The sequence below is a fragment of the Acomys russatus genome, chromosome 6 (genome assembly GCF_903995435.1).
Source record: "Acomys russatus chromosome 6, mAcoRus1.1, whole genome shotgun sequence".
Lineage (NCBI taxonomy): Eukaryota > Metazoa > Chordata > Mammalia > Rodentia > Muridae > Acomys > Acomys russatus.
Genome location: NC_067142.1, coordinates 56,490,052 through 57,643,484, shown reverse-complemented (window position 1 = coordinate 57,643,484; position 1,153,433 = coordinate 56,490,052). Strand labels below are relative to the sequence as shown.

The following is a 1,153,433-nucleotide window of genomic DNA, read 5'->3' as shown; positions in this document are numbered from 1 at the left end:
AGGTGTGTGCCACCATGCCCACCAGACTTTAGCCTGGTTCTTTTCCACAGTCTGGCCTTTTCCTGGACTGGGGCTCCCACATCGCTTCCTTTCCTCCTTTCCCACTGTACTTTTCACTTGCCCTTGAAAAAATGGTCTTAAATTTCCTCCTGGGACTCCTTTGTTGCATAGCTATAAGTCAAGGTCAAACTCACTTATGCACAAGGGCCAAACAACAGTGAGGTCTTCCAACTTTATTCACATACTAAATACATGGGAACATTCTTTGCTTTTACAAGGAAATATACTATACTAGGTTTTTGCCTTGAATAAAATAGCCTTCGTCTTTCATGTTCACAATACAAAAAACAGAGAGAAGAAACAATAATAAGGAAAAGCCAAGCCTGAAAACAAAGTTACACCTACTTTGTAGCCACTGTTTCCAAATATGCTGTTGCTAGATCTTCAGACTTCCCAGAAGACAGAAATTCAAAGTGTTTTGTGAGATACACTTTTGTGAAAAGTGTTAATATCAACTGGGTGCTGATGTCGCATGCTTTTAATCTTTGTTCTCGGGAGGCAGAGGCAAGTGGATCTCTCTGAATTGAAGGCCAGCCTGGTCTACAGTATGTCCCAGGACAGACAGTCAGATATATACAAAGAAGAGTTGGGGGATGGAAGGTCTGGGAGGGAGCAGCAGCCCCACAGGGAGACCATCAAAGCCTGCAGATCTGGCACAGGGGCCCCTGAACAAACTGATGCACCAACCAAGGACAATGCATGCAGAGAACCAAGGCCCCTGTGCAGATGTAATCGAGGGACAGCCAGTTCTCCATGTGTGGTGGTGGCGGGGGGGGGGGGGGGGGGGGGGGGGGGGGGGGGACTGCTGAACCCGCCCACGAATTGTTCACTGCCCTTTGGCAAGATGGCCTAGTGGGCACACAGAGGAAAGAGATGCAGGCTATCCTAATGAAACCTAATAGGTTGTTGCCAGACAGTTGAGGTAGGAGGGCCGGGCCCCCATCAGAGGTCTAGGGGAGGGGAATAGGCAGAAGAGGGGGTGAGGGTGGGAATGGGAAGATAAGAGAGAGAGGATAACAATAAAAAAGAAAACAAACAAACAAACAAACAAAAATGTTAATCTCTACCTTAAGAAACTTTCAATTTTCGCCAAGGCTAAAGCGCTTTGTATAATCATCATTGGCATGCTACTTCCGGCATTGTAAACTAGAATAGGTGCTTCTCTTACTGTGCTTACTCAATTTACACTGGTAGCTATGTAATTATGCTTTTGATGGAGATTAGTTACTTGTTTTTTTGCACCAGTTCTCTGTGTTGCGGTGAATCTGATTTTTAACCCATCTTAGCAACACATTGCTCATCGCGCCCTAAGGTCATGCGACTTTGTGTCCCTACTATGAAAGTAAATAAGTAAAATTAAGATACGCGCTTTCAAAACAGAAGGGTGGAGTCAAGCTAGAGATTAAATTATCTTTAAGATGTTTGCCAGTAATCTCAGTGTGGGTACAGCAAAGCCAGTATGATCAGACACAGACACAAAGGCAGGGCTCATCAGTATGATGAAAATACAGGTTGCAGTGGGCCCCTACACCCAGTACTGCCAATGTTCCTTTAAATCTGTTGAGTCTGTTCCAGAGGATCCCTCACACTGAATCCCAGCCAATCTCAACTTCCCTGTCACTATCCTAATTGTATGAACTTCACCTTTCCTGTAAGAGCTGGGACTATATCTCCCATCAGGCCTGGCACAGTGTCTAGCTAGCAATAAGGAAAGTAAGAGTTATTGCATGAATCATATCTAAGTAATAGCTACCATTTCCAGAGCATTTGCCTTGCGCTGAGTACTTTACCTATTATATACTATCCTGCAGGCTTTCCCACACTGGACCACACCATCTGAAGCCGACCTTACCTTTGTTTCTCCAACTAGGACTTAGGGCTTTCTAAAATACTCTTCCCCACCCGGCCCTAGTGCTGGTGAGTGGACCTAGGGCCTCCCCTCTCACATTCTAGGCAAGCATTCTGCTATAGAGCTGTTTCCCCATTCCCTTCTTCCTCCTCCTCCTCCTCCTCCTCCTCCTCCTCCTTTTTAAATTTTGAGACAGACTCTAAGTTTCCCAGGTGGCCTTGAACTTCCTCTGTAGCTTGGAATTTAGGATCCTCCTTCCCTCCCCCCCGCCCGCCACACCCCTCCTGCCACCCCCCACCAGTAGCTGGGGTTTGAGGCTTGTGATCAAATTCTGGTTTTTTGTGCAGACCGCCTGCTGTCGGTCTCTTAGAAGAGCAGGCACCCTCTCTGCTTTGTGCTTGGGAAACAGGAAGTAAGGGGATCAAAACCTCCCACTTCCCCAGGTGGAAGTGGACTAGCACACTTTTCGCTCCCCGGAAGCATGTTGTGAAACTTGTATTTAAACTTATTTAACGTGTTGGGTATTTTATAGTTCATGTGGAACTCCAAGAATGGGGAGGCAAAATAAAAGTAAATAAATAAAATAAATAAATAAAGGTCGTTTCCATTGCCCTCTTACTGACGTTGGTACAGGATTTTTGCTGCAATAAGAAAGCCACTTCCTCTGACTTCACCCTCACACGCATCTGGTTCTTGCCACATCCTGAGAAACCCCTGAAGACTTAGGTTGTCTGAGTAGTCAGCCACCTACTAGCTGCTCAAGGTAAAAGAGGGGTGTGTCTGGAAGTCTGACTGGGGTGGGAGTGCGGGAGGGTCTGCGCTGACCCCTACTTCGCCAAGAGCATCTTTGCAGAGCCGCCAGACACTACAAGCCCCCTCAGTTCTCTGCCTTTTGCTCCCTTCCCACTGCACGTGGCCTCCTTTAGCTCCAGAACCTCACTCGCTCAACTTGATCCACGTGAAGGATCGCAGGCGCCAGACTCGCGATCGCCCCGCCCCCGGGCCCGCCCATTCGGCCAGCACTGATCTAGGCTTCTCCTCCACCGCCCGCCAGCTGCTCGCTGCTGCGGCTGCGCCTCCTCCTTCTCTGTGTCGCCGCCGCCGCCATGCCCGGAGGACTGCTTCTCGGGGACGAAGCCCCCAACTTTGAGGCCAATACCACCATCGGCCGCATCCGCTTCCACGATTTCCTGGGAAACTCGTAAGTGGCTATCGCGTCGCCCTGCCAGGTGGCGGGTCCCCAGAGCTGCCCTTCTCCGCTTCTGTTTTCCGCGCTGCGCTTGGCCGCGCCGCGTCACTGGCTTACCCCTCACCGGTTCCCGCACGTGCTAGCCGCTGGGGTCCCGCCGAGCATCACCGAGCGTTGCTGGGCTCCTGCTACTTCTGGCCAGCCCTGCGTGGACCACCAGATCCTTCCCCGACTCCCCCGTGACGGGGCTGGCTTAGGAGAGGAGGTCCTTATCGAGGACGGTTTGTAGTCCATTTAACCTGGCTTTGTAATCAATGCTTACTTTCTATTGCGGTCGGACGGAAAACCCGGGGGAGGTGGAGCAGGGGCGTTCCGTGTTCTTGTTGGGGGTCACTTCCCACGAAGCTTGCCCAGGGTCGCACTACCCGCCGTCCCGCCGCTCTAGGATTTGCACCCTGCAGAAAGTGGGCGCCTAAGGCCAAAGTTAAGAGTACACAGCCACAAATTAGGGGATGGCTCGGCGTTATCTGATGTCCTGCTAAACTTCGGAGAGTGGTATTGGCGTACTTCCGAATTTCTTTAAAACTACGGTGTGCCAAGTAAGTAACCAGAGGAGTTTTCGTCCAGAACCTCCTTCGGCGGTCAAGATAAGATTTTGCGTAACAGATTTGGGAGGACCCAAGAACACTTTGTGTAGGTGTGATTCTCATTCCAGAAAAAGCAACACTTTGAGGGAGGGGCTGTTCAGCTCCTGCGACCATTTTACCACTGTAGGCCATTCCAAGGCAAGGACACGTGTACCTCCCACTTTGAGACTCTTTTGTTTCCCAGTGGTCCCCTCCCCCTCCCCTTGCATCCAGCGCCTGGCCTTGCTGCTTGATAGCAATGGTGGTGGTGGCCATAACAGCTAGGAGTACACTGGTACACAGATGTTGCCTTAGTTTTACAGCTCTGGCATGCACAAATTGTAAGATGCCTAATTTCAGTCAGCGTTTTGCGTACATGTCAGGTTACACTATGGTTTTGGAGTTTCAGTGCCCCTGCTGCTCTACAGACAAACTCCCGAGTTTTTGGCCTTTCTAGTGTGTGGGAAGACAGAACAGTTTGTGAAACTAATCCATAATCAGTCAGCCGAGGAAGCGTTAGAATCCATCGGGTGAGGAGACTTACCTGGCACCCGTTTTCTACCTACCGACTAAGGGAAAGCAGCTTTCAAAAGAGAACGGTAGCTGAGCGTGGTGGCGCACGCCTTTAATCCCAGCCCTCGGGAGGCAGAGGCAGGCGGATCGCTGTGAGTTCGAGGCCAGCCTGGTCTACAAAGTTAGTCCAGGATAGCCAAGGCGAGGAAGAGGAAGAGGAAGAATGGTAGACTAGAAAAAGTAGCAGACCTTGCAGGACAAAAGTCTATGGAGATAAGAATGACTGCCAGTCTCACACATATTTATCCAAGACTGCCCAAGATTTACACAGGCTTCCTTCCGGTTCCTTCTACATCTCACACCCCGAGGAAGTGTGAGATCTTGCTGGAACTCTTGGTCTGTATGGATTGGAGATCAATAAGACTCTAAAGCACGCTTACTGCTGAGCTAACTGCAGGGGGGCGTGGCTGTCTTTGTGATTGCTTGTTGACCTAGATCTGATTAAAAGTGTTGTTTCCCCTCATGCATCCAAGCACCTGTCATTCCAGCCACTCAGGCGACAGGTGGGAAGATCCTAAGTTCAAGGCCAACCTCGGTAACTTAGTGAGGCTCTCTCTCCAGATGAAGCATCACCTTAAGAAGATGAGGCAAATTTATAAGGGAGCGTAACAGTGTGCTTAGCCCCGGAGAGGCATGACACTCCTGCCATAAGGAAGAAAGATGTTTCTACCCAGTGTGTCACTATAGTACATGGAAATTGCCTACTTTTTCCAAACTCCATTCTGTGGATGATCACAAGTCAAACTGCCAATTACGGACTCAAATATCTTTTGCAGGAGGGGGAAAAAACTGCTATTTAAGATTACTCTACCCCTGACAGAAACAACTAAAGGTTTTGGGTGCTGTGTGGGCTTGCTCAGCTTTGTCTGGTCTCTGGATATGGAAGAGCATCTTTAGAGTGTATCCCAGTATTCCTCACTAGTCAAAACACCCACACAGAGGTTTTCTGGTAGACACAGAAAACACTCTCTTAGGAGGATGTAACCTTTCGACCTTTGAAAATGAGGAAGGAAGTGGCATGGTGGGATTGAATGTCTACAAAGGGTGGAGAAGGCATTCTTGGACTACCCTGAGATGCCCTGGAGTGTGTGGAGTGGCAGGAAACCAGCTCCCCAGCATGACTCAGCAAAACACATTTGCCTCACAAAAAGGAAAAAGTCCTAATCCATCATTCCTGTAGCAATACATAAAGTAATACCCTGTTCCATTATTTTCCCTGCAACTTCCAGAGCCTTTCTCTTGAGTCTCATCTGACCCCCCCCCCCCCATTGGTCCTTTTCCATAGGCTCTGAGGCCTAAATGTCACAGCTAGATTAAATTCTTCCTGCCCCATATTAAAAACTAAAGCACCACATCTCTCCACAATCTTCCAAGTACTGCCTGGTAGTTCTTTCTTACCACGGGGCTTTACTTAACACCCTTTTAAAAGAAGGCCTTGCCTTGCCCCAGGAGTTGAGTGCAGGTCTAGGTGGAAGGCAGTAGCTTTGTACACTCTGTTCCTCGTGCTCGGGAAAATTTGCCAAACCCTCGGTGTCTAGGCCAGGTTGAGTAATCTTCTAGTTTGGGACCTTGCCCCTGGATGGCTCGAGCAGTGGGAGTGTACAGCCCTGAGCGCTGAGTTTTCCTTTGGGCTTGAAAGAACCGCTTCTGTTGCCAAGGAGAAGGAAACAGTAACTCCCAAGTTTCTTGGAACTCACCTTGAGTTAGCCTCAAAGTCTGAACAACTTTAACCTTAGGCATCAGTTTGATTGTAATCTTTTACCTAAGGACTGTAGATGTGGAAGTCTACAGTGCTTTGTCTAAAGTAAGAAAAGAAACTGCAACTATTAAAATGGTATTTTGTCACGGGTGCAAATATGGGTGCCTTGCTTAACAGGTTAGATCAGTCAAGTGGCTTTATGAAGGATTTTATATCCATCTGCTTCCAGGAAGCCAAGTGCCAACCCACATTTTTACCTACAAATTGAGGCTAGAGAGCCCTGTCTGTTCTGGGTTACATAATCTGTTTATTATTGCAGTCAGGCATCTGAATTTGGGGCATAGTAGGCACTGAATATCAAGGTCTGTGCTAGAAAACAAACAAGGGCCTAAGGAATAAATATTTCAGTGGGGTGCTTGACTTGAATAGCACAAATTTTATTGACTGGAAAGGAGTTAACGGTATGGCCAGGTGTGGTGGCTTTCTTGAGGTCAAGGCTAACCTGATCTGCAGACTAAAAAAAAGAAAAAAAGAAAAAAAGGTGGTCTCCTAAAACAAGTTCCTTTGAACCATTTATCCTGGATTTTATATTTCATATATAAAGTTTTATATATTGATAGGTATTTGAGCTGTCGACTTGGGCTTCTCTGGAGGCAAGGTTGGAACTCAGGAGTTTTCATTATATGCAGATGTCTTAAGAGAGAGAGAGAAACCCTGTTTTAAATGCAGATATTGCTGTGTTTTCCCTCTGCATGTGATGATGACTGTCCATTCAGTTGTGACCTTCTTCTTCATTCCAGATGGGGCATCCTGTTTTCCCACCCACGGGACTTTACCCCAGTGTGCACCACAGAGCTTGGCAGAGCTGCAAAGCTGGCGCCAGAGTTTGCCAAGATGAATGTTAAAATGATTGCTCTTTCCATAGACAGTGTTGAGGACCATCTTGCCTGGAGCAAGGTATAGTTTTATGATGTAAGGGTGTGTGTGTGTGTGTGTGTGTGTGTGGTATATATATTCCTCCTTTCCTGTTGCCTCCCATACATTCCTTATATATAGCTTTAATATCTTCCAAGAGGCAATGTCCTTTTTTTTTTTTTTGCAATGTCCTTTTTTTAAATGTGCTAGTGAGCTGATTGGTAGCCCCGGCTCCCTCCACAACTTTGAACAGAGCCAGGCAAGACTAAGGGGGCCTTAATCCATACCCAGTCTCTGGGGAGAAGCCGCCGAAGATTGAACTGTGCATCAGTAGCTGATGATTTAGCCAACTGTGCCTATGTAATGAAGTTTCCATAAGAATCCTAAAAAGTAGAGTTCCGTGACCCTCTGGATTGCTAAACTGAGTGTGCTTTCCTAGAGTGTGATGTACCCGGGGCATGGAAGCTCCACCCTGGTTTGTGCCTCTGCTCCTCTGTGTCCTTTGTAAACGCATTTCCCTAAATTCTGTAAGATCCCAAGTTAACCAGTCCCAAAGAGAGGAGTTTATGAGTCCCAAATTTTAGCCAGCTCAGAGCTTGCGATTGGTATCAAAAGTGGGGTAGTCTTGTTGGTCTGAGTCTCGTGAAGAATCTAATGCTATTTCAGCAGGTAGAAAATGTTCAAATTGAGTTGAAGATCCGGTGGTGACAGACACTGTAGAACTAATTGGTTGTACACTTCCTGATGACCAACGATGTCACGGAAGTCTTTATGTTCCTTGGTCTCAGGACCATCGGTTGGCATGCGCTTTGATTCTGAAGTTAGAGCATAGTTTCGTAGAGAATAGCTTGGTTTCTGAGGTAAAAGTGTGCGTTACACCTCAGATTCAGAGGTCACTAATAAAAGTCAGACTTCAACTTTGTGGTGACTCTGTGTTATTATAACCAATGATAGATTCTCAGTCACCATCGTCCCTGGCTTACTGGTAGCACTCCACCCAGCTGAGCTCTCCGAACCCTACCTCTGTTTTCCTGTCAATCAGGATGCTGCCCCCACCTGTCCATGCTTAGAACTGTTCCTCATTGTCTTCCTGTTCCTAGTCTGCGCTGTGGTTGATGGGAGCTTATTTCATAGACCACTCCTCTTCTTCTGTCAGTACTTTCTCCCTTGGTGTGTTCTCCCACTCACCATGATAAACTAAAGATAGCGTCCATGAGCTGCTTCTCAGAATTCCATCTCAGTCAGGACTTTGTGGCCTCCAGGTCAGTAAAACATGGCCGCCTTGGCATCAACCTTGGGCTACCCAGACATGTTGAGTCTAATGTGTCTAAAACTGGACACCATCATTTATTCCAAGATTTTATTCATCTCAGCTAGTAGCAGCTCCATTTTTTTGGAGTTGCTAAGTTGAGACTGCAGAGCCATTCAATTCCTTGTGTTTTCACAACCCCTGTCTGGCTTAGCCACACAACACTCCTTAGGCACTCTGTGTTAAATACATCCGTCTGCCTTGCTTGTGCTGCTCTGGTGCTTTACCTCAAATGGCACCTATTAAAACCCTGCTTTTTGTCTTTCTCTAAAATTATAACACATGATCATATGTCATATCTCCTTGTGAGCCCTTGTCCCTGTCTAAATCTCTGCATATTGCTTATCTAGTCACTATATGTTCTACATGGAGTTTAGGGCCCAGCAGGAGTAAACATGCAGTTCATTGCTACAAAAATACTCAGTATAGGTAGCAGTCAGTATTTCTTGAATGAATGGATTGAAATTATCTGCTTTGGGCAAAAATACTTACAGGTATTTGGACAGGATGATTTTAAGCAACTTTGCTACCACATACCATGTGATACCTATCATTTGTGTATATGTACAGAGCACTGACAGTCACATGAGACTGAAGAAAAGGTGGCATTTTGATGTGTGAGCTAGCCTGCATCCCCTGCCCATTTCACACCAATTAATCCTAAATGTCTAGGAGCAAAAGGGCAATGGGTAGGAGAATCAGGAGGGTTGTCCTCTTCCCTAGGGAGCATCCTTTTTCATTCTGCATACCTTGGCAGTGAATGGTAACCGGCATTTCCACAGCTTTCTCACAGGCAGTTTCTCATTCGGTTCTGGCAAAGCCCTTTACGGTACGCCATTTTTGTAAATGAGTATTGGAGTGACTTGCTCAAGCTCACCCAGTTGAAAAGGACATCAGTGTCATCTGAACCTCAATGTTCTCTCTGTGCCAGGTGGTGAAGAGTGAGATTGTCCTCACTTAGGATAAAACTAAAGACAAAATAATGTGGTTCTTTGGTATCTGAGTGTAATATACTGTCATCTAAGCAAGGGACAAGGTTAAGAATTAATGTATATCAATATTAAACATATCCGTATGCGGTAATGTCTATCAATATCAAACTGTAAGTTACAGATTGCTAAAGGAAGAGTTTGGAGCTCAGCATTATATAACACCTTGAAAGTATAAGATATGCCCGGGAAGCTTCCAAAATTGTGTTTGTCTGGAATAAAAAATAAATCCAAGTCTCCAAAAGCAGCACAGGCTTTGGCATATAACTGATTACATAGGAAAGCTCCAGGTGGCCTGGCAGGAAACTATATTGGTTCTTACTTAGCTGGTAACTAAATAATAGCCAGTAACCAATAACAAGGGCAACTTCAGGTAATGCAATTAACGAATGCGATCAAATCAGTTGCTATCCATTTCAGAGTTTGTCACTTTTATCTCCTTTCATTTCTAAAGAAATGCAAAACAATTTCAACCCTGTTTCCACGCTGAGCTAGACACAAGTAATAAACATACCTTTTTCTACTTCTAAGTCCACATTCCTCTCACTTCCTAAAACCCCCTACTTAGCTTCCTCACTTCCCTTCAGTAGATTATGCATGGACTTGCCTACAAGGCTCTAATATTACTCTCCTCCCAAGAATGCCTTGCTCTTCCTAGAATACCTGTCTTTCAGAGCCCTGGTAGACGGTATACCCCTTCCTTGAGGCCTTCCCCCCCCCCTCAGTCCTATGAGTTTAAAGAGAGGTCCGTGTGGCCATGTATACCGTGCCCTGCTAATAGTCCTTTGAGTGAAGACTTGGGATGAGAAGTGTCTGTCTGTGCATCCTATTGAAATTCCTTAGAGAATATTATTATAATGACCGTTCCTCAGTGTGCGAAGTGATGCTTTTCTTAGCTAATGAAGTGCAGAGCCCCGTGTGAAGGTTTAAGATTCCCTTTCCCGTCTCCCCTGTTTCAGGACATCAATGCTTACAATGGTGATGAGCCCACGGAGAAGTTACCATTCCCCATCATCGACGACAAGGACAGGGACCTCGCTATCCTCTTGGGCATGTTGGATCCAGCGGAGAAGGATGAGAAGGGCATGCCTGTGACAGCCCGTGTGGTGAGTCCTGGTAACCCCATGTGAAGCTTGAGCCAAGGCAGGGAAGTTGAGGAGGAGGAGGAGGAGGAGGAGGAATAGGTGCATTTGTGAAGCAGCTGTGTACCCGTGAGGTGTCCTTTATTATATGCTGGTGCAGAGTGGCTGAAATATCCAACTAAAACTTCTGTTTAATTCGTAGCTGTTGAATGTCTACACATTAATAAGGTACATCTAGAGTTAAAAACCTTATCTGTTTATCTCCTGCCAGCCATCTTTAAAGCAGTCCTGGCAGGACAATCCAGAACGGTCTTGTTCCGTCATTTGCTCAACAGGGAGCAAGCCTGATCTCCCCTACCATGCAGCTGTTTGAAGCCCATTATCAGCTCACATTAGTAATCAATCCATTCTCAATAACCTTCCAGGTTACTTAGTACATCTCATCTACCTGAGGCTCGACCCTGAAAGGCTGCATTACAGCTTTTTTCTTTCTGCAACAGCAAACTTTGACGCATGCGTAGAAAAGAGAGTGGCCTGTGTCCCGGACAGAGAGCCATGTCTATCTACTCTTCCACTTCCTTTGTTCTGTTTCTATTTATGTCTTTTACATCTTTGAACACTTAATGACTGCAGAGTTTTGCTGGGGGAGACAGGGCTTTGAATCAGGCTTTAAAATAACGAACCCCAAAGAATTAAAATTTCTCCAGGAATCCCATGCTGGAAGGGAAAGGCTAAGGCAGCCACACCAAAATAGGAACTTTCTTCCTCAAAGGAAGACATCTCCCATGGTTCTGACAGCTAAGGAAATGGGCACGTGGGTGGTTCTGTCTTCTGTTCCATCTCTTCTATAACCCTGTTACATTGGAGCCAGGTAGCTTAGCACATGAGAGTGCTTGCTGCCAGACCTGAGGATCTGACTGGATTCCCGGAACCCATGGGGTGCAGCAGAGAACCAGTGCCTGTAAGCCCCACACCCTCACACACAAAAAAATAAGATTTTTTTTTTTTTTTTTTTTTTTTTTTTTTTTACTTATAGAATGTTAGTTCAGTGGTTCTCAACCTGTGGGTCGAGAGCCCTTCGGGATCAAACAACCAACCCTTTCACAGGGGCTACACATCGTATCCTGCATATCAATATTTACATTATGATTCATAGCAAAATTAGTTAAATAGTAACAACAAAATAATTTTATGGTTGGGAGGTCACCACAACATAAGGAAGTGTATTAAAGGGTCACAGCATTAGGAAGGTTGTGAACCACTGTGGTAGTGGAAGAGTAGACAGACAGAAGGAGTCTTTTTCCCTCCCTGGTTTGGCTACCATGTAATGAAGTCCATTTTCCTCTGCTAGTTCTGTTTTCTCACTCTTGAATTAGGGAGAAGTGAGGCAGCGAGCTCATGGTCGTGAGAGTCCGGTAAGGACTTTACTGCAGTGTGTACTGAATAATGCCCGTGTGTCTCTGTGCTTTGTAGGTGTTCATTTTTGGCCCTGACAAGAAACTGAAGCTGCAAATCCTCTACCCAGCCACCACAGGCAGGAACTTCGATGAGATTCTCAGAGTGGTTAAGTCTCTCCAGCTGACAGCGACAAAGCGGGTTGCCACCCCAGTTGACTGGAAGGTAAAGCTGCTCAAAAGCCAGGTGCCCAGATTGCCCGAAAGGTCCGAAAGACAGTCTGTCATGGCCACCTGCGGGATCAGGGTTTCCCGGGTCTGTTTCTATTGTCGTGGTATTGTGTGCCAGGAGGATTTGTTTAAGAGACTGCTCACATTGTATGTACAAAACACAAACACTATGGTTCTTGCTAACCCTTATGTAATTCTAACCCGTCAGTCACAATGATCCTTTTTTTTGTCTATAAATTGAAGATCCCTAATCCAAAAATCCCAGATCCACAATGCTCCAAAACCCAAGACTTGAAAACATGATTTGTTTCGCATTTCAATTTTTGGAGGTTAGGGATGGATGTTCAACTGAGATATTCACATATTCAAAAAATGCCCATATAGGAAACACTTCCTTCCTCAACAGGTACAATTTTTTAAAAAATCATGTCATCTAACCATTAAGCAAAAAAAAAAATGAGCAAAACCTCATTGGAGTGGGACACAATGGAACCCGTTGTGAGCCTTGCACTCCAGACGCAGAAGCGAAAGGATCACAAGTTCAGGCTCAGCCTAGGCTTCGTTGTAGCAAGGTCCTGTCTCAAAAGTCAGGATGAAGAGAAGCGTAATTAGCTGCTTCACCTCTGTCAAGGTGGCTATGTAAGTGTTGGTGTACCGATGTTATAGCATCCCCCCCCCCAAGCTCCAATCTTATAGAGTCTTTGAAACTTGCTCAGAAGTGTGTGTGTGTGTGAGAGAGAGAGAGAGAGACTGAGACTCATGGTCTCATGTAGCCCAGGCTGGCCTCAAAACTAACTCACCAAGTTGCCAAGAATGACCTTGCATTTCTGATCATCTTGCATCTACCTCAAGTGCTAGGCTCTCAATCCTGTCACCACACCCAGTTTGGTGTGGCCATGGGAACCAAACCCAGGGCATCATGCATGCCAGGCAAGCACTCTACCATCTAAATGAATCCCCGTCCTCCACCCCTTTTCAAGTAGGAACTCAGGGTTTATCATAGGCTGGCCCTGGACCCTTAATCTCCTGCCTCGGGCTTTGATGCACCGAGAGTTCAGACATGCACCACCACACCCAAATTGTTCATAAACGTTTAATGCCCAGAAAAGATCTCTGAATAAACAGGGCAAGAGAATACTCCAAGAGTATGTTAGTGTTGCCTCATGGTAAGTTCCTCAAAGAGGAAAGGGAAAAAAACACTTGTTTTCACTGCCACTTTCATTCACCAGGTAGTTAATTCTTGAAGACCTTTTACTGTTACCATAAGATTGAATTGCACCCTTTTTAATGTCTCCCGACAGGATGGTGACAGCGTGATGGTCCTTCCCACCATCCCTGAAGAAGAAGCCAAACAACTTTTCCCTAAAGGTGTCTTCACCAAAGAGCTCCCATCTGGCAAAAAGTACCTCCGTTACACTCCCCAGCCTTAAGTCTTTGTGGGGGCTGGGGCTGCAGCTGCTCGCCCAGAGGCGGTGGACCCAAGGGTGCCAGCTGATAGCCATGTGTCCTTGCAGCAGTTCGGCAGAAACATCCTAGCGTGATCACACCTGAAGTCCTTAGGTCACTATAGTACTGGCTCATTAAACGGAAATGGCACCAAAACTTTCTCGGGGTTCTTTACTGTGTGCCTTCACCAGCATTCTACCCCTCCGTCCACCTCCAAGCCCCCTGCCTGGCTTCCTTGGAAACACGGTCTGCATATAAGACTCAGATCTTGGCAGGTCTTTGCAGAGTGTGTGATCCACAAGGTAGTGGGGGGTGGGGGGCTGGGGCGGGGTGGAGGAAGCTCCCCTCTGCTCCATGCTAGAATGAGAATCATGCTAGAATGAGATTCACTTTCCTAACCAGATCTTGGGGAGCCCTAAAATGGGGAAAGAGGGCTTCTGACTCTGTACTTTTAGTAAATAAAGTGGGAAGAGTTCCTAGAAGAGGCCTTTTTTTTTTTTTCCCCTCCAAAGAAAGAGGTGTACCCAAGAGTGTGATCAAGACAGTGTACCTCCTGGCATTTCCGTGTCTGCCCACTGATGAAGTGTGCATGTGAGGACAGGCAGAGACAGACGTTAAACCACTTAAACTGTCCTGGTAGTGGGTTGCCATTTTCAGAATCAGGGTTCAGCAAATAAAATCCTTCATTAAAACTGGATCAGAAAACTGTGTTTTCACGTCTTGAAGTACTAGCTTAGACTCGTACCCTAAAGGAACAGAGGCACACTTTTTTCTTGCTGGGATTCATGGGTTTTTTTCTCGAACAACGGATATATCAAATTGCACGCAAACAGAGCCACCGAAGGGCGGGATCCCCACAAGTATGCCGGCCCCCTTTGTTGGTTCCTGTTTTCCTGGCCTTGTGGGTAAGTATGCAGATCACAGCCTTCTAACTCAGTGGATCACAGCCCCTTTGGGGATCGAACAACCCTTTCACAGGGGTCACCTAAGATCACTGAAAAACATATGTATTTACAATTCATAACCAGCAAAATTACAGTTTTGAAGCAGCAACAAAAATAATCTTAGGGTGGGGATGGGGTCACCACAACATGAGGAACTGTAGTAAAGGGTTGCAGCATTAGGAAGGTCAAGAGCACTGCCCTAATGGTTAGACTGTCTAACTTAATGTCTTAGTGAGGCTTAAAAAAAAAATAAGAGTTTCGAGATGGTGGTTTATTTTATTTTTTTACTTTGACTGCATGGCTTCTCCAGCTTGTATACATCGCTGCTGAGTCAGGGTAGAGGGGCGTTCAGGGACCCGAGTTATAACCGAGATCCTACAGACTGGGCAGCTTGAGCAGTGGGTGTTTATGTCTCGGTGTCAAGCTGGTCTTAGGATCAAGGCAGTGATGGGTCCTGGGTCATCTCCCTACCAGTTAGGAACTTCCCTGCTCACTCTCTACCCTTAAACATTTGCTTATTTTGGCCCTCACTTTCCATGGGAAGTCTGGCTTCCAATTCCAGTTGAGGGGTTTTGTTCTTGTTGGTTTGTTTGCGTCCTTGTTTGTTTGTGGTACTGTCTTTGCTTTGTAGCCCAGACTGGACCCTAAATCTCTTCATGCTGCCACAGCTTCTCAGGTGCTGGGATTGTCAAGAGGGCACCACCAGGGCCCTGTGGTGTCGACTTTCACGACAAAGCTCAAAGTCAAAATAGCTGCTGTTAATTACGCAAACTTGATTCCTGTGTTTGTTAACCAATGGAATGTTTACCATTGAATTAGCAAATCCAAAGCCAGAGTCATCGTTTCCTCCCTTATCCCCATAAACTTGTTCCTCCTTATTCACACTCCTAAATCTTGGTATTTCAACTATTCTACCCACATTAATGATGTCGGTATAAGAAGAATGCTTGTGAGGTTGTGATTTTTGCAATGGTATATTTACATATTTCCTACGTAGTTTTGGTTGTAGTTTGACCAGTTGGGGTGGAGTTTTCCTTCCAAAACTTCTGTAAAGCCGGATTTGTGGCTAGGTACTGTTTGAATTTGTTTTTGTCATGAAATAACTTGTCTTCTCCGTCAATGGTTATTGATAATTTTGCTGGATATAGTAGTCTTGCCTGGTATCTGTGTTCTCTTAGGGTTTGCAGCACCTCTGTCCAGGCCCTTCTGGCTTTCATGGTCTCTGCTGAGAAGTCAGGAGTAATTCTGATAGGTTTGCCTTCGTATGTTACTCGGCCTTTTTCTCTTGCCGCTTTCAATATTTTTTCCTTGTTCTGTGTTGTTATTATTATGTGGCGGGAAGATTTTCTTTTCAGGTCTATTCTATTTAGTGTTCTGTAGTGAGATCTGACTCTCACACGAACTCTGGTGCCCCTTTTCTGACCATGTCCCCTGGTGGCACTCAGAGGAAGAATAGCTAGCTACCAAGAAGAGACTTGATATTCTGAGAGCATATATAGGGGGAGGAGGTCTCCCTCAGTCACAGACATAGGGGAGGGGAGAAGGGGAGAAATGGGAGGGAGGGAAGAATGGGAGGAAACAGGGGAAGGGCTAACAATCAGATGTAATATGAATAAATTAATTAAAAAATAAGAATGCTTTAAAAAAAAACAAAAATATAAATATAAAAACTTGAATTCTATTACTTTTCCCTGAATAGTTTTGAGATTGAGAGTTAATGCAAGTGTCCTTTAACTAAATACAAAATGCTCAATAATGGAGGGACATATCCAGGACAGGAGTGAGCCTGAACATGTTTTAAAATGCATCGTTGGGTAGGGAGGGTAAATCTTGGCCTGAGTTTTTTTTTTTTTTAGAATGAATGTCATTATCCGTGTAAAGATTTGTTTCTTGAAACTGGGTTATGGCTGTAAGAAACAAGGTATTTTGATTTTGTTTGTTTTGAAACAGGAACCCCCTATGTAGACCGGGCTGGCCTCAAACTCTCAGGTACAACTGCTGGGATTAAAGGTGTACACCACCACCCCAGCCCAGCAACAAGGGATTAAGGATGCAGTTTGTAAGACTCTTGCAGAATTGACTGCTTTAGTTAGAGCAGGTGGCCTTTAAGATCATCAAAGCTGGTTTCATCTCATCCTAAAGAAGCCAGTGAAGGGAGAGGGGGCAATGACTAAAGGACAGGTCGGGCTGTCAGTCCTACGTGCAGCACCCTGGTGTGGTCTCCCTCATTCTTCCTACTAGTTTAAAGTCATGCTAGCTGAGAAAATAGAGTTCTAGTTCTAGGTTGAGGGCTTGCTAACTGTTTTTTAAAAAAAAAAAAGTCATTACCTAGGACCTGGGGAGATACTTAGCTGGGGAAGTGGTTGCCATGCAGTACCCAGTACCTACATAGAAAACCAGGTATGGTGAGGCATGCCTGAATCCCAGCGCTGTGGAGGCAGAGACCGGTGTGTCTCTTGGGCGCCTTTGTCCAACCAACCTAAGCTAATCTGCAAGCCCAGGTCCCAGTGAGAGATCCATTTTGAAAATAAGGCTCCTGAAGAACACCTAAGGTTGACCTCTCCCTCCACATAGCACACACACACATTAAAGGTCATTACCACCCTCGTGTGACTGATTGGTTCAGAAACCAGTGTGTGATTACTTCTTGCCTGGGAGACACAAATATAAGAGTCCTCGGATTTCTAGAGTTTATTTTTGTTGATGGTTTCTTGGTTGTTTTGTTTTGTTTGAGACAGTGTGGTATAGGCAAGGCTGGCCTTGAACTTTTGATCTTTCTCCCTTTGCTTCCCAAGTGCTAGGATTCTAGGTGTAAGGCACCATGCCATGCTTCTAAAATAATTCTTTAACTAAAGGGTAACTAGGAGGGTTTGGGGAGTTTGGTGGAAGGGTTTTTTTGGGGGGGTAGGGGGCTGTCCTACTGGATGTGTTTTGTTTTGTTTTTTTTTTTAAGTGAAACCACAGAATAAGGCTGAACACGTGAGTAAAAGAGTAGAGAAAGAACAGCTAGTCTTCGATCATTTCTACCCTTGGAAAACTGTCCTGCTTTGGGGCTGTTTTTGTAACCACCCGAAATACAAGGCACTCCATATACATAGAGTGAAGTGCCATCTTCTCCACCTCCTAAGCAAGACCGTACAGCTTATTCCTTTTCTAGTGCATCTACATGACTTACACTTGACTGCAAGGTTAAATATGCATGAAATACACTGAACAGTGCGTGAAAAATGAGGAGCCCGGAGACTGAGACCAGTCGAGCCATGTAGAATCCACGAGCTGGTGACAGGCAGAGCAATACTGTTGGCTGTTGCTCATCAACGTCTGTTCTTCTCTCGGGCCCTGATGAGCATCCTGACTGCTCAGAATAGCAAGGGGAGGGTGCCAGCTCATCTCAGGGTGACCAGAGAAACGTGTGGCCACGCAACAGTTCAGGACTAGGATGAGGTCCCTTCTTAACTGAAAAAGGGTAAAACTCCCTGACCAAAAGTAACAAGAGGAGGGCTTACTTCATTTATGGTTCTTGGGTGACTTATGGCAAAGGTTGAGTCCACAATCAAGAACAAAAAGAGTAAACGCACCTTTGCTTAATTGATGCTTATACTTTTTTTACTCTTTAACAGTTTAAGGCCCAGCCCATGAGATGGTGCCACCTCAACAGGCTGGGTCTTCCTATATCAATTCACAGTCGAGACAATCCCCACCACCACCAAGCCCCCAGGCCCACTTGATCTAGGTCATTCCTCAACTGAGTAGTTCTCTGTTGTGACAAACTGACAGTTAAAACTAAGCGGCCCTCCACCAAGAATGGAAGCTCTTCCCACCACACCTGGAAAGCAAATGGGCTGCCCAGTGACACAGGTGTTTCACCGATAGGAGAGGACAAGGAGTGAGTGGGACACTAGAAGGAATGTGGCCCATGACGTCCTCAAGTGGCAGCACCAGATGTGTCACGTCAGAAAAACAACCTCTGTGGTCAGGTTTCTGTAGTGTGTGGCCACACCTGGTATTTCCTGACACAGTGAAGGCTACTCAGGACTTGCCCTGAGAAGTTTTGAAAGCTCGACTATTTTCTCCACTCCTTTTTTCTCTTTTTCTTTTTCTTCTTCTTCTTCTTCCTCCTCCTCTTCTCCTTTTTCTATTCTTAGTTTTATCATAGCTTTCCTAAAACTATGATATATTCTCAGTCAGGTTGAAATGAAAAGGAATAATGGATCCTAAAAAGTTATTCATTAGCCATAACATTCAACTTTATTTAAACTTCATTTAAAAAATGAAATGGAAAGTTATATCAAACAGGAGTACATAATGTAAGAATGTTGAGTTCTCCTGAACTTTGCTTTCAGTAACCAAGACTGTGGAACATTTCCCCACTTTTCAGCCATTCCAAATCAGAGAGGGAAGATACGGAATGTCAGAGGGGTAGTAATTATGCAATTCCACAAGTAAGCATGTGCAAGTATTGTGATTTAGACTGCCACATTAATTGCATACCTCATTTGCCAACTTACTCTGTTACGGCGTGCGCTCAGCTAGGAGAAGATCCCATCACTAAGTTTTAAAGAAGTTTAAATTATCCTGAAGTATTTTGAGTATAGCGCAACTACTAAAAATTTGAAGTGTTTGTGGCAATCCATTAATTGCTTATAAAATAAATGCATCAGTGAACAATTTGAGTTATTTACATCAGGGTGTCAGCTCCTCCTTTTCCTGACTTCACACATCATAGCTGTCTCATTAATTTGTCTTCCTAAAGAGATGTCCACCTTCAAGCTGCAAAAGAAAGTCAAAAGTATTAAACTATGAACGCTTCAAAGAAGGGGGGGGGGACTTCTTACCAATTAAATGGAATCAAAAATTACTGGAAGGTTTTTGTTGTCTGGAACATTTTCTCTTAAAAGAACTTACATACTAAAGGCTCTGAGTTATAATGCGATTAGCATGTGTATTTCTAATTTTTTACTTATTCATTTTTATTTTATGTGCCTGAGTGTTTTGCCTGCATGCATATATGTGCACCATGTGTGTGCCTATTGCTTGTAGAACTTGGATCCCCTGGGCTGGAGTTACAGATGGCTGTGAGCCATGTGGGTACTGAGAACCAAATTTGGGTCCTCTGCGAGAACAGCAAGTGCTCTTAACCACTGACCATCTCTCCAGCCTCATGTGTATACTGTAAAGAGAAACTGCATTGCTGCGTGGTGGTGGTGCACACTAATCCCAGCACTTGGGAAGCAGAGGCAAGTGGATCTCTATATATTCAAGGCCAGCCTGGACTACAGAGTGAGTTTCAGGAACGCCAAGGCTCCACAGAGAAACCCTGTCTCAGAGACAGACAGAGAGAGACTGCATTAATTTAACTAGCCATTGATACTACATTAATTCAACTGGTACAACTGCCATTTCTTCTGGCAAGTGCACTAGGTACCACCTTGGTCATAAATGTAAGTGGCAAGACTAAATTTTCTCTTAAAAAAGCATTAGCATTGACATTTTGAGAATTGAATCAGCGTGTGTGTGTGTGTGTGTGTGTGTGTTGCTTTTGCTTAGAGGACAGTCTTATTTAGGGTGACTTGGCATCTAGCCTTTAGAAATCAAACTGAGGGAGACTACTGAAGGCCCTTGAGGCCTGTTCTGAGCACCCAGCACTCCTAAACCCAATCACCCCGTCAGACCTGTCTGCCCCTGCACTCCACCCAGAGGTTGGCTTTGTCCCCAAAGAGCGATGAAGGGACTGAACAGAGAGCCTATGATCCTGGGAGTCGCAGAGAGTTCCACCACCTGGGCTCTACTCTAACAAGCCCATTGCCTTCACAGATCTAGGCATGGCTTCGAGCACTGCTCAGACTTCCCCACATCAGTTCTGGCAGCCAAAGAGATCAAAAGAAAGGAAAGCAGAACTCTACATGGTTTTAAGAAACATGTTTTGAATTTTCTGGGTTTGTTTGTTTGTTTGTTGTTATTGTTTTAGGTCTGTGAACCACAGCAGTGATCTGCACTGCAAGGCAGCCCCACAAGTGTTATAATGGCATGTATGTCTTGGTGGCAGTTAACGGCTGTCTAATTGGATTTAAGGCCCACTCGACAGGAGGGAAACCGTGCCTGGTGGCGTAAACCTGGTCAGCTTCATGTGGCTAGTGAGGTCAGAGAGCTCAGGGGAGGGTCTAGTACTGCCAGTTCCCCAAGCCAGGAGCACGCCTAATGCATTCTAAATACCTGTCCCCATACTTCTTTAGCAGCAGACAGAAAGCCACAGCTGACTGTGGGGTACCCCCGCCCCGGTGCACATACCTACAGTACAATCCTTAGACCTAAGGCTCAGGAAACATCCCAGGACACCGTGAACAAAAATTGGTATAACCAGAAGAACAGCAAGTGTGCTGCAAGATTGTGTCCTGGGCCCATGAGATCTCAGCAATATGGCTGTCTAAGTAAGACCTGAACAGTGACACCGATTGACATGCCAGTGTGATGGGAGAAATCACCCCTAGATGTGATTTAGGCAGTTACAAACTGCTGAGTCAGGGAGGATTAATCTTCCCAAGAGGTGACAACCCTAAATGGATATCTAATCCCAAGTGGTCAGCACGCCCCCCAATATATATATATATCAACACTAAGTGGACTCAGCAACAGAACTTGCATTTATATATTTATTCATACACACACACACACACACACACACACACACACACACACACACACACACACACAAATGTAGGAACAATAATAAAAAATAAGAAGCCATGAATTTTAAAAGGAGAGGGAACATGAGAGGGGTTAGAGAGAGAAGAGGGAGGAAGAAAAGATGTAATGATATTTTAATCAAATAAAATAATAGTTTTTAAAGTTTCTGGCTTTATCATTAAAAAATCCAAATAAACTTTCCATCCTACTCATAACATTTAATATTAACCTATTAGTTCAAACTAACAGTCAATTTGGTTGATCCCTTAGGAAGACAGAATCAGTCTGTGGCTTCCCAGCCCCCAGCTTAGCCAGCTGGGCTGTAGGGCCTCCCAAGCAGTGCACTCCAAAAAGGAGAAGCACCGACGCTTAGACCACCAATGCTTAAATCTGCGCTTGATAGATGCCCACCCTCTCCTCACAGATCCTTACTTTCTGAAGTAAATATCAAGAACAGAGAATGAGCGGAGGAAACCTGGGTGTGCCCATTACACATCTCTGTGTTTGTGCGTGCACATGTGTACACAGGTAAATTCCACCACGCTTGTGGCTGGACAGGAGCAGAAGACGATGTCCTCAGATCTATCCTCTATCATGGCTCCACTTTTTTTGAAGCAAGGTCTTCTAGTGAGCCTGAAACAGTGTTTAGACCTGCAGGCCATGAGGCCCAAGAGCCACCTATCCTCCCCATGCACAAGCCACAGCAGTGTGCTGCCACCACGCCTGGCTCTTCCGTGAAGACTGGGAATCTAAACCTAGGTCCCCCAGCTTGCACAGGAAGCACACTAGCCACTGAGCTGTTTCCACAGCCCTCGAAGTTACACATTTCAAAACAATGTTCCCTAATTTTAGTTTTTAAGTAATACAGATTGGCCTTTTCTCAATTACTCCAACGTGGTGTCTCTTCTCGCCAGCTGCAGTTTCTCCTTGATCTTTATTTACATGTTTATTTAGAGACAGGGTCTCGGACGCTTCGGGTGCCCTCAAACTTGCAAGGTAGCTAAGAATGACCTTAATTTCCAGGTCCTCCAGCCTCTGCCTCCCCAGTGCAGGTTACAGGTGTGTGCCACCATGCCTGACTTGTGCAATTTCTTGTTAGCTATGTAGATTAATATTCACAATAAGGAAAAGCTATTCCAAGTGCCCAGTTTATTACCTCATCTTTCCTCTTCCAGTTATAGTCTCTCTTGGTCGTTCGAAGACCAGTGCTGACTGAGGTGAACAGAAAAAGAAGAAAAAAAAAATTAGGATTATTTGAGTAAGGGCAGCAGGAGGTTTTGAGTCTCAGCCTTTTCTCTCCAGGTACGTCTTCTTTCTCTTTCTCTTTCCCTCCTCTTTTCCACACAGACTCTTTACTTTCTGCCCTCGGAGCTGCGTAATAAGATCCTAAAGGTCTAATATACAGGTTGGCAAGCAGGTCCCACAAGCAAAGCAAGCTGAATGGATGGCCTGCGGAGGAGGGCACCCGCTCCCGCTACACAAGTGGGTCAATGTCTCACGGATTGTCGCCACATATGGGAATAGGGGTCACATACTACTGGCAGACCTTCTCACTTTTTTTTTTCATGAAAACTCAAAGTCTGCATTCATAAACATGTAATTTCTATGTTTTTCCCTGGCAGCTTATTGAATTTTGTTTTCTCAAAGCAAAATATGTGTCAAGGTCGAAATTCAAGGAAGTGGATCTAGTCCTAGTCTTACCATCTGTGTGTTTTGTCTCAAGCCCACCAGAGAACACTAGTGGATCGGCTGCCCTTTGTCTAGTATCTCGTCAGGAGGCCTGATGAAGGAGAGGTCCCCTCTCAAATTAGCAGCTCATTCAGAACTGCATGGCCTCACACGCCGTAACACGCAGAGTGACAGCTCAAGCTGGCTCTGTATTCATTCAAGCTGGGACAGGCCGGGGGGTGGGGGGCACTGGCATTGAGTCCAGCAGGGCACAGACAACAAGCACAGAATGAAGTCCTTGGCTGTATTTTCTCCAGAACAAAGCCTTCCTACCCATTCTCCTCTGTATAACCAGTGCTCAGCAGCCGGACTGAGAACTGCATCTACTGACTGTAATTACTTAGTGACCTTCAAAGACTTAACTGGAGCAAGCCAGGTAGGTCAGGTTTCATTTTCCCTTCAGTTGCTGGGAACAGACCAGTTCCCTACCCCTGCCTGACCCTGCTGTGGCCATCTCTCCTCTTCCCATTTCAACAACGCCCCCACAGCACTTTGTCAGTCCGCCCTACCAGGGCTTGTCTGCTGTCAAGAGTGTGGATCGAGAAGGGAAAGAGAAGAGGCAAGAGCCTCTGACAGGACCTCCCCAAAGCAAAGCGTCAGCCAGTGTAGGCTCCGGAGTGGGGACCACCTCCGACCAGCTTCCAGGATTAGAAGAGTTTGCATCTGTTTGAATGCTTGGCAGTAGTTTTCTCGCCACTGAAAGGCCATCATCCCTTACCCATGGCATGCGAGTTCGCATCACTTTTGACAGGCTCAGACGATGGGATGATGAGAAACTTGCTTACATCTGAAATTCCCTGGATCTAAAGACAAAAGAAATGAAACTTCGTCAAAAGGGCAGACATCGCTCCCTAAGTGCTTGTTTCCCAGCCTTCTTTGGAAAGACTGAAAGAAACAAGCTAAAACTTTGCACTAGGTCCCCAACCTAAGCCGTGTGTGTATGTGTGTGTGTGCGTGTATGTGTGTGTGTCTGTCTGTCTGTCTGCTTGTGTCCTGAGACAGGAAGGGCGGGCTCATTATGTAGCCCAGGCTGGCCTCCATCTTGCTAACATCTCTCCCTGCCAAACTGCCAGAACTCTGGCACTCACCATGCAAAACCCAGTCAAGCCCTATCTTTTTACTTGGAAATTTCCCTTCATGTTCTTTCAAAGACATGTTAGGCCAGAACATTGTCTTTTGCATGTTTATGGAAGCCAGAGCAAAAACTTCTACTCCTTACTTATAACTGGACTAGAACACCCCATTTGGAAAGAAGAGAACTAGTCAGCAAGCCATGGATGGCTTTCACACCTACAGTGAAGGTCAACAGTTCAAGACCAGCCTTCCCACTGGCCTCTCAGAATGCAAGGAGCAGAAGAACAGTGGCAGTCCTCATCACACTGACCTAGCACCATGGCTGCTGCCAGCACTCCCAGAACAGTTAAGCAGCTGGCTTGGTTCCTCCATCCAGACGGCACCAACTGCTCAGCTGTTGAATCCCGACTCCAAACCTTACTCTCCTAGTGGCTAGCTATTTAACATGCATAACTAACTGTTGTCTTCTGAGTTTTAAAGCCACTTACTTGCGGCTGCTGAGGGAGCACCGTGCAAAGCAAAGGGCTCTTTAGGTGTGATACTCCTTACCTGCTCACAGGACTTAGGAATGATAGCGGGCGCAACATGTGGTTCTTCCGTCTTGCTATTAATTACATTGCCGTACACAAGAATAATGAGTTTCATGGTCACATGATTAAGGGCCATTTCGTTATAACTTGACAGAGTCTCCACATATGCGTAATTGAACATCACGCACTTCTGGAACTTTAAGTCCTACAAAGAAATCACATTTTCCCCCCTGTAAATCAAACAAATGGATACATGACATCAAGAAGGAGACAGATGTGTGGTGCCCTGAGTTCCTTGATGATGTCAGAACACTAGGCTCGACGGAACTTACTTAAGAGTTTAGCCTTGCTTCTGCAAACGACCCTGAGTGCGGTTGCCCTGCCTGATGAGTGGGTCATCAGCTTCACCGTGCCGTCTGCTATGTGCTATTGGGTTTCTAGGCTTAAGACTCATGGATTCACCTAGCAGTGAGCAAATGTCCCACGTGACAACTGTATAAGCAGCAGCAACAAAAATCCAAAACCAGAGCAGGCAAGGCACTTCATCCAGGCCGTACATGAAGGCTCTGAATCACAGACTTGGGAACCTGAGCAGAAGCCGTTGCAGGTGGAATTGCATTCCCTCCCCTAAAGGTCTTACTTGAAGTCCTAACCTTCAGCATCTCAGATTATGACTTCACTTGGAAGTAGGGCTACGCGGATGCAGCTGGCGATGAGGCTATCTAAGAGCGGGAGAAGTCTGTAGACAAGCAGGGAGGGTGCTATGTGAAGATAAAAGCACCCAGGTGCAACCTAAGGAGGGAAGCCTGGACCAGTTGTTCCCTGCCGGCAGGAGCCAGCCTCAGCGTTAGGTAGCCCTTGGTTGTTAGTCACTGGCTGGTAAGTCAAGTGGTTATTTTCTGGGGATATCAGCATAGCCGGGGCACCAAAAACCTAAGAAAACTAGCAAACATTTTACCTAAGATTTTGCAACAAGGGGCAAAAACTAGAAGTGTGTTGTTTGGGTGTGAAAATGCATGTATATTTTGACATAGAGGAAAACTGAAGACAGTATTATCTAATGCATGTCTGGGGCATTGCAAGCTATTTGCTCACACTGTGAACCCCAAGCCTGTGTCATTTACTGGAGGAATAAAACTGTTTCTAGTTGTGGTGTGGCTCAGCTTTAGCACACACCTTTAATCCAAAAGCTTTCTGTTTAAATATTGTAAATAGGATTAAATAAAGTCAACCATACATCAAGAGACAAAGCAAGCAGCCAGTTGACAGGGAGTGAATATTAGGGGAAAAAAAAACATAGAGAGAGGGGAAGTCAGGAGGATGGATAGAGTGACTCACAGGAAGTAGAAGGGAGGGACATTCAATTTGACAGTTTTCTGAGAGAAAAGAGCATTCTCCCTTTCTTTTTGGGATGTTTGGCTGAGAAGGAAGGGTTTTTTTTGTGTGTTTTGTTTTGTTTTTCTCTGCCTTTCTGAGATAGCAGGCTTTCACCCCGGCATCTGGCTCCCAAGTCTTCATTGGTAAAATCAAACTATTGGGATTTTTTTAAAAAAACAACAACACTGGGGTTCTAAAAATTCTTAACCGATTAGCTTTCATAGAACTAGCAGAAGTAAATAGTTTCTGAAATCTTCTTGCAATTGCTCTGTATTTTTGTTACTGTTGTTGGTCACGCTAGTGGTGTTTTCAAACAAATCCTAGCTTTCCTCTCATTTCAGTTTTTCACACCAAAAATATTTTTGTTTGTTTTATTTTTGGTTTTGTTTTAAGAAAGAGTCTCAGTCTGTAATTGAGGTTGACCAGTTGCTCTTGATCCCCTTGCCTCTACTTCCCTGCCCTCAGGTGAAAATGAGGGTTTTTAAGAATCACTTACGTAACCATGATGCCATTAAACACCCAGTAATAAATAATTATGAACTCCTTAGTATCATCTAACAAACAGCCAGTCCACATTCAAATTTCTCAAGTTGTATAAAATATGATTTAAGACGCAAACTACTAAATTTGTTTTTGTTTTGTTTTGTTGTTTTCCTGTATTTACATTCTTTAACCTGGAACAGTCTCTCCTCTTCTTCTTAAAGTGACTGGATTATTGGAAGGGCGGGGGTGGGGAAATTGAATGAGTTTGTTGCTAGGCAGCGTAAATTAGATTCTGAACCTCTCTGGTAAGGTAGTGGGGTTCTAATAGATATTCCCTGAGGGGTAGGACTGGGGAAGTCAGGGTTAGTGTTGTCAACTTGAAAGCATCTAGGATGACCTGGGAGGTGGCCCTCTGGGCATGCCTGTGCTGGCTTATCTTGACTGTGTTAATTAATGTAATCTTCGCTGTGGGCAGGGATCCTGAATGGCGCTGAGCAGAGAAGGGAAGCTGAGCACTGATATGCAGCCGCTCTCCTCTGCTTCCTGACTGCGGATGTGATGTGACCAGCTGCCTCAAGTTCCTGCTGCCTCTACCTCTCCGCCTTGATGGACTTGACTCTGAACTGTGAGCTAAAATGGATCCTTAGGTCGCTTCTGTCAAAGTACTTCATTACAGCTACAGCAAAATTAAGTGAGCCGTGGGTACACAGTATTGTCCTTAACACTTTATATTTGAACGTTCTCGTTTACATCGGCAATCATGAAGGACAGTAGCCCTGTTGTTGAGGAAGTCAAACACGCTGGGCTTAACTTTCCACGCTGGAGGTTCTGGACTAGCAATGCTCTTGCTCCTTAAGGTGACGCAATATAAAAGGCAACGAATTTTAGCCTCCTTTCTCCTCCACCAAAACGACCCTAAAAGTTATTACTGTTGGGTTGTAAATGAAACATGACTGGCTTGAAGGAAATAGTCATTTTAACCCAAGGTTTATAGGTGTCACCTCCTCGGCGTCTGACCCACAGAAGGGGTGGGAATAAGTCTTAAGTAATGTACAAATACAAGACTGGTCCAGGGACAGGTTTGAACCACTACTCCTTCAAGGAAAAGTCTATAAATAGGACTTAGTCATATCAACAAAGTTGTGAGAAAACCAGAAGCTGTATGTTCAGGGCTGTTCATTCACTTCTAATTAATTTTATGCTTGGCTTTTGCAGGATTTTCCTATTTAATATTCTCTAATTCTATTTTTTTAAAGGGATCTTTCAGGCAGCCTGAAAAAGCTAACTCTGACAAGAAGGTTAATGGCCCACAGGGATTTTAGATGAGACAGTAGTTAAAACTCATTTCAAAGAATCAGACACCACCTTTCTTTCTATCTTTTTCTGAAAAATACAGGATATACTTAATTTAAAAATTGGTACCTGCAAATTCATTTACATTCACTTCATATAACTTACCTCACCAGCAATACTTGATTCAAAATACTGATTCGCAATACCAAGAGCAAGCTTGAGCCATATTTTATATTCCAGAGATGGCCAGAAGACATCAAAACCTTCATACAAATCCTCCAAGGAGATGAAGAAGGCCTGAAATAACAGTGTGCCAATCACAGACAGATAAATTATAATCTCACAAACAGACACACACACGTATGCACACACACACACACACACACACACACACACGTACGCACACCTACACATAATTTTAAAAATTTTAAGTCTTTAAAAACACATGTAGCCAGGATATCCACCACTCAACAGTCATGTTGACATTCTGGATCACAAGCCCAAGACTCAGGATCTGAGCTCCCACGGTAGTTAACCCACAGTGCTCCATGATTCAGGATCTGAGCTCCCATGGTAGTTAACCCACAGTGCTCCACACTCACAGTTGCCCCGTCCCAGAGGCAAACTGCTTGTACTCTTGTCACAATTCAAGCTCAGGGACTTGTCATGGAGTCCATCAGACCTGTGACTAACTACATGCCTTCTTCTCCCATTCTCCTGAAACAACATGGGATCCTTTGACGAAGCCCCGCCCCTTTCTCTGCTCCACAAGGCCCCTAAGATTGAACTCTGCTGTGTTTCCTTCTATCGGCCTCAGAGACTGAGAACATTCATAGTGGGGACTTTGGCTCCTCTTTATTGGCATTGTTCACACAAAATAGGGTTTCAGGTCACTTATTTGTTGAACAAATAACTTATTACTTGGCAAGTGAAAAGCAAAAGAAAGGGAGCTTTAACACAAGAGCATCCTTTCAGAATGGTGACAGTTTACACAGCATAGCACTGAAAACAGCTTTCTAATCTTCATAACATCAAAAGACAGACGTTCTCTCAGACTTGAGGAGGTTAAATAACTCATCCACAGGCAGGATGCAGCAGGGCTCAGGAGAGCCTCAGATGAAGAGATTAAAGCTCTCCTGTCTAGGCCATTCTGTACTGCTGGCCTCAGATGATCAAATAAAATCTAAGAACCCAAACTGGAGAAAGACACCTGCATTCTTTATTAAAGATTAACAAACAACCCAGAGAACTAGTTCATACCTGCAAAGTAGTTTCACAGACGGCAGTATATTCAATTTCACGTTTAAGCAAACAGCTTAGCTCACCAAGGACGTCCCCGCTGGTACAGTACTCTGTGTACATAGTCTTGAACTGTCTGTCGGTCCTGCGGGTCGACTCTATCCCAAAGGTGGGAGACGAGCTATGCAACTGTGGGGGAGAAATGTAGGTGCAAGAAAAATACTATATAAAATGATCTTTAGGACACATATAAGAAACAAAAATAAATTCCATGTTTAGATGTGAACATTGCTCCAAAGAGATCTCATTAGAAATAGACCAAAAATCTGACTCCAGGCATCAGAAGGACACTGGTGAGTTACACTGCAATTGGGGGTTAGGAATTGGGATCTCCATGCTGAGGGTGAGGATGCGTCACTCACAGGGATGCTGGTATCAGAAGAAAGACTCACTTTCCAGGAGAAAAACTACCACCGTGTGCAAACTTCATGATTTTTCTTTAAGGCTTTTTTTTTTTTTCATTTTTATACAAAATACCTAGACAGATTGGGAATTTTTCTTTCCCCAGTTATGAACAAATCTGTAAATAAATTAACTTCACCATATGCTGGTTTTTTTTTCACAGGCAGTAAGAGACACCAGCACTGTGAAAGGAGAGAGAGAGAGAGAGAGAGAGAGAGAGAGAGAGAGAGAGAGATGGTGGCACACACTTTTAATCCCAGCACTCTGGGAGGCAGAGGCAGGTGGATCTCTAGGTTTGAGGCCAGCCTGATCTACAGAGCAATTTCCAGGACAGCCAAGGCTACACAGAGAAACCCTGTCTTGAAAAACAAAACAAAACAAACAAACAAATTTCTCAGGACAGATAGCCACAGGTGAAACTCTGGGAGTACCATATCCAAAAGACTCGAGACTGTCCCTTCTTGGCCCCTACTTTTGTTGCCAAGGGCCAGAACCTCCACTCACAGAAAGCCTGACCCTAGGTTGAAATGACATAGACTCTCATAACATAGAATCGCCTGAGGTGGGTCTCAGTGGAGGAATTACCTAAATCAGGCTCGTCTGTGGACATGTCTATGAGAAATTGTCTTGGCCATTTATTGGCCAAGCCACAGTGAGTAGCACTATTCCCTAGGCCAAACCTGAATTACACAAGAGTGAAAATAGCTGGACATGAGCAAGGAATGATGTGTTTGTTTATTCTTTGCTTCAGAGGCCCCGTGGGTGACATTCTCAGCAGGAAGTTCTCCTAGAGAAATCCTAATTCCTAGGACACCTCTTTTTACAGTACTAAATGTGTATATATTTAACCTATTATGTACAGTGTGCCCTCTCTTCTTATCCTTCCACTGGAAAATAAGTTCCAAATGAGCCAAGGTTGTTTTGTTTTGTTTTGTTTTTCAGTTTTGTCAATCCTGTACCTAGAATGACCCAGTGCTTGGTCATGACAGTAACAAAGTAAGTCTCTGTCTAGAACAAGATACCTGATATTATATTGCCTTCATATTATCTTCATCACCGTAGGTTATTTTCTCCATGGTAACAGTCACTTTAAAATGTTAGTCAAATATATTATTTTCCCTAGGATAAAGATTTGTCCCATAAGAGCATCAGGTGGGAACTAGGAATTGATCAGGGTACAGGCCATGCTGACCACTGTGGTCAGCTACAAAGCACCAGTATGAAGAGACAGAGGATTCTTGCCCCCATCCCACTATAGAACTCATACTTCCTTCTCACTCCTCTCTCTCCCCCTCCCTCCATCCTTTCTCCTTCCCCCCTTTTCTCCTCCACCCCCCCCCCGCCACTCCCACCCTCTCTCCCCTCAAAGGCCTCACATTGATCAACTGTAAAGTTCTAGTTTGATCTTCATCCAACTCGGCCTCTGTGAGGCTCTGAGCTGCGGCCAAGCACTTAAGCCTGAACTCTCACTTAGATAGTGAGTCCCAGCACTTCCTGCTTGAACATCCTCAAAGCACTAACTCCTCCACTCAGCTGTGAAGAGTAAGTAGCAGCTCCGGAGCACTCTGTGATACGGGAAGCGCACTAGAGTATTAAGTGCGAACGCTGTCTCGGCCGTCATCTGTAACTCTCCACAGAAACGCTTCCGTGTGGGAGAGACACATGATTCCAAACTTCTCAGCTCAGGAACTGACCCCTACGTTACAACGATATATGCAAAATGCATTTAAATTTTTTAAAAAATGAGTGGTTCTTACACTTGCCATTCCCGAAATGATTAAGAAGATTCCTTGCGGCATTTCTCCTTCTCTACAAATGATGTCCCCGTAGTCAAAATAGGTGAGTCTGGTTCTTTCCTGGATGACGAAAAGAAAATAGGGGGAGAAAGTTCAATCCTAAAATTTCATAGACCACTTGTCTAAACAGAAATAAGATTTTAAAATTAAAAATACTTTTTCAAGTTGCATAAAAATGGGAAACATGGCTCTGGAGAGATGACTCAGTGGTTAAGAGCACTGTCTGCTCTTCCCAAGGATCCAGGGTCAATTCCCAGCACCCACATGGCATCTCATCCCCATCTGTAACTCCAGTTCTAAGGGATCTGACACCTTCACAATAATGAACATAAAATAAAAGTAAATAAATTATTAAAAATGAAAAACATATTCTTGGATTGTTAGTTATTGTACATAGACATTATCACATCAAGTTTAAGAAATAAAAATACAAGCAAACAAGCAAAGACCTTGTAACCAGTACTTGCACAATAAATAATGCTAACACCTTGTAAATATTTGGGGAATGACTGAGCAAATTAACAAATAAAAAAAAAGTGTTTTAGCCCTCCCTGGGGCTTAGGCTCTAAATGCCACACAAGGAAATCAACTTCTTGACTACAGAAGAACTTTTAGTTAGGTGGGCGAAGGTATTGTCAATAAAGTGTGTGCAAAGTGTATGTGTGTGAAGTCAGAAGACAATCTTAGGTGTCCACTCTTGCACTCTACCTTGTTTGAGACAGTCTCTTGACACACTGTGTATACTAGGCTCTCCGGAATTTTCCTGTGACCACCTTCCATCTCACTATAACAGACACTGAGATTACAGAGGAGTGCTACCATGTCCAGCTTTACATGCGTTCTAGGGACTCAAACTTAGGTCCACATGCTTGCTGTGGAAAACACTTTACTATCTCCCCAGGCTAATACACTCAGTTTCATAATAATATCAACAGACATAAAGTAGAATGTTCTATACATTTTTATGGAGGAACAGGCCTACAAAGGCAAAATCGTTGGGGTCCCACAAAAGTCATAGCATAACCCCAATGGAGACAAAGCCAGAGCCAGGTCTTGAAAGAAGCTTACAGGTAGAATAAGTGGGCCACCAAAGGCTTTTTGGTGTTTTTGGTTTTTTACTCACTTTACATCCTGATCATAGCCTCTTCCTTACTCTTCTCCTGATCCTACCCTCCTTTCCTCTTCCCCCTAACCCCCCTCCCCTACTCCTCAGAAAATGGAAGTCCCACACAAGAGGTTTTTAATAGGAAAATTATGGTGGCAGTTTGAGAAATATATGCAATAAGCAGGTTTCCAAATCACCCGTAGTGGGCACCTCGGAGCATAGGGGTTGAGATGCAAGAAAGCCACTCTCACCTCTCACTTTGTTTACATGCTTCTGAATTGTGTGCTGGCCCATAAGCACTGGCAATTCTGCAGTTAAAAAATTCAAATGCAGGCCAGGTGTGACAGCGCATGCCTTTAATCTCAGCACTTGGGAGGCAGAGGCAGGCGGATCGCTGGGAGTTCGAGGCCAGCCTGGTCTACAAAGTGAGTCCAGGACAGCCAAGACTAACACAGAGAGACCCTGTCTCAGGAAAAAAATTCAAATGCCTACCTAAGGTTAATTACTTGCCTTATGTGTTATTTCAGCCTTGATTTTCAGCCTTGATTTCCTACCATCATCTTTGCCCTTATCTTTGTGTGTGTGTGTGTGTGTGTGTGTGTGTGTGTGTGTGTGTGTGTGTGTGTGCCAATGTGCACATGCCACAGTACATGTGTGGAGGACAGCAGAGGACAATCTCAGGTGTTGGTCCTCACCATCTACTTTCTTTGAGGCAAGATCCTGCCAACAAGGGTTCCCTCTTCCTAGCCATACTTGGCCAAGGCTGGACATCTGCTATGAGCTACACCAACCAGACCTGCCAAGAATCTAAACTGAGGCATAGAACCTAGGGTTTGAGGACCTAAGCACTAGAAAGAAACATCCACAAACTCCTGATAAGACCTTCCCCCCACCCCCCACCCCTCGCCAGCTTAAGGTTGGCTAATGTTATAGACTGAATGCCCGTGTCTCTCTAGATTTCATATGTTGGAATCCCAACTCCTAACGTGAGGGATTAGGAGGTAGAGCCCTTGGGGGGTGATTGGGTCTGAAGGGTGAGGCCCTCAGCGTTAGGATTAGTGCCCTGATGAAAGAAGCACTGTCAGGAGCATTTGCTCCTCCTGACTGGTGAAGACAGTCATTTAGGAGCCAGATATAGTCCCTCTCCAGACATCACATGTGACCGTGCCCTGATTTTGAATTTCCCAGCTGATTGCCCAGCTTCCAGAACTGTGAGGGATAAGTCTCTGTTGGTTGAAAGCCACCTGGTCTGCGGTGCTTTGCTACAGCAAATCAAGCTAAGAGAGCCAAGCAGCTCTTCGCTTGTGAAAGCAACCACAATTCTTCAGAACATTTTCTCCTTGCTTCAGTTAGCGTTCTGATGGCTTTAAGTGGGGGGAGAAAAAGAGAAGGAAAAGGAAGAAAGGAAGGGAGAAAGGAAGGAAGGAAGAAAGGAAGGGAGGGAGGAAGGAAGGAAGGGAGGAAGGGAGGGAGGAAGGAAGGAAGAAAGGAAGGGAGGGAGGAAGGAAGGGAGGGAGGAAGGAAAGAGTAAAGGCTTAATTTAACTAATTTTACGTTTTCAATATGCTTTTCTTTAGTAGTTGCACAGTACAGGGGGAAATGTTAACATCAAGCCTGAGCCAGAACAAAAGACATTATTACCTTGAAGAACTCAATGAGAACATCTTTATTTTCCATCCAAACGATGTTGGGAAGGTATTTGTCAGGAGTGGGAGGTGGGATAGCCATTGGAAAGCTATTCAAGGCTTTTATTTTTGTAAGAAGTACCTAAAAATAAACACGCAAGTTTTTGGTGATTGTTTCTGCGACAAAGGAAAAAAAAAAAAAAAAAAAAAAAGACATGAAGGCCAAACTAGGGAAATCTAAACAAGGTGGGAATGGCGCCATTACCTTGTTCATCTCAATGCCCTCGTGCTTGTCAATGATGCCTCTTGACCAAAGGAAGGTGAGGTTTTTGAGGGCTTTGGCAATCACGTTGCGGATTGCCTGTTTTGTCTTCAGGGCAATGACGACATCACGACCCTCATGCTCAATGAGCCCTGAGAAAAATTGAACTCGATAAGCAACCTATGCAATCACCACAGTAAGAACTGGGATTGCATTAGTATCTGCAGAATAGCTGCTGGCTCTAGCTTTGTGCAGAACTTGAGAGGCTGGCAGGATGAATCTGCGTCCCCATTATACAGATGAGAAATTCAAAGACTAGCTCCTGCCACAGCTACCCCTCTCTGACTTATTCCCATGGCATCTCCTACGCATCTCTTCACCGAAGCTCACTTCACTAGGGTACTGTTTTGATGTCTCAGCCTTGTCCTCCATATATCTTTTGTTGCTTGGATGACCAAAAGACTTTCATTCGAAAGAGCATCTGGACTCACGTGGGTGGGTCTTGTGAGATCAAGGATCCCTTTTAATAAACACAGGGAGTCAGGAACTAGACTGACATTGTCATCTTTACATTGAGCACAATGTCTTCTATGTGCATGGAAGGTACTTACACATTTTTTTTTCCACTAAAATGAGCTGATCAGTGAGATAAAGGGTAGCTGCCGTCTAGAGCATAGGATTTAGTACCAGATCTACCAGAGTTAGAGACCTGACTGCCACTTCTTAGTCACGTGACCTCAGGCAAGCTAAACCACACTAAGCATCAGTTCCAAAAGCGGATAGACCATAAGACCATAAAAAATAGTATAAGCCATAGAAGTAGTAATTATAAGGATTAAATGGGGTGATGTATGTAAATTGTCTTATAGCTCCTCACTGAAACCCTCCTTCTCTAATCACGGACGGTGGCCGTACGGAAACAGACACTCCATTTTTCTGGACCAAACTGAGAAAACTTCATAATGTTCCATATCACCTAAAACCGCAGCACCACGGTACACAGTTCCAAGGGCCCTGCACTTTAAGGGCACAGAAATAAAAACCTCCTGCTAAGTAGACGGCAGCCATGGGTTTGGGGGTTCCTGAAACAGCAGCACAACTATTTTGGTTTATCCTACCCAAGCACAATCAGCCGCTAGACTGTGTTCTTTCCATTGTGATCTAGAAGGCACGGTCATCTCAAAATCCATATGACATCTTACAGTGTGGCTATGAGCGCAAAACGGCCTTTACTTCTTGTCTACTGACTTCCGTTTATTCAGGCTCTACCTTAGGCCAGAGCTGTGCCCCGGTGCTCAGTGCCCAGTAAAATTTGCTCATATGAGGAAAGCAAACCCAAGACGTTCAGCACAAAGTCCTTGAGCTCCTATTGTCTCCTTCAACTAAAGCAACCTGAGTGTAGACACTCAATCAAAAGCGACATTTCTTTTTTATTATTATTATTATTCAATTTATTCAGATTACAACTCAATTGTTATCCCATCACTTGTATCCTCCCATTCCTCCCTCCCTCCCGCTTTCACCCTATTCCCCTCCCTTAGGTCTAAGACCAAGGGGACCTCCTCCACCCACCTCCCCTTGGTGGGGAGGCCTGATGGCACTCAAAGAAAGAATGAGCAGGCTACCAAAATGAGACTTAATAGCAAAAGTAACATTTCTTGCAGTCCTACATTCTGACACAGTCTTACCAAAAAGGGCGTGGAGACAGGGTAGGGTGGAATGCTTAAGAAACAGTTGACCTACTTTCTGAAGTCAGCTGGATAAAACAAAGCAGAACAGCCTTTTGTCAAAGGTAACAGCTTTCATGTGCCCTTTCCTAAAAACCCTTAAGGACTCTGACCTTGGCACCTTAACACAATCCCCTGCTTCCAGCCTGACCTTACCACCTTAACACACACCCCTGCTTCCAGCCTCCCCTATACTGCCACAGCAGCTGACAGGATCCCCCCACTATCTACAGTGATATCCTTTGGCATGCTCAGACATTCCACCAGAACGCACTCTACCCAATACTACTTTTCCATCTTTGGACCTTACAGGAGGTCAGTAAATCCTGGCTAGATAGATGAATGAATGAGAAAACGAAGCAGAAGACTTCACACCCTGCCGTGCCCTGCTTGCAGTCATGCCTGAAAGAACAGAGCTCTCCCACGAGTTCCTGTATTTATCTGCTCCAAGAGGAGTGAGGAACTTGTGGTAAGAATTCTTCATCCCCAGAGCAACAGAGCCCAGAGGCACAGCTGTCAGAAGAAGGCTTCCCTCAGGGAGATGGGTCCTGCAGCTCAGTGCAACCTTCCCACTTACAAAAGAACATATGCTCACTGCAGGGAGTTGGAAAACTTAAATAACAGAGTATATACACACATATAAAGGAGAAAATACCTATCTGTGGTTGGGTTCTACAGATACTTCTGTGGATATTTGGGACTTTTTTCTTCCCTCTATCGTGCACTGAATTGTGTGCCGTCAGTGTCACATGCCGAAGCTAGAGGCCATCAGTCACCATATTTAGAGAAATGGCCTTTACAGAGGTGATGAGGCTGACATGATGTCATAAGGGCGGAGCCCCAACCTTGTAAGGATAGACCATCACTGAAGAACTTGGCACCAGAGTCCCTCTATGTGTGTGGGAAAGGTCAAATGAGGGCACAGTAATAAGGTAGCCACGTTGGCCCTCCAAGAAGCCAGTTTTCACCAGAAACCAACCTTGATAGTACTCATCTGGGATTTTAGTCTTCAGAACCATAAGAAAGAAAATCTATAGGGTACATGGGGGAGAAGAAGAAGAAGAAGAAGAAGAAGAAGAAGAAGAAGAAGAAGAAGAAGAAGAAGAAGAAGAAGAAGAAGAAGAAGAAGAAGAAGAAGAAGAAGAAGACAGAAACCAAGTCCCCCAAACCACTCACCTAGTTCTTTAATCGCCTCGCGTCTGTTTTTTTCTAAAATGTCATATAACTTCTGTAAGAAATTAAGACATGGTTCTTGTTATACAAAGTACAACCCTGGCTTCATCATCTGGTTAAAAGTTAATAAACCATCACAAAGAAATTCTCAGTTTGATTTGGGGGAGTGTTTGTCTTCTAGGGAATCCAACTGCATTCCCCAGGCTGGGACGCGAGCTGCAGAGAATATTGCACAGCATAAGTACAGCGCTTCGCTGTAACGACTGTTAGTTAGAAAGGAAGAAAGGAAGGAAGAAAGAAAGAGAGAAGGGAAGGAGGGAGGGAGGGAGAGAAAGGAAAGGAAAGGAGGAAGGAAAAGAACTCTTCAGTCAACTTAGAGATGTGCCAAGGGAACAGCTATTCTATTCTGCCAAGAGCACAAAAACAAGTGGAAGGAAGCAAACACCCCCTGTAAGTGAGTTCCTGCTCCCCAAAGGCCACTCCTTAAATAAATAGTTGAAGAAGAAACTCCACGCTGAGGCGAATGTTGAATGATTGTTCTTTCAATGACACCACAGATAATGTGGGATGCTCACACTCTGACTTCGAGTCTTTCTGAGCATACTCTTAGCCATGCCAACAACTGAGGCAGCAATAAATATTTCCCTGGGTTGTCACTTACAGGCACCTGCAATGTACTGAGACACTGCATGCCAGGGACTACTCATAGGAACCAACTGGTCTCTTGTCTGAGGCTTAAGCAGAACAAATTTTTTTTTCTGTTTGTTCAGGCTTTTAAAATTACACATGATAGGCCCCTTGCTTTGAATACGCAAATGGGGTATATATTTTTTATGAAACAGTTAAATATTAATAATAGTTATCAGACTTCTTTTAGTAACACTATACTCTTGTCCAGCCCTTCTTGCATTGTGCTAAGCTCCCTTCTTGCAGAAATGGATTTATATTCACACTGAGGCCTCTGGGCAAAAATAACATCCCCCACCCACCTCATCCCCCACTACCAGGCAGACAATGTCTGTGACTTCTCTGCAGATAAACTGCCAGGGCCAGCTTTCAGAAACGCAAGTCACTTCCAAAGAAGCATCCATCTACTACACACCTCAAGAAACCATCTGCATCCTTACTGAATCTCTCTGTTTCTTAATCTTCAGTTTCTTTAATATGTAGGGGTGTTTTGTCTGAATGTATGTCTGCACTATATGCATGCTTGGTACCTGTGGGGCTAGATGAGGGCACCGAATCCCCTGGGACTGGAGTGAGAGATGGCTGTGAGCCACTATGTGGGTGCTGAGAATTGAACCAGATCCCCTGAAAAAGTACCCAGTGTCTTAACCACTGGCTCATCGCTCAAGCCCCCTGGAGTCCTCCACTTAAAGTGCTAGTAAAGGTTTGTTTTATACCTGCTATCAAGGCAGCTCCCTCTGTCTTCTCCTAACTGTCTCTGAACATTCCTAACTCCCTCTCCAGCTCCTGTTTGTCTTTTCTCATCTTCCTTCTTCTAAAGTCTTTTCTCGAATAAACTTCTCTGTGTTCTCTGCTGTTTGTTTGTTGTTTGGGAGGCTGTGGCAAGGGAGGGACAGGGTCTTGTTGTGTAGCCTTGGCTGGATTGGAGCTCACTGTGTAGTCCAGCATGACTTAAATCAGTCTTCCCACTTTAACCTCCCATCTGCTGAAACTGCAGGCATGAAGCACCGCACCGGCTTCTCTGTACCCTTTCTAAAGCGCAGCAACCTAGCTTTTTAGTGGCTCTTTTAATTTCACTCTCCATTTTTGATAATAAATCTACAGGATAAAATTCTGTTGCATATTAATATTGATCCTATAAAGAAGGTAAGTAACTTCATAATCTCTCTTCTGCTGCAGGCCTGAGGCCACTATCAGTCACTGCTCAGGATGTGCACTGCAAGAAGGAGCTGTGACCACCAGCCCTCTAGCTACATACACAATTCATCGAAATTGCTGTACTAGGGATTTCGTGCCTAGGATTTCAACTCATCGTTGTGTTTAAAACCAGAAGTTTTATTTGAGCTGGGAAACTGACTCACAACTATCGTTTCCTTGAAGCATTGGGGCAAAGAAAAAAAAAGAATGGAAGATAAGAAACAAATGCAACATATACGAAATGGGACTTCAAGAACAAAATAATGCAGGAAAACAGGGAAATGTTTAAAATAAGAGGCTGTTTCTTTCTTTTTTTTTTTTAAGGAACTATTGTTTGGAAAAAGAAGATATATTAGTTTTTGAAGATGGGAACACGACTGTCAAAATTTTAAAGTAATGGCTTAATAGGTCCTCAAGAGAGCAAAAGGAACACAGCGGAGGGCTGGAGAGTGCAAGAGAGGGCTGGACTAGAAACCTGGAAAATCACACCAGGGAGTGCTCATGGCAAAAGGGGGGGGGGTGGCTGAAAGTTGTGAGAAAACTGAAACAGGAATTATGCCCGGAGATCATCCATCTATCTGTGACTGAATGATTATGGTGAGCAGGAGAGGGCTACCTGAGGCTAGGCTCCCGGGAGCCGTCTCAGACAGCACCTGAAGAGCAAGCTGAGTCACATCCTGGACTCGTCAGCTCTTCCTGGACCAGGGGCTTGTCTTTGACCCATTCAACTTTCATACCTATCTCATCACCAGCTGTGACTCCACAGCCATGAACTTCACCACGAGGCTTCCCACAAGTGCCCAGTTCAAATTGCGCTTTCTTCAACATTTTCAATTCTCTTTCTGGTGTTTTTTGTTTGTTGTGTCTTGTCTTGTTTTGTTTGAGATAAGGTCTCACATAGCACATCCAATTGCACCCCACACACACATACACACAACCATGCACCCACATATGAGAGCACACAGGCATGTACATGCACACACACACACACACTCACACACACACACACACACACACACACACAAATTAAAAGTTTAGTGTTCTCTGAAGCACCTTGTATAACAAATATTTGAACCCGTTTGACTACTGAAATCTGCCCACTGGTCAAATACACAACAAGCTGATCTTACAAGATATGAATAGTCCTAAGGAAGGTCATTCCCACCTGCACCACCACCTTCAAACAATGGCCACTGCCTGTTTCTTACCCGGTAGATTGATTCACGACCAGAGATTTGCCTGACCAAAAGTTTGGCATCTTCCTGACTTTTGACATAGCCTTTTGTAATACTGTACATCAAGCTGAGGCTCTTTTTGATCTGTACATCTGCCATATTTATTAGTATTGGTATTATAATCTGGAATAACAGGGTGTAGAAATCATCACACGTTTAATTAAGTCTAATTTTTTAGGGCACCTAACTTTATGTAGAAGTCACATCTATCTCATAAGGCTATGACAAAAGCTTAACTGATATATAAAGTGTTTTTCCCAGTTCCTGGCAAAGAGTAAATGCTCAATTAAAAAACCCAAATATATAATAATACAGATTTCTTAAATATACATTAAGATTTTGTTCAGTCAGTACTAGATAGAAGGGCTAAGTGGTTGAGAATTGGTGGGCACGGTCTCAAGATTTGTGTTGTTTAACAATCTCCTCTAAATTGAAATGTTCTATTCTGCAGGAAGACTCCTTAAGACTAAGTAAATAAACCACTCACAAGTATCAGAAAGTCCCTGAAACTTACAAGGGTCACAGGCTTCTTACAAAAATTATGTAATGGGAAGGACTGCTAGGGAAAAGAAGCTTACCTGTCAACTCTGAGCCACCTATATCTCTGTAAGTAACCCCAATAAATGCATGGGTTTGCCAAGATGGACTGGAAATCACTATTTTGGCCTGTCATTGAATACCCATTTGAGATGTACAGACAGTTTTTTCACATCTCTTCCCAAAAGTTGCACAACAATTTGTCTTACACAAAAGTACATCTTTTAAAAATTATTCCTTCTTTAAAACTTTTCATAGAGTACTGCTTCAAAAATAATTATCTTGCACCATGCATGGTGGCACATTTGGGAGGCAGAGGCAGTGGAATCTCCAGGTTCAAGGCCAGCCTGGCTTACATTAGCCAGGGCTACACAGAGAAATACTGCTTAGGGAAAAAAAATATCTTGCATTTATATGTAAAAGACATCAGCATGAAACCTGATTGTCTAAAGAAAGTTCTGCCATACTAAATCTTAGCCTCACTACTCAACTTGATTTCCAGTAGTCTGTACTATGCGGTTATACCTTACATGAACTCTTAGCCTGTATCTCAACTCATAAGGCAAATAGCGCAGAACCAAAATTATTCCTTTAAGTGGATTTTACATATACAGCTCTGCATAGCAGCTCTTATGAACACTAAATTTGTATCACTGATATATAGAAGGAAAATAACAATTAGGCAGACAAAGGAGGACAAAAAGAACGGGGTTTAACTCCAAGGCTCTGCTCTTATCTGGGGCCATTGGAAAAGCCTCTGTGAAGACAAGTTGTAAGCAATGACAAAAAGAAGGTAAGAGAGGAAGCCAGGCAGGTGTCTATTTGAAAAACATTCTGGAAAAGACAACTCCTTCTCTCATTTTATTCAAAAACAGCAAGACGTACTAAATCCCTTAGCAAACCGTGCCTTACCTTGAAAATAGGAAGAAACCTAATTATTCTTAAATATCCTAATATCACTGTAAACTGGATGAGAATCAAGCTGTCTGGTCTCAGTTTGACGAAGTATATGCACAATATATCAACAATTCCGATAACTATGATGAAAAAGTCCAAAGTATTCCAATTCTGAAGGAAGTATTTCCTTTTTAAAATTAATATCTGTTTCAAAAATGCAAATAGAATCGAATGTTACTGCATTACAACTATACATTGACATAGAGGAGAGGGAAATATTTAAAATTGTGTGTCAACTAGAAATGAGTTGTATCCTAATTTTTTTTTTAATCTTATGTGTTTGTGTATGTTCACCCTAGTGTACGATTATGTACGCCATGTGTGTGCAGGTGACCACGGAGTCCAGGAAGAGAGCCCCAGACGCTCCGGATCTGGAGTTACAGTTATGGGGGATTGTAAGCTCCTCAGTGTGGATGCTGGGGACTGAATCCAGACCCTCGGCAAGAGCAGCGCCTGCTCCTAACCATTGAGCCATTTCTCCAGCTCCATGAGTTAGTTGCGTTATAAAAGCTGAATTTTAAGCTATGTGCCTGGAATTGCCCTAAATTATTGATCTTCCACATCAAAATGTTTAATATGATGCAAAAATGTAAAAGCAATAAACAGGTTTGTGTAACACTGTTAAGAACGAAACTATTGCCACTGAGCCTGACATGGGGCTCTCAAGCCAGTTCATTTGTTTATTCATTTTCTGCACTGTTTAAAGGAGAGTTTTAAAGGAAGCATCTATGTCTAATATTTTCAGTTTTCTTTCACCTAATCCATGGGAGTCCCTCTCTGCTCTTATGTGACTTAGGCAATTTCTAAGGCTGAAATTAAGGCTGTTAATGTCTCAGGATCCCATCAGCTGTAATAGCAAACAGCTTCTGGTTTCAAGCTATTTCAATAATAAGGCAACAAAAGTGGATCAAAATATCTGAATTATTCTTTTTATACAACATATTTCTATTTTCCACAGTACCTTCAGTGCTGATTCTAATGTATATAAAATGATAAAATAGTAGTTTATGGATATCAATGCCGGTACGTTCAACTCTCTTGCAATTGGCCACAAATGTATTATCATAGGGAAAATATACATTACTGTTACAACATGCGATGCATATTCAAATTCTTCTGAAATTATAATGCGATAGACAAAAATCAGAAATTTATTATTCCTGAAAAAATAAAAACAAATAAAATATCAGATCATTTAAAGTATAACCAGTAAACAGGGAAGTCCAACATCTGTGTACACAAATCAAACCAGAAATTATATGAAATAGAACAAGCATACATCAGGGCACTGTGGCACACATTTTTAGTCCTAGCATTTGGGAGGCAGAGGCAGGAGGATCATTGAGTTAGAGGCCACCTGGTCTATACAGTGAGTTCTGGGACAGCCAGGGCTACAAAGAGAAACTCTGTCTCAAAAAACCAAAATAATAATAATAATAATAATAATAATAATAATTATTATTATTATTATTATTATTATTAATGTGTACTTTATATATATTATAATAGAAGAAGTTAAAAGGATGATTCTGTTAATGTATATAATAAATCAAAAGTAAGAAATATAGCCAGACTTCGACTACATTGTGGGTTCTTTTTCCTTCCACCCTTCTCCACCCCTTTTCTACCCTTTCAATCATCTAACACTAGATAGAAGAGGAAAACAGGATAGAGGGAAAGGGGACAATGTTATCATTAGACTACTTTCTGCACTGATTAGGAGCATTAAGTTCCTTGGTGCAAGTTTGATCTTTGCTGTCCAGATATCTAATTTCTTGTTGTTCTTTCTTCTTTGAACATGACTACTTAACAAACAGCAACCAACAACAACCAGCCAACAACCCAACAACAACAACAATCCTGCCACCACCAACAACCCTTATACCCTCTGAAGCTCATATGCTCACAGAAACTATCTGCAGCTGGCAAAATCACGCCCCTACTAGAACACAAGACAAATCATAGCCAGATGCTGAGGACGATCTAAAACAGCCGCATATCCCACACCTGGGATTAAAACGAAACCATATTCTTATAATATTTCTGTGGGTTTTTTTTTTTTTTAAGAAACTAAAATTCTCACTACAAAGAAACAATGAACTTGGAGGAAAATGTGTTATTCATCAGTTTTTTGGTTTTGTTTTGTTTTTCAAGACAGGGTTTCTCTGTGTAGCCTTGGCTGTCCTGGACTCACTTTGTAGACCAGGATGGCCTTGAACTCACAGCGATCCACCTTCCTCTACCTCCCAAGTGCTAGGATTAAAGGCATGTGCCACCACGCCCGGCTTGATTTGTTTTTTTTGTTTGTTTGTTTTTTGGGTGGGTTTTTTTTTTTTTTTTTGGTAAAAATTTTTTAATAAGAAAAATATTTAATAATTACCATATTCACTTCTTAAAACTTTCTAGTCCATTGAAAGTAGAACTGAACAAAAGAGGCTCCCTGGTATGATAGCATTAATTGACTGGATTAAGAAACACCATGGAGCAGGCGGTGGTGGCTCACGCCTGTAATCCTAGCACTTGGGGGCCAGAGGCAGGCTGATCGCTGTGAGTTCGAGGCCCAGCTTGGTTTACAGAGTAATTCCAGGACAACCAAGGTTATACAGAGAAACCCTGTCTCTAAAAACAAACAAACAACAACAAAAGAAACACCTTGTATGTGGGATTTCCTCCTTAAGTTGTTTGCCCGGGTGGCTCCCAGAGACTTCCGAAACAGTCCAGGCTGTCACCATTGCTCTTGCTTACACACTAGAACTAGATATTCTAACATCCTTATTGCCAAAGACAGCACATGCTCTGCACACAGGACCCATGGGAATGAAGCAGAGCCTGAGCTGGAAGCTTCCTCCCTGCTGGAAGGTGCTGTCTATGCAGACTATCAATGGGGAAGTCATCAGCAGTCTCACTCAGCCGTAGACCTTGAGTATTGCAATGCTGAACTGCCTGGCAAGACGTGCCCACTGGTTCAGTATTGGCGTGAGTGTTCTGAGAGAACGGACCACGTCTTGATTAGATTCAAGGCACACTCCCCTGGAAAGCATATATGTGGCTAGGGAGCCCACAGTCCTTACGGTGGACCTGCAGCTGATGATGTTTTGTCAAGTGGACATGCAGTTAAACTGCCTTCCAAATCCGTATGTGCATACCCACAGACCAGCACAGCTCTCAGCCTCCATCAGAGGAACTTCTTCTTCCAGTGAGCCACAGTCAAAGCAGGGGCTCATAACTGGCCAACCCTGGTGAGAAGAAGGCACTGCTGAGTGGTTGGCCTCAAATAGGCCGTTTACGTCACCATCTCTGAGGCCCAGGGAACATCTTAGAAGAGGGGTGCAAGGATTGTGAGAACCAAAGGATGAAGACGAATGTGGTGGGGAGACATCTTCAGGGTAAGATGTGGCCGTTGCAGTCATAAACACGCAACAGCTGTGACTGCAGGGTGGCAGGAGAGAGAGAGGGGAGGGAGAGAGAGGGAGAGAGAGGGGGGGAGAGAGAGAGAGGGAGAGAGAGAGAGGGAGAGAGAGGGAGAGAGAGAGAGGGAGAGAGAGAGAGGGAAGAGAGAAAATAGAGAGAGAGAGAGAGAGAGAGAGAGAGAGAGAGAGAGAGAGAGAGAGAGAGAATATATGACAGACAGCCAAACATCTCTCACATCTTCCTGGCCTACCCAGATATGAACAAGAAGCCTTGCTCTCCCAGTGCCGTCCCTCCTTTGCCATCATGCCCTATGCCTCGTCAAATTGGGAGCCAAAATTATTCTTCCTTGTGTTGTTTCATGTCCAGCACCCCATCACAACAATGAGTAAAGAGACAAATGCTCCTGAACATATTATCTCAGATGCTAGAGGTCTAGTTTATTATATTTATGCTTGTGTTAACTTTTTATGTTTATTATCTCTAAACCTATTCGATGGAAAAAAAGCAAAAACCATTTCTAGTATGTTCTTATTTTGACATCCTCTGTTGGGGGAAAAAAAGTTGTTTTCCTGTTCTAAAAATTATATAAGTTCACAGTCTGTATAGCAAAGTGAAAATTCTACCCAAGCTAAGCAAAATGTGTAATTTATAATATTTCAGGAAATCAGTGATAGGCATTCTTAAGGTAGCGTTGCTGTTTTCTTAATTTTCAATATCAATGTAACTACTGTCCTAGTGCCACAAACAGAGCTTCACTGAGCTATATTTAGCCTATCATAGATATGGCTCACCCTCGCTCAGTCCTCTACCCAGATGAAGTCTGCAAGCAACATGGTATATAAGCTAGCCCTAAAATGCCATCATTTAAAATACAAGTGTCAATGAAGTTGCTGAGACAGAAGAGGCAGACACAGCCCTCACTTAACCTGTTCACATCTGCCACAAAATTAGTTTGCATGGGGGTGGGGGTGGCACTGCTTTCCTCTAAAATGCTGAAGTGATGATATTGAGTATGCAGCTTTCAAAGGTTCATAATACTTACCCAGGCACATTAAAAAGTACCCTCTCTTTGTGATATTCCAAGTAAGTTAACATGTTTTTAAACTTTATAAGCCAGCTTCTAGCTCTCACATAGGTTGAAACATCAGAAATACTCATGAATCTAAGAAAAACACACATACATGTTATTAAGAATAGTGTCTCAGTTGGGACAATAAAAAGGGGGAAGACATACTGAATATCAACTTACTGTGGGCTTACTGAATGTGCTTACTTGCTCAGCCGCCCTTAGGTCCCGTGCCTATTCACATGTCCACCACGGCCATGTTTCAGGAACATTTTCAGCCTGGGACTCCTGTGCCCCTGTTCCCAGATCTGTCCCTGACCTGAGACGGAGCCTAATCAAACCTTCTCTAGACCAGCCCTCTTTAGAGTTCTGGAATTAAGCTTCTTTTTGTTTCACGTTACCCAACCCTAAGGGCAAGCAAATGCCCCAACTTTCCCAAATGCACTACTCAGGCCAATGGTAAGTCTCCCACAGAGATTGCCAGACTGCTGAAGTAGTAATGACAGCCTGGCTGGTATTTCTACTGCCATCTCAGATCGCATAACTCACTGATGCTTGGCAGGACGGTGAACAGATACTGATACGTCTCTAGGGCACTGAGGTTTTCCCACCAGACGGCCTTGCCGCTAGCAATACCATCTCTTAGGCCAACTATTCCCAAGCTCACGCCATCCCCAGAGAGCAATAAGAAGATTTGGGCTGCTGTACCTTTTCCAACAACTTAGTGAATATGATATAAAAGTAAAACAATTACAAGAGCAATTAAAGCAATATGGGTTCTCGCCCATGAATTCCCTTGTCTCTTATCTAAGCCTGAATCAAAGTTATGAAACGGATGAGAGAATCAGGCAGGGTGGAGAGAGGCATTCGAACAAGACAGACAGGAGTAGGGATGCAGACGGTGGTGAGTGTTTGCCTAGCATGCCCAAGGCCCTGGGTTCAAGGCCCAGCATAAAAAAAAAGAAAAAGGAGGGAGAGAGGAAGAAAAGGAGAGAGGGCAGGAGAGAAGGTGGGGGGATGAGGAGAAGGAAAGGGGCAGGAAGGAGAAGAAGAAAAACATTATTGACTAGATGAATGAGTGGACAGGTAAACAGGTGGACAAACAGCTGGAGCAGACAGCTGGAACGGTAGATTGGTTAATCCAGACATTTAGTTCTCAGTGTGCTCATGGCCACATATTCATTTCTTTCAGAAAATATCAATTAAAGAAGCGTCTCACTTACTTTCCAGGTATGGGGCAGTAGCTTTTGGTTGCACCAATTAATATTCGAGCTGCCTCTACTCCAAGGATTCCATCGTTACATTGCTTTTCAAAGCTACTCTGAAACATTTTTTTATATTTCAGTATTTTATACTTATAAATATTTACATTAAAATAAAAATTATGAAAAATCAAAACACAAATGGGATGGCTGGGAACTGTGACTCACACCTGTAATCCCAGCACTTGAGAGGCAGGAGGATTGTCCTGCATTCCAGACCTGCCTGGGCTACAGTGAAATCCTGCCTTAAAATAAAAAACAAAGCATACATTGACTTACCCCTCTTTATAAATTTTTATTTAGCTATTTTTACATTTGTTTATTTGTGTGTGTGTGTGTGTGTGTGTGTGTATGTGTGTGTTAGCACAAGGAGGTCAGAGGACAGTTGGTGGGAAAGAGTTCTCTCCTTCCACTAAGTGGGTCCAGGGGCTAGAACTAGGTCTTCAGGTGAGGTGGCAAGCACCTTCACTCACTGAGCAGCTAGCTTCTTGATCACACTATAATTACTAGCCCCAGCAGTCGGCCATGGGTGCACCACGGCTTCTATCAACCTCTTTCACTGCTAGAAGTTAATTAAGCAGGTGGGGAATTGTGTTAAGAAGAACTTGGTGTATTAAATTTCCAGAAAGCAGTTTTCAGCTGAGTGTAGTGACACATACCTGTAATCCCAGCACCTGCATGACTGGAATGGGATAGTCATGAATTCAAGATGAGCTTGGAATACCTAGTGAGACCTTGTGTGTGTGTGTGTGTGTGTGTGTGTGTGTGTGTGTGTGTGTGTGTGTGTGTGTGTACACACACACATACACGTGGGGGTGGGAGGGTTGGGGGTGTATGTATGTATTAACCTTTCAGCCATCTAAAGGAGCCTACAAAGTGACAGTTAAAATTTACTACTGTTAGAAACAAAATGTTTGTGACTTGAATTCAAGGCCGAAGGAAGGAAAGTTTGGTTTTGCTTAAGTTTCAATAACTCAGGCTACAGAGATGGCTTGGTCAGGAAACCTTTACCATGCTAACATGGGGGCTTGAGTTTGGAGCCCCAGCACCCAAGTCCGACATTAGGCTCAGCTCCAGCCTGTACTCCAGTGATGAGGAGACGCTGGCTACCCTGGCCACATCAGTGAATTCCATATTCAGGATGAAACACTGTCTCCAAAAATAAGGTGGAAAGCAACTGAGAAAGACACCCATTATTAACTTCCGGCCTTCATACATGTATACAGAGAGAGAGAGAGAGAGAGAGAGAGAGAGAGAGAGAGAGAGACCAAATAAGTAAATACATACATTTCCATAACTCAAACACTAATTTTGACAGTCAGTATACTATAAGGAGACAAAAAGGTTTACTAGTCACCACAAAACTGTAAGGATTTAAAGGCATGTCAGAGAAAAAACAATTAAGGTTGTTTGAATTGATACCCACCATTTGTATAATAGCTACATGCAATCTGGCCTCTTCTATTAGAACTTCATCTGTTGGGGACTCCTCTTTTGGACCATGGGGACTATGGGAAACCTGAACAGTGTGAGTCTGTTTTAAAATCTGAAGAGACAAAAAAAAAGTTAAAAATTAGTAAAGCTGGTTAAGACAGGACAAACAAGGTACTAGCAAAGGTTTCAGTAGCTCCTGTGCAATTGCCGAAGTGGTGAGCTATGTAAGACTGGAGTAAGCCAGCCTATCCTCTAAACCCAACTATGCTCCTCCACTCTGCACATCAGCCTGTTTTTTCTGCTCTTTATCATATGCAGGGAGAGCTCTCTCAGGATCTCAGCCTGTCGTAAGTATCTTGGCAATGGTCATGACTTGGAAGTCATCTTATCAAATACCCATTCTCCTTGTATCTGATAGAAAGGCCAGTCACCACTCACTGTGAGTTCAAGGCCAGCCTAGTCTACAAAGTGAGTCCAGTATAGACAAGGCTACACAGAGAAACCCTGTCTTGAGAAACTGAGAGAGAGAGAGACAGAGACAGACAGACAGAGACAGAAAGAAAGAAAGAAAGAAAGAAAGAAAGATAGATAGATGGCCAGTCATGAAGACTTTCTTTTTAGGGACAGAATTAAAGTTGCTTCACCAGCTAATAAATATTTTCCCTCTATTTTCCAGCATCTAGTTAGTAGAATCAGGCTTGGATGCCTGTGCATGTACACATGTGTGTGTGTGTGTGTGTGTGTGTGTGTGTGTGTGTGTGTGCGTGTGCACATGTGAGTGGAAGCCAGAGGCTAAGCTCAGATATTGTTCCTCAGAATAGCCATTGCCTTTTTTTAATTTTTAGTTTATGTTTAACTTTTCAAAGGGATTTTTATTAATTAAATTTGCTCCCTGACAATTGTAGATACTCAACCTTTGAGACAGAGTTTATCGATGGAAGTAAGAGCTCACGGATGAGGATGGCATGGCCGTCCTGTGAACTCCAGGGCCCTCAGCACTGGTATCACAAGCATGCATCCCTCACCAGGCTTCCCTATGTACGTTCTGGGAATCTAACTCAGGTCCTGAGGCTTGTGTCACAAGTACTCTACCCACTGAGCTCTCCCCAGGCCCAGATTCCTGTTTTTAATATTCGAGAAAGACAGGAAGACCCAGAGAGGAAAAGGAAGGTTGCCGCTGTGCATGTCAACTCACAGGATTGTATTCAATCTTCGCTTTTTCTTCTACTACCTTCCAGTTAACGTTTGTCAAAATTTTTTCTGTCTTTAATAAAGTTATTGTATTCATTATAATCTGTTGTATGTGCTGAATGGCATTTTGGACAGCCATTTGTCTTGGGAGGGAGAGAGCACACAAACCTGTGATTAAAAAAAAAAAAGGAAGGCCTTAGGAGAGTACCCACGCAAGCTTGCATGCCCTCCTTTGACCACTACTACCAATGATCTTGCTTTGGACTTTTTACCTAGAATGTTTATTTGTATTTTTAATTGTTCTTATGCATTCTATTATAAATCACTTCCAATTCCTCTTAGATGTTATTGAATATTCCCCATTTGTGATTTTATTATATCTATGTATATTTTTGTCTTCAAATTCAAATTCCTTTTGGATATAGGCAGCTACAGAAGGACCTGGGAAGTGTCTCCCAGCATCCATTCTCTCCTTCATCCTTTTGCCAAGAGAATCCTTGACTTTTGAGTAAAACCATAGGTGACCAGACAAAAACAAAAATGTCCAGATTCTGTCACTTGTGTGTCTCGTGTAATTAAGCTCTAGCCAATGGAATGTGCAGGAAAATGGCGGTTTTGTCCTTAAAGAAAAGCTGCTTATCCTCCAGCCCCCATGCCCCAACTCCTCTTTGCTAGCAGGTTAGACTGTAGACACAGCAGTTCATCTCATGTTAGCTACACTGGAGGGATGTGCCATTCCTACCCTGCAAGCACAAAGGCAACCTGGGTCTCTGGACAACCTGGCACAGCAGAGTCATCCTCCTACTCTAGACATTTGGTAGAAGGGAAAAGACCTGGCTTTTTTTTTTTTTTTTTTTTTTTTTTAAGACTCTATTCACTTAGTTTCTATTAAATTTATATAAACCAATATTGCAATCAATGAATTGTCTACATACACTCCATTAACGACATAACTCATTTCTAAGGCAATTCCTAAGGTCCATAACAAATGTCTACACAACCCTCTGTTAATACTCTCATTGTATTTTCTCTCCAGTAACCCTCTCAATAATACATATACTTTACCTAATGTCTTGGCTGACCGAAGCATCATATGTGAATTTATTCCTGTTGTCAGTAATGACAGTACTTGTATATAGAATATAAACTAAAAACAAAACATATAGATGTTTAGAGCAAAAATATTAAATACTATTACCAGGGGTGAACAATGTTCATTTAACTGCCTGCAGAATTCTAACTCAATCTATATTTCTAACTTCTGTCTCTAATAAGTTAAAGCAAAGGGATTGTTTGTGGACACTGTTTGGTCATAGTACACTGGGGCAGTAATTAACTTTCAATTTGAATGAGGAAAAAGAAAAAAAAAAAAGACTAACCATGTGTATTCTAGGATAACGACCCTGAGAGATCTTTCCAGAGCTGCCTCATTTAGCAGCAGACATGTAAAGTCAGCAAGGCTGGCCTCAAACTCACAGGATCTGCTTGCCTCTGACTCCCAAGTGCTGGGACCAAAGGCGTGCACCACCATGCCCGGTTTCAGTCAAACATTTTTAAATGAGTCTGAAGACTAAATAAAAGATATCCTTAATACATCCATTTATAGCCTCTTTCTTCCCTTGGCATACATACCTAGCATCTCAAGTTTTGTTCTAGCACCTACATGGGGTTGAATGTTCTAGATGGGGGTATTTTCTTCTCACATTTTCTAGTAGCTGTTGAAAGCATGGCCATTTGTGTGCTCGGTTGGGTGTCAGCTGTTTTATGAAGTGCCATCTCCAATCCTCAATTAGAATCTAATGTTCAGTGAGCTGAGGACTCACCCACTTGTGAACAGTGGAGTCTGGCTTGGAAACCAAGTCTACAAATAACCATACTAAAATCATTATGTAAACATTGGCCCCTTGTCACTGTCCACATAAACTTTTTTCTGACAGCGTCTTTTTCTAATGAAAAGAATGCATTCAAAAAAGAAAATCTAATTCAAAGATGGTTAACTTTAAGATTAGCTATAGTATGCTACAAAATAAGTAATAATGAATAAATAAAAATAACCATAACACATGATTATTTTTCCTACCATATGTGGTGCCTCTAGTTTATATTCAGAAAAATTATAAATGTCTGGAGCCAAGAGTAAGTTAAAAACGCCTCTAATTCCGGACCATGTAATAACAACGCCCCATCGCCAGTCATATTCGTAGCTTGAGTGCATCAAAATAGGGCTCACTAAGATCACAGTAAGCAACCTGTGGGCAGGAAGACAGCATGAGTAAATAAAACAGGCACCATACACGGATGTTACTCACAGCTAAAATCATGTACTCAGTGCTGAGCTTTCATCCAAAAGTTTCCATGACTGAGAAAACAGCGTAGGTCACCACTAAATCCCTGGAGCCAATCTGAACTGTGTGTGTAAATACTGGGAGAATGTCCACACAAGTACAAGGCTTTGCTGTTCACACGATGGTGTGTAATTTGCAGATAGGTAATAAGTTCCTATACGGACAGGCCTCCAAAATATGTTGACAGACTTATCAATGCAGTGATGAGGCATCAAGTGACTGAGAATTGGAAATGGAAGAAGTACTGATTGGCCCCCCCAAAAAACAAAATTATTACAATAATATATAATATGATATACGATTATACACACACACACACACACACACACACACACACACACACACACACATATAATAAACTTAACCAAACAAAAAGTTTCTTCAGTTCCTACAAGAATCACATACTAGGTCTAAGATGATGATTCAGTGGTAAACATACTTGCCGAATAAATATGGAGACTGGAGTTTAGTTTCCCAGAAACCAAGTAGATTCCCGGGGGGTTGTGGCTGACCATCTGTAATTCCAGCCTCAGGAAGCAGAGACAGGAAATTCCCAGGGTCAGCCGTGGGAAAGGCTGTATCAGTGAGCTCTGGCCTTCACTGAGAGACTACCTCAGAGAATGAGGTGGAAGAGCAGTTAAAAATGACTCTCAAAATCAACTTCAGCCTCCTCCAACACACATACACACACACACACACACACACACACACACACACACACACACACATACACACACATACACACACACATACACACACATACACACACACACATACACACACATACACACACACATACACACACACATACACACACATACACACACACATACACACACACATACACACACACATACACACACACACACACACACACACACACACACACACCGGAAGAAAAGAATCCTAAGCTTACTTCAATGTGTTTCTGCTTATTTTAAGGTCACTTTTCAATAGGATCTTGTGACAAAATTCAGAATTTAATTTATTTTTCATTATTTTATTATGTGTATGGATGTTTTTCCTTCATGTATGTCTATGTATCACATGCATTCTTAGTGACCTCAGAGGCCAGAAGGAAGCATTAGACCCCCTGAAATTGGAGTTACAGTCTGTTATGAGTTGCCTTATAGGTGCTGGGAAATAAATCCAAGTCCCCTGGAAGAGCAGCCAGTGCTCTTCACCTCCAGGGCATCTCTCCAGCCTCTCAGAACACCAACAGAATATGTATATTGTGTTTCAGATGATTTGGGACATGATTGTATATAACATAAAGGTTATAGAAATAAAATTTTATTTTTGAGCTTCTTAGTAATAACTAAGTCAATATAGACACATAGGGGAAAAAATAGTTTCATATCGTACATGTCTGTGTCCAAGTCAGAAACTGGCCTGTGTGCCCAGTGGCTAGTGTAGAGCATTGAAAGTAGTCCCAAAGTCTCAAAGATAACAAGGATGGGAATACGTTTTGAGCCCAGAAATAAACTGTCACCTACAAATTAAGCTAGGAAGCAAAGAGTAATGTGCAGACAGAAGACAGTGAGACGGCTACGGACTTAACAGCCACGGATACACAGTGAGCGTGCAGTGGATGCTGTGCAAACCGGACAGTGTGTGGGAGTGGCATGTTAGATTACAGTGCGAAGGATACCTGAGCTGTATGACATGTCTGTGAAGTCCAAAGGCATCTTATAAAACAAGGTCCCTTGGCCACCGCCCTGCATAGAAATCGCACTGTCATGAATCCTCGTAGGAGACATGCTGTGAAGGAGCAAACAAAGGCCTTCAAGTGGGGCTGCTCACAAAGTCAGACGTTAATGCCAGCTCTGGCCTTACAAGTTGGGTGACTGACGCTGGGCAGTCTCTTGAGCTCCCTGCAAACTTTCTCTGTAAACTGATGCAATAACATCCCTCAGTGGTTTAGTCCACATGGCAGCTGCTGAGCAAATGGATTTACCACAGGCACTGGCTACTATGTGTGGTGAGAAAGTCAGCAAGAACACTGAACTCCATTTGTCTTGCCCCGTGACGCTCTAACTTTAGTCAGGAGTCAGAAGGGCCTGACAACTTGTAGAATCATTTCCTGGATCGCATCAGTAGAATCAGTCAAGACAGGCCCATGACTTTGCATTTCTGTCATACTCGGGGGTGATGAGAGTCTTTCACAAGAGAAACCTGAAAAGCACTCGGCCCAGGGCTGCATAGCATGCCATTGCCCTGGTTCCTGACTCCGCAGAACTTCCTCGTCCCTACAATCTATTGCTTCCAACTCTAACTCTAGGCACACCCTAAGCTCGGGAGGGGGGGCGGGGGGAGGGGGAGATGGGCTGGAGAGATGACAAAGATTGGCCAAGTGCTTGCTGCATAGGAGTGAGGGCTGGGGTTCAAGCGTCAACACCCCAACATAAAAGGCAGGACCAGTGGCTTGTGCCAGTGACTCCAGTGTCAGGGAAGCAGAGACAGGCAGATCCTTGGGGCCTGCTGGTATGTCACCCTACTGAATCAGAGAGCTCCCAGTTCGGGTAGAGGCCAGGAGATGGGTCAGCAGACGGAAACTGAGATCCATCCTCAGGGCCTACATGGTGGAAGGAGGGAATCAACTCCTGCAATTTGCCCTCTGACGTTAAAATATGTGGATGCATGTGCGTATGCAAATACATACATACATACATGCGTAATTTTTAAAAAGTTTTTAAATAAGGTAGAAAAAGATGTAGAAGAAGACATCCCACATCAGCCTCGGGCCTCCACATCCTTGAACATGCACACACACACCACACACATACATACATACATACACACACATACCACACACACATACTCACAAGCACACACATACCATACACACATATACGCACACATACACATGTACACACACACCACACACACACATACACACCACACACACACTCATAAACACACACACACCATACACACACACTTATGCACACATACACACACACCACATACACACAGCCCTAAATACATGTATGCACATATATACAAAAAATAACATAAGCCCAGCAAAAGAAACTAATCATTACCTTACAAAATTCACTGTTACAAATAAGGTAACAGTGAAAACTAGTGAGTGAAATCTGAAATACTTGATTTCTCCACAGCCAATAACAATGCCAAAGAACGCATATATTAAATGTTCATACACAGATGAACACATTATTAAGAACCTAGGAGGGATGAAAAGGAAATGACATTTTAATCAATGCACTTTTTAAGTAGATTCTTCTTCACACGGAAGCACCTACATTGTGCCTATCGCTGTCATCTTGGTGGAAGCTGTGGCCTCCATCACGGTTACAGTCAGCATGAGACTACATTTTGTCAGTCTAAGACACTCAGGTCGTTATCCTCATCACACCAAAACTCACGGGGTGCCCCTCCCAGCACAACGACAACAGCAAAGCAGAGAAACGGAGCCCTCCCCAAGCTGGTGATACACCAGTTTCTCTGGGATTAGCCAGCAGTTTCTCTAGTACTGGAGCTGCCACTTCGAAGTCCAGAGCAACGGTGGTTGCAGAGGCACCTGGGTACCTTCAGGTGACACCCAAGGCCTCTTCACCACGCTTCTTGCCGAGACATGCTCCTCCCCTTACTTTGGAACGTCTCTCTTTGTCTGCTTTCCAACCTGCTGAGTCCCTAACAAGTCTTCGAAACCAGTTCTTTTCCTGTGTTTTCCAACTGACGCACTCTGGTGGGACGTGACCTCTTCTGAGTCCCTGCAGTGCTGCCTGTCTGCACCACCACGGTGGTTAAGTACGGGAGAGCAACAGACCCCTGTTAGGTTGCCTATGGAAAACCTCCTATGCTCTCTCTGCATGCGGGCTTGCGTGAGTCAAGGCCAGACCTGACGTCACAGGCAGATCACAAGCCCCACCCCCTCTTGATTCCCTCTCGGGGGACGATCCCTTTTGCCTGAAGAAGCTATTCTGCCAGGGAAAAAGCACTGGGAAGCCTGGTTTTAGCTGCAGATTAAGCTTGTTATCTGATCTAATGAGCACGAGGTGTGACTCTCCAAGTGATTTCCAGCTTCTAATTCAAGCCGCTCAGGGCTCCTTTGGAGAAAGGTAGGAACCGAGGGCCTAAAATCCCAGTGCTTAAATCTCAGCTGTACTAGGGTGACCGATGAGTTGGATGCTTTTTAAAATATCTCCACAGGGTCTGACAGTTCCTTTGCAAATAGCAGGACCCAAAAGAAACATAAGCTTAGAGTACTTCTAGTTAGTTTGAATGCCATTTAACTACGGCATGTTTTTGTTGTTGCGTGAGGGGGGAGGGGATGGGGGTAGGGGGGAGCTGTTTTGGTTTTTGAGCTGTCTTACTCCTATTGCCTCTGTCTTAAAATTCAACATCCAGGAAAATATTAGTGGCTTAAGTGAAAGAATAGACAACTGGGTGACTAGGATGTGAAATTACAATACTGCTAAGTGACAGTATGCCCAATCTCAAGAGCACATCCAAGTTCAGTTGCTGCCCTGAAGATAAGCCTCAGGAGCCAGTTAGACCCGAGCTTCATTCACAAACACATCAAAGTAGCAAAAGTTATAGGTGCCAATTTTGTTTCATTTTGCCAAACCAAAATAAACAAAGGAGCATCCTCTATTGTGGCTATTTATTATTTTTATAGGATAATTTAAATACTAAAGAATATAGTAAAGACAGTATTTCAAAACAACTTTAACATTGATTGAACAAATTTTCATGGGAAACTGCTTTCATTTGATATGAGAATTTCTTTGGTAGATTGTAACTTGGTGTCTGGATTCTGAACAATTCTGTGATTTTGCGTGGTTTCTCAGGGAAGGCCTCAATCCATTTGTCTGAGAAGGCACTGATGCCCACACCCCCACCCCAACGCCATCCCTGTCACATTTTTTTAACACCAGGTGGAAAGGGTAGGTAAAAGTCTTGCTCGTGATGCATCTCTCTTGCTCTGACCTCCTCCCTTCATGCAATAGGATGATGTCACCCAAGTGTGATATGAAGGAAAAACACCCACAATGCAAAGCGCTGTGGTCTCAGAACCACTGATCCTTTGCTCAGAATGACGATATCAATAATGCTGATCATTGTTGGCACATTGAAACTTTAAAGATGGAAATATGTATATAAATGGAACCGTCTTAGCCTCCTTGAAGACAGGATGGCCTAACCACTGGAATTCTATAAAATCTATACTGAACACACAACAGAAAACTCACTTAGTAATGATGAACTCCATCCTCGGCTTAAAGCTTAAAGAATCTAAATTCAGGCCTACCGTGACCAAAGCAACAATGCCGGACATTCCAAAATATTCCACTGGGGAGAGAAAAAAGTGAATTAAAATTGATTGCGAAGAAACCTGCACACTGGTGTGCTCTGAGTAAAGAACCTGTAGGAAAGTTGAAAGGAGCATTTCTTATTTAGAAAGTTGCTTCAAGGGATTAGCCTAACACTAGATCGGGAATAGCAATGCTGCTTCTGCAATGGGCAACATAATAAAGAGCCACGGGGGACCTGTCATGGAACTCTCCTTGCCTAGTATTCTGTAAGAAACCAGAGATAGAATGCAAACAAACAGCTGGCCAATAAAGCTTCATATAATCTTCATCTCCATAGGATGTTTTTCTTTTATTCTGCTCTTTTCATGAAGCTGTTTTTAGCTAAGAGCATATTTGACCCAGTTTGCCAACCTTACATCATCACTGAGGCTAGGGCTAGTGGGAAAAGAAATTACATAATCTCTGCTCAGCACCTCAGGGACATTGTGTTGGGTGAGCCTGGAGTTGTTGACCAAACTCACTGCTTCTTGGAGCTTTTGCCCTCACCTCACTATAGGGGCAAGTCACTGGGCTCTAAACGCTGAAACACAGTCTAGGAAGAGTGTTTGAACACCGTAAACACTAAAGGTGCTGGGCTGCAGAGTCTCCAAAGAGCCCTGGGGTAACCGGAGGTAGAAAAGAAGAGAAAGGCCATCCATGGCTGAGCGGTTAACAGCACTGACTGCTCTTCCAGAGGACCCAGGTTCAATTCCTAACACCTACATGGCAGTTCACAACTGTCTGTAACTTCAAGATCTGACACCTTCACACACACGCACACGCGGAGGAAAAACACAAATGCACATAAAAATAAAAAATAAAATAAATTTAATAAAAGAAAAGACCATCCAAAGGAAAGTGGAAGAACTTTGAAACGGGGCGGAGCAAGGTGCTTTTGGAATGTGACTTTTCTTTTTTTCTGTTAGTGTCTCTGCACCTCCAAAACAAGTGTGAAATAGTAGCACCCCACATACGTATTAGATGAACTATTACTTGGCATATTTGCATAGCAACCGATGATCACTGTTGTGACTGTGGTGTTGACTTTAATCCACTGGCTTTACTGCTAGACAAATCTTGTTAATACTCAGGAAAGAAGATTTCACAGTTCTTTTCATTTATTTATTCACGTAACTTCACTTTTGATTTTTTTTTTTAATCTACTTACCTAACTTTAAAAAAGAAAGAAAGAAATCAAGTTGAGTAAAGCTAATAGTTCTGCAAATGTGACAATAGGGGAACCGTCAAATTCTTATTTCCAGTTTTTTATAATGAGTACATGCTAGTTCTTATTTTTCTTTCTTTCTTTCTTTCTTTCTTTCTTTTTTTTTTTTTTTTTTTTGTTGTTGTTTTTGTTTTTGTTTTTTTCGAGACAGGGTTTCTTTGTGTAGCCTTGCCTGTCCTGGACTCACTCTGTAGACCAGGCTGGCCTCAAACTCACATTGATCCACCTCCCTCTGCCTCCTGAGTGCTGGGAATTAAAGGTGTGCGCCACTCTGCCCGGCATTTCTTGATTTTTTTTATGCTGGATTTTAAACACATTTTTTGTCAGATGTTTGTGTTTCAATGACTCGAGCTGAACAGACCAAACATTTTGGTTACATAGCTAAATGAAAATAAGGAACTTGCACTATAAATTATGTGACAACTCCATCTCAACTTGAAAACGTATGTGTCAGGGCTGGGAAATGTGAAAATGTGGCTAAAATCCTGGCCTTGCCGCTCTGCCCTCAGCTTTCGTTCATTTAATCTGTTAAAGCATTGGCCGGAAACGCCTGCATTTCTAGAAGAGGAAGGGAGCCAGCATTTATGCACCACCCTGTCTGGAACTCAGTGGGGAGCTGACAGAGGCTTAAGAACATCTCTGGGGCAGGGGAGAAAGCCTTGATTTGCGTGGTATAAAGACACCCCACCCCCACGAACAACTGCCACTCAAAAGGAGGTGGGAGCCGATGTGCATACTGAGCTCTTGCTAGCCCCGAGGCTACCTCCAGCTCCCAAGCATAGTAATTCCCAGCACACACTTCATTAATCTCTGCAGTGCCCGATACAGGTGAGGTATTTTTAGACGGTTTGCATAGATGAAGAGACAAGCTTAGAGAGGCTAAGTACTAGCCAACGTCTCTGACTGATGGAGTGTATGTGGAGTCGGCCTGCTCAAAAACACTTTTGAGAAGGGATATTGGTTCATTCAATCATCATATGTTAAATTACTGTCAGGCATTTGGCAAACTCAAAGCTTGGCTGAGAAGAGGCAAAACAGATCAAGCAAAGAGCTGACTATGCGCCCCACTCATGCTCAAGAGGCTCACAGCCTGGTAGGGAGGCAGAAATGCTGAGTGGCACACGCCCACACGCCTTTAATCCCAGCACTCGGGAGGCAGAGGCAGGTGGATCGCTGTGAGTTTGAGGCCAGCCTGGTCTACAAAGGGAGTTCAGGACAATCAAGCCAAGGATACATAAGGAAACCCTATCTCAAAAAAACAAAAAAACAAAAAAACAAAAAAAAAAAAAAAGAAAAGAAAAGAAAAGAAGGCACTCACTCACACAACTTTCACAGAGGAGAAGAGAAACAAAGCTTAAGGAACCGAACCTTCTGTGAAAGTGTTCTCTAGTTTGACTGGCTCAGGGCAGTGAGCAACCACTAGGTGGCAACATATCGAGAAGGAAAACTGCCTTTCCTTATTTAACTGAGTGGTATGAAGAAGCACCCCTGATTCTCTCCTTTCCCACCTTCTAGAGTTAAGAGAAGATGGCTATTTCGGCATCCTTCTCTGCTTTCCAAGGGAAAGACCTCGGGAACTTCTCTGACAACTTTCTGTTCAGACTGGTGAGCTGTTCAACAGTCCTAACAGAAACAACTCCATATTGATTCCACTTCTAGGACCCCGGCCAGCGACTTACCTGTAGGGTCACAGACCAGAGCGAGCGGCAAAGGGGTAAGCGAATAACCAGAGGTAGGAGTGCAAAGAGGAAAGAACATGGAGGCCGGGAGAGATGACAGAAAGGCGATGTGACAAAACACGAAGGGGGCGCCACAAAGAGGAGGAAGTCGTGAAGACGAGTCTGGAGCAGGGAGCATGGCAAAACCAAGATTCATAGGCTCTCCAGTAGTACAGTAGTTTTGCATTTGTTTGCCTTACCAAGGTAGAAAGTCATGTACACCAGTGAAAAACAGAGAACAACGTTAGTCAGTGTGTTGCTAAAAAGGTCGGTCAGTATGATCTGAATGACTCTCGTACACCAATATCCGCATACTGTGCTTCCAAAAATATCAAAGGTGAGTCCGATGATTACATGCAACTCTAAAAAAGAAAAGAGAGAACGTGAGAGAGAGAAACTTGAGCTAAACACTCACCTGGATTTTGTTGTCATCATCGTCGTCGTCGTTGTTGTTGTTTGGCTTTTCAGTGTGGTTTGCTCTCGAGGTTTGTAAGAAGCCTGTTCTTCAGCAGGCAGAGTGCCCAGAGAAAGTCTGAAAAACAGGCTCTCTAGGAGTGTCCTCCCGCTTCAGCGCCCCCTCCCCCGATGTAAACAAACTCCCACCCACACTCCTCTGAACAATCCCAGGGAACTCCTTGGGTCACACACACAAAAGACATTAAACACGTGTAGCTAGTGGAAGAGAGGATTCATGAGAGTGGGGAAAGATACAAGAGAGAATTAACAGGGGTAAATACAGTTGGAACACATTATGTAGACATATGAAAATATAATGAAACTCATTAGATAATTAATATGTGCTAATAAATCCTTTTTTTTTTTTTTTTAATTATCGACCCAAATTTCTGTAGCTCCTTAACTGAGAAGCACTGCAGGATGCCTTCTCCTCCACCAACGTTGCTTTCTGATTTCAGACCTCCCCAGCCTCTTCTTGCACTCTCACAAGTATATACCAGGAGGTCCCTTTCCCCCTTCACGCTACGATCCGACTTTCCCCCTTTTTTCTCCAAATACCACTAAAAGCATCTAGAAACCTGCCAAGAGAACACATTCCACACCCCAGTGATCATTAGCCACACAGATCTGGCTACTGTCATTCATAGGCCTGTTTTTACCAACACTGCATTAACAGTCTGCTTTCACCCTCAAATCTAGGACCAAGTCAATTCTTTTTTTTATTATTATTAATTCATTCATATTACATCTCAATTGTTATCCTCCCATTCCTCCCTCCCTCCTGCTTTCACCCTAGTCCCCTCCCCTATGACTGTGACCTCCTCCCCCTGTATATGATCCTAGGGTATCAAGTCTCTTCTTGGTAGCCTGCTATCCTTCCTCTGGGTGCCACTGAGCCTCTCCGTCAAGGGGACGTGGTCAAATATGGAGCACCAGAGTTCATGTGAAAGTCAGTCCCCACTCTCCACTCAACTGTGAAGAATATTCTGTCCATTGGCTAGATCTGGGTAGAGGTTTGATGCTTACAGCAGGTATTGTCCTTGGTTGATGCCATAGTTTGAGCAGAACCCCTGGGCCCAGATCCACCCATCATAGTGTTCTTCTTGTAGGTTTCTAGGACCCTCTGGATCCCTCTATTTCCCCATTCTCCCATACTTCTCTCACCTAGAGTCCCAATAGGATGTCCTCACCTCTATCCCACTTTCCTGGTAAGTGAAGACTTTCACGGAACATGCCTCTTGGACTAGTGTCCAGTTATAAGTGAGTATATACCATTTGAGTCTTTCTGCTTCTGGGTGAACTCACTCATTATGATCATTTCTAGTTCAATCCATTTGTCCACAAATTTCGGGAATTCCTTGTTTTTAATAGCTGAGTAGTATTCCATAGTGTAAATGTACCACAGTTTCTTTATCCACTCTTCTACTGAGGGACACTTAGGCTGTTTCCATGATCTGGCTATTGTGAATAAGGCTGCTATGAATATGGTTGAGCATATGTCCCTGTTGTGTGCTGGAGCATCTTCTGGGGGACCAAGTCAATTCTTAACATCCAATGACTTTAAAACAGAGTGATCCCAGCTCAAGGGATAAGGTGAGCCAGATGATGCAATTGTGTATGTGTGCATGCTGCTGAGGGAGAGGAAATGGGTTCTTTTAATTATTATTCTAATTATTTCTTTTATGTTTTGAGATTATAGAATTACATCATTTCCTCCTTCCTTTTTTCTCTGTCCAGCCCTCCCATATAACCCTGCTTGCATATTACTGATCAATAAAACTCATACTTTGGTTATTTTTTAATAACTAGGATTTTTTTTTAAGATTGATTGATTATGTAGACAGTGCTCTGCCTGCATGGACGGACACCTGCAAGCCAGAAGAGGGCATCATATCACATTACAGATAGTTGGGAGCCACCATACGGTTGCTGAGAATTAAACTCAGAACCACTGGAAGAGCAGTTAGTGCTCTTACTCTGAGCCATCTCTCTAGCCCCGCACTTTGTATTTTAGTGATTAATAAAATGCAAAGATGGTAGCTATTTTCTCGTTGCCTAACTTGTCATTTTAGTTGGTCCAAGAACAATGTACAGAGAAAGATGCAAAAGTAAATACATCTTCACTTCAGTAAGAATAATTCTAGGAAATACACAGACAGAACACAGCGATCTTACCCCTGAACATGGACACGTTAGTTGTGTGGCCCCGAAAAATTCCAAAGAAAATGCACGTGAAACTACAAATGATCAGTGACTCCCCTCTGATGATATCAGTGTACATCTTAGAAATGCCTAGGAAAGGAAACAGGGAACATAGTTTAACGCAGTGAGTAGAAACGATGATCTTAAATAGAAAACAGAGAGGAAATAGAACATGACAGAAAAACAAAAACAAAAACAAGACCATGGCTCACCATGGCAGGGAAGTCAAGACATGAGAAATTTAGAACGTCTAGTCATATTTCACACATTATCAAGACAGACAGGAAGCAGTTCATTCGTACTTACTTGTCCTCAGTTCCCTCTCTATGCTCACACAGTCCAAGACCTTCTGCCTAGGGAGTGGTGCCGCCCATAGTGAGCTGGGTTTTGCTACGTCGATTAACTCATAATCAAGATGATCCGCAAACACACACGTGCCCACAAGCCAACTTTATATAGTCTCTCATTGAGACCTAGAGTTGTGACAAGTTGGCAATTAAAGCCAACCTTTGGATGCCCACTGCCTCAAATATCTCTTCCTTTCCTTTTACTTTATGTTTACATATGCACGTGTCTGGTCGCCTGTCATTAACTATCTTCCTCAATCACTCTCTGCCTCATATATTGAGGCAAGGTCTCTCACAGACCCCAGAGCTCTCTGTTTCACTTAGTCTGGCTTGTCAGCTTGTTCCAGAGTCTTCGTCTCTGCCTTTCCCCACACTAGGATTACAGGTAAACCACCATGTCTACCTGGCTTGGAAGTGGGTGTTAAGAGGATCATAACTACTGTCCTCATGCGCATGTGGCAAATGCTTTATCTACCGAGCCGTCGACACACCCTGCCGCAAACGTTTTTTAAGCTTCTGGATGAGACAAATCTTAAGACCCACATTCAGCTTGAATAAATATCAGAGTCCAGAAGAAGAGCTCATTTTAAAAAAGTGCAAAATAGCCAGACATTGTGTCTCATGCCCTTGATCCCAGGAATGGGGAAGCAGAGGCAGGAGGATTTCTGTGAGTTTGAGGCCAGCCTGGTCTAGTGAGTTCCAGGACAGTCAGGACTGCATAAAGAAATGAGAGAGGGGGGGGGATATAACCCAGTAATTATATGTACATGGGTGTTTGTACAGCAGCAATCCAGTGTTTGTCAGCTAATGAGTGTCTATATGCAGGAGGACACTATCCCTCCACAAAAGGAATTAAATGCTGGTCCAAACACAGGACAGTGAACCTTGAGGACCTTATAAATGAAAGATGCCAGGCACAAAAGCCATGCACACTAGCCTGTTATATCTGTGATCTCGCTCTCCGTCACTTCAGTCCTCTGAGGCCAACTGAGGTCTCAAAGTAGAAAATGAAAGCTTGCAGAAGTTTTCATATAATTTAAATAACTAATCACAACATATTTTGTTATAATTTCCTTGTTTGTCTTTAGAGATTATCTTCTTTTGTTTTGGGTTTTGTTGCTCTTGTTTTCAGTTTGGGTTTTGTTTTGGTTTTTTTGTTTTTTGAGACAGCCACTTCTCTGTCTGTAGCCCTGACTGTGAATGTTCTGTCCTGGAACTAGCTCTGTAAACCAGGCTGGCCTCAAACTCACAGAGATCCATCCACCTGCCTCTGCCTCCCAAGTCCTGGGATTAAAGTTGTACACCACCACTGCCCGTGTTGTCTTCTTCATGAGGCTAATTTATAAATTAAGTCTTGTCATACATGTGGATATATAAGACAAAACAGTCTATCTAGGACGGCATATTATTTGTAGTTTCAGACAAACGCCAAGTGTCTTTGAACCAACCACGAATAAAGAAGGCCTGCAACATTGTACGGTTTGACCTATGTGATGTCCAGAGCAGACAAACCCACAGACACCCAAAATGCGTCAGTGGCTACCAGGGCCTGTGGTAGATCAAATTCCACAACTGAACTTCCATCTGATATAATTTTCTTTCTGCCTAAAGACTTCTTTGAACATTTTATATGGTACAAGTCAGCAAGTGACAAATCCAGTCAGCCTCTGAATACTTGAGGACACCTCAGTCTCATCTTTACCTCAAGATACTCTCACTGAGTAAAGAAGTCCGTGGTTTGGTTGGTTGGTTTTCCTTCTAATGCTCTAAGAAATGTTGTTGCACTCCTTTTGAGCTGCATCTGTTTTATGCCTCTAAATCATTATTATAACATTCTGTAGTAAATATCTGATACAGGTCTTTTGCTCATATAGTATAGTTTTGTGTTTTTATGATATTTCTGTCTGAGTGAATGTACATGCCCCAAATCTATGTGTGTTTCTGGTATTTTTTTCCTTTGGCTCTTTTTTTTTTTTTGGTCTTGGTTTTTTTTTTTTTTTTTTTTCCTGGAAGGCAGGGGGTGGTATTTTGTTTTCCTATTTGTTTTCTGTTGAGAGAAAAAGAAAGGATGTGGATTTGAGTAGGCAGGAAGGTAGAGAGAATCTGACCTGGGAGGAGTTGGGTAGGAGAAACTGGGAACAGAATATCAGAATATAATGTATGCAAAGAAATCTGTTTTCAGTTGAAGAAGAGAAAGAAAGAAAGTCAGAGAGAGAGAGAGAGACACTTGGGAGGCAGAGGCAGGCAGATCTCTGACTTCAAGGCCAGCCTGGTCTACAGAGTGAGTTCCAGGACAGCCAGAGCTACACAGAGAAATCCTTCCAAACCAAGAAAAGGAAAAGAAAGGAGGGAAGGAAAGAAAATTTCAATTTAGCTTCATGAAGATTTTTAGGACAAGAACGTAATAAAATAGCCCATAACCCAGTTAAATTACTTGGAAACTTCTTAAACTTTTTTTTTTTTAAAGAGTCTCACTATAGCACCCTGGCTGGTCAGTAACTTGCTATGTAAACACACTAGCCTTGAGCTCAGAGAGATCCATCTGCCTTCTGCCTCTTGAGTGCTGGAATTAAAAGTGTGCATCACCACACCCAGTTTCTTTAAACCTTTTGTGTCCTGCTTCAAGCTTCATTGTGTCTTACCAGGACAGCCTTTGGCCTAAGGATGAGTCTAAAATGCAGCAAGTGGCGGAAGCCGTGGGTGAGTAAAGTCCTAAGTGAATGTGTGTTGCTGACATGGGCTCAGCCATGTCAAGGACATTGGCGAAGCATATCCATACATACAGCCCAGGCCCAAGAGAAATGGCAAAGCTGTCCGCGGGAGTCAGAGTGTGAGTGCTTGTGAATGAGTGATCAGTTTGTGCAAGACCAGCAACTGCAACCTCCTCTTCCTCCTCCCAGACTGCTCCCCTACAGAGGCCACACCAAAACTAGCTAACCCCTCCCACCGCGCTGTGCCTAATAACACACTGAGGTTCCAGTTGTAGGAGTTAGAAAACTCCCACCTAATCCTAGTTTACATGTGTGTGTGTGTGTGTGTGTGAACATGCATCTGTCTGTCTGTCTGACTGTCTGACTGAACTGTCTGTCCGACTGTCCTTCCTTCACTCCCTAGCGCCCTAGTCAGGGTTTCAGGACCTGACTGCTCGGGCCACAGCACTGCAGACTACAGAGATGAAAATATTCTGAGCGTTCAGTCCGACATTCCATGAACTATGAGGGATGTTTTCCCGCAAAGAATGTAAGGAATCTGAAGGAAATTGGTTCGTCTACTCTTTATTTTCTTTCTCCAGCCTTGGCCACTCCACGAGTCATGCACCAATGAGTTCCTATCCAAAACCAGACCTCCACCCTGCCTCCTTCAAGCAGCTTTTATCTTGTCAGCAACTTTTCTGTGATGTCTAGCCTTCAGACTCCCAACCCTGGAGCTATACAAGCCTAGGGAAACCACCAGCCTCCACCGTGCGTTTTCTCTCTCCAAGGACCGAAACTCTCTCTAGATGGCAAACTACAGCAAGAGCTGGTAAAGATCTTTGTCTGTCTCGGTGTCTCTTGTTGCCCTCATCTTTCCTTGCTCTTGTCTCCCTCTCTTCCTCCCTCTCCCCACCCCTTTAGATCCGCTAGCCTACGTCTGATGTCTGATATTAGCTAACTCTCTTTTTCATACATTCTGTCCTTTGCCCAGTTCCTGTTACTCTACCTACACAGTAGTATACGATAGAGGAGTTTTGGTGAGTTTGTGGTATGGTCTAGCAGCCCTTGGCTTTCACTTAGAAGCATGAACCCAAAACACAGCCTAATGCAAATACAAATTAACAGACAGAAGACATCATAATCCTGTCTTTTAAAAGCAACTGTTAGGCCACACTCAGGAGGCAAAAGCAGGCAGATCTGTGAGTTCAAGGCCAGCCTGGTCTACATAGTAAGCTTCAGGTAAGTCAAAGGGAAACCCTGTCTCAAAAATAAAATAAAAGCAACTGTTTAATATAAGTCATTGGATAAAAATTCAAACTGATCACATTAAGTGACATCATAACCACCACCACCATCATCATCAACATCTTTAAGAAAATTGGACCTGGTTAATCTTCTTTTTTACCTTGGGGTCTTGAAGCAATAATAATTAAAAATATAGAGTTAACATACTATCATCATTATTGTTATTCCTAAGGTAGTGTATTTATAGTTTTTGTTTTAAAGGACTCAGTTTTCCAGTTTTCAATCTGGAGGTGAAGTTTTGGAATGCCCCCAAGTGACCTCTGAGTGATAGGGTTAAGTACCAGATTTCTCAGACTTTGGCTCTCCTCGCAGAAATAAGGCCCTAAGTCCTACTCCGCTGGCTGAATAAACCACGCAGGAAAAACACAACCGAAGGAAATACCGTCTCCCCGTGCCGGCAGAGTGAGAAAAGGGAAGCTGACGTACCGATGGTTTTCAGCGCGTTGACGGAGTGAAGAGGATCTATTATGCACAGGATGATGCTGAAGAGCAGGCAGCACTGCAGATCCCACGAATCTTCTTGGAACTTCAGAACCACGTACGCAATTGTCACAAACGCTGTGCCAAAACTGATCACTCCTGTTAGCAAGACCTATGAACCAATTCACCGCACAGCATTACGTCACCGAAAAATAACAGGCCTGCATTTACTCATGTTCAAGAACTGAATCCTGGGTTACAGGGTTTTTTTTTTTTCCACTTTATTATTTTTAATAATGTAACATTTTTACTTATTCTTGGAGAATTTCATGCATGCACATAGTGTATTTTGATCATATTCACCATTTTATTCTTTTTAACTTTGCTTTTTTTTTTTTTTTTTTTCCTCTTATGGGCATGGGTGTCCTACCCATATGTATAACTGTAGCGTGTGTACTACCTGCATACCTGGTCCCCATGTCCCCGTGGAGGCCAGAAATGGGCATCAGATCCCCTGGAACTGGATTACACATGATTGTGAGCTGCCGCGTAAGTGCTGGGAACCAAGGCCAGGTCCTCTACAAGAGTAGCCAATGTCTTAAGTGGTGAGCCATGTCTCCGGCCATTGCTTTATTATTTTTAACTGGACAGCATTTTGGGGATAGAGAGTACCCAAAGGACTCTAAATCAACAGACCACAGGTTCCTTGCAGGGCTCTGCTTACTGTAACAGTACTCACACCCAACAGGCAGAACCTGGTAAACTCAAGGTCAACACAGTGAGTTCCAGGCCAGCCAAGGCTACATGAGTTAAAATAAAATAAAATAAAATAGATCAGGTAAAAAGGGGAAGCAATTACACCCTGCACATCCAAAATACCATTACATTGCTACAATTAATTTTAATATTAGATGTTAGAAAGAGCAGAGTTAAACCAAAATGGGAGAGATGATGTCTGAAGACACAAATAAAACAGTGCAACAAGTGTAATTAAGGAAAAAGGAGAACAGATAAATACAGCAATCCCAGCAAAAGAAAGAAGACACAGTCGAAATGAAATTGGATCAGGACCAGAACCCAGATCCAAATATTTACTGACCCTCTTGTGACCTCTGCTTCAGTTTGTTCATGAGCAAAACTGAGAGGCTGTTTACTGGGATCCTAAATGTGGAAGGCCTTCAGCAAACACTGATCCCATCCCCCACCCCGCCCCGCCCTGCAACTCTTTTAAATTAGTGGGTCTACAGAACAAAGATGGTTAGCTGTTGTAAAACGTTTTTTTACCTGCCATAACACGTTCTTGACTATATAAAAGTCTACATCCAAAGCAGCCACGAATACAATTATAGGTAAAAAATAACAATAAAGTGAAAAACTTGGTGTTTTTAGAAGAGGGTAGACAATTTGGTGCACCTAAAGTAACAAAAGCAAGGTAAAGCAGTCTGTTACTGTGGTGCTTTAGCGCTGCACCCCGCCCCGCCCCGCCCCGCCCCGCCCTGCCCCGTCCCCCGGAAAAAGTTCGTGTTAGTGGGCTTGGTTCCAGCAGGTGGCATTATTGAGAGGCACTTGGATCATAAGGATATGGGTGCTGTACGGAAGGTCACTGAAGTAGCATTCTAGGGCGTATCTTGTCCTAACCCCTTCCTTTCTAGCTCATTCAGTCATGGGGCCAGCAGACCTTCTCTACCCAGTCCCCCTCTGCCATGATGATGATGATGCTCCATCTCCGCTCCTACCACAGCCATGGAGACAACAACCAAGGACTGGAAAGTGTGAGACCGTGAGCCAAATATAGCTTTCCTCCTTTTGATTATGTGTAAATGTTTTGGCTGCATTTGTGTGTGTGTGTGTGTGTGTGTGTGTGTGTGTGTGTGTGTGTGTGTGTGTGCGCGCGCGCGCGCGCGCACCATGTGCCTTCAGTACCCAAAGAGGCCAGAGTAAGGTGTCAGATCCCCTAGAACTGGAGTTAACAAAGTGTTGTGAGGTACCATGTGGCTGCTGAGAACCAAACCCAGATCCTCAGAAAAGTAGCAAGTGCTCTTAACCTCTGAGACATCCCTCCAGCCCCTTCTTTTCCACTCTCTCCTCCTTTTAAACTGATCTTTTTTCATATGTTTTACATGGACATTGCTTAGAACCTGTAATTGGTACTTTCAGAAATGTTAGCCCTTACATTGGGGTCACCTGAGATAACACTATCCGATCCACAGACAAGTATTTTATGAGGCTATCAGATACTTATTTTAATATATTTGTTATATATTATTGCACATATATTTAGAAAAAAAGCATATTTAGTCAGAGCAAAATAGTAAAATCTACATAAGGCATGGATGGTGAAAGGTGTACATAGAGTAATAGAAAACACAGCACTAGTTGAAGTGCTGTACTATTCTCTCCTGAAGGTTTATTCTAGACCACTCCAACTTAACAACTCCATTACCCAACTTCTCTGCACCACATTTCCTCATCTGTAACATGGTTAGAGAGCAATGCTGTCACTGCACTCCTGAAAGAACGATTAATGAGTCGGTAAATTCTTAAGTACAAAGCACTTAAAAACTGGGTGGCACAGCCGGGAGTGGTGAAAGGGTGGTATAAGATGAGTGTGGCGCACCTAGTAGACATTAAAATAATGTTAGCTAGCGGGAGTGGTGGGGTCTGGGGAGACAGACAGGAGTTTACAGCCCTAGATAAATATGCTATAGGTATTATTTTCCATTTTAAAAAATGAAACATTGAATGGAGACAAACTGTTAATGCCTATTGTATTGCTGTTAAGGCCAGGCATTAATAAGTTTTAAAAAATGAAATTTCTTGTGGCTATGTTGTATATGTTGTATGTTTCATATTTAATCTAGGAAAATGTGCAATGATGCTTTATCATGAAAATAACTGCTACAGGGGTTGGAAAGATGGCAAGTTAAGAGCACTTGCTACTCTTACTGAAGATCAATCAAGACATTGACATTTGTTATATTTTAAAATAGCCTTAGTTAACCAGGGGCAGGGCAGACATTAATCCTCTAAACTACTTCCCATAGTGGAGCAGGATGGGATCCCTGCCCCAATCCCATGCCATCTGCTTCTAATAATTTCTATGAAGCTACCTCCCATTCATAATCCCAAATACTTGCTAATGTTCGTCATCTGGACCAACGCCTCCATCCACACCGGCCATGTGCTTCTCTTCCGTAACCCATGGCGGCCTTCCCCTTTCTCCTCTCTCTCCTCAAGTCTCTCTCCTTCCTCGTGGCAGTTTTTTTCTTCTTCCTCTTCCCAGAATTCCTCTCTCTCCCCTAAGCCAGGGAACCTTACCCACACCTCTATTTGCTTTGCCCTGCCCAGGTGGGATGGCTTTTCATTAATTAAAAGGTGGGTCACAGAGACAGCAAGCAGTAATTAGCATCAAAATAAATCAGACCATCCCCCAACATCTTTCTTTGCAAAAATGATCAGTGTTATGTGAAATTATTTGAATACCTATTCACATGTTTGTTTGTTTGTTTGTTCGTTTTAATCCCATGGGGTTGAAGATATGCATAATTGATACAGGGCTTCTGTCTGACATGCATGTGGCTCTGAGTTTAATCCCCAGGACCACAGAAGAAAAACAACTTGCACATTAGGAATGGTCCTTGTTTGAAGTGTTTGACCTTCAATTTACTCTCTGACTTATTATGTATACAGTACCTCAACAAAATGGTAAGCCAGTCGCCCTGTCACAAATCCTGACAGAGAGAGAATCATCAAGACATAGACCTCAGAATTCTTTAAAACCATCCTTGAAAACCCTAAAAAATAGAAACATAATTTTTAGTTTCAAAATAGTAATTACTCTATTCAATCAATATATGTTATATGCCTGTGTCAAGCTGTACTGTAACCCATAACATGTGGACATGTGTATATATTACATGTCAATACAAATAAACCTTATTGAAAGAGATAGGTGATTATATTTTCAAAATAATGTAATATTCAGCATAGTTATTTAATTTCCAACTTCTTCTGAGTCATAGGATGTGTGGAAGTTAATAATTATTACAAATTCTATTTAGATTTGGGATTTTGTGCATGCGTGTGTGCATGCGTGTGTGCGTGTGCACATGTGTGTGCGTGCGCATGAGCATGCCTGCGTGCGTGCGTGCGTGCGTGTGTGTGTGTGTAGAGATTCAAGCACTCTACACACTTGTGGACTTGGTTCTCTCCCTTCACCTCCGGTGGGTTCTGGGGATTGAACTCAGGTGGACAGGGTTGTGTGGCAAGTGCTTTCACCTCCTGGAACCATCTCACAAGTGCAGTCTGTGAAATATAAGATACACACAACCAAACACCCCGCACACAAGAATACGGGAACCATGGAGGCTTCACCAGCTCACACTTGATCACTGGGAGCACGTTAGGACCATTCTTTAGGCATCTTACCAATATGGTAAAAATTAAGGAAAAGGCCAAGTTTAATATCCATACCATTAATCTTTTGTTAGTAACTATTTTGTGCTAAAATTACATATACTCCTGAAAGACAGAAATGCTTGAAACTGACTGTACTGATCATCAGGTAGTCTCCTCTACAGGACAAGTCACAAAAAGCACTTGTCACTGTCTGGCTGCCTTTAAGCCTGTTCCATCCAAGACTATTCATTTCTCTCCCCCAAGAGACGCAAGATGGAGAGAATAGAAACCTGTGCATTTGTGCATACAGCAAGACTCACTGACAGCCTAGATTCTGTACTTCCTGCCTCCCCACCCGAGGTTGAACCAAATCAGTAAATAATTGTTGAACATTTCTTATGCTTAAGTCCAGGTAATGAGATGGTTTCCCCACCATTTATGCAATGCCCTTTGCTGCTGGCTACTCATCTTTACATCCTCAGGATGTATCTAGAGTTCCCAAAGCTCATGGTCAGCAAAGTCATTAGGGAATGTACTAAAATCCTCCAGATGAAGATATTCTTTACACACATTTGTTTCATTATTCAGTTCCTTGCTAGTCTTCCTGACTCCAGAAATTTCCTAAGTAAATTTCAGAGACCTAGAAACTCTCATCACAGGAGTTAGCTGTAGAATAAAGCACCTGTGTTATTGACTGCCTTACTTTATCTCCATGAATGCCATTCACTGTGCCTGCTGAATTCTTCATGTTTAGGAGGCGTTTTTTACAAAGCCCTCTGTCATTTTCTTCTCGGCAGGTGAAGTGAGTAGAGTAAAGAAAAAAAATCCCATGATAGGGGAATAGAGGGATGGCTCGGTGGTTAAGAACACTTGCTAGAGAAATTTGAGTTTATGAAAGAATGTTTGGAGACTACAGAATCTGTTACTGTTCTCTTTGCCCTTAGTCCTCAAGATGCTTTCTGGCCATGACAAAATGTCAAACACTTTTTAAAAATAATAATAATAACCTGGGTTCTTGGTCAAACTTTCAAGACTCCTAATAAAGCCCCATGGTGTATTTTTAAGTTTCAAAGGATCTTTAAAATAATCTCTATACTTCCATTCCTAATGTGAAGTTCTTAGCTTCCTGTAGTGGGACCAGGGTCTATAAAATGCCTCTTACTATTTTCACTTAATAATTTATTTCACTATGCTTATTTTACTTTACTTCTTTATTAATAATTTGATATTTTTGCACTACTGGAGACTGAGCCTGAAGCCTCACCCACGTTAGGCAAGTGTTTTGTGGCGTGCTGTATCACCAGCCCTTCATTCACTTTGTTACTGCCCCCTATTACTTTTCACATTTCAGTGAATCTCATTGAAGATTGTTTTAAAGTGTCTAGTAAGTCTAAAGCTGAAGGAGACTCATAATTTTTAAAAAGTTAAATCATGGGCTGGAGAGATGGCTCAGAGGCTAAGACCACTGTCTGCTCTTCCGGAGGGCTCACAATCCCAAGCATGCACACGAAGTCCATAAGTGTCCCTAACTCCAGTTTCAGACCGCTTATGGCCTCTGCCAGCACTGCACTCATGTGTTGCACAAAAATTCATGCAGACAAAACACACAAAACAAAGTACTTGAAATGTTTTTTTTTTAAAATAAGTTATTTGGCCCCCAAAATAGCTTGTTTTCCCTCATCTTCTCATGCTGGCAGATGACCGGCATTATGCTGACACAAAAGCTCAAAGGAAGAAACAATGCTGGAAAGCCAGTGAGCTCTACTGCCAGGTGAACAAAGAAATTTAGAATTAAAATCTCCAAAATGATCTGGAGTGATCACCAATGGCTAGATGTAACCATCATGCATTTCACGCTTGTATTAATTATGCCGCACTGTCTCCTGAAAATGCCGTGATTGTTGTGATTCAAATAAAAGAAAAGGCATTTAAAAAGAATAAGAAAGGCACTTGCTGACCTTCCGGAGGACCCAGCACTAGCATTCACGGCTGCTCACAAGCGGCTGTAACTACACACTGCTAGGGCCTCTAATGCCCTCTTCTGGCCTCTGCATGTACATGGTCCACAGACATGTATGCAGGCAAAAACATTCCTACACATATAAAAAAGTGAAATCTTTTTTCAAAGCCACAATAAACAAAATTCATTTGTAAATTGTGAACTGTTTGTCTGTGCTCTTTGTCTGGTTGACAAGCTGTGTCCCCTCATCTCAGAGATTTGACTTAAGGTAGGTCTGGTCACAGTAGGCAGTCTCAGGGTCTCCCTCCTCCTCCCCCTTACTAGAGAATCCTGACAGTATCTCTCTGTCTACACTTAGCTCCTTGCCTCAAAATTATTTGTTTGCCTACCTCACACGAGACGGCTCCATGACGGCAGACAGTTTCACTCTCCTTAATGCACCTACCGCCCTACCAGGCTCAGCCAGCATTACTGAATGAAGGGCTATACACAAGCGCCCCTTAGAAACTGAGTGAAGCTGTACCGATTGATGGCCTTCATTCACAGCTTGAGGGTCCACTGGCTACTCTGGATGTAGCTGCGATCTCATCCTACAATGAGAAAAGGTTCTAAGGATGGAGGAAGGGGCTCACAGAGCTACTTACCTCCCAAAACGACGGTGGCACTGATAAGAACCGTGAAATGCTTCTGGACCACAAAGTAATCAGCTGGCCTCCCACAGAGTAAGTCAGGCATGTTGCCTTTTTTTGTTGCCCAGAAAGAAAAACTGTTGTTTGACATTGCTTTTCCAGGACTAACTCGCACTACGGTGACTATCCTGTTGTGATATGGGGGAAGAAAAAAAAAAAAAAAAAGCATGAGACTGGCTGGGATCCGGTTCCTCCATCCTCCACCTATCTAAAGTGGGTACCACACTCAGATTCGAGCGCATCACTGTGTCCTTCATGCCCCCAGCAATATTGACAGGGAACTAACAGTCGGGCTGGTGTTTTGTCCTCGAGGTGCTGCCTACACAAGGATCCTGACTGTAGTGCTGTTGTGGCGATCTGAGCATGCGCTTGCTTGGAGCAGTGAGTCGTTCAAAGGCTGAGACTGAGTTTCTGACTTCCAATAAGGCAGTAAAACACAGTCTACCGCACAACACAGGTAAGCTAAACACCTGCCATAGTGAAATCTTTAAAAGGAAAGAAGCAAAGACAAACACCATGCTCCTCATTTCCCATGAGTACAAATCACTCTGGAATTCTACCTTATTTCTCCAACTCCAAATTGTATTTGTTTTCCTCTCTCAGCAAAAAAAAAAAAAAAAAACAAGGTGAGTTGCATCATAACAGTTAAGGTTGGAGTGAGGACAGGAGTAAACAATGTTCTAAAAAGAAGCCTGAAAAGACTGAGGCTTGATTGTGTTGACGCCTCTGATTAAATCAGGAAAAAGGAACTCTTTCCTCTGGGCCATGAAGCCGGGCAACAGGCACGTGGCTTGTCATATCAACACCAGGCTGGAGGCGCCCACTGAGTCGGTGCCCTGTGTAAGACATAGCCCTGCATGTATGGGATGGTCCCGAGAAGGACTTGTGTTGTTTTGCTTTTCCTTACAGTTAGCCTTAACCTAAGACCTCCTGAAGGTTCTGAAGTAGCCCGGGGAACATACTTTATCTTTTGGCCACTGTTTTGTACGTGTTCGCTACCAGTCACAAAGATTCTAATACAGAGAATAGTATACATTACATCTTCAAGTTACTCCCCATCCCTCAAGCAGCCCTTCCCCAAGCCCTCCTCCCCCCGCCTCGAGCCCCCATGTAATTGACCTTAAAACCAAGTTCTTCACCAGAAGTGTGTGTGTTTTTCCAAGCCTAAACTGGCTCAGAGTTGAAATCAAAACGCAGCCTTTCAAAAACCCGCAAGAACAGGAGGCTCAGTCGCGCTGTCTGCCAGGGTCAGCGCCACCAACTGATACCAAAGCAAATGCTATTTCCATACTGACTTCCTATTGGCTTCTTGCCAACCTGCTTTTGTTCTGATTGGCTGCACTCATTATTCCTACCTCCAATCCAAAAAGAGTTATTGAGTTGCAGCGAAGCGTGCATTTCTTAAAGGCCCCACTGTTGTCTGCACCTACAAACTGTTTAACTGATTTCCTTTGCCTGATGTAACACACGAAAGAGTCAGACGTGGTGTTTTTAAAACATACGTGATGTTTTTCTTATGCCAGTTCTATCCAGTTCAGCCCTAACTCCCTTCAACGCTGTACTGCCTTCTCTCTGACTCATTTTCTTTAAATTAACTTCTAGTTGGCTTATAAAACAATGGGCTTCACTATATCATATATATATATATATATATATATATATATATATATATATATTATACTTTGCTCACATCTGTGCCTCCTACATCCCTCTGCCCTTCTGCTTTCACGTCATATCTATCTTTCCACCCATTACCCTTTTGGTCCCTTTAGACTTCTTTCCTGGTTCCTGATCCGTTCTTAGTCACCACTTTCCCTTTTTTCTTCTTCCCTTTCAATATTTAAGGTTCCCATTTTCCTCCACTCAACTCATCATTGTATTTTAGCTATTTGCTTGAAGGTACAATGCCACCCACTCTCCTCAGGACATACTCACCAACAAACTCTTTATGTCTAGAGTGTTGTTTGGGGGTGGGGGTGGGGTCCAATCTAATTACTGGAAACAAATACAATTAACTATTTCTTCAATAACCGCTAGCCATCAATCTGAAGTTTACTGCCATGAAGAGGTGTGTGTGTGTGTGTGTGTGTGTGTGTGTGTGTGTGTGTGTGTTGGGGTGGGGGGGGGCGGTTGGAGCGGGTTCTATTCTTCCGATGCCTTACTAACCGAGGTTGTTGCATATGATCTTCCATGGAGCGACAAGGAGAACATCACAAGCTGGAAGCTGATGGAATCTATCATCTTTTGTTTCACGTGTTGAAGAAACTTCGAAGAAAGTCTCAATTCCTAGAGACTGAATCTTAGCCAACAGCTCTATCAATGCCCCTGAATTATAGTACATCCACATGTCACCTAAAATAAGGCTCTGTAACTTTATAGAGATAGGTGTGCAGTTCTTTTTAAACCACAGGACCAAACTTGCTAGAGAACTTTCACTCTGCCACCTTCATTTGCCTCACTGGATGCCGAGCTCACTATGCCTTCCCTCATTTGCACTTTCACTTTAGAGGGCTGGTAGTCACCTTCACTCCTCAATTTGCCCCGCCTCCAATCATTCAAACAATGCCTTCCCCTGCTGTGTTTAGCTCCTGTCCCACTGCTGTCCCCTCGAGCTCTCTTGGTTCCACCAAACCCTATGAGTACCACTCTTGTAGTTCTAAGTTTCAAGATTCAGGCTCTCCAAGCCCACATACCTCAGGAAACCTGGATAGAATTTATGTTCAGCTCTGGCTTAAATGGGGTGCTGAGAGCCAGAGACAGCACCTAACTAAGCTGCAGGGGTGACCAAGCTCTTTATCACAACCTGTCCTGTAGAGATATTTTGTAAAGGCCATAATAAACTGCCATTTTGCCATTTTGAGCAAAGCCAGCAGAAAGAGATTCTGATAGTGGAGAGGTGAGTGTGCCACTGCTGAGAAAGAGACGTGTGAAACTTCTGTCTCCATCAGGACATAGCCTTGATGGCCATCTTAGAACATCCAGAAAATATCTTCCCGGCCACGTGAAGACAGCTCTAATATCTGAGAATTTCAAGGTGCCATTGTCGGTGTTTCTGATTTCTTAACAGTTGCCCCTGTAGTTCTGTCCTGGGTCTTATCTTTTCCTGGATGTCATTTCTTGGATTAAGAACTAGAAAGGCAAAATGAAGAGGCACTTCAATTTGTTTGTTTGTTTGTTTGTTTTGTGGCTGGAGAGACAGCCATGGGTGATGGGACCCAAACTCTTATGTTTATGGTTGTGAGCCTAGCCTTTAGTGGCTGAGCCTTCTCTCCAGCCCACACTTTGATTTCTAACCCAGTAGCTACTGGCACATTCATACTTCTTTTCAGTTTTCCTTGAAAGCTGGTGTTTTCCTTTCTGCAGCTAGGTTCCTTTCTTCCTCTCACACTTTGGAAAAGGCTAGGTGGCCCTGGGGCAAAGTTGGGACACAGTCACTGAATCATTGGGTTTATTACTTAAATAACATCATGGAAATCCTCCGGTGACCTCACGATGAGAGCCTTTTTCTCTAGCTTGCAGGGACATTTTCCTCTTCCATCTATACCCCACTAGTAACCTCTTAGAGGATCTGAAGGCTTCTGCTGGGACTGTACTTGAGGCCTGGACACTGTCACTCATGTTCCCCACTAGATCTTTGCAGCTTCAACCCCCGTCTCCATCCAGTTTCAGAACCAAAGCCACATACTCTGGGCTCTGTTGTGTCACTTCGCATTTCTGAGTTCCAACAGGCATATGTTATATTTTGGCAGTGTAACCAATAAATACAAAACTCTGTAGCTGAAAACAAAAACATTTATTTATCTCAGAAGTCCATGATTCTGGTAGGACTTGATACAGTTTGCCTCTGCTCCATACAGTATCAAACAATGCCTTGATTGGAGAATCCGTTTCCAAGATGACTCACTCACAGTCTGGGCAGGCTGGCAGCACTGGCTAGATGGACAGAATGCAGTCAGAGCTGCAGGCTCAGGCCACAGTTCCTTCCCTTGTCTGTCCACCCACAGACTGGCTTCTAGAGCAGTATCTTAAGAGACTGAGGCAGAAGCCACATCACTTCTCATAACCCAGCCTTGAAAATGACACAGAATAACTTTCAGCTACTGTCATGGGCTCCCTGGGTTCAAGAGAGATCAGAGACTCGTATTTCCACGTTAGAAATGAAAGGGTCACACAGTAAGAGGAGTGTGTGACATGGGCGATTAGGCCAGCCTAGACAATAGAATCTACCACACATTAGAGTAGATCTACTGCACTAGAGTAACTGTCAGCCTTTCACAATGTGGGGTTTGATGTTGAAAATAAATGTCAGTCTTCCTACATTGTTCTAGAGCAGTAATTGTCAAAAGTTAGACACTAGGTCAGTTCTGGTGAGAAAAGTGTGTCTAACATAAAGTTATATAGTGAAGCTTAATGTATTCCATTCACACTGTCGTCATAGAGTCCCTTGTTTTTTTGGTGTTACATGATAGTAAGAGCAGGCAGCAGTTGTTACTTTAATAATGTTACATTGATAGAATACCTTTATATTTTTACATATTTTATGACCAGTGAAATACAAAAATCTAAAAAACTACCACCTAGAACTGATCATAACATAAACCAGCCTTTGACTACCTTTCAAATTCTGTGGCAGCATTCCTGAATTGTTAGCATGTGTTTTTAAAAGGTAATGATTTATGCACGTTCAGAAAACAGCATGCAGATGATACAATGGCATCAAACTCAGAGCATAAGGGCATCGAAATCTCCTATTAATCTATAAGTTAGTATGACAGGTAATAATTGATATCAACTCTCGCAAAACAGAAGTTAGAGATATGCAGATATAAATAAGTACTCAGATCCCTCATCAAAGGAATCTCTGAAATAAAATGCAAGAATCTCTTGGAAATCACTAAGATCACGACAGTCAAGAGGAAAGTTTAAGGAACACAAAGTTGCAAGAGGAGAGACATAGAGCCACATGTCTGCTATGCGTATGGCTTGTCTGTTGGAGGAGTAGACATTGCAACGGTGCATTGACATGAGCAAGGTTGGTGTCATTTCTGTAACAGTAATCAATCTCTATAAATGAATGAAGAGGTACTGAGTTCTATGAGTACTAGGCAGTGCTAGGTACTGGGAGTAAGGTAGTACTAAGTGAATCAATTCAGCTTTCATTTACTGACTTACTATTTTACACGCTCTTTAGGTATGTGAAAGAGAAAAGAAAAGGTCTTTCTTTCATAAACATCATTATTCACTCACATGGAGAGACGAGTGTGTAAGTAATTACGCAGAACAGGGAATGAGGCTTCTGGCACTATTAATGCCACGAAGAAGGAAGGGTTAAATCTTTGTAATATTGGGGACGGGGATAGTCACGGGGCGAAGAAGAACAATTGTCCCAACAAGAATAAGAACTGAATTCTGAGAGGCTCTGACAAGGGGCAAGAAGAAGAGAAGCTAGTGGGGAGTTAGAAAAGTTGATTGTAAGAAAGTTGAGGCGTTGGTATAAAGGTGCCAACGCAAGGAATTGTACAAATACCGTGTTAGCAAGTGTATCAAAGACTATAAAATGTCTGAGGACAAAGATTGCGAGACTAAAGAGGGAGAGAGAAGTTATTCTAGTAGACTGTTAAAAATGCTTCTGTCTTACCTAGAAATAGAGGTGAGTTTTCGGACTTCCTTCTCACTTACCAGGAGCACAGACCTGGAAAACGCTGTTGGATTCATGATCAAGGCTCAGAAATTGTGGCTTAGAATAAAAATAACAACAACAAAAAATGGCGCCTGGCCTCTTCCTAACGATCTCAGAGCTGATGTGCATCGAGGATCTTGAAATATACTGTATTAAAAGGGCCAAACCTATCTCCTTCTACCACTAAATACAAAGAGTGTCGAGGACATGGCCTAGCATTAGTTTTTCTGCTGAAGGAGGGCCAAATGGGAATTGCTCATATAGTGAGTAGATCTCAAAGTCAAAAAACTTGGAGAAACATTTAAAACAAGATTACAGTGACCAAGAGAACATCCCCTAACAAGTATTACTGAATGGCTCTCTTGTTTTCTTTCTTCTCTAATGTGAAAATAGTCTGCATAGCCAGACAAAGAGGAGGAAGTGATAAAAATGACGAATGAATATTCTCTCTCCTTTTAGAAATATTTTATTTTCTATAAAAACTTTTCCAGAAAGTCACAAAGTAATAGGAAGTTCAGGGTCCTGCTTAACTTGACTAGAAAAAAAAAAGACTTTCTGAAGACCCTTTTGGTAACCATGACCTTTAAAACGCAGGCAATATAAAAGAGAACGGTAGGAGATGGCACGGTGCCAGTTACAGCATCTGTATTACCAAACCCCCTGGAGAGGGGAAACTAGACAGCTCTGTGTTTATTACAGACGTTAAAGTAACTGGTCTTTTCTCTGGGACTATGTCCCACCTTCCAGGTGAATTTTAATTCAGACATAAAAAGTAACCGCTAAAACCAGAGGACCCTGTCCCAACAATTCTTAGTATTTGCTTCTTGAAAGAGAGGGAACAAATGCTTTTCTTTTAGAACTGGACTAACGCATCTTTTAAAAATGGAATTCCCTAGCCAAGTGGAAATTTCTTTCCTTGGATACACAGTGTGGGTTTTAAAGCCTCCCTCAGCTCTTCTAAAGGAACATGGGGTGTGCTTGGAGGACGCAGGAGGAGCTGTGCTTGGAGGAGCAGGGGGCCAGCCCCGATCCAGGTGTGAGCTTTCTGAATAGCCTAACACAAAGCTAGGGTGACTCGATTTGTACTCAAACATTTCTGCAAAATCTTGGGTCTGTTTCTTGAGTTTGGCAGGAACGGGCTTGTCGTATTTAACACTGGAACATAAAGAGCCTTCTACACCATGTGGCATCTGTAGAAGGTCCAGCCTTGTCTTCTCTGCTGACCACAGCTTAGACTACGGATCTGGCGCTTTTCACTTGACCTGAAAGAAGCAGATTTTAAAATGACATTTAATTAGCTTGAGATGTGAAATACAATGAAACCAACTTTTCAAACAACGGGCATATAACATCAGAACAGCCTAACCTGAGTCAGCTGTTAATTAAACCCTGGGTATGTCAGTGTCCCAATAGTCTCTGCTTTTCCTGTAGTGTGTGTAAGCTACAGGGACACACTTTCCACACACTTGCTATTCCTAGTGCTTGTTGCACCACTGCCTGGAAGAACTCTGATTAAGATGCTAAAACCTCAGAGCATTTGCTCAACTATGTTCATAGCAGCTTTATTCATAATAGCCAGAATCTGGAAACAACCTAGATGTCCCTCAACCAAAGAACGGATAAAGAGACTGTGGTACATTTACACAATGAAATACTGCTCAGTTATTAAAAAACAAGGAAATCATGAAATTTGCTGGCAAATGGATGGAACTAGAAAACATCATCCTGAGTGAGGTAATCCAGACCCAGAAAGACACACAGGGCATATACTCACTTATAAGCGGATATTAATCATATAACACAGGCTACCATACTACAATCCACAGAGCTAAAGAAGCTAAGTAACAGGAGGAGACAAGCAAGGGGATAACAATTGAGATGTAATCTGAATAAATTAATTTTTTAAAAAAGAACCTAAATAACAAGGAGGACCCGAGGGAGGATGCTTAACTCTCATTCAGAAGGGCAAAGAGAACAGACACTGGAAGCTGTCGAAGAGAGGGAGCAGGACAGGAGCCTACCATAGAGGACCTCTGAAGGACTCCACACAGCAGGCGATCCAAGCAGATGCTGAGACTCACAGCCCAACTTTGGGCAGAGTGCAGGAAATCTTATAGAAGAGTTGTGGGATAGAAGGACCCGGAAGGGACAGGAACTCCACAAGGAGACCAACAGAGTCAACAAATCTGGGCCTAAGGGGGGTCTGCAGAGACTGATGCATCAATCAAAGACCATGCATGGAGGGGACCTAGATGCCCTGCTCAGATGTAGTTGATAGGCATTTCAGTCTCCTTGTGGGTCCCATAATACGGGGAGTCGGAGCTGCCTCTGGCACGGACTCTGTTGCCCACTTGTTGATCACGTCCCCCTGGCGGGCAGCCTTGCCAGAGCACAGAAGGAGAGGATGCAGGTGGTCCTGATGAGGCTTGAAAGGCTGGGGTGAGACGGCAGAGGAGAAAGGCTCTCTCTTTCTGAGGACTAGGGGCGGGAGGCTAGAGAGAAGAGGAAGGGGGGATGGCACCAGGAGGAGATGAGGAAAGGGGCTACAATTGGGATGTAAAGTAAATAAATTTAAGAAAATTAAAATATTTTTTAAAAGATGCTGAACCTCTCTGATCTTCATTTCTTTGTGGTAAGGTGAAGGATCATTTCAGAGGTTCCATCAAGACCCAGCAGAGCTCTAGAGGGGCAGGTGTGTAAAAGACCTGAGGAGAGAGACAATTCCTCTGTAGAGGTGAGGAGGAGGGAGAGGGCTGTTGGGTCAGCTCAGTGATAGTGATGGAACGGGTGGAAAACGGCTGCCTAACCAGTGGCTGAAGTCTTAATTATCTCCCTGCTGGAGTGCAGGGCTTGACTTGCATTAGTTTCCTCTCCCTGCAACCCATTTCATGAAGAAAGCCAGCTTATTCTCCCATGCTTAGGCCCTTTTCTCTCCTGCCTGAAAGGTTTGTTTCTTTGTGTGTTTGAAACACAGTCTTGCTATGCAACTAAGGCACGGTCCTCCTGCCCCAGCCTTCCAAGTTCTGGAATTACAGCTACACCACACCAAACCTCTTGTGTGTTGGGGGGTCGGGGTGTATGGGAATGCAACACCAAACAGCTTGGGGGGATTATAGGTACACAACAGCAAACTCCTCATGTGTCGGGGGGTGGGATTATAGGTACACACAGCAAATTCCTTGTGCGTGTGGGGGGGGGTGCGGTATAGGAACACAACACCAAACACTTTGTATTGGGGGATTATAGGTACATAACACCAAACACCTTGTGTGTGTGGCAGGGGCGGGGGTGGTGGAGGTATAGGTACACACCTTGGAGGGACAACGTGTACAGTGCACCTGTGTGGGTGTGCATGTGGGTCACACACCTTTAGAAGTTAGAGGACAACTCAAGCGTCCTACCTCAGGACATGGCCGTATTGTTTTTTGATTCTGTCTCTCGCTGATTTAGCGAAGCCAGCCAGTGAGCCCAGGAGCTGCCTATCTCCACCTCCCAGCACCCAAACTACAAGCAGATGGCTTCGTGCGCAGCTATTTCAGGGGCTCCGAGAGATCTGTCTCAGTCAGGCCCTCGTGTTTTTGAGACAAGAGTTTTACTGACTGAGCTCTCTCCATACCTAAAAGCTCTGCAATGACAACCCACTGCCCCTAAAACAAAGCTTAAAGCTGTCAGATTATTTTTCAGTAATTTTAATAAAATGATCACAAGCTAATTTTGTGGCCTTGTTTTCTACCCTGCTGTCACACAACAACTACAATTAGCAAAGCAGGAACTTCACTTCCTTATTCCCTGCTCTGAACCTTTCATAGGTAGCCTGTGCGTTCACCCTAAAACTGTCAAACTACCCTGGCTCCAATTCTGCCTGCTTCGCAGCTCTCTCTCTCTCTCTCTCTCTCTCTCTCTCTCTCTCTCTCTCTCTCTCTCTCTCTCTCTCTCTCTCTCTCTCTGTTCCTTTGAGCCTCTTTGAACTTAGTTTACCTTTCCCGGGTATCCATGCTTTACTCACAACCTATATAAGGATCTGCCTAAGGTGCAGCACTCTAGCGACTGTCTCCCCTCAAGGTACCTAGGCAGGTGCCACTCATCTGCTCATAGACACTGCTTACATCAAAGCAAGGGCTAGTCTCTCATCCCACCTATACTAGCCAATTGTCTTGGCATCTTAAAACCCACAATCCCTCTTGACAAACAGAAAAGGGTTAAGTAATAGATACCAGACACACACAAAAAAGTGAAGTTGAGCTCTATCCCATACCATATACAAGGGGGGAAAAAAAAAGACAACTCTGAGCAAAAACATAGGTTACATCTTTGGAACCTTGGGTTAGGCAATGGTATCTTAGCTAGACAGTGACAGCTAACTGAAGATAGTAGCCAAGAAAATGAAGACAAACTCATGCAATCAGGCAGTGCCATGTCGTTTTTATCTCTCAGTAGTCAAAAGAGGAGTGGAGAGCTGTCTGCAAAATCATGGGCTCTGTTTCCTCACAGCACCACGCATTATTCTGAGTGGACAGGGCATTGTCTGTTGTGGGCTATGGCAAAGCTGTTTATTAACTGAGCGGTAACACAAACAAGCACCACCCTCACTCCTGTGGTGGGGGACGGGGTGAGGGCTAGAGATTACAATTATAATGCCACTCTTATTTCTAGCAGCAATTTGGACGTGCTTCCCTGAGAAGCCAATTTCTTCCTTCTTTCACAGGATGGGAATAGTCCCAGCTAGAGCCCTTTGCTTACTCAGAAAATCATCCTAGCAGATGAGGGGCAGTTAGCCAACTTGCCCCTTTTTCTTGGTTACTCTGATTATCCCAGCTCTTCTTTCGTACCCATCCTTCCTTCAGCTCTCAGGGAGCAGAGAAATGAAGTGTCAGCAGTGGATCACCTCAAATTCATGATCCTCCTGCCTCAGCCTTCCCAGTGCTGAGATTGCAGGCATTTGTCACCATGTCGAGCTTGGAGTCATATTTCTGATAATAGATTTGTATCCAGAATATATATTAAAAAAAGCTTTTATAATGAGATACCTAAAAGACACATCAAATTTAAAATAATTGAAATGAGTAGCTATCCGGAGTACTTACACAGATAACCAGTAAACACATGAAATAATGCTTACAATTATTAGTGACCAGGGCAATTCAGATCAGAGAATGGTGTCACTTCACATCTACTAAGTGTGTTGAAGATATTTTAAAGACAATAATAAACATTAACAAAGAGAATTCGGAAACTTCATATGTCATTGATGAGAATGGAAAATAGCTTAGCAGTTCCCCAGAAGACTAAACATAGAGTTCCCTATGACCCAGCAATTCTACACTTGCTTATATCCCAAAGAAAAAGGAAAGAGTGTGGCAATCTACAACAGCTCTTATCAGAACTGTGTATACTGGCCAAAGAGTGAAAACGAAAATGTTCTCTGGTCGACGAATGGACTAAATGTGTGTCCTTACAATGGAATGTTATTCACCCATATTAAGTGGCAATACATGTACAGAATAAAAGAACGAGATGAGCATTATGCCAAGGACAGCAGCCAATGTGTAATTCTGTATACACATGTGTGATTCTATTCAGGAAGAGTTCAGAGCAGTCGGATCTAAGCTGGGCAAGATGTCACGCCTTTGTAATCCCAGCATTTGACAGACTGAGGCGGGAGAGTCACAGCAAGTTTGAGGTCAGCCTGGTCTACATCACAAGCTCCAGTGCATGCAGGACTGCATAGCAAGACCCTGACTCAAACAAACAAACCCATAAAGATAGAAGGTAAAGTAATGACTGCCAGGACTTGGGAGAGAAGAGAACAGAAAATGCCTGTTAGTAGGTGTAGGGTTTCTTTATGAGGTAGATAAATGGCCTAAAATTTAAAATGGTGATAATTATACAGTTTTTTGAATATACTGAAAAAGCACTGATTGGAGCGTTTAAGGGCGAATTTCATGAAAACTGTATGACAGTAGGCTGCAATTTAAAAAATAGTAGGTATACCTGCTGTCTTAGGGTTTTATTGCTGTGAAGAGACACTATGACCAAGGCAACTCTTACAAAAGAAAACATTTAATTGGGGCTGTGTAGTTTCAGAGGTTTAGTCCATTATCATCATGGCAAGGAGCATGGCAGCGTGCAGGCAGACATGATACTGGAGGAGCCAAGATCCAAAGCCTCCAGGAGGCTCTCATTCCACTGTAAGTGGAGTTTAAGCATAGGAAACCTCAAAGCCTGCTCCCACAGTGCCGCACCTCCTCCAACAAGGCCACACCTCCTCCAACAAGTCCACACCCCCTAATAGTGTCACTCCCTATGGGCCAAGCATTCAAACCCAGGAATCTATGGGGGCCAAACCTACTCAGACCACCACACCTGCCAATGATATTCTGATGTGTACACTTCTTCTGGTCTCAGGATATTATTTCCACGGTAGTTTCCCCCAACGAAAAACAGAATTATAATACTGAAAATCTTTTACACACTCTGCCGCCCTGTCTCCCAGAAGACCATCCTTTCCTGCATGAGAGTCTCTGGTCAAAATCAATGGCATAAGCAGGGCAAGGTGATACCTGTAATCCAAGTACCCCGTGGGCATAGGCAACTGGACCCACGTAGCAAGACACTATTTCAAAAAAAACTCAAAGACAGGCAAAGGGAGGTCATGCATCAGCTAAGAGAACTGCATGTATGTGCACCCTCATAACATGCCTGGTGCCCTTAGAGGTCAGAGCCCTCAGAACTGGAGTTACAAATGACTGTGAGCCACCATGTATGCGCTGTGAGCAGAACCCAGGAAAAACACTCATAAAATAAAATAATCTTTAAAAAAAGACGTAATCATATAAAATCAACAATTGATAAGTGTAATATCAAGATTAGACTCTGGTATATCTTATGAAAAGAATTCAGGTATTATGAGTTGAATGAAGATAGTTAAAAGCATAGTGCATCAGAAAAGCAACACTGAGTTGAATTATTGTACTTTCTGACATTCAAGCCCAAAACTCACGCGGTGTAGACAGTTTTGTGAGGATGGGGGCCATAATGTCTTCCAGTTGTTGTTTCTGCTCAAACAGCTGACTGATGGAAGCTTCTGGATGAGTTTCCAACCACTCGTTTTTCATGCGGCATGCATTGATGATGGTGTTCTGGGAACAGAAGTTGTGAGTTTACTTCCACTTATTATTTATTGAGAAAGAAGACCGTAGCATCTCTAGGATCAACAAGAAAGCTTAGTGGCTAAATGTGCTTTCACCAAACAAGAGTGTGATACCGGAACTCATATGGTAGAAGGAGAAATTCACCCAAGCTGTCCTCTGACTTTAGCATATGGGAATGCCAGGGCATTCACACACACACACACACACACACACACACACACACACACACACACACACACTAAATGTAACATTGTTTTTACAAACTGGAATGTCTCTAAGGCTACAGTATCTGAGAGAACCTCATCTACCACAGTAACTCTTAGGTATGGTTAGCTGTTGAGTATTTGAAGCCGGGCTTAGTGTGACTGAAGAACTAAAATTTAAATTATACTTAAATGTTAATTTTTGATAACTATCTCTGAAGCAGCATATGGCTTCTGGCTACTGAACCATTAAACAATAGTAGAATGAGAGGTCATGAAACTCACCATTGGGAGCTGAGAAGCCTTAAACCAGCCTGTCCTTTCTCCTTGATTCTCTTGTGTTTTTTGTTTTGTTTTGTTTTTAATTGAGCCCCCTAGATGAGAGAAGTGCTTGCAAACATTGAAAAAGAGTAGGGCTGGAGATATGGCTCAGCAGTTAAAAACACAGTTCTTTTTTTTTTTTTAATAATTTATTTTTATTTTATGTGCACTGGCATTTTGCCTGCATGTATGTGTGAGAGTGTCTGCTCTCGGAGTTACAGACAGTTGTGAGCTGTTTGTGGGTGCTGCGAATTGAACCTGGGTCCTCTGGAAGAGCAGTCAGTGCTCTTGGCCACTGAGCCATCTCTCTAGCCCACACTTGCTGTTCTTGCAGAAAACCTGAGTTCAGTTCTTAGTCCTCACATGGCAGCTCACAACCACCTGTGACTTAGTCCCAGGATATCCTGTGCCCTCCTTCTGGTCTCTTCAGGTACTGCACACACATGGTGCATGTACATACATGCTGACAAACATTCATGCACATTAAAAAAAAAAAAACACAAATAGAGCTTTGGAAAAATGGTGGATGGTATTAGCTACAGGTGGCTCAGTAAAAATGATATTTACTTCCTCTCAGTGGTATGCTAGAGGAGGAAGTTAAAAAAAGAAAGAAAGAAAGAAATCCCCACCTGACCACACACCCGCAACACATTCCTGATATCTGCCTCAAGACAGCTCTCACATGTGCCCTATACCTACAGACAGAATGTGTCAGCCAAAAAAATTTTAAGTGGGAAAGAAAAACATGTGTATTGCACTAAGGTTTATAATAATACAAATTAACATTCTCGTGGTGTGTATTTTCCAGAGTGCTGAATAAAAAGCCATAGATATGGAAGTGTGTAAAAGACAGATTCCAGGAAGAGACCCAGAGTGAGGAAAGCAAGTTAATAATAATATAACCTGTTTAGAAGGAGCTTAGTTTTATAGAAAAAAAGGTCTCCCTTTCAAACCTCTTTTATCTTCATTTACATAAGTAAGAGGAAAAATATGATAAAATCACAAAATTGTTATCAGAATTCCAGGGTAATAAGACTAGAAATGAAAAGGGCATTAAATTCATTCTAGGTATTTTTATTTTTTTCTAAGTAATGGTGTGTGCATATCACATTTTTATTGTAATTTAAAGGCTTCTCTAGTAACGGTTTGACAACACACTGTTTCTTCATGGTGACTGTGAATTATAGATCCAACAGCCCTAGTATGTGCTCTAATCTAATGGGTTCTGGATTTTTTTTTTCTCACAGGAAAATTTTAAAGTCGTTTATGAAGATACAAGTGCAGTGTGCACTTTAGAGAGATTGCTGGTGCCCGTTAAGGAGCAGCTAACTAACTGTATTTCATCAAATACTATCAGAACAAATACTCAGATCCTACAGAGCAGCACAGAGAGCAACTTAAAGCCAACACACATTTCTAATACCTGGAGCATATTTAGTTTATAGCTCAGGGTTGTGTTCTGTAGCCCTGGATGGTCTGGTTCTCAGAATGTAGCCAGACTTGCCTAGTGCTGGAACACAGGCATATGCCACTAGGCCCAATTTAAATGTATATCCAAATCAATATATTTTTTACTTTTTTCTCATTATGAGAGATTTGATACATGTAATATATACATAGGCATATATACTAAAGTATTGTGTATGCTTATGCAGTATACACATACGCATACATATGAAAATGTGGTGTGTATCTTTTAAGGGTTTAAAGCAAAATATTGGCGTGAATATCAGAGAGGCGCAGTACTGCAAAGGAAAAATAGAAAGCCGTTGAGTGGAGAGTGGGATATGACTTTCTCACGTACTCTGGTGCCTCACATTTGACCATGTCGCCTGGAGGGAGAGACCTGGTGGCACTCAGAAGAAGGACAGCAGGTTACCAAGAAGAGACTTGATACCCTATGAGCATATACAAGGGGAGGTAATCCCCCTCAGGAACAGTCATAGGGGAGGGGAATAAGGGGAAAATGGGAGGGAGGGAAGAATGGGAGGATACAAGGGATGGGATAACCACTGAGATGTAACAAGAATAAATTAATAAAAAAAAAAAAATAAGTAGGGAAAAAAGAAAAAAGAAAAATAGAAAGCCAACAGCTCCCGATCCCGCCTCTCCTCTCAGAGCCGGCCCCAGGCACAGACGCACAGCCTCGCTTCTCCCTCTGTTAAAGCAGGCATCTGAGCCAGTCGTAGTGGCACACGCCTTTAATCCTAGCACTCGGGAGGCAGAGGCAAGAGGATCAATGTGAGTTTGAGGCCAGCCTGGTCTGCAAAGAGAAGTCTAGGACAGCCAGGGCTACACGAGAAACCATGTCTCAAAAACAAAAATCAAAACAGGCATCTGACAATAAACCTTGAGAGCATTAGCTTTATCAAAACCTTCACAAGCTTCGGTGGGTTTGTCTGTTTTTCCAAATTTCACTCAAAACATTTCTAACATTCATCTACATGGTCAGGTGTGATATTCTGTACATCAACATCATTTTCTTCGTATTGCTTCATCTCTTATCAGAAGCTTACTAAAGAAAGAAGAGGAGAGGAGGGGAGGGGAGGGGAGGGGAGAAGTAAAGAGAACTGGCTACTTCTAGAATGTCAGGGCAGGCAGTGATTACCACCCAGTACCTTGTCTTCCTTGAGGAGTTTCCCTGGGCCCTTTTCTGGGTCAGTAATAACGAGAGAGGACTTTATAATTAGTTTTTTCAGAAGCAGCCTTGCATCTGAAAGAACAGGACAGAAAAACACGAAATAAGACAAAAAAGGAAGAGCAAGCCATCCTGTTTGTGGAGCCCAACACATAGCCCGAACCCAACGAAGTTTGCACAGCAGGTGCACTGTCGCTGTCCTTGAGGAATTCAGGAAAGTGGCCCTCAGCACACTCCTAGATTTGTCATAGGGTTTTTAAAGAACCAATGAAATATAAAACATGACACTGGATCCCAAATCAACCATATCTGTGAAAAGGTTCACTCTGGAGAAAAAAGCAACAACAGAAACATATTTCTGGTAGGCAAATTGTCACTTGCTTTTCTTTTCTTGAGCTTACATAAACACACACACACATACACACACACACACACACACACACACACACACACACACACACAGATCTGCTTAAAAGTATACTTTGCTGAAAGAAATAACTGAAATAAATGAAAGGGCTTACTAGAAGGGTTTACCATATTCTTACACAGAATAACTGAATGCTGGAAACTGTAGATTCATCCCAAATTACATTTGACGTATGTAGTTTCCCTCAATTTGTCCCTTTCCTTTCACATTTCACTATGGACAGCAAGAAAAGCCCAGCTACACCTCCAACATTTTGCATGGAAATCTCTTCATCTAAACACCCAAGTTCTCTGAGTTTGCTTTGCACATGATGGTGAGGGCCCAAAACTGTCAGTCTTTCTGCTACCTCACAGCAAGGTGTCATGACCTTTGGGACTTTGTTTTGTTTCTTTCTTTCTTTTTTTTTTTTTTAGTTTTGTTTTGTTTTTCAAGACAGGATCTCTCTGTGTAGCCTTGGCTGTCCTGGACTTTGTAGACCAGGCTGGCCTTGAACTCACAGCAATCTGCCTGCCTCTGCCTCCCGTGTGCTGGGATTAAAGGCGTGCGCCACCACACCCGGCCTTGTTTTGTTTTTCATGGAGTTTTATTATTATGACTGCATACCTATTGCTAACCACTTCTTGACATAATATTAACAAATTGTTCATTTTCAAGAAATCTAGGGCTGGACACAATGGTGCATGTCTGCAATCCCAGCAGTCGGAGAGGCAGATGCAAACTGATCTCTGTGAGACCAGCCTGGTCTACAGAGTGATTCCTGGACAGCCAAGGCCACACAGAGAAACCCTGTCTCAAAAAAAGAAAAAGAAAAAGAAACCTAGGCTGATTAGCTGGATATGCTTTGTCATCCCAGTACATTTTTTTAGCTGATTAGCTGGGCACACCTTGTCATCCCAGTACATTTTTTTTTTTTTAAGTGATGTCACTGAGCTTAGCCCTGAGTCACTATGACTGACGATGTAACAATGGTCATCACTGTGTATTTGGCTGGGTGTGATGGGCTGACTAGCAGGATTATCTAAAAGGCCTTGACGGGAGCACCACATTACCTAGTGCTTGGGGCATTTTCTGCTCTGTCTGACCAATTTTTTTTTTTAAGCTCAAGAATTTCTTCTCAGTTAAGACAAAGAGATGCGTAACCAAAGACTATCTGTGCTTTCTCCTCTGCTGCTCTGCTGCTTCTTCAGGGAGAGCTTCTGCATTTGTGACGGGACAACCTGGACAAAGGTTGGATGGGAGATCTTCCCAGAGGAAGTATACTACCTGAAACTTAAGGCCCCCTCCTCCCAGTGTCTCCCTTACCCTCTGGATGGACTCTGCTGCAACTTTGCTAACATGGACCTATTCCAGAGTTCCTTATACATGACCTATGTCTTAACACAAGCTCTCTTCTTCATCCTGTTTGTGTTGTCTGTGCATTACCTATGGATGAAATGGATAAAACACAAAAAAAAGGTGAATGTGTGATGCAAATAGCAGGAGTTATAGAATCTCAAAGAGTGTATGGCACAAGGTTACCCGGTTCTCTGAAGTTATCCATCTCTGACACGTTCCCTGCTCCCCACTCACCCGCCATATCTAGCAGCGTCGTGTCATGCACACAGTTAAGAGTTCTGCAGTTGTGTGTTTAATCGGTAGGTCCTTAAAGTCATCTCGTCCAAACCCTACCTCAAGTTACAAAACACACCAAAACATTAAGATGTGGTGGGTGGTATTATGGGAGGTAAGTTTACCTGTCTGTCTTAAGTAAGTCATGTGCTCTTTCTCGCCCTCCTCATACAATGATCTGAAACGAGGGGGTCTCTTGGAGACCCTAGGCTGGCTGTGACCTGCCTTGTTAGAACTTAGTGGGAAACAGCACTTCATTCCTAATTTTGCCAATAGATGGCGCTATAGTTTGAGACACTTGAGAGCTCTTCTAAACACAAGAGCACACACACACACCCCAACCTTCAGAGTGACCTAGATATACTGTGTTAAGTTCATGAGTGCAGAATTCCTGTTATGGTCCGAAGGTACATTTTTCTCTGGTTCTCTCTGACTTCTGGCATTCTCAGACTTTGTGGCTTCTATGATGCCTGAGGGACCAGGGGATGACACAGATGTGCAACTTATGTCTAGACACTCCACAGTCATTTTAGTCTCTGCGCTTTGACCAGTTGTAAGTTTCTGCATGAACCATCACCTAATGCACAAAGAAATTTCTCTGCTGGAGTCAAAGAGTTGCACTGATCTAAGTGTATACAGATATAAATTTAGAGGGTGGTTCGATATTATGCCCATTCAGCAAAATAATATTAGTAGGCTAACCAATGGGACATGTGAGTTCCCCAACCATGGGTCCTTGCTCTGTGGTACCAGGCATGCATTTCCTCTTGTGGGGCAGGCCTTAAATCCAATCAGAAAGCATGTTATTCGTGCCACTATTGCACCCATGGGCACTTTTTGCCAGGCTAGTCATTACTGCAGTTCACAGGGTTCACAGCTGGCAGGGGGCGGGGGAGAGGGGGAATGCGGGGGGGGGGGGGCAGAGCAGCATGTCTCACACTTTCTAATACTGTGAGAGCTAGCCAGTTGTCAGGGAGGAAGCCATCTGGTCAATACTGACTCAATTTCTCCATGTTCTGAAGGAAAACATTGCACTTGCATCTGAATTTCTTTTGGCAAATGCTCTGGCATTAGACAACACCAGCCTCTGTCTGCCGGCAGCAGCAGTGATCAGCCTTGTCCTGTACTGCACACTAAAGAAGAGCATCTCCTCTGCACTCAGGCCTTCTATAGTAACTGTCCCTTTTGCATAAATGTGTGATGCATACGTCTTAGTGGTGTTTAAGTCTGCTTGTCCAGAATATATGTTTAATTTGAAGTAAGACCAGTGTCATTTGCTTTGCTCTTTCAGCTGAGACAGCAAGCCACTTTGAAGAGCCACAGCAATGGCCTAGGGAGCCCAGCCATCTACGACATTGAACAAGTTCTCTGCAGACTGCTGGCCACGACATCCATGATGACCAAGTTCCTGAAGCAGGTGTCCCAACATTCTTCCTTTAAGAAAGTTAAGCAACAGCGTCAATTAAAGAGGAAGAAGAGAAAAGGAGAAAAGGAGTCAAAGGATCCTAATGCTAAGCACACTTAAGTGTAGCTCAGGCAAACGTGGACGAGAACAAAAGGAACCTATTGGGAGGACCATCTAAGCATGAAAAGGTTTCTTTGAGGGCTGGTATATATATTTTCTCCCCTTTTTTGCCACAATCTTTACTGAGAAAGTCTGAGTTTCCATTCAACTGAGGAAGAATCCACACTTACTAATGTGGCTCCCAGAATAAAATGAAAACACCTCTACCTGGCACTTAAGGGTATAATCTGGTGGTAATTATAGCAGCAGGGTTTTTTTCCCCCAGCCTGACCACGTGACAGGTAGTTGCTACGCGCTTTGCACCATATCATTTCGTTTCCATGAGTCTCAAGAGGAAGGCGCTATTTTTGGCCCCTCTTTTCAGAAAAGGAAACTCGGGTTCAAAAAATTGAGTGCTCGGCTCAAGCTTATATAGTATTCAAACCCAAGTATCCTCCAGGGACCCTGGGCATACGCCTTCCACCTCTACTATACATTACCTATGGAAGCTATGACAGAGGCTTCAGCAAGAAAATTTTGTCACTGTCCCCTGACAAGTCACTTTCATTCCCAGGTCTAGTGTTTTGCTTCTGCTCTTTGCTACTGTGCATTCAAATCCTGTTCATTCTGCAGGCCCAGCTGAAAGCCCAGCAAGCCGGCGTCCTGTCCTCTCACTAGTCCAGAGGATGGACTGCCTTGGCCACCAACTATTACCGTTAACCTTTCTTTTAATACATCTTTCTGATACTGTTATATACTTGCTGAATGATTTCTACATGATTGTTTCTCCTAAAAAAAAAAGAAAGAAAGAAAGAAAGAAAGAAAGAAAGAAAAAGAAACCCAGAAGGCGGAAACAAGCAGCTGTGCCTACAATAATACCAGCATACTTAGTGGTAGGCAGTCCATAAAAGATCCCTAAGCACATGAACGCACACAGCCATGCAAAATTGGTTTGAAGTGTATGCTCGCACACAGCAAGTTACAGTTTCATCTTCCTAAAGTCTCTTCAAGCTGTAGTTTACAGATCTGGGGAATAAGAGCAAAATAGTAACAAAATTCAAGGTAGCACACAGGTTGGTTTTTTTTTTTTTTTTACTCTATTGAAATCAAATATGCATAAAAATGTGAAAATTTTTAAGTGTACATCTCAATGAAATTTCAGAAATAAAATACCCCTGTGGCCAGCAGTCAAACTGACCAAAAAATGGCAGGTCTCAGAAGTCCTCCTGTGCTACAGGGTAAGCCAACACCATAGGTTAACTTTTCCTAGGAACATATTTTTAGTTTTCAACAACAAATTTTCTACCTGGGGTGTCAAATATATTACTGAAATATGCTAATATTTAAACATTCAAAGAATGGTGTATTTTGCCTGTTTTTTTTTTTTTTCCAGAAAACAACCTTGAGCACATATTGTATGTATAGCCCCATGGGAATTTGTTGCTTAAATTGTTAGAAGTTGGCAAGCCAACAAGACATACACACACACACACACGCACACACACACACACACACACACACACACACACACACATACACAGTTACAATTAAGAGCAACGCTTTATGGTCAATAGCAAAATAAAAAGAAAAGAAAAAAATAAAGGCAATCTTTATATACTAGTAACAATAGAAAATACAGCATCTGGCTGGAAGCTGGAAATGTCAATCATCTCACTCCATGGCCTCAATCATCTTAAGAACACATGTGCACCTTACCTGCCCAGTCCAGAAAATGAACACACTCAGTCTGAGAATAGCGAGCAGCAACATCTCGCGCTTTCTCTCCCAGGAAGTTCAAAGCCTGTATATCAACATCCAGTTCCACCAGGGCCCGCAAAGTCTCCAGACGGCCCCAGGCTGCAGCACAGTGTAAGAGTGTGTACCCTGACAAACAGAGGAGGGATGGGCAGGTCAAACGGGCGTAGGATGGCTCGCCAGGAATTTTTAACTTTACGATAGTAGAAAAGGCATATGCGTTCCATGGAGACCACACTTGAAACTTTAATATTCAGTCTTTCCCAAGGCCAGTAATATGTGTTCCAATATGCTGTCATGATTCTGGAGAGCAACAGTGAGCAGCGGTGGCTCCTGGGCAGCCATGTACTCGCAGGGAGAAATAGCTGCCAGGCTTGTTCTTTGGTGTACAGTATTGCTAAATGGCGACGAGCAGGCTAGCTATATCAAATGCATGTTTATGCTTACAGTACTTTATAATGGCTCCATTGGGTCATTACTTCATCGTAAGTCAAAGTATATAACATCTTTATGTTATTCCAGACTAGTTTATGTGGCAGATCATAAACATAATCAAATACTGAGTGACTAGGTGCTAGGAGCCAGGCACTAAGTGTTCTACATAGTAAACTCATTCAATTTTATAAACCCTATAGCATCAGAATTATTATAATCCTCATCTTACAGACAAGGAAACTAAATTCAGAGATAAGAAACTTGGCTCAAGAATCACAGCAAATAAATGACGGAAGCAAGAAACCTGCACGGGAAGCCTGACCCCTGAGCGCCTCTCCCACATCTGCTAAGAAAGATGGCAACCTCTAGCAGCTGTCCACTTCCGAACAAGCAGCCTGTGCTTTTAAGGAACTTTTGTCAAACTCTAATTACCTTCCCTTTACTGAAACTAATCTTTTGCATTAAAGCTGGAAATATAACTTCACAAATTAGAAAGTTGTTTCTTACCATCTGCACATGGTGGGAAGGATGGCATTGTCACAGCCCTGTGGCACCGTGGCATTAGTCCACTGTCCATTCGTGAGCCAGCCTCCTGACCTAAACACATCTCACAAGCACTCACTTCCCAACCCTCCTGCCCTGGCGTTCATTTCTAACACACGGGTTTTGTAGGGGACATACTCAGACCACAGACTACAAAGTGAGTCAAATATCCAAATGCCACTCTATTATTCCTTCCTTCAGTCTAAAGGTGGAAATCTTCCATCAGCTGAATGGTCCACTATCTTTAGACAAGACACTGAAAATATGACAAAAAAAAAAAAAAAAAAAAGTCCACATGAGACACGGTCTGGATCCCTGTATTGCTTTTCTCAAAGCTGAAGTGATAATTCAAGGTGTCGTTTACTCATTAAATTCACTTGACACAAAAAGTAGGGGCGAAGGGCTTGTATATTTTAATATAGCCAATTTAAGATAAAACTTTTAAACAAGCTTTTACCAAGAAAGTTTCAACATATTTTTAATCCTTTTCTGGAAAAAGCCCATTTTGTAAAAAAAACAAACAACAATCAAACAAAAAAAGGTCTCTTACCTCCATACATGCATCATAGTACACACACACGCACACACGCACACACGGCATGCACACATGCACGGCATGCACAAAGCGGGGGGGGGGGGGGAAGGGGGAAGGGCAGGTGATCCCAGCACTTGGGAGGCAGAGGCAGGTGAATTGAGTTTGAGGCCAGCCTGGTCTACATCACGGCCAAAGCTACAGAGAAACTCTGTCTCAACAACACAGAGAGGGAGGGGGCGGTTAAGATTTTTTTACATGTACAATGTAAACTTTACCTGTCAATTTTTTTAAGATTCCAGAATACATTCAGATAAGAATGAGATCTTTTACCCGCTGTGTGCTGTACAAGCTTTTAATTCCTGCACTTGGAAGTGAGAGGCATATGGATCTCTGTGAGTCTGGGGCCAGCCCTGTCTACATGGTAAGTTCCAGGCCAGGACTACATAGACCTTGTCTCAAAATTTAAAAAAAAAAAAAAAGTGAAACTAGAATGGTGACTTCCTGAGCCTCTCCTCTTACTTTGGCGAGGAGCTGTAGACACAGAAAGGAGCAAGGAGCATATAGAAGGGAGGTTGGAAAGCCTACAAGAAGAAAGAGCCTATACTAGAAGTGGGAAGAAATTTGGAAGATTCTAAGAGTTTAAAAAAAAACTGTGGAAGATTCCTGAAAAATAGGGTAACTTAAGAGGTAGTGTCCTAGTTTTCTTTATATAGCAAGTTGCTGAGGAAAGGTTTCGTTTTTTGCTTCCAGCTTACATTCTACCATGCAGGAAGCCAAACAGGAACTCAAGCAGAACAGGAACCTAGAGGCAGGAACTAAAGCTGAGACCATAGCGCAGCGACTGACTCTCAACATGTCTAATGCTACGACCCTCATAATCGTAATTTTTATTGTCGTGAATTGTAATGTAAATGTCTGTGTTTTCCAAGGTCATAGGCAACACTTGTGAAAGGGTCATTCAACCCCCTTAAAGGGCTCACAACCTGCAGGCTGAGAACCACTGCCATAGAGGAATGTTACTGGCTTGTTCTCCAAGCCTTGCTTTTTTATACAACCCAGGACCACTGCCCAAGTATGGCAACACTTACAATGGGCTGGGCCCTCCCACACAAATAATCAAGAAGAAATGCCTTAGAGACCAATCTGATGGATGAACTTTCTCAGCTGAGATTCGCTCTTCCCAAACAACCCTAGTTGGTGTCACGTTCACAAAAAAATTAACCAGCATAGGAGTTCACAGTAAGCCAAAATTAGGTGAAAAGGAAAAACCATTTTTTCCTCTGTGCAAGCTTTGCTCAGTGTACTTCATAAGGACAATGAACTCAAACCTCATCCTGGTCCTCTGACGTAGTACTGGGCACTGGTACTGCTCTCAGCTATATAAAAGAAAACCGAAACACAAAAGGCCGCTGTTAATTATTGAGTGAATAAGTTCAACTCTACGGACCAAAATAATGGAAGGCAAAAACAGAGAGAGAGAAGCAGTTACCACAACTTAAAAAAAAAAAAACTAACATGGAAAAGAAAACTGCAGCAGCAAATGAGACGGTTCATTGGCTAAGGGCTAGTACTGCTAGCTGGTTTTGTAACACAGAAACATTGTAAGAACATGTTTTTATTTTAATCCCAGGTATGGGAATATGGAGCTGCTTCTCAGCAGTTAATTACAATTTGCCTCGTGCTCTAGCAGAGGCGTGGTTTTGCCAGCTGCAGATAGTTTCTGCGATTGTGTGACATTTGCAATTCTGGGAAATTTTTAGAGGGTGTATAAATTCTGGAGCCCTGACAGGTGGGTGGCTGCTGGTCGTTCATGGGGCTTGGTTAAGGTCTGTTAGTAGTCATGCTCAAAGAAGAAAGAAAATGGATTCAAGGATCTCTATCTCTCTCCCCTCTATCCTTCTCCTAGCTAGTGATAGGGGGTAAAGCTGAAGTGATGAAGGATGGGAAAAGAAGAACCCAGAACCCACAACGTATCAAAGACAAGCTCACACTTTAGTTTTCAATACCCAGGTCAGGAAGCTCATAATTGCTGTGACTCTAGCCCCAAGGAGCTCTAAAACCCTCTTCTGGGATCCACAGACAACTGCATTCCTGTGCACATACCCACACACACACAGAGAGACACAGACACATGCATAGATACACACACACACACAGAGACATACACACACTGAAAAATAAGAGCAAACCTTTTTAGGAAGAGAAACCATAAAACTTAGCAATCGGATAGGCCGCCTTAGTTAGGCTTGCTGTTGCTATGATGAGACACCATGACCAAAGCAACTTGGAGAGAAAAGGGTTTGTTTGGCCTGTGTTTCCATATCATTGTTCATCATCAGAGGAAGTCAGGACTGGAACTCAAACAGGGAAAGAACCTGGAGGCAGGAGCTGATGCAGAGGTCATGGAGAACTTGACCATGGATGGCTTGCTCAGACTGCTCTCTCACAGAACCCAGGACCACCAGCCCAGGGATAGCACCATGCACAATGGTATGGGCTCTCCTTCATTAATCACTAATTAAGAAAATGTTCTACTGGCTGCAAATTTCAAGTGGTGGCACACTCCTTTAATCCCAGCACTCAAGAGGCAGAGGCAGGCAGATCACTGTGAGTTCAAGGCCAGCCTGGTCTGCAAAGTAAGTCCAGGACAGCCAAAGGGTACACAGAGAAATTCTGTCTCAAACAACAACAACAACAAAATCAAGTTGTGCTCTAACATGTTTGTGGAACTGACATTCTCCCACCTTACAGAGTTTGACTCACACCTTGAACAGACCCTGATAAAATGTTCTGCCAAATGATTTTAAAACATTCAGTCAAGTTCCCACATAACCAAAATTCCTCTGGAACTCCCCAACCCTTGAAAATTCCTAGTCTTGCAGGGTTTTGGGTTTTTTGTTTGTTGTTGTTGTTGCTGTTGCTGTTGACTATATAAGCCCTACTTCCTCCTATGTTCAATGCTATTTTTGTTTTTGTTTTGCTTTAAGAAGTGACTGTCAGATCTTCAGGGCTCTGTGAATGATTGACATCATATTGGCAGTTAGAAATTAGCCATTCTAGGCCACATGTCACAGTAATTAGCTTTTCTCTCCAGATAGATTTAGCAGCATGCTGCTGGACATAGGAGTAAACTATAAGAAACAAAATTGTTACCACTCATGACCACATAGATTTAAATGCAAAAAAATTTCTGTTAGCACTAATTATTTCCCAAAATATCAATGTAAGATCAACATTTTAAATCAATAGCTTTCTATAAACCATTAACAGCCATAATATATATATAATTTATAAAATATATACATAAATTTTATAAAATATATAAAAAATCTGTAACGAGCATAAAGAAATAATAATTGAAAAAATAAGTATATTTTACACAACTTAAATAATGCACACATATGTCAAACCATCACACCATTACATTAATATGTATAATTTTACATTTTATGTAAGTCAAAAATAATTTTATTTTTTAAAGATTTATTTTATGTGTGTGAGTGTTTTGCCTGCATGTATGTCTGTTACCTCATGTGTTCCTCATACTTGCAGAGGTCAGAGCAAGGTATAAGGAGTTATGGATGCTTGTGAGCTGCCATATGGGTGCTGAGAACTGCCCAGATCCTCTGAAAAAACAATAAGTACCTTTCCCACCAAGCCACTTCTCCAGCCCCTCAAAAGTAAATTTTAAAAACTTTAAAGTCTTCTAGGATACTAACTAAATTAATGAATTAGTTAAAAGGAAAATGATATCTCTCTGGGCTTAGTGGGTGTGTCTCCGCAGCAAAGGATTTCTTTTTTCTTTTCTTTCATTTTTTGTTTTGGTTTTTTGTTTGTTTGATTGGTTTTTGTTTTTTGAAATTAGGTTTCTGTGTAGCCTTGCTTGTCCTGGAACCCACTCTGTACACATCAGAGATGTGCCTGCCTTCTGCTTCCCGAATGCTGGGATTAAAGGCATGCACCACCACTGTCATCTGGAAAGTATGTTTCTTAACCTGTGTGAGGCCTTATGCTTACAGGAAAAAATGGACACCTTTATCATATTTAATATCAGCTTCTTAAACATGTGTGTGTAGAGAGAGAGAATCATGTAATTTAATACTTCTATATTTGTATAATAAATGACTTGCATTTACTTTTTATATATTTTATAATTGACTGTTAATGGTCTATAGAAAGCTATTGATTTAAAATGTTTATCTAATATTGATAATTTGGGAAATAATTAGTACTAACAGCAATTTTTTTTTTGCATTTAAATCTATGTGGTCATATGTCCCCTGGAGGGGGAGACCTGGTGGCACTCAGAGGAAGGACAGCAGGTTACCGAGAAGAGACTTGATACCCTATGAGCATATACAGGGGGAGGTAATCCCCCTCAGGAACAGTCATAGGGGAGGGGAATAAGGGGAAAAGGGGAGGGAGGGAAGAATGGGAGGACACAGGGATGGGATAACCATTGAGATGTAACAAGAATAAATTAATAATAAAAAAAAATTTTTAAATCTATGTGGTTATAAGCGGTAACAGTTTTGTTTCTTATAGTTTACTCCTATGCAGCTCTGGGGCTCAGAGTCAGGGCTTTCTGCAAGTTGAAGGTGACTCTACCAATGACCCTACATCCCAAGGATGCTTGCTTAATCTTTTAGTGTAGGGAATCACACTAAGCTTTTCTAACGTTATAACCAACCTCTCGTTCGTGGCATAGACACAGCTGACTGATAAGTTTTGGCTTAATGAAAATGAATTTAACTGTTCATTTTCATTTAAAAGTTAAAGTTTTCTGAAAGAGTTATGTAAAGTATAAAGCACACACACCAAAGCTATCCAATCTTAAGACAACGAGGAGCATCTTTAGGGGGGTCACAAGTCATGCTGGTAAAAGATGAAATACCTCGGGCAGTTTTTTCATTCAGATTCACCCCATACTTTGCCAAGGCTCTAATTACGTCACTTTTGCCAGCCATGCAAGCTGCGTACAACAGGTTTCTCCCAAGAATGTCTTCTTCCAAAAGCAGCTGCATAGCATGCTCATGGTGAGGGTGCTCAGGGTCCTCGAAAATCTTCTGCAGACCTTCTACGTCCCCCGTGAGAGCCGGATGCAGGAGGGGGTTCTCTGCGCCTGGCTCATCTGTTTCTTGGGATTCTTCATATTCTTGTTGTGAGGAAAATGAGAACTTTTCATAACCCTCTGATTCTGGTGTTTCTTCCGGCTCCATTAACTTCAAAAATACCTAGCACCAATGAAAAAAGAAGGGGGGATGGAAGCATTTCCAACATGTCAGTATTTACTTATTTGTTTATTGATTGAGACCGGGCCTCACTATGTAGCTCTGGCTGGTTTGATCTTGCTATGTGAGCCAGCTGATTGACCTCATCAAGATGAGCCTCCTTCTGCCTCTTAGCTCACTGAGATCCACCTACCTCTGCTTCCCCAGTGATGCGATTAAAGGCAGCATGCGTCGCCACACAAGGCTACTTATTTATCTTCTGTCATCCCACTGGCAATATTAATGCAATAAAAACGTGTACTTGAAAGTAATTATAGTTATAAAATAAGCTACTTTAGCCAGTCAATCAATAAAATCTACAACAAGTAAACACATGGCCTCAGTATATAACAAAATACTAAATACATAATATAAATGCTATATTTAATAGAAACAGATGAGAGATCAAAGTGAACTAGATTCATTAGGAAAGAATCAAATGAGAATTGTTAAAGAAATTTATCTGCCTAAATGTGATTCTCATTGAGGGCAATTAGGAAATATAGTTAGATCATTGGAGCTAAATTATGAAGACTAAAAATTAGGCACTAGCTTTTAAACAGAATCCACTCAAACAGAATTTATTCACTTATTATTATTTATTGAAAGCTTGTTAATATGTTACTTAAATGCTTATATAAATTTAAGAAAGAAATTTTTGTTTTTGTTTTGAGATTGAAATTGAGTCTTGCTAGACAGCCCTGGCTGGCCTGAAACTTGCAGTGTAGACCAGGCTGGCCTTGACTTTGCAGTGATCCTCCTGCCTCCATATCTCCAGTGCTGGGATTACAGGTATGAGCTTGTATACCCAGCTTAAAACTTACAAGTTTATCTTCTGCCCTCAACAATGCACTACATAGGAGAAAATCTGAGGTAAACAAAAATATATGTAACAAAAGTGACATGTGGTAAATACCATAACATACAAACTTCTGTGGAACTCTAGAAAGGACAAAACTAATTATAGTCAATTGAGGAAATCTTATCACTCTGATGGAATGCACATCAAATTGGGAATGACTCAGGGAAGGGCACCATGGCTCCTCCCTCCCCCATAATCATCAAATGTTATGATGTCACTATGTTCTCACAACAGCAAAAATCCTTAAGGGGAACACTGTGCCCAGGAACAGGAGAGATGACTAAGCAGTTAGGAGTGCTTACTGCTATTGCAGACACCCCAGGTTTGGTTTCCCAGCACCCACGTGGCAGTTCACAACCACCTATAACTCCAGTTCCAGGAAATTCAAAATATTCTTCTGGCTGCCTTGGGCATGCACCTGGTATATATAAACTTATGCAGGTTCACATAAACACATATAAATAAAAATAACTATTTGTAAGTAAAAATTACAGATAGCAGATGAATGAAATAAATTATAGAGCTATACCACATGACCTGGTACTTCCACTATGGCTCACAGTACCCTACCTTCCATGCCATTGTGAATTCCATCACCTTCAGCATGGGCTCTATATAGTGGCGTGCTTCTAATTAAGAGACACGGTAATGAGAGCCATATGCTAATGGTACGATGCTTCTATAATGGGACCTTAGTAGGCTGTGTCCTATATTTCTGTTCTGTGGAAAAAGACACTTTTCAAGAAACTGAAGGCAAATTCAGATGACAGCTGTCAAGAAGCGAAGCCCTCAGGCCAGCAGCCTATGAGGAGTTTTTGTTTTGTTAGTTTTGGTTTCAGTTGTTGTTCTTTTTGTGGGGTGGGGAGTGGTGGTGCTGGTGGTGGTGGTGGTGGTGGTGGTGGTGGTGGTGGTGGTGGTATCAAGACAGAGTTTCTCTATGTAGCTCTGGTTGTCCTGGACTCCCTTTGGAGGCCAGGCTGACATTGAACTCACAGAGATCTGACTGCCTCTGCCTCTGCCTCTGCCTCCTGAGTGCTGGGGTTAAAGGCGTGAGCCGCCACCACCTGGCAGTCAAAGTGATTTTTAAAAAATGCAAGTGATGTAATTACACTCAGCGGTGGTCTAAATCAGAATGTCTCCCGTAGGCTCCTATCTTTGAACACTCAATGGTACTGTTTGGGAAGGATGCCCTTACGGGAGCTCTGAGATGTCAAAAACCCATGACATTCCCAACTAGCTCTCTGTGTTTCATGCTTTTTTCTCAAAGTGTGAGATCCCAGCTACTGCTCCAGGGTCACGCCTACCTGCCTGCTGTAATGCACCCTGCCATGGTAGCCCTGGGCCCTGACCCTCTGAAACTGTAAGGCCCAGATAAGTTCTCTATTCTATTAGTTGCCTTGGTCATGGTGACTTATCATAGTGATAGAAAAGTAACTAAGAGACACACGTCTTAAGACAGGAGAGAGCAGGCATGGTGGATCACACTGTAATCCCTGGCTTGAGGGGTGGGCATGAGGACTGCAAAATCAAGGCTAATCTGGGTTATACAGCAAGACTCTACTTTGCAAATAAAATATTTGCAAATGGATAAAGACCTACAGGCCATAGCTTTCCTATCCTATTCTTGCCCACATGCATAATAGTATGAAACACAAGTTTTATAGACTGTACAGGCATAGATAGGGGAGAGAAGAGCAGATCTATGAAGGCAGAATGCCACTGATTTAATCCTCTGTTATTATGTCTCAAAAAAAGAAAAGAAGGAAAAAGAGGAAGGGGAGGAAGAAGAAGAGAAGATGAGGGGAGGAGGACGAGGAGGAAAGAAAGAGGGAGGAAGAAGAGGAAGGGAGGATGGGGAAGTGAAAGGAAAGAGGGCAAAACCAGACTGATCACAAGGCTTGGGATGTTTACCAAAAAGCACTGGGCAGTAAGGAATGGGCAAGACTATGTCACTGAGGAGAAGAAGAACACAAGTAAAAGTACCAGAGCAAAGGCCACAAAGCAGTTTTAGAAACAAACAAATTGTCCAGCTTAGTGAAACTCCATTAAAAATTAACGTGCAGTGTACACATAAAGAGATGTCTAAACTTGATTCCGCAGGCAGCTGGCAGGGGACTGCTGAAAGAACTAGGTGATTTCAAATATATTGGATTCAACAAGCCTAGGTACGCATTCCACACACGAGAGAGGAGAGGAGAGGAGAGGAGAGAGGAATGGCCACTTACACCAGTACAGCGGCGGTGAGAGTTCAAACTAATGGGAGCAAGGGCTGTAATTATTAACTATGTAAGCCGGTGCCTACTGGGTGTCTTCCAGTACAAGGTTCCCTCCAATCGTGGTGCTTATGCATATGGGCAAGAGACAAAGAAAACAGAGGAGGCCATTTTAGACTGTGATGAGGTAATAAACATGATGAAGAATTAGGAAGCAACAGGGAAGGAAAGAGAAGGGGGAAAACTAGGAGAGATAAGGAGACGATACTGAGATAGGACTGCAGAGGATAAGAGAAATGAAGGCCTTGGGAAAGGCACAGTTTTAGGCTTACGGGGCCTATTGTTTGTGTAGCACATGATTACTCCCTTTGTAGCAGGGGAGCAATCGCAGGCGTCACACAAATAAATGGGTTTGACTGTGGCTAAAATATCTGCAAAATGGATAGCTGGATATCAGACCATAGCTTTCCAATCCTATTATTAAAGGACACAAATTTTTTTAATGTTTTCTATACCCACATATGTAATAATATGAAACATAAGCTTTGTAGACTGTACAGACATAGAAAAGGGAGAGCAGCCAGGGCCTATGAAGGCAGAATGTCCCTGATTTAATCCTACTTATTTAGTAGAATTTTATGAAAGGAGGATATAACCTGGTCTGACTTACTAAATGGTTGTGAGAGGTCTAGAAACTTCCCGACTACACAAAGGGAGCATTTTAAAAGCTGCAAAGTAAAGTACCAAAAATAGAAAATTACACAGGTCTGGTTGCCAACCCACAGTTTAATCAGTGTCGGCAGAGATGAAGCATGAAGGGGCTATAGGCTAAGCTTATTCTGGCTGTAAAGAGGATGGGCAGCAACAGCAAACTGGAAGTAGAAGGTCCCAGAAGGGCTTTCCTGGAGGGTGATACTTCAGTAGCAGGATGGAAGGAGGCTTAATGATGATGAGATCCGAATCCTATAAAACAAAGAGCTAAGAGGAAGACGAAGCTTCCCAGAGCTGTAGTGGAGTCGACCCCAAAGGCTCTTTTAGCTAACTGGATTCTTAATAATAATAATAATAATAATAATAATAATAATAATAATAATAATAATAATAATAACAACAACAACAACAACAACAACAACAACAACAACAACAACTTAAGGATTTTTAAGTCCCAGCTCACAAAGGGGTTGGATCCTCACCCCGCAAAGTCAGCACTAAGCACCCAGGATTCAATGAAGAAAGAAGGCCTGGGGACCCACACTCGGAGTGCCAGCGTTGCAGTGCTAACCAGGTCAGAAGGAAAGAGCACAGTGGTTCCCCGAGGGGCTTCAGAAGTCTCCCTTCCGCCGGAATCGCTCGGGGACCTTCTGCATTGCCCTTTTGCTGCTGCGGGATGCTCAAAGCCGGGGCGAGATGAACAAAGCCCACGGGACACACAGAGGCTGGGGATACCTTGGATGACGCTTACTCCGGCAGCCCTTGCCCCTGCTGCCCGTAGGGATAATGCGGGTCTATCCTGGCCCCATCGCTCCCGATCGCCCACCCAGGACCTCAGCTCCTGGACTCCTACTCACCTCTCCTAGGGCCCGGGCTTCCGCGGTTACCATGGTGATGGCGCACTTCGCGCAGCCGCGTCTCACCCAGCGCCTAGGTTCTGGCTGGGCGGGAAGGTCAGGGATGCTAAGGCACAGCTCGCTAAAGGGGAGAAGTATGCAGGAAATCTGTGTTCCAACGGTGTTGTGAAGGTGTTTTATTTGTAAAACTTTCTGTAGTAGGTCTGTATTTAATTGTTTGAAAACTATAATGAAAAATGAAGTGTGCATGTTCATTGATGGTCTGTTTGGTCTCCTCTTTTTGTCTTTAAATGGATTTTTCCCTCAAAATATGATGGACTCTATTTTTAAGAATGCAACTAAACGCCTTGTTTATTTTCCTACTTATTTGGGGAAATTATATAGTTAAATTCGAGTCAATTAGACTGATCCTGACAACTCACAAATGCTAACTAGGTAGAAATAGAAGGAACTTGCAAGTTTATATGTGTTAGATTCTCTTTTAATTCAGAAAATTTAAATCCCAAACATCTGTATGAGTGGGGAAGACCAGGAGGAAACTGGAAAGAAGCCAACAGAAAAGTGCCACCTTCCTTGTTAAGCAGTACACCTGTGCATGTGGTTTGGCTGAGAGAAAAGTCAGGAAGTTTTTGTTCTGAAGTCATGTAAAGTGAAACGTCATTTGTTTCTTCAATGGAATCGTTAAAGAGGAGGCAATATTCCAGAAGGGCTCAGCATTTGCGCTGAAGATTAAAACCTGTTTAAAAATCAGTGTTTGAAGGCTGGAGAAACAGCTCAGTGGCTAAGAGCTCATAGTTTGCAGTTCGATTCCAGCGCCCGCATCACTCAGCTTACATCTGTCTCAGACTCCAGGCTCAGGGAGCTGACATGCCGCTGACATCCTTCGACAAATATACATATACACATGCAGGCACACAAACAAAAATTAATAAATAATAAAGATTTTAAACTAAGTGAACAAAAGGCATAATGTCCAGTGAATTTAATCACATCTTTAAAAATAAAAATAAATGTTTTCAAGGTGTAGTAGCACAGAACTTTAATCCCAGCACTCCGGAAACAGAGGCTGACACATATCTTTGTGAGTTTGAGGCCAGGTAGGGCTATATAGTGATACCCTGTCTCAAAAACAAACAAACAATATAAAAATAAAAGGGAATGCATAACTTAAGGCCGAAGCAAAAGATCAACCATTATCAAGCTGAAGTTTGAAGAAGAGGAAGAAATCTTAACTTTGTGTGTGTGTTGTTTCTTAAGACAGGGTCTCTCTGTGTAGCCTTGGCTGTACAGGAACTCATTCTGTAGACCAGGCTGGCCCTGAACTCACAGAGATCCACCTGCCTCTGCCTCTCAAGTGCTTAGATTAAATGCGTGTACCACCGACATCTAGTTTGTTTGTTTAGGTTTGGTTTTTCAAGACAGAGTTTCTCTGTGTAGCCTTGGCTATCCAGGAACTCACTCTGTAGACCAGTCTGGCCTCAAACTCACAGAGTTCTATCTGCTTCTGCCTCCCTGAGTGCTGAGATTACAGGCATGTGCCACCTGGCCCTGCTTGAAATCTTAATTTTTAAATGTTAAGATTTTTTTATTCAACAAAGTTGTGTGGTTAGAATTTTAGAATTTGCCAGTAGAGACAGTGACACAAGCCATGCTAGATGCTCTATGAGCTACAGACTTACTCCTGCAATCACCGGGTGTTACAATAAAATGTATCTGTTCTGCCTAGGAAGCCAATAACTGACACAAAGAGACTGAAAGGTAGTTCAAAGCTGCAAGCATTAAACCCGGCAGAACTAAGATAAACTACTCTAATCCCCATAACCTACATATATCCCAAGCACTGGTGATAGACAGGTTGACTCCTGGCAACACCCAGCCTACCTCAAAGAAGGTAATGAGCACAGAGGAACCTCCTTATGGAGATGGTTTCAGGTGTGGCAAATTAGCCACTGGGCAAACATGTCCTTGTTTTCTGCCATAGACAGAATTCTATCTGAAATGGGAAAGCTTGGATGCAGGCAGAGTTGACGCCCAAACCCTGCCAAGACAGAGTATGCAAGTCTTCAATAGACCCTGCTTCACAAATATGTCTTCCAAATATATTGGGCCAGAAGGCTGATGATGATGCTCCAACCTGTTAAAAGAGTTTAGAGTGACAGTTCAGGCAACAAAGTGTCCCTGCCATTTTTTTTTTTTTCCATTTTGGAAGCTGTTAACCTGCACTTCCTGTTTACTCAGGTAATTAATTTTATTCCTTCTCAAGTCTCTGATGGGGTTGAAGACAGCAAAACATTATGAGTACGGCATGAATATAACGATTGTTTTGTGGTTCTTGTGTGTGTACATTGTATATTGGTGTAATAATATAAATGTATAGGTAAAAGTTTTTTTTTAATTAGACTAAAAAGGGGAATTGTGGAGGAATGTCGAGTGGATATAACAACTTTTTTTTCCCTTTTTTTATTAATTTATTCTTGTTACATCTCAATGTTTATCCCATACCTTGTATCCTCCCATTCTTCCCTCCCCCCACCCCATTTTCCCATTATTCCCCTCCCTATGACTGTTCCTGAGGGGGATTACCTCCCCCTGTATATGCTCATAGGGTATCAAGTCTCTTCTTGGCAACCTGCTGTCCTTCCTCTGAGTGCCACCAGGTCTCCCCCTCCAGGGAACATGGCCAAATGTGAGGCACCAGAGTACGTGAGAAAGTCATATCCCACTCTCCACTCAACTGTGGAGAATGTTCTGACCATTGGCTAGATCTGGGTAGGGGCTTAAAGTTTATCGCCTGTATTGTCCTCGGCTGGTGCCTTAGTTTGAGCGGGACCCCTGGGCCCAAATCTGCCTATCATAATGTTCTACTTGTAGGTTTCTAGGACCCTCTGGATCCTTCTACTTTGCTATTCTCCCATGCTTCTCTCATTTAGAGTCCCAATAGGATGTCCTCCCCTCTGTCCCAGTTTCCTGGTAAGTGAAGGCTTTCGTGGGACATGCCCCTTGGGCTAGTATGCAGATATAAGTGAGTATATACCATTTTATTCTTTTTGCTTCTGGGTTAACTCACTCATTATAATCATTTCTAGCTCAATCCATTTATCCACAAATTTCGGGAATTCCAACAACTTTCAATAAAGCACTCAAGCCAATCAGCTGGGCAAAAGGACAGGAAGTGGAAGGTGGGACTTCCTAGAGAAGGGGAGGAGCCAGCAGTTGACAGAGTTGATGGTTGAGAGTTGAATAGGAGTTGGAGGAGAGAAGAGGCCAGAGAACAACTGGATTGACACATACTTGGGATATATGAAGGTTATGAGGATTACAGTAGTTTATTTTAGTTCTGCCTATTTTGCTTGCAGCTTTAAATTACCTTTCAGTCTCTTTGTGTCAGGTACTGGCTTCCTAGGCCGAACAGACACATTGTATTGTAACAACCATGAAACAGAGTTGCTCTACTGAAGCCCATTTCTTACAGGAGTTGGTGGTGAGAACCCAGATGTGCTTTAGGTATTAACACATCATTTTAACATGTTCTTCTTTCATTGTAGTCTTTTTAAAAGGAAGGTCTGTTTTTAATATCTGGATAGAAGATGACATAATACATAATTGTATGCAATTTTATTTTAAATTAATTTTTAGAGGCCACAAAGAATTTGCAAATGTAAATATTTCTTAAAAGCTTTAAGTGGAATTAAGTAAGTCAGAGTTTTTCCACTGTTGCTGTTTGCTTCGTTTTAGGCTTTTTGTTTTTGTTTTTTTAACACATTTATTTGGGGGAAGCTCCTGCCACAGCATGTCAAGGTCACAGAACAGCTTGCTGAACAGGTTCTCTCCTCCAACCATTCTGGTGCCAAGGGTCAAACTCAGATCATCAGACTCTGCAGCAAGTACCTTTTTACCTGCTGAGTCACCTTGCCAGTTCCAGTTTTGGTTTTCCAAAATAGGCTCTTGCTATGTAGCCCAAACTGTGCCTAGAACTCATTATGAAAACTAGGCTGGCATCAAAGGGGCAGTAATCTTGCTTTGATCTCCTAAGGTTGTATATGCACAGTTGGCTCTAAATAGGGGTGGGCTTTTGGGGTTCTTTTTTGTTTTTAAACTGTGTATTTGTGTCTCTGGGTAGGGGTATGTGAGTGTGAGTGCAGATGCCATCGGAAGGGAGAAGAGGGTGTTGTATCCCCTGGAGTTGGAGTTACTGGCAGTTGTGGCACCCAGACATAGGTGCTGAAGGCACAACTCAGTCCTTCCGCAAGAGCAATATATACTGAGCAATCTCTCCAGCCTCAACTTCTCAAAGGTTGTTTTTGGTGCTCCAAGTGCTAGTACTATGTAGGAGACCAGAAACTAAATAGACTTGAGACACATAAAGCAACCGACTCCTGTTCTCTGGTTGAGCTCATGTCAGTAGCAACTGTGAGGCATGTTTAGGCAGGTAGGGTTAGAAATGGATTGTGAAGGAGATCTGTGCCTCAAGTATGACCCAGGTACAGCAGACTCACTCCCATTGTTACAGCCAGCATGGAGTGCTACCCCCAAAGCCCAAATGTTAGAGACTTGGTTCGAAGCTTTATAAGTGACTGATTATTGGGGTTCTGACCCTCAATAGACTCATAATCCGATGGCATTAGTGGAGGTGTTGGAAAATAGGAAGTGGAGCATAAATGAAGGAAGCAGGTCTCTTGTGTCAGGGGCACTCTGGGAGGGTTTATGTTGTTTGTGGCCCCTTCCTCTTTATCTCTCTGCTTCTTGACGGCCCTTAGATGCATAACCTTCCCCACCACACTGCTATGATAACCTTCCATGCTCGGGGCCAGATAAATAGAACAAGACAGACATAGAAACCTTCAGAAACAGGAGCCAAAACCATCTTTCCCTCTTAAGTTGCTCTTCTCAGGTATTTTATCACAGTGATGGAAAGCCTGAACAAGACATTCACAGTTTCCTCCATCCTCCAGCCACCTTCTCCCAAGCTTGACATTGAAAAGAGCCACTAACTCTGAAGGGGCCAAATACACATGTACAGAAGACATCTCAGCAAGAAGCTGAGGCTACAAATGGTGGAGGCTCAGCTTAAGGCACTCAAGGCCTGCAGAGCAGACAACGTAAGTGCCATCCACAACTTCAGGCACCATATCAGCTCCAAAAGTATGGTGGGAGACAGTTTTCTAGCTGACTGGGATGGAGTTTTTTTCACCCTAAGGAAGATGTCCCCAGGATATCAATTAACTTGTTGTAGAAAAGCTTATATTTCTATAGTTTACAATCTAGGAGTCATGTCTTTGCAGTGTTGGCTCCTGATGAAATAGTTCAAGAACTAGTTCTACTCTCAAAAGATATAATGTGCTAGTTAACAAAAGAGGTCTATAATATGTTACCCATTAGACCATGGCAAAATTTTCACAGAAATCTTCTTATCACTGGTTGTGTGTGTGTGTGTGTGTGTGTGTGTGTGTGTGTGTGTGTGTGTGTGTTATGCATGCATTCATCCATGTTCAAGTGAAGACCAGAGCTCAGTGTGAGATGTCTTCCTCCATTACACTCCTCCCCCAACCCCTCTTTAAGCTCCAGGATACTTTTATTAGACTTTAAGAGAAAAACAGCAGCAGAGATGGAGAGGTGGCTCAGAGGTTAAGACCACTGTCTGTTCTTCCAAGGGCCCTGCGTACAATTCCTAGAAACCACATGGTGGCTCACAACCATCTGTAATGAGATCTGGTGCCCTCTTCTGGTGGGCAGGCAAACATGTAGGCAAAATACTGTATACATAATAAATAAGTCTGGGGGAGAGGGGGGGAGGGAGGGAGAGAGAGAAGGGGGGTACAGGAAAGTTTCTGGGAAGAGAGAGATGAAGAGAAGGAAGATACTTTTTTGAATTATGGTTCAGGAAAACCAATAAATTCAAGGATACATTGATGGCTCAGGAGTTAAAAGCTCTGACTTCAGAAAACCCAGGTGCAATTCCCAAAGCCCACATGGCAGCTCACAACATCTCTAACTCCAGTTCCAGGTGATCTGACACCCTCTTTTGGCCTCACAGCCACTGCCCACATGGAATATAAACATACTTGCAAGCAAAACACTTATACACATAAAATAATATTTAAATTTTAGAAAAACTCAAAAGCTGGAAAATTCAGCAATGGAAGTTAGCAAACCACTTGGCAAACTAGTGCACAGTGGTAGTCAGGGAGCTTCAGAGAAAAAGTGTGAGGACCCAGAAGGGTAAGAAAAGCATGCTTAGAATTTAAAAAAAAAGAGAGAGAGAGAGAGATAGAAGGAAAATAAAAAATCGTGCTTTTGGAGTTAGAACTCAGTAAGGCAAGCAGCTTACCAGTACTTGATGACAAAAGCTCTCTAAGTGGTTGCCATAGCTTTGTTTATTTCTTTTGAGACAGTGTCTCTCACTGAACCTAGAGATCGCTGGTTGGATAGCAAGCCTCCAGAACTTTCCTCTCTCTGTTTCTCAGTGCTGAGACTATGTAAGTAAAGGGATCTGAAAACAGATCCTTAGAATTGCACAAGCCCTTTCCCCAATGGGCTCTCTCCCTAGCTCTCACCACTGGCATTTCAAATACTGAAAGAGGCCTTGGGTTATATGGTACCTCAACAAAGCCCAAATCTGGGGGAAAAAATTAAGCCTTTAAATCATCTACTATATGAGTAGATGCAGCTTCCTAGATGAAAAAACACACCAGGTATTGTGAAAGGTATGAAATTTGTCCTGTCCTATAAAAGGGATATCTCAACATGCTCCAGACAGCCAGGACCTAAAATTATATATATGTAAGGAGGGCCTCTGAATACCCACAGGTTTAACCTACCCTTTGAAGCATCCTTCTTATTAATACACCAATATATTTTCCTCATCTTGCTTTTGGGTCCTAATCAGTGCTATGTCAATGACAGAATGGATCGATGTGATACTTTATGGAATTTCTAGCTGGTTCAGATCTATTCAAATTATGTTGTGTTCGGAGTTGTAAGACTGTAAAAGTTTGTGCTTGTCCTTTCCAAATGAGTGTGAACTGGTCTGATCTTTCTCTGATGAAGAAATAGCTCTCCAATAATGCCTGCATGCCATGTCCCTGAGTCTGTGCTAATATCCCATAACAAAATATCACATTGCCATAAGAGCCACAGTGCTTACTGCATGCGTGAGTTTGCACAGTACATAGACCTCTTCTGGGATCCATTTGCCCACTGTCAGGTCTGGATAGTAAACCCAGCAGGTGGGATGAAACTACAGGACCCATGCCTCCATTGGTCTTTAAGTGACACAAATTTCTATCATTACTCCCTCTCCTCATAATCAATATTGCTTTTGTTTTACTCCTGTTCTATGGGATGGAGTTCCACCTGTACTTCCCAGCTATGCTGTCCAAGGAACCAATGTGAGGACCTTGCCAAATGCTGAGTATGTCTATCGCAAGGCTACAGTCAGGGATGGGGGAAGATGGCTACTAGAAAATATCATGTATGTAGCGGCTCCTCTGCAGACCAGACCTTGGGCAACATTCCATTTATTGACCCCTTCCTTGTCCCATACAGAAAATGATCCACAATAAATAAATAAAATCCTGAGTTGTCAATAAGTGAGTTTGCTAAGTATGTGGCAAGCCAAAGTAAAAGAACTAACAGCAAGCAGCAGATGAAAGGGCTAGCAGGGTTGGCTTCATCTAAGGGCTCTGAGGGAATGATCTATCCCAGGTGCTTAGATGGCCATCATCTTCCTGGGTCTGCATAGCATCTCTAGTCTATGTCTTTGTTCAGATCTCCTCTGTTAGTGAGGACACAAGTCTAACAGCAATGCAAATGTGCCATCAGGATTGCTTCTGTAAGCATGAGAAGATGATGATTCATGCTATAGGGGTAGAGGTGCCAGGATTGCTATAGAAGTGGAAGAAGGCATTTAGAAGCTCAAAGAATTAAGTATGCTAGGGCTAGTGTCCCATGCAAGCAGAAAACTAACTAGACCACCACATTCAGCAGGGTGGTCCATTTACCAAAATAGCAAGGTCATACTGAAAAGCAGTACCAGAATTGCTGATAAGCTCAGTGGTGTCTTTTCTTAATCCATCAGCTTGATACTTGGAGATGCTGTTGCGGGGCTGAGTTTATTAATTATAATGGAGATGATTAGGTCATGGTATCATACTCCTGAAGGGGATTTTTGAGTCTCCTGCCTGCCCAGACTTTCTGGCTCCCACAATGATAGGGTCCCTTAACCCAGGCTCCAAAATGAGGTTAGTCAAGCATGAAGGTGCTTGGCTTTCACAATGCACATGAAGAACATTAACAAATCTTTGTCTTTTCTTAGTTTATAGTGTAACTCCCCAACATATAGAATTCCCACAGTTGCCTGGCATGGTGGCACACGCCTTTAATCCCAGCACTCAGGAGGCAGAGACTGGTGCATCGATGTGAGTTTGAGGCCAACCTGGTCTACAAAATGAGTTTAGGACAGCCAAGGCAACACAGAGAGACCCTGTCTCAAAAAAACAAAACAAAACAAAACAAAACAAAAAAATAAACCAGCAGGCTGCAAACTTATCTGCTATGTTTGCTATTGCTAAGAGTCCTACAGTTAATACTCCTGTGCCTAACCTTTTATTCTCAATGTTCTTCTCATATTTACCTTTCTTTTCTTCCTGCAACTAATTTCTTGGGGTAAAATAATTATGAGGTCAAAAGGAAATGCAAATATAATTTTGGAGAAGTTGCCAAATCTCCCTCCACAAAAATTTTGCCACTTTTGCAAGCACTCACACACTCACTCAGTTATGTCGGCAAAGCAAGTTGCCCAGATCCAGGCACTTGCCTATTTGATAGGTATTACGCAGATCTCTCTGAGTTGACGGCCATCCTGGTCTACAGAGAGAGTTCCACAGAGAAACTGTGTCTCCAAAAACAAAACAAAACAAAACAAAAAGAGAATTAAAATCATAATTCATATTTTGCAAGAATCTAAGGGTCACTCTGAAGATGCCTTTAGACAATTCACACAAAAGAAACCTTATTGACAGGTGAACATATAAAATACCATCTCAGTGGATTAAAGAAATGCACATCTAAGCCATTTTATATCCATCACATTGGCAAAAAAATAATAATAATAATGTTGAAAGTACCAATAATATAGATCAACAAGAATCCTGGAAGCTTTGTGGAGGGAAACACAACACAATTATAGCCAGACTCTGGAACCATTATAGATAGCGTCGAATCCTGGCTTTAACCCTTACATGCTATGCATCCCAAAAAGGCGCTCTGCAGGTGCTCTTGCCCTTTTGTAAGTTATAAAATGCTTTGGTACCATCTGCAAAAGTACCATCTGAGATATAATGCTTTGATACCACCATTTGGAATGATGGTAATAAATCCTTCTTCAATAGGAGAGATACTGTAACTGATAACCTAATACAAAATGTTATATATTATATATTTTATAATAAAGTAAATATCCATAGATTGTCACTAGTAAATATATTATTTATTATATGTTACATATACACATGCAGGAAAAAACTGGCCAAAAGTTTCATATAACTAGTTATTATATAACTAGAATTGGAAACAGGACCCAAAAGCCAATCATTTTCTACTGCAAGTTTATAAATACGAGCTATATTTCCTATCACAAACAACTGCACAGAATCTGTAGATGTCAAGTAAAGATCACTTAAAGCAATTTTCGTTAATATAGCCTAGTATAGTCTTCAAAAAATCAGCAACAGCCTTTTACTAATATACTTTTTTTTTTTTTTTTCTTTTCGAGACAGGGTTTGTCTCTGTAGCCTTGGCTGTTCGGGACTCACTTTGTAGACCAGGCTGGCCTCGAACTCACAGCGATCCGCCTGCCCCTGGCTCCCGAGTGCTGGGATTAAAGGCGTGCGCCACCACACCGGATCAAAATTTTAACCCTCACCTCGTACATATTTCATCTGGTTGCCTTCTAAATATATTGTAAGATCTTTACAATCTTACAGCCGTACCGGAACCACTTGCCCGAGCATGTGTACTTCCGTGGGAAGGATTTAGGTATAGGACCATTTCCTGCTTCTGGATAGGGGCGGGTGCTGAGAAAGGAAATAGCTCCGAGAACCGCATCCCGCTTGCGCTAGCGGCAGCAGAGGTGGAGGCAGAGAGGGCGGAGAAGGCAGAGAAGGGTGCCTCAGAGGAAAAAGTGTCAGAGCCAGTAAGTCAGAGCCTTAGAACAGGGGATGGAGAGCGGAGCCCTAGGTCTCGCTTTGCAGATCTGTGATCTCAACTTGCCGAACTGCCCAGTGGGGTCAGGACAGTGCTTTGTAGGTCGCCTGTCAGTCAGCGCCTAAAAGGGACTGTTGGGGCTCCTTGGTCGGGCCTTGCGGGGCGCCAGACTGCGCTCTTGCCCGCTGAGGTGTCTTAAAGCCAGGGAAGACTGTGCTTTCTGGGGCCGCTAGGGCTCTGCGTCCTGGACAGCTTCACTCGGAATTCTGAGGGAGTGAGCACTGTGCCTCCCATTTTACCTTTGGAAGCCAGCACGATCCTGGTGATGAGCAGACAGTATTTCGGGGGCTCAGGCGAGGGCTTGGGAGAGTGTTTATCTAGAATTATACTTTCCTTGCCATTGTTCAAGCTGCCCGGGCTGGTCTGAAGTGGAGTTTTTTTTAAAGGCAAATAAATGCCTCGGCCTGCTCCCTGTCACTTCAGAACTAGTTAACAACTGTTAAAACAACATATCTCCAACTAGTACTGTTGTGGGCATCAACTGATTGCTCTGCAAATATACTTGATGGCGGAAGTTAAAAAAAAAAAAAAAAAAAAAAAAAAAAAACTCCCAAGTGCATTTTGAACAGAGCCAAGACGGATCAGCGATCATAACTACTTTCACACTTTCCCTCACCTTCACATATAATCAATCACCTTAGCATACTTAGTTAATGATAGTCATTTTAAAGGCATTACGTTCTTCTGTGGTTGTGCATGTGCACAAAAAAATATAATGTGGTGTAAGATTCTTGATTACAGACGAAGTGAATGAAATTATTATAAAAGTTGCTGGAGAAGTCAGAAACAGTTTTTAGTAAGATACTATTTTTCTCTTGTTTAAGGTACGGCTTTAGAATACGGTGAAGGATACTTTTCATGGTGCATGGAAGGAAAGCCAATGCGCAGGTAAGCCTTTTAAGAATAAAAAAAAATTGATTTCAGTGATTGAAACAGTGTCTACCAACAGTGCATCGTTTAAAATTATTCTATTCACAGACCTTACTAAATCCTGCTTGGAATTAATCATTCTTATTTCAAGTAAATCAAAACTAGTAATGTCAGAAATTAGCAACTACTTTTGGTTGGTTGGTTTGGCTTTGGGGGATTTTGTTTGTTTTATTTTGTTTGTTTGTTGGCTTGTTTTTTAAAACAAGAACTTATTATGTAGTCCTGGCTGTCCTCGAATGTGTTATGTAAACAAAGCTAGCCTGGGTCTCACAGAGATCCACCTGCCTGTCTCCCAAGTGCTAGGATTAAAGGTGTATGTCGCCATACTCCACAGCTTTTTAATGGAATGTAGGAGTTAGATTACTAAAGATGAGCTTTTTAAGGGAATGTAGGAGTTAGATTTCTAAAAACAGTTTGGGTTTTGTGTTTCTATTTAAGTCTGTCTTTTGCAAAGTAATTTTTGTTACATATAATCATTAAGTGCACTATGGTGCTTTGTGTGCTTGTTATAAATTTAATTCCCTGTATGCTATAGAGGATTCTGTTGCCAAATAAAAGTACTATTTGTAAGACACTGTGCTGCATCCTTAGTTACAGATAGGTTATTTTGCTGATGTTCAAAAATACTTTATGTTTATTAAATAGCTGCACTACAGGGAAGATTAAGGACTAAAATAGATGTAGAAAAATAGACGTGTGAGGAAATTGTGCAGTAACTGGCTCTCTTGCTTCTAGAATTTACTAATGCCTTAATCTGTTCTAACAAATTATACTAGAATCTTTATTGAAACGAGCCAATTCTATTTATTCATTGTTTAAACTCATATTATGGTTATCAAACTATTTTGTCGTATGTTACTTGACATCAAAGATAGGCAGCACAGTGATCCTTTAAGAAAAGAGACATCCATCATAAGAGCAGGGCTTACAACTAGGAGAAGGGCTGGATATGGCCATACAAACTGCAAATCCCAGCACCTTACAGGCAGAGACAGCAAGATCAAGTTCAAGTAGAAGGAGGGAGCGTATTGTTTTGACTGGCTTTGAGCTGGTCCACGTTCTCTTGTCCTGTTCTCTTTGCTGGTGCATCTGCCCATGATATAGAACTAGTAACTGTTCACAAATGCTTTAAGACATCCAAATGGAAAGACATCATAAAAGTGACACATTTTGTTATCTTACTTATATCTTACTCTATAGTAAGAAGAATATTAGATGGGCTGGAGAGATGGCTCAGTGGTTAAGAGCACTGGCTGCACTTCCAGAGGTCCTGAGTTCAATTCCCAGCAACCACATGGTGGCTCACAACCATCTGTAATGGGATTTGGTGTCCTGGAGTGGAGGTATACATGCAGACAGAGCAGGTGGATCTCTGTGAATTCAAGGCCAGCCTAATGTACAAAGCAAGTCCAGGACAGCCAAGGCTCCACAGAGAAACAACAGCAAAACAAACAACCAACCAAATATCCTCCAAATTTTTATATAGTATAGTTTGAACATATTCTTTGCCCTCCCCCAACCCCTTTTAGGTCCTCCCCACTCAGATTCTACTTCCTCCAACTTCATGTTTTCTCTCTCTCTTACACACACAGAGAGAGAGAGAGAGAGAGAGAGAGAGAGAGACAGAGAGAGAGAGAGAGAGAGAACATGGAGTACATTTTGTATTCACCAACCATTCCTGAGCATAGTGCCTACCCTGGAATATGGCTGAAATACTTAGTGAACTGATTTTTCCTCTCTCAGCACCTATCTTTTGCAAATAGCTTCTTGGTTGGGGTTGAGACTTTGTACTCAACTCCTCTTCTCAACGCTGGGATTTTATAAAGAAAAGTCAGATTATGGCAGTGTTTTTAGATTATTAGTGCTTTCTATATAAAGTGCTCACTTAATCACCCAATCTGAGGAGCTTGTTTCCTTGCTTTATTTTTATTACATAATGTCGATTTTTTTAAAAATGATGTTGATAATTCTAATGCCGTCAGTTGTTGTATTATAGTTCTTTATTTTTATCACTTGGCCAGAGGCCAGCCCACCCTCTGTTCATTGGTCCTACTTTCACTTAGTGCTGCCTACATTAAGTTATGGTCACATTTCCTGATTCTTTCCTTCTGCTAAAACTCAGAAAGTAGACTTTGTAAGGCAATGCTGGGCCTATCCTCAACTGCTGCTAACAAACTGAATGAAAGTAACTCTTTATTGTGATTATCTAGATGCATGCTCATTCTCCCTCACAGACTGTAAGTTTACCCATAATACCTAATACACAGCACCATAACAGCCATAGCACCTAATGGTTACTGAATCACTGTCGGAATGAGCAGCCCCTCCAGGCTTTTCCTCTGGGTGGGGGGCAGGCTCTATGAACAAGAAAAGATTGAAAGTTGCCATTAAAGGTATTCTTCTGTATTTTTTTAAAGATTTGATTGTTTATTCTTTTTTGAAATGACATTATTATTTTTTTAATGTGCATTAGTGTATTGTCTGCATGTGTGTCTGTGTGAAGGTGTTTGATGTGGTAGAACAGGAGTTACAGACAGTTGTGAGCTGCCATGTAGGTGCTGGGAGCTTAAACCAGGTTCTCCAGAGGAGCAGCCAGTGCCCTTAGCAGCTGAGCCATCTCTGCAGCCCCCTTAACATTGTTTTTTAATTGTATGTATTTATGTAGTATGGTGTTATAATTTAATACATATATATAATGTGTAATAATCAAGTCAAAGTAATTAGTGTACTCATCTCCTAATATAAGTTTTTTTCACCCATTATGGAAAACACTATGAAAATTCCTAAAAGCAAAACAAAACAAAAACTATCACTTGGTTAGCTATCCTATTACTGCATATATATCCAAAGAAAATGACATCACTGTATCAGAGAGATTCCATGTTTATACAGCACACAGACTTCATATATAATCACCTGAAGTGTCCATTGAATAGAGAAAGTAGAATAATACACACACACACACACACACACACACACACACTCACACTCACAGTATTTAGCCATTAAAAAAGAAATACTATCATTTGCAACAATCTAGATAGAAGAATGTTATCATTATGTTAAATGAAACAAGTCAGATATAAAAAGACAAAGCTGCATATTCTCATATATAGAAACTAAAAGAAATTGATTTCAAATAAGTAGAAAATGGGATACTAACTAGGAAAAAACAAGAGGATGGGAGATATAAAGAGGCTGAATGATAGATTCTCAAATTCAGTTAGGTAGGAAAAATAAGTGCTAATGTTTTACAGCACAATAGGTTAACTAAAGTTTATAACAATTTATCCTATAGTTTATAAAACCAGAAAAGGGAATTCAAAAGCTTCGAGCACAAAGAAATTATAAATATAAATATGTAAGGTATTATAATGGAATTAACTGTTAATTTATTAGCAAAAGGTGTATTTACGTATATATGACATTACACTTAAAAGACACAGTAGCATATTCAAAGTTAGCATAGTGATGTTTGCCTATAATCTTAGCTTGTGAGAAGTGGAGACAGAAGGATCAGAAATTCAAGATCATCCTAAGCCTCATAAAAAGTTCGGAGCCAGCATAGGCTATGAAAGATCTTGTCCCAAAACAACAACAAACCTGTGAAAAGTAAGTCTCCCACGTCCCACTGCTCTTCTCCAAAGGTGTAAATAGTTTCTTTGCATTATTTGTAAGGCCATGCAAGTCATGTACAAGTATATACAGAGCGTCTGTCTTCTCATATATGTATGCATGTTAGGGCCAAGACACTGGCTCAGTTGCTACTCTTGCCTATCATGTTTGAAGCCCTGTTTAATCCCACACACTGAATAAATTAGGTTTTGTAGCACAGGATCGTAAAGTGACTCAACTGCACAGCAAAATTGAAGCCAGCCTGGGTGTACGAGATACTGCTTCAAAACAACAGCAAATCCCTGAGCTTCCTCCCCTTTAGCTGTAGAAGGGCAAACAAACAAAAATTGTGGAAATCAGGACTGTAATCATGAAATAATTTGGCCTTTATCATTTTATCCCTTTAGGAGCCAATGTATAGCTCAGACTGTAGCAGGTTGCTGTCCAGCACAGCTAGAGCTGAAGTCGGATTCTGAATAATTCTGAAAGGAAGAATTTAGTAAAAAAGAAGAAAGTCAGCATATCATGCACAGTCGTCTGTGTCTTAACCACTTTACAAATAACTGTGAGCCAGCACGATGACACACTTCCTGAAATCCCTACCGTCAAGAGTGGAGGCCAGAATGTTACAGGATTGAGGCTAACCTAGGCTATACAGAAAGAACATGTTTCTATTTTTTTAAGTGACCATAAACACCCTGCCTCTAGTTCTGGCATTCATATATTCCATACTTAAATTCTATAGTGTACATCCATGTAGGGTTTTTTGTTTTTTTTTTTTGTTTTTTTTTTTTTTGCTCAAATGTGTAAGCATAATATGTGCTTCTTCCACTTTACATGGGTTCCTAGGATCAGACTCAAATTTTTGGACTTACATAGCAGGAGCTTTTATCCATTGAGCCATCTAGCTGCCCCAAGACCTCTAAAGGAAGGCATGAGGGACAGGCAAGATGGGTAGAGGTGCTTAGTGTGTCAAGTCTCACTGCCTGAGCTAGTCCTCAGAACCTACATAAAAAGCTATGTGCTGTGTCATGCATCTGATTCCAGCATTCCTCCTGGGAACTGGGAGATGGACAGGGGAATCCTCTGATAGCTCACAGAAACAAGGGGTCCTTCCTCGAGGTGGAAGGCGAGAACCCACTCCCTAAAGTTACCCTCTGACCTTTACACATGCACTATAGCACCACACAAACAGACATGCATGGATGCACGCACACATGCACCTACACAGACAGAAGTAAATGGTTTGTTTTTTTTCCTCTGTGTAGCTTGGCTGTCCTGGACTAGCTTTGTATACCAGACTGGCCTTGAACTCACAGAGATCCACCCACCTCTGCCTCCCCGAGTGCTGGGATTTACAGGCTTGCACCACCATGACCGGCTCACAAGTAAATTTTTTAAAATTGAAAGAGAGTGTTAGAACCGGAGCTGTAGCTCAGCTCAGTGGTCCAGCACTTGTCTTCCATGTGTGAGGCCCTTGGCTCAATCCCAGCATTGCCAAGGGGTAGGGGAGCAAAAGGTGGCGATGGGGTGAGCAGAGTAATTAAAGACACTATAATGAAGGAGAGGTGCAGAAGGAAAGGCTGGGGAGGGAGACAAGAAGACGTAGGTGTGCGTTATATGCACGATATGTATATCTCAATTTTGAGTATGTTGTATACAAAGGAAGAAGAGCAGACAAAAATTGTGGAAATCAAAAGTGTAACCATGAAGTAGCTTGGCCTTATCATTTTATTACTTTAGGAGCCAGCACTAGCATATAGATCAGATTTGTTTGTGCTGATTTTTAGGCACACAGTAGGTAGGCAGGAAAACAGAGAAAATAATAGTCAAGAAATGAACATGAAAGAGTTTTGGTAGTTTAACTAAAACATTACCTGGGGTAGATCTATATTGAGGAAAATCTAACAGTTCCAGAGATTTCGGCTTAGAACATTGAGTGCTGCCCCATGAGATAAAGTACGTGGAAAAATGAGTGGGTTTCATAAGCCTCCAGCAGGTACCATATGTTTTAAGAGTTTTGTTGTCTACAAAGGGGCCAAGTACAGATAGAGGGCTTATAATGGAGAGGAAAGAGATCTATGCTGGAATGTAATAAATCATGAGTCAACCAATATGGAGAAGGTACTTCAAGCTATGGGAATCAATGAGAGAATAAAAAGGAAAACTACCAAGGACAGAAGCCTAGGGTACCATGGGGATTTAAGTGGGTCTCAAAAGGAAGACAAGCCAACATTCTAAAACAGAAAAGGGCTTTTGCTGCAACTTCCTGTTTAGTCTAGCTAGTCTGAAACGCATGCTTAAAAATAGCAGATAGGGCTTCTTGAGTCGACTGTTCCCCAGTGTGGCATGCATGTACTGCACTCTGTCTTAATAGTCACAAACACCTCTTCTTCCCTTTCTGGGACACAGGAAAATGGAATAATGTGCTTCATTTTTTTAGTCTTAATTTCATTTGGAGATTGCTCTGTTGCCCAGCTTTCTGCTAATGAAGTGTTAGGACACATTGCTGAGAGTACTCTAGAGGTGCTTTCTACTTCCTGACTTACAAGGAAGGCAGTTTGCTTGCATGGCTACTCACCACTTTCTTTCTTCCTTCCGCCTTGATCACTGGGGTAGAACTTACACTTTTACCCAGTAAGCTGTGATGAGATGTCTTGAAGTTAAAACATTCACAACCTATTTCTAATTTTAAAAACTGGCAGGGGCTGGAGAGAAGGCTCAGCAGTTACAAGCACATGCTGCTCTTGGAGAGGACCCAAGCTTGGTTCCCAGCCCCCATACCAGGCAGCTCACAACCACCTATAGCGCCAGCTCCAGGGGAATCTAATGCTGTGGCCTCTGCAGGCACCTGTAAATACACCCACACATACACAAGTACACATAAATAAACACAATAAAAACAAATGTTTTTAAAATAGGCAGTCAGGACTTTTGGTCAGGAATTAGATATGAAATCTAGTATTTAGTGGGTGTCCTTCTGGTATGCAGAGCCAGTGCTCTGAGGTATTATTTATGCTCTGAGAACTTGTTTGTGCAAATCTCCATTCAAATGTGTTTTCAATTGTACTTATAACTGTAAATGGGAGTCAGCCCAAACAAATCTTAAAGTATAGGCTCTTAATTTTCCAATAAAAAAAGTGTTGGAGATTGAACCCAGGGCCTTACATTGCTAAGCAAACGTATAAAAGGAGGGGCATACAGGTCTGAGGAAACATTCCACTCCACAGATCTTTGATAATAAATGCTTTAGAGTGAAAGGGTGTTGTTTTCTAAATTGTTTATTCTAATTGTTTAAAAAACTAGTCATTTGCAGGGTGTGATTCTTTAATCGAGACTGCTCCTAGTATAGTAGTGGGTCTTAGGAACATTTGATTCTAGAATAATCCAGGAATTTGTATTCTCAGATCCATAGTAGCGAGTACTGTCAAATAAAACCAGCCGCAGAGAATCCATGCCACAATGTTCATGGTCTAGAATGGCGTCTAACTGACAGTGTTGTAGTCACTGCCTCATCATTCTACACAGGAAACAGTTCCCGCCCTTATCTCTTCCTCCCATGGTCTGTTACCGTTCCCCCGCCCACAAGGGATCTGCAAATTAATCTCCACGGGAAGTTCTTCCTTTTGCCTAAGACCCATTTCTTCTGTATTTTAGTTCTATACCTTATTACTCTGCAGGGCACCTTAACTCTCAGATCTTCAGAGCATTTATTCCACTAGGCAAAGAAACCACAGGCATAAATGAACAAGGTATAAACATGATTTATTTCCAGGTCTCTTATCATTTCTCATCTCTGGTACTTAAGAAAACAAAATAAACAGTTTTCTTCCGTAAAACTCTTTGGAGAAGATGAGAATAGGAAAGAGGATTAGATTATTTTTGTTTGTTTTTTTGTTGTTGTTGTTTTGTTTTTCAAGACAGGGTTTCTCTGTGTAGCTGAGACCAGCCTGGCCTCGAACTCAAAGTGATCCGCTTGCCTCTGCCTCCCTGAGTGCTGGGATTACAGGTGTGCTCTACCGCAACCAGCGAGATTAGATTCTTAAACCCATTTACAAAGAAAGATAAGTATCAGAAACATTTAACTATGTAGAACTAAGTACAGTTTCTAGACCTAAACACTTCTAGCGTTCATTACAGCTTTCTGGAATATTTAAAGCAGTATCCCAGCCTGCCAGTGACTCCCGTTCTTATGCGTGTAATTCTAGAAGCACAGCATAATACAGTCTTGTGGCAACACATTTGCTTTTTCTCCTAAGAATAATAGACAGGCATATGGAACAGATTTCCAAAATTATTCTATTTTAAATACTTGGTCCAGTTGTCCAAGACAGCTTGTGATTAAAAACAAAACAAAACAAAACAAAAAAAACCCTCTGCATTTGAAACCAGAGGACCTAATTCAGGCAAGTTTCAACATTGGCAGTCTTTATTAAGTAAGTAGTTATCCCCGCGTACACATGATGGACGTAGAGATGAAACATGTACTGGCTACTTTTATGTCAGTTTGATACAAGCTAGAGAGAAGGGAGCCTCAAGTGAGGAAATACCTCATAAGATCAGGTTGCAGTCAAGCCTGTAGAGCATTTTCTTAACTACTGATTGATGGGGGAGAGCCCAATCCATTGAGGATGAGGCCAGCCCTTGGCTGGTGGTCCTGGGTTCTATAAGAAAGCAACTTAAGCAAGCCAGGGGAGCAAGCCAGTAAACAGCACCCCCTCCATGGTCCCTGCATCAGCTCCTGCCCCCAGGTACCTGCCCTGTTTGAGTTCCTGTCCTGGCTTCCTTCAATGATGGGCTACAATGCAGAAGTGTAAGCCTAATAAACCCTTTTCTCTTCAAGTCACTTTGGTCGTGGTGTTTCATTGCTTCAACATAAACCCTTACCAAGGTAATACAGGTTAGGTAATTTTCCTTGCTAGTAAGCGAGGAGCCTAGGTTTGACCAGAGTTTGCCTAGCTACAAACCTGGCATTCTTGAATGAAAACTAGGCAAGAACTTTTAGAGGACATGCTTTATTTTGGCAAGAAAAGTTAATTCATTAATAGCTTCCTAATGGACTCTGGATCTGAGTGTTGGAGAAGAGCAGCATGCAGAAGAGAACAGAACCTTTTGTTCTCAAAGAGCTTTCATTTTAATTGCAGGAGAGAGTTAATATATTATGAACCTTGCAGAAACCTTAAGCAAGGTGAATGATTCTGAGTACTAGAAATATGAATTATTTTATAAGATGGTCTGATAAGTTGACGATCTAGTAACTGTATGAAAGAAATGAGTGTGAGCTCTACATATTTTCCCAGGAAGAACTTTTAGGAAGAAAGAGTAAAAGTCTAAAGCAAAAGAAGACTTAGAAGTCTGTGCCTGGAGAACAGGGAGCAAGGGGATATTACAAGATGGATTCAGAAGATTAGCAGGGAGAAGTTCCAGTGAGCTTGCTTAGCTGAACTTTGTTTCCCTCTATGAAGATTTTACAAAGAATTTTGAGCGCAGGACTGGCTCTGAAGATGTGATTTGCTTTCCTGAAGCAACTCTTTGATTGTCGTTTAGTGAAGGCAGTATAAATTGGCAAGAGGAGAACTGTCATTCATAAGGTTGTTGTAGTAGTCTAGGTAAGAAAAGGATGGGGATAGCCACAATTCACATGACTAGAAAGATGTGGGGAAACAGCTGGATCCTATTTGAAGGTGCCGCAGCAGGATTTGCTGATGGTTGGGCCTGAGGGTGTGCTGGGAGGGGACTCCAGGAGTTTGGGATTGAGCAGCTGGAAGAATGAAAATGTTCTCTGTTGATATGGGGACGTTTATGGGAGAGGACATTGGTTTTGGTGGTAGTGGGACACTAACATGGATCCAATTCAGTATTACCAGCCGGAAAATAGGAGTTCTTTAGCCCTTTGTGTGTAGGTGATGGGAACTACTAAAATAAATACATATTTTTTAAGCTTTCTTGAATGTTTATGTGGGTAGTATCAGTTCTTAAATTGTCCAGCACAAACAACGTTACTTACCAGATATTGGAAATTATGAAGTTTGTACTCTAGAATATTGAATTACCTGTGGTCTGAGGCCAACCAAAAATCTAAGATTGAGATGAAAATTTACATACATAATTTTGAGAAATAAGTTGGTATTGGAGAAAGAACCATGTCCTGTGTTTTCAACACTATGCCTTTGTATTGTACGTGCAGTTTCTTCTTCCTAGAGTGTCCTTTCCTTCCACGAGACGCTGCGACTTTAGTTATAGTAGCACTGTAGCTCTATGAGAAGCAAACTGATAGGGATACTGTGTTTTGTTTTGTTTTGTTTTGTTTTGTTTTCAGACAAGGCAGTAGACTATCTCAGTATGGTCACAGATATTTGATGTCTGAAAGATACTTAAATGGGGATGACCCAATAATAAGAATGGTTGAGTTACCTATCCACACTTTTAGAAATTAGGTGTGTGTGTGTGTGTGTGTGTGTGTGTGTGTGTGTGTGTGTGTATACATGAATGGGGTATCCTCAGAGGTCAAGAGTATCCATCACTTGGAGCTGGAGTTACTAGCAGTTGTAAGCTGCTTGGTGGGGGTTCTGGGAACCTTACTCAGGTCCTCTGCTCTTAACTGCTGAGCCATCACTTTGCTCCACATTCCCTTTTAAAGTAGCACAGTACCTTTAAAATACTAAAGAACCGCTTAGTGCATATAGTGGCAGAAAAGAAGTGTGGTGAGATCTAATCCACTTAAACTCTGGGAAAGCCAGATGTGGTGTTCCTATTATACAGCAAAACAAATCCTTGGAGTAATTAAATAGTTTATATCTCTCACATCCAAACCTCTCTGGATGATGTAAAACAAATACTTCAATATTTTGCCTTTGCAAACTCTGCTTTTAAGCTTTATTGATATATAATATACACGCATTACACATATTTAATGTATACACTTTTATGAGTTTGGACACTTGAACACACCTATTATATTAGTTGCTTTCCTTGTTGGTATGACAAAGCAATCTAAGGGAGTTTATTTGGCTCATCTTTGAGGGTACAGTTAATCGTCATGGAAAGAAGATTGAGAAAGCTTGTCACACTGCATTCAGTCAGCAACAGAGCGAAGATGCTGGTGCTCAGCTTGCTTTCTTCCTTTAATTCAGTCCAGGACCCCAGCTCATGGCCTGGCATTGCCCACGCTTGAGGGGATCTGCTCACCTTAGTTAATCTAGATATCCCTCATAGATGGGCCTGAAGGCTTGTCTCCTAGGAGAGTTGAGATTTTAGCCATTACATCTGTGTTACTATCACCACAGCATTATATATGTCCATCACCTCCAAAAGTTACTTTGTGTATAACTTGTGGTAGAGCATTTGTCTTATCCCCAGTGCTCCTCCAAAATAAATAATAATAATTTATTAAGCAAAAATGCTTTTGTATGGCCCACATTTTATCAGGGTTTATTCCTTCCTTCCCTTCTTCCTTTATTAGTTTGGGGTTTGTTTTTGTTTGTTTGTTTGTTTGTTTGCTTGGTTTGGGTTGTTTGTTTTTGAAATAAGGTCTGTTGCACCACTGAGTTGGCCTCAAACTAACCATTTGCTCCCTCAGCTCTCTGAGTGCTAGGATCACAGCACGGACCCACCAAGCCCAACTTGTTGCCCTCTTTCTGCTTACTCCTGCACTTCCACTCTAAATAATTAAGTGTTCCACTTGCTTCTTGATACACCCGTGAACTCGCCTCAGTCCAGAGCTAAGAGCTTTGTGTATTATATACAGTTGGTAGACACAGGTTCTCTTTCTCTGTGGATTCACAATATAATGATTATGAAATCCAATTTTTTTATTATAATTATTTGCCAGTTATTTAAACTACTGTTTACCTGCCAGGCTTATACAACTCCATTTTTAGGTCATAAGATATAAATTGTGAGCTGGGCACGGTGGTGCATGCCTATAATCCCAGCACTCAAGGAGGCAGAAGCAGGCGGATCTCTGTGAGTTCAAGGCCAGCCTGGTCTACAAAGACAGCCAAGGCTGTCTCGGGGGATGGGGGATATATATACATACATACATACATATATATATACATACATACATACATACATATATATACATACATATATAAAAATTATTTCTCATATATTAACTGAAATAACTTTTTTAAAGATAACAAAACCTTAACTATATTTTAGACACTAAGGTAATATTGAAATGTCAGGGCTGGCAAGATGGCTTAGCAGGTACACACTTGACACTCAAGCCTAATGACCTAAGTTTATTCCCCACGTGGAAGGAGAGAACCACCCTCAGAAACTTATCCCCTGATCTCCAAGCACAGATGTTCTGTGTGCACAGAAACACTAATAATAAAAAATAAAAAATTAATCTTCTTACACCATTCACTTGCTTTTAACTGGAAAAGCAGAGTTTAAATTCAGTGTTGTTGATGCTAAATTGAAATTCATTCTGTAGGCCTCTTTCTCCAAGTTACTGACTTCATGATGACCGAATCAAAGCAATCTGTATTTAGTGCAGTTTCCAGGGCTTTCAAAGAGTTAGAGTGGTATAGAAATCTGTATAACAATATGTAATATATATAATAATATAATAAAACCTTTATTTTTAATTGCAAAATAATCCTATAAACTCTTCCCTTCCTGTGGCACTCACAGGGATTGGCTCCAGGGGAAACTGGTTTATCCAGAAGCAGAAGGAAAATTGTTAAGAAAGTATCAGGGTTTTCATTCTTTGAAAGTCACCAAAGTCACCTGATAATCAAAGTGACTTCTTTGTCTGTAGAAGAAAGATATTATTCTAGATGAGCCTATAATATGTTCTATTTCATATGTTGAAATATTTGAACCACTCAACTTGGCTATGGCATTCTGGGTGGGTTTTTGTTGTTTTTGTTTTTTTTCAGATCTTAAAGAAAAGTAATTTTTAAAGCCTCTAGAGCTTGTCTGTTCTTTAAAGATTTGTTTTTATCTGTATGGGGATTTTGCTTGTATATACACTGTGTGTGCGGTGTCCTCAGAGGCAGAAGAACATGTTAGATGCCCTGGAAGGAGTTGCAGCTTGGACCACACATACTTAATATACAGGAAATACCCAGCTTACAGGCTTCAACAGTGGTTATTTATATACAAACACGTCCCCAACCTCCAGCTGTCACCCCTCCCTGACATATTTACTTCAAAACCAAAACCAGTAGCAACAAGCTTTAGAATAACATTTTAAAAGAGGTCTCCTTTCCCCTCCCTTGTACCCACATTCTTGACTAAATAGAATGTATATAAATATTTTCTTGTCTGTTGTTTTATTCTTTTTTAGCTGCTTGTGAGGCACTGTGCATTTTACAACTAAGTCTAAGCCTATATATAGCACTCTTGTTACAGAAAAATCTAGCCCTCCAAACAGCTGATGTAGAAGTAAACTTTCAGAAGACTATATATAAAGCACAGAATGTCTGTGGACTTACAGCTTTTCTAGAATCATAGTAAAGCCTGGCTGATTCAAACTGATCTGACACACATGGTGCTTTTAAATAAGGCTTGTTATATATGCAATACTTGAGCCCAAAGTAATCTAACGTTGGTCTAGAAGCTTCTAAGAGTGGGTCAGTTCTTAGCACCTGCATTGAGTAGATCACAACCACCTACAACTCTACTTCCAGGGGATCTGATGCTCTGTTCTAGATTTCATGAGTACCCACACATCCATGTGTATACACATATGCATACATTCAGGCACACACATATACACATAAAATAAGTACTTTAAAAAAAATAGTCCTTTTTTTTTTCAGGGATGTTGGTATTTTTTAAAAATATTTTTATTTAATTTTAATTTATGTACCTTGGTGTGAGGGTGTCGGATCTTGGAGTTACAGACAGTTCTGAGCTGCCATGTGGGTGCTGGGAATTGAACCCGGGTCCTTTCGAAGAGCAGGCAGTGCTCTTAACCACCAAGCATCTCTTCAGCCCCGATGTTGGTATTTTTTTGAGACAAGATTTTATGTGCCCAGGCTGACTCACACTCTATGACCTTGAACTTCTGATCTTCTGGCCTCCGTGTTCCTTGTGAAAGGATTGAGCCTGCTTATGAGGCCTAGCTTTTTACATAATTTGATTGGGGGTGGGGAAGTGCTGGGGAATTGAACCCAGAACTTTGCACACCCTAGGCAAATTTTCAGTTTGCATTCTTAGTTTTTGGCTAAAGAATTCTCATATAAAGATAAATAATTTCCAGCCCAGAGTCGCAGAATTTCTTAATTAATATTTTTTTTTTTAGAAACATTTTTTAATTCCAGCGCTTGGGAGGCAGAGGCAGGGGAATTTCTGAGTTGGAAGCCAGTCTGGTCTACAGAGTGAGTTCTAGAGCAGTCAGGGCTATACAGAGAAGCCCTGTCTCAAAAAAGCAAAAAACAAAACAAAACACCAAAAACATTTTTTCATACAGTAGGATATTATACTCAGATTGCAGAATCCTCTGAGTTATGTTTGGCTCTCAGCAGTTACCCAGCATCAGGACCGCATGTTATTCTTTCTATACCCTGTGCTTCCGGTTTTTGTGATGTTGGGTGTGTATGTGGGCGGGTATGTGCTGATTATTTTAAAGTTCTTTACAACCATTATAATTGACTGTATGTTTGGAGCACATACTTTATTAGATTAAACAAGACTGTCTTTGAGACAAGAGTTGCTATGTAGCCAAGACTATCTTTGATCCACTTAACTTAGTCTCTTAAGTGCTAGGATTAGGGCATTCCTCGACATGCCTGAACGATAAGACGTCTTAAAATGAATTACATGTCATTTGTAGTAATAACTCATCCCCTGATAGTAAGACTCAAAGACACTGAGTATTAAATGTAAGTTTAATTTTGGAGGTTGGTGGCTATCTTCTTTTCTTCCTGTCTGTTCATGTACCATGTACTCTGTGCTACAGACTCTGTGCTGAACTATAACTGCAAATATATATATATATATTTTTTTAATAACTGCAAATATTAAAGTAGCAACCAAGTGGAAAGGAGAACAGATACCAGCTACTTTAGGAAAGTAACAGATACCAACATTCGAATCAAACCAAGCTTAAGAATTAAAATTTGGAGCCCAGCATGGTGGCACATGCCGTTAATCCTAGCACTTGTGAGGAAAAGGAGGCAGATCTCTGAGTTCAAGCACAGCCTAATTTACAAAGTGAATTCCAGGACAGCCAGGGCTACGCAGACACCTGTCTCAAAAAAAAAAAAAAAAAAAAAAAAAACTTAACCGTCCAGATTTATAGCATCATTCCTCCGCTTAGGACCAAAGAAGAAACTTCCAATAATTCAACAAAGGAACAAGTGTTCTCAGCTAACATACTGGTTGGGCCCCAAAATTTAGCCCTTGAGATGATGTTGAGTTGATTTGTTTTGTTTTGTTGTTTTTTTGAGATAGGGTTTCTCAGTGTATCCTTGGCTATCTTGGAACTCACTCTATAGACCAGGCTGATCTCAAACTCAGAGACCCACCTGTCTCTGCCTCCCGAGTGCTGGAACTAAAGGTATGTGCCACCACCTCCTGGCTGGTGTTGAGTTTTTCATTGCCAATGGTCCTTGGATTGTTTCCCCATATGGACGTCTATCGTTCACTACCACTTTTGCTGTAAAAATAGATCTAAACTTTCTTCAAACAGAACATGATATTGGGAAATAAGCTCTGACATTTTAAAGTCATGGGTTTATATGAGAGAGAACTTTCAATGAGAGTGCCCCCATGGAAGAAATTGTGTCCTGATGCCACAAGAGGTAAGAGGGTAGATGAACTCAAAGTCAAGGAGGACTCAGCTTACAGATGGGCTGGCTAGGCACAACTCAAAACTGAGGCAGCATCTCGTCGGCATAAGGTCTTCCTCTAACCTGGACATGGAGCCAGAATTTCTAGTTTTCATCCCCATAAGTCAAAGCACCTCCCAGCACCTCCTAGATGATACGTCTCTTACCTCTATGAACACTTTAGACCAAGAAGAGAAGCGATAATATTTCTATCTCTCTCCATCCCCTCATTGCTGTAGGTGTACCAGCATTCGACCAGGAGAGACTGGAATGGATGTAACAAGCCGCTGCACCCTTGGAGACCCCAACAAACTGCCAGAAGGGGTTCCCCAACCTGCTCGCATGCCCTATATCTCAGACAAGCACCCTCGGCAAACCTTGGAAGTGATCAACCTTCTGAGAAAGCACCGGGAGCTATGTGATGTGGTGCTAGTTGTGGGTGCTAAGAAGATCTATGCCCACCGAGTCATTCTGTCGGCCTGCAGCCCCTACTTCCGAGCAATGTTTACAGGAGAGCTGGCCGAAAGCCGGCAGACAGAAGTGGTGATCCGAGACATAGATGAGAGGGCTATGGAGTTACTGATAGACTTCGCATATACCTCCCAGATAACTGTGGAAGAGGGCAATGTTCAGACCCTCTTGCCTGCTGCTTGCCTCCTCCAGCTGGCAGAAATACAGGAAGCCTGCTGTGAATTCTTAAAGAGACAATTAGACCCTTCTAACTGCCTGGGCATCCGGGCTTTTGCTGACACGCATTCTTGCCGCGAGTTGCTGAGGATTGCAGACAAGTTCACTCAACATAACTTTCAGGAGGTGAGTTGTGGGGTAGGGAGATAGCTCACTGGGTAAAGTGCTTGTTGTGCAGGCACAGGGACCTGAGTTCAGCTCCTGACTACCAATATAGGAACCTGACACGTCAGTGGGCATGTGTAACCCCAGCAAACACAGAAGGATCCTGCGGCTTGCTGACTAGTTCCAGGTTTAATGAAAAACCCTATTTATCTTAAAAAAAAAAAAAAAAAAAGGTAAAGAATGATAGAAGAAACCCACATTGACCTTTGACCTCTACGCAAACATGCATGTAGAAAGTATACCACATACATGTGAATCCACACACATACACAAGTTGTACTAAGAGGTTTAAATGTATTTCTAACCTTTTGTTAAAAGAGCAATAGGGGTCCAGTGAGTTCCATTGGTAACCCTGATCTGCTCCAGAAACTGGTAGAAGAAGAGAAGGCAGCCCTCTGGTCTCCACACTCATGCCATAGGAAGCGCACACACACACACGATGATGATGATGATGATATAAAAATAGGTGACATTTAATTTAATGGAGTCTTAAATTTTATGGGTTTATGTTCTAAATAACACCTGCCTTATATTCTGGGTCTAGCTCATAATATCAAATAAATAGGTTGCTATAAATTCCAAGCCTGTTAGTGACTTTTAAAGGCCAATTCTATATCTACAAGCAAGTTGTTTCTCCCCAATCATCTTCATGAAGGGCTCATAAGTAAGCTAAGCGTAGCTTATTTCAGCATGAGAGGACCTGTGCATCATAGATGTGATTTCCTACAGCATTTACCTCCTGATTAGTTCTATTATTCAACAGGATAAGTTATATACCAGACTACTTGGTAAATTAATTGTAAAAAAAACAAGTTTAGATGGTACCAAAAGAATTTTCATTAAACTCACTATTTTTCACTTACTCAATACACATGAGATGATAACGTGAAACATCCCTTTATGATCTTGAAACAAAGAAGTGTTCCTAAGTTACTAATCTAGAAAGGCTAAAAGTTAACATCTATCAATTTTATATAGAATTTTTCTGTAATATTAAGACAAAAGCCAAATACAGAGTGAGGGAAATACTTGCAATTTGTATCCCTATCAAAAGGCTAATGTACTTAATGCATGAAGAGCAGCAGTAGTGCACACCGGTGAGTAGCAGGGAAGTAGGCAGGACACAGAGAGAAATTCAAATTGCCCTTGAATGTCTGAAAGTCGGCTTGTTTGTTTGAGATCACTGAAAGACAACTACAGCAAAGTACTGTTTTCTCCAGCTTTGTCTTTTGAGCCAGTGTCCTGCATTTTAGCCCAGGCTGGCCTTGAGCAGCATCAGCCTCTTAGATGCTAGGATTATAGACACGTGCACCATCTGGTCAAAGTACCATCTTTCAGGTTCATATGTCTTTAAATGTTATCATATACCCTCTTGGTGAAGCTATGGAGACATAGGTGCATTGGCACAACCCTTTTGAAAGGAAATTTAGCAGTATCTATCAGAATTGCTTTTTTTTTTTTTTTTTTTACTTCTGGCCTTGAACTCACAGAGATCCGCCCAAGTGCTGGGATTAAAGGGGTGCACTACCACCTGGCTTCAAAATTACTCTTTACAAGTTTTCAACTTAATAGAAAAAAGATTCCCTTATGCAACTTTACCATTTTCAAGCTAGATACAAATTTCATTTTAACAATTTAAAAAGTAGCAGTGCACCAGGCGTGGTGGCACACGCCTTTAATCCCAGCACTCGGGAGGCAGAGGCAGGTGGATCGATGTGAGTTCAAGGCCAGCCTGGTCTACAAAGCAAGTCCAGGATAGTCAAGGCTACACAGAGAAATCCTGTCTCAAAAAACCAAAAATAAATAAATAAATAAATAAAAATTTTAAAAAGTAGCAGTGGAAAAACTTGAACAGTAGATAGAATATTTCAAATCTTAAGGATAGAATCACATTTTAGCCTGTCTGCACCCCAGGAACTTAGAAAGCTCTCAGTAGTGTAGAATAATTGATAATAAAATACTCATGTTTTTGTTGTTGTTGTTTTTGTTTTTGTTTTTCAAGACAGGATCTCTCTGTATATCCTTAGCTGTTCTGGACTTACTTTGTACACTAGGCTGGCCTCGAACTCACAGAGATCCACTTGCCTCTGCCTCCCTGAGTGCTGGGATTACAGGTGTGCACCACCGCCATTTGGCCATGTACATTCGTATTAACCATGCAGATTAATAAGGGGTCTTTCCTACCCTGATTTTTTTCCACCATTTAATTTTGCTTGTTTTCTTCATTACCACCATTCTAACTACAGCAAAAGAGACTCTCCGTGTGGACTTTGTGATGGTTTGTAACTCTGGGGGTAGAACCTAGGGCCTGGTACATGCTAAGCAAGACCTTTACCACTGGCCTACATTCCCCAGCCTGCTAACATTTGGCTTTTTACCCATATATTAGGGGGAAAAAAGTTATCTTCTGATGAAATTTTAAAAGAATGTTAAAGTAGGGCAGTGGTGGCAAATCTTTGTGAGTTCTAGGCTAGCCTGGTCTGTAGAGCAAGTTCCAGGACAGCCAGAACTGTTACAGAGAGAAACTTATCTCAAAAACAAACAAATAAATAAATAAACAAGTGAATAAATATTAAACTTTTCTCCTTTTTTACACATTTTTTATTGAAAAATAAAATAATTCATATTACATCTCATTTGCTATCCCATCCCATGCCTCCTCCCATTCCTCCCTCCCTCCCGCTTTCACCCCATTCCCCTTCCCTATGACTGTGACTGAGGGGGACCTCCTCCCCCTGCATATGATGCTAGGGTATCAAGTCTCTTCTTGGTAGTCTGCTATCCTTCCTCCGAGTGCCATCAGGCCTCCCCATCCAGGGGACATAGTACGCCTTTCTTAAAGATGCACAATACCAAACTTAAACTTAGATGAAGAAACTAGGAAACAGACCATCGAACACAACCACAACTGAGGTTCTGTAGGCCATCAAGGCCACAACTCCTATTAGAACTAGGCCCAAATGCTGCTTCTGGTCGTTGTAGAACCCACAGCACCGAAACTGCAGTTGCCAAGTAAAGTATGTTTTATAGTGCTCCCAGTTACATTCCACAGCGCATTATTTGTCCTGTAGTAGGTCCTGGTTTAGGGAGATCACCCCACTAAATCTGGCAACCGAGACACAGAAAGTGAAATGTTCATTACTAGTTATCTGGCTAGTTAGTTACTTGGCTGAAGTGTGAAAGTTTACTATTGACTATACTGGACCATAAAATGTCAGATTATTTAAATCTTGGTGCTACAAGAAGGTAATAAATAACTGTAGCCACTAACTACTTAATTTTGTGGTTTGTATTTTCTCTAATGTTTTTGAATAAAACATTCTTAATCAAATATTTAAAATATCATTAAGCCCTATCATATCCTGCTAAATATTCTCATTTTTTGATGAACAAGAAAACAGTCCTATCCCAAAAGCAATGCATTATGCTCATTAAAGGCAACACCACTGAGTCTGAACTTTTAACATATTCTGTAAGAGCTATCCGACATCACATGCAATGTAATAGAAAGCACCATTAGGATAGCAATAGAGCTTACCTTCCTTGTGTTCCACCCTGCCCGTACGTACATTGTGATAAATAGACTTACGAGGTCTTACATTTCATGGCTGGCCTGTACAAGGTAATATCCTAATAGCCATGTCATCTCCATTCTGACAAGTCTCCAGATTTGGGTAAAAGTAAGCATGGTGTGTTTGTAATTTCTCACTAGAATATTATCATAGTGATTTGGCCCTCAGACGTTCCCATTGGTTGAATTCTCCCTTCATTTTATTCATGCTTGCAGAATTGATGTCTCTTCGTTCTTTCTGGAAGCTGAACTTAACAGCTAGCCTTCCTCTGGAAGCTTTTCCTGGTGCTTTAGATGTCTTGTCATTCTGAAGTTTTAATTTAATATTGTAATTCAGCTTATTTTGACTATAATTTTGTTAATTCTTAAAGGGGAAAACTCATTTAAGCTAAATAACAATTAGCTTTGGTAGCTTTTTGTGTTTTTTCTATTCTCCTTGGTTCTCTTTTTGAAACTATTCTTTTCCTCCTTGTTTTAAATACCAACTCCATTATGGAATGTAATTTTGCCCTGTGACTGAAAAACAAACAAACAAACATACATATATATAGAGACAAAAAATGTGCTTATAGGTTTTTCTCCTTTTTCTTACCTAACCCTGAGCAGGTAATGGAGAGTGAAGAATTCATGTTACTTCCAGCTAACCAACTCATTGATATAATATCTAGTGATGAGCTCAATGTGCGGAGTGAAGAGCAAGTGTTCACTGCCGTGATGGCCTGGGTCAAATACAGTATTCAGGAAAGACGCCCTCAGCTACCCCAGGTGAGAGTCGGAACACTTCTCCAGGAAATCGCTTTATACTGTGAGAAAAAGTATGTGCTTGTCGTACAGAAACCAAACAGCTGTTACTTTCCTTATAAGCCTTTAGAGACACAAGCTGCTTATTGCTGTGAACTTATTGCTCCTTTGCCTCCTGTCTGTTTTGGGCTCATTCTATGTTTCTGTTACGCGATTCAGAAATTATAGAAAATAACAAAAGAAAGCAAGACTGCATCTGCTTCCATAGCTTGGAAGTCCTCCCACACTCAAAGAATAAGTGCATGGATTAGGGCTGAGTAGTCACTGGGTAGAGTCATTCTTGTAACTATAAAACAGTCTCCTCCTTATCCAGAGGAGATGTATTCCAAGATATTTAACAGGTACCTAAAACCTTCACATCCCATATATAGTGTGTGTGTGTGTGTGTGTGTGTGTGTGTGTGTGTGTGTGTGTGTGTATTCTGTGATAAAGTTTTATTTACAAACTAGGTACAGTAAAGATTAACAGTAACTCAGAGATCTGCCTGCCTCTGTTTCCTTAGTGCTGGGATTAAAGAAGTGCACCACCACTGCCTTGTAAAAAGTATAGTTTTTAGATTATTTTTATTGTTTTCTATGTATTTTGCCTGTGTGTGTGTATATATATTATGTGTGTGCCTGGTCCCACAAAGGTCAGAACAGGGCTTTGGATTCCCTGGGATTGGAGTTACAGACAGTTGTGAGCTGTCATATGGATGCTGAGAGTTATGACCAGGTAGGTCCTCTGCAAGACCAACAACGTCTTTTAACCCCTGAGCCATCTCTCCAGCCCCAGAAACAGTGTTCTTTAGTAATCTAACGGGATATAATGGCTGATGAACTTGGCTCTAGCAATAGAGAGGTTCATAACATTGTTGAAAGTGAAAAGTGGTGTTTTAAAGTGATACTAGCATGCTTTTAATTTTGTAACTAGTCTGCTTTACTGAATTGATGGTTAGAATAAATTTTAGATTTACTCTTTATGCCTTCCACCCTTCTTCACTTGTTATGTCCAGTTTGAACACTTGGCTGCACACTTGGTAAGCACAAGTCACCACTCTCCTAACCAGCTGCAGTGGCGCGCATGCCTTAGCTGTGCTTCTTATCTCGTAGGTGCTGCAGCATGTTCGCCTGCCTCTGCTTAGTCCCAAGTTCCTGGTGGGCACCGTAGGCTCTGACCCTCTCATTAAAAGTGATGAAGAATGCAGGTATGAGTGGTGAGAAAAATAAACAATTAAGCATTTCTGATTTTGTTCCGGTCCTTACTGGTATTGCTTCTAAAATTTCTTATGCCAAAATCAGGGCAGTATTTAAGAAGTGTTTCTTCTGGACTAGGATCAAGAGGAGAAAGAAGAGAGGGCTCAATTTCCAGGATTGTGTTCCATTAGGAGTTTTTGCTGTTTCGGTTTGTAATGTGTGGTATTTATTGGAGTAGCAGTAGCAATAAAGAAGTAGATTTCTAAGTTTGACTTTGAAGAGTCAATTCTCTACTATTGCTTTTCCTTGAGATAAGTTAAACAGTGCGGTGAGTCTGTCCACGAGTACTTTCTCATGATCACATCACGTCTCACTGAGGAGTGGCACAGCCTTACTTTGAAGATTATAGACAGAGTTAAAGTCCTGCTCCTCCCATGGTAGCTTTGAAAGATCACCCATAGAGCTAAATGATGTCTTTTCCAAATAGTATTAAGAAAGAAGACCTCACTGATTTACTAAGCTGCTCTTTAACATATATGTATGCTTTATTTAATAAATTGATCCCTCAGCTTGGTAGATTTTTAATATTTTTATTTTCAAATCTGAAGCATTTTGGCATTTTAATGACCCGCCCCTCCAAGTAGTATATTCCAAATACACTGTAAGTAAACTATATGAGTAAAAGACCTAGCCAGTACTCAGAACTATTCAAATCACACTGTCGTTTCTGCCTCCTCTGAGCAATAAAGAAATTTGTAATTATCCCAGATTCTAGTACATAGGTAGGCCATAGAAATCCATTGCATTTTCTTCTGTGATCTCAAGCTTGCTGTTAATTGCAAATGTAACATTTGAGGTTAGATATTTGTCTTTTAAATTTGAAAAGGTGCATGTTTGGGGTGCTGGTGTTAATTGCTCAGTGGGTAAAGCAGCTTGCCATCATGCCTAGCAACTTGTGTTCAATCCACATGGTAGAAGAAGAGAACTGAATTCTGCACATGCATGCTGTGACACTCACATCCCATATACATAAGAAAAATGTTTTTAAAAATTGCAACTTTTAAATTTATAATAAATAAATCACTAGCAGTCAGCTTCCTAAATATTGCAGTTTGGAATATGGAAATAATAAGGGCTGCCCCTCCTCTTATTAAGCACAAACCAGATTATATTGATTCTGATATGAGAAGTAAAGTACTTATGAAGTTACTTTGTTACCCCACCCTCAGTACTGGGCAAAGGACATACTTTGTGCTACAGTTCCTTCATCTGTAGATGGAGATAAAATCAGTGCCTACTCCTCAGGGCTGTTAGTTACATGAGTGCATATACTGAGAGCTTAAAACAGAAGCTAGAAGGTGGCCATATTGTTGCTGTTAATTTGTGTTGGGTGTTAAGTGTTATCTGTGCTGTGTGTTAGTTTGGCGTTGTTGTTGTTGTTGTTGTTTTTGTTGTTGTTGTTGTTGTTTAGACAGGGTTTTCCTGTGTAGCCTTGGCTGTCCTGGATTCACTTTGTAGACCAGGCTGGCCTCGAATTCACAGAGATCTGCCTGCCTCTGCCTCCTAAGTACTGGGATTACAGGCATGCACCACCCTGCTGCTCGGCTTGACTTTTGTTTTTTAATTTTTGTTTTGTTTTCTATTCATTTGTTAGTAGGATAAATAAATTAAGAGGAGAAAAATATCTTTTTGGGTTATGCCTAGCACTGATCATGTGTGAATAAATTACTCAGTGTAATATACATAGTGAGAAATTAAAACACAGAGTAGTTGAGGGCACATTTGGAGTTGATTGTAACAGAGTAATAGAATTTACATTAATCACTGAATCACCTAAAAGATGCACATATAGAAATCTGTACTATGCACAGTCTCTAGGCTGTTCTCCTAAAGGAACATTGGGAAATATTTGCTCCTGTCAGTGGACTAACCATTCTTTGATACTAGGTAGTACCTTAGTATTAGTGGCCTAAAGTATTATTTGGCCCAGCTTTATTACTGTGCGTAAATTAGCAGAGAGCTACTGTCCTTGCCCATGTGGTCCTTTCCCACTGTCTTGTAGAACCTAATAAAACTCATTAGAAAACAGACTATGAAAGCTGGCAATTGAGTTAGATTTGGGGATAGGGAAAGAAGTCTGTCTGCTCTAAGACTGTTGAGCTTTAAAAGGTTACAATTTTCATTCAGGTATGAAGTTATGGTAGAAATACCAATCAGCTCAGAATTCATAGTGTGACTTGCATCGTGGCTTTCATGTTTGTGTCATTTTTTGTATTGACTGGGATTAAAGATTTGATTTGAATTGTGCTTGTTTCCTTTTACCAACATTTATTTTCTTACCGCATATAGGGACTTAACTTTTAATGTTATTTAGCCATTTGGAATAACTGCAGAATTTCCTTTCTACAGAGACTTGGTAGATGAGGCTAAAAACTACCTCCTATTGCCTCAAGAACGACCACTAATGCAGGGACCAAGGACAAGACCCCGGAAACCTATTCGATGTGGAGAAGTGCTCTTTGCAGGTTTCAACCTTTTTATTTGTTTTATTTAGGTCTTTTGGTTTGTTCCTTTGTTTGTTTGTTTGTTCGTTCGTTTGTTTGTTTGTTTGTTTTTGAGATAAAAATCTCACTGTATAGCCCAAGTTGTCCTGGAACTTTCTATGTAGTGTACATTGGCTTCAAGTTTACAATCTTTCCACTTCAGCCTCTGAGAGCTAGCATTGTAGGTATGAAATACCACATGCCCAGTACAGGCTTGACCTTTATTTAATGTACTGTGATTATTCCAAATACCTTCTTATGTTTGAGTAATCACTTGATAGTTGTGATACCTACTATTATAAGAGTCACATAGTGGGTCAACAATGTTATTCTTCAAATGAGGACGCTTAAAACCCATCTAAAAATATCATACAATGTGTGTTTGTTACATGCATTAATCTCTATACCAAAGTGCAGGTCACTTCATAATTACATGGAGTTGCCAAAAACATTCTCTTACATTAAAGACACTTCCTGGCTTTTTTTGAAATTGATTGAGCTCAAGACAACCTGATGTATCACTTTGCTGTTATGTTTGCTCTTAAGTGTTTGAAGCCTTCACCTTTGAGGGCACTGCAGTTGTGCCCATGTACACCAGTCACTTTACATGCTACTGTAATAAAATATCTGACCAGAGGAAATTTAGAGGAAGAAAGTCTGACTTTGGCTTACAATCTAAGAGTATGTCCATTGTGTTGGGGAAGGCATGATGGCAAGAGTGGCCCTCAGCTGTGGCAGCACTGGCTCTCCAATCAGGAGGTAGAGTAGATATTGACACTTAACTCACTTTGTCCACTCTTTTATTTTTATTCAACTCCAGACCCTAATCCATGGAGTGATACCACCTCCTTAGCTGGTGGTACCCCACTCTGTAGCTGAACTCTCTGGGCACACCCTCATAGAGATATGTCTTCTAGGTGATTCTAAGCATTGGCATCCTTAATCTGAAAATCTGAAGTCAGCAGTGTTCAAAATCATGTCAGTTCTCCAAAAGTTTTGCAATTTAGAACATTTCAAATTTCAGATATTCAGATTAAGGATGTTTATTCCTACTGATATATTCATTTCTTGATTTTACTGTTCTTTTTCGTTAGGTGTAATGATGCCTGCAAAGTTTGTTTAGCCTTCTTTATCATAACACATTTTGGGCAAATCTGGCTGACATAATTATAAAGTAAATATCACATATATACAAAGATGTATGAACCCTTTTCTGAATATTTTTCTTTAGGTACAGAAATTGTTACTTAACAGAAATTAAGAGTTTCAGCTGGGCATGGTGGCCCATGCTTTTAACCCAGCACTCGGGAGGCAGAGGCAGGTGGATCGCTGTGAGTTTGAGGCCAGCCTGGTCTACAAAGCAAGTCCAGGACAGCCAAGGCTACACAGAGAAACCCTGTCTCGAAAAAACAAAAAACAACAAAAAAAAATTTTTTAAGAGCTTCCAGGTTTGGTATTTCATTTTAATAAGTAAAATTTGGTCCCCCATAGCAAATGGCTTATTAGAAATCTGTCTTTTCATCATTCTGTAGGCTGAAGTCCAAAATCAAGGTGCCAGCAGAGTCGGCTGCTGCTGAGCCTCCTCTCATCCTTACGCAGAATGCCTTTCTCTGTCCTCTGCCTCACATGGCCTTTTCTCTGTGTGCAGAGATGGAACGAGAGAACTCTCTGGTGTTTTCCTCTCCTAAGAGCAGACTCACTGGTTCTACTGTAATGGTCCAGCTTCATGACTTCATTTAGTTTTAATTACCTCCTTAAAGGCAGTCTCTAGACAGTCACTTTGGCTTCCATATATGACCCACTGTTAAGGCTCTAACATCCAATTGTGTCTGTCACCAGGTGTTGCTGTAGAAATCGTAGTGCACACAAAGTCGCCATGAGGCTCTGGAACTAACAAAGCATGTCTCAGGTTTCTCTAGGTCAGCAGGCAAGACTTATATTTTATTCCTGAAGGAATTTTTTCCTTTTGATGTTGAGGAGTACCATTTATGAGGTAGCACTTATTTAATGTGAAACCATACAGTCCAATATAAAGCTGGTTTTAATGGCTCTCCACTATACAGTTGTGCCAGAGATTTAATGATTGGGCCATTTGATTGATCTCAAAGGCCATGAACCCTCACATTTCCAGCCTAGGGCCATTTTAGAATTTAAGATGTTTTCTCTGATACTATACATACCCGTTTACAGAGCCCACATTAAGAAAATTACTGTACACAGACTTGCTGTAGTTTAGTACCAAGTGACTCTTCTGATTTAAGTGAAACAATAACTTGAAATAAAGAAAGTGAATGTTTAGGTCTGTCTAGAAGGTGGCTAATAGTGTTCTACTTTTAATGTGGTTAAAGAATCATTTAACACCTAATAGTTCCAAATTGTTCTGAGCTTAAAATAACCTTGTACTTTTTTAAGCTTCAGAATCACTCTTGTTTTTACGTTGAAATGGGGATGGTTTGAAAGAAAAACAAATTTAGCAGTAGAAAAGGATAATGAATCTTCACTTGCCAGTTAATCTAAATCTTACTCACTGTTAGTCTCCCCAGGCTGCCATAACAGATTACTGTAGACTAGATATTTCAGACAAAAGAAATGCATTTTCTCACACTGGAATCCAACATCAAGATAACAGCCCTAGTGATGGTTGGTGACTTTTGGTGGCTGTAACTTGTCCTTGACCTGTTTCTTCATGCACTTGGTTAGTCAGAGCACTGGGTCACAGTGAGGTTAGGAATCTATCTAGGACAGGTATTCTCTTAATCATTTCTGTTGCTTCCTAGTTGGTGGTTGGTGTAGTGGAGATGCCATTTCCAGTGTTGAACGGTATGATCCACAGACCAATGAGTGGCGAATGGTAGCTTCAATGAGTAAAAGGCGATGTGGAGTTGGAGTCAGTGTTTCTTGACGACCTGTTGTATGCAGTAGGCGGCCATGATGGGTCCTCATATCTCAATAGTGTTGAAAGGTAAGGTTAATGTGAAGAAAATCCCTATTGTCCCTATGATTGTGTTTGAGGTATTAATTAAGACACAGATGTGGCAGGCTGGAGAGAAGGCGCAGAGGGCAATCCCCAGCGTCGCTTATTTCTGTTTTCATATGCTTTGATTGTTAATCAGCCTATGTTTGAGGAGAACAGCCCTTAAATAGAAATATATGCTGTGTGTGCTAAATATCATAAGCACAGCCAAGCTCTACCATGTAATACAAACTTGCAATGTGTTCTTTGCAGATATGACCCCAAAACAAACCAATGGAGCAGCGATGTGGCCCCTACAAGTACTTGCAGGACAAGCGTTGGTGTGGCAGTCCTTGGAGGGTTTCTCTATGCTGTGGGTGGACAGGACGGTGTCTCTTGCCTCAATATTGTTGAGAGGTGATTTCTTTTCTGTTTTCTTTCTTTCTTTCTTTCTTTCTTTCTTTCTTTCTTTCTTTCTTTCTTTCTTTCTTTCTCCAAGACAGGGTTTCTCTGTATATATCTGGATGCCCTGGAACTTATTATGTAGACTGGGCTAGCTTTGAACTCAGAGATCCACCTGCCTCTACCTCCCAAGTGCTGAGATTAAAGGCATGTACCACTACCACCCAGCTAAGGTGATTTTTTTTTTAACCTAAGTAATTTTCTATTTTTTTAAATGGACATACAGAGTTCTTTTTGCATTTTTATGTAACCCTAAATGGCCTAGGTCTTATTGTGAGAGAGAGGAGGAGGTCAGAGGATGACTTTGTGGAATTGGTTCTTTCCTTCTACCATTTTATGCCCCTCATCCATCTATCCTATCCTACAAATATATGTAGATATATATGTGGTAAACATGATGTGTTTAAATATTTAAACCATGTAGAATGGCTAAGTCAAACTAATTAACTGATATATTTATTACCTTACATACTTGATGGGTTTGGATGAAAACAGTTAAAAATCTACACCTAACAGTTTTCACATGTATGACACAGTACCTATTCACCATTTGGACTTTAGATTTTTTTAAACATTCTTTGGCCAGCATCTCTCTGATTCTGCCAACCACTCACCCAGCCCACTGAGAGTGAAATCCATTCTACTCTTTGTTTCTATAAAATTAGACTGATTTTAGATTTCATTTTCAAGATCATCTGGTACACGGTATTTTCTTCATGTGTCCCCCACGACCATCTTATTGTCACAAATGACAACATTTCTGGCTTTTTAAGATGCTGAGTAGTTTTTTTGTTTTATTTTATTTTGGTTTGGTTTGGGTTTTTTGTTTTTTGTTTGTTTGTTTGTGTGTGTGTGTGTGTACACATGTGCTTTTTTTTTTTTTTTTTTTTTTTTTTTTTTTTTGGTTTTTCAAGACAGGGTTTCTCTATGTAGCCTTGGCCATCCTGGACTCGCTTTGTAGACCAGGCTGGCCTTGAACTCACAGCGATCCGCCTGCCTCTGCCTCCCGAGTACTGGGATTAAAGGCGTGCGCCACCACGCCCGGCTCACATGTGCTTTTTTTTAAGCTGTGGCAAATCTGTGTTCATTGTATCTCTTGTGATTTCAGACCTCTGGAAACTACTTGGGCTAATGGGAATCTGTCTCCCTCCCTGCAGGTATGACCCAAAGGAGAACAAGTGGACTCGGGTGGCCTCTATGAGCACTAGAAGACTAGGAGTTGCTGTGTCTGTGTTGGGAGGGTTCTTATATGCTGTAGGTGGCTCTGATGGAACATCCCCACTCAATACAGGTTAGTCTGTAAGGCAGTCTGAGTCTCAAAAGTAGCACCTTTTCCTGGAGAGAATCCTTCTATACTAAGTATAAAAAGCCCAGGTTATTCTGTAATTTTCAATATAACATCTTTATAAATTCTCAGAGAATTTCGTGCAATATATATTTTATTATTGTTTACCCTCCTACTCCTCCCAGATCCACCCCCACCTCCCCATCTGCTCCCAACTTCATTTGTCCTTTTTTTTTTTTTTTTTTTTTTTTTTTTTTGGTGGGGGAGGGTCAAGATACAGTTTCACTGTATAGCCTTGGCTGTCCTCCTGAAATGGCTTTGTAGACCAGGCTGGCCTCAAACTCACAGAGATCTGCCTGCCTCTGCTTCTCAAGTGCTGGGATTAAAGACATATACCAGCCTCTTTTTCTTTTTTTTAATAACCCACCGAGTCTAATTTGTGCTGCTCATATACTCATGAATGTATTCTATATTTTTTAAGAAAATGTTTTATTTTTCTCTCTAGGAAAATACAACTTATAACTTCTAATATGTTCTCCAAAGTTTTTTTTCTCTACATACTTATAAGCTGCTAGAAACTTATAGTGAATTAAGAAAAATATGTCTGGGGCTGCAGAGATTGTTTAGCAGTTAAGAGCACTTATTCTAGCTGGGCATGGCAGTGCACGCCTTTAATCCCAGATCTAGGGAGACAGAGGCAAGCAGATCTCTGTGAGTTCAAGGCCAGCCTGGTCTACAAAGAGAGACCAGGACAGCCAGGGCTACACAGAGAAACCCTGTCTTGAAAAAAAAAGGCAATTATTCTTGCAGAGCACACACCTGGCTTCTGTTCCCAGCATCCACATGGTAGATCACAACCCTCTGTAGCTCCAGTTTCAGACCTATTGAGGACCCAGGCATGCATATGGTCCATATACATACATGAAGGCAAAACACTAAGACATACAGTAAATAAAGATGTGGGCCATAATTTTTTTTAATCTGTTTTCTAAATAGAATGATTTTCCTTTCTCCCATAATCACCACCTCCCCTTAATAAAAAAGAATTTATTTAATATAAGAATAAATAAAGCCTTCGAACCACAAGTTTCTTTGCCTTTTGTAGCTAGACCAGTGGTTTACAACCTTCCTAATGCTGTGACCCTTTAATACAGTTCCTCCTGTTGTGTTGACCTCGCAACCATAACATTATTTTGTTGCTACTTCTTAACTTTAAATTTGCTACTGTAATGAATCATAATGTAAACATCTGATATGTAACTGCAAAGGGGTTGTGACTCACAGCATGAGAATTGCTGCTCTAGACATAACAGGTATTTTCATGTAAGGATATTGTCAGTGGCACCTATGAAATTCATGGTCATGTACCTTCAGTGGCTCAAAAGACACTAGGCAAACTAGGCATAGGAGAGCCTGCCTACAGTCCAGCACTTGGAAGACAGGAACAGGAGGATCATGAGTTTGAGGTTGGGCTACATAGTGAGTTCTAGGCCAGTACCCCAGTACCACAAAGCAAAACCCCATGTAAAATAGCAAACCATGAACAAATAAGTAATTAAATAAACAATATGAAGATTATAAGAGTACATATGCTGTCTAATTATAACAATAAATTTTTACTACTAAACTTTTATGAATCATAATCTAGTTCCATCCCATTGGAAGATAAAGAGAGTGCATATAATTAGTTACATAGCCAAAACTAGAACTTACCACATGCCCTTTCCTCAGAAGATGACTGCAAGAAACTGGTTCCTGATCAGATTATTTACTGAAAATAAATGTCATCGCAATTTTAGTGGCTATGAAGAAGACTCAGGTAAGTGGTTACTTACTGGTCTTTCTTTTCACTGCAGTGGAGCGCTACAATCCTCAGGAAAACAGATGGCACACCATAGCCCCTATGGGCACCCGAAGGAAACACCTAGGTTGTGCAGTGTACCAGGACATGATCTATGCTGTGGGAGGGAGAGACGATACTACAGAGCTTAGCAGTGCTGAAAGATACAACCCCAGAACTAACCAGTGGTCTCCCGTGGTGGCCATGACATCCCGCAGGAGTGGAGTAAGTGCCAGCTACTGAGAGCTCTGAGCTTTGGAAACAAGCACTGAGAGGGGGCTGTGCAGAGGAATTCTCTGAACTATAAGCTATACTAGGGCCCTGAGGAGGTGACATGCTGATGTCCACGTGCTTTATTTTCCATTTCAATTGTCTCAACTGTCAAGATGCTTTGCAGCAAAACAGGAAAAAAGAAAAAAGGAAAAAAAAAAACCCAAAACAAAAAAGCTTGTGTTGCTTTTAACTCGAGTAGCTATATATTTTCTCTGCATTCGTATAGTTAATTGTGTGGCTTATTATTGTTATTTGTCTTCTACAAGCTACTTCTCTGGAAGGTGTCTTCCCTATATCAGCTATTCCCCTATGTAACGACTGTAGATTAGCACTAACTATTCTTACCTGATATTTCTAGCTATTTTTTCCAAGTAGACTTTGCATACTAATACGAATATTTAGGCAAAGCATATGTGGCTTTCTACAAGTCCTCCAAAGCTGCTTTGGGTCTGCCCCATTTATAACCTAGACCAGATCTGGTTGACCTGTTGTCTCATTCTCAGCCATGAATGAATGACTTGCCACTAAGATATGTCCAAGATGGAATATAAAATTCACCCTTCTGGGAGTGTTTGTCTCAGTGAACTCATTACCACTGATCATGGCAGAAGTCCATCAATATAGGACACATGTTCAACAGGAAAGAGAAGCAAACAGCACAGAAAGGCTCCAGAATCTGAGGGAGGAGCAAGTTCTGATTTACATAGTCAAGGGGTCTCACCGAGGGAAGCATCCCATATCCGTGGCTATTTATTACTGGAAGCTAACAGACTTTCAGTTACATTCCTATTATTCTCACTGTTTCATCCTGATCGTGTTTTCACTCATTTAGAAGGCAGAAATGTCTATGTGATTGTCCTCCTGCAGCTCAGTCTGGTGGAGGAAACTGAACCGTTTACAGAAATGCAGAAGGATGTGCTGTGGTACGGAGGACAGGGAAGGATGCACTGAGTTCACATGAGCCAGGAAACCCTGCATACTAGTTCAGAGACTAATGGCTGACCCAGTGTTACCGGAACATAGAGTACAGCCAGAGTGGGAAATGGAGCTGAGACCCAACATCCTGGCCTATAACAGATTCCTGAAAGACCTGAGTAGCATTACAGACCTTAAACCTACCTTAGGCAGGACAGAGTGACATGTTTATGTTTATATTTTCAATATTTCAGTAGCAATTTAGAAAGTGGATTAGAGTAAACAAACCAGAAGTGAGAGCAGTTTGGAGGTTCTTGTTCTTACCTAGTGAGTGCTTTTCTAAATTTTACAAACACATGGTCTGACTCTTGTGTGCATTTATTAATAAAATACATAATTTAATGCTTCCTATAATTTCATATATAACTGCTACTTTTTCTCCCTGAATTCATGTAAACTAGAATATGAATTCATAAGAGATTTGAGTGGATGTCTAGAGACAGTCTAAAATTTCCCAGTGGTTGTCTCAGTTCTGCAGCAGCCACTGCTTTGCTCTTCCAGGTTGGCCTGGCAGTGGTCAATGGACAGCTCATGGCAGTAGGAGGTTTTGATGGGACAACATACTTGAAGACCATTGAAGTTTTTGATCCAGATGCCAATACGTGGAGGTAACCTCTAGACTGTTGCAAGTCTTTTCATTACTCACTTGAAACCATGAGATTGAGAAAGATCATGCCCACCAAAACTGGGATGGCCAGTGCCCAAAAGTCCTCGTGTGATTTCCTGAAGTGTGCTAAGGTTACCCAGGTATGACGAAACATTTGACTTGTTTCTTCGAAAGAGTATGATAGAAAATTCCAAAATTCTTCTAATAGCCATCTCATGTTATATAAGTAGAGGTAAGAAAAACAATGAAGAATATCCTTTCTATTCCGATCACACCCTGCTGGGGAAACTAAAGTACCAAGAAAATAAAAGCTGTGCATAAATAAGCTAGTGACATTAGACTCAGGGCCTGCCCATTCAGTTCTCAGTCTCTCCATATAGGCTCTTGGTTTTGTTTGCTTGCTTTTGTTTTGTTTTGTTTGAGAAGTCTTGTTTCTAGGGAGTAAAAGTGTAGTCACTTTCAAAACAAAACAATATTTTAAAACCTATTTAATGGTTCCCATCATTTCATATATAACTAGCTTTTAAAAGTGTATTGATATAGATTCTTCTGTTTTGAAATCCAGCCAATTTTAATGTGTACTTTTAGATAGGAAGCCACATCCTATTTTTGAGAGGTTAACTATGTTAAACTGTATTTTATAAATTTAATTTTATGTAGCTTTTAAATCTTCATGGCCAGGGTTGGGCACAGTGGTAGAGTACATTCCTAGCTGGATGAGAGCGGGGCTTAACCTCTAGCACTTTCTCTATCCCAAAATCCAGGGTGTCAGATGCTAGGCAAGCACACCCTCCAATTCCTCTTAGAGACTGAAGTTACTTTCTTGGGATTCTGTGTGTGGCTGAGTAGTCACAGTACTAAGGTCAGAATAATAACAACATAGTGAGTTTTTGCTCCAACATTATATTTTTCATGACCGTATTTATCAGATTTACTGAGTGTTCTGGTCCTGGAGGAAACAAAACTGAAGAAGACAAATTCCTTGCAGTCCCGGTGTTAGCATTGTAATGTCGTACTAGGTGGAAGTGCTGCGTGATTAGCAAGCGGGGGAGCTGCGAGACGACTGTAGCAAGCAGGGAAGCCTGGCTGTAAAGGGTGGCTAGAGAAGCCTCCCTGCAATGGTAAAGGACAGAGAGGAAAGAGCAGGTTTGCACAAAGAAATGGCTCCCACTTGTGGGATGTTTTCTTCCTTATATACTTTTCTCTTTTTTTGGTAGGAATTCAGAGTAAGCATAATTTAAGAAATAGCTATATCTTTTCCTGTCTCATATACTTTATTTATGGACTTTTATCAGTGGCCATCACTAAAGTTAGTAATGTGTGATGAATAATATTCATGAAAGTATTAAAAATAATCTAGATTATATGATGTAATCTCCTCTTCTTCTTTCTTCTTCTTCTTCTTCTTCTTCTCCTTCTTCTTCTCCTCCTCCTCCTTCTTCTTGACACTGGGTCTCTCTATAGTCCTGGCTGTCCTAGAACTCACTATGTAGACCAGACTGGCCTCGAGCTCAGAAATCCACCTGCCTCTGCCTCCTGAGTGCTGGGATTAAAGGTGTGTATTATTATGCCTGGCCCAAACTTTTTTATTTTATTTTTGTTTGAGGCTTTTTGAAGCAGGGTCTCATTATGCCCAAGCTGATGTGGAATTCACTCTGCAGCCCAACTGCCCTTGAGCTCACAGCATTCCTTCTGCCCCAGCCTCCTGACTGCTGGGATTACAGGCATGGGTTACCACCGTGCTTAGTTGTTTTGCTTTTTAAGAAAGTATCTCTCTACAGCCCAGGTAGGCCTAGACCTTTGTAGGCCAAGGCTAGCCTTAAGCAGGGAGATTCCTCCTCCTCACCCTGTCATGTTCACCCTTCTGTGTTCAATGGTTATAGATATGTATTACCATGCCAGGTGCCTATCCCAAACCAATTTTATCTCATTGCTGAATGAGGAGCTAGTACTTTTCCATGGAGTCTTTAACTTTGAAGATGATCTTGTTCACATTATCACTCACTAACTGCTGATGTGATGCTGTATAGACAAAGGAATAAAAATGAGTAGCTGATGGGCTGGGAAGAAAGAGCAGTTGATAAAGTGCTTGCTTATACAAGCATGAAGACTTGAAAAGCCAAACGTGGTGGTGTGCATCTGCAATAGCAAAGCTGGGGAGACAGACACTGCAGGTCCCTGGGCTCCCAGCCAAGCCTACTTGATGAGTTCCAGGCTACTGAGAGACCCTGTCCCAAAACTCAAATGATGGGTTGTAAATATAACTTTCATTCTTCTGATGCAATTATCTTCTTGGAGGCTTACTGTCTCCATCTGCTAACCTAGGCCTCCCTGGAAGCTTCTAGCTTCCATACAATCTTATCTAGGCCTAGAATGTTTTCAGCCTCTGAGACTTACTGCTCAATAAACTCACCCTTTCTTTTTCTTACTGAACTCTGGCTGGCTGGTTCAACTCAGCTGTTCTGGCTCAAACTCCTCTCCAAGCTGACTGATTCAAACTGGTGTTTCTCAGCTTCTGACTGAATTGCTGTGCTTGGCCTCAAACTAACTCTTGCAATCTGTTCTAAACTTCTGGTGCCTTCTCATTCTCTGGCTCGTTCTGTCTTTACCTAGGTCTAGCTTGTTCTCTCTTCAACCTGTCTCTGTAAAACTCTCCTGGTAAAACTGCCTCCTCCTTTCTCTCTCTGAGCTGCTTTCTCAAAGCTTTTCTCTTCCTCTCTGTTCTTGTGAGAGTTGGGCCTATCCTATTCTGTCATATCTTTTTCTGATTTGTCACTTTGTCTGCCTTCTCAATTAGATATCACTTTCAAACATGGGTGTTTCTTTCTACTAACTAACTTTACCTTCATTGTTTGAGATTAAAGGTGTGTACTAAGGGTGTGTCTGCATTCCAGCCAGATCACACAGACCTAGAAGGTCTTTGGAGTGATAGGAGCATCCATGTTGCTAGATTAAAATTCCTCTGAAAAATGACATCTAAGGTGACCTCTTGTCTCCAGACATAGGTGCACCTACACACAGATACCCAAGAAGAAAGGAAAAGAGGGAAGGAGGGAGAGGAGGGGAGGGGATAAAAGGGGAGGGAGAAATTGAGCAGTTTAGCTTGGTGCTTATACCTATAATCCCTTTGGAAGCTGAAGGAAGAGGATTGCCATGGGTTTGAAGCAACCACTGCTGGAGTGAGAATAGCTCAAAAATAAAATAAAATAAAATAAAAATAATTGAGGCAGGTACAATGGTACATACCTGTAATACCAGCACTTCCACAGCTATAGGCCTAGGAAGATCATAGCAAGAGAAATAAAACAAACAATTGAGAAAGTTTTAGGCAAAGAGAAAATACAATTTGGAAAGTAAATAGCTAGACATAAAATTAGACACTAAAATGAGAAACATATGTTTTGTGTGTCAGAAGCCAGTCTAGGTGCAAAGGTCTAGTGCAAAAAGGTAGGCAGCTGCCTCACTCACCTGAGAGCTTTGCAGTACAGTCTGAATTCCTCTTGCTACTGGTCTGTGTTCAACTTGCTTCTGACTTTGGAAGAGTTACACAAAGCTGAAAGTGCTGTGACTGTTGTTTTTGCCAGGTAGAAAAATTTTTGTTTTTATCTTTGCAGGTTATATGGAGGGATGAATTACCGTCGGCTAGGAGGTGGTGTAGGAGTTATTAAAATGACACATTGTGAATCCCATATATGGTGAACACGAAAGCGTACACTCCTACATATTTGGAAGAGCCTTGACTTTGAAACTTTGTACAGCTCAAGAAAACGTTAGAACAAATTTTATTATTTGCCGGTGCCTCAACATTCAGAAATATCAGTCTAACGACGAGCCTCACCTGCAAGATGCCACCTTTGCACAAAACCTTTCTGCTCTGTACACAGGAGTATTTATTTTTGGCTTTAATTTATCAGGGAGTTTTGATGGGGATTTCTGTTTTGTTGGCTTGGGTCCTTTGGTTTTCTTGTTTTTTAATTTTTTTTTTTTTTTTCTTACTTATTCTTCCTACCATGAAAAAAAAAATGGAGAGAAAAAAAAAAAAAAGGCAAAAATTCCAAACTGATCCAGGTGCAGTGGCGCACTCCTCTAATCCCAGCACTCAGAGAGGCAGAAGCAGGCAGAGCTGTGAGTTCCAGGCCAGCCTGGTCTACAAAGCGAGTCCAGGACAGCCAGAGCTACACAGAGAAACTTTGCTGCAAAATCTTCTTTGCTTTTTTAGGTTTTGGTTTGATTTTGAAAATATTGATAAGGGCAGAAGGGCTATTTATAACCTGGGTGTTATTCCTATTAGATACTGTCCATCTACAAAGATTGCCAGTGATATAGAGACACAAAGCCTATTCACTAGTTATCACTCTTGCACTATCAGGACACTGCAGAACATAAAGGGGCTGGAGATGGTGCAGTAAGAGTGTGTGCTATTTCTGCATAGGACCCAAACTGAGCTCCCAGCACCCACATCTGGCAGCTCATAACTGTGTATAACTCCAGCTAGGGCAGTGGCTCTCAACTTCCCTAATGCTGCAACCTTTTAATACAGTTCCTCATGCTGTGATGATCCCCAGCCATAAAGTTATTTTCATTACTACTTCACAACTATAATTTTGCTACTGTTATACAGTAGTATAATAATGCTACTGTTATTAATTGTAATGTAAACATCTAATATTCGGGGTATCTGATATGTGACCCCTGTGAAAGGGCAAAAGGGGTTGCAACTCACAGGTTGAGAACCAGTGAACTGTCTTATCCAAGGCTGTTTTTTGGCCTCTGCAGATACCTATACTCCTGTGCATTCATATACATACAAACACACATATACCCCACAAATACAAGTAATTAAAAATAAATTTTCTTTTAAATGTAAAAGGAAAGCAAAACAAGAAAACATTTCACCAAATCGGATAAATCAGAAGGAATATTAAATTTATAGAAGCAGGACTTGGATGCTAGTTTTCATTCACCAGTGAACGTTTACGTCTATCTAACAACTTGCTTTCTATTCCATTCTGCCCCCACTGCTTTCTCCCCTGTAATATTTTCATAGAGTTTCTGCCACATCTTCTCCCTAGGCCTCTGCTCAGTGCCTCTTATTAAAACAGTGTGAGTCCCATTCATTGTTGTCTGGAGAATACAGTAAAACCAAATGCCCACAGATGTCTCCACCTGCAGCTTTCTCTCTGGATCTCCTCATTGCCACATGGAGAAGCGGCCTCTCTCAGCTGTGAGCTGCAGTAACACCTCCAAAGGAATGATCTCAGCTCTTCTTAGTGGTGCCTGGGAAGGAGTGAGCAGGCCTGGGGTCGCTATGCTGATTCTTTGTCACTGTCTTTCACCCCGTAAGGCAACTGTAACTATGTTTCCTATGTTGCCCTTTCTGATTAAAGGTTAAAATTTTTAAGGAAATAAATGAAAATTTTAGTGCCTAAGGTTCTCCCCCCATTATAGTCATAGACTGATTTTTTTTTCTTTCAATATATGTTGCAGAAAAACCTTTGAATGAGACTTTAGCCACAACCAAAAGGAATAACCTTTACCTTCTCCTTCTTCCCTACAACAAAATGTTTGGCAATTTTTGTGTTTACATTTAAACATCATTTGCACCTTTTTCAAGGAAAAAAATAAGTATTTGGTAAACAATTGTTTACATGTATCATTTATGCTTTTTTCTAGCATGTATAACTTTTTAAAATAAAGGTAGTATTTACCATAAAGATGTTTTTATGTTGTTTGTGTGTGTATGTGTTGGAATGGAGCATGCCACGGCACCATAGGACAACCTGCAGGCGTCGTCCTCCTTCCATCATGTGGATTCCAGGAATCACCTGCTGAGCACTCTCCAGTCCTAATCACTGCTGTTTAGTACTTCTAACTTCAGTGTTTATTTGGATTGTTTTTGGTTTTGTATCTTACATCACTTGTATATAAAGTTACAAGTACTTTGTCCTGACAGTGATACAATTAAGACTTCTATGTATCTTACATTACCCAATCTATAAACATATTTTCTGGTGTGTACCAGTCATCTAGCCCAAACCTATTTAATATACTCACCAGTCTAACTCTTTTTCTTTGTTGGGCCTTTTTGTGGTTTGGGTATCAGGGTAACTAACTGTGATCTTGTAAAATGAATTGGGCAATGTTCCTTATTTGTTTTGTGAACAATTTGAGGAATATTGGCACTAACTCTTCTTTGGAAGTCTAAAATTCTGTGCTGAAACCATCTGGCCATGGGCATTTTTTGGTTGGGAGACCTTTAGTGACTGCTTCTATTTCATTATTATAGGTCTGTTAAGTTGTTTATCCGATCATGTGAGATATATATATAATCATCTACTTCTTTTAGATTTTACAGTTTGGTGGAAGAGAGATTTTTTAAAGTTTGTCCTTATAACTCTGGATTTCCTCAGTGTTATGTCCCGCTTTTCTTTCTTTCTTTCTTTGTGTGTGTGTGTGTGGTTTTTTGAGACAGGGTTTCTCTGTGTTAATAGCCCTGGCTTTCCTGGAACTCTTTGTAGACCAGGTTGGCCTCAAATTCACAGAGATCTGTCTGCCTCTGCCTCCCGAGTGCTGGGATTAAAGGTGTGCACCACCACACCCTGCTTCATTCTTTATATTGTTGTTTTTTTTTTTTTCCCAGTCCTGAGGCTGATTATTTCTTGCTGTCTACTCCTTTTGGGTATAATATCTTATTGTTCCAGAGCTTTCAATTGTGTTGTTAAATTACTAGTATAAGATCTATTTTTCTTTTAACGTCTGCACTTTAGTACTATGAACTTGCCTGTTAGACCCACCTTCATTGCCTTCACTTAGAACCAAGTTTGAGTATGTTGTGTATTCATTACCTGTAACTCCCAATGGCCACACCTATCAGCATCCCAGAAGATTTTCCTACCAGGCAACACATAGCCACACTCCCCAAGAACCAGAGATGGCAACAGAAATAAGAAGCAAAACATTCACCCAACAAAGACAAGACCAGATACCAACATCATGAAATATAATCTTACCAAACCCAGATGCCTACACGCCATCATAAAACATAATCAGTAATATGCAGGACAGTAGGTCTCCATTAGAACCCAGCAACCCTACCACAGTAGGCCCTGAGAATTGCTACATACCTGCAGCACAAGACAAAAAGACCTTAAAATAGCCTTTATGAATATGATAGAGGTCCTTTAAAAGGAAATGAGTAAATCCCTTAAAGAAATCTATGAAAACAGAAATAGTGGAAGGAAATAAATAATGTATTTCAAGACCTGAAAGTGGAAATAGAATTTAAAAACAAACAAAAAACAAGCTAAGGGAAATCTGGAAGTGAAAACTCAAGGACCTCGGCTGGGCATGGTGGTGCATACCAGTAATCCCAGCACTCAGGAGGCAAGGCAAGCAGATCTCTCTGAGTTCGAGGCCAGCCTAGACTAGAAAGAGTTCCAGAACAGCAAGGGCTATTACACAGAGAAACTCTGTCTCAAAGAAAAAAAAAAAATTGTGGACCTCGAACAGAAACCTCAGAGGCAAGTCTCACCAACAGAATAAATAACCTAAATCAGCAGCACCAGATTTTAGATAAGTTTATTTGACTAACTTGGATAGTTTTATATTAACAGCATTATACATGACACGACTACAGTGATATGATGGGCACACAAGCACACGGATGCGGCTCACCCACTACCACTGCTGTGATGTGGATCCACCTGGACAACTCCAGAGGCGCCATGAGAAAACAAGTGCAGTGTCTCTTCCCCTGTCCCACTTGGTATAGCAATTCAGCAGGTAATCGGAAGGGTTTATAATGCATCATTCATAGTCCATACAGGAATTCACTCAATTTGAAAAATTGCCAGTTCTGTCATATATGCCAGCACACCGGTAAGGTATTTATGACACAGAATCTGTAAAAGAAAAAAAAGATTATAGGTTTAAAATTAAGGCAGTAAGTATTATGATGATGACAGCATTTTGATATTTGTGGGTTTTGTCGTGGTTTTTGTTGATTTTACTTAATTTATTTTTAATTATGTAGTTGTGTGTATAAGTATATGCACATGAAGGCAAATGCCCAAAGAAGCCAGAGGCATCTGATCTCTTGAAGACAGAGTTACAAGAAGTTGTGAACTGCCTGATGTGGGTGCTGGGAATCTAGTTCAGATTCCCTGCAAGAACAATATAGTCTTCAAACAGCTGAGCCTGCTTTTAAAAGGCCAGAAGAGGGTGTTAGATCCTCTGGAAGTGAGGTTACAGGCACTTGTGACCTGCCCAATATGGGTACTAGGAACTAGACTCTCAAATAAGTGCTCTTAGTCACTAAGCCATCTCTCTGGTCCTTGTTTTAGTTTTTTGAGACAGGGTCTCAACTAGCACATGGTGGCTTTGAACTCCGTATGTTGCCAAGGACTACTGATTCTCCTGCCTCTACCTCCCAGGTGCTAGTATTATAAGCATGTTCCTTTTATTTTCAGTGCTTAGCTCTTCTCATGAAAATTATGTTCCAGCCAATTATTTCATTTTAACGTCCAGTTTGAAAATGTGAGTTATACAGCACTCACGGTACCTAAGATATCAAAGTCCAAACATTGTCTCCTTTTCTTTTTATTAAAAAGTATTTATTTTGTGTCTTTATGTATGTACATGCCACAGCACATGTAGAGAAAGAAGTCAAAGGAAAACTTTCAGGAGCCAGTTTTCTCCTTCCACCATGTGGGACCCAGGGATCAAATTCAGGTCATCCTGCTTGGCAGCAAGGACTCTTGCCCACTGAGCCAGCACCAGCTCCTTACATCCTTTCTTCCTAAGCTGCCCTGAATGTGTCACTTAAATTTATTCTGGCCTTGATTTCCTTGCTTTAAAATAAACATGGAGTAAAAATAGTGTTGTTCTAAAAATCAGAATTAATATCTACTAGGCACAAAAAGCAAATATAGAATACTTTCATTTGTGAAAGCTAAAAACCATTGATCTCGGTGAGTAATGGTGCATACCTATAATCTCACTACTTGGGAGGGGAAGCAGGAGGATTGGGAATTCAACATCACCATCAGCTACATAATGAGTTCAAGGCTAGCCTGAGCTACATGAGACCCTTCCTCAAAACAAAACAAATCTCACAGAAGAAAAGAGTGGTCACAGACAGCTAAGGAGAGATAGAAAGGGGTTACATAATGGATAACAAAATACAACCAGATAGGAGAAATTAGTTCTGTTTTTATAGCACAGTTGGGATTACAATTTATTATCTATTTCAAAGTAACTAGAGGATCTGAAGATTCCAATACAAAGAAAAGATAGATTAGTTACTGTAATCCAGCCCTTCCTGAGCCATAGTATGCCCTAAGTATGCATAAATAGAACAGAAAGAGTGTAGCTCAGTGGCCAAGTGTTTGCCTATGTGTACAAGGCATTATGTTGAATTCCCACCACACTTAAGAAAAGGACAAATACACAGAAAAATTTTAAAGTAGGAAAAAAAAGTAGAATTAAATCCTTAATTTTTAAGAGGTTTTGTGTTTTTGTGTTTTGTTTTGGTTTGGTTTTTTAAGAGCTGAGGACTGAGCCCATGGCCTTTTGAGCACTCTACCACTGAGCTAAATCCCCAACCCCAATTTTAAGAGTCTTAACAAAGGCAAAATAATAAGAAACATTTACTGAATTATATAGGGATGCATACTTAAGTTTTTTTTATTTTTTTGTTCTTTGGTTTTTTGTTTTGTTTTGTTTTTTGTTTATTTGTGTGTTTTGTTTTGTTGAGACAGGGTTTCTTTGTGTAGCCTTGGCTGTCCTGGATTCACTTTGTATACCAGGCTGGCCTCGAATTCACAGAGGCCTGCCTCTGCCTCCCCGAGTGTTAAATATATCTTAAAGGGACTAGACAGATTGCTTAGTGGGTAAGAGCACTGACTCCTCCTTCAGAGGACCCAGGTTCAATTCTCAGCACCCACATGACAGCTCACAACCAAACCCCAGTGTCAGTACATCTAAAGGTTCCCTCTTCTGGCTTCCAGGAGCTCCAGGTGCAGCACACACATACATACAGAGAAAACACCCATATACATAATAAAAATTTAAAAACAAATGTCTTAGAAGCCAAATATTTGCTTCTTTATAGAACATAACCATGTCTTCCTTCCTAATGGCAATCAATAGAAAAGCCTAGAAGGCAAAGATGACATCTTATTCTGTCACTGGCTATAATTTTATCCCACACATAAAAATGCTATTATTTTAATAACTATCTCAAAATGTGGCAATTTTGAAGTTTTCAGTTGCTGGAGTGTAGTTCATATTACTCAGCTCTACAGAGCACAGTGCCCTTCCACTCTAAGACTGTCTCTAGGTGGTCAGACATTAGTGGGTCATTTATTATTTACTTACTTATTTTTACTTTTTCAAAACAGGGTTTCTCTGTGTAGCCTTGACTGTCCTGGTCTCGCTTTGTAGTCCAGACTGCCCTAGAACTCACAGCGATCCACCTGCCTCTGCCTCCCCCGAGTGCTAACATTAAAGGCGTGTGTCACCATGCCCAACTGGGTCACTTATAAAGCATACACTAAGTCACTGTTGTCTTGAACTACTGTACATTCAACTATGTTTCTCCATGTAAAAATATAGTCACCTCACATTTGGGAAACATGACCAAAAAATTAGTTAGATGTGTTCAAACTAACCTTTATTTTCCCATCAGTATGTGCTGAAGCTACAGATGTTGAGACACGAACCAGTCTTGTGGCTGATAAGTGAATTTTGAAATGCCTATGGAAATGTGAATAAAGGCAGTCCATAAATAAGTCAACTTCATCCTGGGTAACCTCCCCAGGTGTTTTGTGGACACTGTCCCATAAAGCTTTTGCGTCCTCTGGGTGTATTGCATAAGAAATATCCAGGCTTTGAGGGCTGCAGGGCACAGACCAAAAAAACTCAGTAGTAGCCGTGTAACAGTCCATTTTGCATGCAGTCCACATAGCAGCCATCCAGGAAAGGTTAAATGCACTGATTGCTAATGGGCTGAAGCAACAGTCAAAGGTTTTCTGAAACCAGCTTCCGACTAAGGATGTATTGGACTCTGCTCCGTTCACAAGGAATAAGGGTAGACAGGTGAAGTCTTCTGAGACAGTCTCCAGGAGACTCTCTCCAAATACACAGCAGAACCAACCAGTCCACAACACTTTGCCTTCTCTGTGTTCACGAGATGACTGAGATTTTGAGAGAATCTACAAGGGAAACCAAAACAAGTTCATTAAGTTCAAAAGACCATTTACTCCTAAATTTCATCTTCCCAAAATTAATGAGTATATTAAAAGGTCAAGTATGGTTGGCACATGCTCATAATCCCAGGCTGAATCCAGAAGACACCTTTGGCTACATAGCAAGTTTGAGGCTAATGTGGTCTATGAGGTACTGCCTCAATGAGTGAATGAGTGAATGTGCAATAATGGCGTAACTGCTGTAGGAGTAACCAATAACTTTCTTACTATATTTGAGGCCTGCTGCACAGGAAGGAATTCATGTCTGTAACTATAAACCTAGGCTCTAGTGGGCAAAGTACTGCCATCTTATTGCTAAGTGGGCATAATGTCCCTTTCAAATTGCCTTCTTAAAATACTATGTTGTGTTCATTGATGAATACTGCTGTCAGCTTTGGTCAGAGAAGTTTCTTTTTGCTGTGGTCCACAGTTACTACAGGAGCCGAGAGGTAAGTAGTAGTTAAATAGATCCATATTCCTCCCTCCAGTGCTTAGGGAATAGCATGCATGGAATAGGAGACAGGAAGAGGTGGAAGTGCTATGGGATGCTCTCCTCTTCCATATGTTACACATAGTTCCCACCCACTGCATCTCCCTCTTCATTATGGGCATGTAAGACAAATAAAATCTAATCTCTCTTTTATGTAGGAAAAGCCCTTCAGATCCTTGCTGATCCATAACACATACACTGTCAAGTTCAACATCTCCAGTGTCTTCAAGTCATTTCTCCTAGGACATACACTCACAGTTTCTCTTCTCTGAACTTCTCATGCATGGAGCCATCCAAAAATGAACATATTTAGTTCAGAAAAGTTTAATGACAAGGGCCTAAGAGTCTAACTCAGTGGCAAAGTACATAGTATATACAAGGCTCTAGGTTAGAAAAAAGTCTGGTTAGATCATCCTTGACATAGAGTGTACTATTAATATAATCTCAGATTACAGACCACTGATTTTTAGTTGATAGCTTTGTATTAAAAAATCCCCAGGGCTGAGCCGGGCACGGTGGCACACGCCTTTAATCTCAGCACTCAGGAGGCAGAGGCAGGCAGATTGCTGTGAGTTCAAGGACAGCCTGGTCTACAAAGCAAGTCCAGGACAGCCAAGGCTACACAGAGAAACCCTAACTCAAAAAAAAAAAAAAAAAAAAAAATCCCCAGGGCTGAAGAGATGGCTCGGCAGTGAAGAGCACTTGGTGCTCTTGCAGAGGACTTGGGTTCAACTCCTAGCCCCCATATGATGGTTGACAACCATCTATAATTCCAGTTCCAGGTGATTGGATGCCCTCTTCTGACCTCCAAGGGCACTAAGCACACAAGTGGTGAGACATACAAACAGGCAAGACACATAAAATAAAATGAATAAATCTAATTAAAAAGAATCTAAAAGGCCCAATACATTCATCTTTGATATTATACGTAAAATGAAAATCTCCTCTCAATCTAAATTAAGGCAGTAAACCTAAACCCTAAAATTTAAGGGCCTTTCAATTTGTCCCATTGGACTAATCTGTTCAAGATGGCTTAAATTTTTAATTATATTCTCATGACTAACCCCTCAAATTTCCCATTGTGAATTAAATATCAAACACAGCCTCAAAACACTCACAATAGTTTTTGTTGTTAAAGTACTGACCAAGGCAACATTTAAATCATTGCCCCATAATATTTCTTAATAAAGGATCATTTAACAGTTTCTTTTATCCCATCTCCTTATTTAAGATATGATGAGGGATTCAAACATCTCTAAGACCAAATATACTCTATGTATCACATTGTTGTGACCTACAAGTCCTGTAAGGTTATCAAGAAATAAAATTTTGAAACCCATTGCTTTCTAAAGTGGCTGCTGAAAGTTTATGTTCCCACCAGAAGAGATTTAAAAAAAAAAAAAAATTGCATTCCTGGGAGTAACATGGCATTACGTACCACATGGAATGATATAATCAACAGATTTTACTATTGTTCTCCTTCTAGGAACTAAAACCTTAAAAACTCCACTGAATTATCATGTTAGTTTTTAGTCACCTTAACACAGCCACAGTCATCTGGGAAGAGGGAACATCAACTGAAGACTTCCCACACCACCTGGCCTCGCACTTTCCTGATTACTGATTGATGTGGGCAGTGCCACCCTGTGCAGGTAGCGAGGACTGTGTAAGAAGGCAAACTGAGCAAGCCACAGGGAGGATGCCGATGTTCCCTCTTGTCTCTGTTGAGCACCGCCTGGGGTTCCTTCAAGGACTGTGACATGGAGATGTAAGCCAATTTATAAACTTTCTTCCCCAAGTTGCTTTTGGTCAGTGTTTTATCACAATAAAAAATAAACTGTAACATGTAGCTGTACCTACAAAAATGTAGAATTCCTAATTGTGATTATTATCCACAATACTAATTAGCCAAAATGCCAGAATGCAGAGTGTGGACAGTAAGATCCCTATTTTAAGACTGTAACTGATTTAGATAAACAAATCCATGTATGTCAAAAATGTTAAATTTCAGTTAAAAATATTATTGTGTGTATCTGAGTACACGGTTGGGGGGCATGTGTGCCAGAGTGGAGTGTGAGGACCAAAACCACCTTTATGGAATAGTTTCTTTCCTTCCATCTTTGACTCCAGGTATCAAATTCAAACCACCAAGGCTTGACCTACTGAGCCATCCTGCTAGCACAAGTTTCTTAAACTTCCTTTATACTTCTGTGTGTTTTCTAATATTTCTAATATTACATCCACAAAAAAAATTCCCTACACATGTAGGAAACAAAATTTAAGTTGACGATGTCTAATTATTATAATATAAAATAAGAGCCAGGCATTCATGGCGCATACTTTTTAATCCCAGCACTTGGGAGGCAGAGGCAGTCGGAGCTCTGTGAGTTCGAGGCCAGCCTGGTCTACAGAGTAAGGTCCAGGGCAGCCAGGGCTACACACAGAGAACCCTGTCTTGACAAAAACCAATTAAATAAGTAAATAGGTAAGTAATTAAGTAATAAAATAAGATTTTTTAAAAAACAACAAACTTTGGGCCAGCAAGATGTGCCTAACCACAGGAGTTTGAGCCCCAGGATCCTACATTACAGAGAACCAATTCCAGTAGGCTCTCCAAGTGCACTGTGGCACACAACCACACATACACACTCACACACATATAATTAAATAAATAAATATATAAATGTAGTAAAAATGTTTTTAAATGAAAAACAAACAAACAAAAAACAAAAACAAAAAAACAAGCAGTAAGAAATACTGTAGTCTCCATAGCACACCAAGCACGCAGAGCTTCCCCGCACGAAGCACATGCCGCGCCCTCACTCTGTACCTGGACAAGCAAGGCGTCGGCGTCTCTTTGTGTTCCTTTCACTCCAAGCAGAGTGGAGAAACTCACTTTGATGTTGAAGTCTTCCCCCACTTCCACAGCAAGTCCTTTTTGTTTTTCAGCAGCAATAAATGCACTCAAAAGTCTAGAATATTCTCTAAGATTAGCATAGGAGAATTTGTACAGGGGAGTTAGACTATATACCGTCCACTGTTTGTGCAGGAGAAATGCAACTTTCTGAGGATCGACATCTTCCTAAAACAAAAAAATTAAGACACAGGTTTAAAAAAGCAAAAACATGGGTAGGAATTTAATTATAGCAGCTGAGCACAGCAGCACACGCCTGTAATTCCAGCACTCAGGTAGGCAGTGGCAGGCAGATTGCTGTGAGTTTGAGGCCAGTCTGGTCTACAAGGCGCGTCCAGGACAACCAAGGCTACACAGAGAAACCCTGTCTCAAAAAAAATAATAATAAATTTTTTTTAATTTAAAAAGGAATTTAATCATGGCAATTTATACATTCACCATAAATCTACTACTTGGTACATAATCTTGGGTTCCAAAGATTAATCTCAAATGGAGTTTGCAAGACTTTACAGGTCATTAAATGGTCCTCTGCCTTTGCCCTCCCTCCTGAGTGGAAGCTCTTCCTCTGAATGCTCACACAAGACAGCTCCCAATTGTATTCAATTCTGTCATCAGTTCTTATCTCAGAGGCCACTCTGAAGTAAATGTATCACTCCAAGTCTGTCACTGTCTCCTTCATGGCACTTACTTTGATCTGAATATATATGTATTCTTTGTCTTGTCTTCCGTTCCAATCAGAGGATAAGGTTACTGAGGACAGGGTTTTGTCTATTTCATTTCCTCTAGCTGCTGGATCATAACAATGGCATTTCACAGGATTTTAATAAACAGTTCATAGATGAATATTTATGTTCTATTTTATATATCTTGAAAACAGTGGTGCTGTCATTTAATGGCAGGGGGCTTAGTAAATGTGCACAGCCCTGGGCTTGCACTACACACACAAAAGTATTTCTGAAGGATCTAGTTTGATTAGCCTTAAGTAATTTAAAAAATTATTTGACAGTAAGTCCACTTTATGCAACACAGCCTAATTTAGTATAATAAATAAAAGGATACTTAGAAATATGTTTGTCTGTGCTCTAGTAGAGTCACAAGTGCCATCAAAAACAACAACAACAACAACACAAACCCACTTTGGTAGAAACATAAGCCAGTGCACACTACAAAGGCAGTGTGGAACTTCTTGAGCTAGGCCACTCTTAGGCATATATCCACAGGAGTAATGTCCTATAAAGATGCATGCTCAATTCATGTGCATATTAAATAAAGAAAATGTGTTAAACTGAGCATGTCTTTAATCCCAGCACTGGAGACAGAGGCTGGCAGATCTCTGTGAGTTTGAGGCTGGCCTGGTGTACAAAGTTCCAGGCCAGCAAAGGCTACACAGAGAAACCCTGTCTCAAGAAAGAGCGAGAGCGAGAGCAAGACAAAGACAGAGACAGAGAGAATATGGTAGACATATATTTTGGGAAGTTTTTAAATTGTTAAAAAAAAAAAAAAAAGAAACCATGACATTTGCAAGAAAATGGATAGAATTAGAAATTGTAAAGTAAGCCAGACATAGAAAGACAAGTTCCTCATGTTTTTCTCTAACAGTCAGAATTTATGGCTCTGTGTGTGTGTGTGTGTGTGTGTGTGTGTGTGGTCATGGAAGCAGAAGAGAGACCACGGAGGAAAGGAGGGCGCACAGGGTAAGGTAAGAAGATGAAACAGAAAGGAGAACTCTATGGAAGGAAGAGTAGGATCAGGTTGAGGAAGAAGGGAAAGAATACAACATATATATGAGCATGCCACAGGGAAACCAGTCATTCTGTATGCTCATTTAAAACAATTAATTTAAAAAACAAATGTGAGCTAGGCATGGTAGTATATGATTGTAGCCCCAGCTTGTCTGAGGCAGGCAGAGAGACCACCCACAAGTTCAAGACCAAACTGGCCCAGTACACACTAAGTTAACAGGCTTGTATAGCAATATTCTGTCTCAAAGAAACAAAACAAAACAAAAAACAAACAAAAAAGCAAACAAACAAGAAAAAAAAAAACCTTATTTGTATTGGCTCAATAACAGTATTAAAATTACTTAAATGAGGGGTTAAAGAGATGGCTCAGAGGTTAAGAGCACTGGCTGCTCTTCTGAAGGTCCTGAGTTCAATTCCCAGCAACCATATGGTGGCTCATAACCATCTATAATGAGATCTGGTGCCCTCTTCTGGCCTTTAGGCATACAAACAGGCAGAACACTGTACAAATAATAAATAAATACTTTTTAAATATTTTATTAATTTACTCATATACATCTCAATTGTTAGCCCATCCCTTGTATCCTCCCATTCCTCCCTCCCTTCTGCTTTCCCCCTACTCCCCTCCCCTATGTCTGTTTTTTGTTTTTTTTTATTAAAAAATTAATTAATTAAATGAACTGTTCCTCATTTATTAATTAGCTGAGGGTTAGGAAGAGTATAAAAATAGTGATAGTCTAAAAGTTCCCCGCTTCCTCCTGAGGAACTTACCTTCTGGCATGGTCTCATAGCTGTGTGTCTGTGTGTGTGTGTGATTTGAGAGAACAGTGTTTGTCATAGCTACAGCATTCATTGAAACAGCTACATACTTTTTCTTTTTGTTTGTTTTTGTTTTTCTGTTATTTTGTTTTATTTTGTTTTTCTGAGACAGGGTTTCTCTGTGTAGATTTGGCTGTCCTGGACTCACTCTTGTAGACCAGGCTGGCCTTGAACTCACAGCAATTCACCTGCCTCTGCCTCCGGAGTGCTGGGATTAAAGGCATACAACCACCACGCCCAGCCATACATTTTCTTATTAAATATACAGGAAAATTATAAAAATAAAAAGCACTAAACTAGACATTTCTATCTTTATATAAAATATCTCGGAGGGGTTGGAGAAATGATAGAGGAGCTGGTTTTGGTTCCCAGCACCCGCATGATGGTTCACTATCATGTCACTCCAAGTCTAGAGACTCCAGTGTCCTCTTCTGACCACCTCAGGCACACACGTGGTACATATACATACAAGCAGGCAAAACACTTGGAGGTCATGTAGGTGCACACACGTAATTTCAGCTCTCAGTAGAAAGAATGAATAAATAAATAAAGTCGCTCAGTCTGGGAAAGTAGCTCAGGGCTAGGTCTAAGCTTAACTTATGCAAGGCCCTACACTAAAAACCCAGCAGCTTCCAGGCTAGGAACTATTATTTTCAGTACTGGCACTAGCAAGTCTTCAAAAACCATCATAAGAAGCAAACTTATCTCCCATCCCAAAAGGCAGCAGACACACACCACAGACAAGAGGAGAAGGCTACCCTGAAGGAAACCAAAGAACACAACAGAACCTATGCAATCTGATAGACAAGAATATACATTCCAGTTATTGAGAAACATCATACAAATATGAAAATGAGGAATATTCCAGTCAATCAGAGAAAAGTATGAGTCTATATCCTTCGAAAACGCCAATGTCGCCAGGGGTGGTGGTGCACACCTCTAATGCCGGCACTTGGGAGGCAGAGGCAGGCAGATCTCTGTGAGTTCAAAGCCAGCCTGATCTACAAGTGAGTCTAGGACAGCCAAGGCTACACAGAGAAACCCTGTCTTGAACCACCACCACCCCCAAAAAGTAAAATGAAAAAAAGAAAATGCCAATGTCATAAAAGAAAAACATTGAGGAATTACTTACATAGCTGTTCCCCATTTATCTACTAGCTGACAGGTTAAGATACTAAAGGTATTATAGTTATGTAAGTTGGTTTTTTTGGTTTGGTCTTTGGGTGTTTTGTTTTGGTTTTTGGTTTTCCAAGACAGGGTTTCTCTTGTAGTGCTGGCTGTCCTGGACTCGTTCGTGTAGGTCACGCTGGCCTCCGACTCACAGAGATCCATCTGCCTCTGCCTCCCTGAGTGCTGGGATTACAGGCGTCCGCTACTGCGCCCAGCTAGTTGATGTATTCTAGTTCATATATTTTCTATGACTATCTCAAGGGGACACAAATCATACCTGCAACTGTGAACACTGGGGAATTTTCCTTTGAGATGGACTTGGAAAGTATGAACTCTGCCTCCTGACGAATTCCAGTCGTTTCTGCAGAGGGGTGGCACCTACAGCGTAATCTTTAAGATTTGTGGTCCTTCGTCTAGAAGTCGATCCTCGTAAGTCATAGGGATCCATGGTCTGCATTAAAAAAAAAAAAAAAGTAACTTGAACTCTAATCACTCAAAAGTTGATTCATGCACATTGCTCTACAGATACTTCTTACCCTTTCCACTCCACCACACCTTTCTACACACCCTTTTGTTTCCCGTCTTAGCCAATGTTCTGTTGCTGTGAAGAGAAATACCAAAGCAAGCCAAATAATGTTATATCTATGCTGCAAAGGAGAGTTGTAAGACCACCATGAAGGATGGGCAGGCATAACAGGGCCTTCACGATGACCCTGAAGAGCAGTCTCTAATCTGGCTTACCAGTTTTAAAACGTTAGGGAAGGCATGAGGCAATTTTATAGGAGCACATGGAAAGACAACATTTATGACACCTGGCATGGTGGGTGGATGGCTCTCTTCCAGGATCTCTGGAGGAAAGGCAGCCATATCACAGTTTGTCGCCCTTTCCTGAAGGAGGCTGCATAGCTACAGCAACAGAATGACCTTCTCCTAACTGGCCCTGGATCACCAGCCAATAAGAAAACCATGCTCCCAGACTAGAGCACTGCACACCCCTGCTGGCTGTGCACTTAACACTCCTGGTTGCCAGAAAGATGTGTGATTTCTAGCCAGAAAACTGGAGAGCATCTTTACAGACACAGCCCCACACCACCAACACCCTCCACCCAAAACTTGCCCTGAGGAGGAAACGCCTCAACTGCGGCCTTCCAACCCCGTCTGTGCAAGGGATTTCCTTGCCTACCAAGCCTCCTTCAGCCAGACAAGGAACAAAACTGAGCTGAATGTGTATAAAGCAAAGAGAATGCAACTTTAATGGATATGTTGATGGACAGTAAGCCTTCAACAAATATTCTCCTTTTGTTTGGAGGTGTTTTGTTCAGAGACAGTCTCACTGTGTCTACCCCAGGTTGGCCTCGAACTCAGCAACTTTCTTGCTTCAGTCTCCCTAGTGCAGGCACACATCTGGTACTACTGTTTTGTTCACTCCTCAAATGACCCCATTATGTAAACTATGTTGCCGGATGACTTCCCAAGACTCACCCTCTCAGCAGCTTTCTGGTACCCACAGAACTACATCTTTTGCCAAATCCTTTTGTACTCAGTTCATAACACATAACGCAATTGTTTCTCTAGTAGTTAGTCCAAGAAGAAAGGGCCTCTGAGTTAATCACTGCAAGATTGCCAAAAAAGTCAATCCGCTGCCCCATACCAACGCTCACCTGAACGTTAACTTCAGCTGTTGGGAACAAGCAAAAAAATTTACTGTCGCTGTAACCTGCTTAACCTGCTTAAACTATAGCCCCTCCACTGAGACCTACTTTAGTTCCTAGCATACCTGCTGCTCCTCTGTTTACACATGCTGTCACCTTTAGCAAATCAGAAGGCATTTTGCCTCCAAATCTCCATTTTGATCATAAGATTATGGATTTAAAAAAATAAATAAACAAAAAAGCTTTTTAAAATATTTAAATTTATAAGGCTATAGGACATTTTAAAGTTTATACATATTTTATTATAATGTCTTTATTAATATATGATCTTGATGAATAGGTGAATTTAAAAAAACTAAAAAATTAGGGCCACAGCTAAGCACCAGAAACTAAAGAATTCTTATGCAGTAAGACAATGAGCTTGGACAGCCTGACAAAGAACTTGAAACACTTTTTCAACCTGTAGGTCACAACCCTTTGGGGATCGAAGGAACTTTTTACAGGGGTAGTGTAGGAGTGCCTGCAAAGTAGATGTTTATTTTATGACTGATGTCACACACACACATACACACACACACAAACCATATTAAAGGGTTACAGCATTAAAAAAAATGGGAATCACTGGCTTAAAAATATGTCTCCCCCTACATAAAGTCTATTCAGGCTAACAGAGGCAAATTTAAAGATATATGTTTAACCTCACTGTTTTTACTAGTATTATTAATATATAGCTATTTTTAATAAACTGAGCCATACAAAGAACTGTTATGTTCTATAATAGTATACCATATAAGGATCAAGAAAGTTCCCAACCTGTAAATTTAAAAGTCTTATTTTGATACTTTAGTTCACAATTGTAATTTTATTATAAACTGTTCAAGATTTTTAAAAATGTACAAATTAATAACCAGTCACCTTACATATGATTGACTTCTTTAAGATTTCGGAAATATATTTGCAGAGGGAACAGGACAAGATGCATAGTCAAAACTGGTCCCCGTGGCAACCCCTCTCATCACCATTCTGATTGGGTCCTTAGTCCTATTCCTCCCAGTTATGCTTTATGCCCCCAGCATGATAAATTTCATTTCACTTTTTTTTCCAAGACCGCAATAATGCTATCAAATTTATGGTCCTGAGGGCACAATAGACAGAAGGCATAACATCAAAGATTTGATTAAGGTACAAAGACAAGGGGAGAATGTTGGGAACAAGCAAAAGAAACTTATTCTAGGTACTACCATTTGGTTTTCAGACTCCATTTAATCTTAGGGAAAAAACGGAGTTCAAGGCCCTAGGCCCTAAGGCAGCTGAGGATGTATAACTGAACAGCTCTGCTGTAAGGAGACAGTTGTCAAGAGTCCAGACATCTCAGGGGCAGCTTGTAAGGAGAATGTTTGTCAGAGTCCAGCCATCTCAGGGAAAACTTGTAAGAAAACAGTTATCTGAGTCCACACATCCCAAAGACAACTTCTCCATCTTACTGGCTGGGTCAAAGTAAGTTGACGTTGCCAGGCTCAGGAACCCACTCCTAGCCTGATTGATGGGAAGTCCCTTGATCAACCCCATATGTCAAAATATGATTGGACAATGCTACAGCCCAACCCGCTCCCCCTCGCTTTATGGTTTCATGCTTTAAATATGCTGAACAACGTCCCTTCAGGGTCCCAGTTCAGTTCCAGGGTCTGTTCTGGAGCCCTGATCGATCAGTAAAGAAGCGAGGAGCAGTTTGATTACAATACATTTTTGTCATCTGCATTGACCTGGTGTTTACGTCATGCTAGATTTAAGTGTACCCCACAACACAGTATGTACCCATCTAAATACACAAAAGCATTCCAAAGACAACAGCCACACAACAGAGCTCAACGCAGTACGTGGCCAGTACATGACCCTAACAAACCCTCTTACCAAATATATGTCGTAATGACGCTGTCGCCCATTCCGGATTCAGGAATCATTCTTCAAGTCTGGCTCCAAGACTACGACGAGGCAAAGGGTTTTTTAGAAGGGGGAGGGAGGAAGGGAGGGAGGGAGAAGGGGAGAGGGGGAGAGAGGGAGAGAGAGAGAGAGAGAGAGAGAGAGAGAGAGAGAGAGAGAGAGAGAGAGAGAGAGAGAGAGAGAGAGAGAAATCGGCCAAATTGATTGCTAAGAGAGAAGTGAAGTTCAGAAGAGACGTCAGGGGCCCAGCGAGAGAACCTAGGCTCCCTCAGATAGAGGCAACGCCTGAAACTGCAGCTTGGGAGAAACAGTTCCGCTTCCCTAGCGGCACGGCTCTGCGACCTTTCACTCCACAGAAGCTGGCGTCTGCCCACGGAAGACAAGGCGTCCCCAAAGCCCCTTCTCCGGCGCTCTCCTGTGATCAAAGGTAAACCTGAAACCTCCGTTCGGGAACGCGCAACTTCATAGACACTACGCCTTCCACAGTTTAAAATCATTTCCCGACGTGCCCTGCGGCTGCGGAAAGCCTCTCCTGTGGCCCGCCGAATTCACGGAAATTAGCAACTGAAGCCGCCATTTTAACTGAGGGCAAGGCTTCGTGACTAATCATTAGCCTCAAGTTTCCAGTTGCGCCGTGTTGCTCTTCCGTTTTACAACCGGCCCGAAGCTTTCTCGACTATTTCCGCCCACAATAAGCATGGCGGAGGTCGACCTAGCGCTGATTGGCCGAATACCTTACGTAATCTTTGGCGCTCGCAGGGCGTCAGAGAAACTGGCTTCTGAACGTGATTTGTGTCTGGATTCGAACCTAGAAGCAACTTCGATTTGCTCGCCTTCGCCTTTCAGAAAAATTCAAGCTGGGCCGACAGGTTTGGGAGATTTGAATCGCGAGGCTGTACATCCATATGACTCTGTGTATGGCCTAGTCACCTTCGAGAAAACGTGGCTGGTCTTTCCGCTGGGGTCGCGTTCGCGCAGCTGTTTAGGTTCTTTGGTGTCTTCGGGCCGCAGTCTTGTTTAATTCAAGTTGGAACTGATGCACTGAAGGAAGCAAAAGTTTTGCCCTACCCACTCACCCAAGGGCCCTAGAGACCCCGCAGATTAATTTACGTTGTAGATACTTGGATGCTCTGCGGAGGAGGGTCTGGATGCATTTGAGTGGGAACTAGAATTTAAAAGGTTCCCTGGAATTCCGGAAACGGAGTTTTGAGCAGCACCACACCCGCAGCGTGGGATCCGTGATTGTCTCTCGCGATCCTGGGACTTAAACATGTATCTTGGTTCTTGGTTAAATCGTCTGTGCAGGGGTTTATCCAGACCCATCGGAAAGACCACCCAGCCAATCTGGGGTTCTTTCTCCAGAAGTCTCACGTCGAGTTCACAAAGAATTCCAGGTGAAAGCAGCGGCGAGCTTCTTCCTGCTTTTGACAGCGTGTTTCCCCAATCTTCACTGCATTTTAATAGATCATTCGTTTTCTCTATTTATTTACTTGTTTATTTAATGTGCATTGGTGTTTTGCCAGCACACATGTTTGTGTGAGAGTGTCAGATCTCGTGGAACTGGAGTTAACAGTTCTGAGCTGTCATGCGGTGCTGAGAATTGAACCTGGGTCTAGCTGCCAGTGTTCTTTAACCCCTGAACCCATCTCTTCAGCGTCCATTCATTTTCTTGATAACTTATAATCAAGTTTTTTCCCCTTAATTATAAAAACAAAGATAGATAGCACAGTCTGTGTTTAGTTGGTACTATTAATAGAAAAACTAAAAGAAAGATCTTTTTCACGCTTATTTTTTATTGATGTACATATGATTATTATAAACTAGATTTGTACTAAAGCTAAATAGTAACGGCACTATCAAACAGGTAATTCCAAGATCATATTTCACTTAGCAAAGAAAAATGTATTCTGGGTCCGTGCAAGTGCTACATCTTGTAAAAGTTTAGGTTTCTAAACAGAATGCATAGTTTTACTTTGGGGCAGTTATTTCCTCGGGCTTTGCCACTTGCAGGTAAACACAATAAGGAAATTGTATGATGTAGGCCAGCAAGATGGTTCGGTGGGTTCGGGCACTTGCTGCCAAGCCTGAGGACCAGAGTTCATTCCCAAGACCCACATTGTACATGGAAGAAGAGAACAGAATCCAACAAGTTATCCTCTGACCTCCACAGATACACCATGGCACATGGCTCCTCACATGTGTGGGTATACACAGACACAAATGTAATTTAAAGTTTTTGTTAACTTCACCCTTTGACCTGGAACAGCTAATATACCATGAATGGAGAATATTTTTAAACAGGCTACAAATATTCTTACTGCTATATTTTAAATTGTTTTTCTTTTCTGTTTGTTTTGTTTTTTTGGTGTGTGTGTGTGTGTGTGTGTTTTAAAGAATTCAGTAGCTTCGTTGCTCGAACCAACACCTGCGGAGAATTGCGTTCTTCCCACTTGGGCCAGGAGGTCACCCTGTGTGGATGGATCCAGTACCGAAGGTAAACTGAAGCAAATGGAGATTGTTTTCCCAAACAATTCCAACCTTTACTAATTGTATCCAGTCAGAGAATCGCATTTTGCCACTTCTGTAGTTTCTCAGAATCCACTGCGTGTTTTGCTTTGGAAAATTCTGATAGTGTCACTCTCAGTACCAATGTCATCTGTTAAAGGGTGCAGTGATGAACCCTGGTCCACCAGAAGACTGAAATAATCTTGAGCTAGCTTTTAGTCAGTAGGCGCTGGGAATAGAGCAGACGCTGGGAGCCAGTGTGGAGCAGCAGTAGCACGGGAGAAAGGAAAAGCTCCTTAGGTTTGAAACCCATATTTTGTTGTCTATCTCTTACGTTCCAAAGCACATTAGAGCATTAACTCATATGAAAGAAGTCCAAAATGTAGGTAGATATTTGTCAGATAAAAGAAGTTACCTTAGCTCTTGGAGGGTTCAGCATGCTTCACTACAGACATTCATTAACTGTGCTGGCAAGACCTGCTTGATTATACCAGTGTCAACACTATGCCGAGTGACAGTGTAGACTCTTACAGTTTTGCCATAGTAACATTTTTTTTTTCTAAGACAGGCTTTCTCTGTGTAGCCTTGGCTCTTGTGGATTTGCTTTGTAGCCCAGGCTGGCCTTGAACTCACAGAGATCCTCCTGCCTCTGCCTCCCAGAGTGCTGAGATTACAGGCAAGTGCTATGCTCTGGCTGCCATAGTAACTTTTTTTTTTCTTTTTGGAGACAGGGTCTCTCTGTGTAGCCTTGGCTGTCCTGGATTCACTTTGTAGAGCAGGCTGGCCTTGAACTCACAGCCATCTGCCAGCCTCTACCTCCCTAGTGCTGGGATTAAAGGCATGCTCCACCATGCCTGGCTCATAGTAACATTCTTTTTTTTTTTTTTTAAGATTTATTTCTTTTTATTATTATGTATACAGTGCTCCGTCTGCATGTACATCAGGCCAGATCATATTATAGATGGTTGTGAGCCACCATGTGGTTGCTGGGACTTGAACTCAGGACCTCTAGAAGAGCAGCCAGTGTGCTTAACCTCTGAGCCATCTCTCCAGCCCCCATAGTAACATTCTTAAAGCAATTTTTTTTAAACTGTAGTCATTCCCTTGATGTCTGCAATATCACCCTTGCAGAGTCACATATACGTGGACAAAGGAATACCTCTGTGCTTTCCAAAAGACCTAGAGAACATACATTGGCTGTCTCTTCTCTCTTCCCTCATTTTTACTGTATGTGTAAGGGTATCTTGCCTGTATGTATGTCTGGGCATGTGCACGCCTGGTGCCCATGGACACCAGAAAAGGGGTCTCGATCCAGAAGCTAGGGTTACAGACAGTTGTGAGCTGCTGTCCCGATGCTGAGAATCTAACCTAGGTCACTCTTAACCTCTGAGCCACCTCACCAGCTCCTGTTTTCTCTTTCTCAATACACCGCTTGAAATAAAGAAGAAAAATGTATATTATCTCTTTCAACCTATGGAGAAAAAAATAGGCAATCAAATGTTTCTAATTCTCTAAAATATTATCTTTGGATTTTACTATGTAAAAGAAAAGTTTACAAAGTTAATAAAATTTCCTTGTGAGGACTTACGACAATAGAAAAGGCTTTATTTTCTTAAATAATAAAAACTTGCTGTTAGAATCTATTCCGTTTTCGTGATTACAGACATTTAGAAAAGGATAGGTAAATAAGAATAAAATAAGTGCTTGCTCCCATTCAGCCCAATACAGTGTTTGGCTCTTTTTATGATAAGCTGGTTAATGTAACTCACTGGCTTGGGCTGAAAGCTAGCAACAGAAATTCCCTGTGCTTTAGACACTTCCTCCACAGGTCTCCACGAGTTCCTGAACAGCAGTGTGAGCTCTGGAATGGGGTTTGGTGTTCTTGAAGCTTTCACATCTTAATCAAGCACCTCTCACTAAAGGAGGCACCGTAAATGCTGTCTTCCCCTTTGCTATCCCAGGCCACCAACAGTCTTTTGGTTTTGTTGTTGTTTTGTTTTGAGACAAAGTCCTACAGTATAGCTGGCTGGCCGGGAACTCACTATGTAGACCAGGCTGGTCTGGACCCCCACAGAAGTTCACCTGCCTCTGCCTCCTGAGTGCTGGGATTAAAGCCATGTGCCTCTATCTCTGGTTATCAGCAATTTAACTGTTAGTTATTGTATAGAATTAAAACGATACTCTCAAGTTGACCGAAACTGTTGTGCCCAGATTCCTTCTTGGAACATTAGCTCCCTCAGAGAAAAGACTCCATAGCCGACTGCTATCAAGAATAGTGACCCCAATGCAGTGTACCTGCTGTTCTTTGCAGCAAAAGTCAAATCAGGCAGCCCTAACTGTCATAATTTGTATAATATTGCATGCACACAGGGTATAGTTAAAGCTGATTCCAGATCATGTATTATAAGCAAAATCCCGAGATTTATTTGAGTTTAGCACATTGAGTCCCTGTAAGATGTTGGACCAAAGTAAGAAGAAAGACATCAGAAAGAAATAAAACACTTCTGCAGAACCCATCAATCCCCATGACTGTTTCATAGCCTTAGACGACAAAATCCATAGTCCCTGTGTCCTTATATGGGAGTCTGTTCTCAGGGTAGCGGATGATCAAGCATGTTTTCAGGGGCTGAAGAGATGGCGCGGGAGTTAAGGACGAATACTGCTCTTGCAGAGGACACAGTACCCACATTAGGCTGACGGCTGCCTGAAACGCCAGCTCTGGGGAGATCTCATGCCGCTGGCCTTCCAGAAAGCCTGCACTCACATGCACATATCCACACACAGACACATAATTGAGATTAGAATGAATCTTTAAAAATCAATAGTTTTCACGCTTTTCTTTGTCATGATTTTATCTTCTGGTTTAATAGAAACCATCGCTGCTTTCTCAACCCACCATGGTGGCAAAAGAGCCTGGTGCCAGGTCTGAGAGTCTCCTTGAAGAATTTTTCAACAAACAAGTGATTGCATGCATGCCTGACACTTCAAAACAGATGCTTGCAGCAGCCACATTCGAAAACTTTAAATCTAGCTAGGAATGGTGGTGCACGCCTTTAATCCCAACACTGGAGTGGCTGAGGCAAACAGATCTCTGTGAGTGAGGCCTGGATTCCAGGCCAGCTACAGCTACATAGTGAGACCTTGTCTCAAAAAAAAAAAAAAAAAAAAAAAAAAAGATTTAAATCTACTTTGTCATTAGTAAACAACATATAGCAAATTAGTAGCTATATGAATAATTAAAAGAAATTCAAGTTGAAAAAAAAACAGTTTGGCTAGGTATGGGATTGTGTACCCGTAATCTCAGCTACATAAGAAACTGAACAATGGGCTAGAGAGAGGGCTCAGCGAGTAAGAGCACTGGCTGCTCTTCCAGAGGTCCTGAGTTCAATTCCCAGCAACCACATGGTGGCTCATAACCATTTATAGTGAGATCTGGTGCCCTCTTCTGGTGTGCAGGCATATATAAAAGCAGAACATATATATATATGTAATAAATCTTTTTTTAAAAAACAAAACAAAACAAAAACAAAGATGAACAAGAAGATATCAAGTTCATGGACAACCTGAGCAACAAAGCCAGATTGTCTCAAGCGGGGAGGGAGCATAAAATAATTGCATGAATATAGCTTATGGAAATAATCATAAAAATGGGAAAATTCAGTGGATTATGTTTTTATTACAGGTTTTGTCTTTAAATTTTTAGCTGAGAGACTTTATCATAAAATATTCTTCCTTTTTCCATTATCCAGGCAAAACACCTTCTTAGTCCTAAGAGATTGCCACGGTCTTGTTCAAATTATCATTCCCCAGGATGAGGTAATACAAGGTTTCCTACCGTTATCTAAAAGCTTCTGTGATAAGATGTAGTCTAAGCTAAGTAGTTTGATCAATGTGTTCGAAGTTTTAATTTCAGGAGTTAATTGTTAATAAAAACTGAAAACTATTATATACAACATTAAGACATGATAAGCTGAGGAACTAGAGAGGTGGTTCATCTGCTAAAAGTGCTTGCTGCTCTTGTTAAGGACCAAGGTTGAAGTCCCAGCCCTCACATGGCAGGTCAGAGCCATCTGTAACTCTAGTTCCAGCGAATCTAGTGTTCTCACAGCTCCCAGGGGTGCCAGTCATGGATGTGTTGCACCCACATACATGCAGGCAAACAGCTAATACCATAGACACAGGGCTAATTTCTCTAATATGTCAAAAACAAAACTACGCAAAAAAGAGGTGGGGGCCAGAAAGTATAAAGGTGCCTGCCACCAAGCCTAACAACCTGAGTTCAAATCCCATATGGTAGAAGAAAACCAACTCCCACAAGTTGGTTTCTGGTACATGGGTTCCATGGTACACTAATGTGAGTGTCTGTGTGCATACACACACCCAAAGTAAATGTAACAAATAAATTAGCTAGCCAAAAAAAAAAAAAAAAATCAATAAGGGAACCAGAATGTGAAGATGAGATTTATAGAAAAAAAAAAAAAAAAAACATAGCCTAAAAATAATTTTCAAAGAAAATATAAGGCAGACATGAAAGCATGCACCTCCAATCTCCTCAGTGCGAAACAAATGCAAGAATATCAGGAATTCAGGGCCAGCCTGGGCTACATTAGAGCCTATCTAAAGTACATAGAGAGATCTGTATGCACATAGGTACACATGTACACATGAAAGTATGCCAAAGGTATAGATGTGATTAGGGCTGTGGAGGTGGCCCAGTGGGTAAAGGTTCTTGCCACCAAGATGACAGCCTGACATTGATCCCTTGGACCCCTGTGGTAGAAGGACAGAGTCAACTCCCACAAGCTGCCTTTTGACCTCCACGTACAGGCTATAGCATACACATGGATATGCATGCACGCACGCGCGCGCACACACACACACACACACACACACACACACACACACACACACCAAATAAAGCCAGCCTGACAACTTAGAATCTGTCTCAAAATAAAAGGTAGCTGGCAAGCTGGGCATAGTGGTGCATGCCTTTAATCCCAGCATTTAGACTAAATCAGGTGGATCTGAGTTCAAGGCCAGACTGACTGGTCTCCCTAGTGAGCTCCAGGGACAGCCAGAGCTACATAGTGAAACCCTGTCTCAAAATAAATAAATAGTTATGAAGGTAGGTAGGGAGATGGATAAGAAATAACAGGTGGGCATGGTAGTGCATACCTACAATCCCGGTATTTGGGAAGCTGAGTCAGGAAGGCTGAGAGTTCAAGGCCAGTGTGGACTGTATAGACTGTATAGTGAGACCCTGTCAATAGAAAGGAGGGAGGGGAGATTCTTGATGGGCTTACTCATGGTCTTACACGGAGCCAGAGGCGCAATGGGATTTACCAAATCTTATAATAACATCGAGACAGCTCCAATAGTACAGCAAGTAAGCTTTGAATATTGTTTTTCTAAACTACAGACTTACTGAAGATTTCTGTACATTTATCCTTGGAACTGCCCTCACCTCCCTTTATTTTTCAGTCTGCTGCATCTGTAAGGAAGATTTTATGTGAAGCCCCTGTGGAATCTGTGGTGAAAGTATCTGGGACAGTGATCTCCCGACCTCCAGGACAAGAGAACCCAGTTAGTCTAGGAAATGGAAAGGCTGGCTTTGTGCATCTCGGTATCTGCATACATTAACAACATAGATTGATTCCCTTGTGGACACTTAGCATTAAAGCTCCTCGTCTACAAATGAACACACAGATGCCAACACACCCGTCTAAGTGTGCACAAAAAGACATCTGTTGACCTTGATGATGACATAATATTTGCTGACATGTGCTGCAGATATAATATGTAAAAAAATGCTTATTATTTATAATCTACACTGTAGCTTGACCCATTTTACATATGCATACAAATGCATGTGCAATAAACAAATTGCATGTGTCCTAAAAAAATTACTTTCTAAATAAGTTTTTTTTGTTTTTTTTTTTTTGTTGTTGTTGTTGTTTTTTTAAAGAAAATGCCAACAGGTGAGATTGAAATCAAAGTTAAAACAGCTGAGCTCCTGAATGCCTGCAAGAAGCTTCCCTTTGAAATGAAAGACTTTGTGAAGGTGAGGGCATCTCATTAATAAAATCCAGTAGCTAGAAAGCAATCTGAAAGTATCAGAATTTTTAAAAAGAAAGTTTACCTTATATAAAATGAGTATTTTTAGCCAGGCATTGTAGCACACGCCTTTAATACCAGCACTCAGGAGGCAGAAGCAGGCAGATCACTGTGAATTCGAGGCCAGCCTGGTCTACAAAAGGAGTCCAAGACAGCCAAGGTTACACAGAGAGACCCTGTCTCGAAAAACAAAAACAAAAATAAAATGAGTATTTTATTATCAGTTATTCTACACTACTGAGAGTTTACTATGTTCTTGGGGTGCAGACAGGCTGAAATGTGATGGCGCACGCCTGTAATCCCAGCACTTGGGAGGCAGAGGCAGATGGATTGCTGAGTGTTCGAAGCCAGCCTGGTCTACAAAGCAAGTCCAGGACAGCCAAGGCTACACAGAGAAACCCTGTCTCGAAAAACCAAAAAAAAAAAAAAAAAAAAAGACTTTAAGTATTCTATTGTTCAAGTTTTTCCACTGCTACTGTTTAAAGTATTGAAAGGGGGCTGGAGAGATAACTCAGAGGTTCTTCCAAAGGTCCTGAGTTCAATTCCCAGCAACCACATGGTGGCTCACAGCCATCTATAATGAGATCTGGTGCCCTCTTCTAGTGTGCAGGTGTACATGTAAGCAGAACACTGTATAGATAATAAATACATCCTTAAGAAAAAGAAAATGTTGAAATTTGTATCTAATTTGAAAATGACAAAGTTGCATAGGGGAATCTTTTTTTTTCTATTAAGTTGAAAACTTGTAACAGTAATAAAATGTGTGCTTAGAGCAATTCCTAAGTCACCAACCATACAATACAGATTTAGAATGATGTTTGCCCAAAGTCATAGAGGAAGCCAGCACTGATTAAGTATACCACATTTAAAAATAAATAAAAGAAAAAATGTATGTCCAGATAATTTTTAATTTTGTCACAGTTATATGCTTGTATATACCTAATTTTGTTTGTTTGTTTTGTTTTGTCTTTTCAAGATAGAGTATCATTGTGTAGCTCTCTCTGTCCTAGAATTCACTCCATTTATTTATACAGTATTCTGCCTGCATGTACACCTGCAGCCAGAAGAGGGCACCAGATCTCATTATGGATGGCTGTGAGCCACCACCTGGTTTCTGAGAATTGAACTCAGGACCTTTGGAAGAACAACCAGTGCTCGTAACCTATGAGCCATCTCTCCAACCCTAGAATTCACTCTGTAGACCAGGCTGGCCTCGAATTCACAGAGATCTGCCTGCCTCTGCCTCCCGAGTGCTGGGATTAAAAGCGTGTTCCACTATGCCCAGCGTATATACCTAATTTTTAACCCAATCTATGAACATGTTTGTGTGTGTGTGTGTGTGTGTGTGTGTGTGTGTGTGTGTGTGTGTGTGTGTGTGTGTATATAGGTATGCATGTGGGAGCTAGAGGAAAGCCTTGAGTGTGATTCCTCAGGCACTGTCCACCTCCTGTTGGAGACAAGGCCTCTCACTGTCCTCAGTCTGACCGAGTAGAACAGGCTAGGTGGCCAGCAAGCCCCAGGGATCTACCTAACTTCACCTACCTGGTTCTAAAACCACAGCTGTGCATTACCCCTGCCCCCAGCTTTTTGCCTGGGTCCAGAACATTGACCTCAGGTGCTCGTGCTCACAGGACAAACACTTTACCAACTATGATGGTTGGTTTGAAGTCAACCTGGCACAACCTAGAATCACATGGGAGAGGGTCTCTGTGAGGGGCTGTCTGGATTAGGTTGGGCTGTGAGCATGCTTTCAGGGAATTTTTTATGGGGGGGATCGGTGTTTGGTTTTGGTTTTTCCGGACAGGGTCTCTCTATGTAACCTTGGTTGTCCTGGAACTTCCTCTGTTGACCAGACTGGCCTCACAGAGACCCGCCTACCCCTGCCTTCCAAGAGCTAGGATTAAAGGTGTGCACCACCACCACCCAGTGAGGGGAGTTTTCTTAATTGAATTAGTTGATGAGGGAAAAGGAGCCATGACTGTAGGTGGCAGCATTTTCTGGCCTGGGCCCTGGACTGAATGAAGGGGTAAGCTAAGCACTGGTATTAATTCCTTGCACTCTGCTCTTGTCTGTGGGTGTGATGTGACCAGCTGCTTTAAGTTCCCACTGCCTTGGCTTTCCTGCAGTGGTGGCCTGTAACCTACAATAGGGAGCCAAATTAACCCTTTCTCCCTTAAGTTGCTTTTTTCATGGTATTTTATTATAGCAACAGAAAGTGGAATGAAACACCAACTGAGTGATTCCCCAGCCCTATTAAGAGATTTTTACTTATATCATCACTAAGTCTTTATTTATTTATTTTTTGGTTTTTCGAGACAGGGTTTCTCTGTGAAACCTTGGCTGTCCTGGACTTGCTTTGTAGACCAGGCTGGCCTCGAACTCACATCAATCCGCCTTCCTCTGCCTCCCAAGTTCATTGATTGAAAAAAAAAAAAAGATTGCAAAGTTGATCTTACTATGGAAAAGAAAATTAATTTCCTTAGGTAAACATTCAGAAAAAGAAGTTATAGGCATTTGTTACTATTTCTATTTCTGGTATAAAATAATTGAGCTACCCACATTAAAGGGCCTTTTTCCTTAAGTTCTCAGAACAAAGATGAACACAAAGATTTACAGCTTTGAAAATAAACAACACTGAGCTGGAGAGATGGCTCAATGGCTAAGAATCTGCCCTGCTCTTACGAAGGACCTGAGTTTGGTTCCCAGCAATTACCTGTAACTCCAGTTCCCAGGATGCCTCTTGCTCCAAGGGTGCTTAGAGTCACTCTCTCTCTCTCTCTCTCTCTCTCTCTCTCTCTCTCTCTCTTTCTCTCTCTCTCTCTCTCACTCTCACTCACTCTCACACACACACCCCTACACATACCCCATTAATAGATAAACGTAAGTTTAAAAAATTAAAGATAACTACCTTTTTAATGTTCAAAACTATTTAAGCATAAAAATCTTTATTTGTGTAGAAAACAGAGGCACTTCGTTTGCAGTATCGGTATTTAGATCTGCGAAGCTTCCAAATGCAATACAACCTGCGGCTGAGGTCGAAGATGGTCATGAAAATGCGGGAGTATCTCTGTAACCTGCATGGTAAGGAAGCCTGAGTATCCATTCTGTTTTATTGTATACTCTCGTCATCGTTGGGTCACGTGTTCCCAAAACCTGTAATCAATCAGTGTATAGACTGGTCTCCCCCTCCCCCCACCCCTGCCTCCAACAGTTTAAGTTTTCCTACTTCCTTTTTGTTTGATAAGGTCTCACTATTGCAGTCCAGGGTATAGAACCTTGCTCTGTAGCCCAGGCTAGACTAATCTTGAAACAGTCTTCCCGCCTCAGCCTCTTAGCTACTAGAATTCAAAGCATACACAACTAAACCCAGCTTGTATTTATCCATCTATCTACCTATCTATATATCTGTCTGTCTGTCTGTCTATCTACCTATCTATATATCTGTCTGTCTGTCTGTCTACCTATCTATCTATTTACTTGTCTATCTATCTGTCTATTTGAGATTAGTTCAGGCTGACCTTGAACTCACAAGCGCCTCAGCGTCTTGAATTCTGGGGTTACAAGCATAGACCACAATGCCCAGCCAGTTTTGCATAGCTCTTTGTCACTTTGGCACGCCATTTGTTGGGAGGTCTGAAGTCTCCCCTGAGTAAACTAGAGCACTCCTTGGAACTTGTTCTTATTTCATCATTGCTGTACTGGCAGAACACTCTGATCACCGGAGCATTTCGGTAGATATAAATTCATCAGGTGTTTGGGATAATTTCCTGTCACAAACATCAGCCTTATGAGTAGAATTACATTTTATAAAAGGCTTAGCTTTCTTGGATTTCTAGAAACCAAGGTGAGCATGTCTTACTTCAGACGGCTTCCTAATTGAAGGGAGCCTCTGATGTGTCCTTCACTATTGGCATTATACTTGCCACATCCCTATGTACTAACTGATTTTTCTGTTTCTAGGGTTTGTGGATATAGAAACCCCAACATTGTTTAAGAGGACCCCAGGGGTATGTACACTACTTACCATCTTACTACCGATGCCCTCCTCGATACAAGTGATGGCTTTGCTTTTATAGTCACTTGGCCCCTTTAATTTTCTCATATTACTGCCTCAGTGTCTTCAGATTAACTAGGTTATTTTAAGAACTGAGAAAATTTTGTGAGTCGGCATTTTGAATCAGAACACTCTTATTCTGCATGAGTTTTCTTTCCCATGAGTTTTATAGAAACAAATCATTAATGAATGTATGATTAAGTTTTGTTCATTAAAAACTGTGTGAACCCCAGGTGCAGTGGTGCATGCCTGTAATCCCAGCACTCGGGCAGGCTGATCTCTTTGAGTTCAAAGCCAGCCTCATCTACAAATCGAGTCCAAGACAACCAAGCCTACATAGAGAAACTCTGTCTCCAAAAACAAAAACAAAAAAACTGTGAACTAGACTAGAAAGTTAAAAGCACATAGTAAAACTTCATCTCCAGGGGATCAGACACCTTTTTCTGGCCTATGAACACTACCATGTACACATACCCACATACAGACAGATACATATACACTTAATTAAAATAAAATCTTGGAAGCCACGGGGTAGTGGAACATGCCCTTAATCCCAGCACTTAGGAGGCAGAGGCAGGCGTATCTCTGTGAGTTCAATGCCAGCCTGGCCTACAAAGGGAATCCAGGACAGCCAAGGCTACACAAAGAAACCCTGTCTCGAAAAACCAAATAAAATAAAATCTTGGGCCGGGCGTGGTGGTGCACACCTTTAATCCCAGCACTCGGGAGGCAGAGGCAGGCGGATCGCTGTGAGTTCAAGGCCAGGCTGGTCTACAAAGTGAGTCCAGGATGGCCCAGGCTACACAGAGAAACCCTGTCTCGAAAAAAAAAAAAAAAAAAAAATCTTGAACTGGAGAGATGACAAGCCACTAATCTCAGCACTCAGAAGGCAGATCTCTGTGAGTTCAAGGCCAGCCTTGTCTACAAACCATGTCCTGGACAGCCAAGGCTACACAAAGAAAACGTGTCTCAAAAAAGAAAATTACTGTAGCTGTGCATGGCACATCTCTTAATTACAGTACTCAAGAGACGGGCAGGTGGATCTTTGTGATTTCCAGTCCATTCAGAGCTACATAAATAAATACATTTTATTGTATGTGAGTTGTTTTAGGGACTACAAGATGGACAAGAAGGCTGAGTGTGGTGGCACAGGCCTTTAATCCCAGCACTCAGGAGGCAGAAGCCGGTGGATCACTGTGAGTTTGAGGCCAGCCTGGTCTACAGAGTGAGTCCAGGACAGCCAAGGCTACACAGAGAAACCCTGTGTCAAAACACCAACAAAAGAAACAGATGCACAAGAACTGTGTGCCTGTCAGTGGGAACGTGGCTCTTTAATTTCGAGTGCTTAAGCAGGAAGTTGCACTATCACAACTTGAGTTTGTTTTGTTGTTGTTAATTTTGTTTCAAGATTTTTGTTTTGTTTTATTGAGACAGGGCCTTGCTATATGGGTCAAGTGCCCTTGAACTTACTGTTCCTCTATCTTAGCCTCCTGAGGGCTGCTGGATTTGCAGGCATTTGCCATACCTGGCTTACATGTTTTTGTTTGTTTATTTTTCAATACTATCTCTCTTCTCTCCTTCTGCCACCCCTCTCTCTCTCTCTCTCTCTTTAAAAGGGTGCCAAAGAATTTTTAGTACCATCCAGGGAGCCTGGAAAGTTTTATTCTCTCCCTCAAAGCCCTCAGCAATTTAAGCAGCTTCTGATGGTCGGTGGTTTAGACAGGTAACCAGCTTTTTTTGGTTTTGGGGATTGCTATTATTCCTCCAAAAAGGGAGGAAGAAAGAACAGGGAGAGGGAAGGGACAAAACTTGTCTGATCTGGCACTGGTGACGTGGCTCAGTGGGTAAATGCTCTTGCCACACAAGGCTAAAGACGTGAGTTCAATCCCCGGAGCCAACATACAGGTAGAAAGTAAGAACTAGCTTCACAAAGCTGCCCTCTGACTTCCACTTGTGCCCTCATACCTGCACACCCCACCTCTCACTCAATAATAGTTAAAAAAAAAAAAAAAAATTAAAGTTGACTCATATGTAGAGGTTAAGTTTTTATGTGAGTTTTGAGATTGCTGCCCCCATATAATAAAATAAAGCTTCTGAGGCTGGGATACAGCCTTATGGTAGAGTACTTACTTCCCTAGTATGCATGAGGGCCTAACTTTGAGCCTTGCACCACAAATAAAATGAAAAACTAAATTTTCTCACATTAATCTGTTTCATAGCCTGTACTGCCAAAACTCTGTGGGAAATTATTTGGGCTATTCAAAGTCAAAGTTAACTCTAGTTTTCAATTATAGGTATTTTCAGGTTGCCCGTTGTTATCGAGATGAAGGTTCAAGACCAGACAGACAGCCCGAGTTTACTCAGGTACTAAGCTACGTTTACTTGGCTCTTACAAATTCATGTTTGCTATAACCTAGGATTCCTCAATAATAGAGCAGTCATTTTATGAGTGTTTAAAAATTAACAAAAGATACTGGGTCTCCTTGTTTCATTTTCATATACATGTCATTTTTGTTGAATGTCCACTCTCATTCCCCTGTCTCCTCACTGGTCTGCTTCTTCCCACTACCTTCCTGCTTTTATATCACAAGTGTCCTACCTTGCTTTTTTTTTTTTTTTTTAAAATTAGAAGGTTGTTTTCCAAGACAGGGTTTCTCTGTGTAGCCTTGGCTGTCCTAGACTCACTTTGTAAACCAGGCTGGCCTGAACTCACAGCAATCCACCTGCCTCTGCCTCCTAAGGGCTGGGATTAAAGGTGTGTGCCACCACATCCGGCCCTACCTTGTTTTTAATTCCTTTTCCTTAAGATCTCTTCTTTTCCCCTCTTGTATTTCCTTTTAAAGCTCCATGCCCTATACGTGCACATATATATGCTATTATAAAATTAAAATCTAGAATCTACCATATGAGAGAAGCATGGGGTAGTTGTCTCTGCATCTGGGATACTTCACTGAACGTAATTTCCAATTTCATTTTTTACAAATGTCATGATTTTATTTCTCTTTATGGCTCAATAAAATTTCCTTGTGTATATATAACACATTTTATTTATCCAGTCATCAAATAATTATATCTAAGCTTGTTTCCATCCCTTAACTATTGTGAATGGTACAGCAATAAATACAGATATACAAGTATCTCTCTGTTAAGACTTAGAGCTTTTGAGTATTTCCCAGGGGTGGGAAAATCAGATCATATAGTAGCTATTTTCAGTTTTTTGAGAAACCTCCATACTGATTTCTATAGTGTCACCACCAGTGTGTGCTCTCACCGGCAGTGAATAAGGGTTCCTTGTTCCCCCAAACCTCTACACAGCATTTATTGTCATTTGTATTTTTTTCCATATAGTTTTTAAAAGATTTTTTTCTTCTCTGCAGAGGTGTGCAGTTGAGACAAGGCCTAAGTCTCTCTGTGTAGCCTTGGCCAGCCTTGAACTCCCTAAATAGACCAGGCTGACTTCACACTCATAGAGATCTGCCTGCCTCTGTCATTAAAGAGTGTCCCACCATGCGAGTAAGATTTTATTGTGCGTGTATGAATATTTTGCCTGCACATGCATTCCTGATACTCATGAAGTCCCTAGAACTGGAGTTACAGGTGGCCATCTGCCATGTGTGTATTGGAAACTGAACTTAGGTCCTCTGCAAGAGCAGAAAGTATTCTTGACCTTGGGCCATCTCTCCACTCCCATCCTATGTTTACTTGACATTCTGCCTAGGGAAAGATGGAACTCAAAATAGTTTTAATCTATTCCATTGTCCTTCTTCTAAGGAGTGTGGTCATCGACTAAGGTGTGCCAAACATTCCCAGTGTTTTAGCATTTATGACATGATAAAGTTCTTAAAACAAATCTTATCCATCAAAAAGCAGTACTCCGGTGACCAGTGAGGTGGCTCAGCAGATAAAGGCACTTGCTGCACAAGCCTAAGCCTGAGTGTTCTGAACCCATAAAATGTGAAGGCAAGAACTGACTACTGGGTTGTCTTTTGACCTCCATATGTGTGTTGTGACACACTTGTGCCCACATCTGCATTATACACACAGGAATAGAATAACAAATAAAAAACAGAGTTAAAGCTAGCCGTGGTGGTGCATGTCTTTAAATCCAGCAGAGGCGGAGGCAGGCAGATATCTGAGTTTGAGGCCAGCCTGATCTATAAAAGCAAGTTTCAGTATAGCCAGGACTACACAGAGAAACTTTGTCTCAAAACAACAACAATAATAACAAATAAAGTTAAAAGAAGAATCAGTACTCCAAAACCAGGACGGAGTTGGGGCTGGAGAGATGCTCAGCAGTTAAGAGCACTGGTTGCTCTTTAAGAGAGCCTGAGTTCCATTCCCAGCACCCACATGGCAGCTCACAACCATCTGTAACTTCAGTTCCAGGGCATCACATGCCCTCTTCTGGCCTTCACGAAAACCAAGTATGCATGCGTACATACAGGTAGGACACTCATAGATATAAAATGGTTTTTTTTTTTAAGGATAATACTAACTTTGAAAGAAAATAATCCTATATTGTTAAAGTAACTTTTATTTGCCTGATTTGTCTTCCAGGCTTACTGCTTCCTGCTAACCTAGGCCTAGTCCTGGAAGCTTCTAGCCCTCGTACAAGCTAACCTAGGCCTAGTCCTGAAAGCTTCTAGCTCTCGTATAATCTAACCTAGGCCTAGAATGTTTTCAGCCTCTGAGACTTACTGCTGAATAATTTCACCCTTTCTAGCTCTTTCTGAACTCTGCCTGGCTGGTTCAACTCAGCTGTTCTGGCTCAAACGCATCTCCAAGCTGACTGATTCTATCTGATTTCTCTCTTGGCCTCTGACTGAATTGCTGTGTTTGGCATCACACTGACTTTGGCAATATGTTCTAATCTTCTGGCTCCTTCTGTCTTCACCTGTGTCTAATTTGTTCTTTCTTCAACCTGTCTCTGTAAAATTCTCCAAGTAAAACTGCCTCTCTCTCTCTCTCTCTCTCTCTCTCTCTCTCTCTCTCTCTCTCTCTCTCTCTCTCTCTCTCCCCCCCTCCCCCCTGGGCCCCCAGCTGTCTCTTGCTAACCTGCACTGAACTCACTAATGAACTCCAGCCTGGATGCCGCCTCCGACCAACTAACTTTACCTTCATTGTTTGGGATTAAAAGTGTGCACTAAAAGCATGTCTGTATTCTAACCAGAGTACCCATGTTGCTGGATTAAAATCACTCTACACTATGTATTTATCTAATCTACAGATTTATCAAAACTCTTTTTTTTTTTTTAGTTTTTCGAGACAGGGTTTCTCTGTGTAGCCTTGACTGTCCTGGACTCACTTTGTAGACCAGGCTGGCCTCGAACTCACAGTGATCCGCCTGCCTCTGCCTCCTGAGTGCTGGGATTAAAGGCGTGCGCCACCACACCCGGCTCAAAACTCTTATTTGGCTTTGTTAAGATAGCATTAATCAGTGTGATTAAATACCAAAGTCACAAGTTTGCAGTCATAACAACCAGGATCAGATGTAGCCTAACTACTTAGTGATTGCACTTTGCAAGCAACTCACTTCTCTGAGCCTTCAGCCGTGAGATAGTTGTGAAGTAAACAAGACCATGTATGTTAGGCAATAGCAGTCGTTGACATAAGAATGATGTATAATAAAATTTGTACCTTAGTATATGGGACCTCATGAGGCTGAGAAGCTTCTGTAAGGCAGGAGACACTGTCAGCAGAACAAAGCGACAGCCTACAGACTGAGAAAAGATCTTCACCAACCCTACATCTGACAAAGGTCTAATATCCAAAATATATAAAGAGCTCAAGAAATTAAACACCACCAAACCAAACAACCCAATTGAGAAATGGGGCTCAGAACTAAACAGAGAATTCTCAACAGAGGAATATCGAATGGCTGATAAACACTTAAAGAAATGTGTCCTTAGTCATCAGGAAAATGCAAATCAAAATTTATACCTTTAGGCATATATTATTTCTGGGCAGAGTTCTTCATATTGTGACTCTTTGTGTTGTTTCCATGTTGCTTTGCTTTCAGATTGACATAGAGATGTCTTTTGTAGACCAGACAGGCATCCAGCATTTAATTGAGGGTTTGCTGCAGTATTCCTGGCCTGATGATAAAGATCCTCTGGTGATTCCTTTTCCTTCCATGACTTTTGCTGAGGCACTGGCCACCTACGGCACTGATAAGCCAGATACTCGCTTTGGGATGAAGGTATTTTCTTCATGTTTCCAGGACTGTCCCCAAGTAGTTCAGCCATCTTTTCAAGCATTGTAAGGAAATTTACAAGTGTTATGTACTGTTGGTTAATATTTTTAATGTTCTTTTACCTTGTTATCTCTGTTGTTAAATAATAATAGTAGACTCTTAGCATTGTACTACGTTTTCATTCAAGTTCCATTTCCAAAACCAAGCTCTGTGTGTGTGTGTGTGTGTGTGTGTGTGTGTGTGTGTGAAGCTTGCTGTGTAGCTGAAGCCACTAGCTTCAAACTTGAGATCCTTATGCCTAAGCCTACAGGTAATGGGGTGACAACGGTGTCTCATCATATTCAGTAAGAGCAAGATTAAAGAGGCACGAGGTGGTGATAGTGCGCACCTTTAGTCCCAGCATTCAGGAGGCAGAGGCAGGTGGATCTCTGGGTTCGAGGCCAGTCTGGTCTACAGATTGAGTTCCCGAAAAGCCAAGACTACATAGATAAAACCCTGTCTCAGAGGGGTGGGGGGAGGGGACAAAAAGCAAAAGCCTGGCATGGTGGTGCATGCCTTTAATCCCAGCACTCGGGAGGGAGGCAGAGGCTGGTGGATCTCTGTGAATTCCAGGCCAGCCTGGTCTACAAAGTGAGTCCGGGATAGCCAAGGCTACACAGAGAAACCCTGTATCAAAAAACCAAAAAAAGAAAAAACAAATTAAAAAAAAAAAGTAAGATTAAGACACTTACTTGTTCATGTCAAGCCTGACAACCTCAACGTGCTCGCCAGAGCCCAAGGGTGAAGAGCACTGGCTTCTGAAAGCTGCCCTCTGACCACGCATGTGCAAGATTTTCACTATAAAGTTTTACTACAGTACTTACCAGTTACTGATTTTTTTTTTTTTTTTTTTTATGGACATGAATAGTTATTTGAAAGAAAAAAGTAAAACAAGTTTTTCTATGTCAATATGGCTCTCAGAAGGGAAATGAATGAGTTACTACTTTCCCTTGGTCTATAAAGAGCTTAAATACATGAACACATTCCAATTACCAGTAAGAACAAGAATGGAATTTTTTTTTTTTCAGTTTTTCTTTTTTTTTTTTTTTTTTTGGTTTTTCAAGACAGGGTCTCTCTTGTGTAGCCTTGGCTGTCCTGGACCTGCTTTGGAGACCAGGCTGGCCTCGAACTCACAGCGATCCACCTGCCTCTGCCTCCCGAGTGCTGGGATTATAGGCATGAGCCACCACGCCCAGCTTTTTTTTTCAGTTTTTCAAGACAGGGTTTCTCTATGTTATCTTGGCGGTCCTGGACTCGCTTTGTAGATCAGGCTGGGCTCAAATTCACAGTGATCCTTCTGCCTCTGCCTCCCGAGTGCTGGGATTAAAGGCATGCGCCACCATGCCAGCAATACTTTTTTTGTTGTTGTTTTGGTTTTGTTTGCCTTTTGCTTTTTGTTTTTATAAGACAGGATTTCTCTGTGTAGCCCTGGCTGTCCTGGACCTCACTCTGTAGATCCGCCTGTCCCTGCCTCCCGTGCACCACCACCATTACCATCCCCATACATACGTTCTTATATACCAGCCGTCCCTTGTTCATCTGTAATACAGAATGCTAGTTGAGACTGCCTAGAGTCAATCCTGACTCTACCACAGCAGTCTCTTGGGCAAATGCTACCCTGCAGTAACCCTCTATAGAATACATTCTTTAAATGCTAAGTTGCTAAAATGTAGTTCTTTTTTCCTTTTATAGCAAATATCTCAAGATGCCTTTGTCTCTGCCTCCCAGAGCTGAGGTTACAACATGGATGCTGAGAATTTGAACTCAGGTTGTCATGTTTGCCTAGCAACCACTTTTACCCACCTCTCCAGCTCTAGTTGTTTCTTTAAAATCCTGTTTCTGGGCTGGCACCATGACTGAGGAGATACAAGATTATTTCTGGCAAACCTGATGGCCTGACTTTGCTCCCAAGATTCCACATGGCAGAATGAGAGAACTAACTCCCTTGTGTTGTCCTCTGGCCTTCATACCACACAGCCTCCCCCACCCCCACCCACACACACTTTACCCTGAGTTCAATACACACACACACACACACACACCATCAGCATGCATCTCTCCCACAGTAATAAATACATAAAATTAGAAAATATCTTACCTGTCAAATAGAGAAATGACTCCATGGTTAAATATTTGCCACTCAAGTGTAATGACCTGAGCTCAGATCCCCAGAACCCATGTAAGTGCTGGGTAGTCCTGGGACCTCCCTGTAATTCCTGCCATAAGGCTAGCAAGGCTAGAAAGATTAGCTATATCAGGAGCTTTGGGTTTGATTGAGAGACCCTGTCTCAATAGATACAGTGGAAGAGCAATGGAGGACGAGTCCTGACCTCATTCCCCAGCATATGTGCATTATGTGCATGTATACCCATACATGTGCCCACATATATGCAACAATGCAACCGTATACACACATACCACATACACATAAAAATATAAAGAAGTAGGAGGCTGGAGAGATGGCTCAGTGGTTAAGAGCACTGTCTGCTCTTCCAGAGGTCCTGAGTTCAATTCCCAGCAACCACATGGTGGCTCATAACCATCTATAATGTGATCTGGTGCCCTCTTCTGGAATGCAGGTGTACAAGCAGGTAGAAGACCATAAATAATAAATCTTTTAAAAAAAGAAAAGAAAGAAAGAAACCAAATCTTATTTATACGATGTTTTAAGGTGAAATTAACCTTGTGCTTAGTTATTCCTTTTTGTTACCCATTTTATAGATTGTGGATATCAGTGATGTGTTTAGAAACACAGAAATTAGATTTCTTCAGGATGCACTGGCCAAGCCCCAAGGAACTATCAAAGCCATACGTGTTCCTGAAGGAGCAGTAAGTGAAGTACAATTTTATGTTTTCTCTAGAATGTATATTTTAGAATAAAATGTGTTTAATACTGGCACATGAACACTTGATCAAGAATAATATAACAAGGTTATGCACACCTTTCATCCCAGTATTTGGGAGGAAGAGGCAGGTGAAACTATGTGAGTTAGAAGCCAGCTTTGTTTACATGGTGAGTTCTAGGCCAGCCAGAGTTACATAGTGAGACCCTATCTCAAAAAAGAAAAAAAATGGAGCCTGGAGAAATGGCTCAGAGGTTAAGAGCACTGGTTGCTCTTCCAAAGGTCCTGAGTTCAATTCCAGGTAACCACATGATGGTTCATAACCATATATAATGAGATCTGGTGCCCTCTTCTAGTGTGCAGGCATTACATGAAGGTAGAACACTGTATATGTAATAAATCAAATAAAATCTTTTTAAAAACGAACAAAAAATGTTTTTTGTAGAAGGTCTAAGCAGAGTCTTATTTGCCTGTTTATAAAGCTGATGCCATAATGATAACTTTACTTTGATTTCCTTTCACCAGAAGTACTTAAGAAAGGAAGACGTTGACTTCATTAGAAAGTTTGCAGCTCACCATTTCAGTCAGGTAAGGAGCAGTGTTTTGTGGGAGTCTGTATTCCACTAGCAATGGCGGGGACTTGAGTTTTGGGTTGGTTCTGGTTTTGGTGGTTTCTTTTAGATTTAAAAATAAATCTAATGTTATGTGTGTTATGTGTGTGAGAGTTTTCCTTTTTGTTCTTGTTATTTTCATTTTTTAAGGCAGGTCTCATGTAGCCAAGGCTTCCTTGAACTCTTGACCATCAAGCCTTCACCTTGAGCACTGGAGTTATAGGTGTGCACCATAACAGCCAGCTCTCAGATTCCTTTTAAAACGGACTACTTCCCTCACAGCTCAAGCTCAAAGAGGGATAAAGATGTTTCATTAAGAAAGAAACACAAGGGTAGGATGCTCAGGCAGGTAGGTCACAAGTTCAAGGCATAGATAAGATACCTAGTGAGTCAAGGCCACCAGGATAACAAAGTGAGACCTTGTCCCAGAACTTGACCTGTAGATCTAGCTGGCCCCGAACTCAGAGGTCTGCCTATATTTGCCTCTGAGTGCTGATATTAAAGGCGTGTGTCCCCACTGCCAGGCTGTCTCAACCTTTTAAAGAGAGAGAGCCTGAGACTGACTGGTGTTGATGCTCAAGGGGGAGTGCTTGCTTAGCAGGTTCAAGGCCCTAGGCTCAGGCATCAGCACAAAAGAGGGGAGAGGGGAGAGCTAACCAAAGTGGGTCAAAGCAAAAGCAAATTTTTAGAAAATAAAAGACTATGAAACATTACTCATCGTTAAATTAGAGAACCATCCTTTCTGGTTTTTCTCTATAGAAATATTCTTTTAGACTGGGCATAGTGGCACACATCAGTACCCAGTATTCAGGAAGCTAAAGCACAGCCGCTGTGAGTTCCAGACCAGCCTGGACTAGGTAGCAAGACCCTTTTGCAAACCAAGAAAAGCCAAATGTGGTAGCACCTGTTGATAATCCTGGCACTTGGGAGGCCAAGGCAGTCTCTGTTTGATGGGAGTATTTATTATTATTATTAGTAGTAGTGTGTGTGTGTGTGTGTGTGTGTGCATGGTGGGGGAGGGGGATACATGCAGAGGTTACACATCTTTACCACAGAGATCGCACTGGCCCCCTTTTAGTCATTCTTACTCCATTCACTTTCGATCACTGCCAAAAGGAAAAAATAAAGTCACAGAAGCTTCTAGAGCCTCCCTTAAATTGGCAGGTGCTCTACCACTAAGATCAATTATATCCTCTGCCATCCTTTTTCTTTTTTTTTTTTTTTTTTTAGACAGGGTCTTACTAAGTTGCCTCTCTGCTAGTCTTGAACTGACAGTGTAGCTCAGGCAGGTCTTGGAAAAGTACAAACCTCCTGTTACAGTCTCTTAGGTAGCAGGGCTTATAGGCCTGCACCTCAAGACTAACTTTTAAAATTTGTATTTGGGGTTGGAGAGATGGCTCAGCAGTTACGAGCACTGACTGCTCCTGCAGAGGTCCTGAGTTCAGTTCCTAGCAACCACATGGGTTCACACCATGTATACTGTGATCTGATGCCCTCTTCTGGCCTGCGGGTGTACATACAGATGGAGCATTCAAATACATTAAATAAATAAATAAATCTTTTTGAAAATTGTATTTCGTTTCATGGTGAAGAAGAGTATCACTGAACTAGCTAGTTTTCTGTCAGCTTGACACACGCTATTATCAGAGAGGAAGGAGCCTCAGTTGAAGAAATGCCTCCAGCTGTGAGGCATTTTCTCAATTAGTGATCAATTGGCAGAGGGCCCAGCCCATTGTGGTGGTGCCATCCCTGAGCTGGTAGGCCTATGTTCTACAAGAAAGGCTGAGCAAGTCAGAACCTCCATGGCCTCTGCATTAGGTCCTGCCTCCAGGTCCTGCCCTGTTTGAGTTCCAGTCTTGACTTCCATCAATGATGAACTGTGATATGGAAATATAAGCCAAAAAAAAAAAAAAAAAAAAAAAACCCTTTCATCCCCAACTTGCAATAGAAACCCTAAGAAAATCATATGAGTTGTCTTCCACTTGGAACAAGTAATCCTTGTACTGTGAAAAAAAAAAATCATCTCACTTTTGAAAAAAAACATCAATGAGCCTTTTTCTGTATCAAGGAAGTCCTGCCTGTATTCCTGAATGCCAAGAGGAACTGGAGCTCACCATGTGCTAAATTCATAATGGAGGAAGAAAGATTGGAATTAGCCAGACTGATGGAGATACAAGAAGAAGACATGGTGCTACTGACTGCTGGCGAACATGAGAAAGCAGTAAGTAACATTTTTTCTCTGGACATGGTATGTGCTACAGGCTGCCTCTTCCCCTGTGTATTTCCATATGTAAAATGGACTGTTAGTTCATAATGCAGGGCTGCTCACTAAGTTGTCATGCACATGTCTTTCAGTGCTTTACAACTGTATAAAGACTAGAGTTTGACAAGAAAGACTAAGCAGGCTACCAAGATGAGACTTGATAGCCTATGACCATATAGTTGGGGAGGAGGTCCCCCTCAGTCTTAGACCTAGGGGAGAGGAATAGGGTGAAAGTGGGAGGGAGGGAAGGAGGGAAGAACAGGAGGATACAAGTGATGGGATAACAATTGAGTTGTAATCTGAATAAATTCATTAAATAAAAAAAGAAAGTTTTCATTAGCCTAAATATATAAAGTTAAAAAAAAAAAAAAAAAAAGCTAGAGTTTGAGACCAGCCTCCACTACATACTGAGAGCCTGTCTCAGTAAGGCAAAACCAAGCTAACCAAAACTGGAGTCTTGGGGCAGTGAGGTGACTCAGTGGCAACTAAAGCACTTGCTGCCAAATCTAATGGCCTGAGTCAATCCCCAGGAACCCACATTTCATAAGGTGTCTTCTCTGTCTCTTTGTCTCCATCTCTCTGCCTGACTGTCCCATTCTCCTCACACACACAAAATGAAAGTTTTAAAACTGGAGTCTTTTCATTAGTTCTTAACCTTATTGGGATTATACACATCAGATCTGCCTCTTACTAAGAAATCAATGAAAAAAAAATTTGAAGGTTTGCAGAAGAAAGATAATTTGGTAATTACAAGCTCTTGTACACAATGCATTCCTAAAACTGTAGAGGGATAGTTCAGACCACTGGAGGAGGGCTGCCCAGCTGACACTCTCAACTGGTATAGTCACCACAGGACTTTTCAGTTACACGCAGTAAATAGAGCCATGATCTAACAAAATCACTTTTTGTCAGGGAATAGACAGGAAAGTGGATGCAGTTTGAAAGGTCCTTGTAAAATATACAAAACATTGTAAGTGAAACATGAACACTAAAACTTATAGAACTGGGCATGCCAACTCACACCTGTAACCCCAGCATTGAGGAGGCCTTGACAGAAGGAAAGGCCATGTAAGCCACAAAGCTGAGACCATGTCTCTCTCAGGAGAGAGCCAGGGAAAGGAAGGAAAATGGGTGGAGGAGGGAGAAAGAAAACTAAGGTGTAGAGGTTCAGTTCCCTTATAGTGGCACAGCTAGTAAGTAGAGAAATAAGACCTGAACCATTAACTACTTCCTAAACTCCCAGTGTGTGTGTGTGTAAGAGAAAGAAGGGTGCGGTATGTGTGTGTGTGGAGGTGGGGGGTGTGTGGGTGTGGGTGTAAGTGCCTGTGTGAAGGCCAGAGGTTGAGTTAGATTCTGAGGCTATGTTTCTAGTGAACCTGGAGTTGTGATTAGCTAGACTAGCTGTTAAGCATTCCAGAGCCCATGTGTCTCTGCCCTGCAGCTGCTGCTGTCACAGATGCATCTGCCTTTTACATGGGTGCTGGGAATCCATGCCAGGTACTCATGTTTTCAAGACAGGTGTTTTACTTCCTAGCCCTCACCTCAGAATTTAGTCTTAAGTCAGTGTCTAATTCTTGCCACCTCTAATAATAGCTGACATTTTCTGACTATTAAGTGCATGCCAGACATTTATCAAATCCTTATCAAAGTCCATCAGGAACTAACTGGCACCCCCATGTCAATAAATAATGAGCCAGGTGGTGGTGGTGCACGCCTTTAATCCCAACACTCCAGAGGCAAAAGCAGGTAGATTTCTGTGAGTTCAGCAACAGCCTAGTCTGCAGAGCAAGTTCCAGGACAGCCAAAGCTACACAGAGAAACCCTGTCTCAGAAAAAATAATTAAATAATTACTTAAGTGTTGGGGTAGGTAACTTATCACCGTTTACTTAATGATGAGATATAGAGAAATTTGTCAGTAGGCTCAGAGCTCAGTCTGTGGGGCTCTGGTGCCTGTGTTCCTGGTCACCATAGTATGGGATGTTCATACAGGCCACTTAGGCTGATGGTCCTGTGTGGTTATCCATCAGGCAATCAGATCATTGTCATATGTTTGTCTCCTGAGAAAGTGTCTCATCTACTAATTGGCTAGTCTTTTAACAGAGACTGGCCTTCAGAATTTAGGTTGTGTTATCTGTTGCCCACTCTGACAAGAAGCTAACTTAATGCTTGTGTCTTTTGTTTGCAGTGCTCTCTGTTGGGAAAGTTACGACTCGAGTGTGCAGACCTTTTGGAAATGAGAGGAGTGATGCTCCGTGACCCAGCGTTGTTCTCTTTCCTCTGGGTAGTAGACTTCCCACTCTTCCTTACCAAGGAAGAGTGTCCCACAGAGCTGGAGTCAGCCCACCACCCATTCACTGCTCCTCATTCCAGTGACATTGACCTCCTCTGTACTGAGCCTGAAAAGGTACTGATCTGTTCTTCCAAATAAAAAGGAAATCTCTAAATAGATACAAAGAACTTCCAGATTTGCTTAGGAGAAGCAAAGGGAAAACTGAGCCTGTTAATGAATCGTGTTTAAGTACAGGGCTTTGGTCCTGTAGGACTGAAAGCCAGGAATTTTCTCTAAAAGTTCTGTGCTCTTGTAGGTTCGTGGCCAGCATTATGACTTGGTTTTAAATGGCAGCGAGATAGGTGGTGGTTCCATCCGAATTCACAATGCACAGCTACAGAGGTACATCCTGGCAACATTGCTAAAGGTAACCAATGCCTTCTGAACTTTCCTTCCTTAACCACATGTCTGTTTTATGAGACATTTGTTTTAAATTGAGAGTTTACTAGGTGCAAAATGCCAGCTTTTCTCCATGTTAATGTAGGACTGGGAAGAGCAAATGATAGTAACAGTTCCTCATTAATGCTTACTGTGTGCCAGGGGCTGCCTGCTACACAGCTAAATGTGGTACTTCATGCATAGAACTCCAACAGCTAGGAGGATGAGATATAAGGATTGCCCTCAGGTCTGGACCATCCTGAGCTATATAGCAAGACCCTGACTAACATACGCACATGCGTGCACACGCGCGCGTGCGCACACACACACACACACACACACACACACTTGCACTGCTGTATTATGTAACATTCCCAGTAATTCCTATGAGTAAATACCCTCATTATTCTCATTTTAAAGGTGAGAAACTGAGGGAGATACTTGCACAAGTCATGAAACGCAGAGCCAGGGCAGGCATGGTGGCACAGTCTGAGATCTCCACTTTCAGTAGTTTGAACTAGAGTTGCTGATTTGCTCAAGCTTGCACTACCAAAGTCCTGTTTCCTGTAGAGCAAGAGCTGAAGGGTGGCTCTTAGGTAGCCCTCTGTGTGTTTGGTTTCTGTGTTACAGCTTTATAGCTCAGGCTAGGCTGGCACTCATCATCCTGCCTTCTCCAGAGTGCTGGCATATTGTCTATTGAACTTCAACCCTCTTAATTTAAAAAAATAAAAGTAAGAGTCTCCCAGCACTCGGGAGGCAGAGGCAGGTGGATGAATGTAAGTTCAAGGCCAGCCTAGTCTACAAAGTGAGTTTAGGACACCCAAGGCTACACAGAGAAACCCTATCTCCAAAAACCAAACCAAATCAATCTCCCCATGCATTATCACGAGTTAGGTCATTTCTTAAACTGAACTTCATTCTCCTTAGTACTTACTGTTACACTGTGACAGAAGACAGAAGTATATACTTAAATAAAATGTGTTTTGCATTTCAGGAAGATGTGAAATTGCTTTCCCATCTGCTCCAGGCTTTAGACTATGGGGCACCCCCTCATGGAGGAATTGCCTTAGGTAAACAATTTTTTTGTGCACTAAATTCCATTCCATGTCGCTGTGTCTCAGATTCAGACTCTCAGTTTAGGGGAAGGGATTGGGTGTCCAAGAGTTCCTGTGACTCTCTTCTTATTTCAGTAATTCAGGAGACATTAGATTGAACCCAGAGCCTTGTGTATCTAAGAACACATTCCATTATTTTACTGCCAGATGTGGGCACCCGCGCGCGTGCACGCGCACACACACACACACATGCAGAAGTTAGGAGGCAGAGGTAGGCAGACTTCTGTGAATTCAAGGCCAGCCTGGTCAACATAGCAAACTCCAGGTCAGCCAAGATGACAGTGAGAGCCCCACCATACACACCCTTAAAAATTAAAAAAAAAAACAAAAAATTACCTATTGCTCTTGTAGAGAGCCTGATTGTTGTTATTTAAATTGGAGAAAAAGAAAAGTTAGGGCTTAAAGTTATGGCTCAGCAGTTAAGACTATTGGCTACTCTTCCGCCAGACCCGGGTTCAATTCCCAGCACCCACATGGGAGTTCATAACTGTCTGTATTCAAGCTCCAGGGTATCTGACACCCTCACACAGATATACACACACAGCCAAAAGTCAATATTACAAATAAATTAAACAGGCAGCCGCAGTGGTGCACACTTACAATCCCAGCACTGGGATCTGTGAATTTGAGGTTAGCCTGGTCTACAAAGCAAGTCCAGGACAGCCACAGCTACACAGAGAAACCATATCTTGAAAAAAAGCCACAAAACAAAGGAAGAAATAAAGAGGAAAAAAAGAGATCTCTACAGTGTACAATAGTGTACAAGCAAAAGATGAGTAAGATAAAGAATGCCCAGAGCAAGCACTGAGACAAAAGTCTACACAATTAGGATTGGGTTCCTTTTGTCTCAGCTGTCACTGCTGGGTATGGTGCCTAGCATTAAGTGTGGTTAATATACCCAGTGAGACTCAATTGGAGAAAACTAATTTTCCTTTGCAAACAAGTGTCAGTTGCAGTTCTTAGCTGGGGTGAAAGCTTATGTCCATTGGGCTCCCCATCTGACTGGAATCTGCAGACCCCATGCATGCTGCCACAGTCATTTCTAATGTGCATCAGATATGACCTAAATTTTAATTCCAATACCCACCTCAGGCAGCTCACAATTACTTGTAATTCCAGTGCCAGGGGGGCAAGATCTGACACCTCTGCCTTCTGTGGTGCGTGCACTCATGTGCATAGACACACACAATAAAAATAAGAAAAAAAATTCTCTACAGGCCTGATAATGCAGCCCAGCGGTAGAGCATTTGTCTGGATTGCATAAAACTAGGGCAAAAAAAAAAAAAGTTCTCTATATCTTTTAAAGACCAAGGCCAGTAGTAGTGGTGCATATCTTTAATCCCAGCCCTCAGAAGGCAGAAGCAAGCCAATCTCCCCTAGTTCCAGGCAGCCAGAGCTACAAAGTGAAACTCTTGACTCAAAAAAAAGGCTCAACAGTAGTGGCACACACCTTTGCCGCTAGCACTTGAGATGCAAAGGGAGGTGAGATCAAGGCCAGCCTGGTCTACTGAGTGACGTCCAGGACAGCTAGGACTACAGAGAGAAATCCTGTCTTGAAACAACCCCTCCCCCCAACTCCCTCCCCCAAAAAGAGACAATAGGAAAAACATCATTTTCAGAGCTAAGTTGCTACACATTTCTCACTGTTAACTTTGTGTTTTACATCACAGGACTAGACAGACTGGTGTGTCTTATCACAGGAGCACCTAGCATCAGAGATGTCATAGCCTTCCCCAAATCCCACCGCGGCTATGACCTCATGAGCAGTGCCCCGGATTCTGTGCTTCCTGAGGACCTGAAGCCTTACCACATCCAGGTCTCATGGCCAGCAGACTCAGAAGAGGAGGAGAAAGCATCAGCTACACCTTCCAAACACTTGAGCTCTTAAGTTTTGTCTTCTTTGCTTGACAAACCTAAAATAGGATCCAGACCTGCCACAGACTTTAGAATCCAGTCTCTGTGGAAACCTTCATCTTTGAGTAAGAGACAAGCTTCACAATGGTAATTTGGTAACATGTAACATTAGGACTCTGGAAGTTTTTTAATCGGAGAATTGTAAAACAAAACAGAAAACCTCTTTATTAGAGTATTTCATCTTCTTGCTTTCCAAGCAACCAAATTGAGCTTTGTGGTGACCTTTTAGCTATCAACAGAATATACTAAGTAGCATAGTAGAATTTAAAAAAAAAAAATCACAAGTCGCAAATCAGGAGGTAACATTTGTAGAAGAATGAGTAGAAATGATCTGAAATACTGTAAAGCAGAGCTGGAAATGCAGCTGGCTTAGACACTGTTCTGTTCCTGTGAGGAGCCACCACAACCAAAGAGACTCTTATAAAAGAAAGCATTTAGCTGGGCATGGTGGCACAGGTCTGCAATCCCTGCAATCCCAGTACTCAGGGAAGCAGAGGCAGGTGGATTGAGACCAGCCTGGTCTACAAAGCAAGTCTAAGACGATCAAGGCTACACAGAGAAACCCTGTCTCCAAAAAAAAAAAAAGCATTTAATTGGGGCTGGCTTACAGTTTGAGTTTAGTCCATTACCAGCATAACAGCAAGCACACAAGCACACAGACATGATTGGGAAGTAGCTCAGAGCTCTACATCATTTTTTTTGTTCTTGCTTTTTTTAAGACAGGGTTTCTCCATGTAGCCCTGGGTGTCCTGGAACTCATTCTGCAGACCAGACTGGCCTCAAAACTTAGATCCACCTGCTTCTGCCTCCTGAGTGCTGAGACTAAAGGCATGTGCCACCAACCTGGCATGAGCTTTTGAAACCGTAAAGCCCTACTCCTAGTGGCACACTCTTCCATCTCCTAATCTGTTCCTTTCAAAGACTATCACTCCCTGGTAATTAAATATCTGAGTTTATGGGGCCATTCTCATTCAAACCAGCACAGCACCTCAGTGGTGGAACATCTGTATAGAATGTACACAACTCTGGAGTTAAGTCATCAGCATCATACCCATGTACATAAAAATCAAAAGGCTTGCTTGGGCAGTGCTCAGGATGTTGAGATGGATTAAGAGAGGCAAATGAGTGCCTACGTGGCAGCTAATCTCTTATTTCTTTTGGTCCCTATTAAAAAAAAAAAAAAATAGGCTAAGGCTGGGTGTGGTGGTGCACGCCTTTAATCCCAGCACTCTGGAGGGAGAGGCAGGTGAATCACTGAGTTCGAGGCCAGCCTAGTCTACAAAAGGAGTCCAGAGAAACCCTGTCTCAATCCCCCCGCCCCCAAAATGGGCTAGACAGGCAGTGGAAGTACAACTCCTTTAATCCCAGCCCTTGTAGGCAGAAGTAGGTGGATCTGAGTTCAAAGCTAGCCTGGTACAGAGTGTCTGGACAGCCAGGGCTCCACAATAAAGCCATGTCTTAAACCAAAGTGGTAATAACAGGCTCAAACAATATTGGGATGCAATACTTTCCTATGGGAAAGGTCAGATCTTGTATTCTAGAAAAAATTAAGGAGCTACAGAAGTCTTTTAAAAATATGAAAAAAAGCAAAACATTCCCAGCTGGACCTGGTACACATACCATATACGCCTTTAATCCCAGAGACAGAGTAAAGAGAACATATGGAGTCCCAGGCCAGCCAAGGCAACACAAGAAAACCATTCCCAAAAATGACCACAGGCAGGATGGCTCACTGGGTAAGGTACCTGGAGTCTACAAGTTAAAGAACAGATTCCTATTAGTTGTCCTCTGGCCTTTATTTTACACATGTATGTAACACAAGTGGAGAATCTAAAAATAAGGGCTGGGTAAGATAGTAAATCAGTAAGGGGAGTACAAGCATGAGGAACACAGTTCAGATTCCCATGACCCAAGTGTGGTGGGGCATATGGATAATCATAGCAGTGATTACACATGGGATATACACATAAACCCTAGCTGGGCACCTTTAATCCCTGCATTCAGGAAGCAGGAGCAGAGGATAGCTGACCAGCTAGCCTGGTCTTACAAAGTCTAGGACAGCTAGGGATACAGAGAAGCCCTGTCTTGGAAAAAAAAAAAAAAAAAAACTGAAGTATACTACAGTTTCAATTCTATTACCACAAACAGTAAAATGGCCACCTGTAGGCATTCCATGGTAACCAATAGGTCATTCAGATTAGGGAAATAGGATTGCAGATCTTGAACTCTCCCTCCATTCCTCCAAATCCAGTCTCATGCCTGGCTGGCTCTGTAGGTGACCACCTACTGTAGCCTCCTACCCTCCCCCAGCCATCACCAGTGATCACAGATCTTCCCTAAGCTTCCCTTTCCCCAATTCATTGCCTTGTCCCAACTTAAGAACCCATAGGCAGAGCAGGTGAGCAAAATACTGCCTTCCCTTAAGTCTACACCCCCAGCTGAGGCATAACACCTATAACTCCTCACTCTGCCCTACCAGGGAGCCAGGCAAATCCTGGTTTAGCACCCAGCTGCCTCAAAGGCTGCCCCATAAGGCCATTCAATACCTAGAAATCAGGATCCTTGACTAATGAGGCCAGTATGGTCCAAGACATGACTATATGCCCTCTCTTAAATTCCAGTTAAAGTAGCGTGGTTCACACCTCCCTTTGGGGCCACAACCAGGCAGTATCTATGATAGCTTTGGTTTCTCACGTAGCCCAGTCTGTACTCTAGCCTCCACCTCTGGGATGCTGTTTAACGGTGGCAGGGGCTGAACTCCACAGGGTACATTGATCTGCAATGAGCTACTTAAGACACAACTCTTACAGTTAGCCAGGCACATAACCACTTGTGTGCAAGTGCTTGGGAGCTAGGTGTGATGGTATATACCTAATAATCCAAGCATTTTAGCTGGGTGATCTATTTAGGTAGCCTCTGCTACAGTGAGGCGATCTCAGAAAAAGAGTTCTAGGAATGATGTTCAAGTACTGTCCAGATGACACGCCCAGGAATTTGAGCTTTGCAAAGGATATCATATGGGAAATAAAGCCCAAGCTGGTCAAGCACCACCCTGCCTCTAGCTTTTCTCCCTCTGCAGAATCGCTAAGCACCAGTACTATACCAGACTAAGTGTAATAACCTCAGACAATGCTGTAATGTCTATTTTCTAGTGAGGGCTGTCTTCAAACTTAGTTATTAAAGACAGCGCTGTCACTTCAAGCGCTACTTTTCTCTAAAGCCAAAATGCTTATCATTCATGAAACTTAAGATGCAGATTCTAGTGCTGCCAGAGGCCCTGAAAGCACCAAATATCTCAGCACTTTGGTTGATGCTGGGCTACACAGGAGGCTCAAAGACCTAGCTGGGAGTAGGCCTTCACCTACTTGGAATTTCCCAACCATTCCTCCCTAGTAGGCTGCTATACCCCCACCTCAGCCCCACTAACTGTTGCTTTAAGAGGGCCACAGATGGCAGTCATTCAGGCTTAAAACTTTTGGTGCCACCTTCCAAGACTGAAAAGTATCAATTCAACATGGCCCATAGTTCTGGCTTTGGCTTCTATGGTTCTACTTCTGGCTAGCTGTTGCGAAATGTTAATGTCAAGCAAAAAACACAATTTGAGCTTCAAAGTTTGCTCAAAGGCCAAGACTACACTAACACCCATCCAGTCACTTGCCAACTAATACATTTCTACTGGGCAGTCTTTCTCTGAATACCCCACAATAATCTCAGGACTTGATCCTCTGCATTGGAACAAAATGCACACTTCTCCAGATGCCATTTAATTCATTATTTTAATGGAAAAAAATCTCGTAACAGCAATACAGGGCGATGTATGATCCATGAGCCTCCAGCCAGCCACCTGCAAAAGAGGTGCCTGCTGTTAGCAACATTACACAATCTTAATTTAAATGTAACTTTAAAAGCACAGAATATCAGATCTTTTATTGTCATCAAATAATCAGTGAGAGAGTTCAAGATGGGCTGAGATCATCACATATTCTGTAATAGGTTCATGTATAGTCATTTTCAACTCTTACCTCTGAAACAGAACAGTACATTCCATGTCCACTTCTGCCACAGGAGCCCTAACCCAAAAAAAGAAAACTTACTAAACTGGCTTGAACAATTGAAGGTTTCATGTTACTAGAGTAACCTCAGAAATAAAATGGAACGGTTTTAAAGGTGATATCATTTTTTAATCATTTGGCAGAATCATCACATCACTGGTTACAAGCCATATTATCATCTGTAGAAAAACAAGCTGACTTACCTTGAAGTTCAGAATGAAGGATCTGTATGAAGATAAAAGAAAACTTATTAGCCCAGAGATTGTCTATCCCAATTCATTACACTTTGCACTATTGCTTGGGTCTCCATGGGCTCTCAATTCTCGACTAGAGGCCTGAGACTATATGCTTACAGCCACTACAATATAAACTGTCCACGTGGGTCATGTCACTGGCAGCTTTGGCCTCGTAAGTCACCAGTACCCACCCTTCCATCTTATACTTAGTAGTGCAAAAACGGTTGTGGTGACCCATTACAGCCAGATACATCAGATAGGAGCGAAAGACTTGTTCATCACAGGTCAAGTCTGCTGAACTATGTTATCATCACTGCATCGGCTTTTGTTTGGGGACTATTCAAAGAACATTCACATGGACATCAGCAAAAACTTACCTCCGTTGAAAGCTTGCGAAGTGCTTTTAATCATGGGGCCCACATAAACCTAAAGAATAAAAAAGTTAAGAGCCATTTAGAAATAGGCATTTATAAAGTAGATTTATACAAGTACCTAACTACTGTTTCAGATTAAGAAAGAATCTTCAGTCTTATTCAGAGAGATTCCCATCTGTGTTAACTTTATAGGTCATCACTAACAGTACTTTATAAGTATAACTTTACAAAAATTCTTACTTACCTTCATTTAAGAGATCAACTTGGGAGGCTATCTTGATCGACATGAGTCCACATGACCGCCAAGGCTACAGAAACCTTGTCTCAAAAGAAAAAAATAAGCATTAACTTGGACCTGAAAAAAACTCATGACACCATTTAGTTGATAGTAGCATGTGCATATTCAAAACTTAAATGCTATGCAGTCAATACTGCAAATAGCACCCATTAACACAATAGTCCTCAAGAACCCAATTCAGAATCAAGATGCCAGCAGTCCAGTAACTGGCTTTTTACATAAGCCATCTAAATAAAAACATGCAACCAGCAGCTAGACATATCTCCTAATATGCTAAGCATCAAATACTAGTTTGCCTGGCCCAGGGTTCTTCAGTCTTAATTTGTCCACAAGTTATTTTCAGCTCAGACATTTAAACATCATTACAAAAACCCTGATTAGAGCACATCCAAGAAAACATAATCTAACATCCATGAAGACTCAAGCCACTTATATTGGCCTACAGTCAGTGTTTTCCAGGACTTACTTTGCAAGTTGTTGAGACAATTCAAACTCCATCTATTAAAAGAAATTGAGAAATTTAGTGCAGTCAAAAGACTTACTTTAAACCCTCCAAAAAGCTAACAGAGCCCAATTATCAGATAGAGCTAATTAAGATCTTCATGTTAGTCAGCATGTGCTTGTCATCATGTAGGCTGTGTTCACAGCCATGGCTGCAACACTCAATGCATGGCAGCACAACGTACAACCATGCCAAACCAGTAATCTCCCCTTCCTTTGACAATTTTACTCACCATTTTCTCTTCTGGTTTCCCAATCTAGCACCTACAATTTCAAACAGGCTAGTTAAAAACTCGGCCAGGGTTGTCACAGTAATTAGCCGAAAACTTACAAAGTCTGCATGCAACCACCACTTTAAAGGACCACCCTTTTACACGGCTGACTCAGCACGTGAGATTGGAGACCCAATCAGAATCCAGCTAATCTCCCTATCAATACTTCCCACATATGCAAAGAATTTCAGACCACCCACCCGCTCAGCTCTCCACGAAACTGTTCCACTTCGGGTACTGGCTGCTAGAACCTCTCCCAGGTGCTGCTCCCTGGTCAATGTCTTTCCCTCTGGCTGACCAATCGGGCATTACTTTCAATGGACCTGCATGCATACTTTCCTTACATTGCACACTCATGGTCACTCCCTTTTCTTCATAGATCCTGGAATAAAAACAGCTTTGTGTAAGTTTTGCTTAAGCTGTTAAGTGTACCCAAGTCACTTTCTCATGTGCCTCAGTTTACAATTATGGTGGTTTAAGGCTATCGTCATCCCCACTGTCAAGAGTAGCAAATAAAAATGTCATCATTGTCACAATCTTCTCGAAACCTATCTCTTCTCAGAGACCACTTTAGAACTTACCTCAAGTTTTCATCCGTTTTTGCGACAGAACTAGAAATAAAAAGAAGGGTGAGCAGTGAGACCACTTCTTTCCAGAGTTTTCCTTTTCGCATACTCAAGGTAATGCCTCAGAACAGTGTTTTTTCAGAAATCCCTTCTGTCCACTACTCTCATACCATCATAGGCTTTACATCTTACAGTATTTCTTTCTAGGATACCCTTCTGACTTACCTGGTTGTGAGATGTCACGAAAAGCCCCATCACGGAGATCCACGGCACCATTCCTAAGAGATATTTGCTATTTTAAGTTTTATTTCCACAAATAACTTTCACTGTGGCTCTATGGAACGCACATACTCCAGGCCTTCCCCGTAGAAGCATCTGTAGGCTGTTATTAACTACAGAAAGGCCTACGTTAAGGCCTTTGTCAGCCAGCGCCTTCAACCTCATGGTGAGCTCGAGACTGCAGGCCTGTGCTTTCCAGCTTAGCCGTACGACGCAGAAATCGTGAGCACTAATCACAAAAGGCCTCCCGGGATGACTCGGCATGCTCCGCCATCAGAGATGTTGGTATTCATCAACAAGCTCAGCTGTCCCTACCAACATAGCCTTCATCATAGCGACAACACGCATGCCGGGCGCTCTATGTAGGGTTTCCAGTAAAAGCTTCAATACCATTTTAAGCAACGCAAGCACACAAGGTCAATTTCCCATATCTGCACTTTGAGCCTTACTGTAGTAAGCCCACCATTAATCCCAAAATTCGGCAAGTCTAAGAGTAACTTGAACTTCAAAAATCCGAGCACCCAAAGCCTGAAACGATAATCAACAAACGACCATAAATACCTGCTCGCACTTGCCTCACAGCTCCGAAAGACCGATATGGCGGCGGAGTGCAGTATATAAGGCCTCCGTGACGTCATTACGCACCGTCGTCCTCCTTAAGCCACCGTGCCTCCCCTTAAGCCCCGCCTCGTCGCCCCCACCACCTTCAGGCTCAAGCCACGCCTCCTTCCCGCCCTCAAGCTCTCCGGCTGGCCACGCCTTACAACGCCTGGGGGGCGGAGTCGCCGCGGTCACGTCAAGTCCGGCCTCTGCCTCCCTAAGGAGTGAAGGCTGAGGGGAGGGGGCTCCGCAAGGAAAGCGCTGGGGGAGGGGCGGTGTGAGAGTGACTGATTTCCTTCCGGCACGTCGCCCGCTCCGGAGAAGGGGGGCGGGGGGTTTCACTTCCGGGACGGTGTTCCGGCCCATTCCGGCCCATTTCCACCCCCGGAGGTAGGTGCTGCTCCTTGCCTGGGCTCGGGCCCCGTACCCCCGCCCCAGTAGCCTATACCGGACGCTCCTCGGCCGCGTCTCCGCTGCAGCTAGCCCCTGGGGTGTTCAGCCGCGCGGCCCCACCTCCCCTCCCAGCTCTGGGCGACCTTCCACCCCTTTGGCTCGCGGCTGCGGAGCTTGTGGGCCCGCCCCCTCGCGAGCCCCTCCCTCAGGACCCCGCGGCGGGGACACACCCAGACACACCCCCACCGCGGCCGCCCCTGCCGCCTGGTACCGGGTCCCGGGGCGCCGCCCCCTTCCCCCTCCAGCGCCGCAACAGTGCGCCTGCTCCTACTTGGCTCTGCATTCTGCACCTCACTTTTCCCGGGCTCTGTGTCACCTTCCAGTTTGATGTGGTCCCCTTTTCCCATGCTCCCTGACAGTCACGGAAGCTGCCCCAGTACCTGACTGGCCAACCCCAAGCGTTCCCGATTCTCCCTTTTTACAGCTCTCGCCCCTCCAGTGCCGACGCTAGAGAAAGACTTAACTTCAGGGGCTTCCTCACTGGGGAATTGCTGGAAAGAGCAAACAAAAAGGCGCTGGTGTAGGCTCCAAAATATACATCTGAATTCGTGATGGCATCGACAGAGGCTCTTAAAGGATTAAAAGTTTCAAAACAAACAATAACGCTTTGGAAAAAGGTCAGAGTGGTTAAAGTTGCTTCTTGAAAGCAGTGTTTGCACTTCTCTGTTTATAAGTGTGTTGTAAATGCGAGGTGATATAAGGTGATGATGTGAGCTTGTCAGGACAACTTCCTGGTGTGCTGGGCAGTGTTTTAAATTTAGAGGTAAATTGAATGTGCGGTGCAACAAACTTTCCTAATCAAAGTAGCATCACCACTTTCGAATTCCAAAGTTCGAGTTTGTTGGGTAGAGAAAGATTTGCTTAGTTTTTGCTAACTCTGGAAACTAAGCTCCACGTTCTCTGCATGTTAATTGCATGCTGGCAGGGCTGTGGACTTTTTCTTAACCTACAGTTCATCCACCTCAGAGTTCCATATTCAAAAAGTTGGAGCTCCAACTGGTAAGCTTAAAAACACTGGATTAGTCTAGCATGGTGATCGCACACCTCTATCACCGGCATTCATTAATCTCAGCAGAGGCAGTCACATCTCTGTGAGTTAGAGACTAGCTGGTCTTCTTAGTAAGTTCCGGGAATACCCAAGGCTACATAGACCCTGTCTAAAACAATCAAACAAATGCTGGGTGTGGTGGCTTAATTCTAGGACTCCCGGGAGACAGTGCTGGGAGGCAGAGGCAGGTAGATCTCTGAGTTCAAGGTCTACAGAGCAAGTTACAGGACAGCCAGGGCTACACAGAGAAATGCTGTCTCAGGGGGAAAAAGTCACTTTCTAGTCATAAACAGCCTGAGCCAAATGTAAATTATAACCAACCTGTATATATCACATTTATTCTAAAATTTATTTCCTCCTCCAGAAAAAGATCGTGGATTTTTATATTCAATCTGAAAATACCTTGCATTTGATGCCCTTTTTTGATGAGCTCTTATCTTTATATTATATAGCTTATAATAAAGTATGACCTTAGCTTTAATTATTAGCAGTCTACCAGTCACCTTTTTTTGTGTTAATTGCATTTTACAGTGAAATCTAAAATACATTGTGCCAGGCTTGGCTGCTCTCACTATTCCTAGTTCTCAGGAGGTAGGATCAAAAAGATTGCCACAGATTGAGGCCAGACTTAGAATAAGTCCTTGTCACTAGCAAAACACCTGCTGGCAATCCTATTTCTATATCCAACATCCAAACATAAGGAAGGTATCTCTTTGTACATGGAGAATTCTGCCCCCCACCCCCCGAATCAGGATCTTACTTACATATCCCAAAGTTATGATTCTCAGTGTCCCAGGTGCTAAAATTACATATGTGTCCCTGGCACTCCTAGGTAGAAGACTTAAGATTTGCAGGGATGGAAGGAGTAAAAGTGGCACTAAGGATATGGTTTGCTCTTTCAGCAGGGTTGAATGTCTGCCTGTGCTTTCAGGCATGACCATGGAGAAAAGTGGGAACATACAGTTGGAGATCCCTGACTTCAGCAACTCGGTTCTGAGCCATCTCAACCAACTCCGCATGCAAGGCCGACTCTGTGATATTGTGGTCAATGTGCAAGGACAAGCTTTTCGGGCTCACAAAGTAGTGCTGGCTGCCAGTTCCCCTTATTTCCGGGATCACATGTCCTTGAATGAAATGAGTACTGTGTCCATCTCTGTCATCAAGAACCCTACTGTTTTTGAACAGCTCCTTTCTTTCTGTTACACAGGGCGGATATGCCTGCAGCTAGCAGATATCATCAGCTACCTAACAGCCGCTAGTTTTCTGCAGATGCAGCATATTATAGACAAATGCACACAGATCCTAGAGGGCATTCACTTCAAAATCAACGTGGCTGAGGTCGAAGCAGAATTAAGTCAAACAAGGACAAAGCAGCAAGAGAGACCTCCAGAGTCTCACAGGGTCACACCAAGCCTAAGCCGCTCACTTAGTCCACGGCATAACGCCACAAAGGGAAACTGGAGAGGACAGGTCAGTGCCGTGCTGGATATCAGAGAGCTCAGTCCACCCGAGGAGTCCACTAGTCCTCAGATAATTGAACAGAGCTCTGATGTAGAGGGCCGCGAGCCCATTCTTCGGATCAACAGAGCAGGACAGTGGTACGTGGAAACCGGAATAGCAGACCAAGGGGCCCGGAGTGGGGATGAAGTTAGGGTTCTTGGAGCAGTGCACATCAAAACTGAAAATCTGGAGGAGTGGCTCGGGCCAGAGAACCAGCCTTCTGGAGAAGATGGGAGCAGTGCAGAGGAAGTCACAGCCATGGTGATTGACACCACTGGCCATGGTTCTATAGGACAGGAAAGTTACACCTTAGGGTCTTCAGGAGCCAAGGTAGCTCGGCCAACCAGCAGTGACGTTGACAGGTAAGTTTTGTTTCCCCACTTAAAGCTACTGTGCAGACATCACTAAATGAGCTCTCTGTGTTACAGGGAGCATCTTTCTTACTTGACGTTCTTGTTCAGCTTACTTTGGGAGATTGCAAGTATGCCAGGAGACTTGCGTTATTTTCAAAGCAGGAGGCTCCTGGTTCTGAAGTACTCACAATGTCCTGAGAGCTATGTAAAACCAGCCACCTCCGTGAGTCAGAATAGCATCAGGGAGCTGATTGTCAGGAGTCTGGTAACATTGCCCGGTCTCACCATAGCGTCACACAGGTAGATAACCTTGCGGAGTTTTACTTTCCTTAGAGCACTGTGTACTTCTCTTTGCCCTTACCCACCAAATTAGAGAAAGTCCAGTGCCATAAGTAGATGTTCTTTTTCAATTAGAGTAAACCTCAGTACAGTAATTCTAGAGAAAAGCTTAAGTGTCACCTAGTGATGTTTCCTGTGAAGCTGTTGCTACCCCTGGCCTGAGAGTAGCCTCACCAGTGCTGCCATGGCCTTTGGCCTTCGGCCTTCACTGTTCTTTCCCTAAAACACTGAATATGTTCGAACATTTCATTTTGATGAAAGTAGCAATGGCTTTCACCTAGCCAATCGAAAGCAAACTCCTACCAGTTTAGATTGGTAATGTGTTCTTTTTTTATGTTCATTTATTTATTGAAATAAGGTTTCTGTATCCCAGGCTGTTCTAGAACTCAGGGCAGTCCCCCTGCCTCAGCCTCTTGAGTGCTGGAATTGCTGGCACAAGCCACCATATTTGTATTTTTGTTGTTGTTGTTGTTGTTGTTGCTTTTTGGGCTATTTTCCCCACATACAGGGTTTCTTTATGAGTCCTTGGCTATCCTGGAACTAGCTCTGTAGGCCAGGCTAGCCTTGAACTCAACTCACAGAAATCCACCTGACTGCCTCCTAAGTGCTGGAATTAAAGAAGTATGCCACCACTGCCCCCTCATGTTTGGGTTTTTTGTTGATTTTGTTTTTGCTTTTTTTGTTTTTTGTCTTTTTGAGATAGAGTTTCTCTATGTAGCCTTGGCTGTCCTGGACTTTCTTTAGAGACCACACTGGCCACTAGCTTTGAACTCACACAGCTCCACCTGCCTCTGCCTCCCTGGGGGCTGGGATTAAAGGCGTGTGCCACCCCACCCAGCTAGACTTTTTGGTTTTGGTTAGGTTTTTTTGTTTTGCTTTTTTGAGACAGGGTCTCACTCCATAATTCCAGATGACCTGTAGCTTACTCAAACCCAAGCATTCTTCCTGCCTGAGGCTACCAAGCACTAGTGTTTTTCTTTTTCCTGCTTAAAATAGTTTGAAATGGGTAAAGGCACTTAGAGCCAAGCCTGACCATCTGAGTTCAGCCCCTGGTATGCACATGGTAGAAGGAAAGAATGGACTCTCATAAATTACCATTTGACCTCGCACACATGCCTCTCGCAAGTAAATAAACAGTGAGATTGATCTTGGGAGTAAATTTCTTTAGTTTATAGCTGATAATGTAGACATTTAGGATTTTTAGCTACTTAGGTGGTCGTAATTTAGCATTTCCCATTATGTGACCTTAGTAGTCTAAATATTCTACAGTACAGAATATAGTCATCCCCTGTATTGGTAACTGTTATCCTCTTGCATTAGAACTCTATCAGAAGCAAAAAAAAAAAAAAAAAAGCTTTAATCTATATGAACTATGAATAGATTACCATAAGAGAAGGAACAACCAAAACACCAACCGTCACATAAAAGAACTGAAATTACCAGACATCATGGAGTATACTTGGAACTGTAGCACTTGGGAGACTGAACCTGAGGATTACTGTGAGCCGAGGGACAGCCTGGAAGCCCAGCCAGGCCACCCAAGGCTTCCTAGGAAGACTGGAGCTCATAAAAGCAAAACTACAAACTGGGTTTCATTACATTTTTACCATCTTTTCAGCAGTTAGTAGAGTAGAAAGCTTCAACTTCTCATATGGTATACCTGCTTTGAAAATATTTTTGTTTGATTTAGTTCCATTCCTCAGCTATAATATAGAGTAGAAACAACATTTAAGTTCCTTGACACTATTTGTCTATTGGTCCCTTTATGCTCCTTTTCCAACAGATTTAGTCCCTCCGGCAGTGTTGTTTCCATGACAGAAAGACACAGAGCCAGAAGTGAGTCTCCTGGGAGAATGGATGAGCCTAAGCAACTTAGCTCCCAGGTATGTAGTTTTGATCTTAGGGTTTCTGTGTTGGTGGAAGAACTTGTCACTGAGTAAATGAATGATAAAAAAAAAAAAAAAAGGGTATAGGAGAAACAACAGTGGCCCTATTAAATACTGGATTTGATATATATTAAATTTTCCTTAATCTTACTTGTGAGCATGCTAGAATTAGAATTTGAGATGTAGAAAGACAAAAAACAGTGTGAGGGTGGAACAGTGGCTCAGCAGTTAAGCACACGTACTGCTCTTACTGAAAACCTGGGGTGATTCCCAGTGCACAACCATCTGTAACTCCAGCTCCAGGGGATCAAGAACCCTCTTCTGACCTCTGCAGACACCAGGCATACACATGTCCCACATATACACATGTAGACAAAGCACTCCTACACATTAAAATAAGTCTTTTTCTTCTTCCTCCTCCTCCTCATTCTCTTCTTTTTTTAATGTAGAACTTTTTCCTGATTATAGAGATATACCTGTAACCTGAGAATAAAGTTAACTATTGAAGATTATACCTTTACGTCATTTAGAACCTAGATTACAAATATTTTGATTTGGGGTAGGTAGGGAATATAATATATGTATGTAGTTGTTAGTTTATATAGTATTTATTTAGATACATAAAGCAAATTTCTTATTATTCTGTGTATTTTGTGTGTGTGTGAATGTATCTTTTTCTTTATTTGCTTCCTAAAACATAATACATCATACTACAGAGTCGCGAAGGCTAGATGTGGTGGTGTACGTCTGTAATCCCAGCACTTGGAAAACAGAGGCAGGGTGGCTGCTGATGTAAGGCCAGCCTGGCCTACTTTATTAATTCCAGGCCAGGCAGCCTGCAGAGTGAAGCTCCATCTTTAAAAACAAAAACTCCCGAGAATGATGTCTTCTGTATATTTCCCAGCTCTCTTTAGCTAGGATAAGTGGTTGGTTGACATTTTTGTTTGTCTTTTACAAATCCTAATCATTGAGGATTGATTTTCAAAGCTGGAAATCACATAGAACACAATAAATTAGACACTTTAGCCCTAGTAGTGCACGCCTTTAATCCCAGCACTTGGGAGACAGAGGCAGGCAAGTCTCTGTGAAATCAAGGCTGGCTGGGTCTACATGGCAAGTTCCAGGACAGCCAGAGCTGCACACAGAGAAACCCTGTCTCAAAAAACAAAAACAAAACAAAAAAAGGATTGTATAGCTTGACAGGCATAGTAAAACAGGACTTTAATGCCAACATTGGGGAACAGAGGCGGGTGGATGAATCTTTGTCATTTCAAAGCCAACCTGGTCTACATAGCAAATTCCAAGCTAGTCAGTTGAGGCTACATGGTAAGACCCTGTCTTAAACAACACAACAAAATTGAATAGCTAATTTTTAAAACCTCTATTATAATTTCTTGTTGTCTAAACCACTGAACATTTATTGTGTATGTTGGTATACTAATAGCAGTAAGGTATTATTTCAAACTTAACTTTTTTAGTTTCTGGCTTTTGTTGTTGTTTTGAGGCACGGTCTCTGTAGCCCAGGCTGACCTCCAATGTGATCCTTCTGACTTTGCTCCCCTAGGGCTGGAATTACAGATATGTGTCAATACATCCTCCTATTTTTGTCTGTTTGTTTGTTTGTTTGTTTTGACTGAGTGGTAGAGAAAATGTTAAAAAGAGAGAGAGAGAAGGTAATTAGAATGCTGCTTCTCCCCATCTCTCAAATGTGGTATAACAGCACACAAAGTTAACTAGGTAAGCAAATAGGCACAGTGATTAGGGCAGATCTTAACAGCCTTTTGGCTAATCACAGTAACACGCAGAAGGAGTGTAAGTGCTTCCTAGACTCACTGGGCATTCACTAGATTAGTGTCCACATAGTGTAAGCACAGTTCAACAGATTCCTGTATTTGTGTGGAGGATGGTGTACAAGTATATATGGCAGCTAAAGCAAACTCATGCTGGCCAGTGGTGGCGCACGACATTAATCCCAGCACTTGGGAGCCAGAGGGAGGTAGGTCTCCGAGTTTGAGGCCAGCCTGGTCTACAGAGTGAGTTCCAGGACAGCCAGCACTACAAAGAGACACCCTGTCTTGGAAAACCAAAAAAAGAAGTAAGCCTTAGCTATTGTACCTTTTACCTTATTTTTCTTGAGAAAAGGTCTCAAACTGGCCTCAGATTTAAAGACTCAGTTAGGCAGGTTAGCCGGGGAAACTTTTTGTCTCTGCCTTCCCAGACGCAGCTTTTTTTTTTTTTTTACAGGGGCTCTGGGGATTGAACGAAGTCCTAATGTGTGCATGGCATGGCAAGCATTTTACTGACTGAGCTGTCTTCCCAGCTGTGGATTTTTTTTCCTAACTAAGATTTTAAATGCAGTTTGCATCTTCCTTCCCTTTTCTTCCTCTTCCTTGAAGAAAAAAAAAAGATTTATTTTTAGTTACCTGTGTGTCTATGCATAGCGCTGTACACATGTACAAGTGCCCTTAAAGTCTAGAAGAGGGCCTTGGCACCTGCAGTGGCTTGAATGAGAATGGCCCCCATAGGCTCATAGATTTGAGTCCTTGGTCCCCAGTTGTGGAAAGCTTAGGAGGTGTGGCTTTGTTGGAGGAAGTGTATTGCTGAGGGTGGGGTTTGAGGTTTCAAAAGCCAACACCAGGCCACCTGGCTCTCTGCTTCCTGCCTGGGACTCCGATCAGATGTGACCCCTCAGCTGCTGCTACAGCATCGTGCCTGCCTGCCTGCTGCCATGCTCTGCACCATGACGAACCTGGACTAGCCCTCTGAAATTGTAAGCAAGCCCCCCATTCACTACTTTATTGTATACACTGTCTTGGTCCTAGTGTTTTGTCACAGCAGTGGTAACCCTAAGACAGCCCCAGGGCTTCCAGGAGGTTGTGGGTACTGGGAACAGAACTCAGGTCTTATAGAAGAACGACAAATGCTCTTAACTGCTGAGCTAGCTCCATCCTCCCTTATTTTGAGATAGGAAAGTATGTTACCCAGGCTAAAATCTGAGCTAAAGATCTGCCTTCCTTAGTTTCCCAAGTAACTGGGGTTACTGTTATGCACCACTCTACCAGGATTTAAATGTTTTTGTTTTTTCCTTTAGCTTCCCAAATGCTGGAATTGCAAGAGTACAACACCATGCCTGGCCTAGATGTAGCTTTTAATTGTAATTAGGATAGAGATCATACTGGAAATATAGAAGGGGCTTTATATGGCTAAAGCAAAAGATAAAAGCCCATAAAGAAATAGAATATAATAACACTATCTAAGGCTGGTGAGGTGGCTCACCAGGCAAAGGCAACTACTGCCAAGCCTGACAACTTGGGACCATATTGAAAGGACAGAACTGTTTCCTGTAAATTGTCCTCGGATCTTCATACATACCACACACATACTCACTCTCCCTCTCTCTCAGTGTGTGTGTGTGTGTGTGTGTGTGTGTGTGTGTGTGTGTGTGTGTGTGTGTACACATATGTACGTACAAGTGCCCAAGAAATCCACCTGATGTAGGTGTTGAGAACTGAACTTAGGTCCCCTGGAAGAACAAATGCTGTTAAACACGAAGCCATCTTTCCAGCCCTAATAAATGTAATACTAAAACAAACAAACTAACAACAACCAAAAAAAAAACTTTAAAAGTACTATCTAGAAATGATATGAAGGATAAAGTATGTCTACATACTTTAACGTGTAAGAAATTTTATTTTGAGGGGCTGGAGAGATGGCTCAGAGGTTAAGAGCACTGGCTGCTCTTCCAAAGGTCCTGAGTGCAATTCCCAGCAACACATGGTGGCTCACAACCATCTATAATGAGATCTGGTGCCCTCTTCTAGTGTGCAGTTGTACATGTGGACACAACACTATATACATAATAAATAAATTTTTTTAAAAAAGAAAGAAATTTTATTTTGGTAAGCCCATTTACCAGTCATTTTCCTGTGCCATAGAAGACCAAAGTAAGGCAGAAATTTACATATTTTGTTGCTATTATTTGCTTTTGTGCATGTGTGTGGATGTGTACATGCGCATGCCACAGCATGTGACTATCAGAGAACAACTTGCAGGAATTGGTTCTCCCATCATGTGGATCACTAGAGTCAGCTTCAGTTGTCAGACTTGGAGACAGGCACCATTGCCTGCTGAGATACCTCTCTAGCCAACTTATAGTAATCTGAGCAAAAAAAGAGAAAAAGAAAGCTGATAAATTGAAAATACTGGAACTGTACATCAGTGGTAGAGCATCTGCCTTGACGACATGAAACCTAGGCTCAGTGCCCAGCACTTCAAAAAAGAATGAATGAGGCCCTGGATTTGATCTACAACCCATAAAAAGCCAAAAAAAAAAAAGGTAGGACCAGCAAGACGGGTCAGCAGGTGAAAGCACTTGATGGCAAGAAAGATGAGCTGCATCCTGAGGACCATCCCAGGACCACATGGTGGAAGAGGAGAACAGCCTCCCGCAGGTTGTCTTTTGATTTATATGCACGTAGTTCATCCACAGACATACAAATAAATAGATGTAATAAAAGAATTTCAACTTGATAGACTAGACTTTCTGTCTGTAAAGAGTAAATCTGGAACAAAGTGCCAAAGTTACTTCTTAAAATCATTTTCTTCTACCACTGGAAAGTTAGGAATACTGGGCTAATTTTCCGTGTAAGTTGCAGTTTTTCCAGCTCAGCTGTCCCACTGTTGACTGTCTCATCTGCAGACTTCTCAGTGCATGCTATCACCCTGTCAGACTCTTCCCTTTTTGAGTCTGAGAGTCCTCATTCTTTTGAGTCCTTTTAAAGCCCCACACCCAAGTTCTCCCTGCCCTGATTAGTCCAGTGTTCTCTGATATTTTATTTTTTCTTAAACCACTATTACAGCACTTTACACACTGTGCACCACTTTTCCTCTTCTTTGGGGATGGGGTGGGGATGGAAGGCAAACGCTCTATACTGAAGAAAATCCCCAGCCTCTTAACTTTTCCTGATTCTCTACTGATTCGTATAAATTATTCCTTTCTGTTTATTTGATTTTTTTTTTTTTTTGGTTCTTATTTTTTGTTTTGTTTTGTTAATGTATATTGGTGTTTTGCCTGCATATGTATCTGTATGAGGGTGTTGGATCCCCTGGAACGGGAGTTACAGACAGTTATGAGCTGCCATGTGGGTGCTGGGAATTGAACCCGGGGCCTCTGAAAGAGTAGTCAGTGCTCTTATATCCCCTGAGCCATCTCTCCAGCCCTGATTTTGTGGTTTTTATTAAATTGAAGTCTTGAGAGCAGATATATATATGACATCGTGTTTGTCAGTTTTACTTCTAAGAATAGTAATGGCTAATTTTTTCATTTGCAAATATCACAAATTATGAAAGTTTTATCTTCTGAATAGGTTTTTTGGTTGCTTGTAAAATTTCTAGTTGCTTGTGAAAGCTAAAATTACCAGTTTTGAAGATCTTTAAAATAACATTAGTGGTTTTTTATTTCTTTTCAGTTCTTTATCTGGTAGCAATTAAAGATTGAAGTGATGGGAAACTTCAAAGTCCACATCAAGTCCCTGGGATACTTGTTTTAGAAAGTAGAAATTTTCAGTGTCATGGTTTATTCCTGTAATCCTAGCATTGGAAAAACTGAGTCAGGAGGATCACTTCAGGCTTGAAGCCAGCCTGAGGTATATAAAAGTTCTAGGTCAGCCTAGGCTATAGAGTAATACCATGTATCAAACTGACAAAAAGTAAAAGAAATCATTCATTTATATGAATTTTTGGGTAATGTTTCAGTTTGGTTTTGATTTTGATTTTTCAAGGTAGCCCTAGTTGTAATTATTTTCTAAATGATTTTGTTTTAAAAATTGACTTTAATGACCTTAAAAGTCAACAAGCCAAAAAAAAAAAAAAAAGAAAGAAAAGAAAAGAAAGAAAGAAACAAAATGTATAATTTCTGAATAGTGATATTTATCAAAGAATTTTGAGCTAAAAATGTTAATCACCCAAAAACACATTTCAATATTTATTTTTATTGTTTCATTTTACTATTATTTATTTATTTAGATAGAGTCTGACTATATAGTCCTGGAGGCCTCAAACTTACTGTATAGACCACGTTCGTCTGGAACTCCAAAGCTCCACCAGCCTCTGCCTCTCAAGTTTTGAGATTAAAAACGTGCACCACCACACCCAGCTTTATTATTTTTCAAATTCTGCATATGTTTCTATGTGGGAGTATGTAAGCATATGTGCAGATGCCTGTAGAAGCCAAGGGTGGGTGGGGCAGAACAACTAGACGTGAGTGCTAGGAACCAAACTCTGATCTTCTGCGAGAGCTATGCGCACACTCTTAACAACTGAGCCATTTTCCAGATCCCAGTCCCAAACTTTGTAAGTCAGTTTTTTAAAGGAATATATTCTTTTTTCTTTTCTTTCTTTTTTTTTTTTTTTTTTTTTTTTTTTTTTTTCTTTTCTTGGTTTTTCAAGACAGGTTTTCTCTGTGTAGCTTGCCTGTACTGGATCACTTTTATAGACAGGTTGGACTCAAACTCACAGAGATCTACATGCCTCTGCCACCCAAGTGCTGGGATTAATGGTGCACACCACCACACCCAGCTAAGGAAAAAATATATATATATTATATATATATATATATATATATATATATATATATATATATATATATATATATATATATATTTAAGATTTATTTATTATTTATACAGCATTCTACCTGTATGTGTGCCTACCCACCAGAAGAGGGCACCAGATCTCATTATAGATGGTTATGAGCCACCATGTGGTTGCTGGGAATTGAACTCAGGACCTTTGAAAGAACAGCCAGTGCTCTTAACCTCTGAGCCATCTCTCCAGCCCAAAGTATATATTCTTATCCTTCCCGTTGTCAGATGAGAAAACCCCACATATTCAGCCAATTTACTCCAAAGTCACTTCAAGGTTTTTTGTTTTTTTTTTTTTTTTTTAGTTTTTAGGGGCTGGAGAGATAACTCAGTGATTAAGTACACTGGCTGCTCTTCCAAAGGACCTAGGTTCAATGGTGCTCACAACTGTTTGTAACTCCACTTCTAGGAGACTTGGCACCCACTTGTGATCTCCAAGAGCACCAGGCATACATGATACATAAACATACATGCAGGCAAAACACCCATAACACATAAAATAGTAAAAATGTAAAGAAAAATTTTTTTCAGTTTTTGGAATGATAATGGTGTGCTGGTACATTACATTATTACCTATACATTACATTATATATTTTATAAAGCTAGCTACTGCTGGTTAACATGGTAATAATAATGTCATAAATGAAATTTTATTATATTTGCCTTTATATATTCCATATTTTCATATGTAGTAGACAAAATCCACATTTGAATTTCTGTTTTAATTGGTTAAAAGTAATGGCATTTAAATGGTTCCTCAGTTGCATTAGGCATATGACAAATGCTAATAGCCATGTAGTTATCACACTGAGTAGTTCAAATTACAGAGCGTTTGTACCACAGAAAGTTGTACATACTCTGTAGCCAATTCTCTAGACCACAGCTGTAAGCATAGAATCAAGGGTAGTATTGTGGGCTCATTGTCTCCTATTATGTAAAATAGCACTAAAGCAGAGCGTTTTGGGTTGGCTTTTGGTTTTGTTTTTTTGAGGCATGCCTCATGTAGTCCAGACTAGTCTTCAACTCCCTATATAGCTAAAGGTAATCTTGAATCCCTAATCCTGTTGTTTCTACCTCCCAAGTGTAGCAGAGGCTTAATAAATATCCAGATCACCAGCCAGAACTTTGCATTGCACTTCTTATATCAATGGAATAATACTCTCAGGGTTCCTTTTTCATTATTGTGTTAATATCTTTACCTTTTGGTGTAGTATTAAGGCTCCCTCTGGGCTCTCCATTATAAGTAAGTGTATATGGGTGGGACCCTGTGTTCTGTTCCTTACACCACACAGGTACAGAAGAGCGTGCATCTTAGTAGCAGGCACAAGTCGATTGGGTTGCTTTTAATGTCTGTGTTTAGCATTATGTGCTATTCACTTATTTTTCTTCTGGCGCAGGTAGAAGAGTCAGCAATGATGGGAGTAAGCGGCTATGTGGAGTATCTCCGAGAACAGGAAGTATCTGAACGGTGGTTCCGATATAATCCCCGTCTCACCTGCATCTACTGTGCCAAATCTTTCAACCAAAAGGGAAGTCTGGACCGCCACATGCGCCTGCATATGGGAATCACACCTTTTGTCTGCCGCATGTGTGGAAAAAAGTATACCCGGAAAGATCAGCTGGAGTATCATATCCGCAAGCACACAGGCAACAAGCCTTTTCACTGTCATGTTTGTGGCAAAAGTTTCCCCTTCCAGGCCATCTTGAATCAGCACTTTCGAAAAAACCACCCTGGCTGTATACCTCTGGAAGGGCCTCACAGCATTTCTCCTGAGACAACTGTCACATCTCGGCAAGCTGAAGAAGGCTCACCTTCTCACGAAGAAACAGTTGCTCCTGGGGAATCTGCCCAGGGCTCAGTGTCTACTACTGGGCCAGACTGAAACACTGAGGGGGAGGGGTCAGACCCTCTTCCCCTTTGGGCCGTATCCAGCCCCTATCAGGACCATGGGCTGGTATTCAGATTCACAGAATGCCACATCACTCGCCTAGAAGATGTTCCCATGGTGTTGCCAAATTAGAAGACCAACATGCAGAAAGCACTAAAGGCTCTTCTCTCTCCACCTCACACTTTGGAAAATAATCAAGCAAATCAGCTTCTAATTCAGGGATCAACAGCCTTGGTTTGTTAACTTTATAAGAAAAAAAAAGTTTTTAACAAAACTGATAAATGAATGGTCATTTATCTACCAGTCATGATTGAACACTGTACTTAGGTCCATATCATCTTGATGGGTTAAAACCCAGATCTAAAAAAACAAAGAGCAACAGGAGCTTTGGCCAGCTGACGCAGCCTATCAGAAGAGGGAAAGATAGTCACCATGGTGAGAAAGGGGAGTCTTTCCTTCCTCTTCCCTGCCAGAGCATGCATCTCCGTATTTAAGAAAAGAGAATGCTGGTGGTTCTTACTAGTCTAAATGGTTAGCTTGCCCTTGCCCTGGGGAGACATTGACTTTGCCTGGTGGTTTCATGTGGTCAGCTACCGTGGAGCAGTATTCTAGCAGGCACTTTAGGCACAGAGAAGGAAAACGAACAGCCAAGCATTACAGTGGGCACATCTACCTGTGGGAGCCTGAGAGAGGAGCAGGGAAGGAAGTGCTTTTATGCTTTACAAATACTGCACAGCACAGAACTGAAGTACAACTTCCTGTTCGGTGTTTGTAAACCATTGCACTTGCATAAATCCTTGGGTATTACAAAAATGTTTCTAGCTGTATGGGTTAACCTGTTAGGCTGGCTACCAAAAGCTGATCCTCTTCAGCTCTTGTTTCATATAACAGCAATATTGTACATCAGAAGTGTCACTTTCCAGTGAAATGAGCCTGGATTGTATTTTTAAATCCACAGGTCTCCACATTTGATAACTTTTATATGAAGTTTTTAAAGTTTTTTTCCTGCAATATTACAGTTGAAGAGAGATTCAACACTATTGTTCTTATTGCAACCACAGTTTTATTTCCTTCTGCGTGTTTTATACTTTATATTTTCAGTCCAGTGAAGAGGAACGTCACTTAAATCTGTGTCTTAGGTCTATATATAATTCATAAACCAATTAGCAAATTGCTGGTGACTCCAAGAGCTTTGGTTTTTTTGTTTTTTAAATAATACACTACAGGGCACTTCACTTACAAGAAAATATCATGCACAATCATGTTGCAATAAATGATCAAGGGATCAATTCTTATCAGGTATGGTTACATCATTATTCCTAAGATTTTTAAAACTTCAAGGGACTTTTTAGTGATCTTGAGTTTTTCTGAGATTCTTAAATCCAGCTCTGAAAGAATTTACCAAACACATAGAGCTTTATATGTCTTGTCTTGCATGCAGAGGGCAAAGGAATGTTAAAAGTTATTCAGGCAAGCTGATGCCTGCAGTCTACAGTGCAAACAGAAGGACGTCTCTAACTTGAGTGATGTTAAGAGCATATTTAAATGTGTAATCGTTTTGGTACAGGGATATTGTGATTCTCAGAGCTTTGGGAGGATGGGCTGGTCCTACCTGCACTTGTGAGCCATTTAGGAGAATGTGGAGTTTGTGCGCTCCTTTCTTGTGAGCACTTTGTGGTGTGTGGAAAGGTGCAGAAGACATTGTTGATAAGAAACTGGAATGCAGAGGATGGCTTTAAGCAACCTGAGGCTTGGGTATACAGTATCACCAGAGAAAGGTTTTCTCTTCTGAACAAGTATAGAAATTCATCTTTTAAAGGAGTATTGTGGTGTTCCAGTTGAAGAGCCCACCTTTAAAAGCAGCACTGGAGAGCAGTGTCTCTGATAATCGTAGACGGACTTCTTGCTATCAGTGGGCAACAGCGTGATAGAGTGAAAACTGTCTCCCAGAGCAATGGGAGGTCAACCTTAGGGGTGACCATGCTCTGTGGCATAAAACCGTAGAGTTGAAGTTCTAGGGAAGCTTTATCTTGTCTTCGAGGCTTTCAGTGAACAGATCTTGTCATTACTGATCAGGCAGGTTGCTGGGAGGTCAGAAGATGCTGCTTTAGAGGGATTTTTTTAAGCCAACCAAAAATATTTTATGTCTACCCTACTTTTGAAAAGTTAAGTTATATGCTGAGAAGTTGTTTTTCACATTGTTAGCTTTTTAGGTTATATGAGAAAATAGAGCTTTTAACTATTACCAAATTATAAAGGTAACGTGCAGTAATTTCTATAAAAAGAACCTTTTTAGCACTTATCAGCACTCCATCCAGGTCAGCCACAAACAGCTTGAATGGGGTAGAGACTGTTGAATGCATGTTTGGTGGGTTCCCTCCCACCGTTTTCACTCATTTTTACTAGGTTTTTACTGTACTGATACTGTGAATAGAGTGCTTCCGGTCCTGGGACCACATCAGCACAATCTTCTTTGCTGGTTCTCTCCCCTAATTATCCTAGCCAGAGCCATGAAATTCATGAGACTTCCACCCAGGCTACTTTTGAAACAAATTAAAGTTTGCAAAAAATAATCTTCCTTTTTAGTTAGAAGTGAAACTATTCTGAATACCCAGGATTCTCACCCAGATTCACTGTGACCTTGCCTACTTCTTTGCTAGCGCCCTGTAGGATCATGGGTTAGTGCTGTCCTACCCGCATGAATGAGCACCGCTGTGTACCAGGAGCATTAAATGGGCTTCTGCTAATGCTGACCCTTCCTACCAAATCTTAACCTGCACACGCCACCTTGTGAAGGGAACTGTATTAGCGGTGAGAGCTACGTCATCAGTGTGTGACTCGATGACATGAAGCTGCCTTATCAGGACTAGTACTGTTGGGTGGCACTTAACAGCCAAGGAGGATTCTCAGCAAAAGCAGAGAGTTGGCCACATGTGTATCTGTTTTCACTCTAAATAGACTTTCTATTCTCTCCGAATTCTAATACTGGTATAAACACTGTCATTCACGTGGCAGTATCACTGTATTTATGCAGAAAGGCTCTTCCTAATGAATTCTTCTCTTTTTACTCAACCATAATTACCTCTAAACTGAGTTGAATTTTATTTTATGTAAATTCCAAGCAACTCCATAGTTTGAGGGGTGTTTTATTTTGCTTTTGGATATTTGAGACAGGGCCATCCTATGTAGCCCCTTGGTGTCCTGGTCCTCACTCTAGAGCCGCCTGAGCACTGAGGTTCCAGGCACGCACCTCCACCCCCCTGGCCCCCACTCCATCTCACTGTACTAGAGAACTAAGTCTGTTCTTAGTTGTCTTGTATTTTTGTGCTTTTTAAATTTTTTTTCCTGTTTCCAGTTCCCTTGCCACCAGTGAAACAGTTTTCCAAAGATGGTATGAAGTAGGCATAGACTGTCCCTGCCTCATCGCAGTGGAAATCCAGCTTTGGTTGGAGTTGCCTGGTGGAAGAGTGATGTTTGGAACCTCATTTTAATAGTTGAGTAGTCTGTGACCAAGAGGCAGCTTTTCACAGTCCTCCTAAGTCAGATTAGGGGTGTGTGTGTGTGGTGTGTGTCTGTGTCTGTGTGTGTCTGTGTTTTAACCTGTGTAAATTACTTTTTGTTTAACCAGAAGGTCTAGTTTTAAAGAAACAGAAGCAGTGGAAAATGAAAAGACTTTTTAATTGTAGTAGAAAAGTACTTAATCAGAAAAGTTGAAACCCTGGAAGATACGTAAGCAGGAATAACTTATTTTCCCTTCCAAATATGCCCTTTTTCTTACTTACTGGGTATATTACTTATTCAAGGAATATTGACTGAGGCATTATTGAGCAGTCTGTGGAAGTGGAGCTTTTTACATAGACCATGCTGGGAAAGAATTTAAAATACTAAAACATTTTCATAGCTGAGAGTTAGGAAAGGAACAGCAGTGATTGCCAGGTAAACCACAGAGTTCTGAGTGTAGCCCCCAGCAGAGCTTGAGTTAGACCAGGGTTCGGCAAACCATAGCCCTTAAGGTAAATATAAAGGCCACCTGATTCTAAGAAGAGCACATCCTCACACCTGTGTGCTTGGTTAAAGCTAAGTACACGGCCACAAAGCCTAAAAGTACTCAGTGTCTAGACACTGCCAGAGAAGTTTGCCGCCTTCTGTCTAACTTTCAAAAGCTAACTACAAATTACTCCTCTCACATTTCACCTTAGGCATAGTTTCACAGAGGCTTTGACCTCAGTCATATCTGCGCCTGGTACTTGAGAGTGTGTCATCCTTTCCTGGATCTCATATGTCCCCTGGCCTTTTCTTTCGCTTGAATCCCATTCCAAAGGGCACTTAGAATGGATCATAAGCCAAACAGAAACAGGGTTATGATTTCTCCTTGTCTGAAAGTTATAAATAGATTAAGTTTAGAATAGTTGTTTATAACAGGATATTTCTTATTTTAAAATTTTTCCACATGGGCTGGAGAGATGACTCAGAAGTTAAGAACATTGACTGCTCTTCCAAAGGTCCTGAGTTCAATTCCCAGCAACCACATGGTGGTTCACAACCATCTATAATGTGATCTGACACCCTCTTCTGACCTGCAGGTGCACATGCAGGCAGAGCACTGTATACATAATAAATAAATAAATAAATCTTTTTTTTAAAATTCCAAATATAACAATATAGGGCTAAATGGGTACCCTGTTCAAAAGTTCATGTTATGAATAAGTTTTGTCATCTCTGATCTTGCTTCAACTGATTTGCATAATAATGGCATAAGTGAACTTAACCTAGACTTAAAGAGCAGTTTCTGTTGTGGATAGCTCTTGCCTGCGGTGCCAGCACTTGGGAGGGAAGGTGAAGGTGAGGACCGGGAGTCCAGAGCTACCCTTGGCTATATAGAGTTTGAGGGTAGCCGGGGTGCGTAAGACTCTGTCTCAGCAAAACAAACGGTGTTTTGATTCTTGTGTACTTTTTTTCTAGATTAGACACCTGTACTTTTCCCTTCATTCTAATCTTCTTAAGTAAATCCATTCTGTCCATGTGTGGACTAATAAAAAGTTCAGTCTTTCTGTTTTTTTCTTCTGGATGTTTTAAAACATAATGAACATCAGAATTTAAATTTCTTCTTAGGCTCATTCTTGCACATCTGCTAATATCTAACTTCTTAAAACACTTGGACCATTTCGTATTTCCTTTGTGCACATTCATTCTCATTGTTACATAAGATGTGGGACATGTACAGTTTTAACTGTGTTCACAAATGCTTGCTTGCAAGAGGAGACTATTTCTCCACGTTTGGAAATAATACAAGGGCTTCAGAGTTTTATCTGGGCCAAGTTTTCTAGGCTGTGCTGATGCAGTACAGTGAGTGTGATTTGTTGTTATACGTTCTATCATCGGAGATAAAAGGGGAAGAATCATTAGTCTCCACACAGGACATGTCTTTTTGGCTCTTTTAGTTTAGTTAAGTGTAGTGTAGGTTTTGTTTCATTTTGTGACAGGATCTTACTATATAGCTCTGGCTGGCCTGGAACTCACAGAGATGTCTGCCTCTGCCTCCCAAGTGCTAGGGCTAAAGGCATGTGTCACCATGGCTGGTTACCTCTTTGTTCTTTTTGTTTTGTTTTCTTTTGTTTTTTGAGACAGGGTTTCTCTGTGTAGCCTTGGCTGTCCTGGACTCCCTTTGTAGACTAGGCTGGCCTTGAACTCACAGCGATCCACCTGCCTTTTGAGTGCTGGGATTAAAGGCGTGCGCCACTACTCCAGGCTCACCTCTTTGTTCTTAAAGTTGCCTCCCAATAAGCTTTACTGTGTTTTATGTGAGGTAGCCTCTGAGGACTAGACAATCCTCATTTTAAGTTTCAGACTATTCATCTAGGTTAAGTCTGCCTTGTCTCAGAGCACATGAACCTTCGTAATAATGGGTTTCTGATTGATCTGGGACATGTTATTTGGGAAAGAACTTGGCTGCAGACAACTGAGACATCCAGTTACGCTAGAAGCTGTCATTTAAACAGGAATCAATTGAAAGCATTGAAGTTTGACAACCATTACAACTAATTCTTAGCTCTTGTTGGTTTGTATGGTTGGTTGGTTTTGGCTTTTCAAAACAGGCTTTCTCTATATAGCTCTTGCTGTCCTGGACTCACTTTGTAGACCAGGCTGGCCTCAAACTCACAGAATTCGCCTGCCTCTGCCTCTCAAGTGCTGGAATTAAAGGCATGTACTGCCATGCCCGACAATTCTCAGTATTTTTGCTTCTTTGCTTTCTAATGCTTTTCCTGGTCTTTAGACCAAGATTTGTTCTGTTTTGTTTCATTTTGTTTTTTTCTTTTCTTTTTTTTTTTTCCTTCTTTTCGTTTTGTTTTTTCAAGATGGGGTTTCTCTGTGTAGCCTCGGCTATCCTGGACTCACTTTGTAGAACTTACAGCGATCCGCCTGCCTCTGCCTCCTGAGTGCTAGGATTAAAGGCATGCACCATGACACCCAGCATTAGACCAAGATTTTTAAGTGGTACTTTTCCCCAGGCTGGTGTTTTTACTTAGATAGTAATAGGCTTTCTTCCTCAGGACCAGCTACAGTTAAAACAGTATGAGTGCGTGTTAGAACACTTGAGCTTGTTACATTGCAAAGAAAGTAATTATTGCTATGGCCTTAGAGATGTCTGTACAAATCATCCACATCTGCTGTGGTGGAAGGCCATCTTTTCTCAAGTGACACAGACACAGCAATGCTGAAAAGACAAATATTATCTGAAATTACATTATCTTTACAGGGAGTAAAGAAATGATTTTTATAAATAATTTTCTAATCTTCCTTCCCGTTGTATAGCAAAAACGCTTAACTTTCTGACATGGTTAAAAGAACCCCAGTAGCTCAACTAGTAAAAGCTTTAAACAGCAAAGCTAACTTTTTTTAAAAACGCAGAGCCTGTTGAATGTTACTTCCTGCATTTACTGACCATTAGCATAACTTCATGGTGGGTGGGAATGGGGATGCTTTTCTAATGCTTGTTGTTTTGTGTCTACTGAGTAGGTCCTGTCCTGTGGAGGAGTCTCAAGTGCACCAGCCAGTTAAGGTAGTCTTACACTGAGCATCCCATGTGACCAACACCATAATTTAATACCCTGGATCTTAGGATGTGAATTATTCCATAATGCCAGAAGTTAAAGTATCTCATGGAAACATATGCAATTACTTGTCTTCACTGGTAGGTAATACGTAGGAGACTATGTTCCATTAAATAAATGTTAAATACTTTTTGGTACCAGATAATATGCTTGGAATTTGTAAACAAAACTAGCGTTAGTTGTGGCTCCCTATTCCTTTAGGGGTTTTGGTTGCTTGGTTGATTTGGGTTTTGTTTTTGAGACCAGGTCTCTCTAGGTAGCCCTGGCTGTCCTAGAACTCACTACATATACCAGGCTGGCCTTGAACTCACAGAGATCTGCCTGCCTTTGCCTCCTCAGTGTTGGAGTTAAAAGCATGCTCCATCATGCCCAGCATGCTTCCCATTCTTGAGAGACCCAAATCTACTTGTTGGGAATCTGAGACATGATTTTTTAGAAAGCTTGCACTTTTTCCTATAGAGAGGGAGGTTCTAAAAGTCTTAGCTGTACTATGTGCGCTACTAGCATAATTGAAGTTATGTCAAAATATCCTGAGATAATAACAATAATACTAAAAACAGTCAACTTTTTTGAATGTTTATGTTCAAGACACAGTTTTATTAATTTATCTGATCCTCATGTCAGTCTGTTGTGATTATTACCGTCATTTTAGCGAGAATGACACACTTTGTCTCTACATGGGCAGTTTAACACCTGATACTCTGAATAGCCTCTAGGGCCTTTAATAAGTATAATTATGGCACATTTTATAGATGAAAAAACTGATGAGCCTAAGGGTACCTAATTTGAAGAGCTGGTGTTTACCCATCCAGCTACAAAATCCAGACTACCTCCACCATAGCACATTTACGTCCCATACAGTACCTAGTATTGTTCCTACTTTTAGTGAACATGTAATCACAAACAGGGGCTGGAGAGATGGCTCAATGGACGAGTACTAGCTGTTCCTGAGGACCTGGGTTTGGTTCCTAGACCTCACATGACAGCTCACGACTGCTATTCCAGTCCCAGGGGACACAAAGCCCTCTTCTGGTCTCTTCAGGTACCAGGCATGCACATTGTGCAAAGACATTTCATGCGAGCAAAATACCCATAGGCATATAAATAAGAAAAATGTTGTATAGCCCAAGAGTACGTAATCAGCAAATTTCTTCAAAGGATGGTGCAGTTGGTCTCTGCTGATTTGAGTATTATTCAGAATTGCCCACTTGGTAGGTCTAATTGTGGGTAAGTTGACTGAGTTACTATTTAAAAATGAAAATGTTTTCTGGTTTCTTGTTGCTGTCTAACAAACTACTCTAAAGTTTTAACTCCAAAGTAGCTTAGCAACCACTTTATAAGTCTTTGTAAAAAGCTAGATGTTAAGGAAGAGGCAGGTGGTTGAAGTGGTCTGGAAGGTCCAAGATTCTGTCATGCATACCTGAGAAGCTGGGCTTAGCCTTCTCACTGAGTTCCAGGGACTCTCCGTGGTAGGTGGACTTCTTTTTTGGAGTGGGAAGCAGTGAGACAGGGCTTCTCTGTGTAGCCCTTGCTATCCTGGAGTTCGCTCTGTAGACCAGGCTGACCTCCAATTCAGAGATCACCTGCCTGCCTCCCAAGTTCTGGGATCAAAAGCATGTGCTGCCACCACCCAGCAAGTACTTGGGTTTTTTTGTTGTTGTTGTTGTTGTTTTTTGTTTTTTTGGTGGCTGGAGAGACAGCCATGGGTGCTGGGAACCGGTAGTTGGACTTCTTAATATGGCAGTTCAGGCTGGACAAAAGATGCCAGTTGTTTTAGAGTCCAGGCCCACAGTCATCATAGAGTCACTGCCATATTTTAGTCGGTGGTGAGCCCAGATCTTAAGCAAGAGGAAATATCCCAATACTTTATGAAAGACATGCAGATTTGAAACCATGTTTAATTGTTTACAGGTAGCATAAGGTTTCTAATTTTTTTTCTAAACCTTTTGTGGTCAGTTGCTAGTGTTATTGAAGCCGTTTATTATATCTGCGGTGGGACAGTAAAAGATCTGAGAAGAAGAATGAGACAAGTACTTGTCCCTCACTTCTTGGTTGACACCTTCTCTTGAGTTGCACGTCACTCCTCTCCCCTCCACTGTGTGCCAGGTTTTGCCTTTTTGCTTTGGTTGCTGTGAAGGCACAACAGCTGTATGTGCTGAGCCAGAAATACTCCCTAGGAAGTTAAAAACTTACTGTTGTTTTGAGATTTTGATTTATTGAAGACAGCTATATTTTAAGTTTATAAATAGGTGAGAAATTCCTGTGCTTCGGAAATACATGGCTACTAAATCATTTTTAGGAGTTTCTATTGTGTGGCTTGATATCCGTTGTTGAGACAATAAGGGTTCTTGTATTGAGGTCTCACAGGTTTCAGGCAAATGCTCCAGCCACTGAACTACATCGCCAGCTCAAGATGGCAAGTGTCGCCTGCTTGTCCTATCCCATCTCTGTCTCTACCACTTCTCCTCATACAGTTTTGTGTTTAAATATGAATTGGCTGACCCCATTCTTACTGCTGTTCTTACAGGAGAATCAGATGCCCAGTTTTGTGTATTAGTCCCCTGTTTAGCAGTTGTTAGCAGCCTCTCTTATTCAAAGTCACAGATCATTGACGTTTTCTTAAGGCTGGAGTAGTCAGATTTATAATGCTTTATTTAAGTTCTCCTGACTTAAAATGATTAGACTGGAAAACTTATACTAGTCCTGCACTGAGAAGAAGACGGCAGAGAATAAATTATACTCAAATTATCCCAAATCAGTAATTTCTGAGGGAAGAAAAGGTTTATGGTACCATGTGAGTAGATTCCCAGAGAACTAGCTGTAAAGGCTTCTGGCTCATCACTCCCAGTTCTCATAGGACAGTGACCTCTGCTGCCACGTGAGGCCTAGGGAAATAGAGGGCCACTAGGAGCCAAACGCTTACTTTAGGACTCTACAAAAATGCTAGGAAATGGGGGAGGTAGGGCAGGGGACGGGACAATAGTGTACTTAGATATCCAAAGATAGCGTGGAGGTTAATTAGGTTTTATCATGAAGATTAGGGGGAACTTAATTTAAAACTTTTTTAAAAACGCTCATTTCCACCCTGATATAATCACTTATCTCTGCCTTTCTTGACAGAGAACTTTGAAATTGCAGTCCCAGGAAATGGCATTTTACCGTGATAGCCTATGTCATGACTGCATGTGTATTCTGCTCATTGAAAACTTCTCTGGAATCTCTGTGGTCTCAAGTTCGGAATCACTGTACGGTTCCATAGAAGAGAGAACAAGATGAAAAAGGGGGGAATCCTACAGATTGACAATCTTTGCTTTGCTTTCAGCATCACCAGTGTAAACTGCTTCAGCCAGTCACGACAACCCAAGTGAGTAGTCGCCACCTGAGGGTTAGAGTTCTGCCTGTAGTCTTATCCGGAAGCAGGTGCTGACAACCTTGGAGAGTTTTCTGTTTTCTATAAGTCATAGAAACCCAACCGCAGTGGTTAAGAACCACTCAAACCTAGAGATGCTATGCAGGGAACAGAGCTTAAATGTGTTTCCTCTAGAAGCCGTGTCACTAAAGAGGTCACTAAAAGTATGCCGAAAGTCCACCTCTGAAATGCTATCAGATGGCAGACATACTTAGAATTTATAGAGAGTTTCCAGTATTTTTACAGAAGTAACTAAATCTGGTAATGAGTTTTGTTGTTGTTTTTTAATGAGCCTGTTTTCTTTTTGGAAAAATGGCTCAATAAAAATATCACTAAAGAATTCAATTGTATATGCATGTGCATTAAACACAGAATGGTATACTCAAGATAGTTCATGCAAATAACTCTTATGGGAAGGTTAGCTATTTTCTTAATGCCTTTTTCATAAATGTATGTTTATAAATATATTTACTCACCATGATCTTGGTAGCATAGAAGCATTCTGTTAGCTGTGTTGTACTAAAAATTAAATTCTTGGCACAGTAGGCTATGAGAGCTTTCGGTAACTTTGTATTTGGGCTGAAAAATATCCTTTCTTGTACTTTGTATTTATAAAGACATTATAATACATCTAACAGTTAGTGTATCTGGTTTGGTTTGGTTTAGTTTTTAAGAGCCAGCAGATGTAGGTATTAAAGTGAAATATATGCTTAGAGCCCCAGCAAAAGAAAAAGAAACTATGCTTCTAGATACTGAGGAGGGCTAGGAATCAATATGCAGGGTATAGCCTGAAAGTAGCTGTTGGGATAGACATACTGTTGCTGTGAGTTGCAATATTGCTGTGAGTTGCTGGGTGTCTGTGTGTGTAAGGAAAATGTATTTAATGAAGGCAGATAAGTCAGTGTAGAGTATTCTACCTCCCACTGAATACCGAGCATATTCAAGAGTTCCCTGTAGCCCTTGCGCAGGAGCCTGAGTCCTTGCCACTCCGCCCCTGTTCTTTCCTGTATACGTTTCAGCTCCTCTACCTCTAAGCATTTGGCTGAGGAAATAGGGTGTAGCTTTCTATAGCAAACAGAGGAAAGCTAGACTCAAAATAAAGAGCCATTATTAATGCTTGACTAATGCAGATGTTATTGTCTGGTTCTTGTTGTCCAAGTCATGCACCTGTCTGCTGGGAGTGTCTAGTGGAGGTAGAACCTTCGCTCTGTGTGCCCGTGCACATGCGCAGAGTTTCACTGTGTTGCCCAGGCTGGCCTCCAACTTTTCCATCCTCCATACTCACCTTCGTTTTTGCAGTTTGTTTGTGATGTTCTCAAGGCATAACCCCAGGCTTTGCTTTTTAGGTCAGGCTGGCCTTGAACTCTGACTGTTCTGCCTTGGTCTCTTGGTTGCTGGCACTAGCAGTATGTGCCACCACACCTACTTTTTGTGTTTGTTCTTAAAGATGGCCCTGCTTCCTCTGAATGATGTGAAACATCACTATTCTTCCATTGCCATTTGCAGTTCATTTTATAGGGACTGGAATATTAACCACATTTTCCTGATAATGAGCTTGCTACCAATATCTTATGGTATACATGACAAGAATTACTCCAAAGAGAGATGTGTTTTTTTTTAATGCCAAATTACTGTCATAATAATCAAGACTTGAATTTTGTACATGGCAGAAAAGTTCATTTCAACAGTAAAATGCCACCTAGTCAGAACTGATGTCGGCTTACCTCCCTTCTGAGCATCTTACAGCTGAGGAGCAGCTGTTGGCTCTAATGGCTGTCCTGGAATTTTCCCCACCTGTTCATTTTATTTTGCTCTGCCCAGTTATAATGTCTAAAAACAGCGATTCTCTGGTTAGGAATGAAGTTAGAGAATTATCCATTTTTCTCTGGGTACTGTTTTCTCTTCTTGTGACCTCAAGTAGGGCAGGTAGGGAATACAGGCAGTGTGAAATTCCCAATAGGGAGAGAAGCATCCCACAGAAGTGACTGTGAACAGTTTGTGAATAAATACAGTATACATCCTCCAGGGAGAAAACTGGGTAAACACATGAGTCTATTTACCACAAATGCTTTACTGCTAAACCATAGAGTAGATCTCAGTATATGAGCCAGGCTGGTGTTCCAGACTCGGGGATTAAGTTGTGCTTAGGAGACTTTCTCCCTCTGGCTTATTGTTACACAAAGTCTTGTCCTTGTACACAGAACCTACCCCTGATGTCTTGCTATAAATTATACTTTAAAACACATACGTAATTAAGTCATAATAATACTTTATTGTCAGTGTTGTTGCCTATTTGGTCAAATTAATTTATTTGGAGTAAAAAAAGAAAAAGAAAAAGATTAAGAAGTGCCCAGGTAATTTTCTTGAGTTACATTGTTCGTGAATGTAGAAGGAAACATTCTTACCCTCTCCTCTGGCTTGGATGAGCTTTGGACGTTGTATTGTCTGGCATTCACCTTTGACTTGTCTGCTGTGCCGCCTGGGCTTTAGAAAGGTCCCTAGGAGTGTGCTGGGAGTGCAGCATGTGGCTTGGGTATATATACATAACTCCCTGGGTGCAGTGCCTGAGCAACAACAGGAACCTGCCGCACGATTCTGATGTACAGCCAAAGCGGGAAATCACTTTGTGGGTTGTCATTGGTGATCTTGGGCAGGGTAACGTCAAACTAACATTAGCTCATTCTGTGACCCTACTCACCAAGTGAAATGAAGGTGTTTGGGTTTTGTTTGTTTGTGGTTGGGGTGGAGGTGGGTTGTGGTTGTTGTGTGGGTTTTGTTTGTGGTGGGGGTGGAGGTGGGCTGTTGTTGTGTGGGTTTTGTTTTGTAAGAGAAAAAACTTTTTGGAGTGGAAGGACTCCAGGAGAGAAATGCCTGAAGCTTGGTTTGTTTTTTGTTTGTTTGTTTTTCTTTCTCTTTTTTGGTTTTTCAAGACAGGGTTTCTCTGTGTAGCCTCAGCTGTCCTGGACTCCCTTTGTAGACCAGGCTGGCCTTGAACTCACAGAGATCCACCTGCCTCAGCCTCCCAAGTGCTGGGGCTAAAGGCCTGGGTGTTCTTGGCACAGGTACCTTTACTGCTATCCCAGGCGTGGCTCTTGGTTTAGCCGTGGGCCAGAGCTTAGGCTCCTCTGTTGCCTCTCAGAGTAGGTCTGGAGGAAAATGTCGCAGCCCAGTATCCTGTGTGCCATACAAAAGTGCATATGTGAATGAAAGCAGTGTCAAGGTCTGTTTTCCAGACTCCTCTGCATATGTGATGTGAGTGACGACTGCTCAGTTCTGCAAGCTAAAATAGAGCAGCATTTCATTGTCCTGAGAAAACACAAAACTGTGAAGCTGTGCCCAGGCCGTCTGCAGGGCTGCTTTTCTCTGTAAAACAAACAGGCAGTGTTGTTGCTTAATGGAGAAAAGAATAGTCTTGCCGTGGGTGATCATGGCTTCTGATTGTTGTCTCTTAGCCTGGTAGGATTTCTTTGTCAAGCAACTCTTACTTTTCCTTAGTTGTTTCTTTCTGAATAAAATGAGCCAGCTGAGGCTTAAATATTCCTGACTAGTATGTGAAAGGAGTCATCTTAACGTCTTTGTTTTAAGATGTTCCAGTAATTCCTAAATGAGACCTAGCAGCTTCCATTCTTACCCCGAGTCAAGTCAATGAAAACCACCTTTCAAAGGAGCTAAAGAAGTGCACCTTCAAGGGCAAGCTCAGTGCCAGACTCTGATTATCCTGCACACATAGAAAATTCTGTTCTTCCATTGCCTATAAATGACTGACCATTTGGCCTTTAGAACTAGGCGGTGTGATTAGGAAGAAAAGGCAGGTTCATGGAGGAGTCATTAGAGGACTAGTTAGCATCAGGGTATGAACACTTGTTCCAAGCCTTAGGGCCTTGGTATTGGGAGAACTGCCTCCCTGGCCTTAGGAGATGCGTTGAAGACTTCCTGGTCATGACTAGGATGGGAAAACAGTCCCTTAGGGTTTTCACACTGGAGAACATGGTGGAGTGCTGTGAAACTTGTTGAAGTTTATGCAAATAACACCACACTGGACTTTAAGATTTTGAAGGGACAAAAGAGGAAGCTGGGGAAGTGATAGTAAAAGGTAAATGTGTCTGCCTTTAATATTTTGAGCAAATATTGGTAAAAGCAGTTTCTACCACAACTGTAAAGTCCAATCATCTGCCCTAATGTGTGTCTTGCTCATTCATTCATTGGCTCATCCCACTCCATTACCCTGCCCCCCCAACTTTCTTTCTTTCTTTTTTTCTTTGTTCTTCTTTTAGTACTGGGTGTTGAGTGCAAGAATCTGGAACATGCTAGGCAAGCACTCTGCCACTGCACTATCGTTCCAGATCTAAATCTTTTCAGAAATAGCTAAGCAAATGCTGGTCTGACCACACTGTGAGCCCTTTGCTCTGTCTCCTGGCACTCAAAGTTGTTTTGTGTTGTAGTAGATTTATTACTCAGGACCCAGTGGCTTCCTTTTACTTTAAAACATCTTAATAACAGCACTCTGGGCCGGTGGTGGTGACATATCCAAGACAGCCAGGGCTGTTACACAGAGAAACCCTGTCTCAACCCCCTCCCTCACCCCCCCCCCAAAAAAGAAAAGCACTCAACCTAGGGTTGTGAGCCTACCTAAGTGAGGGAAAGCACATTGGCAGAGCACTAAGGTTTTCTGGCTCCTGTCATTAGGATGGGCCACTCAGGCACTGCCTCTGAGAGGCAAAGGGACGGCTGAGGGCGAAAGAAGAACAGCAATGCAGCAGAGGTTTGATTTCCTTCAGATGGGCCTACTCTGAAGGAACTATATCCAACTCTTCCCTATGGTGCTTACTTAATGGGTGACAGCTGTCTCCCAGCTACCTGTCCCTGGCACTGTGCCTTCCCACTGGTCACTGTGAAAAGTAGATCACACTGGACTCAGAGGCCAGAATCTAAGACAAGATCCTTCTTCTTATCTTGAGCCCATTACTTCCTTACACAGCTTAAAATGTAGCATTAGCTTCTCTTTGAGAACTTAGGAGGTTTTCTTCCCAGGAAACCATAAAACATTTACAAAGAAACAAAGTTAGATTTGGCTTGTAGCTGTCACATTAAGGAATCACCGAAAGATTTCAATTCAGTTGCTACAGAGTGATAGCGAGAATCAGACTGCAGCCTCTTCCTCTTCCTGAAGCTGACACTGTAGCGTTTGTAGGCAGCACTTAGTTTCCACAACTCATTCATCACAAGGACTTCATATTGAAACAGACAATCACTTTCTATAACATTGGCCCTGGATGGGAGCAGGACAGAGTATTTTTAACCACCAGTCTGTCTTCTCCGTATGAAGAGAGTCTAACATTTGAGATTTGTGTCTTTCATCTGTAGCAATTACTCTGTGAATAGTAAAGATGCCTCAGAAAAGTACACCAGGTAGCCCTGAGAACGTGGGGCTGGCTGTGTGCGTCTTTCCTCCTCAGACTTTGGTTTTTTGTTGTGACCTTAACTATAAATACCTATACATAGGAGTAGGTTTCCTCTCCAGCCTCCCGTAGCCATTGCTTACGTGTAAATCCTCCCTTCCCCTTGACTGAAAACAAAAACAAAGTATGCACTTTAATCCCTAAGGAGTGTGGCTGTTCCTAGCCCTGAAGCCAGACCACTCAGGAGGAGAGTTGAAAAGGGAAAACTCTTGCCAGACCCTGTAAGATTTAACCAAATTTCTTTACCCCTAATTCCTAGTGCTGGGGATTGAGCTGAGGGCCTTACATATGCTAGGCAACTGCTGCCCCAGTAACTAATATCTTAATGTGAACACAAAATGCCATCTATTTTTAAGCTCCCTCAAGCATTCCCTTCCAAAGGGAAAAGAACCACTAAACAAGAGTTCAAAATACAATACTTATGCTGGTTTTGGATTTTTTTCCCCTAAGGGAAATTTTATTTTTATTAATTTTTTGCTACCAAATTATTTTTTAATCTTGTTTTTATTTTTTATTTTTAAATTAAAAATCAAGTGAAAACACAATGACATTAAAATGTTTTCCAGAATTATGTCACATCTAAGTGCTGGGTTCTTTTCCCCTAATGTGACAGTACCTGACTCTCCTCCTGTAGATTCTGTTCTTCCCCTGGTGACAAGGGGTAGCATGTCTCCTAGAGCCCATGGAGCCCTGTCGTGTTGGGGAGGGGGGAGGGGATTGAAAGAAGAGTTAAATGTGGGTTTATATAAACATATTTACAGCAGTGAGCAGAAGCTTTCTCACTGAACAGCTTTAAGAACAATGTGAATGAAACCTTAGCAACCTGGTTAGTAATCTGAAAAGTCTATTAATGTATACTTGAAATTGTTTGTATAAAAGTGCATTTCCTCTTTATTTTGACACTGTGTATAAGAACATTATGCATGTGAGTGGTTTGAGAAATAAAAAGTTTAATACTCATATTTGAATCTCTCTTTTTTATATAGAGATTTGTTTATACTCTTGGAATTTTGTGGTATGGTAGGGAATACTGAGAGTTTAAGGTCCTTCTCCCCTTTCCAGACTCCTGCCATCCTCCAAGATGAAACAGTAATATTTTTACCTATATATTTTTATGGTTTTCTTTTCTACTTTTGAGGGGGAGGGAAGACATATTGAAACAGGATCTCTCATTATGCAGCCCAGCCGCAACTCCTTAACTCTCACTTCTCCAGCATCTGAAACCTTGTATGTGCTACCGTGGCTGGCCTCCTCCCCTGTATGTGCTACCGTGGCTGGCCTCTTCCCCTGTATGTGCTACTGTGGCTGGCCTCTTCCCTATATGTGCTACCATGGCTGGCCTCTTCTCTCGTATGTGCTACCGTGGCTGGCCTCTTCCCTATATGTGCTACCGTGGCTGGCCTCTTCCCTATATGTGCTACCGTGGCTGGCCTCTTCCCTATATGTGCTACCCTGGCTGGCCTCTTCTCTTGTATGTGCTACCGTGGCTGACCTCTTCCCTTGTATGTGCTACCGTGGCTGGCCTCTTCTCTTGTATGTGCTACCGTGGCTGGCCTCTTCCCTATATGTGCTACCGTGGCTGGCCTCTTCTCTTGTATGTGCTACCGTGGCTGGCCTCTTCTCTTGTATGTGCTACCATGGCTGGCCTCCTCCCTATATGTGCTACCATGGCTGGCCTTCTCCCCTGTATGTGCTACCGTGGCTGGCTTCTTCCCTATATGTGCTACCGTGGCTGGCCTCTTCCCCTGTATGTGCTACCATGGCTGGCCTCTTCCCTATATGTGCTACCGTGGCTGGCCTCTTCCCCTGTATGTGCTACCATGGCTGGCCTCTCCCCCTGTATGTGCTACCGTGGCTGGCCTCTCCCCCTGTATGTGCTACCGTGGCTGGCCTCTTCCCCTGTATGTGCCACCGTGGCTGGCCTCTTCTCTTGTATGTGCTACCGTGGCTGGCCTCTTCTCTTGTATGTGCTACCGTGGCTGGCCTCTTCCCTATATGTGCTACCGTGGCTGGCCTCCTCCCCTGTATGTGCTACCGTGGCTGGCCTCCTCCCCTGTATGTGCTACCGTGGCTGGCCTCTTCCCCTGTATGTGCTACCGTGGCTGGCCTCCTCCCCTGTATGTGCTACCGTGGCTGGCCTCTTCTCTTGTATGTGCTACCGTGGCTGGCCTCTTCCTTTGTATGTGCTACCGTGGCTGGCCTCTTCTCTTGTATGTGCCACCGTGGCTGGCCTCTTCTCTTGTATGTGCTACCGTGGCTGGCCTCTTCCCCTGTATGTGCTACCGTGGCTGGCCTCTTCTCTTGTATGTGCTACCGTGGCTGGCCTCTTCCCCTGTATGTGCTACCGTGGCTGGCCTCTTCTCCTGTATGTGCTACCGTGGCTGGCCTCTTCCCCTGTATTTACCGAGATCGGTTACTGGGTAGTGAAGACCTGAAAATGTCACTTTACCAAATGCCCCCATTTCAAATGGAAACGTCCATTCCTGTCAGGTGGCAGTCGTATTTATTTTTATTTCTGTTCACAAACACCAAAATAGGAAAAGGTGCAAAGATTAAGAATATTTTAGTTCACACAAGGATTAGCCACTCTCCCCATGAATATGATAGTGTTCAGCGCAACTTCCCTTATAAAAACCAGGAAGGGCCTGTTGGCCTTGAAGGTCACCCTGTTGGGGTTCAGTGAACGGCCAGCAATCATGACAGAGGTACTCGCTGCTGCTTCACTGCCTTCCTCATTTACCTGCAGGCCACAGAAGAAACAGCCATTAGCTGTGGTCCATCAGAGGCCCAGAAGCCACACACAGACCCAGCTCCTCATCCCGCTGTTTTCCAGTAGCTAACACACTTGGACACAAATGGTTCCCTCCAGAGACCTGCTCATTCTCACATCCAGTGAATGTAATATAGGGGCTCATCCAAATCCTTACAAGAGTTCCACAAGTGTGACCCCTGAACTAGAACTCACGTTCTGCCAGCATGGTTGGACACTATCACAGAGCATTGTTTTGGTTTTTTTTTTTTTGTTTTTTTAAAGATGTATTTATTATTATGTATACAATGGTCTATCTGCATGTACACCTGCAGGCCAGAAGAGAGCATCAGGTCATATTATAGATGGTTGTGAGCCACCATGTGGTTGCTGGGAATTGAACTCTGGACCTCTGGAAGAACAGTCACTGCTCTTACCTCTGAGCCATCTCTCCAGGCCCCAGAGCATTGTTTTTGAATCAATTGCTAAGAGAAATTCAGACTCTGAGATTAGAGATCTGTAATTGAAATAGATTCATTCTTGAAGCACAAAGAAATCCCAACTATCACTACCCCAAACAGCCACTGAGAACCTGTGACTTATGAAAAGTCAGTCCTCTGGTTGAGTGAGGTGTTTCTCGGAGTAATGACCTGGGGAAACGGAGGGATGCCTTCAGAGACCGTCTGGCCATTGGTGACAGGACTGTATTACTGACATCTCTGGGATACGCTGTGCATTTCAGCAGCCAAGGCTAGTCTGTCATTTAAGTTCCTCCATGTCATTCACCTATTCCTGGTTCCTTTTCCCCGCCCCCGCCCCCATGTAGTCTCTCTATGTACCCCTTGCTGGCCTTTTGCTTTTTATATAGACCAGGCTGGCCGGGAACTTGTGGCAATCCTGCCTTTGCCTCCTGTCCCTGACTACTGACAAAGTACTTGTAATCTCTGTACTTTGAGGGCTGGTTAATGTTTTTAATTTTTTTTTTCCCTTTCCTTTGGTGTCTCACATCTATTCCATGCTCATTCTAGGACTAAATGCCAGGTGGTGTGCAGGTGAGAGCCAGTGGGTGCCAACCTCCTGTCCCTTCATCCTGCTTTCCTAGAATTAGCTCTCTGGTACCACACTCTGGACACTGCAGCCTTCCTTTGTAAACGCTAGTTTTGTCAACATTGTCTAACATTGGCCCATCTCCTCCTACCCTGTCTTAACTTCCCTGAGCAACAGTCTATGCCCACTGGGCTTCAAACCCAATTGTATGTAAAGAAATCTCCTGAGACTCTGTAGAAAGAAACAGATTCTCAGGCTCCAGGGGTAAAGCTCACCACCCAGAGATCACACTTCAGAACGTTTACAAGCTGTCATGAATTCCTCTACCACACTGATCTACGCTCACCTCAGCTGGGGGGAGTCAGGCTAAGCAATACTCCACTAATGTCCTCACTGGGACTTGTCAGTCCCATAGTGTGTAGTTAATCTCTCAAGATCATCATGTGCTGACCTAACTGCGTTTTCCTGACATGCCCCCTTTTCTTATGCCCAGTTGCTCTTTGCCCACTTAGGCCCATGCCTCTGCCCCACTCTGTCCAGATTAATTTTCAGCCTTACTCCATGCTTTCTATATTCCTGAAATTTCTCAGAACTCCCTCCCAGTGGCCTTTGCTGGCTCCTCTTCCTTGGGCTACCCTCTAAATATGCCTCTAGCAGGAGGGAAGGTCAGACAGCTGGCACTTGAGGGTTTCCTTGAAGTGCCGTACTGAGGCAGACCCTGTGGGGAAGGAGAGCACCAGCTTCTCCATGTTCACATACATGATTAAAGGAACCCTGCAGACATGCATGTGCACATATATGATTAAAGGAACCCTGCAGACATGCCTCACCCACCATCCTGTCCCGCTGTGCACACCGTAAGGGTGGCAGCAGGACATCAACACGGATCAAGAAAAGACAATGGCTGGAGGGAGGTGGACTCACCTCAAGAAATGCTTTGTGGAATGCGTCTGAGACGTAGAGGTCATCCCTGCCTTCCGAAACAATCCCTGGAAGTAAGAACAGGGAAGGGGACACTGTGACTAGAGAAACAGAGTGCTGAACATCCCCTGAGAGTAACCCCACCTCTTCAACAGTTACCTCTTAAAAACAGTGAGGCCTGGGTCTTGTGAATTTATTCTCATGTCACTTTTTTGGGGAAGGTGGAAAGATGGGACCCTGTTCTTGTTTTGTTTTGTTTTGAGACTAGGTCTCTCTGTGTAGCCTTGGCTGTCCTGCCCTCGCTTTGTAGACCAGGCTGGCCTTGAACTCACAGCAATCCGACTGCCTCTGCCTCCTGAGTGGGACCCTGTTCTTAAAGAAACACTTCACTAGGTCTAGTAAAAATATGTCTTTGAAGTCTTGTAAGAGGTTTGGCTTTCAAAGCTAAAGATAGCCCAATAAAGATAAATCACTTGCCTGATTTACGTCTATTTTAGACAGAAACTCTTTATGTGGCCTGGGCTAGCCTTCACCTGTCACCCTGCTTCAACCCTGAGTGCTGAGACCCCAGTTGTGTGCCACCACATGCAGCTCTAGGCATGCAGGCCAACGAGATTGCTCATCAGGTAAGAGCTCGCCACCGACCCTGACCACCTAAATTTAATCCCTGGGATCTACATGCCTTTGAACGCCCCAAAAGTTGTCCCTTGACTTATACACAGACATACACACACACACAGAGAGAGAGAGAGAGAGAGAGAGAGAGAGAGAGAGAGAGAGAGAGAGAGACCATACATAACAGCACATAAATAAGGGAATGAATATGTAAAAGATATTACCAGGTATGGTGGTGCACACCTATAATCCCAGCACTTGGAGTAGAGACAGCACGATCCAAGCCACTCTTAGCTATACAGTGGGTTCCTGGCTAACCTTAGCTCCATAAGACCCTGTCTCAACCAAAAAAGGAAAATGGAGGGGCATTTTAAGGTTTGTTTTGAAATTTTATTATTTATTTTGGTCTTCGGGGGTAGGGTTTTTCTGTATAGCCCTGACTGTCTTGGAACTCCTCTGTAGACCAGGCTGACCTCAAACTCATAGAGATCCACCTGCCTCTCCTGAGTGCTGGGATTAAAGGTATGTGCTGCCACCATCACCACCACCTGGCTAAGGTTCATTTTTTTTTTTTTTTTTTAAGATTTGGTTTATTTAATTATTATACAGTATTCAGCCTGCATGTGAGCTAGCAGGCCAGAAGAGGACACTAGGTCTCATTATAGATGGTTATGAGCCACCATGTTGGGAATTGAACTGAGGACCTTTGGGAAAACAGCCAGTGCTCTTAACCTCTGAGCCATCTCTCCTGCCCTCATTTTTTAATTTTAATTTCTATCACATTTCATTTTTATGGTATTCAAAATTTATTTAAGTCTCCTCTCTCTCTCTCTCTCTCTCTCTCTCTCTCTCTCTCTCTCTCTCTCTCTCTCTCTCTCTCTCTCCCTCCCTCCCTCTCTCTCTCTCTGTGTGTGTGTGTGTGTGTGTGTACACATAAGTATCAACACCTACAGAGTCAGATCCCCTGGAGCTGGAGTAACAGGAAGTTGTGAACTGTCTACACTGGATGCTAGAAACTGATCCTGGGTCTTCTGCAATAATAATAACTGCTAAGCCATCTCTCTAGCCCCTACTTTATTTACTTTTGGGAAAAAGGCTTGTTACATAGCCCAGGAAGACCTGGAACACTTTCATCTTCTGCCTCACCTCTGTCCCAGCATGCCTTGTTTTAATATCTGTCTCCTCAATTCCAATGCTTTTTCAATTTCGTCCCCACCTGGCTTCATCTTCTCTATTAAATACAGACTCGTGGGGTGACCGTACTGACTGGACTCCTAAAAACCAGAACAAACACCCCCTTTCACAGGGGGCCTAGGAGGGGCAAGGGACCGCCACAGCTTAGCCCAGAACCAGGATCCGAATCCAGGTGTCCTGACTCGGCACTCTTTTTTTGTGCTTTCCTCAGTTCTCCCACTTTGGGTCAAACCCCCTTGGAGTAGAGGAGGCGGTTCTCTCCCATACCCACCTGGGAGTCGGGACTTCTCCGGACTGAACAGATCAACAAGGCCCATGTCTTGCAGCCGCTCCTTCAGGCTGAAGCTATCCTCCAGGCGGAAGCGAGGCATGTGAACGACCAGCATCGTCTCCGACAGCGCGTCGAGCCACTCCTGCAGCAGCTCTGGGGTGAGTTCCTGCTCCACCTTCGCCAGGTTCTTCTCAGGCTTGGGCAGGACGAGTACCATGGTGATGTCATCGCCCTTGAAGGGCAGCTCCAGCACCTGGGTGCCTTCTGCCACGCGCCGGAATTTGAATTTGCCTTCCTGGTACATCATAGACACTGGGCATGACTGCCCATCGGTCTTGTAGAACTTTTCCTCTCTTGTGTTCTCAGGGCTGAACTTTAACTTCCACAGGCCCTGAAAGATGTTAGGTGGGAGAATCGTAAAGCAAGAAGAAAGTTATCCTAGCAGAGTGTTTACTGATATGGGACACAATCCTATTATCTGTTGCATCAACATATAAATAGTTACTAGAAAAAAAACTAAATATGTTAAAAGGCTAATTTCTGTGTGATCCATTCTGTTGTTTTTCTTTTTCAGATTTCCAGAAATATTACCTTTTTTTTTTTTTTTTTTTACGTTTGAGAGGAGGGGTGTGCCACTGAGTGTGTGGCTGTCAAAGGACACTTTACCAACAAGAAGAAACCTGTTCTTTCTTCCCACCATGTCAGTTCCCATAATGCAACTCCGGTTACCAGGTATGGTGACAAGCACCTTCACCAGCTGAGCCGTCTTGCCATCCTGGTACTGTTTTGTTTTTTTTAATCAGGAATATGTAAAGCCAAGAATAAGCTACAGTTTTGTTTTTTTTTTTCAAGTTCCTTCTGTCTGTGTGGTCTGCTGTCTGCCAGCGTCTTTCCAAGAGCCAGCCTCAAAGACTCTGTGGCCTGGCTCTCATGAGTCACAGGCCAGACTCAGACAGCAAGTCCTGCCAGGCAGAGAACCCTCCTGGCCAGCTGCCTGCACCACTCCTCATCATCTTCTCACTCTGTGCTCTTAGGTTAAGTCCTTCAGTGCTTCTGAGAATGGTTTCTCACCCGAAACTTAAGCACGGCAAAGAGCCAGGGACTTTAGAACGTTAACAGTGTGCTCTAAAGATGTACAAACACCTACTCTGCCCCTTTGGGAATCCTATAAAGTAGGTGGGTCCTCTTTACCATAGATGCTGGAATCAAGCCATAGGAAAGTCCCCAGTGACTCAGAGGAACTCATAGGCTTAGAGATGCCAGCACTTGGGAGGAGGCCGGGACAGGTGGCTCTCTGTGAGCTCAGTTCACAGACTGAACTCACATACTGGGGACATTACTAAAGCCTCTGGGCCTCTGGGCTCTTAGGAAAGTTATATGGTTGCCTAGGCCCTGCACGGACCAGTTCAGGAGGGATCTGACTACACGTGCCTCTTAGATTAACAGTGAGAGGACGTCCCTGGGGTTTCCGCAGGACCAGTGGGAGTACCTTGAAATAGATGGTGTTAACCAGCACCAGGGCAGTGAGATCATCGATGGCTCCTCGGGGTACGACGTCTTTGATGCGGCCTTCGGTCTTGTTAGCTACCCAGTTGTTGATAGTCACTCTGGATGGCTCTGGATTTTCCTATGGAAAACAGGAAATAAGCCTACTCACCTGTTCCTCTCAGTCAGCTTTGAATCTCAATTTCCCCATGCAGGATCTACCTTGCTCAGAATCTCTCTGCTCTCTACCAGTGTTTGACTAAGAAGCCATCATCTGAATCCACACTGAGGAAACCTCACTCATCTTAGACACTGTCACTGACTTTTTTTTAAAAACATAGTTAATCTTTTGCAATGCCTGAGATCACACTCAGAGCCCAGCCCATTAATAAATGTTATAAGGAGAGAGAAAAAAAGAGGAGACAAAGGACCGGGAACGATGGAAGGAGAATGCAGTCTGGAAGGCTCTGATTCTCGGAAACCTAAACTCACAGAAGCTTAATTTCCAAACACAGTCTATGGGAGGGAATGAGTGATGGCAGCTTAAGAGGATGGGAGGAGCGAGTGCCCTGTAGTCAAAGCCCAAGCCAACCTCTGTCTCTGTGTCTTTCTCCCTCCCTCCCTCCTTTCTGCCTGCCTATTGACCAGGTGCAGGCCCTCGGCCCCATGCCTGCCTGCTGCCTATTGACCAGGTGTAGGCCCTCAGCCCCACGCCTGCCTATTGGTCAGGTGTAGGCCCTCAGCCCCACGCCTGCCTATTGGTCAGGTGTAGGCCCTCAGCCCCACGCCTGCCTATTGACCAGGTGTAGGCCCTCAGCCCCACGCCTGCCTATTGGTCAGGTGTAGGCCCTCAGCCCCACGCCTGCCTATTGACCAGGTGTAGGCCCTCAGCCCCACGCCTGCCTATTGGTCAGGTGTAGGCCCTCAGCCCCACGCCTGCCTATTGGTCAGGTGTAGGCCCTCAGCCCCACGCCTGCCTGCTGCCATGCTTCCAGGCATCATGGAAACAGACTAACCCTCCGAAACCGTAAGCAAGCCCCAATCAAATGCTTTCTTTTACAAGAGTTGTCTCGGTCATGGTGTCTCTTCACCATTATAGACATCAGAAATCAAGGTTTGTTCTGTTGTTGTGCTTTGGCTGTCGTCCCTCCCCAGAACGCTCAGTAGGCTTGTGCGCTTCGCGAGTCTCCAGGGGAGCATGGAACACACATCATGCCGCGGCTTCACTTGACCGCAAGACATTTAAACTTGGTAGACGAAATGGAAAGGTCATTCCTTATACTGCTTCTACAGAGCAGCCCCTAGAACCGAAGGCTTGAGCACTGCTGCTCTCCGAGGCCCTAAGGAAGGGTCTGTGTTCCCCGGGCGCTGATATGCCCTTAGCCTCCACCAGCCGTGGGCAACCAAAGCCCTGTTGGTTTGGATCCTGTCCCTCTCCTTTCTCCATTTGAGTGGAGAAGACCCTGACGTCTGCAACTCACCTTGAAGTCCAGGGGCTGGAGCTTGGCTCCATAGACAACCTCACTGATGTCCTGATAAGTCTGGTTGAAGGTGAGGGATTTGTCTCCAAAGAGCCGGTTGGCTGATACCAAGTGGGAAGACTTGTTGGCTTTTCGGTAGAGTCGGCAGTTCAGCTTGGCAAAAAAGAAGTGGATCTGGTCCGATGTTTTCTCGGAGATGGTATCAAATTTAAAAACCTATAGATGACAAAAGAAAGCAGTGGTGGGTGTGCCTGGGCAGTCCGGTTACCATGGGTACGAGGTCCAATGCTAGACCAAAGCCAACTTAGCTGCTAGTTCCCTCCAGCAGTGCCTGGTACAGCATAAACACTCAGCTCGTGTTTTTGAAATGAACATGCAAGAAAAAGAAGAAGGGACAGGCAGCATAAGGAGAAAAGACCAGGAGGCAGGCACGCCACCTGCTCTTTTAGGGACTGTAGACCAGTGCAGGGCACTTTCTGACTGATGGGAGAAGTCGTCTTGGTGGCTCTGGACACCAAGCTAGTGTATGTCACTGTAACAAGTGTTTTCACAGCATCTTTTTTGGTCAGCACTTCTTGAGGGCTCTGGGATACTGCTTGTAGAAGGACCGAGAAAGGAAAAGAGTGTGTCAGCAAGGAACCCAGAACCAGAGTCTCAGGGTGAAAAAGGACTTAAAAGTTACCCACGGCAGCCAGGGCTGCAGAAGCCGTCACAGACCCAACCACCCACCTTCGAAATCACCAGCACAAAATGCTGTGTCTGCTGCCCTCATCTTTCTATGATCTGTCCTCGGGTGGGAAAAGACATTTTGGGTTTTATTTATTCTTTAAGTGTTCTCGATTTTGTTGTGATATGCACTCTGTGCTTGTGTATGTGCCGTGTGCACATGGGTATGTACACACACGCATGTAGAAGTCAGAGGACAACCTTAAGTGTTACTCAGGAACCATATACCTTCTTCCCTTCCTTATTTTAAAACTTATTTATTTGGGGGATGGCGAATGTATGCCTCGTGTATGTGGGTGCCTAAAGTGACCAAAGAAGGCATCGCATCTTATGTAGCTAGAGATACAGGAGGTTATGGGCCGCTGTGTGGGTGCTAGAAACGTAACTTAAGCCCTGTGGAAGAGAGGCACGCGCATTTAACCTCTGAGCCGCCTCCCCAGATCCACCTTTCCCCCTCCGTGAGACAGGGTCTCTCCATGGAGGAGCGGCCTGATTACAGGGATCTGCCGGTCTACCTCCCTGGTGGAATTGACTGATAGGGGATCCGCCGTCTACCTCCCCAGTGCTTCAATTAACAAGCATGCACACTGTGCCCAGCTTTCTGTACAGGGGTCCCAGAGTTCAAACTTGGGACTCATGTATGTGAGGCACAGAACTTTATTAACTGAGACCCTCTCCCTGACGCCATGTTGGGATTAGCAGCGCTGTTCTATCTTTAATGGGCTTTTCTTTCCGGCTTTATTTTGCTTGTTTGGTTGTTTGGTTTTTCGAGACAGGGCCTCTCTGTATTAACCTTAGCTGTCCTATACTATGTAGACCAGGCTAGCCTTGAACTCACAGCAATCTGCCTGCTTCTGCCTCCCAAGTGCTGGGATTAAAGCCATGCGCCACATCGCCCGGCCCAGCTTTATTTTGCACTGACAAAAATTCAACTATGAGCCTGGCACATTCCCAGTCAGGTGCTCTACCCCTGAGCCCAGGTCTCCCTCCAGCTCTTGTTTCTTTTGATAAGAAGGGTCATAGTTAAGCTCACATTTGGGAATGAAGACGGAGTATAAGGAATTGCTTGAGACTGATGCCAGTGACCATGCATGCCCCAGGAGGCAGCATTTGTGGCAGGAGTTACTAATATGCTGCGAGCTGTCATTCACAAGAGCATAAGGAACACACAATAGGGCAAGGACGGTTTCTTGTACACTGTGCTTGGGACAGCAGGAGGTGAGTACAGAGCCTCTCAGCCTTCTGTGGGGTAGTGGCGTAGATAGCCTCAGGCCTGAGTCTGGACACAGGAGTGAAGTGCAGTGGAAACTGGCTGTTTGAGTAAAGGAAACCCTTCCTAACTTGCAGACTTCCATGTCTCGGGTTTCCAGGACACCACATGGCGTGCTGGAGGATCTTCTGACTCCCTGTCATTTATCTTTGTCTCCAGAGCGAGGTCCAACCTTAAGGATGCCAGCTGGACGCTCAAGCCAAGGGCGGAGTAGGGATCTAGTGTTTGCATGGGTGCCTTACCGAGATCCCAGAGACCACTTCATTTATGGCATTTCTTGTTATCTTGGCCCAGCTTCATGTCCCCTCTCCCTTGCCCTCCCAAAAGGGGTGGGGAAATCGTCAATCTGAAATTATCAGTGCCGTCCAAAGCTTCTCAGCTTCATAGGATCCAGGTCTGTAGAATCTACCCCAAGAGCCAACCTGCTTGAGCTCACCAAATGGCAAATTGTCTTTCCCTACGGGGGGCGGAAGTGCTAGCACAGGGCCCAGCAGAGAGGTAGTTCTAGATATGCAATACATATAAATGATCAAATGAATGGGTAGACAAATAACTGGACATAGCAGTGCACACCTCTAATCCCAGCACTGGGGAAGTAGAGGCAGGAGGGCCACAAGTTCAAAGACAACATGAGTGAGACACTGTGATACATTATCTCAGGAATGAGAGAAAGACAGACAGACAGACAGACAGACAGAGACAGAGAGAAGAGAATATGACTAAAAAGAGAAGTCACGACACCCTCTCCTACTTACAGATAGTATAGATACAGCCTGGCAAGATGAGTCAGCAGGTAAAAGCATTGGTTTATCAAGCTTGACAGCCTACATTTGATCTTTGGAGCCCACAAAAAGCCACATGCAGTGGCTTGCATCTGTAATTCCAATACTCCTATGGCACTATGGGAAGTAGAGGCAGGAAAATGACCTGGAAGGTTGCAGGGCAGCTAGCCTGGCCTATGCAGTGTGGCAGAAATGAAAGACCCTCCCTCAACAAGGTAGGAGAGAGCTGACTCCTGAAAGTTGTCCTCTGACCTCCACACACATGCCATAGCACATGTGTGCTCCCCCTCAAATAATAAGTAAAATAGTTCTTGAATGGGAGAGAATAAGAAACATTTATAGAGCCGGGCGTGGTGCCACACACCTTTAATCCCAGCACTCAGGAGGCAGAGGCAGGCGGATCGCTGTGAGTTCGAGGCCAGTCTGGTCTACAAAGAAGTCCAAGACAGCCAGGCCTATACAGAGAGACCCTGTCTCGGAAAACAAACAAACAAAAAAAGAAACATTTATAAAGAACATATTCAGGTAATAACTCCTTGCTTAGTTAAAAAATAATTAGCAAAAAAATTTTTAAATATAAATAAATAATTAGCCAGCCAGGAGTGGTGGCACACACCTTTAACCCCAGCACTCAGGAGGCAGAGGCAGGCGGATTGCTATGAGTTCGAGGCCAGCCTGGTCTACAAAGAAGTCCAGGACAGCCAGGGCTACACAGAGAAACCCTGTCTTGGAAAACCAAAAAGAAATAATAACAATATAATCATCATCATCATCATCCTGGTAGCTAATACTTATAATTCTTCTATTCATGAGGCTGAGGCCAGATGATTGTCATAAGTTCAAGGCCAGCCAGAGCTACATGTAGTCATCCTGGGCTAACATAGTAAAAACCTGTCTCAAAAATCAGGGTTATTTAAAAAAAAAAGAAAGAAAGAAAGAAAAAGAAAGAGCAAGCAAGCCTGGGGTGTTGAAGAGAGAGCTCAGCAGTTAAGAGCTGATTTTCCATAGGACCCAGGTTCAATTCCCAGCACCCACATGGCAGCTCACAGCTGTCTGTAAATCCAGGTCCAGGGGATCCAATAGATACACATGCAGGCAAAACGCCAGTGCACATAAAAAATAAAAATTTTTAAAGAAGAAGAACCTTCACACATAAAGTAGTGATTTAAAGAGAATCATAGCCCACAGTGAGTCCCCTACACACCCTGATGTGTGGTTTAATCATGAAGTCCAAGAGATGCTCCCCAGCAAGGGAAGAGGAAGAAAGCTTTACACTGTACCTCCATCAACTGCTTGAGCGTGTCATTACAGGCACCCAGCTTAGCCATCGCAAAAGCCGTGGAGATGCTCAAGGGTGACAGGAAAATGTTGTCGTTGTCATTCTTGGAGTCTGCCAGGTGCTGATAGAAAGTAGTGGCAAACTGAGAATTGGCCTTGGACAGTTCCCAGACCCGGCGGTTGGTGGCCTCTGGGACCTTCTGCTCTGCGACATCCTCCTCAGTGGCCTTCTTCACTGGGGAGCGGTAAATACACATGGGGTTCACAGGGATGTCCCGGGGCTTCGCTACGCAGATGTCCTCCACAGGGTTTCCATGACAGATCACACATCCCCAGGCACCAATGAGTAGCAGAGAGAGGAGACACGCCTTCCTACGAGGGGACAGAACTGTGACTCTCCATCCTCACTGGCCACCACAGTCTTATTCCTGGGAAGCATAGGATCCTGGCCTTGGCATTGAGCTAAGCATGCATGCCCACCCTAAGACCCGTCCTGGGCTCTCCTTTCCTGGACAGTTATATACTAGAGATGTGGGGGGGTGGCGTGTCTGTGTATGCATATGTGTGTGTGTGTGTGTGTGTGTGTGTGTGTGTGTGTGTGTGTGTGTGTGTGTGTGTGTCTCCATGCTAGAATAAGGAAGAATGCAATGTTTCCTTTAATGAATGGACCATTCACACATGCCCAGCGGAGAGTCAGAGAGTAAAGGCAGCCACCCAGGTCTTAAAGGGCAGGAAGGATTTGGCGAAGAGAAGAGGCTTAAGACAGGCTGAGTGCTGCAAGGGAGCAGCTGAGTGCTGAAAGTTCCAGATCGGTAGCTCCAGCCTGAACTCAGACCTCCAGACTCACTATTGGCCGAGCAGTTCCATCAGGAAGGCCTGCTACTTCCATAGTGAGATGTGACCTGCTGAGCTGGTATTCTCCCCCACATATCTGTTCTTCTGTCCTTCAGCCCAGTGGATGTGACACCAGCCCAGAAACCTAGAAGTCACCTGGATTCCTCCCTCTTCCTTCCTCGTTCAGTCTGACCCCAGATTCAGTTAATGCCACCTCTATACCTTCCGACCTTTCCTGTCCCTGCCTTAGTTCTGCCCTCATTATTTCCTGCCCCCTGAATTGCTTTAATAGCCTCTAACAGGGGTCACTAAAAGGAAAGATTATCTCTCTTTGAGGGGGTTAGGCATCTAGATAGGCTCTCAGTAGCCCAGGCTACTCATTGTGTAGCTGAGTATGACCTTGAACTTCTGATTTTCCTTCCTCCAGATCCCAAATGCTGGGATTGTATGCAAGCAATACCATGTCTAGCTTAATAGCTCTTTCTTTAAAAAAAAAAAAAAAATAGTAGCCAGATGTGGCATACACTCTTAATCTCAACATTTGGGAGGCTGAGGCAGAAGAACCATGACTATAAGGGCAGCCTGGGTTACATAATACCTCAAGAAAAAAAAAAAATGAAGCAGTGAGATTGCCAAGAGAATTTGGGCACTCCAAGTAATGACCAACTCTGGTTGCCCTGGGGTCCCTCCCTGAGCTAGAGAAGGAGCCCGTATCTGGGCACTGGGTCTTTCCAGTCCCCTTCTGAAAGAAAGAGTCATGCTTGGAGTGCAGAAAAGGCTTGCTGAGGTAATCTGCTGAGGGAGAAGGGCTGACTGGAGGCTGCGGGCAGGTAAAGGTATGTGGGGGAGAGGTCGGGTCCTGTGCTCTGAAACCAGTTCTACAGGTTGACAAGTGGAGGTCTGAGGGGAATGGAGGAAGATAGGGTGACAAGGGGAGACAGGTGAGGGAAGAGAGAGAGAACCATCTTCGTTATCTCGTGTTTGCCATTTTGTTCTTCAGGGCATTTGGAAAGGTGAGTGACAAGTGGATGGGACCCTGAGCCCTGCTGTGTGTAACCAGGAACCCCATAGTGGTCAGGGTACCTCCTCACCGCCAGCTTCCTCAACAACCTCCATCAAGAAAAGTGTGGGCAGCCGGGTGTGGTGGCGCACGCCTTTAATCCCAGCACTTGGGAGGCAGAGGCAGGTGAGTCTGAGGCCAGCCTGGTCTACAAAGTGAGTCCAGGACACTACACAGAGCAACCCTGTCTCGAAAAACAAAACAAAAAAGAAAGAAAGAAAGAAAGAAAAAGGTGTAGCTTTCCGTAGGGAGCCGCTCTGTGAAAGGGGAGCAGGGCTTTGGAACTTAGATCTGAGGTCACAGAGGGAGAGGAGCAGAAAGCAAGCTAGGAGGCTGCCTTAAAGTTCCCTCTGCTTGGGCTGGGGAGATGGCTCACAGGTTAAGCGTACTGGCTGTTCTTCCAAAGGTCCCGAGTTCAGTTCCCAGCAACCACATGGTGGCTCACTTAAAGTGCCCTCCGCTTGCTCATGTCTTCACAAGGAGGTCCCTCTTGCTTCTGGAGCTAGAACCTAAAGTGTGGTTTAGGTGAAATGACATCTTCCCAAAAGGTCTTTGACTACCTACCAGGGAGAAGGCCTGGTCCTCTCAAGTGTCAGAGGTCATCCTTGTGAGCCCTCCAGAGGTCAAAAAACCCAGCAGGAGGCCGCAGAGGGAAAGCCCACCGCTTACCTCTTTCTGGCAGCCACACTTCCTGTCCCAGCAGAATACATGGCTGATGCACTTCTGCAGAGAAGGCCCCGCGGAGATGGTGCTGTCTGAAAAGTGGTTCTTTCCTCTAAATCTGAGGGAGGTCCAGAGGCCAGGCGGGCGCGGGGAGGGAGCTGCTCAGAAGAGGAGGAGGGCTGAGGTCAAAGGCTGATGACCAGTTCCCAGGGTTAAGCAAAGTATAGAACTCAGTGTTGTTTAATTAGTAGAAAAGCTAAAGTTCAGTCCGGCCCAGGGAAAGTGCGCACTTCCCCCGCCACCCCCCCCCCCACCTCTTCTTGCACACAGCCCTTCATTCTCCTATCATGGAAAATTCAAACCTGACTCAGGAGAGCTCTCTAAGAAAAAGAAAATCTGATAGCTGTAGTTAGGAGACAGCAGGAGTGGAGGGCTGTAATTGGGAACAGCTGCTTTTATGGCTCCCGCCTCCCGTTGGCTGGCCCCACAGTAGTTGTTATGTAGCTAAAGTTGACCTTCAACTCCTGATCTCCTGTCTCTACCTTCCAAATTCTGGCATTACAGGTGTGAGCTTCCACACTTTTTTCTCTACCGTGAGCAAGAAAAGCAACTACTGAAAGTGAAAGCTTTTTTTTCTTTTTTCTTTGTTATTTTGATTTTTTGAGACAGCGTCTCCCTGGCTGTCCTGGGCTCGATTTGTAGACCAGGCATGGCACACGTCTTTAACCCCAGCACTCAGGAGGCAGAGGCAGGTGGATCACTGTGAGTTCGAGGCCAGCCTGGTCTACAAAGGAAGGCCAGGATAGTCAAGGCTAACACAGAGAAACCCTGTCTCAACCCCCCCCCCCAAAAGCATGTGCCACTATGCCCCAGCTTCTTTCTCGTTCTCTCTCTTCTTTTTTGAGTATCACAAACATTTATTTAGAAAAAGTTTCATATGAAAATACATATGGCCCAATGCTCCACCACAGTCAAGCCCTGTGGGGAGGGATGTGGGCTCCTCTGCTGAGCAGCCATTGTGTACTCTTTCCAAGGCTCTAACATGATCGTGCTGTTTCCTCCTATGACCACCATTCCAGAGTTACTCTGTTGCCCACCAGTTGCCTTCTCCACACACCAGTCACGAGATTCATTTCTTTCTTTCTTTCATTTTTTTTTTCCCCTTCAAGACAGGGTTTCTCTGTGTAGCTTTGGCTATGCTGGAGTCACTTGTAGACCAGGCTGGCCTCGAACTCACAGGGGTCCATCTGCCTCTGCCTCCCAAGTGCCAGGAATAAAGGTGTAAACCACTACACCCAGCTGCTCAACATCACTTCTTATCCATACATTTCTTCAGGTTGGGAGGATGGACCTTGCCCATGGTGACTCCTCAGCAACTCGGCAGGACTAGAAATATTTCCCTGTTTTTTGTTTTTGTTTGTTTTGTTTTGTTTGAGACAGGATTTCTCTGTGAATCCCTAGCTGTCCTGGACTCACTCTGTAGACCAGGCTGGCCTCAAACTCAGAGATCCGCCTACTTTTGCCTTCTGCATGCTGGGATTAAAGACCTGTGCCACTGTTTCCTAGCTCGAAATATTTTTTATTTTTTAGATTTATTTATTTATTATTTATACAGTGTTCTGCCTGCATGTGAGCCAGTAGGCCAGACGAGGGCACCAGATCTCATTATGGATGGTTGTGATCTACCATCTGGTTGCTGGGAATTGAACTCAGGACCTCTGGAGCCATTGAGCCATCTCTCCAGCCCATCAAAATATTTCTTTTTTTTTTTTTTTTTTTTTTTTTTTTTTTTGGTTTTTTCGAGGCAGGGTTTCTCTGTGTAGCCTTGGCCATCCTGGACTCACTTTGTAGACCAGGCTGGCCTCGAACTCACAGTGATCCGCCTGCCTCTGCCTCCCGAGTGCTGGGATTAAAGGCGTGCGCCACCACGCCCGGCTTCAAAATATTTCTTAAAGAGCAAACAAGCCAAGTTATGTTTGTGTGTATACTAATATTTTTAGTAGTTTAAGGGGGAGATTAAGTAAATTCAAACAAATGGACATAAAGGGCCATTTATTTCTGTTTTCCTCTTCTAAATGGCCAAGACTTGCAACACCAGGATTTCTGTAACTGTGTTCAATATTCTACATGACTAGAGGAGTTTGGAAGAAGAGGAATTGTAAGGAATAATTCACTCTCTGGACAGAAACTCGTCAGGACTGAAGCCCTGTCAGAGTTCTTGCCTGACTGAGCAAGATACTTCAAGGACAGATGCCAGAGTTTGTTACTCAAAGGTTCACCATCACCCTTGAGTAAAGATAGCTGAGATCATGAAAGACGACTAAAAGTAGCTTGTTTAGCCAGTAGAGGGGTATGTGTGTGCTTGCAGGCATGCACTAGGAATCAGGTGAGGCTCTCCTCAGGGTCAGGGAGCAGTCATGTACAAAGCCAACATACACATACACAATATGGCTATAGAGCCAGCAAGATGGATCCGAGGGTAAAGGCGCCTGCTGCCAGCTTAATGGCCTGAGTTTGGTCCTTAGACTCACATAGTGGAAGAAGAGAACTAACTCCTATAAATGTCCTGGGACCTCCATATGCATTGTGCCATGCTGGTGAGAACACACACACACACCAAGCAAGCAAGCAAACATTTACAAATGTTTGTCATTAGTGTGTATAGGATACATGTGTGTGATTACAGGTACACATGTACAATAGCATGTGTGGAAGTCAGAGGACAACTTTGTGGAATTGAGTCTCTCTACCTTTATGTGGTCACTGGGGATTAAATTCAGGTCAACAGGCTTTATCCACTGACCTGGCTTCCTAACCTTCCAGCTCTTTTCTTTTTTCTTTTCTTTTTTTTTTTTTTAAATTTTCTTTCTTTCTTTCGTTTTTTTGTTTGTTTGTTTGTTTTGTTTTGTTTTTTTGGTTTTTCAAGACAGGGTTTCTCTGTGTAGCCTTGGCTGTCCTGGACTCCCTTTGTAGACCAAGCTGGCCTCGAACTCACAGTGATCCGCCTGCCTCTGCCTCCCAAGTGCTGGGATTAAAGGCGTGCGCCATCATGCCCAGTTTAAGCAACTTTTAACAGTACTTTTGCAGCCCTATATCTCCTCTGTTATTTCTGTCAGCCTAAAACACACATTCTCTCTTCTCTCTTTGTCTCTGTCTGCCTCTGTCTCTCTCTCTGTCTCTCTCTGTCTGTGTCTCTCTCTGTCTCTGTCTCTCACTCTCACACACACACACACACACACACACACACACAGAGAGAGAGAGAGAGAGAGAGAGAGAGAGAGAGAGAAGAGGTAGTGTACACCTATAACATGAACACTCAGGAAATTGAGGCAGGATTTGAGAGTTGAGAGGCTCACTGAGGAGACCACAGTGAGTTTTTGGTCACTCTGTCTTCAAAAGAGACAGGAAAAAGAGTTTAGAGTAGTCAGGCTATTCAGAGTAGCAACACGCTGTTGCTAAAGCCATGAGGGACCAGGCCCTTTCATCTATTGCTGTGGGAAACAAATGGCTGGAACTCCATGATAGGACTTTTGCTCTTTGAGCTGCCATTCCTTGCCCGGACTCCAACCTGATATGCTTGCATAGGCATGGGCTCAGTCACCAGTACCAGCGGTGAGGACGGGGGACGTGTCTCTAGAGCTTCCAAGTGGGAAGGGTGTTAGAGTGCTGTGCCTTAGTAACATAAGGATAATGGGGGAGGAAGGGCTAAAAGAGTGTCAGACCCAACCACATTTAAACACAAACCTGCCCCGCCTTTTTTCTGAGACAGCGTCTGCTCTATTTCAGGTTGGCCTCAATGCACAACCAAGGCTCTTGCAGTGCTGATCCTCCTGCCTCTGCTACACCCAGTTTAGACAGTGCTGAGGATCTATGCCAGGCCTGCCTGCTGCCAGGGAAGCACTCTACCAACTGGGTTTTCTTTTCTTTTCTTCCTTCCTTCCTTTATTCTTTTTTTTTCCTCCCCAGACATGGTTTCTCTGTGTAGCCCTGGCTGTCTTGGAATTCACTTTGTAGACCAGGCTGGGCTCCAATTCAGAGATCTGCCTGCCCTTGCCTCCCAACAGCTGGGATTAAAGGTGGGCACCACTACTGTGTAGGTTCTATTTTTGTTGATGTTTGCCTTAGTTAGGCTTCTATTGCTGTGATAAAAAAAAAAAAAAAAAAAAAAAAAAAAACGCAACTTGAGGAGGAAAGGCTTTATTTCCCCTCACACATCCCAATCACAGCCCCCATCCAGGGAGAGAACTCAAAGTAGGAACCCAGAGGCGGAAACTGAAGCAGAAGCCATGGGCGGGTGCTGCTTACTGGCTTGCTCAACCTGCCACCTTATAGCACCCAGGACCACCAGCCAAGGGGTGACCACTGCCCACAGTGAGCTGGGCCCTCTCTCACATCAGTCATCAGTCAAGCAAATGTGCCAGAGGCTTGCCCACAGGACAATCTAGTAGGGGCATCATCTGAATTTTGTGTAGCTTGTGTCAGGTTGACATAAAGCTGGCCTGCATAATGTTCATTTGTTTTCAAGACAGAATCTTCTATGTGGTTCAGTCCAGGCCGGACTTTATGATGCACCTGTCATGCTGGGATGGCACGTATATACCATCATACCTGGCTTAGTTTCTAACTTTTTTGTTGTTGTTGTTCTTTGAGACAGGGTTTCTCTGTGTAGCCTCACTGTCCTGGACTCACCTTGTAGACCAGGCTGGCCTCAAACACAGAAAGATCCGCCTGCCTCTGCCTCCTGAGTGCTGGGATTAAAGGTGTGTGCCACCACTGCCCAGCTCTAACTTTTAACCTGTCAGTGTCACTTATGCAAAAAGGTCTTGACTTAATGAACAACAAGGGTCTCAGTGCTGTGTCACACAGGAGCTTGGAGGGAGGGTCCTGGTGCAGGGTGAAGGTGGCAGTACCGAGAGGAGGGGCTGACTGATCCCCGAGCTGGTGGGAAGGAAGAGTGGAGGAAGCCCACTTCCAGGTATGCTGGCTCAGGAGAGGCGTTTAGGGGCCTGTCCGGCAGAATAATTTCTATTAGCCAATAATGTTCTGTTGTCTGTAATTTAACCAGTATCTTGCTGTTAGCTATTGGATTGTATAAAATTCCAAACATTCAAGGGTGATAGGTGCCCAAAATACTATGTACCAGAATCTATGCTGGCTGCTTTCCAGATATTGCCTCATCTGCACAGGATATGACTGTGCCCCACTCACAGATGGGAAAAAACAACAACAACAAACCAGCTGCTGTCTACTTGGTTTGAGTGCTTGCCCCATCACAAAGTTATGGGAGAAAAGGGTCAAGCCCCTCCCTAGATGCCTGTTTCACAGGTCTTCTGTGTGTTATTAAAGAATTGTTCACATTGTCCCTGGCTGGTGTCCACTTGGTTTTCTTACCTCCCTTCCTGCTTTTTTTTTTTTTTTTTTTTTTTGAGACAGGGTTTCTCTGTGTCCTGGACTCACTTTGTAGACAAGGCTGGCCTTGGACTCACAGAGATCCGCCTGCCTCTGCTTCTCGAGTGAGTGCTGGGACTAAAGGTGTGTGCCACCACCCGCCTCCAAATCTCTTTTGGTTCATCTTAGATTGACTCAAGAAAAGGGAAAAAAAAGACTACCAGGCAAACTAATTTGTGGCTGTATCCCTTTCTCATACTCCATGAAGTATTTTAATAATTATATAAAATATAAAAAAGGATTCTAAATTTTTTTTTGGAAACTAGTCCTATCTGGAACTGGAGGCAAACTTTTTGTAAGGTGCTCTGTTAAGAGTTGATTCCCGTGCACTGTAGAGTGTGTGTGTGTGTGTGTGTGTGTGTGTGTGTGTGTGTGTGTGTGTGTGTGTGTGTGAGAGAGAGAGAGAGAGAGAGAGAGAGAGAGAGAGAGAGAGAGAGAGAGAGAGAGAAAATGCAGCTGTGTATGGTCAGAGAACAATTTGTAGAGAGTTGACTCTCCCCTTCACTTTTCTGTCTTTGCCGTGCTGCTTGCTCCATGCTAGCTGGCCCTTGAACTTCTGGCCAATTCTGTCTCTGCTTCCCATCTCACTATTGGAGTACTGGCATTTCAGCTGTGTGACACTGCAGTTGGCTTTTTATGAGGTTCCAGGAATGGAATTCAGGTTGCCAGGTGTGTGTGGCAAGAACTGTTAGCTACTTACTGGCTTCCAAAATCCCTTGTATCAGGTAAAGATTTGGGGGAAGATTCTCTACTTCTGTGTGGTACCATGTCCCTCCACTCTGAGTGGAGACAGGATTGGAAAGCATGCATTGCTCTAAGAGAGGTTTCCTGTTTACTTGCCTTCTCAGTTTTGTGACTTTCTTCACCAGCCTCCTGTCTGAGTAGTAACTCCAGTGAACAGGTAATTTATCTGGCCTTTGCCTGTTGCCTCATATCATGGGGCTGTGGTGTTGTCATCTTTGGATCCCACAGTAAGACCTTGGCAAGGAGCAAACAGGCGCTTGGATCATCCTGTGATTACTGAGTAACTCCCTTCCATAGAGCTTTGGCAAAACACACAGCACAAAAGCAAGGGCACATCTAGCTCCTCCAGATTGTCAAAAAAAAAAAAAAAAAAAAAAAATCTTAGGGTGACAATAGCATCTAAGGGTGATCAAGTGGATGGGATGAGGCTTATCAAAAGCAAAGTATACATCTTCACATTGGCTGCTTTCCACACGGTCTTACTGGAATTTGCCCCAATCCTCCGAACAGTTAGAAAGTTCAATTTGGGTTTCAGGGAAACCAACCACAAGTGCAAATATTTATCGAGCACCTTCATTGCACACAGTTGGCCTGAATGAGCTAGGACTCCATAAACATTTATGTTTAAAGAACTGCATAGATATTTTTGCTGAACCAGCAGGTGATACTTCCTTAACGAAGAGATTTACCAAGACTTTCTTAGACATTATCTCTTCTCCTCCTCCTCCTCTTTCTTATTGTTTGTTTTTTGTTTTTTGAGACAGGGTTTCTCTGTGTGTAGCCCTGGATATCCTGGACTTGCTTGGTAGGCAGTGCCTGCCTCTGCCTCCAAGTGCTAGGATTAAAGGCGTGCACCACCATGCCCAGCCTGCATTACCACTTCTTTAGAAGAAAAATACCATCCCCTGGCAATGGGCAAAGACACGCCATGTTGGTATTCTTCTATCACTCAGGGGCAGAGCAGATGGCAGTCCTTTGTTTATCCTAGCTTGATGCTTGGCTTGGTAGCCAAAACTGTCTCAAGCCTAGGGCACATAAACAAACAAAACAAAACAAAACAAAACAAAAAAACCAAAAAAATCTACCACCACCACCACCAAACCCAGAGCACCAAGCAAGGTTGGAAGGTTGCACAAGACAGAGTTGCATGATGTCAAAGCTCACTCACTGCATGTCATTAGTTTAGTCAGAAGTTGCAGGTGGTAAGAGGAAAAGCTGAACACAGAACAGAAGAGAACCTCCCCTCCAGAGAAATAGGGATGATTTAGTCCAGCCTGAAAGCAGCAGGAAGAAACATGGTTAAAGCAGGGGCAAAAATGTGTGCTGTGCTGACTTCAGCCCATCCTAGGAGTACTGCCTCTTAGGCACATCTTCCAAACCTTGCTCCTGCAAAACCTCACAACTTCATTTGAGGGACAAGGAGGACATGAGGGTATGGGAACGAATGAAGTATGGCAACTATCAGAACTCAGTGAAAGATCTGAGGCACAGGGCTAGAGCAATGACTCAGCAGTTAAGTTCACGACACTTCCAGAGGATCCAGGTTCAATTCCCAGCACCTACATGACTGCTCACAATCTCTAACTCCACTTCCAAAAGACTTGATGCCCTCTTCTGGCTTCAGCAGGCACTGCATGCATGTGGTTCAGACACATGTATTACAAAACAGCAATGGGCTGGAAAGGTGGCTCAGAGGTTAAGAGCACCCCGGCTATTCTTCAAAAGGTCCTGAATTCAATTCCCAGCAACCACATGGTGGCTCGAAACCATCTATAATAATATAATCTCTTAAAAAAAAAAAAAAACAGTAACAAGAAAAAACTCAGATTAAAAAAACAAAAACAAGCCGGGCGTGGTGGCGCCCTTTAATCCCAGCTCTCGGGAGACAGAGGCAGGCGGATCGCTGTGAGTTCAAGGCCAGCCTGGTCTACAAAGCAAGTCCAGGACAGCCAAGATAGCACGGAAAAGCCCTGTCTTGAAAAACAAAAACAACAAAACAAAAACAAAACCAAAACAATAGAGGCACTCTAACTGTGGGGAAGCAGACAAGTCACGCCTGAGTCCTGGTACATCATCCTAACTATCCAGGGAAAGGCTTATATGCATGTCAGAGCATGTGACGAAAGAAAGAGGTTCAAGGGGGCACATTCAGGTTCCTAAGTGGACGTGGGAGGTTAGGTTTTCTCTCCAACTATGTTCAAGGGCTTTGATGCCACAAGAAGGATGCCCAAACAGATCTGCTGCACGGCCAAGGGAACTAAGGAACACTGACACCTGTCCTCAGGTTACCGCAGTCTCTCAGCCCCTCTGCTACCTCATCCCTCCATGTTGGTTAACTTCTTTTAAATTGATTGCAATGAGAACTCTCACTCTAAACATTCTTCACACAAACCAAGATCCAGCTTGACATCTGTAGTGGTATTTAATTGTCAAATTTTTATTATTTATTATTTGTTTTGTTTTTCGAGACAGGGTTTCTCTGTGTAGCCTTAGCTGTCCTGGACTCAATACTTTTAATCTAGCCTCTTCAAATTCTGCTCAGCTCTGGGCTGAAGAGATGGCTCAGCAGCTAGTTCCACTTTCCTTGCAGGGAATACAGGTTTGGATTCCAGTGCCCACATGGTGGGTTGTGACCATCCATAACTCCAGTCCCAGGAGAGTCAGCATTGACTTCTATAGGCATCAGGTATGCACATACACATACAATAATTAAAAAAAAAAAAAAAAGACTCCAAACAAGCAAACAAAAAACCCCCTAAACTCCTGAAAGCCTCACTGAGTCTCGCTACTGTGTGCACCCACTTGTGCTCCACTGGGCCCCTGGCTCTTGGGTTCACCCCCTTCTTCCCATGTAAACCCAGCTAAGAATCACCCCAGTGATTTTCCCCTTAATGTCTTCAGGTGATAATCTTCTGGCTATGTCTTACAGCTCACCATTTCACTAAAGTTTAAGTCTCTGATAGAAATCGGATCTATGGTGAGTCTTACGCAAGTGTGCTTGTTGGCCACACAGAACACTGGCATCATTTGATTGTGTTCCTCCATGCCCCACCCCAGACCAGCTGAAACAGACTGCACTTTACCAGGGGTCCCACTGAACACCAGGCACATGAGAGGCATGGCTAATTTGTTCAAGAATTATGAATAAAGAGGCACAAATCTAGATTCTTATTTCCCTGCATAGTACTCTCTGCTTACATTTTCTTTCTCGAGACAGCGTTTCTTGTGTAGCCTTGGCTGCCCTGGAACTCACTCTGTAGTCCAGGCTGGCCTCAAACTAAGAGACCCACCTGCCTCTGGCTTTGCTGGGATTAAAGGTATGCTTATATTTTCTTTACTTTCAGAACAAACTCACTTTATTTTTAGTTTTGAGACAGGTCTCATGTAGCTCAGGGTTTTGAATTTGCCTGGTCTTGAACTTGATCTACCCTGAAATCCACACTCTGGCATGGTCTGCAGCCCTTGTAATCTGACTCTCCTCTCCAGACATCCTCTTACAGTAGTTGTAATAACTGTCCCCATCTCAACTCAGCCTCTTCCCTCAGAATTCACATATCTTCTCTTACTAGGAATCTTAGTCTCTTAACTTCCCACTTCCCCTGTCCATACTTGAACACGTCCCATGTCTTACCTTGGGCTGTTTCCTCAGGCAATCTTCACCAGCCAAGCAGAATGTATGTAGGTATGTATGCATATATGTTTTGTTTTTCTTTTGGGATGGTGTTAGTGATCAAACCTTGGGTCTTGTACAATGAAGTTAAATCTTTAGTCTCACAGCTTCTCATTCTGAAGATAATTATAATTTTTTAAAAAGATGTCTTTATTTATTATGTATATAGTATTCTGTCTGCAGGCCAAAAGGGGGCACCAGATCTCATTATAGATGGTTGTGAGCCACTATGTGGTTGCTGGGAATTGAGCTCAGGACCTTTGGAAGAGCAGTGTTCTTAACCTGAGCCATCTCCCCAGCCCCTAGTTACAATTCTGTAGTAACTCTGTTTACTGTTGTCATTATCTTACTGAGTCAAAGGCTCTCTATACATAGAGCTACAGCCCTGATTGGTCTTGAGGCTCACCTGCCCCTGCCTCCTAACTGCTGCGAATAAAGGTGTGTGCCACCATACCCAGCAAGATTAAGCTATTCAAAATCCCTGCACCAAGTTCCATAATTACAGCCTCCCCCTCTCTTCTCCCTCCTCCCTCCCTCTCTTGGTGGGATTTTCAAGACAGGGTTTCTCTGTGTAATAGTTCTGGCTGAATGTCCTGGAACTCTTTGTAGACCAGGCTAGCCACGAACTCACAGCGATCCACCTGCCTCGGCCTCCCCAGTGTGTGTGCCTTCCATTCTCTTAAGCATGTGGAATAATTTAGTACTTGATAAATTCACTCTAGCCTTGCCTGGAATTATGTAATATAAGTTGGCTCTGGGGTGCTTGGTTTATGGGTATGTGTGGCCATCTCCAGCCTGACTACTTTTGTGGGAGTGAAACACGGTCTGTGTAGCCTTGGCTGCCCTGAAACTTGCTATGTAGAGCAGGCTGGATTTTGAGCTCACATAAGTCCATTTGCCTCTGCCTCCAAGTACTAGGATTAAAAGTGTGTGACATCATGCCTAGTCTATTTCTTAAATGTTAGATGATCAAAGCAATAAAGAGGGTAGTAGGCATTTTAAAATACCCATACAGGTTGGAAAGTATGATTTAACTACTTGCTCACTGGGATAAGACATTTATGTACACATAACAAATTCAAGTTAGTCCACGTAAGTTTCAGCTTACCAGGTCAGTTAGTTCCTTCCTGCTTGTATTATAAGCAGGGCAGGCCTAGTTGAAGTGGCAGACAGATGTGGTTTTAAAAAAGAGATTTTGGGATTTCCTCTCTAGATTTCATCATTTTTTCAAGGGTGGCTACAGCACTTATACCTCACACTTTCTGATCTCCCTTTATTATGGCTCCTTCTGTTGAGGTCGGTGGTCTGTATATTTAATAAGTGTTGACAGGTGTTATCACCCTCTGCTGGTGCTGCCTAATTTTCATTGGAAAGTATTTTAAAGTAAATTCCAACCAAGACTAATTACAGATATACATGAATACAAATGAATTCATGAAACCATGAATATACATTTAAAAAAAATCCTTGAAGAAACATTGTCATATGTAATTGTGTTGTTATTGTCAGCCAAACATCTCCTCAGCCTCACATCTAACATGTAATCAAACATTCCTAACTGTATGTCACTGTCATAACCTGTTATGTTTCATTTAATGCCCTGACATGTAGATGTGTTTGCATGTACATGTGTGTACCTGAGAACAGAAAGCAGTGTTGGCTCCCTGGAACAAGAGCTATAGGTAGTTCAAGGTGTCTGATGTGGGTGCTAGGAACTAAACTCCAGTCCTCTTGAAAAGCAGCTGGGACTTTCAACTTCTCAGCCATCTCCCCCAGCCAGTCACCTCCCTTCATGTCACTAAACTGTTAACTAATGCATAAGAAGCAATATGAACTTACTTTCAATAGTTTGGACTGACTCAGAGTCAGTTGGTAAATAAGCAGACAAGTATTTTGTCTGAGGAAGGAGGACCATTTTGCTTGGTCAGAAAAAATGTTCTTGGCTTGATGAAAAGTCATAAAATCAAGCTGTGTCTGGTCACTGAATAGGCCCAGCAGTCTCAGAACCAGCCCTCTCCCTGACCTGCAGCATACTCAAGTTAGAGAAAATGGATGACTTCCTGTGTGCTTAGTTGCACAAATTAGCTTCTTAAAGTTTTTATCAACAACCCCAAGACGATGAGATGGTAGACTCATTTACGAGAAAAAGAGTACACATTGTTCCTCCTCGTTAATTTATCATTTAATATAAATGCTGACAGAAAGCAGATAAAGACCTTGTAGACACTTTCATATATTTACAATCCAAAAGGTGAATCACCTCCTTCTATTTGTTAAAATGAATCCTTTTATCTGCAACTCACAAGGGCCTTAAATCCTAATTAGGAGCAACAAGAGGCTGAGTCAGTTTCCAAGGTAATCAAGGAAATAGCATTTTAACAAAATGTGGCATCTTTAATATAAACAACATGCACACAAATAATACAAAATTGAGAGAAGGCCTTAATCTTCTCAAGAATGCGCAACAAGTGAAACATGTACTCATTCAGATCGAGAGCTCTGTAGCCCTAAACACATCCCTATTTTTTTCCACCTAATTTGTTTTGAAGACTGTTTAAAAAGTGGAAATATTAAACAGATTAAACAAGGGAATTAACATTCAAGCAATATTCTTTTTTTTCTTCTACAAAAAGAACTTTCAGAAGATAATGCCTCCAAATAAAATCTCACCTTTGGAAATCTCACTATGGAATTAGTCACAGGCTGGTGAACTCCAACCCACTATCTGTTCTCAATTGGAAACATTTGGAAAATGTAAAATTTCACAAAATTCACTAATTTAAAAGTCAGCTGTTACTTTAGGCTCAATAAAAAAAATCTGTGCAGGTGGGTAGAGAAACGCGCGCACGCACGCGCACACACACACACCACCCTCTCCTCCAAAAAGGGAGCTGAGCTGAGGCTATGGAAAAAAAAAAATCCAGGAATGTAGGAAAACCGTTTAAAATAGTATTTTTTGTAGCACTGATTCTGAGAAGGGAATTCACACTATTCAAAACTGCAATTTCATAAAGCCATCTCTATTCTGACTCAAATCTCATGGGCTCCTTCATTGGCTTAGATTACACTTGTTAAGTATACCTCTGCAGGGCACAATCACATACAATCAATACGATTGGTAATTACACAAGCTCTATCCCAAGCAAGTATGAATCAATGTTAAAGTTATTTTTTAAAAACAAAACCAAAAAACTAAGTAAAATCCACCCAAAAAGGTGATAATGACTGCAGAATGTCTCAGGAGACTAGTATGAGCCAAGAGACCAAGTGATCATAGTCAGGGAAGGGTGGCAGGGGGGTAAAGGGGGAAAAGACCACACACAAAGAGGAACCTCACAACTGGAAAATGTTTAGGTGGATGAAAGGGTTGTTCATAACCTTGGTTCACTTTCTGCATTACTCCTGGAAAGTCACAGATTCATTACAAAGATAGGACCAGTGAATGGTATGTGTGTGTGTTTCCTTTCAAGTTCTTTCAAATCCAGAAAGTGGGAAGACAAAAGGATGAAAGAGAGGATAAGTGAAAAGTTAGGTAAAACAAAACATATTGGGGTGGGGGAATCTCCTAGGACTTAACTAAACTGGGAATGTGGAGTTGAAAAGCAAAAGTTTTTAAAGGCCTGTAAATAGAGATATAAAATGTTACGGGGTGGTTAGGATATTACTGTGAAATGCCAGCCAGCCAACCAACAGAAGCAGGCTATACCAATAAGTTATAAAAATAACAATTTTTAAAAGGAGACCAAAACCAAACAAAGCAAACAGACCATTATCCACCCAGTATTTGTTTGCATTGTTTCTTGACCTTTTAAGCACTCACTGGAGCTGGGGCCACCTGAAAGTTTCCAGTTATAAGATGACTCTGAGTGTACAACCTAACATGGGAGCCAAAGACTTGTGAGCTCTGTCTACTTAGCATTAAAAGACAAAACACACAGAACCAAACGAGTCTTCAATTAAAAAAAAAAAAGTCCTTTTATCTAATATATAACATACATCAGGGTAACAAACTCCACAGGATTTCGTTTTTCTAAATACACATTTTTCTGACACAGTACTGTCTTAAGGTTTAAATTTTCCACCTTGGGTTACAATGCCTTAGTTTCTTGTAAAATGAAGGTTAAATTCTGAGAAATTCAGTGTTTGTCTGAAATCCAGAGGCTCTAAGAACAATTCCAGTGCTAAGGGAAGTCCCCTTGATCACAGTGGGATTCCAAGGGCTCTTTACCCACATTATTCAGTGTAGCATTGAAAAACCTACCTACTGAGAACACTTATTAGAATGTGTCACTTACTCCTGGGGTGGCGGTTTCCTATTCTTTATTAGTGAAACTAGTATTTCTAATCAATTAGAATCTGTTACTTATGAAAACACCATTAGCAATTACAGAAATAGAATCTTAAAATTTCAAATTTTGACAGAACAAAACAGAACCAGCTCTTCTTGAAGTGACTCAGAAAAGCTGACTGAGAACATTAAAAAAAACAAAAAAACAACTGTTAACACAATTTACCAAAACCTCCCAGGAAGTCATTTCAGCAGGAAATTTTAAAAAGCTGAGCTGAAAAAAATAAATATAAAAGCCATAGATGTCCAAGGTAGACACGGATGTGCTTCTGCAAAACAAGCATGCAGGTAAAGTATCTGACAGTAGTAGACTGCTTGTTGTGTTCAGCTCTACGGTGGAGAGTAAACAGTCTCAGTGAAATTGAATTCTGTTTTCAGGAGATGAGATCCCTTTGCAACACTACAAGCATGTATAAAAAATTACAATCTTAACACACTCGAACCTTTCAGAGGGGCAAGAGTGTAATAGTGTAATACTGCAGTTAATTTGCAAGGTCATTAATTCCTCCTGAAAATTAATTAGGCCATATCTTTTAATAAATTATGGATAGTTTTTACACAAAGATTTTACATATTGAACTCTTGATTTTTTAAAAGCCCAAATGGAGAACATGGTGAAATTTCATTCTATCACTATTTGTACATATAAATAATAGCACATGAATCCCATTTAGTGAAAACAAGCTGTCCCTGAACATAAGCTAAGCAGGTACTAACTACTGTTAGTTATTTCTCACAAGCCTTGAGGCTCAGGTGGAATCCCCAGCCCCATGACTTTACCATAGTGAAAGTACATTGTCCTGTAGGCACAAGTGAGAGTACAGAGACACAGAAGATACTATTACATCAACACAACTCCCAACTGAAGAGTGAATTGCTGAAACAAATATTGTCAAGGATGATACTTACTGGTTAGGAAAAACTGATAAATTTCCGTTACTTTTAACATTTTATAAGGCCAGCTAACCTTAACAGTTAACTTTAGACATCTACAGAGTACAGTCAACTTACAAATACTACCAGGTTTCATAATCAAATTGGCTATTTCCCCTAAAACCAAAACAGAGTAAAGCACAAGTCTTTGGCGCTCCTTAAAGAAATAGCAGGTTATCATTCCTTACCAGACCTTTGCTTGCCTGCCAGTAGGGCAAATACCACATCTGTGCATCACTGAGTAATAACGCCATTAGAAAAGGCAACTTCACAGAAGTCATTGGCTAAGCAAATTCATTTGAATGCTCTGTTTAGAGGCAGCAAACTGTCACTGTTACAGATTGGGTAAGTCAAGGGGAAACTGCAAAATGGCAAGGGGTAAGGAAGGAAAGAAAAAGGACAATTATGGGAAACTTAGGAACTAAATTTCAAGCTCCCATACTAAATGAAGCTCACGGGAGTCTGATGGGACTGTGTATCCAAGTAGCAAGTGAGAACTGTATCAATCTTCTCTCTTTAGGCAAAATAATAAATACATGGGAGAAAAAAAAAAAAAAAAAAAAAAAAGAGGGAAGGAAGATGAGAGAAGGGAATGGCCCACATTAATGCCGTACCAAACAAGTTCTTATACATTCTGAGTAGTTCAATATTTATAATTATTAATAATAGTGTCTCGTCATTTGAACATTACTACTAGAAACCTATGCTACAAGTTCTGTTTAATTAGAAAAGTGGTAAGGAATGGCTCTTTGGTCACATCAGACTCGAAGTTATCTGGGAGAGGGTAGCTATTAGATTTATTTTGTGACTATGAAATAGTTCTGAGTTCTTTCATCATTTCCAGAGGCTCACTGAAAACAGAATGAGCCAAAGTGCTTTTATATTCACTACAGTAGCATACTGGCTTTGTTTCTTAACAAGTGTGAACAGAATGCTCCTTAGCCCTTCCAGAATTGTCTGTGTTCGTCTGAGATGATCCTCAGTCTTGAATACAGTAAAAAGCAAACAGTCATCTTCAGAAGAAAACACTGAAGTGAAAAACATCCACAGTGCTGAGGATGCTGAGTGTGGCAGCGTATGCCTGAAATTCCAGCGCTCAGGAGGCTGAAGCATACGGATCATAAGGTCAGAACCAGTTTGGGCTCCGTGGTTAAGACTCTCTCTTCAAGGGGCGTAGTGGTGGCGGCAGTGGTGCAAAACCTCTACTTCCAATTTGATGGGCTTCTTTTTTAATGTCTCTAAAGACACATAAAAATCAATGCTTTTCAGATTTTGACAAAAACAGCAGCTAGAGTCACGAAATTACGCCTCCATTCATTGTTGCCTCATAACACAGCTTGTTATAGGAAGGAAAAAAAATTAACCCTCAAAGTTGTGGGGAGTTTTATTGAATCCCTAAACCTGCCAGTGGGCAAAAACAAACAAATAACACCCGCCCCAACACACACAAAACACACCTAAGAAACGATAAGGGAAAATGACTAAATAGCAAATAGCAAAATTGTAGGCACATCATCTTCCACTTTCTACCCAACCCAGATTGACTATAGAGACTGGGGCTTGGGGAACTCATGCTACCATTTAAGAGACTAACTTTCTCCCTAAATAAAAATACATCTAAAAGGATACTAGTGCACTGCAGCAGAGTGTGCCTTTTGGGTATTTCACACACACACCACAATGGAAATTTACTTTTATTCTGAAGTCCAACAAAACTAATATGCAGAATTCTTTTCTCCTAGTCATTCCAGTTTCCAAAATAAACCATCTGCTTCTAAGACTCAGGAATTATCTGACATGTCCAAAGGAGATAAGATCTGACCAAATCTGTCTACTGAAGGCAAGAGGCCAATAATGTGGCATTTTATAGATGTACAGAAAAATAAAAAGCCTGTCAGACATAACATTTCTTTCCTTCTCTCAATAAATAATGAGTAAAGTATAAATGTAAAAGACATTTTATCTTTAAAAAAAAAAAAAGGCCAAAAAAAAAAAAAAAAAAAAAAAAAAAGCAAATGTACAAATATTTAAAATTAAAAGGAAAATGTATGCATCAACTGAGAAATGCCTCACCGTCATTTGGTGCCTCTACCTCCCAATCAGTCATTTTATTGCAACAGCTGCGCTCATGCGAAGAAATCTTTAAAACATACCCAATATATATACAGATATAACCATGTATATATGTATATATATAATATATATATAAATTTTCATTTAAATAAAAAAGAAAGCTCGAATCCCAAGCCAATATGTGTATATCAAATCCTTGACCAGCCAGGTCTGTAGGGCATAATCAAATTCAATGTGAAATAGTATATAAACACGGTGCCTTGACTGGGCAAATTAAATAATCGCTACTCAAATGAGTGTTCTGTTTGGATTTCCTACTGGTAGGCAATGGCAGGACTATTGTTCCCTTCCCACCCCCACCCACTTGTTTCAACTAACAGTATGAAATGGACACAGAGCTTAGACTGAGGTGGCTCTGACCTCAGCAGGAGTTAACGAATATAAGAAATAAGAAAAATACAAACTTTTGCTTTTACCCAACCAAAGCAATGCAGTAACTTATTACATAACCAGTGCTTTCTTATTTAGTAGTATTACCTAGAAAGGGAAACTGGCGTCAGGCAGTTAGAGGGATGGAGTGATTCTATGAAATAGCCCACTAAACTCATTTTACAGGGTCTGAGTAAAGCAAGCATACAGTGGTGGTATTAGAATATGTGCAGCAGAACTAAATAAAAATCCTGCCTTACTCTTCAACGTTTCATAAACGTTTTTATAAATGTTTTTAATGTCAGAAAGCCAAGTCTAAGAAAACTCACTTCAAGTTATTTATAGCTATGCTAGTAATTCTGCAAAGCAACAAGTAGTCAATGCAGAAACTATCCTGAAGACTCAGGCAGTTTCTATCTGCCAAATCTCTCTTATGCTTTTGAAAGGAAAATAAAAATTCAGTTGAAATAATGTGGCCCTGTTTACTGAAGTTCATAGCAAGTGCTAAGTTTTTATTTAAACATTTTATTTTCTGTATGTGTTTTTCCTGTGTGTATGCACATGCTCACATGTGTGCCTGGTGTCCACAAGGGTCAGAAGAGGATATCAGATCATTTGGGAGTGGAGTTACCAGTGCCTGTGACCCTTCTTGTGGGGTCCCATGGGACGGCAGCCAGTGCTCTTTTGCTAAGCCACCCCTCCAAGTTTTAGAACATGGCTCATTGTCCTGATTTTTCCATTCTAGAGTTTCAAGAGAAGTTTAATTTGTTAGCACAGCTCCAATTTTCCAACATGAGCTCAATACAGGAGAACAGGAATTATCTATTTTCACTATTAAGTTGAAATTTTTTTTTTTTTAAATTCTGGTTTTTTCCTGCCTCAACATCTTGAGTTCCTGGGATTACAGAAATGAGACATTATGTCCAGTTTAGAGTTCATGCTTAAAGTAATCTTCATTTAAATCTAATTAAACACTAAACACTAAGTAGGCTTTCAGATTTTATGGAGAGAATGCAAGGAATCCTTCACATGGAAATGTGTAGCTCAAACACATCTCAAACACAAAACTTGTAGACATCTCTAAAAGTTGAAACTAAAACCCTACCCTACTCAAGTATGTTTTACTATTGTAAGAAAAAAGTATCTACCCACGAAGCCAGTGATCCAGAGACAGGGTGGGTGTGGGCAGGGTTAAATACTAGATCTAATAAAATCAGTTCGCTGCACAGTTTCTAATAACCCAATCTATTACCACAGAATTCTTGAAAATGGTGCTTTTTGTCTATTTTAGTTTTCAGTTGTGAGAGTTGGAAAGGACTGGGAGAAAGGAATTATACACTGGGTATGTAATAATACCAAAATACAAGGAAAACCTACTTCATTAAGATCATACAATTAATCAAACAGAGTGTATATATAATATCTTCTTTTTTTTTAAAGCCCTGGATCCAAGGCGTCCAAAGTTATTAAAATAAAGTTCATTCACAGAACAAAAACAAATTTAATCTGAATTGCTTGCAGATACTGCTAATTTTCTTTTTCTTTAAATTAAAAAATGCATTAATGTGAACTATGTGCAGGTTTGTTTAGTAGTGGTATTTGTGCACATTGCCTCCGCTGCTTTTCCTGAATTTCACTGACCGCTCAGAGAAAAAGTTTGGAAGTTATCCGCACTTCTGTCCCTACGCCCCACGAACTGATTAAGAGCAGAAGGTTGAAGCAGGCGCCCATATTCTAGGGAGCAGAACTGGAGGTAACTCCTGATCTCTGGGAATCACTGCTGTCTCCTCCTCCCTCAGGGTCTTCTGACAGGTTGATAGAGCTGGTCTTGTTTGATAGGAGGCTGAGATTCTCTTGTGTCAAAGCTGATCCATTTGGTACATCACTGTTAATTACATGAAAAACAGTTGGGAATTTTAAAAGGAGAAAAGCAATTACCCTGAATAAAATCCAATCCACAGGACATATCATTTAGGACTGTAGAAAATGTAAACCAGGAGTGGTGGTACATGTCTTCAGTCCAAACAGGAGCACAGACAGGTTCATCTCTATCAACTTCAGGCTAGTTTGGGCCCAGGCCAACTAAGGCTACATACACAATGAGGTTCTACCTCAAGCAACCGAAACAAAAGACAACTATATAAATAGCTTCCAAATTTTGATGGTAACTCCTCATCCACATTGTAGCATATGGATGATAAACTGAAACTGACAAGCTTTTTGTTCTATATGTGCAGGTTTTGTCAGAACACAAGCTGAGGACTGAGTTAAGAGTTACGGCAAACAGGCATGGTAATGCCCAGCACTTGGGAGGCAGGGGTAGGTAATGAAGCCCCCACCCCACAGCCCCCAACATTCCGTACCTTACAATATTTGCTGCCTGGAATTTAAGAAAACGTGCTAACCTCCAATTCACCAAACTTACTTGTATGGGAATTTATTTTGAACCCAGGCCAGCATATAGATTTAAAATAGCCAAAAGCCAGGAAGATAGCAACAGGACAATTAGAAATTCTTTTTGTTTATTTTGATTTGTTGTTGTTGTTGAGACAGGGTCTTTCTAGGTAGCCCTGGCTATCCTGGAACTCACAATGTAGACCAGGCTGGCCTCAAACTCACATAGTGAGTGCTAGGATTAAAGGCATGTACCACCATGTCCAGCTACATTATAGATTCTTGTTATAGGTAGTGAGGAGGTCAACATAGGACTGTGCATTCAAATGCCTAGAAGATGTCAAAGAAAATAAATAAGGATACATATGTGAATCAACTATCATAAATGGGAGAGATCAAATAAAACTGTGGTTGGGGATGCCCTGGAAGATGGTCTACTCCTACCCTGTCTCAAAAGACCAACAAAAATCCCAGTCTAACGCCACAACACTAAGCTTGGCTAAATGCTAAATCCATTAAAAAGACAGACAGGCAGCCTATCAATGATGGGAGGTGGAAATACAGATGTTTTAAAAAGTTCATATCTGAGCTGGGTGTGGTGGCGCATGCCTTTAATCCCAGCACTCGGGAGGCTGTGAGTTAGAGGCCAGCCTGGTCTACAAAGCGAGTCCAGGACAGCCAAGGCTACACAGAGAGACCCTGTCTTGAAAAACCAAAAAACCAAAACTATAAAAACAAACAACAAAAAAACCAAGTTCAGATCTAGCCATGCGTGGTGGTGCACTCCTTTAATCCCAGCACTTGGGAGGCAGAAGCAGGCAGATCTCTGTGAGTTCAAGGCCACCCTTATCTATAAATTGAGTCCAGAAAAGCCAGGGCTCTGTTACATAGAGAAACCCTGTCTTGGAAAACAAAACAAACAAACAAAAAGTTCATATCACCCATGGAGTATGTGTTGTAATAAGAACTAAAATGGGGGAGGAGGAGACGAGGAGACCCTGGAATACAGCTTAGGGGTAAAACACATGCTCAGTACTTGTCTGAGCTTAGTACCCAGCATGAAAACAATAGAACACGATGGGGGATGGGCAGGCTTGTAATCATTTATTAAATTTTGTTTTTTACAGTGAGCACTTATTCTGTTTTATATAAGCATAAGGCTACATTTAAAGCAAGGAAAAGGAAACGTAACCGGGAATATATTTGTTAGGAATTAATTGGACCCTGGTTAAGTGCTAACGTGTGTGTGTGTGTGTGTGTGTGTGTGTGTGTGCGCGCGCGCGCGCGCGCGCATATATAGGTTTTGATATAGCATCACTTTGTAGGCCAGACTGGACTCAAATTCATATCTTCTTACCTCATCCTCTCCAGTGCCCATAGCTATATCCCACTCCAACTCCTGAGGTAAATTTTATAACTGCAAGATTTAGTAAAAACATATTATTTTCCCTGCTGAGCAGTGGTGGTGAATACCTTGAGTTCAAGGCCAGCCTGGCCTATAGAGCAAGTTCCAGAACAACAGCCAGAGCTACACAGAGAAACCATGTCTCAAAATATCAGTGTATATATTCATATTCTTTTCTCTTTGTAGAAAAAAATTATTTTCTTTAAATCAAAACATATTCATAAAATTAATTTGGGTACGGTCAGATACTATAATTATTTCTCTTTCTCATGTGGTTATTAGGACTATAAAACTGTCCCATTCCTTACCTGAATGTCAATGTAAGGTCTTCGGCTGGGACCTTGTTTTGTGGCTCTGGCTGTCCATTCTCTGCTTGCTTACTTGTACCCAGTTTGCTTTTCATGTCCATAGAACACTGGTTCTCCTTTAAATAAAGAGGAAATAAAGTCCGTAATCTGTGGTGTGACAGGCTAGACCAAATCCAGACAACAAAAACTAATGATTAATAATAATAATAATAATCCCTAGTTCGTTAAGAATTAACAACAGGCCAGGCATGGTGGCACACACCTTTAATCCCAGCAACTGGGAGGCAGAGGCAGGCGGATCTCTGTGTCAAGGCCAGCTTGGTCTACAAAGCAAGTCCAGGATAGCCAAGGCTACACAGAGAAACCCTGTCTCGAAAATACCATAAAAAAAAAAAAAAAAAAAAAAAAAAAAAAAATTAACAACAGGAACTGGAGCAATGGCTCTGAGGTTAAAAGCACTGCTGGTTAAAAGCATTGCTGCTCTTCCAAAGGTCCTGCGTTCAATTCCTAGCAACTACATGGTGGTTCATAACCATCTACAATGAGATCTGGTGCCTCTTTCAGCCTGCAAGCAGACAAGCAGGCAGAACACTGCATAAATAAATAAATAAATAAATAAATAAATAAATAAATAAATAAATAAGAATTGTGAACAACAACAGAAAATACCTAAAACAGGCAGATGACAGAGTACAGACAAACGCAGTACATGCTACCTTCTCACTACCTTTGAAAAATGCCTCAAGCAGGCATGAAAACATAGCACAGAAAACAGTGTACAGACTATACCTCTTTTATAAAAACTAGAAAACTATAAAAACTAGAATTTTATTGTGTAAATATATCTTAATATTACAAAGTCCAAAAGATTAAACATCCCACCTGCCTCCCTAATGAGTATGTTAAACAGGAACTTTAAAATTTCCAATTAATTGCCTTGTTTTTCCCCAAAGTCTATGGCAAAGGACAAACAAACAATAACTAAGAACAGTACAACCAGGTGACAATTCATCTTTACAAGAATTACCTTCAATATCAGTCACTCTTCAAGGTATCTGGAATGAACTCCAAATGATTCTAGAGCCACACAGAGGTCATTTCACCTCCCCTCCCCTTCCTCACCATCAACACTTACCATACTCAATTCCCGGGTTCTCTTCCCGATTTCCCTTTCCACCTGATGCAGTTCCAAGCTTAGCTGCTCACTTGACATCATTCCAGGCCATTTTGGAGGCAGTGGAGGGGGCTGTGGCTGGCCTGCCAGGGTGTTCACCTCCCTCTGTAACACTAGCCGGTTACTAACAGCCTAGTGCACAAAGCCAAGCACATACACAACTCATCACACCTCATGCCACACAGTGAACACTTTATTCCAAGTATTTTACCACTAAACTAGCCACAAGTTTGCAAAAAAAAAAAAAAAAAAAAAAAAAATCTATAAACATTCTCTTTTTTAGTAGCACCTGAATTTAAAAAAATTTTTGTTTGTTTTTTCAAGACAGGGTTTCTCTGTGTAGCCTTGGCTGTCCTAGACTCACTTTGTAGACCAGGCTGGCCTCGAACTCACAGCAATCCGCCTGCCTCTGTCTCCCAAGTGCTGGGATTAAAGGTGTGCATCGCCACGCCTGGCTTCGGAATAAAAATATTTTTATTTTTAAAAAATGTATTTTAAAGAATGTGTGTCAGTATGTGCATGTAAGTGTAGATGCCTAAGGATGCCAGAAGAGGGTGCTAGACCCCCAGGAGCAGAAATTACAGGCAGTTGTGAAACAGGAGCCAAACTTCTAACACAAAAAAAAATTTTCATATTTCAAAAAGAAACCAATTATAAATGTGTATCTTTCTTTCTTATTGTTATTTTCCCTGATGTGATTCTAAATATTCAATTTTCCTTTTCTATTAGTCAAGAACTAAATCTAGTTCTGAGTTCTCTGAAGAATAGCTATCTATACTAGCACTTAAGCAAAGTCTTTAAAATTCTGTGTTTACTGTAACCCAACATTTACTATTTAAGGAGGCTGTAGAGGTGGTTTGGTGGTTAAGATCACATACGGCTTTTATTGAGGACTAGGTTCTGTTTGCAGCACCCATGTCAGGAGGTCTGTCTGCAATTACCTGTAACTCCAGCTCCAGGCAGATCCAGTCATCCTCCAGCACCTGTATTCCCATGCACACACCACCCCACCAAATACACATAATGAAAAAAATTAAATGCAATTTTAAATCATTGGGAACCCTTCAAAACTGGAGCACAAAATAGCTGTCATGCTGAACACCTGTAATCTCAGTGTAAGTACTAAGGGTGGCCAACACAGGAGGACCATGAGTTTGGGGCTAAGGTCAGCTACACAGTGATAAGCCATATCAGAACTCCTAACACAAAAAGACAGTATCCTTAGGTCTGTACCTCTAGTCCACGTAACTGGGTCTGCTGGTTGATCTGATGGTTCAGTTGCTGCAATTCTAGCCGTAGCTGTTCTCTTTCAGCAGACAGAAGGGGTTTTCCATGACTGGCCACTTCTGCCATGGACAATTTCTCTCTTTGGTAACAGAGAAAGAAATCATGAGGCAAACTTTATGTAAAGATTTATTTTGCGAAGTCACTACTAACTAAAATGCTGAATGCTTTCACATATTTATAACAAGTAAAAGGAATGACTTGTACCTCTCAATGAAGTGTCCCTGAGGAGGTATGTTTGAATGAGGTGAGTATGGAGAATCTCCCCAGCCACCATGAGCTCCATACGGACTATAATCTGCAAGGGAACAGTTTATTGTAGCAACATGTAATTCACAAGTTTGATTCATCTAAGGCACTATAATCGAAAAAGCAAAGCACACTGGTTATGTACCTCTCTGTCTAGAAAGTCATCTGTCAAAATGACCATAAATGTTACTTCCCCACTGAACCTTCAGTTTTTATAGTTTCTTCTCAGTGTGTGCACACTGAGTGAATGTAGAGGTGAGGACTGATGTCAGGTTATCTTCCAAAAGCACCAGGATTATAGACACACGTCTGATTTTTATGTGGGTATTGGGGACCCTAATTCAGATTTTCTTTATCCAATCAGCCGTCTCCTCAGTCATTTAAAGACAAAAGCCATGGGATTTCCTCCCCTTCTTTTGAGACAGTCCAGAAAAGCCTCAAAATCACTATGCACCCAAGACTGAGCTCGAATACTCTGACCCCTTATCCCCACCTCCCCAGTGCTAGGACTACTGGCTTGTGCCCTAACACCTGGCTTATGTGGTTCTGTGTACTGAAGCTTGGGTTTCAATGTCTATTGGGTACACTCTTCCAAAGAGCTCCTCGCCCAGCCCCCAGAAAAATCTTTTGTTTTGTTTTGCTTTTTATTTTTCCATACAAGGTTTCTCTGTGTAGTCTTGGCTGCTTTGGACTCAATTTGCAGACCAGGATGGCCTAAAACTCACAGAGATCCACCTGCCTCTGCCTCTCTGCTCTCAGAGAATCTTAATATATAAACCCTTAATTTTAAGTTTATAACCCTTAAAATTCCCTACGGTGTAATTGCTTTTGTTTTTTTGCTTGTTTGTTTTCGAGACAGCGTTTCTCTGTATGACAGCCCTGCCTGTCCTGGAACTCGCTTTGTAGACCAGGATGGCCTCCAACTCACAGAGATCCACCTGCCTCTGCTTCTTGAGTGCCAGAATTAAGGTGTGTGTCACCACACTCAGCTTTGTAATTGTTATCTTAAAGAGAATGTTTAAAAATCATTGCATTTAAGATTTTTAAAAAAGATTTATTTATTATTACATATGTAGTGCTCTGCCTGCCTGTATACCAGTAGTCCAGAAGAGGGCATCAGATCATACTACAGATGGCTGTGAGCCACCATGTGGTTGCTGGGAGTTGAACTCAGGACCTCTGGAAGAGCAGTCAGTACTCTTAACCTTTGAGTCATCTCTCCAGCCCTGCATCTAAGATTATTTTTATTAAGAATTGATTTATTCAGATTACAACTCAATTGTTATTCCATCACTTGTATCCTCCTGTTCCTCCCTCTCTCTTGCTTTCACCCTGTTCCCCTCCCCTAGGTCTATGACTGAGGGGGACCTCCTCCCCCACTATATGGTCATAGGCTATCAAGTCTCATCTTCGCAGCCTGCTTATTCTTTCTTTGAGTGCACTAGGCCTCCCCACCAAGGGGAGGTGGTCAAATATGGAGCACCAGAGTTCATGTCACATTTAAGATTCTTAAAAGGACTGACATAATTAAACTGAGAGTCATGACTACTACTCTGGGATTCTTACCTGAAATGCTAATAGATTTTGGGGGTGCTCCCTGAGGTGCCATAGCCTGCATTGGGCCAGCACCCTGATACAGTGTTTTGGATGTTCGAGAGATGGCACCAAACCGAGATACTGTTGGTCGGTCTCCAAATGGGATGAGGTCATCATCACTAGTTTCCACTGCTCTTCTCTGAAGATCCAATCGCTGGTCTCTCATTCCTTTACTTTCTACATTCTGATAAAAAGCAAAAATGAGATGATAGCTAGCATAATTTTCACTAGCTCTGCAGAGACGTCAATAAGAGTATGTTGTTCTTATTAATAAGAATAAGTCTTTAGTTGTCATTGCTTTTAGATAACAGGTAAGAAATATATGACCAACTTTAAGTACAGATAGAAGATGATAGATCCATCTATTTCTAAATAATATGTATGAATGTTAACTTGTTAGGCAAACACTTTACCACTGAGCTATATGCCGAGCCCACATATCAGTGCTTGAAAGGCACTAAGTTAAGACGTCTTTCATGTACTTGACACTAGGAAGTTACCAATTTTTAAAAAAGATTTTATTTATTTATTGTATATGAGTGTTTTATTTGCATGTACATCTGCATACCACAAGTGGACACCAGATCTCATTGTAGATGGTTGTGAGCCACCATATGGTTGCTGGAAATTGAACTCAGGACCTCTAGCAGAACAGACAGTGCTCTTAACCGCTGAGCCATCTCTCCAGCGCCCAGAGGTTAGCAATTTTGTTACTGTTTACTGATTTAAGAAGTTCATTTTACTTTGCTAATGTTACTTCAGTGTGATAACCCTTTAGGAAGCACTCTACACTACATTACTATTCCATTTCACGTCATTCCAGGGAAAGACTTCCTGTGGTGTAGAAGCATACACTTTGTTCATCACTGCACACAGAAAGTTTTGTTTCTATTTAATTTCACCTTTTTTTGTTTGCTTCATGTATTAGTTTTTCGAGACAGGGCTTCTCTTTGTAGATCAGGCTGGCCTCACAGAGATCCACCTGCCTCTGCCACCCAGAGTGCTGGGATTACAGCTCTCTAGTTTCACCTTATTTGATGCTGGGGACTGAGCCCAGGACTTCACTGTGTCACACTTCCAATCCCTTTGCAGTTTATTTTATATTTATTTTTTTTTTTTCTCTCTCTCTGGCCTGTCATCTCCTTGAGATGGTATTATCTTAAACCACCTAGGTAAACATTATCTATGAAAACCTACACAAATCAGTAAGGAACCTTTTTGGAATCAACAGGGAAAATGATGTCAAGTGAAAGCTTTTGTGCCTTTTTTATTTTTATTTTTTTATTTTTTATTTTTTTGAGACAGGGTCTCAATGTTACCTTGGGTAGATTAGAACTCACTATGAAGACCAAGTTGGCCTTGAACTCAGAGATCCACCATCTCTGCCTCCCCAGTGCTGAGATTAAAGATGTACACCACATCTAGATTTGAACTATTAAAACCAGCAGCTTTTAGTAACAGCTGGCTCTGACGTTGTTGCCTTTCTGCTTCATTCTCTTAAGTGTTTGGAATTCTAGGCATGCATTATCTGGCCAGGAATTCATGTGTATGCACAAGGAGACTCTAGAAAGTATCCATTAACATTATACACGAGGAGCTTAAGAGGCAGCTCAGTGGTTAAGAGCACTGCTCTTGCAAAGGACTCATGTTTGAACCCCAGCACCCACATGGTAGCTGACAACCACCCCTAACTCTAGTTCCAGGGTATGTAATGTCCTCTGATGTCTGAGGACACCAGGCACACATGTGACACACTGACATGCATGTGAGTTAAACACTTATACACATAATATAAGTAAAAACAAACTTTAAAAAAAGAAGTTAAAAATTATACTAATAGTAAAGCATCAGGCAACATAGATCTGTAAGTGTAGCTACTAGCAAGACTAAGTCAAGAGTACCACCAGCCTGATTAACCTGTGCTACAGAGGGATTTCAAATCAGCCAAAAACTCAAGTGAGGTGCTGTCTCAAAAGGAAAAAGCAGTATCCGAGCACAGTGGCCCGAGCTCATGGTCCGAGCTACTCCATGGAGACAAGAGGGACAGTTCATGCACAGTCATCCTGAACAATACAAGAAAACCCAGTGGTTTTTCCTTTTTTGTGGTTGTATAAAACAAAAACAAAAAACATTGTACAGTGTATGTGTATATCCAAATAAGCATTAAACTCAGGGTAGAGGTTACTTTCTGATAGAGACGAGGTGAAGGAGAAAAATGAGACTGGGGGGTGGTTAACTACTTTTGTAAAGTTTTATTTCTACCAAATGGGAAGCAACTAATATGTAAAATACTGATACATAAATACTTAGAAACATCAAACTTTGGCTTAATAGCTACACAGTTATTATAGTCTCATTTTAAAAAAGCTCACTAAAATTTTTTGGATTTTTTTTTTTTAAACCAAATAAATTAACCAAGTTAGTTGTTTAAAGTTCAGACTTGTGGGCTGGAGAGATGGCTCAGAGGTTAAGAGCACTAACTGCTCTTCCAAAGGTCCTGAGTTCAATTCCCGCAACCACATGGTGGCAGCTCACAACCATCTATAATGAGGTCTCTTCTGACCCACAGGTGTATGTGCACGCAGAACATTGTATACATAATAAATAAATCTTTAAAACAAAAGAAAAATAAAGTTCAGGCTTGTAAGAAGAGTTTTAATTTATTTTATAAAGAAATACATAATCTTTTAAAAATTGTTATTTTGGTTTTTTGGTGCAGGCTCTCTCTATATAGTCCTAGCTGGCCTGGAGCTCACAGAGATCCACCTGCCTCTGGCTCCCAGGTACTGGGATTAAAGTCTCACAGTACCACCATTGGGCAAATTATCTTAATTATGTGTCTTTGTACATCTGTGTGGGTATGTGCACTGAGTGCAGGTGCCCAGGAAAGATAGAGGAGGGCACTGGATCATCTGGAGCCAGAGTTGCAGGTGTTATGAACTACCCAACATGGGAGCTAGGCACAAAGCTCAAGTCCTCTACAACAGCAATATGCTCTCTCTTTTTTGTAAGATTTATTTATTATTATGAATACAGTGCTCTGCCTGCATGCACACTGGCAGGCCAGAAGAGGGCATCAGATCACATTATAGATGGTTGTGAGCCACCATGTGGTTGCTGGGAATTGAACTCAGGGCCTCTGGAAGAGCAGGCACTTCACCACTGAGCCATCTCTCCAGCCCTGCAATATGCTCTCTTAACCACTAAGCTATCTCTCCAGCCCTGAAATGTAGGATCTTGATTAAATACTTAAAAGTTATTTAACTTGGGTTCTGAACAATTGTTGGGAAACTGCTACCTGAAATGATATACAATATACTCTTCTTTGTCAAAATAATAAAATACTTTATACTTAAATGAAACAAAAGCAAAGCTCAAATAGTTGTCTCTAAAATTGAAGATGAGAATTTCTGTATCTAGATTTATATTAATTATGGCTTAGCCATTACACATACCATCATTTCCACACTCCCTGCTGCCACAACATCTTTGGGTTTTGCATCTTTGGTTCCAATGTAGGAGCCGATGGTATCACATGACCAAGGAGAATATTGGCTATAATCATTTGCTTTGTATTTTCCAGCTACCTTCAGTTCTTCATCCAAAAACTATAGGAGGGGCAGGGGAGATAGAAAATAGAAAATGGGTCTATGAGTTAACAAAACAGAAAAAGCAGGGAACTTTTTTTTTTTTTTTTTCTGAGACAGGATTTCTCTGTGTAGCCCTGGCTGTCCTGGAACTCACTCTGTAGACCAGGCTGGCTTCAAACTCACAGAGATCCACCTGTCTTTGCCTCCCAAGTGCTGGGATTAAAGGCATGCACCACTACCATCTAGCTAGGAAATTTAGAACATCAAATTAAAGCAATATAGTAGTAGTTATTTGATTATTACGTGTCAGAATAGATTTTTATAGACTGAAAGATGTGAAGATTATTTTAGCCTTCATATTTTTACTGGCAGCTAAAATATAAAGGAAGTAGTAGTTCAACAGCCTTCAGCAAGTCAAGCTAGGATCTTAGGAGGCTTGTTCACCATTTCTTCCACCATCTTAGATGAAGTCAACATTTAAGTAAATGTGGACCATACCATACATTTGCTAGATCCCTCCAATGTGACCCCTCAGATAAAGGAGAACATTCTTAGCAAGTCAGATGCTCTGGGAGGTGGTGGAGGAGATGCAACAACACATTGTGGATGCTTCTTCAACGGCAGAGTTTCTTGTCTTGAATACATTCTGTTCCCCAAGTTGATTCAATTAAGTAAAAAAGTAAGATGTCTCTTTTTATCTTCTTGACTAAAATTCATTGTTATCCAGTAACAATATCCATTCTAAGGCCAATATATTTTTTGTTAAATTTCAACATTTACACTTTTATAATGCTTAACATTTTAAAAGTCCTTTCTCATGTAGAATAGCTAACTTTAAAAACATGTTACCACCCCAAAAGTAAGCTCTTTCCACTTGCATGTTATATATCATGCAGCTATTTAAAAAAGTAAGCTTACATCAATATAAACATCCAGGTTAAGCTAAAAGAAAAGAAAAACCCCTACAAACAAACAACATGTGTTCATACACATAAAAAAGTTGAACTATATAACAAAACTGTCAGTGTGTCAGTGATTGTAGGAAATGGGAGTTTGAAGGAAGTATTCTTTCTTTGTTGTTGTTGTTGTTGGAAGTATTTTATCTCATGCATTCCTGTAATATGAGCATAGGATGCCAACATATAGACTGCTGATAACTAGAATGTTAGCTTAGATACACAACCGGCAGGTATGGTGGTACACACCGTTAATCCCATTACTCTGAGAGATAGAGGTACTATGCATTTTTACTTATATTACCTTCACACATTAAACAAGCTACTACTTATTGTATACAACCTTTATTGTATGTTTGAAATGGGGGTCTTGCTATATGTAGCTCAAGGTGTCCTTGAACTCATGGTGATCCTCCTACAAATACTTCCGGAATGGGGAGATTACAGGCTCACACCACCATACCCAGCTTTCTCTTTCCAGCTTACATTGTTTATTATGCATAGTTTGTCAGTTGGCAATGTTGCTTAGATTCATAATTCTATATATAAAAATGTAAAACTTTTTTGGGGGGCTTTTTAAGACAGGGTTTCTCTGTGTAGCCCTGGCTGTCCTGGAATTCACTCTGTAGACCAGGCTAACCTTGACTTCACAGAAACCTGCCTGCCTCTGCCTCTGCCTCCCAAGTGCTGGAAGTACAGGTGTATACCACCTCATGCAGCTGTAAAACATATTCTTAACACATATTATTTGACTTGGGGAAAAAAAAACCCTATACCCCATTTAGATTCATTATGTATAACAAACAATAAAGTATGAGACAAGGTTTCATGAATCCCAGGCTAACCTCTAACTTGTTATGTAGCCAACGATGACCCAGAACTTTTGATCCTCCTGCCTTGTTGCCCAATCTACAAGGTGTTATGGATTAAACCTAGAAATCTGTGCATGCTAGGCAAATACTCTACCAGCTGAGCTACATTTTCAGCTCAAGTTCACTAGTTAAAAGACAAATAAAACTGGTAAATTTCTAGCAAAACTAACCAGTGAAAAATATTAGTATCAAAAATGTAAAAACAAGGAAAACACATTCATGATAGCTATAAGCAATATGTTGCTGGGCTTACTAACTCACACCTGTAATCTCAGCACTTGGGAGGCTGAGGCAGGAGATCCTGAATTTGAGGCCAGCTTGAGTGAACCCTGGCTACAGTGTGAGATTCTGTTAAAAAAACAAAACAAAACAAAAAACAAAAACCTAAGCTATAAGTACTATTTTATAGAAACATAAATATAATGCTCAAAATTATGGCTGGTACATAAACCAACAATGACCCTTGAGTTTTACTTTCTATCCATATTTGCACATCTTTTCTATTTTTTTTTTTTAACTACACAGACTTTTACTTGCTGTTTTTCTGGTTGAGATGGAGGTTTCTCTATGTAGCCCTTCTTGTTCTGAAACTTACTCTGTAGACCACGCTGACCTCTGTCTCCCCAGTGCTAAGATTACAGGTTCAAGGCCAGCCTGATCTACAGAGAAAGTTCCAGGATGGCCAGGGATACACAGAGAAACTCTGACTAAAGCAAAACCAAAACAAACAGAAAAAGTAGAAAAACAGGTGTTGTACACAGAAAGACGATCAAGGTATGAAATCTCAATACTTGGGAAGCTACAGCAGGACTGCCATGTCTTTTGAGTTCAGCCTATACTGGCCTAACTCAAAAAAAAAAAAAAAAAAAAAAAGCCCCATCTCCAAAACTAAGCCAGTCAGCAAGCAAACAAGGAAAAACTTGGTAAAATTTAACTTTAATACATTTTATTTAGGGGCTGGAGAGATGGCTCAGTAGTTGAGAGCACTGACTGTTCTTCTAGATGACCTGGGTTCAATCCCCAGCACCCACATGGCAGCTCACAACTGTAACTCCAAGATCTGACACCCTCACACAGACAAACATACAGACAAAACACCAATGCACATAAAATAAATTATTAAAAAATTAATTTCATTTAATATATTATAACCAAGTTATTAAAAACATCAACAAAGGCAAGGTTTGGTATCCCATATTGTTAATCTAAGCACTCAGGAGACAAAGGCAGGTGGATTTCTGTAAGTTCTAGGCCAATCTGGGCTATGTAAATGAGTTTCAGGCCAGCCTGAGGCTCTATGCCGAGTCCCTATCTTAAAAAGCAAATCAAAGCAAAAATTTTAATATAAGATTTCAGTTTTTGGTACTGAATCCTTAGATTCAGTGTATATTTTATGTTTACAGCACATCACATCTGAATTTGAACTAGCCACATTTAATGTACTCAACAACTCCCTGTGGCTAGTCGCTACCATATTGACCAGCATGGATCCATGTAGAGTCAATGAATCCTAATAAAACCGAGGCAGATATTTTTATGAAAATTAACATACTGATTCTTTTGTGAGTTTCTGTTGCGTTTTGCTTTAAAAGTACTGGGAACTGAATCCCAGGCCTCACACATGCTGGCCAAGTGACATCAGTATTGAACTAAACTCCCAGCTCCCAACATAACTATTTACTTTTGAATTCAATACTGAAATCCTACACCAGTGAGTCAAGACGTGGGTGAAACCATATCAGTAGAATGAGAGGTCATCTATATGGCTCAAGGGACACATGTGTTGTATAAATCTGACGACCTAAGTTTGGATCCTTGGAACCAAAGAAGAAAGAACAACAAGCTGTCTTCTCATCTCCCACATGGACCTCCCCCAACACACACAAAATGACTAAATTATTAAAGGAAGTTCTGGTGTAAAGACAGAAACAGATCAATCAAACAAAAGAGTAAAGAATCATAGTTGGTTATCTATCAGTTTTTCTTTTTTCTTTCTTTCTGTTTTTTAATCTATCAGTTTTTTAAGACCCAGTCTTCATCTAGTGGAGGCTGGCCTCCACCATATAATCCTTCTGCTTCAGTGTCCTACTGTGCTGGAATTACAGGTCATCATATCCACTCTAATTAACTAATTATGACAAAACTGACTGTAGGAACACTGAAAAAAGGATGATCAAATCAGTATATGGTATAATGCTAATGAGCTATCCCTAGAGGAAAAATGGACCCTGATTCTAATAGTTCACATAATTCAATTCTAAATGGGTTACGGATCTAAATGTATAACAATGAATCTGAAAGAAAACCAGAAAATAGCCTCAGAATTTTAAAACTTGATGAACATCATAATTTGACACTTCATTTTCAAAACAGGGTTTCTCTGTGTGGCCCTAGCTGTCCTGGAACTCGCTCTGAAGATCAGGCTGGCCTCAAACTCAGGAGACCCATCTGCCTCTGCCTCCTAGGATTAAAGGCATATACCACCACCACCTGGCTCTCATAACTTCTTTTTTTTTTTTTTCTCATAATTTCTTAAACAGGCTACAAAAAACTATAATGGTAAAACTAATAATCAGGATTAAAAATGTCATGCTTACTTCCTCTTGATGGAATGCAGGAGGCAATGTTGGTGAAGGTGCAAAAGGAGGTGGAGAGATAACCTTTCTTTCTTCTAGCTGGGCCATTATTTCCTTCCGTCTGCGATGTAGCTCATCCAGACTCGGGTGGGGTTGGGGAGGAGGAAGCCGACTATAAGGAGGCTCCTGGAAGTTGAAAGGTTATTAAAAATTGGCAAAGAGTTCCAGAACATAACAATTAAATATATATATTTAATTCAGAATACATACCCATTTTAAAAATATAGAAATATCAACAATAGAGAGAATAAAGAAACAAGAAAGCCAACCCAAACTCTCTCAAGATCTTCCAAACTTCCTAGCTGATATAGGCTTTAGTACACAAACTAAGAATGTTCAGATTTGGTTTTTTTTTTCTTTTTTTAAAAATAGTAACTTCAAATTTTAGGACCATGAAGATGGCTCAACAGGTATAAGCACTGACTTGGACTACAAGCCTAATACCCAAAGCCAATTTCAGGAAACCACAGGGCACACATGTAATCCCAGGATGCTTATGGAAATATGGGAGGAAAAGACAGAAGAATCAGCTGCAAGTTTGCAGACAAGCTAACCTGGAGTATGCTGAGCAGCAACTAAGAACCCCCCACCCCCACCCCCACGCCCACCCCCACGCCAAGGTGGAAAGTAAGAGCTTACTCTCAAGAGTTATTCTCTGACCCAAGTATGTTGTGGTACACATGCACCTGTTCTCTCTCTCACCAACTATATACACACATACAAAAAATAAGTTTTTAAAAATTACTTAAGGTACTGGAGAGATGGACCAACAGTTGAGGGCACTGACTGCTCTTCCAGAGGAACCGGGTTCAAATCCCAGCACCCATATGACAGCTCACAACTGTCGGTAACTCCAAGATCTGACACTTTTACACAGACATGCATGCAGTCAAAACACCAATGTACATAAAATGAAAATAAAATTATTAAAAATTTGTTTAAGAAAAAAGATGTTTTCATATAAAAAAGTAAAAAGGTTATTATCATAGCAAAATAAGAATCTTCATAAATATAAATTAACTCTATGTAATAAGAAAAAATATAGCATACCCTGGGATATGAAGGTCTGATCTGAGCTGGATGAGGAGCCATTGGATAGTAACCCTCTACCTGTTGGTATCGTTCTCTGGACTCGGGTACATATGATGGCACTGCTGCAGATGGAATCTCAATGGGTATAGGGCTTTCCCGGAAAATCTCCTCTCTTGTATAAGATTGAGCAGGGTACACACGGCGGCCATCATAGTGAGGTGGGTACATAGGTGGGTACTGTTGTGGCTGTGTGCCATACTGAGAGTTTATGACACGATCTTGGAGGTAGGGTGGATAATGATCCAAGTATGGAGGACCAGGTTCAGGAGCAGATGGTGGAGGTCGGACAAAGCGGGACACACATGGTGGTGGAGTATAGTACATACCTGTACAATACAAAAGAGTAACCCAAAACAATGATGAGTACATCTGTTTTTCTATATAAGTTTTTGTTTTCCTTTGAAAACACTGAAACATAGCTAGGAATTGGTGGCTCTTGCCTTTAATCCCAGCACTCAGGAGGCAGAGACAGGCGGATATCTGAGTTTAAGGCCAGCCTGGTCTACAGAGCTAGTTCCAAAAGAGCCAGGCCAAACAAAGAAACCCTGTCTTGAAAAACCTAAAACCAAACCAAACCAAAACATTAAAGCATTTAAGTATTAATAATCTATTTTTTGTTTTGTTTTTCGAGGTCCTGGACTCGCTTTGTAAGCCAAGCTGTCCTCAAACTTAAAAGAAATCCACCTTGTCTCTGCCTCTGCCTCCTCAGGTACTGGGATTAATGGTGTGCACCAACACATCTGGCTCCTAATTTCCTGATAAACTTTTGCACTACTTGTGTGAAACGTTATGTCAGCGAGCAGATACTATCCTTAGTGCCTGGAGCACAGGCTAGCAGTACAGTGTTTGCCCGGAATTGGAAAGGCCCTGAAATTCAATCCCAGGGAAACTACCTCTTCTTCCAAATAAATGATTATTGAAAATAAATGGAAAAGATCAATGTACATATAGAGTAAAATAGTCAATTGACCCTTCCTTCTGGCTTGTTCTAATGTAATACACAGCATCCTGGAAGTTCAGGTGCTACTTAGTTTTTCCTCTGTAAATTTTCATATCTAAGACTGCATACATACTGGACAAATACTCTATTACTGGACTAGATTTTTAGCCCCCTTTTAAATAGTTCATTTTGAGACAGGGTCTTCTGAAGACTATCCTTGAACTCACTTGGTAGCCCAGGCATGCCTAGAACTTGAGATCTTCCTGCCTCAGGCTCCTCAGTAGCTCGAATTATAGGGCTGCTCTACCAGGCCCTGCTATTATAGTTTCAACTTTGTAACTATTATGTGCTAGAAAATGTGATATACCAAAGGTCTACTTTTCATAGCAATTATGATAGCATGCACAAGACCTGCACAAGCTTAGAAAAAAATTCCCAGCATAGAGTGGGGAAAGGGACATGCAATCTTACCACTAGCTGAGGAACTATTAGCATGTGATAACTGCTGGGAGAGGGAAGATCAGCCTTCTTTACTGAAGTGACCCCCTAGTAGGCTCAACAACCAGAGCAGGTCCCACTCCCAAAATAAGCTCGGCAATATAAACTGTACTTGAAAGGAAAAGAAATTACAACAACAACAACAAAGAGTCAACCTCTGCCAGGCATGGTGGTGGCGCACGCCTTTACTCCCAGCACTTGGGAGGCAGCGGCAGGTGTATCGCTGTGAGTTCGAGGCCAGCCTGGTCTACAAAACGAGTAGACAGCCAGGGCTACACAGAAACACCCTGTCTTGGGGGGGGGGGGGGAGTCAACCTCAAAATACACAGTACAAAGGCACAAAGGGGATGGAGGGTGGTAAAGGGAGGAACTGATAGAAATGGGTTCAACTACATTGCATGGAACACTGAATAATTAAAAACAAAAACAAAAACAAACCCAGGTATGGTGGTGCATGCCTGTAATCCCAGCCCTCAGGGATACAGAGGCAAGCAGAACTCTGTGAGTTCAAGGCCAGCCTGGTCTACACAGAAAAATCCTGTCTCAAACCCCTTCCTCCCAAAAGCCCATTTTGCTGTATACATCTAGTGGCTTCTCTGACTTTAAAGTTCTTGAGACAATAACTATGACAGTAGATGTTCCTGGAACCACCAGTTAAAAGTTTTCTCAGGCTGGAGTGGTTAAGAGCACTGGTTGTTCATCCAAAGGTCCCAAGTTCAATGCCCAGCAACCACATGGTGGCTCACAACTATCTGTAATAAGATCTGGCCTGCTGGCATACATGCAGGCAGGATATTGTATAAGTAATAAATAAATAAATCTTAAAAAAAGAAAGTTTTCTCTGCTTTCTACACCTAGCCATGCAGGGCTTTTCTAGGATTCATTTTCTAAAGACCTAGTTTAAGCCTACTTCTCTAGTACTTCTAAAAAATATGGAAGGAAACCATTCTTCCATCAAACTATTTTATGCTTAATATAGGTACAAAAATTTTCTTCTGCTTTCGGCAATTGAACCCTTCCTGATAGAATATAAAGCCTGAACAAAAAGTGATATTTTTGGGGAAATGAAAATCACGTCAGATTCTTTTATAACCTGTATCAGTCACGTTATATCAATCAAAATCTATTCTTACGCTGAGTGCCTGCAATTCAAGCATTCAGAAGGGGAAGGCCGAAGGATCATTTTGATTCAAGGCCAGTCTGGGCTACAGTGAGTTCAAGGCAAGCCTAGTATACATACTGCAAGCAACTCTGTCTCAGAAAACCAACTAACCAACCAATAAGTAAGCAATAACAAAACAATAAAGATTAACTACTTTTAAGCCAGGTGTGGTGGCACACGCCTTTAATCTCAGCACTTGGGAGGCAGAGGCAGGTGGGTCACTGTGAGTTCGAGGCTAGCCTAGACTACAAAGTGAGTCCAGGACAGCCAGGGATACACAGAGAAACCCTGTCTTGAAGAAAGAAAAAAAAAAACAAAAACTACTCTTGAATGTAGAGATGACATATATAACTTAAAGGTAAAAGCCTAAAAGAAAAGGAGGAAATAAAAGATACTTTAATCTATTACCACTAAAAACAAACAAACAAACAAACAAACAAACAAAAAATAGCCTCTGTCTCCGAGATCCAACACTTTAGCTTGAAATATCAGCATTCCCTTTCATCTTCTGTTTTGTTGAGAGAGACGGAGGGAAGGAGCGAGGGAGGCTATTATTCACTTTTGTTTTGTTTCTTGAGACAGGGTTTCTCTGTGTAGCCTTGGCTATCCTGGACTCCCTTTGTAGACCAGGCTGGCCTTGAACTCACAGAGAGCCACCTGCCTCTGCCTCCCCAAGTGCTGGGATTAAAGGCGTGCCCCATCATGCCTTCCAACTATTCTTTACTATTAAGCTAACTCTATACCACAGAACCTCTAGAACAGTGTTTCTCAACCTTCCTAATGCTGCGACCCTTTAGTACAGGTTCTTCAAGTTGTGGTGACCCCAACCATAAATTATTTTTGTTGCTATTTCATAACTGTAACTTTGCTAATGTTATGAATTGTAATATAGACATTTTTGGACACAGGTGTGCCAAAGGGCTCACAACCCACAGGTTCAGAACCACACTGCTCTAAAGATGTGTATATAGACATATTACAAAGCAAATGTTAAAAATTGAAAGGAAGGAAATCATACTGTGAATTTAGTTAGCATCCACTACATATTTTTTCATTCTTGGTCAGCTTTTCTCAGTATACTTGCTCAGTAAGTGAATCTCTTCTATAAAATTTATAAATTTTATTCTTTTTACCCATATGATAAAGTTGAGTAACTTAAATATATGAATATATTTATTATCCAACTTCATTAAGCAGGCAAACAAGTTTAGTTGATCATAAAAATCTCCGTTTTCCAATTATTAAAAGATACACTTTTGCCAGGTGTGGTGGCCCACACCTTTAATCCCTGGCAGAGGCAGAGAGGCAGAGGCAGGTGGATTGCTATGAATTTGAAGCCAGCCTGGTCTACAAAGCAAGTCTAGGACAGCAAAGGCTAAACAGAGAAACCCCTGTCTCGAACCAAAAAAAAAAAAAAAAAAAAAAAGACATACTTCTGCTAGGAAGTGGTGGTGCAAGCCTTTAATCCCAGCACTTCAGAGGCAGAGGCAGGCGATTTCTGTTAGTTCAAAGCCAGCCTGATCTACTGAGTGCGCTCCAGAACAGCCAAGGTTACACAGAGAAACCAAACAAACAAACACCAACAAACAAACAAAACTCCTACCCGCCCTTTTTCCTAAGTTAGGAGTGTGAGTGACATACATAGAGATCATTACCCTGCTGATAAGGTGCTGGCTCAAATGCTGGAGCAGCTCCTCGAGGATCTTGATAATAAACATCTGCTTGTTGTGCTGGATATAATGGAGAACCTCGAGGTACCATCTGAATTTGTTTGGTGACAGGCATAGGAGGCAGATCTGTTGGTCCCCTTGGAGGTACAGGATGTGGATTCACAGGTAAGGCAGAAATACTCTTAGGGGCAGATTCCAGCCTAAGGGAAAAAATTATACAAGACAACTTTAAAGTCTCTAAAATATACTTTCAATGTACATTAAATGTTACACATAAAAAGACTGCCAGTACTTGGAAAACTGATATACTCAAATGTTAATCAATTCCACAAAGTTAAAAAAATTAATCTCCCTTAAAAAAATCATTACTGCAGGAAAAATAAGTAAAAGGCAACAAAACAAAAGCAAAAGTTTATTTTCTAGGCCAGGATGTAGCTCAATTGGTGGGTTTAATCCCTAGCACAACATAGCTCTGCATGGTGCTGCAGGCTTGCAATCCCAGCACCTGGAAGGTAAGAGGCTCAGATGTTCAAGGTTATCTCTGGCTCCTAAGTGAGTTAAAGGACAGATTTTGACTCAAAACAGAAGAACAGCAAAACCCAGTAACCATTGTGGTTAAAGCCAAACACTTCTTTTCCCTGTACTCTGTTCACAAGGGAGAAGCTCGGGTACGTACAGGTCAGGAGGGGACCCAGGAGCACTGCTGCTCAGGTGCTCTAGCTTTCCTGCTTTCAGACTAGAATCAAAGTTGGGGTCTGTCCCACGTGGAATCAGCTGTGCCACTGTGCTCCCCGCCGATACAATTCCATTTGGTAGTGCAGGAGGTTTCCTGCTGGACAAATCCACTGCACTTTCATCGGGAAGTATAGGTGCCGAAGGCAGGCCCACCTCATTAAGTTGACCCAAAGAGGCACTCAGGGGTCTTCTGGGAACCAGACGTTTGTTCATTTTACGAAATCTATATGAAAAGCATATGTTTCAACTAAAAATACATTATGCAATTCAGAATCAGTTAAAATTGTTAAAGAGTACTAGAATTTTGTGTGTGAATGACTCATTTTGACATCTAGTTAATGATAAAATATAGCTTCCCATTTATAGGAACAATGTAATAAAAACTAAAAGCAACTTTTAAGAAATGTACCATCGGGCTGGAGAGATGGCTCAGAGGTTAAGATCACTGCCTGCTCTTCCAAAGGTCCTGAGTTCAATTCCCAGCAACTACATGGTGGCTCATAACCATCTATAATGTGATCTGGTGCCCTCTTCTGGTGTGCATGTGTATGTGCAGGCAAAACACTGTACACTTAATAAATAAATCTTTAAAAAAAAAAAGTACCATCCATAAAAAATTCCTATGTACTCCAGAGAATTTAGTGACTTTTTTTTTTTTTTTAATGTGCATTGGTGACAGAGTGTCAGATCCCTTGGAACTGGAGTTACAGACAGTTGTAAACTGCCATGTGGGTGCTGGGAATTGAACCAGGTCGTTTGGAAGAAGAGACAGTGTTCTTAACCACTGAACCACCTCTCTAGCCCTATTTTTATATTTCTTAGAGCCAACAAATTATTCCAAAGTCTGTGTTCTATGGTTTTTATACTTACTTTTCCAGTTCTTCCTGTGAGTGTGCAAACGTACAGCTGGCCCCACGAGGGCATCCTCCCCTCTGCTTCATATCTCGACACATGTATGTTTTGTATTTGCTATGCTGTGGAGGCTAAGACCAAAATCAAAACATCAGATATAAAACAAAGCACATAACAAGTATAAATTTTATGTTTTCAGTTTAGGATTCTGATTGCACAGAATTTAAGCTAATTTCCATATTTATTTAACCTACCCAGAGCAAAATGCTATATTTATTATTATTCATCATTATTTTTAGTGTGTGTGGTATGTGTGAAGTGTGTGCATGGCACAGCAATGTGCAGTTCAGAGGACAGTTCCGTGGAGCTGGTTCTTTCCGTATACTTTTATCTGAGTTCCAGGTATGGAACATCAGTTGCCTAGCTTGCATAAAAGTTTTTGCCTGCTGAGGGATCTTCCTAGGTCAAAATTAAAATTTAAAAGTAGTTCTAATAGGGGCTCAGGGTTAAGAGCACTGCCTACTCTTCCAGAGGACCTGGGTTCAATTTCCAGTGCCCATATGGCAGCTCACTACCATCTAGAACTCCAGTTCCAGGGAATTAGACCCCCTCTTCTGGCTTTCATGGGTACCCAGCATGTACATGGGCACACTGGACAAAAGATAAAGTGCAGCTCCTAAAACAACACAACCCAAGGGCCACAGCTCTCAGACCACATCAGAGAAGTTTCTCAGTGCAGTGAATGAGGCTAACACCGAAACTCACAACTGGTCACAGTGCAGAGAACAGGTGACTGGAGTACTCAGTTACAGATAGGAATCTATATGTCACACACATGCATGCACATGTGTAGCCATACACACACCTTCACCAAGGCTTAGAGACCATCATGGATGTGAGGCCTGGCAAAAAGACTATAAAAGCCAGAGGTCAGGGAGGACCAGAGCAAAACAGTGTCTTCAAGATATGACAAGACAAATGCACTCAAAATTCTCAGCAGGAGAGGGATCGCCTGCATAAGAGGAGTCAGTGAACATGCTACCATGGAGTGGAAAGAGGCTCGTGAGCTCTCACCCCTAAATAAAGAGCTCTGAATAAACAGCTGACAGCTTGTGAAGGAGGAAGACTTGTGGTATGCTGACTGTGTTCCAGTAGCTGGCCCCACACTCAGAAGTACACAGATAGTACAAACTGCAGGTGATGGGTTATTAAATTTAAATTTAAAAAACGCAAGACATTAAATCGGAGGTAGAGGTGAGTCTGGGAGGAGCTGGGCAATGAACATGATCAAAATTAATTGTATAAATTTTTCCAAGGGAAAAAAAATTAAGTTCTCATTTTTTTTTCTAGCATTCAGGTATTTTCAAAGATATGTGGCACCAAAAAATAATAATGAGCTAGAGATGCTTTCGTGGTAAGGAGCACTTATTATTATTGCAGAGGACTGGGGTTCATCTTAGTTCCCTACACCCAAATGATGACTTACAGCCATTTGTAACTTGAGTTCAAGGGGATCCAATGCTCTTTACTGACTTCTGAGGGTACCAGGTCTGCACATGGTACTTATATACATATACACAGAGAAAACGCACACACAGACACAAATAAATAAATAAATAAATAAATAAATAAATAAATCCAACTATCCTTCTCAATAAAGTTCAAGGTTCTCTTTTATTCTTTTATAGAGTTTAAGAATTTAAATGTATGTACCAGACATGGTGGTACATACCAGTAGTCCCAGCATTTAGGGGTAGAGGCAGGAAGATCAAGGGGTTCAAAATCTTTCTCAACCATACAGTGACCTCATGGCTAGGGTAGTGATGGATCAGCCTGACTCCATCTTAATGTCAAAAGCCATCTTATTACAAGGCCAAAATAAGTTCATTCCTGCTTTCTGTAAAACTTGGGTTTGAGCATGGTCTGACACATTTGACAGGCGGGTTGGGTACCCTGCTCTCCATGAGACGTTCTGCAAAGTTCCTACATAATCAAAAATCCTTAAAAACTCCCTAGCATTGTAGTTTTGGGGCTAATATAAACCCCAAGTAATAGAATTGCCTGTGTTTGATGCTATTTTCTGAAACCTCACTTTTAGGGACATAGCCGTCTGACAGAAAATAAAGCTTGCAAAATTTGACCAAAGAATTTGGGTAACAGTCTTTATGTTCATTCAGTGGGGCTAACAGTGAGTTATGTTAAGACCCTGTCTCACAAAAAGAATAAAACCCAAAAGACTTGCAAAATGTATGCTCTTCTAATATTTGGTTAGTCTTCATATAACATGTAACTATCTCCTAACAAAACCCACAAAATTTGGGTCAGCAAGACAGTTCAGTAGTTGATGCTGCCAAGCCTCCAGAACCTACAAGGCTGCCAGTCCTTTTACCTCTACATTTGTGCCCACACATATACACAAATCAGTGTAAAAAGGTATTTTTTTAAAAATCCTTTTTTAAAAAAATCCTTAAAATATTAACAAAGAAAAACGATCTGCAAATATTTGTGAAAAGTACTAGTGATACAGTGTTGGTACCAAAAAGTGACATTATCAAACTAAAACCTAATAGAAAGTGAAGAGAGTAATCATTTTAATGGAACAAGCTTTACCACAGAATCTACTTTTATCCGTCAAATGTTGCTATATCTAATGTGAAATGACCCCAGCACCATCAATAAGAATTATTGTCGATGGGTGTGGTGGCTCAGGCCTTTAATCCCAGCACTTGGGAGGCAAAGGCAGGAGGATATCTCTGTGAGTTCCAGGCCAACCTGGTCTACAAATAGAGTTCCAGGACAGCCAGGACTATTACACAGAGAAACATTGTCTTAAGAACCAAAAAAGAGTTACTGTTAGATAAAATTACTAAAGCAAAACTAACTGCTAACCATGCTTACAGTTTCTATAGTTAAAGAGTCTTTCTTTGTGTTCCATTTTCTCCCAAGACAAGGTCTCTGCATAGCCTTGGTTAGTCTGGACTCTCTTTGTAGACCAAGCTGGCCTCGAACTCACCGAGGTCCCCCTAGTTCTGCCTCCTGTGTGCTGGTATTATAGAGTTGTGCCACCATGCCCAGCTAGAGTCTTTTTTTTTTTTTTTTTTTTTTTGATTAAACAGTTTTTATTTTTTACATATACATTTATATTATTATACATATATACAGTAAACTACCTATAGCAAGAAAAATCATGACACAATGAGGAATTATATAAATGTTATATTGTTAGTGTTTTGACTATTTGTATTTGACAGCCTTGAAGAAAATATCTTTCCTATCTTGGTGTACAGTCTTTTTTTAAACAATTAAAAAATTATATGAAGCTGGGCACAGTGGTGCACACCTGTAATCCTAGTACTAAGGGAGGAAGAGGAAGGTGGATCTCTGAGTTAAGACCAGTCTGGTCTACAAAGCAAGTCTAGGACGGCCAAGGCTATACAGAGAAACTCTGTCTCGAAAACAAACCCCCCCCAAAAAAAACCAAAACCGTGAATGGGTGTTTTGCTTGCATGTATCTTTATGTGCACCAGTGCATGCCTGGTACCCACAGGGGCCAAACAGGGCATCTGATCCCCTTGGACCTAGAGTTACAGGAGGTTGTGAATCATTATATGGGTGCTGGGACTTGAACTCAGTTCTCTGGAAAAGCACCTAGTTCTCTTAACCACTGAGCCTCTCTCTAGCCCCTATAGTCAGGTCCTTAAGATATTTATATCATTATGTTTTGCTTTGTATGTGTATCTACAGTGAGCAGTGTCTAGGTATACCCAGAGAGGCTTGTCTGAAGATTTCAAACAGCAACCCCTTACCTGCTGTTGATCTGTTCCTTTTTTGCTATGGTTCTGGATATAATCAACCAGCCCATGTACTACTGTACGTACAGCAACCAGGCCATTTTCTAGCTGTTCCCATGTTGGAGGAGGAGCATCTATAAAATCAAAGATTAGACAAAGCCTATAATCTTATGCAATGTTTTATCCAATATTAAACTAGTGTAATCAAATTAATCATTTTGCAGCCTTCAGACACTTACTGTCTGTGATGGTTAGTGGTACCAACTTAAAAGGACCTAGAATTGTTGGTTGTGGTGGAACACGCTGGTAGGATTTGCTGAAGGAGGTGGAGGCAGGAGGATCACAAGTTTAAGGCCAGCTTGGGCTACATATTTTAGGGGTTGGAGATTTAGCTCAATGGTAGAGCATGTGACTAGCAAGTGCAAGGCCCTGGTTCAGTCTTCAACTCTGAAAAACACATAAACCAAAGGACCTAGAACCCCCTGAGAGACGGATCTCTGGATATGCCTGTGGCACATTATCTTGATTATGCTAATTTATATGGAAAGACCCATCTTAACTGTGGCATTCATCCCTCCGTTTCCTGATTGTGGATGTGATCTGTGAGCTATTTCAAGCTCCCTTTGCCTTGACTTTGCTACCATAATAGACTGTGCCTTGAACTGTGAGCTAAAATAATCCTTTCTCTCTTAAACTGCCTCCACATACACACACGCATAACATACCAACATATAACATATACTAACGAACATACAAAATGAAGTGAGAAGGCATTTTCTTTCTTTCTTTTTAAAGATTTATTTATTTATTATGTATACAGTGTACATCTGCACACTAGAGAGCACCACATCTCATTCTAGATGGTTGTGAGCCACCATGTGGGTGCTGAGAATTGAACTCAGGCCCTCTGAAAGATCAGACAGTGCTCTTAACCTCTGAGCCATCTCTCCAGCCCTAAGAAGACATTTTCATAGGTGAATCCCATATAAGACTACTGCTGATGGCACTTGAACTGGGTTTTAAAACACAAGTGGCATTTCAACTCTGAGAGAGAGATTCAGAATTGAAAATAAAGGAAAACCCAAGAGTCACACAAAAAGATCACTTTTGGACCACCAGCTCTATCTGAGATTTTATTATTCTAGTTGCTAGAGAAGTAATAATAATAAAAAACAAATCCCCCCACTACACTCAAAGTGAAGATCTAGACAGTATGACAAATGATAGAACTGTAAGAGTGCTTAGATAATGATGAACTCAAAAAAATGGAGCAAAGAAAAGTAGAGCAAATATTTATTAACTTTAGACAGAGATCTCCTTGAAGCAAGAATGAGGGATACAGCCAGGTGGTGGTGGTGCACACCTTTAATCCCAGCACTTGGGAGGCAGAGGCAAGTGGATCTTTGTGAGTTTGAGGTCAGCTGAGCTAGTGAACTTTTTGGGCTTCTTCATCTGAGACATGAGCTGAGTAGGAAGGTCAGCTGGGTGTTTTCTCTGCCTTTCTGAGCTAGTGGGTTTTCACCACAGCATCTGGTTTCTGAGTCTTCATTAGTAAAATTGAACATTTAGGATTTTAATTTTTAAAACAACAGGATAAAATACTACATGCTGTGGCAGAATTATGATGGAGAACTGTTTTTTAGTGAGCTAAGCAGTATAATATAAAGTATTAAATTAATTTTAGTTGAAGTGTGTAGTCATAATGTTATTGTGTACTCCTTGTCTGACCTCAGTGGGAGAGGATGTGCCTAGTTCTACAGCTATTTAATGTGCTAAGTCGGTACCCATGGGGGACCTCCCCATTCTCTGAGGAGAGGGGAGAATTGTGTGGGTGGGTGTAGAATATGCAAGGGGGGGCGGGGACTGGGAGAAGAGGAGGTGAGCTGCAATCAGAATGTAAAGTGAATAAGTTAAAAAAAAAAAAAGACTCGAATTCTGATTTCCGTGCCCCTGTATCTGGTTGTGACCCTTGTTCTGAGAATCTCCTGTTCGAATGTTGTGTAAACATTGTTCCCCAACTGTTCCCTGATAACAGCAGTAAAGAGGCGTGGCAGCAGAGCAGAGGAGAGAATAGGACGCCAGATAGGGAGGAGAGAGAGGAAGTGGAAATTCAGCCACAAGCAGAGGCTTAGCAGACACCACGAGAGAGCAGCTGGAGCAAAGAAAGCCATAAAAAGCAAGTATTTCAGGGATTTCAGCTTGGTGGAAGCCAGACTGGCTTAGAGGGTTTAAAATAAAGTAATATTGCTCAGTTATTATGCCATAAAGCTTTTTAAATAAATATAATAGTCCAATCTCAATTATCTGGGAGCTAACTGGGATAAGAGAGAAACTGCACCACATTTTTATAACAACTGCTAACAAAGGTGAACTAATGGGGAGGATATTATCTGGGGCAAAACCTAAAATATTGCTGAAAACACCTGGGAAAGCTACTTTAGGAAACTTTAGAGGGATGTAATAAGAGATAACTGAAGAATCACCAAGCAGCTGTGAGGCACACATAGATAGTCCACTAACTACCGTTGGTTTTACCTGGACTAGGGTCAATATTTGCTAGTAGCTCCAAATGGGGTCTTAGTCGGTTCAAGTTTGCTGGGTCTCCAGTCCGCTGAAGAGCAATTGTTAGCTCCTGAACACTCTGTGCAAAAGAGGCAGGGGTCTGCAACTTAAAAGAAAAAGGTAAACATTAATTTCCCCAAAGACTAGATAAGCCTTTCATTGTTTTCATTGTTGAGCTTGTTTTTCCCCCCAGACAGGGTTTCTCTGTGTAGCCTTGGCTGTCCTGGACTCACTTTGTAGACCAGGCTGGCCTAGATCTGCCTGTCTCTGTCTGGGCATGCACCACTGCACCTGGCTCAGGTAACTCTTATAAAACACAGTTCATTTTTGCAGTTTATTAAATTGATTTTGTATCTATCCACCTAACCTATGCTTTGGCCACACTAAATTAACTGTTACCCAAGCAAGAAGCTTCTCTCTACCCACAGCTTGTTACATTGTGTATAATACTATGTTCCTCTGCTATCACACACTTCAAATGTAAGCCTTTCTCCGTATACCAGCTTATTAGGAGAGCTCTTAGGTAGTCCTTCCTGAATACCTGAATTTTGGAAGTATACTCTAGAGATGCCAGACAACAGTATGAATAACCCTAGAGAATACAGTCACACAGAACGAGATCAAGTTCTTAAGACCAAATGTCGTGGCACTAAATATATATGTAAACTGTATAAACTGACTTTCATATATTAAATAGTCTATATAAGGGGCTGGAGAGATGGCTCAGAGGTTAATAGCACTGGCTGTTCTTCCAGAGGTCCTGAGTTCAATTCCCAGCAACCACATGGTGGCTCACAACCATCTATAATGAGATCTAGTGCCTCCTTTTGGCGTGCAGGTGTACATGCAGGTAGAATACTGTATAAATAAATAATAAATAAATAAATCTAAAGAAAATAGTCTAAATAATATCCTTTTACAATCTGATTGTAGGACACAGAGAGATCGAACTGATGTCGAATCTTCCTTGCTCTTGGCTAGCTTTCATTGTGGTGCTATACAGCTCTATGCAGGCTGCTGGGGGAGACAAGTCAATAACAGTCTCACCCAGCAGTTGACCCTGCGTGCTAACCTGCCCAGGCAAGAGGGCCCATCAACGCAATGTGGCAGCCAGCCTTGCCGACTGAACAACTACTGGGTTCTTAGACTTCCTTCACAGCCAGCCATTGTTGAGTTAGCTGGACTTTAGCCTGTAAGTCATTCTAATGAATCCCCTTTCTATATATAGAGGCGCATTCTATTCTGTTACCCTAGAGAACCCTGACTAATACAAAGGTATTCAAGGAAGAGTTACAAACAGTTACAGACCAAGGAGAAAACAAAATAAAACTCATTTCTCAATCAATCTATAGTTATCCAAGAAGTGTCATATTTAGAGACAAAGAAAGACTAGTGTGTAATAGATTTAATGATTAAAAATATATTCTAAAGTTACCATATCAAAGTTCAAATGACCTTTATCGTTTATAATTACAGTGGTTTAAATAGAAAGTGGCCCCCACTCATTAGGGAGTGGTGCTACTTGACAGGGGTTGGGAGATTGGTCTTGTTGGAGGAAGTGTGTCACTTGGGGTGGGCTTTGGAGTTTCAGAAACCCAAACCAGATCCAATGGCTCTCTCTCTTCCTGCTGTCTGAGATCCAGATGTAGAATTCAAAGCTATCATGTCTGCCTACATGCCATGTCACTATGCCATAAAGGTAATGGACTAAGCCTCTCAACTATAAGCAAGTGCCAATTAAATGCTTTCCAGTAAAATGTTGCCCTTGTCATGCTGTCTCTTCACAACAATAGAATACTAAGACAATAACCTAAGTGATTTGCAAAGGGTACAAAATTCTCTGATTCTGTATAGAAGGAATAATATAAGCTGCTCAAAGGAATTGAATTAAGATCATCCAGGTACACAGCATTAGTAAATGTTAAATATTTTCAAAATACTCAAGAGTTGGCAGTCATTTCTGAAATTATAACTATTTAAGGAAATAGCAAAAGCTATTTACTAATATTATTTAGCATACTACAACATAATATTATAGTGTTTTAAGACTTTCTATACCACATTCATATATTTTAGGTTGATATGTATCAATGGTTATATATACTATTACTTCAGTTTCAAGAAAAATCTGTTTCTATATTAGATATAAATCATAGAGGTAGACCTAACAGTCACATCCTCTGTAATGATCTTTACATCAAAACAGCCATCCAGGCAGTAGTGAAGCACGCCTCTAATTCCAGTACTTGGGAGAAGAGGGAGGTAGATCTCTGTGAGTTCAAGGCCATCACGGACTACAGGGTGGAACAGCCAGGAAAACCCTGTCTCAAAAATAGTATAATAAACCAAACCAAAAACCCGATAGTCAATAAAATAAAAACAGGGCCACTGAAAATTTCAAATTCACTATGGGAGGTAATAACTTTAGTATATGTAAAATTATTCTGAGTGGGAATCAAAAAGCCTCAAGGTATACATCTGATAGATCATTCATTAAACGGCCATTATATAAGATTAAAAGGCATTTGGAAACAGGGCTTAGGGATTTGAAAGATGGCTCAGTGGTTAAAAGTACTGGCTGCTCTACCAGATATGATTTGATTCTGAGCATCCACGTGGTAGTTCATAACTATCTGTATGTAACTCCAGTTCCAGGAAATTCAAAGCCCTCTTCTGGCTTCCTCAAGCAATAGATAAAGAGAGACAATGATAAGGAACATGGGGGAGCACTGCTTGGAGCACTATAACACTAACAAAATGTATACAGAGGCAAACTGTCATTCTGATAAGACTAGCTATGACACAATACCTCACCATGCTGAATCTCACCTACAGAAGACAAAAACTATATCAATATTCATTTGTTAAATAACTACAAAATAATAAATTATCAAGACTCCAAAATTATTGATGAAGTAAGGGGCAATAAAGACCCTACCTTGTCAATAATGGACTGCATATGAGATTTGTGAGACTGGTCTCCATAAAGCAAAGAGGACCACTGGTCTGGTGCAATCCGTAAGCCTGCTTCCATAGCAATCTGTACTATCTGGGAGTCGTGTTCTCGCCGCAGAGCTTCGTAAGTCCTAAACTCTTCTTTCAGTTGCATCAAGGAAGAATCTTCATCACGTTTAGTGACCTAAAAAGGCACATAAGCTTCATATGTTATAAAAACACATATAGACCAAAAAAAAAAAAAAAAGTAACTTAAAAAAATACAATTTATTTTGTGTATCTTGGTTTAATGGGCACCATATGCGGCAAGCATACACAGAGAACTCCTCCCAGGAATCAATCCTCTTCTTTGTCCCAAGACCACCACTGAGTCATCTCACCAGCCCAACAAAAAAGTTCAAAATAATAATTTTCTTTTAGCAGCAATAGCAAGATAGAATACACATCCTGCCTGAAAAACATCTCCCATTATAGATGTCAGAAATCTTAGATTTTTTTGTTTTGTTTTCGTTTTTGTTTGTTTGGTTTTTTTTGAGACAGGGTTTCTCTGTGTAGCCTTGGCTGTCCTGCACTGCTTTGTAGACCAGTATGGCCTCAAACTCACAATAATCCACCTGCCTCTGTCTCCCCAGTGCTGGGATTAAAGGCATGCAGCACCACACCTGGCTCAGATTTTCTAAAAAACCAGAGTTCTCATTTATATAGCTCTGGCTGGCCTGGTGCTCTTGGGGCTATAAGGTAGTAGGCTGACTATGTAGCACTTCTGTAAGGACTTTGCTTCAATTCCTGCCTGAAATTCTTTCAGTGATAGACTGTGGTATGAAGTGTGTGCAAAATAAACCTCCTCTCCAAGTTGCTTTTGGTCATGACATTTCATCACAGCAATAGAAGCTCTAAGTAGAAATCCAAACTTAGTGGGAAATAACAGGTGATTAATCTCTTCATATAAATTTAAGGGCTGAGACTGTATTTCAACGACAGAGTACTTGTCTAACATGTAAGGCTTTGGGTTCAATCCTAATCAGTACAGACAAACCAAACCCAATAATACAACAGGATTTACTAAAATAATAAACTATCTGCATTCCTTAAAAAAGAAAAATCCTGGTACTTTTTTAAAAGTACAGGCAATTTTTATTAAAGTTCAAGTTTAATGCTAAGTTTGGAGAAAGAACAGTATTTCGAGCTGGAGTTTAGGTTCATACCTTGAAGCAGGAGGCCCTGTAGAGAAGCTGAACAACATGTCCGATGCTGGTTTTCGATGCTTGAGGAAACCGTGGCTCCAGTCTTTGCACCACAAAAAGAACTAACACTTTCCGTGACAACGCAGAACCATCTTCCAAAGCCAGTAAGACAAGCTTTAGAGCTTCCTCCTGCATTGCTAGGAAAAACAGTAGAATCAAATGTATTGTGAGCAAAGATGACATAAGTCAACTATCTGAAGAGCAACATAGTACCATGCCATCAACAAGCAACACAAGGAGTCAGGCAGTGGGTGTACATATTTAATCCAACACTCTGAACTGGAGGCCAGCCTTGTCTAAAGAGTGAGTGCCAGAACATCAGGACTACACAGCAAGACCTTGTAACAAAAGAAACAAACCAAGCCAGGTGGTAGTGGCACAAGCCTTTAATCCCAGCACTTGGGAGGCAGAGGCAGGTGGATCTCTGTGAGTTCGAGGCCAGCCTGGTCTACAGAACAAGTTCCAGGACAGCCAAGGCTACACAGAGAAACTCTGACAGGAAAAACCAAAAAACAAACAAACAAACAAAAACCACCACCACCAAAACAACTCAAACCAACAACCAAACCCAAAGAACTCAATGTATTTATAACTACATTTTAAGCCACTTTTGTGGGCAATTCTATCTTATTATATTAAGTAGATAAGTGATTTAGCATAGAGAAAAGCATTCAATGAACAGTAATAAATTAAGCTTCTGTTATTAAGATAAAAATCTGTGAATTCTCTGAAAAAGTAACATCAAGCAAGAACTGTAAAACTGAACAGTACTCAAAACAGAATATAACAAAAGATAAGGGCCTATACTTTGCTTAAGGGTTTTTACTCTTATACTTTTACAATACCTAGTAAGGGGGAGTGGCAAGCCAACAGCAACAAACAAACTTTAATTACATACCTGGTCCAAGGAACTGGCAACCCCGAGCTCTGACTGCTGCCCAGAGATTAGAGGAGAGTTGCTGAGGATTCTGGTGCTGGAGAATGAGCTCTGTAACTGTGCGTTCACCTAAAGATCGAGCAGCCCTCATAGCACGGATCCTGCCTTCTTCTTCCACTAGTTGGCAGTGGACCAGAGTCACAAGCTTCCTCTGCATTGGACGACTCAAAACACTCTGAGTAGTGCTATTCAGACCCACTCCTGTAGAGAAGAACAAAGAAGCTATTTCCAGGTTTACAGTGCGACTTTATAATCTAGGAGTACTTCCTCTGTAATGGCTGAGTTGTGTGTCAGTTCTCCGTCCTATTAATGTATTTAAAGTAAACAATAAAGCAACCATTTGGTGGTGCACATGCCTTTCATCCCAGAACTTGGTAGGCAGAAGCAGGCACATCTCTGAGTTTGAGGCCAGTGTGTTCTACAGACTGAGTTCTAGGACAGCCAGCACAACACAGAGAATCCTGTCTTGAAATAGCAAAACAAGAAAACAAATAAAACTATACAAGACTAACATGTAAAAAGTAAAATAAATATATGTATGTATGTAATTACGACATTCAAAATATTATTACTCATTTTAATCATAGAAGAAAAGCTGACAAAAAACATTAGCAATTAATTCAAGACCCAAATACTGATGTCCTAACAGTTCTGACATGTTATTTCATAGTGGGTAATCTTTCTGAATAGTTAAACAGCAAGTAGGCCCTTTCTGGAAGGTAATGACAACTTCCATTTTCCTTCTTTTTTCTTTTTTTGGTTTTTCGAGACAGGGTTTCTCCATGTTATTGTGGCCACCCTGGACTCACTTTGTAGACCTGACTGGCCTCAAACTTACAGCGATCCGCCTGCCTCTGCCTTCCAAGTGCTGGGATTAAAGGTGTGCACCACCATACCTGGCTCTTTTCTTTTTAAAAACACCGTTTGTTTGTTTGTTTGTTTTAATTACTTATTTTTATTTTATGTACCCTGATGCTTTGCCTACATGTGTGAAGGTGTCAGAACTTCTGGTGCTGTAATTACAGACAGTTGTGAGTTGCCATGTGAGTTCTGGGAATTAAACCCAGGTCTTCTGGAAGAGCAGCCAGTACTCTTAACCACTGAGCCACCTCTCCAGCCCAAGTTCTATTTTCTTACCACATTTTCTACAAATACAATCTAAAACTAGACAAAGATTCAGAGTTATCAAATAAGAGCTGGGGAGTAGCTGCTAAAATACATAACATTGGGGCTTAATCCTCAGCACCCCATAAACTAGTAATCTCAGGAGTTTGAAAGGTATAGACAGGAGGATTAGAAAATTCAAAGCTATCCTTGACCATAAAGCAACTTTGAAGCCAACTTAGGCTTTAAACCCTATCTCCACCGAGGAGTAAAAAAACAAAAAACAAAGCTGTCAAAAGATGAAAGCCTAGCCAGGTGGTGGTGGCTCATGCCTTTAATCCCAGCACCTGGGAGGCAGAGGCAGGTGGATCTCTGTGAGTTCAAGGCCAGCCTAGTCAACAGAGTGAGTCCAGGACAGCCAAGGCTACACAGAGAAACTCTGACTTTAAAAAAAAAAAAAAAAAAAAAAAAAAAAGATGAAAGCCCTTCTAAATCACTATTGTATGCATAGCCATTTCTATAGTCATTCATATTTCTAAAATATAAACTCTGGATTTAGTACTACTTTATTTGATATGTTTATAATATTATTTAGCATGAAGGAGCTTGATTTATGATGAAAATAAATTTTATTAGCATTCACAAGGGCTGGCAGTATAGATAGCACAGTGGTAGAATGCTTGCCTAGGAAAGCCTGGAAAAGGAGGAGAAGAGGGAGTAAGAAAAGGGAGGATGGAGAGAAAGAAAAAGTTTTCATTTATAGCACACAATCTTTATGGTAATAGAAGTATCCATAACAGATATTTGGCCAGGTGTAGTGGGGGACACCGTTAGTCCCAGCCAGCCCATGAGAAACAGAGACAGGTAGATATATGTGAATGTGGCCAGCCTGGTCTACATAGAGAATTCCAGGCCAATCAGGGCTACATAGTAAAACTCTGTCTCAAAAAGCAAACAAACAGGAGCTGGAGAGATGGCTCAGAGGTTAAGAGTACTGACTGTTCTTCCAAAGGTCCTGAAATTCAATTCCCAGCAACCACATGATGGCTCATAACCATCTATAATGCGATCTGGTACCTTCTTGGGGATTTGCTGGCTCACATGCAGGCAGAATATTGTATCAATCAATCAATAATCTTTTAAAAAAGCAAACAAGCAAACAATTGTTTGTTTCACACGGGTTTTTCTTTTTTTTTTTCTTTTTTTTTTTTTTTTGTTTTTCGAGACAGGGTTTCTCTGTGTAGCCTTGGCCATCATGGACTTGCTTTGTAGACCAGGCTGTCCTCGAACTCACAGCGATCCGCCTGCCTCTGCCTCCCGAGTGCTGGGATTAAAGGCGTGCGCCACCACGACCGGCTTCTTTTTTGGTTTTTCAAGACAGAGTTTCTCTGTGTAGCCTTGGCTGTGCTGGACTCGCTTTGTAGACCAGGCTGGCCTTGAACTCACAGTGATCCACCTGCCTCTGCCTCCCAAGTCCTAGAACTAAAGCCGTGTACCACCATGCCCAGCTTCATAAGGATTTTATAATTACATTTACCTCTAGCACTGCTGAGTGGCTTCAGGTACAATGCTAATTCTTCTACACATTTCTTGGCTTCCTCATAATGCTTTGTATCTTCAACCCCACTACACAAAGTAATGGGCTGTTGCTCAGGGATCTGGAGACCAAAAAAGAAAGTTATGAATGTTTCATTTATTTATTAAATATTTTATTCAGTACAATAGTCCTGGTTCTCACAACATTAAAACTACCAAATTAGCTAATTATTTCAATTTTTTTCTGGCATATACACATCCATTATTATTTTCATAACAGCCTTATTAAAAGAGAATTCAGCAGGGCGTGGTGGTGCACACCTCTAATCCCTGCACTCAGGGAGGCAGAGGCAGGCGGATCTCTGTAAATTTGAGGCCAGCTGAGGCCACACAAATAAGCCTTGTCTCAAAAAACCAGAGAGAGAGAGAGACAGAGAGAGAGAATTCAAATGCTATATACTGGACTGCATACACAATTCAATGATCTAGTATTAGTAAATAATTTACTATTAGCAAATTTCCAATTGAATAACTATAACAATCCAACTGAAATTTTTTCTCACCCCCAAAAGAAACTTCTTACCCTTTTTTGACCTGAGACAGTCTCAAATGCACAGCCCTGACTGACCTAGAATTTGCTGTGAGGACCATGTTGGCTGGCTGCTTTTGAAGTACTGGGATTAAAGATGTGTACTACCATATATAGCAACACCGTGTTTTCAAGGGTCAACCAGGTTGTGGTATCTATCACTTTTCTTTCTTTCTTTTTTTGGGGAGGAGAGGGGAGCAAAATGTACAGAGAGCAGAGGAAAACCTCAGTGGTTATTTCTCATATACCTAGAGACAGGCTTTCTCACTGGCTTAAAACTAACCAAGTAGACTAGGCTAGGTTGCCAATAAATTCCAGGGATCCCCAGTCTTGACATTAAAGGTGTGCCATTATCCATACATCCTTTTTGTAATATTTATTTACTTAATGTGCATTGTTGTTCTATCTGCATATATGTCTGTGTACTACATGCATATAGATGGTTGTGAGCTGCCATGTGGGTGCTGAGAATCAAACCTGGGTCCCCCAGAAGATCAGTAAGTGCTTTTATCCACTGGGTCATCTCTCTAGCCTCCACACCCATTTCTGTCTTCATTCTGGGAATTAAATTCAAGATTCCATGCTTTACCAACTATTTCCTCAGTCCTCAATACTTTATTTCTATTTCTTGCTTGTTATTATTTCATTATTTGAATAAATCTCGTTGTACATATGTGCACTCCAACAGATAATCTGCATACATACCATTTAATATACTTACCACATTCTTATCTGCCCACTTTTTGGTTTTGAGGTAGGGTCTAAACAACCCAAGCTGGTCTTGAAAGCACAAGGATCCTCAAGCCTCAGCCTCTCAAGTGCTTGGTGGACTATAGAAGTGTACCACCATGCCTTGCTTTAATTTTCTTATGGAACCATGGCACTGGGTAGAAAGTAGTGCCACACTGTAGATTTTTTTCAAAATTAAATATTTGAGTATTGAGTATAAATGTTTATGAAGTATGATGTGGCTCCCTGATGATATAATATTATAGTTTGCAATAATTAAATCAGACTAATCAAGAAATTTATCATTTCACATAGTTTGTGATAAAAAATATTTTAAATCTCTTTCAGTAAGTGTGGTGGTGCATAGCTTTAATCCCGAGAGGCAGGCAGACTGAGTTCAAGGCCAGCCCAGTCTATACAGCTAGTTCCAGAGCAACAAGGCTACATGGATCCTGCTTCAAAAGACAAAAAATTTTTTAAATTTAAAAAAAAAGAAAGAAAAAAAACCCAAACAATTGTTCAGCAATTTAAAAATATACATTAATTAGATGCTAATCTATGGTTTGTAACCAGTGACAAATCACTGAAGCATACCCCTTCCTGTCTGAAACTGTCTCTTTCCCTCAACACCTCCTTTCCCCCATTTGCTCCCACCTACCACCTCACTGTGGTTTATATTTAATTTCCCCGAGGACTCGGGTTTTCTCTTAATATTTTTTATCTGCCTACTATAGTTATGCCTACTTCTTTTTGGAGAAATGTTTAGTTGGAGCACATACTTTTGTTTGTTTGTTTTTTTTAAGATTTTCAAGAGGCCCATGTGATGGCTCATTTTGTTTGTTTTGTTATTTATTTATTTTTTATGTGTGTTTTTTCTGGAGACGGTATCTTGGACTTGGTACCATACATTTTTGTGGATCTTTGCCTCAACTAGCATGATACACATGACTGCTAGTGTCAGCTGTCTGGTCTTTTTTTTTGGGGGGGGGGGGTGAGACAAGGTTTCTCTGTGTAGCCTTGGCTGTCCTGGACTCACTTTGTAGACCAGGCTGGCCTAGAATTCACAGTGATTTGCCTGCCTCTGCCTCCCAGTGCTGGGATTAAAGGCGAGCGCGCATCTGTGATGGTTCATTTTTAAAGATACTTACTCCCAATCCCAAGCCTGGTAACACAAATTTGGTCACTGAGACCCACATGGTAAAAGGAAAGAACAGACTCACACTGAATTGTCCTTTGGCCTCTAAGTAACTGCCATGGCAGGCACATGCCCCCATGTGCTTACAAATAAACCAATGTCATTTTAAAAATTAGAGTGCAAGCAACACTCTGTGGTAGATAACAACTATTTGAAACAATCTGAGCTTGCTCTAGCAAGTGTTCTAGCCTATTCCCGCATTTAAGATATGCTATCATATAAGCTCAAACAATTTTCTTTTTTGTTTGTTTCTTTGAGACAGGATTTCTGTGTAGCCCTGGATATCCTGGAATTTGCTCTGTAGACCAGGCCGGCCTTGATCTCATATAGTCCTAGGACTAAAGGCGTGTGCCACCATGCCTGGCTGGCTTAAACAATGTTTAGGAAAAAAGAATTGCAGTTGTTATGGAGTTGTGGCAACAGTTAGAGGTGTATGAATTAGAAACAAAATTTTAGGCTAGTCATGAATGGAATAAGAGAAGATGGTCATGTTTCCTGGACGCTATGCTTCTACCCTCTGTGGCAAAGGTTTCCTGCACCCACTCTGGGCTTTTCTGTGTTTGATCAGAGGACAAGTCCAGTCAAGGTGAGGTGCTACACATTAGTCACATCTACCTCTCACTAAACTATAATCTTAAAGAACCAAAGGCTCAGCATTTTAACATTATGTCACATAAAATATTTTGAATATTTTCTAGTGCTTAAACAGTTCCCTATTAGACTTGTTATTATCTAGTCCAGAGCATTTACCTTGTTAATAGCAATTTTTCAAGTATCTTGTGCATTTACCATTATTTAATTTGCTATTTCCAAAACCCCATCTTGTGAGAGACTGACTGCTAAAGAGTAAAAATATAACAGCTGGCCGGGTGTGGTGGCGCATGCCTTTAATCCCAGCGCTCGGAAGGCAGAGGCAGGCGGATCGCTGTGAGTTCAAGGCCAGCCTGGTCTACAAAGCGAGTCTAGGGCAGCCAAGGATACACAGAGAAAGAAACCCTGTCTCAAAAAGCAAAACAACAACAAAATTTAATGGGTAGGGACATTTTTGTGCCACTGAGGGAGCTTGAATAACAAAGAAACAGAACACCCAACTAGGGGCAGTGGAGGAATATATACTTCAATCTGTAACAGAAAATACAGTATTTTCTAGGGAAAACCTGTGTTTTCAGGGCCAAGTGTATTATTAAAATATAAAGGTAAACTCAAGATTTAGTAGTCTGAGTTACAACATTTATACCTGGAAAGACTTCTCAGGTAAAGACTGACACCTACAGAATGTTCTCTCACTCAACTACAGTGCCCCGGGAGGATGTTCTAATGAAAACAGGTATCGGTATAAACTTATTTAAGTTATTTTGGTATGAAAGATTCAGATTCTAAAGTTCAGTGGCGTTTGTGGAAAGGATGTCATTCTGTCTATGGTTTCTTGCTAACTGCCTTCTTGAGGTGATATGAGTTCCCCTTGACTCTTCCCATTTCCTGTATTTAATATGCATAGTTGCATATCCTTGAATATCTAATCATGTGTATGTTGATTTACAGAAATTACTGGTATACTAGACTTTGTCACTAGATTTTTTAGGTCTGTTTTGTTTTGTTTTTGAGACAGTGTCTCAAAAATAAAAAAACAGAGTCTCTGGATGTCCTTGAACTCACTATGTATATCATGCTGGCCTCAATCTTGCAGAGATAGCCTGGCTCTGCCTCCCAATTTTCTTTGGCTCTCAAAATTTATCTGAGGGCTGGGATGTGGCTTAGCAGAGTGTTGCCTTCACATGCACAAAGTCCTGAATGTGATCCTTAGCACCACATAAACCAGGTATGGTGCCACATGCCTGTAATCAGGAGGTAAAGGCAAGAGGATCAGGAGTTCAAGGCCATATTCAGTTATACAATGATTTTGAGACCAGTTTAGGATACATAAATTCCTGTTTTAAGAAAATAAAATATTAGTTTTGGTTTTTACTCTATATTTGTGGGGATTTAGGAAATTTTTATAAATGTTCAGTATTTCTGTGGTATAGACTATACAGTGAATCAGTTCCGATGTTTAGGCTATTTTTAATTTGTTGCTTTTCTAGACTGTAGTGACATTCCTCTGCAGGCCTCCCTTGTATGCATGTGTTAAAACCATCTGTTTTGATATCTGTTAGTGTGCTGATAGAGTTACAGGGTTGTATGCATTTTCCTTTTTTTTTTTTTAAAGTTTTTTGAGACAGGATTTCTTTGTGTAGACTTGGCTGTTCTAGACTTGCCTTGTAAACCAAGCTGGCCTCAAACTCACAGAGATCCACCTGCCTTTGCCTCCTGAGTACTGGGATTAAAGGTGTGAACCATCATGCCAGGTACATTTTATTTTCTAAAGCCTACCAGTTTGCACTCTCACTAGCACATGCAAAAACCCTGCATTTCCACATCTATGACCACTACTAGTCAGATACTGGTTTGTGTCAAGCAGAGGAGCTAAAAATAACTATAAAACAAAACAAAAAACCCTATTACCTAAACCTGCATGTTTCTGATTACCAGTAAGATTAAATATCTTTTTCCTGGTTAAAAAACAAAACAAATCAGGAGGCTGAGACAGGAGGATCGCTGTGAGTTCGAGGTCAGCCTGGTCTACAAAGGGAGTCCAGGACAGCCAAGGCTACACAGAGAAAACCTGTCTCAAAAAAACAAAACAAACAAACAAACAAAAACAAAAACAAAGAGCTGGAGAGATGACTCAGTGGCTAAGAGTGTCGCCTACTCTTCCAAAGGTCCTGAGTTAATTCCCAGCAGCCACATGGTAGTGCACAACCATTTGTCATGGGATCTGATGCCTTCTTCTGGCCTGCAGGTGTACATGCAGGCAAAACACTGTATACATAATAATAAATAAATCTTTAAAAACAACTTTATAGAAGCATTTTAAGTTTACAGAAAAATAGCACAGACAGTTCAGAGAATGCTTATCACTTCATTCTCATTATAGCATTCTGTTGGTAGGATACATTCACTGTTGGTAGGATACATTCACTGGCATTAATGTGCCAGTGTTAATACACTATCATTATAGCTAAAAATCCCGATTTTACTCAGAATGCCTTACTTTTGACTCATAGCCTTCCTGTGTTTCAGAATCTCATCCTGAATACCTAATATATTACTTTGTAAAATTCTAGAAGTTGTGACACTTTCCCAGTACTTCCCGGGTTTTGTAATTTTCAATTTTATGGAGTACTGGTGATGAGTGTTGTATACTGATTTTTGACAGGATGTTGTTTTTCTCCTAAGGAGACTGGACTTAAGATATTTTTGACATTAAGTCTACAGGAGAAAATGTCTTTTTCATCACAGCATCACAGCCAAAAACCCACTATCAATATGATTTATTTCTGTTCATAGTATTCTGGTTCATCTGGCTGACACAGCATTTGCTGGATTTCTCCAACATAAATATTTGTATTTGATTTATGTTATTTGTCAAAACCACTCTTTAATCATAGCAATGAACATATGTGTTACTTAAATGAACAAGAGACAAAGTCAGAGATTATATATATTTTCAGAACTGTGATAAAGTTCAAAGATGTAATCTGAGAAGAGCCATTAAGATGGCTCAAAGGCCAAAAGTGCTTTTCACCAACCAAGTCTGAAAACCTGAGTTCAACTTCCAGAACCCACATGGTGGAAAGAGAAAGTCAATTCTTTGCTTCTGTCTTCCATGTGCCCCCAACAATAAATAAGTAATAAATACAAATAATATTTGCTAAAAGGTGCATAAAAAGAAAATGGACTTTTTAAAAAATGCAAGAATCCTTCACCACAACAGCAGTCAATTGAAAATCTTATTTGGGGTAATTTTACATTTACAGGTATAAGAGTTATTGTGGTTTTATCAAAATGGTGGTTACATGGGCAATCCATTTCCAATAAATGTATTTAATAATAGCTTAAAGGGTTAGGGAGATGGCCCAGCAGTTAAGAGCACTAAAGATTCAAATTCAATTCCCAGTACCCACATTAGGTGGCTCACAACCCCCTGTAACTCCAACTTCAGGGAATTTAATACCCTCTTCTGGCTTTCAAGGGTCCCTGGACACATAGGGCATGCCACTAGATAAAATACCATGCCCCCTGCTTTGAGACAAGGTCTCACTATTGTAACCCTGCTGGCCTGGAACTCAAGAGATTCGCCTGCCTGTCTCCTCAGTGTTGTGAATAAAGGCATACACCACAACATCCAGTGAAAATAAACTTTTTAAAAGCCAAGAAGGGACAAATCAATGTTATGACTGCCCTTAGATAAAGTGCACTTTGCCTTTCTTTCTATATATGCTGTGAAAATTGAGTCAACCCAAGGAGAGAACTAGGTTCAGAGTCTGGTAGAAACACCAGGGCTCTGGGTCAATGACTTTAAATTTCCTAAATGAAATAAAAATCCACAGGCCCAAAAATAGAATTATGAACACTTAAGCCCATCTCTTTGCTTGAATACTTGCACAGAATACTCCAGGCTTGTTTTGAGTATTTGCTGTCCTACCCTAGGACTAACATTCCTCCAAAGAGTTCTGGTTCCTTTCATTGGAGAATTGTATTAGAAACCAATACCTAAGCTGGGCATGGTGGTATAGACCTCTGATTCCAGCACTTGGAAGGCAGAGGCAGGTGGATCTCTGTGAGTTCAAGAACAACCTGGTCTACAAATTTAGTTTAGGACAGCCAGGACTGTTATACAGAGAAACCCTGTCCTGAAAAACCTAAAAGAAAAAGAAACCAATATCTAAACAGGAGGCAGGTGCAGTGCTATTGGGACTGTGGTGTCCTTAAGATTATCCTGGCCAATGGGGCAGGAAATATGCAAGAATAATCTAAGTATATACATATTTATAAATATTTCTGTATGTAACCACCTACATTAAAATAAGCATGCCCACATCAATATATATAACTAAAAATAGTCAATTAAAGACAACAGCCAGGGTTAAGTTACTATCCTACCTGAGCACCCACTAGCTGCAGTAATGCTGAGTTCACAGGAAGGAGCTCAATGTCCGTATTGATAGTGGTCTGGTCAAATGGGCAAGCCTTACGGTGGAGTTTATTCAGGCACATTTTGCAGACAGTATGGCCACATCCCAAACTGATGGGTTTTCGAATTGTTTCGTCGAAAGTCTGAGTGCAAATTGGGCAGGAAAGGAAATCCGTCCATTGTGGAGCTTGTACAGGCATTGCTTCTGGAGTTACAATTCACTAACACGCACGCACACACACAAATCTAAAGCAAAGATTCCACTGGAATCAAAATCTTAGAAAAAAGTTTATCTTTTTTTTTTTTAATATCTTCTGTAGATACAGTCAGCACATAGTGTGAAATATAACCTGGAAAACAGAGAAAGGAAAACAATTAGAATGATCTGGGTTGGTTTTATTCCCCCCCCAATTTAAGCTGTTGAAAAGAAACAAGTCCAAGCTTTCGCTCCAACCCTCCACATTACTTTAATATCACAACAATCTACCTTTTTACATTATAAAGTCAAAGCTATGGTAAAACAACCAGTCCCAGCAAGGATGAATTAGCTTACACAAAGGTTTGAGGGCTGTAGGAGGTTAGAATTAGGACCTCATTGTCTTTTTCCTTTTTTTTTTTTGAGACAGGGTTTCTCTGTATAGCCTTGGCTGTCCTAGACTTGGTCTGTAGACCAGGCTGGCCTTGAACTCACAGCGATCCACCTGCCTCTGCTTCCCAAGTGCTGGGATTAAAGGCATGTGCCACCCCCACCCTCGACAGACCTCATTCTCTTAAATACACACATGCACAGTCACAGCCCCCCTCCTTTTTTTTTTTCCTCTCTCTTTCTTTCTTTCTTTCTTTTTTTTTTTTTGCAAGTCTCTATGTTCCAGGTTGGACTGGAACATGCTATATAGATAAGAATGGTTTCAAACTCAAGAGATCTGCCTGTCTCTGTCTCCTGAATGCTCAGACTAACTGTCCTGGACCTTGCATTCCCTTTTAAGGAAGCTAATAATAATATTTCATTTCTTTTTTTCCTTCCTCCCCCAAACCCCTTCTATTTTCTTCCTCTCTTTTTTGTTGTTAAACAGACAGAAAGAGAGAGAGAACACACGCAATTAACAAAGAGAGTCTGGCTAGAGTCCCAAACTCTTATTCTCTTATCTCTATCATCATGGACACATGGAGGATTACAGAGAAAGGAAGCTCTACCTGCAGCGTCATTCAAAAGCTACAGATGAAATTGGAGATACATCACCCCCAGCCTGCATTCTCTCATAGCTATAAACCTCACAACCACTCTGTGTTAACAAATCTAACTATCAGGCCTAAGCTCTAATCTAAAGAGAAGAAACAAATATTCACTCTCTTCTCTCTCTGTCTCTCTGTCTGTCTGTCTCCCCCCCCCCCTCTCTCTAAGATTTCTTTATTTACTATGTATATAATGTTCTGCCTGCAAGTATGCCTACACACCAGAAGAGGGCACCAGGATCTCATTATAGATGGTTGTGAGCCACCATGTGGTTACTAGAAACTGAACTCAGGACCTCTGGAAGACCAGCCAGTGCTCTCAACCTCTGAGCCATCTCTTCAGTCCCCAAAATCTTAATCCTTATCCTTCACCATGGTAGTTTAGGCTGGTCTTGAAGTAACAATTCTGACATCATCTCAACCAATTTTTTTGAGTATGGTACTGGGGATAGAACCTAGGCTATGTGTATACTAGGCAAGTATGCCACCAATGTGTTATACTGCCATCCCTCAACACTCTTAATTTTTTCCCAAGTAACATTAGAGTTAAAATGTTTCAAAAATGTTTACAGTAAAATGATCTCCCTCTTACTCATCTGTCCAATTCTCATTATCACTCTGAATCATAAATTAACAAATTACTTCCCATTGTTTCTTTATGCATATAAATATACAATATATTCATTGGAGAGAAATTATTTTACATGTAGTTATTTACAATTCTTCTGCTCATAACTAAATCAGTTCTTTTCTCAGGAAGTATAGCTAGAGAGAATAAATGTCTATCAGTTCAACCCTAAATAAGACATTTGTATCAACTCCTCCAGGCTTATAGGAGATGCAGAAGATATGGGAAGAACCTAAGTGCCAGAGGTTAGAAAGGAGTGCTCTGAAATGCTGCCTTCTGGACATAGCATGGACACTATACCCATGAACTCACAGCAGCTGTGGTTACCTGTACAAGACCTGCAGGAGAGCAAACAAGTTAACGACATACCATGGATAGGAGAGGGGCTCAGAAGCCTCCATCGCTATTGCCAAGTGCGACTAATGGCTGCAAAAGGAGGGGAAGTTATTTTTCTTTAGGAGCATGGCCATTGTTAGGTTGTCCATGCGCCTGTGGAAGGTTCCATACTCATGTGCATGCAGGAAAACACTAATTGGAGTTGGGTTATTTTTATAGAAAGAAAACAGGACATAAAGATTAAAGGGAGGCGGGGCTGGAGAGATGGCTCAGAGGTTAAGAGCGCTGCCTGCTCTTCCAAAGGTCCTGAGTTCAATTCCCAGCTAACAACATGGTGGCTCACAATCATTCATAATGAGATCTGGTGCCCTTTTCTGGCCTGCAGGCAGAATACTGTATTTTTTTTTTTAATTTTTTTTAATTTAAAAATAGAGTATAAGCTGGGTGTGGTGGCACACACCTTTCAGCCCAGCACTCGGGAGGCTGAGGCAGGTGGATCTCTGTGAGTTCGAGACCAGCCTGGTCTAAAAGGCAAGCCCAAGACAGCTAAGGCTACACAGAGAAACCCTGTCTCAAAAAACCAAAACAAACAAATGAATGAACAAAAAACTCGCAAAAATCTAAATAAATACAAAAAAAAAAAGGTAAAACCAAAATATAGTAGACGGCCAGGCAGTGGTGGTGCTCGCCTTTAATCCAAGCACTTGGGAGGCAGAGGCAGGCGGATCGCTGTGAGTTAAGAGGCCAGCCTGGTCTACAAAAGCAAGTCCAGGACAGTCAAGGCTACACAGAGAAACCTTGTCTCGAAAAAACAAAAAACAAAATATAGTAGACAACAAGAAAGGTTAAAAGATGACACAATGGTTCAGTAAGTATAGTCACTTGCTGCCAAAATTTGAGAACCTAAGTTCAATCCCTGGAACCCAAATATGGAAGATTTCTACAAGTTGTACCACACACTCTACATGTTTAAAAAAAAAAAAAAATAGAGCCGCAGACACTGCTGAGGGTGAGGACATCTGCTGTTCTCCCAGAAGATCTAACACACACGGTTCACAACAGGCTTTAATTCTCTTGTTTGTTTTCAAAACAGGGTTTCTCTGTGTAGCCTTGACTATCCTGGACTTGCAGTGTAGACCAGACTGGCCTCAAACTCACATCAATCTGCTTGCCTGCCTGCCTTTGCCTCCCAAGTGCTGGGATTAAAGGCGTGTGCCACCACTGCCTGGCCAGGCTGTAATTCCTGATCCAGGGAATCCAACATCCTCTTCTGGTCCCCATTAGCACCAGGCATGCACAGTGCACAATCATAAATGAAGACAAAACACGTATGTACATACAAATATATTTTTCAATTTAAAAAGAGAGTAGTCACACAAAGAATTAACAAAGATCAAATAAAACAAGACCTTCTAATTCAGGGTATTTGCTCACTTGGTGAGGAATGGAGGGATTTCATGCATCAACAACCAACTGATTTTTGACAAAGGTACTAAAAAATATAATTGGAGAAAGAAGGAGTCTTTTCAATAAATGGTGCTGAGAAAATTGGACATCCACATGAAGAATGAAAATAGGTCTCTCTTTCTCACCAGATACAAGAAGCAAATAAAAATAAATTATGAACTTATGTAAGATCTGACCCTGCCTGAAGAAAGCAGAGGGAAAACGTGTCAGGATGCTGGAACGGGCTGCTTTGTTGTTGTTCCTGTTGTTTAAGGACACGCTAAAAAGTTCAGGAAACAAAAACAAAAAATAGAAATTATATTACACCAATTAAAAAGCATTGAGGGTGTGGCTAGAGAGATGGCTCAGTATTAAGCGCACTTGCTGTTCCTCCAAAGGACCTAAATTTGATTCTCAGTACTCAAGTAGGGTAGGTCACAACATCAACCTGTAATTCCAGTTTCAGGGACCTGACACCCTCTTCTCGCCTCTTTGGGCAGCTCCACACAAATGTGCTATACACATCCACACACATGAATAAAGTGGAGACAGAGACTAAATGGTGCTTGCTGGTCACTAGCCTAGCTCCAGGCTCAACAAAAGATCCTACCTCAAAGGAATAAGGCAGCAAGTGATAGAGCAGGAGGGCTACCTTAAGTCCTCCTGTGCCCTGAAAGCTCAAATGCACGAGTACCTGCACTCATAAACCATAGTCACTCATATTCTCTCCTTAATTAAAAATTTTAAAACCCTAAGAGTCAGTCTTGGATATTCTATTACAAGAACTATAAACTATAAAGCACAGATTTTTTTTCTTTTCTTTTTTCTTGAGACTCAAAGTTTGAGTTAATTGTGGAAACTGAATGCTCCAAAAATTTCTACTTCTTCCAACCTCATTTTTTTCAAATATCCAAACTTATCAAATACAGTTGTTTACATCATGGTACACACACACACACGCCCCACAGGATATATGGTTTAAATAATGTAATAAACAATCTTCTACTTTGGCTAAAAATAAACACATACAATAAAATTATTAAAACACCAACATCCTGATTCTTGGACAAAGGGATGACTCATCTCCCAGATGGCATGAGATTTCATTATGTTACTCAGAATAGACTCTAACTTGGAATCCTTGTTTACTATATTGGAACCACTGCTGACCTATATTGCATATGCTACCTGTGTTATAATCAGCCTCCTTGGTTGTCAGATCCCTGATTAAAAGAAAGATCAAGGGGCTGGAGAAGTAGCTCAGGGGTTAAGAGCACTGACTGCTCTTCCAGAGGTCCTGAGTTCAGTTCCTAGCAACCACATGGTGGCTCACAACCATCTATAATGAGATCAGGTGTCCTCTTCTGGCATGCAGGCAGAACACTGTATATGCAATAAATAAATCTTTAAAAAAAGAATCAAACTTAAAATTCATCAAATACCTGTTCTAAACTAGTTCTTCTTCTCCTGTGGCATCATTATAGCTGCTACTTATAGATGATAAACACCGGATGTTGGGCAGAGGCTGACTATGTAGCCCTTGCTTGCCTGGAACTCACTACGTACCCATTTGTGTTGAGTAAAATCAGTGAGGCAAAGGAGTATCAGGACAAATTCCTAAGTTAATTTGTGTCACTTTACAGATGGAAGTTAATAGTGGTTGGTTAACATTAGGAAATTTTTGTAAGTGATAAGAAACCTAAAACCAGATAATTGTGACAGCTCTATAAATTAAAATCTATGAATTCTACACTTCAGTGAACTTTATTTTCTGTAAATTTTACATCAATAAACCTGCTAAGAATAATTAAAGGTCTGACGTCCCCTGGATGGGGAGACCTGGTGGCACTCAGAGGAAGGATAGCAGGCTACCAAGAAGAGACTTGATACCCTATGAGCATATAAAAGGGGAGGAAGTCCCCCTCAGTCACAGTCATAGGGGAAGGGAGTAAGGGGAAAATGGGAGGGAGGGAGGAATGGGAGAATACAAGGGAGGGGATAACCATTGAGATGTAATAAGAATAATTAATAAAAAAAAAAAAGAATCATTAAAGGTCTGTCTTGTTATAGTTTTGTTTCTCAAAAGTTTATTTTTAATTTTAAAATGTCCATTGGTCAGACTCTTCTATGAACACAGCAACAGCCCTCCTGTATACATAAATTATACTGCTGTTAAATGCTAAGTATATCACAACCATATTACCATCATTATAGGTTCATATGTCCCTGATTCAGAGAAAAAGAGAAACTAAAATTCATAATTACCTGTTTATGAGAGTTCTCTTCTCCTGACATAAATACACCTGTTTACAGATGATACACAGTTGGTGGGCAGCATTTTCAACCCATGACTAAGTGTTGAGCTGGATTAAAATGCAGGTTTTAGTTTAGGTTAGGTTTAGGCTACCCCACATGATGACTTTTTAAATCATTATTCTTGACCTTAATCTAATTTGTCACTTATCTGAAACAGTTCTATAGCAACCAGGATGAAGGGACCACATCAGAGAAGAGAAAATTTGTAACTATCCTGAAAACTGAAACTAAGTAAGCAATAACACAAGGAAAAACAGAAGTTTAATATTTCATTTAAGTGTCGTTAATTCCCAAAGGAGCATTAGTAACTTACAGAGGAAACTATAGTCTAAGATTTAAAGAGTGTTAGTAATGACACTTGAGGAAAGGCACAATTTTGATTGTAAAATTATTTCTTCATAAAATATATGAATTACCAGGTGTGGTGGTACATGCCTGGTCTACAAAGTGAGTCCACGACAGCCAAGGCTACACAGAAAAGCCTTGTCTGGAAAAACAAAAAGTATGTGGATTGAGCTGGGCAGAGTGGCACAGGCCTTTAATCGCAGCACTCGTGAAGCAGGGGCAGGTGGAGCTCAAGGCCAGCCTGTCTACAAAGCCAGTACAGGACAGCCAGAGCTACAAGAGAAACCCTGTCTCGAAAAACAAACAAACAAATATATGGATTAAGTTCTAACCTTACAGCACAGAACACACTAGCTATAATTCCGTATGCTAATATTTCTATAAATGTGCAACTACCTGAGACATAAATGAAGAGAAAAGCTATTAAGTTGCGAGGTAAAAAGCCTGGAAACGGGAACTTGGTTATTAGCCGCCTTAGGAGGAAAAGCTAAAGGGGCTGATTCAAGTGGGTTTTTGTTTCTGAAACAGGGTTTCTATATGTGCCTTGGCAACCCTGAACTCCCTAAGTCAGTGGTTCTCAACCTGTGGTTTATGACTCTTTTGGGAGTCAAACAACCTTTTCACAGGAGTCACATATCAGATATCCTGCATATCAGATATTTACATTACAAATCCTAACAGTAGCAAAATTACAGTTATGAACTAGTAACAAAAACAATTTTATGGTTGGGGTTACACCACAGCATTAGGAAGGTTGAGAAAACTGCCCAAAGTAAACTGGCCTTGGAACTCACAGAGATCTGCCTGCCTCTGCCTCCAGCTGGCTAAGTGGCTTAATTTTCCTGTGTCCAGAGGCAAAGAATCATTTTTAGGTCCAACATAGTACCAAAACTTAGGAAGAAAAGCAGTGATAAGGGATAAAAACCTGAGGAAGGTGTCTGACATGAAAATGAAGTACAGTACCCAAGAAAAGTGTCCAACTGCATGAAGCCTCTAACTTTATGTTCCTCTAAAGTCAAGTCATAATACATCATGTAAAATGTGCCACACTGAAAAAATGTAACAGCAATTACTATAGAAGGGGTGGAATGAAACAACCAGACTCAAAAGCATCATCTTAAAAGAACTTTAATTTAGCAGTAAGGAAAATGTATAGATTATATCAAAACTGCAAAGTTATTTTATTTTTTAAACTTTTTATGTTAATACTTTACTAAATATTTTCTATACTTTAAGTCAGGCACATGAAAACACTGTTCACTACATTTAATGGTAAGCCAGTGAGAAATAGTTATTAAAATGAGTAATATTTTAAAACATTCACTATGCATTTTATTCATTTTTTTACTGCTTTTAAATAAAACAAATTCCTAAAACTGGCTTTCTTTGTGAAAGCTGTTGTCATCTTTTTAATTTTCTTTTTAAAGATTTATTTATTTATTTATTACATAACATATACAATGTTATGCCTGTATGTATGCCTGCACACCAGAACTCATTATAGATGGCTATGAGCCAACATGTGGGTGCTGGGAATTGAACTCAGGACCTCTGGAAGAGCAGCCGGTGCTCTTAACCTCTGAGCCATCTCTCCAGCCCCAAAGATTTTATTTTTTTATTTTTTTATGCAGTATTGTGCCTGCATGTGTGACTGCATGCCAGAAGGAGGGACTAGATCTCATAATAGATGGTTATGAGTCGCCATGTGGTTTCTGGGAATTGAACGCAGGACTTTTGGAAGAATAGCCAGTGCTCTTAACCTCTGAGCTATCTTTCCAACCCTCATCTTTTTAATTTTCAAAATGATTTATTTATTATGTTTCTGTGTGTCTGTGGGGATATGTGCATGTGAGTTGCAAATGCTCATAAATACTAGGATGCAGGAACGGCCAGTTGCTGTGAACTGCCAGACACCAGTGCTGGAAACTGAACTTGAGTCCTCTGCAAAGCAACATAAACTATTTATTTATTTTTGGCTTTTCAAGACAAGATTTCTCTGTGTAGCTTTGGCTATCCTGGAACTAACTTTGTAGACCAGGCTGGCCTCTTTTGCCTCCATGCCTGGCTAATTAGCTTTTAATAGCTAATCAATCTCTTCAGCACCTTGTTACTTTTTAATTATGCAGTTTTTCTAGTCATAAAATTCCAAATAAAAGATTCATGAACAAAGCTTGAAAATTTTAACAGATTATTAGCAGTTCAAGCCATCTTTTAAATAAAGCCCTTCTCTGCAAAATATGTCTTGTTTTTCTTAGGCAAGTCTCATTATGTAGCCCAGGCTAGCATCAAGTTCATACTCCTCTTTCTTTAGCTTCTGAAGACTTAGAAATATGCCGTCATGTCTTATGTTTGTTTTTAAGAGTCCTCCAGTACCAAAGATTATGTTTACTTACAATGGCAAATAATAACTTTGAAAGTAGGGACAATTGTTTACAATGAAAAGATATAATTACAGCCTATTCATTTTTCAGATTGATGAACATCAGCTTTTAATTTTGTATTATTTCTTAAATTTGTCCCTCTTTACTAGTTCTTGTCTCAACAGTATGCATAAATGACTGCTTAGAGCGGGGGTAATGCCTCCAACCTTTGTCCTTGGACACGGGCCTTTCATCCCTGCATTGGGGACACAGAGGCAGGCACTGGCTGTGACTTCCAGACCAGCCAGCACTGCATAGTGAACCTCTGTCTCAGTCAACAGTACCTTCCTTCAGTCTTTGCCAATCTTCTAGGCTCTGCCATTTGCCTTCTCACTGTTCATAGTCAAAATATCATTTCACCTCCTTTAACCACTAATTGTAACAACTCTTGAACACACAAAGGACTTTTTCATAAAATCCAATGATTATTACCCTTCAATTGTTTTAACTTATTCTATACTCCTAGAAATGCTGCCCACTTCTGGATCTAATTCAAAATCCTGTTCAAGAAGTTACTAAACACTAAGCCACTCCTTGCTTGACTCTGTTAAGTGTTTCTTCTCTTTCCTACATTGGATTGATGGTTGGCTCCTCAGAATGCTTTCTATTCTCTTTTCTAAGTTTTCCACAGTGACTTAGTCTATACGCTTTCTACTACCAACTAGGTACTGCTAACTTTGAAAACAGCATCTTAAGTGCAGTTATCTTTTTCAAATGTCAGAACTTACATACACACACACACACACACACACGAAGATTCACCAAGACTTTGACCCTTCCTATATATAAAACCATTTCATCTCCAATTAATCTACTGCTTTTTAAAAAAATATTTATTATTGTGTATACAATGTTCCTGCCTGCATGTACACCCACAGGCCAGAAGAGGGCATCAGATCACCTTACAGATGGTTGTGAACCACCATGTGGTTGCTGGGAATTGAACTCAGTACCTTTGGAAGAGCAGGTTGTGCTCTTAACCACTGAGCCATCTCTCCAGCCCCCCTACTGCTTTTTTTGTTTTTTGTTTTTCAAGACAGCTTCTCTGTGAGGTCTTGGCAGACCTAGAACTCAGACATCTGCCGACCTGTGCCTCCCAAGTGCTGGGACTACAGGCATGCACCACTACTGCTGAACTACTTTCTGCTCCTGTCAATAGCATACTGCCTGTGATAGCATGAAGAATCATCTTTGACTACTTTTCCTCATGTCCCCTGATGGGAACATTAAGGGAAACCACCGTCTCTTGCCCGCTTCCTAGTACTGGATATTGATTGAACGCAGAGCCTTGCATATACCTGGCAAGTGCTTTCCACTGAGCTGCTGGAAAACCATTCTATTTTTGAAATAATGCTCAGTTAATGGTAGGCCACCATCCTTGACCTCATGAAACAATTCAATTATACAAGGAGGGCAAGTGGGAAGGGAAAGCCCAAACCTATACTCCTTAATACTTGGGAGGCTGAGTCAAAAAGACTACTGTAAATGTAAGGCTAGGCTGGGCTACATAATAAACTCCAGGCCGGTCTGGGTTTACACATGACACCTTGTTTCAGGAACAAGCAAAATAAAAAATGAGAAGTTGAAAAACGTTTAGAAGGCTGGAGAAATGGGTCGGTGGTTTAGGGCACTGTCTGCTTTTCCAGAGGACCTGAGTTCAATTCCCAGCAACCACATGGTGGCTCACAACCACCTATAATGAGATCTGATGCCCTCTTTTGGTATGCAGATATACATGCAGATAGAACACTCACATACATAAAAATAAATAAATAAATAAAATATTTTTAAAAAGAAAGAAAAACTTTTAGAGAAACATTAACCAAGAAAATTGAGAGGGTATACAAATTAGTAGAATCACAAATGGAACAGAAAACACTATTACTAATGTTACAGAAACAGAGCAGGAAAGAAACATGCAATCTGAAGACCTCTAGCAACTGGAGATTGAATTAGCACTCAAAAGACTCCCCAGGTGGATGTGGGAAGAACCACTTGAGACAGAAAGATTACCATATAAATTCAGGTACAGGCTGGACTACATACACATATGAGCTCCAGGCTAGCCCCAGGAAGAATCATACACAAACAAAACAAAACAACCCCCTATAAATATATACTAGTAAAACCTCAGGAACAGATGAAATCACTGACAAATTTAATCAAAATTTAGAGCATTAATTCACAAATTAAAAAAAAACATTGGCCTTGCAAGGTGGTGCATGCCTGTAATCCCAGCACTCGATGAGGCAGAGGCAGGCAGATCTCTGTGAGTTTGAGGCCAGCAAGTCCAGGACAGCCAAGGCTACACAGAGAAACCCTGCCTCAAAAACCAAAAGAAAAACAAACAAACAAACAAAAAAACAAAGAAGGCCCACTATCCAGCTCATTCTCCAGGCCAGTATTATCCAGCTAAAAAACGAACCACAGAGATTACAAGGAAAAACAATCAAAGACTATATATATCAGTATCTTTTTTGAATATGGACATATTAAGTTTAAAAAAACAGGATCAAGAAAAATATATTTTAAAATATATACTATACCCAAGTTGGATTTATCTTGTAATGCAAAGTTTGTTAAATAAACAAAAAGCACAACTATATCACACTATACCAACAGAATCACCAAGCAAAAAAATCCACAATAATTTCAATTAAAAACAGAATATATATTTGACAAAATTCAATGATCTCTTACAATAAAAATGACAAAGAATTTATCAAAAGAAGAGAATTTTCTCAATGTTTATTTTATTTTTTTAAATCCATTCAACACCATACTCAACAGGAAAGATTAAAGAATCCCCTTTAGGCTGGAGAGATGGCTCAGAGGTTAAGAGAACTGACTGCTCTTCCAGAAGTTTAATTCCCAGCAACTACATAGTGGCTCACAACCATCTATAATGAGATCTGGTGGCCTCTTCTGGCATGCAGACACAACACTGCAAACATAATCAATCAATCTTTAAAAAAAAAAAAAAAAAAAAAAAAAAAAAAAAAAAAAGAATTCCCTTTAAGATTAGTAAACAGCCAGGCCTGGTAGCACATGCCTTTAATCCCAGCACTTGGGAGACAGAGGCAGGCGGACCACTATTGTGTTCATGGCCTGGTCTACAGAGTGAGTCTAGGATAGCCAGGGTGACACAGAGAAACCTTGTCTCAAAAAACAAAAACAAAAACAAAACAAACAAACAAACAAAAAGAAACCAAGCCAGGCATGCTGGTGCATTCCTGTAATCCTAGCACTCTGAGAGGCAGATAGCTGTGAGTTCAAGGCCAGCCAAGGCTACACAGAGAACCTTCCCTCAAAACAACCAAAACAAAAAAAAAATTAGGAACCAGGGGCTGGAGAGACGGCTCAATGGTTAAGAGCATTGGCCGCTCTTCCAAAGGACCTGGGTTCAACATGACTCATAGTCATCTGTAACTAATGCCTGCCTCTGTCTCCCAAGTGCTGGGATTAAAGGCAAGTACATAGTATACAGTCATACAGGTAGGAAATAAGGTAGGAAGATTAGGGCTGGGTGTGGCAGCGTATGCCTTTAATCCCACCACTCCGGAGGCACAGGCAGGAGGATCTCTGTGAGTTTGAGGCCAGCCTGGTCTACAAAAGCTAAGGCTGCAGAGAAAAATCTGTCTCAAAAAAAATAAGAACAAACAAACAAAAAGGATTAGGAACCAGGTAAGGATGCCTTCCTTCACCACTGCTATCCAATGTACTTTTAAAACTTAAGAGCTATAAGAAGTAGTAAAAGGCAGCCATAAGGAAACAAAGAACTAAAGCTCTCTCCTCACAGATGTCATTATCTCCTTGAAAAAGAACTAATTGACCAAGTAAGGAATACAGATCAATACTCAAAAACAATTTATTTCTATACAATGAATGATCTGAAAAGAAAATGTCCAAAATCAAGCTGGGAGGTGGTGGTGCATACCTAGGAAACAGAGGCAGGTGGATCTCTAAATGTGAGGCCGGCATGGTCTACAGAACAAGTTCTAGGTCAGCCATAACTACACAGAAAAACCCTGTCTCAAAAAAAAAAAAAAAAGACGTGGTGGTGGTGGTACACACCTTTAATCCCAGTACTGGGGAGGCAGAGACAGGTCTACAGACAGGTCTGCAGAGTGAGTTCCAGGACAACCAGCGCTGTTACACAGAGAAACTCTGCCTCAAAAAAAAACAAAAAACAAAAAAGGAAAACGTCCAAATTCATTTTGGGCTGGGTGTGGTAGTCCACACCTTTAATCTCAGCACTGGGGAAGCAGACACAGGAGGATCTCCGAGTAGGAAGCAAGCCTGAATAATTTCCCATTTCCTGCTTTTGGAATGTCAAGAAGCAAAACTCTTGAATAACAAAACAACACCTCAATACCCTAGAGACTGTGAGTACAGCTTAATAGTAGACCACTTATATACATGATATCCTAGGTTCAATTCTCCAACATCCTCTGAAATAGAAGAAAATAAGTATCCTTACTTCAATCCCTCCTAACTGCTACTCCACCCAACTCAAGCCATCACACTACACAAGCTGCAGCATCCAACACCCTGTTTTACACACACGCACACACACACACACACACACACACACACACACACACACACAATCACCACTACTAAAACTTAAGTTTCATAAATACCAAGGCTCTTCAACAGGCATAGGCAAGTGCTTATAATGTAGAAGCAGAAAGATCTGGAGATCAAAATAATCTTTAGTTCTATTCTGAGTTCAAAGCCAGCCTGAGCTACAAGAGACCCTGACTCAAAACAGTAACAAAAGATAGATGAGTACTTAATCTGGTAAAGAGTAACTCTAGGCTGGGTGATGGTGGCACATGCCTTTAATTCTAGCAATTGGGATGCAGAGGAGGGAGGATCTTTTGAGTTCCTGAGGCTAGGCTGGCCTACAGAGCAAGTTCTAGGACGCCAGGGCTACACAGAGAAACCCTGTCTTGAAAAAGACCAAAAAGAAAAAAGAAAAAGAAAAAGAAAGAAGGAATGTATTTTACATGCACTATCTAATTTAATCTTCATAATTACCCTAAAGCATTATTACATTAATTTTACAGATAAGGAAACTGAAGCAAAGGTATATGTTGTAGCATTTTTCTTTTCTTTTGTTTTTGGCTTTTGGTTTTTCAAGACAGGGTTTCTCTGTGTTATCTTGGCTGTCATGAACTTGCTTGGTAGAGGAGGCTGGCCTCAAACTCACAGAGATCTGCCTGCCTTTGCCTTCCAAGTACTGGGACTAAAGGTATGTGCTACCAAGTTCTATGGCAATTAAACCCACATATTTTTACTTCTTTATTTGACTTTTTGAGACAGATCCCTTGTGCCCTGGCTGACCTTGAACTTCTGATCCTTCAGTACTGGGAAGATAGGCCATGTATTAACACATCCAGCCATTTTCTTTATTTTGAACAAACAACAACAACAATAACAAAAAGCCCTTCCTTGCTGGCTGATAACACTAGCCAGCCTATCAAGGTACACAGTCTGGTAATCATTCCTCCTCTTCTATCACTTAAAACATTTCTGTTAGGAGAAAGGAGGGGACATTATCTCTTACATCAACATCCTTTCCCATAACTACTTGACTGATGCTCTTATCCATAAAAAAACAAAGGCTTGAATATTTACTATGCCTAGTGTCCCAGGAACTGATACATCCCTGAAATTCTCTGCCCTGAATTTAGTAACCTATTAACTGATCTGTCTTCAACCTTTAAAACGATTTTTTTCAAACAATTAATATATTTTTATAATTCCAGGCACCCAAAAGCAATTAATAGTTAAGAACAAAGTTTTGTGTCATTATGATAGAGGCCAACTTGAAGAACATCTCTAGTGAGATAAGATTCAGAAACTGGTATAAGAACCCCACAGAGCTATGTGAAAACCACTCTCAAAGTGTTACAATAGTTGTCACACAGAGGAAGAAGGCTAGCATGTACCTCAAGGACAGAGGAGTGGCCTCATCAATGTCAGGAAGGCAGCTACCCCAGGCTGCACTCCCATCCTCCCTACCACACTCTTGAGCTGCCATCTGCTGGCACTACAATTCTATTCACTTCAAACCCATGAACATCACTGAAAAAGAAATCAATGCAACTTGGTTTAAATGCCAGTTTCTTCAAGAACCTGATATTCGGATACAAACCATTGAGGCTCCTCTTAAAAAGAAAATTCAACTTCCTCAGAATCAACTACTTTATGTGAGAAAGGCACTGTTACAATGGCTCAAAACCATTCTTGAGTTACGTGTGAGTCAGTCCAGCTTCTAAATAGCATATGCTGTCCTTCCCATTGTATCTCCTCTTTCAGTGTTAATCATGAACTTTGCCTCTTCATGAGGCAGAAGAAGCATGATGAGCAGCAGGACATTGAAAGCCTCAGAGAAGGTACAGTTCACAGCCACAGAATGCCTTTCACAGCTGCATGCCAAGATTTGAATTCTGGAAGCCTTTGAATGAAGGGACAAAACTCCTCATTCTGTTTGGCTGGTAATGAAGAGCTGTCATCTGAATCTTCCATCAAGGAAGGATCCTCTTTGGGAGAAAGGAACACTATGAAAAGGTTCACAGGGCCAGGTGGTGGTGCGCATGCCTTTAATCCCAGCACTCAGGAGGCAGAGGCAGGCGGATCACTGTGAGTTCGAGGCCAGCCTGGTCTACAAAGCAAGTATAGGACAGCCAAGGATACACAGAGAAATGCTGTCTCGAAAAACAAAAAAGAAAGAAGGAAAAGAAAAGGTTTAGATTGTAAATTCCCAAGGTATATAGGTTACAATGTACTAACTCTATAAGGTAAACTCTAATCATGTGACAAAACTCAGACCCAGCATCACAACCTACCAGATGACTGTAAGGGGTAGACTTGTCTAGTCAGGAATGATAAATCTGTCCAAGCCATGTGAAAAATCTGAGGGCTTTTCATGTACAGAGTCTCTATCAATGTCCTCTTCAGACATTGTGTAACTCGAAGATGCAGGCAAAACTCAGAAGGAGGATGGTGGGCGAGACAGCCCACCATGGCTCGGCTGGGGATCTGGGAACCTCTAGCCACCAAGGTTGGATTAGTTTATTTTTATCTGTATGAATGTTTTGCCTGCATGTACTTATGTGCACCATACATGTGTCTGGTACCGAAGGAGACCAAAGGAAAGTGTATGATACCCCTGAAACTAGAGTTATAGATGGTTGTGAGCCTCCATGTGGGTGCTGGAAATTGAACCCAGGTATTCTTGAAGAGAAGGCAGTTCTCTTAACTGCCAATAATGCTCTAGCCTCAACCTTGTTTTCTGAAATAGGATCTCACTCTGTGATCCAGGCTGGCCTGGCACATGCTTTGTAGATTGGAATGGTCTCAAACTTGTGGTGATCCTCCTAGCTCTGCCCAGCCTGGGCTCTATTATGAGTTCCAGAGCTAGCACAATGGCTCACTTGCCATCAAATTTGACAATCTGAGTTAAGTCCCTGAAACTCACATGAAGGAGAGAATCATCTCTCTAAGTTGTCCTATTACCACCACACATGTACCATGATACACATGCAAACATACACACCAAATGTAAAAAATATAATGGGGGAAAACAGGTGTGTGTTAGTGAGTTAGTCCTGTTGGCACACACCTGTCACCCAAGTACTAGGAAGCTGAGACAAAAGAATTATGTATTCTAGCCAGCCTGAGCTATATGGTGACAACTCATCTCAAAACAAATCAAAAAGTATTACAGAGGAACTGAGAACATTTCTTCTAAAAGCAATGAGACAGGGTTGTCCACTCTCCTTTTTCTTATTTGATACAGTGCTCCAGGTCTTAGCAGTAACAGTTAGACAAGAGAAAGATATAAAATGAGTAACAGGAAAGTCAAATGATCCCTATTTGCATATGGCATAGTTCTTTACTTAAAAGCCCCTATTGGGTTTACTAGAAAACTCTCAGACTAACAAAATCATAACAGTAAAAATACAGGAGACAAAAATCAATGTAAAAATCAAAGTAGTCTTCATTTACACCAATGGTGTACTCCTAGAGAAAGAAGTCAGAAAAAATATTTCATTTAAAATAACTCCAGGGGCTGGAGAGATGGCTCAGCAGTTAAGAGCACTGACTGCTCTTTCAGAGGTCCTGAGTTCAATTCCCAGCAACCACATGGTGGCTCACAACCATCTAGAATGCAATCTGGTGCCCTCTTCTGGCCTGCAGGGGTACAAGCAGGCAGAGCACTGTATACATAATAAATAAATCTTAAAAAACAACAACAACAAAAAAAAAAACTCCAGAAAAATTAAGTATTCAGGACTATATCTAACCAAAAATTGAAAGGCCCCCATAATAAACTTCAAGATACTGAAGGAGAAAATCACAGAAGATACCAAACAACAGAAAGACATTGCATGCTAAATTGGCAGAACTAATATTATAGAAATGGCTATACTACCAAAATTAATTTAGACTTAAGGCTTCTATCAAAATGCTTTTATAAGTTTAGCAAAAAATACAAGAAAACATATGAAACCAAAAGAGACCATAAATAACCAAAGGAACAAGAACAGTGCTAGAGGCATTACAATGTTCAGCCTGAAATTATACGACAGGACTTTAGCCATCAGGATAGCCTGGTGGGCTGGTCCGAAGGCAGTGAGTTATCACAATTGATTGTTCACAGTCAGTTACAGACTGAACTCCTGTTCTACACTTTCACCCCTTCTCAGTACTGCACTTGACTAGTCTTAAAAAAAAAAAAAAAGACAGCCTGGTGGCTGAGGCAGAGGCAGGTGGAGCTCTGTGAGTTCAAGGCCAGCCTGGTCTACAAAGTGAGTCTAGGACAGCCAGGGCTGTTACACAGAGAAACCCTGTCTCGAAAAACCTAAAAACAAACAAACAAAAACCCACATCCCACCAGGCATGGTGGCACACACCTTTAATACCAGCACTTGGGAAGAAGAGGCAGGTGAACTGCCGAGATTTCAAGGCCAGCCTAGTCTACAAAGGGAGCCCAGGACAGCCAAGGCTACACAGAGAGACCCTGTCTCAAAAAAAATCAAAAAAAAGAAGGAAAAAAGAAAAAAGAAAGAAAAACCAAAAAGAACAAAAAACAAAAGCAAAAACCTACATCCCAGTTCTCATTAACTTTAGCTCCTGGGGATCCAATGCCTTCTCCTGGACTCCATGGACATTTGCACCCATGTATTGTCCAGTCATACATGGAGATGTATGCATGTACACGCGCGTACATACACACACTTTAAAATCACTGAAAAAAGAAACAGCACTTGGATAGTTTTCACTTGAAAGTTTATGTTCTAGCTAGGCGTGGTGGTGCAGGCCTTTAATCTCTGTACTCAGAAGGTAGAGGCAGGTGGACCTCTGTGAGTTCAAGGCCAACCTGGTCTACAAAGTGAGTCCAGGACAGCCAGGACTACAAGAGAAACCCTGTCTCAGAAGAAAAAGAAAAAGAAAAAAAGAAACTAAGTTTATGTTCTAACAGCTTCTGTCTACTTATGTTAGGGATGTGGCCCAGCTGGCAGCACCCCTGCATAAAGCCTGGGACTCCATACCTAGCATAAAATGGGGTGGTGGAGCACACCTGTAATGCCAGGATTTGTGAGATGAGGACAGAAGGATCAGATGGAGATAGGCTGAGAAGCTGGCTACACAGACGATTTTGAGCCTTGACTACAGGAGACTATCTCAAACAAAGCAAAACAAAGCAAAAGAAAACCCACTACTACTCTCTGTTCTACAATATATGCCTATAATTTTTGATTCTCAACATTACAAAAATATTAAAAATTTTCCACTGTGAATGTATTATCAGATTTATATACAGCATAATACACTATTTAATGATACTCTCAAGAGACTGCAGGTCCTAACTAGGCAGGGAGCTGGTGCGCTAGAGTAACACGGGTGGCAGTTGCTGTTGAGGGGAATTCCTTTTACTGCTCTCCATGTTAAACATCTTAGCTATAGTTCTCCTACTCTCACATTTAATTTACAACTTTTATTTTGCTTTAGAACTACACAAAAAGTAGTCAAACGTCACATAATTATGAATAAAACATTTTCCAAAGAAGCTCAATTCATCCTTTGGTCTAAACTGGCCTGAAATTTGCTGTATACCCTAGACTGACCTCAAACTTGTTCTTCTGATCCAGCCTTTCAGTGCTGGGATTATAGGAATATACCACCAGGTCTGGCTCCTTTGTTCACATTTCAACATTCCCGTATGCAAAAATACTGAAAGAAGCCAGGCGCACGCCTGTAACCCCAGCACTTGGAGAGACAGAGGCAGGTTTATCTTTGTGAGTTTGAGGACAGCCTGGTCCACAAGCAAGTCCAGGACAGCCAAGGCTACACAGAAAAACACTGTCTTAAAACCAAACAAGTCTGGAAGAGGGTGCTACAGGGATAAATCAGTGCTCAAGAGCTCTGTTCATCTTCCAGATGCCCTGAGTTCAGTTCCCAGCACAAGGATCTGACACCCTCTCTTGGACTCTCGACATGCGTGCATGCATGCACGCACACACACACACACACACACACATACACATGAGAGAGAGGGAGAGAGGGAGGGAGGGAGAGAGAGAGAAAGAGACAGGGAGACAGAGATAGAAAGAGACAAGAGACAGAAAAGAAAGACAGGGAAAGGCAGACAGACTAGGGGCTTGAGGAAATGACTAAATGCCATGCAAGCATGAAAACCTTCATTCAGTTTCTCTAGAACCTGAGGGCACAGAGGTATGTGGCACATGTGCTGGTGGCACAAGATGGCAGGACTATGAAGCTTATTGGCCAGCAAGTTCAGCTAATAATAAATTAGTTTCAAGTTCACTAAGAGACCCTGTCTTAAAAATTAAAGGTGGATAGGCCTGAGAGATGATGGCTCAGGGGATAAAGACCCTTGCCACTAAGGCCCAACAATCTGAGTTCAACTCCTGAAACGACAAAGTAGAAGAGAATCAATTCCTTCAAGTTACCCTCTGACCTCCACATGCATGCAGTGGTATGTGTACACCCCCCCCCCCCAAAGGTCTAGTGATACTGGAAAGATTCTCAACACTTTCTCTGGCCTTCACCTGCACACACACACTCACACTAATAAGTATATTCATATACATAAACATATACACAAAAAATGCTAAAAGGTTAAATGGTCTGCGGGGCAGCACTACTTCAGACTGATTACTCTCATGCCTGGAAATACAAAGAACTCTTAAGAAACTGAAGTAGAATAATTTTTGTATATAAACATTTGACAAAACTATTCTTATACTCTAACCTCCAATGAGAATTCACATCCAGCCTTGACCAAGGGTTATTAAACTACATCCTAGGAAGCACAGTGATTTTGAAATCTAAGTGTTCTAGTATAGGGCAATCTGAAAGGGAAGTCTTTCTGAACCCAATACTGAAGAATACCTAACTCCTGAGCATAAATATAGTCAGAGCCAAAGCTAAACCAGGTCAGAAAACCCTGCCAAGGAACATGCTGACCCGAGACAGTCAACAAACAGGGATCACTTAACAGTTTGTTCTTCACTTTGTGGGAGACTGACCACTTTATAGATATATGAAATTAGACTAATTAGACCCCATCAAATTCCATATTAAGCCCTTAAGATCTTGAAGACACTACAGAATTCTAAATGATCCATGGCATAAGGGGGGGGGGGACCATCAATGAAGAACCTCAAGTATCAGATGACCTAGCTTTAACATCATTAAATATTATTAAATTTATTTTTAATTTTTCATGAAGTAATTAAAAAGTACAATTTAGTAATTATGTAACAAACTGCAGCAATACCAAAAACCTGTCTTCCTAAAACTAGGGATTTCGAGCTGGGGAGATGGCTCAGTGGCTATGAGCACTGGCTGTTCTTCCAGAGGTCCTGAGTTCAATTCCCAGCAACCACATGGTGGCTCACACCTGTTTGTAATGGGATCTGATGCCCTCTCTTCTGATGTGCATGCAGACAGAGCACTCATATACATAAAGCACATGAATAAATAAAAATTTTTAAAATATATGAATGTCTAGGGGTTGGAGAGATATTAAAGAACACCTGTTGCTCTTGCAGAGAACCTGAGTTTTTCATTCCCACATGGTGGCCCACAACTATCTGGAGGATCTGACGTCCTTTTCTGACTTCTGCAACAATCAGGATGATGCACATACAAACAGACATGCATACACTCACACATATAAAATAAAAACTGAAGATAAAAATATGAATGTACAGGCTGGAAAGATGGCTCAATGGTTAAGAGCACCACCTGCTTTTTCAGAGGTCCTGAGTTCAATTCCCAGCAACCACATGGTGGCTCACAACCATCTGTAATGTGATTTGATGCCCTCTTCTCCAAATAAAGCACTCATATGCAATAAATAAAATAAATTTTAAAATATGAATACATATTTTATAGTATTTGGACCCAAAAAGAAAATCAAGCATTTCTTTAATAATTCAAATTTATACTATCTTGATCATAGGAGGATTTTGGCAGTGTACAAATAACAGAAAGCTGGGGTCATAATTCACAGTGGGAAAAACAGATACCTGTCAATACAGAAGATGCTTCTAGGGTTAGTACCGACACATATGGTGGCTGCAGTCAGCTCATTTGTGTCACAAGACCTAGGTTTGAGTACCTTTTTTGTTTGTTTGATTTTGAGACAGGGTTTCTCTGTGTAGCCTTGGCTGTCCTGGACTTGCTTTATAGAACAGGTAGACCTCAAACTCACATCGATCAGCTTGCCTCTGCCTTCCTGAGTGCTGAGATTACCAGCCTGCCTCTGCCTCCTTGAGTGCTGAGATTACGAGCCTGTGCCACCACTGCCCGGCTTTGCTTGTTTCCTTGAAACAGGGCCTCCTCATTCTAGTCCAGACTCATCTGGAACTTACTCTGTGGCACAAATTAGCCTCAAACTTGCAGTGAAATTCCTGACTCCACCTTTACAGCGCTAAGAGCCACTACCCACAGCTTGGGCTTTTCTGTTAGTGATGATGACGTCGTATAGGATGAGGACAGAACCCAGGCCCTCATGAATGCTAGACACGCGTTTTACCACAGAGCCATACACTCCCTAATCTTGTAATTTTTTTAATGATATACAATATTCTTCTTTCCAATTTATCATAGGAATCAAACATATTTTAACTCTGAATATTACTAAGAAAATGCTGGTGGCACAAGCCCAGTACTCAGGGAGGCAGAGGCAGTGGGTCACTGTGAGTTCCAGGCCAGCCTGGTCTACAAAGCAAGCCCAGAACAGCTAAGTCTACACAGAGAAACTGTGTCTCGAAAAAAACCCCAATAATAATAAAATAATATAAAGCAAAGCTGTTCTTTTTTTTTTTTTTTAAAGACAAGGTCTCACCTTGTAGGCCAGAATAGTCTCAAACTTGTGGCAGTCTTCCTACATCTGAGGTTATAAGCATGAGCTACCATACTCAACTGTAAATCTAATCCATAAGCTACAGTCTCAAAGCTTTATAAATTAAACAGTTCTTTAAAAATATAAACTGAAAATATAAGGATACACTGATACTGAAGATATGAAAAATGAGGCATCAAACAGTTTTGACAAAACATAAATACAAACAATGCCCTAAAGAAACATTTTAATGTTGAATAAAAATAAGGATGCTGGCTCTGCTCACAAATGGTCAATATCTAATTTTTTAAAAAATCTACCATTTAATGATCTTAAGATTTTTGGGCGCATTCCTTTAACGCCAGCACCCAGGAAGCAGAGGCCAGCAGATATCTGTGAGTTCAAGGCCAGCCTGGACAACCAAAGCTACACAAAGAACCCCTGTCTTGGATCCTCCAAACCCCAGAAAAAAAAATTTAGTTTGTGTGTGTGTGTGTGTGTGTGTGTGTGTGTGTTGTGTATGGTGTGTGTAATAAGTGCGTGTGTATGTGTAATATGTGCATGTGTGCATAGATACATACACCCATATGCTCACTGGGAAGCGACAGGAGGTCTCTGGGTGTCCTGCTCTGTCCCTCTCTGCCTTATTCCCTTGAGACAGCTCTCTCACAAAACCTGAGGCTAGGCTGGTGACCAGCAAACGCCAGTGACCCTCCTGTCTCTTTTCTACCACAGTACTGATATTACAGATATAGACAGCCATACTCTGATTTTTACATGAGAGCTTGGGGTTTGAACTTAAGCCCTCACACCTACACAGCAAGCACTCTTGCCAACTGACCCATCTCTCCCGGGTTCCCTAGTTGAAGGTCTTTATTTTCAGAAAATTTATATCAAATGAGATTAGCAAATCCTTAATGAGACAATGAAGGTTTTTTTTGTTTGTTTGTTTGGTTTTTTTTACAACTTAAAAGTTTACAAATTCACAAATTAGTATTATGTAGTTGTTGTGATATGTTTAGGGCTACAAATGAATTTAAGTATCATTAAGTATCATTACAATACTTCATACATGATAGTCTATGTCTAATAAAATTCAGTATGAAAAGAAAATCCACCAATTTGAGTCTTCAACAACAAAAAGAAAGTGTTCTGAAATTCTCAGCCACTACCTCCCCAAAAAAGTCATATTAGCAGAAACTATGTAATATAAAAATTGTTTTTCCAAGATTAAAAAAAAAAAAAAAATCAAAGCATCCAGGACAATACTATGCTGGGCATAAAATAAGTTTACAGATAATTTATTATACTACTGTACTCCAAATCCTAAACAAGATAGCTCAATTTCCATATTTTATATAATTATTCACCATCAGTTCTTGCAGTAGTTCTTGAATCTAGTACTGCTAATTAATTTCATGTTATTAAACAATACTTGTAACAAGGACAGAGATAAATTTTAATTAGAAATTTGCCCTAGGAATTGGCAAAAGCTATCAACCAATCTTTTTTGTACAAGTTAACTTTCCTTTTAAGAATATTAACTCAGCCAGTGTTCAGGATGCTAAGACAGGAAGAATGTTAATTCCTGCCAGCCTGGGCTACAGCAAGACCCTTTCTCCAAAACAATAAAAGGAAAGGAAGAAATGCAAAGCCCCTAGATCCTGAAAGTGAACAAACAGTAAGCAGTCTTCTTGAATGCATTCAAGCTTGTAAATACAATTTTCTGTATATACAGGTAGAAATTGGAATATAATTCACCTTTTCTCCCTCCATTTGAAAATGTGGTGAATGCCTTGAAAAATTGCATTAGGAGAAAAAATTAACTTTTAAGTTTGGTTTTTGGGTTTTTTGTTTTGTTGGTTTTTTGAGACAGGCTTTCTCGTGTATCCTTCCTTGGCTGTCCTGGAACTCTCTTTGTAGGCCAGGCTAGCCTCGAAATCACAGAGATGCGCCTGCCCCTGCCTCCCTACTGCTGGGATTAGGGAGGCTGGGATTAAAGGCGTGCGCCACCACACCCGAGAAATTTTAAGAAATTACTGCAGTATAATATACTAATACAAAAGGAAGGCTGTCTCACCCTAAACCTAGCCATTTAAAACAGAACCACAGCTGTTCCTTGTTTTTGAAAATTATCAGTAAAATTATTGTTTGGTGTTGTGATTGGTTGATTTGATTTTTTGAGACTGGTTTTGTCAGCCTTGAACTCAGGATCGCTGTCTTAGTCTCCGGAGTGCTAGGATTCACAGGCACGATCACAATGCCAGGCTAGAAGTTTCTGAAATCTTAGAAAGTAGGCTTTAAATATGAAATTTCAAACAAGAAAAAAAAAGGGGGGGGGGTAAATTTTAGGGCAAATTGGCAAAAAGTAGTATTATAACATGAGACAGATGCAAGTAATCCCAAGGGGACAGATGAACCATTTCTCTCTCCTAAGGAAGGGCGTCCAGAAAATACATACTTTATGAGAAAGGTAAATGTGATTTCTTCTGTCATAAACAATTCAAAATGGCTAGTTGGAAAAGTTCTGCTCAAACCTTAACCATCTATCTCGGCGTTGCCACTAAGTGGCTTTGTTTCCAGTTTCACAGACTATTCTGGGATGTCAAGTGTTATATTATTGCTGCTTCAAAAGAGCCCCTGTTTAGGGTCACTCTCACCAGGGGTGTGAGTACAGTGTTATCTACAGAGACCTGATGTTTAGAATGATGCTCGGAAAGGTCCACCCCTTAACTACTTCATCCTTCACCAAGACATTCTGCGTTTTTGTTATTGTTGTGGCACTTAAGTCTTTTTGAAAAAGACACCTGCACATGGCTTCGCCTTGTCCAATAGGGTTTATCTCCAAGAACTCCAGGGAAACCTACACCCTAAAACCCACTTGGCCAGAGGAGGAAGGGGGCTGGGGAGGAGAGGCCACGCCTGGCAGCAAGGCAGGAGCGACGGCTGTTTACAGACGCCTTCTCCCTCCCCCCACCGCACAGACAGGGGTCCAAACAACATTTCCTGCGAGCAACTCTCCGCCTGCTCGCTGTCCTCCGAAGGACCGCGGAACCGGCGAGCCTCGGACCCCATCCCGCCTCAGCCTCCCCAGCCTTCCCCGCGTCCAAGGCGGCGTCCGCACCGCCCCTCGGCCTACCTACCCCGGCAGGCCCTCCGGGCCGCACGCGGAGGCCTGAGGCCTAAAGGACGCCGGCCACTGACAAGCCCCGAGGCCGGTCCCGAGCGCAGGGCGGGTGTGGACAGCCCCATCCTCTCCGCCGCTGCCTATTGTTCTCGGCCGCGGCCGCCCCGCTCCCCACACCGCCGCCCGCCACTTGCTCACCGCGCTGGTCCGAGCAGCAGCTCCTCTCAGCTCCGAGTCCCTGCGGCCGTCGCCACCGTCGCGGCAGCCGCCGCCGCCGCCGCTGCCACCATCGACTCTGACTCTGTCCCAGGCCGCCGGACCACGGCCGTAGCCGCCACCGCCAGCGCCGCCTCCAGCCCCCCACCTGCTGCTGCTGAGGCTGCTCCTGCAGCAGGGGCCATCTTGTTGGTCGGCCTCCCCTTCCTCCTCCGCGTCCTCCGCCGCCCGTCGCTCGTTGTCCTCGTCCCCTTCCTCTTCCTCAGACTCCGGCCCGCCCCGAGACTGGGGCGGAGATGGGGGCGAGGCTCCTCCTTATGGGGGTGGGGCCAACTGGGGCGGGGGCGTGGTTAGTGGTGTGGGCGGGGCCGGTGGAGGGCGTGGCCCGGAGGAAAGCTCTGAGTCACCGGCCCCAACGCCCATCCCGGAGCAAGCGACGCGCCCCGCCCTTGTCCCGAGCGCGGTCGCTCCTGGAGCGGAGAAACTGGTCTCACCTCCTCCGCGGCCGCCGGCCGGCCCCGGAAGGGTAGAGGCCAGGCGGTGCCTGAACGCTCGCTCCTAGCTGCCTCTGAGCTTGTCAGTTTCTCAGGTCTGGATCCTTCCTTTACTCACGCATGTTTTTTACCTACATCCCACTTCTCCACAGCCCCGACCCAAAGTGTGTGTGTGTGCCTCTGCCTCCCAAGGCCCAAAATGTCTTAAGCTGTATGAACAGTGAGGTCCTAAAAGGACAGAAAAATATTCGGAGCAAAGAACTCCTAACTTTGGGACTTATTGCAGACATTCCTGAGTCCTACTGGAATAAAGATGCTAGTTTAGTTTGGGAAAATCGACACATCTTTGACAGAATTCGGTTTAGCCAAACAACTTGCTCTGGAGAACTGAAAAAAATGGAATTCTAATACTATGCAGTATATAGTAATTTCACATTAAAACTGTCCTCAGAGCCGCGCGTAGTGGTGCACACCTCTGTAGGTCTACAAAGCAAGTCTAGGACAGCCAAGACTAACACAGAGAAACCTGTCTAGAAAAAACAAAAAACAAAAAAAGTAAACTTTCCTTAGAGCTGGGCTGGTAGCACACGCCTTTAATCCCAGCACTCAGGGAGGCAGAAACAGGCGAGTTCGATGCCAGCCTGGTCTACAAAACCAGTCCAGGACAGCCAGGGCTCTGTTACATAAAGAAACCCTGTCTTGAGAAATAAACAGACCTGTCCTCAGATCGATACCACTTAGTACTCCCCACTCTGCTTTTCCTTCCAACTTTGGCTGTGAAAGCAGAGAATTTGTAATCCTGTTTTTGTTTGTTTGTTTGTTCTTGAGAAAGGGTTTCTCTGTTAGCCTGGAACTGGTGTGGAGACCAGGCTGGCTTCGAACTCACAGAGATCCACATGCCTCTGCCCCATGCTCAGCCTATCCTTTTTTCACTGTAAACTCATGAACATCAATTAAAAAAAAAAAAAAAAACACTTAAAAAAAAAAAAAAAAAAAAAAGAACCACTTCTACCTCTCACACACTGGGTGGTTAGATGTTTTGTTTCTTGTTTTGCTTTGGTTTTGGTTTTTGGTTTTTGGCTTGGTTGGGTTTGGGTTTGTCTGAGTTTGTTTTGTTTTTGTAATAAGGCATTCTGGAACCCAGACTGGCCTAGAAGTCCTGATCCTCCACCTCCTGAAAGCTGAGATTATAGGTGTATGCCACTATCCTGGCTAGGGTTTGGGTCTTGAAACGGGGGCTTACCCTGTAGCCCAAGCTGGCCTGGAACACACAGTGTAGCCATTGGGCTGATCTGCCACCACTTGTTTTGTTTGTTTGGTTATTCCAGAAAGGGTTTCTCTGTGTAGCTCTGGCTGTCCTGGAACTGGCTCTGTAGACCAGGCTGGCCACAAACACAGAGTTCTGCTTTCCTCTGCCTCCCCTAGTGCTGGGATCAAAAGCAAGCATGCCACCACTGCCAGGCAAATCTTCCCACCCACCCCCTCTTTTTTTTTTTTTTTTTTTTTTAGGTTTTTCGAGACAGGATTTCTGTGTAACAGTCTTGGCTATCCTGGACTTACTTTTGTAGACCAGACTGGCCTCGAACTCACAGTGATCCTCCTCTCTCTGCCTCCCGAGGGCTGGGATTAAAGGCCTGTGCTACTATGCCCAGCTCATCTTCCCACCTCTCAACTGTGGGATTATAGGTGTGAGCCAACACATCCAGCTCAGGTTTTTATATTATCTCTAAAATATCACACATTTTTCGAAACCAGGAAGAGTTCTTTGTAGTTGATTTATAACTTCATGGTGCCAAGATTTTACCTTATTTTTAGATTTTTAGTCTTTTGATTGTGTTTGCTGCTTTGAAGTGAGCTAAATCTGTAATCTCTTTAAACTATTAAATACGGTAGTTCCTACTTATCTGAAATTTCTATGATTTCAGATACCTCTGGACAACTGTAAAACAAAAACATTAAGTGAAAAATTCCAGAAATAACTCATGAGGCTTCAGTGAATTTCTGTAATATGCTAGTATAATTGTTCTATCTACCATTAGTTAACTGTGCCCAGCTTAATAAACTAAGCCTAATTGTTCTTCTGTATAAGTAAACACACAGAAGGTTCTGCACTACTGTCCTTCAGTTCTGTGGTCTGCTGAACATCGGGAAATATACGCCCAGGTCAGAGCCTGGCTCTTGATGTAAGCTGGGACCTAGTTTCCAGCAGCCATAGGGTTTAGGCCACCATAGGTTAATCTAAACACTATCTCTCAGAAAGCCTCTTCCTCCTCAAACAACCAGGCCTCTATCCACCTACTAGGAAAAACAGATTCATCTATTTCTATTGCTTCTCCTCCCATCTCACTCCTAGGGAACCTTCCACAACAGAAGGTTCTAGCTGCTGTTGCTAGGCACACATGGCAACTTGTTTAGGGTAACATAGCTCAGTTCCCATTACAAACAACCCAGTGAAAGTTCCTTGAACTAGGAACAGTGATACCTCAGTTGACAGTGTTTTAAAGTTAAATTTGTTTCAGTATTTCAACTAAAAAATAAGTTAGAAACAAAAGTTCATCAAAATTCACTTTAACTACACAATTAGGCAAATGCTTGTCAAAAAAAAAAAAAAGCATATCTGAAGAAACAGTGTTTATAATAAAACTAACCTGAGTAGAGTCATTTATGTTTTGAATTCTGCAACTAGACTTGAAGTGAGGTACAGAAGATAATGTGTCCCTTGAGACCAAGTCTATATAAAAAGAGATGTGCTAATCCACCAAGGGGAAAAAGAGATAGTTTGAATTTTATTCCCAAATGTATAACCATTTGTAAATTTTAGCTAGTAAACTAATCTTTCCTTCCTTAATTTTGCTGTTTAAGTTTTAAAAACATTACTAAAGTCTTGAAATTAGTAGCCAGGTATAGTGGGGCACACCTTTAATCCCAGCACTCGGGGAGGCAGAGGCAGGTGGAACGCTATGAGTTTAAGGCCAGCCTGGTCTACAAAGCAGATCCAGAACAGCCAAAATAACACAGAGAAACCCTGTCTCAAAATAACAAAACAAAAAAGAAAGAAAGAAAGAAGTCAGTTAAGAATTAGTTAAAAATTGAGAATTGAAGCTGGGCATGGTGCTGCACACGTTTAATCCCAGCACTTGGGAGGCAGAGGCAGGCAGATCACTGAGTTCGAGGCTAACCTGGTCCACAAAGTGAGCCTAGGACAGCCAGGGCTCTATGTAATAGAGAAAACCTTTCTCAAAAAAAATTTAAAATTGAATTATATAGCCAGGCATGGTGGCGCACATCTTTAATCCCAGCACTCGGGAGGCAGAGGCAGGTGGATTGCTGTGAGTTCGAGGCCAGCCTGGTCTACAAAGTGAGTCCCGGACAGCCAAGGCTAACACAGAGAGACCCTGTCTTGAAAAATGAATTATATAATATGTTGAAGTTAATATGTGTATTTAATTTAAATGTGAAACCTTTAGACATAGTGGTGCATGCCTTTAATCCAGCACTCAGGAGGCAGAGGCAAACATATCTCTGTGAGTTAGAAGCCATCTTGGTCTACATAGTGAGCTCAGGTCAGCCAAGCCTACCTAGTGAGATTCTGATTCATAAATGAATAAATAAATAAATAAACTTATTTTGTTTTTGTTTTTCAATACAGGGTTTCTCTGGGTAGCCTTGGCTGTCCTTGACTCACTTTGTAAGGCAGGCTGGCCTCAGACTCACAGAGATCTGTCTGCTTCTGCCTCTGAGTGCTGGGATTAAAGGTGTGCGCCACTACACCTGGCAGATAGATGGGATTTTTTTGCTCAGGGACTGATGGGTTTTCATGCTTAGGGATTGATGGGGTTTTTTGTTTTGTTTTGTTTTTTGGTTTTTTGAGACAGGGTTTCTCTGTGTAGCCTTGGCTGTCCTGGACTCGCTTTGTAGACCAGGCTGGCCTCGAATTCACAGCGATCCGCCTGCCTCTGCCTCCCGAGTGCTGGGATTAAAGGCATGTGCCACCACGCCCGGCTGGGATTGGTGGGTTTTGGTGAACATTTTTTTGTTTTTTGTTTTTGTTTGGTTTTGGTTTTGGTTTTTCCCAGACAGAGTTTCTCTGTGTAGCCCTGGCTGTCCTGGACTTACTTCGTAGACCAGGCTGGTCTTGAACTCACAAAGATCCGCCTGCCTCTGCCTCCCTGAGTGCTTGGGTTGCAGGCATGCCCCACTGTGCCCAGCTAGGTTTTGGTAAACTTTTAAACTCAGAAGTGGGTTTAGACCTTTTATCCTACACAGGCAGACCTGACATTTTTTTAGCTCTTCTGCCTCAAATCCCTAAGTGCTGAGACTAAAGACCTATGCCAGTATACATGTGGTCTTAGAAGTTTGTTTGAGCCAGAGGGGAGAAAATCCCACCAATCCCTGGGCTTGGGTTGCCATCTCACCAATCTCCACCCTGGAAATCTCCACCCAGGGAAAACTCTGCCCCCACGAAACCCTATATAAAGCCTGTCACCTGCTCAGTTCCTGTGCTTCTTGCCCCAATAGAGGCGACCACCCACTTGTGTCTTTCCTAGTAAATCTCTTGTATGTGGTTTGTTGTATAGTTTAACTTTGTGACACCTTTCCCTTCAGAGCTGCAACATTTGATTGGGAGAAACCTTTCCCCTCAGGGCAGAACTGTGACACCTCCACTGGAGAGGCTATTCTCCTTAGAGCCTTAACACTTACAGCCTAGGTTACAGAGTGAGATTCTCTCAAAAGTTAATCAGGAGGCCGAGGCAGGTGGATCACTGTGAGTTCAGGGTCATCCTGGTTTATAAGGCACGTTCTACGACAGCCAGGGCTGCACAGAGAAACCCTGTCTTAAAACCAAAACAAAGCAAACTAGCTAACAAACTAACTAAATATATTATCTGTTACTAAACCAGGTATGGTGGCACATGCTTTTAATCAGAGCACTCAGAAGGCAGAAGCAGGTGGATCTTGGTGAATTGGAGGCCAAGCTTGGTCATGTAACAAGTTCTAGGCTACAGAAGTCTCAAAACTTACTTAAGACAGTGTAAATATTTTATAGTCATGTTGTGCTTTGAATTCTAAGCCATTTAGTTTTATTTACTATTTTATGTAACTTTAATGTGGAATGCCCAGAAATTTAGATTCTTCCCTCGTCTCCACTACCAATATACCACTAAACAAATCACTTTGCATAAAGCCATTGGTTCCCCCAAAGCATGCAGTAAATATTCAGTAAATCCCTCTGTCTCTGTTCTCCTCTGTAAGCTGGACATGGTGGCGCACGCCTTTAGTCCTAGCACTCGGGAGGCAGAGGCAGGTGGATCCCTGTGAGTTCAAGTGTGTCATTCTAATCATTCATTTATTGATTGAAACAACAAAAAGACATGCCAGGCATGTCTTTCAATCCCAGTACTCTTGGAAGACTGGGGTGAGGGAATTGCCCTAATTTGAGGCCAGCCTAGGCTATAGAGTAAGATCCTGTAACAAAGGGGCAAAAAGGCAAATAATGATGATAAGCCGAGTGGCACACACTTTTAATCCCAGCACTCAGAAGACAGAGGCAGGAGGATCTCTGTGAGTTCGCGGCCAGCCTGGTCTACAAGGTGAGTACAGGACAGTCAAGGCTACACAGAGAAACCCTGTCTTGAAAAATCAAAAAAACAAAAACAAACAAAAAACCCAACCACAACAGGAAAAAAAAAAAAAGAAAAAGAAAGAAAGCTTCCAGCCGTACTAAGCAGTGTGAACTTCAGCTGACCCTATGAGAGTTATCTCAGAGTGACAGTAAACAGGCTGCCTTAATGAAAGAGTCATCAGTTAAGGTCAGCATTCTAGGCACTTCCCTAAACAGTGTCAAAGAGAAAGCATTTCCACTTTTCCCCAGGCCAAATGTACTGGAATGGCCTAGCCTTATACTAGGTTGCTAAGGCAGCCTTACCAAACAGTACAGGCTCTATGGCTTGGACAATGAAAGCAGTTTTCTTACTTGTTGGAGGCTAGACTTCCACAACCAAGGTCAGCAGATTGGTGCTTCAGAAGCCACTCTCCTTGGCCTGCAGACTGCCACCTCATCATGTTCTCACACGTCTGTGGGGTCTATCTTAGTCTCTTCTTTTGGATTAGGGGCCACCCACATGACCTCACGCTCATTTTACCTTAATTACTTTTGTGTTTGTTTCTTTTGATTTTTCAACGCTGAGTTTCTCTGTGTAGCCTTGGCTGTCCTGGAACTTGCTCTGTAGACCAGGCTGGTCTTGAGCTCAGAGATGTGTTGGTCTCTACTTCCCAAGTGCTAGGATCAAAGGCATGCGCCACCCCTGCCTGGCCCAATACATTTTCAATATCTTTTGTGTGTGTGTGTGTGGTTTTTCAAGACAGGGTTTCTCTGTGTAGCCTTGGCTGTCCTGGACTCACTTTATAGACCAGGTTGACCTTGAACTCACAGCGATACACCTGCTTCTGTCTCTCAGAGTGCTAGGACCCAAAACTATTATTGAAAAAAATAGTTGTTGGCTGTATTTGGACTCCAGGCCACTGTTTGTTCATCTTCTGTGAAGAGAGATTTTATTTGCTATAGTCAGGGAAAGTTTATTTTTGTTATGTTCAATAACATTGAAAGTTTTAAATATGAACGGGCACAGTGGCACACACCTTTAATCCCAGCCCTTGGGAGGCAGAAGCAGGTGAATTTCTGTGAGTTTGAGGCCAGCCTGGTCTACAAAGGCAGTTCAGGCCAGCCAAGGCTACACAGAGAAACCCTGCCTTGAAAAACAAAAAAACAAAAAACAAAAGTCTTACACATAATGACAAATGTTGGGTGCTATATACAGCCAGTTAAGCAGACAGGGCTCTTATCTTATAAAGGAATTAATAATCTAAAACAATAATAGCATAGACACAGTATTTACCAACCTGAATAATTATCATATCAATGGATCAATGGATGATAATATAAGACTAAGGTGAACTTGAGTTCAGAAGTAAACAGATTTTTCTAATGCTCTTGGTTTACAAATACTAGGTAATAAAAAAAAGAGGCTGTGAGATCATCCAGGATTGTATGTGAAGAACAGAATAAAACCTTAGCTATAAAAAGAATTTTTTTTTTTTAAAGTGGCCTTGGAGGCATCTCAGAACAGCGTTTCCTCACTTTTTGAGGGCTGAATTTGCCTTTCTAGATCTGAATTCATTTTCTTCTCATATGCATTAGCATTAGATTTTTTCCTCTTGAATTTAGAGGCTATGCTATGGTTGGCTTTAATGACATCATTAGCTTAGCCTTTAGTCTGGAACAAAGAAATGCTTCCTTTTCTCAATAGGAGGAGCAAGATTAGAAGAAAAGTCAGTGGGTCTGTTAGTGTAGCTGCATGTACACATATGTATGGTTCTACCTGAGTTGTTTCTTCAAGGTTTTATTTTTAAGATTTATTTATTTACTATGTATACAGCGTTCTGTCTGCATGTACACTAGCATACCAGAAGAAAGCGCCAGATCTCATTGTAGATTGTTGTGAGCCATGTGGTTGCTGGGGATTGAACTCAGGACCTTTGGGAGAGCAGCCAGTGCTTTTTTTTTTTTTTTTTTTTTTTTTGGTTTTTCAAGACAAGGTTTCTCTGTGTAGTCTTGGCTGTCCTGGACTTGCTTTGTAGACCAGGCTGGCCTCGAACTCACAGCGATTCACCTTCCTCTGCCTCCTGAGTGCTGGGATTAAAGAGGTGTGCCACCACCGCATGGCTCAACAGCAGCCAGTGCTCTTAACCTCTGAGCCAGCTTTCCAGCCTCTGCCTGAGTTTTTACAAACTAGCAATTTAATGACATATTGCCTTCTGTTGTAGAAAGGAAGCAACATTTCTCTATTGGGAAGGGCAATATTCTCACATATTCTTGAAAGTTTGGAAAATGTAAACATTAGTAAGTTTGAGACTACCTAAATTCTGACCCTTTCCTCCTTGCATTGAGAGCTCTCCACGTGGGAAGTGCAAGGGGTTTTAAATGGTTTCTTCCACTACAGGGGTCAGAAAGTTCACACACACGTGCCTGGCTTTCCCTAACCCCCTACTTAACACCCAACATACCCTCAGTCAGCCAGCATGAGGGAAAGAGATCTACGATTGGTCGACTATAAATGTCCTTGCTTTAGATTTTGGATCTGTAGTGAATGACAGGAAAGTAAGTAGCATTCATCCTCTGAGCAGATTGATACCCAGAGACTAGCAGCCAGAGCTTCATAGGCCAAAGGCTGCCCTGCCTGGAGTTCTCCATGGCATCAGGGAAGCCACACCATTTCAAGGCTAACCTTGGTTCCCTCACTTCTTGACTTTAACCACCACCAGTTTCTCAATCTTGTTCCAGTAAATCCCCCTTCTGCTTAAGTTAGTCATTGGGATGGTTTAGCCTATAGAAAGAGAAAGGTAAAAATTCAAGGCACCACAGAAGTAATATATGTTTCCATTTCTTATATAGCTACCCTTGTCTCAACTTACTGGAATCGTCTATGTTTTCCTATCTGTGCTTAGTCATCAGCCTTAAAACGTAAGGCTTCATCTGACTCATTTCACTGTAACTGAGATGAAGGAATTCCAAGTTGCATGTTCCCTTCTGTAAACTTAGCTGATTGATTACCTACCTCCAAGTATAATGAGCACCTTTATCACAATTTCATTTGAATTTTTAATTCATCAGCCAAGGCTATTTAGTCTCTAATTTAAAAACCAGTATTGCAGATTTGTTCTCAAAGGGGAAAAAGCCATCTGAACCTCTCTTCACTGAAGATTATTATGAGCACAATGTGCTTTTTATTCCTTTGCCAACAAGAAATTTCTTAATCAAGCACTTCATCTGGGGCAATCAAACATTCCTCGCTGAAATTACATATGAAAAGATTCGTTTTTAAGTTTTTGCAAAAATATTTAAATTACCAAATTGAAATGTTTGTCTATAGTTTTTTTTTTTATGTGTTCAGAGATTTCTTTCTTTCTTTAAAAAAAAAAAAAAGATTTATTTTTATGCAGCATTCTCCTTGAATGTGTGCCTATAGGTCAGAAGAGGGTACCAAATCTCATTATAGATGGTTGTGAGTCACCATGTGGTTGCCGGAAATTGAACTCAGGACCTTTGGAAGTACAGCTAATGCTGTTAACCTCTGAGCCATCTCTCCAGTCCCTGTGCAGAGATTTTTAACCTTGTTCTGTAGTATCTAATCAAAGCATAGTAGTTCTCTAGTGAGAACATTTTAAAAAATCACAGAAATTGATCTTTTTTAAATTAAAAAATTTGTTATTCTTTTTTACATGTACACATATTATTACACATAAATACAATAAACTGCATACAGCAAGAAGAACCGTGAAACAATCAGGAATTATATAAATGTTACATTCATAGTTGTTTTGGCTATTTGTGTTTGGCAACCTTGAAGAAAACATCTTTCCTATCTTGAGGAGTCTACAATTCTGAATGTAAATCAATATCTATCATATCCCATCTCTGTCAACCTAAAAAAAATTTATCTAGACCTAAGAACAACTTAACCCCTAAACAACTAAGCTTAATTGTAAAACTAAACTATCTGGTCTTCAACCCCATCAGAGACTTGAGAAGCAATAAAACCCAAGTTTACTGGAAGTGCAGGTTAGCAGCTTCCAAAATGAAAAAATGACAGAGACAGTTTGCTCCCTGAACAGTCACCCAAAGCTCTGTATAACATTGGAGCATCTTCTCCAACCTTCTGGCCCAATATATATGACAGACATGTTTGTAGAGATAGGAACTACTGAGGACTTGTTTACCCTGTCTTGGTAGAGTTTGGCCATTGACTCCTGCATCCAAGCTTGCCCATTTTTGGGCAGAATTTTGTCTGTGGCCAAAATGACATTTTGCCCAGTGACTGGTTTGCCACATTTGAAGCCATCTCCATAAGGAGGTTCTTTGATGCTCATCATCTTCTTTGAGATAGGTTGTGTGTTGCCTGTCTTGTTGTCAAAGAATCTTTAAAACAATAAAAACATCTTTAAATTCCATATTCTGTAGGTCTCATCTATGTGTAGCCTCATATCTGTGCATCCCACACACTTCATACATTTATTATTTTAGAACTATATAGTGCTTGTGAGAAATTGTATGTTTTCAGAACAAAAGAGCTGGACACGGACACTGGATCAGATCTGACAGGATTCATTCAGCATGCTGGACATCCTGCATCCTTCATGTTCCAGCCCCAGGGGCTTCAGTTGCTGTTCTTCATCAGAACAGGACAGCTTCCAGATAGCTTCAAAGAAAGCTTTCAATCCCAATTGGTCCAGCATTTCAGACTGTCCCACATAGGACTTCTATTAAGTATGGAATTTCTCAACATCTAGAAACTAGACCACAAATGCTATTCCTGGCTTGTTTAATGATCTTCCCCAATTTTATTTGAGCCCCTACAAAGGTATTATTCACTCAAAATCAGCTAGAAGAAACCTTAAGAGAATGATGCCCCATTTCCCCTGAGCGGGGGGGGGGGGGGGGCAGGGTTTGGGTAGGTTTTTGGTTGCTCTCGTGGGCTGCATATGTTTATTTTCATTGGGAGTTGTTTATAAGTTATTATTGGTCTTATTCAGAGACAAAATGAGGCCAGACTTAGGGATGCCTTTCTTTTCCTTTATCTTTCTTTTGTAAGTATGGAGATAGAGGTTGAAAAGAAAGAAAGGGGAATATAGAAATAAATAGGGATGATAGGACAAAAAGTATATTGTTGAATCTACTCCTAAACTTAAGGCCTTAATTGTTGCTCACAAATAAGGTTATTTTTAATTCGTTGGTATAGAATTTTGTATATTGATGCAAAATAAGTTTAATTTTGATACATTGGTATAGAATTCAAATTTAAGACTATTCTTCACACACATTATATATATTTCTACTCTAATATGAGGTATTGTATCCATACAACTCAATTATAATACAAGGATTACTTCCAATTCTTTGAAAGTGCTATTGCAGGCTCTTTAGGATAATTTAGTAATACAAGTTAATTGTTAGTTGATTAAATCATGGTCATGTCAATTACTAGTCTATTTTTATCACAACAATCTTCATCCTAGGTTTAACAGAAATTGATTTTTGAGACATAACCTTGCTATGTAGCCCAGGCTAGTCCAAAGCTCACAATACTCCTACCTCAGATCCCAAAGTGCTGGGATTACAGGCTTATGTCATCATATGTCTTAGTTATTTTCTACATGGTGCCCTGACCAAGCACCATGACCAAGGCAACATATTAGAAGACAGCATTTAGCCGGGCAGTGGTGGTACACGCCTTTAATCCCAGCACTTGGGAGGCAGAGGCAGAAGCAGGTAGAGCTCTGTGAGTTCGAGACCAGCCTGGTCTACAAAGTGAGTCCAGGACACCCAAGGCTACACAGAGAAACTCTGTCTCGAAAACCAAACCAACCAAACAAACAAACAAGCAAACAAAAGACAGCGTTTAATTTGAGAATCACAGCTACAGAGGGTTAAAGTTTCATGACCATCATGGCAGCAGGTAGGCAGGAATGGCGCCGGGACCTTATATCTTGATCCACAAGATATTGAAAAAAAATATTTTAACGTATTTAGGTGTTTTGCCTGTATGTAAGCCCTATGTACCATGTGAGTTCCTGGTGCTCTTGGAGGCCAGAAAATGACGTGAAATTCCCTTAGATCTGGACTTACAGCTGGTTGTGAGCTTCCATATAGGGGCTGGGAATCAAACCTGGGTCCCCCCCTGAAATTACAGCGGGTGCTACTCAGGCATCCCTCCAGCCTTCATCCTACTTTCTTTCTAAAGGAAATCTTTCTCGGGGCTTGAGAGATGGCTAAGAGGTTAAGAGCACCGCCTGCTCTTCCAAAGGTCCCAAATTCAATTCCTAGCAAGTGCACGGTGGCTCACAACCACCTATAATGAGATCTGGTGCTTTCTTGTGCTGGGAAGGCATACATGTGGAAAGAATGTTGTATAAAGAATAAGTAAATCTTTATTTTAAAAAAAATCTTTCTTAAAGTCTGCTAAAGAGTGAGTCCGGGACAGAGGAATCAGTGGGTGTGTGTACCTTTCAACTCATAGCCACCACAGAGAAATACCTCTGACTCAAGAACAGCCAAATGTCCCATGTCTTATTTATCTCTGCCTGATATGGGAGCTTTGCTGTCAAGTCCTTAGCAACCGTCTGTCTGATGTTTTTTTGTATTGCTTTTTTTTTTTTTTGGTCAAGACAGGGTTTCTCTGTGTAACAGCTTTGGTTGTCCTGGACTCTCTTGGTAGACCAGGCTGGCCTTGAACTCTCAGTGATCCACCTGCCTCTGCCTCTTGAGTGCTGGGATTTAAAGGTGTGTGCCATCACTCCTGGCCATCTGTCTGATGTTTAAGCTATAGATTTGGAAGACCATTTAGTTGGCAGTTAGAACAAGGGTTGTCAGTTTGAAGAAATTGATACAGAGAGAAAAAACACAGTATCAGTAGCTGAGTATTCAAGAAAATATAGACAAATGCCTAGAGTAGACATTTATGTGTGCTGGACCCCAAAGTAACTTTTAGACCAGAACCACATTACAGGCTATTTGGTTGGCTGTATTCGGGTTTTTTGTTTGTTTGTTTGTTTATTTTACTTATTTTACGTGTAGAGGTGTTTCGTCTGCCTGTATGTCTGAGCACCGCATGAATGTCTGGTGCCAATGGAGACCAGAAGAGGACATCGGATGCCCTAGAATTGGAGTTACAGACAGTTGTGAGCTGCCTTGTGGGTGCTGGGAATGGAACCTGGATCCCCGGGAAGAGCAGCCAGTGTTCTTAACCACTGAGCTGCCTCTCCAGCTCCAGTGTTCAGGATCCTCCTGCAGGATCCAGTCATCTTGCCATTTCCTGTTTTCCTGGCTGTCTGAAACCTGTGGCTAAGACTTTTCTTTGTGAAAATTGCCATGCAGCTAAATGACTTTCACCAAGTCATTGACTAAGTGTCCAGACCAAGATTAAGGCAAGCCAGGAAGGCAGAGGCAGCAGGGCTGTGGGAAGATAAAGAAGCCCCTGCTATCCCACTTCCCTGTTCTTTTGGAATCCGCCTGGAGGCCAGAAACTGCCACATAATGACAACACTGAAATTGCCTATGGAGATATTCTCAAACCATGGCATGGAGCAATTCAATAGACTCTCAAAAGGCCAGAATCTGTGTGGCATTCCTCTCACCTCAGCTAAACTTAAACAATTTGCCTCATAAGACCTTACAGCTTCATTTATGAAAGGAAATCCTTAAAAGTGTACCAACCCCTCCACTGTTTGCATTGTAAAGCTTAATTGTAAACCTTTGCTTAATCTCTCCTTCCCTCCCCTGCCCCCTTCTTAGTTATTTATGTTTGTTTGTTTGTTTGTTTTGAGACAAGATCTCTCAATATAGCCCTGGCTGTCCTAGAACACTCTATGTAGTCCAAGCTGGCCTTAAACTCGCAGAGACCTGTCTACCCCTGGAGTGCTGAGAATCTTTTTTTTTTTTTTAATTAATTTATTCAGATTACATATCAATAGTTATCTCATCCCTTGTATCCTCCTGTTCCTCCCTCTCACTTTCCCCCTATTCCCCTCCCCTATGTCTGTTACTGAGGGGGACCTTCTCCCCCGTATATGCTCATATGGTATCAAGTCTCTTCTTGGTAGCCTGCTATTTTTCCTCTGAGTGCCACCAGGCCTCCCCATCAAAGGGATGTGGTCAAATATGGGGCACCAGAGTTTGTGTGAGAGTCATTCTCTGCTCTCCACTCAACTGGCTAGATCTGAGTAGGGGTTCGATGTTTACTGCACATGTTGTCCTTGGTTGGTGGAGTAGTTTGAGCAGAACCCCTGGACCCAGATCCACCCATCATAATGTTCTTCTTGTAGGTTTCTAGGACCCTCTGGATCCTTCTATTTCCCCATTCTCCCATACTTCTCTCACCTAGAGTCCCAATAGGATGTCTTTTCATCTATCCCAATCTCCTGTTAAGTGAGGTCTTTCATGGGACATGCCCCTTGAGCTAGTGTCCAATTATAAGTGAGTATATACCATTAGAGTCTTTCTGCTTCTGGGTTAACTCACTCATTATGATCATTTCTACTTCTAGTCATTTGTCCACAAATTTTGGGATTTCCTTGTTTTTAATAGCTGAGTAGTATTCCATAGTGTAAATGTACCACAGTTTTTTATTCATTCCTCTACTGAGGGACACTTAGGCTGTTTCCAGGTTCTGGCTATAATGAATATGGCCGCTATGCACATGGGTGAGCATATGTCCTTGTTGTGTGCGAGTGCTGGGAATCTTAAAGTGTCACCACCCTTGGCTTTTTCATTTCTTTTTTCTTTATTTTATTTTACTTTTTTGGTTTTGGTTTTTCAAGACAGGGTTTCTCTGTGTATCCTTGGCTGTCTTGGACTCACTTTATAGATCAGGCTAGCCTCAAATGCACTGCCTCTGACTCCAGAGTGTTGGAATTAAAGGTGTGTGCCACCATGCCTGTCCTCTGCATATTATTTTTTTTAAAGATGTATTCATTATGTATACAGTATGTATCAGATCACATTATAGATGGTTGTGAGCCACCATGTTGTTGCTGGGAATTGAACTCATGACCTCTGGAAGAGTAGTCAGTGCTCTTAACCGCTGAGCCATCTCTCCAGCCTGCATATCATTCTTTTTTTTTTTTTTAATGGCTCCAATATGGATCTTTAATTTTGAAGATAAAATAACCAGTAATTTGAGTGAACAATTTGACATAGCATGTATTTTTCTATGTCCCAGAATTACATGGATCTGTGCTGTAGCTAGTAATAGCAGAATTAGAAAAAAAATGGTGTATTAGTATTAAATCTAAGGATATTCTTCTGTGGTTCCCCAAAGGACAATAAGTGAGCAAATCTTGCGATTAGCATTTATGCTCTAAAATAAGGAGCTACTCATTACGAGCATATCATTCTTTAAATGACAAATTTATACCTATCTGAAGCATCTCTCTCCCCCCCCCCTTCTCTCTTTCAAGATTTATTCATTTATTATTTACACAGTATTCTCAGTATGCCACAAGAGGGCACCAGATCTCATTATAGATGGTTATGAGCCACCATGTGGTTGCTGGGAATTGAACTCAGGACCTTTGAAAGAGCAGACAGTGCTTTTAACCTCTGAGCCATCTCTCCAGCCTCGGAAGGATCTCTACTTGATTAACTTGTTAGCTTTGCTTCATTCTGACTCCTCCAGGATTTCTTTTCTTCAGGCTAGTGAAGTATCTGCTTTTACCTGAATGGAGGCCCCTATGGGGAGAACACTCCTCGGGCTACTGTGGGCAGTGCTAGACTGCATCTTCCTATTGCCCTCCACAGAATTACAGTCCGGATGTTCTGCTCCTGGTCTGTAATTCCCATGAGTATACAAGCACATACAACTATCTATGGTTTACATAGAAGGAAAATAGATGTTCAGATATACTAAGTATCGTTTTCATAATTGAGTAGTCAAGTATCTTTTTTGAAATCATGGGAAATTTACATTTCTTGACACCTTTGATGATCTGTTCTTGAACAGAGGAAAGATCAAGTTGATTTAGATATTCTATAAGTGGGCCACATGCATCTATTGATTCTACTTCAGAAACATTTATTAGGAAAATACTCTGTGGTAAGAATTTATTAAGTATTGAGGATACAGAGATGAATAAAACATCCTTGCCCACAAGAATTTTTTTTAAAGATTTTATTTATTTATTACATATAGTGTTCTGTCTGCAAGTATGCCTGCAGGCCAGGAGAGGGCATTAGATTACATTGTAGATGGTTATGAGCCATCACCCTGTGGTTGCTGGGAATTGAACTCAGGCCCTCTGGAAGAGCAGTGTTCTTAACCTCTGAGCCATCTCTCCAGCCTGCCCACAGGAATTTTTATCCCAAAGCAGGACACAATGAGAGGAAGCAAATACATTTTTGGGTATCCTAAAAATAGAGAACAGGTTGGGCATGGTGGTGCACACCTTTAATCCCAGCACTTAGGAGGCAAAGGCAAGTAGATCTCTGTGAGTTCAAGGTCATCCTGGTCTACAGAGTGAGTACCTGGATAGCCAAGGTTACAGGAGAAACCCTGTATTGAAAAACAAAAAACAAAAACAAAAACAAAGAAAGAAAGAAAAGAAAAGAAAACAGAATCATAGACAAAGCACAGATTTACACAGACTAGATGAAGGTGTGTGAACTCTGTGAGGGCAGATGGCAGGAAAGGTTATCTTGGGGAAATACTTTTTGACATAGGTTATGAATGAAATGTAGACTGTCATTGGTCACTGTTTGTGGTGCTATTTAGAAAGCTGTGGAGCCTTGAGGAGGTGGGCCTGACTGCTGGAAGTAGATCAATGGGGTCAGGCTTTTAGGATAGATCACCCTTCATTCCCACTTAGAATTTTGCTTCCTGGTTCACCCTATGTGAGCATTGCCTGAGGTCACTTTGTCATACTTTCTCTACTATGGTGGCTTGCATGAGAATGGCCTCCAATGGCTTAATATAGTTGAATGGTCGGTCCTTAGTTGATGGAACTCTTTAGGAAGGATTAAGAGGTGTGGCCTTGTTGGAGGAGTTGTGTCGTGGAAGTGGGCTTTGAGTTTCCAAAAGCCAGCCAACACTATTCCCGATTCTCTCTCTCTCTCTTTCTCTCTCTCTCTCTTCCTCTCTCCTCCCTCTCTCCTCTCCTCCTCTCGCTCTCTCCTCGCTCTCTCCTCTCCTCTCTCTCTCCTCTCTCGCCTCTCTCTCTCTCTCTCTCTCTCCTCATCTCTCCTCCTCTTCTCTCTCTCTCTGCCTCATGCTTGTGTTTCAGATAAATAGAAGATCTCAGCTTCTGCTCCAGTGCCTGGACCCTAACCATTAGCAACTACAAGCCTCGAATTAAATGCTTTCTTCAATAAATAGCCTTGGTTATGGTGTTTTGTTGCAGCAATAGAAAAGTAAATAAGACAGATGGATTGATTCCCTTTGCAATCTTCATCATGATCAACAACCCCCCCCTGCAGAAAAAAATAATACCAGAGAGATGATGATACACAACCAGGGGAGATGGTTGATGATTGTTTCTGGCAAAACTATCTGATACGTAGATAGAAGTATCTATGTAATAGTTAAAAAAAACAGAAGCATTTATCAATAGTCATACTTACTGAGATAGGACTAATTGACATGACAAATAGGAGATTTTGTTTTGTTTTGTTTTATTTTTTGAGACAGGGTTTCTCTTGTAGTCCTGGCTGTCCTAGACTCATTTTGTAGACCAGGCTGGCCTCAAACTCACAGAGATCTGCCTGCCCCTGCCTCCCAAGTGCTAGGATTAAAGGCATGCGCCACCACACCCGGCTCAAACAGGAGATTCTTAAACACGTTTCAAGGCATTTTCAAAACAAGGAAGAGGAACCAATTAACCAAGAAAACCATGGGATCTCAAATATATAAAGTATGGGTATAGTAGAGGTACTATATGGGAACTGTGTTTTAGGAATCTCAGATGGTAGAAATGTGCCAGGACGCTTTTCTAAAGTTGGTAAGTGATCAGAGAATGCAAAAAAAATAACACGGAGAATGAGTGACACATGAGAGACTAAGAAACCAATGTACGCTGGAGAACCCTTGATAACTGCTGTTTTCCAGTATGCATTTTGTTTAGTAGACAGGACTTCATTGGCCTATTTGTCTTTTCCTTTTTCCTACCCTCAAATTAGTAGATGAGCCCCTTCTTATCTTGCTATTAGTATAAACTATGGAGAGTGTATACAAATTAAAACAATGTTTCATACAAATGGTAAAGGTCTAAGGAAATGATTTGAGGTATAAAACATGTTTCAGATTTCTTTCCCTCTCTATGCTGTTATGATACTAAGACTTGGAAACTTCAGAGTTTTAATCAATGGAGTTTTGATAAGCTATTGATCTAGCCCTGCTAAAGCACTACTACCTATCGTCATAATGACGGCTCCTAGGTGTGGGTTGAGGAGAAGGTTTATTGTAGATATGAGGGAGAAAACAGCCAGAGGCATCTGGAAGGGTCCAGACTGACCATGACCATGAGAAGAGAGTGCTGGGGGAGAGCAAGAGGGGAAGAGAAGAGAGATGGGGGTGGGGGGTGGGGGGGGAACCCAGAGAGCAGGAGGTGAGAAGGACCAGTAGCTGAAATGGTGGAGGTTATATACGGATCAGAGGCTGGGGAAGGAAGCCCCGCCCAGTCGCTGGCTTGGAGAGTTTAGGATAGAGGGTGGAGTGTCACAGCCAGGACAACCTGTTAACAGATAGACACTGAGGGAGACTGGCAGCAGGAATCCTCTTCGCTATGTTAATAGGCACCGCAGCCATTTCCCCTGAGTTTGAGACCTAACAGAGTGTAATTTCAACCAACATCTGTGTTCAATGACCACTTGACAGATGGCTAGGGACAGAGAAAACCAACTTTGGGCTGTGACTACCTTTTTTCAAATCCTGTCTCCACCTGTATGGACTCGCACCAACGGCAGTCTCAGTTTTTCACTTACTCATCTACAAAACAAGGATAATTTAGCATTACCGACTGTTATGGTCGGTCTTCATTCTCAACCTTATTGGTTTTCTAGGATCACCATGGAAACAAACACATCTTTGTGTGTGTCCATCAAAGTATTTCCAGAAAGATTGAACTAAATAAGGAAGACCTGCTCGGAAGGTTGGCAGCGTTGTCCAATGGGCTGAAGTTCCAGACTGAATAAAAAGGAGAAAGAGGCCTAAACACCAGTGTACATCTATCTCTGCTTCTGGTCTGGAGAGCCACTGTGACCAGCTGAGTCATGTTCCAGCTGCGTGGCTTCCCCACTATGTCCCTTCTTAACTTCCTCTCTTGAGTTATTTATTGAATATTTTAATTAAAAAAATATTTTATTCACATTACATCCCGATTGTAATCCCATCGCTCTTATCTTCCTGTTCCCACCCTCCCTCCCTTTTCCACCAAATTCCCCTCCCCTAGACCTCTGACAGGTGAGGTCTTCCTCCCCTACCGTTTGACCACAGCCTATCAGGTCTCATTTGGATAGCCTGCATCCCCTTTCTCTGTGTTCCCACTGGGCCAACTCTGCCAAGGGGCAGTGATCAAATAGTGGGCACTTGGGGAGGAGGCAGAGGCAGGCAGATCTCTGTGAGTTCAAGGCCAGCGTGGTTTACAAAGTGAGTCCGGGACAGGCAGGGCTACACAGAGAAACCCTGTCTCGAAATAAATAAATAAATAAATAAATAAATAAATGCTGTTTTACTGTTTCTACAAGTAACATCAGTACTAATAAACCATCATGTGTCTTATGTGCCAGGAATTGTTGTAAGCGTCTTTGGTGTTGTAACACCCTAAAATGTAGGCATATTCATTACTTTTTTCCTTGCTGTGAGCAATATATATTTATATAAATGAGTTCTTCCCTGCATGTGGGTATATTATCATGTGCAAGTCTCATGCCTACAGAGGCTAGAAGACAATTTCTGACTCTCCCCAGAGCTGGAGTTACAGACAGTTGTGAGCTGCCTTATGGTAGCTGGCCTCTAGGGAACAGCCAGTGCTCGTAACTTTGTTGCCATCTCTCCATCCCTCAATAAAACTTTTACAGCAGCATTATAAATGAGGAGCATAGTTATTTTAGTTTGGTTTTCTGTTGCTGGAATAAGCAAAAGCAGGTTGGGGAGCAAAGGGTTTACTTGGCTTACACTTCTAGGTCACAGTCCATCACTGAGGGAAGTCATGCAGGAACTGAGGCAGAACCTACGGAGGGGTGCTGTTTGCTGGTTCACTCTCCACTTCACCCAGAAAGATTTTCTTTTCTTTTAAACTGTGAGTTCGAGGCCAGCCTGGTCTACAAAGCGAGTCCAGGACAGCTAGGGCTCCACACAGAAATCCTGTCTCAAAAAATAAATAAATAAATAAATAAATAAATAAATAAATAAATATAATACATATTTATAATATATATGTTTATTAATTCCTTGAGAATTTTATATATTAAAATCATATTTATCCTAATCCTTCTGATATCCACCCTACCTCCCTGCCCTAACACCAGCCTCATGTCTTATTATTATTATCATTATTATTATTATTACATAACCCATCTACTCCAATTTGTTCCATCCATATGCTTCTGGGTATTGGGCCATGTGGAGTGTGGTTGATTTACCAACAGCCACAGCCTTAAAAAAAGAAAAAACAAAAAACAAAAAACCTGACTCTCCAACCACTAGAAGCCACGAACTGTCTGTAGCTCCTTTCTTAGGGATGGGGGCTTATAAACTCCTTCCTGATCTGTGCTAGAATGCTGACTGGCTTGCTTTTGTGCAGGTCTTATACAGGCAACTGTAGCTGTGACTTCATGAGTACAGCAGACAGTATTTTGCTGAGTCCTCTCTGAACTCTGGCCTTTACAATCTTCTGGCTCTGTTCTTTGTTTGTTTTTGAGGTGGTCCCTTAGCTTTGGGGAAGGGTTGTGACACAGATGTCCCATTTGTGGCTGGGTACTCCACACTAAATTATTCTCTGCACGTTGACTTGTTGTAAGTTTCTACATTAATAACATCCGCTGTACAAAGAAACTTCGATGAGGTTTGAGGGCTGTTTTAATCCTGGCTCAGAACTGTCCACCTACTCGGTGCACAGAAATTGATGGAACTTCTGAGAGATGTGAAACTTCCCAAGTGCCTGTGGGTCTGAGCAAGAGCCACATCCAGTCCTGCCTGCAACATTTAGCTTTCTTTTATAGCTTGGGCCCATTTGCCTAGGGATGGTGCCACCCACTGTAGGCTGGGCCTTTCCACATCAAATCGTCAAAACAATCTCTGGGTATTGAAGAGTTGGCTCAGAGGTTAACCACACTGGCTATTCTTCCAGAAGACCCAGGTTTTATCATCAGCATCCACATGGCAGCCCACACCCAGTCCCAGGATAGCCAATGTCCCCGTCTGGCTTCCACAGACACCACACACTCAAATGAATTGACATAGACACAGACAAAACACTCATACATATAAAATAAAATATTTTTTTTCAAATGTTCTTTAAAACAAACAAAAGGTCAGGCCAATTTGATGAGGGCCATTCTTCAACTGAGGCTTCCTCTTCCTGAGTGACTCTAGGTTGAGTCAAGTTGACAAAACCTAGCCAGAACCATTATTATCACTAGATTACAAACAAGGAAGTTGAGGAAATAGAAAGGTTGTTACTTGCTCAGAGGTCATACATCAAAAAAGTGGTAGAACTGGTACCTGAGTTTTGGTAATGGCATTTCAGCAACTGGACTGCCGGTGCTGCTAAAGCCCAGGAGCAAAAACACCTAATGTTGCCGGATATGCAAGAAAAAGAAAAAAAAGTACACTTAATGGAGAGTTTGAAACTCAACCAATAGGTCAATTTGATTTTGTATGCTCAGAAGATGTTTAAGACTTAGAAGTGTTTGTTGATAGAGTGCATTTGACAAAGAGCCATCAGTATTCTAAATCACCCAGAGAATGCATTAGACAGGATATATTTCACTCCTTGGGAAAGTGTTCACAAAAAGCATTCTTGGATATTGATCAAGAGCTCACAGCTGGGAGTGGTGGTAGAGGTGTAGACCTTTAATCCCAGCATCCAGGGAGGCAGGGGCAGGCAGATCTCTGAGTTTGAGGCCAGCCTGGTCTACAGAGTTCCAGGACAGCCAAGGCTACACAGAGAAACCCTGTCTCAAAAAACCAAAAAAAGAAAGAAAGAAAGAAAGAAAGAAAGAAAAAGATCTCACTCGTATTATAAATAATTTTATAAACTAAAGGTTCAGAAATTTTAAAATGTAGAGCTGAGAGTGAGAGTAAGCTTTGGGCCCATCTTTATTTAAAACAGAAGTTCATGAGAGTGTCGTGAAGTATTTCTGAGGATCCAGTGACCCCTCTGTACACGTAGACACCTCTGAGGTTTGAGTCATTCTTCCTACATTCCTGTGCCTACGAATGTCCTTGCAAAGACTGTCTGATGGCCGTTACTCTAACCTTCTCACAATGTCAGAAAGAAAGCCCAGAGGCTCTTTTCTTTTAAGAATTACGTTTAGTTTGTGGGAAAACATGTTTATAGTCAAAAGAAATGGATGAAACACAAGGAAGTAACAAATCTTCAACACATGTTAACAAGTTCCATGCCTGTAATCCCAGCACTCGGGAGGCAGAAACAGGTGGATCTCTGTGAGTTCAATGCCAGCCTGGTCTACAAAGTGAGTCTAGGATAGTCAGGGCTACACAGAGAAACTCTGTCTCAAAAAAAAAAAAAAAAAAAAAAAAAAAAAAAAAAAAAAAAACCCAAAAACCAAAACAAAACACTTTAACAAGTTCAACAAAGTTGCACTCTATGTTTTACCAAAATGAGCCAGTAGGCTGAAGCTAAGCTAGTTTGATTACTGTAATCTTTTTTGCAGCTTGCTTTTTATATGACTACTATTAGCTTTTAGCTGCTGGGCACTGTATGAGTCAGTCACTGTACATACACTAACCCCTTTGAGTCCTATTTGATGTGAGGAAACAGACACAGAAGGATTGGCTACTGGCCCAATGTGGTTGTTATAGTATCTTAAATATCCACCACAAACGCCCATGCTTTGGGAGATACTAGTGGGGACCGTGTGCAAACTTGAGGGGCAAAAGGCTTTCCGGTCACCTGAAGAACGCCCTTCAATGGAACTTTTGGAGTGTAGCCCCTTTCCCTTTCTCTCCTTTTGCTTCCCGGTGTGTGATGACATGAATGTTTCTGTTTTGCTTTCTAGCTATATGCCACTGACTTACCATAGATCCACAAAACAGTAGGACCAACCAGCCTGGAACTGAAATCTCTACAAAAGCGATCCAGAATCGGTCTTTTTCTCTTCCTAAGTTGATTGTCTCAGCCGTTTGTTTTGGTGACAGAAATCTGACTAACACAGTGACTTAATAAATCACGGTGATGCATGAGTCACAGTTCGTGAAGCTGCCTGGTTCTTAAAGCCTGTGGCCTCTCTGGAGTAGCCCACGCCAGGACAGATGCTTTGACAAGCAGAACTGTGGGAAAGGTTTGCGAGCTTGCTCTCTGTTTTGGTGGAGGTGGTTGGCAAGATCACAGTTGCCTTGCTGACTGCTCCTCTGCTTTTGAGATTCATGAACTTGATTTTCTCTGGTAATCAGAGAGGATGTGTATCTTGAAGGAAATCCACTCCGACAAAATTCAAAGAGCTGTATAATCTCACAAAGACTTTTTTTTTTCCAGTCTGAAAATACTTTCTCCCTATCTGAGACTCAGTCTTCTTGCTATCAGGGAACCACAACCTGGGAGTTTGTTTATTACTTATTTATTTTGTTTTCTGAAACAGGACTTCTCTGTGTAGCCCTGGTTGTCCTGGAACTCACTCTGTAGAGCCGGCTGGCCTCTAGCTCAGAGATCTGCCTGCTTCTGCCTCCCAAGTGCTGGAATTAAAGGTGTGTGCCACCACCATTCAGCTGCCTGGGAATTTTTTTTTTTTTTTAATGAGAATGGAATTGATAAGAGAAATAGAGAATTTAGGGGCAATATTTCCCTTAGGCATCAAACATGAGAAATTAACTATTCCCTCTGTGTCAGAAAGCACAGGTAATGGTCTGTATTCTCAGGTCTAAAGTCTTTCTTCATGAGTCAGAAACCGAGGGGGACACACTAGTATTTGTCAACATTTTTGTCCAGTTTTTTAAAATAAAGGCTTTACCCACATTGATGCCACGTTAAGTCATTAAGCTATAGGACATGCTGCTGTGTATAGAGTGGCTCTCCCATGCAGGAAGTTACAGCCTCACCACAAAGACAAAACTAACAAACAGGAGAGCCTGTGGTACAAACCCTTGATGTCCAAAAGCCAACTAAGATGAACAGAAAGATTACCCAGAGCTAGACTAAACTTGGAAAGCTTAACTTGACAGGAAACCTTAGGAATGGGTTAAATTGAGACTAACGGCAGAGAAATATGGGACACCCAGAAGTTATGAAGGACACCATTCTTCCCAGGAGAACAATGGCAGTGAATAGATTCTCACTGTGGGATCTGTGGGATGGGCTTGCTAACAGCAGGCCTTCTTAAACAGGAAGGGATTTAGACATGATTAGATGGGAATGCAGGCTTAAAATCAACTCAGGTACGCAGCCACGAACTGCTACTGTAGTAATCCAGATCTGAGATGCTGAGGAACCCAACTAAGGCTGATGGGAGTGGATGGACAGAGCAAACAGATGCTTAGAAGGTCTTATTATTAGAGGCATTAGGGGCTGGAGAGATGACTCAGCAGTTGAGTGTTTTGTTTGCTGTCTTGTGGAGAACCTAAATTCAGCTTCCAGCACCCACATTGAGTGGCTCACTAGCTTCAGGGAGTCTACACTACCCTTCCTCCACACTGCACATACGCGCTTGGGTGCATGCACAAACACAAAACACATACACACTCACACACGCAAACACACATGGGGATATATATGTACATACGAAAATAGAAATTAAAAATGAATCTTAAAAAAAAAAAGGAGCTGGGCACGCCTTTAATCTCAGCACTCAGGAGGCAGAGGCAGGTGGATCGATGTGAGTTCAAGGCCAGCCTGGTCTACAAAGTGAGTCTGGGACAGCCAGGGCTACGCAGAGAAACCCTGTCTTGAAAAACAAAACAAAACAAAGCAAAATAAAAAAGATGGGTTAAAAAAATAACTGGTTTCTTTCTGAGTAGTGGTGCATACCTTTAATCTCAGGACTTGGGAGGTAGAGTCAGGCAGATCTCTGTGAGGTCAAGGTCAGCCTGGTTTACATAGTTCCATGAGAGCCAGGGCTACACAGAGAAACCCTTTCTGGAAAAACCAAACCAACTAACCAAACAACAGCAACAACAATGAAAACCAACTGGTTTCTCCACGCCGACTGACATTTATGTTTATCCAGCTTTACTTCCTCCTTTCATCCTCCTGTTTCTTTAAACCTTTTCCCCACCAACATGTAAAACCGCGAGGAATAAAGGATTCTAATAAATTAGTTCTGGACAGCTTATAAATGTTTATCTCAAATGACAAAAGTCTCAAGAGTCGGTTTTTGTTTTGTTTAAATTTTTTTTTTTCTTTTTTCTTTTTTGGAGACAAGATCTCAAGTAGCTCAAAGCTGTCTTTGAATTCTTGAAGCTGAGGAGTGTCTTGAGCTGTTGATCTTCCGGTCTGGACTCCATAAGGGCTGTGATTCCAGGTGTGTGCCCTGACTCTGGGTGAAGGCTCCTCACTATTGCTCATAAGCTGCCTTCTTTCATCGTTGCTCACCCCCTATTTTCTTTCCTTCTGTCTTTTTTCTTTTTCATATTTACTATACAAAAGCTAACGTCTATAATACCTTCTTTATCAACTATATGTTCACCTAGAAAAAAAAATCCCTCTCAAACACTGTTGCCTTCTATTTTAGACAGTAAGGAAGACAATGTAGTTGACACTGAGTGCAATCTGTTGTTCAGAAGGATTCCTCGCACTCTTTATAATGTGTCCCCATGTTGTTATTCTGTGTAGACACACTGCACTTCATCTTGTGCCTTTCATCTGAAGATCATAAAGCGTGCAGCAAACATTAATTAATTCTTACGACAACCTTCTGAACTATAATTTGTATGCATACACAGTAGATGAATCACCCAGAAGACCAGCAAAACATAGCTTTTATGGGAAGAATAGGCTTGGCACTATTTAGTGCATACGCAACCTAGTCAAATACATTAGGGCAGGAAAAGAGGCAATTTTTAAAAATTTAAAATAAAAAATGAGGAGGTGGAGAGATGGCTCAGAGGTTAAGAGCACTGTCTGCTCTTCCAGAGGTCCTGAGTTCAATTCCCAGCAACCACATGGTGGCTCACAACCATGTATAATGTGATCTGATGCTCTTTTCTGCCATGTAGGTGGACCTGTAAGCAGAGCACTGTATACATAATAATAAATAGGTACATCTTTAAAATAAAAAAGAGTCTGGGGGCTGGGTGTGGTGGTGCACGCCTTTATTCCCAGCACTCCAGAGGCAGAGGCAGGTGGATCGTTGTAAGTTTGGGGTTAGCCTGGTCTACAAGGCAAGTCCAGGACAGCCAAGGCTACACAGAGAAACTCTGTCTTGAAAAATAAACAAAAGTCTGGATGTGGTTTGTACCTAGACTTTCAGCACTCAAGACGCTGAGGTGAGAGAATTTTAAGCTCTAGGCCAGCCTGGGATATGTGGTGGGGAGTAGGAGAGAAGGAACAAAGGAAGGAAGGAAGGAAGAAAAAAAAAAAAAAGAAAGAAAATGACTGGGATTTAAGTAAGGACATATCTAAATGATGACTTCTGTAGGTTCCACAAGCAACAATAACCATCAATAAAACAAAGATGTGTTAAAGGCTGCTAATGGCTACCCCTTTAATCTTATTGTCATTCCCAAGACAAGCTCTTTAGAAACAAAGAAAGCCTTGTGTTAACTGAAGCTTTGATTTAGGACCACACAGAGAAAGTGTGCCACAGGGCTGACTCATCAACACTTGGTCCCTGCATAGATTTCCCTGGAGTGTCTCTCATTTGGGTGTACAGCAGCAGGCCAAGGCCAAATGAGCTGAAGAGAGAAAAAAATCCACATTAATGTTTTTAGGCTACTCTCTTTAATAAATAAAATAAAATAAAATAAAATAAAATAAAAACAATAATAGAAGACTGGAGAGATGCCTCGGTGCTTAAAAACATTTACCTTTCCCCCCAACAACCTGAATTCAGTTTTCAGCATCCAAGTCAGATGCCTCACAGCTGCCTGGAGCTTTAAAGACCTGATGGACATTCCACCTTCTTCAAGTGCAGACACATGTGGCACAGACAAATACATAAATAGAAAGAAATCTTAAAAACAAAATAAAATGAAACAACCAAGCCTGGTGTGCGCGTTTTTAATTCCAAAACTTAAGAGGCAGAGGGCAGATCTCTGTGAATTTGAGGCCACCCTGATCTATAGAGCAAGTTCCAGGACAACCAAAACTATATAATAGAGTGACCCGTGTCTCAAAAACAGTGACAAAAACAAGCCAAATGACCCCTCTCAAACTAATAATTTACTTTTAAAAGATATATCTGTGTGTGTCTGTGTCATGTGTCTGTGTGTGTGTGTCATGTGTGTATGTCTGTGGTGTGTGTGTGTGTGTGTGTGTGTGTGTGTGCGCGCGCGCGCGCGTGTGTGTGTGTGTGTGTGTGTGTGTGTGTGTGTGTGTGTGTGTGTGTGTGTATAGTGTATGCTCATTAGCACAGGTGCCTGAAGAGACCAGAAGACACTGTTGGATAGTCTGGAGCTGGAGTTACAGGCCTTGTGAGCCATCTGATGTGGGCTCAGGGAGCTGAACTTAGGTCTTCTGCAAGAGCAATATACACTTAACCACTCAGTTATTTTTCCAGCTCCAATACTAGAATTTATAAAGATCAATATTTACAAGAAAATAGGTTCTCCCTTCTTGACTCATTGAACAATCAAGACTAAATCAAGACAAACGCATTAGTGTGAAATGGAGTTAATATCATTTCCTCTTGGAGGGAGCTCATCTGCATTCTAGCTCTCTGATGTGGAAATGTTTACATATATTAAAATATCATCCTTTAAATCTAACAATTACCTCTGTGGCCCTTAATCAAGCCCAATGGCTTACATCTTGTAAGCAGGTTGCAGAAATTTCCAGTTCCTTTCTTTGTCGACAGCCTCACATCCTGAATGCTAGAATTATTGGCATGTATCACCATACATAGTGTCACATGGGAATCTCTCTTTTTTTTTTTAAGATTTATTTATTTGTTATGAATATAGGGTTCAGCCTGTGTGTACACCTGCAGTCCAGAAGAGGGCATCAGATCACATTACAGATGGTTGTGAACCACCATGTGGGTGCTAAGAGTTGAACTTAGGGCCTCTGGAAGAGCAGGCAGTGCTCTTAACCACTAAGCCATCTCTCCAGCCCATCACGTGGGAATCTTGAAAGCCAAAACTTAATTGAATTTATAAAACAAATATACATTTACATTCCATAGTTTGTTTTTGGCGTTTTTAAGACAGGGCTTCTCTGTGTAGCCCTGGCTGTCCTGTAACCCGCTTTGTAGACCAGGCTGGCCTTGAACTCAGAGATCTGCCTGCCTTTGCCTCCTGAGTGGTGGGATTAAAGGATTGTACCACTACTGGCCAGCTCTCCATAGTCAATTTATAAGCTGAGAAACACAAGCCCAGTGTGGTGGCAGTGGTCTACAAAGTGAGTTTAGCCTGGTCTACAAAGTGAGTCCAGGGGTCAGACAGTGGGGGAGGAGGACCCCATTGGTCAGAGGTCTAGGGGAGGGGAATAGGGCAGAAAAGGGAGGGAGGATGGGAACAGAAAGATACAAGGAAGGGGATTACAATCTAGATATAATATAAATAAATTATAATAAAATATGTATAAAAAAATAAAGCACAGTAACAATTCCATCAAAGAAAATCAGAAAAATAACTTGGTGTATAGGTTTTCAGTTGTGCCTTAAAATAAATGATTGTTTTACTTTGTGAAAAAACAAAAACAAAACAAACAAACAAACAAAAACACAGCAAATCCAAGACAGTCAAAGCTACACAGAGAAACCTTGTCAAAAAAAAAAAAAAGGAAAAAAAAAAGGATGCAGAACAAAAATTATACACTGAGGCAAAAGGTTCAAACTCACTCTAAGTAATAAGATTATTTTATTACTTGCCATTTATTAAAACAGGGGCCATGTATTTTACTAGGTTTTTACCCAACATGTTTGCCTTTAATTTAACTTTTTGTTTGTTTGTTTTTGTTTTTGTCTTTGTTCTTTTGGTTTTTTAAGACAGGGTTTCTCTATGTAGCTTTGGCTGTCCTGGACTCACTTTGTAGACCAGGCTGGCTTTGAACTCAGAGCGATCTGTCCTCTGCCTCCTGAGTGCTGGGATTAAAGGCATATGCCACCACACCTGGCTTTTATTTAACTTTTTCAACAAGCAATATTATAGGGTAAATAATAACATTCATATGTAAAAGGTGAGGACTCAGATTTGGAGAAAGTAAGTGACTTAGAGTCAAAAGCAGTAGAATTGGCAGCTAAAGTATCTAATTCCAAGTTTGTTCTTTTTTTTACAAACTGAAGATTTTTTTTTTTTTTTTTTAAAGCAGGTGGTTACTTAACACGGCTGGAGGGGGTGAGAAACTCATAAAACTTGCCATAATGTATCACTAAAGCCTCATCTCCCTCCCTCGGTGAAAATCAAAACTCCTTAGCTTAACTCGACCTGATCAATGCAGAGATCATTCATTAATAATTTAAAATGTCCATGTTTGCATAATAAAGTTCAAGTTAGCCTTGCTCCCCACTACCATGCTAAAACACAAGTTGTGTACAATAGAGCACCATTAATTAGTTCATTGTCTAAACCCCTTTGTTTATGGCGCTCCTGCATAGTGCTTTAGAACTTGAGTTTTGTTGGCTGAGTCATTCTCATCTTTCCTCAAGATTAACTGTCAAGGTTCCAGTAAGAAGGATCTTGTTTGCTGCGTTTTTCTTTTTCAGTTTAATTTTTGAGAACTTCATGTGTGAGCATGCATCCCACCATTCCTACCCCTCCTGTGTCCCCTCCCTCCCCCCAGTTCATAATCTCCCCTTTAATATTACTGTTACATGCATATGCACATAGACACACACACACATTTACTGAATCCATTTAGCTTTGTTCATACGCGCATGTGTTCAGGGCTGACTGCTTGGGACTGGACAACCTGTGTGGGAGCTCATGCCTTCAGGAGATTGGTTTTCCTTTTCTGGGCAGGCATTGTCCACCTGTAGCTCTTAATCTAGGGGTAAGACACGGTAGAATTTCCCCTGTCCACACTGACTTGTCAAGTGCTATTGTCATTATGCTAGTCTTGTTCAGGCAACCATGTTGTTGAGAGTGTCTGGTGCAGCTTTCCTGTCACATATAGAGGTCACTGTCTCACAGCAAGCATCCTGGGGTTTCTGGCTCTTACAATTTTTCTCTACCCTCTTCTCAGAGACTTGAGTATCTGGGTTGTGTTGCAGTTGTAGCTGTTGGAGTTGGATGTTGTGCTATTTATTTGTTTCTTCATTCATTGATTTTTGTCAACTTGACACAAACAAAAGTCATCTGGGAAGAGGGGCCTCGGCTGAGAAAATGCCTCTATCAGATTGGCTTATAGGCAAGTCTGTGGGAGCATCTTCTTTTCCTTCTTAATTATTTTTGTGTTTTGTGTTTTTTGTTTTTCAAGACAGGGTTTCTCTGTGTAGGCGTGGCTGTCCTGGACTTGCTTTGTAGACCAGGATGGTCTTGAACTCACAGAGATTTGCCTGCCTTTGCCTCCTGAGAGCTTGGATTAAAAGTGTTCAACGCCACCACACCCAGCCCCCCGCCCCCCATCTCTGTGTGTGTGTGTGTGTGTGTATGTGTTTTAATTGAAAAGTTAAAAATTTCTTAATTTTTCACTCCTGGTAACACTACCACAATTTACAATTACCTGATGTATTGAAAAGAAAACGCTGCAACAGGTAAGACCTCAGGAATGTCCTTCTAATTGACACTACACTGCATTAATCAATAGCTGCACTTTTAGCAAACTGTGGCTATGACAGTCCTGGACAAGGAGGGTTCCCTGGTGAAGCTGCAGTGGCTTTCCTGACTGGATCATCACTCCTTCTGTGACAGACTTTTACATTTCCTCTAATGCATGTGGCACGACTGCCTCAAAGTAACCTGCAGCTTTCCTGACAACTCCTTGCTCTCTCTCCTGCTAAGAACTGTAGCCCTTTTCTGCTGGTTTTTTGTTTTGTTTTGTTTTGTTTGTTTGTTTGTTTTTGGTGTTTTGTTTTGTTTGGTTTGGTTGTCCTGGCTTTGAACTCACAGCGATCCACCTGCCTCTGCCTCCCAAGTGCTGGGATTAAAGGTGTGCACCACCATGCCCAGCTCTTTTCTGCTGTTTTTAAAAAACCTTCTGCTACCATATCTGCCACTTCCACCACCAGATCCATAGCCAGCACCATAGGGACTGCCCGAGCTTCTTCCACCAAAGCTGCCCCCCTTCACGGGTCCATAATTTGATTGTTGTCGTTCATTATAATACCCAAAGTCATTACAGTTCCCACCACCACCATAGTTACCTCCACCAAAGTTTCCTCCTTCATTGTAACCATCATATCCTCCTCCTTCACCATATCCACCACCTTGGTTTCCATATCCTGGTCCACCACCATAGCCTCCTCTACTACTATAACCAGGACCACTGCCATAGTTGCCACAGTCACCTCCAAATCCACTATATCCACCATCACCAACCACCTCCAGAAGTACCTCTGCTGCCACCATCTCCACCACCAGAGCCTCCACTTCCACCATGACCAAAGTTACCTCCACCACCTCCAAAGTTTCCACTACGACCCATAAAGTTGCCAGATCCACCTCCACGACCTCTCTGTGATCCAGCAGACTGCATCTCTTGTTTACAAAGAGCCTTTTTCACTTCACAATTATGCCCATTAATAGTGTGGCATTTTTTAACAACAATTTTATCAACTATGTCCTGATCATCAAAAGTTACAAAAGCAAATCCTCTCTTTTTTTCCACTCTGCCTGTCTTCCATAACTTCTATGGTTTCAATCCTGCCATATTTTTCAAAGTAGTCTCTCAGGTTATCTTCTTCTGTATTTTGTCTAATACCACCAACACAATTTTTCTTCGCCATTGAATGGGCATCTGGATTTATAGAATCCTCTCTGGAAACAGCTCTCTTTGGTTCCACCACATGCCCACTAAGCTTGTGTGGCAAGGTACACACTGTGGCATCCACCTCTTCATCACAAGAAGAGTAGGTCACAAAACCAAAGCCCCTGGAACATTTTGTTTAGGGATCTCTCATTACCACACAGTCTGTAAGTGTGCCCCATTTCTCAAAATGTTCTCTTGAGCTATCATCTGTGGTTTCAGAGCTCAGACCACCAATAAAACAGCTTCCTCAGCTGTTTCCCTGCCTTTGATTCATGGCCCTCCATTTTGAGATCTGACTGGCCCCTTCCAACTGGAGTTCAATATCCTTTTTGTGTTTTCTGAAACAGAGTTTCTCTTTGTATCCTTGGCTGTCCTGGAAATCACCATGTAGCCCAGGCTAGCCTTGAGCTTAGTGATCCATCTGCCTCTGCCTCCTAAGTGCTGAGATTAAAGGTGTGTGCCTGCAGGCTGGACTTTGGGGGTATATTTTTGATTAATGATTGGTATCAATATGGGGGGGCAAGCCCACTGTGGGCAGTGACACCCCTGCAAGGCGAGGCGATCTTGGGTTATAATAAACGTGGTTGAGGAGCTGGACAGATGGTTTAGTGGTTAAGAGCAGTGGCTGTTCTTCCCGGAGGACCTGGATTCCATTCCCAGCATGTACCTCATGGCTTACAGCTATCTATGATTCCAGGTCCACGAGCTCTCCACCCTCTTTTGGCTTCTACTCGAGCACTGCACAAACATGGTCCACAGACACACATGCAGGCACAAACATGGTCCACGGACACACATGCAGGCACAAACATGGTCCACAGACACACATGCAGGCACAAACATGGTCCACGGACACACATGCAGGCACAAACATGGTCCACAGACACACATGCAGGCACAAACATGGTCCACGGACACACATGCAGGCACAAACATGGTCCACAGACACACATGCAGGCACAAACATGGTCCACGGACACACATGCAGGCAAAACACCCATACACATAAATATAAATAAATAATTTAAAAAGAATGCTTACGTATAAATAAATAAATAAATAAATAAATAAATAAAGTAGCCAATCAAGCCTTGGGGAGCAAGCCAGTACGCAGCTTTCCTCCATGGCCTGTGTTTCAGTTCCTGACTACACATTCCTGCCTTGAGAGCCTGCTCTGACTTCCTTTTGTGATGGAAGATGAAAAACCCTTTCTTTCTCAAGTTGGTCATGGTATTTATCACAGAAATAGAAAGCAAGCTAATACAGTCACTTCACAGTCACACGTGTTCTACATTTGACCAATTGTGGTTCTCTGCAATAGTCTCCACCTGTTGCAAAAGAAGTTTCTTTGATGAGGCTGAGAGAGTTGGAGGACAGCTCGGTCTACAAAGCGAGGCCAGGACAGCCAGGGCTCTGTTACACAGAGAAACTCTGTCTTTAAAAAGCTAAAAAAAACAAGGGGCTGGAGAGATGGCTCAATGGTTAAGAGCATTGCCTGTTCTTCCAGAGGTCTTGAGTTCAATTCCAAGCAACTACATGGTGGCTCACAGCCATCTACAATGTGACAATAAGTAAAATAAAAATAAATCTTTAAAAAAGAAAAAACCAAAAAAACCAAATGTATTAGTTTAGAAAAGTGGTAGTAGAGGGCTTAGGCTCTCCTCTTGGGACCTCTCTCACATTTTCCTTAATAAAGGATCCACTACCATTTTGTGTGTTTCTATCACTAAGAATTTTTTTTTGAAGTTAGAACAAATATTTTTTAATTTTAAAATTTTTCTCTTGACTTCATCTTATGTTGTTCTATTCGTCAGATCACTCTTGAGCCAATAGGCTAAACCATGCATATATGTCATAGCCCAGGTTTGTGTGAGTATACTAATGTATGAGGCTCATACAATGACATCTCCTGATGGACCACTCAGCATACAGCACATGGGTATGTGACACAATGTTGTAACTTTTAGTCAAACTTCCCATCTGGTTAGATCTATATACACATTACCTTCTACAGTGCTTCAGATTATTCTATCAATTATAGTTCTTTTTCTCTCAACTCTTTGCCTTTTGTTGTTGTTGTTCTTAGGGTATTTGTGCTGTTCTGACAAAATATCCCAGGCTGGGGAGCTTGTAAACAGTGGACATGTATTATCCCTCTTTTGGAGAATGGAAAATCTAAGATCAGGTCACTGATGCCAATCATCAGGTGAAGGCCACTCATGCTGACTGAAGGAGGGGCAAAGAGAGCTAAATTCTGTGAAGCAACTTTCTTTTTCCTGAGAGATGGAATTTTGTAGTGTGTTCCACGTTTGTTCAAACTCACCTGGTAGCTCAAGCTTGGAACTCACAGACATCCTTTGCTGGGATTAAAGGTGTGCGCCACCACGCCTGGCCAGACCTGCTTTTTCAGTGTTGCATTTGCACTGTTTGTTGCCTTTGTGAACTTTGCCTTGTTTCCATTCCTTCCTTCCTTCCTGTTTTGTTTTTTTGAGACACAGTTTCTCTGTGTAGCCTTGGCTGTCTTGGACTCATTTTGTAGACCAGGCTGACCTGGAACGCACAGAGATCTGCCTGCCTCTGCCTCCCAAGTGCTGGGCTTAATGGTGGGCCCCAGCACCGCCTGGCTTCATTCCTTTCTTGTTGGAGTACATTGTCAGAAAAATCTAGAGAAGGATAAATGTAAAACAAGTTTCCTGAGTTCTTGAACACAAGATAACATCATTTTCTTCAGGGTTGGGAGATATTCTCCCCTCAGATTTCTGAAAACATTGTAGTTTTGGTATTGGAAATATAATCCTGGTGACATTTTGTTTTATTCTTTTAAGTGTGACTCATTTCCCCCTCAATGGAAGGTTCTTGAATCTTCCCTTCTCACGTTTCTGAGTGTTTAAAATATCACAATGACAACTGAGGGTGGCAATGTGCACCTCTAATTCTAGATCTCTGAGCTCAAGAGCAGGCAGATCTCTTTGAGTTCCAGCCCAGCCTGGTCTATGTTGAGAGTTCCAGGCTAGCCAGAAAACACAGTGATACCACAAGAGTGTATGTGTAGGAAACTCAAGAGATGTCTCAACCACAACCAAGACAACCCCTGCCCAGTCACATGACTAGGGTGGGGCATAGCACTTGGAAGACAACCCCAGATACCCAGAGGCCGGGAACCACTAAGATCAACAATAAGTGCTAGAAAGAAGGAGGAGAAGGAGAAACAGAATGGTGTGTGCACAATGAAGGAAGTGGAACTGGAAACTTGAGAGTAGTTAGGAACAGCCTCACGTCAGTGGCCAGTGATGCTACCTGAGACCATGGCAAAGTCCTGGCTTCTCTGCCACCAAGGGCCATGTCTGGGTCCTGGCTCTGCAGCAGCAGGGGTCTGTTACCACCAAAGGGCTATGTACCTGGTCTGTGCTGCTGCCTGAGGGCTGTGCAGAGCTGGCTCCTCCCCTCACTGGCTGTAGCTCTAGGGAAATCTGGCACCAGGGTTGGGAGCAGGAGAACTGGCCCTGTCCCTCGCAGACTACAGCATTGGATAAGCTGGCAGGAACACTACTGGAGAGCTGGCCCTGGCAGTATGGGTGCAGGAGAGCTGGCTGGCTTGACCAGCCCACCTACCACTCAGGGCCAGACCCAGGTCTTTAAGTTGGCCCACGCCAACATCTACCCCATCTATGAACTGATGGAGCACTCGAAGGAGCTGGTCTTCCAAATCCAAAGCTGCAGGATCTCCATGAAACAGGACAACAACAGGAGGAGGAGTCCCAGAGAGGATCCAGTATTGCTAGTGTAGCAGAAGCCAGAGGCCTCGAACCAGACCAATGACTCATTGCAACGAACATTTGCAAGTAAAGACATGTAGACAAAAGGGTGTCCTGTGTGACACACTGTAACACACTATAGCTTCTATAATGAGATGTAGGGGTTTGTGTGTGTGTGTGTGTTCTATTTTTTTTTTTTCTTTTGGTGGGGAGCTTGTAACTTTTGAGGGGGAGCTTGTAAGGATAGAGGCCAGATATGAAGGGATTAGAAGATGAATGAGATGGGGATGCATGATACGAAATTCACAGAGAATAAATAAAAAATTAAACATAAATAATTAAACATTATTCTTGTTTGTTTGTTTTCAAGACAGGGTCTCTCTGTGTTAGCCTTGGCTGTCCTGGAGTCACTTTGTAGACCAGGCTGCCTCGAACTCACAGCGATCCGCCTGCCTCTGCCTCCTAAGTGCTGGGATTAAAGGTGTACGCCACCACGCCCAGCTTTTTTAAACATTATTTTAAAATGAAATGTATACTAGTTGTTAAAACGTAGATTTTTCTCACCAATAGAGCATGGTACATTAAAAAAAAGGTTTAGACCATGATAATACTTTGAATTTTAGTTTTCACTTTTCTGTTTGTTCTTCTTTTTGGTATTTTAATTTAATTCTCTGTGAATTTCACATGTTGTATTTTGATCATATTCACTACCTCTCCCAATCTTTTTGTATTAAATTGTTTGTTTGTTTGTTTTCTGGTTGAGAGAGAGAGAGAGAGAGAGAGAGAGAGAGAGAGAGAGAGAGAGAGAGAGAGCGCTCAGAGGTTAACAGTGCTGGCTGCTCTTCCAGAGGACTCTGGTTCAATTTTTATTATCCACACAGTGCCTTACAACCTTTTATAAGTCCAGTTCCCAGGGATCTGATGCCTTCTTCTGGCCTCCATGGGTTCCTGGAATGCACAGACATACAAGCAGGCAAATACTCATACAAATTTTAAAGAAATTTATGAGCTGAAATACTGGTTCTTTCTTTGTTTCTTTCTTTGTTTCTTTCTTTCTTTCTTTCTTTCTCTTAGATATCTGTGGAAAAAAAATGAGCAATTCTGAGGCAGAAATGAAAACTATATTTAGAGTGAAGAAGAACAAAGAAGTAGGAAATAATGAAGGGAGTAGGCATTACAGGGGTTTGCCTATTTTATTCCTTACTATTTTTATTTTGTAATTGTTGCTATTCTTGGTTCAGTTGGCTTTTTTTTTTTCTTTTGTTCTTAAAAAGAGTCATATGTATCCCAGGCTGGCCTGGACTCACTTTTTAGATGAGGATGACTTTGAACTCTCAGTCCTCCTATCTCTACCTCCCAAGTGCTGAGTTTACAGTGAATGTCACCATGCCTAGCTTTCAAGAACTTCTTTCCGGCACTTGAGAGGCAGAGGCAGAGGCAGGCGGATCTCTGTGAGTTCGAGGCCAGCCTGGTCTACAAATGGGAGTCTAGGGCAGCCAAGGCTACACAGAGAAACCCTGTCTTGAAGAAACAAACAAAACCAAAAACAAACAAAAAAGAACTTCTTTTTTGGGGGGGAGGTGTTTTCGAGACAGGGTTTCTCTGTGTAGCCTTGGCTGTCCAGCACTCCCTTTGTAGACCAAGCTGTCCTTAAACTCACAGTGATCTGCCCGCCTCTGCCTCCCAAGTGCTGGGATTAAAGGTATGCGCCACCATGCCTGGCTCAAAAACTTCTTAAGGTGAGCCAGGTGTAGTAGCACACATATTTAAGAAGTAGGTGGACCTCTGAGTTTGAGTCCAGCCTGGTCTACAGAGCAAGTTCCAGGACAGCCAGGGCTATACAGAGAAACCCTGTCTAGAAAAACTAAACCAAACCAACCAGCCAACCAAAAAACAAAAACAAAAACAAAAAACATTAAAAAAAAAAAAACACCCCAAAGTCAGCTGTGCTATAATGGCCTAACATAATCACTGCAACGAAATATAACGCATCCAAAGTGTTTCTGTAGGGGTGAAGAATTTGTTAGGCCATCTTAGAATTCCCCCTACTGCAGAAGGGTAGAAATATTTTAATTTTTGATCCATGTTGCAGCTCCTATTTTAATCTCTGGAAGCTTATAAAAATTTCCACTGTCCTCAGGTTTCTGAAATTTCATGACATGACTTTGTATGAGTCTATTTATATCAATTGCACTGCATACTATATGAGCCATTCCAATATGGAAATTCACACCCTTCAATTTGAAAATTTCCACTCAGTGTTTCCTCTCACTTTCTCTGTTGGTTTCTGGAACTGTAATTATTTGGTCCATTTGGATTAGTGCTCTGATTCTGGCCACCTCTTCTACATTTTTTGTGTCACTGCTTTTTGTTTTACTTGTTTGTTTGTTTCCAACACCATCTCCCATATATTGAGTTTCTTCGTTTGGGTACTCAAGATGTTAATTTACAAGACTTGATTTTCTTTCATTTTTTGGGTGGTTCAGAACAGGTTTCTCTCCTTGGCTCTCCTGGACTTGATTTATAGACCAGGCTGGACTTGAACTCAGAGATCGGCCTGCTTCTGCCTCCCTGAGTGTTGGGATTACAGGCATGCTCAACCACGGCCGGCTGATTTTCTTTTCTTTTCTTTTCTTTTCTCTTTTCTCCTTCTCCTTCTCCTTCTCCTTCTCCTTCTCCTTCTCCTTCTCCTTCTCCTTCTCCTTCTTCTTCTTCTTCTTCTTCTTCTTCTTCTTCTTCTTCTTCTTTTTGGAGACAGGGGTTTTCTGTGTAGGCCTGGCTGTCCTGGACTCATTTGTAGATCAGGCTCACAGAGAGCCACCTGCCTCTGCCTCCGGGGTTGCTGGAAATGCAGGCATGTGCCACCACATCCAGCTGACTTGATTTTCTTTTAAAAATGTATTCTGTTATTTTTGTGTACATGTGTGTATAGCACCCATGTTGATCAAATCCAGAACAGAGTTGTTGGACCTCACAGATGTTGACATGGGTGCTGGGAACTGAACTCAGGTTGTCTGGATGAGCAGTACTAACTTCTAGCTGCTGAGCTCGTAAGAGTAGATGTTCTTGGCTCAGTTGTATTTATTTACATCATGAATGTTTTATGACATGAGGTCATTTTTAGTGGATGGAATGCTTCCTCCTGTCTCTCTGAGGATGTTAATAAGGACTTCCTTATTTGTTTGTACTCTTCTTCCTCCCACATACTCTGCTTCCTCTAAATTTTGTTTTTTGAACAGGGTCTCATTCTGGGGCTGCTTTTGGTCTGGAAGACATTATGTTGGCATCGAACACGTGGATTCAGCCTCCTGACTGCTGGGAGTATAGACATGAGCTGCTATACCCAACTGAATTATTATTTTTTTAAATGTAGTTTTTTTTTTGTTTGTATGATTGTTTGTTTTTTGTAGTGCTGGGGATTGAACCCACAGCCTTGTGCATGTTAATATTCTTGTTGACTAGGGATAATATATTACAATGCTATGAATCCTATTTCAAGCAATTGCAAAGATGGAAAGGATTAGTTCTAAGCAGGTCAAAATCCAGTAGACTATTCTACGCATTGTGGCCCATGCCTTTAACACTAGCTTGGGAGACTGAGGTAGGAAGATTCTAAGTTTGAGCCCTGTCTGGACTGCATTACAAGACTCTGCTTCCACCCCCTAATAATAATAATAATAATAATAATAATAATAATAATAATAATAATAATAATAATATCAGTAGACAAAGAGAAGCCAAGAGTGCATTCTATGTACTTTACCAGGTACAGAAAGAGAAAACCAGGGCTAGAGAGAAACTGCCCCCAACAACAGTATAGACCTCAAATGTATAGATACTACATGTTTTTCCACTTCCTTTTATGAATCATTGACAGGTCATCAGTCTTTCATAATGACGGGCATTATCAATTTTAAAAATTATTATATATAGTATTATATATAATATATCTTACACATGTAAGGTGTTATATATTATGTGTAATAAATTATATTACATATAAATTTAGATACTGATAATATTCCTGGTGAAAGTTCTGAAATTCAAAAGATCTTCATGTTTACATCATTAACACTGATCAATGTTGTGTATTTCTCTCTCTCTTTTTTTTTTTTTTTTTTTGGTATTTGGTATTTGCTGGGGTTAAAGGGCATGTGCCACCACCTCCCAGCTTGTTTTCTACTTTTTATTAAAAATTATTTTATGTAATTCCAGCACTTGGGAGGCAGAGGCAGGTTGATCTCTGTGAGTTTGAAGCCAGCCTGGTCTACAAGAGTGAGTCCAAGACAGCCAGGGCTACGCAGAGAAACCCTGTCTCAAAAAAAAAAAAAAAAAAAAAAAAAAAAAAGAAAGAAAGAAAAAAAGCACATTATGTGTGATTAGAAGTGCAAGAGAAAGAGAGAGACATGCAATGGCCTAAGCATTCAAATATATTAGTCTATGGGGCCCATTTTCTTTCTTTCTTTCTTTCTTCTTTGTTTTGTTTTTCAAGACAGGGTTTCTCTGTGTAGCCTTGGCTGCCCCAGAATCACTTTGTAGACCAGGCTGGCCTCGAACTCACAGCGATCTGCCTGCCTCTGCCTCCCTGAGTGTTGGGATTACAGGTGTGCGCCACCACGCCTGGTTTATGGGGGCCACTTTCATTTCAGCCTCCACACTACATCTATGGAAGTGAAAGGACAATTTCTTCCTTCTACCATATGGGGTCCTAGGGAGAGACTGCAGGTCACCAGGCTTGGTAGCAAGTACTCTTACCTGCTGAATCATTTCACTGACCCGAGAAATCATCTTTTTAAAAAAAATTATAGTAGAGGCTGTAGAGATGGCTCAGGAGTTATGAATACTTGTTGCTCTTGCAGAGGACCTGGGTTCAGTTCCCAGTGTCCACATGGTGGATCACAGTCTCCTGTGTAACTCTAGTCCCATGGGATCTGCTGTCCTCTTCTGGCCTCTGTGAATATCAGGCATGCATATGGTACATGTACACATACATGAAGGAAAAACACTCATATGCATAAAATGAAAAATAAATAACTCAAAATAAACATGAAAAGAGATAGATATGCCAACACAAGAGGCATTTAGAACTTCAAATAGACATGGCCGGAGAATAAACTCTCCCTGACTTAGTCCAAATGTTGAAAATAGGAAACAAAAAGACAATACAAAACCTGTAAGAGAGGCAGGTATAATGGTGCACGCCTTATAATCCCAAAGCTGAGGCAAGAGGATTGCATGTGCAAGGCAAGCCTTGGTTACATAGTGAGTTCAAGGCCACCTTGCCTGGCCTCAAAAATGAATGAATGAATGAATGAATGAATGAATGAATGCTGTAAGAGAAAAATGCCAACTCACTTCCAAGGCAGGAACATCAAAATGACATCAGACTACTCACCAGCAACTCTGAAAGATACGAGAAAAAAAAAAAAATGATTTTGCAACAACTTCAAAATAAAATGCACAGAAGTAGCCAAAGGGATGAAAAGCTTTATAAAGTAAAACTTTAAAATTCCAAAAAGGAGACACCAGATGATGGAAAGACCTCCCACACTCATGGATTTGTAGAATTAATAGTTTAGAAATGCTATAGAGGGGCTGGAGAGATGGCTCAGAGGTTAAGAGCACTGACTGTTCTTCCAGAGGTCCTGAGTCCAATTCCCAGCAACCACATGGTGGGTCACAACCATCTATAATGTGATCTGATGCCGTCTTCTGGCCTGTGGGTGTATATTCAAGCAGAGCACTGTATACATAACATTAAATAAGTAAATCTTTAAAAAAAGAAAGTCTATAGATATAGCATTGGAATCTATCTACATATGCAATGCAACCACCATAAAAATATTATGTATTTTCTTTCATATGTGGAATGCTGACCTAACTGTACATAAACACATATTGAATGAAAGTAAAAAGAACTATGAACATGAAGGAAGAGGACCAACAAAAATTAGAGAGCCAGGTGCAGCACTCTGGGAGGCAGAGGCAGGCAGATCTCTGAGAGTTCGAGGCTGGCCTGGTCTACAGAGAGAAATTCTGTTCACCTCCCAACCCCCCAATCATTTAATTTAAGAAAAAGAAAGGAAGGGAGGAAGGAAGGAAGGAGGTAAAGAAGGAAGGAAGGAAGGAAGAATTAAAAGGGAAGGTATTCCTCATGTTTCATTTCTGTATAATTATTCAAGTTCTGGGATTTCAGGCCACTATGCCTGGATTTTAAGGAGTCTTTGTGGTCCCATGCTTAGCTTTTTTGAGCTTTTGAGGAGGTAGATAGAGGAGGATCAAAAGTTCAATGTCATCTTCACTATATAATGAGTTCAGCGCCAACCTGGCCTTAGACCTTTTCTCAACAACCCCTGAGCCCAAATTTTTATCACATCTCCCCCGTCTCTCCCTAGTGAAAAAAAAATTTTTTTTTGCCTCATACAATTTATATTACATTAAAAAGTAGGTTATTTTAAAATTGCTTTATTCAGGAAGATGATTTTTTTTTTGTTGCTTCCAAACAGGTTTGCATTTTAAAGAAGAGAGATATTTTTCAAGTTTCATTTCTTTTTTTAAATGATTTTATTTTTACTGTTTTTAATTATGTGTCTGTGTGTGTATGTGTGTGGAGGTATCAGATCTGCTGGAGCAGGAACTGCAGGTGACTGTGTGCTGCCAGGGTGGGTGCCAAGAACCGAACCCAGGTCCTCTGGAAGAACTGTGAGAGCTCTTAACCACTGAGCCATCTTTCCTGCCCCCAATTAGTCTATAACAAACTAATTTAAATATAAATTTACATGTATCTATGTGTGTGTGATGGCAGGTACGGGTAACAGTGTATGTATGGAGGTATGCCATGGACAATAGGCTTAGTTCCTGAAACAAAACTTAAAATCTGGAATGTGAGTTTTCATCAGGGGATGCTGGGGACCCGTAGAGCATACTAGAAGCTCTAAGGATCCAGGTGAGCTTTTATTAGGATCAAACACATGCAAAGATACTATAATCCTTAAACTGCGTTTACAAGGAATAGAAAGTTTTGCTTAATAGATCACCAAGGAGAACTAAGACAAGTATGGACAAGAAATACACAGGAACGTAAGAGACCTTTATGCCTTAAGACACTAGCACATTCCAGCCTCCTGAGCTGGAAAGCCACTGTACACACTATTTCCTTCTGTCACTGGTGTGCCAAAGGTCAAAGTACTCTCAAACACGCATGTATTTTCTTTCTCAGACAAGGGTGTTGGCAACAGAGGTCAGAGGACAACTTTCAGGAGCTGGTTCTCTCTTTTCACCATGTGGGTTCTGGGAATTGAACTTATGTCATCAGTCTTGATGACTTACCTGTTGAGCCATCTTGATAGACGCTTCACTTTATTATTTGAAAAGGGGTCCCTCATTGAACCTGAATATCGATTGTCCTGAGTGGGTGACCTGAGAGCTCCAGGGATCCGCAGAACCAGCCTGCCTTCATCTTAGGCTCAAAAGCCATCCTATAGTAAAGGCAAACCAGGCTCATTCCTGTGTATGATTAACCTCTGTTTCTCCAGATCGGGCTCTGCTCCATCTGTAACCATAACTGCAAATGGTTTTGTACTGCCTGTTCCAGGAATGGCCATTATGTCCTTGTTTCAAAATGTTGCTTACAATGTCTTGCAACCCTACCTTTGTTTCAAAAGGGTTATTCTGAATACCTTGCTATGCCTTCCTCGCTATGCCCTCCTTGTAACCACGTCCTTGTTTCAGGAGGGACTTGCTAAGTTTATACTCTGCCCCTGTAACCTTGCTTATTTTGCCTGCCAAATCCCCTATTTGGAAACCTCCTACCCCTGACCTATGAAAGCCTTGTTTTCCTCAAACCCAGTGCTGACCTTTCAAACCCTGCCACAGGGGAGGCAGCCTGTGTACACGATTTTTCAAAAAAAAAAAAAAAAAAAAAAAAAAACGTGCTTTAATTAATTTGGCCATGATGATGGGTTGGTGGTTTTCCATCTCCCATCTTTGGGGTTAAGAGATCCTCCTGTCTCTGCTGCATTCAGAGGTATGGCGGCTGTAATCTCAGCACTCAGGAAGCCAAGGCAAGGGGACTCCAAGTCTGAGAGCAGCCTTGGGTAAATAGTGACATGATTTCAAACAATAACAAATGCTTTGACAACAACAACAACAGCAAAAACAAAACCGCACTAGGAGGTGATGTCAATTGTACTCTTCAACCTCATTTCAAGTCATTCTTCTTCCCTGTGCCATGCACTGACCACTTTTCTTTCAGTGCCCCACGAATGTTAATCTTCATCTCCTAAAACACTGTGTTTCTCAGGTCAGAGGAAATGACAGCGTCTTTTTTAGACTTGACTTCCTAAACACTCTAAGAAGATTTTCTTCTGTTCTGTATTATTTTAGTCACAGGCCTTTTCTTTTATAAACTTTTCAGTGTCCACAATTGTACATAACATATGTATTTGTCCGCACCCCACCCTTATTCTGTTTCAGCTCCATGAATGAGTAGGATGATAGTGCTTTGTCTTTTCTCACTCCCCCCTCCCATACACAACATACGTATCTCTATCACCCCCCAGATGGCCTCTAGTACCTGTTCAGAATACACTTGATTTCACTAACAAAAGAGTAGTGGGATGCACAGAAATCTAAGTTCCCAGCAGTTCTGTGGTTCTGTGATTATTAAAAGGCACACTTCCTTGAGTGATGCTATTTCAATTTAAGATGATCATTTGCTGTTGTCCTTTATTTTGGTCCATATAAATAAAGCAATCATGCCCCTTTGTTTCTGGAAACATTACTCATGAAAGCAATGTGTGTGTGTTCATGTGAGTAATTAGGCTTGCAAGTGATAATGGGCGTTGTTTAAAGGAAATGAAAATAGGGGCTGGAGAGATGGCTCAGCGATTGAGAGCATTGACTGCTCTTGCAGAGAACCGGGATTCAAATCTCAGCACGCACATGGCAGCCTACAGCTATTTGTAACTCCAGTTCCAGGGCACCCAAAACCCTCACACAGACATACATTCAGCCAAAACACCAAGGTACACAAATTTAAAATAAATAAATTATCAGAAAGGGAAGAAAATAAAAATATACCAACTAGATGCACTTCCTCCCCACAAACTGCAAAATTTCTCTATGCAAACAGATGAGACTGTGTCTGGGAACACCAGATGGTTATGTGATAAAAAGGCTCTTCAGAAAATGTTCATGAAACTGACGTATATTTCTTTTTCAATGTGGAAAAGGGGGTATACAAAATACTACCAAGGGTCTGGGTGTGGTGGCTCATGTCTATAATTACAGCACCCAGGAGCCCGAGGCAAGAGGAGACCCATGAGTCTCAGGCCAGCCTGGGCTACATAAGAGTCCCAGACCAGTGTCTCCGTGGCGTTCGGCTGTTAAGCGAAAGGTTGGTGGTTCGAGCCCACCCGGGAGCCGAGTGACACAAAGATCATCTTATTCAGCTTCTCAGTAGTTCCTCTCGATTGTGAGCTTACAGCTCTTCTCACCTACTCTCCCCAAACTGACATGCTTCTGACAGAATAAGGCAAAGAGGAGTTATTTAAATTAAAAAAAAAAAAAAAAAAAAAGGAGTTCCAGACTAGTCTGGGATATGGAGTGACACCACTGTCCCCAAACAACATTAACAGCAGTGGCGGCGACAACAAATTAAGAAGGCACTAGAGAAAGTATCTTGGAGTTGGTACCATACATTTTTGTGCATCTTTGCCTCAACTAGCATGATACACAAGACTGCTAGTGTCAGCTGTCTGGTCTTTTTTGCGGGGTGGGGGTTGAGAGGGATTTCAAGACAGTGTTTCTCTGTGTAGCCTTGGCTGTCCTGGACTCACTTTGTAGATTAGGCTGGCCTTGAACTCAGAGAAATATGCCTACCTCTGCCTCCCAAGTGCTGAAATTAAAGGCATGCGCCACCAATGCCCAGCCTGCCTGGGTGGTCTTTTGCTCTCTCTAGGTAGACGCTGTGGATGGAAGAGAAGTGCCTCCAAGGTCCTACGGAGGCCCGTGAGTTGTTCAAATCTAGGTGTCGGGCTGGTAGAAACACGTTTACAGTTCCAAGCTCTGAGAACCCACAGTGGCCTATTGCTCTAGACTTTAGAAGCTAGAGACTTATAGCCCCGGATGCTCAGCTTGGAAGCTTATTGCATTGATTTTTAATCACCAATAGCTTTAGAAGTTGTCAACTTTTGTAATCCTCGGTTTCCAAAAACAGTGTACTAGCTGCAAAAAAACAGCGGCAACAGGCAGTGTTGGTGACCTGTGGCTGTGCCTTCTAATAGTACAGCTCTGCAAGGGTGTTCGCTGCTGGAGCCCTCAGCGCCATAGTTGGAACTGTTACAACTCTTGTGCCTAGGCTGCTCCAACCGCAGCCCTTCAAGTGGTCACCTTTGGAGCTCACAGTCTCTGTTGTCACTGTTAGGTGAGACTGCTAGGTCTCAAAACTGGGGATAAAGGGCTAATTGAATTGTCTATTAACATATCAGAGCTGATGCTGTCAGGTTCTCACGGCTTCCCGGGTCCCTACCAGTTACAGGGTCCTTCTGGCTGGCGTACGCTGCCCCTACCCTAAACTTCTCCTGCTCTAGGGCGAGGCTGGGCCTTTCCTCCCAGTCCCCAGCTCCCCCCTCCCACCCCCGTTTCTCTGATCCCTATATAACCCTGCCCTTTTGGTTACCGGGTCACTTTTGCTCTCTTGGCTAGTCTCTTGACCTCACCTCTTGGTCGGTGGCTCCTCTGTTGCTTTCCTTCCCCTCCCTCCTGTCTCCTCACATGGTCCAGCTCAGTGTGGCCATGTTCACTCTGGACTCTTCCATCATATCTGCCTCGGCCTCTGCCTCTGCCTCTGCCTCTGGCTATGCTCTCCCTCATAGCTACACTAAACCTTCTCCTCCACCATGCCTGGGAGCAGTTACATCCTTCTTTTAGTTCTCTTTTTCATTCAATGACCTCTCAAGCTATGCTTTCTACTTACTTTTTTAATGTGAAGATTTATTTTTTTTTTTATTCTGTTTTAAATTATGTGTTGGTATTATGCATGAGTATGTTCACATGCGTTCAGGTCCCCAGAGGCCAGCAGCATCAGATGCTATAAAGCTGGAGTTACAGATGGTCATGGTTGCAAAGTGCCTGGTGTGGGTTTAGGGGTGTGCTCTTAATTGCCGAGACGTCTCTCCAGACCCAGGCTAAGCTCTTTAATTGGGTCTGATGTTGCTATGCCAGGGGCCAGTCTAGGAGCCTGTTGTCTGGTTTGCTCACAAAGCATGCTGGCCAGCCTGCTTGGAGAGCTAGAGGGATTGTGTGGCAAGGACATCTGCCCCAGACACAGCAAAGGAAGACTGTCACCTTCCGCCACAGCATGGTGCCTGGACACTGAGCAAGCATAAGAGTCCTGCCCTTGTTCATACCAGGTACAGGCCTTTTGCTGGGCATCCAGTGAGCTCTGCCAGCTTCAGTTAGGGTGAAGATCTTCATGATGACCAGGATTACCTAGATCTCATGATAGCTTGCGATGACAAATAGTCTGGTCTAAGTAGTTTGGAACAGTTGTGGCTGGCACAATCATGGTGCCTTCTGAGGTCAGAGCTGGCCTTCAAGGCGCCTGTCCTGAAGACGTCTGTGGAGAGTTCAAAACAGCTGCTATTGGCATGATTGATCACAGTCCAGCTGGCTGCCTGGGTCACACTGCTTTCTTTGTTCGAGGGGGCCAGGGAACAAGGGGACCGGAGATGGTTCTAACAGCTATCAGTTAGGAAGCCAGATCACCCTGCTGCCTATATCTTAGCTTATCTAAAATAAAGATTAAGAGGGCTGTTTGCAATAAAGACTTATCACTAGCATTAAAAGTGCTTTGACAGTACATAACAGTGCTTCATTTCTGTCCCCATAACACCAGGAAAGGTGATGGGTCCTTTGACCTGTCTCATTAGAAGACTTCAAAGTCAACCTCTGAGCCTGGAATCAAATGACCATATGTAAGACGGCATTTTGTTCCTGGGATTTCTTTTTCTGTTCTTTCACATTTATTTAGTTAGTGTGCATGTATGTGCGTGTGCGGGCACACTCGTGTTGAGGTCATAGGACAACTTGCACAGTTAATTCATCTCTTTCTACCATGTAGGTTCTGGGGATCGAACCCAGGCTGACAGGCTAAGTGGCAAGCATCCTTGCCCTCTGAGACATCTTGCCAACCTGGGAATTTCTTTAAAAGTATGGAGGTCCACGGCTTTAGCAGTATCTTAGGGGAGCAGATGTGTTACACTATACCTGTAATCCAAGCTCTTAGGAGATAGAAGCAGGAGAATTATTAGTTCAGTGCCAGCCTTAACTAGATCATGAGTTCAAGGCCAGCCTGGTCTACAGATCGAATTCCGGGATAGCCAAGGCTACACAGAGAAACCCTGTCTTGAAAAAAACAATAAAAAAACCAAAAACCATCCCAAAGGAAACACACACACACACACACACACACACACACACACACACACACACACACACGCTAAAACCAACAACAAAAAAATAGTATTATGTGCATTTGCCACATTTTCACATTAATAAACAGGAGAGAAATTGGCATTGCTTTTTGTTTGTTTCTTTGTTTTGTTTCTTGGTTTTTCGAGACAGGGTCTCTCTGTGTAGCCTTGGCTGTCCTAGACTCACTTTGAGACCAGGCTGGCCTTGAACTCACAGCAATCCACCTGCCTCTGCCTCCCGAGTGCTGGGATTAAAGGCGTGTACTACCATGCCATTTTTTGTTGTTGTTGTTTTTGTTTTTAAGACACGGTCTCACTATATAGCTCTGGATGTCCTGGAACTCACACTCTATGTCCTGGAAGAGGATGGCCTCAAACTCAAAGAGATCCATCTGCCTCTCTGCCTCTAGAGTGCTGGATTAAAGTTGTGTGGCACCAAGCCCTGCTTGGCATTACTTTTTTAGATATAGAAAAGGAGATGAACTAATTTTCTACACCTTTCACCATTAGTAAATGGCAAAGACAAGACGGAGAGGAAAAGATTCTCTCAGACTCCCCTACCTATTTTTGGCCCCTTGCCCAGGGTCTATTCCAGTCGTCAAGCCATGACTCTTTTTAAGTGCTTGATACTATCTTGACATTTTCTTTTGATCCAAGTAGAGGTTTGCAGGTAAATAACGGAAAGCATTTCACAGGCAGTGACTTCAAACACCCACGATAACAGGGCCTCTAAGGCACTGACCGAATGGTCTTGCCCATGTTCAGCTTGCAGATTTCCTCTCTTTCATTCATGGGCCATTCTTCTAGTTTTGGAACATTCAACGCTTTTGAAAATTGTGGTTGTGCAGTTTAGGAAGATTCTCGTAACTATGTTGCCACCTGAACTGGAAATGATCTAGATCACCTAGTGCCCTCTGCTGTAGCATGCGCAGCAGAGCAAGTGACTAACTACTCCAGGATCCCATTTCCTATAAGAAACTGGTCTTTGCTCTTACATATCAGGATAGCAAAGGAGTCCAGATTTTATTGTAATTCCTCCTTACACCTGAGACTTTTATTGCTAATACTTAATTCAGGAGCCAACTGAGAGGATGTTAAAAAATATTTAATAAATTAATTTACCTGTGCTTTGGTTTATTCTAGTAGGACTCGTGTGAAATCTATTGTGGCAGTCTATGACACTTTTAATTGGCCCTTGGTGACAATCTCTTCTTTGAGATCAGTGGTCCCCAACCTTCTTAACGCTGCGACCCTTTAATACAGTTCCTCATTTTGTGGTGACCCCCAATCATAACATTATTCTTGTTGTTATTTCATAGCTGTAGTTTTGCTACTGTCACGAATTGTAATGTAAACATCTGTGTTTTTTTTTTTTTAAAGATTTACTTATTTATTATGTATACGTGCTCTGCCTGCATGTACACCTGCAGGCCAGAAGAGGAAATCAGATCACATTGTAGATGGTTGTGAGCCACCATGTGGTTGCTGGGAATTGAACTCAGGACCTCTGGAAGAGCAACAGTTGGAGCTCTTAACCGCTGAGCCATCTCTCCAGCCCATATCTGTGTTTTCTGATGGTTTTAAGCCACTTTTGTGAAACAGTCATTTGACACCCACCCCCAAAAGGGGTTCTAACCCACAGGTTGAGAACTGATGTTCCAGAACCTTTCCCCAGGATTTGGCAACACAAGCTCATTATTTCTCTCTTTTTCCTTTTTTTTGGTTTTTCCGAGACAAGGTTTCTCTGTGTAGCCTTGACTGTCCTAGACTCACTTTGTAGACCAGGCTGGCCTCGAACTCACAGCGATCCACCTGCCTCTGGCTCCCAAGTGCTGGGATTAAAGGCGTGTGCCACCACGCCCGGCTACAAGCTCATTATTTTTACTCAAACTACACTGGAAGTTAATAAGAGCTTAGGTGTTTCAGTAAGATAGGAGTTTAAATCCAGGCTCTGAACTTCAACTTACTTTTTTGTTTTTTTTTTTAAAACACAGGGTTTCTCTATGTCTGGCTGCCCTTGAACTCACAGAGAACTGATGGCCTCTGCTTCCCAACACTGGACTAAGTTATTCATTCTCGAAAAGCTTTTGTCTTGGCCAGGTGTGGTGGCGCATGCCTGTAATCCCACCACTCAGGAGGCAGAGGCAGGTGGATTGCTGTGAGTTTGAGGCCAGCCTGGTCCACAAAGCGAGTCCGGGAGAACAAAGGCTACACAGAGAAACCCTGTCTCAAAAAAACAAAACAAAACAAAACAAAAAAGCTTTTGCCTTATTAGGGTTTCTATGGCTGCAATGAACACCTTGACCAAAGCAAGTTGAGCAGGAAAAGCTTTATTTGGCTCAGGTTTCCATATCACAGTTTGTCATCAAAGGAAGTCAGGACTGGAACTCAAACAGGGCAGGAACCTGGAGGCACAAACAAATTGAACAGAGGCCATGGAGGAGTGCTGCATACTGGCCTGCTCAGCCTGTTTTCTTAATAGAACCAAGGTCCACTAGTCCAGAGGTGGCAACACTTGCATTGGGCTGGGCCTTCCCACATTAATCACTAATTAAGAAAATGCTCTACAACCAGATCTTATGAAAGCATTTTCTCAAGTGAGGATCCCTCCTCTCTGTTGACTCTAGCATATATTAAGCTGATATAAAATTAGCTAGCACAGGTTACTATTTGTAGAATGAGAAAAGAGTCCAGTGTAACGTATAGGATCACTGGGGGGATTTAAATGGCATAGCACATACTTAGGACTGATTGCTCAACTATTATTAGCTTTATTATTTTTAGTATATGTTGGCTTAGGTAGGCTCTGTCTTGAGTATTATGTTTACTTTGGAGGACCAATCTGGTTCTTGCTATGCTTGATAGAATTTGCAAATTGTACTTCTAAAATGAAAATCTGTCTCCAAAGGGCTGTGAAATGGTGCGCTCTGGGCGTGGCCCAGCCAATGTAATGATTTTCTAGCTGCTGTGGTTGCCTGCAATGGGCCTGCACAAACATGGACCCATGAGCAGTCAAGCATCAGTCAGGGACGGTTCCTCTCCCTGATAACGTACTGGCTACTGATGGACTCTGAGGGAGGGGTGATCATTGTCTACAGCTGACCAGATAAGAAACCCACCAGGCTCCAGTTGATAGTTCTAAACCATGCTCACACAGAGTTTCCTGGTTAAATTCAATTGGTCTAACACCAAAAAAGTAAGATGTGAATGTAACAAAAGGTCTTTAAGGGAGGGAAGGCTTACTTGCAGTAGGAAGGAGATGACTGTGGGGGTGTGTGTGGGGGGTTACAATAAACTAGAATGTACTTTATATATGTATGAAATTGTGTAAGAGCAAATTCAATGAAAACCATTTTTAAAAAGATTTGTGGGTGAAAAAAATCTATTTCCAAGAAAGAAATTTCTGAATTAAATCTCTACATTCTATAATTCCTTTTTATAACTCATATTCTGATAATTTTCAGCTAAAAAAATGTGCCCCAGATCACTCATCCTGTTAGACCTCTTTATACTTGTCAATCATTTGTTATTAGCTCTTCTTCCTTCCTTGTGAAGATTGTAATATAATCTTCATTTAATTAAGTATGAAGGACCTGGGACACAGAGAAGAAAAACCTCTGTAAATCATGGAACTGGAACAAGACAGGGACAAACAACTTTTCTTGTTGATTTCCCTGTACTTGTACAAAGAGGTTGCCTACATTTTAATTTAATATTACTTTAACAAAAGTTAGGTTTTAATATTACTTTAACAAAAGTTTAACAGCAAATTAGATGCTACCCACACACCCAAAAGTTTTAGACCAATTTATTTCAGTACTTATTTAATTTTACAGCGTCAGCCCACTGTACTGGTGCTTGCCTGAAATCCTAACACTTGGGAGATAGAGGCAGGAAGATCAGGAGTTCAAGGTCATCTTGGTTTATGCTGTGACCTTGAAGCCAGTGTGGACTATGTGAAACCTTATCTCAGAACACTCTCCTTCCAAAATTTAACATTAATGCTAGCATATAGTTTAAAAGGCCAAATAGTATTATAAAATTTGTTACGAAAAATGTGATCTTTAATTCCACCCCTACTTCTCTCCCTCACACTGCTTGCTCTCTATCAGGGATCGGTATTTCATGTCTCTTAATTAGGCAAAACACCTGTACGTCACCGTAATATAGGCCTATAAACACATTCATATATCTACGTATGTAGATTTGCTGTAAAGAACTAACTCATGTAACTATGGGAACAACGTCCCCCAAGCTGGAGTCCCAAGAGAGCCGGTGATATACTTTGAAGGCCTAATAGTGTCCAGTGGGGTCTGAGAGGCTGAGCACCGGCAATGCCAAGGGCAGCTTAATCTCCATACACACGTGCTGCAGCCACCCAGCCTTAACTCAACCTTTCTTCACCTTTTGTTCTCCTCGGGCCCTCAGCAGATTAGATGCTGCCCACACACCCATCGGGAGAGGCTGCGTTCTACCAACACAAGCAGTTCGTATCTCTTGCGGAGACACCATGAAAAGACACCCAGAAGTTAGGCTTAGCAGATAGCTGAGTACACCGAGGCCTAGTCAAGTTGACACGAAATTAGTGACAGAAAATTAACCACCGCAATACTTGCACTGTATTTCTGAGTAGCGTACCCATGCTGCTGTTTCCTACTATTTTGGTTTTAAACATTACCTGTTTGTTATCATTTAGCACCTCCACACCTGTAGTGCTATGTATGTTCGTGGTCTCCATCTTATGATCTAACCATGCTATTGGACAATATTTGTTTTTAGTTTTATGTGTACGGGTGTTTTGCCTGCACATCTGTCTGTGCACTATGTGCATGCATGATGTTTCTAGAGGACAAAAGAAGGTGTTGTAGTCCCTGGAACTGGACTTACACAGGTTGTGAGCTGCCATGTGGGTACTGGGAAGTGAACCTGAGCAGCCAGCGCTCTTAACCACTCACCGAGCCACGTCTCCGGCTCCTTGTTATCATTTTTATTTTCACATTACGAACTGAATGAAATGTGAAGACTTGTTTGTTTGTTTGTTTGTTTTTTCCTCATGCTAATTTTGTTTCAGTTAACAGTTTCCTACTGCCTCAGCTTAGCTGGCGCTCCCACTGTTCAGCTAATTATTCTTCAGACCCTGAGAAAGCACTGTACATATTCTTTGAGAGTGTTAAATATATCATGGATCAACTGGCTCACTTTTTCAGATTTTAAGATGTTCATCATGTACTTCTGCAATGGCTTGTTCCAGTTTGGATGCTACTACATGACAGTCATCCAGGACTTGGCTACAGCATCAGGGGGAGAAATGGCGGTGCTCTGGTGGTTTACTGAATTTGCCCGCCTCTGAGCTGGGTTCTGCTTGTCCCGTTTCCCCAGCCTCTCTGTGTTATTTTCCATTCTACGATGTAAGCTGCCTAACAGCCTCAGGAGAATGGCTCCTTTTGTCTTTGGCAAGATAAATCTGTGGAAGTGTGTGTGTGTATGTGTTATGTGTGTTTCTGTGTGTGTGGTGTGTGTATGGTATATGTGTGTATCTGTGTGGGGTGTGTGTGTGTGTGTGGTGCATTGTGTATCTGTGTATGCGTGTGTGTGTGTGTGTGTGTGTGTGTGTGTGTGTGTGTGTGTGTTTTCTTAGACTGGTCTCAAATGCATAGTGATCAGCGTATCTCTGCCTTCTGGGTGCTGAGATTTAAGGCGAGCAGCTCTAAGCCCGGCTTGTTGGGACTTTTGAGACAAAGTTTCACTCTGAAACCCAGGCTTACCTTGAACTCCCAGTTCTCACAGATGTAATCCTATCTAAATTCTGGGATTACAGATGTGTGACACCATGTCCGCCAAGATGAGGTTTTGATGACCCTGACTGTCTCATTTAGTGAAAGCCATGGCCTCTATCAGCTTTTTCTCTTTATATAGCACTGTTTCTAGATTTTGATAACAAATTCTTCCCTTTTGCTCCTTTGGGCCTTTGTTCCAGAATCCTTCCTACTCCTGATTGCTTTTGTTAAATCCTATAATCAGTATAAATCTCTCTAAATTCTAATTCTCAAAGTCTTTTCAATTATGTAGTTTGAATGTACTATTCTCTTCATTTTTTCCCTCACAATGTTGCACACCGTCTCTGCTGCTTTCTGAGGAAGAATACATAGGAAGTGGGGGTGGGGATGGGGGTGAGCTAGGGGGTAGAAAGGTGACTCTATGCTTAAGAGCACTTGTTTTTGCACAGTTGGTAAAGAATACAGAAGACTGGAGTGCTCAGGCATAAATGGAACACCTTTGCCATACCTCTCTTCCCAAGCCCCAGGGATCATCAAAAAAGAGACGGAGGAAAGATTGTAAGGGCTAGAGGTGGTGGAGGACGGCTTTGAAAGGACATGTCAGGGCCATTGCTCACAGGAACAGCTGTGACTGCATGCATATGACCACACCTGCCAAGCTTCCTGTTTGAATAGCAAGGGGCTCAGAAAATCCTCTGGTCGAGGAACGCTTGGCCATTGATGGCTGCTGTGGGTGGGTGGGTGGGATAAGCAGTTGTGCTTAGATGTGGCCCTGTTCCAGGAAATATTCCTATACCCATGCACACACTGGCAGCACTAAGTGGACTCAGTGGGTTTAAAAAAAAAAAAGAGTTTATCAAATGGGAAGAGACAATGGTGGGAGGTTTAGGAGGAGTTGGAGAGGAGTGAGTTGGGAATAGATTTGATGAAAATACATTATTGTAGTTGTTGTTAAAGACAGGGTTCTCTGTGTAGCCCTGTCTGTCCTGAAACTCACTCTGTCACTAGGCTGGTTTCCAACTCACATAGATCCCCCTGCCTCTGCCTCCCAAGTGCTGGGATTAAAGGCGTGTGCCACTACCTCCTGTTAATAAAAACACATTATTTTCAAGTATGAAATTACCAATAATTAAGAAAAGGAACTTTAGCCAGGTGCGATGGCTCACGCCTGTAACACCAGCACTCAGGGAGGCAGAGGCAAGCAATCTCTGTGAGTCTGAGGCCAGCCTGGTCTACAAAGTGGGTTTAGGACAGCTAGGGCTACACAGAGAAACCCTGCCTTGAAAAACCAAACCAAACAAACAAACAAAAAAAGGAACTTTAAATAAATAAAAATTAAATATATTTGTCTAAACATGTTTGCTTATTTATTTTAAAAAGTTGTGTATGTATGTGTGCACAAGTGTTTGAGGGCGACTTCACCTGTGTGTTACATGTGTAGAGGCCAGTCACTCTTTCCAGATCACTCTGTACCTTATTTTTTGAAATAAGGTCTCTCACTGAACCTGAAGCTTATTTTTTGGCTAGACTAGCTGAGTAGCAAGCCTCCAGGATCTGTCTGTTCCTGCCCCAATCCTTCAGCCCCGAGTTACAGACGCAGCCTCAACCTGTGTCTCCAGATTGATAACAACATGGGAGGCAGTCCAGGCTAGAGATAGTATCTCCTCATCTCTTTGTTTCTTCATTACTTTATAACTTAATTATTACTATTGGAAAGCCCAAAGACAGTCTGGTTATTAACCCTTTGCGTGTGATGTCCCCCCCGGCCCCCCCAGCCCCAGTCTAAGAACCCTTAATATCTTTTTTTCATATCAGGTCTGAAATTCGATAATGATGTGTCATTTATTGTGCTTTCTACTCAATAGATTTTATTTGGTCTGAAAATTTGTCTTTCAGCAACCAGCAACTTATTTGTGTACATTTTTCAGTTATATTCTTTGTGTATTTTTCCTCCAAATTTAAACATTGGAGTTTAATTCATCCTTGAATTTTTCCCTTCCTTCCTTCCCTTCCTTCCTTGTTTTGAGATAGTGCGTCTCTATGTAACCCTGGGTATGTATCTCTATGTAGATCAGGCTGGCCTCCAACTCAGAAAGATCCACTTGTCTCTGCCTCCCATGTGCTAGGATTAAAGTCATATACCACCACCACCTGGCTCTTTTTCCTATTTGTATTCTCTCATATTTTCGTGGTGTGTGTGTGTGTGTGTGTGTGTGTGTGTGTGTGTGTGTGAGACTTTTCTGAGGAGGTTTCCTCCACTCTGTCTTCTAACTCTTCTACTTGACTAAAATTTTCTGCTGTATTTTCCACTTTGGAAATAACTTTCTTGTTTTCCAAACGTATTGACTTTTTCCTGTAATTTTTAAGGTTTATTTTTTTAAAAGAAAGTATTTATTTTATGTGTATGGCTATTTCATCTTCATAAATGTGTCTATGCACATTTGCGCACACTGAGGCCAGAAGAGGGCATCAAATCACCAGAAACTGGAGTTACAGATGGTTGTGAGCAACCATATGTATACTGGAAATTGAACCCAGGTCTTCTGGAAGACCAGTCCCTGACCAGCTCTTAATCTCTGAGCCCCAAGGTTTATTTATTTAATTTTAATGTGTATAAAAAGTGTTTTGCCCACTCGGGAGGTAGAGGATAGCACTCGGGAGGCAGAGGCTGGCGGATCACTGTGAGTTCGAGGCCAGCCTGGTCTACACAGCAAGTCCAAGACAGCCAAGGCTACACAGAGAAACTCTGCCTCAAAAAAAAAACAAAAAACAAAAAACAAAGAAGTGTTTGCCTGCGTGTATGTATGTGTGCCATGTACATACCTGGTGCCAGTGGAGGTCTGGTCTTCTAGGACTGGAGTTACAGATGATTGTAAACCACCCTGTGGGTACTGGGATCAAATCTAGGGCCTCTGCAAAACCAGCAAGTGCTCTTAATGGCTGAGTTATCTCTCCAGCCCTTTTTTTTATTTTTCAGCATTATTTATTCAGTGCTGGTGTAGAACCCAGCACAGGGCTGTGAAATCAGGGCCAGGGCCTCAGTGCTTCACACATCCCAGGCAAATCCCTACCACGATACACTGTAACATCCTTTTAAAAGCCAGTACTGTCAAGCCAAATATGACTATGTTGGCCTAGAGTTGATGGACTCAGGTGTCCAAGGCACACAAGTCAAAAGTTCAAGGGCCTCTGCTGTGTAATGAGATTCTGCCTCCCTTCCTCTCAACCACAAACAAGCCACCAAACGAGATTTGTTATTTTACTTATCTATTCTTTTATCTCTTGTTTGATGTGAGGTTACTAAAATATACATATGGTCTAGAACTCACCATTCCCTACTTGCTCAGTTTCCTCTTTTTTTTTTTTTTTTTTGAGACAGGATCTCTCTGTGTAGCCTTGGCTGTCCTGGACTCGCAGTGTAGACCAGGCTGGCCTCAAACTCACAGAGATCTTCCCGAGTGCTGGGATTAAAGGCATGCACCACCATGCCCAGCTCATCATTTATATTTAAGTGTACATACAGCTTTATTTTTTTGGGGGGATTTAGAACACATAAACTAGCACATATGTACCCACATAACATACTCACACATACACATATATACAACAAAACAAATATGGTAGAGAGATACAAATTTACAAGGTATTTATTTATTCTGTTAATATAGTGAATTACATTGATTTTTAGATGTTAAACCAATCTTACATTTCTAGGAGAAAATTCACTTGAGCATTATCAATAGGTAATATTGTTATTATGTTCCTGAGAGACGTTAGTTCTTGGTTTTTGTTAGTGTATTATAATATTTTTTTCAGGATGTGGTATCTGAATAATGTTAATTTCAGAATATGCTTATGAGTAATTCATCCTTTTAAGTTTTGAAAGACTTTTCATAGAGTTGATATTATTTCTTTTATAAATGATATTGTTGCTGTTAATTTAAATGTTTATTATTAGCCCTATAATTATTATGGTGGTACTATCTAACCCACTATTATAACCAATAAAAATCACAGAATCCAGATAGATCTTATAACCTTGGGCTGGGCAGACAATTGCACGTACGCTATCTCATATCTCCCAGCCCCCATCCCATTCCATCTGCTTTAATCATTCCTAGCTGGGTTACGTCCCATTCATAACCCCAAATGCTAATGTTCTTCATCTGGGCCAAATCCTCCATCTATGCAGGCCATGAGCTTCTTTCTTTTCCTAACCCACGGTGGTGGCCTTTTTCCTTCTCCTCTTCCTCTGCTTTCCCTTCCCAAAATCCTCTTCCTCTCCAGCCCAGAACCTTAGCCACGCCTCCCCCATTACCCCTGCTCATCAGGTGTGTCTGCTTCGCCCCCACTCCCTGGCACAGGATTTCTCTGTGTAGCCTTGGCTGCCCTGGATCACTTTGTAGACCAGGCTGCCCTTGAACTCACAGCGATCTGCCTGCCTCTGCCTCCCGAGTGCTGGGACTAAAGGCCTGTGCCACCATACCTGGCTGGTGTGTCTGCTTTTTATTGGTCAAACAGGAAAAAGTTTTTAGGCAAGGTTACAAACATTTTGGGGTACGTGAGTGTCTGCTAGTTTGGGCAGCAACCATATTTTGGGGGCCAATAACTAGTATCAGAATACATAGCACCACACCAACCCCCAACATGGTATAATTCCCCAAAGAACTTACATGGATTATAGAGTAGTTTTATTTAAATGGAAAAACTTTTGTTTATTTGTTTGTTTTTGTTTGTATGGCTGATTTTTGTTTTGTTTGCTTTTTTTGTTTTTTGGGGGGAGGCATGATACAGGGTTTCTCTGTGTAGCCTTGGCTGTTCTGGACTTGCTTTGTGGACCAGGCTGGCCTCAAAGTCACTGAGATCTGCCTGCCTCTGCCTCCCTGCGTGCTGGGATCACAGGCGTGCACCACTGCACAGACTCTTTTATACTAATTATATTCAAGTTGTATATGTAGCTTTATTTCCTGTTTTGTTTTGTTTTCCGTTGAGTCTCTCACTGGTCTAGAACTCACCAAATAGGCGAGGCCAGGTGACAAGCCAGCCCCCTGGATCCAGCTATATTTGCTTTCTCAGCACTGGGACTCTAATGGATACAACCTTGTCTGGCTCTTGATGTGGGTTCTTGGGACCTATTCAGATCCTCATGCTAGTGCAGTGTATTTATTGGTTTGTTGTTTCAAAGTACCCGATAACAGCAATATAAGAAAAGGAGGAAGGTTTATTTTGGGCCACAGTTTGAGGGTGTAATGCAGAGTCCAGGGCAGGGGTGTCATGGCAGCAGGAGTTTGAGGTGCTGGTCTCCCATGTGTCCACAGTCAGGAAGCAGTGGGTGATACATGCCTGTGCTCAGCTCACCGTTGTTTTTATTTAGTCCTGGATCCCAGCCCATGGACTCATACTGTCCACCTTTAGGGTGAATCTTCCCATTTCATTTCATCCTTGCTAGATAGTCCCTCACAGCCATGCTCAGAGATTTGTCTTCATGGGGATTATAAAACTCTGCAAGCTAATGATCAAGATTAATTAGATTACAAGGACACTACTTTACCAACTGAACTATCTCCCCAGCTCCCATCTTTACATATTCAAAAACATTTTTACAGTACAACTTTAAACTAAAAAACTTAAAAATATTTACAACTCATACTATGCCCAGTTAATGCAAGTTTAACATGCTTACACGTGTGTATTTTCTTTAAATGATGACATAGATTGCATTCTCTACAGACATAGGCCTTTTCTAAAGCAAAATTTTGACTAGCTGCCTATTAATCTATCCCGTTGCCAGGGATCTTGTAACCGTTAATTAATTACTGCCAGAAACCTCTTGAGTTAAGACACTTGATTAACATTCCTCAGTGAAGTTTAATGTGGTAATTGGATCTTTCTTGTCTCTAATGATTAAAATGCTGCCACTTGGCTTCTTCCTCTTGGAGCCTATTATTCTGAAATCAAGGATGTCCAATTTCATGGCAAACTTTCCTACCAGACTTGCTGACTACAAAGGAAAGCTAACAGAGTTTTTCAAGATCTTTCTCCATAAACAAGGCATACTCTTAGCATTTCTTCTTATTTTTCACTTAGGAATGGCTCAATGAAGGATTCGGAATCTCTAGGCCACTAGGAGGAATATTTTGTATAGCTGAACATATCTGCTCTAGCATGGCCATTTTCTTCAGTGTATTTCATTCCTTTACCAAAGAAAATTTGACATTTCAGTTTCATTTACAGCAGGTCAAGATTGTAGCCAGGGTCACTACAAAACCAAGAATTTTATAAAAAGTTGGACTTAAAGGGTTGGGCATTGTGGCGCATGCTTCTAATCCTAGCCCTTGGGAGGCAGAGGCTGGTGGATCATTGTGAGTTCGAGGCCAGCCTAGTCTACAAAGTGAGTCCAGGATAGCCAAGGCTACACAGAGAAACCCGGTCTTGAAAAACAAACAAACAAACAAAAATTAGACTTAAATAACATTAAATCTTCACCTTTGTATCTATGAAGTTTGTCATATTCATACTCGCATGATTTTTCTCCTTGGAGTGATACCTTTAGAATATACTATCAATATGCTCTCTGCACCCGTATTTTCAGTAGAACTTGCAGTTCTCTCTCTTAGCTATTTTTCTGGTGCTGCGTTAAAACACCACGATCAAAACTAACTTATGGAAGAGTTTATTGGTTTAGTGGTCTAGAGGGATAAGAGTCTATCTGTCTTGGTGGGAAGGCACGACAGAGGCAGGAAGCTGAGATCACATCTTCAGCCAGAAATGTAAAACAGAGGAAGCCAACTGAGTGTGAGTTGAGGCTATAGACTCAATCCAGACATTCACACCACTCCAGGACAAGCATGTCACTTGCCCAAACAGTGGCACCAGCTGGACCAACGCTCAAATATCTCAGTCTATGGGGGATAATCTACTTCTCTAACATTATCTGCAAGGTTAAAGTTTTGATTGGATTCTTTAAAAATATGTTTGTTTGCTTATTTATTTATTTATTTATCTATTGTGTGTGTGCATTTAGTCCCAAGGACAGTTCTCTCCTTTTATTGGTTTTTTTCCTCTCTTTGAAACAGTGTCTTAATATGTAGCTTTGGCTGGTCAGGAGCTCGATTTATAGTCCCGGCTGACCTTGACTTCATAGAGATCTGTCTATCTTGTTTCCCCACGCTGGGGTTAAAGGCCTGTACTTCCATATTCTGCAATAGTGGTATTATTAAGGCAGGCCTTGAAGAGATAGGTATTTTGAGCATATAGATTATATTTAAACTGGGGGATTAGTAGAGAGTGAGATAAGAAAAAAGGTGTAAGAGCCAGACCCAAAATTTTGAGATCAGGTTGAGCAAGGTGATCTAGGAAGCAAGAAGAGCCAGTGAGGTCAGGAAATCATGATTACTGGCTGCAAAAGGAAAGAGAGATCACTGGACTGAGAATTAGCCATTGGCTGTGGGCACATAGAGGTTACTGGTGACCTTAATAGGTAGTTTGAGTTGAGAGATGGGATGAAACCAAGCTTAGAGTATATTTAAGAGGAAAGATGGGTAGGACTTGTAGAGAGAGAAAATATAAGCAAAAATTAAGAATGAAGAATCCTGTCAAAGAACAAGAGATAGCAGAATCTGGAGGGAGGTATTAGTGGGACAATATCTGACATTTGGGGGAACAGAAAGGAATTCCTATTCTGAGTGCTTTTCTTTTTTCTTTCTTTCTTTCTTTCTTTTTTTTTTTTTTTTTTTTTTTTTTTGAGATAGGGTTTCTCTGTGTAGCCTAGGCTGGCCTCAAACTCACAGAGATCCACCTGCCTCTGCTTCCCAAGTGCTGGGATTAAAGGCATGCGCCACCACCACCCAGCCCCCTTTCCCTTTTGACATTAATTTGTTTTATATCTTTCTTGGACAAAGAGAGGGTATGTATTATAGTTCTAAGGGGTTGTGGAAGGTTATATGCAAGTAAGTGGGCCCGCCATCAGCTACAGATAGGGTAAAAATGGAATTGAACTCCAAGCACCTTGCCAAGAGTCCCTGAGAGAGAAGCAAACAGTAACTGAAAGCATGAAGCTTGTGTGGGATGATCAGTTTAAGAAATGGACCTTTTGCAGAGGTTGTCCACTATGATGGGCCTCCAGTGGTTAGAGCTAGAGACAGCCTCAGGAATGTTACCCTGAAGATACAAACCATGAGTGTCTGTGTGATAGTTTCTCAGGGTTAAATATGAAGAGGAATTATTGAGACTGAAGGTAGTTCGGACCATCTTAAACTCCTCCTAATTTTTCTTGTGTTTATCCAACACAGCTATCACATATACAAATAGGAGATGTAGGTTTCTTTGGCTCCAGTTTTAGATCTCTGATGGCTGGCCAAGTCAGACTGCATTCAGTGTGACACACTGTGACTGTGCGTTACCATTGCAATGTCACAGTCTGAGGAATGGGAACCAACAGACTGTCTGACAATAAAACCAATGGAATCCATGGGCTACTGTAACCTTAGAAGGCGCCGTGGTCAACACTCAGCCCGCGGATGGTCACAGGACCAATTCTGTGAGGGCAAATGGAAAATGCTGTCCCTCCATCTACCAGCCATCTCCACTGAGGTTCGAAGTTCCAGTCTCCAGGTCTCCAGTCACCGATGAACTGTTACTGTCACCGTGCCTCAAAGCAGAATTTCAGGATTTGGAGGCAAAAGAGGGTCAGTGGTGTGGTTGGTAGCACCAGAAGAAGCCTGTGTTTGTTCAGCAAGCAGACCATATGGGGAGGATGCTAAACCTTCCACTTTCTCTTTTGTGGCCAGCATGCTGTTTACCCTAAAGCAGAGTGAGGGCAGGCCACCGATTTGGTTTCTCTAAATCCAACTTCATTACCTAATAATTTCGGGTAATTCCTCTGAGCGATGAACAACAAGCGGCTTGTCAACTTTTGTGCTCTGTGTTGGCATTCTCTCTCTCTCTCTCTCTCTCTCTCTCTCTCTCTCTCTCTCTCTTCTCTCGCTCCTCTCTCTCTCCTCCCCTCTCTCTCCTCTCTCTCTCTCTCTCTCTCTCTCTCTCTCCTCTTCGCTCCTCCTCTCCTCTCTCTCCTCTCCTTCCTTCTCCTCTGCTCTCTCCTCTCTCCTCTCTCTCCTCTCTCCCTCTCTCCTTTCTCCCTCTCTCTCTCACTCCCTCCCTCCCCCCTCTCCTCTCGCTCTCTCCCTCTCTCCCTCTACTCCCTCAGCCTCTCTCTCTCTCCCTCTCTCTCCCTCCCTCTCCTCTCTCTCTCCCTCCCGTCCATCTCTCTCCCGCCCTCTCTCTCTCCTCTCTCTCCTCTCTCTCCCTCTCTCTTTCCTCCTCCCTCTCCTCCTTCCCTCTCTCCTCTCCTCCCTCTCTCTCTCTCTCCCCGCTCTCTCCCTTCTCTCTCCCTCTCTCCCCTCCCTCCTCTCCCTCCCTCTCCCTCTCCCCTCTCTCTTCTCCCTCTCCTCTCTTCTCTCTCCCTCTCTCCCCCCTCTCCTTCTCGCCCTCTCTCTCCCTCTCTCTCTCCCTCTCTCTCTCGCCCGCCCTCTCTCTCGCTCCCTCTCTCTCTCTTTCCTCCTCTCTCTCCTCTCTCCCTCTCTCTCCCTCCTCTCTCTCTCCCTCTCTCGCTCCCTCTCTCTCTCCCTTTCTCTCTCCTCCCTCCCTCTCCTCTCTCTCCCTCCCTCTCTCTCTCACCTCCCTCTCTCTCTCTCCGCCTCCCTCTCTCTCTCCCCTCTCTCTCTCTCCTCCCTCTCTCTCTCTCTCCCTCCCTCTCTCTCTCTCTCCCTCTCTCTCCCTCTCCCTCTCTCTCTCTCTCCCTCTCTCTCCTCCCTTCCCGCCTCTCTCTCCCGCTCTCTCTCTCCCTCCCGCCCTCTCCTCTCTCTCTCCCTCTCTCTCCCTCCTCTCTCCTCTCTCTCTCTCTCCCTCTCTCCCCTCCCTCTCCCTCTCTCCTCTCCCTCCTCTCCCTCTCCCCTCTCTCTCCCCTCCCTCCCCCTCCCTCTCCTCTCTCCCTCTCCCCCTCCTCTCTCTCTCTCCTCCCCCTCCCTCTCTCCCTCCCTCTCTCTCTCTCCCTCCCCCCTCCCTCTCTCTCCCTCCCCCTCTCTCTCTCTCCCTCCCTCTCCCTCTCTCTCTCTCCCTCTCTCTCCCCCTCCCTCTCCCTCCCTCTCTCTCTCTCCCTCTCCCTCTCTCTCCCTCTCTCTCCCTCCCTCTCCCCCTCTCTCTCTCCCTCTCTCCCTCTCCCCTCCTCTCGCCTCCCTCCCTCTCCCTCCCCTCTCCTTCCCTTCTCCTCTCTCTCTCTCTTCCCCTCCCTCTCCCTCTCTCTCCCTCCCTCTCTCTCTCCCTCTCCCTCTCTCTCTCCCTCCCTCTCCCTCTCTCTCTCCCTCCCTCTCTCTCCCTCTCTCTCTCTCTCTCTCCCCCCCCTCCCTCTCTCTCTCTCTCCTCTTCAGTGTTTTTATGTGTCATTTGCAGCATTTGAGACAGGCTGAGTCAGAGGTGTTTGCCAAATGCCATTTACAACTAGAAATGCCTCATTGATTTTTATTGTGATTCCATCAGTTGATTCTCATTTCTTCAGCCTCTGACTCTGGGATTTCCCATGTGTAGCCTTTGGCTGGATGCTCAGTCCTTCTTCAAAGTGATAACCAAACCCCACAACTTTCCAGAAAAGGAAAAAAAAAATAGGTCCCTTACAAAGAAACAAGAATCAGGGTGGCTTTGGTCTTTACAATAGCAATTCCAGAATGCAGAAAGCTTTGGGGAAATGGCTTAAAAATTGTGAAGGAAGATTATTTCCAACTTGCATTATGTAGCCCTTATGAGACAAAGGGGGGCGGGGGTAGGAGCACATTTTCAGACAAGCAGGTTCTTAGAAAAAATTTCCTATGTATCCTTTTTGATGGTGTGATTGAAGGTCACACAGACTATCAAAATAGGAGATCGGCATCAGATAGACTGAAAGGGCTCTCTAAGGCATTTGTAGGGAGGATCCTAGGAAAACAGCTTGAGGTGCTAGGACAGAAATATTTAGAGATGAGATTCATAGAAGGCTTAATGTATCTGGTATGGAGTTTGAATGAGTTAGGAATTATAGAATTAAATGCATAGTTAGGTAGATTATCAACTATAGGGAAAACAAAATATTTTGCAGGAGATGAAAATGACCACAGTTGACATTGTCTTGTCCTGAAAACATATATGCAATGCCTCCAACAAAGGAATATGCAATAGCAATGCAAGTATGTTACTTAGAGCATAAAAGAATATATGAATGGTGCAGAGGAGAAAATAATTGCCTTTGGAGCCAGGGAAATGATGGGTAAAATGACTGAGCATTATTTTTCATTTTAATATAGTCCATAAAAGTTCCTGACAGAGAGCTAGGAGCAAGCTAGTTTACAATCACAATATTTCAGAGGCATTGTTTAAGATACTGCAATTAGATATTTATGTGGTTTTTTCCTGTACCACATTTTGTATATTGCAAAGACTTAATTGTTTTGTGGATTGAATCTTTTAAAATATGTATTGGCACACATCTTTAATCCCAGCACTTGGGAGACAGATCTCTGAGTCCAAGGCCAGCCTCCTCTCCAGAGTGAGTTCCAGAAAAGGCTACATAGAGAAACCTTTTCTCAAAAAACCAAAACCCCTTCCCAGCACCCTCCTACTCCAAAACAAAACAAAATAAAAAGCCCCCCCCAACCCAAAAACCAAACCCAAACCAAACAAAACAAGATGTCAGAAGATGTAAGGTGTTACTAGTCATCAGACCCTTGAGGTCAGGGATTATTTCAACTATATATTTATAATCACGTAACCATATAACTTTTCTTTATTGTCAATATTCTTCATTGTTACTTATGTGTCTGTGTGAGTGCATGCTGCATGTGTGTGGGTGTCCAAGGACACCAGAAGTAGGATCTCCTAAGCTAGAGTTCTAGTCACTTGTGAGCCTCTTGACTTGGGTGCTAGAAGTGAACTTAGGTCTTGAAGAGCAGCAACCCTGAGCCATCATTCCACCCCTATCACTTTTCCTTGTATTGATATCTGAGAGTCCACATGTGTAAGTCTCCAGTCGGGCCAAGGGAAGCTCTTTCCTTAGTGCCAGTTGATATATAAATAATACCGTGTGGAGTGACTATTTCACTGTATTAGTGAGGTCTGCTTCTTTTGATGCCAGAAATCTAAGCTCTGCCACAACCTCTAATCAAAAAACAAATTATACTAATTGGGCATGGTGACTGGTGTACCCTTGTAATCCCTATACTTGGGAGGCAGAAGCAGGAAGATCAAGCTAAGTTCAAGGTTGGTTTTGTCTACAAAGCAAGCTCCTGGTCATACCGGGCTACATAGTAAGCCTCTGTCTCAACAGACAAAAGTAATAAACTAACAAAGGTTAGCAGGAAACAACTGTCGATAAAGAAGGAAAAGGGAGAACATGGAAGAAACAAACTAACAAGAGGCAAAGAAAGAAACCATGCAATATGCTACAGTTTAAATGCATCACCTCCTAGATGCAGGTGATGTCCATGTGGTGTTGGGAGGTGCTGCCTGCTTTTATATAGTGATCAGGTTACACGGACTTTTCCCTCTTCGGAGGGCTTGGGTGTTCTTGGTGGAGGGAGACATTCCTTTGGCCCTCCCACCTTTCACCATGTGAAGATCTTATGTTCTTCCATCTAAGAGTCAGCATTCATATAAGAATTAGCAAAGCTGCCACTTTGCAAGCAGAGACTGGCTCCTCACCGCACAACGAACCTGCCAGCTCCTTCATTTGTGCTTTTAGCTTCAGTGAAGAAACTTTCATTGTTCATAAATTCTGTTGTCTGTGCTATATCATCATAGCAGTTCAGACAGACTAAGGTAGAAACTATTTTTTGAGAACTTCTTTTGGGCAAGGTGGCTCACACGGTTCTTCATTATTGTATTGCACACGACTCTGTGATGACCACATTACTGTATTCTTTAGTTATATTGCATCTTCTAAGAAGGGAACTGCAGAGATTGTCAAGGTCAGCCAGGGAAGCAGCTGCCACCACTTCCTCAGATTATCTGCCCCAGTCCAGACTTCTGTGACTCATGCATGCCGAAGAGGTGTGGGGAAATCAAGGCGCTCCATCCACTTAAACTAGCCAGCCATGTGGTCTGTCTGCAGCCAAAGTGTTGATGGATAAAAGGCAAAGACTGGTTGGTGTGCAAATTCAGCTTTCACTTTGTTGAGAGAGGATTAAAAAATAGAAAGGCAAACTCTATTTAGGTTTAGACAGTTAAAGTTGAGAAAGAGAATTTCTGTAAAAGAGTAGGCTTGAGATTAAAAAAAAAATTTTTTTTTTTTCTACTTTAGGAGCCCGTATTATTGAGCTGCCAAAACGAAAGCCTTCTTCTGGTGTCAGGATTCATCACAAGGCTGTGTGGCAGCCACAACTTTAAGTCTGTAAGTTCACAGCTCCAGAGTTATATTATCCACACACTAAAGTGCTAAGAGGGGGAAAAGACAAAAGGGCCTCTTCATCGCGGGCATTTCAGTTCTTTTCTAGTCCTCAGGCACTTGGTAATTTCACAGAGTAGATATGGAGTATTTGTCAAGCAGATCTCTTTCGGCACATTCTCTTCTTCACGTGTCTAACAGGGGAAAGAGGTTATTTTAAGTGGAATGACTCGCCTGCTTTCTATTTGGTTTTTGTTTGGTTGTCCCCTATACAGAATCTCATTTTCAATAACATAGCTTAAAATAAACAAACAACAAATTTCGGAAAACACCTCCAGGATTCAAAGGAACACAACAGTCACTGCAAGAAAACATTAATACTTGTCATTTAAAAATCTTTCATTGAGCCTGAAGAGATGGCTCTGTGGGAAAGAGCACTCATTGCTCTTGCAGAGGACTGGTGTTCGGTTCCCAGCGTAAACTGTGTGGCTAACGACCACTGAGACTCCAGTTTAGGAGATGACGCCCTCTTCTGGTCTCTGTGGGCACTGGCACTAATGTCAAACTCATATACAGACACACACACAAACACACACGCGCACACACACACAATTAAAATAAATCTTTAAGAAAATCTGCCATGTGAAAAATAGCTGTGAAATTAAAAGAATTTAGATGATCTTCAGAGACTTATTTTCTAGATAAAAATCAAAGGAAGCAGTCTGTATTTTTAATATTAAATGATGTAAGACAAAACCTATTTCTCATCTACTGTTTTAAATTTTAAAAATGTTTGCAGATTCATCATTGCAGATATTATCATTATTTATAACTGAGGAAATTGAGCTGCGAGACTGTCCAGTGACATGGCCAAGTCCTGACACATCCTGAAAGGAAAATACCAGAATTCTTATTTTAATGGTTCGTTTTTGTTTTTGTTTTTAATCTTTCACTCATAAACACTGTATCTTTGGTTAGTTATCAGCATTCTCAATTTGTAGTTCAACATATAAAGACAGAATTTAAAAGTCTCAATATGTTTGCATTATGCAAGAGAAATAAGAATAAAAAATATGCAAACCCTGACTTGAAGTTCTTTGCTCGCAAATCACTTAACCACATTAAATGTGAGTGAGGGCTGAGGAGTTAGTTGTTCAGAGCACACAGCCCATTACTGCTCTTATTAAGGTTTGTCCCACTTAAAAGGTTTCCATTAAAATCCATTTCTTCTTGGCAGACACCGGAGTCCTTGTATAATTATTCTTCTCCTCGAAAAATATTACAAACAGCCGCAAAAAATATTTAGGTAAATAACAGAAATGGAGCATGTTTTAAAACAATGACAAAGTCAGAAAGTCTAAAACTGTAAGGTATAAGTAAAGGGCTATTTCAATCATAGAGTTATGTAGTACATAAACCAATACACGGCCAATCATTACAGTGTTATTATAGAGCATTTTGTTAGGATCACACAGGTTTCCTGTCTCCTTTGCAGGGAAGAGCTTAGGCATTTCACGCAGATATTTGTTCTAGCCTTTTGACTCACAGAGACAAGAAATGTCCTCCTTATGTCTCTGTGTGTCTGTAGTTTTGGCTTTTTTTTTCTTCTCTTCTGTTTCTCTCTTTGTTTCCTCTCTTTCTCCTAGTGGCAGGCTGGTTGCAGGAACCTCGAGTCCCAGGTGTAGAAATGGCCTTTGCTTTCCCCAGTACATTTCCTAGTACTTGATGTTTGTGATGCCAGCTGTAGGCAGACCACTTTCTAAGACTTTCTATGTTTTAGCAAGAAATTTCTCAAGGATTATTTTCTCTTAAGAAAGAAAAGAGACCTTTCTCTCAACCTGGGAAAATCAGAATGCTTGGTCCTATTGTTCAACTTTTTTCATCAGATGAACTCTGTAGCTCTCTAGATAGTTTAATCTTACAGTTTAGCTTCAATCCTCCCCACCAGCCCTTTCATCAATCTCAATACCTAGAAAAATAAAGATGTATAACTCAATTTCTGCAACAGTCTGAATGCTTGTGCGTTTGCCCTCCCTCTATACCTCAATTTGTAAGTTAAAACTTAACAGTATGAAGATGTCAGGAGTTGGGACCATGAGAGGGATCTTTGCCCTTAAATAAGAGGCCCCAGACAGTGGCCTTGCCTTTCCTACCATGTGAGGGCAGAGTGATAAGACACCTTCTAGGAACCAGGCAACTGTCCTGTACTGGTACTTTGATCTTGAAGTGAGAGTTTTTTTTTCTAAGTCATCTAGTCTATGATATTGGTTATAACAGCTCAAATAATATTTTTCCTTCCTTCCTTCCTTCCTTCCTTCCTTCCTTTCTTCTTTCCTTCCTTTCTTCCTTCCCTTTCTCTCTTCCTTCCTTCTCCTCCAAATACTGGGATGGGAGCTGTGTGCCAACATGATCACCTTCACAATATCCTTTTTTTTTTTTCCGAGACAGGGTTTCTCTGTGTAGCCTTGGCTGTCCTGGACTCATTTTGTAGACCAGGCTAGCTTCGAACTCCCAGCGATCTGCCTGCCTCTGCCTCCCGAGTGCTGGGATTAAAGGTGTGTGCCATCACCACCCGGTTTGACAATAAATATCCTTTAATCAGCTAATGCTCTACTGAAATCGGAGGGAGATGATCTCTATTGTTCCTGCCGACAACCGTGAGTACAAGAGACACCTTATGGTTGGGAACCTGTGCCTCGCCATGGTTCTGTCAATGATCAGGACACAATTCAGCAAGCACACTTATTACAGACTGACTGTTAAGACACTGGGACATTTTGGAAGTTCTGAAAAAGCCTCGATAATGGCTGTTTTTGTTTTTGAGATCCTGAGAAATTGCTAATGGTTGGGATTGTTATTTTCTTGGTAAGGGAATAAACAAACATTACAGAATTTAAAATCATTTAAAAGTAAAGTTGTTGCATCCCATCCCCATCGGTATTCCTTTGGTTCTACCGTGATTTCTTCCCACCCTTTCCTGACCTAGGCCATCTCCAAAATCAAAATCTTCCTGACTTCTGGGATTACAGATGTGAGCCACTCTCCTTGGCTCAGTGCACCTTTGTGACACCTTTGCTTTGGTTTTCTGTACTTTGGAAAGAAAGCTTCAGTTAAGATATAGTTACATCTGTAGCTATTTAATTGATGAATGTTTGTGGTCAAACTGTATATATTATTTCAGAATTTTCTTGTTTAGCACTACTGTGAATTATTTCTTCCCAGATACACATCACTTTACATGACTGCACACTTTTATAGTGTGTATAGAAGTATCATATTGTCAGCAATAGATTTTGCTGGATATTTTAGGTTCTTTTTTTTTTTTTCTCCCCAACACAGGGTTTCTGTGGATAGCCCTGGCTGCCCTGGAACTCACTGTGTAGACCAGCCTGACCTCAAAGTCAGAGATCTGTCTTGCTCTGCCTCCTGAGCCCTGGGATTAAAGGTTTCTACCTTTGTTGCCTGCCTTGGATATTTTAGTTTTAATAGATGTCTTAGGGTTTCTAATGCTCTGACAACAAGCAAGTTGGGGAGAAAAGGGTTTATTTGGCTTACACTTCCAGATCACTGTTCATCATTGAAGGAAGTCACGACAGGAACTCAGACAGGGCAGAAACCTGGAGGCAGGCGCTGATGTAGAGGTCATAGGGGAGTGCTGCTCACTGACTTGCTTCCCTTGGCTTGCTCAGCCTGCTTGCTTTCTTCTTTTTACTGGCATTTTCCCAACATAATATTTTATTGATTCATTGAGAATTTCATATCATGCACCCCGATCTCACTTATTCCTAATCCTTCCACGTCTGCCTCTCCACCTTTGTGACCTCCCACCCTAAACAACAGCAACAACAACAAAAAAAACAAAACCAAAACCAATCAAACAAAACCAAGTCCACTTCGTGTTGTTTATGTACTCTCTGGAGCCTGTTTCTTAAATAGAACCGAGTCATTTCCCTTCTGCACCCCTACCCCCCAGAAGCTATCTGCTGTAGAGCGCTAAGTTCAGCATCCTTGTCACACTTTTTAAGAGTTCTCTTCTGATGGCTTCCTGTTTAGGCTGCTACTTTTCGGGGGGTGGGGGTGGGGAGCTAGAGGTTGTCACAGAAGCCTTCCATGTCCCTCTTTCTCAACCGTTGAGTCTGCAATCATCGACACCACTGCATTAGTAGCTTCCTTGCTCTTTACAGTCAGTAGGAGCACAGATAGGATCATGTGCTTTCACATGGTTTCTGGCAACAGCACAGATCATGAACATGGCCTCTGGCTGCAGTAGCACCATGGACCCAGACACGGCCCTTGGAGGCAGCTTGGACCACAGACATCACATGAGTCTGCTTCTCTTCTCTCTCTCTCTCTCTCTTTCTCTCTCTCCCTCCCTCCCTCCCTCCTTCCTTCTTTCTTTCTCTCCCATTTATTTATTAATTTAATCTCTTTACAGCCTGCTCCCAGCACTCCTCTCCTCCCAGTCCTGCCCTCAAGCCCCCTTGCCCTATTCCCTCCTCTCCTTTTTCTCAGAGAAGGGGAATCCCCCAATGGGTATTACCCACCTAGGCATCTCAAGTCACAGCAGGCAAGAGAGTCCTATAGAACTCTAGACCACCTGCCCAAGGATGGAACCACCTACTATGGGCTGGACACTCTCCCATCAATCAAAATTAAGAAAAATGCCTTACAGCCAGAGCTTATGAAGGCAGCTTCCTAATTGAGGTTCCCTCCTTTCAGATAACTAGTCAGCACAACAGAAAATACTGTTTTATTTGATCACTGAATACTTTTGATTATTTCTCAAGAATAAATACTAGACATGGAGTTTTTGAAACAGAAGATATGTTTTTGTTTGTTTGTTTGGTTGCATTTTTTGTTTTCTTGTTTTTTGTTTTTCAAGACAGGGTTTCTCTGTGTAGCCTTGACTGTCCTGGACTTGCTTTGTAGACCAGGCTGGCCTCGAACTCACAGCGATCTGCCTGCCTCTGCTTCCTGGGCGCTGGGATTGAAGGCTTGCGCCACCACACCCAGCTCAGAAGATATGTTTATTTTTAAGCCTTTCTGATACTTTTCCATATTGCTTTCCAACTGTTACCTATGAGACTGCATATTTTTACCCTCATCAACTCCTTGTCAATTTTTATTGACAGCCAACAAGATATTCTTTTTATTGGCTACTAATGAGGTTACACATTTTAATTTATCTTTGGCTTTTTGTTCTTCTTTTGTGAGTTTCTTGCTCCTAAAAGTGTTCATTTTTCCTCGATGTGGATGTGACATTAAACATTTGCATGCTGAAATGCAAGGAAGGAAACTCAAGTTCTGAAAACAATTATCACCTCCTGCCTCTCTCAGAATTGCCACCATTTGGTTTGCTCTTCTCATCCAGCTATTTGGATCTTTATAAATTGCTTCCTTTCTCCAGTAGCTTTCTTGGTGATAATTATTCTTTTATTCCCTTCTCAAGAAAATTTTAGATTTTTCAAAATGTAGTTTGTTTTTTTGCCAACAAAACAAAACAAAAAAAACCAAACCAAAACAAAACAAAAGAAAAATACCCCTTTACTCAGATTGGGCTATTTCTTTTAAATATGGGAGCCTGGAAATTTATACCTATATAAGAAAAAATTAAGCAACCAGTAACAAAAAACAATCTGTCTTACCAGCTTCCCCTTTAGGTTAAAGATATTAGCTTTTAAAATTATATTTCAGAATGGTTTCTATTTAAAGAACATATAACACGCTGAGTAAAGTAGTTGTGACAATGACGTTTGTCACAAAGTAGCAATTTGGAGAAGGCAGAACCAGTGTTACTGCAGCAGCCCTTACTGCCTGTTTTCTAAACACTTTGCTGGGTTTGTTTGTTTGTTTGTTTTTCTTATTAGAAAGGTCCTCCCTATGTAGTTCTGCCTGGACTGGAGTTTGCTGTGTAGACCAGACTAGGCTCAAACTTGCCCCGATTTTCCTGCTTCTGCCTCTGGAAAACTGAAGTTACAGGGGTATGTTAGCACATTTGACTGAGCTTTGCTGTTTTATTGCTGACCTTAAAGTCTGCTTTCACTGCGAAACCCATCATCACCCACTCCAACAGCCTACTCACTGAGTGCTGCTGGAGCGCGGCGATATCAGTAACACCAGAGAAAAAACTCTTAGGGGGTTTGTTGGTGCTCCTATCTCCACTTTATTTTTAGGACTGTCAAGCAATGTGGAGGACATTAGACATTCCTTTACTTCCAGTGTTTCAGTCACTCTTTCCTTGGCTGTTCCTCTCACCCAGCTATTCCCTCAGCCTCTACTGACCATATGTTCTTTCTTTCTTTCTTTTTTTTTTTTTTTTTTTTTTTTTTTTTTTTCTTTTTTTAAAGAGAGTCCCAATTTCAGGTATTCTGTCCTGTTGCCAAATTAACTGCCAGACCATATGCTTCATGTTTATTTAGGGGAAATATGTCCACTTACCTATGTTTCAGCTCCCTAAACTTGGCTTATTGAGATTTCCACTGGGCTTGCTAGACAGTTGATGACATTTTTCTTCTAAAATGCAGTTGACATGTCTTATTCCCTGGGAAGCTTTCCTTCACAGCCGTCCTCCCTTAAACGCTGCTCTTACAGATTATGATTGACTTCCTCAGTGTATTTGGGAAAATGAAAACGAAAGGGCTTGTACTGCACGTGCTCTGGGTTTATCCACTTGTGCTCTGCTGTTCAGGAAGGCGTTCTCCGCCTAGGTAGAAGACACCTTCGTGTTTCTGCCGCTAACTATTGGAGTCCGTTCGTCTCCCTTCTAGTAGTCTGTGGGTCTGAATAATCTCAACAGCATACTTCCTGTCCTCCATGGTTCAGTCTAGAACACTACAGGGAAGTTATGGGGTCCAAGGTGTCCTTTCCACTCTTAAGTTCAGAAGCATAGTTCAGAGGCTCGATGGTGTGTTTGTGTTTTCGCGCGCGCGCGCGTGTGTGTGGTGTGTGTGTGTGAACTTCAGCATTCTAAGAATCTCAGAGGCAATCAATGCATTTAGGCACAGGTGCACACATGAAACTTCTATGAACAAACATCAGTTTCCAAAGCGGTATCAACTATAAGGAAAAGAAATATTTTCTAAATTATTTTATATAACAAATCACTGGCACACAATGAAATGGAAACATTATAGTACGGGGGGCTGGAGAGATGGCTCAGTGATTAAGAGTGTTGGCTGCTGCTACTCTTCCAGAGGACCTGAATTAGATTCCTAGCACCTACCTGGCAGCAGACACACACACACACACACACACACACACACACATGCACATTCAGACATACATACACATGCAGACATACACACAGAGATACATACACACACAGACATATACACAGTTTCACACACATACACAAGACATATGCACACTCACATGCATATACACACACTCATATGCACACACACAGACAGACACACACACACACACACACACACACACGGAGGGGGGCTGGGGGGGAAGTGTAAATGGTTTTCATTGGAGCTATCTCTCCAGCCCATTAATCCTCATTCCCCCCAACAACCCTCTTCTCTTCTCTTTTCCCTCCTCCTTCTTCTACCCACCTCCACTACCCCTCTTCTCATTTCTTCACCCATACAGTCCTTGTGACTTTTTTTTTCTTTTTGGCTGAAGAAATATGGTTCAATGGGTAAAGACTTGCTATGCAAGTGTGAGTGTCTGAGTTAAAGTCTCCAGAATTCATGTCAAGTTGGACGTGGTAACTGGAGCATCCTATGACCAGATAGGAAACGAAGACAAGGGCATTAGCGGCAGCTGGGCGTGGTGGCACACGCCTTTAGTTCCAGCACTCGGGAGGCAGAGGCAGGCAAAGCTCTAAATTCAAGGCCAGCCTGGTCTACAAAGTGAGTCCAGGATAGCCTAGGCTATACAGAGAAACCCTGCCTCAAAAAAACAAAAACAAAAGTAAACCAAAAAGAACTCTTGCTGGGTGGTGGTGGTGGTGTATGCCTTTAATCCTAGCACTTGGGAGGCAGAGGCAGCCAGATTGCTGTGAGTTTGAGGCCAACCTGGTCTACAGAGTGAGTTCCAGGACAGCCAATGCTGTTACACAGAGAAACCTTGTCTTAAAAAAACCAAAACCAAGGGGCTGGAGAGATGGCTCAGTGGTTAAGAGCACTGTCTGCTCTTCCAGAGGTCCTGAGTTCAATTCCCAGTGACCACATGATGGCTCATAACCATCTAGCGTGAGATCTGGTTCCCTCTTCTGGTGTGCAAGTGTACATGCAGGCAGAGCACTGTATATGTAATAAATAAATCTTAAAAAAAAAAAAAAAAAAAAAAAAACTAAACTAAAGCCCTCCCACACCCCCCCCAAAAAAGAGCATTTGTAGAAACAGGCTTGAGACCCTGTTTCAAAAAAGATGGAAGGTGAGGACCTGAGGTTGTCTTTTCACACACACACACACACACACACACACACACACACACACACACACACAATTGCTTTACCCTGTCTGGACAAATTAAAAAAGAAAAATTTTATTTTTTTATTTTTGTGAGTATATCTGTGTGTGGGTATGTGTATATGTAAGTACAGGTGCCCACACAATGCAGGAGAAGGTTCTGGATCCTCTGGGGTTGGAGTTCCAGGTGGTTGTGAGCATCCCAGTGTGGTGGGTGAGACCCCATCCAAGTCTTCTATCAGAGAAGTGTGCTGGCCTGATTGCTGAGCCAGCTCTCTAGGCCTCACTAACATACTATCATGCCCGGGTATTATATAACACATTCTTTCTTTATTGAATTATTCCCAAAGCATACAAGACTTTCAGTGTCTGTAAGCTGGAAACAGTGCACATTGGCTACCTTAGCATGACTGATAGAGAATATGATGTTGAGCAAGATCTGGTGCTGTCAAAAGTATCCCTGTGGCCCAGAGAGATGGCTCAGCAAGTAAAGATGCTTGCAGCCAAGTCTGATGACACAAGTTTGATCCCCAAGATACACATGGTGGAAGGGGAAAACCAGCTACCAAGAGGTGTTCTCTGACCTCCATATTCATGCTGTGGTATGTGTGTATGTACACATAAAATAGATAAAATAAAAACATTACTGTTTTTAAAACATTTACCATACAGCTCACACACAGCTCACTTTTTCTCTGAAGGCTAGTTGTGGTTTAAAAGTATTATTTAAACACTTTTTAAATCTTTCCTTCACGGGAGTCTCACATGTAAGAAGCACAATTTTCTTTCTGGACTATTCTTTAATGAGTGTAGCATACCTCATTTTCATGCATTTACCCAGACTTTGGAAGACTAGCCTAAGGAAGATTGAATGTGCTCAGGACATTTTACTTAAGAACTCTTCAAAATTATTTTTCTATCCACTTCCTTACAATGCTAATTTTAGTAACTGTTCTATGCTAATTTTATTGCTGATATTACTGCTGCTCTGTTACTTCCACTGCCTCTCATCACTGCTATGAGTTTATACCCCATCTTCCCAAATGGCCATTTTTATAGTTATTTCGATTTGACTCCATGTGCTTTGTCATAACAAATCATGTACTGTACTACTAAAAACAAAAACAAATACAAATACACAAGCTGGACAGTGGTGGCACACACCTTGAATACTAGCACTTGGGAGACAGAGGCAGGTGGATCTCTGAGTTTGAGGCCAATCTGTCCTACAGAGCTAGTTCCAGGGCAGTCAGGCCTACACAGAGAAGCTTTGTCTTGAAAAACCAACAAAACAAAATAAAACAAACAAACAAAAAAACACCACCAGAAAGCCCAACCCCCCCAAATCATTTACCCACTAAAACAGTAAAAAATCAAATATATATGCATACAAATATTCATATATATATAAAACAAATATGTTGTGCATATACAATACAAATATGTAGACATCAATAGGTTTTGCATATATATTTTATTTATACCGAGTCCATTTATAGTCTATAATAATAAAGAAAAGGCCATAAATTTGAAAGCGCGTAGGGGCATGGGAGGAGTTCAGGGAAATGCTAAGGGAACAAATGATGTAAATATGGGACTCATGCATGATATTCTAAATTTTTTTTAGTTAAAATTCTTATAAGGAAAATACAATGGTATTATTATCACTATACTAAACTATGAAAGATTATCTTATTTATAAGTCATTTATTTAGGCAATGTTAAACCTGGGCCTACAATTCAGTTGTTGCTGATGTTTTGGATTCAGTATTTGCCCAGTATGCTACATATATATAAAGAATATCTATAGAAAAATATACTAATGACAAGATCTTAATAATATTCTGATTTATAAAACAAAACAAAAAATCTGGTTTGCCAGATTTATATCATCTATGCCTCACATTTTCTTTTTTGTTTTATGCCTCACATTTTCAATAAACGTGTGTGTGTGTGCGTGTGTGTGTGTGTGTGCGTGTGTGTGTGTGTGCGTGTGTGTGTGTGTTTTGAGTCAGGGTTTCTTTGTGTAGTCCTGGCTGTCTTGGAGCTCTCTTTGTAGCCTGGCCTGGAACTCAAAGATCTGCTTGCCTCTGCCTCCTGAGTGTTGACATTAAAAAGGTGTGCCACCACCACCCAGGTTCAAGTTCTATATTTTTGTTGTTGTTGCTCATTTTTTTTCCGGATATATTCTCCTTGTCTCAGTGAGGCTGCAAATGACAATTCTTCCTCTTTAGCCGGGAACATTGAAGTGTGTCTGGCTCATACTGTTCAATTCCTACGGTATCACTGCCTGCACTTTCCAGATGAGACAACAGAGTATACAAAGAGTACAGAAGCACCTCCAAGGAAAGTCACATGGGAAAAGCAAAGACTCAAGCTCTTATCACAATTTGAGTCTTTTTTTTTTTTTAAGTGTAGCTCTTCTTACAAGCCCTTTGTCATCTTCTTAATGAACTACATATCACTTTTAGCAATCCTGACATAATGAGCCCAGTTCCCACAGGAACGCTTACTGTATTAGGTCATACACCCTAGAAATAGCCACTTAGATTGCATGTCAATATTATAGCCAGAATGGACTAAACTCTCCCATTCCAGTATTTTGAAATAGATCAGAGATAATCTGAAGGCTGTACATACAACTATATGCATGTGCACAGACGTAACATAAGGACTTGGAATATTGCTCAGTGGTAGGATGCTTGCCTGCTATGCTCTGGATTTATTCCCCAGCATGGGAGATAGATAGATAGATAGATAGATAGATAGATAGATAGATAGATAGATAGACAGATAGATCTGTAATGTTTTGTCTACACTTGACTGATTGCATTTTTTCTTGTTATTGTCACCAAATCATTTTTAAACATTTTATTCTTGTCACCTACTTCACCTCTTTTGCCTTCATTGTTTTTGCTCTTGTCAAGTATTATCTTATTCTAATCCTTATATTTCAAAATTCTGCCATTTCAAATTCCAATGCCTTCTCTGTATAATGAAATTCCATTTTGTGTAACTACAGCACTCATTTGTATCAGCAAATATCCTCACACATACTTCATTATACAGCTGTTTGTGTGCAGGCCTCATCCAGCCAACTGCTCAGGAAACTCATGAAGACAAAAAGCGTAGCATACCAATTTTCGTGTCTGCCCATTGAGACAACTCATGGTATTTGTGTGAGCTGTTGTGACTGAACGGATGAGTACATGAAAGCCTTGGTCAGTCTAGTGAACAGCCTGAGGCCCTAAGAGTATGCAGATGTCAGGCAGGGTGGGGTGGCATAGGCCTTTGATCCCAGCACTCAGGAGGCAGAGGAAGATGGATCTCTGTGAGTTCAAGGCTAGCCTGGTCTACAAAGTGAGCCCAGGATAGTCAAGGCTACACAGAGAAAACAAAAAAACAAAAAACAAAAACAAAAACAAAAAAGCAGATGTCAAAAGTGGAGTCATCTGTGATATAGTTTGTTACACTGTCTTACAGTGAGATAAACAAAATTGGTGAACTAATGGTGTCTAAGAATGGAACAGAAGGGTGAGTAGAAAACTTTAAGTTAATGGACCCCAGATTCAAAGGTGAAAAATTCAGTCCACATATTCCTAAACCACATTCAGTAAGGACAGCAGCATTTACCAGAGCTCACAATTGTATTGTATAATAATAACATTGATGGCCACGAGGCCTGGGTGGGCAGAGCATTCCTGTGATCACACCTGCTCAAGGCCACAGGGCCCAGGCAGACAGACCACGCCTAAGATGACTCCTGCCTGGTGCCACATGGCACAGGTGCGGCACAGCACTCCTGAGACAACCGCAGACACCCAGAGGTCCCTGGGTACCACTAATATGAGCAAGTAAGTAGAGGAGACATGGAAGAGAAAGGAAAGCAGAAGGGTGTGTGCACAGTGAAGACATGTAGAACTAGAGACTCAAGGGTAGTGAGGAACAGCCTGACATGAGTAGCCGAGGTCCTGGCCCATGCTGCCACCAGGGTCATGTCTGGGTCTGTGGTTCTGCAGCAGTGTGTGTGTGTGTGTGTGTGTGTGTGTGTGTGTGTGTGTGTGTGTGTTGGGGGGCTACATCTGTTACCACCAAAAGCCAGGCAGACATCCCTGGTTTGGGCTGCCTCCTGGAACCATATTGATGTCTGAGGGCTATACAGAGCTGGCTCCACCCATCATGGGAATCATGGGAGTCCTGGCCTTGAAGGTCTCCCTCTAGACAACAGAGCTGTTCTGGCCCCTTGACAGCTGCAGTATTCAGGAAAGCTACCTCTGCATTCCATCCAGTAAGCTCAGTAGTGCCCTGATTAGAAGAGTCTCGAGGCCAGCCTGGTCTACAAAGCGAGTCCAGGACAGCCAAGGCTACACAGAGAAACCCTGTCTTGGGGGAAAAAAAAAGAGTCTCAGGTGAGCTAGCCCCAAGGGTTTGAGCATGAGAGAGTTGGCCTGGTCACCTGCTGTTTGGTGTTGTGGGCAAGGAACAGATGTTCTCTCCATCCCCTCGGCCACCTACGGTAGGAGAGCTGTCCCTGCCCCTCACCAGCTGCCACACTCTGGAGAGTGGGCCCTTGGGTGGAACAATAGAGCTGGTGTTTGTGAAGATGAGCCAGCCCTGAGGGCAGGAGAGCAGGAGAGCTAGCTCTGCCTATTGCTGGCTGAAGCGTTGGGGGAACTAGTCAGGGCAGTGCTGGAGAGCTGGCCCTGGTCGTGTGGGTGCAGGAGAGCTGGTTGGCTCTTCAGCTCAGCTACCACCCAGGCTCAGATCCAGGACTTTAAGTTGGCCTACACCAACGTCTACCCCATCTATGAACTGCTGGAGTACGTGAAGGGGCCAGCCTTTTAGATCCAAAGCTGCAAGATTTCCATAAAACAGAGCAACAACAGAATATCTGAGAGGAATCCCAGTGAGGATCCAGTATTGGTGGCATAACAGAAACCAGGGGCCTCGAACCAGACCAATGACTCACTGTAATGAACATTTGCAAGTAACTGTGTGTGGACAAAAGTGTCCACTGTGGGACACACTGTAATTCACTAAAGTTTGCACAATGAGATTGTTTTTGAGACAGGGTTTCTCTGTGTAGCCTGGGCTGTCCAGGATTCGCTTTGTAGACCAGGCTGGCCTCAAACTTAGAGCTTTGCCTGTCTCTGCTTCCCGGGGGCTGGGATTAAAGTCGTGTGCCACCACTGCCCAGCTGAGATATTTTGAGGGGGAGGTTGCAAGGGTGTTGGGTGGGTATGAGGAGAGGGAAAGATGAGTGGGATTAGGATGCATGATATGAAATTTACAAAGAACAAATAAAAAGCTTAAAAATAATAATATCGATGATGACCATGACAGGGATGGTGATATTGACTCTCAAACACAATGTTTAACACAAACAATATTATTTCTAATTCTGATTAAAAATTGCAGTCAAAAGCCGGGCGTGGTGGTGCATGCCTTTAATCCCAGCACTCGGGAGGCAGAGGCAGGTGGATCGCTGTGAGTTTGAGGCCAGCCTGGTCTACAAAGCAAGTCAAGGACAGCCAAGCCTAACACAAAGAGACCCTGTCTCGAAAAACAAAACAAAAAAATTGTAGTCAAGAAGATATTTAATGTATGTACTTTTTATCCTTTTATATATCTTTCTATATACACATATCATAATGATTAATCTGTAATTATTCTATATCGTAGAGTATAGCATGTAGGGGTTTTTGTTTTTCTGAGACACTAAATTGTTGCTGTTTGTTTGTTTTTGTTTTTTTGAGACAGGATCTCACTATGCACTCCTGTCAAGCCTGAACTCACTATGTACCCAGGACAGCCTTAAAATCACTGAGCTCTCACTGTCTCTGCCATCCAAGTGCTGAGTTTAAAGGTGTGTGCTACCACATCTGGATACATCTTTGTTTAAATGCATTAAACATTATATGGTTAACACAAACTGTTTCATGAAATGGTTTGTATTATGTGCAGTCAGACCCTCCACACACTTGCCCTTTTCTCTTTTGGTATTGGCCTGGCAAAATCCCCATCTGGTAACACAGTTTCCCCTCTATTCAGTGCCTAAGCAACTGGAGAGAACAAATTATCATGCTGATTGGGCTAAATTTTAAATTTTGACTTCAACAGTGAGCTGGAAACTCAGTGTCATCCAATAATGCTTTGCATGCCCTCGGGTCACTCACTTCTCCTCCCCCCACCCCCCCATCCCCCAGATAACACCGTTACCCTTCAAGCCTCTCTTTCAGTATCCTATCTTAGCTGTTGGTCTTGCTTCTTCTTTCAGTGAGAAAGAAGAGAAAAATTCCATCCTCTCACCACTTCTGCCCCACCTACTTACGTCCTCCCGGACCTTATGTTATGAAAGCTGAGCTGTTCCTGTTTTGTATGAGACGTAGACATAACTTTCTTGCTGTGCTCTGGGCCTAAATTTCTTTTTTGCTCTTAAAATCGCTCTATGTCTTTGCTTGGCCTGTTTGCTTCCCCTTTTTCTAGGGTAATTTATAGATAAATACAATAAGTATCTCTTATTTAATAAAGACTTAAACTCACAGCCACTGCTTCCTTTCTTCACACCTTTTAATAGGAAAAGTCTCGAGAATTATCTGTATTTCTCATCCCAATGCCCGCATTTCTAGTGCCATCTTCCGTCTACCCCAGAAAGGCTGTAGGATACAGCCAGCACAGCGTTAGCCTTCATCTCACTAAACCCAGGGCTGATCCCTGTCTTTATCATGATCGGCTTCACAGAGCAGCTAATGCAAACGGTGGTCTTCTTGGAACCCATTGGCTTCCAAGAAACTTCTTTTGGTTTTCCCCCTGTGTTTCTGGCCACTTGACAGTTTACTTTATTGTTGGTTCCTCCTTATGACTCTGAGAAATGTCAAAGCTTGGAGTGTCCTGACACTCAGGACTCAGTTCTCTTTTCTCTCTCCCCCAGGAGTTCTCAGCCAAATCTACAACACACACACACACACACACACACACACACACACACACACACACACACACACAGAGAAACACATTTTTGTTCTTTCTCTCTTTCTTTTATTTTTTTCCAAGACAGAGTTTTTCTCTGTAGCCTTGGCTGACCTGGACTCACTTTGTAGACCAGGCTGGCCTCAAACTCACAGAGACCCACATGCCTCTGCCTCCTAAGTGCTGGGATTACAGGCCTGCACCACCATGCTCGGCTACAGTAATTTTCTTAAGTCATGTATGTATGTATGTATGTATGTGTGCATGTATGTATATAGATGAATGTGTGGGGTTTATGCTTCTCTTTATCTTTCTTCTATCCCCTTAATCCCTCCTCTGGGGTTTGATCTGGAAGTCACTAGGTAGAATAAACCAAGTTGGTATTAGGCCTGACTTGGGGGACTGTCACAGAAGCTCAGAGTAGGGTTTAGAACCCATTGTGGGAAAGGGCAGCATTTACAAAAGATGTCTCTAGCAGATAGTCAAGGCTTGAGAAGAGGAAACCTGGCATAGCCTGTTGAGTATCCACAGAGAAAAGTTGCTGTGTAAGAGACAGAAAGCCTGGGTAGGGCCAGGCATGGTGGCAAATGCTTATAATCTCAGCATAACTTTGAGATTAGTCTGTGCTACATAGTGAGACCTTGTCACAAGACAGACAGACAGACAGACAGACAGAAAAATTAAATAGACTGAGGAGGACATTCTCACAGGAGGGACAGGCAAATGAGGTGTCAAAGGCTGAGTGGGCTGAGAAGGGTATCAGTTAGTTCAGGAGGGGAGTAGTGGTGACAATGAAAAATCCGTTCCTTAAAAGGGAGTTAATTATATGCATACTGCTATTAAAGAGGTGGGGCCATTAGATGGGAGAGAAGACAACCAGAATGGTCTTTGTGATGCCAGATTAGAAGGTATTTGTGTGACTTCATGTTTGCCCCTTATAGATATAAAAAGTGACACCAATACATTAAATATGTGTATCTTGTACAGTATCTTGATATTCCTTAGCCTTGTCCACTGAGAGGCCCCAGAACTACACCACAACATCTTAGTGACAAATGCGCCTATGACTTTTGGGCTTATCAATGTGATCCTCTATAAAAACAGACAGGGAGGGAGGGCTCTTAGAGAAACAGCTGACGCCAGTGCTGCAGTGGCAAAAGCATAAAATAAGCCTAGAATATCAAAAAGAAAATGCACCAAGAATAGGGGAATATGTTTTTGTTTTTAAAGTTAGCCTGCAGGAGTTTCCAGTGGCCAAAATCTTTGGACAATTTTGAGTGCTAAATTAAAGAACTATAGAAGTAGATCAGAACCAGGTGTGGTGCTCATGTCCATCAGGGGGCTAACCTGGGCTACATAGCGAGATCATATTAAAAACAAGAAACAACAGCAGCAGCAACAACAGCAACAGGTCGGAAGCCATTAAGTAAAATAAATCATGAGTCAATACAGATGAAAGTTAATAAAAGAATATGAGGTAAGTTCGGGTTGAAGAGTGATTATATACAGTCTCAAAGGGCCTTTACACAAAATGCTAATGACAAAGAGGGAAAAAAAACCTTCAAAATGGAGAAGCTTATAAGATATCACTTTAATCAAAGGATTCAAATAAATATCAGGAAAACTGAAACAATTTCGAAGCTGTACATCTACTACCTGCTAGGATACAGCATTAGGAGTCTGAGATCTGTATGTGTTATCTCCAACCGAAGTTCTTAATCTGAATATAATTACAGTGCAACTTGCAGAAGCACGAACTGTGAGATGTAGCTTAAAAAAAAAAAAAAAAAAAAACCTCATGAGTCTCCCAAGAGTCAAGGTAATGAAAACCTGAGACTGTAAGAAACTGTTCCTGGTGAAGAAGACTAAAGAGATGTAATGGGCGAATGTAATACACGATTCCTAACTGAATCATTTATATATAAAGGGTGCCCTGATTTCAATAAAGCCCAAGGTTGCATGGTGGTAATATATCAGTCTTTTTTTTTTTTCTGTCTAGTTTTGTTTGCTTACACTAAAACAACAACAACAACAAAAGGATATTGAAATGAAATCTCAGTATGTAGGGAGGGGGAAAATCAAGGTGTAGAAAAAAAGGTCAACAGTGTAAAACAAAAACAAAACAAAACAACAGCAACAACAACAAAAAAACGAGAGATGAGCAATGTCTAGATACAAAGTTGGAGAAATCTTTCCGGCTCCAGAGGAAGAGAGTGGTCGTCTCAGCGGGAGTCTCTCCATTCAAGGATGGAGAAAGGGTAAAGGGAGCCACCCTACTGCTCCTTTCTGATCACCCCCGGGCTCCTTCACAGAGTGCACCAGCTGAAAACACGTGTGTGTGTGTGTGTGTGTGTGTGTGTGTGTGTGTGTGTGTGTGTGTGTGTAAAAAGGAAAACGCCCTTCTTTACTGGTATAATGAATACTAGAGTGGTAGGGCATTGGCTCAATATTGTTATGTTATTATTGGGTTGACCTTGGTTATTGCTTTTTATTATTTTATTATTCAAAAATAATTAACTTGTTTGTGTGTGTATGGGTGTTTTGCTTTCATGTGTGGGTGCACTACATACATAGATAGCTAGTACTCCCCATGCCAGAGTGGATGTTATATTCCCTGAAACTGGAGTTACAAATGGTTGTGAGCAGCCATGTGGCTGCAGGAAATTGAATCCAGGTCCTCTGGAAGAGTAGCCAGTGCTCTTATCTGCTGAGCCACCTTCCCAGTACTTACTACTTTTAAATGACCAAGGGGAAATTTTTGTTTTTACAACTTTCCTGTAATCTTTGAGATTTATTTACTAGACAGGGTTTCTCTGTGTAGCTCTGGCTGTCCTGGAACACTGCAGACCATGCTGGCCTTGAGCTCAGAGATCTGCCAGTCACTGCCTCCAGAGTGTTGCAATTACAGGCTTGCTTTAAGTCACCGCTGTGTTTTACCTGGTCATTTAAACTAGCTTTGTAACTCCTGCCCTTGCTTCTGGCCTCGCTTCTGCACAGTTAATCCTCAACACTGCAGAAGCATTGGCCATTTCAAAGCCCAGAACTAATCTTCTTACTCTTCTACTCAGCATGGCCTTCCATCAAGTTAGAATACTCTGAACTCTTTTCCTGGTCTTCTGAGTCCTCTGTTACCTTGGCTTTCAATGATTTCCCCAAGCGTGCTTCCTATCACTTTCCCTTTTATCCTGGTCTCAACCATACAGAACTTCCTGCTGTTTTTCAAGAGCATCAAAAGCTGTCATCTCAGGGCATTTGGTGTTAACCAGTCCTACCTCTTTAGGATCTGCCCAGACCCTTCCCGAGAGAGGCCTTTCCTGACTACTGAGCTAAAAGACACTCCTCCCCTACCCTGTTCTATTTCTCTTCATTGCATTGACTCTTGCCAGACATTATAAGGTACGTTGTCTTGATTGCTTATTGATGGAGTTTGCCGCAAATATGTGTGGTACTTAATAAATATGTGTTCGATTCAACCACCGAGACCAAATGAAAATTAAGACAGTAGGTTTTGACCAGAAAACACTTTACCTGCTGAGTCGTCTTGCCAGACCCTCCATCTTGTATTTTGAGAAAAGGTCTCTCACTGAACCTGGAACTCACTTGTTCGGCTAGATTGACTTGTCAACAAGCCCAGGGATCTGCCTGTCTCTGTGCCTAGCATTGGGATTACAGATGTGCACCACTGTAGTAGGCTTTGCATTAGGTGCTAGGGATCTGAAGTCATGTCTGTATGGAGCAAGCTCTTTAACCTCTGAGCCATCTTCCCAGGCCCAAGGGTGTTATGTTTTATTCTGATAGGAGAGGGAGTCAGAAGGGAGGCACAGCAGGGGTTTGAGTGCATTATATACCTGCATTTCCAGTTTCTTCTCTCTGCTTAGCTACTTTTAAGGAAACCAAAGCCTTTGCAGATGAGCTAAAGTATCCAAAAGTTGAACTCAGTAGCAAGCTGCATAAAATATTCAATGGCATTATTCTACAAATTGAAGGAACTAGTCATGTCTAGAGGGACATTTCATTTTTAACAAAGTGTTTGATTTTTAAAGAGGATAGTCAAATATATACACTGAAAAAATAGATTTTATTTTTAGATGAAGAATTTAAAGTCTGTTAGAGGAAGGCTTCTTGTAGCTGTAGGAGTTTGAGGTAGAGTGGAAGAGAAGATGTAGGATGGGTTAAAGAAACAGTTGATAATGTTAGTAGAACAGAGAGGAAAATACCTAGCTTTATTTCGTACATTAGGCAATGCTGTTATCATTACAATCAATTTGCAGTCTTCTTGCTCTGAGAATAGGCTCTAACTAGAAAAAAATATATTTTTGGAAATTATGCAATTCTGGGTTAAACATGTCTCTGTAACTAAGCCTGGCTATTTGAATCTTAAAGCTCTAAGAAATACAGCAGAAGGTTCAATAGAAAATGTTGACCTAAGCGGGCTGCAGAAGGTGTGATATTCGGAGTGAAGGCCAGACCGGAAATTCAAAACAAGTTTCCTTTGGCTAGGTGGTTCTTAAAAACCACAAAGGTCAATCAGTGGAAAGACAGGTGCTCTTCCGAGTGTTGCTATGCATTCCTGTGCCCCTCTCAGGAAGATGAAGAGCAGGTGTTTGCTCTTTCAATGTAGGCCTTCTCACTTAATTCTAGACAACTATAGTTAGTTGGAAGGCTTCTCGGAAGAATTTTGAGGGCCAGAAAGTGAATGCTTACCAGCCTTCTTACTGGGGAGGATCTAACAGCCGGGCCCTTCAGTTGACCAAGACAAAGGGTGCATAATGCATTTGATGGGCCAGATATAGGCTTCATAGGAGGGAAAACCAATATGGAGATCCCTCATGCTTTTGTCTCCCAGCCCCACAGAAAACAAAACAATACGGAAAAACCAAACCAAACCAAAGCAAGCCAAACAACAACAACAACAAAACAACAACCACCTACCTGGGATGTCAATCAGGCTATAAAAAAAAAAACAAAAAAACAAAAATGACAAAGATGAAAAAGCAAGCACACAAACACCTCCTCCGGACAGAACAAAGAAGTCCCCATGATAATGGAGAAGTGGCAGCAAGAGAAATGAAAATGCATAACTCATATCACAGGATGTAAAGGAGTTGTATTTTTCAGTGAGCAAGCACTGAGAAGCCCACACAAATGCCCACAAGATGCAATGGCAACAGCTGCCAGTCCCAGAGAGCATAAAGCCATGTCATGCAGTCCACCCAATTAGGACCTATCTACTCCCTTTTCTTTTTTTCTTCTCCCTGAACTCCAATCCGGAATCCCTGACATCATCCACAATGGAAGAACTTAAGAAGGAAAGAAAGGGGAAAAGAAAGCCACCCCGATTCCTTTCTTCTAATGCAGTGGTTCTGAACCTTCCTAGTACTTCAACCCTTTAAAACAGTTCCTCACATAGTGTGGTGACCCCAAACTGTAGAATTATTTCATTGCTACTTCATGACTGTAATTTTGCTACTGTTTATGATTCATAGTGTAGCTATCTGATATCCAGGAGATCTGATGGGCAGCTCCTAGGTTGAGAATTACAGCTCTAAAGCGTCCTTTCTAAGCGTAGAGGCTAAATTGTTGTGATTTAAAGACACACGAGAAGAACCAGCCTGCCTCCATCTTAGGTTCAAAAGCCACCTTATAGTAAAGGCAAACCAGGCTCATTCCTGTGTATGATTAACCTCTGTTTCTCCAGGATTGGGCTCTGCCCCACCTGTAACCCTAACTGCAAATGGTTTTGTACTGCTTGTTCCAGGAATGGCCATTATGTCTTTGTTTCAAAACGTTTACAACCATCTTGCAACCCTACCTCTGTTTCTAAAGGGTTATTCTGAATACCTTGCTATGCCTACCTCCTTATGCCCTCCTTGTAACCACGCCCTTGTTTCAGGAGGGACTAACATGTTCTGCTCCTGTACCTCTGCTTACTTTGCCCACCAAATCTGTATTTGGACCCCCCCTACTCTGGAGCTATAAAAGCCTTGCCTTCCTCAATTCCAATGCTGACCTCTAGAACCCTGCCTTAGGGGGAGGCAGCTTGTGTACACAAATTTAAAAAAAAGTTTGCTTTAATTAATTTGGCCATGATGATGACTTGGGTCAGTGGATTTTCTCTTTTCATCCTTGGCATTAATATAAAGCCTACTTTTCGCTGCACCTGTGGTAGCGCACACATTTAATCCTAGCACACGAATCTCTGAGTTCAAGGCCAGGCTGGTCTACAGAGAGAGTAAAAAACAAACAAACAAAAAGCTCTCTACAAGTAAACAGAAAAGTCATGAGATTTGCTGTAATTTGTACCAGAAGGCAGGGAGAAGTTTTTACCCACTGAGATAATTCAAGAATAGAGTTGTGTTTTGACTGAATCCCCAGGTCACACTGGCCTAATGTAATGAACACAGAGATTTTCCGCTGGGAGGTGGAGATCTTCCGGAACCTTTAAAACATCCCAACCTCACACGTAAAAAACAAAAGCCTTACAATTCCCGTTATCAGTTCTAGTCACCAACAACTACAGTAGAATCTTGAAATAAAATGCAAAGCAGTTTTTAGGGAAGAAATAAATATTTGATCCCCAGCATTGTTAAAACAAACAAATAAACGAAACCTCTCCAAACAAAAATTAAACCTCACATTTCACATGAAAAAGTCCTAATGGGACCCTTCACAATTAATATATGCTGATAAAAAGAGGAAGATTGGGATGAGAGTTCAGTCGAATGGCACAGAAAATGCAAGCCTATGTAATAAAAAGATATCAGATCAGCCAGTTTTTAATTGGTGAATTTTATTTATTTTTATTTGAGTGTGTATGTATGTGTGTGTTCACTTTTGCATGTGTGTGTGTGCATGTGTTTGCGATCAAAGGACAACTTTGACAGTCTCTTCTTCTCTGCCTGCTCCTGGGCTTGAACCAAGGTCAGCAGGCTTGTGCAGCAAGCGCTGTCGTTACTTGATGGGCCATCTCTTTGGCTCAGTCATGGTTAATGAATTTAAAAAAATTACTAAAGTTCTTATGCAAACTTATTTTCTTAAACGTTTATTTAATATGTATATGAGCATTTGTCTATGTGGGTTTGTGTACCTTGACATGCTTGGTGCCCAAAGAAACCAGAAAAGTGCAAAGCTACTGTGAGGGTGCTGGGAACTGAACCCAGCTTCTTTAGAAAAACAGTAGGCACTCTTAACCACTTAGCCATCTTTGTAGCCCAAAATTACTTTTTTTCCCTTTTTCTTTCTATCCTTTATTTTGAGACAGCCTTGGCTGTCCTGACTTGATTTGTAGACCATGCTGGCCTCAAAGTCATAGAGATCTGCCTACCTCTATCTGCCTGGGATTACAGGCATGCACCACTGTGCCCGGCATTATTTATTTTTTAAAACAAAAACATGTATTTTTATTTTATGTATACATGAATTTGTGTGCTCTGTGTGTGTGTGTGTGTGTGTGTGTGTGTGTGTGTGTGTGCAGAAGCCTGAGGAGGTGAGAAGACAGGGTTGGATACTCTGGACTTGGAATTACAAATGAGCTACCATTGGTTGCTGGGAGCTGAATCCAAGGTCTTTGCAAGAGCAGCATAGCTCTTATTAGCTGAGCCATCCTCACTCAAAGTTCTTGTATCAGGTATACTTCCAAATAGGCTGGCTCTAAATGGAGAATTTCAATTTTAAAGGAATTGTACAAAATCTTAACTCTTAGGGTAGCTCCTGCCCTCTAGTTCGAGATGGTTGTTAGATTATAACATTGTATCTATATTTTCCAGGCAGAAGAGGGAAGAAAGGGAGAAAGAAGAGCCCAGTTCTTCCCTTTGTAGGAAAGTTGCCCCAGTTGCTCATTTTATGGCTGCAAGGGAGGCTAAAGACTATAGTTATCTTGGCTCTTTTAATCTTGAATAAATCTGGAGTTCTGTTACTTAAGCAGTAGGAAAATACGGATACGGAGGCAAGTATTTAAGAGTCACTTGAAACAAAAGACAAATGTTTAGCCACATGCAAGGAAACTCAATAACCTGCTATCTTATTTAATCTCCTCTCACCGAGCAGAGATACATCTTAGAACTTTCTAGCACAGGTTTGTGGATGTTTTTACTCATTCTACCATTCACATGATAATAACTTAGGAGTGCCTAGAAAAAAAGGACATGCTTTTTGTTTTTCCACTGAGCTTACATCTAGGGGAGAAAAGTGGTCATGAACAATATAAAATATAAAAGGGTCATAGGTGGACAAAACTGGATGTCTTAGTTCTTGTGGGAGGCAGAATAGAAATGTCAGTTATATTGGGAAAAACAGGATATGTATTCAAACTGAGAAACAAATCAGTAATAGAATTCAATTAAAATGATTAAACTAAAAAAGATATAAGGAAGAGAGAATGTGGCTCATTTGTAGAATCCTTGCCTAGTGTGCACAAAGCCTGGGTTCTATGCTGTATAAACTAGGCATAGTGATTTACATGTGGTGCTCTGAAATCTCAGTACTCAGAAGGCATAAGCAGGAGGATCAGAGTAGAGAGTTTGAGGCTAGCCTGGGGTAAGAATCTTTTTGTTGTTGTTTGTTTTTTTGAGACAGGGTTTCTCTGTGTAGCCTGGGCTGTCCTGGACTTGCATTGTAGACCAGGCTGGCCTCGAACTCACAGGTATCCATCTGCCTCTGCTTCCCAAGGGCTGTGATTTAAAGGCGTGCGCCACCACCGCCCGGCAAGAATCTTTTAAGAGGTTCTAGTAGCGGGCAAGAACCTGAACCTGTTTCTGGAGGGCCATAGTTTGTTTCCTTGTTGTGGCTTCCTCTCAGATTCCCGGAACCTCCGGGCCCAGCAGCATGACATCTGCCTTGGAGAAAGAACTACATCAACTGAACTGTTGCTGTTATTACTTCTAATGGGAGAATAACAGTGGGAACACTAAAGGTTTTTGACCAGAGCATTAGCTCGACTTTGGATGAAAGCCACGAGCTGGTGTTTAGCTCTTCACAGGGAGTAGAACAAGTGGTATTAGGGTTATACAACGTGAGAGGTGATAATGTAGCGGTCATAGGGGAAATTGACAAAGAGACAGATTCTGCCCTGGACGTCGGGAACACTGGAGCAGAAGCTCTGAGCTCTGTAGCCCACTGAAGACTCAGTGTGGAGTCAGATGTCTGGAAATTTGTACAGGAGATGCTCCTTCTAAGATGATGCTTAGATTTCTTGTATGAGCATGTAATTGTGTGATTGTGGGCTTTGACTTCATGTTGGTACACTATAAATGAAGGTTGAAATAGTTCTACATTTTTATTGGGAAACAGTGTCTAATTTAATAAATATGGTTGCCTGGTTTATTTTTCTACTAAATTATATAAAAATCTAAGGACCATTTTGAAAATGTAGAAAATACCATGACTTTTGGTAATTTAATATTTATGGGGCATTGGTTGTAAGGAGAACTTAGGCTATTATTGTAACTTATACATACAAGTAATAGTAATAAAAGAGGCATTTCTTTTTGTAGATAAAAAAGGCATTCTAAAATGCTTGTTTCTTAATTATCACAACATTTATTTACTTATTTATTGATGGGATATCAATATATAGACAGATCGTCATTTACTTTTATATTAGATATATTATCATAGGACTTAGATATAATTTCTTATAAAGTTATAATTTATTTTTAATGTATCAAAAAGTGAAAAGAGTTAAGAAATGTCTTGGAGGAGGGTCAGAGAAGAGCAGGAGGAGACAGATTTCCCTTGATGTAGAAGAGGAAAGTGGTCATTTCCCTTTTTTTTTTTTTTACTGTGAAAACATTTATAATTTTTGAAGTTACTTTTCTTCAAAACATATGTATTTAAGGAGTGTGTGTGTGTGTGTATGTGTGTGTCCAAACCCTAGAATTTAGATTAGGTCTGTTGCAAAAACTTCAAGGGATCTTGGGTTTTACTGCCAGAGCTGTGCTTGGACAAAATGATGCAGAGAAACCACCAGGGAGGTCATACCCTGCTGAAGTGGCTGACGCCACACCCACACAGACGCCGGCTACCTCTGTGATTACACTGCTTCTTCTCGCTGTAATGAAGCAGAGAGCTCCTCCTTATTCAGTGCTGGTGGGAGTGTAAAGTGATGTGGCTACTGTGGAAATCAGCATGGAGGTTTCTTAAAAAACTAAAATTAAAACTACTGTATGACCCAGCTATGTCACTCCTGGGCAGGGACCCAGGGGATTCTAAGTCATACCACAGAGATGGTGCACATCCGTATCTGTGCACGATTCACGTTAGCCAGGAACTAGAACCAACTGAGAGATCCATTGGCAGATGAATGGATAAAATGTGTTACACACACACACACACACACACACACACACACACACACACACGCTGGAATTTAATTGAATTGTAAAGAAAAATGAAATTGTGACAGTTGGAGCAAAGTATATAAAACTGGCAGTCACTATGGGAAATAATCCAGACTCCAAAAACAACTACTGCATACTTTTTTTCCATATATGAATTCTAATTTTTAATTTTTATGTGTGTGTGTGTTCTGGTATAGGTCATGGATCGAGAAAGGGGTAAGTCCTGAGATTCTGTGTATTGTTGACATGGGCATGGCTGGGTCAAGGATCCCATTGCCTTGGCCCCAGTGGAAGTGGCAAAAGCCTTCCCCAAGGGAGGCTCACTGGGGTGGCAAAGCCTTCCTTGGGTTCAAGTGCGAAGGCTGAGAGTATGTGCACAAAATGTCCACTATAGCTTTCTTGCCCCAGAGGTTTACAGCCTGGAGGCTGTTCCCACGCAGAGACTGCTCCTAATGAAATGGCTAGCCCTGCCTCCTTGTGTAGCTCATCAGTGGGGTGGGGAGGGCTGTAGCTTCTCCATCAGAGAGTCCAGACCGCCTTATCCTAGCTTTTCTGTGTCCACCATCTGTGTGTGTCTGTCCGTTCTTCATTCCCTTACAGCCCCAGTCAGCTAGGGAAGGAGACTATGAGAAGAAAGTCTTAAGGGAAAGGGAAAAAGAGTAGTAGAATTTAAGTGACAAGGAAGCAGATAAGGATCTACTGTGGTGGAGGGACCAATAGGAAGCTGGTAGGGAAAGGAGTAGTAGCGTAGGGGAGGAAGACAAACAAAGTACGTATGGCTATAAGGAAAACCCATTACTTAGTATGCAAATTAAGAAATATGTCTTCAAAGATTCCTTTTTTTTTTTTTTTTACGTAGGCACCAGCTTAACCTCTCCATGTTCAATGACTTGTGTGGGTGTTGTCTTCAGCAATGGGGCTTTGGTTGTCAGTTTGTGGAGAGCACTCCATAGCATTGACAGCAGTCTGAATGGTTTGGGAATTTTCAAGGGACCCCCCTTTGGCCGACAACTCAATTGGATGTAACCCGGTACTAGATGCTTAATTTGGTAACAAGAGATGGCTAGTTGGAACTCCATTTCCCTCATGTCTGGAGGTTTCATTAGGATCACCTTCATGTATTTTAGGAAGTTTCCACTGCACTAGGCTTACCTACAGCTCCTCACATGCTCCTCAACTCTAGCTATTTCCCCCCACATTCCCTCCCTCAACCCCGTCTCTCCTTTACTCCTACGTTCACTGGAGTGTCTTTGGTAGGAAAAGGTACTCTGCACACTACTGAAAGACATGTAAATACCAAACCAGCCCAAAAAAACCTTTGATCTATAATGCTGTCCTGACTGCAAAGTATGCTAGAGCACAAAGCTTGTGCCTGATTTGACTTAAGGCCCACTCCACAAGACAGAACCCATACCCAACACTGCTTGGGTGAGCAATAACCTGAGATTAATCGCTTAGGGACCTAGGGTAAAACCAAATAATACTGGTCTTAAAAGAAAAGAAAAGTAGGCTGGGTGGTGGTAGTGCACGCTTTTAATCCCAGCACTTGGGAGGCAGAGGCAGGAGGATCTCTGTGAATTTGAGGCCCGCCTGGTCTACAGAGAGAGTTCCAGGACACACAGAGAAATTCTGTCTTAAAAAGAAGAAGAAGAAGAAGAAGAAGAAGAAGAAGAAGAAGAAGAAGAAGAGAAAAGTAGTGATAAAATGACTCCTAATGATATTCTGCTATAGTTAGAGAGCAATGTCTTATTCAACCATCATCAGAGAAGCTTCTTCTTGCATGCAGCATATGGGAATATAGAGACCCAGAGCCAGACATTACACAGAGAAAGAGAACTTGGAACACACAGCTCTAAATTGGAAGTCTCCATCAAGTCCCTCCCCTCAGAGTTCAGAGAACCCCATGGAAGAAGAGGCAGAAAGAATGTGAGAGTCAGAGGGGATGGAGGACTCCAGAACAAGGCCCTCTGAGCCAACTGAGCAAAGCTCACATGAACTCACAGAGAATGAAGTAGCAAGCACCAGGCCTACACGGGTCCGCACCACGTCTTCTGCATACGTATTTTAGCTTTCAGTTTAGTAATTTGATGGGACTCCTGAATGTGTGAGTCTCTCATTCTTTTTTTTTTTTAAATAAATTTATTTATTTATGTATATATGAAAGCTCTATCTGCATGTACACCAGAAGAGGGTATCAGACCACATTATAGATGGTTGTGAGCCACCATGTGGGTGCTGGGAATTGAACTCAGGACCTCTGGAAGAGCAGACAGGGCTTTTTAACCCCTGAGCCATTTCTCCAGCCCCCCTCTCATTCTTGTATCTTCTCTTGGGGCTCTCTTCCAGCTGTTGGCTTGCCTTGTCTAACGTCGATGTGATGGTTTTGTTCTATCATATTATATTCATTTTGTTAAAAGGATTCCATTTTAATAGAATTTCTTTACATTGTTAAAAATTAATTTAATTCAGATAAATATTTAAACTAGGCCGACAAGAGAAGACCTTATACTTTTGCAAGAATATATAAATGCCGGATACTTTAAAAGTTGAAAAAAATATTTTGCCAGGCTTGAAGAAAAAAAAAAAAAAGGCTATTTCCACATTCTAGAGAAAAGAAAACAGAAGCAGAGCATGACAGGGAGCTGAATTTAAGCACCCATTAAAGCTTGATGGCTCACATGAGTAGGAACTAAACACATGCTGCGAGACTGAGAGCCTAGAAGGAAACACATAGCAACATCATGGATAAATCTTTAAATAACAGTATGCACAATAATTATGAGTAAAAAAACAACATAAAGAAATATGTTTTAAAGTTACATTTATGGACAATTTTCTTATTTTTGAGAGAGGGTTTCATCCCTGGCTGACTTCAAACTCTCTGTGTAGCTGAGGGTTTCAGATTTCTTACGTTATTTGATCCTCCAGACTTGAACTCCAGATGATGGGTGGGTACATAGGTGTGAAATACCAAGTTTTTGTGCTGCTGGAGATCAAACCCAGGACAGTGCACGCTGGGCAAGTGCTCTGACAACTACACTAGATCCCCAGCCCTAGAAAACATTATTACATGCCAACTGATTTATAGCAACAGCAGATCAATGGTTGCCCAAGGATGTGGGAGATGAGGCCAAGTCCTCTCTGGGATGGCAGCTATGCACATCGTCTTGATGGTGGTGAGGTTCTTAGATATGTATAAATGTCAAAAACTTGTCAAGTTTCACATTTCAAAACTGTAGAGCTAATTGTATGGCAACCACACCTTACACACCTTCTAAAAGGAAAAAAAAAAAAAAAAAAAAAAAAAAACCAGAAAAAGCAAAATCAATATCCAAGTAAACTTAACACCTCCTCCTTCCTACTTATCTTTATGTAACTGTTTTTTTTTTTTCATAAAGGAACCTGCTTATCTATACTGTAAATTGTAGGTTTTATTGATGGCAATAAAAGATCCCTTAGCTTTTAGGGCTAGACACAGAAACCTTTGTGAGTGAAATTTGTGTGTGAGATGAGGTGGGGAGACTAGCCATATTTTTGTAATTGTTCAAGGTGAGTAATGGGAACAAGAGGACTTATGCTATTTTCGCTACTTTTATATACTGAACCGTTTTTATGATACGAAAGAAGCCTGGGTACTCTCTGAGAGGTTGGTCATCACTCAGGGGCTGAGTAGACATATAGTCCTTGCACCCTCTTTTTTCCAGGGTGATTGTGTTATTCACTAAAGAGGGTCTAAGAAAAGGAGTCTGATGATGATATGAACTTCAGACATCTTTACTAGGGATCATTTTTATTTCTTACTAAGTTATACCAATAGTAAGTTAGCTCTTCGAGAGAGAGACTTTTGCACTCTGCCTGCCTCTCTCATGACCGATCCCCATAAACATATTGCTTGGTCATGTTGTGGTTGTCATTACTGATAGTGGTGGCCACTATCCTCTTCCTCATCCTCCCCTTTCTCTTTTCTTTCTTTTTTCCTTTCTTCCTTTTTTCTTTTGTTTTCTCTTCCTTTTTCTTTTTCTTTTCTTTTCTTTTTTTTTTTTTTTTTTTGAGACAAGCTCACATTGTAGCCCAAGTTGTCCTGGAACTCATTTTATATCCCAGGCTAGTCATGAACTTGTAGTCTTCCTGCCTCCGGGATTACAGGCATGAGCCACCAGGTCTGGCTGGCTGAGCCTGTTCTTATTCAGTCGCGTTTGTTTGTTTGTTTGTTTTTTGAGACAAGGTTTCTCTGTGTAATAGTCCTGGCTGTCCTGGAACTCTCTTTGTACACCAGTCTAGCCTCTGCCTCCCAAGTGCTGGAATTCAAGGCGTGAGCCACCACGCTCAGCTCTTATTCAGTCTTAAAGAATGACTTTAGTGTGTTTCTCTAGATGTCTTTGGATTTCAGCTCTAAATAAATTGGAAGGAGGAAAGTTTTTCTATCTACATTGTATCTTTTGTTATCTCTCATTTCTCCTTCAGGTATCCATGGCCATCTTTCTTTCTTTCTTTCTTTCTTTCTTTCTTTTTTTCTTTCTTCTCTTCCTCCCCCCCTCCTTTTCTTTCTTTCTTTCTTTCTTTCTTTCTTTCTTTCTTTCTTGTGATAGGGTTTCTCTGTGTAGCCCTGGCTGTCCTGGAACTCTGTAAACCATGCTGGCCTTGAACTCAGAGATTTGTCGGCCTCTGCCTTGTGCTTTGATTAAAGGCATACACCACCACAACCCAGCTCTCCAGTGTCATTTTTCTAACTTCCCCTGTGCCCGAAAGCAAACAACAAACAAACAACAAAATAAATCAACTCTGAAGTGATATAACAGGGGCACCTGGGGAGTGGCTCAGTGGGTTAGAACACCTGCTGTGCAAACATGGAAACCTAAGTTTAGATCCCCAACACTCGAGTAAAAAAAACCTAGGTGTGGCCATGCATGCCTGTAACCCCGGTACTGGTCAGAAACGGAGACAGGAAGTTTGCTGGAGCTTGCTGGCTGCCAACCTAGTCAAACACCAGAGAGCTGTAGGTTCAGTGAGAGACTGTCCCATGAGAATATGGTAGAGAGCAGTAGAAGAAGACACCCAGCATCCTTTTTTTGGCTTCTGAGTGTATACCTAAGCACACACATGCAGATACACATAGACACAGACACACACATGCACACAGACACACACACAGACACCACATACATACATACACACACACATACACACACACAGACACCATATACACACATACACACTCACTGATAAGACAAAACAAACAAACAAAAATATATCTATAAAAACTCCCCGAAACAAACAAACAAACAAAAAAACCAAACCAAACCCTCACAGGTTAAGCCGGGCGTGGTGGCGCACGCCTTTAATCCCAGCACTCGGGAGGCAGAGGCAGGCGGATTGCTGTGAGTTCGAGGCCAGCCTGGTCTACAAAGTGAGTCCAGGATGGCCAAGGCTACAAGAGAAACCCTGTCTCGAAAAAACAAAACAAACAAACAAACAAACAAACCCTCACAGGTTAAACACATCTGCTAGAGTCATGGAACACTTTTATTAGTGCAAGTGGATTAAATGGAGCACAGAACTTAAAGTTTCTTTTCTTTTTTTAAGTTCATCGATGGGTTCTTGGACATTGCACAAATAACCTAGTGTTGGAAGGGTTCCGGTGAGTGGACAAGTTCCCTTGAGGGCCTTCTAAAGTCTCATCAGATACAGTACCTATTCATTCCATTGAAAAAATATCCTTGGAAGTGTCATAGAATACACGACTCTTCCTCTCATTAAATATGCATTGAAACATTTAACCTTGACTGCAAATAATAATAATTAAAAAAGTTAAACTCATTAATTTTTTTTAAAAATAGCTAAGAAAACATGTTGACTCAGGGAAATGACTAAATGTAGAGGAAGGCCTCAGGCTTAGTTTGAGCTCTTTCGTAATGTGTCAGTTTCACCTTCGGGCCAGCTTCCTTCGTGGTAAAAGAGTGGTTTCAGTAACTAACCCTGCCCATCATAGTAGCCAGAGTAAGTAAGACCCAAACACAAGATGCTCATGCCTTCCTCAGTGGTCCACCTTGTCAGTCTGTCAGGATAGAGGATTATCTGGGAGACAAGCCTTCCTGTGCACCTGGCAAGGGTGATCTAGACTAGGTTAACCGGTGAGAAGATGGACTTTAACTGTGAAGTGGCACTTTTTTTTGGCCTGGGGTCTTGGACTTATTAAAAAGGAGAAAGTAAGCTAGACACTGGCATTCATTGTCCCTTTTATCAAATAACTTGGCTCCATTTAGAAGACACCAGAAGGCAAACTCTTTTTCATGTGTTGATTTTCTCATAGAGCCTGGCTCAGTATCTACTTCTTGTTAATTAAGTCCTAACTTTTGTTAGGTATCAAAACTTAAAGCATTCGGCCGGGCCCAGTGGCACATGCTTTTAATCCTAGCACTCTAGAGGCAGAGACAGGGGGATTTCTGTGAGTTTGAGGCCAGCCTGGTCTACAACGAGAGTTCCAAGACAGCCATGGCTATTACAACCAAGCCAAACCAACCAACCAACCAACAAAACCCTTAAAGCATTCATTTGAGTCAGTCTCAGGGTTAGGAGGATTCTCAGGGTACAGAGCTTCACAAAAATACCCGCTGGGAAGGACCCAATAGGGAGGGAAAACCCAAATTAGTTGGAAGACTCTTGCTATGACCCAGGGTCTGCAGGCATTGACATTAAGAGAAAACGAGAAAAGAAACTTAGGTTTGAAGGTCCTTTGACAAATGGTACTTTCTCAGAGCAGTCTTTGGATCTGGGTGGGCAATAATGACAGGGCAAGTGAAGAGCTGTAACAAAAGAGAATTTTCAACTCCAGAAGCGTTCTAGAGCTCAAATTGCTGGACACATTTAACTCATACAGTAACAGTTACTGAATACTTCCTGTCAGCCAGGTAGGATTCATCCTGAAAGACACAGGAATGAAAGAAGTAGGTCCTTCTGGAGTCTCTAAAATATTTCAGGTTAAGGTTACATGTTTAGGTGCCATAAACCTGAGAAAAAAGTTCTTATGAGATTCAGGGAATGTAGAGGTCATTTTTGACTGCTTGATCTAGAAAGGAAGATATTCACAGTTCAAAGATCAGTACGATGTTTGTGGCAGAAAATAGTTAATTTTAGTTCATCTGTCCTCCAAAATCTATTCTCTGAAAGGATGAAAGGTAAGACTCGGGCTGCCTTCACAGCAAGTGTTAGCGTTTTCCAACGCACTGGTCTCAGTCTGGCAGAACTAATCAAGGGGGGCGGGGCGGAGGGGGATGCTTCAAGAGCTCAGCGACACCTTCAAAGGACAAAGAGTCCAGCCTGTTGAAAAAGTTAGACCTCCGAAGTGACTTGCTGGCCTCACAGAATGGAAGTACGCAAAACAGGTTTGTAAAGAGAGAATCTCCTCAAAAGGAATCAGCACTCAGTCAGTGCCGGGATGATTGGCAGGCGCCAGCACGCCTCCAGGAGGACCTCGTGCACCTTGCTCTTTTAGCTCGCCTGGGGTCTGGTTTGTACTCAGCGCTTTCAGGGCCCGCCGGGTCAGGCGGGGCTGTGTACGCGCGTGCGCGCCGCCGCCTCCGGCAGGGAAGGCACCTCCGTCCTCGGGAGCGCGCACGCCGCGCCGAAGGGACGGGCGCGCGCGCTCCCGCCCGCCCGCCGCCTCCTCCTCCTCAGTCCGCCCCCTCCCTCGCCTCTTCCTGCCGTGCGGTCCTCTCCCCTCCCTAGCCCGCTCCCTCCGCCCCGTTCCCTCCGCCCTCCCTGGGCTTCGGCGGCGGCGGAGTGAACGGGACGGGCCCGACCGCAGAGCTCTGGGCGGCGGGTGGGACTCGGACGTCTGACAGAGTTGTTGTTCCGGCAGCGGCCGCGGAGAGCTGAGGTGAGGTGAAGGCGGCCTTCGAGGGGCCCGAGGGCGGCCTGACGCGGGGAGCCGCGGTCCGGTGTGTCTAGGGGAGGGGACCCGGCTGGTCCAAGAGAGGGTCGGGGTGCGAGGCCCGGCCCGGGACCGGGATGCTGGAGGACCAGGGCGGAAGGCATCCGGCGGGCTCGGCGCCGTCAGCCCCCTCCCGGGTTCTCCGGGTGGCTGCTCGTCGCGGCGGGGCCGCCGGGCGGGAGGCGGGGTTGGCGCCCCTCACCTGGGGCGGGGTGGTGGCTCGGGCGGCCGCCGCCTCCAACTGTGCCCTCCTGACATTGCCGCCGCCCCCGCCGCGGGCTGCCGGGATGTGGCTGCCGCGGGGTTCGCTGTCCCAGCAGCCCGGAGTCCGGGGGGCGTGAGGACAGGGTTATTTTCTTACCCACTTGAAAGCGTCTGTTGGATCCCGTGTCCTTCCCTCGCTCTTTCCCTTCCTCCGCCCGGCGCACTTTGCTCTGTTCCTGCTGGCGATGCTTGTGGTTTTACTGTCTGGGATAGGTAGTTTTTTTTTTTGGGGGTGGGGGTGGGGGCAGATCTCTACCTGCATGGAATGCCCCGCTTCAAAGTTGACCGCGTGGGCCGTGACAGATACCCATCCACACCCCCGCGCGTGTTGTGGCACCTTCGTGTCCTGATAACTGAGTCAAAGTTTCTCAGACTGGGCTAGTACTTTGCTCTGACCGCCAACGGTGCAGGGTTGGGCAGTGCGTCAGCTTGTGGAAAGGGGCCACTGGCCATTGGAGAGGTGGCCAGGAGCAAGGGGGCTGAACTGACAAAAGTTCATTTCTGATCTCAAGACAGTTTCGTTCAGGTGCTTGTGTATTCTCGTTGGAGTTCTCAGAGTTAGTTATTATCAGAAAAAGACTCAAATTTAGCCGATTTTTAGAATCGATGGTTTTATGCAAATAAAACGAACCGCTAACCTTTAATGGTAAGGGCTTGCTTTGACATGTTTAGTGCTGGTTGGAAACTGATTTCAAAGCCTGCCTTTTTTTTTTTGTCACTGGAAGGTTTATATAATTTTAATGCGTCTAAGTTTTCTTGTGTATGAGAAGAGGTAGATATTGGTGGTTACAATTCAGAGAACACAATTTCATGAAAACCTTAAGACTTTTCTTCTAGTCGTGTTTACATTTGGCATGTGCTGCACTTCTGTAGAATATCCAGTAGTTACGATCAGAAGGTGCTGACATGACGTTTGTGGTCAAACTGGAAGTGGATTTTGCTCGGGGAAAATATTAGTTTACATGCTGCTAGGAAAGGGAAATTGGCCTGCGATCCATTTTCTTAGTTGAGTGCTCTATATGAAACTGACATTGAGGTTGCAAAGAAGAAAGGCTAGATGAGTTTAATGTATACGTTATTACAAAATTGTACTTCCTGAGAAGCTGGCTAAGACTTTGAGTTAGATTGATGCCCATGTTAAATTAATTAAAGATGTATTCTAATATTACTAAATTATCTGGGGGAGAAAATAGATGTGGTTGTGCAGGGTTTAAGCATATTGTAAAGCCTAGTTCGTGCTCTGGAAAGCTGCAAGCAAGATGGTAAATTCCAGCACTATTGAGGCAAATAGTAAACATACAAACCAAGTGCGAAAGATATGGCTGTAGACCTATGATGTTTTTCTTTTTTAAATATTTGATGGAAAATTCTGTATATAATGTTTGGGCCGTTCTGAAAATTTTTGGTTGTTCATCGTCTCATGATTTATATCAGTTTTTTTTTTTTTTTGAGAGGTTATGCTGTTTTTGTTTGGATGTTTATTTTTTAAAAAGACATTTAATTTTATGTGTATGAGTGTTTTTGTCTCCATACATGCCTGTGCACCACTTTTGTGCCTGGTGCCAGAGGAGGACACAAGAGGGCATCAGATCTTCTGCAACTGGAGTTACAGACAGTTGTTAGCAGCCATGTAGGTCCTAGAATTGAAGCCAGGTCCTCTGGAGGAGCATCTTATGTTCCTAAACTGAGCTGTCTCTCCAGCTTTATTTACTTAAAAAAAAATTTTTTTTTTTGAGACTGAGTCTTACATGGTAGCTCTGACTGGTCTGAACTCACTATTTAGCCCACGCTGATCTTGTACTCATACCAGGTCCTTCCTCAGCCTACTAAGTGTTAGGATTATGGACACAAACCAAGCCCTATGTATTTATCTTTGACTGACAAAGTATTATTAAGCATGTGAAACAGTTTTCATTCTGTCAGCTCATTAGTTCTGACTTTGTGACTTGTGAAAAACATTTTTTTTTTTTTTTTTTTTTTTTTTTTTTTGCCTTACCTAAAACTTGAAATGGTTTTATTGGAGTATATTTATTTGAACTCTCAAATACTGCAGTGGAGCTGAAAGTCCTAGGCCTGGGGGAGTAGGGAAAAGAGGAAATTCTGTTGTTCCTAGTATAAATATTATTCAAGGGAGATCAACTCTTGTACTGGAGGGGTAGAGCTAGGACTCTATTTCAGCCTACCGTAGCTTTCTTTTTAAAACTTTTTAGATTAGCTTATTATTAATTTATTGTTTATGTATATGAGTGCTTTGCCTGCGCGTATTTGCACCGTGTGTGTGTGTGTGTGGGTGTGTGTGTGTGTCTGTCTGTCTGTCTGTCTGTGTACCTGATGCTCCTGGAGGTCAGAAGAGGGCATCATATCCCCTGTACTTACAGTTAAAGATGGTTCTGCAGTACGATAGCCAGAACATGGAAACAGCCTAAGTGTCCCTCAGTAGAAGAATGGACTAAGAAACTGTGGTATATTTACACTATGGAATACTACTCAGCTATTAAAAACGAGGAATTCCCGAAATTTGTGGACAAATGGATTGAACTAGAAATTATCATAATGAGTGAGTTCACCCAGAAGCAAAAAGAGACAAACGGTATATACTAACTTATATCAAAACACTAGTCCAAGGGATATGTACCATGAAAATCTTTACTTACCAAGAAAGTGGGTCAGAGGAGAGGACATACGATTGAGACTTTAGGCAAGAGTAGCATGGAAGAAAGGGGAAATAGTAGGACCCATAGGGTCCTGGAAACCTACAAGAAGAACTTTATGACAGGCAGATCTGGATCCTGGGGTCCTCCTCAAACTAAGGCACCAGCCAAGGAGAATATAGGCAGTAAGCTTCGAACCCCTACCAAGACCTAGCCGACGAACAGGATATTCTCCACCGTTGAGTGGAGAGTGAGATCTGACTCTCACATGAACTCTGGTGCCCCTTTTCTGACCATGTCCTCTGGATGGGGAGACCTGGTGGCACTCAGAGGAAAGATAGCAAGTTACCAAGAAGAGACTTGATATTCTAAGAGCATATATAGGGGGAGGAGGTCTCCTTCAGTCACAGACATAGGGGAGGGGAGAAGGAGAGAAATGGGAGGGAGGGAAGAATGGGAGGAAACAGGGGAAGGGCTAACAATCGAGATGTAATATGAATAAATTAATAAAATAAAAAAATAAATTTTAAGAGTCAAAGTTAAAAAAAAAAAAATAAAGATGGTTCTGAGTTGTCATGTGGATGCTGGGAGCAACATGTGCTCTTAACTGTTGAGCCTACTCTTCAGTCCTCAGCCCCCTTCTTTAATTGACATGGAGATGAGGTACTTAGGAGACTGAAGTCAATAGTGTAGCCTTTGGGAGTCCCAGAACAGAGCTCTCCCTACCCCCTTGTTTTACAAGTTTCAGTCAGTTTTTGCATGCTTATAGCATCTTTAAAACATTATTTTACACTGTAGTATAAAATGTATTGCCAAAAACAAAAAAGCAAAAGAGCAACAAGAAAAACATCAGACACTGAGATTAATCAGACCCAAAGTATAACTTTTTTTTTTTTAAAAGATTTGTTTATTTATTATTATGTATACAGTGCTCTGCCTGCATATACACCGGCAGAACAGAAGAGGGCATCTATCTGATCACATCATAGATGGTTGTGAGCCACCATATGGTTGCTGGGAATTGAACTCAGGACCTTTGGAAGAGCAGCTGGTGCTCTTAACCTCTGAGCCATCTCTCCAGCCCCAAAGTATAACTTTTGTCTCATATAAAAGACTAAGTCCTGGGGTTTGAGGAAGATCTGCAGCATAAGACTGAATGTAGGACTTTTTTCTTTTTTTCTTAGTCCTTTTTTAGGGGACAGGGTCTTGCTGTATAATCCATCTTGGGTTCCAGTGTGCTATGTAACCTAGTCTGGCTTTGAACTTGTGATCCTCTTTGCCTTTTTATTTATTTATTTTGGGTTTTCTGAGACAAGGTTTCTCTGTGTAGCCTTGGCTGTCCTGGACTCGCTTTGTAGACCAGGCTGGTCTTGAACTCACAGTGACCCGCCAGCTCTGCCTCCCGAGTGCTGGGATTGAAGGCATGCGCCACTACACTCGGCCCTTTTTGATTTCACCACTATGCCTGGCCAACCCAGGGATTTCTTCTTCATAGATAGTCTAATAATCATTTGCCATGACAAATGGAAACAGAAAAGACAGAGTTGAATCTGAGTAATGAAGACATACTCATTAACATTTTATTTTAAAAGATTTATTTTATGTACATTTATTTGTTCACATGTCTGTCTGTGTACCACATGTCAGCCTGGTGCCCTCAGAGTTCAGAAGAGGGTGTTGGATTTTTTGGAATCAGAGTTATGGATGGTTGTGAGGTACCACATAGGTGTTGAGAATAAATTGCTCTTAACCTCTGAGCCATCTCTGTAGCCTGATATACTCTGCTTTTGACTTGATTGCTGTCTTTTCAGAGTAAACAGTAGTTTTGACTCTATAATTAATATTTAAGTTGGGTATAAGTATGAGGACATAAGTGGATCCTAGTAAGAGTTAATGGGATTAAGCAGACTTACATCTTAACATTTGATTTTTTATATTTCACTTACTTTTCATATTGCTCTTATTCAGTCAACAAGATGTCACAATTGTTTGAATATAGTAAGTTCATGCTATGCTGACTCATTTTGGTTATCTTTTGATTTTTTTTGAAGGAAATATATAGGTTTGGGGGATTTTTTTTGTAGGAAACATGTAGGCTTATTTTAGTTGATTCAGAGTCAGATTTGAGCTAAGATTATTAGTGTGCTTGAAAATTTGAGCCTTCTTATTTTCTAAATAGTCTTAAAAATAGAAAACACACTTTTTATAAATACTCATGAAAAATCTGGCTACAGGCAGTGTTGTTGTGATAGACATAGTACAGCCAAAAATACATTTAGGAAACGTCTTTGCTCCTTATCCAGTTTAGCATGCTTATATAGAAAGTCAGAAAAGCAGTAGGTGTAGTGGCACACCTTTAATCTCAGCACTTGGGAGGCAGAGGCAGGGGGATCACTGTGAATTTGAAAGCCAGCCTGGTCTACAAAGTGAGTCCAGGACAGCCAAAGCTAACACACAGAGAGAACCTGTCTCAAAAAACAAAACAAGAAAGTCAGAAAAGCATTTCAACAAAACTTGTTTTTCTCAGAATATGAATTCTAAACAGTCGTTTGTGAATCATGTTTCACTTGTCTATTTTAAACTTAACAGGCGCTACCTGTCTTTAAGAGCAAATTAGATAAAGAAGCTAATCCTACTAGAGAACTCTTAGTAATAGAAGTTCCACTGGAAGATGCAAGCTTTGTTGAGAATTTTGGGAAAATTAGGAATGGAAAATTTGCTTTTTTTACTGCATTGTTTTTTTTTGTTTTTTTTTTTTTTTTTCTGTGTAGGTTTCTCAAGTGGTTGGGGGCATTGACACCAATACCAGAAACATGGGAGATTTTTGTTTTTTTTGGTATGATAAGACTCCTGGGTAAAGGGAACCATTCACGTTAGTAGTAGTGCTATGTTTGCGACTTGTTTCCTTCAGGTGCATGGATCTGAACAAGGCAGAGAACTTTGACCTTAGTTGATACTTTCTAAACCACATACCCGGTTTCCATAGTTTGTTTTACAGTGATGCCAATAAGTATCTGTTACTTTTTGTTTTGAAGAGAGATGTGAATTGTGTGATGAAGAAACTATAATCAAGAATAAGACTTCTTGATTTACATACATGAAGGGTACTGGAGATCATTGTGTTGAACACTTATTAAGCTTTTTTGACTATACTCCACAAGATGAAATATTGAATATCTTATTTCTGCATGTTCATGTTCATGTTCTCCCCCCCCCTCCAAAGAACAATTTGGTGAAATATTCCTTATCTTTTCAGGACTGTGTTGATTGGCATCTGACTTGGAACATAAATGCACATATCTTTTAGCTCTGTCTTCAGTGATACTGTCATGGTGTTGCTTGACTGGTCATAGAGGGCTTTATTTTATTTTATTTTATTTTTTGGTTTTTTGAGACAGGATTTCTCTGTGTAGCCTTGGCTGTCCTGGACTTGCTTTGGAGACCAGGCTGGCCTCGAACTCACAGCAATCCACCTGCTTCTGCCTCCTGAGTGCTGGGATTAAAGGCGAGCGCCACTACGCCCAGGCTCCATAGAGGGATTATTTAAGCCAGGGACAACCAACAAATGGCATAATTTGGGCTCCCTGCTACAGCTAATTGTTAAATGCAAAGCACATTACTGGCTGTAAACACTTCAAAATGTGAAAAGATGCTGGGATTCAACTTTCCAATTAATTTAACACGAGTAAAGATTACCAGCCTCATTTAAAACAAGCAACACCCCCATGAACATCCAAAACACAGGAACCAACAGACAGACAGAGATACATAGTTTTGTAACCTGTAGGTGAGTATGCAAAAATCTGAAGTCTAAGGTCATATGGCTAGTTAGTTATTGGCAGACTCAGGGTTCTGTATTGGATCTTAGTATTTCTTCATCTCCCTCAGAGACAAAGCCCCAAATTATCTCAAATTCCCTTTGAGATGAACTTGAACTCCCAGTCCTCTTACTTTGACTTCTCAAGTGCTAAGATTACAGACATGCACCACCACCCTGCCTGGCCAGCCAGTGTGCTTCTGTCTTTTCCTAACACAAGCCATTCATTTAATGCAGTTCCAGTGGTCTGTTAGGCAGTTTGAATAGAGATGAATAAGGCTTGGTCCTTGACCTTGAAGCCTTCATGCTTATGTGGAGGATTAAATATGGGAACACAGATAATGCAAGGCAGAAAGTAATGAGTGGTAAAGAGATAAAGAACCACAAGGGATTAGAGAGGTGGGAAAGATTGATAGAGTTGTAAGGATAGGGGAGAAGACATTTTAACTATGCGTAGAAGAACGGCTAGAATTTTGGACTTGTGGAAATAAAATGACTCGTTTGGAGAGAAAGGCCTTACTGGGTCATGAGCTGCAGTGATCAAAGGCTTAGAGGCATGGGCAGGGAAGAGTAGTGAAAGAGCGAGGTGAGAAAGTCAGTCACCCTCAGGTGGCTAAGAGCTTAGAATGTTTTTCTTTCTGCTTTTCAGCTTCTGTTATTTTTATATCTAAAGTCATCTAGTACTTCTTAGCACAAGGTTTATATGTTGTGCTTCTGATTAAAATGTGACCCTGAGAGCAGTTAAGTATAGTTACTGCAAAAGTTGAAGAGAAATATTATAAGTATTAGAGAAAAAAACCTTGAGTTCATTGATTCTCAATGTGTTGGAAAGACAAAGTCTTCCATTTGTAAGACATTATTGGTGTTTTTCTTTCATTTTTTTTTTTGTTCAGTAGACAGCATCAAATTGGCTATACCAAAGTAGGAAATAATGGTGTTTTCAAAAATCATCTAGAATGTGGTTTCTAAATGACTGGGTCTTACATCTTTGAGACTGTTTTGGTTTAGGCAGAAAGGTAGTTTTTGAGCTACTAGCTTTAGAATTTAAGGGACCAAGGTAGAAATTTCATACCAAATTCAGATGTGAGGGATTGGATGAGTGAGTAAGTGTGTGTGTGTGTGTGTGTGTGTGTGTGTGTGTGTGTGTGTGTGTGTGTCTGTAGAGGTCAAAGGTTGATGTCAGATATCTTCCCTGATGGCTTGCTTTCCAGCTTAAGTATTGAGGCAGGGTCTCTTGAACCCAGAGGCTGTTGATTGTGCTAGTCTAGCTGTCTGGCTTGTTCCAAGGTTTCCTCACCTCTATATCTGACCTCTTGGGTTACAGATGGGCTTGAGATTTACGTGGGTGCTGGAGCCCTCATGTTTTTGTAGCAAATTTATTACCCAATGGACAATCTCCTCAACCCTGAGGGGTTGACTCTTAACCCCAAAAACTTTCTTGGATTTCAGTATGAATTATTTGACAGCCAGTAAGATTGACCATGTTTTGAAGTCTTGTATGGAGGATACCTTGTTCTGCAAGGACACTGGTGGCTAGAAATGAAGATAAAGAGCAGTAAGTTCTGTTTGTTTATCAGACTGAAACACTGGTGGCAGTTCTCCAGCTTTTCTGTCTGTTGATTTTACACTTAGGCTTCTAACTAAAATCCTGCACAATTTGAAGAAGGGTTACTTCTCTTTGACCTCCAGTTCTGTAGAGGTAAAAGCCCTTTTTAGTGTTGCCCAGGTAACAGCACACACACAGACTTTGATAGCTCACCACTGAAAAGTGTGGAAATTTTTGGAAACCTTGGTAATGAAGTTGCTATAGTAAATAGCTACTTGGTTGGTAAAACACAGTGTTTTGGGGATGAGCCTTGGTTCCAAAATAAATATGAGCTGTGTCATTGCTAAGCTGTTTTTCTAATTGATTTAAGCTTCTGATATGTTAACAGTTTTCTCATGTCATTTTAGACAGTTGCAGAAGTCTCATGAACTGTTCCACAAGACAGACAGCACAACCAAAAAAGTGCAGTGATAGTTTAGATGCAGCATGCCACCATACTCCATATACATTGAGTAGCTATTTAGGTCACCACAGGTTTTTTTTTTTTTCTTTTTGAAACATAATAGATTTTACCAATTGAGAATCTTAAAACTCCTTCACATTTTCTATCATTTTTTTAAAAAAATAAAATGCACACCTTTAATCCTAGTACCTGGAAGGCAGAGGCTGGCGGATCATTGTGAGTTCAAGGCCAGCTTGGTCTACAAAGCATGTCCAGGACAGCCAAGGCTACACAGAGAAACCCTGTCTCTAAAAAATAAAAAACAAATGAAACAAACAAACAAAAATGTGATGGTGATTTTAATTTAAACAGTGTCATCAGTTCTAAGGATGTGCACGTGATGTTAGTTGTTGGAATTTGTGGTGAAAATATATGCTGCTTGGTACATGACTGAAAATATGAAGTAAAACATGCAATATAAATCTTTGAAGACTGTTATATGAAAGTAAGATAAAACCCGAAAGGAGTTGTTGTATGTCAGATTACTGGGGAAGAAACACATTTTATAAGGCAAGTGTAGAATTCATTCATGTATCAGTGAAAAATTTCTCAACAACATCCCTCATGTATACATATGTATATCATTATGCCTGCAATTCAGAATTATTTTTACATGTTACAAAATAGCAAACACAATTTTTATAAAAACCACTCAGACCTGTGGTTTTCAGTTTTAAGATGTAAAGGATGTAGGGCCCTAACTTTTGATAAGCTGTGTTGTAGAGCGTTTATTCTATACTACAAGATGCATTTGTCCTTTTGAGGCCTTCTATTAAGAACTTAAAAAAAAACATAAATGGTTCTGAAAATGGTTACTAGGTGTGCTCAAGTGCACATGTATGTTTATGTACATATGTGTGTATTATACATTAGAGACAAGGTCTTACTCTGCAACCCAGACTGGTCTTAGACACTTACCTTCTACATTTGCCTCTTGCATATTGGGATTAGAGATATTATATACCATAATTCATGGCTCTGAATTACTTTAAATTGTTTATTTCTCTGTAATTATGTATTTTATTTTCTTTGGCATACTGTGATTCGATTATATTCATACATTAATGAAAAATCAACTCTGAGATGGAATCTCTTAATATGCTGGCAACCAGTATGATTTCTGAGGTTTGTTTAGTTAGTTGCTGACTTAGTAGCTATTTGCCAACAGACTTAAATCTTTTCTCATGAAATACAGTCTATCATTTTAAATCCTTGTCATACTTGTCACACTTTCACTAGTCATGTTTGGAATAGTATTTTGCTTTGCGTTTGATCTGTTATAAAGAAACATTATCAATTGACAGTGAATAGTAACCTTGACAGTGCCTTCTTTTCTCCAACCTTTTACACTTCCATACCTCAGCACTACACTTGATCTTAGCCAAAAGGTTGAGCAGCAATCCACCTTCATAGTGAGACTCTACTTTAACAGTAACTCAGGCTAACATTAGCAAGGCTAGTGAAAAAATAGAATTGGATGATATTATCATTATTATTGTTATTATTTAAATAATAGGTTCACTTGTTTGCTTTACTGGTTAGTTTTTATTGTCAATTAGGCAGAAACTGGGGATTGTGGGAATTGTCATCTGGGAGCTGTGTCATTACTAAACTGTTTTTCTCATTTACTTACGCTGCTAGTATGTTATCAGTTTTCTTGTGTCATTTTGGACAGTTGCAGCAGTCTCATGAACCTCAAACTGAGGAATTACTCTATGAAGTTGGCCTGTAGCCTATCTGTGGGGCATTTTCTTGATTAATGATTGATGTGGGAGGGCACTGTGGGCAGTGCAGCCGCCGTGCGTGTGGTCCCTAGTCCATGCTGGGCTTCCCTCCATGCTGGGCTGTAATTTCTAAGATGGAGAGAATTCTTTTCTTTCCACATTGCTTTTTTTTTTTTTTTTTTAAATAAAAAAAACTTTTATTCTTCTCTCATACATTACATCCCAACTGCAGTTTTTCCATCTTCCATTCCTTCTAGTCACTCCTCGCACTTCCTTTTTTCACCAGATCAACTCCTCCTCTGTTTCCCTTTAAAAGAAAGAAAGAAAGAAAGAAAGAAACGGCAGGTTTCCTAGGGATAGCCACTGAACATAGCCTAACAAGGTACAGTAATTAATAAAATAAAATAAAATAAATTTTCATATGACAAAGAAAAAAATGCTCATAAGTGTGATAGATTAGCATTTAAACCCCTAATTCATGTATGCTAAAGTATATACAATAATAAAACAATGGCTGGGGAAAAAAAAAAAAAAAAAAAAGACTGAGCACAAACCCTCATATCACAGCTGGATGTGCCAACCCAGTAGGAGAAGGGTCCTCAGCACAGGCAAAAGGAGTTAGAGACACCCCCACTCTTATTGTTGGGAGTCCCACAAGAACATCAAGCTACACAACCATAAAGTGTATGCAGAGCACGTACCTCAGCCCCATACAGGGTCTGTGTTTGTTGGTTCAGTTTCTGTGAGCCCTATGAGCCCTGCTTAGTTGATTCTGCGGGCCATGTTCTTATGGTGTCTTCAAACCCTCTGGCTTCTACAATTCTTTCTCTCCCTCTTCTATAGGGTTCCCCTGGCTCTACCCCAACATTGCTTTTTGTCACAGAACATTTGTTAATAACTAGTGATTTTTTGTTTTGTTTTTGTGTTTTTAAGACAGAGTTTCTCAGTGTAACAGAGCCCTGACTGTCCTGGACTCACTTTGTAAACCAGGCTGGCCTCGAACTCACAGAGATACACTGCCTCTGCCTCAGAGTGCTGGGATTAAAGGCAGGTGCCACCATGCCTGGCTAGAACTAGTGTTTCTAAAGAAACTTCTTGCATGAGTTACACAGCTTAGTTTTTATTGACTCTAGGCAACTTAGTTTTCTCTTAAAATTCTGACACATATATTTCTTGTCACCATTGTCATTAGTTTTGATAGATGAAGCATGTTTCTCCTGTTGCATTGGGTGTTTTGAACAATAAATTTATAATCTTTACCATTTGAAGATAAAAGGATAATCTAGCAATAGGTTACAGAAACGAGTTTGTTAATCTGTTAGTTAATTTCCCTTTTTGAGAATGAATTTCATTACCTTTTGGTGCTTTGTTCAGTTGAAGTGTTTTTGTTGTTGTTGTTAAAATGTTAGCAGTTTTTCAGCTTTCTGGTATTTTGCTTTGAAAAAGGTAAAAATAGTATCCTTTACTGATAGGTGTCATAGCAGATGTGTTTAAACCTAGCACTAGGGAGGCAGAGGCAAAGAGAATTGCTTCAAGTTTGAGGACAGCATGATCTATACAGTGAGTTTTAAGCTAGCTAGGGCCACATAGAAAGACTATGTCCCCAAAGAGCAAAGCAAAGAAAACAAAGCAAAAACTTGAGAAAAAAGGAGAAATTATTTCTTGTTCAATGTGAGAGAGAGTAGTCGTCTTTAGTGTATACATAACTAAGAGCCAGCCAGGTGCGGTGGCATAGCACTCAGCACTCAGGAAGGCAGAGGCAGGTGGGTCTCTGTGAGTTTGAGGCCAGCCTGGTCTACAAAGTGAGTCCAGGACAACCAAGGTTACACAGAGAAACCCTGTCTTGGAAAACAAAAACAAAAACAACCAACCAAAACAGCTAAGAGCATGTTTTTGCTTTGTCGAAAACAATATAAGTGGGAATCTAGGACCTAAATTCCTAGCTACACAGAGGAACCCTGTCTAGAAAACAAAAACAAACAAAGATAATATGCATTATATAGCTAATCATTTTTCCTTTGATTTATTTATTTTGTGGATGTTTTTCCTGCATGCATGTGTGTATATCATGTGTGTGCTTGCTGCCAACAGAGATTAAAAAAGAGGGTATCATATCCCCTCGATCTAGAATTACAGATGGATGTGAACCTCCGGGTGGGTGCTGGGAACAAAACTCAGGTTTTCTGCCAGAGCAATAAGTGCTCTTAGCCTCTGAGCCATCTTATAAGTGAGTGTATGAAGTAGGAACTGTTATGTATTGCTAGTTTGCAGATGAGAAAGTGGTCTTATAGAAGTTTAGCGGCTTACCCAAGATCACCCAGGTCATTATAGAGCTTTCTTATTCCCTAAATTCGTCCTATATTGATTCTCAACAACTCCTCTGTATCTCTGTATTGGTTATTTGCAAACAGGTTTTTTGTTTTTTTTTTTGTGTTTGGTGTTTTTTTTTTTTTTTTTTTTTTTGAGACAGGGTTTCTCTGTGTAGCCTTGACTGTCCTGGACTTTGTAGACCAAGGTGGCCTCGAGCTCACAGCAATCCTCCTGCCTCTGCCTTCTGAGTGCTGGGATTAAAGGTGTGCACCACCATGTCTGGCTTTGCAAACAGTTTTGATGATACTTGCCTTACCTATTTTATAAAGGGTGGTTATGAGAATCAAGCTAAGATTTACAAATGAACTGAGAAGGTATATTCATTTTAGTAGATCATATCTGAACTCTTTCATTTTGTTATTAAGTTGTAATTAGTAATAAGTAGTACCATAGGATAACAAATGAAAATTTGAGTGACTATTATCTGACAAGTAGAAGACATATTTTCTTTTTGTGTGAAGGATATGTGAATAAATCATAGAGGAAGACAGAAATATGAGTGTATCAGACAAACATGGGTTAGATGATTTGTAGTTTTTTGAGTTCCTTTTCTGCAATGAAGAGGATTATATGTAAATGATACTAGGTGACCTATAAGATTCTTTCAGTAGCTTATGAACCAAAAAAGAGAGAAATAATATAAATAAAAAAGAAAACCATTTACAAGTATTTTCAAATTAGCTAGGAACATCCAAAATAATTTTGTCATGTTAGTGTTAGTCATCAACAATCACTGTTTTTTTTTTTTTTTTTTCTTTTAAAAATTACATAAATGACGGGGCTGGAGAGATGCCTCAGAGACTGAGATCACTGGCTGTTCTTCCAAAGGTCCTAAGTTCAATTCCCAGCAACCACATGATGGCTCACAACCATCTATAATGAGATTTGGTGCCCTCTTCTGGCATGCAGGCATACATGCAAGCAGAACACAGTATACACAATGAATAAATAAATATTTAAAACATTACATAAATGCAAGGTGCACAACATACTTTGTTACACATGCACAGTAAAATGGTTATTGTAAGCAAAGTAACACTCATCCTCTATTACTGTAAATTTGTATGTTTGACCTTCCTATTTCCTTACCCTCCATATTTCCATGATCACACATACAAAATTCTGTGTGTCATTGAGACTATGCAGCATTTTTATCTCTGTTTCTAGTTGATTTACTATAATGTGTTTCAGGTTTACCCCTGTTCCTGCAAGTGACAGTGTAGTATCTCTGTTTTTTCCTCCCCTTTTTAAAAAGATTTATTTATTTATTATGTATACAGTGTTCTGCTTGCATGAATGACAGAAGAGGGCATTAGATCACATCATAGATGGTTATGAGCCACCATGTGGCCTCTGGGAATTGAACTCAGGGCTGATGGAATGAGTAGTCAATGCTCTTAACCTCTGAGCCATCTCTCCAGCCTCTCGTCCTCTCTTCTTTATGTATGTGTCTAATCACATTTTTTATTGCTAGATAACCCCTGTGACTTTCTGTTTTCTCAAAAATAATCCTGTGTTCCAGATAAGTAAACTCAGAATAAATGAAAAGCTGAAGATGACATCAGTCACATTAGTCTTAAGTCCTGGTTCTGTGTGGATTGACAAGCAGCAGCCATTTGTGATGACAAGTGATAGATTGAAAGTGATCGTAAAATTTGTTAATGTCTTTCCATTTCTAAGCAGTCCTCAAAGAAACTCACGTATGAGCATGCCTCCTGGTAGCCCAGCTGAATAGCTATGCCATTTAAACGGACTTATGTCTTAACAAACAAGGAACTGGTAGTTTTTGAGGTTAGTAGAGATATACTTGATTCGTTCTGCAATCCCTGGAATAAAAGAGTTTGGTTTTTTTCTTCAAGTTTGTTTGCTTGGTTCTTGTACTGTTTGATAAATATCTCACAAGCTTCTGTTGTGAAACTGATTTCATGCTTTCTGATAAGATCAATACTAATGATTATTTTACTTGGGCCCCAGGGCTCTCAATGAATTCATTTCTACCAACCAGAGTCACCAGTGGTGCTTTCTTCCTAGAGATTCCTTCTACCTCCAGGCATGAGCTGTTGGCAGTCTCCAGGCTTTCATTTCAGAGGTTATCTGACTGGGTTTGATAAGGCCTAGGCAGATAGATGATCCTGATAGTGTCTGGAAAGAGGAGACAACAACACTGACATGGCAGGGCCTTAGACCTCAAAGTTGCCTGGTGCATCCTGCGCATGGGGGTAGGCAAGGAGGAAAGGGCTTCTTTTAATGTTTAGTGGTGTATGTGTATAAACAAAGTTTTTTTTTATTGAGTTGGTTCTTGGTCACTTTCATACATGTATATAATATGTGATTATTATCTCGACTACCCTGTCCTTTCTCTCCCATATTTTTATCATTCTCACTTTCTACCAGTCCCCTTTCCAGATTTATGAGTTTTGTTTTTGTTTTTACCCATTTAGTTTAGCCAAGGCCATCTGTGTGACCATTGTATTGGGCCCACTGGCATCTGGCGGGGTCCTCAGTGGGTATACAACAGAACACAATGGTTCCCCTTTCCCCCAAATCTGTCAATAGCAAATAGTTCAGCAATGAGGGGTAGGGTGGCCTAATCCCTTTCTCTACCCATGGCCCATGCATGTGCAGACTTACTGTAGCAGTTCACAGTGTCTGAATTCATGGCTGTGTTATGCTTAGAAACTGTCATTTCACAGCAACTTATTTTTTGTGTTCTTGCTCTTACATTCTTTCTATTCCCTTCTGCTGATAATTCTTGCCAACTTGACACAAAGTAGACTCAACCAAGAAGAGGGAACCTCAATTGATGAATATTCCTCCATCAGATTGGCCTGTGTGCCCGTCTGTGGGGCATTTTCTTGATTAATAATTGGTACATGAATACCCAGCTGACCGCCACCCTCTAGACAGGTGGTTCTGGGTTATATAAGAGAGCAGGCTGAGCAAGCATGAAAAACCAGCTAGTAAACAGCACTCCTCTATTGTTCTGCTTCAATTCTTACCTCCAAATTCCTGCCTTGAGTTCCTGCCCCGATTTACCCCAATGATGGAATGTAAACCATGAAGTGAAATAAGCTCTTTCCTCCAGAAGTAGCTTTTGGTCAGTGTTTTATCATAACAATGGAAAGCAAACTATAGCACCCCTTTTCCAAAATGTTCTGCAGCCTTAGAGGGGAAGATGTAACTGTCATGTTGAGGGCCAAGTCTTCAACCTTCACTTAATTTCAGCACCTTGTACAGCTGTAAGTTCACCATTATTCACTAGAAAGAGACTTCTTTGATCAAGGCTTAGAGTAGCATTTGTATTTTAGTGTAAACATAAATATGTATGTTTGATGCTATGTCAGTATAGCTAAATGTGGTGGTTTGAATAGGCTCATATATTTGAATGCATAGTCACCAGGAAGTGGCACTATTTGAAAGGATTAAAAGTATTAGCAGGTGTGGCTTTGGTGGAGGAAGTTTGTCATTTCAAAGGCCCATACCAAGCTCAGTGTCTCTCAGTTACTTATTCAGCACCATGCATGCCTGCTACCATGTTTCCTGCTGCCCTGTTGTTTCCTGTCATAATGATAAATCTCTGAAACTGTAAAGCAATAGTTTTCACTTAGCCTCCAATTAGATGCTTTTTTTTTTTAATTTTAAAGATAAGACCTGCGGTGGGTCGTGGCATCTCTTCACAGCAATAGCACAATGGCTAAGACACTAAATAACAGTATTAAGTTACCTGCTAGGGTCTATGACTGGTGTTTATAGTGTCACACATGAGTTCCTTCCTTTGGAGCAGGCCTCAAATACAATTAGAGAGTTGTTGCTTATCCCCATGACTTTCATGCCACTATTATAAAAGTGGGCATATCTTACCTGGCAGATGATATTTTAACTAATAGGGTTCACAGCTGGGTAAGACATTGATGGAAATTGATGGACTTTGTCTTCCAGCAGCCTGCATAGGTAGGGAGGAAGCTTTCTAGCTCAATTGAATGTCTGTATGTCATGCAACTAAGGTATGTGATGTATTCATCAATAGTTTTATCATTTAATTATTTTTAAATTATGATTTTTATTTTGAGAATTTCATACATGTATACAATGAAATATTATACTTAACTCCATCTCTGTTTTCCAACTCCCTCTATATCCCTTCCATCATGTTCCTCCCAACTTTATATCTCCTCCCTACCATCTCTAAGTCCAATTACTGTAGCCAATATGTGCATGTATATGAGGTCATCCGCTGAAGTATGGGAGACCTAACAGTGGTAATATCCCTCTCACCCCAAAATTCTCTCTCCTGCAGGAACTAATCAGCTGCTGGTAGTACTTCATTAAGGGTTGATACCTTCAGAATACCTTCCCTATAAATGTTAGAATTTAAACTGGTTTGATTTTGTGCAAGTACTGAACAGATCTTGGAGTTTATCAGTGTGGTACTCATGTTTTCTCCAAAAGACAACATTTCACTGCTTTCCTCCTCATCCTCTGGCTCATACATTGTTTACTTGTTTTTCCACCTCTACTAATCAGTTCCTCAAGTTTTTGTGGGGTGGGATAGAGGGAAGTGTTATATGTTTCCCTTTAGGGCTGAGCTCTCAGTCTCTTATTCTCAGCACTTTGACCAATTATATATCTGTTTTGGTTAGAGTTTCTATTGCTGAAATGAAACACTGTGATGAAAAGTAACTCTGGGAGGAAAGGTTCTATTTCAGTCACACTTCCATGTAACAGTTTCTTGTAGTCAGGCTTACTATTGCTGTGATGAAACACCAGGAGTAAAAGCAAGTTGGGGAGAAAAGGGTTAATTTGGCTTATAGTTCCCCATTGCTGTTCATCAATGAAGGAAGTCAGGACAGAACTTAAACAGGTCAGGAACCTGGAGGTAGGAGCTGGTGCAGAGGCCATGGAGGGGCACTGCTTACTGGCTTGCTCCTCATGTCTTGCTCAGCCTGCTTTCTTTTGGGCCTCCCACATCAATTACCAATTAATAAGATGCCCTACAGTCTTTTTTGCAACCATATCTATGGAAGCATTGAGGTTCTCTCAGAAGAGTGTGTAGTTTGTGTCAAGTTGACATAAAACTAGCCGGCACACAGTTCATCGTAGGAAAGCATATAAGGCAGAGAATAAAACAGGGTAGGAACTTGGAGGCAGGAGCTGATGCAGAGGCCAATGGGAGTGCTGCTTACTAGCTTGCTCCTCATGGTTTGCTTAGACTGCTTTCTTACAGAACCCAGGACCACTCAGCTCAGGGCTCGTTCCACCTTCAGTGGGATCTCTCTTCTCAGATGACTCTATCTTTGAGTCAAGTTGTACAATCTAATCTGCGCCTAGAATATGTTCAGCCTCTGAGACTTACTGCTGAATATGCTCACCCTTTCTAGCTCTTTCTGAACTCTTGCTGGCTGGTTCAACTTAGCTGTTCTGGCTTGAACTCCTCTCCAAGCTAAGTGATTCTATCTGGCTTCTCTTGCTTTGCTTGGCCTCAGGTTAACTCTAGCAACCTGTTCTAATCTTCTGGCTCCTCATTCTCTGCTTATTCTGTCTTCAGCTGTGTCTAGTTTGCTCTCTCTGTAACCTTTCATTGTACAGCTGTCTTAGTAGAACTGCCTCCTCCCTCTCTCTGTGCTGCTCTCCCAAGGCCTCTTTTTCTTGTCTCTTCTGGTGAGAGTTGGGCCCATCCTGTCCTGACTCATTCTGTCAAATCTTTCTCTGAGTCATCACTTTGTCTCTCAATTAGATGTCACTTTCAGTCATGGGTGCTTCCTTCTACAAACTAACTTTACCTCATTGTTTGGGATTAAAGGTGTGTACTAAGGGCGTGTCTGTATTCCAGCCAGAGGGATTAAAGGAGTGTAATAAAGGGGAGTCTGTATTCCAGCCAGAGTAGCCATGTTGTTGGATTAAAATCCCTCTACAAAACCCAGCATCTCTGCATTGATTGCTAGTCACTGCAAAGTAAAGAATTCTCTAACCAATGGTAAGAGCAGCATAGGCCTATCTATGAGTATAAACACAAATATTTAGGAGGCAGTTTGATAACATGACCATTTAAGACTATAACAATAGCAGGCCTATCACCTAGGGCCTATGACCTCCTCAGCCATGAACTTTTGAGTAGGATTTTAGTACCAGAGATGAAATTCTCTCCTATAGAGTAGGCCTCAAATCCAATCAGACATCAGTTAAGTAACTGCAACAGTAAGGCCACTATTACAACAGTGGGTAATCCTGCCTGGCAGGTCAGTATTAAAGGATACGAGTCTTAGCACCAGCTAAGATCACTGATGTTATTTCTTCCCCAAGAGCCTCTATATTACCTTCTAACACCATGGAAGCTAGCTAGCAGGGAGGAAACTTCCTGGCCAGTTTGAGATTGATTTCTCAGTCTTACAGCCAAAGACACACCAAACTTTTATCCATTTATCTATTGATGCCTTTAGGCTGTTTCTACTTTGAGAACAATGCTGCAGTGTGTATGTGAATGCAGATCTCTTTAGGATGGTCAGATTTCATTTTTCCTTGACTATATATATGCAGGAGAGGGATTCCTGGGTCAGATGGTGTGTCTATTTTTATCTTTTCTGTATTGTTTTCCATATTGTCTTTATCAATTTATATTCTACCCATAGTACTCTGTAGGCTTTGACTTTTTCCAAACCTACTTTGAGGTTCTTTAATGCTTACACCTCCCTTCCAACCCACCTACCCTAGGAAGGACAGAAGAGAGGTTAATGGGAACAGGAGAAGTAGACCTTTTTGGATTCAGTTCCTGGGAGCAGTTCCCCTCGTGTAGTCGGCAGGATTTCAGTAGACCAGCAATTCACCCAGAGTTGCTACTGGAACTTGGAACAGCAGCTGGAACCCGGAGCCCCAAAGGGTTCTTTGTTGTGGTTCTCTCTAGGAGCGTCTCAACGTGGAGCGATGAACAGCCAAACAATACCAAGACCCCAAAACTCCAGCCTCCTGTTTTGGGCTCATATATATAATATATATATTATCATCTCAGAGTCCATACTAAGATGAGTTTCTGCTGGCAAAAACCAAGCCCCTGAATGAGGTGGTTCATCTTCTAGTGGATAAATACCACCTAATCGCTCACAAGTCTGTTCCCCATCCCATACTTAGGATCAAAACAAAACCATGTGTACATCCACTACAGTACTCAAAAGTCCCTTTTCTTATATACTTTTACCAATGCTGTTTTGATAATACATTGATCCCAATAGGGCTGAGGTGATATCTCATTGTGGTTTTGATTTATGTTTCCCTAATGATTAATCACATTGAGTAACTTTATGCATACCTCATGTCTATTTTTATGTGTTCTTTGAAAAAAAATGTCTATTTAGAGATTTTGACTGTTTTTTAAATGACTTTTTTTCCTTTTAAGTTATTGTGATGGCAAGTTTTGGATGTCAGCCCCTGTATGGTATTTGGTTTACAGCTATTCCACAGGCTACCTTTTTATTTGTTGTAGTAGAAACTTTTTAGTTTGATGTAGTCCCTTGCTTAGGTTTGGCTTTGTTGCCTGAGCTTCAGTTGTGATAGACATCAACATTGTTGTCTATGCCAGTAGAAGAAGCTTTCTCCTTGTGCTTTTTTTCACCCTAGAAATTTCACAGTTTTAGTCTTATTTTTAGTTCTTTAATCCATTTTAACAGTCATCATTCTTTAAATGTCAGGTTTCTTGTACTTACACTGAATAAAGGTATATAGTTGCCTAAATAAATTGCAGACTTTTTTCCTTCCCCTGCCTTTAGTTAAACATGTATTTTGGGAGCTGTAGAGATGGTTCAGTGGTTTAGAGCACTGGTTACTTCCCCAGAAAGCAAGGTTTGATTCCTGGCCCCTACATGGTTCCTCACAACCATCTCTCACTTCATTCCCAGGAGAGCCAGTGTGCTTTCTGGGCCTCTACAGGCACCAGGCACATGCATGGTGCAAAGGTATGCATGTAAACAAAAATTCACACACATAGAATAAATAAAGCAAGATAAAATATATTTTTGAGTGTAGGTGGGTGAAACAGCTTAATAATGTTGTATGTTTGGTACTTAATACTTTCTTTATGAACTCCTGCTGAAGTTTGGATTTCCCGAGTGTGCATTTTTAGGAGAAAGTTAATATCATTATAAATTTGAAAGGTCATTTTAATTTTATGGAGGGTTAGAGCTTTATGGATTTCTATGCAGTTGATTTCATTCTCTGTCATTTTTTATTCTATAAACATTTATTAATAAAGCAGTATATGGATTTTGTGGTAGGGAAGCAGAAATGAAAGATTGATGACAAGCTGACAGTTATGTTCGGGAAACTGCAGTCTAATAAGTGTGAGTGTCTTTCCATAAAACATCAGTGGAGCATGTGCCCCTATCTGGGTACCGGTTAAGGTCCCTGCAGTATTAGAGTTGAGATTAAAGAAGGCAGGAGGAATTTGTTTGGTAAAGATATTGAAGTTTGAAGTAGTATATCTGTTCATCTAGACCTGATGGCAGCTCTTCATCTTTTAGAAACAGTGCAAAAGCATCAAAAAGGTATTTGAAAAACTAGATATAAATGAAACCTTTAGGCCTTTGCCTAAGAGTCTGCTTATTTTTTATTTTATCCATGATGCCTGCTGTTTTTAAAGTAGTCAGTTAGAAAGAAGGATAATTTAGAATCAATGAGATACTGCCTTAAAGACTGCACAAAAATCCATTCTTGTGATGGGTACTAATAGCACAATCTCATTTCCCTTCAAGAGTAACAGAAGCAGTGATTTTGAGTCTTACATGTAGACTATTGATGATATGGGTGGTATGGACCAGGGCATCTGTGTCTAACAGCATCAGTACAGGAGCAAGTAGTTATAACTGGGCAGGTTGAAGCATGCTTTTGTAAGTGTTCTTTTTTATATGGCCTTTATGATCCTGGTTCCTTCCTTGTAGTTTTTCTAAATAACAAAGAACTCTGGCTGGGGAACCTACTTTAGAGAGATTATTTATTTTTTAGTGACTTTAAAAAAAATGTGCATTGCTGTTTTGCCTGCATATATGTCTGTATGAAGGTGTAGATCTTAGAGTTATAGATAGTTGTGAGCTGGCATGTTGGTGTGGGGAATTGAACCCGGGTCCTTCAGAACCTGGGTCCTCTGAAAGAGTAGTCTCTTTATTGTGCTCTCAACCACTGGACCATCACTCCAGTCCCTGGGAAATTAGCTAATTATTTTCTGTTATATTTTATTATTATATTTTATGTGTGCATGCACCATGTTGCATATGTGGAGGTCAGAGGGCAACTTGCACTAGTCAGTTCTCTCATTCCATCGTATCCTGAGTAATGAACTCATGTTGTCAGGCTGGTAGCAGATGCTTTTACCCATTAAGGCATCTAACTAGCCTCTGAAGTGTGCTCCTCCATTCCCCAACTGTAAGGCTTCAGTTGTCAGCAAACTGTATCTGGTCCCATGACAAAAGTACAGCAAAGAAAAGAAAGAAGATGACTGATTCTTAGGTCGTATGGTCAGGCAAAAATGCTGCTACTCTCAGGGGGCTACTCACAAACTCTATGTATTCTGGGGATCCCTGTCCAGGCACTGTGGTTCTTCCTTCTCCCAGGGGTTGTTGGCCCATGAGCAACAAGACTTCAGCTTCAGAGAGACAGCTCATTTTATTGTTTCAGGGGTGAGATGTATAAAGGTTCTTTTTTAAAAATTAAAAAAATGTTTTATTTATTTATTTAATTAGATATTTAAAGGCTCTTAGGGTTACAGGTGGGAAGGACTGATTTGGCATAACACAGTACCTAATTATCATATGGGCAAGAAAGGCTGATTGGTCAGAACATAGTACCTAATTATCGTCTGGGCAGGCAAAGGAGCAGGACTGTGTGTTGAGTCACAAAGCTCTTATGCAGGGTTATACTCTGAATATGGTCAGGTGTCTGTGCCTAGAGATTAGAGATGCTCTCCAGATAGGTCAGGCAGAGAAGAGAAAGCCCCACTGAAACGGGGAGGCCTCCATTTTGCATTGATCTGAGAGCTATCTGGACATGGTGGACTGTGTATGACCTTAATATTAAAGTCTTCCAACATGGAGGGCTAATTTAGATCAGAAGTTGGACTCGATGATTTTAAGGGCCTATAAAAATTTGCAATCATATTGATTGGTCTATTCATTTCCCCCTATTTTGCTCAGGATCCTTTTTGTTTGCTTGTTTGTTTTTCGAGACAGGGTTTCTATGTGTAGCTTTGGCCATCCTGGACTTACTTTGTAGACCAGGCTGGCCTCGAACTCACAGCGATCCGCCTGCCTTTGCCTCCCGAGTGCTGGGATTAAAGGCGTGCGCCACCATGCCTGGCTCCTTTTTTTTTTTTTTTTTTTTTTTTTTTTTAAATAAGATAGAAAATAGATTCTTTTCTTATGGCAGGATATCATTAGGAATCATTTCATTGATTTCTTTTTTTTTTTTTTTTTTTGAGATAGGGTTTCTCTGTGTAGCTATGGCTGTCCTAGAACTTGATTTGTAGACTAGGCTGGCCTCAAACTTGGAGATACCCCTGCTACTGCCTCTCAAGTGCTGGGATTAAAAGTATGCACCACCAATGCCTGGAAGATTTTTTTTTTTTTAACTTTAAAAATGTTACTTAGACCAGTAATGTTTGGTGTTACCCTAGGTCTCTGGGGTACTTGTCTTTGGTTCTTGGTCACCCAAGCAGTGCCAGGTATGGGTTGTTCCTTGTGGAGTGAGCCTTAGGTCAGACATTGGTTGGCTACTCCCACAAGTTCTCTGCCACCATTGCCCTAGCACATTTTTCAGGCAAGACCAAGTGTAGGTCAACAGTTTTGTGGCTGGGTTGGTGACTGTCCACGTTTCTTTCAGTAGCCAGCAGAGTACCTTCCTGTACCAAAGAGACTAGAATATAGTGGTGGAGGCTTCATGTAGGCACTAGCCTGACTTCTCCATGTTGAGTTGTGTGGGTGCTGTCCTTGGCAGTGGGTTCTGTTATCAGTTTCTCAATAGTAACCCTTTATCTTGGTAACAGCCTGGATTGTTTGGGAATTTCCATAGGACCCCCTCAGCCAACAACTCAGCTGAGTGCTGCCCAATCCTACCACTGGAAGCTTTCTTTGCCTGGCTATAAGAGATGGTTAGTTGAGACTCTGCGTCTCCTATTGCTAGGACTCCTCATTAGGATCACTTTAATAGATTCCAGGAAGTTTCCACTGAACTAGATTTCCATAGCCCCTCCAGGTGCCCCCAGTTCCAGCAGACTTTTCCAGCACTTTCTCCCTCCATCTCATTTCCCCTTCCTTCCATGCTTTGGTCTCCACAGGCCTCAATCTATTATATTTTCTCCTCTCAGGGAGATCCTTAGACCCCTCCTCTTTACTTAACCTCTCTGGGTATACAGATTGTAGCTTGGCTATGTTGCTAATGGCTAATATACACTTATTAGCAAACATATCATATTTATCTTTCTGAGTCTGTGTTACCTCACTCAGGATGATTGTTTTTTCTATCCATTTGCAAATTTCATAATGTCATTTTTTGGAAACAGCTGAATAATACTTCATTGTGTAAATGTACCACATTTCTTTTATCTCTTTTCTATTGACGGACAACTAGGTTGTTTCCAGTTTTGGGCTATTATGAATAAAGCCATAATGAACATGGTTGAGCAAGTGTCCTTATGGTAGGTTGGAGCATCCTTTTAGTGTATGCACAGGACTGGTATAGCTGGGTCTTGATCAATTCCCAACTTTCTAAGGAACCACCATATTGATGTCTATAGTGGCTGTATAAGTTTGTACTCTCAGCAGCAATGGAGCATTATTCCTCTTGTGCCAAAGCCTTGTCACTTGTGTTGTTGATCTTAGCGATTCTGACAGGTGTAAGATGGAACCTCAAGGGAGTTTTGATTTGGATTTCCCTGATGACTAAGGATATTGGACATTTCTTTAAGTGCTTCTCAGCCATTTGAGATTCCTCTATTAAGAATTCTCTGTTTAGATTGGTACCTGTTTTTAAATTGGATTATTTGTTTTTGTTTTTGATATTTAGTTTCTTGAGTTCTTTATAATTTTGGATATTAGTCCTTTATCAGATAAGGAGTTGACAAAAATCTTTCCACATTCTGTAGGCTGCCGTTTTGTCTGATTGACAGTGTCCTTTGCCATAAAGAAGCTTTTCAGTTTCTTGAGGTCCCAGCTATTAATTGTTGATTTTAGTGTCTGTGCTATGGGTGTTCTGTTCAGAAGTTGTCTCATATGCCAGTGCATTCCCACTTTCTCTTCTATCAGGCTCAGTGTATCTGGTTTTATGTTGAGATCTTTGATCCACTTGGGCTTGAGTTTTGTGCAGAGTGATAAATATGTATCTGTTTGCATTCTGTATATACAGACATTCAGTTTGACAAGCAGCCATTTGTAGAAGATGCTGTCTTTTTTCCATTATGTATTTTTGGCTTATCAAAAACCAGGTGTCCATATGTGGGTAGACTTATGTCTGGGTCTTCAGTGTCTGTTTTTATGCCAATACCATGTGTTTTTTATTACTCTTGCTCTGTAGTACAACTTGAAATCAGGAATGATGAGACCTCCAGGAGTGCTTTTCTTGTTTAGGACTGTTTTAGCTCTCCGTGTGTGGTGTGTGTGTGTGTGTGTGTGTGTGTGTGTGTGTGTGTGTGTGTGTGTGTGTGTGTGTGTGTGTCCCCATATGAGGTTGAGAATTATCCTTTCAAGGTTTGTAAAGAATTGTGATGAGAATTGGATTTAATCTGTAGATTGATTTTGGTAGGATGGGCATTTTTACTATGCTAGTTCTGCGAATCCATGAGCATAGGAGATATTTTTGTCTTTTGATATCTTCATCAGTTTCTTTCTTTGTTTTTTAATATTTATTTATTCATTTATTATATATACAATGTTCTGCCTGCATGTGTGTCTGTTTAGGGCAGACACCAGGTATCATTATAGATGGTTATGAGGCACCATGTGGTTGCTGGGAATGAACTCAGGACCTCTGGTAGAACAGACAGTGCTCTTAACCTCTCTGAGCCTTCTCTATAGCCCTTCAGTTTCTTTCTTAAAGACTTGATGTTTCTATCATGCAAGTCTTACACGTGCTTGGTTATATAGTTACTCCTAGATATATTATTTGAGGCTATTGTGAAAGGTGCTGTTTCCCTTATTTCTTTCTCAGTCTATTTGTCACTTGTATATAGGAGAGCTACTCATTATTTATTTATTTTTTATTTTTTAGTTAATCTTGTATCTAGCCACTTTGGCCAAGGTGTTTATCAGCTGTAGGAGTTCTCTGGTGAAAAATTTAGGGTCACTTATGTATACTATTATATCATCTGAAAATAGCAATATTTTTACTTTTTCCTTTCCAATTTGTATCTCCTTGATTTCCTTCAGTTGTCTTATTGCTTTAGCTAAAACTTCAAGTGCTATATTGAGTAGATATAGTGAGTGGAAAGCCTTGTCTTGTTTCTGATCTTAGTGGAGTTGCTTTGAGATTCTCTCCATCTAATTTGATGTTGGCTATAGGCTTGTTCTAAATTGCTTTTATTATGCTTTGGTATGTCCTTTTTAGTTTTATTTATTTATTTATTAGATTTATTTTTATTTTTATGTGCATTGGTGTTTTGCCTGCATGTATGTTTGTGTGAGGGTGTCAGATCTTCGAGTTACAGATCTTGGAGTTGTGAGCTGCCATGTAGGTAGTGGGAATTGAACCTGGGTCCTCTGGAAGAGCAGTTAGTGCTCTTAGCCCCTGAGCCATCTCTCCAGTCCCATATATATGTCCCTTTTATCCCTAATCTCTTCAAGACTCATCATAAAGGGGTGTTGCATCCAATGAGATCATGTTGTTATAGTTTTTTTCTCTCAGTTTGTTTATATGATGGATTACATTGATTTTCATATGTCCAACCATTTCTGCATCTCTGGGATGAAGCCTACTTGATCACGGTAGATGATCCTTTTGATTTTTTTTTTTTTTTTTTTTTAAAGGACTCTCACTGTGGACTTAGGTTGTAGTAGCCAGAATTGGATCACTTCCTAACTTAAACTACTTGTTGATTAGGGTGATAAAAACCACCTCTGAGATGGTGACAAGAGGAGAGAAGCAATCACTATTTGTGACACATGAAAGTTAATGGAGGTTTACTGTAAGTAATTTACTTAAATTAACTAAGAATTCTGCAGATGTAAAAAAGATAAGAACAATTTATTACACAGATGAAGTTCAGGGCTTGGGGAGGAGAGAGTGTGCTGTCTCCAACATTGTGACTATTAACCAGCATTATATTATGCTGCCTCTAATTTAAGGTAATATCTTTAAATACAAAGATGAGAATTAACGAGGATAAGTATGAATTGTACTAAATCTTAGGGAAGGGCAAATGTCCTGCCTATAGAGATTTGACTGTAACAGTGGTCAGATAATTGAAGTGTTGATATTGATGACTAAAGATATAATACAGAATGTGTTATATAATAGAATTTGCATAAGGTAATATACTGATAAGTAATCCTTTGTTTTATCTTAGGTCCATAAAATTCAGTTTTGCTGTTATATAGTTTCAAGGATATGGGAAGTTGAGAAGATTCAGAAAAGGACAAGGAAAAGAGAGATGTGTGAAGGAAATGGAGCAGAATGGATAGGGTCTCCTCATGGTTGTAATGGTCTTAATCGCAGCCCTCCAGCCTGTAAAGAGCGAGTGTGAGTGATTTCCTGTCTCTTCTAGTAGTCTTAGAAGAGGAACTTGAGATTACAACATACTTGTTGGTTAGAGATACAGCTTCCTGACTGTAAAGGCTGTTCAGCATTGACTTTTGGGGAAGATGGCTGGTTTGAAGTTTTGGTAAGTAAAAGGCAGTACCCTTAAGTAAAAGATCATAGCGTAAGTAGTGAACACTTTGGAAAGTTTTTAACTGGGTGTACTTCTCTTCTAGTCAATTTCTTCTGTAACATCCTGTCTTGGCTTTTGTCGTAAAATTTTTTTCATTTTTTATTTTTGTTTTTCAGAGACAGTTTCTCTGTGTAGTTCTCGCTGTCCTGGACTCTTTTGTAGACCAGGCTGCCCTTGAACTCACAGAGATCTGCCTGCCTCTGCCTCTCTGAGTGCTGGGATTACAGGCGTGCGCCACTGTGCCGCCTCCTCAGCTTGTCTTACCTCACTTGAATGAATATTAAAACAACAAAACATGTCTTCTTTATAAATGTGTCTTTTTTTTTTTAAATTTAAAGACAGAGTCTCACTATGTAGCTCTGGCTGTTTTTATTTTTTCTAATTGCCTTTCTCACTATGGCCACATATTTTCTTAGGAGCCTTTTTTTTTCCTCTTAAGAAAGAAACCAGGGGTCATGGTGGTATATACCTTTAATCGCAGCACTCTGGACAGAGAGGCAAGTAGATCTCTATGAATTGAAGCCTTACCTGTTCTATATAGGAAGTTCCAGGTTAGTCAGGGCAACATAGTGCCTTTGTCTCAAAACAAACAAACAAACAAACTGACATTTAAAACCAACATCAACTTCTGTGAACATCTCTTGTGTCATATTCTAAGGCCCTTTATATGAATGTGTTTTAGAGTTGTTGACTATAGATGCCCAGCACATCATGCTTGGGTCCTTAAGTCCTCACCATGAAGGAGTCCCTCGCATGTGGCTTGGGTGAGTCTGAACATGATAGCTTGCTTCACTCAGACCAGCATTACAGTATTGCTGTCTCCAAATTGTGTTAGGTACTGTGTATTTATATTTATTTTTGTGGGATCAGGGGGTCTCACATATGCTGGACAAGCATTCAACTACTAAGCTGTATTACCAGCCTTTCCACATCCTGTTCTTTAACAACAAGCCACTACCCAGAATTTGGAGGCAGAGGCAGCCAGAGCCACATAATGGGACCTCATCTTGGTGACCTTGAGTCACTAAACCAGCCCACATTCAAGGAGGTGGGGACATAGTATTCAGTTTTGGAAGGAAAGTGTTTTAAAGCTAGCCTCCAGTGTGCTTGGTAGACACCAGTCAAGTTCCTGGAGAGGTTATTCTGATTTTAACTTTACAGAAATAGGCTAGGCATGCTGAGGACCAGAAGAATGGGCTGAATTGTTCATGTTTAAAATAAGAGTCTCCTGGAAGCTGTTCTTGCATAGTCTGTCTATTAATAGAGAGGCATCATAGAACTGCAGTACTGCATGTTTTCCATGGGATTTATAGGTCAGATAAGCAAACTAGCACTGTGTCAGTTATTTTTCTAATTGTTATGACAAAATACACAACAAAAACAACTTAAAGAAGAAAAGGTTTGTTCTGGCACACAGTTCCATGACATCAAGGTATGGTGGCAGAAGTAGGAGACAGCTTGGTCACATTGCATTCATAGTTAGGACACAGTATCATGAATGAGCACTTTTGCTGCCTAGTTTTCTTTGTCCTTTTTTATTCAGTCTGATGTCCCAGTCCTTGGACTGGTACTACTCATATTTAGGACAAGTCTTCCCACCTCAGTGAGCCTAATTTGGATAATCCCTCACAGGTTTCCCTGAGGGTTTGTTTTCATAATACTCAGATCTCATCAAGTTGATAGCAGAAACTAACCATGGACACCGTCTTTATTTATTCCTTCAATTTGTGGGAATCAAAGATAATCGTTGTTTTGTTTTGGCCCTCAAATGGCAAAATTGTCTGCTTTCAGATGCTCAACCAGAGGAGAGGAATGTGGAAGGTCATTTCACAGCTCAGTTAGGTTGGGGTATATCAGAATACTGGTATATTCTACCATGTTCGCTGTTTTCTTTGAGTTCATAGGCTCCTCTGCTAGTTTTTCTAGGCAATACTGTCTGCCATCTTGTTACCCATGACAGTATCTGAGAAACATGAAGACATTTGGAGATGCCTTACAGTCTTGAGATCTCGTGTTAGGGACTATCCAGTAAATGACTGTACCATTTGAGATGGAGAAAATTATAGGTAGCTGGCTTAAAACTACAGAGTATTACAGGGATTAAAAATTATTTCTTTGAAAAACATTGATAACAATGTTTTCATTTAAAATAATACATTTGTGGCTGGGGATGTGGCTCAGCAGGTAAGGAAGATGCTTGCCACCGAGCCTGGCACCAACATGGTTGAAGAGATAACTGACTTCCATAGTTGGATTCTGACCTCCACACATACTTCACTGCATCCATACATATATACACATACACTAAAAGAAATGTAATTTAAAAACTTAAAAATATGAAAAAAAATAACCCGTGTGGTTATGCTTTCAGCAGTTCACAGTGTCTTGTTTACATAATCTGATTCTGCTCACTATAGCTTGGTTATTCAGAGGCTGACTTTGTAATTTATCCTTATCTGTGTACTTTTATTTTCCTTTCTATTTGACCTTTTTTACTGCCTGGTTGTACCTCTGCTGATGCAGACATGTAAAAGGTAAGAGAGGAAGTTGGATTATATTTGTGTTAATTTAAAAACTTGTTTAAAGTAGGAAAATGTAATATATATACATATATACATATATGTGCATGTGTGTATGTGTATGCATGTGTGTATATATATATATATGTATATATTTTAAACATTGAACTTTGAAGGTGAAACCTTAAAAAAATCTAGGCTTTGATGTTGGGCCAAGTCTTACTACTGTCTTATATTTTGCTTTTATGTACTTGTATTAGGTTTGTTTCTCATTGTAACAAAATACCTGACAAATGTGTTAGGAAGGAAAGGTTGATTTAAGAGCACAATTCATCGTAGCTGGGAAATTTAAGAGCACAATCCATCGTGGCTGGGAAATCATGGCGGGAGGAGTGTGAGGCTGGTCACATTGTTTGGAGACAGAGAAGTGAATACAGGTGCTCAGCTTGCTTTGTTCTTTTTTTTCTTAGCATATTTTTTGAAATTATAATTACCCTACTTTCCCTTTCCTCCCTTCATTATCTCCTATGTACCTCTCTTGCTCTCGTTCAGTCTTGTGGCCTCTCTCTTTATTTTTTTAATTTGCTGTGTGTGTGTGTGTGTGTTTGTGATGTCCTAAGTACAGCCTACTCAGTCCATATAATATTACTTGGTATGTATGTTTTCAAAGCTGACCATTTGATAATGGATAACCAATTGGTATGCTTTTCCCTGGATAAGACTATATAAGCTTCTTTCAGTATTTCTATTGTTGTTTGTTTAGGGTTGAGCCCTTGTGACCAGCATGTCTATTGGTGTTCTGTTTGTTCAAGTCATGTTAGGCAGTTATTTTGGTGAGACTTGATGGGTGTAGTTTTTCTGGTATTTCTGGGAGACACAACCTCACAGCGAACTTCCTGTTCCTCTGGCTCTTACAGTCTTTCTGGCCCCTCTTTCGAGATGTTGCCTAAGCTTTAGGTGCAGGAGTTGTGTTGTAGATGCATCACTTGGGACTGGGCTTCACATTTCTGCATTTTGATTGGTTGTGGTTTTCTGTAATGATTTTTCTCAGCTACAACGAGAAGGTCTTTGATGAGAGATGAAAACTACACTTATCTGTGGATATAAGGATACATATTTAGGATGCATTCGGGATATGTTGGTTTAGTAATGTGGTGGTTGTAGATTATCCTGTAGCATCTGTGACTTCATTAGCCCTAGTTAATTGGCTATATTTCTAATACCAGGCATGATTTACCTCTTGTTGAATGGCTGTTGGTTAAGTATGTGTTGGCTGGGTATTTGTTCCACTACTGCATCTTCCGGTAACATGAAAGCAGGGAGGAGGCTGTGAGGTTAGATGCAGCCCTGGTTCTTTGGGCCCTGTTTCTGAAGTGCATGGTGTGCTCAGCAGTTGGAACTTACCTTTTACCTCCGGGAGCAGCCAAGGGCAGTGTCAATAGCCTTAATGTTTGGGAGTCTCTTAGACAGCCCTGACCAACAGCTCCAAGAGCATTCTCTGGCTGGTGAGATGGCTGCTCTTCTAAAGGTCCTGAGTTCAAGTCTCAGCAACCCCATGATGCTTCACAACCATCTATAGTGAGGTCTAGTGCCCTCTTCAGGCCTGCAGGTGTTACATGCAGACAGAACACTGTATATACATAATAATAAAAAAAGTAAAAAAATTTTATTATTTATTTAATTTATTCAGATTACATCTCAATTGTTTTCCCCTCACTTATATCCATCCATTCCTCCCTCCCTCCTGCTTTTACCCTATTCCCCTTCCCTAGGTCTATGACCGAGGGGGACATCCTCCCCTACTGTCCCCATAGGTTGTCAAGTTTCAACTTGGTAGCCTGCTTATCCTTTCTCTGAGTGCCACCAGGCCTCCTCACCACAGGGAAGTGGTCAAATATGGGGCACCAGAGTTCATGTCCGAGTCAGTCCCCATTCTCCACATAATTGTGGAGATTGTCCTGTCCATTGGCTAGATCTGAGAAGGGATTCGATGTTTATTGCAAGTGTTGTCCTTGGATGGCCCAGATCCATCCATCATGATATTTTGTTATAGGTTTCGAGGGCCCTCTGGATCCTTCTATTTCCCCATTGTCCCATACTTCTCTCACATAGAATCCCAAAAGGATGTCCTTACAACTATCCCAATCTCCTGGTAAGTGAAGACTTCCATGGGACATGTCTCTTGGACTAGTGTCCAATTATATATGAGTATATACCCTGTGAGTATTTCTGCTTCTGGGTTAACTCACTCAGTATGATCATTTCTAGTTCCATCCATTTGTCCACAAATTTTGGCATTTCCTTGTTTTTAATAGCTGAGTAGTATTCCATAGTATAAATGTACCACAGTTTCTTTATCCATTCTTCGACTGAGGGACATTTAGGTTGTTTCCAGGTTCTGGCTATTTTGAATAAGGCTGTTATGAACAGCAGCCTTGTTGTGTGATGGAGCATCTTCTGGGTATATTCCAAGGAGTGAAATAGCTGGGTCTTGAGGAAGCCCTATTCCCAGTTTTCTGATATAGCGCCAAATAGATTTTTCCAAAGTGGTTGTACAACTTTGCATTCCCACCAGCAATGAAGGAGTGTTCCTCTCTCTCCACATTCTCGCCAGCATGTGGTGTCACTTGAATTTTTGATCTTAGCCATTTTGATGGGTGTATGATGGAATCTCAGAGTCGTTTTGATTTGCATTTCTCTTATGACTAAGGAGGTTGAGCTTTTTTTTTTTTTTTTGCAGCCATTCAGTATTCCTCTGTTGAGAATTCTCTGTTTAGTTCTGAGCCCCATTTCTTAATTTGGTTGTTTGGTTTGGTGATGTTTACTTTCATGAGTTCTTTATATATTTTGGATATTAGACCTTTGTCAGATGAAGGGTTGGTGAAGACCTTTTCCCAGTCTGTACGCTGTCGCTTTCTTCTGTTGACAGTGTCTCCTGCCTTAACAGAAGCTTCTCAGCCTCATGAGGTCCCATTTATTAATTGTTGACCTTAAGGCCTGGGCTGTTGGTGTTCTGTTCAGGAAGTTGTCTTCTGTGCCAATGTATTCCAGGCTCTTCCCCACTGTTTCTTCTAACTGATTTAGTGTCTCTGGTTTTATGTTGAGGTCTTTGATCCACTTGGATTTGAGTTTTGTGCATGGTGATAAATATGAGTCTAATTGCTTTTTTCTACATGTAGACATCCAGTTAGACTAGCACAATTTGTTGAAGATGCTATCCTTTCCCCATTGAATAGATTTGGCTTCTTTGTCAAAAATCAAGTGACCATATGTGTGTGGATTCATTTCTGGGTCTTCAGTTCGATTACATTGATCAACCAGCCTGTTGCTGTGCCAGTACCATGCTATTTTAATTACTGTTGTTCTATAGTTCAACTTGAGATCAGGTATGGAGATAAGAGAAAAAAAGTCTTTAAAAAAAGGGGGGGGGGGGGAAGAAGGCTTCTCATGCCAGGTATTGGGGCTTTTGTTAGATAATCTGTGGCTCTTGGGGAGAACATTGTCATCTCAGATGGGAAAATTTCATTTAAACTATGTGCACACTTAACATGTATTATAGGTATGTACTTGACAGTATGATTTCTAATGAAAATTTTTAGACACCTTTACTGTAATTTTTATCCCCTTCCTCCTCTTTTTGTATTTATTCCCTCCTCCCTGACTAAAGTCCCTCATTTTTCCCCTATCAGACCACTTGTACCCTGCTATTACCCTCTATATTGCTCTGTCTCACCCGCCTCCCAATGGTCCCCTTTTACTTTCCTAGTTACTGCAGCTCTAGGTTAAATATTCACACATGAAGATTGGGGCCAGGTGCTCAGATAAGACATATGCACCCTGTGTGGTGGTGGCAGCAGTGATGCACGTCTTTAATTCCAGCACTCAAGAGGCAGAAGCAGGTGGATTTCTGTGAGTTTGAGGCCAGCCTGGTCTACGAAGAGAGTTTCAGGACAGCCAGGGCTATTACACAAAGAAACCCTAGTTCAGAAAAACAAACAACAAAGAAACCAACAAAAACAAAACAAATGAAAAGAGAGATGACATGCAGTTTGTTTTTTTGGTCAGAGTTACCTCATTCAACATGATGCTTTCTTTCTAGTTCCATTCATTTACCTGCAAATTACATGATTTCATTTTTTGTTAGAGCAGAGTAGTATTCCATAGTGTATATGTGCCACATTTTCATTATTCACTGCTAATTGAAGGACTTTTAGGTTGCTATTTTGACTTGAGCAACAATGAACATTGCTGAGCAAGTTTATAGAGTAGGATGTTTAGTCTTTTGGGCATATGCTGAGGAGTAGTATAGAAGAGTCATATGATAGAATTATTTTAAGCTTTTTGAGGATTTTCTACATTTATTTCCAGAGTGGCTGGACTAATGTACTATTCCATGACAATCTTAAACCCTGTTCTGGCCTCCATGGGCACCCACATACACATGCACACACTAACAAATAACTAAATTAATAAGTTTGTTATGTTTGTTAGCTACATATAATGTATCAAGCACTAAGGGGTGTTAAAGTTCATGTAAAATTAGTCATGTTATTGGCAGCCTATAGAATAGAATATTTTAAAATTGAAACATGTGCTTTCAGCTGTACATTATATTTAATAAAATATGGAAAATTAAGAATTTCATATACTAATACTGGAGTGCATACAAATTTTATACTGAAATTAACATAAACTTAAAATTTGTTAGATTTTTATCTTTTAAAATATTCATACACTTTTTAATTGATACTATAGTAAGAATTCTGATCATCCTGTTGAGTGTTTTCAAAATCTAGAAGTCATAGGCAATTAATAATTATATGTCCCCAAAATGTAATTAAATTTGTTCTTATGACTCTAAGTATGATGATTTTTGTTCTTTGGAGAATCAGATAGTACATAACTAGATAGTACATAATGAGATAATTAAAACTACATCCATATCCTGTAATTCTGTTATGTCTTAGGATCTTTTGTGATTAGTGAGATGTGTTGGAGGACAGAATCAAACACATTATTTATAAAGGTTTTTCTTTTAATCAAAGCGTTCTTTTTGCATGATTATATATTCTGGCTTTTCAGGGTACATGTTTTATAAAGAATTGAGTGCATAAGAGTTTAGTGTCTATCATTATGGTACGTCTGTAGTGCTTCTCTACTGTGGGTGAAGGGCCAGATTATAAGTACTAGTCTGTTGGACTGAATGGAGAGGTAGACAGTTTAGTTTTTGAGAGTAACAAAGCCAGATGATGTTGATTTAATCTTTTACATAGTATTCAAAATATTAAAACAAGTTGTTTGAAGATTTAATAGAGTCAAGTAAATGCATGTTCAAGAGTACATTTATGAGGCTGGACTTGAGACTCTTCCAGAGGACCCAGGCTTGATTCCTAGCACCCACAACATGGATTACAACTGTCTCTAACTACAGTGCGGGAATCTGATACCCACCATCTTTTGGCCTCTAAGGGCATTGCATGCATGTGGTGCACACACATACATGCAAGAAAAGTACCTATACTTACAAAAATTATAAAGAATAGATTTATAATGAGACTTTGTAAATAAATGTAATAATTATGTTACTGGCTTATTTTATTTAATGTCAGTATTTATTCCTGGTTCCTTTGATATTGCTGTCACTGTAACCATACTGTCAGTTGGAGGTTGGAAAGAACAATTAAGTTATTTCTTTGCCTCTTAAAGCTCTTAATGAAGAACAGAAACAGGAAACGGTTATAAATAATAAAGAAAATATATTCCTGTGATTCACAATTTTAGTATTTAGAATGCCCAAGATGGAGTGACCTTTGGTGAGGGCTGCCTTCCTCTGTCATAATATGGCAGAAGGTATCACATGGAGTAAGCACATGAAAATGAGGAGGAAAACGTCTCTTCTCCTTTATTACCCACCCACTCTTGAGGTAACTAGCCCATTCCTGAGATAATGACATTTAACTTATTTCTGTAGGCTGGTTCCTCATTCCCTAATTAAGGTCTCATCTCTTAATATCATTAAAATAGCAATTAAGATTTGTCATGTTTTGGAGGGGATAGTCAAGTCACAGAAGAAGCCAGATGTGGGGTGAAGGTGAGTAGGGAAATGTGATGAGAATGTCAGTACTGCATTCCCCCACAGAACAGGACAACAGAGAATAGAGGTTTTCACTGCAGGAAGTCATGACACCTTTATTGTTGCAGACTGTTTAGCTGAACATCTTGGGTAGGGACTGGGCAGACATGTTTAAGACCACTTGTGCATATCTCTCCCAGAAACCATTAGGCTTGAGGTAGACACTTGTCCCGTGGGCAGTCATTGCAGGTGGCAGATGACTACAAGTGAAAGTGATTTGTCTGCTTCAAGTGTGGATTCCATATTTACTTAGGTATGCTAACCTAGTACAAACGATTTACTCTTTTGAATGTATTCTTCTATTTGTACTCTCATAATAAAACTGTTTAAGTGACGGTTGTGAGTGAAAACTGAAAGGTAAGTAAAATTACCATTATTCTTAGGTTAATAGAAATAACTTTGTAAACGTTAGTAATAAAATAGTAATTAGCAAATGTGGGTTTGGGTGGACCTACTTTTAACAAGATAGCTTAATGTTTAACTCTTTGCTACATGTCAACACATGGTTGTGAGAGTTGTTAGACTTCTAAATTATGCCATTAAAATGGAAAACATTTATTTTCTCAAATTAGATATTGTTTCTTTGAGCTTTTTAAAAATAAAATCAAAAGCCTATAATTGCTTTTTTTTTTTGGCATGCTGTTAAGCTCTTAGATTTCAGATTTGAAAAAAATGAACATTACATAAAGTGCTTAATTGTATGGTTTGATTTTCTTGTGAGAATGATATCACAGGAATGTTTTTCTTGTTTTTGGAGAAAGGGGTTATATGAGATGACCATGAATTAGTCTATGTGTTCTGTTTCTTTGGATATTTGAAATTCAAATTTTAAAATTGCATATACTTAGGGTAAACAACATCATGTTCTGGTACATGCAGTGCAGTAAATAGTACGGTGTAAATTGCTCGAGCTTGTCGATATTGTGGGGAAAGGGTTGTTAGTAACAGGATATAGCAAAATTATGAACATCAGTCTAAGTATCTTGCAGAAGCTTACTGTCGAAATATTTGTTTCTTGGCCTCTTGCTCTTCATTCATTTACCCAGCTGCTTTAGCAGAGCTCTGGTGGTACTTCATTAAGAGTTACACATGCATAACAGACAATCTTTCTAGCTTAGGAACAAAGAATGTCTAAAGCATACATTTAGTTCTAGTTGGTTTGTTTGATGCTAGGATTATAAAGGTCTGTGATTTCCAGTAGTAATGTATTGTTATTTAGGAAACTAATTCTGGAATATTTTTTGGAATAGTTACAATTTACTGATTTGGTTCTAAAAAGTACATGATTAAAATCATTTAAGGTGAGGCTTCCTGAGTTTCCTAAGCTGTCTGCATTAAACCTGTTATTATTTTCAACTTTCTCTTGAAGGAGGAAATTGAAATGTGTTTTTGGCTTACAGAAGTTTGACATGTTTTGACAAGAGTATGAAAAGTTAAAAAAGGCTTTATGTTTTGCTTTATTTCAAAACCTTATTTCCTGTTGCTGAATTGCTACATTAGGTGTTGTTAAAGTGATGTACCCAGGTTATAATGAAAGGTTGATAATATCTAGCATTTTATGCACAATTGCTAGGTGACACATGTGGGTAAACAGTTGAAAGTGTTGAGAGAGGCATAGACTGGAGGGAGGGAAGTTACACCCTCAGAGTTTACTGTGCTGGTTTCTGTGCTCTTATCTTGAGAACAGTTGAGGTGGTGATTTTGTAATGTTAAAATATCACATATTTCATACATATGTATAATTTTAATGTGTTAAAGAAAATAGGAAAACTACTTAACCAGAAAGGTAATTTTTATATATGGTACATGTAATTTTATTCCAGTTTCTTTGTTGAGCAGCAAGAGCGAGGACTGGAACAGGCCATGTAACACATCTATCAGTGATACATGTTTTTATCTAGCTAGTGTTTGTGAGGCTCTGAGTCTTGTCCTTAGCACTGGGTAAAGTTGGTGAGTCTGAAGCAGAAGGGAAGCAATCCCTGCCTTATTTAGTCCCTTTAAGAGAAAAGGACAGTAACAATCATTTTGCTATTAGGAAGATAATTAGGGAATTTAGTGGGAAAATGCCTTTTTACTTTGTGCTTAGGTATTGATTTATCTTAAAATTTTCAGGCACACATTTGAGAAAAGGTGTTACTTATGAAGCAGCATTGCTGTGTTTGTGGCTATACGTTTATCATCTGAACCATTTGTTTTATTTTGTATTTATAACCTGTTTTATGTTTCTTATGGCAGAGATAATTTTTTTAGAGATTTATTTATTTATTATTTTGCATACAGTGCTCTGCTTGAATGTACACCTGCAGGCCAGAAGAGGGCATCAGATCACTTTATAGATGGTTGGGAGCCACCATGTGGTTATTGGGAATTGAACTCAGGACCTCTAGAAGAGCAGTCAGGGCACTTAACCTCTGAGCCATCTCTCCAGCCCCCAAGAGATAATTATATACTGTGGTATTATCTCATTGTAAGTAACTATACTAAAAATATGCCTTTGGTTAAACTGAATATCAAATCTAAAAAATGGTTTGGAAAAAATCAGCATTTATCTTTCTCGCATAAATAAATGAAAGTAACAAGAGATAATGTATGCTAACCTTGAATTTATTAAGTGATATTTATATATTTGTCACTTTAATCTTTTAGACTTGAGTGTGTTTAATACTTACAGTTTTGGGTATCTTTTAGACTTGAGTGCATTTAATACTTACAGTTTTAGGTATTGCTTTATTACTTTATTTTTAATTTTTATGTAGTGCTAAGGATCAAGCCCTGGATCTTGCACATGCCAGGCAAGTGTGCGTGCTCCCTCCGAGCTGGTTTCCAGCCTTTAATATGTGATATTAGCTACAGAGGGAACTAACTGGGTTACTTTTCTCATCTTATTTTACACATTTTTTAATTCTTATAATGGGATTTGTTTTCAAGATAAGTAGGTTTTCTTATGTCTCCCTTTCATCTTGTGTAAAGACTCTACTTAAGTACAGAATAAAAATTGTTATTCTGATGGTTGTTGTAAAAGCCTTGAGATAAGATAATCTTATTGTTTCCTATCATCATCAGGTATGAAGTTTATCATACTGTAAAGGTTCTCTCTTGAGAGCTTGAACTTATTTTTTAAGAGACAGAGTCTCCTTTTGCTTCAGTTGGCCTTAAAGTCCCTATGTAGCTGAGCATGCCCTAACTTCTGATCCTACTGTTTCTATCTCTCAGGTGCTAGAAGTACAAGCATGTCACCATGCCTGCCTTGAAAGTGGTTATGGACCGAGTTGGTACATAACAAACTATTCTTGCACCTATGCTACCTCATATAGAAGATGCATGTTTTATGATCTGCAGTGCAAGTTAAGAAGCTCATCCTTAGGGAGTTCTGTTTACCTTCCCACAGATGGCTACTTTTACTTGTGTGTGCTGCTTTGCTTTTAGTTCTGCTTTGAGAGATAGTCCCACATTTATTTATTTTAAAAAAGATTTATTTTATGTATATATGAGAGCTCTATCTGCATGTACAATTGCACACCAGAAGAGAGTATCAGATCACATTACAGATGGTTGTGAGCCACCATGTGGTTGCCGGAAATTGAACTCAGGACCTCTGGAAGAGCAGACAGAGCTCTTAACCCCTGAGGTATCTCTCCAGCCCCCTGTTTGTTTATTTTTAAAACACTGTCTATATATCCCTGGTTGTCCTGACTCTATGTAGACCAGGTTGACCTTGAACTGATATTTATTTTATATTCATGTTCAGTAACAGGCTAAGACAAAGGGTATGTTCTATATGGTTTAGCAGTGTTTGTGGAGAGGCCAAGGAGAATGTTTTGGAAATTCTAAAAGTGTTTTTCTTTAATCTCTTTTTTAAAGAGAAACAACCCACAAGTATATGTGATGATTTGTTGTAGGTACTATGACTGAAGAAGGGTTTATGGGTTGATTCCTGCTTGCATTCTCAGCTTTTAGTATTAAATAGTATTGGTTGATTCATAGTAAACATTAGAATGAATAAATTCATGATAAACACATTAAATATTCTTTGATGTCTTTTGGGAAAGTATTATTTTCTTCCATTTTTGAGATCACATTTAGGAAGTATGAGACACCATAGTTAGTTACTCCGTTTCCTCAAGGTTGGACAGATGTAAATAGCCATTTACAGAATATTTTACCTTATCCACTATCCCATATTTTTGTACCTTTTCTTTTTAAATAGTCATTTAAGAGTTGTTTAGATGTTTCAAAGATGTGACTATTTCAAAGTGACTAGTTTCTCATTTCCAATTAATTCCTACTTTTAACCTCAACATTGGTGTGCTCTGCCTCCATCCTTACCTTCAGGCTGTTAGCATCTCATCATAAATTCAGAAGATGTTAAAATAGAACATGATACAAAGAATGCCACTTTTGAATAAATCTAGATTTCTGTTGTTCTTGGGTAAGTCAGGCCTTTTAGTCCTTCCTTCTATCCCGCCTGTGCTGTGCTGGGGAGTGAGCCTAGGGTCTTGTGTTTGCTAGGCCAGTGCTCTTTTACTGAGCATTAACAGTTAAACCAGTGATTAAATGGAAAGCTCCTGGATGAGTAATTGACAAGTAGTAAAATGACAACTGCTGAATGATAGCAGCTACAGTGGCTATGTTTACTAGTGGGAAAGCAGAGATAATCAAGGGGATTGATGATATGTTTGCACTTGAAGATTAAGGAAGATCACACAATTGTTAAGAGTATGAAGTATAATACATTTCTATTTTTAGGATATTGAAGCCCACTTGTTTTCTGGATTTAGGCCACTTTTTCTCTAACTAACTACCTTCAAAAGTTGTTGAAATGGCAGACAAGAAATATGCTTTAATTGAGGAACATTGCTGGTGTTGAGGAAAATTCTTGGAAAGAAGTTGTATTTACAAAGACTGAATGACTGATTAGAACTGTGGAGAAATTGGGATGTTGTAGGTCCAGGGCTAATTACCTAATCTTGGGCTAGCTTTAGCCCTCCGAATAGCCATTCCTTGACTACCTCTGTGTTGGGACCTAACATTCTGTGACAAAAACCCTTTGAATTCCATTAACTTACCAGTCCACTAGCTCCTACCAACCCAGAAGCTGAGAATGTCACTAGAGAATGTCGAAGCCTACAGAAAAGCATCCCCCATCTTGCTGTGACCATTTTGTCAGTGTGCCCATTAATGTATTTCAAGCTTGCTGGAACTAACACCCTGTGAGTAAATAGATAAAACCTTTGGAAATCTATTAACTTAGCAGATCACTAGCTTCCACCAACCGAAGACTAAGACTATCATCAGATAGCATCTTAGACGTATACAAAAGCTTCCTCCATCTTTCTGACTGTCTTACTGATGTCTCATTGTATGTTGAGTTAACCTTGATTTATGACTTTATTTGTTCTGTAAAACTATAAATAAAACGCCATGACTGTTTCCACATTGAAACATTGGATTTGGGGTAACCTAAATATGTGTTTCTAGGCTTGATCACTCAATGGTTCTAGAATAAACTCTCTTATTCTCTTTAAGGTAAGAGCTGTGCTTTTTGTATAATGTAAAATTCTATAGTGTATCTAGTTATTCTATGATGAATTTCATGAGAAAGAAGTGTATATGGTATAGTCTCTGCTGTAAAATAAACTGTAACTTAGTAAATGATAGTGTGTGTGCGTGTGTGGTGTATCCTGCTTAAAATAAGCATAGCCTCTCCTCCATTGCTTTAGTTTGGCTACATGTCTTATGAAAATAAAGTTATCACAGGTTGTTTTGTTTGGTCAGATTGATGGCCTTAGTAACCATGCAATTTTGAGTATGCCATTCAGCATTTTCTTGTTTATTAAAGAAATTTATTAATATTAATTCTGTGTTGTGTTAGTTTTACGAAATAGAAAGTTAATTTTTAGTACAAAATAAACACTCAATAAATGTTTGCTGTTATTTATTCTATACGTTTCTGAAAACCATGATTCCATGGTGAAAAAGCAGGCTTGTTGGCTCCGATTCCTTAACGATTCTACTTTATTAGTTATTTATTAAAGGCATGTATCTCTCTTACAACCCTAAATAGGAGGGAAAGGAGATTAAGGAGAACAAGAATGAAAACTTCTAGATATTAGTTCTGTGGGACAATTCCCCTGGCGTAATTCTCAGGAGTCTAGCAGATCCTCTATCTGACAGAAGCCGCACTGTCCGTGGACTGAACTTGGAGTTACACACTGACCACCGCCTCTGCTGCAAATCCTGAAACTCCGGGCACGGGGTGGGGGGGTGGGGTGGGTGGGGGTGGTGGTGGGTGGTGGGCAGGAACCCCAGATCTCTCTCTCTCTCTCTCTCTCCAGTTTCCCAATGTTCTTCTCTCTCTCCCCTGCTTCCTCCTCCCAATCAATGGTTGTCTTTGCAGTACAGTACCCCTGTCTTTTGTCTTGGGCTGATCCTTCCTCTCAGTCTATACTCAGATCTTTATCAGTTTGTAAGACAAAGCCTCAGTGGGGTCAAGCATCCCAATACTGTATTCACCTTGGGCCCAGACTAAGGCAAGATTACATTCAAGCATCTCAAGACTGTTTTCACCTTGGGCCCAGACTAAGGCAAGATTACATTCTCTTCACACAGGCTCCTTGGAATCTGGTAGATTGGCTTTGAGCCTTGTTAGCTATCTATTTACATGTTAAATGTCACACTGGATACATTACTTAGCCATCCTCTTCCTGTTTTCCTTTTCATAAAATGAAGATAATAGCTACCTTACAGCATATTCTAAATACATAGGCACTTTGTAAATGGTAATTATTAAAGGTGTTATGTCTCAAATCCAAGTCAATAGCATTTTCTTGGGTGGCAATATGAGCAAGTTGATTCGGTTTTTCTTATACTTGACAGCCAGCTGAATTGAATATTATTTCTATAATCAGGGCTAATTTTCCTATCCAGGTAAAAGCTTAATGCTAGGACTGGAGGCTGAGAGTAGAAGATTTCTTTCTTTCTTTCTTTCTTTCTTTCTTTCTTTCTTTCTCTCTCTCTCTTTCTTTCTTTCTTTCTATCATCTCTCTGTCTTGTAATTTTTCTTTTTTTTTTTAGAAACTGTTTTTTTCTGGTGCCCCAGTGGCACTCGGAGGAAGGATAGCAGACTACCAAGAAGAGACTTGATACCCTAGCATCATATTCAGGGGGAGGAGGTCCCCTCAGTCACAGTCATAGGGAAGGGGAATGGGGTGAAAGCGGGAGGGAAGGAGGAGTGGGAGGATGCATGGGATGGGATAGCAAATGAGATGTAATATGAATTATTTTATTTTTCAATAAAAATGTGTTTAAATAAAAAAAAGAAACTTTGTTTTTTGATCTTTCTTGATAGCTTGCCTCCTGTAGGCCTTGAATCTATATGTCATGAGGGTTGTCTTAATGCATTTCTATGTACTATGTGTGTCCTGATGCTTGTGGAGGCCAGAGAGGTTATCAGATGCCTAGGATCAGCTGGGACTGCAGTCATGGATGGTTATGAGCTGCCTTGTGGGTGCTGGGAATCACATCAAACACCAGTGGGCTTAACTGCTCTGCTATCTCTTTAGCCTCACGGGTGTGTGCACCAGTGTGCATGTGTGTTTAGGGGTGGCTAAAGAAGTTTTTCATATTATTATTACCTTGATTTTAATTTTTAAAAACCTGCCTGTCAAAATTTGAAGCACATTCAAAGTTAGTATTGATACAAATATTCCCATGACTTTTAGCCACCTTTAGCAGGTGATGATGATATACATTTGCAGAGATGTAGGGAGGGAGCACATGGGCTCTGTCCTTTAATGGCTAGGGATATATCTGAGTATTGCCTATGTGGTCTGGTGTCAATGTCAAATGGTGAATGATTTTGCTCCTTTATGTTTACATCTCCTTTTCTACAGAAGATTACATGAAGAAAATCCAGAACTACTAATACCAAAAAAAGAAAAGAAAAAGAAAAGAAAAGAAAAGAAAAAAAGCGCAATTCTGATGAGGTTGTGAGGTTCTGTATGCTCCTAGATTTTCAAAAACACAACTCACTCAATATTATGCATATATTCATTTATTTATGCAACACATGTGAGTGACTTATATATGTCAAATATTCTCTAGATATCTGGGTTACACCAGTGAATATATATCCTTGATATTTTAGTTACTTTTTTTTTTTAAATTGCAGTGACAAAAGTGCCTGAGAAAACAATTTTAAGAACTTAAGGTTTCTTAGTTTGGATCATGGTTTCAGAGGTCCATAATTGTTTAGCCCCATGTAGTTGGACAAACATCAAAGACAGTGTGACCATGCGGAAGGGAGCATCTTGTTAAGAAGAGGTGGCGTGAGGGGGACACATGAAGAGGCTAGGGACACATTCCCAGTGACCTGCTTCTTCCAACTAGGCTGTATCTTCTGCCTTTACCATTTTCCAATGATGCTATCATAGTGTGAATCAATTAATGGGATCTTCATGATTGAATTGCCTCTGGAAATACTGTCGTAGGCATATTTAGAGGTGTGATCCAGGAATCTTAGGTAGCTCTTCATCTTACCAAGTTGACAAAATCAGTCATCAGACTTTGACAATGTAATAAGAGAGAAACAGGTAATAAGCAGCACATTCAATATAGAAATAAATTAGGTTAAATACTAGGAAAAAGCATGCTTAAAAAAAAAGTAAATAGAGCAAGATGAAGGGGGATTAGGGTTTGCTGCTTGTGGTTAGATGAGGTGTTAGGTAAGGCCATTAGAGTAGATCTCTCAAGAGGATGGTATTCGAGCAAGCAATTTAATGGAGGGCTAATGGTGGCCAAGCAGACACCTGAGAGAAGAATATTTCTTGTGAAGGGACAGAGCAAGTCTGCCAGCTTTGTTTCAGGCTAAGGAAAGATCATTATAGCTGGGATTGAGTGAACAAGGGGAGAATTGTAATGATGTGCTGCAGAAGGTTCATGTGATGTGGGCACAGTAATGAGGAGGGATACTTTGTAGAATACTAAGACTATAAAATACTTTAAGGATACTTGGCATTTGTTCTGGGAACCATCAAGAGCTTTTTTTTTTTGTGTGTGTGTGTATATAGTCCAGTATGCTACCTCAGGTGTCATTCTCAGGAACACTGTCCACCTGCTTTGATGTATGTATGATCTTTCATAGGTAGAGTTTCAGGATCTGCCTATCTTCCGAACATTGAGATTGTAAGTGCAAACCATCATGCTTGGTGTTTCTACAGGTTTCTGTGATCAGACTCAGGTCTTCATGCAAAGTCCTCACCCTTGCAACCTTCTGTCAAGAGAGAAAAAATATCTTATTGTGGACGCTATAGCGTGTCACAGTGTGTTGTGCGGTGTGTGTGTGTGTATGTGTATATATATATATATCCTTTTGTCCACACTTCTTTGCTTACATTGTTCATTGTAATGACTTGTTGCTCTGGTGAGAGGCCTCTGGCTTCTGCTACTGTAGGAGAAGCAGGAACCTCACTGAGACTCCTCTCAGATATCCTGTTGTTGCCCTGTGCCATGGAGATCCTGTAGTTTTGGATCTGTGGGACTTGCCCCATCATGCACTCCAGCAGTTCATCGATGGGGTAGATGTTGGGTTGGACCAATTCACAGCCATGGATCTGGGCCTGAGGGGTATCTGGGCTGGTCAGCCTGCTGGCTCTCTTGCTCTCTTGAACTTGTGACCAGCTCACCAGCAACCCCTGCAACAATGCCAGCTCTACCCAGGTGAGGTGCAGGGCCTGCTTTTCCAAATGTTGCAGCTGGTGAGGGACTTGACCAGTTCTCCCACTCTCATGACCCTGGGGCCAGCTTTCCTACCTGCCATAGATGGCAAGGGACTAGGGGAGGTTGTGTTTTCCCCATCCAAGCCACAGACAAGAGGCTAGGCTGCCTCTCCTGTGCTCACACTCTCTTGACTGGCTCACCAGCAACCTCCCCATCCAGGGCAGCTCTACTGCCCAGGTGAGGTATAGGGCCTGCTCTCCTGAGTGCTGTAGCAGGAGAGGTGCAGGACCAGCTTTCCTGCTTTCATGGCCCCAGGGCCAGGTCTCCCACTTGCCATAGGTGGTGAGGGGTGAGCAGGTAGTAGGGTATCTCTCCTTCATCCGTGCCACCACAGAGGAGACAGTGGTATGGCCAGCTCTTCTAGAATTGTATCTCTCTCTCTCTCTCTCTTTTTTTTTTTTTTTTTTTTTTTTGGTTTTTCAAGGCAGGGTTTCTCTGTATAGTGTTGGCTGTCCTGGACTTGCTTTGTAGACCAGGCTGGCCTCGAACTCACAGCGATCTGCCTGCCTCTGCCTCCCGAGTGCTGGGATTAAAGGCGTGCGCCACCACGCCCGCCTGGCTAGAATTTAGGGCAGCTCACTGGCAACTCCTGCAATGTGTGGGGCTGCTTTGCATCTGTCTAGGGGTGGGGTCAGTTCTCCTGTTCTCATACCACCAGGGCTAGCTCTCCTATGATGCCTAGGTGAGAGGTGGGGCACAGCCCTCACACATCAGTATGTCCTTGGGAAGCAACCCAGACCAGAGACCTGGCTTTTGGTGGTAACAGACTCCTGCTGCTTCAGGGCCACAGACCCAGATGTGGCCCCCAGGGGCAGCACAGGCCAGGACCCCAGCATGGTCCCAGGTGGCATCACTGGCTACGCACATCAGGCTGTTCCCCATTACCAATGTTCTGCCTCTGTTTACTGTGTCCACATGCTTCTGTTTCTCTTTCTCTTCCATTTTCCACCTCCTACTCCTTAGTAGTTCCTAGGGTCTCTGAATATCTGGTGTCATCTCAGGAGTGGTCTCAGGAGTGCTGTGCCCTGCTTGTGCTTTATGGCACCAGGCAGGGGTCATCTTGGCCATGATCTGATACCCTAGGCCTGACAGCGTAGGACTAGTGGCCATCTCAGGCTAGCTCCCTGTCTGGTTCCCATGGGTCTGTGTATGTCTTGGGCTTGTTCCTTGCCCTGCCCCCTCCCCCCATTGGCCCCATGGTTCATTCCACTCGGCCTGTGGTCCCAGGTAGGGTTCTTCTAGTCTCCAGCTTGTTTTCCATCCTGGCAGCTTTTTCCAGTCCTGCGCAGTGCATGACTGATAGTGGTTTCAGGCTAGCTCCCTGTCCAGGCCCCCTCGTGCAAGACTGGTAGTGGTCTCAGGCTAGCTTTTTTTCAGGGAGTTTTAGGCTACTGATAATTCAGATGTTCATAGGTCAGAACACTGAGTGTAAACACAGACTCTGTCTTTTCTGCCACCTACTGACACATAGTGACACAGCAGCCACACCTGCAACTCCTCTAGGGGTAGATTATTTTTATTTTTGAGACAGGGTCTCATGTAGCCCAGACTGGCCTTGGACTCATGGCTTCTGAGTGCTGATATTACAGTACATTTTTATAAAAACCATGTGGTTTGATTCGAGTGAAGGCTTATCCTCAGGTAGAAAGGTTTGGCTGTTACTGGACTAATTAAAGTAGACATCCACTAGAGTAATATGAATTAATCAAGATCATTTGATCCCCAGTCAGGGTCAGAGACATACTTGCATGCATGTCGGTGCAGCTCTTCCTTGGGCACTCCTAAAGCAGTGGGTGTATTGCTTAATAAATGGGTCATTGTAGTTTTTTTGGGCCTTGGTCAGTTGTCAAAACACAGAAGGGTTTTGGTTGGCAAATGTTCTATATTATTCATATCCACTTACTTATAAATGAATACTGTTTCATCTTCCACAATTGTAAGGGATATTCTGTAGTCATTGTAGTTTTTATGCCTAATAGTCCTCCTAGTGTATATGATTTTGACTCACACTTACATTTTTCTGTTTCTGATTTGGTTTAAGAGACTCTTGAAAATGAATAGGTGGAACACACAATTTAACAATGCAAGCATGCTAACCACATTTGGCAAGGAGGAAATTAGATTGTGTGCACTACAATTTCATGCTTTTGACAGTGTTCAGTTATTTTTGGAAGAATATAACTTTTAGTTAGACTTTGTTGAATGTTGGTATAATGTTTATAGTACATATGTGAAAAGTTTTAGTTCTAAGCATCCACATGAGGTGTGGATTTGGATATCACATTGTTCATTTAGTGAAAATAGTGTTGAGTTAAAGTAATAATTGAAGGCTGTTTGACCTGGTAGAACTGGTAGCTTTGTTATTGTTATATGGGGAGTCGGATGGCTTAAGTATAATCAAAATAATCATTAAGCTCCTTTAAGATTATAATAGAAGATAATGGGCTGCACAATCACACACACACATTCATGTATATAGTAACACACACACACACACACACACACACACACACACACACACACCCGATTGCCTGTAGCACTTTATTTTTGTGGACCTTTAAGATGCATAGAAAATGAAAATGTTTATGTTTGGATTATAATACCTTGTAATAAAACATACTCTAAAGAGACTTGAAAATCCTTTATATTCTGATTGTGTGTTAGAACATTATAGAATTCCTTTAAAAACAGATTTGTTTTTTATGTGCTGCTTTCTTGGATATGCATGTTGAAATTGGATGGATTCATCTTGAGTTTACAAAACAGTGAGTTCATATTATTTTTTAAGAGGTGAATCCATCAGTTCTTTTTTGACATATACATTTATATTATGCATTAAATAAAGTAAACTACATACAGCAAGAAGAGTCATGAAACAATCAGGAATTATATAAATGTTACATTCATGGTGTTTTGGCGAATTGTATTTGGCAACCTTGCAGAAAACACCAATCCTATCTTGGTGAGGAGCTCATATTACTTAAAAGACCTCCAATATTTTTCCAACTGGTCCTGTTCTAAAATAGATTGCCATAATAAAAGAGAAAGTTAATATTTTGGTTTAACAAACTGCTATGTAATAGTAGGAAAAACTGATATTTGAGATGGCTTACTGGAATGTGGGTTAGGAATGAACCAGATATTATATAGAATGAAAATGTTAAGAATAAATTACTTTATATATAATATTTTAATATTCAATATATATTTAATATAATATTTAATACATAAACTATTATACATGTAATTTTTTTTGAGACAGAGTTTCTCTGTGTAGCCCTGGCTGTCCTGGAACTTACTTTGTAGGCTAGGCTGGTTTCAAACTCAGATCTGACTACCTCTGCCTCACCAGTGCTGGGATTAAAGGCGTACAACACTACTGCCAGCTGAAATAATTTAATCAAACTTCCTACCTGATGTAGGAGTTCATGGTTCTGTATTTAAAACAATTTGTTTATCTATTAAAGAAGTATTTATTGAGCCCATGCTATTTTTAGGCATTGTGCTAAGCATGTGTTGGTGAAAAAAGCAAAAGCAGACACAATCCTTGCCCTACTGCTGATAGTTTAGTGTCTGTCTTATAATCAAATATTCAGCAAATGGTGTTTTTATTATTTTATTTTATTTAGATCATTGAAAATTTCTTTCTAGGACTGTGAGATGGCTCAGCAGGTACTTGCTGGCAAGCTTGACAGTGTGAGTTTGATCTTAGGACCCGCATGGTGGAGAGAGGCAGCTTCTACAAGTTGTCCTCTGATTTCTACATGTGCATGGTGACATGCGTGCATACACAGACACACATACATATGTACACCACATAATAATGTAATAATTGCAAATTTTTTCCTCAGTGTTTTGAAAGTTTTCATATCTAGATCCTGTATGTTTGGTCCAATTTTACCTGTGCTAATTTTAGAAAGCAGTGTTGTGCACTCTCCGTCATGTGTATGTATGTGCACATGCACGGGTGCTTGTGTTAGTGCTGTGTGTTGTCCTCAATCACTTTTCACCTAGTTTTTAATTTTTTTTTGAAACAGTGTTTCTCTGTGTAGCCCTTGCTGACCTTGAACTCACTCTGTAGACTAGGCTGGCTCGAACACAGAGATCTGCTTGCCTCTGCTTCCCAAGTGCTGGAATTAAAGGCACACACCACCATGTTTGGCTTCCATCTAATTTTTTGAAACAGGTTCTTACTGAACCTGGAGGTAGTTGATTTGTCTAGACTGTGCTAGCCCTGTGAGCTCCAGGGACTCCCTTCTCTGCCTCCAGTGTTGGAAGTACAAATGTGTGGCATACTGCCTGGCCCTTTTTCTGGGTTGTTGAGATCAAATTTAGATCTTATGATTGTGGGGCAAGCACTTTAGTGCATGTGCCATCTCCACAAGCCCAGTGCTGTCTTTGAGGTTCATATTCTGATGGGTAGGGAAACATTTGCTTGTGTATGTGAGTTCTGAATTCCGCAGTCTTTCTATGCTTGCTCATTAGTTTTAGGAGGGTTTCTTTTTCATCTGCTTGCTTGTATCCTTTTTGAAGTCACTGATCATTTTTTTTCTAGTAAATTTCTGAACTTTTCATTTAGTCTTTTACCTGTTTTACTAATCTTTGAATCCATTAGTTCAGATCTTTTGGAGAAGTCATTGCATTGCTTTTTCTAGTGTGTCTATTGTGTGACTTGCATATTTGTAGGTTTCAGTGTCTCTTCTGGCTTTATTTGGGAACTTTCTTATGGAGAGTCTTACTCTGAGGCCCCATTCTTTTTTTTTTTTTTTTTTTTTTTAATATAGTACATGGAAGTATTTTATGGTAGAGAAATGCATGGATCTTTAGCTCCAATAATCATCTCTGACTTAAGCAATGGAAAGAACATCAAACAAATTCCAAGTTAATATATTGATCTGAAATCTTAAATAGATATCTATAATGTTATTACATAAAGAATTCAAATTTCCATATGCATATCAAGATTTTTGTCAAAGGATTAATATTTAATAATGATTCATATTAGTAGTAACACAGTGGTTACTCTTTTTTATTATTTTATTTTTGTACATATACATTTATATTATTACACATATATACAATAGATTACCTATGGCAAGAAGAACACAATCAGGAATGATATAAATGTTGCATTCTTAGTGTTTTGGGTATTTGTATTTGACAGCCTTGAAGAAGACATCTTCCCTATCTTGGTGCATCTAAAATTCTGAATGTAAATCAATCTCCATCACATATTGTCATTATCAACTTAGAACACCTATCTAGACCTAAAAACATCTTAATTCCTAAATAATTAAGCTTCATTGTAAAACTAAGCTACCTGGTCTTCAACTCCCTCAGAGACTTGAGGAGGAGTAAACTTCTCAAGTGCAGGTTAGTAGCTTTCCAAATGAAAAGATGACAGAGACAGTTTGCTACCTGAATAGTCACCCAAAACTCTCTGTAACGTTGGAGCATCATTTTCAGCCTTCTGGCCCAATATATCTGACAGACATATTTGTGAGGCGGGAACTACTGAGGACTTGCTTACCCTGTCTTGGCAGAATTTGAGGCCCCATTCTTTAATACCACTTAAGGAGAAAACAAATAATCATAAGAACAACAATGTCAAATTGTACAAGATGCAAAAATATACTTAATATCCATTAGAACAACTTAAACATCATTAGTGACTACAATCCAATGGAATACTAATGTAGAATAGTGTTGTACTCTCTTTATTTTCTGTTTCTGTGGTTAAACACATTCTGACCAAAAGCAATGTAGGGGAGGAGAGAATTTATTTGGCGTATGTTTCTAGGTTATAGTCTATTACTGAGGGAAGTCAGGGCAGGAACTCAAGCAAGAAATTAAAGGAGACTCCGTGGAAAAATCCTGCTTGCTGGCTTACTTACAGATAGGCACCTGCTTAGCTAGCTAGCCTCCTCATATAACCCAAGGTCATCTCCATGGGTTCATGAGTTCAGTGAAGACAACCCCTCAAGACATGCCTACAGGGCAATCCGATGTGCGCAACCCCCCAGTCAACGGCTTGTCTCAGAGGATTCTAGGCTGTGTAAGTTTACAAATAAAACTAACTAGGAAATATGTTTTTTTTTATATTAAACATTATTTAAAATTAGTGTGTAAGAGGAAATGAAAGATTAAGAAAGGGGGAAGGGAAAGAAAAATAGAGGGTAAGCAAAGTTAAGTAAAAGAAAATTAGATGACAGAGGATGGAGAAGGATGTTTTAGAGTGGAAGAGAAAAGAATAAGAAGTTAGAAAAGACAAAAATGAAAAGAAAAAAAATGAAGATTTTTTAAAATAGAAAGTTTAGAAACAAAATTCGATAAATGTAAGAAGGAGAGTAAAAATAAAATGAGGTTTATTGTTTTGTCTTGGAAAAACAACTACTGAAAATGTAGTGGAGAGAAAAATAAACATGGTGGGTAGAGGAATGAAAAGTGAAAAGATGGCCCAATAATGAAAAATAAGAAAATAAAATGTTTTTAAAACTATAAAGCAACAAAACTACTGTTAAAAATAAAATAAAAAGAAAAAGGGAAGATATCAGGGGGTTAGGTAGCGGGGAACAAGAAAGGGAAGATAAGGGTGTGAAATGGCTTCCTGTGGGCTGATGGTTATGTGTACTTGGGGCAAGGAGGAGCATCTGTTGAATTTGTGGACTTTCTGTTTCCTTTGTTTATGTGGGTGTTGAACTTTTTGGAGGATTTTTCCTGTTTCCTGTCTTCCTTCTAGGCGGCTATGTTCATCTTGGCTTTTCTTGCCGTCTGTTTTTCCTAGACTTTGTGATTTTTTTGACACTGTGTTCTATGTGGAATAGAGTGCTTTTTCTCCTCTGATTCTTCCTTTTCATTTGGTCACATGGAGGTAGCTTCTGTCCTGACACCTGGTGCAGAAGTTGGGAGATCACTTCTTGCGTCTTATGCAGTTTGTTGCAGAGACAAATTGTTCACATGAAGAGGACTCCTTCTCACAGCAGACACTGTGTTACAATAGAAGGCTGCTGTGAAGTTGGCCAGGCTTACAGTGTGCGCTACAGTTTCTTTTACACACACTGAATCTTTCCATTTTTATACATTTCTCTTTAATGGTACTGTGTATGGTCTGTTAATTTAAACTTCTTAAGGTTTATTTGTATTTTATGTTAGTAAATGATAAAAACAGGCTATTACCCACTTATACTTTATATATTCATGACAGTTCTGTTTTAGCTGTCACTGATTAAAATTGTGATAAAACACAATATAGGGAGAAAGCTTGTTTTCACAGATCTAGAGACTTGAGTACACAACTTCTTTAAGACACACAAAACCATTGTTAGTCTTAGGACAGACAGGGACAACAGTGGTTTACTAATGAGTATAGTTTCTGGTACATAGTAGAGACTGGAATGTGTTAAGTGAATGAATGAAAGTGAACACCAGAAGGTGTAGTCACCCAGAGAGCCAAGTCTGTAATGTGGGAAAGAATTTGCTTTGATTAAGGTACTGTAATGAGAGAGTGCATTGGGCCTAGTAAGGCATGGCATATAGGCTGGGTTTTAAATTGAATCTGATTTTTATGTATGCTTTTATGTCCTGTTTCTTCCACTGGAAATATTTCCCCTGAGATAGACAGAGGTAGGGTTTATTTTGGAGGGGGCTGACCATAACCTGCTGGTGTGAGAAGTGAAGCAGGGGAGGGGAAGCAGGGATGACATCTAGTGTTTTGTTTGTTAGTAGAAAGAGGTTTAGTGACTAAAGTGAGAAATGTGGATGATGAGAAACAGGTATGGGAGGTTCCTTAGAAATTATGTTTGGTCACATTTGACTTAAGATACTGATAAAACTTTTCTTTGGAAATGACAAGGGATTCGGATTCCAAGTTAAGAAATTAGAGGAACATTTATGTTGGGATAGACATTTGGGAGACTGAGCATAGAGACACACATGAACTTTTCATTCAGCACAGTGGGATGGTGCTTACAGTGAGTGTGCAAGGGGAAGAACTTCCGACGTTTAGAGTCAAGTAGAAAACTTCAGCAGCGTAGAGAAGGATTGACCATGGGAAGATGCTTGGATTGTATGATGCTTTGGCAAGAAAGGATTCAAAGTACAGCTTAAAAGAGAAAAAGACATGCCTTGCCAACTCTTGCTCGAGTTTCATAAACAGCATATGAAGTGATTAAAAAACCTACAAGATTAATGCTTTAAACAAAGAAAAGTGATTTACTCACAAAACAGCAATAAATTACACATAGCTAAGGATTATAATCTTTTTTTTTTGTTTGGGTGTTGTAGAAATTTTGATTTTTTTTGAAAAAGATGAAAACTAATTTTTAAATGTGCAATTTGAACTTGGATCTTTCTTTCTTTCTTTCTTTCGCCAAGATTAATGGTTTTATTGCCACCTAATGGCAAAGTGGAACATTGCAGTCATGTTTATATGTGTAATAAAAAGAGTGATGTATTTGTTTTTTTTAAAAAAATATATTTTATTAATTTATTCATATTACATCTCAATTGTTATCCCATCCCTTGTATCCTCCCATTCCTCCCTCCCTCCCACTTTCCTCCTACTCCCCTCCCCTATGTCTGTGACTGAGGGGGACCTCCTCCCCCTGTATATGCTCATAGGGTATCAAGTCTCTTCTTGGTAGCCTCCTATCCTTCCTCTGAGTGCCACCAGGCCTCCCCAAAAGGGGATGTGGTCAAGTATGGGGCACCAGAGTTCGTGTGAAAGTCAGTCCCCACTCTCCACTCAACTGTGGAGAATGCCCTGTCCATTGGCTAGATCTGGGCAGGGGTTCGAAGTTTGCTGCACATATTGTTCTTGGCTGGTGCCATAGTTTGAGCAGGACCCCTGGGCCCAGATCTGCCCATCATAATGATCTTCTTGTAGGTTTCTAGGACCCTCTGGATCCTTCTATTTCCTCATTCTCCCATGCTTTTCTCACCTACAGTCTCAATAAGATGCCCTGCCCTCTGTCCCACTTTCCTGGTAAGTGAAGACTTTCATGGGACATATCCCTTGGGCTAGTGTCCAGATTTAAGTGAGTATATACCATTTGAGTCTTTCTGCTTCTGGGTTAACTCACTCATTATGATCATTTCTAGTTCAATCCATTTGTCCACAAATTTTGGGAATTCCTTGTTTTTAATAGCTGAGTAGTAGTCCATAGTGTATATGTACCACAGTTTCTTTATCCACTCTTCTATTGAGGGGCACTTAGGCTGTTTCCATGTTCTGGCTATTATGAATAAGGCTGCTATGAACATGGTTGAGCAAATGTTCTTGTTGTGTGGTGGAGCATCTTCTGGGTATATTCCAAGGAGTGGAATAGCTGGGTCTTGAGGAAGCTCTATTCCCAGTTTTCTGATATAGCGCCAGATAGATTTCCAAAGTGGCTGTACTAGTTTGCATTCCCACCAGCAATGAAGAAGGCGTGTTCCTTTCTCCCCACATCCTTGCCAGCATGTGGTGTCACTTGAATTTTTGATCTTAGCCATTCTGATGGGTGTAAGATGGAATCTCAGAGTTGTTTTGATTTGCATTTCTTTTATGACTAAGGAGGTTGAGCATTTCTTTAAGTGTTTCTCAGCCATTCGATTTTCCTCTGTTGAGAATTCTGTTTAGTTCTGAGCCCCGTTTCTCAATTGGGTTATTTGGTTTGGTGGTGTTTAATTTCTTGAGTTCTTCATATATTTTGGATATTAGATATTAATATCTCTGGAGATGAAATGCATGTCCTAGAGTATTAAATTTTATCTTTATTTGTCAACTTCAGTAACTGCCCAAATACTTCAAAGTATGGTACTTGATATTTTGGAGATAAGTGTTTTGAAACCTTTTAGATTTAATAAAGTAATTGAATGTCTATATTTAATGAGACAGGGTTTTACTATGGTTTTCATTTTTGCTGTGTTGAACTTCTGGGCTTAAAGATTTTCCTATCTCAGACCAGGCTAACTGAGACTACAGGTTATCCCCCACCCCCAGCTCGTGTGTGTGTGTGTGTGTGTGTGTGTGTGTGTGTGTGTGCATTTTCAGATTCTTCCTAGTCACATGGTTATTCTTTACCCTCTGTTTGTTGAAACAAACAAACAAAACCTCCAGTATTTCTTAACAAAATAGAGAGTTAAGTAGAGGTAGGTTTGTTTGGCTGAGGTACGGCTGGGTTGTATTTTTCAGGTAACAGTGTTCTTTTAGTCTGAATGGAGAGAGTGCATTTCCACCATACAGCCTGGTCCAAGAAGACAGCCTTCCTAATTTGGAGATAATCTGCTTGCCAGGATTCTTTTTCATATGAACCATTTAAAAAGCTTTCTTAATTCATTTTTAAACATTTGTTTTAAATCAAGTTTTACTTTTTCTTTCTTTCTTTCTTTTTTTCACTCTTTTTAGTTGTGCCAGGTGGATGTGGAGAGAGAAGTTTGCAGAACTGAAATGGAGGTCAGAGCTTCATTACAGAAGGTTAGCGGGTCATCTGATTCTGTGGCCACACTGAACAGTGAAGAATTTGTTTTGGTTCCTCAGCACGCAGATGACACTTCTACAAAGGATGATGGGAAGCCACAGCTGAAGGTACTGTTTCTTCTTTTTCTAATATGCCACTGCTTTTCATTAGTTTTTTCCCCTTTTCAAATCTTTGGAGCTTATCAGAGGATGAAAACTAAAAGGTTTCTTAAAGTATTGATCGATTCTTTCAGATGACTGTAACAATAATAAAATAAATTAATGTTTTAGCCATTCAGAGGTTAATAATTTGGTTTGATTTTTACCTTTTAAAAATTCTCTTTTGGTTATTTACCTTCTAATAAATTCTTGGAGGAAGAAATAGGGAAATAGAGAAAAAGTAATATATAAACTAAACTTACTGATTAATTTTTACATAAATTTACTTGATTGTTTTTATTTTTTCTTCTGTGTTTTAATTGAAAGTTTTTCCTGTTATGTATGTTTTGCTTGAAGTCATGTGGTGAGAGTTTGGTATATGGTTTAGCAGTTTACTAATTAGTTCAAAGTGTATACCTTACATTTTTGGCAGTTGAATTATTATTTGAGTATTTTCCTTCTCTCCCCTAAATTTTGGGTTTCCTTTTCTAAGTCAAAGAATAGAAAGCAAGCAAGCCCTGTTATATGTGCATGGAGAGTGGTAACTTTTCCATGTAAACAGGAATGAAAATATAATAAAGTGCTGCTTTATCCATGACTGTTCTTACTAGTAAGTATGGCATCAAAATGTATCAGTGAGTCAGAAATACATTGTAAAAGAGATTAATAAATACTTTTGTCTAGTACATAGTTCTATTCAAATGACAGTACCTCATTTTTTGACACAGCTGTATTAGCAATATTGTGCTTAAGATACCGTTTGTTTATTTAAGCTTCTGCCTCATTTACTTTTCAGAAAAAAATGTAACTAAGAAAATTAGCATTGATCTGTTTGTGTGTGTGTGTGTGTGTGTGTGTAGCATGTGTGGGATACAGTACATTGTGTGGCTATCCATGGACAGTTTTCTGGAGTTGGTTCTCTCCTTTTATCATGAGGGATCTGGAGATTGAACTCAGGTAGTTGGGTTTGGCAGTGAGAGCTTTTACCCACTGAACCATCTCACAGGTCTTATATCAAATGGAGTTTGAAAGTACCTGCAATGTTTTATGAAGAAGCCTCCATTCATTTAGTTATTTTATCATTCAGGATTTTATTATGTTATGGGTATGTGAAATAAGGTATCACTGGGCAAAATCTCAGTATTTAACGACTTACATTTGAGTGTTTAGATTTTGAATTTTCAAAATGAAATTTTTAAATAAATTAAGCCCCTTAATGAAGAAAATTGAAAAAGAATTGTCTTGCTCTGCTTTTAGATAGCTTCCAATGGTGATGAACAGTTGGAAAAAGCCATGGAAGAGATTTTGAGAGATTCAGAGAAAGGACAAAGCAGTCTACTTGTTGATTGCCAAGGATCCAGTGAGGTTTCAGACTATTCCTTCGGAGATGTTCCAGCCAGCCAAACAAATAAGCCACCTCTTCAGTTAATTTTGGATCCTTCTAATACAGGTGTGGTATTGGATACTTAAAGATAATAAGGGAAATGGAATAAAATAACCAAAAAAATGAGATGAAAATGAGAAAAAATTTAGTTTAACATTCTTTAATTTTGACAAAAAGATTTGTGTGTATGCGTGTGCACATGTGCACGTGCACCAGTGTTCATTGTGTGTACATGCTGCACATACCATATGCCTATAAATGTCATAGCTATTGGAAACCCTTGGAACTGGATAGTGTTTGCACACTGAGGGGTAAAGGTCTTTATGTGTGTGCTGGGACCTGAACCACATTCCTCATGATTGCACAGCAAGTGCTCTTAACTTTTAACCTTTCTTTCTTTCTTTCTTTTTTTTTTTTGGAGACAGTGTCACCCAGACTGGCTTTAAAGAACAATTAGGATACTGAGGCAGGAGGATGACACATTTTATGCTAGCCTGGTGACACTGTCGTTCCCCCTCCCCACCTCATTAGTTTAGTTTAGATCAGGGCTATCATGTTTTCACTTCTTGTTGGGACTTTCTATTTTTGCTTTTATGGTTTTTCCTCTATATGTGCCTGTAAAATATTCAGGTGTCAACATTTTTTTCTGAGAATAAGAACTCTATGTTTGTGCCCTCATATTACCTTTGCTATTTTGCACATAATGTGTCCTCAGTACTTGTTGAACATGTTAAAAGTTCTTGGGAATCAAAGAATAATATTGATCTTTTACACTATATACCTTTCTGCACAGTTTAATAATCCTTCTTTTATTTTATAATTGAGAAAAGTTCCAACTAAAATAGCATATGTTTCATTAGTATAGCTCATAAACATACAGCGACATAGGAGTCTGATTTATACTTTGATGCATTTTAGTATGTTATTAGGGGTTTTGAAAGAACGTACCTGAAGCCAGGTGCAGTGTAGCACACCTGTATTTCCAACACTCAGGGAGGCAGAGGCAGGCAGAGCTCTGTGATTTCAAGGTCAGCCTGGTCTTCAAAGCAACACAGAGAAACCCTGTCTTGAAAAACAAAAACAAAAACAAACAAAAAGGAACATACTTGATAGAATGAGTGTCAATTATAGTAATTATATTTAAATTATCTTTATATTTACTTATTTATATTTATTAAATAAATGCAATTATATTCAATATTATTTATAGTAAAGGGAAATTTATTAGATTACCTTATAAGATATAATCCAAACAGTGTAACAATGGCTGTCTCATGCTGCAAAGGCTGAGATTCTATAGTTGTTCAGTCTATGAGGCTAGATGTCTCAGCAGTCCCAATCTGGAGCTGGCTGCCTAGACAATTCCTGGAGAGCTATTGGTCTTCAGTCTACAATGGAATTCTGAAGAAGTTGGTTTTAATACTGGTGAAGAGTTGCTACAGCAACAGGATAGATGGACTTGCCAGCAGGAGAGGACGAGCAGGCAAAAAGCAGTTTCTTTCTTCTTTGATCTCTTATTTGTGCAGCCACCAGAAGATGCCATCAAGGTTATTGATGGGTCTTTTGCTTTAAATAATCTGATTAAGAAAACTGCTCATGAGTGTCAACGCCTTGGGTGTAAATTGATTTTAGATACAGTCAAGTTGTCAATTGAGTATAGCAACCAAGTGAAAGAGAAACAGAGCTCAAATGAATTACTGCTTCAGATGTCTTAAACCATTGTGAAGTAGTCTGATCTTGGTTCAAATTTTCTCCATGTCATTGTTCTCTGTAACCAGCTTGCCTTATGGTTGTACAGTGGCTACCAGCAGTAATTGATAGGTAAGGGTGGGTCATAATGTGCTTAAAGCTAGACACAGAAGTTCAGCTATTTTACTCTAATTTAACCAATTGACCAGGAGGATGACATGAATTGACTGATCAGTGTAGGTCTGTTCTATATTCAGACTCCTCAATAAATCATTCTAATGAGGAGAGGTTATCTGGACTGGATTAATACTTTACTATTTAAATTTTCAATATTGGTTTAATATACGTTTAGATATTGAGCAAAGTATTAAATAGCAGAGTATGATGAATATGTGTAGACAAATGGAATCATAATGTTTAATGTAGCAAGGATGATTTAACATTAAAATGTATGAAAGTGGTTTACCATGTAAGTGGTACAAAAGAAAAACTCCTATTAGTGGGTACATATTAAAAAATGAAAATGTCATATATATGAATATAAATCTATAAAATTTTGATAGGTATAATTTCTCTGGTTAAATACATTTCCTTCTTTCAGGAGAGAAAGTGGGAAATAGGAGAGGGAGAAAGAGGGAGGGAGAGAGAGAGAGTTTGTAGGCTTTGACCTTCTCAAATCTACTTTATTTGGGATTCTTTAATGCCCTTCCAAACCACCTAACCTACATAGGAGAGAAAGGAGGTTTATGGGAACAGGAAAAGTAGACGTTTTTTATACTTAGTTCCTAGGAGTGATTCCCCTGGCATAGGTGGCAGGATTTCAGCAGACCAGCAATTCCACCAAAGTTGCTGCTGGGACCTGGAACAGCAGCTGGAGCCCAGAGCAGCAGTCAAAGCTGGGCGCCTCCAAGACTTCGTGGGAGTGGTTCTCTCTAGGAGCGTCTTGAAGTGGAGTGATGAACAGCCAAACAATACCAAGACGAAAAGGCCCCACTTCCTTTTTTGGAGGATATATATCCTCTTAGAGTCTGTACTAAGATGTGTTTCAGCTGGCAAAAACCAAGCCCCCTCACAAGGTGGTTCGGCTTCTAGTGGATAAACATCACCTGATCTCTCACAAGTCTGTTCTCCATCCCATACTTGGGATCAAAACAAAAACATGTTTATATCCACTACAGAGGTGGGGCTGGTGGGGGGAGAACGTGAGAGAATGTGAGAGCACTTGTCAATCTCCAAACAGAAGGAAAATGTATTTAACCAGAGAAATAATAACTATCAAATCAAGATCAAGTAGGAAGTGTATCTATTGCTGTGGCATTGTTAAATTCTAATAGTCTAGCCAATGCAAGATGGCTGGAAAAGAAATGTATATCTAGACAGAAAGTAAGTGACAGAATTTGCTTCAGTTCTGTGGAGGAATATGGAGATTCAGTAGATGGTATTGGACAGTTGTTTCTCATAATGGAATAAAATAATTAGACCCCTGACTCTTCATACAATAAAGTTCCTTTTAGAGATTCAAATATTTGCGAGTGAAAATAAGAATTTGAGTGATAGAGAATTTGTATAGCATGAATGAAATAGTGAATTCTATTCTTTGAAAGGAAAAGGAAAGAGAAGAAAAAAAAAAAAAAAAAAGAAAAGAAAGAACCAAGCATTTAATAAGAAAATACTAAGCTGTGTACAGTGGGGCATGCCTGTAATCCTGTCCTTCAGGGAGGCAGAGGCAGGTGGATCTCTGTGAGTTCAAGGCCAGCCTGTTCTACAAATCAAGTCCAGGACATCCAAGGCTACACAGAGACATCCTGTCTCAAAAAACAACAAAGTAAAACAACACTAAACCACACAGCAAGAAAAGGAAAAATAAAAAAGAAGATGAAGAAAATATTAGAGAATCTCTTTTCTTTTCTTTTTTTGGCATATCAGCTAGGAAAAGTCAAACAGGAGGGGAAAAGAATAATATTGTAATGTAACTAGGAATGAAATCATAGGAAATGTGGTTCAGTGAAAGAGAACTTAATGGTATTACTTGAACATTTATATAGTATTGAACGTGTACCTACCTAGAGATAATTTTCTTTTAACCACTTCAGGCAAACACGGGAATCACTGTAACCATGCTGAGCACCTTTCTATCCTCTTTTGTTTTGCTGACACACACACACTCATTGAAAAACACAAGAGACAGTGTCACATATTCTGCTTTCAGCAGTTATATACATTTAAAAGACTTTATAAGAAAAAATTAAGTTTATCTCGCTCTTGCTTTTTTTTTTTTTTTTGGAGACAGGGTTTCTTTGTATAGCCCTTGCAGTCTTGGAATTTTCTCTGTAGACCAGACTGGCCTAGAGATCCACCTGCTTCTGCCTCCCTAGTGCTGGGATTGAAGGCGTGTGGCATCATTGCATCATCATTTCTGTTTTTGTTCACTTTTTATACTCTAGATTGCCTTATACTATTTTTTTCAGGTTATAATGCTTGTTATAGCCTTTCAGAGCTGGTTTTGAGTTTTTCTTATAAGCAGATGGCTTTGTTTTACCTTCATTGCTGATTGATAGTTTTGGTTGGTTGTTATTGGAGCTTGTGAAAGATGTCTACTGTCTTCTCATTTCTATTGTTTCTTTTTTTAATTTTTGAAATTTATTTTTAACTTTATTTACTTTTCTGGGTGTATATGTTTGTGAGTGTATCTGCACAAGTGTGTGCAGATGCTGCCCAGAGCCAGCAGAGGGCATTAGATTCTTGAGAACTGAAGTTACAGGTGGTTATGGGTCACCCATCATGCTTGCTAGGGTCTTTTGGAAGAGTAGCAAACACCCTTAATTTCTGAACCATCTCTTCAGCCCCTCTATAGTTTCAGATCAGGACATTTCTGTAGTCCAACCCCTTGCCTCCATTTTCTCTTACAGTACTTGGGGATTGAATGCAGAGCTTTGCTTTCCTTTTGTTATTTTGATAGTGTGGCTCACCCCCTGTTGCTCAGGCTGACTTCCACTTGCTCTGTTGCCTAGGCAGGCTGTGACCTTGTAGTCCTCTTGCCTTTTCCTTCCAGAATAGCTCGGGTGATAAGCTCACACCGTTAGGTCAGTGGTTTGATTCCTATTGAGCTTCTTTTTTTTTTTTTTTTTCCCCAGTGTTCATCAGTATGCTTTATTGGAATATAAGGATGTTCATTTGCTAATACATTGTCTGCTTTTCACAGTTCCAACATGGTTACAAAGACAAAGACTATTAACAACATTGTTAATGTCTGGCCCATTATAGGGAATTCACAGACCTTTGCTTTTAAAAAGAAGTGTCCTAGCTAGGTATGGTGGTGCATGCCTTTAATCCTAGCACTTGGGAGGCAGAGGCAGGCAGATATGAGTTTGAGGCCAGCCTGGTCTACAAAGAAACCCTGTCTTGAAAAACCAAACAACCAAACAAACAAAAAACCCAAAAGCAAATGTCCTAAGCTTTGAGTGTTTTACACTATCCTGAGATGGCTATCATCCCAGTTGATATCTGAAAAGAACATACTTTTGAATTAGCAAGTTGCCAGCCACATCTAGTGCCTCTGATAATTACAGTTGCAGATGTAGCTCAACGGCCATGGTGTGGCTGGACTTTACAAGTATTCTCTGGAATTCTATCACAGCTCTGTAATTCTCTAAAGCATTTTAGCTTTCTCTCCCCATCTGAACTGAAGTACCTCCTACAGGGACCACATACATTACTCAAAGCACGGTGTTGCCAGAAACTTGAAGTCCTGATGGAGGCAGTTTTCTCATTCAGATCCAAAACTGCACTTGCACACTTTTGTGGGTCATTACTTCCTTTAGGGGGACGAAGACCATACTACTTTGAAGTCATCCAGGGCAGGCATTTCCTGAAATTGGCAACTGGGCACTGAATGTGTCTGAAGCTCCACAGTACACAGCAGTCTTGGCAGAGGCCTTGGAGAAAAGGGCAGCCTGAGTTTCTATTTTTTAGAGTCATTGAGAGTCTTGAATATGGAGATTTATATATTTAGCCATGTTTAGGAAGTTCTTAGCCATGTTTTCCCCCTTGGCAGTTATAACCCTCTTGCTTCCACACATTAAATTCTCTTGTATTCCTGGAACTTACTTAACTAAGTGTTCAGTATTTGCATATTGTCCTGAGCCCGAGCAGAGTCTTTCTTGGGAGTGCTCAGTTCCCTCTCTACTCATTTTCCTTAAGCTGAAGGAATTTACTGTAAAATTTTTTTCTTCTGTAGAAAAAAAAAATTCTCTGTTCAATAACTTTCCACAGACTATTTCATTTTACATCTTAAGTTACTCAGATTTAGAATTTTTTTTCAGTTATTTCTTTTATTTTACTACTTATTTTGTAAGAAATTAAAATCCTTATATTTGTAAAATTTAAAGGTTTTGTTTAAGGTTTTAGATCCATTTATCTACTATTGTTTTGTACTTATAATCTTTTGTTACACAGATTTGTAGAAGATTTATATTCTTATAAAAAAACAAACAAGTTAAAACCTCCTCGAACCAGGTATAGTGGCACACACCTGTAATCCCAGTACTCAGGAGGCAGAGGCAGGTGAATCTCTGTGAGTTCCAGGCCAGCCTGGTATATAAAGTGAGTCTAGGACAGCCAAGGCTACACAGAGAAACCTTGTCTCGAAAAACCAAACGAAAAAAAAAAATCCCTCCTTATTTTTAGAAACCCAGTTCTCCAAATGCCATAAGCTTCCCTCTGTACTGTGCTTGCTAGTTATTATGCATGATTTTACTATAGGACCTTGTTTGTTGCTTTATATGTCTTACTAAGCTGACAGAAATGCATAAAACATACGTGCATGTAATACTACTACTTTACATCTTGATATTTATTTATAGTTTAAAGAAAGTTAATGGCTAAAATGACTTATAGTTTTAAAATTAATTGTTTTCTTCTTATATGCAGATAGATATTCTCTAACAATAATGAGATTTTAAAGCATGTTCTGCATAGAATTATATATGTTTTTGTTATATAGAGGGGTAAAATTGGGTGAAGCAATCATCAAAATTAATTGGAGGAAAAATAACTTCATTAGAATACTTAATAATTTGCACATGCTGGTGAGCCAGTGATAAGAAAATGAAGAAATGACTGTTGTTGTCTGTGGAATATGTTCTAGTGACTTGATTGTTTTCATCCCCACCCCCCCAGAAATTTCCACACCCAGACCGTCTTCTCCAAGCAGATCTCCTGAAGAAGACAGTGTTCTCTTTAACAAATTGACCTACTTAGGGTCCATGAAGGTCTCCTCCCCACGTAGCGAGGTGGAAGCACTACGGGCAATGGCAACCATGAGATCTTCCAGTCAGTACCCCTTTGCTGTTACTCTGTATGTGCCTAATGTTCCAGAAGGTTCTGTGAGGTAAGCCTTACTTTTCTTAACGTATGATTAATTATTCTGAGGCGTGCTCAGTATATTTTATCATAAATCAGATGTAGGACTGAACTGTGAGTTCATTTATACCCTCTAAACTTACAATCCAAATTAAAAATTACATTTAGGCTTAGAACTTGTTCTTATTTGCAGAGGGTATTTTCAGCTTTATTAGGATAACAAGTTAAGTCCTGACTAACAGCAATGTAAGTTTACAGAGTTCTGATAAAAAGCCTTTAGTGTCCTAGGAAAAAATTGTGTTAATATATAATTTGTGTTGAATGTGGTGGGAACATGTGTGGAGGCAGAGGGCAGACACTAGTGGTGCTCTTTAGGTGCTGTCTACCTTTTAAAAATTCAAATTAAAAATTTTTTTAAGGGTGCTGGAGAGATTGCTTAATGGTTGAGAGCACTGGCTATTCTTCCAGAGGACTCAAGTTCAATTCCTAGCACCTACATGGCAGCTTACAACTGTTTGTCATGCTAGTTCCAGAGGACCTGACATCCTCACACAGACATACATGCAGGCAAAACACCAATGCACATGAAATAAAAATATATAAAAATTAAAGTTAAAAAAATATTTTTTTTTTTGAGTCAAAGTCTCTTACTGGCTTGGAATTTGCCAAGTTTGCTAGGCTGGCTTGCTGGCTAGCCCATGAGAGCCTCAAGAGCTACCTGCTGACCTCCTAGCACAGGCATGACAAGCATAGGCCACCATATGCAGATTCTTTTCTTTCCTGTGTGTTCTGGAGGTCTGACTCAGGTCATCTTAACTTGTAAAGCAAGCACTTTCCTTCCTCCCAGAGCCTTCAAAATGAGTGGCAGAGAGAGGCAGATCCCTGGGGTAGATATGTGCCAGTCTAGCCACAGGTCCCAATGCGAGGTTCTCTCTCGAACAACAAGGTGAGCCAAGAACTCCTGTTGTACAAAACAGGACCTGAGTTTGGGTCACTGCCACTAGGAAAAAAAATCTTAGTGTGACTACATGCTTGCCATCCCAGCATTGCAAGACAGAAGCAGATGCAGGATGAATTGGTGGGTCTTGCCGACTGCCATTGCAGGTAGGAAAAGGATGTGCATCTATGATATATATATATGTGTATATGTAAAGTTTTTTCTAAATAGTTATCTGTAGTTTACTTTGGAGAGTATATGAGTTGGCTAATAAGGAAACAGAAGAATGAAGAACTTGTTAATATGAAATGATTTTGTGTGTGTGGTGCGTGTGTATGTACACGTAGATTTTCAGTAACATGGAGATAATTTGTTTACTTGTATTAATAACTGTTTTGTGATTTTAAGATACTTGTCTTATGTCATATATTAGCATGATGTTCTTTGATAGTTGATATCTTATCTTTTTTTTAATTACTGTAGAATCATAGACCAGTCAAGCAACGTGGAGATAGCATCTTTTCCAATTTATAAAGTGCTGTTCTGTGCACGTGGGCATGATGGGACAACAGAAAGCAATTGCTTTGCATTTACAGAGAGTTCTCATGGCTCAGAAGAATTTCAGATACATGTTTTCACCTGTGAAATTAAAGAGGCAGTAAGTATGATACAATGTAGCATTTTTTTTTTTTTTACAGAGTTGAATTAAAGTAATATTTTTGAACTTTTACTTTCCCTGTCATAAAAAGACATTATGTAAACTTGGATACTATACAGACCATGTTAATATTTTCAGTAGCATGTAACTAAACATAGAAAGCTAACTAAGTCTGGTACCTTATGCATGAACATGATATTGTAGCTACAACAGGTATAATAGACAATACCATTTGGTAAAATGTCCTTCTGCCCTACGGTTACTGTAGTATTTGCTTTGGCTCAGAAAGGATGAGTATTTTTGTGCCTCTTATTATTTAGCCCAGATTCCTGCTGGGCGTGGTAGTTGTATAATGCTTTCACCTGCATGTTATACTAACTCTCTTTCTCAGGTCTCTGATGATATATCACTGGTGATTGCTTTTTATCACTGTAAGCTTTGAGTTCATTCTTGAGTTGGCCCAGTTAAAAATAGAAATGCTCCCATTGAGTTAGAGGGACTTAGAGTCCTTTGAAGATGTCAGTATATTATTAGGAATTATTCCTAATTAGTGGTTTATCCTATCATTGGGATAATAGTTCAGAACCAAATGCCTGCAAGTGTGCTCTTTTCTGAGTGGTTGACTTGTCCCCTCACTTTAAATTATATTTCTCTAGTACTTGAAGCCATTTCAAAGGCTTTGAAAAGGAGGTTTGTGTGGGTATGCTAGCTTTTGAATCTTAAATTGTCAACAGAAAATGCTAAAAGCAGTGCCATTCTAGTTTTTATTTACCATGCAGATCGAACACATAATTTTAATTACGGAAGTTTTTATGGCTACATCATGAGAATTCAAAGAAATGTAGATCTTTGTGTGTTTCATACCAAGTGTGATTGGCAGGCTATTTCTTATGCCTTGGTGATTATTTTGCTTTACACTAAGATGAACATGTGTGGAAACGCATAATTTATTCTTTATCTATAAAAATTCTCTGCCCGAATTCACACCTTATACAAACTTCGAGTTGTTAGTGTTGCTTTTTCAGATAAAGACAATGTTTCAGTCTGTACTATATACTTAATTCTTTCTGAAAACTGTGATTGGCAAGAGTGAATGTGTCCAAGTGTGCTGATAGTGTGCCTGGCACACAGTAGACTTGAGTGCGAATGTGTCAATGGAACACATGGATTTTTGTGAATGAGAGGACTATTTCTGATCCTTACACACTCTGCTGCAGAGGTGGGGAAACAGATTGGTAGCGTCCTGGCATTTCATGTTGACAGCTGTCAGTTAATACACCTGTATGGTACTGGATCAGTGGAGCCGAACAACAAGGAAATAAACTCTGAAGAATTGAAGAACCCTACTGTGAGATGGAAATGCTGCTCTAAGGAGGAAGCTGAGAGGAAACCTTGCTGCAAGCATTTCTGTAACTGATGGTATGCAACTGTCTCTTGGGATTATAGCATCTATTTATTTATGTAGGGGGAAGTCATTCATTGATTAAGAGCTTTAACAGTGGGTGGTCAATGGGGGAAAAGTGAGAAATTCTTCCCATGATAATTTTGGAAATAGTAACATCTATTACATTTCTAGACAGTGTTGCTGGTTGTAAGAAAGTGATTTTTATGTAGTAATTAAAAAAAAAAATATTTTTTTGAGGCAGAATTTCTCTGTGTGGCCTAGGCTGTCCTGGATTTGGTCTGTAGACCAGTCTGGCTTTGAATTTACAGAGATCTGCCTGCCTCTGCCTCCCTAAGTGCTGGGATTAGAAGCATACATAAGACATTTTTGAAAGTATTTTATTGTCAATCATTGATGTTAAAATATATTGTTCAGAAAAGGAGGTACATGACCATGGCCATTAAATCTTATTAATAGGGAACATTTTTAAATGTTGAGCTATCCATTGACTTAGATATTATAGGAGCATCTACTTGATTGATGCTCCTAACATCCCGCAATATGGATAGGATTTATTTAGATAGCTGAGCTTATGTTTCTGTTTGCCTGGAGCAACCTTAACCCATTGTCCAAGCATATTACCAATTCCCTTATATTTATTTTAAAAAATGTTCTCATTTAAATGATAATTTGTGTGGTTCCCTTTATCTTGACCCAAGAATGGATAAAAAAGCTGGGCTTCAAATTGAAGTCTTTGTTTTTTTTTTTTTTTTTTCGAGACAGGGTTTCTCTGTATAGCCTTGGCCATCCTGGACTCACTTTGTACACCAGGCTGGCCTCGAACTCACAGCGATCCGCCTGCCTCTGCCTCCCGAGTGCTGGGATTAAAGGCGTGCGCCACCACGCCCGGCTCTCAAATTGAAATCTTTAGCTAGGAAGAACTGTACATTTTCAGCAACAACTTCCTTGTTGTTTAAGTATTATAAAAAATAGGGGCCACTAAGATGGCTCAGTGGATAAAAGTGCTTGCTGCCAAGGCTAACAATTTCAGTTTGATTCCTGGCACCATAAGGTGGATGTATTCTGTGCCCTCCACCCACGTATGCAAAATACACACACACACACACACACACACACACACATACACACACACACACACACGCGCGCACACACACACACACAGTAATAAAAGATAAAATTAAAAAATTGTAAAAAATAAATGTAAGCTTGTTTTTCATTGTGTTTTGTAAGTGAATTTATCAGCTGCATGGCTTGTTTTTCAGTTATATTTGCTCAAGTCTGTCAATATCTTCCTTACCTCATCAAAAAATATAATTACACTTTGAATTTATCTGAAATCTTTTAGTTAGGTTTATTGGTTCATCTGGTTATCTGTTCCCAGGAGCTCTCTGTCTTGTGGTAAACGGATAACTGCTATTTGAGTCCTTGGTGGGTACAAGTAGCTTAGGGACTAAAGAATAAATATTATCATTTATGTATGATATGTAGCAATGTCATTAATTACTTTATTTTCCCTTCTTTCTACTCCCTAAAGTCCCTGGATTGTACCTGAAGGTTTTTCTACTAAAAGGAAAGAAGATGCTTTCTCGAGCAGTAACAACATGGCTACTTCACAATGAATCCATCTCTTCAAGCAGCAGATACCAACAGTGGGAGAAGGGAAGCCCAGCGAGGGTGATGATTCTCTTGGACACTGAGATAGCAGGATACATTTGGCCTGTTGCCCTGGGCAGTCTTCTGTAGGACCCCATTGGACTAGACCTTCGTGGCATATAGCAAAATAGTTGGACAGTCCAACCAGATGTATCTTAGTGTTGTGATCTTGGTACAGGGAGAATGATGTAAGGCTTCTGCTGAGGCATTGCAGACAAAGTACTAAGAAGATAAGGAGGTCCCCATGCTTCTTGCCTCTTTGTGGTTATGGTACACAAAGCTTTAAAAGAAAACTTTAAAGGGCTTTGTTAGTGCTAAAGACCCCCCTCTTTGTGTCTGTGTGCATGGTATGTGCGCTTATGTATGTATATGAAGGTGCATGCAGCTATGGTCTCATTTCCTGTGTGCGAGGATTTAAAGTATGAACCACCATACCCCACTAGATTTTATTTTATTTCTTAGCCCTGGCTGTCCTGGAACTCATTCTGTTGATCAGTTCAAGACTGGTCTCAAATTCACGGGGATCTGCCTGCCTCTGCCTCCCAAGTTCTGGAATTAAAGTTGTGTGCTACCATACCCAGTCACATGATTTTTTAATAGAATGATATAGTTACATTTCTTCCTTCTCCCCCTCCCTTTCTCCCTTCTTTCACTCCCCCTCTTTTTAAAAACTTACTCACTTATTTTATGTGTATACGTGTTTTGCTTGCGTGCATTTCTCTGCAGCATGTGTCTGCAGTGCCTACAGAAGAAGACATCAGATGCCCTGAATCTAGAGTTACAGACAATTGGGAGCTGCCATGTGGGTGCTGGGAGTCAAGTTAGGGTCTTATGGAAGAGCAATTAGTGCCCTTAACCATGGAGCCTACTCTGCAGCCCCACATTTATTTTTTAAAAGAACATTTCTTGATAGTATTTCTAAAGAATAGATTATGTTATATGAATATTAATAGAAAACTTTTATATTTGAAAAAGTAACTAGATATTTTAGTAAGCGTTATTTGAACTTTAACTGTGTAATATTTGCCATTTAGATAAATACTGAAATAAAGAAAATAAAGTTACTATAATGCTACTATAGCTAAGATTGTAGTTTATATCTGGTTCCAAATATCTATGTGTCCCCTCCCCTCACACAGTAGCACAACTCAGATGCCCAATTTTGTGTCTACTGTTTTCTATAGATGCTTTCTGTGGAATCAATTCTACTGTACTATTTTTCAATAAACCTCTGCTCTCTACAGAAAAGTGTCTATTGGATTATTTGTGTGTGTGTGTGTGTGTGTGTGTGTGTGTGTGTGTGTGTGCGCGCGCGCACTTTAATAATGTGCTCTGTGGTATAGTATTTGCCATGGTATGTACTTTATATTTACTTTATGAAATTAGTTATATAGTCCTTAAGAACTGACATGTTAATCACTGCTTCTGAACTTTACTATCATTGTATCTCTTTTATTCTGTTCACTGACTCTAGAATTCACACACAATTTAAACCTTTTTGGTGGAAATAGCTATTTGTGAGAGCACATTTAAATTAATGTCATGAAACTTAGGTTAACATTTCTGATTTTGGCTGACTTAATGATCTTGCTCAACCTAAACACATTTTATTAGTACTTGTTGAAGTGTAAGATTGATGTTTTCCAATGTATCCATAGACCTAGAATATTACTTTGTGCACGAAAAATGCCTAGGAATTTATTTAATGAGTAAGTTTATTGTTTTAATTGCACAAGACTTGAGGTCACTACTTCTTGTTAATATCAGTTCTTTACTGCTTTTATTATCTTACCTTGTTTATATAAGCCCATAAGTAGACAACTAAAATATTTTATAGTTATGAATATTGTGCTGTAAGTATAGTTCTACTGTTAATGTTAACTGTATATGCTTGTGGGTTATTTCTATAGAGCTGTTAGTGTTAAAAATTTTAAATTTTTTTATTTAAGAATTAATTTGGTATTGGAAATGTATTTTAGGGTAATTGAATAACTGGTGAAAGTGCAACTATTAAGAGTTTGAGGACAGTTTGTTTTAAAATGTAGCATGCTTGTATGTGTGTGTGTGTGTGTATATATATATATATATATATATATGAAAATTAATTCCAGAATATATGAATTAAATAAAAACAGAAAAGTGAATAATGTATTCCATTTGAGGTAACAAATTCCATTTTTTAAAGTTCTGAGGTTAATCATGGCACCTTGTTTATGTTCAAGGCACCACTGAACTATAATGGTAGCTCAACTGTTTCCTTTATCAGAAATAGTATTTTTGTTTTAAGGAAATTAAAATCAGTGTTTCCTAGATTAATATGTTCATTGCTAATTTGACCTTGAAATTGAGAAACTTGTTAATGTTCAGTGAGATCTTACTTACATTTCCCAGTGTAAGGTAATGAAAGTTCTTATTACTTAACCAATGTGTTGATGGACTAAGAGATCTGAAGTCTTTGGTGTTTCTAGTGCACAGTTTGAGATGTTACTTCTGACACTTACTTTGGACCCAGGGGCAAGAATAGCTTTTGGAAAGTTTAGAAAAATTCTGAGTCATAAATAAATGTGAAAATACAAATACACATATAACTTCATGCTAATAGAATAGATTCAAACATTCTCACTATTCACCCTGGAAATCTTTTATACTCCAAAACATTGAGTCAAACATGGACAGCTCTTCAGACCACACTACCATAAAATGCTCTTTGCTGAAAGGTGTCAATATTACCTTTCTCAGGCTGAGGGTGTTCCAAAGAGAAACTGAGGACTTTAGCTAAAATCTTTTTAGTGAGTATTCATTGGGAAATGCAGACTCTACTCTCATTTTGTATTTATTTTTGTATCCTTTCACTGTAATATTTTATAATCTGGAGACATTTACAGATATATAGCCTCTTTTGTGAACTTAAATTAGTTAAGTCTCTCTCTCCCTCTCTCCCTCTCTCCCTCTCTCCTTCTCTCCCTCTCCTCTCTTCCTCTCCTCTCTCCTCTCTCCTTCTCTCCGGCTCCCTCTTTCCCTCTCTCCCTCTCCCCTCCCTCCTCTCTCCCTCCCTTCCCTTCCCATTCTGGATAAAAGTTTCTGTAGCTAAACCTAGCCTTGAAGTGGTGACAATCCTACTGTCTCAACTCTTCTAATGCTGGGAGTACAAGTGTGAGCCACTACCTGGCTTTTAAAAAGCGCTATTTATTTGATTGTATGCACGTCTGTGCACCATATGCTTGTATGAGCCTGTAGATGTCAGAAGAGGTGTCAGGGCCCCTGGAAGTGGGATTATAGACAGATGTGAGATGTCATATGGGTGCAGGGAATCAAACCTGAGTCATCTGCAAGAGTGCTCTTAACCACAGAACCATCTGGATCTTTGTTTTTAAATTTTATGTTTACTAACTTTTTAAATATTAGCATTTAAAGAAACAAAACAAAAATGGTGAAAGATATCTGTTAAACAATTCAGTGTAGCTCAATATGAGCACACTTGGGCATATTTATGTCGTCTAGGTACACATGAGCTCATTGAGTCTGAGTCTCTTCTTTACTACTCTGTGAGAACAAGTCATTGCTAACAGAGAACTAATCAGAACAGTGCAGCTTCCTTTAAAAGTCCTCTCCACCCAGTCACTTTACTGGTTTGCAAGAAGCATTGCAAAAACCTTCCTGCTTTGTAAGATTATTCAGAATTCTTTTTTAAGAAAGATTTATTTATTTATTATTTACACAATGTCCTGCCTGCATGTACACCTACACACCAGAAGAGGGCACCAGATCTCATTATAGATGGTTATGAGCCACCATGTGGTTGCTGGGAATTGAACTCAGGACCTTTGGAAGAGCAGATGGTGCTCTTAACCTCTGAGCCATCTCTCCAGCCCCAGAATCCTTACACGGGGTAGGATGTGTAAGCTGAGTCGGTCACCTACAAAGCTTCGTCTGAAGCTGTATATAAGAGATTAGTATTGATTGATGATAGCAGACAATATCTATTTCCCCTGGCAGATCAATCCTTTATGTATCTGGCACCCAAAAGACCCCTACTGTTCATATTGGGGAGAAATTGCTTTGATTATAAAAAAGTAGAATAAACTAATGATACATTTTCCCTCCTGACAAATTATGCCTACATAGTAGAGTTAAGCAGTTTCTGTGAAGGGATTCTTGCATTGTCTTATTTAATTCAGCCACCGGAAAACCTTTTCAAAGAAAATATCCTTTCATAAGGAAATGATCTCTTGTTCTCAAGATTTTTTTTTTTTTTGTTATGCTTTTCATCCATTTTGTTAAGAGTGCTGACTTGCTGCCATTCTTGAGTGGGCCTGGACATGCTGCTTTCTTCAGATCCCAGCTGCAGCTCTTGAATGCCAATTTCCTTCTCTCTAGGGTTTACGTCGAATCTTATCTGTGTAGGTGTGCAAACACCCATCATACTTGAATTTAAGTCTGTGAAATGATGTATTACTGTTGATTTCATATAGTTAAACACTCTATGGAATTAGTGTGCATTTTCAGGGATATTTAGGCAATATCTTTTTCATTGGATTTCATGCTAATGATATTCTTCATGTTTAATAATTTAGAATTAGGATGATCTGCATTTATTATAGTTATTTACCTACCACTTTTTAAATGCATAACTGACGAAACTGTTATTTACTGTTCAAATGGTCGACAGATGCTTACACTATATTTACTTTCTGTACCAAGGAAAGTTGTGGGTATAGAAGGTTACAGACTCAAACATGTGAGAGAAGGATATCGATGTGACTTTAGTTCTATTGTCTAACTGTAGTTCCCTTTTCACTTTTTAGGTAAGCAGAATTTTATATAGTTTCTGTACTGCATTCAAACGTTCTGCCAGACAGGTGTCTGATGTTAAAGATTCAGTCATCCCGACCCCGGACAGTGATGTGTTTACCTTCAGTGTCTCTTTGGAGGTAAAAGAAGATGATGGAAAAGGAAACTTTAGGTGAGGATATCTGCAAGGGCCATCTGAAGAGAACGCTAACATGCCCGAAGTTAGCATTGTGCTAGCACTCGCTAGCATCCTTTCTAGACATTAGATCATGTTTGTGTCAAGCTTGAGATAGGTCAAGAAGTATTTGGCTGGTGAATGATCATCATTCACTGTTCCTCATACTTCTCAGCTAGTCAAACCATTTTAATGATTAAAAGAATCTGATGTTCATAGAATATTAACTAAAGTCATAAAAACTGGGCACAAGGCTGTAATTTTGTCAGCCACAGAGAATCATTTTTTCTTAAAAGTGTTAATTTATTCTCCATTTACTTATTTATTTATTCTGATTTTTTTTGAGACAAGGCCTCATTGTAGTGTGGTCTAGGCTTGAATTCTCTATGAAGCGGAAGCTGGCCTTGGAACTCCTGATTTTCCTGTCTATACCCCCTGAGTGCTGGGATTATAAACGTGCCACCCCCAGCTAATTCATTTTTCCTTTATTATATTTGTAGGGAAAATTTTATATCTCTTTTGTATTTGTATGGAAAATTTTATATCTCTTTTATTTATATTTTCTCCAAAATAATTTTCACCAAAGTATTATTTTTAAAAATTACATCTTCTAATTTTGCTTGGTGCCAGTGGAGGTCAGAAGAAGGCTTTGAATCCCCTGGGACTGAGAACTGAACCTAGGTCCTCTCTCTGCAAGAATAACAAGTGCTCTTAACTACTAATCCAACCATACAGTCCCTTATTAAAATATTCTTTGCCAAATGATTTTTAGTGGTTGCTTTTAGCATATTATATGGTTTGACTATCATTTAACCACCTTTCTGTTATACATTAAAATGCTTTTCTTTCCAGTTCAAAAATAAACAATAAGAAGTGGCTATTTTATTTAAGTCACTTAAACTCATATACATTAACAGTCTCTTTAATCTTTTTATTTTATTTTATTTTTTTTTTGGACAGGGTCTCACTGGAAACTCCTTGTCTGTCCTGAACTTGAACTCACAGAGATTGGCCTACCTGTGCCTCTCAAGTGCTAGGATTAAAGATGTGCACTATCACACTTGGCCTTTAATGTTTTTAGTTCTAACAATAATTGCTAGTTAGTCATTTTAATAATAAAAAGTAAATGTCAAATTGAATAAGTTGCTGGAAGTACTTTTCTTTTTCTGGCAAGACAAACTATTTTAAGTATACAAGTTGTATTTGTTCATTATGATAATAGCTACTTTATCTTTTCTCAGATTTTGATGAACTTGCTATCATCTGTATCTTTTGTCCATCTTTTATTTATATTTACTTGGATATATAAAAGTAATTTTAAATTCTTGGTGCTTAAAAGAGTAATATGTTCTTATTGCTTTTTTTCCCCTTGAGTTTAATTATGGTATGGGTGCTCATGCTCACCAGTAGGTGAACTAGAAAACAGTCTTTAACAGATTAAATAAGCATTATTTTAATTTTTTTTTATAGTTTTTAAGAGCTAAATTTGAAATTGTACCATGTTGTCATAGTTTTAGGTACCACATTTAACCTTGATTGGGACATAAAAATATAAGGCTCTTTTAATCCATGATCAAAATTTCTAGAATTTTTATGTTGCTGGTTATAAAATTTACTGTTTTCTATCTGTAGTAAGTTGAGATTTAATATGTCTTAAGAGTATAGTGTTCTCACTGGGCAGTAGTGGTGCACACCTTTAATCCCAGCGTCGGAGACAGAGGCAGGCCAAATCTCTGAGTTTGAGGCCAGCCTGGTCTATAGAGCAAGTTCCAGGACATCTATACAGAGATATCCTGTCTTGAGAAACACAAACAGACAACACAAAAGAAGAATATAGTGCTCTTCGCTTAATACCTTGTTGTTTTGTTCTCATTTTAGAATGTGTGATTTTATTCTACTATTATGTTGCTAATTTTTGTTATTTTTGAATATTTCAGTCCTGTGCCTAAGGATAGAGATAAATTTTATTTCAAAATAAAGCAAGGAATAGAGAAGAAGGTTGTGATTACAGTTCAGCAACTTTCTAACAAAGAATTAGCTATTGAGAGGTAAGCAGCTTACTTACTTATATCATACCTCAGGCTGGTGTTGACGTTGCTAATGTGATTCAGATGCCTGGTTTCTAAGCTCAGCTACACTGCTCACTGTGGCCTTTCATTGTATGTTGTTTATATCTAGTCTACATCTCCCGCCTGTCCTCCCTCTTACCCTTTACTGCCCCTACAGACCCCCTCCCACTGATTCAACCTTTTTAGTTCATATCCTTTTTGTTGTTGTTAACATTTATTTACTTCTAGGGTGATCAGTTGTTTTAATTTTGTGTCTTAAAGCTTCTGAAGTTCCAGTAGCATAATGGAAAAATGTGTGTGTATTTATTCATAGGAATGCTTTTAAGTAAATAAATGTTTTAGAGGTCCAGAAACTTTTTATAAGCTCACGAACAGATGGTCATTTCCCCCAAATTTGATTTTAGATGACAATTATTATCTATAATATAATTATATTCTTAGCGGTTGACAGGAAAACAAAGGAGAAAAATGGACAAGATTAAAAAAATTATTGGAAAGTTATTTAGGTGGTTAATAAACACATCCAAAGTCTCAGTTTTCAAATAAATAAGATGAAAGTAAAGTTGAAGTATGAGAAAAAATATGTTCTTATATTGTCAGTAGAATTGTCAAGTGTTGCATATATTCAAGAAACCAACCAATCTGTAATACAGTGATAAAAGAGGCCTGCAGTTGAATATATGAGTTTAGTTCTCAGGAAAATTATTTATCAGTCTGTTTGTCTGTCTGTCTGTCTGTCTGTCTATCTATCTATCTATCTAACACATATACATATATAAACTAATTAGTTAATTAATTAAATTACTTCCCAATCATAGCCCCCTCCATCTCTTCTCAGTCCCACCCTCCCTCCCTGTTCCCTTTATACCTCCCAACTCTCAGAAAAAGGGAGTCCCCTCCACCAACCCATCTCAGCACATCATGTCACATTAGGACTGAGCATATCCTCTTCTTCAGTGTGTGTGTGTGTGTGTGTGTGTAGTGATTGAAAAGCATGCAGTAGAGTCCTTGTCAGAGACAGCCCCTGTTCCCTTTACTAGGGGACCACATGAAGACCAAGCTGCCCATTGGGTGCATATGTGTAGGGAGTCTAGGCCCAATTAATGCATGGTCCTTGGTTCGTACTTCAGTCTTTACAAGCCCCTATGGTCCCAGGTTAGTTGGCTCTATTGGTCTTCTTGTAGAGTTCTTGTTCCCTCCAAGTCCTTCTATCCTTCCCATGACTCTTCCACGGTGCTCCCTGCACTCCACCCAGTGTTTGGCTATGAGACTCAGCATCTGTTTTGATCCATTGCTGGCTGGAACCTCTCAGAGGACAGCTATGCTAGACTCCCATCATAGCAGAGTGTTGTTAATAGTATCATGTATTGGCTCCCTCCCTTGGTGTGAGTCTCAAGTTGGACCTGGCATTGGTTGGATACTCTCTCAATCTCTATTCTATCTTTAGCCATGCACATCTTGTAGGCAAGGTAACGTTTGGATTGAGGTTTTTGTGGGTGCCTTGTTGTTCCCCTCTTTTTCTCCAATAGGAGTCCTGTCTGGTTAGAGGGTGGCCTTTTCAGTCTTCATGATCTCTGCTACTAGGGGTCTCAGCTAGAGTCACCCCCTTATCTCAGGGAAATTATTGTTTTGAGTACTACTATCAATGTCTATATACAATATATATGTATATGTTTAGTATTTTTGTTGTGTCTGTCTATATATATGTGCATGTGCCTATGTGTGTGGAGGCCACAGTCTCATGTGTTGTTCCTCCTCAGGGGCTTTCTACCTTTGTTTTTGAGATAGGGTCTGTCATTGACCTGGGGCTTGTTGGTTAGACTAGGTAATAGCTGACCACTGAACCCTAAGGATCTGCTTTTCTCCGTCTCCTCTGCCTTCATATTACTGGTACACATTACCACACTTGCTTTTTAACCTTGGTTTTAAGGGACAAACTCAGGTCTCATATATGTACTGTAGGCAATTTACTTATTAAGCTATCTCCTCAGTCTCAAGGATATGGGTATGTATGTGTGTGTATGTATGTATGTATATATACTTAGTATATATACATATATATTTACACTTTTTGTTTATATAGATGTTTTGCTTGCCTTTATGTTCTTGCACTGCATATGTACAGTACCTAAGGAAGCCAGAAGACATCAGATTTTCTGGAGCTTTAATTACAGAAAGTTATGAGATACTATGTGGGAACCCAGGTCCTTTCCAAGAACAAAAAGTATTCTAAACTGCTTAATGATCTTACCAGCCCCAAGGGTATATTTTAAAACCATGGTTATTGATAAAGTTATTTACATACAAGTTCTTAAAGAATAGGAGATTGGAGATGATCCAAGCGTAAGAAAATTCTGTGTATCAAGACTCTATGCTAGAACTATTTCCTTAGTTTCCCCTTCTCATCTCTATACTGGGATGAAGGTAGGTAGTAGATGAGGTGCTGGTATTTGGCACCTTAACCACTTCTGTTATAAATCTTGGAAACGGTGTCTGGCCACAGTTACTTGCAGCTTTCTCTCAAATGTACTTATTTCCACCTTAGTCCCATCTTTGGAGCTTATAACTAATTTCAGGTAACAGAAAAATATGTTCATCATTTTGGTACATGGATTTATGTTTTTAATTGCTTAGATAGTTTTACTAGCTATAAAATGTATTTTAACAATTTAAAGACATGATTTCATATTTAACATTTCTGATATTGTATGTGTCTTACAGTTGGTGGTATCTTATAGTTGTCGCCTTTTTTTGTGGTGGCATTTAAAAAATAGCAGTGTGCCTTAAAATTGAAATAAGCTGAAGACAAAAAGCACTATAATATTTAATATTAAAAGCCTAAAAGAATATAATTGGAATTTATATGTATCAACCTTTATTTAAAAAATTTTGGATGAGCATTAGGTCTAGTACTATTTGAATTTTTTTCATTTGAAATTAAGTTCAAACTTACAGAAGAACAAGAAAAAGTACCTACAGAGAACATTTAAACTTTGTAGTCACATTTATATATTGGTAGATAACCGTTTGCTTTTTACCTCCTCCCTTCTCTTTTCCTCTCTTTTTTACTTACCTATGTACCTATGTGTTGGGTCCCAGCCCGCGGGAAAAATCGAATCAGGGTTCACCTGAAAGAGGGAGTGGGGATTGAAAGTAGGCTACAGAGATGCGAGAAATAACGAATCAAGTCAGGATATTTCTGATCAAGATTCACTTTAATGCTGACTAGCAGGAACATATATAGAGCAAGGTCAATATGATCTATTCTTATCTCACTCACCTTAGCCCCCAGGCAAGAATACAATAGCCTAAATCGCTCCCTGTAGAACTTCCTAGTTCTCTGAGTAGTTCCCTGTAAGAACTTCCTAGATCCTCTGGGTGGTTCCAAGTTGAAACTTCTCTACTTCTTTCAAAGGTAAATAGTCCAAGGATTGCCTAGAACACAAGACCTCGTGGTGAGGTAAAGGCCAGCAACTTGAAGGTCACAGCATACAGCCTAAGCACAGAATTTCTGACATGGCAGAATTTGGCATGGGTCCCCACACCTATGTGCCAGGTGTCCTTGGGCTTAACACATGTACACAGACATAGCATACATAAACACACACACACACCCCACAAACTCACACATGTGCACAACCACAGGAAATGTAAATGTTTTTTTCTGACAAACTTGGACTAAGTTATATATAACATAGCTTTATATCCCTAGATGCTTATGAATGCATTTCTTTTCTTTTCTTTTTTTCTGAGACAAAGTTTCTCTGTGTAATAGCCCTGTCTGTCCTGGACTCACTTTGTAGACCAGACTGGCCTCAAACTCACAGAGATCCGCCTGCCTCTGCCTTACAAGTGCTGGGATTAAAGCCACCATGCCTGGCTGCAAGTATATTTCTTAAGAATACAAATGTCTCTTATATACATAGTATGCTTGTCAGTTTTAATAAATTTAGCATTCACTCTATCATATACCATTTGTTGTCTGATTTTGCCAGTTAGTAATATCTATTCTTCAGTTCAGGATTCATTCTGGAATTAGATATTGCATTGAGTTTCCATATGTCCATATGTCTTAGCTTTTTTTTTTTTTTTTTTTTTTTTTTTTTTTTTTTGGTTTTTCGAGACAGGGTTTCTCTGTGTAGACCTGGCTGTCCTGGACTCACTTTGTAGACCAGGCTGGCCTCGAACTCACAGTGATCCGCCTGCCTCTGCCTCCCGAGTGCTGGGATTAAAGGCGTGCGCCACCACGCCCGGCTGTCTTAGCTTTTTTTAACCTGTGATATTTACATAGCCTTTCACTATCTTTACCAAGTAAAATAATCGAAGAATAATCCCTCTACTTCCCCCCTTTTTGAGACTGGATCTTATTATTCACAGCTGGTCTTGAACTCACTCTATATCTGATGACCTCAAACTCTTCCTATTTGGGATTATAGGCATGTGTCAGCAAGCCTGGTTTCCTTGACCTTTTTGGTGCTGGGAATTTAACCTAGAGTCTTATGTGTGCTAAGCAAGTGACCTGTTACTAAGATACATTTCATACTCTCCTCATTTTTTAAAATAAAAATATTTTATCATTAAATTTATTTGTTTGTTGTGTGCGTATGTGCATGTGTATGCACTTGTATATCTGTACACTTGGGCATGCTATAGTGTGTGTGTGTGTGTGTGTGTGTGTGTGTATGTGTGTGTGTGTGTGTATGTCAATTTGAATTGGTTATCTTCTACCATGTAGCACCCAGGGATTAAGTTCAGGGCAGTTGTTGGGTTTGGTGACAAATACTGTTAGCACTGAGCCATCTCAACTTGAGTTCCTCTTGCTATAACATTGCTTTTTTTGGGGTGTGTGTGCCTAATACTTCCTTATGATCAGATTCAAATTGTATATAGAGATTGTATATAATCAGATTATATATTCAAATTGTATATGTGTACTTCACAAAGTGCTGCATTTACAGATACTTGATAGTGTCATGGGAATTCGATTCTGATCAAAATATCTGAGTTCTTCTCTGTTACCTTTCCCCACTTAAAACTAGTAAGCAGTCTGTAAAGGCACATTTTAAGACTACAAAACAAGACAAAACAGACAAACAAACAGACAACTCCCCCCAAACAACCCAAAACAAATATCCCAAACACTGATCCTCTCTAAATTGTCTTTTTTGGCTTAGCATTCATTTCTTATTCTTTTCCACTTCAATTAGCTTGAGTATAGTGACCATGATGAATCTATGTGGAGTAGTTGAGTGCCTAATTATTTTTGTTTACTAACTTTGTTAAACATTTACATATACATTTTGAAAATAGAGTGGAAAATATTGACAGGAATGTTACATTGGTCTATTCTTATATTCATAAAATAATTTAATTTACTCTCTTCAGCAACATTCAATTTTATTGTTACTCGTATTACATAGGCTATTTAGAGCACAAATATTTTTTCCCGAGCATAAAATCTCAACTTCTGCTCCTAAATTATCTCAGAGAAATTCTTTGAATTATTATAACTAGACTTTTCCCAAAGACATTTGTATGTTAAGATAATACTTTTAAAAATAATTCTGTATGAGCTGGGTATGGTGGCACACACCTTTAATACCAGCACCTGGGAGGCAGAGGTATGTAGATGTCTGTGAGTTCAAGGCCAGCCTAGTCTACAAAGAGAGTCCAGGACAGTCAGAACTGTTACACAGAGAAACCCTGTCTCGACAAACAAAAAGAAAAACAAAACAAAATTCTGTATGTCACCGCCTACTATATTGCTTTTATATGATTTATTTTTCCTCTTCCTTCTCTTTTTGTGTTAGAGATTGTAGCCAAGACCTTGCAAATATTAGACAAGTACTACCTATGAGTATCTCTAGTTCTCTAACCTTTCCTTCCTTCCTTCCTTCCCTCCTTCCTTCCTGTCACGTTCCTTCTCCTCCTCCTCCTCCCCTCCTCCTTCTCCTTCTTCGCTTTGTAGACCAGGCTGACCTCAGTCTCACAGAGATCCACCTTTGTGAGTGCTGGGATTAAAGGCGTGCACACCACACCTGGCTCTTCACTCAGTTTTAGAGACAGGATCCCGTGTACTCTAGACTGATTTTGAACTTTGTATGTTGTTAAACATGACCTTCAATTTATTGATAATCTTGCCTCCTCCTCTTAAGTGCTGGAATTACTGGCAGAAGGCACCATAATTGGCAATCTCTATTTTTTTAAATTTAAAATGACTTTTTATATATGCTCTGTTTATGGGTGTTTTGCCTGGATGTATGTATACGTACCATGTGTGTGTATATGGTACAGCTGGAGGCCAGATGAGGGTATCATCAGATCACCTGTATGTATACGTACCATATGTGTGTATATGGTACAGCGGAGGCCAGATGAGGGTATCAGATCACCTGGACCTGGAGCTACAGATGGTTGTGAGCTGTCCTGTGCATCTGGACGTTGAGCCCAGGTTCTTTGGAAGATCATGCAGGTGCTGAAGCACCTCTCCAGACCCCCTGTTTTTTAGATTTACTTAGTTTTATTTTATCTGTATGAAATGTTTTGTCTTCATAAATGCCTTTGCATCTTGTGTATGCTGTGCCTGAAGATGTCAAAAGAGGGTATTAGATCCTTTGGAACTGGAGTAATATAAGATGTGGGTGTTGGGAATTGAACCCATGCTCTCTAGTAGAGCAGTTAATTCTCTTAACCAAAGAGCTGTTCTTTCTATTGACAAAGATAAATTGTGTATGTTTGAGACTTTACAGATTTTATCACGAATAATAATTTTAGTACAGAAATATTTCCTCAGCCTCCTAGATAAACATTTGATTGGTCTGTACTACATATATAACATTTCATCCATGTGTACAATGTACTTATATTTATTCTCTGTCACCTTCTCTTGCTGCCCTCTTATCTTGTTTTGCTCCCTCATTTTCCAAATACTTCCCTTTACTTTTATGGTACTCTCACTCTAGATTACATTTTCCTTAGATAACTTTTGTTTTTGTTTTTCGAGACAGGATTTATCTGTGTAGCCTTGGCTGTCCTAGAACTCACTTTGTAGATCAGGCTGGCCTTGAACTCACAGAGATCAGCCTGCCTCTGCCACCCAAGTTCTGGGATTAAAGATATGTGCCACCATTGCCAGGCTTGACATATTTTTTTTTATGGTTGAGTAAGACTCCATTATGTACAGTTTTTTTAATCCATTCATCTATTACAGACACCTAGGCTTACTCTATGACTTGGTTATTATGACGAGGGCTGCATCATGGGGGCTATGCTGGTAACTATTGTGTGCTGATCTGAGCCCTTCTTTTCCTTCAGATTCTACAGTACGGTGGTCAATAGGAGCAGATGATAGTTGTTTCTAGTTTACTGAGGAACTGCCATAATGGTTTCTATAATAGCTGATCTAATTTGCATCCCACCAAGTATGCACGAGGAATATACACTTCCCCTCTCTCATTCTCGCCAGCATTTATTTTTTGTCACCTTGATGCTAGCCATTCATTTTAGCTGGAGAGAGATGGAATCTCAGTGTAGTTTTTGCTGTGTTCCCTAAAGATTGTTGGTTGTTTTTTCATGGATTTATTGGTCATTTATACTTCCTTTGAGGACTTTTCATCTCATTTGCTCATTCATTGGTTGGTTTATTCTGGTTTTTATGTTTTAAATTGTATACATTTTGAAAATGAATCACTCGACAGTTGGATAGCTAGTAAAACTTTCTCCCATTCTGTGAATGTTTCATCACCTGGTCCTTGTCACCTTTGCAGAAGCTTCTTCTGTTTTGTGTTCAGTCTCATTTGTTAATCCTTGCTATTATAATAAAGCTATCTTGATGATAATCTCATACTTTCAAATATGGATTATAATTATCAGTGGTTAGTCAATCCATGCTAAATTATTTGCTTTCTTTTTATTTGTTTTTGAAGATGATCTCCATAGTATACAAATGGGAATTGGCTTTGAGATTGCTTTAGGCTAGTGAGTCTTGATAAAACAATGCTCCCTTTGACAAAATTATCTGTGATATGTGAGATATTGTAAGTAGTTTAATCTGTTTTCAAAAGAAACAAAACTTTGCTTTTTATTATGTTGAACGTAATGCCTTTAAATCATGCACTGTAAATTGTAGATTTTAATTAATCCAGTAGGTGGCAGTCTCATCAAGAGAATACTTAACACTTTTGTGTCTTTACTACATAGCTACTGTTATTTTTAATTGAAAAACAGTTGGTGTGAGAGAATATACTTCAGATAACATAATTGAACTTCTCTTGTCAAGGAGAAAATAAAATTTATTTAAAAAATAAGTATATAAAAATAAAAATAGAAAATCTCTGACATACTCCAAAGTAGAAAGAATAATACATTGAACCCCAGGTGCATTCAACACCCACCTGGAATTCTAATTACTAGTTTTTTTTGGAAAGTCTTGAGTTTTTATTAGGAAACAAGCCTATTTTATTTCTTTGCACTCAGGAGCACCTCATATGTTGATATTACTTATATTGATATTGATATACTGCAGTTGTCTCTTTCAAACCTTTATCAGAAAATCCTCTCTTTATCTTAGCTCCTAGGACAGCATTGGAACCCAGAGCTTTATAGTTATTACTTAACTCTTCTGAGAACTGTTGTAGGCACTGTGATCTGTGAGGTGCTGTTATGTTGGCTTCCCGGTTGAAGAAAGTGAGGCAATGGAGGCTTAACACCTTGCCTGTGGTCATACAGATAATTTTGAGTTGAGTCTGTCTACTACTAGAATTCATGTTTCTATTTTCCTGCTTCAGCTTAAAAATTAAAAAGACAAATGAATGTATACAATTTTTATTGGCTAAAATGTATTGAAATATGAAGTACATTATTTTAACACTGTGTGTAATAATACACCATATTTTTTGAAGAAGAAATAAGAGAACTGCTTCTTGTTTGACAATTTCTATTATTTGTTCCTTTTCTGACTTACCCAGATTGAATGTCACATACAAAGCTTTAAGAACTGGACATAAGATAGAGAACACTAACAATAATTGTTACACTTACACTTAATTGCTGATAGCCACTGGACAGTTTAGTTGTTTTGACAGTACGTGAGCAAGAAAGATGTTGTTATGATTACTGAATTTGTGTAGGTGATGGAGCAGAGGCTTAATGAGGGTAACTAGGTCCCTTGTCTAGAAACTAGAGCGAGGATTTGGTAGAGGCCATCTGATTTCTGAGTATGTGCTCTTAAGGATGGAACGTAATTAGATCTTGATTACAATTAATTAAGATTAGTCAAAGAAGTGAGAAAATAAATAAATTGGTCATCTTGGTGTATTTCAAAACAAATCACAAGTGAAAAAAACTGTAGATGGTGGGGCACCTAAATAATTTTTGAGTGATTTCAAATCCATCATGCTCTGAGAGAAAAGCCGAGTGATATATAGAACAGAAAACTAACAATAAAAACAGATGGGAAAATAAGGTGACTGTTGACTTATGAGAGGTCCTGAAGGGCTGCATGTTAATGATTTGTTTAGTTGTATTTTATGTACATTGGTGGCTTGCTTATAGGTCTGGCTGTGTGAGGGTGTTGAATCCCCTGGTACTGGGATTATAGACAGGTGTGAACTCTGCTATGTAGGGCTGGGAATTGAACCTGGGTCCTCTGGAAGTACAGACAATACTTACAACCACTGAGCCACCTCTCCAGACCGTGGGCAGTCAGTGGTGATGAGGTCAAGCTCTTCCATTGCATCCAAAGCAGAAATGATCATTTCTGACCTTGGTCTCAGGTTTAAGTATCATTACATGTGGATATACTGTGAAATGTTTTTCTGTACTCTGTCACATTGATGCGGATTTTGAAGGCCTTATTTGACGATTCAAATATATTATTACTAATGTATTAAGATATTCTTATATATTAATATTACAATAATATATTTTATATTAAACAATATATAATATAAAATATTACAATTATCATTATAGTGTTAGTTATAACCCACTTGTGTGTTTTGCATAAATTTGCAGTTTGTGCTTCATGCTCAAAAAATTGAGAGAGATACTTTTTTTTTTCCGTATTAGTTTTTTTAAGAGTTGGTTTTGTAAAGTATTGGTCTTTATTTTTTTTATGAGACAGTTTGGGAAGCAATACTTCGTACATTAATAGAAGGGATGTTTTATATTCTAATACTGGTAATTTCAAGCTCTGTGGAAGGGTATTGTAGGCTATTTGGGAAGAGATTTTTCTGCACCATTGTGTTTCCAGGGTTGTCTTTCTGCTTGGTGGACTAGCCAGAGTGAACTAGTGCCCCAGAAGCCCCAGTGCGGTGACCAGCTTCGCTGCAAGCATGCAGTCCAGTTGGCACTAGCTGCTGACCTTGCTAGGAAAGAGGGATTTACATGAGTTATTTTTTAAAATTAACATTTAACCTATGATTTTGACAAAGTACATGCCATCAGGGACACTGTGATATTTCTATACATGTATAAACTTGTAGATGATGTTCATCCATGTTCTACCTAGCACCCTTTCCCACTCTCCCCTCAGCATCTTTAAAAGGATTGCTTACTGTGTTCTTGTTGGTCTCCCCTCTTACTCCCCCATCTCCAGTGTTTGCTGTTCCATACTCCTATAGGCTGACGTCTTCTTTTTCATATGAAAGAACCTGCAGTATCTTTTTTTCTGTGTCTGGCTTGTCCCCTTGCCAAATGAATGCAAATAACTACAATTTATTGTGTTGTATTTATATGTGTTTGTGTACATGTGTATGTAGGCACATAAGTGCACATGTGTGTATGTGCAGTCCAGAGGTCACCATCAGGTGTTGTTATTCAGTACTATTGACATTTTACTATACAACATAGTAAGCAAGTGTGAGTGTTCATGTTTGTGTATGTGCATGTTCAGCATGTGTGTGTACATATGTATGTGGCTCAGATGTTCCTTGGTTGCTCTCTACTTTATTTTTAAAATTCTTTTTCTGGGTGTGTATATATGATGTGTGCTTGAATGTGTGTGGTATAGCACACCACCTTTATGTGACTTTCAAGAGTAGAATATAAGCTGTCAGTGTGGGGTTTGAATGTGGTAGCTCCAATAATATTAGGCATCTAAATTCTTGATTCCCAGTTGATGGTGCTGTTTGGGAAGTTTAGGAGGTGGTTGTTGTTGTAGGAAGTATATCACTGGAGGTGGCTTTGAGAGTTTAAAGACAGCTGTCATTTCAAGTTGTCTATCTCTGCTGTGTGATTCTGGTTCAATATATGAGCTCATGGCTACCTCTACTGGTGTAGTGTCTTCACACAATTATCACAGACTCTAACCTCTAGAAATGTAAGACAAAGTAAATTCTTTGTACAAAGTAAAAGGATTCCTTATTTTTCTTTAAAGAAATATGTGCAGTGTATTTTAAAGGTATTTTTATTTTTATTTTTGAGATTTATTTATTATGTATACAGATTTCTGCCTGCACAACAGAAGAGGGCTCCAGGTTTCATTATAGATGGTTGTGAGCCACCACCATGTGGTTGCTGGGATTTGAACTCAGGACCTTCAGAAGAGCAGTTGGTGCTCTTAACGGTATTTTTATTTTTATAACCCCTTTATCCAATTTTAGCCTCCCTACCCCTCCTTCCATTCCCCTCTGGTTCTCATAGAGTCCCCCTATTACTTACTTTGAGTTTATATTCTATGTGTGAGATTATGCTGTATTTGTATTTATTTTTAATTATATTTTCTTAATTATTTGTATGCATGCACATTTGGGCATGTGCCATGCCATAGTGCATGTGTGGAGGTCAGAGAAGAGCCTGGGGGGAGTCAGTTCTCTTTTTTTTGTTTACCATATGGGTTCTAGGGATTGAACTCATATTCCCAGGTTTCTGTGGCAAATATCCTTACTCTCTGAACCATCTTGCAAACCTTGATAATTGTCTTTCTGACTTCAGCTTATTCACTTACCATAATGATTTCTTGTTATATCTATTTTTCTGTATGGCACACTTCTGCTTTACATACACACACACACACACACACACACACACACATATGTATATATATGCGTATATGCACTGTAATTTTAAAGAAATATTGTAATGATTTATTTTTATTTTTTGTTTTTAACATTTTTAAAATTAATTCAATTTTTATATATACATTTATATTATTACACATATATCTAATAAACTACATAAAGTCAGAAGAATCATGACACAATCAGGAATTATATAAATGTTACATTCATAGTGTTTTGGCTGTTTGTATTTGCAACCTTGAAGAAAACATCTTTCTTATCTTGGTGCATCTAAAATTCTGAATGCAAATAAATATCTATCATATCTCATCTCTGTCAACTTAAAACATCTATCTAGACCTAAAAACATCTTAACCCCTAAACAACCAAGCTTAATTGTAAAACTAAACTATCTGGTCTTCAGCCCTATCAGAGACTTGAGAAGGAATAAAATTAATTACCTGAGTAAACAGGAAGTGCAGGTTAGCAGCTTCCAAAGTGAAAACAATGACAGAGACAGTTTGCTGCGTTAACAGTCACACAAGACTCTCTATAGTATTGGAGCATCATCTTCAGCCTTCTGGCTCAATATGTTTGACAGACATATTTTTGAGACAGGAACTATTGAGGACTTGCTTACCCTGTCTTGGCAGAGTTTGGCCATCAACTCTGCCTGCACCCAAGCTTGCCCATTTTTAGGCAGAATTCTGTCATTGATACATTGGTTGGTATAGAATTCAAATTTAAGATTATTCTTCACACCCATTAGATGTATTTCTACTCTAATATGAGGTATTGTATCCATACAACTCAAGTAGAATACAAGGTTTACTTCTAATACTTTGAAAGTGCTATTGCAGGCTGTTTAGGATAAATAAGTTATACAAGTTAATTGTTAGTTCATCAAATCATGGTCATGTAGATTACTAGTCTATTTATATTATAAGAATATATATCCTAGGTGTAACAGATAGATATAATTCTATTCATAGATACGGTAAAATAGTTACATAAGGTCTTCCAAAAACCTCAGAGACATACAGATATGACATTTAAAGATGTTTTTATTAAAGATTCATTGACATAAGACAGGTTAACCCCTGTCAATACTCAGACTACCTCAAAGAAGATGATGAACATTTATTTACTGATTTTTTTCAAGATTTATTTATTTATTATAGATGGTTGTGAGCCACCATGTGGGTGCAGGGACTTGAACTCAGGACCTCTGGAAGAGCAGGTAGTGCTCTTAACCTCTGAGCCATCTCTCCAGCCGCTGGAGGCAGTTTCTTCCACCCCCTGCCCCCCCTTCCCCCCCCAGAGCTGAAGACCGAACCCAGGGCCTTGCACTTGCTAGGCAAGCGCTCTACCACTGAGCTAAATCCCCAACCCCTATTTACTGATTTTTATGTTCATTGCTGTTTGCCTGCATTGTACGTCTGTGAAGGTATCAGATCCCCTGAAACTAGAATTCCTGGCTGTTGTGAGCTTCCTTGTGGTTGCTGGGAATTGAACTCAGGTCCTCTGGAAGAGCAGCCAGTGCTCTTAACCACTGAGCCATTGCTCCAGCCCCCATATTTTCTTCATTCATTTAACCATTGGTGGGAATATAGGCTAATTATATAACTTGGTTATAATGAATAGTAAATCGTTGTGTGTTGACTTTGTATTTTTTGGTATATACTCAGGAGTGGTATGCTTGGATTAGATAGTAGTTTTATTTTTAGTGTTTTGAGGAGTCTCTACATGGATTTGCATAGTGACTGTACTAATTTGTATTCCTACCAACAGAACATGAGAGTCTTTCTCCCTTTGTGTTCTTCTAGCATTTGTTGTTTGATTTCATCACAATAACCATTCTGGCTGGAGTGCTGTTAAATCTCAGTTTATTATTGATCTGCATTTCTATAATAGCTAAGGGTGTTGAACATTTTTCATGTAATTATTTGTTATTTGTACTGCTTTATTCATTTTTCCAATTTATTTATTGGGTTATTTTTTGGGTCTTTGATTTTGTTTGGTTTTGTTTATATATCTTGCATATTATTCCCTGGCAGACAAACATCTGGAAAAATGTTCTCACAACTTGGTGGCAGTCTCTTTATGCTGATAATTATTTCCTTTGCTATGCAGAAACCTTTAAATTTAATTTTGATGCGGTCTCACGTACAGTCAGTCCATGCTGGTTAATACTGGGTTGTTCGAGTCATATTCAGGAAATTTTTGCCTCTACCTATATCACTTTTTTGTTTGTGTCTTTGGAACAGATTATTTCACTCCTTGTAATGCTGCCTAGCTTGGAACTCATTCTGTAGATTAGGATATCCTAAAACTCATGGCAAGTCTCCTGTTTATGCCTTCTGAATACTGGGATTATAGGTATTTTCCTCCATGCTCAGATGTATGTCTATATTTTCATTTATTTTTCCATATACTTTCAGTACAAGTTTCAAGCTTTGAAATCTGACATTCGAGCCTTTCATCCGTTTTGAGTTATATAACCAGTACTTGGGGGATTTATAATTTTAAGTGATTGTCTAGGAGAGTCATATATTTTAAATTTGTAAAAATTTATTGAGACTTGTTTGGTGACCTGATATATGGCCAATCCAGGAGAATGTTCCATGTGCTGATAAGAATGTGTACTCAGTAGCTATTGGATGAGATGTTTTCATATATATTCATTAAGTCTATTCACTTTGTTATATGATCCAGTTTACATGTTTGCTTCTTGATTTTTGTTTGGGTGATCTGTACACTTAGGAAAGTGGAAGTTTAAGTCTGTTACATTTACTATACTTGAGTATCTTCCTCTTTATATTTAATAATAATTGCATTATGTATTTGGAAGGTCTCAAGTTTGGAAGATATGTTTACACTTGTATCTTGTTGAATTGGACCTTTTATTAATCAATAATGACCTTATTTATCTCTGTCTATTTTCCTCAATGCTTACATTATCTGATATTATTGTTATTCATGCTCATTTGTTCTATTTTCATCTATATATGTATATTTTTTCTAGCTCTTTATTCTTGGTCTATGCTTATCTCTACCCAGAACTGGTAGGCAGTATGTAGTTTGGCATTTTTTTCTTTTTAAAACTTTATTCAGCCTATGTCTTTTGATTGGCGAATTTAATCTAATCTTATTCTGTGTTATTAATAAGTATGAACTTGTGTCATCTTGATAATATTCTGCTTGTTTTATATATCTTTGTACCTTCTATTTCTTTTAGCATTTGTTTTGTGGTTAGGTAGTTTTCTGATGACCATTTTATTCATGTTCCTTTCTTATGTGTATTTGTCGTTCTAGCAAATTTTGTGCGTTTGTTGGGTTGAATGATAGTCTTCATCATCATTTAATTTCTAGTGCTAGATTTCCTAAAGTTTCTTAAATTGCTCGTCTGACAGTCATAAATTCTTTCTATTTTGCTTGTCTAAATGTTTACTGTAGTTTTAAAGATAATTTTGTTTGGTATAATATTTTTTTCTTTATGTAATTTGACTTATATCTTCCGTTAAGAAATATGCATTACATGTAATGGGCCTTCCATTAAATGTAACTTTATATTTCTCTCTTGTGTTTTAAATTTGTTTGATGTGTGAACATGTCTTTGTGAAGCTCTATTTTTCTACCTTAGTTGCATCTGGATGAAGTTATTGGCTTGATTGTCGGTGCCTACATTTGATGATTTTGGAAAATTTCATCCATTATTTTGGGAAACTTTTTTTAAAGATGCCTTTCCCCCTTTACTTACCTTCTGGAATTACCAGAATCCATAATCACAGACTGGCAGTGTGTTACCTTAATTTTTTAGGCTTTTTCTTCTTTTTCCCTGCCTCCCCTCCTCTTTCTCAACTGTCTTCAGGTACAGAAATTCTTCTGTTCGATTTAATCTGCTATGGAAGCTTTCTTACAACCTTTTCATTTCATTGTTGAGTCCCTAAATTCTAACAATTCGTTTTTTTTTTTTTTTTTTTTTTTTTTTTTTTTTTTTTTTGAGACAAGGTTTCTCTCTGTAGCTTTGGCTGTCCTGAACTAACTTTGTAGACCAGGCTGTCCTTGAACTCACAGAAATCCACCTGGCCAATTCTGATTTTTAAAGGTAATTTCTGTGTAGTGAGTTTTCTATTCATATTCTGCAGTACCTTTCTAATTCTTTTGTATTTGTCTGTATTCTCTTGCATCTCATTGAGTTTCTTTAGGGTCATTATTTTTGAATTTTTCATTCATTTCAGATTTCTTTTAAATTAGAGTCTATTCCTCTTTATTTATTATTTTTCTTTGTAGGCACCATGTTTTCTTTCTTATTTCTTCTGTTCGCATATTGTCACCTGGGCACTTTGTATAATGCTTATTATTTCCAATTTTATGAAATAGGTTCCTAGAATTGCAGAGCATGCATAGGCCCTTCCATACTCACTAGGAGCTAGGCTGAGTAGCCAGCTGCCACTTTAAGGTTAAGGGATGCTATGAGCCCTTCCCTAGATCCTCGCCAGTATATGCAGATGTTTATTGGGGCTGTGGTCTCTGATTCCTCTTCATTTATAGAGTTGGGGACTCCATTGGGATCTCTGTCAGACATAGGTGAGTAAGGGGTTTCGAGGCAATGTCTTCAATCCTCACTGGAAATAAATATCGTGGCTGGTAAACAGGTTTAGGAGGGTTTTACCCACCTGTGTCCTCACAATTATAAAGGTATGGTATGTTAGATTCCAGGTCACATCAAGGGACTGCAGGAAATTGGTGCTTTCCTCTGATTTGGCTGCATATGCTGTGAATCTGATTGGTAGAACGGAGAGGAGTAAGGACTCTAGAAGTCCAACTTTAAATAATAGAGCCCCACCACTCTCCTCTGAATTACCATCCACTCTTTCTACTGGATACAGTTTTCATTTGACTCAGTTTTTCCTCGAAGCTGAGGCTGTCTGTCATTGCAGCTGCCCAGAGAAGTAGGATGGAGAAGAAGGCTTTGGGGCCTGAGTATAGCGTGCAGGGCCTTCCGATCTCCAACGTAGTTAGCTCGGACATAGGATCCTTCTTAAGATGTCTGCCAGCATAATATGAGAATGTTTGGGTGGAGACCTTGAGCTCCAGCTTGTCTATTTTGTATGTTTGCAAGGTGCCAGGCTGTGTTCTTGTGAATGTCACCCAGACTCTTTCCCTTTAAAGCAGCACTGGGAAGTGAGTCTCCTCCCTCCCTACAGAGTTGTGTGGCTCCCAATGCTAGAGTGTGTTTCTCTTATTTTAATAATATCCTATAGTTCTGAATTTTATCTGGTTACCTGCTCTGTACTGTTGCATTCCAGCCCTTTCATACTCCCGTGGATTCAACATTCAGCTGCACATCTGGGGAAAGAAGGACAGTGCTACAACACACCATTACTGAAAGGCACTGGCATATCACATGATACAGACTAATAATTAAGATGTTTCTATAATACCTTCAGCTTCACTGCTTAATCTGTGCTATGTGGCTCGAGGAAAAATATATACTGAGAAAGGGAAGTGATGAATGTCATACACCATAGCAAGGGTTAATTGACAGGTACCGTTTCTTTTATTTTCTTGAGTAAGAGTCTTAGCCATGGAATACTGGAAAAAAAAAAAAGTAACCTGTGGCTCTTTTCTTAAACACAATAGTTTCCTAGTATGGTTGATGTTACTAAGTCAATGGATGGTAGAATTTGAATTATTATTTTTTGCCTTAGCTAATTTGATGTTAGGGTGTTAGGGATGTCTCTCCATGGGAGAGGACTTCACTCACAAGGCCCTAGTTTTGATCTTTAGCACCATAAAAATGAACAACAAAACACTCTCCCCTTCTACTAAGCTCATGTTAGGTATTTTACTGAATTTTCTGAGTACTTGTTTTTACCTTTATCATTGTAGGTCATTATAACTTTATTTAGAAAGATGCTCAAGTCTTGGAGTTGCCTAGATTTTAGTTTCTTAGCCTGCTTTATTTTCCTATGTAAATTTATGTATTCATGAACATTTTTAACAAACCAAGTGTTTTAGACATCATAATGATTAAAAAATTTAAAGGGATAGACCATACTCTGCATAATATTCTAAGGCTGTTCTGTGAACTTCTTTGTCCTCTGTGGTATTTAGTAAGTTAGTATGTTTTTTCTTCTTGCTTTTAGAAGATAGACTACTGTTTGTACAAAATACTTCCAATGTTCTTACACAATTATGTCAAGTGACATCTGGTAGAGAACACTTGGCATTACCAGGTGATTTGTGGGGTGGATTATTGGAAACTCCTATTTATCTCTCAGCTTTTGGACTAGAACTCTCCTAGTTGTGATACAGTGTCCTGTAGAGGGAGGTGGCACCATGGAGTAAGCTTTAACTATGTGGTTGTAATATGGTTGCTTCTCAGGACTTTAAGGATTACTTTTCCATGTGTCTTAGTCAGGGTTTCTATGGCTGTTATAAAACACAGTGACCAAAAGCACCTTGGGGAAGAGAGAGTTTATTTGTTGTACATATCCCAGGTCACAGCTCATCAAGAGAAGGCAGGAACTCAAGGCAGGAACATGGAGGCAGGAACTGAAGCAGACCTTACTAGGTTGGCTCTTTTGGCTTGCTCGGTTACTTTCTTAGACAAACCAGGACCACCTGCTCATGCTTGGCACTATCTGAGAGGGCTGGACCCTACTCTTATTAGCCAGTACTCAGTGAAATGCCCCACAGATTTGCCTACAGGGCAGTTGGGACCATTCTCTCAGTTATGATATCCTCTTCTCAGGAATATGTAGGCTTGAGTCAAATTGAAAAACAAACAAACAAACAACCAGATCACCATATGAGTAATGAAAACATTACTTACTGTGTTACATTATTACATTATTTTCTGTAATGTGTTATTACATGTTGTCTTAGAGTTTGTTTTGTTGTTGTTGATTTGTTTGTTGGTTTGTTTTGGATTGCCTTATGTATCCCTGGTTGGCTAGGAGCTTATAGTATAGACTAGGTTGTCCTTAAGCTGACAGAAATCCATCTGCCTCTGCCTTATGACCACTGGGATTAAAGGGATATGCTTCTCTGCCTTGTGGTGTTAATTTAAAAAATTATCTTTGTTTGAAAAACTATAGATTTAAAGGAAATTGTGTCAATATTGCATAGAAGTTTCATGTACATGTATCCAGATTTCTCCAGTGGTAATCCCTTGCATAGTTATAGCTCAGTATCACAAGGAGGAAATTGACATTAATAAAATCTACAGACCTTAGACCTCTTTGACACTCTTTTGGAATAATATATATAATTTTTGGTAAATAATATATTTCTATGCTATAGCACAAATTTCTCAATTGTTGGTTTAAAATATTTGTATATACTGTGCAGTATTTATAATAATCTGTATGTCAGCTGTCGTCAGCTTATTCTTATATCCAAATGTCTCATACATGGTACATAGAGATTACACAGTTCTACTTTTCCAGCAGACACGATATTCAATGGTGACAGTAGAGGGTGCTGGAGGGACACTTTGCAAAGAAAGTGTTTTCTGCTTCTGATGTACTGGGATTGTTTTTCTTGTTTTTGCCACAGATGTGGGAATGATGTTGGATGCCAGCTGCACACGCACACAGTCTCTCCATGATCTCATACCTTTGGTTTTGGCCAAGTGAGGCACTCATGTGAACTTCTCAATATAGACACAGTGTGCTCTAGGCTCTGTACTACCTTGTTTATGTGTTGGCACCAGGAATCTTGATTTTCTTTGCTCTTCTGCCTGCTACACTTAGCTGCCTGCTTACTGACTTTGCCTGGAGGGTCCAGCGAAGTTTGCTATCCAAAGGGCTAAAATCATTCTGCCTTTTTAGGAAGATCTGAATGTTGGGGAAAAGATTTACCTTCCCTTTCCAAGTCTGCTCTTACTTGGGATGCCTTCTCTTTCTTTATAATTATCCTCCTATTATAGTAAATGATTCTTTTTTAACAACTTTTATTTTTTTACTCTTTTAATTATGTCTGTGTGTCTGTGTTGGGGTATGTGCTCATGAGTGTAGGTGCCCACAGAAGCAAGTAGAATTGTTTTTCCTGGAGTTGGAGTTCCAGGTAGCTGTGAATGCTGGGAGTCAGACCAGGATCCTCAGGATAACAGTGTATGCTATTCACTGCTGAGCTGTCTCTGCAGCCCCTAAGTATTTTTTAAAAATTTTATTTTATTAATTTATTCATATTACATCTCAATGGTTATCCCCTCCCTTGTATCCTCCCATTCCTCCCATTTTCCCCTTACTCCCCTCCCCAATGACTGTGACTGAGGGGGACTTCCTCCCCCTGTATATACTCACAGGGTATCGAGTCTAAGTATTTCTTTATAGTAAATATTTTCTGTTCAAGTTATTGTGTGTTCTATGCCCTTACTGGATTTCAGTTGACAGTTTAAGTGGAGTGGTTTCTAATGATATTAGCCAGTATCATGGATAAAGTTTCTAATACATTTCTGGGGAAGCAAAACAAACAAGCCAAGAAACCCCAAATAATTATTTTAGAAGCCCAACTGATGTATATTGATAAGTTAATCACTACTGTGTGATATATTTTTTTTATCATGAGTTTATTTCATTTTGAGTGTCTCATAAACAGATTTTTTTTTTCATGCCAAAGCAAGAACTATGAAGGTGTTTTATTTTTGCTTTTTGTTTGTTTGTTTGTTTTTGGTCAGGGTACTACAGCATGGTATTTACTTTGGTAAGAAATACAGCTGGCTAATAATGCAGCACCGAATGAGGGCATCCTGCTGTTCTTTCCAAAGCTTTTCCATTTGACATCTGTGGGGACTTTTTAGGCAAATAAATTTTGGAATACATTTATATACTTACAGAAAGAGTGACATTATTTTTATTTTACTAATAAAGTATTGCTTAGTTAAAAACATTTTATCTTTTATTTTTAACGGAAGCATTTAAAAAGGACTTACCTTATGTTTATGTCACATGTGTGCCAGTACCCTTGCGGGGGCATCAGATACCCTGGAACTGGAGGTACAGGTGATTGTGAGTAATCTGAAGTGAGTGTTAGGAACTTGAAGTCAGGTTGGCTTGAATGAGCAGCCACTGCTCTTAACTGCTGAGAAATCTCTTCAGCTACCATAATGGACGCATTGAAGAAGAAAAAGGAATTTACGGAGACTTCTGGAACCTTTGGAAGGGAGAAGGAGAAAAAGCTAATAATTTTAATTTCGTAGGGTTTTAAGATAACTACTTAATGAAGTTAAATGCATGTTTAAGTAATTTTAAAATTAAGTTGTAACTTATTTGTGCATATGTGGGTACACCAGTGTATTTGTTACTTCTCTGTGGCTGTTGTAAGACATCATGACTAAACTAAGGCAACATAAAATAAAACGTTTAAGTGGATTTATGGTTCTGGACAGCTGGAGTGTATGATGGCGGGCTGAAGACACAGCCTTTCCGTGCTGTGGATAATGCTTTTTTCTATTTTCAGTGTACTTTAAGCTTTTCTATTTTGATAATATTTTTTCTCTTTTCTTTAAAATTTATGTTTAGATGACTAACTCCACTAGAATATAGGCAGTTGTTGTTTTATGGTGACTGTTGGAAGTTTTATATAGCTTGATTCAGTCATTTTTGATGGAATTGTTTCTATAAATCTAATTATGTTATACAAAGATTATTGTTTTGAATGACTTTATTTACTTAAATATATTCAAAATATAAATATCAAAATAGGTCTATATAGAAAAAATAGTTATCATGCCTGAATTGCTATTCCTTGAGTCTTTCTTGTAAGTGGTCCTAGACTGGTGTATACAAGCTTAGATTTCGAGAGGGTTTATGTCATTTGTAGAATTGACAGAAGTAACTAATGTGCCTCAGCTATTTGCACAAACACCCACTTTCTTTATGAATTTTCCCATTGTACAATATTAATGTAAGACGTAATTTTCCACATTCTTTGTAATTATTGCTAAAGCAACACTTAGAAATGATTAATCTTAGTGTTTGTTATAGCTTAATGATAAAGCTGATGAAAGTCATTTTTTAGGTAAATATTCTAAGTATTATGGAAGATAGATATTTTTCTTAATGGTAATTGTAAAAGTTACTTATACTTTGCAATTGCATTATACTTTACAGTTCGCTTTCACTGTACATCTTTTCCCCTTTAGCCTGACAGTAACATAATGAGCACAGGTGTTACAGGTGATATTTGTATTAGGAAATGTGGAAAATGAGGCTTTAATGTTTGTGTCTTGATAAGGTCAAGATTGGGCCAATGGGTTATAAGTTTGAGGGTAACTTTGGACACGCAGTAGGGACCTGGAATAAAAGAAAGGAGAGGAGAGGGAGGAGACAACATGACAGCATGGCAGAAAGGGTAAGCACGTCTATAACAAATCTATAATTCACTCATAATTTTTCAGGACAGTAAAGCTACAATTAAAATTTTCATAAAAATCGCAATCTGAGGTTGTATGAAACTAAAGATAGTTGGAAAAAAAAAGAGTTGCAAAACACGTTTATTTTTCAAGACGTATAAAAGGGAATTTATAGTCTTTTCTAATGATCTCCCCACAGGGGCAGACTATGAATAAAAGACCATAGAGTTTTGTTGTGGCAGACATAAGATTAACTTCTAATCCTGTAACTCAGGGCTACAGGGTCACAGTTGTGTTACTTTGGACAAATCACATCTTCCTGAAAATAAATTTTTTTACTTAGCTATATGAGGCCAGTTTGGAAGTACAAATATAGTAATATAGTATACCTGGCAATAAATAGTGGCCACTAAAATGATTATAATTATTGTTAATGGGTTGACATAATTTCATTCTCAGGAGGTTTGATGTCAAATTTTGTTCTATCTTTTTGCATTATTATAGGTAATGTGTGTGTGTCTGCTCTTTGCTTTATTAATGTCTTGTAATGGGCTTGGAATGTATCTCCATTGTTAGAATATTTGCCTGGCATATGCATGAAGTTCTGAGTTCTAGCTCTAGCACCAATATAAACTGAGCATGGCAGCACCGATCTGCAATTTCAGCATTTGTCCGGTGGAGGCTATCTTGGCTGCATAGCAGTTCTAAGTCAGCCTGTAATACATGAGACCTTGTCTCTGAAATGAGCAAGCAAGCAAGCAAGCAAGCAAGCAAGCAAGCTGGCTAGCAGTTAGGAGCATGCTTGTCTTGCGGAAGACCTAAATTTTGTTCACAGCACCTATATCAGGGGCCTCACAACCATCTGTAACTCCAGCTCGGGGACCTACCACCATGAGCACATAGCCCCTGCCACTCCCCCCCACATATTTTGATAATAAAAACAAATCCTTAAAACCAACCAACCAATTAATCATTTTGTATTTACTGGCATCTTACCATAGATAACATGATTGCGTGTTTGCTTATTTTTCTCTCCTGTTGGACTGTGCATTCATTGACAACATAGGTGAGACAACAATTTTCTTTTCAACTTTGCTCACGGAATTAATTAAAGAAAGTTGAATTCTCTGAAATCTCCAGAGAACTATTTAATAATGACATTAGGTGTTGTGTCACTAATAATATGTATGCTAATTCCTGACATACTTCTAACAGCTATTTTTGTGTTGTCCATAAGAAATCTTATGTATTTTATTACTTTGGGAATGAAGTATAATTTTGGGAATGACTAATAGAGCTTGATTAAAAAATGTGTGATTTTATTGCTGGAGGAACTAAAGTTCTTATGTTGTACCTCTAGTTTGCTAGAAGGAAAAGCAGAGTCCCAGGGGTATTAGTTAGGTGCTTTCTCAAATGCCATACTGCTGGCTGGTGGCAGTGAGCTTTATTTATAAGCCAGGAAAGGAGTAGTGCATCAAAGATTACTGAACTAGGTGAGGAGTATTACTACTTAAGGGAAGTCTGAACTTTCAAGGCTCTTTTTGTTGCAAACTGTAATATAGGATTATTATGCTAAGATAATGTCAAAATTGTAGTTTTACTATTATGTCCAAGTGATTGAGAAGTAATAGTATGGTACTTTATATTTTCCAAAACAATTAAAAGAAAAGAGGATATATTAAAAACTGTTGGCAGCATTGGTTTAGGCAGAACCCTTGAGAAATAGATTAAAAAGAATATAGCACTTTTTTGTGTGTGTTTTGTTTTTTGTTTTCGAGACAGGGTTGCTGTGTGTAGCCCTGGATGTTCTGGAATACTCTTTGTAGACCAGGCTGGTCTTGAACTCACAGAGATCCGCCTGCCTCTGTCTGCCAAGTGCTGGGATTAAAGACATGCGCCATCATGCCTGGTATAGTACTATCTTTTTGTAACTTAAAAAAACTTAAAATTCAGGAGCGTGTTTTTAACCCAAGGAGATATTGGAGAGAGCAGAGCAGGCAGGAGAGCATGAGGTAAACCCACCTTGATTGTTCTTAGGACACAAAATGAATACATGAACACCAATTACATTATTAATTATTATTAGCACAAGATAAAACAACAGTAGAAGAACTAATACAGCAAATCATAGAATTAAATTTAAAAATTTGAATATTAGAACAAATTGCTTTTTGTTTTATTCCCAATGGTCCAAGACTTGGTATGGAGAGTGACTACCTGAGTTTATAAGCTTTATTCATGGCTGTAGTCATGGTCTTTGCTGGACACTGAAAGCAAGCTGTGAACAAGGCATTCTCAATCCTCACCCAGAGTATAATCATGATTTACTGGAGTCACACCTGTGTAGAAGACTGTTGCTAGGAAAGCAGGCCTTTGCAGATAGGAAGGGGCAGGTTAAGTGTTGACTAGCCAGCTGTCAGTATAAAAATCAACACTTTAGTTTTTAAATGTTGTTATAGATCAAACCCAGGACCTTGTGTATGCCAGGCACACGAAAGGAGATGCTGGAGAGAACAAAGCAGTGCTACGTATTAACTCCTGACATTTTCCCCTAAATTTTAAAAGTGTTTGATTTAGTTATATTCTTTACTTTATTCTTTATGTAAAATTCTGCATGGCATATTTTTATACTTTGGGGTTCCTGTGGTTAAAGCACTCTGTTAAGTGTGAATGTGCATTAGCAGAGTGACGCTCAGGACAGGGCACAGGGCTTATTGAGTTTCAAGACTTATTTACTAGCAATATAAAATTGAGTGTATTGTTTAACTGATCTGTATGTGGCTTTGCTTACCCATAAAGTGGAGCTAATTATAGCCTAGTAATTTTTAAAAAGCTGAAATTTAGAGCTTATAAGAACCCTTTTCAGCTGGGCGGTGGTGGCGCATGCCTTTAATCCCAGCACTTGGGAGGCAGAGGCAGGCAGATCACTGTGAGTTCGAGGCTAGCCTGGTTTACAAAGTGAGTCCAGGACAGCCAGGGCTACACATAGAAACCCTGTCTTGAAAAACCAAAAACCAAAACAAAACAAAACACCCTTTTCAAATAAAGTAGTGTTGGTAAGATTCGTGAAGCTACATTAGCACCAAGAAGCAGTGGCAGAGGGTAATCATTACTAATTATGTTCTGGGTAATACTGTCACCAGCATGGTAGCGCAGTCAGTAATGAAGCTCACGTAACTTGATGTTCTCTCAGCTGAGCATAATGATGGGAACATGCTATGTGGTAGACATGACTCTTAAGGATCAGGGCACTAAAATTTTATTTTGTTATCTAGCTTGATACAGAGAGACCACAGTGTCTTTTTCTTATTTTAAAAATACTTAAGAAAATCTTACCTGGGTCGATTAATTATGACCCATCATTTTGGAATAACTACTAGGCAAATAAAATCTTTTATTTTTCTGTTTACTTTTACTATCATATTAATAATTTAGTGTCGCTTTTAGGGCTATTTCTGATCTTGGTTACTTTTTTGTTTTTTGTTTTATATTTTATTAACTTATTCATATTACATCTCAATTGTTATCCCATCCCTTGTATCCTCCCATTCCTCTCTCCCTCCCACTTTCCCCCTACTCCCCTCCCCTATGTCTGTGACTAAGGGGGACCTTCCCCCCCGCCCCATGCTTACAAGGTATCAAGTCTCTTCTTGGTAGCCTGTTATCCTTCCTCTGAGTGCCACCAGGCCTTTCCTTCCAGGGGATGTGGTCAAATATGGGACAGCAGAGTTTGTGTGAAAGTCAGTCCTCAGTCTCTATTCAGCGGTGGAGAATGTCCTGTCCATTGGCTAGATCTGAGTAGGGGTTCGAAGTTTACTGCACGTATTGTCCTTGGCTGGTGCCATAGTTTGAGCAGGACCCCTGGGCCCAGATCTGCCCATCATAATGTTCTTCTTGTAGGTTTCTAGGACCCTCTGGATCCTTCTATTTCCCCATTCTCCCATATGTCTTCCAATAGGATGTCCTCCCCTCTGTCCCACTTTCCTGGTAAGTGAAGACTTTCATGAGACATATCCCTTGGGCTAGTGTACAGATATAAGTGAGTATATACCATTTGAGTCTTTCTGCTTCTGGGTTAACTCACTCATTATGATCATTTCTAGTTCAGTCCATTTGTCCACAAACTTGGTTACTTTTATATGTGAAATAAAGACCTAAGAATTTTGACTACTTATTTTTATGATTTGTATATAATTTTGCATGTATCTTGGTTTCTTACTTATTGTGTTATAGAAAAAGCAAACCGATTTGTGAGTACAAAACTCAGATTGTATAGTTATTATAAATAGGCTTTTAGCTCACTGGGCTTCTGTATTCTTCTTTATACCTTATTTTTCCTTTTCTTTTCCCCAACATTTTCAGATGTTTTGGAATGTTATTAAGCCCAGGTCGAAACGTGAAGAACAGTGACATGCATTTACTGGATATGGTAATGACAACCTTAAGCATCCTAATCAAGTACAGAAGACAGTTATTTTATATTTTATTTTAAAATTTTGTCATGTTGTCAGTTGTTTATTTTAATTTTGTGATGGCAATATTAAAATTGGAAACTCAAACTTAAAATTGCGGATGCAGGAGAGATTAAGAAAGTTTCTATGTAGACAGTAGGAGAAAGCACATAAAAGGACGTAGCTGTGACAGTGCCGGTCTCCTTCATCTGTTTAGTTTCTTAGGAAGATGTCTTTTCCTTGAGACTAAAGCAACAGAGTGCGCATCCCACTTCTCATTTAGTTAAAGCACTGTCAGCTGTAGCTCTGTGATGACATTGTTTCCTTAGAAGCATTTCCCTTGAGTTTGTCCTTAGCAATGGAAACTGGCTCGATTTCTTTAAGAAATGCCATTAAAAGATTAATGAGCCAAGTGGTGGTGGCACACACTTTTAATCCCAGCACTCGGGAGGTAAAGGCAAGCAGATCTCTGAGTTCGAGGCCAACCTGGTCTACAGAGTGAGTTCCAAGACAGCCGGAGTGCTACACAGAGAACCCTGCCTCAAAAATAAAAAACAAACAAACAAACAAATATTAATTATATACACTTGGGTGGTGTTTGTTGTGAAGTAGCAAGGCATCTTAACTCTTGAACAGAAATGCCTTCAGTTGTTGCCACCAGTTAGCATTCCCTCTGTGATTTAGAGTTACAGAAATGTATCAGGGTAAGGATAAAATTCCTTACTTTGTGAGTTTATATTTTTACATTATATATATTTTCTGTCAACTGTGTCTCATAAGTGTAATTAAATATCACTGTGGGAAGTTTTTCTTTTAATTATTTCATGGAACTTAAATTAGCACTAATTTTATAGCAATACTGCAATGCTTTGTTCAAAATTTTGAGTACCTAGTTGTATGCCAGCATTGTATGAAGTATTGGGGTTTTAGGTTTGTGTAAAGTATAGTTCTTAGTAGCTGTGGGCACTTTGTCTTGTGATGGAATCAGGTCCTTTAAGTGTATACTTGCAGCAGTGGTTAAATGCTTTCTTCAGTGTATAGTGTGTCATGGACATAGAGAGGAAAGACTGCCTTGAGAGGTCAGGTGAGGACAGCCAGTTAATATCGAACGTGTAAGCATAAATTAGTTATTTATCCATCTCTCTTTTACCCTTCTCTACAATGTTGGCTTTCCAAAAGCAAGCCATAGCATTTTGGATCCATGAGAATTCAATGAGAAGATCATTTTGGGAGTACTGAGGAATTGGAAAACTATTAAGATATAAGGTTCTAGTTAGCTCTTTCAGAATCTAAAGGGTTAAGAAGAATCATCGCTAGAGATTCCCCCCACAAAAGCTAAAATCAGATTATAGAGTTATAAAACTTGTGTGACCCTCTGAGGCTCCTAAGTCACACCTTTGAGTCATCGCTGTCATATTCATATTCCTAGAAAGAGAAGTGGGCTCACTGCACAACAAACAGTTGAGCAGTGAGTGTTAGGCTTTGCATTTTTAATTATCAATAGCTGTGATTTACTGTTATCTTGTGTTACTAATCTTCATGATATCTTAATATATGGTCACTGACCTTTGGCTAGAATTTGTCTAATAAAAAGGAATTCAATATTGAAACTGAGGAGGTAGTTCTGGTTATTGACAGGTTGTTCTTTGTAATAAGCAAAAGTTACACTTTTTGTAACTTTGCCTAAATAATTTTGATTTTGATTTTTAGAGTAAGATGTTAATACTCTTGCTCTGTTATCCAATACAGCTTCTGTGACATACTCAAATGTCATGTGAAACTGAAAAAATTTTTTCTGCCACTTCATTTATTTTAACAGACTTTGAAAAGGCATGTGTGTTACATTAACAGTTTGTGAAACTTTTTTATTCACACTGAACAATTTATATGATAAAATTATTTTTAGAATTTCACATACGTGCACACTGAATTTATATAATTTCTACCCCTCTTCCTCCCATTCCATCTTGGATGCATGATCTCCTCTGTAATTGTTATTGTTATACACATACGCACACATGTGCTTCACAGTCTTCTGAGTTGTTAGGACATGTACTTATGTTTAGGGATGATCCCTTGATACTGGATAATGTATCACGAGTTTCATTCCTGGAAAATAGTGATTTTTCTCTTTCATAGCAACCACTGACTACCTACTATTCTTCATCTAGGGGTAGGTAGGACCTTGTGAAATTTCTTCCTTCTCTAGTGGCATCTCTAGTGGCGTGGTCATTATGCAAATCTCTTTTTCGGCAACCTTAGTGTTGTGTTTTCATAGATGTAGCATACTTGCCATGCCTAATGGTACTCTGGCTCTTAGAATCTTTCCTCTTTGTTTCTCTTGATGTTCTCTGAGCCTTAGGTCTAGGGCCTGTGTTGTAGATATTCCATTTAGGGGTGTGCACCCTATGGTCATTTATTCTCTGCATCTTGACCAGTTGTGGATCTTTGTAATACTTTCCATGTACTACAAAAAGAAGCCTCTTTGATGAGGATAGAGAGTTACACTTGTCTATCGGTATAACAATAACTGTTTAGAAAATAGTTAAGCTATATTGATTTTAAAAAATGATAGTAGTAATTTTTCCTTTAGTATTTCTGACCTTTCCTCTCATGGGTACCAGACATGAATTATCTCGCATTACATGGGCCTATAGTCCAATTATGCAAGATGCCAGAGGAGAAGAGTAATCCATACTCCTACCCAGATGTTGAACTGACAAACTGTAGAATGACCCACCCTGAAAGATAGCCCCAATGGTGCAATAGTCTCTTTGCACCATTTAACTCTTGAGGGTGTTGAACAATTTTTAAGTAATGACTTTTCTTTCCTATGCATATTTTCTAAGTAGGTAAATTGAGACTTTATACTTATTAAACCTCTTACTGTGGTTTAATATCTTGTCAAAGGGAAAGTCATAAATGACACTATTTGCTACTTTGCTGGTTTTTATGACAGAGTATAATGTAAGGGAATACAGTACGCAGTGTAAGGGAAGAGGACACATTCTGGTTCATAGTTTAGCAGTTTCATAGTAAGGAAGGCATAGGAGAGAGACTACAGGGTGGACATGGCTGTCAGGAGGGATTTCTCAAATCTGGGAAGAGCAGGGTCTGCTGGCACTCTCCCGGCTCCTTCTCCAGTCCTGGTTTCCAGAGCATGTGACATTGTCTTACACATTCAGGGTGGGTGTTTCTCACTTCAGCTTCTCTGGAATTGCCCTTATAGACACATCTAGAAGCTTGTCTCCTAGGTAAGTTCTGTTAATAGATCATAAGATCATAAACACAGTTTAATTTATATTTATATATGGATACTAGTACACAAATAAAATCACACATAACAAAACTTTAGTTTTGTTGAGGGAGTGAGGAGTACAACTAACAGAGACTCAATATTCTGCTAATAGTGAGAATTTTTTTTTAGTCAGGGAAGTTGTAGAGTCAAGAGGAAACAAGTTCTTCTGACCATAACTATTGACAACATAGGAAAAGCCTAACAGCAAAATACCACAAAACCTAGAAAACTCAGTAACTCTATGCTCAATGGAACTGGAACACAGTGTGAAATTCCAGCCTTAGAGATGCTCCATAGTATGTGGATCTTTATAATGAACTACATGCTGATACTGGCTTAAAAAGCCACATTCTATATGGCAATTCAGTATATTTGGAATGTGTATGTGTGTGGAAACCATGGAGGGAAATAGTCCTGAAGGAGTTCATCTGTGTGTGATGAACTGCTACTTTTTCTTCTATTTGCCCTTTCCCCTTGTCTTGCGGATCTTACTTTCTTTGCTTTTCTGTTTCTCCTTCCTTTCCTGTCATCTGCCTCTGGGTTTTTTTTTTTTTTTTTTTTTTTGTTTTTTTTTGTTTGTTTGTTTGTTTGTTTGTTTGTTTTTTGGTCTAGATGATACATAAGCTTAAAGGTTTTGTTATTGTTTTGAGAACATCTTGCTGTGTAGCCTAGGTTTGGCTGTAACTCAGAATCCTTTCCTGAGTACTGGGATTGTAGTTATGCACAAGTATGCCTGGATAAAAGTAGTTTTTGATGTTTCTTTCCTTCGTTTCTCGCTGACAGTTTCCTAGTGCACTTGAATGCTGTTCTTTATATTTTAACTTCATAGTTTTCTGCTACTTTATATGTGGCTAGTCACAGCTTGCTGAAACCGTTAAGCTTCCATGGCTAACTGCCTATTTTTCTGTATTTGTTAGTTAAAGATCCTGATTACTCTAGTTCATCTTTCTGTATGCAAGCACAGCAAACATTCAGCACACAGAAATAGACTGCTTCTGCCGCATAAGAAGCTCATTCCTGTTCTGAATGGGAACTAGTTAGTAAGGGTAGTGGAGAGCTAGAGGAGAGCGTGCGCACACGTGTGTATGTGTGTGTGTGTGTGTGTGTTTCCTTTACAAACTGTCTTCAATTACTTCATCCCTGGAATTCAGGATTCTTGGCCATATGCCATACAATTTGATTGCCATACAGATTGATAGCGATATACTAGAAAAATATAATAAGTGACTGGCACAGTTTTATAGGAATTCAGAGGAATGCCTATGAGGAATGGAAAAAAGTTTAATAAAGAAAAGTTTTCTTTGTCTTGGTCTGGTTCTTTTATCACTGTTCATAATATGAGGACATAAAAAACTGGAAGTTCTGTAGATAGCATTCTTTTGCATTTGCATGTATTCACACACACACCTCTGTGATGTTCTCGAAGGTGCCATTTTGTCTTGCTTTCTCTGCAGCATATGTGCACAACTTGTACATGGTCTTGCTTTCACTGTAGGAGTGAATAGCTGGCCAAGTAAAAACATTAAAATGGAGGAGATAAGGAGAAAAGTAAGTGGGAGGGAAGGCAGGAAGAAGGAAAGAAAGGTTAAGACAGTAGGGTGGGGAAGAAGGAAGTGAGTATGGTGGAAGATGAAAGATGAAAGAGAAATAGAGATAGGTTTATTGATTATAAACAGTCTCCTCAAAGTGACTTACTATTGAATTATAGGTACTAAAGGTATTAGGTTTGAAGACGTTACTGCCAGAAAGTAAAGTAAAAATTTAAGATTATTAAAGCTGGGAGTGGTGGTGCACGCTTTTAATCCCAGCACTTGGGAGGCAAAGGAGTTCAAGGCCAGCCTGGTCTACAAAGTGAAAGGGAGTCCAGGACAGCCAAGCCTACACAGAGAAACTATGTCTCCAGAATAAATAAATACTATTAAAGAGTAGAACATTGGAAGAAAATTACTACTTTTTCCTTCTGTGAATTGCTATTAATCCACTCTGTAAGTAATTGTGTGTGTGTGTGTGTGTGTGTGTGTGTGTGTGTGTGTGTGTATAGTTTTTCTTTTTTCTTTCTTTTTTGATGCTAAGAATTGAACCGAGTGCAGATAATTTTGTATTGTGGTCTTTTATATATAGATATTATGACAGCAAGCAGAAGATCACATATAACATAACTTTACAACTTTATGTTTAGTGATTCAGCATAGATAGGCATGCCTATTTTCATATAAGAAGTACATATCTTTATGCTGAACTTGTGCTTGAGGAGAGCTAGGATACAGCAATACTCAAAGAAATGATTTTATATGGGAAAATTACAGTAAAATATAAGGCTTGAGTGTAGATACACATTTTAACAAATTCAAATGGTTAAGGGTATAGCTTAAGTGTGGTAATTTTCCTTGTGCATAGTATCCATGGTTATGTTTGAACTTTATAGGAATCCATGGGAAAGAGTTACGATGGCAGAGCTTATGTCATCACAGGCATGTGGAACCCTAATGCACCAATATTTCTGGCACTTAATGAAGAAACCCCAAAAGGTGACTTTTCTTAAAATATTTCTTTATTGCTTCAGATTTTTTATTGTGAACACTCTTGTTTTATTATATTTTTTAGGAAGTGTTGATGCTTATTTAAATTGAAGATGGTTTTATTTAGAGTGTTGGTGACTATTTATCAAGTTCTTTCCCTTTTATGCTTTTGTGAAGAAAGCCTTCATTAGTCAAGTCCTGTAAAAGCCATGTGGACTAATTGTGCCACTTTGTGGAAGGCAGTTGACTTTGTGCTCTGTATATGGCTATAAAGTTGGTTTTATTTATTTATAATGATAAAATATGTAAGCAAAAAATTGTAAAATGTTGTGAATCTTGTTTTACCATTTTAACTAAGAATTGTAGATTATTTACATTTTCATTATTTATCCGGTTTAGATTTTAGAACTTTGATCTGCCCTTAAACTCAATTTATATTTTTACTTGATTTATAGTTTTACAGAAAATGCTTTATTGTCATTCTGTTAAATATGTATGTTCAGGATATAATACATTAATTTGTTTCATCTTTAATTTTATTCAGGTTTTTATTTATTTATTTAAAAAATTTTTTTTTAGTTATTTAGTTTATGCACATAGTTGCCTTTTGGCTAGAGACAGGAAGCATTAATGATTTCTATTAGGAGATTAGGCTCTTCCAGTGAAGAATATTAAAAGGATAACTATTCTCTGTTGTTTGTAAAGAGTGGATGTTCAGTAGTTCCATAAAGTACATATATTTGATTACATATTGTGTTGTCTAAAAGTGAGGGTTAAAACATAGCAAAACAGTTTATGTAAAGCTCAGCCTTGGCTGGGAAAGTAGCTCAGCAATTAAAGCATTTCTTGCTAAGCAAAGAAGAGGACAGTCATTCAGATTCTTAGTATCCAATAAGTGTTTGGTGGGCATGGGTAGCCACCATAATTCCAGCCTTGGAAGAAGAACAGGAGATCCCTGCAGGAAACTGGCTAGACTTGGGATGCTGAAGAGCTGGGGCTTAGTCAGAGAGTATGCCTCAAAAAAAAAAAAAAAAGCTGAGTAGTATTCCATAGTGTAAATGGGACTTTAGTGAGAGAAATATAGGAGATGGGGAAGTAGGAGGATCTAGAGGGTCCTAGAAATCTACAAGAATAACACTATGACTGGCGGATCTGGGCCCAGAGGTTTCTGCTCAGACTATGGCACCAAGCAAGGACAATATGTGCAGTGAGCATCAGACCCTTACCCAGATCTAGCCAAGGAACAGGACTTTCTCCACAGTTAAGTGGAGAGCAGGGATTGACTTTCACATGAACTCTGGTGCCCCATATTTGACCACGTCCCCTTGATGGAAAGGCCTGGTGGCACTCAGAGGAAGGCTAGCAGGCTACCAAGAAGAGACTTGATACCCTATGAGCATATAGAAGGGGAGGAGGTCCCCCTCAGTCACAGTCATAGGGGAGGGGAATAGGGTGAAAGTGGGAGGGAGGGATGAATGGGAGGGTAGAAGAGGTGGGATGGATAACAATTGAAATGTAATATGAATGAATTAATAAAAAAATTTTAATGCAAAAAGGGCTCCTTTGTCCTCCATGCTCAAAGCAAATGTGCATACATAACTGAATATACTTATACCCCTATGTAAATATGCACACATATGAACACACATGCTCCCTTCTCCCCGCATGTGAACATGCACACACATATTGAACACACATGCTTCCCAACATGTAAATATGAACACACATACTCCCTCCTGTACATATAAACACAAACACCCATGAACATACATTCTCCCCCACATACAGACATGCACACACATAAACACAATGTCCCTCATATATAAACATGCACACACATGAGCACACATGTTCCACTCCTGCACACATGTAAACAGATGAAAATGCATGCTCTATCCCCCATTTATAAACATGTACGCACTTGAACACATCACACACATACATAAGAAAGCAAGTGCATGTGTAGATGCCAGAACAGGATGTCTGTCACTTTGCTGCCTTGTTCTCTTGAGGCAGGAATTCTTACTGAACGTGGAGCTAGGCTGGCAGACAGCAAGCCCCAGTGATGCTCTTGTCTCTGCCCCACCATAGTATGCTGTAGGTATGCACAATTGTGCCTGGCTTTTTATATCCTTGCAGGAGATTTTACTTCCACCCACGTGTACAATGTGTTGTTACCTATGGAACCAATTCCCCAGCTCAATTTATTTTTTTTTCCAAAGATATATATAGATCATGAACAGTGAAAGTACTGACAATTCTTCAGAGGCGTTTTCCCCTTAGTTCACATCACACGGAGATGTTTATGTCAGCAGTACTCTACTGTACAGCTTTAACGCTAGAGGGCTGAGTTTCTCCTCTAGTTTGAAATGACCACACAGACCTACCAGTTTCTGCCATTTCTGCTTTAGGTTGAAAGAATGCACCTGTAATTTTCTAGTGATGTCTAAGAGACCTGATAATTTTAAAGTAAAAGTTATTTTCAACATTTTATTTATTTATATTTTTGTTGCTGAGAATCCAGCCCAGGGCCTTTCCCAATTTCTCCACAGCATTTCTCATATTAAGGGTCTGATTTAGAGAATGGAAAAACACATGTGTCAGGAGATACAGATACTTGGTTATGATAGAATAATTAGTGCCTGAGGAACATTCCTGGAATACTTGATTACTTATTTAGTCAATGGTTAGGAAGTATTTAAAAAAAAAAAAATATATATATATATATATATAGAGAGAGAGAAGGAAATGTGCTTGTCTAGAACTGTAATTCATGTATAACTTAGTAGAATTTTTTTTAATAATCAAGAAATAATAATACCCAGACATTTTCTGTTGTAGATAAAAGGGTATACATGACTGTGGCAGTGGACATGGTAGTCACTGAGGTGGTGGAGCCAGTCCGCTTTCTCCTGGAGACAGTAGTTCGTGTGTACCCTGCAAATGAAAGGTTTTGGTATTTCAGCAGGAAGACATTTACAGAGACTTTCTTCATGAGGTTGAAACAGGTAGGATGTTTTTTCTTTTGTGCAGTAACATTGTCTTCTGAATAAGTCCCACCCCCCTCCCTCCTTCCCTCCCTCTGTCCCTCCCTCCCTCTTTTTTGATAGAGTCTCATGTATCCCAGGGTGGATTCACACTAAGAGCTAAGAATGATCCCCCACTTGTGTCCATGCCAGCCAAGCCCTCTACCTACCAACTTAGTTATAGCTACCTTTCATTTTTAATGCAAATATACTCCTTTATGTTACAACAAAAAGCAATGAAATCCTTTTAAAAAATCAAGTAGTATTAGAAGCCAGGCAATGGAATGTGTGAAAACTGCACATTTTGGCAATATACAAATTATTGTTTGTCTAAATAAGCCTGCATTGAGGTACCTATGGAGTATGTCATACTTAATAGAAATATTAATAAGTAAAAGACAATGTCTTCTGTTTTTATCTACAACACTAACCCCCCAAACAAAACAAAGAACAACAATAAAAACCAGTATCACCTCCCTAAAATAAAGACACAGAAATATTCTGTGCTTATAAAGTTAAAAAAAAATCAAGTGTATCTAATGGTGATCTCTATTTGCAATATTAATTAATCCACATCAATCTTGTGAGTATGTATGCATGTTAGTCCTGTTTTGTCTGAAATATAATTTTTGTTTTGTAATAAAGGAAGAAGACAACTGAAAAGTAATGTAAATTCTAATAGTGTCAGTTTCTAAAATGTCTATTTTTAGTGTGTAAAATCCTTCATGTGTTTTTGTTATTTCTCCCAATCTCCCAAATTTTATAATATTTTCTGCCTTGTAACTGTAATAGGCACAATGCAACATGACAAGATCTGCAAGTGAGTACAGGAGCTATCTATTCAATTCCATACTGAAAAGAAGTGTCATAGTTCAATGAGGCCTTATATGTTAGGTCCTCTGAACTGGCCTTGGTTAGCTGGTAGTTTTCATCTGGTTTTATTGCTCCATGGAATAGTCTTGAAGTGTATTGTAAAGAACGTTGTATGAGCATCATCCAAAGCTTCAGCCTTCTGAACATCTTTTAATACTTTACGGGATTTCCCTTTTTCTCTCTCATCTGCTTATCCCTCCTGCCTTCTTTTCTTGTAAGCACTGCCAACGGGTTCGGTATTTTCAAAGTTATATAATGGAACTATATAGAAAATGTGTTGTCATACTTCTGTTGACAGTCAGTAATGTGGATTCTGACTCCTGGAGAACTGAGAAAAGTTAGCGTTTATTAGCTCACATAAGAGTCCCGTGTGTCTGTCTCTGCCCACCCTTCCTCCTTCATTCCCTCCTTCCCCTACCATGAATGCTTATATGCACATCAAAGTATTAACTAAATATTTTATAATTAAAAATTACTAATGTTGTGTGTGACTATGATAAGTTCTATTAGAGTTTTGTTAGTAATAACAAGACTTTTATGTAAAGTAAAAAAATTAAATTAGGTCCTTGTTAACATTCAGCTACTCTAAATGTGAAACTGATTTAAATGCATCGTAAATATGAAAAAGTGGTTTCTAACTTTAGTACCATAATCTATATTAAAGAAAACATGGAAAGCTGTGTGTGAACAATAGATTATTGATTAGTCAACAGGTATAGTAAAAACATGATATTAGAATACAGAGAACTTGAATATTTACTAAAATCCACGTGACTAGTCATTGTAAGAGCTGAGATTATTATCTCCACCTCAAGCCAGACTACTCCAAAGAGGCCAGACTGCCCTCTTCCTGTGACTCCAGACACTGAGTGGAGTTTGTACAGATTGGATAGCATTGGTCGAAAGAAGGAATTAAGTGAACATCCAATGTAGTAAAGATTGCCTCTGAAATTCTGGATGTAGGCATTAATACTTTTAAAGGATTCAAAGGAAAATGGCTTAGATCTAGTTTCAGAGTGATTTGGAATTCGATGTTAGAGCTCCTTCTTTTATTCTAAGACTTATTGGATGGTCTCAGAAATAGTTCTGTGCTCAAACAGGTTTACTCCAGACTCCTGGGGGAAAACACCAAGTTATGTCGAGTGTCCTTCCAGAAATTACTTTTTTCGTATTCTCTCAAATATTAAAGTCAGAACTGTTCAGTTTGTGTACCAGCACACTCTGCTGTATACTCTTTCCTGTATGTATAACCTTAGGTAAACTGTCTCTTATTCCTGAAATGAAGACTTTATTATACCATCTCAAAGAGACGTCAGAATGACCACATGCTAATCATGCAAAGTCCTTAGCACAGGAATCATCACCCGATAACTGCTTAGTTGACAGTAGCTATTGTTTTTAACTAACTCCCCATTTTTTCCTATCTAGTCCAGTGGTTCTCAAACTGTGGGATATGACTCCTTGGGGGTTGAACGACCCTTTCACAGAGATCACCTAAGACCATTAGAAAACACAGATATTTACCTTATAACTCATAACAATAGCAAAATTTCAGTTATGAAGTAGCTATGAAAATGATTTCATGGTTGGCCATGATCATCGTAACATGAGGAACTGTGTTAAATGGTCACAGCATTAGGAAGGCTGAGAACCACTGGTCTAGTGTATTATATTTGGGTGGATAGTTTGCTTAATCTTTAAGGAAATATATGTGAATGAATGATTGAATGAACAAATGAACAAATGTGTAACTGACTCCTGAAAAAATCAAGATTTTGAAATTTACTGGGCCATTGAAGGCTGTTTTAGTCAGAGGAAAATCTGGGTAAATTCATAATCTGGTAACCATGCTATGTTACAGGGAATCAGACTGTCTCAGAACATTATTTGGAATAAGATCTTTTATTCCATTCTGGAACTTAGTGCTTCCATTCTTAGGTGGAGAGGAGCCACTGAAGGATCACTTCCAGGTGACTTGGTGACTGTTGATCCCTTCAGTGACTGAGTTTCAGGGAGAAAAATTTTGAGCTGATGCAGGATAGAGTTTTGGACATATGAATTTAATATCTTGTGAGACACCCAGGTGGAGATGTTTAATAAGTGCTGTGTCACCAGCAACAGGGACAGATTCAGTCTGTTCCTCTCCTTTCAACTACTACAGCCTGGAATTCCCTTTTACTTATGCATTTCCATTCTGGCCACACTGGGATTTGTGGCTTTACCACAGAAAGAATTCCAGGTTGAGCCAGTATGAGCAGACTTGAACTGGTTCAGCATAGGGGATACTAGAGAAAGAGGGCATCAGGAACGATCAAGTCATTCTCAGTTGTGGGGTGGCTTTTCCAGTGAGAGGTATAATTGGGGTTCTCCACAGTGGCTGTGTTTAAGATTTCAGTGGCTCTTGCTACATTTCCAAAAGGTGTTATAACTGCCATTTTGCTTTACACACACACACACACACACACACACACACACACACACACACACACACACACGGGCACACGGGCACAATATTTTATGTTTGTTTTTTCTTTCATCTTCCATCACCCCTCTTTCTTTTCCTTTTGTTGTTTAGTTTTAGAAAACACTACCAAGTGACCTACAAGAGAGGCACATTCTCCTATCTAACAAGTAGATTGTTTTAGTATACTAGAAATTTAACAAATGAAATCAATAGGCTTATCCTAAAAGGATATATGACAAAAAGTCTTTTTGAATATAGTGAGGGAAGAATATAAATGATATTTAATGATGGAATTTTGTCTGTCTTATTGCTTGTTCAGTATTTTGTTGGGAGTGCACATACACATGCATGTTCATGTATGTGGAGTGTACATGTGTGTGTATGTTGAGGCCAGAGGTCAGACTCAGGTGTTGTCCTTGTCTGCTTCTACCTCAGTTTTTGACACATAGTTACATGCTGAACTTGGAGCTTGCCAATTCAGTAGACTGGCAGCCAGCATTCTCAGGAAGCCTTCCATCTCCATTTCCACAGCACTAGGATGGGTGCTGGGGGTTGGACGAAGGTCCTTATGAATTCATAGCAGCAATTTACCAACCAAACTCTCTCCCTGTACATTACCCAACATTTGGAAAGCTGTTTTTCATAAAAATAATTCCTCCCTATAAAAATGATTTATACTTTATCTAGTGTTAAAATATATAAAAGTGTTTTTTTTGTTTGTTTGTTTTTGTTTTTTTTTTTTTTAAGGCAAGGTCTAAACGCTCAGGCTGGCCTCCAATTCACTGTGTAGACAAAGATGGCCTTAGTTTTTTTTTTTTTTTTTTTTTTTTTTGGTTTTTCGAGACAGGCTTTCTCTATGTAGCCTTGGCTGTCCTGGACGCACTTTGTAGACCAGGCTGGCCTTGAACTCACAGCGATCTGCCTGCCTCTGCCTCCCGAGTGCTGGGATTAAAGGCGTGCGCCACCACGCCCGGCTGGCCTTAGATTTTTGATCCTTCTGCCTCTATCTTACAAGAACTGGGGTTGCAGGTGTGTGGTATCATACCTGGTTTTATGTGTGATGGAGATTGATCCCAAGACTTTCAACATGGTAAGCAAGCATTGTGAAATGTAGTTAAATTGGTGGAAACAAACTTGTTTTAGGCATGAAAGAATGTAGAGATAGAAACTTGAAAAATGCAACATGTACTTGAGTGGATGCATTGATCTTGTTCCATAGTTAGGCACCTTTGAGAATACAGTGTGTCAGAGAAATGGGACATTTGGGTAAGTAGGTGTGTTTCTGTAAAGTAGGTTAAGTCTTAAAAAGTCATCTGAGTCAGCCTCACTGGACACATCGATGGCTTTGAATTCTCTTATTCTGGGGATTTGTGAGTAACTACAAGGAACAGTCTGAGGTAGTTACACAAAGTAAAACAAAAATAAACAAAAAGCAGAAAAAATAATGTTATAAAAGAAATGCTCATATGTTAATGTTAAAGTAATCTTAATGAATGTTATCTATGATAAAATCATTTAGGAAATAACATTGATAGCAGGATAACATACACATATATATTAAATGCACGTTTCTCCCCATCTGTGCCTCTCTGTCTCTTCCTGTTTTTTGAGAGAGTTTTCACTCTATAGCTCCAGCTGACCTGGAATTCATTTGTAGCCCAGGCTGGCCTCAAACTTAATGGCAGTTTGCCTGCCTTATAGGCATGAGCCACTATTTCTAGCTTTAGATTGGCACTATTGGCATTTCCTAAAATAAAATTAGTAAGGTTCAAATAATCGAAATAATATCTATTAGCATATGTGATGTCATGTTGAACAAATGTTCTGAAAAGCATATTGCTGCTTATTATGGAGATTTTTCCACTCTAATAATAAATGAATTGTGTTTATTTATTAAACATCTGTTCTGAAATGATATTCTGAATTTTATATTTGACTATAAAAAGAATCACCTCTCAGTTGTATGAGTTGTAAGATCTTATGTGTTTTGGATATAAAAGCATTTAGAGCTTATATATATATCAGATGGGCTGCTGCTCAATACGGCCTTTTCCCTCAGTTTCCTTACTTTAAAGTTAGAGTGTGGGCTGACGGTGTTACTGAAGGCGTTTATGACATTGGAATGACTGAACTACAGCGAAGATAGTTCAGTGACTGTCACAGGCAGGTTAACTGAAGGACAGATTACTTTTGGCATATGTGGTATAGTGTTTACAATAATGGTATAGTTTTTAAAATAAACTCCCAAACTGCACTGAATCTTTGTTACATTAATAAGGAAGTATATAATGAAAAGTATATAAAGCTCTGCATATGGTATATGACAAGTGAAAAGTGGTATATGACTGTGGTGTTTTTTGATGTAGGAACCACAGCAGTAAAATTATATAGGTGATAGAAAAAGCTCCTTTGAGGAAATACACACCATTTTCTGTAAGCCTGTAGAAATGGAGAATAGAACCTGTGTTCACGTTTAATGAATTAATTAATTTTTATATTTTATTTTATGTTCATTGGTGTTTTGCCTGCATGTTTGAGGGTGTCAGATTCTCTGGAACTGGAGTTACAGACAGTTGTGAGCTCCCATGTGGGTGCTGGGAATTGAAGCTGTGTCCTCTGGAAAAGCAACCAGTGCTCTTAACCATTAAGCCATCTCGCTAGCCCTGTTGTTTTAACATTTAAGATAACATGTATCTCGGTGGTTTTGTTTAATTTTTAGTGTTTTTAGGATTTTGAGGCAGGCAGCTCTTCCACTGTCTCTGCTGGCCTTAATGCCTCCCTAGTAGTTGTGATTGCAGGTGTATTTTACCTCACTGAGCTGTGTTATTGTGACCAACCAAAGGTGCTTCTTTCTAAAATTAAGAAGACATTTATATTATTTTTTTTTAATTAAAAATTTTATCACTGAAAAAAAGCAGTTTTTTCTCTAGGGATGAGACCCTTTAAGGTTATACAATCTTAAGTGGCCAGCCCTAAACACAGGTATATAGAACAACACTAAAGGTGCTCAGTGCTTGTGTGAATGTGTGTTTGGAGGGAGGAGAGGCAGATGTGGAAGTGATGTTAACACAGCACCTATGTTTGATATTCTAAAGAAAATAAAAACTTAAATTTAGAAATGTTAAAGGAATTAAAAGTTTTATCTTACATGTAACTGTCAACGAGGTCAAGGGCTGTAAGCTTAGATGGCCTGCTCTCTCTGTCTGCAAAGGGAGAGGTATCTTGTTGATTGGCTGGGGTGCCTATCCCAGAAGGCAAGTATCTTTTCAGGGCATGCTGCATGGTCTGTGGAGATTTTGAGCAGTAAGGCTTCATTTCCTTCGACTCTTCTTGAAAAGCAAGTTCTGAATGACAAGAATGTTAGAAGGCCTGGTCTTTCCCTGACAGTTCTTTGTTATTGGAGGAATGTATGTTTGGGTGATTCAAGGGCTTAGCTGATTTCATTGTCACTTTTTAGGCTATAACATGGTAAAGTACATGGAAATACTAATGTCTTGATACTAGGTAAAAGCTAGTCCTATGTTCTTTTGTTTAGTTATGTTTATGAACTATTACTTCTTTATCTGTAGAGTGGAGATGATATCTACCACGTAGTGTTGTTTGGTTACTTACTCATTTACTCATTCAACAAGCACTAAGTGTCTCCTCAGTGACAGTAACTGATATTGGCTTTGTCCTAGGTGTAGGTTTAATGGTAAAATATCATGTATTTTTTGATAGCCCTATCACATTGCTGCTATATTGGCTGAGGGTTCTTTGGCTCAACTTAGTTTAGAAATTATGAAGAGGAAAAGCAGTAGTGCAACTCTGACAGAGGCTCTCAGCAGCTGGTGGGCATTAGCAGTTTTGCTAGCTGCTCTTGGCAGGATCTCCTAGCAAACACTGAGTAGCTGGAGTCAGTGGCTGCAGCAGCTTTTGGTAGTCCTCCACCACTGCGGTGGTAACCATTGCCAGTTCAGGAGCTTCTCCAGCAGCTCTGCTTGAGCACTCCCACGCAGCTCGGATTTTGGTATGTCTCTGCATGCTACGCGTTCTCTGGACCTGTGTCAGGTGAGCTTGAGGTACAAATGATGAATGGTGAGTTGCATGTAGCTTAATAGGAAAAGTGCTTCATAGCGTACAGGAAGCCATGGTTTTGAGCCACAGCATCACATAAACCAAACATGCTGTCATATGCTGTAATCCTAGCACTCAGGATGCAGATGCAAGAGGAAGGATCAGGAGTTCAAGGTCATTCTTGGGTACATAGAAAATTCCAGGACATCCTGGGCTATATGAGACCCTGGCACAAACAAACGAACAAACAAACAGTTGGCAATAAAACCATCCTAGCAAGGCCTTATTAGGGCCTATGCTGAGGCACATGGACAGAGTAGGGGATACATACTCTAGCCTGGCCTGAGAAGGATGTGAAGAGTGCTGCATATAGCTGAAAGGGCGGGGCCGCACACACGTAATCCTCTCACTGGTAACACAGACTTTCTGCACTGCTTGCCAGTCCGCACAGGCATTCTAGGCTTGTCTGTTCTCACTCATTAGTGAGAGAGGTGTTACTCAGGAACTGGAATAGGGACATCAAAAGCAGTGGCAGTATTGGTGGTGGAGGTGGGCGATTTGGAATAGTCACAGTAGTACCTCACTGAATATTCATGTTGTCATAACAGCCATAGCAGTGGGGCAAAGTTTGCTCAGCAACTGTTACAGAGGTTGCATCACTTTTCAGGGTACCCACTGACATAGTAGTGGTGAGTGCAATCCTCTAAACTCAGCTGTTGTAATTCCCAAGGCTTCCTGTGGGACTTTAGTGATGGTGGCAGTAGACTTATATCTGCAGGTGTCATGACAGCAAGAATGGGCCACTGACTTAGCCTCTCATTGAGAGCCCTGTGGCATTTGTGGAGATGCTGCTGCTAGTGTTCTGGCTTCAGATGCCTCTGAGAGACAGTGGGGAAGTGTTAATAATGATCATAGCCCAGTCTGTGTGAGAAGGCCACAGGATGATAGCTTCTCCAGTCTAGCTTACATCTCAGCTTAACCTGGGGGACATGCCAGGCTGTGGTTCAGAGCGTAGACCATCTGTAGACTAGTTATAAGCAAGGGCAACACTTGTCAGGGCAACCATGGTAGCCATCGCTATCTTCGTTGATTCTTTCTGGGAGGCTACAACTAGCCTCTGGTGTTAGAAAATGGTGTGGCCCCAGATCTCGTCTTTACCCTACCCTGCTTTCTCTTATAGGCCGGGTCTGATTTATTGGCTGTACCTTAGGATGATGGCAGCTTCAACGGAGGCAAGGGGCCCAGCAGCCCTCTGATAAGCAGTTGAGCATTTGACGCTTGCTTCTAACAGTCCTTAACCGCTTTGGCTAGTGAGCATGAGCAAATGGAAAAGCATTTTAAAAACAAAGACAGGGAGTGAACAACAGTCTATGAAAATCCGACTGTAAAAAAACTCACTTGATGTGTGTTAGTCCAGAGAATATAGCCCTTGATTCTCCGAAGGAAACACACGTCCACTACAACCTTAGCATTTTTCAGTAAAGCCTCTGGAATTTCCTTCTGTGATAGTAATCTTGACGGTAAGGGTGGTACCATGCTATGGGGTTGGGTCTCATATTGAATTAAAGGGAGAAAAAAAGCATGTGGAACATAAATGTCCACCATTTGCTGTCTGCTGACTGGCTGTGTGTTCCTCACTTTGCAGCCATAGGTCTTCCCTACTAGATGGATTGTGTCCTCAAACTGTGAACTCTCCACACAATGCTTAAGTTGACTTGGTTAAGAGTTTCTTTATAGCCACAGGACATTAACTAATACATAGTCTCTAGTCAGTATCATATAAACAAAAATATCTTATTGGTGTTGGGGGTGGGACTTGAGGATACCCAACTAAAAAGTCTTTTACTTTTCATTTTGTTGGAATAAATCTTTTAAGAACTGCTAGTAACACTCAATGTTCATGCACAACATGATCACAGTGTAAAGTTTGAAATAAAATTGTGGGTTTGTTGTGCCTTAAAAAAAAAAAAAAAAAAAAAAGACCTGTTAGTAAACACATGTGACATAAATTGAGGAGAGAGGACTGTTTGTAAGGGAAAGGATCCAGCAAGAGGATAGAGCACTGCACTGTACGAGGGAGATGAGTTGGACCCAAGTGTGACGGCATGTGTTAAAATGTCATAAGGAAGCACATACTTTCTTTGTGGATTTAAAGTTAATAGAAATCAATTTAAAAATGCATAAAATGCAAATTACCATTAAATACTTTTAAATTTGTACCTTTTAAAATAAATACATCCAATTAGTAAATAACTAAGAGAAACTGATTAATAATGATAATAATTATCCTTTCTGTAGAAAGATGAAAATCAATATTATGGGATACTTATAGCATTGTGGGAAAATAAAATATAGGATGTATTTTTGTCTGTTTTTCTGACTTAGCACTTCTGTTTATACTGTCCTCCCCCTCCTCCCCCAGACAGGGTTTCTCTGTATAACCTTGGTTGTCCTGAACTTGCTTTGTAGGCTAGGCAGGCCTCAAACCCACAGCAATCTGCCTGCCTATGTATATTATCATTCTTGTTTGTCTTGTACAGAGGCAAATAAAACCTGCTTAGAAAGAAATTCTCCTACATGATTATATAGACAATTTTGTTAAAAACAAGAAATCTTATATATCAGAGTTTCTTAACGTTTTCCCACCCAGGATTCCTTTTTGCACGAAAAATTTGTATACTAAACTAGATATACAGATACATAAAATAGCTATATAGATACATAGAAATAAAACATTTACTTATAATGAATCATTCATAAACTTTTATATATCAATTCTTTGTAATATAAACAATTTACATGATAATGAGATACATGTGCTCATTTATTTTTACATAAAGAATAAATTATTGGGTAAATAATTTGATACTTTAGAAAGTGAAGCATTTTCCGAGTCTTTCAAAATTGATTGGTATTTTGATTTTATAATTAATTCTGAGTATGCTGCTTTACGTTATGAAGTACAGAATGGGAAAAGTATAGTTAAGGCCATTTAAAAATTATTGGAACTTCTTCCTAATTCCAAGAAAAATTTATAGGTTAAAAAAATTGAAACGCCAATCATTAACTCAAAGACCAATTTAAAGTCAGATGTTGTAACACAAAATAATCCAAAGTATATTAACTTGATATACTAACATGCTGAGCAATGAGGAAAATGTGAAAATTCTTCAATTTTTTTTTTTTGCAAATTATGTTTCTAAACATGTGTAGTAAAAGTGCTGTTCCTAATATTCAGCCTTCACAAATCCAAGCCATTGTGTTTGAGGAGTGTCTGATGGTGGTGTGTGACATGATGGCATGTGCAATGCAGAATGTACATGTTGTAGTCAGAGCCAGGGCTTCAGTGAAGCCATGTGCTACAGTGGGGATGGGGCAGGTTGCTGCCAGAAAAGCTTGGGATTTGTTATGTGTTTGATTTTGAATTTAAATTTTGGGTGTTGAAATTTGGAAACCTTTAAATGTGAAGAAATTGTTTGTCTGGTGCACATAGCCAGTGTTGCTTTTGAAGATTTGTGTATTACTAGAGATATAAGTACATTATTCTTTTTATTTGATGATAGTCTGTAATACATGACATGATAGTCAGTGCATACTTGTGGAGTACTTAGTATATATTTAAATGGTGCCAAATTCAATACATTTTAATATGAATTGACAGTTTATTTCATACATACAGATTGATTTTTAGTTGTCTAATAATGTGTGAATATTGAAAAATAAAAGAATGCTAGTAAAAGTATATTATTTGAAACTCAGTTGCAAAAAAAATTGAAATTCAATTGCAAAGTACAATGTTTAGGTTCAGAACGATAGATTTGTGTAAGAAACCGAGTGCAGGTGAAATATTTTACTGCTCTTGAAACACTTTCTGTTACAGCATCAAAGTTGAGCAGTTGTGACTGAGACCATCTGGCTTACAAAGCCTAAGATATTTCCCATATGGCCTTTTGTAGAAAAGGTTTGTTGGTGTCTAAGAAAGATAATTACAGTGCTTACATCTTATCTGTGTGCATGTTCTTGCTTTGGTGATGAAGTCCTCGCCAGGACTTTTTCACCAGATTCTGACTAGGAGTGGTGAAGTATGAACATTCTTGTTTGTTCTCCAGCTCACAGGAAAAGAAAGCTCTCAGTGCTTTACTGTTAACGTTAATGTCAGCTGCAGTTCTCTTTAACAGGATGAGAGGACTTCATTACTTCCTAGTCTGTTGAAGGTTTTTGAAAAAACATGAAAGATTTTGATTTTACGTATTTTGCATCAATTGATGTGATCCTGGATCTTTACTTTTTAATCTGTTAATATTATTGACCAAATTGGCTTTTTTCCCCATCCAATGTTGAACTAGCTTTGCATTCTCCACATGATTCACATTGGTTGTTACATACCATTTTTTTTTGTGTAAGTGTGTGTGTGTGTGTGTGTATTTAATGATTTGACTCTTATGTATCTGATTTATAATATATTAATTACAATTGAAATATTTATATGTAAAGAGATAGAGTTGCTTATGAATTTATGCATATAAATATCATTTAAATTTTAAATTATATTAATAGCTTAAAATCCTAGTATGATTGTTATATAATATTAATAGTATGTATATTTATTGGTATTCATAATACTGAGTTTCAATATGACATTTCCATTCCTGTACATAATTATTTTGATCACAATCACATCCCCCTCCTCATTATTCCCTCTCGCCCTGTTTCTACTTTCATCATTCCTTTCCCTCTTCTCAGCTGGTTCCATTTCTTTCATTGGGGTTGTTTACAAGTATTTGGGCACCTCACCAGTGACTAAAACACTGATGAAAACATCTCTCCTTCCCTATCAATCTTTAACTACATATAAATCTTCAGGGATGTATGGGGCCTCGTGATCTCCTGACAGGCTTGTACAAGTAATGACAGCTTCTGTGGGCTCAAGGGTACTATAGCCATGTAATGCCCAAAAGTAAGTGTTCCATTCCAAACTCCAGCTCTGGTTCTTAGATTCTTCCTGTTCCTTCTTCTATGCTGTTCCTCAGCTTGCCCCTTTTACGGCTGGACACTCAAAAGTCATTTATTTTCAGTACTTTGAATACTTAATGAAACTCTGAAGTCACTGCTGATTAAGGCATAAAGCTATTCTTACCATAGCTGACAGACAGTAGCAATAGTTTGTGGGCACAACGATTTAGAAAGCAATTTGACAGCTACATCATGTCCACTTAGCCAAAGGACTGTAATACTTTCCCCTCTATGGCCTATACCCACCTCAGTTGTGAACTTTTAACCTGGTTTGTGGGACAAGATTTGAATTTCTTCCTTTCAATCAAGCAACAAATATAACTAGAAAGTGGCTGGTTACCCTAATAACAGACTTGTCACTATTGCACCAGTAGATTCACTTGCCCAACTGGGTAGTATCGTTGCACATAACATCCGCAGCTGAGTCAGACTGTGGATAGCAATTTTTCTTCAGTAGTCTGGCAAATAGCTGATTTTGATTTGCTAATGTAGATACATTGCTGCGTGGTGCTGCAAATTGATCTCAGGGCCTTGTTGATCATAAACAGGTGCTCTGCCATTGAGTTGCAATCTCTTCCAAAATTTGCTAATATATAGTTGATATTTTTTGTCGAGTTTTATTAGCTGTAGTAAATCTCCCTGTATACTGTGCTTAGATATTACTTACTAACGTGACTTGCTGTATTTCATTTTAATTGAGTTTCAAATGTAAAGTTAAACAATCTTCTTTGGATTTATTTATTTAAAGATAGCATCCCATGCCAGGCGGTGGTGGCGCACACCTTTAATCCCAGCACTCGGGAGGCAAAGGCTGTGAGTTCAAGGCCAGCATAGTCTACAAAGTGAGTCCAGGACAGAAAAGTCTACACAGAGAGACCCTGTCTCAAAAACCAAAACCAAAACCAAAACAAACTAACAAACAAACAAACAAAAAGGACAGGATCCCATGTAACTGAGCGTGGCTTTGAACTTGCTATGTAGCTGAGGATGGCCTTGAACTCCTGATTCCCTGTCTCCATGGTTCAGTTAGTAGTGTGCATTCTGGCCAAGCATGCAGACCTGAGTTGAAATCCAAAGCCTAGACTCAGAAAAGAAAATGATCACATAGAGTTCAGACCATTAGTTGGCCGTTGTAGCTGTTATTTTTTTCTCAATATGAGATAGCCAATAAAGAATCAAACACCATTTGCTGTCTGTTCTAAAACTTGTGATGTCTTGAAGAATAATTGCATTGTGTCAAAATGGTTAGTAAGTTAAAATTTTTAATATTTACATGATTACCAGCATGCATACATCTCCAGCACTGGAAAAAATGGTGAATAAATAATTGACTTAAAATATGTAAAGGACAGTGTACTAAAAACTTCTCATAAGTTAAGTTAACGTGGTGTGTTGCTCTTCATTTTAGTTGTTTTTAATGAACCATTGTTACACAGTTTTATTTCCTTTATATTTCCAATATTCAAATATATTATCTTATCTTTCTCAGTCTGAGGGGAAAGGCCATAGCAGCGCTGGGGATGCAATATATGAAGTGGTGAGTCTGCAGAGAGAGTCTGACAAGGAGCAGCCGGCCACACCGACTAGCGGAGGGGGGCCACAGTCACCTCAGGAGGACGATGCAGAAGGAGGTAAGAAGTTGAATGTACTATGTTACTCCACTTAAACAGATGCTTTGCTTAGACTCTTCAAAAGGTGTGTGTGTGTGTGTGTGTGTGTGTGTGTGTGTGTGTATGCGCGCGTGCGTGTGCACGTGTACCTGCCCACTTAAGCAGCTGCTCCTTTTTGATTTCAAGTATTTCTGAAGTAGTTAATGAGAAGTTTCAAATTCTCTGAAGTAGTTTTAGAATTTCAGTGATGTATTCTGCTTATCTCTGATAGTTTTCAGTTCCAACCCATTTTTGTTGTTGCTATATTCTTTACCACGCACTTCTCTGAAGTAGCACACTGCCTGTTCTATTTACTACATGAATGCTGGGGAGTGATGCTCAAAAGTCTCTTACATCATCTGGCTGTGGGCATGATGCTCTCTTCATTGCAGCTAGGGTTAGAATGACAAATCTTAGCTCTAAGCTCTCTTATGATTGCTTCTAGTATGGGGTTTATTAACAGTAAATTTCTTTTTCCCTTTAAAAGATTCTTATTTATTTACGTGTGTGTCCATGGAGGCCAGAAGAAGGTGTCAAGTCCCCTGGTGCTGGAGTCATTGGTGGTTGTAAACTACCTGAATTGGGTTGTGGGTGGCCCTCTGCAAGAGCACTGCAAGTGCTCTTAATTGCTGATCCATCTTTGAAGCCCAACTAGATTTCTATATTAATATTGTTTGGAAAAAAACCTTAAAGTTCTGTTTCTTTATATGTATTTATATTATCTTGATTGCCATAAAATATTTTTGACTATCAATTATGGTTTTTTACTTGTGAGGCATCATTCTGTTTCTAATGTGTCAACTAATTCCATTGTTAGTTGTACACATGCTTTTATTAAGTTGCCTTTAGGGATAAAACTAAGGCACAGATTTATTCATAATAGCCAGAACATGGAAACAGCCTAAGTGTCCCTCAGTAGAAGAATGGACTAAGAAACTGTGGTACATTTACACTATGGAATACTACTCAGCTATTAAAGACAAGGTTCCAGAAATTTGTGGACAAATGGATTGAACTAGAAATTATCATAATGAGTGAGTTCACCCAGAAGCAAAAAGAGACAAACGGTATATACTCACTGATATCGAGACACTAGTCCAAGGGATACGTACCATGAAAAACTTTACTTACCAGGAAGTAGGTCAGAGGAGAGGACATCCTATTGAGACTTTAGGTGAGAGTAGCATGGAAGAATGGGGAAATAGAAGGATCCACGGGGTCCTGGAAACCTACAAGAATTTTATGACAGGTGGAGCTGGGTCCTGGGGTCCTCCTCAAACTAAGGCACCAGCCAAAGAGAATATAGGCAGTAAACTTCGAACCCCTACCCAGACCTAGCCAATGGATAGGACATTCTCCACAGTTGAGTGGAGAGTGTGGACTGACTGTCACATGAACTCTGGTGCCCCTTTTCTGACCACGTCCCCTGGATGGGGAGGCCTGGCGGCACTCAGAGGAAGGATAGCAAGTTACTAAGAAGAGATTCGATATTCTAAGAGCATATATACGGGGAGGAGGTCTCCCTCAATCACAGACATAGGGGAGGGGAGAAGGGGGGAAGTAGGAGGGAGGGAGGAATGGGAGGAAACAGGGGAAGGGCTAACAATTGAGATGTAATATGAATACATTAATTAAAAAAATGAAAAAAAAAAAAAAAAACTAAGGCACAGAGAACATAAGCCACTTGCTTATGTCACTTGACTGCAAGTGGCATTGCTGATATCTGAACCCAGGCTGTCTAATTCTACTGTGTTATTTTGTCGCATTCTACAAGTTACTAAAACTTACAGTCAACTTTTTAGAACTAAGGCAAATGTCCATAACAAAAGTAGTCATTTAAAAGCATATAATGTTAACATTTTTGAGAAACCATCATTCTATTTTCAAAGTATTTCCATCACTCGAGAGGTAAAAACTATTATCTAAGAAGTTACTTCTTCTTTCTCCTTATCCTTGCCCCAGGCAACCACTAATTCACATTTTTTATTTGTGGTTTTTATTTATTTTCTGGGAAATTAATATAAATAGAGTTATAAAAATAACTTTCTTTTACATATGGCTTCCTTGACTTGTCACAATAGTTTTGAAGTAGTCCTTAGTAATACATACTACAGTGTGTATTAATATTTCATATTTTCATGTATGAATAACAGCGATATAGTGGTGCCTCAGTATCTGGTTATCTGTTGAGGCTCTGCAGTTATTGGACCAGTTAGATGTTGTGAGGAATTTGATGAATATTTACATGAAATTATTTTTGTTTATGTGAAGTCATTGTGCATCAAAAGACAATACAGAGAAAACAATATAAAAGATTATCCGAAAGACATAGTATCCTGAATATTTTAGTAAATCTCAACAACAAAAAAACCAAGAGAGAGAGAAAGGCGGGGGGGGGGGGGGAGAGAATATAATGCATTTTTATGTTGAATTTGTATTCTGCATCTTTAAAAGAGAGAGCACAATGCTACATGGCTGTTAAGAATATTTATTTTTAATTTAATTATGTGTATATGTGTATGTCTCTGGGTATGTGACAGTGGCCATTAATATAAACTGCATCAAGATATAAATTATATATTTTAATCAATCTATTTTGAGTACTCATTGAAGTTTGAAAAATTGCTGCACCTAGAGTAACAGTAGTATAATTATCAGTTTTTAATATTCTTTTATAATTTCACATATGTATGTGTAGTTTTGGGTATTTTATTTCTGCTATTCTCACTCCTTTCGAAACTTGTTTTCTTCCCCAAAACCTCTTTCTAGTTTTTTTTCTAATCCATCTTTCTCTCTTTTTTTTAATTCACTGAGTTAATTTTAATTGCTTACTTGAGTATGGAAGGGGGGGGGGTCTTATTTACTGGAAAATGAACAGCTTACCAGTGGTCACACTGATAAACAACTCCTGGGGCTGGAGAGATTGCCTAGTGGTTAAGACCATGAACTGTTCTTGCAGAGGACCCCAGTCGCCTTGTGTGGTGACAAACTACTTTCTATGAGGTTAGCTCCATGAAGATCCAGTGTCTGACCTTCCTGGGCACCTGCACTCATGTGCATGTTCCTCTTCCCCTTAATGAAAAATGATAAAAAAAAAAATGTTTTTTGAAAAAGAAAATGACTTCCTTTCCCTCAGATCTGTTGACTGCCAATATTCCCTCAGGGGAATGTGGAGTCCTGTGAGCCCCTCCCTCATGGGTGATGAAATGGTACAGGCCTAGTTGTGTGCAGGTCTTGTGTAGATGGCCACAGGTTCAGTGAGTTCATGAGTGCAGTTGCCATGCCATGTTCAGAAGACACTGCTTCTCAGCACTCCTCCCCAGCTTCTGCTGCTTACAGTTTTTCCATCTCTTCTGGGCAGTATTTATCCCCTGAGCTCTCCAGAGTCGCTTATTCTCCACCCTTTGAGCAGTCCTGACTCTGCATTAACTGCTGTGCACTGTGGAAAGAAGCTTCTCTAGTGAAGGCTGAGAGCTGCACTATCTATGGGTATAGATATGAGTATTAAGGTTGTTTTACATTATGTTCATTTAGCAAAACAATAGTGAGTTCTTGCCTCAGACCTGTGATCTCTGCGGCCCCAGCCTACTGACCATGTTCACAATACAAGGCATGAGTTTCATCCCATAGAGTAGGACTAAAATCTAACCATAAACTCATTGGTAACAACAAAAACAACAATGCCACTATTGTGTCTGTGGGCATACCTTAGCAGGCCGATTATTCTGGCTGGGTAGGACTGCTGATGAATTTCCCCCCAAAGCAGCTTGAAGTAGCGCCTTTCCACACTATGAATGTTAGCTAGCAAGGAAGAAACTTTCACCAGATCAAGCTTAATTTTACAGTGTTCTGCAACTCAAATGTGACTACCACTACAGTTACAATATAAAACACTATTGTTTGTTATTAGCAATACTTTATAAATATTGAATATACTTGAGGAATATATGCATTTATTTTCTTGGGTAAATACCTACCAGTAGACTGACTATATATTAAACATGATTAGTTATGCTACCTTTGAAAAGTAGCTGAACGAAGTTTTCATTCTATCGAAATGAGATTTTTGTTTTCATATAATTTTTGTTCTTTGCATCAAATGTCTGGTTACATAAGTTTAGAGCTTCTCTTAAAAAGTCATATTGTTTAGATGTGTAGTCACATAAAAATTAGACTTGGTAGAGCTGAAAATATTCAGTGGCTCCAAGGACCTGACTTAACACACTGTCCAAAATGATACTGGTTGTTGGCAAAAACATTAGTTCTTCTGCACATTTCTTTGCCCATGTGTTTGCCTGCATGGACTTTTGATAAGGACTGGCCTACACCAAAGAGCATGTTTTATGTATTTATTTATTTAATCACGTTTACAGCCTGATACCAGCCCCCTCCCTCTTCTCCTGTAGCAGAACTAGGCACATCTTCTCTCACCCAGGCCTGACTAGGCAGCCGAGCTAGGGGAAAGGGATACAAAGGCAGGCAACAAAGTCAGAGACTGCCCCTACTCTTGTTGTTAGGGACCCACATGATAACCATAATAAGACAACCATAGAGCATGTTTTAAGAGAAATTGTAGTGTCTTTCATTTTCTGCCTGCGGGTTATACAATACCATGTCAGTAGTGTTCTATCAATCATAGGGGTTACTTCCATAGTGGCTTTCCACTGTTCTCTTTAGAATACTTTCAGGAATCCAGCTGCCTGTATCACTATTGATACAAATGGGAGAAGAACAAAAATCACAAGCAGGAAATTTAAAGGTCAGAACCAGAAGGCTTATATACCCTCTTCAGCTGCTAAAAGGCTTAGAGGCCTATATACACTTTGCCTTCAAATACATGGAAAGGTGGTTAGAGAAAGCAATTGAACTCTGTTTTTCTGAGGCAAAGTAAATAGGCATGATAAACATTTACCAGAAAATTACTTGAATACCAGATTTCAAATAGTATGTAACAAATGTCATTCTCTTCAGAAATGACAGCAACATAGAGATGGAACCATAAGAAAACAAAATGAATATTCATTACGAATGCATTATACAAGTTAGCATTTTATAATTCTGTTTATTTAGTAAAGACATTCTTAACTTCTTTTTTTTTTTTGTTTGTTTTTTGAGACAGGGTTTCTCTGTGTAGCCTTGGCTGTCCTGAACTGGCATTGTAGACCAGGCTGGCCTTGAACTCACAGGGATCCACCTGCCTCTGCCTCCCAAGTGCTGGGATTAAAGGTGTGCGCCACCACCACCCGGCTTAATTTCTAATTTTGAATGGTAAGTGACATGGATTAAGTGGTGAGTTATCCAACTGTAATGTAGGGAAGCCTGTGCCATTCTTAGCTCGAAGCCCACGACACTTTATGAAACATGAAATGAGGCATTCTTTAAATCACCAAATAGATAGAATGACGTTTTTCATTTCTTGAAAGGTAGGGTGTTCGGTTTTGTTTTTGTTTTTGTTGAGACAGGGTTTCTTTGCGAGCCTTGACTCACTTTGTATACCAGGCTGGCCTCGAACTCACAGTGATCTGCCTACCTCTGCCTCCTGAGTGGAAAGGTAGCATTTTAAATATTACCTTAAAGGTGAGAACATTGTATTTTAGTTAGTACTATTGTAGATTTCCTAAGTTTTTCTAAAATTGTAGACTTTGGACAGGAAAATATAATGCAACGTAATATGCAAGTCTTCCTTATTTATGGTCTTTTATGGTCTTTCATCATCAACTGCCATGATCATAAAGTGATAGAGATAAAGCATCAGAAGCTTTTAACTTGAGGGGAACCTAAATTTGACTTATGTTACTTTTTATGCAGTTACTTAACAGAATTGTCTCCACATATCTGCACCAAAGTAGCCACTTTGAAGTGGAAGAAACAGGAACAAAATAGACTCAGGAGTAGTTTGGAGATAAAGCTAACAGTTCGTAAACTGCAGCAGAAAAAGAGGAGCAATAGTCAAAGACTTTTACACTGGTTTCTAGTTTAGGAAGTGATTTGATAATCTTTAGTACCAGTAAAAGAGGGGAAGGCAGGCAGCACAGGTGCAGGTGTGGAGGCTCTGAAGCTGGAGTCCTTGGCCTTGTCATGAGCAGGAAGACCCTTGGGGTATAAACCTGAGCATAGGATTGGGATAATTGAAAAGTTTCTGGTCTTCCTGAGAGTGATTCTAATAAAGTAAAACTGGGCCTTGTTTTGAGTTGAAGAGTAGAGTAAGGAGGGACAACGGTGTCTGAATTACTCTTTCAAGACATTTGTTGAGTAGATTGAACTAAAACCACTAGGTTATTCTGGCCAACTGAGGGCATTTTTAGGATACAAGAGATTTGATGGTCTTTGTAGTTGGACAAGTAAATCTAAGACTAGAAAGGAATTCACACACCCAGTGTTAAAGCATGGGATTCCTGACTTGCTTCTGCGTCTCTATAAATGCTGTTTGCTCTGCTTAGCAGGCTGCTTCCACTTAAGTCCACCTGAGTAAGCCTTTTCAACCAAGGCATGGTACCAGCTTAAAGAAAACGGTAATTGTAGTGTAGCAGCAGCTTCTCTACTTAGAAATGTTTCAAAATATTTTCTAAGACTTTTTTTTAGTAGGTTACTCAGGCAAATGATATTTAAGGTACACTTGGTGCAGGGAAGCTAAGGGAGAGCTTTGCAGATCTGTTTAGCGTAGTGTAATGATAAAAGCAGATATGATTGTCAGAAAGAACCATCTCAGGACTTTGGAAAGTTATCAAGATCTCATGGACAGAGTCCAGTCTATTCAGTAGAAAAACTATTGAACCTTTGAAGAGACTCAGCGTATCATGGACTCAGTGATAACTTAGTGCCAAAGAATACAATACTGATTCATTTTTATGGTACTTTGAAAACAACACCCCAACCCAGCATTTCTTTTGATACTGGAAAGGATTTAGTTCATGGGAAAAGAATATGGAAAAACATTTTTTTTCTGAAGCATGGTTGGGAATAGTAATTGTACTTTTTATAGCAACAGAATGGGAATTCTGGTTGGAAAACCATACGTTGGCCAAGGTCTCGGAAGCGGAACTTTATAGAACTGTGTAGAGGGCAGTTTAGCAAGCTGACTACATGCGTAAGACCATACCCTCCCAGGAGATAAGAGAAAGGGCTTTGACTAGTGACACATCTCCATCCTGAGCACCAACACTAGAGTGCTATTTTCAGAATGATACCTTCAATTGTAGAATTGAATTGAAAGGTATGAAAAACATATATTGAATATTTCAATTTCTCATGTTCATTTAGTATTAGAATGCAAGCACGACATCAAATTTTTATTTTTCTTTAATTTTTTCCTCCTTTGCTCTAGACACTTTTTGACTGTTTGAGATGTTACCTTGTCTTTTGAAAAATGTATCAGCTATCACCTCTGTAAAACTACAAAAGTCAAAGAGTAGGAAGTAATAGTTTCTTTTCTTTTATAGATAGGTGTTCATGCATTTTCAATACACTGTATTATTAGTTCAGTAATTGACATTCCTGTCAACACACACATCAAAAGTTAGAACTGGAGGTGGCATAGAAATGTCTGCCTGCTGGGGCAATTGGAGTATTCTTTTATTTAATTATTTTCAACAATTTGCCTGTCAAAGCAAAAGTGGAAGTTCAAGTCATTCTAAATTGTCTTACTTTAGTCTGTAATTTAACTAAAAGTGGAATACAGATTCAGAGTGTCTAAAACTGCTTTTAATTTTCTGGGAAAGAGCTAAAGTAAATGAATTAAGGTATCTTGGCATATTTTTCAAATGCTGTTCAAAAAGTGTGTTAAAGGGTATATTTTGAATGCAAGGAATCTTAGCAGAAAGTTAGGTCCATTGCAACAGTATTACAGGGATCACTGTAAAATTCCCTTGTCACCCCTCTAAATTCCCACATATTCATAATTGCCCTGCTTTTGAGACTCGGGTAATCTTGCCATTTCCAATATGAATTTTGAACGGGCTGTTGGTTAGCTTCATATTTGCATGTAGTTACTTGTTATGTGTAAGGAACAAGACATTACTTAAAGTCAATGATTGGCATGTGTTAGTATGCTGTCCTGTAAGACACACACCCAAGACTGACAGGATGGCTCAGCCAGTAAAGGCACTTGCTGCTAAGCCTGATGACCTGAGTTTGACTCTAGAACTCACATAGTAGAAGGAGACAAACAACCCAAAGTTAACAACCAAATTTTTCTCTCACCTCCATACATGTGCTATAGTATGTGTGTACAAAATAATTTAAGTGTGGTAAAAAAGACACATCAATTCCTTTTAATTGATCTGATTAATAATAACATTAAATAGCCTTTTATATTTAGTGTAATCTGTGTTCATTTTTATATTTTGCTGGCAAATATTTATTTACCCCAGTTTGGCCCACAGATTTGTAGTCTCCTGTCTTTGCTTTGTAAGTGCTGGGATTGCAGGTCTGTGCTACCATAACTAGATAAAATGATATTCTTTTTAAAAGTTCACCTGTTCTATTTGGGAAGATAAAAGGACCAGAAGCAAGGGTGATAATGGGGGGGGGGTATAAATGTGATAAAAGTACATGATATATATGAATGATGTTGTCATAATAAAGTCTAGCATTTTGTTCAATGGATATGCTAGTGAAAATTTAAAATAAATTTCCCCTGACTTTAATGACTATTAGCTGTCCAATATTATTTCTGACTCATAACCAGAGAGTGAAATAGTCTCAACCACTGATATTTATTTCCTGGTAGCCTCTTAATTCTTAGTCTCATGAGATTAAGAAGGGAGTCACCAGCAGGTGTTACCACACAGGCCATTTCACAAGCAAAAGTTGTTTCAATTAGGCAGCTGCTTAGGGAGCTGAAGCCACACAGCTGTTACTCACCCTGCTCTTTTGATTTACGCAGACAAGTGTAACTTTTTTTGGTTTCCTTTTCTAGAACCTGGGCATGCTTTCTCTGACGTTTTGAGCTTTCTCCCTCTTTTTCTCTGAAGTACCCTCTACCTGTTCTGCCATGTGGCTGCTTGCTGAGCATGCGGGGCTGTAACTTATAAGGCATGCCTTTTTTTCTTCCCCTTCTCTATTGCCAAGAGTTAACAGCTTGTCTGTTCTAATTTTTCTTCTTGTTTTCTCTCTCACTTAAAATTTAATAAAATTGTCCTTGAGCTTCAAAAACAAAATTCTTTGTATTCAAATGGGGAGCATAGAGAAGACATTGAAAAACGAGCTGCTTATAAAGGTGACAACCGCACACTACTGAGCTGTGCATCTGGGATCTAACCGAGTCTCTCTGAAGTGTAGGTGTGCCTGAAGATTGTTTTTTCCTGTTTTTAAAATGATGCCTCATTAGCTCCCAGCTGGAGCCTGATGGACACAAACAGTCTCCTAGCTGATGCCACTATTTGTGTCATTTTACTCTTGGAGCAAGGACTTAAAATTGCTGGCTCATTTAGTTAGTTGTCATTTCAGTTGTATAAGTTAAAGTAGATATTATTCTATGATTTAACAGGTGGGGCCTTTAAAATTGGTAGAAAATTCTCTAGTGTTTTATTTAAGTGACAAGGTTTTTGAATATGGTAGATTGAAATCTGATTCAGATGCCAGCAGAATCTGAAATACATCTTTGTGGCAAAGTGAAGTTGGAGAGGCAAGTCGGCAGCAGTTGGTGGAGAGCCTTGAGGAAACATTGACTGCAGGTTCTTGTCACAGCCTTCTTAAGCTTTGAGCTAGGTCATACTATCAGCCAAGACAAGTTTGAGTTAGAGTAATCCCGCTGGAAGGAAGACGTGTAAAATACACTTAATTGAAGAGCCTATGATATATAAATCTAATCCGAATAGGTAAAATTAGTATACTAGCTTGGAAATAAACAAAGACCGATTTTAGGGCATTGGATGACAGGAAAAGGTGACTGAATCATACCTGTCTAAACTAGCCACATTCAAAGGCTGAACTAGGTTAGGTCGTCCTGGAAGAGGGGCATAATTATGTATGAGTTAATTTCATTAAGTCTCGAACATTTATGTATTTACTATATTTTGATTCTAAGTTTCTATAAGATAAAAATTCTTTCATTGCTGTTTATATTTTAGTAGGAATAAACATTTTAAATCATGGTGGAATTTTTAGACAAATGGATGGAACTAGAAACGATCATTCTGAGTCAGGTAACCCAGACCCAGAAAGACACAACAGTATATACTCACTTATAAGTGGATATTAGCCCAAATAGATGAACTCTGAGAGACTCCACTGAGTAGGGGATAGGGACAGATACTGGGACTTGAAGCTGGACTCTGGGTGGTGTGATGAGAGTTTTAGAGGTATCTTGAAGCGCATTTTTTTTTTTTTTTCTATTGAGAATTCTCTGTTGAGAGACATAGCCCATTTTTAAAAAAAATCTAATTTAAAATTTTCTTTTCTTTTTATTTTTTATTAATTGAAATAGAATTGTATAATTTTTCTGCTTTTTCCTACTTCCAGCTCCTCTCTTGAACCCCTTTTATGTCTGCATCCCCAACTCTCAAGATAGCCTCTTTTTCTTTATAATTGTTATACACATATGTGTGTTTGTATATATGTTCTATACAAGCATATATAAATACAACTTGCTAAATTGTTTTTGTTGGTGGTGTGCATATGGTTTCAAAGCTCACCATTCTGCGTTGGAAAATCAATAAGGATTGTCTGTAGTTCTTTGTCTCCAGGTGAGACTCTGAAAATTTGCCCCATCCACATTAACATATCCATCAAGATTACAATTGTTTTGGTTTTATTTATGCAGCTATTTCTTGGAAACACTGTTTCATAGCAGACTTGTCAGTGTTCTAGCTCTTACTACAGTCTTTTCTCACCCTCTTCCTGATGATCCCTGAGTCATAGATGCAGGAGCTTTAATGTAAATGTATCCATGGGGACTGGGATCCCCAAAATCTGTTGATTTCTGTATTGTGTCAAGTTGTGGTTTTCTGTGATGGTCTCCATTTCCTATAATGAGAGGCGCTACTTATGCATATCAGTAGGTTTAAGAAGGTATAGAATGTTGTAAGGAATTATGTTGGTCTAGCAAAGTGGCAGTGGCAGGTTTCTTTTCTAACGTTCATGACCTCATTAATTATGGGAAGCTGGCTGAGTTTTTAGCACCAGGCATGATTTCCCTCCTTTTGAGTGGCTCTTTATTCAGCTGTTGGACCTTTAGTTCAGTTAGACCACTAACATAAGAGTGCCACACATTGCATCTTAATGCATATCTTGCCATGGTGGTAATTGTCGTGGTTCATAGTTGTTGGAGCTGGGTAGGGCTGTTTAGTTGCTTCCTTACCTTGGCAGCCTTCATAGTATTTTCTGGAACCATGAATGCAAGATTGTAGGAAAGAGGCTTCCAGGTCACATCTAGCTTAAAGCATACAAATTTTGTGTCCTAAATGTGCAGTATCTTCAGTAATGGTTGCCTCTGAGAAACAACCAAGGGTTATATCCATAATCTGTATTGTGGGTATCACTTGCACTACCCTGACCAACCATTTGAAAGGATTTTTTTTTTGTTGTTGTTCCTGGTACTGGGATTTCTGTGGTTCTTGTAGGGGGAGCATTGTAAACCCAAGTGGCTTAACTTCCTTTAGGCTGTGTGTGTGTATTCAGACACTTATATGTATTGTGTGTAATTTTAGGCAAATATAAACTAACATGATTCTTTGAGGTTGTATCACACAACCTTGGTGTTATTTGTCCCTCATTCTTCACTCTTCTTCTGAATTGACCTCCCTCTCTCTTCCCCAGTTCAAGCTCCCTCCCCTGTTATTCCATTTCCCACCCTATGCTACCTTTATCCTGCCATTTTCCCACGCTTTTCTCCTCCACCTGTGATCCTTTTATACTTTGCTAGTTTCTGTGGTTACTTTGTGTCATATATGCACATTTGAATATTTGGAGCCATAGCTCATTCTTAAAAATTGTGTCATTTGTTTGCTTGACTTTGTTTTTTGAGTTCTTTGTATAGTCTGGATATCATCTTGAGTGAGATGTGGAGCTGACAAAGATTTTCTCCCACTCTGTGGGGTTATTTTCCACTAGAATGAGTATTTTCTTTAGTTGTACAGAAACTTTTTAGTTTTATGAGTTGCCACTTGTACATGGTTGGCATTACTTCCTGGGCATATTGAATCCCACTGAAAAATTTATTTCATCCACCCATAGCTTGCAATATGTGTTTTCTCATTAAATTTTTACTTTAAAAATTATATATGTACATTTTTGTCTGTATGTATGCCTGCACATCATGTGTATGCTTGATGCCATAAATTATTCTTAAATGCTATTATTCGATTATTTAACTTATGATTATTTAATTTTTAAAAAATTTATTATGTATACAGTGTTTTGTATGTATGTACACCTGCATATCATAAGAGGGCATCAGATCACATTATAGATGGTTGTGAGCCACCATGTCATTGTTGGGAATTGAACTCATGATCTCTGGAAGAGCAGCCAGTGCTCTTAACTACTGAGCCATCTCTCTAGCACCTAATTATTAGACTTTTTTTTTCTTGGTGTCTGTTCCCATTTTTTTTTAGTGTTAATTTGTGTAAATTTTATGTTCTATAGTTTTTCCTTAATCAATGTGATAAATATATATTTCCTAGCTGCTACCTTCATTATCCTTTATGCCAGTATTTAATTTTTTAATGTTATAAAAGCTTATTTTTATGACATTTATTTGTTTATTTGTATATGTGTGTATGGTGTGTGTATGACGATTGTACCCATTTTAAAAGTGAGATCAAAATAAATTTGTCTTAGATATAATTACCTCATCAGTACTTTTAATAATTATTATTGGACATGATAGAGATCAGATTGATGAAATATGGGATATAAGAGGGAAGTCAAATTTAGTTAACTTTGGGTATGTACATTTTTATATGTAGCAATAGAGCTTGTGCTTCAAGTTTGGACAAAGAACATGATCACATACTCACTTTTCTTATAACATTATTTAGATAATTTCTTCTGTTGGACCTCTGTTAGAAATTCTTGAATGACAATATAGCGGATATAATAATGTGGAAAGGGAGGTTTCTGTGTGTCCTACTGCTAGACAAAGAGCTCCAGTTAACTATCTACTGCTGGGATAAAGGGAAATAGCCTTTGCTATTGATTTTACAATGCAAAGTGAAACTGTACACACAAAAACAACAGAAATCTACTGAGCAGGTTCTATTTATATATACGTATGTATGCATGTATGTGTACCCATGCACTTGTGCATAACAAGTATAATAAAAGAAAAAGAGGCTATCTATTTGAGAGGGAACAGGGGGAAGTGTGGGATACTGTCTAGGAGGGCCTAGAGGAGGGAAGGAGAAATTATGTAATTCTATTTAAATTAAAAACATTAAAAATCACAACAATGAAAAGATAAAAGTTAACAGTTAAAAAAAGAAATCCTTGAGTTTTGAAGTGAATTTGAAAAATGTTTAAATTAAATCCCCTTCTAGGACAGTTGTAATGGTGAGATTGCTAAAGTTTTAAGTTAACACTAAATTTCATTTGTTTCCTATCTATCTGTCTATCTATGTATCTATCTATGTATCTATGTATCTATCTATGTATCTATCTATCTATCTAAGATAGTGTCTTATATAGCCAAGCCTGGCCTTGAACATTCAAAGTGTATTTCATATGGACAGAAATTTAGTATATCCTTTAATTGTATAGTATTTTGTGACATGGATATAATATAAAATATTTCTCCAGTTATCTTTTGAGGGTTCAGTAAACAACTTGCATTTTTTTGCTATTATAAATGTAAAAATAAATTTAAAAATAGCCTGTTTGTATATAATAATCAGGCCTATTTGGCCTTTGTTAGGCAATACCAAATGTATGTCTCAAAAGATTGCCAACTTATGCCTTTTCCAGTAAGTAATGTATCTAATCACCATTTCTCTTATACCTTCATAGTAGATTATATCATTCCTTTCCATTTTTAGTTCATTGAGTTAAAATATATAGCATCTGTCGTTATTTATATTTCTTACTGCCAAGAGGTTGATATGTTTTATTGGGCTAGTAAATTAACTTCGTAGGTATTGTTTGTGTTAGACCTCTTCAGACCTGATATGTCAGAAATGTTGTATTGGACTGTATCTATAGTTGGGTTAAACATGGTTTATTTTGTAGATCTACATATAGGCTGGTTTTTAAGGAAGCCAGGAATGGGGAGTAAAGAGAAGCCAGTTCTGTTCTCTCTTCTACCTACTCCAGGGTTGTTTATCTGATAAGCCAGCTGTATTGTTTGTTGGCTCTGATCTCTTAATGATTCTACTTTATTAGGGATTTATTAAAGGTATATACCTCCCTTACAACCCGACTACCCTAAATAGGAGATTAAGGAGAACAAGAAAGAAACCTTCTGGATATCAGTTTCATGGGGCAATTTCCCTGGCATAATTCTCAGGAGTCTAGCAGATTATCTGTTGGACAAAAGAAGCGGCACCATTGTGGACCAAACTTGGAGGCATCCTGCCCCACACACATCGCCCCACCCCTACCCCAATCCCTGACACTCCCTGGTCTCCAGTTCCCTCCTCCCAATCAGTGATTGGTGGTCGGTTTTCTTTTTTTTTTTCCCCTCAATATAATACCCAGGCCATGGCCCCTGTCTTTTGTCTTGGGCTGAAACTTCCTCCTCCCAGTCTTAAGATGTTTATCAGTTTGTAGAGACAAAGCCCCAGTGGAGTCAAGCATCGCAAGACTGTTTTCACCTTGGGCCCAGACTAAGGCAAGATTACATTCTCTTCACACAGGCTCCTTGGAATCTGCTAGATTGGCTTTGAGTCTTGTTAGCTATCTATTTACATGTTCAGTGTCACACTGGATACATTACCTAGCCATCCTCTTCCTGTTTTCACAATTGTTTCACTCTCAGCATAGACATATTGTTGTATACCGTGAGTATATACATGAAAACTACTAGGATACCCAGAGATAATCCATCCTGTCAGAGGGGAGAGCATTATCATTTTCCCTCCCCCAGAAAGCATTTCTTCTGCCAGGTGTTTGAGTGCTGGCTTGCTGGCTCCGTGACCTTTGTGCAATAGGGATGCTTCCTGCTTTATCAGCACCAGCCTTACTTGGTGTAGTATAATAAGTTAAAGTGTACTTATGCTTGACAAACAGATCTTTCATTTATTTTTTAAGATTATAATTTAATTACAACATTTCTACTTTCTCTTTCTTTCCTGAAAATCCTCTCACACACTCCTCAACAATCTCCTTCAAATCCTTGACCTCTTTTTAAAAAACTAATTGTTATTGCATTCATATATATATACAGATATTCCACATACACATATATTCATAGATCTAACCTGACAGGGAGATACTAATCATACATTAACTGACCTTAGAAATGTAAGTGCTCTAGAGAATCATCATGGAGTTTGTCAACGTTGCTGTCTGGTGCATTTGATGCCTACGTGCATGTTGGGCTTGCAGCTTTCTTTTGTGGTCTCTGCATCCTGCTCTCCTTTATGCTAACAGCAACAGTATTTTTGAGCACCTCTACATGCCAGAGATTATTGTCAGCGTTTCCTGTCTGCAGTCCCTCATGTGCAGTGTGCTCTCAGTGATCTTGTATCTGAGAGTGCCTCTGGTCACCTTACCCTCCTGCTGCCAGTCTAGTGATCAGGATTCAGAGTGAAATGTGGTGATAATGACCTTGACCGTCTACTGATTGCCTTCTCTTGAATTAGAATCCTTACTATCCGACGGGTCGTCTTGCCACTGTGGAAACAGATTAGCTGATTCACAAAGCAATGAATTCTACTTTATAGTCATTAATAATAACAATAATACTTTGGGAAGTATTAATTTCTCACAGTACCATAAGATGACATTTTACCCATTCCCCCCACCCCCCACCACTTCCCCTGCCGGAAAGTAGATTGAAGCTTTTTCATGTTTTTTTTTTTTTTTTTTTTTTTTTTGTAATATTTTTCTTGCTAAAACCTTTCCTTAGGTCTTGCTTTAATTCTTTTTCTCATGTACTTACCCCATTTTATGTGGAAGCTGGATAAAGTGACATTTTCATTCTTTATCAACTTCATGCTGAGGTTTGAGTTATTGGCCGAAATTGCTGATAGCAACTGTGAGTCCCAAGTGTCTGTCTGTCTGTAGGCTTGGGGAGGTAGGTGTCTGTAGGCTTGGGGAAGCAGGTGTCTGTAGGCTTGGGGAAGCAGGTGTCTGTAGGCTTGGGGAAGCAGGTGTCTGTAGGCTTGGGGAAGCAGGTGTCTGTAGGCTTGGGGAGGCAGGTGTCTGTAGGCTTGGGGAAGCAGGTATCTGTAGGCTTGGGGAAGCAGGTGTCTGTAGGCTTGGGGAAGCAGGTGTCTGTAGGCTTGGGGAGGTAGGTGTCTGTAGGCTTGGGGAGGCAGGTGTCTGTAGGCTTGGGGAAGCAGGTGTCTGTAGGCTTGGGGAAGCAGGTATCTGTAGGCTTGGGGAAGCAGGTGTCTGTAGGCTTGGGGAAGCAGGTATCTGTAGGCTTGGGGAAGCAGGTGTCTGTAGGCTTGGGGAAGCAGGTGTCTGTAGGCTTGGGGAAGCAGGTATCTGTAGGCTTGGGGAAGCAGGTGTCTGTAGGCTTGGGGAAGCAGGTGTCTGTAGGCTTGGGGAGGCAGGTGTCTGTAGGCTTGGGGAAGCAGGTGTCTGTAGGTTGGGGAAGCAGGTGTCTGTAGGCTTGGGGAGGCAGGTGTCTGTAGGCTTGGGGAAGCAGGTGTCTGTAGGCTTGGGGAGGCAGGTATCTGTAGGCTTGGGGAAGCAGGTGTCTGTAGGCTTGGGGAAGCAGGTATCTGTAGGCTTGGGGAGGCAGGTGTCTGTAGGCTTGGGGAAGCAGGTGTCTGTAGGCTTGGGGAAGCAGGTGTCTGTAGGCTTGGGGAAGCAGGTATCTGTAGGCTTGGGGAAGCAGGCGTCTGTAGGCTTGGGGAAGCAGGTGTCTGTAGGCTTGGGGAAGCAGGTATCTGTAGGCTTGGGGAAGCAGGTGTCTGTAGGCTTGGGGAGGCAGGTGTCTGTAGGCTTGGGGAGGTAGGTGTCTGTAGGCTTGGGGAAGCAGGTATCTGTAGGCTTGGGGAAGCAGGCGTCTGTAGGCTTGGGGAAGCAGGTGTCTGTAGGTTGGGCAAGCAGGTGTCTGTAGGCTTGGGGAAGCAGGTGTCTGTAGGCTTGGGGAAGCAGGTGTCTGTAGGTTGGGAAAGTAGGTGTCTGTAGGGTGGGGAGGCAGGTGTCTGTAGGCTTGGGGAAGCAGGTGTCTGTAGGCCTGGGGAAGCAGGTGTCTGTAGGCTTGGGGAAGCAGGTGTCTGTAGGCTTGGGGAAGCAGGTGTCTGTAGGCCTGGGGAAGCAGGTGTCTGTAGGCTTGGGGAAGCAGGTGTCTGTAGGCTTGGGGAAGCAGGTGTCTGTAGGCTTGGGGAAGCAGGTGTCTGTAGGCCTGGGGAAGCAGGTGTCTGTAGGCCTGGGGAAGCAGGTGTCTGTAGGCTTGGGGAAGCAGGTGTCTGTAGGTTGGGAAAGTAGGTGTCTGTAGGGTGGGGAAGCAGGTGTCTGTAGGTTGGGCAAGCAGGTGTCTGTAGGTTGGGGAAGCAGGTGTCTGTAGGCTTGGGGAAGCAGGTGTCTGTAGGCTTGGGGAATCAGGTGTCTGTAGGTTGGGGAGGCAGGTGTCTGTAGGCTTGGGGAAGCAGGTGTCTGTAGGCTTGGGGAAGCAGGTGTCTGTAGGCTTGGGGAGGCAGGTGTCTGTAGGCTTGGGGAAGCAGGTGTCTGTAGGCTTGGGGAAGCAGGTGTCTGTAGGCTTGGGGAGGCAGGTGTCTGTAGGCTTGGGGAGGCAGGTGTCTGTAGGCTTGGGGAAGCAGGTGTCATAAAAAAAACCAAGGGGAGAGGGGGCTGATCTGGGTTCTCTTTATAATAAGCTAAAACCATTAAATACTTAATATTAGGAGGCTGGTAACAACTTAGACATTATTTATATTCAATCACTGTAATTCTTCAGTTTGTTACAGCCAGCTGTCTCATTTATACTTCTGGAGACTGAGCCTCTGAGTTAAGTGATGGTGTAAAGACCATGACTGTTTTATAATGATCCTCTCTAAGGAGTTAACTGCTTAGCTAGCTGGGGCCAGATTGAGGGTTTGTAGTGCAGTCAGGACTTAATGGGTACCTGCTGTATCCTATGGGTTCAAGCCTTTCCCTCAGATTACTTTGTCAGTGTCAGTGCATGCGTCACTCTTATTTTGGAGGTGAAGGCACCTGAGCTTCACTTTTCTGATGGTTTTCATCTTAGCACAAAGTGCTTGCTGATATTTCCACAGAGACCCCAGTTAGAGTATGCTCTTCTTCATTTTTCTAGGCCGTCTTACATTTTCTAGGGCTCCTTACACACGGAGACAGGGTTAATCCTCCCACCATCTTGCTTTAATCATTCTTTAGACATGCAGGGTAATGATTTTTAGAATACTGTGTTATAAATACGGCCTTTGTTTACTCATTGCTCTCACTCTAGAGTGTGAGTTCCTAAGGGGCAGATGGTATTTTATTCCTTTTTGAATTCCCATTGCTGAGTTGTGGTAAGTGTTAAGTAAATGTTTGCCTAATGAATGCAAATATTTTTGAAAGTTAGGTTCAGGAAACAGCAACATCTTTTTTACTTTGTCGATATGCTAATAGTATAGGTGCCGTAGTAACGAATAAATGCTCATAAAGGAGTTAATAGCAGATCTCTGACTGTTGTTCTTGGAGATGCCAGTTTGTGAATGTGTCCTTTGACTGGTATCAGAGAGTCTAGATTTTGAGAGGATTCTTATTATTTCACAAGTGCTAAGGGTGTTTCTCTGAACTTAAAACATGTGACAGATTTATGCTGAGCACCTTCTTTCTTTCCCTGATGTGGAATGGTGGTATGTGCTGGCCAGTTACCCACCTGACCAACACCAATAGAAACTGTAGGCAGTGGGCCTGCAGAGATGCCCATCAGTGAAGATACTGGCTGCTCTTCCTTTGCTCTTGGTTTTGAGTACTGAGAGGGAAAGTAGACAGAGTCCCACCCCTCACCAAGAAGCCATCTGCAATTGATACCTGCTGACAACAGGAAAAATGAGTTTTCTCCAGTGAACTGTCTCTGAATACCTGCAGGGTATGCCTCATGCCCAGCAATAGTTGGCCAGCAGCAAATGAACCCGTGTTATTTTTGTGGACTTTTTGTTTCATTTTGGTTTTGTTGTTTGTTTTTGTTTGGTCTTTTGCCTGCTTCAGTTGTCATTTCTGTGGGTTGTGTGTGTGTGTTTTGCTTTTTTGTTTTTGTTTGTTTGTTTTTTTTTTTTTTTTTTTTTGAAAAGTGTGTGAGAAACAAAGAACAAAAATTTTAGTGGATAGGGAGGTAGGTAAAATCTAAGAGCAGTTGGGGAACGGGAAGACGTACCAACCAAGGACAAAGCATTCAGTGAACCTAGACCCCTGTTCAGATCTAGCCAATGGACCGCTCTTTGTCTGCAGTTGTGGGGAGAGCGGGGACTGCCTCTGACATGAACTCTGGTGCTCCCAATTTGATCACTTTCTCTAGTGGGGAGACCTAGTTGCTCACAGAGGAAAGGGATGCAGGCTATCCAGATGAGACCTGATAGGTTGTGGTCATATGGCAGGACGTGGGGGTGGGGAGGGGGGAGGTCCCCTTCTGTCAGAGGTCTAGAGGAGGGGAATAGGGTGAAAGAGGGAGGGAGGGTAAGAACAGGAAGATACAAGTGAGGGGGATAACAATCAGCATGTAATCTGAATAAATTATAATTAAAAAAAAAAGCACTTGCTGCTCTTAGAGAGGACTGGAAGTCTGTTCTCAGCATCCATACCAAGCATCTCTCATGACCACCTGTAACTTCATCTCTAGGGGATCTGACACCCTCCTCTGGGTTCTTTTGGCACCCACATACACGTGCGGATAAACACAGACACGTACAAATGCAAAAATAAATAAAATCAACAATAATATTGTAGACATGCATTTATCATGAACTTTACTAGTAGACAACACATTGTGCATGTCAGTGATTCAATGTTTGCATAAATAAATATGTTCTGTTTGACTGTGTTGGGGTGGGCCCTTAGAGCAATTTGTGTGCTTTTTTTTTTTTTTTCCATAACCTCACTTCCTGAACCTACTACTGTGGTGGTTTTATTTTGTATCCTTTCACTGTGTGGTTGACTGTTTTTAAAATCCGTGAGCCCTTGCAGAAAGTCTCTGAACTCTGGGGATGGTTTTGAATCTCCTGGCACAAACAACTCTTTGTGCCTTTGTAGTAGGGGTCTGAGAATGTGAAGAGAAATACCAAGAACTAATGTTCCATTCAGACAATTAAAATCAGTTCATTGGTATGTGTCTCAGAGTCTGCTTTAGCCTGGGTGTTCATCAAAAAGTTTCCAAGAGGAGGTGGCATTTAAATTGAGATCTGAGTGACAGGAGGAAGCCATGCATAAGAGGATGAGAGAACATTTCAGGAGACACCAGTGCAGAGACTGAAAGGCAGAACTGCACAGTATGTTTAAAGGTGAGATAGGAGGACAGGTGACTTAAGAGTAGGGGCAAGCTAAGGAGTGGGTAGGTGCTCGCTGGAGCCCGGGGTCTTTCTCCAAGCCACAGCGAGGAGAAATGCGTTCCTTTTGCTTTTAGTTCATTTGAATTTCCAAACTCTTGAGCTTTAAGCTAGGGAAAGCACAGATTAGATTTGCAATCTTAAATGCCCCTCTAACTGCATATTTGGAGGACAATTGAACTGAGTTTCATAAGTAACTGGGATATGTTACTTATGAAAATGGGAGGAACTTGGGAAAATACCAGTTTAAGAAGAAAATTGAGTTTTTTTTTTTTTTTAATTAGGAGTTTCCAAGTGGAATATCAAGAAGGCAATTGATAGAGTGTTATAGCTAAAAATATTGAGCTTTTTATTATATCCGCCAGACGTTATTCAGTGCTTGTCAGTTGTCAAATATTTTCATCGAGTAAAGATCAGTGAGAGCTGGAAGATGGTCCCTTAGATAAGGATATTTGTCTACAGAGGCAGGCAGGCCTGTAAACCATTACCCAGAGAGCTAAGTGTTGTTCTATGGCGTTCAGATAGTACTTAACCGATCCATCAAAATGGTACTTTTCTCCTCAAGTCTTTTTTTTCTGATTAAGTATTTTGGATCAAAATTTAATGTCTTATTCTTTAATTTTTTTGATATTTTCATACATGAGTATTATATTTATATAATTTCCAATCTCACTCTTCTTCTCCTGCACCTTCTCCCATGTACTTCTTACACTTCCAGATTCATGAATGCTTTTTTAATTATTGTAATACACACACATACACACACACACACACACAATTTGCTGAGTCCACTTAGTGTTGTTCATATATGTATTTGTTTAGGGCTGATCACTTGGATCACATAGTCTGTCAGGGGCCTTATCCCCAGAGAAAAATTAACTCTCTTTCTGGGAAACCATTAATTGCTTATATCTCTTCATGTAGGGGTAGAGATGTGTAAGAATTATATTCCTGCTCACATTGGCTTGCCAGTTAATGTCATCGTACAATTCTTGTTTAAGTAGCTATATTGTTGGGATCTCATGGATGCTGCATATGTAGCAAGCTGCCATTGGAGGCGGAGGTCCTTTGGGTATTACAGGTGGATGCAGAGGTCCTTTGGGTGTTACAGGTGGATGCAGAGGTCCTTTGGGCAGTACAGGTGGATGCAGAGGTCCTTTGGGTAGTACAGGTGGAGGCGGAGGTCCTTTGGGCAGTACAGGTGGATGCAGAGGTCCTTTGGGTAGTACAGGTGGATGCAGAGGTCCTTTGGGTAGTACAGGTGGATGCAGAGGTCCTTTGGGTAGTACAGGTGGATGCAGAGGTCCTTTGGGTAGTACAGGTGGATGCAGAGGTCCTTTGGGTAGTACAGGTGGATGCAGAGGTCCTTTGGGTAGTACAGGTGGATGCAGAGGTCCTTTGGGCAGTACAGGTGGATGCAGAGGTCCTTTGGGTAGTACAGGTGGATGCAGAGGTCCTTTGGGTAGTACAGGTGGATGCAGAGGTCCTTTGGGCAGTACAGGTGGATGCAGAGGTCCTTTGGGTAGTACAGGTGGATGCAGAGGTCCTTTGGGTAGTACAGGTGGATGCAGAGGTCCTTTGGGCAGTACAGGTGGATGCAGAGGTCCTTTGGGTAGTACAGGTGGATGCAGAGGTCCTTTGGGTAGTACAGGTGGATGCAGAGGTCCTTTGGGCAGTACAGGTGGATGCAGAGGTCCTTTGGGCAGTACAGGTGGATGCAGAGGTCCTTTGGGCAGTACAGGTGGATGCAGAGGTCCTTTGGGTAGTACAGGTGGATGCAGAGGTCCTTTGGGTAGTACAGGTGGATGCAGAGGTCCTTTGGGCAGTACAGGTGGATGCAGAGGTCCTTTGGGTAGTACAGGTGGATGCAGAGGTCCTTTGGGCAGTACAGGTGGATGCAGAGGTCCTTTGGGTAGTACAGTTTTTCTGCCTTCTCTCACATGATGCTCCTTGAGCTGTAGGTATGGGGGTGTGTTGTAGATGTATCATTTGTGATTGGATACCACATTGTTAGCTGTTTTCTGTTTGATGCAAAAAGAAACTTCTTTGGTAAGAGGTTAAAAACTATTCTCACTCTGGGTATAGGGCAAGTATTTAGAATGCTGTTAGGAAAGTGACATAGATAAATCCTCCTCTAAGGTCTGTGACCTTAGCAGGCATGGGTAGCTAGCTAGACTTAGGATATTAGGCATGAGTTACTTCCTATTGAGTGGGCCTTAAGTTCAATTAGTCACCTGTTGGTTACTCCAGAGATGTGTGTCACTGTTGCACCTTTGGGGCTATCTTGCTGTGGTTCATAGGCTTTACAGCTAGATGGGACATGGTAACCTTTCTGCCGTGGCAGCTTGCATAGTACCTTCATGAGAGCCACTCCTCAGGGAGGAGACTTCCTTGTTAGATCCAGCTCAATTACGCCCAAGTCCTGTGGCTGAAATATGTGCTGTGTTCAACATTAGGTCCTTACCTTCCGGTTTTGGGAGGCAACTAAGGGCAACAACTATAGCCTATATTATTTTAGGAATTTCTTCAACTCCTTTCACCAACAGCTTGAAGGAGTTTCCTTTGCCTGGCATTAGTGTTTCTGTTGAATTGTCTGTAGCTCTTGTGGGGAGCACTATCACCCCAAATGATGTGACTTCAAATTATATATGCACACACACACCCATACTTGTTTGTATTATGTATGTATCATAAGTAAACATAAGGTAATATGTTTCTCTGTGGCATTTTCAAATATCCTCTGTATTGCTAACCCTCACCCACTCAGTTCGGTTCTCCCCATTCTTCTCAAATCTTACATTTCTCTCACAGTCATTGTTTCAACTGTTTTCTAGTTGTAATGCTTACTGAGCTCTTTGAATGCTAAGGTCTTCATGGTAATAGGTATTTTAAAGAGTACTGAAGTTCGTTCTTGCTGCCTAGCATTGTGTAGCACACACAGCAATGTCACATAAATAGTCAGTTTTCTCCAGACTTTGTACCCCTGTGAATACCCCAACTGTGATTTTTTGACTAGATTTACGGTATGAAAAAATATGTTTTCTCTTCAGAGTAGTTTTTTTTTTTTTTTAATTTGTTTATTTATACAGTACTTGCAGCCAGAAGGGGGCATCAGATCTCATTATAGATGATTGTGAGCCACCATGTGTTGCTGGGAATTGCACTCAGGACCTTTGGAAGAGCAGCCAGTGCTCTTAACCTCTGAGCCATCTCTCCAGCCCCTCAAAATAAAATTTCTTACACATTAAAGTATGTAGACATACTTTATCCTTCATATCATTTCTAGATAGTACTTTTAAAGTTTTTTTTTTGGTTGTTGTTAGTTTGTTTGTTTTAGTATTACATTTATTAGGGCTGGAAAGATGGCTTCGTGTTTAACAGCATTTGTTCTTCCAGGGGACCTAAGTTCAGTTCTCAACACCTACATCAGGTGGATTTCTTGGGCACTTGTACGTACATATGTGTACACACACACACACACACACACACACACACACACTGAGAGAGAGGGAGAGTGAGTATGTGTGTGGTATGTATGAAGATCCGAGGACAATTTACAGGAAACAGTTCTGTCCTTTCAATATGGTCCCAAGTTGTCAGGCTTGGCAGTAGTTGCCTTTGCCTGGTGAGCCACCTCACCAGCCTTAGATAGTGTTATTATATTCTATTTCTTTATGGGCTTTTATCTTTTGCTTTAGCCATATAAAGCCCCTTCTATATTTCCAGTATGATCTCTATCCTAATTACAATTAAAAGCTACATCTAGGCCAGGCATGGTGTTGTACTCTTGCAATTCCAGCATTTGGGAAGCTAAAGGAAAAAACAAAAACATTTAAATCCTGGTAGAGTGGTGCATAACAGTAACCCCAGTTACTTGGGAAACTAAGGAAGGCAGATCTTTAGCTCAGATTTTAGCCTGGGTAACATACTTTCCTATCTCAAAATAAGGGAGGATGGAGCTAGCTCAGCAGTTAAGAGCATTTGTCGTTCTTCTATAAGACCTGAGTTCTGTTCCCAGTACCCACAACCTCCTGGAAGCCCTGGGGCTGTCTTAGGGTTACCACTGCTGTGACAAAAGACTAGGACCAAGGTTAACCTTGGTTTGATGCTTTCGTAATGATAGTATGTTAAAATAGTCAAAATAAATAACTTTGTTACAAGGCCAGAGAAGTGGCATGTTTAGGTATTTGCTGCACAACCCTGGTCTCCTGAGATTCGTCCCTGGATTCCATGGTAGGAAGAAAGAACCTACTCCCTGCCCTGATCCCAGCATGGACAATGGCAAAAGTCCCACCACAGATGATGGTGATGATGATGATAGAAAACAATGAAAAATCACTTTGATATTGTTCTAGATTGACTGGCATCATCAAGTTTTCAGAATTATGTAACATACATGATTTATAAGCTTTTTGGTTATCTTCTAATTATGTAGTTAGCAGTATAGTTTAAAAAAAAAACAGTTACATACTTACTCAAGTAAAAATTTATTTACTCAAGTAAAATTGAAAAAAATCTTTGAAAACTCAGAGGTTTTTATAATTTTAAAGTTCAGATATTTAATTATTGTTACATTATTAGTTTTATTTTAATGTCGCTTTTTATTTTATAAGTTATAGGTTTATGTTATTTGGTTACTAAAAGACCTATAATACAAGAACTTGGGAGGTTGAAGCAGGATGGTTATTAATTCAAGGGTTAGTCAGGGCTATGTCATAAGAGACCTCAACTTAAGGCAAAACAAAGAAAAAGTGACATTTTATACTCTTTTGATCCTAATATAGTTTATTTCCTTTATTTTATTATTTATTTATTTATTTATTTATTTATTTATTTATTTATTTGAGACAGAGTTTCTCTGTGTAGCCTTGGCCTTGCTTTATAGACCAGACTAGCTTTGAACTCACAGAGATCCACCTGCCTTGCTTCTCTGAGTACTGGGATTATATGTGTGCACCACTGTACCTGACTTATAATGTATTTTCCATTAAAAAAGATTTGTGTATTTGTGTGTTGGTTCTGAAAATTTTCTTTTATGACTAGGATGAAAATCTTGCTGACAGGAATACATGTTTGTTTTCTTTCTTTCCCGAAAGCATGGTGTGCCCATAGTTGGAAGAGGACTCTTGATTAGCTTAATGGAAAAATACATATTTATTTTGTTTGATCTAAAACTTTTAATTTGATCTATTGTTTCTTTTCTTGGTGCTGCATAATTCACTGCTGCACTTGCATGTTAAAATCTGTGAAAAAATAAGAGTGAAAAGAAACTTGGAATGCTTTTCTAGTTACTTTGAAGTAATACCAGAAATGCAGTTGCAACAATAGTGAAAATGGGTAGCCAACACTTCAGTACCACTGGAATATGGCAGGCTCTGTGTTTAGTGCTTTGTAAATATTTTCTCCTAATTATTTTTCCATATTTTGAGATTGAGATTTTGTTTCCACTTCAGGCATGCTTAAATCTGAGAAAGTACTCTTCTGGTTGAATGGGTCTGATGCTATTGGCATACACTATTTTATTCTGCTTTTTTGAAATAGACAATCACACTGAAAAGAAACTGAAGTATGTGTTTATGGAAAGGTGTGAAGTTAAGCATGTTATATCCTACTCCTTAAGTTAAACATATTCTTTTGGAAAGATCCTCTAAGTCTGCAGAGGACTTTGAAACTGTTTTCAAATTCACTTAATTCTGTCTTAAAAATCTTTGAAGTATCCATAAGCCACACATATAATATTAATAGCACTGGTCGAGAATAAGACTACCACCACAATTTAAAGCCAAATTAGGAAGCAAGTTTTAATTAAACACTGACCAGGTGGATGGAGTCTGACCAGGTCTATTTCTTGGTTCCCAGAAACTGACCACGAGTCATGTTTTACAGGGACTAAAAAAGCAAGACCACTGGGTCACCACATTTCCCTTCAGGTCCAATCGAAGTAAACATATATCCTGACATTCTTCCTGCCAGCGTGCCTCCTGCCTACATCCTATCATGGCAAGCATATATCCTGATGTATTTCCTGACCGTATACCTCCTGCCCTCATGTGACAAGTGGGAGCTTAAGTGCAAACAGAAGCTTTAACTTGCAGTATTTTTACTGTTGATATTATATTGCTTTGGTTTCACATTACCTCCTTGAGTTATATCCTGGGTCAAATCCTTGACTCTCTGGGGGGTTATCTAGTTATATTGGGGTCTAATCACCATCAGCTTACTTGTACCCAGGCAGGAATTATCATCTAGTTAAGCAGTAATTAACAGAAGCAGAAAGGTCAAGGGCCCTGTGATGACTGACATCAGAGTTTCTATGTAGGAGGAGCTTTGAAATGAGAGTGAGCACCAGTTATTTATTTCATCTCTGGTCCCCTTTTTGCAATGTTTCTTGAGTACAGTAAGATTAATGATTTTAAGTGGTTTGTATAGCAACAACAATTTTCTCTTAAAGCCATAAAATACCTCTTTGTTCTGCATAAAGCAGGTAGAGTGCCCTATCATATTGTAGAGCTATTATAGCTAATGAATCTACCTGATAATAGAGCTGGTCTATTTGATTTCAATAGGTGCCTTTTCTGGCATGCCAACAGACACTGTAGGTAGCCATTTTCCCCTCTTCTGTCAGGGAGCTTCCTTTTGATCTAACATTCTAGGCTATGGATGGACAAGGGTGACGTACTCTTTTCTGTAAGTACTCCTTGCTGAAAGTAAGACATCGTTGTGAGGGTGAGGAAAGCTGGAATGCTAGTCAAAGGCTCAGGGGAATTCAGTCAATGGGGTATCCACCAGAAGCATCTGGTTCACTGACCTAGCTGAAGAGACAGGGAGCAATCACAGTGACTGTACAGGTCCACATCAACTTTCAGCAAGTCCTGGGCTTGCAGTCATTTTGGAGCAGGTTGTAGTCAGCAGATGTTCCCTGGATAGTGCCTATCAGTCAAGCGGAAATGTGCTGAGAAAGATACAGGCTGGATACAGATGTTAGCTTAGGAACTTAAAGGAAGATCTTAGTTTGGAACTTTCAAGCCCATAGTCCTTGTAATTGGAGGAGAGAGATCCTAAGCACAGGACTAGGCAGACGGGGAAACTTAGGTGGTACTTATGTGGAGTCCTTTTGACCTGTGAGAGGTGGAGCCAGGCCTTAAGAGTTCCCTGACTTCCTGAAGCCTACATGAATTTTTAGTTTACAAAATGAGATAAAAGCTTTAGACATATTAGCTAGACTGAAATCCACATTGTAGAAAAACAGCTAACAATTGTCTGTGAAATAGCTGGAATAGACTCAGCTCCTTCGAAACATAGCAAAAGCTATGATTTGGGTTAAAAAGTTTTTCCTCTGTCCAGAAAGCCAGATACACAGACTGAGCAGAGATATGTTTAGCCCAAAAGAAGCACCTTTGAGTCTATATTTAGAAGACAACCAAAGGGAATTCATAATCTTGAGTTTTTTGACTGATAATAGGAATCAGGCCTCTATGAGCTTACCAGAACTCCATTGATCAACGTTAAAACCCTGAAGTTTTGAATCATTGTGTATCAATAGCATTGAAGGAGAAAGACGTCTGAAACATTTAACATTTTTGACATATCCTGTTAATTTTTTACACCCACAGAACTTAGGCTTTCATATCCTCAGATTTTTATTCTTCTTAAAACAGTTGTTGAGACCCTCAGAGCTGGCATAGATTTTAAATCTTTTTTTTTTCCATCTAATCATTACCAGAGACTCAGTAGTTATTACTTAGAATGGTCAAGAGATCTAGTAGAGCTAGAAAAAAGCAAGACCTGATTTTCACATACAAAATGGACTAATAATGTAGTTGCCTGCTGCTGCCAAGCTGACAAAGTTATAGTTGACATAGTCATAAATCACATCAGAGATCTGAGAAGGATGAATTGTAATAGGAAGTATAAACCAAATGGCCTAGGTATCAATTAAAATGACAAACACCAAAAAGAAAAAAAAGAAAGAAAGAAAGAAAAAGAAAAAGACAAAGAATTACTCATTTCCCAGATGGCCATTCCGGGCTCCTGTGGTCTCTGTGGTTTCATTTCAGGCAGAGGTCCCAGGGAAACATTAGTTTTTGGCCATCAGGCCCAAAGAAGACCTGAGAGATTTTTCTTGTAGAGGAGAACTTGGAGCACTGGCCTTCTTTGTCTGGACAAAGTGAGGCAACCAACTCTCCATTGTCCCACTTGTCCAGAGTTCGGGCAGGGTTCTGGCTGCAGATGAGGCGCTGGGGCGACCAGGCCCATAGTTGAGTGTTACCACATTGGAGGTGGAGTTCTTGTTGAGCCCTGTCATCTTTTTGGAGACTTTGGGGTCACTGCTAGGAGTTGGGGTCCCTATTGAACATTTTAAATGCCATACAACAGATCTCTTACAAGCTTGAAGACAATTACGTATCAAGTGTATCTGAGCTAAACCAACTTGCTTCTTTTAGTTATTTATTTTAGGCTTAACCTTGAAACGTACAAGAGGTAAATAAAGTTTTTTCATGTAATTAATTGTATTAGTACTTAACATGACTATGTACGTATGTTTCTGAACATATTAAATAATTTGATCATTTCTAAGGTGACTAACCATTAACTTGCATGTCTTAATTATTTTTAACAGTTTACAGTAAAATTGGAGGTTTTATAAGACTAGGGTTTTATAGCTTTATTCCTTTTATGTTTGTCCCTAAAAATATAAAAGTTTCTGAATTGAAGCTCTTTTCATATCAAAACAAAATTTTAACTCATAAACACAATTGAGCCAGGTATGGTGGCACACACCTTTAATCCCAGCACTCGGGAGGCAGAGGTAGGCGGATCACTGTGAGTTCGAGGCCAGCCTGGCCTATAAAGTGAGTCCAGGACAGTCAAGGCTACACAGAGAAACCCTGTCTTGAAAAACAAACAAACAAACCAACAACAACAACAAAACCTCATAAACACAGTTACAGAGAGACTGAGAACTTACCCGATCCTTTTATAGAACACCATTAGAGAATGTAACACTTTCTTATGGTACCTAATTTATCAGAATAGCTAAAGCTTAAGAAGGTTCACAAAGACATGGAGACTAGATGTATATATTCGTAAGCTTGAATTGACCTTAGGTAAGGAGAAACAGTCTTGAAGCCTGTAGTTCTCAAACTCCCTAGTGTTGTAACTCTTCAGCTTAGTTCCCCATGTTGTGGTGACCCACAACCATAAAATCATTTTCATTGTCATGCTCAGGTACAGTTTTGCCTCTGTTATGACATGCAGTGTAAACATCTAACATGTAGATGGTCCTAGGACACCCCAGTGAAAGGTCTTTTGATCCCTAAAGGTTGCAGCCCGTAGCTTGAGAACCGCTGCTCCAAGCCCTTTGCCAGACTGCTGATGTCGTTGTCATGCTGCGTCATAGGATAGGAAGCAGCCTCTGCTGTTTCATGTTGGTGCTCATAGCTGTGGCCCTAATACTTCAGCTTCTTATTTATCTATTTATCAAGATTACATATTAATAAAGATGTCATAATAAAAGAGCTTAGAATTTTTTTTTCTTTTTAACAGACATTTTATTTGCATCAAATCTTTATGAAGATGAAATACCTGTCATTTACCTTTTTCAAAGCTCAGCAGCCATCAAGTAAAAACATCTGTATAGGTACAAATAAGATAAGGAACTTAAGACCATGTATATATAATAACCCAATTGTTTCTTCAAGTAAATTGAAAATGAAGTTATATTTTAAGAAAAAGTACTTCTTAAATCAGTATAAAAGGTTGTATTACTACTTTTAAAATAAGTATTAAAAGGTCACTTCAAATATGTGTTAATTTTTTTATCCTCTGTACACCCACACAAAAAATTTTAATTTCAAAGGTAATAGAAAATCTACTTCAACAGCTCTTGTGTTATAAAGAATGGACATGATTTACTTCTTTTTTTTTTTTTTTAATTTATTCTTGTTACATCTCAATGTTTATCCCATCCCTTGTATCCTCCCATTCCTCCCCCCCCCATTTTCCCATTATTCCCCTCCCCTATGACTGTTCCTGAGGGGGATTACGTCCCCCTGTATATTCTCATAGGGTATCAAGTCTCTTCTTGGCTACTTGCTGTCCTTCCTCTGAGTGCCACCAGGTCTCCCCCTCCAGGGGACATGGTCAAATGTGAGGCACCAGAGTACGTGAGAAAGTCGTATCACACTCTCCACTCAACTGTGGAGAATATTCTGACCATTGGCTAGATCTGGGAAGGGGTTTAAAGTTTACCTCCTGTATTGTCCTTGGCTGGTGCCTTAGTTTGAGCGTTACCCCTGGGCCCAAATCTGCCTATCATATTGTTCTACTTGGAGATTTCTAGGACCCTCTGGATCCTTTTATTTTGCTATTCTCCCATGTGTCTCTCATTTAGAGTCCCAATAGGATGCCTTCCCCTCTGTCCCAGTTTCCTGGTAAGTGAAGGCTTTCGTGGGACATGCCCCTTGGGCTAGTATGCAGATATAAGTGAGTATATACCATTTGATTCTTTCTGCTTCTGGGTTAACTCACTCATTATGATCATTTCTAGCTCAATCCATTTATCCACAAATTTCGGGAATTCCTTGTTTTTAATAGCTGAGTAGTATTCCATAGTGTATATGTACCACAGTTTCTTTATCCACTCTTCTACTGAGGGACACTTAGGCTGTTTCCATGTTCTGGCTATTATGAATAAGGCTGCTATGAACATGGTTGAGCAAATTTTCTTGTTGTGTGCTGGAGCATCTTCTAGGTATATTCCAAGGAGTGGGATAGCTGGGTCTTGAGGCAGCCCTATTCCCATTTTTCTGAGATAGCACCAGATAGATTTCCAAAGTGGCTGTACTAGTTTGCATTCCCACCAGCAATGAAGGAGTGTTCCTCTCTCCCCACATCCTCGCCAGCATGTGGTGTCGCTTGAGTTTTTGATCTGAGCCATTCTGATGGGTGTAAGATGGAATCTCAGAGTTGTTTTGATTTGCATTTCCCTGATGACTAAGGAGGTTGAGCATTTCTTTAAGTGTTTCTCAGCCATTTGATACTCCTCTGTTGAGAATTCTCTGCTTAGTTCCAAGCCCCATTTCTCAATTGGGTTATTCGGTTTGGTGGTGTTTAATTTCTTGAGTTCTTTATATATTTTGGATATTAGACCTTTGTCAGATGTAGGGTTGGTGAAGATTTTTTCCCAGTCTGTAGGCTGTCGCTTTGTTCTCTTGACAGTGTCTCCTGCCTTACAGAAGCTTCTCAGCCTCATGAGGTCCCATTTATTAATGGTTGACATTAAGGCCTGGGCCGTTGGTGTTCTGTTCAGGAAGTTGTCTCCTGTGCCAATATGTTCCAGGCTCTTTCCCACTTTTTCCTCTAAGTGGCTTAGTGTCTCTGGTTTTATGTTGAGGTCTTTAATCCACTTGGATTTGAGTTTTGTGCAAGGTGACAAATATGGGTCCAGTTTCATTTTTTTACACATAGACCTCCAGTTAGACCAGCACCATTTGCTGAAGATGCTATCCTTTTTCCATTGAATGGATTTGGCTTCTTTGTCAAAAATCAAGTGACCATATGTGTGTGGATTCATATCTGGCTCTTCGATTCGATTCCACTGATCAACCAGCCTGTTGCTGTGCCAGTACCATGCTGTTTTAATTACTATTGCTTTATAGTACAGTTTGAGATCAGGTATGGAGATTCCTCCAGAGCACCTTTTATTGTACAAGATTGTTTTAGCTATTCTGGGTTTTTTGTTTTTCCATATGAAGTTCAGAATTGAACTTTCAATGTCTTTAAAAAATTGTGTAGGTATTTTGATAGGGATTGCATTGAATCTGTAGATTGCTTTTGGTAGGATGGCCATTTTTACTATGTTAATTCTCCCGATCCATGAGCAAGGAAGATCATGCCATCTTCTCAGGTCATCTTCAATCTCTTTCTTCAGAGTTTTGAAATTTTTTTCATACAAGTCCTTCACTTGCTTAGTTAGGGTAACTCCTAGATATTTTATATTGCTTGTGGCTAATGTGAAGAGTGTGGTTTTCCTAATTTCTTCCTCTGCAAGCTTGTCATTTGTGTATAGGAAGGCTACAGACTTTTTTGAGTTAATTTTGTATCCAGCCAATTTCCTGAAGGTGTTTATCAGCTTTAGGAGTTCTCTGGTGGAGTTTTGAGGGTCACTTATGTACACTATCATATCATCTGCAAAGAGGGATAATTTGACTTCCTCCTTTCCCATTTGGATACCCTTGATCTCCTTTTGTTGTCTTATTGCTCTGGCTAGAACTTCGAGTACTATATTGAAGAGATATGGAGAGAGTGGGCAGCCTTGCCTTGTTCCCGATTTTAGAGGAATTTCCTTGAGTATCTCACCATTTACTTTGATTTTGGCTATTGGCTTGCTGTATATAGCCTTTATTATGTTGAGGAAAGTTCCTTGTATCCCCGATCTCTCTAAAACTTTAAACATGAATGGGTGTTGGATTTTATCAAATGCTTTCTCTGCATCCAAGGAGATGATCATGTGGTTTTTTATTTTCAGTTTGTTTATATGGTGGATTACATTGATGGATTTCCGTATATTAAACCATCCCTGCATGCCTGGAATGAAGCCTACTTGGTCATGATGAATGATATCTTTGATGTGTTCCTGTATTCGTTTTGCAAGTATTTTATTTAGTATTTTTGCATCTATGTTCATAAGAGAAATTGGTCTGAAATTCTCTTTCTTTGTTGAGTCTTTGTGAGGTTTAGGTATCAATGAGACTATGGCCTCATAGAATGAATTTGGTAATTTTCCATCCATTTCTATCTTTGGAGTAGCTTGAAGAGTATCGGTATTAGCTCGCCTTTAAAGGTCTGGTAGAATTCTGCACTGAAACCATCTGGCCCTGGGCTTTTTTTGGTTGGGAGACCATCGATGATTGCTTCTATTTCTGTAGGGGAAATGGGACTATTTAGCTTGTTTATCTGTTCTTCATTCAACTTTGGCAAGTGAAATTGTTCAAGAAAATCATCCATTTCCCTTAGATTTTCAAATTTTGTGGCGTATATGCCTTCAAAGTAGGATCTTATGATTCTTTGAATTTCTTCAGTGTCTGTTGTTATGTCTCCCTTTTCATTTCTGATTTTGTTGATTTCAATACTGTCTCTCTGCCTTTTAGTTAGTTTGGCTAATGGTCTGTCTATCTTGTTTATTTTCTCAAAGAACCAGCTTTTGGTTTTGTTGATTCTTTGGACTGTTTTCTTAGTTTCTAATTTGTTAATTTCAGCCCTGAGTTTGATTATTTCCAGGCGTCTACTCCTCTTGGGTGTTTTTGCTTCTTTTTTTTCTAGGGCTTCCAGTTGTGTTGTTAAGATGCTTATGTGCGATGTTTCCAATTTCTTTTTAAAGGCACTTAGTGCTATGAATTTTCCTCTTAGCACTGCTTTCAATGTATCCCACAAATTTGGGTATGTTGTTTCTTCATTTTCATTGAATTTCAGAAACTCCTTGATTTCTTTCTTTATTTCTTCCCTGACCCAGGTGTCATTTAGCAGAGAGTTGTTTAGTTTCCACGTACGTGTAGGCTTTTTGTTATTTCTATTGTTGTTGAATTGTAGCCTAAGAGCATGGTGATCTGATAGGATACAAGGTATTATTTCAATCCTCTTGTATCTATTGAGGCTTGCTTTGTGACCTACGATGTGATCAATTTTGGAGAAGGTTCCATGGGGTGCAGAGAAGAAGGTGTATTCTTTCTTGTTTGGGTGAAAGGTTCTATAGATATCTGTTAGATCCATTTGACCCATGGCATTGGTTAATGATGTTATTTCTCGGCTTAGTTTCTGTTTCAATGACTTATCCTTCAGTGAGAGTGGGGTGTTTAAGTCTCCCACTATTATTGTGTGGGGATCGATGTGTGGTTTAAGCTTTTTTAGGAGATCTTTTACAAATGTGGGTGCCCTTGTATTGGGAGCATAGATGTTCAGAATTGTGATGTCATCTTGGTTGACTTTACCTTTGATGAGTATGAAGTGTCCTTCCTCATCCCTTTTGATAAATTTTGGTTGAAAGTCTATTTTGTTCGATACTAAAATGGCTACACCTGCTTGCTTCTTGTGACCATTTGCTTGGAAAATTTTTTTCCAACCTTTTACCCTGAGGTAATGCCTTTCATTATGGGTGAGATGTGTTTCTTGGATGCAGAAGAATGTTGGATCTTGTTTATGTACCCATTCAGTTAGTCTGTGTCTTTTCATTGGAGAATTGAGGCCATTGATGTTGAGAGATATTAATGACCAGTGACTGTTAAGAGTCTTAATTTGATGTTGTTTCCAGTCGAGCGTTTTGGGTAGTTTTGTGTTTTTGCCATGGGATAGTTATCTATTTCCTGGGTAGTTTGGTTGTAGCTTGACCCTTTGGGATGGAGTTTTTCTTCTAGTACCTTCTGTAAAGCTGGGTTTTGGGATAGGTACTGTTTGAATTTGTTTTTGTCATGGAATATTTTGTTTCTCAATCAATGGTTATTGATAATTTTGCTGGGTAAAGTAGTCTGGCCTGGCATCTGTGGTCTCTTAGGGTTTGCAGGATCTCTGTCCAGGCCCTTCTGTCTTTTATGGTCTCTGCTGAGAAGTCGGGTTGTAATTTCTGATAGGTTTACCATTAAATGTTATTTGGCCCTTTTCCCTTGCAGCTTTTAATATTTTTTCTTTGTTCTGCAAGTTTTGTGTTTTGATTATTATGTGGCGGGCAGTTTTTCTTTTATGGTCAATTCTATTTGGTGTTCTGTAGGCCTCTTGTATGTTTATAGGCATTTCTTTCTTTAGATTGGGGAAATTTTCTTCTATGATTTTGTTGAGAATAGTTTCTGGGCCCTGGAGTCTGATGTCTTCTCTTCTTCAATGCCTATTATCCTCAGATTTCTTCTTTTCATGGTGTCCTTAATTTCTTGGATGTTTTGTGTCAGGAGTTTTCCAGATTTGGCATTTTTCTTTAATGGTTGATTCAATATCTGTGATTGTATCTTCTGACCTGAGATTCGTCTTCCCTCTCTGGATTCTGTTAGAAAAGCTCACCTCTGCTGTTGCTAGCCTTCTTCTCTGAGGTCTCACATTCTCGTTTTTCTTCTGTCTGTGTGTTTATCATTGAATCCATTTTCATTTTCAGATCTTGAACTGATTTTTTGATTTCTTTCATCTGATTTTTTGTATATTCCTGAGTTCTTCCATTGCCTCTTTATAGGTCTTCAGAGCGTGAACCGTTTTATTTATTTCTTTCATCTGGTTGTTTGCATTTTCCTGCAATTTTTCCAGTTCCACTCTATGTGCTTCTTTTATGTCTCTCACCTGTTTGTCTGCGTCTTCCTGCATTTGATTACGAATTTTATTTGTTTCCTCCATTATCATCCTCATTACTAAGGATTTGAGGCCATTTTCTTGTATTTCCGTTGTATTTGAGTTCTCTGGGTTGTTTTCTTTGGGATAGCTGGAAACTGGAGACGCCATGTTGTTTTGCGGTTTTTTGCGTATGCTTTTTCGTTGTCCTTTAGACATCTTGCAGTCTTTGTTTTTGTTGGGTAGCTTCCAGAGTTGAATGGAGGGTGTCTGACGATAGATTCACTTGTTTTCTCACTATTTCCCTAGGCTGGGAGCTCAAAGCTTCACTGGTGTGGATGTTAGGAGGTTAGCTCTGTTGTTCTGGTCTCTCACAGCCAGTGATCCTCAGCCCCCCTCTTCCGTGGATCCTGCAATTGATCTTGGTCTCTGAATGAGCGTTGGGGCAGGCCAAGGTATCCACAGCCTTCTGTGTTCCCTGCCAAGTCCAGCCAGGAGCCCTGGGACCAAACCACGGGCTGAACTCAGCTAGATTCTCAGGGCCTGAACCATCTGCCAAGCTCAGCTAGGGATTCTGGGCCCAAAATACACACAGGGTCCAGCCAGAATTTTTGGGCTGGGACTACGCACCTAGCTCCGCCAGGGCCTTTTGGTTCAAAGTGCGTGCTGTGGTCAATTATTGACTCAGGGCCGGAACTGACCACCAATCTCAGCCAGGAATTCTGGATTCAAACGGCACACTGTGTCCAACCAGAGTCTTAGAGCTGGTGGAACCGAGAGCTCTGTCCAGCCTGCGCCACAGCAGGAGAACTGCGGCTGCTTTGAGTTAGCGCCAGTGGTGGAACAAGTGCTCCGCCCAGACTGTGTCACCGCAGAAGAGCTGCTGCTGAGCTGAGGTGGTGCCTAGGATGGAACTGAGCACGTCACCAAGCCTGCGCCACAGCAGGAGAACTGCGGCTGCTCTGAGGTAGCACCAATGGTGGAGCCAAGTGTTCTGCCCAGACTGTGTCACTGCTTGGGAGCTGCCACTGAGCTGAGGTGGCGCCTAGGGTGGAACTGAGTGCCCGGCCAGGCCTGCGCCACAGCAGGAGAACTGCAGCTGCTCTGAGTTAGCGCCTGTGGTGAAACCAAGTGCTCCGCCCAGACTGTGTCACCGCAGGGGAGCTGCCGCTGAGCTGAGGTGCTGCCTAGTGTGGAGCAGCGTGCTCAACTAAGCCTGCGCCACAGCAGGGGAGCTGTGGCCACGCTGAGTTAGTGCCTCAGGCAGAATTGCTTGCTGGGCTGGGCCAGTACCCGGGACTCTGGGGCCGAACTGTCCGCCGAGTCCAGTCTGGGTCCGAAGGCTCCACGCGACCCAAATCCTGCCCCGAGTCCCCTCTCCCGCAGCAACTCCCACCAGCCACCACACCAATCGCCTCCACCGGAAGGCTATGAGCTGCAAACCTCAGCCGCCGCTGCTGGTGCCGCTGGTGCCGCTGGTGCTGTTGCCTCTGCCGCTGCCGCTCCGATCAGAGAAAAACCACGCTCCTCCCGTGTGCAGGGGCACGCAGGTCCTCCGCACCCTGGTCCCTCCGAACCGTGGAGCACTCCTGCTGCCGTGATGTTCGGACCTTGGTGTTCCTGGCTCAGAAATCTGTGCAATTCCCTGAATTGTTCACTGGAGCCTCCAAACGCGGTCCACACTGCTCGCCGCCATCTTGGATCCTCAAGAGCTTAGAATTTTAAAATTCCCTAACTTTGTAAACAATTCAATGCTCCCTATCTGGGATTCATTCATAGTCCTGTAGGGCTTGGATTACCTGTCTGGCCTCATCCTGGGCAGCATACACAGCCTGTCTTCCAGGTCCCAACCAGTTCCTTTTCATTGTGGCTGGTAATTCCGATGACTATCATGTGACACCAGCATCTCGGAAACTGCACCTAGGCTGTCTTGAGGAACCCCAGCCCTGCCACACATTGCCAGACCGTAGCTCTCTTCATGACCCCTTCCTATCCATAAAGCCCATGCCACCTTGGTGACTCTTAGGTTATCAAGTTTGGCTGCCAGTGCAAGGTACATTCTTGCATATGAAAACATGAAGGTGCAGTTTTAATATCTTATTAAACAAGTATTGTTTTTAAATCCTATCTTTCATAAACTTTGCTTTCAGGACAAGAATTGTCATATAAAAATCCATCCTAGGGGTTCGAGAGATGGGTCAGAGGTTAAGAGCTCTTCCAGAGGTCCTGACTTCAATTCCCAGCAACCACATGGTGGCTCTTAGGCATCTATAATTTGATCTTATGCCCTCTTTTGGCCTGCAGGTGTAGATGCAGGCAGAGCACTGCATAATAATAAATTAAAAAAATCCATCCTAGTGCAGCACATCTTGTTGCGTCTTTGGTTAGCCCGTGCCACATGGTCATCTTTAATCAAGATGGAGGTGAAGTTACCTGTCACCCCTCTTCCCCAACCAGAGATGGCGGATAGCTAGCTATGTGGCTGCCCAAAGATGGTGGTAAAGTCACATGATACCCATTCTTTCCAACCCTAGTAGAGATGGCGACCAGCCACTAGTAAAGATGGTGGCAAGCCACATGTTGCTTATATCCCAAAATGGAATCATGCCATATCATTCCTTTAAGATTACCTATGAATAGATTTTTAACTATCAACCTCATGTTATAAGTTTTAAGTTAACTTTTTCCACAGCTATTACAGGTTTTTAACCACACCAAATAAAATAAACATAAATCTTGAGGTACAGAATGTTTACATAAACCAAGTCTAAGTTTTTTGGCTGTTCTGCTTTCCTTTCTTTTCCCTGTCACAGTGTCAGGTGGCTCAGCTGACACAGGACGTAGAGGAAACTTAGATATGCTTGGTTCTAGAAAAGGGAGAACCATAACCCAACTTTAGAGTTATCTTTTCAGTAAAGTAAAACAGCATAAAACAACTTTAGTGTTATTCACATCCAGAAGACATCTGCATTCCTGCTGTCCTTGAATCCAGTGACCAGAGAGCTCAGAGATAAATGCTGAGCCCTGGCCCTAAAAGCAGCAATGGTAGTGGCGGTGGCTGGTGGCAGGCAGCAGCAGAGAGAACAAGCAGACTCATCCATATACGCAAAATAGACAAAACTTTCCAACACCAAAACATAAACAAAGCTTTCTATTTAACAACAGAACAGACAGAACTTTCCAGCCACCCAGGACCAAGCAGCTGGGCGGTATTTTGCTTTTTGCCCTGGACAGGAGAATGTTAGCGTATTGTTGATCTCTGTCCACATCCTGGACACCACAGAACAGAATAAGACTGTGACTAGCCAAGAAGTGTCTGTAGATGCTTACTGCTTTTTTCAGCACAGCAGTTCACCCTGATAGTCCATGGACTGAGGGTAGCCTCTGAACCTTAGGCTCAAGGCACATGCCTCCCAAAGCAATCCCTGAGCCCTGGAGTTCAGAGTGAAGGCCCTGCTTTAGAATTTGGGTGGGTGGTCTGAATCTGGCTGGGGGAGCCAAAAATGTTAATTCTACCAGTTGAGAATAAGACTACCCCTGTAATTTAAGCCAGATTTGAAGCAAGCTTTAATTAAACATTGGCCGGGTGGATGGACTCTGGCAGGGCCATCTCTAGAAACAATCTCTGTAAGGTATTTTCATTCTTGTTTTGACCTTACATTAGGCAAAAGATGAAATGTTCTCTCATGTTACATGTTTTGAAGGAAAATCTGGTTTCTCACTTTTCTCTTTCCAGTGTTTTTCTCCCAGTTATTGTATATTCATGAGCTATTCTAAAATATAACACTAACAAAGCTCTACTAATCAAGACATAGTTGCAGCACTGAAAACAGCTAGGTATCAGGAGACAGGAAGAGATGTGTAGAGCATGAATCGTTACTGAATTTAGTGTATTTTACAGTACCGTTTTCATGGAAACCTTTCCGCCCTTCCTCCCTCCCTCTCCCTCCCTCTCTTTTTCATTCTCTTCTCTCCCTACCCCATGCCAAACTAGATAGAATGGCCTAGCCAGTCTTCTGAGGGATGAAATTAGCAAAGGACGTAGAATGCTGTATTACTCTACCTCTCACCTCCCTGTATTTCATAAGGTTTGGAACAAGAAAAGGTCATTTAATTTTTCCGCTTACATCAACTCATTCCTCACATCCTACACTGTTACCCTGGTGTTTTATATTATCGGCATTCATATGTTAAAAATTAAGATGGCTAACGTCTGTATAGTTCTCACCTTTGCTAGATATTGAGATGTATTTTGTGTGTAATTCCTTGCTTATTTCTTACAGCTCATCTGTCAAACAGGCAATATCATTTTCCTGATTTTAGAGAAAGAAAACGAAAGCATAGAGGGACTAAGTTATACTTGACCATGATCACAGCTACCAAGTTATGACACTAATTTCATTCAGAATGCTTGTTTTCAGGATCCATACATTACCAATGATGTATCAAATCTAGTTTCCTGTACTGTGTCTGGACACAGATGCCTGTATATTCAAGGTCATTTATTTTAAAAATTCAAATTTTATTAAAATTAGAATTTTTTATTGATAAATACTAGATTTTAGAAGAGAAGTTCCTGAATCAAATATATGTTGATTATATTTACCTTCGTCCTTATTTCTTCCAGCTCCTTACTACCTTTCTATGTCTCCACAACTTTTTTTCCTTTTTCTCTTTTTGAAATTATGCTGTCAAGTCGAATCTCTTCTGCCCATGTCCATCTGGGTGTGGGGCCATCCACTGTAGCATGGTGAACCTACCAGGGGCCACACTTTAAAAAAAAAAAAAAAAGAACTGACACTTCAAGGTCACTGATTTTTATCTTTTTAAGGTACTTGTTTTTCTCTGGTTGTATTGACTTTTTCTTCCATTTTTTGCTCATGAAGGAAAGCTTAAACATTAATATAGTCTTAATATTTATAACATTTATATCTACTTAACTATAGTGAAAGGAACATAAAAGGGGAAATAGTTAGCATAATATGGAGAGAACAACCTCTAACCTTTGTTTCAAGAAAAAGTCACATCCGGATAGATGCGATAGGCACTCTATTTTTCTTTGTTGTGTTCTTCCACTTGCTGGCATCTTCACTGTGTTTTGTTGTCCTTTGGTCTTATATCTTTTTCATTTGTCTTTCTTTCTCTGTGTTTGCCTTTCATCTAGGAGTTTTGCTTTAATTTCATGCAGTAGGAAGTTTATTTCCCCGTTTCACTTATTTCTTGAGGTGAGCAGCGGTCAGTCAATAATTATTATAAACTCATGATTGTAGATTTTTTTGGCCAAGAAGACAGGTCTAGTGTACATTTTGGGGTTACTAAAGTATTAATTTCATTGTTCTTGGCTAACAAGAGAAATTATACTTTTTTGATCCTGTCATTTTTATCTATGGCCCAGATATTAGTGTTTCATGGGCATGTTGCATTAAACAGCTCTGCCTTTTCAGGCTTGTCTCTGGCTCCTAGCATTTAATAGAAAGTGTCATTTGGCATACATACTTGTGTAAGTGCCAAGTACAGCCTCTTCTATAAACCATATTATGGGAAACTCTAAGGAGAAGGAATATTTAACTCTGGATTCCAGCGAAGGCTGAACTCGTTCTGTCAGTCATTTGCAGAATAACCTTGAGCAAATTACTCAACCCTTTTGTGCTACAGTTTTGTCATTTGCAAGGTAGGCAAACGCTAGATGATTAAATGACTCATTATCTATAAAACAGTGTTTATGAAATACATAATAGTGCCTGGAGTAAGATTGCTTTTTGAAAGGATACTCAATAGAAGCTGTAGCCTGTTGTGATGGCTAATCCTGCTTGTCATCTTGACAAACCTTGGAAGAGAGAAACTTGACTGGAGTATTGTCTCCATTAGAGTTGCCTGTGGGCATTATGGGGTGGGGCATTTTAAGTTGTTAATTCATGCTGGAGGGCCAAGATCACTGAGGATGGTACTTTACCTAGAGAGGTGGGCCTGGGCTGTGTAAGAGAGGTCACTGAGTGGAAGCCTGGGAGTGAACCCACAAGCCACGTCTCACGATGATCTCTCCTTCAGTTTCTACTTTGAGGTTTTTGCATCAAGTTTCTTGCATGGCTATGATCTGGGAGTATAAAATGAAATAAGATCTTTTCTTTCCAATTTGTATTTGGTCATAGTGTTTATCACATTAACAGAAAACAAACTTAGGACCTGTATGTGCTTCAGTTAAGTTCTTTTTCTTTCAAATATTAAATTTTAACTCACTGATATTATTTAAAGTTATGTTTATTTCTTTTTAGCTTGTGTTTTTCCTCTGCATTTCAGTTTTTTTATGGTTCTGAGTTCCTCTTTGTGATTGAAAGTAATGGGAGATGGTGGGAAAGAAAGTACGTTGCCGTTATCAGTAATAATTTTATGACTCACTAGTAAGGATTTATAATAATGTATTTTTAATATATATGGCAATAGAGACTATTTAAAAGATAAGAATTCCTACCATATCATTATCTATACTTTAAAAAAACCCTTTTTATTGTATTCTTTGCAAGTTTCACATCATGCACCTCAATCCCACTCACCTCCCCATCCCTTCATATCCATCGGCAGGCCTGGCTGCTTCACGCCCTCCAGAAGTTCATAGATAGGTAGGTGTTGGGGTGGGCCAGTTCAAAGTCCTGGATCTGGGCCTGGGTGGTAGCTGAGTTACATAGCTTTCCTGTACCCACATCGCCAGGGTGAACTCTCCAGCACTGCCCCAGCTAACTCACCCAGTGCTGAGCCGGCAAGGGGCAGAGGGTCTGTTCTTCTGCTCTCATAACCCAGGGGCTAGGTCTGCTGCCTGCTGCAGATGGTGAGGGGCAAGGTGGGGGGACATATCTTCTGTGTCCATGCCATCTTGAAGTGCCCATACTTTTAAAGTATTAGAACATGCCCGAAGTATAACACTAAAAAAAATGAAAACTGTATTCTGTAAATATATATGTAGTGCTTACTCTGTGGAAAGATTAAATTTTCATGATGTCCTTTCTCAAAAGTGCCCAATTTCCCATGAGAACGTAGGGGTTGGGTGGGGTAGTTGTTTACTCGGCTGCTTCCTTAGGGTACTGTAGTACTGACTCTTGGTTGCTTCGTGGTTGCACTCGCTGTTCCTCTGACACCAGTGAGCCTTCGTTTGCTTTGCATGAGTAGATTTCCAGAGTGGGTCAAACTTTTGTCTTTACTTTGTTATCCATAGTTTTTAACACAATGCCCCAATTTTTATCTGTTATTACTCTAAAATAATTACACATTTTCTCTGTCTATATGCATTTTGATTTTTCTGAATTCGTGAATGGCTATGGCCAGTTCTTTTCGCCTGCCCAAATAAACTTTTATTAATTAAATGAATGTATTGTTACATATCCCAGATATGAATTATTTTATGTTGGCTTACTGCCTTTTGTAGTATCTTAAGTTCTGTTCTTCACAAGGATCCCTGTGGGAGCTGCTTACCAATTTAGAAAAGCATTGATAAGCCTTGGTAGTTGTGATCTGCTAGACAGTTTTTTAAACTATCTTGTATTATTCAGATGGCAAATGCCTTTTTAATAACTTAGATAAATTTGGTTCACTATATTCCTTTTCTCTATCTTCCCCATCCATGATGAAATATTACTAGACTCAGTTTTATGCAGGCCTTCCCTAGGTACCTGCAGTTGCTATGAGTTCATGTGCCCAACAGCCCCCATCACGCCCAGAAAGCAGCTTTCTTAGCACTCCTCCGCTTCTTGTAGTTCTCACTGTTTTTCTGCCCCCTCTTTTCCCACCATGTTTCCTGAGCCATGGTTGGGGTATATGTGATAGAGATCTTCCACTTAGGGCGGAACACTCAGCATTCACTTACTCTCAGCACTTTGACCACGTGTAAAATTTTGCCTGTGGTAAAATGTTTAGTTTCCTAAAATGGTTGCCTTGTTTTAATTTATACTTAACATATTTATGGTGCACAGTATTGGCTCTTGTCTCTGATAAAAGAGTCACACATGGCAGGAACAAAAGTCACTATCAAGATCAAGGCATTGTTTTCATTTCTTTGTATGCATCAGGTGCTCAAGTCACGTCATCCTTCTAGGGAACCGTACGTAACCAGAGAGCCTCTGTGGTGGTGTGTGTGTGTGTCATCCAGCCAGTGGCTTACTGGAGAGACTGGGGCACTGGAAATTCTTTTCTAGCCACGTGTGCCCATGTGGAGAAGGATAGGAGTGAGACTGCCTGCCTCTCCTCATGCCCCTGCCATTTGTTTTTTGTTCAGTTCTGTTTGCTATGTGGGTATCTCAAGCTTTTTTCCCGATTTTCTTACATGTGGAGAGCTGGTGGATGAACTATTCTGTAGGGAGGAATGAGACCCCAGACCTCTCATTCTGCCATCTGCCGATATCACAACTAGCTTTAACCTATTGTCCTTGGATCTGTCTGTATACTCTTATCTGCAGATAAAACTTTTCATGAAATTATCTGAAAATTTAGCCAGGCTCTCTGGCATACGCCTGTAATCCCAGCACTGGTGGTGGTGGTGGGGCGGCAAAGGCAGGTGGATCACTGTAAGTTCGAGGCTAGCCTGGTCTATAAAATGAGTCCCGGACAGCCCAAACTACACAGAGAAACCCTGTCTTGATAAAACCAAAAAAGGAAAAAAAAAGTCTGAAAAATTTATCCAGGCGCTAGTGCTTGATTTTGGTAGACATATAGCCATGTCTTGTGTTTTATGGTTTGAAACTACTTATATTTTGTATAATGTGTATTTTTTCTTTTTCTGTAGAGAGTGACAACGAACTCTCAAGTGGAACAGGTGATGTGTCTAAAGACTGTCCTGAGAAGATCCTCTATTCTTGGGGAGAATTGTTAGGAAGATGGTAAGAATTTATTTTTTGTTTGTTTGTTTGGAGACAGGGTTTCTCTGTCTAGTCTTGGTTGTCCTGGACTTGCTTTATAGACAGGCTGGCCTCAAACTCACACAGATCCATCTGCCTCTGCCTCTCTGAGTGCGCGGATTATAGCCATGAACCATCAAACCCAGTTTATTTAGTTTTTATTTAAAAATTTTACATTTATATAGATATATACTTAGTGTTAATTTTCATACTAACTAAAACTTTGTCAGTAAAGAAAATTTAAAACTTTAATATTCAAAGCTATTTTAACATGCTAATATACTTTACATTATTTATTTAGTATTTGTGTATACATGATATGTGTGTTTGTGTGAGTGTGTTCATATATGGTGCTCAGAAAACAACTTTGTGGATCCAGTCCTCTGTTTCCACCTTCATGTGTGTTTCAGGTCTCCAGGCTTGCCTTTACTAGCTGAATACACAAGCCCTTGATATATGAAATTTTTAAAATGAAAAATATAAAAAATAAAATGTGATTCATAGATGCCCTTCATGTTTGTCTGTCTAGATCTTCCCTCAGTAGGGGTTCTATTTAAGTTCCTTTGAGAAATTATTCTTCCTGCCCAAAGTTTGAAGGCTATGTAAAATGAATGAGCTTCTGGAAAGATCTGGAGTGCCAAAGTTCATTGATATCTTTGAATTCATTTCTTTATTAAAATATTTTTTTGCCAGGCGTGGTGGTGCATGCCTTTAATCCCAGCCCTTGGGAGGCAGAGACAGGTGGATCACTGTGAGTTTGAGGCCACCTGGTCTACAAAAGCAATTCTAGGACAGCCAAGGCTACACAGAGAAACCCTGTCTTGAAAAACCAAAAAAAAAAAAAAAATTTTTTTTTTCTTATTTATTTTTCTTTTTAAAAAAGTGTTTCACTTAGCCAAGCTGGCCTTGAACTTCTTATAACATGAACTTCTGGTTCTCCTTCCTCCACCTCCCAAGTGCTAACATTATAGGTGATCTAACATTACAGGTGTGCAAACATTACAGCTGTGTCAGCATTACAAGCATGTCAACATTACAGGCATGTGAGCATTACAGGTGTACTGTCATTACAGGTATGCCAGCAGAAGGAGTTACGTAGTGCTGGGCTTTGTGCATTTTAGGCAAGCACTTTCCCAACTGAACCAAATACCTAACCCTGCTTCAAAATTTTCTTAACAAAGAAAGCTTGGAACCTAATTAGAAAATTCTACCAAGTTATAAAAGGTGAACTATTAAGCTTTATGCAGTCTTTCTCAGAATATAGAAGCTAATTATTTTGAATTAATTTTATGACACTAGCATACACTGATCACAAAACCAAATTAAAATATTATGACAAAACCACAGTCAAGTATGCCTTAGAAACATAACCTTAAAAATCTCCAACAATAGTAAGAACATGTCAAATTCAACGATTTTTAAGAAGACGAGAGAATAAAGCTCAACACTGGGTTTTATTCTGGGAAATCAAGTGTGGGTCAGCATTTGAAAATAAATTAGTACGTTACCACATCACCACTAGAGGAACAGTGATGTAATTATTTCAATAGACACATTTTAAAAGCCTTAAAAAAAAACCCTTAATCACTCATTTCTGATATGACTCAGCAAACTAGAAACCTAGGGAACTTTCACAGCTTTCTAGGACGTAACTATAAAATGTCAACAGCTGTTATTCTTTGATCTTTTTGTGTGTGTGTTTTGTTTTCTCTTTGTTTGTTTGTTTGGTGGTGGTGAGACACGGTTTCTTTTTATTTTTAATTTTATTTTAAAATAGCCTTAGTTAACCAGGGGCAGGGCAGACATTAATCCTCTAAACTACTTCGCATAGTGGAGCAGGCATGGGATCCCTGTCTCAATCCCATGCCATCTGCTTCTAATAACTTCTATCAGGCTACCTCCCATCCATAATCCCAAATACTTGCTAATGTTCTTCATCTCGGCCGGATTCTCCCGCCATGCCGGCCATGTGCGTCTCCTCAGGGTTTCTATGTGTAGCCCTGGCTATCCTAGAACTCACTCTGTGTACCAGGCTGGCCTCACACTAGAGATCAACCATCCTCTGTTTTCAGACTGTGGAGATAAAAGGTGTGCACCACCACTATCGGGCCATAGCTGTTATCTTTAAAAATGAAATCCTTTAAAAGTGAAATCCTATGAGTGGAACAACATAGGTATATACACTCCAGACATTTTCATTCACTTAGTATAATATTGGGAACTTTAAAAAATTATTATATTTTTTATTATTTGAAACAATTTTTAGCTTTAAATATATTTTGATCATATTCTTTCCTTCCCCCAAGTCCTTCCAGATCCTCCACCCCTCCATACCCACCCAACCTTCTTTCTCAAAAAAATAAAAAAGAACTTAATGCAATAACAGAACCCCTCAAAACTAAGAAAACAAAGTACCCCCCAAATAAAGCACCAAACTATAGCCAAATAAAAGCACACACAAAAGACTGTGGAGTCCTTTTTTACGTTGGTCACTACTCGTGAATATGAGGCCTGTCCAGAAGTGGTTGATATACCCAGTGTCACTCCACTGAAGAAAACTGGCTTTCCTTCAGCCAGCAGGTATAAGTGACAGTTTAGTTGTTAATCTTTACCCTAGTGGCTAGATATATATTCATTCATTCATTCATTCATTCATTCATTCAAAAGTATAGCACAATAAAATGAAACAAAACAAAACAAAACAAGGAATATCACATTCAAGTTGGAAAAGAAAAACCAACAGAAGGAAAAGAGCCCAAGAGAAGGCACAAGAATCAGAGACCCACTCATTCTCGTACTCAGGAGTCCCATAGCAATACTAAACTCGAAACCATAATATAAATGCAGAGGACCTGGCACAGACCTGTGCAGGCTGCTTCAGTCTCTGTGAGCTCATATGAACTTGGTTTTCTTGGTGTCCTTTATCCATTCTGGCTCTTACGTTCTCTATGCCTCCTCTTCTGCAGAGTTCCCTGAGTGCTGGGCAGCAGAGGGTGGGGACGGGGCAGTTGATGGAGATATTTTACCTAGGGCTGAGTTTTCCAAGGTCTATCTCTCTATCTGGCCATGGGTCTTTATATTTGTTCCCTCTCTGATGATGGATGAACCAGGACACTGATCTATGAGTGTAGCAGAACATCATTAGGAGTCATTTCATCACTACATTTTTCATCTACCTGTTCGTTTGCTTGTCTGTCTGTCTGTCTGTCTGTCTATCTATCTATCTACCTACCTATCATCTCTCTCTCTCATCTCTCTCTCTCATCTCTCTCTCTCATCTCTCTCTCTCTCTCTCTCTCTCTCTCTCTCTCTCTCTCTCTCTCTCTCTCTCTCCTCTCTCTCTCTCTCTCTCTCTCTCTCTCTCTCTCTCTCTCTCTCTCTCTCTCTCTCTCTCTCTCTCATCTCTCATCTATTAGAATAGTCTTATTTGCTTTGCCCTAGGTCCCTGGGCTACCTAGCCTCAGGTTCTTGGTTACCCAAGCAGTGTCAGGTATGGGTTCCATTTCTTGGAGTGGGCCTTAAGTTGAATCAGTTATTGGTTTGTTACTTTCATCTTATCTTACATAGTTAAAGAGAAAAGAAAAAGAAAACAAGATTTGAAAGGAAGATACAAAAGGTATCTAATTTTAAGAGATATACTTTTCATTTTTAAAAATCAAAAGGTTTGTACAAAAACAAAATCTACCTTATGTTTTACATACTTTTTTTGAGATAAGATCTCACTATATATTTTGGCTAGCTTGTAACTTATTATGTAGACCAGGTTGGCCTAGAACTCATAGGTGTCTGCCTGTCTTTATCTCCTGAGTACTGGTGTTAAAACCCCATACCGGTGCTCCTGCCCTCATTTTACAGTCTTACACAATATAAAGTCAATATGTGAATATTAATTCTACTTAACTATACTAGCAATGAAAAACTAGAGATGGAAAACTTAAAACACACAAAGTACCAACAAAAGTTGAAGTAATTATGTAGAAATCTAGCAAATTCTTTTAACTTTGTGCTTTGGAACAGTAGAAAACATCAGTGAAAGAATCCAAAGGAGACCAAAATAAATGTATAAGTACATTATCTTCATAGAGTGGTAGAGTCAATATTACTGAGATTTCAGTTATTTCCTAAGTAATCTACATTCTTAGGAAAACATCAGTAAAATCCACAGCAGAATATTTTGTAGCCACAAAGCTGAAACTAAAACTTATGTGAAAAACACATTGATTTTAGCATCCAAAACAATTCTGAAAATAAAAAATAAAGTAGGAAGACACAGTACTTGATTTTAGGGTTTGCTATATTAATTGCGAAGACTTGTATTGTAAAGATAGACATACAGCTCCCTGGCAAAGAATGAAGAACTAAGAAAGAGAGGCAAAGTTTCTAAACATATTCTAGATAAGACATTTAAATGGCAAATTAATAAAAGATATTTAATGCAGTCATCAGAGAAATGAAAATAAAAACTACGTACCGAGTATTGATTAAAAGCACCAGGCATGAGATTCCTCTTACAAGTTCCTGTTGATTCAACCCCATGAGCTCATCATGTACCTATTTTAATGTCTCGCTTACACAATGTCTGTTTTCATTCAGTCATCTTTTCCTGGGAACCACAGTGGGTACTGATGTTTTAGAAATGGCATGCACACTAGTTTTTACTCTTAAGCTTTATCATGTTATAAAGGCAAAGATATTTAAAGATAATTTTATTATAATTAATGAATGCTTATGTTAAATATTATAGACCCACTGGAAAGTTTGAATATATACACAGTAGAAAAATGACAATAAATAACCATACTTCTACTCATCCATCTTTAGTCTTCACTGAAATAAAGAAATGCCCACAAATTCCTTAAGATGCTATTGTTTGTTTGTTTGTCTTTTAAATATTTGCTTTCATGTATTAACAAACTTTGGTACTAATGATTAAATCCAGATCTTTAAACACGACAGACAGGCAAGCACTTCCCCCTTCATATTACCCTTGTCTTCAAAAACAATTTTAAACATTTGAGGTAGGATTTAAGTTTGTCATGCACTTGTGGTCTCCCTGTGTTAGCTGCTGCAAGTGCAGTGAGTACAGGTGTGCACCACTACACATGGTGGTGCTTTTAAGTTTTTTAGGATAGCAACTTAGGGGTAGCGACAAACTGATCAATAGAGGTGTTGACTGACTGTATGCATCGATCACATCCTTATCAAATGGATGGACCTTATATATGGAGAACAATCTTCAAATCAAAGACTTCTGAGGTAGAATTGAGAACATTTCTCAGCTAAAATTCAGTCTCCATAGCTCTAAAATAAATAAAACAACACATTTCTTAATTATACTCAATTAATATTACTTTAGATATAATGATAAACATTAATGTAATATTTTATTAGTTATATAATTTAGAATTAAAGAAACTTTTTTAGAAGAATCAAAAGGAACTGTATTGAGGAACCAAGGCAATGCATTTTTAACCCTTTGCAAAGCTTGCTAGATGTTTTCTATTTCATATCTTTCTATTCTATTTCAGTCATTATTAAAATTGTGTCATGAGAAGACTAAAAAGTTTATATTAGATATCTAAAAATAGTCATTTTTAGAATTTCTGTTTTAAACATTATCTTTTTGGTTTAAAAGGTTTAAAGCCTTGGGAATAATAGATTCACACAAAGTTTTTTGTGATTTACTATGGTAAAGCACCTTTTGAATAGAGGTTTATGGTTTTAGAAAATCCTTCTCTTTTTCTTTCTATCCTCTCCTGCTTTACTTCCTGTTTTTAATTTAATTTAATTTTTAATTTAATTATTTATTTTATTTTATTTTATAGACCAGGCTATGCTTGAGGTTATGATTTTCCTGGCCCAGCTTACTGAGTTCCAAATTCCAATGTGTGTCAACAGAATTGGTTTAAAAAAATGTGTTTTTAACCTAACTGAGCTCTCACACACTTTCAGGAACATGAAATAAAAGCTGATGGAAACTTGGAAGATTAAAATCACTAAGTGTAAACATGCGTAGCGCCCTACTTTTCACACTAGTATAATGTTCCATTTTTCTAATTGAGGGGGAAAGCCTCAGCAAAACCACAAGCAAATTAAAATAGAAGTATATATTCTCCATCTTAATAATAAGTTAAACTTATTCCTTCTCTTGATTACACCTCCTCTCCTTCTCCTTTTTCTTCATCTTTTTCTTTCTCTTTCTTCTCCTTCCCTCTCCCCTCCTCTCTGTCCTTACCCTCACCCTCTCTCTCTCCTTTCTCTTTTCTCTTTGGAGCTCCACACTGGAGCCGATGCACGGCAGTCAGGCGCTGTGACACACTGTTCCTTATGGTTTGTATACAGCCTCTGCGTATCTAGGACTTGCTCGTCGGGGAAGGAGAAGTCCCAGACCTTAATTATTGAGATCCCATCTTGAATTTTCAGTTTTAATTCTTTACTTTTATGAGAATTTTTTAAAAGTGTGCCAAGCTGCTGCTTTTGTATTCACTTAAACTCTAGGCATCTGCTTTTCATCCCTCTCTCAAACCATTGGTTTTCCTTGAAATAATGTCCTTCATTTGAAATTCCTTCTGCTAGTGGTTATCTTTGAAAACAGTTCTTATATACTAGGCAGTTTCAAGAAACTCCTTGGAAAGCAAATTACCTAAGGATTCCTGAAAAAATTTGGTTCTACTAGAGTCAGAGAGAATATTTGCCTCTAAACTAGTATTACTTACTTAGCTTTGGTAGTCTAACACGCCCAATTTATCATACCCTCATTTATTTATTAACTAAAGCATTAAATGCCTTTCATGTACCAGTCATGAGTTTTGGTGCTTAGAGCTTATGAGTAAAGAAGACACAAATTATTGTCTTCATGAAAAATACATTTGTATGTTCTTCTTGTAGGTTCCTAGGACCATCTGGGTCCTTCTATTTCCCCATCTCCTATATTTCTCTTACCTAGAGTCCCAGTAGGATGTCTTCACATCTATCCCAATCTTCTGGTAAGTGAAGACTTTCATGGGACGAGCCTTTTGGGCCAGTGCCCCATTATAAGTGAGTATACACCATGTGAGTCTTCCTGCTTCTGGGTTAACTCACTCAGTATGATCATTTCTAGTTCTATCCATTTGTCCACAAATTTCAGGATTTCCTTTTTTTTTAATATCTGAGTAGTATTCCATAGTGTAAATGTACCACAGTTTCTTTATTCATTCTTCAACTGAGGGACATTTAGGCTGTTTTCAGGTTCTGGCTATTATGAAAAAGGCTGCTATGAACATGGTTGAACATATGTCCTTGTTGTGTGGTGGAGCATTTTCTGGGTATATTCCAAGGAGTGGAATAGCTGGGTCTTGAGGAAGCCCTATTCCCAGTTTTCTGAGAAAGCACCAGATAGATTTTCAAAGTGGTTGTACAAGTTTACATTCCCACCAGCAATGAAGGAGTGTTCCTCTCTCCCCACATCCTTGCCAGCATGTGGTGTCACTTGATTTTTTGATCTTAGCCATTCTGATGGGTGTAAGATGGTATCTCAGAGTCGTTTTGATTTGCATTCCTCTGATAACTAACGATGTTGAGCATTTCTCTAAGTGTTTCTCAGCCATTCGATACTCCTCTGTTGGGAATTCTCTGTTTGGTTCTGAGCCCCATTTCTCAATTGGGTTATTCGGTTTGGTGGTGTTCAATTTCTTGAGTTCTTTATATATTTTGGATGTTAGACCTTTGTCAGATGTAGAGTAGGTGAAGATTTTTTCCCAGTCTGTAGGCTGTCGCTTTGTTCTGTTGACAGTGTCTTCTGCCTTTCTGAAGCTTCTTGGCCTCATGAGGTCCCATTTATTAATTGGTGACCTTAAGGCCTGGGCTGTTGGTGTTCTGTTCAGGAAGTTGTCTCCTATGCATTCTTAATCGTTAACTAGTAGTTCTTATGGCCCCATGTCATCCCAACACACTGTTGTTTTTAATTAATTTTTTCACCTAGAGAATCCATAAATTAAACTACTTTCAAACCATATGTTTTTATGATCCAAAAGTGTAATCAGAGCCATACATTGAATTATAACAATCATGATTTTATAAACAACCCTAGTTCTCTTATGGCATAATGTTTTTAAGTAGTCTTAGACTCAGCTGGATAATGAAAAGGAGAGCTTTAAGAAAGTTCTAGGTATCAAGTAGTTTATTCAATTATTCTTCTATTCAATAATAATTAGTACTTTTGTATGTGTCATACTTTATGGAACATGTTAAACATGTTTTCCTAAGTTAACTAAAATCAGATCTTATGTAAATATATAACACCACTTTAAAGAATTGAAGCTATTTTATATTTACATAAATAATATGTATGTAAATATATATTTATCAAAATATATTATATACAATAATTTATCATCAATGGAACTTTTAAAAATATAAATATAGTGCCAACTAACCTGGGCCCAGGGGCTTGTGGAGACTGAAACACCAACCAAGGACTATGCATGAACTGCAGCTAGGCCACCTACACATATGTACCCAATGGGCAGCATGGTCTTCTTGTGGGTCCCCTAGAAAGGGGAAGGGGGACTGTCTCTGATAAGGTCTCTGTAGCATGCTTTTCAATCACTTCCTCCTGGCAGGGCTGCCTTGCCAGGACACTGTGAAAGAGGAAGTGCTCAGTCATGATGCAACTGGATGTGCTGGGAAGGGTTAGTGGGTGATGGCTCCCTTTTCTGAGAGGCAAGGGTGGGGGAATAGAGGGAAGAGGGAGGGAGAAAAGGAGGAGGAGTACAATTGGGATATAAAGTGACGAACTAACTAACTAAAATTTAAAAATATATACAAATTAAAGGCTTTCTAAGTATATTATGTACATATTTATATACACTATATGTGTTTTTCTAAATTTTTCATATGTTTATTTAAAAGCAGGTTATAATAGTATGTATCTAAAATCATACCTATATACTATTTTGAATCCTGCTTTTTTCCCTTTACCCAGAATAATTATCTTTTTTAATAGTGTTAATTCTTTTATGTTCTGACTCTGTGTACTTCATTTTGATTTGAGTCCATCAGGGTTACCAGTTTCCATTCTCTAACCCTCCCAATCCCCTCCCCACAGAAGTTTAGCTGAATGAAAGTAGAATGGACATAACTTCAGTGATTTACACAAAATTCTGTTATGATAAGTTTAACTTATTATATAAGTTTAGAATATTATGATTTTCTCCAAAGATATCTAGTTTATGGCAATATGTGGGGGGAAAGAACCTTTGAATACATTTTCAGAAAAAGATGCCAAAACTTGGGTCTGGGCTTGTGACAGAAGAGTGTGCATAATTTGGAGACGTATGTGGGATACCAATTATGTAAAATAGACATATGGATTGTATGACTTTTCAGTTTTAAAACTTGAAATTAGAGCTTGGTGTGTTAGTTCAAATTGGGATACATTATCAGGTTTTTGATTTGGGTGGTTGTATCAGGGTCAACTCTGTGATATACTGAGCAAAAAATGAGAAATGTCTGAGCAAAATGGACTGGATCGTAGCTCTATGTCAGGAAAGAGTGAGGCATAGACTGGATGAATGTTGAGCAGATGGCTTTGATCGTTACAACAGCTACTCTGTGATCATTGGCTTTAGACAACAGATCTTTGCCTTTGCTCTGATTCTAAACAGCACTTGAGAAAAGGATAAGGCTGATAAGCATAAGCTGCTCCTCTTACAAGATGTAGTTGTGTAATTTGTAGGAAAGTAGGATTCTCATTTTACGAAGTACTTGTAGTCATATAGGCCAGCAAGATAGACTGGGAACTGACCACGGTGAGCAACTTGCCATAGGCTCACTTTGGGTATTTTAAATCTAAGTAGTCCATTGTGCCCAAGCTTGTACTGAGGCAGAGTGTTCCAAATTAGGAGAGAAAGACGGGTAACTTCCCAGGCAGTCTTTGGGTCAGGGTGTTGGGACTGTAAGAAACTGAAGCTTGCATATTTCATTACTATAAGGTAGGGCCTGCTTTTGCCTTTTGTCCAGCTCAGTCTGACTGCCAAGGTGCGAAAGGCCTGTAATTCACCTTCAGCACTTCAGCTCCTTCTTTGGCAACACACTCAAGTTGCTGTATATCCATCTCAGGGGATTTGAATGGTTCTTCTTCTTATCTTGGATATAACCCCAAAACTAATACTTAGGTTAGTACATAATCATCATGGGGGCTGGGTTTAAAAATGTAAATGGTGGAGTGAGGGAAAAAAAAAACAAAACCCTTTCCCTAAAGATGAAATAACATTGCTCAACAAAGTATAGGATGAAATAGAGAAAAATAATTACATTACTGAGACTTAAGCACTGCTTTTGGTTAGTGCTCCCAGACAATTTCTTTTGATCCAGGGTTATACTTTAATGTAAACTAATAAATATTCTTTTCATAGCAACAGCAGTTCAAGACATGGATCATGAATACTTTATTTTCTTCTTTCCTCAGGCACAATAACCTTGGTGCCCGACCTAAAGGACTACCCACTTTGGTGAAGAGTGGTGTTCCTGAGGCATTAAGGGCAGAAGTGTGGCAGCTATTAGCCGAATGCCATGACAACCAGGCAATGCTGGATAGATACCGAATTCTTATCACAAAGGTAGGACATTCTAATAATATTTTCATGAAGAAACATCAAATCCTCATCAGTTTCTTGAACTATTCAAAAAATTTATCGGTGGTATGCTGTCAGTATTTTATTCTATTCTGAACACTTGCTGGATTGTGTTAAACAGTTCCTGTGATAGTTTTGAACACTTTATACTTTGGTTTCATTTTAAAATTTTAATGTAAAAGAAACTGGAAGTAGTAAAGTTGATGCTATAAAGGATTTGGTTATAATGAAGTTAGCGAAAGGGACATTGCCTCCAATATGCTTGTGAGATAACTAACTGAGCTTGTAGAAGCTGTAGGCATGAAACTATTGTGTCATAATAGAAGTTTAGGTTTGTGAAGAAAGTGTCTACTGATGATTGTTTACTAAGACTGACTTCCAGTTAGATTACATTCCTTTGACTGTTAAAAAAAAAGAAGGTAATCCTGACTTACAACTAACCCATCTGTATATCAAACTACATGCCTCTATAGTGCAGCTCATTGGGACAGTCAGGGCCACACCCATCATCAAGTACCTGTCTACCATTAAGTCTGTGGTGGTTTGAATAGGACTAGCTCCCATAGACTCATTTGTGTGAATGCTTGGCCCATAGGGAGTGTCACTATTAGGAAGTATGGCCTTGTTGGAGGAGGAAGTGTTTCACTGGGCGAGGGCTTTGAGGTATATAAATTTATGTTTGGCCAGTGTGTTCTACTCTCCTTCTGCTGCCTGCAGCTCAAGATGTAGAACTCTCGTTTCCTTCTCCAGTGCCGTGTGTGTGCATACTGCCATATTTCCCACTATGATGATAATAGACTAAACCTCTGAACTGTAAGCCAGCCCCAATTAAATGTTTTCCTTTATATAAGTTGCTGTGGTCATAGTGTCTTTTCACAGCAGTAAAATCCTAAGACAAAGTCTCTTGTACTTTTACCAGGTGGGCAAGATAAACCTGGGTAGCAACTAATGTACTTCAGTAATTATGGCATATCTTTGTTGTGTAAATCTCCCATCTGCCCAAGTGGCTAGACTTGAGGGCCTATGCCTTGTTCAAAGTATAACCTGGGGCTGTGACCTGAAAGAGATTTAGGCATGGCAGCCTATGGAGAATGAGCAAGCCTAAGGTGTATATAAGTTAGTCAAATCTTCTGCTTGCACTCACCCTCGATTAGTAGCTGGTGTTAGAAGTCTTATACAACTTAGCAAAATAGAATAGTGTGTCCTTTGTCTCAACTTTGGCCAACTCAGTATCCACCCCCCGGTGCCCCACCTCTTGCCTCTCCTTGGCTTTTTGGGACAGGGTTTCTTTGTGCTACACACTTGGTGCTTGTTTGTCATGATTCAGCAGCTATTAGTCTCTTATTTTGGTCCAGTTAAATTTTCCCATTAAGGGAATGGTAAGATTTGTAAGGTCGACTAATGAAACAATTCAGTTGGAACAGGCTTCAGGTTGTAGTAGGACTAAAATCATATTCTATATAGGTAGGCATGGCTGGACAGTTAAGGGCAAAGGGATCCAAAGGCAAGCAACAGAGTCAGAGACAGCCCCTGATCCTGCTGTTAGGAGTCCCACATGAAGCCCGAGGTGTGCATCTGTTACATGTGTGTGGGGGCCTAGATCTGTCCCATAATTGTTCTCTGCTTGGTGTTTCAGCTCTATGAGCCCCTATGGGCCCAGGTTAGTTGATTCTGTAGGTTTTCCTGTGGTGTCTTTTACCTCTCTGTCTCTTTCAGTCCTTCCACAAGATTCCCCAAGTTCCTGCTAATGTTTGTCTGTGAGTCTCTGAATCTGCTTTCATCAGCTGCTGGGTGAAGCCACTCTGTTTACAGTTATGGTAGCCTTCTGTCTGCAGGTATAGCAGAATATTATTTATAGTGTTAGGGGTTGGTTCTCATGATATGGGACTCAATTTGGGGTAGCCATTGTTTTGCCATTCCCTCAATTTCTTTTCTATCTTTATTCCCTGCACTTTTTATATGCAAGAAAATTTGTGGGTTTAAGGTTTTATTGCTGGGTTGGTATCCCCATCCCTCCATTGAAAGTCTTGCCTTGTTACAGGAGATGACCATTTCATGTTCCATATCCTCTATTGCTAGCAATGTTAGCTAAGGTCACCCTCATAGATTCCTGGGAATTTCCATTGTCCTAGATTTGTAGTTTGTCTTAGAGATACTCCTTCACTGATTCTAGTTCTCTCTCCAGCCATCCTCCCCACACTTAATCCCTCCTCTTCCCTCTCCCTCCCAGCTTCCTTTCTATCCCCTCCCCCCACCCCTGATGTATATTTTATTTCCTCTTCTTAGTGTGATTCAAGTGTCCTCCCTTGGACAGACTTTTTTTTTTTTTTTAAATAGACATTCTCAGAGACCATAGCTTGCAAAGAGAGGAAGGATTATGATGAAGCTTTACTTAAGACTTGGCTTTTAAGAAAAAGTGGCCTGTAATTTAATTCTGTAGAATTAGAATTTAAGGTACAGATTTATTTGCAAGTGTTCCTGTTAGGGATAGCATTCTTTTTAGGTGTGGAACCACTGCACATTAAAGCTATTTGAGCTGTTTTACCTTACACTTACCCCTCATTTCTCTATAACCTTCAAAATTATATCCCTCAAAGCAACTTTGTTTTGTGGTGTCATTCCTTCAGACAACCAGGCAATAGTAGTGTGCTTTTAGTTCCTCTCTAGGCATATGTAGGAATCAGAACCCAGGGTTTTTCATATATTGGGCAAGAACTCAGCCATTGTGTCATACTTGTAGCCTTTATTTTCTTAATGTGTACTTCTCTAGCAGACAGAAAGATCTGGGCTTAATGTGGGACAAACATTTTATGGTTTGTTGGCTTTTATAATATAATCTTAAGAACGAACATATTGGAGGGGTTGATAATACATGCCTTTGTGTAGCAAATGCTTAAAAAAGTACTGAACTACATTCCAATGGCAATGAGTAAGATTGATAATTGTAGATCATCCATAGACCAACTTCCTTGTGGAGTTTAGGACCAATAGAACAACAATTCAGAACAGCTGGTAGGTCCACATTCATAAAGAGTTATGTTACATGTGGTTTTATGTTGGCTTTTTTTTTTAAGCGGGGGTGGTGGGAAATACACAGAGCGACATGGGGCCCACCCAACGACTGGCACCAGGGCAGGGCCCCACACGGGAAGCGGGGCAAGTCGGGCTCCCCGAGTGCCCAAAGGGGAGACTCCCACTCCACCAACCATAGCCTCAGAGCAGCCCTGGAAGGGGAGGATCCATTTTGGAGGGGAGTTTGGTTCAGCAACAAGTACCGGCTGATATTAGTCTGTACTAGCTCCTCTGTATACAAATTATAGCTTTCAGTTTAGTATTTTTATGGAACTCTTTAAGTGTGTGATTGAGTGGGTCTAATTGTGTTATATTTTGGGCACTTTTCTTACTGTTGATCCAGTTTCAATGTTACTTTGTTATGTTTGGTTGTTATGCTTAGAAGGCTGTTCTTTTGTAATGAGAGACAGGAGGGGGGCTGGATCTGGATCAGAGGGGAGGAGGGTAGGAAATGGGAGAAATAGAGGGAGAGTTACTGTAATTAGGATGTATTGTATGAGAAAACAGTCTATTTTTAATAAAGGAGAAAAATTTAAAAAACAATTAAAGAAAAATACAGAGATTTTTGTAGACTCTTGATCCCACAGAATTGTTAAATAAGAATGACAAAATATATCAATAATAAGAATGACAAAACATTTCAAATGTAGATGACAAAAAATTCTTCCAGTTCAAGGATAATTGTCTGAAAATGCATAGAAAACAGAGAGATTCAGGTTTGTCTGATGCCCTGTTACCTACTCTGCTGCTAATTTATTTTTTCTCATTCTTTAAGTTTATGGAGCATTAAGTACTTCTTTTGTTTCAGACAGTGTGCCAAGCTGTGGTGACAGTAAAGTTTAATAATATCTCTACTGACTCTTGAGGCGTTTATGGGCCAGTGGGGGAGAAAATCAAGTAGAAAAAAATATCATGGTTAACTGCTATGGCTTGATGTGAGCCAAGTGACAGGAAAGCACAGAGACTGAGTTAGGCAACTCTTTAGGATGCTGACATGCCGAGGAAATGAGTTGGTGGGGTATGGTGGGCATTGTGTCTAATGCTTTCATATGCTCTTTCAGTGGACTCTCACAGCGATTCGATTCTCTTTTTTTTCCAGGTTGAGATCATTGTAGCCCTGGCTGGCCTGCAACACACTCTGTAGGCCAAATTGGCCATGAGCTTATGGAGATCTGTCCTTTCTCTCTTTCCTTCTTTCCTTCCTTCCTTCCTTCTTTCTTTCTTTCTTTCTTTCTTTCTTTCTTTCTTTCTTTCTTTCTTTCTTTCTTTTCTTTCTTCTTTTTCTTTTTCTTCGTTCTTTTCTTCTTCTTTTCTTTTCTTTTCTTTCTTTCTTTCTTTCTTTCTTCCTCCAGTTGCTGAGATAAATTAAATGCACACGCCACTATGCCTGGCCAGTGATGTAATTCCTATTTTTACCATTAAAGAAGCAGGAGTCATATTTGAACTCATTAAGTTGAAAACTCTAAAATGACATAGGCATTTAACTCTTATTTCTAGTAAGTTTTTGAAATTATAATATAATTAGGTCACTTGTCCATTTACTTTTTTCCCTCCAACCCTTTCCATGCACCCCCTTTGCGCTCTGTAACCTCTTTTTCTTTAATCTTGTCACATCACCCCCCATAATACACAAGTATGACCTGCTCAGTAATATAATGTTACCTGTGTGTTTATGGTCTCAGGGCTGACCACTTGGTATTGGATAACCAGTTGGAGGCTTTTTCTCTGGGGAAGACTATTTCTCTTAGCATTCCCCAGTTGCTTGTTCTTTGTCTGGGATTGAGGCCCCATGTGCCTTCTCCTGTCCATGTTAGTTAGATTGTCCATTGGTGCCATTGACGTTCAGATTGTGTTAGGCACCAATGTTGATGAGACTTCATAGGTATAGCCTCTCTGACATTTTTAGGAGACACAGTCTCCGTGTAAACTTCCTGTCCCTCTGGCTCTTACAACCTTTCTTCCTTCCTCTTTTATAATGATTGAGCATTAAATGCAGGAATTGTGTTGAAGATTTATCAGTTGTGACTGGGCACCACATGATCTCTTTTTCTTTGTGTTTTTATTGTTTGTGGTTTCTGTAATGGTCTCTATTTGTTTCTTTATGAAGCATGGCTACATAAGTAGAATGTAATTATGAATTATGCTGGTTTAATAACAGTGGTATGATGGGTTCTTTTCCCAAATCAATGACTTCACTAGCCCAAGCTGGTTGGCTAGGGTTCAATTTACAGGCACATTTTTCTCCTGTTAAGCTGTCATTATTGCCTTTTGTCTGGGAAAGAGTCTTTATAAAGAAGTTGAGGAAGAAAGCAGTGCTCTCACTTCTTCCTACTATGTGGGGTACTCATAAAGATTTATAATTAACTGGAGGACTATGTAAGAGCCTAAGTCAGCTGTAAGCACCACTTGCCAAAGGACCAGGTAACATTCTGGAATTCTGGAAGTTGTGTGGTTCTTGGAAAATAACATAGCTATGTGGGAATACGGTGGTCTTTTAATTTTCCTTAAAAAACCCCTATAACAGGTGTCTCTCTGGAATTCTAGAGAGTGTCCTGACTAAAGGCTATCTGGTCAGTATTTAATTAAAGTTTGCTTCAACTTTAACTCAAAATGTGGAACTGGTTTTTCTTTAATGAACCTTAGTATTAACAACTATTCTGTTCTATTGGGAAGTGTGCATGGACCTCCTAAGTGAATCAGTGGTAGACCAGAGCTGAGGCACCTGCAGCTGTGCTTCTTGTAAGATGGGCATGTCTGCAGTCTGTCTTCGTAGGCTTGGATTTCCACAGTGGTCAGATATGATTTGCCACTCATGCCTGTGATCTCCAGACCTGGGCTGAGGGTACCACTGCCTCTGAGGGATTTCCTTAAGGTTTTTACCACATGTCTGAAGGCGTTCTTGACACCCTCACTATCACTGAGACTTTTTTCAATTGCTGCTTAAATAGCATTCTCCATAATTTTTGATGTGCTCTCAGAGGATGTCTGTCCTACCGCCCTTATAGAAACAAGCAAGTAGAATTCAAGGCTTCTGGGATGAGGATGAAATCTTAATTGCTGTCATGAGGAGTCACTGAATATATTCACGTTTTTACATAGTCTGAGCCATTTGTTATGGGGGAGGCTGTGTATATTTTAGGGCAATTTGAATGGTATGTCTTATTACAGAATTGTATGTGCAGTTTCTGTAATTATTTGACATATATGATACATTTAATCAGTTCTGCTAATTAGTTTTTAATAACATAGCAGATACTAGGTTGTGGGTTTTTTCTTTTGTAGAAGTGGTCAGTTTTCTACATTCATACTATATATATCATTAAAATCACAGCACAGCTAACCGATAATCTTTCAGAAATGATAGTTATTAGCTTTTCTCCTATCACTTGAATCCTTCTCTTTTACCTCCAAATGAATATTTTGTTCTAAAAGTACATGTGCATAAATATACATGTACCATCTCTGTTTAAAGAAGTTGTGTTTTCTTATTTGATAGAGCTAAATTTGAGTCTCACATCTCTCTGGAACACATTTTTGATCTTCTGAGCCTCTGGTATTTGTACATAGGCATGATGATTGCAGCTACTGGGATTATGCAAATTAAAATGGTGAAATGTTTACCACATAGTAAATACTCAGGGTTCACCTCTGCCTTATTACCGTCCTTAAAATAACAAGTGCAGTAGTAATGATAATAGTAATACTGACATCAGTGGCACTGTATGTTTCTATTTCTATGTTAATATATGTGCTAGGTAGTTTCTCCAGAAGCACCTGTGTGACTACCAGCTGATGGGATTATAGTATGTTAGATTCACCCCCGTTCCTGTTTGATGAGTATTGTGGAGAATTTGAAGGCCAAAACTTCTTGCTTTAGTAATCATACAAACTTAAAAATATCATAAAGTCAAAGATGTTGCCTGAAAATCCCTTGTACAGATAGACAGAAATCAGAGCTGGCAGGACTGTTCAGCTGCTAAAGGTGCATTATGTGCAAAGCCTGGCTACCAAAATTTGACCCCTAGAACCCATGTAAAGTTGTCAGGGGACAACTCTTTCCACATAGTTGTTCTCAAAACTCCACATGCACACTGTACTCCTATCATCTGCTCATCTATGTTCTCTCTTCCCTCTCCTCTCCTCCCCTCCTCCCCCTCCTGTTTACCTCATACACACAAATAAGGATAATAAAATTTAAAGAAAAAATAGATTCATTTAGGAATGGGGAAGTACTGATTGCATTCCCCTAAAAAATGTCTTCCCAGGGATCCCAAGATGGGTTTAAAGTCACCCTGTGGCCAGGGATGGCCTTGAAATCTTGATCTTCTTACTTCTACCTCTTCAGTGCTAGGATGGTAGGTGTGTGCCACCATGTTCCATTTACATGGTGCTGGGATTCAATCTAGGGCTCTGTGTATCTGAGACAGTCACTGTACCAACTCCACAACCCCTGCACTCACTAATGAATTCACTCACTCTTTTTTTTTTTTTCTTGTCCAAATGAAAACTACTTTAAACAAAATTAATTATTTTACTTACTTAAGAATATATAGTTCAGTATATTCTTTTCATATCTGTATTGCTATTATAATTCTCACTGAGAATCTGACAAATGTTATACAACATTTTCATCCCCTTAAAAAGTAGCACAGTAGTGGCAGGCATGGTGGCGCACGCCTTTAATTCCAGCAGAGGCAGGCGGATCCCTGTGAGCTCGAGGCCAGCCTGGTTTACAAAGTGAGTCCAGCACAGCCAAGGCTACACAGAGAAACCCTGTCTCAAAAAACAGAAAAACAAACAAACAAAAAAACAACAACCAAACAAACAAAACAAAAAACAAAACAAAACAAAACAACAAAAAAAGAAAGAAAGAAAAAGAAAAAGTAACACAGTATCTCCAGCTGTAACCCTATCCTGTCCCCAAGGAGCTGCTAATCTATTTCCTGTCTTTGTGGCTCTGGCTCTTTGAGCATATGCTCAGGTCTACACAACATATCATTTTATTTCATGTAGTACTGTATTTTTGGTGTTCATTCATATTACAGCATTTGCCAGTACACTATTCCTTCTTATGGTTGAATAACATTCTATTCGATGGATAGCTCATGTCTTTTTAAATATATCAGTTGATGAACACCTGTTTCTCCTTTTTGGCTACTTTGAGTAATTTTGCTACATTTTTTGTGCACGTTTTTATATGAAAATAGGTTTCTAGTTTTCCTGATTAAAATAGCTGAGTCATACATTTTTGAGAACGTGCCCAATGGTTTTTTCACAGCTGTCTAACCATTTTATATTCCCAGGTGCAATGCATGAAAGTTCTGTATTTTCCACATCCTGGTCAATACTGTCATTTTTGTAATTATTTGATTGTGGCTGCTGAAATATATATGCTTTTATATTTGCTTTTCCCTAATTATTACTATATTTAACATCTTTTAAGGTGCCTGGTGGCCTCTTGTTTATATTTTCTTTGTAGAGATATACATTAATAACTTTTTCTCTTGTCCTGGCTAGTTTTATGTCAAGAGAACATTAGCTGGAGTTACTTGGGAAAAGGGACCCTTAATTGAGAAAATGCCCCCTTAAGATTAGGCTGTAAGCAAGCCTGTAGGGCATTTTCTTACTTCATGATCCACTGGGGGAGGGCCAGCCTGTTGTGGGTGGTGCCTGGTGGTCCTGGGCTCAATAAAGAAGCAGCTGAACAAGCCATGAAGAGCCCCCAACGTGGAGCATTCCTCTATAGCTTCTGCTTTGGCTCCTGACTTCAGGTTCTTGCCCTGCTTGCGTTTCTTCCCTGACTTTACTCAGTGATGGAGTATTGGGAGTGTAAGCAAAATAAGCTCTTTCCTCCCCAAGCTGCTTTTGGCTATGGTGTTTTATCACAGCAGTACAAACCCTAACTAAGACAACTCCTTTGAAAACAGGTTTTCTTTTTATTATTGTTGAATCCTTTGCAAATTTAGGTTATCTATCACTTAAAATTCAGCAACTGTTACTGAGCATCTTTGTGGTCCAGAGTCTTGGTTCTAGCATTATTGACACAAAAGAATTTGTGTATTTGAGGAGTGCCACCTAAGGAATGCTGTGTCCATGCACAGGTTGAGCAAGTATACAGTGATACAAAATATGGTTGTTATAGTTAGTGCCATCGCCTTCCTTCTTCCTCCTCCCCCCCCCATCCCCAACTTCTCCTTTGGAAGGGTTTGTTTTGGATGACTGTTTGAGGGCATAAGATTCATCATGAGAGGGAAGCCACATCACGTAAAGCAGGAAGCAGCTGGTCACATTGTATCTACATCTTTAAAGTAGAGATATGAATGTTGTTGGTCAATTTGCTGTTTCTTGACATTTTTTATTAATTTATTCATATTACATTCTTAATTGTTAGCCCTTCCCCTGTTTCCTCCCATTCCTCCCTCCCTCCCACTTCCCCCCTTCTCCCCTCCCCTATGTCTGTGATTGAGGGAGACCTCCTCCCCCTATATATGCTCTTAGAATATCGAGTCTCTTCTTGGTAACTTGCTATCCTTCCTCTGAGTGCCACCAGGCCTCCCCATCCAGGGGACGTGGTCAGAAAAGGGGCACGAGAGTTCGTGTGAGAGTCAGATCTCACTCTCCACTCTCCACTCAACGGTGCCAACATTCAATTAAATGGAGGGATACTCAAGGAAATCCCTCTAAAATCGGGAGCCAGACAAGGCTGCCCTCTGTCCCCATATCTCTTCAATATAGTTCTTGAAGTTCTAGCCAGAGCAATAAGACATCAAAAGGAGATCAAGTGGATCCAAATGGGAAAGAAAGAAGTCAAATTATCCCTATTTGCAGATGATATGATAGTGTATGTAAGTGAAGCCCAAAAGTCCTCCAGAGAACTCCTACAGCTGATAAACACCTTCAGCAAATTGGCAGGATACAAAATAAACTCAAAAAAGTCAGCAGCGATTTCTTTTTAAATTCAGTCAGGGACGTAGCCTACAGGTACTAGTGCCGTGTCCAGTCAGGGCAGGCTTCCTGTCTTAACTAAATTTCTCTGGAAGCATGCATAGCTACACCCAGAGGTATGATTCTATGGTGGCACTATATCTAGTCGATAATGATGATTAACTCATGATGCTTCCTCCCTTCGTCTCTTCTGCCCTCCACTCTCTTGCTGTTTCTCGTTTCCTTCCTCCCTCCCTATCATGTTCTTTCCGTTTTTTGTCATAGTAGGACTTGTGCACATGGTACTCAGCATTCTAAATTAACATCCCAACCCATCTTTACTTTATTTTTATATGTGATCTTAGTTAGTTTTTCATTTTGGCCTCAAACTTGTTACTGTCCTGTTTTGTCTTCTAAAATTGTTGAAATTAGAAGCATGCTTTACTATACCTGGCTCCGAAACCTTTCTTCTTGTGGTTAGTGTCTTGTCTGTGGAATACAGAAGTGAAGTGACTTTATTGCTTGAGTGGACCAGGGATAACCTCACAAAGGACGGCGTGTCTGTGGTAGGACCCTGAGTATTATATCTGAACAGGATATGAGGGGGGGTGCAGTATAAGGAGGAGTGGCTTGTGGAATAATTAGCTGCCCTTTAGTGACTTAACCTGGCTTGTCTAGCCTTAGAAAGTACAAACGTCACGTTCTTTCCTTCACCCCTGCCCACTCATTGGCCGTCTACATCCTTTATCCACGGAGCAGTACTTGTTCCTTCTTAAATAGGAACAACTCAGTCACAGTTGATTTGCATTAAAAATAATGCATATTATGAAGAACTCAGAAAGTGAATATCATATCAAAGTAATGTCACAAGGCAATGTTTAATTGACCATTCAGGGCCAATGTACTGGAATTTAACCAATAACTTCCAGTGTCTATCCAAAAAATGCTTGAGTGCATATTGTATTCCAGATATTGTGATAGGATGAAGATGTATATTAATATTTTAAGTCACTTAACTAAAAAATGTCATTTACTGATTGAAATAAAAACCTATAGGCTTATAAAGGATCATTTCAGTTTTATAAACTGAGTATTAAAAAAAAACCCGTATCACAGGACAAAGTAGGAAACAGTTACAAAATATTACTTGAATTATTGATGCCAAAAATCCTTTTTAGAAAAATAAGTTCAAACCAAACCAAACAAAACAAACACAAAGTGAGCAGAAGAGTGGACTGCTATAAGAGTCTGTATGTATGCTGTTTTCTTTATGGGCAATAAAGCCTCACTATTCCTGTCAGATTATTGGTACTACTTGAAGGCAAGCCTGTCTTTTCTCTGTTTGCCTGTATTCTATTTTAATAGGTGACTTTTCGTAAAGCATGTAGCTAAAGAAAAAAATTACTCTAGTGAAATGTACTATAATTATAATCCTATAAAAGAAAAATATTTAAATTGTTACTTTTCTTATGATTCAATAATATTTACTAAATAAATAGTAAAATTATGGTATTGATTATGAAGTCTTTTTGTTTGGCAAATTTTTACTAAAGGAAGCTTCATGTTACTTTGTCAGGTAATTTTTTAAAACAGAGTTTACTTTTTAAGAGTGTAGTTTGTTAGTCAAATAACACTGAACACTGAACACTAGATTTCATTAAGAGAAAAATACAGGCTAAGTACATGCTGCCCTGTTCTGTGTTGATAACTTGTCTTACAGGGTGTGAATCTGTAATAGGTGAGATTATGTCAGCTGTGTCTGTTGCACTGGTACCTGTAAGAACTACAGTCATTTATTCCACCATGTTACTGACACAGCCATAAGTTTCATTAAGTCACTTTAGAAAATTTCCAGTTCTTTAAAATCTAATAATTAGTTATTAATCAAATAGTGAGCAAGAGAATAAACAATATTAATTGTGTTGTATTCCTAAAGCCTGGAACAGTAAATACTAGAAGATGTAAAAGAAATAAGAATTGGCTGGGCAATGATAAAGCTGGTAGAAAATATGCCATTTAATTTCCTGTAAAGGTCTCTTGTTACATAATTATATAATCTGCGTAGTATTTATTTTCCACAGCATAATTTTAAAGAAATTTCCTTTCTCTTTATCTCCTAATGTCTTTGCTTGTCTCTCATCTGTAGTAAAGTCTATATGTATAAAACTTGTAAGTATATACTAGGAAACTGGGACAGAGGGGAGGACATCCTATTGGGACTCTAGATGAGAGAAGCATGGGAGAATAGCAAAATAGAAGGATCCAGAGGGTCCTAGAAACCTACAAGTAGAACATTATGATAGGCAGATTTGGGCCCAGGAGTCCCGCTCAAACTAAGGCACCAGCCAAGGACAATACAGGTGGTAAACTTCAAACCCCTACCCAGATCTAGCTAATAATGGTCAGAACAGTCTCCACAGTTGAGTGGAGAGTGGGGTCTGACTTTCACACGAACTCTGGTGCCTCATATTTGACCATGTCCCCTGGAAGGGGAGACCTGGTGGCACTCAGAGGAAGGACAGCAGGTTACCAAGAAGAGACTTGATACCCTGTGAGCATATACAGGGGGAGGTAATCCCCCTCAGGAACAGTCATAGGGGAGGGGAATAAGGGGAAAAGGGGAGGGAGGGAAGAATGGGAGGATACAAGGGATGGGATAAACATTGAGATGTAACAAGAATAAATTAATAAAAAATTAAAAGAAAAAGTTAAAAAAAAGACTTGTAAGTATAAAGAATACTAGTTTTTCTGCTTACTCCAGCTATAATCGTTTGTAAATGTAAAAAATCTTACTATTTTTATCTGTATAAGCGATTCCCCCGCATGTGTGTCTGGGAACCACTTGACTGCCTGGCATGTATGGGTATCAGGAGAGGGATTCATGTCCCCTGGCAGTGGAGACAGCATTGAACCTTTCTGTGGGAGCTAGAAGTTTGATCCAGGTCCTCTCCATGATCATCAAACACTACTGACTGTTGAGACATCCCTTTAGCCCCAACCATAAGTGGTAGAGGAATTGCTCTGTAGATGACTCTTTGTCCTACCTTCACGCACAGCTCTTCAAACAAAGCAGCAGTCACTTAGCTTCTATATCCAGGTGAAGAGGGACTATAGTAATAGACATTTGCCTGTCTATTACATAAACTGCGTTTATATTTCCCTGTGGATTTTAAGATATAACTTTATTTTATTTTATCTTTTTATAATTTGTTTTCAACACATCCTGACAGCAGTTTCCTCTCCCTGTACTCCTTCCATTCTCTCTCAGCCTACCTTCCCCTCCCCCCAAATCCACTGCATCTCCATTTCCCTTCAGAAAAGAGCAGGCTTCCCAGGAACAGCCACCAAACATGGCATAACAAGATACAATAAGACTAGGCACAAAACCTCAGATCAAGGCTGGGTGAGGCAACCAGTAGTAGGAAAAAGGTCCCAAGAGAAGATGAAAGTATTCATATAATATCTAAGGTAGGCCATGAGAACATTAATGTATGTTTAGAGATGTGAGCACCTTAGGACACTTTGCCAACAGGGTTAGCAAAATAGGTCTTCTTCAGAAAGGAGTTCATCTGAAAGAGAAGGAATGTCACTACCATACAATAAACCTGATTTTCATGTTTTTATTTAAAACTATCGAGCAATATGAAATTACAGTTGATGGGTTAACTATTGAGTTTATGGTATTTTCTTATGAAATATACTGAATTGGCTAAGGCAAATAAACCTTATTTTTGATGGATTTACTGATGTGTTCAATTACTAGAAATATATAGCTTTTTAAATCATTCATACTTTAAAAAAAAAAAAAAAAAAAAAAAAAAAAACAAGGTCTGACTTTGAGGTCAATGCTATCCTGAAACTTAAGCAGACCTCTTGCTTCTGTATCCCAAGTGCTAGGATTCCAGGCATGAGCCACTAAACTAAGCTTTGGTTTCTTTTAAACACTGTTCTAGACAAATGAAGAAAAACTTTCATATTTTACATTAGAGTATGTGTGTAGTCTTTTGAAAGAAGGTTTTGGTGTTCTCCAGTAGAGTTCAGTTTAGCATACTTCAGTATATATTAGTCTGCAGCAGGACTGCATTAAGAACACACAATGAAAGAGCGAAGGAAAGTGATGGTCCTTTTCTTAAATTTCACAGATACTCAAAAGACTGAGATTTTTATTTTTGGAGCCCAGTAACTTGATTGGCTGTAGCACGTATTTTAGAGCATAATTTTGTTTGTTTATACAGTGTGGTATGGTGAAAGTTTTTTGTGACTGGTATCTCACTTTGACATTGTTTCTCCTTTCAGATCTGTGTTTAAATGAACTAGGGACAAAGTGAAAAGGGATAGGCACAGATACTCATGAGGCAGGTACTGAAAACCTACCCTGTAACCCACACACCACATCACATTTCTGCTTCTCTTTGGAAATCGTTGCCTTTTGCAGCTTCTGGTTTGAGAGCTTCATCAACATGCTTGTTTCTTTTTCAGTATCTTTTTTATCTGCTTCTTTACATGCTATTTTATTTTGTCTTTCCGTCTTATTTTCCACTCATTTTATTCAATGTCCATAATGTAGTCATGAAAAGTTGTTTTCATTATTTATAGCCTTTGTCTTTGTATGTGTGTGATGTGTGCATGTGTGACATATGTACATGTATGTGTGATGCATGTGTGTGCATGTGTGTGTACCTGCACATTTGTTAGTGTTAGAGCATGTTACACATGTGGAGGGGACAATGTTGGATTCGTCTTTGCTTTCAATGCTGTTATAGACGGGGGTCACTGATGTTGTTTGCTGTTGCATATACTCTGCTTACTTCTCAACAATTTCCTGTTTTCGCCTCATGCCTACCTCTTGGGGTACTGCGATTGCAGATGCAGCCTCCCAAGGCCAGCTCCTGTATGGATTCTGAGGCGTCTACCTCAGTTCCTCCTGGGGCAAGTGCTCTTCCCAGTGAGCCTTCTTTACAGCTGTACTTAGTTTATGTTTGCAGAACTTTGCATTTTCTCTGATTTGTTCTTTTCTTTTTAGTTGCAGAGTTTCCTGTTGCTATTTGAGCTGTCAAGTTAGGTTGTGCCATTATCAAATCTCTCTCTCTCTCTCTCTCTCTCTCTCTCTCTCTCTCTCTCTCTCTCTCTCTCTCTCCTTCCTCCCCTCCCTCCCTTCTTCCCTCCCTCCCTCCTTCCCTCTCTCCTCTGTATCCGTGGAGCCTACATAAGCCCTTGATAAATGTGTTGAACGATGAAGTTAGTTCTTCGTGATTAAAAACCAAATAATAAAGCCACAACAGAAAAAAAAAAAAAAAAAAAAAAAAAAAAAAAAAAAAAGCCCAGAAACAAGAGGAATGGGATTTGAACTTATTAGTTTTGAGCTATTTCATAAAAGGCTTCCAAGTTATAGAACATAGCTGATTGACTCACTGAAAAGTCGACTTTTTTCTTGAAACTAGATAGAAGACCACGAGATGGGAACAAAAGTGTTGAGAAAGATGAGGGAGGAAAAAGGTGATAAGTGATATGAAAATGGAAACAAGGCACTGAAAGTGGGATGACAAAGACAGGCAAGAAGGAGGGTGAAGAATAAGCATGAGAGGAAAACAACGAAACAAATTTGCTTATAAATTTTGAAGCCTGATTCTTTGTAATCTGATAGAATATTTTAAAAAGAAAAATTATATTTTTAACTTGTTCAGTGTGTTCCATTATAGCCCATTTTTGACTCATAATTGTTCAAGTATATAGAAATATTCACAATATTACCTTCTTTAGTAGCAAACTAAATATTTTAGGTTCTGTTTTTTCCCTATGAATAGAAAAATAAAGTAAGTGAAAAATCCAAAAGACTAATAACTAAATTAGTATGATTTAGGAGATAGAAAAATATAATTCTTCTCTGAAATTTCTTCAGCTCCTTCAAAACGATGCTTTATAAATGTCATATTTAGTTATGATTCCCTTACATTTAAAATTTTTTGAAGCTTAATCTACAAACTGACTCTTGTAATAACTAATATGTTCTTTATCTAGTTTTTAGGATTGTTTTAGATTAGATATTATAATAAATTTAACATATAACTTTACATAATATTTATACCCTAAGAATTAGTTGGTGTTCTTGGGACAGTGAGATAGCTTAGTGGATAAAGACATTGCTTTCAAGCCTGATGACCTGAGTTCAGTTCTGCATCCTACATGGTTCAAAGAGAGAACCGGTTCTGCCAGTTGCCCTTTGACCTACAAATGTGTACTTCCTAATGAAATGTAATAATAACAATTACTGAAACAATTGGCCATGAATTTGTAAGAGAACAAAAAGTGCTACAAGGAGGGTTTGCAGTGATCAAAGGGAGGAGGAATGTCAAATTTCTATTAATAATCTCTAAAATAGAAAAAGCAAAAGAGGAAAGAATACCAAAAAGTGCTTATTAGTATTTTTATGTGGTCACTTTCCCTCTACATTTACTGTTTGTTGTCAGTAATGTTTCTAATAGGCACATGGTATATTTCCATTTTTAGAGTCAAGCATTTTAATTTCTCAGTGATAAAAAGACAAGGTAGAAATTATTCAGAACCTTTTTATTCCTGAGTTAAAATGTCAGGGGTATGCGTACTTCCTCCCTAAGAGAGAACTTTAGTTGTCACTGGTGTCAGAAGGATTCAATCACTTCTACCCTGTGAGAAGCTGATCTTTGACATGTTTGTGGAAACTGCTTAATCTTTTAATAGATGACTAATTTTTTGAAGACAGCATCGTGAAGCTTTGTCTTGATAACTGCAAAACCAATGTTAGAATTTTGACTTTGAAAAATTTTCATTTGACTCTTAAAAGTTTTTTCTGTCTAATATGTAAAAGTAGAATGGAGATTATGGTTGGAAAACTTCTCTAATCATTTGTCTGTGTAGCTCATATTTCTAAGTAAGTTTTTATTTTATAGTGATTCTCATTTTTCTTACTTTACAAGACCTTCAAATCTTCTTTTTAAAGGGTTTCAAAGGTCAGTGTTTGCAGAGTATTTGAGTGAGTTTGTAAAATGCGAACTTCCTCCATCTAGGCCTGTGTTCAGGGGAGTGGTCGAGGGCTGGAAATGAACGTGGTACAAGTGTGTCTCTAGTGTGTTCATTGAAGCTTTGCTTCAATTCTAGCACTGCAAAGCAAAAACTTAAGCCAACCAGACAAAAAACCAGAACTCCAAATCTGAGAAGGGATGATCTTTTCATACATAGTCTTTAAAATTAATGTTCTTTTTTTTTGTTTTTTGTTTTTGTTTTTGCATAGAACCTAACATTATGGCTGGCAGATTTTCCTTAGATATCACATACATCCTCGTTCCTTGTGGGGGCTGAAGCTGTTCCTCTTACTGCTGGGCTTCGGATACACTAAGTCAGTTTGGTGGAAAGAGCTCTTCCCACTTAAGCAGAAAGAGAGTGAGTTTAATCCTGGGGAAGAGACTTATTACCACGAGGAGTGTCAGTGCTGAGTCCCAGTGGCACAGAGGAGGCTTTCACTAAGTATTCTGGGACTAATTAATCAGGAAATGACTCTAATTAAAAAGGAAACTGCTCATCAGCTGGGTGCTCAGGGTATTTCACAGATGGAACTGTAAACCTGGGTATCTGCACTTCTGTTTCTAGCATTGTTCTTTTAACTGTGTCTGTCCCTGTTGAAAGAGAAAAGGAAAATATTTTTAGCAGACTTTATTATATAGTAATAAATTAGATATCAATTTGGCTTCTATCACTTTAAAATTTATATGAAAACAGTAATTTTGGAGTTAAACAAGTTTGATTGATCTGCAAGGCCTTTTAACTTTTAATCTTTCTATATTTTTAAGTACTAGAAAAAAACTGCTATTTAGAAAAGTTGAAAGGAAACAGCTTATGAATATAGCTATGAATATAGCTTATGAATATAGCTTATGAATATAGCTAACTGTACACAAATATGTAAATTTATCATGAAATACCAAAGTTGAAAATCTAGCAACTACTAGTGAATTCAGTTATAAACCACCTTGACATTTCTAATTGCATAATAGTGGTGGCTTGATGATTAGTCTCTAAGAAAGAGTGTTTTAATTTCAGAAGAGTGTGTGTGCAATATGTGTTAAACGTATTATTTCCTAGGCAGATTTATTTTTATGATTATTTATATCATGCTCTCAATTGACCAGATGATAATTAGATATGAACCACTCATGAGAGAGTCTTAGTTTGTTTACTTTCATTTCCTTTTCTTTCCCTTCTGAGACAGGGTTTCTCTGTGTAGCCTTGGCTTTCCTAGCCTTGCTTTGTAGACCAGGCTGGCTTCGAACTCACAGAGATCCGTCTGCCTCTGCCTCTCCAAGTGCTGGGATTACAAGCGTGTGCCATCGCACCTAGCTGATTTTTAGTTGTTTTAAGTGCTGCTTTTGTCAATATTACCTCTTATCTTTTGAGATTTATCCTAGTAAGGTGTGTGATTTTTAATGAGCAGTAGTTTAATGAATTAGAAAGGCAAGAACTAGAAAGCTTACTGTCAGCATAGGCTGTAACCCTGTATGCCCAGCTCTGCATCTCCGCTCAGGAGCTCTTAATGTATTCTACACATATTTTTATGAAGGGAATCTGAATTATGGCCCTTTGGGAAAAATCTGTATTTTGTGTGATTATTTCAAATTAGTTGTCATTTGAGGTGGTAAATATTGTGCAAAGGATTGCCGTCCTGACACAGTATGATGTTACAAACTCTATAACAGACTTTAGCCATTGCAATGCTGTGACTGATATGGTATTTGCTTTGTATAAGTAACTGTAGGTCTATTAAAAGTATAGTTTGTTAAACCAAGAAAAGTTGTTAACTCAGCAGTGTCAGCCTTTTATATACAACGTGTATGATGGAAGCAAGATGCTAAATTCAGCCACACTCATATAGCCACTACTCTTTTTTATTTTTATTTTTATTTTTTTTTTATGTTTTTTTTTATTAATTTATTCTTGTTACATCTCAATGTTTATCCCATCCCTTTTATCCTCCCATTCCTCCCCCCCCCCATTTTCCCATTATTTCCCTCCCCTATGACTGTTCCTAGGGGGGATTACCTCCCCCTGTATATTCTCATAGGGTATCAAGTCTCTTCTTGGCTACCTGCTGTCCTTCCTCTGAGTGTCACCAGGTCTCCCCCTCCAGGGGACATGGTCAAATGTGAGGCACCAGAGTACGTGAGAAAGTCATATCACACTTTCCACTCAACTGTGGAGAATATTCTGACCATTGGCTAGATCTGGGAAGGGGTTTAAAGTTTACCTCCTGTATTGTCCTTGGCTGGTGCCTTAGTTTGAGCGGGACCCCTGGGCCCAAATCTGCCTATCATATTGTTCTACTTGTAGGTTTCTAGGACCCTCTGGATCCTTTTATTTTGCTATTCTCCCATGCGTCTCTCATTTAGACTCCCAGTAGAATGCCTTTCCCTCTGTCCCAGTTTCCTGGTAAGTGAAGGCTTTCGTGGGACTTGTCCCTTGGGCTAGTATGCAGATATAAGTGAGTATATACCATTTGATTCTTTCTGCTTCTGGGTTAACTCACTCATTATGATCATTTCTAGCTCAATCCATTTATCCACAAATTTCGGGAATTCCTTGTTTTTAATAGCTGAGTAGTATTCCATAGTGTATATGTACCACAGTTTCTTTATCCACTCTTCTATTGAGGGACACTTAATAGCCACTACTCTTAACGATTTTGTACATCTACACGTTATGTTTAGTTCCTTTGAACAGTAGGTTTGTGAATTTTTGCTGCTCTCTGTAACTTAATTACTCAGGTATTTGCTTTATTTGAGGTTGTAGTGTATGCTTGAGGAACACTCAACCTGGGTGTATAAGTACCTTCATGTAACCCCAGAATTGAGGATCCTAAACTAGGAGGATTATGAGTAGAGTCCCAACCTGAGCCAATATTTCAAGACCCTGTCCCCAAAATGTATTATGCAAATTAATACAAACGGATGACAATAGAACAGGCCAAAGACTGTGCTGTTTTGTAAGGTTTAATTTATGTTTTTTGTGTTTATGTTTTATGTAACAACTAAGTCACTTGATGCTGGCCTTTTAGTTTTGGAAAGTCAGAGAATCAAAGGGAAAAAAGGTGGTTCTGTGGAATGATTTTTTTTTTTTCTCTCTCCTGGGTTTTGGCTGTCTACTTTCATTTTGCTTTAGGCTTCTCTCCTTTAGCTCTCAAAATGTATAGAGGCTTTTAGGAGCCCAAGTAATGAGGCTTTTATACAGCGCAAGGTAACTTTTACTCCCACTGATCTTTATTGGTGTATTGCTCAACATATCACATTAAAAACCATCGTGTAAGTTCTTTCCCAGGAACATAAGTCTTCTTTCCATTCCTCCTGTTACAGTATATCGCGAGAAGCAGCCTTCAGCACAAAAGACAACCACATTAATTTACATACTTTGTGATGGCACCAGTAGCTTAACACAGAGTAGAAGGCTTGTTGGAGCCCTACGTCTTGGCCCCTGAAAATTGAAAATGGGTCAGAATGTGCAGGGAAAGATACTGTGACAGGCAGTCCTCTAGGAAAACCTCAGCATTGCTTTTTGCTGTGGAACTGAAATGTCACATAACTAGTACATTAGCTCATGCTGTGTGTGTGTGTGTGTGTGTGTGTGTGTGTGTGTGTGTGTATTACCTTTTAGAAAGTACTCTCATTAAAAAAAATAAGTCAGACTTTATGATCTCTTTGATCACTGTCATGAGCATAATGGTTTGAGTCTCGTAAATGTAACCTAATCTCTATGTGTTGGTTTAGAGGAAGGAGGCTTGATGTTAGGAGGGCTCAGAAACACAACTTAGCCAAATATTTCAAGTAGACAAGGGAATGTATGATGTCATTCTTTTTTTTTTTTTAAGATTTACTTATTTATTTTGTATACAGTGCTCTGCCGGTATGTACACCTGCAGGCCAGAAGAGGGCATCTGATCACATTATAGATGGTTGTGCACCACCATGTGGTTGCTGGGAATTGAACTCAGGACCTTTGGAGCAGTCAGTGCACTTAACCTCTGAGCCATCTCTCCAGCCCCTAAATTATCATTCCTAAAAAGCATTTTATGTTATTTGGTTATGTTTGGATATCTAGTGAGGATTAGGGTTTGTGGACTTGAACCATATGCAGTTTTGAGGAAGGAGTTCTTTATTGACAAGAATCTTTTTTTTTTTTTTTTCATTTGTGGGCAAATTATGTCAAAGTAATTATATAAAAATATTTTTTCCAGGAAAAAATGGATATTAACTCAAGTTTTATCTTCTGCAGAATCAAACAACAAGAAAATACTTCTGGTTTTCTTTCTTCTTTTTTCATTTGAAGTGTTACATGGTATATTTGGAAAGAACATGCATTTTAATGTTATACCTGAGATTTACTATGACCTTTCTCTGTGCTGTTTGCTGATGCTAGAGGTCCAGACCCCAAGCGGCTTCTATCTAAGGTTCAAAACAGCCTTTGCTCACCCCATGAGCTCTTTCTTAAATGTGTTTTTAATATTGCAACTAAACAATTCCTTAAAAATCTTTTATTATTTCAGATTAAGAAGATACAGAGCCAGGCACAGTGGTTGTACTACTGTGATCCCAGACCTTGGGGAGGCAGAGGCAGGCAGATCTCTGTGAGTTTTAGGCCAGCCTGGTCTACAAAGCGAGTCCAGGTCAGCCAAGGTTACACGGAGAAACCCTGTCTTGAAAAACAAAACAAAACAAAACAAAACAAAACAATAACAACAAAGATACAGACTTTATTTTTTTTTCTGGTTTTGCTGCTCTTTATCGTTTTTGAAGATCTTTTCTCTACTATTATTGCCCTTGAGTTTGAAATACTTCTCTGTTTGCTCCATTCGTGAGTAAATTATATATGTTTTTCTTTATTTGAAAATGCCCATTTTTTTAAAATTTTTATTTATTTTATTTTATTTTTATTTTTTTTTGAAAATGCCCACTTTTAAAGAACATTTTCACTGGACATAAACTCAAGGGTTGACAGTTTTGCTTTCAGCATTCTGAAGTCAATTTTCTATTGCCTTCTAGCTGCCTTTAAGGTTGGGAAGTGAGCTATCATTCCAGGATTGGTGTTGGGCGTATGTGGCCTGTTCAGATGCATGGATTTCACACTTGGTTACCTGTTCTCTTTCAGTCTTGGATTTTTAATAGCCCTCTAGCAAGAACCATTGATTTTTATTTTGTAATGTATTTTTGTTTGTTTCTTTCTTTAGTTTTGGCGAATTATATGTTATAAAAGTCCCCTTTGGATACCTCGCCTATATGTTGGGGGAGAGCAAAGTTCCTTATGCTACAATAATAAGGACCAGTAATATTTATACCAATTATTTTAAACATTTGGCCAATGTTTAAAATTTTTAAGAAAGGAAATAAAAGTAATAATAGTAATTTATATTCATAGTTTTAAATATTTTATAAAGGTTATTTCTGTATGTTTCCTTTTTTAAATTATTTTTTCTCTGATTGAAAATTGATTTATTACATAAAATATATTCTAAATACAGTTTCTCCTCTCTCTGTTCCTTCTATTTCTTTCCCACCTTTATTCCTCTGGATTCAAGCTCTTTCTGTCTTTCAATATAAAACACAAAAGGCTATATGGGATAATATAATAACCTAAAATAAAAATTAACACATCATAATTGGACAAAACAAAAAGGAAAAGAGCCCAAGAGAAACAGAGGTCCACTTGTTTGTGTACTCAGGAATCCCATAAAATCACTAGATTGTGTGTGTGTGCGTGTGCGTGCGCGCAGTCTTTCTGCCTCCTCTTTGCAAGGTACCCTGAGCCCCTAGGAGGGGTATTTAATTGAGACATCTCATTTAGGTCTGAGTGTTTCAAGCTCTCTCACTCTGCAGAGTATCTGGCCTTGGGTCTCTGTATCGTTCCTATCTACTGTAAGAGCAAACTCTCTGATGATAGCTGTGCAAGGAACTGATCTATGAATATAGCAAAGTGTCGTTAGGAGTCCATTTTATTGCAAGTTTTGATTTTTTAAAAATTAATAGTGTATGGCTTTACTCTAGGTCCTTGGCTATCTAGCCTAAGGTTTTTGGTCACCCAAACAGTGTTGATTATGGGATCCATCTCGTGAAGTAGGCTATAAATCAAATCAGATATTAGTTGGTCACTCCCACAAACTCCATGCTACCATTGTACTAGCATACCTTGCAGGCAGGACACCATCGTAGATCAAAGGGTTTGTAGCTGCACTAGTGTCTACACCTCTGCTTTAGTAATGTACAGAATACCTTCCTGTCCCACAGATGCCAGTTTATAGCTGTGACGGCTCTGTGTAGGCATCAGCTTGACTTCTCTATGTTCAGTGAGTTGTGTAAGTGTTTTCAGCAATGGGCTTTCCTGTCGATATGTGGAAAACCACCTGTTGTCATGGCAACAGCATGGGTTATTTGGGGGTTCCCATGGGACCCTTTGGCCAACAACTAAATTAGATGTAACCCGTTTCTGGTACTGGAAGCTTCATTTGCTAATAAGAGATGATCAGATGGGACTGTCTCCCTCATTATTTAACACTTTTATTTAGATCTCCTTCACAGATGTATTTATTTTAGAAAGCCTTTACTGTGTTAGGTTTCTATACTACCCCTCATACGGATCTTAGTTTTAGCTGTCTCTCTTGTAATTGCTTCCCCCATACCCCTATTCCCTCTCTCTTTCTGCTCGATCTTCCCATCCCCCCCCCCCACATCAGCTTTAATGAATTCCTAGAGAAATCTGTTTGTTCCTTCTTAGTGCATTCTCTGTATGTAGGTTCTGTGGATTGTAGCTTGGTTATTGACTTATCACATAATACGCACATACAGGTGAATATGTAACACACTTCTCTTTCTGGGTCTGAATATCTCATTTGGGGTGATTTTTTGTAGACCTGTTTATTTATCTGTGAATTTCATGATTTCAGTTTTTTAAATGGCTGAGTTATATGCCATTGTATAAGTGTTCGTCATTATTTTAATCTATTCATCTGTTGAAGGCCATTTAGGTTTTTTCCAGTTTCTGGCTGTTATGAATAGAGCAGTAATAAACATGGTTGAGAAAGCATCTTTGCAGTAGGATGAAATTTTTTTTGGTGTGTGTGCAAAAGTGGCATAGATGGACCCTGAAGCAGCTCAGTTTTCACTTCCTGAGGAGCCGCCACACTGATCTCCACAGGGGTCTTCACAAGTTTGCACTCCCACCACCAATGCAGGAGTATTTCCCTTTCTCCATATCCTTGCCAGAATGAGTTATCACTAGTTTTATTGATTAAATAATTTCTTCATAGAGCCATTTTGAAGTCTTCTCAAAGGTTTTCATTTGTTTTTCTGTGCCTTTTCTTCCCTCTTCTGTCCTCTTACCCACTGCACATTGCTCTTTCCTAGTATACATTCCTGTTCTCTAAAAGTTACATTCTGTCTTCTGGTATACCATTCTATCTAATTTCAGAACAACTTCTGTAGGTGATTTAAATAAAGATGATGATGAAGTGTTGGAATAACTTTTGGCTTATTTGTGGCATATGCTTAGAACCCAGCATTCTTTTTTAAAAAGGGGGGAAAAAAGATTTTGAATATGTTGGCTAAACCCAAAGATCTAACCAGTCAACTGCCAGGTTTCTAAATGAAAAATCAGTATATTTTGTCAGAAAAGCATTTATTTGACCAGGGTAGCATATAATAGGCTTTTAAGAAAGACTTCACTGAATGATGACTGAAAGAAAATACATGTCTAAGTTTTAAGCCAATTTTGAATATTATGTATGTATATATTTAATGTTTTATTTTTAATTCATTTACATCCCAGATGTAGCCTCCTCCCTCATTGCCTCCTGATCCCACCCTCTCTCCCTCATACCCTCTCCTTCTCTCCCATAGTCCTCAGAAAGGAGAGCCCTCCTCTCCTAACATCTGACCTCAGCCTATCAGGTCTCATCTGGACTTCCTTATCCTCTTCCTCTATGGCCTGGCAAGGCTGACCTGCTAGGGGGAAGTGATCAATGTGTGGGGTCCAGAGTCCATGTCAAAAGTAGCCCCTACTCCCCATATTATGGGACCTGCAAGGAGACTGTGCTGCCTATCAACTACATCTGAACTGAGGGTTTAGGTCCATATCATGCACGGTCCTTGGTTGGTGTATCAAGTCTCTGTAGCACTCTCCTCCTCCACTGGATTTGTTGGCTCCATTGGTCTCCTTATGGAGCTCCTGAACCCTCAAGGTCCCTCTATTCCTCAACTCTTCCATAAGACTCCCTGTGCTCCACCCTGGAGTTTGGCTGTGTGTCTTAGCATCTGTTTGGATCTCCTGCTAGGTGGAGTCTTTCAGAAGTAGACTCCCTTCCTGTTCCTTCTCTTCAATTGCTTCCGGTGTCCATTCTATTTGCCCTTCTGTATGAGAATTAAGCATTCTCCCTGGATTTATTTTTCTTTTTCCTCTTATTCACTTTGCATTGCTCTTTCCAAGTATAGATTCCTGTTCTCTAAAAGTACACCCTTCTGGTACACCCTTCTGACTAATTTCAGAACAACGTCTGTAGGTGAAGTTTAAATGAAGTTAAAATATATATAAATATTCTCCCCAACATGCTACTGATAAGACAAACTCACCATCAATGTCTAAATTGTCTAAATCCAGCTTCATCATGTCTGTCTTAGTCAGTATTCTGTTGACTCCTATGAAAGAAAGCATTTAATGGGAGCTGGCTTACAGTTTCAGAGGTTCCGTTCACTCCCATCATGGCAGGGAGCGCAGCAGTATGCAGACGTGGCACTGGAGCAGTGGCTGAGACATTGGTCGAGTGGCAGGGATGGGGAAGAGACTCAGCCTGGAATGGACTTTTGAAACCTCAAATCTCAACCCCAGTGACATCCTTCCTCCAACAAGAACATACCTCTGTTGATCCTTTTCATAAAGTGCCACTCCCCAATGACTAAGCATTCAAATATTTGAGCCTATGGGGAACATTTTTATTCAAATCACCACCAGAGAATAGGGCCTTTATCATAGTTGGAGGCTTAGTGTTTGAAAGAGAGCACCAATAGTGGGTCACAGGTTTAAGCTTTGCTTCTTTTCCATTGTCTACATGTAATTAAATTAGTAAAATTTAAACCTTCATTTCTTCCCATGAATCAAATTAATTTCTGTATTTTTCTACTTTTTAAGTTGTTTTTGGCAGTATGACAAAATATATTTTATTAGGTTTTAATAGCACTTTTATTATTTCCTTGTGTGTATAACATGTTCATATGTGTATTTGTGTGTTAGGCAGGCAGAAGTCCTGAAGTCAACATTGGATCCCTTCCTTGATTACTGTATCAATCTTAGTTTCTAAGACAGGTCTCCCTCTGACCCTAGAGCTTGCCAGTTTGCTAGACTTGCAGGCCAGTAAGGCCTAGCGATCTGCCTATTTGCCTCCTGAGTACTAGGGCTTTATAGAAGCAGAAGATGCTTGGCTTTTCTCACAGTTTTTAGAGATCTAAAATTCACATGTTCTCGTATCACCAACTGAGCTCTCACCAGCCCTTACCATATACATTAAAAACTTTAATGTAGGCCACTTAAGCTATGTATACCCTGACAATAATTATAGTTCAAGCTAGTGCTGGGTGGCAGATGGCTTTTTGTTTCCTTTATAGAACACAAAAACATACAATAAAAAGGTGCTGAGTGATTTTTGAGAATGTGCAGAGCAGTGATCATCTTGAAATCTTACTGTTATTATGAAATAAAACATATTCTGATCTTTAGCCCATTTTATTGACTTGTATGTAACGTCATTTATGACACATATTTATCTCCTAGTTGTGCATATCATTTACACCTTATTGGTATTATTGTCACAAAATTATAGTACGTATTTGGAACCCAATTTTTTATAGAATTAAAATATCCAGAGATGTTACTAAACATCAGAAAGTGTTTAAATCATTCTTGTTGAGATGGTTGATGCTCAGCATTGGATTTGCTGAGTATTACTTGAGACATGTAGATTATGAGTCACTGCTTTGGGAATGTTTTTTGCGATGCTGAATTTTTTTCTTGAAGTTGGCACACTGTTTTATATGAGATTTGGCTGGCATAACAGGTAGATAATGTATGTTATTCTTAATCAATAGTTTTCTGAAGCTGCTCTATCTATAGGTTTTTGTTTCACTGCCCCCATAGAAGACCTTCACACGTCTTACTCTTATGAATGAAAAACTTCCATGGCCTTCAGGAATTTTTGTTTTTAAACTATTTACTCAGCTACACACATGCACGCACACGTGCGTGCGCATACACACACACACACACACACACACACACACACACACACACACACACACACACACACGGTCTGGGTACCCCAGAGGGCTGGTTAAAGAGTTGCTGTGTAATGGTCTTGATATTTTTGTGAATTCCAGTGCTGTATTCACAGTAATTCTACTTTTCCTCTCCTGTCAACTTTTCTGTTCTCAAATTAATGATTTCTTTTAAAATTATTTTTGTTATATAGATAGACACACACACACACACACACACACACACACACACGGTGGGTGAGCTGCTGAATATATTTAGTCCTGTTAGTGTGTATTTGTGTTTAGGACTGACCACTTGGAATTGGGTAACCTATTAGGAGTGGTCACATCCCTGGGGAAGATTGATTATGCCCATCTCAGAAGCCATTCATTGCTTATACCCATTTATCCTTGTGTATAAGGCGAAGTACTTCAGACACAGTTAGAAATTGTACTGTTTTAGAAAAAATGGCATTGGTAGGTTCTCCACTAAGGCCCATGGTCTTACCAGCCATGGGTAGTTGGCTAGATTTATAGTACCAGACATGAATTACTTCCTTTTGAGTCCAATTAGACAGATATTGATTAGCCCTAAGATATATAAGTGCTATGGGACATTTTGCTATGACAGCCATAGTGGTTCATAGGCTTTATACCTGGCTTGGACTGTTGATGACCTTTCTCCCGCATAGTTTACATAGCACCTTTCAGTGCTGAGAAACAGAGTTCAGAGAGTGAACTTTTGCATCTCTTGCTTTAATCTGGCAAGTGTGAAGAAGTTTAAAGGGGCACGCAGTGCACACGTGTGTTGCTCTATCTTGCTTCCAATGGTTAGCATCTTCTTCTTGAGTATACATAGGGAATGAGGATTGGGGAAGCTGTGCATTCTTATTTTTCATACATTAATAGAGAAATGGAACTTTCCTCTTGGAATTCTAGTGCTATTTGGCTAAGACATGAAAAATTCTTATAGCAGATGTATTTAGAATTCTCTGCCAATTTATATGCTTAAGAAAGTCCCGGAAACCGTTAGGAATGAGTTGGGCAGATGCAGTATTTCTCTTCTAGTATTTCAGGACAACAGAACAAGAGTAGACAGCCTGCCTACCGTCTCTTCTCAACAGTGGGGCTTAGATAAGTATTGTTCATAAATGCAGCAATACAACTATTACCTGATAACTTAGCATTTATATTGATTTCTTTTCATGTTATTTAACCCCATATTGTACAAAGTAAAAGTTAAGATATATAAAGACATTCCAAGGTTACTGGGTAAATGAGTTCTCCAAATAGCTCTTAACTCTTTCTAATACCTATTTTGCATACAGATAAAATAATTATCGTAATTTATTAGTTTGTTACGTGCTAAAGATTAGAATTATTTTTATAATTAATTTTCATTCACTTGGAGGAAACTGCTGATTAAATGTTTATTGAAATTGTTATTGTTTGAATGACATGATTTTACTGCATGTTGCAATGAATTAACCAATGTTTTCATGGTGCATTCTTAAGAAACACTGCTTGTTTAACACTTCCCTTCTGTACAACACCAGTGACTTCATTTTCCTTTGGGGCATACAGCTGTTCCCAGCCTACTCAGTGCCATGTCAGGGCACAAAATCATCTTGACAGAAAGCTCTAAATTATAAATAGTCACACAATGACATTCAGTTGGGTGGTGAATTTATAAAAAGAGTTATTAAGCAAAATGTCATTCCAACCCATTACTAGAATTAGAATGCCATACATTCTTTGCTGCATTTTTTGGGGTACTGAGATAGTATTTGTAAATGTGAGCATTTAAGTGATTAAGGATATGAAATGTCCATATATAGTCATAGCAAAGCTATCAGATAAATAGTTTTTACGGTTTTGTTCTATCACTAATGTTTTTAAGTTCATACCTTTGCCCAAAGAAGACCGCTGAAAATTTAGCGTTGAGATTGTCAGAAGGCAGAATTACAAGAAATTCGCTTTTGACATCTTAATTGGCTTTTATTTGTGGTTGTAGCTTCTGGCAACTCTTCACAATCTAAATACAGTGTGCATTCTGATTTGCTGGGCCAAGGAGGGTGGCCTTATAGATAGCAGAGGGCTGAAGAGTATAGAAACAGAGAAAAGAATATGTTGGTTTTGTTTTGAAACACTTTGCTAATAAAAGAGAAAGCAGACTTCTTTATTGTGTCAACTAAAACTGGCCTGTGAGGGATTCACTTTCTTTTTCCAGTTTCTCAAGAGTTCATTTCAAAACTTAGTTTTAGTTCTGTTAATTGGAGCTTTAGCATGAAATACTTCAGTTTAGTTAGGTCTGATGGGCCCAGTGCAGAAGCTTAGTCTAAACAAACATCCTGTCATAAATTTTATTTACGAACTCTATAGTCTTGATAATTTTCCATGTATATAGTACTGTAAATATGTTATATGTGATCAAACAAAAGAACTAAAAGTTGATTGGTATCATTGTTTTGGTATAAGCAACTTCAGAATATTGGGTATTGAATTGATATTTTGTATTTTCTCAGTGTGTAGCCCTGTTTGTCCCTGGAACTCACTCTGTAGACCAGGCTAGCTTTGAACTCACAGAGATTTGTCTGTCTCCACTTCCCAAGTGCTGGGATTAAAGACATGCACATCCACCTCCCGGCAAGTGTTTGCTCTCTGAACATACAATTCTTTATTATACATCTGTTTTGTAAGTTTTATGGGAATCATATGAAAACTTACTTTTAAACCAAAGTACTTTCCCTTGAACATAATTATGTGTCATTTAGAAAAAGATTTAACATTTTAGTAGGTGGTTGCCAGGGCTGGAGAGATGGCTTAGAGGTTAAGAGCATTGATTGCTCTTCTAGGAGTTCTGTGTTCAATTCCCAGAAACTACATGGTGGCTCACAACCATCTATAATGTGATCCGATGCCCTTTTCTGGCCTGCAGGTGTACATACAGGCAGAGCACTATACACCTAATAAAAGCATAAGTAAATAAATAAGTAAATAAATCTTTTAAGAAAAATAGCTTGTTGCCGTAAGTCACCCTTGTGTACCTGGATAGTTTGAACATGTAAACAGGAAAATCAGAGGACGATAACATCTTGTTGATAGTCATCACATGAGAAAATTTAGAGCATTGCAGAATCGAAGTTGGCGTTGTGAAAAGTTAGATAATAGGAACATTTAACATCGTTGCTATTCATGCATGTGTTTATGCATATGTGTGTGATGATTCATTTCACTTAAGTCCATAGGCCCTAACCTAGTTGTTCTATTTGTTTACAGTGTTCTATTTAGTGGGCCAAAAACGTACCCAACTAAATATAGATTCTGTTTCCTTCTTATGAGTTGGCTTTTGGTCACATTTTCAGCTTTGATCACAAACCTCCCAGAACAGAGGTGTTTTCCTGCCTTCTCCAGTTTATGAACATTCACTCCTCTTTCAGACACGTCTTGAGACAGCAGCATAAGTTTATTCTTTCCATTCTCAATTTCTGTCTCTTCAAAGTGATTTCTGTCAGAGGTTCAATGTTCTGAGTTGTTCTCTTGGCCACCTGATCACTTTAGCCACTTAGCTTTGAAAGTGCCTGCTGAGAAAGAAAGAGCGTTGTACTGGCAGATGTAGGTCATCTCAGTTGATTTGTCACTTTCTCATTCCTTCATAACATGGCTCCAGAATGGTGGAAAAAATACAGTATTCTTTAGCTTTGTTTTTTTTTTTTTTTTTTTTTGAAAAAGCTTTAAATTTATGGTTAATTTAAGCCACTGTTGCTTCCGATACCTATTTAGGTCCATGCTTTATAAAAATGTGTGTATGTGTGTGTGTATTGATAATTAACCAGAAAGGAACACAAATCCTCTTAACTTTAACCTTTTATCAAATATTGCTGCTATCCTTTACTATGTGCTAGACACAGTGCTTGCCATTGAAGATATCAGTTAAAAGACATCAGAAACTCTTAATGAAAAAAGATCATTAACTATACTTGGTCTTTTGGTTCATTCATTTAGCTACTTAATTATTTTATGCCTGGTACTTAGACCATCTCTGGTTTTATGTAGTAGGAAGTGTTCATGTTCATGAAGAGATTACCAGGGGAGACATTCGTTTAAAGCAAGCATGGTGATGCATGGCCATAACCCAGCATTCAGAGACAGAAGCAGGAGGAGTGCAGCAAAATGGAGGGCAGCCTGCTCAGCACAGCTTCTTCCAGTGCAGTCTTTTAATCTCTTAGCACCACTTCCTAAAAAACAAAACCAAAACCCAAAAACCAAAAACCAAATACCAACCAACCAACCAAACAAACAAATAAAACCCTATAGTGCATTGATATGAAAATGTGTGTTTGAAAGAACATCTTGTGATTTTAAGTTATGTTTTTCTTATATTATTTTCTATGTTTTCATAATGATATAATTGGATATTTCTAGAAGCTTAATGGGCCACGATGGACTAAAAAACAGATTAGTTCCTTTAGTAACATTGCACTCTTCAATGGTGCTTTCACCTTTGACTTGTATTGATTGCTGTAATTTTCATCATCATTATTAGAAATCAATTCTGAATATCAATTATATATGACAGAGTTTCTAGTTTTGAATAATAATCACACCATTGTTGACTATTTCAGCATTGTGTAAATCTATCAAAACAGAAACCAAATATAAATTCCATACTTTTAACTCTGATGACCATAGTGAAGCTAATAGACATAAATTATAAACATTAAAATATTTATTTACCATATTAATTTCGTGTTATGAATACAGCTTCCAGAAACTAAATTGCTGAACATGATTCTGAACAGCTACAATGTATGGGCAATTTGTTTTGTTTGCTTGCTTGTTTGTATTTGACATGGCATATTTATGAGGCTGTGTACCTTCAGATGGCTCAGTTTTCCCAACACACTTTTCCATCCCACTCAAAAATCTTAGTATATAATATGGTGGTAAAAAAATATAACCTCACTTTTATACAATATTTATTTGTTGAATCATTTCATGTTCTGTTTCCAAATTAAGAACTACTGTGTTCTAAACATAATGGTATTTCAACAAATGTTGACACCACTGTTGGATAGCAATAATTTGTTTTGAGAGAGCAGCTAGATTACCAGAGCCTACCTCTAGTAAAGAGTTTAGATTACTGTAGAAAATACTGAAAATAGATAAGTCAATATAATATTTACAAAGACTAGTTCTGCTCCACTTTGTGAAATGATAAAAAATTTAATATCTGTGTATAAAGAGGAAGTTTATATATGCCATTGACAAGTAAAAAAAAATCTAACAACTGTTACAACATTAATAACTCAAGAACTCATGAATATAAATGAACATAGTTAAAAAAATGATCAAATTAATTATTGAATAATTCACTCTCATTTTGTGAAATAATTTAAGCACTTAATGCAATTATAATAAAGTTATATTAGATTCTTTCTGGTAATTTTGAATAGTATTAATTATTTATAAAATTTAGGAGAGAAAATATTTTGTAACTTGATAAGCAGGGACTAGAAACATTACAAAGTTGGACAGTAATTTAATACAAAGACTCACAACTTGTCAAAGTGCTGAGACTATGTAGCTTAGCCTTAAATGGAAATTAATGTGCTCTACCACTCCAAGGTTTAAGAAATATTGTGAAAGAGGGAGTAGAAAGAATGTAAGAGTGGCTGGGTGAAGAAGAATTGTATGAAATCCTTTCTTCAGGAAATGACAGGTCATTTGATTCATGAGTTCAAAGCAGCGGTGGTTACCTGCTCAAACATCTGTAAAAATCCAATTGCAGCAGTGCTGTGAGGAGCTTGGGTGGCTCTACATGTCGTTGATCTGTTGGTAGTGCAGGGCTGCAGGAGGACAATCACTTGTATTTTGAGAAATGGCCACTGGCAAGTTTCCTATGCTGCAGTGGGTGGCTACATACTCATGTGAGTCCTGGCGGTAGAACTACCTTGATTAGGTGGGCTATTAAGAAGTCAAAGGTTTCTGGAGAGATTGTTCAGTGGTTAAGAGATGTTACTGCTCCTCCAAAGGACCTGGATTTGGTTTTCCTCACCCATGTGACAACTCAAAACTACTCTAAGTCTAGTTTCAGAGGATCAAGTGTCTTCTTCTGGCCTCTGCAGGCTCCTGGATGCATGTGGTGCATACTAACTAACTAACTAACTAACTAACTAGCTATCTAACACACACACATGCACATACTGTCACTCATATACATAAAAATAATTTATGAAAAAGAAGATGGCATCAAGTTGCAAAAGGAATGTGTTGTGTGGGAAGTTGGAAGATGAGAGTGGATATGGTCAAAATACATCGTATACGATGAAATTCTCAAGTGAATACATAAAATGTACTTTAATTTAAAAAAGAGAATACTGCAAAATTTAAAATCATTGCCCTAAAGGATTATATACAGTTATGTTACTGTATTAAGGTAGGAGGATTGTCTTAGACTCAGGATTATAATGATAGTGGTCATGGCTAGTTCTATTAATTACTGGGTAAGGAAGTTGAGAGGAATGAATTTGTGTATTAGAAGGAATTGCCATTTTATAAAATTACCAAGACTTACGGCGTATGCAACAGGAGGATGTCCCCAAATGCAACAGTCTTCCCTGGCTAAGTGTGGTGAAAAACCTGTGTGTGCCTCCAGAGTGTCATTTAGTAACTTATAAGATAAGCCAGTTATTTGGATAGGGGACACCCAAAAGAAACAAACCAACAAACAAAACTTTGAAAGTGTTAAAGGGTATAAAGAAAGCAGAAGGGTGTGGAGTGATGTTGATAGAAGTATGCTTCTAGCAAACTGGCATTGGTTTCAGAGAGCTGAGGAAATGTGCCATGGTGCTACGCGTGTACTGCATTTGCTGATAAATATTGGTTATTTGATTAGGAAGGAACATGTGAAGCTAAAGGCTTTTGATTTTGTAACAGAAACATGTACATCTGTTTTTATTTTCTAGTATGGCTGTCTCTAGGAAAAGACAAGAATTTCTTTTACTTGCCAGTTTAAATCCTTCTGAGGCCTTACCAACGCTTATGAAACTCTTATGAATGTTACTTTTGTGAGGCACACAGGATGCCAGAACATTGAACAATGAATGCCTAGTACCTGATAGGCCTTCAGTAATTTTCTAATCTAACAGACCTCTAATTAGATGAATCTGGGCACAGCTTTGCAATAAGTAGGTATTTTTAACCTCTGGTGTATTCTACAGCAGCATATTGAGGACTCTGGGTAAGAAACGACTCAGAAGGCCAGAAAAATCAGGTTTCATACAGACAGTTGTGCTCAGTTGTTGCTGTTTGACTCCATGATAATATCCTGCTGTTCATGGGCCTTGATAGTGTTCAGGACTGTCATGGGCATGTTGTTGGATACATGTGCAGTATTCTGATTTAAGTAATGTGGAAATGGTACTCCAACTTGTATCAGAAGATTTTATTTGTTTTTTTTTTTTAATTGAATTCCAGAAACAACTTGCAAAAACAAGACTATGAATATTTCAGGTTTTCTTCTTCAAACCTGAGTCATAGATGTTGCATTTCAAGCCAAGTTAAAGTTTGATTATTCTACACTTCATGCCTCTTTAAAATTCTAGTTGCTATAACAACTTTGATATTTCTTTATTATTTTTAGCACATCAGTTGCCATAACAATAAGATATCTCAAAAAATAGCAATTTTTCTTTTATAATGGAAAACTTCCTTTCAATTAAAAAGTGAGTTTAAATTAACATTTCCTTCCTTTAGTGTTAACCTGTTATTTAAACTGATGTTCACACTTCTGTTTCCATATAATTTGTAGATGTTTTATAGTTAAACTTTCCCACTATGATTTTACTATACAAAATTTGAAGGGAAATGACCACTTTTTGTCCTTTCTGTGAGCTAATATTAATTTTGTTAAGATTTCATTGAAAATGTATTAAATTATTTAATTTCTAGATGGGCTATTCCATAAAATAAAGAAATATCTCAGATACGAGATTTAAGAAAGCTTGACATTTTTCTCCTGTTATTTTGAAATGCACTTCTAATGTTTTAGTCGTACTAAAAATGGTGCCATTTCACTTATCCAGAAATAACCTGCACTTTAGAACGAAACCCCGGCACTTTTTAATAGAGGAGCACTATCGTGTAGTCCTTGAGAGAAGTTATTACAAGCTTTGTTTCAGGTATTTCGCCTTTTGGAAATTGTAAAGAGGAAACAGAAAATACTGTTTTGTGATATGCATAGAAAGCCAGAATGATGGGAGTTGTGCATTGTTTTTAGTACCTGGTCACTTGTAGACTTAAACAGCTTTGTCTATGTCCCCTACTGCCCCTGCTGTGCGCAACACACTACAGTTGCAAAGTATGATTGTGTTGGAAGACAGTGTTCTGATAGATGTCAACAGTGATGATCACATTTTATCAGGCAAATATTAAATGAGCATTCATTGTAGGCAAGTGAAATTACAGGTTCATGATGATCTTTAGTAATGATTTACACAAAACTTAAACATCTTATTTAATCACTTTTGCCATGTAAACATGCACGTGATCCATACATTCTTATATACAAAATGTGTCCATCTTACTGAAAGTTCTTTTATAGTCAGTCTTAAATTCAGTGAATTTGTGTGAGTTCTCATACATACAAACACTTGCAGATACATGTTCATATATTGTGCACCTAAGCACACTAATGAGCCAGCTACTATTCTGTTATATTTCAGCAAAAATTCTTTTTATCTTTTAGAACTTTGTGTAAAATGTGTTCTTTGAGGCATGATTTTTTCCTTAGTGTTTAGGATTATCTTGTGTTGTTCAAGCCATTTTTATTCTTTTTTTTTTTTTTTTTCTCTCTAAGCAGCAGGCCACAGTAGGTACATATCAGTTTCTTTATGTATATACCTATTGATGGATGTGTATGTTGTTTCCAGTTTGGACTTTTTAGTTTTGTACCTACTGCCAGGAACGTGTGTATGTGTGTGTGTGTGTGGACAAGACTTGATATATCATTATTTTGTGGATGTGTTTGCATGTCTTTTGGGAAGAGCTGCTGGGCCATAGTGTAAATTTGTTTAATACGATCATTATTTGTCACACTCTCTAAATTTGGGCCATTTTATACCATCCTCACCAGTTTGTGAAAGTTTCAGTTGTTTTACAATCTTACCAAAATTTTTATTGCCAATCTGTTAATTTTAGCCACTGTAGTAAGTGCATCAGTACTTTATTATTCATTGTTTTTTGCTTTGAACTAATGACTCGATACCTTTTACTCCCTGTCCTTAAAAGTTGTATATAGTAATGGGTATTATGTGGTGTTTTCAGTCACATATCCCTTGTTTAACCCAACCCGACTCACTCTGTCTGTTGGAAAAGTTGGCCTTTCCTGGTGGTTCATGCATTCAAAAATGTTTTTTTTTTACAATTGAAAATTTAGATAGCAAAGTATATTTCAGTAATCTGTACTCACTTTGCTGGGCAATAATAGCACATCGCAGCTTAGTTCCTCTCTTAGTTATCACTTAGTGCTCATTGACTAGCGTCTTCCCATCGCCCCATTGCCATTACCAGCCCTTGACAACCACAACTATACTCTCAATCTCTGTTTTTTAACATTTTTTGATTATTTACATTTTTATCAACTTACAGTATCAGTCTGTAAGTGTAGCAGCAATTTGCATAAAATTTCCTTTGTTAGGTCTGTGTTCTCCGAATAACTTCTTTCAGTCTTTTGTTTTGCTGATTTCCTTTCTTCTTTCCTTCCTTCCTTCTTTCCTTCCTTCCTTTCTTCCTTTTGTTGTTGCTAATTATTATTATTATTATTATTTAATCACTTTGCAGCCTGATCTCAGTCCTCTCCCTCCTCTTCTCTCAGCCCTAGTCTCATACCCCACCCCCTGTCCTATTTCCTCCTCCTCTTCTCAGAAAAGGGGAGGCTCCCAAGGGGTATCACCCACCCTTGTACCTCAGGTCTCAGCAGGATTAAGTGCATCCTCTCCCATTGGGACCTTACAAGACAACCAAGGTAAAAAAGAAAAAAGGGGGTATCCAGTGGCAGACAACAAAGTAAGAGGCAGCTCCTTCTCCCATTGTTAGGGGGCCCACATGCTGACCATGCTGCACACTTGCTACTTATGAATATGGGGTCTAGCCCTACCCCATGCATGCTCTTTGGTTAGTGGTTCAGTCTCTGTGAGCCTCCATAGACCCAGGCTACTTGACTCTGTAGGTCTTGTGGTGTCTTTGACCCTTCTGGCTCCCTCATTCTTTCCTCCCACTCTTCCACAGAACTCTCCTAGCTTAGCCTATTGTTTGGCTGTGGGTCTCTGCATCTGTTTCCATCAGCTGCTGCATGAAACCTCTCAGAAGATTGTTATACTAGGCTCCTGTCTGCAAGCATAACAGAGTATCATTAATAGTGACAGGGGTTGACTCTCTCTCATGGAGTGGGTCTCAAGTTGGGCCAGTCATTGGTTTGTCTTTCTCTCAATCTCGGCTGCATCTTAATCCCTACACTTCTTGTAGGCAAGACAAATTTTGGGTCGAAGGTTTTATGGGTAGGTTGGTGTCCCCCTTCCTCTAGTGGGAGTCCCACCTGGCTATATTAAGTGGTGACTTCAGGCTCCTTAACCCCCACTGCTACTAATCTCAGCTAGGGTCACCCCCATAGACTCCTGGGATCTTCCCATATTCCGGAGGTGACCCCTACAAGTTTTGTTATCTCTCTCAATCTTCCCCTTCCCTCTTTCCCCCTCATTCCACACACCTGATCCCCATCCCTGTTACCTCCCTTTGCCCTCACCCACCCAGTTCCTCCCCTCCATCTACTTCAGATGCCTATTTTACTTCCTGTTCTTATTGAGATTCAAGCATCCTCTGTTGGGCCCTCCTTGGCTTCTTTGGGTCTGTGGATTGTAGCATGGCCATCCTGTACTTTGTGGTTAATGTCCATTTATAAGTGAGTACATACCATGGGTGCCTTTCTGGGTCCGGGTTACCTCACTCAGGATGATATTTGATGTCCCATTCAGTTGCCTGCAAATTACATGAAGTCTTTGGTATGTTTTTTGTTGTAGCAGCAGTTGCATAAACATTTCTTTGTCCAACACACAACAAGAACATTTGCTCAACCATGTTCATAGCAGCCTTATTCATAATAGCCAGAACCTGGAAATAGCCTAAATGTCCCCCAGTAGAAGAATGGATAAAGAAACTGTGGTACATTTACACTATGGAATACTACTCAGCTATTAAAAACAAGGAATTCCCGAAATCTGTGGACAAATGGATTGAACTAGAAATGATCATAATGAGTGCGTTAATTCAGAAACAGAAAGACTCAAATGGTATATACTCAGTTATATCTGGACACTAGCCCAAGGGGCATGTCCCATGAAAGTCTTCACTCACCGGGAAAGTGGGTCAGAGGGGAGGACAGCCTATTGGGTTTCTAGGTGAGAGAAGCATGGGAGAATGGGGGAAATAGAAGGATCCAGAGGGTCCTAGGAACCTATAAGAAGAACATTAAGATGGGCAGATCTGGGCTAGGTGTCCGGCGCAAACTATGGCACCAGCCAAGGACAATACAGGCAGTAAACTTCGAACCCCTACCCAGATTTAGCCATTGGACAGGACATTCTCCACAGTTGAGTGGAGAGGGAGGACTGACTTTCACATGAACTCTAGTGCCCCATATTTGACCACGTCCCCTGGATGGGGAGGCCTGGTAGCACTCAGAGGAAGGATAGCAGGCTACCAAGAAGAGACTTGATACCCTGTAAGCATGTAGAGGGGGAGGAGGTCCCCCTCAGTCTCAGTCATAGGGAAAGCGAGTAAGGGGAAAATAGGAGGGAGGGAGGAATGGGAGGATACAAGGGATGGGATAACAATTGAGGTATAATATGAATAAATTAATAAAATATATTTTAAAAATTCCTTTGTTAGGTGTGTGTTTCCTAGTAACTTCTTTCAGTCTTTTGACTTGCTGATTTTCTTAATGATGCCTTTTGATAAGAATTTTGGAGCATTACTAGGTTAAAATTTAGCTTATTATTTTTATTATCTTACAGACTTTGCTTATGTGCCAGAAGATATTATTCCTCTAGTGTATTTTCTTTTGTATTTCTAAACTGTATGTTTAGATATATCATCCATTACAATAAATTTTTATGTGTTGCATGAGGAGGTGTGTAGTGGAAGTTTTCTTTTTTAAAAACCCTCAGGTACATAAATATGTTTTTGAATTATTCCGAAATGTGGGATGTGGGGCTACCTTAGTTTATCCACAGCCTTGTGTGGCACAGAGAAGGGTTTGATCTTTCCCAGCTCAGTTAGTTTAATTCTGAGGACTCAGAGAGGGATAAATATCAGAGGAGAGAGGGGAGCAGAGGGGACACACACACACACACACACACACACACACACACACACACTTTAATGGATGCTTCGAGGGGGGAGGTGCTTTGAAGAGAAGGAAGAAGGCTGCGGCTGGTTTGTTTGCTGTTGCTGGACTGCTGTATATCCTGACAACTGACATTGGTATTGCTCCAAAGAACCTGTTGACCCTACCCAGCCAGAAGAAGTAGAAAGAACTCAGCCCCCTCCCATCCACTGACCTTCTTTCTCTCCTACCTAATGTTGGGGTTGGAAGATATTAGAAGAGGTAACGGGTGGACAAGGAAGAACGGTAGAAGCATAAGAAATGCAAATAAAATGGATAATAAAAAATAGTGCATATAGAAGTGACCCTAGTGGATATTCCAGTAGATATTCAGATTTTTCAAGTGTTGTTGATTGAAAAATCTCCTTAAGCACAGACTTGCTTTAGGGATCTTACTGAAATTCAACCGATGGATAACTGTAAACTCACTCTTTATGGTGTTTACTGTTCCACAGGTCTGCTTGTCTCTGCTTATTAGGTCAGTCTCTAGTACCATGGTCGCACAGTAGGTCTTGGAACCAGGTTGGGTCAGGCTTCCAATTTTGCTTTTTAGTTTCTTTTAGAAGATTGTTGTGCCATAGTTATCCTAAATTCTTTGTGTTTTACATCTGGATTTTATAAGCAAAATGAGTATCCAATAGATAAACTGGTGAGAAGAGAACCTGACTTTTTTTTTTTGTCTTCAAAATCATAATGATTAGATATTCCTCCATTTCCTTAAACTTTTAAGTTTGCCTTGGTGACATTTGGTAATTTTTAGAGTAAAGACATTATGTTGGTTTTATTAGATATATGCTTGTATTATGCTATATGAGCCTATTGTAAATGGATTATTGTTCTGTAATTTTACTTCCATTCTGTTGCTTGTATAGGGCAATGAACTACCTCATATTCTGACAAAGTGTTCTCATTTCCTTATTTTTTAATGGGTGTAAGAATAGTTATGTTAATATTTCTCACATACACGTAATGCCTTTCTTGATTGGCTTTTCATTTCCTTATTTATTATAGTGACTGAAACTTGCAGTACAGGGTGCACAGAAGTAATAATGACCCACATGCTTGTCTATTCCCTTTCTGAAGGAAGACGCGTTAATATTTCATTGTAAATTACTCTACTAGATATATGTTTCTCATTTATATGTCTTTATCAGGTTGAGAAAATTCTCTCTATGATGTCCATAGCTAAAATTTCATTGGTTACTTTTAATCAATTTAATATTTAATTTTTGATTCATAAGAAAGCTAAGATAAGAGAATAAACTTGTGTTGTGCCTTTCAGAGTTCTCTTATCCAGTAGATTGTTACTCGTCATTTCAGGGCACCTGCTTTGTAGCGCTTAGCTCGGTTGCCTTAGTATTACATTGAGTAGTACAGTACAGGGTGATTGGAATTGCATTTAGTAGCAGTTGGTATTCTTAAAATAAGTAATTGATCATTATTGTTTGCTAAAAATCAAGTTTTAAAATTTTTTCAACTATTGATACAGAATTGGATTTAAGTTGTAAATTAGTAATAATCCTTTAATATTTGAATATATGAAGAGAAACCTTTTCTCTGTTATAATTAGGTCATATTTACTGACTTCTTCCTGGAAGTTTTTGTTATACAAGGGATTTTAAGGAGTTTTGCTTATTTTAATCTTATAGGAAACTGAATTTTTCTGTCCTCATAGATTGTACCAATTGTTTTCATATATCTTAAGTAAATATTTTTTAAAGATTTATTTATTATTATGTATAGAGTGCTCTGCTTGCTAGTTTTCCTGCAGGCCAGAAGACAGCATTAGATCACATTATAGATGGTTGTGAACCACCATGTGGTTGCTGGGAATTGAACTCAGGACCTCTGGAAGAGTAGTCAGTGCTCTTAACCTCTGAGTCATCTCTCCAGCTGTCTTATGTATACATTATGTTAAACATTTGTTTGTTAAACTCCTATTCTGTGCCCAGAGGTATAATATCAGTACTTTAGATATAATGGTCAACAAAGCAAATACTTGGTCCCCTATGAAGTTGCAACTTGATCAAGAAGACACATGAGTGAAATAAAGAATTACAAATGATGTACCATATTTTTGGACCATAAAATGCACTTCCCCACCAAAAGTAGAAGAGAAATTAAGGTGCACTTTATGGTCTGATTGCTCTTTTTCTTGTCTTACTGCTTTAAAAACTGGGTGCGTCTTATGGTCAGGTGTCTTATAGTCCGAAAAATATGGTAAGTATAGAATCTAGTCTGGTACTCTTTGGGAACTCAGAGAAGATTTTTCAGGGGAAGAAGTTCTTGAACTAGGGTGGAAAGAGTGTAACTGAATTGAATATGAGAAAGATGGTAGTACTTTGAGCAGCTGGTGTAAGTACTCTCAGACAGCATGGAGAACAGTAATTTTTTTGTGGCTTACAGCAGCGAGCTGTGAAGTTTGTCTAACTTGGATAACCTAGAAGGAAAATGAGATTAGACAATAAATGGAAACCAGATTTTATAGGACTTTTTATGAAGTGCAGAATAAAACTTAAGTATTTTAAGGAAGGAAATGACATTATTCAATTTGAATTTTGAAAAAGATCCTCTTTTTTTTTTTTTGCATAATAGATTGAAGAGACCAGAATGGAGGCCATTGCAGTCATTTAAATACAAAGTGTTGCTGCCTTTCCTAAGGTCATGACAGTGGAGACAGAGAAATGGAGTGGTTGAGGAACTAAAGCCTGAATGCACACATTTTTTTGGTTCCTTTTAAAATATCTTAAGAGAGCTGGGTGCCTGCAATCTCAGCACTCGGGAGGCTGAGGCAGGTCGATCTCTGTGAGTTTGAGGGCAGCCTGGTCTATAAAGTGAGTTCAGGACAGCCAAGGCTACACAGAGAAACCCTGTCTTGAAACCAAAACAAACAAAACAAAACAAAACAAAACAAAATAGAAGACATTTACATCAACTTCTCCTTTGCTTTGTACCTCTCATGTGGTTCTTTTGAAATCTGCTATTTATCTTACTTGGCTAAATGTCTTGCCGTTCATGTTACATTTATCTTGCACAGCACAAGACATTATGACCAAGGAAACTTATAGAAGAAAGGGTTTTTGGGGGGCCTTATAGTTTCAGACATGACCATGATGGTGGGGAGCATGGCAGCAGGTAGGTAGACATGGTGATGATGGGTCAGTTGCTGAGAGCTTACACATTGATCTACAAGTACAGAGCAAGGAGAGTGGGACCATTGAAGTCCGGACCCAGTGACACATGTCTGTCAACGAGCCCACACCTCCTAATCATGCCCAAGCTGTTTCACCCACTGTGGTCCAAATATTCAAATGTGGAGCCGATTGGGAACATTGTGATTCAAACTACTACATTTATTTTGCTGTCTGGGACATTGTTTGAATTTTTAATAATGAAATAATAACATATAAGATAATATATAAAATATACTACAGTCTAAATTACAAAACCTCATGCTTCTGCTGTTTCTTCTAATAAAATACAGTTTGGGCTTTTAGGAAGTCACCATAAAGTAAATCTAACTAAAGACGTTTCTGAGAATTGTCCTCGTTAGCTTTCATCAATTGAAAGGAAAAGGTACTAGTTGCCAATGATGATTTTAAAAAAGAGTGGCAGTGACACCCACACTCCTAAAATGAGAACAATGATTATTGAATTGAGAAGAAGGAATGGTGTATGTGATGAGCTATGCAAGTTACTGCTCTTTTGCTACTGAAGCTCCGCTCTGTAAATCATTTCCTGTAGTTGCCACACCAGAAAAACGGATACAAAGAAAGCCAGGAGCCAGAAGAACCCGTTAATGTAAAGGAGACTATGCCTTATGGGAAACTCTGATAATTTTTAAGTTAATGGATGGAAGGATGGAGGCTTAATGGGTGAAAAGCACTGCTTCTCACTGTGACCTTATATCCTGGAATCCCATGCAACCATAGATTACTTACAACACTTTTAGATGAAAATCCTTGCCCATGTTATGTTTTGGTAATATGTGAAACTGAAGCAATCTAGAGTTTGAATTCCTCTAAATGAGGTATGTTTTTATATATGTGCATTTGCTCACTATTTTAATGATTTTAGGAATAATTCATAACTTTCAAAATGTGTGTATTTTTAAATGATTTAAATTTTGGTAACTTGGGTAGCAATAGCAATTAATAGCATTTAAATTTAAAAAGCGTTGTTTAGATTTACTCATTTAATTTTATGTGTGTGCATTAGTGTATGCTGTGTATACTGTGTGTGTGCAGGAACCTGTCCAGATCAAAAGAGGGCAGCAAGTCTCCCAGAACTGGAGTCTTAGTTTCTGGTGCTTGTGAACTGCCATATGGGTACTGGGACCAAATTCAGGTATTCTGCAATACCTTTGAATTCTCTCCACCGCTAAGACATCTTTCCAACCTCTAGCACTTGATTTCTGAAATTGTTTTGTATTAAAAATTAGCATCTTATTTTTCTTTGTATGGAATGGATGACGTATCTTCATTCATGAATATTTATCAAATATAATTTTATTTCAAATATTTATTATGTTTAAGAATATTCTTATCTCCTTTGCTTTAAATGATTTTACATGTTTAAGTACAGTGTTTCTCTGTAAAGTAATATTTTGTCACTTTTGCATTATATGTAAATATTTATTTCCCAAATCAAAATATATTCATCTTGAGGTTTACCATTTGAGCTTGTCTCATAAATATTTCTTTTGTGATATGTAATTATCTTACGTATTTCACCTCACCCATGAAGATTTAAAAAATAACAGTCTTCCAGAAAGATGGTTTAACATGGGGGATGGAATAGGCTTCCTGTGTTTTATAAACTATTTTATAAAACCTGAGGAGATGTTATAACATATTTCCTGGATGACACGGATAAGTAGAAAGGAGAGTATGTGACTTAGTGATACAGTGTTAGGACTGGTATTTTAAAAAATCATTTTTAGACCTAATTTCTTAATTGTAGTTGGAGTCAAACCATGTTTTCCTTCTCTATTCCCTACTTTGTTCATTTGTGCAGCAGTTACTGTACTGATTGAATAGAGATTTATGCCTTAAAATATTTTATTGCAGTTATTTATTTATTAAAAGAGGGAGAGATAGGGAAAGAGAAGGAAGGAAGAGGGAAGCAAAGGGGGAGGGAAGGGAAAGAGAGGAAGAGAGAAAGAAGATGGGGAGGGTAGAGAGGGCACCCACATGGGCATGCTTGGGCTAGGTCGTACATGTGCTGTCAACGGAAAACTTGTTGGAGTCTGTTCGGTCCTTCCATAATGTCATGGGTGGGGATCAAACTTGGGTTGTCAGAGTTGTTGGGGACAAGTACTTTTTACCTGCAGAGCCACCTCAGGTTTTAGATTTAAGAATTTTATGAAGGAAAAAGTATGCAATCCAATAGCAATAGTCTTGGCATATAGGACATGTTTCCAGCAAGTGCTACCTTCTATTTGTATTTTTATTTTCCTGATTTATTTTAATCCTCTAACAACTATAAAATTTGTTCTGATATAGATATATATATGAAAAAAGTTTAAAATAAATGAATGATTGCATGTACTAAGTAAACCTAAATAAAAAATTTTAATATACACCAAATAATTGGGCAAATATTTATTTTGCTTCTAACTAACTTAAATATATGTGACTCAAGCACTGTGGGATGGATTTCTTTAGCTTTTTGGTGTATTTGGTATAGTAGGATAAACACGAATTTCCTGTCTTCTGAGATCATATTTGACCCAGGTATTTCTTCAGACAGGTTTCACTGTCATGAGTCCAGTCCTGGTGTTTTGTTATTTAGGTCAGTGTGCTAAGATCAGCACATTCATGTGGGTGTGGCAGGTATTGGAGAGATGATTATATGACTTTTAATTTCTGGCCAAAATATGATTTTTATATAGAAAAAATAGTAGTTATATCAATTTAGTTCATGGAGACTTAAATTATTTTTAACAATTCATACGTTCTTTTGACCAAAGTGTATTAGATTTCTGCTGACTTTTTAGTATCATAGTACCTTGTGATAGTTTCTTTATAAGGTTTAAAGGTATATGCCAGTTTTGTTTCCCTAGTACTATTTATAAGAAATAATTTCTGCAAATGCTATAAGGGGAATGCCTCCAGAAGTCCTTACATACCGTTTACATATTATGAGGATTGGTCAGTTTCATTGTCTTTTGTCAATCTTGCTCGGAGCTCTCAGAGTAAGTCTATAAGCCTGCATGTGCCTGGCAACTGTTACCTAGTGACAGTTTCAGCTGCAGTAGCCATTGGCTGTGCTGTTGATTGGGGCAGGAGGATCGAGTCACCTTTCTGATGGTGAGTTCTTCTGCATCAGCTCGGGATGAGGAGGAGGAGCAGACTCTGGCTCAGGTGGAGGCAGCAAGGCTGAGAAACTGTGAAGAATCTCTCGGCAGCATCCTGATAGCTGCATCACAGTAATCGGACTTCTGAATCAAACAGTGCAGCCTTGCAGCTGGTCAGAGTGAATACACGAGAAGCACCATCTTATTCTTCTAACGAGAGAAGTATTTTCTGATAAGTGAAACTCAGCATGTGCAAGGAGGAATATCCTGTGCCTGACATAAAGGACTTTCCTGAGTGATGTGTTGCTGCACGAGAAAATAACTTTGAGAAGAATGCTTTCTATTAAGCTGCTACATTGTTCCTGAAGGAAATGCTTTCATTTCTAGTGCATGCTATTTCTTCAAAAGCTATGACAACAAAGAGTGACAAGAGACCCTCTGAATTATTTGTACTTGGGAAAAAGACTTGGGCAAATGTTAGCCCGATGCCAGAATGACCTTGGAAGCCTTTTGGATGGATTCTGCCCTGCCAGAATCACAGTCTGTTAAAGTCCAGGATTTAAACCCATCTTGATATTTTGAGGTATTTTAAAACAGTGCTACTTCCCAGACTACCTGATGACCCTGCTTTAATTGTGCTTTTGATTAAAATAGAATACAGAAACAGAAGAGGCATTTCCTTAACATATGGCTGCTAATAACTGCAAATATAATAAACAAGGTAATTTTCCACTTTCAAATATGTAGTTGAAATAATGATTTAATGTGTTAATCAGCTAATGGAAATAAAGAAGGTCTAACAAATTCGAATATGAAGTGTACTAGAAAGACTTAAGTAACAGATAATAGAAGCCTCTCTAGTGAAGTGCTCTCCTTGTACAGGGATGTTTCCATTATGGTCTAAATTTCATCTGTATTTCTGAGATTTGGGCATGTTGCAAATTTGAGGAATTACTTCGAGTTGTGTATTTTATTATGCTTTTTTATAAGGAAATGTTATATAAAATAATGAAAGTTATTTTCAGTTATATATGCTGAAGTTAATATCAACGATTTTATTTTGAAATAAAAGAGACATAAATTACAGTGCTGGTAGCAGCACCAGCAGCTGAGGTGGTCTAAAGCTGTTTTCATATAAATGCTTAAAGAATGAATGCAAAATAAGGATTTCAGAACTTTATCCTATTTTTAAGTTTTAGGTGTTGTTGTACTAAATGATTGCATATTATCTTTTCCACCGGAAATTACCTTGTATTTTCATAAGCATTATATAGCAATCTGGAGCCTGATTTTTTTTTCCCACCAGTGTACCTTATTGTGCCCATGCAAACGAGCCTTTTGGAATTAGAATTGACAGAATTATTGCTCTTATCTTTTAAAAAATGGTAGAGAAATGGGTCCTAAAGTTTCCTACCAGCAACAGATGAGGACCTCTGAGGCCAAGGGCACTCTTTGTCACATGAACTTTTTCTTGGCTTTATCTAAAACTAAGATCTTAATTATTTAAATTCTAAAATATGAGTGCATTTTCCATCACAGTTCATCACAGTCGAAGCAGGAGACCTCAGAATTTAAGACTATTTCCTTTATTGTTCTTTCTACTTGATCTCTAAGAAACTCTGTCTTAAGAGAAACACTTCTGTCCCTGACAATTGATTTTTTTCTTACAGATTTAATTTTTCATAGTACTAGCTAATAAATCCATTTTCTCTAGAAGTGCCTGTATCTGCAAAAGTTGCTTGAAAGCACCGGAGGGAGCTAACCAGAGACCTCTGTTCACCTTTCTAGCTCACCCTCCTCCTCTATCCCCCAAAGCTGAGATGTGTCACTGGTGAACTAAGGCTGATGAAGAGACCTGAGCACACTGTGGATGCTCAGCTGTAATACAGGCACTGGCACTTTCTACTGAAGCAGGTTCTGAGACACTGATTGCAGAGTTTAACAGATGCTGGCACGGGCACCCGCTTGTTGGAGCCAAAGCTACAAATTCCCTTAATTCCAAGCCATGAATGAATCCAAGTGGACTGAATGGAGGATCCTGAACATGACCAGTAGCATTGTGAATGTGTCCGAGCATCACTCCTGCCCACTTGGATTTGGTCACTACAGTGTGGAGGATGTCTGCATCTTTGAGACAGTTGTCATTGTCTTGCTGACATTTCTAATCATCGCTGGGAATTTAACAGTCATCTTTGTCTTTCATTGTGCTCCACTGTTACACCATTATACTACCAGCTACTTCATACAGACAATGGCTTATGCTGACCTCTTCGTTGGAGTTACCTGCTTGGTTCCTACTCTGTCCCTTCTCCATTACTCTACAGGTGTCCACGAGTCATTGACTTGCCAGGTGTTTGGATATATTATCTCAGTTCTGAAGAGCGTTTCTATGGCATGTCTTGCTTGCATCAGTGTGGATCGCTATCTTGCAATAACCAAGCCTCTTTCCTACAATCAACTGGTCACCCCTTGTCGCCTGAGAATTTGCATTATTATGATTTGGATTTACTCCTGCCTAATTTTCTTGCCTTCCTTTTTTGGCTGGGGCAAACCTGGTTACCACGGTGACATTTTTGAATGGTGTGCCACATCTTGGCTCACCAGTGCCTATTTTACATGCTTTATTGTTTGTTTACTTTATGCTCCTGCTGCCTTGGTTGTCTGCTTCACTTACTTTCACATTTTCAAAATTTGCCGGCAGCACACCAAAGAGATAAGTGACCGGAGGGCTCGATTCCCTAGCCACGAGGTGGATGCTTCTAGGGAGGCAGGACATGGCCCTGATCGTCGCTATGCCATGGTTTTATTTAGGATAACCAGCGTGTTTTACATGCTATGGCTTCCGTATATTATTTACTTTCTTCTAGAAAGTTCTCGTGTCTTGGACAATCCAACACTGTCCTTCTTAACCACCTGGCTTGCAATAAGCAATAGCTTTTGTAACTGTGTAATATACAGCCTCTCAAACAGTGTTTTCCGCCTTGGCCTCCGAAGGCTTTCTGAAACAATGTGCACATCTTGTGTGTGTGTGAAGGATCGGGAAGCACAAGATCCCAAACCTAGGAGACGGGCAAATTCCTGCTCCATTTGAAGAGAACTGCACAGTAAATCAAATGCAATGTGACAGTGGTTCTGGATTGTATTCTTGATTCATTTGGAAATTTGTCCTAGAGAAATATTTTGTGAATAGTTGACCATGAAGTGAAGAATGAGGTTAAAGATCTCTTTTATTTCCTTTTGTGCAAGAAAAAAAAAAAAAGCTGAAGGAAAGGATGTATGGAGAATAATTTCTAAGAGATTTACAGCTTGTGAATTATGTTCAGTGTTCCATCCACATCACTGATGATAGGAGAAATTCTTCAAATCTATAAGACATGAGCAAGCCCCTTAGCATCTCTCTCTTTCTATGTCCTCTCTGCCTATGTGTCTGTCTTTTATTTAGTTCTTACTCTTTGTAGTTGTGGGAGTTATTATTTGCTAAACTACCATTTATGAAAACTGCTGGTATGTATATGTGGCCAAGTATAACCTTTCCATCAGAGCATTAAGACACGCCAATCTGCATCAGTTGTGTTGTCCTTAGGGAGGATGCATAGTGTTACATTTTATTTGTCATACAGCCCTTGTGCTTATGTTCTTGTCATCTTCTCTATAGCACAGATTTCTCCACTACAAACAGAAAAGAGAAGTTTTTTTTCCCTGTATACAAGGTCATTTGGTTTCTGCTCCCTTTTTTCAGCACCTGATTTTGCTTTTTCAATTTTTCTCCATATGAATCCTATGGAATACATCCTGAAGTGGCTTAGCTAATGAAAAAGTCCTCCATATACAGCAGTCAAGATGTTAAACAAGTTATTCTTTCAAACAAAGTAATCTGGAGGTTTTGAAGACATTCATATCTGCTTTCTTTGAAGGGAGTTCATTGCCTAATGTAAAGTCCTTTTTGCTATAATAAAGCTTTTTTTCTCTATAAAGCCCACAATAATCCTAATGCAGATGCAGAATACTTACCAGTATTGACATGTCATTCTTTGTGCTACTCAGAGTGCCCTTTAGAAAACGCCAAACACTGAAATTGTATGTTAGGTTTGCAGCAATTTATTGTCACGTCCACTACTCATTTGTGTGGTATGTATTTGAATATTCTGTATTTTTTATAAGAATATAAATATATTATGTGACCTGTGCCTAATGTTTTCTTAGCACTATATATATATATTATCAATGTTGTTGAAGTTGTCAACATTGGTAAACATATATATGGACTTATTTTAAAAGGAAGATACTTTTGTGTTGTTGTTATTTAGATATTTATATTAGATGAAGCTGCATTCTTAGTGCTGCTGGGAATGTAGTATACTTATAAAAAAACAGTCTAGACATGTCAGGATTTTGTTTTATAATGGTGTGTTTTCAAATGCAGAGATGAACTTATTTTTTAGTGTGCTATGTGAGGGTACTAATATGTTGGAGGTTTAGATTCAGCTGTGGAAAGCAGCTGTGAACAAAGCAGCTTACGTTTTTATCCCGAGTTCTTGACTTGAAGATGGTTGAAATTTTCTATCACATTGCTGAGGAGTTTTCTTCTCAGTACTTCAGATTTTTGTGTTTTATGAGAAATATTTAATGAAGCGTGCCTATGATTCTGACTTAGAAGCCAACCATGTCTGTACACTGGTGTTTTGACTTCAGAAGTCTGTTAAAGAAATGTTGTCACTTTATTGAGGTTGTTCTGAACCCTTGTATATTTTTTAAATATGTAAGAAAGGTTTAAATAAAGAATAAAATAATATTCTATACATCAAAACCAAACTTTGTATCAGTTTACCAAAATACCAGGAACAAGAATTACTTGTCTAGGAATCAGATTCAGATTGTTATGTACTTCATAGCTGAAGTTTGTGTGGACTGTTGTCTCCTGTTTGTCATTGGGATAGTAGAATTGAGGTGTACTGTTTTAAACAGTATTTCTATCTCCTCAAATATGATAAATAAATTCTCCAATATTATGCATATTATCGAGGAATCCATTTTGATTTGTTTAATGAAACATAATTTAGAGGGGCTAGAAACATAGCTCAGAGATGGAGAGCATTTACCACTCTTAGAGGGCCTTGAGTTCCACTCCCAGCACCCTGTGAGACATCTTACAGCCATCTGTAACTCCAGCTCTGGCAGATCTGATGTCCTCTTCCAGTCTCAGCAGGCACTCACACTCATCTGCACCCCCACAGATATATACATAATAAAAAAATAAATGTTTATGGAAATTTAGAGGTCTGGACAGAGATCCTGGAGCTGTTCCCTCTCCTAAATTTTCCTATAATATTAACTGGCTTTGTGCCAGGTTCAATGTTAAGTTTTATATGTATCATAACAACTAATCTTCTCAATAGACCTTGATTATATTACAGTTATAATTTCCAGTCTAGAGCTGAGGAAAGATAATCCACTTAAGGTCACTCAGCCAATTACAGGGTCTTTTTGCACACTTCTCTGGCCTGGTGTCAAAGCCTCTGTCCTTCACCGATGTACCGCACAGTTGTCCACACCTGGCCGTAGCTGACTAATGATCTTCACTGCTGTTTAGACGAGTCCCTAGACCTGTGAATCTCTCACTGTGCTTTTTCCTTCAAATATTTTCTAGGCATCATTTATGTTTCAATGCTGTCTTTTGCCGCAGGTTTCCCCCCATGGGTACCATTTTCTTTGGTCTCATACACTTCCTTTATTAAAACTTTATCCCGTTATACTCAACCTTACCAGCATATTTTGTAATCAAACAAAAAACTCTGGGTCAAGATATCTCCTTGAGTTTTGATCATTTGTGGTAGACTTTCCTTGAATAGCTTTTTTGAAGCTCTTTGAATTTTTCTTGAAAAACAAAAAGATCTTTTTTTAAGGAAAGAGTAAAAAAATAGATGTTGTCTCTTTTAATAAAGCAGATACTATCTTTCAGCAGACACATCCTTGTCCTCTGGCTCTTAGAATCCTCCTTTGCTCCCTCTTCTGAGATAAGTCTCTTCCTTCTTGTATAGACTATGTTGCAAATGGTTCAGTTGGAGGCACCTCACAGGCAGTTGTTCTCTGTAGTTTTACTAGTTTTGACTCTATAATGTCCATCTGATGAGATGTGAGAGCTACATTTATATATTAAAATAAGGGTCGGGGAGATTTGGGGAGGAATGGGAATATGAATATGATTAAAATATGTTGTATAAAATTCTCCAAGAATTATACAAAATTACACATTATAAAAATTTTGTCCTAAAGTAAAAGACACTAAGTTAGGAACATTCTGGACTCTGGTCATTTTACTTCTTTTTTGTATACTTTAATATGTGTTTACATAATAAGATGACAATTTGATGTAGTTCTTTGAATCTTTTAAGAGTGGGTAGGGTAATATATATTTCCTAGCATGGTATTGCATTTCATAGTGCTTATATCTGGTTTTGTTGTAAGTGAGAGAAATTATGCTGTTTTCTCTTACCCAGGGATACTTGGTCCTACAGCTATACAGTGTTATAGGGCTTTGGACCCCACTAATGTATGAAGCCTGGCCTGAAATGCTAGCATTGCTGTCTTGGATAGATACTGAATGTTTCAAGACCTCATTTTTCTCATCGTCAAAATCAGAGACTGGTTTCTTCTATTACACTGTGTGAGAACTAACTAGACCTTGGAGACTAGGTCCTCAGCATGGCATCTTTACATAGACAGTATTCACAAGGTGTGAGCTGCCATTTGACTAACTTTCTGTCACCATTTTTTTTTAACCACCAATTTAAAACTAAAACAAATCCAACCAAAACAGAATTAATCCATTCAGAATAAGGCTTTTCTAAGATAGCATATTTTCCTGCTTACAGGTACTTAAAACCCAGATTTTGGATTAGACTTAGGTGTTTTTAGTTACATAAAGGTCCACAACATCTGAAGACATATTTCTCAGGAACAGTTATTTGTGATTAAAGACATCCCACAAGCAGTTGTTGAGACAGTTAGGTATGAGTCAGAAATTACTTTATTTCTGTGTTTTAAAAATATTTAAAACATTCTTTTTACAACAGGGTTGCAATAGTAAGTAGGGATTGTCTTATTTTTCTTTGCAGTATGATTTCTGTCATTTATTAAAGTGGACTTTTGAAGTATTTTGTCACATATATTTTTCAATTATTAGTAAGCTGTTTTTTTTCTTTAGGTACTATAATTATATGAGTTTAAAAATAATGGGATTGCTGGATTAAAGAAATTTTCTCAGATCCTCCCATTCTCTAATCATTAGATCTGAGAAAGATGCAGCCATGTAATAAGCAGATGAAAAATGATCAAGATATGGGGAATCTGACAATGTGACATTCTGAGCAAAGCCTCACCTGCATTCAGGTAACATTGTCTGTGGGCACAGAGGCATTCGCTAGTAGACCCATGCTGTGCAGTTCTCTGTATTTTCCTGTGAATGCTTTTCTTCTCTGAGTGAAGCTATTTTAGTGCTAGGGATGTAATGCAGTTGATAGAATGCTTGCCTAACACGCACAGCGCCCTGAATTCAAATCCACAGGACAGCATAAGCCAGAGTGGTGGTAAATACTTAGAACTCTAGTCCCAAGGGGCCCGTTGCCCTCTTCTGGACTCCATGGGCATTGCAGCACAGAAATACGTGCTGGCAGAACAACCATACACATGAAGTAAAAAAATATTTTTCAGAAAGAAACAATTTTATTTTATGATTAAGACAAATTAATAACTACTGAGGAAAACAAAATAATTATAATGAAAAAATAGATTCATTTTCAAAATGAATGTTTTGCCCAGTGTCAGTTTGCTTCGTAATTGTAAGTAGTAACAACTTTATTTTAAATAGTATAAGTGGTTATACATAGTAAGATATTAAGATGTTTTGTCCTTTTCTAGTTTTCTGTTGTTTCCTTTGTATAATGAAGAATTATTTGATGACCAAAGAAGAGGATTTATGTTCACAAATAAGAGCACTAAATACTGCTTTTCTGGTTCCAGGAGCTTATGACTAGGTAAATAGCTCACCGTAAATGAAATGCGAATGCTTTTCTAACTTTCACCTTTATATAGTTTATCTTCACATACTGTGTATGTGTATGTGTATTGGGGTAAATCTTTTGCTTATGAAGCTTGCTATTTAACTATTTATATAATCATTTTAAATATTAAATAAAAATGAAGTCATTATGGCCTGAAACAGCTGACTTGCTTAAAAACCAGCCTCTTTAGTAGTACTTCATTAAGTAATAAAACAGAAAACTAAGAAACAGAAAATTGAGCAGCATTAAGTATCAAACTTATATGTAGTTCTAAAATGTTTAACTTAATAGAATTTGTAATACTTTCTTTCTTTTTATTTATTCTTTCCTTTCCTCCTTCCACTCTTTCCAGTCCCTACCAGACATATCTATGCTCTCCCCCAGGTCTGCTGCTCCTCTGTTTCCCAGTAGAGAAGAGCAAGCCTGCCAGTGATACGAACTGAACACAGTAAAACAAGATTCAGTAATACTGGGCACTGAAGCTCCTGAGTTTGCAGTGCATCCCTTTGCAGTTCCTGCAAGGAATCTTTTTGTCATGTATTTCTTTCCCAACTTAAAAAAAAAATCTTGTTACAAATAATATTTTCAAAAATTGTTGAACTGAGGTCATCTTTCCACCTTAGTTAGTGTTCCGTTCACTCAGTGCTGCTACATCCATGCTTAAAGCTCTGTGTTCTTTTGAGACATTAACGGTGAATGCTGTCCTTCCAGTGTTAATTTTCCTCAGTGTTGGCAAGTTCATTGTGTCTGGTACATGCCACACTTTGAGAAAGGCGGAACATTTTCCCTTTGGTGTTCTGCCTCTGCTGTAACAGGGACAGCTTTTAAAGAGGGAGGAGTATTCATCTAAGTAAAACCAACCAACCAAACAAAAAATACAAGAAGCGTGGAGGGCTATGCAAGGACGTGAAGACCTCCACTGTTGAGGTCTGCAGACCCTAGTCGTAGTGTGAGGCACAGGCTTCCCTAAGGTGCAGACCATGTGAGCAGTCTGCAGAGTGGCCCTTATGTGCTTTGTCTAATATGACTACTACATTAGTTTGAGCTTCCTGCAAGGTGCTCTGAGCTTTGTGGAGTGTGGTCTGTGTACTGTTGAGCTGAAGTGGATTTGCTTAGAGATGTCTACTATGACTCGAGTCTCTTCCCTACAGCTTGCTCTACCAGCTTTTCTGAGTGGAGCTTGACTTCACCATCCTCTTCTCCTCTGCTTTCCAGTCACACTGTATAAATTTAAAAAAAAAAAAGCTTTTGCAAAGAGTATTTTAGGAGACTTCAAAGATTACTTAATGTAGCTGTCTATCTTATTGAATTTTTCCTTCCAGAGTTCACACTCAGTGGACTTGTAAGCTATAATCTGCATCTTAAAGGAAGGGGAGGAACCATCAGACCAACTGGCTTTTAGATAATTTTTCCTATATTCAGCTGAAATGAACATCTGAATTCTAACTATGATTATATGGGAAATTTCACATTTCTTTGTTACCCATGAGTTTTCTTTGTACTTTAATAGAATCATTGCTTTGCCAAGTATTTGCTAAATCTTGAGCAATTCTTACAACATTTGATTTAGAACACCCTCATCAGCCTTTCTCTGAACAAAATCATACTATATTCTTCTTTAAATGGGCTCAGAGATGAATGTAATGCTTTTGCATGGCATATACCCAAGAATATATGAATATGAATCTATTGTTTTTCTTGGTTTATATATTTGACTATTGTTTATTCAGCCAAGAAAGTAAACCAGGTAGATTTAAAGTTATACATCTATATTGTATATTTTATTTTAATATAATGAGTTTATTTTGAATAGATATATTTTAAACAACTATTTAATTTTATTTTTCTATATGTATGGCCTTTGTGCTTTTTAAAAAATACAATTTTACTTTGTGAGATGGCAGTAGGAGAACTGTAAGTTTGAGACCAGACTAGACTACACAGTGAGACTTTATTTCTAATAAACAAAAACAAGTAAAAATATTGAAAATATTTAAAAAGGAGGTGAGCAGCCTCCTTCAGCCACATATGCTCTCTGCGATGCCGTGACTTGTCACAGGCCCCAAACAATAAGCCTGATAGACTATGCAGCACAATGGTAATTCTCCCCCACATCTGCTATAGTCATGTGACAGTAGCACACACGTTACATTTAGTTCCCTTGAACTTTACCTCAATTGTCTCAGCCTTTATCAAACTTTTCCTGGTTTTCTAGTATGCTAATATTTTTATTTGTAAGTGTGATAAATTTATCTTTAATGTATGAAACTAGATTATTTGAAAAGTTAATTCCAAACTTTGTCGGGAATTCCCTAAACCTACCACATGCTTGGAGCTGTGTTGTAATGCTTGGTAATTAATATTCAGCATACAGTTACACTCATGGCTGAGATTCATTGCAGCAAATGGACATAAAAGGTGGAAGCATTCATGAGTCTTCCTAGAGGAGTCACACAGGGACCACTTCATTCTTCCAGCAGTGAGTTGTGATAGCACATGTGATGTTCCATATCAGTGGAGCTCTTCAATGGGAGCTGGTCACACAGGAGTCTTCTTCCTGTCACCTCCCGAAGGTCTAGAATCCAAGAAGTAAAGCAGATACTAACATTAGTCATATATTTTCACCATCAAGGCATACTTCCTGTTTCTCTTAGGGTAGGTTTCGTTTAATTTTAGGGAACCTTTGCTGACCAAGTTCAAAGCCAGCTAGGGGCCAGCGTTGCACATGAGCTGTTCTAAGGACAGGTAGACTCTAGAGGAATGTATTGACTTTCCTCAATACCTTGTCTTACTGATATTTACTAAAAAACATGTGTTATGTAAGCATTTTGAGATATTGGTGGAATAGAATTTCTTATGGTTTATATGAACAGGAGTCATTTCGTATGCTTTATGTTTATATAAATGACTTTGAATGTGCTTATCAAGATATTATACCTCTTATTTTTATAGCAGTAAACTTTTCATTTGTAATATACCTTAATCTCTCCTTCTGTTGTTGCTTTTCTCTAACAATAGTTTCAATTATTACCACTCTCTTCCTCATTATGACTAATTGCAAAAATATTTTTTAAACAGCCCACTTACAAAGATATTATACAACTTATAAAACCTAGTTTTCTTCTAATGCTTGATTGTTATTTTAACTTTATGAGTTTTTTCACTATTAATGGGATATTTTACTTGAAAAAAACACAGTTTAAAAATGAAACTAGCTAAATCTTCATAATTTGACTTTCATAAAATATGTTTTAATTAGTTTATAGAAAGAAACTGCTGTTCTACAACATTTTATTTAATGTAATTCAAAAGGTATTTTGAAATTGCTAGAAGATAGCATACTCTCTTCCAAACTTATTGAATTACAATTTTTAAAAAGATAAAACTAAGCCTTTCTGTTTATTCATTCAGCAAATCTAAGCATAATTTATTATATGATCATTTGTACTCTATAATTACCTTTTAACTATAGAAAGTTTTTAATGTGGATGCCTTTAGCATTTGAAATTTAGTTTACAAGATTTTCAAGGAAGCCTTTCAGTGGAGACTTGTAAAATGAATGGCTGCTGGAGTCTTAGTTTACGTGCGTTTCTTCCCAGGCACAAACGAATGAGTGACTGACTGTTTATAATTCAAGGCCCGTCACATTGCGGGTTCCTCGTTTTCTGTCCACATTTTCACAGAAGGTCCACCCATGCTCAGAGATTGTCATCCTTTTGCCAAATATCCTCCCACTCCCAGCAGTCCTCACAATCAGGCCTTCAGCATCTTCTCTGCTCACACACATCTTGCTGCTTCGGGCCTCATGCTTCAGATTGTTGATAAAAGGTGACTCTAACAGTTACAGAGAGGCCTTATCTACCCCAGCTTTCCTTGTTTAAAAAGATAATCACTTTTGGTTTTGTTTGCTTGTTAATGTTTTTAGTGCCAGCATTTCACTAGACTTTCACTTTATAGCTTTATATCTTAATGGATGATTACTAAGAAAAGCCATGGGGACCTATGTCTCCCTTGCTTCTGATTCTATTAATTTATACAGTTCTTTCCTCCCTACTTTGACTCCTCTGAATAGCTACTTATTTTTATCTTCCACAGGAAAGATTGTTTTCATTTTATTCAGTTTTCATGCTTCTTCTTGCTGTGCACCCTTACCTCCTAAGAGGGAAACAGCATTTTTTCAGAGCCCTGGTTGGGTTGGATTTCACTGTGAATTTCAGGCAGTCCTATAGGTCATGGAGGTTCCAATTTCATCCTCCAGAGTTAGGATTTCAGGTATAAGCTTCCATGCCTACTTCATTAAATCCTCGGTGCCCCACCACCTACCCCCACCCTTTGTGTGTGTGTGGGGGGGCAGAGGAAGTGTGTGTGTGTGTGTGTGTGTGTGTGTGTGTGTGTGTGTGTGTGTGTGTGTTCTGGAACATGTAGTCAGGTGTTTTATTTAATAGATTTTTCACATTAAAAAAAAAAAAAGATAGACCCAGTATCACCAGCTGGTTAGACTGGCTGTCCATCATGCCCTAGGAATCCTTCACCTTTTCATTTCTCTGATATTGGGATTATAGACACACACAAGTGTGCCCAGCTTTTTATGTGGGAATTGGAGATATAAACACAGCTCTGTATGTTTGTACAGCAAAACTTTACTAACCGAGCCATCTTTCTTAGCCCTTAAAAGACAGGTGTGTGTGTGTGTTTGTGTGTGTGTGTGTGTGTGTTTGTGTGTGTTTGTGTGTGTTTGTGTTTGTCTGTTTGTTTGAAGGCAACACATATGCTAGGCAAGTACTTTACGATTGGTTGATATTCCCGGCTGGCTTATTGCATTCTTTATGTGATTTTCATCACTGGAACTTGAAAATAACTGATAATTTAAATACTGCCTATTTCATAAGTGCTAAGGTAGTCCCATCAACTGTCGCTCAACTCTGTGACTTAAAGGTATTTACTGTGAGCCCACTTGTTAATTCTTAACATGTGTATCTTTTGGTTGCACGTCAGATATTCGTACAAACAAAACTCCCCTTTTAATTATAGTTCTGACGTATGAAAACTCCTGTTAGCCCATGCTTTAATGAGGAATTTTCAACACTTTCCTCATTCATTCCATCAGCAAACATTTACTGTCCAATTTAAAGAAGTTTACTAAGGTATATAGATTGTGGTGAGTCAAGAATCATAAACTCTTTTACATAGACTTTATGTAGAAATAGAGAGGGTATGGGATGGGGAGACACTTCACGTGCTCTATTGTACAAGTCTCTCATTATTATGACCGCCCTCCACACAATATCAGAGGCTCTCTCATTTGAGAATCCCAGTAAACAATGAACTTCTGAACAGCCAATGTCCTCTGTGTACAGAGGGAGGTAGATATTTCCTATATATATATGAGATTAAGATATTTGGCTTATTATGTCAATAAAGCCACTATTTCACAAAAAGAAGACATAACATTGAGAATTATGTAGGAGTGGTTGATGTTGGATGCCGTCTTCTTTGGGGTGGTCTCATGCGGGGAGAGGGAGTGCCCTCTGAATCATAGGATCTGCAGCAGTGTGTCCTCATTGCTGAACTTAACTGTTGGTGCTGCTCGATACAGCTCCAGAAGCAGAACCAGATAGACAGAAGGTCCTAGCTACATATGTAATCTCAGTTGGATTCTAATTAAAGAATTATTTGAAAATGGGATAAAATGCCAGAAGGTATTATTGTGCAGTCTAGTTAGGGTTAACAAAGTTATCAGAGTTATACAGAAAATGTGAAAACTGAATTCAAAATTGTTATGCATTCATTATATTTTATAAAAATAGCTTTTCAACAGAATTCTCAATCTTTTTCTATATAAAAAATGTAATTTTGTTCTGAGGCTGTATATTTTGTAACCTAAAAACTTGACCTTTTTCTTCTGTTTCAAACTATCAGATTTGGTTTGGAGAAGTAGATCAGTGCTTAAGAGTGCATGCTGCCTTTGCATAGGACCCACGCTCAAAATCTCCTATAACTGATGCCTTCTTCTGGCCTCTGTGTGCACCTACACTCATGTGCATAACACATCACACACTTGCATACATACAATTAATAATAAAATAAAATAAATCCTTAAACACAATACCAAATCGCTGTCATTTAATATGTAAGCTTATTGCTTTACGTAAAGTAATGTTTTTTAAAGGTTACACTGATAATTTTCTGAGCTTTAGCATTAGATCTCAGAAATCTTTGTAGGTAATCTATATCTTGAATAGCAGCCACATTATTATAGTATATGGACAAATAACATTACAGCCTAAAACCTCACATTTCAAAAGCAGGTGCTGTAATTCTTTGCATTGGGATCAGTTGGTTAAAGGCACTGCTATGGTGCTGACATACAGTAATAACCAATTAACATTTACACCATCTACTGATAGCCTAAGAATTGTATTTTCACCCATTTCTATTATAGAAAATAGAAAATGAAGGGAAATAAACTTTCGGTTTATTATTGATTTAAAGGCTGATCCAGGTAGTAGCCATTTTGCATGATTTCAGTTTATTTCCGGTAGTTTTGTCCTCAAACTCAGTGTTGCCTACACGGGGGAGGACAAAACATCTCACAGTTGTTATTTTCTATTAGCATTATCATAAGATACAACATTATGTGCTTGGAGCTGATGTAATAATACATGATATCATAGTTGATATCATAGGAATTTAATATGTAAAAATAATGAAATTCTTTTCATCCAAGAGGATATTTTCCTTGGTTTTATACTTGACTTTTAAAAAAATAATTCTTTTAAAAAATATTTTATTAATTTATTCATATTATATCTCAATGGTAATCTCATCCCTTGTATCCTCCCATTCCTCCCATTCCTCCCTCCCTCCCACTTTTCCCCAATCCCCTCCCCTATGTCTGTGACTGAGGGGGACCTCCTCCCCCTGTATATGCTCGTAGGGTATCAAATCTCTTCTTGGTAGCCTGTTATCCTTCCTCTGAGTACCACCAGGCCTACCCATCAAGGGGACATGGTCAAAAATGGGGCACCAGAGTTCACATGAAAGTCATACCCCATTCTCCACTCAGTGGTGGAGAATGTCCTGTCCATCGGCTGGGTAGGGGTTCAAAGTTTACTGCCTATATTGTCCTTGGCTGGTGCCATAGTTTGAGCAGGGCCCCTGGGCCCAGATCCGCCCATGATAATGTTCTTGTAGGTTTCTAGGACCCTCTGGATCCTTCTATTTCCCCATTCTTCCATGCACCTCTCACCTAGAGTCCCAATAGGATGTGGTACATTTACACTATGGAATACTACTCAGCTATTAAAAACAAGGACTTCCCAAAATTTGTGGACAAATGGATTGAACTAAAAATAATTCTTATAAGTTCACATTAGTAAAATTGTCAACAAATGGTTGAGTTTAGTGAGAGTTTACCTAAGTGCCTATATATCAGTTCTAAAGACGTTTTTAAAAGTAGTCATATTTCATGGATAGGACTCATATAGATGGTATTCTAGAAAAGTGGCAATACTTTTGTTAACTAGTAATAAACTATGTAATTTGATAAATTCCTGTCATTAAGAAAATGCTTGTAGTTTCTGTGCAACATAGTGTTTATGAGGCAGTACAATATGTCGTCAGTATCATAAAGCTTGTAGCTGCGGTTTGCATATCACCTTTTATTTTGCTTATTTTCAAGAGCATGTCTGTGAACTCCAGCCCTCTATAACTTGTACCTGTCTTTGTTTGCTTTTTAATTTAATTTATTTTTTATATATTTGAATTTTTCATACAATATTTTGGTCATATCCCCCCCAACTCCTTTCAGGTCCTTACTACCACACTACCCACCCAACTTTATTTTCTTTTTCTCTAAAGAAACCCAGTAACACATGTAAAGCAAAATTCAAAATAATTAACAAACCAGTAAGACCAAAAATAGCAACACAAACTAAAAACTCCACAAAATATATAGAGTCCATTTTTTGCTGGCCAACTACTGCTGTTGGGGCCTTCTTACCTAATCAATACAGTACTTGAAGCTTTAGCCAGAGCAATAAGATATCTAAAGGATTCAAGAGGAATGAAATAAAAATAAAATTATTCTTTTTTTCCAGATGATATGATTTTTACATTAAAGACCCCATCAGGAAATTTCTATGACTGATAAACAGTTTTAGCAAAGTGGCAAGATTAAAGAAATTAACACATGAATTATAGACTTTCTATATACAAATGACGTACATACTGAGAAGGAAACCAGGGAAACCAGTACATTTCACAATAGCCTTAAAAAAAAAAAAAAAAAAAAAAAACCCTATAATCTTAGCACTTGGGAGGCAGAGGCAGGTGGATTGCTGTGAGTTCGAGGCCAGCCTGGTCTACAAAGCGGGTCCAGGACAGCCAAGGCTACACAGAGAAACCCTGTCTTGAAAAACAAACAAACAAACAAACAAACAAACAAAAAACCCCAAAAAACCTTCAGATAACTTTAACCAAGCAACTGAAAGACATGCGTAACGAAACTCTAACCAGGCAAGTAAAAGAATTGTATAACAAACACTTTAAGAAATTGAAAAAATAAATTGAAAAAGATTGCAGAAGATGGAAAGGCCTCCTATGCTATTAATCAGTAGGCTTAATATTGAAATGGCTACCCTACCAAAAACAATCTACAGATTCAATTCATTCCCCATCAAAATTTCAATACAATTCTTCACAGAAATTGAAAAAATAAATAAACAACTTTAACTTTATTTGGAAATACACACGCAAACAGGATAGTAAAAATAGTTCTGAATAATGAATTCTATAGGTACCACCATCTCATATTTCAAGTTGGTCAACAGAGCTATAATAATAAATAGTAAATGATATTGGTATAAAAAACAGACATGTTGACCAATGGAATAAAATTGAAGACCCGTACATAAATCTGCAAACCTATGGACACCTGAGTTTGACAAAGCAGCCTGAAAAAAACAATGGGAAAAAAGACAACATCTTCAGCAGTTAGTGCAGTTCAAAATGGCCAAGATTAATAAAACAAATGACAGCACAAGCCGACAAGGATGCAGGGAAAAGAAACATTTATTCCTTGCTGGTGAAAGTGCAAATTGATAGAATCATTATGTAATCTGTGTGGAATTTCCTTAAATATTAGCTATAAATGTATCTACCACATATCCATCTTTGCCATCCTTAGTCATACACCCAAAAGTGTCTGTAACTTACTACAGAGACACTTGCTCATCTGTATTCAGTGATGCTCTATTCATAATAGCCTGAAATTGGAAACAGCCCAGATGTCCATCCACTGATAAATGGATAATAAATCTGGCAAATTTACACAATATTATTCAGCTTCTAAGAAAAGGGAAATTATAAAATTTTCAGTAAATGTAGGGAGTTATAAATAATCATCCTAACTGGTGTAACCCAGACCCTAAAGACAAATATTGAATGTTTTATTTCATATGTGGATGTTAACTTAAGCTTAAGATAGGTGTGTTTTAATTGAATAGCTAGAAAAGTTAGGTAGTATGGTACCAGGGGAGAGAAGTAGTTCTTCCATGGAAGAGTAAATAGAATCTAGTACTATAAAGGGATAAAGTGGAAACTAGAGTAGGAACCTTAAATGAGGATGGAGGATGGGAGTGCAGGGCAAAGTAGGGCATATGAGAAGGAACAATGGCACTAAAGGCTTTAGAAAAGCCATATGGAAACATACCACTTAAAAAACTTCCTAAAATATATACATACATGAAAATAATTTAAATAGAGTTACCAAATAATGAGGACACAATGCCCCAGTTAGAGGTCTTCTGCCACCAAGTAAAACCGCAGGTCTCAGGACGAGGTTACATCTTGAATTGTTGGCAAAAGGGCCCATAGACCCCTCCAGACATCACAGATTATTTCCAAAGTCATTGCTTGCTCATTGCAACCTGATAGTAAGGTCTTATTGCTGAAGACTACTGTCTCATGTCATCAAGCATGGAGAAATTTGAGCTGGCTTCCAACTAGAGGCTTCCTCCTTACAGACTAGCATTCATAAATCCTGGAAAGTATTCATCAATATGACCCAGCTGCAGTATCATCCTGCTACCTCCAACAGTGACCTGCCTGAAAGACATACAATCTTATGGAGCCATCAACCACTTTGTGGTTGGGTCTAAGGTCTGCTCTTTGAGATGGACTCCATACCTGACACTGTTAAAGTGGCAAAGAACTTTAAACTAGGTAGGTCATAGGCATTATTGGAAAAACCTACTGCTTAACATTCCAGTAAAGGAATATAGCAATAAAATGACTTCCAATAATATATGCTATACCCATGGATCAGAGCGTTGTTTAGCCTTCATGAGAGAAGCTGCTGCTGCTTTTCCTCCTCCTCCCCCTTCTCCCTTGAAGTAGATAACTAGTACATAAATCCACAACTGGACAAGGTGCAAAGAGTGAGAGTACTAGGAGCACTGAGACCTAAATGCAATCTTTATAAAACCCTCCCCTCAAGGCTCAGGAACTTATGTGGAAGAGGTGTTAAGAATGTAAGAACCAGAGGTGATGGATTGCTCCAAAGAAACAGTGTCTTCCAGACACAGCAGGACTGATACACAGATGACTTCACATAGACTGACAGCATGCACAAGACCTTCACTAGCTCAATCCAGACGAAACTCCAGCACAGAAATGGGGAATTGGACACAAAGTCTCACCCATAACCAGGAACCTAGTTGTAGTTGATACCTGCTGGGAAAAGAAAATCAGTTTTTCCAGTACAGTGATACTGAGTATTTCAACCACACTCACATTTAAAAAAAAAAAAAAAGAGGTTCATGGGGGCTGTTTCTTTGTGTTGTTATCTATAGTCAGACTGGGTTTTGTTAGCAAATATTTTATGAAATGTCTTAATATATCTTTACATTAAGTGAATGGATATATGGTCTCCCTAGATTATACAGAATTAATGGATAAAATCTTGATTTTTATTTATACCTTACATATGTTTTAAATTATAGACTAACTCAGAAACTGTTGCTGTCTGTGAAACTTTTGTGTAACTTTGTCCGTTCTTGGTTTTTCCATTTTGAGTAATTTCTGCCTTTCATTATTAATCTAATACTTGTTAGAATAACACAGAAATGGTATTACCATGAATGTTTATAATTGAACCCTCCATCTTTCAATAAGTTCTTGATTTTGCTTGTATTGCTACAATGTGTATGCCACTTACAGGCATAATCTTTGGTATTAGCTTTACATAAAATACCAATCTTCTAAGGCACTTGTTGAAATAGAAATTTTGGTTCAGCAAGGTTAGTCTGAGTTCAAAGCTCTTCATTTCAAGAAAGTACCCTTTTGATACCATTGTTCTGAATCTTGGTGCCCCGTCTTAGATAGAAGTTTGTGTAACATATATAGCGAATGCTTCTTATTGCATTTAATAAGTGCTTTAGATCTAGCATGTTTATATGAAGGATGATTATTAGCTTGCTTTCCCATTAGCTCAGATCGAGCTAGCTTTTGCATGCACCAGAATCACACAAGATAAAGTTTGATAAGACTGGACATTCATCGGCTTTGATCCATGGAATGTGTTTTGATGGGACTTAGGAACATCGGATTCTGTACGTCAAAACTATACATTTCTATGTAGGTGAACTAACACTGAAGATTACAAAAGAATACTTTAAAAATTGAAGCTGCTCTGTGTAGGCTCAGTTTTCTTAACCAATATATTTTATTACAATTTATTAACCAAGCGTACGTCACTTATAACCCGACTAACCAAAACAATAGGAAAAGAGGATTAAGGAACACAATAACAAAACCCTAAGGAGTGATTCTTCTGGTGTAATCAGCAGGATTTCCTCTGCTGGAACCTGGAGTAACCAGAACCCGGAACCACAAAGCCAGCAGGAGCCGGAGCCACAAAGCCTTCCCTCGAGTAGTTCTCTCTAGGAGCATCTCGAAGTGGAGCGGTGAACAGCCAAAACTATCCGAAGTCTCCAAAAACCCCGCCTCCAGTTCTGGGTTCATTTATATATCTCCTAGAGTCTGTTCACAGGATTCTTTTCAGCTGACACGAAGTGGTTGGTCTTCTAGTGGGTTAACCTCACCTGTTTTCTCACAAGACTGTTCTGATCCCACACTTGGGATGCTAAAAAACAGGTTTATCTCTCCTTCAGCTCTGTGAATTCATGTGTCCTTTATTTAAAGTCAAAGATACAGTGGGATCTCTCAAAGATGAGATTGCTTTGGATGTTAGTGTTGGGTTAATAAGGAAGCAGTGAGCTGTTTCTGCATGCTTTGGTTTCATGTACCATCGCTGCAGGCCAACTGCATAATTTATTGTAATATATCAGTGGCAAAGACCATGGCTTGGTTTTCTACCTAATTAACCTCAAAGGATCTTAACTGCATAATTGGTTAGAAGCAATAGGTGTGTAGGTATTTGAAATTCTGGTAAATGCATGATCAATATTGATTCTTCTGTTGGTGATGACTAGCTTATTCATTCTATCTCCAGGAAGCATTTAAATCTTTAATAGTACTAGTAGTTATAGTCATAGAAGTCTGTTCCTCATAGAAAACAGAAGAGGTTCTTGCCTTTTTAAAATTAGAAATTCAGATAACAGATGAACTATTTGCCATTTTAGTTTGATACTACATTCTAAAAGCATACCATCCAAAGTAATTAAAAAATTGTATCTTTGTAACTTATTCTTCACTTGGTAATTTCTTCTAATTTATGGATGAGGGCGGTGTTTACATAATACCTAATTGAACCTATGCAAATTATTTAAAACAGAAGGTTATACAGAGGTTGTACTTATTAGATAATCTTACCAGAAACAGCATGTGCTCTTTCAACTGCATAGGCTCAACAAACTATAATGTCACCCTAAATGATTTAACAGCTTTATTTAGGATTAATCAATCATTTCCCTAGGTTTGTTACCTCATTTATTTGCCAATTTGCATATGATTTTGAAATTCAGAAATATTAAGCAAACAGTAATGTACTCAGAAATGGATTACAGAATAAATTGAATTAAAGCAGTGTCCTACTTTGTGTTTATGTTACTCTAATAAACACTGTGATCAAAAGCTACTTAGGGGAGAAAAGGGCTTATTTGGCTTGCACCTTCCAGTGTCAAAAATTCATCTGGCAAGTTAAGTTCAGGCAGGCCTGAAGTCAGGGAGCTGGAACAGAGCCTATAGAGAAAGGTGTTTGGTGGCTTGCTCTCCCGACCTACTGGCCTAGTGATACACTCCTTCCAAAAGATTGAGAGCAGTAGATGAGTAGCTGTCAAACAGTGCCCCACAGATATGCCTGCAGGCCAGTCTGATTGAGACAATTCTTCAGTTGAATTTCTCTCCTAGGTTACATCAAGTTAACAATAAAAAGTAACTAGGAAAAACAGATTGTGGTCAAGACAGCCCTGGACAGATGTATGAGGTGAGTGATCTGGTGTGACATCACTCCACTGCTCTGCCCTGAAGGACAGTTTGATTTTGCTGTTTCTGCATGGTTTAGTCCCTTGCTACAGTTCCACCTACAGCAAAGACATTAGGAAGAGCATCATAGCCAAGTGTAGTAAATTCTGTGTTGTGCTCACAGAGAGAAGTTTTCGCAAGGGAAATGGAAAATCCAACAGGAAAAAAATTTAACAGACATATCAGAGACAATAAAATATAGCATGATTTTTTTTGTTGAGTAGAAGTCTTGGGCTAGATGACCTTTTATTACAGTTGACTGTTCAGAATTTTTTATTAACCACTTCAGAACCATGCTGTATAGTGCATAATGTTCATAGCTATCACTAACACAGATGGTCAGTATTTTGAGACAGCTGCTAATAATCTTAAAAAACTTTAATGATTTTCAATGCATAATAGGAAGTAATTTTATTAAAATATTAATTACCATTTTACTTTGACATTCTCCAGCATCATAGGACTGTTTTTTATCAAAATAAAAATTTCATACTATTTATCTAGGTATTTCTCTTAGTGTTTCGGCTTTTTTAAGAGAGCGCCAGCTATCTCCAGTGGGTAGCCATTTGCAAATGAAAACTTAGCTTTCTCCTATAAGTCTTACTGGGGAAGCAAACCTCTCTTGTGGGTAGGCCCCATTCTTAGTAGTAGATGGCCAACACAAAATGAATTCAGCAGCATCTGTGGAGCTTTTTTTGTCTCATAATGTTAAGTCAGGGCATTTTGTTAGTTTGTTTGTTTTGTTGGTTGGTTTTGTTTTGTTTTCACTTACCGGTCCTTTACCCATACATTATGGATTCTGGTTTTGGGCTTTTAATGGATTTCTGCGTGTGCAAATATGTCTCTGTGTCTACATGTGTTTTTTGGCTCCTTTCTTGTTTGGTTGTATTGTCATATTCTGACTTGTTCTGGTTTATCTTAATGTGTTGTTGTTGTTATTGTGGTGGTGGTTGTTGTTGTTGTTGTTGTTGTTGTTGTTATTATTATTATTATTATTATTATTATTATTATTATTATTATTATTATTATTACTCAGATGCCTGTTTGTTTTCTAAGGGGAGACAGAAAGAGTCTGGATCTGAATAGGAAGGAAGGTGAAAAGAAACTGAGAGGTGTGGGAAGGAAAAACATAATCGGAATATATTGTATTAAAAATTTCTTTTTTTTCTTTTGGTTTTCTGAGACAGAGTTTCTCTGTATAACAGCCCTGGTTGTCCCGGATATTCCTTTGTAGACCAGGCCGGCCTTGAACTCACAGAGATTTGCCTGCTTCTGCCTTCTGAGTGCTGGGATTAAAGGCATGTACCACCACACCCAGCTCAATTATTTTCTTTTTTTAAAACTTATTTTATTTTCTGTGCATTGGTGTGAGGGTGACATGTGGTTGCTGGGAATTGAACTCAGGTCTTCTGGAAGAACAGCCAGTGCTCTTAACCACTGAGCCATGTCTCCAGTCCCTCAGTTATGTTTGGGATTTATTGTATTGTTACCCGTGAAGTAGACTTTTATCTCATTGTAAACTAATGCAGTCACACTTTTGGTGTTCTGTGATAGCTATAGATATGAGCTACACTGTCACTTTTTTTTTTTTTTCTTCTTCTTCTTTTTTTTTTTTTTAATTTATTCTTGTTACATCTCAATGTTTATCCCATCCCTTGTATCCTCCCATTCCTCCCCCCCCCCATTTTCCCATTATTTCCCTCCCCTATGACTGTTCCTGAGGGGGATTACCTCCCCCTGTATATTCTCATAGGGTATCAAGTCTCTTCTTGGCTACCAGCTGTCCTTCTTCTGAGTGCCACCAGGTCTCCCCCTCCAGGGGACATGGTCAAATGTGAGGCACCAGAGTACGTGAGAAAGTCATATCACACTCTCCACTCAACTGTGGAGAATATTCTGACCATTGGCTAGATCTGGGAAGGGGTTTAAAGTTTACCTCCTGTATTGTCCTTGGCTGGTGCCTTAGTTTGAGCGGTACCCCTGGGCCCAAATCTGCCTATCATATTGTTCTACTTGTAGATTTCTAGGACCCTCTGTATCCTTTTATTTTGCTATTCTCCCATGCATCTCTCATTTAGAGTCCCAATAGGATGTCCTCCCCTCTGTCCCAGTTTCCTGGTAAGTGAAGGCTTTCGTGGGACATGTCCCTTGGGCTAGTATGCAGATATAAGTGAGTATATACCATTTGATTCTTTCTGCTTCTGGGTTAACTCACTCATTATGATCATTTCTAGCTCAATCCATTTATCCACAAATTTCGGGAATTCCTTGTTTTTAATAGCTGAGTAGTATTCCATAGTGTATATGTACCACAGTTTCTTTATCCACTCATCTACTGAGGGACACTTAGGCTGTTTCCATGTTCTGGCTATTATGAATAAGGCTGCTATGAACATGGTTGAGCAAATTTCTTGTTGTGTGCTGGAGCATCTTCTGGGTATATTCCAAGGAGTGGAATAGCTGGGTCTTGAGGAAGCCCTATTCCCATTTTTCTGAGATAGCACCAGATAGATTTCCAAAGTGGCTGTACTAGTTTGCATTCCCACCAGCAATGAAGGAGTGTTCCTCTCTCCTCACATCCTCGCCAGCATGTGGTGTCGCTTGAGTTTTTGATCTTAGCCATTCTGATGGGTGTAAGATGGAATCTCAGAGTTGTTTTGATTTGCATTTCCCTGATGACTAAGGAGGTTGAGCATTTCTTTAAGTGTTTCTCAGCCATTTGATACTCTCTGTTGAGAATTCTCTGTTTAGTTCCAAGCCCCATTTCTCAATTGGGTTATTTGGTTTGGTGGTGTTTAATTTCTTGAGTTCTTTATATATTTTGGATATTAGACCTTTGTCAGATGTAGGGTTGGTGAAGATTTTTTTCCCAGTCTGTAGGCTGTCGCTTTGTTCTCTTGACAGTGGCTCCTGCCTTACAGAAGCTTCTCAGCCTCATGAGGTCCCATTTATTAATGGTTGACATTAAGGCCTGAGCCGTTGGTGTTCTGTTCAGGAAGTTGTCTCCTGTGCCAATATGTTCCAGGCTCTTTCCCACTTTTTCCTCTAAGTGGCTTAGTGTCTCTGGTTTTATGTTGAGGTCTTTAATCCACTTGGATTTGAGTTTTGTGCAAGGTGACATATATGGGCCCAGTTTCATTTTTTTACACATAGACCTCCAGTTAGACCAGCACCATTTGTTGAAGATGCTATCCTTTTTCCATTGAATGGATTTGGCTTCTTTGTCAAAAATCAAGTGACCATATGTGTGTGGATTCATATCTGGGTCTTCCTTTCGATTCCGCTGATCAACCAGCCTGTTGCTGTGCCAGTACCATGCTGTTTTAATTACTATTGCTTTATAGTACAGTTTGAAATCAGGTATGGAGATTCCTCCGGAGCACCTTTTATTGTACAAGATTTTTTAGCTATTCTGGGTTTTTTGTTTTTCCATATGAAGTTCAGAATTGAACTTTCAGTGTCTTTAAAAAATTGTGTAGGTATTTTGATAGGGATTGCATTGAATCTGTAGATTGCTTTTGGTAGGATGGCCATTTTTACCATGTTAATTCTCCCGATCCATGAGCAAGGAAGATCATGCCATCTTCTCAGGTCAGATTCAATCTCTTTCTTCAGAGTTTTGAAATTTTTTTCATACAAGTCCTTCACTTGCTTAGTTAGGGTAACTCCTAGATATTTTATATTGCTTGTGGCTAATGTGAAGGGTGTGGTTTTCCTAATTTCTTCCTCTGCAAGCTTGTCATTTGTGTATAGGAAGGCTACAGACTTTTTTGAGTTAATTTTGTATCCAGCCAATTTGCTGAAGGTGTTTATCAGCTTTAGGAGTTCTCTGGTGGAATTTTGAGGGTCACTTATGTACACTATCATATCATCTACAAATAGGGATAATTTGACTTCCTCCTTTCCCATTTGGATACCCTTGATCTCCTTTTGTTGTCTTATTGCTCTGGCTAGAACTTCGAGTACTATATTGAAGAGATATGGAGAGAGTGGGCAGCCTTGCCTTGTTCCCGATTTTAGAGGAATTTCCTTGAGTATCTCACCATTTACTTTGATTTTGGCTATTGGCTTGCTGTATATAGCCTTTATTATGTTGAGGAAAGTGCCTTGTATCCCCGATCTCTCTAAAACTTTAAACATGAATGGGTGTTGAATTTTATCAAATGCTTTCTCTGCATCCAAGGAGATGATCATGTGGTTTTTTATTTTCAGTTTGTTTATATGGTGGATTACATTGATGGATTTCTGTATATTAAACCATCCCTGCATGCCTGGAATGAAGCCTACTTGGTCATGATGAATGATATCTTTGATGTGCTCCTGTATTCGTTTTGCAAGTATTTTATTTAGTATTTTTGCATCTATGTTCATAAGAGAAATTGGTCTGAAATTCTCTTTCTTTGTTGAGTCTTTGTGAGGTTTAGGTATCAGTGAGACTATGGCCTCATAGAATGAATTTGGTAATTTTCCATCCATTTCTATCTTTTGGAGTAGCTTGAAGAGTATCGGTATTAGCTCGCCTTTAAAGGTCTGGTAGAATTCTGCACTGAAACCATCTGGCCCTGGGCTTTTTTTGGTTGGGAGACCATCGATGATTGCTTCTATTTCTGTAGGGGAAATGGGACTATTTAGCTTGTTTATCTGTTCTTCATTCAACTTTGGCAAGTGAAATTGACCAAGAAAATCGTCCATTTCCCTTAGATTTTCAAATTTTGTGGCATATATGCCTTCAAAGTAGGATCTTATGATTCTTTGAATTTCTTCAGTGTCTGTTGTGATGTCTCCCTTTTCATTTCTAATTTTGTTGATTTCAGTACTATCTCTCTGCCTTTTAGTTAGTTTGGCTAATGGTCTGTCTATCTTGTTCATTTTCTCAAAGAACCAGCTTTTGGTTTTGTTGATTCTTTGGACTGTTTTCTTAGTTTCTAATTTGTTAATTTCAGCCCTGAGTTTGATTATTTCCAGGCGTCTACTCCTCTTGGGTGTTTCTGCTTCTTTTTTTTCTAGGGCTTCCAGTTGTTTCGTTAAGATGCTTATGTGCGATGTTTCCAATTTCTTTTTAAAGGCACTTAGTGCTATGAATTTTCCTCTTAGCACTGCTTTCAATGTATCTCACAAATTTGGGTATGTTGTTTCTTCTTTTTCATTGAATTTCAGAAACTCCTTGATTTCTTTCTTTATTTCTTCCCTGACCCAGGTGTCATTTAGCAGAGAGTTGTTTAGTTTCCACATACATGTAGGCTTTTTGTTATTTCTGTTGTTGTTGAATTGCAGCCTAACAGCATGGTGATCTGATAGGATACAAGGTATTATTTCAATCCTCTTGTATCTATTGAGGCTTGCTTTGTGACCTACGATGTGATCAATTTTGGAGAAGGTTCCATGGGGTGCAGAGAAGAAGGTGTATTCTTTCTTGTTTGGGTGAAAGGTTCTATAGATATCTGTTAGATCCATTTGACCCATGGCATTGGTTAATAATGTTATTTCTTGGCTTAGTTTCTGTTTCAATGACTTATCCTTCAGCGAGAGTGGGGTGTTGAAGTCTCCCACTATTATTGTGTGGGGATCGATGTGTGGTTTAAGCTTTTTTAGGCGATCTTTTACAAATGTGGGTGCCCTTGTATTGGGAGCATAGATGTTCAGAATTGTGATGTCATCTTGGTTGACTTTACCTTTGATGAGTATGAAGTGTCCTTCCTCATCCCTTTTGATTAATTTTGGTTGAAAGTCTATTTTGTTCGATACTGAAATGGCTACGCTTGCTTGCTTCTTGTGACCATTTGCTTGGAATACTTTTTTCCAACCTTTTACCCTGAGGTAATGCCTTTCATTATGAGTGAGATGTGTTTCTTGGATGCAGAAGAATGTTGGATCTTGTTTATGTACCCATTCAGTTAGTCTGTGTCTTTTTATTGGAGAATTGAGGCCATTGATGTTGAGAGATATTAATGACCAGTGACTGTTAAGAGTCTTAATTTTGATGTTGTTTCCAGTCGAGCGTTTGTGTAGTTGTGTTTTTGCCATGGGATAGTTATCTATTTCCTGGGTAGTTTTGGTTGTAGTTTGACCCTTTGGGATGGAGTTTTCCTTCTAGTACCTTCTGTAAAGCTGGATTTGTGGATAGGTACTGTTTGAATTTGTTTTTGTCATGGAATATTTTGTTTTCTCCATCAATGGTTATTGATAATTTTGCTGGATAAAGTAGTCTGGCCTGGCATCTGTGGTCTCTTAGGGTTTGCAGGATCTCTGTCCAGGACCTTCTGGCTTTTATAGTCTCTGCTGAGAAGTCGGGTGTAATTCTGATAGGTTTACCATTAAATGTTATTTGGCCCTTTTTCCTTGCAGCTTTTAATATTTTTTCTTTGTTCTGCATGTTTTGTGTTTTGACTATTATGTGGCGGGCAGTTTTTCTTTTCTGGTCAATTCTATTTGGTGTTCTGTAGGCCTCTTGTATGTTTATAGGCATCTCTTTCTTTAGATTGGGGAAATTTTCTTCTATGATTTTGTTGAGAATAGATTCTGGGCCCTGGAGTCTGATGTCTTCTCTTTCTTCAATGCCTATTATCCTCAAATTTCTTCTTTTCATGGTGTCCTTAATTTCTTGGATGTTTTGTGTCAGGACTTTTCCAGATTTGGCATTTTCTTTAATGGTTGATTCAATATCTGTGATTGTATCTTCTAGACCTGCGATTCGTTCTTCCATCTCTTGGATTCTGTTAGAAAAGCTCACCTCTTTGTTGCTCGCCTTCTTCTCTGAGGTCTCCCGTTCTCGTTTTTCTTCTGTCTGTGTGTTTATCATTGAATCCATTTTCATTTTCAGATCTTGAACTGATTTTTTGATTTCTTTCATCTGATTTTTTGTATATTCCTGAGTTTCTTCCATTGCCTCTTTATAGGTCTTCAGAGCTTGAACCGTTTTATTTCTTTCTTTCATCTGGTTGTTTGCATTTTCCTGCAATTTTTCCAGTTCCACTCTATGTGCTTCTTTTATGTCTCTCACCTGTTTGTCTGCGTCTTCCTGCATTTGATTACGAATTTTATTTGTTTCCTCCATTATCATCCTCATTACTAAGGATTTGAGGTCATTTTCTTGTATTTCCGTTGTATTTGAGTTCTCTGGGTTGTTTTCTTTGGGATAGCTGGAAACTGGAGACGCCATGTTGTTTTGGGTTTTTTTGCGTATGCTTTTTCGTTGTCTTTTAGACATCTTGCCGTCTTTGTTTTTGTTGGGTAGCTTCCAGAGTTGGATGGAGGGTGTCTGACGATAGATTCACTTATTTTCTCACGATTTCCCTAGGCTGGGAGCTCAAAGTTTCACTGGTGTGGATGTTAGGAGGTTAGCCCTGTTGTTCTGGTCTCTCACAGCCAGTGATCTTCAGGTGCCCTGTGCTGTGGATCCTGCAATTGTTCTGGGTCTCTGAATGAGCGTTGGGTCAGGCCAAGGTATCCACAGCCTTCTGTGTTCTCTGCCAAGTGCAGCCAGGAACTCTGGGCCCGAACCACGGGCTGAACTCAGCTAGATTCTCAGGGCCTGAACCATCTTCCGAGCTCAGCTAGGGATTCTGGGCCCAAAATGCACACAGGGTCCAGCCAGAATTTTTGGGCTGGGACTACGCACCAAGCTCCGCTAGGGCCTTTTGGCCCAAAGTGCGTGCTGTGGTCAGTTATTGACCCAGGGCCCGAACTGACTACCAATCTCAGCCAGGAACTCTGGATTCAAACTGCACACTGTGTCCAACCAGAGTCTTAGAGCTGGTGGAACCGAGAGCTCTGTCCAGCCTTCGCCACAGCAGAAGAACTGCGGCTGCTCTGAGTTAGCGCCTGTGGTTCAACCAAGTGCTCCGCCCAGACTGTGTCACCACAGGGGAGCTGCCGCTGAGCTGAGGTGGTGCCTAGGATGGAACTGCGCACTCCACCAAGCCTGCGCCACAGCAGGAGACCTGCGGCTGCTCTCAGTTAGCGCCAATGGTGGAACCAAGTGCTCTGCCCAGACTGTGTCACTGCAGGGGAGCTGCCGCTGAGCTGAGGTGGCGCCTAGGGTCGAACTGAGTACTTGGCCAAGCCTGCGCCACAGCAGGAGAACTGCGGCTGCTCTGAGTTAGCACCTGTGGTTCAACCAAGTGCTCCGCCCAGACTGTGTCACCGCAGGGGAGCTGCCGCTGAGCTGAGGTGCTGCCTAGCGTGGAGCTGCGCGCTCAACTAAGCCTGCGCCACAGCAGGGGAGCTGTGGCCACGCTGAGTTAGTGCCTTGGGCAGAATTGCTTGCTGGGCTGGGCCAGTACCCGGGACTCTGGGGCCGAACTGTCCGCTGAGTCCAGTCTGGGTCCGAAGGCTCCACGCGACCCAAATCCTGCCCCAAGTCCCCTCTCCCGCAGCAACTCCCACCAGCCACCACACCAATCGCCTCCACCGGAAGGCTACGAGCTGCAAACCTCAGCCACAGCTGCCTCTGCCGCTGCCGCTCTGATCAGAGAAAATCCACGCTCCTCCCGTGTGCAGGGGCACGCAGGTCCTCCGCACCCTGGTCCCTCTGAACCGTGGAGCACTCCCGCTGTCGTGATGTTCGGACCTCGGTGTTCCTGGCTCAGAAATCTGTGCAATTCCCTGAATTGTTCACTGGAGCCTCCAAACGCGGTCCACACTGCTCGCCGCCATCTTGAAAACCTACACTGTCACTTTTAAAATTAATTTAGATTAAATGAAACTTGAGAACCTAATTATCATATTTAAGAATATTTTCAGTACTAGATTGGACAGCAAACATTCAGGACATTTCTATCTCATGGATGGTTCTTCTGGTCCATACCACCTAGGCCTTCAAATATTACCAGGTGTGGAACTGCTGGAAGATGCACATAGTATTCATTGGGAGTAGGTTTGTTTACAAATGTAAGTAAGAGTAGCTAAGTTTAAAGACAGTAGAAGTTTATTTTCTACCTATGAGAGTAAAGTCTGGATGTAGATGCTCCAGGCTATGCAGGTGGCTCTATGGTAGAGAACTGAAACTCACTCTTTTCTTGTCCTCCCCTGTCTCTATTGTCTGTCTTATGTTCAAGATGCCCATTAAAGCTCCAGCCATCAACTGTTCCACAAAGAAAAAAGGGGAACTTAAGAGAGATCCCTCATATTATAGTTTTCCCCCCTGTTTAACTACAGTAAACATATTAATTTCTATTTCCCTTTAAGGGTTATGTATAAAAGCTTTATTTAACTGATAGTTAAATGTATACATATTTATGGCATATATTTAGATATTTTAGATAAATGTAAACATTGCATAATATTATAAACAGTAAATTTTTATTTCTTTAAACCTCTATCATATCTCTATAGAAAAACATTAACATTTTCTTCTCCCTTTAAAAAAATGTTTACATGCCGGGCGTGGTGGCGCGCACCTTTAATCCCAGCACTCGGGAGGCAGAGGTAGGCGGATCACTGTGAGTTCGAGGCTAGTCTGGTCTACAAAGTTAGTCCAGGACAGCCAAGGCTACACAGAGAAACCCTGTCTCGAAACACTAAAATCAATCAACCAATCAATAAATAAACAAATAAATAAGTAAATAAATATGTTTACAGTACCTCAGCGTGTTACTATGCTATGAAACCCAAGAACTTACATTCTCTTAGCCATAATTTAGTGTTACTTAACTAACTTTCTGAATCTCTTCTCTTCCTCTCCTCTTTTCTTCCCTGAACCTCTGGAAACTACTCTTCTACCTTTAGCTTTTAATTTTTTATTCTTGAGACAGGGTTCCGCTGTAGGTCAAGTTATTTTTGATTCCTCAGTGTAACCCAAACTGGCCTTGAACTCTTGGCAGGATTCCTTCCTCAGCCTCCTACATGCTGGATTGCAGGTGTATCCCACAATGTATAGCTACTCTCAACATAAAGAGACTGAAATTTTTTTCTTTGAAGATTCTACATTTGAGTGAGACCTTTTATTGCTGCCTTTTTGTGATTGTTTTTTCATTAGTTTGAGAACACTTTGAAGCAACTGACCAAGCTACTTCTAGCTCACCACTACATTCCAAGTGCTACATATGTGTTCTTATACTTATTGAATGACAACATAACTATAGTAGTAAAGTGTGTTGAAATACTATATTCCATTTAGTTAGACATAAAATTTCGTTTCAAGCTCACTTTTGTGTGTATTTAGAACCCTAGCTCATATCAAAGTTTAAAGGTAGCAAAGAAGGTTTGCCAGGTGTAGTGGCGCACGCCTCTAATCCTAGCACTAGGGAGGCTGAGGCAGGCGGATTGCTGTGAGTTCGAGGCCAGCCTGGTCTACAAAGTGAGTGAGTCCAATATAAGGCTACATAGAGAGACCCTGTCTTGAAAAAACAAAAACAAAAAGAAAAGAAAAGAAGAAGAAGAAGAAGAAAAAGAAAATTTTAATAGAAAAATCTATTTTTACTTTTAAGTAAGTTATTTGAAAATTTCCAGAGTTCAGAATTGGTATTTAACCTCTAGATTTACTGTCACACCTTTCTTTTTGAGCTTACATCCTCCTTGACACTTTCTGTTTCACAGTTAAATATTATTTTTCAAAATAAGTAATTTTTCTTTGCCTTTTCTTTATTGGAGTCTGGTATTTTTGAGGGCATATATTTAGAACATTGACTTGTATAATTTCTTAAGAGAGAAAGTGGCATTGATCTGTTTTTTTCCTTTCAAAAATAATACTCTGTTGGTGGCTTGGATGGGTCTGTGTAGAATTAAGTGGGCTTATGTCTGTAGATGGACTCCTGCAGATAAAGCCACAGCCGTCTTCAGTCAGGAGGCCTTTGTGTTGATGTACTGGTTTTCCCTTGGGCCCATAGATGTTGTTTCTTATAAGATAAAAACCTGGCAGGGAAGGAAACTTGCTCTGTTTTGCTGCTATTTTAAGTAATAAGGAAGTGCTTGGTAGACCTAGACGCTCTTCATCACATCCTCAAGTGACTGCCATTTCTCTGAGATATTATTTTTTGCAAAGCAGTTAAAATTTCCAAGTGGTTTCATGCTTTCTATGTGAGATGTAACAGTCCTCTGGGGGAATTCTGCACTATTAATATATGGTTTTAAAATCTCAATCACTGGATTGCTTCCTCCTCCCATTTAGATGATGAAAATTTAATAAGGCTTATTTCATTACTAAGTTGGTTCATAGAAAGAATTTTTAACAGCCCAACTGTTTTTAGAATTTTAAACTACTTTTCCCTGTTTTTCTTCTGACATTGCTTATTGTTATCACCACCACCTTTTGCTGTTACCCTTTACCCCAGGAGCTAGGTTTCTGTGAGTTGCACAAAGTACCTCGTGCTCTGCCCCCCACCAAGTAAAGTGCCAAGTAAAGGTGGGAAGATTGTAGTGCATGTATAGATACATAAGCTGAGGAGTCCTTCCTCCCAAGAGCTACTCAAATTCTCTGGTTAGGAGGTAGTACTTGCAACAATTTTCATCCTTTATCATCTTTGTCCTCCTGATGAGTTGAATCTCTCAGAAAAAAAAAGTTTTTTTAGTCACTTTATAGCCTGATCCCAGCCCCCATCCTTCTCTCTTCCCACTCGCACCTTCACATGCTCCTCCCTCCATTACCCACTCTTCTTCTCAGAGAAGAGGAGGCCCTTACAGGGCACCAATCTACCCTGGCATCTCAAGTCTCAGCAGGACTAAATGTATTGTCTCCCACTGAGGCCTGACAAGCCAGCCCAACTAGGGTGAAGGGATCCAGAGGCAGGCATCAGAGTCAGAAACACTGTTAGGGGGCCAACATGTTTACCAAGCTGCACATCTGCTACCTATGTGTAGGAGGCCTAGGTCCAGCCCATGCATGCTCTTTGATTGGTGCTTCAGTCTCTCTAAACCCCTATTGGTCCAGGTTAGGTCTTCCTGTGGTATCCGTTGTCCCTCCAACTTCTTCTATCCTTCCTCCCACTCTTCCACAGAACTCCCGGAGCCTCACCTATTGTTTGGCTGTGGGTCTCTGCATCTGTTTTCATCAGCTGCTGGATGAAGCCTCTCAGAAGACAGTTATACTAGAATCCTGTCTGCAAACATAGCAGAATATCAGTAGTGTCAGAGGTTGGCTGTCTCTCATGGAGTGGGTCTCAAGTTGGGCCAGTCATTGGTTTGCTATTCCCTCAATCTCTGTTCCATTTTGATCCCTACACTTTTTGTAGGTAAGACAAATTTTGCCCCCCATCCTATTTCTGTTCTCTCTCTGCTCTCCCCCCAGCTCTCTCTCACCCCTATTACCCTTCTCACCCCCTTTCCCACCCAGTGCCTTTTCTTTATCTACTTCAGATGTCTATTTTATTTCCTCTTCTGAGTGAGATCTTAGAGGTGTCTTCTAACTGCCCTGAATTACATACCCATCAGCCTGAGTTTTACAGGCTTTTAATGGATGTTTGCTCCAGCCCACAGACTCTTGTCATCCTGTGAGGCTTTGATGGAAACTGCCTTCCTCTGAGGTGTGGTTCTTGATACCTCATTGCCCACTTTCCTTGAGTCCCTCAAATTTGAGGGATTGAAGAAGTAAGTCAGAGAGGATAGCTTTGCTTAGTTTTAGTGGTGTAAGTACAGTGCCAGGAATTTGAATACAGTAAACTTTTGTTCCTGTTGTTAAAGGTTGTCTTCTTCCTCACCCTTGGAATTTTGGGTGTTAATTATTGCAAAAGTAGGATATGTATAGCCTCTATTACAGGAGTCATTGGTCAATTCTGGGCTCTTTATTGTTTTTCATTTTCTATAATGAATTATGTTAATGTGAAGTACAAGTATAGAAACAAAAATATGAAAGAATAAAATTCTACCTCCTCCCCCTTTTCTATTTGTTTCTTCCTGCCCCCACAGTAGTGTTTTCTAGCTCAGCATATGAAAATGATGCATAATAAACACTTTTGTACACATTCCTTTTTCATATGACTTTGCTATAGTTTTTATATAGAGAGGCAAAGCTGCCCCATTCTTTTATCACCTCTCCATAAACATATTCTGTTGTTAGATTAACAAATAATAATGGGAATAACCCTGGCCACATAGCATCTTATGGACATTGTAAGCTTTTTAAAACAAATCCTTAGAAGTAGAATTGCTAGGTAAAAAACTAGTATTTCAAGTTAGGTCATTGGTTAGTGTCTTCCTTTCCCCATACATGTTTTTGGGGGTTGAGTCTCAAAATATGACTGGTGTAGGCAAGGACAGTGATAGAGGGAAACAGGCAATGAAGTCTAGGAGGGCATCTGAGAACGGCAGGGTTCTATGAGAGCACTGACTTGCTTGCTCTGCTTTCTCTTGCTGAAGGAGAATACCATAGCCAGAAAATTTTAAGTAATAGTCTGGCTCATGTTTTTGGAAGCTGGGAACATTGAGATTTGAGAGCCATGTGAATTGAGGCCATTCTTGTATTGTAATGTGGTAGAAGGCATCACATCTCTAGAAATCAAAATCACATAAGAGGAGATCCCTGAACTCTCTTTTACCATGAGCCTATTCCTATGGTACTGGCATTGAATTGTTTGTGAGTGATCTAGCCACCTTTTAAAGGTCCCATTTACTAATGCCACCACAGTGCCATGAAATCTCAACATGAATTTTGGGTGGCATCTACCATAGCACACACCTTCTGGGAGAACTGAAATCCTAAGAGTGTTAGTGGGCTGGTAAAACACCATAGCTATGACCAAGAGGCCAAGTAGTACTCTGATCTCAGAAGCACAGGCTTCAGCCCAGGACACAAGTGACTGGATTGAATGGCAAATGTCCCTGGTGAGGCTAACCAGCTGCCTTGTCTCTAGTGAATTACCTAATAAAGTGCCTCCTCCTTTATAACCACAAGACAGTAACCATATAATTGCCCACAAATCTGTTTCTTCCACTCAGTTGCCATCCCATGAGAAGTAGAGATATTCCTTAATCCTTAAACACATTGAGCTTGGAATTGAACTGTTTACCCCAAAACAAATTACTTTAAACTGAGATAGTTATCTCCACTTATTACATTTTTGATAACTTGTACCTCTCCTCATCATTGTTAGAGTAAATATATTCTAAAAAACATACGACATTGTACATGTGTTGTGTGTCCCATTTGTGCCATCTTTTTTCAGCATAACAGAGACTCACACAGAATAGACATGTAAGACACACCCAAAAAAATCATTCATGGAGTATAACTCAGACTCCAGTTTCCATATTACTTCTATTAGCTCTAATAGTCTGATTACTTATAGCCTTTCTTACTAAATTTTCCATTATATTCACCATTATGACAATTACAGATGTGTGGTTTTCTTTCCTTTTATCAGGTATATATGGTTAGGTAACATCGAATGTTTACTATGTCCATGAATTGTATTTTGTAATGAGAATGTCATTGTTTATATAAAGTTTGTTCTAGAAAGTTTAAGAATTTCCATATGGGCCTAGGCATGGTGGCTCACACCTTTCTTCTCAGCAGGCAGATAGATCTTTATGAGTTCGAGGCCAGCTTGCTCTTCATAACAAGTTCCAGGCCAGCCAAGGCTACATAGTAAGATCTTGTCTTAATACAAACAACAACAACGACGACAACAACAAAAAACTTCCATTTGAAAATTGAAGTTGAAATTCATATTCTTTCTATGTTCTGGTTAAAACTTTTATGTGTGACATGATCTCTTATAGCCCCGGCTTGCCACATAGGAAGTTATTTTTTAAAGATAAAAATAAAATAACTTAAAAACTCACCCTAGTTTGTTTCCATTTAGAATGTGTCTTCATTTTTCTTCTTATTGCTGTGATTAAATGCTCTGACCAAAACAAACAAACAAAAATATGTTTGGTCAAAAGCAACCAAAACAATGAAGGGTGTGTACTGTGACTGAGGCTAGCCTTGAATCCTGATGTATCTGCCTGCACTTGCAAAATGTAGGGGTTACAAGTATACACTCCAATCCCTCAATTTGGAATTCATATCCTTTTTAAAAGTAGGAATTTAATTTTTAAATTAGATGTGTGAATGTGTGTGTGTGTGTGCGCGTCTGTGTCTGTGTCTGTAATACGTGTACAGAAATACAGTGCCTGTGCAGACCAGAAGAGGTTGTCAGGTCTCTCATAGCTGGAGCTATAAGCAATTGCAAGCAATCCAGTGTGGGTCCTGGGAACTGAGCTTTGTCTGCTGATCTAGAGTTCTCTACTAGAGTAATAAGTGCTTATAATTGCTGAGCCATCTCGCCAGCAACTGGAATTCCTTAACAAGAAAATTATTGCATCTCATTGCCTTGTATTTTTGCTTTTAATTCTTCAAAACAAACAAACAAACAAACAAAAACCCCGAGTCCTTGTAAATCTGTCTTCTCTGCTCTCTCCTTTTTCTTGGTTTTCTGGTACTGCTGTGTTGTGAGTTCTGTTTGCTGCCGTTTATATCCTCAGCTCCTCCTGGCACCCATTCCAGGTTCTCTGCTCTGGCTCCTTATGCTTCTCTCTCCCTCCTACTCTTTGCCCTTTGTCATTGGCAGCCACTTACAGATATTCTTGCTCTTTCTCTTCTCTGTCAGTCCAACAACGACTGCTTAGAAAGAGCAGCAGCCTTGTCATTTGAACAAAAGAGTCCACCAACCTTTTGTAGGTTAGCTATTGCTTTGCTTAACCAAAATATAAGTAGCCTCTTCATCTCTTGTTAATTATCTCTATTAATCTCAGGGAGTTACATGCTGCAGTATCAGTGTCTATGACAGTGACTGCTTTTAAATTAATTTTTCATACTGATTTCTATCTTAATGATTTTAACTATCAGAGATTACCATAACTTCATCCAGTTTATTGATTATAATCAATAAAGAGTATTTATGGATTAATCTGACAGTAATATGAAAAGTAGGTATATTTGTTCAACTGAGGAGTAAACTAATGTGTGAATACATATTTACCCCTGACTGTTGAAATACACATGTGCTTCTCTAAACTTCAACTGTGTGGTGATTATGTGTACACTACTTTGTATGTTACAAGATACAATTTTGTTAAAAGAGGCTATCTTATAGTCTTCCATGTAATGGTTTGCCATTATTATTGGGCAGGCATCAACATATCTAATCAATAAGATTCATTTAATACACATGGGGATGGCGTCTTGGAAGGTTCATATTTTATCCCAAGTGAGATTTTGTTTATTTAGCATGTTGCTGTAATGAAGTGGTGCCTAAAATGGCTTTTTTATTTCTTATTTTTTTTCTAAATCTCCTCCAACAGAGAGCACCTTTACAATGTTGTTTTATCCGGCAAGCTTTCATTACAGCTTAGATATATACTTAGTAAATTTATTATGTGCGTCTGTTTCTGAGACTTATGCTTTCTTCTAGACCAATGCATTTATATTATTTAGTTTTTCACTGAACCACAGAGTTATTTTCTTGCTTATTAATATCGTTTTTCATCATTTCTGCCATGTTTGCTTTGGAGGAATCTTGATTATTTTGTAACCAAATGATACCGCAGCCTGAGAAAAGTGGTTAAGATCTGATGACATTTGATGAATTGGCTTGTCACTTGGAATTGTGTATTCTACCCAGCTCTCTATTTGAGAGTGATATTTTCCTCTGGGAGTGCTGGAAAAAATTGTTACAGTATTATTCCTCAGAAATATTATTAACAGTAATATGTTCATGGGTCATATTTAGACAAAGGTGATAGGATGGCAATAATTGGCCTTTCCAAACAATTACTACACATTTGCATTTGGAAACTAATTTTGTTTTCATCCTGGAAATAATTGTATTAACAAATCCTGTGGTTCTGATGAACTGCAGCTCTCATATAAAAACAATGACTTTTTTCCTATATAATATTTAGGTCATATTTAATTGTAATTATTTTGCTAGAAATAAACACAGCAAGTTTATACTTCATATTTAATTAAATTGGAGTACTATACCATTATATGATATTTCAAATGTCCAGAGCATTATGTAAATCGAGATGAACACAGGATTCAGGGCAAAGTAGTTAGAGTGTCTTTCGCTAAAAAATCTCTGCTAAAAATAGCTGTTCTCTACAGTGTCAGGCTACAGTAATTAAGGCTAAAGAAGAATGATGACAGCCTTTTGCTCAGATCCCCTTTGTTTATTTTAGGTTTAATGTGTTAAGTTCAAAATAATGAATCCTAGCCTAGAGTTCTCTGTGTATCCAGAGCTGGTCCAGGGAGGAGTGTAAGAGATAAGTTGGAGTCCCTCCTCCTCTTCCTTGCTATAGAAAGGCAGTATGTGTTGTCTAATGACACGGCAGCTTACAATTAAAAGCAGCTCTTCTGCTTCTCTTTTGGCTCATTTTAGATTTGCCTATATATACATAATGGCCAACACCCTCTTCTTCTTCCCTTTTCCCCAAGTAGTGTATGGGAATGCATTTTTGAGAACTTAAATTCAGATTGCTGATTCTTTTTTCTTCAGTTTCCTCTTACATTAACCCTCCCCCTTTAAAGGACACTACTATAGGTACCCTTCAAGTAGCTGTATTTACTCCCCTCCTCCCCCTCTGCCTCCCTTTCTTTCTCCTTTCCTTCCCATTAGGCTTTATAAATAAGCAGTGAGATGCAACAGAACTAATATGGAGAGATTTATTTGGGGAGAAGGGAAGTGGAAAGGAGTTAGGACTAGAGTGGGCCATGAGGGTAGTGAGACAAAGACAGAGAGATAGTGGGAGAGAGAGAGAGAGAGAAAAGGGAAAGGGAGCCCCTTAGGGAAAGAGCAAGAGAGATCAAAGAGGAGTGCAAGAATAAGAGAGCCACAGGTGGCGGGTTTGTTCTTCTATATCCTGGGCTCCTGGCACACACTTGGTGGCAGGCAGCCTGTGATGATGTCAGAGGTTGCTAAGCAACCTAAAGGCATAGCAGATAGACTAGCTGACTACTAGATCTGATTATGAGCTAACACTTCCTCCTTCCCATTCTTTGAAAATATTGTATTTCTACCACCACATTATGCACTAATTCTTAAATGTGTATTTCTGTTCTTTACATTCCTAGACTCTCAAAGTTCATTTCTAACTACTTGATTTCTATACCTGACATATAATGGCATCTTCAACTGACTGACTTCAAAGTCAAAAAGCACTCTCTAGTATCTCTAGCCTTCCTACCTCTATTTCCTATAGCCTTTGCTTTTGTAATTCATAGCACCTTGCATAAAGGGAATTAGTTTTGGAGACCTGGTTCATTTTGCTAATATAGCCTAGTGACTCCTCTGAACTTTGATTTTTCATTTATAAAGCGCAGACAAACAGCCACTTCAAGTTCCAGTCTTGTTTGGTGACTGTGGAAACACCCTGATCTCAATGGCAGTACTCATTAAGTAGATACAAAGTCTTTTCACGGCTATATTCTGTGCTTTTTTGTTCCATGTAACAAAGAAGTATAACGAGAGCCATGTATTAGTTATGTACCTGTCTTGTTCATAGTGAAGGCTAACAGATGACATCTTGTCAGGGATAAAGGCAGAAGGAGTGATACCGTGCATATGGCTTCTCCTCTAGTCACTGCCTTCCACTGAACTTCTCTTCATTATGAATTTTCCAACTAACACTTAACATAATTCCTAATTGTAATGTGGCAAATGTTTTATCCACGTTCACTGTAAAATACAGATGTTGAGAAACTGTGTATAAATAAAACTTCTTAGAAGCACTAGAAATTCCCTGTCATTGTTTGTTACAGCATGTGCTTAGAAGTGCTGAAAACAAGTGAAGACCATAGTCTCTCAAAACATTAAGAAGCTTTGGTTTTAAATTTCCAGATGGGAAGGAGACCAAGTGTCAGGGAAAATCATCTTTAGGTATTTATATTTGTGTGTTTCACGTAGTGACTTAAGGGCCACATTGACAGAGGTGTCATTTGTACTGTTTGGATTCCTAAATCTAAAGACATTGTTTTCACTACACAGGTGTACTTAAAGAAGCACGAACATTTAAACAAATGCACATAAGAAACTGAGTATTAAAATTAGGCAACTTTTAATTTTAAGTAAGTTCTAGCTTTTGTTCACTGTGCTTCTCGTACTCTAGTGCTGTGCCTTAGGCCTCTTTGACACCTTACTTCTTTTGGGGATTCCTCTCCTGGCACTATCATACCCAGGGTCACAGTATACATTAAGAAAACCTCTATGAAAGTTCTAAGTTTGGACTTTGCATTTATTTCCATTAAGTTATTTATGCAAAACCCAGTTGTTAATACCCATTGAACACTTACATTGATTTTTATTTCCCCCCATCTTAAGTGCATTTAAAACGGTACTTTTATAGCATTTCTTAGTTATAGATTCTTAGTAAAAATTTAAATATCATTTATTTTTATTTTGTTTGAAATTTAGTTCATGCCATTCAATAGATTATTTGCTACGTGAGGAAAACTTTGAGTGTAGGAGGTGTTTGTTATCAATTACTGCCTTTTTAGAAAAATCTTTGTTTTTTAATAGTCTAAAACATATTATTGGCATCATGCGTTGACTAACGCAACAAATAGTTTAAAATTTTTTATTTACTCATAAGGTATCTATTTTTGTGTAGAATGTATACTGATGATATCTTGAAGTTACCTAATATTTATTGTATTGATAAAATTCTTTATCTTTATCTTAAAGGACAGGTAATATATTTTTGTTAGGTCTATAACAAAGACATTGTTGATTATCTTTTGCATGAAAAATGGTGAACCCAAACTAACAAGTGAGTTTTTCACATTTGCATGAGTTGATGCTTTGTTTAGGGAATGACATGTAGTAACAATAAAGTCAAAGGAGGTGAGGGTATTGAGAAATAAAATGTGATAAAGTGAATGTGGTTATTCATTTAAAGCTGAACCTTGGGTCATCAGAGCAGGAATACTTCATATAAACATAAAAAGAATGAATCAAGGAACAGCAGTTTAAACAGATGGCTATTTAGATGTAGTCTTAGTTATTATTAGAATATAATTACTTTTTAGTAGAGGAATTATGACTGAAAAGCAAAAACATGGGCTGTTTTGTACCATCTGATTTTTAAATGCCAGACTAGTGGCGTGTAGATAGTCTTTGACCAGGCAGGATCCGTCTGACTCCTTTAAAAGGTCTAAGTAAAGAGGATGAAGTGGTAGTCATACCACTTCTATAAGAGATGGAGACCAAATGGAAAAATGACCATAGATCATTTATGTAAGAAGCTTCATTTTTAAAGTTACAAAGCAATAAGAGACCCTGAGATAGATAAGAAGGGAAGTTTTCTATAAATTAAAATTAACTTTACTACTGATTTTCTTTGACAGTTTCATGCATGTACATAATATAGTCTGGTTACTCTTAACCCCACTCTCTCCTCTCTCCCTTCCAACTTTGTCAATCCCTTCTTCTCTTTACAAGTAGATCCCTTTCTCATATTCCTATCTTTGTCTTTTGTCTTGATACTCACTGAGTTTAACCAGGACCCTCTGTGTGGCAATGAGTTTCACACTATCCCTTGAGCCCAGTAAATTCACCATTGATAAACAGTGGCTGCCTTTGCCTCAGATCCACCTGTAGCTAATAGTTCTACAGAAAGGTTTATAGTTTCAGGAGTCTCTAATCCATAGATGACTGATGTCAGGCCTAGTCTTGTCTAGGCCTAGTACAGGCAACCATAACGGCTGTGAGATCATAATTTTAACAGGTATATGTTTCATTCACTGTTCTATTGCTGTGAAGAGACACCATGATCAAGGCAACTCTTGGAAAAGAAAGCAGTTAATTGGGGCTTGCTTACCGTTTCAGATGCTTAGATTATTATCATCATGATGAGGAGCATGGTGACCTGCATGATACTGGGACAGTAGCTGAGTTACATCCTGATCCACAGACTAAGAAAGAGAACTGGGTGTGGCATGTGTTTTTGAAACCTCAAAGCCCACCATCCAGTGATATGCTTCCTGCAACAAGGGTACACCTGCAAGGCCAGGGTCCTAATCCTTCTAATCCTTTCAAACAGTTTCATTCCCGATGACTAAGCATTTAAATACATGAGCATGTGGGGGGCATTGTTATTCACACCACCACATTCCACTCCCTGGGACTTCACAGGCTTTTGCCATATCATAATGTAGTAATGTATTCAGTACAACTTCAAAAGTCCTCATAGTCTTTGTCTCATACAGCCAGCCTCTTAAGTTTTAACCTTCTACAATGTCAAAATCAAAATGCAGATCAATATTTCCAACATACATTGGCACAGAATATATATTACTATTCCAGATTGGGCGAGAAGCAATATAGTAAAGAAATACTGGACAAATGAAGATCAAACTCTAGCAGGATAAATTCCGAATTCTGCATCTTCATGTCTGACGTCAAATAATTCTTTCAGATCGCCTACTGCTTTCATCTTTGCTGACTGCAACACACTTCTCTCTTGGGCTCCCTTTACATCTCATTTGCAGCTCTTCTTGGCACATATCCCACTGTTCTGACATCTCCAACGTCTTGTGGTCTTCAGTGAAATCCAGGCGTCATCTTCACAGCTTCGTGCAGTGGTCTCTCTGGGCCTTTATGCAGGGACAAACCCTAACACAGGCCTGGCATCCACAACCCCTTTCCTGCCTGCATCCTTGACTCTAAAGTCAGAACCAATTGTCAAAGTTCTGTTTCTTGATGGGGCTGAAACTTGTCCCCCCTCATTCAGTTACATTAGCATCAGTTTCTTTCACTGATTAATCTTTTTTAAAATTCCTTTTCACAACTTGGAAGCTTTCTTGGGTGGGGTCTTGGTATGTGTCCATCTCTCCCTTGATTCTATTTAACATCAGGCTTTTCTTCAAACTTTTTATCTCCTTGAGCACTGGATTTAGCTCCATTACACTTTCTGGTGCTTTTTTTCTCCCCAAACTGTACATTTTTATTATCTTTGTCAAACCTTCTCCTTTTCATTATAGAGCTACAGAAGAATGATCACTAATAACCACATGACACAATCAATGCTCGGCTATCTTAAAATCTCTTTCAATGCCATTAATTCAAATTTCTTCAATTTAGTCTTAGGCACACTTTTAGGACAAGAACAAAAAGCAGCCAGCCACATTATTTGCCAAAATATTACAAGAATGGTCTCTAAACTACTTACTAATATTCTCCCCTGAAATTTCTTGAGTCAGGCTGTCATCATTTACATTGCTCTCAGGGCCTCTGTCTTCTGTGTTCCTAGTAGTACGGCCCATTAAGCAGTGCTTAATGTGGTCACTGTTCTCCTAATCCACAATCCCAAAGTCCACGATCCACAAACAAACAGCATAGTCAGTCCTGTCACAGCAATACTCTGCTCCCTGATACTAACTTCCGTGTTAGTGGCTGTTCTATTGTTGTGAAGAGACACCATGACCACAGCAACTCTTTAAAAAGAAAGCATTTGATTGGGGGTTGTTTAGAGTTTCAGAGGCATAGTCTATTACCAGCATGACAGGAAGCATTTCAGCAGACTGGTGTGGTGTTGGAGAAGTTGCTGAGTGCTACATCCTGACCTGTAGTCAGAAAGAACCTGGGCCTGGTTTGGGCTTTGGAAACCTCAAATCACTTCCCCAGTGACACACTTCCTCCAAAAGGCCACACCTCATAATCCTTCCAAACAGTTCCACTCTCTGGTGACTAAACACTCAAATACATGAGCCTTTCAGGGCCATTTTTATTCAAACCACCACACTATGCCATGCCAGTAATCTGGCACTTCACAGCTCTCCTTCTTGTAAAGCTCATACCTTTTTGCTCTCCTTTCCAATGATGTTTTCTAAACAGGTGTCCTACAAACAAGTGACCACTCAACTGTCACTTATTTTCACCATCTTGAGCAAACATGAATCACTGCATTTACTTATCCTCTACACCTTTGACTCAATGAAAGGTGGTTAAAAGGAACAAGGCTTACAGCTCAGTGCCAGCTTGAATTCTCCATAGTATCTTGCATTGAAGGTGTGTGGTATCTTCAGCAATAGGATCTTACCAACCAATTCTGGTGATAATCAAGAGGAAGAGCGAGAGATACATGTTTTGGTGGCTTCTGGAGCCTCCATGATCCACAACCCACAAGGAAGTGCCCACACCTGTGCTCAGTCATTTTAAGTAACGTCTTGGTTTTAGGAGCAGTGCCACCCAGCCATTTCTTACATCTCTTCTAAATCTGTTTTAAGTTATTTTTTAAATTAGATTATTCTCACTTGCTTAAACATTACCTTGGCATTCAATTCTGGTTAAGTAACTCAGAACCGGGAAGATTCTGTGTTTGAATGTAGAGAGCAGAAACAGAAACTACAGCCCTGGGAGTCCCAGGGTTTCATGGTGGTGTTGATTTTCTTTCTTTTTTTTTCTCCACAAACTTTTATTTTTCCTTGTCCTTTTATATTACCTAACCTTGGTTTCTAGATCAAGATGATTTTCCTTCTTTGTTTTCAGAAGGCATTTCCAATCACACCACACTCTTTAATCACAATTCTTCCTGACAGGTTTTTGATTGGACCCAAAGTTGCAGTCTGGGCCCTGAGAGTCTAATTTATGTGTCTGTTACAGCAGGTCTAAAGCACTTTCATCCCTGCTTTTACCATGGAATTTTATTGACTATCCTAAAAAATGTATATGGATTTTATTCATTCAAACATTTCAAATTAGAAATGAAAATTGAGAAATTTTATATTTGAGTTTATTTGAAGCAACATTATTAAAAGCATGGTATTTCACCATTATATTAAAAATAATGTTTCCTGTATAAAGTCAGTAAGAAGAGAGGTATTATGCATCTCCTGCAGATATAGTTACTGCTTTGGATTTTAAGCAGTTTCTGGGATACACCCCTTTTGTTACCCGTTGTTCCCTGTTACTCAACAGATGTACAGGTGTTGAACCCTAGAGTCCACTCTGGTAGGGGGTCATCGTGAGAGACTACTCGAGGACCACAGTGTTGATGCAAAAGCACAAGGTTTATTGCTGACGCGCGTCAGGGGGCCTCAGCACTCACTCGGGAGGGAGGCACACCAAGTCACTGTTACAGACTGCTCTTAAAGGCTAAAACCGCAAAGGTTAGGAGGGGCTGTGTGCCCTATGTTAGGATTGGCTCTGGTGGTCGCTAAGGGTGCTTATCGAAATGTTATTGGCTATTGCAGGGGTCGTTGGTCTTGGGGCTGTTCTTGGCAGGGAGGGGTGTTGGGGAGTTTCCAGAGAATTTCCAGATGGTACTTTTCTGAGAATTGTTTACCTTAGTTGAAATTGTTTATCTCGGTTGGCCACCTTGATCTCAGAAACTGAAACTGGCCTTCAATTCTTTCTGGGTCACTTTCCCAAGCTTGTCTGAGTCACCTTCCCAGGCTTAGGCTGAGAGAGAGAGAGCCTTACACAGGGAATGAATTATCCTAAAAAGAAACCCACTAGGAAGTCCCTGACGTCCTGCTGATTGGAGGATCTAAATCCATATATGGATAATGTGTCACTGGGCAGAAGGATTTTATCAGTAGTGGCGGTGTATGGGGATGTAGTTCAACTTAATTTTAGCATACATTATTTAGGATTTTAAAATTACATCATCAAGTTAAGCATGAGGTGGGAAACATTTTATCCTGTGTGTTTTGTAGGAAGTAACTGAGACTTAGGGTTTAGTTAGTTTTGAGGGCACAATTTGAAAGACCCTAAGATATTTTGTGATATGTTTGTCTTTGAAAATCTACACAGTAGATTCTATCTTTATTTCCAAGACAGCCGGACATGATCTCCTGGCAATTTGACTAGAAAGCAGCTACAATGTTATAAACATGGAGTGAACAAGTTAGCATTATAATTTTAGGTGCTTCTGATACATCCAATGTGTTCATATGAATAGATGCTATGAAAGTAGGCTACAAAAGTCAGAGCTCTACTTGTTAAACTCCTCTTTTAAAATTCTGTGAAAAATTAGCTACCGCTGCTGACTGTATTATTTAGTTATAGTTGATTCTTTCATAGGTTACCACACTGGGTTAGTAAATCTGTTTTTCTTACAAAGCAGAGACATTCACTCCCAGGGAATATTTCAGTATCATCATTTGATATACATAGTCACTAATGCATTACATTGAAGTTGGTATTTTGTAATTTTGCAAAGGTGACATTATTTTAGATTGACCTAATTCTCTATATTGATGCCTGGTGGCATTTATTAGATGAGTATTATCTATATTTTTTAATACTGTCACATAAAATATCTTAGGTCCAAGTAGAGGCAAAGGTTAAATAGTTTGCCTTTGTCTGGAAAGACTTTATCTTAACCATTGTTAGTCTTGTTAGCATTACACAAAGAAGTTAAAAATAAACAACAACAAAATCCACAGTACACAACCAAAACACAAAATAATGCCAGGCCTGAGACTCTGTCCAACAGTTAAATAACGTGGCAAGTGTTTCTGATATGTGGCCAGGGTTGGAAGTCTCAGCATAGACATCTCTCTATACTCTGTTCCCCTCTTATCCTGGCCATTAAGTGCACATTTAGCTATAGCAGCACGCCAGGAGAAGCTGTTCATACTGCGCCCTGTGTGCAAGACATTCCTTCAGGAGTGAACAGAGCCACCTGCAGCTGGTGATCCGTTATGCAAATAAGCAGCTTCAGAAATCACTGATACAGAAGAGAGTACCATGGTGGTAGCCTTTTATGCCATCCTCCTCAGTTCCAAAATACAAGACAAATTTCAGAGTCAGTCTGCCTTAATAGATAAGATGTATGTACCACACAACTGGGGGAACGGGGAAAGGTCTGAATGTTACAGTAAGTGAAGATTCAGAGGGTCCAAGGAATAATGGAATCGTTTATGACATGAAATGTTGCTTCGGGTTTCAGAACTAAAAGAACATGAAGTTGGGTGTAGCAAAGGGATAAATAGGAAAGAATAAAGAATACATGCTGTACACACCATTGCATCTATTTCTGATATATTGCTAACTGTGCTTGGTCTTATTACATGCTAATTAATCTTCATTGATATAAAATTAGTGGCCTTTAACAACACTTTGATTTCAAGCCTGTTTATGAGAGTAAGAGGAAACGTGGCTGTAGCTCTTAGGACCATTGTATATGCTTTTATTGTAGTGAACATCAAAGCAGTGGTTAATTATAGTACTACCCTTTCTGCTCTTCACCTCATTATCTCTGTCTTGCACTATTATTTTCTGCTGCTGCTGGCTGTACAGCATCAGGCCTGGCACCAGTGAAGTGTGAACACAATGCCAGCACTGCATTCAGCACAAGAATAGAAAGGCAGATGGCAGATTTTACTATTTATAGTTGGAGCCAATCTGCCTGAGGTGAGCCCTGCTAAAATGGTTTTTTTATCAGGAATGTTTTCATTTATTAAAGGCACGAGGAAATGAAAGCCAAAGAAAAAGCTCCAGTCCTCTGGACTCTGAGAGTAAAAATTTTGTTATAGATTACAAAGCAACTACAGGTATTGATTAAGCATTTATAAACTGAAATTATGTAATCTACATTCTCTAAATAAAGACTTCAGGCCTGCAGCATCCTTCATGGCAGAACATAAAGAGTTTATTGTTCAGTGATGGTATGCTGCCATAGCAACTGATACAGTGATAATCTTAATTATTGGGAACATAATGAGAATATGAAAGCTAATTATTTAAGCCCATTGACTGTATCATGTAAACTCAGGCTAGTTTTCCCTTCCTTGCTAGTCACCTCTTGACTGCATGGGAAGAACAAAAAGGATTCTACTTGTTACTGATTATTCATAGTTTTGAAAGAGTACATTTTTCAAAATTGATACATACTTATGGTATCAGTTAGTATATCGATAAAGACTTTGCGTTAAAAATAAAACTGCACATTAATTATCTAAGCCTTCTTATTCTTTAGCTATCTGGTTTAAAAACTGATTCAGTCTCAAGAATTACAGGGAACTGGTAATTAAAACACTCTAGTAAAGTTAGGTGGTACAGATAGTCTCAAATACAGCCACTAATGAGGAATGACAGGTAAGAAAACTTACATTCTCTTCATAATAAATAACTGTATATAGGTTAAAATTGGTTTGACCCATTCATAGTAACAATATAACATATTTTGATTTGATTTATTGGAATTTAGCAGAATACTTAGTCATATTCTAAACTATGCCACAACTTCTGTTTACTTGAAGTCATGACTAAGTACCTGTCATATGAATTTGCTAGTTTTATTTAGAGGGTGAGCTGATTTGAATTTTCACTTGCAATTTAATAAGTTATTAGAGAAAGTTTATGGAAAGTTAGATTTAGAACAAGACAGTTACAGTCTAGACTTGTTCCTTTGTTAACTTCATATTCATACTAAGTATGGCTAATGACTGATAATAGTGACTTGGTTAGGCATAGCTGATCATTCCCAAAGCATCTCCAAATGGAAAGTTCAGGGTTTTAAAATGCGCTTATTTATAAAAATTAAGAGATGGGGTGTGGCCATCTATAAAAGTCAAAGCTAAAAGGCAGGTGGAGAAAACTCAGCTGTTTTCTGAGGAAAATGGGAAAAGCTGTCATCACATAATACTCAAAAATTAAACACTAACTACTGAGCTGTCTCTCGGAAAGAGAAATGGCAACTAGCAACTTCTTTAAGCCAAGTTGAAATGGCTTCGCTAGGAAGAGAGCATCTCCTTTCATTCCTGGTTACATGTTCTGTAAGTCTTCTCGTGTGTGTGTGTGTGTGTGTTTCTTCTTCTTTTTTTGGGGGGGGGGAAGTCACAAAGGTGGAGGCAGACCTGGGAGGACTAGGAAGTGAATGTTAAATACCCAAATAATTAATTAAACATTAGGCTGAAAAAAAAGAAAAAAAGAGAGAATGAAGTATGTGGGCTCATTTGCATATTAGGAATAGTTCATCCTTGTTTTATATAAGTGGGCAATGGGAAATCCTATGGATTTCAATAATATAAAAGTAAACAAAACTGTAATTAAAAAAGTTAAGGTAAAAAAAATGATTACCACAACTTTAAAGTAATTATCAGAATTATATTTGAGATTTTTGGCCAGAATCCAACAACACAGAATTCTCTTAAGAAAAGGAAATATGCATATAGCCTGATGGGACAGGTTGAAATACCTACCCTTATGTATGCCAGTGTGGATGAACACAGGTGCTGGTGAGCTCTGTGGTCCATATATTAGGTAATTTGAAGGAAAGAAGCAATTACTTTCATTTTATCATCATTCCTAGTTTGAAGTATATGTGAATTTTTTTCCTATTTAGAATTTTATTTTTCCTGTCACATGGATTTAAACACTGATTCATTCTGGTACCCACAGTTGTGTTTCACTAATGGTTTAACATTTAAGGCACACAAAGAAGCATATACATATGCCTGAGCTTCATTCTGCCTGTAAAACTCAGTTAGATTTAACTGTTGGCAACCAATGTACTTAGATTGATCCCAGGGCCTCACATGTGCTAGGCAAGAGTGCTACCACAGAAATACAACTACAACCCTAAAATGTCTTCATGAAAGACATTCCAAATTTTATGTATTTCATCAGATTTTATTTGGGGGTTTTAATGGTGTTATGATTGAAATTTTTTTGGTTGCTGGGTCTTTGATAAAGTGATAGAAGTCACTTCTTTTTATACAGTGTGACCTTAATGTTTACCTTCCTGAGAGCATTTACTGAAAGCAAAACAAAAACAAAGCCCAGAAACTGACTACTGTTGCTAAGCTTAGTCTATTAGACCTAGAATTTTAAAAATTAACATTAGCATTTTTTCTCAAGGAATATTATATTCGCCATCCCTTTCATTACACATGGCAAATTTTAAATGAACCAACTGTAAATTTACTGAGAGCCTCATCTAATGTAAACATACAGGTATTTATTATCATATCCCATTATTTTTTAAAAAATTTGTCTCTGTGCCTCAGGATACCACAGTGGTCCAGGAACTCTGCAGGGTGCAATTATCATGGCCCATGAACCCTGCACACTCTGCACATTGTAGGTACCAAGTCAGCAGTGATGGTTTGTGGCCTAAACTGCAGGCGCTGCATGGTGGCCAGCTGGTGAAGATGTCCAGTTGGGAGTTGGTTCTCCAGAGGGAGTTTGTCCACAGTCTTCAGTCATTCCTAAAAGAGGACAGTAGCAAAGACAGTTGGTGTGCGTTGTGTTCAGAACTCTGTAGAAATAAGGAACAACTTGGTTCTTTTTGTTATTTTGTCTTCCTCCCCCCCGACCCCCAGAGCTGAGGACCTAACCCAGGGCCTTGCACTTGCTAGGAAAGTGCTCTACCACTGAGCTAAATCCCCAGCCCCCCAACTTGGTAATTTTTTTTAATCAATGAATGTATAGATTTCCATTTCCCAGTATCTTCAATGTTCTTCCTGAAAGTCATATTTTTCTTTTTTAGAGAAAATAATTACTTTTGTAATACATTCAGTTCCTAAAAGATTAAGAATTAATTCCACAGGGAAAAATTCATTACAGTTATGAATAGTGCTTTAGTTGCAGACTTTACAGCAGCTTTAAAAATTGCTTAACAACAACAACAACAACAAGCAACTTTATTCCTGTGTATATAGGGATCACAGTGTTTGTGTGTGCATGTGTGTGTGTGTGTGTGTGTGTGTGTGTGTGTAAGTCAGAGGACAGCTTGTCCGAGCACATCAAGTCATATCAGGACTGAGTTCATCCTCATCCACTGAGGCATGACAAAGCAGCCCTACTAGGGGGAAGTGATCAAAAGCAGGAACAGAGTCCATGCCATGAACAGCACCTGCTCAACAGACTAGGGGACCCACATGACAATCAAACTGCCCATCGGTTACTCACGTGTGTGATGTAATTTCTTATGTCTAAAAGTAGATATTCGTTAAAGTAACAGTGATACTATTAACAAAAAGTATAACTTGGATCACCGTAGTGTCTGCTTTTTGATACTACCCTCAGTCACTATTTAGAGGATAAAAAAGATCTTCCTTTTGGAAAGGATGTATACTATGTTACAATAAATATATTTCATAGTCACTTTAACTTTCTAACACTTTACAAGGAAAATATTTTTTAAGGAAAAGGCAAAGTATGTGCATTGCTGCTGAGTATGTTTCATCACAAACTTCTTAAAATCTTTTCTTTAATTGCAGTAAATAATATATTGAGATAAGTTTAATGAGTAAAAGTTTATTTTACATTCTAATGTGGTTTTGTTTGGAAATGTGTGAAACTAATTTTAATAAGCAGTTGTTAAGTTGCTCAGTGTACATAGATATTATAATGTTGTAATGCTACTTCTAAAGCCTTTTTTCTCTTCTTTTTTGTTTTTTGTTTTGTTTTGTTTTTTCTTTTGGCTTAAGAGGCTATATCAAGCTCATTTACTGTTTTGATTTTTTTTCTAATTTTTAAAAATTTGTTTATTTTATGTACATTTGGTGTTTGGCATACATATATGTATGTGTGAGAGAGTCAGATCCACTGGAATTTGAGTTACAGACCAGGTAGTTGTGAGCTGTCATGTGGATTCTGGGAATTGAACTCAGGACTTCTGGAAGAGCAGCTTCTTTTCAGTAGTGCTTCTTTTGCTCTCCCTCAGTAACTGTAGTTTCATAAATGCCTTTCCAGCTGAACTTTTGTATTTTGTCAGGTTTTTAACAACTTAGAAGAGATTTCAATTAAAAATAGATTATAAACTTAGATGTGGGTGGCAGTTGAATGAGTTGCTATGACAGTTCTTATTAAGAGGTTGAATCAAGTGCAAAGTAGCTTAACAAAATGTGAGAACTATGGCACTCTCTGTCCTAATGACTGCCATGCTCACATGGGCTGGGTGCTAAGGAGTACACTTTCCTCCTGGAGAACATTTCTGCCTGGGGGAAATGGTGACTGATGGAGACATTAATTCACGTCTGTTAAGAACCCACATTTCTAAGAAATACTTCTTTGCCATGGGGAAAAGATCTTAAGGACCCTGAGGCATGTTTGTATCTCTCCACTTTGCCAGCCCTCAGAAAAGGTGCTTAATAAATACTGCAGACCATCAGCCCATTCCAAAATTTCTTGCTTATGAAGGAATATTAAGAATTTCCCCTTTATAGAATTTATTAATCTTTACCTTTTTATATTCTGCATTTTAATGGAAGTACAGATTATTGTAACCCATATCTCTGTGTAAAACATTTTAACATTCTATTGTTAATAGGCTATTGGACATTAATTTACCTATTGAACATGAGTGAAAATATCACTTTAACTGGTTTTAGTTTTTATTTTGTTTAGAGTTGGCTTCTTCATGTTTTGCTCAGGTTAGTCGTAAATGGTTATATCTAGCAATCCTGCATCACCCTGTCAAGGGCTGAGACTTGAGGTGTGCATTACAACCTGTAGCTTAAGAGGTCTCAAAAATTTCAAAAGAGTTTTCATTTCAGAACACTGGAAACAGAAAACAGGAAGAAACGAACAAAGAGGAATGTTGCTCGCTCTAGTTTTTAATGTTTTAATATTGGAATGTCAGTAAAATGTTTCTATATTCAGAGTATCCTGGTATGTTTTAATAAATATGTTCATTGAGTAATGTTCAAATTCAGATCAACAATTATCACCTCTTCATATTCACCAGTGAAAATATTTAAAATCATTTCTTCTGATTTTTGAAAAACAATTAGTATATTGGCAGCATCCATAGTTGCCTTATTGTACATTAGAATACAAGTGCCTCTCTCTGTGACTCAGCATCTACTGACCAATCTTTTCTTGTCTCTCCCATCTGCCTGCTCTCTACAACCTCTGGTAATTAGCTTTGTTTTTTGTTTGTTTGTTTTAGCTCCAACTTCTATGAGATCAACACTTTTAGATTCCACACCAGTGGGGCAGTACAGGCCTAGGTCTTTTGGTGCTGGAGTAATTTTGCTTCGCTACACAAAATGTTAGCGCTTTAAATCCATTAAGACCTGCAGAGAAGACCTACTTTCAAGGACATTCTCCCACAAATAAGTAATTTCTCATGCCACATGCACAGGATCATTAATAATTACTCATCCACTTAGTTGTTTCTTTCCATAGTCATTCTGCTAAAAATGTTCCCAGAACAATCTCTTGAAGTGCACATTGTGTTATATAATTTTCTTGATTTCTTTGGTTGAGAAGAAAAGTCCAAATTCCTTAAATTATCTAGATACCCTCTGCCATCTATATTGAGCCAGCTCTCCAGGTATGCATGTATAGTGGATCAATCTCTGCATGAGTCTTTGAGAAAACCAGTTATTTGTTTATGTTGGCCCTTCTATTTGGAATCCACAAGTCTATTATGAACATTATATTAAACGTAAATTCTCTAAGCTGTTTGTTTTTCAGTCTGAAAGTTTTTTTTCAGTAATTTTGGTTTCTTTGTAACTTTTTCACAGTACCAGCTAACCTCATTCTTTCCTATGGTTCTTTATGCATCTGCTTTTTTTTTTTCTCTTCTGCCACTTTAAGAACTAGTTGAACACATGTGGCTAAAATGATGGCAGAGTGGTTAAAAGCACTCACTGCTTGTACGGAAGACCCAGATTCAGTTCCCACCACCCACATGGGGGCTCTCAGCAACCTGTAACTCTAGTTCCAGGGAACCTGGAACTGTCTGCACAGTGGCTGCTGCAGACTTCAGATATACAATGGTACATGCAGATAAATACACACATAAAATAAAATAAACAGATCTTTAAAAATAGATATCTAACCATGTGATTTTAACTTAACATCTGCCTGTGTCCTATATAGTTTGTGCTCCATAAATGTGTACTGACTTGAACTTAAACTTTTAAGTACAGCCTCATGGACACACTGCTCCTCCAGAGACATTCGTGTTCTATTCCTCGTGCTACCATTTACTCTTAGAATTTCATCTTGACATTTAATTTGTCTATGACTTAGTGGGTGTTTTTACTTACAAAGTGGGTGTAATGATATTTCACTCTACATCATAAATTATTGTGTTATTTACTGAAGAATTTCTTTGAACTCCTTGAGAAGAAAATGGTTATATTTATAGGAAAATAATGAGAGTTTTGCCTCTGAAACATGAAAAATTTAAAGATAAATGCCAGAGTCAGAAATTATATTATCAATTATGGTGCACATGTATCATAATATATATGTGTGTATGGTGCTTAAAGTTTATAAACTCATTTTTTAATGTTGGTGTAGGTCATGGTAACTATTTTTAATGAATTTTAAGTAACCAAAATTGTTAACTAGAACCAGATTATGTTGGTGCAGCCATTGAGAGTCTAGGGTTTGGACATAGATTACTAAGTTGATTCTTGGTCCATTCATATGAGCATGGATAGTCATTTAACTTTTTAATATTTTGTTTCCAGATGTATACGTTAGAATAATAGAATTTCTACTTACAGAATAGTTTTAAAGAATAATGTGTTTCAGATGAGATAGAATAATTATTTATTCTTTTTTTTTCTTTTTTTAAATTTTATTTACTATGTATACAGTGTTCTACCTGCATGTATACCTACATACCAGAAGAGAGCACCAGATCCCATTATAGACGGTTGTGAACCACCATGTGGTTGCTGGGAATTGAACTCAGGATCTTTGGAAGAGCAGGCAGGCAGTGCTCTTAACCTCTGAGCCATGTTCTCCAGCCCAATTATTTATTCTTATACTAACCTTTCTTTGGAGAAATTCTATACAGTTGGGCTTAATCAAAAGTGATTAATAATTCAGCTTTTGCTAACCCTGAGCTTTAAATAATTCTTTTAGTTTTTATTTAAAATTTCTTTATACAAAATATTCTGGCCACCTTTTTCTTCCCTCAACTCCTCTTAGATTCTCCTTACCTCCCCTCTCCCAACTCTATGATTTTTCTCTCTATCTCTGTGTCTGTCTCTCTCTTTCTCTGTCTCTCTCTGTGTCTGTGTGTCTCTGGCTCTGTGTCTCTCTCTGCCTCTCTCTCTGTCTCTCTCTCTCAAATAGGTAAACACACAAAAATAACTAATATAAAAATTTAAAACACACACACATACACATGCACCCTATGAATACAAAATTGAAAATCATACAAGCAAAAGACGAAAATGCCCAAATAAAGCAACATGAGACAAAAGGTTCACAAAATATTATTGCATTCATTTTGTGTTGGCCATCCACTGTAAAGCCAGATCTTGAAGGCTTCAGCTTCCAGCCTGTCTGCTTACCTCAGCCTAGAACGCTTTCAGCCACTGAGATGTACTGCTGAATAAACTTACCCTTTACAGTTCTTTCTAAACTCTGGCTGGCTAGTTCATCTCAGCTGATTCATATTGGCTTCTCTCTTGGCTTCTCACTGAATTGCTCTACTGGGACAAACTGCCTCCGAACTCCACAAACTGAACTGCACTGAAATGCCTGTACTGACTGCACAAACTCTACTGTATTTCTGTAGTCTACTCCCCTCCTCTTCTGTACTAACTTTCTCTGTAATGTTCTTAAGTAGTCTTTCTCTCCATCTTTCTTTCTCATTAGGCATATCCTATGTATGATTCATTTTGTCAAATCCTTCTTTGATTTGTCATTTTGTCCCTCAATCAGATGTCATTGTTTGGGATTAAAGACACGTACTAAATGTATGTCTGTATTCCAGCCAGAGGGATTAAAAGTGTGTACTAAGGAAGTATCTGCATTCCGGCCTGATCACACAGACCTAGGTCTTTCGATGTGATCCCTTGCCAGAATATCCACGTTGTTAGATTAAAATTCCTTTACTATCTATTAATGGGCATGGAGTCTACCCTTAAGTGTGGTTAATACCCAGTGACACTCCATTCAGGAAACTCATTTTCCCTTTGCAAATTGATTGGAGATAGTGTTTTGGTGAGGGATGGGAGGTCCTGTCTGCTTTTCACTCCCATCTGTTTTGAACCTGTGAAGGCTCTGTGCATGCTGCCAGTCTCTTTAAGGTTCATATGTGCCTCAGTCCTTGTGTGTCAGATTGCACTGTTCCCTTGGTGTCCTTCACACACACCCCCTTTTAAATTTTTAAAATGATGTCTTGTGTGTGTGTCTAGAGTTACAACAGTTGTGAGCTGCTATGTGAGCTGCTGGGAATTGAACCCAGGTCTTCTGGAAGAGCAGTCAGTGCTCTTAACTGCCGAACCATCTCTCCAGCCCATTATTCATTCCCTTTAGCTCTTCTACCTCCTCTTCTGAATAGCTCCCTGGCCACTAAGGGGAGAGGTTTGATGAAAACATCCATTTAGGATGGAATATTCCAAAGTCTTTGACTTTCTGCACAGTTCTGTCCAGTTGTGAGCCTCTGTGTTAATTCCCATATACTAAAGGAGGACGTTTCTCTAGTGATGACAGTGATGCTCTGATGTGTGGGTAGGGTAGAGGGTCTTTAGGAGTCTTTTTATTGCTGTATTACTGTTGCAGAGAATAGTATTTTGTTTCCCTCAAGGCCACTGCCTGTCCAGTCTTAGGCCCTTGGGCACTAGAGCAGTGTCAGGCAAAAGTTCCATATAGTGGAGTGGCTGTTAAATCCAATCACATAGTGATTGGTTACTCCTACAACACTTGTACCATTATTGTACCAGCAAACCATGCAGGCTAGTCACTGCTGTACATCACAGGGTTTTTAGCTGGTATCCTTGAGTTTTAATTCTCACCATTTATAATGGTATATATAGTTGTAGAAGTTACCTAATTGCTTTCTAGACTCCATGGAATTTTTTAAAAAGAATTGAATATATATATATATGTACATGTTAATATTTAGTACATATTAGTGATTTATTATACTAGGGTTGTTGTGTATTCTCTTCACAGAGGCTGATTCAATTCTGTGTAACATTTTAGCATCAAAGTAGAATGTTTTAATAAAAATGAATTTTATTGTATAGGTTTATCCATTGGGGCTTATCTCTACAGCTCTGAATTTTTATTAGTTGTAGTTTTCTGCAGTGGCCTCTGTTGGAAAGAGAAGTTTCTTGATAAGGGTGAGGATTACTCTTTTCTGTGGATATGACATATGTTTAGATCAGTGGTTTCCAACCTTCCTAAATGCTTTGACCCTTTTATGTAGTTCCTCATGTAGTGGTGACTCTCAGTCATAAAATTATTTTGTTGCTACTTCATAACCGTAAACATTTGCTATACAGTATATCTGATATGTGACCCCTGTGAAATGGTTGTTGGATCCCCAAAGGGGTCATGGCCCACAGGTTGAGAGTCACCATTTTAAGTTGATATTAAGGATTATGGTGGTTTATTAAAGTGGTGGTTGTAGGTTTCCCTCCTAGATCCAAGACTTCACTAGCATTGAGTAGTTGGCTATATTTCCAGTACCAAACATGAATTTCCTCTTGTTGAGCAACCTTAAGTCCAATTAGAGAGTTGCTTGTACCACCAAGGTAAGCATGCTTCTACTATCTCTTTAGGCTTATCATATCACAGTGGTCCTTGTTCACAGGCAACAAAGTTGGGTGGGACTATTGGTTGCCTTCCTCCTTTGGATACTTTCCTAATGCCTTGTGGCATCGTGAAATCTGTTTCTCAGGGAAGATGCCTTCAGGTCAGCTCTACTAGGTCCTTTTGGGACACTTCTTTGAAGTTTAGGCAGCCTTTTTTTTAGAGGTTTGGGTATCTGAAATCAAATCCTCATGTTTGCCCAATAAATACTTGACCCACTGAGACATCACCCTAGTACATTCTACCCTTTAGCTTTGTTACTAGTGTAAACTCCAAGTTGTGGTTTCACTTCTTTAAAAATGAAAAAAAAAAAAAAAGGCATTCTGAGGGTTGCTTTTCTTATCTCTTTGATGAAATATCTAATATCCGACAGAAATCAGCCTAAGGGTGCAGTAGAGTGTTTTGGCTCACAGTTTGAAAGGGTGCATTGAGTATATACCATTTGATTCTTTCTGCTTCTGGGTTAACTCACTCATTATGATCATTTCTAGCTCAATCCATTTATCCACAAATTTCGGGAATTCCTTGTTTTTAATAGCTGAGTAGTATTCCATAGTGTATATGTACCACAGTTTCTTTATCCACTCTTCTACTGAGGGACACTTAGGCTGTTTCCATGTTCTGGCTATTATGAATAAGGCTGCTATGAACATGGTTGAGCAAATTTTCTTCCACGTACTCTGGTGCCTCACATTTGACCATGTCCCCTGGAGGGGGAGACCTGGTGGCACTCAGAGGAAGGACAGCAAGTAGCCAAGAAGAGACTTGATACCCTATGAGAATATACAGGGGGACGTAATCCCCCTCAGGAACAGTCATAGGGGAGGGGAATAATGGGAAAATGGGGGGGGGGAGGAATGGGAGGATACAAGGGATGGGATAAACATTGAGATGTAACAAAAATAAATTAATAAAAAAAATTTAAAAAAATATAAAAAAAAAAAAAAAGAAAGGGTGCATTGCATTTCTTCATGGAGGATAAGAAAACTGGGGTTTAGTGTAAGCCTGGTTGCTTTACATCAGGTAAATTAGGGGTCCTAGTGAATGCTGGGCCTCAGATGGTTTCCTTTATCTATTCATTCTGTATTCCCAGACCATGGAATAGAATTTTCTTCTTCAGTTTATCCTCTCTGAAAACATCTTCGCAGGAACACCCAAAGGGCCTCACCAAAGGGGCTCAGTAAGGCTTAAGGTATGCTTAGTTCTAGTCAGGTTTATAATAATAAAAACATTATCATCACCACAAGATTTCCTTGAATCCCTATTTTTAAATTGAGTTTTGGTGTACTGATTTTAAAAAAGATTGAAACCCTCATTATATATCTTGTTAGAAGTGATATTTCTTTGTATCTGGAGAGTGGGAGACAGTAGTAGCTATCTCTTTTTCCCCCTGTCAGTTAGCAGGCAGGTACTCAGTGAATACTAACATTTCTTATTCTTATGGTAGACAATGAAATGAAAAAAGCAAGTATCTCTTATAACAGATATCTTCATTAACTTTGTGATAATGTAATTTGAACCTCATCTGAAATTCTTTCAGGGATGAGGAATTTCTTCATAAAGTTTTTATGTCTGTTAGTTTTATTACGTAAGCTGACTGTATATGTGTCAGTTTAATGCTGTTATATTTGGAAAGAAATGCAGTTAATTTATGGCTTCTTAGTCATTGGACTGTAAGATGCAGCTAGGTTGTATAATGATCTCTGTGGAGTCCCATCAGCAGCTAAGATTTGATATTGGATTCACTGCCCTAATTTCTTACACATTTTGTTCTCATTCCTTTCATGAACCATAAATGTACAAATATGTCCCCAAACCCACACTTAGTTGGAAGCTAAATGCCTGTTAAATTTGTCAATTATTTGCTGACTTGGTGTGGGTTCCTCTGTGTGGGAGGTTACTGTTTAGAAGCAACTTCAGTGGATCTGTTTCTAGGTAAGTATCTTAAGTGCTCTTTCATCTGTACTTTAAAAGTCCTCACCCATGAATAGAAAAAATAAAAAGAAAGAAATTCTGTATTTGTTTGTATATGGCCTTATCATACTAACTGCTTAGTCTGCAGATAGGTACAGTAATTTCTCCATGGACGTTTTCAAATGAAATTATTCTGTCTTTTTTAGAACAGTTAAACATCTATTTTTAATTTGTTTCTGAGATCTACTCTTCATTTCCATGTAAATTTTCAGAGGGCTTCTGCATGCCAGCTATTTTTTAGCATTCCAGTCCTTGGCTAGGTCTTGCATATTTTGCTTAATTGATTCATTTTGGTTGGAAGGTGTTACTATACAGGAGCTTTAGATCCTGTTTCTTTGCCACTTTGCAAATTTTTACATTTTACATTCAGTAAGCACTTGGTGTTATTTCAGCTGTCTATATTCTAGTAACACTAAAGGTATTCCTGAATCTCTAATCAGCAAATTCTAATCTTAAGTAGAGGTGTTCCAAAGCATTTTTAAATAGTTCAAAACCAATATTATTACTTAAATTTAAAAGAAAATCTCACAGCTCTAAATTTCTTACTACTAGGCTTATTATCCTATGAAAATTTAATAATCTGGTGTCAGAGACCTGAAGTAGTACAGGTAGACATACAAATATGTGGTGGCATCTTCCATGGATCTGAGACACTGACCTTGAGTACAGTGTGAACATGTAAGTGGAATCCTAAAAAGAAGATTATTAGTCTCTAGGCTGTTGTTACGGTCAAGTCCAGCACAGTAGTAAATCTAAAGCCTGCTCCATGGAGAACTTGTGCAGATAGCCTTAAAATCTGTGTTTTGCTCTTCTAAGGGGGTGAACAACAGCTCCAATGTACTAATTAATTATCAAAACAAAATAGAAGAAGCAAGCTTATTGCCTCAAAGTAGATTATTATTTTGACAGTTCCTGTTTTTCAATAATAAAAATTATAGAAAATAAAAATCCAATAATTTCCTCAGCTTTTGAAGGATGAGAAGAATGGTTTCTGAAGATTCTGGAAAGATAGATTACATAAGCATTAAAGGAGGCAGCTGGGTTTAAAATATTGAGCTGTGATCTTGCATAAGTGTACAAACAAGTCTGATTGATAAAGGCTACTTTAAATCTGTATGCAGTTGATTTTCATCCCAGGCTACAGTGCAGACATGTGCAAAGATGAAGTGAAAGTTTTGATAAAAGCTCTTGAAGTCTCAAGGAGTGAGGAGTTGAAGAACTAAAGCTGTTGAAAAGCTGGGCCAACTTGTTCCTGGATCCCTTAAACTAAGAATAATTCTAGGAGCTTAGGTTTTCCCCTATAAATAGTGTAGGTGGATCAGCTTTACCTTTAAATAGTTGAGACTTATTCTAGTCTGAAACCCTGAAGATTAAAAGAAGCTGGAAACCAGGCTCTTTTTTAGTTTATAATCCTTTCTTCAGCCTTTCCCTTAGTTTAAGTATAATTTATAATTGCATATTTAATTTAAATAGAATTATTGGGGGAATCTTTTTGTTGATACTATTCTATTTACTGTTTTCCTCCTTTAATTTGTAATCTTTCAGGGCACCACTCTCTTCATTTCTGAGGCATCAATCTAATTGTTTCTATCTCAAATTTCTAAAGCTATCCATAGCTGTAAACATCTGAAGTTCAAGGTCTACAGTGTGACATACCTATCCCCTGACAATTATTACTGGTATGTGTTCTCTTCATGCATCTTATATTGATTGGCTCTTTCAAGTTTCATTGACTGCCCTGTAGTTAACATTTTCAACAAATTAAAAAAAATTGAAACTCATTCAGAACCTGGAGTTCACTGATTGAACAAGGCTAACTGACCAGTGAGCTTCATGCCTTGCTTCTCACTGCTAGGATTAGAGGCATGTAATACCATGCCCAACTGTTGTGTGGGTGCGAGGGATGGATGCTCGGTCCTCATGCTTGCACAGCAAATACTTTATGGACAGGGTAATCTCCCAGACTTAGAGCTATGAGTCTTACTAAGCTAATTGACTTTTAAGTCATTATAATAGTAACACTAGTTAAAACTTACTCCTATAGACTGAGAAATGGCTCAGTGTTCGTTGGCAGGCTCACAACTGAAAATATTAAAAATTGCTTATTTGCAGGTATACATCTGGACAATTTCTTATGATCTCTCCTATAGGTTTTTCTGAGGGAAAATCAAAGGGAGAACTGAAAACTAAAAGTAAAAGGAAAAATTGGACTTTTCCCAATGTCCCAAATCATGAATAGCTAACTACCCGCCAATAGTTAGAAATAGTTTCAGACCAATGTACACATGTGAAAATCAGCCTACTAGCATGGTAGTGCCATTTCAACAGTCACACTTCTAGAGAAAGTGAAGAATGACAGTCCAGGTCTGAAAGCCACTCAGTTGCTACCTGCTTCTCTGTGCACAGAATTCTGGGTCTTCATTTAGCACTGAATATTCAGAGGACAAAAGAAGAAAGTAAATCTGATGTGGCCATGAGAGAGGCTATGTCAAAATGAAAATACATTGAGGATTCCCTTCTTATCAACCGATAGAACCTTCCTGGCAGCAAATCAGTAAGGATGTGAAAGGCCTGAGGAGCACAACCTACCAGCATGTTTTACTTAGCATATGTAAGCATTCTGTACAAGAAGATTAAACAGAGAACATTTGTCATGGAAGGGCCTGTGCATGAAACAACCCAAAAGACTGCAGAGGCCTGGAGCCATCCAGAGTCATGCTCTAGCACATTAGCCTTAAAGTGAAGTTAGCAGAGGCTGCAGAGCAGTCTTTATTGGTTTTGTTTTGTTTTCTTTTTAAGAAAAAGGAAACTTGGACAAGATGCACACAATGGAATGAAAATAAAAACATTACAAATTCGTGGGAAATAACTAAATCAGTAGTAAGAGGAAATTTGCAACATAAAACATTACATTAGAAGTAAGACATTAACAGAATTCTGCCCAAAATGGGCCAAGCTTGGATGCAGGCAGAGTCGATGGCCAAACTCTGCAAAGATAGGGTAAACAGGTCCTCAATAGTTCCTGTCTTACAAATATGTCTGTCAGATATATTGGGCCAGAAGGCTGAAGATGATGGTCCAACATTGTAGAGTTTGAGGTGTCTGTCAGGCAGTAAACTGTCTCTGTCATTTTTTTTTTTCCATTTTGGAAACTGCTAACCTGCACTTCTGTGTCACTCAGGCAATTAAGTTTCATTCCTTCTCAAGTCTCTGATGGGGCTGAAGACCAGATAGTTTAGTCTTACAGCAAAGCTTAGTTGTTTAGGGGTTAAGATGTTTTTAGATCTAGATAGATGTTTAAAGTTAATAGAGATGAGATATGATAGATACTGATTTTTAGACTCACCATGCCAGGAAAGATATTTACTTCAAGTTTGCCAAATCCCAATAGCCAAATCACTATGAATGTAACATATTTCCTGATTATTTTGTGGTTCTTCATGTTATATGTAGTTTACTTAATTTATGTGCAATAATGTAAATGTATATGTAAAAAAGAAGCATAATAAAAAATAAAGTATTTTAAAGAAAAAAAGGTATTAAGTCCATTTGTATAAGATTGCCTTCAGCAAAGAGGAGGGACTTCCTAATTCATTTTTGAAGCTAATATTATTATCCTAAAACATGAAATGCTTCAGAAAAATAAGTCTACGCCGAATATTTCTTATGAGTTTACTTCAGAACTCAGCAGCATAAAACACAAAGGAATGAACAGCTGTGTTCTCCTCTGTGTGGTCCTTACCAACCTGCCACTCACAGCAGGGCTTTGTGTTGCTCCTACTTCAGCCTCGAGGGGGATGGATTCAGCATTCTCTGTAGACTTGGGTTTCATTTGTATCACTAAGATTTTAATATAAAATAGGTTGCAAATTTTATGTTTTTAATTTGAACCTTACATCATTTATATCATTTTCTGGTTTCTTTTCTTCTTTATTTTCCTTTTTAAGAAATACATTATACCTTTCTCTTAGAGCATTTTACTTACTTTAGCCTGAAGTTCACTTGTTTTAAAGGAGGCATCTAAAACATTTTTTGCAATGTGTACAGATTTGATTAAATGCCCCTCTGTATGACTAGGTGACTATAAAGAAGGAAGCACTGCCTGGGTCTCCATAGCATCTGCAGTGGGTATCTGAAATTTTCTTGTGCTAGACTTTCACAAAGAAGGACTTTTACTGTACAGTAATATATGGCATGATGTGTTTCTTTAGAAGAAATATTTCCCTTTATTATGCTATAATTTCATGACATGTTCCAGCTTTAAGAAGAAATCTTGTTATTTGTTCAAAATAATTTAGTTTCAGGCAAAGTACATTCCTGGAAGCTTAAAGTTAACACTCACTATCTAGATAATTTTCTGTGAAAATAAAATATCTACAGGGAGGTAGAGTAAGAATTGTCACATATGCTACTATACTTCATATTTTCTAAGTAGAGAAAATGAAATTTTAATTTTGCTGGGAGTATGTCATGTTTATTTTTGTTATTAATTACTCAAGGTATTAATAAATCTGAATAGCTATTTTGGGGGCATCAGTTATATTGGAGTTTTCAAAGCTAACATTCAAGGGATTATTTATTGATCCAACAGTTAGAATAAACAGGAAGTTGCTGGTATATGACTTTGTGGTATGTCCTGATGGGCTTCTCTGGGTTATTGATAAATTAAATGCATGACTGATACATACATACATACATACACACACACACACACACATACATACATACATACCATTTCTTCTAGGCTGGAGAGATGGTGTAGAGGTTAAGAGCACTGTCTGTTCTTCCAAAGGTCCTGACCTCAATTCCCAGTCACCACATATTGGATCATAACCATCTATAATGAGATCTGGTGCCCTTTTCTATTGTGCAGACACACATGTGGGCCGAATACTGTATAAATAAATAAACAAACAAACAAACAAGCAAATAAATCTTTAAAAAAACATTTTACAATTATATTTCCATATAAACGAGAGCTTTTTATTTAGACTTAAGCATTAAAATTAATAATACCGTGTTAACTAAATTCAGTATGTATATTTTTAACCCTTTAAAAATAACTAGTCAAAATTAGTAGCTTATTTATCACTGGTTTGCAGATGTCTGAAGTTGAGTCACATTCACAGTGTCCACCTTACTAGGAAACAAGTATCCCTTCTGTCAAGTTGATGGATGTGTTCATCTCTTACTTAAGTATAGTATAGCCTCAACTATTGATGTAATATCTAACATTAAACCATCCCTGACAGATCTCCTTCCTCTTGTGACCCCACTTCTTGCTTTTCTTAGTTTCACTTTGGAGACCTAAGCTCCCATCATGGCTTTTCTATAGGAACAGCCATTAGCACCCCATGAAAGAGTTTCTATCCATCAAACAAAACCTGAAGCACTGTAGCCTACCCAGCTTCGTAATCACATGTAATGACAGCTAGTACGGGCAAAAATCTCAGTGTTTCATTAAGCTTTATGACAAGCTTGTGATAACTGTGAGAAGTTAGTGTTAGCTGAAGATGTTGCCTAAGAATTCAAAGCCTGTGGAGGCTGTACTGCCTATCTAAATCCATAAAACTGTCTGGAACTATTCTTTGGGGCTAGAGTGTCATGTTCTGTAGGACAGACACTGCAAAGGGGAGATTGCTGAATGTACAGAGTGAGAAAGGTGATGCCTGCCAGTGACGGAAGGCAGGCCTTTCAGTGCTGTCACTGTAGCCCTTTCATGTCAGTTGTTCCTGCTCCACCAACTATAGGAAGCCATTTGTAGCTATTTCGAAGCATTCTCCTTCTCCTGTAGTTTCCCAAAGGTTGAAGGGAGAGGTTTTCTATTCCATTTTTTTTTTTTTTTTTTTTTTCCGATAATAGCGAGAGCAATCCATCCCAATTACTCTTTGGGGCACCAATATGTCTAAATAAAAAACTGTATTAATCTTTCCACAGTTCGGTTGTGTTGGCCTCCTTTTTCACATAAAAAGTCTGCCTTTAAGCTGCTTGCTAGCCACCTTGGTGTATTCTATAAAGGCCATGATGTGTTATCTCAGCCGGAGGGGACTCCCTATGCTGTTTTATGGTTTCACTGCCAGAGTGAGTTAACATTTCCACTGTTCAAAGGATGGGATAACAATTGAGATGTAATATGAATAAATTAATAAAATATATTTTAAAAATTTCCACTTTTTGTGTGTGTATGTGTTTGTGTGTGTGCACGCGTGTGCACATGCGTGCTGTGAGTGGTGTATTTATTGTATCTTTGTACATCTGGAAGCTACAACAAGACACCTGGTGTCTGGAGTTCTGTTCTGTATAGCTCTACATCTCATTCCTTTGAGACAGTCTCTTACTGAGCTTAGATCTATGCTTGTAGCCAGAAAGCTCCAGCAGTCCTCTTATATCCATCCTCCCTAAGTGCTGGCAGTAGAGCTGTGTACATGACCTTGTTGGGCTTTTACATAGGCACTGAGGATTAAAACTCAGGTCCTCGTCATGGTGTAGCCAGCTTTCTCACCCACTGGACCATTCTCCTGTAGGTGCTTTCAGTGAATATTGTTTTAAGCTCCAGGATGCTAATGTATTCCCATAATTTGTTAAGTGACATGTGATACTTCTGTTTCCAATAACAAAATGTTCCTAGGATGGTGGCCGTAGAGGACAACCTTTTATGGACGTTGGATAAGGTTTCAGGAAAATAAGGAAGTGACAAATGTGTTGGCATTTTCTTTGGTTTTCTGTCATTCTGGGTCTTGGGTTCAGGACAAATGTAAATGTACTTCTTTCAGAGAAAATGATGAAAGGAATATGTGTATAGCAACTTAGCTACAAACAGAAAGAAGGAATAATGTTTCTAGAAATGGGTCATCCAGTCATCTTGCTGAACTATGCTTCTTTTACTTGACTGTTCAGAGTACTATTAGTTTATCATATATTTCATACTTTGAAAGTATAATCTTATTGAATTTTTATTATAAGAAATACATATTTTATATTTTACCTATTAACCTTATAAGTTTCAGAACCTTGTGTATTTCAAAGTACAAAAAAGAAAAAAATATCTTCAATATGTTTCAATCTGACTATCAAAAAAAAAAAAAAAGGCAAGAACTGACATTTCAACAGAAACATACACTGAACCAGGACTCCATTAAAAAGAGAATGCTAATAATTATAGGTTTATTATAGATTTAACTCATTTAATACTACTTGTAGAGATAAGGACCTTAAATCATTATATTGCCAAGGGACTCATTTGAATCTTATTTACAGTTTTGATAATAACCTTCTATGCTGAAGGCCAAATTGTACTGGACTGATAGTATGTTAGGAATATGATTCAAGTATTTTCTGACTAGAAACATCACTTTTTAGTTTAGATACCTCTATATATTTAGTTTAGATATATATCCTTGAAACTGAAAATAAGGCTAGAAGATAGAATGGATGAAATTGCATTTGAGCTACTCTGTTTCATAGCTTTCCGAAATGGTCAGTTTTTAAAGTCCAGGTTCCTTTGAAGTTCATAGATGCCACTGTATGTCCTGAACACTAATGGATTCTTGAATCTTCCAAATATCCACACATGCCAATGGCCTTGGCAATATGAAATGGCCCTGGCTTGTGTTCTCTAATGCTTCCTGTTTAAGAGGGCTTTATTTCTAGAGTGACAGTCGTGTTCCCCATTGAATTTCATGGAGGAAGAACCATGAGCTTTTCGGAAGTTTGTTTTCCGTGTTTCCAGATCCTGTAGAGCGTGGACTAGTGAATATCTGCTTATTCAAAATAGTGCTGTGCTTTCACTCATGGCCAGGTCATGCAGCGCTGTGCATTCCATCCTGTGAATGAAGAGAATGCTTTATGAGTGGTAAGCCAGAGCACAGAGCCTGGTGGCTTATTGTAGGTGAGTAAGTGGAAAATATGGGCAGAGTTACTACACACATACACACACACATACACACACAAATAAAAATGTCTTTCAAAATTAGACTTGCCTCTAGAACTATCTCTTGACATGTGTGGGTGTCAGAGTTGCTGTCTGTTGAGAGCCTCTGTTTTAGACACCATAAATAGTGTACAATAACTTTAAATGATGTAGTCTTTTTAAAAAATGTTTATTTTTAACTTACTTACTTTACATCTTGATTGTAGCCCCCTCCCTCATCTCCTCTGGGTTCCACCCTCCCTCTCTTCTCACTCCTCCCTCCCTTCCTCTAGTCCTTAGAAAGCGGGCGCCCTCCTCCCTTACCATCTGACCCCAGCCAATTAAGTCTCATCAGGACTGCCTGCATCCTTTTCCTCTGTGGGTTGGCATGACTGCTCCGCCAATGAGTGGGCAACAGGGTCCATGTCAGAGGCAGCCCCTACTCCCCATATTATGGGACCCACGTGGACACTGTGCTGCCTGTTGACTACACCTGAGCAGGGGGTCTAGGTCCCTCCATGCGTGATCTTTGCTTGGTACTTCAGTCTCTGTATGTCTCTCTGTGCCCAGATTTGTTGGCTCTTTTGTTTTCCTTGTGGAGCTCCTGTACCCTTCAGATCTTTTATCCCCCATCTCTTCTCTAAGTCTCCCTGAGCACTGCCTCTGTGAGTCTCAGCATCTGCTTCGATCCCCTGCTAGGTAGAATCTTTCAGAAGACCTCTATGGTAGCTCACATCCTGTTCCATCTTTTCAAGCACTTCCGGTGTCTATTCTAGTTGCCTTTCTGAATGAGAATTAAGCATCCTCCCTAGGCTCTACCTTATTATTCAGCTTCTTTAGGTCTGTGGGCTGTAGCATGATTGTCCTGTTGTATGCACTAGAGTTTATATTATGTGAATCTGGTCTTAGAGCAGGAATGAAAAAAAATGAGACCTTGAGTAAAATTCATTTGGCCTTACTTTGTGATTCGTAAATTAACATTTGCTTGCTGTCTATGGCTGCTTGGTATGAAACAAATTTTTAAAAGTAGAGAGTCAAGAATCTGGAGAAATGGCTTAGCATTTCAAGGCTGTTTCTGTTCAATCACAAGGACCATAGTTTAGATCCCAGTATGTATGATGGGCTCTTACAAGTGCCTGTACCTCCAGCTCCAAGGGATCCAAGCTGCAAACATGTGAGCACACGTACACGAAGAAGTATACATGTATGCATGAACACACACACACACACACACACACACACACAGACACAGAGAGAGAGAGAGAGAGAGAGAGAGAGAGAGAGAGAGAGAGAGAGAGAGAGAGATTTTTTAAAAATCTTGAAAAGGAAAAAACTTTAAAATAAAGCTTTAAAATAGTTTTTACATATACCTGTGCTGACTTCTGTTTGGAACAATATAAATCATCAATTGTAAAAGCATAAACTTAAGAGCCAGACTTCTGTGGTTCTTATGCCACCTGTATGCTTGAGTTTCCTCACCACTGAGGTGAGCATTAGAACCTGACTTCTGAGGATGAAGCCAGTTAGTGTATAGAACAGTGACATCAAATAAACACTATTAGTGTGTTAACTGTAGAGTGCCAAGAATCAGCTCAGCTGGAATATAGTTCTACAATTCATTATTTAGCAGAGATGTGCAATATATGAGTGTATAAAAGATGTTTTCACAGTAAAAGGAAGACAAAGCATTTCACTTTGTTTTTTTTTTTTTCCTTAATGTCAGCATCCTTAGTGGCATTTTCTTTTATTTACTGATTGTGCAGAAATGGATGAATAATCAGAAAATTGTTCAGTTGGCATCTAACAAAGCTACTTGCTTAGTTCAGTTTTTAACACACACACACACACACATTACCTTATTTTTTTCCCTTTTTTTAAACACATTTTTATTGAAAAATAAAATAATTCATATTACATCTCATTTTCTATCCCATCCAATGCATCCTCCCATTCCTCCCTCCCTCCCACTTTCACCCCAATCCCCCTTCCCTATGACTGTGACCGAGGGGGACCTCCTCCCCCTGAATATGGTGCTAGGGTATCAAGTCTCTTCTTGGTAGTCCGCTATCCTTCCTCCGAGTGCCATTGGGCCTCCCCAACAAAGGGACATGGCCAAATATGGGGCACCAGAGATCCTCTGAAAGTCATTCCCCAGTCTCCACTTAACTGTGGAGAATGTTTTGTCCCTTGGTTAGATCTGGGTAGGGGTTTGATGATGACTGCACGTTTTGTCCTTGGTTGGTGCCTTTGATCAAGCAGAACCCCTGGGCTCAGAACCACCCATCATAATGTTCCTCTTGTAGGTTTCTAGGACCCTCTGGATCCACCTACTTCCCTATCCCCTATATTGTTCTCACCTAGAGTCTCAACAGGATGTCCTCACCTCTATCCCACTTTCCTGGTAGGTGAAGACTTTCATGGGACCTGCCCCTTGGGCTAGTGTCCAGTTATAAGGAAGTATATACCATTTGAGTCTCTCTGCTTCAGGGTTAGCTCACTCATTATGATCATTTCTAGTCCAATCCATTTGTCCACAAATTTCGGGAATTCCTTGTTTTTAATAGCTGAGTAGTATTCCATAGTGTATATGTACCACAGTTTCTTTATCCATTCTTCTACTGAGGGACACTTGGGCTGTTTCCATGTTCTGGCGATTATGAATAAGGCTGCTATGAACATGGTTGAGCAAATTTTCTTGTTGTGTGGTGGAGCATCTTCTGGGTATATTCCAAGGAGTGGAATAGCTGGGACTTGAGGAAGCCCTATTCCCATTTTTCTGAGATAGCACCAGATAGATTTCCAAAGTGGCTGTGCTAGTTTGCATTCCCACCAGCAATGAAGGAGTGTTCCTCTCTCTCCACATCCTCGCCAGCATGTGTTGTCACGTGAATGTTTGATTTTAGCCATTCTGATGGGTGTAAGATGGAATCTCAGAGTTGTTTTGATTTGCATTTCTCTGATGACTAGAGATGATGAGCATTTCTTTAAGTGTGTCTCAGCCATTTGATATTCCTCTGTTGAGAATTCTCTGTTTAATTCTGAGCCCCATTTCTCAATTGGGTTATTTGGTTTGGTGGCGTTTAATTTCTTGAGTTCTTTATAACGTTTGGATATTAGACCTTTGTCAGATGCAGGGTTGGTAAAGATTATTTCCCAGTCTGTAGGCTGTCGCTTTGTTCTTTTGACAGTGTCTCCTGCCTTACAGAAGCTTCTCAGCCTCATGAGGTCCCATTTATTAATTGTTGACCTTAAGGCTTGGACTGTTGGTGTTCTGTTCAGGAAGTTGTCTCTTGTGCCAATGTGTTCCAGGCTCTTCCCCACTTTTTCTTCTAACTGATTTAGTGTCTCTGGTTTTATATTGAGGTCTTTAATCCATTTGGACTTGAGTTTTGTGTATGGTGACAAGTATGGGTCCAATTCACACACGTTACTTTAGATCATAGCAGAAAACTCATTACCTAGGAAAGAGATAAAATAAAATGAAATAAACTGTCTTTTTCAAAATATATATCATCCCCACTGCCCTCCAGGTGGATACTTCCACCTGTGGGAAGCTCGGCCATGCATTAGTAAGGGGTTTAAGCATCTCTGGAACTCTACTCTTTTTACTTCCTGGATATGTGTATTTTCATGTGATTTCCTCTTCATGGAGTATCACTTTGTATAAAGAACAGATGATTCACAATAGTCATATTGCTCTCTTGTATAATGGTAATGGTATACTGTTGCTATTTTTGTACAGGTGAGTCCACTGTATTAAATCAGGCACTTTGCATGTGCTGATTTAAATACTGCTCACAAGTAACCGTTGAGATAGTACTCTCATTACCACCACCATTTACAGATGAGGACAGTGAAACGAAACAGAGGAGTAACTTGCCCAACATCCCATATCTGACAGAGTGGCTGGTCTGGGTGAAGCTCATCTGTGCCTGGTGTTGGCATTCATAGTCACTCATGTTCGCCCTTCCTTCATGCTTTCCTGCTTGGTTGAAACATCCTAGAGCTGTCGTAGGGGAGAGCAGTGTAATTCAGAGACTGCATTTCAGGCATTTCAGGCTTTTTGCTGTCTTAGGAATGTCCGATTATGGAGGTTAAATTAATATGAATCTGAAGAACACTCTCTTATTTAGTGCTTATTCAGAACTGTTCAGATTTTACATATAGGAAACTTGTTTTAAATGTGGCAGGCATAAAATATGGTGAGCCACTTTGAACACACACACACACACACACCAGGAATTAGCTGCCTTCCTAGTCTCACTAAATACAACCCCCCTCTGCTAAGTTACCTTTAATGGCCATATTATTCATCCCTTTGCACGCTGCAGTCATTTCACCCTAGAATAGCAAATGTTATCATAGCTTTGGCTTAATGATTCTCTTTCAGAAGACAGAGAGTGTGTGTTATAGCATATGAAGGCAGTGCCGGCAAGAGAAAGGTCGTAGTTAGTGATGGATTAGAGGTTTGATTGATTAGCAGGACAGATTATGGAAAGGAGATGGGTTTGTTGAGCTTCTGACAAATACATTTTTTGAGAATTACTCACTTATGCTTAATGACACAAAAGTCACAGAAAGTATGCAGAAGTTCATCAGACTTGATCCAAAAATAAGTAACAGGCCATGTTCAGGCAACCAAACACAAAAGGCCTGGGGATGTGGTGTAGTTTGGATATGATGTGTGTTATCCAAAGTTCCTGTGCTTGATCCTCACGGTGGCGATGTTGAGAGGTGGTGGAGCGCGTAAGGAAAAGATGCCTCCCACCCCCGAGTACAGGTGACCCTAGGAAGGGACTGGTATAGTTCTTTTGGCATCCTAGTCAGTTCTTGGGAGAGAAGGAATTATAACAAGGGAAGGTGAACTTGGAGCTCTCTGGCTTCCTGTTGTTTTGTGTGATCTTTTCCATCCATGTTCCAGTTCTTTTGTTGCTGCTTCTATAAGATCCTTCTAGAAGCTAAACAGATATGGATGCAGCCAGTGATTTGGTGACTTCCTCTGCATTCTGCTAATAACAACCTCTGAAGTTGCAAACTAACCGGATGTGTAGTGTGTAACCTGTAGTCCCACTGTTCAGGGAACAGGTGGGCAGAATCACTGCAGGCTCCAGGCCAGCCAGAGTTTTTTATTGAGACTGTCTCAAACAAACAAACAAGCAAACAAACAAACACCAGCCCTCCAAAAAGTCACAGAATTGATAAAATATATTTTTGAAGTATAAAAACTAAATTAACCAACCTCTTTACCTCTACATATTTTACTGCAATTGAAAATAGACTATAAGCAATTTTATAAAGCATTGCTTGCATCTTTCACAGTCTTATCTATTTGTTTTTATTTATGTGCATGTGCTTGTGTCTATTTAAGTGCTACACATGTGTGGGTGCCATGGAGTTGGAGTTCCAGGAGACTATGGGCCATTACAAAAGAGTGCTGGAAACTGAACTCAGTTTCTCTGGAAGAGCAGCAAGCATTCTTAGCTGCTGGGATGTTTTTCCAGCTCCTTTATACCTTCCGATTTTGAATCTCTCAGTGAAGCATGGCTTTTCCTAGTAATTGCCGTTTTTACTCTTCTTAGTGACTATGTACCCTACACGGTCACACTCCATCTCTTCTTAGTGACTACGTACCTACACAGTCACACTCCATCTCTTCTTAGTGACTACATACCCTACACAGTCACACTCCATCTCTCACCTCCTTTCATTTCAGGGCTTTTACTCCCATAGATTTTAGTGATCTCTAACCTCATTGCAGAAGTCTCAGATTTCTAGGTAATTGCCTCCACTGACATGTATTTTTAAATAGTTGCCTTCTCTTGTAACCCCTCTGGCTGTTTTTAGTTTCTCCTTTCTCCACTGTTCTCCCCTGAATTCTTTTGTGTGTAATAATATTAATCTGATTGTCATAGTATTTGTAGGGTGTTCACTTCCTGGAGTGACACAATCTGGAATTTCCTACTACATCTGAAATTAAAATTTTAATACCATACAAAGCCATGCTTTTTAAGCACTTGTTCCTGAGATGAGGAAATTTTGCCCATGGTGATTTTCTTTCATCCTGATTTCTTAGTGTAAGAAGCATGGGCAGAGCTTCTTTACAAATATGGAGACGGTGCTATGCTGTATATGCCATGGCGCAGTGATCATTTGGGATCAGGTTGACTGATCTCAAAGGTGAGGAGTCACTGCTTTCAAGTGGCCTTTTTCTTTGTTTTCTTTGACTTGAGTTTCTGAGATTGTTTAATGAATATAAAAGCACAATTTGTCTCTCAAGCAGCTATACATATTGATCTTCCAGTATCACATTATTTTAACAATTCTAATTCTTAATTATGAATCCTAAGTCCCTTTAGAATTAATTCCCCCAAATCCAAAGATGGGTTCATGATGTTTGCAGTCACTAAATACCCAGCTGGTGAATTCCTTGCCTTTCATTGTCTCTCTTCTCTCTGGAGTCAATCAAGCTTTAGTGATTTCATTGCTATTTCTTTGCTTAGGAGAAAGCAACCAGAGGGAAAAGAGAAATGTCATTTTGCCTTTGCTGCCTGTCTGTGTACCTGGAGAGGGAGCGAGAAGGAGAGGGAGAGAGAGGAGTCTGGCTGGTCGCCTACAAGGTTGTTGGTCTCTTCATCAGCCCAGGCTTTGGGGCAGCTGCTCCTTTGTTCATTCCTCAGTCACCTCACCCCTGAGGGTGATCATTGGTTGTTTCTTCTGATTTTTAGCTACTGGGCTCCCCTTTAATTTGGAGGGCATGTTAACTACTGATGACCGCTGTTTCCTACACTGCTGTTATCTCTCACTGGGTGATCATCAGGATCCATGTTTGAGATTCTTTTCAAGCCGCGTGAAGCAGCATCTTACGAAATGCTACACAGAAAGCCGGCACTTTCGCTGGCCGGTTTATAGAGTGACCTCAATGGTGCCACTTTTCATCTTGTTGTCCTGCACTCTCCATCTACAGGGTAGAGATCTGAGAGTTCTCTTTGAATGGCTGTTGAAATAGCTGCAAATAGCTTGTGTATTTGTGTCATTGTGAGATTTGATTCTTGAGGCTGATTAAAGAAACTGTTATTGAGAATATTGTGTGTGTATGCAAGACTTTCCTTTTGAAGGTATAAATGGAACATGTTGGAAAGGCAGGATATGGTTCTGGACTAATGTTTAGGTGTTTCCAGAAGTGGTGGCTTTCAATCACTTCCTGCCACTGGTAAGAGAGGGCTGTTGAACAACGCGGTGGGAACTATTTTAGCATCTCCCCAGTCCCAGGTGTGCTTCTTTGACCTTCAAATGGCCTGCGAAGTATGAGGATCATTTTTACATCTGGTTGTCTTTACTGTGGCAAAATACAGCATTTTGTGTATCATTTTAGCTTTGTGTACATGTTTGTTGTCATTAATGCATTCATAGAGTAGTAGAAACATCACCACTCTCTGTATTCCACATTGTATCATCATCCCCAAGAAGAGCCCTGTACTCTTGAAATATTAACTCCTTCTACCAGTCCCTGTTCTCGCCGACCTCTGCCTTTCTGACTCTATGAAGCTGTCTATTCTAGATATTTAATATAAGTGGGGCAGTATGTTATCCTTTTGTATCACTATCCTGGTTATGTAATACATGACAAAACTTCATTTCCTTTTCATGGGTGAATATTATTTCATTATATATGTATACTCTTTTTTGCTTATCTTTGTATTCTGTATCTAATATATGAGATGATACTATTAAGTTGTAATTATGTAGCCCTATGAAGAATTATTATTGTTGTTGTTGTTGCGATAAAGGATTATTTTATATCTTTTTACATTTTTAAGTAAGAGAAACATGACAATTATGTTTTACTAGAAAGGAGATGAGTTATATGAATACCAGTGTGATTTCCTGCTAGATGCCTAAGTACCTAAGCTCCAAATCCACACCACCTGAATGAGAATCCTGGGTCCCACATTTATCAGTTGTGCCAGTTTGGACAATTGATTGAACTTCTTTTTCCTCATTATAAAATGAGGGTAATTATAGCTAAACTTATAAAGACTGTTGTAAAAATATAAAGCAAATAAGCATATGTATAATGCTTAAAATAGTGTAGTATTCTAGCTATGTTGGATTAAAGTTTCTTTGTCAGGGTCCAGTATACCTCTGTTCATTTACAACCTTGCAGTATAGTCATTGTGTGGCTATATATTTTTTAATAAGCTTTAGCTGCAATCTTTAATGAAAACATAAATAATAATGGTGATAAAATCACTGAATTATCACGAGGATTAATAGGCAGGGCTCAGTGTAGGACACTTAACACACTAACTAGCAACACAAAGCCTCTAACAGTGATAGTGTCTATCAACTTAGTGCTTTCACCAATGATGTTCATCAGTGGGATTATGTATGTTAGCTCATAGCCATATCCCTTTGAAGGTATTATTAGCAGGATAAAGAAAAGAAAATTGCAGTGATTGTGACATGCCTCTAAAATTTGCAGTTGAATTTATACAATGGGATGCTGCAAGTTTTCTTTGTGAGAGAGAATATAATTAAGTATGTGTGCATGTATGTACTTGTTGTGAATGTATGTGTGTTTGTTCTTGTGAATATTTATGTGTGTATGTTCTTTGTAGTTATGTATGTACATATGTCTGTGTGTGAATGTGCATTTGTATATGTTTGTGAGAATGTTTGCATGGGTTTGGTGTGTGTGTGTGTGTATGTGTATGTGTGTGTGTGTGTGCATGTGCTTGTCAGTGTTATCAGTGTGTATATGCTTGTTTTCTCTTTAGTGTATATGTGCTGTCTGTGCATGCTCTTTGTGTCTTTGTGTTGTAAGGGCATTGAGAAGATGATAGTCCTTGCTGAAAGCAATGATTTGAGTATATAGATCTATTTATATTGTGCAGATAATTTGGAGTTGGGAAAGAATAAATATTAAATGGCTTCGATTATTTTCAACAACTGACAAAGAATAATGTAAAATATATCTAAAGAAAATGTTTATATTACTTATCTACTTATTGTATATCAGGGACTTTGTTAACATCTCTATTTGGTTTTTATCGGGTCAAGTTCACAATATCCCCCTTTTAAGATTCTATTGTTGTTGAGAAGTCATGAGCATGAAATGGTTAAGGTCATGTAGATATTGTGGTGGAGACATTGGAAACCATAAATCTTTTTTTTTTTTTTTTTTTGCCTCTCTATGGTAATCACATTTTCATCTGGGTAGAAGTGGTTTCTCCAAGTAAATATCACACATTCTAACTTTCCTTGTGCCTAAGTTGTAGCCAAATAAAAATGAATTATTACTGATGTAGGAAAACTGTCTTCAAAGAGAGTTGGTCATGCTGTTCCTTACCCCATCTTCTGTTCACTATTTCTCCTATTATGGACATGTGGCCTTGCACTCAAGGACATTTATACCTAAAGATCAGTGTGTATAGTAAGGCAGAAGGAGCTAAGTCTGTGTGGCTTGAAGGATGGGGCCTCTATAGCAGCCCTGGATCGCCAACCTTTGAGTACTTGCACTAGAGAGAAAATTAGTCTCTCTCTGGACTTGCTGAATGCTCAGAAATGGAAGCAGTGCAGTGCTACTGCTGGAGCCTTCCTTGCCCCAGTGCATGCAGAATTGCTGAACTCGACATGACAACTGATTTTATTTAAATTTTTATGAAGATTTGTTTTAAAAACACAAGCAAAACTCTGCTGTTGCTGCTCATGAAGCCAGATTTGTTGAGTTTGAGCATGTATACAGAAATTGCTCAAAACAACAACAATAAAATCTGGTATGTATTTTCTTATCTTTCTTAAGCAAAAATTAACAAAGCCTTGAAAGCTCTGTGCTGCTATCTCCTGCTATGTAAGGTCTCTTGCACTTATTTTCCCTTTGCACAAGGGTCCGTAATGCTGAGGAAGAGTCACTCTGTCACATAAAGGAAGAAATTGAACAGTAGTTTGTTTTATTCAAGAGTAGTAAAACATAGAAAGCAACCTGTATAGCTATTCATTATGGGAACAAAGTAGATTCCAGAACTACATTGATGGAAGTGAATGTATGTTTAGGTGTAATGGGACTGTTTTTCTATTACTTATTTTTATCAGAAACTAAAAGGTGTTGAGAATATATGAACTGATCAGCTGCTGAAAGGCAGTCTTAAGGCGTCAACTGTAATGGATAAGAGCTTATGTATGCACAGACATTCTCAACTGGAAACACCCTCTAAATCACAGCTTTATTATCATTGCTTCTGATGAGGTAGCACAGGGACAAAGCGTACATACTTTGGTCAGCTCGTCATATGAATGAAGTTTATTTGCCTTCATATTAGACAGGATGAACAACCTAGGAGCTTTATATCTCAGTGACTAGTGGGGAACACATGGTGTTTTCGCGTAGTCTTTTTAAGTCACACTCTGTACCAGAGCTCTTTGGACAAGAGATTCTTGGGCAGTCTCAATTTTAATAGTGCAAAATTTCAAAAGGCCCATACTATTTTGAAATAATTAAACCTAAATTCATTTAGCATTACTAATTCTAGTGCTGAAGATTGAATGAATTATATATTACCTCAACATCATGCTTCCCATTTTAGCTACAAACAGGAATTCTTACCTCTCTTTACAAAAAGATAGCCTTGGTTATTTGTGTTTTTGTGAGTTTTAAAAAAGAACTGTATACAAATGTTGTATAGATACTTGGATGTGGTACTCTGGGCAAAATTTTGCTCTCTTTTCCTAACTTGATGTACATGAGAGTTTACAATTAACATTTTTAAATGCTTTCCTGCTTATCAAGGTGATATTTTGGGAGTTTTGTTTTGCATTTGAGGTAGGGTAGCTTAATGGTGGTTTGAATAGGTATGACCCACATAGATTCATGTGATTGAATGGTTGGCCATAGAATATTGGACTGTTAGGAGGTATGGCTTTGTTAAAGGAAGTGGGCTTGTTATTAAAGAAAGTGGAGGCTCAAGCTATGCCCATTGTGAAACATATCAAGTCTACTGGCTGTCTTCATATCAAAAGGTAGAAGTCATATTCTGTATGTCACTGAGGTTTTTGAAGACCGTATCTAACTATTTCACCTTATTTTTCTATTGATTTATATCTATCTGTTGCACCTAAGATATATATTCTTGTTATGAAAATAGACCAGCAATTAATATGACCATGATTTGGTCTACTAACAATTAACCTATATAACTTATTTATTCTAAATAGCCTGCAATTTCCAATTCAAAGCATTGGAAATAAACTTTGTATTATAATTGAATTATATGGGTATAACACCACACTAGAGTAGAAATACATATATTGTGTGTGTGTGTGTGTGTGTGTGTGTGTGTGTGTGTGTGTGTGTGTGAAGAATAATCTTACATTTGAATTCTACACTAGTACATATAAAATTAAACCTACTTGCAGCTGTATAGATAATTCTATACCAGTGAATTAAAAATAAGTTTGTGAGTGACAATTGAGGCATTAAGTTGAGAGGTAGAGTCACCAATCCACGTCCCTATATATTTCTATATTCCCCCTTCTTTTCCTTCAACCCCTAACTCCAAACCTAAGAATGGAAGATAAAGGGAAAGAGAGACACCCCTGAATCTAACCTTGTTCTCTCTTCAAACAAGACCAACAACAACTTGCAACCAACTTCTATTGATAATAACCCTCTATAGCCTAAGAAAGCAACCAAATACCTATCTGACCCCCTTAAAGGAAATGGGATGTCATTTTCTTAAGGTTTCTTCCGGCTGATGAGCATCAGGGAACTCCTTGTGGAGATGGCTTCAAATGTGGCAAGTGGGCCACTGAGCAGAATGTCCTCGTTTGTACCACAGACAGAATTCTGCCTAAAAGGGAGAAAGCTTGAATGCAGGTAGAATCAACTGCCAAACTCTGCCAGGACAGGGTGGGCAGGCCCTCAGTAGTTCCTGCCTCACAAATATGTCTGTCAGATATATTGAACCAGAAGGCTGAAGATAATGTTCCAACGTTACAGAGAGTTTTGGGTGACTTTTCAGGTAGAAAATTGTCCCTGTCACCTTCTCATTTGGGAAGCTACTAACCTGCACTCCTGGCATACTCAGGTATTCAAGTTTATTCCTTCTCAAGTCTCTGATGGGGTTGAAGATCAGATAGTTTAGTCTTACAAAGAAGCTTAGTTGTTTAGGAGTTAAGATGTTTTTAGGTCTAGATAGAGGTTTTAAGTTGATAATGACAAGATGTGATAGAGATTGATTTACAGTCAGAAATTTAGATGCACCAAGATAGGAAAGCTGTTTTTTTGAAGGATATAAAATACAAATAGCCAAAACACTAAGAATGTAACATTTATATAATTCCTGATTGTGTTGTTGTTCTTCTTGCTATAGGTAGTTTGTTGTGTATATATGTGTAATAATATATATGTATATGTAAAAAATAAAAAAAGGTAGAAGTCTTGGCTCCTGCAGTACCAAGTCTCCCTGCAAGCCACCATGCTTTCCATTGTGGTCATAAATGGACTAAACCTCTGAAACTAAGTCAGCCCCAATTAAATGTTTTCCTTTAAAAGAGTTGCAGTGTTCGTAGCAAGGAAAACCCAGCGAAGGCAAGCACAGACTGTCAAGTAACACTTAAATGCGCTGTCTTGGCACTTGACCTGTGTAAACTGAGAAACAGACCAGATCCTGGTCATTTGTGTGTTTATAAAAACAGAAATTTCATGGGTGTGCAGGTATATGTGTGCATGATGTGCAAGAGAAGACAACTTAGTAAGCAATTTCTCAGGAGTCACCTACCCCTCCACCCTCCATATCCTGTCTCTCACTGGCTTGCAGTTTGCCAAATAAATGATGGCAGGCCAGCCGAACCATGGATGTATTTTGTCTCTGTCTCCTCAGCATTGCAATTTTAAGTGTCCTACCCCACACATGGCTTTATCATATCATATGGTTTGAAATCAGATTCACCTCATATCAAGGCAAGATCTGTGTGGACTGAGCTACCTGTCACCCTTTCTCTTCATCATTTTGAGAAGGTTAAATGAAAGTCCCCCCCCCCCAAGTATATAAATTAGATTTTTTTGTCCCGCGTTCACACGACATCTCATACTTTTCCTTCAAGTCACTAAACATTGTGTTTCTTAATGTGCTAAAGCCAGAGCTTGTAAATAGGTTTATTTAGTTGTGAGCCTAAGCTTTTCTGTTCAGCCATCTTTCTAACCCAATATAAGGGAAAAAAGAGAATATCAACCTGAGAGGGGACAGGGGAGGGGCTTGAGGGACAAAAAGAAGAGGAAAAGTGATAAAATCCTATTTCAATTAAAAATATTTTAGAAGATAAAATAGATAAATACAAGGCTTTATTTTTCAAGTTAAAAATTGTAAACTCCACATGAGTGAAACTGCCTGAAACCTTGTTTACCATTTGTACAGCAATGGCGGCAAAAAAGTGAGTTGAAGACCTTGATGTCTGTGAGCAGAAACAAACAGCAGTGTCCCTGCCAGATCATCAGGCTGAGGCTGGGAGATGCTGCTGTTAGGCCACCTGCCTTGTGGTTAAGTTACTGTCCTTTGGTTAGCTTTGGTTCACAACAATGAAATCATGATTTTCATCTTCATCATGATCTTGCTTGGTTCTGAAATATATAACATATGGGTAGAAATGAAGATAAACATCACTTTAGGAATCAAGCTTTTTTATCTTCTTTTATCGAAATATACTATTATACAAAAAGGAAAAGAAATAAAATAAGATGTTGCTGAGAGTCTAATAGAGAAAGTTCATAAGGTTGAGTTGAATCCAATGAAGATCTTATTAAAACTTATTATTAAGTAAGGGTTATGAATAATTACTACATGAACTGAAATTTATTTTAGCCTTCAGAACTCTATATTTCATCACCTCTGAAGAATAATGTGAGCAAGATTACAAAGGGAATGTATTAAATGGTTAAAAGAACAAAATGTCTAAGCAGCCAACTTTCAAGAGCTGAAAAATACTGATTAGCATACATGAGACAATCCTTATCTAGTCATTACAGCACCCCTGGGGCCTTTCTGTTGCTGGGTACAACATGAAAGTAATAACTTATTTTTATAGTTATTTTGTCATTCTAAATTCCCCAGACTTGAATCCTTTTCTCATGGGTTTACCTGGCTTGAGCCATTTATTTTATGTGATAACTGTGCATTCATTACATAGTAAAATGAAAGGCAGTTACTGCTGTATTAAGCACCATTCTTTCTGTTTTTCCACACTGATATTTTAGAAGACCATTTAACATCTGTTTTATTGGTCTGAAGCTCAGATTGATCTTGCCTTTAATTTAATGAAAGTTAGCAGCCGTCTTAGATCTCAGGACTGATCTTTTCATTCTTTGGTGAATTAAATTATAAAGAAATCTCTTCTATTGATGTGAAGATTGAAGTCTTAGAGGGAAAACACCAATCCCGTCTTTAAAGGAATATAATCCATATTTAACTAGTGTCATTTAGCTTTTCCATGCCTGGAGTAACCAGATTTTAAGCTGCCGTGGCAATTTTGTTGCTAGAGAAACTACCACATCATTTCCCTCAAACAGTTATTGAACTATCCTCATCTAGAGGTAGCACGCTGAACTGAGATACAGCTCAGTGATAGGCTACGTGGCTAGCATGAGTACCTGGCTTCCCTCCACAGTGTAACAGTGGAAAAGGAGGAGGCAGGAAAAGGGAGAAGGGAGAGACAGAGAATATAAGACCACAAAAGAAAACAACTATGGATCAGATCTCATTGTTAGTACCTTAAAAACCAGTCAAACTTTTTATTAGGTAGAAGTAAGAGTAGCAACAATTTTCTTTTGGATTTTTCTTCAAATGTTTCTTTTTAAATCATATTGTCTGGATTAAGTAACTGTCTTAGTCAATGTCCTATTACTGTGAGGATTCAACATGACCATGACAACTCTTATAAAAGAAGGCATTAATTTGGCCTTGCTTCCAAGTTCAGATTTTTAGAACATCATCCCCATGACAGGGAACATGGTAGCATGCAGGATGACTTGGTAGCATGCACAGAAGCTGAGGCCCCAGGACTAGAGTTACAGATGGCTGTGAGTCACGTCGTGAGTGCTTGCAGTAGACTCTGTGTCCTCTGGTAGAATAGCCAGTATTCCTAACTTCTGAGCCACATCTCCAGAACCTTCGTCTCCTTCTTGACACTATCTACTACTTTCTGTTCTGATCACCATTCGTTTCTGCTTTCTATTTTCTTTCATTGTTTGTATGCTTATGTTGTTCTTAACTAGGTCTAGAGGATGTATATGGTGAGCAGAAGACACATTCCTGTTCTCAAAGGAATTGGTCTTAGGAAGGAAGTTGGCCAGCATATAATTTCATGGCTTCATTACTCCAGTCTTTCTGTCGGGAATTCTCATTGTCGTCACTATTTCTTACTCTCTGTTATTCATGGACACTCCTTTTGTACACCAAGGCTTTTTGAGGACTTAAGACAAAAGCCAAATTAGATTAGTTAATATTCTAGCTCTTCTTTTTACTATAGGGTTGTGTACTAGTTTTGCTCAGCAGTTTTCTAGCTAAGTGACCAATATATAACTTACCGCTGTTGGAAGTTCACCTTTCCCTTCTTTCATGTGGGTTTAGAACCTATTTGTGGATCATTGCTGTTTTAACTTAAGATAAGTAACTAGGCAGGGACTATTATCTTTGTGCTCACAAACTTCATAACAAATGTTTATCGTGCTGAAATTCTTGCCTCTCAACTAGTGAAAGTCTTCAACCAGAGTCCAGGACGGGAGTGCCTCTCCCTCCCCACAGCAGTGATGTGTCATCAAATGCTGACAGGGTAGTGATGTAATTTACCTCAGTTTGCTTTATTTTTCCCTTTTATTTCTTTTTGTCTTTTGTCCCCTTGATTTTCGTTTACTTCATTTTTTGTTTCTCCTCTCCTATATCATTTCTCAAAAACACAAAACATAAAAACAACCCCCAAAACCTCAGCCACTGTTAGCACGCTCACTGTTGTGATCCTGTCTGTGTTGGTTGGCCTTGACTGACTTAGAAGTTAGTGTAAATGGACGTACACAGTGTGGACTCTTGTGCATGGGTTTCTTTGACCTCGTGGAGTGTTTCTCTGGGTAGGTGATTTCTTGCTGTTGGTCACACTGGGGACTGCGCTCTTCTTTGTGTCATGCTTACTGTTATCTCCGACCCCCACCTCTGATTGCAGTGACTTCCTGCAAGTTTTGACCATCAGCAGTTTAGATATTGCCAACTGTTCTCTTGGAGACATCATTCTGGTTAAGAACAAAGGGTAGTTTTATATTCATAGAATTAATTTGGATTGTTCTATGCATGATTTTATGATTGAGTGATAGTCCATCATTTAGAGAGACTTCTGTTTTCCTGGACAGTCACCGAAGGGCAGTTCCTTGGACTGTTTCTAGAATCATCACAGCTGCTACATATTTTCTCATACAGACTTTTTGTGGGTGTGTGTTTATTTTTCTTTTGGTTAAATTCTATGAGTAGAATATGTTATGTTTAACACTCACCTCCAATATTTTTCTGAAGAATTTTCAAGCATACAAATGAGTTAAAATGGTATTTTAGTGAGCACTCATATATTCTCCATCTATATTCTTTTGTTAATATTTTTACTATATTTGCTTTATTGCATGTTTATTTTTCTGTCAATTTATGTAATATTTTGATATATTTTTAAATTAGCTAAAGTTGTATGCTTGATTATTCTTAAATGTGCCTGTCAGTTTTCTGAAATTATTTTTATTATTTTATTATCAGCATGTGGTTTTTACCTTGTAGTTCATTATCAGCTCTGAATAAAACTATGGGAAATCTTGAATTTTGCCTACTCCATGGAGTCAGACAAGAAGAGCACTACTAGCAGAAAATATCCGTCTATCCCATACTTGGTGTGTCAGAAAGAGCTCCAGAAAGTACTAAAACATAATATTAATCAAGGCCCCATATATCAACTTTATGTATTAGAAAACTTGGACCAACAATGTGTTCCAGTAAATGAAGGTAAGTGTCATGTCACCAAGTCCATTGACCTAAGTCCAGTCCCCTGTATCCATATGATGCAAGGAGAAAACTGACTGCTAAAAGGTGCCCTTCAATCTCCACATGTATGCTGTGGTGTATATGCCCCAAAGGGCGACGAGGGTGGAGAGACAGAGACACACAGAGAGATAACAAGAGTAGAATAAATGTTAAAAAATTTTAAGGAAATGTTATTGAAGAAAAAAATGTAACAGAGGTCTGCTACTTGTAGTTTTCTTGTTGGCAGCCAGGGACAACAATTGCAATGTTCTGGATTCTGGTGCTCCATATTTGACCACCTCCCTTTTGTCGGGGAGGCCTAATGGCACTCAAAGAAAGAATAAGCAGGCTACTCTGATGAGACTTGATAGCCTGTGACCATATAGTGGGGCAAGAGGCCTCCTTAGTCTTAGACCTAGGGAAGGAGAATAGGGTGAGAGCAGGAGGGAGGGAGGAATGGGAGGATACAAGTGATGGGATAACAATTGAGTTGTAATCTGAATAAATTAATAAAATTAAAATTTAAAAACAAACCACACCAAAACAATTGCAATGTTCACTTTGTGATCTGTAAACATGGATATCTTTAAAAGACATTTTATTTAACTGTCATGATATGTATAAATGATGTGCTGAATTTTTAATTTTCTCCTATTGGCAAATGCTTCTGTATTTGGGTCTGGCTCTCTAGTATCTCATCTGACATGTACCTCAGGGTGGGTTTAACTCAATGTCTCAAGCCATTGTGGGTCCAATCCTATGGTCCATGAGAAATTTTTTTTTTTCAGTACTGACATCAAACCTGGGCCTTATGTGCTTTACATAGTTTTCTGACCTCCATGGGCACTGCATCTAAGTACTGCACAGACTTACCTGCAAGCACACAACTTTACAGAAACATTGAGAAAATATATGTATGTAGCTCTAAAGCAGTGCATGTCAATCTGTTAAGTGTTTATTGTTACCAGTATCATTCTGGACTCAGCTGAAGACCCTCTGGTCAGTTGTCTTTATCTTGAAAACAGTATCGCCCAAAAGAGATGGCAGAGAATGTAGCAAATAGTCAAATCACAAGGTGCAGTTGCTTCGTATTTGTGAACTAAGTCTTCCTAAGTCACCTATTACAGCTGGAGTTCAGTGTGCTTAAAACATAGTGCAAGCTGCTTCATAAGACTCAGAAGCTGATTTATAAAATGAAAATGCCGTGGCATCAAATATTAATATTTTGCTAGCAGCAGGCAGTCCAAATGTTAATGACTGGTGTGCATTTGAAAGCCTACTTAACTGTGAATTTTATTAGGACCATTTCTCAGTGCTAGAGTTATAAATGGGCTTATAAATGAGAAATTAGCCGCCCCTCTAGGGAGCAGCGGTTTCTTTGAAATCTTAATTAACCGATCATACTGCTCTGCTCTTCCTTCATTTGCCAGCACCTTGTTAAATGCTGAAGAAAACACCATCCAGCAGGAAACAGTTTAAGTAATGAGAGCACTATTCTGTTATATATTTAAATATAGTTCTAAGATGAGAAAGAAGAATTTTAAAGTGGTTCATATTTACTTGTTTGAAGGTGGTTTTTGTTTTTAATTTTAGGACATTGTGCGGTTTTTTTTCTTGGTTTTTATCTATTGTGCCTTTAAAAAGTAAATTATGCCATGGGTTGGGATGATGGATCAGCATGTATAGGCCCTGGTTGCTTTCCCAGAGGCTCTGGATTCTATTGCTAGCCCTGACATGCAGCTCAGACGTTTCTGTCATCCAGTTCCAGGGGATGTGACATCCTTCTGGTGCCTGCACGTACCAGGCACATATATGGTGCACAGATATGCAGGGAAAGCACCCATACACATAACATAAAATAAAATACTTTTTAAAGTTCAGGAAATTACACTGTAAAGCTAGGAATTTTTAACAGGTCAAACACTAAAGTATAAGAAGTATATAATGCTAGTTACAGTAGGGTTTTTGCATAAAAATAAGACAAGTTTTTTTTTTAAAGAAGCAAATCTTAAACATAATGGGGAAAAATTAATCCACTCTGAAGTGACATCTAGAAAAGATGAGAGTGGTGTAATGAAAATATAAAGGTTAAAATGTAGTTGCTCTTTGTTGTTGTTTATTTTATTGAGGCAGGGATTTTCTGTGTAGCCCTAGCTATCCTGGAACTCACTGTATAGACCAGCTAGCCTGGAATTCACAGAGATTTGCCTATCTTTGCCTCCCAAGTTCTGGGATTAAAGGCCTGTGCCACCACCGCCTAGCTGTAGTAGGCCTTTTAGTTATATAACTTTTGTAGAGGTACATTATGCATTCTGATATAAACCTAATTCTGTGAGATGGCTTAGCACTTGCTGCCAAATTGATGAACTACATTCTATCCCTGGGAAGTAGGAAAATATCTACTTCCACATGTTGTCCTCTGATTTTCATACTGTGACACACTTGTAAACACACACACACACACACACATGCGCATGCTTCTTCTACCATCACTTTTTAAAAGTAACTACCAAAATGAATGTAATGTTTTGTAAAAGGTTTTAGATTTATTTTTTTGTGTCCAAGTGTGTCACATGTGTGCCTGGTGCCCACAGAGGTCAAAGGAAGGCATAGAGCCCTTGGACTGAAGTCATGGATGCCTGTGAGCCACCATTTGTGGTGCTAGGAACTGAACTTGAGCCTTCTTCAAGAGCAAAGGTGCTTAACCACTGAGACACTTCCCCAGCTTCTAGTGCCATTTCAAACAAACAAACAAACAAGCAAAAAATGTGCAAGAAATGTTTAGGTTAGTTTTCTTTTGACTTTAAAATTGTTTTACTTGTGCAAATAATTGTTTCCAACCTTAGCTATTTAGATAAAGTTTAGATAAAGTCATTATCTAAGTCACTTAATTTTCTAGAAATAAAGTATAGAAACCAGACTTCCCAAATGCATTTGCTGTCTTCTTTTCAGATTCAGTACCATGCCTTTTTTAATGCTATGCATATTTACATAATGATCATATCTTCATGTACAGAAGTATCTTTCAGGAGGAATAGCATATATGTATAAAAGCATAAAATTATGATGTGTGTTGGAGGTGAATCTTAATGATCTTGTGTTTGACAGTGACTGTGTATGAAGCCAAAGAGATAAACAACAAAAGAAAAATATTAGGCATTATTAAAATTGTAAAAGTTTGAATCAGTGGATACCATCAAGTAAGTGAAAAACAATCACAAAGAATAGTACAGATCTAAAAATCTAGAATATTTTTTATATTTTTACTAATTTATTCATATTACATCTCAATTGTTAGCCCATCCCTTGTATCCTCCCATTCCTCCTTCCTTCCTGCTTTTCGCCTACTCCCTTCCCCTATGACTGTGACTGAGGGAGACCTCCTCCTCCTGTATATGCTCATAGGGTATCAAGTCTCTTCTTGGTAGCCCTGCTATCCTTCCTCTGAGTATTTCAAGGGCTGTTATAAATCAATAAAAAGTCAACCCAACTGAAAACACGAGAGTAAATATTTCTCTAAAGAAAAACCTAAATATCTATCTAAACGAAAAGATACTTAATGGCAGTAGCCATCAGAGAAATGCAGAACAAACCCACTCACTTATCTGCCTCTTCTGCACTGCTGTTCAAGATCTGAAAACACTGCAGCTTCTTTGGATATCATAGAGTTCCTATGAAGCATAGTAATGCCATCCACATATATGTACCCATAAAAACTAAAAGCATATACTTATCTACAGGTATTACTCAACAAAAAATTCAGAATATTCATAATATAAACAGAATGTGCTAAAGCTATACAATGGAATATAATTGAGCAATAAAAAGAATGGAAAATGGTTTTATGGTATAATATGGATGGATTTTTAAGATGATATGTTAAATGAAATAACCTTTAACATGAACTGATTCTACAAGTTAAATGAAAGTAACCAACCACCAAAGACTGCATGTTATAATGATTCTGTGCTTATGAAAGCTGGGAATAGTTAGATATATAAAAGCAGAAAGTAGAGGCCTGCTAACCGCTAGAGGAGCTGAGAGTCTTGGGGTGAGTGCCAGCAGCATAGTATGAGGTCAGGCTAGGGTTTGGGAATGTTATAACTTAGCCTTGTGGCAGATTCGCAGCTTTGCTCAAAGCCTAACAGTGGGAGAAGGAAGTGTATGTGAGGAGACTTAGCCACAATGGGGACATAAAAATGAAAGGAAAGATTGCTTCAAGGAGATGATGGATTTGGCTTTTAGGATACTCAGTTTGATGTACCTGTGAAGCAACTTTGTGCAGAGGCTCAGTAGGCAATTTAAAATATAGGTCAGAAGCCTGGAGAAACAATTTGAGAATCATTACTGAATGGCTTAAAGGGAAGTGATTGTGTGTCTAAAAAGGACTGTTGGTTCAAAGGAAAAGGAGACAAGAACTCGTGAGAATTGTATAGAAAATGAGTTGCTAGCAAAAGAGACAAGCTACAGAGAGGAGAAAGCAAACCAAGCTGGAGGTGCTCAGGCGCCCATGGAGGAAATGGTTAGCAGTGACAGAAAAATATCCTGTGTGCTTGATAATTCGGTGGTCATTGTAACCCTAGCCAGATGTTGCAGTGTTGTTTTGAGGGTAGAATTCAACAGGGCTTCCACAGAGTTTCTTTCATGATGACATTGAGTTGGATTTATGAAAGAGAAATCTGCTTTCTTTAATTATTAATGTCAGAACTTTCCTCTTTAATCTACATCTCTATTCCATGGTGCTTCCTTGTTAAAAATCACATGTGCTTTAATCCAGGTTGGTTTTTCTTTTCATAACCAAAAATAGCAATGCAAACTATAGCATCTGTACTATACACATTATTAAGACTCTCAAATTATGTAAATTTCCAACTTCACACAAAAAGGATTTCTATGGGATTCTATTTATACAGGCAGGAAAATTCCTGTCACTAGTGCCTTAACTCTTATGTTTCCAGGTGCTGTAATAAAGACAAAGCAGAAAGAAGGGGAGGGGGGAGAGGAAACAAATGTGTTTTTCCCAGTGAGGATTTCATATCGTCTGGCTAACCAGCCTCATTTTCTTATATAGTTAATTAAGGGTGGTTGGACTTAGCACAGCCACACTCTATGGAGTTATGATTGTGCTAGCCTTATCCCACACCTATATTTGAGAGTCCATTTTAAACAAATTCATCTGAAAGTGGCCCTTTGAAAGTCCTTTCCAAGGAAGACAAATGCTGTATTCCTTCTTGCTCTGCGTTTCCTAGGAAGTAAGATATTTCAGGATTCTTTGAAATTCTAGCATATGCTAAGGCAGTGGTATACAAACTGTTATTATGCTCCCTGTGCGTTACAGTTTAGATATGAAGGCTTTTCCCATAAGAACTGTGGGTTGAAAGCTTGGTCCCCAATACAGCTGTGTTCCACGAGGTGGGACAGTTAATAAGTAATTGGATTGTGAAAGCTCTAACCACATGAATGATGAGTTCATGTGCTGATGGGTTCTTTGGGAGTGGAACATAGTTGGGGGAAGTAGGTCATTGTGGGTATGCATTTAAAGGATGTACCTTGTATCTGTCTCCTTTCTCATCAACTTTGTCCTAGATGCCATGAAGTGAGTATCTTTGCTTTGATTAACACTGTTCTGCCCTGTCATAGGCAAAATAATAATAATAATAAAAGACAAGACAGGGCAAGGTGACTGTGGACCAAAACCATGAGCCAAAACGAATATTTCCTGTTTACATTAACATTGTCAGGTATTTTGTTGTGGCAATAATAAAGCTATCATACATACTGTGTATACATCTGTGAGTGCCCATCAATCACAGTTTTTTTGAGAAATTATTATATGAATGCACTGTGATAATAACTATTTTCTCTTCCTTTCAGTTCTGATTGTTTCCAGCAGGGTTGAGAAGTAAATCATAACCATGAGACAATGACAAAGATTTAGCTTTTCCACAGTTCACAGAGAAACACCAGTGACAGCTATATGTTGTTAACCTTCAATTCTTTCACCATGACACACTCTCATAAGGTTAGAGCACAGATCTTTGTAGCACCAGGAAACTCCAGAAGTTCCTCAACTTCATGCTATAGAATTAATGCAAAAGATTTTCAGACTTAATATGCCCTGTGAGTTTAAAGATGCTTACTATGTGTCAGGGACCCTGCTACTAGCAGAGTAAACAGAAAACAAAGTGTAGGAACATTAGGAACTTGTCCAAGAAAGTAGTTTGGAGGTAGCTGGGGATTTTTTGTTGTTGTTGTTGCTTTCATTCATTCATTCATTCATTCATTCATTCATTCGTTTACTCCTGATGCTGGGGTTTCAAACCTGTACAGCATACTTGCTTCTGGTGGTAGTCCATGTCTTTCACTCTGCCTTCTGAAATGAGCATTCCTTGTGACAATCATCTTTCCTGCTCTTCCTCACAGTGATGACGTAGATTCAAAGACCAAAGTAAGTGGACTCCAGATGGCACTTGGATACCCTAACCAGTATTCTCACTGTCTTAATGCGTTCCCTTCCCTTAGCAAAGGATTAAACACAGTTGCTTCAGTAATATTTGGATGTCTCTAGAGCAGCAGTGATTACTGACATCTGCACAACCATAGAGTCTTCAGAAGCCAGCATACAGAAAACATTTAAACCATGCGCCATTATGCTTTACACTGGTTTTGACAGAATAAAACATTTTATTCTGTGTGACGTATGAATGAGGAATAGCCATCTTAATTATAAGTTTGGGCACTCTAACAGAGGCTTGGGCATCTTGGAGCTTTGGAGGAAGAAATTGGAAACCAAGAAGTTCCTCTCTGTTTAGTTTCTCTGGCTCTGAGAAACTTCAGAACACCGGTTTTAAGAACTGCATTTCCTGTCTTAAGTCTTCCTGTCAAAAGATATGTCTCTGTCTCCTAACCCAGTACTCCATTCTCGGAGAACAGTTTGTAAGCAAATGATGAAGGGAGGTTAGGTTGCTTCTGTGTTGTCGTCAAGACGTGCACTGTATAGTGTGGCCACTGTAGCCACAGATCTCTGGAGCACTTAGAGTGTGGCTGGTCAGAACAAGTTCTAGGGTAAAAACACTTCATTTCACATCCTATAAACTGCTGTGAAATGGGAATACTGCGTATTTTAAGAGTTTTAATGTTGATTACAGGTTGAGGTAATATTTGGGGTAACTTTGGTTATATAAAATATCATTAAATTAGTTTCTGTTGGGTGTGATGTCTTAGGAAGGCCGAGACAGTAAAATGCAATCTCAAAAGCAACCTGGGCTACACAGTAAATTCCAGGCCATTATGAACTAAGTAGAGAGACATTGGTTTCTATTGATTTATTATGGTACTGTGCTAGTTAGATATTTTTATTTCTTTAAAAGATTCATTACTTATTATGTATACAATGTTCTGCTTGTATGTGTGTTGGCCCATCGGAAGAGGGCACCAGATCTCATTATAGGTGGTTGCTGGGAATTGAACTCAGAACAGACAGTGCTCTTAACCTCTGAGCCATCTCTCCTGCTCTGATATTTTTATTTTTGACATTATAAGATAATTTCATTTTGCCCTTCCCCTTCTTCTCTCTAAACCTTCCCATATATTCATCTTTGCTCTCTTTCAAATGAGGTTTTGTCTTCCAACTGATAAATATTTTTCCTGTTCTCTTTTACTTTTCATTGTAGCTTCAAGAAAAAATTTAATTTTCTTCTATCTGATTCCTTTTGCATTGTTAGACCAGTAATCGCTTCCACTCAGCCCAATTCCAGATGTAGCCCATTAAGACTCCTCATTCACAAAAACAGGGCTAGCATTCACCCAGCTTTTTCTTCTAGGGCCTACCCAACCTCCTGCCTTGGCTTGAAGTATTTTGTTTTTGTACTGGGCAGGTAGGAAAACAAACAAACAAAAACCCCAGATATTAAGTTTGTCCCAATTGGAATTCATGGGGCCCAGTGGATTTGCTAGAAGCTCCATAAAGCAAGGTTAAGGAAATCCTGTATACACATTTGGCACAGCGACCACCTGAATGTATTGCTGTTGCTTTGTCTGAGCTACCAAAATGTGGGGGAAACCTTTTTCCTTATTTTCCAGTGTTTTCATTTTGCTAGTAGCCAAAGTACATGTTTGTTGGAACACATTCCAAGAATGGAATTGTGTGAGGCAATTCTGAGTGCTTGTGGGAAATCTCCGAGAAAACAAGATTCTTGTGACCCCAGTTTCTCCAAAAGCACAATGTGGTTCTTGGAATGGGCTTTTTGTGCCCCACTCAGGTGTAGCGAATAGCAATGAGTTTGCTTTAGATTATTCATTACAACTGGATATTGTTATTTGCTTATATGCCTTGATGGAAAAACCTGTGTGCCAGGTGTAGCATATCCATGTAATTATATACAGCTTGAACTCATGAGAACTTTACTCATGTGACTTTTCTTGCTTAAGAAAGGTCAGAGGATAAAATGTCTGATGCTCTGAATAAAGTTAGCTATTGCATGAGACTTTAGTCCGCCACATAATTTTTAGGCTCCATTCTCCCGGGTTCACTCTACGTTTATAGTGGGAAGTAGATGCTGCATCAGATTGATTGCAGTATACCTCCAAAGACATCCCCTCCCCAGACCCTGGTGGATGCATCTTTGAAGAGTGAGATGCCAGTTTGACAAGCCCTGAACCCTGGGAGGAAAGCAGGTGGCTGGTTTCAGGCAAAAAGATAGAAGTAACTGATAAAAATTATTTTAGTGCAAGTGTCCTAATGTGTGTGTGGAACACGTCCACACAAGGCAATGACGAAGTCTCTGGTGAAAGTATTTTCACTTTAAAATTCTGTATTTTTCACCAACCCTTCATCTGACAAAGGTCTAATATCCAAAATATATAAAGAACTCAAGAAATTAAACACCACCAAACCATATAACCCAATTGAGAAATGGGGCTCAGAACTAAACAGAGAATTCTCAACAGAGGAATATCAAATGGCTGAAACACACTTAAAGAAATGCTCAACCTCCTTAGTCATCAGAGAAATGCAAATCAAAACAACTCTGAGATTCCATCTTACACCCATCAGAATGGCTAAGATCAAAAATTCAAGTGACACCACATGCTGGCGAGAATGTGGAGAAAGAGGAACACTTCTTCATTGCTGGTGGGAATGCAAACCAGTACAACCACTTTGGAAATCTATCTGGCGCTTTCTCAGAAAACTGGGAATAGGGCTTCCTCAAGACCCAGCTATTCCACTCCTTGGAATATACCCAGAAAATGCTCCAGCACACAACAGGGATACATGCTCAATCATGTTCATAGCTGCCTTATTCATAATAGCCAGAACATGGAAACAGCCTAAGTGTCCATCAGTAGAAGAATGGATAAAGAAACTGTGGTACATATACACTATGGAATACTACTCAGCTATTAAAAACAAGGAATTCCCGAAATTTGTGGACAAATGGATTGAACTAGAAATGATCATAATGAGTGAGTTCACTCAGAAACAAAAAGAGTCAAATGGTATATACTCACTTATAGCTAGACACTAGCCCAAGGGGCATGTCCCATGAAAGTCTCCACTTACCAGGTAAGTCGGTCAGAGGGGAGGACATCCTATTGAGACTTTAGGTGAGAGAAGCATGGGGGAATGGGGAAATAGAAGGATCCAGAGGGTCCTAGAAACCTACAAGAAGAAATTAGGACGTGCGGATCTGGGTCTAGGGGTCCTGCTCAAACTATGGCACCAGTCAAGGACAATATAGGTAGTAAACTTCGAACCCCTACCCAGATGTAGCCGATGGACAGGACATTCTCCACAGTTGAGTGGAGAGTGGAGACTGACTTTCACATGAACTCTGGTGCCCCATATTGACCATGTCCCCTGGATGGGGAGGCCTGATGGCACTCAGAGGAAGGATAGCAGGTTACCAAGAAAAGACTTGATACCCTATGAACATATACAGGGGGAGAAGGGCCCCCTCAGTCACAGACATAGGAGAGGGGAGTAGAGGGAAAGAGGGAGGGAGGGAGGAATGGGAGGACACAAGGGATGGGCTAACAATTGAGATGTAATATGAATAAATTAATAAAATATTTTTTTAATTCTGTATTTTAAATACATAAATTGAAAAAATATTTTAATTTAAATAATTTATCATTTTAAAAGATAATTTGTTCAGATGTTTACCATTATAGTCAGAGTACCTACCGTAAAATTACAATAAACAACTTAAAAGCACTGGGCATTGTGGTACATGCCTTTGGCCCTAGCATAAGCAAGGCAGAGGCAGGAGAGTCTCTGTGAGTTCAAGGCCAGCCTAATCTTCATAGTAAGCTTGACTAGTCAAGGCTACGTAGAGAGACCTTGTCTTAAAAAAAAAAAAAAGGAAAGGAAAGGAAAGAAAAGAAAGAAAGAAAGGTTTTCTTTAAATATTCAACTCAAAAAATAATTAAGAATGTTTAAGGGAAACATAACACTGGGAAAAAAGTTTAAGTATGAATGCCAACATTCATTATTTAATTAAATGTGGCTGGTGAAAGTATACAGCCTGTGAATTATTTTCTTTAAGGCAACTGCTTGTCCCCAAACCATACATTCTACCAAGTCTTTCAAGTTGTTCCCTGATAATTCGCTCTGTAAATATTTGCAACTTGACCTCTGCTAAGGCATAGGACAGTAGTAAAATCTCAAGTGTAGGTTTGTGTCAGGTGCTAATTTCAGAGCATCTCTCTTAGGTGACTAAGGAAATTTTCAGAAGCCAGTTGATTAATCTCCTTTGTTTGGTGTGTGATTAGAGGACAGTGCTGATGAAGTGAAGATCTTTGGCATCTTTGTCACTCACTGCATGAGTCTGACTGCTCCTGCCTCCTTGTGTTCTGGGACTAGAAGAGTCTGCTGTATCTTAATTCGATCTTGCTTTCCAGGTCATCAATTCAGTTTTTCTGGGCCTCTCAGACTCAGTGTTCTCATTAATGATGCTGTCTGTCCATTGCTATCTAGATGTCCTCATTTTCCTCCCCGCCTCTCTGAGTTTAGATCAGATCTCTGTGACTCTATTAATAGCAGTATCTGTAACTTCACCTGGTGTCTCCTCACTTTCACCAAGTAAATTAATACAGCTTGCTTACAGGTTCAGTGCGTATATTTTAGTATCAAATAAGGTGCTTTTCAGACCTCTACTTTAAACTAAGTTAAAAAATAACACCTGAATATACTCACGATTTGCTTTTCCCACTACTGCATGACAACAGGATTTAGTGAATAAAATATAGAAAGCCACTTAAATGCCAGTTAATGGTAATCAACAACTAAACTTTTAATGTATTTCCCATGCTATGTTTTTTCCATTAATCTGTTTATTTATTCACTTTACATCCTGATTACAGCCTTCGTCCTCTCCTCCTAGTCTGCACCCCCCAACCCTTTCCCCATTCTCCTCTCCTTCTCAGAGAAGTGGGAGGTCCCCGATGGGTATCAACCAACCTTCCTTGGCACATTAAGTCATTGCAGGACTAGGCTCATTCTCCCCCCCATTGAGGATAGACAAAGCAGCCCAGTTAGGGGAACAGGATTCAAAGGCAGGCATCAGAGTCAGAGAGGGCCCCTGCTCCAGTTCTTGGGGGACCCACATGAAGACCAAGCTGTGCACATGCTACATCTGTCCAGGGAGGGAGGGCCAGTCCAAGCATGCTCTGTGGTCAGTGGTTCGGTCTCTGCTTCCCTGCCAGGTTTCTCTGTCTGTCCTAGCTCTTTGAGTGATGGGATGTGGGAATTTCCTGAGGTGTCCACTTGCTTAATACTCAAGACTGCAATCCTACATTTTTTTCTTCTATAAGGAAAGCAGCTATTGCTTTTCCTCACACCCTGTGGTTCTTACATTTGCTGCATTAAAAATAAAAAGTTCCGTGCACCATAGTACCCCAGTTTTCTTTGAGGGCTTCATTTATAGTATGATCTTGACACAATATCACACCCATGATTGACATCTTGAAATATTCACTTGAAGGAATGCTGTTTGATGGGAGGGAGGGAGGAATGGGACGATACAAGGGATGGGATAACAATTTAGATGTAATATGAATAAATTAATAAAATATATTTTTCAAAAAAGAAAGAATGCTGTTTGGTTTGCTACTTAGGTAAGGGACTGTACTTAAATTGTCTGCATATACCATTTAGCCTAATCTCAGTTGATTCGGCAAAATGTGTGCTTTAGATGTTTGAGATTGTGAACTGGACATGGTGACTTGTTCCAAAGTGACTTACAGATCAGTCCTGACTAAATAAAGTTTTGAACAATGAGATCATTTGTTTCTTGTGAGTGAAAATGTGAATTATGACATTGGCTGTTGCCAGAGTCCCATCAGATGAATTCTGCATTATAATGGTTTTGTAAACGCTCTTGTATTGTATTGTATTAAACACTACATGTAAACACTCAGCAGAGAAGGTGTTTCCTCTCCCCCTCTTCTGTTTATGGCTTGGTATGAGGCCTGGCCCACCTTCTGCTCCACAGCCATGTAAGCTCTTTCTGGACTCCCTGCCTTTCTGTCATGCTTCACCGTTCTTCTTTCATGGGGTCAGTCACTCAGCAAATACTTCTTCTGTCCTACACATAGGACATTGTATTTCTACCAGAATTTTGGTGGTTTTCTTTCTCTGAGGAGAGAGAAGAAGTAGCATATAGCAATGTACTGTATGTTTTATACGAGTATATACAACTTGGTATTAATATACATGGAAGAACATATTTTCACCCAGGATCAGTAGGAAAGCACTGTGAATGGAAAATAATGAGCTTTACTAATGGATAATATTTCAAGTGGTGGAAGTAGGGCCATTTAGGCAGAGGAAATTGTACAGAAGCATTGAAACTTAACAGAACAGTGCAGCTTTGCAGATGGAATGTGATTCGGATAGAAATGAGGGCTTTTCAGTTTGAGCCCACAGTTGGTACCCCATTGTAGATAGATTTAAGTGCTACCAAAGAACAGCGTGGTGCTTCAGGTAGATTAGCCTAAAAGGGTTTTATGGGCTAAAATGGGGAAAATTTAAAGATATGATGGTATATTAGCTGCTGAAATTCTATAGGGCATAAAGTGATAATATCCTGAGCTCGGCAATAGTTCAACAACCCCAGTGACCTGCCTGATGTGCAAATGAAAATGCCAACTATGTTTATATTGTGAACTTAACATTTACTTAATTTCATGCAAAAGTGTTTTGTATATGCCTTGATATGCCAACTGAAAACTCTGGACAAATTATTGAGATTTTTGTTTGTAATAGGCTCAGTAAAACCATACAATCAGTCAAGTACATATAGACTAAATTCTTCTTTTAGTTCCCAGAGCCATTGAATCAAATCAGATAGCAAGTACCATGCTTAACATAGGAGGAATAAGTGAATTTTCTTTTTCAATTTTTTAGTTTTTGTTTTATAGTAGTTATATTTTTCATTTGTGGCCCAAAACCTGAGATTTAAAACAAAACCAAACCCCACACATTTAATATAATTTGCTTTTGTCAGAGGTTTGAACCTATTAATTATGTGACTTGTTTCATATTAAAGTAGTGACTTATTTTAAAATAAGTAGATAGGAGTGGGTAGGTGGCTCTATGGGTAAAGCAATTGCTACCTATGCATGGGACCTGGTTTGAATCCCCAGAACCCATGTAAAGCCAGGTGCCATGGCATGTGTCTGTAACCTCAGTGCGCCTATGGTGAGGTAGGAGGCAGACAAGAACATCCTGGAGTAAAAGGGCCAGTGTTCTGGTTTGAACAGTGGTGAACGACAAAGACACCCTCTCTTAACAAGTTGGAAAGTGAAAAACACCGCCCAAAGTTGTCCTTTGACCTTCACTCCTCAGCCATGGCTCATGTGTATGTGCTTTCACATGAATGTGCACATAGATATGAACACATGCACACATCCACAGAGAGTCTTATAAAATTATGGAACATTTAAATGCACCTTTTTATCTTTTATTTGTGTAAAAAAATTCCCCCTGTGGTGAGGGATCAAACCCAGGGCCTCATGCATGCTAGGTAGCTGCTTTGTCGTTACCTAATATTCCAGCCCTTGCTCTCGTACTTCCTCCCTCTTTTTAAAGTTACGTCTAGTTTGAAATAGAAAGCTTAACAAGAAAGTTCTGAACAGCTTTTTGACTATTAGAGAAAATACAAAAGATTATGTAGGAGTTCTCACTTCTGTTTTAAGATGGAATCATCTTATTTTTGTAATTATTTTTATGTGTGGGCTTTTTTTTTTAATTATTGGAATTGAGAAACCTTTAGTATATATTTCATGTGAAATTTTGTTAGTCATTGCTTATTCTGAGAATAAGCAATGCATGATTACCCTGCCTGCCCTTCTTATTCTGATTTATTCAGTACTCATTTAGCAAGAACCTACTAAAGTCTGAGGTACCAGGGAAACAAAAGCCAGAACTGATCATGGCTCATTGGAAGGTGGCAAACAATAGGGGCTTCCAGGCATGCATTCCAGTGAATTAATTGACATAGTTAATGGTTAAGTGGGATGGGGGAGGAAGAGACAGTCATCCTGGGTGTGTCCTCAGAGACTGGAGTGAGGGCCTGTGGGGAAATCGAAAGTGAGTTTTGGACTCAAATTTTGAATGCAGCATGACAGCTCCATCAGACACGTAGTTCCTAGATAACAGTCTTTGCACATTTGCTAGTGGGTTGCATAGATGCTTGTTAAAAATACAGCTTGCTTACAAGTGCTAGAGAGATTTGGGGAGTGCAAATCTAAGTAAGATCTTGGAAAATGTACTGTGAAACAGCTTCTCACATAATACTGAGAGTCAAAACGGTTTGCCATCTGCTTTAGTACAGATCCAGGAGAAGAAAGTTAGTCATGATGTCAGAGGCGATCATATCACATCTCAGGGAAAGCTTTTTTAAAAAAAATTTGATTCTTAGTTAATTTCATATCATATACCACAATCCCACTCATCTCTCCATCCCTCCATATCTACTCCGTGCCCTTGCAACCCCCCCCCAAACAAACAAACAAACAAACAAACATTTCACCATGGTGTGTCTCACGGTATACCCTTTTGTCCCCACATCTTTGTTTGAAAATGTGCATTGCAGTGCGCCATTGATCTGTTTCGAGGCCTCTGGTTTCTGCTGTACCATCAATATTGTATTCTCACTAGGACTCCTCTTGGATATCCTGTTGTTGCCATGTGTCATGAAGATCTTATAACTTTATTTCTGCAGGACTGACCTCTTCACAGCCTCCCACAGTTCATAGATGGGGTAGATGTTGGTGTGGACCAATGCAAAGCCCTGCATCTGGGTTTGGGTGGTAGCTGAGTTGCTCACATCACCAGCTCTCCTGCACTCGCACCCCCTGGGCTAGCCCTCCCACACTGCCTTCTTGGTCAGCACCTCATGGGGCCAGCTTCCCTGGGAGAGCTTTAAGAGGGTGGAAACACCCTGTAAGATGAGAAGTGAAAGAGGAAACCACAAAGAACTACAAAATAATAGGCTTTGTCTGGAACTAGAATGCACAATTATCCAAGTCTTTGAGTGATAGTCAGTCTGCATCTCTTAACCCAGATAGAAAAAAAGTGTTGAATAAAGAAAATACAAGGCTGACGAGGACTGGCTGTTCCTCTAAAAGACCTGATTCAGTTCCAGACCTACATGGTGACACTAACAGCCATCCATAACTCCAATTCCTGGGGCTCCAACATCCTTTCTGACATCCATGGGTACTGCATGCATGTGGGGGCACAATCATACATGGAAGCAAAACACTGAAGCACATAAAATAAAATCAGCACCTTTTTATATACATTTTCTTTTGATTTGCTTTTATTACAAAAGGGTTTCTCCTCTGTTTTATCTCACAGTGATTTCTTCTCTTGCTAAAGGAGGAAGAGTTAAAGGTCTGAAGAAACTAGAACCGACTCTGTCGAATGGGAAAAAAAGTACAATACATGAAAAAAACATGAAACAGGGCTAGAAAGATGGCTCAGTGGTTGAAAGCACTCGCTAGAATTGCTCTTTCAGAGAACCCAGGTTCAATTCCCAGCATCCACATGGTGCCACAAAATCATTTGTAACTATAGTTTCAGAGGATCTGATGCTCTCTTCTGGCCTTCACTGACACCAGGCACTCACATGGTGCACATACGTTCATGTAGAGCAAACGCTCATACATTCAAAGTTAAATAAATCTTTTTAAAAAGTTTTTAAAACAAACATGAAACATTAACCAGAATTTAGGAAAGCAGAAAAGGCTTCATTACTAGATGTGGTTAGAACATTTAATTTACCAAGGCAGGCTTTATGATTGAGGACGAGAACTCATATAGTTTCTTAGGAGCAAAGCTATCCATCCTTAGCTCTTCCTATTTCTCTTACTATTAATGTAAATTTTATTTTTTGTATTCTTAGATAAGTAACAAGGTATGCCAATGAAAATGCACTGTCATAAGAAGGAATAAGATGGGAATTATATAAGTTGATTTGGTATAAAAATAAACAACCTGTTTGAAAAGCCACCCATATTTCAGGATATAAGAATGGCTGATTCTAATGTAGTTTTCAGGTATATACAGTACCTCTGTTCTGCTGTGTTTTGTTTTGTTTTGCGGGGTAAATGAAGCTAGAATACACTGACTCTGTTCTGATATTTTAGATGATCCTTTACACAAGTGAATTAGCAATATCATTTCAGTAGCTACAAGGCCTGCTTTTCAGTTGGGGTACTTCAATTAATTAATAAAGTATAGGTATTTTCTTAAACAAATGATCGAATGGTTAATGTAGTTTGGATATATGCTCATGACTCTAGCTGTGTCAATGTATCAGTGTGTAGTACACATATGTACAATGCTGTCAGAAATAAATGTCCATGGCTCCAGTGAGGCCATCTAAGTTTTGCAGTGTACCAGGTTCCCACATGTTTGAGTGAAGATGTGCGGTCATTCATGGAAACCAGGGATGTTCACTTCTTAATTGCTCTCACCTTTTTTTTTTTTTTTAGCCAGGGAACTTAGTTGACTAGAGTATCTGGCCAATGAAGGTCTGAGATGTGCCTTTCTGTCCTATCAGCACTAGGGTTGCAGAAGGTAACCGGTTTTTATATGGATACTAGGGTCCAAACTCAAGCCCTCATGTTGCACAGCCATCATTTTAGTGACTAACCCATCTTCCCAGCACACAGACTGTTTTTTAAGTTATCTGAATGAAAATTTTATTTTGACTAATACTTTGTTTTAGATAGAAAAAGGTTTGTGGTGGTATCTTTGAACTGAGAAAGTTCTTTTTTTGAGAACACCACAATGAGTTCTTCAGATTTGTTGATTATGCTGGGCATAGCAGGACACAATGGCCGTCTGAGCACTTGGGTAGTAGAGGAAAGATTGTGAATGAGATATCAACCCAAGCTATGTAACAGCTTTGACTTTAAGGAGAAAAATGTTCAATGATGTATGAGTCTAACCAAATGTAGTTGGAGTCCACACCAAACTGCCCTGCCCTGACACCAGAGGTAATTAAAAGAGGTAACCAAAGCCCCATCTAACTTACACTTCATTAGAGGCACCCCCGCAACTCAGAGAAAGCTGTAATGGTCATAGTTAGAAGTTTTCACATGTAAAGGATACAGAATAATGCTAGCCAAGAGATAAGCAAAAAGGAAACACCTACTCGAGGCATCTTTTTTTCTCCCACTACAGTCATGGGCATTTATTTTCAGATTCAGTGTGTAACAGCGTACATGGCCTATTGTTCGCTGAAGAAGCCAACCCAGTATGCTGAGCTGAGTTTTTATGGGGGTCTAATCACATGCAACCAGTGCTCTCCTGTATGCGTACCTGCACAGCCACCATTGCTGTTAGGGTCACTTTCAGTTTTGAGCCCATCTGGTTATCTTCAGTGCCTATTGCAACCTTTCTTTAGTCTCTGCCTCTCTCTAGAACTACATGGCTCCAACCTTCATGCTTGGCCACACTATGACCAAGGCCTCCAATGATATTTATGAGCTTAATGACTTACATCTAAATATCCAGTGTCAAAGGCCGGTGTTCTTTTTTTCTTCACCACCCATCTGCATTTTTCACATAATAAAAAAAGCACACAAGGCCAAAATGAAATGGTGGGTCATAAAACTGAGGCTATACAGATGAAGTCAGATGAACTAGCTCTTCATTACCCACTGAATTCAATTAAAATGTTTTTATTTAAGATCACCTTTTTACACTCTGTATCCACTCAATGTCCTCTTGTATGAATTCCCTTCTTAGTCACTTAGGATTATATCCCCAGAGGATGTCCAGTGTTCTCCTGCTATGAGCAGCTGCATCCCCACCATTGCTGTCAGGGTCACAGACTTTCAGCTCTGAGCCCATGTATCTTCAGCGCCTGTTGCAGCCTGCCTGTATCTCATATGAAATGCCACTATGCCACTTGACTGCTTTTGAAACCATTGTTCTATTGAGCTTCTACAGTCAATATTGCCCATATGAATTATTTGTCTCTCATCATGTATTTCCTTCCGTCATTATTTATTCCTACTCATCTCCAGGAGTAGATGTTAAGCCTCCTGCTGTTTAGAAACCAAAAAGACTCGTCTTTTCTGTTATTCCTTTACATACTATTGCAGTGCCTTGTTGCACATAAACACATGTTAAACAAAACTGTAAATGGGTAAAAACTGTAAACAGATACATGTGTAACTACAAGTATATTATTAAATATATAAGTTGAAGCATTTTGTAAATTATATCATCTAAATTGTATTTTAGAAGTTTTTGAGATAATGATAATAAAAAAATGGATCTCTTTTGTTTGTTTGTTTGTTGAAGACATTTTGCAAACAAAGTGGTTACGGAATGCTTTAAAACATTAGAGTATGTCATCCCACCCCACCTTCCCTGATGTTAATGTTCATTCCCTAAGCATTTATGTTTTCACTCAGAAAGCAAATACACTGAAGTATTAGCCTCTCTACACTGTCCTGTCTTACATTTTAATATATTTTCCACTAACCACCACTACTACATATTTATTTAAGGCCTTTTTCCTTTCTTTGAAAATATATTCTCTCTCTCTCTCTGTCTCTCTCTCTCCCTCTTCTCTCTCTCTCTCTCTCTTTCTTTCTCTCTCTCTCTCCCCTCCTCTCTCTTCTCTCTCTATCTGTCTCTCCCTCTGTCTTTCTCTCTCTCTGTCTGTCTCTCTCTCCCCCTCTCCTCTCTCTTCTCTTCTCTCTCTCTCTTTGTCTGTCTCTCCCTCTGTCTGTCTCTCTGTCTCTCTCTCCCCCCTCCTCTCTCTTCTCTCTCTCTCTGTCTGTCTCTCCATCTGTCTGTCTCTCTCTCTGTCTCTCTCCTGTCTCTGTCTCTCTCCCCCCTCCTCTCTCTCTCTCTCTCTCTCTCTGTCTGTCTCTCCCTCTGTCTGTCTCTCTCTCTCTCTCTCTCTCTGTCTCTGTCTCTCTCTCCCCTCTCTCCCCTCTCCCTCCCCCTCCCCCTCCTCCTCTCTCTCTTCTCTCTCTCTGTCCCCCCTCTCCCTCTCTCTTCTCTCTCTCTCTCTCTTTGTCTGTCTCTCCCTCTGTCTGTCTCTCTCTCTCTGTCTCTGTCTCTCTCTCCCCCCTCCTCTCTCTTCTCTTTCTCTCTGTCTGTCTCTCCCTCTGTCTGCCTCTCTCTCTGTCTGTCTGTCTCTGTCTCTCTCTCTCCCCCTCTCCTCTCTCTTCTCTTCTCTCTCTCCCTCTGTCTCTCTGTCTCTCTCTGTGTCTCTGTCTCTCTCTCTCTCTGTCTCTCTGTCTCTCTCTCTCACACACACACATGCACACACACACACACACACACACACACACACACACACAGCTAACAACTGTATGCTCAATATCTAGACTAGGTCTGATTCTTAGTATTAAGAAAAGTGCTTGCTGAAGACACAAATGATTTCAAACTGTATAGCAAATTGAAAGCTTGTTTTATATGCATTTGACTTTTTGTCACCCATTTTAAGGTATAACTGAGGTCAAAGCATTTCAGAAAAGAAGAATTTAGAGTGCTCAGCAGAGTGATAGATGCCTTTTAAAAGCTCTAAAATGCATTCATTGTATGAAATAAGTGTGTGGATTGTTTAAACCCTATAAAATAATTATCAGATTGTATCTTTATCAGAGAGAACGTCATATTTTTTTGCAATAACAAAATGTTATTTTATTTATTTTTAATTTATATATTCACTTTACAGCCTGATTGTAGCACCATGACTCCTCTTTTCCTGATCTGTCTCACACCTTCTTTCCCCTATCTCCCCTCCATTTCGCCTCAGAAAAGGGGAGCCCCCCATCAACCCACTCTGGTACATCAATTTGTATCAGGATTGAGTACACCCTCTTCCACTGAGGCCAGACAAAGCAGCCCTGTTAGGAGGAAGAGATCAAAACAGGCAGCAGTGTCCATGTCATAGACAGCACCCAATCAACTTACTAGGGGACCCATATGAAGATCAAACTGACCATTGATTACGTACATACGTGTCAGGGCCCTAGGTTCAGTCCATGCATGCTCTTTGCCTGGTGCTTCTGTCTCTGTAAGCCCCATGGGTCTAGGTTAGTTGACCATGTTGGTGTTCTTGTGGCATTCTCATCCCCTCTGGGTCCTTCTATTCTTCCTCCTCACTCTTCTACAGAACTCCTCGAGCTCTGTCTAATGCTTGCCTGTGAGTTTCAACATGACTCAATCAGCTCATGCATGGGGCCTCTCAGAGAACAGCTATGCTAGGATCCTGTCTGTAAGCACAGCAAAGTATCCTTAACAGTGTCAGGGGTTGGCTCTCTCCCATGGAGTGGGTCTCAGGATGGGCCAGGCATTGGTTAGACAGTCCCTCAGTCTCTACTCTATCTTCATCTCTGCACATCTTATAGGCAGAGTAAATTTTGGATCAAAGTTTTAAAATGTTATTTTTCTTCTTGCATGATACATATAGAACTATTTTGTAAAATTTTATGATTTGAAGAGTTTAAGAGAATAATTTGATAAATCATAATCCAATAATGTAAGAAATCATATAAGGCTAGGAATATGCTTAACTTAAAATTTAAGGGCACGAATCTCAGCCATTTTTCTTAAAGAAGCATATTTCCTGCTGATAGAGGCTCAACATCACCTTGTGTCCTATTTGATCCTTGAATTTGGAATAGTGAACTCATAGCAGCCCCGAGAATGAATGCAGAGCAGAGTCTAGGTTTAATATTTTTCAGATATGTTCTTGAGTCTAAATGTAGTCCTCTATGTGTGTTAGCTCTGTCCATGGTCTGCAGTGTCCAGATCTGCAGTGCTAGAGTCTCAGTGAGGCACTTCCCGTTCCCACCGTGGCACTTGGCACCCATCATAACTGTTACTGCTCTGTAAGTCCACTTCCTCCTCACCTTCCTATCCCTGCCCCTTTAGTTCTTTCTGTTTTTATTTTTATGTTTAGATACATGGTACCATTATCTAGTTCTGGCTGTCCTTAAACTCAGTATGTAGATCAGGCTAACCTTCAGCTCACAAAGATAAGCTTACCTCCCTTCCCCAAGTGCTGGCATTAAAAGTGTGTGCCACTACACCTTTAGTTCTGTCTGGCTTTAGTTCTTATAGGTGCCACACTCCACCAAGAGATTTTTTTAATTTGCTCGATAATTTGTGTCAGGCATGACTCAGAGATGTTAGGAAGCATGTATATGCTGTTTCTAACAAGAAACTTATTCATAATACGTTAATTCAATTTTTGCCTTTATATACCTGACTTATGTTAAGACTCCTCTTCATATTCAAGAGATACAACTGGCAATGATTCAGCATTTTTGCTACTGTTTGTTGCTCATGATTTTAGCAGCATGTTTGAAATCAGACTACACTTCAAACTTTCTCATTTCATCTCTGGCTCTTTGGATTTTTGGCAAACATCAAGGCAGATAAATGAGACCCACCACTGCAAACCCATCTGCTTTCAGGGACATGCAAGCATGCCAGTTTGTGATGTTTTATCATCCAACATAGAACTGAAGGAAGTTCCCTGTAGAGTAAGAATAGAAGACACATTCTAAGGTCAAAACTTTTTTAGCTCTGAATCATTTATCTTCCTACTGATTGTGGCTAGCAGTGGTTCACACTGGCATTTTTAATAGCTCTGACAGATTGGAATGATGCTCATAAAGTTGGACAGATAGTATGGTAGATACGAAGTGACAGCACAGCTTATGCTTTAGGGGTGACAATAGAGACTAATAAGAAAAGTACTGTCATGGTGTTAGGCATATGAAAAAGCCCAGGTGTAGACAGGTGTTTCACTTCTCATAAGGCCATGTGTGAAAATAGTCATTCTCACCATAATGGCTTTTTAGTTTTTGGCAGCTCAGAAATTGTTTTATAAAAAATAATAGGATGTGGGTCTTCCAAGCTTGTCTTCCTAATGCTTCTTGGCATTGGAATGCTGTTCACTTCTTTGTCTACAAGAAGCAAGTGAGTAGTGACTCTTTTCTGGTAGGAATTAGGAGAGTCACGCCAGGTCTGCAAGTGACACTGGATGAATATCTCATGCATTGTTCTGGATTGGAAACTTGAATTTGAATACTATTTAAGATAAAAACAAACTCTAGTTTGTCTCTTTGAATTGGTTTTAAAGTGATATTCAACAAACTGCATGGTTGGACAATGGATTTTGTCTATGAGAGATTGTTGCCTTTTTAAAAGATAGATTTAATTTTAATACTTAAAAATTTTGAAAAAATAGAAAATTTGGAAGGCACTGTGTAAATACACAGTGATGCTACTCATGCAAGCAGTTTCTAGGGCCAATGAGTCTACTGATATTTCTCCATAAATATCCTGCAAAGTCCCAAGAATTATCCTGTGGGCCACTAGGCACGGGTTTGTCCCTGAAGTTGTCCACCTATGGCAGTTATGATTTTATTCATCACCTTTTCAAGCAGGGTATAAGTGAAATTGGTCATTGTATGAGACCCGTGGTCAGTAAAAACTTGGGAAGTGAAATTTTCAGTCTGTGTGGTCATTGGGTTTTTATATTCAGAATCCCATATGCTAAACAAGTGCTCCACTGCTGAGATACAGATTCTTCCTTCGCTCTGTAATATAACTTTTTACGTATTAACATTCTACTTACCCTTTTCCAGACCTCTCCCAAATCGTCACTGTTAGAAAATTCATTTCCTTGTCAAGTATCAATTTTCTGTGTATCTATTCCTTTTACTCAAGCTGCTTAAACCAGTTCCATGTTTATTCACTTCAGTATTCCATTCCTGAAAGCCATCAGAATGTCCTCTGAACTGACTTTTCGAATGTGTGGTAGCAAATTGGGAACTTGTCATTTGCTTCCTTTCTTTCTCTACATGATATAAGATCTAATTACCACCCAGCAGGAAGTAGCAGCTGAAGTGAAAAGGCAGCAGAGAAGGTCCTGACTTACTGGGCTGATCAGCTGCCTTCTCCTTGTGTCCTTCTTAGCTACAAACAGAGGGGACCAGCATCATTAAAGCATCTCCAGTTCTAAACATCTTTCCCTTGCTGATATAAGGCGGGAAAGGGGATTTGTTCAGTCTTGGAGGAAGCAAGACATTAAACAATACATTTAATGTGCAATTAGCAATCTTTGATGCATCTCTGAATTGTACGAAGTATTTTCATCATTAAAATCACTCAGAGTGTTTTCCTGACATTTAAGTAGAGATAAAACAAAGATTTTCAGGGTTAAACTAAAATTAAGGTAATAATCAATCTTTTTAATAAGGTTCAGAATTTCACACATTTTTAAGCCTTTGTTTTTTAACTCTCTATAACAATATTTCTTAAAATCATGCTTAAACTGTAGATTATAGGATTCCTGTTTGTAGATGGATTAGTTTTGTAGTTAGTCTAGTATATGTCTGTATGTGTGTGTGTTGGGGAGGAGCATGTAATGTTCTTTAAAGGACTGTGGTCAATGGTTCATTTACCATACTGTCCATGAATTGAAAAATAGAAAACACATTCTTTAGCAGATGTAAAGAAATATGTGCTCTATTATTCTGAAATACACGTTATTATGGCAATTCTAGAGGGAGAATATGTATACCAACCCTGAGAGTGCAGCTAGGCATGGTGACACATGCTTAAACCCCAACACTCGGGCAATGGAGGCAGGAGAAGCAAGTCCAGGGCTAGCCACGACTGCATGAGAGCCTGTCTTTAAAATAACCCAAAAGACAAAGCAACTACCAAACCAAACCTAAAAATGTGTATATTCTCTAACTAGCTGCTGAACTTCTAAGAATTTATCCTTGAAAACACACACACACACACACACACACACACACACACACACACACACACACATACAGACATGCACACACACACACATGCGCGCGCACAGACACACACACACAGACACACACAGACACGCACACACACACACGCGCGCACACACAGACACACACACACACACACACACACACACACACACACACACACACGAGGCTGAAGAGATGGCTAATGGCTCAAAGAGTTGCTTTTCTAGAAGACCTGAGTTCAATTCACAACACTCATGTCTTATGGTTCACAACTTCCTGGTAACTCCAATTTCAGGGACTTCGCTACCTTCTTCTGCCTTTTATGGACGCTGTCATACATGTGATATAATTGCTCAGAAACACACATATAAACCTAAATAAAACAGTAAATTAGAAATCTTTAAAACAACAAAATTTGGGAGGTATAAAAATGTGTCTTTATGAAATAGAAAAATAGGCTAATATTAAAGAAATTATAGTATGCCTGAAAACAGACAGGTCCTTTTTAAATCCTGATTCTAAGAGAACATCATATAGTTACATGTATTGGTAAAGGACAATCAGCAAGGGAAAGAATCATATGGTTTGTCTTTGGAGATGTGTGTGTACAAATTTATTTTATTTCTCTGTTTCTCATACAAACAAACACACATTCTTTAGGCAGGACATGAAAGGACATAATTGGTGGTGGCATTTATTTTAGGGGGAGTAATAAAACTGTGTTAGGAGCATAGAATTTTAGCTGTGCATGATAGCACATAGCTTCAATCACAGCACTCAGGGAGGTAGAGGCAGGCAAATCTTTGTGACTTCGAGGCCAGCCTGGTCTACAAAGCGGGTCCAGGACAGCCAAGGCTTCACAGAGAAACCCTGTCTCAAAAAAAACAAAACAAAACAAAACAAAAACAAAAAAGAAGAGAGTTTTTTACTACATCATGGGCACATGTATGTGGGGATATGCATGCATGTAGAACTTAGGGGACTTGCAATAGTTGGTTCTCTCCTACCAACGTACGGGTCCTAGGGATCTAACTCAGGTCATCAGATTTTGGTTACAGATACTTTTACTTGCTGAGCCATTTTCCTGTCTCTCCCTGAAGACTTTTTTTTTAAAAGCCTTGTTTTTTAGGTATATTTTTTATAACCTTTAAATTTATGTATACACACACACACACACACACACACACACACAATTTTACATAATTGAAAGTAAAGTTTTACATGAGTAATCAACTCTCCTTTTTTCCTTTTTAGGACTCTTCACAGGAGAGCGTGATTACTCGAGATATTCATCGCACATTTCCTGCACACGATTACTTCAAAGACACTGGAGGAGACGGCCAGGAATCTCTCTACAAGATCTGCAAGGTAGGACTCTAGCCTCACTGCTGATTTGATGTTCAGGGCTGGTTTTTAGAAGCCTATTATAAGATTGTTATATTTTGTTACTGTTTCATGTTTTCTTTGCATGTATTCTCTGCTTACACATACTCCACCAGATGCTCTACACTAAACCTGGAAGGTGACCTTCCTGCTTCCTGTTCTGCCAAGGAGGCACAGCACAATCCCAGTTTGTGTAGCAGGAAAGGAACAGAAGGTCCCCTCAGATGAGATAATGGAGAATTGTCTCCACTTTTTGACTATAGGCAAACGTGAGAGCTGGTGTGGGCCACTTGTTGAGTCCTGGCAAGTTCCTACATGCTTTGTGTGGTGCTCATTTTGAAATCTTTCATTTTCTTCATCATTAGTAGACTTAGAAAAGCTGCTTTGTAGTATGTACTCAAAGATTCTGTAAGGGGAGAAGAGCCATTAACTGACTGATTTCTCAAGTTAAATCAGAGATTCAGAGTGACTCCTGATAGGCATAAGTATTGTCCTCCCCTGCAGTTCTCATAGAGCTTGTCCGTGGACAGTCCCTAAATGATCAAGTTATCCTTTCTAAGTGTTATCGAAGGCTGTAACTATTCTGAAGTATTCACACATCAATTTCATTTGGTAGCTACTAGTTTTTGGTTGCTTGGTTGGTTTGGTTTGGTTTTGATACAGAAACGCTTGCCTGAATTGCTAACAAGAACAGTTGTTAAACTTTGGGAGTGGAAATGACATATCTTTCAGTAAAATGCTTCGTGCATACTCTGGTTGTCTCCTTTTCATACTCTTCTTTCCTTCCTTCCTCTTGTCTTCTTTCTCTACCCCTCCCTCCTCCTTTTCCTTCTCTTCCTTCTACCCCCTCTCCTTTCCCTCTCTCCCTCCTCTGCTTTTCTTTCTCATTTCTCTCCTCTTTCTCTTCCCTTCTCACCTCTCTGGCTTGCTCGCACTCCTGATCTATTTCCAAATATTATCTACAGATCAGAAAGAGGTCTGTGGCCTTTGTTCAAGGGTATGGTCTCTGCTTATCACAGACAGGCTCTGGCATTGATCTTGAGCACTAAATTAACATAATACAATTAAGTAAGTAAAAAAATAAATCTATTTTTGCATCAGTCTTCTTTTTGAGCCAGAAATATGTAAATTATTTAAAATGAGTGTTGTATACTAATTGCTATAAAATTTAGTTTAAAATTTAAAACTTAGAAAGTTTAAAAATTATCAAAAATACAGTATATTCATTATATACTTATTAAAAAGTAAAAAAAATTATGACAGTTTTTTTTCTACCAGTTTAAAATTTCTATAAGTAAGTTAGCTTCTGGTTCATATAAAAAATGTAGGAAGTTTTATAAAGTTCCTAAGTTGATTTAGAAGAATCTGGCTTGCGACATATGAAGTAGCATTTTCCCCCAACACTTAGTATATCTTCAGGTAATTAGTGGCTTTTCCCTCACTTTTTCTCTGCTGATACTACTTTTTTCCTATGACTAAAACATGCGGCTCTATAGTCTTTCAGTTCTGGTTTCCTATTTGGATCCATTGTACTAAAAGTAGTATTTACTTCATTATATAATAGTTAAAAGAAAAATCTCTGGAAAATATTAGAACACAAAGATAAAGGTTCGCTGATGAGCGTGTGTAAATTCTTGGTATCCTTTGCTTCGTTGTTGTGATAATAATCCAAATCTGGTCCTTTACAGAGTAGTCCTTAAAGCATTTATATACACATTGCACAGTCACCTTAGACTCTGCATCTGTTTTACCTCATAGATAGTGCTCAAGCTCTTTCTGAATGAAGTATGTTACAAAATATGGATCTAAAATACTTACTGAGGAGTAGCATGAATTTTACTAAATTTTTGAATATGTGGAAAATGAAGATAAGGGATCAAGCAAGTTTTTAAAGAATCTAATCATATACATATATATAATTTTACAATATGTTGTGTCGTATACGTTAGTGTGTGTGTGTGTGTGAGAGAGAGAGAGAGAGAGAGAGAGAGAGAATATTGTAGAACTTAAAATATGTTAGAGCTGTACTGCATGGACCACTTGGTTTGTGACTGACCTGTTTTTTGTTGTTGTTTTTGTTTGGTTTTTTTTCCCCTTGACTCACTATTATTTAGTAGTCTGGGCTTGTCAGGAAACCTTAGTTGGTCGTATAATATAAAATAGTTGTACATAATTATCATATATATATATTATATAGTATTTGCATAACTAGTATAGGACTGAATATTCCTTTCAAACATCTTTCTCCACTTTTCTTGCCTGTTAAAAATTAATTTATTTACTCTGTGAGTGTCAATTTGCAGGAGGATATGTGTGTACATGTGAAGGTCAGGGGACCATTTGCAGGAGTTGAATCTTATTCTACCTTGTGAGCCCCAGGGACCAAACTCAGGTTATCAGGCTGCTGCTCCACTTGTGTGCCCTAATTTGTTTTTTTAATCCAATGGAAGTCACAGACCTTTCATTTTATAACTCTCATCCCATACCTCTATTAGTTATTCTGTGTAAACTAAAGGCCCCTGAGTGAAACTTACCTGCTTTAGTTTTTTTGTTTTTGTTTTTGTTTTTCATTGTATGTTAATATTCAGCAACATGCCTTCTAGTTTCTTTGTGTATATCTTGTATAGACCTGAATAAACATTAATGATTCTTTGTTCTTAACATGTTACTTTTGGCATAATTTATACATAGAATAATTTCATGTCACCTGTACAAATCCTTCTTTTTCTTGTCTTATTGGGCTTTCCACAACCTCTAGTTGAGTGGTAGAATGAAATAGTGATGGTACACATCCTTGTATTGCTTCTGACTTTACAGGAATATGATTTACCACTTAGACTGGTTCATCTTAGACACACAAGCAACAGAATTCTAGACTTTTTACAAAAACAGTGTTCTCCATATGTTACTATTATAATACTTACAAATTTGCATGATTTTTGCACACATATTACCACATTTCTTTGTGATAATTCTTTATCAGTGGATATTTTCTATAGTTATAATATGCCCAGCCTTTAAATTAATCAGATATTACTAGGAATGTCTTGCTTATTGTAAACTTAGAAACCATTTCCAGGTTCAAGGATATCGTAGTCTGACCTTGTAGTTGAGAAGTTTCCTGTGGCTTTAGTGAACCCAAAACTGTTCTGAATCTTCAGATTAGAAGAGACTGCTAAACACTTGCTGTCAGGTTTTAATGGGCCTGTCAATTCCAGTTTCACTTCTTATATCTTTTTTTCAGAGCAGGAAGAAATCGAAATGATTAAAAGCTTTATCTGTTGTCATGAATTTGTTTGGAGAGTGTTGTGATGAGAGTTTAATAGTAGAACTTAGAGATTTCTGAAAATAAAAATGTTTGCTTACCTCACCCCCTATCTCTATTCAATATTATAGTTTCAGAATGCCCTTGAGGAGATAGTGACTGTACTGTTGAGCCAAGTAGCTAATTTCCAATTCCATAAGATATAAATATGCTTTAAGTAGTGAGACAACTTGGTATAATTTAGGTGCTGGACACTAAGAGTCATAGGTCAAGTTTTGATTCTCCCATAAAGCAATGATATGTCTCAGACTGGAAAATAACAGGATAAAAACTGCAGAAGAAGGGGCATGGGCCCATGCAGCGGGCTCAGGTCCACGCGGTGGACACGGGTCTGCAGAGTTCGAAAGATGAGATCCTCAATCATTCTGAGGAGGATGATTGTGTTCTAGAGCTACACAGAAATGTGCACCCCTGAGAGCAGCCTGAGTGGGAGGAAACACTTAGTGCAATGTATTAGAAATACCCAAGCCGAGATCATCCAAGATGGCATCGATCACACACTGTGTCTGATCTACAGAACATAAGTGAATGCCACCAAAGGACCATACTGAGAGCTCCAAAACACAGTGCTGGTGTTTCCCAGAAAGAAGAAAATCTTGTCATGTGGATCATCCATGCCCTCCCACCGCAGGACCATGGAACCACGCTCTGGCGAGCTCCCAGCAATCCTGGGTAGCTGCTGCAGCAGCTGCTGCTGCTTTTCGGGTTGTAGCCCAGTTCATGCGGGCCAAGGAGATGGCGTTAGAGGAGGTGATGGTCAATCTGAGCAAGGGCTGCCCCGCCCACACCACAGACCTCACGGACCTCTTCTCATGGGCCTGGACCATGCTCAGTGCCAAGAGCTGGATCGTGCACAAGTAGATACTGAGTGGATATTAGGGGCAGCAGTGAGACAGGGACCCATGGTGGATGGAGCACACAATGGAACCAGGGATTCTGGAGGCGCAAAGCAACAGAGCCACCAGTTCCCAGGACAAGAAGCTGAGCTGGGTCAACATCAATGGTTTCTGCTAGCTACTCAAGGAAGACTTTGAGGGACCTCCACTTGCCACCTGCTTGATGGCCCACAAGATCCAGTACTCACAGGAGTAGGAGGTCATCCAGGCCTTGATGGCCAGCAACAATCTGGTGAATTGAATGGGAGCAGGAGAGCGACCCTCAGGATACAAGAACAGGAGAGTTGGCCCTGAGGATGTGGGAGCAGGTAAGCCAGCCCTGGGGACATGGGAGACTAAGAGCTGGCCCTGCCTTGAGGACACAGGAGCAGGAGAGCTGGCCTTGCCTCAAGGACATGGGAGTGGTAGAGCAAGCCCTGTCATGATGACATGGGAGCAAGAGAGAGGGTTCTGTCCTGAGGACACTGGAGCAGGTTAGCCAGCCCTTCCTTGAGGACACAGAAGCAGGAGATCTGGCCCTGCCCCGAGGACATGGGAGTAGGAGAGTAGGCCCTGCCCTGAGGACAGGGGAGCAGAAGAGCTACTGAGGCCATGGGAGCAGGGGAGCAGGCCCTATCCTAAGGACAAGGGAGTGGTCCCTGATCCAGGGCTCTGAGTAGACCTCATCCCAACATCTACCCCACGTATGACCTGCTGGAATACATGAAGGAGCCAGACCTGCAGATTCAAAAATTAAGAACCTCCTTGATATCCAACATCAGTCCCAGTGAGGATCCTGTAACAATAGTGTAGGCCTCAAACCAGACCCATGACTCTTAACAATGAACATTTGAATGTAAACATATGTGGACAAAAGGCTATACTGCGTGATACACTACAGCTTCTGTGACAAGATTTTTTGTTTGTCTGTTTTATTTTACTGGAGGGAGAAAAGAGATTTTGGTGCATGACATGTAACCCATAGACATTCAATGAAAGTTTAAAAAAAAAAATGCAGAAAAAAACCTTTGTTGGGTTTACTCCTCGGTAGAGATGCAGCATTCCAAAAGACTCTTCTAATTTGCTGTGATTCTAAATGCTGGTTTTTTTTAAAGATTTATTTATTATTATGTATACAGTGCTCTGCCTGCTTGTACACCTGAAGGCCAGATGAGGGCATCAGATCACATTATAGATGGTTGTGAGCCACCATTTGGTAGCTGGGAATTGAACTCAGGACCTCTGGAAGAGCAGTCAGGGCTCTTAACCTCTGAGCCATCTCTCCAGCCCTCTAAATGCTGTTTACATTTCATTCTTTTAAAGAATGACAGATAAATGCATAATCTAACAGTTACGCACTATGTCCCTTATTAGCACTCAGTAATGAAGGTACACTCTAGTGTGTGGGCTTTGCCTGGTTTTCTGTGTGTTGTTTGTGTTTGCATCACCACATGGAGTTTATATAGACTGACTTTTTGATATACATCTCTTTATAAGACCTAAGGTCACTCCATCATAAGAATCTGTTAAAACATTACTCACAACAGTATAGATTGAAGTGACTTTGAGCATTTAATTCAATTTGTGCATACTGCTCTTGTAATGTTTTGATTAGCACTAGTGATTTCTGAAAAAGCGGCTACTGCTGTGAATTTAATGAGAAAAATTGAATGTATTACAGAGAGAATCAATACTCTAGTTCATGTGAGTTAATGATTGGGTAGTATAATGTCTTATGAAAAAACAAAAATAAAGATAACTTTTATTATATTAAGTACTTCATATCAAAACACTATTGGGTTTACTTTAAAGGCTAGAGCATTTAAGGTCTTAGTTTTGGTATTAATGAAGCATACAGTTTTCAGAATTCAAACAATACTGATTTATGAATGAGGTGTAACATTAACATTGTTTTTTAGACTTGGAGAAAGTATTTATGGTTGAGAATGAATTACTTCTCCCTGAGTTAATGACATTTTTAGAATATTTTAGCTATTTTACTACTTATACTTAAATTCTCTTCTTTGGGGTACCTGAATGATCCTTAATTCAAATGAAAATATTTATCAAACTGATGATAATCTACTTTGTGTAGCTTCCTGTCTAAAGGTTTTTATTTATGTAACAAAGTTCCTAACAGGAACAGAGAGAAGATTCACTTTGTATCATAGTTATTAGTCCGTGGCCAGCTGCTTCCATGTCTATGGCCTTCAGTGGGGTGTCACACAGGCTAAACTTGGCTAAAATACAGCAGCTTGTTTAGTTGCAGGCTGGATGGAGAGAAGACAGGCAGGAAGTAGTAGAGCAAGATTTAGGGTGAAGGCCATGCTTCTAGTGACCTACTCCTTTTGTAATGCTGTACATCCTAAGGTTTCCATTGGTACCAGCCGAGGAGTAAGTGTTAGATATGTAAGCCTGTGAAGAACACTTCACACTCAAACTACAGCACCACATTTGCCTGAGCATCCCCTCAGAATCTCTCTTTTGAGCCAACCAGATTCAAAGACATGCAAGTCCTTTGGTTTGGAGGGAGATGTTCTTGGATCAAAGTGGACCCAAAGAATTTAATTCAGAATGTTCTTGCATTTGGATTCACAGCTTGTGCCCAAGCAAGATTTAACCACACAGTCTCAATAAGAGTAAAATTAATAGTGGCAAGAAAATGAAGGAGACTTCGTTGTGGTTACTTTGGGAAGAAAGCCAAGAGATCTGGTGAATCTCTGAAGTCTATCTTAATGGTTGCTGTTCTTTAAGTGGAATTAAAGTTTAAATAGAGGACCAAAAAGATATGAAGGATATGATCATCTAACTCATCCTGGTTAAGGTGTGGTCCTGGCCACCACTGACCCAGAGATCCTTGTCTAGGCTTTAGTTTCATCATTTAAAGGGAGGCAGAGGCAGGTGGATCGCTGTGAGTTCGAGGCCAGCCTGGTCTACAAAGTGAGTCCAGGATGGCCAAGGCTACACAGAGAAACCCTGTCTCGAAAAAAACCAATAAATAAATAAATAAATAAATAAATAAATAAATAAAATGAAGTGGTCTGAGCTGGGCGTGGTGACGCATGCCTTTAATCCCAGCACTCGGGAGGTAGAGACAGGCAGATCACTGTGAGTTTGAGGTCAGCCTGGTCTACAAAGGGAGTCCAAGACAGCCAAGGCTACACAGAGAAACCCTGTCTTGAAAAAGCAAATAAATAAATAAAACAAATAAAAATAATAAATAAAAATTGAGTGGTCTGGCAGGTTGTTAGGACTGTGTAGAATCTCTTTCCAGGGGACAAGTTCCCCTCTGGCTGGAGCCTTTTTGTTCTCCCTGTATGAGATTCCTAAGGAAATTATCATACTGGGGCATTGTTTCTAATTGAGACACAGTTTCTGCCAGGGCAGTTACAAGCAGCACCTTGGAGGATTGATTCAGTAACCCCTTAAAGAATTAAACAGACTGTTAAATTTTGTGCAGATCACCTCTCTTTCTCTTGCGTTCTGGTGAGTGTCTTTGAATTAGGACATTTTCTAAGGCAGATCTAAATATTGGCTGCCTAAGATTCCTTTGAACCCCTGGGCCTACCTGCTCTGCCAGCACATCCTTAAAAACACTCTATTAAGTGTTTTCAGTAGACCTTGAGGGACAGTAGTGTATTCTCAAAGCAGATTAACTTTCCTAAGGAAAAATGTATTCTTTCAAGTCTTCTTAATGTTGAGCAGCACAACCTCAGCACTACAAACTCGTGAAGAATTATGGTTAGAAAGCACTTCTGAAATTTTATTTGACACCTCTTTCAGGTTAACTTCCTCAGGAAGAGCCCTTACCACACCTACCGGAATGACATCAACCAGCTGTGTTAGCTGACTCTAGAACCCATGTTGTTTATATTGTAAGAGTTTTCTTAGGGCTGCAAGTGCATCTTAGCATAAACATCATAAATGAAAGTTGGAAGATTATGAAATAATACTAAAATGCAAAGAAAAAAAGGACTGGTTGTCTCCATACATGCAATTGTGTTACTGGAAGACAGTGAAGACGAGATTGTGCACATTGTCTTTGCCACTGTACCTGAAGTTACTTAGTCTTCTAGACAGACTAACATTTTAGTTATTTTGTTGTTGTTGTGGGATAGCCAAAACATCATTACACCCAGGACATGCTTGAAGCATCACACAGACTGATTTCAACCAGAATTTTATAATCTAGACTTCCATTTAAAAATGTACTTTAATTTCAGCATACTTATAAGTTCTTCTTGTGTTCCAGATGCTTTTTGGAAGTACTTTGGGAGATTGGCACCATATCTCTGTGGTGCTCAAGGCCTTTACAGGCTTTAGTAAGACCAGTGGTAGCTAATAACGATAAAGAGAAAAATATGGCATGCTTACACATTTTGTCCTATATTACACCTAGTTTTTAAAAGGTAGAACCTTTAATATAATTTGTTTGTTTGTTTTTTAAGACAGAGTTTCTCTGTGTAGCAGTCCTGTTGTCCTGGCTCACTTTGTAGACCAGGTTGGCCTCGAACTCACAGAGATCCACCTGACTCTGCCTCCCAAGTGTTGAGAATAAACGCATGCATATTACACACACACACACACACACACACACACACACACACTTTGTAATCACTATATACTTTTACCAACACTTGGAAATTTTCTTAAATTAAACCATTTTGGTGTCTCATGGGGTTTCCGATATTTCTATAGCTAACTCAAGGTCAGCATCCTCACATGGGGCTCCTCAATAGTAGGGTATCTTTTGTCACAGAAAATGTTCTATCTTTTATTTGTTTCAACAATTGAATTTTCTATTACAATTTTATAAGCATGTTTTATATGCCCTGGTTCTGTATATATATTTACAATATGTATGTTGCAGAGTTTCTCTTTGTGGCTTGCTGTTTTGCTGTCTTAGTGGGATCTCTTGATATCTCTTTTATGTTTAGTGTTTTTATTGTTTGTTTATTTAAGTTTTGTTTGGTTGGTTTGGGTTTGGTTTTTTGAGACAAGGTTTTTCTGTGTAGCCCAGGCCATCTGTAGACCAGACTGTCCTTGAATTAAGAGATTGACCTGCTTTTGCCTCCCAAGTGCTAGGATTAAAGGTGTGCTCCACAATTGCAGAGCTTATGTTTAGTGTTTTTGTCCCCGGTTTACAACCACATACACATATATGTTATATAATTTCAGTTGAAACCCCAGGTTCCAGTCTATCATGGAAGGGAAATAAAAATATTGTCTAACCCAGAGTCCTGAAAACATAACGTATTTGCTTTTTACATTGAAGAATGTGATCCATTCACAGTTTACTTGTTGTGACATAGGGTCCAGGTTTATTTATTTTCTTCCATTCATATTTCTAGGGGATCCATGTCTGAACTGACGTATTGCTTCAAGTATATGTGCACTTGCTTCTGGGTCATTGTGCACCTTGTATATGTCTTAGTAACCAGTGATTCACTATTATGTTTCCTGTGATTTTGTGTCCTCTACTAGGAAGTTTATTATCTGATAGTATTAAGCCTCCCATTTCACTCTGCTTCACAGTTGCTTTTGCTACACTGGTCCACTTATAGTTCCATGTATTGTAATCAGCTTATCAATTTTTAAAATTTTTTTTATTAATTTTTCTTGTTACATCTCAATGTTTATCCCATCCCTTGTATCTTCCCATTCTTCCCTCCCTCCCATTTTCCCATTATTCCCCTCCCCTATGACTGTTCCTGAGGGGGATTACCTCCCCCTGTATATGCTCATAGGGTATCAAGTCTCTTCTTGGTAACCTGCTGTCCTTCCTCTGAGTGCCACCAGGTCTCCCCCTCCAGGGGACATGGTCAAATGTGAAGCACCAGAGTACGTGAGGGAGTCATATCCCACTCTCCACTCAACTGTGGCGAATGTTCTGACCATTGGCTAGATCTGGGTAGGGGTTTAATGTTTACCACCTGTATTGTCCTTGGCTGGTGCCTTAGTTTGAGCGGGACCCCTGGGCCCAAATCTGCCTATCATAATGTTCTACTTGTAGGTTTCTAGGACCCTCTGGATCCTTCTACTTTGCTATTCTCCTATGCTTTTCTCATTTAGAGTCCCAATAGGATGTCCTCCCCTCTGTCCCAGTTTCCTGGTAAGTGAAGGCTTTCGTGGGACATGCTCCTTGGGCTAGTATGCAGATATAAGTGAGTATATACCATTTGAGTCTTTCTGCTTCTGGGTTAAGTCACTCATTATGATCATTTCTAGCTCAATCCATTTATCCACAAATTTCGGGAATTCCTTGTTTTTAATAGCTGAGTAGTATTCCATAGTGTATATGTACCACAGTTTCTTTATCCATTCTTCTACTGATGGACACTTAGGCTGTTTCCGTGTTCTGGCTATTATGAATAAGGCTGCTATGAACATGGTTGCGCAAATTTTCTTGTTGTGTGCTGGAGCATCTTCTGGGTATATTTCAAGGAGTGGAATAGCTGGGTCTTGAGGAAGCCCTATTCCCATTTTTCTGAGATAGCACCAGATAGCTTTCCAAAGTGGCTATACTAGTTTGCTTTCCCACCAGCAATGAAGGAGTGTTCCTCTTTCCCCACATCCTCACCAGCATGTGGTGTCACTTGAATTTTTGATCTTAGCCATTCTGATGGGTGTAAGATGGAATCTCAGAGTTGTTTTGATTTGCATTTCCCTGATGACTAAGGAGGTTGAGCATTTCTTTAAGTGTTTCTCAGCCATTTGATATTCCGCTGTTGAGAATTCTCTGTTTAGTTCCAAGCCCCATTTCTCAATTGGGTTATTTGGTTTGGTGGTGTTTAATTTCTCTAGTTTTTTATAAAGTTTCGATATTAGACCTTTGTCAGATGTAGGGTTGGTGAAGATCTTTTCCCAGTCTGTAGGCTGTCGCTTTGCTCTCTTGACAGTGTCTCCTGCCTTACAGAAGCTTCTCAGCCTCATGAGGTCCCATTTATTAATGGTTGACATTAAGGCCTGGGGCGTTGGTGTTCTGTTTCAGGAAGTTGTCTCCTGTGCCAATATGTTCCAGGCTCTTCCCCACTTTTTCTTCTAAGTGACTTAATGTCTCTGGTGTTATGTTGAGGTCTTTAATCCACTTGGATTTGAGTTTTGTGCAAGGTGACAAATATGGGTCCAGTTGCATTTTTTTACACATAGACCTCCAGTTAGACCAGCACCATTTGTTGAAGATGCTATCCTTTTTCCATTGAATGGATTTGGCTTCTTTGTCAAAAATCAAGTGACCATATGTGTGTGGATTCATATCTGGGTTTTCGATTCGATTCCACTGATCAACCAGCCTGTTGCTGTGCCAGTACCATGCTGTTTTAATTACTATTGCTTTATAGTACAGTTTGAGATAGGTATGGAGATTCCTCTGGAGCACCTTTTATTGTACAAGATTGTTTTAGCTATTCTGGGTTTTTTTGTTTTTCCATATGAAGTTCAGAATTGAACTTTCAATGTCTTTAAAAAATTGTGTAGGTATTTTGATAGGGATTGCATTGAATCTGTAGATTGCTTTTGGCAGGATGGCCATTTTTACTATGTTAATTCTCCCGATCCATGAGCAAGGAAGATCATTCCATCATCTCAGATCATCTTCAATCTCTTTCTTCAGAGTTTTGAAATTTTTTTCAAACAAGCCCTTCACTTGTAACTCCAAGATATTTTATATTGCTTGTGGTTAATGTGAAGGGTGTGGTTTTCCTAATTTCTTCCTCTGCAAGCTTGTCATTTGTGTATAGGAAGGCTACAGACTTTTTTGAGTTAGTTTTGTATCCAGCTAATTTTCTGAAGGTGTTTATCAGCTGTAGGATTTCTCTGGTGGAATTTTGAGGGTCACTTATGTACACTATCATATCATCTGCAAATAGGGATAATTTGACTTCCTCCTTTCCCATTTGGATCCCCTTGATCTCCTGTTGTTGTCTTACTGCTCTGGCTAGAACTTCGAGTACTATATTGAAGAGATATGGAGAGAGTGGGCAGCCTTGCCTTGTTCCCGATTTTAGAGGAATTTCCTTGAGTATCTCACCATTTACTTTGATTTTGGCTATTGGCTTGCTGTATATAGCCTTTATTATGTTGAGGAAAGTGCCTTGTATCCCCGATCTCTCTAAAACTTTAAACATGAATGAGTGTTGGATTTTATGAAATGCTTTCTCTGCGTCTAAAGAGATGATCATGTGGTTTTTTATTTTCAGTTTGTTTATATAGTGGATTACATTGATGGATTTCCATATATTAAACCATCCCTGCATGCCTAGAATGAAGCCTACTTGGTCATGATGGATGATATTTTTGATGTGTTCTTGTATTCGTTTTGCAAGTATTTTATTAAGTATTTTTGCATCGATGTTCATAAGAGAAATTGGTCTGAAATTCTCTTTCTTTGTTGAGTCTTTGTGAGGTTTAGGTATCAATGAGACTATGGCCTCATAGAATGAATTTGGTAATTTTCCATCCAGTTCTATCTTTTGGAGTAGCTTGAAGAGTATCGGTATTAGCTCGCCCTTGAACGTCTGGTAGAATTCTGCACTGAAACCATCTGGCCCTGGGCTTTTTTTGGTTGGGAGACTATCGATGATTGCTTCTATTTCTGTAGGAGAAATGGGACTATTTATCTTGTTTATCTGTTCTTCACTCAAGTGAAGTTGATCAAGAGAATCGTCCATTTCCCTTAGTATTTCAAATTTTGTGGCATATATGCCTTCAAAGTAGGATCTTATGATTCTTTGTATTTCTTCAGTGTCTATTGCTATGTCTCCCTTTTCCTTTCTGATTTTGTTGATTTCAATACTGCCTCTCTGCCTTTTAGTTAGTTTGGCTAACGGTCTGTCTATCTTGTTGATTTTCTCAAAGAACCAGCTTTTGGTTTTGTTGATTCTTTGGACTGTTTTCTTAGTTTCTAATTTGTTAATTTCAGCCCTGAGTTTGATTATTTCCAGGCGTCTACTCCTCTTGGGTGTTTCTGCTTCTTTTTTTTCTAGGGCTTCCAGTTGTGTCGTTAAGATGCTTATGTGCAATGTTTCCAATTTCTTTTTAAAGGCACTTAGTGCTATGAATTTTCCTCTTAGCACTGCTTCCAATGTATCCCACAAACTTGGGTATGATGTTCTTTCATTTTCATTGAATTTCAGAAACTCCTTGATTTCTTTCTTTATTTCTTCCCTGACCGAGGTGTCATTTAGCAGAGAGTTGTTTAGTTTCCACGTACATGTAGGCTTTTTGTTACTTCTGTTGTTGTTGAATTGTAGCCTAAGAGCATGGTGATCGGATAGGATGCAAGGTATTATTTCAATCCTCTTATATCTATTGAGGCTTGCTTTGTGACCTATGATGTGATCAATTTTGGAGAAGGTTCCATGGGGTGCAGAAAAGAAGGTATATTCTTTCTTGTTTGGGTGAAAGGTTCTATAGATATGTGTTAGACCCATTTGACCCATGGCATTGGTTAATGATGTTATTTCTTGGCTTAGTTTCTGTTTCAATGACTTATCCTTCAGTGAGAGTGGGGTGTTGAAGTCTCCCACTATTATTGTGTGGGGATCGATATGTGGTTTAAGCTTTTTTAGGCGATCTTTTACAAATGTGGGTGCCCTTGTATTGGGAGCATAGATGTTCAGAATTGTGATGTCATCTTGGTTGACTTTACCTTTGATGAGTATGAAGTGTCCTTCCTCGTCCCTTTTGATTAAATTTGGTTGAAAGTCTATTTTGTTCGATACTAAAATGGCTACGCCTGCTTGTTTCTTGTGACCATTTGCTTGGAATATTTTTTTCCAACCTTTTACCCTGAGGTAAAGCCTATCATTATGAGTGAGATGTGTTTCTTGAATGCAGAAGAATGTTGGATCTTGTTTATGCACCCATTCAGTTAGTCTGTGTCTTTTTATTGGAGAATTGAGACCATTGATTTTGAGAGATATTAATGACTAGTGACTGTTAAGAGTCTTAATTTTGATGTTGTTTCCAGTCGAGCGTTTGTGTAGTTGTGTTTTTGCCATGGTATAGTTATCTATTTCCTGAGTAATTTTGGTTGTAGCTTGACCCTTTGGGATGGAGTTTTCCTTCTAGTACCTTCTGTAAAGCTGGATTTGTGGATAGGTACTGTTTGAATTTGTTTTTGTCATGGAATATTTTGTTTTCTCCATCAATGGTTATTGATAATTTTGCTGGATAAAGTAGTCTGGCCTGGCGCCTGTGGTCTCTTAGGGTTTGCAGGATCTCTGTCCAGGCCCTTCTGGCTTTTATGGTCTCTGCTGAGAAGTCGGGTGTAATTCTGATAGGTTTGCTATTAAATGTTATTTGACCCTTTTCCCTTGCAGATTTTAATATTTTTTCTTTGTTCTGTATGTTTTGTGTTTTGATTATTATGTGACGGGCAGTTTTTCTTTTCTGGTCAATTCTATTTGATGTTCTGCAGGCCTCTTGTATGTTTATAGGCATCTCTTTCTTTAGGTTGGGGAAATTTTCTTCTATGATTTTGTTGAGAATAGTTTCTGGGCCTTGGAGTCTGGTATCTTCTCTTTCTTCAATGCCTATTATCCTCAAATTTCTTCTTTTCATGGTGTCCTTAACCTCTTGGATGTTTTGTGTCAGGAGTTTTCCAGATTTGGCATTTTCTTTAATGGTTGCTTCAAGATCTGTGATTGTATCTTCTAGACCTGAGATTTGTTCTTCCATCTCTTGGATTCTGTTAGAAAAGCTCACCTCTGTGTTGCTCGCCTTCTTCTCTGAGGTCTCACGTTCTCGTTTTTCTTCTGTCTGTGTGTTTATCATTGAATCCACTTTCATTTTCAGATCTTGAACTGATTTTTTGATTTCTTTCATCTGATTGTTTGTATATTCCTGAGTTTCTTCCATTGCCTCTTTATAGGGCTTCAGAGCTTGAACCGTTTTATTTATTTCTTTCATCTGGTTGTTTGCATTTTCCTGCAATTTTTCCTGTTCCACTTTATGTGCTGCTTTTATGTCTCTCACCTGTTTGTCTGCGTCTTCCTGCATTTGATTACGAATTTTATTTGTTTCCTCCTTTATCATCCTCATTACTAAGGATTTGAGGTCATTTTCTTGTATTTCCGTTGTATTTGAGTTCTCTGGGTTGTTTTCTTTGGGATAGCTGGAAACTGGAGACGCCATGTTGTTTTGGGGTTTTTTGCATATGCTTTTTCGCTGTTCTTTAGACATCTTGCCATCTTTGTTTTTGTTGGATAGCTTCCAGATTTGGATGGAGGGAGTCTGATGATAGATTCACTTGTTTTCTCACGATTTCCTTAGGCTGAGAGCTCTAATGCTTCACTGGTGTGGATGTTAGGAGGTTAGCCCTGTTGTTTTGGACTCTCAGAGCCAGTGATCTTCAGCTCCCCTGTGCTGTGGGTCCTGCAATCATTCTGGGTCTCTGAATGAGCCTTTGGTCAGGCCAAGGTATCCACAGCCTTCTGTGTCCTCTGCCATGTCCAGCCAGGAACACTGGGCCTGAACCATGGGCTGAACTCAGCTAGATTCTCAGGGCCTGGACCGTCTGCCGAGCTCAGGTAGGGCCTTTTCGCCCAAAGTGCATGCTGTGGTCACTTATTGACTCAGGGCCCGAACTGTCTGCCAAACTCAGCCAGGAATTCTGGATTCAAACTGCACACTGTGTCCAACCATTGTCTTAGAGCCGATGGAACTGAGCGCTCTGCCCAGCCTGTGTCACAGCAGAATAACTGCGGCTGCGCTGAGTTAGCGCCGGTGGTGGAACCAAGCACTCCACCCAGGCTGCGTCACCGCAGGGGAGCTGCTGCTGAGCTGAGGTAGTGCCTAGGGTGGAACTGAGCGCCCCGCCCAGCCTGCACCACAGCAGGGGAGCTTTGGCTGCGCTGAGTTAGTGCCTTGGGCAGAATTGCTTGCTGGGCTGAGCCAGAACCCGGGACTCTGGGGCCGAACTTTCTGCCGAGTCCAGTCTGGGTCCCAAGGTACCACGCGACCCAAATCCTGCCCAGAGTCCCCTCTTCCGCAGCAACTACCACTGGCCACCACACCAATCGCCTCCACCGGAAGGCTATGAGCTGCAGACCTCATCCACTGCCGCTGCTGACGCTGGTGCCGCTGCTGCTGCTGCTGCTGCCTCTGCTGCTGCTGCTCAGATCCAAGAAATTCTGTGCTCCTCCCATATGCAGGGGCATGCAGGTCCTCCGCACCCAGGTCCCTCTGAACCGTGGAGCACTCCCGCTGCCGTTGTGTGGGGACCTCGGTGTTCCTGGCTCAGAAATCTGTGCAATTCCCTGAATTGTTCACTGGAGCCTCCAAACACGGTCCACACTGCTCACCGCCATCTTGGATCCACCCAGCTTATCAATTTTTGAAAACAAATAAACAGCCTCTTCCAAGATTATACTTGGGATCATGGGGCCATGTTTAATCAATATTATGTTGTGTGTGTATATGCTTTACAAAGAACCAATAATGACTTAGTTGGTTTTACACATCATATATTTATTGTTTGTTTTCTAACTTCATCAATATATGCCCTCTTGTTTTATTTACTTTATTTTCTTTGATTTTAATTTGCATTATAAAAAGATTTTTCAGAGAGATACATGAATGATATTTGTGCCTTTCATATATTTTATTAGAACTCTCAAAGCCTGTGGATTATTCGTAAATACTTCGTCTTAGTTAGAGTTTTATTGCTGTGATGAAACATCAAGACTAATGCAACTTAGGGAGGAAAGGATTTATTGGACTTACACTTCTGCATCACACTGATTACCAAAAGAAGTCAGAACAGGATCTCAAGCAGGGCAGCATCCTGGAGGCAGGAGCTGATGCAGAGGCCATGAAGGGGCGCTGCTTACTGGCTTGTTCATCATGGCTTGCTCAGCCTGCTCTCTTATAGAACCCAGGACCCAGCCCAGGGATAGCACACCATACATAGTGGACTGGGTCCTCCCCCATCATAATAATATGCCGTACAGCCATATTTTATTGAGGCGTTTTCTCAGTTGAGGCTCCCCTTTTCCAGTGACTCCAGCTGTGTTAAGTTGTTAAGTTAAAGATGCACTTGAGTGCATCTTTACAAAGCATAGTCTCTTTTCCTGAGTGAATCTGTAATTTTTAAGTTTATAGCTCTGAAATTGACAAATGTCTACATCTTCACAATCACAATGTACCACAATGTGCATTACAATCATTTATGTCCTTCTAAAGCAACTCTTTCTTGGCCCCATATATTTATTCTCTGTCATTATATATAAACTTCCTATATAGGATTTAATATAAATACACTATTTGGTGTATACTGCATTTTTTGGTTATTTTCATGAAACATGATGCTGTCTCGGATTTGGCTATGCAGCTGAGAGTTTTAGTAGTGATTTTTTTTTTAGTATTTCATTGTAATCATCCATATTGATACATAATATGTGTCAACATACTCTAAGGTTCTATTTCATGACATATAATGTCTGATAATTTATAATTTATTTTATTTAATTTATTTCTTCATGCTTGATCAATTTACATAGACTGGTAGATTCTGTGGATAAAAAGTAATGAAGGGTCTGCATGATCTTATTTTTCTCTAGAGTAGATTTGGCATTTTGGAGGGAATGTGGAAGTATATTGGGTTGTTTTGACCTTTATTGGTTTTTTTCCCCCTGGGAGTTTTTGTTAGGATTTTAACATATTCATCATGTACTCTACTACTGAGCTACACTCCAGCTCCTACGGTTTGACTAATTTTAGACTGCTGAGGACTTTTTTTGTATAGAAAATTAGATTCTTCCCAAATCGCAACTACAAACCAGAATTACTTCCTGGAACTTTCCTGTACAGATAGCAGGAGACAGGGAAGTCTTTAGTCTTTCTCCCCCTTCTTGCTGGATGGTTTTCTCAAGAGTCCCCTTTCTACATGATACTTTTATCATCGGAGAAGAAATGTGAGTGATCAGGTTTTTTTCCAAGTTGGTTAATAGTTTCACAATTTCTAAAGGAGAGGAAAATTTGTACTGATCCTCTTGTCTGTAGGAGGATAGGGAAGATACCAGGGTTTGCATATTGATACATCTCATAGGCTTATGAGTTTTTAATGTTAACACATTTCACAGTTAGCTGTTTTTGAAGAAGTTTCAAGATTCTGCTTCATTGCCATGGGCAGTTTTTCAAATATTTATTATATCTATCTCCTTAATATATACACTAATATGTGTGGATTCTGTTGGAAGCCAGAAGAGGATTATCTTGGATCTAGAGTTATAGGCATTTGTGAGTTGCCTGACTTGAGTCTTTTAGAAAAGTAGCAAGCAATAATAACCACTGAGACATTTCTTTAGCAACAATTCCGGGTTTTTGTTTTTTGGGTGGGGGACGGGTCGAGACAGGGTTTTTCTGTGTTGGACTCACATTATAGACCAGGCTGGACCTCTCACAGAGGCCTGCCTCTGCCGCCCAAGTGCTGGTATTACAGGTGGGCACCACCATATCCAGCTTTTAGCAACAGTTTTTAATAACTATTTACCAGTTCACCTATGTCTCTCTCTCCCTCCTTTACCAAGCCCCCATTCCTGAATATGTTTTGGGTAGGTTTTTTTTTTTTTTTTTTTTTTTTTTTTTTTTTTTTTTGTCAGCTTAACACAATGTAGAATCAAATAGAAAGAGAAACCTCAAATTTAAAAAAAAAAAAAAAAGCCTCCATCCGTGTGCTTGTTGACCATCTATGGAGGCATTTTCTTCATTGCTAATTAATAGAGGAGAACCCAGCCCTGTCAGGGCCATGCCACCTCTGGGAAGGTATAGAGAAACAAACCAAGCCAGCCATGAGAAGCAAGACAGCAAGCAGCAAAATGGTACGCAGCCTTCCTTCATAGCCTCTGCTTTAGTTCCGGCCTTGAGGCTCCAGCTCTGAATTCCCCTGATGGAGGACTGTAAGCTGTAAGGTGAAATAAACTCTTCTCTCTCCAAGGTGCTTTTGGTTATGGTGTCTGTCACAGCAGTAGATACCAAATGAGGACAGCATCTAAACTAATATGAGAACTGGAGAACTGTACATTGGAAAGTGTTTCTCTCTCTCTCTCTCTCTCTCTCTCTCTCTCTCTCTCTCTCTCTCTCTCCCCCTCTCCTCTTCTCTTCTCTTCTATTCTCTCTCTCTCTCATGCTCTTTCTGTGTGTACATGAACATGTGCACATGACAGAGAGAGATTGAGACTGACTTGTATGTATGCATGTGTGTATATATGTGTGTTTGAGGATTAACCTCCTTTTTTAGGATTAACTTATCGGATAAAACTTATTTGATAAATTTTTTAATGTCACCTTGGTGATTTGTTTCTGTAAGAATTCAACTTAGAAGATGTGGTTTTATTTTAAATACACATTTTCTTCTGAGCTCTAACAAGGAAAAGGTCAGCTTAGTGCAGCTGGAGTCTGAGAATGAGAATGAGTGATTTGCAATGCTCTTGAGAGTGCCTGAAGACATTTAAGATTTTTTTTTCAAGTGCATGGTCCCAGAAGAGCTTTTCTGGAAATAGCATTGTAGTTTCTGTGCATCCCATACATAGTCTTTCAACTGAATAGCCTGTTAAGCCATCACATTACTACTGTGGTACCAAAAAGCTTGGCATATGAGGATGACTTAAAAATGAAGATGGTTTGGAAGTAGAATAGAGGAATTACTTTGGATGTAGTCACTTTTTAGAAGACAGTGTTGCTGTTGGATGAGGAAAGGAAGATTGTTGTTTTGTTTTTGCTGAAAGAGGATGGGATTAAAGAAGGGCTAACCTGCAAAGACAAAGCACAAGATTCTTCAAATAAAACAATATTTAGGTTTCTTATTCAGTTTATTATTTTTCTACCAATTGAGAGCTATTCCTCTACTAGGTTGAAATGCCTTAAATGTCCTGGACAGCAAACTTAGAGTAAATTCTGTATGGTGCTGAACTGCAGGGTTTGCACCGCTTATTAGTTGCACACAGTTGCCAGTATCATTATAACTCTGAAGCCTCCTCCTCACTCAGACCTCTTCCTGTTCTCCCCTGGGAAGGCTGAATCTGAACTGCCCTCCTCCTCCTTCCCATCTGTTTGGATCTTAGTAGCCCGTCTCTTCTGGGAAAGTTGTCCTACCCACTCTACCCAAGGCTGACAATCTTATGTGTTACATGAACACTCAAATTAGTGAAATTATATTGCTTTGGAGATATTATTATGATTTTTCCAGTTCCTTCCTTTTTTTTTTTTCAAAGAAAAAAAAGTTTTCTGACTACATTGAAAGAGAGCACTTAGATGAGTAGTGACTAGAGGACCACAGCCTGTCGTTCCTTTCATATAAAAAGGCAGGAAGTAGCCAGGCATGGTGGCTCCCACCTGTAATCGCAGTGCTCATGGAGGCAGAGGCAGGTGGATCTCTGTGAGTTCGAGGCCAGTCTGGTCTACAAAGTGAGTCCAGGACAGCCAAGGCTACACAGAGAAACCCTGTCTCAAACAAAACAAAACAAAACAAAACAAAAAGGACAAGAAGTTGTTCTGTGAAATGATGTTATTATGCTCATGTATGTCACTGTAGCAACCATATTGTCTCTATACATGCCCCATGACATCATGTTGTAAAACTCAAATAGACACAGTATAATTCTAGTGTGTGAATGCTTCTTCATATGTGTGTTCATGTGTCTAGAAGAGTGCATGTATGTGTGGATACCTATGTGTGTAGGTATGTGTGCACATTTGTGCACACACATGTGAAGACCTGAAGACAATCTCTGGCATCATCCTCAGCAATTCTATCCACCTTTTTCAAGACAGAGCTGTCACTGGGGATCACAGTTAGGGTAGACTGGTTGCCAGCAGGCCCCAGGGATCCTTCTGGGTCTTCCTCACTAGCGCTGGGCTTACAAGCATGCACTTCCATGCCTGAGATTTTTAAGTGGATTCTAGGGCCTTGAACTCAAGTACTTGTGCTACAAAGGCAAGCCATCCTCCCTGTTCCATAATAAAATTAACCTCAGTTTTTTCCCAATGAAGCCAGGTAAGGTAGTATATGTCTGCAATTCTTTCCCTTGGGACGTTGAGCCAGGAGGATTGAGTTCAATGGTAGCCTGTTCTACATAATGAATTCTACTCCACAAGACACTTACTCAAAACACACAAAGTAAAACCAAGCAAAAAATTATTTTTTAGACTTAAGATTATTGTAAATGATAATTTGAACACAGTCTTTTTTTTTTTTATTTGTTGTTTTTGAGAGTTTTTTGGGGGGGATGTGGTTTTGGTTTTTTGAGACAGGCTTTCTCTTTGTAGCCTTGGCTCTCTGGGAACTCAGTCTGTAGACCAGGCTGTCCTTGAACTCACAAAGGTCAGCCTGCCTCTGCATCTCAAGTCTTTATTGAGGCCAATGTTGCAGAAAAATGTTATCTTTGGCATATTCTATGCCTTGTTTAGTCACACTGAGTACTAATTGCCTCATGTCAAGAAAGTTAACTTGACATACTTGATGATGAAACAGATTGGGTATTTCATATCCTGTGCGAAGCCTGTCAACAAGACAGGACTCAACATTTAAGAAATATACTAGGGAAATGTGAAGAAGTGGGACATCCTAGAAGAGACATTAGGCCACAACACAGTACCACTTGCACGGAAGAAAGGTTTGATGAAATATCTCAACCTACTATGTACTTCTAAGGAGAGCAGACCAAATGGAGACCTCTTCCAGCACAATCTGAGGTTGGAGTGCACACAAGTCCTTATTTCTATCAGCTCTGGGAAGCCTTTTCAGGTTAAATTCCTTAAAGGGCTGCCTCTTGCTTTTCTGTGTTTTTAGAGAGCTCCTGAATAGTACTCTCCTTTACCATACCCTTTACACAACCATGGGTCTGAGAACATAGACTAAACGCAGTGGACAATTGCCCATAACCATGGAGCAGTTCACTTCTGTGCGGACATTGAAAAACATGAAGAACATGGTAGTCTAGGTTTTTATATCTTTTAATTTTTGCATCTGCTGTTTATAAAATAGTCAGTATACTTTTAAATTATTGCCAAGGGCTTCCTTTAAGATCTGTTATATAAAAAGAAGCCTTCATCTAGGAATTGTGCCAGCTGTGTTAGATAAGAAAGCTTTGTGAGTGAATATTTGTGAGTACATCTAGCCCAGTTCAGAGTATTTCATATCAGTGAATCTATTTTAGAGTTATGTTCATACTTTTCTTGTTACCAGCTTATAGGACACACTTAATAACCTTTTACACTAATGTTTTGTTATAGTTAGTAAATAAAATACTGTGAAATTTGTATATACATGTATATATATATTACTTAACAGTTTCAAACTTATAGGAAAGTTGCCTGGTCAGAATTTTATTTTACTAAATTATATTTTGTGTGATTGGTTGTCATTATACCTCCTTGTCCCCAAATACTGTAGGATGCTTTTCTTATAAACAAGGATATTGTCTTACATAATCGTAACCTGACTCCTACTCAATCATGAAGCACAGAGGTATTGCAGCTACTGAGCAGTAAATATCACCCATGTTTCAGTGATGGTTGGGTTAATGGGTGTCCTGTATAGAAAGGGATTGAGTTTAAATCACACATTTTATTTCATTCTCAATGGCTCTTGGATTTCATCAGGTCCAGAATACTTTTGTATTGTTTCTTTCACTTTTTTGGTTTTAAAGTGTTTTTTTTTTTAATATTCTTAATTTAATCACTTCACAGCTTGATCCCAGCTCCCTCCCTCCTCCTCAAGTCCCACTTGCATGCCCCCCCCCCACTCCTTTCTCTCCTTCTTCTTAGAGAAGGGGAGGCCTCCGAAAGAGTACCAATTCACCCTGGCATCTGAAGTAACAGCAGGACTAGAGGTATCCTTTCCCACAAGGCATCCAGCTAGGGGAAAGGGATCCAGAGGAAAGCAACAGAGTGAGAGACAGCCCCTATTCCCATTGTTAGGGGACTCACATGTTGACCAAGCTGCACATCTGCTACTTAGGTGTAGGGAATCTATATCCAACCCATGCATGCTCTTTGGTAGGTGGTTCAGTCTCTGTGAGCCCTAATGGGCCCAGGTTTGTTGACTCTGTGGGTCTTTCGCTCTGTCCTTGAACCCTCTGGCTCCCTCATTTCTTCCTCTTACTCTTTCACAGAACTCTTGAAGCTCAACCTATTGTTTGGCTGTGGGTCACTGCATCTGTTTCCATCAGCTGCTGGATGAAGCCCCTCAGAAGACAGCTATGCTAGGCTCCTGTCTGAAGAAATAACAGAATATTGTTAGTAGTGTCAGAAGTTGGCTCTCTCCCATGGGGTGGGTCTCAGATTGGGCCAGGCATTGGTTGGACATTCCCTCAGTCTCTGCTCTATCTTTATCCCCGCTCATCTTGTAGGCAGGACAAATTGGGGGTCAAAGGTTTTATGAGTGGGTTGGTGTTCCCCTTACCTCACTGGAAGTTCCACCTGGATACAGGATGTGTCGACTTCAGGCTCCTTAACCCCTGCTGCTAGGAGTCTCAGCTAGGATCACCCCCATAGACTCTCAGAAACCTCCCCTGCCCCAGAGATGGGCCCCACTGATTTCTGTTCTCTTTCCTAGCCCTCTCCATCACCCCTACCCCACTCTTCACACACCTCATCCCTGTTACCCTCTCCCCCCTCCCACTCAGTTTCCTCTGTCTATCTACTCAAGATATCTGTTTTATTTCTTCTTATTTTTGAGATTTTCTTATTTCATTGCTCAGCATCTTCCCTTGGGCGCTTCATGGCTTCTTTGGGTTTGTGGATTATAGCCTGGTTGTCCTGTGCTTTATGGCTAATGTCCACTTGTAAGTGAGTACATACCCTGTGCATGTTCAATACATTTCATAATTTTTAATTATAATTTAAATATTTAAAAAGTACTCATTAGTAGCCATTCATTCAATAGTTTGTATTTCTATTTGAATTTGGGTATCACCTCCAGAGTACAAATATATAAAAGACAAAACCTAGGAGTTTAATTAACAACTATTTATTTAGCATGACAATTGCCATCTTTTCATGTTAAGAAACTAAGCTTCATTAGAGCAACTGACTTGTCCATTTTGCTTGCTATCTGTGCTGGTCTTCCATATTTTGTCTCAATGAAAGTGAAGATAAGTAATTATGGAAAGTGACAGAGCTAGGATCTGAGATGCTTACCAAACAGAGCCAAGAATGGAAAACACCTAAGCAGCATTTGGAACCAGAGGCTTAGAGTGTTGTACTAGCAAATTGCTGTTCCAGGCGCTGGAGTGATAGAGGTCCTCAGAATCTATTGCTTTTATTGGAAAACACATGGTGAGTTTCAAAGGAAAGAAATGATAATTGAGCTTTTATAAAACAATATTTTCATCATCATGGACTGATTGTTCTAAGTACTGAATGGATATGGAAATGTAATTAATTGATAATAATTCTAAGAGCTTGGGGGGAACAGTATGAGGGATATTAGGAGCCGAAATTTTTAATTAGAATAGTCACCTAGAAACAAATTTCAAGTGTAACACTGTAATCTGGGAATAGACCTATACCGATATTGTACATGAGTTTTTCAGCATTTGTCACATTCCTGAAACTAATGATTCATGATTATAATCAATAGCGGTTTTGCTTTTATTAAAAACACTTTGTATTTAATTTTTTAGGCTAGGAGCTGAGATAAGCTAATTCAATTTAATTTTGAGCATGTACTTCTACATAATAAAATATACACACACATACCCACGCACATATACACAGTCAGTCATTTTTATAGGATCTGTACTTCTAGATTCATCTAACTTTCTAAAATTTACTTGCAACCTCAGATCAGCACCCGTAGACCATTAGCTTTTGTGCTTGTGGTTCTTGTTCACATGCACTCACAGAGTTTAGAGATTGGAGTGTTCTGATGCTAACTTCCTGTCCTGTAAGCAGGCGTCACACCATGTTTTCCGTGGTGGTTTGGTGTGTACCAGTGCCCCATGTGCAGCACTGAAGCCTTGCCTAGTGCTGCTAGCTGCTGAGAGGTTGTGATGTGCCTAGGTTATACATGCCCTCACTGAAGCATGAGTTCTCTCAGTGATAATGAGTCAATAGTTAGATTGGTTGCCTTAAAACCCATCACAGTTACAACCAAGTTATGCTGTGATGGATTGCTGAAAATGTTGTGGCCAAAGGTACATAGGTGCCTAACCCTTTCTATTCCAGGGAAAATAATTCAGAATTGTAGAGTCTAATGGCCTGACAACTTCATAGACCATAAGTACAGTTAATAATAAGAAGTGACTGTGTGTGTATATAGTTGTTAATTAAACTCCTAGGTTTTGTCTTTTATATATTTGTATTCTGGAGGTGATACCCAGATTCAAATAGAATACAAACTATTGAATGAATGGCTACTAATGAGTACTTTTTAAATATTTAAATTATAATTAAAAATTATGAAATGTATTGAACATGTTTAATTTCTACTTGTCACTTTAAAAAATAAGTAATATACTTACAAATAAGGAGAAATATTGCCAGTACTTTCCATTAGCCCCACACCTCCTTTAATCAAGTCCTCCCCTCACCCAAGCAGCCACTGTCAGAATTTTGCGATGATTATTCACTTGCATCCCCAGCTGCAGTCATGCATATGGTCAGTTTTGAATACTCTGTGAGTATGAATCAAAGAGAAAATGTTGTGCTTGAGAGTTAAGTTTTATAACTATCTTCTGAACTTGGTTATGCAGACCAAGCCATCTTCAGACCTAGATATCCATAAAAAAAATATAGATAGCAGCAAAGAGACTGGCCTGTAGAGCTAGACAATTCCATGTGAGTTGTGGCTTTCATGATTTCTTTCTTTGTATTTTTAGAAACATCCAAGAAAATAGTTTTATGTCATAGTAATATAAACCAAGAAAGGAGCATTTGAATTTTCAGTTGTTTATAAATAAGTAATAACTTCTTGATATTTCCTTATTTCATTTGGATAAAAGTGTTTTAGTAAAATCATATGTGATAGGCTTGTCCTCACTGCTTCTAAAATGCCTATACTTTAATACTAATAATATTGTTTGAAGCTTGCATGTGCACTTGCGTGCACACGCACGCATGCACACACAATCTCTCTCTCTCTCTCTCTGTGTCTGTGTCTGTGTCTCTCTGTCTCTCTGTCTGTGTCTCTCTGTCTCTCTGTCTGTGTCTCTCTGTCTCTCTGTCTCTCTCTCTGTCTCTCTGTTTCTCTCTCTGTCTCTGTCTCTCTGTCTCTCTGTCTCTCTCTCTCTCTGTCTCTCTCTCTCTCTGTCTCTCTCTCTCTCTCTCTCTCTCTCTGTCTCTGTCTCTCTCTCTCTCTTTAGTATTTCTGGGATTAGTATCTTACTGTCCTTTCCATGTTCTAAAAACGAAAGAAAATCCTGAGGTTTTGCAACAAAAAAGTAAAGCCTGTATTTTGTGTGACTCTATTGAGGATTAACCAATATAGTCAGCTATAAGTGCCCAAGCTTATTTACAATGCCAATGTCACATGATATGGCTGCAAGGAATTAAATCAGGCAGGTTGGAGCACACACAACACAATTGAAGCTATGACAATTTTATTGAGATCAATCAGACTTTTTATAACTTTATCAAAAACAGAATATAATGGCAATTTCCATGATCAATATAATTGTAGCTGCCAGGATACAGTGAAGCATGCAAGCCATACAAGGCACACAGATTAATGCCTAAGATCAATTATCCTGTCAAGCTTCTGTGTTTCCTTGACTACTAAGGGAACACACACAGAAATACAAAGTGACCTGAAAGCTTCACTGCCTGAGAGAGTGCATCAGTCTCTCAGGAATTGGAAGGCCCAAGAGCAATGAACTCTAATCTTAAAAACCTATGACACATGCCTCTCAGAGCAGCTAGGCCAGGCCAACTCCATGGATCCCTGTAGTTAGTTAATCTAATATTCAGTGCTTGGTGTGGTGCCTAATATGCTCAATAAGTGGTAGTTACCAGGAGAAGCATGCGTTTACGACAAAACTTTTTTGGAAGCTCTCTAGCCGTGTGTGTGTGTGTGTGTGTGTGTGTGTGTGTGTGTGTGTGTGTGAGTGAGAGAGAGAGAGAGAGAGAGAGAGAGAGAGAGAGAGAGAGAAGATTATCAGTGTGTGTGGGTGTGTTTGTTTGTTTGTTTGTTTGTTTGCAACTTGAACATACCTGTTTCCATAGCATTACTCTACAGTGCAGCTACATGTGGAGGGTCTTTCATAGTGGTTCCCAGGGTGTTGAGGTTTGCAATGTACTTTGGTAGTGAAAATTTGGTGCCAGAGTGCTTAAATGTGAATCTCACCTTGTGTTGAGTAACTGAGTTAAGTTGGAAGCAGAGTTAAATCATTATACTTCAGTTTCCTTATTTGCAATAGAGGGAGCAAGTTGAATTGATATTAATGATACCAAGAGGGTATGAGGAATTAATTTGCTTAAGTCTGAATAACTTGTGTAACCTGTGTGAAGAGTACATAAATTTAAGTTATGAATATTTGTTGCCTTAAGGACATTGATTTTGTCTAAAAACTCTTATTTTGTTTTATTAGTGCAAGTAATAAAATAAGGATTGTGCCTGGCTTGGCTTTAGTTAGTGGGCAGAGTGTCTTCCTGTACCAAAGACACTATAACATAGGAGTGAAGGCTTTAAGTAGGCACCAGCTTAACATTTCCATGTTCAATGAGTTATATAGGTGTTGTCTTCGGCAATGGGGCTTTTCTTTCAGTTTGTGGAGAAAAACCTATATTCTTAGCAACAGCCTGGATTGTTCAAAGATTCCAATGGGACATCTTTGGTCCACAATTCAATCAGATGTAACCAAATCCCCGGACTAGTAACTTCAGTTGGGGCCCTGTCTCCTTATTATTTGGCAGTTTCATTTAGATCACTTTCATACATGTTAGAATCTAGGGAAAGAATCATCCTAAGTTAGGTCTCCTAGACCCAGAGAGACAAGGTGGGGCAGGTAGGGAAATAGAGTAAGTAGGTGACTGAAACTGTAGGATTAAATGAGGAGGGAAGAGGATACACAGATGAGGGAAGGAGTTTTGGACAAACTACTAAACTTAAAGATCATTGAAGGGGCTGGGAGGTGGTGGTGCATGCCTTTAATCCCAGAACTTGGTAGGCAGAGGCAGCTGGATTGCTGTGACTTTGAGGCCAGCCTGATCTATCTACAAGGTGAGTCCAGGACAGCCAAGGCTACACCGAGAAACCCTGTCTCAAAAAACTAAAACAAAAACATATCATTGAAGAAAGCAGTAGAAGGCGTTTGCATTTTTTAGTGACATAGAATTGTTTATTTAACCTCTTTGTGACTCAGTTTCTCCAGCAGTCAACAGAAGATAATAATATACTTATCCAAAGAAGTCATTACCAAGTATCTTAATTAGGGTTTCTATTGCTGGAATGACACACCATGGCCAAAAGCAAAGGGGAAGGGAACGGTTTATTTGGTTTTCACTTCTACAGTGTAGTCTATCACTGAAGGAAGCCAGGACAGGAACCCGGAGGCAGGAACTGATGAAGAGGACACGGAGGGGTGCTGCTTGCTCAGCTGCTTTCTTACAGAACTCAGAACCACCTAACCAGGGGTGCTCTCATCCACAATGGCCTGGGTCTGTCTGCCGATAGCCTGGTCTTACTGAGGCATTTTCTTAATTGAGGCTTTTTCCTCTCTGGTGACTCTTAAGCTTGTTTTAAGTTGACATAAAAACTAGACATGAACTCTGGTGCCCATGATTTGATCACTTCCACACGGTGGGAAGGCCTGGTAAGCTAACAGAGGAAGGGGAAGCAGGCTATCTAGATCAGACCTGATAGGCCGTGGTCAGCCTGCTGGGGAGGAGGTACCCTTCTGTCAGAGGTGAAGGGGAAGGGAATAGGGCAGAAGAGGGTGGGAGGGTGGGAATGGGAGGATACAAGCAGTGAGGGGATAGCAATCAGAATATAATCTGAATAAATTATATTAATTAAAAAAAAAAAAACAGCCAGTACACCATGATTAAGTTGCTATATGCAAATGATTAAAACAGTTTGTAGTGCTTATTAGCAAGTAAATGCTAATAGTTATTTAACAGGTATGAAAAGTAATGCTAAAGAATTCCTTAAAATGTCACTTGTATTTTTAAATACTGTATTAAATCTCCAACAATTTCTAATTAAATATTAACGTAACAACTGTGACCCTGTGGTAACTACCAAGTATATTTTTATTATTAATATTTTTGCCATTTGACTTGTTAGCAATTTAACTTACTATATAACTTTTCTATATATAGTTTCTATTTTGTTACTGTCTTGTATATAAAATTCTTACTATTTTCAGCTTATAGCAGACTATAGCATCTGGCCCTTTGTTCTCTAGTTCTTCAAAGCAGTAAGATCACAGTAGGGTTTCAATGTTCTGGTCATTCCAATGTGGAACCTTTAGAGCATGGCCTCTGGCAAAGGCCATAAAGAATGAGAGTGCTATAATGCCATCTTTACCTTCAAGAGGTTTTTAATTATCAAAATAAATGACGGAGCCATCAGCTCTTACTAGGACTGTACACAATAGTCAGTTTCACTAGCTGCCATCCCTCCTTCCAGGTATCTTCTCCCTGCAGTGCCGCCTACTTTGTTCAGTCTGCAGTGCTCTTGGCACTTGTTCTATACATTTCCCCTGCCATTGTTTAATTTAGTAATCAGGAGGGAGGTTAATCAAATTGAACCCTCTTCTTTATTTCCAGAAGTGGTACCCAGGTGATTTTTTTTTTTAAAGTCCAGGTAATCAGGCATCTCTTCAGCAAATAGTAAAGGGATGTGTAGAGAGGTAGGGTGTACAAGATAAGCGTGAAAAGAGAGAGAGGTTGTGTTTAACTCAGAAAAGTTATCTTAAGCAGATCAGTGCTTTAAGAATTCCAAGACAAAGAAGTTGCTCTAACCCTGTTTTTCAAACTGCACAAACACACTAGTAAGTCAATGCCAACTGAGTAGCTTGAACCTGAAGAGTCACTTATGCTGCCTGCCCAAACCCAAATCATAACCCTGTAGAAAGTAAGCTTACTGTTGCTGGTGTTCACAGCATCCACAGTCTAGTTGGAGAGTAGCTCATGGAGGCATTGAGTTCACTACATCCCCATGTCTTAGAAATTGTCCATCTTCATTTTTAATTAGACTTCTCTTATAACATAAATAAGCATGCAAGTAGAACAATTTCCACATAAAGTTAAATATGTTCGTGTAAAAAATATCAATTATTTGTCAAGTGATGCAGGTTGATGAAGCATATTTGGTTTTGGAGACCCATGGTTTTAGGATGTCTTTTCTAGGGAAGGGACAACTTTGAGAACGCATTACGGTCTTTCAAAATGTTCATTCTCATTAAAAAATCTCAGAGTTTCTGGTTTGTAGGAAAGGAAGTGACAAAGCACCCTGCTTTCAGAAACACTGCCACCTGGGGCTGGGTTAAAAGTTCTTCTCTTTCTCCTTACAGCTCTTCCAAAAGCAACCCCAACACTCACACACCATACATTTTAACTAAAAGTACAAGTTACACCATCAGAAATGTGGCTGGATAAATTGTGGAAAATTAAATTTAAAACATGCTAATTGATCTTTCAGTTTTTAAAATTAGGCAGGGCTCTGTAAATTTGGTAGTAAGGAGGCAATGCCCCTTTCATATTCACTGGGTAGTGGTTCCGATGACCCAGCATTTCTTTTTTGTTTTGGGGTGTTTTGTTGTTGTTTGTTTGTTTGTTGTTTTTTAATGATTACTCTGTGTGGCTTTGTAGATCAGCCTAGCCTTAAACTCATAGAGATCCACCTGTCTCTGCCTCCATGAGTGCTGGGATTACAGGCGTGCGCCGCTGTGCCTGGCTTCAGTGGTTCTGTTGTGAATGTTAAAGGAGAATATGGTAATATCATCATTAGCAGAAAAGAGTTAACAGAGAACAATAGTCCCATAATATAATTTTTATTTGTGTTTCATCCTTGCCTTACTGACTCATTAAATATAAGATTCAAAAGTCCATATGAAGTACTAGAGATGAGCAGCTTCCTGAAGCTGAGTGATGCGCTTGGCTCTAGTTCTGCACAGTCAGGGAGGTGAGATCTGTGGGATGCAGTAAGTGAGGGAAGAATAAAAAGAGCTGTGCAGAGTAATTTTTAGGAGTTTGGAAAGAGGCCCACAGCCAGTTACTCAATAGAGAAGAATAAATTATTCTTAGGATTTCAGCTCTAGAATTCAGGGGACCAAGGAAATTAGCAGTGGAGGAACAACAAGGCAGTCCCTTAATTTTTGTTTGCAATCCTTCTATCTTAATATAATAAAATGTCATACTCTTCAAAATAAAATTTATATCTTAACCAGGCAGTGGCACGTGCCATTAATCAGTCGCTGCACTCAGTGGGCAGAAGCAATGGATCTCTGAGTTTGAGGCCAGCCTGGTCTACAGAGTGAGTTCCAGAATGGCCAGAGATACACAAAGAAATGCTACCTCAAAAGAAAAAGAAAAAATTATAGCTTATGAGCTAAATAAAAAAATACTGAGGTATAAAATATAATTGTATTAGCATATATTTTTAAGTTATAAGGACACAAAATCAGGCTACTTCACTACTTTGGGTCCTAGAATGAATTGAGTGCCTCTAATTAGGAAACTCTTGAGTGTGAAGGTGATGGTATAATAATTTTGCAGAAATAACAAGGATATGTAGTTATCATAAGGATGGGAATTTGGGATAATATCATAGACAGTGATTTTATTGTGCTTTTAAAAAAGATGTTCCTTCCTTCCCTTTGTCCTTCCCTCCTTTTAAGACCGTAACAAGAAGTGGAGCAGCTTTACCGCATTCTTCTTCATCTCTTAGTGAAAAGGTTGCCACATTGATCCCATTTTTGAACCTTTTTAGTAACATAGCCCCATGTTTTTCTCTAAGGCCACGAGTTTTAGAAACACTTGGGTCTTCACAGACAGTACAGTATCAAAATCCATTGAGTTGGGAGGAGACAATTTGTGCCTTTCCACTGACTCATACTGTTTAGGGATGGTTACAGTTGGCAAGAAGAGGAACAGTAATCACTAGCATTTTCAGAATTACAAAGGAATGTACAGATTTAAATACCTGCATTAAAAAAGAAAAAAGATGTAGGCTAGTATTTTAATAAGCTATTGGAGGAGGGAAAGTCCACTTTCTCCTGGGATGTGATCCTTAGAGGCTACCCACACTCCAGTAGGTGGTCTTACACTCATGCACACAGAAAGCACTAAGTGGCGTCTGGGTTTTAAGGGGGAAGGTGAACATGTATCAAGTTAGGAGTGGAAAGTTCTGCGATGGGCAGGGAGGATTGGAGAGAAGGGAAAGGGGGTTGATTTGGTCAAAATGCATTGCATGATGAAATTATCCACACATTAAAAAAAAATGGGACCAGCACAATGATTCAATGGGTAGAGGCACCTGCACTTAATCTCTGCCATTCACATGGTGAAAGGAGAGAACCAACTCCTTCAAGCTGTCCTCTAATCTCCATACCTCCACATGTGCACACATGCACACATGCACATGTGTGAACAAGATAAATAGAAAGCAAACAAGGAACAAATTCAACTTTAATTAAATAGAAGAAATAAAGCAATAAATGCAGTATATGTGTTAGTTTTTCTCAACTTTGAAACACACTGCACATTGGGAGGAAAGACCCTTACTTGAAAAATGGCCTCCATCAGATTGTCTTGTAGTTGGGTCTGAGGGGCATGGTCTCATTTGGTGACTGATGTGGGAGGGCCCACTGTAGGTGGCACTACCCTTAGGCAGGTTGTCCTACATTGTACAGTAGCATTGGCTGAGCAGGGGAGGCCAGCCAGTAAGCATTGCACCTTAGCTTCTGCTCCAGTTTCTGTCTGGAGTTCCTGCTTTGGTTTTCCTTGACGATGGACTGTATATAACCTGTCAGCCTCATAAACTTTTTTTCCTGAAAGCTTATTTTGGTCAGTGTTTTATTACAGCATAAAAAGCAAATTAAGACAATTATCAGAAATCATTGAAGTTGAATATACAGAAACAAAACAAAAAATAAACACAAAAAGTATATCTCTTTGAAAAACTTGGACAAAAATGAGAATAGAAGGATAGACAAATTGTATATTTGTACGCCAAAATACTACTCTAGATAAATATTGAACAACTATGACATAATAACATGGAGAAATCAGAGAAATATTACACCAAATGAAAGAAACCAAACACAAGAGTGTATCTGATATGATTTATTTATATGAGATTATTTTAAACTTATAAATATATTGTAAAATTCAGATCAGTTGATGTTTGAGGAGCAGATTAGACTACAAAGGCACAAGTGAACATTCTGGTGGGATGATAAGTTGGTTGTTCTTTGATGATATTTTAGCATAATGCCACCAATTCAAGCATTCTGAAAATCAAACGTATGTATACGTTTAGCTGGCTGTATTATACATTGAAAAAATGGTTATAAGGCCAGGCAGTAGGAGTTAGTGCAGAATGCTTGCCTAGGCTTGTGTCAGGCCCTGGGGCCATCCTCAGTACTGGAAAAAATGCAAATATCTTTAATAACCATTGGCCTTAGCAAGAAGTCTTCATACACCTTAAACCACAATGTGTTTTATTAAGCACATTGAGTTGAAATCATCTCAAATAAAGCACACTCTTGGGCTTAGTACCCACCTAGAATTTAAGTAGCAGTCTTGGGATGTTTAGCTTTTATAAATATGGCAGCATCTAATTTTTCTTCGGTATCAGGAGCCAGTAAGTGAACCATGCTCTTCACAGCCTGTTCTTGTACTTTCCTTGATTTAGGAATGTCTTTTAAACTTTGACTGAGACCATGATTATCCTTCAAAATCTAAAATGTTAGCCATCTGGACTTGCACAGAAAGTCTTTCTAACTTTTTATCTTCCCATTTTATCAGCACACTCCCCTTGCTGGCTCAGCCTCCTAAAACCTAGTATATAATGTCTTCAAGTGTTTAACTACTAGTTAGAAAATATTAAGCCAATGACTTTATTTCCTTTCCTCCAAAGACAAAGAGGCAAATATGGAACTGAATGGTATATTTGTTATTTCCCAAGGAGTGGTGTATTTCCTCTGAGTGGAGCTCTTTTGCCGTCTTCCAGCTCATAGCTAAAGGGACAGGAATGGTATGGAGTATCCAGTTCCTGCAATAGTGGATGTATGTTCTCAGTACCATGTACCTTTGGCCATCTGAAAAACACACAGGGCAATGCTAAATGCCTTGTCTGCAGTATACATAAAAGGGGTCACGTTTACTCTTCAGCATTTAGAAAACAGAAGAGTAGTTTAAAGGTCATTAAGAGCTTACAGCAGGCATATACAACCTTTTAACATTGCAAAGCAATGTTATCTGTAAGCTTGCATTCTATAACCTCACAAAAACCATCACTAATTGTGTGTTTTGTGTTGAGTCATAGTGATAGTGGTTCTTGGCATCAGCTGCAGGTTGGACAACCTGTTTAAAGGTTTTAGTGGTTGTTTTGTTTTTCAGAATGGTGGACTTGTACTATGGTTGTGAGAAGCTTCGAGACCTTTCTGTTGCAATGCGCTAGAACCCTCCTACCAGCTTTAGAGCCTTGTATTCCCCCATCATCTTCCCAGGGTTCCCATAGGCTCATGTAAATTAGCTTACATTAATAATTTAGGTGATCCCATATCCTAAGGATGGCCCTTGATAATGGGACATATAGTATTGCATTAGAAAAGGTATCTTAGAGGAATCCCACTGCCGTAGTAGCAAACTGGTTCAAATTGGAAAAATCAGTGAAAATGTGTCAGAAAGGTCAAAAATAGGACAAACCAGCACCTAAAGTGAGCCAACGCTTAAGATTTATGAGTTTTCTTCCTTTTTTGGGGGGTGGGGGGAGGAATTGAGACAGCGTCTCTCAGAATTGAAACAGCATCTCTCTGTGTATCTTGGCTGTTCCAGACTCAACTCTGCACACCAGGCTGGCCTAGAACTCACAGTGATCCACCTGCCTCTGCCTCCCAAGTGCTGGGATTAAAGGCATGCACCACTACATCTGGCTTATGACTTTTCTTTTCTTTTTTTTTTTTTTCATTGTATTTATTTTATTACACAAGTTTATTACAATGTACAATAAGCTCCAGGATAACACTTCATTCTAGCTGTAGGTGGCAAAGATGTTATGGCAGGGAATCCAGATGTTTCAGTAGGAATGGAAGAGGGTCACCATCAGCTCAGATGAGGAACAGCTTACTTTTTGCCAGATTTCTTAATTCCACCTGTGGCCAAAGGGCCTTTCCCACAGTCTTGGCTTTCAACTCCTCGAGTTTCTTCTGCTCCTCTTTCTGTTTCTGCTTGAAAGCCTTATCTTCCTCGTCCATCTCCTTGGCCTGCTTCCTGGGCTGTTTCAAGGGCTTCTTTTTGCCAGCTTCGTGGCCCCTTAACCAGACCCTGATCCCAAGCCCTTATTACTTTTCTTAATATGACTTTTTCATTATCTTTCTCTAGGCCTACTCTGTGTATGATGAAGACATCGGGTACTGTCAAGGGCAGTCCTTTCTTGCTGCTGTATTGCTGTTGCATGTAAGTAATTTTCCGTGTTTTAAATAGCACAGTGTTGCTAAGGTTTTCTACAGGGTTTTGATAATCCTGCTGATTTCCCACTTTAGGAAGATTACACGTGGCATAGTTCTTTAAATTATACCTTGGGTGATGAAAGATTGGATGTCCAAAATAGGACAGCTTCTTAATTAGTTTTGCTAACTTGAAGCAAACAAATTACTTATTTGGAGTTATTTTTAGCCTAACTATAAAGATAGCAGCATAAGCACAGATATCAGAACTCCGACTGCTATGAACTACTATACTACAAGTCTCCTAGATTTTCTGTAGTTTACTTTATGCACGCCTCCTTCCTGTCAGTCACTTTCCTTTAGCGTCAGTTGACAGATTCCGGGCTTTGAATTGGGATTACAAAGATAAGTGGTACAAGTAATGTACATACAAACTTATTTTTATTTCTCCTTTTGATTCTTCATTGATTTTTCCTGATAAGAGAAACAATATATGCTCACTGGATAACTTATGTACTTATCAAAGTGAAGCACTGGGTGAGCTGGTAGACAGGAGCCTTGCCCACGAGAACTGTTGGAAACCTTTCTGGAGCAGGTGGATATTTTGGCAAGAAATAATTAAAATTGAAGAATTTTAGACAAAATAATCAAGAACAGGTGTATGAAAACAAATGGTACTGTATTTAGAGAGAAGCTCTGTGAAATCACTCTTTACCACGTGTGAGGAGTGGTGTGGGTACAATGGTAAGGTAGGCAGGAGGCACGTGGCAAGGACTACATAATCATGTCACTGAAAGTAGCTGCCATCTAACACACATGAGCAGCCCCTGAGCAAGGGTAGACATTCACACACTTGTGTCTGGTTTTGTTTAGAGGGCAGACCTGACGAGAACAAACAGCTGTGAAGAGACTAGCTAGAAACCATCAGTCTCCACAAGATATGTTGAGACTGTGAAAATCGATAAAGTGAGGAATATTTAGAAGGAAAACTTAACAGGTTCTGGGTTAGTGAAGGAGAAGTCAAAGGTGACATGCCCAGTTCTCCAGCCTGGCAGCTGGTAGGTGTGCTGCTTTTAGCTGATAGAGTCATATTAATTCAGGTTGAAAGCAAGAAGTTTGGGGTTTATGATTAATTTTGTCTTAAATTCTTTCAAGTTGAGATTTTCTGAGACTCTACTAGCTGTCCAGCAACCCTCTGAAAGCAGAGACTGATACTTGGGCACACTTCAAACCCGGCATATTGAGTGTAAACAGGACTAAGAAAAGTGAGAGTGAAATTTGAGAACACCAAACACTGAAATGTCTGAGGAGGAAGTGGACTCTTTCCAAAGAAGGAGACAGTGTTCTGTTAGGTGCAGCAGAGAGGCCAGGCTAGTTTAAGCTGACACAGTACTTTGAGCCTGGCACTCCGAAAATGAGCACTTGTAGTAAATTCCCCATCTTAATGCTGATTACCTCATAGAAAAAGTAAAAGTACTTCTGTTGTCACCATACCTCACTTTATATTAAGCCCCTTCTCGGTGCATCATCATAAGTTCATGATGCTGTTTGTGTTCTTGCTTGTTTTTCTTTTTTATATCTCCATATCCTGTCATCTTGGGACGGCCCGTGATATTAGACACTTTATACTCACAATTCTTAGGGGTCCTTCTTCCAGATCTGAACATAAGTAGTATCTGAGATAGTTAGGTCCCTCAGGAGACTGGACAATGTGAGCTATGGCGTGTGTCAGAGCCTACTTTCTTCTAAAGGAACCTTTGTGCTCACTGATTGAAAAGCTGAGATTCATGTCAAGGGCAGTGCTGCTTTGTTTTGCACAAAATAACCTCTGAATATTTATACCTTAGACATTTATACCTTAGACCTCTGTCCATTGTGTGTCACTTTTTCTGGGGAAATGTCTACCTTAGCTAGGCAGCAATGACAGACCCAGGTCCAGCTCAGGGAGTAGATGAGTTTGTTGGGATTACTTGCTGAACTATGGGGACAGCAGTTACTTATGGCAACATGGATGACTCTGAGGCAGCTACAGTCACCAAAGGTCTACTCCAGCCTAAGCATCAGTGCGCAGAAGCTGAATCCCTAAAGCCCCTCGGTCATTTGCAGGCAGCTGGACATCTTTATGGCAGTTGTTACAGTTTAATAACCCAGGGGATGGACTTGTGACCATCCTACCATTTGCGAGTTTCTTGAGATTTCTAAGCTTATTTCATTTCTGAACCTTGTAAGAGTTCAAAGTTTCATTTACTTTCTGGGTCTTACAGAGCCTCCCTCCAGGATGGAATGAAAAGAAACCACTACACAGCACACCCCTTTCTATAGACACACAACACTGCTTTCATTAAAGTTGACTGAGAACATGGCTCTAAAAAATCTGTTTTGAGGTTTCTGGGAGGCTTGGCGTATTTTCGAGTTTGTAACTATTTGGAAATGTACCCTGTTCTTACCTCCTAAGGAGAGCAAGAATGAGTCAAATAACTAGGAAAGTCAAATACTCAGAACTTTTTTGTGCTACCTGCTTACAGTAGTGAAGGCCGTATAGTAAGTCAGCCTTTGTGAACTTGGTCAATAAAAAAGCCTCCTACATTATGGCCCACGGCAGACGTCATTAGCACCTCTCATATGCTAGCAGAGTCATGTAGTTGTTGTCATAGATTTTAAACTTGAAAAACAGAAATGCCTTAAAAAGACTGATATTCAGCATTGTACTAATGAAAATAAATTCTAGTATGTAATTATAGTACTTTTTCTAAGTTAATCAGTGTACTTTGTTCATCTACCAACCTTCAGCCCAGTTGAGTAACAGAAAGGGATCTTTCTGTATCACTTTTCTCTGTTTTCTGAGGCAGTAGAAGACGACAGGCTAGTCTAAAGAATTCACGAAAGACAGCGTCTCAGGGCCCAGGGTGATGGGATGTGGGATTAGGGTTTGCTGACTAATACCTCATCAGTTACATAAGCCGCTGTCTTGTTTGCTACAGTCGCCCTTGTAGCTACAAATTAATCACTGCCAGGGCCTGCTTTGTGGAATGCTGTCCTTCCTCACCCACAGTCATTTATATTTCGCATTAGTTACCTAAGAGGGAAGAAATACCAAAAATGAAAACATATTAAAAATAAAGTTTTGAAATTTCAAGAGTTTCATATCTAGATAGTCTTTTAAAATTAGATTCTTTTGTGCTTAGAAATTGTTCAGGGGCTTTGGCAATAACTTGTTTAAGCAGTGCAAGAATTAATCAAACAAATGCTGTTACATGCGTTTAGTGGATTTTAAGAGATATATGTAGTTAGAGGGTAATATAGCATGTGTAGTGTACAGCCACAATTTTCAACTAATATTTTTAGAAATTAAATTACAATAATATCATATAAATATTTGTTCAAAATGAGGCATAGTGAATTATTACATATTTCATTTTTTATAAAAGTAATATTCAGTTTGTACCTAGTATATTTTGCTACCGTATTTATTGCCAACTATTTTTAAATAATTTTATATTGAATGTGTACTATTATTTTTTACCTTTAGAAAGTCATGCTCATTTTTAATGTTTAAATTACTGTATTTTAAAATATTTGAAAAAAAATAAAATAAAATAAAATAAAATATTTGGCATCTAGGGAAACTCTCCAGATGCAGGAAGGATTATGTTAAATATCCAGAATATTTTAGAAATATTGTGTTAAAAATTCATAATTAAGCACAAATCCTTTGGTGTATGTGAGGAAGGCATACATATATACACAGTGACTTTTCTCACAGACACTTATACAGACAAACGCCTGGTTAGAATTTCCCTACTATTAGTGTTTACAGTCTCTGGGTTCAGTTCTCAGCAGCCACATGGTGGCTCACAGCTCTCTGTACCTCCAGCTCCCACTCCAGAGAATCCAGTACCTTCTTCTTGGTCTCTACAGGCACAAGGCACACATGTGGTACACATGCATACATTCATGCAAAACACTCATACACATAGAATAAAGTAATCTTTTAAAACAACAACAAAAAACATTGAAAAATTTAAATATCCACTATTACAATCCCAAGCTAAGTCATAATGAAACATCATAATAGATATATGCTGGTATTTTCTATAGTAGAGTGCTATAGCAATGAAAAATGTTTACACTATATAGGTTATTATGAATGAATACTATGAACATAAGTTCTACTAAAGAAAGCAAAGTGTAAGATTATATTTTCTATGATTCAATTTTATATAACATGCAATAATAAGAATTTTTTATTTTTAGAATATTACATAGATGGAAGGAACTATATAGGACAACAATGTTATGGTTCCTGTTGATCAGGATAGCAGATTTTCTAGAAAGAAGCTGTGTTGGGAGGGGTTCACAAGGAAAAAGGCTTACACAGGGATCTTTAATGCTAAAACAGTATTTTCTCTCTTAGACTAGCTGATGGCTGCATGAGGCCTGGCAATTATTTGTTTTAGCTTTGTGATCAGTTAGTTGTTCATTAGAGCATCCTTTTGTGTATTGTTTTTCACAATAAAATAGGTTAAAAAGTTATTAATCCTTTAATGGAATTTCCCTCAAAGACAGAATTAAGATACAACTTTCTCAGTGGCAATAAAAAATGGTAAACAGATCAGGCTAGAGAGATCACTCAGTGGTTAAGAGTGCTAGCTGCTGTTCTAGAGACAAGTCAGACAGCTCACAACAGTTAACTCTAGCTCCAGGGAACCGAAAGTCCTCTTCTGGTCTCTATGGACACCCACCCATACATACATATGCATAACACAAAAACACACAAAATAATAATAAACTATTATTAAAAAAAGAAATGATAGAGGGGACCAAGATGGCAGCGACGAAGATGCCCACTGCCTGATCTGCAGGGAAGAGACCACAGATGCTAACTGGACCCATGGACCGCGGGAGCTGGGGATAACTGGTTGAGAGAGATACACATAGTATGGACCACGTATGAGTCAGACCTTCAGTCATCCAGCACCCCAGGAAGGACGGCAAACCAGTCCCCAGCACCTGGACAGGACGCAGACTGTAAGTGAGGAGCTGTGAGCATCGGCCTTGCTTAGCAGTGCAAGCTCAGTACTGAAATTGCAGCAGGGGTCCTTCAAACCTCCTGGCCTAGGGAAAGCCCTGGGGAACGGGTGGATTGGGGCCTCAGACCCCACGCCAGTCCACAGAGAGCCCAGGTGCCATACAGGCACCCAGTCAGCTGTGGGTATGTTCCCCAGCTGCTGAGCGCTCTGAGAAGGAAATGCGGTAGCCTGGCTTGGCAAGCGAACTCAGGATTTGGGACTGGAATTGCAGCAGAGGTGCTTCAAACCTCCTGGACTAGGGAAATCTACAGGGAATGGGTAGATTGAGGTCTCAGACCCCTCCCCTACTCACTCCACACCAGTCCACAGAAAGCCCAGGTGCCACAAAGGCGCTGAGATGGCTATGGTATGTTCCCCAGCCACTGCACGCTCTGAGAAGGAGACTCTACAGACAGCAATCCAGTCCCCAGCACCTCTTCAGGACCCCGCCTGCAAGCTGCGAGCTGCTGAAACCAGGGATATACAGCCACAGTGGTGTGATCTGAGACCAGAGATGCTGCCAGAAGTCAAGGACTGTAGCAGCCCTCTGAACAGGGGTGGGCAGAAGCCAAATGGCTAGCACCAGAGGACTACCCTGGCACAACTCATCACAATGGACCCAGTCTAGCCAGGCTCCATAGCCTAGCTGAGATTCTCACGCTCTTGGGAGTAGCTGGGCAGGTCAGAGGAGATAGGCAAAAATCTAGCCAACCAACAACAATCAAAAGGCAGTAGCTGCTCTCTCCTTGACAGGCAGAACCTAGGCCCCACTACCTGGTTGGAGCAGGCAGAAACCTAAACAACTTTTAGAAGCCAACAGAGCTTCAGGCACTGTAGGGTGATCTGAGCCTAGGACCCAAAGCCCTAGGCCCCTAGGGCAGGGTAGTCAAAGCCCAGCCAAAGATAGGAAAACTGACTCTACATACACTACCTCAAACGATACTGGAGCTGCACCAGCTCATACCTCAGCTGACCCAGTGGGGAGCCCAGGGTATGGAGCAAAGTCTTCAGGAGCCTGGAAGAGTTCCCTGACCACCACAGGCAAAGGACCTCGACCTACAATTACCCACCAACAAACTGCTCTCAGCAACCAGTGAAGGACTCCAGACACAGCAAGATGACCAAAGTCCGGTGTAGAAACATGAACAACAAAAGTCAAAACAAAGATAACAATTGAGATGTAATATGAATAAATTAATATTATACACACACACACACACATATACACAATATGGCATCTCCAGTACGCAACTATCGCAAAGAAAGCAACCCGGAGAGCTCAAGTACAATTGAAATACAAGAAAATGACCTCAAATCCCTAGTAATGAAGATGATAATGGAGGAAACAAATAAAATCCATAAACAAATGCAGGAAGACACAGCCAAACAGGTAGAAGACATAAAAGATGCCTATGGAGAGGCACTGGAAGAAATCCAGGAAAATTCAAACAGTCAGTTGAAGGAAATCAGTAAAACAGTTCAAGATCTGAAGATGAAAATGGAAACAATGATAAACACCCAGACAGAAGAGAAACTGGAAAGAGAAAGCTTAGAGAAGAAAGCAAACAACACAGAGGTGAGTTTCTCTAACAGAATCCAAGAGAGGGAGGAATGAATCTTGAGAATAGAAGATACAATTGTAAGTCTTGATGCAACCATCAAAGAAAATGCTAAATCTGAAAAATTCCTGACACAAAACATCCAAGAAATCAAGGATACCATGAAAAGACAAAACCTGAGAATAATAGGCATTGAGGAAAGATTAGACGCCTGACTTCAAGGCCCAGAAAATATTTTCAACAAAATCATAGAAGAAAAGTCCCCCAATTTAAAGAAGGAGATGTTTATAAACATAAAAGAGGCCTATGGAACACCATATGGAATAGACCAGAAAAGAAAAACCTCCTGCCACATAATAATCAAAACACAAAATATACGGAACAAAGAAAAATATTAAAAGCAGTGAGAGAAAAGGGCCAAGTAACATTTAATGGCAAACCTATCAGAATTACACGCGACTCCTTAGCAGAGACCGTAAAAGCCAGAAGGGCCTGGACAGAGATCCTGCAAACCCTGAGAGACCAAAGATGCCAGGTCAGACTACTATACCCAGCAAAACTTTCAATAACCATTGATGGAGAAAACAAGATATTCCATGACAAAATCAAATTCAAACAGTACCTATCCACAAATCAGGCTTTACAAAAATTACTAGAAGGAAAACGGCACCCCAAAGGGACAAGCTACAACCAAAACTACACAGGAAATAGATAACTACACCATCACAAAAACACAACCATATAAACTCCCTACTGTAACCAACATCAAAATTAAGGGATTTAGCAGTCACTGGTCATTAATATCTCTCAACATCAATCGACTAAATTCTCCAATAAAAAGACACAGACTAGCTGAATGGATGCATAAACAAGATCCAGCATTCTTCTGCATTCAAGAAATGTGTATCAGCCACAAGGATAGACATTACCTCAGGGTAAAAGGCTAGAAAAAATATTCCAAGCAAACAGTCACAGGAAGCAAGCTCGTATAGCCATTTTAATATCCAATAAAATACACTTTTAACCAAAATTAATCAAAGGGACAAGGAAGGACACTTCATACTCATCAAAGGTAAAATCAACCAAGATGACATCACAATTCTGAACATCTATGCTCCAAATACAAGGGCACCCACATTTGTAAAAGAACTATTAACAAAGCTTGAACCACACATGGATCCTCACATATTAATACTGAGAGACTTCAACACCCCACTTGCACCGAAGGATAGGTCATTGAAACAGAAACTAAACCAAGAAATGACATTAACCAATGTCATGAATCAAATGGGTCTAACAGATATCTACAGAACATTTAACCCAAACACAAAGGATTATACCTTCTTCTCTAGAACTCCATAGAACCTTCTCCAAAATTGATCACATAGTAGGTCACAAAGCAAGCCTCAACAGATACAAGAAGGTTGAAATAATACCTTGTATCCTATCAGATCACCATGGTCTAAGCCTAGACTTCAACAACAACAACAACAACAGAAATAACAAAAAGTCTACACACAAATGGAAACTGAACAACTCTATACTTAATGATACCTGGGTCAGGGAAGAGATAAAGAAATTAAAGACTTCCTGAAATTCAATGAAAATGAGAAAACAACATACCCAAAGTTGTGGGACAAATTGAAAGCAGTGCTAAGAGGGAAATTCATAGCACCAAGTACCTTTATAAAGAAATGGAAACATCCCACATAACCAACTTAATGACACATCTGGAAGCCTTGGAAAAAAAAGAAGCAGAGACACCCAAGAGGGATCAAACTCAGAGCTGAAATCAATAAATTAGAAACAAAGAGAACAATTCAAAGAATCAACAAAACCAGGAGCTGGTTCTCGAGAAAATCAACAAGGTACACAAACCATTAGCCAAACTAACTAAAAGGCAGAGACACAGTATCGAAGTCAACAAAATCAGAAATGAAAAGGTAGACATAACAACAGACACTGAAGAAATACAAAGAATCATAAGATCCTACTTTAAAGGCATATATGCCACAAAATTTGAAAATCTAAGGGAAATAGACAATTTTCTTGATGGATTCTACTTGCCTAAATTGAATCAGGATCAGCTAAAAAACTAAATAGTCCCATTTCCCCTAGAGAAATAGAAGTAATCATTGATAGTCTCCCACTCAAAAAAAGCTCAGGGCCAGATGGTTTCAGCACAGAATTCTACCAGACCTTCAAAGACTTGGAAAAGATCTTCACCAACTCTACATCTGACAAAGGGCTAATATCCAAAATATATAAAGAACTCAAGAAATTAAACACCACCAACATCAATAACCCAATTAAGAAATGGGGCTCAGAACTAAACGGAGATCTCTGAACAGAGGAATATTGAATGGCTGAGAAACACTTAAAGAAATGCTCACCGTCTTTAGTCATCAGGGAAATGAAATCAAAATGCCTCTGAGATTCCATTTTACACCCATCATATGGCCAAGATTAAAAAAAACTCAAGTGACACCACATGCTGACGAGGATGTAGAGAAAGGGGAACACTTCTTAATTGCTGGTGGGAATGCAAACTTGTACAACCACTTTGGAAATCTATCTGGAGCTTTCTCAGAAAACTGGGAATAGGGCTACCTTAAGACCCAGCTATTCCACTCCTTGGAATATACCCAGAAGATGCTCCACCATACAACAAGGCTGCTGTTCATAGCAGCCTTATTCATAATAGCCAGAACCTGGAAACAACCTAAGTGTCCCTCAGTTGAAGAATGGATAAAGAAACTGGTACATTTACACTATGGAATACTACTCAGGTATTAAAAACAAGGAAATCCCGAAATTTGTGGACAAATGGATGGAACTAGAAATGACCATACTGATTGAGTTAACCCAGAAGCAGAAAGACTCATAGGGTATAAACTCACTCATAATTGGACACTAGTCCAAGAAGCATGCCCTATGGAAGTCTTCATTTACCAGTATATTGGGATAGATTGAGTACATTCTATTGGGACTCCAGATGAGAGAAGTATGGGAGAATGGAGAAATAGAAGGATCCAGTGGGTCCTAGAAACCTACAGGAAGAATATCAGGATGGGCGGAACTGGGTTCTGTTCAAACTGCTGAACCAATCATGGACAATACTTGCAGTAAACAGTGATCTTACTCAAATCTAGCCAATGGACAGGATATTCTCCACACTTGAGTGGAGAGAGGGCACTGGCTCTGATACAAACTCTGCTGCCCCATATTTGACCACTTCCCCTTAGTGGGGAGGCCTGGTGGAATTCAGAGAAAAGATAGACAGGCTACCAAGATGAGACTTGGTAGCCTATGATCATATAGTGGGGGAGGAGGTCCCAGTCGGTCACTTGCATTGGGGAGGGGAATAGGGTGAAAGCAGGAAGGAGGGAGGGAGGGAGGAATGGGTGGATACAAGGGATGGGATAACAATTGAGATGTAATCTGAATAAATTAATTAAATTAAAAAAAAAGAAATGGTAAACAGAACTACTTACTATTTGTTTTGGAAATCAGGGTCCCTTATAATCAAGATTGCAGCAGCTACATGTCTTTACTGTATGTATGTATACAACCAAAGCTATTTGTGACATATTTTTCAGGAATTTTCCTACTATGGCTCAGGGTGGTATTTGTGTCATAAAACTGGGAAGTCTGTGGCAGAGATTTTAATGTGGTTGAAATCCAGGCTTTACACTGTCATTCTACATCTGTGTTTGTAGTTGTGCTTGTCTGCCCTTTCAAATCAGAACCCCTTCAAAGCACAGTTAAGAGCAGCTGTGAATTTGAATCATTTATGTAGCATGTTTTAGGTTAATGTGACCTTGGGCAGGATCCCTAAACTGGGGTTCAGCCTTCATTTATAATATGGAAATAATATCATGCTGTTTTAGCATGCTGAGTGCTGACTTTGTTATGAATGTAAAGAGTATGGCTTACTCTGTAAATGCCACAAAAGAATAGTTATGATGTGAAACCCAGACTTCCTTAATAGACGTAAAGTCAGTAGTAATCAGTCAACGCCATTGAACCTCACTAGTCTCATGTCTCAGATGTAAAAATTATACCTTTTTATATGATTTTTGTGAGAATCAGGTAGATTCTTGAATGTCTGTTGATGGTAGCTGCTGTTTTTCTAAAATTAACAATTACATACACAGCCAATTTTCTTTTGGCCCCTGATCCTGCTCATTTTAATTGGAAATTCATAGGAAGCTAAAGAGCAGTCATTTGATTTAAATGTGTTCTAGCATCTATTGGATTTAAAGGGGAAAGTAAACAAATTGCTAGCAGCTATCATTCTATTTGCATTTCAGTACATGAGCTGAAAAGGAAGATTCATGAGCTTATGAGATTCCAAATAACTAGCATCTATCTTTGTTGAAAAAAAGTCAGGAAATCAGTGGATTTATTTACTGCCTTCAGAGAACACCATTTTTATAGTACATACAGAGATTATGTTAATTATCAAAATTCTGGTTTTATCCAGAAAATTCCTTTTTTACATTACATGGCTTTTCCAAGCTTTTTGTTGTGGAGAGATACAGTGAGACTAAGAGGTGGTCTCCATCCATTAATGGTTTCTGTCCGTTGAAGGTCTTCAGCAATACAGATGGCAAATCCTTGCTACTGGCCATTACGTAACAGCAACTACATCACCTCATTGCATTACATCATTCTCAGAGCATGCATGCTAAGCAGATGTTTCACTTTGTATTTAACATAACCACAAAGGACATTGTAATGTCTTAAATTACAAAATTTTAGTGTTTATCTTCTCTTTTTCCCAGTCTAATAACATTGATTTTGTGAGAAGCTTCTAGTACAAAATAAAATGAAAACATGGTATTAAAGACCTACCGTGTTCCCACACCTTAATATTTTATTTCAAAATATATTGTTCAAAAATTTTAAACTAATTGCATATCAGTGGTAAATTGAATTGTCTTGTTCAGTGAAACATTAATCAGTGTACGAGACTAGGCAGACATTTTAGTGGTTTTAAGTAGGTAGCTCTGCTGCTGGGGAGACGGTAGGAGAGATTCAAAAGTCCAAGCATGCCAACTAGTAGATCTTAGTTGGTCTCTTCTTTCCAGTATGTAAAGAACACTTTTAAAATATAGAACTAGTGAAGTTCAGAGCCATTAAGGGATGTATCTGATGCAAAATGCAGGCATTACAGTTTACTTACAGTGTGATCTGTAAGGCGTCAGGTGCAGAGGTATGCTGTGAGTATAAACTAGCATATCTATGCTGATTGCTTTCCTGACAGGGTTTTATCTTCCAAAAACTGGTGAGATGGGGTATTCTTCCCAGTGATACACACACAGGAAATGCTATCATGTACACACAAAAATTGCAAATGCTCTTAAGAACGTACATTCCAAATAGTCCTTTTGATAGGAGAAAGGATTTAAAACATGTTGCTTTTGTAATGTTTGAGAAGGTAGAGTTTTATCCCTGTACTCACTTACCCTCCTAGTACTCTTATGTAAATCATTATTGTAATTGTTGATGAAAAGAGAGTCCCTGTTTTTCAAGGATGGAAAGAGTAGGCAAACGTGTATCATCTCTCACATAATTCCATTTAATCCTTAACAGCATTTTTGACATGTACATTATTATTTCTAATTATTTAAAACTATAAATATTAGGCATTCAGATCTTTTCTGGTGAAAATCAACAGTTAACAACTAAAAGCGTATCTAGGACTTTGTGTATATTGATAAGACTCCAAACTCATGTTTTTCTTACTGCAATACCTTTTCTATTTCAAGAAAAATAAAAATGTAATAAATTATGTATATTCAAGTGTGTTTGTGTTGGGGTGTATGCATGTGAGTGAAGGTAGTTCTGGACAGTTCAAATGTAAAAAACTTATAGCAGTGTGGAACAAAGGAATTCTGAAATCATTCCCTGATAGCTTGTGTGGTAGAAAATGCTGTATGAGACTCTGTTCAATGGTCTTCTGTAAGTGCACTTCTGTTTGGGTTTCATTTCTTAAAGATGTAAACATTGCACATTAATAGATAAGGATGATAATGCTAGTTAAAAAATTAAGTTATAACCACCTATGCCCTCCATGCTGGTCTTGTGCAGGCAACCTCAGCTGCTGTGAGTTCAGGAGTATAGAGATGCTGTCGTGTACAGGAGACACTGTTTACCTCCAGTCCTTCCCAACTTCCCAACCTCTGTATCTTAGAATCTTTCTATCCCCTCTTCAATATTTCCTGAGCTTTAGGGTGGGTGTGTGTGTGTGTGTGTGTGTGTGTGTGTGTGTGTGTGTGTGTGTGTTTTATAAATGCGCCATTTGTGGCTGAGCACTCCACAGACATTCTTTTCTTTTCCTTGACCAGTGTGAGAAGGATCACAAGTTCTAGGCCAGCCTAGGTCTCATAGATGATAGCTTCTAGGGGACGGAGAGTAGGTTCTTTTTTGAAGCGTGTGGCTCCTGGTCAACCATGCTTCAGTGAGGACTCGGCCACCATGAGTACATGGAGGACACAAAGCTGGGGAAGGAAGTGGGGGGTAGATCCAGAAGAAATTAGGGGCAGGAGTGGCTGGAAAATGTGATCAAAATACATTTTACACAAGTATTATATTTTCAAAAATTAAAACATATTTTTTAAAACTGATAAATCTTGGGAGTTAGGGGTAAGTAAGAAGAAAGAAAATATGGTGTAAAAAGGTGTTTTATAAGGGGGAGGTGAGTATAATGGGTTTTTAGATTTTAGTAGGCCCCAGATCTTAGTACAACTGACTGACTCCATGATGGAACATACCGTTCAGGCCATACAACTCTGCATATAGACAGCACCACCTACCAAAACAAAAACAAAGACCTAATCCATCAAAGTCCATAGTTCTGGGACAGTCTCTAAATGTACTAACCTTGCCTTTTGGCTTCTCTAGTTCTGCATCTGGCTAACTGTTCTTGTTAACTAAAATATGCCAACCCAAAATATGATTTCTGTGCTTAAAAGTTTGCCCTGAAAAAGGTTCAGGGCTACACTGGAATCCCAAACACCAAATGTAATTGCTGGCTGGATAATAAACACTTTTCATACAAATAAATTATATAAACATAATTAAATGACATGTTAAAAACAAGATAATAGTCAATACTCACCACTTCCTAATTGTTTTAAAAGATTTCACTCTTAGCTGCATTAAGATGGTCGCTGTCATGTGTTATGTTCCTATGATGGATCACCTGTGTCTGAAAGTGTGCTGCATGTCACTGCTATGTCTAACTCCAGCCCACTTGTTTCTCTTTTATTAGCTATGGATAGTGCAGACATTTTTAGTGCCACTGTGTAGCACTTCTAGCCACTTTTTAAATATAAATCTCTTTTTTGCATTATAATTTTTTATTAATTCATTCATATTACATCTCAATTGTTAGCCCATCCCTTTTATCCTCCCATTCCTCCCTCCCTCCTGCTTTCACCCTATTCCCCTCCCCTATGACTGTGACTGAGGGGGACCTCCTCCCCCTGAATATGATCCTAGGATATGAGGTCTCTTCTTGGTAGTCTGCTATCCTTCCCTCAGTGCCACCGGGCCTCCCCACAAGGGGACATGGTCAAACATGGGGCACCAGAGTTCATATGAAAGTCAGTCCTCACTCTCCACTTAACTGTGGAGAATGTCCTGTCCATTGGCTAGATCTGGGTAGGGTTTTGATGCTCACTGCATATATTTATTGTCCTTGGTTGGTGCCATAGTTTGAGCAGGACCCCTGGTCCCAGATCTGCACATCGTAGTGTTCTTCTTGTAGGTTTTCTAGCCACTTTTTATTGGCATTATTAACCCAATATTCTGTTTGTGATGATAAAGTTACTTTTATTGTCAGTAAAATTTTTGCCTTTTTTTTTTTTTTTTTTTTTTTTTTTTTTTTTTGAGACAGAGTTTCTCTGTGTGTATCCCTGGCTGTCCTGGACTCACTTTGTAGACCAGGCTGGCCTCAAACTCACAGGGATCCACCTGCCTCTGCCTCCCGAGTGCTGGGATTAAAGGCGTGCATCACCACATCCGGCTCTATTTTTGCCATTGTTAAAATCATTAATAGCCACCTATAAGTGAATACTGTTTTAACTTTCAAAATGTTTCCACATCATAATCTGTCTTGCATAATAGCACACATGTAGGTAGAACCTTTACTCCTTTGATAATGCTACTCCAGTGAGTTCTACCCTTTCTAAAATACACATTATCATAACCTCAAAAGCAAAATACGATTACAAGTCAGTATATGAATTTCCTTTCTTATTTACTATGAAAATGTCAGTATTTACTCTTTAGGTGTAGTTTAGTACATTCCAATATATATGTATGTATACTTATTTATGTGTAGACATATATATGCATATACACCCACATGCATATGTGCTAGTGAGTGTGTGGAGATCGGAAGTCAACATCAATGTCTTTCTAGTTGCCCCCCACATTAACCTTCTCTCTTACTGAACTTGGAGTTCACTGGTTAACTAGTTGCCTAGTTAGTGAGCACCAGTATCATAAGTACTAGGGTTACAATCATGTTCCTCCATACGTACATCCAAGTGGGTGCTGGAGTTCAAACTCAGGTCATCCCCTGAGCTACCTCAACAGCTCTTGAGAATAAATATATTAATTAAAGGAGAGATATCTCAGAAAAATGTAGTCATGCTAAGTAGAGCCTATCAGTCTTTGAAAAGAAATGGTTATGTTTTTGTTTTTCAGAAGGCCATATATTTCTAATCAATTTCTCATTTATTTTGTTACCAAACTTTTAAAAATCCATAGGAATCATTGCAATCTTTGATCCTTACATGATACTATCTGGGATTCCATACTTTCTTCTACTTGGTCTTCACAAGTAGGATCTTTCTCCCAAGGCTGGATGACGACTTCATATATTTTCCCCTGTGGCTATTAGTTAGAAAGTAGAAGCCGGATTATTGCTGAAGTTGGACACAGAGGATGCTCACTGCAAGGCTGCCTCTCCCCCACATATAATAACCGTTGTAGGGAGTTAGGTGAAGGTTATGGGCTGGAATGATCAGTTAATTGTCACAGTTCTTTTTTCTTTTTTGCATCAAATCTGAAGTCTTAAACAGTGTTGTTTTCCCAGTGTATTAATTGGGTGTGAATATTCATTGTATGAGGAAGAGAGACATAGAGGAGATAGACGTGTCATTTAAGTTGCATATCTAAAAGTGATCAGAAGTCTGTGTCTGCTTGTTATTGTCCTGTGGTTATTTTTAATAGTTTATCATGATCTGGCCCATTCTGGATCATGCTTCTGTGTACACTCTAGCTGTAGCGATGATTTCCACGTACCCAACCTCACCTGTCCCAAGATTTAGTCTTTATCACATGAGTTGGTTGTGAAGGTCTGTTCCATTCTGTTTTTTATCTTTAGTGGCTTCCACAGTGCGTGCATCTCAGCTGTGCAGTAACGCTGTGTAGGAAGGCCAAAGGGTATTAAGCTATCTATTTGCTTCAGTGGGTTTACCACATTCAAGGAGGTGCTGGCATTTTATTCCCCTTGTAAGATGTCAGGTGACAAAATATTCAGCTAATTGGAATCTACTTATACACAGATTGAATGAATTAGTTTCACTAAGGCTGGCTACAATAGTTGGGATATTACTTTTTGAAGAGCCACTTGTGAAGAAATCCAAGAGAAGATCATGAGGCTTACTTAGGCTTTCATGGTAAGAAATGTATTTTATGAGCTAGAGGTGCAAGTTGCCTTTACCTCAGAGAAAAATGCTAATGCAGAATAAGGAGTGAATTCTCTGGTTTTTATGCCACACAGCTAGGCTCTGAAAGTATGTAAGACTTAAGCAGCTTAGGTCAGGGGTCAGAGTTTATGAAAGGCTTTAGATACCTCCTAAATAAAAATAAAACAAGCTAATGTTTAGATAATCCAAATTACAATGAAGTTTACATATTTAGTAGTATATTTTATTAACAATTGAGAATTATCCTAGTTTCTAAGTGTGTGAGTACCCCATTTTGGATAACAAGTTAAATATGCCATCATATTTCTAAGTGGGAAAATGAAACTTTGATTTTGTTGTTCAGGCATGAAGTTAATTGTAATCCGAGAACTAGGGGAAGCTGAAGCAGCACACGATAAGACCTTGTTTCAAAAACTAAGCAGTAAATAATAAAAATCCATTTATTCCTTGACATTCTGACCCTGCTTTATGTGGCTGCACCATAGCCGTAGCCATCCATGTGTCAAGAGGGATGTGCAGACAAGTTGCTTTTTGAACCTATTGTTGATACAAAATTAATAATAACTCAATTATTTATTCATAGGAATCTGACCAAATGAATTCACACAGTAGAATACTCTATAGCTATTATTAAAATAAAGGTGCAACTGTTTATAAAAATAGAGGGAAATAATTTCAGTGTTAGTGGAAGAAAGGCAAGATAAACATCTATGTGTAACACACAGATACACACACACACACACACACACCATTTGTGTAGAAAGGGGGAAAGTAAAATAAAATCTAATTATTTTATACAGAAAAAGTATGTGAAGTCTTTTTTTATGCAGAAACAATGGCAGGACTCAGAATTATTGTATGGTTAGGAGATTTTGCTCCACAGAGAGATAGGGGCCTTCAGCCATTTCTGTGGAGGACTTGAAGGACCTTTTTACATATTCTGAACAAATGCCAATCATTCATGTTTCATATTGTGTTTTCCTGTAGATGCCGGAGGAGCAAGCATTCTGTGTTTTGGTGAAGATCATGTATAAGTACGGATTACGAGACCTATACAAAAGCAATTTTGAAGATCTTCATTGCAAATTCTATCAACTTGAGAAGCTAATGCAGGTAAGGAAAATGGGACAGTCTATCACCCATGAATCTGTTGTTATCCCACTAGAGTTGATGAGCAATAATTAACTATAAAAATTTAGTGGAAACACCTTAAAATGTAAATTGCTTTGTTACATCTTATTATTGCTTTTAACTTTGGAAACATTAAGTTACTTTTTTTTTCAAAAGTCAGTATTCCTTATAGGTTTTAAAAGTCAAACAACTATATCTAATAAATGAACTAGTTGGGCTTGATGACCATTTAGATACCTCATGTAAATTATTAAATAGATACATTTTTGGGTCCTTTCCAAAGTGAGCATTTTGTATAGTAAGTGGTTTAGTGTCTGTCTGTCTGTCTGTCTGTCTCTCTCTCGCCCCCCCCCCCTCTCTCTGTGTGTGTGTGTGTGTGTGTGTGTTGTCTGTTTATAGAGACAAATGAGCATTAGCTTTTCTGGGCCTTTGCCTCTATCCTTCTGTGATGGCCTTTCGTGTTTTTGAAAAGCATTTGTATATTAACTAGGGAAGGAGTAAAGCAGCATGAAGGCATTGTTCAGGGGCTCTTTATCTTGTAGTACACTCTTGTACAAGTCTACCTTGTCACTTTTATATGATCAAGATTTGGTTTTTAAAGATATATATTATATATTTTTTTATTTAACTGCATGTATAAATCTGCATGCATATACATTTGTGTTTGGGTGCCCGGCAGTCAGAAGAGGGCAACAGAGCTGGAGCTGCAGGCTTTATCTTGTAGTACACTCTTGTACAAGTCTACCTTGTCACTTTTATATGATCAAGATTTGGTTTTTAAAGATATATATTATATATTTTTTTATTTAACTGCATGTATAAATCTGCATGCATATACATTTGTGTTTGGGTGCCCGGCAGTCAGAAGAGGGCAACAGAGCTGGAGCTGCAGGTGGATGTGCTTCTGGGAACCAAACTCAGGTCCTCTGGAAGAGCAGCAAATGCTCTGAACTGCTAAGCCATCTCCCAGGCCCAGATGGGTCTTTGTATCTAGCCATGCTTTAGAATTTCCCAAGTGCTCAAAAGTATTCTAAACTCATTATATAGCTCAGATGATTTTCAACTGACATGTAATAAAATTACATACTCTTTATTAATAATTTAAATGAAATTTTAATCCATGAGTTTGAAGATACATTTCATTTCTAGGTAGGAGGTGAAGCCTGTGCTTTGCCTTGGAGTCAGAATTTCATTAGAAGGCAGGTGCTCTGAGCGAAGAAGATACTCCCAAAAGTAAAGAACACTCGTGTTAGCAGCAAGGACAGTCTGTGATGAGAAGTCTTCGCTGTCCACATTCATCTGTCATGTCTTGAATCCCCATCACTTGCTATCCCTTCTGTACATTGACTTCAAAAGCCACCAGTGCTAGAATACAATTCAAGTACAACAGAACTTGATAGATGTTGCAGTTATTAAAAGAAATAAAGCTTCTATAGGGCACCAGAGTTCATGTGAAAGTCAGTCCCCACTCTCCACTCAACTGTGGAGAATGTCCTGTCCACTGGCTAGATCTGGGGAGGGGTTCGAAGTTTACTGCACTTATTATCTTTGGCTGCTGCCATAGTTTGAGCAGGACCCCTGGGCCCTGATCCGCCCATCATAATGTTCTCCTTGTAGGTTTCTAGGACCCTCTGGATCCTTCTATTTCCCAATTCTCCCATGCTTCTCTCACCTAACGTCCCAATAGGATATCCTCCCCTCTGACCCACTTAACTGGTAAGTGAAGACTTTCATGGGACATGCCCCTTGGGCTAGTGTCCAGCTATAAGTGAGTATATACCATTTGAGTCTTTCTGCTTCTGGATTAACTCACTCATTATGATCATTTCTAGTTCGGTCCATTTGTCCACAAATTTCAGGAATTCCTTGTTTTTAATAGCTGAGTAGTATTCCATAGTGTAAATGTACCACAGTTTCTTTATCCATTCTTCTACTGAGGGACACTTAGGCTGTTTCCACGTTCTTGCTATTATGAATAAGGCCGCTATGAACATGGTTGAGCAAATGTCCCTGTTGTGTGGTGGAGCATTTTCTGGGTATATTCCAAGGAGTGAAAGGAGTCTTGAGGAAGCCTTATTCCCTGGATGGGGAGGCCTGGTGGCACTCAGAGGAAGGATAACAGGCTACCAAGAAGAGACTTGATAGCCTGTGAGCATATACAGGGGGAGGAGGTCCTCCTCAGTCACAGTCATAGGGGAAGGGAGTAGGGGGATAGCGGGAGGGAGGGAGGAATGGAAGGACAAGGGATGAGATAACAATTTAGGTGTAATATGAATAAATTAATAAAATATTAATTTCGACAGTTGTTCCCCTAACTCTTTCATTTTGACTTTTAGGAACAGCTGCCAGACTTGTACAACCATTTTTGTGATCTGAACCTGGAAGCTCATATGTATGCATCCCAGTGGTTCCTCACTCTGTTTACTGCCAAGTTTCCACTCTGCATGGTCTTCCATATCATTGACCTTCTGCTATGTGAGGTACAGTGTACACCTTTCATACCTACGGCAACGTAGAAAAGTCTGCTAGAAACAGTTACTGTCTTTTCATGCTCTTAATCCACACTCATGGGCAAAAATTTCAGTTGCGTTTTTAATAAAGATTATGTAATTTTGTTATTTGTCAGGAATAAAATATTAAGGCTTTTATAATTTCCACAAAATAAAATTAAGTGGCTAAATTTGTGTAATTATAGTCCTAAGAAGCTTTATCTTTACATAATATATCACCAATTAAACTTTTTAAAAAGATAAGTAAATGCCTTTAGAGTCAGTCGTTTTCACTATTGATACACTTACACTCCACTGGGGAATATGAACGAGCCCCCAATCATCAGTTCCTCCATTCGCTAGCTCTCTTTGTGTGTGTGGTATTTTTGTTCCCCTAACAAATAAAAATTTTAGGTCATCTAATTTTCCTTTCCCATCCTGCCCTCTCCTGTTCTCTCCTCTCCTTTCTGCCTTCACTTCCCCATTCCTTCTTGCAGAAGGAGGGCGCAAAGCTATCGCTTCACGCATGCCACCGAAACACAGCTGGGCCCCTTCATACTTTTAGGCATAGAATGTGTCAGGAATTGGTTTTTTAAATTCCTTTGGTGCTTGTATTTGTTTACTTTATCCTTTAGTTTGCTTAGTTGACTGAATGCATTTTTAAAATTTTTTACTAATTTATTCACTTCACATTTTTAATCTGATGCACAAAAACTGAACAGGACTTAATCTGATGTACAAAGCAGATTCATGGAAGATAGGAAGCATGGGTTAGTGCTTAACAAATGATATTTTTTTTTTTAAGATATATTTATTATTTATTATGTATACAGTGCTCTGCCTGCATGTACACCTGCTGGCCAGAAGAGGGCACCAGATCACAGTATAGATGGTTGTGAGCCACCATGTGGCTGCTGGGAATTGAACTCAGGACCTCTGGAGGAGCAATCAGTGCTCTTAACCTCTGAGCCATCTCTCCAACCCAACAAATGATATCTTCATAGCAGAACAAGTCACATTTCATAAACTGAAACAAGGATTGTTGCCTGGTCGAATACATGATCTAGCATAACACCAACTGGAGAATGCCAGTTGGGAGGGGAGAAAGGCAGAGAGGTAGGGGCAGAGGGAAGAAAGGGGAGAGTGGACTAGAGGGAGAGGAGAGAAAGGGAGAGAGAGAAAGAGGCACAAGGGGGTAGAGAGAGAGGAGAGAGAGAAAAAGAGAGCACCTTTTTCAGTGTGTCTGTGCACCAGGTGACTGGACGCATTTTATCTGTTTTCTTTTGGGGTAGAGCAATGAGGGCTCAACCCTGCCTTATCAGTGCATATAATTTACCATCAATGTACACCCATACCTGCTTTATCCTTTTAAATAATTTATTACACATACCCATATCTGATATGGTACTGTCTGTCAAAATGTCTGGCAATTATCTTGGCTTTCTGGGCCAGGCATTATGGTGCACACCTGCAATCCCAGTACTTACGTGGCAGAGGCAGTGGGAACTCCATGAGCTCCAGGACAGCCAGAGCTACTTAGTGAGACTCTGTCTCAAAACTTGATGAAAAAGCATCTATTTGAATAAAAGTATAAATGTACACAAAAGTAAGGCTACCAATTTTAATCACCCTAGACATTGGTAATTTAACTTTAAAAATAGTATTTTAAAAGTGTATAAGCAATATAAAATCTAAGTGTTATTTTTCAGCCTTCAACCAGAAACATCATTTTATATGCAAACATTGCTGGACTCTTGCTCTCAAAGGCTCTTGTTATTAGTCGCATAGCATCTTAAATTAGAAAGCATTTTGTAGGCAAGGAAGGTTTTGAATCATTTGTGAAGCACTTTGGCAAGGAATATTTGAGTATTCTGCTAGATTCACCATAAGAAATCTTGAATCTTGATTATGTAACAGCAGTTGGTGTTGATTGATAACCCTATTCATTTTGCTTATAAACTAGTGCATAAAATGTCATTTTAAATGTAACCAGTGGAAGGATGCAAAGAAGCTAAATCCTTCTTCAGTATGCTATGATCCATCACAATACACACAAAGAAAACGTGGGCATTTATGCACAAATCCTACTGTGACTGATTATCCTGAAGGTTCTGACTCCTGTTTTAATACAATACTCTTTTTAAGAGAAACCAGATTCAGGTGTTTTAGTTTTATAGAACTAAAGCCAGTTACTACTCAAAATTAATGAGTAGTATTAATAAATATATAGGGATTATCTTAAGTTATATACCACGTTAAGGGCAGTGTCTCATGAAGTGAAGAGAGTGGCTTATGGTGTTAATGGTTTTGCATTACACACAGCATGAACATGAAAGTACTTACCTCCCTTCACAGTGTTTTCTTAAAGAGATGATTTCTGTTCATGCTAGATTAGCCTGCGGTTTCCATTACAGACTTCAGTGTGCATAATTGTTCTGCTAAGTGAATTTCCCATTGCTTCTGGTAGAATATTAATGCTGTGGTGTGGTTTGATGGATGGATGACTTTCTAAACTTGTCCCCTGAGCCATGGCATCTGGCACTGCTTGTGGGTCCTCTGGAACCTGGATTCATAATTTCTTGAGAAATTTAATCTTGAAGATACTTGAATTTCTAATGCTGAATACTAAGAAAATTACTCAAATTTATAATAAATCAATGCAAACAAAATATATGTGTTCCTGTTCTTTGTCATCTGTGATCACAGTGGGCAAAAAAATCACAGTGCTCACTTCAGTTAATAAAACCACCACAGCTGTTCCTTTCTCTCACCTTCAGCCTATATCCTGCCGCTGGCATTTTTTAAAATTATTATACAAAGTAATATATTTCGTTATTGCTTTTTAGTAATTGTTTTTATTTTCCTTCCTTAAGCTCTTCTTTAAAATATTTTCTTTTCTCCCCTCTCATGGACTCCTTTCTTTCTGAGACTGAGTTACCTCACTTAATACAATAATTTCTAGATAAGCAAATAGCACCAAAATTTTCATTTTTCCTTTTGGCTGAATAAAAGTTCACTGTGTATGTGAACTGGATTTTCATTATCCATTCATCTGTTGATGGACATGTACATGGCATACGTTTCCTGACTATCGTGAACAATGCTGGAGTGAATGTGGGGGTGCAAGTATCTCTGTGGTAGTGGCTTAAGAGTTTTTAGGGTGTACCCAATAAGCAGTAGAGTTGGGTCGTATGGAAGTTTTAGTTTTAGGTTTTTAGAAAGCCTCATGCCCAAATTTGCTTCTCTGGTGCTGTGATAAATGTCTTGACCAAAAGCAACTTGTTAAGTGGCTTATACTTCCTGATGACAATCTGCTACTGAGGAAATTCAGGTCAGAAACTCAGGCAGGAGCAGAAGAGAAGCCACAGAGGAATGCTGGCTTACCCAGCTTCCTTTGGTGTACAGCCCAGCCCCCTATCCGGGTGGGGCACCACCCAACCTTCTTAATCAGCAGTCATGAAAATGCCTGACACTGACATCCCGAAGACCAGTCATCCAGGCAGTACTGGAGCTGAAGTTCCCTCTTGCCAGGTCACTCTAATGTATGTCTCTCTCTTTTCTTCCCCCCTTTGGTGTATTAAAGTTCTTTACTACAGAGATCTTTTACCACATTGATTGGCCTCATTTCAGCACCTGCGTAGATCTCCAAAACATGGCATCATGGTTTCTTCGGAAGGGACAGAGTAAAGTAGCTCTTCAAAATAAACTTTGTGAGGACCAGTATTTAGTGTGCCTCAGGATGTTCATTCTTTCCACTAACTCATCTCTGTCATCTTTGTCAAGGACTGTTTTGCAAAAGAGCTTTTAAATAAACTCTGACTTCCTGCCTGTCTGCTTTTTCTCTTTGCCCCTTTCTTTCTTCTAGTTAATAAAATATTTATATCAAAAGCTATTTTTTTCTATGTAATAAATATTCTAGTGGAAGAAATGGTCTTAAATAAACTATATACTGGGTCTTTTTTTTCATATTTCTTTGCAAGAAAACAGTACATACAGATCTTGATATTTGCCAGTTAGTATTTTGTTAAAAAATGAAAGGCTAGAAAGTTCTTAGAAAAAAATGTTGATTTTCCCCCCAAAGTCATTCTAACAACAAAATACTAGTCAGTAAAGTGTTTTGTTCATAGATCCTATTGTAAAGTGTTTTTTTAAAAAACCAGTGAGTTTGACATTAGTCCTGAAGAGCCAAGCATCATGTCATGTGCTCACCCTTCATTCTCAAGTTAGGGTCAAACTTAACTTAGCAGAAAGGGAATAATTGTGTCATTTTGGCTATACAACTTGAGTTTTTTAAAAAACTTCCTAGTTACTAGTAATTATTAAGGTAAATACTTAAACCTGGCTGTATGGTGAGCTGTGCTGATTCTCTAACTTGGTTGAAGATGTGTGGCAACAGGATATAAATTAGAGTTCTGAAATATACTTCTTGTGCTAAAATGAATGCACCATTTGTAAACTTTTAGCCAGAAAATGAAAGGAAAATTATTTTACCCTGCTGTTTTAAAGTCTGTTTTTTGAGATAAGACGCCTATAATACTGTAGTATAGTACATACGTTGTGTTGTTAACCCACCAATAGTAAAATGCTGTACTTTTTGAAATAATTTTTATTAGCATGCCAAAAAATAAAAACTTAATACTTTCTCACAGAAGGAGCATGCCTAAGGCAGTCAGCACCACGATCCACATAGCTGAGAATCGTCTGCATTTCTGACCTGCTCAGGTCCTGTCTGAGGGGCAGTCGGTAGCCTGGTGTTCAGCACCATACATTCATCTGCCTTGGTTTTGTTTTTCATGTAATCAGACACAACAAACTTTCTGCTTAACCTTTTATCCCTGTCATATTCATAAGATTTCTGCACACTTTCTCATCTAGGCGTTGCTTGGTTTCTCCACTGTAACTACACTACAGCTCATCCTGCTTTGTTGTTGATACCTTAGATTGTTTTCACATTCATGCTGCTGAGTGTGGCTGTGAGTGACCCTGAATTGCCTTCTGGTGAATAGGTGCACACTTCTGTGAATATACTCTTAGAAACAACATTGCCAGGCTTGCGTGCACATATGTGCTACCCCAAAGCACCATGCCGTTGCCTTTTGCGTGGTTACTCTTTGTAACCAAGGGGAGATGCTAGTTGTGTTTTTAGAGAACTAATCCTGGGTATAATTCACACAAATGCAGCAAAATGAAACTCATTTGGTTATTGAAGGAATTGATTTGATTTCTGAGATTACATTTGATTTAGGGACAAAGGGCTAGAGTTTTGCTTTTATTGAAAATAGAACTTTTCACATAATATAATCTGATTACAGTTTATCTTCCCTCTACTCCTCCCAGTTCCTCTTCTCCAACCCTCCCATCTGGACCCACTCCATTTCTGTCTCTCATTAGAAAACAAACAGGCTTCTAAGGGATAGTAATCAAATAAGATTAAACAACAACAACAACAACAACAACAAAAACCACATCAGAATTGGATAAATCAAGCAAACACAACCGGCACAGTGACACACACCTGTAATCCCAGCACTTAGGGCGGCAGATGTATCTCTGTGAGGTTGAGGCCAGCCTGGTCTACAAAGTGAGTCCAGGACAGCCAAGGTTACACAGAGAAACCCTGTCTTAAAAACAAACAAACAAATAAACAAACAAAAAGAAGGAAAATAGCCCAAGAAAAGGCACAAGAAATAGAGACCCACTTGTTTGTACACTCAGGAATAAAAACACTACTCTGGAAGCCATAATTTATATGCAGAGGATCTGGTACAAACCTGTGCTGGCCCTGTGCATGCTGCCTCAGTCCCTGTGAGTGAGTTCATATGTGCTTTGATCATGTTGACTTAGAGGGCTTTGTTTCTTGGTGTCCTCCAGCCTCTCTGGCTCTTATAGCCTTTCTACCTCATCTTCCTATTGATTCTCTGATTCCTGAGGGGATGGATTTGACAGAAACGAACCATTTGAGGCTGAGGGTTCCAAGGATTCTTGTTCTCTGCCTAACACCTGACTGTGGATCTCTGTATTTGTCCCCATCTCTGATGGTGGCTGAGAAAGGCACTGTTCTATGACTATAGCATAATGTCATTAGGAGTAATTTCATTCCTCCTCCTCCTCCTCCTCCTGCTCCTCTTCCTCTTTCTCCTCCTATTCCTCCTCCGCCTCCTTTCCCTCCTCCTTCTTTTTAGAATAATAGTATTTAATCTACCCTATAGCCTTGTGAGATACAGTCTCAGCTTATTGGTGACCCAAGCAATGTTGAGTATGAGTTCCATCTCGTGGAGTGGGCCTTACGTCAAATTAGATATTGATTGGTCAGTCCCACGAGCTTAGTTGCTACCATCGCCATAGCATATCTCGAAGGCAGGACAGTACTGTAGATCAAAGGGTTTGTGACGGAGTTGATATTTGTTCCTCTTTTGATAATTTGCAGAATACCTTCCTATAACAAAGACACTAGAACATGGGGTGAAGGTTTCATATCGACACCAGCCTCACTTCTCCATGTTCAATGAGTTCTGTATGTGTTGCCCTCAGCAAGGGAGGCTTTCTGTCTGTCATCTTGGCAATATCCTGGGTTGTTTGGAGATTCCCATGGAACTTCTTTGGCCAACAGCTCAATTAGATGTAACCCAGTCTGATACTGGAGTCACTTTTATGCCTTTATGATAGAAGTTACCCTGAGGGGGAAAATTCTGAAAGAATTCACTGCTGGAAGAAAGACCATGGAGACAGTCTAAAATTAGTTAACAGTTCAGATATCAGACTCAAAATCTTGATCCTCTTCAGTACCTGGTGGATGTTAGTGAACCTGCAGAAGTCTGTAGTGTAGCTGTCAAATGAGACGATGTGACAGAGTATTTAGCACTAGCTATCCCATTACTTACACTATACCTTGCATTGCGCCTTGTATCTGTATAGCCCTTAGTTACTTCTCGGTTTAGAAGTAACTCAGTCTTCTTAGCCCACCAGCTGGGATGCCTCTTTGATAAAGGCATAATTGTAGCCAGTGGCCTTGATAGAAGTTTCTCTTTATCTCTTTTCCTATTAATGGTTCAAGCAGTTCTCCAAAGTTTTCTTCCCTCCCTTTCCTTTCCCCTCTTTACAAAAGAAGTAGGGAACACTGCAAAATTTCTCTCAGTCTTGACAAGATAACTGACAGCAGGTGTTTGGAGTTGACTCTTTCCAGATAGTTCAATTTTAGAGTACGAAATATATTCAGCTTTATATAGTAACTTGATATTTCGTGAAATTTAAGGAAATCATTGACCCTTCGAATTAGAGGATGTCTCCAGTGCCTCCTTTCTTATACGAGTGATGAGAAAATGACAGTTCCATATTATCTGATTAAATACTACCAAGGATAATTCCCCTTTCAAGGAAGTTTCTGACGTTAGTTAAATAGAATCATTATATAATGTTCTCTTCTTTTAGCCCCACCACCTCCCACTGAAAATAACTTCTTCAGAATAAGATGATATGAGGACAGATAGTACCTGTGGGAAGAATAGATATTTCTTAAAACCCTCAAGAGTGGTTGCTATATGTGCACAAGAAAACAAAAAGTAAATATTTTGTGTAGTCAACAACACCAACACCAACAACAAAACTTGTGTAAGTTAGTTAAAGTTTTGTTACCAATGGAAGTTTTCAGAACCAGAGAAGCACTCTCTCTGACTCTCATTCCTGAATCATGGCATCAGGCTCTTTCCATTTAGCACCTCCCACCCCAGCCCCCATCTACACATTCATGCACACACCACCTTAGGAATAAATTTAAATATGGAACTAAAATAACTTCATAATAAAAAAACATAAGGCAAAAAGCTGCAAAGACCTTCCATATTCATGCTTTAGATAAATTGATATTAAATTCACAGATTCAATTCAGTCTTCATTAAAGTATCAAGTTTTTTAAACCAAATATGAAAAAGCAATTCCAAAACAAAAGCAAAAACAACAAAGCCACAAGTACTATAATACTGATTTCAAAGTACCATAATAATAATAACTGAAACATAAAACCAAATACATAGACCAATAGAATGCAGTATGAAACTCAGAATCTAGTAAAGCCTTGTAACTACAGCCCTTTAACAAAGGTGCCAAAAACACATTAAGAAAAAATAAGACCACGTCTTAATTTTTGTGTTCTATCCTGTACAAAACACATTTATCAAAAGAAATAAATTTAATATAAAGAAATTTAAACCTAAATGCCTGACACTATTCCATTTAGGCATATAGCAGAAAAGGAAAAAAATAGGTAGAACCATTGTTCTCATGATACTTTTTCCTTGTAGTAGTCAGACAACCAACAAATAACTAGTAGACCATACAGTATATTGGTAAGATAGTATGATGGAGAAAAATAAAGGAAAGAAAAAGACAGCAGAGCTGGCTTTTACTGTTAACATTCTATCCTCAATTACTTACGCTACATTATAGAAAACAGTATTATGGAGCTGGAGAGATGGCTCCCAGATTAAGAGCACTGGCTATTCTTCCAGAGAACCTAAATTCAATTCCCAGCAACCATATGGTAGCTCATGACCATCTATAATGAGATCTGGTTCCCTTTTCTGGCATGCAAGCGCACCTACAGGCAGAACATTGTATGTATACTTAATAAATAAATAAATAAAGCTTTATTTAAAAAAAACAATATATTGCAACAATAGGAAACAAGTTAGGAGGCAGAGGCAGGCAACCGGGTGAGAGATGATGGCTGATTGGACCAGGCAAAAGAATTGGTTGTATGGGGCACATTTCAAAGGTAGAGGCAATAGGAAGTGCTGGTGGATAGTGGCATGGCCACTCTGGTTCTTCCAGGACCATCTTGGGAGCAGCCTGATGAGGGGAAGTTACTGTTGTGGGACTGTGGAATGGCTGGGGACTGTTACTATTACATCCCCAATTCTGATGTGCTCAGATTACAGTGTCTTTGTGGTGTTTACTGTAGAAGCTACTGTTGATACTCTTGAGGACATTTAAAGTCAATGTTGGTATTATTAAATTGAAAGTGTACAGTGGAAAAATTATGAAGGATGGGCATCAGGAGAGTAAGCACTTGGACCTTCACATAAAGATGCATGTTCATCACTGAAGATAGGAATAGCATTTTGCTTTGGTGAAATCTACATCATACTATTTTGAAGATCCATAATACTTTGAACCTGTTTAGTAATTCAGTATTGATTGTGTGTTAGTTCTCATGTTTATACTAAGAATCACTGACATAAGTTATAAGGTGGCAGATTGGTTTGTTGATGTTGTTGTTCTCGTAAAAATCCCCTAGTTCATAGCTACAGTAGATAGGGTTAATTTTTACTATTGTTGTTGTTGCAAAAAAAAGGTGGTGGTGGGGACTCATAGTGATTAAAGTAGGTACACATGGATTGAGTAAAGTAACAGCACATTTTTCTAAATTTATGATTAAATATTTGAAACATGCAAAAAAAAACCCCATTAAACTGTACATTGAATTCTTGTGTAGCTGGCTGGCTGGATAAAAGATAAATAAGTTTAGAAGCTTTATTGGTACTTCTTTCTGACCATACCTAGGCCTCCTTCAGAGAAACTGTATTATAGAGCTAAGTGTTAATCATTTTTCAGATGACCATACTTCTATTACATGTCTATGAATCACAACAATGCATAACAATGTATATAGAGGAAATATTATTACACTCAATGGTTTATCAGTAGACATCAGTTTTTCTGTCACAATAGATATTAAACCTTTTTCTTCCTCTAGGTCATCTTTCATTTAATAATCTCCGAAATATCCTTCCCACCTGCCCTGTTGTTTTAAGCCCATCATTCTTTGGTGCATCCAGGAAAACTTTAGAAAACACACCTCAGGTTGTATTGTCTCTGTGTTGAAACCCCCTCCACGGCTTCTGACTGCATGACACATTTTCACTGGCTGGTGGTGGTCCCTTTGTTCTCAACAATACACTAGTCACCAGTCGACCTTTTTTAACTGTGCTTCAAGACGGCCTGCCCTCCTCCAGGGTTTGTACCACCTAGGTTTTTCACTCAACGCTACATGTGTTGTTTTTCTTCTGCCGGTATCACCTTCTTCACTCTTTAGCTGCATTTTTGTCCTATGTAAAGATAAATGTTCCCTCCTCTAAAAAGTTTTTGTTTGTTGGTCACTAGTTTTCGTTTGTTTGTTTGTTTTGAGACCGGGTCTCTCCATTTATACATGGCTGGCCAGGAACTCATAGAGATCCACCCACTTCTGCCTCTGGAGTGCTAGGATTAAAGGCTTGCGGCACCATGCCCGCTCCTTGGTCACTGTTGCTGACTAGACCCATTCTTTTACTTCTGTAATAGTACCTGTGGTTCACTGCTATTCTCCTATTCTGTACTGCTTTCCAAATGCTTGTTTCCTCTGTGAGGTTAAAAACGCTCAGACGGCAGAGCAGCCCTTTTTGTGTGCTACTGAACACCTTGTGTCCAGCTTGATGTATGCATAGAGACATCTGTTGGAGGAAAATAGGAGTGAAGAAATAGTGGGCAAAAGTATTTTTATCCTCTTCATTAAAATTCTACAGGCTGAAAATTAACTTACCTCAAGTTTTATAAGAAAAACAGTAAGTTAGTACCTCAGAAATGTCTTCCATTTCAGTTAAGCCTTCCTTTTAAGTTTTAAATTGTAACTTATTATAATTTATTTAGATTGCATCCTGAATGATATCCCCTCACTTGTATCTTCCCATTCCCACCCTCCCTCCCTCTTCCACCCTATTCTTTTTCCCTAGACCTCTGACAGGGCACCTCCCACCCCCACCATATGACCACAGCCTATCAGGTCTCATCCAGGTAGCCTGCTTCCCCTTCCTCTGTGTGCCCACTAGTCCTCTCCACCACGGGGAAGTGATCAAATCGGGGGCACCAGAGTTCATGTCAGAGGCAGTCCCTGCTCTCCCCACAACTGTGGAAAGTGAGCTGTCCATTGGCTAGATCTGAACTAGGGGTCTACTAGGTTTACTGCATGCAAAGATGTCCCTCAACCAAAGAATGGGTAATGAAACTGTGGTGTATTTACACAATGCAATACTACTTATCTATTAAAAACAAGGAAATCTTGAAATTTGCAGGCAAATGGATGGAACTAGAAATGATCATCCTGAGTGAGGTAACCCAGACCCAGAAAGACTCACATGGTATATTTTCACTTATAAGTAGATATTAGCCCACAATAGATGTCCTCTGAGAGAGTCCACCCAGTGGGGGATCAGGATAGATGTTTAGTTAAGCTTTTTAAGAAACAGAAGCCTAGGTGATAGCTCATGTACAATGAAGATTTTTCATGAACATTGAGAAAATGCAGGAAATTTTGAGTAAGTTCCCCAGGAAGGGCAGGCATCTAAGAGACTACAGGTGATCACATTCTGAATCAGATGTTCCTGTCTTCTGACCTCTTTTGGTAGCTTTGCTTTTTGGATGCAGCACATATCTCAGGTGTGAATGACATTTCACTTCCAGTACAGTGAATTGCCCTGAGCAACCTCCTTATGTATTTAGATAAACTTTCTAAGAGTGCACCTGACTGATCTGACATGTCTTCAGCTATGCCAGCATAGCCGTACGTCACAGGTACAGGTAGGCCAGTTCCTCATCTGTAGTCCAGTATTATGTGTAGGGAATTGGACTGGGCAAGTCGCATGACCTCTAATCCTACCTGGAGCTGTATGTGGTTCCTTAGAAGGGACATTTTGGATTTGACACAGGAAACAGTTTCTAGTGTTTATATAGCTTCATGAAGTAAAATTTGTAGTTTTGACTACACTAGAAAATGGCATTTGATAAATACTCTTATGCATCTCAAGCTGTATTGTATCCAGCTTGAGGTGTTTACTTAATTAGAGTAGGGAGTGGAACAATTGCAAAGCAGGATTTAATCTTTACAGTTACAGTTCGATCCTTAGAGCTAAACTGTTTACTGTTGCCTTACGTCATTTCATGGTATACTTTCACTGGCAGCAATTTTAACAAAGGCAGCATACAAGCTTGTCCTGTGTTTTAATGGCTACCTGCAAGGCTGTGTGGGGCATCTGCGTGCTTCTCATTCTCTGGAAGTTGCATTGTCAAAACACTTTTTAAATAGTTGTTACTGACAGGCGTCTCTGCAGTTATTACTAGCAATGTCCTTTCGTTCATAGATAATTTGTATTGTGTCATAGAGAAGGAGCTATTATGTAGTAGCAGCTGAAAGTACATTTGTAAATGAGAATGTGTGGCAGAGAAGATACTTGTATTTTTAATACTGTGTTATACATAGCCAAGTTTAGCTGATACTGGGCTTCTCTTTTTAAGTCTCCCAGAACAGCATGCTAGCGGGTGGGTTTTATCGTTGTGTTTGTGGGTGACACACCCTACAAAAAACGGCATACTTTGTTCTAACCCACACACAACACCATCTTATTCATCCCTTATATAGTTAGCCAACTTAGAAATAGACTTTTACATTAAAAAATTTTTTAAAGATGGAAGCTGGAGAGATGGCTCAGTGGTTAAGAGCATTGTCCGCTCTTCCAGAGGTCCTGAGTTCAATTCCCAGCAACTGCATGGTGGCTCATAACCATTTATAATGAGATCTAGTGCCCTCTTCTGATGTGCAGGCATACATGTAAGCAGAACACGGTATATATAATAAATAAATAAATCTTTTTTAAAAAATTTAAGCCGTCCTGATTTTTCTTGTCCTTAAGCTACACAGACAGAAGTAAGTTATTAAAATAAGTCATTGTTTACTCTCCTGTTAAGGTTAGGGTCTTATCAGTTGAGTTCATTGGTTTCTCCTTGCAGTGCTGTTAGCCTAGTATCTCAGGTGTGTCTTGATGCTCTGGCCAGACTTCTCCATGGCCAATCACTTCTTGGGCTTCACTGTTTGACATTTTAACCAAATAAAGATTTGATCTTTTCTATTATCCATGGCCTCTTGGTTATATATAGCCGTAGGTCTATACTGTCAGCCGGTAGTACCCAGCTGCCTGTGCTAAGGTTGCCATTGTACTGGGCGAAGGGGTGTGGTAAGGCCTTCTAGCTTCCTGCCTTTTAGGCTGTCTCACCAGAGCATTCAGAAGCTCTGCTGTTTTAGATGTGCACTTGACATTTTACCTCTTGTCCATGTTCTAGTACTGTAGCCCATTTTGCTCTTCATTTCTGAGGACTAATGCAAGAAAAATTTTTTACATAATTGAATAAAACAATTTTCTGTTTGTGCAGTGCTTCCTTGACCTAAGAATTGGAGCTGGCCTGGTTGTTGTTTTTTCCTTAAGCTCTCTAATTGTTTCTTATGTAAGATACTCAAAGCATTTGGAAATATAATTACTTAAAGCATGTCTAGTTGTTCTTCTAGGATCCCGGTGAAGTGGGTACGTACTACTTCAGACAGGGATTTTGCTTTGCTTTGCTAATTAACTAATACAAGAGTCTCTATTTTGTTCATAAGAGTCCTTAATACAAAGAACAATTAGCATCTTCTTAATGCACAAATCTTGTACAAGTGGAGAGGCTGGAGACCAAACCTTGGCCTTGAGCAGGCTACACAAGCACTCTACCACTGAGCTAGATTAGGGTATAACTGACTTTCCTTTTGCTTCTACTTTTAAGACAGGGTGTTGCTAACTGACCCTCGCTAGCTCAGGGTGTTGCTAACTGACCTTGCTAGCTCGGGGTGTTGCTAACTGACCCTCGCTAGCTCGGGGTCTTGGTAACCGACCCTTGCTAGCCTAGACTCATTCTTTAGCTTAGGCAGCCCTAGAAATTGTGGTGCCCCTTCCTTGGCTGCTCAGATTATAGGACTGCACCATCAGGCCCTGCTTCCACATCTCTTCCACATCTTCTTAAGATGTTATTTATTAGAAGTTACAAAACTCCTCAGGAACAGTCATAGGGGAGGGGAATAATGGGAAAATGGGGGCGGGGGAGGAATGGGAGGATACAAGGGATGGGATAAACATTGAGATGTAACAAGAATAAATTAATTAAAAAAAAGAAAAAAAATAATTGGACACTAAAAAAAAAAAAAAAAAAGAAGTTACAAAACTCTCTGAGAAGATGAATGGTAGAACACTGGTAGTATTGAAACCTGTAGTTTATGAACCCTTTCTTTTTTTACTAAATAGAATCAAAATACATTTTACCTAACAGTTTTCAACTTGAAAATAAATTATGATGAGCTGAAACTAATATTATTGGACATATTTAAATTAGTGAGCATTGAAACCCCCTAAGTTTTCAGGGCTCTGCAAAACAGCCATTAGAACCACACATTACTCTGCCTGCTTCTCTATCCAGTGATGTGCTAACTCTTACTCCAGGTCTCTCTCTATCTGTTTGTGTCTTTCTCTCTCTCAATTGTAGTTTCTCTCTGTTAATGTATGGTAGTGAATCACATGAGAGTTTCAGAGATGCTGTTTTTGAGATGTCCTTAGTGTCACATACAGTCTAAGCCAAAAGTCTAAATCTAAGCTGCAGCACTATGAAGTCTTAAAGCTGGAGGGAGTGACTGTTCTCTGACCTCCAGTTACACACTAGAGCCTTCAGGGACCCCTCGGGGTGGGGAAGCATTGGTGTGGCACTTCTCTCCATGAGGCTCTTCGGCAACAGTAGACTCTGCTCTAACACTCCTTTCATGGTCATTAGGTGCCTCTCCCTAGAGCTTTCTTTCTCTTGTCCTTCCACAGTATGTCCTCTCCTTTGTTTTTAGGCTTTTCATCTTCCATCTTTCTACTCTGAGGTTCTCAGAGTACTTTTCAGTTATTTTGTTTGACCTGAATTTACACTGGAGAGTGTTTCAGATCTGACTAGAATTAGGAAAGTGAAGAAAGAAAACTTTTTGCATTGGTCTCAGGATATACCCTAAGCAAGTCAAAAAGACATCCTAAATTGCCAAGGTAACAGCTTTGTTTCGAGACTCTGCTTCACTTTCTGCTTGGCGCTGTTGTATAAAGACTTTTCTCTTTTTTCTGAGTTAGGGAATGTTTAGTCCTAACAGGAGAAGGAGGCACTTAAATTCTCCAAGACGGGGTTGATAAAAGAAGAACCCTGGCCTGACTTAATCTGATGTTGCAGATGGATTTCTTTCTGCTCTTAACATCAAATTGCCTCCTTCTTTTTTGAGATCCTTAGTACATATATCTCCATACATTACTCTACTGACAATCACATATTCGTTCCGGTAGATCAGGCTTAGTGTAAGGATAATGCAAATGCAGAGCAATCTCCTGAACCCCTCTGTGGGAAGTAGGAACAGGTTCCTCAGGCCTTCTTCATGGTGACTTTGCATCTCCGAAGCTTTCTTCATGCAAGTGTTTAAGATGACCATTTATGTCATGATGGGTAACATTTTTATCTATGTATTTTTCTCTAAGGCATGCAAACTACTTTTAAATATATTGGTAAAGAATAATGTAGAATTTTATTTGAAGGTTGTCAACAAGTTTTAATTATATTTTAGCGACTTTATCAACTCTCTTCAGCTTTGAAATCTCCAGTAGATTTGACACCAGATAATACTTTGAACCAAGTGGAGTTTCCCCCATTTACTCTAATCTTGCAAACTATAGATTACACCAAATCAGCACACATCCATTAAATATTCTTCAGTGCAGGAAGGAGCTTAATCGTGTTGATAGCATGATTGGAATAATTGATACTTGTATACAATAAAATAAGAAGTCAGCACTTTTTTTCCGATTTTTCTTTAAAAGAACTATACTAAGGATTTTAGATCAGACATGGCCAATTCAAATACACAAAAGAGAATGAAATAGGCTAAGCACAGAACAATGCAGAGCTCCTAGAACTACAGTGAACTAAATAGGAGCCAAGCTCACATTATTTGGCCAAAGAGAATACATTATCAGCATGCAGCCTCTGGCCTCTGACTTAGAACAAGGACATATAATTTTGTGGAGGGCGATTTGGAAGTGGTGAGAGTGACTTAATCATGATAAATTGCTGTTTGTGATTTGGAACTCTGTATTGCAGTAGCCACATTTCTGGTGATTACAGAAACAAGGCTGTGCTGGAAGAGTGTAATTGCACTTGAAAGCCTCAGTTGGTATCTGTCCAAGCATGGGCCATAGACAGTTTTTATTACAATAATTTGGGGAAGGGAGCAATCTTAAAACTTATTAGAAAACTAGAAAAATAAAAACTATGGGATGGCCAGATGTGCTAGCACATGCCTATACTTCAGTGTTGGGGGTTGAGGCTAGGTAACCCACCATTAGTTTAAGACTAACCTGGAGTAGATAGCAAGATACTATTTCAAAAACAAAAATCAGATTTTAAAAAAGGCCTAATAAACAACAAGCTGTTAGGTAATAACATAGACATATAGCTATATATTACTGAACTGAGGAATGAAAGCTTAGAAATCAACTCATGTATTAGAGATCAGTCGATTTAAGCCAGAGTGCCAAGGCAATTGAGTGAAGAAATATTAGTCTCAAAGAAAGATTGCTTCATAACTAAATATTGGCATATGGAAGAGTAAAATTATTTCTGTACCTCATTACATACATACATACATGCATACACACACATACACACACATGAATGAATTAAAAATGGAGTGAGCAACGATATAATTATGAAAGATAAATATATTGTAAATCTTACTGGCTATTGGAGGAGCTAATGAATTCCTATATGAGATATTCATGGGGGTTGGAGGGCTGGCTTAGCAGCTAAGAGCATTTTTTGCACCTTCAGAGGACCTGGATTTGATCCCTGGCCCTGGCACAGCAGCTCATAACCATCTGTAACTCCAGTTTCAAGTGATCTAACATCCTCTTGTGGCCGTTGTGAGCACCAGGGAAGCACACAGTGCATAATGAAGGCAAAACACCACATACATAAAATAATAAATAAATAGACACCTATAGCACTAGTTAGCAAAGGAAAAAAATCAACTAAGCTGCAAGTATATAGTGTAGTGGGTAGAGTTCTGGCCTAGCATGTTTGAGATCCCTAGGGCTCTGAGTTTGCTGTACAGATGTGGTCCCCAGGATGGAGGACAGTGAAGAGCGAGATGGAGAAGCAGGGAGTTACTGAGCTATGCAGGTGTTGTCCTCTTCAGGGAGGAGAGGCAAGAGACTGTACTCCTTTCAGTTCTTTGAATTCGTTAGTGTGTAGGATTCTAAGAATTAAGGTAATAGTCGAAGGTAATGAATTCAGAGAAATGGAGATTTTACAGGAATATCTAGCTGTGTTTCCTTGGCTGCTGCGTTCTTAGTGTTCATTCTAGAGTGACACTCCTGGTGTGCTGACTTCCCAGGCTTTTTGGTCAGATGTTACCATGAGCAAGCATATCAACAACGCCAAATTGACAGAGAACAGACACACATTTTAACAGCAGAACTTCCTCAGCAATTTTATCTGGATTCGATTTGTTTCACACCAATGTAGGACCAATTGTGACTAAAAACAGGCCTGAGGATTTAGGAGAACAAACAGAGACCTTTTAGAGTTGGCAGTTGCCATCCAGAGTAAAGGGGGGTCTGTATTTTCCTATTATAGAGTATTTGAGGGCTTATTCAAACACTTGCTTCCATTGAGTTACAAAAATGGTTTATAATCTTTAATAGTGTCCAATTAATATTAATTAAAACACTTCCTTTGAAAGCCTAAAACTAATCTTCCCAAATTAACACAAGGTTTTAAAAACCTCTATTCTCAGATATCTTTCTCTTGGGGTAGTAACTCCGGACCAGACTGGCCTTGAACTTGCAGTGATACTCCCGGCTCCGGGCCCCAAGTTGCTAGAATTACAGGAGTGAGCCATCATACCTGGCTTCACAAATGCCGTTTTAAAAAAGAGGAATAGGGCCAGTAATGTGATGGCAACATAGTAAAGGCATTTGCCACTGAGCTTGATAACCTGAGTGTGATCCTCGGGACACACAGGCAGGAGAGAATATACTTCTGCAAGCTGCTCTTTGACCTTCTCACATGGGCTGTGGTGCCCCTCCCTTCCAAAAACAAAAACGAATGAATGTAAAAAAAATTAAATAATAATACAATTTGATATTCAATAAGTTCTGTATGATTGATACTATTCCTTCTTTAAGTTTATTTCTTTATTTGACAACAAAATAGATAACCAAGCTTAAAATATTTTACACTTAGATATATTAGAATGATTTTGTTAAATGTAAACACACTCAAATAAGACAGGTTCTTTGTTTAATTTAGGTCTTCTTAAAATACACACTCTTGGTTTTTTGTTTTTTTAATTTTTTTATTTTTTCAAGACAAGGTTTCTCTGTGTAGTCTTGACTGTCCTGGACTCACTTTGTAGACCAGGCTGGCCTTGAACTCATTGATCTGCCTGCCTCTGCCTCCCAAGTGCTGGGATTAAAGGCATGTGCCACCACGCCCGGCAAAATACACACTCTTTAGTGATAATCAAATCACTTTTCTCCTCCCCTTCCTCCTGTAGTTAGAATTCTTGAGTTTTGGTTTCTTTTTTAAAAACACAGCAATATTATTAGAATATATTTTTATTTTAATACTAGGTGTGGAGATATGGGGCTGCTTTACCACAGCAGACTATGATTTGCCTTGTGCTCTAGCAGAAGCATTGTTTGCCAGCTGTTGGTTGTTTCTGTTATTGTGTGACATTTGGGATTCTGGCAACTTTTCAGAGGGTATATAAATGCTAGAGCCTTGATAGATGGGGTTGGTGACTGGTGGTCATTTAGGGGTGTTGATGCAGTTTCTTAGTACTTGTGCTCAAAGAGGAAATAAGAAGAAAGAAATTAACTTCAAGACCCCCCTCCCATCCATTCTTGTCTCTCTAGTGATAGGGGGTGAAATGGGAGGTGGGGATAAAGGGTGGGAAAAACAAAAACTCACAATGTAGTAAAAACTCACACCCCTCAAGCCCTCTCAAATTGATGGCCTCCCTTTCTTTGATTATTATTGTATGTATATATTTGTGTGCATAGACACAACTTGCTGTGCCTGGTTTTGTTGTTTGTGCGCGTGTGATTTCAGGACTGACCACTTTGCAAGGGACAACCAATCCCTAGGAGAGGCTAATTCTCCCTCTCAGCAGCCTATGGTTCTTTGGCTAGGGGTTAGATTTTTCCCTCCTCTAGTTAGCATCTCTTTTGATGTTGTCATTGTTCAGGTCACCACTCTGTCCGTGCTGCTTTGTATCTAATGGCATCCTCTGTGCCTCACCCTAAAGCCCAGGGTTTGTTCCACTGTTCTTTCTAGCAAATTCTGGGGTTTTGGATTCTCCTTCATGCTCACTGGGTACAACAGACCAGCCTTAGCCCTCTGACAGGATTTTTTGTGTTCTATTTTAAGTCAGTAACGTTACTCAGTGGTGGAGACCTAGAATTTTTTGAAGGACTTGGATTGGAGTAATCAAATACAATAAAACATACTATGCTGGACCATAGGAGTTTGTACATAGATACTTGGTTAAATTTGTTTTTTTGTTTGTTTGTTTTTGCTTGTTTGTTTGTTTGTTTGAGGAAAGAGCTCATGATGTAGCGTAGGCTGGCCTCAAACTCCTGCTTCTCTTCTCTCACATTATGGAACGCTAGGTTGTGGATATCACCATGCCTCCCTGGGCATTTCCTGTTTTTCTAAGTCTAAAATTAAGTAAACGTTGGCAATTTCCCATGTTTCAGTATTCGAAAACAGTGATGTGTTGGGAATAAGACGAAGACCCAGTCACCTCTATACTGAGGACTGTGTGCTATGGGAGTCCTTTTGTTGTCTGAGACTGTCACTGGACATGTCATGTGACTCTTTATGGCACATGTCTTCTTGAAATGATTGAGTGTATGTGATGTATCTGACAAACATGGCCCCAAACACAGAACTGCTCTGAACTGCAAATCAATGTTTCTGAAAACCTGCACATTTACATGTTGTTGCACAATAGAATAATAGCTGTCTTTGTGTTGTTTTGTCACATGTTCAAATAAAAGTTGTGTGTCTAAAGAGATGTAGCATGTTAGGCTTGGCTTCCTTCCCACACACCAGCCCTGTCTACCTGAGGGGTTTGACAAGCCCCAGTTTGGGAAGTACAGTTATTTAAGCGGGAAACAATAGCAAGTTTCAATCATGGCAATCATATGGTGATGCTGACGGTTTTATGAAATATCTGAGAAGGCCAGAACTGTGCAGGTGTAGTGCCAGTAACCACATCCACTTTAAAAACAAATGCTGAGCTGAGCATGTTAGTGCACACCCACAATCCCAGCCCTCGGGGACTGAGGCAGGAGGATGGTGGATTTAAGACTTGAGCTACACAGCTAGTGAGGGCTACATAATAAGATTCTGTCACAAAGATAAAACAATGAAATGCTGAAATGATCTGTTCATTGCTTTTATGAATTATTCCTTTAGCTTTTGTGTCATATATGTGTGTGTATATGTGTGTTTGTATTTACATTGGGGAGTGTACATGTGCCAAGGTATATGTGAGAAGGCCAGAGGACAGCTTTTGATAGTCAGTTCTCTCCTTCCACTATGTGGGTCTGAGTGCTTGAACTCAGGTTCTCAGGCCTGGCAGCAAGTGCCTTTACCTGTGGAGCCATTTCTCCGCCAGTAACAGTTATTTCTTTTCTCTTTTGTATTAATTGCACACTCAAAACTATGTTATATAATACTAAATTGTCTAATGGTATATACTTCTGCAGAATTGTAGAGGAGGATACATGTTATGTAACGTATGCAGTTTTCAGACTCTAGATTTCTGACCATTTCTCTGTTGTAGTTTCTTAACTTGGTGAAAATAATTCATAGAAACACATTTGAGTGTTGTATTCATCATGATAACTTGACTTTTAAAGGTTAGGTTGCTAAAACTTCAAATTAGTATCTCTAATGACTCAAAGACACTGAAGGGGGTAAAAACTGGTGACTAAGACTCAAAGCAGGGAACAGGGCACAAGGGAGAGCCTAGAGTGTCTTGAAAGAAGACATGGCCTTTGTCTCCAGAAAATACCTAATAGTTCAACATCTAAGGTACCAGAAATACTAATTTAAAAGAATTTCACCTCATTTATTTATTGAATAATTAAATTAACATTGGGCACAATATATACTAATACTGAGATAGTCCTAAGGGATGCCATGGTTACTATAATAGACAATGTTGTTACACCCATCGCACTAACCAACTAATAGTCATATAGATAATAAATATTTTAAAAGTATATTATTATAGAAAGTGCTATGAAGAAAAGTATAAATTGCCTAAAATTTTTATACTAAGGAAAGTTATTTTAGACTAGGAGTTCAGTAATGGTTTAAATAAGTAATAATTGGAGCTGAGATGTGAGAGTTGAATAGGAGAAATACCACCATTGGAGGTCTTGGGTGTGTTTGTGTGCTGTATATGTGATTACCAAGTTTGTCTACCAAGCACCTTTACCCACTGACCCACCCCATTCCCACCCAACACTCGCACGGAGGATCTTAAAATGTACAAGTAGTTGCAAATATTATTTTAATGTTTCTGAGATGAATGTGGCTGTGGTTAATGTGATTAAATGGATAAAGAGACCAGGGAGACACTGCTGCTTGGGAAGAGCTGATGATGATGTTAGCTGAATTTGTACAACTCAGTTGGAAACATAAAGTTTACCTTCTCCTTCTTTTTTCAACAGATGTGTGTTGTGCCTAAGGAAGTAACTGAACTGAGTCTTTAATTGAAAGCGAACATGCAGATAAGACCTAGCTCTAAAGTGGCTATATAGATGACATGTGTGTAGGAATGAGAAGAGTGCCCTGATGCTGAGAAATAGTAGCTATGACATGTAATACGTTTGTGAGAGATTGGGGGACATAGGAGAAAAGGAGGTGGAAATATAGTGCTCATGTATGAAATCCTCAAGAGAATTTTAGATGTTGAAGGAAGAAGAAAAGATAAGGGGGAAGAAAGATTGTCTCTGTCTTGGTCCCTATGTGGGTGGATGATCTACTGTTGCTTGGAAACAGCTTGACAAAGGCTTTACGGATTTGCGGGGCTGGGCACTATATATAATGGGGTTCATCACCAGGGGAAAGATGAAGTAGGCTGGCATCAGTGTTCATACATAAAGAAAGGCTAGTATATTGCCATCTTTGCACGGTGGTTCAGACCTTCATCCCAGCTCCTGGAAGGCAGAGTCAAGATGCTCAGTATCCAAGTCCAGCCTCATCTGCATAGCAAGTTTCAGACCAGCCTGGCTTACATGGCATCCGTCCTCTAAAGAATACATTGCTGAGTTTTACCTAGAAAAAATATTTGTATAGGATGGTGGGAAAATGTCATGTCCCTAAATTCTGCATGCATAGTAGCTTGAACATTACAGAGAAAATTTTTGTGAGACCCATTTATTGTTGTTACTTACTTTCTGAAACACTGTTGGCATTTTCCACAACCTGTTTTCCATTTGGGAAGAAGGATTTAGTGGACTTTAGACATAAAATTAGAAACAGCTGAAATGTATAATGTTTTCCCCACTTTACCTGTAATTTTCATTTTAACCTTTGGTTATTTTTAATTTATATCTTCTGTAGAAGTTGTATTTATGATGTTCCTCTGGTGTTTTGGAAGGAAGGTGGCATGATGCCTCATGTTTCCAGGAATGAAACAGCCTTTGACACACTGTCCGCTGCCTGGCTGGGCCAGGCAGAGGGGCCCCTCTCTGCAGTGTGTGAGTTAGTGTGCCTCCACCAGTCCTGTTAGGTTCTGTGGTAGTTTGGGGAGCTGCTGGAATCAAGGAGTTGCAGTGAGGTGATGATGGAAGCACAATTTCCCATGAGCTTTAGTGAAAAGTCCATGAGTTATCCTTGTTGATTGGCATCTTTGATTGTTGTTTTGTTATTGTTGTTGTTGTTGTTTGTTTGTTTGAGACAAGGTTTCTCTGTGTAGCCTTTGCTGTCCTTGACTTGCTTTGTAGACCAGTCTGGCCTTGAACATAGATCTGCCTACATTCTAATTTTTTATGACTAATTTTTATTTGTACAATAATTCGGTTTTATTTTTCTCTTTTAATATTTATTCTTCTAGTAATCTTTGCCAGACTGTGGGGGTTTTGTTAGGATTTTTAAGCGAATCCCTCTACTGAAAAATTTTACTTATTGGTTGTTCTTATTTCCTCACATAATCTGATCAGCAGTACTGAACCAAAAGTAACTTGTTTTCATTTTTAGTGAATTACCAAGAAGAAGTCTTTTAAATTATCTGTTATTATAAAGCTAGATTTTTGCACAAGATAAATGAATGTTAATATCACAGTATGTTCATATTACAGTTTCTAATTGGGCATGGTGATTTTTTTTTTAACCAATGAGTCATCTTCTAAAATATACATATTTTGGCTGCTTGGATTATGTCACATTTTCTCATTTTTCACTGATGAGTGGTGCCATCTGCTGTTTGTGGAAAGTCAGTTATATTTTAAACCACCACTAGGTAGGATAGATATATGATAGCTATGAAAAATGCAAACACATTAAATAGAAAAGGCAGAAGTGGGGCTGGCAAGATGGCTCAGCAGGTAAAGGTACCTGCTACCAAGCCTGATGATCTGAGGGGAGCCCGGGGACCCAAATGCTAGAAGGAGAGAACTGGCCACACTGTGCTTCCACAGCTACATGAGCACCGCCCCCCCCCACACACATACAATAAATAAATTTTTTTAATTAAAATTAAAAAATCAATTTGAGATATGTGGTTTGTGTCTTAGTAACATCTTGATGATATAAAAATCTTTAATTTCTGACAAGATCTTGTACTCATATTCCATCATGGTTTGTTTACTTAACAACTCTACTTCTCTTTTAGAGTAGCGAGTAATCAGCCCATTGCAGCTGTTTGGCTAACTTGCCCCTGGCTTTCGTCTTATTTGTCTTTTCTTTTCTTTTTTTCTTTTTTTGTGACTGCACAGGCACCTTTTCTTCAAGGTGCTTCTCACCGGCATGGCCTCCTGCAAATCACCTGGTTTCTCAGCATCTCTCATTCGCTTCATGTAAGAAAGAATGTCCAAAACCAAGGTCTTAGGCTAGAGAGGTGGCTACAGTTAATGGCTTTAACTGCTCCTCCAGGGGGCCTGGCTCCAATGCCCAGCACGCACAAATATCTGTAACTCCAGACCCAGAGGGCTCAACAACCTCTTTGGCACACACATGATAGACAGGCATACATGCATAAACACCCACTCACATAAAATAAAATAAATATTTTAAAAAATAAAAACAACAGCAACAAGAAAAGCAATGTCATTTTAAGGATCAGATGGGATTGTACTTGTCACATGTCTAGCACAGTCCTTCCCTTTCACAAAATGTTATTATTTTAGTGAACCTATTTTCTGTGAATTCCTTTTTACATTATTTCAAAACCATCGTTATATGAATCAGATGTTAGTTGAGTATGGTGGTGTACACATCTAGTCCCAGCGCGTGGGAGGCAGAGGTGAGTAGATCACTCTAAGTGTGTTCCGAGCTAACCGTGTCTATTTTAAAAATAGAAGGGGGTGTCTGTTAGAATCAGATTTTGCCGCTATGGCATCACAAACTCTCACAGCAACACTTCTGCAGCAAGGCTTTAGAGAAAGGAAGCAACAACCAGCAAGTCAGAGCCTGGCTTTCTACTCCTGCATTTCATCTCATGAAGTCGTTGGAACTGCATGCCAGTCTGAATTCTTAGACTTTACGACCGGCACTGATTGTGTTCTGTGCAGTAGCATTTTCTCCTGGTAACTGTGTGACTGTCTAGTGACATTGCTAAGAAGGGCGTGGACAAGAGCCCACTGTGGTTACCTGAGCACTATAAGCTCCAGCATGGAAGCTTCTAAATAACTAATTGGAAATAATCACAATTTTCTGCACGTTTTATTGCTATTTATTTTTGTTTCCCAGATTTGGGGTTACAAGAACCATGGCTGATATGAAGCTTCAAGCAAAAGTTGGCACCAAGTTCTTTAATAGCAGTTGTACAATGCACACTTACACTACACAATTCCCCCTAATTTAAAGAAATGTGTTTATTTATTCACTGTTAGGAGATTATAATGGTCCTGAGGAGAATTCACATGTGATCAAAACGCAATTTATAATCACTATGTATGAGGAACAGTTGAAGGAATCAGTATTTAGCTTGACAAAAGGTTATGGTCAAAAGTATCTTGGATAATACGAAAAACATTGTCCTTCATTTCCTGGGGCCAGAACAAAAGGAAGGAAATTTATACTCTAGAAGAGGGGAGGAGGGTATTAGATGTGAGGACAGTCCACACAGCGGAGCTGGAAAACATGGGAACTGGGCAGCATTTGGGTGTCTGGCTGTTTTCCTTGAACTCAGCTTATTATCAGTGTCTGTTTCTTCTAGTTGGGATTTGACATCAGAAGGCTGGAAAGGATATTTGTCCTATGACCTTGTCTATCTGAGGGATAACTAGACAGCTGCTGATGCCAAACTACAGTGCAACTAGCCCCTGGAAATCATTCATATTACCATCCAGAAAGGAAGAATAAATACCAAGGATTAAGTTCATTAGCTTCTACCATTTTCTAGAAGGAAAAACTATAAATACTTCTCTCTATCCAGTTTTTAATGTTTTATTCTTTGATCTGTTCTTCTAAGGTGCTAGCTACTTTCCATTTTCTAGTGACCCACACTTGTTTGTTTTTTGAAATAGGGTCTCCTATAGTCCAAACTGACATCAGACTCACCGCACAGCTGAGAATGGCTGTCAGCTTTTGCCCCCCATGCCCCACCCTCTACACATTAGGAATACAAGCCTCATCATGCATGTATTACTGTGTGGTTCTGGGGATTGAAACCAGCCCAATGCATGAGAGGCAAATACTTTACAAACTGAGCTACACCCCCAGCCCTAAAGTATTATTCTTAAGACTAGGTGACTACCAACCAAGGACAATGCATGCAGTAAACCTAGATCCCTGGCTTGACCACTTCTCTGTGGTGGGGAGACCCAGCAGGCACACAGAGGAAGGGGAAATAGGCTATCCAGATGAGGCCTGATAGGCTGTGGTCATATGGCAGGGAGAAGGTCCCCTTCTGTCAGAGGTCTAAGGGAGGGGAATGTGGTGGAAGAGGGAGGAATGGTGGGAACAGGAAGATACAGGTGAGGAGCTAACAATCAGGATGTAAAGGCAGAGTGCAGAAAATGTTTGAGTGGAGTGAGCACTTTATTTGAATTGTAGCAGAGAGCCCCTCGAGATAGACTAGCTAGCAGTTTCTGGTATTAATTTCCATTTTACTTAGCATATGACTGTTTATATACATTGTGTTAGCTTTGCAGATAGGGAGCTCGGAGCACTGGACCTGCCTCAGTCCAGTATATCAAAAGTACATTCAGACTTTGTGTAGTGCTTACATGACCCAAGCAAATAGCACAGCAGTGGATGTGAATTTTCTAATCTGTTGCCTTGAATTTGTTTCAACAACTCTATGAACTAGTAACAACTAATACTTTACACATATTTACTGAATGATTAACAACTATCTTTGAGACTTGTAGTCTGCTTCATAAAATAGAGCAGAAACTTTTAAAATATATCCTATAGTGGAAGAGGACTGTAAGAAGGGAGATGCCAATCTTTTGTTCTAAATTTTCAATAAATCTAAAGTTTTGACCTTACCAAAAACCAATCAGGATGTAATCTGGATAAATTATAATAAATTAGAACTTTAAAAAGACCAAGTTACTGAATGATAATATTGATTAGCTGGGGATAGGGGGTCAGTCTTCTCAAAAAAAAAAAAAAAGAAAAGAAAAGAAATGTGCAGATCAACTTTCACCAAAATACATAGCAGATTCCTTGGGCTGTTGCATAGCTGAAATTCCACATAAAAATTCTGAGTTTCGCTTGAAGAACGTTAACACAACGATTCTTAGAACATGTAGTGCTTACCTGTATATCGGACACTGTTCTGCATGCTTTACGTATAGTTGCCCATTTAATCCTCACAATGGCCATGTTAGGCCTGTGCATCTTATGAGGAGCCTGAAGTATGGACAATTTAAGTCCTATAGTTAGAAGGAGATGAAAATTCAGAGATAGGAAGCCAATTTTCTTAGCCCCCCTCATAACTACCCCAAAAATAATAAAATAAGAAGTCAATTAGATTTATTTCTCTAGAAAACATCCGTGACATTCACTTAGCTCTAGAAAAATATAAACTGGACCAAGATAAAGAAAATTGCCAAGGAACAGGGAGCCAGTGAGCAGCAGAACCTCTTCCTCCACAGCCTAGTGCCTCATGTGCACTCTGTGTTACCGCCTTCCTGGCTGCAAGAGTGTGCAGGCTGCCCCTCTACCAGTGCTCCCAGGTTATACACTTTCCTCGCTGCGACTGACTTTTAAGTACCAGACCCCCTTCTGTCTGTGTTTGTGTTTGTGAACCCTTCGACAGCCTCCCCAAAGACTGACTGATTGTCTAATATTGAGCTTTCCCTGTGGCACTCCGCTTTACCTCTGCCACCTCCATCCATCCCTTCCTGATACTTTCATTCATTGTTTTGAACATAAATTGCACATGAATAGTGAGATTAGTCAACCTTAGCTTGTGATGTAATGAAGTTTATAAGATGTAAGTTAAAAACCAAAAAAGGAATTTGAACGGAAAAAAAATGCTCTGATCTTGCCGCCCATCCCTTTGTCTTTTTGTTTTGTCCCCATCTTTCTCCTCCCTTCTCATCTTGCTCTATTGCCGACACTGGCCCAAGCAAACTTCCTTCCTTAGCCAGGCCACATTAATGGCACATGCCACTGTATCCAGCGTTTTTTTAAAAAGCGGATGACTGTGGGGTTTCAAGAACAGAAACAAGGAGACTATGGCTACAGGGCCTTGAACCAACTGAGGTCAAGTGACAGTGGGGGCTGGAGAGATGGCTCAGTGGGAATGAATGCTTCCTGCATAAGTAGGAGCACCTGATATATGTTTTGTTTAAAACACTCACTTTATATTGTTAGAATTTTCAGAGTAGGGTGGAATGAACTAAAACATGATAGATGGACATGCTTAATCAGAATATTTCAGGATGGGATTCAAGATATGGAACATTTAACAAATCCTCTCGCCGTTCTTCGCCAGTGCTCCTCATTTGTCTATTTAGGAGTCCTATGTACAGAGAAGACAAGGCATGTACTCACCAAGCTAACTAGAAGCTGAAATGGAGCCACAAGAGGTGTCCTCTAAAGCCATTGGGTTACAATGTAGTATTAATGAACTGCTATATATAACTTCCAGACTGCTTAATATTAGACTTAATTTACTATGTTTAGGTAAGAATGGATTTAACAAGACTTCTAATGCCTTACTCTGAAATTACAGCTATTTTTCCAGCAACCAGATTATTCTAGTTTCTATGGTATCCTTTACTAATTAGGTCTTTTTGCTTTGTTATATACCACTCTTGTCACACTTTTTTTCCTGGTTGTTTTGTAGACCTCAGACTAATTAACTAAACTAAATCTTCCATCATTTCTTTAAAAGGATATCTTCGCCTCACTCTAGAAGTGATTTCCAGTATAAGTTTTTAATGTGAGAACAGCATTTCTTGGAAAAGCACTTTCAGTATGAGCGGTTTAATTATCCCTCCCTTCCATGGATGCTTTCCTCTTGTCGGTTCCTATCAGAGGAACCATCTCTGTCTTCCATTTTATGATATTAGTGTGAGTAAGCTGAACTGTATCCGGAAGCTGTTAAATGACTACCCGTGCTTCATGGAACCAGAAGTCATGGTTTGTCCCTTAAATTATATTGCCTAGTTGAAAATACCCATAAGGCCATTTTTGTTTCAACTCCTAAAACTGGAGTAAGTAATTATTATGCTTCATAGGCCAGAAGTTACAAATTTCAAATATCCCTGATTTGTGGATGGATGGGATGGATGGATAGATATTGGGAAAATATGGTCTTACATCACTGTATTTACTATGATTTTTGCCTGAATAGAACATGTAAACCTGTAGGAATAAGAGCATTGCCAATTTAGAAATGTTTTCACTCCAGGAAAGCCAACTGCTCATCAGAGTGCTGGGTTACATTATAATTGTGATTGCTGCTTTTTATATAAATAACTTTTACTTCATTAAAAGTTCACATTGAAGTATATGTTACTAGTTTGAAAAGCACATTTGTAGTTGGCTCTTCTGGTGAGGAATGTGGTTTCCTAGGAATCAAGTGAAATGCATTTGCCTTAAAATTTGGTGACACGTGATGAGCAAATACTGATTTTTCTACATAATTTGAAGGGATAATACTAATGGCTCCTTTTCTCTGAAATTTCTCTTAGTTTCATAAAATGTAACTGCTGATTTGAAATTTTGTTGCATTGCTTTCATTGTTTGCTCTTTAGTTTCACTGTTAGTCTGTCAATGTTTTATCACATTCAAGCTGTTACAGTTTATTAGCATTATAAAGCATTTGCCTAATGTGTGAAGGTTTGGTTTCCATCTGTAGCTGTAGAAAAAATTATGTACACATTCCAGTCTTTATATTTTACTAAAATTAACTCGTGTTAGTGTGTTACTTGTAGATTTGTTTATTTATTTAGGGGCAGGGACTTATATATAACCTTGGCTGGTCTGGAATTTGCACTGTGGATTATGCTGCCTTTGAACTCACAGAGATCTGCCTGCCTCTTCCTCTGGAATGTAAGGGATTAAAGGTGTGTACCACCATGCCAGGTTTTTAAGTGGCTAATTAATAGCTTACTGTTATAGTAGCAGACTGCCTCATTACCAGAATGGTGTGTGTGTGTATGTGTGCGCGCTCACATAGACAAATCATTAAAAAAACACATTTGTGAAATGAAATAGAACTTACATGTTCTAAATGATTGTCACACATTTTGTTAGTGCTGGCAAATTCTGTAGACCAGTGCCTCCCAACCTTCCTAACACTGTTATCCTTTAATACAGTTCCTCATGTTGTGGTGATCCCAACCATAAAATTATTTTAACTGCTCCTTCATAACTGTAATTTTGTTACTGTTGTGAACTGTAATGTAAGTATTTGATATGTAGGATATCTGATATGCAACCCCTGTGAAAAATTCCTTTGACACTGCCCTCCCCAAGGGTCACAACCTGTAGGTTGAGAACCACTCCTGTAAAGGAACAAAGTAAAACCTTTTTTTTTTTTTTTTTTCCTATTCTGGTAGAATAACATGTTCATTTAAAAATTTTTATGTTATATTACTTTATATGTATGAGTGTTTTGCCTGCATGTATGCCTACATGTGTCCTTGGTGTCTTTGGAAGCCAGAAGAGAGTGTCAGATTCCCTGGAACTAGAATTAAGATGGTTGTGAACCACTGTGTGTGTGTGTGTGTGTGTGTGTGTGTGTGTGTGTGTGTGTGTGTGTGTGTAGGAATTAAACCCCAGTCCCCTAGAAGAGCAGCCAGTGCTTTTAACTGCAAAGCCATCTCTTCAACCCCACACACCTTCATTTTAAAATGCACAAATGTAATGTTACCTTGATATTATAACTACTTTGAGATCCTTGCAAAATAAAAATACTCTGATTTGTTTGCTGTGCAAAGCATCAACTCTATTTTCCTTCATGAATTTTTATGGGTGTGAATGTGCATGAAAGGCATATTCATTAGGGAATTGAATAGGTTACATTTTGATAACATTATATGGTCAGATTTACATGTTCCTGAGATTATTTAACATTTCATTAGTCATTTCTCAGTCTCTGAAGCAATATCTGCGCTCCTGTGCACAGGTGGTTGAATTTATCAGGTTAGCTTTAAACATTTGCTACATATTAGAAATGCCTGAAAACCCCAGACCCTGCCTAGATCAGCTAAAGTGGACACTAGTAAGACATTTGGGGTCATTCTGACAAGCGGATGGCCTGGTAATGCTTAGTTCTCATCCTGGATTCACAATAGCGCTCGAGTTCTCTGCCTGGTTAAAAGGGGGGGGGGGGGCTTGTTTATGCCGTGGAGCACCCCCAGGCCAGCTTGCCTGCAAGCTTCCGGGAGGTTCCATCTCCACTGCCCACCTCACTTGCTGATAGCATATGCAAGCCACTACATCTTCTCTTTGACACTGATTTCTAGAATAATCAGCTCCTCAGGCTTACACAGCAAGTGCTAAGCCACCTCACAAGCCCCGTGGTTCCAGGCAAATGAAGCTGTATTCTTATAGCTCCTTACGGCCAAGTGCTGTAAAGTTGGTAGCAGGAAAGGGTGTGAAGAGTTCAAGCCATAAGGCTTTTATACTCTGAGGAATAAGATTTTAGACCTCAAAGCACAAGTAACTTTGCTTGACTGAGCTCAAGGTATATCATGGTTTTCACTGGCTCCTAGTGGCTGTCGGTGGCAGGAAATCAACAGCAAATAGAAGAAAGAGTGGAGTTGCTCTAAGATTGCAGCTTGAAAAGAAAGAAAAAGAATGTGGGTTGGCAATGTAGCTCAGTGGTAGAGTTGTTGCTTAGCCTATGCAAAGTCCTGGGTTCAGGAGAGAGAGAGATTGGAACCGGGGCGGGTTCAGATAATTAGAATCACCTTTCTCAAACTTATTCATTTCTTATATTCATTCCATTAGCATGGAACATCTCTATTTCTGATGACTGGAATGTACCTTTAAAGACACAGTCAGTCTCCGTCCTCCATAACCTATAGGGAACTACTGATAGGTGAGCGAGTAGCCAGCAATGAAATCCTGTGTGCAGCAGGGGAAAGGCACTAGTCCCAATTTGCCATTCATCTCTCTTCCTTTTTCAAAATAAATTTTATTTAAATGTTTTATATGCAATATTTGAACACTTTGTTATTCACTACTCATCTGAGGGGAAATAATAAATTATAGTAAATGTGAAAATATTATGAAATGAAGGGACGTAAGAGTCACCTGCAGTTTGTATTTTTGCATTGTTTTAGTTACCTGTAGTTACATAGGGAAGACTTGGCAATGAGGATTTTTAGTTTAGTTTAGTTTTATTTTATTTTATTGTCTTTATAGCACAATATTCTATTGTGGTGGGTTTTGGGTTTTAATGTAATTTTTTTTTCATTTTTAAAATTTTATTATTTTACTTTTACATATACATTTATATTATTACACATATATACAATAAACTACATACAGCAAGAAGGACCACAAAGCACTTAAGAATTATATTAATGTTACGTTCATAGTGTTTTGCCCATTTGTATTTGGCAACTTTGGAGAAAACATCTTTCCTATCTTGGTGAGTTTACAATTCTGAATGTAAGTCAATATCTAGCATATCTCATATCATCAACCTAAAAACATCCATGTAGACCTAAAAACAATGAGGGTTTTAAAATAGCTCTTCTGTGGGTCTGTGAAATCTGCTACAAGAACCCTTTGCTTGATTTTCAGTGCTCCAATCCTGACCTCTAGTGGTTGCTCATGAAAAAGCCCCAGAATCAGATCACCTCTTTTTGCTGATTGCCTATCAAATTCCAGTATAGCAATCCCAGAGGATTGGACCTGTAAAGTGTTTCAAGAGAGACAGAGTAAAGCCATGGACGTTTTGGATAATTGCTGCAATATTCTTGCTGAAGGATTTATATTTAGAAGGAGCCAGTGACTCTTTACTTTTGCATGTTAATTATCTATATCGCTTTCTCCATTCTTTGAGGACACGGAGGGTATTACCATTCAGTTCATAGGAGAGAGAAATTTATGAAAGAAAAGCAAACTGGATTCTGTTCTGCTGTTTTGCTTGTGTATAGTACAAGCCACACCCGACCAAGTGGATTGGAAACCATGATTTTATGGTGGGACACTGGTGTCATGTAGCCTCCTGGGGCTGTGCACTGAAAAGAACACATTGTCATTTCTGTGGTGTTTGTGCAAAAACATAAGCTAAGAGTAATCATACAAAAATCAATTTGAGGAAATTCTACAAAAAGCAGATCAGTATTCTTCAGAAGTGCCAGGGACGTGGAAATGAGGTGAAATCTGTCCTAGATGAAAGACTAGGTGGAACTGAAATTGAATTTCAAAATATGGCGTACAATTATATCCTAGGTCAAAAAAATTACATCTGTGAGGCGTTGACAAAGCCTTCATCCTTACTTCTTGGTTTTGTTCATTATGTATGGTCTGGTTATATACCATGCTGACATTTTGTAAAACTCAGTAAAAGGTATGCAGAGATTCTTGGAGCTGTTTTTTGTTTTTTTTAAGATATTTTCTTAGTTAAATTATTTCAATGAACGTTTTAAAAATTAAAATCACTTATTAATTTTGTTCATGATCTCATATGCTACAGACTTGGGAAAGCTCGGGTGTATGACCAATTTTGGTCCCCATGGCATGAACTAGACCATCCAATTCACTTCCAAGATAACTTCTTCCATGTATCAACATCTTGGTCATCGTTGGCCTTTACCAGTGACACTGTCTGGTGCACCACACCCTCTCATTGTTCGTCCTAGAACATGAAGGGCTAAGTGTTCTTGTGCTTCTTATTTGATAGCTGGATTCCAAGAGTCTAAGAGCGGTCAGAGAACCAGTCCCTAAACACCAGGCCTTAAAACTGGCCTTGCATCACTCCCACCAAATTCTGTCAGTAAGGCAGTGACCCACTTATCCAATTCAGAATAGAGTCCAGAGGCTCTATCTCTCAGTGGGAGAAGTGCCATCCACCAGATACCTAATGAAAGTTTTGCTAAGTAAGCACCAGAGATGAAATTAATGCAGACACCAAGGATCTGTGTCATCCTAACAGCCGTAAGCTCTGTTTCTGGCTTTAAGAGTTAGAAACATTGTGATGTCTCTGAGAATCAGTTTTCTTGGCTCAAAAATGGCAACAATAACAAATACTCCACAGATTTGGCAAGGAAATTTCATGGAGAAAAGAGCCATGAAGTGCTGAAAATGGTAGGTTAATATATGCCTTAATAACAGTTGCTGCTATTTGTCAGATATCAAATATGCCCCTTTCTTGATTTGCTTTTTGTGTGCAGTTTCCTTTGGTCGTTCCACCTTCCTGGGGTGCTTTAGTCTCATTTGGATGGATCTAAGGACCAGCACCCCTTCCTCTTACTGTCTGTAGTATTCTTTTATTTTGGCCACCACGGGTTTGCTGACTTTGCACCCACTTGGTAACTTTTCCATCCCCACATGCTACTATTTCCTTTAATTTTTGATGACTAATGACCCAGGTGTTGATGCATATGTGGCATTTTCTTGACATTACCTTTTCAGCATTTATCCTCAGTGCTGTCAGCATGGTTTTTGACAGCGTCTCTCACAGACTGCCAGCTTTCTCTGAACCCACAGTTGTCTGCTCATCACAGCCAAATGTTCAGAGCCTTTCTTTCAGGGAGTGCTTAGCTGTCAGCCTTTATTTTGCAGGGTGTGGGAGCTTAGTGGTTAGCCTGTCCGGAAACGCTGTGATTGCACTTGAGAGCAGTTACTCAATCTGGGGCAGTGTGTTGTAGGTGTTCTTTAAGGCAAGGATGTTGTCAGATACTGGCTGAATTATGAAAGAGCGGTGTCCAGATCAGATAAGGAACCATTGTTTCTTGCACACAGGCTGATTTCAATCTGCTGTCACCTGAGGAGAGTGGAAACCCTTTCTGCAGCAGATTGGGTTGTTATTGACTCATATCCTGAAAGCAGTCAGCCACTTTTTTTGTTTTATGTTTGTTTTGTTTTGTTTTCTGAGACAGGGTTTCTCACTCGGTAGACCAGGCTGGCCTCGAAGTCACAGAGCTCTGCTTGCCTTTGCCTCCTGAGTGCTGGAATTAAAGGTGTGCGCCACCACAGCCCAACAGCCAGCCACTTTTTAATGAGTGTTTTCAATGTAGAAACAAATAATGGAATCTTGTTTGGATAGACTGTACCTATTTCTACTTTCTGCTCTGTAATTTTACTTGTATTTAAATGGGAGGGCTTTAATCTTTGAATTTAGAGGGTACAGTAAAGAATACTGAAATAAGGGATAGATTCACTTAATTGTACTGTGAGCTTTGGCTGCTGTAACACACACCTGAGATAATCTGTAAAGGGAAAAGGGCTGGTTTGACTCACAGTTTATAAGCTTCCCTGTGTGATTAGATGATCCCATTTCAGCAAAACCTCATGTTTCATATCCAGAAAGTATAAGAGGGGGAAAGAAGCCAGAGTTCCACAATCTTATTTAAGGGCATCCTCCCAGGGACCTAAAAATATCTACTCAGCCCCTTAAAGAGTTCTGTCACACACGCCCCCCCATACCCCCTCCACCCCACCCCACCCCCGGTAGAGCATAGTGTCCTTTCAGACCTAAGCTGTAATATTTACCCTGGCTCGAAAAACCAAAAATAAAAAAGTAATTTTAAAAAAGAGTAAGGAAGGAAAGGGAAAGGCTATGCTTTTAATTTAATTAATCAAGATCTTGGCACATTTAAATACTAATCTATGTACAGATACTCTTTTTTTGTTGTTGTTGTTTGTTTGTTTCGTTTTGTTTCAAGACGGTCTCAGGTAGCTCCTAGAACTTACTATGTAGACCAAGCTGGCCTTGAACTCATAGATATCCTTCTGTCTCCCAGATGCTGGGACTAAAGGTGTGTGCCACTACATCTGGTTTGCATAGTCTTGTTTATTATTTCGCTCTTATACTAAAACATAGCAGTTAGACTTAATATTGTAAATAACAGGTAACCATAACAACATATTTCTTTGATTATTCAATAATCCCTTGTTCTTGTTTATTGAATAACACATAAAACATAATATAAGAAAGGAATGAGGAATCTTTTGTCTTCACTATTTTCTTTAACCAGAGTTTTACAAGGGAATGAATTACTTTACTCTGACCTCTTCTGACCCAGAATGGTGCTCAAAACCTCAAACAGATGTTCAGATGTTATCCACGTGTTTCCGTGTGCTGCTTTAAATGGTTATAGTGGACATTTGTCTTCATATTTACTTTCAACACACTGCTGCCCGTGACTGATTACAGTACTCTCACAAACACACTGCATCCTGGGTCAGGAGAATGGAAGAGTCACAGAGGAAAGAAGGGGACACAGTCCAATGCCATGAGCTCAGTTTAGTATGGAAAAGTTGATTCCAGGCTATAAGCAAACCATAGTAAGATTGGTTACATTATAAAGGCAGGATAAATGAAAACTGGTTGAGCACAGTTTTAAAATGCTATCAAAACACAGTATTGATTTGGTTGTAAGGTTGGGCAAAGTTGAGTTTATGAAGGTACGAGATATTTCCAGAAAGTCCACACCTATTAATAAAGTGCTAACTTCTGCCTGAACAGTAGAAACATTCTGGATATGGCAGCCCCCCACCCCCCAGTTTGTTTTTTCGAGCTATTTTGGCTATTTAAAGTTTTTGTATGCATTTCTCTGTTATTATTTTCATAGCTTGTTGCTTTTAATGCAAATCAAGAAAAGGGGTTTTTACCACAATATGAGGGTGATTCTATGAAGACATGTAGTTGAGTTGAATACATAGGGAAAAGAGTCAACTACAGAAATACTAGGATGGCTAGTATAGTTCACTAAGTAGGTGTGCACTGTGTGTATTCCTGCAGTGTTGGGTGACAGGTCAGTAGACTTGGGATGAAGGTGGTCTAACTGTGCTACTAAACGTGTATGTAAGTGTGAGCTAGTCACGTTCATATTCTGAGATCTGAGACTTGTTGCCCAGCAAGATTTTCTTATTGTGTAAACACAGGGAGGGAGGGGCAATGCTTTACCATGATGCTGTGACTAGCAGTCATGGTGATTGAATATGCAGTGGAATTTTCAGTGAAACCATGGAAGGGAAGGAAAGGAAGAGGGGCTAATTTCAGGGGAGGGATCAGGCACATGTTAGATTTATTCTGATGGCAAGTTGGTAAGCACTCAGTCATGAAGAGTTCATTCTGCCTAGCAGCTATGACGAGCTACATTGTCTTAAAATGGGGCCTTTAAAAAAATTTTTTTTGCATACAAACTTTGGCATATAGTCAGTAGTTAGTTGAGTTAAGACTCCAAATTTAGATTGGGAGAACAATTGCAATTTTAACCTACATTTTAAAAACAATCTAAAATAGTCTCTAGGGCCACTGCAAGTTCTCACTTGCATCTACACACATAACAAACCCCCCCCCCAACACACACACAGGTGAGCACTAAAGCATGCTAACTAGGCAGGCATGGGAATCCCTTGGGATGAGGACGAGTTCTTTTGTGTGACCTACCCACTCAGCAGTGGTATCTCTTGTTTTGTCTGCTACTGCCAGGATATCCTTATTACCCAGAAGTCCAGAGTAGGATTAGAGAATTCAGCCAATAATTTCAAACATCATCATCATTTTCCCATCTGGAACAAGGAACTTGATTTTTTGCAAGCTTTATACATAGGGAAATAACCCACAAATGGATAGAGTCTTTTTAATAACCCACAAATAGATGTAGCCTTTATAAAAGAGTAACTTTGCATTGAATTTTAATAAGTATGTCAAAGAAGTTTTAATTAGTATGTTATTGATGTTACTATGGCAGAATACCAGATAGAAGCAAGTTAAGGGGAAAAGGACTTGCCTTAGGTCACCAATTAAAGGGATAGTGTCATCTTGGCTGGGAAGGGGGTCACATCTGTGGCAGCAGGAGCACAAGCTGCTTGCTCACTTTCAGCAGGTGAAGAAAAAGATCTCTGGCTGGCCCATAACCTTCCTGTTCTGTCCTATACCTACCAGCTAGGCCTTGTGTGCAACAGGCCCCATTAGCTCCTAAAACAGCACCACCAGCTAGGCCTCAGCAGATAGTTCACACTCAACCATAATACTATTGTAAGTAAAACTGAGAGAAAGTGGGAATTTTGTTAATAATGTTTGATATCTTGAGAAAATGCTTAGTAAAATAGTGATAGGTGATGATGCAGTTCTATTGATCTTCACTTTTATTTACTTGTTTGTTTATTTGTTTATTTATTTTTCTGTTCCAGGGTTTGAACATAATCTTTCATGTAGCTTTGGCTCTCCTAAAGGTATGTCTATTTTCGTTTTAAATTATCAAAATATTTTACTTCTCTTGCTTGTTACTGAAATCATTCCATTTATATTCTGTGACTCATTTTAGACCCTTTAAATTTTTATTTATGTGTTTGCAAGTATGTATATAAGTATGTGTTCATGTATGTATGTGTGTGTATGGTGTGTGTGTGTGTAGCGAGACAGAAAGAGGGAGGAAAGGAGACAGAGAAAGAGGGAGGGAGGAATGGAGGGAGGGAGGGAGAGAGAGAGAGAGAGAGAGAACTATAGCATGCATACTGAGGTCAGAAGACATCCCTCAAGAGTTAGTTCTCCCCTTCCACTGTGGCATGCAAAGACTGACCTCAGGCCATCAAGGTCACACAGCCGTCGTCCTGACTGATACTTATATCTCCGAGATGTCTGATTCTCTCCATGTCATTCTTTTAAATTATTATGTATTTGGTATTTGTTTTTCTTAAAAATCCATTTAATCTTGCTAACACTCCAAAAACATAAAAGACACTTTCATACATATGAGTGGATGATATTTTTCTGTCAAAATGAAGCCATTTTTTCTAAAAACACTTCTTACCGTAGTAGCAGCCCTGGAGGCACCTAAACATATAATTGAATTATTTTAAAGTTTCTATAATATACTAAAAAAGAAATTACTACATATCATTTCCTGCTCTTTTCCCTAATAGTTTGAAATATATGACACTTTAGAATTCAATTATAATCACCTTGCTGAATTTTATATCAACATAGCAATATAGTTCTAATAGTGTATTAGCAGTAAAATATTTGCTCCAGTGTTGGCGAAAATAACCTAAAGAAGACTTTCTGTATTATAGATGGAAACTGCTTTCCTTTTCCCCAAGAAGATTGTGATTACTCTGAAATTCTAGGAAACACAGTCTCACAGCAATCGGCCTAGTCCTATGGTCCATACACTATTTCACCCATTTTCTATAATGCTCCTTGACCCTTAGGGATGGGAGCTGTTTGCAGATGTTTACAATGGGACTAAGCTCCATAACTCTGTAATTTAATTGGTTGTGGTTTTGTTTGCTTGTTTATAACTGTTACAAAGAAAAGTTTCCTTGATAAGGGAAAAAAAGACATTGGGTCTGACAGAATCAGTTCTACTTTCAGCCTTATTTTGTGACCTTTGGTAAATTAAGTGCTTTAGAACTTTAGTTTTGAGATAATAATAAAATTAATTTATGGTATTATAATTAAATAAGATGATATGTTAAACTGCTTAATAACTGTCTAGGATATTTACTACCCAATTAACATTAGCTGTTACTATTAGTCACCTCCTCTGGTCCTCATGACTGTGGAGCAAGTGCTCTTTTGTTTGTTTTTTGTTTTTAAGACAGGGCTTCTCTATGTAGTTTTGCTGGACTGGATGCATTTTACAGACGAGGCTGGCCTTGAACTCACAGCAATCCACCTGCCTCTGTCTCCCTGAGTGCTGGGATTACAGGCATGCTCCAACCATGCCCAGCTGGAGCAGGTGCTCTTAATCTTGGATCCATCTCTCTACTTAAACTGTTTTCTTAAGATGGCAGAAATATTTTTACTTAGTCCTTTTATAAAATTGTGAATCTTGACATTTTTCCTGATATTAAAATAAATCAAAACTTTATCACACGCCCTCTCAAGAAGGTTAGAATAAAGTTGAAAAATGACTAAGCAGGAAAGGCATTATGTGTTTGAGACTAAAAAGATCATCAAATTATACATATATATGAGGAAGTCCAATGAGGTTCTGGGTTTTGCCATAATTTTTTTTACTCTCGAGCATATGTTTTCCAAAAGTCTTTCTTATATTTGGTCGCTTATTTATTAGTGTTTAGTCTGTCCTTGTGTAACTCAGTGCTATCCTTCTGGATATAAGAGCTTTACTGTGGACCAGCTTAATATTGTAGCTATGGATTAATTGCTTTCTTGAATGGCATGTTAACTTGTTTCTAATATCTTTAATTTCTTAGCATTTTAACCCAGACATAGCCTTGGCAGAGGACACTTTTTGACCTCTGAATAGAAAGGCATCTATTATCTTCTTTACGGACACTTGAAGACCCTTCAAATGTCATATTGCAGAATATGTTAAAAAAGAAAGGAGGAACCACTGGTAAAGTAGGGATCTGTGCTGTGACTCCCTGTGTGACCCCGAAACTGAGTCCACACAGAGAGCAAATAATATGAGGAACTGCATTGATGCAAACGGTAGCGATCTGATTATCCCGCCTGCCTAGCAGAAGGAGCATTCAAGCATACACAGATATGACTTCCCAGTTCTTATATGCCAGAAAAAAAGACTGTGCATCTGTTTGCATAAAAGCTAAAACCTGACAACTTTACAGTAGCTCTGAGCCTGACTGAATTTTGAGTGGAACCTTTCTCTGTATTAGAAGTGATTTCGTGTGCATCTTCTGTGATGTTAGCATTAGCACAGGTCCAGGTGATAACTAAAGAGGTGGAGGCCCAAGGGCCCCTGAAATGTTGTTTCAGTAATGACAGTGACTGAGTAATTGCTTTTATTTTTAAACTTACTGTTAGCATATCTTAATTGAACATAATAATAGGATTCTTTATAATATTTTCATATATGTGTATAATGTACTTTGATCATGTTACATGATCATGTTTCAACCAATTACACTCGCCCCTCCCCCCGTCCTGTGCTCCCTTCCCCTCTAGTAGTCCCCTTTTTTCATGTTTAAAAAAAAAATTGTATTCTTCATGCGGAAAAAATATGCAATATTCATCTTTCTGGGTTTGACAGATTTTCTTAGCATGGTGATCTTCAGTTGCATTTATTTTCCTAAAAATGACATAAATCCATAGCCAACAGATCTATCATGTGTATTTTCTACTTCTTCTTTTTTTTAATTTATTTTATTTTTATTTTTTCCACATTTTCTTTATTGTCCGTTGGTGAGCCCCAGGCTGATTGTGACTGTTGTGAATAGTGTCACTGGAGAGCATAGATGTACAAGTGTGTGCAATGTGCTGGCTTCGATTTCTTCAGGCATAAACCTCGTGCAATAGCCAGTTAGTGTGGTAGTCCTAGTTTTAGATTGTGAAAAACTTGGATATCGTTGTATAACTGCATTAGTTGGCATGCCTGACCAGTGGTATACCAGGGATTTCTTTTCCCCTTCATCCTCACCAGTGGTTTTAATTTTGGTTTTGTTTAGGTCTCACACAAATATATGGCAGTTAAGACCATGTAGACCAGTGCTTCTCACCCTTCCTAATACTGTGACCCCAAACACTTCATAATTGTAATTTTGTTACTGTTATGAATTGTAATATAAATATCTGATACTTACATTACAGATATGTAGGATATCTGTCATCGACCCCCAAAGGGGTTGCTACTCACATGTTGAAAACCATGGATGTAGAAATTGGAGCCAGACTGTTTAACTTCAAGTGTCATCTCTTAAAAAAATGATGCATTCAATTCATCCTCAAGAGTCTACAAACTCTTTACTGCTCCAACAGTGTTTAAAATCCAAGTTTAAAGTCTCCTTAGGCTCAAGCAAACTAAACTCTCAGGTCCTTAAAAAGAAAAGGTCACAGTAAAAGTTATATGCTTCCAAGATAAATTGGGGACAGGCACGTGCAAACATTTCTATTCCAAAGGCAGTAATAGAAAAATATTAAAAATCACCCCCAAAGTAGGACCCAAACCAAGCACAGCTTACATTTCTGTGTGTAGTTGAGCCGCTCCTGCAGCCTTGCTGATGGGGCCCACGAGACTGCTCTGTCAAGCTGGCTTTGCTCTTTTCTACCTGCAGCTTTCCTTAGCGAGTTCTGCTCATCGCTGTCCCCTCTACCGTCCTGGAGTCTCGGCTGCAGCTTTAGCCTCACTCTCACAGCTTCTCTCTGCATCCTCTCAGGGACTACCTACAGGGCCTCTCTACTTGCAACATGCTGCCTGGACTGCCAGCCTGTCCTTCGACGTCTCAATGAAAGCCTCCATGATGCCACAATTCTTATATTCTTCCTGACTCTAAACTCAGCATTACTTGGATATTGCCAAGGTCTTCTGTCAGCACATGCTATTCCTGGCCCCACTTAGCCATTGCTGCCTTTTCAAGCTAAGTATGAGAAGTGAATCTCTAGGTTCTTTGGCCATACAGGGCACTCTGGGTATTATCTCAAGTCTGGGAATCAGATTTTCTTATCTGCATCCATGAGCCTGCGACAGACAGGATGGTTCTGTAGAGTGCTCAGATGCTCTTGGGACAGCTGTCTTCTTTTGCACACAGATAATACTTGGCTTTTCTATGTTATAGCAACTCCATATTCCTTGAACCATACTTTACATATATGCTCTGTTTCTGACTAAACTGCAGATTTAAAAAATTTTTTTAAGTTTTACACCTCTCCTTTTATATCCCAATTATCACTGTAAATATGGCTAAAATAACAGTCTGGGACTGGAGAAATGGCTCAGAGGTAAAGAGCATTTACTGCTCCTCCAGAGGTCCTGAGTTCAATTCCCAGCAAGCCCAGAATCATCTATAATGCGATCTGATGTCCTCTTCTGGCCTGTACGTGTACATGCAGGCAGAGCACTGTGTGCACAATAAATAATGAAATCTTAAAAAAAAAAAATAACAGTCTGAATGCTTCACTACCTTGAACACCCCTCTTCAAGGACACTGTACGATACTTTGGTGATAGCTAGAGTTTTGTGATAAATGTTTGAGAGGAATTATTTCTTAAAAGGCAGAATTTAGCCAGACATGACACTTCAGCAGTTGACTGCCACCAAGCCTGATCCCTAGGGACCCTGTGGTAGAAGTGGAGAACCAGCTGCAGCAAGTTGTTGTGACCTCTACAAGCATGCTGTATTGTACATACAAGTTTCTCCACACAAATAAATGTAATAATAATAAAAAAAAAACTTTTCAAAGAGGAACAATTTATTTGGCTTGTGATTTTAGAAGTTCCCTCCAAGGTTGGTTGGATAGTTTGCTTCAAGCCTGAGGTGAAGTACAACTTTATGGTAGCCTAAACACATGGCAAAGGTGCCTTCCCTGAGAGCCTCTTTCCCCCTAATTCTCATGCTTAAGTCTGTGTTAAAACACTTCTAATGAAGTCTCTGACTCTGCTTATCTGCAAAGTGGATAATCCTGACAGTTTTCTCCGTGTTGGCACTACAAATCCTAGCTCGCCTTGAGTAGACATCCCAACAAGCTATGGGGAACTTCCAGCTGCTGAGAGTGACAGTATGGATTTGTTTCTGTTCTCTCACTGCTGACAGTCTCAGTAGTGCCATCAGGTTATATATAAATCCATCCATGGGTTGAGCCATTAGCTAGGTCGGAGCTGTCATGTCTCAGTCTCTCTCAATGATTGGATGCACCACTTGGAAAGAAAGGCTTCCACATAAGCCTTTTGTGGAGGACACTTCATATCCAAACCATGACAGCTTTATAATCGATCTCCCACAAAGGATCAGAGTATGGACAAAATGGAGCTAAGTGTAGCCTCCATCTAGTTTGCAAGGGAGCCTCCATTTCCATTTGATGCCCCCCTTTACTGCCCACATTTCTATCAGTTTTCTGGTCTGCCAAGCCCTTCCTTGAATCACTCACACGCTCTGCTCGCATCATCCTAGGCTCTCTCTAGCTCACTTCTCCCAGCTTCTCTACCTTTCTCCTGCAAAGTAATTCCAAAGCTTCGACCTTGTCCATCGTAGAGCAATGGCCATGGCCCTACCTCTTAAACACAGTTTTCTGCCAGCCAGCCTTCAGGCATAACAAACACTTAAGATGATCACTCCTTATAAAGAGAAAGGACTTATTTTCGATAATGATGTCATGTGTATCAGTCCATGACTGATTGGCCCTGTTGCTTTTGAGCTCATGGAGAGGCAGCACTGCATCACAGCCATAGCATCTAATGACAAAACTGCTTCCCCCACAGAGCCAGGGAAGAAAAGGAGAGCAAAGGGAGCAGGGCCCCACAGTCTGCTTCAGCAGTGTATCCGTGGTGTCCTGGATACTCTAGTAGGCGCCATCTCTTAAAAGATACTTCCAATAATGCTCTCTAAGGACCAAGCCTCTAGCACACACTCCTGTGGGGGACATTATAGACACAGACAATACCACTCAGGCATAACCCACCCTCTATTACATGGCCAAAGGAGGAATGAATAAGACGGACTTACTAGGAACCAAGAATTACAGAATTAGGAGCTGTTTGTGAGAGGTGTGGGGACATCACACACACACACACACACACACACACACACACACACACACACACAGAGTTGTTTAGCACCTGGCCAGTGAGTTCAGTATTCCTTTGACCTTCCCAAAGATCATTCCCACTTCCCTTTCTGCTGCCCTTAGGAAGAAGGACTCAGTTCTCCGGAGGCAATGTGTAACACCGTGCTTGAATACCTTTTGTGTTAAGGAGGAACACGTGCTGATACTGGGCAGTGAATTTTTGGTCTCCTTGGCATTTTATGAAGCACTTTTGAGTTCAGAGTTCTTGTTTCTGTGTTCAAAGATGATGGCATAAGAAAGACTGAAGGTTCAGTTGTATTTTCTTCAATCTGAGTTAGAAGTGGAAAGACCTGGGGATGGAGAGAAAAGTGCAGTAGCTTTTGCTTGCAGCTTTTTTCTTTCCCCTGAAGGAATGCCTGCTCTCCTGCTGGGGGCAGCAAAGCTCTACTAATAGGTGTGGAAACAGCTTAACAGCTGGGCGCACTGAATTCTGTGGCCTTCGCCTTCCTTTATTTTATATCTCCAAAAATTATTTCAACATCTCTCTTTATTTGAACTGCTTTTCATTTTAATCTAATGTATCCTCTATGTTATGATAGATTCATGCTAAGACAAACCTACAAATATATGTAGAGAACTTCTAACTGTTGAACACTCAGAGGAAATTTTGTTTCAGAAATAATGCATTCTGTGAAGCAGGGATCTATATGGAGGTGGGGAGTCCATTATGCATTGCATGCGTCAAATCTTATTTTAAATTTATTGAGGTAATTTTTCATTGCCTATTTCTCATGAGGCAGGCCAAAGTGCCAGGAATCGAGGATAGCACAGTAAGCGTGTCATTGCCCCAAGCAACCAGTAATTAATTTGATCTCAGTGTACCACAGAAAATATGAGGTCATTTGGCAGAGACAGAATTAAACCTCCCTGCCCGACTCTTGTGACTAAAGTAAGTTATCAGCATAAATTCATTCAAGCTTTCAAATTTGTTACTTTAAAAAAAAAGAAAAAACCCTTTCTTCATCTTTATCTTCCATGTCTTTGCTTTCTTCTGCCGTTAGTATGGGTATGTTCAGCATTCATTTCATGGCCAACTTCCCACCTTTATTCTTTCCTTTCTCTCCACCCTCTTTATCTATCTTTCCTGCCTCGCTTTTGAGAAGCCTGTCACAGTAGGTTGTATCACGTATTAAACAGACCTATTTTGTTCAGATCCTGGATTAGGCAGGTGTGGTGAGGAGAAATAGAGATGACATCAGGTGTCCTACAGTTGTCATGGTTATAGTGGGAGAAGATGATGAGTGTACAATTGTAATTGTCCTGTCTCATAGATACTCGGGGCCAAGCATAATGGCATGCCCCTTTAATCCCAGCACTCAGGAGGCAGAGGCGGGTAGTTTTCATTACAACCTGAGCTATATAGTAAGTTACAGGCCACCAGGGCTACATAGCAAGACTCTACCTCAAAAAAGTAATAATAGGCAGAGGGTTAGCAACCTAAGACAGATTGCCAGGTTTATTCTGTGAAAACCAGGAGAGATTTTTTTAAAAGCATAACTAAACTGAGAACAGAATTTTCGGCAGGACTAGTAACCTGAAAATGTTCACAAACGAAGAAATTCTAATGGTGAATCAGTGTTTAGCATCTCTAACCATTAGAGAAATTAAAATTAAAAATACTTTCAGATTCTGTCTCATCTCAGTCAGAATGTCTGTCACGAAGAAGACAACTGAAGGGCTGGAGAGATGGCTCAGCTGTTACAGCACTGGCTGCCCTTCCAGAGACCCAGGGTCAGTTCCCATAGCCACACGCTGGTTCACAGCCATCCACGACTCCAGTTCCAGGAGCTCCAGCTTCCGCTTCTGATTTCCACAGGCATGCACGTTCTGCACATAGATGCATGCACGCAAGACATTTTTAAATGAGTTAATGAAAAGGATTTGAAAACAGCAGCAAGTAATAACAAATGCTGGGAGGATATGGGGAAACAGTAACCTATATTCACTGTTGCAGGTGTTATGGAAATCAGTGTGATGGCATCTCAAAAACACTACAAATAAAACTATTGTATGATCCAGCTACACCACTCCTGGGTGTGTACCAAAGGACTCTATGTCCTATTACAGAGAGATGTGATCATCCTTGTTTATCATTGCTCTCATCACTAGCAAGGAAATGGAATCAGGCTACATGTCCATCAACAAAATCAATTATGAAAATGTGGTACACAAACACAGTGGAGTTTTATTCTGCCTTAAAGGAAATTGAAGTTATGAAAAATGTGAAAAAATGAATGGAACTGGAAAATACTATATTAAGTCAGATAATCTAGACTCAGAAAGACAAATACTGTATGTTCTCTCTTATATGATGATCCTGGTCCCTCTCTGTTAGATATGTGTGTTGCAGAGAGTGTAAATATGAATAGAGGCTAAGAAATAGAAAGGGGCCCATTAGAGTGGGAAACGTAAAAGAGAGATTTAGGAGAGATCATGAGGAGGACAATAGAAGGAAGAGGAAGTAGAGCTAGGGTGGAGGGAGACTGGGGCAAATAGCACAGCAGGGAAAAAGAGGGCATGAAGAGTGAGGAGAATCAACTAAATGAAATATGAAAATCACACATGGAAACATGCTACTTTGTAGGCTAATTTTTAAGTATAATATATAAAAATACAATAAATTGTTAGTGAAAGTGGCCAAGTTGAGTCCTTTGCTGTCTTTATATTGCTTCTGTCACTTAGTACATTTTCATCTGAAACTAGATTTTTTTTTTAAAGATTTATTTTTATTTTATGTGTGTGAATGCTTTGGCTACACATATTCTGTACACTGCATGGATACAGTGCCCATGAAAGCTAGAAGGTGGCACTGGGGTTGTGACTGACTGTGAGCCACCATGTGGATGCTCTTTAATCCAGGCCCTCTGTGCTCTGAACTGCTGAGCCGTCTTTCTAGTTCCTGAAACTATATTTTAATCAAACCAGCTAACCTTCTGACAATTTACTTTTTTATAAAATGAAGGGACAAGAAGAAACTATTGGCAAGGATCTAAATTTCTTTCAGGTAGACACTGTCAATCTGAGCTCTACACCTATGTGTGTGTTTATCTGCATGTGTGTGTATACCTCTGGGCATGTAGGTTTGAATATCTATGTATGTGTATGTGTTTGTATATTTCTCATATAGCTTAGTCATGTAATGATGGACATCAGTCATCTTACAATTATGGCATTTGTTAAAGTGCGTGACTAAATTACTGTGTCTATATTACTTAAACATAAGTGGCACAGGGACTGGAGAGGGGGCTCTCTAGTTGTGAGTGCGCACTGCTCTTGCAGAAGACTTATTTGTTTCCCATCACCCACATCAGGTAGCTCACAAGTACCTGTAACTCTAGCTCCAGGGGAATCTGGCACCTGTGCTCACATAGAAATACCCACACACATATTCTTAATTAAAGTAAAATAAAGCTTTTTTTGAGTGGCAGGATAATATAAAATAAAGTAAATATTCCATTTATGAATTTCTTATAAATAATAACAAAGAACTTGTCTTCACTAAGTACCTGAAATGTACCAGATGCTGTGTTAAGCCCTTTTGAAATAATCTTCATAATCTTTTCCCCCTCTTTGTTATAGTGAAATACAATATAAAATTCACCATTGTAATAACTTTCACGTACAGTTTGTGTATTTGAGGTTGTTCCCGTTATTGTACAGTAATAGCAATCATTTCTAGACTTTGTCATTGCCCCCAGGGGGAGCTATGTACTTCTCACTCCTCTGCCCTCCCAGGCACCATTCTGTATTCAGTCTTAGGAACTGGACTGTTCTAGGTTCCTGTGTGATGACAGTATTTGCGCCTTTCACTTAGCGTAGTGTAGAGCCCTTAATGTTAGTAATCTCCTGCTGTAGTGCACATCTCAGTGGTGAGTGTACTGTCTGATTTGGCTCAGGTCATTCTGCAAGTGATGTAGCAGAATCACAGTCAACTCTGTCTTACTGCGGAGCCGCTGTTCAAAACCCTTACGCTATGACGTATGCACATGTTTAAAACCTCATGGATACTGGGTAAAAAGAAGCCTTTTTGTATCCAATGTGCTATTCACACCTTGTAATTCTCAGTCACAATTCTCTGCCTTTTCATCGTGTACAGCAGGGAATTCTGAGACTGCAGTAAAATCAGCCTCTGTTTCACAAGTATTGCTTTTGTATAATTAGTGAAAAGAAAGCTTCTTAGTGAAATTATTTAAACTCTGTGTTTAAGATTGTCCAAATTAAAAAAAATAATGTTTGAGTAGGACAGAGGTAGAGAAACCCAGGGCCATTATATGGACAAATAATTGAATTTAGACTGCTGAACTCACTGTCATAAATGATCATAAAATTAAAATATTCTCTGCTCTTGACTAGCTAGAACAATATTTGATTGTTAACTCAGTGTTCTTTCATCGTGTCTCAGATGTATGAAATCATTCCTGAATGGCATGCCATGCTGTAGTTCAGTTCCGTTTGCCTGCACCCAGTCACTGTGTGTGAGCTCATCATCATTCTCAGAAGACTTTTGTCAGAGGCTGTCACTGCGCCATGAGTTCTTATGACACTTTTTATCTATGTGAGTTGCTAGCATTGCTTTTCAGCATGAAATAGACTCATTTTGTTCATTAAGGTGTTGACAATTTGATGACTCACTTGAGAATCGATTGCTGTCATCACAATGGTGTAACCAGTCAGAAAAAAATGTAACTGAAACATAAATTTATTTGATACTCACTTTGTGAGTGTTGAGAAAAAGCTTATTAAACATTCCCCTTGTACTAAAACTATAGCAACTAGCACTCCAGCTTGCAGTTTCTCCCCTCTGGCTTTCCTTTGACTATAACAATTGACTTTGGGGAAAGTTAAAGTAATTTAGAACAAAGTCATTCGTTTGTAGTATTTATAATTTTGAGAGATATATTTTTTATTTCTATTTTAAAAGATAGAGTACATGAAAGAGGAACTATAAAAGGTGTTTAAATAGATAGCATGCTTATCTCCCAGATTCCAGTGCAGAGAATTTGCCTAAAAAGTGGGTGTTCCAGCTCCTTGCTGTCATTCAGATTCTGTTATGTGTGGTTTTTCTTTCACAGCCCCCTGGGGTATTGCCTTCGTGCTCAGGTTAAAGCTAGGGCATTCCCGCGACCACATCCCATTCAAAGGAAGAGGAGAGTGCCAGGGATAGATAGTGGAGAACAAGAAGTTTTATTTTAAGCAAATAAATTACACATTACACTTCTATTTAGATTCCGTAGGCAGAAGTTCTGTTGCTGCCCACAGTGCTATGGGGGAATTAGGAAATATAGTCTGTTCCCCAGTAGTCAGATGCCCTCTTCCAGCTGTACTCTACAGCGGGAGGAGCACGCTCTCCTAGAGAGTAGCCACAGTCTGCCCTAGTCTGCTGCTCTGACCAACTTCATCCCCACACAGACACTTCCTCCAAAGGACACATTCCAAGGCTCCATTTAATGACTTCAAAGCCACAGATTGGTAACCTGAGTGTCTGCGTTGTAAGCAATGGGATGGTCTAAAGGGTGTAGAGTCCTAGGTATAAGGAGCCACAGAATTCATGGAAGTTCAAGTTAAGAACAACCACCTGGGATCTGGAGCTCTGCTATAGCCAGTAATTAAAACCACTGGATTACTCACCAGAGTGTCGATAGCCGGTTTCTGATACAACTGAACACTTAACATGGGCAGGGACTAGCACACTCCACAGACACGAACAAGAGATAATTTGCCATTGAGGAAAAGTTCAAAATTTACAAAAGTCAGATTCATTTAATGAAATTCACTAAAGGGCAGTTTGAGCCTGACCACTACAGATGTTCACAATTACAGCCAGTGCTGTTCCATTTCAATTCCCAGCAACTGCCAGGTGAATGGCTCCGGGCGTGCCCTGCAGAGACTGCAGTGAGTAGAGAAAGAAATAAACCTGAACATGGTAGCACAGTTTTAATCTACACTTGACAGCAGACGCGCGTGGATCTCTGTAAGATTGAGGTCAGACTCTCTACATAGTGAGTTCTAGGCCAGCCAGAGCTACATAGTCAGTCCCTGTCTCAAAATAATAAATAGATGGTAGATGGGTAGGTTAGTAGGTAGATGATAGATACATAGGGAGATAGATAGATAGTAGATAGATAGATGGATAGATGGTAGATAAAAATGAAACAGAAACAAAATAACTACATAAAAAAGAATCAAGGTATGGAGAGATGGCTCAGAGGTTAAAAGCACTGGCTGCTCTTCCAGAGGTCCTGAGTTCAATTCCCAGCAACCACATGGTGGCTCACAACCATCTATAATGAGATCTGATGCTCTCTTCTGGCCGACAGAGGCACACATGCAGGGGGGACTTTATATACATAATAAATAAATAATCTTTTTTTAAAAAGAAAAAAAATTAAAATATTTAAAGAATTATCCCCAACCCAAATGCCATGTGGCTTCAAAAGAAAAAAAACTATGATGAAGAAGAGAGCTAACAATCTGTGGCCAAGAAGAGCCAGGAGGAGGGGTAGCGAGTAGGTTGGAGAACCCTGTGAGGATGAGTGGTCTGTGCAGCCGCCGGGTACCAGGAGTAGTGGTAGATACTATGCTAGATGAAGAATCCAGGGGAGAGGAGGGGGAAAAGATGAATTCTTGCCAGCTGGGACCTGCTGACCTCTGCTGTGAGGGCAAACTGTGGCTAGAAGTCAGAACAGAATGAGCCCAGGAGGTTTGGCCACTATGGATTGTTGTTGTTATTTTTGAGACAGGTTCTTATTTGCTCAAGGCTAGCTGAAGATGACCTTGAATTTCTGATTCACCACTAAACCTGCTGTAAGTGTCACTGGGGATCAACCCGGAACTTTGTACATGTTAGACAAGTACTCTATCATTTGAGATGTGTTCTCAATCTAGACACAAAGCTAAACATGTGTTTGGATTACCAAATCTTGCTCACTTATAGCATCTTTCCCAAATTACCTTCTGAGGAGAATTGATCTGAATATTACAGATCACGGCACTCCCACACATCTAAATTCCTTTTTAACCGTGGTCCTGCTGCCTGGGCAGCTCTACACACTCTTATTGTTGCTTGTTTGTTTTTTATTTTAAATATTAATTTATTATAATTTATTCAGGTTATATCCCAAATGTTATCCCCTCATTTGTACTTTCTCATTCCCACCCTCCCTCCCTCTTCCACACTATTCCCCTCCCCTAGACTTCCTCATCCTAGGTATGCAGGGATGGTTCAATATACAGAATCCATCAGTGTAATCCATCATATAAACAAAATGAAAGAAAAAAAAAACCCGCATGATCATCTCCTTAGATGCCAAAAAAGCATTTGATAAAATCCAGCATCCATTCATGTTTAAAGTCTTGGAGGGTCAGGGTTACAAGGCACATGCCTAAACATAATAAAGGCTATGTACAGCAAGCTGATAGCCAACATCAAATTAAATGGCGACAAAGGGCTCTGCACATTTCTTTACTAGCTGCATTTTAAAGGATCAGCATTGAAGCCAGGCAGTGGGGACATCATGCCTTTAATCCCAGAACTTGGGAGATAGGTGACCTCTGTGAGTTCAAGGCCAGCCTGGTCTACAAAATGAGTCCAGGACAGCCAAGGCTACACAGAGAAACCCTGTCTTGAAAAAACAAAAACAAAAAAAAATATATAAAGGATCAGCATTGGGAAGCAAGATACCAACCATTTCTTCTTCATCTTTAAATTATAAGTGACTCTCCTTTAATTATGAAATGAAGGAAGGCAGTATATTTAAGATATGACCCATTGTGTTTTCATTGTCTACAAAAGCTCTTTAGACATTTATGCCTTTTTTTTATTTTGGAGGTTGAGAATATGTTACAGCATTTCTAAGTACAGTGTTTCCATCTCAGTGATTTCATCATAAAGGATTAAGTCTTGTCCTTAGGTTAAGGCAAGTTTATTCAACTACCAAAGTAAAACCAACGTTTTTGTTTGTTTGTTTGTTTGTTTTTCAAGACATGGTTTCTCTGTGCAGCCTTGGCTGTCCTGGACTTGCATTCTAGACCAGGCTGGCCTCGAACTCACAGGGCTTCACCTGCCTCTGCCTCCTGAGTGCTGGGATTAAAGGCATGCACCACCACCACCCAGCAAAACGAACAATTTCAATGAAAGAATTACAAGTATAATTACAGTAGTCTTTACTTGGTATTTTATTCTATATAGGCAACTACAAGTTAAAGAGACAAAACAGAAGTTCTTTCCTGTACTCATGTGCTCTCCCTGTCATGCACCACATCTCCACTTTTGTATAGTCCATGCAGTGGTGGCAGATGCTGTGAGGCCCCGCAGCCTTATATCCAGCAGAGTGCTCTATAGGTCCTAGCAGGGCTGTGTAGCCTAGTAGTAAAGTTAATGACCAGGATGCAAAGGCGAGAAAGAGCAGGGACTGAGATCTCCATACCCCTTCAAGGTCGTTCATTACTCAGTGACTGAAAGAGACCTCTCACTAGGTTCCACTTGTCACAAGAGCTGCAAGGAGCAGGCCCTTAACACACAGGCTCTGAAAGAATGGTGCAGATTCAGACTACCAAACTCTTGAGTTCCTTTATTCCTTTCTTACTATCTTGGTCCAAGAGCTGTTTCTCAGTGTTTGTGTAGCTAATTTCCTTCTCTTTCTTAAATTAATTGATAGTTATATATAGCATGTATTATCCAAAGCTCACAGAACACTTTAAACAGCAACATGATGGTAACTTCATTGTTTAGTTTAGAAACCTTTCTGTTCTGTACCAAAACCCACAATGACTTAGCAATCTCCATGTCTAAAACTGTCTTTTCCTTTTTCCGGGCCAGCCCTTATGATGGTTACAAGTTACTAATAGCCTATTGGGAAATGTGCAGTTTCGTATCGGTTATTACATTCTCAAGGAATCACTGCACTTAACTGGCTTAGATCAGTTAACGTAGGTGTATGGGTAAACATGGATTCCAGGGAGGAAAACAGGATTCAAGAAGGATACAGTTCAAAATGTCTTTAAGTTTCCTGGGTTTTTATACTACTATACTTTTTTTTTTTTTTTTACTGTTTATTTATGAAATTAAAACAAGTAACTGCCTTGCTATAAGAATACTTACTAATTGCAAAGAGCAGAAACTGTAAGTGAAGCACACTCATCATCTTTACATTGAAGTAACTCATTTCATTCCTGAGCAGACCTCCAAGTTTTGCTCTTGTTTCCCTGTGGAGGAGTCTCTGAGGGAGAGTGGAGCAAAAAAATACTAAATCTATAAATGTCAAGGGGCCATTTTAGTTTATTCTTGCTTACCAAAATAAAAGAGTTCAAAGGCTGTGTGAAATTATAATATTTTAAAAGTAAAATAACTGAGCAAGTAGAATTTGCCAAGGCAAGAATCTTCTTTATATGTTCTTTTCTTCCATTATCTTCTCAGGTAATGATTTAAAAGCTGCCTGTTCTTTCTACTGTGGCCTGCACAGATAACCCAGTATTCCATAGGCAGAGAGCAAATATAGAAGATAGAAGAGGGTAGTGATGGATGTCATGAACTAATCCAAATAAATTTACTGGGTTGCCATCCTCCAGTCAGTAAGAGAAGGCCTCTGTCAGCCAAGCAACATCGAAGCTAAATGGTACTCTAAAGACCCAGGCAATAGTAAGTTTTATATGTCCAAGGAGACCAGTGTGGTTGGAATTGAGCGACCTAGTAGGAGGTAGGGAGGAAGAATTGTGGCAGAAGCCAAGTCAGTAAGAACATAAAAGCAAAGTGCATTGGGTTCAACAGGAAGCCGTTATAAGTTTTAAGCAAGTAGTTTTCCTTGAGATTTTGGTTTTAGGACATCATTTTGACTGAGGAGTGCTGGTGTATAGGATGTAGATGAAGGGGCTGACCATAGAAACATGGACTCTGCTTAAGATGTTATTGCAGCACACTAAACAGAAAATAAGGCTAGCGTGGGCTAAGGTAATAAATATGGATAAAGAAGACAGATTCAAAGATACTTGTTGAAAGTATGAATTTTTCAAGACTTGTAAATGGTTTGGAAGGCTGGGCGAAGGAGAAATGAAGGATGTCCCAGTCCATCTGCATCACTGTAGCACAATATCTAACGCTGAATAATTTGAAACTAGGATTAATTCAAGGGTTCAAAAAACATAGGGAAAGCCTTCTGGAGAGGGTGCCCTGGCTGGGTCACAACAGAACAGAAAAGTAGAAAGGGGACCAGCCAGGTGAAGATGGGACGTAGATAGAGGAGCATGAGCTGAGGTGACTGCATACCCTTCCCAGGAGCCATCCCATCAGCCTAGGGGAGCCACAGCTCACTCCACAGGACCAATTTCAATCTTCCTGAGCCTGGAGCCCCAGGACCCAGTTATGCCTCACCTCTTAAGTGTTCCACCGTTTCAGCGCTGGCTGGAGACTGTCAGCACATGAATTTTCCCGGGACAAGCCACAAGCACACCACAGCTATGCTGCTCTGGAAACAGCACTTACTGAGCTTTAAGACTGTAGGGAAATTCACTGAGTCTGTTGAAATAAACGAACAATTATCAGGATAAGAACATGAATTTATTAATATCCTTATGCCTATGGGAACCCTGAACTCAAAGAAATTTTAGATGGCTGAAGCTTAAGTACGTCCTTTAAAGGCAGGTTTCATATTATTTGTGTGCTTGTGTGTGTTTATGAGTCCCAGATGACTGGCCTTAAACTCCTAATCCACTCACCTTCTTCTCCCAAATGTTGGAGTTACAAGCTTGCATATGCCCCTAGGCCTAGCTTTGGCTCCACTATTCTATTCTCGACTTTTTTGAGAATAACATTTTGGCTTCTGTATGTACATGAGGATATGTGGCATCTGTCCCTCCATGCTTGGCTTACCTCATACCCTCTAGCACTTTGATCACATTGCTGTAGATGACAGAATTTTGGTTTTTTAGGGCTAAATAATATTCTGGAGAAAGAGAGAGGGAGAGGGAGAAATTTTCTTTATACATTCATGATTTGATATACACCTAGGTTGGTGTAATCTTTGCCTATTGTGAATAGTTATTTCTACACAAAACATTGTAATGCAGATGTCTCTTCTGCATACAGATTTCTGTTCCCTTGCCTATATATGAGTAGTGGATCAAATGTTAGGTCTATTTTTAGGTATTGGCTTTTTGTTTTGTTTTGTTTGAGACCCTGTTTTCCATAATGGACACAGAGATTTACATTTCTGCCAACAGCGTATGAGAGCTCCACTTTCCCCACAGCCGTGCCAGCATTTGTTACATTTTTAAGTGATTTATTTTTATACTCTATATCTGGAAGTGAGTGTGCATGAGTATAGTTTCATTTGAGGGCTAAAGGGGGCTTCAGACAGAACTGGTGGTACCGGCAACGGGAGCCACCCAGCATGAGTGTTGAGATAGGCATTCCAGTCCTCTGCAAGAACAGCAAGCAATCTTAACCACTGTTTATTTTTGTGTGTTTCATAGTTGTCATTTTAACTGGTGAGGCAGCATCTTATTATGGCCTGATTTATATTTCCCCAATAAGTAATGATCTTCAACTTTTCCCTATTTCTTTGGCTATTTGTATATGTTTTTATGATAAATGTTTATTTCTGTCATTTGCCCAATTTTAGTTGAATTATTTGGCTTTATTGATATTGGGTTATATGTATTCTCTATGTAATCTGGATATTAATCCCTGTCAGATAGTCTTACAAATATTTTTTCATTCTTACGTTTGCCTTTCTCTCTCAGTTGTTCCTTTTGTTGTTCAGAAGCATTTTAAATTAATAGGATATCCTTTGTCAGTTTTTGGTCTTGTTGCTTACATATGAGGCCATGTATGAAAAAGTCTTTGTCTAGACCAATGTCCTAAAGCATTTCCCCCTTTTCCCCTTGGGGGATTTCAAAGTTTCTACTGCTACATATAAATCTTTGCTATAGCTTTAGTTGACTTTTTTCTTATGTTGAGACATAAGAAGTTCCTGTTTGTTTCTTCTTTATAAAGATATTCATGTTTTCATTGGCATCTGTGTCTTGTTCTTGATCTTAGAAGGTCAATATCCTCTTCCAGTTTAAATGATGTAAGTCATGAGTTTATCATAGATAGCTCATATTGTGTTGAGGCACATTCTTTCTATGCTGAATTTTTAGAGAGTGTTTATTATGAAACATTATTAAAATTTATCAAATGCTTTTTTGTGTCTTGAGATCATGATGACTTTCATCCTTCATTGTGTTGCTATAATATATTGTTTCTCCACATGTATTTATTGACAAATATTTACACACTGGCATAAATCAACTTCATGATTATGTATAATGTCGTTTAGATGCAATTGCATCTACTGATATTTATTTAATAGTATTTTCTTGAGAATTTTTACATCTATATTCAGCGAAGATTATTGTCTCTATTTTTCTTTTTTTGTCATATTCTTATCTGGTTTGTGTACCTGGTATGCTGACCTTATACAATGAATAGGAAGGTTTCCCCCTCTCCCTTTTAATTCTTTCTCTCACCATAGTATCCTTTCATTTAAAAAGCATATACTTATTTTACTATTTATCTCGCTTGACAAATTTAAATAAAATAGTTAGAAAGCTCATGGGTGACTATTATGTGATATTCTGTTATTCATCAGTTTAGTGTACATTTACTAGGTATGAAGAAACCTATTGAAAGGCTTGTGGGGCTGGGCTGACACTGATTTTGAACTTGGAACTTCTTATTTGTATTTCTACCATCATTTAATGTACAGTGGGAAAGATGACATCAAAGCAAGAAACGAACAATCACTTAAGAACAGTTTAATGCTCTGTCAAGCGCATCAGTGGTCCTAGATTACCTTACAGACCATTATGACGTTTGACTGTGAGGTCTTGGATGGAACAGGAGGTTCAAGAGGATGTAAGACAGATGGATTACTGAGAAATGAGGAGACTGTTAGATGAGTTATTGACACTGTACAGACAGACAAAGGGTCAACAGCATGATAGTAGCTCAGAGCATAGTAGAGGCCCAGCACCAGAGACAGACACCGCATGATGGGGCTGCGGAAGAGAACAGAGCACACAAGCAGAGGCTATTTCTCTACCTCTTTGAGAATGGGGTGAGTAGGGGCTTCACAGCACAAGCCTATAGCCAGGCGCTCTGATTCCCAGGTTGGAGGCAGGGAAAGGGGTAGAAACCAGGATGTGACACTGCTAGGTGAAAAGTCCTAGCACCAGAAGTCAGTTATCTTGGAATCTACAGTCAGAGCCCTTATAGGGTTCCTGTCAGTATGAGAGAAGAGGCCTGGTCATTCTTAGAAAATTTGACCTTCTCAGGTTTTTGAAAAAAATATTTTAATATATTTTTAGCTGACTATAGTATCACACGCCTTTAATCCCAGCACTCAGTAGTCAGAAGTCTGAGTTTGAGGTCAGCCTGGTCTATAGAGTGAGTTTTAGGATAGCCAGGGCTACACGAGAAACCCTGTCTCTAAAATACAAACCCAAAATTATTACATTCTTTATACCTGAGTAGAGCCCCATAAAGACACGTCTTGATTTTCCTTTAAGTCAATGGCTTTCAAGTCTAGTTGAATCTGAGTACTCAGAAAACTGAAACAAAAGAATTTGAAGTTCTAGACCAACTGTTGAGTGGACTAGTTCAATGGAACTAGTTCCACATAAGCCTAAGCCGTACTGCAAAACAAATGGAGCCCTTAAACAAAAGTAAGACCGATACTCCATTCTCGACCTTACCTGCTTGCTGAAATTGCAGCTACCATTTTTTTTAACATGAGAGGATAACCACTTTTTTCCTACCTTTCTAAATTCTCGGCACAAGGGCATGCAGGAAAAGTTCAAAAAGAGAAAACACTGTTTCTCAGCCCATGTCAAGTGTAGCAACATGAGAAAAACATGCAAATGTGTGTTATATAAGAATTATATCATAAAAAAATTTTTTTTTAAAGAATTACATCACAAGGGCCCTTTACAAGGAAATGAGAACCCAGAGGAATGCTTAAACTCAAGCATTCTTATACTGTATTTGGTGAAGAATGGAGAGCTAAAGAAAAAATTACCAGGAAAAAGGTATGAACTAAGAGTGGGGAATTTAAGGATTTTTGTTTGTTTGTTTGTTTGTTTGTTTGTTTGTTTGTTTTTCAAGGCAGGGTTTCTCTGAGTAGCCTTGGCTGTCCTAGACTCACTTTGTAGATCAGGCTGACCTCAAGCTCACAGCAACTTGCCTGCCTCTGCCTCCCAAGTGCTGGGATTAAAGGAATGTGCCACCATGCCTGGCCAAGGAAATTTTGAGAAGGCCTGTTTAGTAGGCTCATTTAGTATCCCCCAACTGCACAGAGAGATGCAATGCTCATGCTTAGCAAGGACCCCTCTGACGGGACTCCGCTTGCTTTTAACACATGGTGGCAAAACATCCTCCTAATGTTTCTCATTGCTGTATTAAGCCCTGCTCAGGGAGGAGAAACTGCCATCAGTAAAACAGCCCACCAAGTAGGCAGGACCCAAATATACTTTTACTCATGTGTACTATCCTCATGTGGCATAGGCTGTGGCACTGTTGAATATGGACAAGCACTGTACTCACAAGAGAGAGGGAGGGAGTAATCACCACCATACAAATGAAGGAAACTTCAGCTCTACTTTTACTGTGTTTTTTTTTTTCTTTTTGCTAGTGCTGAAATCTGTGAATGCATGTGTGCTGGTGGAGTGGGGTATGAAGGGGCTGTACACTGTATTACAGCTCGGACTTGTCCACTTTAAAAAATGAGGGGCTCCCTCTTGACATGTTCATTTTGCAGAAACAAATTCACTTGTAATGCAGGAGTTGACCCATATAACTCCCTTACAGGAAATATTATTTTTCATTGTGACAGCTGTTGAACTAGCTCTAGCATTCTATGCAGCATGAAAGATACCATAGTTTGCCAGCTTAATGGATACTTGGAGATGAACCAGAGAAGGTTGAGACAATTAACACTTTACAAGATTAGTACAACACCCATTATTTTTCACAGTGGCAAAACACGTACATAAATGCTAGCAAGAATGGAATTCTAGTCTACCTTCGCAGACCACAGGTTAGTCTAAATTCTATGACATCATTTTAATCCGATCAACTTTAATGTTTAAAAGCTTCTTCTAACATATGTTTGTGCCTTCTGGTCAACCATGAAAATAAATGTGAGCCTTATATACACTTCCCAGGGAATATGATGAAAAACCTGAGATAGCATTCCATTTCACACCTGTGTTACAAACATGGCTTCAAGAAAGAAACTCTTGTGTGAATGGACTTTGGCAGAGCTTCCAAGATTATAGCTTCTGGAAATGTCTGATTGACGTGGAAACAGTCTGTCACTTAAAATTTAGATGTGCTGTGTTATCAAAAGTATATATTTAAAAGTGACTGTTCCAAAGCAGGCAGTGGATCTCCTCCACTCAGGCCCCTCCTACCACCCAGCCCTTATGAATCTCAGATACTTTCTTAGCAGATGGCAGTGACGGGTCCTGGACTCGTTCTGTGCAAATGCAGGGGTAAAGCATGATTATAATACGATGGTTTCTTTATAAGCTAATTGAAAAATAGCCAATGCAGGAAATGCTGAGTTCCCTGCTGTGCACATGTACTCTTGGATCTTGGCTTTCTGCAAGTGTCATGGCTGTGACCATCACTTATCTGTTGTCTAGTTGTTCCATCACTAGAACATATAAGTTATTATGTCTTCGTATCTTCCAGCGCCTAAGATCTCATATTTTACAACTCTGTTGTAAGATCTAGAATATTTCTTCAGTGCGTGCAACATTTTATTAGAAGACATTATCCAAACACCTATGTACCTGAGGCATCAGGGAGGATCAGCTACAGGACACCCAGTGAGAATCAGGGAAGGCCAACTCATAGAAAACAAATTAAGCCTGTCTTTAAACAGTTTGGCTAATATCACATGCTGTGTGGGATAGACTTACCCTCTCTTGTTATAAAATAATACCTTACGATATTAGAACTTATATTAAAGTCTCTAACTGAAAGCAAAGTGGGACAAGAAGAAAATTTGAGAGATGTGTAAGTTAATGATGTTGAGAGTGATAACTGGTCCATGGATACATGTTTATTCCTAAGTACATTGTCTTCCTTCAGGTTTTTATTGCTGTGATAAAACACCATGACCAAAAACATGGGGAGAAAGGATTCACTTCTCTTAAAGTTTCACTTTGTAGTCCGTTATTTAAGGAAGTCAGGGAAAGAACTCAAACAGGGCAGGAACCTGGAGGAAGGAACTGATACAGATGCCACAGAAAAGTGCTGCTTATTGGCTTGCTCCTCATGGCTTGCTTAGTCCATTTTCTAATAGCACCCAGGGCCACCTACATCAGAACGGCACCACTCACAACAGGCTAGGCCCTTCCACATCAATTGCTAATTGTTCATGGAGAAAAGATATCACAGTCTTACCCACAAGCCAGTCTCTGGAGGCACTTTTTCAGTTGAGGTTTTCTTTTTCCAGAGTGATTCTAGCTCCTGTCAAGTTGACATAAAACTATCGATCACATACATCAAATTGTAAACATTAACTGTCTACAGCTTTATGTGAGCATTTATATGTTAAAAATAATATATATGTATATCCATATATGTACACATACATACATAGTGGCTGCCTTCTGTGCCACCTGTCAGTGCAGTTATTAGAAGTGGAGACAAACTGAGTGCCTTACCAAAAGAAGTGGTAGGGCAGATGGGATGCTACAAAGTCCATTCAGAGTTATCAAGTCACTTTGGGGACCATTCTATTCTGTATAAAACAAGCAAGGACAATAACAATATAACAGCATCCTTTGACAGTTTTTCCCTGTCTCACAAGAGATCAGATATTCTTGAAACACACACACACACACACACACACACACTGACTTAGACAAATCTACAATATCTCAGTAATCTTTTTCTCCTTCTAAGTCCTACAGCTTTGTAAGTTGAATCACCTACCACAGGGTCAGTTAATTATGTGCATCTTTTATTTTATATTCTATTTCTTTGATATATGAGTCACAACTGTAAAATAATGAGACTCGTTTCCCTGTGAGATGACTTATAAGCTTAATCTCATTACATTTCATTTCCCCCTTTTTGTCAAGTACTTGAATAATCTATACCTAGAAGCAGCATCTGACTATCTTCCTACACCAGAAGCATTAGCATGGTGTTGGGTGGAGTTATGACTTGAATGAAAGAACAGAGTTGGTTGTATGCCATTTTACAATGTTGAGAGGTCAGGGCTACTCAGAGTGTCATCTTTGATCTTTGACCTGATTTCTGGATCTTAGCAAATTTTCAAATTTTAAAGATTTCATCTTTTAAAAAGCAGTCAAACAAAAGAGAAATAGCTTGAGAATAATTCTATGGCACTTTTATTTCCCCTAGTATAGAAAAAACATGGGTGCTTAATCTGTGTCTTAGAGTGAGGCAAAGGAACAGGTAGATTGCCAATATTTTATCAGTCTTTCTGTGGCTCTTTTTCTATTGTTAATATGTTCAGAATTCTCTTTACCTTTCTTAATCCTCATCCAGATAAACACAGCACTTAACACATTTTCTCCTCTTTTATATGACTTCCCGGTAAGAATGATGACAGCTGCTAGGTATGGCGTACCTACCGTGTGCTAGACTCTATAAGAAATTCCTATATATGTATCTTAATAAATTTGCAGAACATATTGGCCATGTAGGTGATGTTGCCATTTTATTGAGACTACGAGAGGGTTAAGTAATTTACATATACATAATAGCTAGTAAATATAACTAAGGAGTGGAGATATGGCTGTGTTGATAAAGACTTAACTAGCATTGATGAGATTCTGGGTTAATGTCTTATACTGCAATAAAATGCTAGTGGTGGTGCTATAAATGTGGCTAAAAGATGATGTAATAATCAGTACCTTACTATGTTCCTTAAGATATATTTAATTCTCAACACAGCTAAAGGATTAGGCCAGTCTCACAAGCCTACTTTTGTCTTCATCAATTATAGACAACAAACACATGCCTATACTACAGCATAAAGTGTACTTTTCCTTTTATTAGTGTCTGATAAACCCTATTATATCATCCTCTTTGGATGTCTCTCTCACTTTAAAGTCCTGAAATTTGAAGATTACTTGCTTTTCCATCTTTCTAACCAACAAAGTAACAATGTAACATTTTCTTTTTTTTTTTTCAACCTTTTACAATTTAGTGTTCACAATAGTAGGCCTGTGAATTCAGTCAAATATGCTTTTCATTTTACAATATAAAGCTTTTTATGTCCTAAGCATGCCTGTCAGTCATGGCCTAGTAGAATGGCTCATACAGAGCACTCTCAAGTACAAGACTTCAATTAGGTCTTTACCATTGTCTTAGGGTTTTAGTGCTATGAAGAGACACCATGACACTGCCACTCTTATAAGGAAAGCATTTAACTGGGGCTGGCCTACAGTTCAGAGGTTTAGTCAGCTATCATCATAATGGGAAGCATGGCAGGAAGCATGGTGGCGTGCGGGCGAACACGGTGCTGGAGAAGGAGCTGAAAGTTCTACATGTTCATAGCAGGCAGTAGGAAGAGAGGGTGAGCCACTAGGCTGGCTTGAGCTTTTGAAACCTCAAAGCCGGCCCCCAATGACACACTTCCTCCAAAAAGACCAACATACTCCAAGAAAGCCGCATGTCCTAATCCTTTCAAATGCCACTCCCTATGACCCTACATAGGGCCATTTTCATTCAGACCCTCACACCACTGACCACCTGCTTTCCAGCAGACCAGAAAATAATACTTCTATGGCTTTGGGACCATTGCTGGCCCTTTCCCTATTCCTTTTTCAGTGCAAAGAAGTTAGTCCCATACTCAAAATGATTCTGACATAAGGATTATTTTGAGCTAGATGTGAAAGGCAGACATCATAAGACAAACTTTTTGTCTTAAAATAGAGCAAGAATGCCCCCTGTGAAGATGCTCCTGCTATTCCCCACACCAGCCCCACAGCAGCCGTCGGGATGAGGATGAGATGGCGTGGATGGTCTACAGCACAGAGTAGATTGGAAATCCTTCTAACTAATCATAATCTACATTTGTTTCTCCAAATACTTCCTGCAGTTTGTCACCCTACGAGCTCAACATGCTTTTCCTTTGCCTTGTCATTTCTCTAAAGAAACACTGCTCTTTGTTAAGAAGCTGTGCAGGCCCAGAAGCTGCCACTCCTTTGAGTGCCTTATTTCTTGGGGCCCAGGTGTTTCTGCACCTCATAGATGTTGAACTTGTATTGTTGTTCTGCCTGTGGTCAGATTTATTTACAGAACTCCAGGCAGAGAAGCTAGGTGGATAAAGAAAGGTTTTTCTGTTCTGCGGATGGTTTTTCTAAACTCCCTTCTTATCAAGAGGATATTTCTTGTGCTAGAGAGATGGCTCAGTGGTTAAGAGCCCTGTCTGCTCTTCCAAAGGTCCTGAGTTCGGTTCCCAGCAACCACATGGTGGCTCACAACCACTTATACTGAGGTCTGGTGCCCTTTTCTGGTGTGCAGGCTCACATGCAGGCAGAGCACTGTATAAATTATAGATAAATAAATCTTTTTTTTTTTTTAAAAAAAGAGGATATTTCTTAGAATTAAAACAACCTTTTATAGTAATGTAAGAAAACTTGAGGAATGAGGTAGTATGAACTAGTTAACACAGAAGTTGTTATTCCAATTTTTGAACAAATATATAAATCAAATCTTTTTCTTAAGAAAATGTTCTGATTAGTCACTGACTCACTTGAATAGTATGTAAGATATTGTGAGCTTGGAAGGTAGAAGAAATACTGAGATAATTGTAGCTCTTCTATTGCTTTAAAAATTCCCAGAATCCAATCTTCCACTTCACTGAATGTGATGTTCTGTAATAGCTTTGTTTTTGTTTTTGTTTTATATTGACAAAGATTCTGTCTGAAAGGACAACTGAAAGTAATACAAAGACAAAGTATAGCAACTGAAGGCATGAACATGCATAGCTGAGGAGCAGCATGGGGGGAAATTTGGGAACTGAGTTCCATGGCCATCTGTTAGAAATTACTCTCATGCAGTCTTTATCAAATGTACCAAAATACTTTAAGTACTTTTCTTGCTGGTATTATATTTTATTCACTGAATTTACTGCTTAAAATTTATTTTATAAATGCCAGAGCCAAACCATTCAGTTCTACAATGATTTGATTCACTTTTACTTCTTTTTACCAGAATCCTTTTGGAAAAGTTTATCATGTCTACTTTATATGGGGGAAACATTAATGTCTGAAGTTCTTTGATACCAAATCATTTAAGTTGAAATATCTCCATACTCTTTATAAGAAAGACTAGGTGAATGATTACAAACATGGCATGGTAGCCTACATCTAGAACATGAAGGCAGGGGCAAGAGGACCAGGGCCAGCATACATGCAGAGAGGGTTCAAGACCAACCTGGGGTATGTAAGACTCTCCTTCTGAGAAAAAAAATCTGTAAGCTAAGGAAGTCACTGATTTATTCCTTCCTCTGAAAGCCAGAATGTTCTGAATTGTTTATGATGGTGCTTTTCACAATCACCTTCAATAACACTATCTTAATATTTTCTTAGACACAATGACGCAGACCTGGTAAAAGTGAGACTCCCTGACCCCATATGTGTTTGTAGAGTAGGAAAGACCCAGGACTTCTTCCTTAGTTTCCTAGTTCCAATACAGTGTGTCCCATACTAGGCAGTCCAGTAAAGTTACACACACACACACACACACACACACAGAGAGAGAGAGAGAGAGAGAGAGAGAGAGAGAGAGAGAGAGAGAATAATAATCCATCCAATCAATAACTTTTCATGGTAAAAATTGTACTTAATAAAAGTTTTTGTTTTTTATCTGTATTTTTATTATTTAATTTTTAAAGCATATTTTATTGTGGCATTTCCCACTTCCTGTCCCTCCCTTCAAATATTCTTATATACCCTTCCTTCCTGTTTTTCAAATTGATGGCTTCTTTTTTCACTAATTATTGTTATATACATATATGACGTCGGGACAAGGGCCTTGCACATCTCAGGCGAGTGCTCTGCCGCAGCACTACACCCTCAGCACTTTGTTTTTTGAGTAAAGGTCTATGTAGCCCAGGCTCTCCTTGAATTTGTGATCCTCCTGTTTCTCAAGTACTAGGGTTATAGGTGTGCGTCACCATTCCCAGTGGAATGTTATTGTCTCGTTGCATTTTCTTTGCTTGAGATTTGGCAGTGAATCAAACAATATTTTGTTAAAGGAAGTAATAGGTTCCTTCCTGTTTCCCTATAATCCCATTACCACAATTGTTCTCTCTCTTTTATTTGAATTACGGGTATATGTCAGTAAATAAGTTTTTATTGATTACTTCCAGATTTGCAGCTCTTGTTGGTAGAGTAGAAAATGCTGACTCAAGGGAAAAGAAGGAAGGAAGGAAAAGAGGGAGAGAGGGAAGGAAGGAAGGAAGGAACGAATGAACGAATGAAAGAAAACACTTGGGGTGCCCTGTTGGCCGTCTTACTTCTTGACCATGATAAAACATATATAAACATACTAATGTTTGACACCAACTACAAAAATAAGGAGCTGGGATACTTGGATTTATTCATTGTTAGGGTGTCATTAAGCAGCTATCCCGAAGGTGATCTTGTGCTTTTGCCTTCATTTTGTACAATTGATTATTTACTTTATCTTAGAGATTTACAAATGTATGTATGTTTGTTTGTTTGTTTTTCAAGACAAGGTTTCTCTGTGTAGCCTTGGCTGTCCTGGAACTCACTATGTAGACTAGGCTGGCCTTAAATTTAGAGATCAGAGTATCTCTGCCTCCTGAGTGCTGGGTTTGAAGGTGTAGATCACCACTGCCCAGCTTGGAAATTTGCACATTTTAAACTGTGGTTAATTCCTAGTATTAGCAGCCTATTAAGGAAGCATTTATTTGATCAGAGATGGTCAAAACTATATTTTTTTGTCTAATAAAACAGAATTAAATTGATGTTTCAAACTGCTGTTTATCAAGTCCTGTAGCATATGAAAGTTTATTTGGTTTGAGAATTTCAACTTTAATAGTTACTAAATAGTACTCTTAGTATTATGCTGTAAGTTTTGTGTTTCAGCGTTACATATATATAAATGTGGCCAGCCTTCCCAGTGGTAGTATTGCTTCCCAGTATTGCTTCTGTATACCCTGCAATTAGAAAGAGTCACAGTCTTTTCATAAACACTTGAGCTTGAGGGTGTGTCACTTGCTGAATGCTGGTTCGTGTTCTTCTGTTGACATTCTGGCATCTTACCCTAACACCTATCTTGTCTGGAGATTTCAGTGATATGACAAGGATTGGAGCTTCCCACTTTAAACACAGGGCATATGATCAAATTTCTGTCTGTTTTTGCTAGAAAGCAAGAGTGAGTAGGGTCAGCCTTTTAGCTGTCTGTCTGATTTCACTGTGAGCATCACATATTAGGAAAAAGCTAGTTCATCTGTCTGTGGGTTTGGGATTCAACAGCATAAACTGTCAGACTAACACTGATTGAGGGTGGACTGGGAGGGGAAAGCGTATCTGTCCAATGGCTCGCTATTGGCTTCTTATTACAGCATTCTCCCCTGAGACTCACTCTGCATGCTCATTCACCTACCTCCCCCTCTGCTCATGCCCCTTCCTTTCCTACCCCTTCCTTCATTACTGATTCACAGCTAGAGGCAGCACGGTGGCGGCGGCAGTAACGGGGCAGCCACAGCCACAGCAGCAGGGCTGCTTGTCAAGAATCACGGATTGCAATGAGCTCATCCTTTTCTCCCTGCAGCTTCACAACTGCCCTGGCTTCCTGGCTACAGCTACTGCCGCCTGCTTACACACAGATATATTCCTCTCTCTCTCTCTCTCTCTCTCTCTCTCTCTCTCTCTCTCTCTCTCTCTCTCTCTCTCTCTCTCCTCCCTCCCTCCCTCCCTCCCTCCTTCCCTCCCTCTCTCCCTCCCTCTCTCTGTGTCACACATGCTAGAGCCCTCTGAGCAGCTTGTCCATTTTCACACATATATCTGAACTCTTCCTGCTCTGCTCCTGGCCATTTTTCTGGGATTCAATTTCTTTTGCCTTTTTTAATTTACATCAGCCTTTGATTTCATTCTCCAGTTGACTCCGGAGCTTGTGCATAGTTGATAATTTAGACAAAATGTATTTCTTGTGGCGACATTAGCTGACAGTTCCCATCCTAGACCATCTTGTGCATCCTCTTGGGGAGACGTAGCCTGGCTCCCCTCTCTCTGCAGTTCTTAGGATTGTGGATGAGAGATCCAGCTTTCTCATTCTGGATACCTATTTTACTGCTCATGGAAGAAGGGGTGCCCCTGCCCAGCCCCAGCTGCTAAGCTCACACCTCCTGTCAAAAAGTCCCAGGACATGCACGACGAGAGGAGCAAGCTGGTGAATGAGTATGCATGTCGCGTGCTGGAACTTCTGGGGATGGGGCATCGGCTGTTTGTGCCTCGGCTTCTGGCGGTGAGACTGTTTTTCATTGAACTTAATTTGTAGAGAATCTGTGTAGTCCTTTTCAAGAATGTTACTCTGGAGGCTCGTGGGCTCCTGCTTTCTTCCCTTTCAGCCCTTTCTACTGAGAAGGAGGGCGAGTGGTGGCCACCGTTGAGAAGCTTCCTTGGAGCCTGGACCATGCCACTCCTTAATTGGGCTATATGAAATAGAGGCTCTTTTCTCAGAGTCCAGGATCCCATCAGTGGCATTATCTCTGTGGCAAGGGGAAGAAAACAGATTTTTCAGGCTGTCGGGGCTCAGCAATGAAGCAGAAAGCCCAAAACTTGATGTGGTTTTTCTCTTATTTATGTCCCCAAAGGGTTAAATTTTACAACAGAAATAGCCATCTATCTAGACTGTGTGTGTGTGTGTGTGTGTGTGTGTGTGTGTGTGTGTGTGTGTGTGTGTGTGTGTGTGTCTGGCTTTCTAACCTCCTCACATGATTGCCAATTAGATTTGGGCAATGGGGATTTAGTACCTAAAAATCCTAGGGTGGGAAATTGCAGGTTTCTCTCCTGGGGTGGTTGAACTGTGTCTAAAAAACAGCATACAGCTACTGGGTCTTCTCTGGGAGTCTGAGAAGTCTGGCCTGTTTGTTATTTGATTTCCTAAGTAAGAGAAAAATAACCCTTCCTCATTTCCTACCAAGGGTTAAAATTAAATACCCACAACCACTGTGGCAGGGTTTCTCTTCAGTGGTTCCAGAGCTGTACCTAGCAACTGTTGGGTGATATAATTGGTCTACAGTAGTCCTGTACCATCATTTGGTAATTGGAAAAACAAAACAACCCAGCATTGTCTGTTTTGCAAAATGGAGTTTTAATGCCGCTCCAGATTTATGTGATTCTCTCAGATGCATATCTTTTCAGTACAATATTTATTTGCCTGTTGTGAATTCTTACTTCTCTTCCTCCATTTCTTCTGTCTGATCATAACAGACATCCTGTAGTCATGTGTATGAGAAATTTCCCACCATGAAAAAGTCAGCTCATCATTGCAAGATCAAGTTAGGTGTGGTGAGCAGTATAAAATTATAAAAAGGATTATTTGAGAAATGTAACTATTTTTTCCATGTAGGGGAGAATTTTTAATATAGCTGAGCACATATGTTTCAATGCCTGGCTGAAACAATTGCTCTCCTGATTCACAGTCCAATTTACAAGGGAGAAAACTGGAAGCTCATGATTGTATTAGAAATGAGTTTTATTTTTAAGTCTATATGCTTTGACACTAGGAATTCCTAATACACGTTAAAACAATTCCTGCATCTCTGAGTCTTAGTGTAACCATTTTTCATATCTTAAAGACTACTTAAATTAAGGTTCCTATTGGTGACTTAACAGTCACCTGGTGTAGCCTATTTGATGTTTACATTTTCAGTGTTTTGAAGTAAAACATGAATTGGTAGCTTAAAAGATGTCTCACACGCATATCTGTACTAGAGATAAATTTAAACTTTTAGTTAAGAACATTTAATTAGCAATAAAATCCACAGGGAGTTGGGCTCCCAAACTTGACATCTGCATGAGCTTATATATGTCCCTGTGTTGCAACTGGACAAATCTGGATGCCAAATGAGTTATCTGAAGTAAGTGCTTCCCTCAGGAATTTTTGGACTCTGCCACTTAGAGCCTAGACAATAGTGCTAACTATATGGCATGTAACCAACATATGCGGAGCTTTATATATGGCCATTTGGAACTCTTTAGCACTGTTACTCTTCAAAGGTTGTTGGTAGAACCCTGCTTATATGTAGGTTATACTTGGGGAGTCCTTTAATTAACATGATGGCTGTGAATTGGGATCTGCTATCCAAGGAGTTACCACTCAAAGTTTAGCTTGTATACTGGGAGGGTGGGGATGGGTTGAATTGCTCAGCAGTGATATTGGACTGACTGACAACTCAGGATTGATGGATGATCAGTACAGGGTAGTCCTGAGAGGCATCCTGCCACATACAGTATCATTATTTTTCCATTCTAGTCAAGAGGGCAAGACTGAAGTTTAAGTCATGACTCTGCCTTTTTAGTCGTGTTTTAAACACGAATATAGTCAAACATGTACAGATCACCTACTTTACTTTAAAATTTCACTAAATTTCTTCATTATAAATTAATTTTTCCAAAAAAATCAAAGCCAGTCACAGCTGTGCTTACCTGTGACCTGGCACTCGGGAGTGTGGAGCCAAAGATGAGCTTGTGCCACACAGTGAGGCCCAGGCCAGCCTGTGCTGCAAAGTGCCTCAATTAAAAACAAGAACAAGATCAAGCCAGGAGATTTTCTGTCTGAGCCTCACTTATTGTTCGTAATTCACAGAGAGATCATCAGAGAACTAGTTGATGAGGCTTGTGGACCATGAGACCAGTGAGGAGAGGACACACATTTAGATCTCGGGTTTTTGCCTTTCAGAAGCACAGGCTATAAAGAACAGTCTCATGATAGACAGGTACACGCACCTGTGCCAACTCCATGTGATGACTTATCAACTGTGTTTCTTTATTGGAATTAAAATACCCAAACAGATGTAAACATCTTCTACATCAGCTAAACCACATCCTCCTCTTCTAAAGCCTCTGAGGCCAACAGAACTTGGAGGGAGGGTAAATAGAAATCCTATTGGACAGCATAACTGAAAGAAGAAAAGGCTACTTAGAGTAAAACCAATATAGCTGAGAAAAAAAAATCAAGATCTCCCCCTATTCACCCAGAATTTGTTGCTTAGTAGAGAGTACTTAGAAGTTTAGAATTAGAAACACCTAGAACTAAAATCAGGTGTTTGAACTGTTTCAAATTTGCTTCCTTAAAAAAATAAAAGAAAAGTCACTTTGAAATGTGTTAATTTTTTTTACACTGAAAACACATTTGAAATGATGTCAGCAGTAACACATGGCTGTAGAGATTGTGCACTGCAAGTGAACTCTGTTAGGGAAGGAAACTTTTACTCTCTTCACAGTCAGAATTTTTTTCTCTCCAGGGTGTGTCTTTTTACAATCATATGACATAAGTTATTGGCATGTCATTATATATTAAAATTACTGCCACCTATAGTTTCTTTCTTTCTTTTTTTTTTTTTTTTTTTTTTTTTGGCTTTTTGAGACAAGGTTTCTCTGTGTAGCCTGGGTTGTCCTGGACTCTCTTTGTAGACCAGGCTGGCCTTGAACTCACAGCGATCCCCCTCCCTCTGCCTCCCATCCAAGTGCTGGGATTATAGGCATGTGCCACCACACCCAGCCTTCACCTATAATTTCAATACTGATATTCTGGGTATTTCCATAGTGAGTTCAAATGACTTCCTGTAAAGATTGAGAGAGGGACAGAGACAGAGAAAGAGAAAGAGAGACAGACAGATAGACAGACAGACAGGGAGAGAGGCAGACAGAGAGAGAGAGACAGAGACAGTGAGAACATGTGTATTCAAGCAGATATCCTAGCTACCCATTTAGTAACCATTACAATATTTAATATTGGTGAACAGTTTTATGCTATCAAAATATACCCTAATACGTTTCTACTTCATGGGATTTTCTGAAATATTTGTTTCAAGTGAAGGTAAAAGACTACTGAAGACAGATACCTCCTCTGTTTCCCTCTATCACTAATATTTGTGAAGATTGCTCACTGAAGAGAGAGATCCTAACTTTTTCAAACGTTAAAAACCCAAAATACAGTAGGTATTATGTGTATACTTCTTATGTCCCTCAAAAGGCCCAAATCATCTTTATATCAAAGTAAGTCAAATTAGTTCCCTAATTTCTACTGTGTAAATTTTGGCTCTTAAACCCTGGGTCTGCTATACCCAGAGCCTGTATGAATCTATAGACCACACTTGTGTTGTGTCTGTTGTGTATTTGGTGATTTCATTCCTATTACTGAGGCAACTTCAAAGAATCTTATAGTGAAACCACCTCTTCCAGATATTTTCTTACTACGTACTTAAAAAGAAAGAGAAGTAGAATTCGTATAAATGTCTTTAATCGTATCAGTAGTCTTCGTATATAAGCCTGTTCAAATGAAAGAAGGAGTGTTGTTGCCTCTTAGGATGTAATTGATAAACATGGCTCATTATTTGAAAAGATTTGTCAGATAGCTTGGAGAGCAAGAAGTATGTGTTGATAAACCACTGATTTTATTTTAAAGATGTTATCCTTAAGTAGTTCTGGGTTAAAAGTTGGTTGAGTTTTTAAGTTGAAAGGAAAGAAGACATGTTTATTTATTTAAGCATCTCTAGTTTTTAATCTGTTACCACTAACCACTGTTACTTAACAGTGTTGGGAAAATGCTTGCCTTTTGATAATTTTTTTTCTCTTGCAATTATTCAAAGGTACCATAGGAAAACTCCTAAGAATTTGCCAGTAAGATGCAAAAAGTTAGCTCTTTTATTGGCTAAGTTTATAACCAAAAATACATGAATTTTCCACTGTAAACCAAGTCTAACTTGATGGAATTCTATGGTCAGAAGCGGAGGCATTTGGGGGTGGGGGGTGGGACTTGGTTTGGTTAGAGAAGTGTCAGTCTTCTTGTTAGGGGAACATTTTTTAAAGCTTAAGACTTATCATCATGAATCGTGTGCTAAGCTTCTAGTCGTTGACAAGGGATTAATTTTCCTACAACTATAAGCCTAATTACAACCCTCGTTATCATCTTCATAGCCAGGTAATTATTAATTCGTGTCTATTAGTAGTGCTCCTGGCTGAGCCCATGCTTTGTTTTCATAGGAAGCACTTCTCTTTGTGCTTTAGGGTGTTGTGTTTTATTTTGTTTTGTTTGAGACAGGGTTTCTCTGTGTAGCCTTGGCTGTCCTGGACTAGATTTGTAGACCAGGCTGGCCTCAACTCACAGAGATCTGTCTGCCTCTGCCTCCCAAGTGCTGGGATTACGGGTGTATGCCACTGTGCCGGGCTCTGTGCCTTAGATTAACAGTAATATTAATGCTTGACATCTGTGAAACATTTGCATTTAGTAGAACGGGTTCAGTACTACTCAAATCAGAATGCATAAAGTCTTTCATGTATGTAGTACACAGTTAAGGGGTTGAGGAGGGTCGGGGAAAGGACACACAAAGCAACAAAATGCTAGGTAAGTTTGTCTCTAAGTTGTGAGACTTTATGTTGAACATGAAAAACTTGTCTTTCTTGGCCTGAGGAGTTGTACTAGCGGGTAAAGAGGTTGCTGTGCAGGGAGGAAAATGTTGGTTCTAATCCCCAGCACCTACATAAACACCGGGTGTGATGTGTGTGCCTGCAGCCTCAGCATCAGGAAATAGAGTTGAGGGGACTCCATGAGTTCACTAGCCAGCCAGGCTGGCTGAGACAACATGAGGTGGAGAGGTAGCTGAGGAAGGCATATTGTTGTCAACCTTGGGCTCTGTAGGCTTGCACACATGGGCAAGGTTACCACCAAGAACCCCATTTTGCTTTTACTCATGGAGCCATGACTATGTAATCCAAAACCAAACATACAGTGAACCTTCCAGGTAGGTGTGCACACATACACACAAACGAACACACGGGGGAGGGGGGAGCGAGAGAGAAATTATAATTTTTAAAGTATTTTTAAAACAAACTAAAGATATATAGCTTGGGAATAGAACATATGTGTAGTATGGGTGAGGTCCCAGTTCTGTTCCCAGCACTCAAAACAATAACAAAACCTGTTGTGTCAAATTCCTAGTGAGGCATCCAAATCTTTGAAAAGCTTACAGTATCTGTCCCCCAGTTGTAGAGGAACACCCTCTTAGATAACAGATGTCAGGAAATGGTCAGTTGTCCCTAGCTGATATTTCACTTATGTCATTGCAAAGACATGTTAGGTGAAGCTTAATGATTAAAGAGGTCTTTTAAAGATAGGAAACTGGTGGGAAACCCCTTTGGGATCAGAGTAGGATTACAGGTTGTCTTGAACACCAAGGAATACTTTTTAAATTTTTGTTATTTTATTGTATGCATATGGGTGTTCTCATACATGCATGTCTGTGTGTCATGTGCATGCTGTGCTGGCAGAGGCTAGCTAGCAGAAGTCATTGGATCATTTGGATTTGGAATTACAGAGAGTTGTGAGCTGCCATGTTGGTGCTAGGAACAGAAGCCAGGTCCTCTGCAAGAGCAAAAAGTACTCAAGGGAGATTTTTAGGTGCCTTTTGCTTAGTGGAATTTCTTTTTACCATCACAGTGAAATTATTATTATTAAAATCAACAAGAAAAATATGAATTATTAGAACTTACACTATAGGGTGTTTTATATTTTTACAACTGAATGGGAGGTATGTGCTCACGTGTGTAGGTGTGCTCACCTCTGCATGTGCACATACATGGAAGGGAAATGGCGCCCCTCTCTGTCATCCTCTGCCTTAGTTCACCTCACTGAACCTGGAGCTAGGCTGATTGGCCAGCAAGCCCTAGCAGTCCTCCTGTCTCTACCCCCTCGTAGCACTGTAGTTACAGGTGTGGGAACCACTACACCCAGCCTTTTACATGGGTGCCAAGATTCAGACTCAAGTCTTCGTGCTTGCACTCTCAGCTCTCTTGCCGTTGAGCGACCTTTTCTAGGCCTTAGACTACTTTCTTGGTGGAATTAAAAGTATTAGTGAGGATAGGCACTGCTTTTAACCACAAAAATACCATTATCTAAGAACATTTGAACAAAGTGAAGGTAACTTACCAAATCATTATCCCTTATGTTTGTCTTGGACTTAACAGAGTGCATTCATATACCTTAACTTACTTCATTTTCAAGATGGAAAATGTGTGCAACATCACAAGTTAGCAATAGTTGAAATGAGAATGAATTTATTACAACCTTTATAATCATATTTGACTCCCTTTATGTCCTAAGTACTTTCCAGGGATTGAGGTGCCATATCTAAACTTCCAATCTTGGGCCTCCTTGTTATGTGTTTTCCATAGCTCTTTTACTTTTTGTGTTTAGCTAAGTTAGGCAAGCCAGTGTTACGTGCGCGCATGCATGTGTGTGTTGGGAACATGGATGAGCATTCAGCGGACAATTTTGTGAAGTTGGAAGTCGCTCCTTCCACCTTTACGTGGGTGCTAAAGATTAAACTCAGGTTGTCATGCTTACACAGTGTCCTAGTTAGCATTACTATTGCTATAATAAAACACCATGACTAAAAAGAAAGTTGGAGAGGAAAGGGTTTATCTGGCTTACACTTACATACACTCTTCACCATCAAAGGAAGTCAGGATAAGAACTCCAAACAGGGAAGAAACCTGGAGACAGGAACTGGTACAGAAGCATGGAGTGGGGTACTGCTTACTAGCTTTCCCCTTATGGTTTGCTCAGCCTACTTTCTTATGCAACTTGGATCACCAGCCCAGGGATGGTACCACCCACAATTCACTGAGCCCTCCTGCATCAATTAGTTAAGAAAATGGCCTATAGCCAGATCTTATGGAGGCATTTTCTCACTTGAGATTCCCTCCTTTCAAAACACTCTAGCTTGTAACAAGTTGACATAATCCTAGCCAGTACATCCAGCAAATTATTTAGCTATGGGGCCATCTTGCCCTCCTGCTGATAGTGTTTTGAAGTAGATATCTGTTTAGAGATTTGTCCAGAGACTCAATCTGAGGTGGGCTTCAGCACAGCCCTCATGGAGAGACCTGCAAAGCATTGCCCCCAAAACTGTGGTCTCCTCCAAAAACAACCTCAGTCTACAATGCCATTCCCACTTGACTAAATGTCCGATGTGTGAGGAAGAAGTGTTCTTCATTCTTGATCCCAACCTTTCTGCATTTATGTGAGCTCAATGACAGGCTTAAAATTAGGTCCTGAGCAGATTTAGAAAATCAGGTGGCCAAGCTGCTAGGTCAGCAACCACTTGATTTCTCTAGCTTTTATGACTCAATTATATGGTGTCTTCAGCAAGAGGATCTTACTCTCAAGTTCTGGAGGTTAACCAAGAGCAATACCCTGCAGTGTTTTGGGATCTGTGAGACCACACTGGGCAAGAACACAAATAGAGATCACCCATTCCTGGTACTGGGGTTTGTTTACTTGCACGTGACAATACTAATGTCCTAATTGAGGTATTGTCTGTTCATTCTAGAGTGACTCCATTTAAACTTTTTTTATATATGTACAGGTATTCATTTTAGGATGCTGCTGCAGTCGTGCGCTTTCATGTGGCTTTTTCATAGGGTCTTTAGTGTTAGCTATCCCTCCTGTACCCTACCATCCCACGCCTCCCCACTTGACACATTTGATACCTGTCCCATTATTTTCCTTTCCCTCTTTACTGTACTCTATCTCCCTTCCCTTGAAAGATCTACTCCTCCCCCATGGGTTCTTACTAGTCTTCTGACCTCTGTGGATGTTCCAGTTAAAGAACACACATCTAAAGATTAAAAGTAAATATTCACTTATGAGATAAAACATGTCAATTAAGTAACATCTTTAAAACATTTCCATGTATGTGTGCTTGTTTGTGTGTTTTGAGATAAATATACTGGAACTCACTAAGTAACCCCAGCTGACCCCAAACTCATGGTGGTCTACCTACCTCAGACTCCTTAGTATTAGAATTTCAGGCCTGTGCCATTTTTCCCAGCTAAAATATTTTTCTTTTTTACTTCATTCTATATACTTTTCTACCTAAAAGTAGTGTGTATCAAAGAGTTTGCCATAGTTTTAAATTTTTTACTAGAATATTGTAGAAGATATTGCAAAACCTAGAGGAAGAAATCATCCAGATTCATTCATCAAGGCAAACATTTTGTTTTGTTTCCTTTTAAATTTCTTTTCATATGTGCAGATATTCTTACTGATTTCCACATGGTAACTTTTAAAAGAAATGAATTTTGTGAACAATTTTTTAGTAAGAAGTCAATAGTCAAGTGGTTTGTTTCGTTTACTTTTTCATAGCATTCTTTAGTTGTTGGACCAATTTCTTATTTCTTCTCTTGAGCTGCTGTTGCCATCAGTTGAAAAGCATCTTCCCATTAGGTGTTAATTATGTAACTCTGATGGGCTTTGATTGCTTTGTTTGTGTTTTTAATGAGTTTCTAATAATCTTTTTAAAAAATCATCATCAAAGCAAAGTCACAGATTAATACAGAAGTCCTCTCATTTTCTTTTCTTTTTTCTTTTCTTCTTCTAGCTTAGTAGCTTGGTAAACTTTGTCAGGATCCACTACTGTGATCTCCATATAATATAAGTTAGTTAATAATTGTCTTACCTTATTTTAGGATTTATAATTTCAGCATATAACATAGCAATATGTTTTGAATAGTAGAAATACTAAAAGTATCTTCTAAAGGTATATTCAAAAAATTATCATTCTTTTTTGTAATAAATGTATTCATAATGCACACAGGCTGAAGTGTGATATGTCTCCATGGCTGTTTTTCAGACCTCAAAGGAAGACCTCCTCCAGGCTGATTTTGAAGGTGCTTTGAAGTTCTTCAGAGTTCAGCTTCCAAAGAGATACCGGGCAGAGGAGAATGCAAGAAGATTGATGGAGCAGGCCTGCAATATTAAAGTAAGATCCATGAACTACATATGACAACAGTGTAATTTGCATGTAGAACAACATAAACATAGCAAATGGTGTCTTATGCGTCTGTGTTGCTGGTTTCTGAGTGTGTTTTGGGGATGTTATATACAAACCAGTCCCTACTAGACTTGTCATTCCAGGATGTTGACAGTTGTTATGCCTTTCAGTGGACTCACAGTAAAAGGTCGAGGGCTCAGATTGTAATAAAAGGGAGGCAAACGTTTATCTTCTAGGCGGGGCTCTGAAAAACAGGCTGCTATAATAGTGGTTTCCATGGCAGCAGACTTAGTATTTAGCTTTTGCCATCTGTTTTAAGATTATTTAGGACAGGGCAAGAAAAACTTGCTAAGGAGTTCTTTCCTTTTCTCTCTAAGGTGCTTGGGCAAATTGACCTTCATTCTGTCCAGAGCCACCTAAGATCTACCAGGTATCTGTAGATATATTGGCCTGGGTCATGTGTCTGATTAAACAGCTCTTATAAAGTAACTTAAAATTAAAAGCTGTTTCCAGGAAAATGAAAGTTAAGATGAGTGAACATATTTTCTCTAAAAGATTTGGAACCAATTTGCTAACGTCAATACCTATGTGTCTAGAATATATTTATCTAACCATTAGACTGACAGGAAAGTCTTACGGACCTTATATTATTGCAGAAAAAAATAATAATTTTTTATGTTAGAAGGTGATAAGTAGATGTAGAAAAAGAAGAAAGGAAAATGGGTCAGTTGTGGTGTTTTTTACTAGTGTGCGTAGACTTCACTGAGAAAGGAATGAGACAGGGTACTCATGGAGATGTGTGGGGGAGTAACGTTCCAAGCAGGGAAGAGCCACCGATGTCCTGAGACCAGCTCAGGCCTTGTGAGTGTAAGGGATGCCATGTCAGCAAGTAGTAGACAGGAGTGTATGGAATCAGAATAGAAGTTAGCGGGCCACAAGGAGCCAAGGGCTGTAAGTTGCTATATTTAGGTTTACTTTGAAATGGGAACCCTAGCAGTAAAGAGTAGTATGTTCTGGGTTCTGAGAAGATCGCATCAGCCACACTGAGGGGTAACAAGGGGTAAAAGAAGTAGAGAGAACACACAGAACCTGAAGCAATCCCGTGGACAGAGAGTGACTAGCTGAACCAGCATAGCACAGTGGAGAAGAAATAGAAAGTGTTGAGATGCTGGGTGGAATTTGAAATTGTCACTGTGTAAATATAGCTGTGAGAAGATGAGGCAAGCTCATTAGATTTTGAACTAAGCAAATGAAACAAGTATTTCCATTAACTGAATGATCACATTACTTAAGATATAATTATTTGAGCCTAATAAATAATCGATTTGGAGATCTTCCAGGTACTATTCCCACTGTAACACTTAAACAACAACAACAACAACAACAACAAAATAGGAAACAAAAAGCAGGGTCTAACGGTGTAGCCTTAGCTGGCTACTATATAAACTAGGCTGGCCTCAAGCTCAGAGATTGGTCTGCCTCTTGCTCCCGGGACTGGGATAAAAGATGTGTGACACTATGCCCAGTTTGTGAGATGGAAACACTTTTCTCAACAATAATTTTGATTTTTAATTCTAACCTATTTTAAAATAAATTACAAATACCCCAAAGTACAAATTACTGGTGAAAGTAAGTAATTGAATAGGAAAAAGATAGTTTTGTCTTTCAAATGAACCCCATATTCAAAAAGATCATTTTCAACATACACTCTCCCCACAAACAAAATCTCTCAAATCTTCATCCTGCATGCCAAGTTGCTAAAACCTTCAAAACTAATTATTTGAGCCAAACATAGTGGCATATGCCTATTATCCCAACAATCAGGAAGTTGATGCAGGAGAATTGATTCAGTTTCAGTTTGAAGACTGCTCAGACTAAATCAGAAGCCAGACAGATGGATGGACGGACAGACCAACGGGGACGCACGCACACACACACACAGCACGCACGAACTGATTGGGTGAACTAAGTGTCTTAGCCAAAACTATGTTTATACGTAGACTTTGAAGGTGTATCCCATTGGCTGGGGACTGTTAACTGAATTTTGTAGGAAGTAAAGTTGAAGCAGGTTTTACCTACCAGTTGTTCTAGAGATGCCAAGAGAATTAGGTACCTGGGTTATTTTTGGATTACGGTTACTTTAGAAGTCTGTTAAAGTTAAACATTCAGTTCCAAAGTACAAATGTATACCAGGCCTAGTAACACATGATTTTAGTCCCAGCACTTGGGAGGTAGTTGCAGGTGGGTGTAACATACAAAAGGCAGAACTGGCCAGACAGAAGGACTAGGAAAGAAACTTGAGGTATTGGGGGCTTATTTTATACCAGGAACTATGCAAGAGAACTCAGGAGAAAAGGATTAAAATGGTGAGGATGCAGAAATTCATAGGCAAGGAGAGTACGAAGTTATCCAAGACTTGGATGTAGGTTGAGGGAAGCGCTGTGGGTGGGCCTTGGAGTGAGGGGATTAGAAGACTGGTGAGGAAAGTAGAGCCATGGGAAGCAATGTGGGTTTTAACCTGAGGACTCTGGTAAGCCCTGAGAGCCCTTTTGACAGAAAAGATCAGATTTATGTTTCAGATGTGTTGTTCTAGCTGCTGTGTGGAAAATGCATTGACAGGCGTCTTATGAGATGTTGGTCACAGCACTTTGCAGGCACCCTTCTAGTAAACAAGTGAGGAGTAACTACGTTGGATATTATGGGCTGGAGAGAGGTGGACAGGAGATAGTAAAGAGATAGAGTCAGCAGACCTCGTGATTAAATGCGCAGTAGGATGGGAAGAGAGCCAGTGAAGGAGCTCAGCATTCCTATGTTGGCAACTTGATAGTGATCACATTGAAAGAGAAAATAAGGGAATAAATTGTGTGAGTGGGTGATAATGAGTTAAGTTTAAGATATGTCATATTGCTGGCATACTTGTGTCCAAATAAGCAGTATATCTAGTAGTCAGGTGGATATTAAAGTAAGAGCTGACCTAAAAGTAGCAATGTTAAAAACACTGGGTAAGTGAATTCTTATAAAGGAGGATGCAAAGTGTTCAGAGAGAGAGGAGTTGAAGATCAATGCATAAACATCAAAAGCAAACTCTGGTTAGAAGTGGGCAAAACTAAAAAGGCAGGAGAAACTCACAAGAGGATGACAAGGGAAAGTTAAGGGAAAGGTGACTGTTATCAAAAGAATATATCAGAGGCCTTGGCTTCTGTCATCAGCCCAAGAGGAGGAAGATGATGAGTGTAAGAAAAACAAGTATTGGTGGCCCCTAGAAGTCATGTAAGGGACTGAGGAGTAGAAAATGGACTTTGTTCTATACATAATGATCAAGAGGTACCTTAAAGATGGCCTTAGAGGGAGGAGCTTCCGTGAAGTGGATTATAAGAGCCAATCATTAAAAGGATAAATCAGAACTGAGTAAATGGAAGAATGAAGATGGGGCCCTTTTTCTAAAAGATTATAGAGGACAGGAAATGGAAGAGACAGCAGGTAAGTCAGAGGGTAAATACGAGAGCAAGATGGAAGACATGCACAAAGTGAGTTGGTGGAGAATGGGAATGTTGAGTCTTTAAACGCTGAAAAGAAAACTTTAATGAACCTTAATTTTTACACTAAGCACCTGCAGTATTCCAGGTACTATGCTAAATCAAAGACTACGAGGCTGAGCAAAAACAAGTATGCTCTCTAAACTCATGGAGCGTGTGGTGTTTTAAAGAAGATGTCAGTAAGATAGGCACATTAGTAACAAAGTCACGGGAATGAGGGTGCAACTGTAGGTTGCTTGCCATCATCTTAGTTACGTCCTTATATTTATGATAAAATCCCCAAACAAAAGCAACTTAAGAAAGAGTTACTTGGCTTATAGTTTCAGACAGATATGGTTCATGATGGCAGAGAAGCATAGCAGCAGGAAGGAAAGGCATGGAAGTAGGAATCAGAAGGATGAATGGTCACGTTTTATCTACACTCAAGACATAGAGCTAGACGAGGAAGTTGGGCCATGCTATAAAGTCTCAAGGCCCATGCCCAGTGATCTACTTCCTCCAGTAAGGCTCAACTTCCTAAAAGTTCAGAACCTTCTCAAAGAGTCCCACTAAGGTATTCGGGAGCCAAGTATTCAGACAGGGGCATTTCACATTAAACCGTATCTAGCATGTGCAAGGCCCTGAGTTCAAGCCCCAGCACCACATAAACCAGGTGTGGTAGCATATGTAACCCCAGAACTCAGGATATAAAGGTAGAGACAGAATGACCACTCAAAGGTCACCTGTAGCTCCACAGTGATTTCTAGGCTATTCTGGGATACATGAGTCCCTAACCCCAAAGTGAAACAAACAAACAAAACAAATTGTATTTACAAGTAAGACTGTTGTTCAGAACAACACTAACAAGGATATATGACAGCAAAGAATAGGGGGAAATAAGCAAGGGATGGATGAGTAAAGGCCATTGTACAGTTTACTAAGGAGGACATAGGAGCTGGTCCATCAGAAGGCCTGTGTCATTTCTATTAAGCAGGACCTAGGATCAAGGCACCGTAGTAGAGTAAGAAGTCTGTCGCTCAGGGTTTTAGGCATTGTAGAAAACAAGAAGTGCCGGACTGTTTGATTAGAGAACATGAGTCTGTACTAGAAAAAATATAAATGTTTTGTGGCTTCTCTAGAAATCTTCAACAACATAAATGATATTTCGATCTGAGTTGAGGTTTGCCAGCATAAGGCAAGGGACAATGATATGTTAGTAAGATTCGTCTTGGGAAAGAGAAAAGGAAGCATGCCTGGTTTGCAACTCCTGCCAGTTTCCATCGTGTAAATACTCCATATCAGACCAACTTTAATCTACCAGTGAATTAATAGCCATATCAGTTTCCAAATACTGACAGTCATTTCCCATGCTGAGAGCTGCTACCTCATGTATATCTGAGGGTTAGGAAGATGAGGCTAGTAGCAGGAGAGTGGTCAACATAATGGATCCTGAAATTGCATTAAAAAGAAAGTAAAGACACATTGGGACTAATGTGACTGGAAAAGGAACTGTTGGATGCCAGGAATAGAAAGAATAGTAAAAGAGGTGATTAAATAACTTATTTGTAGTTACTGAGGGAATAAAACCTTTTTCAAAAATCCTTAAAGGTAGTTTTCTGATACTGTGATCAAAATTATTTGACTATCAGCTCAAGTAGTTTGTTACAATAAAACCATGCCAGTTGCTATTGACATTCATGGTCAGGTGCTATGACGTGCTTTTCTTTGTCCTAACAATGGGGTCGTCATTGCTTCTGGTTTGTGCAGATTACAGTTCAATCTTTGCAATGTGTAAGGAAGAATAAAAGTGGCAGAGGCAGATGAGTGTCTCAGGAGTAAATGAAAAGGCCCCTCTGTAGCTGGAGTTTGCTACTTTGTTGGTTCCTTACTCTCTTCTTCCCTTCTCCACACTTATTCCACCCTTCCAACCCCCAACACTAGATAGGAGAGAAAGAAGGATAGAGGGGGAAGCAGGTGTCTTTATTGTTAGACTTCTTCCTGCTGATTAGGCTTGTTAAGTACTTTGGGGCAGTTTGATCTTCACTGGGAGGATATTTGATTTCTTCTTTGCACACGACCACTTGACAAACAAGAACAGCAACCAGCAGCAGCAGCAGGAGCAGCAGCTGCTGCAGCCCCTCCTGGGACTCTAGCATTTATATAACCCCTCAAGAGTCCCTAGAACTCCAAATGTCATACAGTTGCAGAAACTATCTGCACTGGAAAAATCATGCTTCTGCTAGAGCATGAGATAAATCATAGTCAGCTGCTGTGGACAGTCTGAAACAGCCCATATCCCACACCTGGAATTAAAATAAAAACACATTCTCATAACATTTCTGTGTTTTTAAAGAAACCAAAAATTCTCACTACAGTCCTCTTGGGTAAATGGAAAATTCTAACTGGGTCTGTGGCTTATACACCAGAATTGTCATCCTATTCTGTTCTGGAAGAGTCCGATGACAAGAAGTTACCATAGTAACTAATTGCCTTAGAAAATTCTAAACTATATTCTAGCATAATCACCTATGCACTGGGCTAGTTAATTTCCAGTATTCCAGAATAGATGCAATTTAATCTTACCCTTCACAAACCATTATCTTAATGATAGTGATGAGTTACTTTACCTTTTGCTTCCCTCTGAGAACTCTATCCATATTTGTAACCATGAATTTTCATTCATTTGAAAATAACTTCACTCTAGAGCAAAACTGTAAAGAACATTAGTACTTAAATCAGTTTCCTTCTAGTTTCTTAATGCTCTTTGCTATTTATTGCCAGTCATTGTTGTTTTATGTAAATAAGAATGTACTCTCTCAAGTAGAGCTTTCCTTTGAATTATCAGAAGCCACACAGAAGCTTTGTTAACTCCCTGGAGCCACATTCTCTACCCTTTTGTGCAACATTGAAGAGGCTTTTCTATCAATCTATTTTATTTTTAATTTTATGAAACTGCATCTTGTGTGTTCCTCTCCTGTAAGACCTCTCCGTGACATGGACAGACACACTTGGGACATGTTTTATTTAATGCCATAATCCCTTGTTGAAAAAATGTTTATTACATTTTAGGACATGTTTATCAGCACATGTCTTTCCTCCCCTCCCCCTCTCGTGAGACTTGCAGTAAGCATTCCTAATTTCTCAGTGCACCTCAGCTCTGGGTTGTTGTTTTGTTTTCTCCTTGAAGCAAGGGACAAATAATGTTGGATGTTGTCTTAAAAAATTGATTTCAGGTGTAGAAGACAAGCTCTACTGCATAGGCACCAGGCACTTGGCACACTCAGGAAGCTCGGGCTCCATGCTGTTCTTAAGTGACTGCCAAGCATGGACTCCTTTGTTTGATTCTGCACTTCATCTTTACCCTGATATCTACTTCTGCCAGTTCATTAAAAAGAAAGCCATGCAGGCATTTAAGATGTAATTTGATGGTTGAACTGTGTATTGTTTCATGAACTATTCCACATACACATCTTTAAATGCTCCTTCCCACAGAAAATAAGAGAGATACAAACTTTAGTTTTATATTGATATCTCTTTTTTTTCCAGAAAAAAAAAAAAAAAAAAGTAAATGACAAGAGTACTGTTTTGTGCCCTTTCGTGCAAATCCAGATAGGTACTGTGTCCTCCCCACGTGTAATTAACAAGCAAAAGGAACACCAGAATTGCTTCTCATCTAGTAGTTTCTCAATCTAGAGAAACTTTATTTCCCCCTATCTTATTTTCTCCTAACAGTCTTTGAAAGTCTCTGGAGATTAACCGTTGTGCTCTAAAGGGGAGTCTTTACATTTTTTTCATATGCCATTCTTAAGTGTTTAGCCAGTTGTTACTATTTATGTTTATCAATGTTGGAAAATAGACCCAGGATTTTTCTTTAATTGAGAACAGCAGATGACTTTCCTGTAACTACTCTTAATGAAATCAATATTTCTTTGTGTTGTGTGTTTATTTTCCAATTTTATTTCATATTGTGTTTTAATTGTGCTTAATAATTTGGTTTGGGAATCTGATTTGTGCAGGAAAATATAGTATTCTTCTGTCTCCTATAGCTTGCCCATTGTAAATAATTTGATTTTGTTCTTTTAGTTAGAAATAAAAATGAAATTAAGTGTCTTATGTATTTAGACTAAGTTAATTTAAGAAGGCAGTGACTTTGGTTCCTGGGAGTTCAGTAAAGGTGTTCGTCAACTTAAGATGAGATATATACATATAAGCCCATCGTATGGTTGCAAATATCATTAAATTTAAAAATATATATCTGGTATACAACCTACTGAAACAAACATAGCTTAACAACACACTGTATTGTAGAATATTGCTTCTTTGCCCTTTGATTCTGTGTCTAGCTGGGAAGTGCTTCCTGAGAATTTAACACATACCACTCACCTGGGTAAAGGTCAAATTTAAAATTCAGAATTTTAAGTACGGTTTCTACTGAATGTGTATCGCTTATATGCAACAGTACAATTGAAAAACTCCTTTCAGTTTAATAAGTCTAAATTGGGGGCTGCCTATAGTCCAAACACACATCAGATAGGTACAAAGCATAGTCATATTGTATTTACACTGTTATTTATATTCTCGTTTCTCTAAGCCTTCAATCTGTTTAGCATTTCACTGGCAAGCAATCAGAATCTATTAACCTGAATAACTACTTAGCATCCATCTTCTCTTCCTCTCACTCATATCTCTTTTTAAGCATTCAGTCTTGCACTTGAAATGGTGGGAGAAATAAATAAATGAGTACAGCATCCCCAAAAAGAAAATGAAATTTTATGTTATTCATATATCTCAGATAGATGCTTGTTGAGTTTTATGAAGTTCCACACAAAGACAAACTACTAAGAAAAAAGTGCAGTCCCTTGCTATAAATAAAGGGTATACAATACAGCGGAGAATCTTTTTTGACTCAAAGTTCTCTGGCTTGGGGGCTTTCTACTACCATCTATGGGGACAGAGAGCCATTTCTTTCATCTGGAATGTCTATCTGTTGTGTTTTCTCTTTCCTCTACCTGTGATGGTTATTTTTAATTGTTAAGTTTAATTGTTAAGTTGCTCAGATTAAGAAATGTGTAAAATATTAGTAAGGCTCACCTCTTAGCATGCCTAATTTCCCGAGACAGTTAGATCATAGAGCCCTGGCCTAAGGAATGGATTAACCCCCCAGTTGCTTCATTTAAGATGGCATTATTGGACAGTAGTGAGCAATAAGGAAATGGGGGCTGAGGAGATGGATCATGGATTAAAGCACTTGTTTAAAGCTCTTGCAGAGAACCAGTAGGAGGCACAGGGCTTCCTGTGTTCACGGATCAGCACTGGGGAAACCAGGAATGTTACACCTGCTGTACTCTCTACTACCTTTTGACATTTTCTCCTAAAATAGTTTCAGCTGAAATTTCTCACATATATTTGACAAGTATTATAAATTTCCACTTAAAGGCAAACAAACCATTGAAGAAAGAAGTTGTCCCCTCCTTTCCTTTCTCTTTCCCTCCCATATTCTGTACTTTTTCGTTTTTTCTTTTCACTTCCCCCATCTCATCATTTCTCCCTCAATTTCTGATGTCTGTCAGCTACCGTTTTTGTGCTTATATGCATTTGCTATTTCTATGATGGCCACAACGAGAATTGTACATAGCCTGGGAGTCTCAAGCAACAGAAGATGCCTAAGATCAAGGGATCATCAGAATTGGTTTTTGAGAGGACACAGTGACACACAGTGGCCACATTTTTGTATCTTCACGTGATCTACTCTTGTCTGAGTGTTATGTGTCCTAACCTCTTTCTACAAGGACACGTCACTTTAAAATAAGGAACACCTTGGTTGATTTTAATTCCACCTTAAAGGCTTTATGTTCAAGTATATTCAAATACATGGAGGAGTTAGGCCCATAGCCTTCTTTTCATAATCAGTTGAACATAAATGCATTCTTGGGCAGAGGGTGGTGGTGCACACCTTTAATCCCAGCACTTGGGAGGCAGATGCAGGTGGGTCTCTGTGAGTTTGAGGCCAGCCTGGTCTACAAAGTGAGTCCAGGATAGCCACGGCTAACACAGAGAGACCCTGTCTTGAAAAACAAACAAACAAAAAACAAAAAAAGAAAAGAAAAGAAATGTGTTCTTGGTTTCTCTAAAAGTATTCTCTCCAGCTGAGTGTGAGTCTTACTTAGCAGCCCTGCGGGTCTCCACATATCCTAACTGCACCAAGTGCACTAACACACAGTAGTTTCCTAACGTCAAAATACACAAGTTCTCCAGCTTTCTCTCAAACCTTCAGGTTATGTGAAAGATCCTACTTTTTTTTTTTTCTTCACAACTCTGCCCCCACTTCTATCAGCCCACTTGTTAGGCAAAGATTCCAGCTGGTATGCATGTTAGCTGAAAGTTCTAATTTACCTCAATGCCCTGCACCAGGGTGACCTTCCTGCATAAACTTACATACCTCATGCAAACTCATTCACAATTCCTTTCTTTGCCTAAAAGAGAAGCAGTGAATTGTACAAGTATATGTCTAGCACAACGTCCAGTGGAAGAAGAAAGGCTATAGTGTATTTTAACTGAATGAGTATTTTAAGCAAGAACAGGGTTTGAATAAAATGTTTTACCCAATTTTAGGAGAGCTGTTGTTTTAAAAGTTTGGGGCAGATATTGTCCACAAAGGGGGAGGTTTCAAAGAAGGCTCTGTGAGAATGGGGTGGTCTGGGAGCACTCAGAACCCATCTCTGCCTTTACTTTCTGTCCCCTCTAGTTTTCTCTACACACTACTTCCTATGTACAGTAGTCAGCTTCTCGCCCACCAAGCGGCATCCCCATCCCAGGGGGACATAAAATTCATCTAATTGTTCCTTGGGGCAGAGAAAAACTGTAGCCCCCTGTCTTCTGAAGGAGATCGCCCACACCATCCAGCTGGGCACATTTACTCTCAGCCCACACCAGGGTGCCATGCTCTTGTCACAAACTGTCTCTTCTGCCTGGAACATTCCTTATGTAGAGTTCCTGAAGAAGGTGGGATTTTGGAGGCCCACATACCAAGGTTTGATTTTGTCTCTAGTTCTTACAACTAAGGGATCCTGAGAGTTACTGAATCTCCTTGAACACTATGAGTTCTAATCATGAAATAAGGCTAATGCCAACCACACAGGAGATTGCTAGAATTAATTAAGTTAAGCAAATATGTGAAGCGCAGGCTCAATTATTTTTCTGTTTCTTCTCATAGCCATGTGGTCAAGCAAACTCATTTACTTTTTAAGACCTGATCATAAGCTGTTCCCTCTGGGAACGTAGGCTGTTATTTATTCTGACTCTTCAGTTCCTCCATTAGACCCTACAGGGGGGTAAGAATGTAGTTTCCTTGAGCCATGCTAGTGGAATTCATGGCTTAGTTTTCCCACTTCCCAGCTCTGGCACGTCTCCTACGCTCACCATTTCAGTTTTCTGTTTGATAAACTTGGAGAAGATGAGGAGGATTGCCATGCTTATTACATAAGGGTTCTGTAGGAAGAAGTATTGCAGAAGGCAGGGTATAATATTTAGCATTTAATTATTTCTATAAAGGTTTTGAGTCGTCCTCCCTCATTGCAGGGGGTTGCAGTTCTATGTTGCCTCTCAGTGTGTCTGACCTAACACCTACCGTAGTAGGCATGTGAAGGAAGTCCACCTCCTACTTGTTTATACTTAATCAGTTAACAAATTCTTTTGGTAAGATATGAAGAACCTTGATCATCAAAATTCCCGTTACAAGATTGATTGTTGGCCCTTTGGTAAAATTAGAGGTAATTTTTCCTGAAAATCCTGATGGAACTAATCAAAAACAAAACAAAAACCCTTATAAGGCATTCTAGCCTTATTTTCTATAGAAAAGTGAAATAAGAATGAAATTAGGAACTGGAGATGTAACTCATTTGGCAGATGAGTTTGCCTAGTAAGCATGAAGCCCTGGACTCAGTCCCCACCAATACATAAAGCAGAAGTGGTGCATGCCTGTGACCTCAGCACATAGGAGCAGAGGTAGAAGGGTCAACAAGTTAAAGGTGGTCCATGCCTTCATAATGAACTTGAGAACAGCCTGGGCTACTTGATACAAATTTTAGTGCCTTTTGGTTGAGAGAGAGAGAGAGAGAGAGAGAGAGAGAGAGAGAGAGAGAGAGAGAGAACACGATCACGTGCATGTGTAAGCTAGACAACAACCTTGGTATCATTCCTCAGGAGCTAGCCATGTTGTGTTTTGAAACAGGGGCTGTTGTTGGCCTGGAACTCACCAATTAAGCTAGTCTGGTTGGCCAAAAAGCCGTAATAGTGCACTTGCCTCCACCTCCACAGCACTCAGATCACAAAGATGCTCCATCTCACCAGCTTTTTTTTTTTTTTACATGGATTCTGGAGATCATACTCAGGTCCTCATGTTTGCATGTCAGGCACATTGCCAACTGAGCTGTATCTCTAGACCCTAATGGTTTTACCTTAAACTAGCCCAGGGCTTGGTGTAGGAGAGTGAGGAGCTGGGGTGGGCACCAGAAATTATATAGAGTATTCTCAGTTTGGAGAAGGATGCAGCGGGAAACAGGAAACAACAATTGTTGAAGTAGTGCATTATTTAACATTAACTTTGTAATGATAACATAGCAGTTATGTCCTGCTTTTTGGAAGCCTGGTATATTTATCATTTCATAGGCAAAATAATGCCATAAAGTGGGTGCTGTCGCTGACACAGTTTTACAGACTGGGCAAAGAATGTTAAATCCCTAACAAAAACTACTTGACTAATAATAAGTAACAGACTCAAATTTTAGATCTAGGTCATGTAATTCCAGCATCTGCAATTTGCTACCTCTCTCAGGCTTTTGTCTATACTATCCAAGGCTACAGTAATAGTTGTAGAAAAAAGTCAGTTTTTCACATGTGTTTAATATTACCACTATTTATCCACCACTTAATGTAATAAAACTGCTCTAATGCAGCAAGAGTATGTTGCTATATAATCCATTTTTTGTTATTTAGTATTTAACATTTATTACATCCTGCTACTTTAGTAGGCGTTCTGCTTGGCAATGATCATAAAAGAAAATATTCCTGTTTTCTTGAAGTTTTCAGGGTAAAAGGAAATGCACATAGCACAAAACAATGGATACTGTTACAAATCATAACAAAAGGAAGGGAATGAGAATGTTGTTAGCAGACAAAAATAACAATGGAAAGTAATTTACATCAAGAAATGAAGAAAAAAAAACTTTTCTGAACAGGTGGCATTTTAAAGTTTAGTCCCAAAGATTAATAGGACCTTACCAGCTGAGGATGAGTTAAGAATGGATGAGAGGGCCAGGTAGATGGCTCAGCGGGTGAAGGCCTTGCCTTGGACCAAGCTGAGCTCCATGCCAGGAGCTCACATGATTAGAGGAGATAACTGACCTCTGCATGTTGTCCTCCGAACTCTGCACATATATACTGCACATATACTCACCACCCTCCATACACACAAAATGGATAAATAACTGGGAAAATTTAAAAATCATTATTAGAGTAATTTTTTTCTTGTAAATAAAACTGTTTGGAACCAGCTGGGTTCTTTTGTTTTAAAAGGATGAATGTTTTAGACAGACCAAGCTATAGAAAGAGAGAAATGTGTCACAGAGAAGAATAGGGTTTCCAGAATTTTCTAGGAGAGCATGAAGTAGGTATAAAACAACCCAGGAAACATGAAATGATTTGAAAGGAGCAGTTTACAAGCTGCCTTCCTTAGCTGCTAGGCTAGCACCTGCCTGCCATACTAGCCCTCGGGAGGCTGAAGTGTGAGTATTGGAACTTCTAGGCCAACCTTCACTGTAAAAAAAGAAACTGCTGGGCTGCTGAGCACCTGCTACCAAGCCTGACAAGCCTAGTTTGCTTTCCCAGGACCCACAATAATGGAAAGAACAGATCCCTACAATTGTCCTTTGAGAGCCATACCCGCACTCTCATGCACACACATACACAATGAATAAATAAAACACAACTTTAAGATTTCAAAAAAGAGACTACCTTCCTTATTTTGGACATGCAGGATTAGACTATGCTGTTATCAAGTGTATCAGCAGGGCACAGAAGAGTTTATACTTTGGTCAAAGGCATAATATTTTGAGGAGAACTGGCCAGAATTAAGTTCTAGATTCTGATTTCTAAGTGGCAAGACTCAGAGCATCATTCTTCTCCCTTCAGAATCACACAGATATTGCCAGGAGAACAAAACAGACAGAATACGGTCTGCATTGTCAAAGAACGTAGGAAATACATGCAGCCCCAAACCCCAAAATGCGTTGATAGACAAAGATGACAGAATTCTCAGAGAAGCAAAACCAACAGTATCCGCAGGAACATGCTGGGCCTTGAGTGTAATTAAAGAAGAAGCCCCCAGGGGCGCCATGAAGACTCACCCAAATAACATTAAAACAAAGCCAAAAAAAAGTCATGATTGTATCTTTAATGTTAAACAATATCAAATCTAGGGGGAAATCCTAAAGATAAAGATTGCTTCAAAGTAGTAGTAAAAAGTGAAGACTACACAAAACAGAGAAACAGTGACATAAGTGTTAATTCACTAACGATATCATCGATAATTCTGCTGTAGATTGAGGCATTTACAATAGTAAAAGTTATCTTTATACTGTGTGCCAACACATATAAAATATCTTTATTACTGATTGAGATCCCAGTATGGAAGGGTAATAACTTATATCAGATGCTAAGAACACTACTTGAAAGAAAGCCAGCTGGTGTTTGAAGGCCAGTCATCATCTTATATGTCACACTCTACCTTGTACTGAGCTGTGCCTTCTGTGTAGGCCATGCTTTGTAGATAATGGCTTAAAACCAATTAAAATCAATGAGCTCAGTTTCAAATGTAGGGGTGTCTCCTGAGATAATTATGGGAAGTGAGCTCCTGAGAGCCATGTTCCTAAAACTATGCTAAGGCTGTCTGAGGCCCAGTGCCCAGCCCTGCCTCTGCTAGATGGTTTCCAGAGCTGTGCGTTGAACTTTGCTGAGCGTGTGTAGGGGAGAAACTGATGATCAGTGATATTTCCTACTCAGCCATGTTTGGGATTTTCCTCTTGGAGGTTTATCTTCTGAATAGTGTTTTTCCTAGGTCAACTATACAACTAGCTGCTGTCTAGTGTTGGGTTTGCTGCACAATGACATGCAGGCACCAAAGATCAAAGGTCTTGGGGATAAGACCCTGGAAATACAGTGACTTGTGTTGTAGTTGAGTTTTTCACAGAAGCCTGTGCTTTGGGGCAGTATTATAAAAAGGAGGCACATTTCACATTCTGTTTCTCTGTGTGTGGTCTGTATGCATGTGGTATATGTATATGTACACATGCATATTCGTATGTAAGCCAGATGTCCTCCTCTATCATCTGCAGTTTCAAGCGAGGAAATCTCCCCAGGTGGTGGTGGCATGTGGCTTTAATTCTTCTACTCAGGAGGCAGAGGCAGGTGGATCTCTGAGTTTGAGGCCAGTCTGGTCAATACAGCAGGTTCCAGAACAGCCAGGGCTACACAGAGGAACCTTGTCTCAATAAATAGATAGGTAGGTAGGTAGGTAGGTAGGCAGGCAGGCAGGCAGGCAGGCGAATAAATAAATAAATAAGAAAGAATGAAAGAAATCTCACTGAACTAGAAAAGAAAAAAAGCTGTTTCAGCACAACTTAATGACCAGGAAGCCTCTGGGATTCCACTCCTGCCATACACCCTCAGTGGCACCTCCTATGACATGCCTTGTTTGTTTGTTTGTTTGTTTTTCAAGACAAGGTTTTTCTGTGTAGTCTTGCCTGTCCTGGACTCTGTAAACCAAGCTGGCCTTGAGTTCACAGAGATCCACCTGCCTCTGCCTCCCGGAGTGCTGGGATTACAAGTGTGAGCCACGGTGCCCGATATCTGACACGCTGTTTCCATGGATACTGTGGTAAGCCAGATCCTCATGTCTATTCAGCAATCATTTACATGCTTAGCTGTTTCTCCTGCTCCCTGTTTCCATCCCACAGAATTCTCAGATTTTGTCATGGTTTGGACATGGACTGCATTCTCTCTCTCACTCTTCATTGACCCATGAATGAACTGCTTGTCAGGAAAGAAACAATGCACTTCTAGGCACCATGTTACATATGTGTTGAGGCTAAACAGAGCACCCTTGTTGCTAAAACACTAGGGGAGGGCACTACCTTGCTTTATTAAGCAGGGACTCTCATTGTTAAAAGTGAGATGATTCCCATAGAAGCCATACACACTGCCGAAGGGAATTATTGCTGAGAACATGTTTTAGGTGACTAGATACAAAATGCCCATCTCACCTGATGACTACTGCTCTAGCATTTTCCCATTAGCCACTTTCAGCTCAGGAAATAGATTAGACTCTTAATGGCCTATGCAACCAGGAAATGAGCAGCATATTTATAAATGCCACCAGTGAATTTGAAATAAAACTTCCTGCCTTTTAAAAAAAAGAAGGCTCCTGTCTGGAGAGATGGCTCACTGGTTAAGCATATTTGCTGCTGTTTAGAAGACCCCAATTCGGTTTCCTGTACCCACATGAGGTAACTTACAACTAGCTGTAACTCCAGCTCCAGGGGATCCAGTGCCTCTGGTCTCTACATGCAGGAGCACACACACCTCCACACATTAGAAATAATAAAAATAAACATTTTAAATTAAAAAAATACACTCTGTGTAAGGTCACCCCTTACCCCCAATATATTATAAAATAATTTCTTTTTTCCTTTCTTAGCCCAGTCTTTTTTTTTTCTAGAATATTTTCTTGCAGAATTTTCAATAGAAGACTATAACCATAAAATCAAGTTTTTAAAGGAAGCCTGATTTGATGTATTAAGTTACAAACAGCATCTTAGCATTAAGCTCGGACCATATGTTCTGTGTAGGGAAACTGATCATTTCTTGTTTCATTCTGCAGTGTACAGGAAGTTTGACCCAGGACAGCTATGTGAACATTCTTATAGCCCTACTGGGGCAGTTTTGGTCTTACCTCATTTTGCCCCCAAGAGTTTAGCTGTGTTCTGTAGAGTGACTGTAGGAACAGCATTAGGAATAACTGTCCTATACAGGGGCAGAAAGCAATTCATGCTTTTAGCTTCCTTGGGGCCTTAAGAGCCAGCAAGGCTGAAGCTTGCTGCTGAGCAGCTCTGTGACTTGGGAGCTGTGAGTCAGAGGATGTCAGAGGGCTCATCCAGCTCCTAGATCACTTGCGTCTAAATTTCATCTGACATTGCTTAGATTCCTGAATTTACCTCTACAGCCTGACTTTCCGTACCTGTTAAAGACAAAACTCTTGAAAAAAAAAAAAAAAAAAAGAAGAAGATTTAAATGACAAGGCTTTGAAAAGAAAGGTTCAAGTCAAAGCACTTTGAAAACACATGATTCCAAAGGATATACTTTTAAAAGTATTTGGGCGCTCTCTCTCTCTCTCTCTCTCTCTCTCTCTCTCTCTCTCTCTCTCTCTCTCTCTCTCTCTCTCTCCCCCCGTGTGTGTATAGACAACTATATTTTTTCATTATATGATTATATGTATAAATCTTACATTATTGCCATAGCCCATTGATAAAAATTGTGATAGGTTGTGAAAATGAGGGCCATTAAAATTTTGTACCTACATATTTATCATTATGTATTGCTTATTGACCCTGACTTTCACTCTTACCCAGACAAACAGACCTTCACAACAAAATTTGGTTTGTTCAGAGGCATTATTATTACTACAGGAAAACACCCCCCCAAAAAACCCACTACCCAATAACAAGCGCCCTATATGAGCAGTTCAGTTTGAATGATTTGAGTACTGCTGGTGACTCACTTATGAAGCAGTAGCCCAACAAATGTGAGGTGCCACGTTTGATTTCCACGGCCATACACACAGTTTGAGTAATTCTTTCATAAATAGCAATTCTTACATAGTAGTGTGTTTTCAAGTGGTGTCAACGAAGTTTAAGTAGATTTGGCTTCTCTCCCATGCTACTGTCTTAAAATAAAGACGCTCACATGGCATATTGATTACAGATCACAAGGCTGATTACATCCCAGAGAGAAAACACTTCTTTTTCTCCCACGATGATATTCTTTACAGATGGAAGACTGTTTTCTTGCGATTATTTATAAAAACTGGCTTCGTGTAGTTTCTCCATTAAGTTTTATTCAGTGTGAACTTTTAAAAAAAATACCTGAGGAGAGCTGGCCCTGGTTGGCCATACCTGCAACCCCAACCTGGGAAGCCTAGTGATACTGTGTCTTAAAATTAAAAACAAAAACAAAAACGTTCGAGGCTGTAGCTCAGCACTTGTCTATTATGCATAATATCTTGGGCTCAATCCCCACTATTTAGATAGAGGCAGGTAAGCACAAGAATTCATGTAGTGGATAAGGGGACTGGGAACTGTTCCCTGGTCCCATTTATATGATTCAAAACATAATAATAAAAAGTGAAATAGGCAGGCATGTTAGCAGAAGGATTATGAGCTCAAGGCCAGACAACCTGGCATACTTAGGCTCATGCCAGCTTTGTGGGGTGGGTCCGTTGCAAGACCCTGTCTCAATTTTTTAAAAAAGGAAGGGAAGTCTGGGGAGGTAGCTCATTGGTAAAGTACTTGTCATGGAGGCATGAGGACCTGAGTTAAGATGCTCCGAATTTGCATAAAGCCAGACAGTAGCACTGTAACACTAGTGTGTCTATGGTGAGATGAGAGAAGACAGGAGGCTGCCCAGAGCTCACAGGCAGCTAGTCTGATGCACACAGCACTCATCTAGAGGCATTGTTCAGTGAAAGGTGAAGACTGACACCCAAGATTGTTTTGTGATCCTCACACATGTGCTGTGGCTATGCGTATACTCACACACATGAGCACATGCAGGCATGGTAAAAATGGTATCTACCCCCTAACATTTTCAGTATACAATATAGTTCCAGAGATAATCACCATGCTGTGCTTTACACCCTCAGAACTCAGCCATTCTCACTGTGCATGGTGGCACATGCCTGCAATCTCAGCACTTAGGATGTGGAAGCAGACTGTGTTATAACTGAGAATTTGTGCCCTTTGACCAATATCTCCCTATTGCTTCCTCCCCCAAAAATCTGCCTACCAAACTTCTGTGAGTCTGATATTCTTACATTATACATGTAATTGATATCAGACAGTATTTTTTCATTGTGGTAGCTTATTTCATTTAGCATAATGCCCTCCAGGGTCATCTTGTTCTCAAATGGCAGAGTTTTCCTTTTTATGAATTAATATCTCATTTACATATATAAGCATATATATGCATATACATATGTATATAAACTAACAACAGAAGGAAATATGGGATATTCATATTTGCTCATACACCACATATGTTGATTGTAGCCACCCATTAACTAGCACTTAGATTCTTGGTTATTGTGAACAATGCTACAGTGGACGTGGAAGTATGGAAATCCCTTCAAGATACTGAATGAAAGGGCATGGTGGGACAGGTCTTTAATCTCAACACTCAGGAGGCAGATCTTCATGAGTTCAAGTCCAGCCTAGTCTACATAGTAAGTTCTAGGCTAGCCAATGATAAATAGTGAGACCCTGTCTCCAAAAAAATAAAAATAAATAGATAAATAAATAAATAATAAAAACAAAACCCCACCAAATAAAAAATGCTGACTTTATCAGTGGTGTGATTGCAAGGCCAAAGAACATTTCTCTTCATGACTTCTTTGAGAAATCTTGTTAAAAGTTATTTTTACACAGCTGTGTTTGTTTCTCTTAATTTCTCTTTTAACCTGGCTATCACACAAATAACTGAGACTCTTTTATATTTGTTTATAAAGTTTTACATCCACTACAATCTTGAATAGTTTAAGTCTATTCTTAACCCTCTATGTTATCCTGACTTCATCTATGCAAAAATCCCCAAGTTACTTGCTTTTTAGTTCTTTCTCTGCTCCAGCTCTATCTTTTTTCATGTTTCCTGCACCTCTTCCCATGGCTGAATCCCCTGCTTAATCCCCCTACTTTCTCTTCTAATTCCTCTTTTCCTGGCTGGCAGGAAGTCCAGCCCTATTCTCTCTCTGCTCATCAATTGGCTATAAGCTGCTTTATTGACATATCAGGGGGACAGTTGGGGAGCAGTGTTTCAACAACATTGAAATAAGAGACGCTCAAAAGAAGAAATACAGAAACCAGCATTTGAACTACACAATAACTTTTATGCCAACAGAATCTTCATGCTGTTTTCCATAATGATTACACAGATTTGCATCCCAACGGTGTATAAGGTTCTATTTTCCCAACACCCTCACCAACACTTGTCCCTTTTTGTTGTCTTTTTGTGACTTACTATGTAGCTTTGACTGGCCTAGAACTCATAGAAATCCTCCTGTTTCTGTCTCTGAATGTTGGGAGACGCTCTGGCCACCCTTTGTCTTTTTGATAGTAGCTATCCGAAGAGCGGTAGTTGTTGATTTTGACTTCCATTTCTCTGGTGATTCACTTTTCTTCGGAAAAGTATCTTTTTAGGTTCTCTGCCATTTTTCCAGTTGAATCATTCTGTTTGTGTGCTTCTTTTCTATTGAATTATATACATTTATGAGGTATTTCAATTAATAACCTCTCATTAGACACATGATCTGAAAATAATTTTTCCATTCGCTTATTTCCTTTCCTCCTGTTACTTGTGCTACCGTGTAGGAGCTTCCTGATTTGGTGGAGGAGGACAGAGCTGGTGTAAAGAACTTCATCACAGTGTTTTTAGTCTTAAGCTTTGTGATTTGAAATCCTTACTATAACCTTTAGTACATTTCAAACTATAATTTTAGATTATGTGTGTGAGTGTTTCGCCTGCATGTATGTGCACCATGTGCATATCCGATTCCTTGGGGAGTTCAGAAGAAAGCATTAGATTCCCAGGAGCTGGGGTTACACACAGTAGTCAGGTACTGTGTGCATGCTTGGAACTGAACCCATTCCTTTGCAAAAGCAGAAAGTATTCTTGACCAACGAGCCAATGCTCCCTCACCTCACATTAATTTTGGAGGTGGTATGGAAGTCTACACTTACTCTCTTACACATCCATGTCCAGTCTTCCTAGAACTTATTGGAAAAGACTGTCCTTCCCTAAAGTGTATTCTTTGTGCTCTTATCAAAGACTAAAGATACAGTGATTTCTGTCCTGCAATATGGAGTTATAGCTGTGTCTTCATTTACACTAATATTTTAATTAGTTTATTTATTTTTACATGTTGGGGTTTTTACCTACATGTATGTCTGTGCACCACATGCATGTGTGGTGCCCAAAGAGGTCAGAAGAGGATGTCACATATCCTGAGATTGGAGTTTTAGACCATTGTAAGTCATCATGTGGTTGCTGGGAATCAAACCTGGATGCCCTGGAACACCATCTCTGCAGCCCCAGTAGTTTTAAGTACAAATCAAGGGTGTAGTAGACACTGAAACTTACAAATCTGAGGAGAATACCTTAGAGAAGAGAATCCATGAAGACCTTAGTCAGTAGTAGTAATCAGAGCGTCTTGACGTGAGTTAGTTTGAGGTATTCACTGTACTCAGGCTTCTTGAGAACAGAGGTATTATAGTCACTATTTCAATAAAATTACAGTCTTGATTTGCTGAGGAACCATCTAATTTACTACCAGCAGAAACCCTTATACATAGCTGTTCTAGCTAAAGCCACGAAACTTACAGCCTAATTTCTAAGTTAAAGCTTTGGTCCCCTCTGCTGTTCCTTACTTTTTGTTTAGTTTGCCTTCGCTGGGAATCCTGATAATTGCAGCCATTTTATCCCCATAGAAGGAAATGCTGCTTACCAACTGCCAAAATAACCAATAGCTCTGTACCGTTAGTAAAGTCTTGGAAGACTTCTTTATTTGAAATGTATATATTTATTGAGTATTAATCGTCAAAACCAAAAGGATATCGTTTCACTTTTAATTTCTGCTTTTTATTGGTAGTTAAACAAAACAAAACAAGGAAGCATATAAAACAGTCTTCTCTTCTCCAGTCAGCCTTGCTTTACTTCTTTCCTAACAGCCTGTCAGTGACAATATGCTAAAAAAGGAAACACTAGTTCGTTATAAATAGGATTCTGTAGCTTTGCTTTCAAATGCTAAGGGATTCGAGAGGGGGTTAGTGACTAAACTGAAGTAGTGGCTGTTATTTGTAATGGTTTTGTGTGGGAGTATTTGATTCAGCACAAGTACCTTAGCATTTCCGCTTAGGTGGAGGTGGGGCTGTTACTGCAAGTATTCCTTCATGCTCTAAGGAGCCAGGGTGTGTTTACCTGTCTGAGGGTCAGTTCCTTCTACTATTTCCTACAAAGAATAAGCATTATCTAAATCTTAATTAATTATATTTTCCTCATTCAACTGCTCTGCAGTAAAAACAAAACCTCATTAAGTTTGCCCACAGCTTTCTGTCTCCTCTGATTTTTATAAAATTTAAAATGACTAGTGTAGAAATATTAAATAGAGCACAAGCCATCTCTATCCATAGTGCTAAGGAGAATCTCCACAAAAAAAGTGTGTGTGAATGTGTGTGTGTGTATGAGAGGGAGGGAGAAGAGAAGAGAAGAGAACTTTTGGCTTGTAATGAAGCTCCTCACAAAATGGCTGCCTCCCAATTGTACTTTACAAAGCTGACTCAGGTATTTATAGCTTATTTTCTTTAGTAGAAAAAGCTCCTGGGATTATCAGTTTGCATAGTAGATAATTAATTACCCTCAACACATATCATAGATGGATTTTTTAATGGAATATCTTCAGTAAGTCATTATCCTAACACAAAAAAGTGTGTGCTTTTTACAGCAATATTAAACTTTAGTAGCTCCAGTAATTATAAATAATAGAATGGTTTATCCACAATTAGCTAATTTGGGGCTCATTTACAAACTGTAATCTTTAAGACCATAAAACTGTTTTTACATCTCATTTATATTGTCAACCCCGCATAAAAGAACAATGCAGGATAGTGAGCTGCATTTAAAGACATATTTCTAAAATATTATCTGATAGAAATGCAATTCATGATCTGAGAGTGACAGAATGTTTGCCTAGTGTGCCTGAAGTCTTGGGTTTGATACCTAGCTCTGCACAAAAGAAAGCAAAGAAAAGGAAAAAATGCATACGTGTCTAAGAGTTTACAATAAAAATAATCTTTTAGGGGTTATTTATGTTTAAAAGAGATGAACAGAAATGTATTGATTAAAAGGTAAACAGATGTGTAATCTACTAATATTCAAACAGTTTAATTTTTCTTTTTCTCATCTCTGTAACACCACCCATCTTCATCAATATGTTTCTGCATTGGGCATCATAGCATATGCCTTAATCCCAGTATTTGGGAGGTAAAATAGGAGAGCCAGAAATTCAAGGCCAACCTTCTACAGATATTGAAGTGAGTTTAAGGCCAGACTAGGCTAAATGAGACCCTTTCTCCAAAAAAGAAGAAAAAGATGTTTTAACTTTAATGTAAAAATAAGTTATCATTTGCATGAGTAAAGTTGGACTGTTCTTGGCTTTGCCACTGGTATGATGACCTCTGTTTAACACTGGGATTGAAGAGATGCCTCGGCGATTAAGAGCACTGCCTGCACTTACAGAGATGGGGTTCAGTTCACAGCAGCTCCATGGCTGCTCACAACTGTCTAGCTTCAGTTCCAGGGGAATCCAGTGCCTTCTGAAGGTACCAGGCATGCATGTGATGCACTTACATATATGTAGGGAAAATATTCATACAGATAAAATAAAAAATACTTCTTTTAAAATTATATACTCTGGACTAGAGATGGCTCAACAGTTATCATACACCCATAAGAGTGTTAACCTGAGGTGCCCTCCTCTGTCTTCTTTGGGTACTTGCATGCATGTAGTACTTGCATGCATGAACTCAGGGAGGCACACACACACACACACACACACACACACACACATACATATAAATAAAAGCTAAAATAATAAATCCTTAAAAGATTTGTATTATTTTTCTTAGCCCATTAAGCAATTGACTGACTCTTAAGCAAACCACAAAACTTTTTTTTAACACTATCAAGGACCATTCAGTGAATCTACTTCATTCATAATTTTTTGCTGAAGCACAGACTGCTGGAGTCTGCTGTTCATTGGTAACTTGGGAAATGAATGTCTTGCCTGCAGTCTTCCCTTTCTTTATACTTAGCAATGCAATGTAAATAATATTGGACACATGTTTTTTCAGTTCATATTTAAATATATAATGATATACTAAAAGCAAAATAATAAGAGAAAAAATATAAAATACAGTTTTGGAACTGTGAAAGTTTGTTTCAGGAAATGGATTGTTAAAAAGTGAATTGAGTGGCTGGAGAGATGGCTCAGCAGATAAGTGCACTTGTTGATCTTGCAGAGGACCCAGGTTCAATTACTTGGTTCACATGGTGGTATCTGACCATCCATAATGCCAGTTCCAGGGGATCCAATGCTGTCTTCTGATCGCTACATGCACCAAGTACACATGTAATGCACATTCATATAGACAGACAAAATATTTACATATAAAATAAAAGGAACAAATCTTTAAAAAAAATTTAAGTGCATTAAAAAAAAAATGGTGGTAGGAAGATGCCTCAGTGGTTAAGAACACTGGCTGTTGTTCTGGGTTTGATTCCCAGCACCAACATGGCAGCTCACAACTATTTATAATTCTAGTTTCAGGGGAATCTGCCACCCTCTTCTAGCCTTTGTGGGTACTAGGCATGCATGTGATAGATATACATGCAGGCAACACATACACACAAATCACATTCAAAAATTGTTTGTTTTTTAAAAGAGACTTAATAATAATAACAACAACAATAAAAAAGAGAAAGAAACAAAACATGCAAACAAAAACCCCAGCATGGTGATGCATGCCTGTAATACCCGCACTCTGGAGGCTGTGGCAGGAAGCCTGTCAGCTGATCTATAGAGCAAGTTCTGAGCCAAGGCTACATATTCAGGGCCATCTTTGGATACATATTAAAGTGAATTCAAGGCCAGCCTAGGCTAAATGAGACAAGAAAGAAAGAAAGAAAGAAAGAAAGAAAGAAAAGAAAGAGAGAGAGAGAGAGAAAGAAAGAAGGAAGGAAGGAAGGTGTTTTAGCTTAACACTAAGCTGTTGTTCAAATGAGTACAGTTACATTGTTCTTGGCTTTGCCGCTGCATTTTGACTACTGTTTAATCCTGTCTCAAAAACAAACAAAACCCAAAAACGAACAAACAAAAAACAAAAAGAAATTGATTGACTCTATCTTCTGTCTTGCACTGTGACAAACCTGATACAGGCAGGAAAAAATCCTGAGCTTTTCTAGTCACACTTAGTTTTTGTTCAGACTCTGACTTACTAGAGCTATGACTTCAAATTACTTGAACTCTTAAGGCAGGTAGCCTCTTAAAGTGAGGACAATGAAAGCAAGATGTATTGTGTGACAGTGAGCACAAATCATGGCACTGGAGTTCCCCAGGCCCTCTCCCTTCCTTCCAGGCACCCCTAACCTAATCCATGTTGTCTTTGAAAAGGAGTGAATTAATAGTTTTGTTGTTCAATGCTAAGCTTCTGAGTAAGCTCTGACTCTAAGCTAGCTTACAGGATATTTCTGCAACTCTGAGGTCCAGATGAACAGTGGAAAGCCTTACTTTATACAATTATAAAGAAGGATAATTTATTTCCACATGAGAGCCCATAGTAATGGTGTTTTTGTTGATCGGGTTATAACAGATGAATATCATTATGCAGCAAATGCTCTCTTTGTTCCCTGTTCTTGTCACAATTGCTCAATTTAATAAAAAGTAATTGATTAAATTCTGCTAGTCTTGTAGTCAGGAAACTAGAGAGGATAAGGAACAAAAGACTAATTCCCAGCTGGGTGTTGTGGTGTTGTTTCAAAAAAAAACAAAAACAAAACAAAACAAAAAGAGAGACAGACAGACACTGACTGACGGCCACTGTGCTGTTACCTTCCACCACCTCTGACCTGTCTCAGTCATTGCTAACAGGGTCATCGGTGTCAGTTGTCTGAATGCTCTTAAATACAGCAATGGCTACAAAGATTGATTCTCATGGAGAACTGATATAGGATTGATATGCAGTACCTTTTATTTGTCTTTTTGTGTGTTTTTCTTAGCTTATTTTTTAAAAATTAAGATCTAAAGATTATATTTATTGTATTAATGTATACCATATGATGTTTTAATACACATATACATTGTATGTTATTTTTAAATGGCCTTACTGTGGCTGGTCTAGCTTTGGTTCCAGATGCAGCTGGCATGGAACTCATTACATAAACAAGGCTGGTCCTGAACTCACAGAGTGCTAGGATTAAAGTTATATACTACTGTGGCCAGCTACATTGTATGTTTTTAAAATCAGGTTAAATATATGGTCTCCTTAAGTATTTATCTTTTTTTTTTTTTTTTTTTTGGTTTTTCGAGACAAGGTTTCTCTGTGTAGCCTTGGCTGTCTTGGACTCTCTTTGTAGACCAAGCTGGCCTCGAACTCACAAAGATCTGCCTGCCTCTCCTTCCCAAGTGCTGGGATTAAAGGCATGTGCCACCATGCCTGGCTCTCACTTCTTTTTAAAATTTTACTCTATTTTTTATTTGTATAGGTGATTTGTCTGCATGTATCTGTATAGCACCTGCATTCAGTGCCCACGGAGGCCAAAAAAGGCCTTTGCATCCCCAGGAACTAGAGTTAGAAATAGTTGTGAACCTCCATGTGGATGCTGGGAATTGAACCAAGGTTCTCTGGAGGAACAAACAGTGGTAACTGCTGAGCCATCTCTCCAGTCCCCATTTATCACTTCTTTATGCTGATAATATTTGAAACCTTATTATGGCTTTTTGAAATATATGGTACATAACTCTCTGTTGTCACTCTATTGTGTAGTAGCACTTAGTACCTCTGACTTTTACCTTACTGTAATTTCACATCCATTGAGCAGTTTTTCCCAATCACTGTTGACTCACTGTCCCCAGGCCCTGGGAACCACCAGTCTTCTCTCAGCTTCTGTGAGGTCAGATTTTGTAGATCCCACATACAAGATCGCATGACTTCTTTATTTAGCCAAGAGATATCCTGTTCCACTTTGTGATCACACTAAATATTCTATTGTGTCTTATGTTCCACGTTTTCTTTAGTCACTCATCAGCTGATGGACATTTCAGTTGATTCCATTCTTGGCTGTTGTGAATAGTGCCGCTCTAAGCATCCTGTTTTACTCTTTCTGTTCAAAATCGCTTTTGTTATTCAGAACTCTCTCTCTCTCTCTCTCTCTCTCTCTCTCTCTCTCTCTCTCTCTCTCTCTCTCTCTCTCTCTCTCTGTGTGTGTGTGTGTGTGTGTGTGTGTGTGTGTGTGTGTGTTTGCATACAAATCTAGTAGAAAAACAAAAACTGGAGAGTGGTCGATTTAATCTTAGCACTTGGAAAGCTGGGGCAGGTGGAGTTTTGAGTTCCATGCCAGCCTGATCTAAAGTCTGAGTTCCATGATGACCAGGGTACAAAGAGAAACTCTGTCTTGAAAAACCAAAAACCAAACTAAATCTAGAAATGTTTTTGCCTAGTTCTTCATAGAATGTCATTTGTACCATCATAGGAACCATGAGCATTGAATCTACAGATCTCTGTGAGTAGTATGAACGTTTAACAATATTATCCTCCTAATATAAGAAAGCTATACACCTTCAATTTTAATTATAATGCTCGTTCACTTCTTTAGTTAACTTTAACTTATTGTATACTAGTATTCTAGCTATTCTAGTTAGGATTTCTACGCCTGTGATAAAACACAGTGACCAAGCAATGGGGAGCCAAGGGTTTATTTCAGCTTACACTGCCTGATCACACCCCATGACAGAGGGGAGTCAGGGAAGGGATTCAGACTGGAACCTGGGAGCAGGAACTGAAGCAGAGGCCATGGAAGAGTGCTGCTTACTGGCTTGCACCCTCATGGCATACTTAGCACGTTTCCTCAGATAATCCAGTGGCACCTCCCACAATGAGCAGGGTCCTCTTACATTAATCATTAATCAAGAAAATGCCCAGGAGACTTTGCTCTCAGGCCAATCTTCTGGGGGGCATTCATTCTCTCATCTGAGGTTCTCTATTCTCAGATGACTCTAACTTGTGTCCAATTTACAAAAAACAAAAAAACAAAACAACAGCAAAAAAACACTTGTCAGCACATATAATTCCCATAAGTGAGACTGCTTTCTTGATCTATGTTGAGCATCACTCACTATTGCTATTTACTAATTTTTATATGTTGATCGTCATGGGGGCTTGGTTCTGGATTTGGTTTAGGAAGGGAGACAAATAGGCTGGAACCAATGAGTACCTGATGTTCCCTAGCCTGACCCCTTAGTCCTGTGTGAAAACATGGAATCAGCATGTCACTTAGAGTGGCTTGTTTTGGTTACTAGTAAAGCTTATTAAATCGTTGAATGCTTTAGAAATCAAGGTAAAGTCCTTTGTAAGTAGAAATCCATTGTAGTCTGCTCAAAGAGCTATGGTAGGTCTGAAGTAGCCTTCATTGGGAATGATGGAAATATCAGCGAGGCTAGGATCACTTAGCACATTTGTTGTGGGTTAGGTCAAGTGTAATATGGATGTGTTTGATATATATTTTGGTATTTTAATTGAGGTAAAGCTGAATTGTTGGTTAGGGACATTCTTTCCTCCTCTGGACTCTATCTCACCCTTTCTTTGTGGTAAGATGCAAATGAGACAATAGGCTGTCCTGTGAGCCTGTCAGGCGGGTCTTTATGTCCCTGGTTTTCTTTTCTCTCTTAATGCTGTGGGGTTGGGTTTTTTTGTTTGCTGAGGTTTTGGGTTTGCTTAGCAATTGCTAGCAAAGATAGGAGAGATAATGAGCTGAATAGCTGGAATTCAGCACAAGAATAATGGTTTTCTTTATCTCTGCATAATTTTAAAGAGAACTAAGGTTTCTCTAACCTCTGTCCTTGTAGTTTTCCACTCAGCTCAGTGACTATTTGAAATGGTTAGTACTCTGGAGAGCTTCCTTGTTTTTTCTAGGGTTTTTCACTCACGTTGTTTTTTATATTTTTTGTTCTGGACTTGAGGCACTTGGGATTTGTAACGTTCACCCCTAAGTATAGCTAGAAATACTGGAGTTTGGTGATGAACAAAAGTACTCATCCTCTTACCTCTCTGTCTTTCTATATCAGCCCTGTGGTGTTTTATGGTTTAGGAGGTCCCTTAACATGAATAAGTCCTAAACACCTAATACGTGTTTGTACCCCATTAAAACCAACTGTAAAAGTGTGCTTGAAGGTGTGATGAGGCTCACTAGGCAGGAGCAGTGGTTTCTCCATGCCTTTGCCTGTGCCTCTGAGCACTCAGACCTCTGCCCTCTGGGCTCTATTTCTGCCTGGGTTATTCTGTTCTCCTTTCTGTTTGACCTGATTTTATGGCAGTCATGATGAGCATATTCCATAGGTAGAAGCTGAGAAGGGAAGAGTCTTTGCAGCCACTCTCATGAGGTGAGAGGATTTTCTTCTGAGGTGGGATCATTTTTTTAAAGTGTGTTTGCCACTTGGTGGATACTGTTGTTTTCACAGTAAAACTTTTGCTGTTGTGTTTGGAAAGAACACAGACTAGAAAAAGGTCATCATTTTCATAGTCAGGTTTTTCCTAATTTTCATTTTGATTGTTCCTGTTTCTAAGTGTGACATTTCAGAATAGATGTTCTTGGAAGGCCAGGATGTGTTAATCAACTCAAACTTATGTAGTGGGAAACAAGTGTGATTTTGTTTTTAAAAGTATAGTTTTAGGAAGATGATTTGGGAGACAACAGCCTCTGCCTCCAGAGCAAATTATCCCTCAGTGCACCTTCTTACAGCAGCATTTAAAACCATGGTAGGAAACCACTCCAGAATCAAGTCTTTGTTTACACATATGTATTGCATGTAGAAACATCTGTACATACATGTGGGTGAATCATTATAAATGTAGAAACAGAACTGCGTGAGAATGAGGAAGATTTTAAAGAGGAGAGAAGGAAAGAGAAAAAAAGAGCAATGGAACAGTGTGACATGAAAGCAAACAACGGAGAGAAGAGACCAGCAGCAGGTGTGGCTGCCAGTGGGGGAGGGGCACAATCAAAGATAAAGTATAGTGGCCTAAGTATTAAACACACCATCATGAAAACCATTGCTTTGTGTGTTAATTTTTAAAAAGTTTGATTAAATCTTAAAATATTAAACCATCTGGAAAACTTTCAAGTTACATTTTAGTTACTCTGGTTTAAGCAGAAAGGTTCTAAACATGTCAAAATTGCTTTTTCATTGAATCCCCCTTTCATGGCAAAAAGACTTGATTTTAGAAGTTAACTACAAAGTAGACTGCATTTATTGAAGCACATAACAACTCTGGGGACTTTGTCAATACCTAGACTTCACGTTACCCTTTGCTTTCTACTCTGATACAGATTAGACAGGCATTCTCTATTTGACACTCCCCACTGGCACATTTAGTGGAAGGAAATATGACACATTGCTTTTGCTTTTCCTGCATACTGGGGAAACCACTGATCTAGTCTCTCCCTCTCAATTTACATGACCAAGAGGAAACTGAAACCTAGCTAAGTTTACATGGCTTGCCCTGGCATAGAGAGCTAGCTGGTTTCTGTTTGAATTGGGGATTCGTGTTTACCAGGAGTGCCTCGGTTTCTGCTGCTTGTTGCTACACAGCTTCTCTAAGTGGTGATGTCCTCAGCGCCTGCTATAATCTTTGGTCACAGGTAATTCTTTACTGTGCTGCCGGTTCTCCTAGTCAGTGGCAGGCTGACTACTCAGAACTGCAGGAACTCAGGGAGATGACCCAGTGGGCTCAGTCCCCCAGTGGGCAGGTGAGTGAGTGACAAGAAGGACGTCTGGTGAAAGCAAAGAGTTAGTCATAAACACAACAGTGAAGAAAACAGCTCAAATTTGGAGGGGGGGTGTTAGCAGAACGATTCAGAGACAGTAGAAAATGCATTGGAAAAGCAAAAACAAACAAACAGAAAAAGTAGAGGAACGGAGACAAGTTTTTCCTAAGATCATCAGTTTTCAAAGAGCATGCTTTTTGTGTACGTGAAGCAAAAACTTAATTTCCTCCCAAGATCCAGAAAGCATATTTTAAGAAATATTTAAGAACAGCAAATATAAAAAGGAGGAGGAGATTAGAAATCCTAGTTAGTTGTTGCTCAAGAAAATCTAAGCACTAAGGTGGAGATAAAAGCCACTGTGGCTTTAGAAATGAAATGTCAATGATACTCTAGTCTTTGTGGCTATTAGAAGATTCTTGAAGGAAGTACGTTAAGAGCTTATAGGATTGTTTATCTGAGAAAACTACCCACCACTTATGTAAAGTTAAAACTATTTTACAACCTTCAGTGTTCTTCTAAACCTATATTTGCACACGTATTCTGATACCTTACCCTTATTAATTTAATATGTAGATCTTTAAAGTGCTGCAGTCTATTGTTTTCCCCCATATGCTTTTCTTCTGGGGGATTTAAGTGTTCTTAACCAAGAAGATTACCCATTGTTTCACTAAAGGTGCTCTGACTGGGCACAGAGGGGACTGCTCAAATGAGGTTATAATTCCTGTTTGCCCCTGGGCGGTTGCCAGCACAAAGAAAGGCATGATGGGAAGTAGTTTGGTTACCTTTCACAACAGGTGTCTTTGTCAGTGCACCTATTCAGATATCAGAGTGTGGAAGCCTTGAGTCACTGCAGGAGGGCAAGTACGAAAGCGAGTGCTCTGGCTTTCAGCTCTAGGGAGGCACGCTGCAAGATAAATCTCAAGTCTTCTGCGCTAATGAATATATGAAGATGTTTGCAGTATTTTTAAAATACTACTGAAAAGATAAAAAAGGAATTTAAAAGGTATGGCCCTCCTGGGTGATTCATGATGCCTTGGGTCCTGATTATCATTTAATTTTTACTTGGCTATTCATTTTTAGAATAACTGTGCTGGGGAATTCTTAATGAAAATAATGCTGTAAACAAGGCTGCATTGTTGGGGGTTGGGGGAGGGAGTAAAATGCTTTACTGGCTCCTGTAAGGGTCAAGCACAGCTTGAAGCTGTTTTAATCGCAAAAATTTATTTAAGATAATGGATTTTCTGTTTAAGTAAGCCTATTAGACTTGGTTCCCTAGCTGGGAAGTGAGCCCTCTGTGAGCAGGCACTTTTACCACAGAACTACTGAAGCTGCAGAACTCCCCAGGTCATGTTGAAATGGCACAGGACACCAGTTAAGTAACCATGCCAACCTGTGGAACAGGAAAACTTTTCAGGAAAATGGATACTAGATTCCATTCTGAGTTTGTTCACCCATTTTCTCACAAGCCAGCGAACTCAGATAACAAAGTCCTGGTATGGCGATGAAGCCGAAGGACTATGGCACATAGCAGGATTTTTTTTTTTTATTTTAAACAGATGATACCAAACTGATGTCTTATACTAACAAAATATACTTCTTGGTCCTGTAGTACCATTCACTCAGTGCAGATACAGGAAGAACAGGTAACAGGCTTTGGAGAAACTGTACCTGTCTCCCGTTTTCTTTGTCCAGTGCTGTGCCCAATGTAATCAGCATGTGTTACATATCTTAGTGGTTGAGGGAACTTTCATTCTTACCATCTCCAGCTGTCCTCCAAAACCACTTGTGGTAACTAAGGGACAGATAGTTTGTGACTGTTTGCTGGTTTCAAGTAATTAAAAGAAACCTGGAACTAAGTATAAAAGAAGGAAGAATATTTAACAAGGGGTAAAAAAAACAGTTTATGAATTAAACCCTTGTGTTTCTTCCAGAATCACATCAGATATTTGCATTTTTAATGGGAGAAAAGAAAATAATTATCAACTGCTATTGCTGTCCCAAATGAATTGTTTCATTTTTTTATATTTTGGTACCTTTTTTTTTTTCTTTTAACAGACCTACTCAGAGGGGAAAAGCATTCTGTTTCCCCTGCTTCAGACTTCAGGAGATAAATTTTTAACTGCACCGAGATATCTGTAAATTCTGAGAAATAAAAATGGTTTATCATCTTTTTATTTTCTAAGAATAACAAAAAATAAGCACCGATTGCTTTAAGAAACATCTACTCTTCTTCCAAGAAGAATCTTCATATAAATAACACTGAAGTAAGAAGAGCAGCTATTGGAAAATCTTTTCATTACCAAGGACATAGTATAAATCAACTCTTGTTTTGGGGAAACTTTCATATAGGATATTTCTAGTAAGGAAATGTCTCTTTGTTTCTATTGTTTGAAGTTTAAAGAAGATTGCCAAACCTGAATTTCTCCTGGGTTGTGTTGAGACTGCAGGTGTTTATGGTGTATACTTCCTGCTTAGATAAGCTGCCTCCTGAGTTTTCCACTGGGGGTGAACTGCTAGGCAAGCCTGTGATAGCAGCTGCCTTTTCTTTTTTTCCCTCCTCTCTTTCTCTTTGGATTTTGACACCCAGCCCCTGGATCTCAGGTGGGTGTGTGCACTGGCACTGAGCTGCTGTGGGAGTTTTTCCCTGGATAGTCTGGTCTGGAGCTGGGCAGCAGCTGCTGCTGTAGAGAAGCCAGCAGGCAAGATGATGGAAGAAGTCTCCATTCTGGTAGCCTATGATGCCCATGTTTTCAGCCAGCTGCATGATGAAGACTTCCTCACTAGCCTTGTGGCCATCAGCAAGCCCAAGTCCATGGTAGGTGGCGCCTTGCACACTACACTGGGGCTCCTGTTTCTGTAACAAGATGGTCACCTTGCACAGCAAGGGAGGGGCAGGTCCTTGTGCGGTGAATGGAAGCTCCACTGTTGACTGTGCGCCAGGCTACAGTGAGGTCTGCAGGCTGTCAGTGGTTTTGTTTCATAAATAGTGTTATATGTCAGTAGTATGTTTTGAATACTGCTGTAGTGTTAGGCTGAGAAGAATTTTATAATGCCAAATACTTTGCTTTGTCTTTGTGTATGAGTGTTAGGTGAAACTAGCTTCAGTTTCATATATTCTGTTCAGTCTCTTTGAAGTAGAGCATTTCTTTCAATGGGCCGTGTCATCTTTGTAAAGTGAACTATCCAGAAGTCAAATAGCTTTTAGGTTTTAAATTTGCTTCAAGAAGAACTAGAACAAATGAACGTCTTGGAAAATTTTAAGTTGTGGTTTAATATTTGTAGGTTTTATTTTTTATTTTCCTACTTTCTCGTCTCAGTGTGTACATCGGGCACGATAGAAAAATACATTCTTAGAGCATTTGTTGTTGCCTCTATCTCTGTGCTGGCCAGAGAGGCTCACACGGTGATCCTTGTCTGTAAGCAAAGGCTCCTAACTGTGCCTGTGCTGTTGCCTTCCTTGCAGTGCCTTGCCATGCTCATCGTAGCAGCAGCTCTATCATGACAGTTAGCCTACCAGTATGAGAACCCACTTCTCTGTTTTAAGGCACAGGGAACATTAAAATCACAATTTAGTAGGGTTTTTCCAAGTTGTCAATTACGGTGAAAAAGATAAGGGGACAAATGGTTGATTGAGTCAAGGAGACTTAAAAGGTCTTATCAACCAGATGTAATGTTTCCACAGTTGTTTAGCTGCTGACCTGAGTGAAGGATAAAAAAATTCATATAATTGGGGAGGAGGAAATGACATTGATTAGTTATTTAATGATATTAATGGGTTTATTTAAATTTTGTATCACAATATGATTCTATTAAATAGTAACTTAGTTACTATTATCTATAGTTACTATTATCTATTACTAAGTTATGAGTTAATTATCTGAATAGGTTTTAGAGGACCCAGTAAAGTGATCAGTGTTGTGGAAGGAAGCTGGTGTTTTTGATAATAGCATCCAGATGAGAGTGCATAGGCTTCATTAGATTCTTCACTCCCGTCATGTTTTCTAAATGCAGCTTATAAAAAATGGTGGTTGAAAATAAAACTAAAACTATAATATGCTTTTGCATGGGTTTATTAAGAGAATCATTTGGCCAATTACATGTCTTATTTATATAGACACAATTTATATGCTTTAATTTGCTTTCTAGATTTACTTATTTTATTGTATGTGTGTGGGTGTTCTGTCTGCATGTATGTCTGTGTGCCATGGATGTGTCTGGTGCTTGGAGAGGTCATTAGCAGGCATTGGATCTGCTGGAGCTGGACTTATAGATGGGTGTGAGTCAGCATGTGGTGCTGGAAACCAAGCCTGGGTCCTCTGGAAAAACCACAAATGCTCTTAACTGGTGAGCTATCTCTCCAGTCCCACAGTTTCTATTTTTATAACTATATACATTTTGTGAAGTTTATTGCCTACTGAAATATATATGTTGAGTCAAGATAAGAATATTCTAAACATTTAAACTTCATTATGTCCATTAATTTCATAATAGTCTATCAGAGATTTTTTTCATTTCTTTGTGATGGTTTTTCTAAGAACCTCTTAGAGTCTAAGCTGACTCTTCAAAACTTACAGGAGTGTTTTCCAGACCAAAAGAAAGAAGAAATAAAACCAGATGTAGGCTAGCTCAGTACCAGGGTATCCAACTGTCATGTTAGCTACCCTGGCTTTGGTCCCCAGCACCGCAGAGGTAAGCAGACAGACAGACAGCAGAAGTGCAGGGGCAGAGTGTAAGTAGAGAGAACACAGGAGCTGAAGAGATGAACAGCCCCTGAGCCCAGGGAGCATCTCACTGATCAGTAAAGATGAACACTGTTTGGAGGAGGGGAGGGCATGAAGGAGAGAAAAACTGGAAACACGAATGGCTGCATGATGGAATCTTAATGTGCTTTCCAAGAATTATTTCCATTTGTAGAAAGTGTATGTATACTTGATGTAGAATTTGATCACTGCTATGGATAGTTTCATATAAAGGGCATATAACATTGCTTTGATACCAAACTTTTAAATAAAAATTGTATTTTAGCCAGACATGTTGGCACATGACTTTAATCCCAGTATTGAGGAAGTAGAGACAGGCTTTAATATAAGTTCAAGGCTAGCCTCATCTACACAGTAAGTTCTCAGCCAGGAGGGCTGCACAATGAGACTCTGCCTCAAAAATAAAACACACAAAAAGTTACATTTAACTTACTTATTGTCTGAGGGGTGATACATGCAAAGACCGCTTTGGGAATGACTTCTCTCCCTCGCCCCTGGAGGCTCTGGGGGTCACTCAGGTCACTCAGTTTGGAGGCCAGTGCCTTTACCCACTCAGCCATTTTGCCAGCCCTATACCAAACTTTTCAGTAGTTTAGATACCAAGGTGCTTATTACACAACTTCGTAAAGACAGTTAAATTTCTTTATTAGATGTGAAATTGAAGATAAGCTTTCATAGATAATGACTTGATTTTGGTTTGTCTAGAAAACCTAAAATGAAATTGTTCTAGGACACAGTGTTCACCATTTGCTCTTGGTTCTACATCCCATATTGTTGTTGTTGTTGTTGTTGTGCTTTGTTTGAGATGAACCCTCAAAATCGTGAAAGAAATCCTTAGGCTTTCTATAGTATGAAGCAAAATGCCTCCCAATTTGAGTTACGGCTCTGCTGATAAGCAGGTGACATCCTTATTATCTTATAGGACACTCTTTCAGATGGGTTGGCCTTTTTGAAGGAGGTTTAGATGCTTAATGTAGGTGTGGGCATTTTTCTGTAATTGAGGTTTTTTTTTTTTTTTTTTTTTTTTTTTTTTTTTTTTTTTTTCCATAAGAGGAAATATGTTGATTCCTTGAATGTAAAAATGTCTGATTCTAAGATATGGACACTGAACCTTTTCTTACTTACAAGTATGTACATAGACATATACCACACATACACACACCACACATACATACATACACACATACATACATACATACATACATACACACATACATACAACCACATACGGCAAAGGATAACCTGTGGGAGTTAGCTCTCTTTTTTTTATTACATGGGTCCTGAGAATCAAATACAGGCTATCAGGAGCTGGCAACAGACACCTGCTGAGCCATCTTACTTACCTCTGAAGGTGGATAGGTAGGTAGGTGGGTGATTAAGTGGGTGGAATGAAAATTTGAAAGTTAACTAGCTTGTATTTAGAAACAGAATCATACCATCAGTCCCCCTATGTATATTTAAGTCTTTTAACTTAGCTGAGATGCTTATAGAAACACTTGAGGCACTCTGAAGGCTGCCCAGGCCTCTTCCACCTGTACCTTTTCCAATTCTTTGCAGGCTTTCTTTTTTTGATGCAGTCTTGCTTGTTGCCCTTGAACTCTTGAGCTCAAGTAAATTATCCTTCCAGTAGCTGGAACTGCAGGTCTGCATCACTACTGTATCCAGCTTCAGCTATTTATAACTACCTGGTATAAATGAAGGGGAAAGCCACACCTGGTACATTTATCATGATGCAGGGAAGCTTTTGAATATGTATTTAAATCCAAAATGCATGATCTCATGTTTAAATAGTAAATAAACCTAATAGCTAATGCATACTATAATAGACACAATATTTCAGGTTAAATGTCAATTTATATTCTGCTCAATTATTTCAACTTTCTAATTTATTCACTTTTTTAAAAAAGTGTTTTGAGACACTGTAACCTGGGCTGTCCTGGACTCACTTTGTAGACCAGGCTGGCCTCAAACTCACAGAGATTTGCCTGCCTCTGCCTCCCAAGTGCTGGGATTAAAGGTGTGTGACATCACAACCAGCTCAACTTTCTAATTTATTAAGCGGCTAGGAAAGGAGTGTTGCTTTCAGATGCATGTTAATAAGAGCTAATATGTAGCTGTCTTTAATGTCTGTTTTGATACAATGTGGTGAGTACAAGTAGACTGTCCACCCTTCAGAGCCCTTCCCACAATCGAGTAAGAGAAAGGACCAAAGTCAGTATTTATGAGACTCCTGTTAGATACTACAGGTAGAAACAACTAAAAAAAATAATTGCCACTGTTGAGTAGTGAGGAAGAAGCCTTCAAAATAAGGCTGAACAGTAAGTCTGGCTTTGGAGGCTGACCATGAGTTTGGTAGGCAAGGAAGGGTGGGGGTAGTGCCTTTGTGAGGTGGGGCACAGCTCCTGCAAAGTCTGAAAGGCTGATGACTGTTCAAAGCACGTTATTTCGGGGGAGAAAAATGAAGATGAAGAAAGGATCTTTTATGATAGCTCAGGATGAGCTGGAACTCACTGTGTTGTCTAGGCGGCCCTGAGCTTGTAGCAGTTCTCCCACTTCAACCTCCTGAGTGCTGGGATTACAGGTATTGTCCATCATACCTGACTTTGTTAGGATACTTTGAAGTTATAGGTCTTTCAGGCTAAGGATAGAGTTTATCCAGTAGATGATCTGCTATACAAGCAAGAGAACCTGAGTTCAGTCCCCAGCAAGTATATAAAAAGGCAGATGTGGTGGTATATGCTTAAAATCCCAACACTGGGGGACAGATAAGAGGCTCTTGTGTAATTGACAAGAGCCTAATTAGCAAGCTCTAGGTCCCAGGGAGAGACCTTGTCCCAAAAAGCAAGTGGACAGTAATACTTGAGGTTGGTGTTGACTTCTGGACTCCATGTGTAGTCTTGTACAGGAACACATGCACACAGTTAAAACCATTGTATTTCTGTGATGATCAAAGACGAGCACTTGTAAAGACGTCAACCCAGTGATAACTCTTACCAAGTACCTCCATTCTGGGAAAGGGGTCTATTCTGAGTTCCTGAAGGAGGTCTAAAGGAAGGAGTGAGCTGAGTAGATAAGGTCGGTGTGGGTGTAGAAGGAGGAGAGGTCGCATATGATAGGAGAAAGGGACTGTGGAGTTGCCATGCTTGATTAGGGGATCAGTTCTACGGAAAATCTGAAGCTTTCTACCCTGAAGATTGTATAGAAGAGCGACGCTTGAACTCAGATGGCTGGAAGGCTATGTGGAACCAATAGTCGGGAGTGTGTCTGAGCCACTATCTACTGAACAGATGGACTCAGTTACATAGGCAATAATGCGGCAAAGATGGCCAGGCAAGGACCACATGGCCCAAGGGGGAAAATGCAAAGGCAATAGAAAAATGCAGGTGAAATTGTTGATGAGTGTCTGAACAATTGGCAATGGTAGCATGAGGCAGAGATTAGTCCACACTTGTTCATCTTAGTTCTTATGGTGGATAGGTACAGTTATACTACTTAGAAAAACATAATTGCTCCATGTGAACAGAATAACTGATTGGAACAGGTTGAAATTACTACAAGATTGCCATGGTGTTAGAATAGGAAAGTTAGATACTGTCCTAGTTTGCTTTCTGTTGCTGTGATAAACACCATGACCCAAAGGAACTCAGGGAGACTAGGACTTACTTCACCTCACAGTAATGCTCCATCATTCAGGAAACTCAGGGCAGGAACTCAAGGCAATAACTGAAACAGAACCCATGGAGGAGCTTCACTTACTGGCTTGCTTCATTGACTTGCTCAGCCTATTTTCTTGTACCGCCCAGGAATTGTGCTCCCCACTGTGGGCTGGGCCCGCCCCTATCAGTCATTAATCAATAAGACGCTATACTCACTTGCCTACCAGCCAAGCTGATGGATGCGTTTTCTCAGCTGAGGTTTCCTCTTCCCAGGTGACCTGGCTTGTGTCAAGGTGGAAAAACAAAAAAAGCAAAAAGTAACCCAAAATAGATACCAAAACTATAATAAGAAAAAGATGACCCATTTTGGCTTTACCATGTCTCACATCTTGAAATTTAATATTGTTCTATCTCTAAAGGAGACTTGATTGATCAGTGGTTGACCTTGACCTTGAACAAAAGCCACTTCATCTAACACAGGCAATTCTATGTTGGGTCTGGATAGATACTCTTAACTGACAATTACCAAAATAGTACTAGACCAGCAACGGAAGGGGCCTCTTTCAAGGAACTACTGTTTCCTCTATTCTATAGACGGGAGATGATGGTAAGCATTCTGCAGTCTCTTCCCCCTTAGTGGTTTGGCACATGGACTATTACATCAAGCAAGCCAAATTAAGAAGAAAAAGAATCAGAGCAATTCTATATGCTAGAGATGAAGAAAATGTCAATACACTTACTTCTAAATCATCACTGAATAAACATTTCAAATATTGATTAGAATCAAATATTATAAAGCCAACGAAGATTCTTTCATACTTAAATTGTTTATTGAACATGTTTTATTCTCATTGTCATTTAGCATATTCTTATCTTAGCACTCTTCATCAATTTCAAATTAGTCCAGGAACCAAATCTTTCCCCTTTTGCTTTATCAACTTTGATGAGTTAAGGTTCTTAGAATCCTAACAGTAGAATCCTGTATTATTTGAAGCAAAAAAAGTAATTTGTTGCATAGATGCCAAGGTATGTCCTTCTTGAAATGCAAGGGCAAACTTTGAGGTAGGCGGTGATGCTGGGCCTGGTCTCACGCTGGCAAGCATCCTGCATCTCTTGCCATTTAATTAACTTTTTCCTTTGCATCTACTTTATTTATCCCTCTGTCCCTGAGTTCTCCAGCTTCCACATTCCTGGGACAGAATACTGCTGTCATGCAGCATCTAGATTTATAGCTCCGTCATACACTGAGCAGTGTTGCTGCTGTTGACTCGTGCATCTGTGTGCCTTTGGAGAGAAACTGATTCTGTAAAGTCAGGTAAGTTGAGATGGCACAGGGTCATAAGTACATGACTGGACGTAGCAACAGTATTCTCAATAGCTCCAATTAGACACAATCTAAGACCCATCATATAGTGAATGTCTAAACACACAGCAGCATATCCATAGAGTGGAGTACAAATACCAATTATAAAGGAATGAAATACTGATACCTGTACACCATAGATGAAATTGACAAACATGCAACTAATAAAAGGATTCAGTGGCAAAAGACTAAATACTGGATGATTGCTGACACTGAAGATGAGATTTTGAAAATGTGTAGTGAAGGTAGGTATTCTGCATATTTTGTATATACTTAAAATTTTTATCACAAATTTTTTAAAGTTCCTAGCTACTTTCTGTTGATATTTCCAAAACACGGAATCTATTTCAGTCTTCACCTCTACTAGTCATTTTGCCTCACACTGCTTTCTTGGTACTTTTCTCTGTCTCTCTCTCTGTCTCCCTCTCTCTGTCTTTCTGTCTGTATCAGTGTCTGTGTCTCTGTCTCTGTCTCTGTCTCTCTGTCTCTGTCTCTCTCTCTTTCTGTCTCTGTCTCTCTGTCTCTGACTGTCTCTGACTGTCTCTGTCCCTGTCTCTCTCTCCCACCACCACCCCCCTTTCCTGGCTTGTAACACTCCCACAAGTACATACACGGCATATGCTGTGCTCCCCATCTCAGCAAAGCCTTCCTGCCCTGCCAGCTCTCTTTCTCAATGTTGCCTTCCCTCAGCTTCCTCTTTCACTGAGCTTTTCCCAAAGATGAAACATGTGCACTTTCAGATACCATCTACCCCCTCCCTTTCAGTTCAGTTGTCTTCTATATCTGCTTAGACACTCTGTGGTTTGCTTTCCACATAGCTTCTTCTACACTTCAAAGATTTTTTTTTTAATGTAACCCGGGATGGCTTTGAATTCATTGTGTAGCAGAGGAAGACCTTGAGCTCAAGTCCTCTTGCCTTTGCTTACAGCCAGTACTGATGTTATCAATGTGGAACACCACACCAGGTTTATAAGGTGCTAGGAAAGAAACTCAGATCCTGTGCATTTTAGGCAAGTATTCTACCAACTGTGCTATGTCCCCAGTCCTTGCACTGGGCATCTTCTCAATGCAATAACTTGAATGTTGCTTTTAGAATTATTTTTGAAAGCTTTTTATAATGACAGTCAATATGTGTTTCTAAAAACATAGCCCTAATAATAATAATACCTATCTATGCTAAATGTTTTTGCTACCTTCTATTTTATATATGTTTATTGTCTATTTCACTCCCCCATTCCTTCTAGTGTGTGAATCTTTTTATTTAGAGATTTTCATACATGCCTATAATTGTGCTATACTAATACTCCATCCACTTCCATTCCTTTTCTTTCCCATCTGCACAGGGAGGAAAATGAGGTTTGTCTTCCTGAACCTGGTTTATTATACTTAGCATGATGATATCCAGCTCTATCAATTTTTCTGTTATTTTTTCTGAAACTTTCAAGTGAATTGGCCCTTTACTTTCCTATCCCCTTTGAAAGTAATTATGAACAGAAACCTAGCCAGTGAAGCTCTAAGGTCCCAACACTGTTGTTCCAACATGGTCTCTATAGTATAGGGATTCTCAGTAGCTGTGGAGCCATAGAGTTCTTTGGCAGTCTGGTTGAGTCCATTGGGCCTTGGGCAGGAAAATATTTTCAATGTAGAAAGTACTCAAGGCTAGGAAACTAATGGTATTGTAATAAACTGGTCAATATTTATAGTATTTATTGGTGACCACTTACAAATAATGCAGTATATTCTTACCTACATTTATAACTAAAAACTGATAAATTCAATTAAAGGTTCAGTGGAATAGTTTTTTTTCTACTTTAGCCCAAGGACCTCCTCCCCCTGTATATGCTCATAGGGTATCAAGTCTCTTCTTGGTAGCCTGCTATCCTTCCTCTGAGTGCCGCCAGGCCTCCCCATCCAGGGGATGTGGCCACATACGGGGCACTAGAGTTCATGTGAAAGTCAGTCCCCACTCTCCACTCAACTGTGGAGAATGTCCTGTCCATTGGCTAGATCTGGGTAGGGAAATAGAAGGATCCAGAGAGTCCTAGAAACCTACAAGAAGAACATTATGACAAACGGATCTGGGCCAAGGGTTCTTCTCAAACTATGGCCCAGCAGTAAACTTTGAACCCCTACCCACATTTAGCGAAGTTATTTTTAAATAACTTTCCCTATTTTTCTGTTCTTAGATCTGTGTATCTAATGTGGACGGGCTCACATTAGAATTAGCTGTGTGCTTAGCTCTTGGCTGGTAAGAAAGTAATGCAGCAGCTACTTGTATTACACATTTATTTTGTTAGTGGTTCATTTGCCCTCCTCCTGTGTAGCACACGACACTGTGTTGAATGGTCAAAGACTTTGAAGCAGATAACAATCTAGCTGGGTAGACAGCAGTGCAAGCAACTGAGTTGATGATGTGAACAGTACTAGAGATGTAAGTGATCTTGCCCATTTGCTCCCGAACATTTAGCCCCCCCCCCCGAAATGAGATATTCTACCTGCCTTCCTAAGTTATGTGCTGAAATTCATTTTCCATGTGGGTTGTTTTTTTATCCCCTGACTCTGTCTGTAGTCGTTCCTGGCAGTGTTAGCAGGCAATGTTTCTAGGGAAAGGGATGGCAAGCTGCATAGTGGAACCCTGAGCCAAAGAAACAACATTTAGCAAATATCCATTAGGCTAAATTGTTCTCTGTCAAAATTGCACTAACGAATATAGCTACCAGTAATGGTTTTCATGCCTACTTCAGTTCTGAGCATTATTTATATTTATTTTTTGGTTTTTCAAGACAGGGTTTCTCTGTGTAGTCCTGGCTGTCCTGAAACTCAATCTGTAGAGCAAGCTGTCTTTGAACTCATAGATGTTTCTGCTTCTGTCTCCTGAATGCTGGGATTAAGGTATGTGCCACCACTGGCCAGCATTTCTGAACATTATTTTAATGAAAAAAATCAGAAATCATCAGGATATTAGGAAGAAAAGTATTCTAGACAGAAAGAATATGGGTGGTGGTGATGGCTCACACCTTTAATGCCAGAACTCAGGAGGCAGAGACAGGCAGATCTCTGTGAGTTTGAGGCTAGCCTGGTCTACAGGGTGAATCCAGTACAGCCAGGGCTACACAGGAGGCAGAGGCAGGCGGATCTCTGTGAGTTCAAGGCTACCCTGGTCTATAAAGTGAGTCCAAGATAGCCATGGCGACACAGAGAAACCCTTCTTGAAAAACCAAAAATAAAAAATAAAAAGAGCTCTGACCCATATGCCTCTATAAATGTTGGTACAGCTGTTCGTGGGAACCTGGACAGTGAAAATCTATACTTGTCTTAAATATGCATATGCCTTACGAGACATAAAGGAGGAGTCCATCTTTTTGTTTGTTTGTTTGGGGTTTGGGGAGGGGGTTGAGACAGGGTTTCTCTGTGTGGCCTTGGCTGTTCTGGACTCACTTTGTAGACCAGGCTGGCCTCAAACTCACAGAAATCCACCTGCCTCTGCTTCCCAGAGTGCTGGGATTACAAGTGCACGCCACCACACCCAGCGGATGAGTCCATCTTAATTGTCTTTAAGAACCTACTGCAAAACCTTAGAGTGTTTCAATGTATGCACTTTTTGTTTTGGAAACACTTCTGGAGCAAAGTACTTCCTACTCTGGACAACAACACAGAATGCAGGGAAGGATGTGAAGTTTCATGGATTCAGACTTTGTTGTTCAGACTCAAAAGTCCCTTTCTGGAATAATCTTAATGTTGTTAACAGCCAAGTGCTCCATTTGAAGTCTGTTGGAACAGTTGGTGGCACATCCTTCCCCAGGCTGTCCTTAGAGTGTAGAGTTAACAGTATGTGCACGGCAGTGGTGTCCTGCCTGAGCATATGCACCCACTGTTAGAGAAGCGCACTGAGGCACCTGCCAGTCTTTTCTTCTTCCATTTGTATTGTAAGCTTTGCAGTGAGGAGAGGATGGTGGTAGAGTACAGGTCTTTAGTGCACACTCTCAGCTATCTATTACTGTACTACTCCAAGCTAATAGATGATGACAATTTTAATGATTTGAATTTTCACATTTTCAAGGCAGTGTGAGGACTACATAATATGTAATAAGCATGAGGAATCAGGATAGCTCTTCTAAATAGTCAGAGTGTGACCCCAAACTCTGTAGAGTGCTCCAGCGCAGTAGTCACAGTTACATTAATTCAATTCCTTCATATAAAAGGATCATTTTTTATTGCTACTGCCTAAAAGGTGCAAATTACTTTTCTTCTTGAATGTAGGCTGCTCAGCTTCCTTCTTTTAAATACATCTCCTGCTTAAAGCATTAATGTCACCTGTAAATGTGTAATACAAATTGCCAGTGAGTTAAACTCTTCAAAGATTTGAGCAATAACGTATAACCTTGAGAAATAAGGTATAACCTGTCACTGAAGTTCGGTACATGAGTAGTAAATGTTTTAATGAACAGCTTTCACAGTGATGAGAATGGTACAGAGAAGAGAATATGAGAGTGGGTTAAAAAAAAAAGTCTGTATCTATTTTACCGATGACTGAGTTGGTTGAACTGTCAGAGGCTCATTTTTCCCCTGAGACTTACCTTACAGTGTATTCACCTTCTTCCTGATTTGTGGGTCTCTTCTTACCTGTTGGCCATCAGCCCAGGAAGGCAGGAGGAACAGAAAATGAGGCTCAGAGCTCAGAAATGACCTCTCGGAACCATTGCAGGGAGATAGTTCAACGTCACTGGGGAAAACAAAGACTATGTAATCCTTGAGGAGTGGGTGGGGGGTTTCCAAGCATGGGTACACAAAATTGATTGGACAAGGCACTTCAGGGATGCGTGATTTGCATTTGGCAGCACGCTCCTATCATATGAAGGGGAACATAGTACCTAATTGTCCTATAGGCCCAGTGAGGGGAGAGCTAGCAGGGAGCTGTGTCAAGAGCCATATATCAGATGTGATTAGGGACATCTATGTCTAAAGACACTCTGCAGATAAGGTCTGGCAGAGAGCCGGAGGCCCTGCTGGGGACCGGGAGACCTCCATCTAGCAGACTGGGCTATCTGGATTGGGAGGACTGCAACCTCAAACAACAGGGTCTTATTATTAAGACTGAAGCTTGGGGTCTGGAGAGATGCCTCCGTGGGTAAAGGTGCTTGTCACCAAGCCTGATGGTCTGAATTCAATTCCATAATGGAAGTGTTGAACCAGTCCACACAGCTTGTCCTACCTCCATGCAGACAGCAATACTCATACATGTGCACATGTGTGTGGGGACACATACACAATAATAAAATGTAATACAATTTTTTTTGTTAAAGAATAAAAATAAAACTTAGAGTACCTCATTGTGTACAAACGAGGGCTGTTGAAACGACACCCAGGTTGTCTGGCAGACTCCCACCAAAAGACAAGTGTTTTTTCTCCATCCTTATCAGGCTAACATGTGACAGACGTCTACTAAATTGGGTAAATAAGTAATTGAGATAAGTGACAGAAAATTACTTATTTTGTTAACTTCCTATTAAACTGTTCTGTCAACTCTCAGTGGGACTTAACAAAATATTGGAAATGTTTCGATTTCAGTATTTCTTTTGGCCAGGTAGTATTGTATTATGTAAACATATGCATTATTTATTCATTCATTCCCTGAAAAGCATCTAGATTAATCTCATATTTTGACTATTGTGACTAGTGCTGCAATAAATATGGGGGTACAAGTGCCATCTGTGCATTACTATAAATATTTCATCTCTTTTGAGTGTATCCTCGGCAGTAGAATTGCTGGGTCATATAGTAGCTCCATCTTTAGTCTTGGGAAATCTCGGCTCTGTTTTCCATAACGACCGCACCAAATCTCATGCCGAGCAGCAGTGTGTGAGAGTTCCTTGTTCTCTAGGTCCTTGCCTGCATTTGCTATTTTTCTCCTTCTTGATAATAGCCATTCTCACTGCAATTTTCCTGTGCATTTTTCTCTGATGATTGGTGAGATTGAGCATCTTGACAGCACTGCATGTACAGAATGAAAAGAGGAGCACATTCTGCATGTTGAGCCTGCATGGTAACCACATGAGAGAGGTCCTTTTGAAAACGATGTATACGTAACTTCACGGTCCCAGTGTGGGAAGCAGTGGGAGCAGGGTTTGGGCACAGGCTGTCAGGCTGTGGGTCTGTGCTGTTTATCCTTATTCCAGATGCATAGCCATTGTGCTTTGCACTCATGCATTGGATATGATATTCAATATCCCTTTATTGTATAGCACTTTGACATTCAGGATCTGGACATTTTTACTTTTCAGCAGTTTCTCAAAAGGTGATAAGGTAGATGTCAAACCTATAACTATAATTTCCTGTATTGTTGAAGCATGGCTGCTGAAAATGAATATTGTTTTTTTTTAATTTGTTTATTTTTATTTTATGTGCATTGGTGTTTGACTGCATGTATGTCTATGTGACTGTGTCAGATCCTCTGGAACTGGAGTTGCAGACAGTTGTGAGCTGCCATATGGGTTCTGGGAATTGAACCCAGGTCCTCTGGAAGAGCAGTCAGTGCCCTTAACTACTGAGCCATCTCTCCAACCCAGTATATATTGTTTTAATGATGATTGCCATTGTTACCAAATTGGTATTTGTTTCCTTTAGCGTATTTGAATAGCAAAATAACTGAACTTGTCCAGACTTCAAAAGCTCTTTGTAGCTGTGTCTGGAGACGAAGCTTTGTTCTGTAGCAACATGCTTATAGTGACTGTACTGTGGCACGCTTCTTTTTTAGTCTCACAAGCCTAAAAAACTGAAATGTAAGCCCCCCCCCCTCCCCGCTCTGGTTTTTCAACACAGGATTTTTCTGTGTGGCCCTGACTGTCCTGGAACTTGCTCTGTGAACCAGGCTAGCCTCAAACTCACAGAGTTCTGCCTGCTTTGGCCTCCCAAGTGCTGGGATTAAAGCTGTGCACCACTACTGCCCAGTGAAACTTAAGCTTTTTAATAGTATTTATTATTTACCTTGTTCAGTGATGAGTTCAGTTAATGAGAAGAGTAAAGACAATAGTGAGGCCCGTTTACACCTCCTGCCTTCATGAGGCTCATGGTTTTTAGCAATCTTTTTGGGTTTGGTTTGGGGGGGAAGGTTGGTGTTTTGGGGCAAGGTTTTGCTGTATAGTCTTGGCTGTCCTGGGCTCATTTCGTAGACCAGGCTGGCCTCGGACTCACAGAGATCCCCCTGCCTCTGCCTCCCGAGTGCTAGGATTATAGTTGTGCACCGTCAATTTTAGCAATATTGATATTGAAAACTCATGTTTTATTATGACACAGCTTTTTTTCAGTTCTGCTGTGAATTTGAGTAGTCATTGACAAGTGTTAGGTGTATATACAGCAGGGTCACTGGGAAAGGAAATGTTCATGTAGGAGGTAGATGAAGAGATTTCTGAGCAACTGATTAACATCCCTAAACTGAAAACCCAAAGTCCAAAATCCAAACTTTCCAAATACTGACATGTCATTAACAGTGGAAGATCCCATTCCTGGTCTACTGTGATGGGTGGCAATCAAAACAGTTGCATTTTTAAAATACACTATAAATTTATAAAAATACAGTACATGTATAAAGTATATGTGAAATAGAAATGAATATTACATTTAGGCTTGCATCCTATCCCCAAGATATCTTATTTTATGTGCCCAAATATTCCAAAAGAAAAAGAAAAAACTCCAAAATATGAAGGATTTCTGGTCCAGACATTTTTTTGGATAAAGAATATTCAGTTTGTAAAACCATATAGTACTGAGTGTATGTGGATTTAAAAGGAACAATTTTTTATAGCTAAGGCCTGTAGGATGATGTTACATTGATAAAAGACTCTGCACTTACAGGAATGGTATCTGTCTATAGACTCTCATTTCAGAGAAAGTAGTCGTGCAGTTAATTTGGGAGGCAACTCTAAAATGCTTTGTTTAATGGGGATATTTTAAAGGTTATCATTATAGGAGATTTGAGAATATTAAAAGCAAAGCAATTTTGATTAGATACGTACATACAATTTTACAAGGCTTTAAGATAGGATGCAGCAATATATAAAATTTGATGTTTCCACATCGTCACTGTTTGAGTGGATAGGGCAAAGCTGTTATATTGACTAACGATTCACTGTCATTGGAGAAAATCTGGGTTTAAAATTCTCTATCAAGTTAATTAATGAATCACTTAACGTATTACTAAATGATATTTCTATGATGGCTTACATCATAGATTGTGGATTTTAATTTTTCTATAAAGAATGTCTTATAGTAGAAAATCAAAACTTTGTTCATGCTAAGTGAGCTATACCTTCAGCTTTTTATTTTAAATTTGCCATTCTAGTGGGTGTGGAGGTATCTCCTTGTGTTTTTCATTTTTTAAAATGGTGATAAAATATACATAAAAACTGCCTTTTAATTGTTTTAATTTATATACTTCAGTGGCATTAATTATATTCATGTTAGGTGTCTCATCAGGGCAGTAGTTATCACATCAGTTTCATATATTCCCAGTAATATACAGGTATCATCAAGCACCTTTCAAAACCTTTTCACACTCCCAAGAGAGAATCTCTGTATTCATTAAGCATTTCCCTCACTATTCCCAAGCTGGAGAACCTCTAATTTATTATCTGTCTCTATACTATTTTCTGTTCAAAGTCTTTTATATAAAGGAATTTTATGCATACATTTGTCTACATTCACTAATTAAGGATGTTGAGATCTTTCCTGGACACATACAAACCTGACAGAATGCTCACAGCAACAGGGGGTTTGTGAATATGGTATCCTCTCAGTAGTGGTATCTGCCGTTTACATTTCAAGGTGTTGAAATCACCTGTTCAAATCGTCTTATGATGGAATTAAATCATTACTTATTGCTATTAAAACCAAAGCCTCCTCACTCTCTGTGATACTGCCAAGCTGCTGCACACAGAGACACAGGACTGAGCTGTGTGAAATGCTTTTATGCTCCCAGGTACGGCCTGTGCTTATCTCAGTAATGTCGACTGGAGATAAGGATGGCTGGAGACAGACCTGGACTGATTTTATTCCATGTACCCCAGTTTCCCCTCCCCCAGGATCTTCTGTGATGCGCTGACAAGACTCAAGCAAACTCACTCTCCTTGCTTTGTTTCTGGTGCTGTTGTTCACATTAGCTCCTGCTCTCTGCAGCCTGTTTTCTTTGTGGCTGGAGTCAGGCAATAATAAGATGTGTGGTTTTTTCACCTTTGAAAGTGTAAAGTATTAACTGAGTTGGGTGAGCATTTTGCTTTTTTGAAATCATTGTTTAGATAAAATCAAAGCCATGAAAGATTGGTCAAAGGCATTTTGTGTGGCAGGCAGGTGCTAATGAGACGCACCATATGCTCTGTATCCAAATGAGGCAGATGACTGTGTTCTGTTCTGTGGGTTTTACTACTTTCCATGCCAACTGCCGCTCAAATTTGACTCACAAAAGGTACCAGACGAGATACAGACAGATCATCTCACATCCACAGCCCTGGAAAAGTCGCTCAAAGATATGTCCAAGACCCTTGCGTCATCCTGCAGCAGCTGAACTTGCATTTAAAAGTGGCCAGAGCACCTGCCTCATTAGAAGAGATAACATTAAAAGTCACATTCCTGCTCTGTGATCCCAAGAAGCTTCAGTGTTCTTGGAAGAGAGCCCTAAAATCTAGAAATATCTGTGACTTCAAAGCAGGTTATAAGCAAGAACAGATTGTAGGGCACAGATTGAAACTGTTTGGAACAGTGCCAGTTGAATCTAATTAGTTAAGTTTAGTTAATATGGAAAATGTATCATCTAAGAAAGAAGTTGCCAGTTAGTTGAAAGTAGCTGAATTCTTATTCCTCTAGATTATCTGAAAAGGATCCATAATAAAATTTATTTTGGCTATATATAACCTATATGTCTTATGAAGTTGTGAACCCAGGAGCTAGTGATAATAATTGAACTGTGTAGCAACTTTCAAAGATTTTTAAATTTTATTTTATGTGTACAAGTGCTTTGCCTGAATGCACTAGCACTTGTGTGTGCCTGGGACCCATGGAGCTCAGAAGAGGGAATTGGACCCCCTGGAACTGGCATTAAGGATGGTTGTGAGCCATCATGTGAGTGTGGGAACTCACTCCTGTGCAAGAAGTGCAAGAAAGAACATCCACGCTCTCTCTCTAGCCCTGAAACTTTTTGTTTCTGTGTTTTGTTTTTTGAAGTAGAGCCTCACTATATAGTTCTAGCTAGCCTGGAACTCTCTGTATAGATCAGGCTGGCCTTGTCATATGTCCCATTTTAGTAGTTTCACATGCTGGCTGCTTTCATTTCTGTCCCCATTCAGCGGCATTGGTATTCAAATTTTAATTATTGCCTGGCGTCGCGGGAAAATGTGCCCTTTTATTTCATATGACACAGACTGTCTCACTGGGTCTCAGTGCAGGTATCCAATATAGACTCCTCTCTACAGATTTCTTTAAGAGAGCTATATAATAAGACAGTCCAGCTCAAAGGATTTTGATGCTTTCCCTGGAGGGTTGGCTTGCACACAGTTGCTGTGTGATCAAGGTACCTGCAGTAAACTCTGTGCTTTCAGAGGAGCTTGTTTTGCTCCTGTGGGCTCTGCTATGCAGGTAGGTTATGCCGTTCCTCTTGTTTTGCCTGAAGAACAGCATGCCTTCCCCCCGCCCCCTTGGTTGACTCCTTTTGAGAAGGCAAATGTGTTTAGCATAGTCTTCCATTCTGCAGACTTTATGAGACTTAGCCTTGTATCACTGAGACAAAGAAAAGGGCTCTCTCTTAACTTCCAACTCTTCTTTCTCCTGGCAACTGTCTGCCCTATTTTATCTTTTAAAGTTTATTTTTTAAGTTTTAAAATGTTTCACCTTTTTATTTTACTTTATTTTGCGTGTGTGGGAGTGGGCACATGTGAAGATTGGAGAGCAGCTTGTGTGGTCCATTCTCTGCTTCTCCTGTGTGGTTCCCAGAGACCGTGTGGTTCCAGCAGCAGGCACCTCTACCCACTGAGTCATTGCCACAGCCAATTCTGGTTCTGTTTTAAATGGTGTGGCAAGTAGGGAAATTACCTCTCTACTATAAGTGGGTAGTCTGAAGTAAAGGTTTTAAAATAGCATATAGCTATCTTAAAGGTTCCGTAGGGTTGCCACAGCAGAAAGGAGCAAGTTTTCACTTACTGCTGTGTTCAAGTCAGTGTTTATGACCTAAAAATGGCTGGCAATTCTTAGCTTCAGACAAGAAGTCTCAACATCCAAAAGATAGAAGCAAATTACAAAGCTTCAGTAATTTTCTGAAGCACTCTTTAAATATGTACACGTTAGACACATTCCAGTGTCCAGGATAGATTCCCCAGCATATTTATCTACAACAGATCTTAAATATTGAAAACCCACAGAAGTTGGTGCATACATTCTTCTGTAATTAGATAGGAACATGCTTATTGCTGGTCTGCAAATGGTTCGTGAAGACTGCCTAAGACACTGTGCAGGTGACAAATGTTGAGGGATGAGCTACATTTTCTCATGTTTTAAACTGTAATTGTATTATTGTAAACTCTAGTGGATTTTCTCAGAGACACTCCACAGTTGGGAGGGCCAAGGCCAGGTGGTGTCTTTGCAGATTTTGTAAGCTGCTTCTGTCTAAGGGGCCTGGGTGGAGTTGTTCTCTTCATGCCTTGAGTGGAAGGAAATGAGGATGCAGCCTTTCCTTTTGGGAGCATAAATATGACATTGCACCTAACACCTTTTGCCTACAGCCACACCCAGTCATGTGGTCTCCCCAAGTCTTAGAGATGGCTAACCCAGAGTGCTGTGAAACTCAGCCCAGTGAAATGGTGAGAAGGACAGAGCAGTGACTGCATGTTGAGGGGCTGTTTCTTAGTCACCTCTACCACAGCCATACCTTTCACTGCATACAGGAGTCTGTGGGTTTGGAAAGGATAGGGAAGCGTTGTGCTAGCAGTGTGGTAGTCTCCCTTTTCTAACGTCTGCAGAAAGACTCCACCTAGAATTCTCACTTTTTAGAAGAGCTCTATAAAGATATGTTATATATCTCATATTTACCTGCTTGCACAAATCAGTGACGTAGAGATCTTTGTGTTCATTGTCTCACCTCAAAACACCCCCTCATGCTCATTTGCAGCCACTGCTCTTCCCATTGCTTCAGTCTGCTTTCTGTCTATCCATTTCCTCCTCTGAAAATACTGCAAGGATACAGTAATATGGCATGTAGTATTTTTTTACCTGGCTTCTCTCATTTTGCATACTGATTTTTGAGATGTGTCTGCTGTGGTATGTATGACCAGTTCCTTCCTTTTTAGTGTGTAAGAGTTTCTCAGAGCACAAGGGGCCCCATTTTGTTTATCTGTTTGCTCACTGCTGAACTTTTTTGTTTTGTTTTTTACTTTTTAAGATAATTTGAGATCCTACCATAAGTATAACATTTCTCCCTTGTTTTTCCTCCCTCCAAGTCCTCCTATATAACACTCCTTGTTCTCTTTCAAATTATGGCCTTTTTTTCATTAATTGTTATTGCATGCATATTTGTATATGTATGAATATATATTTTTTTATATATTCCTTAATATAACATACTCAGTCTGTATAATGTTACATGCATGGATGTTTCCAGGGCTGACCATTTGGAATGGATGGCCAAATGGTATGCACTTCCCTGGAGAAAACTATTTCTCCAAATCTCAGTATTGCCTGTTAGCAACATTATCTTTTTTGTAGGACAATCTCTGTTCGAAATATTTGCCCTGCCTTGCTAGTAAATTATGAGAATTTCTTATACATTACATACATACACATGTTCTTTATCAAATGTGTAAATATTTTCCCAGTCTATAGCTTTTCTTCATATTAAGGATGTCTTTTAAAGGAAAAAAAAATTTTTGAGACAGGGTTTTTCTGTGTATCCCTGGCCATCCTGTGTGTGAGTGAGAGCAAAAGGCACACGCGCGTGCACGCACACACACACACAGAGGGAGAGAGAAACTGGTTCCTGCGCAGCTTTCCATGGAAGCAGAGTGTCAGACTCTCCTGAAGCTGGAGTCATAGGGGAGCTGCCTGATGTGGGTGCTGGGCAGTGAACGTGTGTCCTCTGCAAGAGCAGCACATGCTTTTGACAGCTGAGCCATCTCTCCGTTCCCCTATTTATTTTTAATTACAATTTCCTTTATTTTTGAGAATTTCATATATGTGTACAGTGAAATATGACTATATCCACACCTCATCTCCTTCCTCCAACTCCCCTATACACCACCCCAAAACAGTGTCTCCTTCCCAACTTCGTTTATCTTTGTTTTTGAATAACCCACTAATGCAATGAGTGTTGCCCATGTGTGGGTGAGTATGGCACCTCCATGGAACATGGGAAATGGAGCCAAGGGAGCACCCTAGAGGAAGAATGGTTTCTCTTCCCAGCATCTGTCAGCTGCTGGTAGCTTCCTAATAAGGTGCAAGGCCTATCTTCAATGTCTCCCGCTGTCTTCAATGTCTCCCGCTGTCTTCAGTACTGCTGCTTTAACCTTTGGGATCAAATATACTTAGTGCACATGGCCTAAGTCCTTTGAAGGACATTTCACACCCCATTTTGTCTTAGATTTCTATTGCTTGGTGTGTTACAACCAAAAGCAACTCAGGGAAGCAAGGGTTCATTTCATCTCACACTTCCATGTAGCACTGCGAGGGAGGTCGTCAGGGCAGGAGCTGCAGCAGAGAGCGCAGAGGAACATGGTCTCTCATGCTCAGCCTGTTTGCTTACATCGCCCAGGACCGCCTGCCCGGGGTGGCGCCTCCTCCAGGAGCTCGGGTCCTCCCCTATCAGTTAGCAATGAACCATTTCTATATCACAGTGTTAATCATATTAGTGGGATTGTGCCTTCATGAACTCATCTGGACCTAATTAGGTTCCAAGTACTCCTCAAAGTACTACATTGCTGGTTAGTGCCTCCACATCTCACTGTGGCGGGGGGTGGGGGCGGCGTGCACATACACGTTCAGTTCATATCAAGAACTATATACTTATAGGCAATCATCTGGTTATGCCCCAATTATATTAAGTAATATCTAGCTGTATTGTCATGCTCTGCTTAGTGCCATTACAGTTGGTGGTGGGCTATTTGGACCACATGGGTCCTTTAAGAATGTAGTGATACTGTTTAACAGTCTTTGTATAAATATAACACAGTGATGTTTGCATAATGTCAGAATCACCTAAGGTCACACTTGTCAGAACATATCTCCATGGCTAAAGATAAATGGCTGTATTTATGAATTTTCATAAATACATTGGCAACCATCACAGTGTTACACATGTAATCTTGACACTTAAGAGGAGAGTCAAGAGGATTAGAAGGTCAAGGCTAGTCTTAGCTATACAGCAAGTTGAAGCCAGCCTGGGCTACATGAGACCTGCCTCAAACAAAGTTGAACATGGGTCATTTACTGCAGAGGCACTGTTGTGAAAAGTGCAAAGACAGCTGTCAGTGAGATTTTCCCAATTTAATAACTGGTGAGTCCTAGTGGAAGTAATCACAGTGATCTAATAGATTTTATTTCAGAACTGAAATAGCTGTTTTTATTTGTTGAATGCAATCACCATAGACACAAAAATTGACTATTTGCACTTTTGTTTTTAGCTGTCGTTATGTAGTAATTCTTCACTTTAAAAACATGCACCGAGGGCCTGCCATGTGCCAGGGTTAATAGGATACTTTATCTATATCCAGAAATGAACTTATTTGGCATTGAATACAAAGTAGTCCTGCCATCCTGAAACACTACAATTTGAATACTACTAAGAGGCCTCTGCGATTTATCATTGTGTTTTGGAAAGCTCAGAATCAGAAGTGAAAGGGACTTAATAGCATATCCCAGATCTGTTACCATTAGGCTGACTTCAGTTTCCTTTACTTAAAGTGAGGGGACTGATGAGCTGGGGAAACTGTTTTCCAGTGTGTCCTCTCCAGGCCACCAGCTGAGGATGGTGCTGCCCACAGTAGAGCAGACCTTCGCCCGCTAGCTCATCTCTCTGAAAATGGAGTAGACTAATCTCCCAGATTCTTCCCAATCCAATCAAGTTTACAAACAAGACTGTCACAAAGAGGGAGCGTTTAAAAGTCATTCAAGCTTTGTCCTCCTCTAAGACAGAGTGAAAGAGTAAGTGATACCTAGTGCAGGCATAATTTTATTGAGCCGTAGAGGACTCCACATCATTCTTGTACCTTCTCCACATGGCCACTGGGTTAGTGAAGGTAATGAGTGTGCATGTGCGTGTGTCTAACAGAATTTTAGTTTTTAGATGATAAATATTTCCCATTTCTTTTATTAGGAAACACAAAACGATGACTTTTGTGTTATATTCTGAGATAAAATGCACAGTCCCTGCTGCTAACAGTGTCCTAAACTCTTTGTAGACCAGGCTGACCTCAACCTCCCAGAGATCTGCCTGCCTCTGCCTCTGCCTCTCAAGTGCTGGGACTAAAGGTGTGTGCCACCACTGCCCAGCAATATTTAACATTTAAAATATCCATATATTGTTTTTTATTACTTTCTGCAACCATTTGGCAGAAATACTGTGTGAAAGGATGTATATAGCCTCTTGGTTGAAGCTGTTACCTGCCTCCTGTTTTAGATCTAGGCATGGGTTTTGTACCTTGCTTTTTTACCATTAAAATAAGACTTTAGTTATAAAACAGCTTTTCTTAGATTTATTTGCCAATGTGTTTTTGTTCTGTTTTTTGTGACCAGTAAAATTTTGAGCTATACTTACTCAAAAGCCTACAGTGCAGTGAGTTCTGGAGTATAGGTGAGCTGGAAGTAGGCATGTAGAGTGATGGAGGTGGGGATGACCGTAAGGGAACGTCTGAAATTTTTCTTTCCTATGTAGGATTATATCAAAAGTTGGTCCTTTTAAGTTTTCAAAGAAAGATTTATTAATTAATTAATTTAAAAAGAGCTGTGTGGCAGCACCCATGTTCAACTCTCCAAAACATTCTGAAACAGTTTCTTGATCTTGACATTTTTTAGGTGTATACATCTATGTGGTGTGTGTAGAGGCCAGAAGAAGACAATGAGCAGTCTGCCTTAGGCTGATGGACCGCAAGCCCCACAGTCCTCTTGTCTCTGTTTCCCATAGCACTGAAGTGCGGGCCTGGAGTCACACCTGGCTTTTTATACAGGCCCTGGAAATCCGAATTCAGGTCCTCGTGCTGTGTTTGTACTGCTCTTGGCCGTGACACCATCTTCTGTCTGTTACTGTTTGAATGGAGCTTGCTTTTAGAACCACACACAACTCAAAATCCTTTTCCAAGTATCCCTGGCTCTTTAGAATAAAATAGCAGTAGTTAGAAACCAAAATATATGCAAGATGTGTTTATTGCTTCTAGGCTCCCTATTGTTTCTGGGTCAACTTAGCAGACAGCTAGCTGTCAAAGACACACACAGACTCACCCATGTTCATTCTCTCTCCCTCTCCCCCCCCTCCCTCCCCCACACTATCACTCACACACACTCACACACAAACATACACTGACACATACACACACACACTCTTTCACATACTATCTCTCTTACACACACTGTCTTTTCACACACACACACACACACACACACACACCTGTACTTTTCTAACTTTCTGCCTGAAAACTGACTTCACATGATCACTTCTTTTTACAACTCAGTACCATTGAGCTCATCTTGGTGTTTTCTCTATTATAATTCCCCTGACAACGCTGTCTGGATCTGTAACTTATTTGCTAAGTCTCCCTGGTTGTGCCAAATTGCCATTCCTACTGTCACTCTGAATTGTATGGCTTTCTTCTCCACCCTGCTGTAAGTCTTCATGCCAGATTGTGCACTCTCGTGCGTGCATGCTCTCCTCATTCTGCCTGGGCTCCTGTACACCCCTGCCAGACTGCCATTCTGTACAGATGCTCTTGTCCTCCTTGCTGTGCAGCAGCAGAGCACACTGGGCCATCTGTCTACATGTCCCTGTTTCATATCATGGACCCAGTCGCCTTCATCTAGCTTATTCCAGACTGTGTGTATTGTTCACCCATCTATTTTTTAACCAAACCCATGAAATTATTGAACTAATTTTATACTTTTTGGTCATCCAGGTCTTTTTAAGCATACCCACAAAAGCAGAGTTTAATTAATTCAGTCATTTTGAGATAGGTTCTCACTATACAGAGTAGGCTGGCTTCAAATTTCCTATGTCGTTCAGTCTGGCCCGTAGCTCTCTCTCTAGCCCTCTATCTCAGCCTCCCAAGCACTAGGATTGCAGCCATATGCCACCTCTCCCAGATCGTAATTTCTTCTTCTTAAGTGGCATGAATACATAATGAAAAGCATATTCTTAATAGAGTCAAATTCAATATCAGATCTTTACCGCATCTGGATTAGCTATGGAACATGTCCTTTGTTTAGATGCAGGTGTGTCCTATATCTTTTAGCTTTTTTGTCAGCAAAGAGTGATGAGTATGGCCCAGCACCCAAACGAAAGAAATGCTTTTCATGAACCAAAAATGATTGATTTGCCTTTTCCAAGGATAGTTGATGGGCAGGGAAGATGACTCAGTTGGTAAAGTACTTGCAACAAAAGTGTGACAACCTGAGTCTGATTCCCAGAACCCAAGTTTTTTAAGATTTATTTATTGCATATGAGTGCTTTATCTGCAGAAGAGGGTATCAGATTACATTATAGATGGTTGTGAGCCACCATGTGGTTGTGGGGAATTGAACTCAGGACCTCTGGAAGAGCAGGTGGCGCTCTTAACCACTAAGCCATCTCTCCAGCCCCCAGCACCCAAGTTTTAAAGAAGAAAAATCCAGGCACAGCTCAGTGTGTAGCTGTAATTCTAGCATTGGGGAGGCAAAACTACAAGAATCCATTGTTTTCTGGTTATTCTGTGTAGCTGAACCAGGAAGTTCAGGGCTCATTAAGAGATGCTATCTCAAAAATGACTGGGAAACACAAGCATCATGTACTTCTAGTCTTCATATGCATCCATGCGCATGCACATAGATGAACACGTGTGCAAACACACTCATAAAGGTAATTGATTATTTCTGAATTTTCATTTAAGTTCCCCATTACAGTTTTTCTTCACAAGGTTTTTTGTGAATATTTTTTCAATCTCGGTTTCTGTGTTGTGTGATTAAGTTGTTTTGAGAATATCTAGGTCTGGTCTTTAGCTTTCCAGATTAGAAATAACACATACACATACATATACTTATGAAGTCAAGGATATGAAATGAATTTTTCAGTGTGGATTGCAGCCTAACTTTTCCTGGTCCTTATGTGTTTTCATTTATAAGTAATCTCTAAACCATGTCCTCAGAAAATTGTTAGCATAGAAAAAGAAAATATGGAAAATGTAAAATTCTGAAAGTTGGCCAGGTGTGGTGGCACACACCTTTAATCCCAGCACTCGGGAGGCAAAGGCAGGCGGATCGCTGTGAGTTCGAGGCCAGCGTGGTCTACAAAGTGAGTCCAGGACAGCCCAGGCTAACACAGAGAGACCCTGTCTCAAAAAAAAAAAAAAAAAAAAAAAAAAAATCTGGAAGTTTTAGAATATATTTTAAAGTTAATGAATTTATCATTTGAGATTTCTGTGTTCTGTTAGATTCCTGTAAGAATCATGACACTAATATTTCTAATTGTATAAAAATCTTGAGTCTGGGTAAGGAATAAGCCTTTTAAAACAATTATTTATTCCTATTTTATATATATTGGTGCTCTGCCTACATGTATGTCTGTGTGAGGGTAACAGATCTTGGAGTTACAGACATTTGTGAGCTGCTGTGTTGGTACTGAGAATTGAACCAGGGTCCTTTGGAAGAGCAGTCAGTGCTCTGCACCACTGAGTCATCTCTCTAGCCCCAGGAATAAGTCTTGATGAGCCCACTTAACTGACTTTTCAGACTTTAGGTTTAAATTTAACTTTGTTTCCTAGTGGAAAATATCTCCGAAAATTAAGTCAACCAATAGTTGTGAGAGTAGAATTGATGGAGTCCAAGGAAATACTGACTTTTAATGGGAAAAGATTAAAATTTAAGCATCCTTTAATTTGGCAAACTTTGAAGTAGTTTCCACTTATGTCAATGAACCTAAATTATCATATACTTTATAAAGACAACAAGCTGCTACTAAAAGCTAACTTAATTATTATGTTAGCCAGTAACAGTTTGCTCTTGGAAAGAGAAATAAAATTTTTGCTGAGCATTAGGAAGTACCAGAACTTACCAGTTACTTATATCTTGTGTTTATATACTCACACTTAGGCCCAAGAAGTTACTTGTACTTTTTTTCCAAGCATGAATTTGCATTTTATAGCTTAAATTGTATATTAGACTGTAAGTGATATTTCCCCAAATCTTCTCAGGACAGGCTTTGTATACATCAAGTTCTGTTGTAGTAAGGGATGGAAAAGGAGAGGTATCATATTGCTTATATAAGATTAATTTTGAAACAGGAACACTATATTTAAATATATGCATATATGTATTATATATGTATATGTATGCATACATACATATACTGGGCAGCCATACACACACACACACACACACACACACACACACACACACACACACACAAAATCAGTGAGTTGTAAGTTCAGTCTTAGCCATAAATGTTGGTATTACCAGTACCTGATTCTAAGTGTTGATCTCCTTGAAATGAACACAGTTATACTTCACTGACAGCACTGGTGAAACCCAGACTTTTGAGGACTCTACCTTTTTTTTTTTTTTTTTTGGTCTTGAAAATTTTATCTTAGAGATTATGGTGTGTGTAGGAAGCCCATTTAGACCCAAACTGAATATAGAATACTTTCCCCCTTCAGTTAGTACTTGACACTGCTCTATTGAATTGCTTTTTATTTACCAGAGCTTCGGAGGAGAGGCAGTTACAGGAATCAGTAACAACAATCATAACAACAGACGCTCCAAAAAGAGTGAAAAATAAAAGAGAGAATTGAATTGTGGAAATGTGAAACAAAAATAATTATGGTTTTTTCATCTTTCCCTTGTATTTCACATGATTTTTTTAAAAAGATTTATTTATTAAGTACACAATGTTCTGCCTGCATGTAAGCCAGCAGGCCAGAAGAGGGCACCAGATCTCATTATAGATGGCTGTGAGCCACCATATGGTTGCTGGGAATTGAACTCAGGACCTTTGGAAGAACAGCCAGTGCTCTTAACCTCTGAGTCATCTCTCCAACCCTCCCTTGTATTTCAAATGGTGGCATTTATTTCAGGTTATCAATGGGATTTTTAACCTTAAGCTAAAGGTTTGTTATGCAGATTTCCACCAGAAATCATTTTACATATATATTCTAAAGCCCTTGGATCTAGAGGAAATGGGTAATCATAGGTGATATGTGCCTTTTACTTTTCAATGACACTAGCTATGGAAATACAGATGCACCTCATTGTCCAAGAAATTTGGGTAGCAACGCCTGATGCTTATAGAATTTACTACAAAACCTCAAGTGTAGCTTTTTTGCCAAGTTCCATGGGCTCCATGTTCTAACTCTGGGCATAGCTAACAATTCCCACATAGTTCCTTATACTAAAATATAATTCAATAGCACTAAATGTTCACCCAGACCTCTCTCCCTCTTTTCTCCCCTACTCCCCATCCACACTCAGTTTAATGAATTATTCTCTACTTTCCACATATTCTCTTCTTGGAGGAGGCTGTGACATCAGAATGATTTGATGAGTGCCTTGTCATTTCACTGTTCTTATTACAGGCATTCCCTTGAAAGTGATATGTGATAGCTGAATTAGGAAAGACACCAGCAAACTAGGCACCACAGTCTTTGTTAGTTGTAGTTATACAGTCAGTTTCCTCTGTAAATTATTATAGTCAGGAATTTATTAGGGAAAACATGATTAAGAATTTTAACATTAGCTAAAAACTGTTATTTGCTGCTCTCATCTAACATTCAAACAGCTGCATTCTGAGGAAGCTTTTACCTCCAGCTGCTGGGTAGCTCCTTCTTTTTTGGTTCCCATGGATATGAGCACCAAAACACACATTTCTCCATGCCTTCTATTTCCTACCATCTCTGGTCTCCATAGAAATAGGAATGTAAATAGCACAGTGCACACACCTCGGAGAAGCACGCAGACACACTGTACATTAGGCCTCTCTTTTACGTGGGTACAGAGGAAAGCACAATTTCAAATATGGTTCTATTTTATCTTGTCCACACACTAAATTATTCAGTACTATTTGCAGTCAATTTTTAGAATTACTTTGATAGTGCCTTTCTTCCTAACATGAGATTTTGTGGGGGGTGGGGAAATGGAGGATCTTACTGTTGTTAGGTATGCATTCTGCACATGCTGAGTTCATCATATGCAGTATTTTCACTTCATCCTTAGCTTTGCATACTCCATGATTAAAGAAATGAATTCTGATAGGAGGAACAGTCCCACAGCACAGCACATAAAATCTCAATAGTCTCATTCTTATGTAGTATTTTAGAAATCACTGCACAGATTAGAAGCAATTATTGCCTCTGTCAAACATATCAGGGGAAACTACCATTTGAATGGGTTATCACAATTTTCTCATCTAGGTTTTTAAGAAATCCTCTGTTAAGCAGGTTTCAGTGTCTCTCCATTTACCAGCCCTGTGTCATCACACAGTTCCTGAGACTCAGACGCAGGGAAATGTGTCTGGGCGCAGCCTTCATCTGTCCATTCCAGTGCTCTAATTAACAGATGCCATTTGAACCACCAGACATTTAGAGTGTGCTTACCTGAATAAGTCCGCCCTAGGCCTTAAGGGATCCCAGTAGGTATAGAAACGTTCATACCCCAGGAAAAGCTCACCATAGCTGGAAATGCTTATTAAATGAGTGGGTTGGACTCGTGTTAGAGAAATTAAAGGAGGGGTGGAATAACTTGGCCTAAAGACCTCTTACTGGCTCCTTCTTTTCCATTTCCCCCGTCACCTTCTTCACTGAGGCCTTTGCTCATGACTTAGTTTTATAATTTTTATATATTCTTTCAGTTGCTGCCTTGTCTTTTGTTTATTCTTCTAGTTTAACATATATACCTCTAGGAAAGCATTGTAGGAACCAGAGTTGCTAAACACGAAGCCTATTTCCTTCAAGGGAAAGAAACGATGCCTTTTTACCCAGAAGCCTAGAGTGGATGCTATGTAGCAACCTGGCGATCTTTTTGCTATTCTATGGAGCCAGCCTCCACCCGAATCCCCAAAATCTTGAGCACCGTGTACACCCTAATGCTGAGCTTTTTCTCTTGGGGACTAGAACCCTTCCTTGTGGAAGAGGTCCCATGTACTCTGCATCCTCCATCAATAGAATCGAACTTTATGCTTAATACAGATCATTCCTCCTTAGGCCCTTAGCCTGCACTGTTTTATCATTCTAACTGAAATGACCTCAGGTGCTTTGCTATAAAGGTGTACTTTGCAAGGGAGTTTTGATGTAACCATCCCTGAAGCTCTGTTGTGATAACTGTCATGTGGAAACTTTTCCCCAAAGTTTTACTGTGCTTAAATGTGTAAGAAAAGTAAACGGTGAGGTCAGACTCCATGCCTGCTAAAGTGGTACTGACTGGAGTTTCAGTCTTCACCTCACACAGATAGTTTCCTGCTGGCTATGACACTTGAAGGGACCCCCCAACACATACTCTTTCCAGATTAATATTATTTTTTAAAATAAATTTATGTATATGTGTGTGTGCACATATATACATGACTGTGTGAGTATACACACATATACACACAGAGGCCAGAAGACAGAGTAGGGCCCCTAGAGCTGGAGCTAGACTTGTTCTATAGGTACTAGAATTAGAACTATGGTCCTCATGATTGACCAGCCATATTTCCAGCCTCCAAATTAACATTTTTAAAAATATGCTCTCATTCTTTTATTTTCCCCACTTTGTATTAACTTATTTTTTTCCCCAATGATGGGGATCAAAAGACTCTTAAGATCTGCATGCTAGACAAGTGTTCTATAGAACTACATCCACGACCCTACTGTTCCAATTTGAAACATTCGTGACTTCCTAACAATAGCATATTTAGTTCTTCTCACTTACTTTTTTTATTGCTGTGACCAAGTCCTTCACAAGAAGCAACTTAAAACCAGAAGGGTTTGTTCAGGCTCACAACTAGAAAGAATGAAACCCATCAAGGCTGGCAAGGCACAGCAGCAGGAGTGTGAGGCCACCGATCACATCACACGTACAGCCTGACAGCAGAGAGAGGTGCATATTGATATTCAGCTCTCTCCTCCCTTTAATGCAGTCTGGGGTCTCAGTCCAGTTAATCGTGCAGCCCACACTCAGCTTGGGTCTTCTCTCTTCAGTTAACCCTGTCTGGGGATATTCTTCCAGACATGCTTAGGGGCGTGCTTCATAGGAGAGCCCAACTTCAGTGAAGGTGACGATGAAAATTAAGCATCACATGCTTTGTTGTTTGAGATGAGGTCACATGCAGCCCACACTGGCCTTGAACTTGCTGTGTAGCTGAGGAGAAGCTTGAACCTGACCCTCCTGCCTCCACTTCCCAACTACTGCAGTTACAGGCGTTGTTACCAGGCCTGGCTTACAATTACTTAAACACTTTTTAAAAGATTTATTTTATGTGTATGACTGCTTTGCTTGTATGTATGCCTGTGTACCGTGTGCATGCTTTGTGCCTGATGAGGTCAAAGAGGTCATTAGGTACTCTGGAACTGGACTTTGAAATGTGAGTGGCCATGTGGGTGCTGGTAACAAAACACATGTCCTGTGCAAGAGAAGGAAGGTTCTTAACCACTGAACCTCGTGTTATAAATTGCTTCTCATATCCAGAATGGATACAAACATCTACTAAGACTGTGTGCCAGTTTCTTATTTGAGAAAATGTGGTCACTGAACCACCAACTACCACAGTAGATTCAGGCTTTAATCAGTGGCAGCAACCTAGGCTGGCTGCACTCGGGCCCCAGTTTGTGTCTTTCTTACTTCAGGCTATCTGGACTTTCACACAGGAAGCCACAACTCAGCAGAGCTAGTAGGCCTTCACTTTCTAAGTTTCCTCTCTTACCTTCAGAAAATTTTCTTCTGCTTCATAAATAATAGGGGGAAACACATCTGTTCCTTGACATGATTAATTGATACTTGATGTACACATACACGGAAGGGATTAGCACGGTAATAATGGATGTAGGGGTTGGTGTTGAAAGGCCCCATCAGGAGGTACCTGCCTTAGTTTAACCCATTAGTATTTGAACTGCACCAAACAGTTTTCTGATGAGCATAGAGGATATTAGAAATTGAATTTACTTGATTTTAAAAATATCCAGCCTGGGGCTGGAGAGAGGGCGCAGTGGTTAAGTGCACCACCTGCTTTTCCAGAAGTCCTGAGTTCAATTTCCAGCAACCACATGGTGGCTCATAACCATCTATACTGAGATCTGATGCCCTCTTCTGCAGATAAAGCACTCATATGCAATAAATAAATAAAAATTTTAAAATACCCAGCCTGGTCTACAAAGTGAGTCCAAGACAGAAAGGGCTACACAGAGAACCCCTATCTTTAAAAAAAAAATCTGGTCCTGCATGAATTTTATGTTAGGACTCTGGCTAGTCAGGCAATCTACACTGTCTAGGTCTATTGGATGCTACTGTTTTTCAGAAAATGCCTTTTAACTGGTAACAAGAGAGTGTGGAACAGGCCTATGGTGTATCTGTCTCTGTCTCTCTTCTTTTTTTTTTTTTTTTTGGTTTTTCGGGACAGGGTTTCTCTGTGTAGCCTTGGCCATCCTGGACTCACTTTGTAGACCAGGCTGGCCTCGAACTCACAGTGATCCGCCTGCCTCTGCCTCCCGAGTGCTGGGATTAAAGGCGTGCGCCACCACGCCTGGCTGTGTATCTGTCTCTTATACTTGGTAGATGCCTCTACTACTCTTCATAAATCATGAGACTTAACATAGTCAATAACAAAACCTTCCTGTATGACAGCTGTCACATCCTGTCTCCTTCCTCTCTGTCCCAATTTTTTTTATGAATTTGTAAAAGCATGTTTTCCTCTAACCCACAATAGCATGGGTAATTTATTATTTCTGTTATGACATCCACATTTCTCCATGAATTGTTTCAAACTATCTTTGTTCATACTGGGTAGCATAGTGGCTTCTAGACAAGAGACACCTGTTGAATTGATGAGCATATACATATTCTTCCCAAGTCTGTAAACACTAGGTGCAACACTGGGTCATGGACATCATGGGAGCCAATGCGTGGGTTCCCAGAATTCCATTTATTCAGTGCTCACAGTTCTTATAGGCAACAGAAAGTCTATAACTCCATGATCTCTAGCTGACCATCATAAAAGACAAACCCTGAGACTGTCATCAATAGTAGCATGTTACATGTCATCTTTAAGAATTCAGACCTCAATCTATAAGGCTGTTCCACAACCACTAAGTCAGCCCCTAGATGAGTGCTTCTCAACCTTTGGGTGGGAGTGTCACATATCAGATATCTTATATACCAGATGTTTATATTATGATTCATAATAGCACAATTGCAGTTATGAAATAGCCAGGAGAATAATTTTATGGTTGGGGTCACCATAACATGAAGAACTGTATTTAAGGATCACAGAGTTAGGAAGATTGAGAACCACTGCTCTAAATGATAAAAATGGATGAAATTTGAGGACTATTATTTTTCTGTTTGTCAAAATGTTAATTTGATTATTTATTTGTATATGTGAGTATGTGGGTCCCTGTGGAAGCTAGAAGAGGATGTTGGAAACAGGAGTTATAGTTCACTGTGAGTTGCCCTAAATAGGTGCTAGGAACCAAACTCGTCCTTTGTAACAGCACAGGCACTCCCAGCCACTGAAATATGTCTCCAGTCCAGGCACTAGTTGTTGTTGTTGTCGTTGTTGCTGTCGTTGTTGTTGTCGTTGTCGTTGTCGTTGTTGTTGTTGTTGCATAACTTCTACCTAACTTGAAGTAATGTATACGAGTCAGTAACCAACTACAGAGAAAGGTTAAGTCACAGAAGACTAGGAAGAAAAATAAAAGAGGAACAATTATAGCATTTAGATTTTATTAGATTAAGACTTACCAGGCTGAGAATATATAGGGGGACGTAATCCCCCTCAGGAACAGTCATAGGGGAGGGGAATAATGGGAAAATGGGGGGGGGGGAGGAATGGGAGGATACAAGGGATGGGATAAACATTGAGATGTAACAAGAATAAATTAATAAAAATAAATAAATAAATAAATAAAATGAGGGGAAAAAAAAAAAAAAAAAGACTTACCAGGCTGGAGAGATGGCTCAGAGGTTAAGAGCACTGGCTGTTCTTCCAGAGGTCCTGAGTTCAATTCCCAGCAACCACATGGTAGCTCACAACCATCTGTAATGAGATCTGGTGCCCTCTTCTGGTGTGTAGGCACATGCAGGTAGAATACTGTATAAATAAATAAATCTTTAAAAAAAAACAAACAACTTATCTATCTATCATCTATCTCTCTATCTATTATTTGCATGTATGTATATATGCCTTTGTGGGTTTATATTCAGCACAGGTATACTAATGCTGCGTGAGGTATCAGGAGCTCAGAAGCTGGAGTTACTGATGGCTGTAAGCCAACACATAGATGCTAGGAACCAAATCTGAGACCTCTGCAAGAGCAGTGAGCTTTCTTAACTACTGAGCCATCTCTCCAGCCCCAGCATATAGATATTTTTCTTCCAAGACAGGGTTTCTCTGTGTTGCCTTGGCTGTCCTGAACTCACTTTTTAGATCAGAACTCACAGCCATCCGCCTGCCTCTGCTTCCCTGAGTGCTCGGATTACAGGCATGTGCTACCACTCCCAGCTCCAGCATATAGATTGTAAATAAAATCAAACATATAATGATACTTAAATGGCAGTTCAGGGCCAGAATTTGGACCCAGACTGCTTAGACTTAAAAGAACCCCAACCTGCTAGCTGTATAACCTTGGGTGAGTCACAGTCTCTGTGTGCCTGTTTCTCCATCTGGACTGTCAAGGCAATGATAATTTCTACCTCATTACTGGCAAATTCAAAACTTAACTCACACAAGGCACAGAGCCAGTGCCTGGCACCCAGGAGTACTGGCCATGCTTGCTGATCCTGTAGGGGTGTGGTGGAATCACTGCCCTCAAGGCAGACCAATGCTAATGTCAGTCTGTTTGCAGTTCTCTGGTTTGCTTGCTCTGCAGTTTCCCCCACTCCAAGTCTTTATGTCTTGACTCCTCCCCAAGTGGTGCTTATACTTTCCTTGTAGAATCCAGCAGACTGGGTTAAAGAATTATCTGTAAGCTCTTTAAAAGCAGAGACTGCCTTTGTCCCACTCAGCACAGGCAGCCTATTGTGTAAGCCAGGCTTACACAGTAGCTCTTAGTAACTGGTTCTGGGAATGTGAGGTAAACAGTAGCAGGCACTCTGTGATTTGCATTCTTGAGACTCCTCTCTCTGCCAGATTGGTGCCTGTATACCTTAGACCTCTATGTCCTTGGTTAGCAATTCCTCTCTCCTCATGATCCAAAGTGACATGCAGCTCCTCAAACAGGTATCTTTCCATGGATGTGACCTGTGCAGCCACATGGGTCTCCACACTTGGTTTCCTGCACTAACCTGACATCTTGAATCCTTAGTTTTTTAACAAAAGGCCTGGATTTTCATTCTACACAGTGTTGGTAACTGTGTGGCCCCTTCTATCTGTGTTCATTGTCCCTCTCCCTGGCACACTCTTCCTGCCATTGTCATTGTCAGGCTTACTCTGAGTTCAGTTTCATCTTTATTCCTCAGAGAAGCAGTCAAAAGTAGAGTCATGCAGCTGAGCGCAGTGGTGCATGCCTGTAATCCCAGCACTCTCGGGGCAGAGGCAGACAGACTCTGTGAATTTGAAGCCAGCCTGGTCTACAAAATGAGTCCAGGACAGCCTAGGCTACTCAGAGAAACTCTGTCTCAAAAAAAAAAAAAAAAAAAAAAAAGTAGAGTTATGCAGTATACCTCAAACATCACTCCTCCCTCAGAGCACTATACTGATTTTGTAAATAAATACAGTGTATATTTTAACTGTATGATTTTTGGGACTACAAAGCCTACAGTATAGGTGATAGGCAATAAATGCTGATATAATGAGTGAAATGATTTGAGTGCATGTGTTTTGTTATTGTTGTTTCTTTGTTTTTAAAACACTGGTTGGCCTGATACTTATTATGAAGTCCATGCTGACCTAGAACTTTCAGTGATCCTCCTGCCTCAGCCTTACAGGGTTTAAGGTTACTGGTGTATGCCCCTATAACTAGTATAGGTGATTTTTAAAAATAAAGATATTTGGTATATTTTTTTCTTTCCATGTTAAAATCTGTGCATAAATCTCTCTCTCACCCTCCTCTTTCTTCCTCTCGTTCCCCCCTCTGTCTTTCCCTCTCTCCTTCCCCTCCTCTTCTCTTTTCTTCTCTCTCTCTATCTATCTATCTATCTATCTATCTATCTATATATATATATATATATATAAAAACAGGAGAATGGATGCAAGTTCAAGGCCATCCTGATCTATATAGCAAAGTTTCAGGCCAGCCAAGGTTACATAGAAAGACTCTGTCTCAAAAAATAAACAAAATAAAACTAAAAGAACAGCAGCAACAACAACAAGAAGCCACTCCAAACCCTAAAAGTTACATAAAACAGCAGTATTGTCCTAGTACTGCTGGTGGTGATTTCACCAGCTTTACTTCATTCCTTTAAAAGTTGATGGAGCTGGTGAAGTTGCTCATTTTTCTTTCTAGCTGTTTATCTTTGTCAGCCTGCTATAGCATAATTGCATATATTTGTCTTATACATTAGCCTCAGTAAAATTTCTCATAGCATAAACGTCTATGGCTTTCGAACTACTTGTAGATATTTTGACCAAAAGATCTCTCCTTGCTCTAATTGCCAATAGCAACTGACATAAAAGAGCTACATCAATTTCCTATCACCTGGTATCTATTTACTGTTAGTACAGTGCTTGTAGGATTGGATACAAGCAGAGAACAGTCTCCCTTGGCTCCCTGTCCAACCCTTCTCTCATTTCATTCTTAGTTTCACATATACTTGATTAGCTCACTCATGATGCCTAGCTCTACTGGCTTCCTCTAGCCCAATTTTGGAACCATATCTGATTAATCTACTCCCTGGAAACAAACCAGTGCCATCCGACACATACTCAAATTTAAGGCACTATAAACCATCTTGCAGTCTTAATTTCTAGGACTTGGTAGTTATTCTTGGACTTTCCAAACCCTATACTGAAATTCCTAACCCAGAAGTCCTTTAAAGATAGAATTTTACTTGAGAGGTTATAGTAGATTTTGAGTACTTCTCCTAAAACAGAAATCAAACATTCAATATGGTGTGCCAACTTAAGATACTACTGCTTCTTAATTTTTACAAAGCGAAAAAGAGTTAGAATTTTAATAATTTAGCTCCATATTTAGGATCCTTAACCAATATAGTCATGGAATTTTTATTGCTTAATTTTAAAACAGGCTTAATGGCTTCTTCCTCTCTTGTAAGTACAAAGAATCCAAGAAGGAGATTTAAAAAACAATAAAAATTCCATAGCATCTTTTGCCTCCTGGGAGTGAAGAAAAGGGCCCCACATTATCTATATAAATCAGTACTGTATGCAGTGGAACAGAAAGAAATAAGTGTAGAAAATAATGCACAAAGAAGTGCATTCTCAAGGAACATGCAGCTTCAAAGCTGTTGCATCTCAGAGCTGATGGATCGCAGTACCTTAAGGTGATTTGCTTAAAGCTATAAATCTCTTGGGTCATTTTTGCTCTCAACGCATTTTTCCCCAGATGGCTTTGACAGACAGAAAATATATTGTTTCACCTTGCCTTTTCTTAAGACTTTATGAAATTTTAAGCAAGTTTTATCCCAGAATTAAATTCCTGGCTTACCCACTCCACAGGCTATTTGACCTTCTTTCTTCTAGGCTGCCCAGAAAAATCAAAATGAAGGTGTTAATATGTTTTTTATGCCATATATTGGCAAGGATCTGAGGTTCAGATTCTTAAAATAACTATGTCCAGCCTTGAGTTCAGTAGCTCAGTTAATTGTACACACACACACTTTTTCTAAAACAATAAAATATCCAGTGTGACTATAGCAGAAATTGTTTGTCCCTAAACTCTTTGACTACATATCCTTGTCAATAAAAAAATTTAATTTTACTCCAACTTTCAGTGTTTGTATAATTCTATAATAAATTATGTTTCTCTACCATAATAAAATAGGCACTAATGTATATATGTTTAAAATATAGGATAAAATGCACGGGACAAATTGACATGATCACCTTTTGGTTTTTGCAAAATACGACACAGAGAAAATACAGGTCAGAATTCAGTGGACCATCAGCCCCTTGCCAGGTATCTTTCCTAAGTGCAGTGGGAAGCAATTGCACAGTGTTAGGAAACATGATGACTTATTTGTTTCTGAAACAAATAACAGTGGAAATATTTCCAGTAGAGCACAAGGATACCAAAATTAGTTTGGAGGTTGTACAATAGTCATGACAGGAGGAACAAGGTGTTGAACCAGGGATTTGCCAATGACACTTAAGGGAGAAGCAAGCACAAACTATCCCACATTGAGTGTCTCATAAAAGAGGAAGTCAAGGGTCACTTCTGGGGGCTGATTTGAGCTTCCAGATAGAAGATGAACAGTGGAAGAACAGAGTGTTTGAGGGTAGGAATGGGGAGGGAATACAGGATTAAAATTTCTCAAATGGGAGCCAGGTATGGTTGCACAGACCTTTAGTCCTGGCACTGAGGAGGCAGAGGCAGAGGCATGCAGATCTCTTGAATTTGGGGCCAGCCTGGTCTACAAAGCGAGTCCAGGACAGCCAAGGCTACACAGAGAAACTCTGTCTCGAAAAACAAAACGAAACAAACTTCTCAAACAGGAACTACTGAATTGATGGTAGAGATTTTTATAGCCTTTTGATATGTGTAAGTTTTAAGCTAGTCCCTTAGTTAGGGTTACCACTGCTGTGATGAAATACCACAAGGAAAGCAAGTTAGGGAGGAAAGGGGCTATTGGGCTTACACTCTCACCTCACTATTCATCATTGAAGGAAATCAGGACAGGACCTCATGCAGGGCAGGAACCTGGAGGCAGAAACTGATGCAGAGGCCAAGGAGGGTGCTGCTTACTGGCTTTTTCATTGTCTATTTAGCCTGCTTTCTTATAGAACCTGGCCCACCAGCCCAGGCATGGCCCCACCCACAATGGGCTGGCCCCTCGCCCATAAATGACTAGTTAAGAAAACATCCTATACTCTAATGGAGACTTTTGAGACAGGGTTTCTCTCTGTAGCCCTGGCTGTCCTGACTTGCTTTGTAGAACCAGGCTGACCTCAAACTCACAGCAATCTTCCTGGCTCTGCCTCTTGAGTGTAGGGATTAAAGGTGTGTAACACTATGCCTGGCTATGGAGACATTTTTTAAATCAAGGTTCCCTCATTACAGATGACTCTAGATTCTGTCAATTTGACATAAAACTGGCCAGCATAACCACAAACTATAACTCTGGACATTTTCAACATATAGACAATATAGAAATTCCTTACTTCCAGACATTATTTATTGATAAGAAAGTTTTATAATAGAAGTGCTAAGGAACTCCACAGAAATAGTTTGCTAAATCTAAGATAACAGAAAAGCGATTAGGAGTGGACAGGTAAGCAGATCACATAAGATGTACATCTCCTAAAGATGCTGTAGCCTCAGGACTAGCCAGCTTATACTTAAACAGGGCAAAGAAAGTTGAAATCAATATTTTAGGAGTTTTCATAAACACTTTGGTGAATATATACATTCTAGAAAAAGCAATAAATACCCCAAAATAGCTCACATACAATTAATCATTAATGAGTTTGAGAACCTGTCAGAGGTGTATGTGTCTTTAGGAGTAATTAGGGAACCTGACATATCAGAAGAGTTGGAAGCAAGTTCCATGGCCATAGGTTGTTTGTTACTATGAATGGAAGAGGAAGACACTTAGTAAGTTGATTGCTGTGGCCTTGTGAGTTAGAGTTATAGTAAGAAATAAGTGCATTCCTTTTCTCTACCCTCTTACATTATGGTGATCCTTAAGTATTAGAGGTTATTTAACAGTCTTCTATAGGCTCTGATGTTTTATTTCTTAATCTTATGGATAAAATATCATTGACTAATGCCCCCTTATCTTATTGTTAAAAGCTAAAACAGTCTAAGTAGTTTGTGTTGCAGTCTAGTATGAAGGGGCCAAGGAGAAACCCGCGGGACAAGATTTCTTCGTGGACGTCTCTTGGCTCCTGTCTGTTTCCTCTCTGGTCCTTTGATTTACAAATTGCTGCAAAATGACTGTTACAACTTTGGTTACCATTGACCCACTTATTATCCATATTGATAAATTCCTGTAGAAGTATTGATAAATTCTTGAGACCCTATCTTAGAAGCCTTCTCAGTCACACAAAATATATTTCATGTCTATTCTTGTCATCCAGTGATTAATAACAAAATGGAATGGTTTATTGATCCTAAGAAATGATCTGGCATGTACAGAGCAGCAAATAATGATTATAGCTTTTCTCTGTTATAAAATTGTTTAGCATTTTGATTTAGGACCACCAAGAACATCTGCTTTGAAAATTACTAACGTGGGCCTGTGGTGGTTTGAATGAGAATGGCCCCTGTGGGCATGTATGTTTATGAAGTGGAACTCTTTGAAAGGATTAGAACAGTGGTTCTCAGCCTGTGGGGCCTGTGGGCCTCAACCCTTTCAGGGATCAAATGACCCTTTCACTAGGGTAGCACATCTGACATCCTGCATATCAGATATTTACATCATTATTTACAATAGCAGCAAACTTACAGTTATGAAGTAGCAATGAAAATAATTTTATCATTAGGGGTCATGACAACATGAGGAAGTGTACTGAAGGGTCATAGCATTAGGAAGGCTGAAAACCACTGGATTAGAAGCATTGGGAGGTGTGGCTTTGTTGGAAGAATTATATCAATGAGAGGTAATCATTGACCTAGTGAGTCTCTCTCTGTCTCTGCCTATGGATCAGGATCTAGCTCCTAGCTACTGCCATGCTCTCCACCATAATGATCAATGGACCTAACCTCTAAACTGTAAGCCAGCCCCAGTGAAATGATTTTTGGCACTTTGGCTTGAGTTTAGGCCTTCATTCATGCGTGGCAAGCACTCTGCTATTGAGATGTTTTCATTTCCTTTTGGTTTAGTTTTCATTGTTTTGTTTTGAGGCTGGATCTCACTAAGTTGTGTAGGCAGACTATCAGCTATCTCTAGCCCAGGCATGTCTTGATGTGTAATTCAGGCCTGTGCCACCAAATCTGGTTTGATATGCTTTTTAAAAGTATCGTTCACTTATAAAACAAATAAATAGATTTCTCAAGCTATTCCATAGCTTTTACTAATGATTGGCCCAATGTTGCTTTTTTTTTTTAGAAAGATTTATTTTATTTTGTGTGAGTACTTTACTACATGTGTGTATGTGAATCACGTGCATTGCCTGGTGCCTGCAGAGACCAGGAGAAGGCATCAGATCCCCTAGAATCAGAGTTATGAATGGTTGTAAGCTACCATGTGGATTCTGGGAACTGAACCCAGGTTCTCTGCAAGAACAGCAAGTGCTCTTAATCTTTGAAGCATCTCTATACCACTCAATGTTACTTTTTTGAAAATGTATTTACCTTTATTTTATGTGCATTGGTGCTTTGCCTGCATATCTGCCTATGTGAAAGGGTCAGGTTTTGGAGTTACAGACCATTGTGAGCTGCTTTGTGGGTGCTGGGATTTGGATCCAGGTCCTCTGGAAGAGTAGTCAGTGCCCCCAACCACTGAGCCACCTCTCCAGCCCATCAGTGTTACTTCTGAGCACAGTGAGAATCCTCTCACTGAGGTGGTCCTCCCTTGCTGCCTCCCACACCACAAATTTCCTCTTGATCTGCCTTGTACCTTTTGATCATCTGTTTACATGTGGTAATTAGACGTGTGTGGCCTTCTGTCTAGTCCTTCAACCTCCCAAGTAGCCCCGTCTTCCATTGCAGGCAGAAGAGGAAAGTTAATGAGGACGGGTTGGTGAGAACTGCTGTCTGCCCACTTCTGGCTGTTTACCAACAGCGAAGCCTAATGCAGCCGCCTCTCTTCATTCTTCTCATTTGTAAATTCTGAATAACTTGCCTCACTATCTGTAAGAGGCTTAAGTCCTGGCATTTCTAAGTTTTCACTCTAAAGCCGTTAGGAAAAAAATTTGACCTGAAATAATTCCATACACTTTTAAGGCCAGTTCCTGCTGATCAAAAACAACAGAGCAGTGGTGGTGGTTTAGCATTTAAAGGCACTTGGTGGAAGGAAGGAGAAAGCCAATTCCTGTAAGTTTTCCTCTGGTCTTTGACATATAACTTTCCTCTCCCCTCCATCTTTTACTCTCTCAAAGTAAATAAACATAATAAACATAACCTTAAAAAGCAGGATGTGGTAACACTCCAGTGTAATCCAGGCACCCTAGAGCATCAGGGGTCAAGGTCATCATTGGTCACCATAGCCTGGGTTACACAGTGAACCTTACATACCACCAACAGAAGGAGCAGACACTAGAGTACACCAGTGCCATACTGAAAACCTTGGAGGCCTCATTTATGTATTGGCAGGCTAGCTAAGTAATTTTCAGTGCAGAGCCCATGTTGATCAGAGACCCCCTTAAACCTGCTAGCCCTAGTTGAAAATATCCTGATTGTTTCCATGAGAAGAGGGCATTGCAGACACTCTTAAGTGAGATAAATGGGGCCAGGGATGACTGGAGTTGGGTGGAATATGACAAACAAAGCTCACACTACCTGAGTTGGCCATGTAGCACAGAGGTAGAGTGTTTGCCTAACATGGGCAAGGCCTTGCATCCTGTCCTCAGTATACACATGCGTGCATGGTAGAAGAAAAAACTAGCTCCCACATGTTGTTCTCTATCCCCATGTACACTGTGGCACACATAGGCATACACACACACAATAAGTTGTAATATAATTTATAAGAACCACAATGCATGTGAAATATTACCAATATTCAGAATAGATAATTAAGCAAAAAGACAAAATAAGGTGATAACTGATATATTTCATTAGTAAGGTCAAAACTGTTACAGCAAGGTCATTTGGAATTAACATAAACCAATTTAAGACAGTCAAACTATTTGACTACCCCTAAAACTGAGAAATATACTCTTCTATGTGGTGTGTATGTGAATACCCACACCCATGCAGATGCATATGGAGATCACAGGTTAACTTTAGGTGTCTCATCTGTCCCTCTCCACTTTATTTTCTGAGATAGTAGTGTCCCTCACTGTACCTGGAGTTCACCGATTGGCTAGACAGGCTGTCTTGGCAAGTCCTTGGAATCCTCCTGTCTCCACCTCCCAGTTTCTGGGATGCTTGCCACCACACTTGCCTTTTATCTCTTTGTTATTCTTTTCAAGTAAGTGTTGATCATACAGGCTCAAGTCCCATGCTTAGGCAACAAGCCCTTTACCCTTGGGGTCTGCCCAACCCCAAGAAATACATTCTTAAAGCGATAAGAGAGAGAATGTGGAAAATGAAGGAAGTTGAAATGTTCCAAATTTTGAAGCATTTTGAGTATTGACTACCAGAAATAGAAAATTCCATACCTGATTTCATAGGGAGGTCTCGGTCAAAACACAAGTATGGGGTTTATGCAGAGGGAGTTAAGTGTGTAAGAGCACTGGCTGTAAAAACAGGAGGGCCTGAGTTAGATCTTAGCACCCACTTAAAAGCTGGGCATGGTTGTACACCCACATGTAACCCTAGCACCCTGGAGAGTAGAGACAGGAGGATGCTCTGGCCTTTTGTCCACCCACCTAACTCCAGGTTCAGTCAAAGACACTGTCTCAAAGAAATATGGCTGAGAGTGATGAAACAAGACACCCAACAACTTCCTTTGGCTTTTATGGGTCTGTACACAAGTGCGCTCACTCCCCTCACATGTTCACAGTCACATGCTCACAGAAAACTCTACATATGTGCTAAAACTAGTTAAGTCACCTTCTAGTTAGTATATTAGGTGTATATGGAACATAAATGAATTCAGTGGTTGCACTTGGATCTCATCTCCAACGTACTTCATTACACATTTGCAAATAGTCCAGATTCAGAATCCAAAGCGTTTCTCAAGTCTGCATATGCCCTATAAGGAACCCTCCAGCTTCTCCAGCTGTGTTCTTTTGCTGCCTTCCTCTCCAGTATCTCCACATGATTGACGTGGAGAAATGTAAGGCAACTGGCTAATGACTCCTTTCTCCTCGCCTGTTACTGGAGGTCACCGTTTCCCTGCTTCTCCCCTCTGCCTTTGACTTATAGACTCTGTTGCTTATCACTTCCTGATTACAACAGAATATAACTTACTCTCATTAGTAAGTGGCAGGTGAAGGCATTAGTACCAGCAGTGGAGTTAATAAAGCTTCTTTGGTGATTTTGAATTGATACTCACTAGGTGTTACCTTCTGGGAAATAAATAAGAGGCCTCATTTGATTTATTGCAGTGTCCTTCAAATACTGTTCATCATATCTTTTAGAGAAGTGGTTCTCAACATGTGGGTTGCAACCTACGCAGGGGTCACAGATATCCTGCATATCAGATATTTATATTATAATTCATAACAGTAGCAAAATTACAGTTAGTCAGTAGCAATGAGAGTACTTTTATGGTTGGGGGTCATCACAACATGAAGAATTTAAAGGGTTGCACCGTTAGGAACTGAGAACCACGGTTTTAGCGAGTGTAGAAGACATGAAAATACTTGTGGATACTTATCAGTTCCTTAGCAAGGCCTGGATCCAACTGCAATAATACCACAGTCAGTGTGAGTTTGTGCTTCAGCTGCAGCCACGTGGCCTTTAACTGTCACTTACTGTGTCCAGTTCTGTATGGTGGCATTTGTAACATGGGGTATTACCATTTATAGTTTATTTTATAATGGCATTCTTATAGCCAGTGACATGAAGAGAAGGGGATGGTTTTCTTTTTTCAGTTTTTAAGTTAGCATCTATAGGAATGGATTTAATTCTGGCATATTCATACAAATATGTCATTCTTGCTATTAGAAAACATATAAAGACTTTTGACTGACTTCTGTTTGTAAACATTTCATGAAGTTATTCTGACATAAACAGTAATAACAATTATTATTTATACTGTATAATTTTTGTTCCCTCTTCATGCCATGATGCATCACTGTAAGTTAAGCAGTTAAAAGGACATGTGTATTATGGAGATTTAAAACATGGGTCTCACAGAACCAAGATGAAGGTGCTGTCAGGACTGGGTTCCTTTGTGGAGATCCATTTCCTTGATTTTTCTAGCATGTAAAGGTGGCTCACATTCCTTTACTGAGGGAAGTCGGCTTCCCAAAGCAGCAGCAGCAGCAGCAGCAGCAGCAAAAGCAGCAGTGGCAATGATTGGCCTTTTGGCAATAGTCACATCTTCTCAGTGAAGTCAGAAAATTTCTCTTTTAATGACCTGTGTAATTTCACAGGGCCAACCTAATAAGCTAAAATATTTCCATCTTGGAGTCCTTAGGCTTAGTCACATTTGAAAATCCATTTTGCACTGTACTATAAAACAACATATTCACTGGTTCGAGGATTAGCATACTTCAACTTCTGTTTCAAAATTGATTTTATATGTGTGTGTGTGTTTGTTTTACACTTGTTTTAAGAATAAAATCAGTAAATAAAATGTATGTGAATGTGGCAAAAAAAAAAAAAAAAAAAAAAAAAGGTGACATTAGCATCAGTAACACCGTGGAGCATCTCACCTGTGAAATGGCCTACTGTCCCTATGCTGGAGCCCAGAGGGATTGTCTGGCTGCAGTCAGCTCCATCCAGAACTTTGCAATGTTTGTTCAGCTTCTTCATGCCAAAGAAAAGGTTGATGAGTAGGCAGGCAGTCTCCAAAGGTCCCTCCAGCTCTCTGTAGCTAATTCTGTGTAAATGGGTATTTATTGCATGAGTCTCCGTGTCAGGCCCAAGTACTATGTACCATGTCTGTAACCAGAGCACTGGTTCTGTTGAAAGATGCTGCCTCCCTGAGTGTAGCTGTTGTCTGTCATGTCAGCCCTTAGCTGCTATAGCCCTGCCAGGGCTGGAACCCAGTTTTATTTTCCTATTTGTTTGTTTAGCTAAAATTCTTAAAATATAGCCTGGAAAATTAAATTTGAGGCCTTGATAGGCAAAGCAGTACACCTCAGAGCTGTATCTGCTGCCATTTTTAGAGTGACATTTTGAAATAATGGGTACTTGTTATCAGTTGTACTCATTTCCTGAATTCAGCTGAATAGGAAGTTCTATAAAGGTAAAGGGTGTTCCGCTGGTGAGATAACACACACTGCACACTATTCAGCACTAAAAAGGACCACGAGCTAATTCTTAACACATTCTTCAAATGCAAACCTTCATTACTTTGATTTTACTTAAGGGGATAAACACCTATGCTTGAGAAAATAGATTTTTTCAATTTTAATAATATTTAGTTGGCCTTTTGTACTTTTAATGAAAACTATATACTGAAGAGGTTATCTTTATTCCTTTCTTCAGTAAGAAAAATTGCAAATTTCTGTATTCCATTCCCTAAAATAACATATAATTAGTATTTATCCCTGAACTGTAATGTCAGAATGCAAAGACTCCATTTTCTCAATTACCTCATACAGGCCTACAGTCTCACATGAGCCCTGCTAACTCCCCCCATCCATTCCCCTTTTGCATTGTGCCAATTACAGGTAGATGTTTGGTATCACCCCACAGCACAAGATAAATAAGCCTGGAAGGTTTCCTAGCAACACATTGCTCTGGGAACTTGTTCTGTTTCCCTGAAGAAAATTAAGCCAAATATGTTAGAGTCTCAGCCAGATGGGAAAAGATTTACTTACTGAGGGTGTTTAGTGCATTTAAAATACACATATTTGAAAGTGTTAAATGCCTTCACATCGACAGTAAGCTTGAGTTTTACATGTGAAAAAACCTTAACAGTTTAAAGATTTTTAAAAGGAATGAGCTTGCTATAAGTTATTGATTAATGGATGCATTGTAGAACTATATATAAAATGCACTCCCATGGGACTTACGCTCAGCCTAGCCCCCAGTGCTATAGCAGTCCACTGCAAAAACACTACAAGTCTACTCCTTTCACAATGCCCTTAGTGCCCGCCTCCCCATCCAATGTTAACTGCTTACAACCTGTACTTTTTCCCAGTTTCCCTTAGCTCAGGCCAGTCTCAGCACCAGTGATTTGCTACCTGATCTTGAGACTCTGTTTTCAATTTTCTGAATGAATGGTTAATACATAGAAAACTGAAAAAGCAGGAGGACATCATCAAAACCAAGAAAAAAAAATGTTTTTCTAGCACAGACTCTCGGGTCTTTCTCTTGTTTAACTAGTGATCTGTGAGGTTACTCAGTTGGCAGGTGGCACTTTCCTTCTGCTCCATCTAGCTGGGCACAGTGTGCTAGGGCAAGTCTCTGGAGTAATCAGCGATCAGTGGCTTTGCAGCTCAGTCACACCCTGGAGAATGTCCTCACTTCTTGATTGACTGGAAGGTATTTCCCCAAGAGTCAGGTGAAAAGTCTCATAATGTGATTATTGGATGGTTTGTTTTGTGTATCGGGCTTGGACCATGTTTGTAAAAATTCCCAGTTGTGTTCAAAAGCACATCACTGCGGGACATCACAGTGCTCTTGATTGTGAGTACCAGGGTAATCAGGGTAAAAGAACAATGCCTGGCATCTGTGTGTTTAACAAACCTTCTGGCCAGATCACAGGGAACTGACATTATCCTTACCCCAGAAAATCTATTTTCTTGTGAATCATTTCTGTTCTCTTTGGCTCTTCTATTTTCTAAATGTTGTATAGTGAGCTAACAGGAAGCAACTTGTGGAGGTTTAGGATGAACCAGACCTTCTTGTAAATAAAAAGACAACAACATAGCATCCTTAAAGTCTTTAAAACAACCCCAAATAAAGCTTTTCTTCAGGCTCATTCTTTAGGACCTAGAAGTAAGGGAGTTTTATGTTTGAAAGAATTATATATGGGTACAGGCCACTGGTGGGTCATTTCCTACCACATGTAAGGCCCTGGGTTTGATCCCTAGCACCACTAAAAAGAAATTATTAATTTTTATTATTTTATTATTATAGTTTTTATTAGACAATGATGAAAATGAACTCAGTTTATCACATAGAACAGAATAGATTCTTGTATATTAATTTTGACTGAATAATTCTTATTAAAAATTCTTACAGACCAAGCAGTATTTTAGATACATAATCTGTCTCATCATTTAATCCTAACAACTTTTACCACATAGAAACTTACTCGCACTTTTATAAGTGAAGACACTGTCCAGTTTTTTAAATATTACAGTTCATAAATAGTGGTTGTTCAAATACTGGTCTCTTTACTGAAAACTTCAGTGAGCCATAGCCTATGTTGAGTCTTAGCATTCCAGTACTGAAAGATTGTAGTGTTTAGAGAGAAATGAACAACTGTCCTTCTTGTTTTATCCTGTAACAGGCTCTTACTCTATAGCCTTGGCTGGCCTGGAACCTTCCAGACCAAACTGTCCTTAGACTCAGAGTCTGCCTTTGCCTCCTGAGTGTGCCACCACACCCAGTTTAACAGCTGCCTTTTGAGGATGACATAATTTTAGCAGGAAATAGATGACTTGTTTCACTTTTATTGTTTTATTTGGCATAATTACCTCACACATCTTCAGGCTTCAGTGTTAGACATTGCAAACATTTTGTTTTATGATATTGTTTCTCAATTTTTTATTTTTATAAAAATTTTCATTTTTCAATAAGATAAATTATACATAGCAATAGATTAAATTAATAATATTAAATGTATTCACAAAATATTGTGACATCAGCAGCGTAGTAGAACAGGGACAAACTTTAACTATTTTTGTAGCATTAGAACAGAGCCATACACGCTTGCTTTGTTTTTGTTTTTGTTTTTTTGCTTTTGTTTTTATTTTTTGAGACAGGGTTTCTCTGTGTAGCCTTGGCTGTTCTAGACGTGCTTAGTAGACCAGGCTGGCCTCAAACTCACAGCAATTCTCCTGCCTCTGCCTCTCAAGTGCTGGGATTGAAGGCGTGCGCCACCACGCCCGGCCACACATGCTTGCGTATTCACTGACTATGGCCCCTTTTGTCGCAGCAGTGCTGAATGTTTGCAGCCTCAGCTGCAGTTCACAAAGCCTGTAGTGTGTGCTGGCCCGGCCTTCAGAGCAAAAGCCTGTAGTGTGTGCTGGCCCGGCCTTCAGAGCAAAAGCCTGTAGTGTGTGTTGGCCCGGCCTTCAGAGCAAAAGCCTGTAGTGTGTGCTGGCCCGGCCTTCAGAGCAAAAGCCTGTAGTGTGTGCTGGCCCGGCCTTCAGAGCAAAAGCCTGTAGTGTGTGCTGGCCTGGCCTTCAGAGCAAAAGCCTGTAGTGTGTGCTGGCCCAGCCTTCAGAGCAAAAGCCTGTAGTGTGTGCTGGCCTGGCCTTCAGAGCAAAAGCCTGTAGTGTGTACTGGCCCAGCCTTCAGAGCAAAAGCCTGTAGTGTGTGCTGGCCCGGCCTTCAGAGCAAAAGCCTGTAGTGTGTGCTGGCCCAGCCTTCAAAGCAAAAGCCTGTAGTGTGTGCTGGCCTGGCCTTCAGAGCAAAAGCCTCCTAGGTTCTATTCTAGGACCTATCTGGTTTTCACCGCTAGTCTTGAGTTGGAAATGCTGCTTTAAAATACAAGAAACATAATTGGGGTTTTTTTTTTGTTTTGTTTTGGTTTGTTTTGGTTTTCTTTGGTTTTTGGTTTTTTTTGTCTTGTTTTGTTTTGGGTTTTTTGTTTGTTTGTTTGTTTGTTTGGTTGGTTGGTTGGCTTGGTTTGATTTCATTTGGTTTTTCAAGACAGGATTTCTTTGTGTAACAATCCTGGTTATCTTGGAACTCACTTTATAGACCAGGCTGGCCTCGAACTCACAGAGATCCACCTGCCTCTGCCTCCCAAGTGCTGGGATTAAAGGCATGAGCCACCATTGCTCAGCTAAGAAACATAATTGGAAGATACTTTAAAAGTGTGTGTGTCTTATCTAACATGTTCTTCCCCCAACACTGCAGGTTCCAACCAAAAAGCTGAAGAAATATGAGAAAGAATATCAGGCAATGCGAGAGAATCAGCTGCAGCAGGAGGACCCAATGGACAGATACAAGGTATGGGGGCGGCGTGTGGCACTCACCAGGGCAAAGGTCTTTACTCATCCTAACTCAGCGGCCATGCTGAGTTCAGTTCTCTCTGCTCCACCCTGAGCTGTTCAGACAGTGACAAGCTGACTATGCATGTGTCTTCATTTTCGACTGACTTCCAAGTATTCAACTATAACATTTCTTTTCTTTCAGTTTGTATATTTTTAGGTAACTCCAGCTGTTGAATTTATACTGGGAGTCTTCATGAGAAGCTGAAAGAAAGGGAAAAAGAAAGAAAGTGGCTTTCTGATTTCAGAAATGAGGAAAATAAAGCAGAAAATGGCAAAAAGTAATGTCTTAGCTGTGTATGATCACGTCCACAGAGACTGTTAGATGTGGCTGTTCCAAGACTGACTCAAGGACATTGCAAACTTGTCCCTTTCTGTAGCAGATGTTAAAAATTACATACTCAGAAGGAAAAATGAAAAACCACAAAGATGTATCAAGCACAGTAATGTGTTTGTTGCAAAAGTTTCGTTTCCACAAACAAATCATAGGTAACAATGATATTTATATGTAGTTTCAAAATCAAAATTATTTCATTTATATCTTTATTAGTTGGGGTATTAAAAAAAATTGTCTCATGACAAAGATAAATCTTTTCCATGGTAACTTGAAGCATTGACCACAGCAAGCAATGTTGGGAAATGGTGACTTGACTTTATGTTCTCTCTCCTGAAATGTTATTGTCTCCTTTCAACTGCTTTAACTCTTGAGATTCATACAGATAGGTCAGAGACCCTTCTTGCTACATCAAGATCCAACGGATGCCAAAATACCCTTCCAAGAAAAGTATTATTATGGCAGCATTCTTTTTTTGTTTGTTTGTTTGTTTTGTTTTGTTTTTCAAGACAGGGTTTCTCTGTGTAGTCTTGACTATCCTGGACTCACTCTGTAGACCAGGCTGGTCTCGAACTCACAGCAGCCCGTATGGCAGCATTCTTAAGAGAACCACCCTCACTGGGATGGCTTTTAATTCCATAAGCAGAGTTGCCTCTGTGGTTGGGAAGGTATGTGTTGGTAGCAGTCACACTGTGCATCTTGATTTTATTGCTAAAGAGAACAACAGTGCACGCTCACAATAGAGCATGGTGGACAGGACCTGTGGGTTTCCTAGTGAAACAGACTGGAGCTAAGTTCCTGGCTCTCTGGAAAAGGAAACAGGATTTGGAATCATAGATGAGGATTTTGGTCCCTATGTTACTGGTCAGCATTTTGAGCCATCATGGAATCTTTCCTTGTCTGTAAAACACATAGGCATATATGATTTTGTGGTGGATTACTATGAGATTAAAGGCTGTCATATGTTAAGTCCTCAGAACATAACTGGTATTTGTCTGGTCTCTTCCTCAGTTACTCTCTACCTCATTTTTTAAAGGGTTTCTCTGTGTAGCCTGGCTGTTCTGGACTCGCTTTGTAGACCAGGCTGGCTTCAAACTCACAGAGATCTTCCTGCTCTGCCTCCCCCAAGTGCTGGGATTACAGGTGTGCACCACCGAGCCTGGCTTCTACCTCATTTTTTAAAGATCAGATCTCTCATTCATAGAAATCGCAGCTCACTAATTAGGCAATGAGCTCCCACACAGCTACACTGTTGTTGTATGTTTGTTTGCTCTTAATGTAGGTGCTGGAGACCTAAACTCAGGTCTTAGTGTCTGCATGGCAAGCAGTTTACCAGCTGAGCCATTTCCCCCACCATACTGTATTTCCTGTGAGACAGTGTCTCCTACATCCTAGGCTGGGCTTAAACTCACTGTGTAGCTGACCAATATGGGTCAGGCCTTTAAAAACACCAATATTAATTAAATTCAGTGTGTTTCCCAAAGCACAGTAAAAGCTGCCTGTCCTGCAGGGAAGATACTGAGAAGAATGTGAAATGCTTTAGCTGTCTTAGGTTTGGCATGCATAGTACTATAAATAAATAGCTTATAGCTTAAATATCTAGCCATGTTCAATATAGTTAAGTATAGAACATTTAGCTGTGTTATATGAGCTTATTTAGGCACAGTAAGTTTTTTTAAGTCAAAATGGAAGTCAAGCATGTAGGTCAGTGGTGAAGGGCTTGCCTCACATGTGGAAGACCCTGGCTTTGATCCCCAGCACCAACAAACCAATCCTGGACAATATATAACTCAAACAGAAATGATTCTTCTAATGAGTTCTGTAAATCTTTCTTCTGAATCACAAACACTGCTGCCTATTGTTGTAGCTGCTGAAGGATGTAGCTAAGGAGAAGCAGATGGCATCTGACGGTGTTGTCCCTGACTCAGTTACACTTCACACATGATGCTCTAAACGTGATGAGCACGAGATAATGTTTAGTATGTTTTCCTTGATCTCCACCATCTTCCAATGTTTTTCTTGTATTTTTAGGAGATTATTTATTTCTGTTCTTGTTGAGAAAACTATATGATAATAATATTTCCATATTATCTGTAAGTATTTACTTTTCATTTGTTATTTTAATTTTGGAGACAAGGTCTCACACTGATTCACACTGACCTGGGAACTCACTCTGAAGTCCAGTTTATCTGTGCGCTAGAATAGAAAGCCACAGTGCCTTTTTTTTTTTTTCCGAGACAGGGTTTCTCTGTGTAGCCTTGGCCATCCTGGACTAACTTTGTAGACCAGGCTGGCCTCGAACTCACAGCGATCCGCCTGCCGAGTGCTGGGATTAAAGGCGTGCGCCACCACGCCTGGCTAAGCCACAGTGCCTTGTGGGACGAATCCAGATGACTGGCTTCTGCATACCCATGGCTGTTTTACACAGTGCCATTTCAGTGTAGAAATGTGGCTGAGATGCTGAGATGTTTACTCTCCTTTGCTGAAATATCACCCAAGGTTGCTGGGGGTTTGTTTGTTTGGGTTTGTTTTGGTTTTTCGAGACAAAAGTTTCTCTGTGTAGCCTAGGCTGTCCTAGAACTCGCTTTGTAGACCAGGCTAAATTCAGACTCACAGAAATCTGCCTGCCTCTGCCTCCCAAGTGCTGGGATTAAAGGTGTATACCACCAATCACCCAGCTATTTGTTTTTAATAATAAAGAAATGCAGTGTGGTTTGCCACCTGTAGTTACTTCTGACAAAATTTTGTTTTTAGTTTGACACTTTAAATGTGTAAATTTCCATAAGAAAGATGAGTTGAATGTGATGAGACAGGGAAGAAAGCATTGTGTTACAATACCCAGAGGTTTCTCTCGAAGGCCCTAGGTGAGATAGGTATGTAAGAGTTCATCTGTAGCTGTTTATGTCTGTAGAGCAAAACACTGTCTTCTGAAAAGTCTGAGTGTGATAATCAACTCTTTTAAAAGAAGGGTCCGACAGAAACACTTGCAAAAGCCGATGGTTTTGTTGCTGCGTTTGTAAGAGAAACGGTTTTTCCTGACCCCTAAATTATTGTTATATATATATTTGGGCAGGGGGCTGGTTTTTGTTTTTCCAGACATGGTTTCTCTGTGTAGCTTGGCTGTCCTGGACTCATTTTGTAGACCAGGCTGGCCTCAAACTCAGAGTAATCCACCTGCCTCTGCCTCCCAAGGGCTGGGATTAAAGGCACGCACCACCACCTCCCTGCCCTTAAATATTTGTAGAAGCATATGCCAAGAATTGCACATAGCAGCAGACAACACAGCCAAAATTTTATGTGAGATTTATGGAGCCACTTCCTTCTGCATCACTTTTTCCCTGAAAGCTGAGTTCATTTTCTTTTCCTTGCCAGTTAGCATTTCTCTGGTTTTTCCTCACCATCCCTTAGATGGCCTCACCAAAATTTTAGTCCCCAGAAATAAACAAAACCAGACATAGTTTTCCATTTGCTTTCCCCTGCTTAGCAATTTCAGAAATAAACTGTTCTTCAAGGCTTCCAATCTTGTCCAATGAGGAAGTTCCTCCCACCCAGTATTAACACAAAATCGACAAGTCACCTGTAGTTGCTAATATTTCCACACACTGCATTTTCATGTTCATAAGTCATGCAAAGTGCAAATAGCAGTGTGGAAAGGGAGGAGTTCTCAAGCCAGCGCCTTCCTGAGTTGAGACTTGCCCACTGGCTGCCTCAAGTATACTTTTCCACTGAATGCCATCGCAGAGAGAACTTCACTACATGACATTCCGAACAAACAGCAGAGTTTTAAGGAGTGTCTGTTCTGTCACTACCATTTCCTAAGTGTATTAGTAGGTGTGCAATTTCACTGGATATTCCTTTTTTTTTTTTTCCAATTGTCTTTGTACCTATGGTTGAAAACGGTAGTTGGTCTATGACCTCTGTGGAGGTAAGTTGGTTTTGTTTTTTGTTTTTTTTTTTTTCATCTGTGTATGTCTGTTAGTGTCTGTCTCTGAAGAATGTGGTATCATCCTCCTAATAGTTACTAACCAAACTTCCCCAGCTATGTAAATCCTGTGCAAGAAGGGAGGGAGAGACTGAGGAAAGTTGTATGGTTTTGTTCAAAATGCACCAGCTGTGGGACAGAGCATATCTCAGAAGTGGGAGTGGGAGTTACATAACTTGTTCCTCCTGTAATCTTCTCTGAAAGGAAAGAGGAGCCGTCTGCCTGGTTTGGTTCCAGGCTCTGAGATATCTGCCTTCACTAACATCCACCCGCTGTGTGGTTCTCGGCACTGGCTGAAGTTATGCAGGTGACTCCCTTGGGCAGAAGCTTGGTTTAAAATAAACCAAGCCTCTCAACCCCAACTTTGTCCCCCAGTGTAATGTGAAGGAAAACTTTTTTTTAAAGTGGTCAGTTCTGAAAGTAGTTTTGGCTCCGTAGGAAAGACTGAAAAAGTCACCTATGCACTGTAATATGCTTTAATCCTTGGGTAAGTTCATCACAGGGGATCTGGGTGTCAGCAGCAGACTCTCAAGGTTGCACTTAGTAGCATTCCATGCCTCTGGCATGGCATGCAGATAGCTTGTTGCCCGCTGGAGGATGATACTGCATTTTTGGCCCCCGTAGCTTGCTTTCCCCTGTCAGTGAGTGCAGAGCAGGCATCTGACACTTCTCACTGCTTGCTTCCGCAGACACCAAACTGGAGCTGCTTGCTAAAGCAAAAGCCAGTAGGCATGCCTCATGGGCCAGTCTGCTTTTTAAGGACTCTCAGATACTTACTTCTTTCACAGAATTCCCCTTGTTCTTACCCCTTTCTGTCTGTGTCTGTGATGAAGGGTTCAAGTTTCATGAGTAATGAGAAGTTTCCATGTAGAACTTCAGCTGTGCTTGCTCACAGCTTGCTTCTGTAATACAAAATCCACCAGGCCTGTGCTTCTAATCTAATTGCTACCTGGTACTACTTTTAAATTCTCACAAAAGTAACTTTCCCATGGACATCATATAACTTCCTGTGGGTTAACTCAGTTCTACACACAGTAGCAGCAACCTGAAAAACTGGTAGCATTTAATATGATGTAAATAATAGTTGAGGAAGCATTTGTATCTCTGCACTCTGTGAGCACAGTCTCAATAGAAGCAGGGCGTTTAACTTAGGAGCAGGTGGCCTCTTGAAGGGTTTTATCAAGAAATGAGAAAAATCTCATCCCCACCCAAGCAGTCTGCCTTGTGAAATATGTGGTGTTGAAATCGTGCTGGGTTACTGTTGTTTCCTGGCAAGGAGGCCATTTATTGAAGAGGTTTCTTCTGAAATGTGTTTTTTTAAATCTAAGCTTTCTGCAAGTACATGAGTTGTTTCTCCAGAGAAGTAATAGATGTCTCAGAAAGACATTTTCCCCAGCCTCTGGTAGAAATTGGGTTCCATCAGCTAAGGTTCAGCCTCAGGAGTCCTTGTTTCTACAGATCACCCATGGACTCGAGTGGACTGTAGCCTGTGGGAACACAGACTTTTACCACATACAAGCAGCTCTACTGATCCAGAGAATACTGTCTTTTCAGGAACACATGAGGCAAAGAAGAATTTCTCAGGTGTTATGTTGTGTCTTGGTCACTAGAAAAGATCCAATGTGGCTTTGTGTAGAGATGTAGAAAATGACCTTGTTTACCAGACTTCCATTTTGCCCCTTCTTCACTTTTTAGTGTTTTATCTCTTCTAGTAGAATTGAAATTCTGAATTGAAAGGGTTTAACCAAAGTTTTAAAAATCCTGTTGTGATTGTATTATATTCATTGTGGGACACCTGGGAACATTTCAAGAAGAAAAAGATAAAGCCGAAACTAACCCACTGCCTACAGCTAATACCTGTTGCTCATATTATTATAAAAATAGGATTTTCTAGCTATTTTTAGAGATTTTTCTCTAATCTGTATTAATATATGAAATTCTATCAAAATTTTTCTTAAAAGTATTTGAGTAATTTGGAATTTCATCTTTTGTTTCTTAGTAGATCTGTTTTGTAAGAAGTATTTTATATATCTCAACTGTCTCAGTCCATTTTTTTTTTCCAAAAAAGACATAATTAGCCAGGCGTGGTAGCACACGCTTTTAATCCCAGCCTTCAGGAAGCAGAGGCAGGTGGATCTCTGAGTTCAAGGCCAGCTGGTCTACAAAGCGAGTCCAGGACAGCCAAGGCTACACAGAGAAACACTGTCTTTAAAAAAAAATAATAAAAAAGCATCAAAAAAGACATAGTCCAGGTAGTGCAGGTCTGCCTTTTAACGTCTGCTGACCTTCCCTGCTTGTTGGTCCTTGGGCTCCATGACCGACTCTGGCCTTGCTCTTACGTCTGTTTTATAGACTTTCTTCAGAAACAGAGATGGCAGTGGATTATTGGAGATTGCTTAGTCTGTGAAACAAACTCCACCTCCAGTGTGCACCGACACTCCACCTTCCAGAATACATATTTGTCTTTGTTTTTCGGTGCTTTGTCTGGCCTTACCACCCTTTAGAAAACACTGTCAGGAGTGTAACTCTAAAACCAAAACGAGCTTGCTACACTGAAGCTCTCTCTCCCCGTCAGTCCCCCTTTGACTCTCCTGCAACAAACAGCAGCAAAGAAAGCATTTTTGATATCGTGCAATATAAAACACTAAGTGCCACTCTGAAAACAGACATGTGTACTCAGTTCACGGCTAGTAAAGAGATACCGTGCGCCTTAAGAGTCGTCAGGTGATTCACTCATCGCATGTTTTAAACTTGTCTTGAGAGTTCAAAGAGGGAAAAGTCAGCTCAATATTGTATTTTATCCAGATTATTTTAATCTGAAGTTTGAAGAAAACAGAATAAACATTTAGAAAATACATTTCAGGACCCATTGTTCCCAGTAATACAAAAACAGATATTCACAGGCATAAATATATCTTTAAAAAAGAATAAAACGATTAGCTGGTAGCAGAATCACAAGCCCGCATGTCTTCTTTCTTTTTTCTTTTTGAACCCATATATCTTGAGTTTAGGTTTAATGCTTTTAAACAGCTTCAGTTAATTTGGTCCCTCATCTTGGAGAAGAAGTAGTTTGGGGAAGGGGGTAGGAATGTCCAGCATCATCCCTGCTGTGTCTTGTAGACTATTTCTCTAAAGGTCAAACTGTGCATGTTTCAAACAAGAATTGTTCGTGTCTATGTTCTAGGTCTGTGTGAAAACCTCCCATAACTGGGAGCACGTTTGGAAACCCTGCTCTTTGTGGTGCGTCCTAGCTAGCGAGGTTCTGTTGGGAGGGTTAGGGGCTGTTTGTTAAGCTGCACTGGGAGAGAACCGCATCCGCACTGCTGGCTAAACTCACTGTTGTTTCCCAGACAGCAACCTGCCTGCTGTGCCACTGCGCCTTCTCTTTTACACCTTTGAGAGTTCACTCTGTTGCTGCTGCTTGGTTTGCCCTGCCACTTTCTACTCCCACGTGCAGGCACTAATCATACTTCCGGCTCTTACTCTTTTTTCTTCAGAGGGAGAACCGGAGGTTACAGGAGGCCAGCATGAGGTTGGAACAAGAGAATGATGACCTTGCCCACGAACTAGTGACAAGCAAAATTGCTCTACGGAATGACCTGGATCAGGTAAGTTTGCCCTTCACATATAGAAATGATACACAGCAGCTTCATCGAGGGTGAGGACAAACATGCTTCCAAGTACTGCTTGCACTGTTCTTCCTCTGTTTCAGTTTTGTTTTGCTTTATTTTGTTTTTTGAGACACGGCAATTCTGGCTGGCCTGGACTCACTATGTAGACTAGGCTGGCCTAGAAGTGACAGAGTTCCACCTGCCTCTACCACCCAAATGCTGGAGTTATAAAGGCCACCCCCACCCCGACCTCCACCCCTGCCTGTGGCTTCTCAGTTCTTGACATGAGTGAGCTGTTTGATAGATGCGGGGGAAGGGGGGGAAGGGGAGGCAGAGGGGCTTGTGCTAATTACAGAGAGTGGAAGACGCAAGTCTTAGAGAAAGGTTTGCATTGCTTCCAAACAACTTGTGTGACATTCTCTTTTCAATCCTATAAACAACTCTTTCCTTTGCCAGTACTTTTCCTAAACCAAGAGCTGCCAATATGATTACCTAAAAATATTAGTCAGCAATGGCATGCTAATGCCACCCTGATATTTGGAGGCACCTTCCCGTTACAGTGATAGTTCTCATCTGGGACGTGTAGAGTTGTGCGTAAGGAGCATGCATTAAGGGTAAGGCCAGGCGTGGCAGTGCACATCTTTAGTCCTAGTAATCAAGAGCTGGAGGCCGGAGGATTGGGAGTTCAGCTTCTATGCTAGCCTGTGCTACATAAGAGCCTAGCTAATGAAAACAAAACAAGAAAGAAAAGCAGAAGGCACTGTGGAAGAAGAGCTGGACTGTTGAGTTGACAGGCGTCCTGGTGCAGAAGGCAGATTCTCTTCCTGTGGGTCTTCCTAACTCTACCCTGGGCAGCCCTTTATCAGTCTGTATTTATAAGGAGTGTCTACCTCGTGGGGATGACGTAGGAGTTCAGAACACCCTTCAGTCTGTGCTGGCTAGTTTGATGTCAGCCTGACACAAGCCAGAGTCACTTAGGAAGAGGGGACCCCCCCCATTAAGAAAATGCCTGCCACAGACTGACTGTACTACATTTTCTTGATAGATGTGGGAGGGCACAACTCACTGTGGGTGGTGCTGAGGTGTACAAGAAAGCAGGTTTAGCAAGTCCATATGCAGCAGGCCTCCCCATGGCCTCTGCATCAGCTCCTGCCTCCAGGTCCATGCCCTGTTTGAGTTCCTGCCCTGATGTTCCTCAGTGATGGATGGTTACCTGAAAGTGTGAGCTGAAATAAATCCTTTCCTCCCTCAGTTGCAGTTGGTCACTGCCTTTTATCACAGGAGTAGTTACCTAACTAAGACGTGCAGTGTGTATTCACTGCCTGGTAGCTGTCTCCAGGAAACCCTTTGATTGTTTGGCTTCCCTTGTTCCTCACAATAACACTGACCGTCTCTGAACTTCCTCTTTTCTCTTGCAAGCATTTTCTGAGATGCTGGCTAAGATAGAAGCAGTCCTGTACAGTTTTACATTTCTACTATGTTCTGCATTCTAAAGTGAAAATATTCATAATAGACCAAGGTCAGGAAAACTGAGAATGAGTCTGAAAGAGGAAAACATTATTGCCTGTGTGTTGACTGGATATTTACAGGATTTAAGTACAAATTCACTAATAATGTCATCTGCTTAAAATTAAAGGATGGCTTAAAGTGGTCTCTGCCACGACTTTTTTTTTTTTTTTTTTTTTTTTTTTTTTGTCTCCAATTTCAACAGCTAATTTGGGAACTCAAAGTTTTACATTTTTCTTAAGTGTTTTTCTAAGATATGTGTCTTGTATTTGAGGAGGCCAAAGAAGGACAGTGGATCCCCTGCAATTATAGTTAGACACTGTTGTGAGCTGCCGTGTGGGTATTGGGAACCGAACTCGGGTCCTCTGCAAAAGCAACATGTGCTCCTAATACAGATCTCTGCAGATCAACTCTAAGGTTTTTTTAATGGGAGGTAAGACCTAAATATCAAGAAAAGTAATAGGGCAGGACAAAGCTGTGGGAATCAGCATTAAATCTGATTTTTTTTTTTCCTGCCCAGTGCTAGAGATTGAATCCCAGGACTCGGGTATGCTAGGCAAGCACCAAGCCCTGAATTGTCTTTCGAAATAAAAACAAATAGAAAATCAAATCGGTCTGCTTGGAGCACAGAGAATAGAAAGTAGAAAGAAGCCCATTGAGTCCCTTTAACTACAAGTTCTATTCACTCCGGTCCAGCTGGAAGTTGATAGAAGTCATAAAAGAAGCATGTGGCTAAGAGCCAGAGCACTTCAGCCTGGGAAAGCAGGGTACATGGGAAGGTCTCAAATCCATACTCACTTTCCAGGTGAATTTACTCACCTCTGATCCTACCATTTTGAGTCATTTATTCTTTATTAATTTTTTAAAGATAATTAACTAAGTGAAAAAAATGGAAGGTCTGTGCTCAGTGGGGATATAGTAAAATGAGCTAAAAAGAGATGAAAGTTATTTGGTCATTTGCATTAAGCCTATATAACATTTAAGCAAATAGATTTTTAATGATTATTCTCCATATGCTAAGTAAATGCTGTGTGTAGCAGTTTATAAGTATTACCTCCTTTAATCTTACTGATAATCCCATGAAACAAATACTCTTTTAATGTCTACAATAGTAGGGCCATTCATTTCAACCCTCTTGAGATTTCACCATGACTGATTACTCAGTATTCAAGTGAAAGCCACCATATTTTGCCCAGCAGCCTCTCTGCAGCAAGGGTAACCAGACATCTGTACAATATGACTATCTGTTTCTGAAACAAAGATTACAAGCTTAGCAATAACAAAAATGTACCAACCAGCTAACTAACAAATGTCTAGTGAGTTCTTTCCTCCATTTCTCAGTCTGCTAGAGACTCTTTCGTGAGCTTCGTTTGGTATGGCCATGGACCTCTGGGTTTTTCCTCCAGTGTCTTCTACTTGCACAGTGTCTGTCACTACTTTTTCACCTAGATAAGACTGAAGGCTGGATGCAGATCAATCTAGTCCTCAGTACAAGAAGAACTGCCCCTTCGGGGACACCATGTGCCACCAATTGCCTTGAAAAGGGGCTCAGTTTTACATGCTCAGTTTGACTCTCAGGCCATTAACTCAAATCCCTCGTTCACCAGCCTCGGTCGTCTGGAAGGCTGCCTTTGCTGGCTCTCCTACAGGCTTTTGTGGGGAGGTCACTTTCCCAATTCTCCAGTCTCTTTGTGGGTGTTTTATTTTACTTTATCTTTGTAATAAATTTTGGTACAAAGTAAGTGCACTATTTTTCCATCAAGAGCAGACAACTTTTTTTTAACTGTTAGTTTGTTTGTTTGTCTGTTTGTTTGTGTCAGGGTTTCTTCTCTGTATAGCCTCTGCCTCCCAGAGTACTGGGATTGCAGGCATGCACCACCATGCTTGCCTTGACTTGTTTTTTGTTTTTTTATGTGTATTGATGTTTTGTCTGCATGTAAGTCTATGTGAGAATGTAAGATCTTAGAGTTACAGACAGTTGTGAGCTGCCATGTGGGTGCTGGGATTTGAACCTGGGTCCTCCAGAAGAGCAGTCAGTGCCCTTAATCACCGAGCCATTATCTCTCCAGGCCTGAACAGACTTTTTTTTTTTTTTTTTTTTTTTTGTCTTTTGAGACAGGGTTTCTCTGTGTAGCCTTGACTGCCGTGGACTCACTTTGTAGACCAGGCTGGCCTCACAGTGATCCATTTTGCCTCTGCCTCCTAAATGCTGGAATTAAACGTGTGGGCCACCACGCACAGCTGAGCAGAGATATTTTTTAATTTTTATTTATTTATTTATTTTTTTAAATTTATTTTTTATTTTTTTAAAATTTTTTTTTAAATTTTTTTTAAAATTTTTTATTTTATTTTTCAAGACAGAGTTTCTCTGTGGAGCCCTGGCTATCGTAAAACTTGCTTTGTAGATGAGGCTTGCCTTGAAATCAGAGATCTACCTGCCTCTGCCTCCAAAGTGCTAGGAATAAAGGCATGCGGCACCATGACCAGCTTTGTTGGGCTTTTTAGCTGCTCACTTTTTCACTCTGGGCCTCAGGTATTTTTAAAGTGTTCTCACTCACTGGACCCACTAGGGTGTGGTATCAGGTTTTGTCTTTGTCTGGAAACACTGCACACACCTTTAATGTTCTGGAATGGTTATTTCTGCTTGGTGCTAATTCAACTTTTGAGGCAAGGATTATCATAGCCCTCATTTCAGAAATGGAAAAACTGGTGCACTCCAACTTGCAAAGTTATTCTTTAAAAATAGTCAATTTATTTAGAAATGAACATGAAAGTTTGTCTACTATAATCTACCCATAGGAAATAAAATGTAGAAATGAGGTTATGTCCAGCAGAGAGGAGACTGATAGCGCTTCTGTAAAATAAGTGTTTGGAATAATTTTTTAAAAAACAACATGGGTAGAATATATGCATTGCATATAAGAACATACAATGTTATAAACAAAGAGATATTGCTTCAAAAGTCATCTATCCTGCAAGAGAATCCCGTTTGTGGATTAGTTTGAAATGATTGCTATGATGAGTCTTCTGAAAAGAAGAGATACCATAAGTATCTCTACATACTGTGGGTGTTAGATCAGTTCCTTTAGAAGGGGCTCTAGGGGCGGGGGAGATGACTCATTAGGTATAGTGTTTGCAAGGCAAACATGAGAACCTGTGTTCAGATTCCTAGCACATGCGTAAAACACGTGCATCGTAGTGTGCGTCTGAACCCAGCACTGGGGGAAGGAGACAGGCAGATCAGTGGAGTTTGTTGTGCATTCACCCTAGTTAAATCGATGAGCTCTGAGGAAGAAACAAGGCATTAACTTTTGCCTCCCATACATATCCAGATGTACACACACACACACACACACACACACACACACACACACACACACATACAGTGCAGCATACCTTTGCTATCTCCGTGGTTCCCCCTGGTGTTTAAAAAAGTGATACCCTAGAACCTTTGCTTTATAGCTAATTATATAGAGTAAAGAAGAAAGACTGCTGTCTCCTAACTTCTGATTTTGCAGTCTCTGCCTCTGCAGGGGGTTTTTTTCTTGTCATGCAGCCTTTTGGCCTGCTGGTCTTCAAGGAAGTGCATCAGCCTGGGAGTTAAAAAACTGGCTTTCCTGTTCCTCCTGTTTGCCCAGGACCTTTGTTTTCAATAGATCAGAATCCAGTCTTTTAATCAAAATAGTAAACAGTAACAAACATGAAAGTGGGTTGTATGAGAGGCCATATGTAAAGTAAATAAATGCTGACTAGGTACATTTTCAAAATCAGTAATTTCTTGTCCTTGTTGCTGTAGTGCTGGTCAGGCATCCTGAATGCCCTGGACAACAAAGGCACTTCAGCTCTTCTCTTGGACGGAGGTCTCTTCTCTTCTGAAGACTCACTCCTAGACTCCTTACTAAATAAAGACACCTCACGGTCAGAAACAATCCAAGACACCTCTTCATTTCCATGCTCAGGGCCCTTTCTGCTCTCCCCTGCTTTCAAGGGACAAGGAATCAGTGCATCCCATAGACAGTATTTTTGAGTTCCTTCTGACCACAGGCCAGAAGCTACAGGTCTTGAGAGGTACATTGTTTTGTTTTGTTCTAAACTGTACAATTGGCTGAGTGAGTTCTATCAGAAACCATTATGTTAAACTCCTCATGCCTGTTACCTCAGCCTGCGATCAGGCTACTGGTAGACTTGTGGTTAAGCGGGCCGTGTAGTCCCTGTTTATGTCACAGAAGCCATCAACTGTGATCTGAACCTCAAATATCGATAATCATCATGACTGAAGATATGATAGGGTTCTACTCAGGTTATCAAATTATGATAAAGGTTTTATAATTGGGTTCAAAGGTGGAATTTGAGTAAATCTGTCTAATATTATGCTTGTTTAACATTGTAGATAATGTCTGCTTGAAACAAGGTATAAAACTGTTGGCTGTACAAAAATCTGGAAACCTATTTTTACAGGGGAATCAGGTTCAAGACCTGGCCCTAGCCAGGCGTGGTGCCACATGCCTGTAATCCCAGCACTCGGGAGGCAGAGGCAGGTGGATCGCTGTGAGTTCGAGGCCAGCCCTGGTCTACAAAGTGAGTCTAGGACAGCCAAAGCTACACAGAGAAACCATGTCTCATAAAAATTAAAAAAAACAAAACAAAACCTGGCCCTGGCCCTGGCCCTATTTTGATGAGCAGGAAAATGACTTCTACTTCACTGTAGGACATAGAGGAGACTCTTGGAGTAAAGTCTCCTAGAAGACTGTGGGACTCTTCACCTGTAGGGCACACAAGCACTTTGTTAATAGCATATATTAACACTTTGTTGATAACTAATGTAAGACCACCTATCATGGCCTCGCAGTCTCTCTTCAGTAGCGAGCATGTACATAAAAATGACAGGGTCTTCTGCATAAATATTCAGGTGTTTCTAAAAATATTTCACAAGGAAGAGCTTGTTTCTTATAGTTCCAAAACTAGAAAATGGCTGGATATGCTACAAGGTTCAAGAAGCTTCCCATTGAAGTCTACAGCATTGTTTTCATAGAAGAGTGTTCAGGTTGTCAAAAAGCTAAGTTAATCGCTCTTGAAGACATCAGGCTTTTAAAACATGTAATACTGAGTTTATACTGTGCATATTGCAAAGTGAAATTTGCTGGGTTGTGGCAAGAAGAAGCAGCTGTTGCCATATTTTTTATTGACAGAACTCAGTATTCTCAGGTAGAGCTGGACCCAGAGGGAGGCAGATTTGGTTTGTTTTTAAGAACTTGGGTATAGTTGGTTTTTTCTGATACACCATGATGTGACCACCCGGAGACTTTGAGGAGGGTCTCCTGCTTGGTGAATCACCTCAGTCATCTGGATAACAACTCTTAGAATTTAGTTTTAAGCTCTATAATCTCTGAAATTCCCACAGTTCATGAATACTTGACTACCAATTTTTGCAAATTGCATTTTTGGGTCTACCTCTAATTTTAGTATATCCATCTGCTCTTCTGATGTTTTCCCCTGACATTTAAATATTGTTTATATTTATGGATTAGTTTATGTTGCTTGTGGGGATGTGCATGCTTCACAGCATGTATATGGCGGTCAGAGGACTACTTGTGGGAGTGAGTTCTTGCTGTTTGCCATGTGAGTTCCAGGAATAGAACTCAGTTGTCAGGTTTGGTGGCCAGTGTCCTCACCCAGGAAGCCAATCACTGATCCCCTCCACCTTCAGTTTAATGCGTCAGAATAAATTTTAGAGTCTTTAAGAGATGTGGGGAGGGGTAGGGTGGGGCAAATGCTGGTGGTGGTGGTGGTAGTGGTGTGTGTGTGTGTGTGTGTGTGTGTGTGTGTGTGTGTGTGTGTGTGTGTGTGTGTATGATGTGGCCATCTTGGCCTCACATTCACTGTACAGTCAAGGGTAATCTTGAGCTTCTGACCCTCCTGCTTCCTCCTGCTGAGTAGTGGGATTGCTGGCATGCTCTCCCAACTCCCATTTATGTGGTGATAGAGACTGAACTGAGGACATTATAGATAAGACATGCTGTCTGCTGAGCCCCCACCCCTGCCACCCTGAGTCTTTAAGATGCCAAAGGAACTTTTTCACTGTAAATGCCCAGTAGTTCCGAATGCTCTGGAGACAGTTTTGGCCACTAGAATGTAGTGGGACAGGAGCTGGAGGACAGTCAGACCTGAGAAGCTAGGTTGCAGTTCTCGGCCAGTTTCCAGCAGACTACAGGCCCAGCAATTTAGACATGTGGAAAAGATGGCGAAACACAAACAGAAGCCACTTGGCTACTGTGCCAGATTACTTAGACAGTGTTTGGCTACTGTCATCTAAGACCATTTCTTCAAATAGCTGCCTCTCCTCTGCCTCAGGCTCTTCTCTGCTAAGCTCCTCCCATGGCCTTCTACCACCTCCTGTGCAAGCAGTCTGCTGTCCTAGAGCCTTAGGAAGACCCATCCATTCATCTACTAACCACTTAGGAGATTACCCCTATGCCCAGGGTGGCTGTGATGCCAGGGACACAGTGAAAAGCAAAAAGGTACAATTTCTCCTGGTGTTTTAAGCATGGTAGCAAGACCTATAAGTCCCACACACAGCTTACTACAGCACTGTGGAGTATAACAGGAGGGACAAAACAGCAGAAGCAGTTTAGATGGGAGTGAATAAGGCTGCCTTGTTCACTGTGATGTGTGTGTGGCTAGAACTAAAGAGTCAAGCTAGTACTTCAGAGCATAAAGCAGACAAGGCTAGCTATACTAAATAGATCTAGGAGAATTTTGGTTAATTTTGGTTCTAGATCCAAGTTAACAAGAAAGTACTGTCTTTGAGCTTCTCCTGGATCTTCTCGATTTCTGGTACAAACTTCATAGCCCCTCAATAGATTCTTTGTCTTAATTTCTTCTTCCTTTGCTCACACATCGATTTGAGTGATATTGTGGGCCAGTTTGCCCCATCTGGTTTTCCAATTTTCCGACCTAAATATTGTCCATAGATCGTCTGTTTGTCCTCGCTGAGCCCTCCCCATGTGCTTCTAAAACTGAAGCTTCTTTTAGAGGAAGGGTCTCCCTCCTCATCAGGTCCATCTATTCCGATCATGGATCACTCAAATCTGATTCTAAGCCGCACTTGTCATGTTAGGTACTGAACCCCAGATTGGTCTCTCCAACCCTCGGTGATATTGACTATAAAGCATTGTTCTTTTTTTTGTTTTGTTTTGTTTTGTTTTGTTTTTGTTTTTTTTTTTTTCCAGACAGGGTTTCTCTGTGTAGCCTTGGCCGTCCTGGACTCACTTTGTAGACCAGGCTGGCCTCGAACTCACAGCGATCCGCCTGCCTCTGCCTCCCGAGTGCTGGGATTAAAGGCGTGCGCCACCGCGCCCGGCAAAGCATTGTTCTATAATGATTAGGAATAATGTGAAGCAAATGGCAGCATAAAATTGGCTGGGGAAAAACCACCTCTGACGTCAGCTGGATGAGAACGGCCTGAGGTAGCCATTTGTGAGATTGGAGAAATCGTTCTGCCTCCTTCTTTACGGCTGTCTGTCATGCTTACTGACTCGCAGGCAGAAGACAAAGCTGATGTGCTGAACAAGGAGCTCCTCCTGACCAAGCAGAGGTTGGTGGAAACTGAGGAAGAGAAGAGGAAGCAAGAGGAGGAGACCGCCCAGGTGAAAGGCCCAGCAGGCTTTTGTGTATAGATACATTGACAGGAATTTGGTTAATACTTAAACAAATTTAAAAATTTATTTCCCCCCAAATCAAGGGGGATGTTAAGAAGTCATTCTGTTTGAACATCTTTTAGGAGTTTTCCTTCATTGAGATGTCTAGCAGGAATGTTGAGATTTTTCTAAATTTAGTGACTTTGAATTGTGGTCCAAGAGCATTGATGAATCTGGAAATGTTGTCATTATGTAAGATCATTAGCTCTTCTGAAGTAGTTATGAACACTGCCTGACTCTGAGGGCATTGACCTCCATCAGTAGCTTCTGCAGTGTGAAGAGGATATTATAGAATTATTCATGGCCAACATCTCCTGCTTAGAACATAACTGACTTCCACAGGGAGAAGCTTTCTAAAATCATGAGTGACTTTCTTTCTGAGCAAAACTCAGAAATGCTAAATATAAACTGAATTTATTCTCAAGAATTTCAAAGGCCTTCATCTAAGCAGCCAGAGAAAAAGTACATATGGAGAGGTGTGTCATTAGCACCTTCAAGGGCTATAAAAAGTTCTGTGATCTTCTCCATTGAAATACATTAAAAAGATGAATTCTTCATTTCAGCATCTCAAATTATGAATAGAAGAATTAATCTGTTTTTGGTTTTTTAAAAGATTTGTTTTATTTCCATGTATATGTGTCTATGTCTTTGTGAGTGTTATGTCATGTATGTGTAGGTGCCCACAGAGACCAGAAGGGGGTGCTGGATCCCTGGAGCTGGAGTTCCAGACAGTTCTGAGCCTCCTGACCTGAGTGCTAGGAACTGAACTCAGAGTCTCTACAGGAACATTATGCTCTTAACTGCTGAGCCATCTCTTTAGTCCCAGTAATTCATCTGTTTATTCTATGTATGTATTGAAAGACTCACCAGAGCTTGCTTGCTTAGTTAGTTAGTTAGTTAGTTACCTAGCTAGCTTACATTCCTGTTTGGCCAACAACTTGGCAGAATCCTAGTATCTGAGCTTTTTCATTCTTATTCTGCCTCTGACCTAGACTTATATAGATGCTAGTAAAAAAAGGGAAAAAGAAAAAGAAAATTTGGCTGTAAGTATATTTATAATGTAGCATTTCGCTGATGAATGAAGTTCCCTGTGCTATGTTACTTTTCTCCTTCTATGTGCCTCTAGTTCTTCTCAAGAGCTCTTATCTTACATCCCTTTCTGACCCCAAAGCCTCTTATCTGCAATAGCAGTGGCCATGGGGGCTGTAGACAGGAAGACCTAAGTACAGCATAGCTTTAAGAGTAGCACACTTAGAACACAGTATTGCCCTGGTGTTTTGTTGTAGACTCACAATAAAGACCGCTTCTGAACTGGCACTTACTTAGCAATATGTTTATCAAGTAGGTGGGAAGAAGAAACAGTTTTACTATGGGGCTAGGGCTACTTGTATGTCTTCTGCTTTGTAGAACAGAAAGCCTTCTCCATCATTATAAGTAGTAGGTTTTAAGTTAGGAAGCTCAGGAAGACTTGACTGTAGATGTCTATGGAAATTGATCAGCATTTTGGTGGGAGGCCTAGAGACATGGCTCAGCAGCTAAGAGCACTTGCTGCTCTTGCAGAGGATCAGAGTTCCCACCATCCAAGGTGGCTCACAACCAGCTGTCAGTCACTCAAGTCTAGGGAATCCAGCATCCTCTTCTTACCTTCACTGGTACCAACACATATGTGTGCATACCAACAAACACAGTCACAAAATTAAAATTAAAATATTTTTTAAAAAGCCAAGTTTGACTGTCCTGATATTTTATTTCTTTTAGCTAAAAGAAGTCTTCAGGAAACAACTAGAAAAGGCAGAATATGAGATAAAGAAGACTACAGCTATCATTGCTGAGTATAAACAGGTAATGTGCCCCTTGCGGGTTTATAATTTTTTTCTATAAGAGCAATTACTTTTATTTTATTTATTTATTGGTGTGTTGTTGCCAGAGATTTCTAGATTTACTGAGACCAATGTCTAACTTAACTCTCTACTCTGGAGTAGGCAATAGTTGGATTTTTCTAGCTGGTAATTTCAGAAGCCTAGTTGGCTAACATAATCTGTTGAGTTTTTTTTAGTGTTGGGGAGCTCCTATGGGATAGGCAACAGTCCCATTAGGACTCTCTTCTAGTAGGTTGCACTGGTAACATTTGCTTCTTTGCAAAGCTTAGTAACTATATTAAATGGCAGTGGCTAAGGGAATATCATATCATCTGCTCTCATGTTTCAAAGTAATGACATAACCCCCCTCCCCCAGGCTGGTTATTTAGACTTGCCCGTTGCAACCAGTACTAGCAGAACATTTTCTGTGGACCTTACAATGCCTCGTTACTAGAGAACTGTGCTGACCTGAAGGTGCTCCTAGCACCATCCCCAGGGTGTCTAGAACACCTTCACTGCAGCTCCTGCTATATCTTCATGTCCTTGTTGGGGTGGCTGGACATGCCAAGGACCCTTATCCTGTGAGACATCGAGTGGAGCACTTATGTTCTTAGATTTCTGAATTTCGTGCTATTTCTATTTTCTTGGGATGCCAACATACAAAGGATGTTGACATCTGATATGTACATTTTTATGCTGTGTTTTTATGCAAATAAGTTAAATATGTTTTATAGAAAATTAGTTACAACCAGAAAAATATGAAACAAGCCTCTCTTAATTGTACTAGCTAGAGATAATGACTGTATTGAGTATGCATCATTATATAAACAAATGCTGTATAAATAAGTATGGAAAGGGGATAAACTGTGTAATTCCTATGATGTTCCTGGAAGGATATTAGTCCATTCATATACTGGGAACATCATTTTCGTAAGGTGCCTCTGGGTCAAGATTGTAGATCCGTAGTGATAAATGCGTAAATATGCACACACATAGATACACACATACTTACATAAATGTATACATATGCATACATACATGTACACATACATACACAGAGACATGCATGTGTGTGTGTGTGCATGTATGTGCTAGTGAGTGTGTGTGTGTGAATATCCCTCCTATTCATGGAATATGAATTAGAGTGAGATTTCAGAGGTATTTTCCATGTTTTGTGATAGCTGCATGGTTTTTAATGCTTTCTGGTGGTGAATCTTGATACTTCAGGAGATCATAGCATGAAGTAATCTACTTTTCTTCTCTAGAAAATATTTTTGTTTTGTTTTTTATTGTTCTTTTGTCTTGAGTCAGTAGCCCAAGTGGCCTGAAACCCTTCATTCTTCCACTTCAGCTCCTCAGTGCTGGTATTACAAATGTACACTTTCACATCACCCTCTAACTTCTCAGAATTAAAGGGTAGTTCCTGTGCACAGACATAGGAACCCACTACATATGGACAGTGAGGAAGTATCTCTTCCTATCAGCATGTGTGCTCCCAGAGTGCGTACAGGAAGTCCTTTGTGAACATGCTAAGGTTTGACCTGTACTTCAAAGGCTAGGCAACAGTTGGCATGTGGATTTGGAGGGATGCTGGGTGGAAAATAGTGGAAAAAGGGATGGCATGGGGGTAGGTTAATGAGCAGAAAAAACATTTCATTTGGCAAGAGATTCAGATACAGAAGGGAAACAAATCCCTATGGGCCCAGGCCTGGGCTGAAGAGTTAGGGTTTGTATTATGTTTGAAACAGGCTTTTTTTTTTTTTTTTCCCTGAGCAGAAAGTGGCTGTTGGTAGATGTATTATTGTACTGTTTGGATCTAGTGAGGAATATGGAGCCAGTGGGAGAGATCCACAGGCAGGGGCACATCTCAGATTAAAAATGAGAAGAAATAGAGCTCAAAGCCAAAGTAGTAATAGTTAAAATAGGGAGACATGGAGACTGTTTGGAGTGATGGTTTGTTCTGTTTGAAAGGGCAAAGGTAGTTCTGAGATTCTTGTAGAGTGATTAGATACAAATCAGCACAGGAACAGGAAGATTGTGAGCCCTGTAACCTGACACCACATGCAAATGCATTTTAATTGCCACTGTATTCCAGATGCACAGCCATACCTAGAAGCTATGCATTCCAGATCACAGCTTTTAACATGGGCTCCTCACACTTGCTCAGAAATCCCTCTTATACATGGACCATCTTTCCATACCTTAAGTTTCAAAAATATATTAACTAGAAGAGTTGTGTTGTTTTTGTTGTTGTTGTTATTGTCGTTTGAGACAGGATTTCTCTGTGTAGCCTTGGCTGCCCTGGACTTGCTTTGTAGACTAGGCTAGCCTTGAACTTACAGAGATCCATCTGCCTCTGCTTCCCCAAGTGCTGGAATTATAGTCTTACACCACCACTCCTGACTTAACTGGAATTTTAAAAAATGTTTTTGAGGGGCTAGAGAGATGGCTCAGTATTTAGGAACACTTGTTGCTCTTACAAAGGACCTGGGTTCATTTGCCAGCACCCACATAGTGGCTCACAATCACTTCTAGAGGCTCCAATGCTTTCTTGTGAGTTCTGTATACACTGGGCACATATGTAGTACACACACATGAGTTCAGGCAAACACTGGTATACATAAAATAAGCAAATTTAGATAGGTTATACATGTTACTAGTCCAGTGTGTACTTTAAATTTTGATATCCCTTGCTTTTCATTCATATTTTAATTTGTTTCATATGTTTTAAGACTTATTTTCATTAGTTTTTATAAAAGAAAAGGTTCTTATTTCAGACAATAGATTTAGACATTCTACTTTTTAAATATTTTCACTCTGGAAAGCATTTATTTCTACTTTTTCCCAGTACTTATCAACACCTTATTTCAGAATCAGTCACTAAGTAGTTTTATTAAATGTGTGCTTCCTGCTGGCCAGGTGCGATGCAGTGCTAGACCCTGTACATCCATTGTTTTCGTTTGATTACTGCAGCACTGTAGTCATGAAAGAGCTGAAGTGTTTTACTCACTGTGACACCTAAGGAAACTGATATGATTGAAAAGATATTCTATAGCCCGGTGGGAACTGTCGCTGGTTCAGAATTCTTTTCATTGAATTCCCAGTATAACACCTTGTACAAAGTAGATTCTCAACAGAGATTCTATAAGTGATTCCATGGGTGACTTTAAATTCATTGTTCCAGCCACAGAAAGCTAGTGATAACAGGAACCCATATCTACCCTGTAACATGTCTCTCCTGATTAAGCTATGCTTCACACGTAGAGCGCTCAGGCCCTGCTCATTTCAGAAATCACCGCGTTTATGGTGCTGCTCCCTTGCAAAAGGTCTCCTGGGATCAGACGTGCTGGTATGCTTTGTGGGTTGATAAACAGTTATGTCACACTCACTGTTTTCTAGTAAAGAGACTGTCTTCTCTGCCTTTAGATCTGTTCTCAGTTAAGTACCAGACTGGAGAAACAGCAAGCAGCCAGCAAGGAGGAGCTTGAAGCAGTAAAGGTAAGAGGCAGGCTACTTCTGTGATGTGATTTCTTCCAAAGCCATCCTCAGGACCTCCTCTCCCTGTTGTATTAACATGCCAGACACTGTAGAGTCTTAGTCCCTTTCCTGCCCCAGGGATGTCTTTCCGTACATTTAGGCTGCTGTAGATGGCGTGGGACTTCATGGGCAGGTAGTAGGAAGGAGGGAGCAGGAGAGCCCGGGGTCTATGTCTTTCTTGGGTGGGAACCTGAGCTGCTCAGCAGCTCATCTGGCCTTGATTTGGGTTGTGCAGCGTCTTCCTGGCACGCTCTTTTGTTTTGTTTTGTTTTGTTTTTTGAGACAGGGTTTCTCTGTGTAGCCTTGGCTGCCCTGTACTCCCTTTGTAGACCAGGCTGGCCTCAAACGAACAGTGCTGGGATTAAAGGCATAGGCCACCACACCTGGGTCTGGCATGCTCTTAAACAGCAAACTCTACTGGCTGGAAAACACTTGTTAGTAACCAGCTGATTCAGCAAATGGTTTTTATTTTAATAATAAAATATAACATAGTAAAATATAATAAGATAAAACAAAAATTATCACATTGGAGTTGGACAAAACAAACAGAAGGAAGGCACAAGAATCAGAGACCTACTCTTCTCACACTCAGGAACCCCATAAAAACACTAAACTGGAAGCCAGTTTTTAATGATTTGTTTTTCAAGAAAATGTATACCAGCTCTCTTTACGCTGCCCCCTGGTGGGTAAAAATGATTATTCCACTTCTCCACTTGAGAAAAGGGATTGTTTGTTTCCTTAGAAATGAGTAATGGGAGCAGAAAGTCATATGAAACTCTCAAAGAACTAATAAAAATATCAATACACCAACTTGATTACTATTCTTAATAATATCAATATACAATATATTCTTAAGAATACCAATACAGTGTTAGTTTACCAGATGTCTTTCTATTTGGAAATATACAGCTTTCAGAAGTGTCTCCAGGGCAATTTAGCACTTAATGGAGTTGAAAAGTTATCTTCTCTAATCTTAAGTTTTTCTTCAAAATAGGACATTGCCTGTGTTGTAAGATAATTTTAGAGGTTAAATAATACTTAGATTAATTTGAGGGATGATATAGATCCAGTCTGTACATTTTAAGTGGGTTTTTATTACTTTATGGTACAAAACATTAATTTGAGTAGACAAATCTATCTTCAACATATAGCATAGAGCTTATGGAATGACTCCATCATGGTATAGAAGGACCTTTACACCAGGCCTCAGAGAACACTGATTTCTTACTTCTAGCTGCCATATCGCTCATACTCTGCCTGCCTGTGTCAGAATCCTTGATTTCTATGAAGATATTCCTTTTGTGGCATCCATCTATTATTTTATTTTGTTCAAGTTAATACAGTTGTTTATCTAAGAGTTGATACTCCCTGTTGTAGACCAGTTGCCTAGCAGACACAGAGGCCCCTTGTTCAATATCAAGTAAACCCCCTCCCCACCATCGTGAGACAGATGAAAGAGGCTGGGAGGCTGCTTCCATAGCTTGGTAAATTTTCATCATTTACAATCCAATAAAATGTAAGTATGAACCTTTAGGCACCAGATATTTAGTCAACAATAAAAGTGTGGCAGATATTTAGTGTATTTTATTTTGTGCCAGAACTGGATTAATTATTGCCACAGGTTGAGTAAGAGATTGAAAGTACAGTGGTTTTTCCAATGTATCCAGTGAATACCACTCAGCAATAATGGGAAGGGTAGATTCTGAACAAAAATGAGAGACACGCTGGTGGGGATTGAAGAGATCAAACCTGAAAACTTGGGCCTGAAATGAGAAACACTTGAAAATGTCAAATCCAGAATCTAATGCTCAGTTGAGTACAGGATGAGGGAGAGGCTGTGAAGACATGGCACCACAATTACTCCGCGTACATGTGAAAGGACTATGGTTATATTTTGGACACACTGAGCTTCTTTAACAGCAGGGCATCAAAATAAGTGTGTGATATACTTTATCTCTAATTCACTTTTGAGTATTTTAGTGAAGCAAGAGCAGAGCTGTCTTGAAAAGAGTTGCCTGTTTGGTGTGGTGTGCATGGCCAGCAATGGGAGCCTGTAGTTATGTTACTTTAGTCCCTTAAGGTAGTGGCTCTCAACCTTCCTAACACTGTGACCCTTCCATCCAGCTACTCATGCTGTGGTGACCACAAACATAAAAGTATTTTGTTGCTACTTTATAACTGTAATGTTGCTACTGTTATGAATCTTCATATAAATAGCTGTGTTTTCAGATGGTTTGGGGCAACTGCTGTGAAAGAGTAATTTGACACCCCCCCCCCAAAGAGGTCACGACCCACATCTTGCGAACCACAGCAGTGATTATGTTATCTTTGCTTAATGCAGAAGCGAAGGGCTTGTACAAGGAACACCTGTTCTGGGACTGGTGGTTTTTGTACTGACTGCAATCATTTGGTGACAGCCAAGTCAAACAATGCTTTCAGAGTTAGGATATATGAAAGCAATATGCTACCATTAAAAATCATGTAGCGTTTTAGGAAGTTGTTTACCTCTAAGATACAGTTTGAAGTTTGGTGTCTCTTTTGTACGTTGCAGGGTAAGATGATGGCATGCAAACACTGCAGTGACATCTTCAGCAAGGAAGGAGCCTTAAAGCCAGTGGCCGTCACCAGAGAGGTCCAGGGCATGGGAGCCGAGGATGAGAAGGACTCGCTGAAGAAGCAGCTGCGGGAGCTGGAGCTGGAACTGGCACAGACTAAACTGCAGCTGGTGGAAGCCAAGTGCAAAATTCAGGTTGGTGATGTGAGAAAAGGTCAGAAGAACACAAAACAAACAACCCCATTTTACCCTAGAGAATTGACACAGCCCCCGGGGTCACAGATGAGGTCTGCAAACCCGACATGTAGTAACAGTAAGTCATAAAACGTTTACTTTTTTAAACAATTCCAATATACAGATAGTCAAATGTTTAGATGAAGTAAATTTGACTTGTAAAGTGGCATACTTAGTTTGATATAATTATAAAATTTGGCTGAATATTTCATACTGTGGGACAAAGTTATTCTCAATGTTATTCAGAATTGATTCATACTTTAATTTTGGAATTGTCAGTTCTAAGAATGCTACTTCACATAAATACATAGTGCCAACATGTCAGAAGTATATTCCAGGCCATTTCACAAACTATAAATTCTGTTCTAAATTTTGAGACAAAATGTATTTCGTGGCTTATTTTTAATGAAACTTACCAGCAATTCAAACAGCTGATTTTTTGTAGGTTTTTTGTAGGTTTTAAAAATTGATTTTTATTTTTGCATATGGGTGTTTGCACCACATGTGTGCAGTGCCCGTGGAGGATAGAAAAGGGTATTGGGTGTCCTGGAGATGGATTTACAGATGGCTATAAACTACCATGTGGGTACTTGAAATTGAACCTGAGTCCTGTGAAAGAGTTGCCAGTGCTCTTTTCCTACTGAGCCATCTTGCCAGCTCCCAATCAACACTTTTTTAAAAGCAAACACTCTAATACAGTATAATTCAAATATATATCACTTTGATACTTATGTGCTGCAGAACGATGGAAAACAGTAAAAAATAAAAAGTTTCTATAAATAAATCACTCGGCTTCTGTAAGGACAGGAAGTTTTTTATGTACAATAAAATTGCTAGACTACATTAACATATACTAGTCTAAAATCTGAGCCAAAGTGTGTTTGAAGTAGCATTTGTTGGGCTGCCTGGCATGAGGACCTGCCATGCTAACATGTACATGTTGTGCTCAGAACCAAGGCTGAAGTTAATGTCATGAACTTACCTATGTACCATGTCAGAAACACCTCAGATTCACTACACCTCAGTTTTGAGTTAATTTCTTAACATTACCAAATTTTGTCATGACCTTCCCCATTCCCCACATTCAGTTATATGTCCTCACATGTTGGGGGGTGGTGGTCTCAGCCTCTACTTTAAGAAGCTGGACTAGCACAGGCATCGAGGCACCCACCTTTAATCTGAGCACTCAGGAGGCAGAGGCATGTGGATTTCTGAGAGTTTGAGGCTAGCCTGGGCTATGAAGTGAAGCCCTGTTCTTTCAAAAGAAGCTGGGCTTTAAAGTACTGTCCTTAGTTAGAGTCATGATGTTCCTGTTTACAGTGCATCTTGTATCCCTAATATATCCTGCACCATTGTATCATATAGTATATACATAATTTACATAATCCAAACATAATTTAAATGAACTTTTAATAATTAAAGTTATATTTCATGAGAATTTAATATGCTTTTTTTTTTTTTTTCAGTTTACCCTTCATTTGGTCACTTTGTTTGGCTGATCTGGAAATGACAGACCAAAGCCCACTGTTCCCTTCCCTTCACAAGAGGCTAACCGCATGCTTTGCTTTGGGGAGGAGTCTCAGCTGATTTTGCCAAATTCCTTCCTCCAGTCTCTCAGTGTGGATTGTAGCAATTAGAAAACTGGACCCGGTGTCTTGGTGGACCAATCTGTTTGCTTTTAACCCTTTTAGCTCCCTCACTTCTCCACCCACGCCCATGCTACATTAGTGAGCCTCCTCTGGACCCTGAATGTTCTCCAAGGCAGTTTTCGAATTGGACCTCATTTGTACTCATATTATTTGTGGTTTTAAACATGTAGTCTTCAGTTGCAACCTAAATCTAAATTTAGACCTAAATGGCAGCGAGTTGGGGGGAAATAAAATGTGGTTAATTTCACTGTTCATAGAAAGCACAGGTTCTCATTTTCATAGGTAACCGTTTTAGCTCTCAACTTTCTCTTCCATTAGGAAGCCAACAAAATGTCTCCTGGGCTTTGAGGGAGGGCTGGCTGCAGAGGCCTGGTGAATCTAAACACTATCTCTTAATTTCCTTTGACATTTATATAACCTGTGATCTTCTTCCACTAGGAACTTGAGCATCAGAGAGGAACGCTTATGAATGAAATACAAGCTGCAAAAAACTCTTGGTTTAGCAAAACCCTGAACTCTATCAAAACAGCTGCAGGCACCCAGCCCCTGCAGCCAGCACAGGCGCCTCAGCCGCCCAAGGAGAGCACATAGCTCCAGCCTCTGCCAAGCACAAGAGCACAATAATCAAACGACGGAAACCAAGAACTTTCCTGTTGTCCCTTTGAAAGAAAGCAAAGGAAACCAGAAAGCAAGATAGAATCTCTCAGTAGCTCTATCTCTTGTGTATGACATGTTTCAAAGGGATGTTATTTAAACTGGCCTGATTTATGTTGAATATCTATTTCCCAGCTTCTTCATGGAAAGCCACATTCAGATTCATCATAGTGTTACACATTGTTTTATATGCCTGAAATTTAGTTGGAAATGAGTAATCTAGAACTGAACTAAATGCTTTTGTTTAGAATTAACAACTTCATAATATTTTGATCTTACATAAAAATGGAGACATGTTAATCCAAAGTTAAAATGATAAGACCTTTGTGACAGAATTCTCTTTTTAAAGGGAAGCTAACGCTCGTTAATATTCCAGGATGATTTATATAAAGCACACTGTGGGGTGGTACATGATCACTTTACAGGTTTCACCCTGAAAGTGGCTTCCAGTGTCAGGCAGCTACCCCTATGCCAAGATAAGAGCAGGCCAGAGGTTGGCTTGAGAGTTCCCTCCAAATTACTCTGTGTTGGCTGCATTTGGGGATGGAGTATCAAGAGCTGTGGAGTAGATGGGCTACTGCACTCTAGATAAATAGAGAGTTGCAATAAATATGCAATAAAATCATTTGGCTCTGGCATGCTAGCAGATCCCTTAAGGACTCTACAGGAGGCTCAGTCTCATGATCTGCCTGTGTAAGAACACAGAGGTAGCTTGTGGCAGATGTAACCACAAAGATGGATATTGTAAGTTGCAGGCCTAGGGATCCTTCCCTGAAGAAGTCTAAAAAGGCCCATGTTCAGGCATTATACTTCGAGTGGACCAGAGATGAGTCACTGGACGATGACAAACTTGTTAAGGCAAACACCAATGTCCTGTGCTGTATGAAAGGATGTGATGTTGCCAAGGAAGTTGAGGAAAGCTTCCCAGCACCTTAGTGTTAGGCAGCTTTCCTAACTTTTCCCTTACCCCCAAAGAGTGTGCCCTGTACACCTGGGATTAAAGAGAAACAAGTGCATTTTTCACATTTTTAATTGACTAAACCTTTATAAAAATACTTAACTCATGGAAAGGTAAGGTTGTTGTCTAAAAAAATTGGTGCAAATATTTTTTCAATTATATTTGACATACCTATATAAATAACCCTTACAAGAAATTCTTTGGTAAGAACAAAATGAATTTTTCCATTTTCTAAGCTACTATGGAAGTCTCTGGTCCCTTTACAGCAACCAAACCTCTGTCAGTCATGTACATTAACATTTATTTAGATTCATTGTTAAACATACTGTTTCCAAAGTATCTTAAAGTACACAGTGCCACAGTGGGTCTCCTCTGTGCCATATGTTGTAAATGTAACAGCACTCTGAGAGAGCCCTCTCAGCCCCACCTTCAAGTTGCTCATGATAGATCCCTTCCTCTAAAATCATTTTTGAGTTCTAGTAAGTAGAATTTCTTTCATCTCCAAATGTCTGTATCATCTCAGCCCATAAAACGGATATGGTTGTTTGATATGGCACACTTACACACGATGCTCTCCATATAGAAGTTTCTCTTTTCCTTCTGACAGCCTTCATCTGTAGAGTCATCTTTTTACTAGCACTCCGGATGTCTCTGTTGCCTTCAACATTCCCTAAAATATAAAATTCCATAAAATAGAACAGCTACCGTTTCCGGCAGTCATTTAGAGCAGCTGGTTAGCTTTATTGTTACTGTGTACTTGAGTCCAGAATGCTCTGGACATGTCACGTTTTCAAATGGCCAGCAAAATTAAAGTGCACTTTTGTGAACTTCCAAATAACATTCACAGTTCTTTTTAACTCCTAAAAATAAATGCATTCCACAGAACACCTAAGTTGTCTACTTAGGTGATAAATGAAGGAAACAGAATGGCTCTAGATAAAATCTGTATCTGTTCAGGTTCATGGCCCCTTTCCTTTTTCTCTTCAAAAATAAACCACCAGGAGCATATGCTTTACGAGTTAAATGCATCTTTTGAGTTTTCATCTTGTACTTACAAAAGACACATGGCTTGGACATGTGTAGTGGTGTTCTGTCTCAACTGCCTGGCATTACACTGTCTTTGGGTTAGTAGCAGAAGTAAAGAAAATCCAAGTACTAAGTGATTTCTTGTTCACTCTTTTACCATAGCAACTCCTCAAACCACACCTTCCTCACTGTTGCTTGAGAATACCAGAATGCCAACATAAGTAACTACTCACCTTAATTTCATTTACTCTTTTATATATTTGAGAATTGCAACTTTTTTTTTTTCTTAAAATGGGTTTTACTATGTAGTCTAGGTTAGCATTGAACTTAGAACTTTCCTACCTCAGCCTTCCAAGTGCTGAGATTACAGGCAGGCACCATAACAGCTAAAATGTTTTTTTTTTAATTCCTTGTAGAAAAAAAGATAAACAAGCCCAGTATCCAAGATATTTTCACGTTTTCATCCTTCCATAAGATTTACATGATATTAAACACTCCTCAAATGCAGATGTTTCCAGCTTCTGAGAGGTGATCATTCCTCTTTTCATTGAGTTCTATAAGATACAATGAAGATTCAACCCTTGGCTTTTCTAACTTGCTGGTCTCGTTTAGTATATTCTTGAATGCAGAAAGACACTAGGCTAGATTTGGGAGTGCATATGTTTGGTGTACATCCTGAGCCAAGTCACGGTTTGGTTATTTTTAGTACCAAACATGTAACTTAATGCAAAGAAATTCTTGGTTCACTATACTTCAGTATATGAGTGCCTCCCAAAAACAGTAATGGGAAAGCCACGTAGGTCTGCAAACTGTCTTTTCACACAGTATCTATCTTTCCTCACCAGCTATTAAATTAGTAATTTCTTCTTTTTGGCTTTCTTGAATTTACCCAATAAAGTTATTTGAAAATACCCCTTCATACTGGTGGTGAAAGTTTAGTTTTTGTTTTTCTTTCATTTGTTTTAAATATTCATTTTTTCCTACAGTACATTTTTATTTTTCTCCAACCCCTACTCCACTTCAACTGTTTTCCAGTTAGTAGCTAGTGGGTTTCATATCTTAGCTAAAGTAAGACAACTGAAGCAGCATACAGGTGAGAGGGCACAGCAGATAAAAAGTTCGAGCTTTAAAGTCGTTACTGAGGTCAAGTATCAGTGTCGGTCATGGTGGTATGTACCCACAATCCCAGCACTCAGGAGGCTGAGGCACAGGCATGTGTGAAGTCGAGGCCAGCTTGGGCTACCCAGGGAGTTCCAAGCTAACCAAGGTTACATAGCAAGGCCCTGTTTTTTTGTTTGTTTGTTTTAAATAAAATATGTGGCTACTATCAGGACTGAGCTTTTGTGCAGTCTCACTGAAACCATTTCTGCTCATGAATTCACCAACCCTGTGCATCAAACATGAAGGTGGCTGTCTGTGCTTTAGGACTTCTTTAAGATCATTTTTAAAGGACCTACTTTTATCTTCTAAGAAAGACACTTAGAAAGATGATTGTATTTCATAACTTATTCTTTATAATACTCTACAATAGATGATTCTCTTGCTTTAAATCTAGCAAACGAGATAATGAACAATTCTGTTGTATGATGTGAATAGTTAGGTGTGTGTGTGCGTGTGTGTGCGTGTGTCTGTTGTGAAATTTTATAGAGTACCTGATTCTTTGGTTTACCTAGGTACCATGCAACCAAATACACGTTAGATTTCAAGACATAATGATCAAAACTGGAAGCCCAGACAGCAGCTCTGTGGCCTGTTTCCAATGACCATGCACAAAACTTTGTCTAGTCTTTGTGCTGAGAGTCACATTCAGCACATTCTTCCTTTCTCGTGGTGGCTTATATGTAATACATGCAAGGCACTTTACATTCCTACTTCCTTAAACTTTAAAGCTCTACAAACATGAGGACGCCCATGCAGACTATACCTCAACAGGTGATGATGATCTTGAATTGTAAGAAGAAAAAGTAGGTGCTTATAGAATTTTAGTGACTACAGTCAGCTTTTGTGTACCATTCTCAATCTCCTCTTTAAAAACAAACCAACTACAGCTTGAGCTTACCTCCAGTAAAGCATGCTATAAAACTGTCTCCATCAGTGTGTCCCCCTCACTCTGCCCTCATCTTTGGTTTATCATTAACTGTATTTGAAAAAAGGTTTAAGAAAACTGAATCATTGAGAAGAAGCTGTTTATTGGCATTTGATTAACATGAGACTCCTTCCACTAAACTACAACTTTGAATAACTATATTACATATGGAAAAAGATCAAAGAAACTGATTTGTGAGACTATAAATGCATCAAAAGACAACTTTCATGAAAGCACAAGAATAAAGCTGGAGATGATCCCAGAATCCATGATGTCCCAATAGCCTCCCACATTGGTTTTAATATTCTTTGCGTTTTGCATAATACATGGATTCTTTGTGCTAATTAGGGGGACAGTTTTTGTCAGCCCCATTTCTTTCTTTACAACTCCTGCCTTTCCCTTACTAAGGAGGTAGTACAAATCCTATGCTGTCTATTTTTATGAACTATGATTTTCCCCAGCATCTACAATGAAAACAGGATAGAATAAAGGAGTTGATTAGTCTGGAAAGTGCTAATTGACTATAAAATCAACACTAGCCATCAGCCTATCCCTCTGTAAACACTGACCAGTTAGTTGTTTCCGTAATGCCATGTATTATGTACAGTACACTCTATTAATGTAAATGTGATGCTTGTTAAGAAAGTGCAATTTATTGTACATTGTCCCTACAAATGTTTACTTTTATAATCGTTATGAACTTGAATTGGATTGGTATCTTGTTTAGATATGTGAATGAAACCTTGTGAATAAACAAATGTGACCAGGAAGGTAACAAGGTGGCTGTTTTGTGAGCTAGTGACGTTTTCAATGCTTTGTGTTGCCCCTTTGGTCCCATTAAACAGTAATAAACATTTGTTTTAAAGTTCGTGTGTCTGATTTTTTTTCAAGTTGACTTTATTTTGATTCATCTGACTGTAGTGTTTATATAACACTTACTGATGTTAATCAACTTAGAAAAAAAAGCATATACAAGAGTTTGCTCCAGGATGTACACAGCAAAACGACAGCCAGTGCCAATAGCCTATTGAGGACAATCAATTCTTTGGTCACAAGTAAAAGAAGTCATCACAAGCTAGTTTAATAACTGTTAAAGGCAATGAATTCATATAAAACAGGAACATCTAACCGGGAGTGGTGGCACACGCCTTTAATCCCAGCACTCGGGAGGCAGAGGCGGGCGGATCGCTGTGAGTTCGAGGCCAGCCTGGTCTACAAAGTGAGTCCAGGATGGCCAAGGCTACACAGAGAAACCCTGTCTCTAAAAAACCAAAAACAAACAAACAAACAAACAAAAACAAAAAACAAAAACAGGAACATCTATACCATGGCTCCCTAAGGACAAACAGACCTGAAGAGTTACTGAGATCCAAGCAACTGGCTCCAAAAACCACGTTAGCTTGGCTTTCCAAGTGATGATTATGTCTTTTTTTTTTCTCCAAAAACATGTTTTCTATCTTCTAAGTGCACATCCACCAAATTTTCACACCCTTTGATTAGTCAGCAGATGTGGACTAGCTACTCTGGCCTCCTAAACTCATATTTGTGCAAAATATCTGGGTCAGATAACTGCTACTCATTTTTCAATACACAAGAAATAAATTTAAATGGAATTTTGTGCAAAAACTCAACATTTGAGTTGTATGGGATACTAGAAACAAACTCATGTGCACAGGTTGTAGTGTCACTGTTTGGCATTTTTTTTTTTTTTTTTTTTTTTAATCTCAGGACACAAGGGGGGTTTGTTTGGTTTTCCTGACTTCTAAATCTACTATATCCAATCACTCAGAAGAGCAACAGGGTAAAGGTTTTCTCTTCTTTTGAGATACGGTCTCACTCTACAGCGTGAGTGACTCTACAGTGTGGTGGCTTCAATAAGAATTGCCCCCAAAGGCTCAAAGATTTGAATGCTTAGGAGGGGTGGCCTTCTTGGAGGAAGTTTGTCACTGGAAGTGGACTTTGAGGTTTCAAAAGTACAAGCCAGGCCCAGTGGCTCACTTCCTATGGCCTGTGGATCTGAATGCAGAACTCTCAGCTTCTTCTCCAGAACCACATCTGCCTGCATGCTCCAATGCTCCCTGCCATGATGACAATGGACTAAACCTCTGAGAATGTAAACACACCCTTAATTAAATGCTTTCCTTTATAATAAAGACTTGCATGGTTATGGTGTCTCCTCATAGCAATAGAACACTGACTTAGACAGTAACCAAGGCTGGTTGGCCTTAAACTTACAGCAGTCCTATTTGAGGGTTGACATTGCAGATGTGAATCACCATGCCTAAAAAGAGTTTTGTACATGGGGACTTTTGTAGACAGGTAAAGAAGCCAAAATGGTTTTGTTTTGTTGACTCTCTTAAGATGCAAGACTTGAACTATTTAAAATGTTTGTTAAAAGAAAGTGAAGGCGGGGCTGGAGAGATGGATTAGTAGTTACATTAGTGCTCTTGCAGAGGACCCTGGGTGGGTTCCCAGCACCCACATGGTGGCTCCCAACCATCTATAACTCTTAGTTCGAAGACATCTGATGCCCCTTTCTGGCCTCAACAGGCACTGCACTCACAGTACACATACATAAGTGCAGGTGAGACATTCACACATCAATAAAAGTAAATCTTTTAAAAAGAAAACGAAGTAGAAGAGAATGGGAGTCATCACCAGTCTTGTTTCGGAGAGACTAAAGGTTTGTATCTTGCTAGGTAGACGAAGTAAATAGTCCAGGGCCCAGAAACTGGCCCAGTGGGTTAAGAGAATGGTAAAACTGACAGTCATACATCTAGACCTACAGGCCAATACAAAGAAAGATGCCAAAAGACACTGGCATTGACGTAGCAATAATTAAGAAGAGGAGGTCTAGGGAAACAGAACTGTGCCCAGAACACAAGCATTTTGAATGTTAGAATTTAGAAATGAGTAATTCTGAAACATGAGGTCTAAGGTACAGTTATGGATATCTCAATAAAACCAGAACTATTTATGGTGTCTGGGAAGATACAGGCTTATAGGAAATGTGATGTTTTATTTATCTTTATTTTCTAAGTACAGTTATTAGGTATTACAGTCCCTGCTTGGACATGTGAGAACTCTATTCTGAGAATTAAAGCCTAAAAGCTAGTAAGACCTTAAAATCGGAGATTTGAAACAGAATGTAAAAACATTTTTTAAATCTAGGATTTGATTCCCACACTTCCTGGAAAAGAATGTGCCTGGTTTTCTTTCCTGTTGCTGTGAGAATATATTTTCTCCAAAGAAGAATGGGGCTTATTTGGCTCACAATTCCAGGTTACTGTCCGTTACTGCAGGAAAGTCAAAGTGGCTTTCTTGTATGGGGGAGAGATGAGCAAAATATCTACAGCTGCGCTCAAGAAAAAAATCTTTAGGTAGCAAGAAGGTATAAAGAACAGCAGAAGGCCGAGCATGGTGGTGCACATCTTTGATCCCAGCACTCATGAGGCAGAGGCAGGTGGATCTCTGTGAGTTCAAGGCCAGCCTGGTCTACAAAGTGAGTTCAGGACAGCCAAGGCTACACAGAGAAACCCTGTCTCGAAAAACAAAACAAAACAAAACAATAATAATAATAATAATAATAATAATAAATAAAATAAAATAAAGCCCTAAACAGTTAACTTTGTGTAGAAGAGAGCTTGGATAATCAAGGTAGGCATAGTTCTATTAGTTGTACTGTCTTATAAACAGGCAAGGCTGATGCCTCCAGAAGAATAGAGTTCTAACCAGCTCATTTTCTTTATTTTGAGGGTAGGAGGGAGGAGACAGGGTTTCTCTGTGTAGACCTGGCTGTCCTAGAACTCTCTTTGCAGACCAGGGTGGCCTCAAACTCAAGAGATCCACCTGCCTCTGCCTCTCAAGTGCTAGGATTAAAGGCATGTACCACCCTGCCAGCTCCAGGTCATATTAGTATTTCCTGGCTTCTTGTGGATAAACTGTGGTGCACAGTCTACCTATGATCTTCCATTCCAGCCCCTTGTCCTATGGGCTTTGGATTTGTTTAGCCAACGTCTAATATGTATATCAATTCCTTTCTCGTCCTTTTATTCTATCCTAGGATTCCACTTCTTTTGACTAATGCAGTCTAGAGGAGTTTCCCTGACATCACTTTAAAGAAACCTAAATAAAATCTGAAGAGTGAGCATTCTAGGCAGTAGACAAAGTACAGACTTGTGAGGCAAAAACAAACAAACAAACAAAAACCCCACAACTAAACAGTGTGCCCAAAAAATAACAGAAATGCCATTGTTTAGCCAGGAAGACTGTGTGGAAGGAATTATGTCTGGGCTCCAGGTGAAAGTAGTCTTGGAGGGCTTTGCCCCATAGAGACAACACTGATATCCCACTGAGAGAAGTGTCTGTGATAGACTGAGAGGAGCCTTTGGGCCCAGGATTAAGGACAAGACTCGGGACACCTGCCAAGCTATTGTATTGCAAATCCATGGACCGGAGGCAGGTAGAGAGACTAGGGATAAGGCTGCAGGGTCCGACCATGAGTGGAGCGGATTGCTTCTATCAGGTAGATGATCTGTGTCCTGGCCTGGAGACATTAAGGGATTCGCCCCACGGAACTGATACCCTGAAGGTTTAGTCTTGTTCTCTTTAACTTCCTTTCCCTCCTGTTTAGCATAGTAGGGTCGTAAGGAAGATGCCTTTGTTTAATAAATTCATAATAAAGTCTAATTGTTAAGGAACCAGAGCCAACAAGAAGGTAGGGGTGAGAGCAGATAAGAGCAAAGGGTATGGGAAGAGTTTTGAGTTTCCATACGTTTTAAGGAATAAGTCAGCAGGACTTGCACCAGCACATGATGTAAGGACTAAGATTGAAGGTTTAGTATGACTTGGGCCTACGTGAGTTGGATGGCCAAGTGATGTTTCCATAGAGTGCAATGGAGTGTTTGTTCCTTGTTTCTACCTATTGCTGGACACTTTACAAATAAAACATACGCTAACTTATAGGATCTTGCTACTTTGTGCATGTTGCCTCCAGCTACTGAACGGAGTTTAAATGATCCTCATCCACCAGCCCACTAGTGACATGGCAGGGCAACACAGTACAGAGGTTCTCCATCTTGTATCCTTGCTGAGGCCATTTAGGTTTAAGTAGAATTTGATCTCCTTGATGGAGAATCCCATGGGAAATTACCCAACTCTATTCTAGAAACCCATGGTCAAGATGCCCCAGCTAACTTGGCTTCTGGTAAACTGCCTGCTTGTGCAAACCTCCCCTTCCAGCTAACCACACTATCTATCTTAGATTTTTAAAAAACTGCTTGCTGTGCAAAACCTCCCTCTGCAACTGCTGAACTACCAGGATGTGGTTTTTGCCTTTAAAAAGTCCTTACCCTAAACACTTGGGGCTACACTACGGTCCCAAATACCTCAGTGTAGGATTAGGCGCTAGAAGAAATCATTTCAATTAGCTACTGTTATGATTAATAACAAGAAAATAAGATAAGATAATAAGATGCCAGGCAACAGGTATTATATGAGGTTTATTAAGTGAGTATGGAGAGAAATGGGGGAGGGGTACCCCAGAGAGAGACAAAGGAGAGAGAGAAAATATGAGGGTAGAGCAGGTAGAGGGGAGAGAAGGGTGAGAGAGAATAGAGAGAGACCATGTGGAGGATCTGTCTTTTATATAATACTTTGAAAAATTCCCTCCTAGGCCTTAGGAATAAACTACCAAACCAGCACACAAATGTTGTATTTACAGCTCATAGCACTGTAACCTGTACCCAAGCCAAGAAACAATACTGTTAGGTCTGTAAGAAAGCTGGGATAAGTCTCACTCAGTACCTGTGGCTCCTCCCAGCACTCCTCGGCTACCCTACCCTACCCTACCTAAACCTCTCCTCTGTGAGGCTGGGCTTCTGTTTCCCTTCCCTCAGCCTGACCTCTGAGCCTGAGCCTGAGCCTGGCAGACAGGGCTCTAGCAGGTTTGCCCTTCCCATATTTCCTTTGCCTTCATAAAAACCTTTAAACTACATCCCTAAAGCTAGCTGCCAACGTCTATTCCCTTATATGGCCACTTCCTCCTCCTGAGGCTGGCAAGGAACGCCCAGCTATCAAACTATTGAAGTCCAGCATTCAAGCCCCTCCCACCACTCCTGTTGGCTGCCTTAATTAACATGCCCAATTAAAATGTAAAATCGCATTCTAACAAGGAATGTCCCCTTTTACCTTTATATACTGTCATTTGCCTATGGGCCACATCTATCTCCTCCCTATCCAAAAACAGTCCGCTGTCTGCTAGGACAAATATCCCTTCCCTCTCTCCCTTTTTCCTTTCCCCTTCTCCTCTATCTTCTGTCTTTGTTTCTTATGCCATTTGGACCTCAGGGGGGAAAAAGTCTTTGTGCTGAGAACTTGGTCTTGGGGTGTCTTGTGCCAAGAACTTGTCCCTTCAATGTAACTCAGCCATTTTTGCTACAGGTCTCTTGTCCCGAGTAGCCTCCCTCGTTCCTAGGCACCTCTCTTGCTCTCCCTCTCTCCTCTAATGATGCGATTTAGTCAGCTGGCCATGTTAGGCCTGGGCTCTCCGCCTCTGTCTGCTTTTTCACTCATATATACAATAAAAATCTCCATACTTTAGCAGTAGTCATACTCTCTTCCTTTTGTTTTTTCAATCAATACCCAAGCCTCAAAAGGCAGTACTTTTTTGTCATTGTCCGCTCCCGAAAAGGCTTTCATTTTTAATGCTGCCGGCCATGGGACTGGTGGGGTTTGAGACTTTAAGTTGTAACTAAACACTATGTAGTTTGTGCAAGTTTGCGAGAGAAATTCACGCATGCAGTAATGTCTAGATATATTACTGAAAATTCTAGTATGACAGCACTTTCCTTCTGGCTTGCTGCTGATTCTAATTGCTTCCCTAAGCATCTATAAAGCCGACAGCAGATTGCCTGGCCTCCCAATAAGGACCGTTTATGTTTTCAGGTGTGTTGTAGACGTCTTTATGTTGTCAGAAATTAAAATAATTTGAAAAGCGGTATGCGCAGGGACTTATCTGGGATGCTACAACCAGAAGTTTAAGAACGTCTCCACGTTCCTTATGTGGGATCACTTACTCCTAACCATGTTGAAAACTACAAAGTAACTTAACTGTTAGTAGAGAGCGAAGGCACTGGGAAATCTGGTATCAAGAGCTAGCTCAAAAAGGTGCCGCAGAATCAAAATTTCTGCCATTGAAGACGTACAACCATTCTGCCTAAAAGCCTGTCGCATGGCCACTGCAACCTTTCTAAGTGACGAGATGGCGCCACGTCAGAGATGCTAGGCGCAGGACCTCTCCAGAATCCCAATACCCACTTAAAAACCAGTCAGTGTTCTCTTCAGTTATCTTCCTCTCTTAACTAATCTGTCCTGTCCGGACGTAACTTTCTTCCGGGGCGCTCCTTTGTTCTTCTCTCACAGCAGCCGAAGACAAGATGGCCGAATGGCTACCCCGGCGTCCTAGCGGCGGAAGCAGCCCTTTCTCCAACCACTTCCCATTGGGTCCCCTGAATGCTGTGCATTAGTTCCGGGGCAGGTCACGCAGAGGTTCCGAGCGAAGACTGCGCAGCCAGGCTACGCCGTAACGGAAATGACGTCTCAGTTGCTAGGGCGGAAGGAAAAGGCTGGACGCTTCTTGAACACTCGCGAGAATTGAGCGTTGCTAGGCGACCCGGCTGGAGGGCGGGACTAGACTCGGCGGGGCGGAGCTGGGCGGAGCCTCGCGAAGGTTCCAGAGGCGTCGCGTGCGGAGGGCGGGCCGCCGAGTCGCGCCGGGTTCGTGTGTCTCGCTGGCCGGCCGTGCGACGTTCGCGAGTGGCGTGTTCGGCTCTTCCTGTGTTCTCCTGTGCACCGCTGCAGCTCCCTCCTCAGGCCTGACCCGCCACACCATGGCTTCCACTTTGGAGGAGGTAGGGGTCGGCCTCGACCCGGCGGCCCGTGCCTTTCCCCGGGCTCATACTCTCAACCCCTGCCCCTGTGGCGGTCCCGCGGCCTCCGCGCCGCCACCTGCCTGGGCCCGGCCGGCCGCGGTCAGAAGGTCGGGGGTGTGTCGGGAGCCCAGAGTTTGGCGCGGTTAGTGGTAGGCTCGCGGGTGATTGCCCCCTGTCGTTTGCCTGAGGTCCTCTCGGCTCCCGGTTCAGGAACCTTCATTAAATTAAACCTCATTGCAAAAGCTGTTAGCTCTGAGCCGGGGGCAGCTGGAAGGAATTCCTATGCCCGCACGACATTCATTCCGTAGGGTGATTATACATCCCCTGTTATTTCTGGACGCCTTGGGCAGTGCTTACGGTTTTAGTTTTTACTTAGCTCCAGAGGCGGACCTGCAGGCCTTACACACTCTAGGGAAGAGCTCTACCATTGCGTTACATCCCCAGTCTTTGTGTAGAAAAGCATTCTTAAAAGTAGTTGAAAATTTAGTTGGAGGTAATGGTCGGAAATTGCGTGGCGTCTATTTTTAGGTCTGTAAACAATAAACGTGGATGACTTGACTGTTTTAGATCCTTACTCAGCTACAAAACAGGAATGATAATTGAATTGCTCGTTTTCTGGCCTATATTGGTTTTAGGTGATTGATATATTGTGATTACAGAAGCGTTGGTTAAGATTCTCTTTCCGGAAAATTTCTCCTCCCTTTGAAAAGCAAGACATCGGCTTTAAACGGAGAAAAACTGAGAAGTTATGGTGGTCTTGGCCACCACGTGCTCACATGGAGAGTCCGCAGTGGCCTAGCCGTTGTGCATACAGGTAGTTAGCTCAGGGTTAACCCTGTCCAAAGGAAGGATCTTTCCTTAACTTTAGGTTTGAAGATAGGCATATAGGGAGGGGCACGTTTTTTCTTCTGACATAAAATTCACCTTATACAATCACATTGTGTACAGTTCAATTTTCTTGTTGTGCAGCCATCACTATTACCTAGTTGCAGAATATTTTCATCTCCTCAAGTAGAAATCCATTGAATAGGTGCCTCATCTAGCTGGACTGGTGCCTGGTTTCTAGTCCATCGGTGGATCAGTATACCCTTCCTTTTTAAGGTTGAGTAATATCCCATTGCAAGGACACAATGCATACTCATTTGTTGGCACATGGCTTGTTTCTCCAGCTGGTTGACTGAATCCTTGTAAACAAGTTTTGGTTTGTACGCATGTTTTTAGTCCATGTGCCTGATAATAAAAGGAAGCTACCATTGCCACAAGGATTGCATAGAAGGTACTAGTTCTCCATATACTCACAAATTTGTTATTTTCTTGGGTGGTTTTGTTGTTCATATGATACCATTCAAGTGAATGTGTAGTACCACCTTAAGGATTTGTTGTATATCTTCCTTTCTGTTTGTGTGTGTTCCTGGTGTCTTTTCAGGGAAAAACTGGGTTCTTCCATTTTAGCAATCTGGGGGTGGGGTAGGTCTCAATAAGTAGTAGCCTTGGCCTTTCTCTGCCTCCAGAGGGGTAGAACTAAAGGCATACACTGCCAGGCCAGGCCAAGCACGTTGGTTTTAAAGCCCCCATTGAATAACTAGGAAACAAATTCAAAGGGAATACATATTTACATACAGAAAACAAATGCGTGCAAGAAGGAAGGAAGAAAAATTAGAAGAGAAAGTGGGTAGGGAGCTGCTCTCTCTCGTCTCAGTCACCTTAAAGTTTGGATACAGAGCCGGCACTATCATTGGTTTCAGGGCTGATGAACACAAAAATGGAGCAATGCCTCTTCCGTAAATCACTTCAGTTGATATCTTACTAAAGAGTACTTAGAGCTAACACTGGCCATAGAGATGGTCTGGGAATTCTTCCATGAATCAGCTAGAAAAGAATTCCCATTTCAGTCAAAAGCAAAACCTCTTACTTAGATTTGATATATTTCCTTTCACCTTTTTGTTAAGTAAATCTTTATTCTGGGAGTAAGTATTTGCTTTACTTTTAATATTTTTATTATGTTGGCATTAGAATCCATTTAAATTTTGAAACCACTGTAAGACTTTGGATGAAAAACCTTGATTTTTTATATTCGAAAGATGAGTGTGCAGTTTTGGATCTTAGGATCAATTTTTCTTGAGATTGTGAACAGGAGCTTCACTGTTGGTCTTTGTCTAAACTGTCTGCGATTAGTAAGTACAACAAATGAGATCATAACGGCCACAGAGTAATGAGCTATTATAAGATGAACACTGACTAACTTCTTTTTACTACCTAATAGCTAGCATTTAAAAGATTTTTAAAAATTATTTTATTTCTTGAGATTATAATAAATTACATCACTTCCTCCTTCCTCCAAACCCTCCTATTTGAGCATTCTGCAGCTCTCTTGCTCTCCCTTACACTATCTCCTTCTCTTCTTCTTTTCATTAATTGATATATACGTGCTTAAGTCTATGTAATGTGTAGGTAAGTTTTCAGGACTGACCATATGGTACTGGCTAACAAATTGGTGTGCTCTTCCTTAGGGAAGACTTTCTCATGCTCTCAGCCTTTTTTCTTTGCCTGTAGTTCCCTGTTGTAGGCTTGAGGCTTCATGGGCGTTCCTTGTCCACCTTCTCGTGTCTGTTGTTCTTGTTCAGCTCAGGGTTAGGCAGTCATGCTGGTAAGGTGTTTTGAGTGGATGTAGCTCACAATCTCACAACAAATTCCTGTAACCTCTGACTCTTAACAGTCTTAACCACTCCCACATCCAAAAGTGCTTGAGCCTTTGCATACCTTAGGTTGAGGGGGTTACAGATCTATCCATTGGGACTGGACTCTACAACTCTGTTTTGATTGTGGTTTTCTATAATGGACTCTGAACAGTTGTGTAAATGGGGCATTTAAGAATTTTTAACATTGAGTCTTTTATTTAGTACTAAGGTATAAAATAAGGTGGCTGTTTTTCAGGTCAGCTTACCAATTAATTACTCATAATTATGTCAGAGGACAGTTGGGCAAAATACTTAAGCCCATTGATTTGTGTTTATGTTTATACCTTATATAGCAAGTGTATGCAACTGTCCACGGAGGCCAGAAGAGGACATCAACACCTTGGAAGTAGAATTAGATTTGTGACCTGCCTGGTGTGGGTGCTGGGAACTAAACTTTCCACTGTCTGTTGAAAGAACTGCATGGGTCTTAATCACTGAGCCATCTCTTCAGCCCCAGCCCACTGATTTTCTAGCATTGTCTTTTTTTTTTTTTTTTGGTTTTTTGAGACAGGGTTTTTCTGTGATACCCTTGGCTTCCCTAGACTCGATTCTGTAGACCAGGATGGCCTCGAATTCACAGCAATCCACTTGGCCTCTACCTCTGCCTCCTAAGAGTGCTGGGATTAAAGGTGTGCGCCACCACGCCTGCCTCTAGCATTGTCTTTAGTGAAGTTCCACATTATGTGTTTGTCTCTAGAAAGCAGAGGGCTTACCTGGTGTATTGTCATGACAAGAGAACAACAGTTCTTCAAAGACCGTTTCCAAGAGTGTGTTCATGGGGTTAGACATCTAGGTTTCCTTTCTGTGGTCTCAGTTTCTACTAAAAGGTCAATCCAACTGCTTTTTTCTTAGAAGCAGAGTATCTATACATTTATTTACCATGGCACATGTGGAAATCAGAAGATCTTGAGGGTATTGATTCTCCTTTCACTGATCCTGGAAATTGGACTCAGCCATCAGGATTGGCAGTGAGCACCTTTATCCATTTAACCATCTTGCTGACTTTTTAAAAATCTTCTTTTTGTCTTAAAAGTTCAAATTCTGAGTTAGGAGAATCAATGAGAACTGAGAAAGTGTAGCCTTCAGTTACCTCAGTAACAGCCATAGTACTTCCCAGTCAGATGGATTCTTATCTCTTTTACTATAATATTTAAATTTTTCTAGCATGTGATGCCTAGACTTGGTGTTATCAGGACATCTATGAACAACTTTTTTCTATTTTTGTACTTTTAAATCTGCCAAGATTCCTTTTCAGTGTTCTAGAACAAAGGTAGGTAACAGCCTACCACACTGGAAAATATAGGCTTGATTGCTATTGATCTAAGATTGTTTTTCTTTAATAAAAAGGAAGTTTGAGTATTTACAGTTTAATGAACAATAAATAATTAATTTTGCAACTCTTAAATTAAAATGAACTTAGTTTTTAGTTCTTCAGTAAGTTAAATTCAGCAGCAGGCCTTATTTATCTTGTTTACCTCTATTTTAACACAGTTGCAGAAAGACCTAGAAGAGGTCAAAGTGCTGCTGGAAAAGTCCACTAGGAAAAGAGTACGTGACACTCTCACAAGTGAAAAATCCAAGATTGAGACAGAAATGAAGAACAAGATGCAACAGAAGTCACAGAAGAAACCAGAACTTGACAATGAAAAGCCAGCTGCTATGGTTGCTCCTCTTACAACAGGATATACTGTGAAAATCAGTAATTATGGTATGACCCGTTTAACTTTATCTAGTGTTCTGCCAAACAGAAATGACTACATAATTGTGTGTGTGTAGTTTATGACTTTTTAAAAATATTAACATTTGGTTTTTACGTGTGTTTCAGTATATATGAAAACAGCATTAGATAAGTATACTCGGAGGCCAAATTAACATATTTATGATGAAGAATTAGGATCTGTCTGTCTGTCTGCCCATCCATCTATCTATCTTGGCTTTGCTTTTTGTGTGAGACTCTTGGCTTGTAGTTCATTTTGTCCTTGAACTCTCAGATCCACCTGCCTTGTGTGCCACAGGCTCACTCTGCTTTACCAGACATCTTATTGTGTTGTTCAGGCTGTTTTTAGAAGTCAGCTTGGGCTCAAGAGTTGCTCCCACTTACGCCTCTCAGGGGGCGGGGAGCCTAGCTGTGCACCACCGTGCTGTGCTTAGGGATTGGAATCTTAAACTTGCATTCAACTTCATCTCGAAAGGGCTGGAGTTACACCTTATTTATTTTATTTTTATTATTTTTAGACTACTTAGAAACGTAGAAATGGTTATTGAATTAGACAGTATTTATGTTTAGCTTTTCAGCTTAATGGAGAATTGGTAATTTCCCAGAGACAGGGTCTGAATATGTAGCCCAAGCTGGCTTTGAACCCCCTGTGTAACTGATGATGGCTTTGAATTCCTGCTTCTCCTGATTGCACCTCACAGTGCTAGGATTATGTGTGTCACCATGCCACGATCTGTCAAGTTTTAGGTGGAGGACAAAATTATTTAACAAACAGATAAATAAGTATTTACTGGGCATAGTGGCACATGCCTGTAATCTTAGCTGCTTAGGTGGCTATGGTAGGAAAATTGCAATTTTGAGGCCAGTTTTTGGCAGTTTAGATCCTTTCTTAGAATAGAAAAATAAGTGCTGGAATGAAACTCAGTAGTAGAGGGCTTCCTGGTATTCACAAGGCTAAGGGTTCCAACTCTAAAAGGAAAGATAATTTTTTTGGAGAAAGAAGAAACACATTTAATAATTGTAGTTTTATTCTAACAAATAACATTTCGGGCTTAGATTTAAAAACTGAATTTGAGTCTACATTCTCCCACTTGTTGGATGCCTAGTCTCAACAATAGTACTGTTTTTAGAAGTACTGTTTGACCTGGGCAGTGGTGGCGCATGCCTTTAATCTCAGCACTTGGGAGGCCGAGGCAGGTGGATCTTTGTGACTTTGAGGCTAGCCTGGTCTACAGAGTGAGTCCAGGACAGCCAAGGATACACAGAGAAATCCTGTCTCAACAACAACAACCCCCAACAAAACAAAACAAAACAAAACAAAAAAATGGTGCCTGGAGAGATGGCTCAGTGGATAAAAGCACTGTCTACCCTTCCAGAGGTCCTGAGTTCAATTCCCAGCAATCACATGGTGGCTCACAACTATCTATACTGGAATGTGATGCCCTCTTCTGGCCTGCAGGCACACATGCAGATAGAGTGCTCATACATAAAATAAGGCAATGAAATTTTTAAAAAATAGAAGTACTGTTTGAGACCATAGCTTCTCCATCTTGGAGATTTTTTTTTTTAATGATTCCTTTTTGTTTCTTATGCACATTGGTGTTGTGTTGGGGGGTAAGGGGAGTCCCTTGGAACTGGAATTACAATTGTGAGCTGCTATGTGGGTGCTGGGAATTAAACCAGGGTCTTCTAGAAGAGCAGCCAGTGCTCTTAACCTCTGACCCATCACTCCAGTCCCCTATCTTGAGAATTTTTTAACTTTCAGTTTTTTGTTTTTCCCATGTCTCTGTTACTGGATTTTCATTTTCTGGAGTTTTATTTTCCAAATTTTATTTATGTGTATGCATGTTTTATTTGCATGTATGTCTGTACTACCTGAGTCCAGAAGAAGGTATCTGATATCCTTGTATTAGAGTTATAGGTGCTTATGAGCTGCTGTGTTGGTTCTGGACTTTGAACTCTGGTTCTCTGGGAGAACAGCCAGTGTTCTTAACTGCTAGGCAATTTTTCAGGGCCTCTATGTGGTTTTTATAAGTCATATCCTCTTGCTCTATAGACAGTTTCAGATACTACTGTTCCATCTTTTTTGTTTTGCCAGGATGGGATCAGTCAGATAAGTTTGTGAAAATCTACATTACCTTAACTGGAGTCCATCAAGTTCCCACTGAGAATGTACAGGTACACTTCACAGAGAGGTGAGTTCTTGTTATGGGAAGTACAGTGCTCATTGCCTTATCATGGGACTCTTGTCTTCGGTATGGCTTCCAAACGTGCTTAAATTTAGACTTAACTATACTCTAACTTTTAAAGAAGTGGGACGACTGAGTCTATACACTAACCCAGCTAGCTGTTCTCAATCTGGGGATTGAAGGATCCTTTCACAGGAGTCACATGTCACATTACATGTTAGTTACATTATAATTTATAACAGTAGCAAAATGACAGTTATGAAGTAACAACAAAATAATGTTACGGTTGTGGTCAGCACAGCATGAGGAGCTGTAGTAAAAGGTCCCAGCACGTTAGGAGGCTGAGAGCTGCTGTGCTAGACTGAAACTGGTTATTTACTGTTTCAAGAGCTGTGGAATGCCTGTGTTATAGAACCAGAAAGATAATGCAGCCACTGTTGGGTTGTAGGTCATTTGATCTTTTGGTAAAAAATCTCAACGGCAAGAATTACTCCATGATTGTGAACAATCTTTTGAAACCCATCTCTGTGGAAAGCAGTTCAAAAAAAGTGAGTATCTTTTTTTTTTTTTTCCAAAATATTATAAAAACCTTATTAAATTGAATCTGGCTAATTTAGGCTGGAGAAGAACTAAAAATTCTCTGCTGTATCTGTTACTGGTAATGTATAGTCTCCTGACTGATGTGTAAGTAGTCTGTTACTGGAACAGCTATTCTTAAGTACTTCTGGTGTCTACTTCTGCACTGCAGTGGCAGAGTAGATCATTTAGCCCATGAAATGTAAAATTAATAATTTACTGTTTGGTCCTTTGAAGAAAGTTTGCCAATTCATTGTAGAGTATTATTCTAAGAAAGGTTTTAAGAGATCACTGTGAGTTCAAGAACAGCAAAGGCTACAGCAAAGAAACCCTGTCTTGAAAAACAAAACAAAAACATAAAAAAATAAAAAGTGAGTTTTAGTGCCAGTGTTATCACTTAGTAGTGTGACCTCTGACATTTCTTTGCCTCATTTTCCCCATTTGCACAGTAATTATTAAAATGGTATACTGACAGATAGGAAACATTAACATTAATAGTTTTAATAGTATTAGGTGCATTTTATATAAATTGTGATACATGCAAGGATCTCTTTAAGTACTTAGCTTAGTTGTTGAAGTTGTAAAAATACATTTTTCAAATAACCCCCCAAAACTGTTGCTCATACTTTTTACAAACTCATAGTCTTTTCCAGTTTAAGAAAGTGATATTTAGTATATCAGATATATAGACATGTAATTCTTCCTGTTAGGTATTTGCTTAAAAGTAGTAGTAAAAGCCAGATACCTTCATTTGTTAATCTGAGTTGAAGGACTAATCAAGGCATCTAGGAGTTAGATAGCTCATTGTTGAAAGTGTTCCCCTTCCTTGCTCTCCCTTCAGACATGTTCCCCTCTATTTTTCCTTAAATCACTGAGATTCAGCCAGTCCTTTCAACGCACTATGTCTGTTTCACCTAGGAGCTTTTCTTTTTGCTCTCTACAGTGTCCTTCTTTCAAGTCTTAGGCTTTAATTGGATCACATTTATCACAGAGAAGCCCTTCTAATGAAGTTCTCCCCATACTTCCCATTAACAGTTTCTTTAAGAGTGTGGGGGGGGGGGCGCACGGGCCACACATGTACACGCTTCCATGGTGATCAGAAGATGGCCTCCTGTCAGCCCTTGCCTTCTAACTTGTTGGGACAGGCTCTTGCTGGTTCACTAGCAGCAGGCTAGCTAGCCCACAACCTTCTTGGGATTCTCCTGTCCCCTTGCCATAGGACTGCTGTGACTACAGCTGTGGGTGACCGTGTCTAGCTTTTTACTTGGGTTCTAGACATCTGCATGACATGCTATTCTAGCCAAGTTTCTATTGCTGCGATAAAACACCAAGACTAACATATCCAGATCATAGTCCATCATGAAGGGAACTCAAGGTAGGAACAGAAGTCAAGGCTTAAACATACTGGCTTGTTCTCTGGGGCTTGCCCTCCTCACCCTCGCTTTCTCACTCTCTTGCCTCCCCAAGTGCTGGGATTAGAGGCATGCACCACCTCGACTGGCTTCTGTCTTCTTATGCAACCCAAGACCCACATACTACCCTTAGTAGACTGGGCCCTCCCTGCCAACAGTTAATCAAGAAAATTTCCTCTGAACTTGCCACAGGCAGTCTGATGGCTCCTCTTCCCAGGTACTCTAGGTTGTGTCAAATTGACAAGAACAAACCAGCAAAACCCACCAAGACACATGCACTTGGGCTTTACCTACTGAACTGCAAGGTCGGTTTAGTGGAAAGGTCTATGAAACGGTCTCAGGTAACCCAGGCATACTCCATCCCACTAAGTAGCTAAAGATGACCTTGAACTCTTGATAATCCTATGATCTCTCAAGTGCTGAGGTTACAGGTGTGTGCCACAATGCCCTGTTTATGTGATAGTAGGCATCAACCAAGGGCTTTACAAATTCAAGCACTCTGCTGAGCTGCATCTCCAGCCCTATCTTTGGGACTTGATGGCATTATCATTGAAAGTATTCAGGTTTTTCTTGTTTTATTCTAGCCAATTCATAAAAGGATTGCTAGCACCAAGAATGCATATTAATGTACTAGCCACTTGATTGTGTAAATTACTATTTTCTAAATATTCATGCTTATTTTTCTTTCAAACTCCATCTGTCTCCTTTTCGTCCAGGTCAAGACTGATACAGTTATTATCTTATGTAAAAAGAAAGCAGAAAACACACGATGGGACTACTTAACTCAGGTGGAAAAAGAATGCAAAGAGAAAGAGTGAGTCTACTTCCCTTCAAGTTTTACTCTTTTCAGCTGAGGTCACTTTTATGGATAACAACAGCTTTATAGACAGTTTCCTGAGGTCTTGGGCCAACCTCTTGGAGAGAGGGTCTCTCTATTAGGTAGTTCTGGCTGTCCTAGAACTTACCAGACTGGCTTTGAACTCATGTTCTCTGCCTCCTGAGTGCTGGTATTAAAGGCCAGCACTGCTATGCCCAGCCTGTGAGAGCCTATTTGAAGAAGGCAAGGACCAGTTTAAGACAGTTACTATATAGCTTGTTCTTTGGCATTGTTTTTATCCCTGGGCATATTGGTGCATATGGCCTGTTCTCAAATAAATCTGCTCTAGGAATTCTAGAAGAGCTCAGCTTATCCAAATAAGTTGATTCCTTAGATGTCTCTGGGGTGTAGTTGATTTCACACTCATTGGTTTTGTTGACAGGAAGTTTTTTTTGAGGGGTTGGGTGGGGGTGTAAGACAGGTTTTCTCTGTGTATCCTTGGCTGTCCTGGACTTGCTTTGTAGACCAGGCTGTCCTTGGACTCACTGAGGCCCACCTGCCTCTATCTCCCAGAGTGCAGGGATTAAAGGTGTGCACCACTACACTCAGCTGTGTGTGTGTGTGTGTGTGTGTGTGTGTGTGTGTGTGTGTCCCCTGCTGTGTATTTCAAGCTCTGTGTCTCCCAACTAGTGAGATTATATGTATTTACTACCATATTCAGTTTTACTTTTATCCTCCTTAATTAAAAAAATCTTACCAGATGACTTCCATTGTGGATCAGTTCTAAGTTTGCTCCTGTAGTTGGTAGTACCTTCTACTGAGTCACTTACTTATTTTTGTCATTTCTCCCCTGGTAGTCAGCATGCATTTGGGAAGTAGTAGGCTAGAGTTAGACACATGTGACTACTTGAGGCTTAATTTAAGCCTGAGTTTAAATATGAGACTTACAAAAATAAATGTAAAGTTGATTGGCTCTGTTTAGACATTGGTTGAATTCAAATTACTTACCACTTTAATTAAAGACTATAACCTTACACAGATGTATGAATCTCAAGTTTAGTGATTCTTTTTTTCTAACTAAAATTTATTAGTTTCATTATTCATCCCATAATGCATGCTTGTAGGGGTTTGTAGGTTTTTAAATGTGAAGAAATGTGCTTTTAAAAATCAAGTTAGGCCAGGCATGGTGGCGCATGTCTTTAATCCCAGCACTCGGGAGGTAGAGGCAGGTGGATCGCTGTGAGTTTCAGGACAGCCTGGTCTACACAGCAAGTTCAGGGCAGCCAAGGCTAAACAGAAACCTTGTCTAGAAAAACCAAAACAACAACAAAAACCCCACAAGTTAGAAAGGTAATTACTCACATTTGCCTTTTACTTTTGAAATCTCACTGCCTTGTGGTCAGTCCTTGCCATTTGGTGTTCTTCCTTTGTCTACCATGTTCATGTGAGTATGCAGTTTTCTCAGGGTGAACCTAGGCATGCTGTTTGGCTGTATACTTTAGTGTCCCTTCTTTCTAGTCCTAAACTTCCCACCAGTTAAAATGTAAGCATGTTTTCCATGCTTCAGTTTTTCCATTGTAGCCTGTTTTCTTTTTCACAGAAAGCCTTCCTACGACACTGAAGCAGATCCTAGTGAGGGATTAATGAATGTTCTTAAAAAAATTTATGAAGATGGAGATGATGACATGAAGCGAACCATTAATAAAGCATGGGTAGAATCCAGAGAGAAGCAAGCCAGAGAAGACACGGAATTTTGAGACTTTTAAGTCCTTAGGGGAACTGTGATGTTGAACACACATGTTTCCATTAAGGGAATGTTGTTGAACTGCACATAAAATTTGACAGATAACTATTTACACAGCCTTCTAAGTATAGACCACAAATTCTTCATTTCTTACTGGAGGATTTGATTTAAATAAATAATGCTTATTAAACTTTTTCCTTCATTAGCACCCTAGTCATTTTGTTTAAGAAAGGGTTATATGACATTCTTTCTGAAATGTTAAAAAGAAATCTTACATAATGAAAATGTTACATCACATATTTTTGTTCTGGCTGGGAGATAGAAAACAAGTATTTCCCTATATACAACTGACATTAGCTCACAGTAATGTAAAAATAAAACCAAAGTTTTTGCATAAACTTCAAATTTGTACACAAACTTGCAAGTTACTATAGAGCTGTTGTCCATTATTACCAGCTTAAGTAGTGTGTGTGCCATATATTACCATGTACTACTAATTGACTTAAGTATATTTATGAATATAAATTTAGACAAAATACAAATGACAAAAATAGACATCTTGTGTTGGTAAGGACTGCATTGGATCAGATGGCTTTTAAAAAATAACCATGATGTGAAAACTTGAAAATCCATCTATTCCTTTGTTCAATAAAGTTGGAGTTTTACTTAAAAGATCAGTTTTGCTATCTGTTTTGAAGTGTATTCAAAGTTAGGTTTTGTTACTGCATTTGCTGCACTAAGAAGCTGGAGTGATACCAACAAAAAGAGCAATTAGATGCCAGAAGAAAAAGCCAGCAGATCAGTACAACTATAATTAAGAATTAGGTAAAAGGGCTGGGAAAATGGCTCAGAGGTTAAGAGCACTGGCTGTTATTCAAAGGTCTTGAGTTCAGTTCCCAACAGCCACATGGTGGCTCACAACCATCTGTAATGAGATCTGGTGCCCTCTTCTGGTGTGCAGGTGTACATGCAGGAACAACACATAAACAGAATAGGTGGCCGGAAGTATCATGCCTTAGACTGTAGTATTGAAACATGAAATAGACTGGTGAAGCAGATTGCATATTATAAGATTTAGAATAGAAAGTAATATTTGGTAGGGGAAAGTGAATTGTTAATGATATCAATATAACAAAATAGCCTTATTCTCAACATTTACAGCATCAAGGATCTAAGTGTAAAAGTATATAAGTACTAGAAGAGATGGAATTCTATTATAACCCAAGAATGAGAGAAAAGTTGTAATTTAAAATGTAAAAGGAAAATACATGGCAAAAACACACACCAAAACTGATGACATAATGGGAGGTTTCTGCTAATTAGAAATCATTTATAGAAAAAAAGGAGCTGGAGGAGATGACATTTTCTTCAGTGGTGTAGCCACTGGTAAGTTCCGCATGCCTCCAGTAAGTAATCCTAATAAAAGCCATTGTGTCAATACTAAAAACAAGGGAAACAAAAATATGATTAACCCTGTTCTAGAAAGTACTAAGAAAAACCATGCCACCCTAATTTACAATGGGAAAATTCCACTTGATTTTATGTAAGTATAAATATTTACTTTCATGAGTAGGTTATGAAAAATAAATGGATAGCACAAAAAAAATGGAATGTATGCAAAGAACAAATGTTAACAGGACTTTTTATTATGGTAGCAGAAATGGACAATTAACCTTAGAACCACTGAAAAAGAACTAATATTCAAAACAAAAACAAAACCTAACTCACTTTAGTCCATTTCTGCTCTGTTATTTATAGAAATAATAGAAACATTTCTCACCACTTTGGAGGCTTGCTTTGGCAGAGGGTACAAAGGGAATGAAAGTCTTCCAGCCCCTTGATCTCATTTATGAAGGTGAAGCTGTGGCCTTACTTTCTAAAGGCCCTACCACTTCATACCATGGACTGGGCATTAAAGTTCAATACACATTTGGGAGAGACAACTATTTAAGCAATAGTATGCATACTGAGTTTAGTACAAGTTTTTCTCACGTATCTTTATAATATTATTTGTCCATTTTCTGGATTCTGTACCACAATTAGTAGTAATAATAATATACTGCAATTTTGGTATATTGTGAAGAAGTTGGTGACATTGAGTTTTGTTTTTTAATATTTTAAATTTTAATTTATGTGCCTTGGTGTAGGGGTGTCAGATCTTGGAGTTACAGACAGTTGTGAGCTGCCATGTGCTCACAATTAAACCCGAGTCCTTTGGAAGAGCAGGCAGTGCTCTTAACCACTGAGCCATCTCTCCAGCCCTGAGTTGGTTTTCTTTTAAAGATTATTTTTAATTATGTGCACATAAGTGGATATGTACATGTCATTGTGGTTGTCAGAGGTGTTTGGATTCCCCAGGGAGCTGAATTACGTGGTTATGAGCTGTCCAATATGGGTGCTAAGAATTGAACTCTGGTCCCTTGGAAGAGCAGCAAACACTCTGCTGAGCCAGCCCCCAGGAGTTAAGATTTTTATGTAAGATAAATATAGAAAGACTATAAAGGTACCACTCTTTTTTACTTACTAAAAACACATTTCTAGGGTTGGAGAGATGGCTCAGCATGTAACACTCTCAGAGAACCACAGCTCAGTTCCCAGTATCAATCCCAGGTGGCTCTCCAGCTTTAGTGGTACCTGACACCTGGCCTCCCCAAGCACTTGTCCCCCCCCCCCCCCCACGCACATAAACACAGCAAAGAATAAATCTTGAAACAAAATTCATAAGCAACAACAATTTAGGAGCTATGAGTTACCCCTAGTGTATCCTGTGGTCTCTAAGCATCATTTCCTACTAAAAGAGCCAGTATACCCTAAGGACAGGTGTCTGCATCAGGACATATGAGCTAAATGGACCCTTAGGCTAGTAAACAAGGACAGTAAGTAACCTTACAGGATACAGATGCCAAGGGGCTTCAGCCGGTAATAGGACAATAATTGTGAGTAAGAATGAGCAGAGGGGACTGAAGCCCCAAATATATACAAACCTCAAAGTTCACAGGAATGAAAAATGATTGGTTTCCATTTTTAGTGTTAGTATACCAACCTGTTTACTCTAGAAATTTATTACACATTTATCTCAAAGAGACAAAGGAAGCTACCAGGAGTATCACATCATAGGAAAGCAACCTGTCAGCTAGATGGGATGTCTAGGTGTTTTGTGAAGTGATTCTTTAAAAAATATACTTTGCTACTAAGCATCAAACTTGAAGGAAAAACCATACTTTAACAAATAGTTTTTATTCCATTCATACCATGTGTAAGAGTACTATGTCTACTGTAGAGTTAAAAGACAATTTAATAACAGAAATAACCACATTTCTTCATTTAAAATCTAAAAGTAATTTAACTCAGAGTCAGGTAGACTAAACATACTACAGCAAAACCAGGGTTTGGTCTTTTAATAAAGTCTCTTGACAGGATTACCCTCCCGGGCAGCAGCTTCTGAAACTGATTTACCATATTGCTCGCTGGACTCCAGAAAGTAGCCCATGGTCAGCCAAATGGCGGAAGACAATGCGACTAAGCCTCCAACGACGCTTAACACCACGTGGGCGGGATGTCATAATGCACCGGTTTCTGATTCTAACAGGACAGCTATCCCGTGGAAGGGCAGCAATTTCCTCACCAGCCATATCCTAGGGGAAATAGCAGATCATAACAGTGCCTAAAGGAAAGGAAGAACGGGCTACAATCTTAGCCAAAGAACACTGGATATGGTAGTAAGCCTTAACCTTTGAGTAGAAATAAAACAAATGTTTGATTTTTTTTTCTAATAAACTATAACGACAAAGTTCAATATATTTTTACAAGCAACAGATACTGTGTAACCAACACTGAATTACGAAGTAACATCAGCACCCAAAGCTGCATCTGTGCCTCCCTTCTAAGGGCACTGGCTAACATTCACTAACACCATAAGTAAACATTTTTCCTGTTGTAACTATGTCATATGCCCATATATTTTCTCTCTCTTCATTTGTTTGGCTTTTTATTCTACCTATACTGTTTCAAGTGTCACTAATATGCTCAGTCTCTGTGGTTAATTGACAAAAATTTGTATATATGTAATAATTATATACTGGCACATAGTATCTTTTCTCTCTTAGCAAATTCAAGTAAATATAGTACTAAGACTATTACGCTATATTTTTAGCACAGTACTTCTTCACCTTATAACTCCAAGTGTGTGCCCATTGACCAATTGTGCTTGACCCCTACAGACTCCCATCTCTTGGCAGCCACCATTCTGTTTCCATAGTCAAACGAGTTGCCCAAAGCTCTCTTTTTCTATTTAGTGGAAGAAATGTAAGACCCCAGATTGTGGTAAAAGGCACAACAGAGTGGCCCCGGAACTCAGTTTTCTGCTCATTTAGCTTAAACCAGATGAGATTTAAAAGGATGTATATCAGCCAAGCAGTGGTGATGCACACCTTTAATCTTAGCACTTGAAAAGCAGAAGACAGATGTATCTCTGAGTATGAGGTCTATAGATGGGTTCCAGGACAGCCAGAGCTACACAGAGAAACCCTATCTTGGGGGAAAAAAATCATTCTGCCAAACTTGTATACATGTTTGTTTTTTTATATGAACTTTCAGCAAGGTAGGTAGCCTTGAGTTTAACTTATAATTTCCTACAAGCCTCTTTAGTACCACTTAAGTGTAAAACCTTGTACCTCAGGTGCCAAACAGGTGTGACACCCTTTTATTTAGCCAGAAGTACATAACAAGAAAGAAAGGCAAAATGCCCCTCCTAACTATGGAGGGCACAGGAGTTCAGGAGGGCACATAGCTCATGCATCAGCAACCCCTCCAAATGTCTGAGGGTTCCAAGACCAGGATGAAATTGGGGAGACTTTAGGTCAAAATATTTCTGGTTTCTATTTGGTCACTACTCACTAGTCTTTCTAGGGACTGCAGGAATGAGTGAACAGTTATCCTTTTTCCTAAACTTACCAAAGTCAAATATAAGGCTATTTAGGTTGATTTGAGTATCTCATCTCATTCTTCAGAAATTATATTAATACGAAGTTACAATAAAATAGCATCAAGAAAAATCTGAAGTCAGTTAATTTTGTCAAAAAAAAAGGGGGGGGGGATTAAACTGGCTAACCTGAAGGTCTTTTGGCAAAATGGTATTTTTTCTGAGTGCATTGATCCGAAGCCTCTCATCCGCATATTCATAAGCCATTTTTCGTCTCTTCACATCTCGCAACATTTTCCAGTCTACATAGTAGCCTCGAACTTGACCTGCCGCTGATGGAGGAACCACCTAGAAAACAGAAGCAAGGACCGTGGGTGCTGCATGTGTTTTTCCAATCTTATAAACTAGCTTCAGTCACTACTTACGACTTTCAGCAATGAAGAATTTAGTTACATTTATTTGGCACGTTTGCATGAATGTGTGCTTGTGTATGTGGATGGGCATGTGTGTATGGAGGTGAGAGGGTAACGTTAGTGAGTCAGTTTTCTCCTCCACCACATGGGTTCTCAGGATCGAACCAGACAGGCTTGGTGGCAAGTATTACCCACTGAGCCATTTTACTAGCTCAATACTTAACATATTAAAAAATGTATTACATTTATTTATTTGTGTGTGCATGTGCATACAACTCTTGTGGAAACCAGATGACAATCTGCAGGAGTGCTCCTTTTTCTTAAACCGTTGTCACCTGCTCCCACACCCTCATGTTCCGATGACTTCAATGTCCCTTAGTTGTAAAACTAGAAGCAGTGTAAAGAGGACAGCCCAGTTCCCACTCCCACACCCACCCGCTCAGGGGCGTTTGGATACACTCTACAGCACCGTCAGCTTATCTGTCATCTCTGTCCATTACAGTGGCCATGGATACGGCTAGTAGGCACTGGAAGAGTAAGCAGGACAACTGGGGACATAATTCTTGATATTAATGCACCTAAATTTTCAAATATCAACCAACTTTGGTTTTGGTGCAACTGCAAAAATTAGCATCCCAACTGCGGTATGTTTTATGTGTAAGATACAAACAAGACTTTGAAAACCTGCTTCCAACAGAAGACTGTAAAATGTCTCATGAAGCATTCTAATCTTGACTTGTTAGAATACGGATATACCCGGCTAAACATATCTATCAAAATTACCTGCACCTGCTTTTTAACTTCAATGTAAATACTAGAAGAGTTATAAATCACCGTTGTGGTTTGCCTTGCATTTTTATTGGATAAAACCGCCAGATGTGACCTAACCACATTCCTAAAATCGAATTTCTTTTTTTTTTTTTAATTTGTTTATTATTTATACAGTGATCTACATATACACCTGTGGGCCAGAAGAGGGCATCAGGTTACATCCTAGATGGTTGTGAGCCACCATGTGGTTGCTGCGAATTGAACGCAGGACCTTTGGAAGAGCAGACAGAACTCTTAACCTCTGAGCCATCTCTCCAGCCCCCCTAAAATCGAATTTCTTAACAAGAGCCTGTATCATCTCCAGCTTGCAAAAAGGCAGAGCTCGGGCGAGTCTTCCTGTCTCTATCAGCACTGTTCCCGACTCTAGTGGCTCTTTCTCTCCAATACACGGATGTGATGTTGCTTCTGTCATAGAAAAGCAAAAGCGCAGGTCAACCTGACACCCTTCCCCAGAAAAACTCCACAAGACTTCTCCAACTTCCTTTGCTACTCTTGCCAGTTTCTGTCCGCATATAACACTGCGACTCCTCAACTCTCCAGCCAGTTCCCTTGCCCTTCCTCCAGCCCTTCAGTTTTAACGGAATGGCCGCTCCCTCCTCGGAATTCTGTCACCGCCGGCTTCCAATCCTCCAGCCCCGTTTTCTTCTCCATTTACTCGCAGTTCCGTATAAACCGGAGTCAACCTCGCAGCTTTCAAATCCCAACTCTACATCTGACCGCCAAATGTCGCCCGCCCGGGCCTCTCCTAACCTAGCCGCAAGGGGAAAGCGGATGGAAGGAGCCCTGGGATTGGTCCCTGCGCGTTACAGGTGAAGGGGTTACGGGGGACCCACAGGATTCGGAATTCAGGGGTGAGGGGGGGCCGGCGAGAAAGGCAAGGGCCTGACCTGCCGGAAAGCCCGCAGCAGCGAGCCCAGGACGGACGCCGCCATGTTGCCTGCCTAGCCACCCAACCCCCGCCGCGTTACGACACCGGAAACTGATTGCGTGAGGGGCGGGGAATGTGCCTCAGAGGGCGGGCCCGGGGCAGGACTTGGCCTATAAGGCGGACAGGTTACATTTAAGATCTCGCGGTATTTCACAGACGTTGGGGTGCAGTGAGGCTACGTGCTCTACAAGAGCCTGTGGTTCCTTTGTCGCGGCGCCGCCCAACCTGTTCCTGTAGTCTCCGCGTTGACGCCACCTGGCGTCCGTCACTCATCCTGCAGAATTGTCACATTTCACATTTCTGCTGTAATGATGGTGGAGATGGTGATGGTAGTGGCTCTGTTAGTTTCTGTTTGCTTGTCTAGGGTTTTAATATACATTAAATCTTTATTAAGGTTATATATGTTTTAATTTTTGTCACTGAATGTAGGCGTGTGTGGCGTGGTGATGGGTGTGTGTGTGTGTGTGTGTGTGTGTGTGTGTGTGTGTGTGTGTGTGTGTGTGTGTGTGTGTGTGTGTGTGTGTGTGTGTGTGTGTTTTAAAACTTGATGTTTCCAGGCTAGCACAGGTTCTGTCTTGATAGAGTGAGGAATAGCGCATTGGGTTGTGTACGCGGGACCCTCCCAGGAGGAAGGACAGTCTTTTCCTTAGGAGTTCCAGCATTCTGGTAACATTTCTAATGGGCTAGGGAGAGTCTGACTGAAATTGTCTGTCAGGAAAAGACAACAGGAGTCCCTGCCATCATGCTAAGATCTTTAAAAGTCTAGTCCACCAGCATCAGGAAGACATCGGCCTCAAACTCTGAACACTCCCCGCAGTCCCGCCGTACACACAATTAAGCATCATCTATAGTCATCTCAGGATATGGGTACACACAAACCCTTTTATTGCCTTTTCTGTTGGTTCTAAGATACCCGTTTTGTTTACTAAAGAGAGACAGAAGGCATGGGGTTAGATGGGCGGGACGATCTGGGAGGAGATGAAGGAGGGAAACCATGGTCAAAATGTATTGTATGAAAAAAATTTATTTTCAATTAAAAAAAATTTAATGTGTTACTATTTCAGCAAAGTTTTTGGAAGGGGCTTAGAAGTCAGATATGCTTATAGGCTATATAATAAGAAATGGGGTTTATACAATTATTGCACAGACCCGTGGGGATTTATTGAATTCCTAAAAGGCCTATAAAAATCTGAAAATTTAAATCCAGTATGCACACTTACAACATCTCTGAAAGTTAGACTTCCTCCCCTGAGATAGGGTTTCTCTGTGTAATAGTTCGGCTTTCCTGGAACTCTCTCTGTAGACCAGGCTGGCCTTGAACTCAGAGATCAGCCTGCTTCAGCCTCCTGAGTGCTGGGATTAAGGACATGCACCACTATGCCCTGCAAAAGTTAAACTTTTAACTGCCTCATTTTCCCATAATATATTTCTTAATTTTCTCCCGAGTATAATGCTATCAAACCCCTAAGAACGAAGGGCACCAGAAATTCAATACTAAAAACACACAGATGAAGGAAGATTTAGGAATATTGACTGGAACTTGCAGGTTTAACATGGAAGCCACAACTTTACAAACCAATCCTAAGATGCTATGTACTTAATATGTAGGGTGTGTAGAGTCTGTGCATTGTAGTTTGTATGGTTAAAAGTTAGCAACACACAAGATAATTTCTATCAGCTTTTTCTCTTAAGTTATGCTTATAGCAAAACTACAGTTAAAGTGTTTATGAGACTTGCTTATTACACATTCAAGCAAAGTAGGGACATGCTTGTCTTTGATGGTTGAGCATCCACTTACTGGGTTCTTACTTGTACAGTGAGCAAGCAACACATACTGTCTTTCCAGGAATTCAAGGTAATTTGTGCTAACAGAAAAATTTCCAAAGAAAATAACTGGAAATTGTATTAAGTACTGTTTTTAATTATGAATAAGTTTAATAATAAAACAAGGGACTGGTGCTCTGAAAAGGAGGTAGGGACACTTTGCCATTGGCAAATGGAGAGACAAATGTTCCAATGGGAAGTGATGTCTTTAATTATCTAGTTTATCTTCTGCTTCTGACACCTCCCAAGGCCTCCCCTAACAGACTTCACTAATAGACTTTGAGTTACTGAATTACTGAATTTGTTATTCAGAGAGAAGACAGAGGTGAGTATATACCATGCATGTCTTTCTGGGTTTGGGTTACCTGACTAAGGATGATTGTTTCTAGTTCCATCCATTTGGTGCAAATTTAAGGATTTCCTTGTTTTTTGATAGCTAAATAGTATTCCACCTCAACACTCAGGAACTTGGTCTGTTGCTGGTGCTAGGTACCACTGCTGTAATCTTACTGAATGAACACCTTCCTGGACAGCAATGCATGCTGTGGTCTTGTGAAAAGGACTTTGCTGAACTACATCGCTGCCCTCCAACTGCTGTCACAATACCACCTTTATCAGATTTCTTTGTACAAAACTTGTTTTGAAAACAACTTTCCCCCTGGCAGGCCATGTTTTCTGACAAGGAACACAGCCAAGAACACATCTCCATGGTGTCATAAGAATAGTTAGGAGAACTATATCTGTCTAGAGTTGGGCACAGGACCATGGCCAGATCTTTCTGGAAAGCAGCCAGAAAGACTCCAAACTCTAATAGCCAGGTGGATCTAATTCCTTGCATTATTAAATTAAGGTAAGGTAAGAATGGTAGTGCACGTCTATAATCCCAGCACTTGGGAGGTAGAGGTGGGAAGATCAAGAGTTCAAGATCCTATCACAAAAGATCAGAAACAAACAAATAAGAACAGCAACAAAAGACAGTGGCTTATTAAGCAGTAAGTCTCAGAGGCTGAAAACATTCTAGGCCTAGGTTAGATTGTACAGAGGCTAGAAGCTTCCAGGATTAGATCTAGGTTAGCAGACAGAGGCAGTAAGCATCTGAGACAACAATAGAAACAGGAGAGTAAAAGGTTCCCTTTTCAAGAGAGAAGAAGTCAGGAGAATGAATAGAGAGAGATGCACAGGAAGGGAGAGACATTCAGTTTAAGGTTTTTGGTTTTTTTAGATGGTGTCTGGAATCCTTCTTTTGGGATGTTGGCTGAGGAGGAAGGTCAGTATTATGCCCAGATTGTGAAATCCTCAAAGACCGCCAGGAGTCCGAAGCCATATTAAAAAACAAAGAGCCTTTATTGCTCAAGCTAACCAATACTGTGGATCAGTAGCAAGAGCCTCGAACCGTTGGCACACAGAGTTTTTATTGTGGTTACAGCAAGGAATGGGAATTTTAGCAAGAGTGGGGTGGTGTAATGGGATCAGGCAAGCCTGGTGCTAAAAGCTTAAGCAATCTATAGATAACATTTGGGGACATTAGGTACTTTCCCACTGTCCCATGATCAGGTCTAGGGTGTTTTTTTTTTTTTTTTTTCCTGGAACAGTTTGTGCTTTTTCCAGTAACTGGGATAAACTTGAGGACAGGCATAATATGAAGTCTAGCAACAAAATGGAGTTGCCATGGCTTGAGTTCCACATTCCCCCCTTTTCCTGTAACTTCTTCAGGATCAATCATGGGCCTGAGCAATAAGGAAGGTCTCTAGAGATGGTGTCTAGGGGCTGATATTAGGACCTAAGGGCCAGCAGTTGTACTGTGTTGATCCTTTCCCTGACCAAAGCTGTTAACCTATTGATTATACAGGGACCAAAACTGACTAGCAGTAACAAAATCAAAAGTGGCCCTGCAAGAGCAGAAACCAGGGGGACCAGTGACAAATGGACTCATACCAACTCTCAAATTATTTGTGTCCAGTTTCCCTTCTTGGAACCTCTTTCTGATCAGATTCATAAGCTACCCCTGAGTGGTTAACATGAAAGCAATAGTCTTCTCCCAAAGCCACACACAACCTTCCTTGTTGTGGGAATAATAAGCCTAGGTGCTAAACAGATGCTGAGGCTCACAGCCAAACATAGGGAGTCTAGTGAAAAGGTGGGGGGGGGGGGAGGATAAAAGGACCTAGAGGTGACAGTGCCAAGAGTTCCACAAGAAGACCAACAGAGCCAACTACCCAGGGCCCAGAGGGGCCTGTTGAGTCTGAAGCACCAACGAAGAACCAGGCATGGACTATACCTAGGTCCTCTACATAGATGTAGCCAATGGGCAGCTCAGGCTTCGTGTGGTTCCACTAGGAAAAGGAGCGGCGCTGTCTCTGGCATGGACTCTGTTGCCTGCTTTTTTATCATTTCCCCCTGACAGGACTGCCTTGCCAGACCACAGGGGAAGAGGACGAGCTCAGTCCTGATGTGACTTGATGAGCTGTGGTGGGTGGGTGGGGGGCTCCTCTTTTCTGAGGAATAAGGAAGGGAGTGAGGGAGGGAGGGAGGGTGGGACTGGAAGGAAAGGAGGGAGGGGGCATAACCAGGATGTAAAGTGAATAAATAAATTAATTAATAAGAAAGATTGCTTTTTCACAATCCCTTTGCATGAGCATGATAGGGAAAGGTTTCCTTTCTCAGTATCTGCTTATAGTAATAGCTGTCCAATAAGGATATTGTAAAATCTTACTACAAGGAATGTTAAACAGTCCTACCTCGTGCCAATATTTTGTACAATAGCCGTTAGAAATGATTTGTAAACAGTTTCCTCAATCTATAATTTACCATTATATGAATGATATCTTACTGGCTGATTCAGATGTAGATAACCTAGAAAAATGTTTGATGAGGTAAAGAAAGGAGATTCTATCAAATATCTAGGATATAACATAGATTTACAGAAAATTTGACCACAGAAAGTACAAATCAGGAGAGACCAATTACAAACTCTTAATGGTTTTCAAAATTGCTGAGAGATATTATCTAGCACAGCTCACAGTTGGATTAACTACTCAAAAGCTAAATAATTTATTTTACAAGGTAATAAGGACTTAAATAGTCCAAGAAAATTATCAGCGGAGGCTAAGAGAGAATTGGCTCTGGTAGAAAAGAAATTACAGGATGCCCATGTAGCTCACTTTGATCCAAACTTTGATTGTATTTTAGTTATTTTCCTTCTACTCCTTCTCCCACAGGAATTGCTATGCAGGGAGAAGATAATATCTTAGGATGAATATTGTTAGCACACAGAGTAAAAAATTAATGACCTATGTAGAAGAGATTTCTGAATTGATTCTGAGAGAAAAATGAGACTTTGTCAATTAGCAGGAATAGACCCAGCAGAAATTATGGTACTCTTTACTAATGTTGAAATTGCCTTGTTATGTGCAGAAAATGAACATTGGCAAAGAACTTGCAGTAAGTTTTTGGTAGAGATTAACAACAAATATCCCCAAAGCAAGGGTCTTCAAATTATAAAAGAACTAGTTGTATTCTCCCTTGTGTAGGAAAAAGGGACACCAATTTCTGGAGGCCTCACATTGTATACTGATGCAAATAAGGAAAGGCAGTCTATAAGTCAGGGAAAATAAGTAAAGTGACTCAAAGTCTTTATGCTTCAGTTCAGAAGTCAAAGTTGTATGCCATTTTTATGGTATTATTAGATGTTCCAGAATCTATTAATATAGTTACTGACTCAACATGCAGAAAGAGCTGTTTTATATATTGAAATTGCTGAACTTATTCTGGGTGACTCAGAATTAGCTTTGCTATTTATTCAACTGCCATAAGTAATTAGAGATAAAAAGTTTTCACTGTATATATCATATCCCATATGGGTCTACCAGGCCCTCTATTACAAGGTAATGATGAAATTGATCAGCTATTAATTAGAAATATACTAGAAGCCTCATAATTTCATAAGAAATACCATGTTAACAGCAAAGGTTTGAAGAAAGATTTTTTTTTTTATCGCTTGGTAACAATCCAAGGAAATTATAAGGAAATATCTTACTTGTTCTTTGTATAATCAAATTATACTACATGCAGAAAGTAACCTAAAGAAATGGAATTTTGGTAAATGGATGTGTTTCATTTGGCAGAAGCTGGAAAAATTAAAGCATGTGTGCTATACCATAGATACATATTCAGAATTTCAATGGGCAACTGCCTTAAATTCTGAAAAGTCTGATTGTGGAATTATACATTTATTAGAAGTTAATGGATATTATGGGGATACCTGTACAAATTAAGACTGACAATGCTCCAGCATATGTCTCTAGTAAAATGAAGCTGTGTTTTGCATGCTATAGCGTATAATATATTATAGGTATGCCACACAGTCCTGGGACCAGCAGTTATAATGCTCAATAAACAGAAAGCGGTAATAAAAACTTCCTGAGGTAAATTACATAGTGCTTTATTAACTTTAAAATTTTTAAATACGAATGAAGTAACAACAGCTGCAGAGAGATAGTGGATTGTAGAAAATCTGCTGAATTAAATCAACGTATGTATTTTAAAGATGTGTTGATCTCAGAATGGAAACCAGTATCTGCATTATGCTGGGGAAGAGATTTGGCATCTGTTTCCACAGGAGAAGAAAAGCTGTGAATACCATTAAAATCAATAAAGATTAGAATCAAACAGATACACTGAATAAGGACAGGTGATAGTTCATCAGACAGCTTCATCATTCAGTCCAAATTAACTTATAAAGACTAACAAATCCTTTCATTTGACTAGGAATGAAAAAAATATTATTTTCAAATGATAATTTACCAAAGGCATACTTGTCTTACTGGCATGAAATAAAAAAAAAAAAAAAAATGGGTTTTCTTAAATCACATGTCATAATTCCATGTTATAATGTTAGACTAGATTGTCATGTGACCTACTTGGTCATCAGCTTTTGAGTTTTCTTCTTAACTAAAAAGGATATTTTGTTGTTTAGTCTTAAAAACAGGGTTAAGAGATTTAAAATACTATAAGTAAATTCAAAGGATTACTTTAATTCAAACTTGTTTTCTAACTCTCTGAGAGTTGGAGTGATTTAGAGCTAAGATATTTGATCAGAGCAGTGGTAGCCCATGCCTTTAATCCCAGCAGAGATGGCTGGATCGCTATATGGTAGCTGTTGTCTAAACTCTAGAGTTTACAGTGAATACAGTGGTAGTGGTTCATGCCATTAATTCCACCACCTAGGGACAAAACTCAGGTACAGATCCTAATTGGTATGTTTGCACACTAGAGAAACCACATCCCATATTTACAAATTGTTATAAAAACTCTATACAGGGTTACTTGAAAGGCAGCTAATTTCCAGTGGGCACAGGAACAAAGTACAGCTTTTGTGACTGCCAGTAAACTCATCTCCATGCATACAACACTGACCAATATTGAACTAGATAATACAATAATTATGGATGTCATATTTATCAGTGAATCGGCAACTGGAGACTCTTCATAAAGCAAATAGGAGTCCACCAACATTTGCCTATTGGCTTCTATTGCAAATGCTTTCCACATATGGAGAATAAATATTCTCTTTGAGAAACAAATCTGGACACTTTATGAGGCATGGAGAACATTATACTCAGTCACTGCCAATCATCCGATGGTTATAAGGGCGCTCCTTACAATGATGGATCGGATCCGTTCAAAGGCAGAGTCTTTTGCAGCCTTAGCCATGGAACAAAAAGGTATTATAGTGGAACTGGCACCTCTCTGAATTCGTTCATGACCAGAATGTGGTAGCAGAGGGGTCTGTTTTCCCATACTGAAGAAATAGCTCAGTTGCCTATAATCCCAATCCCCAAACTACTCTCCCCTCCCCCCAAAAAGAGACAGCTATTGAACAGTGGGGACCAATGAACTCTGCACAACATTTGGCTAACACATGGTTTACTGATGGTTTATCAATCAGTGGTATAACCAAAATTAATGGAAATCGGCAGCCAATACTGAGGAAGGAACCCCCAAATCAGCACAGCACTATTGGCCTTAAGACAACTAGAAAAACAAAAGGAAGTTTTCTATCTTCTCCAATTCATGGTGCATGTGCAATGGTATAGCTATAGAAAACCACTAACTGGCAGACAAATGGCAAAGGTATCTGGTCATGGAAGGCATGAATTGAAATGACAAAACCTACCGAAATTTAGCAAAGACACCAATTTTGATGTAGTTTATACAGCCAAGACAGACAAAACGTCAGAAAATAATGAAGCAGTGGACAAATTGGCATCATGTTTAATTAAGACTAGAATATTAAAATTTGCCAGGAAACAAATTCAGAATAAATCAGCAAGAATGATAGATTACACATGCAAAAAACTTGAAAGTTTACTCTTAACACTAAAATACAAGGGGAAACAGAGAACTAAACTAGACCAGGACAAACAGGAGATAAGAGATCCACAGCCACGCAGTGGTTCACACCTTTAATCCCAGCATTTGGGAAGTAGAGGCAGGCACATAAGAATTACAATGATTTAAATTTAAAAGCTGCTGGCAAAAGGCAGGGTGGAGCTGGGCGCACGCCTTTAATCCCAGCACTCGGGAGGCAGAGGCAGGCGGATCCGGATCGTTGTAAGTTCAAGGCCAGCCTGGCCTACAAAGTTAGTCCAGGACAGCCAAGGCTACACAGAGAAACCCTGTCTCAAAAAAACAAAAGACAAAAAACAAAAAACAAAAAAACAAAACAAAACAAAAAAAAGGCAGGGTGAAATTCAAAGTGACTGTTCTTTGTGATCTAAAAATAAAATACACTTAAGCCTTGAATTTATATATAAAAAGAAAGAAAATTACAGGTATATTTATCTACATATACTAAGGTATATTTAGTTTCAAATTTTCAAAATATTTTTTTCATTTATTTATTAATTTAATCTCTTTACAGCTTGATTCCAGGCCCCTCCCTCCTCTCCTCCCAGTTTCACCTTTATGCTCCCCTCCCCCATTTCCTCTTCTCCTTTTTCTCAGAGAAGGGGAGGCCCCCCCGCAAGGAGTATTAACCCACCCAGGCACCTCAGGACTAAGTGCATCTTCTCCCACTGGGGCCTAACAAGATAGCTCGGCTAGGGGGAAGGAATCCAATGGCAGGCAACAGTCAGACACAGCCCTTACTCCCATTGTTAGGGGACCTACATTTTAACCAAGCGGCACATCTGCTACATATGTGTTAGGGGTCTAGGCCTAGTCCATGTGTGCTCTTTGGTTGCTGGTTCAGTCTCTGTGAGCCCCCATGGGCCCAGGTTAGTTGACTCTGTAGGTTCTTTTGTGGTGTCTCTGACTCCGTCTAATCTTCCTCCCACTCTTCCACAAAACTCTTGTACCCAGGCCTATCGTTTGGCTATGGGTCTCTGCATCTGTTTCCATCAGCTGCTGGATGAAGCCTCTCAGAAGACTGTTATGCTAGCCTCCTGTCTTCAAGCATAGCAGAATATCATTAATAGTGACAGGGGTTGGGACACTTGAAGTATTGTCTTCATTTCTTACCAGATATCAAAGTACACTGCAGGTAAAGAGATTAAAAGTGGGCTGGGGGTGGCTGAAGCCATGGCTCAGTCATTAAGAACATTGAACTGGTTTAACAGAGGACCTGAGTTTGGTCCCCAGCACCCATGTCACATGGCTCACAACCACCTGTAACTACGACTACAGGTGGATCTGGCCTCCACAGCACTTCACGCATATACACATACCCCCTTACAGACACGCATGCATATACATAATTTGAAACTGATAGTTGTAAATGTAACTTTTATTCTCCAGATGTAATTGTTGACTTGGAGACCTAGTCCTTAAAGTGTCTAGCCTCCGTAAAATCTTATGTAGGAAGAGACTGTTTTCAGTCTCCGAGACTTACTGCTGAATATGTTCTGGCTTAAACGCCTTTCCCAACAGACTGATTCAATCTGGCCTTTCTCTCAGCCTCTGGCTGAATTGTTCTACTTGATTTCAAACTAACTTTGGCAATATGTTCTAATCTTCTGGCTCTTTCGCATTTTCTGGCTTGCTCTGTCTTCATCTATGTCTAACTTGTTCTCTCTCTGTTTGCAGCCTGTCTCTGTACAACTGTCCCAGCAAATCTGCCTCTCCCCTCTCTCTCTGCACTGCTCTTTTAAGTCACCTCTTTTCTCTCCATTCTCTTGACAGTTGAGCATATCCTATTCTGTCAAATCTTTCCCTGATACATCACTTTTTCTGCCTCTCAAGTAGACATGAGTGCTTCCTTCTACAATCTAACTTTACTGTTTAGGATAAGGCCTTGTCTGTATTCCAGCCAGAGTATACAGACCCAGAAGGTCTTTGGATGTGATCATAGCAGCCACATTGCTGGATTAAAATTCTTCTACAGATAATAAAAGTAATTTTTATAAAGAAAATACAAATGCATACAGTTCTTAAGCAGTTAAATTCCAACAGACAGTTCCAATGATATTGGAAGTATACAGCCTCACTAATTTCCAAGAGAATACAAGTTAAATTAATGAGATTGAGACAAGCTAGCAAATCAGGTGTTTTTTTTGTTTTTTTGTTTTTTCCTTTTAATTCAGTGCTGTCAGAGATGTGGACAATGCATTTAAAATGTTCCCAGATTCCTTAGTACATGATCAAAACCTCTTCCATATTTATTCTAGTTCATTAGTCATCTGTTGATTTTATTGTGAGTACCACAGGTGCTCCACTTAATGGCTGTAGTGTATATATTACATGCTTTGTGTGCATGTATTAAAATTATTCTCTGGCTCCTCTTTGTCCCCCATCAAACACTTTGCTTTCCTTTGGTTTGTCATCTACTCCCGACACAGGAGGGACGGTTTCTTTATTGTCTCTGATTAGGGAGGGTTAAGTAGTTGTTCCTTTTTCTTATTTTGTAACCAGGAAGTGGTACCAGCCCCTCAGTCCCACAGTAGGAGCACTTGCTCTTAGTGCATGCCTGTGGCCATAAGTCACAGCATCTTTGTCTCTGAGCCACTCCCCGTTTGCCCTTGCTCCACAGTGCTGATGTTTTCTATGACCATGCAAGAGCTGGGTGTGATTGAACTTGGAAGAACTAAATTTCTTGGACAAACAGAGGGAACTTCAAAGAGGAGGAAAGTGGGAATGAAGGAGGCCCAGTGGAGGGAGATAGAAAGGCAAAGCACACACACACACACACACACACACACACACACACACACACACACACTCACTTCTGGATCTAAAATGGCGTACACAAACTATGGGTGAAGCCACTGTTCTCATTCCAGATCTGCCTTCATATAAACACCGAATAATAACGCTATCAGACTACTGGCATGGCTGTCTCAGGAGTAGGTGCAGTGCAGTCTGGAGGGGCTGCTCTAGCTCACTTGCCTGAAAGCTCCTCCTGGAGTTAAGTGCTGTGAGCCATTTTGGACACATGATGGCAGTAACAGTACATCTGAGCTCTAACAGCCAGGGTCTCTGCAGATTCCACAGGTCTCTCCCGGGCGGGCGTGTTCCCCCTACCCTCTGGCTGCACTTCAAACAAAGTGACAACGCCTTGTCTGTCATTAGATGGGACTCATGTCTGGGGTTAATTTGCCTCCTTTGCAGGTAAAAGAGACCACATCCTGTGTGGGGCTTGTGCACAATAGAAACTGCAAGCAAAGTGCTGTCAAAGGAAGTTAAACATGAAGCAGTTTCCTTTCTCTCCCAGACTCTCAACTTGTCACAGATTTTTATTTGCTATTTAATAAAGAAAAATGAAATCATTAAATTCAATTTTAAGCCATTAGCAGGAATTGAACCACTCACTTCTAGATTATACAGTGCCAGTTCACAATGCAAAGTATGAGCATTTTAATTGCATGCAGAAACACTGATTCTACACAATTCATATTTTATAATGTGTGATTGCCTGTGCATCTAATTCTTACCAGAACAGTGTGGATATTGCTTAAAAGTAACTCAGTGGCTTTTATTTCTTTTCTTGATAAATGTGTGCTCCCCGCTTTACTCTATTGGAGGATAGGGAGGAGCCAATCCACAAATAAATATCTGTCGAGCGGAGAAGTGCTATGGAGAATGAAGCGGGGAAGAAAGGGAGCTGTGGTGGCAATCTCTGTTAGATCATATAATAAGAGAGGGACTTCTGTTGACATTTAAATGGAGATCTGAAGGACATGAGGGATGGAGCCCAGAAGTTTCTAGAGAGAGAGAGAAAAAAAAAAAAAAAAAAAAAAACCACAAAACATTCCAGGCTTCAGAAAGAATAACAAATATAAAAATGTGAAGGCTGTGCAATGGGAGATGCCTTAACTGGAGTTAAATAAGATAGAGAAAGCAGAGGAGGCCAGAACAGTGGGGCTCCTGGTATCCCACAGAGGGCTTTGAATTCCCAGCATGAACTTCAGTTGAGATCAACACCTCCAAACTGCCGCATGAATTGATGACTGGCGTCACCCAGAGCTGCAGAGTAGCTCTGGCTTCTTTCATAGAGTACTAGCCATTCCCTATCCCCCACCCCACCCCCTCACACTCTCTAGTCTCACCTCTTAGTCTAGTTTAGCTACTGCCTGGTTGACCAGTCCTAAACATGCAGTTGCTGGGCTAGTTCACTTGAGTTAAAAGACATCTTGTGTTTAGAGCAGGTACCTCTCCATTCCTGTCCTTGGATTTCTCTGATGCTGGCTTGGACATCCAAAGAGGGCTGTTTGTCACTCACTTATGCACCGCTCCCATAGCCAGTGAATAGACACTGGGGAGATAGACACCTTAAAGCAGCGGTATGGAGGGCTTCTCATAAGACCCCAAAGAGATACTGAGCAATGATATGCATGGCATCTGTGTGTTGCTTCTCCACTCTTTCTCCTCCCACTGTCCTCCTCCCCTATTTGTTTGTTTGCTTGTTTTTGTTTTTGTTTTGTTTCGAGACAGGGTTTCTCTGTGTGGCCTTGGCTGTCCTGGACTCACTTTGTAGACCAGGCTGGCCTCGAACTCACAGGGATACACAGGCCTCTCTGCCCCTCAAATGCTGGGATTACAGGCGTATGCCATCCTGCCCAGCTCATCCCTTTGTACTTTGTACTTTGTTCTCCATAAATTACTTACACACAAACCTTTATTTTGGATTCCACATTGGGGAATGCAGGGGGAAACGTAGTTGAAAATGTAAAATTCCCCACCCAGAAGATCATCCTTACCTTGTTGATGACACTGCAGGTCCTGCATGTCCTCTGCTCCTATTCTAGGTCCTGAGTTCAAAGAAGTCCTCACCCCTTGTCTGTGCTCCAATTAACTGGATTTTAAACTTCTCTTTTAGCCTCACGTTATTTTTGTTGTTGTTGTTGTTTTTGTTTTTGAGACAGGATCTCACTTTGTACTCCTGGCTGGCCTCAAACTCTTGGTGTGGACCAAAACCTCCCCTCCCACCCCTGTCTTCCAAGTACTGGAATTACAGATGTGTATCATCACGCCAGACCCTCCCTCCATTTTTACTTGACCCATTATTTCCGCAATGCTAGCACCTGCCTTATTCTCCAGTCAGAGTGAGTATCTCAACACACTACGTGCTTTGGGTAGCTAGCTGCTCAAAATAAAACCCAAAGCCCCAGTGTAACATTCGTGATCATAGTAGAACCCTGACTTCCCATCACACTCCCAAACTCCTCTGACCACACTGGGTTTTCCTTTCTCAGCTCTTCCTTCCAGTGGTTTCCCTCAGAGCCATTCTTCCAACCAACCTTTGCATGGAGACCAGGTTAGTTCACACTTGTTTCTGTTGACCAAGAGAGTGAGGAGCAGGTGATAAAGTTGAGACGAGAGTGTGGCACACAGAGTGTGTCCTATGTGGACACAGTTCCGTACATATGTTCTTAACTCATCTGATCCAGTGTGGGAATCTGAAGCTTTTTCCCTAGGGGAGAACTACTGCTTTGAGTTTTGTGAAAAGAAACTTTGCCTTTTCAGAACATGAGGTTGTCTTATGGTAAAATAAAATTCTACACGGAGCAAATGTAGGAAAAGTCTTTTAATTGGTGTGTTGCTCATAATGGCTCATGTCTAAACAAAGACAGAGCAGTTCACACTGGCACATTTTCGACTGAGAGCAGAAACTTGCCTGTTTGTTTTGATTGGTGACATATAATATGCACGCAAATAGGTTTTTCTTTCTGAGTCTCATTTTCCACCTATGTAGTCAATGTCTTCTTCTTTTTTCCTCCCCAAGACAGAGTCTCTCTATAGTTACCTTGGCTGTCCTGGACTCCCTTTGTAGATCAGGCTGGCCTCGAACTCAGTGATCTGCCTGCCTCTGCCTCCTGAGTGTTGGGATTAAAGGCATGTACCACCATGCCTGGCTTCAATATTTTCTCAACTTGAGGCCTTGGAACCCTTTCCACCTCTCTGGTTGTGCCTGAAGGGACACTGGACACAGCATGCCAGTTGTCAGTGTAGGGAGGGGCCAGATGCATGGGCACGCAGGGCTGACATCCAGTCCATGATGTTTGGCAGCTTGGCCTCCCTGCATCACAGTTGCAGCACTCTATTTTATTTATTTGTCTTTGTGCCACGTAAGCAAGTGTTCTATCACAGAGCTCTACCTTTAGTGCCATATGGTTTGTTTGTTTGTTTGTAAATCTGCCATGATTCAGATATGCCAAGTAGGTGGCTGCTTGAGATAGAAATGGTTTAAGCAGGCCAGGCAGTGGTGGCACATGCCTTTAATCTCAGCACTAGGGAGCCCTCTGCCTCCCAGGAAGATCACTATGAGTTCAAGGCCAGCCTGGTCTACAAAGTGAGTCCAGGACAGCTAGGCTACACAGAGAAACTCTGTCTAGAAAAACCAAAAAAAAAAAAAAAAAAAAGAAAGAAAGAAACGGCTTTAGGATGACTTTGCTCAACTAATGAGGCATAGCGAAGCAGCTCGTTCTAAACCCTTCTATCCAACTCCTAGAGTTCATAATCTCAGCCATGCCTGGGTATCACACAGTATTTTTTCTTCTCAGTGTGAGCAACTTCTTCCACTTAGATTGACTCCCTATTCTAAAGGTTTTCTTTATTTCTCCTCATTAAATTACTCTTAATTCCATAAAAAGTTGAGATGTTGACAACCTCAACAACTTAAAACAATTGGAATTTATCTTCTCACGCTCCTGGATGCCAGATGCCCCAAAGGGGACTGTGCCTCCTTCAAAAGTGCCAGGCTGGATTGCTTCCTTCCTTGCATCTTCACCATCACCTTCTGGCCATTCTTGCTAACTTTCCTCATCCTCTGGTCTTTTTCTCTGTGTGTGATTCTGTTTTTCTTCCCTTTGATTAGAATGCTCTCATTTGGATTAAGGGTCCGTCCTAATCAAAACAATCTTACTTCAACCTTTACCTTGATTATACCCAAAAACACTATTTTCACATGGGCTCACTTCTGAGGTTGGGGAAGGAAAACTAAACACACCACGCTCCCCTAGACTTAAAGGAAAGCACCTCAAGTTCTCTTGTCAGCTGCTTTACCTCATTTATAGCTCCCCCATTCCTCTTTTCTTAATTAACTCCCTTAGGGCTGATTTATAATTTATGTGCACAAGTCATGGCAATTTTAAAAGCATATGCAAGGTAAGCATATAAAAATTAGATTTTTTTTTTAACAGAAATAGTGCAAAGTCAGGAAAGGAGGGGTGGAGGACTGCCATAGTCACATACAAATCTCATAGTGTGTTTGTATTTGTGTTCCCAGCTTGTTGGAAAACTCCTAAAGAAACACATTGCTTTCACGTCCTTAGGAGAAGATCTGGTATCTTGGGGATCCTCAGAAACAGTTCTGGATTGATGATTGAAATTCTCACCTGTCATCATGTCCTAACCAGATCATCAACCGTAGTAAGAATGGAGCAGACTGACACACCCAAGTCTCTCTTGTTGCTCTTGGACTTTCCCCTCAGTTCCTGCCTATATGGATACAATCTGATAGCCTACTTTTAGAATTGCCTCTCTGTCTCTTTGTTCAATGGCAAAAACCACACACAATGATAATGGGACAACCTAGATGTTCTGTCTCTTTCAGAGGAAGACCGGAACAAAAGTATCCTTGGAAGGATAACAGAGGGAGTGAGCTCCCCACCCTGAAATAGGGTCATAAGATGTATATCTGTCCCCCTAAAAAGAACACAAAGCTTAGAAGTCAGAGATGAGACTCTCGGCGTGGTGTTCCACAGATCAAGTGCTCTGTCCTGCCCAGAGCTAGCACCAGTAGGCCTTTTACAATGGAGACAGTGGTGATGCTAAGAAGCATTCGCCAGCTGGCTGAAAGCCAGGCAGCTGTGCTCACCCTCAGATCCCCTAACTCAATAGTTCTCAACCTGCCTAATGCTTTGACCCTTTAATACAGTTCCCTATATTGTGGTGGCCAACTCCCAACCATAAAGTTATTTTCATTGCTGCTTCATAACTGTAATAAATTGTACTGTAAGTATCTGTGCTTTCTGAAAGTTTTAGGTGACCCCTGTGAAAGGATCAGTCGAGTCCCTCAGGGGTCTCAACCCACAGATTGAGAACTACTGTTCTAGACTGTGTGAGAGAGCTTTCTTTGCGACCTAGAGAGACAGACATGCAGGGACTTCTTGGCTTTTGTGAGTTTCAGGTCAGCTTCAGTGGAGTTGGGGAGGGCCACAGTGTTCCCTCTGATGCCTCTGTGCCTGATTGTCAGGCTGGTGCCAACACTTCTGCCACTGCAGATGTGTGGGTGACTTTTTACCAGAAGAAAGTTGACATTTGAAAGTTTTTGAGTCTGACTCAGTGTCCTTTCAGACACTCTCTTCCAGCTGCTTGTGGCTCGGTCTGAACAGAATGTTTTGTGTGGTTTCAGAGTGAAGGCCGTGCCCATTTCCTTTTGCAATGCCCATAATGGATTTCCACTTGAAGGAACAAACTCTTGATAGGAAAGCAGCCTTTTCTTTCTTCCACATTGTCCCCCCTTCTTTCTCTGCTTCCTAGTTCTTCTAATTCCAAACCTAACTAATGAAAAGGCAAATTGCTAGGATTTAATGTCAATGCATTACTTTTGGTAGCTACAAGGGCAAAACTACCCAAGAGCCATAAGGTAGAAAACATCTGAAAAGCCACAGGGAGATGTCCCCGCTCTTACACTTGAAGGTCCATCATTCATGTGACCCTTGAGCCCCAGAGCAGTAGAACAGGACGTCATGTTATCATGCCCATGGCCCACACTGGGGCCTGGAAAAGAGCAAGGGGACAGAATGTGCACTTTACAGTTCGTGTTTATCAAAGATACTCTCTCCACAGCTTCCTCTCAGGGCCTGACCTAAAAACATCTAAAGAAAGTCTTGCGTTCTACCCTCCCCAAATTTAGGCTGGTTTCTGCCAGGGTAATAGAACTGTTCCAGTGTTGCCTGGCTTTTCATATTTATCAATTGTAAACAAAACCAGGTGAATCTGCATCTTGACTATTTTAGAAAAGGAAATGAAATTGTATTGAGACTTTTTCATCATCTTCTCTGTGCTACTGTAAGTTCTAACATCTCCTGGTGTACCTCACGGATTTTCTGGCTCATCTCCAAGAATAGACCTAGTCCAACACTTTCACGGGTCACTGCATGGGTTGTAGGCACATGGAAGCCACCCAGCCTTCCCATGAAACCTTTGTGATGAAATAATTTAGAAGACTGAGTTCTGCTTACTAGGCATCTGCTCTGAGGCCTCCACCTGGAAGTTTGCTTTCTTCTTTGGATGCGATTCATTCTGAGTGGTCCCTCTCAGTATCTCTGGCATACATAAGGAAAGAAAGGGAGGAAAACAAACAACAGTAACCACTTAAATGGTCCCACCTCCATAGGATACAAGCTATAGGGTCCTGTCTTCTCAAAGCTCATTAATATATTGCACATAGTACTGAGAAATGTACAGTATGTTCCTTAACAGATACATGGAGGTTACAAGCAATCACTAATTCATTTATTCCTTTTGTAGAAGTTGTAGGGTGGTGCTTCATTAAATTTGGCTTTTTTTTTTTTTTCTACAAGAAGGCTGGTCTGTCTTTCCCTTTAGAATGTGGGCTGCTGGCAGTCTTGGCTTTACCTTGTTCAATTACCCTGCTGCACAGAACAATTTCTGCTACATACTGTGCACTTTATATGTCTTTGGGAACAAAGTTCAGATTGTATCTACCATATGAACACATTATGCTAGTTGGTGAAGTAGAAATGGTCCTCTTTTTATTCCTTTGGAGTCTCTCCTTGAGATTTGACATCAGACTGTCTATACAAAGACCCACTGTACAAAGACCCACTCCCCACTCGCGTGTGTGAGGAAACCAAAGGGTCTGCTCTGGCGGAAAAAGGACATGTGCCTATGAAGCAGAATGGTGACCCAACTGGAAAAGCTGATGTCATGAAAATGAAAGACCAGTCCCACCCATGTGGCTTCTTCCCTGCTGAGCCCATTTGTCTGTGTGGGCCATCCATGGCTACCATAAAGGGATAAACTTTATCCCTTTGTACTAATAGATTCTGATTATGGTGGCTCAGAACGCTGGGAAAATTCAATGAAGTTTGGCATCAGTCCTTGCTAATGATCTTATTTGGATAAATACATGGAAGTAATCTTTGGTTCTTCTAAGAAAATCTAGGCTACTCTGATTACAGACATTGGTTTGTTAATCTTGCTATGCCCCAACAAGGCCAACATTTTATTAGCTCCATTTTCCAGTTGGTGAGACCAAAGCAAACACATTAACTTAATTCCAGGAAACCTAACTCTGACATTGCAGTTTTTCCTCTTACTCACCAGGCCTGCCAATTTGTGTTCATTATCTGATAGGAAAATAACTAGTTCTGTGATTCTAACATGATTTTCTTAACAACTATGTTCCTTGGGCAGCATGGTCAACAATAAACACTTTTGAATGTAGGACCTATGGATTTCTACTAACAAACAGAAGGGAGTTAGGGGGAAGTGAGCTGATAAAATGATGGAGCTTATCAGGGAGTTTAATTTTAATTGCTTGCTGATCTCTGACATGCACACTGCGGCAAAGTTCAAGCCACCTATGCCTTTAGTTTTCAGATTTAAGTGTGGGATGCAGTTTGAGTGGCAGGCTCTGGAGCCCTAACATTTACTTACCTTGCACACTGAGTCCCCATCTGAAACACTCTACACCATGCTGGGTTATGGTGAGGATTAAAGCATTGAGTACTGCTTAGTACTCAGAGCACCTGGTGCACAGTGAGTGTCTAGGATGATCACAAAGACAACGATTTCTCTTCTAACTGCAGGCTGCAGGGATCCTTTCTTAAAATGTTGTCTCATGTCATAAAATAGACATTTCTATGTCTAATTTAGATCTCATTTACCAGATGTTATTAAAAAATGAAACTCTGTGAGCATTTCCAGAAAATAAGAGTAAGATTTAGGAGGGATGGTCAACACACACACACACACACACACACACACACACACAGAGAGAGAGAGAGAGAGAGAGAGAGAGAGAGAGAGAGAGAGAGAGAGAGAGAGAGAGAGAAACAGAGAGAGAGACAGAGACAGAGACAGAGACAAAGAGAAACCAATTTTTGAATGAACTCAAAAGCCTTTATTGTGAGTCTGTCAAGTGTAAACCACTGTTCAGGGGACATATGCTATGTGCCTGTGCATATACACATGCAGATAATATTATTTTCTGGCCTCAAAGTGTGTACATTATTGTCATCTCATCCAGGAGGCTTTGCTGGGCCCCCAGGCAGAGTTAGTTTTCTCTTCTGGCACTAATCATACTCATAGACTTTGTAAGAATCTTTTTAAAAATGTGTGTGTGCATGTGTGCCTGTATACACATGTGTGTATGTTTGTATGGGTGTGTACACAAGTATGTACGGGCTGGAAGGCAATGTCTGGCTATCTTTGGAAGTTCTGTCCAAATCCTTTGGAAGGTCACTCACTAGCCCAGAGCTTGCCAATTTGTCTGGCTGCCTCTACCTCCTCCTCCACAAGCATGTGCCACCATGTTTAGTATTCTCATCGGGCTTTAGGGGATTGGACTCAGGTCTTTGTACTTGTGTGGCAGTTCTTTATCAATGATGCTCCAGCCCTTATGTTATATGGTGAACTGTGAGTGCAGGAGCTCAGGGTCAACTCTTCCTCATCTGTAGCACCCACTAGCTTTACTAGCTAAGACAGAGCTTATCTCTGTTGTGCACCCTTCCCTTAGCTCTCACTTGATCTCACTTTTGGATTCTCTGTTAAACTTGTCTCCTTCAAGAGTCCTGTCCCCCATGACCTTCCTATGGGTAGTTTTGCCTCTTTCACACCACTGAACACATACACTGGCCATCACCAGTGGGCTAAGAGAAAAAAGGGGCCTTTCTTCTTTAACATGGGACATTTATTTAATCAAAGTGATTCAATTGCTGTGTACACAAGAGAATTTATGCTACTAGAGCAAGAGAATTTATGCCACTAAAGCAGAGGCTGTGGATGACTCGCATTTGCAATTGGGTGGGAGGACCTGCTTAGTCTTATGTAACAAGCCAATGGGTGAATTTTGCCCTCTATCAGAATCAGGTGGAATTTAGCATCTATATTCTTTCTGTTCCTCTCAAGATGCTTGAGGACAGCAACTGCTTTTTTAATCAAATGAGAGATCCTCCAGGAGATCAGGGGTAAGGCCTTTGGACTTAAGGATTCTCAAGGTATTATTACCAGGCACAAAATGGACCCCGTGTCCCTCAGGATCCTAGCTACCTGGGAAGGAGTCAGCCCTTTCTTGGCCAGTTTGTAAACTTGTTCTTTCATATTGTCAGATGTCAACTTCAGCCACATGCTATGCGGTAGGCAGTGCCAACTGGGACAGGCCCTTCCCTGGAGCATGTCTGGGAGCAAAGAGAACAACATGGGGCATCTTGAAAAAGTCTAACAGACTAAGCTCAGGCATCCTGTGCTTTCAAAATCTAGAAGTGGTTTTTTTCTCTGTCCAAGAGACTCCCATGTCTACCAATGCAGCTTCCGTTGAGAAGGATGATCCAGCACAAAGAGGTACTGGGGTCTAAAGGAACTTTTGGCCATAGTTTTGATCAAAGAACTTTTTGATCAACTACATTCATCTCCTTTTTTCTTTCCTCAAAGTTCCCAGGTCCCGTCATTTAAGGAGGGTGGCACATCTGTCCATCTCATCTCTCAGTTGAGTTTCTGTAGCCTCTGGTGTTAGCTCTGTTTCTTAATAATTAAACTTTATTATACAACCCAACTAGCTTACACAAGAAGGAAAAAAGGTTAAAGGGTCAAAAGAGTGAACCTTCCGGTATCCATTCCACGGGACAGGTCCTTAGGTGTCTCTCTGGTCCAGCCCGTTCACTGCTCCACAGGCGCTCAAGCCTGGGCTGAACCTGTTGTTCTCTCCTCCCCACCTGCCTGAGTCAAGTGGGAAGGGCGGTCTCCTTCTCCCGTTGAGGGTCCATTAGAAAAACAATAGCCCAGGTGAGGTTCCCAGGTCTGCTTACTGAATTCCAGGCCCAGGATGGCTCCACTCAGTCTGTCACAAGGTATTCATGGGGTGCCCCAAGGGTAAAGCTCACCAAGACTGCTTCCACCTGTGACAAAGCTTAATCTTTCCCACACATCCCCCCTCTCTTAAAAAAAATTAAGAACTATATACACACATATACACATATACATAATCATCAGGTATCAAGTACATAACCAAGTCCTTTTATACTTGTTAACCTGAGAGAAAGTATTCCACTATCCTACCAAAGAGAGTCCTTTTCTTTCATGAGAAATTGCAATTATCAATCTATAAATATGTTTTTAATTCTTAAACTAAAGCTTCTAGTAACACTGTGGCTATCTAGTCTTCAATCCCATCAGAGACCCAAGAAGGAAAATCTATCTAATAAAGGAAGTGCTGGCGGGCAACTTCCAAGTTGCATAGGACAGAGAAAGCAGACCGCCTGGATAGTCACCGGATTCTCTCCTTCATTGGGGCAATCAGTCTTCAGCCTTATCGGCCCAAAACATCCAACAAACTGCTTTTTGAAGCAGGAAATCTGACGGTCTGGTCCATCTAGTCTCTTCAAAGCTGGACAGTCAACTTTCCAGCATCACTGTTGATCATTGCAGACAGTCAGCCTGTCATCAGCAGTAGAGATAAGAGCAGTTTCTCAGTCCAGTGACCATTCTGTCACCTGCATCTCTTAAAGCCCCCATCTTCAATGATGCAAATGGAGATGCAGCCAGGAGCGGATGCCTCTCTTTGTCAGGAAAGCCCTCATCATTAAATGCCATATTCTGTGGATCTCTGAAGAGTTTGAAGACCAACTCTATCTATTCTTACAGTTGTCAATCTATTCCTTTGAAGACATATACAAAGAATTAAACAAAACTGCTCTATGACAAAGTAAGTTAGTATCTAGTAGGATTTCTATGTAACTAAATACCAACTTTTATCCCCGATCTTCCTGAACAGATTATTAATAGTTTTTCATAAGACATTAGTGGTACATAAATAATACATTAAATAAACATTGAGCAAAATGAACTTAAGTTTCTAACATACAATATATAATATTTTGTCAACATATAACACACAATACATAAGGCAAAAACGAATGACAATATACAATTTAAGTTCTTATCAATGTGAAGCAAAAATTGAAGTCTTAAATTTCCAACAATCAAAAGTCTTAAATTTTCATCAATCTACAATACCAACGTAGGATTTTTGAAGTTAGTAGATTCAATAATCTACCTTTTATTCTAAAAACCTGTATCCTCCTTTCCTTCAACTACATTCATCTCCCGTTTTCTTTCCTCAAAGTTCCCAGGTCCAGTCATTTAAGGAGGGTGGCACATCTGTCCATCTCATCTCTCACCTAAGTTTCTGTAGCCTCTGGCTTTGTCCAGTGGCAGGAACTTGAAGATTTTTCAGAAAGTAACCACACAGTACATGCCATCAGAGTGTTTCAGCCAGAAGTGCAGATGTTTGTGAACACCCTGCCAGCTGCCAGCCACCAGTCTACTGTCAGTCTGAATCACTGTCCATCTCCTAGACCACACAGGGCAGATCATCCTGCTGTGATATGCACACTCCCAAACACACGCCATCTACCAAGACATCACTGCATGCCTTACTCCACAGTCAGGCTCACACACTTGCCATAGACCCTGCTGCCTCCTGCAAAGAGACAGCTCATCTATTCCCCCCCTACTGTGGTTGTGCTTAACCAGGTCCTTCATTTATAATTACTTTTGAAGCATAGCTTTAAACTTCTCCCAAAACCACAACGACATGGTAGAACGTAGGGCTGCCAAAACTTAAAAGAGTCAGAATGTCTGCCTTCCCCTTGCCTTGGGCCATTTTCTTTGTTTGTGGGACATTGTAATGAAAAGGTGAACAGACATGTTTCTGCCCTTGTCTGATGGCTCCTTTGGAGTATAAACCAAAAGTCCTAGGGTTCATAGTGGCGCCAAGACTCCATGACAGAGGCTCCTTACAGAGGCTGTTGGATAAACTGCAGTTGGTTTTAGACTTGACTAGACCAACAAGATTCTTGGGGAGTTTGTCATTGTCACTGCCAACAGGCTTTTAAGAACTAAGCAAAAATAATGACAGTCCTTAAAATCCTGGGTTTCCCTCTCCGGCTTCTGCAAGTCAGTGATGCTTTGGTTTAGATGACATATGTCAGATAAATAGCTTCATTCTTTTTAAACAATTATTCATTTATATCTATGTGTGTAAGGGTTTTGCCTGCATGTATGTTTGTGCCTAGTGCCCAGAGAAGCCAGAAAGAAAAGGTGTTGGATTCCTGAAACTGTAATTATGGATGGTTCCAATCTGCCATGTGGGTGCTGGGGATTGAGCCCTGGTCTTCTAGAAAAACATCCAGCGCTCTCAACTGCTGAGCCGTCTCTCCAGCCCCAGGTTCTGGACTCTTAAATGACCTGTTTTACTTCTAAATTCTCCTACAGGGTTAGGAGTTTCAGCTCACAAAGTCCAGCACAGATCGCAGAGTGCGTGGATACAGTTGATTTCTTTGTTTGGCATTTAGTGGTCTCCAAAATCTGGGTCTCACTCACCACTTCAACATACTACTCCCTTCCTTTAACTCTTGTTCAAAATGCCTCTTCTATTTCCATATATTTTCCCAGCATTGTCATCTTTCTAACAGTGTGTTCCCAGACTCCTCTCAAGGCACTTCTTCTTTCTGAAGTGTCGGCCTCCCAAAGACTTGGTTGTGCTGTTTGGTCTTGCTCTTCTCATTTTATGACAGTTCTCATGTGTTCTGATAGCTTCAGCTGCCACCACTGTGTCCAGATGTCTATCTCTGTTCACACATCTCTCCTGAATTTCAGACACTATCACCTCACTGAGTATTTTCATTGTCTCAGTGGACACCTCAAACTGAGGTCCAAAACTGAACTGACTGCTTTCCTGGAGCCTCACCTACTCACTGTACTTCCAGCAGAAGTGAAAGAGCCCTACAGCGGAGCCTGGGATTCAGCACTTGATTGATTTCTTCCCTCAGGCTTGCCTTCTTATCTCAGTGAATACTATGATGTCCAAAACAAAACTTCCTATCATGCCTGCATTTAATCCATTAGCAGTCCTTACCAGTTCTCCCTGGAGAACTACAAGTAGTTACCAGTTTATATAGATTCCATACATTATCACCTCCGTGCTGTTTCCCCTCCTCCATCAGGCTTCTTCTTTAGTTTGGCCACTGTTCCTCCCCAATGCAATGTCACTGTCACCACGTCCTTACTGATACGTGTATCTCCAGACTTCTGTCCTTTAAAGCTGTTGTTAATTTATCCCAACAGTGTCTGTGTGTCGGCAGCTGTGAACAAGGCGGAGATGCCACCTGCCCTTGTTGGGCTTACATTTTGGTAAGAATGACAGGCATCCTGTACTTGTAAGAACCGCAGCTGGGAAGAGAGCCCCAGGTGAGGGTGAAAGACCCCCGAAGGGAGACCCTCACTCCAGCCTCGGGATGGCGCGCACCCAAAGACACACAAATGACCGTCTTGCTGTAAACGCACGAGGTAGTTTATTGGCGGAGCTCCAGGTTGACACGTATCTCACGCAGGAGACAGAGGGGTCGACACAGAAGCCCAGGGGTTTGGGGTTTATATGGTCAAAGGTTGGGGGGAGTGGGAAGTTTTGGCGCGGCCACACACGATTGGTTGTTTCAAACATTTGAACATCAGCAAATTGCGTAGGCAGATCTGGGATAAGGTCGGACTTAGTCACATGGGAGCAGTCCTCAGTTTCTGTTTTCCTCGGAACTCGAGGGTAGATGTTTATCTGAGCTAACAACACATCTGGTTAAACTCAAACGTGGAACATTGTGTGCGGGCCTCAAAGGGGATTAAGCAAACACCATAAGATTGGATGAGGGGTCTTGGCTCATTACTTACTCGATCATGTCCGGGACCTGTTTCTCTCAGGAATTTGTCCTTGTGTACCCTCCCTATCTTTTATGGCCAGCAGGTCCCTGAAACACTCAATAGGTCTTTGTTTCCTAGCTTTGTGACTTATCATCTGGGGCCTTGGGCTAGCAAACCTGCTGACCTGCATCTCAACTATTTGGGCTTATGAGTTAGAAAGCTCTGCTGTTCTGGTTGCTTTAATGCTAATTAAAAATTCTCTCTCTCAAGGGGAAAGCTACAGAATCCAGAGGGAGGGGAATGCCACGTCATGAATGGGAGCGCGAACCTCCTACACACGGTTATGAGTTTGGTCTTTCTGCCTTCTTTCCTGAGGCTTCTTTTTCCTCTGAGAAATGTAATACACACTCATGGTGGGATATTTAAAAATACTGAGATACATGAACAAACAACAAAACAAAACAAAACAGCGTGTACCTTGAGTCTCCCCGTCTCCTAACACTGAAGTGCTCACCTTTTCAGCTCTGGCCACACATTTCACAATGATATTCTCCATCATGGTAAATGGAATGAGCCAGACCATGAAAGATACATGTTGCATACTTTCTTTTATATGTAGAAAATATATCTGTATATATGTCTGAGTGTGTGTGTGTGTGATTCAAAAGTAGAAGGAAGCTTATGAGAGGGGAGAGAAAGAGTCCTAAATGGAGGGCAAAGGAGGATAGGAAGAGAGAAAATATTACATATTTACTCTTAAAACAGAAATCTAGATTTTTATATTTGACAAAATGAAAGCATAACGGGATTGTAGCGGGGAGGGAGACCACTGAGAGGGTGAGGAGAGACGGGCTGGGATGAGCATAAGCGAAGTGTAACGTATATGTGTGTGGAATGTCATAATGAGAACTAATATTTTGTATGCTAGTTAAAAATCAATTTAAACATCTTCCTACATTGAAAATATAATATGATTTTCCTTAAGAATCTTCAGTAACTTCCCACTGTCTAAAATTCCACGTGACCAGCTCAATGCTTAGCACTATATACTAAATAGGGTAGTAAAGGTTCCAGCTCATGTGACAGCCATCTGCATTTAGGCACAGACCTAATTATCCAAGTCCTCGTAATGATTAGCTGCTTTAGGATGTTGTTTTTCTGTGTTTTCACTATGGCACTAACTTATCTACTAAGCATCATGTCATCCTTTCATGCCATCTATCATTTATTTGTTTTAATTACATTGTTTAGTGTGTGTGTGTGTGTGTGTGTGTGTGTGTGTGCGTGCATACCATTGCATGTGTGTGGAGGTCAGAGGACAACCCACAGGAATCTTTTTCCTTTGACCATACAGATCTGGGTTCAAATCTAGAATTCAGGTAGTAAGGCTTCGCAGCCCTTAACCTACTGTGCAACCTCCCCAGCCAGCCTGCTACTCTTACTTGGGCAATTGAAAGCCAGAGAACTACATGTCCCAACACCCTTGCAGCAGTGTTCCCATTTTGAAACTGTCTATTAAAAGCTGTTTTTGCTGGGAAGCCTGAACTCCCACCTAGACGGTTCCCTTTGGCTCTCAGGCTATTAACCTTTTTTTCTTCCCAGGTAAAACTAGTGTGTTTAATGGGAATGTAGAGCCTATGAAAGGCTTGTACTATCCACCTATACTTGCTATAATGGTCTCTGTCTGCTACCTTGATTAGGGGTGGGAAGTACAATTACTTGTGGACATGGAGACAGTATTTAGAATGTAGTTAGAAACTGTATTGGCTTAGTTAAGCAGCAGTGGTTCTTCTCTAGGGCCCTTGGTCGCACCAGCCATGGGTAGAAGCTATGTCTATCATGACTATAAGGGATTCCTATAGCTGGCCTTAAGTAAAACTAGGATGGCTGTTGTTACCCTCAGGATTTGAGGGCCACTACTGCGTCTTGTAGAGCATCTTGCTATTCTGGTCACTGTTGGTGTTCACGGGTATCACAGCTGGATCGGTCTGTTGAGTGTTTTTCTCCCTTGGCAGCTTGCATGGCTCCTTCTGGTCCTTAGGGAGCTTGTTCTTAGGGAGTATGCTTCCATGTCCATTACAGCTCAGTTTGTTCCAAGTCTTCTGTCCGAAGCATGTGGTGTCGTTGGTAACAGGGTTCTACTTTCAATTTCTGAATGCCAGCCAAGGGCCTGTATTGGTTTTTGGGGGTCTCCAGGACTGCCCTGACCATCACCTTGAAGGGAGGTTGTGCCCAGTCCCAAACACTCTGTCTGTCTATACAACAGCCTCTATGCCTAAGGCTGAGAGCTATTGTAGTAGAAGAGGGAGAAAGACTGTAAGAGCCACAGGCTAGAACAGTACATCTGCTGAGACAGTGTCTTCTATATATGACAGGGAATCTACAAGCAGGACGTCTCAACAATATGGTTGCCCAAAGGAGCTTAAAAAATGACACCAGCTGACATACCTAAGTTGATGGGGCATTTTCACAAAGCTTCACCTCTTGAGGAAGAGCTATAGGTGATTAGTAGTTTCTAAGAGAGGGAGAATCAGTCTTCTCTATGGCTGAGCCCCCTGAGAGTTTAGCCAAGGCTATCCCAAGAGGTCAGCCTTAAATACATATAAGCAACACCAAATGACCTCAGCAGGATGTATTTATAAATTTATATACACATATAACTATTATATGAAAAGATAAGAGATTGTGAATTTGAGAAAGAATGGAAGGGATGCAGCAGGAATTAGAGGAAGGAGGAGGGAAAATTGTAAACACACTATTCATTATGGAACCTTCAAAAAATAAAAAAATAAAAAAATTGAGTTATGACCAAAAGATTCTCCAGGCCCAGAGTAGATGGGAAACCTACATGACCAACTCATCTACATCAATTATTTTCTTTCAGAATGGAGAACTCTTTTTTTTTTTTCAGAATGGAGAACTCTTAAACAATGTTTTTCTCTTTCCAGACTTAAATTTAAAACCAAACCATCCAAACAAACAAAAAATAAGCCTGTTGCAGAAAACCTGGTACCCAGGTCTCAATCCTCACCCTAACGCCCATCATTAAAAAGGGCCAATTAGCTTAATTTACTGCTTACAGTTAAATTTACATATATTCTGGTCTTTGTAAGATGACCATGGGTTCAGTGGGGGAGGAAACTCGATAACCCCTTCTTTGACTAATCTGTATATAATTTTTCCCCTTTATTAGTGTCTGGTTCCTAGCCCTTTAAAAAATACAAAACCATGCTCTGGGCTTAATAAATCTGAAGGCCCAGTAACACCTCTAACAATGAAAAATACTTGGCTGAGCTTTGGAGTGAGGTAGGAGGAGAAAGAATGTCTTTGGTCCCCTGGCACTGGAGGTACAAGTGAGGCAAGGCGGTCCTCTGAAAAACTTGCTGCTTTGGTGCCTCAGGCCACCGGGATCATCAGCTTGCCTGTCACTCTGGAAGCTCAGGATTTCCTAAAAAGTAGAGGCAGGCCTGAGTGCTGACCTTTGGACCCTGTTGTCTTTGATCTATGCCTTAGTTCTACCACTTTCTCCCAATGGTTCCCACATCCCTTCTGAGCTAGGGCTGCGGCTTCCGGCTCTCACATCTTTGCACCTGGCTTAGTTTCTGGATCCGTATAGCTGCTAGGACGGACAGCAGCATCCAATGCTTCATTGCTTCAAGCAAGACATCATATTCAGTGAACAGGGCTGTAAGCTTTAGTGATTTAACGTTCTCCTGTACAGAGGTTTATTGAGGATGTGTGCAGTTACACAAATACAAGAGAGGATTACAAGACAGGAGCGAATCTGGCAGTAACTCAGAACTATCACCATGAGAAGAGTTCCCAGAGCCTCTGGTGTCTATTGTGCTTGGAGCTGCAGTAAGGCTTGATGGAGCCATGCTTAGATGAGGCTGTTTTTCTACTCCATACTCTGTAAAACAATTTTTTTTTAAGGTTGTAACTTGCCCTGAGAGACTCCTTTTAATGATCAGCGTTTTAGAATTATTTTATGCATATGAATGTTTTGTCTGCATGTATGTCTGCATAACACATGCATATCCGGTGCCCACGAAAGTCAGAAATGGATGTCAGATACCCTGGAACTCGAATTACAGATGGTTGTGAGCCATCATGTAGGTGATGGGAATTCAATCCCACTCCTCGGCAAGAGCAAAAAGAACCCTCTTAACCACTGAGTCAGCTTTTACTCCATTTTGAGTACAAACATTGCCCAGTCAAATTGCCACCTGCCCATGTGCCTGTTCACCTGCGGACATGTCTGTTCATCTGCCCACTAAGCAGCAGCACTCTTCACTGTCCTGCACCTCCTTCTGCTGCTTGACTCAGGCCTGGGGCCTAAAACACTGTGCTTGTGGATTAAAACAAAACAAAACAACAACAACAACAACAAAAACAACAACAAAACTGACCCTAATACTATTGCTACGCCAGCATTTCCAGATTTCAGTTTCAGACTTTGGGACATTTTGGATCTGAGCCTTTTGGGTTAGGGGTGCTCACCCAGTGATGTCTCCGGAACATTCAAATTTCAAGACAATTCTGAAGCACTCCTATTCCAAGTACTTCAGGTAATGTATACTCAGCCTGCACCTCAGGCCAAAAAACTTACACAATAGGAGTGTGTTTTCTCATAGATTTAGAGGGTTGAGGTCCAAGATGGAGCTATGAGTAGGGTTGGTTTCTTCTGACACTCTTTCTTTAGTTGACAGATGGCTGCCTTCTTGCTGTGTGTCTTCCCAGACACCCCTGTATGTTTCCCTTTATCTTACTGTCCTTTCACGTAAAGGACACCAGTTATGTTTGATTAGCATGCACCCCAATGACATATTAGAAATTTAATGATCTCTTTGAAGACCTTATCTCCAAACACAGTGACATTCTGAAGTGCTTAGAGTGCTTAGAGGTGCAGCATATAGATCTGGGGAAGACAGCTCATGGCATTTTCTGAATTGAACTACAGATTGAGAACTATTCCCATCAAATCCCAGTAAGGTTTGTCATAGAGTGTAGCAGCCTGAAGATTAAGACGGTGGGACATACCTAAAAGAACATATAGACTTACTAGACAACGGAATAATTTAGACATTGTTGGAAGTTAGTCAAATAGACCAATAGCAGAGTAGAGAATAGAGAGGCAAAGTTATACATGTATGGACCCTTGGGAAAAGAAAGAGGATGTGAAATACCACAGTAGCAAATACATATTTTTTTCACAGATGTCCAGTTGTTTTTAGCATCATTTAAGGCCTCTAGATACCCATTTAGAAAAAGTATTGACTACTTTTTTTTTACAAAAATATATTTCAGATGTATAATAGACCTACATGTGTTAACATGCAATTTAAAAACCTCTGTAGAACAATACAGCTGACTACCTTCATGACCTAAGGATAGGAAAATGCCTCTTAAGTAAGCCACAAGCAGAACAAACCATAAAGGGAAAGGATGATAAAGTTGAGCAAATTAAAATGAAAAACATCTGCATAATAAAATACCAGACAGAAGGGAATGGAGAAGTACAAATAAGGAGAAAAAAACCAGTAATGTGAGACTATACTGTGCTCCATGCAAACAAATTAGCACAAGATGACACTATAAGCACCTTAAAATAGTCATTAGTTTGCTAACACTGGATATATGGGTTTACATACCAGTTCAGTATGACGAGGAAAATCATATCAAACTTGTTATTTTCAAATTTGAAATGTTAGAGTATATGAAAATAAAATGTACATCAGAAAAGAGGTTGTATTTAAGCTTCATATAGGCATGTGATAAAAATGTAGAGAGAGCCAGGCATGGTGGCTCATGTCTGTAATCCTACTATGCTCGAGGCTAAAGCGGAAAAATTGCCTTGAGTTCGAGGCCAGCCTGGAACACACAGTGAACTCCAGGCCATCTTGAGCTACAAAGTGAGCCCCTGTGGGAGAGAAAATTAACAGCTGCATTGGGATAACAACTGCATTAAAAATGTTTCTACCCCTGAATGCTCTGAGGTGCATTTGTGCATGTGTGGAGGCCTGGGGTCAACTCCAGCCGCCATTCCTCACACAGCATCTCTCACTGTCCTAGAATTCCCCAAGTTCACTGGCTGGCTGGCCAGCAAATCCCAGGGCTCTTCTTATCTCTGCAGGTGGCACCAAACTTGACATTTTTTTCCACTTGGGTTCTGGGCATGGGAAGTCAGGTCCTTGTGTCTGCATGGCAAGCGCTTTCTGGGACGGAGCTGCCTTCCAGTCCACAGAGACCCTCTCTTGGAAGGAGGGGCATGTGATGGATCAGACAGCACACAGAAACTTTAATAGTGTTCGTATTTTGCTTCTGATGCTGGGTAGGGGCGTTAGTGTCATTCATACGCTGCTCTACCCCGTTTCATAGCTTTGAGATATTCCATGCTTTTTAAAGGCACCATCTTCAGCTTCAGGTTCTAATAGGAATAACACCTTGACAATGAATTTTGCCTACTTTTCAACACTTTGCAAATGTATATTTAGTAAAGGCTTTGCTATCTGAAGGCAAGGATGAATATGGGACAAACGGGAGCTAGAGGCAAGAGTGGAGGGGGTGTCAGTCTGCAGAGGTACCTAATGGACGCCTGTCCCTCAGTCACACACGAGACTGCCCCTGTACCACAGATGGCCTCAGATGGGTGACCTCAGCAGTTCCACAGGAAAACCATGTCATCACCGTGGCTTTGCCCTTATGTGGAATGGAAAAGTTGCTATAGTGTAGCCTCGCTGTACAAAACAAAACGCCAAACACTCGCTATTAGGGAGAATTAGGATTGTCTTTTTCAAAAGCATGTACAGCATGGCCTTGGGAGGATCATTTGGGCTGCGAGCCTGGGACTCAGTGGATAAGGAAAATGATGGAATTTTCCTATGGTTTCAGCTGCTAGTCACCTTCAGGGGAGGGGAGTGGAATCTCTCATCTTTTTAATTTACATCCTTGAAGTTTGATAGGTATTGCCATATTTTGGTATAAAAGTTCATTTTATGCCTAGAACCAACTTAGAAAGAATTCCCAGTAGTACTGAAATGCACCAGTATAACGATGAACAGCGGGATGGCGAAGGACAAAGGCCCTTTGCTGAGTTCCACACTGTAGATATTCCCACAATGGCCTGGTTTTTATGTGACGTCCCTGAATGTGGACTTGGGAAGGGATAGGCACTGTTGGCTTTGGAAAGCCCACCCAGGCTGCCTTCGACCCGCTACTTCAATGTTCCTTCCTAGAAGAATGGTGAGCCAATATCTCAGCCATAGAAAGGAAGACCGCCAGGGCAGAGGGGGCTCCTGTGGCTACAGCCTCCCCATTCTTTCTCATGCAAAGCGTTGAGAGTTCATTGTCCCACTTAGAACATCAAAGCACTTCCTTCATAGCCACACACTTGTAGAGGATTCCTAAACTCTGTTTCTGTTTAGAGAAGAAACAGAGTTTTAGTGTCTTTCCTGAAGACATCAAGGACCAGATCTGGTAACAGCGTTCACTTTCCATACGCTCTTTGCAAATCAGCAGCAGCCAAGGGGACCCGTACCTCTGCAGCTTGTGTGGAAGCTTCTAATCTGAAGATCCGTGTTGGCTAAAATGACGTGAGTACAGCTAACAAACACCTTGGCTCAGTTCTTCAGAGGAAAAGACATAAGTGACCGTAGATAACGAGAAACCTCAAGGTAGGAAAGCATCAAGATTAAGTATGCCATAAAGAATTTAGGTTCAGCCAGGTGCAGTGGCGCACACCTGTAATCCAAGCACTCGAGAGGCAAGGGCAGGCAGATCTCTGTGAGTTTGAGGCCAGCCAGCCTGGTCTACATAGTGAGTTCCAGGACAGCCATGGCTACACAGAGAAACTCTGTCTCAGGGGGAAAAAAGAACTCAGGTTTTTCCATAGTTCTGTCGAGTCATTACCCTTTATCCTGTTGAGGACCTCCCACAGCTGGAAGATGGTAGCCATGTTTTAGGCAGCCATGACAAGACTGATCTAATGACAGAGCTAAAGCCATTAGGAAAAATAAAATTAGACCTTATAAAATAAAATAAGACATTTATGCTCCAAAGACTATTATCAAGAATGTGAAAAGATAATTCAATAAATGAAAGAGGATACTTCTAAGTTATTTTTCTATTAAGAGTTTAGAAGCCGGACATGGTAGCACCCAAGACTTGAAAGGCCAAGTCAGGAATATATTGAGTTTAAAGTCAGCCTTGGGTGTGTAGCAAAACTGTGAAACCAAAAGGCCAAAACAAAACCACAGAATATTTAAAGAACTTTTGTAATTCAACAATGAAACTATAAATAACAATTTAAAAATGGGCAAAGGGGGTTGGAGAGATGGCTCAGAGGTTAAAAGCACTGCCTGCACTTCTAAAGGTCCCGAGTTCAACTCCCAGAAGCCACATGGTGGCTCACACAACTATCTATAATGAGACCTGGTGCCCTCTTCTGGCCTGTGGTAGTACATGCAGGCAGAACACTATATTTAATAAATAAACAAATCTTTAAAAAAAATTAAAAAGGGCAAAGGATTTAAAACAACATTTTCCTAAAGAACACATGTCAATGTCTAATAATTACATGAGCAATGTTAAATATCATTAATCTTTACACAACGAAAATCAAAACTACAAGATTCCACTTTACATCCAGTGGGTGTCTATAATAGAAGAAGACAGACAACAGCAAGTACTGATAGGTCCTAGAAAAACTGGAATGCTGGCATGTTGTTGGTTGAATTGTAAAATGGTACACCTACTTTGGAAGACATAGAATTAAGGTACAGCCAAGTAATCAATTATACTCCAAGGTAAATAACCAAAATAGATGAAAATACATATCCACACAGAACCTTGTACACAAATGTTCACATTTGCATTACTTATAATTGCCCCAAACTGGAACTGGCACAAGCATGCATTAATTAATTAATGGATAAACAAAATATGGTGATACATAATATACTATAAAGTACATGATATAATAAATATATAATACAACAAATAACAATATTATTAAAACATTAAAGGTTTGAAGCTTGACAATCCTGCTAAATGAAAGAAGCCAGTCATAGCAGACCATGTACTTCATGATTCCATTTGTATGAACTATCTAGAATAGGCAACTCCATGGAGGCAGAACAGACTAGTAGCTGTCACAGGCAACTAGGAAAGAATCAAACGATTGCTAATACGTGTGGGATTTCTCCTGGGGCTCTGAGATGTTCTCAAATTAGCTAATGGTGCAGCCCTATGAATGTCCTATGAATGTACAATTGCTTCAAACTTTATAGCACCCTTTCAAAGATTAATGTAATATTATGTGAATTGTAGCTAAGTACAAAAACATTTATATGACGATTGCATGGCTTTAGGGGAAGCAAGACAAAAATGTCAATGGGATAATGAACACTTTGTTTTTGTGAAATTTCTAAAACTATTTGGTGATTGTGAAACTTACTCATTTTAATTTGTCCATTCCTGACTCTTTGTCTTATGGCTTAACTGTGTCTAGTGATTCGCAACACAATTTAAATGGTACATTTCAGAACCACAGAGGGAACTTCTACAGAGCTCTGTGTCTGGTTTCCAGCCCAGCCCAGCCAGACCAGAGTCTCTGCTTTGCAACCCACAATGTTGCTGTCTAACTTGGTTAAAATCTCCCAGTGAGAGGGCTGGGGAGCTAGCTCAGTAGGAAAGTGTTTGCCATGTACGTGCTTGTAATCCTAGTGTAGGGACGTGGAGACAGATGGGTCTAGGAAGCTTGCTGGCCAGTGAGCTCTAGTCACAGCGAGAGACTCTGTCTCAAAAAACAAGGCAGTTGGCTCATGAGGAATGAAGACCTCTGGCTTCCACAGCCGTACATACATGGGGCACACACACCCCTTCTAGCCATTCCTTCATGTTGTTAAGACTGAGATAATTAAAGAGTACCCCGAGTGCAGGTAGCCCTGGGCAAATTGTATGGGGATCATTTAATGTTCTCCTTAGGTCAGATGTTGTAAGTAGATATAATTTATATGTGTTAAGTTCTACTTGCTTAAAGTATTCATTTTAAAAATACTTATTTTCATTCATGTGCATATGTGTGTTTTGGGCATCTGCTGTGTGTGTGTGTGTGTGTGTGTGTGTGTGTGTGTGTGTGTGTGTGTGTGTGTGTGTGCCCACAGAGACCAGAGGCCAGAAGATCACCCGAAGCTGGAGTTATAGGTGATGGTGAGCCACCCAGTCTCGGTGCAGGGATGGAAACCACGGTCCTCTGGAAGAGCAGCGAGTTTTCTTGTCCATGGAGTCATCTCTCTAGCCTTTCAAGTATGTATTTTGGTGAGTCCTGACAGGTGTTTAGTTCTGTGACAACTTCTATGGTGAATACACGGAGCATTTCCATACCCCTCCTCCAATTTCTGTGTTCCTCTGTAATCATCTCTTCCCCATATGTATTAGATATGCATTTGAGAATGCTGGGTAATATTAGAAAGCAAGTCTTGGAAATATAGGTAAGAAAACAGAGGGCAACATTACTATATAAAAAGTTAAAAGAAGCAAAGATTCCATATAATGCAATCTGAATGTGCCCAGTCTTTATTGAACATGTGCATAAATATGCATATTTTTCCATGCATGTTTTTCATTCGTTTGCAGGAAAAACATTAGTGATTATCTGCAATGTTGGGAATTGTAGGAAATATTAATTTTCTTCTTCATAGTTTTCTGCATTTCTTATTTAGACTATAGCAGTAAATTGCTTTTATAATGAAAATAATAATGTTTAGAAAGTAGCAAACTCTGTGCAAGTGACACATAAAAAGCTTCCTAAGGAAAGTTGCTGTTCCCACTGGGCTTCAGACCCCAGCTGTAAATTCAGCTCTCTGCCCCACATTCCACAGGCAACTGTCTTCTAGCAAGTGTTATTGCCAAAAGAGATTAATAAGAAGATATTGACTTCCAGTAAGTCGGATATCAAAAAATATTGACCCAGGAGGAGAAAATATTGATGGAAAAAGAATCAAGGTCTTTCATGGCCTTGAAAGGAATAATAAACCTTCCACTTTGCTGAATTCCACATTCTGTTCGTTTTTACAGGCAATTGCACATTTCAAGTCAGAACTGGCACGTCCTGGTACGCACTGTCAGAAGCTCAAATTTCGCGTTTACTAGAAAGGAAGCAAGGGAAAAGACAATCCTGCAGGTACAGAAAAAGTATAATTTACAGAATGGGAGGAGAACGTGTGCCAAGATATCGTGACAGAAAAGTCCGTTGAGGTTTGGTTTCAGCTCTGTGAGGTACAGTAGCATCCTACCTAACGCCATCACAGGAGAGCGTGGCAGCCATCACAAGCAGACCCGCTCCAGCTCTCCAAGCGACACGTAACTGATTTAGTCTCCCTCAAAGCCAGCCACCAGTCTATTGTGTTTCCAGGGATTTCTCAGGACAAACACAATGGGGGATGACTGTAACTGGAATGCTTTCTTCTACATTTTTCTCAAATAAAAGGAGATAATATAATAACATATTGGTCGAGTCATTTGAACAAAAGACTTTTTTCCCCCAGGTTGTTCTAGAATGCTAGACAAAACGATTAGTTGGAATTGGTTTCATGTTAAAATCATCCCGTAGTTGTGTGGTGTTGTGGTAGTAGTTTTCTGTTGTTGTTTGAGACTCACTATGTAGTTCATGTTGGCTTTCATTGTGCAGGCCCCCTACTTCAGATATACAATTGCTGCGATTACAAGTATGTGTCCCCAAGCCCAGCTCTTGGTATAGATTCTGATGTCATTTTTTGTTGTTGTTGTTGTTGCTACATTGAAAACATCTCTAAAATGTTGTAACTTCAAACAATTTTTGATTAGCCCACTGTTCTATGTTTTGCAATTTGAATTAAGCTGATCTGGGACTGCCCAGCTTTCTCCAATGTCTGGTGTCTCAGTCAGGATGGACACTGCCCCCCCCCCCCCCGCCCCTCTTTCATGCTCCAGAGGCATGAAATCCTCAGGGAATAACTGAACCTACAGAGCTATAGGAGGACAAATCTTAGTGTCACCATATCCACCCTTTAGCTCTGTTCTATTGGGAAAGAGAAGCCAACAGAGCTACTTCTGATCCAGGCAGTGGGCAGACAGACTCATTCTGTGTCAGGAGGAGCAGTAGAGAGTCCACTTTTAGCCTTTGTGAACTGAACTTGCAAACAACACAGTAGATCTAAAAGAGCAATAAACTTTGGGGTTTGATTTCCTGTGTCCAAGTTATGGCTTGCTATTAGATGTGACTCCACCTCCGTCTGAAGTCTTACATCAGTCTGTGCTTCTTTGCAGCACATCAGTAAATCCAGTTGCGATTAAGAAATGTACATGGAGGCACAAGCCTTTAATCCAGCAGAGGCAGAGGCAGAGGCAGAGGCAGAGGCAGAGGCAGAGGCAGAGGCAGAGGCAGAGGCAGGTGGATCTTTGTGAGTTCGCATCCAGGACAGTCAGGGCTGTTACATAGAGAAGCCCTGTCTCAACACTGCCCTCCACCCCAAAAAGAAAAGATATAAATGTGCAAGTTTTGTAATTCTTAGAATAGTTGCAGCTTAAGGAAAAAAAAATCCTGAATTCAGAAAATTCTGATATAGGAAAACACCAGTCAGGGGTAGTTCATTTAGCTTGGCAATGCCATCAAAGCCCAGATCCTCTCCATTTATTCTCTTCCTCCCTCCTTCATCTCTTTCTTTTTTGCTTCTCTCATCCCTCTTTTCTCTTCCTTCTTTTTTCTTCTTTCTCTTTCTTTGTTTCTTCTCTTGCTGTGCTTCTTTCCTTCTTTTATGCTTCTTTGTTTGTTTGTTTCTTTCTTTCTTGTGTCTCATAAGTAAAGGCTATCCTTCAACTCCTAATTCTCCTTTCTTTATCTCCCAACTGCGGCTGTGATTCCTAGTTCCTTCCATTTTTTTGTTCTGTACCCTTGGCACTTTGTCTTTGCCTAGCATTCTTTCTGGTCAGTATTGAGGTGTTATATATGCTACAGTTTTAGGCATTCTATACAGAGGGGACAATACTCAGTTCTTCTTTGGGTCATGTGTGTGTGTGAAAGTGTGTATGTGTGTGAGTGTGTGTAGGTGTAAATGTATATATGTCTGTGTGTGAGCCAAAATAAATGTCTCAAGAAAAAGGAGAAGGGAGAAATGGAGGAGGAGAAGGAGGAGGAGGAAGAGGAGGAGAAGGAGGAGGAGAGAAAGGAGGAGCAGGAGGAGCAGAAGCAGAGAGAATGTTGAAGTTATTTTTATAAAACTGTGTTTGTTTCTCTTAATTTCTCTCTTAACCCAGCTATTACACAGATAACTGAGACTCTTTTATATTTGCTTATAAGGCTTTACAACATAATCTATGCAGTTTGGGTCTGTTCTTAACCTTCTATGTTATCCTGACTCCAACTTTGCCAAAATCCCCAAGTTACTCGCTTTTTAGTTCTTTCTTTGCTCCAGCTGAATCTTTATCTCTCCTGCACCTCTGCCTGTGGCTGAATCCCCTACTTCCTCTTCTAATTCCTCTTTTCCTGGCTGGCAGGAAGTCCAGCCCTATTCTCTCTCCTGCTCATCAATTGGCTGTAAGATGCTTTATTGACATATCAGGGGACAATTGGGGAGCAGTGTTTAAATAACATTGAGACAGGAGATTCTCAGAACAAAGATTGCAACCAAATATGGGGGAGGGTACAGAAATCAGCATTGGAATTAAACAACCTATGCCAACATCTCCCCCTTCTTGTATAATAAAAGGCTCTTTCTCTTATAATAACAAACTATATGTAATAATAACAATTATGAAAATTATTAGATAAGATTTACATTTGTATCTTTGGGACCCTTGGATAAAGTATTCTATAATTTATCAACGTCTATAATTCTAAACAATTTAAGTTTAACTGTGAGACTATAACTATCTAGTCTTTAACACTGTCAGAAACTTAAGAAGGAATAATTACCCAAATATGTAGGAAGTGCAGGCCAATATTTTCCAAAAGAATAGAAATGGCAGAGCTATTTTTCTGCCTGGACAGTTCCCCAAAGTTTCTTTATAATGCTGGAGCATCATCCTCAGCCTTCCAGCTCAGAATATTTGACAGACTTTTCTGTGAAGCAGGAATTATAAAGGACTTGCCTACCCCGTCCTTGAAAAGCTTGGCAGGTGACTCTCCTGCATTCAGTTCGTCCAGTTTGGATGGTATTCTGTCTGTAATGGATATAAAGGCATTTTCTCAGCCAGTGGCTAGCTTACCACACATGAAGCCTTTGATGCTCTTTGAAGTAGAATGGGGTGCTGCCAGGAGCAGACCCATCTCATTGTCAAAAAAGACCTTAAATTAATAAAATCTTTAAGTGCCATATTCTGTAGATCTCTGAAGTTTCTGAAGACTATCCATCTGTCTTATCTGAATTATTTGTTTATAGCTCTTTTTTTGTCAATCTTGGAAACATATTTTTCTAATTATCTAAACTAGTATATAATATGATCACGAGTTTGATTGTCTGACTGCGAGTATGCATTTTTAATGTATTCTAAATGGTGAGTAATAGCTTCTTTTAAAAGGACCAGAATTTAACATTACAGTTTTAAGAATTACACAGATATAATATTTTAGCATGTTGTAACAAAATATAATACAAAGATCTATACCAATGTAAGATTTTGTCTTATTAATGTTCTTTAGTCTCAAAGCAATTCAATAGTCTACCCTTTTACATATCAATCCTATAACCAACACCTTTAAAATGATAACAAACATCTACCATCCATGGAATGACCAAAAACCTCCCCCGTGGCAATGGGGTATAGTTTTCTTAAGTTGCTTTCTGCTGATTTGGGATGTAGTTTTTCTTTTTTGGGGCCCAAGAAAATTAGGATATAGTCCAGTCTTAATAAAATTAGCTGCAACTTTTGCTGTCTAGTTTTGCATGCTGAGAAAGTTCAGAGCTTAGCTGAAGTCCTGACTAGAAAATTCTGTTATAATGGGTAGCCATATTGAAATTGTCCTGGATGTAGATTTTTGAGGAAGCAGTTATTGAGGCTGTCTGTGAAGTTAGATCACCTGGGATACTTGTCTTTTCTGGTGTCTGGTCCTCTTGCTCTGCAAAATATTAACTTTTAAAAGTATTATACACTTTGCATTAATATATGTATGGGCTGCACACTAAGCACAGTTCAACTAAAGATGATTCTCTGTAGAACAAATTTTTTTTCTATGCCATTTAAAAGAATAGTATGATAAGTTCTGAGGAATTTGTAGCCAAAGATTTGTTGGCTATGCATAGCTGAAGTCCTGGTTGGTGACATTTTTGTGTCTCAGAGCTGTTCCCATGTGGAGGGATCAGCAAATTATATTACCTGTCCTGTTTGGTCTTCTTGATTTCTTTCCTTCTGTCCACAGTCAAGATCTTCAGGAGCCTGCTCCCTGTCAAATCTTATTTCCAAAAATTTAGATGCAACACATAGCTTTTTGTTTCCTTTTGAGACAAGAGCATAGTCTCCTCCCCAACACTACACATTTCCTGTCTTCCATTTTGGAATTAGGAATTTTATGTGCTGAAATAATTCAACAGTCCTTTCTATGATCCAGTGAATCTTAGCAGGTATGCTACTTGTCTCATTTAATAATTTTGAAATCAATAAATCATTATTTAATCTATTTTAGAGAAATAGTTTATTTTCCTTCCCTTTATTCTCCATCCTTTTAAAATTATTGTTAGATCTTTTCATAATTGTTTGACCTATAGGATTATAAGTTATATCTGTAACAGACTTCATGTCATAATGGCTAAAAAAATTGTTGTACTCCAGTAGATACACATGCTGAAGAACCATCAGCCCCAATCTTCAAAGGCATCTCCAAGACAGTAACCATCTCTAACACATGTGTAACTTTAGAATCATGCTTTCCAGAATTTAAGGCAAAAACACATTGGAATTCTGAATTTGAACCTATGGTTTGGTGCATATATTTTAGTTATCCAAACTCTGCAAAATGAAGCAAACAAGCCATCATGTGACCTTGTTCCAAGGCAACACCAAACAGGATCTGCATTTCTATTTTTGCATATAGACCTTCATCCAATATTTGAACCTTGACAATATACATATAATATTCCCTCTGACCATGTTGGCATATAGCCAAAACCTTTCTAGCCAGCATCTCAATGGACTGCCATTCTGCAGTTTCTTCAAGCCATTGTGGATTTTCCTCATCTGGAACTACCTCTTCTGGTGTTACTGTGAGTTCCAGATCGGACCTCTCTGAAAGTTCCCTCCTTTGAGTCACAGATTCCTCCAACCTCTCTTCTATAGCCTTTAATTTAACATCTAATTTCTCAGTCTCTTCTTTTCTCAAGTCTGTCATATTCTGATCTCTCCTAAAGGGGATATACAAAACTGAAATCATCACTGTAAAAATTATTTGTATGCTTAGGAAAAAAAAACTCAATTGGAATCCAGAAGTGTTGTATCAGTGTGTCTTCCTCCATTTTCTTTAATTTTCTTCTCTAATCTCAAAACCTCTTCCTAAAGCCTTTACTTTCTTAGTTTCCAGCTTCCCTTCTAGACCCTCCCAGGTCAGATGCTTGAGGCTTCTCAGTCTGTCTCTGGCCCCTGCTTCCAGAGAGAGGTTTTTCTTCTGCTTCCATCACTGGATCCTGACCCTTTCCCCAACTCTGGAAAGTTATTGGGTCCACATTGTTCATTCCTCTGGACTGCAGGAGTCAGGCCAGCAAGAGCTCCTTCTCAAACAGGTGTAGCTTCCTGTCTTGGTCAGCAAAGTCTGACTTTGAGAAGCTTGCTTGTGTTAAAAGAGCCACTTTTTTTTTTCTTTCTTAGGAAGGACTAAAAGAACTGTCTCTGTGAAATTTTTTTCAAATCAGTTTTTGTTTCTCTACAGACTGCCAGAGGCCTTGCCGCTTTGTGGGGGGTGTGGTGTTAAGGGTGGGGTATGGGGAGGGTCTGTCTAATCAGGAAGTTGTGAGCTCCTGCCTTAGAAACTGTGGTTCCTCTCTCTCTTTCTTTTTTAAAATTTAAATAATTTATTCAGATTACATCTCCATTGTTGTGCCCTCACTTGTATCTTCCCATTACCCCCTCCCTCCCTCTTTCACCCTAGACCTGTGACAGAAGGGGACCTCCTCTCCCACCATATGATCACAGCCTATCAGGTCTCATCCTGTAGCCTGCTTCCCCTTCCACTGAGTGTCACCAGGCCTCCTCACTGAGGGGAAGTGGTCAAATAGGGAGCACTGGAGTTCATGTCTCCACACAACTGTGGAGAATATGCTGTCCATGGGCTAGATCCGGACAGGGGGTCTAGGTTTACTGCATGCATTAGCTAAAACAATCTTGTACTGTAAAAGATCCTCCAGAGGAATCTCTACCACTGATCTAAAGCTGTACTATAGAGCAAAAGTAATTAAAACTTCATGGTACTGGTATAGCAATAGGCTGGTTGATCAATGGAATCAAATCAAAGACCCAGAAATAAATCCACACACCTATGGACACTTGATTTTTGACAAAGAAGCCAAGTCTATATAATGGAAAAAGGATAGCATCTTCAATAAATGGTGCTGGTCTAACTGGATGTCTACATGTAGAAAAATGCAAGTAGATCTATATTTATCACCATGCACAAAACTCGAATCCAAGTGGATTAAAGATCTCAACATAAAACCAGAGACACTAAATCTGTTAGAAGAAAAAGTGGGAAAGAGCCTTGAACTCATTGGCATAGGAGACAACTTCCTGAACAGAATACCAACAGCCCGGGCTCTAAGGTCAACAATTAATAAATGAAAACTCATGAGGCTGAGAAGCTTCTGTAAGGCAGAAGATACTGTCAACAGAACAAAGCAACAGCCTACAGACTGGGAAAAGATCTTCACCAACCCTACCTCTGACAAAGGCCTAATATCCAAAATATATAAAGAACTCAAGAAATTAACCACCACCAAACCAAATAACCCAATTAAGAAATGGGGTTCAGGGCTGGAGAGATGGCTCAGCAGTTAAGAGCACTGACTGATCTTCCAAAGATCATAAGTTCAATTCCCAGCAACCACATGGTGGCTCACAACCATCTATAATGTGATCTGGTGCCCTCCTCTGGCTTGCAGATGTACATGCAGGCAGAATACTGTATACATAATAAATAAATAAATAAATAAATGGGGTTCAGAGCAGGCTACCAAGAAAAGACTTGATACCCTATGAGCATATACAGGGGGAAGAGATCTCCCTCAGTCACAGTCATAGGGGAAGGGAGTAAGGGGAAAATGAGAGGGAGGGAGGAATGGGAGGATACAAGGGGTGGGATAACAATTGAGATATAATATGAATAAATTGATAAAATATATTTTTAAAAAATGGGGTTCAGAGCTAAACAGAGAATTCTCAACAGAGGAATATCAAATGACTGAGAAACACTCAACGAAATGCTCAAAGTCCTTAATCATCAGAGAAATGCAAATCAAAAGGACTCTGAGATTCCATCTTACACCCATCAGAATGGCTAAGATCAAAAACTCAAGTGACAGCACATGCTGCTGAAGATGTGGAGAAAGGTGAACATTCCTTCATTGCTGGTGGGACTGCAAATGTGTACAAGCACTTTGGAAATCTGTCTGGCGCTTTTTCAGAAAATTGGGAATAGGGCTACCTCAAGACCCAACTATACCACTCCTGGGCATATACTCAAAAGATGCTCCACCATACAACAAGGACATTTGCTCAACTGTGTTCATAGCAGCCTTATTCATGATAGCTAGAATCTGGAAACAACCTAGATGTCCCTCAGTCGAAGAATGGATAAAGAAATTGTGGTACATTTACACTATGAAATACTACTCAGCTATTAAAAACAAGGAAATCTTGAAATCTGCAGGCAAATGGATGGAACTAGAAATGATCATCCTGAGTGAGTTAACCCAGACCCAGAAAGATACACATGGTATATACTCACTTATAATTGGATACTAGCCCAATATGGATGTCCTCTGAGAGTCTTCACTCAGTGGGGGATTGGACCAGATGCTGGGACCTGCTATCAGGACTCCAGGTGAGAGAAGTATGGGAGAATAGGGAAATAGAAGGACCCAGTGGGTCATGAAACCCTATAAGAAGACCATCAAGGCTGGCGGATCTGGATCCAGGGGGGCATACACAAACTGCTGTTCCTCTCTTAATGAATAGAACTAAGAAACTGCTCTGTAGGTTTATTTTCTATATAAGTTTTTGCTACATTACTATAAATCTGCCCCATGGTGGGTGCGCTATATTGAAGTTATTTTTATAAATCTATGTTTGTTTCTCTTAATATCTCTCTTAACCCAGCTATCACACAAATAACTGAGACTCTTTTATAGTTGTTTATAAAGCTTTAAAACACAGTCTGAGCAGTTCAGGTCTGTTCTTAACCTTCTATATTATCCTGACTCCATCTTTGCCAAAATCTCCAAGTTACTTGCCTTTTAGTTCTTTCTTTGCTTCAACTAAATCTTCTTATCTCTCCTGTACCTTTGCCAGGGTCTGAATTTCCTTCTGAATCCCATACTTCCTCTTCTAACTCCTTCTCCTCCAGCCTTATTTTCTCCCTTGATCAGCAATTGGCTGTAAGATGCTTTATTGGCATATCAGGGGACAATTAGGGAGCAGTGTTTAAACAACATTGAGACAGGAGATTCTCAGAACAAGGACTGCAACCAGATATGGGGAAAGGTAGTACAGAAATCAGCATTTGAACTACATAATGTCCTTATGCTAACAGGAGAAGAAAGAAACTGGAGAAGGAAGAACAGGAGAAGAAGAAGGAGGGAGCAGAAAGAGGAGGAGAAAATGAGTATCATGAGGTGGAGAAGGAGGAGGAAGACAGGAGAAGGGGGAGCAGAAGAAGAAGGAAGAGGAGGAGCAGAAGGAATGAGAAGGAGGAGAGTAGTGAAGAGAGGAGGAGATGGGGGGGAGGGGAAGTAGGAGGATGTTCGGAAGAGGAGTAGGGGCATTAGCACAGCAGCAGCCACCAGCACCAAAGATAGACCCATTCCTTTCCTGAGATGGCCCAATGCTTCCTTGTAGCAGATTAAGAGGACACAAGTAGATCCTGAAATAAATTTGTTTGTTTGTTTGTTTGTTTGTTTTAGGTAGGAGTGGTAGTTCACATCTCAAATTCCAACATTTGGAAGACTGAGGTAAGAGGGTTGTCACAAGTTCAAGGCTAGCCTAGGCTACATAGTAAATATTCCAGAGCCTTTCTTTTTTTATTTTAAACCTGAGATTCTCTCAGGTCATAGAAAAGGTAAGGGTGTTGGCGAATCCGCTAACAGTGCCTACCCACCACCACGACTTTGGATCAGTTTGCTTAATATTTGATAAATTTGCTTTGTCCTTGGGTATCCTGAGGATCTAATCTGACAAAATGTGATTATAAGAAACTTAATGTCAGCCGGGTGTGATGGTGCATGCCTTTAATCCCAGCACTCGGGAGGCAGAGGCGGGCAGATAGCTGTGAGTTCGAGGCCAGCCTGGTCTACAAAGTGAGTCCTGGACGGCCAAGGCTAACACAGAGAGACCCTGTCTTGAAAAAAAAAAACAAAAAACAAAAAACAAAAAACAAAAAAACTTAATGTCAGTGCGTCCTACATCCTTTTGCCACCTCTTGATCTTTAGGCAGTGCTGACCATGATGTGGCCCAATTCCTGTCTTTGCTTTACCAATTCCTCAAACCAGTTGAAAAGTTTTGGTGTGTGTAGAAAACAACCAAAGTTAGTGGCGATGAAGAAGAACTCATAAAAAATGTAAGTAATCCAATACTAATAGGCATTCTTGTTCTTAAAAGTAATTTGATTTGGGTTTTGTTTGTTTGTTTTTGTTTTGTTTGTTTTTCAAGACATGGCTTGTCTGCGTAGCCCTTGCTGTCCGGAACTTCCTCCATAGACCAGGCTGGCCTCAAACTCAGAGGTCTGCCTGCTTCTGCCTCCCATAGTGCTGGGATTAAAGGCGCGTACAATTACTTCCCCGCAAGTAATTTGACTTTCAAGGACTCTCTCTGACTTTATTCCTCCCCAGCTCTAGCCTTGCTGCCTCTACCTATTATAACCTGTTTGCTTTCCCATTTCCAGCCTATTCTTTTCATGTAGGGCAGCTCAGCTTTGGAGGGAGGTAGTGTGTGTTTCCTTCTTTCACTGCAAGCTCATCCTTAGATTCCTAAGTAATTTCTTAAACAAATAAAGTCACTTCCCTGAGAAAAAATTTGGAGTGAGTTGTTTAAAAAGTAAAACTGCTGGGGGGGGGGAGGGGGGAGCTGGAGAGATGGCTCAGAGGTTAAGAGCATTGGCTGCTATTCCAAAGGTCCTGAGTTCAATTCCCAGCAACCACATGGTGGCTCACAACCATCTGTAATGAGATCTGGTGCCCTCTTCTGGCATGCAGGAGTACATGTAGTCAAAAAACACTATATATATTAAATCTTAAAAAAAAAAAAAAAAAAAAAAAAAGTAAAACTGGAAGTTGGAGAGTTGGCTCAGAGATTAAGAGTACTCATTGCTCTTGCAGAGGACTTGGGTTCAATTCCTAGTACCCACATGGTGGTTTACAACCTTCTGTGACTCTAATTCTGGGGGATCCAATGCCTTTTTTGACCTCTATAAACACCAGGCATGTGATGCACATACATACGTGCAGACAAAGCACCCATACACAACAAATAAAATAAATAAATCTAAAAATAAAGCAAGACTTTCACCCTGATTCAGGTGACATTGTAGGGAAAATCAGAAAAGACGTCTTGGAGGTGGAGACAGGACTGGTCTTGAGAACAGGAGTCCAAATGATGCAAAGTTGGAGGAGGTCATGCTCACTCTGATGGGGGAGGAGTTGGGCAACACTGGTAGTCTGTATTTATTTGGAAATAGTGGAGGAAGAGTTTGGCTATGGGGCAAAACAGAAAAGGCTAGCATGAGAACTTGAGAAACCTAATCCTGTAATAGGAGTTTCTTGAAAAATTTTAGCAGCCAAGTGTAATATGGTGGGAGATTTAGTGACCTGGGAGAGCCAACTTTATTGTTCCATTTCCTCTTCTTTTCCCTTTCCTTGCCTTTCTTTTTAGAGACAGAATTTGATTACATTGTCCAGGTTGACCTTATACTCACAATACTATTGCTTCAACCTGAGTTGAATAAGTTGAATGCTGAGTGCTGGCATTACAAGGATAAAGCCCCTTGATGACATCATCTTAAAGGTTGTCCTTGATGACATCATCTTAAAGGTTGTCCTTGATGACATCATCCCGCCCAATATACATAGACAGAAATGGAGGCATCTTCATCAGCTGCCACCATAGCTAGCAACTGCTTCAGATGGGAATCAGCAATAGTTATCAAAACTTGTGTGTGAAACTATAATAGCAGGGTATTTAAAGATTGAAAGATGTATAATTACAAAGGGCCAAACATTCTCCTTAGCAGAGCTTGGTACAGATGACCTTAAGCAAGTGATCACGGTAACACCCCAGAAGTGGGGTGGCTTGATATCGGTGGGTACCCTCTGATATGGCATGGTGAGAACTCCTAACATACTGCCCAGTCCACAACCAAACTCTAGTCATGAGGAAACATTAGCTAAAAGCAAACTGAGAGTGTTCTGCAGAGTGATGTGTCTCCACTCACCACAGCTTTCAAGGATGCAGTAGGTAAAAGCAGAAGAACCACTCCAGATTGCAGTCGGATGAAGGCCATGAATTACCCTAGATTAGGTCTTGGGACAGGAAGAAAACCTTTTTTTTTTTAAATGGTAAAAGATATTAGAGAGACAATTTGATCTGGTTTGAATGTGATGTATAAGCCAGGTAACCAACAGTGTTGTGTCACTGTCACTTCCTGGTCTCTGTCATCACGAGGAAGTTATGAAGGAGAGTATTTCTGCTTGGGAAATTACTATGCGCTGAAGTAATTTACAATAAAGAAGCTAAAAAGGCAAAGCCTACTCATAACTTAGTCTCAAAAGTTTGAGAAGAATGTGGATAGATGGGAATTCTTTATAATGTTTCTGCCCAGTCCACTTTATAATGTTTTCTCTAAGTCAGAAATGACTATAAGCTAAAGTTTCATATGTGCAAGCGGTGGCTGGGCACGCCCCTCTGCTGTTATACTTTCTCCTGTTGCCTTGGCTGAGCCATGGACCTAGACAGCCCTGTGATGGAGACACCACCCTCCCTATCTAAATTTCCTTTTTGTGTTGCTGTGAGAGAGGAGTTCTTCTCGGTCTTGTTAAGCTGCTGCAATGGAGGGCAGCAAAGAGCTTCTCTCACTGATTCAGTTACACCCGCCGAAGGCATAGAAAGTAGAGTAGTACAGAGAGTGGCCAAAGATCACTCCGGTGAGGAGAACTAGTAAAAGGAAATTAGGGACTGCGACATCCTAAGGGGCATCTGGCAACAAGAGGGCCTCCTGAAGGTGGCTTACAAAATTAAAGAGCAGAGAAGAAGATCCTAGGAGGACGAAAGCTATTTGGGGGTGGGGAACTTCCTGGCCATTTGCAATTCCACCACACTGTAAATGTCTGCTCCTAATTCCTGGGCCAGACAGCTGAACTGTTTGTGGTCAGAAGTGAAGAAATGAAGGGAACACATGGACTGAGCTGGAGATTATCTTTAGTGGGATATACAGGGACCGAAGAACTCACGTAATCGTACAAATGTAACTCCATCTTGTGACTAGGCCAGAGTTTCTGTCTTTCAGAGCTTTGTAAACAAATTCCTGAAAAAGCTATAGCCCTTGGGCAACCAGTGAGGGATGGCCAGGCAACCAGTGAAGGATGGCTAGGACACCTGGCCTGAGGAAGATAAGATTGCTTAGCTACCAGTTTGAAGAGCCCTTAACTCCTGACCAGAGCCATGTAGCCTCAAGAATATCTACCAGTTTGGGCCTGGTTGAGTCAGTTCAGAGAGTCCCTAGGCCCAGACCAGAACTCTAACCAGTCCCAGATGTACTCCTACCCTTGCTCCTGATCTGTGCTAATAGAAGTAATGATTACCTAACCTGCCTTGGAACATCCCTTGATCACCTATGAGAGTCTGCATGCTCAACTTGATGTCTTTCGCCATCTTGCTTTGCATAGGTGAGGACCCCAGTACGCTGGATCTCTGCAGGATAAAGGCTCTCTGCTTTTGACTTCGGACTCCTGGCGGGGAGGGGGGTGGGGGGAGGCGGGGCAGTGGTCCTTGCCATCTGGGCACAACAGAACCCAAGTGGATAATAATCATAGTAACCACAGCAGCGATGCAGGGTCCTCATCCTGTCCTTCGGACTATTCTACAACCTTTATGTCTTTCAATTTGTTTGGTCTGCACAATGCATGTAATGCTCCTATTTCAGAGAGAAGGAAAATTAGGTATGATGAGGTTAAGCCGAAGGTCACCTGCCAGTTACAGACACAAGCTTCAGGCACGAGCACTCTGCCTCTGGGCTCATCTCTAAGCTAAAACCAAGGGGAATCCTGAGTGACCCCTTTAGACCTAACCCACTCTACTCATTTTTAGCTACTAGCTTTAGTGACCAATTTTAGAGGTCATATAGCTAAGGACATATTATTATTAGTGTCCAGCAGCTTTGCTGTAGACGACCTCTGCTATATGGGTCACAAGGGAAAACTTGCCTAAGTTGTTTTTTCTTTTAGAATTTGGAGGTCACTTTTGCTATCCCAAATCAGGAGAAACTACAGAACCCTCCACCTGGGCCTGTGCAAAATGTAAGACCCTTTGATGTCCGTTTTTTTTTATAACACGTTTTTATTGAAAAATATTACATTTCATTTTCTATCCCATCCCCTACATCCTCCCATTCCTCTCTCCCTCCCACTTTCACCCCAATCCCCTTCCCTATGACTGTGATCGAGGGGGAACTCCTCCCCCTGAATATGGTGCTAGGGTATCAAGTCTCTTATTGGTAGCCCGCTATCCTTCCTCCGAGTGCCATTGGGCCTCCCCCACAAAGGAACATGGCCAAATATGGGGCACCAGAGACCCTGTGAAAGTCAGTCCCCAGTCTCCACTTAACTGTGGAGAATGTTCTGTCCCTTGGTTAGATCTGGGTAGGGGTTTGATGATGACTGCACGTTTTGTCCTTGGTTGGTGCCTTTGATCAAGCAGAACCCCTGGGCTCAGATCCACCCATCATAATGTTCCTCTTGTAGGTTTCTAGGACCCTCTGGATCCACCTACTTCCCTATCCCCTATATTTTTCTCACCTAGAGTCTCAATAGGATGTTCTCACCTCTATCCTACTTTCCTGGTAGGTGCAGACTTTCATGGGACCTGCCCCTTGGGCTAGTGTCCAGTTATAAGTGAGTATATACCATTTGAGTCTCTCTGCTTCTGGGTTAGCTCACTCATTATGATCATTTCTAGTTCAATCCATTTGTCCACAAATTTCAGGAATTTCTTGTTTTTAATAGCTGAGTAATATTCCATAGTGTAAATGTACCACAGTTTCTTTATCCATTCTTAGACTGAGGGACACTTAGGCTGTTTCCATGATCTGGCTATTAAGAATAAGGCTGCTATGAACATGGTTGAGCAAATTTTCTTGTTGTGTGCTGGAGCATCTTCTGGGTATATTCCAAGGAGTGGAATAGCTGGGTCTTGAGGAAGCCCTATTCCCATTTTTCTGAGATAGCACCAGATAGCTTTCCAAAGTGGCTGTACTAGTTTGCATTCCCACCAGCAATGAAGGAGTGTTCCTCTCTCTCCACATCCTCGCCAGCATGTGGTGTCATGTGAATGTTTGATTTTAGCCATTCTGATGGGTGTAAGATGGAATCTCAGAGTTGTTTTGATTTGCATTTCTCTGATGACCAGAGATGTTGAGCATTTCTTTAAGTGTGTCTCAGCCATTTGATATTCCTCTGTTGAGAATTCTCTGTTTAATTCTGAGCCCCATTTCTCAATTGGGTTATTTGGTTTGGTGGCGTTTAATTTCTTGAATTCTTTATAAAGTTTGGATATTAGGCCTTTGTCAGATGCAGGGTTGGTAAAGATTATTTTCCAGTCTGTAGGCTGTCGCTTTGTTCTTTTGACAGTGTCTCCTGCCTTACAGAAGCTTCTCAGCCTCATGAGGTCCCATTTATTAATTGTTGACCTTAAGGCCTGGGCTGTTGGTGTTCTGTTCAGGGAGTTGTCTCCTGTGCCAATATGTTTCAGGCTCTTCCCCACTTTTTCTTCTAACTGATTTAGTGTCTCTGGTTTTATATTGAGGTCTTTAATCCATTTGGACTTGAGCTTTGTGCATGGTGGTCCTCTGGTTTTTGATCCTGCTAACACCGTCATCTTTTGAACACGCATCCTGTGATGAGCAATGATGTCTGGCTATACATATGCTGACCCTGATGATCTCACCTTTCCTTACCTCTAACCACCTTCCTCCATACCTCCTGACTAGCCTGCTTCTTATCCCCTGAACATCATCAGTGAATCCTATTTTCAGGGACGTAGGTTTGAGGCTTCCTTTCTCATCTTCACCCTTAACTGCTGTGTTAGTTATTTTCTCATTGCTATGACAAAATGCCCAACAAACGAAACTTGAGGGAGGACGAGTTTAATTTTGCTCATGGTTTATGTAAAGTCCGTCATGTCAAGGGAGGCATGGCTATGGGGATGTATGGAGTCCCGTCATGTGCAATCTGTGACCTGGAAACAGAGAAAGACAAATGCTCCTGTTGCTCTCTTTTTTCATTCATCCTGGGACCCAAGCCCATGGGATAATGCCACTCACATTGAGGCCACCTTAACTGAGCAGGTACATCTCTCTGGAAACCTCAGAGATACACTCAGAAGTTTGTCTCCAAGGTGATTCTAAATCCCACCTGGACCAAGCACCACAGTTACCACAGTTGTCTCATGCATAAGCCCTTTCTCTTCCGAAACCCTCATTGTTTCAGTACAGAGCCCGAGGAGCAGAATGGGCCTGGTTCAATAGCAAAAACAAAGACAATCTTTTATTATCACCACCACCACCATCATCATCATCATCATCATCAAAGATTTACTTATTTTATGTGCATCTGTATTTTGCCTGTGTGTATATCTGTGTGATGGTGTTGGATCCCCTGGAATAGGAATTACAGACATTTGTGAGCTGCCATGGGGTTGCTGGGAATTGAACCTGGGTCCATTAGGAAAAACAGCCAGTGCTCTTAACCACCAAGCCATCTCCCTAGCTCCAGGGAAGACAACTCTTTACTCTCTCTTTTCTTCTGTCTTCTCCTTTCCCTCCAGCAATCTCTGACAGCAGCACTCTCTTTTCCAGGTTAGAGTTCCCATGTGGCCAGCGTGTGGGAGGCACCTGAGAAGGTGTGTGGCAGAGTGTGCCCCAGAGCCCCCAGGTCTGCTCTTCTGTCCCTAGGCCTCTTCAGAGCCCTGCCTCTCACAGGTGTGAGGTGATGGAGAAGAAAGGGGAGGAGAGTCAAAACAGGGTATACCCCTTAAAGTCTCTGCTCTGACTTATTTCTACGCAGAAGAATTTTTCTTACTTTAAGAGTAGAAGGCAGTAAGTTCCAGAATGTCTGAAACACGGAAAAGAGACTTAATAAATATACTTTCAAAGCCAAGACTCAGCTGCTGGCCAGGAGACATGCACACTTTCTAATACCCTTGTTCTGCATCCTCTTAAATGGAAACAGCCCCTGGTATTTTTAGCTGCTGTGTAATCAAAGTAGGAAGGAAAGGGGAATGTATATTTTTCCCCTCTCCCAGTTAGAATAAGAAGAATGAATTGCTCAATCCTTAACAGAGTCCTGGAAGGGAGGGGAATCCCTGAGTCCCATTGATTGGCTCCTCCTCTGTCCTAGCTATGATTTAAACCCAGGGAGGCAAGAAGAGAGAGAAGAAATCGAGGGACAGAGCAGCATTGAGGTCTACAGTACCAGGACCAGTACACAGGAGGCAGGAGGCTTGGAAGTGGTGCCCGGCAGCCTCCCAGGTAAGAATGCCAGCTACTGAGACTCTCTCAATGCTTGGGAGGAGGATGGCCAATGTGGGGATGACTGTAGGCTGAAGTGCACTGCTGGAAGTCCTGGCAAGGGTGTATAGATTAAGTTCAACCTATCTCCCAGGACCTGTGAACCACATCCTCAGTTGGTCTTGGCCTCTGCCCTCCCCATGCCAGGGGGCACCATCCTTACCTGCCAAGTATAGAGGGTAAGGCACCAGATTCTACATGGAACAGTGTTTTCCTTAGGTCTATTCGTGTTTCTTCTTACAAAGACCTCTTCTCTCTGTGTCGTTTCTTATATGCTTAGCTCATTGCTCTCTTCAAACAGAGCTCTCATTTCAGCCCTGATTTGGAAACTATACATAACTTTTCTGCCTTTGAGATTTCTGTGTGAACCAATGAATGTGATGCTTGCAGACTCACTCGGAGGGGCTCATTTAGTTGTACATTATTTGTGAGAGGACAACTTCTTTTTCCCCAACTTCTCCGAGTTACCCTCACAGTGCCTCAAAGAGTGATCTGGCAGACTGAGTTTTGAAGATCTGACTTTTTATTTATAATTTTTGTGGGTAGGAGAGGGTTGGGCAAAGGACGAGGAGGACTGAATGAGAGACAGGATTCCCTCCTAGGGACCAGATTAGCTTCTATAAGCATCGACAGAATAATTAACCGCAGCCTAAAAATAAGCCATTGTCCACATCTGCACACAGGTAAACCCTGACTCTGCCTCTATTGCAGCCCCGGAGGGAAGGCGACAGTGTCAGGAGAAGAGACCCAGGCGGAAGTAGAGAGTATCAACACCAGTGTCATTTCCCCCAGAAACAAAGGGGAAGTAGTACCTGACTTCCTTTCGTGCTATTTAAAATTCTTTTAATGTCTCCAAGTGTGTTGGTTCCCAAAGCAAGGAAACTAGGGCAGATGATTTCCAGCCCATCTTGTGGCTTCTGGCTTCCATTCCAGTGCTGGGCCATGGTTTGACACACAGGGTAGACCAGCTCTTTTCTGAGATGGCGCCTGAGGCAATCCTGCCCAGGCCCATGGAAACTCTGCCCCTTCATCACTCATTCTGGCTCCCTGGCTCCCACAGGATCTGACTGCAGACATGAGATCATGGTCTAGGTTCTGTTGGAGCGTTTGGAACCACCAGTTTGTGAGCTGAGGGTGCTGCATATCAAGGCTGGATCCTGACGGTCAGCAGCTTGGTCTGGTTCCACCACAGAGGACTCAAGCAGATGCCGACCAGATGCTATCAAAATATGTGCATAGCCAGTGTGGGTGGAAGAGTGTACATTGTTGGACATTAGCAATGCATCTTCAGCTTGATAGAAGGTTGGAACTTCAAAGTCCTTTCAACGTGTGGAAAACTGCATTAAACTAAAGAAAGAAATTGTAACTTTCCATTATGAGGTCTCTCCTCATTAGCATTCACCTGCAGAGGATGCCCACCACAGCCATGGAGAATAGGCCTGATTGTAGATCAGCAACACTTCATCATTCTAGGGACTGTGTTTTTAAAAGAAGGTTCCCAAATTTAGATCCCATGTCTATTTTATCTTCTCATTGTGGATAGGCCTGGTCCACAGAGGCTAACGGAAATCCTTTCTGTGAAAAATTAATTCATTCTCACAGGGATAAATGATTGTCTTTGCCTATTGTTCACAGACAGCTTTTAAAGCTCTTAGCATAGAAACTGGTGTATAAGGAGTGTTTAGAAAATGGTAGCTACGATTATCATCATTCATTGGACCCTTTGCAAAAGGCAGATTAAGATTTAGTTGATAAAAGAAAATGAACCTGTCAGAACTTCTGAAAAAGCAGTTGAGCCCCAGGGCTAAGCTGGTGCATTATCCATTGTCTTTTCTGCCCTGGATGGGTAGGCAGCACATATAGACACAGGGTTGTTGCATAATGTGTGAGAGCTCTTCTTACAGACACTTCCTGGGGGCTCATTAGATGGACCCAGTGAGCTAGGAGCACAGGAACATGCAACCTGGAATGCAATCTTGTATAAAGAAAGCTATGTCTTTATTCTCTACCTATCTCTCATCCTGTATGGAATGCCTGTTCAGAGAGTTCAGAGTCACAAATAAAAATATTCATGTGAATTTGGCTAAAATGGAGGCTGGTCTAGCAGAAACAGTGCTGCCATGTATACTAGATTCTCTTGCAAACTGAAGAATGGGAAATGGGGGCATTGGTTTTCTGAAGTCTCATGGGTCATACCAAAGTAAGTTGTTCAGCTCCCTGAGAATCTGATTTCCTAGTCAGAAGACTAAGAACTACTCGGGTCCTGAGCCTAGCCTTTAACGGCTGAGCCATCTCTCCAGCTGGGCATGGTGGCGCATGCCTTTAATCCCAGCACTTGGGAGGCAGAGGCAGGTGGATCGCTGTGAGTTCGAGGCCAGCCTGGTCTACAGAGTGAGTCTAGGACAGACAAAGCTACACAGAGAAACCTTGTCTCGAAAAACAAAAACAAAAATCAAAAAACAAAACAACAACAACAAAAAAACTACTCGGGTCCTAGTCTGTAGACCACTGGCAAACTACACTCAAGAAGAATGAATGAGAGGAAGGATTGAGGGGGTCTGAACTGTAAACGCCACAGAAAGACCTACAGAGTCAGCTAACCCGGGTCCATGGGTGCTCACAGAAATTAAACCACCAACCAAACAGCATATATGGGTGGGCCTAGGCCCCCTACACATAGGTAGCAGATGTGTAGCTTGTTCTTCATGTGGGTCCCCTAACCAGTGGAGCAGAGACCCTCTCTGACTCTGTTGCTTACCTTTGGATCCCTTTCCCATAGCTGGGTGTCTTCTCTGGCCTCAGTGGGGGAGGATATGCTTAGTTCTGCTGTGACTTGATATGGCATGGTGGGTTGGTACCCATAGGGAGTCTCCCCTTCTCTGTGGAGAAGGGAAGGGGGTGGCATGTGGGACTGAAAGGAGGGAAGAGGCTGTGATCAGGATGTAAAGAAGGAATAAGTGAAGTTTGCCAGTGACATTTGTGGCATCAGGACATCCTTAGTCACCCACGCCTTCATGTTTCTTTATAGTTCAATGAGGCCTACCCTATTATTTGGGGAGAGAATATCTTCTTAGTGACTCTATTGGAAATCCACCGTAATACAGCTTCTCTGAGGCCCAATGCAATGTCCTCATTTGCTTGTGGTTAACCGTTAGGCAGGATGAGGTCATGAAGCAGCAGAGAACGCCCTGAGTTTAAGTACAAAACTCTTCGCCAGTGGCTAGAGGCTGGCAATGCTCTGTTTGATGTAAGTAGTATTCTTTTTCCTGACTTGGTGTGTGTGTCTTTCTTTGGAGAGAATGAGGTGACACAGAGGCTGTTTAGCCCTAAGGAGAACACGTTGGGAACTGAGAGTCCTTTCTCTCTTGCTAAGGCTTGGTTGACATGTGCCCTAGTGGGGTAGAGGTCTTGGTACTCTCTGCTGCTTCAGACCTTCTTGTGGGAAGTGGTGGGATGAATGTTCCCTATGAGGGAAACACAATTCGTCTTTCTAAGCATCAGCTTGCACTGGTCACAGGCCAAGCAGGTCCAGGCTGCCGTTACTGATTTATTGGTGTTTTGTTGAATACCTGGTGTGCTTTGGCTTTCTTTTCCTTTCAGAGCCTCTCTCCTGAAGGAAATATGGCAGGAAAGGATATTTGGTGTTTTTCTTTCCACATCTACAGTATATATTGCAGAAAGATGAAGAACACAGCCATGAGGAGTGGGTAGCCCTGGTGTGTGATCCCAGCTCGGCTGCTTAATCTAGTTGAATGTCCTGACCAAATTATTTAACATTTTGAATGCTTATGACACAAAATATTGTTGATTGACTGTCATCATTTTGAGGATTAATTAAAGCTAATGTTTTTTTAATTGGCTGGTCCAGTACCTGCCATTTAATAAACACAAACACAAATCCATTGTCCCTTATTATCTAACTCACAAGATATTTGGCCAAAGCTATGCTGTGTGGCTAGAAAAATAGGAGAGATCTGTGTTGCTCTGTCCACTGCCATCCGAGCTTACAGGCATTCTGGGCTGGGAACAGACTTGCAAATTGGGACATGGTCCATTTTGACTAGAAATTGAAGCCACAGGAGTAGCTGCAGCTAGCTACCAAGAAGAAAAAGCATGCAAACATAGACCTCTATGACGTTAGTGTGTCTCAAGGCAGATCCAGTGGACCAACCATCTAGGTCAAGCTAAGCAGCAAATCCCTTGGAAAGCCTTTCTCTTAATCTCATAGGGTCCATAGTAGCAGCATTTACTCCTGCCACTCTCTCTTACTTCCCACACCTCTCAATGCCCCTCCTGCACTGATGCCTAGTTTCAGTGAGATGGTAGTTCCTCAGGGGACCCCTGGCTTCCATGGTTTCCTGTATGTAAATGCCCTTTGCCTCATGAATTCCTCCAGCATATTCCCTGCTTTCCATCAGGAACTACCTCACTCACAAAGAACCATCTTTATTCAGAAATGTGTCATCTGTTGTTTTTCTCCATGAAATTTGGTGTCCCCCTGCCCTCCACCCCCGACTGAGAGCCGCCTGTGGTGTGCTGTGCATATTAATTCAGAGGATGAAGTCACCAGCTTCCCTGTGCTGTTCAGCAAGGAAGGCTTCCCTCCTGCCATGTGCTGGAGCCAGAGCCACCAGCTTCCCTTCTTGCTCACACTTCACATGGCTACAGTGAGGATTTCCCCTGCTCATCTTCTTTCTAGCAATCACTCTGCCCAGGAAAATCTGAGCTCAACATGTGCAATCAGAGAGGCTGTGATTAGCAAGGACATCTTGTTACAATTCAGGACAGGCGACACAGAGGGCCCCTGCGAGAGCTTCTGGGGTTTCTCTTATTTCAGGCTTCAAAAACAAACAATGTGAGACAGGGTTTTGGATCGCCTTGCTGTGGTTTATGGCAGGAGTTCCTTTTTTTTTGGTTAGGAACTTCCTTGTGGAATGGGACTGGGGGGGGGAACATCTGCATTCCATTTAGGGCTCAGGAAGAGTGAGCTTTAGGCAGGAGGGTGGCGTTGGATGGTAGGAGTGGGCAGAGTGGTTGATCCTGTTGGCTCTAGTGCTGCGCAAATAGGATTGGGTAGCATAGATCACGTCCTGCTATACCCACAGTAGGTGCCTGAGTGAGGACAGGAACATGCAGAAGTGAAGGCTCCATTGCTCACCTGGCTCTAACTCTGCGGCCTTGGGCTTAGTAGTCATGTAGTCATCAATAAGTTGTTATGTTATGGCCACAGCTCCTCAGCTTCTGGCTTTAGAGTTAAGTGGACAATTTGTTCGGTTGCTTTTATCACTGGGATAAACTTTTGAACAAATCTCGACTCCATATTTCTATTCCACACCTATCTTCCAACTCATTTTGCTGGCTCTCTCAATTCCGCCTTCTCACACAGGTCTCACGCAGATCCCCAAGCTTTCCTTCTGGCTTTGGTATTAAGCCACTTTCATGAACTCACATCCATCTTCTTGCCAGAGCTTTCTCTGCCTACTCTAGTGCACACCTTTTCTTCTGTCCCAGCTCAGGTTGCTAGTATCCACATAGTATGAATGTACGTGACATGCGTGGCTGTACATGGCTGTTGTTCTTTCTCTTCTCTTGACTTGTACAACTGTTCTGGGTTGCCCAAGTTGCTTCCTGAGGTATGGTGTGATATGGGGAAAGGGCACCTTTATTTAGTTAGGGCTACTGTAGTTTTCTCCAGTTATCGAGATGATAAATGTCTACAATACTGGACCAACACCCCTTTGTGGGAACTCTGTGAATTCTTGCAGGCATCTCCTACTACGGTTGCCTATTAGGGCAGAGAACCCCTGATGAGCCTTGGGCCACATCTCAGCTGCAGCTGCAGTTGCCCTGTTGGGAGCTTTCATGAGCCTTGCTCTATGACGTCAGCCTGACTTCACCAAACTCCAGGGCAGAGTTTTTGTGGAGCTCTACTCCTCTACTAAGGGCCTATCACTAAATTGCTCTTGGCCAGTTGAGTACCCATCTTTTGGCCAGCTGGCCCTTTCCATCCATCCTGACCTCCTCAAGCCTCCAAACTTTTGGTAGATGCATAGATGCTTGGCACCTATTTATTAATGGAACCCCGACCTTTCCATTTCATCTGGAGAATGTTCCAGTGCCTGAAATGTAGAAAGAGCTTGGAAGCCTGAAGCCATTTTCACTGCCTTTAATAACACATGCCTCAAAAGACAGGCAGAGCTAAGGACTGAGTAGCACAAATGAGTCATACGAGGACTCCTCTCTTGCAAAATAGCTAAATGAATATGAAATCCCCAACACACAAAATAGCTAAGCTTTAAGGATATGCAAATGCTTATTACCCCGATTTGGTCATTACACACTGTACACATGCATTGAAAAACCACACTGTGTCCCACAAAGAAGTACACATATGACAACAAGAGAGAACCAGCTTAGTGCCATTCTGGTTAGTTCTCTGTGGCGCCACATCCCTTCAATACAACTAACAGTCCATCTGCTCAGATGAAGGTGTTGCATGGGGGCACAGGTATGTGCACCAGCACTGCATATGGATGGAGGCATGAGCAGACTACAGCTGCAGGGGTGAGAGAGGGGAACAGAGGGAATAGAATTAGAAATCCTTATTCTCTGGGGCTTCATATGCTGGAGCGGAGCAATCTCCGCACTTCCTAGCTGTGGTACCCAGGACAACTTGCTCTGTATCTCCAGTATCTACCTCCTTGTCAATGAAAAGAAGCATGAACCTGAGAATCAGATTCCTCAGGTTTAAAGCGTCCTCCTGGGCTGGAGGTATATGTAACTTAGTTTGAGAAATGCACATGGCAAGCAAGAGACCCTCCCCATGGTATACAGAGAAAAACCACAGGACTCTTAGCCTTGTGCCTGCCTGCAAATGTGCTTCAGCCTCCCTGTTTGTAAATAGAGGTTAAAAAAAAAAAGTTGGTGTAGTTCAGCATGAGAGTGCTTGCCCAGCATGTGCAAAGTCAAGTTCAAGTCTAAGACAAGTGAAAATGTTAGTGGGGTTAACGATAGGGCTGTTGTGATGACTGAAGGAGTTAGGGGTCATGAATACTCAGAGTAGTTCCTGTCACATAGCAAGCGTGCTATGTGCAGCTATTACTGCTGCTCAAAGAAGTGGTTGGTGTTCAGGCTGCTCTAAAAACCAGGCATCAGGGAGATGAAGGAAAGGCCGGCTTAGGTGAAGGCAAAGAGAAGCCTTTCCTGGTACTGTGAGCAGTGTGTGGACTCTTAGAATCTGTTAAAATGGGCAGTTTCCTCTCAGGCAGCCCTCATGGTGTTCCTTGTGTTCTTCTTCTGCATCTAGGCCCGCTGGAGTGTCTGACCCCCCTTTCTCCAACCATGGGTCTCTGGAGGATATTTGCCTTCCCTCTTGGGCTCCTGCTTGCTTCCTCGCTCCTAGTAGCTTCAGCCCCAGCCACTCTAGAATCTCCTGGCTGCAGCAGCAAAGAGCAACAGGTCACTGTAAGCCACACCTACAAGATTGACGTGCCCAAGTCCGCTCTGGTTCAAGTAGAGACTGACCCACAGTCGCTCAGTGATGACGGGACGTCACTGTTGGCCGCCGGGGAAGCCGGGGAAGAGCAGAACATTATCTTCAGGCACAACATCCGTCTTCAGACACCGCAGAAGGACTGTGACTTGGCGGACAGTGTGCAGGACCTGCTGGCGCGGGTGAAGAAGCTGGAGGAAGAGATGGCAGAGATGAAGGAGCAGTGTAGCACCAACCGCTGCTGCCAGGGAGCCGCCCTCGGTAAGGTTACTACCAGCTAGTCACTCTGCAAACACTTAGTGAGCGTCTGCTCTGAGGCAGCTGCTCAGCTAGCCTCACACGGGTGCCAGTGAGGACTTGATGCAGGCCCCTCTCACACTGGGCTTTTCTTAGGATGAGGCCGTACCCCTGCTGTTTATTCACTAATCCAGCTCTGGGGACATCTGGAAGCCCAGGCAGGGAGGGGCTCAGCAAGTTGTCCTCCTGGGCTAATGACACCAGACAGGAATAACCCCAGGACTGTTTAAGGAGGAAGTATAGAACGGAGAGAAAGGATGGCACATGTGATGTTGAGAAAATTCTTGAAGTTTCTTCAATGGTCCGACGAGGCTGGTTTTATCAGCTAGCACAGTTCTGAGAGCTAGTGAAATGTGTGAATTAGAGGCCTGGTCTATAGTAAGTATTCAAAAAACTGTAAATGTTTTATTAGTAATAAAGTGCAAAGAATGACGTTTTCACAGCTCCGTAGTTTAAGAGCAGAGCTTCTCAAGTGACAGTGAGTGGTGCTTTTTATTGTTTTGCTTAAGAGCACCCCTAAATGCCAGGTACAAAACTAAGACCAGGGACACACCACTGTGAAGAAGGCAGCATGATACAATTCCCCCCTCCCCCCCTTCTCGGCCCCCTACCCCACTCCTTCCCGACTCCCCACACCTGCCTAGCCCCTCCAGTAGCCCCACTTTGGAAGTTTTCTTGGAAAGAGAAGATGAAATTTCAAGAGGCAGAAGGTACCGCGTTGACCGGGTTGGCCTCCAGCTTCCCTTTAGCTGTGTAGGAGGGAGGGCCCTGGCTAAACGCTTTGGTCTGCCATTGAGGCTGGGCTATTCTGTAGCTTCCGCAGACTCAGTTTACAGCCAGCCGTGCCAGGTCCAGCTTCCACCCCCAGGAAAAGGCAGAGTCCCACCTGCCTCTCTCCCTGGAGCCCTGCCCCTTTAGGCTATAGCCCAACCACCACTGTAGACTATTTAAAGTCCCTTTAGAGAAAAACACTAGTCCCCATCGCTCAGAGAGGAAGGAACCTAGTGAATTCGCCCGAGAAGCAGCTAATTTTAGACAAACAAAAGAGAAACCGAGGTTTGGCTCAAGTGGAAAGAGTTTTCCTCACAGAGTCCCAACAAGATTCAGAATATGCCAGACATCTCTAACCACTCGCCAAAGGAAGGAGACCTCCACTCACTCATCACCCGTTTCTCTTCTTCCTGGCAGATCTGGGCCGTCATTGCAGTGGCCATGGGACCTTCTTCCCAGAGACCTGCAGCTGCCACTGTGAGCAGGGATGGGAGGGCGCTGACTGCGAGGTGCCCACCTGTCCCGGGGCTTGCAACGGCCACGGGCGCTGCGTGGATGGGCGATGCGTGTGCGACCAACCCTATGTGGGGGTGGACTGCGCTTATGCCGCCTGCCCCCAGGACTGCAGTGGGCATGGCGTGTGCGTGCGTGGCGTCTGCCAGTGCCATGAGGACTTCACTGCGGAGGACTGCAGCGAGCAGCGCTGTCCTGGAGACTGCAGTGGGCACGGCTTCTGTGACACTGGAGAGTGTTACTGCGAGTTGGGCTTTACTGGCCCTGACTGTTCCCAGGGTGAGAACCGAGATGCTAGCTTTGAGGGCCACCCTTCCCCCAACAGCCTAGGTCCTAGTTACACTAGCTTTATTGTATGTTGTCTTTACTAAAGAGTTTTGCCCTTTAACCTATACAATGATCCCCTTGGAGGGTTTAACAATACAGCAGACTGGAGGGGAAGGGGGCCCCCAGGTCTCACCCCTGCTTGAAGAGATATACAATTGATGGCTGCTGGGTGTGGTTTCTAGTAGGTTGCCCACATCTCAGTGGGTGGGCCCCATACCCAAGTGCACACAAGAAGCACTAAGTGGACTCAGCCAGGCATATACAAAAAGAAAGGAGGGCAGGGGTGGGGGTAAGAGGGGGGCAAGGGGAGGATAGGAAGGGAAAAGGAAAGAGGGAGGGAAGGACGTGAAGTTGGAAAGGAATGTGTTGAAGGGGATGAAGTGAGGGCTAGGTATGACCAAGATACATTGTATCCTTGTATGAAATGTTCAATGGATTAAAAATAATAACTAACTAACTAACTAAATAAAATAATAAAGTGCTGGACCCACTGCCAGAGCTTGCCACATAGAAGTTCCTGAGAATATGCATTTGCATAGATTGCCCAGGGGCTGCTCCTGGTGGTGGTGGTGGTGGTCCTTGGTCTGGTAGTGTATGTATGCATATGCTCAGTATTAATGCAACCAGACCGTAACTCCCTGGAGAACTGTGTCAAGAATGGTGCGATGCTTGCTCTGCATCCTGCGGCCCCACTGCCATAGCTTGGAGTGTGTAGTCGTGCTACAGAATATTCATTTGGCCACCAGGGTTCACCTTCTCCACCCTCACCTCCTGTTTCTCCTCTGCCCGCAGTGGTGCCTCCTCAGGGCCTGCAGCTGCTCAAGAGCACTGAGAACTCCTTGCTGGTGAGCTGGGAGCCCTCCAGTGAGGTGGACCACTACCTGCTCAGCTACTACCCCCTGGGGAAGGAGCACTCTGCAAAGCAGGTCCGGGTGCCCAAGGAACAACACACCTATGACATTACCGGCTTGCTGCCTGGCACCAAGTACATAGTCACCCTGCGCAACGTGAAGAAAGACATTTCCAGCAGCCCTCAGCATCTACTTGCCACCACAGGTGAGGAACAAAACCAGGTACTCCAGTTGTCCCAGGACAGGCTCCATTAAAATGTTTCCCCTGCTTTCCCCACAAACACCCTTCCATCGATTGCCCTAATTTTGGAGTCTGCAAAACAGCACCTGAGGTCCTAGGTTCTGGAGAAGCCATCCCAGTTCTCTCTTCCCCCTTTCCAGATTTCCTTATTACTAGGTTCTTCAAGTCAGCAACAGAAACCCGATGCACTGGGGCTCAAGAGGTCTCCTGCTTCTGCCCCATACTCCCACACAGGTAGTCAAAGAGTGAGTTGCTAGCTCCCCATTGGGCTTCCAAGATCATTCAACAAGTTCAAGTAGGGATGGGTGAGAAGTGGTTGAAATTCCCTGTAGCAACAGATTCAGGTCATCAGGAAAGAGAACACAAATAGGGCATCTGACAGCTTACAAAGTTGTTCACAAATGTAGGCAGTATTTGGGTAGTGGGACACTCAAGGACTAGTAGCAATCATTCTAGCTTGAAGGATAGGATTGACATTGCTACACTGACCTGGGGGACGCTGTAGGAAAGGCTGCCTGAGCAGGTGGTGTTGGTAGAGGGATACAGGCAGTCTGCCACACCTCTGCAGGGAGCAGAAGGATCAATGGCATGGACTCTCTCCTGCTCTCTGATCTATCAGTGATCTCTTCTGGCTGAACCGAAGGTGAAGGGTCTGGGAGACTTAAATCAGAGAGACCAAAAACCTGGACTACAGGACAGGGTCGGGGGGGGGGGGGTTTGGGGGAGTGGAGTGCAGGAGACTGGCTTGGAGGGCACAGTGTCCATTTGCGTCACTAGATGACACTAGAATGAAAGGAAGGACAAACATCACTGCTTATGTCACTGAATGCAGCAGGTTCGCCTCCTGGTGAACATCCAGGGAATTTAAGAGCAGAGAGGGGCCTATTTCCTACAGAAAATAAGAAAAGCCCTGGGAATAGCTCTCAAAGCAGTGTTCTTCCCCAGACAATGAAGGCAGGGTTCAGGGCTTCTGTTCAGAAACTTACTCATAAAGGAATAGTCACCATCACTTTTAAAGGTGGGCACATTCCTGAGCATGCTTTAAGAAATGGCTAAGGACTTGAGATCAGGCCCCAGAAACCATGGGCACAGTAAGTACTGATACACCTAATGCTGGGGAGGCCAGCCAAAGCTACTCAGTGGGCTCCAGACTGGTGTAAGACCCTGCCTCAAAAAACAAGGTGGACAGTTCTTGAGAAACAGTCCCTGAGGAGGCTGTCCTCTGGCCTCCACACACTTGTGTAAGTGTACCCACATATGTACACACACATCCACCATGACTGCACACATACAAACATGAACACACACAGTGTCTAGTAATACGGCTTGGGCAAAAAGGCGCAGAAGGAGGATGCAAAGGAAGGACTCAGAGGAACGGGACAGGCGGAGGGGTCGGGGCAGGGGCCGAAAGGCCGGGAACGGCAAGAGGACCAGACCAGAACCACCACACCAGAACCAACCACCCACAACCACCACACCAACCACCACACCAACCACCACACACATAACCACCAACCAAACCACACACCAGACCACCACACCATAACCACCACACCATAACCACCACACCATAACCACCACACCATAACCACCACACCACAACCACCACACCATAACCACCACACCATAACCACCACACCACAACCACCACACCATAACCACCACACCATAACCACCACACCACAACCACCACACCATAACCACCACACCATAACCACCACACCACAACCACCACACCATAACCCCACACCACACACCACACCACAACCACCACACCAAACCACACACCATAACCACACACACAACCACCACACCACAACCACCACACCACAACCACCACACCATAACCACCACACCACCACCATAACCACCACACAAACCACCACACACCACACCACCACACCATAACCACCACACCATGACCACCACACCATGACCACCACACCATGACCACCACACCATGACCACCACACCATAACCACCACACCATGACCACCACACCACCAGCACACCATAACCACCACACCATGACCACCACACCATGACCACCACACCACACCACCACCAACCATAAGCACCACACCACATCATACCCATCACCACTGTACCACCATAACCATGCCATAACCAGCACACTATAACCACCACACCACCACACCACCATCACACCATAACCATGCCATAATCACCACACCACCACCACCACACCATGACCACCACACCATGACCACCACACCATGACCACCACCACACCACCACCACCACACCATGACCACCACACCATGACCACCACACCATGACCACCACACCATGACCACCACACCATGACCACCACCACACCATGACCACCACCATACCACCACCACACCGTCATCTGCAGCAGCAGTTGTGGTGGCACATACCTGTAATCCTAGTCCTCAGGAGGCAGATGCAGAAGGACCACAGGTTCCAGGCCACCTCAAGCTACCCAGTGAGACCCTGTCTCAAAGCAAAACAACTTTAAAAGTATATTATGTCATTTAAAAAGGAGGACCCCCCCATGTGTGCTTAGGAACTACACTATGTGACTGCCTGGCAGCTAACACCCTTTAGAAATCCAGTTTTAATGAATATTCTTAAAGCAGCTTTGACTTTTGAGAGCTGGGATCAATTTAGTTGTCTGAATGACTCTGATTCATTCCTTTTACTCAACACTTGTTCTTTGAGGACCCACCATGTGCCAGGTGCCGTTCTAGGCGCTGACAGAAATGACTGCCTGCAGCCTATGCTAAATACCTGGGGAAAGGACCGGATGGGTAGGATGTTGGCGTGTAGTCTCTGTGGAAGCAGAAGGCTGTCTGTCCTGTTTTGGTGGCAGGAAGATAATGAGCTGTAATGGATCATTGTTGAGAAGGGCTTTGAGAAACACGGCAGTTTTAGGGCAAGCCTCTGTTAGCAATCACTGGACACAGCCCTGTAGGAGAGCAAGTTGTAGTTTGTTGTTCATTTTATCCTAGGACAATACTCATCATGGGGGAACCCATCCAGGGGTGTCTCGGTGAGAAAGCAAGGAAGGGTTGGCTTTAGAATACGGGGTTGAATTAGATAATATAGGGGAGCGGGCATTGGTTTTGATTGGGATATTGTTAAGAAGTGGGGGGCGGTCACTGTGGTTGGACATGTTAGGGATTTCTCTCTATAAGAAGGCTCATTATAGGCAGCTAAAGCTGTGACTGGAGAGAAGTAGTAGCTCCTTGCCTGTCAGCCAGGAGAGGGGGCATTGTGTCACTGCTGTGGACAATCGTCTTGCTTCTGTCTGCATTCAGACCCCGTTATAGAATGGCTTTGTTTTTGTCTCAGTCTTGCACATTTGCAGAGTGTCCTTGGCTCCTGCTCCAGCTCAGTGAAATGGTTTATGCGCATGGGAGAGCTGAGTATGGCTGTGAGAGCCAGGTCAACTTCCCAACAGTAGAGGTGGCTTTTGTCTGCAGCTGCATCTCCTAAGGGCAGGGCCGTGCTGAGCCTCCCAGGGAAGAGCAGCAACATCTGTTCCAAAGCCTTAGCAGCCCTTCTTAGCGTCTTCCTTGGAGGCTTTGTAAAATCCCTCGGCTGTGAAGTTTGTCTTTCTGTCTACACTGATTCAAGTTCAAATCTATTATCCCTGCACCTGAGGGAGCCTCAGACCTACTAACACTCATTCCCATCTTGAACGTTTTCCTTAAGTTCTTGCTTTAAAAAAAAAAAATGTGAATATTTCCCAATTCTCTTAAGCCATGTAGGACCTCTTCCACAATCCTCAAGTCACCCTCACTACTTTACTGTTGACCTTTCACTTGGGGAATTGCCTCTTTGAAAGAAATCTCAAAACAGGACCTGGGGCTAGCAGGTAGAAACTGCAGGCAAGAAGAAGGGCTCTGGGAGGTTCTTTGTCTATGGCAGAGAGAATCGGAGATCCTCAGAACTGAGAGATCTTGGGATAATGGAGTTCATACTCGGCCTAAGATGAAAGTTCCTTGTTTTATATCCTTGATGAGCAGTCAGCTAAGACAGGTGGAAGTGCCTCCAAAGTAAATGCGACAAGACCTTGGTAGAAGGGGAGTCTTCGAAGTTTTTTTTTCTTTCTTTCTTTTTCTTTTTCTTTTTTCCTGCCTGACACTCTAAGAGCAAGCTCTACCAGCCTGGGACATAGCTCTTGCAATTCTAAGTGTTGCCAAAACACCTCGGTTGTGCCCCACACCCCCAAAGTGTCACTCATTTGAATTATAATTGCAGGAACTTGTTTCCAAGAGGCAGGGCAAATGTTTAACCCTATGTATTTTACTTGAACAATGGTGTATGATGAGAGTCCTTTACAGAACAGGGCACTGGGACAGCATGAATACACTGGGAACCGTGTAAAAGTACTAACATTAGATAAAAGGTTCTGGAAAGATATAGAGAAAGGCCAAGTTAAGAATCACTTGCTTTGTAGTTTGGGTTAATCTATAGAGCATATGAGTGCTGTGGGCTCTCATTTGGGAGTTAGAGGACATGTTATGTATTGAAAATTTGAAGTACATTACATCAGTTTTACATAATCTCCTCCCAAGGACAGGGACTCTATAGACAAAGTTCAGAGCAGCTGAGCCTCTAGCGGGGCCTTGTAGATGCTGGCCTGAGAGGAGCAGCTCCTGTTTGGTCAGAGTCCGTATGGGAGTGATATGCATGGCACACAGCAGGATGGGGAGTGAGGTCCTTCTAGGACAAGCTGCCTGCTGTGGAGAATCTCAAGAGGCACAGCCAGCTGCTACCCAGGAGCTCTAGACCCTTGCTAAAGACTATGTCCTGAAGATGAAGTCAGCTCTCGGTGTGTCAAGAAAGGGAGCTGACTTAGTGGCCAATGGCCTGTTGTCAGGCCTCTGTGACCTCTGCACTCAACCATTTTCCCTTATCTTCTCTGACTTGCTCTAGATCTGGCTGTGGTGGGCACTGCCTGGGTCAATGAAGAGACTGAGACATCCCTTGATGTGGAGTGGGAGAACCCTCTCACTGAGGTGGACTATTACAAGCTGCGGTATGGCCCGTTAACAGGGCAGGAAGTGACTGAGGTCACTGTGCCCAAGAGCCGTGATCCCAAGAGTAGATATGACATCACTGGTAAGAGTCTACACTGGGAGATTCCAGATGGTGGCTGCAGTAGCCAAGGGACACAGTGTACACTGGATCTTAGAGACCACACTTGATTCTAGAGACTGAGACACAAGCTTGCTCTAGGGTCTGCTGTCTCTGTACAGTGTTTCAGGGCTGGGAACCCAGCACAATTCATTAACAGGATACACCTAAAGTGTCCTTCTAAGTCAGCATAATTTTTGAGGTCTTATATATATTTTAGGATGTGTCTGATGGCGTGTACATACTTCTTTTGGAAGATTGTTACATGTGGGTAGGATGGGGGGGAGGAAGATATTGAGGGGGGAGGGATTTGCTGAGTTCCATGACAAGCATGGAGAGATGGGGGGGGTGAGAGGGGGGAGAAGAGGGAGAGAGGATTTGCTGAGTTCCACGTCAAGAACGGTTGTGTTACCCACGGGGTGGGGAATCCCTTCTTAGATGACTGGACTCATTCCACTAAGACCTGGAACTTAGGAAATAGGGACGCAGGGGTGGACCAAGTTTTGTAATACTTGAAATTTCTGCACTTTTTGAGGTCTTCTTATAGAAAAGCAATACATGTGGCACACAGTCACAAATATCAAGCTAGGCCCGGGTCATTAGAAGAAGCCATCTAAATGACGGCTCCTCAGGCGCATTAGCCTCATGGCCCATCCTCTGGGTCCTCACCCTACTGCCTACTTGCCCAGTTCCTATTTGAAAAATAGCTTGCAGCTCTCCACATTTGTGGAGAGGAGAATGAGTGTGTGGGCTTCATGGATGCAATTGTTTGTTTTCATTTTGCTAATGAAGTCTCAATAGTTGTGTCATGAGGAACAACCACTCAAGTCGTTTCCACAGGGAGCTAACTTAGCCCAGATTCCCCTCTTTCTTTTATTATGAGAAAGATGTTTTGAGGGATTCTGGTTGTTAGGAGCTGGAAAACATTTGGACTATAAATAAAGCTGGGAAGTAAGTACTCAATAGCTCACAGAGAACAGGAGCCCCAAAGACTTGGTGCCATCTGTTCCCCACCCCTTCACATCCTTGTTCTCTGCCTCTGCGGTTTTGGGGGTCAGCATACATCTTACCTTCACAGGGAAACCCAGGTAGAAGCTGGGGGTGGGGTGGCGGTGTCTGAAGCCCATCTTCACAGCCATGCTGGTTGCCTTCCTTCCTTTCTTTCTTTCTTTTTTCTTTTTTTTTTTTTTTTTTTTAGGTCTGCAGCCTGGAACAGAATACAAAATCACAGTTGTCCCCATAAGAGGTGATCTGGAAGGGAAGCCGATTCTCCTCAATGGCAGGACAGGTATGGAGGTTCAATCGTGTTCACATTCACACTTAATCATATTCACATATTCAAATCTTAGGATTTCCGTGGAGATATGCCAAGGCTTTCTGGATGGGCTTCTATACCGAGGGAAAGAAGAACAGAAACAAATTTCTCCCGTTTCACTTCTTTTCTTGTTATGGGAAAACCTTCCTGGGATCTTGGAGTCAAGGGGACCTATTATCCCTGATGCCTTTCTTCTGATTACAGTTAGTTCAATCACTGAATTATTGTCTCAAGGCACTTAATAGGCATGCAGAATTGCATTCCCTGAGGACAGAGGAGCTAGGCTATTTGTCATGTTGTATTTGTATTTGTTCCTAATGTCTACACTCAAGCAGTCTGCTTTGAAATGGGAGATGATGGTTAAGACCCTCACATAGGAGTCATGGTATAGTTAGCATTTGTCTGTCTATTGAGAATACTTACAAAATGCTTTGCAGCAGTGATTTGTCATTTATCAACCAGTATGGAATTTGGAAACAACATAGGCTTAAATGTATATTGGACTGTGAACCTCTGGCAGTAATTGAGCTTCTGCCTCCATAGACGAGGAGCTGGAAGAGGCTGGTGATTGGAGCCTACCAAGAAGGACTCCTTACATTTTGAGTTTTTCCTTAAAAGGTGGCTTCGTACTTTCCAGTTCAGGCTTAGAAGTAGCTAGGTAGGGTAGTATGGTGATGAGGATGGGACAGTGTAAGGGATGACTTCACTATTTCAGTGTCCTAAGAGATGGTTGAAGTATGCACCAGTTACAGAGCTGGGTAACTATAAAGGAAGAGATGTAATTTAACTTATGATCCAGACAAAATGGACTGGGTAGTCTGCCGAAATGGTTGATGGGATATTTGAGTGAGTTGGAAAATGACAAGTACTGCCCTTGCTATGTGCCAGGCAGCAAATTCTCTCAGCATTTTTTTTTTTTTTTTTATGAGTTTTGTCATTTAGTTCTCACAGTCAGTCTATGGATGAGGTACTACTATTATTTCTAGATCATATGCATAAGAAAACTGAGACTTAAAAAAGTGAAGGTCAGGATCACCCAGCCAATGGCAGAGATGGATTTGGATGAAGGACGTGCACCTCTAAGCTTTGAAGCTTAGCCACAGAAGCAAAGTGCCTCCTAGTTGACCCTTCTGTGAGAGATTAATTTGTTTTCTTCTCTTCTACAATCAACACAACACTTGGTCATTAATGTGTGTGTGTGTGTTTGGATTATTCACCATATGCCAAGCAATTCTCCATCAGACACCAACTGGGTGTCACGTAAGTCAATTAACTTCTAACAGTACCTGCTAGAAATAGTGTTAGATTTGGACTGAGGGGTAATAGTTAAAAATAGGCTCACAAGAACATTGGAAGGTTGCTTTCTTAGAATCTGAAATAACAATAGGGAGGCCAGTTGTAAACCTCAGCAGCTGTGGGAGGGGGTGGATGGAGAAGAGGAAGAGATAGTCCTTTTGAGTTATGGTCCAAGAAAGCTGGTGTGTTCAGCAGAATAGCCACTGAGCAGCTGCATGTGGAAGGGGAGGGGTGCTTCAGAGGGAGAGCGAGAAAGCGCAGAATGTCAGGGGAAGCATACTTTGAATTTTGGTTGGTATGAGAGAAAGAGAGAAAAAGAAAAGTTTTTCTTTTTTCTTTTCTTTTCTTTTTTTTTTTTTTTTTTGTTTTTGTTTTTTGTTTGGTCTGAACTCAAAAAAGCAGGCAGGCTTATGGAGGCTGATAAGCACATTATCTCATTAAGGGGATGATTATTCCTCCCATCGCCTTATCCTATGTTTGGGTGAACCAGCTTTCCTGTGGGCTAAACTCTTCACCAGGAGATTTACAGGCCCCTGCGGATGGACTTTTAGGGGAGAAACAATAGCACATTCTGATTTTTCCACCCGATCAGAATGTCTGTTTTCACCCAGAACACCCAGGAAAAGAGGTGAAACTCAGTAGCTGTTCTTTTGAGCAGAGGGAGCTTGCTTTCCCTTAGTGGAATTTAGGGGAGCCCTGATACCACCATCTTTTCATGTTTTATGTTAAATCCTAAGGAGGCCAAGTGTGAAGTTTCCATTCCTAATGTTACCCAGGGGAAGCAGAATAGAACGTCCAAAGCAGGACCAGGAAGGAGGATCCACCTTCACTGGCTTACAGGTCAACTAATCCTGGTACCAAAACTGCTTCATGACTAAAGCCTTTTATAGTCACATTAAATGTCACAGCCTTTAAGTTCTTGCAGCAATTAATTGCATGTGCCATTGAATTGGTAGTTAACCTTTCAAGTATATTATCCCAACTAGACTATTAGTATCTGAGAAGTGTTTTTATTGTCAATTATATCCTAATGTCAGGATGAGATATTTTATTGGATTGCAAATAAATCTATGGTGTGTAAGCTACTAAAAAAAAAAAAAAGAAAAAGATACTATAGTTTCTGAGGTCAGGAAATAATCTCAGACCTGGTTGAGACGATTAGTTAATTAAGGAGACAAACAAGTTTGCTTTCTTCAAATGTTTTGTATCTTGTAAGGTGAAAAAGAATGCTGGAACTTAGGAATGGCATATACTGGGAAGGAAGAATGTAGTTCAGTTATTTTCCATTGAACAAGTCAACCAGTGGACCTTGTTAAAGCAAAACTCTTAAAACTGAAGGGTCTCCAAATAAAAGAGTTTATTGAGCTGTTACAGCTGCTAGACAAAAAAACAAAATAAAACAAAACAAAATCCTGACCAGGTTCTTGGACCAGTTCCTTTGACTATTAGCAACAAGGCTAAATAGCAATTGGAAATATGTGAGTGGAATGTAGAGCCAAGAATATATTTATAAAATTCTGGGAAGAAACACATATGTGCTTAACACTGAGTCTACTCTGACAATGGGTAAGAGAGATTGGATTATCATGGGCAGCAGGAGATGTCACTCTACAGTGACAGCTCGGAGGCATGATGGGTCTCCCAGCGCCTTCTGTTCCACTGCACCAAGACCTTGAGTTATTCCACAGAAAAAAACTTTGAGGACAAAACAAAGAGAAGGCAGACCACACTCAAGGGATAGGGCTAGGCTTCTCGAGAGATGGAGAACAACGAGCATTTAACAATATCGACACAGGATTTCGAAGTTAGGTTGGTCAAAGGGCATGATCTGTATTTAAAGTTTAAAGTTCTAAAATTAAAAGATTGAATTAAAATGTTCTAGCCTACTCATTTTTTAATTCAAGAATCATATTATTTGTCAATGAGATTATAAGATGTTTTATGAATGTATTCTACAGGTTTACAAACGAGCTAAGGAAGTGCTGAGAAGAATAGGTTAGGTCAAAAAGGTCGAAGAAATTATTGCTACACCTAAAATCAAGACCTTCTTAAACTGTAAACTCTGTTCACGATTTTTTTTTTTTTTTTGAGAAAAAAGCAAAAACAAACAAAACAAAACAAAACAAAAACTGAGCCAGGTTTACAGATAAAAAACCAATTCTGATATGGTTGAACTCAAAGGCCATTAACATTTTGTCTTTAAACATAGTTCAATAGTTGTTCTAACTCTCCAGTTTCATATATTTCTCAGGAAAGTGATGTTGTTTGCACGCAGGCACTGTTTACAGTGGCGGCATGTGGTGATGACAGCATCTTTCCCTCTCACATTCCCATAAGTCTTCCTGTCTTCCTGTCTGTCTTGCTTTGGTATCATGTAGAGTGGAGAATACTTTGGAGTAAGAGAGCAATGTTCATTGCTCTGGATGAGTTGGTTTTAATAATTCTGAAAGTAGATAGGGTGTGGTGGCTCTGGTCAGTGACTATATTTAAGTCAGAGTTTCTACGTAGCATTAAAGAATTAGGAGAAGTCTTATTACTAGTTTCACCCAAGTTGCTAACTGATTCGCTTCCTTTACCATCTTCCTCCCTCCTCTTCAGTCATTCTTTTATCAAACTAATACCGTGAAAAGGACAAGGCTGAGAGTGGTCAGTGAGGACCATCAGTGCCAGCAGGTGGGAAGTCATGGCTGGAGGAGGACACTGGGACCAGGTTGGAGAGATCCTGTTTTGTAGATGAGGCTCCAGCTGTAATTCATCTATGATTTGGCTCGCCACTGCAGCTACTGGAAGATTTTGCTGCATGGAAAAATGGTTTAATGATCTCCACATCCCCTCTTGGCAGACAGGGAGGTTTTGGTCTTGCAGTGCTGGCTTCGTGCACTTCTGTGAGTGTGTGGGGTCCATCCACGAGATCTTCTTCTCATTCTCAGATGTCAGTATCTCACTGTTATCTTAGTGCCGTCCTGTGAATGGTCAGGGATCACAGCTCTGTGAAGATCCCCCTTCTAGCTTATGCTGTTAAGGAGTTGAGGGAAAGGGGAGGGGAAAGAGTTCTAGTCTCTAGCTGGACTTGCGTGGTTAAAGTTACAGAGGTAGAGCTGTTCTAGATATAGAGCTAGGCTGGGTTTTCTTTCCTGGTGCTCGTAACGAAGGTTTATTTATTGATTGATTGACTTAGGCTTTTGGCTGTAGTGCTTGTTATCTCACCCAGGTCTGGAAGCTCACTCCACAGAAAAACCCACGTTAGAGAAATGAGCACTAGGGTAAAAGAAATGCTTTATTTAGTGACTGAAGAATGAAGAAATGGGAACTTTTACTTGCAAACCCCCCTTGAGTCTAGGAAGTTGAGGAGTTACAGACATAGGACAAGACCTTTGAGGGAGAGAGACCCCCTAACGGTAAGGAGGAGATACTACTGTCTTTTCTTTGAAAAAACCAGAACTCTTTCAGAAACTTGGGTGCCTCCTCATTTCACGGTGTCTTGTGTTTTGTTTCTTTGTTTTTTTGTTTTAACCTTGAAGGAGAAATAGAGATTTAGCAAGGTCTAGGTCAAGTTCCTCCTGCATTATAACTTTGGACAAAACGTTTCTCAAATGATTTCCATGTCTGCAGGCAGAGTGGAGTACAATCTGACCCAAAGGTTAAAGCAAAAAGGAGGTCAGCCACCGTAGGAAGGCAGAGATAGCAAGCCTTCCCATCCCACTGTAGTTACCCGCAGCATGTGCAGGTAAAAGCAGAGAGCTGGTGTTCTTAGCAAAGTGTCCTTCAGGTCCTTCAAAGGCAACTTAGGCAATTGTTACAGTTATAACAATTCATTGGATGTTTTCTACAGCAAAGCCAGTGGAAAACGACAATGCAGTTAGCGTGATTATGTGACCCACGCAGTTTGTAATTTTTTTTTTTGCATAAAATAAGTTTCATATGGATATTTTAGCAGAGGTCACTTTGGGAGTATTACAGAATTTCAGTCTTGTTTTTCAAGTTACATGGTGCAGTGTAAATTAAAGTTACTTTCAACAGCAGTAGATATATTTACAATTGATTAAAAATTATTTTTAAGGACATTCAGACATAAAACTATGGCACATCCTTTCATCTTCTGGAAAGTGAAGATGGTGCTAACCAATGTCATGAGGCAAAGTTCATCAAAAGACGAGAAGAATTACATTTACTAAGTAGTATCTAAGCAGCTTAGTTTTGAGTAAGTCCAAAACGTAAATGCTTTAAGTCCTCGACTCTGCCTCCCCACTGCCAAGCTGTGATACAACTAGTGACAACTCAGCTACAGCTACGTTAGAAGCCTGTGGCTTTCCTTTCTCCAGACCTAAATAGAATGACATGTATGGGGCCAAGCAGTGGTGGCGCACGCCTTTAATCTCAGTACTTGGGAGGCAGAGGCAGGCACATCGCTGTGAGTTCAAGGCCAGCCTGGTCTACAAAGTGAGTCCGGGACAGCCAAGGCTACACAGAGAAGCCCTGTCTCAAAAAACCAAAACCAAAACAAAAACAAAAAAACCCCAAACAAACAAACAAACAAACAAAAAAACCAACAACAAAAAAGGATGACATATATGGTCCCTGTGCCATTAGCATCTCCTTCTCCTCAAGGAGGTTACAGAAGGCAACACATCAAATTATGGAGCTAAAGAGTAGAGCAAATCCACATTCAGGTCACAATATTTAAAAAACAAACTCCCCTTTGGAAAGTGGAAGTGTTGCTTTTAGAAAGTAAGTATGACCATGAGTGATAACGCAGGGCTGTGATGCCCCACACCACTGGTACAGTGATAGCCTTAACTCTAGGTTACTCCTAAGCACAGATCTCAGGTCACTGCACACAGAGCCATGAGACAGCACTGGGAACAGAAAACTGAGATGAGGATGCCCGCGAAGCTTTCAGGCACTTCCCTTAAAAACCCACACAGGGCCAGCTGTGGTCGGGCTCACACCTGTCAACCTAGCACATAGGAGGCAGAGGCCAGCTGTGGTCGGGCTCACACTTGTCAACCCAGTACATGGGAGGCAGAGGTCAGCTGTGGTCAGACTCACACCTGTCAACCTAGTACGTGGGAGGCAGAGCTTGCAAGAGGATCCCTGCAAATTGAGGCAAAAGAAAACAAAAAGAAAAAAATTACAATGCTAAAATTAAAAAAAAATTACAATGCTCACTGCAAATTTTCCCTAGTAAATTTCAAGCCAAGCATCAATGAATGTGAAATTTGCTCGTAAAAATATCAGACTTTATGTGCAAAAAACAAAAACAAAGAAGAGTGCAGAGGCTGCCCTTCCAAAATCATGGAATTAATTTGTCATTTAAAATTCTTGCCTGTAGCAGATAGTTCAATTGTGAATTATTAACCTATCAGATATTATTAGCTGACTGTAAATTCCTGATTTTATGATTAGTCATAATGATCCATTTGTGCAAGTTTTAAGATAACATTTAAACATACAGAAGTCCAAAATAACCTTCAAGATATTTAATATTTTATAATTTAAAAGAAAAAAATCCATTATATAAATTTAATAAGACCTTTGTAAGACTACATATGAAAACTGTACATGAGGATTATGAGTTACATAGGAACCAATGCACATCAGCGGAATCCATTTTCCTTGTGAATATTTTTACACCACTATTAACAATACAAGTTCAGAAATCATTTCAATTTTCCAAAGTCGTGCACACATATTTAGATATAGCCACTCTTAAAAAGAAAGACAGCAGTTTGTGGTTTTTAAGCAAAGGGCAAATGAGTCTACAGAGGGTTTGTTTAGGGTTTTCTTTGGTAACTACTCCATCCCTCTAGTGTCTGATGCCCCTGAGGAAGAACAAGCCCCAAGGCTAGCCAGGCTGCATCCCTCAGTACATGTAGACAGTCTGACCCTGCCAATCCGCTGGCTGGTGCAGGGTGCCCAGAAGCTATGGGCCAAGTGCTGACTGTGGCAAGGTGAGAGAGGCACGGCTAGGATCTGGGATTTCACAGAAGTGGGTGGGTCACTTTGGAGAGGGCAAGGATCAGGGACGCCAAGAGCAGGACGGCACGCCTCTCTCTGTGACCATACTCTTCTAGTCTCATTTCATCACTATTATCCCAGACAGAGCTGCAACCTTGGTAGGCTCTCACCATCCCCCCCACCCCCCCAGCAAGCACAGACAGAAAGGGGCAAGGGGGAAGGGAGGCAATCCTCGCTGTTGTGCACATGCTTTCTTCTGAACAACCTCTTAGAGCCCCCTGAAGTTGCCATTGGGGTTCTGTAGGTTTCTGCATCCAGGTTCCACCCCCCGCCCCGACTCCACGAGGCTCCCTTTTCTGATGAGATATGTCTAGTGTCCCAACAGCCCAAGGCTGTTTTCTCTCTCTCGTATCTTCCACAAGTTCTAGTCTACTACAACTATGTTATTTTAGGTTACGATAGCCTTTCCACATAGATTGGTGAGATGTCAGCCATATTGGATTGGCTCCACCCAAATGACTCCATTTTAACTTTATTATCTCTGAAAAGATTGTTTAAGAACAACAAGGTTCTACTCCGAGGGAGAAGGCAGAGCACTTTAGTATGTTGTATTGGAGCAGGAGGACTAGACACAATTTAACCCACAGCACTGCTGATCCTCATCTGCAAAGCAGACATTCAAAGATTGTTAGTGCAGTGACCAGCACTAACAGTTACTACTATTGACCTTAGAGAAGTTATCTGACCCATATAAGCCTAGCATATACTCATTGCTCTAAGAGGGGAAGTCTTGAGTAGTTCTCCAAACTTCTGAGGCACCTGGTAAATGGCTTGTGTTTTTACCATGAGATTTGATAACTAATGTATGAAAAGCACCGTGACCCTTGGTGTGTGCTTCGTAAATGGCAGTTGACTTACTAAATGATATATGAACTGCCTCTGGTAATAGAACTCATTTCATTTTTTCCTGCAAGTAAAACCCTGCCCTTATGTTTGATAAAGGTGTACTGTAGCTAATGTTGAAAAATGGGACTATGTGAAAGTACAACTTCTCTCTGAAAAATCCTTGGCTAGGAGACCAGTGATATATTGGTTGTGTGGGTAGAAAGGAGAAGAGTTCAGCTGCCTTAGACTAAGAAGTTGTTCTGTGGTTTCTAAGCTAAAGAGAGGTGGATCCATATGCAGATCTCGGGTTACGTCTTACCTTTGTTCTGCCAACATCTTTGTCAGAGGCTTTGATGATGCGTACAGATGGTTTGCTTACAAACTTCTCCAATGGCAGGAAGTCGTCATTCTTTGATGTACATCATAATCACTTAAAAGTTTTGTTTATGTATGTACTAACTTATTATTATATGTTTTTAAAGGTAAAGTTCTGCTCTGCAGTTCAGTCTGGTGCTAAACTTCATATATAGCCCAGGTTAACCTTGAACTCATAAGCCTTCTGCTTCAGCGCAGGACTTATAGGCATGTACCACCACAACTAGATATGTGTATGTGTATGTGCAGTAATACTTGTTTTTAATCCCAGTATTCAGAAGGCCGAGGTAGAGGGTTATGAGTTCAAGCCCTGGCTGGGCTATATAGTAAGAATCTCTTTTTCTAGAACTCCCCCAACTCTTCCAACCAAAAACCAAAACCAACAAGCCAAACACACACACAAACAAAAATCCATGAAATAAGTTAAGAGATGTTGGGACTTATTTTAAACTTTCTGAAGTGGAATCTCTCCTGGTGGCACTTGTCGGGGACCCAGTGGTGACAAAATTTGAGGACCCCATTGATAAAGGTTAGTAAGTGCTGTTGTGAAAAAGATTAAGTGCTTCCTGAGGCCATAGGTACAGGATGTGTCAGGGTGTGTCAGGGTGTGTCATTGAGAAGCATGCGTGTGTCCTGTTCTGAACATGAATAACCTCACCAAAGACTTCTGGCTGTCTTACTTATCGATAACTGCTGAGTGCCATCACATTCTCTGCCATATACATTGTTGTGGGATAAATGAATTAAAAATTTGACACTTTTATTTGGGAAAGAAAGAAGAAAAGGACCTTTTATAGATAGATGATAAATGCCAGGTCAAGAAACTTTAATTTGGAAGAAGTAGATAGACTAGTTCAGTTGTTTCGATTTCAGGAGACGAGAAAAGGAAGGATAGCTGTTCTTGAATACTTGCTGAGTGATCTCTTGGTAAGTGCCTTAGAGGCGTTCCGTCTGCACATAATGGCAGACATGTTAAAGGAGTTATACTTCATAGAGACTACTATGTCAATGATAACATTGATTACTTCTTAGGGCATTTATCGGCTGCACCTAATGGAGTTTCCTCTAATGTATTCAGTGAGCTGAAAGTAGAACAGATTTGATTTTCAATCTACCAGGAACTTCATCTCAATTTGATGTTAAGGCAGAGGCTAGGTGTCCACCTGTTATGGTTGAAGGAGAGACACCCTTGCATTGTCAAGAGACCACTGACCTAGACCTTAAAGTGCCTGTGGATTTTACCAGGCGAGTGGTTTCTCTAACTTTTCTTTCTTATGTATTTTTATGAAGAAATTGATGGACCCACCAATGTGGTCACTAATCAAGTGACAGAAGACACAGCATCTGTTTCCTGGGATCCAGTGAGGGCTGACATAGACAAATATGTGGTGCGCTATATCTCCCCCGATGGGGAGACCAAGGAGAAGGCAGTACCCAAGGACCAGAGCAGCACTGTCCTGACAGGCCTGAAGCCAGGAGAAGCATACAAAGTCTTTGTGTGGGCTGAGAGGGGCAACCAGGGCAGCAAGAAAGCGGATACCAAGGCACTCACAGGTAACAGAAGAACGGAGGTTGAGTAGGCTTCCTCAGGGTAAGAAGGAAGTTGCTTTGGAAGAGAAGAGCATTGCTACTTGGCACCGACACTTTCATTGGTGGGGTTGGAGAGTATTTACAAAAGCAATTTTAAAAGATCTTTATTAATATTTAAAATTGTTATACACTTTATTTTGACTATATATTTTTTTTTCTCCCAACTTCTCCCAGATCCCCACCCACTCACCTCCTTTCTTAGCCAACTTCACGTTCTCTCTCTCTCTCTCTCTGTCTCCCCTCCCTCTCAAAAAAGCCCCTATAAAAAATAATAAAGCAAGCAAGCAAACAAACAAAAACCCAAAACACTAAAAATCAAAACAAACTAAAAGCAAACAAAGAGCTCACAAAATCCCTGGAGTTTGTTTTGTGGCTGCCTGTCCCCAGGTCAGGGCCCTCTTGGAGTGTGGTTGATCTGCCCAGTAATACTCCACTGGGGTAAATGGATTTCCTATTTCCCAGCAGGAATCAATTTCCATTAGCTTCTTGCTTAGGGTGGGACTTTGTGTCCTCTTCTCCTGCTCAGTGCTGAGATTTCTGTCCCTAAGCAAATTTCAAGAGTCACATTTATGATTTTCTTTTCTGTTTTAACCTCAGACTGAGAGATAAGACTATTTCATAGAAATAGTTATACTTATTTGGGATGAAATTCCATATACATCTCTCTTGGAGTAGAGTAAAACTTTGTAATTTTTATTTTTTTTTTAACAAACACGTAAAACACTGGACCAGCTATCAATGTGAGTGCTTATCTCGGTTTGCAGTGGTGACAGAAGCCCTTAGCATGGAGCCAGGAGCTCTCTTTCATACCATGGAAGTGGTTTGCCTCTTAGACCAGCACTTGCCAAATGCACCAATCCTTCCTTTAAATGTTCAGAGACACAAAGACCTCCAGACTGCATCCACTTGTTCTGCTCGGCTCAGGCCTGCGGACGTGCTGGGACATGTCTGCTGGGACATGTCGGGGCCATCCCTTGTGTTTAAACGCTCCTCTGGGGATTTTCTGAGTTCATAGCAGCCTGAGTGATATCCACCTGCTCTTCCAAAACAGCTAGTAGGGGGTTAGAGGAAAAGAATCCTCTGATTGTGCTTGGACAGTCACTGAATACAGAAAACCTAGACAATTATGCATAATAATTAGGAATACAGTGTCAGATCCTTGGCTGTTCAAATTTTAACCCCAGAGCTACCAATTTCTCAGCTGGATGGTGGTGGCTTAATTTCTGATTATAAAGTGGCTCAGGAGTGTCTGTGATGTAGAAGTGTGGGAAGGGTTACGTGAGTGTCTTAGGGTTACTATCGCTGTCATGAAACACCATGACCAAAAACAAGTTGGGGAGGAAAACGGTTTGCTCAGCTTATGCTTCCACATCACAATCATCATCAAAGGGCCTCAGGGTAGGAATGCAAACAGGGCAGGGACCTGGAGGCAGGGGCTGATGCAGAGGCCACGGCAGGGTGCTGCTCACTGGCTTGCTCCTCATGCCTTGCTCAGCCTGCTTGCTTAGAGAATCCAGGACCACCAGCCCAGGGATGGCATCACCCACAGTGTACTGGGCCTTCCCACACCTGTAACTAACTAAGAGAGTGCTCTGCAGGCTTGCCTACAGCTCAGTCTTGTGGAGGCATTTTCTTAATTAAGGTTCCCTCCTCTCAGATGACTTTAGCTTGTGTCTGGTTGATAGAAAACTATAAGGCACAGTGAGTTGATTCCTATAAAACAACTGACACGCATCAAGTATCCTAGATTGCTTTCTGTTGCTGTGATAAAACACTGACCAAAGGCAACTTGGGGAGGCAAGGGTTTGAGAAAGTGACCCCTGAAGAAAGCCTGGAAAGGCAGGTGGGAGCTAGCAGGGAAGCAGTGTGTGTAAAGGCGTCAGGCTGGGCAGCTGTAATCTCAAGTTTCCTTTATGGTTGGCGTGGCTGTGAGGTTGTAAATAGCAAGGGACAAGGCTGGGACATTAAAGCCAGTTCAGTGTCCCAGGAGTTAGACCCTCTACCCTCCCATCTCTGTGCTTCTTAAGGTCAGTGGTCTCACACGAGTACATGCTTTTCTGAGGTGACGGCCAGGCCTGGCCAGCTGTGATGTGCAGGTTGAAATGCTTTCTTTCTGGGAACACTCTGAGGGAGCTGGCTCCTAGATCAGGGTAATACAAGGCAGTACTGTTTAGCCATGACTTTTGTTTGTACCATTTCATTTGGAGTTTTGGCTCTAAGGCCTGGTGTTGTTAACAGCAAGCCTTACAAGCGCTGACCATGCAACAGTTCACCTACGAGGAAGGACTGTGTGTTCCTTCTTTGTAGAGGTCCAGAGAAAGAAACTTAAGTCGCACAATTTGTCCTAAGTGAGGAACCAAGAAAACCAGAGCCCACTCTCATCACACAGACACTCAGGCAGATTCTGATACGATCCTATTCGTTAGCCCACACCTCAGTACCCCCAGTTTAAATCTCACCCCATTCCCTGGACACAGATATAATGTCTAAGTAGAATGCAGTAACAGCTCCTATTTCTAGAACACTTTAATTCCCAAGGAACATGTCAGAGCAGAGGGAGAAGATTCTGGAAATATGCTCGGCTTCAGGAACAAGAGGAACTGTCATAGAGTGCCATGTAAGGGATGGCAAAGGAAAACTTTGTATGTGGAAGCCATTTCTTTACAAGAAGAAAAGTTTATAGAATTGATCGGTATATAAGACTCTTTCTGTAATCTGAATAAATTAATTAAATTAAAAAATAAAGACATCTTTAAAAAAAAGACCCTTCCTTAGAGTTATACTAGTAGTTTGTTCTTAGGATACCTGACCACTTGTCTATTTAAAGCCTTAAGTTCTCTCAATCCCTGGCACATAGATAGTTGCGGCAGTAATTGACACCATTATTTTGGCTGTGCCACTGGCCTTTTAGGAACTAGAGAGTAATAAAGCTTATTCTCTCCTTTTGTACCTTCCATAAAGAAATTGACAGCCCAGAAAACCTGGTGACTGACCGGGTGACAGAGAACACTCTCTCTGTCTCGTGGGACCCAGTGGAGGCTGACATCGACAGGTATGTGGTAAGCTACACTTCCATGGATGGTGAGACGAAGCAGGTTCCTGTGAGGAAAGACCAGAGCAGCACCGTCCTCACCGGCCTGAGTCCGGGTGTGGAGTACAAAGTTTACGTGTGGGCGGAGAAAGGCGATCGTGAGAGCAAGAAGGCCAACACCAAGGCTCCCACCGGTAAGCGGAGGAAAGGCCGACCGTTGGGATGAAGTGTGAAGTGATGGGTTTGCATGCGTGCCATACCACAGACTGGGATCTGAGACAAGGATCTGAGTGCTTGCTGCATAATTTAAGTTTGTTCCTGAGCATCCGTGTGAAAAGATGGACACACTTGTAATTCCAAACCAGGGAGGCAGATCCCTGAGGCTCACGGGCCAGCCAGCCTAACCTAATCAGCGAGCCTCAGGTCTCAGTGAGAGAAGTACAATTGAGAAGCTGTGATGCTTTTCAGCAGACTCGGTGGATATGTATAGAGGGTCTGGTTATGGAAATATTTGTGACAAAACTTTCAGAGTGCTCACCGGTGAGGCAGCTCTTGATAAAATGATAAACTAGGTACCCTGGCAGTGTGGCAGGTGTTTAATTGGCTGTCGCGATGTGCCATATGTTACTATGAAGATACTGTTCCTTCTTTATTTTGGGGAGCCAAAAGCCAAGAAAAGAAGCTAAGTGTATAGCTAGCCTATCTTTGAAACTGAGCCTCAGAAACTGCTCTCTCCCTTGACTTCCAGTGGAGATTGGGTATGGGGATCCATTGCCTTGTGTTGAGTCTTCTGGAAGACAAAGAGCAGGATTATGGGGTGTGGCTTCCACTGCTGCGGCTTAGACTTCTCAAACGTTTTCCTTTTAGACATCGACAGCCCCCAAAACTTGGTGACTGACCAGGTGACAGAGAGCACTCTCAGTGTCTCCTGGGACCCTGTTCAGGCCAACATTGACAGGTATATGGTGAGCTACACCTCTGCTGACGGAGAGACCAGGGAGGTGCCAGTGTCTAAGGAGAAGACCAGCACTGTCCTCACAGGCCTGAAGCCGGGCATGGAGTACAAGGTCCACGTGTGGGCCCAGAAGGGGACCCAGGAGAGTAGGAAAGCCAACACCAAGGCACCGACAGGTGATGGAGCAAGCATTGTCTCTGTGTTATTTCTAAGCTCATGAGACATCTAGGTTGAGTTTTCCTTCTCTGACCTTGGCAGATGGTACGATTTTGTTGATTTGAGGTCATAGTGCTCCAAAGCAAAGCGTGTACCCTCTTCTCTTAGAATGCATGCCTCAAACGGTAGTCTCCAAACTGTGGTCTTTAAAGGCTAATGCTTACTGCCCACAACTTCTGCCCGCGTGCCTTCTATGTTATTAAAACTAAATGTTTCACTTTGGCAAGAAGCAAATATAAAGAAATCACAAGTGACTGTCATGCTGAGAGGACCAGGCTTGTAGCTTGTGATCCACAGACAACTATTTTTTTTTTTTTTTTTAATTCCTCAGTTGTTTAAACCCTTCCAATGAAGTTTGTTCTTGTTTCTGCCCTTTGGATGAATGCTTCAGGCAGAAATAATTGCAGTGTTTTGCTATCTAAAAATAAACCAGTGTCTAGCCCCTCGCCCCCCCCATGTTGATTTTTTTAGTAATGAAAATATCCATTTCCATGTAAAACTCCATTGTTCATTTGCAGTTAGCCATTTACATGCTAAGTGCGTGTGGTCAGAAGGGGCATTGCTCAGGGTTTTTTCTTCTTCTTTATTTCTGTTTTCCTCCTTGATCATTAGGTCCTGTTCTTTCAGCTGGTTAAGCACAATATTTTTCCACCCTGACCCGTTACTGTTCCTCCCTCCTAGTCCCCCAGCACTCTTCCTCTACCAGTTGGTTGGCCAAGGTTGGTTAGCCGAGGCTCCTCAAAACTGTTCTGATGGTGTCATCGCACACCTCTAAGTAGTCTTCCAGGACAGCCCTTGACACAACCCCAAGCATACCTCACTTTGCTGAACTGATATCTAGTTCATGGGACCCACACATGCATTCTTTGCCTAGCCAAATAACATAGTCTGTGTGGATGCTGAAGCCCCGAGTGTTCTGTGTGAGAGCACCCAGCCGTTCTCTCACTGATTTTATGTTAGCACATGTCATAAACAGATCACATGTTCCCCATGCTTCTGGAAGGGCTTCTCAACCTCAGCACAGTTGACATTTGAACAGGACAATCCATTGTTGCAGGGGGGTCTTTCTTTTGTGTTGAAAGATATTTAGCGCACCCTTGTGTCTCCCTCTGTGTGCTGAGCTGTGGCAATCAGATTGTCTAGGCATGGCTGAAATCTCTTGTTCCATAGCAAATACAATAAGCTCTACCAGGATCCTGGTGAAACAGATTAAAGTTCAGACCCCACACAAGGTACAAAGTCTTTTCAAATAATTCCATTTTCTAAGTCCTAACACACTGGCCTCTTCAATTTCCTTAATAGTCTGGACATGGTTGGTCAGCCAGGGATCCTAAAACTGTTGATATGCCTTACTTGTGGCTTCCAGGTAGAAATGTACCATATTTTTTGGACCATAAGACTTTTTACCCCCAAAAGTGGGGGTAAATTAGGGTGTGCCTTATGGCCCAATTGTTGTCCATCAGACATCAACAAAGAGGTCACTTACTGATGTCTTCAGTGTGGCTGAGAATATGTTTTTCTTGTTTTATTGCTCTAAAAAAAAAATGGGTGTATCTTATGGTCTGAAAAATAGAGTAAAAATCAATTTTCCTGAGGCCATAGCCTAAAACAACATACAAAGTAGAACCTTTGAACAAATGATCTTAGGAAAATGGCTTTTGCAATGGACTATTTAGAAAAAAGAAATATTACTAGCTTATTGATAAAATATATTTTGATTACCTTCTGTTATGTAGCATGGAGGTAGATAATCTTTTGGATTTATAAAGTGTTAATGACTTGGTTTCATCATTAGTTGAAGGTCTTTGATATCTACTCAGTGCTAAGAACAGTCAAAGTGTGTTATTAACTCATAGGATGTAGTACTATGATGTAACATGGCCACAAGATACAAATTAATTTTTCTCATCTCCTGTTTTTGTTTCCTCTATGGAAGAAACTGAGGAACAAGGGATGGAATGCTGGCTTTTCTTTTCTTTTTTTACATTTTGAATCTCAGAATTAATATTTTGTGGTCCAAAGCTGTAAACATTGTTTTTATCTTAGTTGGAAGAGCTACACACACACACACACACACACACACACACACACACACACACACACACACACACACACACACACCCCTAAAACAATTCTGCTTTACTAACGTAGAATACAGTGAAGGAACTTGCCCAAGTATTAAAACAAAGTTAATAATTGATGAAAATAGAGGCACATGTTGAACATTAGTGCCTGGAAGAACCAAAAGTCTCCAGAAGAGTCTGTATACAATTTCAGCCGTGGAGAAACAGCTCAGAGACTACCAGCTGCTGGCCTGAGGCTGTCTACCAAGTGCTGGCTGATGGCAGAGCCAGCATGAGGTTCTTGGTCTGCTGGCTGGAACCCCAGGTGCTTCCTGCCCCTCAGCTCTGCCTCTTAAGTCCCTTTGTGTACAGTGTTCATTCTACTCTCCTGTGCTGCCTTCCTGAGGCTCTGAGTTCAACGGTGGAGGCAACGTCTGTCCAAGAACTACTGAAAATGCACACAGGACACGGGACACTTTAAGAAAAGGAAACTCCCCCTTCCCAGGCCAAGTGCTCTCATTCTTCAGCGCCTGTTAGTCTATTTATTGATCCTCTCTTTTCCTTTTAGAGATCGATGGCCCCAAAAACCTGGTGACTGACCAGGTGACAGAGACCACTCTCAGTGTCTCCTGGGACCCAGTAGAGGCTGACATCGATAGGTACATGGTGCGCTACACCTCTGCTGATGGAGAGACCAGGGAGGTTCCTGTGTCAAAGGAGAAGAGCAGCACTGTCCTGAAGGGCCTGAGGCCGGGGGTGGAGTACAAGGTGGATGTGTGGGCCCAGAAGGGGGCCCAGGACAGCAGGAAGGCCAACACCAAGGCCCCCACAGGTATGGTCATCGTAGCTTGAGGATGTGCCATAGTTCATGGTAAGCCTTAAGGAGGACACCTGCTATTCTTTCTCTGGCCTTGTGGGAAACCAGTGGTTGTAGAAGAGCAGAGTGGTAGGCTTTTTGTCACTCCACCCACACCATCCCTCCATATGCCCTTTACAGTTAATCTAGAAATATGGACCTCGTACTTTGGTCTTGCAAAGATTAATGACTGTTCACATCTACACCCTGTTCTTCTAGTTGTGTACTTCCCTCTCACTGTCAGTCATTGAAGTACTTCATTTTGAAGATGAAATGACATAAAGAAAGCACATGCTTTAGGATGTAGGAGCTGAGTGCTTGGACATGGCTTTTGTGGGATTTCCTTGGAACAGGAAGGTTGTTGTTCTGTTAGCGAGTAGAGTCTCTGGGTATTGTGCATTCTGTTTGGACAGTCCTAGAGCTCCAGTCATACACTGCAGCAATTGAGGGTTTTAAGGCTTTCCTTTTCTGTCTCATTTGCCAAGAATAGCCTTATTAATATGTGTTTACATCTAAGACTCAGTCTTTAAAGTATACAGCTCAGCATTTAGCATCACATATTCACAAATTGCCCAGCCACTAGCACTGCCTATTTAGAACAGTTTCCACAGAATAGAAACAGGATCTGCGGTACTAGTTACTGGCTCTCTCATCCCCTCCCCATCAGTAGCAACAGCTTGATTTCTTCATTCTGGAAAGTTCTAATACATGGATTAGCATGATAAGTGGCATTTTGTGAATCACGTCTTTCACAAAACATAGGTTTCAGATTCATCTGTATTATAACATACATTGACATTTATTTTTATGAGAATTAATACTTCCTAGTATGAATATACATATTTGTGTATCAGTTTGTATTTGGTGGCTATTTGGTTTGTTTCCACATTTTAACTATCATGAATAATGTTACTGAGGCATTCATTTCTCTTAGATAGATGTGTTAGAAATGAATTGATATTTCTTTATATTTAATATTTGAGTTGCTGCTAAACTAATCTTTAAAGTGGTTGTGTCTTTGTGCATATCTGCGGGCAGAAATAAGGAGGATGTTCTTCATTTAGTCGGCCCTGAGGAGAGTGTGTTGTGTGGTAGAGCACGAGTCCATGTTTCCATTCACAGTTGAGAGTCCTCAGTCTAGTGGAACACATGGTTAATTCATGTAGAGCCTGATTCAAAGGGTTTGATTCACAAAATACTCATGAAACATCACAGCATCTTACTGTGTGTGGATCTAAGATCCACTTTCACAGGTGAGGAGACTGGGCTTCAGTTAGCAGCTGAAGGCTCCAAGGCCACTGGGCTGTGACTGGAACCCGGCCCCTCTAATCTCTGACTATGTTACTGTTTTCACTATCCTTGGCTATTGCTTTGAGGGTCCAAGAGTCTAGTTGTGAGGATAAGATCTCTGTCAGTGAATCTACTGAACACCAATATAGGAGATGGGGAAACTGTAAGAACAGGAATGCTCAGCTCAGGCTTAAGGTGCCTGGCGTGTGTGTGTGTATGTGTGTGTGTGTGTGTGTGTGTGTGTGTGTGTGTGTGTGTGTGTGTGTGCGTGAGTTTAGATCAGTGGTTTTCAATCTTTCTATTGCTGCTACCTTTTAATTCAGTTCCTCATGTTGTGGTGGCCCCCAATCAAAAAATTATTTTTGGTGCTGCTTCATAGCTGTAATTTTGCTACTGTTATTGGTCATAATATAAATCTCTGTGTTTTCTGATGATCTTAGGCAGCTCCTGTGAAAGGTTGGTTAACCACTGATGGGGTTATGACCCACAGGTTGAGAATTGCTGGTTTAGACAAAGTCTTGTTGGGAGCGTATATTGATCTCAACCATGATCTCACCATGGCCTCGCTCTTCTGAGTCCTGGGACTACAGACTTGGGACGTCACACTCAGTTTAGAGGTGACTATTGATCAAGCTTTTTTTTTTAGATATTGACAGCCCCAAAAACCTGGTGACTGAGCAGGTGACAGAGAACACTGCCACCGTGTCCTGGGACCCAGTACAGGCTGACATTGACAGATATGTGGTGCGATACACCTCTGCTGACGGAGAGACCCGGGAATTTCTTGTTGGGAAGGAGGAAAGGAGCACTGTCCTGACGGGCATGAGACCGGGAGTGGAGTATCATGTTGACGTGTGGGCCCAGAAGGGGACACGGGAGAGCAGGAAGACCAGCACTAAGGCCCCGACAGGTAACTTCGCTGTTCCTTGAGAATACAATGATTATCAGCCTATGCCTAGGCGAGATCATCTTTGGGTTTCTTTTACTGCTATTGGCCCAAGTCGATGATTTGGAGAGAATTGGGATGGCAGAACATGGCCGTACAGCTTGCCTCTTAATGAGGACTTCATGTTCAGCACCACACGGGTTAGTGGCGAGATGTGGATGGAACTCAGCAGTCAGTGCTTGCATAGCATGGACAGGGCTCTGGGTTTGATCTCCTGCAGGAAAGTAAAGGGACTAACGGTGACAGGTGACTTCTGCCCAGTGTTCTTCTAAGTGTGTATTCCCTTTGTGCTCAATGTCAAAATATTTCTGTCAGTGAAAGGGTAGAAAGGAGATGTATGTTTGGGTCTGTGAGGTAAGCACTTTTCATCTCTACTTGCACATTTGGTAAGAACAGCCATATTAGCAGTTACTTACATATCAAAATTTACCCTTTAAAATTCAATTAATTTAGTATACTCATAGAGCTTCGTAACTATTGCTATAGTCTGTTATTATAGTGTATTCTCATCACTCAAAAGAGCTGAGTTCAAGCTCACACTCATTGCCAGCACTCTCCAACACGGCTGCCTCCAACTCTATAAAAATTGCTGTCTGTCTATAGTGCTGTGTTCTGGGCACTGTTTATATGTGAATTTATAATCTATATGGCTCTAGTGAGATGTATGTGCTTAGGTTTATTGTGTTATAACGTCAGTATGCAAATTAGTATTTCATAGTACATGCGCACACATTTGCTTTTCGGTTTGCTGGTTGTGTGACATTTGGATTACTTTTACTTTTAAAAGTCTATTATGAATAATGTTATTAGGCCATTTGCATGTAAATGTGTGTGTGTGTGTGTGTGTGTGTGTGTGTGATGCTGGGGGTCAAACCTCAGACTTGGTACACGCTAGGCCAGTAGTTCACTATGTTTCCACTCTTCTAGGTACAAGTTTTTGCATACATATGTCATCACTTTTCTGAGTTATACAGCTAAGAGTGGAATTACAGGATCATTTGGTAATTCTAACTTTAATTTATTAGGAAAAAATTGAAATAGGATTCTACACACCCACTAGCAACAGATGAGGATGATTATTTTGTCCTCAGAGGCGTTTGCTGAATTAGTTGAGCAGGAGTCAGTGTCTCCTTTTCGTGTCTGACAATTCCTCAGTTCCAAGAAATGAGTGGTTTCTCCAAATCACGTAGCTGATACCTTATAGATCTGATTTCAGAAATATTCACACAATCCTGAGCTATCTTACAACTCATTAGCTTAGGCCCACATCTAAAATGAGGAAACTAGTCAGGTACCAGTTGCCCAGGCTGGCAGCAGAGCCAGCATGAGGTTCTTGGTCTGCTGGCTGGAACCCCAGGTGCTTCCTGCCCCTCAGCTCTGCCTCTTAAGGTAGAACACAGGCCCTTTGAATGCAGTGTTCATTCTACTGTCCTGTGCTGCCACCCTGAGGCTCTGAGTTCAGCTTTGGAGACAGTGTCTGTCCATGAAGCGCTGAAAATGCACACAGGACACGGGACACTTTAAGAACAGGAAACTCCCCCTTCCCAGGCCAAGTGCTCTCATTCTTCAGCGCCTGTTAGTCTACTTATTGATCCTCTCTTTTCCTTTTAGAGATCGATGGCCCCAAAAACCTGGTGACTGACCAGGTGACAGAGACCACTCTCAGTGTCTCCTGGGACCCAGTAGAGGCTGACATCGATAGGTACATGGTGCGCTACACCTCTGCTGATGGAGAGACCAGGGAGGTTCCTGTGTCAAAGGAGAAGAGCAGCACTGTCCTGAAGGGCCTGAGGCCGGGGGTGGAGTACAAGGTGGATGTGTGGGCCCAGAAGGGGGCCCAGGACAGCAGGAAGGCCAACACCAAGGCCCCCACAGGTATGGTCATCGTAGCTTGAGGATGTGCCATAGTTCATGGTAAGCCTTAAGGAGGACACTTGCTATTCTTTCTCTGGCCTTGGAGGAAACCAGTGCTTGTGGAAGAGCAGAGTGGAGGCTTTTTGTCACTCCACCCACACCATCCCTCCATGTTACTTAACATACTAGTTCAAAACAAGGATCTCATAAGATTTTCCTCTCCTTTTGTCTCCTGAAGGTTAACAGTGATTGGCACACCCACCCACTGTTTATCAGGGTTCGTTTCCTCTGTGATCAGTCCTAAAAGGATCCTCTTGAAAAGGATGTATGCTAGAATCTGTGAGCCCAATACTTTATTGAAATAAATGGCTTTTGCTGTGCTCTCTCTGGGATGGGGTAGGGGTGGGGACATTGTTTTCTTAGAAAATAAGCCCTCTTGAGCACTGTGTTTTCTTTCTACTCTGAAGATCCTGTGACTAAGTACACCTAAGAACAGTTGATAATTCTAAGTCTTGTGCATTCGTGTTTCCTCTTCATCACAAGCAGCCTTCCCAAGATGTATTTTCACACTAAAATCTACCCTCTCAAAGGGTTCAGTTCAGGGAATTTAGTATATTCTTGCCATATTCACAGAATTGCACAACCACTGCCACTGTTTCAGTGACGTCATCAGTAAGAGGAGCCTCATAGCCATCCGTAGCAACGTCCTGTCCTCCTTCCCTGCAGCGTTATGTCACAGTCGTTCTCTGTCTCTATAGATTTCTCTACTCTGTATATGCCTTTAAAGTAAAAGTATACTTTTGTTCTTGAGAAATTTATAATGTACACATTGTATTTTGACCACTCCCCATTCTTTCCCCTGACTCTCCCCACCTCCTCCCAAGATCGGGTCATTGCCTGCTCCTTCTTTAGAACCCACCGAGACCAATGTCCAACTTGTACTTTCCATATACTCATGGGGCCATCCATGGTTGATTGAACAGAGGCCACACCCTTTCCCAGAACCCATCAACTGTCAATAGCTCCTCATCCCAGGGTCTAAGTTCCGTGAGTCCCTCTCCCATCGACGCTGGAATGGTACGTGGTTTCATGTTGTGCATACCGTATGCAGGCACTCACGGCTGGCTGAGTTCATGATTATAGTGGTTTTGTCACATCCAGCAGACACTGTTTTTGTGTAGGTCCTTTCCAGCTTCTGCCTCTTACAGTCTTTCTGTCTTTTCTTCCTCAATTGCCCCTAAGCCATGGTGTCTGTGATATAGATGTCATGTTTGTGACTGGGCCCTCCACAGACTTTTATCATTGATATTGTGAAAAGTGGTGAATTTCTGCATTAACTTCCATTCGCTGTACAAAGAAACTCCTCTGATTAGGCTGAACATTTGTTTACATGGATTCATATATCATGTGGCCTTTAGTGACTTAATTTTTTCATATGACACTATTCTGCAGGATCTTTCCACATTGTAGCATGAATTCATTCTTAATTTTATCATTAGTGAATCTTTCATTGGTGGCCATATGACATTTTATTTATCCATTTGTCATTTGTGAGTATGTGCAGTTTTTTCTCTTCCACTCTTGAGAGTAATGATGCTATAGCATTTGTGTTCTAGTTTGTTTCCAAAGACATATATACCCAGAAATAGAATTTCTGGATCATTCTCTTATTTGGTCCTTTATTTTTTCAGTATGTTATATATACACCAGTGTATTTCTATAATGTTCCCACCACTTTATAAACCCATTAGGAGTGAAATAAGGTCTTTCTTCCTCTCCTCAGAGCAATTTGCTGAGTTGGTAGTATCCCTGTTTTACAGTTGAAACTTCTCAAATCCAGTGAAGTCTTTGATTTTACCAAGACATATAGATAGTTAATGAAGGTGGTGCTTGATTCATGAAGTATTCATGGAATATTGACCTATCTTATAACCCAGTTTAAGGTCCACACTTATGGAAAAGGAAACTTAGGCATACTCAGAGCAGCTGAGTGGTCCAAGTTCATGGCTGGTAAATGGCAGGCCTGGGATAGGATTCTTGGTCTACTGACTATAACCTAGGGTATTTTTTATCCTTCAGCTATTCTTCTGAAGTTGTGAGTAGCATATAGCCCTCTAACTCTGAATGTCATGGCCATTCCATTGTCTTGTTTTTCCTCTTTGAGGGTTCAAGAGTCCAATTGTGGACTCTATCTCTGAAAACTTGAAAATACACATATGGGATGGGAAAACTGTAAGAATGGGAAACTCAACTCAAGTGAAATGGCCTCCATCTTTGGTGTCTATTCTAGTGTTTATTGACCAGTACTTTTCCTTTCAGATATTGATAGTCCCAAAAACCTGGTGATCAACCAGGTCACAGAGACCACTCTCAGTGTCTCCTGGGACCCAGTACAGGCTGAGATTGACAGGTACGTGGTACGCTACATCTCTGCTGATGGAGAAGCCAAGGAATTTCTGATTGGGAAGGAGCAGAGGAACACTGTCCTGACAGGCCTCAGGCCAGGTGTGGAGTACAAGGTTGAAGTGTGGGCCCAGAAAGGGGCCCGGGAGAGCAAGAAACCCAACACCAAAGCTTACACAGGTAATGAACAGCATAGCTTAACAGTATGCCGGCTGCCATGTCAAACGTAGGGAAAGTCCAGTTCTAATTCTTTCCTGTGATGCAGATGGGTATTGTTTTTAAAAACAGGGTTGTTTCCCCCATAATCAGCTTTATA

At 40.5% G+C, this 1,153,433-nt stretch overlaps 15 protein-coding genes, 1 long non-coding RNA gene, 11 other non-coding genes and 3 pseudogenes across 42 annotated transcripts in view; 11 read left to right on the top strand and 19 right to left on the bottom strand.

Annotated features, from left to right (window-relative positions):
• The first annotated feature begins 2,976 nt into the window (after positions 1 to 2,976).
• On the top strand, positions 2,977 to 13,518 carry Prdx6 (peroxiredoxin 6). Its single transcript, XM_051147686.1, has 5 exons — positions 2,977 to 3,110; positions 6,797 to 6,953; positions 10,169 to 10,315; positions 11,765 to 11,911; positions 13,218 to 13,518. The coding sequence occupies exons 1-5, from the start codon at positions 3,016 to 3,018 to the stop codon at positions 13,344 to 13,346; spliced, it is 675 nt and encodes a 224-aa protein (XP_051003643.1). The 5' UTR covers positions 2,977 to 3,015; the 3' UTR covers positions 13,347 to 13,518.
• A 5,522-nt stretch (positions 13,519 to 19,040) lies between these two features.
• Positions 19,041 to 76,195, bottom strand: Slc9c2 (solute carrier family 9 member C2 (putative)). The gene is made up of 28 exons (XM_051148335.1): positions 76,040 to 76,195; positions 74,876 to 75,048; positions 71,567 to 71,667; positions 69,158 to 69,286; positions 67,880 to 68,045; positions 63,082 to 63,198; positions 60,651 to 60,812; positions 57,406 to 57,505; positions 55,231 to 55,374; positions 51,922 to 52,090; positions 50,907 to 50,988; positions 49,846 to 50,009; positions 48,643 to 48,762; positions 47,178 to 47,275; positions 45,931 to 46,050; positions 42,439 to 42,637; positions 41,433 to 41,621; positions 39,957 to 40,106; positions 36,868 to 36,919; positions 33,968 to 34,116; positions 33,719 to 33,844; positions 30,934 to 31,032; positions 28,736 to 28,903; positions 27,641 to 27,772; positions 24,342 to 24,527; positions 23,437 to 23,521; positions 22,147 to 22,202; positions 19,041 to 19,076 (listed from the first exon to the last, which is right to left on the bottom strand). Exons 2-28 carry the CDS (start codon positions 75,009 to 75,011, stop codon positions 19,041 to 19,043), a joined length of 3,435 nt encoding a protein of 1,144 aa, XP_051004292.1. The 5' UTR covers positions 75,012 to 75,048; positions 76,040 to 76,195.
• A 4,815-nt stretch (positions 76,196 to 81,010) lies between these two features.
• Positions 81,011 to 107,770, bottom strand: Ankrd45 (ankyrin repeat domain 45). Its single transcript, XM_051147685.1, has 6 exons — positions 107,634 to 107,770; positions 102,615 to 102,954; positions 96,169 to 96,336; positions 90,894 to 90,988; positions 87,601 to 87,739; positions 81,011 to 81,862 (listed from the first exon to the last, which is right to left on the bottom strand). Exons 1-6 carry the CDS (start codon positions 107,664 to 107,666, stop codon positions 81,831 to 81,833), a joined length of 807 nt encoding a protein of 268 aa, XP_051003642.1. The 5' UTR covers positions 107,667 to 107,770; the 3' UTR covers positions 81,011 to 81,830.
• Positions 92,472 to 94,473, top strand: Tex50 (testis expressed 50). The gene is made up of 2 exons (XM_051148179.1): positions 92,472 to 92,795; positions 94,240 to 94,473. Exons 1-2 carry the CDS (start codon positions 92,472 to 92,474, stop codon positions 94,471 to 94,473), a joined length of 558 nt encoding a protein of 185 aa, XP_051004136.1.
• A 9,917-nt stretch (positions 107,771 to 117,687) lies between the features above and the next one.
• Positions 117,688 to 155,598, top strand: Klhl20 (kelch like family member 20). Its single transcript, XM_051147684.1, is given in 13 exon segments — positions 117,688 to 117,825; positions 118,721 to 118,784; positions 134,470 to 135,043; positions 139,260 to 139,418; positions 140,546 to 140,640; positions 143,039 to 143,154; positions 145,950 to 146,068; positions 146,070 to 146,134; positions 146,399 to 146,542; positions 147,745 to 147,878; positions 149,729 to 149,937; positions 151,462 to 151,568; positions 155,182 to 155,598. Coding segments are annotated over 12 exon segments (1,830 nt in total). The 5' UTR covers positions 117,688 to 117,825; positions 118,721 to 118,761; the 3' UTR covers positions 155,267 to 155,598.
• Positions 155,599 to 159,382: 3,784 nt separating this feature from the next.
• Cenpl (centromere protein L) lies at positions 159,383 to 170,396 on the bottom strand. The gene is made up of 4 exons (XM_051147683.1): positions 170,226 to 170,396; positions 166,134 to 166,385; positions 162,238 to 162,780; positions 159,383 to 159,468 (listed from the first exon to the last, which is right to left on the bottom strand). The coding sequence occupies exons 1-4, from the start codon at positions 170,394 to 170,396 to the stop codon at positions 159,397 to 159,399; spliced, it is 1,038 nt and encodes a 345-aa protein (XP_051003640.1). The 3' UTR covers positions 159,383 to 159,396.
• A 3,880-nt stretch (positions 170,397 to 174,276) lies between these two features.
• Dars2 (aspartyl-tRNA synthetase 2, mitochondrial) lies at positions 174,277 to 204,159 on the top strand. The gene is made up of 17 exons (XM_051147682.1): positions 174,277 to 174,935; positions 175,936 to 176,035; positions 179,796 to 179,862; positions 181,528 to 181,629; positions 182,012 to 182,107; positions 185,118 to 185,241; positions 186,121 to 186,167; positions 187,831 to 187,937; positions 188,509 to 188,578; positions 192,234 to 192,413; positions 195,168 to 195,275; positions 195,815 to 195,877; positions 197,969 to 198,121; positions 200,350 to 200,568; positions 200,750 to 200,860; positions 201,866 to 201,941; positions 203,657 to 204,159. The coding sequence occupies exons 1-17, from the start codon at positions 174,812 to 174,814 to the stop codon at positions 203,872 to 203,874; spliced, it is 1,965 nt and encodes a 654-aa protein (XP_051003639.1). The 5' UTR covers positions 174,277 to 174,811; the 3' UTR covers positions 203,875 to 204,159.
• A 3,532-nt stretch (positions 204,160 to 207,691) lies between these two features.
• LOC127191015 (uncharacterized) lies at positions 207,692 to 208,621 on the bottom strand. Its single transcript, XR_007830814.1, has 3 exons — positions 208,566 to 208,621; positions 208,156 to 208,177; positions 207,692 to 207,970 (listed from the first exon to the last, which is right to left on the bottom strand). It is a non-coding gene; the product is annotated as an uncharacterized LOC127191015 (long non-coding RNA).
• On the bottom strand, positions 207,811 to 207,887 carry LOC127191193 (small nucleolar RNA SNORD81). The gene has a single exon (XR_007830819.1). It is a non-coding gene; the product is annotated as a small nucleolar RNA SNORD81 (small nucleolar RNA).
• Positions 208,036 to 208,114, bottom strand: LOC127191199 (small nucleolar RNA SNORD47). The gene has a single exon (XR_007830824.1). It is a non-coding gene; the product is annotated as a small nucleolar RNA SNORD47 (small nucleolar RNA).
• LOC127191202 (small nucleolar RNA snR60/Z15/Z230/Z193/J17) lies at positions 208,433 to 208,510 on the bottom strand. Its single transcript, XR_007830827.1, has one exon. It is a non-coding gene; the product is annotated as a small nucleolar RNA snR60/Z15/Z230/Z193/J17 (small nucleolar RNA).
• A 64-nt stretch (positions 208,622 to 208,685) lies between the features above and the next one.
• LOC127191194 (small nucleolar RNA SNORD79) lies at positions 208,686 to 208,770 on the bottom strand. The gene has a single exon (XR_007830820.1). It is a non-coding gene; the product is annotated as a small nucleolar RNA SNORD79 (small nucleolar RNA).
• Positions 208,771 to 209,167: 397 nt separating this feature from the next.
• On the bottom strand, positions 209,168 to 209,228 carry LOC127191234 (small nucleolar RNA SNORD78). The gene has a single exon (XR_007830854.1). It is a non-coding gene; the product is annotated as a small nucleolar RNA SNORD78 (small nucleolar RNA).
• Positions 209,229 to 209,436: 208 nt separating this feature from the next.
• LOC127191201 (small nucleolar RNA SNORD44) lies at positions 209,437 to 209,495 on the bottom strand. The gene has a single exon (XR_007830826.1). It is a non-coding gene; the product is annotated as a small nucleolar RNA SNORD44 (small nucleolar RNA).
• Positions 209,496 to 210,083: 588 nt separating this feature from the next.
• LOC127191192 (small nucleolar RNA SNORD24) lies at positions 210,084 to 210,166 on the bottom strand. The gene has a single exon (XR_007830818.1). It is a non-coding gene; the product is annotated as a small nucleolar RNA SNORD24 (small nucleolar RNA).
• A 151-nt stretch (positions 210,167 to 210,317) lies between these two features.
• Positions 210,318 to 210,380, bottom strand: LOC127191235 (small nucleolar RNA SNORD75). The gene has a single exon (XR_007830855.1). It is a non-coding gene; the product is annotated as a small nucleolar RNA SNORD75 (small nucleolar RNA).
• Positions 210,381 to 210,742: 362 nt separating this feature from the next.
• LOC127191200 (small nucleolar RNA SNORD74) lies at positions 210,743 to 210,822 on the bottom strand. Its single transcript, XR_007830825.1, has one exon. It is a non-coding gene; the product is annotated as a small nucleolar RNA SNORD74 (small nucleolar RNA).
• Positions 210,823 to 211,303: 481 nt separating this feature from the next.
• Positions 211,304 to 236,143, top strand: Zbtb37 (zinc finger and BTB domain containing 37). Of its 9 annotated transcripts, XR_007830785.1 has the most exons (7): positions 211,304 to 211,468; positions 211,956 to 212,148; positions 213,485 to 214,441; positions 216,555 to 216,654; positions 224,696 to 225,622; positions 232,205 to 232,379; positions 235,420 to 236,143. XR_007830785.1 is itself a non-coding variant. In XM_051147680.1 (5 exons), the coding sequence occupies exons 3-5, from the start codon at positions 213,513 to 213,515 to the stop codon at positions 225,179 to 225,181; spliced, it is 1,515 nt and encodes a 504-aa protein (XP_051003637.1). In that variant the 5' UTR covers positions 211,304 to 211,468; positions 211,956 to 212,148; positions 213,511 to 213,512; the 3' UTR covers positions 225,182 to 227,089. The 9 variants fall into 9 exon arrangements, 7 of the variants coding, with proteins under 7 accessions (XP_051003637.1, XP_051003631.1, XP_051003634.1 ...); XR_007830784.1 differs by lacking the exon at positions 235,420 to 236,143 and having other exon boundaries at positions 232,205 to 232,530; XM_051147680.1 differs by lacking the exons at positions 232,205 to 232,379; positions 235,420 to 236,143 and having other exon boundaries at positions 213,511 to 214,441; positions 224,696 to 227,089.
• Positions 236,144 to 243,635: 7,492 nt separating this feature from the next.
• On the bottom strand, positions 243,636 to 266,855 carry Serpinc1 (serpin family C member 1). The gene is made up of 8 exons (XM_051148333.1): positions 266,670 to 266,855; positions 264,904 to 265,009; positions 254,989 to 255,374; positions 250,931 to 251,146; positions 249,454 to 249,591; positions 247,965 to 248,355; positions 245,888 to 245,952; positions 243,636 to 243,907 (listed from the first exon to the last, which is right to left on the bottom strand). The coding sequence occupies exons 1-8, from the start codon at positions 266,853 to 266,855 to the stop codon at positions 243,731 to 243,733; spliced, it is 1,665 nt and encodes a 554-aa protein (XP_051004290.1). The 3' UTR covers positions 243,636 to 243,730.
• On the top strand, positions 264,636 to 264,773 carry LOC127191215 (small nucleolar RNA SNORA48). The gene has a single exon (XR_007830839.1). It is a non-coding gene; the product is annotated as a small nucleolar RNA SNORA48 (small nucleolar RNA).
• A 9,406-nt stretch (positions 266,856 to 276,261) lies between the features above and the next one.
• Rc3h1 (ring finger and CCCH-type domains 1) lies at positions 276,262 to 345,977 on the bottom strand. The gene is made up of 20 exons (XM_051147673.1): positions 345,697 to 345,977; positions 320,227 to 320,607; positions 312,732 to 312,852; positions 310,052 to 310,291; positions 309,115 to 309,290; positions 307,893 to 308,093; positions 304,928 to 305,060; positions 302,408 to 302,526; positions 298,620 to 298,732; positions 297,691 to 297,972; positions 297,000 to 297,214; positions 292,703 to 293,070; positions 291,614 to 291,778; positions 287,054 to 287,206; positions 283,569 to 283,782; positions 281,961 to 282,051; positions 281,703 to 281,835; positions 280,431 to 280,601; positions 279,296 to 279,411; positions 276,262 to 277,073 (listed from the first exon to the last, which is right to left on the bottom strand). Exons 2-20 carry the CDS (start codon positions 320,455 to 320,457, stop codon positions 276,923 to 276,925), a joined length of 3,393 nt encoding a protein of 1,130 aa, XP_051003630.1. The 5' UTR covers positions 320,458 to 320,607; positions 345,697 to 345,977; the 3' UTR covers positions 276,262 to 276,922.
• Positions 345,978 to 372,702: 26,725 nt separating this feature from the next.
• LOC127191106 (heterogeneous nuclear ribonucleoprotein A3-like) lies at positions 372,703 to 378,277 on the bottom strand (annotated as a pseudogene).
• A 59,341-nt stretch (positions 378,278 to 437,618) lies between these two features.
• Positions 437,619 to 437,913, top strand: LOC127191014 (U6 snRNA-associated Sm-like protein LSm8; annotated as a pseudogene).
• An 8,946-nt stretch (positions 437,914 to 446,859) lies between these two features.
• Rabgap1l (RAB GTPase activating protein 1 like) lies at positions 446,860 to 1,029,893 on the top strand. Of its 7 annotated transcripts, none has more exons than XM_051147664.1 (26): positions 446,860 to 447,008; positions 503,649 to 503,828; positions 505,116 to 505,308; positions 512,110 to 512,320; positions 513,713 to 513,887; positions 521,751 to 521,908; positions 523,849 to 523,959; positions 550,708 to 550,774; positions 556,520 to 556,622; positions 559,455 to 559,621; positions 573,535 to 573,676; positions 618,365 to 618,458; positions 628,927 to 629,077; positions 785,536 to 785,649; positions 821,359 to 821,433; positions 838,767 to 838,892; positions 841,247 to 841,390; positions 879,332 to 879,373; positions 918,598 to 918,726; positions 1,001,215 to 1,001,307; positions 1,009,162 to 1,009,272; positions 1,018,323 to 1,018,427; positions 1,020,237 to 1,020,320; positions 1,023,764 to 1,023,835; positions 1,026,426 to 1,026,623; positions 1,028,750 to 1,029,893. In XM_051147664.1, the coding sequence occupies exons 2-26, from the start codon at positions 503,691 to 503,693 to the stop codon at positions 1,028,900 to 1,028,902; spliced, it is 3,156 nt and encodes a 1,051-aa protein (XP_051003621.1). In that variant the 5' UTR covers positions 446,860 to 447,008; positions 503,649 to 503,690; the 3' UTR covers positions 1,028,903 to 1,029,893. The 7 variants fall into 7 exon arrangements, with proteins under 7 accessions (XP_051003621.1, XP_051003623.1, XP_051003622.1 ...); XM_051147665.1 differs by lacking the exon at positions 446,860 to 447,008 and adding an exon at positions 447,372 to 447,539; XM_051147666.1 differs by lacking the exons at positions 1,009,162 to 1,009,272; positions 1,018,323 to 1,018,427; positions 1,020,237 to 1,020,320; ... (1 more) ...; positions 1,026,426 to 1,026,623; positions 1,028,750 to 1,029,893 and adding an exon at positions 1,001,494 to 1,001,921.
• On the bottom strand, positions 494,641 to 494,771 carry LOC127191224 (small nucleolar RNA SNORA17). Its single transcript, XR_007830846.1, has one exon. It is a non-coding gene; the product is annotated as a small nucleolar RNA SNORA17 (small nucleolar RNA).
• Gpr52 (G protein-coupled receptor 52) lies at positions 674,548 to 679,338 on the top strand. 2 transcript variants are annotated; one of them, XM_051147672.1, is made up of 2 exons: positions 674,548 to 675,720; positions 676,926 to 679,338. In XM_051147672.1, exon 2 carries the CDS (start codon positions 677,143 to 677,145, stop codon positions 678,226 to 678,228), a length of 1,086 nt encoding a protein of 361 aa, XP_051003629.1. In that variant the 5' UTR covers positions 674,548 to 675,720; positions 676,926 to 677,142; the 3' UTR covers positions 678,229 to 679,338. The 2 variants fall into 2 exon arrangements, with proteins under 2 accessions (XP_051003629.1, XP_051003628.1); XM_051147671.1 differs by having other exon boundaries at positions 674,548 to 675,858.
• Positions 821,101 to 821,345, bottom strand: LOC127190888 (translation machinery-associated protein 7-like; annotated as a pseudogene).
• Positions 1,029,894 to 1,040,763: 10,870 nt separating the features above from the next.
• On the top strand, positions 1,040,764 to 1,052,778 carry Cacybp (calcyclin binding protein). The gene is made up of 6 exons (XM_051147663.1): positions 1,040,764 to 1,040,945; positions 1,045,196 to 1,045,412; positions 1,047,520 to 1,047,616; positions 1,048,059 to 1,048,158; positions 1,050,315 to 1,050,412; positions 1,052,016 to 1,052,778. Exons 1-6 carry the CDS (start codon positions 1,040,925 to 1,040,927, stop codon positions 1,052,170 to 1,052,172), a joined length of 690 nt encoding a protein of 229 aa, XP_051003620.1. The 5' UTR covers positions 1,040,764 to 1,040,924; the 3' UTR covers positions 1,052,173 to 1,052,778.
• A 2,764-nt stretch (positions 1,052,779 to 1,055,542) lies between these two features.
• Mrps14 (mitochondrial ribosomal protein S14) lies at positions 1,055,543 to 1,057,439 on the bottom strand. The gene is made up of 2 exons (XM_051147662.1): positions 1,057,270 to 1,057,439; positions 1,055,543 to 1,055,794 (listed from the first exon to the last, which is right to left on the bottom strand). The coding sequence occupies exons 1-2, from the start codon at positions 1,057,372 to 1,057,374 to the stop codon at positions 1,055,612 to 1,055,614; spliced, it is 288 nt and encodes a 95-aa protein (XP_051003619.1). The 5' UTR covers positions 1,057,375 to 1,057,439; the 3' UTR covers positions 1,055,543 to 1,055,611.
• Positions 1,057,440 to 1,119,803: 62,364 nt separating this feature from the next.
• Positions 1,119,804 to 1,153,433, top strand: part of Tnn (tenascin N) — a 62,422-nt gene continuing 28,792 nt past the window's right edge. Inside the window, exons 1-12 of the mRNA XM_051148332.1 lie at positions 1,119,804 to 1,120,215; positions 1,121,440 to 1,121,814; positions 1,122,655 to 1,122,918; positions 1,127,884 to 1,128,069; positions 1,129,283 to 1,129,372; positions 1,139,204 to 1,139,467; positions 1,142,465 to 1,142,728; positions 1,143,402 to 1,143,665; positions 1,146,337 to 1,146,600; positions 1,148,561 to 1,148,824; positions 1,150,472 to 1,150,735; positions 1,153,034 to 1,153,297. Of these exons, the coding sequence (XP_051004289.1) occupies positions 1,119,804 to 1,120,215; positions 1,121,440 to 1,121,814; positions 1,122,655 to 1,122,918; positions 1,127,884 to 1,128,069; positions 1,129,283 to 1,129,372; positions 1,139,204 to 1,139,467; positions 1,142,465 to 1,142,728; positions 1,143,402 to 1,143,665; positions 1,146,337 to 1,146,600; positions 1,148,561 to 1,148,824; positions 1,150,472 to 1,150,735; positions 1,153,034 to 1,153,297 (3,175 nt within the window). The remainder of the gene's footprint in view (positions 1,120,216 to 1,121,439; positions 1,121,815 to 1,122,654; positions 1,122,919 to 1,127,883; positions 1,128,070 to 1,129,282; positions 1,129,373 to 1,139,203; positions 1,139,468 to 1,142,464; positions 1,142,729 to 1,143,401; positions 1,143,666 to 1,146,336; positions 1,146,601 to 1,148,560; positions 1,148,825 to 1,150,471; positions 1,150,736 to 1,153,033; positions 1,153,298 to 1,153,433) is intronic.

Coding starts and splice junctions, on each gene's coding strand:
- Slc9c2 (XM_051148335.1), bottom strand. CDS start 75,011: ATGTCAAACAACAGTTTTTCTTTCTGGGCAACAAAAAAAGGCAACATG. Junction 28,904..30,933: donor TCATTTCGGGAATGGCAAGT/GTAAGAACCACT, acceptor TCTCCCCCACAG/TTGCATAGCTCGTCTCCCAC. Junction 19,077..22,146: donor ACTGGAAGAGGAAAGATGAG/GTAATAAACTGG, acceptor TTTCTTTTGCAG/CTTGAAGGTGGACATCTCTT.
- Tex50 (XM_051148179.1), top strand. CDS start 92,472: ATGCGTAACCAAAGACTATCTGTGCTTTCTCCTCTGCTGCTCTGCTGC. Junction 92,796..94,239: donor GGATAAAACACAAAAAAAAG/GTGAATGTGTGA, acceptor TTGCTCTTTCAG/CTGAGACAGCAAGCCACTTT.
- Rabgap1l (XM_051147664.1), top strand. CDS start 503,691: ATGGAGGTCAGAGCTTCATTACAGAAGGTTAGCGGGTCATCTGATTCT. Junction 918,727..1,001,214: donor AGCAGGCCTGCAATATTAAA/GTAAGATCCATG, acceptor CCAACACTGCAG/GTTCCAACCAAAAAGCTGAA. Junction 1,026,624..1,028,749: donor AAGCCAAGTGCAAAATTCAG/GTTGGTGATGTG, acceptor TTCTTCCACTAG/GAACTTGAGCATCAGAGAGG.
- Cenpl (XM_051147683.1), bottom strand. CDS start 170,396: ATGGATCCCTATGACTTACGAGGATCGACTTCTAGACGAAGGACCACA. Junction 162,781..166,133: donor CCGACGCCTTGCTTGTCCAG/GTACAGAGTGAG, acceptor TTTCCCTTGTAG/ATTCTCTCAAAATCTCAGTC. Junction 159,469..162,237: donor ATACTGATGGGAAAATAAAG/GTTAGTTTGAAC, acceptor TTTCTTTTACAG/ATTCTGTGTCATAAATACCT.
- Gpr52 (XM_051147672.1), top strand. CDS start 677,143: ATGAATGAATCCAAGTGGACTGAATGGAGGATCCTGAACATGACCAGT.
- Serpinc1 (XM_051148333.1), bottom strand. CDS start 266,855: ATGCCTCTCATGTGCCTGGTGTTCAGTGGGACCCCTGGTAAAGTGCAG. Junction 249,592..250,930: donor TCCAGCCCCTGGACTTCAAG/GTGAGTTGCAGA, acceptor TGTTTTCCATAG/GAAAATCCAGAGCCATCCAG. Junction 243,908..245,887: donor TCCACAAAGCATTTCTTGAG/GTGAGTCCACCT, acceptor TGTGGCCTGCAG/GTAAATGAGGAAGGCAGTGA.
- Zbtb37 (XM_051147680.1), top strand. CDS start 213,513: ATGACCATGGAGAAAAGTGGGAACATACAGTTGGAGATCCCTGACTTC. Junction 214,442..216,554: donor ACCAGCAGTGACGTTGACAG/GTAAGTTTTGTT, acceptor CTTTTCCAACAG/ATTTAGTCCCTCCGGCAGTG. Junction 216,655..224,695: donor CTAAGCAACTTAGCTCCCAG/GTATGTAGTTTT, acceptor CTTCTGGCGCAG/GTAGAAGAGTCAGCAATGAT.
- Rc3h1 (XM_051147673.1), bottom strand. CDS start 320,457: ATGCCTGTACAAGCTCCACAATGGACGGATTTCCTTTCCTGCCCAATT. Junction 287,207..291,613: donor CTGCATTCCATCAAGAGGAA/GTAAGCATGACA, acceptor CCCCTCCTATAG/TTTTTGGATGAAGAACTGAA. Junction 282,052..283,568: donor AAAATCTATTAGCATTTCAG/GTAAGAATCCCA, acceptor GTTCCCTTGCAG/ATTATAGTCCGTATGGAGCT.
- Dars2 (XM_051147682.1), top strand. CDS start 174,812: ATGTATCTTGGTTCTTGGTTAAATCGTCTGTGCAGGGGTTTATCCAGA. Junction 174,936..175,935: donor GAGTTCACAAAGAATTCCAG/GTGAAAGCAGCG, acceptor TGTGTTTTAAAG/AATTCAGTAGCTTCGTTGCT. Junction 198,122..200,349: donor CTGGCGAACATGAGAAAGCA/GTAAGTAACATT, acceptor TTTTGTTTGCAG/TGCTCTCTGTTGGGAAAGTT.
- Mrps14 (XM_051147662.1), bottom strand. CDS start 1,057,374: ATGTTGCGAGATGTGAAGAGACGAAAAATGGCTTATGAATATGCGGAT. Junction 1,055,795..1,057,269: donor TTTTGCCAAAAGACCTTCAG/GTTAGCCAGTTT, acceptor TATTTCCCCTAG/GATATGGCTGGTGAGGAAAT.
- Prdx6 (XM_051147686.1), top strand. CDS start 3,016: ATGCCCGGAGGACTGCTTCTCGGGGACGAAGCCCCCAACTTTGAGGCC. Junction 10,316..11,764: donor TGCCTGTGACAGCCCGTGTG/GTGAGTCCTGGT, acceptor TGTGCTTTGTAG/GTGTTCATTTTTGGCCCTGA. Junction 11,912..13,217: donor CCACCCCAGTTGACTGGAAG/GTAAAGCTGCTC, acceptor GTCTCCCGACAG/GATGGTGACAGCGTGATGGT.
- Cacybp (XM_051147663.1), top strand. CDS start 1,040,925: ATGGCTTCCACTTTGGAGGAG. Junction 1,047,617..1,048,058: donor CAGGTACACTTCACAGAGAG/GTGAGTTCTTGT, acceptor GTTGGGTTGTAG/GTCATTTGATCTTTTGGTAA. Junction 1,050,413..1,052,015: donor AAAGAATGCAAAGAGAAAGA/GTGAGTCTACTT, acceptor TCTTTTTCACAG/AAAGCCTTCCTACGACACTG.
- Ankrd45 (XM_051147685.1), bottom strand. CDS start 107,666: ATGGTAACCGCGGAAGCCCGGGCCCTAGGAGAG. Junction 96,337..102,614: donor GAATGAAAAAACTGCCCGAG/GTATTTCATCTT, acceptor TCTGTTTGTCAG/GGTACACACTCTTACACTGT. Junction 81,863..87,600: donor CACAAAACTGTCTACACCGC/GTGAGTTTTGGG, acceptor TGCTTCTTTCAG/GTCAAGTGAAAAGCGCCAGA.